The following is a 1,153,433-nucleotide window of genomic DNA, read 5'->3' as shown; positions in this document are numbered from 1 at the left end:
ATCGGTGGTATTGTCTTGCTTAAGACAGCGGGAACATTGAGGTGGAGCTGTGCTGTTTATGATTTCGGTCACTCAACCATTCTAAGATCAACGAAAGTTTAGTGCAAGAAGGTATGCTTACTCCAAAACGTTTTGGATGCAAAATCAATCACACAAAAACAATTATTTACGAAATACTGCAGCGTAGTCTCCAAACGTAAATCAGTGCTATTTAAGTGCAGCGATGCACTGTTTGGGACTTCCTCCCACCATTAACAGATGTTCCATTAACACTATAGCCCTTCACGCCATATACACCCCACACAGATTTTTGAAATATACTTCCGTATCACTAGCGTTTAGACAGAATCAAACTGGAACAGTTCACAACCATGTTCCTTTTAGAGTGGGAAGATGTAAACGTTTCTCCCAAACGTTATATACTCGCACATATCAATTCTGATTTAAAAAATCTAGCGTTTTATCCGAATCCATAATCTAGTAGTCACTATTCAGGGCCACCGCTATAGCACAGGCTAATGGTCGATTTCAGCGTCAAACAGTTCTGCTTTGGATAGAGTTTTTATATTCCCCTGGTCCTGACTATGGGAAATGGTACAATGTCCCTACAGTGCATAGACTTCCCCCTATTAAAGTACTGACATGTGATAGCACCCTTCCATCCAATATATACTGCATACATTAACAGACCAAGCATCTTCAACTGCCAAAGCATGGCTGTAAGCAGCACTCTGATGTTCTTTATCTCCTTGTAGTACACCCCAATGCAGACTCTAGTTTCTTCTAGGTTAGATCTTAACAATAGTACTCTACTGGAGGACAAAATGATGTTTTTTAGCCCCATGGAAGACCACATATGTTGACAAAACGGTGGAATCGCAAGTTAGTTCCATGCTTTGACACTAAAAAAATCACGATTGCTCAACGCAGGTCAGGAGGAGTTAAGATCACAGTGTAGTCAAGCCTACCATATTAAGAGCAGACATAAGTGCGATTGATGTAGGAAAGAACAAGAAAAAGAATACATTTAGCGATTATGCTTTATTGTTCATATACATAAGAAAATGGTGCCGCTACGCTTTCACCTACCTAGCTTCGACTACTTTTCAAGGTCATCCAAGTACACACTTCCCCCATCCAAAATACATACATGTAAGTCATTACACATAGGAAAGGTCTTAGGATTTTTAGCAATTTAGCAAATAAGACAAGCAAATATTCTCGTAGAAAATCTTTACTAATTTCTGCGTATACATTTAAGCACAGAAAATAACTATTTCTTCATGTTTTTTTGGGTGTAGTTGAAATAACATCTAGCTTAATTTTTCACTTATAACTTAAATCCACACCCGAATCTGACATTTCTTTATACAGCCAGTAATCTGATAGGTACGAAGAAAGTGTGTTCTCGAATTCCAATGAATATCTATTTTCACTCCTGTAAAGTATCTTCTTTATGGCTTTAACAGCTAGCTTTCTTCCTTCTTTCAGTTCTTCTGGACAAGAGCATTCAGGGATTTTAATTTTACCTCTTATTTCCTTCGTGACACTATTGTTAGGGCACTTAAAATCTCTCTGTGTGTATGGCAACAGCCCGTCTCCTACACATTCTTTCGGAACAGAACTTAAATTTTACAACTTTTGCAAACCAGTGTCCATTAAATGTAGATATTCATCGCCTATTCTATATTTGAAGCCTGGTCAAATGGGAATGGAGGTTTATAAGAAAATTTCCGTTTATCCTTTAACACGGTAAACATTCTCGATTCCACTGATTTCTGCCAGAACTCCAGCACGCGACCATTTTCCAGTGCTGTTTAGTGTAAATGTACGTATTTTACATTCTCCGCCTTCCGGGGTGGCCGAGGGTTCTAGGCGCTACAGTCTGGAACCGGGCGACCACTACGGTCGCAGATTCGAATCCTGCCTCGGGCATGGATGTGTGTGATGTCCTTAGGTTTAAGTAGTTCTAAGTTCTATGGGACTGATGACCTTAGAAGTTAAGTCCCATAGTGCTCAGAGCCATTTGAACCATTTACGTTCTCCAGTCGCAGCCAGATTTCTCCGCACACAATGTTTAAAGCCTTAAATTTTGTTGCACTAACAATCAGTTTGTAAACTCCTGTCACAAACTGCGCTATTTTGTGTACAAGGTGTTTGTGGCAGGGAGAAAGACTGCCCGTCGCGAGGATCACCCTATCCGACGCCGCATAATCCCGCTATCACGCTTGGGTAAAGTGCTACACTATTCTACGATTGCACTGTACCACGTCGCCTGAAATCGTGACTGGGCACAGTGCTATTCTTACTTCATGAATATTGTGCTGTATCACTCTGTTTGGCTAGAGCCTATACTCTCGGTACTCTCCCTTCCTCCCACGGACACCTTGCGCACAAAATAGCGCAATTGGGCTACGAGTTTACAATTGGTTGCAAGTAAGACCACATTTAGAAAGTATGACCTGAAGATCATATGAGAAGAAGTGTGCCATCTTGGATCGGTAGAGTATGAAAGGAAGGCCTGGGAGCCGCAACTGATCAGCCTTCTGTAGTAGCTGGAAGTGTCTAAAGGGACTCATCCAAAGTGCTAACGTCGCTCAGCTATTAGGGAGAAAGACAAGACCAACCGACGAACCCATTGGTTTGTGGTTATTACTGGAGAAACTGGACAATCTTGTTACTGATATTGGTAGTGCAAATTACATCAGAAATGGCGAACTCCTTAGCAAGAAGAATTTAAATGTGTTTACACCCATTAAAGAACCGTTTTGCGATAGTATTGTAGTTATTCATCGATATGATGGTCAACTGTGGTCCTGAAAAGGACCAAGATGATGTTTCTGGTGTGAAAGGATCAGCCGCCAGAGAAACCTGACGCCCAGGGTACGCCCGATTGCAAGTCTTATCTTGGTCGGAAATCATTGCAATCTTCGTGGAGGCTCCTTTCATGTACAGTGGGGATCACATCCACAAATTATTCGCTGTTCTGCAATGGCACTGTGCATTTCTACTTCTGAATATGCTTCTCCAGTCTGGTACAGGTCATCTCATGCCAGACAAGTAGACATTGCTTTCAACGAAACCTGCAGGTTGATCACCGGATGCTTAAGACCTACCCCAACCGTTAAGCTCTACTGCCTGGCTGGAATAGCGCCACCATGGGTACCTAGAACAGTGGCTGCCAACAAGGAGAGACTGACAGTGGAACAGGACAGTTCCCATCCACTGCACGGGCATAATCCACTACAGCACCGGCTGAGATCGCGAAAGAGCTTCCTGAGATCATCCGAGAAGCTCACCATTTCACCAGGGAAGGCAAGGCTGGACTTATGGAAGAAGTCGACGCGTCACCTTCAGACGCCAGAAGCTGAAGAACTACAACTTGGACACAACGAGAGCTGGCTGGTGTGGAAATCTTTAAACAGATTACGATCAGGAGTTGGATGATCCAGAGACAACCTGAAGAGGTGGGGCTTCATAACAGAAAATACGTCTTGTGATTGTGGACAAGAACAAACCACAAGCCATATGATCCAGTGCCTTTTGTGCCCCACATCCTGCACGAAGATTGATTTCCTGCAAGCCACTCCAAGCGCCTTGGAGGTTGCAAAGTACTGGCAATATATATATATTGTTGTTGTGGTCTTCAGTCCTGAGACTGGTTTGATGCAGCTCTCCATGCTACTCTATCCTGTGCAAGCTTTTCCATCTCCCAGTACCTACTGCAACCTACATCCTTCTGAATCTGCTTAGTGTATTCATCTCTTGGTCTCCTTCTACGATTTTTACCCTCCACGCTGCCCTCCAATACTAAATTGGTGATCCCTTGATGCCTCAGAACATGTCCTACCAACCGATCCCTTCTTCTGGTCAAGTTGTGCCACAAACTTCTCTTCTCCCCAATCCTATTCAATACTTCCTCATTAGTTATGTGATCTATCCCTCTAATCTTCAGCATTCTTCTGTAGCACCACATTTCGAAAGCTTCTATTCTCTTCTTGTCCAAACTATTTATCGTCCATGTTTCACTTCCATACATGGCTACACTCCATATGAATACTTTCAGAAATGACTTCCTGACACTTAAATCAATACTGGATGTTAACAAATTTCTCTTCTTCAGAAACGATTTCCTTGGCATTGCCAGCCTACATTTTATATCCTCTCTACTTCGACCATCATCAGTTATTTTGCTCCCCAAATAGCAAAACTCCTTTACTACTTTAAGTGCCTCATTTCCTAATCTAATTCCCTCAGCATCACCCGACTTAATTAGACTACATTCCATTATCCTTGTTTTGCTTTTGTTGATGTTCATCTTATATCCTCCTTTCAAGACACTGTCCACTCCATTCAACTGCTCTTCCAAGTCCTTTGCTGTCTCTGACAGAATTGCAATGTCATCGGCGAACCTCAAAGTTTTTATTTCTTCTCCATGAATTTTAATACCTACTCCGAATTTTTCTTTTGTTTCCTTTACTGCTTGCTCAATATACAGATTGAACAACATCGGGGGGAAGCTACAACCCTGTCTTACTCCCTTCCCAACCACTGCTTCCCTTTCATGTCCCTCGACTCTTATAACTGCCATCTGGTTTCTGTACAAATTGTAAATAGCCTTTCGCTCCCTGTATTTTACCCCTGCCACCTTTAGAATTTGAAAGAGAGTATTCCAGTCAACATTGTCAAAAGCTTTCTCTAAGTCTACAAATGCTAGAACGTAGGTTTGCCTTTCCTTAATCTTTCTTCTAAGATAAGTCGTAAGATCAGTATTGCCTCACGTGTTCCAGTGTTTCTACGGAATCCAAACTGATCTTCCCCGAGGTTGGCTTCTACTAGTTTTTCCATTCGTCTGTAAAGAATTCGTGTTAGTATTTTGCAGCTGTGACTTATTAAACTGATAGTTCGGTAATTTTCACATCTGTCAACACCTGCTTTCTTTGGGATTGGAATTATTATATTCTTCTTGAAGTCTGAGGGTATTTCGCCTGTTTCATACATCTTGATCACCAGATGGTAGAGTTTTGTCAGGACTGGCTCTCCCAACGCCGTCAGTAGTTCCAATGGAATGTTGTCTACTCCGGGGGCCTTGTTTCGACTCAGGTCTTTCAGTGCTCTGTCAAACTCTTCACGCAGTATCATATCTCCCATTTCATCTTCATCTACATCCTCTTCCATTTCCATAATATTGTCCTCAAGTACATCGCCCTTGTATAGACGCTCTATATACTCCTTCCACCTTTCTGCTTTCCCTTCTTTGCTTAGAACTGGGTTTCCATCTGAGCTCTTGATATTCATACAAGTCGTTCTCTTATCTCCAAAGGTCTCTTTAATTTTCCTGTAGGCAGTATCTATCTTACCCCTAGTGAGATAGGCCTCTACATCCTTACATTTGCCCTCTAGCCATCCCTGCTTAGCCATTTTGCACTTCCTGTCGATCTCATTTTTGAGACGTTTGTATTCCTTTTTGCCTGCTTCATTTACTGCAATTTTTATATTTTCTCCTTTCATCAATTAAATTCAATATTTCTTCTGTTACCCAACGATTTCTACTAGCCCTCGTCTTTTTACCTACTTGACCCTCTGCTGCCTTCGCTACTTCATCCCTCAAAGCTACCCATTCTTCTTCTACTGTATTTCTTTCCCCCATTCCTGTCAATTGTTCCCTTATGCTCTCCCTGAAACTCTGTACAAACTCTGGTTCTTTCAGTTTATCCAGGTCCCATCTCCTTAAATTCCCGCCTTTTTGCAGTTTCTTCAGTTTTAATCTACAGGTCACAACCAATAGATTGTGGTCAGAGTCCACATCTGCCCCTGGAAATGTCTTACAATTTAAAACCTGGTTCCTAAATCTCTGTCTTACCATTATATAATCTATCTGATACCTTTTAGTATCTCCAGGGTTCTTCCATGTATACAACCTTCTTTCATGATTCTTAAACCAAGTGTTAGTTATGATTATGTTGTGCTCTGTGCAAAATTCTACCAGGCGGCTTCCTCTTTCATTTCTTAGCCCCAATCCATATTCACCTACTATGTTTCCTTCTCTCCCTTTTCCTACACTCGAATTCCAGTCACCCATGACTATTAAATTTTCGTCTCCCTTCACAATCTGAATAATTTCTTTTATTTCATTATACATTTCTTCAGTTTCTTCGTCATCTGCAGAGCCAGTTGGCATATAAACTCGTACTACTGTAGTAGATGTGGGCTTCGTATCTATCTTGGCCACAATAATGCGTTCACTATGCTGTTTGTAGTAGCTTACCCGCATTCCTATTTTCCTATTCATTATTAAACCTACTGCTGCATTACCCCTATTTGATTTTGTGTTTATAACCCTGTAGTCACCTGACCAGAAGTCTTGTTCCTCCTGCCACCGAACTTCACTAATTCCCACTATATCTAACTTCAACCTATCCATTTCCCTTTTTAAATTTTCTAACCTACCTGCCCGGTTAAGGGATCTGACATTCCACGCTCCGATCCGTAGAACGCCAGTTTTCTTTCTCCTGATAACGACATCCTCTTGAGTAGTCCCCGCCCAGGGATCCGAATGGGGGACTATTTTACCTCCGGAATATTTTACCCAAGAGGGTATATATATATATATATATATATATATATATATATATATATATATATATATATATTGATGTGTATGGCTACTGTAAGTTTGTATGTTTCTGACTCGAGAATAAATTATAGTTATTAAAATCTGCGATCAAGCAGACTGTCAGGAGCAGTTAGAGAAGCGATGGTAGTAGTGAGGCAAAGTTTGTATCACCCCACTCTGCACTGTTGACAAATTTGTTCAATATGGATTGGTGGTATCACCCCACTCTGCAAGGCTGCCAAGTTTATAACTTTTCAACCTATTGCTCTCTTTTGATTGAAAGATTCTTAACCTCTTGTTATACGCCACTTCATATCAAATTGATTGTCCAAATTAATAATTGATCAGTTAATTATCCCAGCCCCTGATGGCGTCATGGGTCTTCCCCAGCACGGGGGTCACAGTCAGGGAACTCCCAGCCCCCTCCCCTCCTGTGACATAATTCAAGATAGCGGCCTGGGAAGAAAATGGTAGGATATTCAATCAGTCTGTGTCGAGCTGCTGGACAGGGAGGACCATATATTCCCTTCCCAACGCCCTCCTCTCGGCTTGACATGATCGGAAACTGAAATTTTTGGTGGGAAATTTACAATGGTGGGAAATTCAAATTTATTGTGAGAATACCAAATTTTGTGTGTTCACACTGAAGTTCCGAGACCAACTGACCGCCGTCGCCGCCACCGCCGCCGGGCGCTGTTGGCACTCCCCCTCCTTTGCTACCCACTCCACCTCCATTTGTAAGGGAGCAACTGTCTGCACTGATCCATCAGACAGGAGTGATGATGTAAGTCTACATTTTGTATGCAGGGCAGTATATTGTTTACTTAAACAATTTGAGCTGCCATTTATCGAGCACTATACAGTAGCTCCATCCAGTTTCGTCAATAACTGCTAGATGTGGAGTTGATATTTCCACTATTAGTCTAGCACTGGAGAGTTGCTCTAGTCAATCTAGCGATAAATCCTATAGGGGAAACAATAACAGGACATCAAATTGTCACTGAAGTGCAAGGGCCGATCAACAAGTGAATATCTGCTGACAGCGAAGAAGATATTTTCGCTATTTGTCTACCCAATAGCCCTATATGGGAAGGATGGGTAATAACGATAAGACAGCAACCTATCAATCAATTACGTGGAAGTAGGGTCCTGCCGATCTACAAGTGAATAGCTGCTGCTGGGAGAAACATGAGGATAGGTAATAATAATATTAGAACAGAGACCCACTGTCCCACCATGCCTGTTTCTTTTTTCTTTATTGTTGTTTCGTACCCTTACCCCATGTGGGCAGGGTTGGGCTGGCAGTGGCGCAGTTCGCAGCTCTTCAGCCAAGAGACTGTATAAAATATCACAGGAGAAACAAGCACATAAAATATGGGGAAAACAGATGAAACTGACACAAGAGAAGGGCAAACAGTGGGCGTTAAAAAGATACAAAAAGGAGTAGTTTGATGAGGCACAGTTACATAAAATCCACATATGGATAAAATTACACTCGATGAGGACATAGCACATAAACACTGGTGACACAGAGAGGCCGATTAAAACGGTGTTCACAGTATGAAAGCCACACAGAACGACGACACTTAAAATACACTGCACTAATGTAACACATACAGTGAGCACCAAAACACGACAGAGAGTAGCCAGGTTAAAAGTGGAAGGACATGTAAAGGGAAGGATGGCCAGAGAGGTGGGAAAGAGGAGGGACAGGATGGGGTCGGTGGAGGAGGGGGAGCTGGAAGAGTCGGAAGGAGGGGAAGGGAGCAATCGAGGAAGGAGTGGAAGGATTGTGAAAGGAGAAATGAGAAGGACAGGAGGGGCAGCAGGAAGAAAACAGCAGAGGGGGAGGGAAAGAAGGGGGAGGGAGCCATAGGGAGGAGGAGAGAGGAAGAGAAGGGTCAGAGTTGAAAGGAAGGATAAATATCAGGGTGAAGCACATAATCCAGGATGGGGAGACGATGGAAGTTTCTTTGAGAGAGGAGGTGGGTGGTGTGGAAATAGAGAGAGGGTGGGACCCATTGGGAGAGGCGCAGCAGCGGGCAGGGAGTGGACAGGAAAGGAGACATAAGGGGGTGAGAGGGATCAAGGCGGCTGTCAGTGTAGAGGATACGGATGTGTCAACGAAAAGGAGGAGGTGTGGGAAAGGTCATGAGGTCATAGAGGATCCTCATGCAAGATGGGACACAGATACAGAAAGTGAGGTGGAGCGCCCATGATGTTCAATGATTTTGGGGGGGGGGGTTATAGAATTTAGGATGGCTAGAGATCCAGGTGACACCGATATAACCAAGTATGGGATGGATCAAGGAGTTCTAGGTATGAGGGATGGTGGGAGGATGCAATCCCCACATCCAGCCAGATAGGAGTTTAAGGAGGCAGAGTCTATTGTGGGCTTTGCATTGGATGGTAAGAAGATGGGGACTCCAGGTGAGGTGATGGTGAAGGGTGAGGCCAAGGTATTTCAAGGTTGGAGTAAGATGGATAAGATGGTCACAGATGGTGAGGAAGTAATCATGGATCGAGAAGGAGAGTGCAGTACATCCCATTATGATTGCCTGGGTTTTGTAAGGAGTGATCTGAATGAGCCATTGGTTGCACCAAGTGATATACTGGTCTAAGTGGGTTTGGTGGGAGCACTGGGACCCTTGAAGGGTAGGAAACAGGGCAAGGAAGGCGGTATCATCAGCTTATTGTAGGAGATAGACAGGTAACAGTTGTTTGGGCATATCAGCGGTGTACAGGAGATAAAGGAGAGGAGAAAGGATGGAGCCCTGGGGTACACCTATGGTAGGGTAGAAGGTACAGGGAATTGGTATTTTGGATGGTGACATAGGGAAGACAGTATGAGAGGAAGTAGGCAATGAGATGGATAAAGTTGATAGGGAGGACATAGATCTAGAGACTGAAAAGGAGGCCGAAATGCCATACACGGTCATAGGTGTTCTGGAGGTAGAGGGATACAAAACTAGCAGCGTGATGGGAGTTAAGTTGGAGGGAGAGGAAATAGGTAAGGTTGATGAAATAGTCGTCAGCGGAGAATGGAAGCTGGAAACCACTCTGGGAAAAGGGCAAAAGGGGTGTTTAGTTAGGTGGTGATGGATACGGCAGGAAAGAATGCACTCAAAAGCCTTACTGAAAATGGAGGTGAGGCGCATAGAGCGATAGGAAGAGGTGTCAGAAGGAGGTTTGTTGGGTTTAAGCACTGCGCCTGTTTTTTTCCCTTTATTGTTATTTCATTACCCTGCCCAGTATGAGATGTCAGCGGCACAATCCGCCGCTCTTCAGTAAAGAGACATTACAGTTATTGAAAGGATGACACAAAACAGATAATAAGGCGATAAAAAGGGGAATATAAGAACATAAATAAATGGGGAAACAATGGGAGTTAAAAATGTACCGATATGGAGATATTCATTGTGTGACACAGTTAAAATAGCCCCACATGAAGATAAAAACACATTTGAAGATGTAAATGGCACGTTAAAGACATTGGAGCACAAGCACAAGATAAAAGTAGGTCACAGTATTAAAAGTCCACACCAGAAGGACAGCACTTCAAATGCACTGTACGATGCTTATCACACACAACAAAGATTAAAACAGCACGGGGGGGGGGGGGGGATTAATGAGAGGAGGGAAGAGAAGGGAGAGGAGGGGGAAGTGGAGGACAGGGGCTGGAGCGGGTGGTATGGCAACCAAGGGGCAGGAGATAGTCAGGGTGGGAGAGAGAAAGCAAGCCAGGACGGAGAGCAGAGACTCGAAAGGAGTTCGTTGGTAAGATATGGGGCATAGAAGGGAGGAAAAACAGCTCAGTGGAAGGAAGAGGAGGGGAGAGGGGGCCATGGAAAGGTGGGGAGGAAGGTGGGGTTAGGGTTGGTAGGAGGGTTAGATATCAGGGCTAAGCTCATTATCTGGAAGGGGTAGGCACTGGAAGTTGCGTTAGTAAAGGAGGTGAAGGGTGTGGAGATGGAGAGAGGGTGGGACATAACGGTAAAGGCGCAGCAACAGGCGGGGGATAGAAACGATAGGAGATACAACAGGATGAGGGGGAGCAAGTCTGCAGATGATGTACAGGGACCGATGTGTTCGAGGAGAAGGACAAGATGTGGCAAGGGGAGGTGGTCATATAGCGTCCATGTGGGGGACAGAAGGTGGATACAGAAAGTGAGGCAGAGTGCATGGCATTCAAGGATTTGGAGGGCTTTATGGAATCTGGACAGGGCGGAAATCCAGGTGATGCTGGCATAGTAAAGGATGGGACAGATGAAGGATTTGTAGGTGTGAAGGATGGTGGAAGGCTGCAGTCAGCATGTCCTGCCATACAGGAGTTTCAGGAGGTGGAGTTTATTGTGGGCTTTGTGTTGGATGATGAGCAGATGGGGAGTCCAAGTAAGGTGACGCTTGAGGGTGAGGCCAAGGTATTTCAGGGTAGGAGTGAGTTGGATAGGATGACCATAAATGGTAAGGTAAAAATCGTGGAGCTGAAAGGAGGGGGTGGTCTGTCCTATGATGATTACCTGGGTCTTGGAAGGGTTGAGGCAAATGAGCCACTGGTTGCACAAAGCAGTGAACTCGTTGAGGTGGGCTTGAAGGCTACATTATGACCATAGAGGGTCAGGAAAGCGGTGTCATCAGCAAATTGGAGGAGGTGAACACGAGGGGGAGGTTTGGCCATACCTGCAGTATACAGAAGACAGAGGAGGAGGGGAACACTGAGCCTGTTTTTTATTCCTCTACTGTGATTTCATTCTCCTGCCCCATATGTGCAGGGGAGGGCTGGCAGCAGTGCAGTCCACCACTCTTCAGCCGAGTGACTTTACAGTTAAAAAAGAGGCAATTATACACATAAAAGTGTTAAAAATGGGGATATAATAACTTAATAGGTGGTGAAAATGGAGTTAAGACATACACCAATAGAGACATTTATTGTGGGACAGCTAAAAAGTCGACATAAAGTTAAGGGGCTCCGGAACGCCCTATACTTGCAATGTTAAAATAACGCTTATAAATTACATCTTTGCTCACAAAGTATTTGAGGTAATAAGTTGAACTTTTTACAGATTATTTATTAGAATATGGGCTACAACTTAACACAGGGATTAACCAAAATTTTAGTTCAGTTATTAAAGATGATTTTTTTTCAATTGTAATGAAAATTCACAACATTTTTTTGCAATTTTTTATTTATATATTCAAAATATACAGTTTTTTGGAAAAAGGCTGTGTTAAATTATGCAGAAGGTACTGTGTAACATTTACTGAAAGATTGAAACAAATATGTTTGGAAGATCCTTAGAAAACATGTAATTAGTATGAGAAAATAAAAGTTTTGGGAATCGAGCGACAAAGATTGGATTAAGTTTTTAGTGCATTCCAGGTCCATAGGATGGATTATCTTCATCCTCTGCAAACTCCTCCTCCAGCTTCCTCTTGTTCCTCCTCCTGTTTACTCTTGCTTGTATTTCTAGACTCTTTACAGCCCTGTCTGCAGCCCAAAGGCGTTCCTTGTCTAAAGCAAGCATCGCTCATACCATGTTAGAACCTATCTTCACTCCCATATCTCTAAATACCTTGCACCTTACAATGTTGCCATCATTGAAAGTCGCAACAGCATCATACACACCAAAGTGAAGTGTTTCTATTCCAACAAATACAGTCTTGGGGATTCTCGACCATATAACACTATTTACACTTTCATTGGGGTTTTGAGTTTTTCCGTGAATACACTTTTTCAACAGTACAGGTGCTGCTAAGTCTCTGAAAATAGGTTTTATCACCTCCATTATTGCATGAGGCAGACTATGCTTATGAGTGTACACTTCACCAGTTAGCAATCCTTTGTTATATTTACACCATCTGTCTTCTTCTTTGGGACACAAGCTATGTTGGGGATTTTCATCAGTTGAAGAAGTATGAAAAAAAAGAGCCCAAACAGCCTTCTTCATTTCGTCGACACTTTGTGTATTTTGCCTAATAGCGATTCCATAATAGTTCTGTATTTTTTCAATTACACTGTCAGTTAACCTTCCCTTCCCATCCAACCCTTTACCATCACTGAGTTTTTGTTTTTTGTACGAAGCTTTCAGTCGCCGAAGTCTTGTTCCCATTCGCTTCTGTACGTGTCCAATACACTCAAATTTCTGCACTACAACATCATCACCATAGGGCTTCAGTCCTTGAACATGTTTGAAACTTTTAGAATCACCGTCACCAAGGTAATTAACATATCGCACTTTATCACACGCCTCAGAACGCTGGAATATACTGGCAACACCAGCCACTTCCATTCCTCCACTATTGCCACTATAGTTAGATTTGCAATTATTTTCATGTGTACCTTTATATTTTTGTGGACATCTACAATGCTTTGATATTACTGCTACATCTAAAACTTTCCCTGTATACATACTGGTGGCAGATACTACACCATTAAGAGATGTGTGTCCCCGTTTATGCCAGGTACCATCGAACGCTGCAGTCAAATCTCTGTTACCATTATTTTCCATTACTGCCTTTTCCACAGCGTTCTTCATAGATTCTATACAGACATCTACTTTAGACCCTATTAATTTATTATAGGTCGTAAACTTGGTTGGGGGATTTGGAAGATTCATGATGCCACGGAAAATTGCACCTGCAGTAGCACCCTTACCAACTGAACGCAAGGAATAAACAAATCTAATGTCGTGTTCGTAGATTTTGCTACCATTTTCTTCAGTTGCAGTTACTGCAACACTGTTCCAATAGGTGGTCATGTATGAACACTTATCACATTTCAGTTGTATTTCACTAGCAAGTCCTACGTGCTTTATTATGGAGAGCTCCAGACCAACTTCACTACAATGAGTACATCTTACACAGTTTGAAAAAATTCCTTTGAGAACCGACATATCAAATATTTCATTCACATCCGATTCGCCCATAAAACATTCATAGTTTTCACTCATTGAACCAAGCTTCTTCTGTGAAGTATTTTCTTTCCCACTTTGACTGCTATGGGCAGGTGTACTTGAGAGGTTAGGTTCACTCACTTGGTTATCGTCTTTATTGTTTACAGTAATAACACATACCTTTGGCTTTCCAACATTTCTCCTTTTCTTAAAAGCCTTCAGAGGATTTCTAATAACTTTACTTTTACTCATTATTATACTTCAACAAAACAGAGACTCAAGAAACAGAATTAATTACGAATATTTTCGAGATAACGACAGAGTAAATAAACATGAAACAATCGACAATCACACCAGCGATATATATTGAACCATCACAGGTTAGCCACAACACATACTTTATCTCACATCACTAAAATGTACCTGATGAACACGGACGTTAATAATAACACCATTTGACAGCAGTTTAACAGCGCCACAGTGGGTCACGCCCATGTAGAACACATTTCAAAAAAAATTTAAAAATCGTTGTAGTCTTTGGAATTGAATAAATTATATATCTATTAAAAGGTAATAGTCTGCAGATTCAGAAAACGCAAAAAAGTAAAAATTGAACTTTTCATGATTTTGAGCCTTTCCGGAGCCCCTTAAAAAAACACAGTTGGTGATTCGTGGATCACATAAAATACACTGAAGTCACATGCACAAAATAAATGTTAGCCACCCCAAAACACTCCAGAATGAAGACACTGTAAAACCACTGTAAAAGACAGAGCACACACAATGAAGAATAAAAGTTGCCAGGAGGGACCTACTGAGAGGGAGGAGGCCTGAGAGGAGGGGTAAAGAGGGGTGAGGAAGGTGCATTGGGGAAGGGGGGCTGGAAGGAGTGGGATGAAAGGGAAAGAGGGGTCAGGGGCGCAGCAAGGGGTAGGAGACAGGCGGGGTGGGAGACAGAGAGAGAAGGCAAGTCAGGAGGGAGTGCAGAGACACAGAACAGGTACACTGGAAAGGGAGGGGGTGGACGAGGCAGGACAACCACTCAGGGGAAGGGGAGAGGAGGGGAGAGGGATCCATGATGAGTGGGAAGGGGAAGGTAGGGTTAGAGCTGGTAGGAGGAGTAGATATCATGGTGAAGCTCACCATCTGGGGGGGGGGGGGGGTAGATGCTAGAAGTTGCATTGGGAAAGGAGATGGAGGGTGTGGAGATGGAGAGATGGTAGGCACAGCAGTGAAGGTGGGGCAATGGGCTGTGGATAGAGAGGGTAGAAGACACCAGGGGATGTGGGGGGTTGAGTCTGTGAACAATGTACAGGGTGCAGATGTGTTTGAGGAAAAGAAGATGTAGGAAAGGGATGAGGTTGTAGAGGATCTGTGTGGGGGTGGGAGGTCGATACAGAAGGTGAGATAGAGTGTATGACGTTCAAGGATTTAGAGGGCTTTATGGAATCTGGGAAGATCTGAAATCCAGGCCGCACTGGCATAACAAAGAATGGGGCGGAAGAAGGATTTGTAGGTGTGAAGGATGGTGGAAGGATGCAGGCCCCATGTTCGGTGAGACAGGAGATTCAGGAGGCTGAGTCTATTGTTGGCTTTGTTTTGGATCACAGGGAGATGGGGAGTCCTGGTGAGGTGACAGTCGAGGGTGAGGCCAAGGTATTTCAGGGTAGGAGTGAGGTGGATAGGACAACTATAAATGGTGAGGTAAAAACCGTGGAGCCGGAAGGAGTGGGTGGTACAACCTCTGATGATTGCCTGGGTATTGGAAGGGTTGATGTGAAAGAGCCACTGGTTGCACCAGGTGGTGAACTGGTGAAGGTGGGTTTGAAGAGTACATGCTCTTATTGCTCACCAGAAGTGCTTTGTTATTTCTGTTTATACCTTCCTACTCTGACATGTACCAACAACCCTGTCAGGCCATCAACAAACTATGGCTTTCGGGTATTTGTTTTTATTAGCCTAGTAATAAGTTATTCGTCAGTTGTCAGTGTGTTGGCTGCAGGTAACATCTTGGCCATAACAGTTTCCCTTCTCTACATACAGGGGTAGCCGCGCGGTCTGGGGCATCTGGTCACGGTTCGCATGGCTCCTCCCATTGGTGGTTAGAGTCCTCCCTCGAGCATTGGTGTGTGTGTTGTCCTTAGTGTAAGTTAGGTTCACTTAGATTAATTAGCGCGTAAGCCTACGGACCGATGACATCAGCAGTTTGGTCATATAGCCTTTACCACAAATTTCCAATTTCCAAAGCGTCCAGTTGTGCCTATCACACCTCCTTTTTATACACTAAAGATCCAGAATGATGGCATATGATCACCCCAATCACGCTGTTTTGTGTGCAAAATGTCTATTGGATGGGGTAAACAGTCCTTCGTGAGTATCAGTCTTATGAGCAAGATAGAACAGCACATTGGTTGGATGGCGCAATATAGCACTGTACTCGAATGCATCCAGTTACTTCCAACCACCCAACCATATAGTCTACACTTGTATTGCATTTCTTCAATTTTCTCTATATCTGTATTGGAGATGGATCCCATGACCCAGAGTAGACCCGAGTTAGTGTTCGAGTGTGGATCCGCCATGCAACATATCCAGAGCGATGTTTGCAGGCAGACCCACAATACGCTACATCCTGCACGATACAGAATTTGGGAAGCATGCAGCCGTGTCATTGGTTGTCAACGAAATTACGGAAAAGCCGGTAAAATTGCACAAATTAATCGCACCATCAACTGTGGTGCTTTTTACAGTATATCGCCACATATCGGCTGTGTCTTTTCCATTCCATTGAATGGTACACTGTTGATTACCACATAACGACTAACTGACTCCACTTGTTTGAGATGGAGAGAGTTCCGGAGATGGTCAGCACAGAAACAGTGATCACATACATGACCACAATATGAGGAATCAATACTCTTGGACTCTCCGAAACGGAACACCGAGACAACTGATACCCCGTCACTGTGGAAGATGAGAATAAATGTAGAGGTCATAAACTTTGGACAGCTGTTTGGAAACGCTCCACATGCCGTAAACTCTTCCAGTTTCAACGTGTTACAGTGTCTTCTACATTTTCGTCAATATGAAAGACCGTCTCTGTCTTTTATTTCAACCAACATGTGTGTTGTTAGAGCAACATAGTTTACACCATGCGATGTCCAGCTTTCTGTGAGAGCCAATGGATCGAAGCATCTTAATGTCGGTTTTATCCTGACACAGACCTCGAAGTCATGGCAGAAAAACAAAATATATGACTGTGTACACAGCTGTAGTCATACACTGTTTCGATGTGTTACAGCAAAAAACAATGTATCAAACTGCTTAGAACCCTCTCCTTGTAACTGATAGTCGATATGGCCTTCATCGAGTACAGGCAACAAAGCTTTACACAGGTTTGTGGAAGCGACATCGATCACTGGTCGCCTGCTCTAGTGGACCAATATATGAATATTTAATGGGGTCACCACATATGTTAGATGTCAACACTCAGACCGTATTTGTTTCCCCAATATATCAGAAGAGAGACATGCGGTAAAATGTTATTGAATTCTATACCAGGTAACGTTAGCGAAGTTTTTATAGTTCGTAGTTTTACTCTGTTGGATGTTACAATCCCGCGTCCGACCATCCTGATTTAGGTTTTCCGTGATTTCCCTAACTCGGTCCAGGCAAATGCTGGGATGGTTCCTTTGAAAGGGCACGGCCGACTTCCTTCCCCATCCTTCCCTTATCCGATGAGACCCATGACCTCGCTGTTTGGTCTCTTCCCCCAAACAACAACAAAAATTGGATGTTACAAAAATAACGAGGGAAGAGACAGATGCTGTGCTGTCAATGAAGACTCGGGTAACATTACACTATCGTATTTCTGACGTGGTAATTATAGAAACACTATGAAGGAAATTAGGATATTTATAGACCCTCATTTGATTACGATGAACTGTAGGTGTTATGCTTCTGAATTTCTGTGTGCAGTCCACGTATACTCCAAGTGGTAGTGAATTTTCTCCTGTAAGTTAGTGTGCTATTTTTCTCGTTGTGATAGGTCTCTACCTGTCAGCCTCGCAGCTAATGGAACCGTGCTGTCTTAACGAGATGGAATTTCGTGAAAATTAGCAGGGATCTGTGATTTGGCTGGGGACAGCTCTTGCTCGTCGAAATCAGGTGGATTCAAATGCTATATATTGAAGGCAAAGATTCATGAGAATACGACACGTAAGGGATACTCTGACGAAAGGGGAGTTGTGCGGTGAGCTCTACACCGTTTCTTCTAAGAATTGTGGGCAAACATATTACAACCTCTCTTGGGGCTAGTATGGAGGTTTCCACAGAGAGACAACCAGCAGCAGAAGTTCTGTCATTTGTTCTCTCGATAAATAAGAGACAACAGTCTTCCGTGAGCTTTGTACGCCTATAAATGGATGGACTGGCACTTAATAGGTAGGCTAAATTCTTCTTACTTCACAAGCCATCATAAGGTGTGTGGTGGAGGGTATCCTGTACCACTACTAGTCATTCCCCTTCCTGATCCACTTGTAAATACAGCGAGGGAAAAGGAGTACCTATACATCTCGTTATGAGCGACAGTTTCTCGTATCTTATCTTTGTGGTCCTTATGCGAAATGTATGTTGGCGGTAGTCAACTTCAAATGTCAATTCCTCAAAAGGACATCATCTTCCCTCCTGGGATTCCCAGTCCACTTCTCGAATTATTCACCAAATAATTTGGCGGAAGCCAATAGAACCGCTTCTCTAGAGCTGTATTCTGAGGGAAACCTAGGTCTACAGACACATACAGGTTTGGGATGTGGCGATCAGTACATCGGAAGAACCTGTCCAGCGCCATATCTCACCCTCTACAATTTCTTAACCCCCATCCCATCCTATGGTCACCAAAAAACCCCAGAAGTGACCCAACAATGACGCCACAGCCAACACTACCACTAAAAAAACCTCAAACCAACACAGACTCCACTGAACACATGGGAACTGCTCCCTCCCCCACACCCTCTCCCCCATTGATCACACCTTCCTCCTATCCTGCACTGACCCTTAACTCCTAAACGACTAATCCCTGACCCTCTAAATCAGAAAATATGTCCCCTATATTTCAATCACCCAAATCATCCTCTGCAAAGACTTGGTGCTTATCAAATCAATCAATTCCAACTTCCACACAGACCTTCTCCTCAGACCCTCCCATGTTACATTTGGTTCACACACAACTCTCACTACCCCCCTCCCGCCCCCACTCACCAATCCAAATAACACCAGCTTCCTCACCATCCTCTACGTTCACTGCCATGAACATGAAGCTTGGCCTCCAGATCACAGCAGAGGAGGTGGTCGCAGCACTCAATTCAAATCCTTCCACAGAAATCCACACCGCCTGCCATATGTACAACGACTCTGGTCCCACTTTCCTCATGTTAGTATTCACAAAGCATGTTCTCACTATCGATTACCTGCTCAACCAGGAAGCCCTCATCTAAAAGCACCATCTCAAGTTTGAACCCTCCAAATCCCCCCCCCCCCACTCCCGCCCCCCCCCCATCCCCACCTCCTACAAATGCTAAAAATACCTCCTCTATAACGACCAATGATTGTAAATATCCTCCCATCTGCCCCACTGTAAGCAGACCCACTTGCTTAAGCAATGTTCCAACCTAGGTCCCCCCATCTTCCCACCTACAACACCTACAATGATGCTCACCTTACTTCCTCCACCGATTGGAATGCCAAACCTCCACCCATCAAACCTGAATTAACTCTTTTTTTTTACTATTAAAAACAGTCTTGATCACGATTAATTTATCAAGGTGACCGGTTTCGACCACTACTGTGCTCATCTTCAGACCTACAAGTTGTATACAAAGCTATAATTAGAGGGCTACATACATTAAAGAAAATACATGAAGCTATAAAACGATGAATTACCATTGAGTAGGAACCTCTTTCTGTTGGAGAATCACTACTGGAGAAACCAGTGCACGTCTTACTATACTATCCTACTCAATGGTAATTCATCGTTTTATAGCTTTATAACTTCATGTATTTTCTTTAATGTATGTAGCCCTCTAATTAAAGCTTTGTATACAACTTGTAGGTCTGAAGATGACCACAGTAGTGGTCAAAACCGGTGACCTTGATAAATAAATCGTGATCAAGACTGTTTTTAATAGTAAATATTTGTAACACGTTGATCACTGCCACTCCCGTAATGTATTCAAAAGTAATGAATTAACTCTGCATGTCCATCCTATTGAGCATCCTACCCGTCGTAACAACTCCCTCCACCCCCCCCCCCCCCCCCCCACTGATGAGGACATCATCCATTTAATCACCATCATCCCCCAAAATGTACATCACCTCCAACGACCCCACATTCTTCAACAAATCTCTCTTGCTGCCTGCTCATTATTCCACCCGAACACCTAATCCACGTACTACCAAAACCAGGTCCACTTTGATTTCACCTATCTTGACACCCTCGTACAAACCTATCCACTCCTAACCCTGGCAAACTGCTTCCCAACCTCTCATCATGGCACAACAGCACTACAGTATCCTATATAGCAACACCTGTTCCCTAACTACCAACAAGCCCCATTTTACATTTACCTAGTTCCAAGAAAACATTGATACCTTCATCCTCAATGAAACGTTCCTCCAATCACACCACGTGATCCATACCTCTCCCTGTGTCCTCCACTGCACTGACAACCCTCTCCCCCTGGCCAGAGGTGGAGTAGCAATTGGCCATCACAAGAACATCCCAACTTGGCCACAACCCTTACACAACAATCCCTTGAACACCTTAACCATAGTCCCTTCTTGAAAACCCTCATTGTTAACTGTGCTATCATCTACATCCAACCTAACAATCCCATCCCCCATGGTTTCCTCATCCACATCGACTGTACCTTTTCCACCCTTATTATTGCTGTTGACCTCAGCATTCATAGTAGATTCCCACAGGACTCTGGCAGTGGCATCAGTTTACTGAAAGCCTCCAAGGTAACACTGTCTGTATCCCTTCACACACCCATCCTCAAAGCAATACAATCCCCAATGTTGTAGCATCTCCCAACCTCCATGGATGATGTGATCCAACTGGAAGTGACCACCCACCTGTCCTCTGCACCATATCTTACACACTACCCCATCCACAAGCACTGCATCAAGATCTCCATCCAAAAGTTGCCCACAACTACTCCCATGTCAACTCGAATGCCTACTGGGAATTAATAGATACCCAGATTGGAAGCCACCCCATAACTTCCCATCAACCTGATGATATCCCTGATACTACAGCTTTCCTGAAAGAGACTTCGTCAGATGCTATCTCTGCTCATATCCCTACTAAAGCCATATATCCTCATCGCCCCACTCTCCCACCATCGAGCCACAGTCCTTATCCATGAATCCCATCACTTGTGTTGCCCCTTCCTCCGGACTCATCACCAGGATACACTCACACACCACTGGCAAACACTGCGACACATTAGAAATTTACTCAATACCGAAAAACGCCGGGACTGGCGCCAGACAGGCACCAGACTCAATGTTATACTCCCAGTTAACTCTTCCAAATACTGGAAAGCGTTCCATCATCTTATAGACACCCATCACATTACTCAGTACACGATCCTTCACAACAGATTTTTTTTTTTTTTTTTGCCTGACGACCTGAGCAAAATCCTAACTCTCTGACATCTTCTCCATTCCTGATGACCCTCACTTTCACTACTCCCATTTCGCTACTGTCCATTAATGTATAGATACCACAGTCCCAGTCCTGGCTCCAAGCTTCTGGTACTTGAATCACATACCAGAAACAGAATTAAACACCCCAGTCACTTAATAGGAGCCGGCCGTTGTGGCCGAGCGGTCCTCGGCGCTTCAGTCAGTTCTAAGTTCTAGGGGACTGATGACCTCAGATGTTAAGTCCCATAGTGCTCAGAGCCATTTGAACCACTTACTAGGACAGAAAACAAGTACCTCACAGGAAATGCAACACATCCCCTACTCACAACCATATTACCTTCACCATCTCAAAGAATGCCCTATCTCCCTTCTCATCGCCCTCGCAACCATGTATACCATTATCCTCTCCACAGGCTAATATCCCAACCTGTGGAAGACCTCCAAAATCCTACTTTTCCTCAAACCAAATAAATCGATCGCTGATACCTTCTCATACTGCTCCAACATCCTCACCTCAGTGTCTAGCAAGGTCTTGGAATCCATGATCTCCTGATGTATCCACTGTCATATGCACCAACATCATCTGCTTACTTTTACCCAGTGTGACTTCTGTCCCCCCTTCTGTGCTGATGATCAACTCCTGAACCTCACCCATCTCCTGTACCAACAACTCAACAACCGTAAATCCTCCATCTTTGTCTTCCTTGACCTGGAGAAAACGTATGACTGCATGTGGCATTCCAGTCTACTTTTCAAACTCCAGACTTAGGCACTTCAAATCAACTATGTCCGCTTTATTGCATCCTTCCTCTCCAAGCGCCCAGCCTAGGTCATTGTTAATAACACCAATTACCTAGTGGGATAGCGCAGTGGTTAGGACTCGCATTAAGGAGGACAATGGATCAAACCCGTGTCTGGCCATCCTGATTTAGGTTTTCTGTGATTTCCCTAACTCACTTAAGGCAACTGCTGGCATGATTCCTTCGAAAGGACACGGCCGCATCCGAGCTTCTGCTGTGTCTCTAATGACCTCATTGTTGCTGGGACATTAAACACTAATCTCCTCCTCCAACAACACCAGTTCCCATCAGTTCCACTCCACTGCAGCGATTCCCCCAAGGTTTTGTTCTCTCCCCCTCTCCTGTGTCTCTTATACACTGATGATGTGCCCAAACCACCTCCTCCCATCCACCTCCTTCAGTATGCTGATGACACTGCCTTCCTCACCCTGTTTTGAAAGCTACCGTCCGTTTAGTAAGCCAGTCAGTCAGCCTCCAGCTCTAGGTTGATATACAAGTACTACAACAGAGTAGCAAGTTAGATGTTCATCTTTTTCCGTGTTTTCCTGTAGTATATTTATTAAATTCCATGCACGTTTTTTTCTGTTTAAGAAATGTAATATCGCATTTTTGTGAGTTTAAATTCATTCAGTCTGTAGCGCTCACTGAACAGCCAGTTAAATAGCTCATTAACGCATCAGCATCCATTGGTGATATATCAGGAGGATAGCAAGTTGTATCTGTAGAATTGTCTGCTTTTATAGTTCACTTCTTCAGTTAGTCTTGCTAGGACGGCTAGGATGTGTACATGCTGTGTGCGGACGCAGGAGGAGCTGGCCAGGCTCTGCTTTCGACGCACCTTCTAGTGCACCCAACGCAGTGGATCCGCCCGCACAGCAGGGTAAGTGACGGGTTGTAACGCATTCGCGTCGCTCGAGGCGGAGGACCAATGTGGAGACTGGGCACCTGGCGTCACCCATTCACCCTCTGAGAGGACATGTGACCGCTCCTTCAGCAGGTTCAAAATGGTTCAAATGGCTCTGAGCACTATGGGACTTAACTTCTGAGGTCATCAGTCCCCTAGAACTTAGAACTACTTAAACCTAACTAACCTAGGGACATCACACACATGGAGCCCCTTAGGCAGATAGCATTCAGGTCTGGAAAGAAAGCCAATGTGCAGGCGGTATGTCTGCTGGGGGGGGAGGGGGGAGTGGGGGTGCTCATCTGAGATGTGGAGGCGGCCTTACCCGTGGCTATCGAGCGTGCAGGGTACAGTCGTCTGTATGTTATGGTTATGGCTCATGTCGCCATCAATGATGCCTGTCGCATGAGCTCTGCGGTGGTCCTCAGTTGGTGCACGTAGCTGGCGGAAGTGGTGAATACGCTGGCCTCATGTGCGGGTTGCAAGCAGAGCTTGCAATTTTCAGCATTGTTCCCAGAGTTGATCGGATTCTTTGGTTTGGAACCGAGTGCAATGTCTCAAGCAATGGATTCGTCGACTCTGTAACGGTCTTGGCTGCAGATTTCTAGACCTGCGTTATCATGTGGGGATGTGTAGGACTCACATTGATAGGTCAGGGGTGAACTACACAAAGGAAGCAGCTACTCGGGAAACAGAGTACTTGTGGAGTGCACATGAGGGTTTTTAGGCTAGCCCTGATGAACACTCGCAAGTCGATGTACAGCAAGGGAAGTCAAACGGCGTACAGAATAAAGACACTTCGAATGTCACAAGTTCCCGAATTTACTGCCCTCCAGGAAAGTTCTAGCACTTCTTTGGACCGAGAGTTGGCTGAAACCCGAAGTGGAAAGCTCTGAGATATTTAGCAAGTAGTGGAACATATAACGGAAAGACAGATTAGAGCCATAGGAGGGGGAGTGTTCACTGCAGTTGACAAAGCAATTGTCTCTATTGAGGTCGAAGTTGAGTGTGACAGTGAAGACATCTGGTCGCGCATAACAGGTGTAGGTGAAACCAAGTTAATTGTTGGATGTTTATACCAGCCACCTGATTCCGCTGTAACAGTTCTAGAATCATTCAAAGTAAGTCTACGGTCAACACCGCACAAATACCCAGATCATGCAGTACTAGTTGGAGGCGACTTTAACCTGCCGAGTATTGATGGGGATGTCTATGGATTCACTGCGGGGGATACAGACAGTCATGCGAAATACTTTTGAACACGTTTCCTGAAAATTGACGTGACAGCGATCTCGGCAGCCCTCACGCAATGGAAATTCCTTACACCTTGTAGCTACAAATAGGTCGACAATGTCAGTATAGAAACGGGGATTAGCGATCATCATGTCATTATAGCAACTATGATTACGAAAGTTAATAAATCAGTCGAGAAGGCTAGGAGAGTGTTTCTGTAAGACAGAGCAGATAAGCTGTAATTACCATCTCACTTAGACGGTGAACTGCATCACTTAGTTCCAATAAGATGTATGTCCAGGAATTACGGGCAAATTTTAAACAGATTGTAAATCGAGGTCTGTAGAGTTATGTACAGTCGCGCTCAAAAGTATCCGAACGACCTGAATTGCATTTCGCCTGATTCGCATACAACACTCACGACGCAGCTGTCTAGCAGATCATCTAATCGCTCCTCGGTACAGTCGTTTGACTATTAAAAATACATCCAACACATCACCACTAGAAAACATTGCTCTGTATTGCAATAAATCAAGATGTAAAGTAATACCACGATACTAGAAATATCAGGGAACACCTTACAACAGATAAGACTGCCCTTAAGGCTTGTAAACTCACATTTCTTACAATAAATGACATACCTGAAAAGTTACCGCTCTCATTATTACGTCAGAAAGATAATGCACGTACTAAGTTCGTCGTATTCATGACTTCCTTTTCAAAGTAACACATCGTACTTATTATTTAACACAAAATGACATTAAAAATTTAACTTTTTCACGAGATGCTAGTTGAGAATATGTATGAACTTCAAATGACACGACGAACCGTCTCGTTCTGCATACGGATTCAAATCCAGGTCATGCAGACTAAGCAAAGATTTCGCGACTGACGGAAACTAACAGTCATTCCTGACTAGGCATACAGAGAGTGATATACCTCGATTTTAGGCAGTATCAGTTAGGAAATATCAACTTTAAATTACATAACGTAAATATTTTTAACGGACGCGAATTCCAACCCAGCATCTATTGTCCCTGTTAACGAACTACGAGAGATGTTAAATATTACTTCTTCACAAGTAACTTACTTGAAATGCCGTGAGGTAAAGCTTTGTGTTGGACAGGGATTCGAACCATGAACCTAATCGGATTGTTATCGAAGCACAATCAACCGTGACATATCGGATTTTCTCAGCAGTAGCAAGATGTTTTAACTGAAATGACGAGACGAAATATTAGTTTTTTCCTTCCCAGGACTCCAACCCGGCACCTATCGCTGTTACATTCTAGAGAAAACGAACGTTAAATATGGCTTGAAGAGAACAGAATCTGTCTCTCGCTACCAAAATTCATCGGCAGAAGTTGGAATCGAACCCAGACCATGAGTATATAAATCTATCATCAATCCAAAAGACCACCAAACTCTCTTCCATGTGGCTCATTTTTCTGTTGTAACGCCGTTGCACCACACTGCCAACAGTGTAGGATGCAGAAATTTAAGCAGGAAGTGTTCCTTTCCACTTGAGCTACTCTATTGCGCTATCTGTTTGTTGAAAACGTCATGCAGTGCAAAAGAAAGCTGTAACTGTCTGTCTCTCAGAAGTCTACATCCGGCCATATGCATTATCTCACAACACTGTGGAATGCGGAAGTTGTGAGGAATTGTTCTTGACTCATGGAGCTGCTGTCGCTATGGTTCATCTAGTAGTGTAACGGTAAGTTTAGTGCACCGTAGAATAAATGTCCCGAGTTCAAATGCATTCAAAAAAAATGGCTCTGAGCACTATGGGACTTAACATCTATGGTCATCAGTCCCCTAGAACTTAGAACTACTTAAACCTAAGTAACCTAAGGACATCACACAACACCCAGCCATCACGAGGCAGAGAAAATCCCTGACCCCGCCGGGAATCAAACCCGGGAACCCGGGCGTGGGAAGCGAGAACGCTACCGCACGACCACGAGATGCGGGCCAAATACGTTCAGTGCTACATTTTTTAAAACGCAATTCTGCTGTCTGCTGAAGTTATCAATCTAATGGAACTTTGAACATAATTCCCTTCACTTCTCGACCCAAAATAGTCGCTGTTGGAAAAAGTGCACACTACTGCGACATTTTGTTCTTTTCAGGTTTAATAGACTGCCAGGCAGCAGATGCATCTCGAAACTTTTGTATTACGTGTGGGGATAGCGCATCGTGCCAAAATAGGTCAGAAAGTATTTTCTGCGTTAGCTGTCGCGTAGTAGTGGCATTTTATTCTTCTTCAAAACTTGTTTGACAGCTTTAACTCAGAACAAGTTTCTACATTTAGTCAATAAACTGCATGTGCATTGTCAGACTGTTATAGATAACATCAGAGAATTCGCATATATCGTTGATGATTAATTTCTCTCTCATGTCTACTATTGTTTAAACAACATTAAAAGAAACCCTACGAAAATATGCACTGCATTATAAGAAATGAAATAAAACTACCCATGATAACCTTACGAGGAAAGTCTGTTTTAATAAACCTGAGTATCTGTACACAAGTATGCCTCTACCGGACCAAATTAATAAAGTACTACTCACTTAGATTTCGATTGGGTCTGTGTTTAATTGGTATACTATGTCATACTCAAGAGGTATGCAAATGTAGCATTTCATAAATAAAGTTATGTATTCCTAGAAACCAAAAATTTGCTTGTCAGCAACGGAAAGAGGCACTACTTGTTGTGCAGCATTGTAAGTTTTACACAATTGCACTATGAGCCGAAAGTATTTTCTTGCGTTTTCCTTATCGATGTTTGATCTGACTGCTTGTAGCTCTTTCACAGAAGGAATGAAAACGTCGCAGTCAGCGAGATTGGAACCGCGAACCCAAACAGACGCTTATTTACAGAGCAGCATGTTACCACAAAGCTAGCGAAGTGGTACGTGTCTAGGACTCCAGTTACGAGGTCAATAGTGACTAGAACTCGTAAATCGCTATTTACAGAACAAGATTAGTTGGAATTTCCACGTGCAACGACTTTCCTGGGCCGAAAATCGTAAATTTACGAACTTTTGTTACACCTCAAGCGATAATAACTCAGATTATTGAATGAAAATGACAGGAAAAATGAAGTGAACATTTTGGCCTAATTCCGTACACACCAGGAAGTAACTCGTCGATGACAGAGTTGCCAAACATACCTTGCCTTGAAGCCAAATATCAGTTACAGTACCAGCAGGAAGAAAACGAACCGATACGTTCCTACAGAGGGCTGGGAAGTGACCATAGCTGGTGTCTCAAAGACGCGGCTGGCACGGCCTGGAATACCTAATGCGTCTGATTCGCATTTCTGTAACTAGGTTTAGGGACTGGAGCGTAGTTACTAATAATACTCAGAACTGACTGTAAACTAAACCGTTCCCGGGTTCGATTCCCGGCGGGGTCCGGGATTTTCTCTGCCTCGTGATGGCTGGGTGTTGTGTACTGTCCTTAGGTTAGTTAGGTTTAAGTAGTTCTCAGTTCTAGGGGACTGATGACCATAGATGTTAAGTCCCATGGTGCTCAGAGCCATTTGACCCATTTTTTTTGTAAACTAAGCACCATAAATCAGTAACTGTCATAGTTGTTTTTATATTTCTTTCGTAAGTGTACTCAAAACTAGGAAACTCATTCACAGGCGTTTTCGTGCCTGGCCAATAGTCGATCAAAACAACAAATAAAAATAAAAATCAACGTTTGTGTGTGAGTGTGCGTGTGTGTGTGTGTGTGTGTGTGTGTGTGTGTGTGTGTGTGTGTGTGTGGAGAGAGAGAGAGATAGAGAGAGACAAATACAAAAAAGAATGAGAGAGAGGGAGTAAATGGTATGTAAAGAAATCTTTCATTAAAATGTAAAATGACGCGTTCCACATCATTACGAAATGTCGTATTCGTGATGTATGGAACATATATTAATCGAATCAAATCCAATCTATTGATATTGCTGACTAGCCATGAAGAGTCATGAATTACCGAAATTTTCGCCAATATCAGTAACCAAATCTAAACTTGAAAATAAAAGACCACAATTTTGTAATAAACCGGGACACCCATCAAGACTCTTTCGCCTCTGTTAACTAACCACGAAAGGTGTCTGATATACCTCCATTCAGAAGTTACAAAGTGTGCATGCATTTAAAGAATGGTTCAAATGGCTCTGAGCACTACGGGACTTAACATCTACGGTCATCCGTCCCCTAGAACTTAGAACTACTTAAACCTAACTATCCTAAGGACATCACGCGACACCTAGTCATCGCGAGGCAGAGAAAATCCCTGACCCCGCCGGGATCGAACTCGGGAACCCGGGCGTGGGAAGCGAGAACACTACCGCACGGCCACGAGCTGCGGACCATACATTTAAAGATGAAGCGGATGATGTGAAGTTCTGTGATGGAGATCCGAACCCAACACGTAATCGGATTGTTAACTAAATAAATTAAAATCTTATGTATCGGTTTTTCTTACCAGCTGCTAGGTGTTTGAATCCAAAATAAGGATACAAGATTTTGTGCATGAGCTACAATCGAACCACACACCTACCGCCCTTCTGTATCTTCCACGAATATTGCTTAAGTATCAACTGGTTACTCACCAACAGCAAGATGTGCGCGTGTGTGACCAGAAATAACGACACCTATTGCGAATGTAGGCAACACATGAACAGACATTTAAAATGCATGTTAATTTTCACTAGCAGGCCGGTGTGCATAGGGCCTGAAATGAAATTATGAACATTTTTGTACTGGATCAGTATTCGGACCCACATACTTACCTTTGGAGGAGACCTAGAAAAGTTTGCAGTCTTGGGAAAAGGAACGAAATGATTGAACTATACTGTTCCGAGAGATTCAGATCCTCGAGAGAGGAGATACGAATTCAAATCACAGTCTACCACCAAATTTTTCAACGTCTGTAGATCAGTCAAGTGTAAGTCAAATAAGTGTCCTCTTCCTTTAAGTGGCTATCGGTTCATCAAATAAAATAAAACTTTCTAATGTAAGTAAATTTACGCTGGCGACAGTATTTCTGTTTACCATGACTTTCGCCTGTGTCATTTCCCAACGTAAACCGGCTGTGCCCAATTGGTTATGAAGGAACGCGATGTTTAATGCGGATTCTGAATTATAACGATTTTCTCTTGAGGTGAGCAGAGGTAAAGTATATCTGTTTTTGCCTCTTAAAAATAGATGCCTGAACCCACGCATTACACCTGTGATAGTACGTTCCACCAGACCATTGTGGCCACATTCCCAGCCCCAGGAGTGTGTTGTAACGGATCATACGTTTAGCTTACAAAATTAGTCACGGTGGAAAAAATGCGAGTCCATTAAATGGTTAAGTAGAAGCAAGATTCTGACGTGGATATTACGCTATTCTCATGTCAGCAAGATGTAAAGACTCCTCTGGGCATCACAGCCTCGATGTGAAGCCATTTGAAATTTTCACTAATTTAGCAAATTTCTTAGTTCGAGAAAATCCACTGTGAAGTGTGAAGTTACCGGATAATTCGATTATTGCCGTCATTATTACTATCATTTTTGTCTTACTGCTGTTGAACACATGTGCTTGAACATCATTTAATGCCTTTTGGTCATTGTAAAAGTAGTTGCTCAAGAACAGGTTCTTTCCCTGTCTACGGAATTCTTTTCATGTTAATATCAAACATCAGCAGTTACTCGTAGATTACATTAAAAAGTGAAGTAATTGATGAAGTCGTCACTTGATAACAAAAACGCGCTGTCTTTCTTCATTTACTTGCGCCTAGAAATGGCTTCTGTAATGTGGGAAAGTATTTCACAGTTGCAAAACTCGCATCCGACCCATTGATTGACCTTACACTTAAAGTCGCTGACCATAAATTCTAGCTCAGAGTGACACCAGTTTAAGTAACCTAATGTAGCGAAGACTGTTTGCCAGTGCTCTTTCTCACCGTAAAATACGCAGTTAACCCATTGGGCTCCATAAGTACACTGTAACAGTAATTTTTGTGTGTATGCAGTGTATACGGATTGTAGAATTTGCTGGTGCTCTCTCTTCCACTTCTGTGGACAATATGCCTCATCTAACTGGGCCCTTTATCATTACAGGCCCTGGGCTGTGCGACATCATACTGACAACAGTAATGTGCTTTTACTGACAACCTCACTGTTCGTTTTACCTGATTTTGTAATCATTTAAATGAAACAATGTGACCCTCCATTGTACGTGTTTTCTCATAAGACGCATAATGGCAATGAAGATTGTGGCATCACAGAGAGACCATTTATGTTGTTTAATTTTTCTCCTTTTCTGCTTATGCCAACTTGAAGACACTACATTCAATTCAGTTCTCTTTATTTTCGTGTAGGGACGCGCAAGTGCCAAAGCACACAAACAATTTACACATTTAATGCCAAGCAGAAGCTACAGTGGTGGCTACATGGCGGCAAAGTGATAAATAGCAAGACTACGAGTACGAAGGTCTCGGCTTCGATTCCTGGTCAGTCCCACAAATTATATCTCCCATTTTACACTCATTTCCCCTCGGGCAGTGTTTGTTGATCTGAAAAGTGCTGAGTTGCACTGTGGTCCGAAAGCCACGTTAAACTGTAGGTTCTCCTATTAACTGTCTAGGCAAGTCAACTTAAAGGTCGGAGGAAAGCAACGGCATACCACCTCCAACAGGACCGTGCCTATTAAAGCCCTGTGGTGTTCAAACCAGTCTTATAACTCATGACTGCTTTACTTTACTATGGGTTCCAAAGTTAATGTTCTTCAGGTTATTAACATTTTTGTGTTTTCATGCTGCAGCTTTGATACCAGTAAACGTAAGTAACCGGCCGAGCACTGTCACCGTTCGGGTTGTCAAGGTGGTAGACGACGATGCTGTTGAGCCCAGTTACAATCTTGTTCATGGCTATGTTTCAGTCGAATACCCCTTTGTGCCTTTCTGTGTATTTCAAGATATACTTTTATACAAAAAAAAAAAAATAAAAAAAATGGTTCAAATGGCTCTGAGCACTATGGGGCTTAACATCTATGGTCATCAGTCCCCTAGAACTTAAAAGTACTTAAACATAACTAACCTAAGGACGTCACACAACACCCAGTCATCACGAGGCAGAGGAAATCCCTGACCCCGCCGGGAATCGAACCCGGGAACCCATGCGCGGGAAGCGAGAACGCTACCGCATGACCACGAGCTGCGGACCATAATATTGTACACTTGGTACGCAACCACATTGATATCTGATAGAGCTGTATTTAGCAACATGAATCAGATGCGTTTTCCGAGCAATATTTCAGACAATACGTCAGTGCAGCGAGATTTCGTTTGTGTGTTGCGCATGCTGCAAGAATATTTGTGTTTTGCGTGCTTCTGTGATAGGTTTCATTCCACTGAATGCTCGCAAGCTCACGAATAGACTATCAGTAATTGGAATTACGCAATAATACACTTAAAAGTGTGTTTTTGCATTATATAACCCGATGAAAATAACTGTAAGTAGATTATATGCCTATTTAGTTATTACTCGCGCTTCTTGATGCTTTCCTCAAAAAAATAAAACGAAAAATGAAAAGAGAGGAGGAGAGACAGAGAGAGAAAACATAAATGTATTTCTAATATCAGCTCGGTGACGCCATGTTCGTCTCGTGAGGTAAGGCAAGGATAGTTGATAGGTAATATCTTGTTGTACTAGCGAGATGTATGGCTACAGGGTTCTCTCTTTTCCCTCTGCAAACAACCAGAACAGAATTCAGTAACAATGTGGTAAGAACACATATGCACTGCGCCAATTAAACACTCAGCTTTTCTTGGTTATTTTGTTAATCGTTAACAATTGTCTGTAATGCAGTAAACATCCTTGTTTACTGATTTGTTACTACTACCTTTGTTATTGTTATTCGTCACGTCACAACAACATTCCTATCACTCATATTGCTGATGCACGTAACGAATGGATCAGGATGAATTGAATATGGGATGTTTAGTCACAGAGAATATACACATTTATCTCGACGTCTTGTGTTCGGGGTAATATGAAAATCTCTTTATCCAGGTCCGAAGGTTGTAAAACAAACTTTCCACAATTTGTGTCAGTTTGATCTTTTCTTCTGATAGCACTGCATAAGTATTTTGTCTAAGAGGCATCACATGTAGTGTTCCTGTAGCTGTGGGAATCTTTGGCTGAAAACGAGTTTAACACCAATGGGTACAGTACTGCAAATATTCAAAATGATTACAATCAAGACTTAGTTCTTTCAGAAACTGAGGCGTATTTATAATACTGAAGCTAGACTGTGTATCCTTGTCTTGCTTGAGTGGGCATTGGAAGGCGTTTACACACACATATACAATGCAGTGAATACTTCGAACACTATTGTTAACGTAGCTCTCAAAAACTAATTTTGTTTTTTTTAATTCTTCTGGGTCTTCAGCGTGCAATATGTGTTGTAGATACAGTCTTAGACAAAAAAATTGACCGCCGAGTCGTTCACGTAAGGTGGACAATACAGTCGTGGTCCCCTCAGAATTCTATGTCCAGCAATATGCTCGATCTGGCAACATTGTAGACTATGGCACTTCCCAGAGGAAGTCGTGACTGCAGTCTGAGTACACCAGTCTTGACTACGACTGTAGTCTTGAGGTAAAACACGAAACTAGCTAATAAGACATCTGGCAACAGAAATCACATGTCGACAAATCCTTTATCGCCCCTTTCTTCTCGATGCTGAAGCTATGAGTGTAATTGAAGCGAATCTACAATATATTTCGCTTTGTGTCGCATTGGTAATAACAGTTTTGTCCAACACTATTTTAGGGTGAGATTTCTTGGCCAGCCATCTGCCTCTGAACGCCGCATGCGTCTGAGTTCTCTGGGACCAGTTTGCTGCCTACCGGCGGGGGCTGAGGCACTGCACTGCCTCACCTTCTGCCAACAACGTCTGCTCCACTCCTCACTCTCGACCGTGCAACATGCTTTAATGTTGAGTGGTGACCCATAAAATCTGTCTGTGATTTGTGTTTCACACTCTATGGCAACGGAGGCTCAAAACCGTTTTTATTTGATGAGTATTTTATTACACTAATATGCAATACATCAAAGTGGCACAGAATTAGTTTCATTGTTCCTGATCCAGTGTGCTATAATTGAAGTGTCACATCCTGTTCTTTTCCCTTTGATAGGAGATTCTTCAAATAATTTATTTTTGTCATGGATTCATATGTGTTAGTCAAGGCACAGAGAGTAAATGCAATGTAATGGGTTTGGTTTCTTTCTTTGATTCCCTATGGTAAATGGATGCGAAACATTGTGTCAATACCTTTCAGAATCTGCTCTATAGCTACTCAGGCAAATTGCTTGTTTTGAAGTCCATACATTAATTAATGGAGAAATGACCGCTGTTCAAAAGTGATATTTAAAATATTCAATTTGATTTAAGGTGACAAAATTGCCCATATTTGAAGCTACCCAGAGAAAAAGTAAGTTGCTAGAGCCGCTGTTACCAAATGCCTGCAGAGAGTTCCTAATTACTACTGTGGAAATTTAGCATAGAGGCCCTATAGTAATCAAGAGGTTCATTTCCCTCATACTTATCACCCTGGCATGTGAGTCTTCAGTGAAGAACAATATTGAAATTCGTATCGTTGATGGTCAATTCGAATTTCTTCAGAGACGCTTGTATTGTGAAGCAGCTTGGCAGTCAGAAAGCCGAGATCTATGACGATTAACACAACTTGCTGTATCGAGCTACCAAGAGGACTTGATGTGTAAAGGTTTTCTTCCGATTTCGTTACCGAATTTTTTGTGGAAATTCGCAGCTCCATAAAATAAATCAGAAAAAAAGCTCACACACGCTGATCCCCGCCACGGTTAGATCTGACGACCTGAGCCTTTGCGACATGAGATATGGGTGGTAGCACAGCATACGGACACACTGCTGCCAGCATGCCACTCTCATCATGATATCGGTCGTTCAGCCTCATAACGCATCGTGAACGATAATAGAAGTTGTCACTTACGCGAAGAATGGCATTTCTTTAGCAAAAAATTTGAATTTTCTATCTCAGTGTCTAGGGGTTATATAGCACGAGTCATTCAAATGGAAAGGGAATATCAACTGAATTTAGAAAGTCAATTCAGTACCATACGTGGAAGTGATTTCACTGTCAGAGTGTTGTCAAGTCCGCAGCTCGTGGTCGTGCGGTAGCGTTCTCGCTTCCCACGCCCGGGTTCCCGAGTTCGATTCCCGGCGGGGTCAGGGATTTTCTCTGCCTCGTGATGACTGGGTGTTGTGTGATGTCCTTAGGTTAGTTAGGTTTAAGTAGTTCTAAGTTCTAGGGGACTGATGACCATAGATGTTAAGTCCCATAGTGCTCAGAGCCATTTGAACCATTTTGAAGTGTTGCCAAATTTTTGTTACAATGTTGCCAATTCTCATTTGTGATAGGAACAGCTCTGTAGCGGTATGTGAGGAGAATCCCGTGCTCATATCATAGGAGGTTACAAAGAGGAGGCGCGGAGTTTGTTTAATATGCAGCGCTTTGTCCTACCAGTTGTGTCAAACACTCAGGTGTATAAACTTCCATCACGATTACAGTTTCCCACAAAATATATACGAATAGAACATTTATCCTGTTACTTTGTGACAAAAGGTTATTTCAGTACAACAAAAAGTCTTTGGAAATCAGCTTTGCCCACCTGTCACTAAAAGTAAGATAACAAACACTTTGCACCTCGAAATCGATTGCACCTATCATAAAAGTAGAATTTCATGAATTGAGTGAGAATGTAGAAAAATGTTGGTGGGAATGGAAGCTATGAGAAGCACAATTAACTAATTATTCTGTGCCACGTAATAAATAATACATCTGAAAATTCAGATGAGAATAAACTAAAAATTATGGCCATTAAGACAGAAACTAAAGTGCAGATGCGGGCATTGTGCAGATCTGCGCTTTTTCATCTTCAGATCTATACAAATAGTGTATACTAATCAGCGTATTCATTGCTTGCGTAATGTTTCCCTCTTGTTTCGTTTTCTAATGATGAACTGGATCCACACCCGTGAGTTTGATTGATTCTTTGTATCCTTCGATCTACTACATTTGTGTGCTATTGCTCGGTGTTCATAAAGCAAAATGTTATGCCTGCTCCCCCAAGGTATTAGAACGAGGTCGCAAGAAGGCTAACGAAGTATAATCAAAATACATTGAGACGCCAATTTGTCTGTCGTCATGGTGTTAAGTCGACAGAAATAGTTGGGTATTATTGCATGCATCAACGGCATCCCATTGTTGTCTCCTCGTACTGAGATTTTCATATTACCCTGAACACAAGACGTCGAGATAAATGTGTATATTCTCTGTGACTAAACATCCCATATTCAATTCATCCTGATCCATTCGATACGTGCATCAGCAATATGAGTGATAAGAAAGTTGTTGTGACGTGACGAATAACAATAACAAAGGTAGTAGTAACAAATCAGTAAACAAGGATGTTTACTGCATTACAGACAATTGTTAACGATTAACAAAATAACCAAGGAAGGCTGAGTGTTTAATTGGCGCAGTGCATAGGTGTTCTTACCACTTTGTTACTGAATTCTGTTCTGGTTGTTTGCAGAGGCAAAAGAGAGAACCCTGTAGCCATACATATCGCTAGTACAACAAGATATTACCTATCAACTATCCTTGCCTTACCTCACGAGACGAACATGGCGTCACCGAGCTGGTATTTGAAATACATTTCTGTTTTCTCTCTCTGTCTCTAGTCCTCTCTTTCCATTTTTCGTTTTATTTTTTTGAGGAAAGCATCAAGAAGCGCGAGTAATAACTAAATAGGCATATAATCTATTTACAGTTATTTTCATCGGGTTATACAATGCTAAAATACACTTTTAAGTGTATTATTGCGTAATTCCAATTACTGATAGTCTATTCGTGAGCTTGCGTGCATTCAGTGGCATGAAACCTATCACAGAAGCACGCAAGACACAAATATTCTTGCAGCATGTCAACACACAAACGAAATCTCGCTGCACTGACGTATTGTCTGATATATTGCTCGGAAAACGTATCTGATTCATGATGCTAAATACAGCTCTATCAGATATCAATGTGGTTGCGTACCAAGTGTATAAAAGTATGGCCCGCAGCTCGTGGTCGTGCGGTAGCGTTCTCGCTTCCCACGCCCGGTTTCCCGGGTTCGATTCCCGGCGGGGTCAGGTATTTCCTCTGCCTCGTGATGACTGGGTGTTGTGTGACGTCCTTGGGTTAGTTAGGTTTAAGTACTTGTAAGTTCTAGGGGACTGATGACCATAGATGTTAAGTCCCATAGTGCTCAGAGCCATTTGACCCATTTTTTTTTTTTTTTTCGTATAAAAGTATATCTTGAAATACACAGAACGGCACAAAGGGGTATTCGACTGAAACATAGCCATGAACAAGATTGTAACTGGGGTCAACAGCATCGTCGTCTACTACCTTGACAACCCGAACGGTGACAGTGCTCGGCCGGTTACTTACGTTTACTGGTATCAAAGCTGCAGCATGAAAACACAAAAATGTTAATAACCTGAAGAACATTAACTTTGGAACCCATAGTAAAGTAAAGCAGTCATGAGTTATAAGACTGGTTTGAACACCACAGGGCTTTAATAGGCACGGTCCTGTTGGAGGTGGTATGCCGTTGCTTTACTCCGACCTTTAAGTTGACTTGCCTAGACAGTTAACAGGAGAACCTACAGTTTAACGTGGCTTTCGGACCACAGTGCAACTCAGCACTTTTCAGATCAACAAACACTGCCCGAGGGGAAATGAGTGTAAAATGGGAGATATAATTTGTGGGACTGACCAGGAATCGAAGCCGAGACCTTCGTACTCGTAGTCTTGCTATTTATCACTTTGCCGCCATGTAGCCACCACTGTAGCTTCTGCTTGGCATTAAATGTGTAAATTGTTTGTGTGCTTTGTTACTTGCGCGTCCCTGCACGAAAATAAAGAGAACTGAATTGGATGTAGTGTCTTCAAGTTGGCATAAGCAGAAAAGGAGAAAAATTAAACAACATAAATGGTCTCTCTGTGATGCCACAATCTTCATTGCCATTATGCGTCTTATGAGAAAACACGTACAATGGAAGGTCATATTGTTTTATTTAAATGATTACAAAATCAGGTAAAACGAACAGTGAGGTTGTCAGTAAAAGCACATTACTGTTGTCAGTATGATGTCGCACAGCCCAGGGCCTGTAATGATAAAGGGCCCAGTTAGATGAGGCATATTGTCCACAGAAGTGGAAGAGAGAGCACCAGCAAATTCTACAATCCGTATACACTGCATACACACAAAAATTACTGTTACAGTGTACTTATGGAGCCCAATGGGTTAACTGCGTATTTTACGGTGAGAAAGAGCACTGGCAAACAGTCTTCGCTACATTAGGTTACTTAAACTGGTGTCACTCTGAGCTAGAATTTATGGTCAGCGACTTTAAGTGTAAGGTCAATCAATGGGTCGGATGCGAGTTTTGCAACTGTGAAATACTTTCCCACATTACAGAAGCCATTTCTAGGCGCAAGTAAATGAAGAAAGACAGCGCGTTTTTGTTATCAAGTGACGACTTCATCAATTACTTCACTTTTTAATGTAATCTACGAGTAACTGCTGATGTTTGATATTAACATGAAAAGAATTCCGTAGACAGGGAAAGAACCTGTTCTTGAGCAACTACTTTTACAATGACCAAAAGGCATTAAATGATGTTCAAGCACATGTGTTCAACAGCAGTAAGACAAAAATGATAGTAATAATGACGGCAATAATCGAATTATCCGGTAACTTCACACTTCACAGTGGATTTTCTCGAACTAAGAAATTTGCTAAATTAGTGAAAATTTCAAATGGCTTCACATCGAGGCTGTGATGCCCAGAGGAGTCTTTACATCTTGCTGACATGAGAATAGCGTAATATCCACGTCAGAATCTTGCTTCTACTTAACCATTTAATGGACTCGCATTTTTTCCACCGTGACTAATTTTGTAAGCTAAACGTATGATCCGTTACAACACACTCCTGGGGCTGGGAATGTGGCCACAATGGTCTGGTGGAACGTACTATCACAGGTGTAATGCGTGGGTTCAGGCATCTATTTTTAAGAGGCAAAAACAGATATACTTTACCTCTGCTCACCTCAAGAGAAAATCGTTATAATTCAGAATCCGCATTAAACATCGCGTTCCTTCATAACCAATTGGGCACAGCCGGTTTACGTTGGGAAATGACACAGGCGAAAGTCATGGTAAACAAAAATACTGTCGCCAGCGTAAATTTACTTACATTAGAAAGTTTTATTTTATTTGATGAACCGATAGCCACTTAAAGGAAGAGGACACTTATTTGACTTATACTTGATTGATCTACAGACGTTGAAAAATTTGGTGGCAGACTGTGATTTGAATTCGTATCTCCTCTCTCGAGGATCTGAATCTCTCGGAACAGTATAGTTCAATCATTTCGTTCCTTTTCCCAAGACTGCAAACTTTTCTAGGTCTCCTCCAAAGGTAAGTATGTGGGTCCGAATACTGATCCAGTACAAAAATATTCATAATTTCATTTCAAGCCCTATGCACGCCGGCCTGCTAGTGAAAATTAACGTGCATTTTAAATGTCTGTTCATGTGTTGCCTACATTCGCAATAGGTGTCGTTATTTCTGGTCACACACGCGCACATCTTGCTGTTGGTGAGTAACCAGTTGATACTTAAGCTATATTCGTGGAAGATACAGAAGGACGGTACGTGTGTGGTTCGATTGTAGCTCATGCACAAAATCTTGTATCCTTATTTTGGATTCAAACACCTAGCAGCTGGTAAGAAAAACCGATACATAAGATTTTAATCTATTTAGTTAACAATCCGATTACGTGTTGGGTTCGGATCTCCATCACAGAACTTCACATCGTCCGCTTCATCTTTAAATATATGGTCCGCAACTCGTGGCCGTGCGGTAGTATTCTCGCTTCCCACGCCCGGGTTCCCGAGTTCGATTCCCGGCGGGGTCAGGGATTTTCTCTGCCTCGCGATGACTGGATGTCGTGTGATGTCCTTAGGATAGTTAGGTTTAAGTAGTTCTAAGTTCTAGGGGACGGATGACCGTAGATGTTAAGTCCCGTAGTGCTCAGAGCCATTTGAACCATTCTTTAAATGCATGCACACTTTGTAACTTCTGAATGGAGGTATATCAGACACCTTTCGTGGTTAGTTAACAGAGGCGAAAGAGTCTTGATAGGTGTCCCGGTTTATTACAAAATTGTGGTCTTTTATTTTCAAGTTTAGATTTGGTTACTGGCGAAAATTTCGGTAATTCATGACTCTTCATGGCTAGTCAGCAATATCAATAGATTGCATTGGATTCGATTAATATATGTTCCATACATCACGAATACGACATTTCGTAATGATGTGGAACGCGTCATTTTACATTTTAATGAAAGATTTCTTTACATACCATTTACTCCCTCTCTCTCATTCTTTTTTGTATTTGTCTCTCTCTATCTCTCTCTCTCTCCACACACACACACACACACACACACACACACACACGCACACTCACACACAAACATTGCTTTTTATTTTCATTTGTTGTTGTGATCGACTATTGGCCAGGCACGAAAACGCCTGTGAATGAGTTTCTTAGTTTTGAGTACACTTACGAAAGAAATATAAAAACAACTATGACAGTTACCGATTTATGATGCTTAGTTTACAGTCAGTTCTGAGTATTATTAGTAACTACGCTTCAGTCCGTAAAACTAGTTACAGAAGTGCGAATCAGACGCGTTAGGTATTCCAGGCCGTGCCAGCCGCGTCTTTGAGACACCAGCTATGGTCACTTCCCAGCCCTCTGTAGGAACACATCGGTTCGTCTTCTTCCTGCTGGTACTGTAACTGATATTTGGCTTCAAGGCAAGGTATGTTTGGCAACTCTGTCATCGACTAGTTACTTCCTGGTGTGTACGGAATTAGGCCTCAAAGTTCACTTCATTTTTCCTGTCATTTCCATTCAATAATCTGAGTTATTATCGCTTGAGGTGTAACAAAAGTTCGTAAATTTACGATTTTCGGCCCAGGAAAGTCGTTGCACGTGGAAATTCCAACTAATTTTGTTCTGTAAATAGCGATTTACGAGTTCTAGTCACTATTGACCTCGTAAGCTCTGTGGTAACATGCTGATCTGTAAATAAGCGTCTGGTTGGGTTCGCGGTTCCAATCTCGCTGACTGCGACGTTTTTATTCCTTCTGTGAAAGAGCTACAAGCAGTCAGATCAAACATCGATAAGGAAAACGCAAGAAAATACTTTCGGCTCATAGTGCAATTGTGAAAAACTTACAATGCTGCACAACAAGTAGTGCCTCTTTCCGTTGCTGACAAGCAAATTTTTGGTTTCTAGGAATACATAACTTTATTTATGAAATGCTACATTTGCATACCTCTTGAGTATGACATAGTATACCAGTTAAACACAGACCCAATCGAACTCTAAGTGAGTAGTATTTTATTAATTTGGTCCGGTAGAGGCATACTGTGTACAGATACTCAGGTTAATTAAAACAGTCTTTCGTCGTAAGGTTATCATTGGTAGTTTTATTTCATTTCTTATAATGCAGTGCATATTTTCGTAGGGTTTCTTTTAATGTTGTTTAAACAATAGTAGACATGAGAGAGAAATTAATCATCAACGATATATGCGAATTCTCTGATGTTATCTATAACAGTCTGACAATGCACATGCAGTTTATTGATTAAATGTAGAAACTTGTTCTGAGTTAAAGCTGTCAAACAAGTTTTGAAGAAGAATAAAATGCCACTACCACGCGACAGCTAACGCAGAAAATACTTTCTGACCTATTTTGGCACGATGCGCTATCCGCACACGTAATACAAAAGTTTCGAGATGCATCTGCTGCCTGGCCGTCTATCAACCCTGAAAAGAACAAAATGTCGCAGTAGTGTGCACTTTTTCCACATGCGACTCTTTTGGGTTGAGAAGTGAAGGGAATTATGTTCAAAGTTCCATTAGATTGATAACTTCAGCAGACAGCAGAATTGCGTTTTAAAAAATGTAGCACTGAATGCATTTCAACTCGGGACATTTATTCTACGGTGCACTAAACTTACCGTTACACTACTAGCTGAACCATAGCGACAGCAGCTCCATGAGTCAAGAACAATTCCTCACAACTTCCGCATTCCACAGTGTTGTGAGATAATGCATATGGCCGGATGTAGACTTCTGAGAGACAGACAGTTACAGCTTTTCTTTTGCACTGCATGACGTTTTCAACAAACAGATAGCGCAATAGAGTAGCTCAAGTGGAAAGGAACACTTCCTGCTTAAATTTCTGCATCCTACACTGTTGGCAGTGTGGCGCAACGGGTTACAATAGAAAAATGAGCCACATGGAAGAGAGTTTGGTGGTCTTTTGGATTGATGATAGATTTATATACTCATGGTCTGGGTTCGATTCCAACTTCTGCCGATGGATTTTGGTAGCGAGAGACAGATTCTGTTCTCTTCAAGCCACATTTAACGTTCGTTTTCTCTAGAATGTAACAGCGATAGGTGCCGGGTTGGAGTCCTGGGAAGGAAAAAACTAATATTTCGTCTCGTCATTTCAGTTAAAACATTTTGCTACTGCTGAGAAAATCCGATATGTCACAGTTGATTGTGCTTCGATAACTATCCGATTAGGTTCATGGTTCGAATCCCTGTCCAACACAAAGCTTTACCTCACGGCATTTCAAGTAAGTTACTTGTGAAGAAGTAATATTTAACATCTCTCGTAGTTCGTTAACAGGGACAATAGATGCTGGGTTGGAATTCGCGTCCGTTAAAAATGTTTACGTTATGTAATTTAAAGTTGATATTTCCTAACTGATACTGCCTAAAATCGAGGTATATCACTCTCTGTATGCCTAGTCAGGAATGACTGTTAGTTTCCGTCAGTCACGAAATCTTTGCTTAGTCTGCATGACCTGGATTTGAATCCGTATGCAGAACGAGACGGTTCGCCGTGTCATTTGAAGTTCATACATATTCTCAACTAGCATCTCGTGAAAAAGTTAAATTTTTAATGTCATTTTGTGTTAAATAATAAGTACGATGTGTTACTTTGAAAAGGAAGTCATGAATACGACGAACTTAGTACGTGCATTATCTTTCTGACGTAATAATGAGAGCGGTAACTTTTCAGGTATGTCATTTATTGTAAGAAATGTGAGTTTACAAGCCTTAAGGGCAGTCTTATCTGTGGTAAGGTGTTCCCTGATATTTGTAGTAGCGTGGTATTATTTTACATCTTGAGTTATTGCAATACAGAGCAATGTTTTCTAGTGGTGGTTTGTTGGAACAATTTTCAATAATCGAACGACTGTACCGAGGAGCGATTAGATGACGTGCTAGACAGCTGCGTTGTGAGGGTTGTATGCGTATCAGGATAAATGCAATTCAGGTCGTTCGGATACTTTTGCGCACGACTGTACTTAGTAAGTCGATAAAGTATGGAAAAGACCCACCATGGTTTAATAACGAAATAAAGCGGAGGCTGTTGCACTCTCGGTTCTAAAGGGAACGTACAAATGATATCAAGCGATGATTAGTAGAGATTCGTGAGTTCAAAAAATGGCTCTGAGCACTATGCGACTTAACTTCTGAGGTCATCAGTCGCCTAGAACTTAGAACTAATTAAACCTAACTAACCTAAGGACATCACACAGGTCCATGCCTGAGGCAGGATTCGAAACTGCGACCGTAGCGGTAGCTCGGCTCCAGACTGTAGCGCCTAGAACCGCACGGCCACTCCGGCCGGCTGATTCGTGAGTCTGTGTGCGCGAATCATACAACAGCTACCACCGTCACACCTAAGTAAAAGATCTGACTGAGAACCCGAGAAAATTGTGGTTTTATGTAAAATAGCTAAGCGGGTTTATCGCTTCCATTCAGTCCCTTGTTGACCAGTCTGGTGTGGCAGCCGAAGACAGCCAAACCAAAGCCGAAGTTTCAAATTTCACGTTCAAGAAATCATTCATACAGGTGAATCGTACAAACATACCGTCATTTGACCATCGGACAGACTCCCGTATGGATAACGTAGTAATAAGCATACCTAGCATAGATAATCAGCTGAAAGATTTGAAAGCAAATTAATCGCCAGGTCCAAATGGAACCCCAGTTCGATTTTACAAGGAGTACTCTTCGGCATTGGACCCTTATCTAGCTTGCGTTTACCGTGAATCTGTCGCCGAGCATGAAGTCCCAAGCGACTGCGAAAAAGCACAGGAGACTCCGGAGGGTAGAAGAACGGACCCGCAAAATTGAAAACCAATATCTCCAACTTCAGTTTCTGCAGAATCCTTGAACATATTCTCAGTTCGAATGTAATAAAATTTCTTGAGACTGAGAAGCTTATATCCACGAATCAGCGAGGTTATAGAGAGCATCGCTCAAGGGAAACTCAGCATGCCCTTTTCTCACATGATATACTGAGAAATGTTGATGAAGGGCGACGCAGTGCTGCTTGACAGTGTCAAGTCATAAAACATCTGGGCGCAACGTTGCAAAGCGATATGAGGTGGAACGTGCATGTGAGAACTGTGGTAGGGAAGGAGCATGGCCGACTTCGGTTTATTGGGAGAATATTGGCAAATAGTGGTTCGCCTGCAAAAGAGACCGACTATAAGACGCTGGTGCGACCTATTCTTGAATACTGCTGGAGTATTTGGGATCCGTACCACTTCGGATTGAAGGAAGACAGCGATCCAATTCAGAGGTGGGCTGCTAGATTTGTTACCGGTTGGTTTGAACAACATGCAAGTAGTGTTAGGGAGATGCTTCGGGAACGCAGACGTGAATCTCTGGAGGGAAGGCGACGTTCTTTTCGAGGAACATTATTGAGAAAATTTAGAGAACCGGCATTTGATTGGATTGCTTATGGGAGGAGAACAGACAGCGAGGTCATCGGTCTCATCGGATTAGGGAAGGACGGGGAAGGAAGTCGGCCGTGCCCTTTCAAAGGAACCATCCCGGCATTTGCCTGGAGTGATTTAGGGAAATCACGGAAAACCTAAATCAGGATGGCCGGACGCGGGATTGAACCATCGTCCTCCCGAATGCGAGTCCAGTGTGCTAACCACTGCGCCACCTTGCTCGGTCCCGGGATTTGAAGCGATTGCCGAACGATTCTACTGCCGCCAACATACATTACGCGTAAGGACATTAAGATAATATACGAGAAATTAGGGCTCATACGGATGCATACAGGCAGTCGTTTTCCCCTCGCTCTATTTGCGAGTGGAACAGGAAAGGAAATGACAACTAGTGGCACAAGGTACACTCCTCCACGTACCGTACGGTGGCTTGCGGAATATCTGTGTAGATGTAGATCCTATGCTCCAGAAACCCCAACGATCCCTCCCAATCCACCTCAGTCAATCTAACTCCTGGTGTAACCAATGGCTCCTTGAGATTAACCGCTCCAAAACCCAGGCAATAATTATAGGATGCACCACGCGCACTTCCGTCTCCGTGACTTCTTCCTCACCGTTTACGACCGTCCCATCCAGCAAACTAACACACTGAAATACAGGGTGACAGTTACTGAACTATATGAACAAAAACATAAATTAGCTACAAACTGCGATGTGCACACACTTTAATTAATATGCAGACGTCACTACTGATATTCGAATTTAGGTTATGACATGTTCGATATGGCTGGCAGCCTTGGCGATGATGTGGTGCAGACGAGTAGCGAAATTCAGCATGACAAGCTGAAGTGTCGAAACATCGATGCTGTCGATAACTTCCTCAGTGGCTGTTTTCAGCTCAGTAATCGTCTTGGGGTTATTGCTGTACACCTTGTCTTTAACTTAGCCCCACAGAAAGGAGTCGCATGTGTTCGAATGCGGAGAATATGACGGCCAGCCGGAGCCCATGCCAGCGGCCTCTGGGTACCCCAGAGTCAGAATGCAGTCCCCAGCGTGCTCCTCCAGGACATCCCTTACTGACAACAACATCCTGTTGCCTGAACAGTTTGGATTCTGCGCTGAGCACTCCACAGTCAAACAATGCCTGCGCTTGGTAGAGCACGCTTGTCTGGCCAGGACAAAGAGAGAATCCACAGGAGCAGTATTCCTGGACATAGAGAAAGCATTCGACCACGTTTGGCACGATGGCCTAATATTCAAACTAGATCACATAGGGTGCCCAGAACATATCATAAAGATCATTGACTCATTTCTTGCGGAGCGTCACTTCTTCGTAAGAAATGGGACAGGATCGAGCCAGATGCGACCGATTGCGGCCGGAGTTTCGCAAGGTTCGGTTTTAGGTCCCGTCTTCTACTCCATTTACACGAACGACATACCGAAGCAGGTCGGCGGAGAGATCGCTCTCTACGCCGATGACACTGCCATCTACAGAAGTAGCCGCAACCTTGACTTCATACGACGAAAGCTGCAAGCCCACCTCGACTCCATAACACAGTGGTGCAATTTATGGAAAATTAAAATCAATCCGAGTAAAACCCAGGCCATATACTTCACAACCAGGCTAAAACTCCCAGACCAACAACTAACAATTGGTGGTCGGGACCTAGCCTGGCGAAATTGTATTACCTACCTCGGGATGGAGATCGACAACCGCCTCACATGGAGACAACACATAAAGAAAGCGGCAAACAAGGGGTGCGCGCTCCTGTCCCAACTATACGCTCTTCTGAAGGGTGAAGGACTCACCTTGAAATGCAAAATGCTTCTCTGGTGCCAACTCATGCTTCCGGTCATCTTGTATGGTTCGGAAGTGTGGTCAATGGCGTCAGACACCTCACTTTCAAGACTACAACGGCTACAAAATAAAACCTTCCGGGTAATCACAGGTGCTGACAGATACGTCCGCAACACACAAATCACAGATTTCTTAGAACACCCCACCATCTATTCCCTCATAAAGGAAAAATCTGCCAAACTTTATGAGAGGACACAAACATCGCCCCATCACCTCATTCGAAATTTATGCTGCGAACATCCAGACCTTCAACATAAGAGACCTAAACTAACCCTTACGCGCCACTTTGGGGACATTTAAAACACACAAACACACACACAAAACAAACATTTACTCAAAAACACGCACACAAACCAAACCACCATCTTCATGAACCCCCTAGCGCATTCCTAGAAGTCAGACGGGCACAGCCCAGTGGTACTTCATTACAAGAGTGCAAACAGGAGGCCTGTCCAGGACATCAAACACTCTCCTGCTTCGATGGTGTCGAGCTCCGTCTTGCATGAACCACATCTTGTCGAAATCAGGGTCACTTTGGATAATGGGGATGAAATCATCTTCAAAAACCTTCATGTACCGTTCGATAGTCATAGTGCCATCAAGGAATATCGCACTGATTACTTCATGGTTGGATATTGTACACCACACAGCCACCCGTTGAGGTTGAAGAGACATCTCTATCGCAAGAAGCGGATTCTTAGTCACCCAAATACGCCAATTTTGCTTAGTGACGAACCCATCCAAATTAAAGGGTGCTTCATCGCTAAAACAAACCATATTCACATCAAATTCCTGTTCGTCGATACAGTGGACAAAAATGTTGGTGAAACACAACCACTGTACCATGAACCTGGGGCTTAATGCCTAATGGATTTGAATTTTGTGTGGGAAGAGATGCAGGTCTTCAACAACAATTCGTCGCAGTGTCTCCCAGTTGATCCCTATCAGTTGTGCAGCTCGTCTGGTCGATTTCGTTCGGCTGGTTTGGAACACAGCGCGTGTCCTCTCGATGTTTTCAGGCGTTTTCAGGCTTTTCGGACGATCGACATTGCCAGCACTGTCATCATGAACACTATCTGGCCTCTCAAACTTGCGAATCAACTTTTTGATTGTTATCACGCTTGCACCGGTTGTTTTCAGCTTTAACTCGGTCGCAAACTTCCTTCGAGCCGCAGTTGGGCTGTTATTGATGACACAGTAGGCCTTCACAAGCGCTACATGCTCAGGCACATTGTACCGTGACATTTTCATTTGGAAATGACCAACAGCAACAAGCCGCGTGCGAGTGTGCATACTAATTCCCATCATGCCCCGCGGCCAACTGTGCAGTTTGAAAGTCCTAACGCAAATCGTTCAGAAGTTATTTTATTTCATGCAGTTCAATAATTGTCACCCACTACCTTGGACAAACCTTCGACTGGCAACTAATGTGGAAACCTCACTTAATAACAATCCATCAGAAAGCCCACAATAGACTAATACTACTCACTGGCTGAACATGGGGATTACAATCGTCCACTGTCCTTCACACACACAAATTCCTGATATGCCCAATCCTCTGCTTTGCAAATGTTGCATGCATATCCAGCCCTCCTTAGTTCTATAAGTCCCTCCAGATCTTTGAGCACCATGCTCGCTACTTCACTTTCCACATCGGCTTATCTTCCCCCACAAGGATCCTTCACCAACTCATTAAGTTCCCAACTTTGCTCACTCACATTGAATACCTCTGAATAACCTACACTGTCCGTAAACTCCATTCCACCAATCCTATTGTGTCCCCTCTCTTTTAAAATTTTGGTGGGCTGCCACGCCTCTCCTCACACATCCCATCTACCCGTCACCTGCACACCCTTCAAATTACACACAGTACTTTGAGTGACACGTAGTTGAGAACGCTGTGGTTCATACAAATTCTGGAGAAAAGTCAGCCTAAATTTGGAAGGTTCCACACACATCACTTAAGCACTGAAATTGCAAACGTTTACTGAAAGCTAAATCAGGAACAGACTTAAATTTTACCACTGCGCATGTGTCATGGTGGATGAACATAACCATATACTTTCAAGTCTCGAAAAGTCGTGAAATATATAAAATTCAACCCCGTGCTTGTAGTAACCACAGTCCTTGAATGTACTTTGCATATTGGGAACAATTTCACTTTACTAACTATTTGGGAGTTTCTTTGTAATACATTGTATTGTATTGTATTGTATGTTAACCGGGGACCTAGAAACGACGGAGAGGCTCCGTCCCCACTGCAGCCGCAGTGGTCCACAACCCCACGACGACTATCGCAGTCCACTTCACCCCCCCCCCCCCTGCCGCCCCACAGCGAACCGAGGGTTATTGTGCGGTTCGGCCCCCTGTGGACCCCCCAGGGAACGTCTCACACCAGACGAGTGTACCCCTATGTTTGCGTGGTAGAGTAATGGTGGTGTACGTGTATGTGGATTGGTTCAAATGGCTCTGAGCACTATGGGACTTAACATCTATGGTCATCAGTCCCCTAGAACTTAGAACTACTTAAACCTAACTAACCTAAGGACATCACACAACACCCAGTCATCACGAGGCAGAGAAAATCCCTGACCCCGCCGGGAATTGAACCCGGGAACCCGGGTATGGGAAGTGAGAACGCTGCGTACGTGGAGAACTTGTTTGCGCAGCAATCGCCGACATAGTGTAACTGAGGCGGAATAAGGGGAACCAGCCCGCATTCACCGAGGCAGATGGAAAACCGCCTAAAAACCACCCACAGACTGGCCGGTTCACTGGACCTCGACACATATCCGCCGGGCGGATTCGTGCCGGGGACCAGGCGCTCCTTCCCGCCCCAGAAAGCCATGAGTTAGACCGCACAGCTAACAGGGCGGGCCTTGTAATACATTACTCGTGCTAGTCACCTCACTCACACACAAAGTATTTATGGAAAATCTACATCCGAAGTTACTCCAACCATGACTTTCTTTATTAAAAATTTCTGAAATTAAAATAGTTACGTACATTCAAATACCTCCATTAACAGAGTCTGCCAAGGACACATCTGTTCTTACCAGATCCCTGTGCTGGAGTTCTATACCTTATGAACACTAACCCTTTTCTACTTTCAAGCAGAGTGTGGATAGGCAGAGATGTCCAGAGTCCCTCTCTACCAACTTAACTGTGTGCCTCTTCAGATATTTGAACAACAGTAACGCTAAACCCCCCTGCCTTTTCACTGAAGCTACCACAAATGGCATAACTGCACTAGTAGACAGCAGATATTGGTTTTCCTTACGGAACTCGTACTCACTCATCTCAGTCACTCTTATGCTTAAATAACAGGAAAAGGGTACAGGAAGGACACAACCGTTCCTTTTGTGTTTATAACAGTCTTCTGGAAAACACGTGACATAATTTACTACTGGATGTTTCCTGCATGATCGTAACTGCACCACTAAGTGGAGTACGCCTGTCAGTATCGACTAACAGTTTTGCATCCACGTGTCCAGGCTTCAACACCTGACCTTCTGCCCAGGGGAAAATAAGCACTGACGGCTTGCTTTTGCCACAAGTACATACAGGTACTAACCAATATAAAAACATACTACTCCCAATAGTTATGATTATTAGTCTGCAAGTGGATTAAATACTGATATAATGTTGCTCAGTACACTGTCCTCAGGCGCCAATAAGAATATTTACACTGATACCCATTAGAACCTGTGTGGTCAAAAACAGTCTGAAAAGCTTGTAAGGATGTTGCAGCATAGGTTGTGCTGAGAAGTAATTATTAAGAAAAAATCGATATATTGTGCTGTTTCCGAGTTAATTAGCACTGAAATTGGCCACTCAGGCCGTTGTGCGCTCGAATCCAAGCGGTCCAACAGCGACGGCATCGCCAAATGCTTTTTCTTTTGGTTTCCTGAAACTGAATAAGAGAACGGCACAAGAACTGGACATGGGACCGTACCATGGAACGAACCCGAGCCAATGGCGGAACAGACTCGTGCGCTCTCATCTACGCTATGAGAACAACTGATACAAACTGTACCTGACGGGCCGCTTGAATTTGTGCTCAACACCCTGATTCGCTAACTTCAAATGCTGATTAACTTGAAAACGGTGCTACGTATTAAAGTTTCTTCTTAACAATTATTTCCCTGCACAGCCTACAATGCAACACCCTTATTAGCTTTTCAGACAGTTTCTGACAACCATCTATATACATAGACGGAAAAAAAATCGCAGCACCAAGGAGTTGTACGGCATAAACGATAGTTGGTAGGGGTGTTTCTACATCTGAAAGATGATGTCTATTCAGATTTCGCGCACGTAGCGCCACTATGAGGATGCAAATCAGGTTTGCTTTAAATGCACATTAAACGGTCGTGAGAGTTAATTCTCTTTCAGGATGGATCTCCCCTATCAGACTGGACGTCATGAGTTGATGTCAGTCAAGAATACCTTTAAGGCGACACAGAAATGAATGTTCCTACTGTGATACTGCAGAAATACTTGGCAGGAATGTAGTCACTGTATATGATAGCTATCAGCGGTAGTGAGGAGAAGGCGGGGCTCCAGACGACCACGTAGCATTAACGAGAGGGAAGACCATCATGTTCAGCGTATGCCTCTGCCACACCGAACTGCATCTTCAGCAACAAACTGAGCAACAGTTGACACCACGATGACACAACGAACTGTTACAAATCGGCTACTTCAAGGACAGCACCGAGCCAGACGCGCTGTTGGGTGCATGCCAGTGCCAGTTGCGACATCGGTAGTGTCAAGCAAGAGCTCATTGGAGGGCAGCATGGAGGTCTATTGTGTTTTCTGATGAAAGTTGGTTCTGCCTCGGTGCCATTTATGGTCGTGTGTAGGTCAGAAGGAGGCCAGTAGAGGACCTCCACCCAAGCTGTCTGCGTGCCAAACACACTAGACCTACTGCTGAAGTTGTGCTCTGGATTTCGATTCCTCATTATGGCAACAACACCCTCGTGCTTATCCCACTGTAAAATTGTACACCAGTCTCGTGATTCGACCTGTTGTGCTGCCATTCATAAACAGCATTCCTCGGAGTGTTTCCCAGCATGATAACGCTCGTCCACATAGAAAGAGGAGATAAGCAGTTGTTAGCATCTGACTTAGACAGTGAATTGACATAAATTAATTCCAGTAAGACGGACGTAGAGGAACTATGGACAAAGTTTAAGCAGATTGTAAATCGTGATCTGGAGTAGTTTGTGAATAGTAAGTGGATTAAGGACGGAAAAGACCTACCATAGTTTCATAAAGAGAATCTGAAAATGCTGAGAAATGAAAGGCTATTGCACTCTCGGTTCAGAAGAGAACGCGCAAATGACGAAAAGTAAAAGTTAGTGGAGATTCGTGCATCTGTGGAAAGATCTATGCGCAAAGCATACAACTACTATCTCCATCACACCTTAGCAAAAGTTCTGGCGGAAAACCAGAGAAAACTCTGATCCCATGTAAAATTGCTAAGTGGTTCTAAGGCTTCTATCCAGTCACTTTTTGATCAGTCTGAAGCAGCTGGTAAAGGTAGCAAAAGTAAAGCCGAAGTTCTAAATTTCACGTTGAAGAATTAATTGTTCACTCAGGAGAATCGTGCCGAACAGACTCCCGTGTGGAAGGCATAGTAATAAACTTCCCTGACGTATAGAAACAATTGAAGAAGTTTATTGCGAATCTATAGCCCAGCGTAAAGTCCCAAGGGACTGGAAAAAAGCGCAGATGTCTCCTGTTTATAAGAAGGGCAAAAGAACGGATCCTCAGAATTACAGACCAATATTCCTAACATCGGTTTGCTGCAGTATCCTCAAACATATTCTCAGTTCGAATATAATAAATATAAAAGCTAATGTTTACGAACTGGCATAGTTTTAGAAAGCATCACTAGTGCGAAACTCACTTTACCCTTTTGTCGCATTGTATACTACGAACTGTGAATGAAGGGCAACAGGCAGATTCCATATTTCCAGATTCCCGGAAAGCGTTTGACACGGTGCCCCATTGCAGGTTGTTAAAGAAGATACGAGCATATGGAATAAGTTAACAGATATGCGAGTGGTTCGAATATTTCTTAAGTTATAGAATCCAGTATGTTGTCCTCGACGGCGAGTGTTCATCACAGACAAGGGTATCGTCAGGAGTGCCCCAGAGAACAGTGACAGGACCGCTATTATTCTCTATATACATTAAATGATTTGGTGGACAGTGTGGGCAGAAACCTGAGGCTGTTTGCTGATGACGCTGTGGTGCACGGTAAGGTGACGAAGCTGAGTTATTGTAGGAGGATACAAGATAACTTAGACAAAATTTCTTGTCGGTGCGATGAGCCGCAGCCAGCTCTCAATTTAGAAAAATGTAAGTTAATGCAGATGAGCAGGAAAAACAAACCCGTAATGTTCGCATACAGCATTAGTAGTGTCCTGCTTGACACTGTCAAGTCGTTTAAATCTGGGCGTAACGCTACAAAGCCTTGAAGCTGGCTGCAAAACGTTTCTGTTGCCTTTAACATACATTGTGCGTAAGGACCACGAAGATAAGATACAAGTAATTAGGGCTCATACGGAGGCATATTGACAGTCGGTTTTTCCCTCGATCTATTTGCTAGTGGAACAGGAAAGGAAATGACCGTGGTACAAGGCACCCTCCGTCACGCGCCATAAAGTGGATTGCGCAGTATCTTTGTGGATGTAGATGTAGACACATACCCAACATGCTCTACAGAGTGTCGACATGTTGACTTGGCCTGCTCGAGCGCCTATTTGTTTCCAATCGAGCACATGTAGGAAATCATAGGACGACAACTCAAGCGTCATCCACAACAAGATTTTACCGTCCCTTTAATGACCGACCAAATGCAACAGGCATGGAACTCCATCCCACAAACTGACATCCGGCACCTGTACAACACAATGCATGCACTTTTGCATGCTTGCATTCAACATTCTGGCTGTTACACAGATTATTATTGTATCAACACTTCACATTTGCGATGGCTGCTCTCGCGCTTAAATTAATCTGCTATGTTGCAACGTTAATCACTTAAATATGTTACCTAGACAAACGTATCCCCGAAGTCTCATTACTCTACATTAATTAGTTTTTAGTGCTGTGACCTTTTTCCGTCAGTGTAAGATATGGATCTCACGGATTCGTCTCAAACTTTATCTACTAAGTGCCCTGTACAACCCCTAGAAGCAAAATTGAGTTGTGAATCGTCCTGTAGAATCTGCCAGTTGTTCTGCATTCGTGGTTCGTAGAACATTGTGAAAAGAGCGAGCTGTGTGCCCCTCACCTCACGATATATGGAGAACGACATACGCAGACGGAACGTGTAACAAATTAAGACTTCGCTTCAGATGCGTGAGAAACTATTTTTCCACACATATTTATTGGATGTCATGCTTCCGCTTATGTGTCTAAGTAATCTAGTGCCTAGTATGTAAGACGGTGTACTCAGGCGAAAATGGAACATTTCATAACGTCGTCCTGATTGAGTTGTCGTGTAAATCAGCGTAGCTGCAACTCAGTGATATTAAATACTTTCTGAAGAAGGTGTGAATTTCCTCTTTCAGATCCGCGCTAACACTAGCACTTTTTGACTAACTTTTCTACCACTGCAGCTCACGCCAAACCGCAAAGAAACCTGTTCCTGCATCATACTTAAAAGGCCAAACTAGGAGATGGTTGTAACTTAGCATTTGGGACTTATCCACACAGTTCCCTTTTGTTTTTAAGAAATGGGGAGTGAAACTAAAAAGAGTCACGGCTTCTATTATATTCTCCCCTGTTCTATATCAACTGAATAATTCCTGTGTAGGAATCTATATGATTTCCGTAAGAACCAATGGTGTGAAACCCAATTTCCTCTGCCGGCTGGGGTGGCCGAGCGGTTCTAGGCGCTACAGTCTGGAACCGCGCGACTGCTACGGTCGCAGGTTCGACTCCTGCCTCGGGCATGGGTGTGTGTGATGTCCTTAGGTTAGTTAGGTATAATTAGTTCTAAGTTCTAGGGGACTGATGAGCTCGGAAGTTAAGTCCCATAGTGCTCAGAGCCAGCCCAATCTCCTCTGTTCATTCATTAGGTCCAGAAGGTAGTAGACAGCAGAGCTGAAGCTTATACTGTGTTTCTTGACTTTCAGAAAGGCTTAATTCAGTTCTGCACCATCCCCTACTAAACATAATAAGTACATAGCCAGAAGCAACACAGCAGCAGTACTTAGACTGCATATAGCAATCTGCTGTTCTTTGCTGATGACGCTGTGGTGTATGGTAAGAGGTCGTCGTCGAGTGACTGTAGGAGGATAAAAGATGATTTAGACAAAATTTGTAGTTAGTTTGGTGAATGGAAGTTTGCTATTAATGTATAAAACTTTAACTTAACGCAGATGAGTAGGGAAAACAATCCCGTAGTGTTCGAAAATAGCATTAGTAGTGTACTGATTGACACAGTCACGTCAGTTAAATACATACGCGTAACAATGAAAAGCGATATGAAATGGAACGAACACGGAAGGACGGTAGAAGGGAAGGCGAAGGGTCGACTTCGTTTTATTGGGAGAATTTTAGGAAATTATGGTTGATTTGTAAGGCAAACCGCACATAGAACACTAGCGAGACACAGTCTTGAGTACTGGTCGATTTTTTGTAATACCCACCGGGTCGAATTGAAGGAAGACATCGAATCTATTCAGAGGCGGGCTGCTAGATTTGCTACCGGTAAATTTTACATCTTCTACATCAGTACTCCGCAAGCGACCTGGCGATGTGTCGGGGAGGGTCCTTCTGGTACATCCCACCTTCCCTGTTCCATTCGTGCATGGCGCGTGGGAAGAACGCCTGTCGGTGAGCCTCTCTATCAGTTCTAGTTTCTCGAATTTTCTCGTTGTGGTCGTCCCGCGAGACGTATGTCGGAGGAAGTAATATGTTGTCAAACTCTTTCCGGAAAGTACTCTCTCCAAATTTCAAAATCAAAACTCTCCGTGATGCACAACGCCTATCTTGTATGGTCTGCGACTGGAGTTGCTCGAACATATCTGTAACGCTCTCGTGCGGACTAAACGATCCCGTGACGAAACGCGCCACTCTTCGTTTAATCTTCTCTATCTCTTCTATCACTCCTGCTGGGTAAGGATCCTAGACTGACGAACAATACCCCAGAATCGGTAGAACAAGTGCCTTGTAAGCCAGTTCTTTTTCTAGATAAATTACATTTCCTTATAGTTCTTACTATTAACCACCGTCTGACATCTGCTTTTCCTACTTTTTATATGGTCATTCCTTTCACGGTCGCTCCGAATGGATACCCCTAGATATTTTATGGCAGTTACTGTTTCTCGCAATTTGACTCCGCAGCTGTACAGCAGTAGATTTCTTTTCCTATGCTCGATCAACTAGCGAGTATTACGGAGATGTTTTGTGAACTCAGATGGGAATCACCGGAGGGAAGATGACGTTCTTTTCGCACAACAGTTTTGGGAAAATTTAGAGAATCTTCGGTTGATGCTAACAGAAAGATTCTACAGCCACCAACGTACATTTCGCCAGTTTGCCTAAAGCCCTCGAAGATAAGATAAGTGAAATTAGGGCTCGTACAGATGCATATACTCAGTTGTTTTTCCCTCCCTCTATTTGCGTGTAGAACGGGAACGTAAATTACAAGTAGTGGTTAAAGGTTACCCCCTACCATGCAGTAGCTTATGGAGTATGTATATAGACATAGATGCTTTTTTTAGTGTTGTATATCGTGTTCTATAAATGAATGTGAGTTAAATATGGATAGCTACTGCGCCTGTTGTGTACGAAAGCAGAAGGAATTGGCCACTGTAGGGAAACAGTTGAAGTTCCGTTGGTCACGATCGACAGGCTTCAGGCTTCTAGCCTGGGCTGTGGTGGCACTGAAGCATCTGGGGCACCTATGGTACTCGTAGTGTCGCCTGGGATCCTTGATGTCATAGCGCATTCCGATATGCTCGATCTGGTTTCTCCACATTCACCTGAGTGTGAATGGCGAACAATGGCGAAGTTGCGAATCTCTGGTCGGAAGGCGAAAATCGCCACCCGCCGCACAACTCTACCCTTACGCCTTCAAAACGAGTTTCAGGTCCTGCCACTGCTGAGAGTACAACTGAACCAGAAGGAGGCGCCTCGTCTATTGGGAATATGGTTCATCTTCTTGAAAGGTGCAGGCAGGTACAGAGAATGTACTGGCTCTTCGGTGTGAGAAGCCGTGTGGAGTGGCCGCGTGGTTAGAGACGCCTTGTCATTGACTGCGCGGCCCCTCCCGCCGGAGGTTCGAGTCCTCCCTCGGTCATGGATATGTGTGTTGTTCTTAGCATAAGTTAGTTTAAATAGTGTGTAAGCTTAGGGACCAATGATCTCTGCAGTTTGGTCCCTTAAGAGATCACACACACACGTTGTGAGCTCTATTGTTATAAGGTGGTGATGGAGCCAATTAGGGACTCATCCTGATAGCCTTGCATGTTAAACAGCAGCTATGGGAATGGGAAGGAGCGCCAGTAGAATCATTTTGCAGGTTCTAGCTCACTAGCTCAATATTAAAATAAATTCTGTATTTTGTAAGTTACTTAACTGATTTTTTAAAAATTCAGTATATTTAATTAACTTAACAGATTTTATAACGTTAACTAAATACATAATTTTTACAGTCATCCCCGTTTTCAAGAAGGGACGTCGAACAGATGTGCAGAACTATAGACCTATATCTCTAACGTCGATCAGTTGTAGAATTGTGGTACACGTATTATGTTCGAGTATAATGACTTTTCTGGAGACTAGAAACCTACTCTGTAGGAATCGGCATGGGTTTCGAAAAAGGCGATCATGTGAAACTCAGCTCACGCTATTCATCCACAAGACTCAGAGGGCCATAGACATGGGTTCCCAGGTAGATGCCGTGTTTCTTGACTTCCGCAAGGCGTTTGCTACAGTTGCCCACAGTCGTTTAATGAACAGAGAAAGAGCACATGGACTATCAGACCAATTGCGTGATTGGACTGAAGAGTTCCTAGATAACAGAATGCAGCATGTCATTCTCCATGGAGAGAAGTCTTCCGAAGTAAGAATGATTTCAGGTGTGTCGCAGGGGAGTGTTGTAGGACCGTTGCTATTCACAATATACATAAATGACCTTGTGGATGACATCGGAAGTTCACTGAGGCTTTTTGTGGATGATGCTGTGGTATATCGAGAGGTTGTAACAACGGAAAATTGTACTGAAATGCAGGAGGATCTGCAGCGAATTGACGCATGGTGCAGGGAATGGCAATTGAATCTCAATGTAGATAAGTGTAATGTGCTGTGAATACATAGAAAGAAAGATCCCTTATCATTTAGCTACAATATAGCAGGTCAGCAACTGGAAGCAGTTAATTCCATAAATTATCTGGGAGTAGACATTAGGAGTGATTTAAAATGGAATGATCATATAAAGCTGATTGTCGGTAAAGCAGATGCCAGACTGAGATTCATTGGAGGAATCCTAAGGAAATGCAATCTGAAAACAAAGGAAGTAGGTTACACTATGCTTGTTCGCCCACTGCTTGAATACTGCTCATAAGTGTGGGATCTGTACCAGATAGGTTGATAGAAGAGATAGAGAAGATCCAATGGAGAGCAGCACACTTTGTTACAGGATCATTTAGTAATCGAAAAAGTGTTACAGAGATGATAGATAAACTCCAGTTGAAGACTTTGCAGGAGAGATGCTCAGTAGCTCGGTACGGGCTTTTGTTGAAGTTTTGAGAACATACCTTCACCGAGGAGTCAAGCATTATATTGCTTCCTCCTACGTATCTCTCGCGAAGAGATCATGAGGATAATATCAGAGAGATTAGAACCCACACAGAGGCATACCGACAATCCTTCTTTCCATGAACAATACGAGACTGGAATAGAAGGGAGAACCGATACAGGTACTCAAGGTACCCTCTGCCACACACCGTCAGGTGGCTTGCAGAGTATGAATGTAGATGTAGATGTAGATGTAGATGTAGATGTACAGTAACTCAACAAATTATAATAACCAACTGATTTATAACTTAATTGTTTAATTTACAACATGATTTAAACACAATAACATGTATTATTTAACAAAAGTAAGGTGTTTTAAAAAAAATTTCACTGTGAACGAAAGTAAATAAATAAAATGTGTTGGTCAACAAAAGTAAACTATTTTGAAAAAACCCATTATGAATGTAAGTAAATTAATTAAAATTTATTAGTTAACAAAGTACATTATTTTTTAAAAATCACATTATGAACATAAGTAAATTAATTAAAAGTATTAGTTGACAAAGTACAGTATTTTAAAAAATCGCATTGTGAACATAAGTAAATTAATTAAAACGTATTTGCTAAAACAATAGTAAATTATATTAAAAATTTTACATTGTGAATGTAAGAAATTTTGTTTTTAAAGTTGAATGTATAAAATTATTTGATTTCTGCTTTAGCAGCTATAAGATTATTATGATTTGTTGTTTGTAAATGTTTTTTGAGATTATTCTTCTTTATATTTCTACCACATTCACAAGTAACTTTAATTAACTGACATTCTTTGCAGCATTCTTTAAATACATATCTATATACACCTGTTCGATATTTATCTTTATGAAATTCTTCAATATTTTTATCAATCATACATTTACCACAATGTCTTAATTATGGTTAGTGTTGTCCATTTAAAGAAAATAAAATTAATGAGAAAAATATTTTTTTAAATTTACATTGTGAACATAGGTAAATTAAATAAAATGTATTAGTTAACAAAGTACATTTTTAAAAAAAATCACATTGTGAACGTAAAAAATATATACAGTAAATAAGTTAGCGAAAGTAAATTATATTAAAAATTTTACACTGTAAATGTAAGAAAATAAATAAAATGAATTTGTTAATGAAGATATTAAAAAATTTACATTGTTAACAAAAAAATGCATTAGTAAACCATATTAAAAATTCTATGCTGTTAACCTAAGAAAATTAATTAAAATGTATCAGTTAACAAAAGTAAATTATTTTAAAAATTTCACTCTTATACTTTTCGAAAATACTTCAAAAGGAAATGCATACGAGATGTTGAAAATTTTATAACTTTTTTCATTCATTTATGTAGAAGTAAATAATATAATTAAAAATTTTCAGTAAGTAATCTATGAAGTACATATATAAGATTCTTTTTACCATGCATAATTACACAAGTAAGTGTATCATTTGAAATTTTATCACTAAAAGTTCCATGAAGTTTCATAGTTGTTTCTTGTCTAGTTACAACATTTTTTCTACATGTCCTATTGATTACATAAATTGGGTAATTAGTTATAACACTAAATGGATTAATATCAATATCTGATTTTAGTAAAGTAATTGTTTTAAAATCTAGAAATGCATCATATGCTTTTAGAAAATTATTTGATGCATTAATATTCCACATTTCCTGTGGAAAAACTTCATTTCTAGCATTTTTTGGATATATATTCTGTAGTTTAACATGATCAAATAATGATGAATCAACCAATTGATTATTTTTACGATTTGTGTGAAAATACAACAAAAACAAAATATGGCATATCAAATTTGGTAGAGTTATAGTAATTTGTTATATCTAGTTCAAAACTGCTTTTACTAGATAAACCAGCAACTTCTTCAGTTTAAAGTTCATAAAATGAAATAGGAATTTTAGGATTTTTTAAAATGTTTTAACAGTGTTCAATACAATAATCTGCTTCATATTTAACAACTGCTACACGAATTTCTGCAGATTCTAAAACAAGTGTATCTTTTATTTCAACACCAGCATCATTTGTATCAAACAAACGCAAAATTACATCTCCAGAAAATGAACTACGTGTAAAAACTACAGTTAAACCTCCTTCAAATATAATTTCTTTAAAATCTTTAAAAAATCGACCAAGCATTGAAAATGGCTAAAGTACTTCATTCTTTTTACTATTCATTTTTCCTGCATTAACAATATGTCCTTCTTAACTTATTTTGTCACTAACAGATGAAGTTAGATGTAGATGAAATAAAATAGTGTTCTTTCTAGATTTTTATTGTTACATAGTCAAACAATTTTGTGGCATAATTATCATTTAATATTTTGTCAGATTTTCCATCATAAGTTGGATAATCTGTATCATCATTTCCAATAATACTAAAATTCGTATACTAATTGTGCAGTATTCAGATGAATCATAACATCACCAGTATTTATCGCAATTTCTGTATCTTTGTTATTAACATTTAAATAATATTTATTTTTTTAATTAACAGGAAATGAACAAAACTGAAAACTTTCAGTTTTATTCATGATTGTTTTAGCAAATACTTGTTTATTAAGGAAAATATTTATTAAGATATTTCTAAAATAATGGTTACAATAGCACCATTAAAGTTAATTAAATTATCATTTTTATCAGTTATAGTAACTTCTAAAACTTCAATTGTATTACAAATAGGAATATTTACATGATAGTTTGGTTCATCATTTATTGGTCCACAAATCTCTACAATGTTTAAATGAAGAAATAATATTAGTTTCTTTATGAAAATTATCATAATGTTTTACACACATTCCATCAGCAAGAGTAAAATTTATATTAATTAATTCAAAAGTAATTATTTTAGGAACACTTTTAGCTACATCTTTTTCATTAGCTTCAACAACTTGATTATTAAAACCAACTAAATTTCCAATACTATCTGCTATATCCATATACAAATTTACATCACTTTCAATGACAATTCAATTTAAAATTTCATATGCTTTAATGTGTATACTGGGTTTTTTCAAATGTATAAATTTTTTTATTTTTCAAACTATATTGACCTACAGGAATTTCAATTGTTTTTCCATCACAAAAAAGTTCGTTATTTTTTAGTGTAATATTTGGAGTTAAAAATGTTGAATAAAAACCAACTAGTGAAACATTAGTATAATTATTATGTATTGGAACAGTTAATCGCTAAGTATAGAAGATTTATCACTAATTTGAAATAACTTACTCATTTTCTACTGAAAAATTATTAATAAATGAAAAAATTATTTATAAGAGAAAAATTATTAATAGATGAAAAATATTAATAAATGAAAAATTATTAATAAGTGAAAAAATTAGTAATAAGAGAAAAAGTGTCAATAAATGAAAAAATCAATAATAAATGAAAAATATTAGTAAATGAAAAATTATTAATAAACGAACAAAACAGATAGGGAACCTAAAGTAAGAACTCGAGAAAATAAATCAAAAAACAAACAAGGTAAACTTCTACCAAAGTCTATAAGATGTCCAATAATTGGACCAAATGGTTGTGGAAAAACTACATTAATGATTGATAATTATATTTTAGCTATAGGATAATTGAATAAGAATAAAATTAAACAATTTTATGTTTATTCAAAAAGTTTAGAACAACAAACATATCAACAATTTATAAAACAATGTAAAATGATTCAGATAGAGTTAATAAACAAATTGTTAGTTTTGTTGAAAATAATGAAGAAGTTATTCCATTGGATGAATGTGAAGAAAATTCGTTTGATGTATTTGATGACTTAATTCTAGAAAATCAAGATATTGTTAGAAATTATTTTACTGGAGGTAGACACGAAGGTATAGATATCTTTTATTAAGCTCGGTCTTACACAAACATACCAAAACAATTAGAGAGAATTTTAATGTTTTAAATACTTTTAGACAAGATGAGACAAATTCAAATTATATTTACCATGAATTTGTTAGTGGAGATTGAAAGTTTAATATTTTTAAAAATAGATATGTCTAGAAAACCAAACGAAGGTAAATTTAGAAATAAAATAAAACATTATTTTACAACTTAAACATTAAACAAAAACATTAAAATAAACACATTAAACATTATTTTAACATCAACTTAAACATCAAACATAAACATTAACATTAACTTCAACATTAAACATAAACATCAACATAAACATTAACATAAACTTTAACATTAAACATAAACATAAACATAATTATTATTTTTTCTTCATTAATTAATGTTTGCAAAGTATGATGACAAGGTTGTTAAATAAGCTAAGCAAAATAGATAGAAAGCTGAAGAATTAAAAGAACAATTTAAGCTTTGGAAACAGGAACCAAGAAGAGTATATAGAAATATAAAAAGCAAGATCAACCTGTTATTGATGCTATTGAAAAAGTAAAACAAGATATTGAAGGTTTAAATGATAATGTTTTAAAAGCAATTGAAGCAAATAGAGAGACTGAAAAGTAAATGATTTCATATAATTATCATACAGAAGACTTTGGAGATTTATTATCAGTTAAATCATTAATAGATTGGTCTGATGATATTCCTGAAAAATATGATTATTCATTAAGTGAAACAGAAATTAAAGATATATTTAATAAATACCAAGAAGAAAAAGAATCAAGTATTTGTCAAAATGGAAGTAAGAAGATAAATGAAACTAAAAAGATAAATATTAGTACAAGAATGTTAAACTATATTAATCATCATGAAAATAAAATATAAGCTTTAAAACCTGTTAGTATGTTTAAATATGTTGGTAATTTACCTGCAGAATCGTTATATATTTTTTAACTATATAAAAAACTATATACATTTTTAAACTATATAAAAATCTTTATAAATTTATAAACTATATAAAAAATTTATTAATTTTAAAGTACATAAAAAATCGTTATTAATCTTGATAAATTTTTAACTATATGAAAAATCTTTATTAAATTTGTATCTATACAAGAAGTATTTATAAATTCTTAACTATATAAAAAACTTTATTAGATTTGTAACTATATAATTGACGAACTTTACAATTGTTTGTACCTTGGTCCATAGTGGTAAAACTAAATCAAAGTCGATTAAATTAACATTAAATAATAAATGTCTAAATGTAATTCAAACACTTTTAACTTAGCCACACAAATGTGAGAAACATAATAAATTCGTGGAAATGTACATTTAATAATAGGTACTCCTGCTGTCAAAAAAGTTATTGAATAATTAACAAAAAAGAAAGATAGTTAAGGATTAACACAAAATGAAGGTGGATTTTTACCATTATTAGTAGCTGCATTACCATGTTTAGCATAATTGGTTCATTAGCTGAACGATTTCAGCAATTGCAAATGCAGTATTAAACAAAAATATAAATGATTAAGAATTGGAAGAACAAAAAATATAATTTAGAAATGGAAAAAAAGTTGCACGCAGTCTTAAGCCAACTTCAGCTGGCGCTGGTAATGGAATAAAGAAAACAAAAATAATTTCAAAAAATAATTGATAAGTATCCTATTGCATTAAGTTATATTGATAAAGAAAAACTGATTGAATAGTTAAAAACCAAAAACTTTTGTGGTGTATACATGATTGATGACTTAGTAAATAAATCATTAAAAATTGAATGTGGTATAGTAAATTGGGATCCATCAGATAATTCTACGACTCATTGGCTTTGTTACTATAAAAATAATGTTAAATAATTTGTTTTTGATTCATTTCGTGGTAACATACCAAAACAATTAGTTAACAATTTAGGAAAAAATGTACGATTCTATAATACAGAAAGAATACAAAATTTTGATGAAGTAATATGTGGTCATTCATGTTTATTTGTTTTATAATTGCTAAGTGAGAATTATAATTTTAATGATATTTTAGATTTAATAAATGAGCATTTTGTGGAAATAAGATACATCTAACTAAAAAAACTGAACCAATACTAAAAACACCTACATTTAATTTAGAGAAAATTGAAAAAATGGAAAAAACTAAAATTATTATTAAACAGTTACAATTATCAATAGATCCAAAGATAACTAATGCAATTTAACTATTTCAAAAAGAATGTAATGCTATTTTTAAAATAACTAATGATATCTTGGTTTTAAAAATAGAAGACTTGTTAATGTAACTGCTTCAATTGATGAGAAAGATGTAGTTAACAAACATTACTTTGATAATGAACAATCAAAATTTGTTACAAAAGCAGAATACACAAGCATTTTAGCACAGTTCAGTAATTATGTTAATAAAGAAGATTACTACAACCTTCTTTCTTTTTTAAAACAAAGAAATGGTAGTATCAATAGTATCACGGAAGATAAATGTAATAAAAGAATCGAAATGCAAATAAATATCCTTAATACATCAACTATAGTTCATTCACTAGAAAGTAAATTTACAGAATTAGAATCACAAATTAATGATGGCTTAAATAAGAAAGGAGGTGAAGATATAGAAGATATTAGGTTGTTAGATTAATTTTTATTTCATTTAATTTCTTAATGTATATGATTTTATTAAATATTTTCTACTACATAATTTTTATTATATAAATGGAAAATTAAAGGTCATATTTAGTTCTTAAAGACGATCATATTTATTGTTTAAAGTGTAAAAATGTTACTGAAACACATAATGAACATACAATAACAACTAAAAATGGAAGACGAAGAATTGAAGGTATTTGTACAATTTGTAAATCGAAACGAAGCAAATTCATTGATAAAAATTTGGAAATGGTGAAACTTTAAATAATATTGGTGAAAATATACTTAATGAATTTCATAATCCAGTTAGAAAGAATTTTGAAAGAAACAATTTTGTTTCTATTGGTATAGATGATTTATGGCAAGCTGAACTAGTTGAAATGGAATTTGAAAACTTTAAGAGGAATTTTAAAGAATTAACAAAAGTTATAAATATTTATTAACACTAATTGATGTTCTTTCAAATTTTTCATTTGCTCTTCCTATTATAGATAAAAAAAGCTAAAACTATATATGATGCTTTTCAAAATATTTTAATAGTTACAAGGCCAAATAATTTACAAACAGATAATGGTAAAGAATTCTATAACAAAGTTTTTCAATAATATTTGATAAAATGTAACATTAATCAAAATTCAACTTTTTCAGAATTAAAAGCTTCTGTTGTTGAAAGATTAACAGAACACTTAAAAAAGTCGAAAAAATTTGCTTTACAAGGATATTATAAATGGTTAAATTTAGTTAAAATTCTAATTCATGATTACAATAACACAAAACAATCTACAATAAAATTGAAACGAATTTTTACTGAATAAAATTTAAAAATGAGTAATATTACATCTAAAGAAAATGCTAAATTTACAAAAGGTAATAAACTTAGAATTCATAAATGTAAAGCCTTTTTGAAAAGGGATACGCAGCTAATTGGACAACAGAAATATTTGAATTTGAAGATGTTATTTATTCTAATCCAATTAAATAAAAATTAAAAGATTTAAAAGTATATTTTTACAAGAAATACAGAAAACAAAATATCCAGATATATACCTAGTTGGAAAAGTTTTATGCGAGAAAGGTAAACAAGTTTATGGTAAATGGTTAGGTTTACATAATTCACACAACAGATGGAAAAATTAAGATAAAATAATTTTGTAAAGAAATAGTTTACTACTAGTTTAACAATCAATTAGTTTTAAAACAATTAGTTATTTTAATTAATTAGTTTACTAATTAGTTTAACAATCAATTAGTTTTCAAAAGAATTTATTTACTATTTTGTTTTAAATCAATTAGATTTGAAATAATTAAGAAATATGTAATCAAATTTTCAGTTTGAACATCTTTTGATTTAATTACTTTTCCTTTTAGTTTATTCTTTCATCTTTTTTTAATACTTTCGTCTTTCATTTTAATTCTATCATCTTTCGTTTTCTTAAAACCTTTAGGTTTTTTTCTATATTTTCACCAACTTTATAATATTATTACTTTTCAATTACTTTTCCACAACATTCATCTTTCATTTTACCAACAAATTTTTTGTTTACTTGTGGAATATTATATATGTCATCTGTTAGATAATCACTTGTATCAAAATAATAAATTATTGATTTTACATCTTCATAGAAATCTTCAGTTTTAAAATTGTAAATATAACTATCTGTATCACTTGATCACTTGTATCAAAACAATAAACTATTGATTTTATATCTTCATAGAAATCTTCTGTTTTAATATTGTAAATATAACTATCTGTATCTTGACTATATAATTCAATATTTTCTCCATATTTAGGTTTCATAACTCTATAGTGAAAATCATACATTAATTCTTTAGATAAACCAAGTATACTTAATCCTACATAAATAGGTTCATCAGACGTAATTTTAGTTTCATACATATGAATAGCAGCGTGATTTTCATTAAATATAGTTCTACATTGATAGTTTGGTTTACCTACAAGTTTGTCACATATTTTACTGTTTCAAACCAATTTTATATCTTGTCTATTTCTTATATCCTCCAATGTTTTTCCAAATACTGAATTATTCATTAATTTATAGAAACCTTACCCAAAATTATTTGTAACTTTTAAATCTATTTCCTTTTTAACCAATTAGATTGTTTAAATTTTATAACTTGATGTATTTTTGCAGCTGCATTCAAAGGGATAAATATTGTAATGTAATACATATATATGTATTATGTCAGAAGTAGTTATTAATTTACTTGCATTTCCCTTGGGACTAGTTTTGTTTCACGAGCTAATGGTGTTACTGAAAATCATGTAATTCTTTTGGATATTCTAAATCTACTTCGGATATATAACCATCTCCACAATTGTTTGAAATTTCATTTATTTTTGTACAATTATAATTATTTGGTTCATCCCATTGAACCCCCACCCTATGGTAAATATTGGTTAATAGCAAAACTATATAAGTAGTTTCCATCTAGATATGTTATATAATTTGTTATTTCTTTATTATAAACATATTTTAAATTTTTGTTATTTACTTTTACATATCTTTTACAACATTGTGAAATACTTCCTCTTATTCCTTCTTCAACCATTAAGACCATATCATTGTCATATAATAATTTAAGTTTTTGTTCAGTAATTTTTTACATTGCATCCCTAGATAAACCTGGTGTGGTAAAATACAAAGAACATTCTAGGTTATATGTTTGTATACATGGTTTTCCAATTATTTCAAAACCATCACTTTGATCACTATTTTTCACTTTAACACACACTTTTTTATTTTAATTTTATCTGGTAAATCAATGTAAGACTATCCTTTCACTGGAATATATTTGTTAATTGCTAGTTGTAAACCAATAATTCTAATTAATGTCCATCCTGATCCTTGTGCTTGAAAGTTAGATATTTTTTCTAAAATATCTCTTTTAATGCTATTATCGTATAGTTTCGTGTATGTTGTCCAAATTCTTGCTCTGTTTCATTTATTTCATTTACTTGCAGTTTATATGCGCAATATAAAATTAAATTTATCTTTATATCATGATGTACTTTCAATTAGTCTTTAGTAGTTTTAAAAATTTTTGTTTTTGTTAAGAAATGATTAGGATCAAGTATATCTATACTATTTTCAAAATTTATAGTTTGTAATCTGTTTTCAAATAATTTTTCATATAAGTAATCTTTAATTGTATTTCTATCTCTTGGTTTCAGTTTTACAAATATATTTGTAGAAAATGGAAATATTCTTTTTAATGGTTAATCTTCTTTCTTAAGAAAATGTCATCAATATTATATTATGGTAACTTGCTCAAAAAATTTTCACTTATTTCAGATATATAATTTTTAATAATATTTGTATGATTTCCATTTACTTCACGTGTATAATTTCTAACAATATTTGGTAAATGTTTCCAAACGTTATCACTTACTTTTCACATACAATTTCTAAAAACTTTTGTATGATTTTCAGATGCTTCAGGGATATAATTTCTTACAATTTTTGTAACTTTTTTCCAAAAATTATCACTTATTTCAGATGTAATGTCTAAGTTACTTGTATGATTGTCACTTACTTCACATGTAAAATTTCGGACACTAATTGTATTATTATCACTTACATCAGGTGTATTATATCTAACAATATTTGTATTATTTCTGATAATAATTAGACGATTTCTAATAATAAATGTAATTAAATCAGCTTTACATAAACTTCAACACTCTCATTATATTTACTCTACAAAATTCGCGAAGGGTAGCAACTTTAAATTGTTGTAGTTCAGTAGTAGTGTATGTTTCTATTTTGCTCTCTTATTTATTACAAAAAAATTCATTAGATTTGTAAAAAATATTTTTTAACAAAATGATAATTATTTAATAGATAAAAAAGAATTATTATATAATAGATAATTAATCAAAAAGATAATTATTTTATCGTTTAGTATAACAATCATTTAGTTTTTTAACAATTAGTTTTTTAAGAGAATTAGTTTACTATTTTGTTTAATAATCAATTAGTTTATTATTTAGTTTTACAATCAATGACTTCACGATTTAGTTTAACGATCAATTACTTTACTATTTAGTTTTAAAGTCTATTAGTTTTAATAATTTATTTGATTAATCATAAGGGATTATAGTTTTATAAATAATAAATCATAAAGTTACAGCTTTCTTATTCTTAAAATATTCTAAAGTACACTTCTTACATTTATTGTTATGTTTATCCTTATGTTAAGGATTTATATAAAAACAATTTAAATCTTTAATTTCTTGAAAACGTTTACATTTCTTTGCAGATGATGATGTTCCTTCAGCTACAACGTCTTCATTATTCATTCTAGATGTAGATTTTCCTTCATTATTCATTGTTAATAATGTTTTTGAATGCTCTTCACTTGGATTTCATCATAAATGTTCATTAAAACAATATTTAGCAACACTTTTTCCATTTGCATATGGAATTCGATTTTTTTATAATTTTTTACATGATATTTATATATACATGGTCTACATATAGTTCTATAACTATGAATTGTATATTTCTGTAAAGTAAAATTTTCAATTGATTTTTCTGTATCACAATATCTACAAAATTTAGATTTCACAGAAGATTCTTGTTGAACTTGTTCCATTTATATATAAAATGATTTATTAGATTTGTGAAAATAGAATTTTTATAATTTTACAATTTAGAAAAAATTGAAAATATTACTAAACAACTTCAATCATCAATAGATCCAAAGATGGTTGCTCCATCTTCAGCATCAGATATAGCACAATTGTCAATTACTTCAATTTTTCCTGGAATTTTATTTTTAATAATAGTTCTACAAAGTGCACGGTTATCTTTCTCCTTTAGTTATTCATCAATACATTTTTATGAAAAATATGATTGCAATTTGTTTTAACAAAATGATTATTACTTTAATTACTTAAACAAATTAGATAACCAAGTGTTCTTCAGATAGCTCAATTAGTACATAGTTTAGTCTGCATTTCGCTTAGGTTTTCCATTTATAAGAAATAATTTTTTCTTAGTTTTATAAAAAACAGAAAAGATTAATTTTCAATGAATCGTTTAGCTGTAAGTACAAAATTATATTTTTTAAAAAAATATGTTGCCTGTAAACTACAAATTTATATTTGTAAAAATAATTAAAAAAGTCTATATAAATGGAAACTACTTTAATCAAGAAACTCAACAATGTAAGTATTTCTAAAGAAATTAAAAAGTAAATGAGCTATAGATAAATGTTTTATATAATATTACAAACTGTGAATATTTAAATACTAGATATGGAGAACAACTTTGTCTAGAACTCAATAATGATTTTAAAGTTATTTCACCAAATAGATTTTCTAAATTAATTGATGATTTATTTTGGAATAATTAAAAAAGGACAATTAAAATTGAAATATAATGGAATGAAGAAACTTAAATATACAGTAGAAGTAGGGATTTCATGATATGGAGTGCACAATGTAAAAATTTTAAAGTAATGTACTTTTGTTAACTAACACATTTTAATTAATTGCCTTATGTTAACTAATACATTTTAACTAATTTACTTATATTCACCATGTAATTTTTTAAAATACTGTACTTTGTTAATTAATACATTGTAATTAATATACTTATGTTCAAACTGTGATTTTTTAAAATAATGTACTTTGTTAGCTAGCACATTTTAATTAATTTACTTACATTCACAATGAGATTTTTAAAAACAATTTACTTTTGTTAAATAATACACGTTATTTTGTTTAAGTTGTGTTGTAAATTAAATAATTAAGTTATAAATAAGTTGGTTATTATAATTAGTTGAGTTATTGTAAAAATTATGTATTTAGTTAATGTTATAAGATCTGTTAAGTTAATTAAATATACTGAATTTTTAAAAAATCAGTCAAGTTACTTATAAAATACAGAATTTATTTTAATATTGAGCTAGTGAGCTAGAACCAACAAAATGATTCTACTAGCGCCAACCCTGTATCGAATGATCCTCTGATTAACGACGGGGGTTGCTTTGCCAAAGGTTTGCCTCATCCAGCTACATGAATACAAGGCTGGTACCCACGTTCTTGCTCAGTTACATAATTCGCCAGCATTTAGAAAAATTTCGCTCACTTTCACAGGAATAACAGTACAAGCAAACAGTTGGAGTAGATGCACTCAATCTCGGTGGGTAACAGGGTGGCGACAGAAAGGGCATCCAGCCACCAATTACATCAACCATGCCAAATCCGTTAATAACCATGTCGATCATGCGCAGGTGTGGAACAAAGGCTCCAGAAAAGAAAGGAAAAGAAGATAAGAAAATGGATCCCCACTATGAAAATATCAGGCAGGTCAGGAAGGAAGCCTTAAGTCCACTCTGTACTCTTACTGCGATGGGGTTAGAGGGGGATTGGGGTTTCGTCCGGGATGTGAACAAGTCTCTGCTGGAGGCCATAGAGCGAACTGGGTGAACCCAGTGGCAAATTATGAGTGTGGCTGTATACTGATGTCTGCCATCTGTGTTCAAAGGCCACCTTCAGTTTCTACTGGCAGCTGGCTGTATCAGAAGAGCCCCATTCTGACCCACATTCATTTTTCTCATGCCTGCTTGAAAATATCTTACATTCATAGTAATGTGGAGTTCTTTTGCTGGCATAATTTTTCAATAATATCCTTTTGACATCATGCAAAGTTGCTTTTAAGTCCCTAACAAGCAATTTGCTTTTGACGATACCAGCTATTACAGTTTTGACAAACTTCTGGAGGATATTGTGCTCTGACTCTAGAACTAATGCAATGTCGCAACTGACTAGGGTTTCATTTAATATATCTTCACTAACATCAAAAGATTGGGGAATTGGTTTCAGAGCTTCTGTAATAACAATAAACTACATTGGGTGCCCTGTGGTATCCGTGTCAGCGTCATCTGAGCGTGACATTTTGCTTTACTCATGGTGATTTTCTGTGGAGAATGCACATGTGTGATGTGAGGTGTGGTGTTAAAATATGCTTCATTAGTGTAAAATGCAGAAAAACTGAATAGTGGCACTGTTATAAGATGTGAAGCGTACTCCTGGTTCTTTCTGTTAATGTATTTGTATATACAAGGATACTGGACTTGTGTGCGAGAACAAATTCTGTTTCTCACATAGCACCAATTAGTTAAAGGAGACAATCAGCAGCAGTCCACATCTGTATTTGAAAATAGCCACTGATAGAAACTGACTAGTAAGGCAAAATAAATATTGAAGTAAAGGTTAAACTTGCTCGGATAAATTAAAAAGACTATGGTGAACAAATTGTTTTGATGTTCGGAAAACACATGAAGGTTGTGTATTGGAGTTTACAGAAATAAAAAAAAAACAGAAAAATTCAAATATATTTGTTACAAAATGGAAGTGGATAGTTATGACATTAAAAAAAATTTAGAACTGGCACTGAGGTTCCAACCACGAAACTGTAGGTAAAATTCTCATTTCTTCAGCAAGTGTATTGTTAATCAATTGTCTTACTGTTATCCAGTAAATCTAAATGTGTGAACCGATATGTCAGATGCCAGTACATGTGAGACTCTTTGCTTCCAAAACAAATGCCTGACTGCGTATCGATTCAGAAATACTGTTCAGCTCAATAAATAATTAATTTCGGGTCACATGGTCGTGATTAGGGGACATATGGCGGATGCAGTAGCTATTTCACATACGCAAATTGATTATATGACAAACTTAGTAGCAGACTGACTTGAAATACACTTTAAAAAAGATAGGAACTAAATGTTGTATGCAAAGACACAGAGAGAGAACGCTGTAGTTTGATTTGTAGATGACATAGTAATTAGCATGGGATATTTCATTCCACCATGGACTGGAAGCTGCCCCAGCCTTCCTGGCGCACTTACTTGTGGGACACTCCATGAACTGCTTCAGGAGTTAATTAAATCTGATGTTAGACAATGTGCAGCTTATTGTCAAACACAGATATATCTTGAAGATTTCACAAAACTCTACAAATGTTGCTTCAGAAGATGTGGCACAGAAAATTTTAACACACACACACACACACACATACACACACACACACACACACACACACATACATACAGTTTAAAACTACTCAAAATAAAAAGATTTACACTGCACAGCAGTTTGCAAGCATAAACAATTGTGTTATTTTTTGACGAGAAATTTCATTAAATGATCCAAATCAGTCATCATTTGATGTCATGACTGGAAGCAAAATGTATAAAATGATAGTCGGAATTTCAGATCTCGATGTGAATTGATACCATCACGGTTATGGAATTTCTGAACACCACATATCTGCTAAGTGTACTACAGAATTCCTAAGCAGACTGGTTTCTTCAGTTACACAGTTACAGAAGAAGGAAGGAGAAAATGGCCTACTACGTGATGGGATAGTAACAATAACAACAAGTACCTCTGCAAGACAGAGTCCTCTGTGACATTTGAGAAAACCATTAAACACGACACACGTAAGCCACGATCCAGTCCGTGGAAGTAGTTGTCATGGGTAGACGTTCGAGATTGCTGAAACACTCTCATATCGCAGCCGCTCACGTCCCGATGTTCACCCACAGCGCACCAATCCCCTCATACACTGCCAGCGCCAATGCTCAGAAGACGGTGAAATCTACCACCGTAGCCGCAGCCGCAATTTTGGACACGCGTTTATGCAAGAGTGCACCACCCCTGGCCGTGGAGGGCATTTGGGGATGACTGGAATGGTAGGAATTCGGATGTTATCAATACGTCCAGTGCAAACACCTGTTGTTTTGAATCTCCTCTCACGCAACACACACATCCGCTTCTATCCCCACTCACTGGTCACGTCGCTAGGCCCCCATATCGCAGACAAGACCAGACAGGTTGCGGTATTATTTGTACCTAACTGAACGTCACAGGCTCAGTTAATCCGTTACTTCCGTTCACCGATTATTTGTGACCACCCCTGCAGCCAGCCATGGTGCACTGCAGAACAAGCAGTTGCGGCTTGGATGTATACAATAGCTCTAACCAACTTCACCCCAATAGAGATCCCCCAGTTTAAAAATTCCACTTTATCCAATCCGAGACAGAGATGTTTTTAAAGTTATTTTCTAAGACAGACGAAATCAAGGCATACTCGCTTTTTCGCATTGCTCCAGTGTCTTTACTTGTTGTGAAAATCCTCTGAGTGTTTTCTCATCAGGTAGAAAGAAAATCTATTCTAACCAGCTTAATATCTGTTACGACGTCCATCAGACAACTACTATATTAAACTAATTTTGGCTCATGACAGGGTGCTAAGATTTACTTCTGTCATAGGACGCCTTCTCACTTTCGAACTTCCTTCAAGTAACCAAATGCCTCGCCACATGCGAAGCCTCTTAAGGTAACAGCACAGAGAAGATGTAATATCAGGTTTATGTTACGTATCACTTTATATATTTGTTCAAATGGCTCTGAGCACTATGGGACTTAACATCTGAGGTCATCAGTCCCCTAGAACTTAGAACTACTTAAACCTAACTAACCTAAGGACATCACACACATCCATGCTCGAGGCAGGATTCGAACCTGGAACCACGGTTCCAGACTGAAGCGCTTAGAACCGCTCGGCCACACCGACCGGCACTTTATATATTCGGTAATACAACTGATTTTATTACGATGGTCGTCTCTACCTGTGTACGTGGTAGGAGGGAGATTGAAATTTCGTTAAGAGATATCACTACAACGGAAAAACGCCTGATTACAGCTCCAACTTAAGAACCATATCCGTGGTACCCCAGCCGTCACTTCCACCCACCAGGCGGCACGCCATTGATATGAAATTGATAGGCAAATTACTTAAATCGATAGTGAGAGTCACTATGGATGTCGAGTAATTTTTTTTCGGCAGTCGGATTACATTCACCAGCAGGCTCAAATGGGAATTGCTGGAGGAAAGACGATGCTTTTTGGAGGAACACTATTGAGATCTGCTGACTACAGAAGGACTCTACCGCTGGCAAAACACATTTCGCGTAAGGACCGGGCTATTAAACACTTGATTACAATGACTATGTTACTCTCACCCTGCATAAACAGCGGTCTTGTTTCTACAGGCACCCACAAGAGTCACTGATAGTGTGACGCTTTCCGGTAGAAATACTGTCTGTGATTATGAATCATAGCTCGAAACGAGTCACATTTTTCGAACCCATCTGCTAAGCATCCAATTCAGCAAAACCCCAGAGTGGTCTTCCAGACGGTCCCTCTGCATCTTTTTACTGTTCCTCAGTCTTTGTCCCACCCTCTCTGCAGCTTTGTCCATGTAATCGTTCCAATTTAAGTCGGAACTGAACAGAAGTCGTGGAGCGCTATATCTGCCACCTTCTGCATCCTATGTAGAAACGGGATGAACTGAGCTAATCTGACACGACCGTGTTCTGGCCACTCAGTGGAAATGGAAAAAGGATGTCGTAACTCCGCCAACTGTGTACGATGTGTAAGACCAGTGCACAAAGAAGCTTTCTCCTGTAACATCAGGTAGTAGAAGAAAGACAATACCAGCAGTTACAGTGGTGTTTCTTATCGGAATAATTAGGAAGTCTTCACATCAATGGGAACTGGAAGAAGGACGAAGATTTTGCTGCTGCAGAGCGATGCATTTCCAAACTACGTACAGGTGCAGCAGTCCGAAAGAGATCTGCGTATCTCAGTGTGCATTCATGTCTATCATCCAAAAATTCTCTCTCCCTATCATCGTTGTTTTGTACCATCCAACAGAGAAAATTTACAAACTATAAGAACTTCGGTAAAGGCATCTGGTAGCGATCTCAATAAGATATTACAGCGCTCCTCTCTTCCGATACATCAGGAAACAAATACTGTCTGCGTGTAGACATTGACCATTTGTGGCGATCCTATTACATATACACGTATTGATCCTTTGGAGCAAGTGGGCAGTGTTCGAAATCGCTTCCACAGACCAGTGTAACATTTCGCCGTCTATACTGTAGGAAGACCATATCGACTATCAGTCACAAGGAGAAGTTACCTGTGTTGTTCTTTCATAAGCGGTTTGATACATTGTTCTCTCCTGCTGGAACACACTGAAGCAGTGCATGACTGCTGCTGTGTACACAGTAATACATTTTGTTTTTCTACCAGGACTTTGTGGTCTGTGTGAGGAACTAAACCGATATTAACACGTTTCGATCCATTGGCTCTGACTGAAAGCTGGACTTCGCATGGTGTAAATTATGTTGCTACTGCTCTTACAACATACAGGGTGATTTAAATAAAAGACAGAGGCGGTGTTTCTCATTATCAAGAATAATAGAAGACATGACAATGTATGGTAACTGGACGAGTTAGTTGCATTATAGGGTGATCCCAAACAGCTGCCTGAAGGTGATTGGTGACCTCTACATTTAATCTCATCTTCTACAGTGACAGGTTATCAGATGTCTTGGTGATCCGTTTCGATTGATTCCTCATACTGTGAACGCTGTTTCGGTGCTGACCATCCCCGGAAGTATTGCTCTCACCAAAACATTCTCATAATCTCAAACAAGAACATGTCACTCAATCATTATCTGGTAGTCAATAGCATACCAGTGGGTGGATGGGATGGAAAAGACACCGTCGATATACTGTAATAAGCACCACAGTATGTAGTGTGATCAATTTTACCAATTTCACTAGTTTTTGCATAATTTCAACACCAGCCAATGACACGGCAGCATGCCTCTCAGTTTCTGTGTCATCGCTAATCCACCCCCTCCACATTTTTGCTAATACCATATACTAGATTGCGAATGTAGATAGAGACTGTGCAGTACTTTCATTCTTTGTTAATTCTCGAACATATATATACCAAAGTATACCAGACAGCGCCCTATACCGATCTACATATTTCTAGCACTTTGATCATAGTGCGTAATTTACGATTATGATTGCCCATCTTTCCCTATGTGGATGGGAGTCGTAGAGGATGCACGCATTCTTAGGATAAAGTTGGAGATTGAAAGATCTCCCCGCACTGTCTTTGACCAACCCTCCCTGCAACACTGTCTTCGACTTAATTTGCAGCTGATCAGAAGTAGGTGGGGTATTATATCTGCAATTATATCTGTGGTGATACAAGAGACGGTTATAAAGAAGAAGAAACGTGTGTTACGCATAATGGAACTTCAGACGGACGTAATTTGAAAAATTTTACGCAAATCAGCTGCGCTATCAATAATGAGGAAATGTTCTAGTGCCTAGGGTGTGTACCAAGAAAGTTTTAGTAAGAGAGAAACGATTGCGGAACATAAACACATGCACTCGTAAGTTCTGCAATTAAACATTCTATAATGCTAGAGCGGTGCAGTTACCAACCAATTAATTGTGTGGAATACATCGCTGTTAGTATTCCAGTGTAGGAAATATATTTTCAGCGCATGACATACGTTCTCCCTGCAAGTACCTCTACAATAAACTATGGTGACAAACTGTAAAATGATAAAACTACTAACTTGCAAACCAAAGAAAACATCGATTCTTTGTAACACAAAAACTACGTAGGTTACCAGAGGTGTGTGACGCCTGCTGTTTACAAAGTTCAAGCCCGATTACGGTTCTAAAATTATGATATGTTCACAACAGTCTTAATAAAATGATTATCGGGAACCAAAAACGCATACCAATAAACAATAACATCTTTCGAGCAAATAAAACACCATGATTAATAGTTAGAGGAGGTATAACAGTCTTATGGCAGTTTACCACCGTTCTTGCACACAGAAGTCATGGTCTGATGTTAGCATGTGCATTGAGCATGTGCTGGAGAAAATTGCCGTTTGGCCTTGACGCCAGGTCTCTAGAATGCCTCCTCTCTCCGCTATGAAGGTGTTTGTACGTAGCATAAGTCTACTCTCCACCTCCAGAACACACAATTTGATTGATGTTGCACAGCACTTACTTCATGATATTTTTATCTAATTTTGTGTATTCTCAGTCAATTTCCATAATAATTAGGTTTTCGTGATTTTACATATTTCATCGTTACGTATCTCACATCAGCTTTTCGTGATTATGTCAGATTTCCCACGAATTTTACCGATTTAGAGGATAATAGAAAGTAGACGGTGTGATCGATTGAGAGGGGTTGTAACAAGGTATGATTTAATGGTAGACTGCTGATATATTCTAGAAAGGGGGAGATGATACTGTAGGTCATTTATCGCACTTTCCATTGTCCTCTCGGGGTGTATCAGCTGCGTGGTATAGCTTGCGATCGACCCATATACAACTGCTTGTTGGTACGGTCGCAGGTTCGAATCCTGCCTCGGGCATGGATGTGTGTGATGTCCTTAGGTTAGTTAGGTTTAAGTAGTTCTAAGTTCTAGGGGACTGATGACCACAGATGTTAATTCCCATAGTGCTCAGGGTCATTTGAGCCATTTGAATAACTGCTTGTTCTGTATGTGAGTTATAGCACTATCTTACCAGCGATCGTTAACAGCAAACCTCTCCATATCACAATCATCGGCTGATTTCCGACTCGTAGGTGATGAATCACGTTCATCGAAGGGAAACCTGTTTCGGTATCCTCCTCTAGACGAAAGAAGATGTATGTGAGATACTCAATTTCTCTGTCATATCTTGGACATAAATCCACTCTTCAGTTTCGTATAGGTACACAACGTGATCAAAAGTATCCGGACACCACCAAAAACATACGTTTTTAATATTAGGCGTATTGTGCTGCCACCTACTTCCACGTACTCCTTATCAGCGACATCAGTAGTCATTACACATCGTGAGAGAGCAGAATGGGACGCTCCGCGGAACTCACGGACTTCGAACGTGGTCAGGTGATTCGGTATCACGTGTGTCATACGTCTGAACGCGAGATTTCCATCCACCTAAACATCCCTAGCTCCACTGTTTCCGATGTAATAGTGAAGTGGAAACGTGAAGGGACACGTACAGCACAAAAAGCGTACAGGCCCACCTCGTCTGTTGACTGACAGCGACCGCCGACAGTTGAAGAGACTCGTAATGTGAAATCACACAGGAATTCCAAACTGCGTCAGGATCCCCTGCAAGTACTATGGCAGTTAGATGGGAGGTGAGAAAACTTGGATTTCATGGTCGAGCGGCTACTCATAAGCCACACATCACGCTGGTAAATGCCAAACGACGTCTCGCTTGGTTTAAGGAGCGTAAACATTGGACGATTGAACAGTGGAAAAACGTTGTGTGGAGTGACGAATCACGGTACACAATGTGGCGATCTGATGGCACGGTGTGGGTATGGCGAATGCCCAGTGAACGTCATCTGCCAGCGTGTGAAGTGCCAACAGTAAAATTCGGAGGCAGTGGTGTTATGATGTGGTCTTGTTTTTCGTGGAGGGGGCTTGCACCCCCTGTTGTTTTGCGTGGTAATATCACAGCACAGACCTACATTCATATTTTAAGCACCTTCTTGCTCCCCACTGTTGAAGAGCAATTCGGGGTTGATGATTGCATCTTTCAACACTATCGAGTGCCTGTTCATAATGCATGGCCTGTGGCGGATTGGTTACACAACAATAACATGCCTGTAATGGACTGGCCTGCACAGAATCCTGACCTGAACCCTATAGAACACCTTTAGCATGTTTTGGAACGCCGACTTCGTGCCAGACCTCACCGACCGACATCGACACCTCTCCTCAGTGCAGTACTCCGTGAAGAATGAGCTGCCATTCCCCAAGAATGCACCTGACTGAACGTATGCCTGCGAGAGTGGAAGCTGTCATGAAGGTTAAGGGTGGCCCAACACCATATTGAATTCCAGCATTTACCGATGGAGGGCGCCTCGAACTTGTAAGTCATTTTCAGCAAGGTGTCCGGATACTTTTGATCACACAGTGTATCAACCGACTGTTACTATACTTTCCATGATCGTCCTATCCAAAATGCATGCATTTGGAATATCAGGGAGAGGATAAGTCTTAGTATGTTTTAGTAGGCTGGTGTATAATATGCACAAATACTCTTGTAGAAAATGAAACATCACATGTGTACGTCAGCAGACGACCATATACATGCGGAAAACTGTAGAAAAAATATGAACAATGACATAAAATCGGTAAAATTCGAGGGAAACCTGTCATAATCACGAAAAATTGATGTGAGATACATAAAAATTGAGGGAAATATGATGAAATATGTAAAATCACGAAACCTAATAAATATGGAAATTGACTGAGAATACACAAAATTAGATAAAAATATCATGAAGTAATTACTGTGCAAGATCCATAAAACTGCGTGTTCTGGAGGTGGAGAGTAGACTGGTGCTACAAATACACACCTTCATAGTGGAGAGAGGAGGCATTCTAGAGACTTGGCGTCAAGGCCAAACGGCAATATTATCCCGCACATTGTAAGGTGCCAAGACATGGGCACTTACACGTTAGCCTACCAACATTAGCCGGCCGCAGTGGACGAGCGGTTAAAGGCGCTACAGTCTGGAACCACACGACCGCTACGGTCGCAGGTTCGAATCCTGCCTCGGGCATGGATGTGTGTGATGTCCTTAGGTTAGTTAGGTTTAAGTAGTTCTGAGTTCTAGGGGACTTATGACCACAGCAGTTGAGTCCCATAGTGCTCGGAGCCATTTGAACCTACCAACATTAGTATTATTAATAAAGGGACTGGCCAGGGCATCAGATCATGACTCTATTGAATTATGATAAATATGAGGCACTCTCGAGCAGTACTCCCTGCATGTCTGCAGGATTGAGCCATTAACTTAATGCGTTGATGAAAAGTATCGGAAGTTGAGGGCTGTGCAATGTAAAGTCTGCAGATGGCCGTAGCTCGCCAGGCCGCCGTGGGTAGCAGGTAGCGCTCACCAGAAACACGGGACAATACGGAGCTTTTGGGGATAGCCCGGCATCCGGAGCCACCTGTGCTGGGCAACACGTGGCGAAGACGGGAATTTCGTTTACCTAGGGGCGTTATGACCTACTCGATCATTGGGTAGATCTCAGCGGAGGGATTTCGGCGATGATAGGTCGTTCGACATTGGCTGAAACTGAGTATTCTCCCGCCGCGTTTTCGTACGCGTGGGAGACGAGAGAATTGTGGGGACTTCGCCTTCAGCCATCGAGCGGTACGGACTTCGAGACGGCGTCTTGGCCAACGTCTTCGAAGGGAGATATACGGTCTTTATCGCAGCATTGCACCAACGCGTGTTCCGTGCAGAGTTCTGCGGTTAGAGCTCTTTGTGTGCTCAGAAGCGAGATTTTCACCAACGCCTAACCACTTCCAACAACTTACCTAATATTCTCGATCTAGAAGTTATCCTTGCGAGGTGCCGAGTATTTATCAACGCAGCTGCCGGTAATAGGGACGCGTAATTGCAAATTGTTAATGTGCCATTCTCAGGAGTGTGTGGGCGGACAAAGAGATTCACATTTTTTTTGTAAATTTTGTCAGTTGTGGGGAATACCAAATTAAAATGCCAATAAGCGTGTGACCTGCGTGTTAGATCGCTCTCTAAGTTTTCATATATTTTTAGGTTTCAGATATATATTTTAACGGTTTTTGTGGTAATATTTACTATATAAGTGACTTATTAGTGGTTTCTTCATTCACCTCTGCCTTTCTTGTGTTGTGACCTGATATTTGGAGTGTTTCGTATCGAGCAACTTAACCTCTTACCCGTGTTTACATTCCGCGCTGACCAGTTGCAGCTGTAGCGGCGCATCGAAAGCTAAGTACTAATTAATTATTTGTGTATAGTAGTTTACTTAGGAACTTCAGTAGTCTTCAACCGGTGTTCTTGGTGTTTTATGGTGAAATAATTTCAGAAGAAATTTTTGCGAACTGCTTTCAGTTTCGTTACTGTGTCATTAGACGTTTGATTTTCTTTCTGTGTTAGTATTTTGTTATATTCTCATTTGTTGTTAATTAATACTGTCTATATTAGTAGTTACTTCCCTTGTAGAGCAAGTTTGTGATTATTGTAGTCAGTTTTAACATCTTCTTATTGTAGTAGCGGAACTTAGATAAAGTTCAAAAATGGTTCAAATGGCTCTGAGCACTATGGGACTCAACTGCTGAGGTTATTAGTCCCCTAGAACTTAGAACTAGTTAAACCTAACTAACCTAAGGACATCACAAACATCCATGTCCGAGGCAGGATTCGAACCTGCGACCGTAGCGGTTGAGCGGTTCCAGACTGCAGCGCCTTTAACCGCACGGCCACTTCGGCCGGCTTAGATAAAGTTGTTTTCTTGTTTAAATAGCTGTAAAATTTTACCATGAGTGAGAAGTGTGGGCTTTGCCGTAGGTTCGTGAGTAGTGGATTGCGGTGTGAGACTTGTTCGAAGTATTTTCACTAGGGGGAATGTAGTGGGGAAGCCAGTGGGCATTGTGGTGAGATCCTCTCCTGGAACTGCAGGTTATGTAGCAAGAGTAAGTTGATAGAGAAGCAGGAGCGTAAGATCTGTGCCCTTCAGGTGCAGTTGAAAAACGCACAGGAGGAGCTAGATAGGATGAGGAGGGAGAAGGGGGTCGGGGAATGGGAGCTGGCTGTTGGCAAGAGATCCGCTAGGAGAAGGAGATTTTCAGATAGTTTTACTATTGGTGTTTGTAATAGATATGACCAACTGTCAGAGTCTAGTGGAGAGGAATCTCTAGTAGCTGTAGATGTAGGAAGTATGCAGCAGACCTCAGCTGTTACGGTGGCTAGGACAGTTGCAAAGCCTAAGAGAAAGAAGAAGGTTCTGCTGTTAGGTAGTTCTCATGGTAGAGGTGTAGGCCAGCAGTTGCAGGAAGTGTTGGGGAGTGAGTACCAGGTCACCAGCATTGTGAAGCCTAATGCAGGATTGGCTCAGGTGACTGTTAACATAAGGAGGTTATGTAGGGATTTTACTAAAGAGGATCAGGTAGTGATTGTGGGTGGGGCTGGTAATAGTATTGGCAGGGGTGGGGAGTATGACATAGATGGTGACCTGGAAAAGATAACCACTCAGACTGGCAACACTGATGTGCATTTCGTGGAACTGTTTCAGCGTCACGATCGGCCTCATCTTAATACAGCCGTCAGGCGTAATAACATGAGACTTGGGGGTGCGCTGATGACAGAAGGCATGAGTCACATTTCAGTGGTGTCGGTGGAGTCTATCAGCAGGACGGGTTTCACTAGACATGGCCTGCACCTCAGCAGGTATCGAAAGGGGAGGTTGGCAAAGCTTATAGGTGACAGCATAGGCGGGGGTGGTGGGATCACTCATGGGAAAATTCCGGTAGTTGTGGGTGTTAGAGCTGTACCTTTTTTAGATTGAAGTCAGCTGATAGGTATTCCTGCTTAAGGGAAGTCTCTATAACAAAGAAACCACTTTCGACAAAGCTTAGGTATCCGATTAATGAGGGAATTAGTATATTTCATCAAAATATACAAGGTGTTAGAGATAAAGTTAGTGAACTGCTTATAGATGTTGACTCTGAAATTATTGGTATATCTGAACACTTCTTAAATAAGGAGATAATTCAGAGGCTTCCTTTACCAGGATACAGGTTGGCTGGCAGCTTTTCTAGGAGCTCTTTGCGGTGTGGGGGAGTAGCCATGTATGTGAAAAACGGTATCCCATTTGAGTCAATTGATGTTTCAAAGTACTGCACTGAAAAGGTGTTTGAATGTTGTGCAGGTGTGGTTAAATTTAGTGGAGCTAAACTCCTTACTGTTGTTATTTATAGATCCCCAGACTCCGATTTCACAACATTTTTGCTAAAGCTAGAGGAGGTTCTTGGTTCACTTTATAGGAAATACAAAAAGTTAGTTATATGTGGTGACTTCAATATTAATTGTATAAGTGATTGTGCAAGGAAAAGGATGCTGGTAGACCTCCTTAATTCATATAAACTTATGCAAACCGTATTCTTTCCAACGAGAGTGCAAGGGAACAGTAGAACAACCATAGACAATATTTTTGTTCATTCCTCATTACTAGAAGGGCATTCTGTTAGCGAAAAGGTGAATGGCCTTTCAGATCATGATGCACAAATTTTAACTCTAAAAGATTTTTGTGCTGCAACACATGTTAAATATAGTTATCAACTTTTTAGGAAAGCTGATCCAGTTACTGTAGAGACATTTGTAAACCTTATCAAGGAACAAGAGTGGCAAGATGTTTATAGTGCTGATACAGTAGACGATAAATATAATGCTTTCCTCAAGACTTTTCTCGTGCTCTTTGAAAGTTGCTTTCCGTTAGAACGTTCAAAACAGGGTACTAGCACAAACAGGCAGCCTGGGTGGCTGACTAAAGGGATAAGAATATCTTGTAGAACAAAGTGGCAATTATATCAAAACGTTAGAAACAGTCACAATCTAAATGGAGCACCCCATTACAAACAGTTTTGTAAGGTGCTTAAAAAAGTTATTAGGAAGGCAAAAAGTATGTGGTATGCAGATAGAATAGCTAAGTCTCAGGATAAAATTAAAACCATATGGTCAGTCGTAAAGGAAGTGACTGGTCTGCAGAGACAGGTCGAGGATATAGAATCAGTGCGTAGTGGGAATGTCCGTGTTACTGATAAGTCGCAAATATGTACAGTATTTAGTAATCACTTTCTGAATATAGCAGGTGAACTAAATAGAAACCTAGTCCCAACAGGGAATCATATAGCGCTCGTAGAAAAAAGTGTTCCGAGACTGTTACCTGAAATGCTCCTCCATGATACTGACAAGAAGGAGATTGAGTTAATAATTAAATCACTAAAGAACAAGAACTCTCATGGATATGACGGGGTATCTAGCAGAATACTGAAGTATTGTTCTATGTATGTTAGCCCAGTACTTAGCCATATCTGTAACTTTTCCTTTAGGAGTAGTCGGTTTCCTGACCGATTAAAGTACTCGGTAGTGAAGCCACTTTATAAAAAGGGAGACAGGGATAATGTTGACAATTATAGACCTATTTCTATGCCATCGGTGTTTGCTAAAGTTATCGAGAGGGTTGTATATACAAGGTTACTGGAGCATTTAAATTCACATAATTTGCTGTCAAATGTGCAGTTTGGTTTTAGAAATGGCTTAACAACTGAAAATGCTATATTCTCTTTTCTCTGTGAGGTTTTGGACGGATTAAATAAAAGGTTGCGAGCGTTAGGTGTTTTCTTTGATTTAACGAAGGCTTTTGACTGTGTTGACCACAAAATATTACTGCAGAAGTTGGACCACTATGGAGTAAGGGGAGTACCTTACAATTGGTTCGCCTCTTACTTTAAGAACAGAAAGCAGAAGGTAATTCTCCGCAATATTGAGAGTGATAGTGACGGTCAGTCCCAATGGGGCACTGTTAAATGGGGCGTTCTCCAAGCGTAGGTGCTGGGGCCACTGCTGTTTCTTATTTATATAAATGATATGCCTTCTAGTATTACAGGTGATTCAAAAATATTTCTGTTTGCTGATGACACCAGCTTGGTAGTGAAGGATCTTGTGTGTAATATTGAAACAATATTAAACTATGTAGTTCATGAAATAAGTTCGTGGCTTGTGGAAAATAATTTGATGTTAAATCACAGCAAGACTCAGTTTTTACGGTTTCTAACTCACAATTCAACAAGAACTGATATTTTGATCAGACAGAATGGGCATATTATAAGCGAGACGGAACAGTTCGAGTTCCTAGGCGTTCGGATAGATAGTAAGCTGTTGTGGAAAGCCCATGTTCAGGATCTTGTTCAGAAACTAAATGCTGCTTTATTTACCATTAGAACAGTATCTGAAATAAGTGACATTTCAACACGAAAAGTAGTCTACTTCGCATATTTTCATACGCTTATGTCATATGGTATTATTTTTTGGGGTAATTCTTCTGATTCAAAAAGGGTATTTTTGGCTAAAAAACGGGCTGTTCGAGCTATGTGTGGTGTAAGTTCGAAAACCTCTTGTCGACCCCTATTCAATAGTCTGGGAATTTTGACATTGCCCTCGCAGTATATATTTTCTTTCATGTCGTTTGTTGTTAGCAATATTAGCTTATTCCCAAGAGTTAGCAGCTTTCATTCAGTTAATACTAGGCAGAAATCAAATCTGCATGTGGAATGCACTTCCTTGACTCTTGTGCAGAAAGGAGTGCAGTTTTCTGCTGCATCCATTTTCAATAAGCTACCACAAGAACTCAAAAATCTTAGCAGTAGCCCAAACACTTTTAAGTCTAAACTGAAAAGTTTCCTCATGGCTCACTCCTATTCTGTCGAGGAGCTCCTGGAAGAGCTAAAAAATTAAGCGAATTCCAGTGTTACCTTGTTGATTTTCTTTATTTAAACTTACGACTTGTCGCCAGAATATGTTTCTTATATTTCATTTTATCTGTTTCTACAATCGTGTTATAATTTCATGTATTGACTCGTTCCATGACCATGGAGACTTCTCCTTAATGTGGTCCCACGGAACAATAAATAAATAAATTACGATCGAATTATCGACTTCATTGTAGCTAGCACTTACCCTGTCCCAGTAAGCTTTACATGCACTCTAGTCACTGCACAGCTTGCCCAGACGGGAAAGAAAGAAGGTTTGCAGTCTTCTATGTCAGCGACGGACAGATAAGCTTACAACATGAGCAATACAACCTAACATCAGACCATGACTTATATATGCAAGAGGGAGGTTGCCAGGGATGGTGGTAAATTCCCATAGTGCTGTTACACCTACTCTAAGTATTAATCGTGGTGTTTATTTCCTTGTAAGATATTATTTATTGGTATGCATTTTCGGATGCCGATAATCATGTTATAAGAGTGTTGCGAACATGTCATAATTTCCGAATCGTAATCGGGCTTGAACTTTGTAAACAGCAGGGGTCACACACCTCTGGTAACCTATGTAGTGTTTGTATTACGAAGAATCGATGTTTTCTTTGGTTTGCATGACAGTAGTTTTATCACTTTACAGTGTGTCATCATAGCTTATCGTAGAGAAACTTGCAGGGAGAGTGTATGTCATGCTCTGAAAATATATTTCTTAGAATTTGGAAATTTGTGGTAAGGTCTTATGGGACCAAACTGCTGAGGTCATCGCTCCCTAAGCTTCCACACTATTTAACCTAACTTAAACTGACTTACGCTAAGGACGACACACACACCCATACCCCGAGGGAAGACTCGAACCTCCGACGGGGGAAGCCGCGTGGACCGTCACAAGACGCCTCAGGCTGCGCGGCTACCCAGTGCGGCATATATTTCTTACATTGGAATATTAATAAGTCGGTAACCGCACCGCTCTAGCATTATACACTGAAGCACCAAAGAAACTGGTACGGGTGTGCGTATTCAAATACTGAGGTAGCTAAACAGGCAGAATACGGCGCTGCGGTGGGCAACGCCTATACAAGACAACCAGCGCGTGGTGCAGTTGTTAGACCGTATACTGCTGCTACAATGGCAGGTTATCAACATTTAAGTGAGTTTGAATGTGGTGTTATAGTCGACGCACGAGTGATGGGACACAGCATTTCCGAGGTAGCGATGATGTGGGGATTTTCCCGTACAATCATTTCACGAGTGTACCGTGAATACCAGGAATCCAGTAAAACATCTAATCTCCGACATTACTGCGGCCGGAAATAGATCCAGCAAGGACGGAACCAATGACAACTGAAGAGAATCGTTCAACGTGACAGAAGTGCAACCCTTCCGCAACTTGCTGCAGATTACCACGCTGGGCCATCAGCAAGTGTCAGCGTGCGAACCATTCAACGAAATATCATCGATACGGGCTTTCGGAGCCGGAGGCCCAGTCGTGTTCCCTTGACGACTGTACGAAACTAAGCTATACGCCTCGCCTGAGTCCGTAAGCACCGACACTGCACTGTTGATGACTGGAAACATGTTGCCTGGTCGGACGAGTCTCGTTTCAAATTGTATCGAATGGATAGACGAGTACGGGTATAGTGACAACCCCATTAATCCATGGACCCTGCATGTCAGCAGGGGACCGTTCAAGCTGGCGGAGGGTTTGTAATGGTGTGGGACGTGAGCAGTTGGAGTGATATGGGACACCTGATACTTATGGATACGACGCTCATACATACGTAAGCATCCTGTCTGATCACCTACATCCATTCATGTCCATTGTCTATTCCAACGGACTTGCGCAATTCCAGCAGGACAATGCGACTCCCCACATCTCCAGAACTGCTACAGAGTGGCTCCAGAAATACTTTTATGAGTTTAAACACTTCCGTTGGCCACCAAACTCCCCTGACATGAACATTATTGAAGATATCTGGGATGCCTTGCAACATGCTGCTCAGAAGAGACCTCCATCCCATTGTACTCTTACGGACCTATGGACAGTCCTGTAGGATTCATGGTTTCAGTTCCCTCCAGCATCACTGTAGACATTAGTCGAGTCGATGCCACGTCTTGTTGCGCCACTTCTGTGTGCTCGCGGGGTGCCTATACGATATTAGGCAGGTATACCAGTTTCTTTGGCTAGCATGTTTATGTGCAGATTCGTGTGGTCGTAGAAGAGCGTGTGTTTATGTTTCACGACATTTCTGTTTTACCAATACCTTCTTGGTACTGAGCCCAGACACTAGAACAATACTTCACAATTGATAGCACAGTTGATTTACGTCCGCCTGGAGCTCCATCATGCATAAACCACACATGTCTTCTTCATAACAGTCTGTTATATCACAACAAAACTCTCATATCTACTATACACCGATAAGGGGTGCTAACCTCATAGACATGCGCGCATCTGGAGAGATCTTGTGCACTTGGATGGGCGCCGTGAGTAACAGTATTGCAGATATACAGGGTGAGCACAAAGTCTTGCCCTGATTATAAAAATTTATAACAGAATAACAGTTTGACATAATAAGTTACATTTGATGCCATTACCTAGGTTAGTGTTACTAGTTTTTTTAACACCACTTACGTTAGTAAACCTCAACGTGTGCTTCCTTGGTAGCTCGGAGAATGTCGAGGCGATATTCCAGTTCCCGCGAGGTGTTTCGTAACATGTGTTCTGTCACAATACCCACAGCAGCTTGTATCCCAGACTTCAGTTCGTCTACGTCGGCAACTGGTGTGACGAAGACTCTGTCCTTGATATAGCCCCAGCAAAAAAGTCAAAGTGCGTAATGTCTGGAGAGCGGCGTGACCAGGGTGTTGGACCGTTCCTTCCAATCCACCGATCCGGACATTACTCCCTTCTCCAGACATTACACTCCTTGACTTTTTTTTCTGGGGCTATATCAAGGACTGAGTCTTCGTGACACCAGTTGCTGACGTCGATGAACTGAAGGCTAGGATAAAAGCTGCTGTGGGTACTGTGACAGAACACATGCTATGAAACACCCCGCGGTAACTGGAATACCGCCTCAACATTCTCCGAGCCACCAAGGGAGCACACGTTGAGGTTTACTAAAGTAAGTGGTCTTAAAAAAAAACTAGTAACACTAACCTATGTAATGGCATCAAATGTAACTTATTATGTCAAACTGTTATTCTGTTATAAATTTTTATAATCAGGGCAAGACTTTGAGCTCACCCTATAGTACCCCCCCCCCCCCCCCCCCAGACTTCTGATCAGCTGCAAATTGAATCGAGGACAGTGTTGTATCGAGGGATGGTCAAAGATAGTGCGGGAGAGCTTTCAATCCTCAACTTTATCGTAGGAATGCGACAATCCTCTGTGACTCTCATTGGCATAGGGAAAAATGGACACTCGTAATCGTAAATTGCCCACTACGATCAAAGTGTTAGAAATATGTAGATCGGTATAGGGCGCTGTCTGATATACTTTGGTGTATATATGTTGGAGAATAAACAAAGAATGAAAGTACTGCACAGTCATGTATCTACTTTCGCAAACCTAGTATATGTTATTCACAAAGTAGTGGAGGGGGGGAAACTGGGAAGCACGTTGCTGTGTCATTGGTTGGCGCTGAAATTGTGGAAGAACTGGTAAAACTGCTAAAATTGATCATACTGTCAACTATGGTGCTTATTACACAGTGATTGACTGACATCACTTACTTGAGATGGAGGAAGAGTCTTGGTGGGAGCATCACCTTTCAGGGATGGAATACCAAAACGGTGTTCGGTACGTGACTCCAATATGAGGAATCAATCGATACGGATCACAGAGACATCTGCTACCCCGTGATTGTGGAAGATGAGATTAAATATAGAGGTTACTAATCACCTTCGGACAGCTGTTTGGAATCACCCCATAATGCCACAAACTCTTCCAGTCTCCATATTTTGTGATGTCTTCCACCTCTGTCTTGTATTTCAATCATCCTGTGTGTTGTGAGAGCAACAGCAACGTTATTTATACTGTGCGATGTCCAGCTTTCAGTCAGAGCCAATGGATCGGAACATGTTAATGTCAGTTTACTACCTCACGCAGACCTTGAAGTCCTAGTAGAAAAACAAAATGTATGGCTGTGTACACAGCTGTAGTGATACACTGCTTCGACGTGTTAAAGCAGAAAAAACAATGTGTCAAACTCATGAAATAACAACACAGGTATCCTCTCCTTGTGACTCATAGTCGATATGGTCTTCATAAAGGATAGGCAGCGAAACGTTGCACTGGTCTGTCGAAGCGACTTCGATCATTGGCTACCTTCTCCAATGGATAAATGCCTGTATATTTTGTAGGATGGCCACATATGGTCAATGTCAACACACAGACGGTATTTGTTTCCTGATGTATTGTAAGAGAGGGGTATGGTAATATCTTATCAACTTCTCTACGAAAGGTTTTTTAGTTCGTAGTTTTTTTCTGTTGGGTGGTACAAAACAACAATGATAGAGAAAGAGAATGTTTGAATGATAGACATGAATGCACGCTGAGGGACCCAGATCTTGGTTCAAATGGCTCTGAACACTATGCGACTTAACTTCTGAGATCATCAGTCGCCTAGAACTTAGAACTAATTAAACCTAACTAACCTGAGGACATCACACACATCCATGCCCGAGGCAGGATTCGAACCTGCGACCGTAGCGGTCGCTCGGTTCCAGACTGTAGTGCCTAGAACCGCACGGCCACTCCGGCCGGCGGACGCATATCTCTTTCGGACTGCTGCACCTGTATGGAGTTGCGTAACTGCAGGTATTGTCTTTTTTCTACTATCTGATGTTGCAGGAGAAAGCTTCTTTTGGCACTGGCCTTACACATCGTATACAGTTGGCGGAGCTACGACTACCTTTTTCCATTTCCACTGAGTGGTCAGAACACGGTCGTGTCACAGTAGCTCAGTTCATCCTGTTTCTCCATGGGATGCAGAAGGTGGTAGATATAGCGCTCAGTTCCGACTTAAAATGGACCGATTACGTAGACAAAGCTGCTGAAAAAAATAAGTACTCGCCATGCAAAGTGACTCTCATGATCATTTTAATTAATTAGCCTATCAATTTCATATCAACGATGTGCCTCCTGGTTGGTGAAAGCGATGGATAGGGTACCACGGATATGATTCTTGAGTTGGAGTTGTAATCAGGCGTTTTTTCGTTGTGGTGATATCTTTTAACGAAATTTTAATCTCTCGCTTACCACCTACACAGGTAGAGACGACCATCGTAATAAAATCAGGTGAATTACAGAATTTATAAAGTGATACGTAGTATAAATCTACATATTTACAACTTCTCTGTACTGTTACCTGAAGAGATTTCGCATGTGGCGAAGCATTTGGTTACTTTAAGGAAGTTCGAGAGTGAAAAGGCGTTCTCTGGTAGAGTTAAATCTTAGCACTCTGTCATGAGCCATAATGAATTTAACATACTAGTTCTATATGCATGACATAACAGATAATAATCTCATTAGAACAGTTTTTTTTTCTACCTGGTGAGAAAGTACTTAAAGGATATGTAGCCTATGCCATACTGTTACAGGATTTTCACAACAACTAACGATACTGTAGTGATGTGCGAAAGCGTATGTACCCTAATTTATTCTATCTTCGAAAATATCGTATATAAAAGGGAGAATTCAACATTTCGCCTGAGAAATTCGAGGTGTATGGTGAACAACATCACTATCTCAGATTGAGTAAAGTGGATTTTTTAAACCGGGGTGTCTGTGTTGGGGTGGAATTGGTTAGAACTGCTCTATGCACCCAAGCTGCAGCTGTTTGTTTTGTAGTGCACAGCGGCTGGCTGCAGGGGTGGTCACGACGAGTCACCAACTGGAAGTAATGGATTAGCTCAAACTATGACGGGTGCTTAAGTACAAAGAATGCCCCAACCTGCCTGCTCTTGTCTGCGTAGTGGGGGCTACTGATGTGACCAGTGTGCTGGGTGAGCAGGGATAGAAGCGGACGTGTGTGTTGCATGAGAGGAGTTTCAAAGTGATGTGTGTTTGTACTGTATATATTGATAACATCTGAATTTCTATCACTCCAATCATCCCCGGATACCCTCCATGGCTGGGGATGGTGCACTCTGGCATACAGACGCGGTCATGGCGGTAGTTATCACCGACTTCTCAGCATTGGCGCTGGCAGCGTATGAGGGGATTGGTGTGTTGTGAGTGGACATCGGAACATGAGCACACGGAATGTATGGGTGTTTCCGTAATCTGCGACATGTAGCCATGACAGCTACTACTACAGACTGGATCGTGGTTTATGTGTGTCGTATTTAGTTCTTCTCAGTACATCGCCTTGGACTCTGTCGCCTTGTATTTCCTGTGCCAAATCTTTTGAAACTTGAATTCCTCCTGAAGCAGTTTCCGAAATGTACGACAAGAAAGTGCGCCAGGAAGGTTGGGGTAGTTTAGAGTCCATGGCGCAATGAAATATTCCATCTAGTTCCTATGTCATCTGCAAAGCAAACTATAGCTCTCTCTCTCTCTCTCTCTCTCTCTCTCTCTTTGTATACAACATTTAGTTCCAATCGTTTTTAGTGTATTTCCAGTCAGCCTGCTACTAGTTTTGTGACATCGTCAATTCGCGTGTGTGAGAGCTACCACGTCCGCCTTATATCTTCTAATCACAATCATATGGCCGGAAATTAATTATTTATTGACTCAAGCAGTATTTCTGGATTGAATCCCAGTCAGGCATTTGCTTTGGAAGGAAGGAGTCTCACGTGGGCTGGTATCGTACAGGTTGGTTCAGGCATTTATAAACAGAACATGACCACTTGAGATGACAGGAATGCCGGACATTTACCACGCCGGACATTTGCCACACTTGCCCCTTCGCCAGGTAGCTTGAGTAGCAATCCCTCAGATAAGGGACGTCCTTCCTCGTACTTCTTCTGTCCGCTTGCAAACCGCCGTCTCCACATCTTACTCGATACAACCAGTACGTAAGGGACCTTCTTCTTCGACATCTTGGCGAAATACAGAGCTTCTTTTCTGAAATCGAAATATTTATAACTTTTGGGAAACGAAAGCAATACCGACGATTATGTCAAAATTGGTTGAAATTGCTCTGAGCACTATGGGACTTATTTCTGAGGTCATCAGTCCCCTAGAACTTAGAACTAGTTAAACCTAACTAACCTAAGGACATCACACACAAGCATGCCTGAGGCAGGATTCGAACCTGCGACCGTAGCGGTCGCGCGGTTCCAGACTGCCACTCCGGCCGGCCGATTATGTCAGTACGTAATTAATTCTGCCAAGTATAAATATAGACCCCTCTGTCTGTACGGTAGATTCCTTTCACGCTTCCTGATTGCTATAGAAACAATCCATCGCCATGGGAGCGACAAGAAAGGAACGATGTAAAGAGAATGCGAATGTACGCTAATCATTTCTTTTTGATCACTGCATTTGTGCCTACTTTAATTACTACAACTGCATGCCCAAAAGACAATAAGAAAAGAAGAAATGGGTATGTGAATGTTTGAAAAGAAGAACGACATACTCCATATTAATTTACTCTCTAAAATCCGATATCCCTTTCGGCGAAACATTAGTTAATAAAGTGTAGCGGGACAATGTTCAAAACATGACTGAAAATTCGTTCACTAAATAGAGATAAGAACATCTATGATTGACATATCATCTAAAGTCGACGTACAATTTTAAAATGTTAGAAATAAGGAAATGAAGTAATACAGAATGTTATGCTTGTAACGTACGTTGTTGTTCTACATTGTTTAGCTCTGGTATTTACAGGGTCACAGAGAAAGCATCCTAGGTTATGGAGGGAAAAGCCGTAATTGTAATGATCTGCACTACAACAGAAACAAGATGCACAACTTAAGGAAAAATTATGTAATGTGTGTTCCACCTCACAAGCGACATTGAAGGAGATAGTTCCTGTGATTTAGTATCGGCAGAGGTTATATTCAACAACTGGAATAAATTAATAACTGGCTCCCTTTACCGATCCCAGGTCTCAGATGAAACAGTTGCTGAATAGTTCAAAGAAAACTTGAGTCTCATCACTAATAGGTACCCTACTCATACAATTATAGTTGGCAGTGACTTCAATCTACCATCTGTATGTTCACAAAAATACATTTTCAGACCCTATTGTAGATAGAAAACAACTTCCGTAATTGTTCTAAATCTTTTTTTAAAAAATTATTTTGAACAATTAGTTGACGAGGCCATTCAAATTGTAAATGGTTACGAAAACACACTTGAACTCTTAGCCACAAATAATCCTGAGCATTACGACGGATACAGGGATTAGTGAACACACGTCGTAGCGAGGCTCAATTCCGTAACAAAGAAATTCACCTACACTAAACACGAAATATATCTGTTTATAAAAGCATCTAAAATTTCGGTTGACGTCTTTCTAAGAGACAGTCTCCAATCCTTCCAAACTATGTAAGTGAAGACCATGTGTGGCTTAAGTTCAAAGAAATACACTCCTGGAAATGGAAAAAAGAACACATTGACACCGGTGTGTCAGACCCACCATACTTGCTCCGGACACTGCGAGAGGGCTGTACAAGCAATGATCACACGCACGGCACAGCGGACACACCAGGAACCGCGGTGTTGGCCGTCGAATGGCGCTAGCTGCGCAGCATTTGTGCACCGCCGCCGTCAGTGTCAACCAGTTTGCCGTGGCATACGGAGCTCCATCGCAGTCTTTAACACTGGTAGCATGCCGCGACAGCGTGGACGTGAACCGTATGTGCAGTTGACAGACTTTGAGCGAGGGCGTATAGTGGGCATGCGGGAGGCCGGGTGGACGTACCGCCGAATTGCTCAACACGTGGGGCGTGTGGTCTCCACAGTACATCGATGTTGTCGCCAGTGGTCGGCGGAAGGTGCACGTGCCCGTCGACCTGGGACCGGACCGCAGCGACGCACGGATGCACGCCAAGACCGTAGGATCCTACGCAGTGCCGTAGGGGACCGCACCGCCACTTCCCAGCAAATTAGGGACACTGTTGCTCCTGGGGTATCGGCGAGGACCATTCGCAACCGTCTCCATGAAGCTGGGCTACGGTCCCGCACACCGTTAGGCCGTCTTCCGCTCACGCCCCAACATCGTGCAGCCCGCCTCCAGTGGTGTCGCGACAGGCGTGAATGGAGGGACGAATGGAGACGTGTCGTCTTCAGCGATGAGAGTCGCTTCTGCCTTGGTGCCAATGATGGTCGTATGCGTGTTTGGCGCCGTGCAGGTGAGCGCCACAATCAGGACTGCATACGACCGAGGCACACAGGGCCAACACCCGGCATCATGGTGTGGGGAGCGATCTCCTACACTGGCCGTACACCACTGGTGATCGTCGAGGGGACACTGAATAGTGCACGGTACATCCAAACCGTCATCGAACCCATCGTTCTACCATTCCTAGACCGGCAAGGGAACCTGCTGTTCCAACAGGACAATGCACGTCCGCATGTATCCCGTGCCACCCAACGTGCTCTAGAAGGTGTAAGTCAACTACCCTGGCCAGCAAGATCTCCGGATCTGTCCCCCATTGAGCATGTTTGGGACTGGATGAAGCGTCGTCTCACGCGGTCTGCACGTCCAGCACGAACGCTGGTCCAACTGAGGCGCCAGGTGGAAATGGCATGGCAAGCCGTTCCACAGGACTACATCCAGCATCTCTACGATCGTCTCCATGGGAGAATAGCAGCCTGCATTGCTGCGAAAGGTGGATATGCACTGTACTAGTGCCGACATTGTGCATGCTCTGTTGCCTGTGTCTATGTGCCTGTGGTTCTGTCAGTGTGATCATGTGATGTATCTGGCCCCAGGAATGTGTCAATAAAGTTTCCCCTTCCTGGGACAATGAATTCACGGTGTTCTTATTTCAATTTCCAGGAGTGTAGTATCAACAGCACTCGAGAGACTCATTCCAAATAAATTAATAAGAGACGGAACTGGTCTCACGGGGTACACAAAACACGACAGAAAGCTGCTGCAGGAACACCTAAAAAGACACGTATACAGAATGAGATTTTCACTCTGCAGCGGAGTGTGCGCTGATATGAAACTTCCTGGCAGATTAAAACTGTGTGCCCGACCGAGACTCGAACTCAGGACCTTTGCATTTCGCGGGCAAGTGCTTTACCAGTTTGGAAGGTAGGAGACGAGGTACTGGCAGAAGTAAAGCTGCGAGGACCGCGCGTGAGTCGTGCTTCGGTAGCTCAGATGGTAGAGCACTTGCCCGCGAAAGGCAAAGGTCCCGAGTTCGAGTCTCGTTCGGGCTCACAGTTTTAATCTGCCAGGAAGTTTCAAGACACGTATAATTTAGACGAACGCAAAATCTCCAAGATTGGCGAAGTTTTACTGAGGCTCAAAATAAGGTACGGTTTTCAATGCGAGATGCATTTAATAGTTTCCACAACGAAACTCTCTCTAGAAATGTGACGGAAAATCCAAAGAGATTCTGGTCCTATGTTAAGTAAACCAGCGGAAAGGCTCAGTAAGTACGTTTACTGCGCAACAGCGACGGTAATCTTACTGATGACAGCACCACTAAAGTGGAGTTACTAAATGCAGTTTTCCGAAATTCCTTCACCAAAGAAGACGAAGTAAATATTCCAGAATTCGAAATGAGAACAGCTGCAAATATAATATAGAAGTAGATATCCCTGGTGTAGCAAAGAAACTCAAATTACACTATCAAATAACTGATGTTGCAGAGGTGCCCGAACTGTCAGTGACAGAGGGAATGATCAAATATCTTTTCAAAAAGTCTCTAATGTATAAGAAAAGTAGGTCTAATACATTTGTTTCTGATGTTCCTTAGTAACAATTAATTTTCAGTAGTAAGCTCCTTGCCTAGTTTCAGTTGCTTTTGCTGGCCTGTTTAAAGATAATCAACAATTTAATAAGGAACTTTAATTTTTAAAGGACCGTATCTAAATGTACTTAAGTAGATTTACATCTACTATAAATGTTTGAAGCTAAACTTAAATAAAAAAATATTTGAGGTGCCAAAATTGTCAACCTTAGGATCATATCAGTTTTTGGATGTCAATTTTAGGTTCAATTCAAAGGTTCAGTTCCCATTTTCTTTTACAAAAGCGTATACTATCATTTTAACAAACCATGACATTTTAGGTGATAGTTGCGACTCTGAAGCTTCAGAAAATAATTTTAGAACTCACAATTATTTAATAGTATGGCCATAATATTAGAAGGTAGAAAAAAGTTATCTTAACGTGACAACAGTGGGAGCTCTTACTTAAATAGGAAATTGCTATTGAAAAATGTTAGATGTAACTGTAAATTCTGGTTACAGGAGGATCATTTGAGTGATGTTTAATGTTGGCTTCGTTAAGTAAATTTCACTACTTCTTGATAACGCGCTAGTGAACCGAGCTGGGACCAGCTAGTTATATCGTTAAGCTATTTAGGGATACTTTTGTGAGGCTTGAAACACTATTTAATTTTTACAATAAAGTTTGATTCCCATCACACATTGCACAGGCTTTCGACCGTCAAAATGATAAATGAACATTTACCATTTTGGCGTGTTTAAAATCAGCCTAAACAGGCTGAACTAATGTACACTCTACAATTACAGCTTAATATCAGCGCCAATAACGCTGCTTCAGTGTTTTAATAATTTTAACTCAGTAATCTGCGAGGACTCAGTGGTCTTCATAGTTTTTAATATATTGTTTTTAACGTATTTTAGTCCAGTTTTTGAATATGGACAATGGCTTTCAAGCAAGGCCTAATGTTGCCAGTCTCTTCATAATTCTTTACGATTCTTTCTATTCTGTCGTCGAGCTTCAAGTACTTCTTCTTCTTACCTTCAACATTCATTTCCAGTCTCATGTACATGCAGTTTGTGAGCTCTGCTTCCTTTTTCAAGCACTCCACCGTATAGGTGAGTCTAGGGTGAGGGTTTCCAATAACACTATTTATTTTGTTGTGCCACCCTTCAACGGCATTCGTCACTCGGTGCCTTTTTCTGTAGGAGTTCCACATTTCTATTGGGATATCCTCATTCTCTAGCCAGTTGTCCACAAAGTAGTCAAAAAATTGAGAGAGCCTTCCGTTATCAGGAGCTTCTGCATGAATCTCAATCCATCCATTGCTTACGTCCTCCGGTTTTACAAATGCCAGCGCTGCACACATGCTGACGTGAACTCTTAAATCCTCGTTCTGGCGGTACTCCTCAGTTAGACCGAGAACTTGAATTCTTCTCCATAAACTCTTCTTCATATGGAAATAGCATCCATTTATTTCAATTGTGGGAAAAACTTGACGAATGGTCGATATCGCAGCTGCCTCAAAATCGACATTCACTTCTTTAGGACACCACTCAGGGACTGCCTGTTACATCAGACGAAACAGACGAACATATGTGTCTTTCTTCTAATTAGGGAGCAGTGCAAATACAGTAGGAAGAATGTTCGTTTCTTTAATCGGTGTAGATTTGTGCAAACTGCTTGCTGCAGCTCTTAAATGTTCCATCTATAAAAAAATGGGAAAATGTTTTTAAACTTTCTTTTTCTTTGCTTCAACTAAAAATCATTATTCTCTCCTCTAATCTACCACCTTCTAGAAAAAAACTAATGCCAGCTCCCATTTTTCATAGATCTTCATGAAGATCAGTTTTATAAGAGTTCTTAGACTCTTGTTGATTCTCTTCATCTATTCTGAATTAGGCATCACTGTAACAAAGTCATAACCTTTATTGTGTAGATTTCCCATTTCATCCGCATATATCTCCGATAACTGTGTAGTTTCTTCTCGAGACCTTCTCTTCGCCCTTTCCACTTGTTTTCTCACTTCCAGAGCTGCATCGCCAGGTGCTCCACAGAGATGTTCTAATACGTTCAACACTTCTCCGTTCTTCGAAAGTAGCTTTCCCTTGCAATGATCCGCTTTTCGGCGTAAGCACATCCACGTAACAACACCTTCTTTAGATTCCCTCTGTTTAAGATATGCGTAACGATTGTAATGAGCAGAAGGCCTGCCCTTGTTCGTTGTAATAACTTCCATACTGATGGTCACTTTAGGAACTTCGGAAGCAAAGTGAGCGTAAGAACTTTTGTTGCGACCAGTGTGCAGGTTGGGGCGGCGGCGGGTGAGGAGGAGTAGGAGGAGGAGGAGGGGGAGATAAGGACCCAACCCTTCGGAGCAGATACAACCGTGGCAAATGTCCGGCGTGGCAAACGTCCGCACACCGATGGCAGAGGAAGCCGATGGAATGCTTGCTTTTGTTCTGGGTATTAGCACGGTACTTCACGGAGCTGTGGGACAGCGGACAAACGATAGTAGTGCAGCGATTCCGCTGGCGCTTCCAAGTGCCCTAGCGCACCTCAACTCCGGGCTGCCTGTGGGGGTGACAAGACATGAGAAAGTTTTTCAGATATGTTTGAGCGATCTGTGGCACTGTAATTACATGTTTACTTGCATAATCGGAATGAAAAAGCGCCGCAATTCTTTAAATATTCCACACACTGCAATCGATCTCCTGACAAATTCTTGAAATAGACCGTATTCCATACACCACCTTGTATTCCATAAATTGTTTAGATACACTGCAGTCAACTTCTCGAAAAATTCGTTCAATAAATGAATAACCTATATTCCAAACACTGCCTTGTATCCCATAAACTGTTTAAATAAACAATATTCCACACATTGCATTGTCTACCAGAAACCGTTTAAAAAGTATTTCTTGCACTGCAATCGATTTCCCACCAAATGGCCAGTCAACTGAGTCTTTTTCCCGCCAATTTCCAGGTGAGAGAGGGAAGGGGAAGGGTTAGGTGATTTCTCATAGAGGGAGAGGTAAATTAATTGATAAGTTTAGTTAATTAGTCAATCAAATTGATAGATTGTGAGGGGGCTGTTCGAATAACTGAGGCCTGGAAGTGTGCTTGTATCAGTGACTAGAGCTCCAAGAGGTATTGGGGGGGGGGGGGATGGAGAAAAGGAGGGCAAGGGGAAGAGGGAGGGGGAGGTTTCTCAGAAGTGCAGATTATCCCCAAGGGGTCATAATCCACTTAGCACAACAATAGGTTAACGACCTGTGAACAAAAAGAGGATAATAGGTTACCACCAGAATATATTTTGCCCCTGATGTAGCCAACCCACACTTACAAAATGTGCTTGTGCTGTCTTTGTCCTACTACTGATAGTAGTTATATTCCATGTATATGCATTACGTTACAAACCAAAAGGCAACGGTTATATCTGTCGAAACTAGCTGTCAAAAATTAAGACGAACCTACACGATCTTGGCTATTGAAAGTATTTTACCAAATAAGAGACTGTGTAATGTGCTGGCAAACAAACCTAATCACTGAGTACTATGTGAAAATTTGACTGTTAACGGACAGATACTTGTTATAAATTTGTAACTGGAAGAACGTTGGTTCTGTATGAATGCTGACTGTCAGTAAGAGTGTTTGATTTTATGAGAACCGAATAATAAATGAAACTGATAACCTTTAACACTTGTGCGAACAACTATGTGTTAAAAATTATACTTGTCTTTGGTATGGGGTAGGTAACAGTATTTGTGACTATTTAGCACTAAAATACAGTACAGTTATTTGTCTAAGAGATTACCTCATTTAGTTAGTAAACCAAGACTTGAAGTGTGGAACAAACATACAGTAGATTAATACAGAAAAATAGCAGTTTAGGAACACGCTCAGTACTCAGTTTTTTCAGATTTTCTTAAACTATATTTGTCGACATAGACGAGGTAACGAATTTGGGAAACTTACTGAACTAACTGAGCAATGAGCAAAAAGAAACGGCGCCGCAGCTGCCAGCTCAACAGCATGGTTGGGGATGGGGTACTTCGTGTCTCGTCGATTCTGCCGTGTTTCGGCACCTGGCTGTCAAAGATGTGGACTTAACAAAAGCGCTATCGATTACTACAACTGAGATCAACATTGGGAATCTGTCAAGCACTGTCTTCAGCGCGTGGAATGAGTGTTCAGTTTCATATGCAATTGCACAGAGGAACCTCAGGAACAGGAACCTCATACTCTATATATTATTATATTTTCGAGCTGAGAAACTTAGGTGTGAGTCTATTTTAGAAAGGCTTACAGCAGTGCAAACGAAGTTCTAGATAAGCTCGTAGCAGAGTTCCGCGTTCTGGCCCAGATGGGCCAATCGGGATGGAGCAACCGCCGTATCATCCTCTGCCAATGGCGTGATTTGGTAGCAGTATGGAGGGGCAAGGGGATAGAACACCGCTCTCCCGGTTCTTGTCAGCTTTCTTGACCTGGGAGTCGCTACTTGCCCGCATCTCGTGGGCCCGCATCTCGTGGTCGTGCGGTAGCGTTCTCGCTTCCCACGCCCGGGTTCCCGGGTTCGATTCCCGGCGGGGTCAGGGATTTTCTCTGCCTCGTGATGGCTGGGTGTTGTGTGCTGTCCTTAGGTTAGTTAGGTTTAATTAGTTCTAAGTTCTAGGCGACTAATGACCTCAGCAGTTGAGTCGCATAGTGCTCAGAGCCATTTGAACCAGTCGCTACTTCTCAGTCAAGTAGCTCCTCAATTGACGTAATTGACATCACGAGGCTGAGTGAAAGCCCTTCCAGTCCTCCAACCAAGCAAAGCCCATGACAGTATCGGGAATCTAAACCTGGTCCTCTGCGTACCAGAGTTCGGAAGGCGGACAGAGCAGAATAGATAACACACAAATACGAACTGACAGCTCGCAGGTCGATGATCGCACAGCTCTCGGTTGTGGAAAAAACCTTCAGGCTATTTTATCAATTGGCTGGATACAGTACACCAGCAAAAAAACAAGGCAAAAAACCATATTCTTCTTAGTTAAAAACTCTCTTGATTTCAAACACACCATCAGTATAACATTAAAACTCGTAGGATGCCAGTCAGCACTACCATTCTCGTCCTCAACCCTAGCCCTTCGACATCCACTGCTGGATAATGCTGTCCTCAAGAGCTCTACGTACAGTGCGGTCTTGTGCTATACGAATCCGTGTCGCTCTTGCGTGTTGTCTAACGTTATCTATCGACCTGCCATTAAGTCGATCCTTGGTCCACCTAACAATGATTCGAGTGACCACTTGTCCTGCTGCTCTCCATTACAGTCATTATTCCCTCTTGCACCCCAGTCTGTCCACTGACATATTTGTTTGTTTTACTCTCTTACACGGGAATTCCCAATGAGCATCTTTCCGTTGCACGTTGAACAACACCATAATCTTTTAATAGGTTCGGTATTAACAGTTCCTATCACACAGTTAGGTCAAAACTGGTAATACTTGCTGACTGTAAGCTTTTCGTTGCTGACATATCGGAAGCTTCGTATTGAAAACTCTCCTTACTTTATCAAAAGCACCCTCGACCATTTTTAATATTCTGTTTACATCCATACCTGTCCTTCTAGTCACTGGCTTCAGTTGCCCTACATACAAAATCTCATGAAGCGGATCTTTCAGCTCGTTAGTGGCAATTGACTCTAAATAATCACAAGTTTGAAGTTGTCCACATGGATACTAAAAGGATTCCGCTAAATTTCGGTTACACGATAAATCACACAAATATTAAGGCTGTAAATTCAGCTAAGTGCTTTAGAATTACAGTTACGAATAACTGAAATTGGAACGATCACGAAGATAATATTGTGGGGAAAGCAAATGAAAGACTGCGAATTATTGGCAGAACACTTAGAAAATGCAACGGGCCTACTAAAGAGACTGCCTACACTATACTTGTCCGCCCTCTTCTTGAGCATTGCTGCTCGGTAAGGGATCTGCATCAGATAGGATTTACGAAGGACGTTGAAAAAGATCAAAGTAGGACAGGTCGTTTTGTATTATAGCGAAATAGGGGAGAAACGGCCACGGATATGATATATGAATTAGGATGGCAGTCGTTAAAATAAAGCATAGGGAGAAATAATCATCATAATAGAATAAGAAAATCAGAGCTCGCACGGAAAAGTTTAGGTGTTCCTTTCTCCCACGCGATGTTCGAGGGTGGAACGGTAGAGAAATAGCTTGAAAGTGGTTCGATGAATCCTCTGTCATGCACTTAGTTGTGAATTACAGAGTAAGCATGAAGATGTAGATATGAATTTAGAGTACTGATTTCTTCCCGTTGTATTGAATAAACGCCACTTTATTCTTATTGTGATTAAGTTTGAATCCTACATTCAAACGTGTTGTATCAAACTCATCCATTAGTTGTTGAATTTTACCTGCACCAGAGGCCAACACTACAATATCATCGACAAAGCAACCCTGATTCAAATATGTTTCACGAACACCAATTCCTTCTTCGTCTACGCAGTTAAGAAATATGAGTATATTCTTCAGTACGCACTATCTGATCAAAAGTATTCGGAGACTTATTACTGGACTTTAGCGTGGGGTGCGTCCACCCTTCTAATTTAGGACGGGTTCCCGGGTTCGATTCCCGGCGGGGTCAGGAATTTTCTCTGCCTCGTGATGACTGTGTGTTGTGTGATGTCCTTAGGTTAGTTAGGTTTAAGTAGTTCTAGGTTCTAGGGGACTGATGACCTCAGAAGTTAAGTCCCATAGTACTCAGAGCCATCTGAACCCATCCCTCCTTCGGTCTGGTCCCTTCCAACATTTGTTGCGGGATGTTTGCTTTCAGACGTTTCAAGCCGTACACGCCAATGGCCATCGGGTCAATGGAGCATTCATCTGGGAAGGCCACCAGTCGTCGCTCAGTGGACGTCCAGTTGCGGTATTGGTGTGCAAATTCCAGCTTTCGTCGCCGATGAACAGCAGTCAGGATGGGTGGATCGACAACGCGCCAGGTGCAGAGGCCCATACGCAGTAACGTTCGCCAAACGGTCGTTGAGGAGACACTGTTGGTAGCCTTTTAAATCTTCTGGGCGGTCAGCTGCTCAACAGTTATACTTCTATTCGCCCTTACACCTCTCCGCAGCCGTCTTTCAACCGTGTCATGTATAACCCTTGCTGATCCACAGCTGCCTCGGCGCCGGTTATGGACAGCGCCATTTTACGACGCACGGTATACTTCAACCATGACAGCACAAGAACAGATTACAAAGATAAGCATTTCGGAAATGCTTCCACTCCTCACCTGAAAGCCATGATTACACCCTACTGGACGCTCAGTTTCCATATAACGACTACGATTGCACGGTCCTCCGCACCCCTACCCTAACCCCCCCCCCCCCCCCCTCCGCCGCTAGTGCTGCCACCAGCCGCCACTGAATGATTATTGCCTGAAATTCGTTTCACGACTAGCAGCTGGTCCACAATGCCATTCCTCCACTACAACGGCCTACTTGTTCTTTGGTTTGATTAAACGTATCTCACATTTTGGTCGGGAGGCTGATAAGCTTATAGCCTTCTATGCCTTTTCTATCTTCTTTTTTGTATGTAAGACACTGTTCCAGTTGTGGGCGTTGTCTTCACCTGTAGAATTCCTTAAATGCACAACTGGCCATTAAATTTGCTACACCAAGGAGAAATGCAGATGTTAACGGGTATTCATTGGACAAATATGTTATACTAGAACTGACATGTGATTACATTTTCACGCAATTTTGGTACATAGATCCTGAGAAATCAGCACCCAGAACAACCACCTCTGGTCGTAATAACGGCCTTGATACGCCTGGGCATTGAGTCAAACAGGCGTATACAGGTACAGCTGCCCATGCCGCTTCAACACGATACCACAGTTCATCAAGAGTAGTGACTGGGGTATTGTGATGAGCTAGTTGCTCGGCCACTATCGATCAGATGTTTTCAATTGGTGAGAGATCTGGAGAATGTGCTGGCCAGGGCAGAAGCCGAACATTTTCTGTATCCAGAAAGGCCTGTACAGGACCTGCAACATGCGGTCGTGCATTATCCTGCTGAAATGTAGGGTTTCGCAGGGATCGAATGAAGGGTAGAACCACGGGTCTGCTGTTCAAAGTGCCATCAATGCGAACAAGAGGTGACCGAGACGTCTAACCAATAGCACCCCATACCATCACGCCGGGTGATACGCCACTATGGCGATGACGAATACACACTTCCAATGTGTGTTCACCGCGATGTCGCCAAACACGGATGCGACCATCATGATGCTGTAAACAGAACCTGGATTCATCCGAAGAAATGACGTTTTGCCATACGTGCACCCAGGTTCGTCGTTGAGTACACCATCGCAGGCGCTCCTGTCTGTGATGCAGCGCGAAGGGTAACCGAGCTGATAGACCATGCTGCTGCAAACGTCGTCGAACTGTTCGTGCAGATGGCTGTTGTCTTGCAAACGTCCCCATCTGTTGACTCAGGGATCGAGACGTGGCTGCACGATCCGTTACAGCCATGCGGATAAGATGCCTGTCATCTCGACTGCTAGTGATACGCGCCAGTTGGGATCCAGCACGGCGTTCCGTATTACCCTCCTGAACCCACTGATTCCATATTCTGCTAACAGTCATTGGATCTCAACCAGAGCGAGCAGCAATGTCGCGATACGATAAACCACAATCGCGGTAGGCTACAATCTGACCTTTATCAAAGTCGGAAACGTGATGGTACGCATTTCTCCTCCTTACACGAGGCATCACAACAAAGTTTCACCAGGCAACGCCGGTCAACTACAGTTTGTGTATGAGAAATCGGTTGGAAACTTTCCTCATGTCAGCACGTTGTAGGTTTTGCCACCGGCGACAACCTTGTGTGAATGCTCTGAAAAGCTAATCATTTGCATATCACAGCATCTTCTTCCTATCGGTTAAATTTCGCGTCTGTAGAACGTCATCTTCGTGGTGTAACAGTTTTAATGGCCAGTAGTACAACTTTGCAGGTTCCTTTTGTGTATCACTTTTCCTCATATATCAGTTATATACGCTGACACACCGTCATCTCTAGCTGCCTCTGCCCTTGCTGTGCATACTAATAATTCATGTAGTGTCATTCACGACTAAGAGCAATTTCATTTTAGTCTGATGCTATAGTCTGTTTGGACAAGAAATTAATAAGAAACTTGACTGTAACAAATATTCCGTGAACGATACTAACACGCTGATTTTCTGAAGGGAAGTGTTGTGTCGCCACAACAAATCACGTTTCTTCTTAAAAAAACAATAATACTGTAATAATATAATAATATACAATAACAACAACAACAACAACAATAATAATAATAATAATAATTATTATTATTATTATTATTGTAATCATAGTGGTACATTTGTGTCGTAGTGTTATAACTGCACGAATTCGCATATATTTTGTTGTAGAAATCGGTTAATCACGAGGGAATACAGTAATAAAGTTAACCGTGTCTACTGAAAAATGAACTTCCTAAACTCGTTAGGATTAAAGAAATATTTACTGTGAAACAGTTACCTAAATATGCGTAAGTTATTGGATTTCATAATTAATTTCTCAACCCAGTTCCCTCTGTTACAATAGTGATTAAGAAGTTCAGTGCAGTCAAGAATACAGAAGAGTGCGAGCGTATAGTATATAAAAGGGGTAATACAACTTCACTCTTCGTAAGTTATAACAGTTTAGTAAGCGGTCGCCAATCCAGTTTGGACATGCAGTTACGTTAGCCACACGATTATTAAGTGCCTCTCCTACCAAAACTTTAAAAAATCTCCTTTTCATGAGGTTAAGCGGAAATTGTTCAAAAGGAGCCATAAATTATTTAAATAAAGGAAACTCTGATTACCAATTTGAGCTGTAAGGAGATTCATTAATGGAACACCATGCAAACAGTAACATGTAAAACTGTGATTCATTTCCTCGTGATCATATACTTTTAAACTAACTCTGGATGTATATTGATAAACACAGAATAATAAAGCTGTTGCAACACTGATAAATCTACACATAAATGCCACATTACGTAGAGTCACACAAACACTAACGGAAATACAGTTACAGAATCGTTAACAATCTTGTTCATAATATTTCCTCAAACTACTATATTATGCAAGAAAAGAAATCATAATCTGACTCTTATGTCTCAAGTAAGAAAAACTGTGTTCCTGTACATCGTCTAAATCTGCTTCAAAAATCTTCTCAATAGATAATCAACAAAATATTTACTTTAGACTTTTGACAGATTTCAATGTTGTAAAAGGCAAAAACATCGAAAAAATATTCTATTTATCAAGAGTATAGTGTACATGAGACACGATGTGTCAGTGTTACCAGGTGTAGTTGACGTACAATATGCAATGAAATGAACATTAATTTTTCGGTATATTCATGCACGTATTAAAAGTTATCCCTGTAAAGTTATTACATTAATAATAATTCGTCGTCATTAATAAGCTGACAGCATTTGCTGTGATATCTATCATACAAGCATGAAAAACATAACACAGATATGCACCAAGGATACTTCATGAATGCCCCTTTCGCCATCCACATTTGCTTTTCATTAATGATAGCGGAAAACACACTTCATTTTAAAAGAAATGCCCTTGAGAAATAATTTTTGACGAAAATAATGGGTATTTTAACATACACTAATCAACCAGGACATTATGACCATCACATCCCAGATCTGTTCGATCAGGTTCAGATATATCGAGTTGGAGGGCCGGCACATCAACTAGCATCCGTCACTGTGTTCCTCGAACCACTCCGTCACACTCCTGGCCAAGTGACATGGCCCATTATCTTGCTGAAAAGTGGCAGTGTTGTCGGGAAACATGATCGTCATGAAGAGGTTTACGTGGTCTGCAACCAGTGTGCGATACTCCTTGGCCGTCAAGATACCTTGCAGGAGCCGCACACCCATGGATGCCCATGAGAATGTTCCGAAGAGCATAATGGAGCCGTCGCTAGCTTGTCTCCGTCCCGCAGTACAGGGGTCAAGAAGCTGTTCCCCTGGAAGACGACGCATTCGCGCCCTCCCGTTGTCATGGTGAAGAAGGTATCGGAATTCATCAGACCATGCAACGCTCTGCCACTGTGCCAATGTCTAGTGCCGATGGTCACGTGCTCATTTCAATCGTAGTTGCAGATGTGGTGGTGTTAACATTGGCACAGGCCTGGGCCATTGGCTGCAGAGGCCCGTCGTTAGGAATGTGTTCGATGCACTATGTGTTCAGACACTCTTGTACTCTGCCCAGCTTAAAGTCCTGTTGGTTCCACCACATTTTGCTGCCTATCCTATTTTAGCAGTCTGCCCATCCTATGCTCTGCTACATCTGTAATGAGGGGTGTCCGCCCAACCCCACGACGTCTAGACGTGGTTTTACTTTTGACTCGCCACGTATTGAAGACACTCACCACAGCACTCCCCCAACGCCTGACAAGTCGTTCAGTTTTCGAAAAGCTTGTTCTGAGCCTCCGGCGCCTCACAATCTGCCCTCGGTCAAACTCAAACAGATTGCGTGCCTTCCCCATTTTACACATGGGCAGCATGTTCATCGATACTACACGCGCCGTGCGTGTGTATGACTAGCAGTCATTCCTTGCCAGGTGACGCTGCTATCGCCAGGACGGTTTTATATGGATAGCAAGTCGGGGGTCATAATGTTCTGGCTGATCAGTGTAGGTACGAATAATGGATCTGTGAAACGGTTCAGTGTGAGTTAATGCTATGTAATGTAATCTTCACTAGACGATAATTCTCTCTGGTCCTGTAACAATGTATAAGCATACTGCAAATTCTTCAAAAAATTTTTGACTTCGCGATAAAAGCATATACAGCAACAAAAGCCTGGCGCAGCATGACTCAGCTACGAGGCATATTCCTAAAGTAAGGTCAGAACGGTTGCGAAATGGAAACCACAGTGAAAATCGAATAAAGCTTTGCATAGATGTGTTGGACTGTCTCTCTAGTATGCCCGTTTATCGCGTCACGTTTGTCTTTTCAGTTCTGAGCGCAACAGTGAGCGCGTAAAGATGCCTATAAAGCAGTGTCTCCCGCCAAGTATGGGTGCCCGTGAGAGATTTCGCCTGATTTGATGCACCCCACACAGCATAACTGTCATGCATTTCCATCTTCATGACTGTTCTCGGCCGCACTCTTCAGGGACAATGATGGCGCCTCTGCAGCGTTTTCGATGGGAAGTGTTTGATCCCCCTCCATACAGCCCGGACTTTGATCGCTCTGATTTTAATTTCTGCTGGTATGAACGCCTGGCTATGAAGTCAACGTTTTGGCACAGACAACGAACTGCAGATCAGCCTAGAGAATCGGTGAAAAGAGCAGGAGGGTATTGGCAAGTTGGTACAACGCTGCGGCAAATGTCTCAGACAGTGCGGCGACTATATAGAGACGTTCCTGGAAGGTGTGGCTAAGTATTGCAAATAAAACACTTTTGATTTGATCTGTGGTTTCCATCTCGCGGCCGATCGGACCTCACTTTCGGAATACGCCTCGTATAATACTCGCATGAATGTATCGATAAATAATGTTCATTTCATCACAATTCATTACTGTAATTAGATTATATCTCACTTCGAATATACCTCCACGATTATCGTTATTACTTTTGTTTCTTCTCGTAGACACATTATTCGTTGTAGTGATATAAGTGTTTAGTGAAAGATAAGAAAAGAAAAAATGAAGAGGCTCGAACGCAGTACGGGAAGATTTCTGTCTTCCACTTTACGCAGGTTCAGCAGGGCCGCTACTCGACGAGTGGTGCTCTCGTATTGGTATTAAACAGGTCGGTAAAACATAGGAAGTCAATATCTCGAAATCGCTTGAAAAGTGCGTTGTACTAAAGCAGCATTTATTATATTTAATTACGTACTACAGCTGTGCGAAAGGCGAGTAAAATCTGTAACCTATTGGATGTAAGCTTCCTTTGTTTGACGAATAATATAAACAAATAGTGTTAAACTTCTAACTTTCTCGCCTGATCACTGATCTCTTGTAAGCCTTAGGTATCTGTAAGACATATGCTACTTCGTAAAAAAACTGAAAGAGATGCAGCGTTTTCTCTTTGCATAGCGACTAGCTATTAGCTTGCCCTTCTTTACATACAAGACCCCGGCAGAAGATCGTATCTCCGACCGCAGCCCCCAATACTTAAAATGAGCCCAAGGAGATCTACAGCTAAAAGGGGCAGTCACATTAAAATGAGACAGATGGAGAAAAAAGTCTGTAAGTAGGTCCACCCACGTGTTGTCACGGTTGTTTCGAGTAAGCTGCAGAAGTTTAGCAGGGAAGCCCTTACAAATGCTCCATACAGTTCCGATCTCTCCCTAGGCGATTTTCATAGTTTTGCAGCCCTGAAGAAAGACATTCGGGGGCATCGATTTGCTTCGGAATACGAGGTGCACGCCTGCTTACAATCATGGTTCCGTAGGCCGTCAGAAACATTTTTCCAAGAAGGCATTGACCGTCTTGTTTCACAGTGGAATAAATATGTTAACAGTTATGGCGATTACCTTTCGTATAATAAACAGTTTATTTACTTTTTCTGTGTCTCTCATTGCCATTTAATGATCCTCATACATGTGGCCTTCTCAAACCATTGTCCGGTATGTGGCAGTGGGTACATAAAGCTCCAATTTCCTTTTCCCTCCTTCCTATTCCATTCGAGGAATGTATGCAGGACGAAAGATTGACGGTATCTTGCTATATCAGCGTGGATTTATCTAATTTTAGCCCGTTTGTTAATACACGGAACGTATGTCGCAGAAAGTAACACATTCATTGTCTCACTTTGGAACGTAATTCCTTGAAATTTTGTAAGTCTTTCAATGATGTACAGTTTACGAGCGGACATAAAAAGTATGTTACATATTCATATGGCAGACCAAGTGACGTTTATTGAATATTGCACCACACTTTAAAGTAACACAGATAAACGATAGTATTTTTCAACGTAGTCACCAAGTCTCTGTGAACAACGGTCGGAATGTTCTCCCAATCGTTCGATTGCTCGACGATATAAATTGGGTCCTAGGTCACGAACCCATTCGCGAACCTCTGCGTGCCTGTCTTCATTGCTGTAAATCTCTTTCTATCCAGACATTCTTTCAACTTGCAGAAAAGATGAGAATTCTGTTGTGAAAGATCTGGACTTTTGACCGGCATCGCCTACGTCTTTACGACCTTGGTCAAGTTGTTGGCACATATTTCGCTGCGGCTCGACGCGACATTGCATTTGGTCCATATACTGCCAGAATTTCATGGGTCAACTGTGTGCAGTTTAGACAATTTGGCCACAAGAATCGTATTGTACCGCGTACTTGAACTTTAGAGTACCTTACCAGTCCTTGCGTCATTTTAATTGCGCACTGTGATGCACATGTTATCCGTACCACAGCAGAACTATGTCTTCAGGAACCCCAGAACATGTACTCTATTCTGACAACGCGTCTTTCTTGTTTAGTAATGGTCTTAGTGTGGGATGACATGTGTGATTTACTTTCTGAAATTATTGGAATTTTCTGAACAAAACAATCTAATCACATTTTAATTTACCTGCAATAACCAGTTTCAGTTGAATTAAACCAACTTCAGCGCTAAAACTAAAATGCGGGAGGACGCTCGCGTATGCAGACGTCAGTTGGTGTGCATCGTTACGCTGGTGGTAGCTCTCCATCAGGCACTCACCAGTTGCAGTGCTCACGTCGAGAAACAGTGATTGAATTGGTCAGTCGACGCACTACCGTCACATTCTAAGGTGTTAGTCGGGGTCTGTGCACAGGTCTGTGAGTAGATGCTAGTGATAAACTCATACACAAAATTGCGCTACCGTTTTCTCGGAGTTATTTACAAGATCACAGTTCTCCCCTGCCACACTGTCCTAGCAACCGGTCGAAGGATCATGCAGTGACTGAGACCCGCCCATGGATACTGGAGTATTGTTTCCCGCTTGCGTGGTACGATAAATACCCTGTACATATCTCGAATATTACGGAAAGGAGGTTATGGGCCGATATTTTTATGCCTTGTGTGTCTCCTTTCTTATCACCGCTTTTGTAGGATTGTCTCCTTTCACAGAGGTTCTCCAGATATAACCATCTCTAAAGCAACACGATCACTTCCAGGTACCATTTATTTCTTCTTGCGTCGAATGACTTTGTGTGTCTCATCAGACATTACTTCGGTAGTGTATTTATTTGTTAAATAAATTTTGGAATGTTAGTACAATCGGCTCTCACCTGCTACACAGTGTGCCTTCTACCATTTTAAGTTACAAAATGTAGTGTTGATCCAACATAAGTCTCTGCATAGTCTGCTTTATACTACACGGTCCAGTCACATTAATATGATCACCTTTTGCATCGCGGACGTGCACGAACAGAGCCTGGAAGGTATCAACAGGGATGAGGAGCAATGCTGACTGGAGTGCCGTGGACAGCTGCGCCATCTGTCCGACGGAAAATAAAACGTGATTCATCTGAAAAGGCCACCTGTCGCTACTCACTGGACGACCTGTTGTGGTATTGGCGTGTAAATTCCAGCCATCGTCGCCGATTGACAACAGCCAGCATGGGTGCGTGAACAAGACACCTTCTATCGAAACCCATACGCAGCACGATCATTGAGAATACTCTGTTGGTAGCCTCTTGGTTCATCTAGGCCGTCACTTGCTCAACATTTGCACGTCTATTAGCCCATACACATCTCCGCAGCCATTGTTCACCCTGTCATCTATGGCTCGCGATGGACCACAGATATCTCCGCGCCGATTTTGGATGGCACCATATTGCCGTGCACGGGGAACTTAAATCACGGTGGCATGCGAACGGTTTTCGGAAATGTTTTCACTCTTATCCCGAAAGCTAAAGATCATGCGCTTTTGGACGTCAGATACATCGTTCCGTTTCGGCGTTACGACAACGACTGCACCGTTTCCTGCGTCCCTCCGACACGCTTCATGCACCCTCCACTGCTAGTGCTGCCATTTGCCGTCTGCGAGTGGTTATTGGACGTTGACGTCGAACGTAGGCGGTGGTCACATTAATGTGAATGGACCGTGTATTATTATTTTCAACTTTTTTTCTTATTATAGTTACTTTGTATCTTCTCACATCCTCTGGAAGACGCTTCCAAACACATCTGTTTAATTCTCTCGTGTACCTTTTAACTTGTGGCTAAATCTTGCGCCTTCTCTTCATTGCTGACGTAATCCCAATTAACAGTTTCTTTCCTTTTCCTGTCTTCTAGTTCGAAATATTTTCCTTTTTGAATAAATGCCTCTGTTAAATAATTTCCCTAATAGTTTCCATTGGATGGTGCTGAAATTGTTGCCTAATTCAATCAGATACATCTATTTATTCTTAAATAAATTCCCATATATTATTTTTGTGGCTTCCTGTCAGGTCAGATAAATCTGTTTTGTTCTCGATTGGTATCTATTTTTGCCCTGCATCTTACGAGTCTACGGTCATTTGCAATACGAAAGAGGTTAGGACTCGTCATACCACACACAATTTCTTTATTGCTTGACAGAATGAGTAATTTTAATTTACTTTTGTTATGTCCTTGCATAGTCAGTTTTTTCTGAGATAATCTGTCAAAGACAAACATGTTGAACTTCTCGGTAAATTCTATTAAAGTATAATCTCTGTCATTTCCGGTATCATACCGAAAATTTCGCACTCAAGATTCATTCTTTAGTTTTTGTCGTAATATCGCATTCAAATCACCACTTATTGCCTTGTAGTGGGCTGCCATTTATAGTTATGTTTATCTCCGTATACTTCCATTACCTCCTCATAGATTGTGGGGACAGCATGTGCTTATTTTTAAAAGAAGTCTTGATGTTTCTGTGAGAATATTTTAGTCTCTAAAACTGTTTTTGGTTTTCATGTTTACTATAAAGCCTACCTCTGAAATTTTTACTTGCGCAATTCCTCTGTAGCAAATCATATGTCCTGATTTGTATTCTATTTGGTGTCCGCTTTTTCGACGCTCTTCTGAAGACCTGTTACGTACAATTTGCTGTTAGTTTATTGATCCTCTAACTCCACTAACATATAATAAAGATTTGCAATTAATTGTCGATAAATAAGGAAGTGGTAAACTCACCGGAAAAAAATATTACTCACAACCTAAAAGCGTCTCACAGGTCGCTTTGGTGCACAATAGACGTTGTAAAACTGGCACCAGTTGGTCATGTGACCCCCACAGCTAACCTTAGTCATGCGTATATGTAAGTCGGTTTTATGGAATCAGTGGTCGTTATACATCCCACTCAACAAGTACCGGAGGCGAAGGTCACTCCTTCTCAACGGCAATCGGCTTCGAACCCCTACAAGAATTGTTACTTTCTCCGTGTTCGGAGGGTGCTGGTTCCGCAGCTGTGTCTTCAGTTAGTGAAAGGCCGCTCTAGTTGCTAATAAGAACTTTATTAAGATCACGAGCGGTTTCAGGCTTTACATCAGGCCCGCTTCAAGTGGATTTGAAACTGCCGTTGTTAATACATTACAAGATGGATATATAAATTTTTAATAATGAAAGATGAAAAGAAGCATAGATATGTACAGCGTATGTACAGAAAGGATGTGTACCTTCCATTGTGCTGTAGAGAAGCAATGTCAGTTGATAAAAAAGTAGAAAGTCATGTGGATTTTAAATGTGCCCAATGACATCGTGAGACAAATGGGTATTTTAAGATTACGAAGACTGTGCAATTCCATACATTAAAATTATTGGTATGCGTTTACCTTTAAGAAGAGGTATATTCACACACGTTTGAAATTTCAGAATGCATGCTTTATCAGTAAAAGGCTACAAATAACTTTAACATTTAACAGAAGTGAAAAATAGTTGCAGTTATTTAGTTACATGTCCCATAAACCATTTGAACGATTCTTTTATCGAAACAAAGTGGAACGAGTCAGTTTACTGGATATGTATACATGCTTAGTGTTAACATTAATGAGCACACTAATTTTTTAGACCTGCTCATGCAACTACACTTAAAAACTAGTGGGTTCTTTTTTTACGGGATACCAGTTTTTAAATAGAAATAGCCCATGGAATAGAAGTTCTTCAGGGTATATGATTTTAGATTAGACTTGCTTTGCACCCTGACGGACACTTTATATTATTGAGCAAATGACCAAAAGCTTTTGTTGCTGCATATTGAACTTCATTCTGAGCCACTGACAGATTTAATAATGGATAATTGATGACATTTTTGCTCTAGTGTTTTAGGTACGGACGTCAGTGTTGTTCTCAAACTGTGGTGGATTATTTATGACGAATTTCATTAGTGAATGTGTGTACTGTTACGGTGTAGTTACAATGCCTAACTCTTGAAGACGTACCTACATGACGGACGCGAGTGAACACCACGTATTATTTTTAGTGTTCACTTTTGTGCACTTTCTAAGTTGTGAGCTACCCGATAAAATTATCCCATAAGGCATTAATGAGCGTAAATATGTAAACTACATCAAGAGGTTGATTCGTTTGTCGAGTGTAAAGTTACATCCTCTAATTTTCAAAAACTAAAACACAGGAAACAGTCGAAGGAGCTAGCGTAGATTGGACCTATCGTGGATTGCTTACTAAAGCTTGTTTAGAAACATCTAGATACAGCTACGAACTTGCGGAGTAACTTTGTAGGTAGTTGTCAATAACCGGACGGCAGATCAGCAGGAAACTAGTGTTTCTTAATGTGCTTTGTGTCTTTTCCTTGGGGGGCACCAATTTCTATTTCTTCATATATGTTCATAAAGTACCCCCTCTTCATTACATGAAGGATTTCGAGGCTGTTTTAGATATTGTACAATGTGTAACTGTTTTGCATGAAATGAACTGCAAAGGAGGATTTTCGTCCCACGTTTTTTTCTTTTTTTTTGTCTTTTTACTCTTGTGTTCCTTGCATCGCTCTTTAAAGTTCTTCCCGTTTTTCCGATGTAAATTTTGTATATGCGGCCGTCTGGTATAAGCCTTGTGATGTGTTAACGTCAGGTATGAAAAGACGTAACAGTGAAGATGCAAATTTATACGTGATGTATACATTTAGATTTTTAAAAAGACTTCTGAGTCTCTATGAGACCTGGTCATGGAAAGGATACGACGCAAATTGCTTTTTATACAGTATTTCGTTTTGTGTCAATTGATTGCATTTATACTTCGTGAAACAGTAAATTTCATCCGCGACCATGCTGTGACAGTCGTTATTGCAGGCTATATATCGCAGACAACCTAACTTCCTTTTCTACTTCATTACCTTATAGGCATTTTTTATTGAACAGAATGACGTAATGCGGCAGGAATAAGGTTTATGATCAATTGAAAAAACATGCCCATGTTGACTCATGGCAATGGAAAGATCTAAGAAGTTACTGTTATCCAGCCGATGCTCGACTGTTCTTACATTATTATGCACTTTACTAAAGGCTTTTGTAAACTGGTCAGTTTCTTGTTGTGAGCCACGGAAAAGGACTAGAACAGCATCAACGTAACGCTTGTAGTGCGATTTACAGGCGTTAAGTTCAGGGTGACGTTTGAAGAATTTATTTTCCAAATGATTGACGAAAACATCTGCCAGTGTACCTGCTAATAGAGATCCCATAGCTAATCCATCTTTTTGAAGGTAAATTTTGTTTTGAATAGTAAAATAGTCGTACTTTAATACAATTTCCAGTAACACGATAATTTCAACTACCCTGGGGAAAGTGTCTTGTGTGTTAGCAAATTGTTTTAATTACTGTTATCATTTCGTTTATAGGAATATTAGTACACGTATTTCCTGTGTCAAGCGAAACTAATTTCGCGTTACGAGAGATACAAGTTTGTCTAATTGATTTCGCAAGATTTTGTTAGTGAGCAATTGTTTTGAAAGGTATAATGATCTCTTTCTAGAGTATTGAGTTTTTCCTCCAGAAAGCTTGAAAACATATGTATAGATAAAAACGCTTGTCCAGTATCGACAAATAAATACGAAATTGCAGTGCATTTGTTATTCTGATTACGATGCAGAATTCCTTTGGACATGCATGCATGTCAAAAGGAACAGGCACTGCGGCGACTGCAGCCGTTATGAAATACATTAAAGGAGTTAGAAACTTGGAATAAGGACAACCATCAGCTATAGAATGCAATGAAGACAGTGAATATTTGTACCCGACCGGGACTCGAACCCGGATTTCCCGCATACCGCGAGCGGTCTCTTACCATTTTCATTGTCGTCATTCTATTCTGCAGTTGATGATTGTCATTATTCGCAACTGTAAATTCATTCAATGTATTTCATAACGGCTGTGGTCGCCGCAGCACCTGTTCCTCTGGACATGCATGTATGCCCAAAGGAACTTTGCATCCTAATTAGAATAATGCAGGTACTGCAATATCGTATTTAGCTGCCGATAACGGGCAAGCGACTTTTCTGTACAACTTCTGACCTGTAAGGGAATATACATGATGGATGTACGAGTACGCGTCTTAGACGTATGATTGACGACACATGGAGGTTTGGATCTGCCCGTGGGTCGTGCACGGATCGTTGGATGGTAAGGCGACCGCTCGCGATAAGCGGAAAATCCGGGTTTGAGTTCCGGCCCAGTACAAATTTTCATTGTCGTCATTCTATTCTACAGCTGATGGTTGTCCTTATTCGCAATTGCGAATTCATTTACTGTATCTCCTCAGTGTATCGCGAAAGAGGGCATGCGGCCATGTTGATGGTGATCTGTCCATAGGATGAGGACGTTCATTTCAGCGGCCCCATTAGTGCTGTTCGAGATCACACGAGACTACATTATGTGGCCGGTTATTGCACCAGAAGCCACGTTAAACCTGTTACTATAACACATAGCTTAAATTATAATAATAGTACATACACGATAAACCGCATGAAGAGACTCCATATATAGCATATACAGTACAAATCAATAGTATAGTATACAGTGGTGATGTTGAATGTACAACTTAGTGTGGCTGGTTATTGTACCTGCAAAACGCTAACCTAGAATTAAGTAGCCTATCATATGACCATACCTCAGTAAGTACTCTTGGGAGGCACTGTACAGGAATGCTGGGCTCGAGGTCACATTCCGAGACCACCTCACTGGGCAGTGCAGTAAAGGGACCTCTAACACTCAATCTCCTATCCTCTTTTGTTGCTTTTCTTAAATCAGTTCTTTCTTTTATAATTTCCTATTTCCAACACGATGTATAATAGTTTTATAAGTATGATACAGCTCCCATTTTTACAAAGAAAGAGGCCGAAAGATATCCACGAGACCGAACATCCATGTGATGCTGCATGGGCAACGGAGCCCGTGGCCTCAGCTGCGTAGCGTGAGAACTGCGCGGTGGAGCCCACTGGTTCCGGCTAAGTGCACTGAGTGGAGCACTATGGCCCGCTCAAACTCAACAGATGACAGGCCTCAGTAGTCCAAACGCAGCATGGGAAAAAACACTACATCATGTATAGAGCCAATAAAGAGCACTTGAGATATAACTTCCACTCTTCGCTAAAGGAAGGTGCCATTGTGAGCGAAAGAAGGAAAAACTTTCCACACTAGACAACTGAAACTACTCCTCGGGAGTTCCCAGTCAACTGTACCACATGACTTCTCTTTATTTTATCTTAAAGTCATAACTGGTCCTGTATATACCCACACACACTTACAGAAACTGGACCATATACACTGAGGTAACAAAGGTCGTGGCATACCAACATACACATATATAGATGGCAGTAGTATCGCATACACAAGGTATAAAAGGGAGTGCACTGGCGGAGATGTCATTTCTATTCAGGTGATTCACGTGAAAAGGTTTCCGACGTGATTATGGCTGCCCGACGGGAATTAACAGACTTTGAATGGTAGTTGGAGCTAGTCACATGGCACATTCCATTTCAGAAACGTTAGGGAATTCAATATTCCGAGATCCACAGTGTCAAGAGTGTGCCGAGAATACTAAATTTTAGACATTACCTCTCACCACCAACAATGTAGTGGCCAACGATCTTCACTTAACGACCAAGAGCAGTGGAGTTTACGCAGATTTGTCGGTGCTAAAAGACAAGCAACAATGCGTGAAATAACTGTAGCAATCAATGTGAGACGTACGAGACATGTTGTGGGGTTAAGAACCAACAGCCTACTACTTAGGCAGAGGTTATAACATGGAATAAGAGGGGGGAGGAGGAGATGGACAGACAGGCAGGGGGAAGGAGGAGATGAAAACACATAGGGGAAGGAGGAGATAGAGAGCGAGAGGAGGGAGGAGGAATGGACAACAAGGAAAGAGAAGGAGATGGACAGAGTGGGGGGAGAGAAGGAAATGGACAGAGAAACGGAAGAGGAGGAGATGGACAGAAAAAGGAAAAAGATGAACAGAGAGAGGGGAAGGAGGTAATGGACAGAGAGAGAGGGGGAAGAGGAAACGGAGGGAAGGTGATGGACAGAGAAAGCAAAGAGGAATGGGCGCAGTGAGGAGAAAGAGGAGATGGACAAAGAGGGGAGAAGGAGAACGTGGGCTTAGAGGGGATGAGGTGGAGATACAGGGAGAGGAGAAGATGGACACAGGGGGAAGGAGCAGATGGACAGAGGTGAGACGAGAAGATGTACAGAGAGAGGTGGAGGAAGTGACAGAGACGAGGAAGGCGGAGATGGACAGAGAAAAGGGAAGGAGGAGATGGACTAATATAAGACTGGAATAAATACGTATCCGATCAACATCGAATACTCAGCAACTAGTTTATGAAGCTGATTATTCTTATACGATAGTCACTAAACTAAATATTAGTGTTTCAGATATCTTGATACATATGCAAATAAAGGAAAAAATTACCAACTTTCTACACATGTTTCACGTATTTTCAAGGAGCACTGTAAACAACTGACTTTATCACATTTCATGCACTTGTATGTCGTCAGTTTATTCAGTGTGTGGTGACAATAATGCCACTTATTTCACTTTTCTGGCTTATTCCTTCTTTCTTTTGTAATTGGAGCACCATCTCTCTGCTCTTCATTTATGAGTTCCTTTAGAAAGTGTGGAGTCTGGAACCTTCTCTGCATATGTCTTATTGAGCTCACTCCTATACTCTTCATGAACTCAAATCTTGACATCCTATCTTTATGTACATACTGTGCACAACATAGGCATTTGCACAGCTCGCTGATATTAGAAAGTAAAATATTGCCAGTCCTTGGTGGACGGTTAGATGCACTTCATGTCTAGAATGTCTACACCGGGCTTTGTGACATTGCAGAAACTGATGATTTCTGTTTTGTTCCTTTTTCATTGAAATATACGCAGAATGGCGCATTGAAGGAAGAACTATAACCGACTTAGACTTTTTTAGAAACAAGAGACAGTAGTGTAAAGTGTGTAAACTGAGGTTCGTGACCATACAATGTAGGCTTTCACAGCCGGTGTTGTCTTCAGTTGGAACTTTCGGGCTGAGAGGCCGTGGTCGATGTATAAAATTAACGTCTCGTCTCCATCTGCGGGAGACATCTTCCGAGGTCGTCCGGCTACTGCCACTGAGCCTCCAGGTACTCTCGCATTTACAGAGCGCATAGAGGGCACCACCATTCGTCACGTGATGCCGACGATATGTCTATCTTTGAAAGGCGTCATCATTCTCGATTAAGAGTGATCGATTGTCATTCTGCTGGCGCAACGTCGACATCTATATTTTTTCTAACTTTAAAACGTCCTCTTTTCTATTAAAATTATTATGGTGTTTGTGAATCTCTATTGCTTCTCTATAAATGCGCGCATAATAATGGGATGTTCGTGCTAGAACGCTTGTCTCATTAAATTTAATTTCGTGGTTCCCATCTCGAAAAACATGCTCAGATACGGCCGATTTTTCGATGTGTCCTAAGCGACAGTTTCTTTTATGTTCGGCTAAGTGGGTGTTTACACTTCTTTTCGTTGTTACAATATATACTTTTCTAGTTGGTGTGCTAGTTGGCAGCTAGTTCTAAATGTGATAAAATTTAAGTTAATGAGGATGAGTAGGAAGAACAGACTTGTAATTTTCGGATACAGTATTACTAATTTCCTGCTTGACACAGTCAAGCCATTTAAATATCTGGGCGTAGCGTTGCAAAGTGATATGAAATGGAACGAGCATGTGAGAACTGTGGTAGGGACGGCGAATGGTCGACTTCGGTTTATTGAGAGAATTTAAGGAAAGAGTGATTCACCTGTAAAGAAGACCACATAGAGGACACAGGTGCGACCTATTCTTGAGTACTGCTCGAGTGTTTCGGATCCGTACCAAGTCGGATTGAAGGAAAACATCGAATCAGTTCATAGGCTGACTGCTAGGTTTGTTACCGGTAGGTTCAATAACACTTCAGTGGTATAGAGATGCTTCGGGGACTCAAATGAGAATCCCTGGAGAGAAAGCAACATTCTTTTCGAGGAATACTGTGGAGAAAATTTAGAGAACCGACATTTGAGGCTGATTGCAGAACTATTCTAGTGCCTTCAACATACACTGCTCGTAAGAACCACGAAAAAAATAAACGAGAAATTAGGGCTCATACCGAGTCAGACAGTCGTTTTTCCGTCTCTCTATCTGCGAATGGAACAGCAACGGAAATGGCTAGTAGTGGTACAAGGTATCCTCCGCCACGCACCGTACGGTGGATTGCGGAATATCTATGTAATTGTAGATGTAGATGTAACATTCCACGCAGAATGCCAGTTTTGTTTCTCCAGATGACAGCACCCCCCTGAGTATTCCCCACACAGAGATCCGAATGCGGGGCTCTTTTACCTCCACAATATTTTACCCAAGAGAATTCCATCATCGTTTAATCATATTGCAGAACTGCATAAATAAATTACAACTGTAGTTCAGCCTTGCTTTCAGCTGTTCGCCATACGAGCGCAGCAAAGCCATTTTGGTTGGTGTTACAAGGCTAGATAAATCAATAATCCAGACTGCTGCCTCTGAAACTACTGAAAGGCTGCTGAGCATCTTCAGGAGCCACACATTTGTCTGGCCTCTCAACAGATACGCCTTCGTTGTCGTTGCACATACGCTATAGCTGTCTTTGTCGCTGAAGAACGCAAGCTAGCCCACCAAGGGCGAGGTCAGTGGCGCTTGGAGGGTATGGTCATAGATACACATTCCAAATTCCCTTGGGCTTTGTCAAGGTAAAGACAGGAAGCAGGTTTCAGAGGTGTATGAATAGTTATTGGAGACAGGAACGAATCGGTGTTTTGACTAACTTCAGACTGATCATGAAGGTGAATTTTACAACGGGTATTCATTTCAAAGTGGTAATGGACCGATATGGAATAAGCCACTAGTCAACACTCTCCAATTTGAAAAGTGGTATTGCTGAACGGTTGAAAAGGAGCATCAAATATCAGATGTGAATGCAATTTAAGGGGACCCGGACGTCATGAGGGCTCTAAAACTTGGCACTTTTTTATTTAATAATATTCTGTAATTTGTTCTGATTCTAAATATATATTCATTATGTATAGTACCTCATCATTTTCGTGTTTAAATGTCTTTCTAAATCAGATGCGGTGCGTGAATGCCCAGTTGTCACACTACTGTCAAACACAAAAACTGGCCTATAATGTCTCGTTGTTTAGTTTTGGTGCCGCTGTTTCCATAGCACATCGTTTGTGTAATAACCTTGAAGAACATAGCGACTGTGCTATGAGCAGGGATTTATTGTAATCGATTTTTCTGTCCATATAAGTATATTACTTGAGTTCACTTACATTTTTCGCGTTCGGTCGTGTTTTCAACACATTGTTGTGACTGCACATTTCAACCATTTTACATCATAAAGTGCCAAAAACAAAGAGGTTTAATTGCAGTCGTAAATTTTATGGTAACCAAAAAAGTATGATATTGGAAATAGTAAAAATGAATGAACTGTTACGCCACAGTTAAGGACTAAAAGTTTGCTAGACAGTGCTTCAAAACACAGTTTGGAAAATCTTATCAAAAATGAACTAGATGTTGGTGTTGTAAATAGTAAAAATAAAGGTTACGTTTTAATTAGTAAGTGCGAGCTTTCAGAATTGCTTTTGTCTGTTGATAAATCTAAATAACATAATAGTAAAAAATCCCTTGCGTTTAGTGAGGACGTAAAGAAGAGGAGAACCTATCCTGCATATTTGTAGTAGAATGTCAAGTGCATAAAATAACGAAATACACAATGAAATCTCCTGTAACATGTATGGAATATAGTGAAATGAATATTCGCCTTGCTTATGCCATGACGTGTATTGGATAGGGAAGAAAAGCAGCCTAGAAATTCTGTGCTATGATGGATCCCCCAGCGTGACCTCTCAAATTTGAGAGGTATTATAAACGTTTGCATTTTGCTCTAACAGAGGTCAGTGAAGCATGTATGCAGAGGGCAGCGAAAGAAACTATAGAAATTTGTCATTCTACTGATACTGTTGCTGCATTGGACGATTTCTAGCCGAAGAGAGGCCATACATCGCTGAATGGAGTTGTCACAGCTTCCTCTGTAGATACAGACAAGGTGCTGGACTATGAACGTCTAACAAAACAATGACAAAGTTGTGCCAATAGAGTAAATGAACACAAGTATGACAAAAACTTTGAAGGTTTCAGTGGTGTTATGTAAAGTATGGTGGCAGTCTCTATTTTTAGTTGGTCAATTGCTAGACGTGTTGTGCGACATACTCACAACCTTGGCGAAGGTGACTCTCATAGTGTTGTGGTTGTTAAACCATATGGTGACACTGAAATTTAAAAAAAAATTGAATTTATAGGACATGTGCAGAAAACAACGGGGTCAAGACTTAGGAAACCCTGCAAGGACATGACAGGACAAAAACCCTCAGACGGCAAAGCACCTGGTGGGCAAGGCAGATTCACCAAATCAGAAATGGAAAACCCTTCAGAATATTATGGTCTAGCCATCTGAAGAAACAGCGAAGATGTCAGTGAGATGGGAAAAGCAATTTGGGCATCTCTGTTTCACAGAATATCCACTGATGAGCATACACAGCATAGCCTCTAACCAAGAGGAAACACTTCATGGTGTAAGTGTAATAGGTGTGAAGCAAATGGACAAAAACATACACATGCACACCCATCTCATACCAGAAACTGCTGTGATTGAACTAAATCCTACATACAGAGATATTTCAAATTCTAAACTTCTGGAAAAATCTTTACATGTAAAGCTTCAATAGTTGCATTTGGGAACACTTGCCAGAAACTGTTTTCATAGGCATGTCGGCTTTTCTGACAGGTGTAACGCTCTCCATAATATGTTTTAATGGTGGAGTAACAAGCAGATTAAAAAGCATGAGCAGACTAACAAGGGAACCTCCCCATCGCACCCCCCTCAAATTTAGTTACAAGTGGGCACAGTGGATAGGCCTTGAAAAACTGAACACAGATCAATCGAGAAAACAGGAAGAAGTTGTGTGGAACTATGAAAAAATAAGCAAAATATAGAAACTGAGTAGTCCATGCAGACGATAGGCAACAACAAGGATAGTGTGACCTGCGGAGCACCGTGGTCTCGTGGATAGCGTGAGCACCTGTGGAACGAGAGGTCCTCGGTTCAACTCTACCCTTGAGTGAAAAGTTTAATCTTTTGTTTTCAGACAATTATCAAAGTTCAGGCACTCACACATCAATTTCGCTCTCCAAAATTCCAGGACATGTTCAGATTTGCTTGGACATATGCAGGATTTGACGGTCTACACAAGGAAAAATTTGAAAACGTTAAAAACATATGTTTTGACAGAGCACAGGGAAAACTGTACGACTGTGAAACTGTTGCATTCATTTGTTGCAGTTTGTGTGACAAACTCTTATGTTTTCATCACTTTTTTGGGAGTAATTATCACATCCACAAGAAAACCTAAATCGGGCAAGGTAGAAGAATCTTTTTACCCATTCGCCAAGTGTGCAAGTTAGGTGGGTCGACAACATATTCCTGTCATGTGACGCACATGCCGTCACCAGTGTCGTATAGAATATATCAGACGTGTTTTCCTGTGGAGGAATTGGTTGACCTATGACCTTGCGATCAAATGTTTCCGGTTCCTATTGGAGAGGCACGTCCTTTCGTCTACTAATCGCACGGTTTTGCGGTGCGGTCGCAAAACACAGACACTAAACTTATTACAGTGAACAGAAACGCCAATGAACGAACGGACAGATCATAACTTTGCGAAAATAAAGAAATTAAAATTTTCACTCGAGGGAAGACTTGAACCACGGACCTCTCGTTTTGCAGCTGCTCATGCTGACCACGTGACCACGGCGCTCCCGAGTTAAGAGAGTCCTTGATGTTACCTATCTTGCGCATGGACTATTCAGTTTGTATATTTTGTTTTTTTTTCATAGTTCCACACAACTTCTTCCTGTTTTCTCGATTGATCTATGTTCAGTTTTTCAAGGCCTATCTACTGTGCCAACTTATAACTAAATCTGAGGGGGGTGCGATGGGGAGGTTCTCTTGTAAGCATCAAATTTGGGTACAACATGAAAAGTGGGATGCTACAAGTGGACAGACACTATTTCGTTGAATCTGAAAAAGCCGATGAAAGGATGACAAAAGAGGCCAAAATAACTAATAAAATAAAGAAAACTAAAGTAGATGAAAAGGATATTCAGAATAAACAAGATTATGGAGTTGGAATGTTTTGACAGGTTATTGTTGAGAAGAAAATGACATGCAAATCTTTAATTTCAATTTTCCGTCATCAATGTTTTTTCACACTTGCTATCATTACCTTATCCAATATTAAAGCTACAACAACAAAATTTTGCATGAATAAAAGTATACACTTGCTTACACTATGGATCACATTATTCAACAATATATTAAATATTTGAAGCTAGAGAATGTCATATGTTCATAAATTATAGCAGCAAAACTTTACTTCTAAATAGATTTTTTTTAAATACATTAAACAACAAATTGGTAAATATGTCTAGTTTACTGTTTCAACAAGTTGATAATTAAAAGAATTATATTTTTTGACGTTTTATTTTAAATACTGTGGAAGTACAGTGTGCCTAAAATAAAAATTATATGTAATTTGGTACGTAGGATAAAAGTCACTATTCACCTCACTTTGCATTCCACAGTTTTTAAATTTTTTTCCATAGAGATCACAATATATTAATTATTTGGTTAAAGATTCATTCCAATATCTGTTAAAGTTTTTGTGTTACGTAACTTAACAAGCCTGCGTGTGTTAACAGTTTCCTTCCATTCTGCCCCCTCGCTTACTTTTCTTCTCTATTCTCCTTCCTGGAGCTGTGACATTTCCTTCCATGTCGTCCAGTCATCGTGTATGTGGTCTTCCTTCTTCCTATCGGTTTCTATTGGAAGACCTTTGTAGTTCCTGTGTCCTCCGTCCTTAGGATATGCCCCAACCAGGCCAGTATTTTACTTTCAATTAGCCTTACAATATCAGCTCCTTGTATGAGACGATCCAACTCATATTTGGTACTTGCTTTTTAGGTACCACCATTGTTTCGAATCCTTCCATAACATTTCCGTAATAGTCTTCGTTCAAATATTCTAAGTTTTCATCAGTGCTGGTTAACATCCATGCTTCACATCCATATGTAACCACTGACCTAATCATAACTTTATGTATAGTCAAGACGTGTTAAAACGCCTAGGCTTCTGCCAATACCTAAGACATCTGGCGGAATAACTGCGTTTCTAATCCCTGCATTTGCGGGGCTGTCGGACATCGGTTTGTTAGTAGAAGGAGCCACTGCCATAACTCAAGCAATGAAGAATGCATGAAACGCAGAGAAGCAACTACAGGAGACTAAAAGACAACATGGCAATGGAGGCCTTCGCTGTCGGTAAAGGACAGAGCACTAACAAATGTAGATCTGCGTAAACTCATCAGAAAACTCAAAATCCCAAGAGTTTGCGGTATGTTTATGTGGAATACATTGGCAAAGACGATGCAGAAATCCAAGGTGTGGAGACGACCACAAGAATTGTACTGTTACTTCACTGACAACAGGTGGTATTTTACAATTTTCAGCTCTATCAAGAAATCAATTCATATCACTTATTTATTTTTTTATGATTGCGTAAAACAAGCAGTATGCATTTGATTGCATCATTCAAGGGCTAGATACGATGTCATACACTCTGACTTTAGGAGAACTTTCATCTACATTTAAAGTGAACCACTTTCCGCCAATAGACCTAATCAAGGGAGAGTGGAGTATTGCATTGATCGGGCTGGAAACATGCATTAGCATAGCTGATGTTACTGACGCAAGCAATAATCTTCATCTACGAAGTGGGGAAATTATGATAAAACCTCCTGGCTCCTATAACACTGACTACTTAAATACGTATGTAAAAGATTTGTTAAAGGGTTCGAGTTACGCGCAAACATTAATTCGTTTAAAACAGAAAGAAGAACAACAGAAGAGACAGCATGATACTGATAAAATTTAAGAGTCGAATCAGAAAGTTTATATACTGCTAGCCAATAGGATTCATGTTGAGTGTAATATCGTTACGACTTTACACCTTAACGACAAATTAATCCACTCTATACACGGTTTTTTCCTACAGTGGGTCCACGTTATGAAACTGCAGAGATTCCCAATAATGCAACATAGCTCACAGTGACTATTCAAACATTAGACCAACTCGAGCTGAATATTACAGATCAGAATGCGAATCTAGTCATTTTACACAGTGAGGCAATTATAGTCCATCTTTATCTTAATCTACATTTACACAGAAAGTCTGGAAATCACACTTATGTGCCTGGCAGAGGGCTCATCGAATCATCTTCACAATAATTCTCTATTATTCCACTCTTGAACAGCACGCGGAAAAAACGAACAGCTATATCCTTCCATGCGAGCTCTGATTTCCCTTATTTTTTTATGATGATCGTTACTCCATATTTAGGTCGGCGTCAACAAAATATTTTCGCATTCGGAAGAGAAAGTTGGTGATTGGAATTTCGTGAGAAAATTCCGCCGCATCGATAAACGCCTTTATTTTAATGGTGTCCATCCCAAATCTTGTGTCATTTCCGTGACTCTCTCTCCCCTATTTCACGATAATACGAAAGTGCTGCTATTCGTTGAACTTTCTCGATGTACTCCGTTAAGCCTATCTGGTGAGAATCCCAGACCGCGTAGTAGTACTCTAAAAGAGGACGGACGATAGTTTTGTAGGCAGTCTGTTTGGTAGATCTGTCGCGTCTTCTAAGTATTCTGCCAATAAAACGCAGTCTTTGGTTTACCTTCCCCACAAAATTTTCTTTGTGTTCTTTCTCATTTAAATTGTTCGTAATTGTAATTCCTAGATATTTAGTTGAATTTACTGTTGAGTTTTAGATTTGACTGATTTATCGTGTAACCGAAGTTTAAAGGATTCCTTTTAACACTCAAGTGTATGACCTCACACTTTTCATTATTTAGGGTCAATTGCCAATTTTCGAACCATTCAGATATTTTTTTATAAATCGTTTTGCAATTTCTTATGATCTTCTGGTGAGTTTACGAGACGATAAACGACAACATCATCTGCAAACAACCTAAGACGGCGGCTCCGATTGTCTCCTGAATAGTTTACACAGATAAGGAACAGCAGAGGGCGTGTAACACTACCTTAGGGAATGTCAGAAACCACTTCTGTTTTACTTCATGACTTTCCATCAATTACTACAAACTGTGACCTCTCTGACAGGAAATCACATATCCAGTTACATAACTGAGACGATATTCCATAAGCGTGCCATTTCACTACAAGCCGCTTGCGTGGTACAGTGTCAAAAGCCTTTTGGAAATCTAGAAATACGGAATCAATTTGAACTCCCTTGTCAATAGTACTCAACACTTTTTGTGTGTAAAGAGATAGTTGTGTTTCACAGGAACGATGTTTTCTAAATCCGTGTTGGTTGCGTGTCAATAGACCGTTCTCTTCGAGGTAATTCATAATGTTCGAACACAAGATATGTTCCAAAATCCTGTTGCATATCGACGTTAATGACATAGAGCTGTTATTTAAGGGATTACTCCTACTACCTTTCTTGAATATTGATGTGACCCGTGCAACTTTCCAGTCTTTGCGTACGTTAACTTTCGTCGAGCGGGCGGCTGTATATTATTGTTAAATATGGAGCAATTGCATCAGCATACTCTGAAAGGAACCTAATTGATATACAGTCTGGACCAGAAGCCTTGCTTTTATTGAGTGATTTACGTTGCTTCACTATTACAAGGATATCTACTTCTAAGTTACTCATGTTGGTAGCTGTTCTTGATTCGAATTTTGGGATATTTACTTCGTCTTCTATAGTGAAGGAACTTCCAAAGGCTGTGTTTAGTAACTCTGCTTTCGCAGCACTGTCATCAATAGCACTTCGATTGCTATCGTGCAGAGAAGGCATTGACCGTGTCTTGCCGCTAGCATACTTTACATATGACCAGAATCTCTTTGGATTTTCTGCCAGGTTTCGAGATAAAGATTCGTTGTGGAAAACATTATAAGCATCTCGCATTGATGTCCGCTTTAAATTTCGAGCTTCTGTAAAAGATCGCCAATCTTGAAGATTTTGCGTTCGTTTAAATTTGGCATGCTTTTTTCGTTGTTTCTGCAACAGTGTTCTGACTCGTTTTGTATACCAAGAGGGATGAACTCCGTCATTTGTCAACGTATTTGGTATAAATCTCTCAATTGCTGCCGATACTACTTCTCTGAATTCAATCCACATTGGGACCACTCACATCGTTTAATTGCAACTATTGGAGATTGTCTCTCAGGAAGGCGTCAAGTGAATTTTTATCTGCTTTTTTAAATAGTTTTATTTTTCGTTTATTTTTGGAGGATTTAGGGGTTACGATGTTCAATCTCGCTACGACAACCCTTCGGATAATGTTTTATGAGTACCTCCGGATTTAAACATGTATTTTCGACAACATATCGAGGGTAAATTAAAGTCACCCCCAACTATAATGGAATGAGTCTGGTATGTGTTTAAACTTAAACTCAAGTTTTCTTTCAATCTTTCAGCAACTGTATCATCTGAATTGGGAGGTCGGTAAGAGAATCCAGTTATTATTTTATTCCGGATCTGAAGGAGCATTATGTGTATAAAGTATAAATATAGCCCACACAAGCATCAGAAGACCACTTTGCAGTGAAGTCAGTACGTGATAACTCGTGAGAGTTACGAGTTTTTTAAATACATTGGATTGAAACCTCGCAAAAACTCCAGTTCAATATGACGAGCATATCATCAGCCAGCAATATTTTTCCTACAAAAGTATTTCGTAAGCAGTGTTTAATAATAATGATAACATAAGAATTATCATTCAACATCAAATTGTTTAACAATTTCTATTAAGTGCTTCCCATATTTTTGTTTGTATCCTGCTCAAAATGTTAATTGGATTCTTTGAAGACGATAAATGTGTTATATGAACGCTAAACAGGCTCTGATACTAGTTTTAAGTGCTAATGATAATAACTCATACCTACTATAAGGTGTAGAGCAAAATGAGATTGTGGTACTAACATAATTTGAAACTTTTATGTGTACTGAATTCTGGAGTTCAGCTGCCATGTCCTTCCACAGTTATCCCACCAAGTGACTTAGGCTTTAGACTTCTGATGAGCCGGAAACGCCTCGTTTTATTATTCTAGCACTGCAAACAGACAGGAAGTGGAATATGCAAAAAGATCTGAGCATATCTGGTGACTATAAATTAAAAGATGGTAGATTTTACCTAAATTCTCAGTTTTTCGTAGGATAACAGCTTGATTGGGACAAAAACGTATATGAACTATTGTATGACACGTACACAAGGTTTTACCATCCTTACTTCGAAACTGGTGATGGTTTCGAATGTACACTCAGCCCACAGAAGTTTAAGAAAGTATCACTCATATTAGTGACAGACTGTTCAAAGCAATGTGAGGCCGGGAAGACTGGAATGGTGGATGTACATACTGAATTCGAATCATCACAAAACTTTCCTGCAGGCTATACATTATTACTACATGACCATCTCGTAAACTACTCGTCGCCAACGGGAATTGTACAACTTATAGTATAAACTTAGAGGTATTACCCGGCATGTTTTACAATGATACATCAAAGTGCGAATATCATCGCAGACACAAAAAGGTTTTGCAATGAGTGTGTACAAATTGTCTTTAAAGATGTTGTTTTCATAGCATTCTCCAATTCTGGACTAGTATTAACGAGGTATTCCACAATCATTGTTTCGCCCAAACAGTTTAGCTCGGTACAGTTTACCAGTACTCCAAAAACAGTGGCGTCGTTGAAACAATTTTATCATGCAAAACGCTGGGACAATGATGGAGTGGCATATGAAGATATGGTGTCGTCGCCCTGAACTTGTGATGATAGAGGCAGCATAGTTTACATCAAATTTCGTGAGAAGGTGTCCTGGTTTCAAGATATTTATAAAACTGCATCTATTCCGAGTCTGGAAACACAAGGGGTCGTGCCCTCAAGCAGCTAAACATGAGATATGGGCAACATGAATTTATGAACGCTAATAAAATACTAACGCGAATTCTTTACAGACGAATGGAAAAACTAGTAGAAGCCGACCTCGGGGAAGATCAGTTTGGATTCCGTAGAAATATCGGAACACGTGAGGCAATACTGACCCTACGACTTATCTTAGAAGCTAGATTAAGGAAAGGCAAACCTATGTTTCTAGCATTTGTGGAGTTAGAGAAAGCTTTTGACAATGTTGACTGGAAAACTCTCTTTCAAATTCTGAAGGTGGTGGGGGTAAAATACAGGGAGCGAAAGGCTATTTACAATTTGTACAGAAACCAGATGGCAGTTATAAGAGTCGAGGGACATGAAAGGGAAGTAGTGGTTGGGAAGGGAGTGAGACAGGGTTGTAGCCTCTCCCCTATGTTATTCAATCTGTATATTGAGCAAGCAGTGAAGGAAACAAAAGAAAAATTCGGAGTAGGTATTAAAATCCATGGAGAAGAAATAAAAACTTCGAGGTTCGCCGATGACATTGTAATTCTGTCAGAGACAGCAAAGGACTTGGAAGAGCAGTTGAACGGAATGGATAGTGTCTTGAAGGGAGGATATATGACGAACATCAACAAAAGCAAACGAGGACAATGGAATGTAGTCGAATTAAGTTGGGTGATGCTAAGGGAATTAGATTAGGAAATGAGACACTTAAAGTAGTAAAGGAGTTTTGCTATTTGGGGAGCAAAATAACTGATGATGGTCGAAGTAGAGAGGATATAAAATGTAGACTGGCAATAGCAAGGAAAGCATTTCTGAAGAAGAGAAATTTGTTAACATCGAGTATAGATTTAACTGTCAGGAAGTCGTTTCTGAAAGTATTTCTGCGCTGTGTAGCCATGTATGGAAGCGAAACACGGACGATAAATAGTTTGGACAAGAAGAGAATAGAAGCTTTCGAAATGTGGTGCTACAGAAGAATGCTGCAGTTTAGATAGGTACATCACGCAACTAATGAGGAAGCATTGAATAGGATTGGGGAGAAGAGAAGTTCGTGGCACGATTTGACTAGAAGAAGGGATCGGTTGGAAGGACATGTTCTGAGGCATCAAGGAATCACCAATTTAGTATTGGAGGGCAGCGTGGAGGGTAAAAATCGTAGAAGGAGACCAAGAGATGAATACACTAAGCAGATTCAGAAGGATGTAGGTTGCAGTAGGTACTGGGAGATGAAGAAGCTTGCACAGGATAGAGTAGCATGGAGAGCTGCATCAAACCAGTCTCAGGACTGAAGACCACAACAACACAACAATAAAATGCAAAACTACCACTGAATTGGTTTAGCGATAAATAAACTGTTTCTTTTTTTTAAAAAAATAGCCTTTATTTATTCATTTTCTATTTTCCACCTTGTCACTTACAGGCTTAAGCTATATATTTAACATGCATTGTCTGTGCTTCTCTTGGTGAATAGGAGAAATCATTTTGGAAACATCGTCTATACGATGATGGAAGCGCCAGCGGTCGATTGTTACGTGCATTCAGCAGTCCTTTGTTATTCTCCCTGTATACTTATACGCCACAGAGCAGAAAAGGGGGTGAAATTAAATTTTGCTTAAGTTCACATTAGCACATACATAGGCGACACAGGCTGAGGTGGTGACATAGCTATGCAGTAGAAGGAAAATATCAGCACTGTAAGTCAGTCGCTTACATGAGCACACATTGTTTCATCGGAAACAATTGCCCAGCACAAATTGTACATTCAGCAAAGTATAAACCAAGAGAGGGGGATGGAGACATAGTCATTAGCTCTTGATAAGAATCAACAAGAGTTACCTCAGACGCCATAACAAATTTCAGAGACCTGACGGTGCAGTGAAGAGACTGCAGCAAATTGTTACACAAATGGAGTGGAACGAGGACCACTGACAACTGGTTAAGAAACAGGCTACATTCAGTCATTCACTTGCCTCACGCCAGTCTCCGTAAATACCCATTCTCCAGTTCTGAATTCAGGTGGTCCTTGGGATCAGTGGAGTTCACACTGTTAGCACTCGATTCAGCGATTGTTATGCATGTGTTAGATATTCCCGCACTTCTCGTGAACACGCTGTTTTCTGTTCCTGAGATGGCAACATCCAAGTAACCACGACCTGCCACTTGTGGAGCTTTGCATTGGTTGCCACCTACCACATCGTTGACTGGGAGACTGAGGGTCTTACAATGCCAGCACATCTGGCGGTGCTTAATGCATTAATATCATTGCCAGTGCCGGGTGAGAGGGCCACCCAGTGCCTCTGTTCCTGATCATTTCTGCAAGCACTTCCAGATGCCAGGGCCTACCTGTCTGGTGGGGCCAGAATCATCTGACTACACGACTTCTGGCAGCACAGCGCATCCTGATGGGTCTTCCAGAGTGGGATCAAGGACACTCTAAACAGTGTGGGCCACACCCTTAAGCTACAGCGTCGCCTGCACATTGGCAGAAGACAGCCCACAAGACTTCAGCCAAACTGCTGGAGCAGTGACCAAGTCGAGCCGACAACAGGAATCAGCGGAAACCCACCATATCACTGACACAAGGGGTCAGCTGATGGTGAGGGGAAGACGCTGAAATGTAAATATGAACCAATAAATGTTAACAAGAAATCACGTTTATTAGCGCTGAAAGATGCTCTACAGGTCCAGATAATCCTGAAATCGCAGAGGGATCTACGCTTAACACCCCTACAATATGATAAAATGAGACTCGTGCATCACGTGAGTTGACGTTCACATATTGTCCGGAAAGGGCATTATTTTTCTGGCGTCCATGTCCGGGTAGCCTTGACTGATAGCCAGAGGTGGCACAGTACCACTGTGCTGGAAGGCGATTGGCAACTCGTCAGTTGCCAGTTTGTGCTAGCAGTTGCGATGCAGCCTTGGCTGATAACGAGGAGCAGCTTGCAGACGCCATTATCAGGTTGTGTCAGCAGATGTTAGCAGCCACGCTGCCTATGCCTTGATGCCTCTACCTATCTCGTAATTTGTGAAGTTGTACCATAATTTTCTTTTCTCCCTGACTCGGTACAGTAGACCTTCATTAGTTATACCATTTACCCACCTAATCCCCAACATTCTTCCATAGTACCACATTCCAAAAGCTTCTGTTTTTTTTCTGTACTGCTTATCGTAAACATTCCATTTACATATAAGACTAAATTCCAAACAAATACTTTTATAAAAGACTACATAACACTTAAATTTATATTTTATATTAAAACAAGACGCAAAGGAATTAAATACATTAATCACCAGTAGGCACTGATTTATATCAATGAGGCAAGTTGAAAATTTGTTCCAGACAAGGTTTCGAACCCAGACCTACTGATTCCTAGGCAGATGCACTGACTATGACACCATACGGACACACTGGTCATCGCAACCACACGGACTACCCTAGCACGCCTATCGTCAGTCCTAAATTCTGAGCCTTCACCACACCCTACCGTTGTAGAGCCCTTGCTCATTATCCATTTTACTCGCGACATCTCGTCGATTCCCGTAGGAGTTCGAGCTTGGTGTGTGTCTGCACTGAAGAACAGACACCACATATATGTTTTTTCAGAGAAGCATTTCTTGGTGCTGACAATGTGCTTTTTATAGTCTCTCTACTTCGGTCATAATCAGTTAACTGCTACTCAAAACACATAATTCGCCTCTTACTTTTAGTGTCTCATTTCAAAATCCAGTTCTCACAGTATCACCTGACTTAATTTTGCTTCCCCACATTATCTTCGTTTTACTTTTGCTGATGTTCACTTATGACCTTTTTTCACGACAATTTCCGCCCGTTCACCTGATTGTCTTGTTTCTTTGCAGTCTATGACAGAATTGTAACGTCATTGACAAACATCAAAGTTTAAATTTCTTCGTCCTAAACTTTAATTACATTCCAAGTTTCTCCTTGGTTTTCTTTACTACTTAATAAATGTATAGACAGAATAACATGAGGAGAGCCTAAAACCCGTTCTCACTCCTTTCTCAACCATCAATTGCCTTTCATGTCCCTGCTACACTCAGAATTTCAAACAGTGTGTTGTAGTTAACTTTATCTAAAGTTTTCTCCTAATCTACAAATGCTCATAACGAAGCTTTGCCTCTCGACGGTCTGTATCCAAATATAAGTCATAGGGTCAATATTATCTTACGTATCCTTACATTTCTTCAGGGGACAAACTGATTTTTAAGCGATTACCTGCTGCCGGCTGGGGTGGACGAGCGGTTCTAGGCGCTACAGTCTGGAACCGCGCGACCGCTACGGTCGTAGGTTCGATCCCTGCCCCGGGCATGGATGTGTGTGATGTCCTTAGGTTAGTTAGGTTTAAGTAGTTCTAAGTTCTAGGGGACTGATGACCTCAGAAGTTAAGTCTTATAGTGCTCAGAGCCATTTGAACCATTTTTTGATTATCTGCTTCCAGTCTTTCTATACTTCTTGCGTCAGCAAACTGATTGTCCGCACCTGTCAGCAACAGACTCCTTTGGAATTGGATTTATTAAATTCTGCTTGATATCTAAGGGTATTTCTCCTTTCACATATACCTTGCACAAAGAGGAATAGTTTTCCCAAGGCTGGCTCTCCCAAGGATCTCAATAATTCTGAATGAGTTCTAGTCCAGGTAGGTTGTTTCAACGTAGGTCTTTCAGTGCTCTGTCAAGTTCTTCTCGCAGTATTATATACCCCTTCTCATCCTTATCTACTTCCTCTTCCCTTTCTACAATATTGCCTTCAACTTAATTGCTTGTGTATAAACCTTTATATACTCGTTCCACCTTTCAGCTTTTTCATCTTTTCTTAGCACTGGCTTGATATCTGAGATCTTAATATGCTGTAGCTCTTTTCCAAAGGTCCCTTAAGTTTCCTGTAGGCAATATCTCTATTTCCCCTAATCACACATGCTACTACAGCTTTGCGCCTCTCCTCTAACCATTTCTGCTTTGCAATTTAGTACTTCCCATCAGTCTCATTTTTATACGTCTGTGTTCCTTTTTACTTCTTTTATTTTGTGAAGTTTTATGCTTTCTCCTTTCATCTATTGAAATCAATCTCTCATCTTATCCAAGGATTCCTAGTGGACTTTGTCTTTACGTTTATTTGAACCATTGCCTGTTTCTATTGCAAATTTTCCCAATCGCTTTCTATTCTATTCCTCTCCCCTGTTTCAGTCAATCGTTGCCTAATGCTCCTTTTGAAACTCTCAACAATCTGTGGTTATTTTAAATTACCCGGGTATCATCTCCTTATTAAACAGCTTGACTGAAAGAAGTGATCGATTGATAAGACACTTTATGAGGCATCAAGGAATTGTCAGTTTCGTAATGGAAGGAAGTGATGGTTGGGGTGGGGGGGAGGGGCGTTAGGACTTTAGCGGGAGCCCAAGCCGTGACTGCAGTCAACAGCAGATCCACGGTTCGTTTCTTGGGGAGGGCATGGGTTGCAGTTTGTTGCAGTTCTGCCCCCTCCACCTAAAATCTAACTTGCAGTCACCGTCATTTTTTACGTGCCACAGACGCTTACGATTATAACTATAAAAAGCTACATCGTTTCCAAGGAATTTCATTTCAGACAAATGTAGCATTTGAAAAGCATTCGCCGGCCGGAGTGCCCGAGCGGTTAAAGGCGCTACAGTCTGGAACCGCACGACCGCTACGGTCGCAGGTTCAAATCCTGCCTCGGGCATGGATGTGTGTGATGTCCTTAGGTTAGTTAGGTTTAAGTAGTTCTAAGTTCTAGGGGACTTATGACCACAGCAGTTGAGTCCCATAGTGCTCAGAGCCATTTTTTTTTTTGAAAAGTATTCGTCTAAAAATTTGAGAAGTACAAGTGTTGGGCAATTTATTTAAGCACTATAATACCAATAAACTCACAATTTTAACACTAAAATTTACGCAGTGTAATATCAAGGCCTGTCTTCACCATTATCTGTATTTCACTTAGCGCTAAATCAACGTCCGTAACCAATGTCACTAATCACGTTCGTGGAGTGGCACTCGACTCGAAGGTAAGCCTACGTCTACATCCACATCATACTCCGCAAGGCACCTGATAGTGGGTGACGGAGGGTACTTTTGTACCACTAACTGAGCTCTCCAACCCTGTTCCACGTTCCACTCGCGAATAGCGCATGAGAAGAATGATTGTCGATAAGCCCCTGCATGAGGGGGGGGGGGGGAGGGGGGGGGGAGTAATATGTTGTCCGACTCTTCCTGGAAAGTACTCTCTCGAAATTTCAATAGTAAACCTCTCCACGATGCACAACGCCTCTCTTGTAACATCTGCCAATGGAGTTAGTTAAGTTGTTAAGCATTTCCGTAACGCTCTCGCGCCGTAAGCGATCCCGTAACGAAACGTGCAGCTCTTCGTTGGATCTTCTCTATCTCTGCTATCAGTCCTACCTGGTGGTGATCGCAGACAGACGTACAATACTCAAGAATCGGTCGAACAAGCTCCTCGTAAACCACTTCCTTCGTGGATGAGTTCCATTTACTTAAGATTCTTCCTATGAGTCTGAGTATGGCATCTGCTTTTCCCACTATTTATTTTATGTGGTGATTCCACTTACGGTCGATCTGTGTAGTTACTCCTAGATATTTTCCAGTAGATACTGTTTTCAGCCGTTTGTTATCAATAGTGTAGGGGTGCAGTAGTGGATGTCCCTCTTTTCCTAAGTATGAGCAATATGTTACATTTATTTACGTTCAGGGTCAACTGCAAGAGCCTATACCAATCATCAATTCTCTGGATATCATTCTGCAAATCGTTGCTATCTTCTGACGTTTCTACTTTGTTGTAGACAATCGTATCATCTCCCAACAGCCTTAAAGAGCATTCGACGCTTTCTACTAGATCATTTATATATATTATAAACAGTAACGATCCTATCAGCCTTTCTTGGGGAACTCTGGAAATTACTCTTACGCCTTTCGATTTTGGGCAGTCTGAATCCTAGTGGTGAATCAATTTTTCACTGTCAGGATTTGGCCGGCAGGGGAAGCAGAGGGGTGACAGAAATTTCCTAATCTCCAGAGTTTGCGACAATATCCTGTAGTAAATTCCAAACCTCTCCATAGTGTCTCCTGAGGTGAGGACATATGACAATTTTGATGGTGATCCAATCGTCGAATCGGAATGTTAAGACCAGTGGTTTCCTTGGTGCTAATCGAGAAGCGTAGGGTATGTGCCGCTCTGGGTTACGCCCCCCTCTCTCTCATCAGCATCAGCATCATCACCGACATCAACATCAACATCAACATACACCACAAGCATAACATTACAGTGTACACACATCCATTACACTCAGTTAAACTCAACAAATACATACACACTCCAGTCAAATTAATGTGACCACTGCCTATGTTCGACATCAACGTGCAATAACCTCTCAGAACAGGCAAGTGGCAGCACTAGCAGTGGAGGGTACATAAAACTTATCGAGGGGATGCGGGAAACATTGCAGTCGTTTTCGTAATAAGGAAACGGAGCGATTTATCTGAGGTCCAAAGGGTATTATCAGTGGCTTTTGGACCAAAGGTTGGAAGCATTTCCGAAACAGCTATGTTTGTAAACTGTTCGCGCGCCGCCATAGGTAAAGTATACCGTGCATGGTAAAATGGGGCTATCCAAAATCGTCGCTGAGGCAGCTGTGGTGCACCACAAGAGTGAACGACAGTTGCGGAGATGTGTACAGGTGAATATACGTGGGAATGTTCGGCAACCGACCGCCCTGATGAATCAACTGGCTACCAAGAGTGTCTCCCCAACGACCGTTCAGCGAACGTTGCTGCGTATGGGTCTCCACCACAGGTGCCTGGTTCATGCGCCCATTGCTGTTCATTGCCGACGAAGGCTGATATTCGCACGCCAGTAGCGCAATTGGACGTCCGCTAAGTGGCGACAGATGGTCTTTTCAGATGAATCACGTTTTATGCTCTATCGAAAAGATAGATGGCCATTGGCGTATACAGTGTGAAACGTCTGAAAGCAAACACCCTGCAAAAATCATCGGAAGGGACCAGGCCAGAGGGCATTTCCTAGGTGATCTCGTCATTCTGAAAGGCAGAAACAATGGATCAACACAAGTATGCATCTATCCCTGGGGATCATATCTATTCGTACATACAGTTTGTTTTTCCTCGGTATGATCTACCAACAGGGCAATTTACCGTACTCCACTGGCCACTGAACCCAACCGGATTTAAGCCTAATCGATAATCTGTAGGACCACCTTAGTCGGGCTGTTCACGCTATCGATCGTCAATTGAGAAACCTAGCGCAGCTGACCACGGCACTGGAATAGACCTTCCAGAACCTCAGTGACCATTTTCTGCACGTCTAGCAGCGGTCCACCATGCAAAAGGTGGTTATTTGGGCTTTTGGCAGGTGGTCATATTACTGTGACAGGACACAACTCTCAGATATCGGCTAGGAAAGGGGCAATTATGGCCGAGGAAGAAGACCCTTTCGGACTAGGCGGCTAAACCCACACTTTGGGGTCTCCCAGCCATCAATGCCAAACGACTTGAGTTTAGCTCTACGACTATAAACGCATGTCTGCAGGATAGGACTATGCGAACGTCTAAATGAATGTTGTTTCTTAGAGTGATTTCCCCCTACACTCCTGGCGTCGGTCTTTTTCTTACAAGGGGACCGCGCCTACTCTTCATCCCCCATTTCGTCCAAGTTTGTGGCACATGCAGGGCTTGGTCAGAAATGAAAACGACAGGAGTGAGAGCTCAAGATGGACAAGCAATTAGAAAAAACAGCATTTTTGGTGGGGACTGGGCGAGGCATGAGCCTTTTATGTTGGCATAGTTGCCAGGTGCCAGTTGGTGCAGCGGAAATTTACACAACAATAATCCGAGTGTCGTGCGTTCGAGTCGCTAAACAGTAGCGTTTTTTTGTCTTCAGTTTTTAATTTACCTACACTGCAAAAAGTCGGAAATAATACTCAAAATATTTTATTTGTTAATATTTGCATAAAATACATAAAAAGGAAACTCAAAGGAAAATTTGGGATTCCAAATAAATTTCCAGGAAATGACTGTAAGCCATGCACGAGAACTTCGTACATAAATTAAGACACTTTTATTATTTTACAGTTGATGATTTATAGATGCTATGGTGACATTCATATTAAAAACAGGGGAGACAGTAAAATCTTGCAGACGTTATAAACACCGCATTTTTACAATTAGGTAGTTGTTTTAAAGTTTCTACAAAAAACAGATTTGGTTTATTTTCATTAAAGGTTCTCTCACGTCATACATTTTGGCAATATGATCCCTTCTTGGAAATTTACTATCAACCTCAGCTGTTCCTTTTCCTTTCTTTTTATGAAAGTACTAATAAACATAATATAACTAGCCTTATTTCGGTTTATTTGCAGTGTATAAGGACTCGACCCCAGGAGCCTCGGGTTACCGTTCTGTACTCTTTCCTCAGCGCCAATAGCCACCTGAAAACACTCTAACATAATGGCTCATAATTTCACTCCCGACCCGCGCCAAAAATGCTATTTTTTCTAAACGCTTGTCCGTCTGCATCTCCCACGTTTGCCACTTCCATTTCTGGCCAAGCCCTGCATACACCACAACTTTAGAAGAAATCGGTGATGACGAGTAGGCGCTGTCCCATTGTCAGTAGATGGGGTTCCATCCCATTTTGCCACGACTTACTCAACTCGCTATGGTTTAGACCCCTGCATGAGCACTCATGAAACGCGTCCTTTACTGACTGAAACGTTCTTCGCAGGAAGTCTAAACGCTAGCCAATCAACGTGAGCAAAAAACTTAAAAGTAGCTTATTGTCCGAAAGTTAGGTAAGGAATTTGCAAATTTATGCATATAAGAATATAAATGCTTTTATTAAAATATTTCTGTGGAGGAACATGACTTCCACGACCTTCTCCCAGCGCCCTCGGATCCGCGCCATATTACAGTAAAAAGGAAGAGTGGATTGAACGTCCCGTCGACATTGAGGTCATTAGAGACGTGTCGGCTGTGCCCTTTCAGAGGAACCATCCCGGCACTTTCCTAAAGTGATTTAGGGAAATCACGGAAACCCTAAATCTGGTTGGTCGGTTGCGGGTTTGAACCGTTACCCTTCCAAATGCGAGTCCAATGTGTTGAGTATAGTAAGCAGTTTTAAAAGGATATAGGTTGCAGTAGGTATACGGAGATGAAGAGGCTTGCAAAGGATAGACTAGCATGGAAAGCTGTATCAAACCAGTCTTCCGACTGAGGTCCATAACAATCCCAAATTTATTACGTCGGTAATAAATTTGGGTCGATCACATAACTAAACTGCTACTAATCACTCTTGGAGCTTCTTCAACTGCCAGCCATCGAAGAGGTTCATTTGTAGTAGTGTTTTTAAGTGTATTAGGATGCCGTGAACACTAGTCGTAACATTACTTACGTCAGTGTTATTATGTACGGCGGAGGACTACATTTAAGCTGGGCGTGATTTCGGTTGCGAGAGTGTGCAAGAGCTGTCTGATGTGGCATACAGAACGCAGCACAAGGGGTCCTGCACTGCCAAACTTTGCACATAGCTCTATGAATGTCACGCTACTACCGACATGTTTCTTAAACCCTGTCCACATGAGCTAGATAAGATAATTTCTGCTTTAGGAAATACAGGTATCGAGCTGAACTAAATTTGTTGTGGACTCGACGAAATTGATTCTGTCAACTTTCAAAACTTGCATCTGTGTTAAAGTTTCAGGTACTGAGTGACTACTTTAAAAGAATTCATTTTTATGCTTATTTTTTACTCGAAATAAACAGTTCATTTAGTTGGTAAGTAACTAATTTTGCCCTCATTGGCTTAATCAATCAGTGTCACACAAAAATTTGATAATACTATCGATTCATTCACTCAGCTGATTTTACAGGGCTTAAGTAACAAAAAACATTAGTCTGTATTTTCTGTGAATTATCCAAGCTATTTCACCATCTAAATCGGAACATTTAATTACAACAGTGCGGTTTTACGGAATTAATGGCATAGCTAACATATGGATCAGGTCGTAGTTAACAAAGAGAACGCAGGCTATTGTAATTCATAGTTGACTAGTTGATGACAGGAGATACTATTTTGTGATTAGAGTTAAACAATTAATCGAGTTTACGACGTGCAATATTGTGTCCTCTATTGTTTCTTGAGTATATTAATAATCTTCCATTTATTACACATGAAACAGAATTACTTGCTTTTACAGGTGACACAACTATTGCAATCAATCCAAAATGACACACAGCAATAGAGTAAACTCTTAGTAATGTGTTTAGAAGGATTATTAACCCTCTATTGCAAGGTGTTAGCATTTGGCAACAATCCGTAAGTTTACATGTAACGTTAAGGAAACCACTCGTATTGTATATTCATGATGGAGCCACCTGGCAACACACACACAGTCTGGCAGCATCGAGCTAGACAGTGTTCACACTTGAAAATCAATAATTTTCGTTGAAGATCGAGTGTATGTAAACAAGTCCGAAAGCAGCTGAAAGAGTATATTATTTCTGCCACTTAGATCACATCTAGTTTGATTTCTAACGTATGTAAAATGATGCTTAATGATATAACAGATTATATTTCCATGTGTCTGTAACCGATTGGCTAACAATATTCAGACGTAGCACTTCGTGGATCTTCGGCTCCCGCCAAAAGTGTGCGCCGAGTCTGTTAAGGGGCGATAAAGCACAGTTCAAGTTAAGAGCTGCACGATCAAAATCTGAGTTGCGAGCCATTATATTTAATAATCTCTATCCTGTATGTAAAGCAGAGAAGAACAGACTAGAAGAATAACTTGATTTTGTGAATGTAATTTCTCCAAGATACTTACTTAAAGCACAAGACTTATTGGTATTTCTAACATGTATTATGAAACGTATGACTTTGTAGACGTACGTTTTCAAAATATACTTTCTGTAGCTTAATGTTTTGTATGCAGCATGGTTCGTGTAACAAATAAAAAAAGCATCTGGAATTCTAAAAACTAGAACATGGCAAATTATATCGCAGAGTTGAGAGTCGAGCCACTCGCTAGTTTCTTACAACCTTATCTCAAGAACAATGGATTCGCGACCTGTGTGCTACATCTACGCAGGGACAAGGGCAACTTTAGAAGATTCCAGATTAGTGAACTATTACAAAATACCAGTGTTCTGCCTTGATGCGACAGAATACACATAGGTGCCTTACATGTCCTGCATTTCCAGTACAAACGAAAACGGTACATATCATCTATAGTTGCCAGCCGCTGTGGCCGAGCGGTTCTAGGCGCTTCAGTCCGGAACCACGCTGCTGCTACGGTCGCAGGTTCGAATCCTGCCTCGGGCATGGATGTGTGTGATGTCCTTAGGTTAGTTACGTTTAAGTAGTTCCAACTCTAGGGGACTGATGACCTCAGATGTTAAGTCCCATAGTGCTCAGAGCCATTTGAACCATTTTGAACCATCTATGGTAACACAGAAGAGGGAAAGAAGGAATGAATGAATGCGGAAGGAGCGTGTTGCACTGGACATTTACTGCATTCATTACGTTCGGTTGTCAGTTCAGTTTTGATCACTCTAACTACCTTGCCCCTCCCCCCCCCCCCCCCCCCCTTCTTTTCTTTCATTCATATCAGCGCCGTAAACCTTACACAAGGTATCCAGAACAAACTGGATGCATGTAGAAGCTGTCTCTGGGATTCTTACTTAGCGGAAATATAAATGTTGACATGTTACAAAATGTTTTGGACCTCTAGAAACGCCCATCGTTATCTATGGCTGTCCCTAGATTGAAATGATGCTCCTCCCGTTCTGTCCCTCTACTCGCCGCCACCCATCCTCATTGTAGGGGAAACATGTAGAGATGAACAGTCAGTAACAAACTTGCACCTCGGTGAAACTTCCACGAAATTTATGTAATGGACGTTAATCAGTAGAAAAAAAAGTGTCTCAGTCGAATAGCCTTGAGAATAAAATACCTAAATGTTCACACTGATTGGCATTATTTTGGCCTCAGTTCAGTTCTAGAAACTCATCCAGGCATATGCGTAGAGTGATTTGGGCAGCCCACGGAAAGCGTGTAAAGCTGGCCAGAATGGGATTTGAACCCTCATAAATAAAGAGAAACGTCACTAGCTAGTAAAGTCCTATGGCGTTGTGAGATGAGACAGCTCGAGGGGTAATTCAGCCGTATAATTGGGAATGGAATTCAGATGACTGTCTTGATGTCATGTTTGTGTTCTAGGTTACGATCACAAGGAAGCGAGAGGATTAAGCCAAACCTGCCTGAACTTAGTGGCGGCACAGGGCCTACTCCTCCAGAATAGCACCAATGGCACGCTCATCTTAACGTCACCATCCGACAAAATTGCCACCGTCGGCAGGATCTCATGCCCTCACTCCATTAGATACTGTAGAGAGGTTAGTTCAAGGCACTGGACCAACGTCCGGCGATTATAAACTGTGCGCCATCACCTCTCCTCTCCTTGCCATATAAATACTGGTGATGAAAATATTTTTCACCTGCAAGATTCGAACTGCCTACCCCCGAGTCATACACGGTCGCGCAAGCTTACATAACTTACTTCGGCTATGGAAGTGTATGCCGTTAATTGAATTCTTCAATGCGCCATACATAACCGTCATGATGTGATAGCATGTCACTTGTCGAAAAGTTATCTTCTTTCAGCTACTTGAAGAAATTCTTACACTAACATTGCTCTTATACAGTGTTTCATCGTGGGCAGAGATAAAAACATATTAGAACCGTCACAACGAGTACGAATTGAGTTCAATAACCTTAGCTAAACCTACTATGACAATGACCAGAAGCCGATAAGCTATCTAAAGAAGAGAAATTATTTTTAGTTAATTTCTGATAAGACACAGACCAATGTGGCCCTTCACAATCGAAGCGGTACTTTGCTTTCCCGCCATTCAGTCAGTGTTTGCACTACGTTTGCAAATTTATACTGTCCTTCCGTGATGTTGAGGAAATCTTTCAGGGATGACTAAAAGGTCACAAAAGCAGCAAAAGACGACTACAGACCTAGAACTAGAAGCACTACATTCGATAACTGTATGTCACAACAGCTGTCGAATGGAAGAGTCCTTTTCGGGACGTAAGAACCTAATTTACTTTAGCTTTCTGCACCTCAACACGATTAAATTTTAAAACAGGGTAAACAGTGCATTTAGAACCTGTAAATATACTGATACCAATGGAGCCAAGATACAGTCCAATTGTGTGCGTACTCACCAGGATAACAAATAAACTATTAAAGGGCTCTTCAGTTATCTTATTGACAAGAATGGTCTCATCAAATCAAAAGCATTACCACCCAGATTGTATGGTTTGCCAGAAATTCACAAACTAGGCATTCCACTGAGACCAATTTTTAGTGCCATTGATTGTCCAAACCCTTCTACAGCCACTTAAAGAAAAACTGACACTTAAATTGAAGATCCTGGCCATTTATCGAAAAATTAAAATCCGTCAGGCCTAGTCCAAGTGATATTTTGCTCAGTTTTGATACTGCATCATTGTTTACTATGTTCCTCTTAATGAGGTGATGTCACAGTTGGAAAGTATTTTCGCAAAGAATATGTTAGTTCTCTAAACATTGTCTCACATCAACATCATTGTTTACTATGTTCCTCTTAATGAGGTGATGTCACAGTTGGAAAGTATTTTCGCAAAGAATATGTTAGATCTCTAAACATTGTCTCACATCAACAAATTCTACGAGCAAACTGATGGATTGACTGTGCGGAATGAATGCCCTTAGGGCTGTTGTAGCGAATGAATACATGGAAAATTTTGAAAAAACAGCCCTTCAAACTGCGAAGAAGAAATCTTCATCTTAATTTCGGTACGCAGATACTTTCGTTCTGTGGCCTCATGGAAAACTGAGCTGTCTGAACTTTTAAATCTTCTGAATAATATTAATTCTTTTATAAAATTCACTATGAAAAGGGGGAAAGATCAAATTTCATTTTTAACGTACAGGTAGTTAAAAAACCTACCAGTACTTTAGGACATAAAGTCTACGGAAAGCCCACTCACATGGTCAGATACCTTCACAGACATTCTAATCAGCATCCCAAGCAGAAAAGAGGAGTGATCAAAAAATTGGTGGACTAGGCTAGAAGAAGCAGTCAACCACAGTACTTGGAAGACAAGCTCGATCATTTAAAAACTGCCTTCAAAAGAAACGACTGCTTTGACAAAGAGATAAATAGTGCTCTACAACCTAAAAGGTGTATAACGTCTGATGAAAGAACCAACTAAAGGGAAAGTTTTCCTTCCCTGCGTAAAAACTATCAGGGATGCCATCAAAGCACCCAGAAAACACGGTATTGATGCAGTGAAATTAACGCTGCCAAGGAACTACGTCCTCCGCTTGCCACAACAGGAGTACATAAAACCAACCCCTTGCACTTGCGGCCAAGTGTTCATAGAAACTACAAAAACAAGCATTAACACCCGCCATTAGGAAAACAAGAGCAATTGTCGCCTGTGCAAGACGGATAAATCAGCAGTAACAGATGATACACTGGGATCGGAAAACCATCGAATTCGTTTCTATGACACTTTAGTTTTAGGAGGATCTAATAATCACTACGCTAGAATGTACAGAGAGGTCATAGCAGCACGAAAGCACAAAATATTTCAACAGAAATGAAGAGGGATTGAAATTAGACAATTTGTGGGCCTTAGTGCCAAATAAAATAAACAGCCCCAACTCTTTCCCACAACAAGATTCATAACATACGACAGGATGACTCCGTCATCTTAAGCAGCATTTGATGACGTCACGAACCAACCTTTGCATGTAACAGCTCGACTGGCTGAGCTTGTTTGAGTTTTTAACTGTTGTCTGAGTCGTTAAAGCCTCTGATGATGCCTCCAAAATTCAAAGACGAAATGTTAAGCAGAGAATTATGCCTTGGACCACGGCCTAATGCTCATAAAACATATAAGCAACATCGAAAATATAGAGTTTTTGTTATCAGTCTAAAAATTGTCCAATGAAACGCTAACAAATTCTTAAACTGTAGATATTATGAAATATTATAGGTTGATGGCACTAACTCCATATCACAGGACAAAATGCTAACTTCATATGGAAAAGAATTATTTGTGGTTGCGACAGTGGCGGATACATATGGTGGGCGCGCGGGGCGCGCCACCCCTACCCCACTCACCCTTGTGTGCGTACTCACCAGGATAACAAATAAACTATTAAAGGGCTCTTCAGTTATCTTATTGACAAGAATGGTCTCATCAAATCAAAAGCATTACCACCCAGATTGTATGGTTTGCCAAAAATTCACAAACAAGGCATTCCACTGAGACCAATTTTTAGTGCCATTGATTGTCCAAACCCTTCTACAGCCACTTAAAGAAAAACTGACACTTAAATTGAAGATCCTGGCCATTTATCGAAAAATTAAAATCCGTCAGGCCTAGTCCATGTGATATTTTGCTCAGTTTTGATACTGCATCATTGTTTACTATGTTCCTCTTAATGAGATGATGTCACAGTTGGAAAGTATTTTCGCAAAGAATATGTTAGATCTCTAAACATTGTCTCACATCAACAAATTCTACGAGCAAACTGATGGATTGACTGTGCGGAATGAATGCCCTCAGGGCAGTTGTAGCGAATGAATACATGGAAAATTTTGAAAAAACAGCCCTTCAAACTGCGAAGAAGAAATCTTCATCTTAATTGCCCGCGCCTGTCAGCCTGCCGCACGCTATTCGTTCGTTACTTTCGTCAGTCGACTCGACTGAATCGAGTTATCGAGTAGTTGTACTTTCCTACGTAGCACGCGCTTCCGCGTCATCGTATTTTATACGTTTCTGAAACTTCCTGCCAGATTGAAACTGTATGCCGGACCGAGACTCGAACTCGGGACCTTTGCCTTTCGCGGGCAAGTGCTCTACCGACTGAGCTACCCAAGCACGACTCAGGCCCCGTCCTCACAGCTTTAATTCCGCCAGTACCTCGTCTCCTACCTTCCAAACTTCACAGAAGCTCTCCTGCGAACCTTGCAGAACTAGCACTCCTGAAAGAAAGGATATTGTGAAGACATTCGATACCTGCAAAACCCTACATTTCAGAAGGATAATGCACGACCGCATGTTGCAGGTCCTGTACGGGCCTTTCTGGATACAGAAAATGTTCGACTCCTGCCCTGGTCAGCACATTCTCCACATCTCTCACCAATTGAAAACGTCTGGTCAATGGTGGCCCAACAACTGGCTCGTCACAATACGCCAGTCACTACTCTTGATGAACTGTGGTATCGTGTTGAAGCGGCATGGGCAGCTGTACCTGTACACGCCATCCAAGCTCTGTTTGACTCAATGCCCAGGCGTATCAAGGCCGTTATTACGGCCAGAGGTGGTTGTTCTGTGTACTGATTTCTCAGGATCTATGCACCCAAATTGCGTGAAAATGTAATCACATGTCTTCTCTAGTATAATATATTTGTCCCATGAATACCCGTTTATCATCTGCATTTCTTCTTGGTGTAGCAATTTTAACGGCCAGTAGTGTAGGAGTTAGGTGTGGGAAACTATTGATGCGTATATCTCCGGTAATAGTGACTTTCGAGAAGATTCCTAAAAACACAATGTTACTATATAGGTTCTCTGTCTAATGCACTAGAAAGGAGTTAGGTGTGAGTCGACAATAAAAGTTCCACACACACAAATTGCCAGGGGACGTCATCATTGTGAACTCGCCATTATATTATACGTCGTAAGGTGCATATTGACTTGTCGCTTTCGCAGTAGGTATTTGTTCACACTCCATAGAAGTCTGGAAGCGAACATTCTGGTAGCGAATGTTCTCGAAACAACCGAGTCACATAAATAAGGGAAGCAGAGTCGCTGCCAGGTAGTCAGTTTGAAAGCTACAATCGTCGTGATATCTTGGAAGTAATAAAAAGTGAAAAACTGCAATTATTGGCTATTACCACGGACTTCTGTCAGCATTGTGCTTAGTGATATCAGAAATACGCGGAGTGTGACCGAGTGCGTTTTAGCGCTAAGTGTACTAGTGCGCATTTTTCAGTGCGAATAAAGTGTTTACTCGAGAATAATTGGCATCTAATTTAACTACGTCGTAACAATATAATAAAATGGATCATTATGCAGTAAGAAAAAGAAAAGTAGAAACATCTGAAGATTCCGTTCTACTTTCAACCGCAAAAACACCACGAGATGTACAGGCAGAGCCCAGCACCTCGTCGAAACTTTCGGAACAAAGTTCATCAACTAATTCCTTTAATCCCACAGATATCGGCAATTATTTGGATATATTAGCGTCAGGGAATATTAATGATGATATAAAACACAAGCCTCTCACAGCTCCAAGGAAACCTGAAAAAGGTTATATCTTTCCTACTTCCGAGAACAACAAGAGGGGACGGGTTGAACACAGACAAGTGCACGATAATCACTTTGAACATTTCACACAAGTTTGCATTAACTGTTCAGTTTTTGGGAATAATAAAATAGTTGGAAGAAAGAAATCTATTATCGCCAAGAAACTTGTGACTAACCACTAACAAAGTTTGCCAAACTTACTGGTAAAGTTGGTGACCTTGAGACCCACTCTCGGCTCAGGTACCACGTTGAAGCAACAGATGCAAAATTATATTTGACGACACGAGACAGCCGTGAACTTGAGGTCATAAATCAATGGACAGAGAAGGAAAGCATTAGGGAAAACAGAGACCGCCTTGTACCTATAATAAAAACAAACATATTTCATGGAGAGCAAAATATCCCTCTGCGGGGGCATAGAGATGATGGGAGTCTATTAGAAAACGAAAATGATAGTGAAAGTATAGTGAGTAACGAGGGAAACTTTAGAGCTTTTATAAGATTTAGAATTGACGCTGGAGACTTGCAACTAAAACATCACCTTGAGACTACAATAGCGAACGCCACTTACATAAGTAAAACAACGTGTAACGAACTCATTTCATGCTGTGAAACGGTGACGTTATCGAGAATACTAGAATAAATCAAAGATTCTCGTTATTACAGCATAATTTTCGATGAGGCTACGGACACAGCGCACATCGTCCAATTGAGTTTAGCTGCAAGATGTGTTAATGGTCACGGCAAACTACACGAAATATTTTTGGGTTTCGTTGACATCCATAAAGACAATGACTGTAGTGGAAACATTGACGATGAACGTCAAGAGAGTCAAGATGAAGAGCGTAGCGTTACTGCTGAAGTATTAAGTACTACAATTCTAAGGAGAATAGAAAGCCTTTCTTTGTCACTGGAGAACTGTGTTGGTATAGGTTGTGATGTTTGCTCAGTTAATATGTCAGAACTGAAAGCTTGTTTGTTATGGGCCCTTACTTGGCACCAAAATAGGATATCGGACAACCATAACGGGTCCACCTTAGTCAAATTAAGTTTTGTTAGCCCGCTAGTTGGGTCTCCTAACCCCCACCCCCGTCCCCCTCTGTTTCTCCTTGAAAGTGAGAGGTTGAGCGCTGTTGCAGTTAGTGTTGGTACTGTTTGTAGGTTTCCGTCCTCTGTTGGAGGCAAGACCGTATCGTTTAGTTGACATGGTTACAGTTGTTTGTCTTCTTCTCGTGTTGACTGGCGCCACTTGGTTTCGCAAGCGTTGCGTGTGCGCTAGTGGCAGCAGCGGCGGTTATCGATATGTAGGAGGGTAATCCCAAAAGTAAGGTCTCCTATTTTTTTAATATGTACAAAAACCTGTTTATGTCTACAATGGTTTACATCAGTTTACAGCTTGAACATTTAGCTATTTTTCGACATAATCACCATTTCTGTCGATGCATTTTTGTAGATGCTGTGGCAGTTTTTGAATGCACATGTCATACCAACTCGCCGCCATGCTGTTCAGAAAGTTATGAACCTCTTCTTTCACCTCATCGTCGAAGCTGAATCGCTGGGACCGCAATTAACACTGACAGGTAGTGTAAGACTCTGAAAAACCTCAAACAGGCAATTCAGAACTGGAGAAGAGGAATGTTGAGCAAGGGCGTACACATTCTCCATGACAACGCTCGCCCACACATCGCTCGGCAAAGCGTTGCTTTCCTGCAGCGGTTTCAGTGCAACATAATCACCTACCCACCCTATAGTCATGACTTGGCGCCCAATGACTATCACCTGTTCCTTAGGTTAAAAGAACATTTGGCTGGAAAGCGATTCAGCTCCAACGACAAGGTGAAAGAAGAGGTTCATAACTTTCTGAACAGCATGGCGGCGAGCTGGTATGACATGGGCATACAAAAACTGCCACAGCATCTACAAAAATGCATCCACAGAAATGGTGATTATGTTGGAAAATAGCTAAATGTTCAAGCTGTAAATTGATGTAAACCATTGCACATTGTAGAAATAAACAGGTCTATGAACTTATAAAAAAATGGGAGCCCTTACTTTTGGGATTACCCTCGTAGTTAACTGTGGCACTTCTGGTTCTACTGGTTCGTGTCAGTGGGCAGTTCGGTTGGGGACTCTGGAGGAGCCAGGTCCGCTAGTCCCTTTAAATTAACCTTTGCTGTTGTATTTGCTGTTTTACTGTATGTCTGTTAATTTTTTTTATAATTGCCGTTCTTGGCGTTAAAGGCCTTCAGCTGTGACTGTGGTTACTTGCCTTAAAATTCTAATTGTGATCACATTGGCTTGTTTTTAAAACGTTTTTGCTGTGTCTGTTTTATGCTCATTTGGTAAATTGTAACGCACTGAAAGCGCTATTAATTACACAGTCGTTTATTACTTCATTAATAACGTGTGATATCCGTATTTATTGCTGAGTCTGGAATTACCGTTTTAAATTAAAAGTTTGTAATTCCAAAAGGAAACCAATAGTAGCTGATTACGGCCCCGTCCACAATCGTAACCGAATCCTGCCTGCCTTGATTACCAGGTTCCAGCTGTGGCTTCAATACAAAAGAAAGCTATCAACGCGCAAGTAGCACCGAGTCGAAGTCAACAGCTCAACATCGCTGTCTCTCGCAGTTGCAAGGTTATAAGTGTGAGAAACTCACTTGGTACTAATGAAGAAGTAGTAGAACCGTTCTTTACAGCGTCTAGCAAGCGGTTCGCAACATTGAAGAGTCATCTAAAACACTCGCTGCAGTCACATTGTCAAACGAGATGGGATGAGCGACATGATGCTGCTATTCAATTCGCAGCTGATTTCGGAACAGTTTGCGAAATTCTTAAAGAAATACAGTGTTGGAGGGATAGAACAACGGCTTCCAAAGTCAATATTCTCCTTCGAGCTCTCTCTAATTGCGAGTTTATTATCACTCTGTTTACACTGAGTGACATTATGAGTATTACATACCCAGTCAGCAAAATCTTACAAGACCCTAGCTTGGACGTCGCAATGGCAAAAGCAATACTAGATTCGAAGCTCAAGGTGTATGATGGCATGAGAGCTAATGCTGATAGCCACTTTTCTCGTATTGTTGAAGAGGCGAAGACAGTTATGGGAGAGTTAGACGTGGAGATGAGAGTCTCTCGTCTTACAGGCAGACAAAGACACAGGGGGAACTGCTATTATAATGATGATGCTGTGATATATTGGAAAAGAACTGTTTTTATTCCAACACTGGACCATGTTATGACTGACATGAGAGAGCGTTTTGTTGAAGAAAATAGTTATAATTTAAAAATCAACGTACTTTTGTCCTACTGAAACATGACGATAATGATCTGGCACATAAATTGAATCAGTGCTTAACGGAACTACCGTCCTTTGAAGAAGAATCACTCTTTGTGATTAAAAGGAGACTAATGGGAGAGATTCTTCAATACAAGCAAACGATCATAAACGCCCTTATTTGTCGTGATTCTGTTATGAAAGCGTTGTCTGTTTGTCCTAGATCTGACTATCCTACTTTGCACAGGCTGTACAAAATATTTGCTTGTCTACCTGCATCTATTGATACAGTAGAAAGAACTTTTTCACCATTGTGGCGTACAAAGACATGGCTGACGTCGACAATGAAGAAGGATCGACTTAATGGCTTAGCTCCGTTGAGTGTCCTACTGACAATGTAATTAACCAATTCGCCATGAAGAATAGGTGCACAGAATTCGTCATTTAAGGAAGAAAACCACAATTGTAACTTTTTTGTATCATAACATGGCATTGTCTTGTGTATGTGTATAATCAGTTCAAATAAAACTTAATTAAGCTTTTCCTGTGACTTGATTATTTTTTATTATGGTAAAAGCAAAGGTAGATCAAGATATTTTTAGCGCCCCCTCCTTGAGGTTTTCCTGTATCCGCCACTGGGTAGCGGATTCATGACGCTACTGCCACTCTCATTTTTACAGAGAACAGTAAAATGACCTGGCATGGCTCTCCATACTAGGTATAACCAGTAAATCACCATAAGTCAAAATTTGGCCTACGAAAACAGCTTTCAAAATCTTATTCGTTAGGTACCATACTTTTGCATAAAAATAGTATACACGGGATCAGTTTCAGAGCGTTAATACATTCTACAAATGAACCGCACACATCAAACTAGTTTATGCGTCCCTTGCGCTGATGGTGTGACGTGATGCTCATATACGTGATAGTTTGTAAGAAATGTTTTGCCTTAATGATAAGGAAACTAAACTGATGTACCGTTGCAGTATTAAATTTGTAAATAAGATGCAACCAAGTATAAATTAGATTGTGATATATATTTTAAGGTGATTATTATATTATTAGAAGCTGTCGATATTGGTTAACGCAAGTTAGTCATTTGTACACTTCAGGAAACCGTGACAGACGATAAACTTAACAAGAGCAATTCAGCTATGACTGTTTTGGATATACACACCTGAATCGGTTGAGTTCAACACTTTACAGATTGAAAGTAAAATATGTATTTAGAAATTATATTTAATGTCATGTAAAAAATTCATAATACACATCTTGATGAGTGGTTGGTTGGTTGATTTGAGTGAGGGAACCAAACAGAGAAGTCGTCGGTCCCATCCGATTAGGGAAGGATGGGGAAGGAAGTCGGTCGTGCCTTTCAAAGGAACCATCCAGGCATTTGCCTGAAGTGATTTAGGGAAATCACGGAAAATCTAAATCAGGATGGCCGGATGCTTGTTTGAACCGTCGTCTTCCCGAATACAAGTCCATTGTGCTAACCACTGTGCCACCTCGTTCGGTACACATCCTGAAGTAGATCATTGATGAAGTATGCTATGGTCGCAGTTCAAATATTATAGAAAACCTTTATTTTTATCTGTAGTAGTTGTCTAGACGGCAAATCTTACATAGTACGGCAAACAAATAAAAAATAAATTTTGCTAACCAAAGGAGTCACGATATTGGGAAAAAAATATGGAATCCCGAGCTCTCAGTCAATTAAGGACGATTTCATCATCGACAACTCTCTATCTCTCTCTCTCTCTCTTCTCTCTCTCTCTCTCTCTCTCTCGCTCGCTCGCTCGCTCGCTCCCATCTGCCGGAAATTTCATTAACTGTTGGAATCAGTTTATGAAAGCAATAAATAAGCTATTGTAGACCACAATTTAAGTTTAATATTTCAAGTGACTATTTTGTTTCACTTTACAGACTAAATTTAAAGTCAGTCTGTAGACAGGATGTGATGGGGCGAGACCCAATCGTTGCTTGCAAGAATCATTGTTAACTCCGACGTGCATACGCAGATAACGACAGCCGGAGTCGGTTAGAAGTACACTATGTGATCAAAAGTATCCAGACACCCCCAAAAACATACGTTTTTCATAATATGTGCATTGTGCTATCACCTACTGCCAGGTTCTCCATATCAGCGAACTCAGTAGTTATTAGACATCGTGAGAGAGCAGAAAACGGCGCTCCGCGGAACTCACGGACTTCAAACATGATTAAGTGACTGGGTGTTACTTGTGTCGTACGTCTGTACGCGATATTTCCATACTCCTAAACGTCCCTAGGTCCACTATTTCCGATGTGATAGTGAAATGGAAACGTGACGGGACACGTACAGAACAAAAGCGTACAGGCCGATCTCGTCTGCTGACTGACAGTTGAAGAGGGTCGTAATGTGTAACAGGCAGACATCTATCCAGATCATCACACAGGAATTTCAAACTGCATCAGAATCCACTGCAAGTACTATGACAGTTAGGCGGGAGTTGAGAAAACGGATTTCATGGTCGAGCGGCTGCTCATAAGCCACACATCACGCCGGTAAATGCCAAATGACGCCTCGCTTGGTGTAAGGAGCCTAAACATTGGACGATTGAAGAGTGGAAAAACGTTGTGTGGAGTGACAAATCACGGTACACAATGTGGCGATCCGATAGCAGGGTGTGGGTATGGCGAATGCCCGATGAACCTCATCTGCCAGTATGTATAGTGCCTACAGTAACATTCGGAGGCGGTGATGTTATGGTGTGGTCGTGTCTTTCATGGAGGGAGCTTGCACCCCTTGTTGTTTTGCGTGGTACTATCACAGTACAGGCCTACACTGATATTTTAAGCACGTTATTGCTTCCCATTGTTGAAGAGCAATTCGGGAATGGCGATTGCATCTTTCAACATGATCGGACAGCTATTCATAATGCACGGCCTGTGGCGGAGCGGTTACACGACAATAACATCCCTGTAGTGTACTGGGCTGCACAGATTTCTGATCTGAATCCTATAGAACACTCTTGGGATGGATTGGAACGCCGACTTGGTGCCAGGGCTCACCGATCGACATTGATACCTCTTCTCAGCGCAGCATTCCGTAAAGAATGGGCTGCCATTGCCCAAGAAACCGTCCAGCACCTGATAGAACGTATGCTTGCGAGAGTGGAAGCTGTCATCAAAGCTAAGGGTGGGCCAACACCCCATTGAATTCTAGCATTACCGAAGGAGAGCGCCACGAACTTGTAAGTCATTTTCAGCCAGGTGTCCTGATACTTTTGATCACTAGTGTATTAGTCTGTGCGCTGGCTGTAGCATGGGAAACGGACATTATTTTCAGTCGGACCTAGAGTCAATATTACATAAGACTCGCTGTATGTAATCATTTGCCTGCCGACGATTAAACAAATACAGTAGAACCCCTCTAATCCGTCACCTTCGGGACCGGGACCACGGTCGGAACGAAGAAAAGGTCGGATTATCCGAAAAATCTAATATTTAATGGAAAAAATATAAAAAGACATTAAGTACAAAAAGTTAAACGATTTAAGAATTAAAAGACGTCTACAGTAATATAAAAAGATGTTTTTTACACAGTATTAAACGATATATTAACTAAAAAACGTCTGCACACACTGTAATACGCATTGGTTTTAAAAGGAAAAACGACAAACAAATTATAGTACTGTACTGTACTTAATAACGTATAAACGATATATATTGTAAACTAAAAAATGTTTATACCACTGTGTATATAAAAAAGAATTTTTATACAAAGAAATAAACTACTGTAAGTATAAACTAAGAAATGGTTATACTGTATGCATTGTTTTTACAGTAAAAACGAAGATGTTATTTTAAATTTAGCTGCAGTGTCCCTCCATTTTTTAATCCACAAAACGTCCATTGGAGTTGAAGTTGGATTCTGTTCGATGTATTGAAGGGCGATGTCAAAAGCGTTTTTTGCGTCGTTGTGTGAAATCCGAGTGGGAGGTTCGTCTTCGCCGTCCGAGTCCTCATTTACAGTTTCCTGGCTAACAGCGGCAACAATCTAGTCGTCATTGAGCTCTTCAAAAGTGTCACAGTCTTTGTCACATTCGTTGATCCACTCTTCAACTTCATTGGCAGGGACATTCGGCTCCAGAGTTTGTATATCTTCAACGATTTCCAGTGCGTCGTTGTTTTGCTCATCTTCGGTATGCTCATTTTCAGTCATAACTTGTGGCCAAAGCTTACGCCACGATTTCCGCAGTGTGTCAGGATTCAGTGCATCCCATGCTGCAGCGATTGTATAGATAGCATCTTTGATATTCAGGGATTTCATTGCCTCAAATAAGTTATGACCTCCTTGAGATTTTTCCAAGACTGAGCTGATATACTTTCTGCGATATCGCCTTTTTAACCATTCGATAACGCCCTGATCCATTGGTTGGATGAGTGAGGTCACATTAGGAGGCAGAAAGAGAGCTTTTATGTCCCCTTTCACCAAATCTTGCTCAGATGGATGTGATGGTGCGTTATCCAAAAGCAGTAGAGCACGAACATGCAGATTTTTTTGCTTCAAGTCTTTTTCGACCGATGGCACAAACTCTTCGAAAAACCAGGATTTAAAAAGATTGCAGTCCATCCAAGCAGATTTTTGATTGCGGTAATAAACTGGCAAGGAAGATAAGTTTATATTTTTGAATGCCCTTAGCTTCTTAGATTTGCCAATGACGAACAAGGGGAGCTTGTGGGTACCATCTGCGTTGCTGCAAGGAATGACTGTTATTCTATCTTTTATGAGTTTCGTTCCTACCACTGATTCATTTGAAGCTGCGAGCGTTTTTGTTGCCAACATTTTAAAGTTCAGCCCTGTCTCGTCGATGTTATACACTTGGCAGGGTAACAGTTCATTTTCTTCTACAATTTCTTGAAACTTAACAGAAAACTCCGTAGCAGCTGCGGCATCGGCAGATAGTTTTTCACCGGAAATAGAAACAAATCGGACACCTTGACGAGTTTTCCAACGATCAATCCAGCCTTCACTGGCAGAAAATTTACTTTCGGCTTCTAGTTTTTTGTGCAAAACTATCGCTTTTTCTTTGAGCATTGGCCCAGATATTGGAGTTCCTTTCCTTCTTTCTTGACAAAACCACATCCACAATGCGTTATCAAGCCGTTCAAGATTAGGCTTTTTTAATGTTTTGCAATTCTTCAGAGTGTTTTTACCATCAATCGTAACTGTATAGGATTCAATGTCTTTCCTATTCTTCCTCCAATCCTTAATTGTCGTAACACCACATTCAGTTCCTTTGCAATATTTTGGAGCGATTCTCCTTCGTCCAGCCTTTGTAACACTGCTAATTTTTCATTTAGTGAAAGAGTTACGTGTTTACGTTTGAATCCAGACATGTTGAAAAACAGACAACTGTACACACAATGAATCTACAGTAACACGCACTGTAGAGAACACGGAATAAAGCAAACAACGATAAAACAAACGATAAAACTGCACAATAACGTGCAGTATAACAATATGCACAGCGACAGACACCGCAACAATGGCCCGACAGGCGTCCAGTCAGTGACAAGTCGGCACAGGCTCGCGAGCCTGAGCATGGTCGGACTAACCGGAGTGACGGACCATCCAAGGTCGGATTGGAGGGGTTCCACTGTAGATGGATCGAACATAAATGAAATAAACTGAGCTGGGCCATTTCTATCGATACAGAACAATTCGATCGATCGCTACGACGACAGTAATTGACTGAATTAATGACTGAATGATCGTAAGATGTTACTGACCACCAGGTGCAAGTCTTTCATTAGGCACCATTCCAGCGACTTGCGCATCTGATGAAGGTGAGATGAATTATGAGGACAAAACACACAAAAATAGTCACAAGCGGTGAATATTCCCTGCCAGGATTGGAACTCTGGGCCCCATGATTTACCCTAAGGGAAAAAATTTCTACACTAAAAAATAATTAATGTAGAGTAATGAAATTTCTGGAATACGTTTGTCCAGGTAATGATTAACATTACAAGATCACAGCTAAATGTAGCGCGAGAAATGTGAAATTCCGATACATTAACAACCGGTTTAACCACCAGAATGTTAAATGTAAGTATGCAAACGTGCATTCATTGTTTTTTTACAGTTGCTGGATGTCAATTTGTGGGTTGGAGTTCCATGTCTGTCGCAATACATGGACGGTTAATGCTGTTTATGGATGTCGGTGTACTTGTCATCCGATGGAGGCAGACCTGGTGATCCTGTAGGCCAAGAGAACATGTCGACACTCGATAGTCGTGATGGGTGACAACAGTAGTACGCGGAGAAGCATTAACCAGATGGGAAACACCCCCAGGAGTGCTGTTCATGAATAGCAACACAACTGGTCGAATCATCAGATTGACGTACAAATTTGCTATCAGGATGCGATAATGGCGAGAGTGCTCCTACTGTCATACGAAATTGCATACCAGACCATAACTCTAGGTGTAGGTCCAATGTGTCTAGCAAATCCCTTAAGGCTGTCTGAAGACAATCCTCCTGGCAGATTTTGGTTTTTACAGTGAGTTGTAATAGTCCATTCGTATTAAATTCCACAGTATGAATAAAATTGGTTTGACATATGGTAAATTATGCTATTTACATGAAGGAATCTATTATCAGTTTTTAATACAAGTAGTGTTTTGTTATTGGAATTTCTGCATTTGTGTGGAGATTGTTTGATAAATAACCTGTTGATGCGACTCAAATGGTTAGTCATCAAGATAGATTTTTACTATTTCAGCGTACTTTGGAGATAAGTATGGTTTCTTGATCTAATTACCACGGGTTCAGCAATACCAGTTCCCTACTTCTTCACTCTTTGTACCTTTACTGTACCTAAGAGGCTGATGAATCTTGTATATGTCATCTACATCATGAGCAAGATATTAGAGCTGGAAAGGCTTTTGGACAGGATATGTAATAACAAGATCTCATCTTATACTGTCACTAACTTCAAGTGCGTGATTGTTACTGAATCATTTTTATGTTAGGCCTCGTTTTTGTTTTAGTCTGTACTATAATTTGTACAGTACTGTAATTTATATAATGTTACATTCACAGTCTTTATGTATTGACCTGGTCAACTGAGACCTTGATGTAAGCTTTTCATTGTGTCTTTTCCTGTGTTTTAGGATGGCATGACTGTATTAAAAAAATTACTATGCTACATGATGATAGTAGAGATAATATTTAGCTTTCTTTTACGTTATTTGTCACATTTTGTAATTGAATAATGTACATAACGATACATCTTCATAGACATATCTGCAGCATAACGAGATCTTTGGGCTGTGATGCAAAGTCACTTTGTATTTGTTGTTGTCATCTCATATGAATAGGACGATTGCTGCACTTGTAATTATTCTGAATGGGTTTTTTATTAGATGTTTCACGTGGAGTAAAATATTCAGTGCTTTGTGTTTCAATATCCACGACAAAGGAAGTGTTTTAAGTGATTTTTCGTAGGTGTATTTTTGTATAATTGCTAGGCGCCAATTTGTGTTGTGTTAATGTTTTGCGCGTGGGGTAGCTGCGTGCTCTAGGGCATCTAGCCACTGTTCACATGGTTCCTTCCGTCGGAGGTTCGAGGCCTCCCTCAGGCATGGGTGTGTGTGTTGTCCTTAGAGTAAGTTAGTTTAAGTATGATTAAGCAATGCGTAAGCCCAGGGGCCGATCAACTGAGCAGTTTGGTCCCAACAGAACTTATCACAAATTTCCAAATTTTTTCTTAATGTTGTTCTTCACATTGGAATGTTGTGTTGATAGGTACTAGGTGACGGCTTACGGCAGAAACTGGTAATACAAATAAAATCCAGTTAATGCAGTTCAGTGTCATCAGTTTTCTGAAACATATGTCAACTGCTGAAAAATGCCTAAAAAGAAACCCTATGAAAAAATTCGAGTCTAGCATTTCACTTTGCTTAGTTAGTAATCCAATCAAGTGCTATGCTCGAATCCCCATCCAACACAAAACTTGATGTCCCATCACTTCAGGTATGAACATGTACACACTTTGCTACTTGTGGATAAAACCAAATTTAACATGGATAAGTCACTCCAGTACAAAAAATTTCATGAAACTTCAAGTTCACACTCGCTAAATGACACTTCTCTCTATTCCTAGTCAGCAATGATGAGCTATGTGTAGGAGTCCCAGTCAGGTATGAAAGCATTGCCTAGTTAGCATTGCTGAATTTGAGTCCATATCTAGAAGAAAACAAAATGGCTCAAATGGCTCTGAGCACTATGGGACTCAACTGCTGAGGTCATTAGTCCCCTAGAACTTAGAACTAGTTAAACCTAACTAACCTAAGGACATCACAAACATCCATGCCCGAGGCAGGATTCGAACCTGCGACCGTAGCGGTCTTGCGGTTCCAGACTGCAGCGCCTTTAACCGCACGGCCACTTCGGCCGGCCTAGAAGAAAACAGTTGAGCATGTTGTTTATAGTTCAAATAGACATCACTGTCTAGTCAAGTCATTAGATATTTACTGTCAGTCTATACTAGATAACAGTATATTTTTATTAATCTGAGGTAAATTATATATATTATTTTTTGGATAAGCACTTCTATCAAAATAATCAGTTATTGATTTAATATCTTCATAAAAATCATTAGTTTTTTTATTATACATATAACTATCAGTATCTTGATATTTTATATTTTGTTTCATAACATTATAGTGAAAATTAAACATAAATTCCTTCGATAAATCAAGTAAAGCCATTCCAATATAAATAGGTTTATTAAACAAAATTTTCGATTTATTCCTATGTATAGCAACTGATTTTTTATTAATTACTGTTGCATTTTTAAAATTATGGCTAAAATATTAGTTTATTACATTTTGTATTACTCTGATTCTCACATTTTCTATCATTTCTTTCAAATACAGACTTATTCATCAGTTTGCAGAAATCTTTTTCAACATCATTTTTTGCTTTCATTGTCCTTTATGTATTTAAGGCTATATACTTTTTTAACCAATCAGATTGTTTAAATTTTAAAACTTAATGAATATTTGTTATTTTCATTCCTAGAGATTGACAATGTTAAAAATATGTGTAATGAACAACGTAATTATATTTATTATCTAAGGTAGATAATAACTATTTCATTAGTTTCTAATACAATTTTATTTTTAGGGCTAATGGTAAATCTTTACGCAATTCATGTAAATTTTTTCGATATGCTGAATCTGTTTCAAAAATATAACCGATTTTAGAAGTACCTGAAATTTCATTTGCTTTCTTCGACTTGAAAATTTTTGGTTCATTCCATTTTAATCCACCATATGCTAAATATTGACTCATAGCATAAACATATAAATTATTTGCGTATAAATATGCTAAATAATTTTATATCTGTTTTACATAATAATTTTTCATATTTTTATTATTTTCTTTAACATATCTTTTACAGCACTGGGATACACCATCTCTTATTCCTTTTTCAACAAATCATGGAATAATGGAAGTGGTTGTGTATTTAGCACCAAAAGAAATAGCAGGTGCATATAATACCAAGCTAGATCTAAATTATAAGGTTTTATGATAGTTTTTTAAAACTTTCGAAAACTTTGGCACATAATAAAACATTGGTGTTCAGATATAAACAATGGTATTCTCCAAGATTTTTGATATTACTTTTTTCCCAAATTAATTGTACATGTTTATAATCATATTCACTAATATCAGTTACATATAATTTATTATAAAACTTTTCTTTTGGTGGAAGTTTCATTCTTCAAATTTTTCGCAGTTATCCATAAAATGATGAGGATAAACTCCATTTCTAGTTACTAAATTTATTATTTCTTCTGGAAAAAGTATCTGTTAATTTCGTTTGATTCTTTTTTTAATTTGAAGGAAGGATATGAATGCCATAAGGGAAAAATCTAAATGGATCGACAAACCTCATTTTCAGATTTTTTTCGTTTACCAAACTAATACATCTATTTTCAGATAAGTAAGAACATCATATAACTATACTTCCAGCTACCCACTTTCAACTACTTTTTGAAAATAGTTACATTTAATAATGATTTTGCGACTTTAATTCTAACTACCTTTTCACAAATATAATAAAAAATTTTCTGTATAAATGGAATTCGAAAATAAAATGTGTACTACAAACAATGAAAGATTTGGTTTATGGTTTCTTACAGAAAATTCAAATAATAACAATAAACTTATTACAAATATTATAGATATTAATTACAATATAGGAGAAAGATATTAGAAGAATTTAAACAAATTATAAAACCCTTTTGCGATAATATTATGGTTTCTTTAAAAAACAGACTTTATAGATTGCAAATGAAAAGCAACAAATTTCATGTAAAACATTCGGAATGTGGCAGTTTTAATGGTTTTTTAACTTCTAGATTGTCTAAATTTAATATGGCCAGACATGGAATTCAATTAAAATTCCTTATTAATTAGTTTCTAATGCACAAACACTTAATAGTATTAAACAAATTATTAATAAAGATACAAAAATATAAATAAACTATTGCTAATCCTTATAAAATAGAATTTTCAGATGTTAAATTAGATACATTATAAAAGAATCAACAGATATTTTAAAAGAACTTCCAAAAGAATATTATTATTTATGGGATTTAAATAAACCACTAGATTTGGAAGGAGTTTTCAACAAAGCAGAAATTGGCGAATATTTAACAAAAAATTTTAATTTTCTAATATAAGGAGAATATAAATAAAAATGTAATGTAATAGTTAACAACAATAATTCTGTTAGAAAACACTGCTTAGCTTGGACAAACTCTATTTCTAAAGTAAAATCTACTATAAATTTTACTATCAGTTGACAATTCAGTAATTAATAAACAACTTGGCAACCATATAAAAGACTTTTGAAATTGTTCTGACAGAATATTAAAAGCAATATTAGCTTCTAAATTAGCTAAATAAAATGCATTTATAGGATTAGAAGCAACATTTTATCGTTTTACTAACCCAGATTCCCAAAAAAACAGGCATTTGGTCCATTAACAGATTGTTTAGAATTAATAACAAATAACAGCAAATAGTTACAGGAAGTTCCTTTCTATTGTGTTTCATTATCCAAAATGTGGGAAAAAATAACAGATTCATTACAAAATAGTTGTGGTCTTATTTACAATATATTACAACATGTTTATTGGGGGAACAAAAATTTTAAAAAATTAACTCGAATATAAATAAAAATTATAACATAAAATAAAGAAGAGAGAGAAATATTGCTTACATATGTTTTATCTGCTGTTAGTTTTAATTATTTACCTATTAATTGTATCGAAAGTTTCGAAGAGATAAGAAATGTAATTTCAGTAAAAAGAATGATTCATAAAATCTGGGGAAAGATATTTTCCTAAAACCAGTAGTTTATTTCCTACAATTTCAAAAGATATAAGGTTGGTTGATTTTGAGGAGGGGGGAATGAACAACGAGGTCATCAATTCCCATTGGATTATAGAAAGACAGGAAGGAAGTTGGCCACACCCTTTCAAAGGAACCATCCTGGCATTTTCCTGAAGCAAAATAGGGAAATCACAGAAAACCTAAATCAGGACGGCCGGATGCAGGTTTGAACCATCATCCTCCCAGATTCTACTCCAGTATTTTAACTACTGTGCTATCCCACTCAGTCCAAAAGATATAAATGTAAAAGAATTAGGATTAATAAAAACAAATAATATTATTCCAATTGCCTCTAAAAAATAACAAATATCACTACTAAACCTACCTTTCCTATCAAAGAATTTAAACCAGTTAATGTGGTATATTTACAGTCTACTAAAAAACGAGAATAATAATTAGAAAAATTAAGTATACAAGAAAGAAAATTAGAATATTTGAAAATTAAAATATCTTCAAAAAATTTTAAACAACAGTAGATAGATTTTGTAACAAGTGGGGTTTATAAAATTTATGATTTATTTGTAAACGACAAAAATAAGTTTATATATGTAGGTGTTTTGGATGAACAAAATGAAAAATTCATGTATATGTTGTTGACTGTCCCAATAAAAATAAATTTATGGAATTTAATAAAAATAGCAATATTCTTAAAATGAAGAATTTATTTGTATTCCACATAGCAGTCTTTGACAGGAATTAGAAACGTTTTATCATCCCAAGAAAGAACAATTTTTCAAAATAAAAACAGATGGTTTTTCTTATTTTAATGTACACTTGTTTCCCAGAATAATTTATTTAAAAACATAATATATTTTCGAAAACAAAGTAAGTTTATTGTATAAATACGATGATAAAGAAACAATCAAAAATACGAAAATGGGACAAATATTACGAAATATAAAAATAAAAGAATGTAAATGACAGAAGCTTTACAAGAATGATTAGATCTAATTATTTCCAATATTGCCATTGAAGATTTTGAGGAAAGATTAGATACATTATAGAATACATTTTTTACATTTATTGGAGCAGTTGTCTTCAGTTGTTGGGTTCTTCTAAAAATAATTTAAATCTATAATTTCTTGACAGTTCATATAATTTTTCTGAATTTGCATCAACTAAAGCAGACTCATTGTTTACTACATTTTCATCATTTTTAACTGATGATAATATTTTAAAGTGTTCTTCATTGGGAATTCGTTTTAAATGTTCTTTGTAGTAATAGTCAGAAACATATTTTCCACATTTATAAAGTATTTAAATTTTTATATATTTTTATGATATTCAGTTAAACAAGGTCTACATGTTGTTCTTTAACCATCTTTTGTGTATTTCTCTGAAGCAAAATTATCAGTTAATGTTGCAACCCCACAATTTTTACAAATCTTAGTCACAACTTCCATTTATATAGAAAAAAATTTATTAGGAAAAGTAAAAACTGAAAATATGTTACTATTTTAAAAATAACCTCAAAACATTTAATTTTTTTGTCTGGGACTTTTCTTTCAGTTGAAAATTTATGATTAACTGATTTTCGATCATTTTCAAATTCAGTTAAAATGTGTAATTTTTTATTTATTTTTGTTCATGAAATTTGATTTTTATTTTATTTTTGTCAAAATAAAAATGGTGTGCCCCATTCCACTCATCTAATCTAAGTTTATTGATTGATTTCTTTCCCTGCCATTCTAGTAAAGTGAAACCAGTACCCTTGAAGAGTAATAGGAGTCCCTTTGCAAGATATCTGATAGACACAGTCTCTTGAGTAATTAATGGTCGAAATATTTTCTTTCTTTTCTCTTCTAATGCCTTGTGGGAAGGTTAGATGTGGTGTAGTTTCATACCCCTCACCTACACCTAGGAGCTTCTTTCTCTGTTCTCATCATGTATAGACGTTTCTTGAAGTTCCCATGGCCATTCTTACCATGGCCACCTGTTCAAACCCAGGATTACATAACTTCTATTTAAACATTATACTATATTTTTGTGTGATTCTGGATATCCTAACTATTTCCGGTTTTTAACCTGTATGCCTCTGCCACTGTCTCCTTTGTAACATGGAAAAGTAATGAGGACATGTCGAGTATGCCCTCCATCCCAGAAATGAGTGTGCTACTGATTCTGCCTGTTATGGCTAAACAGGCTAGTCTATGCATCTTCATGAGCTACTTAGCAGTTACCTACTGTTCTTCTTTATTCCACCATATTGTAGCACCATAAATTACCATAGCTCTTATAACAGAGGTGTGTATACAGTTGTTGTGTATATACTTGGCTACAGTGTGTATACTTGGATGTAGACTAGAGCTTTTCCCCAGGCTCTTCTAGTGCACACGAGAGCATCTTTTGCCTTGGAACTTCCACCACTGGATTTTCCTGAAGTTGACACATTCTTTGGCAGATCGCAGTTCTTCCATTGGTTACCTGTAAACCTGTACCTCATCAGAACGGAATCTTGGTCTGTATCATCCCCTAGAGCACACTGAGGGAAGTGAATAGCCAGCATATCCAGCGTCTCTTGTGCTGTCTTTGAATACCCACCATCCTGCTTCCCCAGTGTGCCTCCTGAACTTGTTAGATTTCTTGTGAGGATTTCATGAAATCTGGTGGAGACAGCCATAACGTCCACTCTTTCATGATGGTTCTTTCACTTACACAATAGCAAGATTGTATTTAGCAGAGACATCCCAATAATGTACCCACTGTCCTTTAGTTATTTAGTCTTCCAACCCGGTTTTTTTTTCAATTCTGGATTATTTTTCCACCAAGATACATTCCTGTTTCTGTAATTCTTCGTGATTGGACAGTTTTCTCAGCACGAGGTCGTGACAGCAGGCGTTACTTCTGATGTGTCGTAACTGAGATGGCCTAGAAATACAACCAAACATCTACAAAAAGGTAACACATTAATAAGTTTATTTACAACATGTACACTTATGAATTAAGGTATATATAACTTGTATAGTTGTGAGTAGTTCTGCAGTGCTGAGTTATATGTAAGGTGAGTAATGTTCTTGATAGAAAGAAATTTCTTGAATGCTGATACAGTCATACGCTCTTTGACTAGCAGGCCTGTACTACATAGATGTATTTTCTCATTGCAGTCTTCTGTATTAATGTTAATACAAGTCTGAAGATACACTCAATTTGGGGCCAAAGCCCCGAGTATGACTGCTTAAAAAGACACAACAGCTAATCAGAGTCGCAGGCAGTGAGGTCATGTGAATTCTGAGTCCCTTAGTGCCTTGTATCTGTGGCGCCACCCATCGAAGACAACAAGCGATGTAAGAGCGAGCTCACCAGCGACGGGCTGGCGGAAGGTTTAAACGTGTCGGCTCCCACGTAGCTGTGTGCAGTGTGCAGACGCATCAGATGTGTTCAATTAAGATGCCGTCGATGCCGTAACTATATCTGCCATGTCCTGTAAATGTGCTTCATTTCTTATCGAAGTTCTAACTTCAGATAAGCGTGAGTTTGTCTTTTCTAAATGCGTTCCAGTCTGTTTTCCTAGGATTCCTATAGGAAATGGTCTGTTTAACACTCGTTTCAATGCCAAACTTGACATACATGTGGTCAGATAAGGATGTCTTCATCGCCACATACCATTGTTTGACATAACTACTCAAAAGTTATGTTGGTTACTTCTTACCTTCTCCTGTTCCTGAAGGTAGGTTCCATAGTCCCATTCAAGATCTCTAAATTGCTCTCCACTCACCTCTGCTATTGGTCTCACTGCTTCCTCACACCGGGTTGTGGGAATTGGCATCACAGTCAACCAGCAGCTCATTTATCTGCAAGCAGCTATCTACCAGTCCCCTCACATCCTAGTAAGGAGGTAAGCTGAGGTCACTACAAATGCCTTCACTCAGCATTCCTCAGGCTGTTTCGTCCACATGGTCACTCAGTCCTGGAACCCTCTAGTTAAGTATCATCCAGTCTCCTTTCGAGACTTTCTGGTTCTGTATCTGTTACTTTCTCAAACTGGGTCACTGGAGGAACATCCCTCAGTAGTTTTTGTACCCAAATTGATATCTTCGCGGTCTTGAGGAGTTCCACTGCTATCTTGACTAGCAATTTCGCGTCCTCCAAAGTAGATATCTCGAGCCCTTTCTCCTTAGGCCAATCCACCGTTCCCATCCTCTCACAGACAAAGATTAGAGCACTATTGTTTAAATAGACCCACATATTTAGTTATTAAAGGGTCCACAAACACAGAAGTCACTCTCCAAGCGCTGACTAGAATATTAACAGTAGAAGGCGTACCCTGAAACCACAGCCTGTAATTTGCATCCTAAGTATTAGCTGAATTTGCTCCCATCATGGCGTGTCGCACATCACCATAGCATCCTGTTACCCAACAGTGAGGCAGGAAAAATGGTGTTCACGTTCAAACAGCATTGTCAAAGGCCATTGGAGAGACATTAATGCAGCAGATCTAATGTATTTCTTAGCACTTGCAGGACGATGGCTGTCAAGTGTCACAGCTCTACTGAAGTGTTCTGTAGCCATCAACCTCACACCCTCCTGCACTTATTATCGTCGTCTCCAAGGCTGCATGGATGCGTTCCACATCCCCAGGCTACCAAAGCGGCTTCCTGGTGTAGGCCTACATGCAAACATCATCACAAATGCACTCTTCCGAAAATTATATGTCGTGTCTAGAGAAGGCAGCGAGATGGTGTACCATTCCAAGCGGTTGCAGCCCCGTGAAGCAATCTGGGGCCCACCCGCCCCCCCTCCCCCCTCACTTGTGCGCCAGAAGGGGTCGGTCATTTCCACCTGGACATTACCAGGCACCAGCACCACCTGCCCTTCCAGCAGCTCCACAAATAGCACCACAGGCAGCGTGAATAGCATTATTCAAGTACCAGTGGAACCAACACCTGTCCAACACCTGTCAGCACACTCAACTGACCCACAACCAAACCCAGCCACACCTCCACAAGAGGGGTCCTCTGGAACACTGTAACATCCACACACATTCTGGCTCAGACACCAGCAGTTTCTGGTTCTTGGGCAAGGTGTGGGCATTACTGTCCACATGCAACAGTTGAATGGGGAACTTGTAACTGGGTCAGAATATACACTACCGGCCATTAAAATTGCTACACAAAGAAGAAATGCAGATGATAACGGATATTCATTGAACAAATATATTATACTAGAACTGACATGTGATCACATTTTCACGCAATTTGTGTACATAGATCCTGAGAAATCAGTACCCAGAACAACCACCTCTGGCAGTAATAACGGCCTTGATACGCCTGGCCATTGAGTCAAACAGAGCTTGGATGACGTGTACAGGTACAACCGGCCATGCAGCTTCAACACGATACCACAGTTCATCAAGAATAGTGACTGGCGTATTGTGACGAGCCAGTTGCTCGGCCACCATTGACCAGACGTTTTCAGTTGGTGAGAGATCTGGAGAATGTGCTGGCCAGGGCAGCAGTCGAACAATTTCTGTATCAAGAAAGGCCTATACAGGACCTGCAACATGCGGTCGTGCATTATCCTGCTGAAATGTAGGGTTTCGCAGGGGTCGAATGAAGGGTAGCGCCACAGGTCGTAACACATCTGAAATGTAACGTCTACTGTTCAAAGTGCCGTCAATGCGAACAAGACGTGACCGAGACGTGTAACCAATGGCACCCCATACCATCACGCCGGGTGATACGCCAGTATATCGATGACGAATACACGCTTCCAATGTACGTTCACCGCGATGTCGCCAAACACGGATGCGACCATCATGATGCTGTAAACAGAACGTGGATTCATCCGAAGAAATGACGTTTTGCCATTCGTGCACCCAGGTTCGTCGTTGAGTACACCATCGCAGGCGCTCCTGTCTGTGATGCAGCGTCAAGGGTAACTGCAGCCATGGTCTCCGAGCTGATAGTCCATGCTGCTGCAAACGTCGTCGAACTATTCGTGCAGATAGTTGTTGTGTTGCAAACGTCCCCAGCTGTTGACTCAGGGATCGAGACGCACCTGCACCATCCGTTACAGCCATGCGGATAAGATGCCTGTCATCTCGACTGCTAGTGATACGCGACAGTTGGGATCCAGCACGGCGTTCCGTATTACTCTCCTGAACCCACCGATTCCATATTCTGCTAACAGTCTTTGGATCTCGACCAACGCGAGCAGCAATGTCGCGAAACGATAAACCACAATCGCGATAGGCTACATCCGACCTTTATCAAAGTCGGAAAGGTGATGGTACGCATTTCTCATCCTTACTCGAGGCATCACAACAACGTTTCACCTGGCAACGCCGGTCAACTGCTGTTTGTGTATGAGAAATCGGTTGTAAACTTTCCTCGTGTCAGCACGACGTAGGTGTCGCCACCGGCGCAAACCTTGTGTGAATGCTCTGAAAAGCTAATCATTTGCATATCACAGCATCTTCTTCCTGTCGGTTAAATATCGCGTCTGTAGCACTTCATCTTCGTGATGTAGCAATTTTAATGGCCAGTAATGTAAATGTGGAGCTAGTTCCAAAGGCAGACGACAACAACAGACAAGAGACAACCGAGGCAGGTACACAGTCATCAGATGTAAACAAAGGATTGATTACAGATGTTTCTGACGAAAACGTGGAGGGCACCCCAACTTGGTGCTAGATCCCACGCTATCAGAATGTAGCCAAGATGTCGCTGCCAGTCTGCACATGGTATCCAAGGCATGTTGGCATCATCATGTGACCTGGGAGGTCCCGTTCGTCAAGGACTGTGTGTAAGGCTGGCAAGAATCAGTTACAGGTACTTCATGTTTGATCCTCACAGAGGTCCTTCTGCATCAAGTTACGCACAGCGTCGCTGATATCGCTGTGACCTGGACTCTGCTTACGGATTAACGACTGAACTCACGAGTGATTTGCACGCTGCCCCAGGTTGCCTTATACACTCTAATTATGGACAAACTAATTTGCAAATGAGTGCTGCCATTATACTCTGCCTGGATCATAGTCGGATTCTCTGTGTAACTGTGTTTTGAAGGCATGTCTGTCGGATAATCACACTAATCAGACAATTGGCGATTTCTGCCGTCTGCCACACAGGTAAAGTGCCACCTTCCAGTTTCTCTCATCCTGGCAATGTGAAATACGAGCCGAGTGGCCGTGCAACCGTTTCATAGTCTGGCGGACGCGCTCACACACGCGATTTCTAGTAGTGCCCAGAGGGCTGTATAATAACAACTTCACATCAGTGTTGTTTAACAGTTTTATCGATACAGAAGAGAATCATTTAACCTTCCACTCTTCCAACCATAATCAAATGGTAAAGCAGAACAACGTGTCCGTACTTCAAATTATATATGATAAAGAGTTTAGTGGAGGCACCCACAGAATACATTTTAATATCATTTTTCAGCACATGCAAAACAAAATCTATCAACCAGAGATGCCCACCCGAATTTCTTTACTTCTGGCAACCTCTGACTCTTCATTTGTTTTGCCAGAAACTGTAGGCGTAGCACCTACCAAACTGGACCCATTACAGTCTCAGCATTCCAGTCTGGGTCTCAACGCTCAGTTGCTTGTCAATCTAGACACTGGCAGTAATAATCGCAACACATGGACCCTGCACGTTTACTGTCAACACCAAGGGTTTTCCCACCCGTTGCACCCACAATGGGCAGACAATGAGCAGCCTCCACTGTGGAGGCAAAAGCAGCAGCTGTACTGTCGTAGAGCTTTATTTTAAAAAACCAGCTATGTTTCACAATTGCTAAATATGTATGGTGTTGTGTCTAGACAAGACAGCCTAGACACAATGAGAGGAAGCCGAAAGGCACGCGCTAAGCTAAAGCAGGATGGCGTGAGGTCTGAAACAGGATACGTAATGAATGCTATAAAGAAAAGTACGTAGCTTCTGGAATACTTAACTTTAATCCATCCTTGTTACATCGCTATTGACGATATAAGTGAGACTCCATAGATACATGCAATGTGACTAATGGCGCCTTGCTAGGTCGTAGCCATGGACTTAGCTGAAGGCTATTCTAACTATCTGCTCTGCAAATGAGCGAGGCTTCGTCAGTGTAGTCGCTAGCTACGTCGTCCGTACAACTGGGGCGAGTGCTATTCCGTATCTCGAGACCTGCCTTGTGGTGGCGCTCGGTCTGCGATCCCTGACAGTGGCGACACGCGGGTCCGACATGTACTAATGGACCGCGGCCGATTTAAAGCTACCACCTAGCAAGTGTGGTGTCCGGCGGTGACACCACATATGGCAATTGGATATTCACCTTAAAATCATTTCCCATTTCTCTGTCCATCTCCTCCTCCGCTCCCCCTCTCTCTGTACAGCACCTCCTTCGCCCTCTCTCTCTCTCTCTCTCTCTCTCTCTCTTTCACTCATTCTCTCAGTCTCTCCATCTCCTCCTCACACCCCTCTCTCTCCATCTCCTCCTCCCCTCTCTCTGTCCATTTCCTCTTCTCCTCTCTCTCTGCCCTTGCGCCTTGACTGGAAATTGAAGTAGCTTAAAATGAATGGGTAAATCGGTTCGAATCATTGGTATACAAGCTGCAACCTGTAAGGAGAGTAGCTTCACTGACAGTATTTTGCATAGCATTAGTCTGTGAATGAGTGTGGTTACGAAGTTTCCGACTATTCCCATTCCTTAGTAGTGTTCTAATCATAAACCGATATGTCATAAATTCTGCTCCCCTGTTTTCTGTGAAACTGATGGTGGGGAGAAGAAAACAAAACAGCGTACTGTAATGTATACATTTTTTTAAAAAAATTATACATATTGAGCAGCAGAAACAATTTGTATAATCGTTTACATGTCCTGCTTTCATAGCTAAAACTGACTATGAGAAAGAAAACGAAACCTCACACTTTCACAGCACAACACAGCATCTTCTTTCTTACCGTGGGCTTTACCAAAAAAACTATACATTCTCGTTTTTAAAAAAAAATCTGTGTCCATGTTTATTGGCGTTTCGTGCAAAATTTAATGTTAATTGATCAAGAAAATTTCAAGAATTTTGATAGCAACGTTTCCCATATGAAAACTGACAATGGCCAGAACAGCAGAGAACTGAAAACATGTTCCTCCATATCTGCATCTTCTGATGCCTATCAGCTGAGAATGAAATGGCAGCCGGTTCAGCCCGTCAGTATTGCTGGGCCTTCCAAGGGCTGTTCGGACAAAAAGTGTATATAGATGCGGATATGGAGGGGCACGTGGTCAGTGACTGAATAGACACACATTAAAAAAAAGTTTTGCACCATCTCGGTTCCGAGAGTCCCGGAACATGCACAGAAAATTGGAATAGAGCTCAACATTAACATCATATCCGTATTTTTTACTGCTCATGAAAGCCACACATTGCATGTTGTACCATCATACAGCGAGACCTTCATAGGTGGTAGTCCTGATTTCTGTACACATTGGTACCTCTAATACCCAGCAGCACGTCATCTTGAATTGATACATGCCTGTATTCGTCGAGGCGTACTATCCATAAGTTCATCAACGCACTGTTGGTCCAGATTGTCCCACTCCTCAACGACGTAGATTCCTCAGAGTGGTTGGTGGGCCACGTCGTCCATAAACAGCCCTTTTCATTTTATCCCAGGCATGTTGGATAGGGTTCATGTCTGGACAACATGTTGGCCACTCTAGTCGAGCGATGTCGTTATCCTGAAGGAAGTCATTCACAAATTGTGCACGATGGGAGCGCGAATTGTCGTCCATGAAGACGAATCCCTCGCCAATGTACTGCCCGTATGGTTGCACTATCGGTCTCAGGATGGCATTCACGTATGTACACCAGCTTCTCAGATCTCTAGTGCTACGCTATCCACTAGAAATGATGTCCATGTTTTCGAATCAGGTGTTTCCATTCAAGCACATACCTGCGTTGGATCCTGTTGAAAATTCCTTTAATGATTACAACCACTACTCTTCATATTTCTGGCACTCCCATATCTCGAAACTTGTATCCTTTCCCGAACCTAGCTGCTACAGTAAAATTCCAACGTGGGTTTAGTCACCCCCTACGCATCTTGCAACTGCTCCCATTTCTACAGCTTTCCGCATGTGATCGTTCCAATTTACGCCAAAACTGAGAAGTCGGAGAAAGAGATATCCACCACCTTCTGCAACCCCCGTAGAAACAGAACGACCTGAGTTAGCGCGACAGGACCGTGTTTTGACCATTCGGCGGAAATGCGCGCAATGTGGTACGTCTCGAAACTAGATAACTAGATGCAGATACTACAGTCCGAAGCAGATCCGCGTCCTTTCATATAGGTAAGAAAAGGAGTTCGCTACGCTTTCAACTACCTAGTTTCAACTCCCCCCCCCCCCTAGAACGACTCTATCCCGCACCGCACAACACCGCTATCACGCTCGGATACTACGATACACTAGTCCGTTCAGCTATTGCGCTGCACCATCCCTCCGATACGTGATTTCCCTAAATCACTCCAGGCAAATGCCGGGATGGTTCCTCTGAAAGGGCACGGCCGACTTCCTTCCCCATCCTTCCTTAATCCGATGAGACCGATGACCACGCTGTCTGGTCTCCTTCTCCAAACCAACCAACCAACCTCCGATACCGTGTCCGGCTACAGTGCTATACCCTACTGTGCGAATACTGGGCTGTACCACCCCGTCCGAAACCGAATTCAGGTACAGCCCCAGACTCTACTGCATGGATATTTGCTCTCACTATACCGTCCAAAAGCGCGTCGATGTACTCACGGGGGGAGGGGGGGGGGTGCAGTCACCTTCCCTCCCACGGATGCATGAGAGCCACAACCGATCAGTGTTCTGTCGTTGTTGAAAGTATCAACATGGATTCGTTCAAAGTGCTTAACATACCTCAACTATTAGGGAGGAGGACGAGACCAACCGACGAACGCTTTAGTTTATGATTACTACTGGAGAACTTGGACAATCTTGTTTCTGACATTGGAAACATAAATTACATGGTTACTGGTACGCTCCTTAGCAAGAAGAATTTAAATGCGCTTACTCCTATTGCAGAACCGTTTTGCGATAACATTAAGGTAGTTAAAATCTGTGATCAAGGGGACTGTCAGGAGCAGTTAGAGAAGGGACGATCTGTAATGTTAAAGAAGGAAATGTCTGGCTCATTTAACTATTACGTACGTAGTAAATTCTCCAAGTTCGTCACTGCAAGACATGGTGTCAAGGCGAAGCTACCATTTCTCCTACATGGAAGCGACAGTGTGACAGCAAGAGGAATATTGGACAAAATCGGCAAAGAAGCACTGGAACCCATTTCGAAGAAATATAAAAATCCTGTGGCTATACCATATAAAGTGGAATTATCAGACGTTAAATTGGATATTCTAATGGAAGGGTTGCCTGGAATATTGCAGCAGCTACTTGTAGACGATTATTACCTTTTGGATTTAGACATAACGCAAGACTTTGCCGGAATTTTTAATAAAATGGAGATGTGCGACTACCTAATATCGACCCACGACTTCTGCATGGAAGGAGACCATCAGGAAAGCAGTAATGTGATTGTGGACAACGATAAGACAGCTGGAATAGACTGTTTAACGTGGATTAGCTCCAATTGTAGAGTAAAGGTATATAACAAATTTATATGTCAAGTCACAAGTCCAGGAGTAAACAAAGTTATCGGTAACCATATTATAGACTTTATAGTGTCCAGACACGCGACTACGGGAAACTTTTACGTCTTCTTTGGCTCAGGAGCATGGCATTAACAGGCTGGAGGCTACTACATACAACTACAGAATGGATCGTATGTTCGATCCAGTGCAAAGCTGGCCAGCCGGAGTGGCCGAGCGGTTAAAGGCGCTTCAGTCTGGAACCGCACGACCACTACGGTCGCGGGTTCGAATCCTGCCTCGGGCATGGATGTGTGTGATGTCCTTAGGTTAGTTAGGTTTAAGTAGTTCTAAGTTCTAGGGGACTTATGACCACAGCAGTTGAGTCCCGTAGTGCTCAGAGCAAATTGAACCAGTGCAAAGCTGTTTAAGTGTATTAGACACTAACAAGCAGTATTTACAATGTTCTCAACTTTACTCTGTGCCAGTTGCGTCTATGTGGTGTCGGCTAACTAATAATTTACAGAGGAGTTGCTGCGTGGTGTTTGACAACGTTCTGCGATTTGTCTGTTGGGGTAATAAGAACACCCGAAAATTGAGTGGTGTGCAAGTAAGTCTGTCGGATTCTCAAGACCGAGAAAAGCTCGTAAGTTACGCTCTGTCTGCATACAGTTTTACTTATCTGCCTGTAAACTACGCAGAGATTCGTAATACAGACTCCAACAAAATCAATATTAGTGTTACGTAGAAGTGTTATGTTAAAGCAGGAGAAACTTATTTTTTTCAGTCCAGAACTCTGTTCTCCACAATACCGTCCGATATAGATATCGCCGAATTGGGACTGGTTGGGACTGGTTCCTACAGATAATGTTATACCCCAAGTCTTAAGAGAAAGGACCAATGTATCAAACAGACTTAAACCATTCCCCATTAAAGAAATTGCTCCTTCAAGTGCAGTTAATGTATTAAGTGTACGGAAACGAAAACTGGAAATGAAGGACCCCGAAGTAAAGGAAAGGAAACTGGAGTATGTGGAGAAGACAACTGTCATAAAGGAAGAATATAAGCTGCATTTGGGAAAGGAAGAAACTATTGCCGATGTGCAGGCCAGGTTTACATACAGATTTAAACATTCTGTATGGAACAATTTGGCTACGAAGGGGGAATACAAAATATTGGAATTTACAGTAAACAGTCATGGAAACTGGTCACGTGTTGTTACTAGCCGAAATCAGTGGAATCGAGAACGTTTACTATATTAAGGGATACACGAAAAATGTATTTATTAAGCTCTATTCTCATTTGGATTGGCCTAAGAAGGATAGTTATATTCTATCTAAGTGTGGCGAGATGGATGTTGTCCACCTAGCAACTGAACAGCCATTTTCCGATTTTAAAACTGATGGAATAACTACATTTAATGGACACTCGTTTGCACAAGTAGTAAACTTAAAAGTTCTATACAGAAGTTCTGCAAGAATATGGAGCAGGCGAGTTGCCGACATACACACAGGAAGACGTGGAACGCTTTAACAAGAGCGTCATGGAGGAGACACGAGGAAAAATTTAAATCCCCGAATGCTCTCGCTTAGAAGATGGCTCTGAGCACTATGGGACTTAACTTATGAGGTCATCAGTCCCCTAGAACTTAGAACTACTTAAACCTAACTAACCTAAGGACATCACACTCATCCATGCCCGAGGCAGGATTCGAACCTGCGACCGTAGCGGTCGCGCGGGTCCAGACTGTAGCGCCTAGAAGCGCTCGGCCACCCCGGCTGGCTCGCTTAGAAGAATAGCAGGAAGGAACAGAGCTAATAGTTAAAGCCATAAAACAAATATTTTACAGGAAGAAAATTAGATATGTATTAGAATTCGAGAATATACCTTCTCTATATTTGTCAAATTACTGATTGGAGAAAAAGATAGATGATTCAGATGTGGATTTAAGCTATAAGTTAAAAATTAAATTGAATATTATTAAAGCTACACCTAACAAAAATAAGGAAAGAGTTGTTTTCTGTGTGTAGATGTATATGCAAAAGTTAATAAATATTTTGTAAGAGGATATTTACCTGTCTTATTCGCTAACCTACCAAAAACCCTAAGGCATTTCCTACGTTGATCGATCTATGTGCTTGTATTTCGGATGTGGAATTGAGCGGTTGGATGACCTTGAAAAGTAGTTGAAACTAGGTAGTTGAAAGCGTAGCGAACCCCTTTTCTTACGCATATGAATGGACGCGGATCTGCTTCTGACTGTAGTATGTGTATCTACACTCCTGGAAATTGAAATAAGAACACCGTGAATTCATTGTCCCAGGAAGGGGAAACTTTATTGACACATTCCTGGGGTCAGATACATCACATGATCACACTGACAGAACCACAGGCACATAGACACAGGCAACAGAGCATGCACAATGTCGGCACTGGTACAGTGTATATCCACCTTTCGCAGCAATGCAGGCTGCTATTCTCCCATGGAGACGATCGTAGAGATGCTGGATGTAGTCCTGTGGAACGGCTTGCCATGCCATTTCCACCTGGCGCCTCAGTTGGACCAGCGTTCGTGCTGGACGTGCAGACCGCGTGAGACGACGCTTCATCCAGTCCCAAACATGCTCAATGGGGGACAGATCCGGAGATCTTGCTGGCCAGGGTAGTTGACTTACACCTTCTAGAGCACGTTGGGTGGCACGGGATACATGCGGACGTGCATTGTCCTGTTGGAACAGCAAGTTCCCTTGCCGGTCTAGGAATGGTAGAACGATGGGTTCTATGACGGTTTGGATGTACCGTGCACTATTCAGTGTCCCCTCGACGATCACCAGTGGTGTACGGCCAGTGTAGGAGATCGCTCCCCACACCATGATGCCGGGTGTTGGCCCTGTGTGCCTCGGTCGTATGCAGTCCTGATTGTGGCGCTCACCTGCACGGTGCCAAACACGCATACGACCATCATTGGCACCAAGGCAGAAGCGACTCTCATCGCTGAAGACGACACGTCTCCATTCGTCCCTCCATTCACGCCTGTCCCGACACCACTGGAGGCGGGCTGCACGATGTTGGGGCGTGAGCGGAAGACGGCCTAACGGTGTGCGGGACCGTAGTCCAGCTTCATGGAGACGGTTGCGAATGGTCCTCGCCGATACCCCAGGAGCAACAGTGTCCCTAATTTGCTGGGAAGTGGCGGTGCGGTCCCCTACGGCACTGCGTAAGATCCTACGGTCTTGGCGTGCATCCGTGCGTCGCTGCGGTCCGGTCCCAGGTCGACGGGCACGTGCACCTTCCGCCGACCACTGGTGACAACATGGATGTACTGTGGAGACCTCACGCCTCACGTGTTGAGCAATTCGGCGGTACGTCCACCCGGCCTCGCGCATGCCCACTATACGCCCTCGCTCAAAGTCCGTCAACTGCACATACGGTTCACGTCCACGCTGTCGCGGCATGCTACCAGTGTTAAAGACTGCGATGGAGCTCCGTATGCCACGGCAAACTGGCTGACACTGACGGCGGCGGTGCACAAATGCTGCGCAGCTAGCGCCATTCAACGGCCAACACCGCGGTTCCTGGTGTGTCCGCTGTGCCGTGCGTGTGATCATTGCTTGTACAGCCCTCTCGCAGTGTTCGGAGCAAGTATGGTGGGTCTGACGCACCGGTGTCAATGTGTTCTTTTTTCCATTTCCAGGAGTGTAGTTTGGAGACGTACCACATTGCGCGCATTTCCGCCGAATGGTCAAAACACGGTCCTGTCGCACTAACTCAGGTCATTCAGTTTCGCCGGCCGGAGTGGCCGTGAGGTTCTGCTGCAGTCTGGAACCGAGCGACCGCTACGGTCACAGGTTCGAACCCTGCCTTGGGCATGGATGTGTGTGATGTCCTTAGGTTAGTTAGGTTTAATTAGTTCTAAGCTCTAGGCGACTGATGACCTCAGAAGTTAAGTCGCATAGTGCTCAGAACCATTTGAACCATTCTGTTTCTATAGGGTTTGCAGAAGGTGGTGGATATGTCCTTCCCCGAATTCTTCTCAGATCCTACTTTAATTGGAACGATCACATGCGCAAAGCTGTAGAAATGGGAGCAGTTGCAAGATGCGTAGTGGGTGACTAAACTCACGTTGGAATTTTACTGTAGCAGCTAGGTTCGGGAAAGGTGACTCGTTTCGAGATATGTGAGTTCCAGAAATATAATTGAGTAGTGGTTGTAATAATTAAAGGAATTTTCAATAGGATCCAACGCAGATATGAGCTTGAATGGAAACACCTGATTCGAAAACATGGACATCATTTCTAGCGGATAGCGTAACACTAGAGATCTGAGAAGGTAGTGTACATTTTCTTACGACCTCAATCAGCACATCACCTACTACTACTGTTTGTGTTCCTTCTCAATCAGCCATCGCCTATAATTCTGTGGATATATCGCAGAACCTCTTATATGGTATCGAGCCAGAATGCGCTACAAATATTATAGAATTATCTAACTGGGGCGGTGTGAGGGAGTCGCAAATGCCGCTTACATACCACATTCCTTAGCCGAATCACTTTCAAAATGAGGTAATTTTATCACGAGGTTGCATCGTGAGCTACGTGTTGGTCTGATAATACACATTCCTACGATCACCGTCACGGTATTTGTCCAGAAAAAACCTACCTCATTCAGAGGTAATGTCGTACCTCGATTTGTAAAGCAGGTATAGCTTTTAACATGGATACTTGTGTGCAACAGTAGAACCAAGACTGCTTGTGACAGTAACATACAGTCGTTGTTGCGATCGGGTTTTTTTAACATCTGGCCGATTACGTCTCTCTTTCTAAGACACGGTGGTAGCACTCGCAAGAAAAACCTAAGGGACATGCCCACCCATCGTTGATTTTCGGTCAGAGCCCGTGGTCTAGGGGTAGCGTCTTTGATTCATAATCAAAACGTCTTCGGTCCCGGGTTCGATCCCCGCCACTGCCTAAATTTTGATAAATAATCAGCATTGGCGGCCGAAGACTTCCGGCATAAGAAGTCAGCCTCATTCTGCCAACGGCCTTGTCAAAGAGGGCGGAGGAGCGGATAGAGGTTCAGGGCACTCTCTTGTCCTAGGGGTGGGAAATTGCCCCTAAAAGGCGGAAGAATCAGCGATGATCAACGACATGAGGATGCAGAAGGCATAGGAAACCACTGCATTAAAGACACGTAACGTGTATCCACAGGACATGTGGCCTGTAATTGAAGAAGTGTCATGATGATCTCTCCATTGGCAAAAGATTCCGGAATAGTCCCCCATTCGGATCTCCGGGAGGGGACTGCCAAGGGGGAGGTTACCATGAGAAAAAGATTAAATAATCTGCGAAAGGATAACGTTCTACGAGTCGGGGCGTGTAATGTCAGAAGCTTGAACGTGGTAGGGAAACTAGAAAATCGTAAAAGGGAAATGCAAAGGCTCAATCTAGATATAGTAGGGGTCAGTGAAGTGAAGTGGAAGGAAGACAAGGATTTCTGATCAGATGAGTATCGGGTAATATCAACAGCGGCAGAAAATGGTATAACAGGTGTAGGATTCGTTATGAATAGGAAGGTAGGGCAGAGGGTGTGTTACTGTGAACAGTTCAGTGACCGGGTTGTTCTAATCAGAATCGACAGCAGACCAACATCGACAACGATAGTTCAGGTATACATGCCGACGTCGCAAGCTGAAGATGAACAGATAGAGAAAGTGTATGAGGATATTGAAAGGGTAATGCAGTATGTAAAGGGGGACGAAAATCTAATAGTCATGGGCGACTGGAATGCAGTTGTAGGGGAAGGAGTAGAAGAAAAGGTTACAGGAGAATATGGGCTTGGGACAAGGAATGAAAGAGGAGAAAGACTAATTGAGTTCTGTAACAAGTTTCAGCTAGTAATAGCGAATACCCTGTTCAAGAATCACAAGAGGAGGAGGTATACTTGGAAAAGGCCGGGAGATACGGGAAGATTTCAATTAGATTACATCATGGTCAGACAGAGATTCCGAAATCAGATACTGGATTGTAAGGCGTACCCAGGAGCAGATATAGACTCAGATCACAATATAGTAGTGATGAAGAGTAGGCTGAAATTCAAGACATTAGTCAGGAAGAATCAATACGCAAAGAAGTGGGATACGGAAGTACTAAGGAATGACGAGATACGTTTGAAGTTCTCTAACGCTATGGATACAGCAATAAGGAATAGCGCAGTAGGCAGTACAGTTGAAGAGGAATGGACATCTCTAAAAAGGGCCATCACAGAAGTTGGGAAGGAAAACATAGGTACAAAGAAGGTAGCTGCGAAGAAACCAAGGGTAACAGAAGAAATACTTCAGTTGATTGATGAAAGGAGGAAGTACAAACATGTTCCGGGAAAATCAGGAATACAGAAATACAAGTCGCTGAGGAATGAAATAAATAGGAGGTGCAGGGAAGCTAAGACGAAATGGCTGCAGGAAAAATGTGAAGACATCGAAAAAAATATGATTGTCGGAAGGACAGACTCAGCATACAGGAAAGTCAAAACAACCTTTGGTGACATTAAAAAAAGCAACGGTGGTAACGTTAAGAGTGCAACGGGAATTCCACTGTTAAATGCAGAGGAGAGAGCAGATAGGTGGAAAGAATACATTGAAAGCCTCTATGAGGGTGAAGATTTGTCTGATGTGATAGAAGAAGAAACAGGAGTCGATTTAGAAGAGATTGGGGATCCAGTATTAGAATCGGAATTTAAAAGAGCTTTGGAGGACTTACTGTCAAATAAGGCAGAAGGGATAGATAACATTCCATCAGAATTTCTAAAATCATTGGGGGAAGTGGCAACAAAACGACTATTCACGTTGGTGTGTAGAATATATGAGTCTGGCGATATACCATCTGACTTTCGGAAAAGCATCATCCACACAATTCCGAAGACGGCAAGAGCTGACAAGTGCGAGAATTATCGCACAATCAGCTTAACAGCTCATGCATCGAAGCTGCTTACAAGAATAATATACAGAAGAATGGAAAAGAAAATTGAGAATGCGCTAGGTGACGATCAGTTTGGCTTTAGGAAAAGTAAAGGGACGAGAGAGGCAATTCTGACGTTACGGCTAATAATGGAAGCAAGGGTAAAGAAAAATCAAGACACTTTCATAGGATTTGTCGACCTGGAAAAAGCGTTCGACAATATAAAATGGTGAAAGCTGTTCGAGATTCTGAAAAAAGTAGGGGTAAGCTATAGGGAGAGACGGGTCATATACAATATGTACAACAACCAAGAGGCAATAATGAGAGTGGACGATCAAGAACGAAGTGCTCGTATTAAGAAGGGTGTAAGACAAGGCTGTAGCCTTTCGCCCCTACTCTTCAATCTGTACATCGAGGAAGCAGTGATGGAAATAACAGAAAGGTTCAGGAGTGGAATTAAAATACAAGGTGAAAGGATATCAATGATACGATTCGCTGATGACATTGCTATCCTGAGTGAAAGTGAAGAAGAATTAAATGATCTGCTGAACGGAATGAACAGTCTAATGAGTACACAGTATGGTTTGAGAGTAAATCGGAGAAAGACGAAGGCAATGAGAAGTAGTAGAAATGAGAACAGCGAGAAACTTAACATCAGGATTGATGGTCACGAAGTCAATGAAGTTAAGGAATTCTGCTACCTAGGCAGTAAAATAACCAATGACGGACGGAGCAAGGAGGACATCAAAAGCAGACTCGCTATGGCAAAAAAGGCATTTCTGGCCAAGAGAAGTCTACTAATATCAAATACCGGCCTTAATTTGAGGAAGAAATTTCTGAGGATGTACGTCTGGAGTACAGCATTGTATGGTAGTGAAACATGGACTGTGGGAAAACCGGAACAGAAGAGAATCGAAGCATTTGAGATGCAGTGCTATAGACGAATGTTGAAAATTAGGTGGACTGATAAGATAAGGAATGAGGAGGTTCTACGCAGAATCGGAGTGGAAAGCAATATGTGGAAAACACTGATAAGGAGAAGGGACAGGATGATAGGACATCTGCTAAGACATGAGGGGATGACTTCCATGGTACTAGAGGGAGCTGTAGAGGGCAAAAACTGTAGAGGAAGACAGAGATTGGAATACGTCAAGCAAATAATTGAGGACATAGATTGCAAGTGCTACTCTGAGATGAAGAGGTTAGCACAGGAAAGGAATTTGTGGCGGGCCACATCAAACCAGTCAGTAGACTGATGACCAAAACAAAAATTATTTTGCATCATGTGGAATCATTTATTGGTCAAGTATTATGCTTAGCAGTAGTAGGGGGTGCGTGGTATGTTCGCATTTGAGCATCAGGCTTATAATGTATGTGGTTGTGTTCCGGCATGTGTAAAGGAAATGACTATTTCCAGGTCGTAAGGATGGTACAGATATTTCCATTTCCTGTGCCACAGCCATCAACAGAGTGTACTTCCAATTCTTCGCTCACTGTCGAATGCCGTTCAGCTGAGACCGCAATTGTAACATTTAGTTGTAAGTACAGGGATAAAATATATATGTGATTGATTTCTTAGAATAAACATTCTACCTGTACGTGCTTGGCCTGCAGTGCCAGTGAGCTGTCCAGGGTTGATTCATGTTTCAGACTGGAGATGCCTGTTGGAGTGTAGGAATGTATATGAATTAACCGTATTGTCCTGTAGACGACCAAATAGCGAACTAATACTTAGTATGTGTTGGATAGCTTTCGTGATCGCATGGAAATTTGAGAATGAATATGGAGATGCGTTTGCAATAGATCGTTATTCCCGCCCATATAATTTGTTCAGTCGACTGCTTCTGCACATTTCGCCCCTTTATTTAGTTAAGAGAAGATCGATTGTGGGGTCTGCATCTAGCACGTGGAAGACACATTTGCCGGTTCTCTAGACATGAGAAACACTTAGCTGATCTTGTACATTATAGGGATAATTTCGAATCTGTGATCGCATGGAAATCTGAGAATGAATATGGAGATGCGTTTGCACTAGATCATTATTCCCGCCCATATAATTTGTTCGGTCGACTGCTTCTGGACATTTCGCCCCTTTATTTAGTTAAGCGAATATCTATTGTGGGGTCTGCATCTAGCACGTGGAAGACACATTTGCCGGTTCTCTAGACATGAAAAACACTTAGTTGATCTTGTACATTATAGGGATAATTTCGAATCTGTTACATCACCAACATCGGTATTCGAGAGTGGTAACATCATGTTTCATCTGTTTGTTTCTAGTTACTCAGTGGTCTAGAGCACGCTCCACCTAACTAAAGTTTTGGGTTAGTATAGAAATAATTCCCAGTCTATATCTTCAGAATTATGTTGCGTGAGCGATAGGTAGGATACTTCTGTGTGCAAACCATGCGAAAATGTATTTGTTCTTGTAATCCCCAGAGTCTGGAGATGGGTGTAGAAAAAAGCAAGCAGGGAAGCAGGTCTGCACCAGAAACAGTAATGCGTTTGTATCTAGGGGGAAACGGGCCAGTTTCATGTTCTAATATTCAAGCTCCTGTCCCCAGTGGGAGAGCAGTGTAATTGGGTAGGCGTCTTTCCGTATTTGACGATATGTATGGCACTTTGTGAGGTATAGTTGTCGGTGCAATATGGCGATCAGTGTAAAATAGCTTTTTTGCCACTGAAAGTCACGTCTGTAGAAGGAAACAAAGATGGATGGTGCTTCCCTAGGACTGAGGAGAATCGTGGCATATAGCCGGTGTGAATGTAGGCATACCATAATTTTTTTGGGTGCTGTGCAGATACAAAGGATAAGTGCATTGTTTGTGTAAAATGTGTATATATTGCATTGTAAAGTTATTGTGGCTTATGTTGTGTAAAATGTGTGTATACTGTATTGTGAAGTTAGTGTGGTTTATGTTGTGGCATGACAAGAGAAGATGACTGCATGTGATACATCTATATCTACATTTATACTCTGCAAGCCACCCAACGGTGTGTGGCGGAGGGCACTTTACGTGCCACTGACATTACCTCCCTTTCCTGTTCCAGTCGCGTATGGTTCATGGGAGAATGACTGCCAGAAAGCCTCTGTGTGCGCTCGAATATCTCTAATTTTACATTCGTGATTTCCTCGGGAGGTATAAGTAGGAGGAAGCAATATATTCGATACCTCATCCAGAAACACACCCTCTCGAAACCTGGACAGCAAGCTACACCGCAATGCAGAGCGCCTCTCTTGCAGAATCTGCCACTTGAGCTTGCTAAACATCTCTGTAATGCTATGACGCTCACCAAATAACCCTGTGACGAAACGCGCCGCTCTTCTTTGGATCCTCTCTATCTCCTCTGTCAACCCAACCTGGTACGGATCCCACACTGATGAGGAATACTCAAGTATATGTCTAACGAGTGTTTTGTAAGCCACCTCCTTTGTTGATGGACTACATTTTCTAAGGACTCTCCCAATGAATCTCATACTGGCACCCGCCTTACCAACAATTAATTTCATATGATCATTCCACTTCAAATCGTTCTGTACGCATACTCCCAGATATTTTACAGAAGTAACTGCTACCAGTGTTTGTTCCACTATCATATAATCACACAATAAAGGATCCTTCTTTCTATGTATTCGCAATACGTTACATTTGTCTATGTTAAGGATCAGCTGCCACTCCCTGCACCAAGTGCCAATCCGCTGGAGATCTTCCTGCATTTCGCTGCAATTTTCTAATGCTGCAACTTCTCTGTATGCTACATCATCATCCACGAAAATCCGCGTGGAATTTCCGACACTGCCTACTAGGTCATTTATATATATTGTGAAAAGCAATGGTCCCATAACACTCCCCTGTGGCATGCCAGAGGTTACTTCAACGTCTGTAGACGTCTCTCCATTGAGAACAACATGCTGTGTTCTATTTGCTAAAAACTCTTCAATCCAGCCACACAGCTGGTCTGATATTCCGTAGGCTCTTACTTTGTTTATCAGGCGACAGTGCGGAACTGTATCGAACGCCTTCCGGAAGTCAAGGAAAATGGCATCTACCTGGAGCCTATATCTAACGTTTTCTGGGTCTCATGAACAAATAAAGCGAGTTGGGTCTCACACGATCGCTGTTTCCGGAATCCATGTTGATTCCTACAGAGTAGATTCTGGGTTTCCAGAAATGACATGATATATGAGCAAAAACATGTTCTAAAACTCTACAACAGATCAATGTCAGAGATATAGGCCTATAGTTTTGTGCATCTGCTCGACGACCGTTCTTGAAAACTTGAACTACCTGTGCTCTTTTCCAATCATTTGGAACGTTACGTTCCTCTAGAGACTTGCGGTACATGGCTGTTAGAAGGGGGGCAAGTTATTTCGAGTACTCTGTGTAGAATCGAATTGGTATCCCATCAGGTCCAGTGGACGTTCCTCTGTTGAGTGATTTCAGTTGCTTTTCTATTCCTTGGACACCTATTTCGATGTCAGCCATTTTTTCGTTCTTGCGAGGATTTAGAGAAGGAACTGCAGTGCGGTCTTCCTCTGTGAAACAGCTTTGGAAAATGGTGTTTAGTATTTCAGCTTTACGCGTGTCATCCTCTGTTTCAATGCCATTATCATCCCAGAGTGTCTGGGTATGCTGTTTCGATCCACTTACTGATTTAACGTAAGACCAGAACTTCCTGGGATTTTCTGTCAAGTCGGTACATAGAATTTTACTTTCGAATTCACTGAACGCTTCACGCATAGCCCTCCTTACAATAACTTTGACATCGTTTAGCTACTGTTTCTCTGAGAGGTTTTGGCTGCGTATAAATTTGCAGTGAAGCTATCGTGAGGGATGTATAGATTGAGCACATCGCTAACCGCGAGGGTATGAGAGAGATTTTTTACGTGGAAAATTATGTGTGCTAGAGATACTGAGAGTCGTTCCACAAGCATAGCCGTCATGAGGAGACATTACCTGTACATCGATCGGTGTCAGACTGTAGCAGCAATCGTAATATTTAATTGTAGTTACACTGGTAAATATGTTTCTGGCTTCCAATATCCTTGTGAGTCTAGTATGTATTTGATAATCTGTAGACAACTTTGCGGGTTTAACTGTCAATGAACTTTAGCAAAATAATTTTACCACTGAAAGTCTCGTCTGCAGAAAGAAAGAAAAGGTGGATGATGCTTCGATACTAGCGGCATCAGTAACTCGGCGGGTAAATTAGATAAGAGCCAATCATAATGCTAAATTCATTCACAAGACATCCTTTGTGGTGGGGTATAGGAGCCTCTGCATAGTGGTGAGGATGTTTGCATATCTTGAGAGCAGGAAGGGTATCACATTAGGACCGCTGGGAAGAGTGAATTCGATGTTATTTTCGTAAACAGGTTCTGTTAGGGAAAGAATTTCCATGCATACAAGCTGAGACATCACGAAAACTCCTACAAAAGCGCACATTAAGTATTTCTGGAACACTATGCAGTTTACTAGAGTTCGACTTGGTTATTATTTTAGATAGCCATGTGGCTTAAGTATAACATTAAGGATGTTGCTAGATATGCTTGCGATGGTATGTAGCTAAACACAGTGATGTATCAGCCACACGTCACGCATAGTCCATTACAATTGCTAGGGAGAAAGCAGCTTGTGCTATTCTGGAACAGATTTCTGCAGTGTCGCTCGGCAATAAGCTCTTCGTCGGACCGCAGGTAGAGGGAGGGTTCATGCCAGCAGTGGCGAACACGCATACATAGCCCATCTTGGAGCGTCTGCACTTTGTATATACGTAGGTCTTTGTTCCCGCCTGGTCACATCATCAACAGCGCCTAGGTGAACACGTATTTCGATAGGAATTTATCAGGTGTTGAGTATGAAAGGGATGCCGCCACCTCATGGGTGTGGGACCTGAACGGGCGCCTGTGTGTGGTTTGACAGGTGATGGCCGCGTCACTTCGCGTGGCTGTTGGTGCATCTTGTCTTCTGGGAGCATGTGGGGTCCAATGGACAGGGGTTGGCGGGTGGTGTCTGCACGTGTCTGTCACATTATTTTGCGAGCGGGTCTGTAGGCTGTGCTATGAGCTATTTGGATAGTTTACGAGTACTGAACGTGTCTACACATCACTGTGCTGCATTATTTAAGAGCAGTTTTCAGGTCTGTACTGAAACTATTTCGGTAAGTTAGGAGTTGTTTGCGTGTCTGCAGAGCGTTATTTAGGGGTAGTTTACAGGTCTGCAGACTGTGTATTGTGACCCCAAGCATGTGTTTTGTATCAGTGTGATAAATATACTCTATCCCTAAATAAATTGTTCCAAAATAAATAAAGTACACTCCTTCCTTATGCTCTCCAGCAGCCCAGCACAGGCTGAGTCATTTTTGCGCCATTTTCCCCCTCCAGACCACCATCTTGGATTACATCACAGGAGGGATGACAGCACCTTCTGGTGGCAATACTGTGTACTCGGTCAGTTGGACTCTAGATCTCTTGGTGGGGACACTGTCTGTCGCTATTTTGCCCCGCCATCTTGGACTACGTCATGGATTACAGCGCCCTGTCGTGACAGTACTGTGCACTAGGTCAGTTGGAGTCCAGATCCCTTGGCGACCACACTGGATGGTGGTAGTGCCTCTCATTGTTTAAACAAAGACTGGTGCATGTAAAATAAAGACTTATGCCCAGCACTGGTCGAGTTGTTTACCCACGAATCCTTAGGAGGAGGTGGCGGTCAGGTGACTGAGGTTAGTCCGAGTGTCCATTCTTTCGCCCCATTTTCTTAGCTTAGTAGAAATACGCAAAATGACCTATGTTTACCACCAAACTTAGCGCCATTTCCTGCGAAGAGGTGTCGGTTGGGTGACTTATGTTAGTGGGGGTAGCCCAAGTGACCAATGTTACCGCGATTTTCTTAGGTTAACAGAGATGACCGTGGTGTGATGCATTATCCTGTTGGAATTTGAACTTCCCGCCATTTTTCTAGGTGAGGGGAAGGGAGGGGGCGTGGCACTTCCCCCCAAAAGCCGACATCTTGGATGACGTCACAGCCGCCATGTTGGAGACGTCATCGCCACCATCTTGGATAACAGTACTTTGGCGTAGAATGCACATTGCCCTAACACTCCCCATGACTATTCAGTTTTCGTCTCCCTTAACTATCTGAATAATTTCTTTTATTGCATCATAGATGTCTTCAACCTCTTCATCATCTGCGGAGTTAGTTGACATATAAACTTGTACTACTGTGGTAGGTGTGGGCTGCGTATCTATCTTGGCTACAATAATGTGTTCACTATGCTTTTAGCAGTAGCTTACCCTCACTCCTATTTTTTTATTCTTTATTAAACCTACACCTGCGTTAGCCCTATTCGATTTTGTATTTATAACCCTGTATTCACCTGATCAGAAGTCTCGTTCCTCCTGCCACCAAACTTTGCTAATTCCCACTATATCTAACTTTAACCTATCCACTTCCCTTTTTTAAATTTTCTAACCTACCTGCCCGATTAAGGAATCTGACATTCCATGCTCCAATCCATAGAACGCCAGTTTTCTTTCTCCTGATAACGATGTCGTCCTGAGTAGTCCGCGCTAAGAGATCCAATCGGGGATTATCTTACCTCTGGAATATTTTACCTATGAGGATGCCAGCATAATTTAACCATACAGTAGAGCTGCATGTCCTCGGGAAAAATTACGGCTGTAGTTTCCCCTTGCTTTCAGCCGTTCGCAGTACCAGCACAGCAAGGCAGTTTTGCTTAATGTTACAAGGCCAGATCAGTCAATCATCCCGACTGTTGCCCCTGCAACTACTAAAACGGCTGCTGCCCCTCTTCAGGAACCACACGTTTGTCTGGCCTCTCAACAGATACCCCTCCATTGTGGCTGCACCTACATTACGGCTATCTTTATCGCTGAGGCACGCAAGCCTCCCCACCAAGGTGACCAGACGGAAAGTATAAAATGCTTTCATTCTCACCTGACGTAGTATTCTAATTACAAACAAGAGTGATAAAAATTCCTAACTCAAACAGAGGTTAATTTTTCTGAGCGAGCTATGTGTGATGCAAATGCATACTGCAGGGATTTCACCGTATTGTTGAATACTGAGGCCACTGAAGGTATTAATTACAGTCAGTCGTCTCGCAGTCTCTTAGCTACGTCCTTATCCGAATCCGAGAAATACATTTGAGTACTGGAACTGTCATCTGCTACGTTGCTAACGACTCGATCAACAACAGAATCCACGAAGCCACCCAGGCGCTGCATTTTCTCCTCCTCTTTTATGACGTGCCGTACTATATCCCGCCAACGTTAGGCAGTGACATGTGAAAAGGGTGCGTGCGTTAGTTCCAGTACGTCTGACAGCTTAACAGTCTTATTATTTCCCAGGCCAGATCCCTTAACGTGGCTTCATATCTATTCTGTTGGTTTCATATTGTAATGATACAGTGGCAAATGTAAAAATGCATTTATTTGTGGATTGCTCGATGCTTAGGGGCAGAAATCCATTCCAGTACGATTATGCCATAGGTGGTAAATCATTGGAAGCGGTAACGACCGTAAAATACTTAGGAGTTACTATCCGGAGCGATCTGAAGTGGAATGATCACATAAAACAAATAGTGGGAAAAGCAGGCGCCAGGTTGAGATTCATAGGAAGAATTCTAAGAAAATGTGACTCATCGACGAAAGAAGTAGCTTACAAAACGCTTGTTCGTCCGATTCTTGAGTATTGCTCATCAGTATGGGACCCTTACCAGGTTGGATTAATAGAAGAGATAGACATGATCCAGCGAAAAGCAGCGCGATTCGTCATAGGGACATTTAGTCAGCGCGAGAGCGTTACGGAGATGCTGAACAAGCTCCAGTGGCGGACACTTCAAGAAAGGCGTTACGCAATACGGAGAGGTTTATTATCGAAATTACGAGAGAGCACATTCCGGGAAGAGATGGGCAACATATTACTACCGCCCACATATATCTCGCGTAATGATCACAACGAAAAGATCCGAGAAATTAGAGCAAATACGGAGACTTACAAGCAGTCGTTCTTTCCACGCACAATTCGTGAATGGAACAGGGAAGGGGGGATCAGATAGTGGTACAATAAGTACCCTCCGCCACACACCGTAAGGTGGCTCGCGGAGTATAGATGTAGATGTAGATGTAGATGCTGTGAAAATGGTTGTTTTTCATGTTTCTACTGCACATATCTACATCTGTGGTATAAATCAATGGACATAGTCCAAATAAAGAGTACTTTGTATTTCATTTTTGTCTTAAGAAATTAAACTGTTATGTTTTCTTAGTTTAAGCAGCCTTTATTAACAGTCTTTCATAAAATATCGATAACTGAGACTTTATAGTTGACATGAAGACAGGAATTTCGCGGGTAATATGTACACTCCTGGAAATTGAAATAAGAACACCGTGAATTCATTGTCCCAGGAAGGGGAAACTTTATTGACACATTCCTGGGGTCAGATACATCACATGATCACACTGACAGAACCACAGGCACATAGACACAGGCAACAGAGCATGCACAATGTCGGCACTAGGACAGTGTATATCCACCTTTCGCAGCAATGCAGGCTGCTATTCTCCCATGGAGACGATCGTAGAGATGCTGGATGTAGTCCTGTGGAACGGCTTGCCATGCCATTTCCACCTGGCGCCTCAGTTGGACCAGCGTTCGTGCTGGACGTGCAGACCGCGTGAGACGACGCTTCATCCAGTCCCAAACATGCTCAATGGGGGACAGATCCGGAGATCTTGCTGGCCAGGGTAGTTGACTTACACCTTCTAGAGCACGTTGGGTGGCACGGGATACATGCGGACGTGCATTGTCCTGTTGGAACAGCAAGTTCCCTTGCCGGTCTAGGAATGGTAGAACGATGGGTTCGATGACGATTTGGATGTACCGTGCACTATTCAGTGTCCCCTCGACGATCACCAGTGGTGTACGGCCAGTGTAGGAGATCGCTCCCCACACCATGATGCCGGGTGTTGGCCCTGTGTGCCTCGGTCGTATGCAGTCCTGATTGTGGCGCTCACCTGCACGGCGCCAAACACGCATACGACCATCATTGGCACCAAGGCAGAAGCGACTCTCATCGCTGAAGACGACACGTCTCCATTCGTCCCTCCATTCACGCCTGTCGCGACATCACTGGAGGCGGGCTGCACGATGTTGGGGCGTGAGCGGAAGACGGCCTAACGGTGTGCGGGACCGTAGCCCAGCTTCATGGAGACGGTTGCGAATGGTCCTCGCCGATACCCCAGGAGCAACAGTGTCCCTAATTTGCTGGGAAGTGGCGGTGCGGTCCCCTACGGCACTGCGTAGGATCCTACGGTCTTGGCGTGCATCCGTGCGTCGCTGCGGTCCGGTCCCAGGTCGACGGGCACGTGCACCTTCCGCCGACCACTGGCGACAACATCGATGTACTGTGGAGACCTCACGCCCCACGTGTTGAGCAATTCGGCGGTACGTCCACCCGGCCTCCCGCATGCCCACTGTACGCCCTCGCTCAAAGTCCGTCAACTGCACATACGGTTCACATCCACGCTGTCGCGGCATGCTACCAGTGTTAAAGACTGCGATGGAGCTCCGTATGCCACGGCAAACTGGCTGACACTGACGGCGGCGGTGCACAAATGCTGCGCAGCTAGCGCCATTCGACGGCCAACACCGCGGTTCCTGGTGTGTCCGCTGTGCCGTGCGTGTGATCATTGCTTGTACAGCCCTCTCGCAGTGTCCGGAGCAAGTATGGTGGGTCTGACACACCGGTGTCAATGTGTTCTTTTTTCCATTTCCAGGAGTGTAATTAAGCACAAGAAGACATGGATTATTCGTAAATAAACGATGATGAATTTTACAATTACAAGATGTAGGTAATTAAAATTGAACGTGAAAAAAGATTAACTTAGGCGAGATTTTATTTTTTTTACAGGGTGTAGCTAACCCTCTTTTCTTTCTTTTTTTTACAGCTAACCCACCTTTTTCCTCTTTACCTCCCCTGGGGAGTATAAAGATCGTTCAAAAATAAGGCAGGAAAATTGCCACCGCAACTTTTAAAAAAGAAAAATAAACCACCACATCAGGCGTTGGCCCCTATCCCAGTAATACTAACCTAGAGTATGAGGAGGCGAGAAAGGATAAAGGAAAGGAAACCATAGGGCAGCTATGAAAATTTAACATAATTAGTTTTTATTTTTTTAATAATTTGTTATATATATATATATATATATATATATATATATATATATATATATATGTGTGTGTGTGTGTAATTTGTTATATATATATATATATATATATATATATATATGTGTGTGTGTGTGTGTGTGTGTGTGTGTGTGTGTGTGTGTGTGAGTGTGAGTGTGTATATGCATGTTTTACATTTTTTTTACTGTTTTTTTCTGCTAGATATGGGCGCTTTGAGTAATGGATACTGCGTCAGCCAGCAAGTCCAAACGTATCTTCTCGTTGAGTGGGATTAGATTCAGTTATTGGTTCTGTTCGGTTCGGGAAGGTTCAATTCAGTTTTCAGCTCTCATGGCTTGGACGTTACACCTGCGAGGTGGATCGTTGAAGGTGCTCCCTAATAAATTAGAGAAGTACTGGTGATAGTGTGGGTTGCGTGTTAGGACGCAGTGTCGTTCGATAAGATAATTCCAATATCCTAGTACTGACTTATGGCCAGAATTAAAAAGATAACGGATTGTGTTGCCACAGATCCATTTCACAGAGTGAGTTCTGGTGCTGGGGTAAAAAGTCCCTTCCAGGAATAAAAGTGTGTGGATGTCGATCTGAGCGGGTGTTTGGTGTGTAAGAAACGCCAAAATGGGCCGCACAAGCGTCCAGACAACGGACGCTGGACCACAGTGGAACCGGTGGTCGTCTGTGCCGTCCACTCCACAGCGGTTGCAGAGTGACGAGTCGGCTTGATGGATGCGATGCAGTCGATATCGGTTAACTTGTTTGCCATTCACTGTGATATACCACACTGACTGGACGTCGAATTCGAGAAAGTGGGCGTGGACCACTTTCCATATGTGCAGCCACACATACTGGGGATACTTAATTTCGATGGGGTTGGGTGAGCGGCATTGTTGTAACGCTTGGTAAACTGTTTTCATCTGTAACAACCGTGTAAGGGGTAAAGACTGGTAGACATAACTGAAGTCCAGGAAAAATTGCCAGATATGATAAAAGGGAGAGGGGATGGTTGAGACCAAAGCTGGGCAGACAATGACACTGGCGCAAGGTCTTGGAATAGGAACCCAGTGAGGCTTTGTGGGCAACAATGCCAGAGTCTGAGTTGGGAGCTGATGTACAGCGCCGGGACTCTGGTCGGCACATGTATTAGTCCCACACCACCATGGTCCCATGGGAGTGCAAGAGAGTCGTACTGCACTTTGAATAACATCCGCGAGCTGACGAAGGAGCCCAGTGCCATCAACAGATGTCGGGTCAGGATACCACGTGGTATGCTTGTGGTATATGGGAGGCATGATAGATGTTCACATGTTGGGGGTCTTGGATAATGTCGAGGGCTCATAGCTGGTGATCTGCAAGGCTGGTAGTCTGCAGCGAACGCTTACCTTTAGTAGCCGTTGATTGACGGAGATTGGCGGTGAATTCAATGCCAAGACATCGAACCACGGTGGCGACGCTAAGGGGGGCGACGCTTCTCTCTGGTAGACCCTCACCAATGGGTAAGACCTTCGATTTGGACACGCTGAGGAAGCTGCCCGACGCTTCGCCGTAAGTCATCAGCCTTGTCAGCGCTGCTCGAACTTCATCCTCACTGCACAGATAAAGAACGAGGTCGTCGGGTAGGCCATACAGCAGAAACGGTGCCCATGCAACTTCATACCTTCTAAACGTTGGCGCAGTCCCTGGAGCAGGGGTTCCAAAACGAAAGCATATAAAATCGTGGAAAGGGAGCAGCCTTGCCGGACAGATCGAGCTATGACAAGAGGGGGCGTAAGGCGGCCATTGTACATGATTCTGGAGGTCGCGTCGCTCAAAAGGCGCAAAATGACTGCGATAAAACCGCCAGGGAAACCCATATAGGAGTGGTCTACATGGTTGAAGGCCTGACTAAAGTTCAGCGATGCCAAGGCACCAGCAAGGCGTTGGTGAAGAGCAAAGGCTATCATGTCCCCGTAACGTTAAAGGACCGTACAGATATTGTTGTTGCCTCCTAGGGAAGTCTGGTCGCTGTAGGTGACGTATCGTGCGACGTTCATCTGTGGTCACGTCTTCTAGGAATTCATGCGCTACCTCCACCAGGAGAGTGCTCCTAGTAAGTCGTGCGACCTCTGTGATCAGTTCCACGGAATGTGGTATAGCTGTATACAATCTGGCGAAATGATTGTGGAGAGCGTGGCCGATGGTTTGTTGGGTCTCATACAGGTGACCTTCCGCATCAGTGAGGGCATGGATCAGAGCCCTGCATCTTCGTTGTCTTTCCTGGAGGAGGTAGTACATCGATGGATGTTCTTGAAGCATACGATTAGAGGTCGAATATCGCACTACTGTGCCTTCCAGGTGACGGCTCATGATCAAGGAAATCTGCGCCTTTGTTCTGTGTGCCACCGTCTGTCTGGCTGGCGAAAAAGGCATCGTCGCACAGTCACGAAGAATTGAATAAGAAAAGTGTAATGTATTAGCAAGCCATGCCTTGGCTTCCTTACCATAGCTCATCAAAGTTTTACGGATGGTCGGCTTTGCGCAGGAGAGCCACCAAGATAAGGTGGAGTCATAGGCGTTATCGTGCCCATGCTTCCTCGACCATATGGCGACAGTCTGGGAAGGTCAGGCTGGCGTCATTGGATTTCCACAGACCACACTGTGCCACACACGCTGTCAGGCGTGAGTACGTCACAGATGTATGCTTCACGGTCTGAGAAGGCCATGGGCCAGACTTCTGCATGTCGGGTGCCATCAGCAAGTAGGTGGGTGAGGTAGGTACAGTCTATGGGGCTTGACAAGTGAGCGGTGTAAAATGTGTAACCCGGTTGGGTTCCGTGGTGCTTTGTCCATGTGTCAATGAGTTGCAGGCGATCGATGACCAGCGAGAGAGCTGTACAAGGTGAATTCTGTGGGAGTTGGTCAGCGGGTCCTTATATCAAGTTGAAGTCTCCATCGAGCGCCAAATCCTCGTCGAAGAATGTACGCACACTAAATAGGGTGAGGGTCATACCCTGTGTAGTTGGGAGGTATGCGACATCCTCCGCAGGGAGCCCGTCACGTGGGAGGATGGCGACGCCACTACCAGTGTCAGAGGCGTGAGAAATGTAGATGGTGTACCTGGTGGGTACTTAGAAGTCAGAAATGAACACCTCCTGTAGGAGTGCAATATCTACACCCACAGGGTAGACGATGTCTCAGATCATGGCCAGTGTGTGAAGGGCTCAGATGGTGGTAAGATTCATTGTGGCGGCACGATATTGCTGTGTACAGTCGCTTGCAGTTAATGCAGAATGCGTGATGGAAGCATCCTGCAGGTGATGACGCAGCGGGTCTGCCGCAGTGGTCGTGATTACCGGCAGGGTGCCTCCGTGAGATGCTCTCGCTCGGACATGCTGGTGGTCTGATCCGCTCCTTCAACATCATCGGCCCACGATACTGTCGCCAAAGACATGTGACAGTCGTTTGCTGTCGTAGCGGGTGAAGCAGGCGTTGTGGCAGTAGCTGCGGGGGATGTGTCGTCCTCATGTTCTGGCAATACTGATTTCGCGTTCTGGACTGAGAGAGGATTCTTCACAGGAGGAGCGTCAGGAGTGGTCGTACCATGTGACTGGGCGCAATATGGAAGGTCACCATCAGACATCCGGTCGTCATCTCGAGAGGTCATCTGAAGGAGAGCGTCATCTGATGGTGTTCGTCGGCATTTCTTGCGCTTCCTGGGCGACCGCTGTTTCCTAATGTGTTGTTCCAGATCAGAATGTGGTCGCCCATCATCTGACGCTATACCCGTCTGGGTGAAGGCAGCAGTCGGCACGACATCTAGTTCGACGTCCATGGTTCGGGCAGGGTCGTCCTCTGCGGTCCTGAGAGTGAATGTTCCCGGTGCGAGCACTGGGAGTGACGCCTTGCTGGTTTCGTCGCCGTGTTGTGGTGCGGTGGATGGCGTTGATGGTGCTTCAGGCATATCCTGAAGTGACATGGAAGGGCTTCGTGATCTGCCGGACGCCATTTAACACTACGTAGATCGTAAATGTTTGCCACTTATGCGCGAGGTGACACCAAACGTTTCCATATGGCTGGAAAGCGGCAATGACCACCTCCTGAGGCACCTCGAACGGTAGCTCAAACACACGCAAAGTTCGGAAACCGATTCCCGCGTGGACCACTGTCACTGCACCTACGTGTCCATCAGAGTGTTTAAATTTTAGTCCGGCGGCGTGTCGTTGGACAACTTCAGGGCACAGCGCTTCGTCGACATCTTGATGTCTGTAACACTTCCTGTGATGGAAAAATGTATTCCGATCACGTCCACGGGGTTCAAACGCAGATCCTCTCCTATGAACTGTTCAACTTCAAAAGCTCTTGGGCCGGCCGCGGTGGTCTAGCGGTTCTAGGCGCTCAGTCCGGAACCGCGCGACTGCTACGGTCGCAGGTTCGAATCCTGCCTCGGGCATGGATGTGTGTGATGTCCTAAGGTTAGTTAGGTTTAAGTAGTTCTAAGTTCTAGGGGACTGATGACCACGGATGTTAAGTCCCATAGTGCTCAGAGCCATTTGAACCATTTGAAAAGCTCTTAGTCGTGGATGTTCGGCCTGAAACGTTATTTTGATCGTTGCACGGCGGTAAGAATGCGCCACGAGGTACGGTAGTAGTGGACTCTATAACGCGAGTACCGCGGCGCGAAAGTAAACAACGCCGAGAGCGGTGCGCTTGGCCTGTGTGCGGAATAGTTCCGCACGCTACCACGGTTGAGAGCCGACTGACTGGTACTGAATTGAGTTATCAAGATACTACGCTACCGATTCCGCTGTGCACGAACGTGCACTTAAGTCTCAACTATACCTAATAGAGTTGCTCGGAAAATTTCAAAGCCGATTAGCTCTGGCCGGCCGCGGTGGTCTCGCGGTTCTAGGCGCGCAGTCCGGAACCGCTCGACTGCTAACGGTCGCAGGTTCGAATCCTGCCTCGGGCATGGATGTGTGTGATGTCCTTAGGTTAGTTAGGTTTAAGTAGTTCTAAGTTCTAGGGGACTGATGACCACAGCTGTTAAGTCCCATAGTGCTCAGAGCCATTTGATTAGCTCTGTAAATTTATGGCTCTGAGCACTTTGGGACTCACACACATCCATGCCCGAGGCAGGATTCGAACCTGCGACCGTAGCAGTCGCACGGTTCCGGACTGCGCGCCTAGAACCGCGAGACCACCGCGGCCGGCTGTAAATTTATGACAAACATTAAAAACAGCCTATGTTTGAAAAACATGTAATTGAGACGAGTACCATCCTCGAGACTTATAGAGATTTGAAACTTATATCATCAACGAATATAGTGCTATTTGCAGCAGTTATTGAGGAACCGCACCTTAACATCGTTGGTAATTCTCTTCGAAAACGGAATGCATCTGTCGGTGAAGTCAGGCAAGAGACAGTACCATAGATACACTCTCGTGAACCCTATCCGTCAAGTACCTATGTTCATCTTCCTTACAAAAACGTTGAGCTCAGTGATTCACAAATGCACATCGTGTTAAATCACAGAATTTCAGTAACATAGGAACTCCACTGAAGGTGTTGGGTGCCCTATGTACAATGTTGAACAGTTATTTATGTGAGGAATCGCTTAAAATCGCCTGGATATTGGATCGCTGTCTGTGTTATGGGGAATGACTGGAGTTTAACATACTGCTCAACATGTAAAATTATCGTATTATTCCAAACTAAAGACTTTCATGCTGCTTCTGCTAAGCTACAAACGTTGGAAAGGCAACTATGTATACTCTGCAAGGCTTCGTTCAGTGCACTGTGTAGTATATCGCACACCACTATCAATCTTATCTTTCCTATTCCATTCGCAGATGGAGCAATGGGATACTTATTATGTGCCTTCATACATTAGGTGTTCTGCATCAAGTAACTTTAAAGTGTCCAAGTCTTGTTAACCTGTCCAGTTTCTATGCTGCAGTATGGATTGCTATGGAGAGACTCAATCTGTGGTGGACATATCTTACACTACTCTTCGTTGATGTTGTCAAGTATGTATTGGAATATAAAGTTCATGTTCATGCTTTCAGGTCGGGGTTAAATACAGTTCCAGGATGTCACGACATGAGCAAAATATGGAATATTATATCGGATTTCAACTGGATTGAAGAGTTCCTAGTAAGTAAAAATGGTTCAAATGGCTCTGAGCACTATGGGACTCAACTGCTGTGGTCATCAGTCCCCTAGAACTTAGAACTACTTAAACCTAACTAACCTAAGGACATCACACACATCCATGCCCGAAGCAGGATTCGAACCTGCGACCGTAGCAGTCGCACGGTTCCGGACTGCGCGCCTAGAACCGCGAGACCACCGCGGCCGGCCTCCTAGTAAGTAGCATGTTGTCCTTAATGGGGAGGTACTAATTTCATTGCTTTCAGTACTATATTCGCTGTTTTCAAGCAGATTTCAGTGTCGTCGATACAATATTCGTTATAAGAGAATAATGCTACACCTGGAGACGGACTTTAAACTTTTTTGATTCCAATTTCATTGACTTTGGTATGGAAGTGGGAGGGGGGATTGGAGAAGATCTGGTAACCACACAAAGCACGCCAGAACCAGAACCCGGCCAGGCTATCTACTTGTGATATGCTTTTTCAACAGAATGATCCATATCGACATTCGGCTGCTATGACGCAACGTGCTTTTTGTGGTCTTACAAGGGGAGCCCACATACTCATCACCGAATTCCTCCAAATGTATGGTATCATGAGGAATGAAAGTGTCAGAACTGGGAGTCCAGATGGCCAAGCGCTACGAAAAAATTGCATTTTTGGCGCAGATCTGGCGAAGTATAAGGCATTAAGACGTTTAGTACAGTCGAAAAAGTTCAGTACGGTAATCCGATGGTCGTCGGGTCGAGTCCGTGTGCAGAATATCTTTTATTTTCAATTTTTACGTTACTTACACTGCAAATAAACCGAAATAACGTTCACTACATAGTATTTATTAATATTTTCATAAACGGCAAAGAAATATTCGGGATTGTAAATAAATTTGCAAGACATTATTGTAGATACAGCGTCCACGAGGCCTCTGTAAGTAATTTGCCAAGAAGGGATTGTAATGATAGCCTCCGGTACTTCGTATTCCGTTAATTTCATTTCGACCTTCAAGCAGTTCTTGGCAGCTGCACACGGACATTACGTTGCCGGTGCAGGTAAAATGTACTCATCAGCCCTTGGGGACAACGGTAGCTACAGCAGCGGAGCTCATTCGTTTACTAACTCTCGACTCCTTTCCACGCCGTTTACGAAAATATTAGTAAATACAACATATTCGGCATTATTTCGGTTTATTTGCAGTATAAGGAACTTAGAATCTGAAAATTAAACAAACTAAAAATACCTTTTCGCAGATGGTCTCGACGTCACGACCCGCAGATTGCCGTTTTGAATTCTTTCCACTGCACTAACTGCTGCGTGGAAACTACGCTAACATAAATGCCTCATTCCTTGCTCGTCGGCGCCAAAAATACTATTTTTTTAAACACTTGGACATCTGGAGCTCCTATTTCTGTTACTTTCATATCTGGTCAAGCCTTGCATATATCCCGTACCATAAATTTGCACGAAATCGGCGATGAAGGGTAGTTGCGATCCCCTTGTAAAACATCTTCCCTGGCCAGCAAGATCACTAGATCTCTCGCCAGCTGAACCCGTATGGGACCTGATTAAGCGGGAATTCAAAAGCTGAACGGTCAGCGCGTTGGAATGCCTCGCACGGGGGCCTGTGTTCGGTTCCCGGCTGGGGTGGGAGATTTTTCTCCCCTCAGGGACTAGGTGTTGTGCTGTCCTTCATCACCATTTCATCCCCATTGTCGAGGGGCAAGTCGCCCAATAAGACGTTGCCATCAATAAGACTTGCACTTGGCGGCCGACCTTTCCGCCTGGGAACTCCCGGCCACTGACGCGGTACGATCATTTCCATTTATCCAAGCGGGAATTTACTCGTTCTCCGAAGCTTGCAAGAACCATTGCTGATTTGCAACAAAAGGCGCAACATACTCGGGATAATCTATCGCAGGATGCCATACACGCCTTTATGATCATTTGCATGTGTGAATATACGCCTGCGTTGCCATCAGTGGTGGAGTGGTGAGGGAGAGGGGTGCGCTGTGTCTTGGTGCGAGTGAGAGGACATCTTTACTGTGATATGTGTGTTTCATTTGGACTGAATTCGTTATCGTATACTCCTACAACGATGAATTACCTGTCACCTCACCTCGATAAAATGACCTTGTTCTTGAGGGTGTTCCATTTTTTCTGGCAGTGTATAATTTGGGATGGACACGTTTGGCGAACAATCGTGGCTTACTTTGCAATAGGGGTGTATAACAACTACATTGAAATTAAATTAAGGAATCACTGCAGATAAAATCAATGGAATGCAATGATGTAATATGATACCGGTATATGTGAATTCATTTCAGAAATGCTGACCCTGCAATTTTACGAGTATTTCATCTCCATTGACGCATTTCATTTATTTTCAGTTCATCGAAAATTAATTCAAGCCAATGTCCTCTCAGTGATGTGATTCTCACAAAACTGTGGGAATAAGTCTTTCTGTAGTGTTATTACTGACACTGGATATACGATGCAGGCCTCGAAGCGTCCTGATGTAGTTCCGTGTTTAACAGGACTGCCAATAGTAAGGGGGAAATCCCGTTTCATGCCCTGGTATCGTACAATTTTTCACTAGCAACGACATATAAACTACATTTGAGCTCCTAAATGTACTTCACTGACATCATTTCATGTCGCTGCATTTCGCTCAGTTCACCTCATAGGTTCCGTTATATTATGTCAATGAATTTAATACAATTAAACTGTAGAAAGCATTCAAAAAACAACCAAATCCTTCCAAGTCGATTAAATTGTAGGACACATTCGAAGAAAAATAAAATTCTTCAATGTCGATTAATAGTATCGATTAGCAACTGTCGATATTGTTTTTTTAATAACACCGGATATCGATAACTTTCATGCCCTTTACCCAGCTGATATACACGCCGGTCGAAGGGCTTAAAAATTAAATTATTATACAGACGAAGTTGAAATCTTAGCCGGTGACAGCTGTTCTATTCGAATTAACATCAGCTTAGTTATGGCAGCCACAGTTACGAGGAGGATACCTATGGTGGTAAAAAATGGTGGCGCCATTCAAGTACGAAATCTTATAACGAAGAAGGTATGCCAAAATGCAATGTATCATGATTAATTCCTAACTTCGTCGTTAGCATGCATAACATATATAGTGTATTGTATTTTTGCCAACGTATCTTACAAACTTGAACCTGACGACAGGTTAATACGTTTTAACCGAATCGTCAGAGACTAAGTATTGATGCGAAGTCTGTGTGTTAATAATTGGTTTTGGCCAACTGTTGTTCAACCCTGTGTATCATTTTGGATGTAAAGTAAGCGATACCTATGTTCTATTTAGTGCTTCTTAGGATGACGTCATTGGGATGCTGAGTACTCTCACTTTAGTCTTCACTCAGAATGTAAACTTCTAGTTAGAACAATATGTTTTTGGGATTCATACCCATCACTGTTAACAGAAAAACAATTTTGGGTCTGTTGACATTGATTGATGGCAATATAAGATCTGTCTGTCTGATGTATTGTACGACTGCAGGCTAAACTCCCCTATATTATTTTTTTATGTTATAGGAGAGAGTTAGTATTTTTGAAATATGCTGAAGAGTGTATAGTCTCCATAAATAACGGTATGTAGCTTAGACAGAGAAAAGGGCTCGATAAAATTGTTGAACTTGTGTGTCTGTGGAGAATATCTCTCTGCTGTGTATGCTGCGTGATTCTCAGCTAGGTTTTTTGTTCCTTTTGGTAGCAGCATCTTTTTAGATAAGAGAGATATTTGTTTTTCATGCATGTTCTGGTACGGCGTGCAAGTACTTCTGCTAAGTAACATTTCATGTTTACATTAAATAATACAGCTTCTTTTTAGAACCAAAATTCTTTATCTGTGGCAGACATTATCTTGCCCATGAAATTAGCAGTATTCCTATTTCTAGTATATACAGTTCAGTGAAATGAGGGTGTAGAAAGCACAGACTGTGGGCAGAGAAGTCAATTGATGGATGGATCAAGGAATATTGCTTATCTTTCATCAGATATGTGAACAGGGACTTATAAATAATTGAGGACTTCAAATGAGCAAGCTTTAATGAAAACTGTTTCCGTGAAAAAAATTTCAGTGCGGGAAACAAAATTTCATGGTGGAGGAACAAGAAGTTTGAAAGTGAAAGGAACACATGTGCATTAGGAATGGCAAGTACAAGAAGTCAACAGAACAGGGCTGCAAACCAAGTAATTTTGGTACCAGGAATGAGAAGAGATGTAATTAAAAGACTCACTTGGATGATTATACTCACTGCATGGCAGAAGTGAAGGTGAATACGGCAGTAGTTGGAGTATTGATGGTGAAAGTTTGTGGTAGCAGTACTCAGTATTTTGTGTTTGCCTGTGATTAGATCAAATTATAACAATAAATGTGTGTGGCTTAATCACTTGGTTCAGGGCTTTAAATTGGATGTTACTAGTGCAACATGTGCCTACCGTACCCCAGTAGTCCTAATGGGGAAATGGGAGCTACAGTTCAGCATAGAATATGAACCATGTGTAGTTACTAGTGAATCTTCACATCATAAGAGGTGAAGGCTAGGTTAAAGGCAGACTGAAATATTGTACTGTCCAACCAGGATTCAACCCCACAGCATTTTGGTCTCCTGGCATCATTAGACCTCCTGGCATCATTAGACCTCCAGGCTCGACAGATGATCAAAGAGGTAGAATGAAAGCTATATACTGTCATCATGATGTGATTGTTTATGCTGTATCAAGCAATGTTCACATAAGGCAGAAAACCCCAAACACCAGAAATATGGTTGACGGATTGCAATTTGTGGAATGCAGGTAAGAGAAGAAAGTTTGGGGAAGTACTTGGCAGGGAACAGGAAGCTGCTGCAGTGATGGGTGGTCTTACATGGCTAATTCTGGACTGGAGGGGAGGAGAACTCACCATATGGTTGACAAAAATATTGCAGTTCCTATCCATTGTAAAAATGAAAGGGAAATATTATAGTGATTTTACCTTATTTTGTGTTAGACAATTCTGTTTGGAATCCATATGAATTGTATGATTATGCTCCTGCAGATGTCAATGTATGATCTAATGATGTAAAAGAAAACTTGGAGGTGGGATTTGAAGTACAGTCCAAAGAAGAGTCTTAATCCTCTGACAAGGTGCACTATGATCATTCAGGAAAAAATTGAAACTATTCAAGTAGGTGGGGGGGGGGGGGGGGGGGACACAGAATTAAAGCGATTGTTGTCGTACTTTTACAACCTGTGTGTTGCAAATATTACCAGATGAGTATGAAAACAGCTTTTCAGTGTGATATAAAATGAAAATAATAATAATTACAATTTCAAAGTAAGGAAAAAGAGTAGTGATCTTTGATAGGTCATTACAAATTAACATTTATGGTATGAAATAATGGTGTAACTGAAGTGAAAGTATTAGGTGTTCTGTTAGTTATTTTGAGTGACACACATAGGACTGTATCAGAAATGAAATGGCAGGAACACTTCATACAGCCTTTCCTTCATAGCTAAGCAGGTAACACATACAGGAAAAACAAAACTGTTCTTTGGAGTTGATATCACTTAATAAGTATTGATTTGTGTGGTTTGGTGTTAATATTATTGGTTATCTTCTTTAGTAAGAAAGAAGGTATATTTAGAAAAGCAATAGCTGTATTAATATATGTTATAAATAAGCTGCCCTTTATAGATTTCAGCACATGCAACTTATTGGTATATATTTCAGCTGCCAAGGTGAAAAAAATTATTTAATGTTAACTAAATGATAACTTATGATCAGTCTTATAAGGAAGGGAACACTGAATGGACAATTGAGGTGTCAGGAAACATTTAAAATAGGACACAAAATAGAATTGTCGAACATTTGTAATATTCTCATACCAAAAACTAGTGAAACTAATTTCAAATGGTCTGGCTTTAATTATAGTGTTGTTGTTTTTAAACCATTATGCTGAGAACAATGTCATTGACAGTAAAAATAGATAACACCGTGAAGCAAAAATGTGGGCATCTGCTGATGTCGGATAAATACATTACAGAAGTGTCTTGTTCCACCCATCCGCTTTGGCCTGTGATGTCGTCAGTATGGCGGAAATGGCTACTTCCAGCATATACGAAGTGACGTCACTACATACACAGACCAACAAACGCGAACAAAAGGAAAAATGACACAATGTCTCACTCCAAAAATAAAATCAAACTAATGGGACAACCACAGAAAATTGTGGGTTTAAGGCAGGGACAAGCTAAATGTACAACAATAAAAAAAAAAAAAAATGTGGCTTCATACCAAAACAAATAATAGCCTAAAAACTTTAAATCACAGAACTCTGCTACACTGACAAAACCACAGGAATCAGACATTTCACTTGACCTACATAGCTCAACTGTAATTATCGATACCAAACAACCAACAGCGACAACTCCGAAAAGTGGGACCAAAACCAATAACTCAAAAACCCAAATATCCCATATTCACTACATCAATTAAAACATGACCGACCTACCATATATATACAACACACAAAACTTCATAATTACTACAGAATAGAACCAAAACAAAAATCACATACTAACAAATGCCTCTGGCAATTCCATCTAGGTTGCCTACAAAGTGTGTGCAAGTGCGCCCCCCCCCCCCCCCCCCCCCCCACACACACACACACACGCGCACACACACACACACACGGTATGAACTGCCGGAACTCTCATCAATTTCATGTTGTTGCCACAAACTTGACATGTAACATATTTAACAATAGACCAAAATCTGCAGAAACTGTGTGGCAGGCATCATGTCATCACCCATTTCAAGATGCAGTGATACACTACACCAAACTAATCAGATTTAACAAAAATCCCAATACATAAACAAGTAAAGACCTTAATAACTCACTGAAAACACTTCCACTGCCCACATTATCGCGCACGAACTACCTAAACTCAGAACCACATAGCACAATGACAACAAACGAATGAACCCAATACTATAATTAAACTCAGCATGTCTACATCCACCACCAGTGGGCACCATCGAATATAACACATGACATCTACAAACACAAACAACTCAAAAACTCCATGCTGTAGTGATGTCACACACAACAGCACTATTATGTCACAGGTCAAAGCAGCTTGGTGGAATTGGCTGCTTCCATTGACCCAAGATTTCTTTTTTGTCAGATTAGATGGTTGGGGTGTAAAATGGCTGAATAATAAAATGTGTGTGTGTATTTGTTCAATATTTACATAATCTAACATTGGGTGGTAATAATTATTCCACGTGATGCACTGCATAATTTAGACAGAGATTTAGAGTCCATTAAGGAATTGTCCTTAGTCAGCATACTAAATATGTAAGAGTTCTTTCATGTGGTACCAGTTCTGTTATGTCTTAGTACATGTAATTAATTTGTATGTTAGAAATGTTTGGCAGTTCTTCAGCACACATGCATATTCCGAGGTCGTGTCATACAACAGTGTGTAGTTTTTTTGCATCATATAGTTTCTTGTGTTTTTATTATTATTTTACTTTGTGTATAGTTAAGTTTTGTTTGAGATATTACATAAACACAGTACATCCAATTATTGAATGTTATTAACATGGTACCATTTCAAGCATCTAGTATGTTATACTTGATACTGCCTTTGTTGACTATATGATGTATACAATAGAGATGTTCCACTGTTCACAGGCAGAAGTGCTCACTGACTTTGAAGCTCAGCATAAAATGCCAGTTGCAAAACGTGTGGTAAGTGTTAAGTTGTATAAGGTACACCTTTCCCTTTTTTTTCCCTCCCTTTCCTCGACTGGATGGATAGTATTGAAAACTAGAGAACAAGAATGAGGATTTTTTTGTTTTACTAGATAACAATTTGCATTTCTCTTCCAATTATGAGCCAGGTGTATAATTAAGCTATGGTCAAGGAATGCGATGATCACAATTGTCCTAATATCAAATAGATATGACACTTTCAAAATGGGACTGGTGTAATTGACCATAATGTTGTTATTGCAAGAGTGGTTACTGACAAAAAAAGCACGGGGATTAGGAGATCAGTTAGAACAGGTGTATAATCAGTAATAGCCAGTCCAAACTTATTAAGTCTTTAAAATCTGTCTCTGCAACTACTAAAATTTTATAAATTCAGAGATATACAGGGTGTCCATAAAGTCCCTTTACAACTTCAGAATTTTGTTACAACAGCAGTTGTTGAAATATTTTAACAACATTCCTTTTATTAATCAGTGTTTATAAAAAAAATTTTGACAGTGTTTAATAGACCTCTATATGGGGGCCTTTAGTTACATGAAGCACAACACGGTACTCGATTTCTTGCCATGTTCGCTGTTGCATAGCATCATCAATGGTGGCAGTGGCGTTACAAATCCTTTGCGGTGGCCAAGAATTTGGCACATTCCTCCCAATCCATCTGTCTGGAAATGTTTCATTGGGGAACCAATGAACATGCAGTCAATAATGTGGTGATGCACCATCTTGCTGGAAAATTATAGTTGATTGTAAATCAATCAATTGTGGTGCTACTTATTCGGTCAGAAGGTCAAGGTAAGCATCTGCAGTAATTGTTGACTCGTTGAAGAAAAATGGACCAATTATTCAGTTGCACATGATTCCACCCCACACACTCACTTTTGGACTATCACGGTGAAGCTCTCTAGTCACATGGGGGTGTTCAGATCCCCAGATTCTCACACTGTGTCTGATTACTGTCCCAGAAACAAGAAAAGTTGCCTCATCACTGAAACAAACTTGCTTGAGGAATGCTTCATTCTCAGAAAAGTGTTCCAGAATATTGAGTGCAAACTCTGTCCATTTTGGCTTGTCATTTGGCTCAAGTGTCTCTAATAGTTGCACTTTGTAAGCTTACAACCGAAAGTTCTTTTGGGGGACCTTATGCATAGTCGAACGTGGTAGTTGCAACTGTCTGGCAGCAGTGTGGGTGGACTTCATAGCTGAACGAGTGAAGACGTTTAAAATGTGATCGATGTTTTCTCTTTATCCAACAATGTCCCTGTCTCCATAAATTTTTTGTGCAATTCACGGATTGAAGGGTGCGATGGTGGATCTCTTCCATCCTTCATTCTGAAGTTTCATTGAGTCTGAACATCCGATTTTGCCTCAATAAACCAGGACACACATTTTGCCTTCTCTTGAGGAGTGGCCATTTTATAGAGGTTCAGTTTCTTCCATTAACACAGTATCTGAAACGAAAAATTTTAGTATATATAAAAACTGTATTAAACAGTGATTACATTAAAAGAAATTTTGTTAAAATATTTCACTAACTACCATTGCAATATAATTTTGAAGTTGTAAAGGGACTTTATTGACACCCTGTATTTTAAGTACCTTTAGTAATTGTAAAGCACCTGCAGACACTGTGGCCACGCAAATGAAGAATCCAAATTTAAGTTATATGAAGCCACATTAACACAGACAACACTGGTAATGTGTGATTATAACCCCTGAGCTGATGTAGACCTATTAGCAATTAAGCAGTTATTCCATTTTTCTGGTCACTTTCCTGTCTCGACATTCTACGGTTGTGTGTTCTATTTCGCTCTAGGCCAGTGCTGGGATGGTCCCTTTGAAAAGAACATGGTCGATTTCCTTCCTCATCCATTCGTAATAAGATTTTGTGCGCTTTCTGTAATGACTGCACTCTTGACAGGGCATTAAACTCTAGTTTTCCTTCCTTCAGTGAGCTGTTGAACATTATCTGATCACTAGTCACACTGGCAATGCATATAAATAGCTAATAAAATGGTTCAGTTGTACTTCTGACAATGCTGCTGCAATATACCATTAATATGCTAAGTAAGTGGACCTGTAGCTGTCATTGGGCTTCTTTCTCTTGAAGCTACTATCTCCCAACCACTTGAAATTTCTGTTAACTACTTTGTGGCAGTACTGAATTAAGCCACCTTCAGCAAGGAATGTCATTCCATTTTCATTTAAAACCTGTGCCTCTGACAGGCATTTACAAATTAAATTATTGTGGCAAGGTTGTAAGTTTTTTGTGACCTTACATTCTAACTCCAATATTCCACCTTTTATTTTACATGTTTCATTTGTCTTAAAAGGTATTCATAGCAAATTTAAGTTGGGTAGAGAAATGCAGAACATTGAATAGAAAGTAAAGCACTTTATTTGTAGAGATTACGAGTAAAAAAACATAATATTAAAAACAGTATTATTGATATAAATAAAATAAGTTGTTTTTAATGAAAAAATTTCATTCAGTACTTGTTAATTAGTATTTCAGTTTGATAATATAAATTCCTTTGCCTCTCCCAGTATCTACACCAATACGTAATAATGCCTTGTTTACTTGAAAGTGTTCCAGTTGTGCATGTACTATATAAAGCTGAGGAAATTGAGAAAATCTTTTAATGATAATTTTACATGTACAGTTCCTCCCAAGGATTTGACGACACACTTCTTGAAAAGCCGTACTCTTAGGATTAACGACCACAGAATTGTGTGTTAAGAGATATGCTTAGTAACAGCCCCCTGTTTTAAAAGCAGAAGTATGAGAACTGCAATCTCATACATTAACACAGGGTGTTATGAAATAAATATTTTTAAGACTTTGTATCACATGTGAGACAGTTTGTTTTTTGATTCTGCAGACAAATGTGATAAGAATTTTTGTTGAAAATAAATTGTAAGTAACTAAATAAATAAAGGGAACTGGGATAATCTGTGTTCAAAAACTAATAAACAGGGCGTCCAGCATCCAGGAAAATAGGGGAAGGGAATTTTTGTGTTTTACCTAAAATCCCTCGAAAAGCCATGGTATTTAATTTGATTCCGGGCAGAGACATTTCCTTTACTTCTGCTTGGCTTGATGAAATGCTGCTGTCACCATTCACCCTCAGATCCATGCTGTGCAACCGACCTCCACCTGGGTTTTGGCATCTCCCAATCGCTTCCCTCATTCAGTCCAATACAGCAGCCAATCAGCCCAACCTGGTGGAGTCCAGACAAGCTGTGTGGAAGTTTGTTGTTGTTGGTATGGAATAGCTTTTATGACTGCTGCTGCAACCTGGCCTTGCTACCCCAGTTTGTTGTTGTGCCATGGGTTTGTGCTTTTGTGACATGATGTGACCAGCAAGTATCTGTGTGGAGTAATTAGTGCAGTTTACATTTACGTATGTTCTAATGTAAGTATTGCCTTGTTCACAAACAGTATGCAATCACTGAGACAGATGTTTTTAGGAGAGTTTGTGGCTCATTCAAATCCGTTTATTTCGAACCAGGAATACTAGGGCATGATAGGTTTGCATGCTGTACATTGTTTTGGATGTATACCGAAAAATTACTGTTGTATGTACCAACAGCTATTGATCTGATTGCATTGTATACAAATAAGTGTGATTACAGCTCTGTAGCAGTAAGTATAAAATAGTGTGATTAGAACACTAACAAGCAGTCATTGCACATTGGCACGTGGTTGTTGGTTTAGTTAACATTGAGCTGAAGCCTACAATGGGAACAGTGATCATTTATATTCTCACTGGCTAACATTTCTGATGCTGCTGTTGGTCTTAGTCAATAAGAACTACTTTCAATTACATGCACACAAGAAAGATTTTATTGCCTTCCTTTGGACCTAGTCAGCAAAAGATGGTAGGTGAGGGGATGGGATGGAAGTTGTTCATAAGAAAGAAAGAAATGCAGGTTGCAAAAAATTGCCACTTTCAGGAAAGAAAAGTAGTATTCCTAATTGTCATCCATGTAATTTTAGTCTGCTGTGATACAGGCTTAGATTTCAGCATGCCGTTGTGGTGTGTCCCAGCAACCAGGTCCTATTCTGAGGTAGTCACATCAAGCACATACTGCAGAAACTTCTGGCTGATGGCCGATAATGCTAGATTACATGTAGAGGGATGCTGTGATGAAGGCAGAGATCCATTTGTATTTTTTGGCTGCTGTGAGACTCCTATCTTCTTATGACATTGGAAGCTTGTTAACCTCTTATCAGTTACGTTCCTAGACGGTAACATTGCCTCTAAAATGCAGCTTCAAGAGCTAAAAGTAAATTATAGCATTGTTTTGGACTAGAGCTATTCTTCACTAAACAACTACAGAATGTTGTTGCTGTTTCTGACATGGTAGTGTCAAGAGTTTGATCTGCTTTTGCGTCTTTAGAAAAGTACATTGGGCCACGTTTTGAGGAAGTATCTTACTTCAGTTTTTTTGAGAAAATGTGCTGCAAAAGATTTAGGAGGATTTTGGACAGGTGCACCCCAATCTAAGGTAAATCTGAAAAGGCAAGTCGTTCAGGTGGTAATCCAGAGGGTCCCATGGTTTTATACCTTTGGACAGGTTGTATTAACAGTAGTTGGAATCTTGTTCAGTTTCTGAGAGCTTCATATAATTTATTAAACATGTTTCTTTCCACCAAGCTGATTTCTGAAATATTACAAGCACCTCTGTTTTACTGCAGAAGTTTTGCACCATTGTGGAAAATAAAATGGTTTCGGTCTGGGCTCAGCAAATATTAACGGCTATTTAAAAATGTGTAAAGTAAATAGGGACGGAAGTCGGTAAAACTGAAACCTGAAGTCGCTACTGGAATCCTAAGAGTCATAGCAACCAAGTAGTGTGTGTGTCTTTGAGGGACAAGATGCTGATAGCTCATTTCACCTTTTTTGAGACTGGAAACTCAGGTTGAGTAGTTTCTGACTAAATTTCAGTCAGATGCCCCTTAACTTCACTTCTCTATACTTCCCTCCATTCTGTGGCCAGAGAATAAGGAGAAAATTTGTCAAACAAAAAGGTCATAGAAACAGACTAGCTAAAAATAGATCTGAATGATAACATTAATTAGTTACAACCTCAGAAAGTAGACATCAGGCACAGAACCAAAGAAAGCTGTTGGTCTACGGGGGGGGGGGGAGATGTCTTTGCATTCTGGAATGAAATGAGTGCCTTACGTTTATGAAGAGTATGGTAACCAAAGTTCTGGATAAATTACCCTTGGCATACTCTGTTATGAAGGACATTCCAAGTTTAGACCCAGAAGTGGCAATTAACGGTACCTATGAGAAAAGACATTTAGGCCATAGCATTGACACATCTCATTGCCTTAAATAACTTTGGTGGTCACGAGCCTGATGCCATTGCCGATGAGTTCCAAAATGTAGTAGAAACCATGTCAGTAAAGGAAATCCTCAAAGAATTTGATGGGGATCATGTTCACATCAATTAGTTCTGGATTATGGTCATTGTGATCAAGAGTGGACATGAAAATGTGAAGAGATTTATCAAGGTTGCTTGCATTCTCATCCATGGCAATGCCAGCCTTGGAAAAGATTTTTCTGACAGCTCTATTCTGATCAAAAATTTGACAAGCCTCTTTCACAGCCTTTTGTGCTTTTCCTGATGCAGTCAAGGTAACAGGGCTTTTGTCTCTGTAGCTATAACAAAGCAGTTAATACATAGCTTCCAAAATTCACATGGTGAAAAGTCTTCAAAAGAAAACTGGAGAAAGAAGAAAGTGAATAGAAAAAAGCTATGGGGGAGACCTAATTTAAAATGCTGAGAAAGAGGTTTCTCAATTTCAAGCAGTAGTTCTATCATTACAAAATATCTGTCTAGTCTATTGCTATTCCTTCCATAATAATTTTGCTCAAACAGTATTTGAATATTATTCTTAGCTCTCATTGTAAAAACTGCAATTTTTTACTAAGATATCTTTGAAACCTAGTCTCAATCTAATTTTTCTGTATTTTCTTATTCAAATTACATTTTACACTTAATTTAATTGTCAGATCCTGGTATGTTTATTTCTTGGTTAAAGTGAACCATGTTCATTTCGAGGTATTGTTTCCTTTTTTCCTCAGAGTATAGCCCCCGTCATAAAATTGATCACTATATGTGTGTGTGTGTGTGTGTGTGTGTGTGTGTGTCTGCTAGTGTCTGTGTATATCCGGATGGATGTGTGTGTGTGTGCGTGTGTGTGTGTGTGCGCGCGTGCGTGTGTGTGTGTGTGCGTGTGCGCGAGTGTATACCCGTCTTTCCTGACGAAGCAACCGTTGGTTGTGAAAGCTAGAATTTTGTGTGTATGTATGTCTCTGTTTGTGTTTCTTTCGACCTGCCAGCGCTTTCGTATGGTAAGTCGCATCATCTTTGTTTAAAATTAAAAAAAAAAATATATATATATATAAATATGTCTGCTTGTGTCTGTATATGTGTGGATCGATGTGTGTGTGTGTGTGTGTGTGTGTGTGTGTGTGTGTGTGTGTGTGTGCGCGTGCGAGTGTATACCCGTCCTTTTTTCCCCCTAAGGTAAGTCTTTCCGCTCCCGGGATTGGAATGACTCCTTACCCTCTCCCTTAAAACCCACATCCTTTCGTCTTTCCCTCTCCTCCCCTCTTTCCTGACGAGGCAGCAGTTTGTTGCGAAAGCTTGAATTTTGTGTGTTTGTTTGTGTGTCTGTCGACCTGCCAGGACTTTCATTTGGTAAGTCACATCATCTTTGTTTTTAGATATATTTTTCCTACGTGGAATGTTTCCCTCATATATATATATATATATATATATATATATATATAATTGCTGGACACCCTGCTAAATCATCATGTAGACTATAATGCACAAACTATTCTGGATGTAGGTGTATAATGTTATTCTAGTGCTGTATTTGGTTACTGCTATTGTTTAATTTTTGTTCATGGACTCCTCAGGATGCCATCCCCATAGCTCAGTATGGAGGACGCCATGCTGTGACAATGTTAGCTGGTGGTGGTATAGGCCCAGAGCTGATGAATTACGTGAAACAAGTCTTCAGGTAAATTTTACTTTTATGTCTGTTCACTAAATGGAGTAGTTGTAAGTTTATCAATACTTCTGTTGCTGCAAACACAAAAAAATGGTGAAATTCTTTTTATGGTCAAACTTACAAAGCAGTAAAATACAGCACCAAAGATGTTGTAAGTGTACAATCCTTGTAATAAAAATCTCACCATATGACGTCTAGCACCACCTCTGTGTGTAGTCGTAGTTGGTTAACTCGAGGAAGGACATTGTCTGAAAGCATGGCAGAGAAATTGGTGGCTGGAGAGCCAGGTGTGGAAAGTACCCTTCCCTCCACATTTTGCTTCTTCCATCCACAGTCTCACCATAGACCTAATTCAGCAGAAATCGGAAGCCATTAGGCCTGCACCTGTGAGTGTAGAATCTGATATGTCAAGCCTTGCTGTTGAACTGTACTGTCAACAAGGATGTTTGACACTTGTATGATACTAGAAAATTCTGGGTGGATTACAAATAATGAAAGGAATAAATGTAACCATTCACTGTATAGTTGAGGTGTTGATCGTTCGACAGACACACGAAAAAGATTTCAAATGTTCCTGAGCTTTCAGTGTCCTCCTCCAGTGCTAACTACTACAAAATGCACATACACATACATGTCTACAGTGTCCCACCACAGTAGTCTGATACAGTTGTGTTGGGTGGAGCAGGGGAGCAGATGAGGCGGAAAAAGTAGTCGGGAGGGAGGCAGAAGTCTAGGGGAAGGGTGGCTTATGGCTAGGAGGTTGGGGCAGTAAGGTAACATAATTGAGTTTATTTGCACCTATAATTTGTTATTTTAAACATATTGAGCAGTTTTAGTGTCAGATTTAGCGACTGTGTTAGCCCTGGGGCAGGTGGGGAAGTTGCATGTGACACAGTATGGAGTGGTTGGTTGATAGGGGGAAGATGGATCTTATGAAGAGAACCTGGTATTCTGGGGTAAAAGGGGGGGGGGGGGGAGGAGTAGGTGTGCTACAGGTGGCACACATTGGTAAGCAGCCATCAAAGTCAAGCATTTTGTGTCCATTGGTGTTTCCTGCCACAGGGTGGTCAACTTTACTCTGGACGACAGTTTGGCGGTGACTGTTTATTTACCAAACAAGGTGGTGCAGTGGTTAGCAAGCTGGACTCACATTCAGGAGGACCACAACGGCTCAAATCAGTGTCTGGGGCCCTATTCTATATCGTTCAGACCGATCGGTGCAGTAGGTTAGCCTCTGTAGTGACATCATTTTCAGTTCTTTATCCAAACTTGCTATTCTGTAAACTGCTGAGACCTGTTACTGATTGGTCCCCCTGCCAAGTTTTCGACAACTGTACCATGGGGTTTTGGATTATAGTATGGCCCTCTTGTTCGGTTCGGTGTGATTTATTTGCACCTATAATTTGTTATTTTAAACATATTGAGCAGTTCTAGTGTCAGATTTAGCGACTGTGTTACAGAAAAATCACCAGGACGTGTCCGGGTGGAAAGTGAGTTCATAATAGACAACTTTCCTTTGTTAGAAATATGGTTTGTATTGTTGTTATTGTGAGTGATTATAACATAAAGAAAAACAGTTTCAGTCAATATTCTCACAAAATACGTGTTATTTTTATGTAATTAAGAGTTTAAAAAAATCATTAATTTTCAAAAGGTCGGCTCTGCTTACGTGTATCACATGAGTGTTAGCTGAAATTACTAGTGACCTTGTGTACTTTTTTCCTCTAATTGTTTGCTTATTAATTATCAAAACATGTTTAAAATTTTTAAGTAACAATGCAAGTGCCACAGAAAATTGCACGAGTCTCTTTGTGGAAACAACAAGGCCACTTATTGACAAAAAGTGTGCTTTCATTCAAATATATTTAGATAAGCATTACAATACAAAAGTTTTTAATGTTTGGTATTTGTTGGAACATTTAAGGGCGGATGGTTTCCATCGTCATTTCACTAAACACAACAGCTACAGTTAGACACAGAATCAACATTGGTTTTCCTAAATGGCAGTACTATGCAGCTTTGATGCTTTAGTACAGTCAGGATCAAAAATGGACCATGTGAGAGCTATGAAAAATTGTGTCGAATGAGGCTCGACATCAGAGTGGAAGACAAGATTTCCAATGTCGAGCACCACTCGCCATTGGAGTGGAAAGGGTTAAGGAAGATGTTTGTACAAGATAGCATTGAACACTGTGGTAAGATGCTCACTTGGAAATATGTGGTCACCGAAATACGCCAATAAAGATTTTACAACCAAAAGTAGGCAACATTTTATTTTTAATAGTTTGTTATGACTGCAGAATTGTTATTAAAAAAATACAGTAGTGAAACAGCAGCCATAATTCCATTATTTAACCTTTCTGTGTTTTCATTCATCTACATCTTCATCAATATTCCGCAAGCCACTGTAAGGTGTGTGGGGGAGGGTATCTGTACCACTACTTGTCATTTCCACTCCTGTTCCACTTGCAAATGGACTGAGGGAAAAACAACTGTGTGTACCCCTCCGTATGAGCCCTAATTTCTTGTATCTCGTCGTCATGATCCTTATGCGTGATGTATGTTGGTGGCAGTAGAATTGCTCAGCAGTCAGCTTCAAATGCCAGTTCTCTAAATTTTCTTAATAGTGTTTCCCAAAAAGAACACCGCCTTCCCTCTAGAGATTCCCATTTGAGTTGCTGAAGCATCTCTGTAACACTTGCTGTTTGTTCAAACCTCCTAGTTACAAATCTAACAGCCTCCTCTGAATTTCTTCGATATCTTTCTTCAATCCAACCTGGTATGGATCCCAAATCCTAAGGCAGTACTCAAGAATACGTTGCACCAGCATCCTATATTTGGTCTCTTTTTACAGGTGAACCACTCTTTTCCTAAAATTCTCGCAATAAGCCAAAGTTAACCATTTGCCTTCCATACCATAGTTTTCACATGCTTCTTCGACCTCATATCACTTTTCAATGTTACGCCCATATATTCTGTGCCCAAGGAGTCATTTTAAGCTATTAAAAAATTTCCTGCAAAATTTTGCTAGATGCATTCCTTCAGAAAGTCATTTTCTTGAGACTCTTCCATGTGGCCTATTAACTTAATCCAGTATTTCACAGTAACATTATCAATAGCTTCTACAAGTAAATTCTGCACATCTTTAATTGGAATGTGCAATTTCTGGATGCCATATTTCATTTCATTTGCACAACACATATTTCCTATTACCTTGGATTTGCAATGATAAAATGGAAGCTTTGCATCCTTACATGCAGTTCCTGCTACTAAGCAGTCAAGTTCAAACATTATAAAGATGCTTGTCATGCCATACATTCTCCAACATATCATGCTTTCGCATAGCAGTCCAAAAGAAATATTTCTCTCTTCTGGCCACTGTGTAATATCTTCCCTCCTTGTAGTTTGAATTAGAGGTTATGTCCATTTTTGAATTGTAACTGTGCTTATCCTTCATTATCACTCAACTCTCCCTGGAACACTGTAATGAAGTAAAAACCACAGATTAAACACATCACTGTTCACCACTTCATAATGATTACCAGTTTTGCTGGATGTAAATATTACCTTTGCATATTTAATGAAACCATTTTGTGATGATCCTGCATCATAACCAATGTTGTTTCTTTTGGCTGTCAGCACTTTGTCTCCACTTGCCCTTCTAAGTACCAGCTAGATGTTCGTTCCCACACAATATTGCTTGAGCCAGGTCTGATCAAGATATTAAATAGGATGACAATTATTTTCTTTCCTGTCATAGTGCCATTTTTCTGAGAAAAGTTGCTCTAGATGCTGCCTTATCAGATATCTCTAGCAGAATGCAGTTGTCTTTGTCACAGTTTCAGTATATAAATTCCAAAGATTTCAGAATTGTCACTCGAATGGTGGTCCATTGTGAAGTTAATTTTGTCATTTAAAAGATCTGCTGCTCTGACGTGTGGGATACATGCTACAAGTGTGGTATGAACTGCATTCTTCTGGAAGCAGTCCAAATTGATGACAGTTATCCTACAAATATATTTTCTTAGTGATTGTAACTTAATTTATTTATCACAGGTTTCCATTCCATATGTTATGTGAGTGATACGTAGGATGGGGGTGGGGGGTGTGTAGTGTATTCCTAGAGTCATCCTTTAGACTTTGTTAGTAGACTTTCTCGGAATAGTTTATGTTCGTCTTCAAGAGTCTACCAGTTCAGTTTCTTCAGTATCTGTGTGACTCTCTCCCGTGGATCAAACTAACCTGTGACCATTCATGCTGCTCTTCTCTGTATACATTCAATATTCCCTGTTAGTCCTATTCAGTACAGGTCCCACACATTTGAACAATATTCTAGAACCTGTTACATGAATGGCTATCCTTCATTATCACTCAACTCTCCCTGGAACACTGTAATGAATAAAAAACCAGTGCTTAAACACATCACTGTTCGCCACCTCACGATGCTCTCCTGACAGCCAAACATGTTTGATTCAGCATCTGATTGCACTTCCCCAGTATTCTATCAATAAACCGAAGTTGACCACCTGCTATACCCACAACTGAGTCTATGTGATCATACCATTTTATATCTTTTATATCCCCACAAAGTGTTACACCCAAGTATTTGAATGAATTGGCCGAATCCAACAGTTACTCATTGATATTACAGTCATAGGATACTATGTTTTTTTCCATTGTGTGAAGCGCACAGTTTTAAATTTTTTAACATTTAAAGCAAGTTACCAATCTTTGCACCACTTTGAAATTTTATCTAGATCTGACAGAATATTTATGCGGTTTCTTTCAGACATTATTCATTATAGATAACTGCATCATCTGCAAAAAGTCTTAGGTTGCTATTAATATTGTCTACAAGGTCATTAATATACAGCATAAACAACAAGGGCCCCAACACACTTCCTTGTGGCACACCCAAAGTTACTTCTACATCTGACGATGACTCTCCATCCAAAATAACATGCTGTGTCTTCCCTACCAAAAAGTTCTCGATACAGTTGCAAATATCAATTGATACCCCGTATGATCATACTTTTACAATAAGTGTAAATACAATTGTACTGAGTCAAATGCTTTTCAGAAATTATGAAACACTTCATCTACCTGCCTGCCTTAATCCAAAGCCTTCAGTATGTCATGTGAGAAAAGTGCAAGTTGAGTTTCACGTGACTGATGTTTTCAGAATCCATGCTGATTGGCATGGAGTTCAGTCTGTTAGAGATACCTCATTATGTTTAAGCTCAGAATATGTTCTAAGATTCTATAACAAATTGATATTGGACAGTAGTTTTGTGGATCACTTCTACTACCCTTCTTGCAGACGGTTGTGACCCATGGTTTTTCCAAGAACTGGCATGTTTTTTTGTTCAAGGGATCAAGGATAGATTTTAGGTAGAAGAGGGCCTAACTCAACCACAAATTCAGTATAGAATGTGATAGGGATCCCATCAGGCCTTTGAGGTTAGTTAAATTCTAATGGTTTCAGCTGTTTTTCAACATCACTGACACTAATACTTATTTCTTTCATCTTTTCATTGATATGAGGATTAAATTGGGGCAGTTCTCCTGAGTTTTCTTTCATAAAGGAACATTTTAAAACAGAATTAAACATTTCTGCTTTTGCTTTACTACCCTCAGTTTCAGTTCTTGTCTCATTCACTAGGGACTGTATGCTAACTGTGGTGCCACTAACAGCCTTTACATATGACCTGAATATTCCTGGGTTTTGTGCAAAATCATTTTGACAGTATTCTGTTACGGTAGTCATTGAAGGCTTTACTCAGTGCTCTCCTGACAGCCAAACATGTTTGATTCAGCATCTCCCTGTCTATAGTCCTATGCTGTGTTTTACACCTATTATGCAGTAGCCTCTATTTCTTTAGAAGTTTCTTTACAATGACTGTATACGATGGAGGGTCTCACTCATTATGAACTGCTCTACTGGGTACATATCTAACCAGTGCTTGATCAACTAGTCTCCTAAACTTGAACCATAGTTCCTGTACATGTTCCTGCCCTGTGCTGAAAGTTTCAAGTCCCTCTTTGAGATGTGACACTACTGATTTTTTTAGTCTAGTTTACTGACCATATATATCTTTCTGCTTGTTTTAGTTGTCATTTGTACTTTGGTAATCATTGTTGCTGCACCCATGTCATGGTCACTGATGTTCTCATGGGGGTAAAGTCTGTCTGTTTCCATTAGGTCCAATATATTTCCATCATGAGCGAGGTTCTGAACTATCTGTTCTAGATAGTTTTCAGAGAAGGCATTTAGTAATGTTTCACAGTATGTTTTATTATGCACACCATTACCAAAACTGTAATTTTCCCAAATGATTCGTGGAAGATAGTCTCTACCAATGATTACAGTATGGTTGGGGAACTTACATACAAGTGATCTGAGGTTTTCTCTAAAGTTTTTGATACATTGGAAGATGAGACTGGTGGGCAATAGAAGGGACCAATTATAATTTTATGCCCATCTCTGAGACTTAAGTTTTGTTCGATCAATCTGTCAAGCGGCTTCAGTTTCTGTCTTGGTGTATTTGAGTTTCTTGTCTTGTGTGACAAATTCCACCTCTATTTCTCATTTGCCTACCCTTTCAATATACACATAAATTTTACCCAAAAATCTCACTGCTATCAATTTGTTTTCAACCAGCATTCTGTACCTAGTATGCTTCACTGCTTCTCAGGTACACTTCAGACTCTGGCACTTTGTTGTGAATGCTTTAGCAGTTAACCATTAGGATTTTAATACTCTCAACTGTGATGGGCATTTTTTTTATTTTTTTTTATTTTTTTATTTTTGGGTTTCATACAGGTATTGTTATCTGGATTGGATGGAGTTGTTGCTCCTTATAATACTACTGGGACCACAGCAGTGGGAGAAACGACACTGTGACCACAGAGCATGCTTAGTCACGGCTGCTGGACTACACTAGACCAGATATTAGCAGTTACAAATTAAGGGAAGACAAGGGCAGGAAAAAATTAAAATTGAACCCAGGACTTCCCAGATCACATTAATTTTACAATACAATATATTGATTTACAATTATCACATTCACCTAAATTTTAATATGTATGCTAATGATGTTGATATCAAATGTTAAAATTCAAAGCTCATTGAATTCACCACCCCTGTGGACACCATTTAGCTACATAAGTTATATCCTGAACATCATATGTCATTCAGTTGTGAGCCTCCTAACAATTGTAGGAATGCTGTGTAATGATTACATCCTCTGACAGTAACAGTAGTAGTGCTGATTTTGGTGAGGGATGGGAGGATTGGCTGTGTGGGTCTATCTACAAGAGATTGCCTTCCTCACCCTCTGATATGTTAACATAGTTAAACGTTCATAGAAAAGCTACTATCTGCCTATAAGAAAGTTTCATAAAATCAGCAAAACGACCACAAAAAATCAGGGTAGTATTACTCTTTGACGAACCCATCTGTTGCTTGTATTAGGACTTGTGGATATTTTCCTGTGTCAGCTGACTTAAAACATGATTGCAGGCTGTTTATTAGCATCCCTTCTTTCATCATAAATTAACACATTGAAAACACTTATTCTTATTGTTAAACATCAGTTCATACACTGGAAGCGAACTGTCAGCTTCGAATGTGTTAATTAAGCTGACGAGGTGAATGTATGGAAGCAAGTGGAAAAGTCTTAAGCTTGCACTAAAAACCACATTTTATGTATGAATCCAAGTGGTCAAAGTATTGTGGAGAACATCGTTTTTGCATTCATCAAATGCAGCTTCCTTCCAGTACGAAACCTTTCACGTAGATTGGACCATAATTTCTGTTCACACAATATCACATTATGTACGTCCTTGGTGTTTTTGTCTGTGGTTGCAGTTTTGTGATATACTTAATGTAGATCATATTCAAGGAAAGTGCAACCACGTTGAATATCATTGTCCATATCTCAGACGTTAATAATGAAGTACAAATTTCCTTATAAACCTTCTCCAGATCTGCATACATTTTTGTTTGCAGTAAACTGCATGGCAAAGACTTTTAGGATATCACAGTATTACAGGTTGTCAATTTGAATGAACCTTATACAACACAACTGTTGTAAAAAGTTGTGGAAACAAAACTGTTCAGTGGCACTTCTGTTATTATGCAACAGGAACCAACATAACAAAAAATGAAATTTTGTCATTATCAGTGCTATCACTGTGCCAAGCTGAGAAATTTCTCCCCTCTACATATTTTGTCTCCAGTTTTCAGTTTATGTCCTCAGCTGAGTTATCTGTACTTTCCACTGGTGAGTGGTGATTTATTGCATTATTGGATGCCCTGAGCTTTGTTCTGTCTTTTGGGCAGACATGTACTGTACACAAGAACAGTGAATATAGCAGTTCACAATTAGGACTTCCAGAGGCTTAGTTGCAACTTAGAGAGTAGTAGGATGCTGTACTTCATACTGATTGTTACTTGACCTGAAGAAAGTCAGAAGACTGCATAACAGCCCATAAACTATTCTGTACAACAGGGTACGTCCGGTCAGTTTTGTTGTTGTGTACTGTGGCAGTGGTGACTGCTGTGAAAGATAACACTATGAAGGGGCTGTTTGTTCAGATATGTCCAACAAAGATACTGATTGAGACCCTACATAGGTCTGTCTGTCGATTTTGCTAACTCAAAGGCTTACATGATCCTGAGTGTATCTAATTTGGGCTCCTGAGATGTATATGCTTTGTCAGACTACCTTATCCATGGCTTATTCAAGCACTACTCCACAAATAAGAGAAACTATAAGAAAGGTGATAAGTAAAAATGCTCTTGGGAATGCTGCAAATATCGACCACTGACAACAGTAATGTGGGTGGGAGTGCTTTTGGCTCATGGCCCACCTAGGGATATAATTTACACAATAAACAAAATAATTGGGATCTGATGAGGGAAATAAAGCTTTCTGGCTTTGTGCATCTGTTACCCAAAAGACGTCAAAATGTTGCTGTCGTAGCTTTGACATACAGTGAAAATTATGGGGAGGACTGAGATAAACAGCACTGCTTATTTTTGGACCAATGATGGGTAGCTGCTGCTGCTGCCGCCGCTGCTCCTCCCAGAGTTGAGAGCTGGTTCAGTAGGAGTTGCTGCTGTTAATGTTCAAAGACATTTATTAGTACTAGATCCAGTGTATGTTTTAACTGCTCACATGAAAATTACACCCCAGTTATTTTCTAAAGTTCCAACTGCTGCAGACAGGTGTTATTGAACAGAAGTGAGGATTTTTTACCCAAGTGATCTGCCGAAATATTGGCAGTTGCATCACACAAGCTGTGATGGCTTCCTGTATGGTTTAGCTGCTTCCATTATCTCTGATGAGTTGTGAGGATTAATAAAGTTGAAAATTAAAGAAATCAAATTATAGTTTCATGAGAATATATTAAGTGCATGCAGTCCTGCCTCACCCGCAATACCCCTCCTTCCCCATTTCTGTTAACCTCACATTTATACTTCAAAAGAGTAAACCATTAGCTAACTTCAGGAAGAGATCAGTTGTTCTTAGTGTTGCACATATTGTTACATTCAATAATTATACAGCACTTGCAATAAGCTATGCAGGCCATTCTGTTTTATTTGTGAGCAGATTCTGCTACTGCCAGTACCTCATCCACTCTTGCTCTGCTCTTTTCCAAGCCTTTGTAGGAGAATGATTATAATGTGCAAGAATGGGTTTAAATTCTCCTCTGGATTTAAATTCTCCTCATAAATTTACCTGTGCTAGTTTTAACTACCCATGACACATGACTTTGTATTAACTGCAGTAAAAGTAAGTTTTTAACTTCAGAAGTCCAGTGAAATTTGTAGGTCATACTATTGCACTTCGGTGAAGTAAAAACAATTTTCTTTAGTACCTCACAAAGGATTATTCAGGAAGTATTGTTATTATGTTTATTGGCTGTATGAATAAATAATGAATGAGTAATAATAAATGCATTTTGGCACAACCTTTAATTTTCCTAGAATTCATTGCCTATGATCATTCCAGCTGTTTTTTCATAAGTAGTGAACTACAATAAGCATAAAATTAACTTTGAGTGCTTTTAAAACATAACATAAGCATTGTAACATAAAAAATGTCACTTTTTCCCACAAAATTTGGGAATATTTCAAATTAAATTTTTGGAAGTGTCGATAGTGGACACCAGTATGGTTCTAAACATTTCAGTGATAAAAGTTCATTGGCAACATGATTTTCACTTATGCAGCAGCACTGAAGTTATGATGTTGGGAAGCCCTCACCAGTGGGAAAGTAGGTTTAATATGTAGTGCAGATACATTTCTTGAGCTGATTTGGCTTGTTATTAACATTTAAATTTTTAGTGATAAATGTCAAGAAAATTTCTGTTTTCCGTGAATTTTGTTTATTCGGCTACTGCAGTGTTCAGACTTTTCTCTTTTTGTGACCCTTCTTTTTTACAACCACTCTCATATTTGAAGCCCAAATAAAATACAGTATATTTAATATTTTTCATATGATGATTGGACACATTAACTGTAAAACAGAATTACTGTACAGTCAGTTTTTGTGAACAGTTGTTTATTGTTTTTAATTGTTGTTTACATTTTTAGAGTTGGTGGTGTGCCAGTCGATTTTGAGGATGTGCAAATGAACCCAAAGAGTGAAAGTAATGAAGATCTAGAATACGCAATAACTTCAATTAGGAGAAATGGTGTTGCTATAAAAGGTACATATATTGTGAAGTAGTAAAACTTAAGTAGCCACAAAATGTCCCACTTGAAACTATTCACTTGAAAAGCTCCCACTTGAATTCCAGTTACATTAAAGTATGTTTTAATGTAGTGTCAGTCTCCTTAATTATTATTATTATTATTATTATTATTATTATTATTATTATTTCTTTCTTGTCTCAGACGTTATGTCTGGTTAAAAATGGAAGGTGACACGGACCTTGATGAAGCGTGACTTCCTTTTAACTGTACGGTATATGTTACATTGCATTTAGGAACTTTCGGGTAATTGAACAAGTGTCAATTATTACAGATTTCTGTAGCTGTATATTTAAGTTTGGATATAGCTGTATTGCATTGATGTACTGGTGGATATTGAGTGGTATGACTCCTGTAGTTGATAGTATAATTGGTATAATGTCAACTTTATCCTGATGCCACATGTCCTTGACTTCCTCAGCCAGTTGGATGTATTTTTCAATTTTTTCTCCTGTTTTCTTTTGTATATTTGTTGTATTGGGTATGGATATTTCGATTAGTTGTGTTAATTTCTTCTTTCTTTCTCATTATTATTCTTTATTCTTTATTATTATTATTAGTAGTAGTAGTAGGTAAAAGCGTTCTTGAGTTTAATGTATTGCGTTCTGAAATATGATAAAAATTTATTCTGGGCACTTAGCCATTTTAGTAATCAGTTATTAATTTCAAGTATTAGAGAGATTTCAAACCAATAAAAACTGATGTTGAAGTATTTCACAGATTAATCATGCTGGTTAACATTTAAATCTAGGATAATAACCATTTAGTTTCTATAACTATCAGGTCAGAAGTTTCCACTGTCATTTTTGCCATGCAATGGACTGCTTAAATTGTAACCTATTGAAGTATTTACCTCCAGAACTTGAGTGTGTTTTTATATTTATTTAAGAGTCTTACTTAAGTTCAGATTTCTGATTCCCATAATAATTTGGACACTGAAACGCCCACATGCATAGCTTTGGTAAATTGTCTGAATGCTTTTATAATTTTTGATTATTTTCTGTGAGCAATAAAAAGGGTTTGACAGTTTGTCTGAAATTGGGTCTTGTCTTCTGCTATCTTAGTATTGGATTATGTTAGAGGTGGTAAGGCAGTGACCTACTGGACATGTTTGAAACACACAAATCTGATGTCTGACTTCCCATTGTTTCAGAAAATTTTTGAAAGCTATTGGTGATTTATCCTCTACACTAAGGGTTGCACATGCAGACTTCAAACATTAGTAATAAATTGAAGTGAATAGTGGAAAAGAGGAGACACAAATACAGTGAGACCTCAACCTAAGAAATTAATTCACATTCAAAAGTTACTTGCTACCTCAATATCTCCCGTACCTCATATTTTTTTGTATTTTAAAAATAGTAATCTTAAGATTCACTGCACACCCAATGCTTTACTGTACATGGTCTCCTGTAATCTAACTGTAAGTCTAAAAATCCTGTCAAAGAAATTTGGTTCTGGACTGAAGTGTTTTTGTCTCTTCCTTATATTACAAAAAAAGCTAAAGTTACTCATTGTGTTGATAACTTCATTCTAAACTGAAGTATACTGCAAAGAAAATCACTAACATGTTTTACTTATTTCTCCATTCTGAAGATTTTGTTCTCTAAGTAGTCTGGAGGAGGCCAAAATTGAATGATATAAGTACCTGGCTGTGTAGTGGATGGTGGAAGAACATACAAAGGAAAATTGTGCGATATCCTTCATTGAAATGTTCCTTCCTGCATAAACTGCTTTAAAGTTACAACATGTGGTCCCAAATTTGTTATGCCACCATGATCCAGTAATTCCACAAGAATCAATCCCTGTGCATCCCAAATGAACTAAGATATGATCTTTCTTTTATTATTTGTAGACCTATGGGTTTCCTCTTTCTTGGAAAATCTGGGCACCCCTTCCATTGGCTTTCTCGTGGTCTCAGGTTCAAGAAAACACTCCATGGCTCATCACCCTTTTCATTGCCATATAAAAATTTGTTTTGTAACATAACAAAAGTGCAACAGATCTAGAGCTTCTACTTTCCTCGCCTCTTTGACTAGTCTAAACTTTCCGCAACCATTCTTAACTGACCTTTGAATAACATAGGTTTTCAGTAATTGACACATCACTGACTTCAATTGTAGACAACAAATATAGTTCATACAGTGAGACCCAGAGATTCAGGTTAATGTTATTGACATATGATGATGTCTTGAGTCAGTAAGTTAAGTGTCTGTGCTGCTGCGGGTAACATTTTCTTAAAATTTAATTCTTTTTGTCTAGCTTTGTCACAGTGCCATGCACATTACCACACTGTACACTAATCAACAGCTGTGCCCACATAAACATTGTGCAAATGTTTGAGTGTGAAATTCTCAATTCTGAAAATTGTTTTAAAAGTAGTCCAGAAGATCCCAAAATTGAATAGTGGATCCTGGCTGAGAAATTCTGCACCAAAGCCTCAAAAGTTATAACAAAAAGCACCCAGTTAAAATTGTACCAATAAATTCATCATTTTCAGAAACAGTAAATACCCTTTTTTATGGCTCCTAACACATGCATACTTTATAAGGCACTATATAATGTATGGCATAGGGTTCTCTACATTGTTACTCGTCATTAGCTTCCACTTGGGGAAAATGATTTTTCCAATCTTCTTTGTCTATGATATTCACCCTTATCTTGTCCAGTCATTCTTATGCAAAATGTGTAGTAGAGACAGTCAGACTAATTTTAAATTTCTTAAGTACTGGTTATGTTTTTTATGCTGCTGTAAAGACCCCAAGAAATACCACTGTAAAATTTAGTTTAAAAATCAAGATTGTGAAAATGAAAGGGAAAAAAAAAAAAAAAAAAATTGGCAAACTTTTTACTCGTTTCTCTTAAAAGTATGGAACTTGAAGGTTATTAATAATTAAAATAAAAAATAATGCTGTTGTGTAGAATTTTTGGGGTTTCTGTGGCTCAGTGCTCCCTAATTTTTGGGGTTTTTTGGTCAAAAATCTGTCGGAGTTAAATTTTTGTTCTGATTACGTGCTAAATTGGAGTGCTTTCATAATGATACATATTCTGCAAGTCACCATGTGTCATTCCCTCCCCTGTCCCTAAGATCTGCACTAATTCCACTTTTATGTGGTTGTTATTAGTATTTTTATCACCAGAAGGAATTACTTCATATCCCATCTTAGTATGTTGGCAGTCATAGAATCATACTGCAGTCAACTGCAGATGCTGGTTCTGTAAATTTTCTGAACAGCATTCTACAAAACGAACATTTCTTTCCTCCAGGGATTTCCATTTGAGTTCATAAAGCATCTCTCGATAATACTTGCATGCTGATTAAATCTGCCAGTGTCAAATGTAAATGTAATGCCACACTTCTGAATTGCTTCTTATGTCTTTCTTTAAAATGGTCTGGTGAGAATCCCCAAACTTTTGAACTGTACTCAAGAATGGATCGCACTGGTGTTCTGTATGTGGTCTCATTTATAGATGAACTAAACTTTCGTAGAATTCTCCCAGCAAACTGAAGTCGATCATTTGCCTTCCTACTACTGAACTTATGTGCTCACTCCATTTGACATCGCTTTGCAACATTACATCTAAATATTCAGTTGACATGGCTGTATCAAGTGCACACAACTAATACTAAGCTTGAATAATACAGGATTGTTTTCCCTATTCATGTCCATTAGCTTGCATATTTCTACATTTTGAACAAGCTGCCATTCATCACTCCCAACGGTAAATCTGTGAGTCGTCCTGTATCATCCTACAGTCACTCAGTGTTAACAGTTTCCCATACACTTAAAGAATCGTCAGCGGTCACAGATCGTTGCTCACCCTACAAGTCAGATTGTTTATGTAGATAGAGAACACTTAACGGTCCTACTACACTTCCCTGGGGCACTCTTGATGATACCCTTGTCTCTGTGAACACTCACTGCTTAGGACAATGTATATGTAAGAAGTCTTCAAACCACTCTCATATCTGTGAGAACCAATCCCGTATGCTTGGACTAATGTTAACAGCCTACATTGGGGCACCGTGTCAAATACTTTCTGGACTCTGCCTCTTACCTTTTGTCCATAGTCCTCTGGACATGCACGAGAAAAGGGCAAGCTGAGTTTCACATGATTAATGCTTTCTAAATCTCTGCTGATTTGTGGACAGCAAATTTACTGTTGATGTAGATGAATGGCACATCATATTCTCTCTTCACCAACAAGTGCAGAATATGTCTGATACCTGATGGTTGTTGTTGATGAGTGTGGAGTGACCAGGTAATTTGTGGTCTCAGGCACATGGTTCTGTGGGTTCAACATAGGGATGCCTCATTAATATTTTGAACCAGTTTCATGTACAGATATCAGACACCTCTCATCACTGTTGAGGTTATGTAGAGGTCTGTGCAGTATCGGGACTGAGTTCTCCGACCTACTGTCCGGCCCTACAGACAATGTTTTAATGATGCAGTCATCATTCAAGGCAATAGTGCATGATCACATCACGTCTACCTAGTGAACACCTACCTCCAGGAGGCATAAATCAACTAAATCGAATGGCCAGCAGTATCTGCTGACATGAACCCAGCTGAGCACTCTTGGAACAGGTCAAAACTTGCAGTGTGACGTCACAGTAAACCACCTCATACACTGGATACTTTCAGGAGGGCCACTGTCAAAGAGTGGAGCAGAGTTGTACAGCAACATGATGACCTCCTACATTGGCTGCTCTGCAGTTGATAGTTAAGTGCCTGATAGAGGGTTCATCCAACCATCTTCAAGCTATTTTTCTACTGTTCCACTCTCGAAAAGGTTGCGCTCTGATTTTTTTCTTTTTTTACAAAGATCATCTCTCCCTGTTAAGGTGGGTGCCAGAAAAATATTTTCAAATTTGGAGAAGAGAGTTAGTAATTGAAATTTTATGAAAAGATATTTGTTTTAATGATAGCAACCCCAATTCATATACCGTATCTGTTTTAGTCTCTCTCCTGTTGTGCTATAACACAAGAGAGTTGCCTTTCTTTGAACTACTTTGGTGTCATCTGTCAGTCCTATTTGATATGGATCCCACAGAACCACTCCAGCAGAGAATTGACAAGTGCTGTGTTGGTAATTTCTGTAGTAGATGTTTTACTTCTTCTAACTGCCAATAAAACTCGGGCTTTGGTTTCCCTTCCCCACAACATTATCGCTGTGATGATTCCAATTTGAGTTATCCATATCAGTAATCCCCAAGTATTTGGTTGAATTCACAGGAATTAGATTAGTGTGATTTGTCATGTAACTGAAATTTAGCACACTCCTTTTAGTACGCATGTGGGTAACGCCACACTTCTCATTAATTAGAATGAATTTCTACTTTTCACACCATACAGATATCTTGGCTAAATCATTTTGCAATTGATTTTGATCACTTGGTTGCTTTACAAGGTGGTAAATGACAGCATCATCTGCAAACAATCTAAGAGGGCTGCTCAGATTGTGTCCTAGATTGTTTATATAAATCAGGAAGAGCAGAGAACATATAAAACTTCCCTGGGGAATGCTAGATATCCTATTTTACTCAATGACTTTCCATCAGTTGCTACAAACTGGAACCTTTCTGACAGGAAATCGTGAATCCAATTACACAACTGAGTCAATACTCTGTTGGCATGCAATTTGATTAGAGGTCGGTCGAACAATCCGCAAATGTACTACCAGTTCATAAGTGTCCAAAAGGCACAATATTTTGGTGATTGTACGTGTTGCCATCATCAGATGTGCTGACGAAGTGAACCCCCTGCGAGCTGCTCCCTCTGTGGTTTGCACCCCTGGCCACATGCCGGTGCCCACGCAGATGCTAGCATCGGTGTCTGGGATAGTGTTGATGCAAGTTCTCTATGCACCCTGATTGCCCGATTGTCTTTCCTACTGAGAGTCGTCTTAACTAAACTCAGTGCTGGTTCCCAAACCTTGTTAAGATTATGGTTGCAGTCTCAGTTAATAAGATTGGCCCTGGTGTGAATGTCTATGACCCCTCTAACGATGCTGTCCCAGTACTTGGAAGTCTCTACCAATATCCTTGTATGTTTGTATGCCATCGCATGATTCTCGGACAAACAGTGTTCTCTGAATACTCCCTTGTTGGGATACATCAGTCAAAAGTGCCTCTGGTGTTCTCGGCAGTGATTGTAGACGGTGCACACTGTCTGTCCAGTGTATGTCTTCCCACATTGACATGGAATCTGGTAATCACCGGCCTTCTTCATCTTTGACATTTCCCAATAATGCTATGTTTTATTGGGTGGGCAAAGAACAATTTTTATTTGATGTTTCTTCAGTATGCATCTGATTTTTCCCAATAGTGCACCAATGTAGGGTATGAAGGCAGTGCCTGCCATTTTGTCCACGATTTCTTTCACAGATTGCACTGTTGAGGTGGGGCGGAGAGCACGCCTAACGTGCCATTTAGGGTATAGTTTTTTTGGAATACTGTTTTGAGGTGTTTCAGCTCCTGGAGCAGACTCTGTGTATCTGAAATGGTGTACGCACTATGTACTACTATTTTTAGGTCCCCATTCCTCTCTGAAGGGTGGTGGCAGCTGTCTGCATGCAAATACAGGTCATTGTGTGTTTTCTTCTGGTACGCACCATGACCCAGAGTGCCATCAGCTCTTTTATTGACCATGACGCCCAGGAATGATAATCTTCTTTCTGCTTCAGTCTCCATAGTGAATCTGATGTTGGGATGTATGGATTTCAGATGTGTAAGGAAGTCAAGGAGTTTTTCCTTCCATGGGACCAGGTGACAAATGTGTCATCCACATAACAGAAAAAAAGTGAGTTTCCATTTGGATAATGCCAGGGGCTTCCTCCTCAAAGTTCTCCATGTACAAATTCACGAACACAGGTGAGAGTGGGCTGCCCATTGTGACTCCTTCCATTTGTTCATAGTATTCTCCATTAAACAGAAAATATGTGGAGATCAGGACGTGCCTGAAGTTGCTTGTGAGGAACAGGGTCAAAATCCTTCGACAAATCTAAAAATATGGAATCAGTTTGAGATTCCCTATCAGTGGCACTCATTACTTCATGTGAATAAAGAGCTAATTGTGTTTAACAAGAACAATATTTTCTGAATCCATATTGGCTATTTGTCAATAATTTATGTTAGAGGTAATTCATGATGATCGAACACAGTATGTGTTCCAAAATCCTGCTGTAATTCAGTGGCTTGTATGTATTTCCTTTTTAGAATATTTTTGTGACCTTGGCAACTTTACAGTCTGTAGGTACAGTTATTTTATTAAGTGAGCAGTTCTATACAACTACTAAATATGGGGCTATTTTATCAGCATATTCTGAAAGGAACCTAGCTGGATCAGAGGCCTTGCCTTTATTTAGTGATTTAAGCTGCTTTGCTACACAGAGGATATCTACTTGTAAGGTATTCATGTTGGCAGTTGTTCTTGATTTGAATTTGGGAAATTACTAGGTCTTCTTTCGTGAAGGAATTTTATAGAACCATGTTCAGTACCTCTGCTTTAGTGGTTACCATTGCTATCATGCAGGGAAGGTACTGATTGTTTCTTGCTGCTGGTGTACTTGATGTACTTTTTATATGAAGAGAACCTCTTTCAATTTTATGCCAGGTTTTGAGACAGAGTTTCAACATGGAAACTATTAAGGGCATCTTACATTAAAGTCTGCGCTGAGTTTTGAACTTCAGTGAAACTTCACCAATTTTGGAGATTTTTTGTTCTTTTAAATTTAGCATGCTTTTTCTGTTGCTTCCACAACAATGTTCTGACCTCTCTTGTATAGCCTGGAGGATCAATACCATCTCTTGTTTATGTATTTGGTATATCTCTTTCAGTTGCCATCACTACTGGTTATTATAATTATTATTATTATTCAAACTACATGTGGTACATGCTTACAAAATTAGATTGGAAGGTGTGAAGACTATCTCTTAGGAGGGCAATCAAGTAGAATTTTTATCTGATTTTTTAAATAGATTTATTTTGGTGGATTTGGATGTTACAGTACTCGGTCTCACTATGATGACCTCGTGGTCACTAATACCTGTATTTATTATGATGCTCCCTATTTGCTCAAGATTATTTTTTGTCTCTAAGAGGTCAAATACATTTTTTCAACCATTATGGACAACATGCTATGGGGGAGCCTATGTTGTTAGAATACACAAGGTGAAGCTATACCGGATTGTGTTACCCATCAGGATATTTTGATTTCACCAATGTGGATTTTCAGACTGCCTGCCTTTAGTTTGGATTTTTTTTTTTTTTTTTTTCATTTCATGGTAAGGTTCCTTGTTTACTTCTATAATGCTCATTCTTTCATTCGCTGTGCCCACTGATATTCGCTGATGGCAGAAAACTTTTTTTAACCACATAAATGGTAAAAAATTATACTCCTCTCTTAAGGAAATAAAATCACTCTTACTGATGTTATTATTCTGTTTCATATCTCCTCTTTGACTAGTTATTTATTTATCTGATTGTTTCAGCCGTCTATGGCACACTATTACACTACTGCCTTCACTTCTTGCACTATTTCCTCTTTTTCAATTATTTCTCTATTCTGACTCAATCCTGCTTCCTTGTATTACAAGAACACACATCTTGTTCTTGTTTTCTTGCTGGATGGATTTTTGCTTTCCTGTATCATCTTTATTAATCACACACTTGACAAGGTTCTGATTCGCTTCTTTCACCTGAGGCCCTAGTTTCTTTGCTTTCCTAGTATGTCAGTATATTATTTGCAGTCCTTTTTTAGATGTTCATGGACACTTTTATTGTGTGTTTGTGTCCTTGCTTACCACATTTTTATATGTAATGTAATAAATGACCATTTTCTATGTAAATGTGTCTGCGCCTATCCGTAACCAGGTGTTTTCTGTAGAATTAAATAAATATTCTATTGGAGTCGAAATGAAATCATATTGACTTTTAAATATAGGAGTTCATTGGCAATATGCCTTGTAAAAGTGTTTTTATTCAATGTCGTGGAGTGGTGTCGCAAATAAAAATTAATAATTTTTATTATGAAGAAAAGTTTTGAAAACAGTTTAGCATATTGACTTTAATAGTGCTGTTGTTAGTTTTAAAGTGTCTAAACATTAATTTTTATTCCATAATATATGACCAAGAATCTGTTTATGGTGTGCATACTAGGCAGAGGTATAGTAGGAAATAATTTTGAGCTAAATCATAGTATGGGTACAATCACGAAAAAAGCAGTACTGAATTTTTTAATCAGCAATGGATGATTCATATAGTAAATAGTGGAAATATGAAGAGAGTGTGATATGTACATACGAGTTGTCAAATAGATCTTTGCTCATTTATTTAAAAGTGCATTAAGTAAAGAAAATGTAATATGTGATGGAAATGCTATTGTAAACAAGTAGCCTCTGCTACAGCTAGCTGTTTGTTATGTGATATTTAACTTTATATTTTATACTCATAGTATCATTTCTACACACGCCTATGAAATGATTTCTGAATATATTGAATTGTAAAAATACTCATAACTTGACCTGCATGCTTTGCTTCTCCCGTTTTCCTTTGTTTTGTCAATTTCTTTTCTCAGCATTTTATTAGTCAGTAGCCTTGCCCTGTCAGTAACTTTTGCCCAGTCAGTAGCTCTGCCCAGTTAGTAACGTCACAAGTGGCAATTTATTTTTCAAATTAAATATTTTATATTGTCATTTTAGATACAAATTTTAGTGGTAAGAACAATTTCTCTAAATGTGCAGGTAACATTGAAACTGGCAGTATGAATCGAGCTGTAATATCACGAAATGTGGCTTTGCGAAATGAATTGGATCTGTATGTGAACGTACTCCACTGCAAATCTTATCCTGGTATTCCCACAAGACAGAAGGGAGTTGATATCCTAATTGTAAGGCAAAACACAGAAGGAGAGTATGCCATGTTGGAGCATGAGGTGAGAACATGTTTTTTTTTTTTTTTTTTTTACTTGTGTACTTTTACTTAGTGTGGTTGAAAGTGAATTCATGCTTCACACTTCATTCTTTGTTTATATCCTACTTATTTGGTCTCCTTTTCTTTCCAGAAATTTTTAATGATGTTTGCTGAATAAATATAAGTTCTTTCTTGCCTATAGTTGACAAGAAAAAAATTACACTTTCATAGCACAATTTTTCTGATTTCTGTTAATGAATAGAACAGTGTTTGTAACATTACTAACTACTGCCTCAGAACTGCCAAATCTTGCAACTATTATTATGTTTTTGCACTTGCCCTCAAAGTATGCTGTTTATTCTATTATTATTATTATTATTATTATTATTATTATTATTATTAGTCGCAAAGCTCCCAGAGTGGAAGACGCTAAGTAAAGATGGTTCATTTTCTGTTCTTCTTGTTCTTCTGATTTGCCACTAGTTTTTCATTGTTTGCGAGAATTTAGCTCTTTCTTCGCTCCATTTTGTTCCGGTTCTTCAGGCTTTTGGCTCTGGTTTAACCTCCCATTTTTGTACTTTTATTCTAAAATTGTTTCTTATGTCTATTTCTTCTTTGCTGATTTTGGTAATTCCAAGTCTTTTTTAACATTTTGGATCCATTCTCCTCCATTAGTAAGGGAACTATGTACTGTACTATTCTTTTTGTTAGTCTGTGTTCAGGAAGCCTCATTATGTGGCCATAGAATTTGAGGCGTGTTTTCCTCATGTCTGTCTCTGTGTTGGAATATTCTTCAATTTTGGACATTTTCTGTAGTCTATATATATTCTCAGTCAATCTTGGTCCCAAAATTTTCCTAATTATTTTTCTTTTTTCATTCTTTAGATTTTCTGTATCAGTTTTCCTGTTTAGTACCAAGCTTTTACTGGCATATAACATTGATAGTTTAATTACTGTTTTTTAATGTCTGATTTTGGCATTTAAAGATAAGCTTTTTTTATCATAGAGGTTTTGCACTAATCCTAAACCTTAATGAGCTTTTTGTATTCTTTCTTGTTGTGCATATTTTTCAGAGATAATTTCTCCTAGATATGTAAAGTGTGATACTCTGTTAATTTCTCCATGTTGGTTTGTAATTTGAAAATTCCTAATTTTCTGTTGTAAACACCGTCTTTTCAAATGATATTTGCAGGCCAACTTTCTCTGCGCATTCTTTTAGAGTTTCTATCTGTTTTATAGCCATCTCACAAGAATCTGCCAGTATTGTGAGATCATCCGCAAAGGCTGAGAAGGTGATTTGTAGGGTTGTGGTTTTTTTCATAGTGAAATTTGTTTCCAGCAATTTTCTTCAAGTTTCTTTTCCCATTCTTCCATGACTCTATATAGAACTAAATTGAAAAACATCAGCTTGTCTAACCCCAGTTTTTATCTTGAATGGTTTTGAAAGTTTTCCCATAAATTTCACTTTGGATGTTGTATTTGTTAATCTCTGCTGAATGATTTTCTGATGCAATCCTTTTTCTTCAAGAATTCTATTATATTATGCGTGCAAATAAATTTTTATATTATGATGAGCACTGATTTATTATTTAGCTTATGGTGTAGTACATACATCACATGAATTAATAATATATAAGTAGTCTCTATTGTAGACATTAAGAAGAATCCATGTAAGATGTACAAGTCATGTATAAAGAAAGAAACTAGACAAGTGCATAAAATATATACATTCACAAAATACGGTATAACCCCAATTTTATATTCCCAGCATTAATGGTTTCTCACCGTTTACAATGTTTTTTATCACTTGCATCAAATTTTCCTCGTCCACAATGTTAATTCACATCTGACTTTGCATCAACGTATTTATAATCTTCCTGTGATTTACGCTTTATGAAAAAATGTTTGTGGAGAAAAAAATTGATGTAAAATGATGCTGGCATGATGATGGCCATCAGGTGGTGTTTACAAACATTATGTGGTTAAGTTTTTTGACACCAAGGTGCTCTGCTTAGCGGACTTGAACCGGTAAACATGTGAAAGTAGGAGCAGTCTGTTCCCTATCTCCTGCCAATGCCAAGCTCTACTCGGCATGGCACCTGATGGGAGTAATTAGGTTCGTTTCAATAAAGATGTGACCAATCACAACCATTTCCAAACTGTCTCTGGTGTGCATGTGCAGTTTCGTGATTGTTGTGACACCTGTGTCGAACAGTATTCAGCGTGATTTGTCATTTGGCTGCTTGTAGTGCTAATTGACACCTTCACTCAATTTGCATTGCTCAAATGTTTTTGGTTTAAACAGTGCCAATTACATATTTTTTCATGCTGACCATAATGTATTTTGAGAATTTATTCTCATTGCCAAGTACAGTATTTACATACGTATTTTTTGTGATATTACACAAACAAACAACGTGAATGATAGTTTGGGTTTGTGTGGTCTTCTACATAACTGAGGAGGGACAGTACCTGATAACTTCAAAAAGATGACTACAGAGATGCAGAACAACACATACACAAACACCACACAAAATACTTTTGTAAATATTAACACTTGACAATGAAAAAAAATTCTTGAAATGTAACATGATACGCATGAAAAAATATGTAACTTGTGCAGTGTTTCATTGTTTAAATAATGAATGACGGCTGCATGCTTTTCAGAAACGTTGGTTATGATGTGTGAAATTGAGTCAAACATTTCTAGTTCCTACACAGTTTATCAGCTTCAGTTACATCAACGATTTTTATTAGATAATAAACCTTTAGTAGTTAGTAAAAAAGTCTCTGACAATTATTTTGATGCATATTATGTACATATACTGCACATTAAGTGTGAAAATGCAAAGGGGTATCATATACATAACTTTTACAGCTTGATATGTTATTTCCCACATTTTACATTTTCCTGTATTTTACACTACTTTTTTGAAAAGTGTATAAGTAGGGTTTCACTGTTCACTATATACGGAAACACAAATACAGCCAGATGAATGACAATTTGGTCATACACTATTTAGAGTGGCCAAGATTTTTTGAGGCTGGTTGACTCCAAAGTGTGCTGAGGACAGCAGGAAGTGCCTCTTTGGCCCACTGCTCTATCCAGCAATCACTTAGCCTGAATGCATGTTCATCTATTCATCTAATTCTTGTACTCTTTAGGGGTGGATCTCTAGAGTGCAGTGTGGTTCTCTCACTGTTGGGGGGATGTCATGACGGATTTGTATAGTAGTAGAAATCAGTATAAAGGCATGGGTATTTGTAGGAAAATTAACATTGTCAGTTGGAGTACTTGTGCACAGTGTATATGCAATAGTATGAGAGCCAGTATACCAACAAATGCAGTCAGATGGTATTGCGTTTGATGTCAGTAGTATACCAGGGTGTGTTGTGTACATAAACCATGATTGTGACAATGCCACACGGAAAACAGTTGTCATGTGATGGAAAAAGTAAAAATCAGTGCACACAATGAATTGGAACTCTGTCAATCACCAAGAAGTGGAACTATTCAAGTATGGTGATTGATAATTTTGTTAGATTGGATACACGATACGGACAGAACGGGATATATGGGCAAAGTAGAAAATTATTTGATGCATAGAAACAGTTACTTTTGGGCATAGCAAGGGCCTCAGACTGTTATTCTTCTCAACTTGCTGATTTACAGTGATCTGTAACTGCAAAACATGTACGACAAATTTGGTCACTTGACAAATATTTAGCATTCAAGAAACAACTGCAGAAATTTGCTCTAACACCCAAACATAAATAGACTAGATAGGAGTTTCCTGAAAAACATATGTCATGGACTTCAGAATGAGAGAAAGTGATATTCAGTGATAAGAAGTAGTTTAATTTAGATGGGTGGGTGGATTTCAATATTATTGGCGTGGTCCAAGAACAGAGTAGCGGGTAAGAATGAGCAGAAATTTTGATGGCGAAAGAGTTACGGTTTTGGCAGCATTCTGCGCTAAAAGTAAATAGTGAACTCTAACATGTGCACTAAGATGCTGGAGACAGAAGTGATTAGAGTGTATGAGGACTCAGTGGATGAAAGAAAATTCAACAAGATAATGCGTCTGTGGATGTTTGTACTACAACCAAAAAGTAGATTGGAGATAAAGATATCAATAAATTGCTTTGACCTGCATTCATGCCCAGATGTGAACCTCATGGAGAACCTTGGGGAATACATCTACGTTGTGTTTGTTACAATGGAAGGCAATTTGAGGCCACATTTTAGCTGAAAACAATGATAAGAGAAGAGTGAGCAACAATTTCACTTCAAGAACTACAAACTAACAAAATCAATGCTGAAGAGTGTTTTAGAGATAATTAGAAAGAACAGAAGTCAAAAAAAGTAATAACAATGCAATAGTACAACAGGTCAGTGAGTGCCTTTATACAGATTTCCATCCAAGAAATGCGAACACCTTATTTTGTTACTTGTGTTATGAAAGAAACTGTGTAATTCCATAATGATTTCATATGTCTTATATGTATCTACTACGTTCATAATAAATTCATTAAATGTTACTTCAGACATTGTAAATTACTTTCATAGGAACCCTGCCTTTATAGATTTCCACTACTGTAGAAGAGGGTAGCTCAACCTTTCTTGCGTTCTCTGATAAGTGGTTTCTCGCATCTCAGATGGGAAGGAGCTATATTGTTTAGTGTGGGTTGCCAGTAGATTGTGGTTGCCTCTGTTGTGCCTATTATAAAGCACACAGTTGTAGTTGGACAGTGATGCGACTAGTGTGAGAACTGTTGAGTCAAACCCGTTAACAGTATTGTGCTACCAGACGGACAAGACCTAAAGCTGAAGTCAATAGTGTACTGTCTGAAAATCCCCGTGAAGTGCCAGCACATGCAAGATTTGAGTGTTCAGAGGTTGGCAGCTGTGTTTGATAGTTGATTCATGAAGCTCAGTGATCTAGACAGGCTGACACCTAAATATTTTGGATGTTGATTGTGGGATAGTAGTTTGGTCTCAAAGCAAATACGGAGTTCTCTGTTGGCTAATTATTTGTCGAGGTGGAATGTAGAGACTTCAGTCTTTGTGCACTGGGTTACAATCTTCAGTGGCAAGAGCATTTCCCAATTCCTCTATAACAGGATCAGCCTAGAGATATTTAATCTTTCCAAAAGTTTGTTAATCATGTTGAGCGGTGCAGTTGGTCTATAGTGAGGAATCATTTATTTTTCCTGGTTTTAAGATGGTGGTGATCTTGGCTCTCTTGAGTTGGTGGAGAGCATTGCTTGTGTGCAAGACATCAGTGAAAAATCTGGCAAGCGACTTTTCTGTATAGTTACTAAAATATATGAGGAATTAGGTATGGATGCCATCGAAACAAAGGGCTTTTCCGTTTCACTTCTTGAAGAGCTGCTGCGCAAGGTAGCCGCGCGGTCTGAGGCACCTTGCTGTGGTTCGCATGGCTCCCCCATCGGAGGTTCGAGTCCTCCCGCAGGTGTGTGTGTGTGTGTGTGTGTGTGTGTGTGTGTGTGTGTGTGTGTGTGTGTGTGTGTGTGTGTGTGTGTGTGTGTTTGTCCTTAGTGTAAGTTAGATTAAGTAGTGTGTAAGCCTAGGGACCGATGACCTCAGGAGTTTGGTCCCATAGGAACTTACCACAACTTTCCAGATTTCTTAAAGAGCTGCTGTGATTTCTTCCATGCTGAAGGGGACCTGGTATGTGGTTTATGTGTTGCAGGCTGCATTAATGGTCTTTAGCTCTTTTTTAACTGTGATTGTATGCTTTCAGTCTTGAGCTCTTGAGGTTGACACAATGAGGTTAGTGACTTGATTTGGTGACACAAAGTCGCATACACATTCCCCATAGCTTCCTTAGTGAGGACCAAATTTTTTTACTTGACTTTCTAAAATCCAAGCCTTAAACATCTCTGCCCACTTTTTGTGTGTCACAGTATCAATATTGTGAAGTAATTCATCTACTATGTCATGTCTCCACTTTTCGGGAATTCCTTATACAAGTCCTCGCACTCAACAGTGCAACCGTGGATGTATTGCTTCCATAGTGTCGTCTTTAACTTTACTGATAACTGCCTCAGCAAACCTCCGATAGTTCTTATTTCATGACATTAATCTCGTGCACTTGTTAAAGGTAGTGGAGGAAGCCTCCCAGTCACCTCTTTTGAAATTCCATCTAGCTCGCAGAAAAGATCGTATTACTGGGGTACCGATAAGATGTCAGGACTATACTCCTGCTGCTAGGCTGCTGATCAGAATGTGTCAAACACAAGGTGTGTTGAATGCTCCTCAGTCCAGTCAATCAAAGTATCACCATTTTCATCTTTTTCTTTGTACTTCCAGCAATGGTGGTGACTGTTGAACTCTCTGAGATAGACTGTAGCATGGGGACGAGTGTTCAACACATTTTTTAGCTGGTTGCAAGCAGCAGATTTGTAGGCATTAATGACAGCGATTTCACCAATCTTCACAAATGCTTCATGAAAATTGTCGGTGGAAGTGGCTGTGAGAGATGCATTTTCAGTATTTGATCTCAGATATTGTGCCCCTTGAGAGAGAGTTTTCTGCTGATTAAACATGTGTTTCCTGTATGACGACCAGGTTGGTATCTAAATTGGATTGAAAATCCTCAAAGATGAATACAGTCAGTATCACAGTAATTATGAAATAAATTTAAAAAAATACTGTTAGTTTGCGCAAAAATATTCAGAGTTTTTTTGCTAATTTCTTTTTGTTTCTTGTCACGGCATGTTTTGAGATTATCCCATCATCTGATGACCATAAAGTACATATGAACAACACTACATTGTCAGTCCAGTTGAGTTTCGTCAATTAAAAATTTAATGCTAACAAGAAACCTAACAGGGATAAAGCTAGAACTGATATCGTTATCACTTAAAATGTTTTGTAAGGTTTGACATTCAGTTGTCATATTCCCTCCATATTAAAGTGATAAACTTATAGCGAGACTCTGAGCTTCCTAGTCACGTGGTCCATTGAAGATTCGTTGGTTCGAATCATGCTGTGATATGTGATGTAAGTGTGAGGAGATCTCAGTGATGGTCTAATGCCAGTTGTGCTGACTCATGTAACGTTATCCAGGATACACATGTAGTATCCTACTGCAGATATGAATAGTGGTACATTCCACTAATTTTATAGAATACTTAAAAAGATGTGTGTGTTTCGATTTGTGACCTCATTACATCTACTGAATATGAATGTTTTTTAATTGATATTGTAACTTGGCCAACAGGACTGATACTGAGTATGAGCAAACCCAAATACTGAAAGCAGGTTCATTGTACACTATGTGATCAAAAGTATCCAGACACCTGGCTGAAAATGACTTACAAGTTTGTGGCGCCCTCCATTGGTAATGCTGGAATTCAATATGGTGTTGGCCACCTGTAGACTTTATATCAGCTTCCACTCTCACATGGATACGGTCAGTCAGGTGCTGCAGGGTTTCTTGGGGCATGGCAGTCCATTCTTCACAGAGTGCTGCACTGAGGAGAGGTATCGATGTCGGTTGGTGAGGCGTGGCACGAAGTTGGCATTCCAAAACATGCCAAAGGTGTTCTGTAGGATTCAGGTTAGGACTCTGTGCAGACCAGTCCATTACAGGGATGTTATTGTCATGTTATCACTCCGGCACAGGCCGTGCATTATGAACAGGTGCTTGATCGTGTTGAAAGATGCAATTGCCATCCCCGAATTGCTCTTCAATAGTGGGAAGCAAGAAGGTGCATAAAACATCAGTGTATGCCTGTGCTGTGATAGTGCCACACAAAACAACATGGGGTAGAAGCCCCCCTCCATTAAAAATACGACCACACCATAACAACACCACCGCCTCCGAATTTTACTGTTGGCACTACACATCTTGGCAGGTGACGATCACCGGGCAATCCCCATATCCACACCTTGCCATTGGGTAGCCACATTGCGTAACGTGATGCGTCACGTCACAGAATGTTTTTCCACTATTCAGTCGTCCAGTGTTTATGCTCCTCACACCAAGCAAGGCATCATTTGCAATGTACTGGCATGATGTGTGGCTTATGAGCAGCCGCTCATCCATGAAATCCAAGTTTTCTCACCTCCTGCCTAACTGCCATAGTGCTTGCAGTGAATCCTGATGCAGTTTATAATTCCTGTATGATGGTCTGGATAGATGTCTGCCTATTACACATTACGACCCTCTTCAACTGTCGGTGGTCTGTCAGTCAACAGTCATGAGGTCAGCCTGTACGCTTTTGTCCTGTACGCGTCCCTTCATGTTTCCACTTCACTATCACATTGGAAACAGTGGACCTAGTGATGTTTAAGAGTGTGAAAATCTCGTGTACAGTCGTATGACACAAGTGACACCCAATCATCTGACCACATTCGAAGTCTGCGAGTTCCACGGAGCACCCCATTCTCCTCTCTCATCATGTCTAATGACTACTAAGATCGCTGATATGGAGTACCTGGCATTAGGTGGCAGTGCAATGCACCTAATATGAAAAAGTATGTTTTTGGGGGTGTCCGGATACTTATGATCACATAGTGTATAAGTACAAAGCAGAGCACAGACAGAGCTGAACTGCCTCCTCAGCACTGCTGCTGATACGAAACAGAATTTTCGTTAAACATTCCAATATTTTTTTTAACAAAAAGTTTCTAGAATCTGTTAAAAATCTCAAATATTTTGTGACCAATACTGGCGAGTCTGAATCTAACCTGCCACTTGTGCATCACCAACAAGAAACTGTAAACACTTCATCATACTTTACAGTATTTAGGCTGCAGTATTGCTTTCACTCCTAGGAAAATAGTGACATGCTGTTTTAGATGATTTTTCAGCATCATGGTTCTTGATCTGGTCAAATGATCTTGATATGATGGCACTTTGAGCATGCTTGTGCATCACTGGGCCATCATGGCCTCACCATAAATATACTGTTTAGAGATACCCACTCCCATCAGTGCTTTGTGAATGTTAAGTGGGTTGTAATGTTGTATATGAAGGTAGTCGCAATCATTGATTTGCGTTGCAGGACTATGTTAGCATGCAGAGAACATAGATAAGCTCATGTTTAAAAGGTCCTTGATTATGAATTTGGGATTAAAGTAACTGCCCTAAAGAAGGCAAAGCAAGGTACACAAACAGATATCCCATTGATGATGTGGTTATGTATGTTATTAGACAGCATTTTCTGCTATGTTGTGAATGATACTAGAAAATACCAAGACTGTAAAAATTTCACAGCTTTTGTCACTTGAGAGTGAACTTAAATTCTAATACAGAGTGTATACACCCCAGGCCAACTGGGAAATCCAGAAAATACCTGAGAATTGTTTCATCCACAAGAAATCTGGAGAACGCCTGGGAATTTTTTGACTTCTGGAAATTTTTCCTTATTTTAGTTTTCACTTAAATTTTTGTAATTTTGACTGGTAGGAACAGATAACTCTAACAAAGAACTTTACTTTAGCTCACTGCCGCAGTACAATATTGCAATAGTAAAACATAAATAAGAGAATAACACCAAAATAAAACTTCAGTTGCAAAGAAAATCCGCCATTTATAACAACAAAACACTGTGGGGCCTTTTCTCGATGAGTGTGAGATCACAACTGTTTACATTTGTAACAGATCGTGGGAAAATATTGTGATTGGTGGTTTGAGAAGTGTTACTTTCAATGTAAATTTCCTTTTACCTAAGATGAGTTGTGTTACAAGTGAGAATGTCCAATGAATTTCTTAAATTGCAGAATATTAGATTCTCATTCAAGAATTAACTCTGTGGACCAGCCCCTACGAAAAATTTCAGTCCCAGAAGACCAGCCATTTATGCCTTTATTTAATATTGTACTGGCACATTTGTGTTTGATATAAATTAAAGGGTAGCACACACACCAAGAAAGACAAGGTTTCAAGACTAATTTTTCGTATTTATATTAGTTCTCTCATGGATCACAAATTATGCAATAATGATGGCAAAGAGTATAACTAAGTGCAAAGTGAGTTCTTGAGCAACTGCAAACATAATTGGCTTTTCTATGGAAAAGTTGGAGTGCTTGGTGGAACATGTATTCAGCCAGGTAACACACAAAATGTTTAGTGCACAGTAGTGAAATTCATAATCGTGCTTGTCAGAAATATTCAGCTGCTCCAATTTAAGCTGCGTTCTTGGGACCCTGCCTAATCACACACTCAGAAAAAAAAGCAAAAAAAATTTTGATGGCCAATATTGTATGTGAAAGCTTAGCTTGTAGCTATGCTTCATGTATATTAATTGAAACCATTAACTTCACATATCTGAGTGTTTGCACTACTTAACAGTGATATTGCTATTGGCCGACTACATCACTTGTCCTATGTTCTGAATATCTGCTGTCATTAGCTGGTGAGGTCAAGTGACATGGTCTATGATGGCTGACATACGAGGAGCATTTGAAAAGTCCATGCAAAAATAAAAACTACTTATGTGTTTGGGGTAAACCTTTTTTATTTTTTGACATAGTCTCCTTTTATACTTATACACTTCATCCAACGCTGTTCTGATTTGTTCATCCCTTCCGAATAATAGGAATTGTCCAAGTCTGGAAAATAGCTATTAGTTGCTGCAGTCACCTCCTCGTTTGAATAAAATCTTTGCCCCGCCAGCCATTTCTTCAAATTGGGGAACAAATAGTAGTCCATGGGAGCCAAGTCTGGAGAATAGGGGGGATGTGAAATGAGTTGGAATCCTATTTCTATTAATTTTGCGACCACAACTGCTGAGGCGTGTGCTGGTGCATTGTTGTGATGGAAAATGACTTTTTTACGGTCCAACCAATAACGATGAATAATATGCACCTGTAATAGTTTTACCCTTTTCCAGATAGTCGAGGAGGATTATCCCTTGCGAATCCCAAAAGACAGTCGCCATAACCTTTCCAGCCAAAGGAATGGTCTTTGCCTTTTTTGATGCAGATTCTCCCTTGGTAACCCATTGTTTAGATTGTTGTTTGGTCTCAGGGGTGTAGTAATGTATCCATGTTTCATCTACAGTGACGAAATGACACTTAGTCCTGCGGACTCTTCCTGAACAGCTGCAAACCATCCTTGCAACACTTCACACGATTCCGTTTTTGGGCAAGTGTGAGCAATCGTGGAACCCATCTTGCGGATAGCTTTCTCATGTCCAAATGTTTATGCAAAATATTATGTATCCATTCATTCGAGATGCCCACAGTATTAGCAATCTCACACACCTTAATTCTTCTGTCATCCATCACCTTATCATGGATTTTATCAATGATTTCTGGAGTTGTAACCTCCACAGGGCATCCAGAACGTTCAGCACCACTTGTGCCAGTATAGCCACTCCGAAGATTTTGAAACCATTTATAAACTGTTCTAATCGAAGGTGCAGAGTCACCGTAATGTTTATCAAGCTTCTCTTTAGTCTCCTGAGGTGTTTTGCCTTTCATAAAGTAATGTTTAATCACCACATGAAATTCTTTTTCATTCATTTTTTGACAATCACTCGACTTCCTTGATTCACATGAATGCCAGACACAAAGAAAAGATCAATATTGCTGAAACTTGGTGTGTGTTCTTTCCAAAGATGCTACTAACTAAACATGACTTCGATACGCGCCGGTGGTGCCATCTCTTGGACTTTGCATGGACTTTTCAAACGGCCCTCATAAATGCATCGCAATTTAGATTTCAGTGCTTTGGAAGGTACCGTGCTGTAATTGGTGGAATTCCTGGTGGAATTCTTGTTTATACTTTCATAATGCAAAAATATGCAGTGTAACTGTTGCTGTGCATTAAGGATCTTTCCAAATTTTTTTTCTGGGTTTAGTTTCATAAAGTGCTGGGAGGTTTTATGCCAGTATATAAAACCTTCACTATTCAAAGAATTGATGACTTTTACAGCTCCAAGGGAAAGTATATTGTCACTTAACATGGAAAAAATTTACTTTCACAAGGGGTATGGTGTATTTTCACTTGGAAAAAAAAGTGTATTTCTAATAGGGAAATCCAGGAATTTTTTTCTTGTCCGCATATAAATCCAGTAATAAGGGATGTTTGGGGAGGGAGAGGTATAGTTGCTCACAGTATGAGATTTGGTTTTAAAGGTTCCTAAATAAGAGTTACCATATGCCTCTCAGAAATGGCAAAGCTGTTTGGCTGTTTGCATGCTACAGTTTTGAGAATATATGAAAAATGGTTGAAGGGCGGTGAAACCACAAGTAGGCAACAAAGTGTTGGACATCCACACCTTATCACAGAACATGTACTCGGAGGCTTGCCCTCTATGTAAAGCAGGATGAGCCACAGTTTGTGACATATCTAACAACAGAGTACAGTGCTGGTGCAGGCACAAGCTTCTCAGAGCACACTGTTCAGTGTATGTTGTTGAACATGGGGCTCTGCACCAAATGAGCCCTACATGTTTCCATGTTGAGCCATCAGCATCATCAGTTCTGATTACAGTGAGAATGGGATCATAAAGATTGGATTGTGGGGCAGTGGAAAAATATTGCCTGGTTAGATGAATTACATGTCTTGTTACATCAAGTCAATGGTAGGGTCCAGAGATGCAAACATCCAGGTAAATGGCTGCTTAAAACATGCAACTCGCTATGGACACAAGCTGTTGTGGGGGAGCATTGCAGTATAGGGGATATTCACCTGGGTTTCCGCAGGACCTGTGAGAGTAATTGAAGGCACCATGAGAGCTGTAGACTTTGTGAACACTTTTTTTGGACCACCTGCATCATTTCTTGCCTGATGGATTCCCTGACAGCACCTTGTAACAGGACAACTGTCAGTGTCACAAAGCCGAAATCAGAGTACAGTGGTTTGAGGACCATGTCGTGTTAATGTCTTGGCCACCAAATTCACTTGATGGAATATATTTGGGAACTATCCGGCACCAGCTTCACAACCCCAAATCACTGGTCCCTAATTAACCAGAAATATGTGACTTGTGCATTAAATCTGGTGCCATGTACCTCCAGAAACCAACTAAGGACTTGTTGAATCCATGTCACATTGAGTCACTAATATATTGTGTTAAAGGGTGAACCAACATGCTAGTAAACTGTTCCTTCATAATGTTTTTTCTCATCAGTGTTTATGTGTTATGTCTCACTTAATTTGTGTATTGCTTTTACTTTTGTGGTACTCATTGTTCCTCCCCTCTTTCTCTACGAGGGTGGTCCCCCCCCCCCCCCCTCCCCCCATATTGCTTCTAGTCCCAAATGGCTTTACTCACTGCTCTAACTCTTAATATTTCTTTAGTTCTTACTCTGTCATCATCTCAGAACTGTAACTGGTGCTGCACTAATAATGTACTACTTTGATCTCCTCCTTGCTCTGATGCCTCCTTTTTCACCTTTGTCTCCCCTCATCCTTGCAACAGGTGGGTCCGTCTCATCATCAAGTTTGAGTGACATGCCCTTCCTTTTTAATCACCCCCAAGTATGCTGTCAAGGAAGGAACTAATAGTTCTGAAAGCCAGACTAGTGTTGTGTCCATCTATATGTGTATGTATTAAATGTTTTGCCTCCAGAAGGCAAGCGCTGCAGACAGTTGTCTCTCACTTTTTGTGAGTGAATTTTCTTTTTATGTAAATCATAGAAGTTATCAGGTATTACGAAGGAACTCATTTCCTGCTCCGACATGTCCATCTCAATCAGCTAGCATTCAGTCTTTTTGTTCAGGCATCACTACTCAATGCAGAAACACCATGTGCTCTCTTCAGTGTCCATAACAACCACAGGAAAGGAACAAGGCTTCTGACAAATGAATGTCATCTCACAGCGTCTTATCCCCTTCTTCCAAATTACCAGACACTTAGTGTCTCCACAAAGAGTGGTGACTGATAAGTGGATCCCCAGTATTGATTCAGTGTTACTTGCTGATTTGTCTTATTTGTGGGAACCCCATCTCTGTGTATAAATGTTGAGCTTAGTTTTTATGATTTTGGTGGCAGCCAGGTGGGTAGCTGGAACCTCTGTTTGATGAGGGAAATGGCTACAGCGTGTTTAGGAGTGACCTTGGTCGGTGTGTGTCAGCTGTATTTGTTTGCAGTCATTTGGTATGGAATAATTGTGGTGTGGATGAAATCTTTGAGAGTAATATTCATCATTCTGTTCACCCTTCTTGCCAAGAGCAGAGGAAATTCACAACATGTCCATTTTGGAGGCATATTGGCTTAGAGTCCTTGTGCTCCTGACACACGTTTCTCTTTTGGTTGTCCAAATTGGCAATGGTGGTGATTGTGTGCAAATTATTGGCTGGCTTGTTTGCTGTTTGATGGTTGTGGTATCTAAAGTTACGGATTTAGTTCTCCAATATCTGATGGCAAAAAATGGTGTCAAAGGTTGATGATGAACCTATTTTTGTAGACGTGCACCTACCTCATGCTATGAGGATTGACATTCATGGCTCACAGTAACTCCTACCTCTCATCCCTCCTTACCCATCATATTGTGAATGAAAGCTTGTAGTGGTTGCTCATGACTTCCATAGATAACAACAGTAGGAACTCATAATTTATTTTGACCTACTATTTTCAATATGTTGCCTTGATGAGTTAGTTTCGCTTGATAAAATCTTCTCGCCTCAGATGCACAGTTTTCCGATTTGTTTAATTAGGTGCAAGTTGTCGGTTTCCAACATAATTTGGTTCACCTCATGACACCATGCCAGCATTCTATGTACATATGACTGTGTACCTCCGGAGTAACATGACTTAGCTTCATTTGTTATTCTGATAAGCAGACTTTCTGCAAGTTGTTACCAAAAGCATACATAACTTCTAACTGGAATTTTTCCCAGCTATTGGACTTGTTTTTCAACCCTTACTGTTCTATGGTATTAAAGTGAAAATGGATATTAATCGTGTCATAACAGCCTATCTGTTGACTTTAGTGAACAGGGCTTGGTCATCATCCAGCTACTGAAATTCTCTTGAGCACCTTGGAACCCACATAACTCGTATTGTTGGGAGTAGCTCTTCCTTTCTTCCATAACCCTGTGAATGGTCTGTACATGCCAATGTTTCAAAGTCTATGTCATGCCTCATTTGTGCATTCAGATTCCTCATTTTGGGTATCTATAATCCTGATTGCATCATGATGTCTTTGTGTGCACAGTACTTATTGTCATTAAAAGTATCTTCATCTTGGGAATTGTCACAAGTTCCGCATTTTAGTGATCCTTATCTACTTTCTTTACACCTACTTACTCTGTCAAAAAGTTCAGTACAGAAAGTATTGCCTTAATTACACAGTACCAGTATAGCATAACTGTTATGGTTACAGTATTATCCTCTCATCTTTAGAACAGAGAACTATAACACTCAAAATTTTAAAATATAAAATTTCAAGTCATTTGTGCTCACCCGATGTACTAGGTATAGTGATTGTATCTGCTACATTCCTTTATCCCTGATTCACCTTTGCATCCTAATGTCATATTATTATTGTCACTTCTCATTTATACCACATAATGTTTCATCTTTAAGGGGCTCCGGAAAGGCTCAAAATCATGAAAAGTTCAATTTTTACTTTTTTGCGTTTTCTAAATCTGCAGACTATTGCCTTTTAATAGATATATAATTTATTCAATTCCAAAGAGTACAACTATTTTTAAATTTTTTTTTAAATGTGTTCTACATGGGCGTGACCCACTGTGGCGCTGTTAAACTGCTGTCAAATGGTGTTATTATTAACGTCCGTGTTCATCAGGTACATTTTAGTGATGTGAGATAAAGTATGTGTTGTGGCTAACCTGTGATGGGTCAATATATATCGCTGGTGTGATTGTCGATTGTTTCATGTTTATTTACTCTGTCGTTATCTCGAAAATATTCGTAATTAATTCTGTTTCTTGAGTCTCTGTTTTGTTGAAGTATAATAATGAGTAAAAGTAAAGTTATTAGAAATCCTCTGAAGGCTTTTAAGAAAAGGAGAAATGTTGGAAAGCCAAAGGTATGTGTTATTACTGTAAACAATAAAGACGATAACCAAGTGAGTGAACCTAACCTCTCAAGTACACCTGCCCATAGCAGTCAAAGTGGGAAAGAAAATACTTCACAGAAGAAGCTTGGTTCAATGAGTGAAAAGTATGAATGTTTTATGGGCGAATCGGATGTGAATGAAATATTTGATATGTCGGTTCTCAAAGGAATTTTTTCAAACTGTGTAAGATGTATTCATTGTAGTGAAGTTGGTCTGGAACTCTCCATAACAAAGCACGTAGGACTTGCTAGTGAAATACAACTGAAATGTGATAAGTGTTCATACATGACCACCTATTGGAACAGTGTTGCAGTAACTGCAACTGAAGAAAATGGTAGCAAAATCTATGAACACAACATTAGATTTGTTTATTCCTTGCGTTCAGTTGGTAAGGGTGCTACTGCAGGTGCAATTTTCTGTGGCATCATGAATCTTCCAAATCCCCCAACCAAGTTTACAACGTATAATAAATTAATAGGGTCTAAAGTAGAAGATGTCTGTATAGAATCTATGAAGAACGCTGTGGAAGAGGCAGTAATGGAAAATAATGGTAACAGAGATTTGACTGCAGCATTCGATGGTACCTGGCATAAACGGGGACACACATCTCTTCATGGTGTAGTATCTGCCACCAGTATGTATACAGGGAAAGTTTTAGATGTAGCAGTAATATCAAAGTATTGTAGATGTCCACAAAAATATAAAGGTACACATGAAAATAATTGCAAAGCTAACTATAGTGGCAGTAGTGGAGGAATGGAAGTGGCTGGTGTTGCCAGTATATTCCAGCGTTCTGAGGCGTGTGATAAAGTGCGATATGTTAATTACCTTGGTGACGGTGATTCTAAAAGTTTCAAACATGTTCAAGGACTGAAGCCCAATGGTGGTGATGTTGTAGTGCAGAAATTTGAGTGTATTGGACACGTACAGAAGCGAATGGGAACAAGACTTCGGCGACTGAAAGCTTCGTACAAAAAACAAAAACTCGGTGATGGTAAAGGGTTCTACATCTACATCTACATTGATACTCCGCAAGCCACCCAACGGTGTGTGGCGGAGGGCACTTTACGTGCCACTGTCATTACCTCCCTTTCCTGTTCCAGTCGCGTATGGTTCGCGGGAAGAACGACTGTCTGAAAGCCTCCGTGCGCGCTCTAATCTCTCTAATTTTACATTCGTGATCTCCTCGGGAGGTATAAGTAGGGGGAAGCAATATATTCGATACCTCATCCAGAAACGCACCCTCTCGAAACCTGGACAGCAAGCTACACCGCGATGCAGAGCGCCTCTCTTGCAGAGTCTGCCACTTGAGTTCATTAAACATCTCCGTAACGCTATCACGGTTACCAAATAACCCGGTGACGAAACGCGCCGCTCTTCTTTGGATCTTTTCTATCTCCTCCGTCAACCCGACCTGGTACGGATCCCACACTGATGAGCAATACTCAAGTATAGGTCGAACGAGTGTTTTGTAAGCCACCTCCTTTGTTGATGGACTACATTTTCTAAGCACTCTCCCAATGAATCTCAACCTGGTACCCGCCTTACCAACAATTAATTTTATATGATCATTCCACTTCAAATCGTTCCGTACGCATACTCCCAGATATTTTACAGAAGTAACTGCTACCGGTGTTTGTTCCGCTATCATATAATCATACAATAAAGGATCCTTCTTTCTATGTATTCGCAATACATTACATTTGTAATGTATGGGAAGGGAAGGTTAACTGACAGTGTAATTGACAAAATACATAACTATTATGGAATGGCTATTAGGCAAAATACACAAAGTGTTGACGAAATGAAGATGGCTGTTTGGGCTCTTTTTTTTCATACTTCTTCAACCGATGAAAATCCCCAACATAGCTTGTGTCCCAAAGAAGAAGACAGTTGGTGTAAATATAACAAAGGATTGCTAACTGGTGAAGTGTACACTCATAAGCATAGTCTGCCTCATGCAATAGTGGAGGTGATAAAACCTATTTTCAGAGACTTAGCAGCACCTGAACTGTTGAAAAAGTGTATTCACGGAAAAACTCAAAACCCCAATGAAAGTGTAAATAGTGTTATATGGTCGAGAATCCCCAAGACTGTATTTGTTGGAATAGAAACACTTCACTTTGGTGTGTATGATGCTGTTGCGACTTTCAATGATGGCAACATTGTAAGGTGCAAGGTATTTAGAAATATGGGAATGAAGATAGGTTCTAACATGGTACGAGCGATGCTTGCTTTAGACAAGGAACGCCTTCGGGCTGCGGACAGGGCTGTAAAGAGTGTAGAAATACAAGCAAGAGTAAACGGGAGGAGGAACAAGAGGAAGCTGGAGGAGGAGTTTGCAGAGGATGAAGATAATCCATCCTATGGACCTGGAATGCACTAAAAAGTTAATCCAATCTTTGTCACTCGATTCCCAAAACTTTTATTTTCTCATACTAATTACATGTTTTCTAAGGATCTTCCAAACATATTTGTTTCAAACTTTCAGTAAATGTTACACAGTACCTTCTGCATAATTTAACACAGCCTTTTTTCCAAAAAACTGTATATTTTTGAATATATAAATAAAAAATTGCAAAAAATGTTGTGAATTTTCATTACAATTGAAAAAAAATCATCTTTAATAACTGAACTAAAATTTTATAAAATCCCTGTGTTAAGTTGTAGCCCATATTCCAATAAATAATCTGTAAAAAGTTCAACTTCCTACCTCAAATACTTTGTGAGGAAAGATGTAATTTATAAGCGTTATTTTAACATTGCAAGTATAGGGCGTTCCGGAGCCCCTTAAATAACAATGTTGTTTACCAGTTACAGTATTTTCTATGTAGCCTTCACTATGAAGAGTTAAGGTGAGTTGTCATTGTTGCCTATCACACTGGAACACATTGTCTCGGAACATATTATTAAGGATGTCAGTTTCTTTATATAATCTCTCACCTGATAGACAATCTTAATTTTACACATTTTTTTCAGAGTGTTACAGGTGTAATCGAAAGTATGAAGGTAGTGACACAGGAAAATTCTGAAAGAGTGGCACGATATGCATTTGAATATGCAAAAAAGCAAGGACGAAAGAAGGTTACTACAATCCATAAGGCTAATATCATGTGAGTAAGAGTTGCCTTTTTGCTCTGTCTTCTGCTTTGTTTGTGGTTTGGTTTTTTTTTTTTTTTCAGAGCTGTTGAAATCTTCTAAAAAAAATTTCAGGAAACAGCATTAGCTGTTGATAGCCGTTTATACCAAGATTATAAATGACAGGTTTTTATCACATTGTAATCGTATCTTCAAGTGAAAAAATTTGCAGGAACATATAATGTGCATCAGGAGCAAATTAATAACACAAAAAATGTGAGGTACTTAAACCAAGAAAAGACACAGTGAAATACCCACACAGTTAGTTTAACATTAGGCCAGTAAACAGCACAGTCTCCCAATGTTCAAATGGCACAAGACATTAGCGTTGCCAGTTAAAATGGGGACTGAGTAAGCCAGGGAAAGAATATAGCCAAAAATAACTGGTTGGAGGCCATGTAATTGAACAGAGCAAGTTGTGTTTGTAGACCTAAAACAGGAATTAGCATAAGAAACCCAAAAAACTGTGGGGAAACTAACTTACACTGAAATATTGGAATGATGACTCACCAGTGCTGCAAAACCAGTGAAAAACAGCAAGGAGTCACATGTAGTGACTATGGCTGTGTGTGCAGCAGAAAGGTCATACCACCAGATGCAGGTGTATTCACAGCCAACCACTGGGGAAAACTGATGCTGGGCAGTGCGCCACAAGAGGACATATGAGAAGTAGTCGAATGTGTCAATAGAGGGCTTGAAAGAGGATGTTTATAAAGCAAAGTTTGGGAGCCATGAAATAAATTGGAATGTATAGATAAAAGAAATACAGCATAGGTAATAGAGCAACAGAACTGTTACATGTAAAATGACGACATTATGTCAAATACTGTAAAAATTACTTAGATAAAATAATCTGAAAAATTACTTTGGTCGAACACCAATGGCGACAGGAGATGGAGAGCAGTACCACCTGTAAATAATCTGCAAGAAGAAGGAGAAGAAGAAGAAGAAGAAGATCAATAATGTCAAAATTATAAAATTAACTTAAAATAAGGCTAGTTAAAATTGTTAAACGTTATTAAAAACCCCAATGTGGATTATAAGAGAACCATACTGAAAGGGGCAATTGAATGTTACCAGAGTATAGAGTAATAATGACACATAAAAATTACAAATATGTAAAGAGGTAGGCTGATAAAGGAAACCAAATTGCATGGCCAGTACACAGTAAGAAATTAAACGGAAGCAAGAAAAAACAAATAAACTAAAGTTAAAAAACCCATAATGAAAGAGATCATGGTGGGAACACAATTAGGGGAGTGCGTATGTAATCAAAATCTGAAAGTATGGGATGGTGCCTAAGTTCTCACTGACCGTTCAGGGCATGCTCAGGAAACTCTTTTAAAGAGTGCAAGATGTGGACTTCTTCCAAAATGTTGAGGATATTGCCCTTGTTACCAGTGCATAAAATCTTTAAGTTTGTTGTCAGGTCAGAAAGTGTGTTCAGTATTATGTAAGTGGATGGTAAGAGCAGATTGAGAACTTGTGAGGCTTAAATGTTTTTTACATTGAATGCAGAAACTGTGTTCTGTTCATACAATGTAACTGAACAGTCATTACAAAAAATGTAATAAATACCTGCCAAATCAAATATGTTGAAACTGGCCTGCTCATTGTGACAGAACCGGATGCCAGTACCTCTCAGAATACAAGACACTGGGGAAATACCTTTTACTTTTAGTTTTTTCCTTTTAATTGTTTTGGAGATTCTGCCATAATGGGATATCCTGTGAAAATTTGTCTTTTTGTTAGACTAATTTACTTGTGACAGTTATTTGCTGTTGAATAGGGAAAAGAATAGGGTTAATTTTCTTTTGGATGGCCTTATTAACAACAAAAACAGATCTGTAGTCATTATAGTAAGCAATGTACTTAATCATGTTCAATTCACAGTAAAAGGCGTCAATAGGAACAGTATGTAGTCTTCAAAGGAGCAATCTAAAAGCAGTGTGTGTGTGGGTGTGTGTGTGTGTGTGTATATATATATATATATATATATATATATATATATATATATATATGAACTGACATGGTGATTGGGTGTCTGGTGGATCTCCACATCCATGGTGGATAGCTTTGTGTTAAGTCATATTTAATCTCGGAGTCCCTCAGAGTGGTTAACTGGTCTAAAGATGAAAGTGAACCCTGACTGCTATATTGAATAGTAAACTGTATACTCGCATCAGAGTTCTTCAGCTCCTTCATGAAGGACTCACAGTCCTCATTTGACCCAATGGAGAAAAATAGAATGACATCAGTGTAGCAATACCAGGCTGGTAGTTTGTGTGAAAATCTTGTAAGTTGATGAAACATATCATTTTCCAAGTTAATGATAAAAATGTTAACAAGATCGAAGGACAAGGGCGAACCTGTCGCAGGCCTGTTCTTGTAGGATAAAGCTATCACGAAACCTAAAATAGTTGAACCAGGTCTAGCAGTCGAATGGCTTCGTGAATTTTGTCAGTAGGATGGCCACTGACTGACTTATGAACTTTATCTACTGGTAATGATGTATGCATATCTTTAATATCCAAATAAACCAAATTTGTGCCACAGGAAGGTTAATTGGAATAAGTTATTGACGAGATATTTCCTGCTACCAATATTACCACCGATTTACGTGATACTGGACACTACTTCTGACCTGACAACAAGCTTAAAGATTTTATGCCATGGTAACAAAGGCAATATCCTCGACATTTTGGAGGAAGTCCTAATCTTGCACTCCTTAAAGTTTCCTGACCACACCCTGAATAGTCAGAACTTAGTCATTATGCCATCTTTCCAGATTCTGATTGTCTGTGCCCTCTGTAGCAGTGCTCCCACCATAATGTCTTTCATGATTGGTCTTTTTAATTTTATTTGTTTTTCTTGCTTCTGTCTTCTTTTTTATTGCATACTGGTCCTTGCAATTTTGTTTCCTTTTATCAGCCTATCTCTTCGTGTATTTGTACATTTTACATGTAATTATTATTTTATACTATGGAAACATTCATTTGTCCCTTTCAGTATCTCTCTCTTATAATCCCTGCTGGAGTATTTAATAATACTTAATAATTTAACTAGCCTTAATTTAAGCTCATTTTGTAATTTTGACATTATTGATGTTTGATCAAAGTAATTTTTCAGGTAATTTTATCTTAATAATTTTTACAATATTTGTCATAATTTCATCATTTCATATATATGTAAGGCTGCTGATGCTCTATTACCTATGCTGTATGTCTTTTATCTATACATTCTAGTTTATGTAACGGCTCCCAACCTTTGCTTTAAAAACATATCAATGTAACTTCCTCACCACTTTCGTGCCCTCTATCGACACATTCCACTGCTGCTCCTTTGCCCTTTCATGGCACATTGCCCAGCATCAGTTTTCCTCAGTGCTTGGCTGTGTGCACACCTGCATCTGGTGGTATGACCTTACTGCTGCACACTGCTGTTTTCCACTGGTTTTGCAGTGAGCCATCATTCCTTTATTTTAGTGCAAGTTAGTTTCCCCACAGTTTTGTTTTGTTTCTTATGCTATGTCCTTTTTTAGATCTACAAATGTGACTTACCGTGTTCAGTTGCATGACCTGCAACCACTAATTTTTGGTTATATTCTTCTCATGGATTTCTCACTATCCATTTTAACTGACAATGCAAATGTCTTGCGTCATCCAAACGTTGGGAGATCTTACTGTTTCACTGGCCTAATGTTAAACTACCTACCTGAGTATTTCACTCCCTCTTTACCTGTTTTAGGTGCCTTACATTTTTTTATATTGTTAATTTACTTCTGATCCACACTGTGTGTTTTTGTATATTTTTTCACTTGAACATGTGATCACAATGTTACAAAAACCTGTTGTTTATAATCTTGGAATAAAGGCTTATCAATAACTAGCATGTTTTCCAGAAGTTTTTTAGACATTTTTAACAGAATTAAAAAAAAATTATGATGTGTCAACTAAGCTGTCGATACCAGCACTGTAAAATCATATGCTTCTGCTTTGTTTTAGAATATGTCTAATTGTTGAAGTTTTTGAAAAAAGTTATTTTCCATTTATATTGTTAGACCAGTAAGACATTAATCTTAAGACTCATTTGAGGTGATCCTTTTATTGAGATATCCTTCAAGATAGCTCTCATCAATTAAGTAACCAATCATCTAATATTTGACTGAAAACTATTTTTCATGCATTGCTGAAACAATAGTTAATTCGAACTGTATGAGCCCACTTAATCAATAATGTTCTTACAAAACACACAGATTCAATTACATAATATTCCCCTTGCTATTTTAACATTTTACTATACTTAACTGTCATTGTGTGACCTGAAACTTGTAATTTCAGGAAGGCCTTTCTTGTATGTTCATACCTGAGTAATCTCACTAGCAAAAGATACTCAGTAATTCATCTTGACCCTGTTTTTGTTTCTGAAATTGAAGATCAGTATTTGAAGAATGTGAGTGCCAACATCTGAGGAGTCAATATGACTGTTCGCTCATCAGACACAAGGGTGCACTGCATTAAAAATGAGTTGGTGGTTTGTCATCTGTCAGTCATTGTCTTTGCAACATTTATACATTTCTGTGTTTAGTTAATAATTTCATCATTTAGTTTTTTTTTTTTTTTTCTTCAATGTATTTGCTCTGTGTTCTACAAATATTTGACTTAACTTCCAATTACTTTGTTTATTCTGTGGCTTTGCCATAGTTACCTTTGCATTTGTGTGTCAAAACAGCAGAATGTCAGTTATGTATTATTGTTCCTTCAACTACAATATACAGGAAACACACACCACAACATCCTTGTGCGTTTGCTGAAGAGTTAAGTTTACCCTTCATATTATTCCAATGACTGTGGACTGTATGTGCAATTTTCAGTTTTGAAGCTCTTGACCAATGGCCACATGCTGAAATGTGTTGATAGTGAACAAGTGAATGATGACATAATGAAACATTGGTTATTAAACTTTTTAAATAGTGAAAGTGTGAAAAAAAGGTTCAGTCTTCAAAACATCTGCTTTCAGGTATACACATTGCACAAGACAATTAACTGTGCAAATCAAAAATATGTTGACACCTGTACCTGATATGATAATAAGATTGCATTCACTGCATCTTAAATGAGTGTTGTTAAGTCAGATAATTACCTGTCAGAGAGGTGCCAACTGTTTTCTTCTTGATATGCACGGCATGAAGCTTCACTTCCTATACATTCTCGTAACTTTATCTTGAAATCTTAATGAAGGAGCATGTATAGATCAGAATTATTATTAGTATTCTTTTCATAAGGATGGAATGAGATTCATAAATTTAAGCTTAATTTTATGTTCAGTGAAGAAATGAACTTCATTAACTTTTGTTGAGTGAGGTGTTACAGAACTTAAGACTCTGGTATTGTATTTAGGAGAAATAAACAAACATCAGTCCATCCACCAGTATATCTGCTGTAGTGTTGGTAAATGAGGAATACACCGTGCACATTTTTTTGTAGAACCTAAAATTTCATTTTCAATTGTTTTGCACTGCATTCAATCCAATATTTAGGATTTTTGTAGATGTCTGCAAATTTTATATGTGGACTATATCATCTACAATAACTTTTCTTACAGTTTCAGTGTTTCCTTGTATCACTGCTGTTGCAGGATATCCACTGTGTCAAACAGAAAGAGCCATCTATCCAAAACACATGAAACAAATTTTTGACTACTGTCTTTGAAAGAAAACTCAAGCGAAAGAACAATGGCAGTCTTTTTACATCCACACTACTTTTTGTAATCCTGTAAAATCACATTGTGGATGGCAATCTTGGGATTGACTCATTCACTAATTACTTTGTTTCACCCTCTCCATTGTTAGCCAACCTTTTTAGTTATCATTAATTCAGTATGAGGGTTAATAATGAATGTTTCTTCATATTTCAAAAGTCATATTGTAAGACTTTGGTACTGGTGTATTCAAAAAACTGTATTCATTCCATAGAATGAAAAATCAGTCAAAGTTGCAAATATTTTATTTTTCATTCGATGACTAGTTTCAGGCCAAGACCCATTTTCAAATCGACCTACAGGACAGAAAACCAAATTTACACTCATATGTAATACAGTTATTACAAAATTCTTAAACATATGCCAAAGATACAGAACACATCATTTTAAACTTACATAACAAAGTCCGAAATGGCATTTCCGAAGATGGCAACAAAATGTGTAATGTACATTCACAGTGCATACAGATAACTGGTAGTTTATTCTTTCCTCTGTCGTAAAGAAACCTTGGGAAGGGGGTGCCCTAAATGGATATAGGAAACCTTTTTATTTATTAAATTATTCTACAACCATCAAGAATACAATAATTCATACAATTGTTTTGATTCCTTTGCTGCATTGTCAACTCTTTGTTGTTTTCTCTACTTTGTGATGACAGTTTTACTTATTTCTGAACAGACGTCGCTTTAACTGCCATTTATTCTGTTGCCTCTGTCTATGTCACTAATTGGCTATTCACTGAATATTTGTAAGGTTTTTTAACTAGTCATTCAACATTTAATACACAAGTATGTCATAGATTTATTAGCATCTAAATATGTGGATTTACTGAGACTACTTAGTGCATATTGTAGAGGAGCAACTTCAAATCTTAATAGAACCATTAAGATTAGTTGTCTTCCTGTCCTATTTACCCTCTGAAGCATTCCAGGAGCGCAACAAAATGTATCCTTGAAGTAGTGTTCCTTTGCTAAAGATTTTTCTGTTAAGATGTTGGACAGCAGCCACTATTTATATAAAAAAAATTGATCTTTTGCTAAACTGTGTTATTACTTGATTAATTTACTATCTAAAATTTCAAGAGTTTCACATTAGTATTATTTCCTTTTCTGTTCATTCATCTGAAATCATCTATACTTCAGCTATATCTGCAATCATACCTTGTATTCCTGCATTAAATTTTTTTTGTCTAGTTTTATTGTAGTTCGGTAACTTAAATTATAATCTACTCTGCTGAAGCTTTGGATATAATGTTAACAAACCGACTTTTTTGTGATATTGCAAAAATTATGCACTTGGATGGGTGACCATCTGGTCTGCTGAGTGCTCTTGCAAGTGTGGTGCACTCAGCCCTTGTGAGGCAAACTGAGGAGGTACTTGATTGAGGAGTAGCGGCCCCGGTCTCTTAAACTGACATACGGCCAGGAGAGTGGTGTGCTGACCACATGTGCTTCCATATCTGCATCCAGTGATGCCTATGGGCTGAGGATGACACGGTGGCCGATCGGTACCATTGGGCCTTCCAAGGTCTGTTAGGATGGATTTTAGTTTTAGTAGTATTTCTCCATTGTAAATTACCTTATCTTTCCATTACTATAATGTATTTGAATCATTTTTGACTGAGACGTTATGTAGTTGTTGACTTGAAAGACAAGAAGAGGTTTTTGATATATTGCAACTGTACTTGGGTTCATTCACTACCTATTTTTTCACATGGCTCATCTGCAAAGGGGGTTGGTAGTGAACAGTTGCATTTGCACCCCTAATACTGAGTCATATATTGGCTAGTCTTTGAACAGCAGTGAATTCAATACACAATTATCTATACCACAACCTTGCAAAAAAGGAGGTACACTATACAGGTTCAGATTGAAACTTATTTATTTAAAAATGCACACACACACACACACACACACACACACACACACACACACACACACACACACACACACTCTTCTATCTTTGTGGCCATGCATATTAGAGTTCACAAATAAATCCGATCTGGATAAATGATAATCAGTGCAATTTGTACACATGGTTTATTGTCTCGCACCTACACACTTTCATGTTGTTCCTTCACAGTTTATTCGCATACACTGGCATCAAAGCTTACACTTGCGGCACTTTGCTACTCTGAACTCGCCACCACAACAGACAACGACCAAAAGCCCCACTTTCACGCTCATATCCCCAGTCCTGAGTCGGGTCACGTGATACTACGTCAATCAAAATAATTCCTAAACATGACCACAATTCATTTACAATTTCATTAGATTTAAATACTTAAACCTGAATACATTATATAATTTTACACACATTTATCACCACATAATTTTATAATTCTTTGCAATTTAAAAAAAAAAAGGCACTATGCAAAGGAACTACGAATGCTCATCAAAACACAAAACAAGTACTTTCATGTCCATTTTGCGTTACACTATTTTCACTCAGCATTTAATACATAATTTTATTCATAAGCACGGAAAATTAAAATCAGTACTAATTTATGACATGCTATCAGATTTACATAATTGGAAATAACTCCATGTTTTGGCACACAGTTCCACCCCTCTCCCTTCATTTAATGATGTCTTTGCACGAAATATGAGACAAGACATACAAATACTTGTCTGGCAGTACAAAGATAGAAACTGAATTGTGTCTTCATAATAAAGTAATGACTTAGTTTGCAGTTGTTCTAAACATCTTTATAACTTAATTCTACTATGAAATGTTTTGATTGAAGTACACCAGCCGAACATATTATTTCTGCTGCTGTGCTTTAAATTTAAATTACAAACTATGTAGAAGAGCTCATTTTCAGATGACTTCTATTTCAGTGATTAGGTATCCAGCAAATCCGAGGACTCACATTACAAGCACACCCTACATTATTTACTTAAGTGCAAAGTCATGTACAGTAATTATATGCAGTTATGTAACCAAGTAATTTAAACCATCTGAAACTTCTGAATGCTGCCTTCTCTTTATCAGGGAAAGATGAGTCTATAAAGGTATTGACTTGTGTTTGTGCTTTTCACATCCCATCCATTTTTTTCGTAGCAGATACTTCCATTGCCAGCAAAACTGCTGTCTGGCCATATTATCCCCTGTTACCTTACAATATGGAGAATTATTGTCTGATGTACGGCACAGATTTTACTGCAGCAGTACTTGTTCTTCTTTACAATTATCTGTGAATGTAGGATAAGAGAGTTGGTAGATCCTGAACTCATGTTGTATACTGTGTTAGTTGTGTTGTTCTGTGAATTTTCCATTTTGAAGTTGTGCGATTCAAAAGTCAATAAGCATGAAAATTGTGTTGTATCAAAAGAAAAATTCATTTGTGGAAACTATAAAGACATTGAATAGCTGGCCCAAACTTACCATCAGGAGTCAAAATTTCAGTACTGCAGATATATTCAAGTTCTGTCTCATAGAGGTAAGTACTGGCCAGTCTTCTGTTTCTCTGGAGTTTTAGAATTTCTTGGTAAATAGGGTGTTTCTGTTCAGAGAAAATAAATATCCTTGTGTTGTCAGCCTGTTGCAGTACATATTCACTCATTAGCCAGAACATTATGACCATCTACCTCATAGCCGGTATGTCCATCTTTGACACTAATAACAGAGGTGATGCATCGTGGTGTGGAAGCAATGAGACCTTGATAGGTCACTGGAGGTAGTTGACACAACATCTGCAAGCACGCGCGCACACACACACACACACAACCTAATTCTCATAAATTCGGGGGGGGGGGGGGGGTGATGAGCTGTCATGCCACATTAAGTCACATCCCAGATGTGTTCGATAAAGTTCAGATTTGGTACGTTGGAGGACCAGTACATTAATTAAAACTCACCACTATCTTCCTTGAACCACTCCACCACACTGGCCTTGTGACATGGTGCTTTATCTATGGTCTGCAACCAGTGTATGATACTCCGTGGCCATCATGATGCCTTGCGTGAGCTCCAGTGGACCAATGGATGTCCACATGAATGTTTCCCAGGGCATAATGGAGCCACCACCAGCTTGTCTCTGTCTGCAGTACACATGTCGAGGAGCTGTTCCCCTGGAAGATGGTGGATTCGGCAGGATGAAGAAGGTATCAAGATTCATCAGACCCTGCAGTGCTCTGCCACTGTGCCAATGTCCAGTACCAATGGTCACATGCCCATTTCAGTCATAGTTGCTGATGTAGTGTTAACATTGGCACGTACATGGGTCATCAGCTGCTGAAGCCCATCATTAGGAGTATTCAGTGCACTGAGTTTACACATACATGTGTACTTTGCCCATCATTAAAGTCTGATGTTGTTAATTCCACCACAGTTCACTGTCCATATTGTTTCACCAGTCTGCCCAGCCTAAGACGTCTGACACCTGTAATGAGCGGTGGCCGCCCAATCTGACGATGTCTGAAGCGGTTTCACCTTGATTTTGCCATGTGTTGAAGACACTCGCCACAGCACTCTTTGAACACCTGACAAGTCGTACAGTGTCCGAAATGTTAGTGCCGTGCCTCCGGGCCATCACAATCTGCCCTCAATCAAACTCAGATGAATGGTGTACTTTCCCTATTCTATACACGGACAGCAGACTCACTGATACTACATGCACTGCGTGTGTATGTCTGATTAGCAGTCATTCATTGCCAGGTGGTGCTGCTATTGCCTGGATGGGTTTATGTTGATAGTTGGCCGTTGGTCGTAATGTTCTGGCTGATCAGTGTAATTGCTATTGCTAAATTATTGTGTAGAGTAATGTCATCTTGACAGCTGTGTTTTTAATGCTTTACAGGAAACTTTCAGATGGACTGTTTCTGGAAACATCCCGTCAGGTAGCAAAAGATTATCCGAATATAGAACATAATGATATGATCATTGACAACTGTTGCATGCAACTGGTTTCCAATCCACATCAGTTTGATGTTATGATAATGACAAATTTGTATGGTACAATAGTATCAAATGTGGTCTGTGGAATAGTTGGTGGTGCTGGCTTACTATCGGGAAAGAATTATGGAGACCATGTAAGTTGTTTTCACCTTACATTGTTCATACTGATTTTAAACTGAAAAGTTCAGGTTTTCATACCAAAATAAAAAACACATTGTCCTTTAGATATGTCTGGTGTTTGGGTCAGGCATGATGAGAATACTTAAACAACTAGAGACAGAAAAAAATAGTTCTTGGTCAATTTATGTATTATCTTTAAGCAATTTGGATTTTTTTATGGTGCTGGTTTTATTTCTGATGGCTTATTTTTCAAGTTTGTTCTTTATTTTTTTGTCTTATGACATTTTTTTTACAGTGTTATGTTGAAAATTAAAATATTCTTGCAAATTCTGTCAAATTTATTGGGCATACAAAATGCATTTATTTACATTGTTGGGAAAGAAACCAGTACTTACGTTAAACTTATTGAGTCTAATCAGTTATAGAAAAAAATTCTATACTCGTAAATCACTAGAAGTTTTTCAAAAGAAAGCATAGTCATAACATCAAAATTGTATACCTACTTAGAGTTTATACTGGGACATGTAACAACAAGGAATTGTGGGTTGCCATGTTTTGTTGGATATAGACATTTCCTGCTGCAATGGGAAGTTGCATTTCCACTAAATTTTGAAGGGATTTGTATGCAGTCAGAGGATCTACACCATCCAGACCTGCCATTTCTATTACTCATAAAAGACTTGTCCAACATCAGCACTGATAGAGATCACTACCATCATCCTGGGGTTGAAAAAAGAATCTAGGGCAGTTAACACAGACTTTCATAGCTCTGTGACCATAAGAGTTGTCAGCCTAGTTCAAAGATGCCACCTAGTGCATTTCACTATTTCCTGGTTGGCTCTGTGCACTATGGGACTCAACTGCTGAGGTCATTAGTCCCCTAGTACTTAGAACTAGTTAAACCTAACTAACCTAAGGACATCACAAACATCCATGCCCGAAGCAGGATTCGAACCTGCGACCGTAGTGGTCTTGCGGTTCCAGACTGCAGCGCCTTTAACCGCACGGCCACTTCGGCCGTCCTATTTCCTGTATCTTTGCTTGAAGTATTTGCCTCTACATGTGGGTGCCAAAGTTTGTCGGTTTAATCACCTAAACAACAAAAATGTAAAGACATCTTCAAACTAGTTTACCATGGAATAGAGTTTGTAGGAAGTAGGGTCTTTCGTAGGGTAAGTATAGTGTCAGGTTCATTAAGTAACTGGCACATTTAACAAACGTAAGATGAATTTATTTAGTGAGAACAAAGTGAATGAAAGTATTCAGTGCTTGCACGTGGTAATTACGTCATCACTGTGTAAGAACTCCACAATTTGTTCAAAATATTCTTCCAGGTAAGAGGCCATGGAAAGCCAAGAGTTACAGCATGTTGTTACTGTAAGAAGGAAAAAAAAAAGTTCAGCTTTCTCCTCTGCTTGTCTCTTCTCTTCCGAAAAACTGTAAATACAAATTCCCTGGCTTTCTTGTGTTCAGGAAAGCACCCTTCTTAGCTGCAGTGTTAAACTCATAAAGTACCTTAAAAATTTTCAACTACATTCCGTTTGTGTACCCAGCACTGAACATAGCTTATGTGATCTCCAGTGACAGTTCTTAAGAGTTGACGCATTTGTTCATATATCTGCATTGGACATAAATGAAGTGTAACAGCACCATCAAATAGTGATGTGTTTGCCCTAGGAGGATCATCACCTCACTCAATCTAATACTGAATGGCAAATATGATGTTATGAGGGACCATTTGCCTTCAAAAGGTTGAAATGTAGCATCAACATCAAAGCATTCTTGCTAGAGTGGCCAGAGGTAGCAATTGTGTGTGTGGAGATGTGCCTGCTTTTGTGAATGTGAGTGTTTTTTCCTTTCTTTTCTAAAGAAAGCTTTGGCCAAAAGCGTAGTATATATTAACACACTTTTCAGTGTGTCTGTCTGCAACTCAACAAATCATCTTTATGATGAGCAACAATCTGCCATTCTCATAATTGCTGATATCCCAACCTAGACTTCACACTGATAACACAAAATTCACTATGGAGAAGGAGAATGGTCATATTTCTTCAGTTTTAGGCAAATCAGTGTGATTAAGAGTGATGAACACTTAAGCCATTCACTGCCTTGTGTCACAGTGGGACAAGTGTCTCAACAGCCAGGGTTAATACTTCTAACATACAGGTACTGGTTTCTGTAATTATGCCTCCAGTTATTTATTTTTGAAAGCCTCTTACATAACCTTTCTTTCCTCTATGGAGGATAGTAATTTTGCCTCCCTTCAATTTTTGGCCTGTAATAAGCAAATAATCCACAAGGGACACTTTACACACATTAGTACCCTTTCTTCCTAATAAATACTCTTTATGAGGGCTATTCAAAAAGTATCCAGTCATATAAATTGTTGTATGTGGGTATGTGCTCTCTCTTGTTTGTGTGCATGCCTGATTTCTCCCCTCACCCCCCACACCCGCCTGCTCCCCATGACTGCGGAAACAATAAGTCACTGGCTAGCCATTGACAAGTGAACATGTGTAAGTTGTTGGTGTCTGATTTTGAATTGTGGGTAAAATTACAGAAAAAGGGGAACAATGTTATTGCATCCAGTGTGTGTTTTAAGCTTGGCAATTCTCAAGTGGAAGCCATTTGTAAGATTTGACAAATGTTTGGGGATGAAGCAGTGGGCATCACCCAGATGAAGAAATGGTACAGCTGTTTCAAATATGGCGACTCATCAGTGAAGAGTGAAGCATCTTCTGGTAGGCTCTCAATGTCCGCAAATGAGGTTATTATTGATCATGTAAGGATCCTGGTGATGCAAGAGAGGCAAATCATGATCAGAGAACATGTAGACAAGGTTAAAATTACTATTAGGGCCATGTATTCCATTTTAATGGAACATCTGAGCTTCAGAAGGATCTTTCAAAATTTGCGCCCTTCAGCTTATATGGTTTTATTATCCCTCCATGTAATGTGAACCTATGTAAGTAATCCCAGTTTTATTTTTAATACTCCGAGTGCTACTTACAGTTTTTGATATGGTTGTTATTCTCCTATGTTGATTAAAATATTTTTGTAGGTAACCATAACTTCTGATGAACATACACTTACAAGGGGAAGGCCTCAGACACAGCCAACCGATTCAGCTCAGATTTGGCAGGTCGCCTGTGTACAACCTAAAACGAAGGACTCTAAGATATTTTGGGTCAACACCCCTGCAATTTTGAGAAAATCACCCCTAAAGGTTATGACGAGCAATCAACTCAAAATTGGAGGGATCTGTAGATAATTGTAAATAGAGCATTTTTCATCATCAGGTATGGGGTCCGCAAATGCAAACTTTTCCAGAAATCGAGGTAAGAAACTTTTACAACTGCCGCTTCTGTACCCACATGGTAAACGCTTTTCGCCAACAGTGCCGATAGCGCAGTGGCCGAGGTAACTGGCTGGGAATCGAAGAACCCAGGTTTGAATCTCGAAGAAACCTAGTGGATGTTGTTCTTTCCGTTTGTATTTTTCCATATCTCAATTGATAGGAATAGGAGGGTCAATAAGGTAAGTAAATCAATAAGGAATGATAATAATAAGGTAGGCAAACTAATTTCTCAAATGCCGTGAGTTAGTAAAGTATTAAACTTTTAAGCCTTGTTACATGAAAACACTCCGAGTAAGAGTGCTGTGAATTCCTCAAGAGGGATCACAGATAGCCAACCGCACGACGCTTATTTACAGCAAGGCATGGGACAGAATGCACACGGGGAGAGTTATGTTGTCCAGGTTGCCTCTTCGTCATATCATAGTTGTGAACCTGGAAGAGTGAGGGTGTCCAGCACGAGCCTTATAGAAGTCAATCGGAAAGAGTTGTTTTCCGTCATTAGGATGCCGTGAACCTCGCGGATACATGTAGTGATTTTTCCATCGTTAATGCGCTGAATGAAATACGTTTTGTGAATGAATACAGTGTTCTTCCTTAAGTAACATATGACGAGTACTGTATGTAGTTTGTAGTAATTAGCTTCTCTGTTATGCCATAGTAACTAGTTATTGTTTGTTGTGTCATATATTCCAGGTGCGTAATCTGAATAATGGAGAACGTACACCCTTTGACTAGTGCTGTAATATATAGTTGAGAGCCTCTCACAGACGATGACAAGCGGGAAGTTACAGACACTGTGTTTTGGTTTGTAAAAGTGTTGCAAGACAGATGTATTATCAATACACTACTGGAAGCAGGCAGTTCTGTTCCTCGGTGTTCCAGATTGATAGGAGCGGCTATCGTCAAGTGATTTTTGGAGCTGATGAACGAAATGACTTTTTTTGATACTGAAGTACTGTACCATGAAGACGGAGCAGAAGATGATTCAGTGGAAGATATCCCGACTAATGAATCACAAAATGGTCATAACACTTTGGAAATCTCCACGTCACTGGGAATATGTGCTTCATCTGTTCCCGATGAGTAGTACGAACCGGTTACTAAACGATTGAACTACCGCGCTATACCCCTTGAAGTAAAAGTGAAGGTGATAGCGCTAGCCAGGAATCATCCAAAGTGTAACTTACAAAAACTGCAAAAGAATGGAGCAACAACAGCCCTGAAAAGGAAGGAGGACTTGAAATTGTGGGAAAGTGATATTGTTAAAGGAGGGACAAGATACGACAAATACCAGGCGATAAATAAGTGGATATACAACCGATTTGTCGAATCTCATTGTCGTAACGAGAATGTAACAACGAGAATACTTCAAGAGTGGGCTGCAGGTGCAGCACTTCAATATATGGCCAACGAGGATTTTGCATTTGCTGCATCATTATCTTGGGTAAGAAATTTCAAATTGGAGTATAAAATTCGTCAACATCGCGTCACTAAATACATCTCTAATAAGGAGGTACAAAATATGAAGATATACGGAAAGTGGTGGCTCTTTTCAGCACACAAACAGCGTCACTTATGACTGGTTTTAATCGTGATTATGTGATCAACACCAATCAAACAGGATGCAAGTATTGGGTGAACATTCGACGGACGTTATCACATAAGGGAGAAAAACAAACCCTTGTCGCAGTTGGTAGTAAAAACAAACTAACACATTCGTACACGCTGCAATATGCCATCACAGCCTCTGGAAAAGTGTTGCCTGAGGTTTTCCTGTGTTTACAAGAAACAAATGTTACATTTGGTCCTCGGGTTATAGAAGAGGTCAATTGTTTAACCGACTCATTGAAAAATGTTTACATTACCTGCTCCAAATCCGAGAAACTTACGAATGTGATTTACAGAACATTTCTTGAGACTATTTTAAAACCATGTATTTCTGATAACAAGTTTCGTCTAATATTGGATTCCTGGAGTGGACAAATTAATGCTACAACATATGACACAATGTTTATAGGTGGCGAGGGTCAGCCGACGTGCACAGTAAAAGTAATACTACCAAACTGCACACTTGTGTGCCAGCCGTGTGATGTTCATTTCTATCGCCAGGTTAAAAACTTTATTTCCAGGCTTCAGAATTGCAGTGTGCTTCTGGAAACCCAGTGGGAATTGCACAACCACACGGATGCAATAACTATTCACAGCATAATTCATAATCAACTTTCAGCACACTGATTTTTCAGGCAATGATATCGTATGTGTGGTACGCATCAAAATTAATTCCCGAAAAACACATATTTTTTAATGTAAACCATGTTTGTTTTCTGCCGACTCTTCGGAAGGAACAGTGTAGCTGTCGAAAGATTGCATTCATTAGATGTTCTTGGTGCTGTGAGTATATTTGTCTCGAATGTTTATATGACAAGTACCATCCATCTAGTTGTTCGAAGAAAAGTGAGGACACGCAACAGTGACTGGAAGAGCCATTGTAAAGTGACCTGGAGTAACATTCTAGTTGTTTACTATCCCAAGAAGTTTGAGAAATTGATTTACTTACCTTATTACCCCACCTATCCCTGTCAATCGAGATATGGAAAAATACAAATGAAAAGAACAACATCCGCTAGGTTTCTTCGAGATTCGAACCTGGATTCTCCGATTCCCAGCCAGTTACCTTGGCCGTTGCGCTATCGGTGCTGTTGGCAAAAAGTGTTTACCATGCGGGTACAGAAGAGGCAGTTTTAAAAGTTTCTTACCTTGATTTCTGGAGAAGTATGTGTTTTTGTACCCCATACCTGATGATGAAAAATGCTCTATTTACAATTATCTATTGATCCCACCAATTTTGAGTCGATTACTCGTCATAACCTGTAGGGGTGATTTTCTCAAAAACGTGGGGGTGTTGACCCAAAATATCTTCGATTCGTTCATTTTGGGTTATACACAAGTGACCTGCCAAATCTGAGCCGAATTGGTTGGCCATGTCTGAGGCCTTCCGCTTGTTAGTATTGACACCAAGTCAGTGCAATAAAATTTTTGCAACTGGATGGATGTTTATGTCCTTCATTACATATTACAGAGTTACCATAGTGACATCTTGGAAGCTCTTATGTTGATTAGGAAAGATATCTTCACCCAATTCTTTTCCTTTTATTTTTTACTGTCATTTAAAACAGATAGTCTATGCAAATTAAGAAATAGAATTTTGGGTCAACTGTAAATACCGTGCCATTTAACATCATTGATCTTAGGTTTGAATCATATACAATGGTGTTCCTTTGTAACTTGTGTATTTTAGATTTCAGAATTAACAAATTTGTGGTGTTTCTAGAATGGAACCAGACTTTCCCCACACTGCCACCATTCCCATTTCCTATGGTAGATTTATGTATAGTGCTATAGTGAGACATTACCATTGTCACTGGATAACCTAACCAGCTGTTTATGCATTGCCATTACTCGACCCTGAGAATTACAGCCAGACGTAATCTGTTGAAATCCCAAACTTTAGTGTCTGAAATTTGACAGTGATTGCTACTGCAACACAGGCTACGTAGACTATGTTGGGCGGTACCTGTTTATAGCAGTGAGATTTTAGTTTTAGTATTCTTAATTATAATACAGAGATTTTTTTGTAATAAAGTTATGTTACACATGAATTAAGTACTGAATCATAAATTTCACATATTGTTACTGTGTTTTTTTTTTTTTTTTTTTTTTTTTTTTTTTTTTATTTGCAGTATGCAGTTTTTGAGCCTGGCACCAGGAACACAGGAACTGCAATTGCTGGAAAGAACATAGCAAACCCCATTGCAATGTTAAATGCTGCTGTAGACATGCTTGACCATTTAGGTCATGTCCATCATGCAAAGATTATCACAGAAGCTATTGATAAAACTGTAAATGAAGACCGTATCCATACACCAGGTATTTATGTTTCATTGTGATTGTTTATTCTATAATTTACATTCCTTTCTTGCATATAAAAACAGTTATATAATTATTTTGTGTAATTTCAGTATCCAATAATATTGGTGTATGTGAAAGACCACCTCTGTTTCATCACATTGGATGTATGTTAAATAGGTAGTGTTACATTTACTACAAAATTGATATGGTTATAAAGCTAGAGACATTGTTGTCCATTTTTTAAACCTTTCAATAAATGCTATTCCAGAGAAATTTACCACAATTTTTAATGTAGTGTGAAGAAACACAATTGTGACATGTCATGTAGGTGGTAGATGACCATGTTGGAAATGAATAGTAATACTGCATTAAGGCTCAGTTTGTTGCTAATTAAAAAAGAAAAAGAAAAAACGCCCTTCAAAAATAGAATAACTTTATTGCCCATAATATGGTGCATTTTGGACCTTGACATCTTCAAATATGTGTTAAAAATAGTAAAGATATATGGAAATAACGAAACAGAATCAGAATAACGAAATACAAGAACAACTCTCAGTTGCACACACAAGGTACTTCAGGAAAAAACATACCTGGGAGCAACATGGTTCACATAGATATAAAGGTTGCAAGATGTATACGTAAGTCTTAAGCAGACCAACAGATCAATGAAAAAATCTTAAAATGAAACCTTGAGGCGAACATTCACATCAGATGCCAGGATAGTAGTGACGGCGGCAGCATAATCAAAAATAATTAAATCGTAAAAATACAGTACTCAAATATTTTTAACATTATAACAGTAAGAAAGCTAGCTCTTTTTTTTTAAAAAAAAAAAAAAAGAACAAAAAAAAAAAAAACAGCTGCATGGCTACAATCAGGTTGCAGAATCATAGCGATTGCGATGCTGCACATCACCAGGAATGACAGTGAATTTTATGTATGAAGAATAATAGACAGTAGTACATAATAAAAGTTCAATAAGAAAATAATTACAAAGTTTGAAATAAAAACTAACAAGTGAAGGTGTATTGTGTCTGTCATCAGTTGGCAACAGTGGTGTCATACATGATTGCAATTCACTATGGATGTGGTGAAGGCTAGGCAACAAAATCATGTAAAATTACAATGCAGAAAAGACAATGCATTAACAGAGCCATATTGGCTTACATCATGTGTAATAAAAACTAACACATGAAAGGAGTACAAGAGCTATCCCGAGTGTCTTTACAAAAATTGTAAACACCCAGAAATTGAATAAATAAATAAATAAATGTACCACAATACAAAGGAAAATCCAGGAAGGAACTCAACAATATTATGAAAAGGATGGTTGCTACTCGCCATATAGTGGAAATAATGAGTCGCAGATAGCCACAACAAAAAGACTGTCTGAAAGTGAGCTTTCAGCCAACAAGGCCTTCATCAGAAATAGACAGTGTGCGTGCTGCCCCCCCCCCCCCCCCCCCCCCCCCCCCCCACACACTCACACACACAGGCAACCACAATCTCTAGCTGCTGGGGCCAGAATGCGAGCAGCAGCGCATGGTGGGAGATGCAACTGCGTGGTAGGGGTAGGAGGAGGCTGAGGTGGGGAGGGATAGCAGGGTAGGGGTGGGCAATGGTAAAGTGTGGCTTGTGGGAGCATACAGGGGTGAGGTGGAAATAGAGGTGGTCAGCTGTGTGCAGTCAGGAGGTTAGATGGTGAGGGGGCGGGGGTGGAGGAGGCAGGCAACGGAAAAGAAGTAAAAAGACTGTGGGTGCATTGGCATTGTGCTGGAATGGGAACAGGGAATGGGCTGGTGGGTAAGGACAATGATTTAATGCAGGTTGAGGCCAGGAGCGTTAGGGAACGTAGGTTGTATTGCAGCGAAAATTCCCACCTGCGCAGTTCAGAAAAGCTGGTGTTGATAGGTATAATCCAGATGGTAGAGGCTGTGAAGAGTCACTGGAATGAAGAATGTCGTGTTGGGCAGCATACTTAGCAACGGAGAGTCCAGTTGTTTCTTATCCACAGTTTTGTCATGGGACAATTCATGCAGACAGACAGCTTGCCCACATAAATGCAGCACAGTGGTTGCAGCTTCGATTTTAGTCACAAGATCGGTTTCACAGGTAACCCTGTCTTTGTAGGGTTAGGTGATGCTTGTGATCTGACTGGAGTAGATGGTGGTGGGACATGTCTTGCATCTAGGTCTGTTACAGGGATATGAGCCATGAGGCAAGGTGTTGGGAGATACCAACAGTTTCCTCCACCAACTCTCCACACTTCGTGTTCCTTCACCACATGGTGCCTTGCTGATCACTATTGATGCCACCTCCTGTTACACTAACATTCGTAGTGCTCATGGTCTTACCACCATTGAACACTACCTTTCTCAACACCCAACAGATTCTGAACCTACAAATTCCTTCCTAGTCACCATGACCAACTATATCCTCACCCACAATTACTTCTCCTTTGGAGACATTATCTATAAACAAATCTTGCTATGGACACCCGTGTGCCACCATTCTATGCCATCCTATTCGTGGGCCATCTAGAGGAATCCTTCCTAAACACCCAGAATCCCAAACCCCTCACCTGGTTCAGATTCATTGATGACATCTTCGTGATCTGGATCAAGGGTAAGGACATCCTATTCACATTCCTCCAGAGTCTCAACACCTTCTCCACCATTCACTTCACCTGGTCCTACTCAACCCAACAAGCCACCTTTCTCCATGTTGACCTCCACCTCAAAGGTGGCTACGTCAGTATCTCTGTCCATATCAAACCTATCAACCACCAGCAATACCTCCACTTCGACAGCTGCCATCCATTCCACACTGAGATGTCACTTCCATACAGCCTAGCCATGCATGGCTATTGCATCTTTGGTGACGTGTGGTCCCACTCGACATATACTGAAGGTCTCACTGAGGCCTTCACAGACCGTAATTACCCTCCAAACTTTGTGCGAAAACGTGTCTCCCGTGTCTTATCCCTCCAGTCACACACCACCTCCCAAAGTCCCACCATCAGGCCACAGAGGAGCATTCCCCTTGTGAGTCAGTACAACCTAGGACTGGAGCAACTGAATCACATTTTCCTCCAGGGTTTGATTACCTCTTGTCATGTCCTGGATTGAGGAGTATTCTACCCACTGTTCTTCTCATCCCTACCACATTGGTACTCTACAACCCACCGAACCTGCACAGTATCTTCGTCCATCCCTAAACAGTCTCTGCTCCCAACCGATTGCTCATATCCCTGTAATAGACCAAGATGCAAGACCTGCCCCATACATTCTCCCACCATAACCACCTATTCCATCAAAGACAGTACTACCTGTGAAACCAGTCATGTTATCTAGAAGCTAATCTGCATGACTGGCCACCAACAGACTGTGGCCAAGAAACAGCTGGACCACTCCATTTCTGAGCACGCTGCCCAACACAACATCCTTCATTTCAGTTACTGCTTCACAGCCTATCCTTCTCACAAACACCAGCTTTTCTGAATTAAGCAGGTGGGAACTCACCCTGCAATGTATCCAATGTTCCCGTAACATTTCTGGCCGCAACCTTCGTTAGTCATTGTCCTTACCCACCGACCCCCTTCTTGTTCCCATTCCAGCACTACACAGCCCTCTATTCCACCAATGCACCCATCATCTTTTTACTCCTCTCCCTTTGAAGTACGCCCCCCCCCCCCCCCCCCCACCGCCCCCCACATTCTGGTGCTCATCATCTATATTGTCTAGAAGTCCATATTTTGTTCTCTTTGCACCACAAAAGCCTCTTGTGTGCATTTGCCTAGTTTACAAGACATTTAGCAATAGCCATGAATGTTTAGTCACTGTAATATATTTATTTGTTAATGATCTGCAGCCACAGTTAAATGCCGAAATATTAGTCACAGTGTGAATAATTTTGACAGCAGCTGAATTAGGTATTGAAAGAATACCTATTGGCGACACATGACAATTGGTGTGGTAGATGTGAGTAGGACATGGTTACAAGCAGTTGGATGGTACGTGGACCAAGGAAGTTGTTTGCAGGATTAGAGATTAGAAACAATTTAATATAAGTTAGCTGCATAGTATTAGAAAATCTGAAGAAGGTGTGTGTGTGTGTGTGTGTGTGTGTGTGTGTGTGTGTGTGTTTGGCTGAAGGCTGTATCAGATGGAATAGTATAGAGGAGACCGTTATCCAGCAGTAGATGTGAAATCATTTATGCTGGTCGTTGATGTCATCATCATCATCATCATCATCATCATAATCATCAGAACCTCACTAGGAATCAATCAAAGTGAAGTCACAAATCACTTAAAATCATTGTGGGATTGTAACAGATATGCTCAACCAGCTCCAGTTTCAGATGCCATAAGAGGGGCATGATGCATGTCAGAGAGGCTCTGTTTCACTCCAGAGAGCACACCTTCCAAGAAGAATTGAGCAACATTCCATATATACTGCTCCAAATACCAGTATGAATTAAAATTTCTGCAGCTTTATGTATGCAGGTGTAAATCTTACCAGAGGCTGTTGTGAGTTCGAGACCCATCAAATGGAGAACTAATATAAATATGACAAGAAGGAAAATCAAATGAATTAGTGACTTTCCTCTAACTGGAAAAGAAATATTTGGTTCAAAAAGTTTGAGATTTGGGGCAAACTCATTAAATTTACAGCCTGTTTTAGTCACTAACTTCTGTAGTCTAATTTCGAGACACTATATTATTCTCGTTTCTCTGAAATTATATTTTAATGTGAGAAATTTTTATTGTAGGTGCAGAGTATTCCCTAGGCATTATTTGCCAATTTAATGCTAATTAACTCTTTCAGAAACTGGTATTTTTGGTGGTGAAGGTACAGAAATTGTTGGTGCATTTAGTAATGTTTCATTTACATATTATTATTATTATTATTATTATTATTATTATTATTATTATATTTTGCAGTATGTTACTTCACCCCTTTAAATGTACTAACTTGTACTAATTATTACAGATTTGGGTGGAACTGCATCAAGTACAGATGTTGTAGAAAATATTCTGAAACATGTTCAAAAAACAACAAAGTCTATTTACTGGTAAGTCCCTCCTAAAAATATAGTTATGTGTTATTTTTTAACTATATTTTTATAAAGCTTTTTGTTAAGAATGAAATCTCTTGAAAAAGAATTTGTACTATAAAAATCAAAAGTGGGTAAAATCTGAGGATAAAGCCAGAGCTGTTAAATACATATTTTGGCAGTAGTTATTGAATATTACTGTGCTACATATTAAGGAATTAAAAATTGATTTGTTGCCAACGTATGAATATCATTGGCAAAGTGTCCTGGCTTGCATTGCCTTTATACTTACTGTTGCCAATACTGGTCTTTCATGCTTATGAGTAATGCCTAAAAATTATTTTGGCCATAAAATTTTATGACGGTAAATTTATTGTCAGCTAATATGATATTCTTTTAGCTGATAAATTTTCATGATCATAGTGATGGTTGTATGATATATTACCTATTAGTGTGGATAATTTTTCAGAAATCATTTCTGTTGTAGTTGTGCTTTAAAAACATGCATTTTCTATGTCATTAATGCTTAACTGTATTAATTACCTTTCATTGACAATGTGAAGAGTTCAAAACTTCAAATTAATATGTAAGGGCTCTTTTGACTCTGAAGTGAGTTGCATGGGGACATTTTTTTCCCACTAACTTCCCTTAGGCTACAGCATTTTGATCTTGTTAATTTAACTCCGTGTGATCTGTGTTGAGTGAAGTGCATCGTACCAAACTTCCCCAGTTTTTTTCTTGCATCTTATATATAGTTTTTATATTGTCATCTGGAACTCTGACTAGACAAATTTCCAAAGTGGGTGATTTGTCCGTCTTCCATTCTAGTTTAACAACCAAACATCTACATCAACATACATACTCTGCAAGCCAGCATAGGATGCACAGTGGAGGGTATCTTACACTATCACAACTAGTCATTTCCTTTCCTGTTCCACTTGCAAATAGAGCAAGGGGAAAAGACTTTCTAGATGCCTCCTTATGAGCTCTAATTCTTCTTACCATGTATTTGTGCTCTTTATTCGAAATGTATGTTAGCAGCAGAAGAATCAGTCTGCAATCCACTGCAAATAGTGATTATTGTAGTTTTCTCAACAGTGTTTTGCAAAAAGCGCATTGTATTCCTCCAGGGATTCCCATTTGAATTCTCAGAGCATTTACACAAAACTCGTTTGTTGATTGACCCTACTGGTAACAAATGTAGCTTCGCTGACATTTAATCCAATGCAGTGGAGGTCACAGTCATTTATGCATCACTCAGTAATGGGTTCCACTAATGTTCTGTACACAGTCTCCTTTATAGACAAGCTAAACTTTCAATAATTCCCCCCAATAAACCAAATTTGATCATTCGCCTTGCCTGCTATTGACCTTATTTGCTCTTTCCATTTCATACTGCTTTGCAGCATCATGGCTAGATAGTTAATCGACAAGATTATGCCAAGCAGCACACTTCCATTATTTTTTCCTTGTACTCGAGAGTTTTCAGTTTCTTATGTTCATTCCTTTGTGGATGAGTTATTGTATGTATCCTTCAGTCAAAATACTTTATGATAGCATGTCCTCAGATTGAACTACTTGTGCATTTTCATACTCCAATGCCAAACACCTGAAACTCTATTCAAAGTACATGACAAGCTATATGCGTATTCATAATATTTATTTTTTCATCTGTCCTTTCATCAAGTATCAAAAAGTCTCACTTCTTGACTGTAAAGTGCATTCCTTGTTGCCTTGTACTCGTTTATCAATATGAATAAATTGTTACAGCACAGTATAAGGTTATGTTCCTCTCACACACATGATTTCTTCTATTTTATCCATTAGCAGTGTGGAGAATTTTGTCCAAATTTTTATTTGCAACCATTATTTATATTACCTTACCTGGTTAAATAGGTTGCTAATTTAAGTCTTTTGTACACCATTTACCTCGTGCATCTTTGTAATTGTGTAACTTGGAAATCCCTACAAAAAAACCAATTTGGAATGTGCATGTTTGATGTCTTCTTATGATCCCATGGTGGTGTGAAATTTATAGTCTTCGTCTTCCTTTAACAAAGAAATTATCATATCCATGCCAGTTTTGTCCATTTTTCTCAGAGGTTGCCATACGACTTCATACAAAATTTGCTACATTTTGTTGCACAGCTGCAGTTGAAATGCAGTGTACTAGTGGAGCCTCATTGTGGCACTGCTTTGCTGCAGTGCAGTTCTGCTCAGTGCAATCTTGCCTTTATGGATATCAGCCAGTCTTCCAGGTTTTAATATAGCGATTATCTAAGAGAGTTTTAATTCTTGTGGTATATTGCTGGTTTGCATAATCTGTAAAGAAATGAGCCATCCATGCTTGTGTATTTGCCGCAGTTTATTAGGAAGTCAGTATGGATATTGTCAGACCCTGGAGCTTTCTGGCTTAACATGTTTAAGTGCTGTTGGGGATTCTTCAAAAGTGAAGGGACAGGATTCTTCAGTTTCTGTGGCTTTTGATTTTAGGGTTTGAAGTTCTCATTTCGCATTGATTGTAAGCAATTTGTCCCTCAATGCTCTTGATGTCGCTACTAAATGTCAAGCAATGGCATTTGGATTAACTGTTGTCTTAGTGCTTCATGTGGGGTCTCTGCTTCCTAGTTTCCTTAAAAACATCCATGCTTGTCTACTCAGTGTCAGAAAATTCAAGCTTTCTTCAGTTTCCACTCACATTTGTCATCTCAATGCATTTAGAGTGTGTAGTAGATCACCTATGTCATGATCACCATTTTTGTGGAAGCTTCAGTACAACTCCTCACTTTTTTGGGACCAGCCAGGGATGTATTGCATTCAGTAGCCTCTTGGTATACGCATTTTGTCCGCCCCAGTAGCTGAGTGGTCAGCGTGACGGATTGCCGTCCTCTGGGCCCGGGTTCGATTCCCGGCTGGGTCGGAGATTTTCTCCGCTCAGGGACTGGGTGTTGTGTTGTGTTCATCACCATTTCATCCCCATCCGGCGTGCAGGTCGCCCAATGTGGCGCCGAATGTAATAAGACCTGCGATATGGCGGCCGGACCTGCCCCGCGAGGGGCCTCCCGGCCAATGACGCCAAACGCTCATTTCATTTCATACACATTTTGGAAATCCTGGCTGTGACAAATCTTCTGTAGTTTTTACTGATAGGGGGTATCCAATGTAAGTTGTCAAGTTCTGTAGAGAACTTGGACCATTTGGCTTTCTTTAAATTTAACCTTATACAAAGAATAAATGTGGTTGGAGCGATTTGTGTGCCTACCACTATTTTTACTGCTTAGTGCTTGCTGTGTGGGGAAATTGTCAAGGACTTTTTGTGAGACTGCTAAGGTCTGGCCATTGTTGTCTGCTGAAACGAAACATCGATTGGGCTTTCCCTGCCTCCGTGGTGCTGACTTGTAAATAGGTCAGTCTTTAGCAGTGAACACAAGCATAAGGTGTTCACCTTCCGTTCATTTTACCATAGTCTAATTTAAAGTAGTTGTCACTTGACAGGCAACGGGCTTCAGGGCTCCTACCGCCAATAAACCAATGGCAGCCGGCGCTGTCGGCTGCCACTGCGTTGCCACTTCGCCCTGCTGAGCTGACTAAGGCATTGTGCCAGCCAGTTCTCAGCGAGCCGTTGTAGATGTGCGGGTGAGCGATTTGAGTGACTTGTAGCTTCGCGTGTTTACGATGTCTGATGAAAGCAGTCGCAAGAGAGGGAGGCCGAGGCTGCACACTCCTCGGAAACCTCCAAAAAGTGGCGGACATGGCATTGTTATACGCAGTCAGGCGCGTGAGTACGTGTGTTCCTTAAGGGAGTATTTTGAGAGAGAGAGAGGATGCAGGAGGGCCTCTCGTTCCTTTGGATAAGGTGGTGGAGCGAACTGCAGCTGCTCTGCAAGTTACCAAACGATCAGTAATAAGAATCTGCAAGGAGAAATTCATGAAAGAAGGCTCAAGTGAATCGTCTAAATTGGATACACTTGGGAAAAGGAGGCGACTAGAGAAGAGGGTCACAAAACTTGACTCTTTTCAGGAAGATGGCATTCGTCGTCAAATATACACATTTTATTCGAGGAGGGAGTATCCAACACTCAAAAAACTACATGCTACCCTCACAACGGCTAACCTATTTCAGGGTAGTAAATCGTCTTTGTTACGAGTTGTGAAAATGTTAGGATTCTGCTATAAACCCATCTCTGGCAGAATGTTACTAATGGAACGCCAAGAAATTGCAGCCTGGCGATGCCGCTTTCTTAGAGAATTAGTGGGGACAAATTTTGATGATATCGTGTGACTTGATGAAACGTGGGTGAATGCAGGACACAGTTTAAAAAAAGGTTGGACAGACGGTACCATCAGCGGAAGTATGGCAGCTCCGATTGGCAGAGGAAAAAGGATAATTGTAGCACATGCCGGAAATTCAAAAGGTTTCATTCCAAATTTTCTGCTGCTATTCAGTTCAAATAAGACCTCCGACTACCACGAAGAGATGAGCCACAATACTTTTGTGAAATGGTTTGAAGACTGTGTGCTACAGAACTTAACAAAAAACTCTATCATTGTTATGGATAACGCTCCTTATCATTCAGTAATACAAGACAAAGCACCCACAAAGGCAACGAGGAAAAACGACATTGTTAGCTGGTTACAGAAACATAAGGTACAGTTCGACAGTAATTTTACAAGGGCAGAATTATTAGAACTTGTATCGCAACACAAGCCAAAGAACACGATTTACATTGTAGATGAAGTAGCAAAAAAATACGGGCATAAAGTGCTCAGATTGCCTCCTTACCATTGCCATTTCAACGCAATACAGCTGATTTGGGCTCAGGTTAAACGGCATATTGCTGCAGAAAATAAGAAATTCACATTAACCGAAGTGGAACGCCTTTTGAAAGAGGCAGTTGAAATTGTGACATCGGAAGACTGGCAGAAAATAGTACATCACGTGAAAGGAGTGATACAGGACGCATGGAACAATGAAGGTATCTTACAACAAAGTGTTAAAGACTTGATTATATCTGTCAATACGAGCAGCGAGACGGATAGTTCCACTGACTCTGACTCTGAATTAAGCAGTGTTTTCGCATTGTCTGATTAGCTTGTAGTGTACTTACTGCCATTAAATATTGTGTTTGTGAATTTATTTCGATTAATTCTTATTTTTGTTGTGAGGCTAAGAAATACTGTTTGGCCAGCTCTCGTCATCTCCTTATAGTAAGTTAGACTGAATTTTAATTCTATTTCATTTTGTATATACACCAAGATGTTATTCAAGGTGTGTAATAGTTTTCGAGATATGCAATCTAAAGAAGAAAACTTTTCCGGATGTGAAAATTTCTCACACTTCGATAGTTAATGTAACAACGGCCCTAATTAAAATCAAGAAAAGATATTTGATTTGCTTATAGATACCAGTGAGGCTGATACTGTACGTAAATTTCAAAATATTTACATAATATTTGTAGGAGATAGAGATTTTAAACATCATACTTGTTTCGAGTTCAGTACTGATAGGGTTGCTTAAAAATGCTGTTTTTAGAAATTTATATACAGGAAACATGATGCACTACGAAAACTTTTAAGGATTCTTTGCTGAGTGCATTATTTTGGTAATGAATGGAAAAAAATATTTTGCTGTGACACCAATAGTTTTTCTGTAATGACATGATAAGTTAGAAGCTGTTCGCGAAATCGAGAATTTAAATGGTTTCAAACAAATTAACGTAACTCTTGTCCTAACTAAAATTAAGAATAGATATTTGACAGATTGAGAGACATTGTAGAGATATACATCATATGTGGGTTTGAAATTTTTTGCTTACTTTTTGTAGAAGATACAGGCTTTCAAACGATTTTCTGTCGTCGGGGGTAGCCATGCGCTGAGGCGGCTGCCTCCAGCCAGTGCTTGACGTGACAACGCTGCAACTTCGCAGCGCAAACGTCAAGTGACAACTACTTTAAATCAGACTATAGTATGTACCCATTATGATTGCAGTCTCTGTATTTCCCTTGATAGTGTTGGCTGTTATAGTCACCCACATATATAGTATGATAAGGAAGTGTGTGGAGAACTTGAACTGACTAGTATATGGCTGGTGGCTTGCGAGTGTTGGAAACAGAAATGCTCACAACTTTTACAACAGCATATAGATTTTGTCATTGGTAGATGTGGAAACAAGAGAAGTGTTTTGTCTATCTTGTTTAATATATGTTGCTACGCCTTGTGATGGGTAACAAGTAGCATCTAACACTTCATAGCCCACTATTTTTCCCTTTTTTTGTTGTTGCTCCTCCATTTCACCAAGAGTTTCCTGTATAGCAACTAGGTCAATATTTTATTTTTTTGAAAGTTTTCATAGGTACTGGCTTTTCTATATTAAAATGACAAATTCAGACGTAGTGTCAGAGTTTTCTGGTCAGTAGGTGCTGAGAAGGACGATTCATTAGTTGTGACAGCTGGTTTGCTTTTTGAGATAGGTAGAATGTGTCTTATGGTCAGCAAATTGCAAGATTGCCTGACAGCCAGTATTGCTAGTTCATTTAGCATTATCCAGGGTGTATGTGTAGCCTTCTGGTATGGAATTAATGAACTTTTTTATTGACATAAAGTTCCTACCTAAAAAGTTAGCATTATATTGGTTTTAAACTTATGCCATTTATTGATTGTCTACGCTTTGAGTATACAAGAAGAAACAAAATAAACAAAAATAAATCCTTCAGATTAATTCTTATTTTCATTTTCTTTTTTCTCCTTACTATGTAAACCTGTTGTCCATGGTATCACTGTTTTTAATCTTCGTTATCACTACTATTGTGGCATGCCAAAGTAAACAAGTGTCTCATTGGTATTGCCCATATGGGGTAGCAAATAATCATATTGTTTCCTCAGATTGATTATATGACGCTGATACAGCAGCAGTTTCTTGTCAAATGCCATGGGAAGTCACTAAGTTAGCATGGTTCTAGGTCATACTGTAAGCCCCACACTGTTCATTATTCTCACACACCATCCAGTACTTGCTTTGAAATCTGTGACATGTGATGTTGTAAAATTCCTCATTATCTCCAGCATGCATCTTCATACAGATAATTTCTCTAGAAAAATCGGAAGCCTCAATTGCATTTTTCTTGCCCGTACTGAACAGCTTTCTGCTCAAATTCGTGAGACCTTTTCTGCTGTCGTCACCTGAAAGTTTGGCATGTAGAACTCATGTGCTTTGATTTAGTCTTTATCTGGTGCATCTGCGAACATTCACTTCTGTGACATCAAATTTTGTTCCTACTACACATTCATTTGTGGTCTCTTCTTCATGGCCCCCTGCGGGTCTGGGGGTTAGAATAGGCCCGAGGTATTCCTGCCTGTCATATGAGGTGACTAAAAGGAGATTCACACGTTTCGGCCTTTATGTGATGGTCACCTGTAGGGTTTGACCTCTATTCTTCAAAGTTTTCCTGAAGAGTGAGCCAATTGGGGAAGGGCACTTTACAAGATGCATCGTGTCCATCGTGCATTGAGAACTTTAGCCCACTTTCTCGTCGTCGCATTGCAGTCCTACCCATTCTCCATCTCTTGGGCGAGGACAACTTCCTGGTTGCGTTTTCTACCATGCACTACACAGTGTCGTTTTCTGCATCGACGATGACCATGGACTTCTTAGCACCTGATATCCAGTATGGTAGCCAGTCCGTTGTGGTGGGGCCGCCATGTATCCTATTGGTTGTAGCCCCCTGACCACACAGGGATCGCTCTGCTGATGCCTGCACCGTTAACTCCCCACATAAGCCAAGGGGTAGATGTCTATCCCCCTGGGGCATCTGGACTCCTGGCAATGGCCATCCTGCCAGGTGGCCTTTGCTGCAGCTGGGTGGCGCCTGTGGGGAGGGCCCCTGGTTGGAGTGTGTGGCGTCAGGGAGGATGATACACACTGAAGCATAGCACATCGTCTCTTGCTGGTGGTGAAACACCAGCAGTCTCTAAGCGATCTTGAGCTCAATTCAATGCACAGAAGTATGACCCCAAATTGTTCCCCTCCCTGACCACACCATTGGAGGAACGACAGGCTAAGGATGGCAACAGATCTTATTCGCCCAGGTGCCTTGTATGTTCGAGAGCTGATGGGGAATCCTTTTGTGATGATGAAGCCTCAGTTTTTTGTTGAGCATTTAGAGCTCAAGTTCGTGGAGGCAGAGGGCTTGTCCATAATTATATCTTGGTCAGTCTTGATCAAAACAGCAGCCTCTGCCCAGTCACGGGTGTTACTCACTTGTGACAAGCTGGGGATGTTTCTGTAACCATCATGCCCCATAAGAACTTAAAATATCGTCCAGGGTATCATATTTCACAGAGACCTTCTTTTGCATTCTGACGATGAGCTGTGCGCCAATTTAGAGCGGCGAGGTGTACATTTGGTCCAGCGTGTTCACCGGGGTCCGAAGGATAATTAGGTTTCCACCAGTGCCTTCATCTTGGCCTTTGAGGGTGATACATTGCCCGAGAAGGTCAAGGTGATGGTCTACCAGTGTGATGTAAAGCCCTATATCCCTCCCCCGGTCCAGTGCTTTAAATGCTGGAAGTTCAGCCATATGTCTTCCCGCTGTAATTCCAGTGTCACATGTCGAGATTGCGGATGTCCATCACATCCTAATACTCCATGTGCCCTGCGTCCCATCTGTGTCAACTGTGGAGAGCACCATTTGCCTTGCTCGCCTGAGTGCAAGATTATCCAGAAAGAAAGGAAAATCTTGGAGTACAAAACCCTGGACAGACCCCCCAACCATAGGGGACATCCATCCCCACTTCTAAGTAGGAGAGGCATAAGTCTTCTTTGGCTTCTCTTGCTAAGTAGGGGTACCTTGGGTCACTCCCTTCCCAGGTTTCTTCTAGTGGGAAAGACGACACCTGCCAGTGGCTGAAGAGCCCAAAAGCAGCTGGTCGTAGGGCTTCACACTCAGCCCCGGAGACTGAGCCAGTGAAGTCCTCCCAGGCAGGGAAACCCAAGGAGCAGTGAGAGAAATCCACTTCCGGGAGATTTTAATGCCCATAACCCCTTGTGGTGTGTTACCATGCTTACTAGCCAAGGCAGAGATGTCGAAATTTTACTGTTGCAATTCAACCTCTTAAATACTGGGGCTGCCACACATTTCAGTGTGGCTCATGGTAGTTACTCGACCATTGATTTATCAATTTGCAGCCCAGGACTTCTCCCATCTATCCACTAGAGAGCACATGATGACCTGTGTGGTAGTGACCACTTCCCCATATTATTCCTGTCACTGCCCCAGCATCAGGCACACAGACGCCTGCCCAGATGGGATTTGAACAAAGCAGACTGGGAAACTTTCACCTCTGCTGTCACCGCTGAATCTCCCCCACATGGTAACATCAATGTGATGACTAGCACAATTGTTTCTGCGACAGAAAACATGATCCCTCGCTCTTTAGGGTGCCCGAAGTGTAAGGCAGTCCCTTGGTGGTCGCCGGAAGTAGCTGAGGCAATTAAGGAGCGTCTGCGAGCTCTGCAGTGGCGTAAGTGGCACCCTTCCCTGGAGCACGTCATAGCCTTTAAACGGCTCCGTGCCCGTGTTCACTACCTTATCAAACAATGGAAGAAAGAGTGTTGGGAGAGATATGTCTCCGCCATTGGGTGCCACATGTCACCTTCCCAAGTCTGGGCAAAGATCAAACGTCTTTTTGGGTACCAGGCCCCAACGGCTGTCCTCGGTGTTACCATAAATGGCGAGTTATGTACCGACGCAAAAACGATTGCCGTGCACTTTGCTTGAGCCTCAGCATCGGAGAATGACCCCCTAGCCTTTCGCACACTCAATCAGTGGCTGGAAAGGAACGTCCTCTCATTCACTACACGCTGCAGTGAATCCTGTAACGCCCCATTTACAGAGTGGGAGCTCCTCAGTGCCCTTGCACATTGCCCCAACACATCTCCTTGACCTGATCGCATCCACAGCCAGATGGTTAATCTTTCATCTGACTACAAGCGACATCTTCTTGTCATCTTCAACCAGATCTGGTGCGATGACATCTTTCCATCGCAATGGTGGGAGAGCACCATCATTCCAGTGCTCAAACCCAGTAAAAACCCACTTGATGTGGATAGCTATCGACCCATCAGCCTCACCAATGTTCTTTGTAAGCTGCTGGAACATATGGTATGTCGGCAGTTGGGTTGGGTCCTGGAGTCACATGGCTTGCGGGCTCCATGTCAGGGCGGCTTCCGCCAGGATCGCTCTACCACAGATAATCTTGTGTCTATCGAGTCTGCCATCTGAACAGCCTTTTCCAGGTGGCAACACTTGATTGCCATCTTTTTTGACTTACATAAAGCATACGACAGGACTTGGTGACATCATATCCTTGCCACATTGTATGAGTGGGGTCTCCGGGGACCACTCCCGATTTTTATCCAAAACTTCCTGTCGCTCCGTACTTTCCATGTTCAAGTAGGTGCCTCCCATAGTTCCATCCATATCCAGGAGAATGGAGTCCTGCATGGCTCTGTATTGAGTGTCTCTCTGTGTAGTGGCCATTAACGGTCAAGCAGCAGCTGTTGGGCCATCCGTCTTACCTTCTCTGTATGCAGATATGCAGATGGCTTCTGCCTTTCTACTGCTGCTCCAGTACTGTTGTTGCTGAGCGGCACCTCCAGGGAGCCATCCACAAGGTGCAGTCATGGGCTCTAGCCCACGGCTTCCAGTTTTCAGCCACAAAGTCGTGTGTCATGCGCTTCTGTCGGTGTCATACCGTTCATCCAGAACCTGCACTTTACCTTAATGACGATCCATTCACTGTAGTGGAGACATATCAGTTCCTACGACTGGTTGTTGTTGCTGGTTTGACTTGGCTCTCTCATCTTCATCAGCTTAAGCAGAAGTACAGGCAGCACCTCATTGCCCCCTGTTGCCTGAGCAACACCAGTTGGGGTGCAGATCGCTGTACGCTGCTGCAGCTATGCAGAGCCCTTGTCCAATCCCAAATTGACTATGGGAGTGTGGTTTATGGTTTGGCAGCGCCTTCAACATTGCATTTACTCGACCCTGTGCACCACTGTGGGGTTCGATTAGCGACAGAAGCTTTTAGGACGAGTCCGGTGACCAGCGTACTGGTGGAGGCTGGTGTCCCTCCACTGCAGATCAGACATGCACAACTGCTCGCCAGTTACGTAGCACACATTCATAGTTCCCCTGAGTATCTGAATTACCATTTCCTTTTCCCGCCCACGGCAGTCCAACTCCCGCATCAGCGGCCCAGATCGGGGCTAACAATAGCGGTTGGTGTGCGGCCCCTTCTCTCCGAACTCTTCACAACCTCTACTTGCGGTCCGTTCACGTACACTTCCGTGGTGTATGCCTCGGCCGCAGCTTCGTCTGGACCTTTTGCATGGCACTAAGGACTCCGTTAACACCGCTGCTCTCTGCTGTCACTTCCTGTCGATTATTGACGTGTTCCGGGGCTCTGAAGTGGTTTACACCAATGGCTCAATGGCTGATGGCCACGTAGGCTTCGCATATGTTCATGGAGGACATATTGAGCAGCACTCCTTGCCAGTTGGCTGCAATGTTTTCACTGCAGAGCTCGTGGCCATATCTCGTGCTCTTGAGTACATCTGCTCATGCCCTGACGAGTCATTTCTACTGTGTACTGACTCATTGAGCAGCCTTCTAACTATCGACCAGTGCCACCCTCGCCACCCTCTGGTAGCGTCCATTCAGCAGTCCATCTATGCCCTGGAACAGTCCCACCGTTCCGTAGTGTTTGTGTGGACTCCAGGACACATCGGAATCCCCAGCAATGAACTTGCTGACACGCTGGCCAAACAGGCAACGCGGAAACCGCTTCTGGAGATTGGCATCTCGAAAACTGACCTTCGTTCTGTCTTACACACCAGGGTTTTCTGGCTTTGGGAGATGGAATGGCATAACAGCTTGCACAACGAACTGCGTGTCATTAAGGAGGCTATGAATGTGTGGAAGTCTTCCATGCAGGCCTCTCGCAGGGAATCAGTTGTCCTCTGCCGGCTCCACATTGGCCATACGTGGCTAACACATGGTTACCTACTCCATTGTGAGGACCCACCTCAGTGTCTCTGTGGCTCCCAAATGACAGTCGTCCACCTTTTGCTGGCCTGCCCACTTTTAGCTGCTCTGTGCCAGACTTTTAACTTTCCCAGCACCCTGCCTTTGGTGTTGGGCGACAGTGCCTCCACAGCAGCTTTAGTTTTATGTTTTATCTGTGAGAGTAGAATTTATACTTCTATGTAGGTTTTAGCATATGTCCTTTGTCCCTCTGTCCCTCTGTGTCGTGTTGCAGAGTGGCTGGCTTTCCCTTTTTATTCTCATGGTTAACCAGCCACTGTAATCTGCTTTCATGCTTTACTCTCTTCTGTTTCTAGCATGTCTGTTGTTTTCTTGTCCTCTTTTGTTCCTTTTAGTGTTCGTTGCCTTCCCTTCGATCTTGTGGCTTTTCCTTCCTTTCCATTTTGTGTTATATGTTTCGTCTGTTTTATTCTCACACTTGTAGCATTGTTTTATTAGGAACAAGGGACCGATGACCTCATAGTTTGGTCCCTTCTCCCACCTTTAAACCAACCAACCAACCTACCTACCTAATCGTCATGAAACACCATGAGGTTTCCTGACGGAGTAGTCATGGCTGTATTATGCATCTATTACCGATTGCTACGGTTTACGGTTCTTACAGCACTGGCAATGTAAGCAAACTTAATGACAACAGTATGTTGTCTTCTCTACTCCTGACTGCAGAATTGATAGACCTTTTACCACTTCACATTAACACTACAACCAGCCTTGTAAATTAGAAGTGCTGTCGAACAGTAGCAGCTTTAGTGCCATTGTTAAAGATCATGTTTCATTTGTTGTTTCATGTTTGTCATGTTCTGTGTGAATGCCTCTTTTTTTGCATCAGTTTGTCTCCTGTGGAAATGTATACTAGTGTTGAATGTTTGTCCAGTGTTAAAGGCAATTTAATTCCAGTTAGTAATTGATTCAGGTGACTACAAAAAGCTGGTGTTACAATGGGGTAAATGACACAGTCTCTGGAATGATGACTTAACTGAAATATGTTGAAATAGAGATACAGAACACCAAACATTTTAAATTGTTTTTTATTCATTTCAAACTCTCATATACAGACTAAATTTCAGTCAAATATATACAAAATATTGTTGTTTCAGAATATATTGCATGATATTATAATATGTAAGACTTGCTGATTTGAAGTGATAATATAGTACTAAATTTGTGTTTCCATAAATCATTGTGTAACATGAAAAATAAAACAGAACTTTCCATTTTATACTATTAAACAGTCATTAAAACTGAATGTAGTGTTCTCAGACCATATTGCAACAAAAAACTATATTTTATCAAACAAATATACTTAATGTGGAAAGTTGTTTCTTAAGTCTTTTTATGGAACAATGAATGAAAAACACAACATTTGCCTTTAAAAATGTATTAGTAATAATATAATTCACAATGTGAAATAAGTGCATTTTTCTAATTAATTAATTAAATAAATAAATGGATGAATAGCCCAGAATGACTTCCTTTCAAATGATCTTCAGTAGTCTTTGTGTGATCATTAACGATCATTTTTCTGTTTCACATTCTGAGTATACATTTCACTAGATGCATGTTCTTCTACAACTGTCATTAGCATTTCAGTATTTTCTTCTCACAGTAATTTGATTAGTGCAAAAATATCTTTCTTTTTTGTATCTGTAATCCCAGAATGTCATGTCTTCAAAATCACCATTTCAGTCTTCAGCTTTAGCATTGTGCATTTTCTCCTTTTCTGTTTGTTAAGGAATGCATGTTCCTCCACAAGGACATGAGACTGGAAAACAAATTTTTGTTTTCCATGTGTTGTTTTAAATTTGGGTTTGTTGTAGTATGGTAATCTAACTGTTGCCCAATCCTCAATAAATTCCACTCCTTCTCAGGGGCTGTTTAAGGTCCAAGCATCACAAGCAGTCACTAAGGGTGTTCATATGGAAGAGGCACCAGGGGTGCCCAAGTGCTTCATCTGTGTAAAATGTGTATCACAATTGGTAGTGAAAACTGACACTGGTGAACATATACAGCAATAGAAGCAAAAATGTTCCAGCAAACATTGGTCTCCAAACAGTTGATTTGCAAAATAATTGTGAAAGTGTCACACTGACTTCAATATTAAGTCTGTCCTGGTTAGTGCAAATGTATTCAAAATTTAAGCTTATTTTCCGAGTCCCCATCTAATTGGAATCAAATTTCAGCCAAGGCCTTTCTTAACAAAAAATAAAATACTTCTTCAGCATGTTACAGTTTACTGTGCAATCATACATGTTAATGATGTTAAACATCTTTTCCTTGCATTTTGATGCAGTACCGCAATAGTGCATGCAGTAAAATCTGAAATCTTTCAAACTCCCCTAGAGTATGAAACTTCTTGGCAGATTAAAACTGTGTGCCGGACTGAGACTTGAACTCTGGACCTTTGCCTTTCCCGGGCAAGTGCTCGACCGTCTGAGTTACCCAAGCATGACTCACAACCTGTCCTCACAGTTTTAATTCCGCCAGTACCTCATCTCCGACCTTCGAAACTTTGCAGAAGCTCTCCTGCAGACCTTGCAGAGCTAGTGCTCCGGGAAAAAAGAATATTGCGGAGACATGGATTAGCCACAGCCTGGGGGATGTTGCCAGAATGAAATTTTCACTCTGCAGCAGAGTGTGTGCTGATATGAAACTTCCTGGCTGATTAAAACTGTGTGCTGGACTGAGACTCTAACTCGGAACCTTCACCTTTTGCTCAGATGGTAGAACACTTGCCTGTGAAAGGCAAGGTCCCGAGTTTGAGTCTCGATCCAGCACACAGTTTTAATCTGTTATCATCTACTGTAAGAGCACCAGCCTTTAATGCCTGTAAAACTGTTTTTAAACAACTCTTGGTGGTTTGCAAAACTCTCTGGAATACGGCTTTACAGATTGCAGTACTATTATTATTGCAGTTTAGTTGATAAATATTTGAAGAATGACAGTTCGAACCAGGCTTAGTTTCATGAAATGTTCTAGATTTTTTTAAAAATTAAACTTAAAATCATATCTTACTTGTTCTTTTCACCTGTTGTCCAAAATCTTTCATGGATCTCTTCTTCATTTTTGGGTTTTTGTATATAATGTTTCGTCAACAGAAGATCTGTTAGTACAGCTTCGACATTTGCAGGAAATGGAAAATAACTTAATGGCCTTAACATTGTTATTCTAAGGAACAACTCAGATATGGTAATTCATACTTGTCTGCCTTGAGAATGCAAGGAAGGGTATTTTATTTTGGTCTTAAGCTTTATATCTGTTGCATATCACCAGACAATATTTGTGCATCAGATGCCTCCAATTCATTCCCTGCAGTCAAGGTTAGGATGTCATTTGTCATCTGTATTCTTGTTCAGGTTTTAGGATCCCTCTCTGGTGCATCCCCCCCTCCCCCCCCCCCCCCCCCCCCCCATTGTCCTTCTGCCTTGTTTACAGCTCAGCAGTCTCTCCGTCCTGGCCGGCCACGGTGGCCGAGCGGTTCTAGGCGCTCAGTCCGGAACCGCGCAACTCCTGCGGTCGCAGGTTCGAATCCTGCCTCGGGCATGGATGTGTGTGATGTCCTTAGGTTAGTTAGGTTTAAGTAGTTCTAAGTTCTAGGGGACTGATGACCACAGATGTTAAGTCCCATAGTGCTCAGAGCCATTTGAACCATCTCTCCGTCCTGTTTGTTTTCAGTGATAGTGTCATCCACATAATGAAATCATTAACATTCAGATAAATGTTTCTTTAGCCTTTTGACGTAAATCAGAAATTCTGTGCATTAATTATGACTTCATGTCTTTCATTGTTGAGATATTGTTCTCTTTTAGACCAGTCTGCCTTGTGGATATGATGAAGAGGTATCAGGGGATTGGCTTGTTTCCTTGTTTATAGCTAGAGTGTGTGGGTCATTAGAAGATTAGCACACCTTGTGGATACAGTTACACATTTAAAAAATTAAAAAGGAATTACATGACATTGTTGTTTCAAAATCATTTGAAAGTGAATATCTATTTAATTGTTGCCATTTTGGAAGGAGGCTTATAAAATATGAGGGTAACAATATCAAAATTAAGAACACCTTAATGTTTGATCTCAGTGTTCGGCAACTCGCTCATAATGGGACCTGCCACCACTGTCATTTTCTAAACAAATAACCTTGTTTTTGACATTTTGAAACTTCTGAGGCAAGTAACTTTCCCTTGTTGAGAAGTTAGTATCATATTAGCTCAGAAAAAATACTTATATTCATACTGTTTTTGTAAACACATTAATTTCCTTTTTCAACAGGTGATTTGATGTGTTTAGTGAGATCCCCCTCCCATTTAAGTCTTTCACATTGTAAATGTAAACCTCTCCATTTGTTTGATAGTAGATGTGAAACAATCCAAAACAGTCATTGGATGCACTCTCATCCTCTTTTTAATTGTTACTGTTGTTTTTGCTTGAACGGTCACATCATGAAATATAGTACATCTTCCATTTTTAGTATTTAAAGTGTTTAACAAATACGTTTGTTTATTCCAGTGTCTCATTCTTCTGCTCAAACATTTTATTTCTCAAGTATTTCTCAAGTGTCTTTCAACTATCCATTGCTGATTTTGTTTTTATTGCTTAAAGGCTCACCCAATGTGTGCCTCGGCTCTCCTCAAAAACAACCACCTTACAATTTCTGACCAAACTTTTGAATCATTTTGTTAATTATTCTTGTTCTTCGACCAATTTTTGTTTACTGCTTGATACTGTAAGCACCTTACAAACAACAGAACTCGAGCCTGTAGAATATTTAATTTTATATATATGAGGGTACTTTCTGGTTGAACTGTATGATCCAAATGTTTGTTATTGGAATTACTGAAACTGTTGGCCTCCAACATCGATACATTTCCATGTATGAAACACAACAGATGTTTAAGTTTGCAGCAAAGCGTAAAATTATTATTATTATTATTTGCATACTGTTTGAATCTATACTTTGTTGTACTCTTTCTCCTTAACTGTGTCCATTTAGAAAAAAAGACCAAGTGCTGTAGGGCCTGAAGAATATGGAGAAAAGTTAAATTGTTCCCCTAAATCTTATTGACTGGCCTGGAACATTTTGATCCAAATAAGTTCGCACAGCCCTATGACAGTGCAGAAGGCCACCATCTTGTCGGTAATAAAATCTGTCATAACCATACATTGTATGAATGAATGGAAGGGAAAATGTAATCATAAACCACCATTAGGTACTTTACTCCTGCTACAATTCCTTCAAAATCTACATCAACATTTATACATGGAAAAACCACAATGAAGTGGAAGTGCATGGCAGCTTTGAGTCCCCTAGAATACAAACCACACCACATATCCCCCCACCAAGTTCACATCCCTTTCACCACTAACATGGGGATTATCTTCAGCTCAGGACACACCATTATGCTGACTGATAATTCCAATAAGTTTCAGTTGTGCTTTGTCAGATTAAATAGTGCCACCCATAAGTTGTAATTCACATGTAACCATCCCTTCAATGAATTCACAAAATTATGGTTGTCGCTTACCTGTTATACCACCCTTGAAATGAAGTAACCTAACCTGCCTCTCTTCAGAATGTGTTGCACACTACTAGCACACACACCACTCTCTTGTGATCCTTCTCTTGAAGATTTTTAGGGTGAAATCTGAAACATTACGAGCATCATATTTAATGATTCATCACTTGTGGCTGTGAGAAATCACCTGGATTGTCCTTTGTGCACATCACACACTATTCAGTGGACATCAGATTTGTGTTGTAGACATTTGTTGACCTTGTAGGTGGATGAATTGGAGACTCAAATTTCCACTATCTCTGAACTGCAGCAGATCCCAAGGAAGGATGAAACGATTACTAATTTGTCAGTTAAATGGCCATCTTCAGATCTGAAAGTATAGAGAAGGCTACAGGCCAATATTCACAATATGAAGAATAGATGAAATCAATGGTCCAGTAATAGATTTTTTTCTTTTGCGCTGTGCACCATTTCATTGTGTGATATAACATATACACCGTAGTGCTAGTGGCAACATAAGGAGCCATCTTGTCTGTTGACAGTATTGGAAGAAGCTATCCAACTGACAGTATCAGATAGACTCACCGATACAGTGTGTAACCGACTTTTGACTCATTGAAGCTGCCAACAGGTGACAGTTCAGTGAACAAACAGTACTTTTACAGAGTAAAACAATAAAAAATATACTGTAGTTTAAAAATAGGTGTAGAGTACATTATCGTATTTTGTTTATAAAGGTATGAAAGCTGCACAGATAGAACCAATGGGTGGCGTAGGTGATGAAGATTTTACATTCCATTAGAGCAATCCATCTGACTATATTTAACATAAAATGCCAGACACTAGATCATACAGTAGTATGTTTAAAATTATAAAATTTATACAAAATACGCTTTTACAAAAATTTTAAATATTGTTTATCATGGACAGTCGCTATGCAAGTAGCAGAACATCGACATAGTCGTGGTATAAATTATGTAAGAAAAAATAATTCTGACATTCAGGACAATAGCAAACAATTACATATAAAGGCACGAGTACCATAAGTGCATTGTACATTGAGTAGGCCAAGAGAAATAGAAGTACAAATAATCATTGTATCCCTCCATGTGATCTTTCCAAATAAAAAGTTTTCCAAACGAAGACTACAACTCTATACTTAAAGGTCGCCTCCCATAACACTAACAATGTCAAGTAATTATAACATCTAAACTGACAATTCTACTGCCATGTAAACATCAAATTACTTTTTCCCAGAGATTTAATTTGTAGGCTCAAAATAAATATTCTATGACAGTTCCAACTTTGTATACTAAACGAACAGTTTATGCTATACTGCAATTACAAAACTTATTTTGTGTCTTACTAACACTGTCCTTTCATGGGACATGTTTCTCATCATGTAGCACACCAGATGTGGTGTCTGTTGTGGTTACTGCGCATTGTGAAATGACCTGCTACATCTTAACAGAGGTGCTCGTCGTCATGGTTTGAGACCACAGCAATGTCCAATGGCAGTTCTTGCCTGCATCTGGCTTGCAAATCACAATTTCATAATGAAAATGGACTTGATTAAAATGGCATTGTTCATTCTGTTAGCAATTGTCTAGGAAGAGTGGAAAAAATGGTGAAGAAGATTCTGGACTCGTTGATAGCGTTAACATCAAATTACTGGTTGAGGAACACTACATAATGCTGTACAATGATCTGAGATATGTACTAGTAGAAGTTAACAAATAACTCAATTGAATGTCCATCTTCTCTTCGGTTTCAATTTAAATACAGTTAGAGTATGGTGTCAAATATCAATTTGCACATCCATGTTCTATGATCACCCTGAGGTAATGTACTTCACATAGGTTTCAATATCAGGATTCGTTTTGTAATTTCTTTTGAATGGAAGAAGAGTTTCTCACCCCCCCCCCCTCCCCGCCCCCCCCCCAAAATATATATAAAAAAAAAAAAAAACACATAAAATTTACCTGCAAGATACAAACATGAGGCAGTCCACAAAAGAAAGAGGTAGCTATATATATAATTTACACACAGTTTCAAAATAGCAAAGACTTCCAGTCTGCAACTTGGGATTACTTTCTGACGTAGACCAGTAGTTCCATTAAGATTTCTGGCCACTGGGCAAACGTTTCAGTCGCTAGCCTATACAACAAGAACTGCAGCAAATACATTATTTATAATAAGTAACATTGACTATTGTATATAATACTTCTATTAAATTAATAAGAATGACACAGAACTTTCAGAAAACAAAAGGTGAAACAAAATTCGGAGGTAGCTACATGTGAACCTGCTACCGTTTTCTTTGTAGTTCATGACACTATCAACTATGGTACAGCTTTCACATGGCAGCTGTGCCTCCTTATATGTTATACACAGTGTAATAGTTGAATCTCCAAATTTCATTATTTGATATTTAACTATGACATTTTTTTTAAAAAAAGATGTGCTTTTGATAATCACCGTTGAGCTGTAGCATAGAAATGGTATACCTTCATGGAACACAAGTTGTAACACCAAAAGCATCAAACATGGGAAGTCTTTAACCACCGATATGTATTTCCAGTCATTTTATTATAACAAATTGTACATAAAATGATGTATTTTGAAGATATCCTCAATGTGCTGATGCTGTGAAACATTTTATATTCATACTGTGTTGTTGTTGTTGTGGTCTTCAGTGCTGAGACTGGTTTGATGCAGCTCTCCATGCTACTCTATCCTGTGCAAGCCTCTTCATCTCCCAGTACCTACTGCAGCCTACATCCTTCTGAATCTGCTTAGTGTATTCATCTCTTGGTCTCCCTCTACGATTTTTACCCTCCACGTTACCCTCCAATACTAAATTGGTGATCCATTGATGCCACAGAACATGTCCTACAAACCGATCCCTTCTTCTAGTCAAGTTGTGCCACAAACTCCTCTTCTCCCCAATTCTATTCAGTACCTCCTCATTAGTTATGTGATCTACCCATCTAATCTTCAGCATTCTTCTGTAGCACCACATTTCGAAAGCTTCTATTCTCTTCTTGTCCAAACTATTTATCGTCCATGTTTCACGTCCATACATGGCTACACTGCATACAAATACATTCAGAAACGACTTCCTGACACTTAAATCTATACTCGATGTAAACAAATTTCTCTTCTTCAGAAACGCTTTCCTTGCCATTGCCAGTCTACATTTTATATCCTCTCTACTTCGACCATCACCAGTTATTTTGCTCCCCAAATAGCAAAACTCCTTTACTACTTTAAGTGTCTCATTTCCTAATCTAATTCCCTCAGCATCACCCGACTTAATTCTACTACATTCCATTATCCTCGTTTTGCTTTTGTTGATGTTCATCTTATACCCTCCTTTCAAGACACTGTCCATTCCATTCAACCGCTCTTCCAAGTCCTTTGCTGTCTCTAACAGAATTACAATGTCATCGGCGAACCTCAAAGTTTTTATTTCTTCTCCATGGATTTTAATACCTACTCCGAACTTTTCTTTCATTTCCTTTACTGCTTGCTCAATATACAGATTGAATAGCATTGGGGAGAGGCTACAACCCTGTCTCACTCCCTTCCCAACCACTGCTTCCCTTTCATGTCCCTCAACTCTTATAACTGCCATCTGGTTTCTGTACAAATTGTAAATAGACTTTCGCTCCCTGTATTTTACCCCCGGCACCTTTAGAATTTGAAAGAGAGTATTCCAGTCAACATTGTCAAAAGCTTTATCTAAGTCTACAAATGCTAGAAACGTAGGTTTGCCTTTCCTTAATCTTTCTTCTAAGATAAGTCATAGGGTCAGTATTGCCTCACGTGTTCCAACATTTCTACAGAATCCCAACTGATCTTCCCCGAGGTCGGCTTCTACCAGTTTTTCCATTCGTCTGTAAAGAATTCGAGTTAGTATTTTGCAGCTGTGACTTATTAAACTGATAGTTTGGTAATTTTCACATCTGTCAACACCTGCTTTCTTTGGGATTGGAATTATTATATTCTTCAAGTCTGAGGGAATTTCGCCTGTCTCATACATCTCGCTGACCAGATGGTAGAGTTTTGTCAGGACTGGCTCTCCCAAGGTTGTCAGTAGTTGTAATGGAATGTTGTCTACTTCCAGGGCCTTGTTTCGACTTAGGTCTTTCGGTGCTCTGTCAAACTCTTCACGCAGTATCATAGCTCCCATTTCATCTTCATCGACCTCCTCTTCCATTTCCATAATATTGTCCTCAAGAACATCGCCCCTATATAGACCCTCTTTATACTCCTTCCAACTTTCTGCTTTCCCTTCTTTGCTTAGAACTGGGTTTCCATCTGAGCTCTTGATATTCATGCAAGTGGTTCTCTTTTCTCCAAAGGTCTCTTTAATTTTCCTGTAAGCAGTATCTATCTTATCCCTTATATTTGTCCTCTAGCCATCCCTGCTTAGCCATTTTGCACTTCCTGTCGATCTCATTTTTGAGACGTTTGTATTCCTTTTTGCCTGCTTCACTTGCTGCATTTTTGTATTTTCTCCTTTCATCAATTAAATTCAGTATCTCTTCTGTTCCCCAAGGATTTCTACTAGCCCTCGTCATTTTACTTACTTGATCCTCTGCTGCCTTCACTACTTCATCTCTCAAAGCTACCCATTCTTCTTCTACTGTATTTCTTTCCCCCATTCCTGTCAATTGTTCCCTTATGCTCTCCCTGAAACTCTGTACAACCTCTGGTTCTTTCAGTTTATCCAGGTCCCATCTCCTTAAATTCCCACCTTTTTGCTGTTTCTTCAGTTTTAATCTACAGTTCATAACCAATAGATTGTGGTCAGAGTCCACATCTGCCCCTGGAAATGTCTTGCAATTTAAAACCTGGTTCCTGAATCTCTGTCTTACCATTATATAATCTATCTGAAACCTTTTAGTATCTCCATGGTTCTTCCATGTATACAACCTTCTTTCATGATTCTTGAACCAAATGTTAGCTATGATTAAGTTATGCTCTGTGCAAAATTCTACCAGGTGGCTTCCTCTTTCATTTCTTACCCCCAATCCATATTCACCTTCTATCTTCCCTTCTCTTCCTTTTCCTACTGTCGAATTCCAGTCACCCATGACTTTTAAATTTTCATCTCCCTTCACTACCTGAATAATTTCTTTTATCTCATCATACATTTCATCAACTTCTTCATCATCTGCATAGCTAGTTGGCATATAAACTTGTACTACTGTAGTAGGCGTGGGCTTCGTGTCTATCTTGGCCACAATAAGGCGTTCACTATGCTGTTTATAGTAGCTTACCCACACTCCTATTTTTTTTATTCATTATTAAACCTACCCCTGCATTACCCCTATTTGATTTTGTATTTATAACCCTGTATTCACCTGACCAAAAGTCTTGTTCCTCCTGCCACCGAACTTCACTAATTCCCACTATATCTAACTTTAACCTATCCATTTCCCTTTTTAAATTTTCTAACCTACCTGCCCGATTAAGGGATCTGACATTCCACGCTCCGATCCGTAGAACGCCAGTTTTCTTTCTCCTGATAACAATGTCCTCTTGAGTAGTCCCTGCCCAGAGATCCGAATGGGGGACTATTTTACCTACGGAATATTTTACCCAAGAGGACGCCATCATCATTTAATCATACAGTAAAGCTGCATGCCCTCGGGAAAAATGATGGCTGTAGTTTCCCCCTGCTTTCAACGTTCGCAGTACCAGAACAGCAAGGCCTCTTTGGTTACTGTTACAAGGCCAGATCAGTCAATCATCCAGACTGTTGCCCCTGCAACTACTGAAAAGGCTGCTGCCCCTCTTCAGGAGCCACACATTTGTCTGGCCTCTCAACAGATACCCCTCCATTGTGGTTGCACCTACGGTACAGTTATCTGTATCGTTGAGGCACACAAGCCTCCCCACCAACGGCAAGGTCCATGGTTCATGGGGGGGATATTCATTTTTATTTAAAAAAGGCATTTAACGTCATACAATAGGGCACCACCTAAACTGCTCGTGATGTAAAACTGATGCCGCATGTCATTAGTCATGTTCCTCTCCACAAGGCAAAAATCTGACATGCCAGATTCTTCATTTGCTGCTTCGCACACATTCTGATGTCACCACCACCTCATGCATGTACATTTTCAGGTGTTGTGACAGGCCCGCTGAAGACTGACTTTTGTTCGATTATATTGTTGGTGTTTAAATTCTCTTCTGTCTTAGTTCTAGGAAGGTTTGTGTTTTAGCCAGGTTGTTTTATATTGGAAAAATTACACTTTTTATCATTTTTTCTGTAGTGAGGGCAGATACATTAGTCCACAATCTTATTTCATTTCCCTATAAATGAAATAAATTTGGTATACAGTGTATGTATTAAACATGTTTGTAGATAATTGTAGGAATGGAGTCCTCTATTCTTCCCCTGCAGAAACAAGATTTTCTGTAGGCTGCTGTACCCAGATATGTGCTATAACCTGTGGCTCTACAATATTTATATTTATTTCAATTGTATGGGTAACTGTAGGTTCCATATTTTGATGTCATCTAGATACATGGATGTGGCTGACTGTGTTTGGGGCACACCCAAAAACCACCAGCAACATGTCAGAATTTAAATGGTGGTTGATGGTTGGGTTACTTTAATATTGTTTCTTATCTTGTCCCCATTCAGCATCAATTTTCTAATGTTTTTTTTGGTGTAATAACCCAAACAAAACACTATCAACAAACATAACAATATGTAAGTACCCCTTTGCCCCCACCCCAAAAAACAAAAAGACAGCTGAACTATTTAGCAGTCACATTGTCGCGTCATGGGCCAACATGCCAGCAGCAAAATCTCTAAATTTGACAGCATGTCAGCAGCTTGTATGTCACTTCCACTGCTTATTTTATCAAGCAGCTTCTCGTGTGGCCTGATGTGACTGAATGGATTCAGTTTCAGGCCTTTCTGCCATAGAAAAATCTTAGCTAGTCACTGGAAATTAATAGGCAACAGTTCTAACTAGATCAAATTGGTTGGATGTGTACCTTAATTATTAAAGTCAATTATGACAGTGATAGTGCAGCACAGAACCTGCAAGTTGGCCTCCACTTCAAGAAGAGCAGCCTAAAGCACTAAATGTACATGGGAGACTTAGAGAATAGTCAGTATGTTACAAGCCGGTGTAGTGCCAGTGAAGACCTCTCCAGAAAGATGGGGCCTTATCAACGAAGACATTATTTGTGAATACAATATCCTTGTTTATTAACAAATAAAATCATGTTCAAAACTTCAGGATGGGTGTAAATAATTCTGGTTGTAATTGATTATAGTTACTAAAGAATCATAGATTATTAGTAATACTATACATTCTAGATTTGGAAGGTTATATATCAGTCTTTACAAATTGTCTGTTAATTTAAATAATTCAAGGTCTAATTGTAGCAAAAATTTCTATGGTTATCTCATTACAAGCAACCCTAAATAAGTGAGAGGGGGGAACTATCTTGGGGTAGGGAATGCTTGAGCCTAATGTGGGGTGGTGTGGCTTTGGATCTGTCAGTATGTGTGGTGGTTTAACAGTGTAAGAAATTCACCCTTAAGCTATACTGAAAGAAAAGGGCAGCTAAAATTTGCAAGCTACAACCACAAAGAGAGCCCTATTTGATGAATAGAGTTAATTAAAATTACAGAAAAAAACTGTTACAAAAATGCAAGGATTATTTTAAAAATCCTCATCACTTCCAATCTTCATCAAACAGTGGACAGACTTAAATAGAAAAATTGTCCAAAAACTGGTTGACAATTCAGATAAAAACATAATGCTAAACAAAAGAAGATAAACAAGACTGAGCATACCAGAATGGTCCTAGTACTAAGTGTCATTCATGTTGAGGAATGCCACCATTGCAGTACTGTGTGTTGCGCAGTAAGTGAAATCAAAACTCTTTGAAGAAAGAAATCGATATGCAGAGCAGTGGTCTGGTTAGTTGGGCTTCAGGTAAGGCTATTATAGAGCTATGAAGTGAACCAATGTGGTTCAGGCAGTGGTTTCATATTCATAAGTATGTGGACTAAGATAAATATTCAGCCTTCCAGGTAAAGAGTCCCTCCAGCTCGAGTAATGATCGATCTGTAATGAACTTGAAGACAAAGTCATAAGTACGTATCCTCAGAACAGGGAAGGAAGACAGTTTACATCCAGAAAGTGGAATTTGTAAGTCATTCATAATCATCAAAAGTGGAGATAAACAGTAAAACAAAATCCTTATGCTAAGTAAAGCATTGTAAAGCTCTAAGAGACCAACTTGAAATTTCCCACATTGATTTTAATGTTCATTTACCACCAAACAACATTGATAAATAGGTAGATATTTAGAGAGAATCATTAATACTGGGATCTGAAGGGCCCCATTAACAAAGGTGTTACAGTATATTGATAAACCAAATAAATTCCCAGGAGTTAATCTGAAAGCTTTAATAAGTAGGCTGTCCAGTTATCAAGATGCAATAACAATAATAAAACTTAATTATGAAAAGTAACTGCAAATTATATGTTTGTAATAAATATACATAAGAAATGTAAATGATTCTCATTCAAATGATCAGAAGACATGGAAACATATTAGGTCATCCAATTTATTCTTCTTTTTTCTTTTCACTCAGAAAACAGCCACACTACATGTTTAAGAAAGGGAAGGAGGTCATCCTCCACTAGTTTCTATACTTTTGCAGCATTCCAGCACCATCTATAATTGACTGGGTCATTCAGTTCAAATGTGAGAGGAAGGCAAGGGCATACTACCCCTAGCAGGAGAGTAGTAAAGCACTGTGGTGTTTAAACCAACCTTCAGGGTGAGGGTAGCTTCACATAGAGCCCAATAATGATGTGTAGTTGATTCTTGTATGCTTTAAATAGTTACATTAAAATGACAGCATGATTGCTCTCTTCATGTTCGTGACTATGAGCAGAACTCTCCAATTTGTGATGTCCACAGATTGAATGTGCAGATGAACCTTAAACCTCTCTCAAAAAGACATCAAGTAGTTTTAAATTCTGAAACTGTTTTAACAAGACTCCACTTGACAGTAAAATAATTGTGTACATTATTGTGGGTACACACACACATAAACACACACACACACACACACACACACACACACACACACACACACTCTCTCTCTCTCTCTCTCTCTCTCTCTCTCTCTCTCTCTCTCTCTGTCAAGCATAGAAAGTGGCATTTTCAATTTTTGCTGTATAATTTTATTAGGTCACAACTAAGTTTAGCTTTCTATACCATTCTCAAGTGATTTTGTGTACAAAATATATTCTATTACCTCAATGAATAGAAATGTAAACTTATTTAAAATCCATTTACCTGCAGTAGAAAATTTGTCTTTTGTAGTCATGTTGGTTCTCAAAAATTGTCTTGTTGGTTTGGCAGCTTGACATTTACAATGGTATTATGTTGATCAAAGAGTAAAGTTTAACATGGAATAAATGGAGTAATAATTTCCTATACTATGACTGTGTGTGTGTGTGTGTGTGTGTGTGTGTGTGTGTGTGTGTGTGTGTGTTTGTGTGTTTGAGGAAGGTTAAAAATACTAAATGACAAGATAGTATGGGAAATAAAATAAAGTGAAAATAAATAGTAAATGTTAAAATATATTCCAGTCGGCCATCTTGTCTTCTATTTCTTGCATTATATGCTCTCCAGTCTTCTTGACAATATGTAATTTCGTTATGAATAAAATATTGTTCACAAGAGACCAATGTGTGTGTAATGTGCTGTAAGTGTGATGTAGTGCACCTGACTCTGTGAATTAATCCACATATCGACTGTCACAGTGCACTTCTTAGTAATTACTTCCATATTAAAACATGGCACTACACCACTTCATATTGTCAGCCTATTCACTGACATTGTTACTTGCAGTAGAGGCTTATTGCATTAAATTTGTAGTACTGATTTTTCCATAATGTGTAGTTACATCTGTTAATCGTTGGCCTACTCTTTGCGATTTTACCCAAAACAGGATTAAAAGGTCCCATCTCTAGCACACCCTGAAACACACATTGCAGCAGTACTATTTTCATTACTACAGGTATCTCAGAAAGACCTGTCAGTGGGATCTTGTTAAACAATTTTTTTTCTTAAATGGAATTGTTCACAACTGGAAACATAACACTGTTGAACAGTTTATGCATGATAAGTTAACAGTAGACTTGGTGTTTTCATCTACAGTCAGTGTAAATTTATTCCAGTCATCACGTTTTAGACTCTACCATTTCATCAGTGTTTACACTTTGCTGTCAGTCTTAACTTGTTCCTGCACCTGCTACCAAACACTGCAGTCTCTCTCTCTCTCTCTCTCTCTCTCTCTCTCTCTCTCTCTCTCTCTCTCTCTCTCTCTCACACACACACACATACACACACACACACACCACATATGAAACCTGACTGGCAGTTTCTCAGTCGTGCTTCCTGCAATAATCCACTTATTTCAGGTGTTGATGTTTCTTATTGAAGTTTATGCAGATCTGCTTACTTTTTGTAAAATATACTAATTGCCTACTCTCGTGGTATTGCCATTTAGTGTAATGAAGCTTCACGGTACTTTGACGAAACTTAATTGTTTATATATTTCTCCTGTGATATTGCTGATGCTCTTGATTTCACAATAGTGTAAGCACAGTGATCTATTTTGACATTGGGCAATAACAATTACACAGTCCCAGGCAAAAAATGTCCTTTTTTTAAGTTTGAAAATGTTCTTGTAAGGGAAATGCATGACCTCAAATGCTCGAAATCACACAAAAATATGCTTAAAATATAAATGATTCATCCCAGAAACAGGAATATAAACTAGTATGCAAAACGGTGTGTTTTCCCATGAGACATATTAGAATGATCATCTGTTCAAGGTCTAAGAGAGGAGCTTTGGTAATGTGAAGAAACAGATACCAATGTAATAGGAGCAAAACCACACTGAATACAACAAACTATTGTCAGCCCATTGATGTCTATTTCCTTAGGCGATACAAGTTCTGCATGAGAAGGATTGTTGATATTGCAAAACCACAGTGAGAAAAACTGCAAGTTAAGTCACACAATCATCATTTCATCATCAGTCTTCACTGTGTTCTCTAGAATCGACCTTCCACACCAAAGTAAAAGCCTATGTTATAGTATGCATGGCAAAAGGCAGGTCATAACATTGACATACCAATATCATAATATCTAAAACACAGTTTGATTGGCATTTGATATTGGACTGCATGAATGCAGAAATGATGTTGAAGTGAAAAAGCATCTTCAGTCAGATGTCCCTATTGTTCTGACTGAAATCCCACACCTGCACTTTGAAGACAGTATAACTGTGCAGCACTATTAAGTCAGTGGGAAAGTTCATTCTTCAAATAGCATAATTATATTAAGCAGAGGGAAATATAACAGTAAATCACAACATTAAAATATATGTATTTTTTGTCCTATTATACTGATATTTTGTTTCTTCCTCTTACCAAAGTTCCTGCCTAAAGCCCTTGAATAGGTGATCCTTCAAAAGTATTTCATGATAAGACATGCAGTTTTGCATGCAAATGGCTTATACTGCTGTTTTTGGGATGAGCAATTTATGTTCTAAACAAATTTTTGCATGGTTCTGAGTATTTGAGGTCATGCACTTCTGTTGTTAGAAAGATGTTATCAAATTTTACCTTGTTTTGCATGAAAACAAGTGGTTACATTTTTTTCTTCTCTTTTGCCAGTAGATTGCTTGTTCATTGCTTTAACAATTATGGCTTGCATAGGGTGCCGGAATAAACCTAAAGCCCTTAATTCTGTAACTCTTCTTAACTGCACTAACCTTAAATCAAAGGTAGATTGTGTGCTGAATTCAATAAGATTAAAATTGCATGCCATTAATGGAAAAGTACAAAGTTAGCTCATTTGTCACAGCAATGACCTAAGCTCAACATGGAGTTCAATCTTTCTGTGACATATTATTGTAGTTGATAAATTTATTTTAAAATTTACAGATAGCTTTATCAGGCACATCTATTTTTCTTGTATTTTGATGTTAAAGGAATTATTTTTCTTTTTTTCAGATTTCGTGACCTGCTTTCTTTTAAATCTGTCTATGTAGTGTATTGTTGACCTCATCCAGAATTCTTCTGTAGTGAGGAGTTCTTAGTAAGCTTAATCTTGCTCTTATACTTGTGTGCTTGCTTTGATCTTATTTTGCTGGTAAAAATGTTTAAGTGCAGTATTTGACTTGTAGTCCTGTTGAAGGAACTTGTGGTATTATTCTAGTCATTATACTCAATATTTATTTCCAGATGTTATGTAATTATTTTTAAGAGTGGATGAAGTTTTCTCAAAGGACTGCTACATATTATTTGAGGAGTTCATGACTCCAAATTGTACAGAAATTTGTATTTGATGTACCACGTTCTTGTAGAAATTGAATAATAATGTATAATAAGTATTGTATTATTTTCACTTTGGTCCTTGTCCTCCAAATTACATGTATTTTGTGTACCATGTTCAGAAGTCATTTAGCACTTGTTCATTATATTTTGTCTTCCGTGTGTTTCTCTGCAGGATAAAACCAGGATCAATGAGGGTTTCTGCTTAGAGGTAAGCAAATGTTATATGTATTTATATATGTGTGTGTTGGGGAAAATTTGAATATCTGAATGTTTTTTTGTAATTATCAGTAGGAACTATTTCAATTTCATTAGTCACAAAAAATTGTGAAATATCAGTATCTAAACTAGTACAAGATTAAACACATTTGGATGAGGGAGACAAAGGGAAAGTCATTTAATAGTGTGATATTGTTACCATCTTAGATGTCTTGAATAGCAATGCTTTAATACTCCTGTGGAGCCGGCTGGTGTGGCTGAGCGGTTCTAGGCGCTTCAGTCTGGAACCGTGTGACTGCTACGGTCGTAGGTTTGAATCCTGCCTTGGGCATGGATTTGTGTGATGTCCCTAGGTTAGTTAGGTTTAAGTAGTTCTAAGTTCTAGGGGACTGATGACCTCAGATGTTAAGTCATATAGTGCTCGGGGCCATTTGAACCATTAATACCCCTGTCATCCTTTTGAGTGTTTGTAGGGTCACTCTTCAGTTTCAACAGATGTTTTGCTTCATTTCTACTGATGAATAATGGTATGTGAATACAACTGTATAGTTGTAGTATATTTAAATAGTGTAAGAAGTGGAATGAAATTGAATATCAACTGAAGAACATATATTTTGTTTGCGACAAATACTTGAAAAATATTTGGAATCAGCCCCTTCACTTTTTGCAGACAGAGAAAAAGCCTATGATTATATCCATCATGCAGTTTGTGGAAGGCTTAAAATCAATTCCATACCATAATTAAAGCAATCCAGAACCTATATGAAAACTACAGCAAGAATAAAAATACAAAGAGTTACTCCCCCTCCTCCTCCTTCATTAAGAGGACACCAGTCTCTTACTAGGGTAGTCAGGTGGTGGGTCCGCCACTTTGTTTCCTGAGCTACTTGATCTTTCTGTTGGGGTTTTCTCCCTTAGCCAAAAAGTCCAGTTGAGATGTAAGCCAACAACTGGATGCCAAGAACTCAACTTTCACTCTCTCCCATCTGCTACACTCCTAATGAGAGAGTGCTTTACCCAGGGGCTATATGGTTTTCACCTTCACAGATGTGGGAATAGGATTTGCTAGCAGAGCTACGAAGCAATCACAGAGCCATTGCCCAAAGTTTTAGTGTCATAGGAATGGAAAGTAGCAAGAATTATAACTGTATACAAGGAAGGAGATAAAAAAGAATGCTGAAATTACAGGGCACTATCCATTTTAAGTGCTGCTTGTAAAGCTTATTCCTCTATCATTAAAAGGAAACTCTAGCCAATAGCAGAAACATATTTACGAGAGGGCAATGTGTCTTTTGTAAAGGCAGGTCCTGTGTAGATGCAACATTTGGTTCAAAACAGTTGTTAGAAAAGAGGAGAATTCAACAAACCACTATTTATGCTCTTCCTAGACTGATAAGACCTTTCATATGGTAGGTAGGATGACATGGGAAATATTCGCTGACAACAAGGTACCACCAAATTTGTTGAATTCAATTAAATCATTATAACACCAAAATTAGTATAAATGAAGAGTTATTGACTGTAAACCAGGAACTAAAACAAGGGTGTCATCTCTCACCAATCCTTTTCTATGTATACAGAGTGATTAACAGGTATCTGCGCACTCTTTATGGGTGTAATGTATGCATCAAAATTAGAGTAAAATCTTAAATAAAGATTTGTCTGAAATTGCTTTATTACTGAGATATTCAGTAGAGTAGGGATCACAAGTGCAACACAAATGACACAAAGTTAATTCTTCTCTGAAAGCAATGACATGAAGGGACCAAAATGATTTCTGTGTAGATGAAGACAGTGATGTGCTTGACATCTTGCTATTCTCAGAATCTTGCAGACGCCATTCATCTCGTTGTGCACTGTTGCCAGCCATTTTCAATTCACTGCTGTAGTTTGCTACATTTGTGACTACAACACCATAAAAAAGTTCCCTGAGACGGACACAAAGGTACAAGTCCAGGGGGGCTAAGATCTGGAGATCTGGCAGGCCAGACAGCTGGTCCTACATGACATATCCACTTATTGGATAAGAAACCTGATGTGCTCTCTTGGCTCCCAACTGAAATCTCCAGGGACACCATCATGCATAAACCATGATGTTGGTTTGTGTAGTAAATGGGACATCATGAAGCAAGCCACCTAATTCATTTTCCAAAAACTGTTAATACACTCTGCCAGTCGGTCACTGTAAAATAACATGCAGTCCGCGTAACTGGTTGTTTACTATGCCAAACCAAAGGTTCACTGCAAAATGCTGTCTTGCATAAAGATTCTCATCCACCCACATGTGCATGTTATGAGTGTTCACCGTACCCACATGGATAAAGAGACTGTCATCCATAAACAGTACCCAATGACTGAACAGTGGATCAGCAGCATTGCGCTCATGTAACCACTGATCGAAATTCTGACATTTGGGTAGTCTGCAGGTGTTAGTTCCTATACCTTCCACAGGTGAGATGGATGAAATTGCTGTCTGCGAAGCAAATGCCATACAGTTGATTGAGGATCCCCTACAGTGCCACCTTTACAGCAGGTACTTATGACCAGATCTTCATCTACCATTTCCAAGCTATTCTCAACACTCACTCCATCCAGTTGAGACCAACTTAACTGTGGCACACCACACGTGCCTTATTCCCATAAATGCCTGTCCACAGCTGTGAAAGTCCTATGGTTTGGTACTCTTCTGTTTGGAAACATTTACATATGCCATAATCTTGTTGCTTGTCCATTGCCTTGTGCTGTACTATTATGGAGGTGCATATCTGCATATCACCTTTTAAGTATGCCATCATACTGTACACAATGTCCGCCCCTGTAGCTGAGTGGTCAGTGTGACAGACTGTCAATCCTAAGGGCCCGGGTTTGATTGCCAGCTGGGTCAGAGATTTTCTCCACTCAGGGACTGGGTGTTGTGTTGTTGTCCTAATCATCATCATCATCATTTCATCCCCATCGATGCGCAAGTCGCCGCAGCGGCGTCAAATCGAAAGACTTGCACCCAGCGAACGGTCTACCTGACAGGAGGCCCTAGTCACACGACATTTACTGTACACAATGATGATTAGTCTGTGATCTAGTGACATAGTGACAGAATGAATTTACGTAGTACACTGGGCACCACTACACCGAAGTGAAGTAAACAAAGGCATTTGTGTCAGAATCAACTGAGCAGTGTAGAGGGGTGTACAAAGCAACGTCAGTCGATACGCAGGTGAATATGACATGCCAAAAGCCTTTACTGGCCCATCGTGTAATGCCTACCTCAAATGATGTTATGCATAACAACTCAGAAATAAAGCCATTTCAGATGAACTTTATTTAACATTTTACTTTTGTTTTGATGCATACATTACACCCATGAAGTGTGTTCAGCTACTTTTGAATTTCCCTGTATATATCAACAAGTTTCTAGAAGAATGGTATTCTGCATACCCCAAGGAGATGGACCTGGGAAGGAAGAAATTTACTGGCACTATTTTGTTTTTTTTAGATGACCAACTTCTCCGAGCACAGTGAAAGGTCTTTACAAGAAAATGTATTTAAATTGAATAACATTTTACAAAATTATCAAACAGTTATATCTGTAAATGAAACTAAAGTAATGGCAATCGAAGGGAAACACGCAAGAAGAGCAAAAATAGTGATAAACAACAAAATAATAGCACAGGTAAATTCACTTACATATCTAAGTACGGGGATGTCATTGTACAAAACTAATTCAGATGTGGTTCAAAATATACAGAAATAAATATAAAAATAAAATATAAATAAATAAAAAATAAATAAATAAATAAATAAATAGTTTATAAGATGGTACTTTGTTAGGAAAATGGGGTATGGGAGAGCCAATGAAGAGATTGAGACGAGTTTTGTTCAGTTCTGTTACTTTGAGAATGGGCCAGCTGTCACTCCATGAAAACAGGGAGAGGAACGAAAAAAACTTTACAGCTTCTAAGATGTTACAGTATGAATGCAGCCCATTACCAACATTTTATAAAATATATGCATGCTGTGAGAGAATTGGAAAAATGGAAGAATGTGGAAATCTCAATAAATGATAGTGCTGTATATTCACTACAGTTTGCAGATGACCAGCTAATTTTGGCACAAGTTGGAGAAGGAATTGAATATATAACTACAAAATTAATAGAAGAGTGTAAAACATTGGCCTTTAGGTCAACATGAATAAGACAAAATATCTGGGAACAGGACAAACAAAGAGAGATTTGACCCTGGAAGAAGGAATGGGGATGATTACACGTACTGAAGAGTACAAATATCTAGGAATAAAAATCACACAAGATGGTAAACAAGATAGAAATTAATTCCCCGTTGGAACGTCAAATGGTAGGTGATTTGGTCCTCAGATCTAAAAAGAGACAAAAGAAAAAATCATCAAAACAGGTATTAGAATCATAATGACATACGGATTGGAAGTATCGACTGTTTAATCCCAAGTAATGAAAAGATTGACAGCAATTGAGATGGACTTTTCAAGAATGACTGCAGAATATTCAGGTGGGAAAGAGTCATAAATGAAGTTATCAGAAGGCAAATTTATGTCAGAAGTGCAGCTCTCCTATGGTATAGACATACAACAAGGATGTCAGAGGAAAGATTGACTTGAGGGTTCATAGAATGGGAACCACCAGGAAAGAAGAAAAGAGAGAGAACTGACCGCATTGATACAAGGAATTCAGGCATTAATTAGAAGAAGAGATATTTAAGGAAATTTATGGACAAATAGGCACAAATGAAGAACAAATATTCAGTTAGGTGTACAGTCTCCTCCTCCTGACAAAGTCATTCTCTACTGTGCATTTCTCACAGTGTTCCATTAAATTAACTTTACTGAGAAAGATGTGTCCTCTGTACTTTTGCTAATGTGACCAAGAGAATAGTGCCCTGTCTAATTTCTCAGTGTTCTGTTCTTAGTTACATCTGACACACAAACGGTACAAAGCAATACAGAAATGTGAAGGATTCAATTTTTTAAAATATTTGTTGACATATTCACATCTTTACTACCTTATCATGCCTATCAATTTGTGGATTGCATCTTCCACTATTGTTATCAAGGCAAAAACTGGGAAATGATTGGAATAATGTGGGAAAAGTTTGCTTGTTGGGAATTCAGTAGTCAAATGTGGCAAGGTAAATGACTCAATGCTGATTAAACCTCTTTCTTTTGTAAGTTGCTGTTGTTAAGTCACCTGTTTTTCAGTTATCTTTGTACTCACAATTATTGTCCATGCATGCAAAAGATGTACAAAAATCTGTGTTTACATATTCTCTCTCTCTCTCTCTCTCTCTCTCTCACACACACACACACGCACACACACACACACACACACACACACACACACACACACACACGCTAATGAGAAAGGTTCTTATATATTTATAAATATTTCATAGAAATTGGCTGAGCTATGATGACCCACAATCCATCGCCACAGTGACGACAAAGGCATTGCAATCTCACAGTAAAGTTGCCACAACTCCAGGGAGCTGGAGCAGAAGCGTAATTGAGCCTGGTGGTCTAGCAGTAAAGCAAGTGCCTGAAAACCAAAAAGTTCACAGGTTTGAATTCAGGTTGGACCACGGAATTTTATTTTCATTTTTCACCCTAGCAATCACTTCTCAGTGATGTGGAGATTTGCCAGAAACGAAACTTGTTTTGGATTCCACTTTAAATTGTAGCTAGCCTTTTCCCGGTTGGATAACTGGCAAGGGAGATGCAAGTCGCTGAAGTGACGTCCACATGAAAGACTTGTATTTGGACATTAAGCCACATGGAATTATTGTTACCAAAATCTGTATGTACATTCATTCATTCTCCTTCTATACATGTTATAATTTAAACTCTCCACTGCCTTTTTCAGCCTATACATATATGAAGGCTTATCTCAGGAATAACTGTAAGGATTTTGATGAAATTTTTCACTAATAGATTCATTAAGTCATGAGAAAGGTTCATGTATATAATTTCTAAATATTTCTTTCCAGTTGGTTGAACTACAATGAATTCCAGTCCCCCTGCCACATTTTTCTGTCTTTATGTAAAGGCTAATGTCAGTAATGACTGTAGGGATTTTGATATTTGCAGTGGACTGGCTCTGCAGTCTGCAAGTTCTCAGGAGGCACAAATGTTATATGTACTATATTTAATTGGCTTTTGGAGCAACATCATGTAGCAATATTGGGGGCTGCAAGTTACCACACTACCTACAGTGGCAGGAGCAGTATCCAGTGATGATTTCCAGCAAACGGCTGGCTCTTACTGCCAGCAAACAGAGAGGAGCCACAAAGGTGCAGTGCCTTTGATGAACAGTTTGCGTTGTTAGCGGGATGCGATTGGGCAGTCTGATGACACCTTTAGATGTTGCAGTACACCGTCAAGTGGCATGTGCTGCTTAAATCATTTAATTTTTTGAAAGTGATGATATTGTCACCCGATGTTGTACTCTGACTTTTTTATCATAACCATGCAGTGCTCAGTGTACAATATTACCTACATGCCACACATGTTGACCAGCTGTAGATACTTAATGCTACCTGTGCAAAACTGGGTTGGGTCACTAGGCTTCTTATCATTATACATTTTCAACACTTTATCCTTGACACATACGCACTACTTCGGAGATTTCTTTCATCTTAAGGGTCAGTTAATAATGATTTCATGTGAAAGAATTGTCATCAAAAAAGATTGCTTACCAGATAAGCAACCGTTTTAATGTATAGAAACTGCATAAATTTATAAATATAATTACGTGGAATACTTAGAACTTTGTTATTCAGTAATCCTTTGTGTAAGAGTGGGCGTTTCAAATGTGTTCAGTTACAGTTGTGTAGTTGAAATGAAGAAGCATGTGAAGCCTATGGCTTTTGGGTTGTTATTGAGTAAATCTATTGTTGCAGTTAGATGTTAAGAAACAAGGTTTGGTGTTATGAAAAAGATTAAAGTTAGGGTGGTTTAAATTTATAAAATATTTAAGTTATAGCAATTAATCCTTACAAAATAACTTACAATTATGGCATAAAGTGATAGTAAAGAAATTAGATTATTTGCATTATCATTATAGACAATACTGTGCATACATTAGTGTTATTGTTTATGTACTTCAAGTGAAAAAGTATAGCACTCACAAATCTTAGGATTTTGAACATCTCTTACAGTGTAACCCATTTTTTCTATTTTTGGAAAGACAGCAAATAAGTAGAAGCAGATTGCTTCTCTGCATAAGCACAATCTTCTACAGTTCAACACACAGGAGGAAAGAGGTCTGATGAATACAGGCAAGAATTATGTACCTAATGAGCCATAGCTATCCCTTCCAGGGAAGCACCTACCATTTTGCAAGTCTTGGGCTGTAGCAGCTGTGTCAGTTACAAAAAAGTGTGGAGCGTGTTTTCAAGTTTTTGATGATTGAATAGCTTTCATTCTTTCGGTTTAGTCAGCCAGTCAAAATGTATTCTATTATTTTATGCTTCTGTAAAGTTAACTACACACATCAAAAAAGTTTTGCATCACATTGGTTGTGAGAGTTCTGGAACCTGTACAGATAATTGGAATAGAGGTCAACATAATCATCATTTCCGCCCTTTTTATTGCACATGAAAACCCCACATTGCATGTTGTACCACCATACAGTGAGACCTCCAGAGGTGGTGGTCCAGATTTCTGTACACACTGGTACCTTTAATACCCAGTAGCACGACCTCTTGCATTGATGCATGCCTGTATTTGTCGTGGCATACTATCCACAAGTTCATCAAGGCACTGTTGGTCCAGATTGTCCCACTCCTCAACAGCGATTAGGTTTAGATCCCTCATAGTGGTTGGTGGGTCACATTGTCCATAAACAGCCCTTTCCAATCTATCCCAGGCATGTTCGATAAGGTTCATGTCTGGAGAACATGCTGGCCACTCTAGTCGAGCGATGTCGTTATCCGGAAGGAAGTCATTCACAAGATGTGCACGATGTGCGAATTGTCATCCATGAAGACGAATGCCTCACCAATATGCTGCCAATATGGTTGTACTATCGGTCGGAGGATGGAATTCACGTATCGTAGAGCCGTTACGGCGCCTTCCATGACCACCAGTGGGGTACGTCAGCCCCACATAATGCCACCACAAAACAGCAGGGAACCTCCACCTTGCTGCACTCACTGGACAGTGTGTCTAAGGTGTTCAGCCTGACTGGGTTGCTTCCAAACACTTCTCCGACGATTGTCTGATTGAAGCCATATGTGACACTCATCGTTGAAGGGTACGTGATGCCAATCCTGAGCAGTCCATTCGGCATGTTGTTGGGCCCATCTGTACTATGCTGCATGGTGTCGTGGTTGCAAAGATGTATATCACCATGGACGTCAGGAGTGAAGTTGTGCATCATGCAGCCTATTGCGCACAGTTCGAGTCATAACATGACGTCCTGTGGCTGCACGAAAAGCATTATTCAACATGGTGGCGTTGCTGTCAGGGTTCCTCCGAGCCATAATCCGTAGATAGCGGTCATCCGCTGCTGTAGTAGCCCTTGGGCGGACAGAGTGGGGCATGTCATCGACAGTTCCTGTCTCTCTGTATCTCCTCCATGTCCGAACAACATAGCTTTGGTTCACTCCAAGAGGCCTGAACACTTTCCTGGTTGAGAGCCCTTCCTGGCACAAAGTAACAGTGTGGATGCGATTGAATTATGGTATCGACTGTCTAGGCATGGTTGAACTACAGACAACATGAGCCATGTACCTCCTTCCTGGTGGAATGACTGGAACTGATCGGCTGTTGGACCCCCTCCGTGTAATATGCGCTGCTCATGCATGGTTGTTTACATCTTTGGGTGGGTTTAGTGGCATCTCTGAACAGTCAAAGGGACTGTGTCTGTGATACAATATCCACAGTCAATGTCTATCTTCAGGAGTTCTTGGAACTGTAGAGATGCAAAACTTTTTTTGATGTGTGTATTTCCTTATTTACACTATATTTTATCAGAAGATACAGTTTTACTTTCAGCTGTGCAGATTATTATGTGGTACTGCAAGGAAAAGACTAACATTTACCTCATAAAAATTTAATGTACTTCACAAAGGTAGGGCACTGCACATGCTAAGACATTAAAGAGATGATGATGATGATGATCTGACCTTCATTTGTTAGGAATTGGCCTGATTATAGTGCTATTTTTCTTTACATTTATTCAGGTGCCAGTACTTTATTCTGTATGCATCTTCTGTGGGATCTGCTATCTTTATTATCTCAGTGGACTTAATCATGTGCAATTACTATTAAATAATTTGAGGAGTTAAAATAATATGGTTACCTGATATTGTCATAACAACTCAGTGCTTCAATTATTCATTACCATTTTTATACTCAGTGTAATAATTTATAATGTAGTAGAATTAGGTGGTAGTTAATGAAAGTAGTAAACTGGAAAAGGCTTATGTAACAATCCAATTTCATCAATCAAGAGTCTCCTTCCCTCATATCCCATACGAAATCATATTTATTCTTCTGTGAGTGCTTTTGTTTATTTCTAGAATTTATACATATTTATTTCAGGTTCCTCAATACACAACCAAGATGATAACCTGGATGTTGACTTTGCAGTATTATTATTCTTTATGTCCTATTAACAGGTATAAATCTGTGATGAAATTGTTTTTAAAAATTTGCAATTAATATTATGTTTGGATTCATTTAAATTGTTGAATGCAGATACACAATATAAACCGTGGGTGGCTAAGAGCACCCAGTTTTTGAAATGGGAACAAGATTAGCGCAGTCTGAAAACTGACATTTCATTTCCTGTATCACATCAGCTAATTTTCTGTCAAAATGAATATTTCTCCTAGTGGAGGGAACCTCAGCAGCAAAAGAATTAAGCAGACTGCAAATGTAAGCAAATGTAAACTAAGTCAAATGTCTTGTTCTTATTTCAATGACAGGTACTCATTTTTTAATCATAAAGTAATATTTAATTTACTGTGATCTTCTGTTTGTGATACACTTGCACAGGTTATAATTAGTAATATATGAGTTTCTGAGGGCACGACATCTTGTCCCCAACTGGTGTAACATTGACATGCTGATGGTGGTTCTGTTCTTACCAAAAAGGTATTTTAATTTCCTTCATACACCATTGGAGCACTTGTATACAGGCCACTGAGTTGTCATTTTGCACAGTTAAAGAGTCTTCTATTTGAGAAATAATTGCACAGAAGTTAATTTAGTTCTTCAGAGGAACAACAGAAATTGCCTCTAATGCTGCAATTCTAATTGTTATACCATATACACCAGGCAGGTATACATAGAAGTTAATGGTAGTTTTGAAACATAGATAACATTACAAAATAATTAGTCTTAAATTTTATTCAGATCGTTTACTTCGTAATTAAAATTGGTTATCATTTTGGAAAATGTGTAATGTTGAACACAGCAGATGGTCAGATTGTGGACTCTCTTATAAAATGAATAAAATATATTCCATGCACAGCAAATGATGACATGAATAAATAATGTAACTTAATTAGTGCATTCACATTAATGGGAAAAGGAGTATTTTTAGAAACTACCATGAGTAGAGTAATAACTTTTGTATTTCGTCACTAAATCAGAAGAACTGCTTATCAACATAGTATTCCAGCTGTGTTACTTAGATTCGTACTCACAGTTCACTGGTATTCATTTTTAAGGACATTATTGGACCATTTATTCAGTGATCATATGCCATACATTATTCATTGTTGTGATGTGAAGGTTTGTCGTGCTAAGAAGTGGACTTGAACTTTGGTAAACTGCAGTTAACTGTTACTCAATTTGAGTAAGATGCCGAGAACGGGCTGCAGAAATTGTATCATTTCAATTTTTACAACTCTACTGAGGTAGCACTTGAATTTTAGGGTACCTGAATTTTAGGAGCTGGAATTTTTGATAACATTCTACTACAGTCCTCATTATCCAGCCTTCTGTTTATTGGATATGGTGCATTGAAACACATTATTAGTATCTATTGAATGTGCAGCCATCATTGTGTTCAAAGCTGTAATTCACAAAGACAGTGTCCCTTCTCAGCATGTTTGTCATGATCTTTGACAAACTGGCTTTGTGTGTCAAATTGTGAACAAATATACAAAATATATTTTATTTATTCCATTTACCACCAGTTGTAAAATAAATAAATAAGAAAACTTCATCAGTACAGCCAGTACTTAAAATAACAACCACACCTCAGGAAAGATGTAGAGGTGCTGGGAATGCCGTCCTTTCGACTCATTATATCAAAACTAAATTGCTGTGTACTGTTTTATTGAATATCAAAGTTAGTTTCTCCACACTATAAAGGTACGTTTCTTTGTATGATGTCATTTCAACCATGTGGAATATGATCACTTAGCAAGTGGCCTACACATTTATCCCAATTGTAAGTACTGATGTCCTGGTGACTTCTGGATCAGTCAAATGAAGTCCTCCATCAACAAAATATGCCCTCTCTTTGTCATTTTTCACTTTTTTCTTATTTATATTCTTCTGCCTGCCTTCCAGAATACTCACCTGTTTCTTGATACATTTATTTGTGTAACACAATGGATGTTGGCACTGAAGTCCTGCTGAATCTCAAGTCCTGTGTGTCACTTATTACTTATAGTGTCAATGCTAATGACTTTCCTCTTCTATGTGGGAAGTGGAAGTTCAGAGTACATTCATTGTAATATATTGTCACAGAGGTGCTAAAAACGTAAGATAGTTGGCAGCTACCTCTGCATTTACATGTATTCATGTGTAGTTGTCTCCTAATGGTTGTCACAGTGGAGGGTAAATGAGGCCGTTTTGTTTGTGTGTTCCATTGCTGAAGTAAGACTGCAAGAGTAAACAGAAAATATGTCTCTCTTGGTAACTGAATTATGCACATTTACCCAAACTTGCCACTATCTAGAAATAAAATTGGTCAAATAATAAAGAAATAAAGTTATTGATGCAAAATACCTAAATATTACCACATTTTTATTAAAAGAGTCTATGCAGTGCGTTTGTTGGTTAAGTGTTGATTGTAGAATATGAGAATTGTAGCAACTGGAATAGGATGGAATATAGTACGTTACTGTGTTAAAATATGTATGTTCTCTTATTTGTATCCTCCATAGAACTGCATCAATTAAGTATTTATATAAAAATGTGAGATTTATTGTATAGAGTTTCCAATTGCCAAATAAATTTTTTAACAAAGACTTTTGTAGTTATTTGCCTGTCTTTTACCATGAAGCTGAATTTACAATAAGTTGACATAAAGTTACAGTATAAAGTTATACAAGATTGTTGTGAATGATTCATTTCAGTATTATAGAACTCCAAAGCCATCGACTGAATTTGCTCATTCAGATTTTAAGAAAAAAGAAAAAAAGAGACCCTCAGTAACTTCATTACCATGTTTGCCTTCATTGTCTGCAAGAAAGCAACAATAGCTCTATTTCAAGGGCTGTGGTCGAGAAAGGATAATCTAAGGCTGCTTAGGTGGAACCCAAAGTAATAAATCATTGCAATTTTGCAGGTTTCTCTTTTGAGCTTATTAAAGAAAATGTATTATTTCTGTTAGCAACACTGGATGTCTCCAGGGATGCGCTGATAGAGATTTTGATGTTGCGAAGATACCAGGCTGTCAGTGAAGAGAAACAGAGTTGACCTCCACATCTGTTCAACCAGATTTATGTTTCAAATATGGTAAGGAAAGGTCTGGCTGAATGTAAATAATTTAGGAGTAAAGAGAACCCCTCTCAACGAGAGGAAATGTTGAGTAATTGACAGGCTCACAAAAAGAAAAAAATGAAACTTTTGTTAGCTTTCAGACGAATCCCTTAATGAGTTAGAGCACCCCCCCCCCCTGCCCCCCCCCCCTGCCCCCCCCCCGCCCCCCCCCCCCCCCCCCACACACACACACACACACACACACACACACACACACACACACACACACACACACTCCTGTGCAGCATCATTGTGGCAGCTCAACACAGAAGACCAGGATTGCTGTTCAGCAATAGAGTGGATTGGAGTGAGGGGCTGTATGGGGCAAGGTAAGTAGAGGGAGAAATAGGCAGGAAAGGAGGAAGGGTATAGGAAGAGTTAACTTTCAGCTCTGAGGTAGGCAGCTGGTGTGAGAGATAGGAATCCAGGATGGAGAAACAGCGGGTGCATGGTGTAAGGGTGCAGCACAGGCATCAGAGCCAGTGAATTCCTGTGGTGCACAAAGAAGGTGACTGACATAGAGCTGTGAATTGGGAGGGGAGACTGTTGGGTAGAGAGTGTGTGTCTAGTGGGTTAGTGAAGATTGAGACCAGGTGGTTTATGGGAGTGAACCATGTGTTTCAAGGATAACTCTCATCTGTGTAGTGCTGAAAAGGAGGTAAGGATCCAAATAGCACAGATAGTGAAACAGCCATTAAACTCCGTATGTTGTGCTCTACTGTGTGATCCACCACTTGGTGGTCATCTTGTTCTAGGCTACAGTGGCCATTCGGTCTGGTGGAAACTAGGTGATGGTCATGCCCACATAGAATACTGTGCAGCACTGGCATATGACATGGCTGCCTCTGATGGGATTGAATAAGTTTATGACAACTAGAGTAAGACACGTTGGGTGGGTGAATTGGGCAGGTCTTGCACCTGTGTCTTCCATTGGAATATGACTCCTGTGGCAAGGGGTTGGGAGTGGGAGTACAACAGAGATAGAACAGGATGTTGTGTAGGTTGGTTCTGCGGTGGAATACCACTTCAGGGGGGAGGGGAAGGGTCATGGGTAGTGTGTCCCTCATTTCTGGGTGTGATATAGTTGCAGCATGGGTGACCAGGCTAAAGAAGAGTGATTTTTGGTGTGGGAGGGATGACAGCTGTCAAAATGCAGTGGGCTTGGTATGAACAAAGGTATGGAAGGAGCCATCAGAGAGGTGGAGCTCAACATCCAGGAAGGTGGTAGATAAGGCTGAGGAGAACCAGGTTAAGAGGTGGAGAGATGTTGAGGTAGTGGAGTCAGGAGGATAGGTGTCTTTGTCATGGATTCAGATCATGAAGATATCATCAGTGAACCTGAACCAGACTAGGGATTGAGGTTTTGTGAGACTGGGAAGATTTCCTCTAAATGGCCTATAAACAGGTTGGCATAGGTGGGTTTCATGAAGGTACTGATGGCTGTGCCATGGATTTGTTTATATAACTTACCCCAAATGAGAAGTAATTGCGTGTGAGGATGTAAGTGGTAATGGGTATAAGGCATTTGAGGTAATGGTTTTGGAGTCTGAAGGACATTGAGAGAGGTAGTGTACAACAGCAGCAAAAACACTGGCATGAGGAATGTTGGTGTATGGTGTATAGAGAGGTGGCATCAACAGTGACATGTGGGGATCTAGGTGGTAGTGGGATGGGGATAGTAGAATGCAATTGAAGGAAGTGGCTTGTAGTTTTGGTGAAAGAGGGTAGGCTACATGCAGTTGGTTGGAAGTGTTGATTGAAAAGAGCAGATTTTTATTATTTTTTTTTATTTTTATTTTTTTTTTTATTTTTTTATTTTATTTTTTTTTTCAGTGGGGACACAGTAACCAGCTACAATGGGGCATCCAGCATTGTTGGTTTTATGGATTTTTGGAAGCCTGTAAAATGTGGTTGTGTAGGGGGTCATTGGGGTAAGTAGGGAGATGGATTCCGGGCAGTGATTCCGAACTGGGCCTAAGGATCTGAGTGTGAATTTGGAGGTTATGTTAGACTCTTGGGATGGGATCACTATAGCAGAGTTTGTAGTCGAGAGTCATCACAGTGGACAGCAGCCTTCTGTCAGATGGTCACTGTGATTGATCACAACAGTGGTGGTGCCTTTGTCTCCAGGGATGATGACTAAATCAGGTTGTAGCAAATGGCTGTTCTGTTAAGAGGTTTGTGTTGGGAGGATCGTGAAGAACAATGGTGAAGCCTGGTTGGTGAGGACTTCCTGGAAGGGGAACAGGGGGTGGTTACGTGGGATAGGGAAGATGCAAGGTTCAATATTGGGATTAGGTGGGCTTTGGTTGAAGTGTTTGGTAGCAAAGAACTGAGTGTTTGAATGGAGAAGTCCATAAAATAAGAGTGTTACCGTATTAATGAAACTTTTATTTCATGTAATCCATTATTTGCCAGAAGATGCAGTTAGTAGTAAAAGAGCACTTTGTAGGTGATTATGAAAGCAGTATGATGACTTTTCCTGAGTTGAATATTTCAAACGTGTTGAAGTCAGCTTGGATCTCTCTCTCTCTCTCTCTCTCTCTCTCTCTCTCTCTCTGTCTGTCTGTGTGTGTGTGTGTGTGTGTGTGTGTGTGTGTGTGTGTGTGTGTGTATGTGTGTGGCCGCGCGCACGGGCGTCCGTGCTTGCGAGCGCATGTGTGTGATCGCGCATGTGTGTGCTGACGCATGTGTGCGTGCGGGCGCACGCGTGCGTGCTTGCGCGGGTGCATGTTTGTGCGGGTGCGCGCGCGTGAAAGAAAGAAAGAGAGAGAGGGGGGGGTGCGGAGTGATGTCAAACTTAATGGAGAGCTATAATAAATGATCAGCAAAACAATGAGAGAGAGCATGTGCTCCAGATTGTATCACCATAAGTTTCCAGGGCATGACAAAATAGTTTATTAAAGAATAAGAGATTTTAAAAGAAAATGTGATTATTTTTCCATTACTGCCTCACAAACTTTGCACATACTAGATTCATATGTTGTGTTACTAAAATTAATATAATAGTATTAATCATTAAGTTGAAAGCAATAAACTATTGGTTACTGAGATACTTCAGAACAATATATTTATATTAAAAATAAATAAATTTTTGATATTTTACATTTACTCAAAAGTAAGGGCTGAGGGCACTCCATATATATATATTAGTACAATAGATCCAAACTGTATGGTAGCACAAAGAAACAAAAATTGTCCTTAAAGAGGAAGAGCTGTTCTGCTGTATATCGTGCTCACTGAAGGTTACAACCAACGAGGTAGGAGGTACATGGGATAGTAAAGGTTCTTTTGTGCAATGTGTGACATTGGGATGAAACTATGGCCAGATATTGAACTGCAAGGGAACATGAGGGCAGGCAGACTTGTCAAGGTTCCAGTCAACCACGTCTGACAACCACATTCAAGGATAGCCAGACTGTGCACAAAGTACATCATAACTCCTTCACAACTCTGCATTCCATCAGAGTACAAGTAATGAACTCCCTGTAACATTCTGTGTCATCCTGCACCATTTATCGAATACTAACAGCAGCCAGACTAGGGAATTACCATCCCATGCATTGGCTGCCATTAACATACCAACACAAACAGCTTTGTTGAGTGGTACCATGATGAAGTGTGGATTTGCTGATGATTAGCATCATACTGTGTTCAGTGATGAATCGCAGTTCTGCACTACCCCAGGTGATCATTGTCAGCAACTGTGGTGGCGATGTGGGAAGAGGACCCATTCTTCCAGTGATTAGTAGAGGCTTTAGCAGTGTTACTCCTGATGTCAAGTGTGGGGAGCCATTGAGTACGACTTCAGTTCACGGCTGGTAGTGAGTGAGGGCGTCCAACGGCACAACAGTATATCATAGACATCCTGTCTCCTGATGTTACCTCTTTTTAAATTCCTTAAGAAAACAATTACTCATAGAATGTGTCAACAATCATTTCAGACTATTCATATGACTATGACCCTTGCCAGTTCATAATAATAAGAGTTTGAGCAGCTAGATTTTTGGATATTTTGCTTAGTTGCTGTGAAAGTCCTGTAGAAATAGGTGATAGGGTCTTTAAGCACACAACTTAACTGAGTGAACTGAAGGCATGAGAATTGCGTGGGGAGAGAGCAGGACTATAGGACAGGTGCTTGAGTGCATCCCACTTGAGTTGGTATAACTTCTGATCTTTCCCAGACTTCAACCGGCATCATGTATCGAATCGTGACCAGCACGGAACTTGGCTCACCATTCCGTAATAGTGATTTTCGACAGAAATGCTGCTCCATACACAGTCTTCATTCTCCAGTGGGTGTCTATCTGTGTTTTTCCTTTGGCAGCCAACAAAAGTATAACAACACACTGGTGCAGTTTGGATGCATTTGGCAATAAAATCGCCATAGTTCATGCTTCCACATTTACTGCAATGCACATTGGGAAGGGAAGAATACCATACTAATCTTTGCCTATATGTCTGTGTTTATATACCTGCATTGGTGTAGCGCTACGTTGCATATAGGCTGCAGCAATGCTTTCAAATGGAAGCCCTCTTGTATATTTTTTACAAAACTTTTAAGCAAAATACTCTCCACCATTACATTGCAGTTTCTTTTGAATAAAAACTGCTAAGTTCCCTTGGAAGTGCTAGAAACTGGCAAAATTTGAAAACCTTAGAAGATAACGGAGGCAGAGGAAAAGGTGGTGGTTTAGGGTAGATAGAAAACTGTTATGGCTCAAGCTAAGGCAAAGACTCATTGCCGTAACCTGCTGAAGCAGCATTTTGCAATGCTGCCCACCTAGGAGCTGTAGCATGACTGTTAGTCAATGACCAGTGATGTTATTGTAAAATGGGACACTTCGGCAATGTTATGGCATCCAGCATACATAACAGCTGCAGCAACCACTCAAGCAAAGTCATCCTGGTGCATACAAATACTGGCCATCTGCCCAGGCTGGGGATCGAATCGCCCTGTGTTGTAGGGTAAGCCCCTGCTGTGAGGTGGCCTTCACACAGTTATAATTTTGAGATGACCAACTGCGTGGGGGTAAAGTCACAGTGCCAATGGACTGGGGGTCGAATTGAGACCCTCTCAACCACCAAGCCAATGGGTGTCTGACAATGCCTGATGCTGCCAGTCAGATACTGAGGCTTTGGGTTCACATCCCAGATGTTGATAGTTCCGTCAGTCCCCACAGCTGGTGCAGGGTGCCAGTAAACCCTGCTATTGGCATAGGCGTCCCCCCCCAGGGGGTCCCATCTGTTGAGTATATGCATGGCACCGTGGGTCCACAGACCTTGACATGGTACCTCCATTTCTGTGCTGCAAGTCATTCCTTCTACTATTTTTTCTCCATTCTGCGTTTCCATGGATAATCTTCTTGGTTCTCATTGTGCTTGGATCTTGTTTACGATTTTGGACAATCGTTTACTTCCCTTCTATTATTCTGCAACTTTTTATCCTTTGGTTTGACTTGCTACTCCTTTTCGATATTTTATAGATATGTGGATCATGCAGTGGAGGTTAGCCTGTGCAGGAGAGGTACTATGCCCAAAACCTGGCATGGTAGCCATTTCACAGTGGGGGGAGGGTGTAATAGTAGTAGTAAAGTACCTGCCCACTGACCACACAGGGATTCCACTGTTGGTGCCTGAGATGGAAACTCTCCAAGCTAACCAATGAGTATGTGCCCATCATGGCTGGAACATGGGGTCTTCAGGCAAAAGTTTACTGGCCAGGTGACTTGCTGTGGCTGGGTGGCACCCATGGGGGAGCCCCCTTTTGGAGTGGAAAGTACCATGGCAGAAGATCCACACATGAAGCAAATTAAACCATCTTCCACGTGTGGCCTAAAGGTTGCAGCAGTTTCTTGAGATGGGAAAGCTTATTTTCATGCAGAGAGATAAGTCTGCACATTTCCTTCACTGGCTACACAATGGGCAGAGGGACAAGCCAGATGTCAAGAAGTGAAACATTTCATCCAGTACTTTGTATGCACTCGGAATGAGGGGGATACTTTTAGCACAACAAAACCATTTTTTTATGTCAAAAACATTGAAGAAAAATTTGGTGAATCTGTGAGAAAAATGCAAAATGGTTCGCTATTAATTAAAACTTATTTGCTGCCCAGTTTGGAGCTCTTCAGGCATATGATCATCCAAGTGATGTACCTATGACCATTGCCCCATACATAACTTTGAGAATGTTCCAAGGACTCATTATCCACAGAGATCTTGTGCTCCAAGCAGATGAGGAGCTCTGGACTAATTTCCAGGAGTGAGGTGTACATTTTATCAGGCATGCACAAAAAGGGCCTTAGGATAATCACACGGATATGGGCCTCTTTAGCTTATCCTTTGAAAGGAATGTCCTCTCAGGGAAAGTGGGAAAAATTAAGGTCATGGTGTACAGGTGTGATATGAAACTGTATGTCCCACTGCCTATGAGGTGGTTCAGATATTTATGCTTTGGGCTTATGTCACCCTATTGCATGGCGGACCCAAAGTGTGCCAACTATGGGTGACAGAGTAGTACTTGTGAACATCCACTTTTGTGTGTCATTTGTGGGAACACCACTCTCCACATTCACCAGTTTTCAAAAAGAACAGAAGATCTTGGAGTACAACTCTGTTGATTGCCTGTCATATACTGGAACAGATATGAATGCTTACATCCTGTGGATATGATCATCAATTATGCTAACATCAAGACCATCACCACCTCTAACTCAACCTTCCTCCAACCAGATGTCCCACCACCTTCTTCTCCTGTGGTTCCTGCAGTACCTACTTCAGGAACCACTTCCCACACCCGGCTGGGAAGCATTCTCCTTCTTCGGCATCTACCAGTGACAGCACTCTATTTTGAGATTGCTCTCCCTGGCAACCCCCGGACTTGGAGGCCCAACATCAAACAGTGGATGAAGGAGCTACGGCCTGTGGGTACCAGGGCTATTCGTTCTTCATCTGTCCCTGCACTCAATGTGGATAGCCCCCTTAAATGAACCTTGTGACCAAAGATGATGATGATGATGATGATGATATGATGATGATGATGATGATATGATGATGATGATGATGATATGATGATGATGATGATGATGATGATGATGATGATGATGCGCCCCCCCCCCCCTCCAGAGGTGCCAGATCCACCCACGCAGTCAGATTCGGAACTGATGTTTGTGGCTGTGGCTCCATCTCCACTTGTTACAGGCAGCAATCCTATGGCGTGAGCGGTCCTCCTGGCCCCTTCATGCCCAACCTGGCCGCCATTCACATAGTCATTCAGTGGAGCTACAATGGGTACTACTGTCACCTGCTGGAACTATCACACCTTTTTTCCTCTTTCTGTAGTTTGCATTGCTCTCCAAGACACACAAGTCACTGATGACCATTCTCCAATGCTGTGTTGTTATCATGTGTTCTGTCAGAGCTGTGCAGGTCTTAAGAGGGCATCTGGAGGGGGTCTGTACCTGAGTTCATTCAAATGTTGTCAGTTAATGGCTTCTCCTTCATACCTTGTAGGAAGCAATGGCAGTGCTGGTGCAAATGACCTCAGCAATTACCATTTGCAACCTCCACTCACCTCCAGGCAAGCTACTTATGTTGAATTGACCACAGTAATCCAACAACTTGCCCCCTTTTCTTCTGCTTGGGGACTTCATCTCACACCACCCCCTGTGGGAGAGTACCACTTCATCTGGTAGGGGCCTTATAATTGACCAGCTTCTCTCAGACCATGATACATGTCTCCTCAATGGTGGTTTTTCTACCCACTTCAGTGCTGCTCATGGCACCTTTCCAGCTGTCAATCTAACTTCCTCTTCGCCTAATCATGTGGCTTTGCTATATCTGCTATATCGGTCACTTCATGATGACCTTTGTGACACTGACCATTTTCTGGTGATCCTGTTGTTTCCTAACCACCGCCAGACCGCCCAACTACCGCATTTGGCACTTCTCAGAGCCAGCTGGCCTTTGTATGCCTCTGCTGTCAGATTGTAATGAGGAGGTTGTGTGAGGCATCTCAAATGTGATCATTCAAGTTGCTGGAACTGCTATTCCCCTTTCTACACACACCATACTGTCTGTCGGCCGGTGTCACTGTGGACCAAAGACATTGCAATAGCTGTTCATGACAGCCGACGAGCTTTACAACAATTCAAACATCATCTTTTGCAGGCCAATCTTATCACTTCATGCTAAGGCTCACTAAGGGACGTATGCCCCTTCATCTCGGGTGTGGGCCAAACTCGGTGGTCTTATGGGCTGGCAACAATGAACACCTGTTCCAGGTCTTTGTACCAATTCATCGTTTCTTACAGAATACCTTGTGACTCACTTCGTGACAGTGTAAACATGCTTTTCCTATCCAGCTACCTTTATACTGCAGAACTGTCAAGTTGAAGACATCCCCTTATGTTTCACTCCTCACTAAGCTGATTCCTCTAAGGAAAACTTCACTGGCTGGAACTACTTCAGGCTCTTGCCTCATCTCACAACACAGTCCCAAGCCCTAATTCAATTCACAATCACATGATTCAACACATGAATGTTCCCCAAATGCAACATCTCCTCAAGGTCTTCAACTGCCATTGGCTCCAAGGTACCTTCCCCTCGCAATGGAATAGCATTGTTGTGTCAGTCCTTAAACTAGGCAAGAACCCAATATCTCTGTAGAGTAACAGGCCAATTAGCCTGATCAACATATTCTGTAAGCTGCTTGAAAGGACATATCCCCACATATTACATTGGGTTCTCAAATCTCGGGGCCTTTCGTCCCCTTACCAGTGTGGTTTCCAGGAGGGATGATCCACAACTGATCATCTCCTTAGGTTGGAAACAACAATTAGACAGGTTTTTTCTTAGTGCCAACGCCCTGTCACAGTCTTTTTCAACCTGCATAAGGTGTACAATTCCATGGCTGGGGCTTTCTATGACCCCTACTGATTTTTGTTCATCAGTTTTCATCACACTAGTTGTTCTGGGTAGAGTCGGCACTTCACTCAGCTCCCCACAGGTCTAAGAGAATGGTGTTCCACTGGGCTCTCTGTTTAGTATCACTCACTTAATGATTGCTATGAACGGGCTAGTGATCTCTGCTGGGCTGCTGGTCACCTCTGTGTTGTATGTCGCCAATTTCTACAGTTGGTACAGCTCCCACTTGGTAGTCTCTGCTGAAGGCCAGCTAAAAGGTGCCATCTAGCAGGCCTTTGCGTGGACTCTTTCCCGTGGTTTCCAATTTTCCTACAAAAATATGGATCATGCATTTCTGCCATTATAGTACGGTCCATCCTGGCCTAGAACTCTACTTAAGTACCCAGCACATGGATTTTGTAGCACAGTTCTGTTTTTGGGCCTCCTTTTTGTTAAAAGGTGACTTGGCTGCCCCATATTCATTACCTGAAGAGTAGCTGCATGGGAAGCTTAATGCTCTTATTCCTTGCCTACACATCTTGGGGTGCGGATCTGCTACTCCTTCCATATTTACCAGACCCTGGTTTCATCCCAAATGGACTATGGTCACCAGGTTTATGAAATTGTGGCTCCTTCAGCTTTGAAACTGTTAGACCCAGTCCACCATCATGGCGTATCTCTGGCCACTGGTGCCTTTCACACTAGAGCCATTGACAGTCCCCTTGCCAAAGTGGGGATCCTCCCTCTTCAGATTCGATGGTACTAGCTCCTGGTCTCCTATGCAGTCGCTGTTCAACAATTCTCTTATCACCCTATGTATCTCATTCTCATTACATACAAGGAGTACCAGTGAGTGGGATTGCCAGTAAGAATGCACTTTGCTTCCCTCTGCCAAGGTCTCGATCTCTCCAATTTCCTTGTGCGCTCCCCCTTGGACAGTGCCCAGGCCACAGATTAGAACCAATCTCTTCAAAGGTCCTAAAGTCTTAGCCACCCCATGACCTTTTGACATCTGGTACACTCAGTTCTTCAAAGATTTCCAGGGTGCTACGACCTCTTACACCAGTGACTTCAAAAGTGTGGAACACACAATATATGTATTTACATCTCCTGCTGGTATGTAATGCCATTTGCTGCCAAGAACATAAAGTGTATATATGGAAGAGCTGACAGCCATTAGCAGAGCCCTTGATTATATTAAATGGGCCTCCTTGACCATGTTTTAATATGTACTTACTCAACGAGCAGTGTCCAGGCTATTGACCAATGCTATCCATGCCACCCTTTAGTCTCTCCTCTCCGACCTCCTTCATGCTGCCTGCTCAGTTGTTTTTCTCTGGGTCCTAAGTTGTGTCGATCCCAGAGAACGAACTGGCCGACAGTTTGGCTAGAATAGCACTTCCTCACTTCCTGTTCACTTTGTCGACCCCAGGTCTGGATTTATGGGTGCGTGAGAGATCTCCACTTGCTTGGAAACACAATGACATCTGGTGGGCTACTGCCCCTTCTAATTAACTCCATACAGTCAGGGAGACTATTGCAGCACAGTGCTCTTCCGTTCCATTCTCTCAGAAGGAATCCACAGTCCTACATCACCTCAACATCAGTCATACCAGGTTAACCCAGTTTTCTTTTGTGTAACGAGCCACCCCTACATTATGGGTGTGGAGCTGTACAGACAGCACCTCATATCTTGATGGAATCTTTCCACCATTTGGCCCTCCACACAAAGTACTGACTTCTGGACTCAGTGCCTCTAATATTAGTGGATGATTCACAGATGGTTGAACTGGTTCCCAGTTGTCTCTGTGAATGTGGTTTTTATTCTCAGTAACAAGGTTTTAATCTACATCTGGAGCAGGGGCAGGGTGGTTGGGATGGGGCATCTCCCACTGTATGCTAGGTGTGTGGGATCCCTGACCCTACCTCCTTGACAGGGCTAGTCTCTTACAATAACTTTTAGATTCAGTTTGCCTCCATTTTGCTGCACACAATTCTCTTTCACAGTTTATTGAATAGTGGTCTCTCTTGACTGTAATGGATCAGGGGTGGGACAGCTGTGGGTGGAACATTTTGTGTTGCATGTAAAGCCCTGGGGACACCCACCTGCTGACTTTCCTGTCTCCTTCATCTTGCTTTTATTATTTAGAGTATATAAGATGTCCATTACATATTTAGCCTCTTCACATTTACCATTATGACACTCTGACTGGATCAGAAAACATTTTCGGTGGACATCTCTACCTCCTGATGCGCCACTCTTGGATCGTTGGATCAAGGAACTGACGACCTCGTTGTTTAGTCTCTTACCCCTCCCACCCCTTTTATCCTAAATCAACCAACAACCGACCAACTATTGGCGTAGTCTACAAGTTTGCTGTGCCAGTTCATGACGCATCTCTGCCACCTTGCCAAGGTTGTAAGTGTCATGAGGTTTCCCTGCTGTCAGCCCAGACTTGACATAGCAACTACTAGCTTCGTCTTCTCTGCACATTGTGCACAGTGAGTTTGATGCCCATCAGCATGCTTCCACCTAATGTGCGCGTGGTAGTACAATTACACTGCCTGACACAAAATGTAAAGCACTCAAAGGGGTGGAGGAAACAAACTAAAGCTTCACAGTTTGAGAGGGTATTTGATATTATTTCAGTGACAACAAAATCGAGTCAAATTTACAAAGAACTTGAGAGTATGAGTCCACTTATCAGTATGTCCCATTTGGCCTAGATGTATGCACGGATTCATTTGGGAATGGTGTCATAAAGCCATTGTATCCTCTCATGAGGCAGGGTGCATTACAACTGTTGTAATTGGTGATGGATATTCTAGATACAGGCACTGAGACAGAGTTGATATCATCCTGCACATATTATATCGGGAACAGATTTGAGGATCTTGCCGGCTGCAGGAGTACTTCAACATTATGGACAAAGATTTTTCATGTGGATGAGCATAATCCTGTTGTAAAATGGCACCACAGTACTGTTGTCATATGATAGGTAACGTGAAGATACTGAATGTCCATGATGTATTGTTGTGCCATCAGAGTTCCCTCAATCACTACCGGTCATGACCTATAGTCATACCCAATGTCTCCCCTCACCATAACCCCAGGAGTATCACCACTGTAACCCTCCAAAACATTGGAAGAATGGGTCCTCTCCCAACATTTCTGTGGTACTAACAGTGGTCATCCAGGGTAATGCAGAGCTGCAATTCACTGCTGAACACAGTGCAATGCCATTGATCACGAGACCCTGCTTTCAGTTCGTGGCACCACTACCAACTCAGTTGTTTGTGTTGTGGTGTTAACAGCAGCCTAAGCATGGGGCAGTGATTCCATAGCTCAATGGCTGCTAGTCTCAGACCAATGGTGCAGGATGACAAAGAATGTTGCAGGGAGTCCATTACTTGTTCTAGGATCGTTGGCACAGGTGTGAAGGAACTACAATTTGCTTGGTGAACAATATGATTATTTTTCTCTTGTGGTGGCCAGACATAGTTGACTGGAATCTTGACGACTCACATGCCAGCCCTCACAATGACCCACTGTCAAATCCAAATGACACAACACTAATGCACTCTGGTTTCTGTTCTACCTGTTACAGAGAATTGCATTGTAATCATTTATATACTTGCTGATGGTGTGCATGTGTACACAATTATATTGATGTCCAACTATGTCTTGTGGGTGCTTCTTATTGTGTCAGGCAGTGCATAAACTGTTGAAAAACTGTCTTTGAGCTGTGTGTGACTTATACTGCCCACTTATCTCCTTCTGAGAACATCTGCAATCCCTACAAAATATATACATAAATGACCAAAACTTAGAAGCAACAGAGAAAAAAATAAAGAAACTGCAGGTACACTATTTGGAGCCAGCTTTGAATTCTGTGGAAGGCACTGTGGTATTAGAACATTGTTCCAGTTATATAAAGTTTTAATTAGGACCATACAGCAAGCTATACAAGGTTACATTTGGAAGAAACTGCACAAATGGTTGCATTGTCTATGTGTGAGGAGAAGCAATTGTTAATATTTAGAGTGAAGAATAAGTTTGAGGATGTCAAATCACAAAGACCTTTCAGCCGTCTAATTTCCAGACAATTATTTTATTAGGCTACCAGTTTTGGTGATTTACTTTGCCATTTTCAGACCCCCTGACTGACATGTAGGAAGATTCCAACCTTGGTTCCGGTCAAAATAGGGGCAAGCATTCAAATACTGGGGTCTGTAGATTTCTGCGTGATACAGCGATCACTTCAACCATCTTCTCATCTCAGGGGGCCTGAAGGTGGTGTAGTAAATCATCAAAATTGGTAGCCAGATAAAAACTAACAGTTTGGAAATGTGATGGCTGAAAGACATTTGATTTCATGTCCTGTACTGAACAGTAGAGTCCTGCGACCATCTCTGAAAAGAGGGACATACAGAGAGTTAATATCTTTGATGATGTTATTTCCAAATCAAACTCAAGATGAAGGGATATACTGTATACTTCCAGCACGACAAAGGTGCCCGGTAGTTGTAAATTATTTGTGGTGGTGAAGTTAAAAGGGTTGCCTGGTGATATCAACAGTAGACGCAGTATTAGTGAAATCTGTACTGTATGGATTCTCTCTCTCTCTCTCTCTGTCTGCACAATAATGGTAAATAATGCAATAATATCATACTGCTTTGTGATATCTTACATACGTACCTTTTTTCACAGCATTCAGGACTTACCTATATCTTTGTGGATAGCCTTGACTGATCACTTTGATCACTTGCCAACAGCAACCCCCCCCCCCCCCCCCCCCCCACACACACACACACACTGCAGTCTCTGATGTCAGCAGATGTTTCAAGAACGCCCAAAGCGACTGCTGATGTCAGAGACTGCAAGGGGGATGGTTTGCTGTTGGTAAGTGATCAGTCAAGGCCATCCGAACAAATATAGGTATAAAAGGAAGGTACTATGAGACAGATGTTCAGTTGTATTGCAGTAACGATGGGAACATAATGTTAAATCATTAACACGGAAAGATAAAAGGACAGGTACAACTCGTTCTTTACTGTGGGCTGCAGTAAGATGAGTTTATGCTGCAAGATCTACTTCATTTCGTACTCGTGCTACTGCTGCTGTTGATAGTGATAATTCTGTTATAGATGAAGTACTTGATGCTGTGGTTGATCTGTTTACTAATTTAGATAAATAACCATGAGATAGTATTCAAGAGGCATATGACAGTGGTGAGTTAAATACTCCACGTATTGAAGAAACAGATAAGCATTTTGGAATAAAATGGAAAGCTGAAGAAGATTCTCAGCCTGGTCCGGGAGAATGTAAGCAAGCATGAGAAGATACTCCAAGTAACAAAGCATGATAGTATTTATACAATTGTTCAGTTTCGCAAAGTAATTTATGATGCCACTTGAAGAGCATTCATAAGAAATATTGCTGGATTGAGGGAGAGATCAGTCACCATCGATGGTTCAGTAGTGGGTGGTGAACTCTTCATAGGGGTGGACAATGTGTTTGAAGAAGTGGAAGAAGTCCATGATGATAAGAAAAATCCCAATGTGCCCTTCATGACTTTGTCAAGCCACTTGTTAAGAAGTAATTGGAATTGAGCTTTCAAATCTTTTTTATGGCTGTCACAAAATTTCCTGAAATCAGGGAGTATAGACTTACAAAACATCCAGTCATCATCATCAGCTGATGAATCCCATTGTGTTTTCACTTTAGTAAGTGCTTCAGCATTTATCAGTAGCATATGAAAAATAGAAACACGAGGCAGCTCTACATAGCAGCAGGCAGCATTTAGCCTAGCACGTGACACTTAGCCGCCAACCTCATCGTGGACTACCTCCAGTATACTTCACGTATTTTCTTAAGAATGAAGAGAGAGATGTCTCTCCTTCCACCATTAAAAACCATTTTGATATGTTAGCTACATTTTGTATGCAGCAAAGTATGCCATAAAATGAACAAAATTTAAACCGTCCAGCAGCTACATTTATCGCTTCGAACTTTTCAAAATAAGTTCTTTGTTTTACCTTTCTTCAAAGTATTACAATAACCATGAGCAACAACAAAAAGAAAACCAGTATATTATCAAGTTGTGATGTCAGACTATAAGATGCAAACACATCAGTTATTTTTACCGAACATTTTCCTCAAAATCGAATGAGAAAGACTGCATAGCAGAGAACATGCACAAATCCCAAAACAGTAGTTTTTAGTTTATCTACATGAAAACTAAAAGTATCACTGAGAAAGTAACTACAGAGAGAAATGTAGCTGTGCTTCATCAATATAAAAACTTCTTTTTTAGGCACATGGAATGACTTGAAATATGACTCCCCCTGCATTGTAAGACACAAGTTGCATGCAGCAACCAGCACTCCATGTTGTACCAGGCTATACAATAGACATATGTAACAATGTTTTCTTGCTTTTATCTCATTGGGAATTGGGTAAGTGGCTTCCACTGTGTTTCTATGCTCTGTGCTGATGCAGGATGCTTCTGCATCGTATTGCGAGTCGCATTGTGTATAGTAACTCAGTAAGAACTGTGCCTTAAGTGCTTGGAAGAGGGTTCATAGAAGCACTTTCAGACTATTTCATGATGATTCCACTGTCAAATAACCCATGGGAAAAATGAACACGTAAGTCTTTTTCCATGTGATCTCTACTTTCTCCTATTTTCTCTCTATGTAGGTGGAACTTAACAAAATATTTTCACATACAGCAGAGTTATTGATTGAAATTCAGGGAAAAGATCGTGCTACAATGAAATACATCTTTGTTTTAATGATTGCCGCCACAACTCACTTGTCACATGCATGACATTTTCTCACCTATTTCACAATAATACAAAACAAGCTGCCCATCTTATTGTTCAGGATCAATTGCCTCTTTCTAGGGGTACTAATATCCTGTGTAATTTGTTTTGATTTTTTGATGATTACTGGACAGTAAATGACAAAATCGTCTGCAAACAATCAAAGAGTGCTGCTTAGATGGTCTCTTAAATCGTTTCTATAAATTAGAAACAACAGACAGCGTATAGAATTTCCTATGGAAGCCCCAGATATTACTTCTGTAACATTTGATGACTTACTTTTAGTTACTATGGACTGATTTATTTCTAACAGGAATTAATGAATCTAGTTGCACAATGAGACCATGTTCAGAAGACACTTGTGGAAAATGATGTGACATCAAAAGCCTTCTGGAAATCTAGAAATCTGGAATCAACTTAAGATGCCCTGTCAGTGACACTCATTACTTCATGAGAATAAAGCTCTAGTTGTGTTTAACAAGAATGATATAAAATGAATCCATGCTGGCTACGCATCAACAGATGGTTTTCTTTGAGGTATTTCATAATGTTCGAATAGAGTGTGTGTTCAAAAATCCTCTTGCAGATTTATGTCATTGATGTGGATCTATAATTCAGCAGATTACTTCTGTTTCATTTCTTGTGAAATGTGTAACAAGTGTGTAAAATATTAATTACTGGCTTTTGTAAAGTCAGGCAATAAAAGTAACCAACCATACTGAATTACTGAACTCCACACTATTACACTGAGATGACAAAAGTCATTTGATGCTTCCTAATATTATGTAAGATCTTTTGCCAGATGTAGTGCAGCAACTCTACATGGCATGGACACAATAAATTGTAGGAAGTCTCCTGCAGAAATACTGAGCCATGCTACCCAGCCATCCATAATTGCGAAAGTGTTGCCAGTGTAGGATTTTGTGCATGAACTGATCTCTTAATTATGTCCCATAAATGTTCAGTAGGGTTCTTGATGGGTCGTTCACTCAAATTGTCCAGAATGTTCTTCAAACCAATTGCAAGCATTTGTGGCCTGGTGACATGGTGCGTTGTCATCCATAAAAATTCTGTCATTGTTTGGAAACATGAAGTCCATGAATGGCTGTAAATAGTGTCCAATTAGCTGAACATAACCATTTCCAGTCAGTGATCAGTTCAATTGGACCAGAGGACCTAGTCTATTGCATGTAAACATGGCCTTAACCGTTACGGAGCTGCCACCACTTGCTTGCACAGTGCCCAGTTTGCAACTTGGGCCGAGGGGTCTGCAACACACTCAAACCCTACCATCAGCCCTTACCAACTGAAATCCTGACTCACCTGACCAGGCCATGGTTTTCCAGTCATCATGGAGTCCAACCGATATGGTCACGAGGCCAGGGGGGTAGCTGCAGGTGATTTAGTGTAGTTAGCAAAGACACTTGCCGTAGCGTATTAATGCCAAATTTTGCCAAATTGTCCTAACAGATATGTTCATTGTAAATTCCACATTGATTTCTGTAGTTATTTCATGCAATACTGCTTGTCTGTTAGCACTGACAACTCTACGCAAATATCGCAGCTCTTAGTCATTAAGTGAAGGCCTTCGGACCGTGTGTTTTCTGTGGTGAGAGGTAATGCCTGAAATTTGGTGTTCCCTGCACATTCTTGACACTGTGGATCTTGGAATATTGAATTCCCAATCGATTTCCAAATTGGAATGTCCCATACATGTTGCTCCAACTATCATTCTGCATTTAAAGCCTGTTAATGCCTGCCCTGTGGCCATAATCACATCAGAAACCTTTTCACATGAATCACGTGAGCACAAGTGACAGCTCCATCAATGCACTGCCCTTTTATACCTTGAGTATGCAGTACTACTGCCATCCATGTGTGTTCGTACTGCTATCCCATGACTTTTATCACTTCACTGTATGATGTTTTGTAGCTACTGTAAGTAATAAACCTCGAACTTCCCCTTCCCCTTTTTCTTCCATAAAGTTTTCAAGCATATCTGAACAGAAACACTGTAGGTGAACTGTGGCTGTTACTATTATCAGGGCCAGTTCAATTATGGCATCACATTTGAAAGAATATTAAATTAAAAACATGAGAAAGCTAAAGTACAATAAGTGACAGGTACAGGACTGACATTGGGTATGCAGGGCTGGATACTTAGCAAACAAACTATATATATGCTTCCAAGTACCACAGGGAAAATTTGGACAGTCACTCCACATCAGAAGAAACTGAACAGAGTTTCTCACCAGGTATTTTCATAGCTGCATGTGTGATTGGGAAGAACACAAAGACATCCACTGTACTGATATTGAGTTCACATTTATATCTGTCCCTACTGGTCTGCAAACAAAGATGAACAACTGTTGCTGAAACATGTGAAGAAATGGGGGGAATATCAAAACTGTTACTTCAAATATTACGAAATAGGTTCAGCATGTAGATGAATGTTGCTTATTGAAGTATGATGCCAAGAGAAAATCAAATTTTATTACATAGTGTTCTAATATGATGTAACTAAACTTACACAGCAAATTAATACACTGATGTGAAAAAAAAAAATCCACTAAAAAGTAACTAATGTAGAGTAATGAAATTTTGGGACTACATTTGTCTACATAATGTATTTAAGTGATTAACATCGTAAGATCACAGGTTAATGTTGGCACGAGATAAGCCATTGCAAATGTGAAATGCTGGTACGTTAATAAACCATATAACTGGCAGAGTGTAGAACGCAACCATGCAAATGTGCATGCATTGTGTCATACAGGTGCCAGATGTCAGTTTGTGGGATGGAGTTTCATGCCTGGTGCACTTGGTCAGTCAATACAGGGATGGTTCTGGGTGGTTGTGGATGACACTGGAGTTGTCGTCCAGTGGTGTTTCATATGTGCTTGACTGGAGATGGCTCTGATGATAGAGCAGTCCAACGTAACAAGTTGATGCTCTGCAGTATGTGGGTGAGCATTATCGTGCTGGAAAACGTGTCCTGGCATGCTGTTCATTAATGGGAGCACAACAGGTCAAATCACTTGACTGATGTACAAATTTGTGGTCCGGGTGCATGGGATAGCCACGAGAATGCTCCTGCTATCATACGAAATCATGCCCCAGACCATAACTCCATGTGCAGGTCCAGTGTGTGTAGCATGCAGATAGGTTGGTGGCAAGCCCTCAACTGGCCTCCCCCTAACCAATGCACAGCCATCACTGGCACCAAGTCAGAACCATCATTCATCAGAAAACACAATGGACCTCAGTCCTGCCCTTCAATGAGCACTCACTTGATAACACTGAAGTCACAAATGGTGGTGACTTGGGGTCAGTGGAATGCACGCTAGAGGGTGTCTGGCTCAGAACTGTACTTGAAGTAACAGACTTGTAATAGTTCATTGTGTGACTGTGGTGCCAACTGCTGCTCAAATTGCTACTGCGGCTGCAGTACGATGCACCAGAACCATACTCAAACATGATGGTCTTCCCTTTCGGTAGCGCCATGTGGCCATCTGGAACCCAGTCTTCGTGTGACCATACATTCTCATGACCACCACTGCCAGCAGTCATGTACAGTGGCTATATTCCTGCTGAATCTTTCTGCAGTATCATAAAAGGAACATCCAGCTTCTCATAGCCCTATTACGCGACCTCGTTAAAACTCAGTGAGCTGTTGATAATGTTGCCTTTTGTCGCCTTAAAGGTGTTCTTGACTAACATCTACTCACCACATCCAATCTGAAAGTTAAATAACGCTTGTGACCATTATAGCATGTATTTAAAGCAAACCTGATTTGCATCCTCCCAGTGGCAGTACTAGTAACACTGTTATGTGACTGATGTGAAATTTGAATACACATCATCTTTCAGATGTAGAAACATGCCTGCCAACTTTTGTTTGTGTCACACAGCTCTTGAGTTTTCTTCATGTTACATGCCCCATCACCCTTCCTTAGAGCAGGGGAGCTGGGAGTGAGGGCTGCACTTGAGTCCTGGTGTGCTTGGTCAGATGTCACCTTATGTGGCATTTATATGTTTCTCAACTGGGAGCACCTGCAGTGTATTCTCGGCAGTAACAGATCCAAAGCAGAACTTAGTTGGTAGTGACCATCTCTGATTATGAGGCCACCACTGGTCTCGATTTCAATGGCTTCCTGTATTACACTGTCTCAAAATCCACAGGGCTTGCTCAGCATTCTTGTCTGTTAAAATCAAACATATGGTTTTCTTCTAAGCTGTGCTCAGCGACTGCTGATTTATCCTTCTGTCTCAGGCGAATACATGTGGTGTACCACAAGCAGCGCTGCTGAGCCCAGCATTGTGTCTGCCCAGTGTGCTGCAGCCCACACTCACGGATGCCAGGCATGAACAGTCCTACTGGATCCTTGGTCTAGCCAACAAAATCTTTAATCTTCTGCAGTGGCTGAATGACTGTTTTAACATTGTATTTCTTAAGGATCTTTTTCATCTTTGCTGTTGGTGGTCCCACATATGGCAAGAATGCCATTCACTTGTCCTCTTCCTGTCTTATTTCAGAGCAGCTCATTGTGTGTATGCCCTTCTTAATTTGTGTCTCACTGTAGCCATTATCAGGAAAACTGTCCTCAGGTTTTTCACTTTGGTGGACAGGCTTTCCAGGTCAGTTATAGCCTGAGCCCTGTGACCAAGAATCAGTTAGAATTGTGGTACATTGGATCAAGTGATGGAAGATAGATGCATGCCAACACAGATCAGTGTGCAAAATGTCCAGAAATGGGAGGCAGCCGTCTGTCTCCACCTCCCCTGTAAATTTTATATTCTCGTGGATGGTGTTGGTGTGTCCAAGGAATTTGTCAGTGGTTTCACTGCTGTACACAGAGTTATCCACATACCTGCAGGTGTGTTTGGGTCTGAGGCATGTGGGCTCTCTAACCATAATCTCAAATATTCCATGTACAGACAGACTATTCCTGGTGCCAGGGGAGACATCCTAGCTGTAGTTATTAATACTTGCTGCAATTAAAGTAAGAGGGAGTGAAAGGTTGTTTCAGAGGTCTCACAATCAGTGGCTCAAAAAGTTACACTCGCCAACAGAAGTTTTTTGACTTGAATGTCTTCCAACAATTGTATAAACTCATAAAAATTCTTCACATGGTACACACAGTGCCCAAAGGTTCCAATAATTCTGCTACATGTTTGGCCACTCCATATGTCAGTGAGCTGGCAGTTGTTTACTGTTGGGTGTAACAGCATTGCTTCCTTATACCCTTTTAGGAGCACAAACGAGCAAGGATGTGCTGCTGCCTGTGGCTGTAGTTGTTTTATCCATTCGAGTGGCAAGTCAGAGTTCTTTAGAGGAGTGAAAGTCTTTCATGGTTGATGTCACATTCTTCATAAGTTCCTTGTATGCTTATTCCAGCAATAGTTTATCAATTTTTCTGGTGATATTCGGTGGCACTCAATAAAATGGTCACATTGCCTTTATTTGTTGACAGCACAATAGTATCTTTATCCTCTCACAAGGTTCAAAGTGTTGTGCTTTCTGCTGCTGTGATGTTCAGTTTCAGAATTTTGAACGTGCTGTCATCCGGGGCCTGCCTAACAAAAGAAGCCATTGAAATTAGAACCAGTGATGGCTTCAAGAACAGAGATGGTGCCTCCCAACAAAGTTCTACCTTGGAACCATTATTGGCCACAACACGCTGCCAGTACTGCCAACCAAGATACATCCGTACGTCGTGTGAGACAGAGTCTGAGGGACCGTCCTGTTACTCAAGTGTGACCCCTCCTCCCTCTCCCACCCACTCTGTTGGGAGGTGAGGGGGCATCCCACTGCCCTGCAGTGCCTGTATAAGAATAACCAAGATGCCACCTCAACACTACACCAGAAGATGATGGGAGTGACATTCTATGAAACATCACTCATTTTGACAAACTCACTCAACTGGAAACCTGAGAGCTTTGTATTAGTTCACCTTGCCAAGAAAGACAATGCGATCGTATAATGTGATTTATCCTTCAGCTATAGTCTGTCATTTACAAGCAATTATCATCTGATATCTGCAGATCAATGATGCATTACAAACTGCAAAATTCTGATTACGATAGTAGTGGCTCTAAACATTTTCATTTTTGCTGATTTTAATATTGATGGTATGAGGTACACATTTATTTGTCACATTGTTAACAAAAAGCGTTCATAAAAATGTGCAATACTGAGGCATTGGACATGTTTGCAGAGCTTTGCCAAAAAGTAGCCTTTTGTAGTTTATTTCAGAGATATGTATATATTGCACTTGTTCAGTTTTGACTGCTTTCTTTGTCCATAATTCAGCAGGTAGACAGCTTCACCATGCCAGGGATGGTGCAGAGTCCATGATATGCAGCTGAATAGCACTTGTATATATTAGTACATTGCTTCGTTGTTACCGGCTTCTGCAACACTGCAGCTGACTGCTGGATGTTTTAATTACTAGGAAGATTCATTCTTTGCAGTTAAACAGGTCAAAGAGAACAACATGACCATGCAACATCTGAGCTGTCACAAATTAATCTTATGCTTTACATTAGGAATCAAGCAACTTGGAGCATATACCTCTTTAGCCATTACTTTATGTAATCTGGCCCTATTTTTGAGAAATGTGAAAGACAACACATCATATAACATTCTATGTCTGTCAGAAGTTCAGGTTTTATTTTGAGCCAAGGAAGTGGAAAAAAATTAATCAACTGGAAATCCAACCAGCTGTCTCGTGATATTAATGCAGTTATATCAGACTATAAAAGCTCATATTCATATAACCAATAGAATTCTTAGAAGTTGTTCACACATTATAATGTTCATTTGGAATATTGGCACATCATAACCACACTTGAGTCCAAATCTGATTGCAGGGTTATCATTGCAATACAACACTTTGCATCGAAAGAAGGTATTGTGAACACCAACATACAGCTAGAACAGAACTGACTCTTGGACAGAGAGTGCAGCTATTTATAAATTTGTGGAATATTAAGAATATACAAATATTATGAACATAAGAAATTTTGAGAACCTTCCATAACTGATAACTACTAAATGACAAATTGCTTGTGTTCAGGTTTGAACTGGTAACCCACAGCATGATGCTAATTTTACACCACACTGAATACAATACAGCTTGTGACATTGCTACCTCTCCTGGAGAAACAATGACTCGCTGTTTCTGAAGTTCTCATTGGAGACAGCTACAGCATCCTGGATCTAGATCTTGTCAATGGTCCTCTATATGGCATTGCTGGCAGAGCCTCACTTTTTGGTTGTGTTGTGAGAACCTCTTCACTATGATGAACATCAAATTTATCCCAACCCGTCAAATCTTCACAAAGTTGAGCTAGTCTTCAGGTTCACTGAATGACAAGCCCTCATCATTGATCTGCACTTAAGGAATGTAGTAGGGTTTCATGCGAAGAACATGGATGATGTCTCTGCATTTTTATCTTCTTGAGGAATGGTTATAATCCTCAACTTTGGATGTGATGTCCGATAAGCAACAATGTTTAAGATATGGGCCAAAGCACTACTTAATTAACTTTTCAAGTACTCACATTTGCTGAACAGGTATAAATATTGATATCAAGTCCCCCAACCCATATTCCAATGGCTAGTGTTTGTCATTCTAGCATTCTTGATCTTTATCCTTAACATGCAGAGTCTGTAGATGACCTAGCTTTCTTGCCTCGGTGGTCCTTGTGATTATGTGGTTCGCATAGTCATACTGAGTATCGTCCATTTCAAACTGGAACAGTGTATCCATTATGGTTTTGGCCTAGTGACTGTGGAGCAGAAAGAACAATGTGAAACATGTAGTGTCTTGCTTCACTGTGTTGTATGTGAATGTCATGATGGGCAATATTGTATCCCAATATCTCTGTTTGGCATCAGTGTACATCATGAGCATATATCTGCCATTGTTTTGTTAAAGTATTCTGTGAGACCATTCATCTGTTGGTGATGTCATAATGTGAAATTACATCTGATGCTAGTCTCAACTGGAAAACTTTTCCATAATCAGAAATCATTACACAGGGTGCTCGATGCTTCAAAATGATGTCCTCTACAAGGACACTTGCAATTTCTGGAGCTTCAGCAATCATTGCAGCTTTGGTGACAGTGTAGCAGACGGGGTAGTAAGTGCAGACTGTTATCAATCGATTCCCATTTGTCAGCTTTGGGAACCTCCCCAGTGTAGCAGACGGGGTAGTAAGTGCAGACTGTTATCAATCGATTCCCATTTGTCAGCTTTGGGAACCTCCCCAAGTGCCGCTGTAGTCAGAATTAGTACTAGATGCCCAGAGGTATTTGCTGCACACACTTCCATCACTAACATTCCTTACTGCTGCTCTGGTACTATACAAGGTGCGGCTAGAAAAAAACCGGACTGATGCTGGAAAAAACATTTATTTACAATTTCATGTTATCTCCTTCAATGTACTCTCCTCCTCGGTCTCTACAGCGCTCCATACGAATTTGCTGCATATCATTTTCGGTAAATCCATACATTACTTCCATCGCTTTTTCTTTTACTGCTTCAACAGTCTCAAATCTAGTTCCTTTCAAAGCTGACTTGACTTTAGGGAAAAGAAAAAAGTCACAGGGGGCCAAATCAGGTGAGTAGGGTGGATGATCTAAGATGGGAATGTTGTGTTTTGCCAAAAACGTCTTCATTGACAACGCACTGTGAGCTGGGGCATTGTCTTGGTGAAGGATCCATGACTTTTTTCTCCACAAATCGTTCCGTTTTCTCCGTACTCGCTCACGTAGGGTAGCCAGGACGCTAATGTAGTAATGCTGATTCACTGTTTGTCCCTCTGGTACCCAATCAATGTGCACAATCCCTTTGATGTCAATAAAAAACAATAATCATTGCCTTGAATTTCGATTTTGACATTCGTGCTTTTTTTTGTCGTGGAGAACCAGGAGTTTTCCAATGCATCGATTGGCGTTTAGTTTCGGGATTGTAAGTAAAAAACCACGATTCATAGCAAGTAATAACATTTTGTAAGAAGGTGGGATCACTTTCAATGTTTTCCAGGATCTCAGAACAAATCATTCTTCGGCGTTCCTTCTGTTCAATTGTGAGACACTTTGGAACCATTTTTGAACACACTTTGTTCATGTTGAAACTTTCATGAAGAATCTGCCTAGCACTTTCCTTGTCAACTCCTGTTTACTCAGACACTGCTCTGATTGTTAAACGGTGATCTTGTCGAACAAGTTTACCGATTTTTTCAATGTTTGCATCAGTTTTTGCTGACAATGGTCTGCCAGTGCGAGTGTCATCACTGGTGTCTTCGCGGCCATCTTTAAATCGTTTAAACCACTCAAACACTTGTGTTCGCGATAAACAATCATCGCCGTACACTTGTTGTAACATTACAAACGTTTCACTTGCAGATTTTCCTAGTTTGAAACAAAATTTGATGTTAACACGCTGTTCTTTCTGTACACTCAACATTTTCCGACGCACAGACAAAACGTCAACTACTTAAAACAGACGCCACGGGCAGACTGAGTGCAGGAGGCAGATGAAACTCGAGCAGTAGGCGGAGCGAGAGTCACGTGACAGGCCACGCGACTTTCAGCCTTATTGCATTCGTTTTATTGTTTCACCAGTACTAGTCCGGTTTTTTTCTAGCCACACCTCGTATACTCTGTCTAGAGTCGTCACAGATCCCAGGTGACCACATTTTGGAGTGACATGGATAAACTTTAGGATGACTAGCCATAGATCAGCTGGGATGATGAGCAACCAATACAACCCCATTGGATCATAATTTTTCTTAGACAATGTTCTCTTTATTAATTGAAATTCTCCTTTGATCAGTTCCTCACTCTTCAAGCCTTTGTGATTTTCCCTGTGTCCAGCAGCAATGTCATTTAATGCAACAATGACAGAGTTCATCCATACTGCTCCATACTGCTGTGCTCCACCAAAGGGTTCCTCGAAGGGCAATTGGCATCCTTCTAATTACATGCATTTTTATATACCAGTGTGTTTTACTCCTGAAACCTCAATACCCATCTTGTCAGTTGACTCAGTGGGCTCAACGGGCTAGTCATCCATCATAGAGATTAGTGGTCTGTCACAATGGTGAATGGTTTGACAAATAAACATGACTTTTTAATGGCCCATACAACTACAAGGCACTCTTTCTAGGGTGTATAATAGTTCCTCTCAGCTATTGAGAGTACTCTGGAAGCATAAGCTATCATTTTATCAGCACCTTCATGAATTTGTACTAGGACTGCTCCTATCCCATAACCACTAACATCAGTGTGAAATTTTGTCTTGGCATTCTTCTTATACAGTTCTAGGACTGGAGATTTTAGCACCTTGTTCCAGGAAAATTTTGCATCTCTCTGCAGTAGAACAAGCACATTCCAAGAAAACATCTCACATCTCGAATGTGCTGAGATATTGGAAATTGGTGACTGCACTACTTTATTCTGGTTTGGAATGGACTCCACTGCCATTCACTAGATACACCGCGACTTTTATTTCTTTGGCAACAAAGATGCACTTTTTCGGATACAGGTGTAAGCAGAGGCCTGCAATCTGAAAACACTCCAACACAGCTTTCAGTGGCTTATATTTTCTTCAAATATGTTCAAGAAATATCATGGTCATCCAGAGAGCAAACACACTTCATTCATTTAAGGTGTCAAAGCAGGTTATCTATCATGTACTCAAAGCTGGCTGGTGTGTTAGATAGTCCAGACAGCATGACTTTGAAGTGATAGAGGCTGCCAGGAGTTATGAAGGAAATCTTTTCACTGTCAGCCTCATGGCCCTTGATTTGCCATTTGTCTGTCAGTGTGTCCACAGCTTAGAAATATTTTGTTTCTTTCAAGCAGTCTATGGTGACATCAGCATGCAACAATGGGTAGACATCTTTTTTCATGAATGTTTCACCATTGGCCATTTGGTTTATCTTTCCTCCACACCAGATTTGAAAGGATGCAAAAGTGAGTGTGGAATGGGTAACACTCGACCACTTTGCTCCTCTGTCAGGTCATATGCTAGTGGCATTTTGATAGCAGCTTCCTCCTCTACATTGTTTGCAGTGTCAGAGGAGTATGATTCTTCATCAATGGCATTAAGCTACCCTTACTGGACTCGTCTGCGATTCAGAGTTCTCCTTGACCACCTACAATGCTTGTGATCATTGCTGGGATGTAGATTTATTTTGTGAGCCTGAGTAGCTGTTTGCAATCAACAGTGTGTTCACAGTTTAACTGATCATCTATATTGATCTTTGTTATGTGTGCTTGATGAAATAGCTTTGTCAGCTGTGAGCTCCAATCTTCCACAATCTATGACTGCTCGTGATGCCTGCAAGAAATCCCATCCGAGAATAATGTTATGACTACATTCAGATAAAGTGACAGATTCCAAGAGCTGTGTTCTGCCACTGAGAGTTATAAGACTTACATTTTCTTATTGTCTGGACATATTTCCCATCTGTGACTTTCAGCACAAATGCCTTCATATCATGGGACCCAATCTTCTTTAGCTGGCAACAATAAGCATTTAACATTACAGAAAAGGAAGCTTCTGAGTCAACTAGTGTCCAAACAGGTTGACCATCAACGAAATTTTCTGACATCTTGGGGGGTGTCATCCATGGAGGATTTTCATCTGTGGCTGCCTCTCCTCCATAGAGGGTTACCTTGCTTAGTATCCCTGAATTCAGAGGCGAAGTGAGTGGCAGATACTCCTGTAAGCATCAGGGAAAGGCTACAGTGTGTTGGGGAGCAACTACATCCCCCAGGTTGGTTATAATTATCTGCAGTTGACTGGCGTGAATGGAACTGTTGTGATGGTGAATGTCTGATGGTGCAGTAGTCATCAAAAAATTCTTCTTCTTTCTTTGCAGCAGTGCACAACATGTCCAGGGCACCTACAGTGGATGTTTTGAAGCAACCACTGTCTCCACCAAACAATGTCACATCATGACAAAACTAAGTCCAAATCCCAAAGCACAGTCATCAATGAAATACAACATTTAGCACTGAAAGCACATTTATCAAAACACCAACATATAGCCAGAAAATAACCAACTTCTGGATGGAGAGTGCAGCTATTTGTTCAATTATTGAATATTCCAGAATATACAAACGTTAGAAATGAAATTTTGAAAACCTTCCAGAACTGATAAATACTAAATGACAAATAATTGTGAGTGGTTGGGTTTGAACTGGTGACCCGTGGCATACCAGCCAGTGATGATAACTGCTACACCACAGTGCAAGTAGCACAGTTCATGGCAGTATGTAATCCACCATTCTCAGGTCATTTTTCTAATGTATTTAAAATGTTCTGTTGCTGAACTTCTATGTATGAATGTTGATAGTAGAGGTGCTAGTAATTATCAATCTTTATCACTGCTGACATTTTATAAACACTTTGAAAAGTTATTTATTCTAGGACAGTGCCCTACCACAATAATGATGATGATGATGATGATGAAGCTAATGTAGAGCATCGTAATAGTAATAATAATAATAATAATAATAATAATAATAAGATAGATTTCAGATGAGGGAGAAATTCTGAATAACATTTGACAATATTTAATCTGAGATCCACTATTGCCACACATTTTGTGAGTAATCTCTCATTTAATGTAACAGTACTGGAACTAATCAGTAAGGCTTTTCAACAGGACACAATTGTTATACTCAATCCTTAGTACGTATAGAGTAAAAGATGAGATGGTGTGTGATGTTTGGAAAAGAATCGTGAAGTTATATATGTGGTCTGTTCTTATGGACATGTGAATCAAGACACAGAGGAATGACTGACATTAGTTGCCAGTGGGCATTGAATAAATCAACCGGAAGTCGAAAATTTGTGCCACACCAGAAACTGAACCCGAGTCTCCTACTTACTAGGGAGATGCGCTGACCACTGTGCCATCCGGACACAGTCGTCATTGCAACTGCACTGACTCCTTAGAACACCCCCATCAGACCCAAATTCTCAACTTATACATACACTACTGATGTAGTGTCCCTTGTCCATTATCATCATTACTTGTGGCAGTTTGTTAATTCCCGTAAGAGTTCAAGCTTGGCGTGCATCTGCACTGAAGTGATTAATTGGTCGTCCTCACCTTAATTATATGCCCGAAAGAACAGACAAAATTTTAATTCTGCAGCCATTATGAATCAGACACAAAGAAGTGCCTAGTAAGCAGAATACCCGGGTTCGAATCAGATTCCTGCACAAATTTTCAATTTTCACCATTGATTTAAATCAGTGTCCACTAGCAGCTAATGACAGTCATTTCTTTGTTTCTTCAATCATTAAGTTGTTTACTGTAAATAATCTTAATTTTAAACACACACACATTAAATTCAGTTACTCCCATCATGGGTACAACACAAGTCATAAATACAGGGTGTCCCAGGAGGAATGGTCAATATTCATGCATATGATAGGGATGATCATTCAAAGTAAAAAAAGTCTAGTAAACATGGGCTCTAACATGAAAACCTTAAGAGCTTTGAGCATCTCCTGTACTGTGAAACAAATCTCTTCTACTGCAAGTTCACAACAAAAACAAAAAAAGTCTAGTAAATATGCCTGAGGGTGTTTTCATGTGACATCAAGTGCTAATTAAAAACATTGTTACAATTCTCATTACAAACAAAATGTTATTCCTAGTGTAATTTAATGTGTTCAATTCATTTGATTTACATTCACTTCAAGAATGTGGCAATATGCTGAGTAAGGTAAGTGTGACTCTCAGCTCTCTTCACATTATCAGCACACTCAAGGCTTTCTCAGTTACATATGAACATCCTGATTGTTCTTCACATTTTACTGCCATCACATCTAGTTACTGTCAGAAAGCACAACCTATACATACTGGAAATTTCTAAATAATAAATCTGTAAACAGAGAGATGTCAAGTAGAAATTTTTTCAGTTTAATTTTAAAGTTAACTTTGCTAGGCATTTAATGTCACGTACATCCATCCGTATTCTGCAAACTATTGTGAAGTGTATGGCAGAGTGTACTTGTGATTCATAATTCCATCTACACATCTCAAAAACAAGACTAAAGATGTCTTTGGAAACACTAGCAAAAAACACATGATATCTCAGTGGAAATGCCCCTTATAGTGCCTGTATTAGGAATAGCTTTAATTGTAGTCTTCAGTCCAGAGACTGGTTTGATGCAGCTCTCCATGCTACTCTATCCTATGCAAGCTTATCCATCTCTGAGTAACTACTGTAACCTACATCCTTCTGCATCTGCTTATCTATTCATCTCTTGGCCTCCCTCTACGACTTTTACCCTCCATGCTTCCCTCTAATACTAACTTGGTGATCCCTTGATGCCTCCGAATGTGTCCTACCAACTGATCCCTTCTTCTAGTCGAGTTGTGCCACAAATTCCTCTTCTCACCAATTCTATTCAGTATCTCCTCATTAGTTATATGATCCACCTATCTAATCTTCAGCATTCTTCTGTAGCACCGCATTTCAAAAGCTTGTATTCTCTTCTTGTTTAAACTATTTCTCGTTCATGTTTCACTTCCATACATGGCTACACTCCATACAAATACTTTCAGAAAAGATTTCGTGACACATAAATCTATACTCAATGTTAACAAATTTCTCTTCTTCAGAAACACTTTCCTTGCCATAGCCAGTCTACATTTTATATCCTCTCTTCTTCGATTGTCATCAGTTATTTTGCTGCCTAAATAGCAAAACTCGTCTACTACTCATCTGATTTAATTCGATAGCTATGGCTAACTAAACTTAATATCTGATGCTACTGAATAAACTCTTCTATATGTGTGCAGCATGTGCCATGTATGTAAATGAATTATTAATAGTTTGGAAAACCACATAATTACAGTATTTCACGCAAACTATCTCTATCTACCCAAGACACATCAGTTTTTCAAATTCTTATTCAAGTGTTTGTGTGAAAACCAGTTCTTTAAATTGTTCATTGACTTTTGCTGTCATAATTGGATGTTATTCAGTGCTTTATAATTATCTCAAGCAGGAGTGACTTCTAACAATTGTTATCTTATCTGGCAGGGTGTTCTGATGATTCGTATAGACTTCTGTAGTATTAGACACTAAGTCAGCTGCCACACCTATTACCATGACAATCTTTGCAAGAAAGGCTTCAGTTAAATGTGTACCACCGTTTGATGCATAAAGACCCAAGTTTATCTTGAACTGCTTATAAACTATGCTACATAAGACTCCAGTGTATATTTCCTGAACAGTATGAACATGCTGAAAGAGTGCCATGATAAATAGTCAATGAGCACAATGAAATTTTGCCGTAAGAGTATATTTCTGTTAATTTGCTCAAATATATGTGTATCTAAATACACTTTATATAAAAAAAACAAAGATTCTGTAACTTACCAATTGAAAGCATTGGTACGTTGATAGAGACAATAACAAACACAAACACACACACAAATTTCAAGCTTTCGCAACACACGGTTGCTTCATCAGGAAAGAGGGAAGGAGACGGAAAGACGAAAGGATGTGGGTTTTAAGGGAGAGGGTAGGGAGTCATTCCAATCCCGGGAGCAGAAAGACTTACCTTGGGGGGAAAAAGGGACAGTTATACACTCGCGCGCATACACACACACACACACACACACACACACACACACACACACACACATATATCCATCCGCACATATACAGACACAAGCAGACTTCCGCTCCCGGGATTGGAATGACTCCTTACCCTCTCCCTTAAAACCTACATCCTTTCGTCTTTCCCTCTCCTTCCCTCTTTCCCAATGAAGCAACTGTGGGTTACGAAAGCTTGAAATTTGTGTGTGTGTTTGTGTTTGTTATTGTCTCTATCAACGTACCAACGCTTTCGTTTGGTAAGTTACAGAATCTTTGTTTTTAGATATATTTTTTCCATGTGGTATGTTTCCCATACGTTTCTTGGAGTGGAGAGGAAAAGAGGATATAGAAAAGAGAATCCACTTTGTAACAGAATACACACAAGAATGTTCAATTGTGTTGATATACATTCATCAAATACACTTTATTTTCAGTCATCAAAATCAACATGAGTGACAAACTGCTTCCTATAGTACACTAAATCACACAAACTCTTGTGATATATGGAAGCAAACAGTGACTTAACCTTTATCAACAGCAAATACAACAATTATTAATTGCAAGCAACAGATATAATATTACATCCAGTCTGTTTCTGAAGTAGCACAACCAATAGATGAAAGCAGTCTGCTATGAATTTGCTCTGAACTAAGAAGCAGACACATAGATAACAAATGAAATGAGTATTTTTGGAATATTCATGTTGAACAATGCATTTCAAATTTTATACTTACAGAACTGTTTTTATTTCTTTTTTTATTTTTTATTTTAAATTACATAAGCAATGAATCTCATTTTTTTCATTTTGTTGAAAAACAGATATTCTTTTGAGTAAATATGTAACATGAAATAAAGAAATTAAAAAAAAATGTATTCATTAGAAATTTCAATAGCTGACAGGCTGTTCACCTCAGAATTGCTTTAGAACAATAGATTAAAATTCAGTGCCATATAATTTTTTATATACACTGACAATTTGAAACAGCAAACAGTAAGCTCTTGAGGTACAAATGACATATTTTGCTACTTATTTGTACCACAAAATAAATAAATTGGCCATTTTGACATCTAAATCTGATTTATTACTATAATAATAAATTAGCAAACAAACTGTTGATTTATCTCCCATAAAGTTTAGGACAAGGGCACAGTCTCTTGTAATTATAAATTTCATATATCTTCTGAATGGGATGTTTCAGTGCATTTCCATTTTAATTTGTCATATCAAAGATATATAAATAATAAGTGAATCATAAATAACACATGTTTCTCAATAGTAAGAACAGCTAAAATGGAATAACATCCCAAGCAGGAGAATCAAGGGAATGGTTATCTACTACAGAAGTAAAGCATCGATATACAGTTTTGTTCCATGCATAAGACATGCGTGTGGACGCTGCAGTACATAAGAGCTGGATTACTATACAATGAAATGTGCTATAGTTTTATACCTTTCCTTCCCTGTCAGGTGACTCCTTGCTTTTACCCCAGAATTTGTCAAATCTTGTTCTAGCTTTCTCTAGAACATCAGATGCAAGTGAACGGCCAGAGGACGGGGATACAAGTGGCAAAGGTTTAGTGGGAGATTCTTGTGTCAGTGCTTGACCTTCTAATACATGGTAAGAGCCCTGTGCGCTTCCCAGCTCACTTGGCTGATACGCAATGTCGGATGGTGGACTAGGAGCTTCCAGAACTCGGTAACCAGATGGCCCTCCTGGTTGCTGTGTTCCTATAACTTTACCCTCTTCAGCACCAAATGAAACATCTCCAAGACATTTAAGTGTAGTTCCAGGAACAGGTGTCTCATAGTGAGTCAGTTCTGACCCTGTTGGTACGTTCTCCTCCCCTTCACTTTTTTCTTCAAGCCCATTAACTGTCTGAGAAGGCTGTGGAACTGGTGTGCTTGAAGGTTCAGTCTCTGTTGTGTCAGATCGCCAACCTGTGAAATACGAAACATAATGTGAATGCAACCAAATTAATATTTTTACTATTTTATTGAGACATAGCAATAAGTTTTACAGCAGTTAAATAAAACTGGAATAGTATGAGTATATTATTATATTAAAAGTGGGTGGTTGGGTGGTATACAGGATATATCAAAAAGAATCATCCAATTTTAAAAAATCGTAACTTTTATGTTATCTGAGATGTGTGCGTGAACAATGTACTGTTGGAAAGAGCAAACTCTTGAGTTTCACGTGGTTCCCACTAGGTAGCAGCAGTGTCTGCCCACTTAAGTTCTAGTAAAAACTGCGTCGGGACAGCAAAAAGCATTTTGTGTTCTACGTTTTGCACAGTGTGGGTCAGTAATAAATGATCAGCGTGACTTCCGTACTAGGTATGGTGTGAATCCTCCAACAGCTCAGATCATTAGATGATGGCATGAACAATTCTGAGAAACAGATTGTTTGTGTAAAGGCAAATTGCTGGGCTGTCCCCGAGTGTCTGACACCGACGTTGAAAGCATCCGCTATAGTTTCACAAGGAGTCTGCAGAGATCCGTTCACCGTGCAGCTCAACTGCTCAACACGACCCTGATGTCCATCTAGTATGTGTTGGATCTATGTTTACACATCAAACCATACAAAATTCAGTTACTGCAAGCTCTTTTTGAAGGTGACAAATAACAGTGTGTGGAGTTCTGTAATTTAGTACTTGGCAAGATGGAGGATGACAGTTTTCTTCTGTGGTTAGTGTTTAGTGAAGAGGCAGCATCCTATTTAAATGGAAAGTTGAACCATTGTAATGTGAGAATATGGGGTGCAAAACAACCATGTGAAATTGTACAGCATGAGAGGGACTCTCCAAAATTTTATGTGTTTTGTGCATTTTCATGGGAAAGGGTGTATGGTCCATTTTTCTTTGCTGAGAACACTGTTACAGGAAGCACATATCTTGATATGCTTGAGAACTTTCTTTTCCCACAGTAGGAGACTGATTCGAACAAATTCTTTTACCAAGAGGATGGGGCACCAATACACTGGCATCTGGAAGCGTGGGAATTTTTAAATCAAACAATTACTGAACGATGGATCGGTTGCACTGAACCAAATGATTCAGCCTCACATTACTGACCTCCAAGTTCACTGGACCTGACTGTATGTCATTATTTCTTGTGAGTGTTTATAAAAGACTCTGTTTATGGGCCTCCATTACCAGCAACAAAGAATGAACTAAGACATCATATAGCAGCAGTTGTGGAAGACATCCTCGCTGCAGTGTGAGAACTCTGTGAATACTGCATTGACATATGCCGTGCATCTCAATGGGAGCATAATGAACACCTATGAAAAGGTATGTAAAAAAGCTTACTGAGTTTCCCCCTTCACCGAGAAACAAAATTCATTGTATATGTTTATTAGTTTCAGAAATATAGATGTGCCAAATTGGGCAATTCTGTATAGTACTTCCAATTACTGTTAGATACCTAACAAGAGAAATAATATGTATGGAGATACAGTACGTTGCATGTGCTGGCAATAGCTGCAAGCATTTTACAGAATTTAAATACTGATCAATAGGAACAAGTGAAACTGAACAGCAGATTAGTTGCAAAAGCATTTAAAATGGTAAAGAGGCTAGGATTTTGGGGAAATTAAGATCTTCAGTACATGTCAGTGATAACATGAGGAATGCATTTTATTAAATTAATTGATATTACTCTTTATGTATTGTCCATCTACATGTTGTCTTTCTAACCAAAAATATTCATATGAGACTTTACTGTTGGACACTCATTACAGAACAAAATTATAATTGTTACCGGACATTTACAAATACATCAGTGACAGTGTCTTCAGAGCAGATGAATCACTTAACTGATTCCTTGTTTGCACAACAGCATGTAGAGTGTTTGTGAAGAGAAGAAGTGGGGCAAAGGAGTTTATTCCACCAAAGACCAAAAATAGAGCTCCGCACTTAGAGCCTCTATAGACCATGCCACTGAGATGCCTTTATTAGCAATGCTTCTGTTGGCATACTATTGGCTTAAATCAGTGGTCATCAAAGCTTTTTGCTCAATATCCAGTATTAACATTAAGGGTTGACACCTTGGGCTGCATGTGTACCAATATTATTATTAATAGGTAAGCTATGGAAATCGGTATTTTGTAAGCGTCCAGTAGATTAGTTGTGGTAAGGGCGCGATAAGTTGGCAGCTGGCCCCCATGTAGTGATCCTTAAAAATCAGCACCATTCAGACCACTTCGTGTCAAATGTTCTCTATTTCAGATCGTTGCACCCTCAGCGACCCCAGAGTTGTAGCACAGCTTTGCGTGACTAAGTCTTGTGTTGTCCATGTGAACGGATAGTTAACTGGTTAATAAAAGTAACTGTACTTATGTTTTAAAGCATTATTCAATACAAGACCCTATGACATATGATTTGAATGTCAGTTTTCTTTTACTCATTGCCCCGTATAATAAGATCTTTAATGTAATGTTCCTTGCTGCAAGCAAGTATCACATTTGAAGATGACCATCTCTGTAACATGCATTCACAAATTCATGTTACTTCCATCTCAAAATTCATACCGTAGACTCTGATCACTACAAGATGCTCGCACACGAGAGTTGTTGGTACTGGAAGACAAAACAATAAGTTTCCCGCTGTAATGCAGCAGTGGCCGTGTTACTTGACCCCCATACCCCTGAGGTAAGTGGCCAACTTTACTTAGCTCATGGACGAATTCATCAACATCGATTAAAATTAAGCACATCTTAAAATCGTACTGGCTGTGTAAGTATTTTTTTGTTATTAAGCAGGAAAACTACAGCTGTTAACGTTAGTTGGCGTTTTGGGTTCAACTGTTAGTTGTCAGATGCATATTGTTATAAAATACAGCTGAGAATCGCGGGCCACACGAATACTTGATTCGGGCCGTATGTGGCCTGTGGGCCGCAGTTTGACGACCACTGGCTTAAATGAACACATTGAGACATACAGTGCCACTGCACTTCTGTGGCTCTTAACAGCAGGCTATTACCACCACTGGCAGAACACTGCTTTCAATCATGGACTTTGCTAAATGCCACTCAGTGGTACTACTGACTAGCCAAGCAACAGATTAAGCTGCATAGAAACCATCAGCACATGACATACTGATATTGCCGTGTATGAGCATTTTGTAGCATTAGTAGACCTTTAGCGATACTGTTGGCTTGAGATGGAAATCAATGCAGAAGACTTCATCTGTGATGCTGAAAAACATCCATCAATATGAAATGTGAAGTGTGAAGAATATTAAAGTCAAGAAAATTAAAGCAATGGAGGCAATCATCATTATGTTTTCTCAGGACTTTGGAGACAAAAGTACTTCAGAGAAGAAAACAATTGGCAAGTGACATAACAAAAATGATCAATAAACTGTACATGTACAACATTTTCACTTTTATTAAATGATTAAATATGGAATATACTTTATTCCAATATGTTCAGTAAGGTAATAATTTTTCAAACTGCCATGGTAAATGTGTTTTGCCTGTTGACATGTCATGTTAACTGAAAGTAGTCAAAGTGTTTTCAGATCTGTATCCATCTTCATCATATTCAAAATTCTCAAAACAGCATGTTTTCACATCATTGGCAAATTCTGGAGATACATTCAAAGACCACTGAAAAATTCTCCACTTGTCATTAAGAATGCCAAAAGTATATTCAGTGTATCTTCTAGCCCTACAGAGATGGTAGTTCAATTTTTAACTGTTAAGAAATTGCTTCTGTATAGATGCAGAAAGAACAATGACATACTAAAACCTTTACCACCAATGATTGGTGGTACATACAGCTGCCAGTTTCAAGGGAATTTAATTCTATTCTCAATTAACTTCTTATAAAGCAATGCATTCTTGAATACGGTTGAACCTTTCGCTCTTCCACAGGCATCAGCATCAGCGAACGTGAATCTAGTAGTAATCACACATGGCTAGCAGCACTATGGAGAAAAATTTTTGTATTTGTAATAAATCAAGTCACTGTCAGCTGGTTTGATGGACATATGTGTTTACCATCTATAGCTACCACTCATTTGGGGTTTTCTTGTTCATTAAGAAAAGTAAAAGAAAGTTATCTTCCTCATCCAAATCTATGATGGAACAGCAACATGGCAGAATGTGGTAGCGACATTCTCACAGTGGCACTGTGCAACAACAAAGAGCCACTGCTCAATGGTGCAACACTGTGTGAGAGATCAGTGAGAAGCACAGCTTGGTGATGTTGTTTAAGGCCAGACTTAGTCATATGGCTTGCATCTGGATGTGTACCATCATTTTCACAATGAAAGGGTCTTTCATAAATGTGCAGAGGAACTACGCATTGAAAATATTCAGTAATTAGTTTACTTTTGAGGTGTCATGAAACTATCAAGAGATATTATTGTACTAACAGTGATCATATTTAGCCCACCTCCATGGATGAGTGATTAGAGCAGTTGGCTGCAGAGTGGGGATGCAGGTTCAGTTCCCATACAGCCAGAGATTTTTCCTTGGTGGGGGACTGGTACAGGATGCACTCAGCCTTGTGAGGCCAACTGCAGAGCTACTTGACTAATTAGTAGTGGTTCCAAGCTCAAGAAACCAACAGTGACCAGGAGAGTCATTTGCTGATCACATACCACTCCGTACCGCATCCGATAACACCACTGGCAGAGGATGACACAGCAGTTGGTCAGGCCCAATTGGCCTGCCTAGATCCAGAATGCAGAACTTTACCTTTAGCGATCGTATTTGGTGTAGGGTGAATATTTCCTGTTGAGCATGTTAACATCAAGATCATCATACTCACATTTGACTGCTATGATTTAGTGGACCCATACCCAATATAAATAAACAAGGTCATACAAAGATTCAGTGTTTCATATAATACACTACATCAGTCAGTAATGACTCAAATTTCCATCTACTGCACATGCAAAATTTATGAAAAGTGTTACAGGTTGGTGGTTAGTAACTTAGAATCATGAAAAAGAACTGGAACACTTATGTTCTTAATAGTGAGTATATAAATATAACTTCCTGCAACTTATGAAAAGCCCAGGATAACTATCAGTATTCAACCTTATCTTCAGTTATTTATTACTCCCTTTTTCATACTTAGAACATGCAAGGAAGGCACACTGTTCTGCTCTTCATTTCTTGTCTTTCCTTATGTCAGCAGTGCAATGTGTTGGAACATTTACGAACAATAAAAGCAAATCAACATATCTCTTGTTCCTGTATTTGTTTAATCCTTTAAGCACAAGACCCATCTTGTGATGGACCATTGAAATTGTGCGCTCACTGGTAGCAGTTGTTCATAAATAGACAGTGTAGTATGTAACCTCCCTCTCTCTATATTTTCTGATTCTTAATTTCAGTGATCAGCGTTAGGTGAGGCACGGTTAACAGAGAGAACACACATTTCATGGAACCCGTCAGTGTTGCTAAATGGAAACATATCTCTGTTCTTTATGAAATTTAAAGGTTCGCTTCTTCAGTGTAAGTGACATGGTTGCTCTGAAAGGAGAACAGTTCATACCATTACTTAGATTATTGAGTTCATAAATAGCACAATTCCTAACAATGGCCTGACCCAACCACGCTCGTAATAACCGTCAAATCCCGTTCCATTTGCAAGCTAAAGATAGCAGTTGCTGTATAGCTTTTCCAAATTAAAATTATCATGTTTTAGAAGTTCATAGTCATATTAATAATTGTTCAAGGAAGAATATAGCTTGCCAACAGACACTACTGGCTAAAAATCATGATACTGATTTGTCCACTGATTTTTTTGTATAATTATATGCACTTTTCATGAAAAAACTGATTAATCACTCAATTTTGCTTTACTGTTTGACAGAAAACTTCCAAACTCATATTTTATCAATATCTACAAAGTGTAAATATTTTTTGTTTGACTTCACTTCATGCTACTGTTCCATGCAACCTGAATAATAAATTTTCTCACCTTACGTAAAGTACCCCTTACAAGTGTGAGCTCTTTCACTTTCTGCTGCTTGTCTGTGCTGGATGATCATTCTGTGGATGATATGCAGATTTTTAACTGAACATTTTGTAATTTGTATGAAACTCAGTATGTTGCAGGCAGTGGAGTTACTGCAAATGCACATCTGCAACTGTTCATAAGGCCAAAGGGATCTCATATATCCAAGCTGCTGGAGTTGTTGGAAGTACTTATTAAAACTGAGTGCAAGGATCTGTCTGATCTTTGTTTGTCAGACGAAGATTCTGACTCCAAAGAAAGAACTGCATCTCGTCAAGCCTCAACCACAACAGGTATTATACATGGAACTGCAGGTTGTGTTATTTCCAAATAATCTTCAGACTTGTATGAAAGTAACAGTGAATGTGACTTCTCTACAAAAACAGAGAAGAGTACACATAATGTGTATTGGTCACAAAACAACAAAACAAATACCACCCAGTAGTGCATCCTTTAAATGTGGAGAATGCAGGGATTATTTGTTATCTGGATGCCTGATGTTCAATCTTTCAATATTTTCAATTATTTGCATCACTGTCAGTTTTAGAGTTTATTGTGGAGGAAAGTAGTAATTTTTTATACACCCATTTTGGAAGAATTGCTCTGAAGAAACTGATTTTATTTGATTGTAAGTGTTCTGTATTTTGCTGACTTCTTGGATAGTGCTGGAGACAGACTTCTCAAAGTAAGAAAGGTTGCTGATTAAATATGTCAGACCATTAGGAATGTATTTCTCCATTCTGTGTAGCCAAAAGTTTGCTTCTGTTTGATGGGAAACTATTCTTTAAGCACTACATTACTTCTAAGAAAAGATGATCTGAAATAAAGTTATTCATGTTCTGTGACTGCAAGACTGGTTACATACTGGATTTCTTTGTTTATACAGGGGCTGAAAGTGACATCAAAGAATATAGCCTGGGGAAACCAAGGGCTATAGTGGTCACTCTATAGCACATCTATTTATGTGAACAGATGGTATGTGATTGCATTACAGAGCTACAAATACATGTGGAAAAATCCCCAAAAACACACATTACATACCTTAAATGAAAACATAGCTGAAAAAAAGAACAAACTCTGTTAAGGTCATCTGATATTTTATTAGCTGTCAAGTGGTGTGATAAAGACAAGTTTGGATCTCACAAGTTGCAGCATTGGCAAAGAAAACTGACCATAAAACTAGAAAGAAGGTCCAGAAACAGGAGTGCGCACTGGACTACTATGAGTCAATGGCAGCAATGGACACATTGGATATGGTTCTAAGCTCAATAAAATCTATCCAAAAAACCATAGAATGTTGTAAGAAGTTCACCAGAATTTGTTTCCACTGTGCAGTGAAGTGCACACTGATTTGAAACGTCTTGGCAGATCGCAACTGTGGCAGACCAGGACCCAAACCTGGTACCTTTGCCTTTTGCAGGCAACTGCTTTATCAACTGAGTTATCTAAGCACAAATCATGACCCAGCCTCACAGCTTTATGTCCACCAATACCTCTTCTTTTACTTTCCAATCCTCACAGAAGTTCTCTTGCATACTTTGCTGTAAAAAAGTTGGTTTTTTCATGTTTTGGACATGTGTGTCTTAAATGTACACAAAATACAAACACTTAAAATCATAATGAAAGGTTGAATGGATAAATACCACCATAGTCGTATATGAGAAATATTGGAGGTGTATGGCAAAGAAAAGAGGAACAGTGTATCAAAAAAGTGTTAGCAGATGTACCAACCCTTTGGTTAATCTTGTAATCTCATTGAACCTATATAGAGATCATACCATACTCAAGAATCAGTCAAATAAGTATTTTGTAAGTCTCTTCTTTTGTGGATGAATTATATTCTCTTAAGATTCTCCCACTGCATTTCAGTCTAGCATCAGCTAGGTGCATGTTAGCAGGTATTCCATTTTATGTCACTGTGTATGGTTACTTGTAAGTATTTTGTAATAGTTGCTGTTTCCTGTGATTTTACATCAATAGTGGCTGGCTCTGGTACCAGTTTTAATCTGCTGACTGTCCCATTCTATAGCTGTCAATTTCATGATCAGGAAACTTACTCATGATATTGTCCAAGTTCTCTCTGAATCACTCTGCCACTATAGCTGCTGATTCATATAGTGCATAAAACCATCTGATAACCATGTTTGTTCCACCTTTGGTGCTTAACTTCACTCAGATTACTTCACATTCATAATCCATAGTAACCCCACTACATATTGTAGAATTCTTTTTGGCAATAAATGTGCTGCCACCATTATGTCAAACATATCCTTCAGATATATGTTCGATCTGAATTTATGATTTCACTGCTATTCATTTAGATTTTCAGCTTGCTTTCTGTTCTTAGTGTGTATTATTATCTTTAATAAACAATACAAATTCTGGAACCTTACTCTTTGTGCTCTTTCAGTCTCCCATTATCATCTTAACATTTTTGCTTTCTGATGTGCAAGGATGAATGTTCACCTCTGAGAATAATATCACTGATCCATCTTCAATTTCAGCAGGAAATTCATCATTGACCACAAGGAGGAATTCTTCTAACCTAAAAAAGCCTCCATGTCCACACTACATGTTCTCTGCTATCCAAGTAGTATCTTTGTTCATGTAGTCCATGCCTGACCTATTCAGGGGACCCCTATAATTGCCACCCTAAAGTGGAGGTCAAGAAATTTGCATCCAAGATCATCACAGAATAATTTGAGCCTCTGATTCAGAGCTTCCTTTTGCCTCCAAACCAGAGTAGTGAGAGCCCTGTAATCTGTGCTAACATGATCTATGATTTTCAACCAGTTGCAGCCAATGTGTTCCATAATGGATGGCGCACCCTCCTTCATGTCTCGGATGAGACCTCATGGCAGATGTACCAAGTGCATATGGGCCTTCATTCCTGGACTACTTGCTATTTCCCTAAGGGGTTCCATTACCTGCTTAATGATGGAGCTCACTGAACTGGTGCAGCCTGCATGTTATGGTCGATTCTTATTTTGATATCTTTGGTGGTGTCCTATCTTCACCGTCTTGCTTATTTGGCCAGCTTTGGTTTTGAAATTGATAATGGAAGTAGTGAACAGGGAGTGCTTGGACGGGAGCAGTGAGTGTGTTTGTGGCAGTGAGTGTGTAAAGAGTGTACCAAGCTGACAGCCGTTGAGTGCCGCACGTGGAAGTTTGGTGGCTTTCTGGACCGAGCTGTGGCTGTGTGGTATTAGTTGGCTCCCTTATACTGGAGGACACACAGTTCTACATGACTCAGTGGGGACTGCTAACTCAACCCAAAGTGGCCTTCTGTTGTTATCAGCCGTGGACATGGAGCTGTAACTCAGAATACTGACTTAGTGTTTCTGGCCACAACAGCTTACTGGTATTGTATTACTGCTCATGGCTGTCTTTGGCAGTTCTGACTGTTTGAAATCAATTAGCAATTAAGATCACTAGTTATCTGTTTTGCATCAGGTTTGTTGCTTTGGTGATTGGTACTGGCTCAACCTCTCAGTGTTAATGGTAGGTCACTTTCGTAAAGTTTGATTTCTAAGCTGTTTTTGGTTATCAAACTGTAGTCTTACTTAAGGGGAATATTTTATATTATAGGCTAGCCTATTTTTAATTGAGCTGTGATCAGAAATTTGTTTTAATCACTGAGCTGTATGGTTGTTTTTCCTTAAGCTTTGATTGATACTGCACATGGTTTAGACAGAGGTTTCCAATGTTTTGCTAAGTTACCCAACCCATTTTTATGTGTGCTTTGTGATGTATTGTCACTCACCATTGATTCTGTGGAGTGTCTTGTAAAATTCCTGTGATTTTCAGTTGATTTGGAGAAACAAGTTAGGATCTTTAAAGTTCCTTGACAGGTAGAGTTACAACTCATTTACCCACTATGTAAAGCTTCACTCATTGAGTTTGTCAGTGACACCTTGGTGCAGGAGTGAGATACATGTAAATTGAGGTACACCATCCTACAGAGAAGATTATTTATCCCCATGGGCTCCTCAGCAGGAAAGGGAGCCTCTTTCATGCTACATTTGGGAAGTGCATGTGGCAGCACAAGCCCTTGAAGCAGCTTTATCCAAAGCTGAGGTAGTGTCTATCATTGTTCAGGGGATAAATCCAGAAGATTGATCATATACTTTTGTTCATGGGTAGACCCTCCACATTTCAAGAATTAGAATTGTAAGTTGCATAAGGTGATGCAAGGTGCTGGTGTAGTCGTGATGTTAAGCAAACAGAATGTGGGATTAATTCAGAATCTGGTGCCGGTATTGCTAATCAATCAAGCAGATGTTTTTGTTGTAGGTGGACACTGGGCACTTTGCCTGGCAGTGTAATTGCCAGACTAGCACAGAGCCAAACAGTTGATGCTGAAGTAGGGCCAGGCAGAATGGCTGAAATAAGATACCACATGCTTGCTATCATCTCAGTGTGGGTAGTGCGCTGCCTGCCTGCACCAATATTAATCATGAACCCATATGTGGGTTAGTGGATTTGGGAAGCTCTGCATCACTAGTCAGTTATGAATGGTATACTAGACATGAGCATATTTGTAAGTCTGGGCAGTTGCACCCAACCTTTGTAAGGCATCACACTGCCAATGGTCAGCAACTGGTTACCATCAGAGCCTTGGGAGTCAACTGCAGCATTGGGAAATTTTCTTGGCCACTTTAGGTCATCATGATTAAGAATTTGAGTCTTGAATTAATTTTGGGCTGTTACTTTATGGATAAAACTGGATTAGTATTGGATTATGAGCAAAGGTCATTTTATTTCAGTTCATGCCCACAACAAAGTTGGTCTTTTGCCATGATAAGTCTGTCCGTGAGGTATGTTTGGTGGCTGATAGTTATGGGGAGTTTAATTTGCAGCATCTGTTGGAGGTGGAGGCATAACAGCTGTGGTGGGTATTAAAACAATTTCCTCACATGCCGACTAATAAACTTGGGATGACTAATAAGGTGGACTATGGTATTCAACTTAACAATGATATTCCTGTTAGACAGTCACCATATTATGCCGAGATTGACAAAATGTTGGGCAAGGGAGTTATCCGGCTGTCTGTCTTGCCCGAAGTATCTCCAATAGTTTTAGTTAAGAAATGTAATGGATCAGGCATCAGACCTATGGTGGATTACCATTTTTTTTCTGTCTTGCCCTAAGTATCTCCAATAGTTTTAGTTAAGAAATGTAATGGATCAGGCATCAGACCTATGGTGGATTACCATTTGTTAAATAAGAAGGTGGTGTTAGAATCTGTTCTTTTGCCAGACCTCTACCACTGTTTTACTTGGTTTGCTGGTATGAGGTACTTCATGGTCCTGGACCTCAACCAAGCCTACTATTAGATTCCCCTGGTGAAGGCTTCTAAGCCTGTTACAGCCTTTGCTATGGACTGGAGTTTGTATGAATTCAGCTGACTCCATTTCAGTTTATCCATGTAAGCTGCAGTTCATTCGTCTGTTGGATTCCATCTTGGGGGTCATATAGTTACAGTTCACATACAATTATTTAGATGATGTCGTCATATACAGCAAAACCTTCTCTGAACTCCTGGAGCATCTTTGCCAGGTTTTGGCAAGGTTGGGGAGGCAAGTTTAACCATGAATCCATCCAAGGCCGACTTGGCACATCCAGAAATCTCATTTATAGGGCATTTATTATCAGTAGATGGGGCAGGAATAGATCATCCCCACATGCAAACCATTTTGAAATTCTGTTCTCCAAAGAGTAAGACAGGGATAATCCAATTTTTGGGAATGATTAATTTTTATAGCAAATATATCCTCAAATTTGCTGAATTAGCAGCCACTCTGAACACACTACGTAGGAAAATTTAGGAATTTACGTGAACTGATACCCAGCAGGCGGCCTTTGATACCCGTAAGCATGCATTGAGCAATGCTCTGGTTTTAGCATTCCCGAATTTTGACGTGCCCTTCATCCTTGAAATTGATGCATGGAACTCTGGTGTTGCAGCCATGTTGCTGCAAGGGCAGGATGGTCAGTGACATCCTGTGGCTTATGCATCACATGCCCTTACTAGTGCTGAGACCAAATATTCCACCTATGAGCTGGAGGTGCTTGTGGTGCTATTTGGTACTGAAAAATTTTGATTCTACCTGGACGATCATTCCTTTGTGTCGGAGATGGACAACCAAGCCCTGTTGTGGGTGCTGGCACGTCCCTACAAGACCGGTCAGATCGTGAGGTGGACCATTAGGATATTAGTGTTTAAGTTTGAAGTCAGACATATCACGGGTTCTGACAATATGGTCACTGATGTCGTTAGCAGACTGTTTGAATCTGATGCTGAGAAGAGCCCTAGAGAACAGGTGGCCCAGCAAGAGACATTGATGGCTGTGGTTTTGTGTGAAATGCCTGAACTCTTTGGGGATCAGGGGCTACATCAGGATTTAGACTCTGATTCAGGAAAGATTGAGCAGTGAATCCAATCCAGAGAAGATGCACCTGGGTACCATGTTAGGAAAGGCGTTCCATGCACAAAAACCCAAGGAGGTGTGATTTGGAAAATCTGTCTTCAAAGGGAGCTAATTCCTGCCATCTTTAAATATTACCGTCATTCAATGTTGGATGGGGGGGGGAACCTGGGCCTTTACAAGATGCTTCATAAGATCAGGGACCACATCATCTGGACTTTCCTGCATAAAGATGTTAAGCAATTAGTTACACAGTCTCAGGAATGCAAAAGGTCCAAACGGAGTTTGAGGCATAAGTGCAGCCTTCTTAACTCCAGATGGGTGGAATTTTCCATGCAGCAACTATTTGTTGACTATTTCTCTCCACACAAAGTGCGCTTATTTTCATCACTGTTGATGCGTTTACTAGGTTCACGTTGTTGAGGCCCATTGACAGTATAATGACAGGAGCTAGTGCGAACCTCCTAAGTAAAATCATTTCATGGTTTGGTCCTCCTGTTACCTAGGTGAGCAATAATGCCCTGGCTTTTGTTTCCCAGGAATTTTGCAGGTTTTGTTTTAAAAATGGCTTTAAGCATGTGACTATAACACTTTATTACCCACAGCCTGGCAAAATGGGACCAGTTTTTGTCACAGCTGAACTTTGCATTTACATGGCAAGACATGAGCCCCACTAAGCTACCTCGGTTTCATTGATGTTTGCGCATCCAGTTAACTCCCTACTCACGAACATGTGGGGGATACCGATTTGTTGCCCAAGGTGTTTAGTCCAGATATTATTCAGGAGAACTTGTGACAGGCTAAAGCTAATACTTTTAGGGCTCATTGTACAGATACGACAGGTTACCCTGCACAACTGCTAATGCACCAGCAATTTTCTAATGTTTTTTGAAGCAGATGATTCAAAACTATCTGAGTGTAGTCACTTATCTGGACTATATGTTAATAAGTGGCATTACAAGAGAGTGACAGCTGGCAAACTTACATCTACTATTCCAGGCACAGGAACAAAACTCACTGAAGTACAACCTAAAATCATGTGAATTCTGTCAAGAACAAATGGAGTGCTTAGGCCACATATTTAATTGTAAAAGACTTCAACTAACTCAGCAACATGTGGAAGGCACTGAAAGAAACCAAAGTGCCTCTGAACTTTAAGACTTTCAGTCATTTCTTGACAATGAAATGAAATGATCGTATGGCATTTATTGGCCGGGATATCCCCTTCAGGGTTTGGCTGCCATATTGCAAGTCTTTTTAGTTGATGCCACTTCAGTGACTTGCATGTCAATGATGATGAAAATGATGATAAAGGACACACAACACCCAGTCTCCTGCTGGGAATCGAACCTGGGCCCCCTTGCATGGTAGGCAGTAATGCTACCACTGTGCTACAGAGGCAGACATTTCTTGACAAAATAAACTATTATGAAAATTTATACAAAATGTGACCCAGGTCACCAAACCTCTTCAAAATGTTTGCAAAATATGAATGGTGACAGCTGTATCAGGACACTTTTCACAAGTTTAAATATCATCTAAAGTTTTCTCCTTGTCTGCTGAAATATGTAACATAAAAAAGCCTTATCCTAGCCACCAATGTGTATCAGTGTTGCATCAAGGTAATTCCTTTTCACAAATGTGATGAAGGGCATGAAAAATCCATTGCATATACATTTAAAATGCTCTCTTCAGCCTAGACCAAACACTCACAAATTGAAAATGAAGCACTGATTATCATATTTGGCATCTAAAAATTTCATAGTTTCTTGTGGCACAAAATTTCACCTCATAATAGACCATAAACCATTAATTTCCTTGTTTGGTCGTAAGAACTGCCTTCTAGGAAAAATAAAATATGCAGTGCCCACTACACTGGACCCTTTTCCACAGCAATTCAAAATATTCAATTCAGTATCAGCTGACAGCACAACATGCTATTGCCAATGACTATGCAGACTATGTAAACGACTAGTTTGGCTCTCAGAAAACAGATTTTCTGTACACACACACACACACACACACACACACACACACACACACACACACACACACACACACAAACTTTTAATAATACTGACTACTATATTTATATACATTTATTTCATTCTGAATAATAGGTATGTCATTACCGCCCGAGAGAGGTTGTTCTTGTTCAGCTAGTTCTGGTGGTGCAGACTGTGGTGCTGGAGGAGGGACAGCTGGTGGAGTCCATGCTTTTACCTCACTGTGTGGCCTGCTTATTAGTTCACCTGAAAAATAGTTTTAAGTGCAATGTATAAAACAGAACTTTCAAAAACACATCTAAAATAATTTGCACATGCTGTTTCTGAATGCAAGCAGATTTTTCATATCTCTTTTGAAGAAGCTTGCCATTATTGTGCCACTAGCTTGAAATATGTATTACTGTATTTAACTGCAAACACAATAAAATCAAACACTAAAGAATGATCAACTTTCAGCAGTTTATTTCCTTTGGTGGCGATTTGAATCATGATGAAGTCCTAACATCTGCATGTGTTGTTCATGATAGTGTTTCATAGTAATACAGATTGTAAACTATCCTACTCACTGTGTGTGTGTGTGTGTGTGTGTGTGTGTGTGTGTGTGTGTGTGTGTGCGCGCGCGCGCCAGAGAAAACTGAAGTGTGAATTCTTAATACTAAAATTCTGTACGAGTACCGCTTCGCTTCAGACAGAAAATGTATTATGAATTTTCACTAACTTCATGATGTTATATTTCAGTCTGAGTGATCAAATTTTTCTGGATATCTAAATGTAATTAAATCTGCCCCTCAAAAAAAATTGAAAATTTAACAACATTGTGTCATATACAGTTTTATCTAATGTCACATTAATGAGCTTAGTCTTTCTTGCAACTGCAACATAACTGTCTATGTACTTCTGTCCAGCAGCTAGCAACAGGCATGATGATTCTGCGAAACAACTTTTGTATCTGGAGGTACATACTGGCATGCATTATGAAGCACAATGAAAACTCAGTAAAATCCAGAATGCGTAGCTGTTGGTGCCATATACAAGAAATAAGTAACTGGTCGCTACATGTCTTTATAATGTACATATTAAATAATTTTCATTAGTTTGGTCAGTTTCCCTGACCATTAAAGTTACTTAAATGCATGCAAGTATCAACAGCAACTAATAATGTAAGAGCCTTCTGCTCTGAATTATTGTTTTTATTTCATTGTGAATATATTTGGTGGAAACTTTGTGTCTTGAGTCAGTATTTATGGTCATGTGGAGTAAACAGTAGATCATTAATCATAGCTGAAAATAAGAACTCTTTGTTGTCTGATCACTTTCTTAATAAAGAGAAAAATAATTCTACTATACATCAACAAGATAAAAGAAAAGACCTGTGATAGTCACAGTAAATGTCACTGAATGCAGTTGTTGTTTGGAGACGAGCCATCCAATGTATAGGCCTTTCAGTTAGCTGCAAATGAATAGATTTATAACAACAAAAACAATAAATTATTGATAAAATTATTTAATTGGATAGATGATGAAGCTACTCACCAAGAGGTGGCAGAACACATGCATAAAAGGTTGTTGTGACTGGCAAGCTTTTGGAGCCAGTGGCTCCTTCTTCAGGCAGAAGGGTTGAAGGGGAAGGAAGAAGGGTGAAGAAAAAGGACTGGAGAGGTCTAGGAAAAGGGGTAGATTTTGGGAAAGTCAGCCAGAACTGCTGGTCAGGGGAGACTTACCATACAGGATAAGAATGAAAGACTGATTGTTGGGGACTGCATCGGATGAGATATCTGTGGTTATGGGTGACTTTCCCAAAATCTACCCTTTTTCCTAGACCTCTCCAGTCCTTTTCCTTCACCTTTCTTCCTTCCCCTTTAACAATTTTGGCTGAAGAAGGAGCCACTGTATCCGAAAGCTTGTCAGTCACAACAGTCTTTTATGTTTGTGTTCTGCCGCTGCTTGGTGAGTAGATTTTTCTATCTATCTAATTAAATAAATGTATCTAAAAACAAAGATGATGTAACTTACCAAACGAAAGCGTTGGTATGTTGATAGAGACACTAACAAACACAAACACATACACACAAAATTCAAGCTTTCGCAACCCACGGTTGCTTCATCAGGAAAGAGGGAAGGAGAGGGAAAGACGAAAGGATGTGGGTTTTAAGGGAGAGGGTAAGGAGTCATTCCAATCCCAGGAGCGGAAAGACTTACCTTAGGGGGAAAAAGAGACAGGTATACACTCGCACACACACACACACACATATCCATCAGCACATATACAGATATGTCTGCTTGCGTCTGCACACATGTGGACGGATATGTGTGCGCATGTGCGAGCGCACACCTGTCCCCCCCCCCCCCCCCCCCTCAGGCAAGCCCCTCCCAGGACCGGAACGACTCCCCACCCTCCTCCCTCACTCACAGTGAAGAAGAACTCCAGAATTTCCTCTCCAACCTCAACTCCTTTGGTTCCATCAGATTCACCTGGTCCTACTCCAAATCCCATGCCACTTTCCTCGACGTTGACCTCCACCTGTCCAATGGCCAGCTTCACACATCCGTCCACATCAAACCCACCAACAAGCAACAGTACCTCCATTATGACAGCTGCCACCCGTTCCATATCAAACGGTCCCTTCCCTACAGCCTAGGTCTTCATAGCAAACGAGTCTGCTCCAGCCCTGAATCCCTGAACCATTACACCAACCACCTGAAAACAGCTTTCGCATCCTGCAACTACCCTCCCAACTTGGTACAGAAGCAAATAACCAGAGCCACTTCCTCATCCCCTCAAACCCAGAACCTCCCACAGAAGAAACCCAAAAGAGCCCCAGTTGTAACAGGATACTTTCTGGGACTGGATCAGACTCTGAATGTGGCTCTCCAGCAGGGATACGACTTCCTCAAATCCTGCCCTGAAATGAGATCCATCCTTCATGAAATCCTCCCCACTCCACCAAGAGTGTCTTTCCGCCTTCCACCTAACCTTCGTAACCTGTTAGTTCATCCCTATGAAATCCCCAAACCACCTTCCCTACCCTCTGGCTCCTACCCTTGTAACCGCCCCCAGTGTGAAACCTGTCCCATGCATCCTCCCACCACCACCTACTCAGTCCTGTAACCTGGAAGGTGAACACGATCAGAGGCAGAGCTACATGTGAAAGCACCCACGTGATTTACCAACTGACCTGCCTACACTGTGAAGCTTTCTATGTGGGAATAACCAGCAACAAACTGTCCATTCCCATGAATGGACACAGGCAGACAGTGTTTGTTGGTAATGAGGATCACCCTGTGGCTAAACATGCCTTGGTGCACGGCCAGCACATCTTGGCACAGTGTTACACCATCCGGGTTATCTGGATACTTCCCACTAACACCAACCTATCAGAACTCCGGAGATGGGAACTTCCCCTTCAATATATCCTCTCTTCCCGTTACCCACCAGGCCTCAACCTCCACTAATTTCAAGTAGCCGCCGCTCATACCTCACCTGTCATTCAGCAACATCTTTGCCTCTGTACTTCCGCCTTGACTGACATCTCTGCCCAAACTCTTTGACTTTACATATGTCTGATTTTGTGTGTGTGTGTGTGTGTGTGTGTGTGTGTGTGTGTGTGCGCGCGCGCTAATGTGTGCCTTTCCCTTTTTCCCCCTGGGGTGGGTCTTTCTGCTCCCGGGATTGGGGTGGCTCCTTGCCCTCTCCCTTGGAGCCCGCATCCTTTCGTCTTTCCCTCTCCTTCCCTCTTTCCTGGTGAGGCGGCTGTGGGTTGTGGGAGCTTGAATTTTGTGTGTGTGTTTGTGTTTGTTGGTGTCTCTATCGGTGTGCCAGCACTTTCGTTTGGTGGGTTGCATCATCTTTGTTTTTGGATGTATTTTTCCCATGTGGAATGTTTCCCTCTGTTGTGTGTGTGTGTGTGTGTGTATATATATATAGGAGGGAAGCATTCCACGTGGGAGGGGGGGTATCTGAGAACAAGGATGATGTGGCTTGCCGGGCGGGGGCATTGGTGTGTTGATGGAAACACTGACAAGCGCAGGCATGCACGTGGGGTTCAAGCTTTCACAGCCCACTGTTGCTTTGTCGGGGGGGGGGGGGGGGGGGGGGATGTGGGTTTTTTTTTGGAGGGGGGGGAGGGTCCTCACCCTCATTCCGGTCCCGGGAGCGGAGGCGCTTGCCTTGGGGGGGAGGGGGGGGGGACAGGTGTGCGCTCGCACACGCGCACACGTATCCGTCCGCACGTGTGCAGACGCAAGCAGACATATCTGTATATGTGCAGATGGATATGTGTGTGTGTGTGAGTGTATACCTGTCCCTTTTTCCCCCTAAGGTAAGTCTTTCCACTCCTGGGATTGGAATGACTCCTTGCCCTCTCCCTTAAAACCCACATCCTTTCGTCTTTCCCTCTCCTTCCCTCTTTCCTGATGAAGCAACCGTGGGTTGCGAAAGCTTGAATTTTGTGTGTGTTTGTGTTTGTTAGTGTCTCTATCAACATACCAACACTTTCATTTGGTAAGTTACATCATCTTTGTTTTTAGATATATTTTTCCCATGTGGAATGTTTCCCTCTATTATATTCATATAATTAAATAAATGAATAGATTTGTACTAGTGATTTGCTTAAATCTCATACAGTATGAGGAGGAAAATTTAAATTCAGTCCCCCAATGGTATCAAAATCAAGAAAAACAAAGCACAAAGTCAGCTGGATATGGAACGGTTAAATAATCATTTATGGTAATAAATATGCATAGATTTCCACAGCTTGAGTCACTTTCCATAAAATTCTTCAGGAGTGCTGACCACATCATCCTGTAAAATGATTCAGTGTTTCTGCAATCATATATGCGGCCTTCATCAGAATATGTCATATGCTACTGGATCAGTGGTTTCAGAATGTAGGTCTCTTTTACAAAATGATATGGACAACAATGCGTAAAAATCTTATGGACGCTATAACCTTTGTGAAGGAACCACAGAAACATAAATTTGGACGATTGAATAGGGTTCTTAACCATATCCCATCCCACTATGATTCCTGTATTTCAAAACAGTACTGCCATGCTTAATTTAATCCAAAAAACTGGTTCGGCTAATTAAAATCCAGGTATAGTGGTGCACCATCTTATAAAACCAATGTTTTGGTCATGTTGTAGTGGAATTTCTTAAAGTACAGGCTAAATTTAGTTGGGAGGAGGGGGTGGGGTGCTTCAGTATGTTTGATTTCTAAAGGTATAAATTTCTTTGGTAGCAGTCTTTTTGAATTGTTTTGAGAAAGCAGTGTATTAAGAGAGTAGGGGCACAACTGAGAATGCACAATTCGCAGTCAGACTCACAGCTTGGCTCCAGGATAGGAGTCTCCAGAGAAACTGCAATTTACCCTTTTATGTGTGAGTCACTATTGAGGGTAACCAAAGGTTGGGGATATTGGGTATTAGCTATGAGTTAACAAAAGCATTTGACTGGCTGAACTATGCAATACTTTTGCATAAGTTTGAAGATCTGAGACTGGGTAAAAAGCTCAAAAGTGGTTCCATTCATATCTGGAAGTAGGAAGCAGAAGGTTGTCCTCCAGTGTCAACAAGAAGGAGTCTGAATCTGACTGGAGTCACGTAAAGTGCATGTGGAGGAGATTGTTTTTCTCATTTTATATGTCAGTGATCTAACACCAAACATTCAATCATTTTTATCTCTGCAGATTGCACAAATTTTAGTGTGAAACAGTGTGATGTAATTTAAATGATAAAGCTATTAGGATAGTTAGTTACATCAGCATATGGCTTTCAGAAAATAGATTAACACTTAACTACAGTAAAATGCATTGTGCAGGGTGGTTATAATTAAAATTTCACTACTTGAGGCAGTGTAGATGGAAACTATTCACCATATGGGTACCCAACTTTGTAGGACTGTGTGCTGCAGGGTATGCATCGTTACCAGTGTGACTTGCTGTTTGGCTCCGGAACTGGTATGGCAATGTAGGGTTGAAGCACAAGCATCAGTGTACAGTACAGATGAAGTCAGTCTGGACAAGGTGAACAAGACTTTGCTTGTAAAGCTGTTTGTTTGATAAAAACAACAGGCTGATGCTCTTTGCAAGTATCGACACATTAAAGGAATGCTGAGATGTCCAGTTGCTGCACTGGGGGTGAAGAACACAATTCAGAAGTTTGAATTAACTGGTTATTTGAAAACTGCCTGTAGGAGAAGCCAACAACCAACTGAACCACAAACTGAACTGTTGAAGAAGTTACTGTTGCCATGGCTGAGAATGCTGGATGCACTGTACAATCTTCAAGCAGTGCATAATCTGTGTCATGGCAACTGAACATTCCATGGTCCACCATTCAAAATGTGCTATGGATAAAGGAATTGATACCTTTAGTGTGATTCCAGAATGTCATGGATGCTGATGGTTGTCACACTGAGCAATGTTTGTAACCTGGAACGTAAACATGATATGCAATCAACAAATGTTACCCTTTCATATGTAAATTAAAAAGTGTTTCTTTCAATGGTTTACCCATTATTTCTCTTCTTCATGTCTTTGTAAAATGTTTCCACTAAGATTCATTGTCCTATGATCACCCATTTTTTTAGGCGGGCCCTCTCAAGTAGCAGAAATTTAATTATAGGGTGGCACACAAAATGTGTCACCATTTGTTTTATACATAATTTATGAGTTGTGTTGGATATCATGTTGAGAATCTCAGCATCTGTAGGAGTAGAGCTTGGAGAAATAAAAGATTTTTGAAATGATGTGTAATTCATGATACCGTCGCTAGGAGACTAGTGTTTACAACATGGCTGACAGTGGATGACTAACAACTTTCGACAACAGTTTAACCCATGGTGAGCCCACTGCAGGAGAACCATTCACAGGCTATATTCTCAATTTTTATGGGAAGGATCAATATTGGAAACAAAGCAACCCTGGCTGAAGCCTGTTTGTTCACCAGAGAATACTGAAGTGGCACAAGTTGCTTTGCAGAGAAGCCCTGGCAAATTGTGTACAAAGGCAGCAGTACAACTGGGCATATCCAGAGACACTCCTTTCAACAGATTCTTAAAAGTGACTTCTGGATGTACCTGTACAAGGTGACCTCTGATCAGAAGCTCACTGCAGAATGCAAGCGGTAGACACAGCTGTTTTCCTGCTGGGTGCAGGATAGGGAACAAACGGTCAGCAATGTTTGGTTTTTAGATAAGGTGCATTTTCATTTGGATGGTGTGGTTAATAAACAAAATGCATGCTTTTGGGCTCCTGAAAATCTGCAAGTGCTTCATGAACAACAACATCATGTTCTGAGGATTACAGTGTGGGTTACAGTTTCAGTCACAGATTTGTTGGACCTTTTTTCTTTGAAGAAAGTGTGAACAGTGCATATTATTTGAGCATGTTCTGAAATAACTTCCCTCCATAGCTTCTTGCTAGTATGTTGCCCTTCAACACACAGTGGTTCATACAAGATGGAGCAAGGCCATGTACTGCAAATACTGTGTTGCATTTCTTACACAATATTGACATACAGGTTATTTCAGTCAGATTTCCAGGTCATTTTAGTGGTGGACAATTTTGAACCCCCCTATAGCCCAGACCTCAACCCATGTGACTTCTTTCTTTGGGTGAATCTAAAGGAAACAATTTTCCTGAAATGTCTATATGATTTAATGGTGCTCAGATGCCTTATTCTTCTCACTTTCAGTGAAATCAAGGAATAAATGTGCCATAATGTTATTGCTAACATCAGTAATCATGTGAAGGAAGTTAGGAATCAAAATGGTGGTCATATTGCGCATGAGCTGAATTAGAACAATTCTCCACAGACCATTTTCCATAGTAGTGTATGTTCCATTGGGTTTATCTTGACAGTAAAGTGTTTATTCAGAAACAAAATGGTGATACATTTCTTGCACTACCCTGTATAACCACCTGGTATATTGTTTCTCAAAAGTGAAATTTTACAGTCCCAGTGTGGTCAAACAGTCAATGAAGTCATTCATTTTAAATTCTTAGGGCAGATGGTAGATGGGAAGCTTGTTTGGAAGTATCATGGTCCAAGATCTTCTGAGGGGGGTGGGGAGGGGGGGGGGCTGCTGTTATCTTCACTATAAGACTAATCTCAATTGCCTTTGACACTGAAATACAAAGGCTTGTTTATTTTGATTACTTTCACCCTATTATCTCATATGAGGTTGTATTTGGGGGGGACACTGTGCACTCACTGAGATCATACTTAGCCCAGTTAAGGGTGCTCAGACTGATCTGTGGCATCCACAATCTAAACTTTGCATAGGCAATTGTTTAGATGGCTCTGAATTCTATCTCTGCCATCCCTGCATGTATGTACATTGTTCAAAGAAACTGCGAGATTCATTCACTGCACACTGGACAGAAAACTGATATTCACTTGGATAACACTTCCTCAAGCAATGTAGAAGGTTCATTTGCAATAAGGTTCCAAAAAAACTGCCTGATAAACGACAAATATTCAAATCCAAGTTGAAGGGTTGAAGGCTTGGCACATTCCTTCTACCCTGTACAGGAGTTCCTCACAATAGTTCAGAAATTTTCTCTGTAATGTCTTATTTGTATGTATACTCTCTCACGAGATTTGTAGAGCTTTATTACTTCTTTAATTCTATTTATAAATTTTCTAATCAGAATTCTGTAAGCAATGTACTGACTTATTCCTTGACCAAGTATCTTTGGCCCACTGAACCTGAAATATTAAAAAAGTTAAGATCACCAACATCAAATTTCTTACATTTTATTGGGCTTAAAAGCCACTATATGGCATACTATTTGCAGGTAACTGATAGCTCACTGGAAATTGGTGACAAGCCTGTGAGGCCTACGTTTTCTTGCTGTTAGTTACAGAAAACTGACATCAGTTTTGCATGTGTTATTTATTCAGCTGATTGTGCGCGCTCTGATTTTCCATATTTTATTATATCAACAAAACATTATCACATTCGGAGAAGACAGTTGGTGACTGAAATTTTGTGAGAAGGTTTCTCTGCAATGAAAAATGCCTTTGTTTTAATGATGTCCCCCCAAATCCTAACCGAGCGAGGTGGCGCAGTGGTTAGACACTGGACTCGCATTCGGGAGGACGACGGTTCAATCCCGCGTCCGGCCATCCTGATTTAGGTTTTCCGTGATTTCCCTAAATCGCTCCAGGCAAATGCCGGGATGATTCCTTTCAAAGGGCACGGCCGACTTCCTTCCCCGTCCTTCCCTCATCCGATGAGACCGATGACCTCGCTGTCTGGTCTCCTTCCCCAAAACAACCAACCAACCAACCAACCCAAATCCTATATCATGTCGGTGACACTCTCTCCCCCCTATTTCTCGATAATACAAAACATGCTCTTCTTCTTTGAACTTTCTCAATGTACTCCATTAATCCTGTCTTGTAAGGATGCCACACTGCACAGCAGTACTTCAAGAGAGGATGGACAACCATAGTGTAGGCAGTCTCTTTAGTAGATCTGTTGCACCTTCTGCCAATAAAATGAAGTCTTTGGTTCACCTTCACCACAACATTTTCTATGTGTTCTATCCAAATTAAGTTGTTCATAATTGTAATTCCTAGGTATTTAGCTGAATTTTGTGGCTTTTAGATGTGACTGATTTATTGTGCAACCAAAGTTTAACGGATTCCTTTTAGCAATCACATGGATGACTTCATACTTTTCATTATTTAGGGCCAATTGCCAATTTCCATACAGATATCTTTTCTAAATTATTTTGCAGTCCGTTTTGATCTTCTGATGTCTACTAGACAATAAATGACAGCATCATCTGCAAACAACCTAAGATGGCTGCTCAGACTGTCTCCTAAATCATTTATATAGATAAGGAATAGCAGATTAACTCCAGCTGCGGTAGCCTATACACTTCTAACAGATTAGGCTGGGGCAAGAAGATGTGAACTTACAAAGTAATATAATGAAAGGATGGGAACATTTACAGTGGCCTACAAGACTGAAATCCAGAACAGTTTAGAAAATAGTATACCAAATGCAGTTACAGATGAATTTTCTCAATAAATATTGTTACATGAATGAGTAAGAATTCATTACAGCTGCAAACATAAAAACTACTGTAGGAACTGCTGTGCTTCTACAGTTGTGGGTTCCACAAAAACAAGTAAGCTTACATTGTACCTACTAATGTGAACAGCTTGTGAACTCATTCACCAGTTATTAAAGAATCAAAATAATGAAAGTTGTCACAAGCTGTCAAGCAGATCTGCAGTACTCAGAAAGACCACTGAAGTATGCTCAGTCCTCAAATTATTATACTCTAAGCTTCCTTCTTTTCCTTCTCCTTAAAAACAGGCTTTATGATGCAAACAGAAATAGAAAACACTGTATTACATTCAAAGAAAGTATATTCACGTAACATGTAACCTTCTAAAGTGATACCATAGTGGCCACTTCATTTGAAAAAATTATGGGCACAAATTAAACTAGTGTTTAGATAAAAAAACTGAATGGGATGGACTTGTAAAGACATTGAAGAGATTTTTTCATAGTAAAAACTAACACTGTGTACTGGAAACTAGAACATAAGTTCTGGAATGTGTAAGGTGTTAACCTATATGCAATGGAAAACTCTATTACTGCAGAGACAGAGAGATGACAAAAGTGCTCCAAAAGTATGTGTGTTGGAAAAAAATGTCCTGCTGCATAACATAAGAAAAGAAGAAGGTTAATGTGGAAGAAATATGATATCCAGTAGCAGCATCAGAGTTTTATAGACTATGAATGAACTGAGATGAACAAGAAAGGTACCATCAAGTTTCTAGAAATGTATTGTCATGACACTATGTAAAATTCACATTTGGGTAAATGTGAAGTCTATCAAATGATGATTGAACAAGATGGCACAGTGGTTAGTTATGGACCTGCATTTGGGAGGATGGCAGTTCAAATCCCCACACAGAATCAGGTTTTTTGTGGTTGCTCTAAAATGCTCAACTTAAACACAGGTGTTTCCTTTGAAAAAACAACGTGGCCAGTTTCCTTTGCCATCCATACTTATTCTAAGTTTGTACTCCATTGTTGATGGGACATTAAACCCTAATCTGCCTTCCTTACTTTTTCAGATGATCAGTTTGATATTACATGCTCATAAATTTCTGACAATTTCTTAATGAATCTCTACCTCACATGCTGAAAGCAGACTTGTCATTTCTATCATAGCTATTTAAGCTTTCTGATAACACACCCTGTGATCTTTTCTTCTGGTACTCATGAAAGAAACCATTGATGTTTAGCTCAATAAACCAATACATTTTCCATTGGCTGATTGAAATATTGAGGTACCATCTGGCTGTTGCTCTGTTACTTGTGCAACCAGAGTGGGCACATTGAGTACCTACATCAGGTATCACCCGATGTAAGTTACACAATTCACATATGTATAGACCATAAAATGAGAACTACAGACAGGAAACCCACATCTGGAAAAAGTCATAGGGTCCAATGCCTACATCTGGGCCTCCCTTTCAATGGAAAAAAATGAGGGTTTTTTTATTTTATTTTATTTATTTATTTATTACTTCCTGTGGTACTTCTTGCAATTCAGTTGACTGCATTTAGGATGTTAGAATGTCTCAAGTGCATTGACATCTGTCACAAAAACACTGCTTGTTGTCCATCATCACTACTAATTCACATGTGCTACCAAGGAGGTCACCTAGTGAGAGGCATGCCCCTACAACTTTGTACCTGTGTAGGGCCATTGGATGATGTTTCCAGAAGCAGGTTCCTGCTGTCAATTTGTTCCTCATCATAACCTCTTCAACCCTTCTGAGTTTATCAGTATTGTTTTGTTACACTCTGTTTATTTACAAAAAATATAGCTCCCAGAAAATACTTGATGTGTTGCCATTTTCTTTAACTTGTAATGAATATTTACATTTTGAGGCATTAGCCATTTCAAATTTATCTCTGGAAGTTCATGGTTAATTTGTCGATGATTGGAAACTTAATGGGCACGTCACTTCTAATATGATACAAGACATTGTTTGTGTTAACTCAAAAAGTGGGATCAAATCATTCATCATGCTGTTCAGCTGAAAATTTTGAGTGGAATAATTATGTAAGATTAGTGGCATGGAAATTCCAGGTGAATTGGTACTGAAAACAACATTTCCATGCTTGTACAGTGAAATTGCAGTATTTTATTAAATAAATCACCAAGCACATGTACAGAGCATTTACACGAGAAGGACAGAATGAAGCAGCTAACTGCATGTTGCACTGTAAAGATAAAAAACTAAACAAACTAGACTTCTTCTGAACAGGCCATGAAGGCTCAAAGGTACTGACCAGCTGCCATGTCATCCTCAGCCCATAGGCATCACTGGATCTGGATATGGGGGGGGGGGGGGGGGCATGTGGTCAGCACACTGCTCTCCCAGATGTATGTCAGTTTCTGATACCAGAGTAAAGATAAAACACACTCAAAAGAAACTATTCAAGTGCTCAGATAATGGTGTGCATAATTGCGCAATTAAGATACAAGAACCTTGTAATACTTATCTACCCTCATAAGCTCTTATTCATCCCATGTATGCCTTGTTGTGGCTGTATAGTAAAAGCAAAGATATACAGGTTTTCCAGGTTGGAATGGATTCGTAGAGGAAAGCACCCAAGATCTCCATAACACAATCACCTTTGTAAGTTACTAGCTGTTCGTTCACAGTTACTGTGACACCATCTTCACATCTCCGTTGTATGCAGTAGAAAAGACTGAAGAGCTGCAATGAGAAAATATATGGTAACATTTGATGAGCCATGCATTTGAAAGCCTGAGGTGCTGTAGGATCTCAGAATTGAGAATCCAAGCTTTTAAATCTTATCATACAACTTGTTGGATTCCCTCTCACAATGTCTTCGATGGGAGTAATAGTTTACATAACAGAAGGATGTGACCTAAAGGGACTCTTCAGCATTATTTATGCTTTTGTAGGTGAGCAGATGATGTTGAGGACCAGAACCCTGAACAGTTTGGACATTCCAGAATCAAAAGACAGAAATTACTGTGATGTGTGTTATCTATCATCTGCAGATAGTAAATAATGTTATTAACATGTTATGAACATACATTCAGTTGTGTACTTTATCCAGTCCATTAAGTCCAGTAAGAAGGTAAGATGTTTCCTCTATGGTGTAAATAACATAAGAAGTGATAAATATTATAAGTTATTCAAGAATACTAACCAGAAAATCACTGTCTTAAATTTCCCACAAGCATATACTGCAAAACATGGCAAGACAAGTCAAAAAGCTAGTTCCATTATTTTACATTAGAGATGGACACACAAACACACAACTGTTTCGAAAAAAATGAAACAGAACAATGTAATGGTTCAAAACACTGTTTCAAAACAGTGAAACAGTTTGTCTTGTTTAATATACTGCCTGAAGATACTAAAAAAGTTTAAGTTTCTGAGATTTAAAAAAAAATACATTTCCAGGGGATATTAAAGGTGATTGAGTTGAAATTGAAATTCATAATTGGCACCAGCCTGGAAGCTACCCATGAACAAGCAAAGTTTCAGAACTCCTCTGAAACTTTCAAGGTAAAATCATCATATGCCTGAAGTAACTGTCCAGGTAAGTGAAGAGGCAAGAGTAAAACTGATGACAGAAGAAAGAATGAAATGGCAAATAAAGAATTTACAAATGAAGACACTGGAAGAGATCAAATTCCAAAATTTAGTTCAAGTTGTCATAATATAATGTAAGACAAGAGACTCAATATGCTGATAAGGGAATATATTCTTATTACAAGCAGACAATTCAGTGCCCATTGATTGAATGTAAACTGTCCACTAAAAGTTTTGGACTACCTTGGTGACTTGCACAGTGTGCATATTTTTGATCAGAAAACTCTTTCTCAGTACTCTTTTGAACACAGGAAATCACTACCTGTGTAAGGAACGTAAAAAATAAACCTCCATTTTCAGTGGAAAGCAGTTCAATGCAGTGTACTATTTCTCCAATCATGAATCAGGCAATGGGACTTGTGTACACTTTTCAGGCTGTCAACACGGTTTGAAGCTTCATCTCAACTTCAGAATGTGCACACAATGTTGTGTTACAACAAGCTGTCTTTAGCATGGGACACTGCTGAACTGTTGTATACCACAGTGAGATCATCATAACATTAAACCACTATCATGCAACACCAAACTTGAATATCTGTTTCACAGTGGTCTCCACAGTAAACAATAACTGTTGATAACCAGTTCCTGAAAGTAAAGGCACATTGGTAAGCCAAGGAAACTACAATGCAACTGTACAACAAAATTTCTGAGGCAACTGTGAAGGCTGCATCAACTCAGATAGTACACAACTGTCTCCATATGGTTAATTTGGCCTCTAGGCATCCCAAGCAACAGCACAATCCCCCAGGAACAGTGGTCCACAAAGTAGGAGAGCAAGAGAACACCTAGACTGGAACCTGGCTCTTCATGAATAGTGAAAGTTTTGTCTGATGCTTGATTATCATTGTAGAAGAGTGTGAAGGCAGCTAGATACCAATGGAGTCACACATGTTTTGATGGGAGGTGTGTCAGTCATGTTTTGGGCTGGTCTCATGTATGGATGTCAGACACATCTCATTGCTGTCAAGAGTAATTTTAGGGCTGTTCAGTGCCACAGCACGATCTTCCAACCTATTACCCAGCAATACACTCCACACTGTTGCAATGGATCTGTCTTGCAAGGTGTTAATGCACAAGCCAGTCACACCCACCTCATGGACACAATCCTCAAGAAGACAGGCATTGTGGTATTTGCTGACATGAACCCAACTGAAAATGCTTTCGACGTGTTGAAACTTGTAGTGCATCATTCTAGGAACCCTTCATGCACACACTGGATGACCTCAGCAGGACAATGATAGAATGATGGAACAGGCTTTGGCAGCAATGCCTCAACCCGATTGTGGACAGTGTGCCAAGGAATATCCAATCATGTTACTATGTACAGTCAGTTAAGTTATTTTTTAGTTTCATAATGTTTATTTTTTTACTCTCCGCTCCCTTTGAATGTAATCTCACACACATTTGCAGATGGAGTTTTTTATTTTCCTTTTTTTTAGCAGTTTAGGTTAATCTAGTTGTGTCACCTCTGATGATGAATAAGTGCTACAACACACAAGCACGGATTTGAAACAGCAGAGAACATGGCACTGAAAATAAAATATGCTAGATGTTATGTTGATGAGACAATATAACATCTTGTAGAGCAAGTTCTCAGAAACTGTCCATAAGGTATGTGTTGCAGAGTATGCCCCGCAACAAAGTGTTATTTCTTATTGATCTCAGTTTCTGTTCTATATCCATTAATCCTTTCTGTATTTAAGTGCTCATCCTGCTAATGTAGAAAACTGAATGGTGGTTAGTTGTTAGTTGCTATGTCATGTGTATTGTCACACAAGTAAGTCTTCTTTGGATGAAGTAAATATTATTAATAATTGAGCCTGAGCAGCAGTAGTAGGTAGGGCACAAATAAGTTTTATCGCAAAGATGTTCACATGGGTATGACTCATATGCAAGGATATTTTGAGGAGGTGAAAAGGATTTGACCAAGATCTTGCAGAGGTTGTTGAAAAGCTTCTGTGGGTGTTTTGGGGAGTGAAGTGAAAAACATAGACTTAATTTGAGGTAGTAACTTCAGAAAATTATAGCACTAGTTGAGAATTAGATTGATGCATTTCATGTGGTAAACTATTTTGTGGTCAGAAATAAAAAATCATTTTTGGTTTCTGAATCAATCAACAATTTTGTAGTGACTGAGAGACCACAAGAAATCTTGTGAATGACGCTTGCAGTGTGTCTCTGAGTAGAAGTGCTGTGGTGAAATTGCCTGTGCATTTATATAGCATATCAACAGATATGAATACTGATTCTGTAAGGGAGAGGACCTTTCATGTGAACAGGATGGCTATTGAGAAAGTGTAAGCACTGAACAGGTGAATTTATTTGTGAAACTGAAGTACTGTGTTTTGGAAAAATCAGCCCTCACATTTGCGTTGATGTAATGCTTTGGAACTGCTTGCTTTGATGGAACTGCTTGCTTTGAGAGAATGAAGAGCCTCTGGTTGAACAATGTTTACATTGGGATCATGTTGGAGGCAACTGAGAATTTATGCAACCCAGTTATATGTCAAGAATTCTTGGAGTATCGGTATGTGTTGATTCTGTGGCAGAAGTGTTAGATCATATTGGCTCACTGACAGATCAATTTATCTAAAGGAGGCAAGACAACTACAGGCTTTTTTTGCAAGAGAGGAGTAAATGTGCTGGAAAGATGAGTGAAAAACCAGAGTGGGACAAATGAGGAATAATAGTAGTGATGTAGGCAAAGAAGAAGGTCTGGTAACCAATTAAGGTGACTTAACTTGTTGCTACAATATGTAATTATATCAGTGGACATTTTCCAGTGAAACATGATGGGCAATCAGCTGCAGAGTTTTATGCAGCACACTATTTCACTTGTGTAAAGAATTACAGATAAAATGTATAACCTGAGGACAGTTTGGCTGAAGCCAAGAGAATGTTGTGACTGCAATTTCAAAAGAGGATGGTGAACACTTCAAGCTAAGCCCTTGGGGGGTGATTCCTAAGGACATGCAAGTGCGGATGAAAAATGTTTTCAAAGGGAAAAATCATGTTTGACAAAGAAATGAAGGTGATATACTGTCAAAATTATCTTGACAAAACAAGAAAATTGTAAGAATAGGCAACACTAGTAGAACCCAGCGAATTACTGAATTACAACAAATTGTGAGAAAAATCAAGGCTAATACTTACATCAGACGAGTGATAACTGTAGAAGAAAAGGAAACACATTGGCTCTCAAAAACACACAAAAAATTTAGAAAGAAATAGCAGAGATATTATCTTGATATAAGAAATCAAATTATATGAAAACAAAAAAATGATGCTACAGATAATGCAGAAATTTAAGAAAACCAGAGTAAATAGTGTACGAATTACATTCAAACACATGAAACAGAATGTGGAAAGAAGCACAGAGAAGATTTCAGAAGCCCCTTTTAAACTTCAGCAAGCAATATTACTCTTTTTCTCTTTCTGTAGTTGATCTCCTCATACAGCCACTTTGAAAACAATATCCATGTCCCCATTGCATGCCTCCCTTTCCCTAACACTTCAAGTGTTCACATTTTCTTCTACTTCTGTAATTTCAAGCACACTCCCTGACACAAACCAATGCATATCCACTCATTCCATGGTACAGAGAACAGAGCAAAGAACAAATGTACCTACATTAACATCCATACTCTGCAAGTCACTGTGAAGTGTGTGGCAAAGGAAGCTTCCCATTATCACACACATTAGGGTTTGTTCCTGTTCCATTTGTGTATAAAGCAGAGGAATAATGATTGATTAATGCTTCTGTGCATGCTGTAATTAGTCTAATCTTGTCATTCTGGTTCCTACAGGAGTGGTAAGTGGGAAACTGTAGTATATGCCTAGATTCCTAATAAGTAATTTTCCTGGAAACTTTGTAAGTAGGTTTATGTGGGATACTTGATGTCTAACACCAAGTATCTGCCATTTCAGGTTTTTCACCATTACCATGCCGCTCTCCCATAAGTCACACAAACCTGTGATCATTTGTGCTGGCATTTTTTGTATATGTTCAATATCCCCTGTCAGTGGTATTTGATATAGGTCCACACACTTGAGTGATATTCTTGAACAGGTGATATAAGTATCTTGCAAGCTATCTCCTTTGTAGACTGACTGCCATTTCTGAGTATCATACAAATAAACAAATATCAGTCACCTTCTTTACTCCATCAAAATAGTTATACCCAGATATATGAGTTGTCTGACTGCAGTTGTGAATCTTAGCTATTTTAGTCATGTGTTACTTCATTTTAGCATTTTCTGAAGTGCAAAATTCCTTGTCATTCAGTTGGTATGTTTATCCCTGTATAGTGTATCTTTGTGTCAATGTCCAAAAACTTATTTCTACTATCACTACATATTTTTGTCTCTGTTTATGTATGTAATTTGCATTTGTATTGAATAATCATTCATCACACCAAGTAGTAAAAAAAGCGTGATCTCAGATTTATTTAGATTTCTCTAGTAATGGTCATTTTCTGTAAATCAGATCATGAGAAAACAGTATAAAGATAAATTATGATTTTGCAATGAAAGTGGGTAGTTCCGATGTTCATTCATTGTAACATGTAATAGTTAGTCCCAGAACTTTGTACTCTTTCAGCATTGGAATATATTGAAATGTGGATTGCCTTCTGATGCCAAATTTGTTTTCATGTCTGCTGTACTAGTGCTGCAATAACTGATATGTAAGTGGGCCACAGACAAGAGTTTGTAATATATATGGTTCCATGCCTTGAGTGCAACATTTCTGACTTGCACTGCTGTGACAGTTAATGCACAAATTTATTTCATATTTTAAGTACCTTGAACGTTTTTGGACTAGTCAGCAACCATTCTTTATAGATACAACAAAATAGAAATGTAGCTCTTCAGATGAGCTATTCTATATTTTCAAGAGACTGGTGAAACATAGCATCTTGAGTAAGTACCAAAATAGTTTTCAAACCAACTTTCAGATTAGTGACTGCTTTCAGAATATATCCTCAGATTTCAGCCTACATGTATATTCTACTTTAGCATGTTACATGTTACAATTTACTGTACATCTGTACTTGTAGAAAGAGGTGTTCCAAGTGTCATTCTCATGCCTGGATGCATTACATCATTTCTGCAGTGATTTAAATTCTTTCAAAAACACTAGACCATCTCCTAAAGCTTGACAGGACTGTACAATTTGCTGTTTCTTTCAATAAAATCTTCAATAAAATCAATAGTGCTGTACACTACATTTAAGATGATCTCAGATAGAAAGGTCCAGAATAATGATGGCACATGATCTTTTGGGGATCAAGTTACAGGCCTTCCTTACCTATCCATCTTTGACCATATTGGTTCATTACATGTTGCCTTATATCAACAGCAAAATGTGCTGAACTGCATCAAGCATCAACTATATACCCCAATGTTATACAAGAGGTATTGGTTACATCTGAGGCTAATTAAATGGAGACTTAATGAAAAACTTTACATTTCAAATACATTTGTACTACATAGCACAGTTTTTCATAACCACACATTCACAAATACCTTCACACATGTCAGTTTTTGCTAACATAACAGAAGTTGGACAAAAATATGGAAACTAAATGTGAAATGCATGCTTGAACATAAATGCAGGTGCTAACGAAGCCTGCAGGTTGCACTGTTGTATTTGACCAAGAGTGGCACCTGCAAGATATCGTCAATACATTGCAAGTGAAATAACCTCAATACAATGTAAGTGTCAGTCATGATGAGAACAGTATTCTGTATAATTGCAAGTCCACTATGTTGGAGCTAATTGAATTTGAACATGGGCAAATTATTGGTGCTTGTATGGTGGGTGCTTCCATGACTAATGGAGCCAAAGTGTTTAGTGTTTCGCCGGCCGCAGTGGTCTAGCGGTTCTAGGTGCTCAGTCTGGAACCGCACGACTGCTACAGTCGCAGGTTCGAATCCTGCCTCGGGCATGGATGTTTGTGATGTCCTTAGGTTAGTCAGGTTTAAGTAGTTCTAAGTTCTAGGGGACTGATGACCACAGATGTTAAGTCCCATAGTGCTCAGAGCCATTTGAACAATTTTTTTTTTTTTTGTTTAGTGTTTCAAGAGACACTGTATCTAACATTTCTATTACATACAGAGGAAGCAGAAAAACATCATCCACTAAGTCACAAGTCACAGTGCAGATTTAAGCGTGTGTGTGTGTGTGTGTGTGTGTGTGTGTGTGTGTGTGTGTGTGTGTTCATGACAGATGGACCTTGACGAGGATTGTGACAAAAAATTAGAGGACAACAACTGCAAAGCTCACTGCAGTACCGAATGTCACACTCACGAACTCTGTCATCACCAAAACAATATGAAGAGGCTCTATAAGCAGGGAATGCAGGACGAGCTGGAATTCCAAACTCACTCATTAATTATACAGATGCCTGTAATAGGAAAAGAAGGTACCGAAGCCATAAAATGTGGTCTGAGAAGCAATGGAAGAATGTCATTTGGTCAGATGAGTCTTGTTTCACACAGTTTCCACTTCTGGCCAAGTTCACATCTCAAGGGAGAAATATGGTGGGAATTCTGTGATGATTTGGACATTCATATCGTGGTATCCCATGGGGACCATGGTCACTGTGCAAGTTTGAATTACTGTTAAGGATTATGTAAATGTTTTGGTTGATCAGGTCCTTCCCATGGTAGTATGTTTGTTCCCCAGTGGTGATACTGTGTTCTAAGCTGACAGGACCACTGTTCACATAGCTTGCATTGTCCAGAACTGGTTTTGTGAGCACTTGGGGGGATGAATTCTTACATCTCCCCTGGCCACCACAGTCACCAGATCTCAATATTATTGAGTCTTTGTCATCTATTTTGGAGAAAAGTGTGTGCGATTGGCAGCCACCTCCATCATCATTACCCAAACTTGCCACAGTTTTTCAGAAATTCCCTTGAAAGCCATGTAGGACCTGTATTTATCCATCTTGACAAGACTGTGAGCTGTCTTGAATACCAACAGCTTTTCTACACCTTTTGAGCGTTGTAATTGTATCGTGTTTTTGCTGTTTCCATATTTTTGTCCATTTCTTGCATATATTATTTCAGAGTGAAGGGTTTACACTATATTTTGTTTCTACAAGGGTTGGAACTTTAATAGTGGCAACTATTTGTTTACAGTTCATACAAAACAGATACACGTTTCAAAGTTTTACTGACCTTCAAAGTAGTCACCAGCATTGTGTAAAGCTCATTGCCAGCGATGTGGAAGTCATAGGATACTCTTAGCAGTGCCAGTTGTGTTGACAGTTCGAGTGGTGCGGTCTACTGCCCGACAAATTTGTAGTAGTTCTGAAGCAAAAGCTGTTCATTTTTGGAACACAACCTACGACCAGCTTAGAGGCAGAAGTGATGACACTTTCTGCAGGACCTGACCATCATTTTGCAGGACAATGCTCAACCACGTACAGTGCAAGCTGTTACTGATTTGTTTGACTGATGGGGTTGCTAAGTGCTATACCACCTACTGCACTCCACTGACTTAAGCCCTCATGAGTTCAACTCGATTTCTAAACTGAAGGAAACACTTCATGGCATTCACTTCAGAACTGCTACAAATTCATCAGGCAATAGACTGTGCCGCTCAAACTGTCAACACACCTGGCATTGCTGAGAGTATTCTACAACTTCCACATCGCTTGCAACGGGTTATACACAATGCTGGTGACTGCTTTGAAGGTCAGTAAAACTTTGAATCATGTATCTGTTTTGTACAAGCTGTAAATAAATAGTTGCCACTATTAAAGTTCCAACCCTCATACAAAGCAGTGAATTCTTCGGGAAGTAGTCATAAATCATTATTTAACAAGAGCACTTCTGTGGACTTAAATGTTTAGCTTATGGCTTACTTATGATGACACCCATCAATGCAGACTTTTGTCAATTGTTCTCATGAAAATTTGATATTTCACTGCAACAGCCTTTAAAAATCATGAGATCTATGTACTGGCCTTTATTTGAAGCTGGTCCGTGGCTTACTTTTATAGTAAGCGCATACAACTGATAACATGATGAGTGCAGGCAAAATAAAGAACTAGTTGATACTCTACCTACACATTTCAGGAAGTGATACATATGTACCAACAGCTATAATTCTTAGAAAAATAAAATCAAAATATCCATTCAAAGTAACATAAAAAACAACATTGGAATTTTATATCCTTAGTAGAAAATGAGTGTTTTACTCTAATAATGAAAATTATAATTTTAAATATATGTGAAAATACTCTAATTCCATACCTCTGTAAAACCTCACATTTGGCATAGCTACAAGAAAATAATCAACCATGATAGTGTCTGCATTTACACACAGTATGTGAACTTAAATTACTTATTACAATAATGAAGATACTGTGTACAAAAATTCAGTAATTTACCATGCACTAACTACTGCACAAATACATTAAGTGTGACAGAGTTCTAATCTAAAGTGTTTTGTTCGACTAAATTATTTTTAATCACTTAAATGGGGTTCAACTCTATATTTATTCTGAGAAAATACTGAAGATCACATTTCCTACATTAATATTTCTATTACTGGTAGTTTACATCTGCAACACTCAAAACTAAATACATGTCTGATGAATTAATAGTATGTGCTGTGTTGTTTGATCATCAATTTCTGTCACAGAAACAACAGCCACAGCTATCTGAAACCAAATGTAGTGTGATTTAAATTTAAGGCAATGATAGAATTTGCTTCCTGTCTGAATTTGTAAAACAGAAAAAAAGAATTTTAAAGAAGATGCCAAGCTGATAACAGATCTATAAAAAGAAGAGTACCTGTACAACTCCAGTAAATGACAGATGTCCCAGTACCTACATAATTCACCATTTACCACAGGAAAATTATTTCTTAGGCTGATTAATTGGGAAATAATAACTCTTTTAGGTATATTTTTTCTATTTTTAAATGTAATCCATAAGGTATGGTATTACTGCGGTTTACTAGTAGACCTAGTCTGCATAATCATATTTTCAATTTGAACATGCAAAATAATAAAGTTAAAACATGCTACATATATGGAATTACACATGGATATCTTTTAACATAATGGCCAAAGCATTTTTATGAAAACTTCTACATAAATGTGGCCTAAAACACTTTTAACATTATCTATCAGTTGCGCTGCACAGAACATGGGATGATTTTATAAGTAGACAAATCCACAATCTATTTTTTGTTTCTCTGCCACATTTAAAAGAGTAAAATTGTTTTAAAAGCTTCAATGGTTATGTAATCTCTGAAATTCAGTCCTAGAGATACTCCATAAATAGGAAGGGAAGGACTGATCCCAATCATTTCCTTAACTAGTTATGTTACATGCCAGTAAGGGTACGTTAAGAAGTGTTGCCAAAGCCAACACTAATTCATCGCATTATCTCACAACACCAGAAATAGTGAGTAACTAGTACAATAATATGACAAGGCTGGTAAATCTAGTATTTTTGTAAAGAATGCCAGAAATGGGCAACATTAAGTGCCGTACCACCTCAGAGGAAAAAAAGACAAGAAGAGCAAGTAAAGGAAGAAGTGAGCAAATGAAGACATTAAGTGGCAAATCACTCGAACAGAGGTACTGAAATGGCAGATGATGTTCAAGATGCAATCATAAAACAGAAAAAAAGGTGAAGATGAATTTTTAAACATCCAGAATATTTCTTTGACCAAAATGAAGGAGAAGACTTAAATATTAGGATTACAGAGGCTGCGAGCAACTTCAAACTGCTGTGTTTCATTACAATAATATACAATGAAGAGCCAAAGAAACTGGTACACCTGCCTAATATTGTGTAGGGCCCCCACGAGCACACAGAAATGCCGCAACATGATGTGGCATGGACTCAACTAATGTCTGAAGTAGTGTTGGAGGGAACTGACACCATGAAACCTGCAGGGCTGTCCATAAATCTATAAGAGTATGAGGAGGTGGAGATTTCTTCTGAACAGCATGTTGTACGGCATCCCAGATATGCTCAATAATGTACATGTATGGGGAGTTTGGTGGCCAGAAGAGTTTAAACTCAGAAGAGTGTTCCTGGAGCCAGGCTGTAGCAATTGTGGATGTATGGGGTGCAATGCACAATGGACCTGAATAGATGCAGGTGATCAGACAGGATGCTTACATACATGCCACCTGTCAGAGTCATATTTAGACATATCAGGTGGTCCCATATCACTCCCACTGCACATGCCCCTCACCATTACAGAGCCTCCACCAGCATGAACAGTCCCCTGCAGACATGCAGGATCCATGGAATCATGAGGTTGTCTCCATACCTGTAAATGTCCATCCACTCGATATGATTTGAAACGAGGCTCGTCCAACCAGGCAATATGTTTCCAGTCATCAACAGTCCATTGTTGCTGTTGACAGGCCCAGGCTAGGTGTAAAGCTTTGTGTTGTGCAATCATCAAGGGTACACCAGTGGGCCTTTGGCTCTGAAAGCCCATTACACTGATGTTTCGTTGAATGATTCACATGCAGACACTTGTAGAGGGCCCAGAATCTGAAGCAATTTGCAGGAGGGTTGCACTTCCATTACGTTGAATGATTCTCTTCATCCTGTACTTGCAGGATTTTTTTCTGGCCACAGTGATATCAGAGATTTGATGTTTTACCAGATTCCTGATATCCACAGTACACTTGTGAAATGGTAGTACAGGAAAATCCCCACTTTATCACTAACTCAGAGATGCTGTGTCCCATTTCTCATGTGCTGACTATAACACCACATTCAAACCCACTTAACCTGTCACTGTAGCAGTAGTAACCAATCTAACAACTGCACCAGACACTTGTTGTCTTATATAGGCTCTGCCAACTGGAGCTCCGTATTCTTCCTGTTTACATATCTCTGTATTTGAATCCGCATGCCTATACCAGTTTCTTTGGTGCTTCCATGTATATTATTTTACATGGCTATCTTTCTATTACAAATACATTTCACTTCTGTTTTTATTTATGTTAGTTCACTTTACACTTTTCCCTCAGTACACTTGTTTCAATGTCCTTTTGTTTTAATCAAATGCATCTGAAGGATGTCCTTCCTATACTGATGCTGCCTGAGCTTCAGACAGGCCTTTGAATACAGCCAGGTAAAATGTGGGCTGGCCACTGATGTAATTCTGAAGCTGGGTGCTGCAGCAAGCATCATGCAGCAACCTGCAATGTGGTGTTCTGCTGGCAGTGGTTGACTGTGTCACTACACAGTGTAGCAAAATGGGCATTTCTACAGCAAAGTAAGCATTGGAGGCCTACCACCTGTCAAAACACATTTGGCCAGAGCAAGTTTAAATGTTCCCAGCTCAGCTTGTAGCAACATTCCTTGAGCATCATTCATTTGACTGGCATAGTGTCCACACTAGTAGTCAGTCAAATTTACAGCAAAGCTACTCCGGCCTCATTGAGCACGTGAAGCTGCTGATCTATGAGCCATGGGCTTCAAACTAGATCCATTGAGGTGAGGCCATCCAGGGGTGTGTCATCACATGACAATCAATCCAGTCTCTAAGGGCCCCAGGTTTTATGGCCTGCACACTCGTGTCAGTATCACAGAGTGCCAGCAGTACTTGCCAACACTCTGGTGTGGCTTTAAGTCATAAGCTGACAAGGTGGATTGCATCAGCTAGGTTGCTGCCTGTCACCAACTGCTGCTGTCTCATCGTACTGATGAGAATGACATCACTGCCTACTAGTCACAACTGGTACCTGGGCCACTGCTGTCTGGCCAGTGCACAGGAGGCATCAAGTAATAAAGATTTTTCTTGTTGAGTAAGAATTTTTGATTCTGCACTTGCAAAAATAATGGAAAAGCCATACCACAGCTCTCTACACACACCACTCTGCTTTCACAACTGGCAAGCCTGTAACACCGTTGTCAGAAGAGCCAGTGCCTATGATGATGTGTGGCATCACCTCACCATGGCGAGTGAAAATGAGTTGTTTTGCATGTGTTAGGGTTGGGTAAGCAATGTTTCATTGCCAGGATTGGAGGTCTGAATGTAAACTTCAATGCTGAAATGGGACTCAATTAATGACGTATGTGGTTTTGGAGGGCAAAATAATGAAAGAGATAAGGGTTTGCTGCCCTGTAATCTGTTTTGAGGATGTGTTAGTGTTCATAAAAACCCTATTAAGAGCTGAAAATGCTGGATGCTGATCAGAGCAGCTTTTATATATTGTGTAATTATGTTTGGTGGGATAAACTAAGAAGTTCTGGAACACATGGACATGTGAAATTCTGTTGGTAAGCTTAGTACAGCAATACAGTAGAACAATGTATGTAGGTATTGCAGAGAACAGTTGGGCAGTGTGTTGCAAAGACAGGGAGTCCATCAAAAACTTTTCAAAATGGATTAGAATGCTAAACATTAATATATACATGATGATGGATGAGAGAGTCCTTCTGCAGGAGACAGAACAAAGGGCACTATATGAATTTTTATGGGGCCTGTTGCCTGGTGTATCAAGAAATGTACAAGCAGAATTATGTGACTGTGATGGTGTTAATGTAGTTAGACGTGGTGACCTTAGTTTGAGATAGGAAGGGAATTGGTACTACATGAAGATGCGAGAGAACAAGCCACATACAGTGGGAATGCCCCACGATCTGCAATGTAGAAAATGCATGTGAATGAGGTGAACGTAAGAGGACTGTAGACAAAAGCCTACCATGGAGCATGATAGATGCACATGGGGTGGGAACAGTAATCAAGTGTTAACAACAATGGGTGTCCAGGGGTGCTGTACAGTGCTTCCAGTAAATAGAAGCTCTTCTAAAATGTGTGCAATGGTACAGTTTTACTCAGGTAACTTAGTGGATGAAAGAAAGTGTAAGATTTTACTGGACACAGACTTTGAGATCATGCATCAAGACAATTCAGATACAGCAAATCCAGACCCTAAGCTCAAGCAAGCCACCAGTTTCGTTGCATTATGATAAAGGTAGAGCATTTGGAATGGGCAAAGAAGATAGCAATGGAGAAGTTATTGCCAGTGAGCCCAGTGACACAGCACTGAATCCCAAGTTGGGACGAACTGTCTGTGTATTATAAGCTGTACTGTATAGCACATCACCTGCAACCAGTGACGGAAGACTTTATTAACCAACAGTTATGAGGTGAATCACTTTTGTTGTGACTATTGGTACCATATCAAGTGTACAGTTATGGATGCTTATCCAGTGCTGGGAACATTGAATAATCTGGGGCAGTGCAAATATTTTCCTATCCTGGATCAGTGGTGTGGTTATCACCAGTTACAGTGTGTGTGTTGGGGATTATGGGCGCTCAACATCGAGGTCATCAGCACCCTACCAGTTACGGAAAGCACAAAGGGATCACCCAAAGACAATATTTATGATGCTGGCAGAACATTACATTATAGGTATATGTTGTTTAGGTTTAAAAAATACCAGCACATTTCTGCACCTCTTTGATAGGATATTGAAACTTAGATAATGTATGGTTAATGCAAAGAAAATGGAAGAGTATGTATTACAGCTAAGCAAATTGTTTAAGTAGCTGTGCATAGCACGTTTAACACTCAGATTAGAAAAATGTTACTTCATGCCAGAATAAGTACTGTATTTATGGCATGTAATAAGTTGCAAGGAAATTGGAGCAACTCCAGGAAAGACATGCAGGATTTTCCAGTGCCACATAATACAGGAAAAGAGTTGCAGTCTTTCTTAAGCCTGGCAAACTGTTACTGTAAGTAAAAGCATGGCTACTCACTCATCTATTGGAAAAAGGAGTGAAATTTCACTGGTCAGTGGAGTGTAAGATTGTGGTCAGTCAGTTGAAGAAACCATTAACAACTGGACCAGTATTAGTTCTCCAAATTCTAAGAAGGAATTTCTGCTGTCATGCAGTGCAAGCAATCATGTGACCATCTGTGTATTAAGTCAGGAAGTGGATGGTGCAGAACATCAAGCTGCCTTATCTCAATACAGTTGAATAGTGTGGAATAGAACCATTCTACAAAGGAGAAAGGGAAACCTAGTCTCATATATGGCATAATATATTTTTGATGTTATTTTTATGGAAGAATATTCATTTTCGTAATAGATCATGCAGCACTGAGATGGCTATTAGCATTGAAAAACCCATATACCTGGTTAATGCATGTGGCAGTAATATAAAGTGAATTTGATTTTGAGGTGATTCATCAACCTTGAAATTTACGTAGGAATGAGATGGCCACAGCCAGAAAATTTGTGTGATACAAAGAGTGGGTGCTTTCTCTGGAGAATGGCAGAATGTACGTGCTACTGATGTGGAAAGCAAACTATCTGGAATGTAATGAAAGGTCACTGTTCATCATGGAATGTATGTAAATAAACAAAATTTTGATTTCATATTGCAGTACGAGCAGCATTACAAAATGAAGTGTTAAAACAGGTACATGATCATGTCATGGAGGTCATAGAACCACAGAGTGACATTTAGCCATACAATATTGGAAGCAGGCACATAAGCACGATGTACAACATTGAGTAAGGAACTGTGTACATGTGCACAATAAAGTCAAATTAAACCATCAGCATATTACACTGCAGAGATTATTGGGGGCCAGCAAACCATTTTAGGTCATTGGTTTAGACATTTTAGGCCCTTTTCAGCAGACACTAGCAGGGAATCATTGTGTATTACCCATAACAGAACACTTTTCACCCCCTGTACAAATGATAGTTATTATCAATTAATAAGCCACCACAATGGCACAAGCCATGGTTAGTAACTGGTTATTAAACTTCAGTACACCAGAGATCTTGATCTGGATCAATGTACTTACTTGATGTCAGAACTGATAAAGCAACTTCATTGTTTGCTACAGATTTGTAAAAATTAAGAACAAGTGCCTTCTACCATGGGTCCACAGGATGGTAGGAAAGATGTTGAGGCACTATGACAACAGTCATCATGATGACTGGAATACACTGTTACCTTACATAGTGACAGCATACATTTTGAAAGTGAACGGCAGTATAGGACTTCTGTCGTATGAGGTAGTTTGTAGACAGAAGGCACCATCAGCATTTGAGATAGTAAAACACAGAGTGAGGAAAATGGTGCATCAGTGCTGAATTTTGGGAAAATGGTCCACCAGTGCTGAATTTTGAGAAAACTTTATACACAGTACGTCATCAAGGCCTAAAAGTGAACATAAAGGTCCTTGAGCAATGGGAGTGAAGGGGATAGCACATTGCTGAATTCTCTAAATGCCATGTAGGATGCTATGGGATGTTGATAGTCATTACATCCCATATGGAGAAAATAAAACTTCAATGTTCATTACCAAGATCCACAACAGGTGATCAAGATGATCTTACCAGTAAATGTGAAGTTACAGCTCCCTCCTTGTACCACAGTCATCTATGTTGTGCATATTCAACTCTTTCAAGGTGCACCACAGGCTTTACCCCCATTACCAGCACTGATTCCAAATAAAGGTGGGTTGAAAGGGGGGGGGGGGGGAGGAATGCGAAAGGGAAAGTGGCATGAGAAAGGAGCAAGCTGCTCCACATAGTCTGCACATACCTCACTGTGTGCACTAAGATCAAGAGATGGGCTCGCACAGAGAAGTGAGGAGGGTGATTGAAGTTTCCTTGCTTTAGGCAACATCACTGACAGACATGGCCACAAGATGTATCATGCTATTGATGCTGCTGCACTTCTGCAATTGTGGGGGGTTGCACACAATACAGGTATGGCCACTAGAGGATGGAGTCCTGTTAACTCAGTGAGAAGGCATTGACATGACAGATCACTGGTGGACATTGAAACTGAGAAATGAGGTTCAAGGCTGGATAAAGTCTTTGGGGAGATCCATCAGAAAGCTAAGGAGAAGGGGGTGTTAAATTAAGTGTGTGGTGAATAGTAGAATTCAAGGGCCTCTTATAATTGCTTAGAGGGACAGTTATAGCAGGCTATGGATCTAGTGCTGCACACCGTGAGAAGACATAAACAGGGATGTGTAGATGCAGGAGGAAGATAGTTGATGACTGTCTTGAGGACCAATGATGCTGAAAATATGAGGCAGGTGTGCAGCATGATGATATATGTGCAGTTGGAAGCAGAGGGCAATAGAATTCTGACTAAATGGTATACAACCCAGCTCGATAATCTGGAAAATGAAGTGTTGAAGAACAGTAGGACTAAGTGTGGAGCTGACTAACTACACTAAGGGGGTGGGCAATGAGGTGAATTGAGATTTGGATATTATACAAGCACAATTAGATCTGTCAGACACACAGTTAGCCCTGGAAAGAGTTTTGCGTATCAGAACTGACAGTAATGGCAATGCTCAAATAGAAGTAGCAGAGTTACAGGAAGCCTTCCAGTATGCAGTACAAGGGCAACTAAAACTGTGCTACCTCCAGGAAAGTTTCTGGCAGGGCTACGTCAGACATAGGTAGGGGTACCAACCACTCTGGAAATAATTTGGCCTTCAGAGGAAAACACATTATCGATCTATCACCACCTTACAAGAGTGCATGTTAGTGCTGTCACAAATGACTCCATGGATAGCATGCAGTAACAGTAGATATGAATGATGTGAGATACATCAGTATCCAGTGAAGTGGAGAACATAAGGGAAATTTATACACCTCAAAACAAAGAAGATTTTGTTAGTTATTTCAGATAGGAAGACTGATGTACTGATGGCAGCAGAAGTGCTGTACCAAAGCCAAAGGCAATAGCTTACAGTATGCTCTATAAGATGGTCCAAACTATCACTAGGACATGTGAATTGGAACTGTTTCTCATGAAGCAGATGGTGCTATGAGCAGGGACACTCAAAGGTAACAAAACAATTGGAACAGTGGAATACTGCTAAACGAAACTCAATGTGACATCTCAGGATTCACTTTTTGGCTACCAGCAGTGATAATATGCTCAGAACCTTATGTGTCCTCTACTGTACCTACCTGATAATCCTCTCAAAATCCTGCCAGCAAAGAACCTAATTTACTCAATAGCTACCCTCTATCTCACCATACTTAGTTCCTAAACAAGCTGTTAGCAGCACTGAATGGCCACATTAGTGCAGAACAGTTGTTCCAGCACATTCAGCAATACTGCATTGGGTGCCAGCACTGAGACATGGTAACAGGAATTTCAATGTTGGTAATGTTCTTAATCTCAGCCGTCACTTTTGCGGGCTGTATCCACCATCAGAAAAGAGCTGTCTGCCTATCCGATCTCCCATCTCACCTACCAACTTAATGGGAACCACAAAGTTTATCACAGGTGACCGAATATTCTGGTTGTACAAGTCACCATATGATATGATGGACTGTTTAAGAAGAACAGAGAGTGCATGAAGTGTAAATAGTGGAATGGGAAAGTGCACTGCAAGAGTAGGGGGAAATCTGTAGACACAGTAGTGCTGTGCTGATTTAGTAATTCACAAGTTCAGCAGCAGCCTGGAATTCAGAGGACTGGATGTTCCTGAAGGGGTAGGAGCATTGTGGCCTGAGCTTCATTTAGACCTCCATGACCAACTGAGTGATTTGCTGGCCAGCCATTCGAGTAATTCTGCAGCCACCTGCTGCAATAGTGCTGGTGCAGTACTCTGCAGTGTGGCTTTCTGCTGTCAGAGATTAACTGTGTTACTACATGCACAGTGTGGTACAATGTGGCTTCTCCATACTCAAATATGTGACCAGAGCTTACCGCCCCTTGAATGCATGGTTACTGCCCCTTGAACACACCAGTCCAGAGGTAGTATAAATGTTCCTAGCTCCGCCAGTGGTTCCATTCCTGCAGTTTCATGTGTTTGACCAGTCATTGGACAAATGTATGACTCAGCTACTCTACCCTCAAGTGGCATCACTGACTAGCTGTAGCTGCTGATCTATGAGCCATCATTGAGTCCTGATGGTTCTGAGCTCCGAATTGGATCTGCCAAGGTGAGGCCATCCGGTGGGTGATGTCAACTGACACTTCAGCCAGTCTCTGTGGGTCCCAGATTCAATGTGGAGCCTGCTCAGTTCCTGCCTGACTTGCCCTTCATAACCAAACTGATGGGGCAACTCACATTGGTAAAGTTACTGGTTGCTGCCGGCCCCCACTGTCTGAGCATGGCACAGAGGATATCAATCGCTGCCTGATAGCCATGAATAGTACTATGCTGATACCACCAATGCTGTAATTTATTGAGTAATGGAGAATGTTCTTGTTGAATAAGTATTTTTGACTCAGTGCTTGACATGGTACTGGAAACCATATTACAGCTTCCCGCACAGGCAACTCTGCAGCCAGAACCAGTCAGCCCATAACAATATGAACACAAATCTGCAATGAATTATTGGCTGTTTCCTATATGTTGATTACTAAGTCATCTGTAGTTTGGAAATGTACACATCAACCAATTTGCTTATAACCAGGGCCTACCTTTTTTCTTTAGCTCTTTTTTTTTCTAATCTCTTACTGTGGTTTAACAATAATTTTAATTCATGGGATTTTTCTCTACTTCACTATTCTTGCTAAATGGTAATTATGCTTCCCAATTATAAATAACTGTTATATTCTGAATATACAACAGACATGAGTATTGAACATCACAGTTTATGAAACACATCCATGTGTTACAATATTTTAACAACCATTACAAGACCAAAGGTGTACATTCAGATGCAATTTTTCTTTGGTATGATACTAGAAAATCCTGGGTGAAATAAAAACAATGGACTGACTCAAAATAATGATACATATATAGGGATATAAGCAAGAACTAGAACATAACAGCTTGGATGTTTTCAGTGGTGTTACAAGAATATTAGCTTGCAGTATTGCACCACAAAGCATTTGTTTGTGTGTAAGGCAATGGATGTTGTTTGAAGTAGGTGGAATACAGTAACTCCACTTCAGAAATTTTATGGACAGAAATGTGAAGCACTTACTTACAAAATTTACTTTACACTACAAATTATTGTACTGTGAATTATCTTGCATATATTACCGTTAAACAGTGCATCACTGAATGAAACTTTCAACTTTTTGCAAAATTATAATACACTCCTGGAAATGGAAAAAAGAACACATTGACACCGGTGTGTCAGACCCACCATACTTGCTCCGGACACTGCGAGAGGGCTGTACAAGCAATGATCACACGCACGGCACAGCGGACACACCAGGAACCGCGGTGTTGGCCGTCGAATGGCGCTTGCTGCGCAGCATTTGTGCACCGCCGCCGTCAGTGTCAGCCAGTTTGCCGTGGCATACGGAGCTCCATCGCAGTCTTTAACACTGGTAGCATGCCGCGACAGCGTGGACGTGAACCGTATGTGCAGTTGACGGACTTTGAGCGAGGGCGTATAGTGGGCATGCGGGAGGCCGGGTGGACGTACCGCCGAATTGCTCAACACGTGGGGCGTGAGGTCTCCACAGTACATCGATGTTGTCGCCAGTGGTCGGCGGAAGGTGCACGTGCCCGTCGACCTGGGACCGGACCGCAGCGACGCACGGATGCACGCCAAGACCGTAGGATCCTACGCAGTGCCGCAGGGGACCGCACCGCCACTTCCCAGCAAATTAGGGACACTGTTGCTCCTGGGGTATCGGCGAGGACCATTCGCAACCGTCTCCATGAAGCTGGGCTACGGTCCTGCACACCGTTAGGCCGTCTTCCGCTCACGCCCCAACATCGTGCAGCCCGCCTCCAGTGGTGTCGCGACAGGCGTGAATGGAGGGACGAATGGAGACGTGACGTCTTCAGCGATGAGAGTCGCTTCTGCCTTGGTGCCAATGATGGTCGTATGCGTGTTTGGCGCCGTGCAGGTGAGCGCCACAATCAGGACTGCATACGACCGAGGCACACAGGGCCAACACCCGGCATCATGGTGTGGGGAGCGATCTCCTACACTGGCCGTACACCACTGGTGATCGTCGAGGGGACACTGAATAGTGCACGGTACATCCAAACCGTCATCGAACCCATCGTTCTACCATTCCTAGACCGGCAAGGGAACTTGCTGTTCCAACAGGACAATGCACGTCCGCATGTATCCCGTGCCACCCAACGTGCTCTAGAAGGTGTAAGTCAACTACCCTGGCCAGCAAGATCTCCGGATCTGTCCCCCATTGAGCATGTTTGGGACTGGATGAAGCGTCGTCTCACGCGGTCTGCACGTCCAGCACGAACGCTGGTCCAACTGAGGCGCCAGGTGGAAATGGCATGGCAAGCCGTTCCACAGGACTACATCCAGCATCTCTACGATCGTCTCCATGGGAGAATAGCAGCCTGCATTGCTGCGAAAGGTGGATATACACTGTACTAGTGCCGAGATTGTGCATGCTCTGTTGCCTGTGTCTACGTGCCTGTGGTTCTGTCAGTGTGATCATGTGATGTATCTGACCCCAGGAATGTGTCAATAAAGTTTCCCCTTCCTGGGACAATGAATTCACGGTGTTCTTATTTCAATTTCCAGGAGTGTAGCTGAAATACTTTGACAAAAGCCCATAGAGTCAAGAATTACAGAAATATAGCAACTGATGTGGAACATCATGCAGTGTTCAATCAGTTGAAAAAAAAAAATGAACAATCAATGCTTCTTCTATAACTTATTAATAGTAGCTAACAGATCAACAGCTAATCCCAATTTTGAAAATTTCAAACTGCAGTAACAAAACCACTTTCAGAATTTAATTCCAAAATTTACTTTACTACTCAGGAAATTTGATTATAATGTGTCTGACTCAGTGTAAATATAAACATGCCTCAGAGCAGCATTCCGTTTAATGAGGAGAATTTCTTCCTGTACAAATAGTCGCATTTTCAGGCAAACGATTATGTATATAAAGTTTAGTAAGGATGTCACCAATGCATAAATGAACACTACTAGCACATGATGGCTCTATTTGCACTCAGAGCTGATAGCATGAGATATAACTTTGTATCTCACAAGGAAGCCATGTATTGTTTCATTAAGTTTGGTTTTTGACTATGGCAATCTAACAGTTTCTCAATAATCACACATGCTGTGACACTATGTTAGTTGCATAACAATGCTATTGAATAGAAATCAATGTAAATACAACACATACATCTTGAAGAGAAAAAGATTAACTGTATATCTGTGTTAACATTATGAATGAATAAATTGGTTAACATTTATTTCATAGTTATATGATTTTTCCCAAAGAAGGAGCTTTGTTATCTCCATATTTTTCATTATGTCATGCAGAACTTTCATTTATTACAATGATAGATCAGTATTGGTATGGTAACAAAATATAACATACATGAATGATGTTCCTTTGACTTTTGAAGTAGAAAAACTTGCACTGCTTTAGAATCTTACAGAAATACCATTCACATTACTCAGTACACCCAAAAATGCTATACGGTACCCTAAAAAACAAAATTTATTACCACAATATAGTCAACATGATGGATGGTTTGAATTCTGGCAGTCGAGGTAATTTTTACCATCAGTATTTAGCTAACAAGAAGAAGACAGTTTGCAGTACAAAGTTACTGATTACCAGATTGTGAACCAAAGTCCGGGATTCAGTCTTAATTCTCTCCCCATTGCGAGTGAGCACATGTGACACTGTTGATGGTGATTTGTCTCTCAGATAGAGGCTTAAAACTTAGGGAGGGTTGGGCTGTTTTCTTATCCTGGGACTGGTTTCATATGCTTCCTTCCTTTTATGATACTGTACATCTGCTGTACCTGGAATCCTACAGGCTGTTATTGCAGCAGTATTGCCACTTTTCAAAGTATGTGTGCCCTGTTGATATGTATGAGAGAGTAAGTAAAATCATGTCAGAGTGTAGCCTGCATGTGTTAAACATGACTGGAAGAACTCCAAAACTTAACCTCTCTGTGTGGTGTACCACTTTTATCAAAGTGTTTTATTGCATCTCTCAACAAGACTTTGCAGAGATGCCTGCCATTTGTAAAAGGAAGTGAAATAAAGCCACACTCTTTATTGTGCCAAAAAATACAAGTGATGACTGTACTAACTCCTGATAAAGTTTCAGATGTATCATAATCTATAGATCTCAATCATGAAGACATTACCAAGAGAGAAAGGAGGATGATCTCGAACTTTGCTATTCTAAGTGGCATCTTACTCACTCAACATTATCTTATGTATTACATAATGACCTGTTGAACTGGCCTTTAACAAAGACTGTGTAAAGTGAAACTTAAACAGAATTAAAGATAAATTTTAGACAGTTTTATTGTATAACTCAGTGTAGCCTTCCTGAACAGTAAATTAATATTTTGGTAGTTCTTGCATTTATTTTCTAGAGAAAATTTATGTATTTTAGATAGAACAAGAAGAACTAGATATCTTAGTGGGAAATGATGTATATTAAAATTGTGGCTACAACCAAAATATATTTTTACATCCTTTTTCAAGGCTCAGGGAATGCTCTTTTCTTTTACTGTCATTTAACATCTTGTTAAGTGTGAATTTCAGTTAATGTCTGTGATGGTTTTGTAGGATTTCAGTCACTAAATTTACAAACTATCAGTGGCTGACATAAATAATGTTTTACAGAAAATTGTTAAGGGGAACATCAAACATGTGGTACCTCATTAATCAAAGAACAAAGGCAAATGTTGAGCAGCTGTGATAAAATTTGGAAGTAACAAACTAATGTACATACCAAAACATAGTAAAAATGACAATTAATTCCAAGGTCATCTAGAAAGTAAAGTCCTCAGTGTAACTGAGGTGGAATAAGGGAAACCAGCCTGCATTCACCGAGACAGATGAAAAACCACCTTAAAAACCATCCACATACTGGCCGGCACACCAGACCTCGATGCTAATCCACTGGGCAGATTCGTGCCAGGGACCATCATGACTTCCCACCTGGGAAGCAGTGTGTTAGACCTCATGGCTAACTGGGCAGGCTTCTTCCAGATACTTAATTATCACTTCTTAATTTTCATTTCCTGCTGTCATATTTTGGTCCCAAGATTTTCCTCTGTATTTTTGTTTTTGCCTTTTATATTTTACCAAATTGCTTAGCTGTATTTAGCGAAAGAAATCCTGAAGCATAAAGGCATTCTGGTCTAATCACAGTGTTGTAGTGATGGAGTTTTGCATGTATGGATAAATATTATTCGTTATACAAGTTTTTTTTGTTAATTGAAGAGCCACGGCCATTTTCCTTTTCCTTGCTTAGTTAGCTTTTTTGTCCAATGTATTTGGTTGTATTATTTTACCTTGACATGTAAACTTTGTAGTCTTTTTTATTATTCTATAATAAATTTCCATGCATGCTCATGCCTCCAACAAGTATGTCATATACTCTGGTTTTTTCCCAAAAGATATACACTTTTCTACTTTTGAAGGTGTCTCTTTTATGAGCCTTAACTGCATTGTTGCATCTTTTATACATTCATCTAAGATGTCAAGACTGCCTGCAAAAGATTATCCTCTTTTCTCTGAATTAAGCTTTTTTTTGATTCCTTATTCTGTTCTTCTCTTTCATTCCTTGATTATCTATTCCAGTAAACAATTGAACAGCAATAGGGATAATCCCTCTCCTTGTCTTACACCAATTTTGATCTCAAAAGCTTTGGAAGGTTCACCTTAAAATTTAATTTTACATTTTGTATTTGTTAGTGTGTCTTTTAGGACTGCAGCTGACTTTTGTCAACTCCAAAGTCTTTTAAAGGTCTTGAATAATGTTTCTCTGTCAATTGAGCCATATGCTTTTTGAAGCCCACAAATTTTTGGCTCTCATTCATCTATAACTTATCTTAAATTTCAGGTTTAAGATTTGTTCCACAAAGGATTTTCCTTTTCTAAACCCTCCTTTGTACGCTTCTAATTGCCAATCCAGTTGGCTTCCCAGCCTTTTTTTTTTTTTTGATGGAGTCAGTTTCATCACCTTTTTGGTGAATTGGGTGAATTAATGCTGTTTTCCAATTTTCTGGTATAGTTTCTGTTTCCCAGGCTATTTGAAAGACTCCATGTAGCTGCACGACTGTCCCAGAATCTGCAGTTTTCCACATTTAACCAGTTACTGATTCTTCATCTTTTATTACCCTTCAGATCTTTAACGATATTTTGGATTTCATCCATGCTGCAAGATCTTGAGTTTGTGTATATGCATCCCAAATTTTGTTCTAGAACTTTTTCTCTTGGTTCCTCACAATTTAGTAATGTCTTGAAATAACTTGCTAGGATTCCACATTTTTTTATTTTCCTTTTTTTGGCTAATTTTATGTCTTCAGTTTTGAAGCACAAGTTGGTAAGTTTGGAGGCTTTGTCTAAAAGTTTTTTAGAAGTTCCTGGTATTGTTGTTTTGGAAGTCTCCCTCGGTTAGTGATAGCTTGTTCTTTTCAAAATTATTTTTGACTGTCCTTATTTTTATTTTTTGTTGTTGTTATTGCTTAAAGCTATTAAAGTCTTCACTTCTGGTGGTGGACAACCATTTTGGACAAACTTACTTTCTTAATAGCAATGGTTTTTCACACTGTTCATTTCACAATCCCTAGTGTCTTGAGAGTGGCACTATTTCAAGTGCTGTTATACTAATTTTGCTTCAATCTCTTCCTACACTTCTAAGCCTATACTTAGCTGTTACTTGAATTTTTGTTTCATTAGAGTTTCAGAATCAAATTTATAAATCCAATGCCCCTGTTTTGAAATCCATGTTTGTGGCATAAATTTAACTTTTATTGCAGTTAGATAGTGATCTGTTGCTATATTTGCCCACTTTGTAACTTTCAGGTTCTTAGTTTGTTTTGATTGCTAAAAGATATAGTTACATGGCCATGTGAATTTCTTCTGGGTTTGTATTGGGTGATTTCCAAGTTTTCTGTTTCCTTGGCAGTTTGTTAAAGTTTGTGGACCATAGTTTCATCAGTTGTATTCATTGTTTTGTGCTTTGGATACTCTCCAATAGTTTTCCTGAACTTTCATTCTTTTCCAGTCTGTGCTTTGAAGTCCCCTAATAAAAGCTTGACATTCTTCAGTGGAACCACTACTAAGATGTTTATTTTAATAATGTAGATAATAAGAGTTTGCTGCCACAAGTGCTTGAGGACATCGGACAGATGAAGCCACTTAGTGTGAGTTTGCAGTTGTAGGGTGTAAGTCCTAAGATCTTGGGTCCAAACTAAAACAACTGATTTAATGTAATTTTGTATTAATTGAGTTGTGAAGCATAATTCCCCCAGTCAGATCCCTGTTTCTTGTTCTGGATTGCCTGTCACAGGTTTTGCAATATCTGACAATAATGTCAGCATTTAAAGCGCCTCCCCTTGTAGTAAAACTTGATCAGGAGGACACCACGTTGATCCCAGAAGACAATGCACACAATTTTTGACAGAGATTGTCTGTCTGAATCTGACTTTCATAACAGAGCAACCATACTGCCAATGAATGGATTGACAACACAAGCAAGAAACTATTGCCTTTCTTTTCATATCATTGTCAAGATGTGAATGCTATGGTGAGAATTTGTGTTTGTGTTTATCTGCTGGCAGCCATCATGCACATATACTGTGGAAACCAAGCCTTTGGCTGATAATTTTGTTCAACAGTGAGCAAGAGATAGGGGGACAAAGGCAAGTGTTCCAAATTTGTGAAGTGCTTGTGCTGCAGAATTATTTGTTGCAGACTTCTCATCAGTTCTGATGTAGTCAGCCACTACAATATTTTCTGTGCACATTGTATTGACTTTAAATGAAATGTCTGTACCATTGTCTAATTACGTATATTGTTGCTCACAATGTCAGGTCTATGGATGTGGCAGAACTGACAGACAGTTCCTGCTGGAGTTAGTTTCTGAGTGTGGTACCAAGCTCACAGTTGGCAGAAGATAGTACTGATGTTGCCTGTATCTCCTACACATATGAATGATGACTACTGCCACAACACTGAAACTACATCACATTGTTGCCTCATACCCGCTCTCTGCAATCAGTCATGTATGTTCCATGCCCATGACTATATCATGTGTACTTTGTACAATATGTGATCCACAGGATAAATAAATAAATACAAATACAAATGACTCATGCCATAACTGTATGTGGTTGGAAACTGCATTCTAGGTGACCTTCATACAAAGGCTAGTAAAATGGCACTTGTGGTGATATAACACAACTTATGTCTTAAGAGTTCCTGCACAGCTGGTTTAGAGTGCCACATCAGACAAAATGCATGTGTGTGTAACCTTTGATGGTCATCCTTTATCCACAATAACAGTACGCAGACACTTGCATGATGATGTGCACAACATTACCAGATCAGTGGTTTGTTCACCACTGGCCTAGTATCACAGAAAAGAGCATTTACAATGGAACAGGCATATGTGAACTGGACTCACAAGCAACTGCAGACAGTGCTCTTTGCTGATGAATCCAAAGGTTTGCTTGACAGTGATTTTCAGCTTTCTCAGTTTGCTGGCGAGTACCTGAGCCTGTTTACCAAAGATGATAACATCCATTTTTCTGATGGTGTTTGTGTTGGAGGGTGGTTCCATATGGGACCATGTCTGCTGAAGCATACAAAGGTGACATGTTGTATCACCAAGTAAGCATAATTTGTACAATAATGAGGAGAAAGCTGAGCCCCCACACCTATAATAGCTATCATCACAGAGTATGTTTAGTTAACTGAGAAATCACATAATTTGTACAATAATGAGGAGAAAGCTGAGCCCCCACAACTATAATAGCTATCACCACGGAGTATGTCTATTTAACTGAGAAATCACAATTTATGAATGAAGAATGGGCATGTGGTAAAGTTCTCTGTACATTATTCTTCCAGGACTATATGTATTTCTTGTGCTTCTCTACAAATCCTGACAAATGTACAGTGATACTAGTCCACTTGGCTCATGCCATTACTCCTACATTTGTACTTCACAGGCCAACTAGAGTGCCTGGTGAAAAGCATACAGCATGCCAGTATTGTTAGCCCCATTCTTGTTGCACAAATATATGGTACATCTGCAAGAATCACAAGGTTCTTTGTGATGATATTATTTCTTATTAGGCTTCAAACAAAATTTTATTTTTATTTCTTAGAATTATTAATAAATTAATGTATTTATATTCTACTAAAATAATGTCGTTATTTAAGATTCTGCATCTGCCTAAGCAACAAATGTTTCAATTGCTCTGTGATATTTTATGGAATATAGCAGTGTAAGACAGTTCACTTTAGCAAAATTGTATTTTACAGGAGTTAAGATGTAATTTCATGTGAGGAAAGTATATAATGCTAGATTAGCAACAATACTAAAGAAAACCAGTCTCCCACTTAAATGGATAAATATCTGATTTACTACCACTTATATGAGCTTAGGTATTTTTCAGCCCTTCCTCTTTGTTTATTGCATGTAACACATGGCAGTACTCCAGAAGAGTATCACTGAAAGATTTATAAACTGATAGATCATAATTGTTGGTTAAAAATTCAACTCATTGTTGTTAATCCATAAAAGTGTCATTTCAAGAGGCAGTGGATCTTAATGGCCACTGCATGTAGCAAGAAGTTAGAAGTGTTGGTTAAGCTTCATTAATGAATTTGAAAATATTCAATTAAATTCATTGATAAATCAAGTTCCACAGACCCCAAAAAGAAGGAGAATCTTCAGGGATGTGCAACAAGTCAATTTATACATTAACAAAAGACAAATATATTAAAACCTGTATAATGTATTAACAATAAACTAGCACTACTACATTTAATGTCGTTCACACTTATGCTACCGAAATTTAAATTCTCATGAAACATAATGATATTACTGTCTGTCAGATCTGTGTAAATAACAAATTAAATAAAGAGTAACTCAAAACTATGTGCCTCACAAAACACATGTCAGTGAACTGAAAACATTTTGTCTGTTGCCAGAGAAAATCCACTCTTCAAGTGGGAGCAGATGGAAACAAGTAGAAAGATGTAAAATTGTAAGCTCTCAGAACCATAGGCACCTTCTCTTGGCAGAATAGAGGAGAGAGTTGAATGAAGAGAGGAAAAAGATGAAGAAAGTGAGACTGGTAAAAGTTAAGATACAGGGAAAGTTACTCAGGGCCCCAAGTCAAGGGAGACAAACTGGACAGGGTGAGAAGGACTATGTTGAGAAAAAAATATGCAGACATGAAGAATAAGGATCTAAAATCTTTAAAAAGTTTGTTTTATTTGAAAAGCTTTAAGAGTTTTCACATAGCAAATACACACATGCATTACTTTTCAGAATGGTCTCATAATATAGAAGCTGCATTCACATGTGAGGTATCTTCAATATGTACAATGTCCATCACTGGTGTGAAAGTAACCCACACATCTCTCACAATCATGGATATCCAGTCTACCTTAGCTTCACTGCATATGCCAGAATATTGGGAGACAGTGTTTCGGGTCTCTACTTGATTATTGTGTCATTCATTTCTCACAAAAAAATTTCTGAAGCAGTGCAAGATATCAAACTTTATGTTCAACAAAGGATATGGTTCCACATACTTTGAAAGGAATGTCTATGGTAGTTACCCCCATTGACTTTCCTGGGATATGAGTTAGTCATGGTGGTTCTGTTTTATGGCCTCCATATTCAACTGACCAAAATCCCCCTGGATTTTGTCCTGTGGGCACACTTGAAGGAGCACATTTAGTCTACTCCACCATCCACCAATGAATGTGGAAAAACTGGTAGTGCAAGTCCATGCTCCTCTTGTAACTGCAGATGCAGCTCTGATATGAAGAGTTCAGAGAAGCATGATCCAGTGAGTCTCTAAGTGTTTGGAGATACAGGGAGCTCACTTTGAACATGTACTCTGAAGTCATCATATGCTTTGTGAAAGAAAAGGTGTCACTGATAGTTTGTTTATAAGATTTTAGGAGGTATCTGATGTATTACGTATGGCTGCTTGTACTGAATGTAGTAGTATGTTTAACGTCTCCACATTGATAAGTTTTGTAGTTATTTCTGTTTTATGATAGGTAAGTTTTGTTTGATAAATATTTTCAATATGTCTGACCAATGATTATTATTTTCTGCAGCTGCAGGATATGTATAATTTAAGAAACAGTGTACACTATAGCAGTATTGGACAAACTGATGCCTTCACTATTTAATCTGTCAGAGCTATCCATTCATCTTGTGCTGTATTCCTTGCTCCTGTTTCAGTCATCACCTATACCCAATAAGTTATGGTCAGAGTTCACATCTGCCTGGGAAATGTCTTACCCTTTAATATGTGGCTCTGAAAGCTCTATCATACCATTATATAATAAGTCTGAAAGTGGTATACTGAAAGTAAAAAAAATGGATGGAAAGGAAATACAATAAATAGGAACCATAAATTGAGGCCAGATTAGTAGCACATTCTGGGGGAAATTTCCACCTGTAATGTTCTGAGGAACTGATACTGGGCAGGAGAATCCTGATTGAACATGTCGTGAAACAGACACATCATCACAATTATCACTTTCTAGACCATGAACTGCCTCAAAAGACTATTTATTGATTTCATATACAGAGTGAAGAAAAATTCATATGTTTTCCCACAGTCCAATTCCCTGTCCAGTACCAATACAAAAATGTCACCAACACTTCCTGGTTAGTGCAGTGGGTAGAGCTTGGTGTTAGAATATTTGAGGTGAAGAATTTAATTCCTGGTCTGGGTGTAATTTTTTTTATTAATCAAACAAAAATATTACCTGTAGACCCAGAATCGAACTTCTCACCTCAAATATTCTAATACGAAACTTTTGTCACACATGCGATTATAGTGTCACCAAATTGCCATTATTTGATGTCGATTTTCTACTGAAAATATGCATAGGATGAAATTTTCTTACAGACATTTTTGTGTTGATAGTACATTGTGAAGTCCAACTTGTCAATTTTTTGTTCATCCTGCATACTTTCTGCCTGTACCCGCTCATTCTAGTTGACAACTTTGTGACTGTCTCACTAATAAGTTTGGTTGCTAATAAACTGACAAAGCCTTTTCTTACATCTTTTATGTTTTCCTACACCTTTTTTCACCACTTATTTCAACTCATTAGGGTCTCCTTTTCTACTGTGATGAGTCCCATTACTTGTTATTTCTTTTTTCCTTTTGGTAACAGGCTTTTTCAGTCTTAAATGTTCTACATCCTGATCTGTGAAAGCTGCCTGTCTCTGGAAAACCCCAAAGGTCAAACCTTGAAAGTCCCTATTTCTAGATATAACCCCACCCTCCACCATTCCCTTCTATGTTTCTAAGCACAGCAATCAGTTGCATTTACTGAATCCATCCATGACCTTCATTTGCCAATAAGCTTTGGATCTCCAAGTGTGAACTACTCAGGAGCATGTAGTCATCAGGAAAAACAACCATAGCATGCTAAGAATCAGAATGTGAAATGACAGATTCATTAATCACATATGTAGGTTAGAAAATTTAAAAAGGGAAACAGATAGGTTGAAGTTAAAGTGAGGACCAGTGAAGTTCAGTGGCAGTATGAACAGGTCTTCTTGTCAGGTGAGTACCTGACTCAACTAAAAGTAATGCAGGAGTAGGTCTAATAATGAATAAGAAAATATAAATGCAGATAAGCTACTGTGAGTTGCATGGTGGATGCACTATTGATGCCAAGAAAGCCAACACCCACCACAGCAGTACAAGTTTATAAGCCAACTAGCTCTGCATCTGATGAAGAGATTGAAAGAATGTATGAGAACATAAAAAAATTATTCAGATAGTTAAGCGAGAGGAAAATTTAATTGTGTTGGGTGCGGTAACCCAGTGTTACCAACTCGATCATGTTGGCAACTCGCTGTCCATTAAATCAGCAGGACGTGTGGTGCTGGCCTGTCACTTGTTATTCAAGTAGCCTGTGTTGGTGCATGATAGCTAACCTCAACTTCCAAGAGGTGGCACATTCAGACAGCACTAACAGCTGTGCATCATGAGTGGCAGCTGCCAACACTTGGGAATGTCACATGCTATTGTGTATAACCCCAGAGTGGAGTGGCTTCATTTCATTGTGTAATGGTTTATGCTCTTGTTACCTTCACACTGAAATTCCGGGAAAATGGGTACAGCCATGGACAGGTGTCACAGGCTGTATCTGGTGTGACATGCAAGAAACACATCAACAGAGAAGAGAACATGACCAAAGAAGAAAGCAAGAAACTTGTGGTTTTGCCTTTCTGTGGTACAGTGTGGGGAAAGGTTAGCCGGCTCCTGAAGAGATATAACATTTCATCGCTGTTCAGACCCCCAGCAAAAATTTGGCAGCTCATGAGGCCTGTGAAGGATGATCTAGGGCTTTGAATGCCTGGAGTGTACAAGATACCATGTAAGTGTGGCCAAACAGTGCGCACTGTGGAGCAACGCCGGACGGAACATGAGAGGTGCCTATGCCTATGCTATCCAGAACATGCCTTAGAAAATGGACACCGAATTCTATTTGATGAAACATCTGTCATTATGAAGATGAAGGGATTTTGGGATAGCATCATAAAAGAAGCTATTGAAATAAAAACCTCTGAAAACACCGTCAACAAGAACGGTGGTTTGCAGCTCAGTACAGCCTGGGACCCGGCTATCGCAAAGTTAAAACGGCCGCGACGGACGTGGGATGAAAATATTACCATATATGACAAGGAAGAGCACCAGTGACATCACAGCCAGCAGTATGGCTATATAGCAACACGACCATGGCGACACAGCAGTCCGTCTTACCACTTGACAATGACCGGGGAGAGCTCGGTCCAAAGCTCATGGGATTTTAACTATGTGATGCGGTTGGAAGCCCAAGAATATTTTATCAACTGGATGTATCATTTTGCTACCAAACTGCAATTTTTTGTATGGAAAACATATCATTGAACCTTGCCTTGAACAGTTCCTCGCAGTTTGATCCAGCACCATACATAAAATCACCCATTACATGGAGCATTGTTCCACCAAGCTTTCTTTGGTCCCAACTTTATGACACCAACCCATCCACTGTGATCTTACACTTTTCATTTCCTCAAAACAAATGACTTCATCATTATCTCCCCTCAGACAAGGAATCTATGACTTAGGTACTCAAATGTCACAAGTACATGAAGGAGAGTCTGCACCAGCTGACCCTTTTACTTTTGGCATCTGCCATCAGGATCTTAGTTTACTGCTTCTAATTGACCTACAATATTTCCTAAAACTCAAGCACCTCCAAAGGATTAATGTGTGAATCCCTATCACTTCTTACCCCCTCAAAACTGTGTACCCCCAACTTCAACTACTTCAGGAAACCAAACTGCCCTAGTGATCCCTTAGCTGTTGTGCGTCTACATTGTTGGATCATCATCTGCAACCTACCATACAGAAAATTGCTTCTAATTTTACTGACACCAATGATTTCCTGGAACATCTGACATCTGTACCTGATTTACCCCAGCCACACACCTTGTTAGTCATTACTGATGGCACCCACCTCTATACCAACATTCCCACCACACAACATTTATCTGTAGACTGGTTATAGAAATATACTTCTGGTGTTACCTATGCCTTTACCACCCATAATTATCCAATGAGTCTAGTTCACAAAAAAATTCTCAGGCCAAATAAATTAGTTTTTCTGCTGCCAGTCTCAAAAAAACTAAGGAGCACTCTCTTTCAATATCCAATCTCATCCTGATATAAAATTAAATAAAACTCCTTCAGCATGGTTATCGGTTTCTGACATGATATGCTGAAATGAGGTCTACTTTATTTAAAATTCTACACTTACATTTATACTGTTACACCCTATAGTGGACATTTATCCTGTTGCCATTATCAATTTCCTCTCTCCTGTTCCATTGGCAAAAAGTGTATGGGAAGAATGACACTCAGTATGCCACAATTTGAGCTCTAATTTCTCTGATTTTACCATCACGGTCATTTTGCAAGATGTGTGTGAAAGGAAGTAATATGTTGCTTGACTCTTGTAAGTAACTACACTCACAATTTTAACAGTAAACACCTGTACGGTGAGTGTCTCACTCCATCAACAGAGGTTTACTGTCTCTGTGGTGCTCATTCTTATTAAGTTAACCTATTATTAAAGTCAGCACTCTTCTTTGGATCATTTACATTTCCTCTATTCATCCTACTTGGTAGGGACCCAGACTGAGGAGCAATATTCAATAATCAGTTGAATGAAAGTTTTGTAAGCCATTTCTTTTGTAAGTGAAGAACATTTCATTGAGATTCTTTCAATGAATCTCAATCCCACATTTGCTTATCCTGTCACATATTTTATTACTTCCTATCATTTTAAAACACTTTGGATAGATACTCCTAAATATTTTACAGTTACTTCTACACACCAAATCATAACATCTTGCTGTCACATGCCACTCCTTTTGAATCTGTTTCCTTGCTCCGCAGTTTTTACCACTGCAAGATTTTTTCTCTACACTCTCCAGTAACTTCATGTGCCAGCTACTTGAAAGAACTATCCCACTGATGGAAGAAAAAGCTGTGACACAGCTTATGTCACATACCAACACACATGCCTTTCATGTTGGTATAACAACCACAAACATGTTAATAAGGATAGTCAAAGAATATATACTAACAGCACACAGCACTTCATTTAGAGGATAATCTGAAACATGATGATATGAACTTTGGAGCTTATTTAGACACGTACACAACTGGGATTCTTCCTGTCAACAACAGTTCCTCATAACTTCACTGATGGGAACTCGCTTTACATTGTATGTGCTCGGTTCTTGTCACCATCTAATCTCAGTTTTCATCATTTTTTGGGTATTGATCCTCTTTTCTTTTCATTTTATTTACTTATTAATTTTAATCTCTGAATCATTTGTCTTGTAGTTAATTTTCCACTCATTTTTCTTATTTATATGGTATTTGCACTTATCTCTGACATGCCTACTGCCATCTCTCTCATTTCTAAGTTCTCAGGTTTTCAAATTTTGTCTGCATCCAGCAATCCATTTTTCCCTCTCATACTATCTTGTGCCAGAAAAGGGAGCCCTTGGCTCTGTAAGCCATCAATTTCACAGTCATGTTTTTTCTCTCTCTCCGTAAGAACATATTTTGAAATATTGTGTTTTATATGTTTGGTCAAATTAAAAGACAAGAAGATAAACCAATAAGAAAAAAGCAACTGCTCTAGTAAACAGTACTCTCTACTGACACAGTTGGAACTACTACTTACCAGCATGTCATACACTCATAAACACTACAGATAAAACAAATGAGTCTAATCCTTACTAAATTGAGGATTAGCACTTTCTTCCACTGACCCCTTATATGCATATTATAGCTAAGTAAATGGAAACATAATCATATAATATAATTTAATTCATCATTATGAATGAGTGATTTCCTAAATCTGCTTTTATTTTTATTATACAATAAGTCAGTGGAGCAGCTTAGTCTTTCCATTAAGTTACCATGTACTCTTGTGGATGAATAAAACTAAGTGTTGAATAAGTAAGCAGTGATAGGCTGGACATTTAAGAAATGCCGTGATGCAGACACAGATATATTAGTAAGAGAGCCATTTCTGTAAAAGACAGAAATCATAACATGTATTCAGGCCTCCATGCTATCAGGATCTGCTGTGAAATTTCATTATGCCACAAATTCCAATTTTTAGTGTCAGATTTTACATGTAAAATGACTGCACAGTGGGAAGGATTTATCTATGACATTTTATTTGTCTACAATAAATCAGCAAAACAATAAAAATTCAAATGATGCTGAAAAAAGAAGAATTTGATTTCAGATCCTCTCAGTATGAGTCCGATATAGCACTTATATATCCTCTTGCTTCTCAAATTGATCTTTGTGGAGGAAGATACTGATCTAAATGTTATTTACTTTTGTAACACAATACTGTGAAATTTTAGTTTTCCACTATTTAATTTAGTTTCTGATGCATATAACCAAAGTTAGTATTATGTACTTAGATGGAACAACACTTTCATAATGGAGGATGAAGCTTTCACTATTAATTTAATTTTCCCAGAGCTTCTGCACATCAGCCAGTTTAGTTGCAAGAAGCAGCATCTCATCATTGCATTTGAGGAAACACTAGTATCCTACCAGTCTGAACAAGTTGCTTTATTTCCAGCACGCCTCACACTGAAATATATTAAGTACTGGGAGCTGATAATGAAATATGTGATGAGATAGTAATACGATAGACATAAAAACTTCTGTGAACATAAACTTAAGGAAGGGAACCCTACCTTCAAGAACATTTTGGGTTACAGTGAAAGTCTTTCCTGTGTCTAGTGGCACAGTCCAGTTGACTGGTTCAGGAGATCGCATGATGATCTGCTCAGGTGATTTCACCCTAGTTGGCTCAGGTGGAGATTTCACTACAGCAGGCTCAATCTCTTCCTTTGACTCTGATACAGTTTCTTCCTTTACTTCTTCATCCTTCTTTTCTTCTTCAGCACCTGAAAACCATCAATAAATAATTTAGCTGAAGTATATATCAATATTATTGATCCCACAAATAACTTATTTCTATGTACATAATGTGAATTCATTGTGCCATTTCTCATTTTCTGTTTGCTTAAGTTTATTATATACAAAGGCAACAATAATATTATTTATAAATATAAAGAAGTTATAATTATGTAGAACCAAGAGTGTATTATGTATTATATGTTCATTTCTTCTTTATGCACAAGATGTGCGCCACTTCTGTTATATAAAAGAACCATAACTGGATGTTAGTAATTATGCAATGTATAAAATTAATGACTGTAAAAAACCCACAGGGGATGAGCAGTGGCACAATTCACACAAGTCTGTGTACTTTGCAAACATTTATTCACCAAACAGACAGAATTTTATTGTCAGACTTCCCAACATTATCTGTTATGTTTATGAGGCAAACATCTAACTCTGCAACTGATTGTATGAAGTAGTCTGACACTCTTAAAAGTATCAGTCCTGCTCATCAAAAGGAAACTATTATAATAAAACTGGCAAATGTGCCACACATAAACAATTAGGACCACAAAGAGAAACATGCAAAGTATACGAGTACGAATGAAGCTGTCTCCTTATACTCTACTGAATGGAAAATTACAGAGCTCTTAAATAATGTGTCAGCAGCAATGTTGCATTTACAAAGCAAAATTTAAGGATATATAATAATGGAGACATGACACAAAAGCTGATAGGAATCTTGGAAAAGAGCCAACTTTCAAAAACTATTAAACACATTAAAACATACACAAACATTAAAATTATCCCTTTGGGTTTGTTTAATGAAACACAAAGTAGTAGTAGGGTGTTTAAAATGTAGAAAGCAATGATGATGTTTCTTAGTGTAAAATCAGTTTGTTTTCCTTTCTATTTAATAGTGTGTATCAACTGGAAGAAAGGACCTATGATTAAGGAATATTTAAAAGCCGTTGCTGAAGTAAATTAAAGAAATATAAACTAAATCAAGTGATGACAAACAGTATGGGTATGAAGCATTAAAGTACACAACCATTTAAAAGTTAACACCATAGGAGTGCCACATAATGTTATATTTATGTGCAACAGAAGAATTAAGGGCTTTCATGTGCCAGAAGAACATAAACACAGAAATCTAGCTTCAAATGAGACAACTCTTCTTTGGCATCTAATGCTCTCTACAAAAAGTAGACGCCTTGAGAAAGAATAAATACATGATGTAGTACCTGTTTGTAAGATCATTTATATCGTATTGCTCATACCGTACTTTCTGTAGACAATGATATGGACTAAGAAGGAAGAAAACCTGCATTACTTTGCTTACAATATTCTGCATGATCACTGTTCATTTTCATTACATTGCACTTTGAAGTGATAACCAAAATACATCATATTGGTGTAAAATATCTGTGGAACTGTACACACAAGCAACAGTAAGCAAAAAAAGATAGGCAATACTTGTATGAAGCCACTACATAAATGCATTACTCCCAATGAGTCTTGTGTGTAATAGGCATATGGAAAAAAGCTTAAACATTTTGGAGCACTTTTGCACTCTATTCTTTACAAGATTTCTTGTTCTGATTCTATGTCAGAGGCTTAGTATGTATGTGACACACTAAGCGTCAGAATGTAGTTGTTACATATTTGATCACACAATTTCAGCATAGGACTGAAAGTTTGGTTTCAACAGAGGACTGTTAAGTTTTTAATACTTTAGTGTGTTGAGAGTGTAGCCAGTGAGACAGATGATGTTTGGCTAAGTCCTGACATGCAGTTAAAATACTGGTGCAAATATATTTATAGTTACAAATGTAATGGCAGTGTTTGTAATTGGGGTACATCGTGTACATGGCATTCAGTTTTCCAAGCTGGGCAAGGAGGCAAAAATGTTGCAGAAACTACAAAAAACTGTTTCTGTTTTAAAAGTGAGATAATAGCTAAAATTATGGCACTGTTCACATTGGAAGAATAATCTCCTTTCAAACTGGTATGTTGATTTTCAGTACTCTGTAGGTGTTTTATTCTTGTGGATGAGAGTAATTAGGAAAGCTGCAGTTCAAATACAGTTGTTGTTGCTTCATAATGGCAAAGGATCAATGATACTGTTAAATCATTAGTTACCTGAAGTAGAAATTATGTCACAAGTCACATAATGTATTGATATGCAAAATACACTGTCATACATATTCTGATGTGGATGACCTTACTCACTGTGCACAGATTCAACAATGCTCCTGTTGAATATGGGAGTCTCTTGCAGATAAAATGCTGCATAAATATACAGCAACATTGATAATCTTTCATGGAATATGCACACAGCAGAAGACATCAATTTTACAATAAACTGTTAATATTTAGATCTGAGTGCACAACTATATACATAGATTAAAAGAATACAATATCCTGCACCATCAGCAACTCCAACAGAAGAACTGTAGACATCAACTAATGTCAAAAGTAGCACACTGTGCCATTTTAATTCTAACAGTTTACAATATTTGCAAAAATAATAGAAGTATATATCCACTGAAAATACCGAGCTCAATATATGAGAATAATGGTACGATTATGTTTATACCAGATGGAAATTATTGATTTACTATGACTGAAAATTCATCAGACATGAAAGAAACCAAGATATAGCTTATAAAATGATATAGGATGGAGAGTTTCCAGATAGGCTTAATGTAAATAAGATACTTCTAAGTCATCAGTGGAGTTTTGAATGGAAGACATAATAAACATCTGTTAAATTACTGAAGAAGCAAGATGTTTACATGCAAAGGAAGAGAGAAATGTTGAATGTCATACAGTGGTTTACAAGTATCAGTATCTTCATATTACACACAGAATGTAGAGGTTTATATCAACAAGCAAGCTACAGTGCAACAAGTTAAACAAATTTATAGTAAAGCACCAGTTGATGTTTCAGAATTATTTCAAGGTTAGAAAATAATGCTTTTAAGCTACTTTGACGAGAATGCTTGTGGTACATTTATAGACACAAACTATTACTTTATGTACATTCTTGTGTAGTATAATACTTCTTTTGATATATCATAGTGACTCTGACTGTAGATTTCCACTTTAAATGGCACAGTTGATTTACTCATTTGCTTCATTATTAGAATGCTGTACAGCTTCTTAAAACAACCCCTTAACCAAACATGCAAGCCTAACTGTATACAGAAATATTATGTGGAATACAGAAAAGATAATACTTAAGAATATGCATATGTTGTTTGAATATGTTATATGAAAGAGGACATAAATTTAATTATGTTCTGTAATATATTTCTTTGTTAAGTACCTACAGTAATATAGTGGATGCGTTTGTTCACAGGACTGAGAAAGTCAAGGGCACACCACTTCCACTATAATCAAAAGTATTATAGCACCGTGGTGTTCAAAGCAACCTTTGGGTAGATGAATGTTTTGTTAAAACAATTTGAAATAATTTTCAAAATACATACTTTGACAGAAATCTCTACCAAATGTAGCACAGCACTTCTTCATTAGATTTGTATAAAAATCATGACACAAATTTCCTTAGACTCCCATAGGAAGTAGAATGTTTTTGATTTAACTGCAACAAATTTGTTCAAGATGACACAGCAGGTGAAACTGATCTATCAAAATTATAATTTGTGAAAAAGTAGCTTTCTACTTAAAATTATATCAGTTAGAAATCCACAGAAAGCAAATTACATAAAAAGTTTGTCACTCTGATGTTACTTTCCTAAAGGGAACTGCACAAAAATTTTAAAATTTTTCACAGTCTTTGGTGTTTTACTGTTTGAAGAGTATACACCATATCTGGCATGCCATGTCTGAGTCCTCACAATCTAATGATAACTTCATCTAAGTAAAGAAATATCATATATGCCATCTCTCTGGGAGATATGCAAACTCTACTCAAGTGTTTACTCACATTTTAACTCTTTGTGTACTGTGTTTATGAAGTGGAGATAGAAAACCAGCCTGACACTTGCACCTACATGGATCTGGGAAACAATCTAAAATTTACACCAAGTCTACCTGGTGTGCTAGACCAATATCTGCTAACTTGGAACCACTCCAAGCTGGTTGATGTGGCCATCTCTGTGTGTTACACCATATGAGCATGGCATCAATTTTTTGTAAACATGAATAAGTTTGAAAATCAATTATAGTTAATAGGAAAAATATATCAGCTTTGCAGTGATACCCAGTGACACAACTTATTATAGCTTTAAAAACAATTATATAGTGAATGGAGAGTGTGCCTTTGGTTTGAATTGAGATCCTTCTGATTGTCATCCTTATATCATAAGCCATGAAATCACCAGTACTACAATTTAGTACTCTCATTCTACCAATGTGATGGATTGTATATTGTTGAGTTACAGACAGGCACAATGAAAAGACTGTTACACATACAGCTTTCAGCCAAAGACTTCTTCAGTAAACAAAACACACACATATTCACATAAGCGAGCATACCTCATGCAGACATGACTGATACCACTGGCAGTTCCAATCAGAATGTGACTGTCATGTGAATAGCAATCTGGAGTGGCATGGGCAAGGGGGAGGGATAGCACATTATGGATGGGGTGAGAGAAGAGCACTGTCTGGCAGAACATGCAAGGACTAGAGAGCGCCAGGCACAGCATCGCGAGGTGGGGATGTGGGGGATGAAATGGGGACCAGAAAAGATAAGGATTGGGAAAGGAGAGGAGCAGGGAAGGGAAAAGTACAGGAGGGTACATTGGCAGGGGACAGCACATACAGGGAGTGAAAGTATATGAAAAGGAAGGAACTTAGGGACAGGGGGGGGGGGGCGGGGGGTGGAAACTGTTGGGTGGAGGGTGTGAGAAAAGTAGGTTACCATTGGTTAAGGTTGGGACACTTTTGAAAGTGGAGAATATGTTGTAAAAGTGACTCCCATTTGTACAGTTCAGAAAAACTTGTGGTGGAGGGGAGGATCCAGATGGTCCGAGTTGTGAAGCAGCCATTGAAATCAAGCATATTATGTTCAGCTGTATGTTGTAGGATGTCTCTCATTTCAGGGCATGGTCATAGATAATCAAAACCATGACAAAGGATGTGGTTCAGTTGTTTCAATCCACAAGGTAATTGTTGGGCAATGAAAGGGACACTCTTTTGTAGCTGGCTCTTGGGGGATGGTGGGAGGATTGGGAGTGTGTTGGGAAATGGCATGGGAAATCTGTTTGCAGACTAGTTCCAGGGAATGGTGACTGTCTGTAAAGACCTTGGTGAAGCCTTAGCAGTTCCCCTGGAACTAGTCTGCAAACAGATTTACCAAGCCATTTCCCCACACAACCCCAGTCCTCCCACCAGCCCCAAGAGCCAGCTACGAAATAGTGCCTTCATCATCCAATACCACCCCTGACTGTAACAACTGATCTACATCCACTTTGATTATCTATCATCATGCCCTGAATTGAGAGACATCCTATCCAAGATCCTAAAGTGGAATGCCCACCTAACTTCCACAACATCCTATTCCATTCCTATGCCACTCCCAGCCCTAACCCCTCGCCGTAGGTATCGTATCGCTGAGGAAGACACAGGTACAAGACCTGCCAAATCCATTCACCCAGCACTTCCTCCTCCAGTCCTGTCACAGGCTTATCTTACCCCATCAAAGGCCAGGCCACCTGTGAAAGCAGCCGTGTTATATACCAGCTCTGCTGCATCCATTGCACAGCTTTATATATTGGTATGACTACCAACCAGCTGTCCACGAGAATGAATGGCCACTACCAAACTGGGGCCAGGATCAAAATAGACCACCCTGTGATGCAACATACAGCTGAACATAACATGCTCGATTTCAGTGGCTGCTTCACAACACTGGCCATCTGGATCCTCCCCTCCACCAATAGCCTTTCTGAACTGCACAGATGCACTGAACTGCACACATTCCCCATTCCCAAAATTATCCCAGCCTCAACCTACAGTAACCTACTGTCCCCACACCCTCCACCCAACAGTTTCTGGCCCCTTGTCCTGTCACCTCCCCCTTTTTCATATTCCCTCATTCTCTTTGTGTGCCGCCCTCCACCAACATACCTTCCCATCCTTTCCTTTCCCTGCCTCTCTCCTTTTCTGCTATTCTCCTTTTCTGGTCCCCATTTTTTCCAACACAGCCCACCTCCTGATGCTGCATCTGGCAGTATCTAGTCCCAGCATGTCCTGCCAGACAGCACTCTTCTCTCCCCCCATCCATACCCTGCTATACCACACCCATCCCCACTCCCACTCCAGATTGCTATTCACATCACATTCACATTCTGGTTGGTGCTGCTCGTGGCAGTAGTCATGTGTACGTGAGGTGTGCTTGCGTGTGAATCTGGGTATGTGTTTTCTTTGCTGAAGAAGGCTTTGGCGAAAAGCTATTGTGTGAAACAGTCTAGCAGTATTTTCGTTTTGCTTGTCTGCAACTCAACAGATCTTCTTTACAGTGAGTAGCAATCTCTCTTTTTCCTAATACTGTTGATATTCCAACCTGGTGTTTCCACTGTTTGGCATTGTATGTTGTGATTTATACTCGTAAAATGGGCATGAGAAAGAATGCTAGTAAACAATGCAGATGCCTTGTCATTGCTTGGTAGAAGTTGTTTATTACAGCCAGCTTCATATTTTCCTATTAAAGATTCATTATATACTGTAAAATATAAACACAACAAAGATTAAGGAAGGCCCAGTTAGTATTATATTGCTTAAGTAGGTATATGTAAATTGCAGTACACTCATAAACTTTTTGTTATGAAGCAGCTACAAATTTCTAAATAATTTTTGAAAATCATCTTGAAACAAAGTTCTTGCAGGTCTTTTTTATGGCTAATAACAGAATACATTATTGAAATGCAAGAGAATACATCTGTAAATTAAAATATTGTATCAGATACAATAAAGATGAACAAAATGGTTCAAATGGCTCTGAGCACTATGGGACTTAACATCTGTGGTCATCAGTCCCCTAGAACTTAGAACTACTTAAACCTAACTAACCTAAGGACATCACACACATCCATGCCCGAGGCAGGATTCAAACCTGCGACCATAGCAGTCCCGCAGTTCCGGACTGAGTGCCTAGAACCGCTAGACCACCGCGGCCCGCAAAGATGAACATTATTTCTTTACTGTAAATATATTTACACCACCAAATAGTAAGTGTACTGTCAATCAGTTATTTATTTTGTTTCTTAATAACACCACAATAAAATAACTAGTTTCTTATAATGCAATAGTTTTATTTTATTAATTATAAGCATGCCTGTATTGTGACACCTGGACATATATTTAACAAACCGAATAGTTGTTAAAGGATTAAACACTTATACTGACTGTTAGCATGTCCTTGTTTATTCAGATTAATGACTTTGCCATAGGACAAAGAACTGCAATGTCTTAGTGGTAATTTGCATCAAATTTAAAGCAACAATTTTAGGAGAATTCTGACAGTTGGTCCACGGTGTATATATCTCTATGTTGTAGATAACAATGACACATAACTTGTTCCTGAAAATTCTTAAAATTTACAGTATATGTACATACTCTGTTGTATAAGAAAACAGTAGTTCTCTAGGAAGTTTATGGCTTGTGTAGCATAATGCTAAACTATTCAGCTGGAAAATTTCTCAAAATATATATTTAACAATACTGTGCACCAGTACATATATTTAATAACTAAAGCAAATTACTGGCAACCAATTTAGCAGCCATTCTGCTGTATTTACAGTTGAGTGTGTATATATTTCAATATGAGGAGTAACATGTATGAGAAATACATAGGGAAACTGATCTAAGCAAGGATGTTATAAATACAAGCAATGCAATACTGCATTCTGCAAAGCAGCTGTAAGTCACAATCATGCCAAATGCAAAAAGAAAGAAGGAAATACAGAGAAGGAAGTCTATTCTTTTCATCTCTAGTGCATTTAAATTCTAATCAGTCATCATTATACCAGGCAAAATTTTTCTATAACATTAAAAGACTCTAATTAAGAATCAATATGGAGTAACAGCACTGTTGTGTAATGCTGAAAATAAAACATTGTCTGAATATAAAAACTACACAAACATTCATGTTTACCTGAAAGATATTCTGTTAGTGACATGTGTCAAATAAAGTAAATTATACAAAATACATAACATTTTCTCTGTTCCCATCTCCCACTGACATTTCTGACATTTATCCACAATCATACCTAAACATACACAGCGAAACCACACACACATGTACGTTCGGCAAAGGAAGTGATAGTCATTATGGGGGTGTGTTGCATATTTGATTCCAGTACTTCAATTACACTTAAAAATTGACATCTGTAAAAGCTGCATTTTGCGATATCACAGTGAACAGCTTTTATAAAAGAAAAATTTTGTGTACATTCTTATCATGGAAAGTGAAAGCCAACTTAAGCAAGAAGTTTGAAGTGTAATAGCTCATCATTTCATAAGCTGTAGCTGACACAAGTCATAATACAAAGCTGTTAGGATACTTGTTTGTTACTGTCACCTTTATCTCCACAATCTATTTATAAAAATTATCATAGCTATGCAAGGTTGTTCCCAAACTTGTAACACTGATTCAGATTTTTATGGGTTTTTCATGCGGTATTACCACAGAGAAATCTGAGGTTTCTTCTATTCACAAATATCAGTGAACATGTTTTCAGATCAGAAGTAACACCGGTTGCATCCCAAACAGTAACACTGCAATAGTCATTCTCATCTATGAATTTGAAACTGCACCAAAAAGATTATTGAATTTTTAGTGTTCGTTCATGACACTGGAGGTTTTATTTTTCATGTCATATAAAAAACAAATGTACTGAACAATTATTGAAGCTTCTTAGTTGTGTGAATGGAATACAGAATGTGTAAATATATTATACAAAATTTTAGTTAAGAAACTGTAACTCTTTACAAAACTGATAATAAATGAAAGTAGAAGAAGATAATGGGAAGTGCTGCCCAGCAGCCTGATGATGAGCCAGTCATAACAACTACAATAATCGTTTTGGCTTGATGTACGATACTTTTAACTTCAATGTTGTTAACAATTGTTTATTAATTTTTCATGTATGAATTTGGTTTCTGTGCCAACACAGCCTATAGGAAAATTTTATACTATATTTTTTAAAGTGTTTATTAATGATTCTGTCAATCATTGGAGAACTTATATTGGGTGAATAGTTTCAAATTTTACAGGTTCATTCTCAAGCCTGTCCTACTGATGCTGCACTGACAGTGCCTGATGTTAATAATAAACATCAGTGTAGTAGTAGTAGTAGTAGTAGTAGTAGTAGTAGTAGCTTTATTCATCTGTAGATATCTTTTTACAAGGATATAGGACATGTCAAAGTATTTACAAGTTTAGATCAATTTAAAAAAAGCTAATTCGTATACACATATATTTACAGAATTCTAGTTAGACACAATCATTAGATTTACCTCCTGGTATACAATACTTTTCTTACAAATAACTTATTAAATAATGTAATGCCACACTGTACACTCACATCTCACTATCAGCCACTGCACGCACTATACACACATTGTGATGTTGAGCTCAGAAAGAGGAAGAGGTGTTAGTATTGTGCTATGCATAGCTTGGGGGTAAGTATTTCTAGAAAGGAAAGAAGAAGGGAAAAAAACATAAAGTGAAGGTGTTATGAGGAATGTTGGATGTCTTATAATCATTATTATTATTATTACTTATTTGTATAGCATTTTTTTATCGAATCCCTGCTCTGTTTTACCTAAGTAATCCTTCAATGTATAAAATGTATTGTATAACAGGTACTTTTTAGCTGCCTTTTTAAATAAATGTATTTTTGCAATTTCTTTAATGCTGACATATTCTTTGTAAAATGTTTGCAGAATGAATGCCACAATCCACATGTGCCTCTTAGCAAGTCAAAATGATTGATTATGACTTGCTAAGAGGCATGTGTGGACTGTGACAACTGTGACATTCATTATGCAAACATTTTGTAAAGCATGTGTTGCCATTTTGATGTTTATTATTAAGATCATGCACTGTCAATGCAGCCTCAGAAGGCTAGGCTTGAAAGTGACCCTGTAAGGTTTGAAACTAATTACCTAATATAAGTACTGCAGCTATTGACAGACTCATTAATAAACACTTTAAGAAATTTAATAAACATGCTGGTTCCCTGTCAACAAAATTCTTAACAAAAATACTATATTGTTTTTGAAATTCTTGTTATTGACCCAAACACTTATAACATAAAACCAAATTTCATCATTCACATTATACAACAATAATTAACAGCACATGACATTACCAGTAGTTGATTTACTAAATATCCACAATGAGACACTAAACACACTTTAAAATATGTTACTCATTTCTAAGCATATAAATTGCAAATTTTCAACACACTGGAAATATTAAGATGGATGAGTATTCTAGGTATACGAAAACCCACTGCTGTAATTAAATGTGGCATGTTTAACATGGGACATGCTATTTGGTCAACTGAGAGATTACATAAGGAACACTAGAAACAGATCTCACTGAAGCAACCAAGCAAATCAGCTGTTACTGAGCATACTGAGTATTTCATCATTAAATAAATGGCAACTTCAGTATCATGATGCGCTCTAAGTTTCTGGAAAAACATAATTAAGCAGTGTATGAAGTTCTGATGTTCTCAGATTCAGTGGGGCCTAATATCAAGTGCTGAATTTATGAAGATCTCACTGGTCGCTGGATCAATGATAAGAAGAAAGTGTTGATGGAATTAATATTATAAAAGAGCTGTTATTAGTGATAGGAAAAATAAATGTTTATAAAAATGATGGGTCCAGCCATGTTGAGAATTGATTTAAACTGCATTTATCAGCACATGGCTGACAATGTCACAATTTGGCTGGAGTCCAGACAACTAGCAAATCACAGTTAATCATTTTGATGGAGAAGATATTGCTATACAATACAGAAAAAGTCTTGATATGACCAAAGCTGTCTTTTGTTATCAAAATTTATTCCCAGTAGAATAATTCCCAGTTTCCTGCATAAATAAAAAATAATTGATCATAAATACAAAAGATAGGAGTGTTCCCCATAACCAGAAAAATTAAGAAAAACATTAGTTTCAAGCTAAACAGAAATATGATAAAAATGGTCATAATGAGTTGACTATGGCAAAACAGGGTGGAAGGGGATAGGGACCTGTTGGGACAAGGTGTAAGCATAAAGAGAATTTATCACTATATTAGAGCACAAAAAATTAAGAACAAAGTAAACCAAACCCTGGATGACTCTAGTGATGAAGCACAGCAGTAAAGTAATAAAGTTTTAAAAAATCTCCTTTGTATTGAGTTCAAAGGACAAAGAGGCTTTCTTCATGGTTAAGGAACATCAGAAGAGATTTTAATGCAACAGTCATTGATATAGGGAAGGAGAGAGTTCAAGTTATATTTGAAGCTTTGGTTTATGTAAAATTCAAATTTATTTGAAACTTTTAGGCACTCATATTTACTGGATGACCTGAAAAATAGCTACCCATTTCTGTGCACATGTGGAGGAAGGTCATTAGTATCTGAATAACATTCACATTTACAGTAAGAGATTTGATTTTCATTTCCAGCATGTACATTGTTTTGAAAGCCATAGTACTGCAATGTTGAACTATTTCTGTTGACAAAGACTGACTTCCGAACTCAATGACTAATTATGTTATCCATATTTTTTGATTTGAATAAACCAAAAGTTAAAGCAGATAATACCTTTCAAATCCAGTGTATGTGCAATCATGAAAATAACAAGCTTGCATTCTATCTATTGTTTCAACTGTAAACAACTCATCCTTGAAAAATGTAATGACTGATTTTCCATAGTAAAAAGGGAAGGAATATAACTTGTTTATGTGATTGATATAATACATAAAACATAATTAAATCAATAAGTGGTAGAGGAGACCTCATGAACTAAAGGACACACAGATAAACAGAAAAAATACCCTTACAAAGGGCATAATTTGTGGAGCTACTAGCAGCTCCACAAAAGTTCACAAAGCATATAGGTTTGATGTTAAGCAGAAATTTATCAAGTTGTGCTGTCCAATACCAAGTCAAGAGTTCTGCTCTGGACATGTATCATTATTATGTTGAAAAATTAACAAAACTTTTAAAATAGCATAGCATCATTAAAAAACGAAACACCCTCTACTTGCTGTGATCAATTTTCCATTGTTACTATATGCATAAGAAATATAGTGTGCAAAGGAAGCTGTCTGAAAAAACTGAAATGCAGTGTGATAACCAGATTTTGGCAGTGACTGAAATGAAAGAAATGAGAACTGAATTAATAATTTTAGCAACAAGAAACTTTTAATTACTGTAAACAATAAGTACCAGTGCAAAATTTTAAACTAGATCTCACTTTTTGAGAGTCAGTGTGTTGTCAACTAAACCATTCATAAATGCATTTTGGGATGACACGCCATCTCCCAAACTGAAGGTTCCATTTCTAATGGCATTGGTGACAATGCAGAAATATACTCTAACCATCTTTCTCTTTCCTTCAAATGTATGAAGGAGAGCTAATAGGAAACTGAAGCTCTGAGTTGACCACAATAGTAAGCAGGTGGCTAAATTGGGAGAGTGTCTCCAACAAAAGGCAAGCATCTGTGTTAGAGTCTCAATCCAGCACATACCTTTTCCTTTTTGCAAATGTTCAATGCAATACATGGCCCCACTAAAGAGTACCATTCCATCTCAATCACATTATTATGTAGTAGGAAGAGCTAACCAGACTCTTACTAGAAGGTATCATTAAACAATTCAGAGAGTAGGCGAAGAATTTGTTATTGAATAAGGGGCAGTCAAATGAAAATGAGAAAGATGGAAAAAGTAAGTAAATTGTTTATTATTTCAGAAGTAATCTCTACAATTGTTAATACATCTATGTCACTGTGAGACAATATGGTCAATGCCTTCGTGGAAAAAGTTTTGCAGTTGCCCGCAGAACCATGATTGTACCCGGGCATGCACTGCCCAGGGCTCCAAAAATATGTAAATAAGATGCGGAGTGATTGAGACTGTATAGAGGATGTTAAAGGCTTCCCAGCAAAATATCTGCAGCATAGTCAAAACAACCTTGGCAACATGTGAGCCTATCCACATGCTGCAGAGGTTGTTTCATGTATGTTGAAGTACTTTTGCTGGGAAGGTATTACACGTCCTTCGTATAGTTCTGATCTCTACCCATGTGATTTCCATCAGTTTTGGAGCACTGAAGTCAGACATTGGTGGCCACTGATTTGCTTCACATAAAGAGGTGTATGCCTGGGAACAATAATCGCTCTGTAGGCAACCACAAACATTTCCCGTGAAGGCACTGGCCGCCTTTTCTCATTCAGGGATAAATGTATTGACAATTACATAATACATGGCTTACTTACTTTTTCTCATCTGTCTTGTTTTAATTTGACTGTCTTTTATAGATTTGCCCAGATCTGTGAAAATTATTAGAAAGGATGACAAAACTGGGTACAGATGACAACACATTATAGGATAGGAGAAGAGGATTTCTGCAGTAATTTGATGCTGTCAATAGCATGAGAATACAATTCTTTCTAATATTCACTCAAATTTTTAACTCACAAGGAGACTACATAGCAATCGGACTCTTATAATTTTTTTTTTTTTAATGTGATGTTCAGAACTCAAATATCAATCAACCAAAGCACTTCCATTGCACTCTCTAAAATTCTTGAGAAAACTGAATTTGAAGTTTTCCAACAATTTTTAATGTCTTACAGTAAGGTCCATTTTTCACAACTGGCAATATGGCTGTGTAGTAGGAAGCTCCCCTGCCACACAGAAGTCCTGGAATCAATTCCTGGCTGATGTAAATTTTTGAACAGAGGCCCATGTTCTACTAGCATTTCCATAAAGTGTAAAATACATAAAGAGGGCAAAAGTCAGTAGACTGGTATCATCTGGCTCATGTCTCATTTCAGTCATGACTTTTTTTCATTCTTTTTTGTTCAATTCAAATACCTGCATCATTTAAATTAAAATTCATCAGATGTATGCTAATTAACACATATCTAATTGTCATTTTTATGAAAAATTCACCTCTCCTTGTTTCTAATTACATAGCATACACAAAAATCCAATTTCATTGCAAATATAAATACTTGATTACCTATCTTTTGTAAAGGATTGTTAATAAAGATTGTTTAAATTAAAGAAACACATTACAATTTTTTTTCATCTTTATGTATTTTATGCTTCATGCAAATACTCATGTAACATGCACTTTCATTTAAAATCTTACCACAACTGAGAAGTGAGCCCAACCCACTCACTTGGTAGACAAGTGTACTACTACAGAGCCACTCACACAGCATTACTTCAGGGTATTACAGATGTGCAGAAAACTTCAATGTTTATTCTCTTGAGAATTACTATGTGTTGCATTGAACTGCTTTGGGAAATCAATGTTTGAGTTCTGAACTTCACATAATGAAAATATTTTAAAAATACTACGAGTAAACATGAAATGTTTATTCCACTCAGGAACAATTTAAACAACAAAATGTTTCTTGCCACAACTTTTATCTTAATAATACAGTGATTTTCATAGTCTGCAGCTGTATTGTTACATAAACCAAACATTGTACACCATAAACCAATACACCCTATTACAATCACATATGCAATAATTATTATGAACATCTATAGAGGCAACTGAGACTTCACTTTTTGTTTAATTTTTTGCTACCATTTTCCTAAATTTCAAAGTAAAACTTTTGCTCTGCAGGTAATGGCCCACCAAAATATAAATCTGTCATTAATTAAAACTGCAACGTCTGTTCAAAAATCCAGAACTTTGTCCACAATTTTTCTTGCGCTTACCTTTTACTTATTGTGTATGGTCTCCTTCAAAATACTCTTCTCCAAAATTGATATATCACTCCCAACATTATTTCCACTTCCAGAAGCAGTCTTGGTATGCCTCTTGCTAGATCGTGCAACGTGCTGTCTGCGAATGTTTTTATCTCATCTATCATTGCAAATCTTCACCCAGTCAATGGGTTTTTCAACTTTGGAAATAAAAAATGTCTGCAGTGGCCAGGTCTGGAGAGTACAGGGGATGTGGCAGCACAGTGATTTCATTTTTTATTCAATAGTCATGCACCAACAAGGATGAATGTGCAGGTGCGTTATCATGATGCAAGAGCCATGAATTGTCTCACCACATTTCAGGGCATTTCCTTCTCACATTTTCTTGTACGTGTTGCAACATGTCCTGACAGTATCATTGATTAACATTTTGTCCCTGTGGCATGAATTCATGATGAACTAATCCATCAAAGTAAAAGAAAACTATCAGCACAGCTTTGACATTTGACCTGACCTGATGAGCTTCTTTTGGTCTTGGAAAACCTTTCCCAACCCATTGTGAAGATTAAACCTCGGTTCCAACATCATAACCATAGACCTACATCTCATCAGCAGTTACAGTTCTCTTAAGGACTATCTCATTCTCATTTGTGTGATCCAAAAGCTTTTCATCGATTGTGAGGTGCAGGTCTTTCTGGGCTTGACACGTGAGCCATGGTATGAACTTGGCGGCAGCGTGATGCATTCCAAGATGCTGTGTCAGGATTTCATGACATGATCCAACTGAAATGTTAAATTCTTCTGCAATCTCTCAGATGGCCAACCTTTGATTGGCATGCACAATTTTGTTGATGTTCCTGACATGAGCATCATCAGTAAATGTCGAAGGGCATCCTGAATGAGGATAATCTTTAACTTTCATCTGGCCATTTTTAGATCATGTGAACCATTGTGAGTATGGCTTAAGGACTCATCATTGTAGGCTTCCTGCATCATTTGGTATGCCTCTGTAAAGGGTTTCTAGAGATTCACGGAAAATTTAATGAAGACACATTGCCCTTCTAACTCCTCCACCTCAAAATTCACAGTGTTTTACTCAATACAGCACTGAACAATACTAACAGATGTACAACAATGAAACTTCCAACAGTTACACATTAAACACGTGTGTGCAGGGATGCCAACCATACTTTGCTCCATCACAGCACTGGTGTGAAATTATAAAGGTCCGGAATTTTTTGAACAGACCATGTATATAGCAAACCAGTGTTTGTGCTGAGACCTGTACCATTTCATGAGCAACGCTGTACCATTTAAGCCACGAGAGTATGTGTCATTAATTGATTTAAAGCTAGAATTTGCTAATATTTCTCTCCTGTGTTTGCATGGCAGCACTCCCACATATTTTTCTAGATTAACACCCAAAGGTGAAAGGATATGGCAAAGAGTAGGTTAGCCACAACCTACAGGATGGTCCCAGACTGTAACTATTAGTGTGAAGCAAAGTGCACACTAAAAATAATTCTCCTACGACACTGTAATTATGTGCTTGGAGAAAACTTGAGTTAAATTTTGTCTCTTGTGGAAAATGATATATAATACGAGTATATTTCACGACCTGACACAAAGCTTCAATATTTATCTCCCAGAAGTACCATTTTCAGCAAATGATCTAAGAAGAGTGATAGTTTTAGTTTGAAGAACTGGAGGAAGGAAGATTTGGGTTTAACATCCCATTGACAGTTTCATTATGAAACAGCCCCATAGGTTGTGACAAAGTGAGTCTTTCTCTTTAAATAACAGTTGTAGTGCCATATTGACCAGAAATCTTTCTGTTGTGTAGATTATTTTGGGTCAGTTAGGTCTGTGACTTTAGATCAGGTCGGCTTATTACAGGGAGAGACAGTCACTGTCATTTGTCACAATCAGAAGCCAAAGAAGAATGAAAAAAAATTCTGTACCCCTCAATTGCCATAATTTACACAATTTGAATATACACCTATAGTTATACTAGGAAGACTTGAGCTTTTCAGAAATTATTATAGAACAGGCTTAATAATCAATAAGGGCTATCAATAAAAAATGTTATATAGTCCTGTAAGATATGTAGGAGAAACTCTGTTGAATATGGAGAAATGAAAAAGGTATACCAGCTCACTGAAGCTTTGACTTAACCTATGAGGTACTGCAAATAGCTCAACTGATAGAACACTACCTGCAGAAAGCAAATATCTAGATTAAATTCATTATCCACCACAGTTGTAATCTGATAGAAAGGAACATATGCAGTATTCTCTAATGACTCTTGCACACTCAGGCAGAGACAAGAATCACAAGCTACTTTTTAAACCAAGAAATATCAGTAGCTTGTTTGAAGAAAGATGGTGCCAAGTTAAAAAGCTTGGCATTATTACTAGTTTACCCAAAGTTTTTCTGATTAAGTTTTGAATTACAAACAGTCTATTTTGAAAAAGGTCTTCAAGAAGGACGACCATCTCCCTCAAAGTACACTATTGACTGTACTTATAAGTGCTGCAAAAACAAAGTACTGCTTGAAATACATAAGGTCTGCTTTTATATTCACTGCTATTTTCCAAAATAGTATGCCATAATAGAATTAGCTGATCACTATAATCAGTTACCTATGATTTGAATTTCAGTAGGAACTTGATTTATTATATAACCCTGTAATATACAGCCTTTTTGGCATAATCTAGGTTAAAAATTGGAGTCCTGAAATCTTCACTTATAAAATAATGTTTAAAACTTATTCCTTTAAATTTCAAATAAAATGAGTAGTATAAAAAAATTAAATCCTGAGTAAACATGGAGGAAAGTTAGAGGAATGGGCTGTACTCATCTGTAGAGATTTTTCTCTTTAGTAATGGGTACAAATTTCACGGAAAGAAAGACAAAGCAGTGAATGAAATATTATGTGCCTGATGGAATCTGATGTGGATTTGTGAATGAAAGCATTTAGATGTGCAAGTAACTTTAACCATGAGTATCCATATTTATATTTACCTTTAAGTCTCATGTTATTATTATTATTATTATATCATGAAGTAAAGCTGTCATCAATCTGAAGATTGCTTTACTAGGCATGTTCCTGCTAAGGGTGGTATCCCAGATCATGCATACATGATCATTGATGGTATGCCTTTGCTTTCATCTGAACTTTGAGCTGAGTTACCCAGCCTCATTAAAAGGACACCTACAGCTTAATGTGAATTCTGAACCACAGTGTCACTTGGCATTTTTCACATAAACAAACATTTTCAGAGATGAAAGAAGTGGTAAGTGACAGATAAAAATCCTAGGATTGACCAGGGATCAAACCCTTGATCTTTGGATCTATAATCTGCACCACCAAGCCATGTTTTATTATTATTACTTTACTGTAGATTACATCCTCACACTATGACTACCTTCAACTACTTGCCTCAAGCCAGTGGCAGTGGATGAACAATTTATTGCAGACAGGTTCTAATGTTCTGGTACTTTTCCATAAAATATTGTATACAAAATCTGACACAAAAAGAAGGAGAGAAATGCAGGAAATTTGTGTGATTACCAAATACACTCATCAGCAACTGAATATGAGGTAGCTGTTGTATTGGAGAGAGTCACCACAGTGAATAAAATAGTTTGACATCAGACCTAATGGTGACTGTTGATATGACAGCATAGGATGAGAAAGACATGCTGTCTCAGCATATTTAGTTGGACACACATTATGAGTGCCTGATGCAGGGGAACTCTCCATGGTTACACAGTCACTGGGCTTGTCACATGCTACCTTGTTATGGTTGCAATGAGAGTACCTCAACTCCACCACCAGAGTCAACTGCAGTGGGGAACAGTGTGTTAATGACAAGGGTGCTGCCAACTGTATTGGACTGAAATGGTGCAGCGAATCTTTCATAAATTCAGGACTGGATGACAACAACCAACAAGCTGTGACCAGCTACACTATCCAGAACCATCTCTTCATTGTAGGGTACAATGTCACTGGCTCACACATGTATCTCTGCTCACTGAACATCAAAGAGAATATATATTAGCGTAGGGGTAGAGACACAGCAAACATTGGTATACACTGATGGATACTTATGATTATGTTAAAACACATTAAGATTGCCAAGGGCCTCCTTTCAGGCCAGTTTTGAAGGTATTCTCAGGTGAAGGTTGTTTATAAGTGATGAAAAGGGATCCCTGGTTACTAGTGAACAATAATGAACTCTACTATCTAATTCTGTGCATCTGTTCATTCGCCTATAGTATACTGCACATGACTTATATCATCAGTAAGCCAATACTTCTTCTGAACATTCTTGAAGCTTGTAAGGATGGTATAAGGAACCATACTTCATTAACATGGTATGACTGTATTTCCTCCACATTACCAGACCTCAGTTCTACTTAAATCTGGCAGTTGAATGATATACATGTGCCCTGGACACAGACCATTCTCCATGAGTTGTGGGTGGAGGTTGAACTGCCACGGATTAGGACGACTCCTCAATGCTTTCAGTATTTTGTGGAGTCATTCTTGCAAAAGGGTGTTACATGATATTAAGTAGCTGCCTCTAATTCAGTTGCTCAACACTAAGTGTTCAGTTAAAGGTGCCTAAACTCAAAGTAAGACTTAGTTGAGTCCATACAAATCCAAAATTATTCCTTCAAAACAGTTTTGCATTCCATTTTCCATGAGGATTCACAGGTTTGACATATTCATCATAGTGCAGAGCCCAAGAACACATTTGTAGTAAACTTGCTGTCCACAGCCACTTATTTTTGTTTTTGTATTTCCAGAAGTTGTATATTCCATGCATAGATAAGTATGGACACTATATGTGAACCATCAGTGCACATGTGGTTCCAAATAATGTGTTATGGGTAGTCCATATTATTCTACATTTGCCACCTGTGAAACAATACTATGCTGTGCAGCTCAGCTCAGCATATTTGTGATTCTGTTTTGAAATGGACATAATACAGCGTGACAATTATTGAACCATATGAAATGAAATCATCATAACTTCTGAACAGTTTGCGTCAGGATGTTCAAGCTGCACAGCTGACCACAGGGCGAGATGGAAATTAGGATGCAGATGCGCACTCATCTTCTTGTTGTTGGTCATTTGCACATGGAAATGTCCCAGTACAGCACATTTGGGGGACTGAGAATCTGCATTTCACAATCAAGAAGTCTCTTCACCCTCAACAGGTGACTGTGTGGTGTACAATATCCAGTCACAGAATAATCAGTGCAACATTTCTTGATGGCACGGTGACTACCAAATGGTATGTGAAAGTTTTGGAAGATGATTTCATCCCCATTACTGAAAGTGACCCTGATTTCAACAAGGTGTGGTTCATGCAAGTTGCAACTCAACCACAATGAAGCAGAAGAGTGTTTGATGTCCTTGAGGAGCACTTTGGGGACCATATTCTGACTTTGGGGTGCACAGAGGCCAATAGTATAGGCCTCAATTGGCCACCATATTCTCCAGATCTGAACACATGCGACTGCTTTTTGTGGGGCTATATTAAAGAAAAGGTGTACATCAATAACCCCAAAACCATTTCTCAGCTGAAAACAGCCATTCAGGAGGTCATTGATAGCACCAAATGTTCCAACACTTCAGTGGGTCATGAAGAATTTTTTTATTCATCTGCGTCACATGATTGCCAATGAAGAAAGGCATATTGAACATGTCATAACCTAAATACAAATAGCTGTAGTGACATTTACATGTTGAATAAAGTATCTGCATGCCATAGTTTGTAACTAATTCTTTTTTTTCATATAGTTCAATAATTGTCACCCTGTATCTTAAGCCCACCACCACCAATGGCCGGGATGGTGCTCCATACTGACTATCATTCTACAATATGAACACTGGTGTACAAAGTTAAAGCAACAAAGTGCTATTTCCCCATCCTGTATCAAATTCACAATAGAATCATACAAACTGTCAATCAGATGTCTGTACGATCATGTTCTGCACTGAAGATGGCATTTCTGTCAATGGACAACCACACCAATAATGATGTCAAAGCATCTACGAAAGGAGGTAGTGTTTGCGAGGTAGCCCCACATCCACAGTCGCTGTGTACACAGTCACAGATGGTGTAGTTAGGCACAGAGAAGATGCCTACTAGACTCCCTGCCATGGGAGCCCATAGAAGGAAAGTAAGCAGGACAGTCACAAACTGATTTGGCCCGATTGCTTAATGTGAATCGTTCAGGTGTTTCTTGGATGTGGTGACAGTTTGTACAGACAGAAACTCTATCCCAAAGACCAAAGCAGGGCCAACCATTTGTGATTTCAGATGAGAGGACCATTATTTGACTGTAAGGGGATGACACTACCGCCTTAGTACTGCACAGCAACTGGCACGTGAGCTCGCAGTATCCACTGAACATGTTATATCAAGGCAAACAGTGTGCAGAAGACTTCGGCAGAGCAGCCTTCATTATTGGAGACTTGCTGCATGTCTACCTCTGACGCATCTTTGCAGAAGGAACATCGAGAGTGGAGTCATCAACATGCCACCTGGGTGGTCCAACAGTGGGCCAATGTTGTTTTTACAGAGGAGTCCTGATTTAATCTGGAGAGCAATTCTCAATGGATTCGCATCAGGAGGGAATATGGAACATGATTTTGGGACCCAAATATTGTGGGAAGAGACAGATATTGAGGAGGATGGCTAATGGTGTAGGCAGGGATTATGTTTACCACTCGAACTCCACTTCATGAAACTGGATGGGTGCATTGGCAAGGTTTAACTGCTGTCAGGTATTGTGACATGATCTTGGGACCTCATTTGTGGTTGTTGAGAGTTTATGTGTGCTCAGACTTCATACTGATGGATGATAATGCTCAACCTCATAGTGCACAGGTGGTTGATGTTTTCTTGGAAACAGGAGATATCACATGCATAGTGTGGTCTGCTCACTCTCCTGGTTTGAACCCCATAGAGCATGTCTGGGATGCACTAGGGAGATGGCTTGCATTATGCTGGTATCCAGCAACCACTCGCCAAGATTGCGAGCAGCTCTGCAGGGAGAATGGGAGTTATTGCCTCAACATGAGACTGATGACATCATTTACAGTATGCCCCGTTGTTGTCAGGCCTGTATTGCTGCCAGATGTGGTCCCACCCCATACTAAGCACACTAGCCAGTTGTTGTAATGTGTGTGAAAATCTATTAAGTCTGAAAAATGAAGAACATTTTTGTCTACCTTTATGCATGTTGTTGTTGTTTATGTTCTGTATTATTTACATTGTTTCTACTTTACTATCACCTGTTTATACTGTTTTGAGGCAAAATAAAAGCAACATTGCAAAATTACCTTTTGTTGCTTTAATTTTGGACACCAGTGTAAGTTAACTTAAGTCAAAACAGTAACCCTCATATTAAAAATAAATAACTAAATAATTTATAGGGTTTTTATCTATTTCACCTGAGCAATTGAGCCTAGTACACATCTGTACTACAAGAATAGTTTACAGGCACCAATTGTAACTGAACGCCGATTATAACATGTGAATGTCATACCTGTTTCAAAAATGTAATTTTAGGTGATAGTGTGGCATCACACACTCAGCTTTGATAAATTACTGGCTCTTGAAGTCTTGTAAAATTAAGGAATTTTCTACACTGATACAACACATGTTTTCACTCAACTAATGACAGGATACATATATTGGAAAGCCTGTGTGTGAACATAACGATCTTTTGCCAGCACTTCTGATGAAAAAATTGCTCTCTGCTGCAATATCTCAAGAGAAAAAACTAATAATAAGGGCAAAACTAAATAAGAATAATCATGACTATTGTGGAGTTACATAGAAATTATCCATAAAACTCATGGATAAATACAATTCAAGATGGATGCACAGTAGAACATTTACACAGTCATTATAGCTTCAGTGTTTAGCTTATGTACAGTCCTGTTTCCTGTAATAGTAGTTAAAACAAATATTTCTCTAAAGGATTGTGCAGTCAGACACATTTTCAAAGATAGTCTGCTATAGTAGGATTAGCTAATGACTGTAATCAGTTACCTTCATGCTACCTTAGTTACTAAATGGTGGGACAGGAGCAAACAAGGGCCTCAGTGAAACAATCATCCTATAATTAACTCAGAACAAATTTAGAAGTCTACAGAAATTGTAAATCAGGATTCCTGAAAAGATCTCAGTCGGGTTATTCATGAATGCGGGTATCTTTTTTCACACAATATTCCATACTGGTGGGAAAGAAACATGGAGGAGCAAGTGAGAAAGTAAATGAAAAGTGGCACTCTGATTAAATGAAAAAGTGAACAACATTTAACAATCTGAGAATAAAGAAATAAAAATGTGTTACAGACAGAATTGAGAACAACTATTTCGGAAATGAAAAACAATACATGAGGAATGGAAAGGCACAAAGAATCAGTGCAGATAGAAGCAAAAATTGTTTAAATAGAAGAAAAAGGCCCTGAAAATAAAACCTTCATCAAACAAATGCCAGGAAAAGTGCAACAGCTAGTATGAAAAATAGAAGAGATAAAAGCAGTTCAAAATGATGGAGAGAAAAGGAACTGTAGAAAAAATATTTCGCATCACTGAGTCCATGAGGTGACATAAGAGAGAAAATATTGATTTTAGTCAGAAATAAAAACAAAAGTTGGGGAGGTGTGTTAAATTTAGAAGCTTATAATGCAAAACAGTAGAAAGAGAGTAAATGACTGCAGCAGGTACACATGCTGATAACAGAATACACAAAAATGAAAATTCAGAAAGGGGCACAAACTGATATTCATTGGCCAAGTGAGTGAGAAAATCATCTCAGTAACAGTGCCTGTATGTAATTGAAGTTACATTTGTCTTCTTCATATAGTCTTGTCTCTATAATTCTACACATGAGAGAATAATTTCTGGACAAGAGCAGAAGATTTAAAACAGGCCAGCAAACAGAATTATGGTTCCTTGACAGGGTCACTATGAACAGCCAACTCTTCTTCACACCTATGTGGCAAGGATTTGAAAGCTCAAAGATGAGTTTCTGAGCTACATTGTTCAACTCCTTCTGTCCCAAGATGATATGCTGTGACCAAGATTCTGATAAATTCTATCCAAAAGAACAGACACCACTCTCATACATACATTTTTTAACATTTCAGTGTGGATGCACAAATATCATCTGAACTCCTGCAGGAATCAGTAGTTGGTTGAATATGTCTGACAGAACAGAAACCAGTCAAATATATATATATTTCTGTAAGAGCACAACAGCTCCTTGACATCTGTTTCAGTGCAGATGCAGTAATATTGTGCATACTCCTACAGGAATGAATAATTTGCAAGCAGGGGGTAAATGGACAAAGGGTGCTGCATTGTAGTGTATGATAAGTTGGAAATATGGGTTGGTCATGAACCATGTCTGGATGGCCAAAGCTGTTAAGACACCCACTCATGAGATGTGGTAAATCTAGGTTTGAGTCCTAGTCCGGCACAAATTTCCAACTTTCACCACTGCATTACCACAAGGCCCTATGTGGTTGAGAGTCATGAATTCCCCACACACCCCTTCCCTTCCCTTCCCCATTCTCTACTTCATATAAATATGTGAACCAGCCTCATCATTTCAAGTTGTGTCATTTGTGTTGGACATGTCCAACAGAACAGATACCACTCAAATGTATAGATTCCTGTGTAGTAGTCCAGATTGTTCTTATCACCCTTCTTATGTAGTGGGTGAATGATGGCCATGGTTCTATGTTTGAGGAATTGTTTTGCTATCCAAATTTTTGTCTGTACAAACATGGTCTAGCTGCCACTCCATCCTTTCTCTAGTCTGGATGTTTCCATGTTTTGAATTTATTAAAGCTGTAAAGAGCTTTGAATTACTACAGCTTTTGCAGCTACAGCCCAGTATGCTCCCTCCACTCCCACACCTACCAAGCATTCAAGTTGTCCCATCAACCACATCCACCACTGACTACCCCTTTAAGTTACAATAGTAATTCTGTAGCTGCGAGAAGGTTGTGTAACTTCCATAACACCCCCTCACCTATAAGAAAAAAGATTACAATACAGTTCAAAAGCTGGATCACTTTTGGTTCTGTTCAGTGTATTCTTTCCACTGTTCCTCACTTCTCTGTAAAGTAAGTGGAAGCTTCATTTTTTCTCCTATGAGATTTTTCTCTTAGGTTTTTTACAATTATCTTAACAGATTAAGTGTTGTAATGAGTGCTCACTATTGCATTGAAATGATAAAGAGAGAATGAGGAATTCAATGTTCTCCATTTCAATAAAAATACTGCAATTGATCCAGTATCAGGAATGTTACTGTAGTATGTATACTATAGTATATCCTAACAGCAACATATATGTGGTTAAGAAGTTACTGGAACAGGAAAGAAAGAAAGCTGTTCTCATTTTAAAACTGTTCTTTTGACATTACTTAGAATTTGAAAAACCCGTTTGCTTGTACACAGACATTCTCAAAGCAAACTGAAGTTTGTGTCACTGAAATATTACACATGGTAACTGGGGCTGGAATGACATGTGTGTGGTTTCATTATTTAGAGATAGTGCTTTGATGGTTTGGGTTAGTTATTTTCAACTAGATGAACTGATTGTTCTGTTGCTGCAACAGCTCCCATCTGTGTGGTCTGTCTGTTTACACTTTCTGCAAGTTGAAGTTTCCACAGTTTGTTATCACAAAATGTGTATTATAGTAACATAAAATATAATGATTACATAGAATTACATGTGCTAGACATTCTATGATGAAATGAGTGACAGACAAAAACTAATTTAAGAGTCTGAATGAAATATTCTCCAGACAACTAATTTGGCATTTTACCTCCACTTCTTAGCATATAAAAAAACATATAACTTACAACCATTTGTCGAACAAAATGATACCATAAATGGAAACATAATGGGTAAATTTTGCCATCTCATGTACTGCAATTTTTTCATCACAGACTGGAAAATTATTTCCACAAATAAGACTAGTGGAACCCATATCATATAAAGACTAGTGGGGTTAGTATCATAACCCCAACTAACATGTAATCATTTTCAAACAAACTTGTTAGCTGGCTCTCTTTTAAACAATAACAGCTGATACATGAGCATTATGTAGAGGGAACATGAAGAAAGTGAATCCCCATATGTTTGCAATTGTTTGATTTCAGTGATGTGTTAAAGATCTTAGTGAAATATGATGACGCAAATAAGAGGTACCATTCCAATACACAGTTATTACAAATACAAATAAATAAGGTGAACAAAATAATAACTCTCCTATTTATGAAACTACAGTACTTTTCTGTGTCGGTGATAGAAACCTACGTGTTTTTATACTATTGTACCTGATTAGCATTCAGGAAAGAATAAACCTGCTCTAATTCATTATAATCATCAGTTTTTACATTAAATTCAATGCTCACTAGAGACCAAGAGTATATAACATATCATCGAAATGTAGTTACAGGAGTAACAGATCACTAAGTTCAATAGGGAACTCTTTGATAGCTTCTCTATTGTAACATGATGTGATTATGTAAACAACTCAGTGACGTACAAGTATGTAAACATTTGTTAATTAATAATGAATAATATGATGTGCAATTTTAGGGGAAACTATAGAGGCAAGCCTGAAGGATACTACCAAAGACACAATGTATATAGATAGATGTCTCAAAAAGCATAGAACATGATACGAGTTTCTCAATGAACCAAGAGATACTGAGTGGGGATTCCAAGATACTTCAACTACCTACTTCTATTTTCAAATTCAATAGTAATAATTACAATCCAATTTTACGAAACTATTAATCAAATCTGTATCCAACCTATTAATTCACATGCTTAAAAATGATTTACAGATGAATGATGACAGTTTCAACAGCTAAATTCAATACTGTCATACACTTACAGACAAAATCATCAGACCTCTGAAAGAAACAAAACCATAAAATAATCTTATGTAAAAATTTCAGTTGAGTATAAATGTATAATTCTCTTCTATTAGCTTATAAATGTGTTCAGTACTAAAAATTATGACCATATAGCTACCTAGAAAAAAATATGCTTTCAGATATCAAATGATTAAGTCTCAGAGTGTATATTGCATGACTGTATGAATATACCCTGCACCAAAAACATGTTTTAAAGGGTTTGCATACATCACTTCCAATACCATCTGTAGTTTAATAACAGGCTTCATCTACAGCACTGCTAAGCAGACATCAACATCCATCCATCTTTACAACACCCGGCCCAACTATATCAGTTTACTTACTGGATTCTTTTGTGTCAGCAACTTTGGTCCTGTCGCCTCTGACTTTAGCTCCTTGCACCCCACTCACCACCGATTTTGTCGGCATTTGTTTGGCTTTAACGGTGTGATGGGATTTGCCTTCTTCGGGTTTTAAGGGAGCAGAGCTACTTTTAGGACGGGAAGGACCTGTTGTGGTTAAGGAGGCTAGAAAAAGGTGAGAAGCAGTTGTAAAAAATATTAGCCTTCACAATCTAAAATCTGGCTCCAGCTACTTGAAAAATGTGAATTAATGTGTTTGAACACTAGCACATACAACATACATGACCAGACATACAAATTGCAACTATTAAACTAAGTTTCTAAACTCTTTTTTATTAAACAATTGACATTAATTTTGAAAGGAAATTTGCATTAGCAGAGAAACTTACAGTAATAAGCAACTTGTGTATCAGAGCACAAATAAGCTCTTAACCTAAACATAAAAAAAATAAATGTCATATCCAGGTGAGGTAACATATGTGATAGAAACATACAAACATCAATGAACAACCATTAGGTTGTCCACTGTTTCATTGTCCAGCTAGAACAGTGATAACGTGTCAGACTAAATCTGACTGAACAGCTAATTAAGTGAATAACTAAATATAAAGAAATATTTCGTGTGCCCAGTGAAGAGATCACTAAAACAATTCTCATCTCCAAATGATGACAGAAATGGGCAGCATCACATCACAAAAGGAACTATACTTCTAAAATAGGTGAATTATAAGGAAACATTCCAATTTAAAAGAAAATGGTGCTACCTACTGCACAACAATTATTAGGATCATAATACTCATCTGGCAAAAGATCATTCCCACTCTAAGTCTATAACTGAACATAACATACTGAATTATGGTTACGAGGGATATACCAGAACACATCTGTGCTACTACACAGCCAACAGGAAACACATACTGTTCTATACCTAAATGTGACAGGCATTAATTTTTTGAGACAAACACATGATAAGATTAATAACTACAGCAAATTCTATTTCAACCATTGTGACCAGTCTGAGCAATTTACCATCTTTCCTGCTTTTAAATTAGTGGTTAATATTATTTTCATGTAGCTGCACTACATATATCAAAGGCCTTTTATGGTAATGCTGTGTTTAAACTAGCAATAATATTCCATTGTAATTTATGAAATGTTATTTTTTTAGTTTTAATGAGAACCGGTGGGTTATTAATGTGCCTGATTTTAGAACAACAGTTGTTGTGTATTATGGGAAATAAAAAGTTGTAACTTCAAGAAAATTTTCATTTGATAAGAGTTGAATTTTCTGATTAGCAGTTCTGCATTTTGAGGCTTATGAGAAAATTTATGATTTTTTTCTTTTTTTTAAATCTGGGCAGGTAAAAGAAATTATTGGTAATAACTTAAATGAAGCGCAAACAAACTGGAGAAAAAAACTCTGACTTACTAACAATATAAAAGGTAAACAAGAGTATGCATGTGACTTCAAATCAAACACTTTACAGAATTTCTGGGCTGAGAGGGTATTCCAAAATTAGCAGTTTCAAACCACCATGTAGGAAAAATCAAGTTCAGTTTAAAAAAAGCTACAATATCAAGTTACTCATGCTGTATTAGTTTCCAATGGAAAACTACAGTAACCCATTTAGCAATATCTGAAATATAGAAGGAATATTATGAGGTATTACTACATACATCACAGATAATACACTCTGATCTACATATTCAATTCAAGCTCATTACCTGCATAGTCCAAATAGCTCTTCTATTTTAAATATCAGTTTTTGACCTTAGTGCTTCAGTCATTTGCAGCATGACTGTTGCAAAATACTGGATATGACAGCAGAGCACTCACAAATACACATGGAGATAATGGTCAGACACAGAAGAGGAACATTTACCATTGTATATGGGCTATAAGAGCCACATTCTTTATAGCAAATAAATTTATTAATCATATTAAATTTAGATAAACACACAAAATAATTTTTCATAAAACTAAAACTTTTTTCATATGTGAAACAAATTATTTCACTGATGATTATTTACACGCACACATAAATGTTTGTTGCAAATCATCCCTAAAACATACTATTTAGCTGTTTATATAAATGAGATGTGTACAATCTGTACATATTTTGTACTTATATGATTTTTGATTGAAATATACCAAAACTCCATTTTCCTACAGAGTGTGTTAGCAGACACAAAATCAGATAGTAAGACACATATGTGTTAGGTTTTTAGAGTGAGACATGCCTTCAGCTGTTAAAACAAAGGAAAGAACTGGGCAAAATACACTAACCACACAAAATGTTACAAGATGGGAAGGAAATTGATTCCCCTCTTGTTCCATTCTGTTGAGTCTTTTTGATCAGGGGACTTTCCTAATTTGTTCATGATCAGTCTCATTTTCTCCAGCAGTTTCTCCCCAGATTAAGGAAATAAATGGTCTGAAATCTAGTGGCTTCTTATATGTCCTTGTGTCCCTTATATCTGCTGGGTAGTTATAATTAAACTTATGGTGTTCCCACTGCTATTGCAGGGCACTGACATATCATAGGTATGTTCGTTAATCAGTGCACTCATGGAGTGTGCTGAAAAAATAATAGTCTGGCTTTGTGCCACCAGGTGCAACAAAAGGCATGATACACAGTCAGAATGTGAGGTAGGTGCAGGAAAATGATAGGAATGATCAAGCACATGATAACAGTGGACCTGGCATGTTAATTAGGATACAGGCACAAATTAGAACATGTGTTCAATATGGTCTCCTTACTCAGCAACATACCGCATCCATAACATGGCATGTTTGACAGTTGCTCACAGCTTATCCAGGGTAATCAGAGCAATGTATCATTGTTTGCTATCATTAAGATCAGGAAGAGTCTGGATACACTCCTGATAGACATGATACTTCAGATATCCCCACAATCAGAAGTCACAAGAATTTATGTCAGGGAGATATGGAAGACCACACACCTTGAAATTGCTTAGAGATGATGCAGTCATTAAAGAAGGTTTCTTGAAGCAAATCTTTTACCTGGCAAGTGACATGTGGTGTCGCCTCATCTTGCATCAAAGCAGTGGTGTGGGCACAGTTGTGTTCTTGGAAAGCTGGACTCATGTGTTGTACATGCAGCTCCTTAAAATATGTAGATTTCACTGTACACCTAATGGGCCTGTGAGGTGTCATGTCATCTGCTTGAAGAAAAATGGATGAAGTATGAAGGAGCTTGTGAAACCATACCATATAATCACAAATACTGAGTGCAGTGAATGTTCCTGCACCAACATGTGGTGCAGTAGAACCCCATATGTAACAGTTGTGTACATTTATGGCACCATGCAGAGTAAAATGTACCACATCCATCCAAAGAATAATCCCCAGCCACACGTCATCCATTTCCATGCATGCGCGTGCACACACGCACACACACACACACACACACACACACACACACACACACACACACACAAACATAACAAAATGTAGGGCAAAGTCACGGTGTTGTAGCCTTTCTTGGGGCTTCATTTGCTGCACATTCTGAATCTTGCAGGTACATCAGTGTAAAATGTGCCACAAAATCTTTTGAACCATTGACCAGGGGAGAGACAATTCCTGTGATGCAGCTTAAGCAGTGGCTGCACAATCTGAGGCATGCGCTGCTTGGTCAGCTATAGATACAGTGACTTCATCAACAATTGTCATGGAAATGGGCCACCTCCCTCTCCATGCTGCACCACTTAATTCACCCATTTCTTCCAATTTCTTGATCATATACTTTAGCCCATTTATTGACATGGGACATCTTTGCATATGTTTCTGTCAATGAAATTCCCATAGTGCAGTGCTGCTTATGCTGGGACTCTGATAAAACAACTTTAACAGCACTGCACAGCTTTTCTTCTCAATAGCTATAGTGTTTTGTATGAAAAATTCAATGTTCTTAACACTTTACACCTACAGTCACTTCACAAAAGAAATCAACACAGGACACCAAGAGACGAACAGTATAATGACATCAAAAAAGGAAACATGTCACCTTCTGACTGCTTACAGAATGTCATTTTCACCTGATGGCAGGAAGAGGAACTATTATTTTTTTCAGCATACTCCCCAGGCGCACCAATTAACGAACATACCTACAGTGTTTCAGCAGCCTGCAATGTATACAGTGTGCAACGCAGCACCTGGCACACCAAATTAATTGTAACCACTGAGTACAAAATTAGAAATTTTATCTACATTTGCCTGCATTTTCATTTCCTGCCATGTGGTAGCAAGATGCACTCTAAGACAAAAAAATAACACAATATGAAGGAGTTATCCAAATGGGATGGAAATTTGTAGATGTACATTTACAGACAAACATACAATTACAATTTCCGAAAAATTGAATGATTTATTCAACAAAAAGAGCTTCACAAACTGAGCAAGTCAAAAACACATTGGTCTACTTCTGGCTCTTATGCAAGTAGTTGTTCAGCTTGGCACAGATTGACAGAGTTCTTGGATGTCCTCTTGAGGGATATTATGCCAAATACTGTGCAGCTGGTGTGTTAGATCATCAAAATCATGAGCTGGTTGGAGTGCCCTGGCCATAATGCTCCAGACATCCTCAGTTGGGGAGAGATCCAGTGATCTCGCTGGTGAAGGTAGGGTTTGGAAAGCACAAAGACAAGCAGTAAAAACTCTCGCCATGTATGTGTGGGTATTATCTTCCTGAAATGTAAGCCCAGGATGGCTTGCTATGAAGGGCAACAAAAGGAGCATAGAATATCATCAACCTACCTCTGTTTTGTAAGGCACTGTGGATGACAACAAAAGGTGTCCTGCTATGAAAAGAAATGGCACTTTGACCATCACTGTTGGATGTTGGACTGTATGGTGGGCAATAATCAGCTTGGTATCCCACCGCTGTCTGGGGTGTCTCCAGATACGTCTTTGCTGGTCATCAGGGCTCAGTTTGAAGTGGGACTCATCACTGAAGACAATTCTACTCCAGTCAATGAGATCCCAGGCCAAAGATGTGTCTGGATATGTCCCAGACAATGGTGAGATAACAAGCTGACTGTTGTCACCATATGGCCTGACAACTCGAAGTGATGGTTTGGGGTGCCACATCTTTTCATAGCTAAATCACTTTGGTTGTCATCCATGGAGCCCTTACAGCACAGTGGTATGTCAATGATATTCTATGCTCCATTTTGTTGTCCTTCATGGCAAGCCATGCCAGACTCTTATTTCAGCAAGATAATGCTCACCCACACACAGCAAGAGTTTCTACTGCGTGTATTTGCGCTCCCAAAACCCTGTCTTAGACAGCAAGATCACCAGATCTCTCGCGAAGTGAGAATTTTTGGAGCATTATGGGCAGGGCCCTCCAACCATCTCAGGATTTTGATGATCCAACTTGCCAATCAGCAGTTGGACAGAATTTGGCATACTATCCCTCAGGAGGACATCCAATAACAATATGAATCAATTCTTGCATAAGGGCCAGAGGTGGACCAATGCATGATTGATTTGCTCAATTGGTGAAGCTCTTTCTCTTGAATAAATCATTAAATTTTTTTGAAACTGTAATCATTTGTTAGCCTGTACACATACATCACATCTATCGATTTCCATCCAATTCAGATAATTATTTCGTGGTGCCTATTTTGTTGATCTTAGAGTGTATATCAAAAATGTTGTTTCCAAGTACTAGATTTTAAATGCCATATTTGCCTATTTCAGTGTTTACAAAGTATATGTAACATTATTTGGGATGTTACACAACAGGAAAGGAGCCCGTGACCACTGGAGATAGTCCCATAGACTATCCCAGTGTCATACAAACATGTTGTATTAATTCGCATAAATCCACCTGATGATGGAGGTATTAGTTTCTATTCTTCTGCCAGAAAAAATTTACATAGTAGGAAATACTTTGAGGTCTGCTCTTGGAGAAAAAATTACTTTTGAGCAAGGAACATACTGGTCGGCTGTAGAGAAACATTGTAATTGGAAGGCTAAGTGGATAATTGAAGATTCACTAGCTTGAAAAGTTGTCCAAGTACATACCATTCAAAATAACACTCGATAAATAAAAGTGTTAAGGGTCTTACTACTGTTTGTGTCAACTCTCAAATTACACTTATCAAAAGCTATGACCTACTGCACAGAAAGAGCAAGATAAATGGAAAGAAATAGTATCATATTTTGATCAGTGGAGCATAACCATTAAACCCAAAGAAGGAGTGGCTAAAATATAGAAACTGTCATAGTCAGAGGTGGTAAAAGGGAGGTGGTAAAAAAATAAAATCATCTGAGATGAATAAACAGGCCTACTGGGAGAAGTTCTACTTAGCTGAAATGAAGTATGCAGTAGGCCTTCAGCTATAAATGAAAGTAAATATAGAATCTTCAGTCCTCAGAACTGGAGAATTCTCATTCAGGTGCTAGAAAGAAGTAAAGTAGTTTAGAAGCTGCAGCTAATAAGGTGAGGCAATATTATTGACAAATCAGGCTCAGAAGAGGGCTGGTGAAAGCAGTGTGCATATTTATATCTCTTATGTACCGTCCCAGGGATTTTTTGTTTGTTTGTTTCATTGCACATGACTGCTGAGTGGTACCATCTGTGGGGGAAAGTGCATGGTTATAACAGTACTTGAAGATGACCAATTATCAGCCAGGAAAGTTGTGTAAAAACAAGTCAATACTGACTGAGAGCTCAGGATGTAGCCACATGCACATAATGGACTTGAACAAGACCCTGTTTGTCTTTTCCTTAAATAGTGTTTGGCATTTAAAATGCTAATGTAATGAGTTTACAAATATGACAGTTTTAGCTGTATTTACCCATCTGAAATATAACTAAAGTACTATAAAATATATAGCAAATACTAATACAAAATAATAATAAAAAAAAGACACCAACAGCAGGACTGGAAAGGCAAGACAAACCTTAACAATTGAGTGGGCCATAGATGGTTAGTTACTGTAACTATCTTACACTCTACTGGCATCATCTACAATATGGCGACATATTGCATATGAGTTTTCAATACATTGTTTCCATTTTGAATTTCTTCAATCTCACCTGCATTAATGATTGTGGTATCTAGTAATAAAAATTTCACTGTAAAGCAAACAAAACTCAATGAGGTCTTCTATTATTAACAGAATAGCCCTGTTATTTGTGCCAAATAAAATGTATTTTGTCTGTCTTGTGTGCACCATTTTGTCTACCAGTGCCTGTGACCTTTTGTAAGTGCTAGACATCTCTAAATTTATTCCGTATAGGTTATTTAAACATTTAGGGTTCCCTAAAAGTTACTATTATGTAATAGCAACTTCAAGAAAATGACAAGAGATTATTGTTGTCATTTGTCCTTTTCAGACCTACTAGAATGTTGAAAAACCATTGCATTTTTCGTGGTCCACAATAAATGGCATATCAGAAAACATTGTGTAGGTTTCTTGTTTTGAAATATTAGGATATGGTACCCTCTTAATACTCAAATATATTTTCGCACATTTGGAGAGAGATATAAATTGTGGCAGCACTGAACAAGAGAAAGGGAACCTAATATACAAGCAAAACAACAATATTAAGTGAAAGAAATCACAACAAATGTCTGTCATTTCTGCAAGAAGTTCTTATGAATGAAGAAACCATCTATATCACTATTTCCTTTATTAATGATGACCAGTTTTGACCTGACCAGTAGATCATTTTCAGATCGAGAACTGCAAGGTGTTCTTTGTCAGGAGTGGTAAGAATGTAACATAAAAGTTGAGTTTTATATTTAATTCTTATCACTACTAACAAACTGCACCTTGCAGCACTATATCTAAAGATCATCTGCTAGAAAGCTCAAAACCAGTGATCATTAATAAAAGAAAAGTATATTTATCTAGACAATGGTTTTCATTCATTGTACCAAGAGAGATCACTGTCTCTTCAGACATGCCTTAAATTAATAAATTATTATGTCCTAGAGAACACCATGATCACTTCAATGTTGATTAAAATCCTTTACTATCAAGGGTACAAACAATTCCTGGTGATATCAAAAAATTATTTGTGATCTTAACAGTAATAAATTTCTTAATAAAAACTTCCAATTGTTCTCAAATATGCAGGATGTTATTACTTTAAATTGATTCTGATGAAGCAATATATGAGATTCAGGTGAGCTTGGTAACTGTGAAATACACTTCTCTTAAATCAATATTCAATCAACTGTTGTTGCAGAAAGTAGTCAGTTATGAATTAAAAGATCTAGTTATCAAAGTGTACACCCCTGTTATCAAAGTGTACAACCCCATACTTTCAATCTTAAGACAATATAAAATGTAATACTTTCTGTTGACAGTTTCCTCATTCAAAACCAAATGTGCTCTTGCTGAATGAAAGCATTTAATTCCCTATTCAAATGGCCTGTAGACAGCATCTACTGTGTAACACCACAAATGAAGAAAATAATTTTAGATCTGCACAGTGTGTCTACTGAGTAACAAAAAACTTTTATAGAATTTATGGCATAAATACTACGTTCATTGTAGGTTTTGCCAGTTCTAAAGTCTGACACAAAATACAATCTGCAACTGGTTAAAATTTGAAGAATTTTACAATAACTTCCATGGTTCAATAACATTTGTACAACAAATGATGACAATCTTTTGTCAAATGTAAATAATGTTCTGTAATTTTTAATGAAATTGTACGTCGCAGACTTAATAGAAAAGTTGTTGACGAGGTAATTAGATAGTGAAAGTAACAAAAATTAACAGTGAATGATGAAAAAATAATACTGCACAATTATACCTGAGGATTTACACATTGATTTAAGTACTCAAAAAAAGACTGACTTTCTAATTTCAGGAAGCACATAACATAAGAGAAGCACAAATGAAGATAAAATGTTCACTCTCCAGAAGCAAAGAACAGAATAATGTCAGTAGAAGTAATCAATAGTAAGACTTATTCTCATCCTAGAAACTAAAATATAAATCAGTATATGGAATTGAGCATGGCACATTTGGTACTGGTGTAACAGGAAATGTAGAAGCAGTTGTGGCAAAATTTTTCTTTTTTTTTGTATTGAAACAAAGGAGCCTTTAGTTCTGATAGCTCATAATTAAAAAATTATGGATGTTTCTCCTCTTCGCTTATGGTGAGTGTTACACTTGTCATTTGTATTTATTCATGTAATTTCATTTATGTTATTATACTAACATCTGTTACTTAATATGACACATAAATATTTTAGGAACACTGGGACTGTCTTTTCATCATAACAAATGCAAAAGGTAAACAACAGCTTACTCTACATCTTTGCAGGCATCACCAATTACATGAAAATATTTAATTTGTGCTGTAGCCAAATACAAAAGCAGAGAAAATATTTAAAATATGACACTGTGTAAAATCTAGTGTTATTTCATCACTCACTGAATGGTCTTCGGGAAAACTAAATAATCTACATATTCCAGAATGAGATTTTCACTCTGCAGCGGAGTGTGTGCTGATATGAAACTTCCTGGCAGATTAAAACTGTGTGTCGGACCAAGACTCAAACTCGGGGCCCTGAGTTCGATTCGCGGTCCAGCACACAGTTTTAATCTGCCAGGAAGTTTCAATCTACATATTGCTACTAGTATGCATCTTCTGTTATTGTAGCATACAATGACCAGCCAAAACACAAAGATAACCCTTCTACTATTGCAACGGCTATGGCTAGGTTATGTGGAGGACACACGTTCCAATATCAAAGTTACATGAGCAGTACTTTATGTAAAAATACATAATTTGTGTTGTGAAAACTGGGAAAGCTTTTAATTTATCTGACTCTGAAAAAAGACTCTCACTCATAAACCACTGCCTAGGAATCACAAAACTGATGATATTTGTTTGGTATTCACTTGATGCTAGCATTAGTATCTGTAAAATGTAGTAAATTGACTGTGAGAACTATCGTAAATGATTAAGTGTTGGGTAATTGTGCCAAGTTCAGGAACATAGACATTGGCTGCTTCTCTGATAAGAATATATTATTATGAGTGGGGTAGTTCTCTGTGGAGTACAGTGTTGGAGAAGACATAATTCCTTCAAAAATCTCAGTTCATTGTTAATTGTTCATTGTTGAAAATAGGGCTTCACAGCAGGTAGCCTTTATGTTCTTCGCTGTTCAGCTAACAACATTACAAGCTACAAATGCAGGTGCTGCTGGAATGTTGTGATGAGACTATGGAGCAATGAAAATCAACTGCCTTGTCTTACACATCACACTTTCTGTGACATTATGATAATGGTTGGGTCAGGATACACAATACTTCAGGAGAATTACTAATTACACAAACATCACATAACATACTGTGCATAGATAGATAGTGGCAGTAATATACAGTGGAGGACATTTGCATAGTTTTTGCTAAAAACTGTGGTTGTTGCAGGTTGCACCACGAAAGCTGTAAGCTATGACAGTATTGTTTCTAACCACTTGCACCCCCCGAAGGGTGATGTATTTACTACTCAATAGGAAGTTTTCCAGATGGAGAAAATTGTGCTACATTGGTTTGTGGAACATGACGATAGACTCCATTTGATATCATGGCCTGTAAATTTTAGTCATTTATCCTACAAACGTATTTGTGATCCAAAGAAACCTTCTTACAATATTAACACTTGCCAATCTACAGTAGTCCAGTGCCCTTTCCATGAGTTACTGGACATGGTCAATGTACACCACTAACCCACAAGGTGCAGAATGGTGCAGCTCTCATATTATTGCTTCTAACACAAGTTGCCAATTGGTGCTGGAGGCAAATCCTTCATCCTGATTAATAAAATTCAGTGGCACCCACATTTTAACTGCTTCCTTAAGTAATGTATCCTAGAAAACATCAGTTAAGCAGAAAGAAGATTTATATATTGCTGAACACAGCTTAATAAATAATAATAATAATAATAATAATAATAATTCAGCTTGTGGTTGCTGGGTAATAATGAGGCAATTGATACATGAGTGTTACTAAATTTCATCAAACGGAATAAAAGATTTGCCCTTAGCACAGTTCGTCAGCCCTTAATGGCAGTGATAAGACAGAAGTTATATCACACTGTACTTCATGGATCAGCACTGTAAAGTGGGTATCGAAATATTGAAGTGTTCAATGCCATACATTAGCTTTGACCCGTGACATCATCACAATGGTGAAAATAAGCATCTCATCCACATCCAACGTGGTGGCCATTACTTCACTCATGCAACCGTAGAAAATGTAGAAAATAACAATTGTTTTGTTATTGAAAATATAAATAATTTAAAAACTTAATATGTAACTAATGGAACAACTGTGTGATTTGGAGTCTTTAGGTATGGAAAAATCAAGCAAACAATGCCACCTCCTTTACATATGCACCAAAGCCAAAAATTAAGCAAAAGTCTATTAATAGCATATTACACAAACCTTCTAGAACCATCAAAAACTTGGTATTGTAATCTTTAATATAAAACTCTGAACTCCATGACACCAACTGATGAAGAAACAACTATTTTAACAAAAAATTACATAACTGGTGGATTGAAACTTCCTGGCGGATTAAAACTGTGGTCAGATCAGGACTTGAATTTCAGACCTTTGCATTTCACAGATAAGTGCTTTACCAGCTGAACGGGGCAAGCACAACTCATGATTCAGCCTCACAGCTTTACTTACACCAGTGCTTCATCTCCAAACTTTAGAACTTCACATACCACATTTCAAATAGGCTGTTCATACATGATGCCAAATGCCACAAAACATCATTACATCAAAATTCAAAGCTAAAGCACAGTACAGAACATGTCAGGTGACCAATGGACATCAGCTGCCACTCTCACAAGTGGGGCTGATTGTTCATTATGGATTTTAAATGTGTTGCCACTACCAGGTCATGTACAAAGAATTGGGCAGTGACACACTTTATTTTTACAGAAGATGGAAAGAGCAAATGCATCTTCCAAAAATCAATGCTCCCTAAGAATATTTTACTGTATTAACAAACTCCAAAGCATTCATCTAAAGATATCTGAGATAACATTAAGCACCAGATTGTAAATCACCATCTTATCTATATATATAAAAGAAAGTCGTGTTAGTTACACTATTTATAACTCAAGAACGGCTGGACCGATTTGGCTGAAAATTGGTGGAGAGGTAGCTTAGAACCAGGAGACAGACATAGGATACTTTTTATCCTGTTTGACCACTATAAAACGTGGTATAACAAAAACGCATCTAGCATGGAATAACAAAATGCAAATGTCAGCTGAACGTCTATGGTTAAGTATCAGTATATAAAATTCATTAAAAATTTAAAGAAATAATTTGTATTTTCTTTGAATTAACAATGCCGTGACCAAGATGATTGAATATTTCTCGACAAAGCCATAATGCAAGAAGGATACAAGACATTGCGAATGAAAGGACTGAAGAAGAACAACAAATTGCCTGTGAAGAGCGCCGCATTAGTATGACTCGACTTCGTGCTTCTCAATCACAAGAATAAAGTGAGGCAGCCTGTGAAACGGCTCAGTTGGCAATGCAAAATCGTCGAGTGAACAACAGAGATATGTAGATAATTTTCGATGCACAAAAAGAGCTTTATCATGTGATGATTTGAATTGAGCAGCGTTTATTTATTGGCTTTAAGGTGGAACAGAGTTCGCTGGGTCAGCTAGTAATGTATAAAAATTACACACTTGTCCACCTATTTTTAGTACCATCTATCTCCATAGATAGACAACATATCTTGAGGATCCAGGATATGGAAAAAGAAGAAAATATATGCTTTTTGAATGTTAAAGGTGGATAACTATGCAATTAGTTGTAATTAAAATATTCTGATTGAGTAGTGCACTTCAGTAAAGAAAATTCTTTTGAATAGGGTGGGTAATACAGAAACTGTTTTATTGAAGGATAAAAACAGCCAACTAGCTACACAAGTTTTATTGAATTCCTTGGTTTTGATACTGACTAAGGGCATCTTCATTAGAATAAGTTATATTTATATATAATTTTTTTAATTAATGTAGGAGAATAACAACCATATCAAAACCTTAAGTGGCACAAGAAGCATTAAAAACAGAACAGGTATTAATTACACAGGAAACATTTATAGGTAGCCATAACTTATTCACCGAGCGGGGTGGTGCACTGGCTAGCACACTGGACTTCCATTCAGGAGGCCTTCCCCGTCCTTCCCTAATCCAATGAGACTGATGACCTCGCTGTCTGGTCTCCTCCCCCAGACAACCAAACCCTATAACTTATTCTGATGAAGATACCCTTAGTTGATATCAAAACCAGGTCAATGCAACACAATTTGTGCAACCAGTTGGCTGTTTGTATTCTCCATTACAACTTAAATTCAGTTGCTGAATGTAAGCCATGCTGAAGATTGGAACAAACACTGTTGTTACAATTTACATCTGATAATTCATCAACTATTACAGCCTGTCAATAAAAGCATAAATATATGAACAGATGTGTTGCAAAATATTTTGAAAAGTGAACTTTAAAAATGTGTGGATATAGAAGTGCTCACATCATTGTGAAGAAAGTATTACTACAATTAATGATAAGAATAAAATTTATATTTCATTTACATGAAAAAGAATAATTTCACAAATCAAAAGTCTGACTCCTCTAGTGGTATCACCACAGTGGCATTCAAACGTTACCTCTTTAAAAAGAGTTTATAGTAGAACCAGGTATTGCACATTGTTAATATTGTGTTTGCACTCCTAATATTATGAATTACTTCATTTGTTTTTTCAGCTTCTATAATTACAGTAAATTAGCCAAGATGTACAGTTTACACAATGTGCTATCTCTTTGTAAATTATCATAGTTAAATACATTGTCCAGTCACATTAATGTGCAAGACGTTTCTTGGTTGAGGATCCTAGGTACGAACAAACCAATAGGGGTGGTGCCAAAGAGTCTTGACTGGATTTAAATTCAGGTAGTTTTGTTGCTAGGGGAGTAAGGTTAACACATCTTGTTGTTCTTTGAAGCACACATGTGCGCTGCCAGCTGTATGACACATTTCATTGTTCTACGGATAGATGCCAATGTGCCAAGGAAAAAAAGATGCTTATAGGGGTGGACATGGTCCCCTAAGATAAATGCATACTTGTGTTGATACATTATGCCTTCCAAAATGACAAGATCACCCAGGGAATGTCCTCTGGCCTGGACCCTTCCAAGCATTGTTGCAGGGTGTTTGCTTTCAGATGTTTCATGCTGTACATGCCAACAGCCATCTGTTTGATGGTGCATAAAACATGATTCACCTGAAAATTCACCATCACCACTCAGGGGACATTCAATAGCAGTACTGGTATGCAAATTCTAACCTTTGTTACCAATAAACAGCAGTCAGCTTTGGTGCAAGAACTAGGTACCTGCTGTGGAGGCACACACTCAGCAACATTCGCTAAACGATCACTGAGGAGACACTTTTGGTAGCCCCATGGTTCATCTGGGAGTCAGTTGCTCACCAGTTGCACATCTATTCACCTGTACATATCTCTGCAGCTGCAGTTCATCCCTGTCATCTGTGGTCTATGGCGCACCACAGATACCTCACTGTTGGTTTTGGACAGCACCATTTCACCATGAACAATATACTTTAACCAGGGTGGCATGCAAACAGTTTAAAAACTTACCCATTTTGGAAATGCTTTCACTCTTGTTCTGAAAGCTAATGATATTCCCCTTTTGGATGTCAGATCAATCACTCTATTTCTGCATTACAACAATGACTGCACTGTTTTACACATCCCCTAGCACACTTTATATACCCTCCACTGCTAATGTTACTACCTGCTCTTTGTGAGTGATAATTGCACATTGACATCATACATAATGGTGGTCACATTAATGTGAATGGACCTTGTAATAATGTACTTAGTTTTTTAACATTCATTAAATAACATTCAGTTGAAAACAATTACATCAAAACTGCAAGGCAGAGACAATATAATATAAAGGTCATTCATATCATTCATTCATTTATGTCTGTCATGTCAAGTTGAACTAGATGTGGAATTAAACTGCACAATGTGACAATTTGTGTGACAGTGGAGCTTTGTATACATAATAGAGGATTTAAGAATCTGTACAAAGATACTATCACTATATACAGGTATAACTAACACATGGCCATCACTGGCACTGAGGCAGAACCACCTTTCATCAGAAAACACAACAGACCTCCGCCCTGCCCTACAATGAGCTCTTGATTGACACCAATGAAGCTGCAATAAATATTCGAGCTTCTGACAGAGTGTATAAATGTATCCCCTATGTTGTATTATGATTAAAAGCTTATAGAAATAAAAACATTACTACTGAATACAAAATAATTTAGTAACACACAGAAATATTTATGTTTTCATGTACATATTATAAGTTTGCTAAGTTCCAAACTTCTCATACATAAAGTGACATTTTATTTAAAATTATTTTAATGTATTCAATCTAGTGTCTGAACATACACAATATGTTTTTCTTAAATTGTCTATTTTGGGTCCGATGTTAGCTCCTTGATGGAAAGGCATGCTGAGAAATGGAAATTTTCTGCATTTAGTTGTATGGAAAATCTGGTTTTCAGTCTTGACATAGTTTTTCACAGGGCTGATTTGAGGTTTTGGGCTAGAATCACATATGATAACTGTACAGTACAAAACAAACACAGCTGAAATGAGTAAAATCCTAGCAATCAATTGCCAAAGCATTCACATCAAAGTCCCGCAGTTTGAGACACAGATTAAAAAAAAACAGTGGTTTGTATATGTATTTAGATACACAATGCTTGCTAAGATCCAGAATTGGGAGGGGTGAGATTTATCAAGTAAATCTAAGTGTATATCAAAAGGATGGGGTAATGGGGCAGGGAGGTGGTGATTTCCTCACAGTAGACAAGAAACTCAAATCTACCATGACAGAAATTGAAGTGGCGTGTAGCATTGTTCTGGGAAGTCTTGGTATCAAGTGTGGGTATAAATTTGTAATTGAATCCTTCTCTTATATATACACTGAAGGCAAAAATCTAAACACCAAAAAATAATTAATGTATAGTAATGAAATACATTTGTCTGGATAATGTACTTTAGTGATTAACATTGCAAAATCACAGATTGATGAAAGTGCAAGATAAGACACAAACTTGAAATGTTGGTATATTAATAACCAGTCTAAGCACAAAAATGTTGAATGCAAGCATGCAGAATTGCATTCCTTGTGTTGTAAAGGTGACAGTTGTAATTGTGTGTGCCTATTGCACTTGGTCGCGCAATACAGGGACAGATAATGCTGCTGTGGATGACACTGGAGTTGTTGTCTGATGATGTCCCATATACGCTCAATTTGAGACAGATCTGGTGATCCAGCAGGCCAAGGTTACATATCAACACCCTGTAGAACACGTTGGGTTACAGTAGTGGTTTGTGGGTGAGCATTACACTGTTGAAAAACACTCCTAGGAATGCTGTTGATTAATGGCAGCACAACAGTCAAATGACTTGATTTATGTACAAATTTGCAGTTAGAGTACATGAGATAGCCAGGAGAGTGCACCTACTGTCATTTAAACTCACATCCCAGACCATAACTCCACATGTAGGTCCATTGTGTCTAGCACGCAGACAGATTGGTTACAGGCCATCAACTTGCCTCCTCCTAACTAACACATGGCCATCACTGGCACTGAGGCAGAACCACCTTTCATCAGAAAACACAACAGACCTCCGCCCTGCCCTACAATGAGCTCTTGATTGACACCAATGAAGCTGCAAATGGTTGTAGTTTGGGGTCAGTGGAATACACACTACAGATCATCTTGCTTGGAGATGTCATTGAAGTAACCAATTTGTAACAGTTCACTGTGTCATGGTGGCACCAAATGCTGCTTATATTGCTACAGCAGATGCAGTATGATGTGACAGAGGTGTATCCTGAAAACGATGGTTTCCCCTCTCAGTACTGCCACATGGCTGTCCAAAGCCCAGTCTCCTTGTGACCATACAGTCTCATGACCATCGCTGCCAGCAATCACACACAGTGGCTACATTCCTTCTTTCTGCACTATCACAGAAGGAATATCCATCTTCTCGTAGCATGATTACATGACCTCATCAAAACCCAGTGACATTGATAATGGCATCTCTGTTGTCTTAATGGCATTCTTGACCAACATCCAATCTCAAAGGTACTTAATGCTCACAACCATTACAACATGTATTTAAAGCAAACCTGATTTGCATTCTCACAGTGGTGCCAATAGCACCAGTTGTATGCAGCTGGTGTGAATTTTGAATAGAAATCATCTTTCAGATGTAGAAACACACCTACCACTTTTCATTTATGTTGCACAACTCCTTCTTGGTGCTGCAACTTTTTTCTGTCAGTGTATGTTCTCTAATCATACTGCTATCATTGAAGGAGATTTAACAACCAAACAATTGATGTGAGTAATTTGTTATGTAAGTGGTGGATATGACAAAACATCCTGCAAAACAATGCTAAATGCCTTCTCTGAAAACTACTTAAAATAGGTAATTCAGAAGCCCAATCGTAATGACAGTTTACTAGATCTAATGGCAACAAACAGACATGACCTCTTTGCAGATGTTCACATTGAAACTGGCACCTGCAACTATGAGGTGGCTGTAGCAACAATGATTACCAAAGTACAAGGGCAACTAAAACAAGTAAAATGATTTACATGGCAATAAACTATATAATGAGGCAGCAGTGTTATATTTCAAGGAGGAACTTGAAACATTTAACTCTGGGCAGGGAATGTAGAAAAATTTTGACTCATGTCTGGAAAAATAATTCACCAAATTGACCAATGTCAACAAGTCACAAGTTGAATCAGTCAACTGATATAAATATCTGGGTGTAACAATTTGTAGAGGTATGAAACAGAATGGTCACATATACTCATTAGTGGGCCAGGCAGGTAGTACACTTGGGTTCATTGGTAGAGGACTGGGAGAATGCACTGAGTCTAAAAAGCACACTGATAATAAAACACTCATGCAACTTGTCATAGAGTATGGCTTAAATATGTGGGATTCGTACCAAATAGGACTAACAGGGGATATTGAATGTATACAAAGAAGAGCAGCATGAATAGTCACAGATTTTGTCTGACCCACAGGAGAGCATCACTGGAATATTGAAAAACCTTGACTGGGAGACAACTGAAGATAGATGCCAAATAATATTGTATGTAAGCCATATTATAAAGTTTCAAGAAAAAGTATTAGTTCTGTATCTACAAATTTATTTCAACCACCAACTTATTACATCCATAGGGACTACAAAGACAAGATCAGACCAACTACAAAGGCATATAAGCAAGCTTTCTTCCTGTGCTCCACGCAAAAATGGAATGGGAAGAAAGATTAATACGTGCGACAATGAGAGGTACGCTCTACATTGCACTTCATAGTGGTTTGTAGAGTATAGATATGCATATAAATGCAGGAGAAACTTGCACTATTTACAGGAAGAAGGTGACAGTGTTTCAAATACTATAATTAAATAAAGTGTAGATCTAGAAAAACCTTGAACAATTTACATGCACAACATGACAGTCTTTCAGTTATTAAAAAGAAATCAGTGTAATTCAATGCTAATCCACGCATATCTCATTACACTCATGAACAAATGATTAGATGTTCCATCATGAGGACATGATATGGATTAATACACAGTCATAGATTATTATATTCTTATGACAATTACCTAGCTGTCATTTCTGTCTTAAAAAGAGAGTGATTATAACTAAAGGCCCAATTTCAAAATACTGCAAAGAACAAACCACTGCTCAGAACAACATCAAGTTTAAATGGAATATTATCAGAGAAGGGGGAAATGTTACAGAAACAAAATAAAAGACCGCTAGATGGTATGTGAAGTAGCAGAATATGCAAAATAAAAGATGCAGAGTACATGGCCACTCCTCAGTTTGCATATGAGATACTCAGCATGACTGTTTCAATGTAGGATCTTGTACTGCTGGTAAAGATCTTTTACAAAAACAATCACTGTGTGCCAGTAGCACTGCAGAAGTTCCAGACACATAGGGTTCTGAAAAAAGGAATTGGTTAGGTGTATGCCAAGGAAAAGGATGGCTGCCTTCCCTTCCTTGATGTGTTGACCAGAAGGAAGGTTGAGGGTATGTTAGGACATGCTGTTTATATGATGCCTACTCACAGTGACATGTATCTATACACTGATAGTTGTTGCCATCTGGCTCAGCATTATGGCATACTTTGTACTTTGGTTCACAGGGCCATGTCATTTCAAACCCCAGGAGTTTGTCAACTGAGTTAACTCATCTTGAGGCCATCTTCCATCAAAATGGATATAGTGAAAGATGATCAGATGTGCATTCACTATGAACCAACTGTGCACCAACTGGGTGATGTTAATACTGTGCTGGTACTGAGGTCTATGGCCTTTCTGCATTATGCAGGGAGCATCTCCAACAAGACTGCTCATATTTTGTGGAAATATGATGTGAAATGTGTTTTCCAGCCTCCCTCTGAAATTAGGGTCATGGCTTGTCATATATTGGTCAGACTATCAGGACCATGGAGGACCAGTGTATTGGCATAATCATCACATATACTTACAACAGCAGAGCAAATTATCTGTTACAGAACATTGTCTTGGCACCAGTCATCCTATCGAATTTAGCAACATGGAGATCCAGCATGCACTACTAGCTACTGGGATAGCATTGTTAAGGAAGCAGCTGAGATTAAATTAGCAAGTAACCTTGTAATCAGAGATGGAGGTTTTTGCTTAAATTCTGCATGGAGTCCTGCTTTCTTCCTTGTCAAAAAACAGAGGAACAGAGTTAATGCTACCTCAGCTGTTGTTTAGTAATTTTCACTATCAATAACTTCTGATTTCTGTCATCTATGGTTGTGTGGTGATGCTAGTGTTTGCAGTTTCTGTGTCTGTGTGTGTGTTATCTTTCTAGATTTGCTCTACAAACTGAGGTATTAAATTCACTTGCACTGCACTTACTTGCTGACTTTGGGCTTGAAAAGGACAGGGCGGTCACCTGTCGAAACATCAGTGGTTGTCAAGAATGTCACTCAGCTGCATTCCCGTAACTTATTTGGACATTGCATGTGCCAGAAGAAACTCAGGTCTCACAGTGTCACAACTGTTGAACGCCAAACTTGTGTGGTCATGAAAAATTGTGCAGTATGGTTGGTTAATTGCACAGTATCATTGGTTTAATGTGCAACTCACACCATATCCATCATACTGCAACTCATTTGTTATTTGTAGCTGAACTCATCTACATTATGCTGCTTGCAGCACTATCTAGTGGGAAAATTTTGGGTAAATTTCTTTTGTTTCCATAATGTTTCCCCTTCTTCAATAATATTCCATTCAAATTTGATGTCATTCTGAGCAGCAGTTCTTTTTTTACAGTGTTTTGAAACTGTAACTAACTATTATCACCTTGTATATTGATGTTTCAAGTATACAGATAGATTCCACTGTACTCTGATATAATTTTTCAGCAAATGGTGTAAGCTGTAACACCCATATGAAAACAACTGCTTCCTCGCAAATTATCTTCCTAGATGCATGTGGCTGCAACTCACGTTGGAAAATAAAGACAATGAGAGTATTCTTTCTGTATGTTATAACAGGGTTGGAAATTTATGATAATAAATTGTTTAAATGTGTAATAAAGCCATGTGGGATTAGCCGAGTGGTCTAAGGCGCTGCAGTCATGGGCTGTGCGGCTGAACCTGGTGGAGGTCCGAGCCCTCCCTCAGGCATGGGTTTGTGTGTTTGTCCTTAGGATAATTTAGGTTAAGTAGCATGTAAGCTTAGGGACTGATGATCTTAGCAGTTAAGTCCCATAAGATTTCACGCACTTTTTTTTTTTTTTTTGTGTAATAAATCCTCCGGATGTGATATCTGCATGGAAACACATGTGCAACAATAATCACAACCTGTTAAAAATGAAAACCACTTATACAAACAACAGAAAATTGTTGTTGTTGTTGTTGTTGTTGTTGCGGTCTTCAGTTCGGAGATTGGTTTCGTGCAGCTCTCCATGATACTCTATCCTGTCCAAGCTTCTTCATCTCCAAGTAACTAATGCACCTTACATCCTTCTGAACCTGCTTAGTGTATTCATCTCTTGGTCTCTCTCTATGATTTTTACCCTCCATGCTGCCCTCCAATACTAACTTGGTGATCCCTTGATGCCTCAGAATATGTCCTACCAACTGATCCCTTCTTCTAGCCAAGTTGTGCCACAAATTCCTCTTCTCCCATATTCTATTCAGTACCTCCTCATTGGTTATGTGATCTACCCATCTAATCTTCAGTATTCTCCTGTAGCACCACATTTCAAAAGCTTCTATTCTCTTCTTGTCTAAACAGAAAATTATGGCTGGAATAAAACCTGTTTGAAAGGATAGATGCTACTCACCATACAGAGGAGGCACTTAGTGGCAGACAAGCACAGTGGCAAGGACTGCTAGACATTATTTAGCTACAAGACAAAGTCCCTCAACAGACAAATACAACAAAACTCACACACAAGCACAACTCATACACACATGGCCACTGACGTCTCCATGCACTAAGGCCCAGCTGCGACTGTGTCTGAGGAAAGCAGCTACTCTTGCCGAGGTGGGCAGTAGAGCTACAGAGGAGCTGTGAGGCCTGATAAGATATGGGGTAGGGTTGGGGGATCTTCCCAGTGCTGCTTGTGGGAGCATGCAGGAACACTTGGGAGCAAGATAGTGTCTTGAGGATGTGTGTGTGTGTGTGTGTGTGTGTGTGTGTGTGTGTGTGTGTGTGTGTGTGTAGAGGGGGGGGGGGGGAGAAGGCAAAATGATAGAGAAGGAGAAAGGACTATGCAGGTGTGCTGGTGGGATAGAAGGTGTGTGTAGTGTTGGAGTGAGAGTAGGACAGGGATAAGTAGGTGGAGGACAGGAATTGGCATAGGTTGAGACCAGGGGTTACGGAAACAGACATGTTACAGGAAGACCTCCCATCAGCAAAGATGGTTTGAGAACATCCACCTCCCCCTCCCCCAATCTCTCCCTCCCCCCCCCCCCCCCCCTCTCTCTCTCCCTCTGCGCCTTGTTTCCTGACACACTTCCACCCTGTCAGTTTCCACTATTAATTGTGATATGTACCATGTAAAAATCTAGCACTTGGGCACCACTTTCCTGTGCTTTGTCTCCCTAGTCACCTTTCATTCTCCACATACCCACAGTCTGGCCATATAAGAGTACACCTCTTATGACTCAGTATCCCCCAGGACTGGGGCAACTGAATCACATCCTCTGCCAGGGTTTCAACTACCTCCCATCATGTCCTGAAATTAGAACTGTTGTATCCACTATCCTCTCCACACCTTCCACAGGAGCATTCTGCCACCCACACAACCTATGCAATATCCTTGTCCATCTTTATTCCACCCCTGCTCCCAACTGCATGTCCCAATGGCTTGAAACCCAGACCAAGACCTGCCCCATATTGCCACCCCAGCTACTCCAGTCATGTCACTGATATCTCCTACCTCATCAAAAACAGCACCACCTGTGAAAGCAGCCATGTAATCTACCAACTTACCTGCAATCACTGTGCTGCTTTCTACATGGGCATGACAACTAGCAAGCTGTCTGTTTGCAGGAATGGCCACTGCCAAACTGTGGCCAAGGAAAAGCTGGAACACCCAGTTGCTGAGCATGCTGCACATGATGTATGCGATATCAGCACCTACTTCACAGCCTGTGCCATTTGGATTACTCCCACAAACACCAGCTTATCTGATTTGTACAAGTGAGCAGGGCCAATTGAAGGCCAAAGTGACACAAGCTGCCACTAGGAACACCAAATTGACAGGGTTCCTGAGGCATCACAACTGTAAGATTTCTGTAAAGGAAGTATCACAATAAGTAGTGGCCTTTTGGGGTGCCAAGTTGAGAGTGGCACTCAAATGCAAGATTTGTGTACAGTGAATATCACAATTGGTAGTGGAAACTAACTCAGATGGAAGTGCACAAGGGAGAAAAATGGACAGAGGGGATGGGGCATGGAGGGGGGGAGGGGGGAGGGCACCAAATGATAAGTTGCTTGTGTGGAAAAATGTTCTCATACATCTTCACTGGTGAAAACTCTACCTCCAACATAACCAAATATTGGTCACAGTATTATGACTTTTCCAGTTGAAGGTACTGGTGATTTTCAAGTTCAGTAATAGTACAGAACACCTGGAGGGATTTGACAGTCATGCAAACATCAACCTTGAAAAATTTTGTTCATCCTGAGCATTTTTTGAGGGCATGTCAAAACCAATATATATCACACTGAAAACATCAGAGTTTGTGTCCATAAATTAATCTGGAGACTGGCATATATTCTTAGCAATTTTTGTTTTTTGAAACTTTGACACATTAATTTGAACCCAAAAATTAACAAACTTGTACACTGAAATAATTTATCATCTATATCACTAACAACAGTTTAATAATTTCCAAAAGGATTAACACTGAGTGTGTTGGAGGCTGTAGATACATGGAGTTAAGCTCTATTAGTTTGTAATTTATTGAATCATTTGAAGCAGTTGATTTGAGTTCAAAATATGAGGTAAAAAATAACATATAAACAAAAAACAACTAAAAAAAAAAAACAAATATCAACTGGAAAACAGGTTATGAATGAATCTACTGCAATCTAACTGAATCTATACACAATGCTGAGAACATCAGTACTCAACAGACTCAATTAATATGATATAGCCTATAATGTTTGATAGTTCTCATCCTGAGGAGTATGAGGTATCTGGATGTAAACTCAACAAGGTACAATTCTGACAGTTCAGGCTTACTTATGACAAGCAAAGCATAAAAGGAATATACTATGTTTTGACTTCAGTCTTGAAATATACATATATTATGGTTGATGTTCTAGCTCAATTAGTTTCCTAAAATGTGCTACGGGCCATGCCAATGTTTTCATGCTGAAAAAAATTTCTCACTAAATATTATTAACCATGTGTCACCTAAACTACTCATACAAATATTTTCATTATTACTACAGCATGTTGAAATAAGCCATAGTACATAAACTTATTACTCTTCAAAAACTGGTAGTGTCCTAATGACTGTTTTCCAGTGTCTGATAATTGATTCCAGGATCTACGGGGTGGTCCATTGATAGTGACCAGGCCAAATATCTCACAAAATAATCATCGAATGAAAAAACTGCAAAGAATGAAATTCGTCTAGCTTGAAGGGGAAAACCAGATGGTGCTATTGTTGGCAATAGGTCAAACAGATATCAACTGCATTTTTTAAAAATAGGAATCCCTATTTTTTATTACATGTTTGTGTACTACATAAAGAAATATGAATTGGACCACTTTTTCTGCTTTGTGATAGATGGTGCTGTATTAGTCACAAACATATAAGTACATGGTATCACGTAACACTCTGCCAGTGCGAACAGTATTTGCTTTGTGATACATTACCCGTGTTAAAATGGACCGTTTACCAACTGCAGAAAAAATCAATATCGTGTTGACATATGGCTATTGTGATCAAAATGCCCAAAGGTGGTGTGCTATGTATGCTGCTCGGTATCCTGGACAACATCATCCCAGTGTCCGGACCATTTGGTGGATAGTTACGTTATGTAAGGAAACAGGAAGTGTTCAGCCACATGTGAAACGTCAACCATGACCTGCAACAAATGATGATGCCCAAGTAGGTGTTTTAGCTGCTGTCGCAGCTAATCCGCACATCAGTAGCAGACAAATTGCGCGAGAATTGTGAATCTCAAAAACGTCGGTGTTGAGAATGCTACATCAACATCAATTGCACCCATACCATATTTCTATGCACCGGGAATTGCATGGCAATGACTTTGAACATCGTGTACAGTTCTGCCACTGGGCACAAGAGAAATTATTGGACAACGACAGATTTTTTGCATGCATTCTATTTAGCAACGAATCATCATTCACCAACTGTGGTAACGTAAACCGGCATAATATGCACCTTTGGGCAACGCAAAATCCATGATGGCTGCGACAAGTGGAACATCAGCGACCTTGGTGGGTTAATGCATGGTGTGGCATTATGGGAGGAAGGATAACTGACCCCCATGGCAATCTAAATGGTGCAGTGTATGCTGATTTCCTACATAATGTTTTACCGATGTTACTACAAGATGTTTCACAGCATGACAGAATGGTGATGTACTTCCAACATGATGGATGTGCGGCACATAGCTCACGTGTGGTTGAAGCAGTATTGAATAGCATATTTCATGACAGGTGGATTGGTCGTCAAAGCACCATACCATGGCCCGCACGTTCACCGGATCTGACGTCCCCAGATTTCTTTCTATGGAGAAAGTTGAAGGATATTTGCTATCGTGATCCACCGACAATGCCTGACAACATGTGTCAGCGCATTGTCAATGCATGTGCGAACATTACGGAAGGCGAACTACTTGCTGTTGAGAGGAATGTCGTTACATGTATTGCCAAATGTATTGATGTTGACGGACATCATTTTGAGCATTTATTGCATTAATGTGGTATTTACAGGTAATCACACTGTAACAGCATGCATTCTCAGAAATGATAAGTTCACAAAGGTACATGTATCACATTGGAATAACCGAAATAAAATGTTCAAACGTACCTACGTTCTGTATTTCAATTTAAAAAACCTAACTGTTCGTCTAAAATTGTGAACCATATGTTTGTGACTATTACAGCACCATATATCACAAAGCAAAAAAAGTGGTCCAACCAAAACATTCATATTTCTTTATGTACTACACGAATATGTAATAAAAAATGGGGGTGCCTGTTTAAAAAAACACAGTTGATATCCGTTTGACCTATGGCAGCGTCATCTAGTGAGCCAACCATACCGCCATCTTCAAGCTAGACTAGTTTTGTTCTTTGTAGTTTTTTCGTTTGACGCTTATTTTGTGAGATATTTGACCCAGTTATGATCAATGGACCACCCTGTATATCAATCAAAGATTGCCACTGTCAGGCATTACAGATAAAGGTTATTTTCCCTGATCCACTTTCTATATGTAACTCCTCTCACCAAAGCAAATATTGTATATTGCCAGTGAACTGTAATGACTACATGGCGATGTTCAAAAACTCCATTTGCTTTCAAAACGTATCATTTTCATTATAAACACCTTCCTTGATGACTATATTTTTGCTTTAAATGAAGCTGACTTGATGAAAGAAGTAAGATTATAATTTAACAGCTTGCTGAGTGATTTGCTTAGGTTCAAGTCAGAAGACAATGATTGGGGGGGAAGTCAGCTTGGTGATGCATAGCAACATAGTGGTGCACAGCATTTGCCTATGGAGAGCTGGCAGTAGATAAACAAAGGTGATTTCGTATGTACAGAAAAACATTCACTAGGGACTAAAGATTACATGCATGGAGCATCAAATTATCAGAGTCTGCTGTACTGAACTACTGGCACTAACTGCACTCTAAACCTCGTATCAGTTGGCAAAGAGGAGACAACGGTAACATACGTGTGTACCTGCTGTTCTAAGAAGGCTACTCTGTGAATGCACTGGACAATGATAATACTAGAAATTTATGCACTAGGGATAATCAATAACTGAATGAGTTGATAGACACTATCCACTGAACAATATTATTCTGAGAACAATTTTTAGTAATTTGTGTGTTAAGACCAATTAACTATGTTGAACCTGAAATCAAAGAGACCACTTACTATAGACATTGCAAGAAACCATTGTCCAATACATGTAGTCCAGAGCATTATTAATATTTTTTGTTTTAGCATGAGACTTCGCTGTTCCATGCCAGTGTTGATTTCAGAAGTAATGCGATTTTCAAGTTATGTATCACTGCCTATATGGAGCCAGCTATTTGCTTACTCAAAAGTAAGTGCTGATTATTACTGTCAGTGGCAAATCAAAAGCACTTTGGTGACATTGCTGCCAAATGATGGGCTCCCTGTGTGTGGCACCAAAATGTCGGCAGCAGCTGCCAGTAGGTGTGTTCAGCTGCTCCGCATTGTCACAGTACCTGTTAGTGTGTGATTGTCGTAGTCCACTCTCATAGACACCCTACCTCCTTGACATTGGCTCAGACCTCTCTGTCTGCCCCCTCCAGTTACTGCCAGCTGCTGGGTGGCATCCGCCCTCTCCCCTACTCCTCAATTCAGGATATAGCTCATCAATCACCACTTACTGTTCTCACACCCATTCTGTTGATCACAGCCTCAGCAGAGATATCAACATGGACCATCACCATGGCTGACATTACAGACCCCATACTTGGTGACTATTTCATTGCCCACTATGGTCTCCGCCTCGACCTGGTGAACCGCCGTGTCATCAGCAGCGCCATTTTGCCTTTAGACCATTATCCTACTCTGGTTTGTTTCGTGACCTCTCTGAATTCCTACTCCTCACCCACCCTTTCAGCACCTCCCTCCCCCTCCTCTCCCTACAAGGTATGCCACAATATGCAGCACTACACTGCAATGAGCCTGGATTCCCCAGTTTTCTACTCCCCCCACCACTTTTTTATCCGCAGAGATGTCTGAGCTGAAACAGCAGTGGGGTGCATATGACCACGAACTTCTTGCTTTGTGTAAGGTGATAAAGTATTTTCGTTTCTCTATTGAAGGGTTCCCCATTGCAGTGTTTACTGACCACCACCCCTTTAGCACAGGTTTCTGCCAAAGAGACAGCAGCCAAATTTCCCATTGGCAGTTCTGCTAACAAGAAAATGTTACACAATTCATGACCAACACACAACACACGGCAGGCATTGGCAATGTTAGTGCCAACTGTCCTAGTCACTCTTGTATCATTACAGCCCCCTCAATCACACCACCATGACAGCTGACACCAAATTACAAAGGTAGCACAGGAACCCCAACATTCAACTGTATATGATTACAGGTACAGTGTCGTGCTTTTGGTGCAATTTCTGCATGTGTTGTGACCAGTTTACGCCAGCCAGCTTTTGAGCACCTCTAGAGTTTTTCTCATGTCAGTGTTTGGGCATCTGTGACACTTGTGCAAGGACAGTTTGTATGGCCCAGCGTACAGTGAGGTTGAACTATCTGCGGTGCTCTTGCCTCCATTGTCAACGTGCCAAAGTATGCTGCCATATCTGTGCTCCAATTGCCTCTTTTCCTCCAGTCTCCCATGTCCATATTGACCTCACTGGATCCCTCCCACTGTCAAATGGTCACAGGTATATACTCAATGTCATTGGCAGCTGAAAACTATACTGCTGCCTGACATAATGGTGAATATGGTGGCTGCAGCTTTCATAGACATTTGGGTCTCACATTTTGGGTGGCCCCACCACATAGCACCAGACTGCAGATGACTGATCACATCAAGCATATTTAAAATATTGGCTGCAACATGCAACACACTCATTCATTTCATGACCAGTTACCACCCTACAGCAAACCAACAAATAGCATGGTGGAGTTTCCACAGAACATTGAAAGCTGCCCTCATATGCCAAAATTAAACCTGGGGGACTGCCCTACTGCTAGTTGTCCTAGGTTTGGGTATGGCCCACGAAGCCAACATGGGTGCATCCACCACCGAAGTTGTTTGTAGGCAACTACTCATCATTCCAGAAAACTTCATTGAGTGCCAGCCAATGTCAACCATCAGCCAAGTTTCAGCCTTCATTCAGCAGTTCCTTGACTGCGTGGTGTGCCTTCATCTGGTACCCTTATGGCACCATGGCAAGCACAAGTCCTTCATGAACAAAGACCTCTGCATGTACATACACATCGTGCTCGAAGTGAAGGGCAATCAGCCACCCCTCTGCTCACAGTATTCTGGTCCACACCTCATCCTCAAGAGAGGAGAGAAGATTTTTTCTATCTCCATCCACAGAACCCCACCACAGTCTCTATCTACCACCTAAATCTGACATATACACTGGACCTCCCCAGCCCATGTGCAACATCCAATGTCAAGGTTGAGCTGTCATCGGGTACTGTAAGTAATACCCCAGTTGCCATTGTTGATCCAGCAACTGAAACATAGGGCTCTCACCTGGGGTTCATGCTGCCACCCCCATTGCCATCTACACCAGTGGAGCTGCCCACAACAGCTGCCACTGCCATGCCCTAGATGTGAACCTCAGATTGCCATCCTACCTGGGTTGTGGGATGCCTGCACTATGCACCTGCCACTGAGTGATGGATCAGGAAGCTCATGATATTAGCTCATGCCTACATGATAGCACGTAATATGCCCTTCCACCAGGAGGTTACAACAGCCTGTGGCACTGGCACATGATGGCGTACAGCGTACTATGTATGCGGGAAGCATGGTGTGCCTTGTACTACCTGTCCAAGTGCCAACAGCCTGCCATGGTCTCCATAGCCCGTCTGACCCCACCAGCCAGCTGCAACACTTTGATCTGCCTCCCCACCCAAGCTGAAGGTGAAACATGCAACCAACCCACAGCCAGTACCAAATGATTCTTCAGAGCCCACCAGGTACAATGCCACCCGCATCTGGTGACCGGCATCTGTGACAGACGGGCTAGCACCGAGCAGACGACATGTCAATTAGTGTGCACAACATCACAGACCGTGCGTAGTGACATGTGGTAGTATATCTCATGCCCATCTCTTTGCCAGGTATTGACTTTTTCCCAAAAAGCCATATGGCAGAAGGCATTCTTCTCAGTGGCACTTCCCGTGGAGATGCCTAGCAACACGCACGATGGGACATGCTCTCCTAAGTTTTGTTAGTAATTGTAAAAATAAGTTCGCTCATGTGATATCAGACATTTAACAGTTTGCCAAGTGATTAGTTTAGGGTTCAGGCCAGAAGATGACAAGTGGATAAGTCAGCTTGGTAACGCAAGCAACATAGTGGTGCACAGCATTTGCCTATGGAGACCAGTTGATAGACAAATAAAGAGCTGTAGGTAATTTCATGTGTGCAGAGAAAGGCTTCCCAGGGGCGAAATATTACATGCATGGAGTATCCAATTATCAGAGTCTGCTGAACTAAACCACTGGCACTAACTGCATTCGAAACCTTGTATCAGTTGGCAAAGAGGAATACTAAGTAGACCCCTCTATGAATGCACTGGACAATGATGATATTAGAAATTTATGTTCTAGGAATAATTAATAACTCAGTGATTTGGTGGACACTATCCGCTGGACAATATTATTCTGAGAGCAATTTTTAGTAATTCGTGTGTTAAGGTCAGTTAACTATATTGATCTTGAAAACAAATAGATCACTTACTATAAACACTGCAAGAAACCATTGTCCAATCTGAATAATCCAGATCATCATTAATATTCTTCATTTTAGCAAAATACTTAGCTGCTCCACACCACTGTTGATTTCAGAACTTATGCGATTTTCAAGTTACGTAGTGCTCCCTGTACAGAGCCAAACTTTTGCTTATTCAAAATTAGGTGCAGGTTATTATTGTCACTGGCAAAGTGAACATTGTAAGTTATCAATGAGATTCTTTCTTTTAACTCAATAGCTGTTTTTATTGTGATACATAGTAAGTTGTTACAAGTGTCGTATGTCCTGGGCCATTCTGTCCTGTCCATTCCTATGAAACACTTATTTGGAGCAGATTAGTTGGTGGAATGTACAACAGTTGCAACATGCTTATCATCATGAGCATGATGTGCCAATTTTTAACTGCACAATAACAGCATATTTTGTTGACTGAAAACATAAATAATGCTGTTGTATCTGTTGTCATGTTTCTCTGCAGAATTTTAATTTTGTAATACAGTTCTAAACAAATAAGAATTCTGAAAAGAAATAATCAGAAGACAATGCAGTGGAGCTAGGAGTTCAAAGGGTTGCAGCTAAAAATTTAAATCTTGAAAATTGTGAAACTGCAACTGCACAGTTGTCATGCATTGATGTATATAGTGGCTTTAATTTTGCAGATGGATCAAAAATGCCAATGAGCCAATGAGAAATCAAAATAATTTTTAGAAATGAAAGTTTTTATACACTAGAAGTATTAAAGTGAAATCCCAGGTAGCAGATTATGTCTGCAAAAAGAATACTGAACTCACGAAACAATAACTATACCTACATGACTGTCAGAAATTATAGATGTCACAAAATATACTGCAGAAATCTCCAGATTTCTTTGAAATATATCAAAGTATGGAGTACGTATGGTACTGGAAACTTAGGTCCAAAAGAAAAAAAAATGCAGTCTGACCTTTCATTACTATGTGTTGATGTAGCATTTCAATTGTAACAAAGTAAAGGTACTACAGTCAAACCTAGATGTTTGTGGGTTTGCATTTATGATCCAGAAACATAACACTAATAGCTGCACACAGTGTACATTTTCAAATGATATTTTGTTCTATTTTTCCTGTTAATTTTTGACTTACCGGATACATCACTATATGTCCTTTGGATTTACAGAAGGAAAGTTTATATTGCCTATTGTTAATAGGTATCTTAAATTGCATCCTGTGTGTTCTTTGTGTATAAATAATGTAAAAAAATGTCAGCAGCAGGCACACATTTAAGTATTTCCACAATAATTAGGTTGCTCTATCCACAGTCATAAAGAAATGTGAGAGACAATAATGTGAGGAAGATGTAAAAAAGTGACCACACAGTCGCTACTCATCAGTTGTCAAAAAGAAGGAACCAGAAGCAATGCTTCATTCCTTATGATATACTTCATCATTTGAGGTGTACATCAAATGTGAAGCACTTGGAAATAAAACTGAGTAACATTTGCAATGCATAAATATGTGTGGCTTCAGACAAGTATGAGAAGAAAATTGAGAATCTTGTCTTTTTACTTCATTTGAGCCTAATAATTACAATAACAATTATAAATTTAGATTCAAGCAAATGTAAGAAGATATCAGAATCTACAAAACTGAGAGGGAGAAGTTAAGAAAAATGTGTAGAGATTGGGTGTACAGAAGTGGTCAGGTCCAAGAGATGGAGATTGGTGGGGCACACAGAGACAAACATGAAAAATTGAATACTTGTAACTATATACACTCCTGGAAATGGAAAAAAGAACACATAGCAACTTTGCATTCTTCTGTTCTATGGGTGAAATGTCATGTTGCTGTGGTTGCACACAAAGAGAAATCCTGGAGATACTCACTAGGGGTGACTGTGAGAGTGAATTATGTGATGTTAGTAGCAGTCATCAACGGAATCCTGAATTAACAATCCTCAGCTCTGTGCATCAGCTGGTACAGCTCACTAGTCTGATCTTTCTCCAGGAGGCACAGTCAGCAGATATTTAGAATCTGAAGAATCAGAAAATGATAGTGAAACACTTAGGAAAAGAGCACACTTAATGGCACTTTCGATCAAAAACAAACTGATTTTCAGCCATTGGAGTGTGCATTTGAGGAGTCAGCTTCAGGGCACAAATGTCAGCTGATTAATGACTCAAGTATTCTGTAATTTTTTATGATATTCAAGTCAGAAGACTTGTTTCATTTTTACAGCAGATGAAATGAATTGATTTTACATATACAACAAGGCAAATACTTGTAAATCTGGTGGAAAGGTGGAAAGATACTGGATTTGAGGAACTTTTATTGTTTTGTTGCTATTTGTCTTATAATGGCTCAAGTTAGAAAGAGAGCTGAATGTAAGTCATTACTGGTCTACAGAGACATTTGAACACTCCAGTTTTCACTGAAATTATGTCATAAGACAGTTTTATTTTACTTTTGAAAATGGTACATTTTAGTGACAGCTAGGCAGGCAATGGATATTACAGTTTGTTTAAAATTATGAATTTTGTTGAAAAAATTCATTCAGCATTTCAACGACATTTAAACCACATCAGAAAGTTTGCATTGACAAAAGTCTTCTGTTGTTTAAAGGTCAATTATCTTTTAAACAATTTATTTCAGCCAAATGAAGTAGAACTATACTAAAGCCATTTGTGCTGTGTGAGTGTCAGACTGGGTTCATTTTGGAAGTCATTGCATATACCAGTGCAACAACAGAAATTGGGTTCCACAACGTAGAGGAAAGTGGTTATGTGGTGGCAACACTTATGAGACAATATTTGGAAAATGGACATAATCTGTATCTTGACAGTATTATTCCAGCCGAGACCTATCTCTCTGACTTCGCAACCATGGAACAACAACATGTGACACTGTTCACAACAAGCACAACATGCCAAAACTGCATAGGTACCTGAAATGAGGAAAAACTAACTTTAGGTCAACTGACAAAATGATTGCTATCAAATGGTGTGATAAAAGAGAAGTGTGGGTGTTGATCATGTGTAACACAATACAAATGGTTGAAACAGAGGAGACTGACAGAAACACTAGCAAAAGATAAATCAGAAAAACCAGAAGTATTGTACGTGACAACTCAAATAAAAGTGCAGTTTACCACTGTGACATGCTACAGAGCTCAGTAAGAATAATGTGTAAGATTGTGAAATGACATAAAAAATATATTTTCACATCTTTGATCAGTGCATTTTAAATGCTCATTTTCTCCATAAGTCAGTTACAGGGGAAAAAATGGCATTGTAGAGTTTCTCCTACCTCCCATTAGGGAGATTGTAGAAAAATATGCAACAGAAGGAGAAAAGCTGGCAGACAAAGTAATTCTGATAACTGGAATCTTCTATGATTTAGGAGAAAAATTTGCTAATCTACAGATGTGTGGTTTCCATTAAATATAAAGTGCACCAGGATACCAGAGACCAATGCAAATGCAATGCACCATTATGTATTGTACCCTGTTTTGAGACTTGTCATACAAAGAAGCTCTTGTGAATAAATTATTTAAAAAAGACAGAAAAAACACAAAAATGTAACAAAAGGACAAAAAAATCTATTTTTAACTTCATCAGTGCCAGTCCAAGGCCTGGACTAAAACAAAAAATGACAAATAGATACAATGAGAGCAAAAAGTATTCAGACGCTTCCTTCAGGTAAAGTAGATCACTGACAAATGAATAGACATGATCTTTCAGAAGCTACACTATACATTTCTACAGCAAAACAAAGCTCCTACATATGATGAGTGTTTCAAAATGAATATTGGGGTTTAAAGGCTTTGTAGCATTTATTACATTCAACTTACAATTATAAATTACATATCAAATGAAAGAGCAACTCAAATATCTCATTATGATACGCTCATATTATTACCAAATAATGTATACAATTCATATATTATGAGTTTTGACAATGAAATTTACTTAGGCAGATACAGTACTGTAAAGCAGACTTGAAATACAGACTGTGTGTTAAAACAAGTCTTAATGCTTCGAATTTCTGAGTATGAAGCAGAACTCCTGATGATGAAATATGCTGACAGCTAACAGATGTTGTGTTTCAGGTGCTACAATACCTATTCTGTGCATGATGCCAATACACAGTTAAACAAAACCTACATATATCCATCACTTTAAAATGTTATGAAATTATTCCGATGTGAGGGAAACAATTACATTCAGGTAGCCTGATATTTGGGTCATGGTACTTGCCTAAGGATGCAGGGAAGGACTGAAAATATATACTGAGTATTTAAAATGTATTCAAAGAATTAAGTTTCCTCACTTTGGAGTGTCTTTCCAGATGAAGAAGTATGGTGGCAAGAAAAAGACTTGTTGTTTCAGATGATGTTAGACCTATTTTGTATTTGATGTAATTACACAGCATACATTGCATGAGTAAAACAAATATTATAGATATTCATCTGATTATGATATGCTGAAATTATTATCAAGTAACGTAGACAATCATAGCCAGGAATAGTGATTTTTGGCTGTGAAAGTTGCCTAGAAATGTGTAAAAGCATTGAAAATACATAATGCACATTGTAAAAAGAATTCAAAAGCTTCAAGATGCCAAGTTTAACATGTCTTTCTAGACGGAATAATGTAGTGGTAACAGACAGACCCGATTCTTCATATGCAGCAACAGCTATTCCATGCACAAAAGTAAATACACAGAACACATAGCACCAGTTAACAAAACATTATGCAGATTCATCTCTTTATGATGTGTTAAAATTATTCCAACATAATGGAAAGATTTTGTATTTGAAAACATCGATTTCTGGCTTTCGAGTTTGCCAGGGAACAATTAATTTTATTTATGTACTCAAAATGTATTTCAATGCATCAGAAGTGTGTTTCAGCAAGCAATTCACTTCCCTTGTGAAGTGTGTGTGAATGAATTAGTGTGCTAGCATGCCCTAAGAGCACAGATAAAATGGAGAGTGTGGACGTACAGGTTCTACAGCATTTATCTCGAAATCTATGACCAAAATATTCAGCACACAGCCAGGAGGCCACCACAGGTGCTACAGCAGCAGGAAGTGGACGCAGACAGAGGATCCTGTCACAGATAGTGGGGTAAGACCATAATGACACTGCACTCGGCATGGTCTGTGGCAAGTGTGTCAGTAGCAGTGAAAGGGTTAAGCAAGAAAGCTGTTAAGATCAGATTACACAACCACAATTTTGGTTAAGATAGGGGCTGTAACTTCTGTAACATACTGCATGTAGTGTTTAATGTTGAGAAGTTACAGAATAATATTCCAAGTGGTATACATTCCCAGGAGATTGGCAGCTCTATAAAAATTCTTGCATTGCATGTCCAGGCATCTCTGGTTGCATATATGAATCCCTTTGCCCTTGTATGAGATCACAACAATGTCATTTGGCTCACTGCTACATTTAAAATATCAAAACATCATAAATTTAAAGTTCCAACACAATATTATTTACAACAGTCAGCTCCTGGGGATGACAGAGATATTATTCAAACTGAACACAGCAAGTGAAGTGAAACAATTTCATCTAAAACTGTTATTATAAAAACCTTGCTTACAGCTGATGAAATTTGCTACATTAACATCGTAACAGTTTGAGATTGATACACAGGTGTAATGCAATAGGATATATGAACTGTAAGTGATGCAGCCTTCTGAAACACAACTACTGTTTTTTTATTAGTGGATATATCAAGTTCTTCAGACGTGAGATGAAAGTTTACTAGATTAGATGGCCACTCTTATTCCTGAGAATGCACTACTGATTTCTTTTTATATTTGTGACCCATAAGTTAAATTAAATATGTTATGATAATAAGAGAAAATGTATATGGGACATTATTAGAGAGATATGGCACAGATAACATAAATGTTCACAAATGCAGTGTCAGATGGGAACACAATAATTCTGCAAATATCCTTGTATCACTCTCACAAAATTCAACTTACAATACATAGCAATATTTCACTGGCATCAGAACACCATATTTCTTCCAAGAAAAACATCACTCAAGGTGTGTTTCAAAAATCAAAATTTGGAAAAGAATCAGTCAATATATTAATACAAATGGTAAAAATGATAACAAAATTGAGAATAGGCACAGTTAATTTCAGTGCATATGTTACATGGCATCACAGTAATAGCAAAACAAATAAGAGGCACAGTTAATTTCAGTGAACAAATTACTGGCTATTTCAATACAGCTTTTGCATAAATACAGCAAGAGTAACATATACAACAATTCAGCACACATGAACAATGCAGCCATGTACAGAACAATGCTCTGCATTAACAATCAAACACTGATGAAGCAAATTGCACCATTGCACATGACAGCTTACTGATTTTAAAATAAAAATGAGCAAAATAATATTTATGCTTTCAAGCTGCAGCAGTTACATGATGTAAGAATAATTGGAATATTAAAATAAACTCAGATTTTTTAAGAAATACGGTGTATCATATGCCCTGCAGCCAATTATTATTTTAGAACCTTCAAATATTATTTCAAACATGGGCAACTGCAGGATACCGGTATCATGGCCGTACATTTCTTTACATGTTAATTACTTAATGACATTTATCAAAAGGACTAGTTATTGCCATGAAGGAGTTATAAAACATCAAAACTGAAACAGTACCACCAGTCAGTATCAAAATAATAAAAAAAATAAATAAAAAGGACACACTTATGAACTATTGTTACACCGTACTTGAGAAATCAGTGGTACTGTACATGGATATAACTGAACCTGGGTTGCTACAATAATACAAAACCAGTGTTTCTGATGCTTCAGTATGTCTTTCACTACAACTTTTTACAAAGTGGGACTACTGAATGATGCATTTCTCATGTTTTGCGGCTGGGAATTAATCAACCTGAATTACTACAAAAATTCAGTATCTGTAACAATTAGATGCCTTAACTTCTTTAAACACATTGTACTAGTCTAAAACTAGAAGGAAGTTGTAACAGAACACAAAAACATGGAAGCTGAATCTTCATAAACAGAAAAGAAAGTGTGTGTGCGTGGGGGGGGGGGGGGGGGGGGATGCGTGAGGTGGGTGGTTGCATGTGCGTGTTGTGGGGGGCAGGGGGTGCAGGGGTGGAGGGATGTGTGTGTGTGTGGGGGGGGGGGGGGGGGGGGGGAGGATGGGTGAGGTGGGTGAATGTGCATTTTGTGGGGGGTGGGGGGGTGCAGGGGTGGAGGGACGTGTGTGTGTGTGTGTGTGTGTGTGTGTGTGTGTGTGTGTGTGTATGCTGGTACGTGAGTGGGTGGGTGAGTGATCATTGATCACATGGACCCCCTTTGTGATGAAAATGGGAATCTAATAGCTGAGCAGCAATCATTGTTACTTCTTCGTGTACCATTTTATCATCTTGCATCCAGGATTTCTGATACTGAAATATGAAATGAACCAAAGAAGATTTTAAATGTCTGCAAGTAATCCCTACATTAGCTACAGCATATTTAGAGCAATTCATTTTAAAACTGATGGAGATGCTGATGTCTGGTATAACACTAGCAAAGCTGGTGCAGACACTATTCTCATATATCTTTCACCACAACTTTTTAGGAATCATGTAATACAAAATGATTCAGGGATCATTTTATGCACCTCAAGAGTGCAAGTTCGTAATAAATAACTGATGACTTACAAATAACATCAAATTTTTGTAAATGATTGATCAATTCTAAAAGTGTAATAGTACCATAAAATTTCACATCTAGTGCCAAAATTTGAGAAAACTGCTTTGAGAGAAAGGTTTCTACTTCTGAGGTGACCAACAAAAGAGTAAGACGTTTACATTACAATAATGAAATATGCTGCCTGTATCAAAACCACAATACAGATCATGACTGTTTGTTACCTCAATGAAACACTTCAGTGTACTTCCAGCCTAATGGAATGAGCTAAGAGGTACACTGGTGTTACAGACACATGTGACATAAAGTAACTGTGTCTAAGGATAAGACCAAATAGATAATCACCTAGAAAAACAATTTATAGAAAGAAAAATATCCATATTGTATAATTTATATTATTGTATAAATGGTCCATTTTTTAAGCAGAGAAAAGGTCACTGGTAAGATCACTCAACAAAGAATTACGCATTGATCTGTCATTAAGATTCCTCAATTCTCAGTTTTCTTGTTAAATAATACAAGTGTGACATGATGTCATGTAGGAGGCTAGTGACCATTCTAGTAATTATGTGTAAATCTGTCGTTAAGTTGGGTAGGTGTCATAAAAAGTCATACAGCAGGTGAAGAATGACTTTATTGGTCACAAAGTGACATGTTTTGAGATTATTTCCATCTTCAGAGTCCTACACAAGTGCAAAGGTAGCACAAGGATAAGAGTATCACCAGATGTATTCGTAATATGAGATCACAGGCTAGGAAGTCTGTCATCTCATGTTATGAACACATCTGGTAATGCTCTTATCCTTGTGCTACCTTTGCAGTTGGGTAATAGTCTGAAGATGAAAATAATTCTGAAATGTGTCACTTTGTGATCAATATAGTCATTCTTCACCTGTTGTATGACTTTTTATGACACCTACCCAACTTAACGACAGATTTATACATAATTACTAGAATGGTCACTAGCCTCCTACATGACATCATGTCACACTTGTATTATTTAATAAGAAAACTGAGAATTGAGGAATCTGTCAAAAACAAGGTGTCATTTCTGCTGGTGTCTTCATGGTATACAAAAGTATGAAAACTGTCCTCCAAGAAGTGAATGTCAGCACCACAAAACATGACACTGAATATTCAAAGACAAAACTCGATAAATACAATTTCTGAAAATAAATTATCCTGTTCTCAAAAATTAAAATATTCAAATTCACTATCTTCATCCATTTCTATCTCTCTTGTTGCACTCTGTATTGCTTTTCCATCACCAATCTTTCATTCTTCTACTAGCACTATCTGTTATTTCTCATATTCTACTCATTTTTCCTGAATGAGTACCTGTGTTTTGGTCTGAGCAGACTGGTAATTACAGTGTAGTGAATGAGGTCTTGAATAGTTTGGACAGATTTTCCAAGCCAAGCAAATGGTCTCAGGAGAACTCCTGGGTGTGTGTTTTGATGTGTTACAAACTTCTGACAAGCAACACTGAATATAAAGCACTTAAAAGAAAAAAATGTTAACCCATGAACTTGCATCCCAGCTTAGAAAACTCTTGTGGGAGTTCCTTTTCAAATGTTATAGGACAGGACTTTTCTGTGTGTAAATGTGATGAGACATTTCCAGTTTGGTAAGCTGAAAGGAATCCTGTTGTCTTGACATTCTCTGGTATACCATTAGGAGTGGCTGAGATGCTTAACAGGTGGGGCACATACAAGCAGCCACTAATTTTGCATGGCTCATACGGCACAGCAAGCAGCTATTTGTGGTTCTTAACATGAAACTCGTGCCAGTATCAAAGGAGGTGGGATTTCCACCACTTCAGAGTTACTAACATTAAAGCACATGCCACAGCACGCAAAACTAAACATATTATTTTCTTATCTTCAGTATCAGTGCAGTATTAGGAATGTGCAGAATATTTATGTCTTAGGTTAGTAACAAAATGAATATTCATGTTAGTATGATGCTTTATGAGACATTATTCATTTTAAATATGTAGTGTTTTATGTCATTTTGATTAGTGTCTGAGAGTGATTTATTAGATAACGTTTTTGAATTAATGTTGGCCAATTGGTTCCAAGTTTTATAATATTGAAATAATGCATATCCCTACAACAGAGTGGCACAGCAGGGAAGAGACAATGGCAGTAGCCAATAGCAAGAGAACTGAAAGAAGTAGAGGGGCCAAGTCACACAAGTCACAGAAAGCTGGGCTTGGGTGCCAGGATAAGAAGGAACTTTTTGTTTAGTATTGAAAAGGTAAGAAGTTCTGTTTTCAGGACATGATTTAGTAAAGTTTTATGATTGTTTTCCGCTTGGCAGGTGGCCATGTAGTGGAAGTGCTGAAACTTTGTTTATTTTTTTAGTCCATGATAATTCATAATTTTTCTGTGTGTTTGATCATAGAGGAACTGGCAAGTTTTACAGAAAAGTATTTTAATGTACATTAACAGTGTGAACAATTAATCATGAGTTGTGAGCATTACTTTGAATCTGCTCTGAGGGTTTGGCTACCTGTTAGAGTTTACTGAAACTGTTTACTGCCACTACTTCAGTTGTGTTTTAGTGAGTAAACAACTGAATTTCAAAGGTATTTGTTCTGTTGCCTATCTTATTCCTAATAAACACCTCCAGCTCCATTCTTTTATTTCTATTGTATTTAACACATGCACAAAGAACTTATGGACTTGAAATCTTTTGAAATAGAAACTCTTTTGCAGCAGTGTGCAATTGGTCTCTAGGCTACATGGCTGCTACATCTTATGGGCCAACAGTAAATAAGTTTGTGCATTCCCCCCCCCCCCCCCCCCCCCTGCCCCAGCTCACCCTGCAGACCCCCCCCCCCCCCCCCCCAAGATAAATTTTCATTAATACAGGGTGGTAGTTAGTTATTAGTTACTTGGAGCTCAAGTCTAGGATATGCTGAAATTTATTAAGCAGGCCTGTAGACAGTAGCATGGAGGGCTAGGAAGACTTAAGAAAAAAAACTGAGTGGCCGTAAACATCAGATGGCATCAAAAGCATCACAACACTGTAGGCAGCCCATCATCTGTTCAGGACTTCGCGAGTCCAAAATTATCACTTCAGCACTATGAAATAACATATCCCTTTAGCCAGCACTCTGAGATTTCCTGTCATTGTCAGTCCACAGTGTTGCTCAGAGATGTCACAGCTCATCAAAACAGTGCCGTGACTTTCTCAACAAACAAGTTTGGAGTACTGCATCAGCACACACAGCATACATCTAGATTGTCTACATACATTAAGTATAGCTACTACTGCATTTTGTGAATGTTGAACTGAATTGTAAGCCATAGCAGACCATTGACTATGACTGTGGTTTGAAGCACATATCTAGTGATTCAGTAAGCCCTGAGCTGGGAGTGGAAATGCCAATAGATATAAATCCATGGTAGTTCATTTTGGGTAAACTGAATTCAAAGTTTGAGAATAAATTAGGGGAAATTAGATCTAAATTTGAAAGTAAAAGTGACATAATTGAAGGGAATATAAATGCAAAATTCGAAGGCTTAAAGTTAGATTTATAGAAGTTGAAAATATGTTTGTTGCACATTGGAAGTGATCAAGGAGAATTTAAGGGAGTATATGAGAGGGAATAAGTTACAGATTGACAAATAGGAGAAAGACGTTAAATCTGCTCTTGACAAGCTTACCAGCAATGTAGACATCTGAGACCTGAATTAAAATGTGCTGTAGAAACTCAACCTACTCATTTTGATTCCAGGTTCACAGAAGCGGTAAGTTTCATCATGATTACTGAAACTAATAAGTCTTGTGTGTCATGCAGGGACCTGCATCGAAATTGTTTCCAAGTGATAACATTTATCACACTGTTGGTTTATTGCCTTTTCATAGGGTTAACTTTGTTGTGGGTGTATATATTTGCTTATGGAATTATACCAGCCAATGATTTGTGTAATGGCTGCATACTAAACAATGAATGTCAATATAGAGTGAAAGACTTGAGGAGTAAAACAAAATTTTATAAATGCGTTAATGCTAAAGAGTGGAAGTAAGTTGAGAAATTTAAGTTTGACAGTGATCTTTTAAAAAATAATAACCCTGAAAATACAGTTTTGCCTATATGGAAGTTTTTGGAGATGATAAAAATGTAGGGCCTGTATGTTGTATGAAATTAAACACTACACAGAGTGAATGTGTGAAAGATGTGGGGAATGGTTTGCTGAAATAAACAGAATTAATGAGAAAGGATGTAGAGGAAGTGTAGCCATTTATTGATGTGAATGTGTATGATGTGTGTGTAGAGGTGTTAGCTGGGAGTGGGAGTAATATTTATGACTTAAATGAGAAGTTCTATGAACATGTTAAGGAACTGCATGGTAATAAAATGGTAGAGTTTCCTGTGAAAATCATAAAAAATTAAGAATGCTACAGATCAATACAGAAAACCAATCAAAAGAGAGATAATGGTTGAGTTTGTTGTAGACAGGGAGTCATTTGTGGAGAATTTCCTTGTGATACCAAGACTGACTGTAAATGTAATGCCTGAAATGGATTTACTGATCAATAAATTTGTGACTATGAAATGCATGAAAATGAGTTTGATTGTGCATTAAACAGGAAGAGGGTTAGATTTAAATATGTGTTATCTGAGGAAAATGTAATAGCAAATGTGTGAAATTACAGAAGGCTGAGGATGCTTTCAACATAGAAGAGAAAACTGAGTATAAAATTAGCAATAGCGTCTGAACTTAAATTTATTGTGTTTGCTTTTGGAGTGGAGTACTATGTAATTTTTGTGTATGTACATTCTGTTGTCTTTTAAGGATGTAGTGTATTAATGATTTTGGTGGATTTATTAGTACAATTTTTATTAATCACACCATGTACCATGAAGTGAGAATGTGTGGAATAAATAATGTACAAATGATGAAAGTTTCTTGTTTAATTAGAGTTTTAATTATATGTTTATGTGTTCTGATAGTACCAAAGTCATGGTACATGGAGGTGGCAGTATCACTGTAAACTTGTTGGCTGACAGTCAAGTGATTTTGACTGATGAAAAGTAACAATGGTAATCTGGAAGAATTTGACTCCTATGGTACTGATATGTTAACAGTTATTTGTTGGATATCATATGAATTGTGTTTTTGAATTGGATCTGGAGTCTTATTAGTGTGGTGATTCGGCGGGTTTGTTTTTGTGTTGAAATGAACTTCAGGTGACAGGGATTTTGATATATTTTTTGGTATAAATGTAGTGTGAGTGATGTACAGGGCGATTATAATTAAAATTAAATTTTCAAAACGATGTAGAAATAAAACCACTGGTCAGAATGACATCAAATTGGAACGTAATATTATCGGAGAAGGGGGAAAACATTTGGAGGAAGAAAAAAAAATAGTTACAAAATGTAGCAATAGATGGCACTGTATGTGTCAGAATATGTAAATGAAAACACTTATCATGAGCACAACCCATTGAAGTTGGTATAAACACACTGGGTGCATGGCTTTTCCTTCTTTCATGTCTGCGACGTTCTCCATGACCGTCTCAATTCAGGATGGTCCTCTTCTTGTAAAGTTGTATTAGAAGAATGATGACTGTGTATACATCACTCTGCAGAAGTTCCAGACACTGAAGGGTTTGAAAAAAGGTGTTGGTCTGATGACTGGCGTGGGTCTGGAGAAAATGATTCAGAAATTTGAAAAGACGGGTTCTTTTGGTGTGGAACCTGGTAGAGGAAGGAAACAATTTGATTCATTGCCAGTGGAAGCTGTGGCTACAGCAATGCAGGAGGAGATGAGTGGTGATGTGCAAACATTTAGTGCACAGAGAATTGCCCGAACATTGGACATACCTGTGAGCATGGTGCATAAAATCCTATGAAAAATCCTTCTTTGCTATCCATTCAAAATTAACCATGTGCATGAGTTGCTTCCTGTTGACCTGCCAGCAAAAGAGACCTTTGCTTTAGAATTTCTTGCTCACATGGAAGTGGATAATGATTGGCTGTGGAATATTTTGTGGACAGATGAAGCCCACTTCCATCTGACAGTACGTCAATACACAGAAGTGTCGAATATGGACAATGGAAATTCCACACTCAAATCAACCAGTACCATTTCATCCTGAAAAGGTTACTGTGTGGTGCACGTTTATGGCATCATTTGTCATAGGGCCATATTTTTCGAAGAGACACGTGTTCCAGTCCTGTTACCTGTACCATCACTGGTAAGCACTGTGAGCGTCTTCTGTGCAATCACGTCATTCAAGCTCTCCAACAGCATGGATGTGTGGATGGGATCATTTTTATGCAATATGGCACACCTCCACACATTGCAAATACAGTTAAACAGCTGCTGAAGCTCTATTTCGCAAATGCTAGAATTATCTGCCACCATTTCCCTACAGCCTGGCTGTCCTGATCACCTGATCTTAATCCGTGTGACTTCTGGCTGTGGGGCTATCTGAAAGATGTTGTATTCGGTGTTCCAATTGCAAACTTAGCTTCATTGGAGGCATGCATTGCACAATGCATTCTGAACGTGACCCTGGAAACACTTCGATCAGTTGTGGAACATGCTGTTTCTTGATTTCAACTTGCTGCAGAAAACAGTGGACAGCATGTTGAACATATTTTGCACCACGATTTTAATTGGTGCCTTTTATGCAGTTTTTGGCCTCAGGACAATTGAGAACCAATGTGAATGATGCTTTTTATGCCATTTTTGCCTCAGGACATTTAAAAACCGGTTTTTCCCATCTGTGTGACATGACCTTGCCATGGTGGATGGGCTTACATAACTAACAGTATCATACCCATACACCCATGCACACTGAGTAGTACAGTTTGTTTAACACCAAACATACACCTTAGGCATTGTTGTATGATTCATTTGTCATTTGTAGTTGACCAAAATTAACTTATGATGCTTACAGTGCCACTTATTACTATGTTTTGTAACTATTTATTTTTCTTCTGCCATACGTTTTCCCCTTCTCCAATAATATTCCTTTGCAATTTGACATCATTCTGACCAGTGGTGCTATTTATACAGTGGTTTGAAAATTTAACTTTAATTATAATTACCCCATATAACTATGCTTATTTTCTAGTTACACAACTGTGGACACAGCAGTGCCAACAGAACACTTATTTAGAAAGTAGCAAATTCAGAAAAAAAGTATTCTTTATACAGTTTGATAAGAAATGAATTGATAATTAAATGAAAGCTTGTTTTTTAATTGTGTGTTGGTTTGGCTAGCTACTTGCATAAAAGCCATGTAACAGCTGATTCAGAGATGTAAATTCTGTAGTATGGGCCTACACAGTCCAATTGGGTTAGATCCTTGAACTAGACATCACAAGCAAGTTAGAGTCAAAAGAAAGTTCTCTGTTCCGTTTCTTGTTTGAAACATTGCTACCATATTGGCTTTCATGGATTTACTTGAATTGTGTGAGATAATGCACAATTTGGTGAGTATTTATTGAAGTGAAGATTCAGAATCCCTCATACCAACTCTACTTCATGCTTCTTTCTACCATTTTTAATTTCTATGCAAAAAAATTAATTATCAATTCCAAAACAATGTAAATACAATACTTTCTAGTAAGCATTCCTTTTTAATTTCTTTCTGTTTAGACTTAAATATCTGTACACACATAAGCAATGAATGAGACATATTTGTACTGGAAATAGAGCATCTCAACAATGCACTATGTCCTATATGACAGGAATATTGGCACACCTAGCCCTGCCCCTTATCATGACAGTCAAGCTCAGGATAAACAAGGCACATGATATTAGCACTTTGGATAATAAGCAGAACACGAGTGACTGACAAACAGGACACTTCCAAGCCTGATGTCATGCAGACATTGTGCATTGTGTCACCCTGTAATGAGTGCATTATGCATAAATTCATTGCAGGAAAGCTTCCACCACCACAGTCAACTGCCGTTGGTGATGATGTATTCATGACAGGCATTCTATGGCAATGCAACTGACTGAAGTCTAAGACTGAAAAAAGAAGTGTGAAATATCTCCATTGTTGAACCCATGTTTCCCTTGTGTTATTGTTTTTCCTATAATAACATGTATCCTCACATTGGTGTTGCGTGTATTTCTTCAGTAAATTAATGAAGTGTGTGTAACAAATATTACTCATGTTTTATTGAGGATCGACATTCCCACTAGTGGTGACCCTGAAGTGAGTTTTTCATGCAACCTTTTGAACTAAGAGGAGGGGTGATACCCATGGTGTGTTGGAATGTTGAATAATGCTTTTATTTTTCTTTTCTTTCTTTGATTTGGTATACTTTCCTGGTGCCAACTTGGACAGTTGAAAAACGATTGGTGGTCCCACCATAAGAGGAATGTGGAAGCAGATGTTATGTGGCATCCTTGTGAAAGCTTCATGCAGCTCTTTCATGTCAGCCAAATTCTACATAGGTGTAGTGACATCTTTTAATTTCCACAGTTTAGTCTGAACTGTCCTTGAGGTAGTGGTGCATACACTAATGTGAGTGCAGAACACTTCATTGGTTTTAACTACGCATGTTGTCACTTCCTGCAAGGCCATCACCTTTCCAATCAACTCACTGGCAGTGTTCACTATGGTAAGAAGTTCACCTTTCAATGATGCTTCTGTGTTGACAGGTAAATCTGTAAGCTTCCATGAGGGCAATGTCACACCAAAAACAACAGTGTTTTTCAGTTTGTGAGAAATGCTTGAACAGCTTGTATGTCCATAAACAGTCTCAGTCTTTATATGGAGTTGAACCTTCCATCAACATGAAAATGGTGTACAAAATCCACCTCAAGGATCGGTTCATTGACTTTGGCAATCAGGAAGATCCTCTGCAATTTCTTGGTGAAACCCAAACTCACCACCTCACTGCATTGTCCAAAAGTAGGTATCTTAAAGCTGTTTTCAGCAGTGAGCCAGGGGACAACAGAAGATCATTCTTCAGGTTTCATCTTAAGTGTCATCAACTGACACAGCCACCGATGAAGCCACACCATCACCAGACTAGCCTCCACAGGAAACTTCCCAGTTTCTCCTGTTCTAAGACCAGTCTGCATGAAGGCTGGCAGGAGCATAGAGCATGAATATTGATTCACCCCAAGACATCCACTCTCTGGGAGGGGGGCTGTATGGTGAAATAATTAATTGAGGACTAAGACTGAAAGTTGAAGTGTGGAATATCTCTGTTGTTTAACTGACATTTCCTTTGGGTCATTGTTTTTCCTGTTAGTGTAGCTTATGTTTCCATACAACATGTATACTCATTTTGTGTTGCATATATTGTTCTAGTAAATAAAAAAATGTGTGTAAGTAATATTGTTCATGCTTTATTGTGGACTGATGTTCCCACACAATCAACTGTTACAGATTGTAGTAGTCGATAGATGAGTCACAGTGTAACAACTGAAAAGCCACCTTCTTGCTATGGGGTACAGAAACCACCACCCTACATATGTACCTCAGCTCATCGAACATCTCAAGGCACAAAAATTAGCATGGGCACAGCAACAGCAGCATCACACACTCAAAGAGTGCAATACGATTGTCTGGGTTGATTAACTGATTAACTGATTAACATGTTTGATACACACTGGAAGCTGGATCAGTTATGTCCAAACTCACATGATGTCATGCATCTCCATTGCCAGAAGATTCAAAATGGTTCAAACGGCTCTGAGCACTATGGGACTCAACTGCTGAGGTCATTAGTCCCCTAGAACTTAGAACTACTTAAACCTAACTAACCTAAGGACATCACAAACATCCATGCCCGAGGCAGGATTTGAACCTGCGACCATAGCGGTCTTGCGGTTCCAGACTGCAGCGCCTTTAACTGCACGGCCACTTCGGCCGGCCATTGCCAGAAGAACCCTGTTCAAGCAGGTGATGGATGGACATCAATGAATGGATCACAAGAACCACCTATAACTAGTGTCCATAAGTTATGTACAGTGATTCAGCAGTCAAGGTGGTTCCATAATACTTTCTCCACACCACAATGTATCATCATACTCACCAGGGCAAAAAGAGATGCTACATATTACCAGGTACATGTGCCTAATCCAACAACTCATAAACGTATAACAAGCTTATTATTTAAAGTGCTACGTTAGTTAAAACACAGAAAGTCAGTTATAATCTAACATAAGGAATTGTTTTACCTTAAATAATTCAAGAAAGACATGAACCATGAGCACTTCATTAGTACGATAACATCTACACTGCCAGAAAAAAATGCAACACCCTCAATGACAAAGTCATTTTATTGACAAGTGAGGAGACAGGTAATACATCACTGCAGAATTGTAGGGAACAAATTCAGACCAAACAAAACACATGTCACATTAAAGGGTGCCCAAATAATTACATCAATACACAATCCACCCACTCTGGTGGCAACACAGGTGTGTATTATCACGTGCAAACAATAATAAAGATGCAAAATTGCATCCTTCACTAGGTAGACCCAAGCATATAGCACCTTTTATTGCAATTTGACAATGGTTCTTGCAGGCCCTGGAGAACGAGTCAATTTCCACTTCATCATGTCCCATATGTGTTCAATTTGTGAGAGATATGGTGATCCTGCTGGTCAGGCAGTTGTACACCTCAAAGAGCACCTTTTGTCACATCAGCTGTATGTGGGCAAGCATTACCTTTCTGTAAAAGCACATCACCTTCTTGTTGAAGAGATGGCAGTAGCATAAAGATAACACCTTGTGCAATGTAACAGGCACTGGGTACTTTGCCCTGCAGAAACACCATATGTGACTGACCGTTGTAACTGACAGTCCCCACACCATAAAGCCTGGGATGGGAACTGTGTGCCATGGGCAAGTGAATTTGGGAACAGGCAGCTCACCAGGTCTATGCCATGTATGTATACGTCCATCACCTGCATACATACAGAACTTACTCTCATCACTGAGGACAATAGAGTGCCATTACACTCTGCAATCAACTCTTTCACGACACCAGAGTAGCCACGCTTGGTGGTGTCATTGTGCCAGTGGTAGCCTGATAAGAGGCACACATGATATTAATCCTGCTGCAAACAGACGGTTCCCAATGGTCTCTGATGACACAACAGGTGCAATATGTGTTCAGATTTCATCCCTGGATGATGTTTGGTTGGCCACTACTGCTCACACAGTGTGTCAATCTTAACATGTGTCTGTGCTATGCAGATGTCCAGAACCTGATGTAAGTGCATGGGCATGTTCCACAGACTACTGTTGAAAGCAGTTGCACACCACTGACACATTGTGCTCAATGCGGGCAGCACTCTATCAATATGTCCATCCGGCTTCCTGCACACAATGCAACCCTGTTTTGAATGGTTGAAGCAGCTCAACAGGAGTACTCCATCGTGGGACATGATTGTACCCTAGAATGAATGCTGCAAACAGCACACACCTTCAAACTCAGCACAATTACCGCCTGCACAGTCAAAACAGAGGGTGCACAGACAGGCCTCCTAGGCACCATCTGATTGATGATGATGATGACAGATGAATCATTAACATTACAACCTCTCAGTATCCACATATTACACCCTGCTGCTCCTGACCACATTTTTTTTCTGACAGTGTACATTCAGCCATAGTTCTTCAAACAGGCACCAAGCGCCTTACTGTCATATTGATTTATTTAGTTCAGAGTTTCCTTTGGCTTAAGTGTCAGCTTCACTTTGGAAAGTATTGACTTTTATCTTTCAAAAATCCTTATATTTCCACAAACTCTCTTGGGGAGATATTAGTTCACTCAGCATAAATATGAATGATTGAAAGAGATTGATTCCTTGAGAATGTGACAAAATAATATTTTTCTTTCCAAGTTACAAAGAGCTGATGGAGGTTACTAGATAGTAAACTTCCCTTTGAATAAAACAATAATGCTTATTTGGGCTAAAAATTACTTCTATAATTATGTGAAAACTGCACTGAATTAAAAATAAGCACTTTAATTGATGTTATTAGGAGAAATTTCAGTGTAGAAAAATTAAGAAACAAACCAAAAGGAAATTGCTACAGTAAAAATGAAACAGAAACAAATATTCTGGATAGATAAGAAGAGTCAGAACCAATTATTTGGCTGTTGGTCATGGCCCAGATTGATTTAACAGTTTAGCTTTGAAAAATATATCTGACAGCAATGGAAATAAATTCAGCTTATATAGTTTATACTTTGCTAATATAATTAATTGTGCCAAAAGTTACTAACCAAATTAAAGTTCTGAAACTAATATATGAGAATTCCATTGTAGATGAAAGTTTACTGATCACATAAACGTAACTAGCCTCATTTAAGCACTTAACTTTTCTTAAAATTTAAATAGAAGTGGGCCTGTAGCCACTTTAAATGTGAAACTCCATTAATTATTCTTAAATATTTTGCAGGAATAATGGTAATATAGCATAACAGAAATCAAACAGTAGTGGGTAAGTTGCTTGTTGGAGTATCAGCATGCAAACATGCAGAAGTCTTGTTACTTAACACTTAGTTTGTAAGGGCGAATTATGACACACAGACTGCTGCCAATTCCAAGTGGTATACTATGATTAGGCATCAAAACAGTTCACGATATTTTTGTAAGAGTATTGGAATCCCTGCTCTAGATGAATTTTCTGTAATTTTAGGTTACCTCTTCTGTGAGAGTTTGTGACTGTATAATGTTAGCAGGAGTTAGTTTAAGTATTAAATTATCAGTTACACACTTACATTTAATTTTTCATTCCTATTTGTTGTATACAGGATATGTATTTAGGTATATGTAATTATTTGTGTTATTATAATATGTATTTTTATATTGTGAAACAGTGTAATGTTATTTTCTTTCTTGATGAGTTCTTATGTCTTCTAACATATCCAGGAAATGATTAACAAATAAATAGGAAAAAATTCACTGCTGGACATGTTGTAATGATAAATCAGTCACCAAGGCTTTGTTATGGCTTAAATCTTTGCTCTGAACTTTGGAGCAGTCATTTGACAGACTGTAATTGAGTATCACTTGATTGCACACAACTTTTGTGGATACTGTGATAAATTAGCTTTCAATCACATGTTCAATCTACACAGATAGAGATTTTCTATGGATAAAAGAAAATTCATTTCCATAATTTTGAAAACAACTTATTAACGTAATGTAGATGCATGTGGTCCTGAATACTTTTATATAGTAGATTGTCCTATTATAATTAATTATAACACCTTAAATTACTCACTTGGGCGTGGCCGCCGCTCTGTATGAACTGGTCCATTAACCTGGCCCTTATGAACAGCTGCAAGTGGAGCACTAGAGACAGGTGCCCTCGGTTGTCGCTTTGGTGAACGATTTTCAACGCTGACCCCTGGGCCCACGGAGTGAGAACGAACTAAAAGTGAAGTCCATACACAACTTATAGAGTATGAGTATCAGTATATTCAGTATACTCTTAATCTTGCTATTTCCGCTTAGATACAAAGTATCAACAACCTGAGAAAAATTTGAAATTTAGAAACACTAATTGTTGCAACTAAAACCTTTTTCTCATGTGGTTGATAAACATATAAAACAATGCTTTAAAACTGTCCTTCATTTACTTATTTCTACTCTCCTCCCCTCAGACATCAAATAATAAATTCTAAATAATGAATATCAGCTGTAGAAAGAACAGTGTTGACTGATGTTTTATTTCATAATACATTATGACTAAATTATTTTTAAGTACAGAATTACAATGTATTTTAACGTTCATAGTTCTGTATATTTAAATTCACTTTATTAAATATGAATTGCCTGTATCACACTAATTAGCCCAGTCATGAATAAGCATTCTAGATTTTTTTTTAAATTGTTGCACTACCTTGAGGATTGGTTCAAATGGCTCTGAGCACTATGGGACTTAACTGCTGAGGTCATCAGTCCCCTAGAACTTAGAACTACTTAAACCTAACCAACCCAAGGACATCACACACATCCATGCCCGAGGTAGGACTCAAACATGCGACTGTAGCAGTCGCGCGGTTCCAGACTGTAGTGCCTAGAACCGCTCGGCCACCCTGGCTTGCTACCTTGAGGATTATTTCACTATCAATCTGTGGAGTCAACACTAAATTTAAGACTATTATTTCTTGTACTGTGTTGTGGTTTTCAGTCCAAATACTGTGTAAATACTGTAATCTATATCCATTTGGACCTGCTATCCATATTCATCCATCTACAATTTTTACCCCTCATGCTTCCCTCCACTATCAAATTGACAATTCATTTATGTCTCAGGATGTGTCCTACCAATTGATCCCTTCTTTTAGTCAAGTTGTGCCATAAATTTATTTTGTCCCCAGTTTGATTCATTACCTCCTCATTAGAGAAATGATCTACCCATCTAATGTTCATTCTTCTGTAGCACCATATTTAAAAAACTTCTATTCTCTTCTTGTATAAACTGCTTATTGCCCACATTTCACTTCCATACAGGGTTACACTAAAGACAAATACCCCCAGAAAAATCTTCCTAACTCTTACATTTATAGTACATAGTAACAAGTTCCTGCTTTTCAGAAATAATTTTTGTGCTATAGCCAGTCTATATTTTGTACCCTCTCTACTTTGGCCATCAAGAGTAATTTAACTGCCCAGATAGCAAAGATCCTCTACTATTTTTAGTGTCTCACTTCCTAATACAATTCCTTAGCATCACCTGAGTTAATTCAACTACAACCTTTGTTTTACTTCTGTCTTCTAAGATAAATCTTGCATCAGTATTGATTTGCGTGTTCTTACATTTATCAAGAACCCAAACCAATCTTTCCCGAGGTTGGCTTTTATCAATTTTTCTATTCTTCTATTAATCATCCCTGTCAGTGTTTTTTTAACCATAACTTATTAAACTGCTATTACAGTAATATTCACCTGAAATTCTAAATATTACATTCTTCTTGAAGTCTGCTGGTAGTTTACCTATCACATAAATCATGCCTCCTAGATCAAATAGTTCTGTCCTGACATATTTTCCCAAGGACCTCAATAATTTTGATGGATTGCCATCTACTCCCAGTGCATTTTTTTATTTAGGTCTTTTAGTGCTCTGTGAAATTCTCCTTTTAGTATCACATCTCCTTTTCCTTTCTATAATAGTTTGTTTCTGTAATAGGTTTTTCTATTGTACAACCCTCTACATATTCCTTACACATTTCAACATTCCCTTCTTTTCTTAGTACTGGCATGCCATCTGAGCTTTTAACATTCATTCAGGTGCTTCTATTTTCTCCAAAAGATTCTTTAATTTTCCTAAAGGTCTGTTGTTCTCATTGTCAAGCATACTTCTGCACTTTTGCATTTATCTTATACCAATTTCTGCTTTGCCATTTTGTGCTTTCTGTCAGTCTCATTTTTAGATATCATTAATCCCTTCTGCCTGCTTTATTTGTTGCAGTTTTATATTTTGTGCTGTTGTTAGTTAAAAACAATATGTCATGTATTATGCAAGGATTTCTACTGGGCTTTGTCTTTTTTGCTTAGATGGCTGAATTCATGAGTAAATTTAATTAATACTTCCATTTTGTAGCAGTAAGGGCTGAGTCTCATAAAAGTAGATCATAGATAACAATATGAATTACAGTGTCTAGCATTAAGAAGATGGAACTGCATATGGAGACAAAAGTTAATTGAAACCCTGAATTTCTTAAATATGTAAGCACATACAAAAAAAAGTATGACAAAAATCATTAACTAGCAAAGCATACTTCAAACAATAGATTCATTTTAAATGCTAAAAACAAATCAAAAGCTTTTTGGTCTGTTATAAGAAGTTAAGTTGGCAATGAAATTGAAAGAAACTGTCCCTCTAAACTAATAATAAAAGGTAGAGCTGTTACAGAGCCCTGTCCAATATGTGAATCCTTCAATGACTTATTCATTAGCTGTAATGAAACTGGTGACTGCTCACCACCACGTACAAATTCTAATAAGAAAGAGAGAAATTGCTCAGATTTTAAGTTTTCCTATGCTTCAAACTCTGATGTTATGAAAATCATAATGTCCTTAAAAAAATTAAACTCAGTTGGTCAGGGTGAGGTTCCCATTAGAATAATAAAAACAGTCTGTCATAGTCTTGCATATCCACTCTCCCTCATAATCAATCAGTCTTTTGATGAAAGATGTTTTCCAGATAAATTAAAGTATGCCAATGTTTGGCCAATTTATAAAAAGAGCAAACAAGATAAAGTGAGGCAAAAAATGAGAAAAAATCTCATTGTTACTGATTATTTCAAAAATATTTGAATGGGCTTCATGTGATAAGACAGCAAATTATAATTCATCCCACAGCACTATTTTACATAATCAGTATGTTTTCAGGAAAGCCTGCAGCACAACCTTATCCATACATGAACTGGTCACAAAAGTTATCAGCTGTCTTGGTAACAGAACATTTGTATCATACATCTTCTGTGAACTTATCAAGGCCTTTAACACTGTAAATCATGACCTGCTTCCCCAAAATTGACAAGCTATGACTTTCAAGGAATATCTGTTACTTGAATGTGATCACACTTGGCATATAGAAAATGAAGAGTACTTGTTAACAGAAGTGGTAAGAAATACACGCAATTATACATTTCATAAGGTTCAATATTAGCACCAATACTATTTTTGGATTGTATTATCTTTGCCATGCCAGATTCAATCCAATACTATTCATTATGCAGATGAGTCAATGGGAATAGTCTGGTGTAGACCCTATGAAGACTTAATCCACCATATTGCACAGATACTTGAAGAAGTAGAGGCATGGGTCAAATACAATAATTTGGAATTAAACTTTGCAAAACCAGATATTGTTCTTTTCACCACAAAACAAACAGCACAATGTATAAGTGAATAAGCCCTATGGACGAAAAATAGAACACTGCAAATTGTATCAAATTCCTTGGTGTAGTAGTTAATAAAAATATAATTTGAAATGTCATTGACCAATAATCACCTGTGACTGTTTTAAAAATATGAAAAGGTTTTCAAATACCACAAACAGTCACAACATTTGTTGATTACTAAATTATTTACTAAATTATTTATCACCTCAAAAATGTCACTAAATAAATAATTTAATACTCAACAAATTTTTTGACTGGTAGTGGTACTTGAAAATCTTTTCATAATAAAAATATGTTGTAGAGTTACCATGTGGGCAGCATACTGATTCAACTGAACAGTCTCACATGTCAGAATGTCTCATATCGAGTCACTGATTTAACCATAACAAAACTGTATATTATGCATATTTTGTTTCAATAGTTTTGTGTAGTATAATTCTCAGTGGATCTGATAAAACTAATCCACTAAGCTTTCAGACTACAAAAAAGATCACCCAAGCCATGATGAGAGATAAAAAGAAACAACACTCCAAGCAAACCTTTACTTAAAAAGCTACAGCTAATGTCCATTCCAAGCATGTATACAACTGAGATTCTTGTTTGCACAAAGAAAAACCCACAACTTTTTGAGGGGCACTGCTTCTTGCATCAGTATGAGGCTAGACATAGAGAGATTTACATGTTGCAAAATTGCTTGAATGACAACTATGTAAAATAATGTGTGTCTATAGAATTAATGTCACATGTATTATAACCCCTGATTATTTTTCAATGGTAGCTGTGTAAAATAATACCTGTCTGAAGAAGTAACAACATAAGTTTTATAACCTTAGATTAAATTTATTAATCTGCATTCTGCTTTAGAATTGATAAGCCACCTCTGTCACAATCTTCAACTGTATGAGGCATGTTATGTGATAGTAAAAAATTGATTTTATCTGACTGATTCATTTGACCCTATGCTGCCTTCACTATTTCATCTATCAAAGCTACCCATCCATCTTCTTTTGGATAGCTTTCCCCTGTTGCAGCCAATCATTGCCTAATACTTCCTTTGAAAACCTCAACAAACCCTGGTTTTATTTATCCAGTTCTCATCTTCTTATTTTCATACATTTCTGCAGTTTCTTTAGCTTTTAATCTGCAGTTCATAACCACTACATTATCTTTGATGATTTTTGAACAAAGCATTAGCAATGATTAAATTATTCTGTGTCCAAATTTCTACCAGGTGGCTTCTTTCTTCATTCCTTTCTCCTAGTCTATGCTCTCCCACTATTTTTCCTTCTCCTCCTTTTACTGCTATCAAATTCCAGTCCCCCATGACAAGTAAATTTTCTTCTCACTTAGTGACATAATGAAATTTTGTATCTCAGAATTCATTCTTTCAGTCTCTTCATCATCTGTGGATCTAGTAGGCATACAAATTTGTCCACCTTGAGATATAACTGGCTCATTAGGAGAACTGTATAATGAAAAACTCAATACTAGATTTATATAGGAGTAGACAACATACTTTTCAAGTGAATTTTTCAATACTTGTGTTTAATACATTGTATCTCTATTATTTTGATCTACATTTGCAATTATGTTTCATACTGCCACATATATTAATTGCTGTTTAATACCATTTAAAGTAATTTAATGAGTTGTAGACAGCAAAGTTAGTCATTTCATTTCACATACTAAATTATAAAATTATACAGATCAAAACTTTGTTTACATCTATTTCAGTTCAGTCAATTTTTTAGTGACAAATCCAGGAAATCAGAAATTTTCTAATTTTGTGGTGACTGCTGATGGCAGATTGGCTATCAAGAGTCTGTCTAAGCCGCTGTGAAGCTGTGTGATATCATCTTTGACTCAGTATGTTTTCTCTTGGTATTGTGATAATTAGTGAGTTAGGGCTTTGTATCACTGTACTGTAATAAACACGTTTTGTTACATAAAGTGGTCACGTGGCATTATACTCGCCAAGCATAGCGCCTTTTTTCCACATTGGTGAGCCTGATTTGGTTGTTTCATCTGCGAAATACATGTTGTGTGTTACCTGCTTTGCACCAGTACCTGTAGGCAATGGATTGCTTACCACATTGTGACTTGAATACTCTGTTCCTGGCTCCTACAGTGAACTTTCACTGTGAAGCACAAACTCAGCCTTCATAACACTTCTCAGATCCACCTGCACATGCACGTTCACTTCGTACTGGTTCTCCAGAGGTTAACCTCACCTGGCTGATGCTGCCATGGTGGGAACCACATGTAGTCAGGCCACTATGTCCTGAACAACACTGTTTGTTTCGAGGCTCATTTGGTCTATCCAAAGTGTGTACCACATGATTTGAAGCATGAAGCCACATTCCCACATCAGCTTGCTGCACCGCTGTCTCCATCTTCACTGCCTCAGCAGCCTGTTAATTTTGTTTATCGGCATACAATGCAATGTTCCACTCACTCATCCATACTGTTTCCTACAAACTACTTGAACTGTTCTCCAGTGACCATGATCATCCCATCTGCACTGATCAGGTTACCTTCCCTACCAGCCGCACCATGTGTGACATGCAGACAATGCCCACCTGCCCCCCTTACGCAGGCCTCAGGCGGTTCGTTGCATCCTCTGCCTACCTTGTCCACTGCTCTGTATCACAATTCCACTGCTGACAGCATTCCTCTTCAACTACCTAATTCTTCACCATCCGCCAACAGCTCATGCCCTATACTGTTCAAGAACAGCACATTCCTACAGACAGAGTCCCCAGACTTCCCCAGCTGCAGAAAGAAAACACAAAAACATGGTTTGCCTCAGTGGGCATCTAGGACATTTATGGAATAATTGATGACAATGCTCATTTTATTTGTCTTATCAGTCATGTCCATGATCATATAGAACTTATTAGGGATTTGCTTCTCAACCTGCCTACTCAACGTAAATAGGTCATTGCAAAGTCTCTCATCACACCTGTCACACCCTCTGCCAGAGGTGATGCATCACATCCTCTGTGAGATACAACTACATGACAGAACACCTTTGAAGCTGTGGTGGCACCTTCAAGTGTAGGTTGGTTCAGAGGACATGCCTCATGTTGCCTTGTGGTCACTCCAGCTCATCAGACATCCACCGACCTGCAACTTCAGTTACTTTCACACTCCACCCACACAATGGAATCCAAACTTCGGTTGGCAGATCAGGCATATCATATCATCTGCCTTCGACAGCTTCTCCCTACTGTTGACTCTTTGTCTACATCTAAGGTTGGCAAACTTCAGTTGGCAGATCAGGCATATCGTATCATCTGCCTTTGACAGCTTCCCCCTACTGTTGACTCTTTGTCTACATCTAAGGTTGGTAACAGTGCTCCTGCTTTCTGCCTATCACCTCCATGTCCGGCTGCTGGAGCTGAACAAACTACCACCCTGCCACCTGTTGGACTGCTGCTGGCACCTCCTACTCAATCCTCTATGAGACTCCCCTCCAGCCTGACCTGAAATGCAGCAGTTACCTCAACATGCTGGCTGATTTAGATGCTACAGTTCATGGTGATGTTACAGTGTGACATTACTCACTCAGTTGTCCAACATAGTGGCTCCTCCCAGAAGCAGAAACTACATCTTGGACTCTGCCAGCAACCTTCCATTTCTGGTCGACACTGGGGCAGATGCCAGTGTCATTCTCCTCTCCTGCACACCTTCAAGCTTTCTCTTTACAAGGCTAGTTATTTGTGCTGCCAATAACTACAACATTACTGACCATGGTGCTGCTGAACTCAGTCTCCAGCTTATGCTGAAGCTACAATTCCCTTTAACCTCCTATGTTACCAATGCCGATGGCCTGGTCCTCAGAATCAATTTCCTCTAGCGTTTTGGTCTCTCTCCCAACCTGCATTTGGCCATCTTACTCTATCACACAATTGTCACCAGCATTCCCAGCTCCTTTGCCCCTTCCAGACCCTCACCTCTGGGTCAGTGTGGCCCCTTTTTTCATGCTACATCTGAGTGCTCCCGTTTGACAGCTAACCTTGTCAACTCACTAGCTGAACTTGTGACACAGAGCTGTGAGATCAATGCCCTCCATTCCAACAGCAAAGTTCTCCATCAACTGATTACCAATGCATCATCCAACCTGGCAGGTGCTTTCCACATGGTCAATGACCTCACTACTTCATGGCTGTTTCACATCACTGGTTCGGCCTCCATGCCCACTGCTCCCTCGCCCCCAACCATGCTTCATACAACTTAGGTCAGTGACACTCAAACTATTAATTTTTGTGTGATCTGGCACTTTCATCTCATGTTGATACACTTGTGTTCCCCCATGTACTCAAACTACTCTCATTGGTGCAATCACAAATGGTACCTGTCATAGATTATCCACTCGAGAAGGCCCTCCAGGTCATTACAAGGCTAGGTGCCTAACCTCTAAGAAACTTCTTCATGTCAAAGCAGCCATTCACAAACTATTAAATGGCAAAATTGTGCATCCATTCAATAGAAACTGGTCATCACCCATTCATCTAGTCCCTAAGAAGGATGGTTCATTCCAGTTGTGCTGTGACTACACAAGCTCAACGCTCATACCATTACTGACAACTACCCTATTCCTCACATACAAGACTTTGCTCAACAACTCAATGCCACATGGATTTCATTTTGATTGACTGTTGCAAGGCATATCATAAGATCCCTAGGTACAAAGACACCATAACAAAAACATCTATCATTATGCCATTTGGCTTGTCTGGATACTGCCTAATGCCATAGAGTTTCAAGAATGCTGCTCAGATGTGGCAACAGTTTCTTGACTATGTTCTTTTTTCCCCTGCCTTCTTGCTACTCCCATCTTGATGACATTCTCTTCTACTCCACCTCCACCAAGGAGCATGAGCAACACTTAACATAGGTCCTTAAAGCAATTTCCAACCATGGTATGGAGATTAACCATGACAAATCACAACTGTGCCGCTATAGTGTTACTTTCCTTGGTTACATCATCACTGCTGCAGGAACCCTATCTGATGTTGCACCATATCACATTTACCAATGACCTGCCATTACAAGAGGCCTACTGTGATCTGTGATGATACCTTGAAATGGTAAATTTTTTCTAGTGCAATATACCTCATGCTGCTTCTGTCCAGGCCCTGTTGACAGACACTTTGTTGGGCAAGAATACTTTTGGGTTGTGGAAAGTGCAGTGGTCCAATGACATGATCCACACATTCAACACTCTCAGGGCTGCCCTTGATAAAGCAGTCACTCTCAAGACTGCCCTTACTAACGCCATTACACCCACCAAGTGCTTTCTGATGCTCACTTCGCTATCATGACCAACGTGAGTGAATCATCGGTCAGTGCTATTCTTCAGCAACACATCATTAATATAACCCAAACTCTCCATTTTTTCAAAAAAACTTCCCTTCTCAGTTCAAGTGGTCAGCATTTGTCCAGGAATTCCTCACAGTCTATGACGCCATGCAATACTTCCAAGAGGACACTGAAGGACGTCAAGTCACGATCTTCACCGAGCACAAACCATTCATGGATGTGGTCCACAACCCTGCCAATGATCTTCCCCTGCAATGTTTCCATCATATGGACCTCACTGGTCAATACACCACATTTGTCCATTATATCAGGGGTACTGATAACATTGTCAATCATTAGCTTTCATGTGTGCATGCCATTTCTTCTCTCTTGGATTTGAATGAACTAGCATGCCTGCAGATGGATGGCACAGACATTCAAGATCTGCAAGATTCTACCTCTGTGTTGACAGTGGAAACCTACTGTCTTATCAGCTCTTCATGTCCAGTGTTATGGGTACTCTCTGTCCCCTGGTCCTGGCCTCCCTCCAGTGTATGGTTTTTTCAGACACTCATGATCCGACACACCAAGGAATTAAGGCTACCATGTGCCTTGTGACAGGACATTTCATCTGGCCTGGAATAAAAAAGGATTGCCGCTTTTGGACATGCGCCTGATTACCTTTCAAGCATAGTTAGGTTGGTCATCCCCCTCTAGGAAAATTCAGGATACTGAAAGGACAGTTTCATCATGCACACCTTAATCTCGTGGGTCTTCTTCTCCCTTCAAAAGGTTTTAGGTACATACTATCAATCACTGCTCATGCCAGCAGATGGGTGAAGGCTGTCCCCTCTCAGAAATATCTGCCAGTTCAGTCACATGAGCCTTTGTCACTACATGGCTCCCCCACTTTGGTTGTCCCTCTTCTATCATGACTAACCAAGGGAGACAATTTAAGCCACTTCTCTTTACCAAGTTATGTCTCCTGTGTGGTGTTAAAAAGTTCCACATGACCACATACCATCCCCACAAAAATGGACTGGTCAAGTGTGGCACCGCACCTTTAAAGTGGCCCTCATTTGTCACTCAGACTCCTTGTTAGAGACCTTTTTGTGAGTGTTTCTCAGCATCTGCACAGCCTTTAAAGATGACCAAAACTCTTCTTTAGCCAAAATCTTATATAACAAGCCTTTGACAATCCCTGCTGACTTTGTTGAAGACCCCAAGCTCTCTTCCCCTGCCATTCTCTCCAGCTCAGTCAAGCATATCAACTCTCATATTGACAACATCTGCACTCCACCTCCACAAGCTCACACCGTACCACGGTTTTTTGTACGCAAAGACCTAGAACACTGTGAGTTCATTATGCTCAGAGATTACACAGTCTGGATAGCATTATGGCCTCCATATTCCAGCCCACACAGGATGCTTTGGTGCACAAACAATGGTTTAGACATTTTCCTGAGCTGGAAGCAACAGACTGTGATGCTTAACCACATTAAACCCACTTGGACCCTTGATGAGAACCCTCTGTTGATATCCAATTCTGAGATGCCATCTATGGACATGCCTTCCTCCGTGTGCACCAACAACTTGTCTTCTGAGTTCGCCTCTCCCTGTGTATCCATTGATGCCAGTGCTACACATGATGACTCTCTGCTGGATGACTTGTCCTCTCCATGTGTGATCTCTATACCATTATGTCCTCACTCTTCTCCTAGTGTTGCCATCATCACAGCTGACATACCTACATATTACATCAAGGATCTCTCTCTCCAGCTCTGAGATGGCACCCTCTTTATTCTCAAAGCTCCTCTACACTTGCTTGATGATTCAGCAACCATACACATCATTCTTCTCTGCTCCTTCCAGCTTCCACATGATGGTAATGAGGACAATATTGTGGCTTCCCTCGACAATAAAGGTTGCCTCTTTATCACTGTCTCACTCATCACACACCGTCCTTCTACGGCACATGATCCGACAATCCCTCTCTCTCAAGCAGGCCGACCTCTGCATCCTCCTCACTGGCTAAAGGATTATGTGTCTCCTGGATATGCGACTTCACACCACCTTTGGCATCAAGAAATGGTACAGTCATCTCTCCCTCATGGGCCTGCCGTGACACAACTGGTCACACTATCTTACACACCTCCTCACCAAATGCTGACTGGATACCACTCCACCCTATCAACCCCAGTGCCATTTCCTTCCCCATGCTCCACAATTCCAGGAGATGGGGAGCTCTGTAGTGACAGTTGACAGTGGATTGACTATCAAGAGTCTGTCTGAACTGCTGTGAAGCTGAGTGATATCACCTTTGACACAGTCTGTTTCTCTTGCCATAATGATCATTGGAGATTTATGAATTTGTATCATTGTATCGTAATAAATTTGCTTTGTTACTGAAAATAGTTATGCATCGTTATATTCTCCAAATGCAGTGCCTCATTCCCACAATTTAATACAATTTTTGAAAAAGCACACAAATGTACACTACACAAATCTCTAGAAAATAAGGAACAGTAAACCAACATTGTTGATCATTCAAAATAAAAACATTTCAATCTTTCACAACCTTTAGCATGATTTTAAAGACATCTTTATGTATAAATTAATAATACATCAGCACTGGAAAGTTTGGGAATAAAGTCAACTGAAATACACAAACTTTTTAGTTAGAATTTGTAGATTTCAAAGGAAATTTTTCAGACATAAAATTTAACGAACCTCCATATACAAAAAATTAATGTTTAACAAGACAAATATTTCAAATGCTGTATTTTCTTTGTTTAAGTGGAACTTGCTTACACACTTAAAACTTTGTGAATATATAAACTATAGTCTACTAATAATAAAATTATAAAACTGTCATGTCTATCTGTTTGAACACGCTAATCTCCAAAACTACTAGGGATTTTCACAGGTAACTTAAGAGTAGCTTGGTGCAACATATAGGCTTTAATTCATCAAAATCAGATATTGGAGAAAACAGCTATTGAGATTTAAGGTTTTATCTGTAACCAGCATGTCTGTCTGTTTGAATATGCTAATCTCCAATACTAATAGACAAACTTTTGTGGGGTTTTCACAGGTAACTTGAGCATAGCTTGTGGCAAAATATAGGCTTTATTTAATCAAAATTGGAACACAGAAAAAAAAGATATTGTAATTTACAGTTTTACCTAAAACCACCACGTCTGTCTGTTTGAATACATGAATCTCCAAAACCACTAGATGAATTTTTATGGGGTTTTTATAGGCAACTTGAGTGTAGCCTGGAGCAAAATAAAGGCTTTATTTTATGAAAATTGGAACACATAAAAAAAGGTATCAAAATTTAAAATTCTATTTAAAATCATCTGTTCAGCTTGCTAGTTCAGATGTTTAGTCATCACTGTGTAGTACACCAAAGAAGCAATAGATTATGCCATTAGTTTCTTAGTACACTAACAGATGGTGGTGTTAGTGTTTTTTTTTAAATCAGTGACAGATATATTTTCGAAAGTTTATGTCAGTGTGGCAGTCTTATCTTTATGAACCCAAGCTAACAGTGAATTTACTTGGATAGGATATATGGATTTACTGATTTTTCTTTTTGTATTAAAAACTTAATGATACTGCTTTGCTTCTTCAACAGGTTTTATTTATATTCTTCACTAGAAAAAACAACAAATTTATTAAGCTTGCTTTGTGATTTGTGTGCTAGCTCACTATATTTTTATTTCATTTTGTTTGTGAATAAAAATGCCTAGAAAATACTCATGCCTTTCTGTATACACTGGAATGGCTTAAAGACTTAAGTCTACGTCTGAAGAATCCAATGAAGATTATGAAGTGAGACTTGCTGCTGCACAAGAACATGATGCTTTAATTTGCTTTTTGATAGCTCCTTCCAAAAGTGAGGCAAGATATAACTTTGCTTGAGAGCATAGTGTGTTATCTCATTTTTAGAACTGTTCACTCACACAGGGTAAAAGTTACTTCTCTTCATTGTAACATCATGGAAGCTGAAATCTTGATGGGAAGTGGTGCAGGAAAGTGAGTTTTTGCACCACGATTCTGGTCATTCCAAGCAATTTACCATTTAACTTTAAACATGTACAATTCCCAGTGAGCTTATGTTATGCTATGAGCATAAACAAAGCACAAAGCCAGACACTGCATTTTGCAGGCATGGAACTTGGTGTCAGCTGTTTTCCACATAGCCAATTTTACATGGCAGAGAGCCTCGTTAGTAAAGTGATCAAGCTCTTTGCTCATCCCCCCAATCATACTACCTCAAAAGTTATATACAAAGAAGCTTTATAAGTCAAAAATAAATTAAATTCTATGTGTATGAAGTATCGGTTACAGCTATAATTAAGTACCTGGACAGGTTTTGCAGGTAGTTCTTCATTATAATTATGTAAATGTAAAATTGGCAGTAATGTAAAAAAAATTTCTGATTGTTACTCATTTATATCAGGGCCAGTGCCAGGCCAGTTTGTGAAACCATTATGAGTAGTAATTTTGGGGCAATTTGAAGAAGTTATTTATGATCTTTTCTTTCCAAAATATATATGTGGCCCAAATTTCTCGCTCATCCACAACAATATGCCATCTTCAAAAGTTAAGTATTTAATGAAGTCTCCACACTCCTCCTTTCATAACTTTATGTGCTAAAATAATTTCATTGAATTAATAGCAGTGATAAAACTGTATGTTTTGTTTGAATTGGGAGGTTATCTCAAAATCTTGACAGACACCCCTCTCATGTGGTTGCACCTATGGTATGAAGCACACAAGCCACCCCTTCACAGCAAGATCCGAGGTTTTTGTGTAAAATATGTACTCTATATTACATTTTTCTAATGTTTTACCTCCACAAGGATGATGTCATCACTATGGACTTATAAAATGAACAACATATTTAATATGGTCCCAGCTATACTAGATAAAAAAAGATGAATAAATAATAAAGATATATACTACACAAAATATTTAAAAAAGGAAATAAAATATTGGCAAACACATATGAAATACACAATAAATGAAGAAAAAATATGGTAAGAAATATAATATTGATAGCAAACATGTTAGTGTGTCTCTAAAATATAAAGAGGGAAGCTATTCGAACAATAGACACATCTCAAATGATACATTAAACCGATTGCAGTTCCCTCAACAGAAAAAAGTACTACTTAATTCTCATAATTAGTGCAAACGTCTTATTGGGAAACTGTACAAAATTGTGAAAGAAAGATGGCTAAGAATTCAACACACAAATGAGAAAGAAATTGATGAGTGGGACAAATTGATGAATGAAGAGTATCTTCTTTGAAATGTTTGATGTCTTTTCTCCCCAGCAATGAAGTGTTTAGCTTGACTCACAGCACAATACTAATTTTAATGAATTTACTAAGCAGTACCATTCTGATATTCAAATCTGTAGTGCATAGGACAATTATTTCCATTTCAGGTATGTCTTAAAATTTTCCCCCGTCTTTATCATTGGGTTGAAGAGTCTATAACCACACAAATCATATGAGCTGAAAAGAAAATATTGAGACAGAACTGGTAAATTAGCTTTTCACTAAAAACTGTATCTCAACTGTTTAGAATGCAGTAACTTGATCTGTATAAATGTCATCTCCCTGTTTCGAGAGTGGCTTACACAATTCAGCTTTTTCTTTCTGTGGTGTTATGCATCTGTTCCTCAGGAATGAAAGAGCTCATTGTGTTTAAAATACTACAGTGCTCACACACTTCTGTGGTAATTCATAAACACCCATTATGTGTAAAAGTATCATATTAGAATGAAACTCTCAAATACTTTGATATTTGGCCATATTGTCAATACCTCATACATGGGATATTCCATGTCTGAGGTTAGGCAAGTAGTAGACTTTTTATGTGCAAACTGCCAAAGAATTTCTGTGTGCACCTCAATTATGGAAAAACCACTGCAACAGTGAACTACCATTGCCAATAATATTTTGATTGTAGGTTTCATCGTTGTCTGTCATGGAATGTAACAGCAAATACATGGATCAAAGAAGAGTAAATCACCTCAGGAAACAACAACTGGTGAGCAACTGTGACATCCAGAAACACCTTCTCATTATGGAGCACAGAAGCTGCCACCCCAAATATGTACCTCTCACTTCCAGCACATCAGAGGCCACAAAGATAAGCATGAGAGCAAGGACAGCAACAATGCATGCATACAGCATGGGAAAAGATCATCTGGATTTATGAGTTGTACAGATTGGTACTCACTGATGGCTGTATGCAAGTATGTCAACAACATCACAAGGTACTACATTTCAGTCACAAGTAGAGCTCTATTCAGGGAGGTGTGGGATGTTTACATGAGTTGAAATGGGGCCCTGGACATGGGTGCAATCATCTCTCAACAGTGAACAATATAGGACCTACTGTCTAAATATGTGCATGCATTTGTTCACCTACAACATCTTACTTTAGTAAGCCAATGCTCCACTCAGACACTACTGAGTTTTGTTAGAGTGATTTGAGGAACCCTTCTGAAATACTTATGTGCTCACACTAAGGTCAGCAGACTTATTGAATACAACTGGAATGCCACTGAGTGACATGTGCATGCCTTCAAGTCAGCTCCAACCAATGTCAACAAGAGTTATAGACAGAGAATCAGCAGTCATAGCTTAGAGTGGCTCCCAAAGGATTTTGATGTCTCATGAAGTCTATGCCATGACAAATGGCCATCATTGTCATGTGAAATTAGATTCTGTACAATAACAGGAATATGTCTGTAATCTAATTGTTGATGAGTGTGTACTAAGATTTCATTTCCATCTACCACTATTGGATGGCATACATAATATGTAAATGACAATTGTTAATAATTTACCACAATGATGAAGAGGAAGCTGAGACAAACAGTTTGATATAGCACACTTGTGGCATATCAAGTTGTAAAACTATGTCAAACTAGCATAAAAAAGCCACCTAAGCTACAGTGTACACACACCATGACATATCCTGAATATCTTTCACTTTAGTACACTACTGGCCTAGTCGGTCAAAATTTTATACATTTTATTTCATTAACATTAGTACTTTAAACTTTCCCATGAGGCAATGAAGGAAAAAAGATCTTTGTAAATGCTATGCAAAAACTAATTATTTTTACAATTCAGTCTAAACTTAAGCCTTACGAGCACAGTACTCACATAGTAAGGATGCTAGACAAAACAACTGAATTATTAATTTTAAGTTATTAAAAGTCACAAAATGTTGAGGTAAAATTTAGACAGAAACCAATTTTACAATTTGTAAGTCCAAGAACAGGGTGTGTTTAATATTCAAGGATGATTTTAGTGTGAAAAAGAAATGATGTTCAAATGTGTAAGGCTGACTATGCTGGTTGTTTAAGAAGGCTGTTTTTGTTGGCCAATTTGAGGTAGTTTACTGACTTGATAGACCACAAGTGGCCAGCATAAAATTGCTGATCTTGACCTCCTCTACACCGGTACAGTATGGTACATTGCAAACAGATATCATTTACAACCTGTATACAGGGTGAAGAAAAATTCATGCACTCAGACTTTGCAGTGTGATTCCTCACATACTATCAATACAAAAATGTCTCCACAAAATGTCTCCTGCACTTATTTCTGGCAATAAATGGACATTAAAGATTGGCAGTCTGGCAACATTGTAATCACATAGATGATAATTACCTCTGTCAGCATACAGGAGGAGACCTGTGCAATTGGTGCAGTTGATAGCGTTTTGGTTTAGGATGCAGGAGGACCACGGTTCAATTCTAGATGAAGGAGTACTTGTATTTATTTGCCAATTTTATTCTGCATATGATACTGTAGAATGCATCATTTCTTCAGTCATCCTTATCCAACATTTCCATGTACATGTTTAGAAATTACTTGTTTGTAAGGACACGTTGCTAGTCCAATTGGTTATGTAAGGCCATAATGAAATGTAATGGACCTGAACATGGCATGCATAATAATTGGCACTAATCGATGGGATCACTGGGGAGCAGGGGTTACAGAAAACGGGTTTGATATCTAATAGATGCAGTGGTGTGAAACAATTTGCATCCATGACATGGAAAAGGCTTCTTTAAAGGCTGACCAGTGAAAATGATTGTACTTTCATTCCTGTGTTCACATACTGTACCACACAGCCTACATTTAGCGAATAAAAACAAATATGTCTTGCCACAAACCTGAACCCTTGACCTCCTGCATACTAACCCAAAAAGCTATCTGCTGCACCAACTGCACAGCATTACTCCTGTATGCTGACAGGGTTAGTTATAGTACATGAGTACAGTGTTGCCAGATTGCCAGTCCTTAACATCTATTTACTGCCAGAAATATGTGCAGGACAAAATTTTGTGAGTGACATTTTTGTATTGCTATAGTTGAATTCTTTTATCTTGGCGGCTCGCGCATGCCCGCCCAGACGCGGGAGATTGCTGCGTTGCCAGTTGCACACGACGCACGCACCAATAGAAGCAGCGCCATAGTATGGCATAGTTCGCAAGCTTACATTTAGGGGGGAGCACGCAGTTCATGAAGTAGAGCCACCACGGCCGCATTAACCTTTTCGCTGCTACAGAGACGTGCTCCCTGCATTCCGCGCTGTGCGCGATTTTGTCACTGCACTGCTAGCCTGTGCAGACACATCGTGTTCCGACTGCTTTGACACTCTTATCATTCGATTCCACAAAAAGTATTTGGCCCAAAAATTAGATTTTTACACATCTTCTTGACTGATAACTTCCCCCCATAAATGACTTAATTTTGTTTCGATGTTCAAAGCAGTTATTATGCATTAAATATAGTAAACCATTGCACGAAATTTTGAAGAGTTTGCAGAGGTAAAAGTCCATGGAGTACACTTTCCGTATGGTCTATTTTAGTTGCAACAATGTTGAGAATGAAATGTGGACAAGATACCTAAATTTCATATAAAATTTATTGTATAATAAGACGTGTAAAAATCAAATTTTTGTGCCAAACAGTTTTTGTAGAATCAAATGATAAGTGTGTCAAAGCAGTGGGAACACCATGTGTCTGCACAGGCGAGCAGTGCAGTGATGACAAAATCGCGCACAGCGCGGAATGCGGGGAGCACGTGTCTGCAGCAGCGAAAGGGTTAATGAAGAGACAAAGCACTAGAAATTTCAAAAAATTGCATTCAAACGATTATAATTCATGAAGTAAGGCACTACGATATTGTTTTTAAATAATGAAAATATCTTGCACCGCACAAGGTTTGAACTCATAACCTTTCGCGTAGGAGCGCAACACCTTAACCATTACGCTAACGCAGCTTGCCTGACTACTTAACACCATGAGGACTCTAACACAGCACGTAAAATATTGACAAACACTGTTGGTATGACTATGATCTACTCACGCTTCGTCGAAGTGCAATAGGAAATAAACAATTACCGCTGTTCTTTATTGCGAAAAAGCGGTTCGTGAGATTGATACAAACACCTTTCCTTGCTATCGCCTGAATTAGGAGTCTTATTGCTTGTTTGGTTTAATTAATTAATAGAATATGAAGCAATTGGTATAAAGAATACTTTTCCAAACTTTCTATAAAAGAAAGTCTGCTATCAAGACATTGCTTTTGTTCTATTACTTTATTTATGACTGAACATTTCTAAAACTGAAGACACTCATCCATGCTCTGCACTGCAGTCGAGATCTGGCAACGTCATTCTATGTTCATTGGCTGACTGTGTTTTGTGACGTCAGATGCACAGAATGGACCTAAACTCGGCCGTTAACATAAATGACGCGCACTTGTATGTGAGGAATTATGCTGCAAAGTCCAAGTGCACAATTTTTCTTTGCCCTGTATATTTACAACAATTTTTAAGAGTCCATCTGATCTAAGGGCAAAACTGCTCTAATTGTTATGTACCAGAAAATAATGTATGCAATTTATGTCTGAGGTATGTTACCAGTGATTATTTATTTAAGCTATCAATCTGAAAATAGTTTTGTTAGATCCTAAAATTCTGGAAACTAACCAGTGATCTTAACCATCAGTAGTACTCATTAGTGTTTGTGTCAGTGACTATGATCTGATCATGGAAAGCACCAAATTTCTGATACTTATGATTACATTTCAGGCAGTAGAAGGTAGATTATATTTAGTTGAATGCAAGGCGAAAAGTGTTGCTGCAACCAGAATACTTTTATGTTTTCATGGAATCACATTTCAGTTTAATGAGGAATTATTAAAAAAACATTTAACATGTAACATCACACAACCAGGTACTATGCAATGAACATTTTGAAAACATGTGCTATATGATTGTGAATAAAAGGTAAATTATACAGAAGGGATATTTTTCTCTTCAAGGTCTGATCGGTAATGAAATTAAAATCAGAGTGAAAATCCAATAAGCCTTTGTGTAGATGTGTTGCACTGTGTTTATAGTATGTCTGTGAATCCTGTCATGTCACAATTTCCACTTCTGAGCACACAATGAACATGTAAAAATGCCTGAAAGGAATGGAGTGAGTGTTTCACCAGCTGAAACAAAAGCTGGACAGCAGCTACTTTAGGAACTGCCTTGAGGCAAGTATATTTTACAACACAATGCTCAGCATAACAGAGAATCACAAATTTGGCATTGGGATTGTCTCTTAGAAGCATCAAGGTTGCTACACAAACACAGCTGTGTCAGAAGGTGAAAACATTGCCTTTTTGGTGGCTATCATTGAGCTTATATGCTGGATGCATAAAGCAAGATCTGCTGGAAATGGAATTTTCTATTTGAACAGTTACTTAAATAAAATCCTGAAAATGAAAAAAGGAAAAAAACCCATCACAGTACCAGTATGTATTATTCACACAAGACATCAAATTTGATAAAAAAACTCATGAAATCTACATCTACATCCACACTCTGTGAACATCTGTGAAGTGTGTGGCAGAGGGTACTTCAGATTGTACCAAATATTATGGTTTCTTCCCATTTCTTTCATGTATGGAGCATGGGAAGCACAACTGCTTAAATGCCTTGCTGCATGCTGTAATCAATGTAATCTTGTCTTTTCAGTTTCTATGGTAACAGTACAAAGGAGCTACAGTTTATTCCTAAATTTGTCACTTAATACTGTCTCCTCAACATATAAAAGTGGTTATAACAGACTAGTTCTGATATCTATTTTCACATATCTGCCAGTCTATGTTTTGTTTTAAGCATTCCCATTGACTTTCTCACATGAATCATGCTGCCCTCCTTTTGTATCAGTTCAATATCTACTGTTAGTCCTGTCTGGTGAGGGCCTCACACACTAAGCAATATTCTAGGATGGGTCATACATGTGTTGTAAACAGTACCCTAGAAGACTGACAAATGAACTGAAATCTGCCATCTGCTTTACCTATAACTGTGCCTCTGTGAAAATTCTATTTTATATCCCCAAAACTGTTACACCCAGGTATTTCTAGGAGTTACCACATTCCAGTTGTGATTCAGTGATACTGAAGTCATAGGATGCTATGTTTTGAGTTTTTGTGCTGTGCACAATTTTATCTTTTTCAGCATTTAAAGTGATATTTGCACAGTTTTGAAACCTTATCAAGATCTTACTGGATATTTTTGCAACTTTGAATCCATTAACTACCATTTATTTCTTGAACAGCATATGGGAAAAATGAGCCCTTAAATATTTCCTTACATGCTCTGATTTCTTTTACTTTCTTATGATGGTCATTTTTTCCTCTGTAGGTTTGCATCAATAAAATATTTTTGTGTTCAGAGGAGAAAGTTCGTGATTGAAATTTCATGAAAGGATCTCTCCACAATGAGAAATGCCTTTGTTTTAATGGTTGCCACACCAACTCACTTGTCATATATGTGACATTCTCTATCCTAATTTACAATAATACAAAATGAGCTGTCCTTCTTTGGGCTTTTTCAATATCCTCACTCAGTCCTATGTGGTAAGGATCCCATACCATGCAACAGTATTCTAGCAGAGGACAAACGAGCACAGTGTAGGAAGTCTCTTTAGTAGGACTGTTGCATCTTCTAAATGTTTTGCCAACAAAACACAGTCTTTGATTTTCCCTTCCCACAATATTAGTTATGTGATCATTCCAATGTAAGTTGATTGTAATTGTAATTCCTAGGTATTTAGTTGAATTGACAGTCTTTACATTTGTGTGATTTATCATGTAGCTGAAATTTAATGGATTCCTCACACGTTTTTTATTTAGAGAAATTTGCCACTTTTGCACTATTCGGTTATCATGTCTAAGGAATTTTACAATTGGTTTTGATCTTCAAATGACTTTCCTAGACAGTAAATGACAGCATCATCTGCCGACAATCTAACAGGGCTGAGCTCAGACTGTCTCCTAAATCATTTGCATAGATTAGGAACAGCAGAGTGCCTAAAACACTTCCCTGAGGAACACCAGGTATCACTTTCATTTTACGCGATGACTTTCCATAAATTACTGCAAACTGTGACATTTCTGGCAGGTAGTTAGAAATCCAGTCACACAACTGAGACCCTATAGGTACACAATTTGATTAGAAGTCTCTTGTGAGGAATAGTGTCAAAATCCTCTGGAAATCTAGAAATGTGGAATGAATCTGAGATCCCCTGTTGCTAGCACTCTTAACTTCATGCAAATAAAAAGTTAATTGTTTTTCAAAAGAACAATATTTTCTGAATCTGTGTTGACTTTTTGTCAAAAGATTATTTTCCTCAAGTAGTTTATACTATTCAAATGCAGTACATGTCCCAAAATCCTACTGCTAAGCAACATCTGCAGTATAGGTCAGTAATTAATAAGATTATTCCTATTTCCTTTCTTGAGTGTTGGTGTGACCTGTGCAACTTTCCAGTCTTTAGGTACAGATCTCTTGTCAAGTGAGTGACTGTATAGTATTGCTAAGTATGGAGCTATTCTAATAAATGTCTGAAAAGCTGTGGGTGAGAAAATATTGTCTCCTGCAAAGTGTCAAGTCCTATTGAGGGGGCTTCATCCGAGTTCATGTAGCCCACATAATGTAACTGGCATGTGTTCCCCCCTTCATGACAAATATCAGCCACATACTGCAGGGGCAAAGAAGATCCTCCTGCAGTGTTTTAGATGAGAAGTGTTTAATCACCCACCATATGGCTTGGACTTGGCTACCATTTTTTAAGCCCTTCATTCACATGAGGCACTGGTTATGAAGACAGCATTGTGGCACAGATAATGAGCTGCAGACCAGCACTGGGGATTGGCAGAAATCACATGCAACTGCCTTCTATGATGAGGGTATTGGAAAGTTGGTACCACGCTACAACAGATTTCCAAATAGGAGTGGCAACTATGTAGAGAAGTAGCTGGAAGGTGTCTCTGAGGTGAGTCAAGTGCACTGTGATGCTGAATAGGTGACTGCACATTCAACTGTGACACAGGCAGCTCACAATGTCCAAACTGTTGTGGTATACATGCTGTTAATTACAGGGTATCCATTACTGTTACAGACATCATCACAAGAGAATGAAGGTTGGCTATCATGCCTGCTGTAAAGATGAGTCATAAAATTATCTAGAATAACACAACAGAAGCAAGTTTTGAAATGAAGCCTCTTTTATTTTATTTTTTTAGCTTTGCTTCTATTGGTTTGAAAGTATCTCTTCATCCTTCCACATCACTCATCCTTCCAATTTTTTCTAGTTTCTTCCAAAAACTAAATATGTTTACAAGCCCATGCCTACTGATGGTCTTAATCTGTATAAAATTGCTATTTCATCAGGCAGACCTTCTTAATGAAGATGTTCAAGAACTTTGTAGCCTAGCACAGCTAAAGAGTAACCACAAATTACTGTACTTACTGAAGTACTGTCATTATGAAGAACTAACTTCTAGATCTTAACGTGAAATGCTTTGTTTTTGGTGCTTTATAATACTACCTGATTCTGATGTTGAGTAAGTGTTTCAGGACACCAAATAGCTAAGGTCATCAGTCTCCTACTCACCTCTCAGGACAGATGCAGTGAATACAACCTGCCTGCATGTAGAGTAAATTCTATGTGCACATGTGAGAAAGTATACTAAATATTTGTATAGCATGTATCAGAAGCAGAATGTGGGAACCAGCCCAGTATTCACCTAGTTTGATGAGAGAAACCACCTAAAAACCATATCTAGGCTAGTCAGCTCACTGAGCCCAGGCAGATTCGATCCAAGGTCTGTATATGTTCCAGTCCCAGAAGCTGTCACATTAACATGAGCGACTACATGGGCAGGTCTAACACTACCTACCTACCCTCCAACAGTACACTTCATAAACCATTAGATTGCTTCCAGTAAATGTAAATTTTGCGCATAAATGCCAACTTCCAGAAGACGCAAATATTTGCATAAAAAAGCATTTGCATCATCATCAAAACACCAGCTCTCAATTAACTGAAATGAACTGTATTATGTAAATTCCCTATAGATCATAACCAACTGCTTATTAGTTATATAGTCAAAAACCTACCCATGTACTCATGATAATTATAATCTCTAGCTAAATGTTTAAGCAAATTATGAAGTAGACCTTTGCTTTCCATGCCACTTCCATATATATATATATATATATATCTCTCTGTCCCTGAAATCAACAGCCTTAAGTTTATGTAGAAGTACTATATTTTTAATATTAAAAATGTCTATCATTCTGTTTCTAAATCCGTCAGTCACTCATTTTCTACACCACCCCATCTGACCCTCTCTCTCTCTCTCTCTCTGAAATTTACAGTCTCAAGTTTACATAGCAATATTATATTCTTAATATGTAATGTGTCTTTCCTTCTGTCTATAAGAGTTTCCAATGCTCTACATTTACATACATAAAGAGAATTATACTTGCATACCCAAGCATATAATATAGAAATAAAAATAACGACTGAGCTGATATTGTACATCCACTGAAGCTACAGGCAAGCATCATTTTGAATGCTCTTTTATCAGTGGCTGTCCTAAAAACTTGAGCAAATTTTCAAAATTGGCTTTATGGTGAAAACAGTTATCATCATTCTCTTCCCAAAAGATGAGGATTTTCCAGACTACAATACTGAGACCACTTTCCTTAAAATACTGTAATAATAAAGACAGGTTTTTATGTATTTAGGAATCCTCTTTACAAGATGATATGTACCACTTCTAAAGTTACTTTTTGTTTTCTCACAACACATGACAAAAAGTGCAGTCTGCTCTCCTATCAAAGAATGTGGTTCCCTGATGGAACAAACATTCCTCATATCATCATGAGGAAACTGTATGGGTGAACAGGCTCAATGTCTCCTTTATGTGTTTGTAGGACTTAAATCCATCTTCTTAGAAGTTTCAGTGTTGCAGCAATACTACTGCAAGCTGTACTGCATGCAGTGTGGCCTAGTGATTAGTATTGCATCTGACATGCTGCAGGTAACCAGTTCAAACCTGAGCACCTGTAATTATTTGTTATTTAGTTTTTATCATTTCTGGAAGGTACTCAAGATTTGTTATGTTTAAAATGTTTGTACATTCTGGAATATCTCATGTTCTTATAAATGTAGCACTTTCCATCCAGTAGCTCAGTTCTGTCTGTATGCTGGTCTTCATGATAAATATGTTTTCAATGCTAAGTATTGTATTTCATTAATGACCCTGCCTTTGGATTCAGACTTGATTTTATTTAGAACATGACATTGTTTGGTAGAAATAGCAGGTACTTTTAATCATCTGCATCATTGTGGCTGCAATTAGGTAAAATAAAACTCATTGCTGACACAGACAGACATCAGAATACAAGCAGTATATCATTCCTGAGGTCTATATATTCATGAAACCAGTGCATTCCAAAACAGCAACAGGTCAGGTTTATATCACACATATGTTAGTGTTTTCCAGAGATGCTGGTTAGTACCATACAAACTGCCTAAAAGCAATCAGCTGGGTCATTAAATACAACAAGTGGGATGTCATGATTCATTTGTCAAATGTGTATTTTTACTTGGATGGCACAGCCCAGCAGTAAGCTGCAAGTTTGCTTAACAGAAAAGCAATTGAAGAACAGAGTATAACACGCTGAGGAAAGAAAACAGTCTCAGTTAAAGACTATTTTGGTCCTATGCCACATCATGTTTCTGAAAATGACAGAAGCTGACAACATCTCACACTTGATGAAAGGAATCACAGAATACATGTATCAATCTCTTCTGATAAGTGATATCACAATGACAGAGGAATTCATTGATTGGTGCTAGTTTATTGAGGAAATGGAACAGAGAAGAGTCAGACAAAATAAATATTACTGACTTCTGAATGTGGTAATGATGCCAGTTGTGGAAACCACCATAACCTCATCTCTCTCATAATCCAGGTGGTAAGAGAAAAGATGCAACAGTTTATGGCAGCCAGAACTGTCAGATCCCACAGATCAGTAGGTAATAGAAAATCGTGAAGAAAATGGGCATCGTTCTTTAGCGCCAATCTCCACCACACCTCAGACACACAAGAAAAATGGGCACAGCCAACTTGGACTTACGCTGCAGCCCTCAAACAAAAACTCAGCATTGAGCATTGTAGGTACACCAATTCCTCTACCAAGTTATGGCCCACAGAAGAACAGACATCTGAGGTACAAAAGAAACAAGCTGGTACGTTTTCAATGTGGACAACCCAGACACAATGTATGCTACTGCATAGAAGGAAGATGAGTGTTCCACAACTACTATGTCACCAGATGTGAACCATCACAACCATTTTATTCATGCCAGTAAACTGCAGATGATTATAGTCAGCATGTGGAACGAAGCCCATCATTGTACCCTGGATGAGGTCACTCCCCAATATGCTGTAGTCTTTCCTCATCATTCTGCAGAGATACCAGCTGCTTGCCTAGCATTTGAATTCACCAACTTGTTTGAACATTAGATGAATCAAGGGCATTTTTTCCTATAATACCAAATACTTACTGAGTCAAGCTAAAGAAGACTAAGTTCTGTGATATGAAAGTGACTGTGCAGAAAGTCACAAATGGGACACACATCCAACCAACAGCAGCAAATGTTGCCAGTACATCTATGACTGACAGAACACAGACATTCAAATTTTTCATTTTAACAGAATGTAGTCATAGTGTTTTTCTCAGATGAGACTTCTTGCAAGTATCACAAGCACTCAGAGACTGTGGAAGATCAGAGTTCCATATTTACAAAGCTACTCCAACAAGCATACATAACAAAGAATGGTCTGGGCAGTTGTTTGCCATTCAAGATGGCATTAGCATGCCATCATCAATGAGATAAGTCCCAGTCCTCAATCCAGATGCTCAATTAAACAGTGAAGCTCTTGTTGACTGCAAAAATCTACTCAGGATCATAAAAAATCTACTTGTCTACAATGATCATAAGCACTGCAGGTGGTCAAGAAGAACTTTAGATCACTAATTGTTATGAGCAACCACAGCTCTTTCCTAAAGATATTTCCATAGGAACAGCCAAAGGAATCAAAGAAAGACACCATAGTTCCACAACAAAGAAGTGCGGTCTGCTACTTCTATGGACAATGCAGTGGAGGAACCAGCTATCGAACTGTCAATATGATTTGGTCTGATTGTGGAACAATGTTACTGAGTATCAGATGTTCTGCACCAATTTTTTGATGTTTTTAAATCCAAAGCAGAGAGAAGGCAGACCAAGCAGCCCATGGCAAAACCCTGTATCAGCACTGGGGGTGATCCACCAATTAACCACAACTCATATAGGATATCACTGGCAGAATGACACACAACTTGGAAGGAAGTGGAGAAGATGTCGCAAGATGAGATCATTGAATATTCAGAGATTCCTTCATACTCAGCTGTAGTCCTCATGAAGGAGAAGGATAGGACATGGCATTTCTAAATCAGCTACCAATAACTACAAAAAAAGTAAGTCTACCCACATTGTGGAATGCTTGGAAGGAGCAAAGTATTTCTCATTTATGCTTTATGGACATGCAGACAAGCTACCGGCTAACTGAAGTTGGCAAGGCTGATTGGAAAAGAGACTGCCTTCATAAAACCTGCCACTCTCTGTGAGTTCAAAGTTATGCTGTGTGGGCTGCATAACACTCCAGCCACCTTCAAGCATATGAAGTACAACTATTGGACACCTTAAATGGAGGATATATCTTTGCTAGCTGGATGATACTGTAATTTTGAAGGTATTAAGAACACCTAATCCACCTGACAACCACTTTGAATTTTTTCAGACCACCTGAATCCAAAAATGTAATTCTTCACCACTCAAGAAATAAAAATCTTGGGGCATGTAGCAAATGGTAGGCAGATCGTCTCCATCCAGACAAGATAAGCAGTCACAGATTTTCCAACCTTTCAGCACATTTATGACATGAGAAGTTTCCTCGGGATGTTCTCATACTACCTGCGATTCATAATAGACTTCTGTAACACACCTTACAAGAACTACTGTAGGGAGAGGCCAGATTTTCCTGGAATGAAGTATAAGAAAGATCTTTCATTGTACTTAAGGGGGTCCTAACATCTCTACCAGTTCCAGTACCATATGACAAAAATGCTGAGACAAAACCTCACACCAACACTAGCAGTCATGGCGTAGGTGCAGTCCTAATGCAGATTCAGGAGGGTGCTGGAAAAGTGATAGCATATGCTCCCATAGTACTCTCCAGGACTGAGATCAACTATTATACAAGTGAGAAAAAATACCAGTAGATTCCTGTCATACTAGTTTCACCATTCTGATGGACCATCACTCTCTATGCTGTCTGACCAGCCTGAAGGACATTCCAAAAGTCGACAGATGGAAATGGATGGACAATAGTTTGCACTACCTACCTCACTCATTAGGCTGTCAGCTCTTGAAATTGCAAGGTTCTTTGTAGAAGACATCATTTTGAAGCATGCAGCACCCTGAGTGATGATCTACATCTGTGGGAATGTTTCCCAGTTGGGACTAGTATCAGAGGTAATTTCGCATTGCAACATCACCCTCAGGATGACAACTGCCTACCACCCACAGACAAATGGCTTCACAGAACACTTTAATAAGACATTGGCAAATAGGTTTTTGATGTATATTGATCTTGAATAGAGATGGGTAACAATACTGTCCATCATGACATTTGCATATAACACAATGAAGCAAGGCACAACAGGTTTCACACCATTCTATCTGCTCCAGAGCCATATGGCTGAAATGACAATGGACATACTGATCTTGTTTCAACCAGATGGCCCTCAGGATGACTATGTGAAACACCTTATCACCATGACCAAAAATCAAACAGGTGGCTTTCAACAAACCTTGGATGTCCAGGAGACAGACTGAGTGCACTACAATGGGAAACAGCATCCAGCAAGATGCAGCCTGGGAGCCATGGTATGGAGTTTTACACTTGTGGAAAAAGTGGGGCTACTGGAAAAGTTACTAAAGTGTTACTTTTGGCTGTATTGTATCCTCCATTGCTTATTAGACATTGCATATGAAGCCAAGGATTATGACACATCATCAAGAAAACAAAAGCACAGAGATGTCGTCCAAGTCCTCTGTGTTAAGCACTGCTACAGTCCTGAGGTTCAGATCAATGATGGGGATTCTTGATCCAAAGAAACTGAAGACCCACACAGTAAGCACAGAGCTTTAATGGGAGGGGCTATTTTCAGTGCTCATCATAGTGAAGTTCACATCCCAACACAAGAATCTGCCAGTGCTTCTGTACAGAGGACTACTGATAAGATCTAGATCCAGGGTGCTCAATTTGGCTCCAATAAGAGCTTCTGAAATAGCAATTATTTGCTATTCAGTACTTATCATTTCTGGAGGGTTGTTGAAATTTCTTATGTTTGGATTGTCAGCATATTCTGGAATAGTCAATGTCTGTATAAAGAGCATTCTCTGTCCAGGAGTTCAGTTCTATCTGTACATTGGTATTCACAAGAAACATGCTTTCAGTGGTAAGTGTTGTACTTCACTGGTGACGCTGCTTTCACATCTGGACTTGATTGTGGTTATGACATGACAATATATTCTTCAGTAATTTATGAAGAAGGCTTTCTGATCCATCTAAAAATTGTGTGGTGGTGTGGATAGTTATTTTAACATTCAAAATGTTGATGTGTTCTCCGAGAGCTGGCAACACTTCCTTGATATATTCTTGTTCTTTTTTGCCCTTTTGTGTTTTTGTGTCTGTTAATACTATCAGATTGACTGCATTGGCAAATCTGGTAGGTACAGCTCAGTTCTTGATTACATTGGATAACTGGACTGATCTAAACATGCTCAAAAACTGAAGTCTTACAGTAAAAAGCTTTTAAGAACCCATTGGACAATATAGATGAAAACACACAAAATGAGAGAAAATGTCCTGTAAGCCATATATCATGGCAAGAAAAAGCCTCAATGATAGTGTGCATGTCACCCCAGTCAGCACTGTGTACAGCATGTGTCGTAGCAACTTTGTAGTTCAGTGGCTGACTGATAAGCAACTGCACAATTAACACAGGAAATTAGTAGAACAAACAGTTCAATGTTCTTAATATGTCTTTTCAGTCCTCAAAAGGGCACAGTATGTCATTTCTTTACCATTTAATTTCTCTTCCAAAGGCCTTCCACTTCAATGACCATCTGCACCCTGTGACCAAAGAAGTCAACAAAATGAATATTAAATCTCTCATTTTCTGCAACCTCCTCCCAGGTGTTATTCAAAGGTCATTACAGAGCCTTGGCATGGGGTCACACAAGTTTTCACTCATTTCATCTCCATCTATATATTTTCAATGGGGCTGAAGTCTGTTGTAGAGGGAGACCAGTCAAGAAGAGAAATCTCACTCTGTTCAGTAAAACACTCTTGCACTGTAGTCGACATGTGTATTGGAGAATGGTCATGCTGCAGACAGATTAATCCCTCCAGGATACAGTTGTCATATTGATGGGATCAAAACATTATCTATAACATGGGTATACTGAGCCACATCAAATGAAACACCGAAAGTACACAGGAACACATTCAACCCAAGCAGCTACAAACACTTGGCCACTGCAAGCTGTCTCACAAATATACACTGCCTGACAAAAACAGTGAAGTACCCAGAAGGTGAGGAAGAAATGAAATAAAACTTTATAGTTTGAGTGGGTATATGACATAATTTCAGTTATTACAATATTGAGTCAAATTTATGAAGATCTTGGCAGTAGGAGCCCACTTATCAGTATCACGTTACACCCCATCTGGCTTGGGTGCATGCTCTAAGTTGCTTAGAATGGCTGTCATAAAGCTGCTGTATCCCCTCCTGAGGTAATCTGGCCCACAACTGTTGTAACTGGTCCTTGATAATGGCACTGGGGAAAAGTTGATGTCTGAGCTGTTCCCACACACGTTCTATCCGGGAGAGGTCTTCGGATCTTGCTGGCCACAAGAGTCCTTCAGGCAGTTCATAGAGATACAATGAAAGTGTAGATGAGCACTGTCTTGTTGAAAAATGGCACCACGGCACTGTCTCATGAGACGTAATGCATGAGGATGCAGGATATCTATGATGTATGGTTGTGCCATCAGAGTTCCCAGAGTTCCCTCAATCACTACCAACCATGACCTGACTTCATACCTGAAGGCTCCCCACACCATGAGACAATGAGTAACACTGCTGTGATTCTCCAAAAAATAGGAAGAATGTGATCTCACCCTAGGTTGCCGCTATACTTACTGACAATGGTCATCCAGGATTGGCAAAACCATGATTCATTGCTGAACACAATATGACACCATTCATCAGCAATCCATGCTTCCTATGCAGCTTACACATGGGACAGTAACTTCCTCATCCAGCAGCTGCTAGTCCCAACCAGTGGTGTGGGATGACACAGAATGTTGCAGGGGATGCATAACTTGCATTCGTATGGCAGGCACAGATGTGAAGGGGTTGCAATGAACTTGGTGCACAATGTGTTGATCCTTCCTCATGGTGACCAGACATGTCTGACTGGAACTTCGATGAATATGAGTGGTTTTTATGACTATAAACATACCTCCATCACTTGTGTCAAGCCCTTCCATGTGATATACTGGGTGATCAAAAAGTCAGTATAAATTTGAAAACTTAATAATAAACCAAGGAATAATGTAGATGGAGATGTAAAAATTGACACACATGCTTGGAATGACATGGGGTTTCATTAGAACAAAAAAAATGTTTAAAAAATTGCTAGACACATGTAAGATCTCTTGTACGCATCGTTTGGTGATGATTGTGTGCTCAGCCGCCACTTTTGTCATGCTTGGCCTCCCAGGTCCACAGACCTCAGTCCGTGTGATTATTGGCTTTGGGGTTACCTGAAGTTGCAAATGTATCGTGATCGACCAACATCTCTAGGGATGCTGAAAGACAACATCTGACACCAATGCCTCACCATAACTCTGGACATGCTTTACAGTGCTGTTCACAACATTATTCCTTGACTACAGCTATTGTTGAGGAATGATGGTGGACATATTGAGCATTTCCTGCAAAGAACATCATCTTGGCTTTGTCTTACTTTGTTATACTAATTATTGCTATTCTGATCATATGAAGCTCCATCTGTCGGACATTTTTTGAACGTTTGTATATTTTTGGTTCTAATAAAACCCCATATCATTCCAAGCATGTGTGTCAGTTTGTACCTCTCTACCTACATTATTTCGTGATTTATTCAGTTTTCAAATTTATACTGACTTTTTGATCACCCTGTACATTCTAATCAGAACTTAGAATTTTATTGCTATTAACATTTGGTTTCAGTTAGTTTCTGGCTGTATTATTGTGTGAGCATTACTATCATTTATAAGCAAGACTAGTTCTGTGATCTTTTCATGGATGATCCTGCAGTTAACTAGGACTGTATTAACATTTCCTTTCTCTGATCTGTCATGATGAATCTTACTCTCTGTAGCTGATGGTACTAATATCCATTCCTCTCTGAAATCAGAATATAATTTATTGGGCCTTTGGTGGGATTTCTCTCCTCTTACAAACAAAGTTTTCATGTCATGCATACTCTGCTCCCCTCATAGCCACATTCTGTATGTAGTGCACAACTGTCCTATTAAGAGGGGTCCTACAATTCTCCATTCAATGGCAGAGGTAAAGGAATTTGCATCCAAGATTGTCACAGAATAGTCTGAGCCTCTGGTTGAGCAAGATGGTGCAACAGTTAAGATATTGGAATCACATTAGGGAGGAGTCACATTCAAGTTCTCACACAGACATCCATATTTATGGATTCCATGGTTTCACTACATTACTTCTTCCTCCCTGAATAGTCAGAGAACATGCTTTATCTCCAATGATCTATTAGCCAACATGACATAAAATCACGACTTCCTTCCCTGCCACCTTGTGGTGTCACTCTGCTGACTGGAAAGTTTTTCTTGGTAGTCATTTCAGTGCTGAGAAAATCACACAAAACTCCAGGATGGCCTGGGTGGTGGCAGCAAGATTATCTGTACTGCTTAAGTACATGAGATGTTTGTTGTCAGTCCTCATGAGCTAACAATATTCTTTCAGCAAACAGATGTACTTGACATGAGCATCATGGAAACAATGTCACATAACAATGGAGGTGAAATGAGAAATATACTAAACTCAAATCATTTACTGATGATTGTTTAATTCCCTATCATTTTTGCTGCAATCTGATGCAGTTAACCAGCCCATACCAAATATTAGATAATATGCTATCACTGTTTGGTTTTCTATATGACAGTTTCATAACTGTCAGTACTGATGATAAAATATATGCTATAATGCACAGTACTCTTCCAAAGGGCATGGTCTGCAAATATGATACTCATGACCATGATATCTGTTCACCAAATAATTCTTTTTCCTAGCACCAGAAACCCAGGTGAGTGCATTTTTTGTTGCTACCACGCCAATGGCCTCAAATTTCCTCGAGCTGTTTCTCACTTATTTTACTTTTTCTCTCATGTTTCATTTAGCTTTTACCTTACCTCTGCACTAGCATTACCTTTGACATCTTTCTGTGAGCTTTGTCCCCTCTTGACATTAATCTCTTTTCCCTTTTATGACTCCCTCTGTTATTCCATTTCATTGTTCTGTAAACTGTATTGTTGTTTCTATTTTATTGACTTATGTTCCTCTCTTTTGTGATTTACTACTTCATGGCATCCTCTACAATTGTGCCTTTAATTTAATCAACTTATCCAAATCCACTTTCTTATTTCCATATGGCTAAATTGTCAGCTGCTCATTCAGCTGAATATTGTCTGTTGGTGACATCTCCACGTTGACTTCCTAGCGATACTAGCAACATCTCTTATCACTCACTCAGCTGCAGCTTCATTAGTAGACTTCTTTTCTATTTTTATTTAAGAGGTAACCATAGACAGTGGCAGGCATATTAATAGCTACATCAGCTTACAGAAGACCATCACATTCATTACTAGATTCTATTAATTGATTCCCTGATGTTTTTTCTTCAATGTGAGAAATCCTCCCGTCTTTTCATGCATCTAGCAATAATAAGAGCCTTCTTTCTTATCCCATTAAGTGAGGAAAAAGGCTGTCTATATGCCTCTATCATGGGCCATGATCTATCCCTAAATGAGATATATACTGGTGGAAGCTTAATGGTCTCACAGTCTTCTTCGAATACAAGTTCTCTAAATTAAACCAACAGAGCTTCACGAGAACTGTGTAATCTTTTACTCATTTCAGGCCCCTGAGTATTTTTGTTCCACTTTTGAATGGGCTTTTCTGATCTGTTATGATTCTAGCAGCATGGCTCTGAATTTATCTGAAATCTGGTATCATGCCTACTTGTTAAGGCCTCTAAAAACTAGAACAATATTGTAGAACTGGTTGCATCAGTGTCTTGTAAGCTATTCCCTTTACAAATGCAAAGCACTTTCACAGAATCCCCCCCCCTCTTAATAAATCTAAGTGTTCCATTCTCCTTCACCAATAGCGATCTTATGTGATTTTGTCCCATCTCATATTGTTTCTTAGTATTACCCCTAAATACACTATGTAACATGCTCAAGATGTTTAGCACTAATCTTGTAATCAGATACTATATGGTTCTTTCTCTTTGTTAGAGCTGTTATCTTACATCTATCTACTGTTAAAGAGAGCTAACATTCATTACACCATGAGTCAATTTTGTCAAATGTATCTGCAATGCTTTAGAATTGTCCAACAACGATACTTTCCTGCACACAACTGTGTTGCCAATGAACAGTCTTATAGTTTGGAGCACTTATGAATGCATATACATATTTGCACTTATTCAGCTCTTTTAAATTTAAAGCCTATTTTGAAACCAATTAGCTGTTAATAGTAACATTTATTACTTCAAACGATGATTTTGAAATTCGTACCTGCTCGGGGACTACACTTTGGGCTGGATTTTTGTGGACTCTTGTTTGGGGCTTCCTCTTCTTTTGGACGAGGTACCACTGGCTCCAGTTTCTCTCGGGTGGGAGATGGCAGCAAAGCACCATCAGCTGAAACAAGACAATTCATCTACATGCTCACTGAGAGTTTTAAAGTTAAAGTTGTGCAAAACATATTTTATTGCCAGAGTAAATGTTTTATTTTCTGATTTTCAACAAAATTTTAATATATATGTTTTGAACAACTTATTATGAATTATGAAGGACTGTTTTAGCTTAAAAAGGCATAGAAAAAGAATGAGTGGTAAAGGAGGTCAATATTCATCAAGAACAAAGCTCTGTTTTGTGGTGGTGGTGGTGGTAGTGGTGGTCTGGTTTGAGGGTATACGGCAGCACCAGAATTAAACTACGTACTGCCAATCAAATTTGGGGGAGACTGCTTACTGTTGCAGTTTAATAAATTTACTGTAATTGGTGACACAGAAATTAATACTGGAGTTACTCAAAATAAATAATTAAAAATTACGTGGTTGTAATCTGCAATAGAAATGAAAATTGTGAAAAGCCTGACACTGACGAAAGAGGAAACATACTCAATGAAAATTGTGTAAAACCCGGCACTGAAAAAAGAGGAAACATACTCTATTTCTTGAGGGTTTCATCTTTAATTTCTTTGCTCTAGAGAGTTAGAGGAGAAATAGGAGACATCAAGTGGTAAATAATGCAGTTAGGCCATTAATAACAAAGTTTGTGGGAAAGCTAGTATAAGCAGAGACAATAATAAATACTTGCAAAAACATATCCTTTAACATCTGCACATATTAGGCTTTGTTTCAACCTATAATGTAGCTAGTTCATCCTTTTTTCCATATTGTAATGTATCCCTTTCCTCCTTTTCTTTGGAATAAGAAATGTCCATTCAGGAAAGGTGAGAAATTTGGGTATTCTTTAATATGCTTTTTTCCACCTTGCTATGATTTCAAATTTTTTAAATCAGTATAGCAATAGTATTTTTCATTTGATTTTTGTAAACAAAAATTTTTGCACTCTTTCATTTTTATTCTGACCCCTTCATGATAAAATTTAGTAACTGATTCTCTATGGTTTAACAACTAAATTCAAAAAATGCTGAGAAAGCAAAGGTTGTTGCACTCTCAGTTCAAAAGAGAACACACCAATGATGACATATAAAGGTTAGTAGAGGTTCACACAACTGTGATGAGATCTATGCGTGAAGCACACAACAACCTTCACCATCATATCTTACCAAAATATCTGGGCAAGAACATGAGAAAATTCTGGTCCCATGTAAAATTGCTAAGCAGGTTTAAGGCTTCCATCCAGTCATTCACTGACCAGTTTGCTGTAGCAGTTGAAGCTGGCAAAACGAAAATGGAAATTTTAAATTTTGCATTTAAGAAATCATTCAGGCAGGAGAATCATACAAGCATACCATCATTTGAACATCAAACAGACTCATGTATAGATTGCATAGTAATAAGCATTCCTGGCATAGAGAAACAACTGAAAGAGTTGAAAACAAATAAGTTGCCAGGTCTGGATAGAATCCCAGTTTGGTTTTACAAAGAGTACTATACTTGACTGGCTCCTTACTTAGCTTGCATTTATCATGAATCTCTCGCCCAACACAAGGTCACAAGCAACTGGAAGAAAGTGCAGGTGACTCCAGTATATAAGAAGGATAAAAGAACGGGCCTGCTATATTACAGACCATTCTCCTTAACATTGGTTTGCTGCAGAATTCTTGAATGTATCCTAAGTTCAAATATAATAAATTTGCTTTGGACTGAGAAGCTTATGTCCACAAATCAGTACCATGTTAGAATGCATGACTTGTGCAATCCCTGGAGATAAGCCATTGTTCTTTTTGAGAAACACTATTGAGAAAATTTAGAGAACCAGAATTTGAAGCTGACAGCAGAACGACTCTACTGCTGCGAACATACATTTTGCATAAGGACCATGAAGATAAGATACAAGAAATTAGGGCTTCTATGGAGGCATATAGATAGTCATTTTTCCCTCTCTCTATATTGAGTGGAACAGGAAAGGAAACAATGAGTAATGATACAGGGTGCCCTCTGCCATGCAGCATACAGTGGCTTGGTGTGTGTATGTAGATCTAGATGTATATGTGGACGTATATTCATAGTTAACATTACCAACCTTACTCACAATGCATTTTAGAACTGTTCTATATTTACTTAAATACATCAACAAATATCATAGCCAATTTCAACTGTGAATATAACAATTCAGTTGGAAAATGAAGATGAAGTAAGATAGGTCACAAGTGAAGATGATGAAAAATGAGTCCTGGAGATATCAATAACAAATAACACAGTTACACTCAACAGAAGGAAAATGAAAATACAAATGAAGGATTTAGTTTGTTAACTAAAATGCAGAGACATTAGGAAAAAGAAACTTAATTTCATGCTTTTGAAATTGCATATTTCATAATACTGAAGTAGATCCTAAAGGAACAGATGATTGCTTACAAATGCCACGCAGTGTGAGGAAGGGAGAAGGAAAGAATATTATGGTTTAACATTCTGTCAATGATGAGGTCATTAAAGATGGAGCATAACCTCAGACTGAAAATAATGGGGATAATAACTTCACGAAAACTATAAAAAACATGCATCTGAATGGCCAGACAGGTAATTGAGCCCACTCTTAAATGTGACTACAGTGCCTTAACCACTGCATCATTTTATTTGGTAGCCCAGCACATACATATGAGATCCACATAAGGATGGGGCCAGAAGGTACAGGACAGTTCTGAGTCCTGAGTACCATGAATTTGCCAATTACATGAAGAATGAATTTTCATTATCTGTTTTATTTATTAGAAATGTTTGAAGAAAAGATAATATACAAACTACTGAGTCCTAGAAATTGTTACTACAAGTTATTTAAATCTGTCAGGAAATGTGCCCCGAGTCACTAATTAATAACGAAGATAGCTTACAGCTAATCATATGAAGTCGTCATAAGATTTTAATATTCTGGAACAACCATCATCATAGCCACCAGAATTACTATTTTGTAGGTACCTGAAGAATTATGTAATCTCCTTATGCATTGTATTTTTGAAAGTACTGTTTGTTGATGATGCACAAGTAAATTTAACACACCTGTATTTAGTTGTTTATCACTTGGTAGAGTGTTTGCAGTCACTGTGAGGAAGTAATCATTAAATTTGGTGTACAATGATTTGAAAGTGCCATCATTTCTGCCAGAGCTATTTTCTGGGTGCTATATTTCCTATATTTCATTTGGATGACTAGTTTTGTCTGTTTCTAGTTTAATAATGTTCCAATTAATATTAGCCTTATTTTAAGAGCATTTAATTTTTTGCAAATAGAACATGAGTTTTTAATGACAGAGTGGAGGACTCGACAGTACTGATGATAATGGAGTTCCAAATCTTGATCACTGCTTGTTCTCTGAATTTTACCTTTCTCTTCCTAACACAAGATACTTTAATCCCAGGAATTTTCCATACCTTATCCTTGCTTCTGTTCAGTTTTTCTCTTATTTGTTTTAGAGGAAAACAGGATTCAAAGTTCTGGAAGAATACATTTAAGAAAAAGTTAAATTATTTATTAAAGTCCCCAGTTTAAGCTGCACAGTATTTCCCAGAGACACCCGCTCGTTGTCTTCAGGTGCATGCATAAAGATGATGAGCAGCTGTCTCATGGAAATACTGTACAGCTTAGACAAAACCATCTGATACTGTGCCCATGAAACTTTCAAGCAGTTATTACACTGGGAAAGACACAAACAGTGCAAGAGTTAAATGTCCATCAACATTGTCTGCCTTATAAATTTCTTCCAGGTGTTCTTCCTTTAATCTCTCTTTAAAAACTGATACCACTATTTCTGAACAATTAAAGAAAATTTGATATCCACACACTTGCTCCTGTTGTGCGCTCCAGATGATGCCGTATGAGATACTCTCGTTTTGATCGAGGGAATTCTTTCTTCATCTCCTCTTTCAATTCCTCCCGCTTCTCTTCTTTCTTCTCTTCTTTTTTATCTTCTTTTTTCTCTTCTTTTTTCTCTTCATTTTTCTCCTCCTGTTTCTCCTCTTTTTTTTCTTCCTGTAAATTGACACAATTAAGTTATAAAAACAACACACTCCTGTTACCATGAACTTAGTAAATTTACTGAAATAACAAAAATTGTCAAACAAGTTTAAAATATCTGTTTTGTTCCATAATATATCAAGCTCTGTATTTTCATTTATTCTTAACCATCATCCATAAGTTAAGAATGCATCACAAAATTTGAGAAATGTTTGAAACATATGGAAAAATGCCATTTACTATTATTATCCATGCAAATTACATCAATGCTAAGAAATCGAGTTACTACATACATTACTCATGCACTACATAGAAAAAAATTGTAGTGTAATAACTGAGCCAGTAAATAAAGTTGAGTGGCACAAAATAATGGTATATCACACTGTAGAATATCAGTAAAATTCTACAAACATAAACACTTCTGCTTATATAAACACAGAAAAAGTTATGCAAAAATATGTTACAAATATCTATGTAGCACAAATCAGTGTAGCTGTATAAACATTTACATTGATAGTTTTAAAATGAAATATTCACTAAAGCACTCAGCATCAGTCAACTGCTCATTGCAGGCTTTGAAAATGGCCAGTATGACAATAATTTGCTTTTGGGAGGTACAAATACATGCTATAATATTGAACAAACATTCAGAAATTTACAGTCATTATCAGAAGCAATTCAGTATAAAAATACACATACTAAGAGATCATTTGTTATTTGAAGATCTAAAAATTTCTCTATACCTATAACAACTTCTAGTGTCAAATAATCCATCAGATTCTAGAGTTAGCCTCGTACTTACTCATTTCTTTTGCAATATGAAAAAAAAACTGATTTTCATCTATCATTAACATATGGTGCACACATAACTGACAGCTTATATATAAAAAGGTGATACCAGAATTAGAGAAAACAGATGAAATTGCAATATATATATATATATATATATATATATATATATATATATATATATATATATATATATATATATATATATATAGTGTATAAGTATTTGTGGACATATTGTATAAGTACTTCAATTGATATTTTGAAACAGGGCACAGTTTTAGTTAATGTAAATATGTGACACAAGTACTTGTACCTATAGGTATACAGTCAAGAACATAAGGAAAAAAGAGTGAAAAAGAGTTTGCTTCTGTAGTGAAGAGATATATGCTCAAGAACACATTGCTAACTACAATTAATTAACATATATTATTAAAAAATAATGCACATATACTGTTAGAGGAAAGAAACATGTAACCCATCAACTTTAAACAGGTAATGCAGGGCTATGTTTTAAAAATATGAAACAGAATATAGAAATATTTTGCAAAAAATTCTATTAAAAATTGACTACTCTTACCAAAGTTAAATTTTAATTAATGGAGGATTTCACAACATATTCTAAGTATGGGTTTCCCATAAGTAATGATATGATCCTTTCAGACTGACATCTGCTAACTTACCCGCTTTCTTTCATAACGTGTAATCTTATCTTGGAATGTTGATACTCTAGCAGACTTTGGGCGATGGGAAACTGGCTTTGTGGGGGAGCTTTTCTTTGTATTTTCTTTCTCTTTTTCCTCCTTGGAAATGGATCTGGAATTTAAAAGGGCAATTACTCTACATCAACATCCTGAACATCACTGAACTGATGCACCTGCTGTTTTAAAAAAAGGAATCATGTTTATGCCATAAGACCTAAACAATGACTTTGATTTGATATATTTATAAAACAACCATGAGTTATAAGAAACAAGTCAGTACAATACCAAAGAATATGGAAATAGTTAATCAAGAGACTGAACAGAAAGGAAAAGAGGAGATAGAGTGGAAAGAGCAGGAGAAGTTCTGCAGAATTTCATTCAAAAGAGACTCATCAGACAGTGGAGATCAATCAAACATTCCTTTGTTGTCAACAAAAGGGGGTGGAGGGAGCAGAGGAAGACAGCTGCACTCAGCACACAGACTTTTGTGAGGAGAGGAGTGATGTAGGGGACAACAAGTTCAGCTGTCTTCGTACTGTGCGAGTATGACAGCTAAGCTATATGCTTCACACTGAGTTTCAATGGATGTACAAGTGCCATGTCTTCCTACATATTGTAACCCATCTTCTCTGAGTAGTCATAGGCAGTGTCTGTCATGAACCCAGAATTGCCTCATAATTCTTTTTGTAACACAGAAACTAACAGCAAAATATGACATTCACAACCTAGTGTTAGCTACAATGCTGCACACAGTATTTTCATTGTCAGATCTGTAAAATTGGCAGTGACTTGACACAAGTAGCCCAAACTCTTCCAAAATCTACTAACTCAGAACTAGAGAGCACAGTGATCAAGAAAAGTTTGAAAGTGGCAGAAAATAGCATAGTTCCTCTTTTCCACACTTTCTTGCTTGACTGTACTTGGTAGGTTTGTCTGTTTTATCTTTCTCTCAGAATGACTAGACATTTCCCACACCACTTCATCTGACAGTTTTATTCTTCTGTTTTAGAAAATAAAATCTAAATTTTTAATATTTCCCCAATTATATACAAGTGCTTTGAATTTGGCACCAGTTTATATCTGTACAAATTACATTTTTGCCACTTTTCTGCAGATCTCAAGAAGCTTGTGGCATTCTTATGAGTTGTCAACCAAAGAGTTTCTATATCATTGTATGCTTTAGAATTCATACAGTTTACAAACATTTGTATTGAATTTTATATTAAACTTACATACTACCTAACAGCCCATTTGTAAATCAATTTGGCTACAATACTGAAATTGGTGCTACCAGTTCCGTATATGTTCAGTGATGGGAAATAGGTGTAGAATTAATTTTATTATTTCATTTATGCACAAATTTGAATAACTAATTTAACATACAGGAGACACCATCAAGGTGTATTGTTTCTTAATCATAAAAAAAGATAACCAACATAAATTCTATATAACTATAGAAACCTAAATTAATATTGAACAACAGTGGAAATTACTGGATGGAATAATACACAAAATAAGGGAAAGACAGACACTCACCTACAGCTGACTGACATGTGGCTCACAGAAACATGAACAGAGAAATATTTATACTAGCTTTCGAGCTCTTGCTCTTTCTTTAGTAGGTGTACACACATTCATGCAAACAACCACACAGAACACAAATGTAGATGCCTGTGGTCATGGGTGTGTGTGTTTGGGTGTCTGTGTATAAAATTTTCTTTTGCATATTCCTATGTGCAACACACATCAGTAAGCTATAGATGACTGGTTGCTTTTCCTTTATTTTGTTTTATAAAAAATGTTAATTCTAACATGAGTTCTCCAAAGACAGTGCTACAACCACTCAGAAATTCTATTATTAAATTATAGCAATTCAGTGTAAATTTGGAGTGTAAGCTTTTTTTATAAAAGCAACATGTGTGATATAGATGTGTCTGCCTTTAAATTTGTCATGAATCATCGTGAATGTATCAAGTACTGTTTGTAAAAAGAGTTTCAATCTGTGACACAGAAGCATGAAATTCTCTTCATTTCTGGTATTTTTCAAACATTCAGAATGATTTCCTGAAAATAAGTCTGAATTTTTTATGTACAAAGTTAAAATACAAAGATGCAGAGTAGTTAAAACATTTAGCTTTCTAACTAGTATAAGAACAAATCCCTGGGATATGTCTAGACAGATTTCTCCAGACTTTGTATTACACATATTTCTATTCAGATAAACAAACTACTCACCAAGTGACGGCAAAACACACACACAAAAGGAAGTTATAATTAGGCAAGCTTTCAGAGCCAGTGGCTCCTTCTTCAGGCAGAAGGGCTGACAGAGAAGGAAGAGGGGCGAAGGAAAAGAACTGGAGAGGTCTTAGGAAAAAGGGTAGATTTCAGGAAAGTCACCCAGTACCGCAGGCCAGGGGAGACTGACCAGATGGGATGAGAAGGAAAGACTGATAGTTGGGGACTGCATCAGACAAGATTTGAAAACCTAAGAGGTTAAAGGTGGAAGACACGGTAATATGCAAGACAGAGATTGCTGCTTAAACATCATGCATGAGTTAATAAGAGTGAAAAGCTAAGAGCATCGTAGGATCATATGTAACAGAGAAAGGGAGGGGGGGGGGGGGGGTGAAAAATAGATGGGTAAGACAATGAAAGATGTATTACACTAAAATGGAGTGGACAAAAGAGTAGTTACTGTGAAGAATTGCTGAGACAGAAGAAATTAATGTAAATTAAAGCCAGGTGGGTGGCAAGAACCAAGCTATTCTACATGTGGTGTGCACAACATGCACAGTCTCCCACCTTTAAGCTCTCAGGTTTTCAAATCTCATCCAATGCTGTTCCCAACAATCAGTCTTTCCTTCTCATCCCGTCTGGTAAGTCTCCTCTCACCTGTGGTTCTGGCTGACTTTCCTGAAATCTACCCCTTTTCCTAGACCTCTACAGTTCTTTTCCTTCACCCCTCTTCCCTCCGCTTCAACCATTCTGCCTGGAGAAGGAGCCACTGACTCCAAAAGCTTGCCTAATTATAACTTTCTTTTGTTTGTGTATTCTGCCACTGCTCGGTTAGTAGATTTTTTTATCCATTCAATTAACTTATTTTGTCAAATATTGATTTTTTCATATGTTACATATTTCTATTTGCAGTTTTTCTTGTTTTCATTCCCTCAAAATATTGTTCCATACTGACAGTATCTGTGGGATGCTCTCTATCCCTTCTCCACAACTGATGCACAAAGCAGTACTGCACAGGAAAGACTGTGTCATTTGTTTAACAGTTAGTGAACATGTGAAGACCTAGACAACTTTTTTTAACCAAAAATATCCCAGGGAATTTTACACAGTCATTTTTATTAAGCTTCTAGTTCTTTGCATAATTACAAAATAATTTAATTTTGAATGCTCAGATTTAAACTGTGTTAGTTAAATGTTTGCAGAGTTTAATCTTAATCTAATTAGGCTATGGTGCCTGTAGTACTTGGAAAAAATTCTCTATGGCTTCAATGAACATACACATCTCATCTGTACATAAAAAAGAATGGCATTTTATATTTAATGCTAAAACAGTTACAGAAAATAAAAACAGGATTGAACTCAGTACAGGACCTAATGGGCTATCTGAAAAATAATTTGAAAACTAAAAAATTATTGGCTGTGTCTTGAGGTAAAATTAGTTTCTTTCTGTTGATAATATGATCAAAATTATCTACAACCCGGGTCCCATATCCATATTTTGCCAATTTGTAGAGCAGCAGATGGGAGTCAACCTGTCAAATGGTTCATGGACTGAGCCAAGACAGTATGACCACCTACATAATAGTGGGTTCATCCACCTTTGGTACATGGTACAGTAAAATTACTGCGTGACACAGATTTGACAAGCCACTGGTAGGTTTCTGGAAGTATGTGGCACCAGATGCCTATGCACAGCTCCTGCAATTCCCATAAATTATGGGTCTGTGGCTTGCAGGCACAGAGATGATGCAAAATAATGGCCCAGATGTGTTCCGTTGGTTTAAGTGAAACTGGTGGACAAGACATCAATGAGTTCACTGTCATGCTTCTCAAACCACTGTAGCATGATTCTGGCCTTGTGACAATGACAGTTATCCTGCTGGAAGATGCCATCACCATTGGGAAAGACATCAAGCAAGAAGGTATGTAGGTATCCACATTAATGTTCACATAGCCTACAGCTGTAATGGTGCCTTCAGTTTTTACCACAGGTACTACAAAAGCCCAAGTGAACATCATCCACAGCATAATACTACTCCCACCGGCCTGCATCTATGGTGCTGTACATATTTCAAGCAGTCATTCACCTAGATGATGGGATATCTGGATACAACCATTGACCTAGTGTAACAAGAAATCTGATTTATCCAACCAGGCAACACATTTCCCTTGATCTATGGTCCAATCTCAGATATCCTGTTCACACTGCAATTGTAGATGATGATGTCATGGGGCCAACATGGAAACACATAGGAGGATCTGCTATGGAGTCCCATGTTCAACAATGTGAGCTAAATAGTGTGCTCCAAAACACTTGTTCCTACATCAGCATTCTACTCTATCATCAGATCCGTCGCCTACTCGTGGTTTCACTGTCCTTCATTCACTGTCAAACAGACATGAAATACCCACAACAGTAGTACTTAGACATGAAATTCCCACAACAGTAGTACACAAACAGCCAACCACCTTCACTATTTCTGAGAAGTTCATTCCCAGACACCATGCCATAACAACCTGCCCCATGGGAAAGTCATTTATGTCAGTATCTTCCCTCATTTGTGGCCAATGATTCCTCATTTGTCTCTGCTTCTCTAACATACATTCCTTCCTGTGTCATGTGGCCACAGTGCAATTGGGTGGCATCCCAGTCTCATGGTGGGCAGTGATCAAAATGTTTTGGCTCAGAAGTGTATCTTAAAATGTTGTCGTATTAGCTGGCCAATATATCTTCAGTGCTATTTCCCACCATATCCAGCTGCTAATGTAACTGGTAAGCTACAACATAAATTACCTTGGCACAACAAGTCTTCATAGTTGGATTTCACAGTAAACAGTTGCTGTATATAGATGTTCAGCATTTAATACAACATCTAATTCTGATTCTGATTCCAATGTAATGCCTGAGAAATGGTTAAGCAAATTCTATATACGCAAATATGCAGTCTCCACTACAAAGTAGAAGAACAATCATTCCAAACAATATGTAGCCCCCTGCTAAAAAATATCTCTGCAAATATGAATGAAAATATATCTGAGACATATTTTGCGAATTTTGTGTTTGTATCAGGAGAAAAAGGGAACTGTATCTGTCAGTCACAAGCAAACATTAAAGCACTGTGAGAAAAATATAGTCACACCTAGTAACAAAATAAAGATGATATGAGACATAATGAAGAAGAAGACTGGTGGAACTAGAGGTGAGGAGGTGCAGATAGCTTTAAGAATAAAAGATATATTGTTAACAGTTGTGTATGGTGCTGCAAAAATTTTAACAAACATTTCATAACCATTATTAAAAAGGTGAAGATGTCAGATTCAGTAGATGGTGCCATATCTTCAACCAGATATTACAAATAACTGCAGTAATATGAATAGAACCTGCACAATACCAGAAGAAGTAATGTCCACCATCAAATCCTTAACATAAAGAAAAATTCTAAAAGATATGATAAATGATCAACAAAGTGTAATTGAAGAATATTTCTCTGAGTTTAGTAAGATTAAGTTATTTCTGTGACCAGTCATTTATCACTGGAACATTTCCCAATTGGTTAAATATGCTGAAGTTAAGTTTCTTTATAACAAAGGATCTAATGAAGCACTAGAAAAAAATCTGCCAAATTTCAATTTTGTTGGCATTCACAAAATTTTTAGAAACAAATGAATTCTTAACCATCTGATTAATAATAATGTGTTGTCAGAGTCACAGTTTAGATTTCTACAGGCTCCTGATACTGAGAAGGAAATTTACTTGTACAGCAAGAATGAACTTAAATTTTTTAAATGAAAAATTACAAGCTACTTGTATAGTCAATGATGTGTCAAAGGGATTCTGTGTAAATCACAACATTCTTTTAAATAATCTGGAACATTAGTGTTGACAGGAAAGGGCTCAAAATGTCTCAGATCATATCTCTCTGAGAGGAAAAAAACAGTGTCAATAGGAAATTGTCCTGTGTTACGCCATCAATATTATCCAATTAGGAATTAATTACATGTGGTGTCCCACAAGGTTTCATCCAATGGCCTTCACTTTTTCTTGTGTGTATTAACAATGTTTCATCAGTAACAGTACCTAATGCCAAGTTTGTTTTGTTTGCAGATGACATAAACATTAAAGTAAATGGAAAGTTACATATTTTTGGAAAGAGATGTTAATGAAATTTTTATGGACATTAATAAATGGTTCCTAGCCAATTCTCTGTCATTACCTTTGCAAACAGACACTATATGCAACGCAGAACTTGTAATAAGGGGTTTCCTCCCAGTATATGTCTAAAATATGACAACAAGCAGACAGAACAAGTTGACAGTGTTCAATTCTTGAGACTATAACATGATAACAAATTCAGCTGGGAGCAGAATACTAAAGAGCTGCTGAAAGGCCTCAACAAATTGTTGTTAGCAATTTGCATCTTGTCAGATATAGGTGGTATGAAAAAAGAAGATAACATACTCTACTTGCTTACATTCCCTAATGTCATATGGTATAATTTTTAGGGTAACTTACCAAACAAAACTAAGGTTTTCTTAGTCCAAAAGTATGCAATACAAATTATTTGTGGTGTGAACTCATGAGTGTCTTGCTGAAGCCTGTTCAATGAGCTGGGGATACTATCTACTGTTTCCCAATATAATTACCCACTAAACGAAATTTATCATAAATAACATCTCATTTTCAAACTACCAGTTCAGTTCATGGAACCAATAATAAATAGAAATAAGAATAATCTAAATAAAGATTTAAAGTCATTTACTTTGATTTATAATGGTGTCCCTTAGTCAGGAACACAAATTGTTAGTGTGACCAGCAGCCATAAGAAGTTTAGCTACTAATAAAAGTCAGTTTAAGAGTAGCCTGGAAGGGGTGGCCAATTCCTAATCCACTGATGATTTTCACAGTAGAAACAAGCTTCTGTCAAGAAGTGAATATTATCTGTATTTTTGTAAGGTTTGACCCATGTTTATTCACATTTTCTAAGAGCTTGCATATTTTTTCCACGCATTAGCTTTTTGGCAAGATGTCCTTGCTGTGAAATAGTGTAATCTGTTTTTATTTTAAGTGCTTCGTGATGCTGTGACCTTAGTGTACTGTGTGTAACTTTGCAGAACAGATTTTATGGTTTGCTTATTCTTCTTGTTTATATTTTGTGTCCATCCTAATTTCAGTAATGCCACAGTTGGTTAATTTTATCTCTTGTTGAGGTCTGTTTGTTCTTTCTCAATTAGTCATAACTGCTTTGTTAATATTGTTTTGAGATTTGATAAGGTTTTTTACACAGCATGACACACATGTGGACTGGGATTGTTGTGTGCAGGCACAAGAAGAATTGACCACTGTCTGGAAACAGCTGAAATCTGTGTTGGCCACAACTGACAATCTTCAGAAAGCTCCTCAAGCTGCAAAAGTATTATGGCATCAGTAGTGAAACATATGACACCTATGGTACTGTTGGTATCCCTTGTAATACTGCTGTCATTGTGTTTTATGTTACACAACATGAGTCTTCACTTGAGTACAAGTGGAAATGCCCATTTCTGTTCTATGATGGTTTCAATTCAGAGGTGTAATATGTCTACATCTGCTGAGGAAAAGAGAAAAATCTCAGAGCTGCTTGTCCTGGTATGCAATAGGATAGACAGGATGACATGTGCTATGTTATTCGGTCACCTGATGTCACTTAATGTCTGCCTTGCTGTGAAACCTCTTCAATGCCTGTGCATCTCTGATACAATAAGAGATTCTGATCACATGTGAAGTATGCTAATGGCAAGACACAATCAATGCCTTCTCTGCTGTGATAGCAGTGGAGATACTATCAAAGACACTGCTGCCAAAGCAGAGTTACTAAGCACAGTCTTACGAAATGTCCTCACAAAAGAAGACGATGTAAATATTCCAGAATTTGAATTGAGAATAGCTGCCCACATGAGACATAGAGAACATAGAAGTAAATATCCTCAGAGTAGTGAAGCAACTTAAATCACTTAATAAAAGCAAGTCTTCTGGTCCAGATTGTATACCAATTAGGTTCCTTTCAGAGTATGCTGATGCAATAGCTCCATACTTAAAAATCATATACAACCATTTGCTTGATGAAAGATTTGTACCCATAGGCTGAAAAGTTGTACAGGTCACACCAATATTCAAGAAAGGTAGTATGACTAATCCATTAAATTACATGCCCATATCATTAACATCAATATACAACAGGATTTTGGAACATATATTGTGTTCGAACATTATGAATTACCTAGAAGAAAATGGTCTACTGATGCACAGTCAGCATGGATTTAGAAAACATTGTTCTTGTGAAACACAACTAGCTCTTTACTTGCATGAAGTGCTGAGTGCTATTGATGAGGGATTTCAGATTGATTCCATATTTCTGGATTTCTGGAAGTCTTTCGACACTGCACTACACAAGCGGCATGTAGTGAAATTGTGTGCTTATGGAATATCATCTCAGTTATGTGACTGGATTTGTGATTTTCTGTCAGAGAGGTCACAGTTCGCAGTAGTTGATGGAAAGTCATTGAGTAAAACAGAAGTGATTATAGGCCCTTTGCTGTTCCTTATCTATATTAACAATTTGGGTGACAATCTGAGCAGCCATCTTAGGTTGTTTGCAGATGACGCTGACATTTATTGACTATAAAGTCATCAGAAGACCAAGACAAATTGCAAAATGATTTAGAAAATATATCTGTATGGTGCAAAAATTGGCAACTGACCCTAAATTACGAAAAGCATGAGGTCACCCACATGAGTGCTAAAAGGAATTCATTAAATTCGGTTACACAATAAATCAGTCAAATGTAAAGCCCGTAAATTCAACTAAATACCTAGGAATTTTTCATTGCTGCAGATCTTCTCACAAAATTCCAATCACCAACTTTCTCCTATGAATGCAAAAATATTTTGTTGGCAGTGACCTACATAGGGAGAAATGATCACCATGATAAAATAATGGAAATCAGAGCTTGTATCAAAAGATATAAGTGTTCATTCTTTCCACGTGCTGTATGAGATTGGAATAATAGGGAATTGTTAAGGTGGTTAAATGAACCCTCTGCCAGGCACTTAAATGTGACTTGCAGAGTATCCATGTAGATGTAGATGATTTGGTGCACATTTTTGGAATATACAGACCTGCTCCCTGGGCATGGAAAAGCTCAATGTAATGGAGCAGCTGTTAGTAAGCTGTATCATGAATATTTTCTGCAGTGTAGCATGCCATCACACAAACTTTTTGTTCAAGTTATGCAGTGGCTCTGAGACACAGGTACCTTCACCATGAGAAGGCAATGCAACATGCCCAAATTTGAAGAAGGTGTACTGCATCACATTGAAAAGAATCTTTCAACAAGTACATAAAAACAACTGTGCATGCAATTAGTGTTAGTCACAGTATCACCTGGGATGTTCTGCATGAGCAACAATTACAACTATATCACTTACAAAGGGTACACACCTTGGGTCCAGCCAATTTTCCACAATGCGTTGCCTATTGCACGTGGTTCCTACACTGCTGCATCAACATGCCCTGTTTCCATGTTGAGTTCTGTTTGCAGATGAATATAAGATCACTAGGGACCATGTTCTGAATTCATGAAACCGCCATATCTGGGCAGGCAAAAACCTTGTACCATGCACCTTCAGGGGTTTCAGCACAGGAATGGTGCTAATGTGTGGGCAGGTATTCTGGACAGTCATGGGATTGGGCCATACCTCCTTCCAGTCAAGCTAATTGGATTCTTCTAAAAACATATTGGACCTGTTCTTGGAAGCTGGCCAACTGAATGTCCATCAGGAAATGTGCTTTAAGCATGGTGGTGCACCATCTCATTTCTCAATTGTGGTTTGGAGACATCTCAACAAATGATATAGTGGGAGATGGATAGGCCGAGGTGGTCCAAATACATGCCCACCACAATTGCTGGATTTAGCTCCAATGGACTACTTCTTGTGGGGTTGTATGGAAAGTTTAATTTATGAGACTCCTGTAGAGACAGAGGAAGACTTGCTGACATTATTTCTGGCCACTGCACTGCAAATTGAAGAGACACCAGGTGCCATGGAGAGTGTGTATCAGAACATGTTTCACAGGTACAATGTCTGTAACAATACTGGTGGTCATCACATCACCACTGCTGTTGCACTGCATCAGTACTATTCTGTATGTACAGTATGCTGAGTTCTTTTTTGTTCTGGAATAATGCAAACACATAATGTTTAAGTGTTAATACAAATAAATGTGCTTAAGTGATAAATGGATGCTTCATTATGTTTCCTTTCAAATTGTTACCTAATAACTGTACTGGGTCACACCTGATTCGGTTCCTTACGCAGAAGTGGACAAGTTAAACATCTGAATTGAAAACATCATAGCACAGAAACAGTACATTTCTGGACATGGGTTCATATTCAAAATGTTATGTACTTACTCCCCTCCAGAAATCCTAGATGTTTGTAACAGGAATTTCCAAACACCCTATAGAATGCTGTTTTCCAGCTGTTCTCTTATCAACAAATAACACAAAGTCAATTAAAATGTGGAGTACTGAAAGCTGCATGCCACAACCACCACAAGGAGTTGCATCCTACACAGCTAAAAGAAGAATCATCATTACACTATGGACGGTTTCATGAAATGCAGCTTGTAATGTATCATCTCTGACCACTGAGTGTCCCAATGATAAATGACAGATCATCTTAACAATGGCATTGTAATACACAAAAGAAATGTACAATGAGTCATATTATGTAGTCTATGTCAGTTTATGCATGAAGAATTTACTAATTTGTTTCCTCAGATTTTCATGTGCACTAGAATTCAGAAATATGAAACCTCTTTTCCCTGTCATTACAAACACTGACGTACATTCTGTATATTCTGGACTGCTTTAACTGTTGGATAAAATTGGAGGATGGTCTGCACAGCAAATAAGGTAAGGAATTTAAAAATCATTAGAGAGATACAACCTGAGAACACAATCAGGAATGATAATGAGGCAGCCAAGGATGAAACTATGCCTGAACTTATAAGTTTTTATCAAATGAAAATCTTTGTTCTCATCTGAAATGTTTAAATTTGTTCCTACATGTACACATGTTTTGTCATGAGCTGGGTAGGGTCCTCCAACCACCTCTAGATTTTGATGATCTAACATGCCAGTTGGACAGAATTTGGCATGATACCTCTCAGGACGACATCCAGGAACTCTACGAACCAATGCCAAGCTGAATAAATGCTTAAATAGGCACCAGAGGAGGACCAATACATTATTGACTTGCTCAATTTGTGAAGCCCTTTCTCTTGAATAAGTCATCCAATTTTTCTGAAACTGTAATCATTTGTTTGTCTTTTATTTATTTATTTATTGTCTTAAGAGTGTATTACACTCTGGCTGAAAATGAGACAACATATGCTGATATATTTTGTGCAGGTGGTGCTGGACAGCTTTTAGGGATGTTAAGAATTTCATTGTACAATACACAACTGTACAAACTTCCTTTCACAGAGGAAAATTGATTTTGGTCTTGCATCAATAACTGGAAGGTGGTCTGGTGCAGACAAAAATCAAGTGTCTTCAGCAAAAATAAAGTAGCACAGTTGTGTATTGTACAATGCAGTTCTTAATATGTAGATATATTTTAGGATAAGTATACTTTCTTGGGTATTTCTTGAGAAGTACGAGATTTATATGACCACGGAAACTAGATGTCATTTTTGCCAAAATGTTCTATTCATAGTTTATAAATACCACTATTTCTTATTTACTGGTGCATATTTGTTGATTCCTTACAGCCATTTCATCACAATAATATCTGCCATAATATAGCTGTTGGCTTTTCACAGTACTTATTGCAGCAGCAGCAGCAGAGAAGACATGGCTGCAAAACCTGATCTTTAGTACACATACTTGATAACATTTTGATTTACAATAAGCTCTAAATAAATGAATATTGTAATCAACTGTGCATTTGTAACAGTGAACCAAAAATCAGTGCATGATATGTAGTGATTAACTCAAACAAATTTTTTGATACATAATGCTAAATTAAAAGATTATTTTAAGCTATTTTTCTGTTATCTGACTTCATATCACTATTGCAGTTGATTATTTGAATATGTGATGATTCTTTTATCTTGTGACAACAATGAATTCTCTGTGAATATGTAATGTTGAGCTCATGTACATGTCTCTCTGAATTCCTTCAGAGAGACAGAGTAGTGTGTTTACATTTTGCGGCATGCACTGCAGCTGTAGTGGTTATAAAGCTAAGTACTGACAAACTTATTTGTGCACTTTTATATAGTTATTAAATTTAACAGTTTTCGGTGGTGTTTCATGCCATTTGTGACAAAATAATGATATAATAAACTTTTGGAAACACTCACTCACCGTGTTTTTTAGAGTTTTCTGTGTGCTGAAGTCATTTAGTAAATGAAACTTCCTGGCAGATTAAAACTGTGTGCCTGACCGAGACTCGAACTCAGGACCTTTGCCTTTCGCGGGCAAGTGCTCTACCATCTGAGCTACCAAAGCACGACTCACGCCCAGTCCTCACAGCTTTACTTCTGCCAGTACCTCTTCTCCTACCTTCCAAACTTTACAGAAGCTCTCCTGCGAACCTTGCAGAACTAGCACTCCTGAAAGAAAGGATACTGCAGAGACATGGCTTAGCCACAGCCTGGGGGATGTTTCCATTCTGGAATCATTTAGTAAATTTTGTGCTTTAGTTTTCAACTGACATTTCTTATTGTTTCTAGTGAAATATTTCCATAAAATTTTCATTCAGTGGTTTAACTTCATTTAGTGTTCCAGTGGCTGTTTGAATTTTTTGGTTTTAGCTAATAATTTTGTGAAGTTTTGTTGGTATTGGTATTAGCTATGGTGTAGTAATATTAACACAAGTAGTTGCTTTCTTAGTAGGCAGAGAATTTTGAAACCGTTATTGTTAGTTCTATAAATAGTTCTACTGGTGTCACTGAACTTTGGTAACGTAGACATATGGTTTTTCTCAGTAACTGTAAAATTTTACCATGAGTGAGAAGTGTGGGCTCTGTCATAGGTTTGTGAGTAGTGGGTTACGGTGTGGGATTTGTTCAAAGTATTTTCATTCGGGGGAATGCAGTGGGGAAGCTAGTGGTTATTTTAGTGAGATCCTCTCCTGGTAATGCAGAATCTGTAGTAGAAATAAGCTGACAGAAGAGCAGGAGCATAAGATCTGTGCCCTTCAGGTGAAATTACAACGCACAATGGAAGAACTAGATAGGTTGAGGAGGGTGAAGTGTGGTGGGGAATGGGAACTGGCAGTTCGCAAGAAGGCAGCTAGGAAGAGGAGGTATTCAGACAGTTTTACTTTGCGTATATGCAATAGATTTGACCAACTGTCAGAGCTGAGTGGAGAGGAGTCTTGTGTAGCTGTAGATGTAGGGAACATGTAGCAGCCCTCAGCAATTAGGAGGCCTATGTTTGTTGCAAAGTCTAACAGAAAGAAGAAGGTTATGCTGCTAGGTAGTTCTCATGGTAAAGGTGTGGGCCAACAGTTGCAGGAAGTGTAGGGGAGTGAGTACCAGGTCACCAACATTGTGAAGCCTAGAGCAGTGTTGGCTCAAGTGACTGACAGCATAGGGGAGTTATGTAGCAATTTTACAAAGGAGGATCAGCTGGTAAAGATAGCTACTCAAACTGGTGGCACTAATGTGCATTTTGTGCAACTGTTTCAGCATCATGATTGGCCTCACTTTAATGCGGTTGTTAGGCGCGCTGATATGGGGCTGAAGAGGGTACCGATGGCAGAGGGCATTGGTCACATCTCAGTGGTGCCAGTTGGGTCTATCAGCAGATCAGGTTTCACTAGTCATGGCCTGCACCTCAATAGGTATGGGAAGGGGAGGCTGCCTAAGCTTATTGGTGACAATGTAGTGGGTGGTGGTGGTGGTGGTGGTGGTGGTGGTGGTGGGGCCACTCATGGAAAAATTCCTGTAGTAGTTGGTGTTAGAGCATCACCTTTTTTAGATTGAAGTCAGCTGATAAGTATACCTGCTTAAAGGAAGTCCCTCTAACTAAGGGCTCACCTTATGAGGATGTAATGTTTCCAAGTAGATAAGGAATTAGCATATTTCATCAAAATATAGGAGGTATTAGAGATAAAGATAAAGTTAGTGAACTGCTTATAGATATTGAGTCTGAAATTATTGGTATATCAGAGCACCACTTAAATAATTTGGCAATTCAGGGGCTTCCTTTACCAGGATACAGATTAGCAGGCTGTTTCTCAAGTTCCTTGAGGGTTGGGGGAGTGGCTATGTATGTAAAAAACAGTATTCCATTTGAATCCATAGATGTATCACGACACTGCACTGAACAGATATTTGAATGTTGTGCATGGGCAGTTGAATTTAGTGAAACCAAACTTCTAATTGTTGCTGTTTATAGGTCCCCTAACTCCAACTTCAGAGCATTTCTACTCAAGCTATAGAGGTTCTTGATTCACTTTGTACGAAGTACCAGAAATTACCAGAATGAGATTTTCACTCTACTGTGGAGTGTGCGCTGATATGAAACTTCCTGGCAGATTAAAACTGTGTGCCTGACCGAGACTCGAACTTGGGACCTTTGCCTTTCGTGAGCAAGTGCTCTACCATCTGAGCTACCGACGCATGACTCACGCCCGGTATTCACAGCTTTACTTCTGCCAGTATCTCGTCTCGTCTCCTCTCCTAGGAGACGAGATACTGGCAGAAGTAAAGCTGTGAGTACCGGGCGTGAGTCGTGCTTCGGTAGCTCAGATGGTAGAGCACTTGCCCGCGAAAGGCAAAGGTCCCGAGTTTGAGTCTCGGTCGGGCACACAGTTTTAATCTGCCAGGAAGTTTCATACCAGAAATTAGTTATATGTAGTGACTTCAATGTTAATTTTGTATATGATGGTGCAAGAAAAGGGATGTTGGTAGATCTCCTAAATTTATATGATCTGATGCAGACTGCATTTTTTTCCAACTAGGGTGCAAGGGAACAGTAGCACAGCCATAGACAATATTTTTATTCATTCTTCATTACTAGATGGGCATTCTGTTACTAAAAATGTGAATGGCCTTTCAGACCATGATGAAAAAATTTTAACTCTAAAAGGCTTTTGTACTTAAACCAATGTCATATTTAATCGCAAACTATGTAGCAAAGTTAATTCAGCAGCAATAGAGAGTTTTTTAAACCTTGTCAAGGAACAAGAGTGGCAGGATGTTTATGGTGCAGATAACATAGATGATAATTACAATGCTTTCCTTAACACATTTCTCATGCTCTTTGAGAGTTGCTTTCCATTAGAACATTCTAAATGGGGAACTAGCAGTAATAGGAGGCAGCCCGGGTGTCTGACTAGTGAGATAAGAATATCTTGTAGAACAAAGCCAGAATTATATCAAAATGTTAGAAGTAGTCACAATCAAGCTATAGTAGCCCATTACAAACAGTATTGTAAGGTGCTTAAAAATGTTATTAGGACGGTAAAGAGTATGTGGTATGCAAGTAGAATAGCTAATTCACAGGGTAAAATTAAAACCAAATGGTCAGTTGTGAAGGACTGGTCAACAGCACAAGGTTGACGATATAAAGACAGTTTGCAGTAAAAATATTTCTGTTACTGGTAAATCAGATATATGCACAGTATTTAACAATCTTTTCTGAGCATTGCTGGTCAATTAAATAAAGATTTAGTTTCTACAGGAAATAATATAACTTTCTTGGCAAATGCCTTTCCAAGATTGGTGTCTGAAATACTCCTCTGTGATACAGACAAGAGGGAGATTGAGTCAATAACTAAACCACTGAAGATTAAGGACTCTCATGGTTATGATGGAGTGTCTAGCAGAATATTAAAGTACTGTGCTGCACATTTTAGCTCTGTATTTAGCCATATTTGTAATTTTTCCTTTAGGAATGTTCAGTTTCCTGAGTGATTAAAGTACTCAATCATAAAGCCGCTTTATAAAAAGAGAGAAAGGGATAAAATAGATAATTTTAGATCTATTTGTATGCCATCAGTGTTTGCCAAAGTTATTGAAAAGGCTGTGTATGTAAGGGTAATTGTTCACCTTATATCACACGATTTGCTATCGAATGTACAGTTTGGCTTTAGAAATCGTTTAACAACTGAAAATGCTGTAGGCTCTTTTCTTTGTGAGGTACTGGATGGGCTAAACAAAAGGTTTCAAATGCTTGGCATATTTTTTTTATTTAACTAAGGCATTAGATTGTGAAGATCACAAAATATTGCTCCAGAAGTTGGACCATTACGGAATACGGGGAGTAGCTCACAATTGGTTCACCTCTTACTTTAGCAACAGGCAGCAAAAGGTCATTATTCACAATGTTGATAATGGCTGCAATGTGGGATCTGAGTGGGGTACTGTCAAGTGGGGAGTGCCCCATGGATCAGTGTTGGGGCCACTCCTGTTCCTTATTTACATAAATGATATGCCCTCTAGTATTTCAGGTAACTCTAAAATATTTCTGTTTGCTGATGCTAGGTAGTAAAGGATGTTGTGGGTAACATTGGCTCAGTTTCAAATAGTGCAGTACATGACCTCAGTTCATGGCTTGTAGAAAATAAACTAATGCTAAATCGCAGTAAGACTCAGTTTTTACAGATTCTGACATGCAATTCAACAAAATCTGATGTTATAATTTCACAGAACAGGCATATGATTAGTGTAAGTGAACAGTTCAAATTTCTAGGTGTTCAAATAGATAGTAAGTTGTTGTGGAAAGCCCACTTTCAGGATCTTGTTCAAAGACTTAATACTGCCATTTTTACTATTTGAATGGTATCAGAAGTGAGTGATCATTCGACACGAAAATTAGTCTAATTTGCTTATTTTCATTCACTTATGTCATATGGTATTATATTTTGGGTTAACTCTTCCCACTCTAAAAGGATATTTTTGGTTCAGAAACAGGCAGTTTGAGCAGTAAGTGGTGTAAGTTCACAAACCTCTTGTCGACCCCTGTTCACGAGTCTGGGTATTTTGACAATGGCCTCTCAATATATATATATATTCCTTACTGTCATTTTTTGTTAACAACATTAGCTTATTCCCAAGAATAAGTAGCTTTCACTCGGTTAATACTCGGCAGAAATCAAAGCTGCATTTGGATTGGACTTCCTTAACTCTTATGCAAAAAGGTGTGTAGTATACTGCTGCATCCATTTTCAATAAGCTACCACTTGAATTCAAAAATCTTAGCAGTAATTTATGCGCTTTCAAATCGAAACTGAAGAGTTTTCTCATGGGTCACTGCTTCTATTCTGTCGAGGAGTTCCCTGAAAAATTAAGCTGATTCTTATTGTATTGTTGATTAAGTTTACTTAAACTTATAGACTCACTTTTTTCGAGTTCATAAACATTTATTTTGATCTGTTATTACTTTTATGTTGTTATTTTATGAGGCAACCTCATAGAGTTGCTTTTGTTACCTGCTGAGAATAATTGAGACTCCATAACAAATTCTTCTATTCTTAAATGGGGCAGTGCATGTTCCATCGGGCCACATTTGTAAATTTATTGCAATATTTGAATGGGAGTTCTATTTTATTGCTTTGCAGCCATTCAGTAATATGAGAGCTATTTTTTAACCTCCAGTCAGTCACAAAATAAAAACAACACTGAAAGTCTGATGAAACTTTGTGCAGTGTCTCTAGTATCCCCACTATTGTGTCACATCACACTTTAGTTCTGATTGCATATTGAGCACGTAAAGATGCCAAGATAATAGTGTCTCCCACCAAGTGTGAAGTGCTCATGAGGAGTTTTATCTAATTTCATGATGCCCACATAAAGTAACTGTCATGCATTTCCTTGTTCATGACAATTCTCGGCCACATACTGCAACAGAAACAAAGATGTTTCTGCTGTGTTCGACCACCCTCCATACAGCCAGGGCTTTGATCCCTCTAATTTTCATCACTTTGGTCATGTGGTCTGCTCAGCATGAGCACATTAATTTGGCACAAACAAACAACTGCAGGCCACCACAGAGAAACGGTGGAAATCACAGATGGCTGCCTTCTATGAGGAGGGTATTAGAAAGTTGATGCCATGCTACAGCCAGTGCGTAAGTCAGACTGGTAACTGTGTAGAGAAGTAGTTGGAAGGTATAGCTAATGTTTTAAATAAAACATTTTGGTTTTTCACTGTGGTTGTCACTTCACAACTAATTGAAGTTTGGGGGAAAAAAGCCCTCGTAACATTTTCTCTGCACCAAAGAGGGAGCTGATGATACTGTACATATTATTATGTGATAAGAGGATTGGTTGATTAGAATCACACATTATGGAGTGATCTTTTTCAATGAGCATCCTGGACCACTCTTTTTAGCATCTTGCATTCATATCAAAACGATAATCTTCACCACCATTTTGCACAAAAAAAGAAAAACTAACATTTTTCATGCAGCAAAGGATGAGTCATTATGAACTACATAATAATGTATTGTAAATTAACTATATCCAGTTCAAAAATGATTAATAGTTGCAGGACATGTATGGTCAATGTTTCATTAGATGTTACACTGCATCAGAATGCCACATATATATACACCACATATATATACACTATTTGATCAAAAGTATCCAACACCCCTATGTAATGTGGAATTGACCACTAGATGTCATGAGAGGCAGACCAGCCAGTATAAGAGTAGAGTTGCAGTAACAACGAAATGAGTTGGTCAGGAGAACTCAGTGACTTCAAATTTGGACTGGGCATTAGATGTCACCTGAGTATCAAATCCATTAGAGACATTTCAACCCTTCTACATCTTCACAAGTTGATTGTTGGTGATGTGACTGTGAAGTGTATAATAAAGGAATGACTACAGCTACACCAAGACCTGTATATCTCATGTAATGATGAATGGGGATCATAAAACATTGCAGACTATGGTTGTAAAAGATCACATGAAATAAGCAAAAGGAACTACTCATGAGTTCCAAAAAGTTACCAGAAGTCCAGTCAGCATTACAATTATGTGTAAGGAGTTAAAAAGAATGGGATATGATTAGTACCACATAAGCCACACATTTCTGTAGTCAATGCTTAGTGATGTTCTAGGTCTTATAAAGAGTGTCATCACTGCACATTAACTGACTGTAATTGAGTCATTTGGATGATGAATCACCTTATACCTTCGGCAATTTGATGAGAAGGGTCTAGGTTTGGTGAATGCTTGGAGAACATTACCTGCCATCATGTGTAATGCCAACAGTGAAGTATGGAAGAGCTGATGTTATGGAATGGTGATGTTTTTCATGGTTATGGTGCATTTCCCTTATGGTTCTTAAGAAAATGCTAAATGCAGAAAGTTATGAAGTTTGTACTGCATTATGTACTGCTTACATTATGGGAAAAGTTCAGAGATGATGATTGTCAGTATCAGCATGCCATGTCAGCATATCATGTCATTAAGCAGCATCTGTGAGCCAATTGTGTGTGATAAACAACATCCCTGAAATGGATTGGCCTGCTCAGAGTTTCAAACTGAGTTCAATGGAATATCTTTGGAATGAGTTACAAAGTCGACTTCACTCCAGACCCAAGCATCCAAAATCACTCACTACCATGTATGGTTTTGGCTCTTGAGGAAGAATAGGCTGCCATTCCTCCACAGATATACAGGCACCTCACTGAAAGTGTCCCCCGCAAATCACAAGCCATCATAAAGGCAAATATCCATTGTAGCATATAATTGGTGTCCAGATGCTTTTGATTAGATAGTGGGTGTACTGAATCACTTCATGAGTTGTAAAGAAATATTTTAAATATTTTGTTCATTAATATTCTTGACTTTTAAATCCAAGGCATTAAGATAAAATTAATCAAACAGCATGTACTAAACAGTCCCTCCAGATGTGGATCTAAATGATAGTTTGGTATAGCCAACATCTGACATGCCACCAAGTTCATCATTCCAGTACATAATGTATTACTGCTGACCTGCTTGCGTAAAGTTGGTGTGCATAGCTTAGAAAAGAATAAATGATGAGCAGTTCTTAATAAATCAATAAAAGGACAAAAAGTTTGAGTGTAGCATCTTTTTTTTCATTTTTTAAACTTGATTGAGAAAGTGGTATATTTGATAATGACACATTGATGATGAAACACATTTTGTAACACAGCAACACATGACCAAACAATATAATACCAGTCATCTCAGGAGTCCCACAAGGATCAACTGTATGGGAGGATGAACCATAGACCCAACCCTCCTTATTCTTGTTCTTAATTGCTACCCAGAAATTGTACCATCAATTTTCCTGTATTAATTGCCAACTACAAAAACATACTCTCTTAGAACATTTTGCCACAGCAGATGAAAGTTAACTAAGCTGACAGTGGTAAAAGTTTCTTGTACTCGCTCTATGATAACATCCTGCTCAACATGGATATAACCACTCATATGACCTTCTGCCCATCAAAGAAACATATAATATATATAAAACCAATAATTATTGAAAATAAAGCTATTGAACAGGATAGTCACACTAAATTCCTTGGGTTATGGATAGATGATGCATTACAGTGGAATATTCACAGAGATAAATTATTAAGTAAATCAATCAGCCTCTGCTATACCCTTAGAGAGCTCACTCAAAGGGTGACTTGACTACCAAAGAACTTTTTCCTCTGTTCAGGTCAACATTGTCATCTCATATGGTATTTCTTTATGGGAATCAACAAACATAAAAATATGGCTCTGAGGAAAAAAAGTGAAGATCATGATGTGATTCCCATGATATTCAACAACTATGCCAATTTTTAAATAAATTTTACCTGTCTCATGCAAATATATATCAGACACCATTTCATTTGTTAATACAAATTATCTCAATCTGTCTGGAAGAAATGATATGCAGATGACACGTGCATGCTACTGGACTCAGACTCAGTGACTGCCATGAGAGTTTGAAGCACACAGCACTTCATAATAAATTGTCCTCCTCAGTCAAAAATAATAAGAATTTGGTCATTAAGAATGCCACCAGTATATTGCCCCAACATTGATTTTATTTGGATACAGAATACGTGGAGACCAATTCATGACAAATTAAATTAAACTTAAATTTTCCTTGCAGCAATAACTAACTTTAAATTACTTATTCTGTTGTGTTTACAGGTTTGTTTTAATAATTGAGGCCAATTTATACACAATTTAATGCTATAAACTGAATTGTAACAATTTTAACTTTCAATTAATTATTATGTTGATGTGGCACAACATACCCTGTCCTCTGCAGACTGTTATTTTGTATAAATAAATTGCTACAGCTGATAAATATTTGAAGGAAAATGTTTCCATAGCTATCAGCTGCAGACATTTAACTTTACTCTTGACCAGTTTTGGTTTTTACAGCCATCATCACTGGAAGACTAAACAACAAATACGGAAAACATATCTAGTATACACAGATGAAAGCAACAAAAAATCGTACTCTGTACTTACAAAACAGTACATTAGATGCGTAAAAAAATGCATACTACACAAACATGACTTATTACCATACCAAATAAGATGATGTCTTACATTATTACGTGAAATACATATGCATTAGCCAATGTCATAAATCACACTGACAGGTTGTAGAAAGACTAATATTAGTTAATAGGTGAGTGTTGTGACAGTGCCACGACATTTAAGAGTGCTGCCACGTCAGTACGCGCAAATGGCGATAGAGGCGCTCCGCAACTCGGCCTTGCGCGGGAGCGCCACCTAGCTACGAACGGCGCCGGCCGCATGTCACGGCACGGCAGTCGAATGACCGATACGGAATTGGTAGCATGTAACCAGCTATTGTTTCTATGTTTGTATATCCACGCAATTTATTAGTGATTAAAGGTTTTAACACTTTTTGGCGACGAGAATGGGATATTTTTGTTCCTGCGTTGTGGATTTGTGTGTTCGTGTCAGGGCAGACATGGAACAGCTTATGCAAGCGCTCATTGAACAGCAAACACAGCTGACAGCTGCTATTCAGGCATTGTCGACGTCACTTACTCATCGTCTGTCTTCCTCTTCTCCACCTCCATTCCCTCCTTATGACGAGGCCGCTGAAGACTGGGAGGATTATGAGAAGCGTTTGCGGCAACACTTCTTGGCTTTCGGCATTGTCGACACTCCTATGTGTAAGTCGTTATTTCTATCTTGGATTTCCTCACGGATCTATCAGCTGCTATCTCAGTTAGCCCCACTGCAGGAACCTGCCTCTCTGTCCTTCCAAGAAATATGTGACTTATTGTCTAACTATTACCGAGAAAACACCCACGTCATTGCAGCCCGTGTGGTGTTCTACCGGTGTCGTAAACAGCCCCATCAATCTTACCGGGCTTGGGCGGCAGAACTACATGGTCTGAGTAGAAAATGTAAGTTTGTCACGGACACTCATCATGAGTCTTATGCTCATTCAATGGTTAGGGATGCTATTCTACGGCTTGCTCCTGATAAAGAAGTTCGGCAACGTGCCTTACAATTGCCAAACCCGTCGTTGTCGGAAGTTCTAAGCATCGCTCAATTTTTTGAAGTGTCTCATGCTGCTGGTGCGCAAATAGACGCGTGGTGTGATGTAGGTGCTATACAGACCACTTTCAGCATGGACAATTTGCCTGTTTCCCAGGGGACCGACGATGTGGCGGTGGTTCACTCGCGTCAACAATGTCACGTTGGGCTGCCACGCTCGCAGCGAAAACAGCAACCACAATAGCAGGTTCGTTCCGCACTTCCTTCTTGTCCACGTTGTTTCGTACAGCATGACAGGGCCGCATGTCCAAAACGTAGGGCCACGTGTAATTCATGTAGGAAAAAAGGCCACATTGCTTCTGTGTGTCAGTCCCCTAAAGTTCCTGTCGACGAGGATGAGGCATCGGACATGGACATTAACTGTATGCTTTCTCAAACAAATAAGTTGTTTGTTACTGTTCGTGTTCTGGATAAAGACATTCGCATGCAAGTGGACACTGGCTCTGTGGTAACTCTCATTAATTTTCGCACATATTTGGAGTTGGGCTCCCCTCCCTTGTCTCCAGTTACGTGAAATCTGAGAACTTATAATAAACAGAAAATTCCTATCGTTGGCCAGTTTGATGCTTCCACTGCCTACAAGTCTGTTGTTAGGCCCCTCACGTTTTATGTGGTGGATCATGTGGGCACTGAAAACCTGTTCGGTTATGATGCTTTCCAGTTGTTCAGGTTCTCCATTGATGATGATGTGCACCTCATATCTGAGGATATTCCATATCAACAGCTGGATGGATTGTGTTCTGAATTCTCATCCGTGTTCTCTGCTGGTCTGGGTCATGCCAAGGATTTTGAAGCCCACATTACTCTTAAACCTACAGCTCGCCCTAAGTTTTTCCGGGCACGCCCTATTCCGGTGGTGTTGTATGTACCTGTCAAGGCTGAGATAGACAGGTTTACAGCTTCAGGGATTCTGCTTCCTGTTACCTCCAGCGAATGGGCATCACCAATCGTGGTGGTTTCTAAACCAAACGGGAGTCTGTGATTGTGTGGTGATTTTAAAGCCACTGTCAACGCTCAGAGACTCATTGACACTTATCCTCTTCCCCGTCCTGAGGAGTTATTTACCAAGCTCGCTGGGGGACAGTTCTTTTCCAAACTTGACTTATCGGAGGCGTACCATCAGATGCCGTTGGATGCGTCTTCCAAGGAATTTCTCGTCATCAACACTCCTTGTGGATTGTTATCAGTACCAGTGGTTACCGTTTGGCGTCGGTAGCGCGCCGGCCATTTTTCAGCAGTTTTTGGAACAGCTCACGGCTTCCGTTCCCGGCTGCATAAACTATCTGGATGACATTGTTGTCACGGGGGCCCCCACTGAGGAGCACCTTCGCAATTTGCGTTCACTGTTTCGGGTTCTGCATTCGGCTGGGTTGAAGTGCAATCTGGACAAGTCACAGTTCTTCCAACCCTCCATCGTGTATCTTGGTTTCCACTTGTCCTGTGAGGGTATACGTCCTCTACGTCAGCATGTTGCGGCCATTACCGCTCTACCCCGGGCGTCTACGGTAAAAGAACTTCAGGCATTTCTAGGCAAGATTGCTTATTATCACAAATTCATTCCATCCGTGGTGGCGGTAGCACATCCTCTGCATCAGCAGTTATGCAAAAATGTTCCTTTCTGTTGGTCCGATGAGTGTGAGCAGGCTTTTGTCCACCTGAAGGCTCATTTGCAGTCGGTGCCTTGTCTTGCCACATTCCATCTGGGTCAGCACTTGGTTCTGGCGACTGACGCGTCCCAGTATGGCCTAGGGGCTGTTCTCGCCCATCGGTATGAGGATGGGTCGGAACGACCCATCGCCTATGCTTCCAAGACCCTCAAAGATGCGCAACGGCGTTATTCTCAAATCGAAAAGGAGGCAATTGCTATCATTTATGCTCTAAAAAAGTTCAGCATTTTTTTGTATGGTTCTAAGTTTCACCTCATCACCGACCACAAGCTGCTGGTCTCTCTGTTCAGCCCATCAGCGTCGCTTCCGGATAAGGCAGCTCACCGCCTGCAACGTTGGGCCTTATACTTGTCTCGTTTTCACTATGAGATTCACTATCACCCCGCGGCCCAGCACACCAACGCTGACGCGTTGTCGCGTTTGCCGATGGGCCCCGACCTGGTTTTCGATCGAGATGAACTACTATGTTTCCACATTGATGAGGCAGAACATCGTGCGGTCGAGGGTTTTCCGCTTACAGGTTCGCAGGTCTCGTCGGCTACTGCACGGGACCCGGTCCTGTGTCAGGTGATCGGTTTTCTTCAACGGGGTTGGCCGGACAGGACCAAGGGCTGGGCATCGTATCCCCTTTGCAACTACCATGCCTTGCGCCTTCGTCTGTCTGTTCGTGATGGTGTTGTTCTTATGGCCACGGATGGCGCATCTCCATGGGTCGTGGTGCCAGCCTCTCTTCACAAAGATGTTCTCAAACTGTTGCCTGAAGGCCATTGGGGGATTTCTCGGACTAAGTCCCTGGCCTGCAACCACGTTTATTGGCTCGTTATTGATTCGGACATCGCCCACATGGGCGCTGCGTGTGGTCAGTGCGCTCAACAACTGGCTGCACCCCATACAATGCCCTCTCCGTGGCCTGACCCGGTGCAGCCATGGGAACGGGTGCACACTGACTTTGCCGGCCCCTTCCTCGGCATTTATTGGCTGCTGTTGATTGACGCCTTCTCGAAGTTTCCGTTTGTTGTTCGACGTCCGTCGCCCACCACTGCGGTGATGATGCTGGCTTTGTCCAAAATCTTTGCACTAGAAGGTCTTCCATCCACGACCATCAGAGACAATGGCCCTCAGTTCTCTTCGCAGGCCTTCCATGATTTTTGTACTGGACACGGGATTCATCATGTTACAGCACCGCCCTTCCATCCGCAATCAAATGGGGAGGTCGAGCGCCTTGTCCGCACTTTCAAAAGCCAGACGAAAAAATTCCTTGGTGATTTTTCCACAGATGATGCTCTGTTGCATTTTCTGAGTTTTTATCGCTTCACGCCTCTGGGTGATCGCAGCCCTGCTGAACTCTTGCATGGCCGCCAACTGCGCACTCTACTGCACCTGCTTCACCCTGCCAGGCCTTGTACTGTGTCCCCTCGTGCGGGAAAATACTCAGTGGGTGCCGATAAGTGGGCATGATGGTATGGATCTCGCCCTAAATGGATTCCAGGGGTGGTCAAGGAGCTTCGCGGCTGCCGGCTTTGTGAAATACGTACGGACGACAGCATGGTTGTTCGCCATTACGACCAGATGCGCCCACGAGTGGTGGCCATGCCGGTGCCACCGCCCCTTCCTTCGCCTCCACCAGCCCGAGATGCCAGTCCTGTTGATGCTGCCAATCTCCCATGTGTGTTGCTGCAGCCAACATCGCTACTGCTTCCGAGTACGCCGGAACCGGCCCCAGTCGTGACGCCGCCTTCTCCGGGACCCATCTCGCTGGAGCACACCCCCAGGTCCACGACACCTATGGATGCTGCTCCGGAGTTTTCACCCATCATCTCGTCCAGGAGGCACGTTCCATGCACGGGCTTCCGTCCTGGACATTTTCGACTGTACTCTCGTGTTTCTCCGTGGGATTTTCTCGGGGCCTCCCAAGAGGCCATGGATGTCTCCGCGCTGTCCGTGTCTCTCAGGAAGTGAGTGTTTTTTTTTTCAAGGGGGGAAAAGTGTTGTGACAGTGCCACGACATTTAAGAGTGCCGCCACGTCAGTACGCGCAAACGGCGATAGAGGCGCTCCGCAACTCGGCTGTGCGCGGGAGCGCCACCTAGCTACGAACGGTGCCGGCCGCATGTCACGGCACGGCAGTCGAATGACCGATACAGAATTGGTAGCATGTAACCAGCTATTGTTTCTATGTTTGTATATCCACGCAATTTATTAGTGATTAAAGGTTATAACAGTGAGTGTCATCAGAGGCTAATGCAGAAGAGTAAAAACATGTGAAGATCTGAAAAATAGTCATTACAAAAAGTGAAAGAGTACAACTAATAAAAGACTAATGCTGCTGTTACTATCAGTGAAACAATATACACCTGAATATACAGATTGATTCACAAAGATATGCAAATATTTTAACATGTTATTCTACAAGTCAAACTAAAGAAAAATGTTTGTATAAACATAGGTCCACAAATGTTTTTCGTGGAGTTATGGCTAATAAAAGATTTTGCTTGGAATTAAGCAACTTCACTAATATGAAGCCATCGCAAAACTGTATGAGGTTAAAGTATAACATAATTTCCATTTATTTTATTGTTATTGGTCTGTTGAATGTAATAAAACATGTCCCAGACGTGTATATGCAGTAGTTTTCCAGAACTTCCAGAGAAGCAAAAAAGTAAAGTCACAAAATTTTTAATTTATTAACTACATTGCCCATTTTTTTAAATTCCAGACAATTTCACAAAGTTTTCAACAGAAGTTGTAGAGAATTCAATTTTAGTATTAATAAAAGCAGATTATCTGACACATTCACACAGTTTCAGTTAATGTTATTACCATCATTTATCCAAAATTAAGTTCCATTGAAAACTTTGTACAACTGTCTGGAATTTAAAAAACAAATTGGGCCAAGAAGTAAATAAATTAAAAATTTTATGAATTTACTTCTTTGCTTCTCTGGATGTTCTGGAAAACTACTGCAGATACACATCTGGAACATGTTTTATTAGATTCAATGGGCCAATAACAACAAAATAAATGGAAATTGCGCTGTACTTTAACCTCATACACTTTTGTGATGGCTTCATGTTAGCAAAGTTGCTAAAGTTCAGGCAAAATCTTTTGTTAGCCATAACTTCGTAACTAAACATTTGTGGACCTATGTTTATATAAACATTTTTCTTTAGTTTTACTTATAGAATAACATTTTAAAATATTTGCATACCTTTGTGAATCACCCTGCAGTATAAGGAGAACAGGTCTAAATGACACTACATCATAAAATATTTCAACTAAACAGATCACACAAATGATGTCTTCTAAGATATGTGTTTTTGGTATTATTATAATAATGATAATATTATACACTGAGGTGACAAAAGTCAAGGGATAATGATATGCACATATATAGATGGTGGGAGCACTGCTTACACAAGGTATAAAAGGGCAGTGCATTGACAAAGCTGTCATTTTTACTAAGGTGATTCATGTGAAAAGGTGTCCAATGTGTTAATGGCCACATAACAGGAATTAACAGACTTTGAATGTGGAATGGTAGTTGGAGCTAGACACATGGTATATTCCATTTCAGAACTCATTAGGGAAGTCAATATTCTGAGATCCTCAGTGTCAAGAGCGTGTCAAGAGTACGAAATTTCAGGTAGTACCTCTCATCAGGGACATGGCTGATGGCTTTCACTTAACAACCAAGAGCAGTGGCGCTTGCACAGAGTTGTCAGTACTAACAGATAAGCAACACTGCATGAACTAACTGCATAAATCAACGTGGGATGTGCAACAAATCAATGTGGGATGTACAACAAATGCATCCGTTAGGCCAGTGTAGCGAAGTTTGGCTATGGCAGCAAATGACTGATGCCAATGCCTTTGCTGACAGCACAACATTGCCTGCAGTGCCTCTCATGGACTTGTGATCATACTGGTTGGACCCTAGATGACTGGACAACTGTGACCTGGATATACAAGTCCAGATTTCAGTTGGTAAGAGCTGATGGTAGGGTTTGTGTGCGACACGTACCCCATGAAGCCATGGGACCAAATTGTCAACAAGGCCCTGTGCAAGCTGGTGGTGGCTCCAGTATGGTGTGAGCTGTGTTTACATGGAATTGACTGGGTCCTCTGGGCCAACTGAACTGATCATTGACTGGAAATGGTTATGTTTGGCTACCTGGAGACCATTTTTGGCCATTCATGGACTTCGTGTTCCCAAACAATGATGAAATTTTTATGGTGACACTGAGCCATATCACAGGGCCATAATTGTTCATGATGTGTTTCAAAAACATTCTGGAAAATCTGAGTTAATGGTCTGTCCACCCAGATTGCCTGATATGGATCCCATTGAACATGTATGGTACCTGATCTGGAGATCAGTTTGTGAACAGAATCCTGCACTGGCAACACTTTCACAATTATGGATGGCTATAGAGGCAGCATGGCTCAATATTTCTGCAGAGAACTTCCAATGACTAGTTGAGTCCAGGCCACATCGAGATGCTGCACTATGCTGGGCAAAAGGATGTCCAACACAATACTAGGAGGTATTCCCTGACTTCTGTCACCTCAGTGTATAAAGATATTTGTACGTGGTAATTACAATCAATGAGCTTGTCATACAAGTTAGGTTGGTTAACATGTTTTTTTTATGATGTAGCATCATTTAGGCATGTTCTACTTAAGCTGTACTCAACGTATTTGTTGATAGTAACCACAACATGTTGTCAATACTGAACCAGTCTTGTGTCAACTGAAGTCACTGACATTTTCTAATGACTACATTGCACATCCTCATGTGTTTTTACACTCTTTTGTGATCTTACATTACATGTTATTTTGATGACATTTATCTATTAACTGTCAGTAGTTTTTATGCAACCTGTCTGTGTGATTTATGACATTGATTAAATTATGTGTATTTTATAGACCACTCTGAGACCATTGTATTTGGTATGCTAATGAGTCATGTAGGCTTATGAGTAGTGTGTATTTTTAATCCACCTGATGTAAGCACTGAGTATGATTTTAATGTACATAAGTAAAATTCTTATATTTTTCATGGTTTTTGTCCATGTATATTACAGATGTTTTTGTCTACTTGTTGTTTAGTTTTCCAGTGAGGTTTGGTTGTAAAAATTGAAACCAGTAATGAATAAAGTTGACTGCCAGGCATTTAATTTTGAATTGGAGTGATCATGTAAATGTAGATGTGTAGCTGCTGGCTATAAAAATGTATTTATGCTCCACAGAATATATTTCCCTGTATGTAAGAACTGTTGTAACGAAAAGATACATGCTTTCCCAAGTTTTGTTTTATTGTGTATCCAATATCATGGACATGTTTTGTCAATTAAAAAATAAATATTTATGTATGTGAAAAATTCATCAATGTAAATAATGAAAGGAGACCACTCACTGAAAAGGAGAAGCACTGATTTGTTGATAGGAACAAACAAAAATTAGGAAAACTTGCTAGCTTTTGGATTAATTCTTGAGCTGGGGTAAAATACACACGAAAAACACACACATGCACATACAAACACATACATTTGTAGTTATTCCCAAACATGCTGCCAGATGGAAAAACAATGCCAGAGCTACATTTCAGCAGGTGGACTGTATTGTGGTGGGTGTTGTGTCAGGTGGGGTTATTAGAGGGAGAGGGAGTTGCGAGGCAGGGAGAAGGATTGAAGGTGGGTGGCTAGTGGCTCAGGGTTTGCTGGCTAGGAATGTGGCAGTAGGGATGGCAGGTACATGGGCTAGGCATATGGTGCACAGTTGTTGGAGCTGGTGGAGTGTGGCACATGCTGAATGTGACTTGGAGACATGAAATGGGAGGGGCTGACAGGATGGAAGAAGCAGAAATCTTTGGGTAGAGGGTGTGGGGACAGAGGGTTACCAGGTATTGCGGCCAGGGTGATTACAGGAGTGACAAATGTGTTGCAAAGATAACTCCCATCAGCATAGTTCAGAGAAGCTGGTGGTGGAGAGAAGGGTCCAAATGGCCCAGGTTGTGAAGTAGCAACTGAAATTGACAGAGTTGTGTTCAGCTGCATGTTGTGACACTGAGTGGTGAACTTTGTTCTTGGCAACAGTTTGGTGGTGGCCATTCATCCTGCTGGACGGCACGTTGGTAGTGATACCAACATAAAAAGTTGTGCAGTGTTTGCAGCAGAGATGGGGTATGACATGGCTTCTTTCACAGGTGATATGGCCTGTAATGGGGTAGGACAGGATAAGCTTGTGACTGCTGCCTTGGGGCACCACTATCTGTAAACATCCATCCTACTCACAATGAAACCCCAATCAACCCTCATAGCATCCAGACCCTGCCTAGCTGACTTTTCAAATTTATCATATCCTCCAGAACTTCCTTCCAATGCTCCACAAAACCCAGACCCCAAGCAAACACAAAACACTGTTGTTAACCTTTCCACTGAACACCTCAGTCTGCAGAAGTTTCAGTCCAATTCAAATGCCTCACCTTCAGCTCCACACAAGACCTACTCCCCTTCTCCCGATCCCTATAGTGGAAACACTTCTTAGCCACCAATCACTCCAACTAAAGCCTACCTAGTCCCAACATTACCTCGCCTGTCCCACTTCATACTACCACCCAACTGGGACCCCCTACCCTCCCCCCCTCCCCCCACCTCCCACCCAACCATCCCCTGGTAACCTTCCAGGAATTCCTCACCTCCAACTTGGTCTCATCATCCTTTCTAAGGGCCCTTCCCAAGAACACTAACCTTTCAGCAGAAGAAAGGACAGTCATGCAGAACCTGAAAACAGGTTCTGATCTAATCATCCTCCCTGCGGACAAATGTTCCATTACTGTCATGATGAATCACATTGACCACCTGACAGTGCCTCTGCCAACTGTCCGACTCTCCCACCTACAAGTTCTGCCATAGTGATCCCATCCCAGAGGTCCAACATAACCTCCAATCTCTACTGAAAACTATAGGCCCTTCCCAGAACCTCTCCCCCTTGTCCACCTCTCTCCTGACCACAATGACACCCACAAAACCACCTTCTATATGCTTCCATAAATACACAAACTCAACAATCTAGGACAATCCATTGTAGCTGACTGTTATGCTCCCACTGAAGGAATTTCTGCTCTTATTGACCAACACCTCCAACCAACTGCCCAAAACCTAGCCTCCCACATTAAAGATACCAACAACTTTCTTCACTGGCTGTCCACCATCCCCACCCATTTACCTACAGGATCCCTACTTATCACTGTTGATGCCAACTCCTTATACGCCAACATCCCTTATGCTCATGGCCTTGCAGCTATTGAACACTACCTCTCCCAACAACCTTCAGATTACAAACCCACTACCTTATTCCTTATACACCTCACCAACTACAACCTGACTCACAACTACGTTTCTTTGAAGGGAAAATATACAAAGAGATCTGAGGCAAAGTCATGGGCACCCACTTGGCACCCTCCTATGCCTGCTTGTTTATGGACCATCTAGAGAAAACCTTTCTGGCCTTCAATAACTTCAATACTCTAGTCTGGTTCTAGTTAATTGATGGTATCTTAATGATCTGAATCCAGAGCCAAACCACTCTACCCTCATTCCCTCCTCACTTTCTGTCCCATCTGCTTCACCTAGTCACCCTCAACCCAGTGTGCCACCTTCCTGGTTATTGACCTCCACCTCTCTGGTAACTCTATCCACATCTCTCTCCACATTAAACCGCTAACCACCAAAAGTACCTGCAAATCGACAGCTGCCATCCCTTACACACCAAAAAATACCTCCTATACAGCCTAGCCATCTGTAAATGATGTATCTGCAATGATGACAACTCCCTTGCCCAGTATGCTGAAGGTCCCATTAAAGCATTCCAACAGAGCCACTACTGCCCAAACCTAGACCACAAACAAATTTCTCATGCCATTTTCTCACACAACTCCAATCCTGCCAGCACTCCCACAAGTATCAGCTACAAAGGAGTGCCCCCTTTGTCACTGAATATCACCCTAGACTGAAAGAACTGAACCATATCCTTCATCAGGGATTTTACCCTAGCACTAATAAGGATAACTCTAAAATACAGCTAGTATTCTTTCTTTTTGTGTATGCCTATTGATGACTCTGATTTTTGGTGAGTGGTGTCCTCTGATCCAAAAGTACTTACATTCTACCTGAACTTTCCTTCAACAAAAATTTACCAATGTAATATTAGCACAGATTTTTACTTAGAGCGCATAAAGCAACTAAATACAGAGTAACTGTGTTCATCACATACTGGACTCGGGGAATGGGTAGTTTTACTGTATACAATTAAGTCCTATGAAAAAGAGTGTCATTCTTCTAAAATCAAGCATCCAGAAGCTCATGAGGTAGTAAAACTCTCCTTTTCAGGACAACCATGCAATGTATTTGAACTCTCAATAAGAACTGTGATGGTTCTGATCAGCTGACATTCATCCATCTTTTAATGAACTATACTGAGAATTTGGTCAAGGCTGAAGTGCACATATATCTAATGTTTTAATATTATATTTACATAAAAACAAATGATAAATATAACATTAAACGATTACTTTAGATTGTGCCTGATCAAACAGCACTCAATGAGTGTGAATGGAGAATCATTTGGCAACAGATATGATGATCAACACTGATACCATCACACAAAAATTAATACTTTGGAAAAATCAACTTCAAGTTCATGGCATGAAATGCTTCCTAGAACTCAAGACAGTCATTTGTAGACTAGACATAACACATTTGAGTAACTGAAACATTTCATTATGAGTTCTGAAGGAGATTCCAAGACATGTCACAACTGGACACTGATTTACATTTCTCTGTCAGACTGTTCTCACTTTTGACTACTGGTGTACCTCATTACTTCCAACTTGAGCTTGTAGACATACACCCAGCTCAATGACCTGTTTGTCCAAATCAGGAATTTACAAGACTTTTATAAAATGTTACCCCAAGAGCAATATTCTTGACTGCACAGAGAAACTACATTCAAAGCACATTCAATAAATGTGTGCAAACATTTATATTTCCTGTTATAAAACTGACAAAGCCCCATCAGTATTTGGGTTTAACAGATTTTAAGTCTGCGTACCTCCATGTGTTTGAATATATAATGAACCACAGTTACAGATATATAACATATTCTAAAATTGAAATGAGAATAAGTTTACAAACATCACAACTTAATGTTAAATGCCTATATGTATAGGTTTTTGTAGTCCTGCTCACTGTATTAACTCTATCTAATGTACTTATTTAGTTAAGTAATAAAATTTGTTCTTTTGGCAGAAAAATAAAAAGATTAAAATAAACACACATGATTCTGCTTATGAAAATATGCTCCAATATTCACCTCTTACACCCAAACCTCCAGATATCAGATATTCAGATCAGTACCAAATGTTATATATCAACAGAGTATCAACCAGAACTACAGTATAGTTTGGGCTATGTGCTGTTGTGCAGCAGAATGTGTGTAAATGGTAAGTAATAAGTAACTCCTGACCTACAGAGCACAGTAAAAGAAAAGCTGAGTGTCTGTTGTGTAGAGCTTCCATGGGAAAGTCAGTAGAGTGTTAGTTTGTAGAGACCTGGTCACACCAATTTTTGTACTGGTGTATGTGTGAAACTGTCACAGAGGACAACATATTCCTGGCATGTAAAAGGACTGTCCAGAGTTTATTGCAATGTTCTGCTGGAAGTCCACTATTGCTTCATTTATTTGAAAGTAACAAACCTATAGAGTGCATTTGTAGTTTCACAGAGTAAACATAAGCAATTGGAACAGAAGAAGAAAGAAAAAATTGCATCACACATATGGAAGTATGTATGGTATTGTCTAAAAAATGTGGTGCCACACCAAAGTTAGCAATGTCTCACTGCAATCTGCAATGATGAATGGGAGGTGCTCCTGAAGAAACACTCTCTCTCAACACCACAGTGCCACCACACAGAGGCTGTTATAGAGCTGAGCATGAACTCGGTCTGTCTCAGTTCATGACCTGTAATAAAGCAGTAAGCTTCATCTAGTTAGGACACCAGTGCTATTCAAGTCTCAAATGGAAATGTACTTCAAGAGAAGAGTATGTAATTGGATGCAGTAAGTGATGCTTTGCTGTTTGAAGACAGTGGTAAATATTCAGTGCACTCCTGTTGCAGTGGATTGTATAAAGTTAAGCAAATCTCTTTATCATTCTTGTAATAAAGTAAACTAATGTTTCATATGTTGTAGTTCCAATCAGCCACCTCCCAGAACAATCCAAGAACCCACAGTTATGACTGTACAATTGTACTTTTATCATGTCATAACAGTATAAATAGTAGTAATAACAATAATAATAACAATTTACTGCTAGATGGCAGCACTACTGTACATCAGAGGTGTGTGTTGTGGCTAGAGTGTTTTGTTTGTGCATACATAAACAAGCAGGTCTGGAATTGCAGTCCAGTTTGCACAATACTGCCACTGCTGCAACTGACTGCTGTTTTGTGACATGAATCCCTAGATCACTGCTGACATTGTCATCGAATTTTTGCATACTGACACCTGTGCACCTACAACAACGGAAATAACTGAAGATGACAGAAAGTGTGCAGCATTCATACTGGATGTGACTGGTCAGTGGAAGGTGTTAAATTTCACCATAGGGGAAACATTACATATCAATGAGCCCACACCAGATGGAGCAGAATCATTCATTTTTGTCCAAGTATATGGACAGGAGTCAATGTCTTTGATATCACCACCAGGAGAATCCTCAAATGATGGAAATGATGAAATACCATAAAAGGAGAAAAGGGAACTGTTTTCCTCAACAAACAAGAAAATCAAAATGCTGAAATATTAGCTTAATGCCAAAAAGCAGCTGAAGTCAACTCAAATATTTGTACATTGGTGTCTGTAATGAAAAACATATTTCTCACCAGATGTCCTGCATGATGTATGTTGTTTCAGTGGAAACAGTGGTGGAGAAGTGGAGAGAATAATGTCTGTAAAAGATAGGTACAAATATATTATGATGCACGTGCTGGAGATCTTCAAAGAGAATTGCTGGAAGGGATGATGTCTTCATGATGTAGACATGTAATTGTGGGCAAAAAGAAAAGCAAGGTAGTTAAATTTCCCAAGCTTTGATGCATATGACAGTTGAGTATTGCACTGGAAGCATAAAAATAGTATTATAAGTTGTAAAGTCAAATCTTTTGTTACAGTGAATATGTACCAGAACAGAAATGACATAAAAAACAGTAGAGAGGACTGGTAACAAACAAATCACACATTCATGACAGCCTACACAGATGTACATATCTAGTGCTCATGAAAGTTGATTCAACAACAATATGACTGTGGGCTGCACTCTCTTGAAGCTAGAGGATCTACAGATACTGTAGGGATTGTACAATCTATTCACATGACCCCACATACATACACAGTTATTCCATTGCTTCCAAAGACAGCCAAATTTGCTCCAGAGTTGTCTGTAGTTCTTCAAGAGCCTCTTTCTTTGAGTGCTTATATATGTCAGTCAATGTCTGCAGCACTGAATTTAATTGTCCACTCTCATTCCTCTGGCAAAATGACCAAAGAACTGTCCAGGACATTTCTACAAAAAGTGGTAGTGAAACAAAAAACCAGTGGAGAAAAATGTCTGCTAATACTGGTTCCTTACAGGCTTCACAAAGATGGCAGTGTTCTTCATGGCCTGCACATACAAAATAACCTGCCAGAAGACAAAATCACAATTCACGTAATTCCAGCAAACACAACCTCCATTCATCAACTGCTTGATCTTCATTTCTTCAAAATGTAAAAGCTAATGATTTCTAAAATCTCTTATGCTGGTCAAGGTTCTTCAGAAGAGATTAATGGAATAATCTACTTAAGCTGCAGTCCCTCTCATACAATCAGTTATGTACTCCACTTTTCTATAATTCTCACCATCACAGCTTAATGATGAATAAACTCATTGAGAAACCCAGATCCTTTGAATATTGATACAGTTCTGTTTCAGAAAGTTCCATTCTGCAATCTACAGGTTGGATGCACAAATATGGCATTCATCAAATGTGCTTCGTGTACAAAAGTGTATTTTCACACACTTCTTGGTATGCAAGCACTATTGTGAAACTGTCATTCCAGAATGAACAACACCGTGTTTGTGTGTGTGATAATGTTTGTATTGATTCCTGAGCATTATGAACTTACAATTATTCTTATTATTTTGTTTATAATTATTATCATTATTAATGTTTTTGCTGTTGTTACTGTTCCTACTTCTGCTTGTGTGATGTTGTGGTTCCTTTATTCTTCCAATTGTTAATGTTTATTCTGTGAAACTACAGATGTTCTCTATAGGTTTGCTACTTTCAAATAAATGAAGCAAAAGCAAACTGTCAGAACAACATTGCTATAAACTCTGAACAGGCCTTTTACATGGCAGAAACATGTTGTCCCATATGACAGTTTCACACTTACTACAGTACAAAACTGGCATGACTAGGGCTCAAACCCAGGACCCTTGATACAAGAAACTAATGCTCTACCAACTTCTCATGGGAGCTCTATACAACAAATGCTCACAGTTACACCTTCCCTGTGCTCTTTAGGGCAGGAGTTACTTATTACTTACCATTTATGCACATTCTCCTGGATGACAGCACAAAGCACAAACTATATCAGAGTTTTGGTTGATGCTCTGTTAATATACGATGTTTGGTACTGATCTGTCTGTCTGACATCTGGAGACTTGGATGTTAGAAGCAGTTGCACTATGTAGTAAACACAGCCTTCTAAATTTCCCACATGTGCAGCATTTGGTATATAGCCATCTCATTCACACCCCTGCCGGAATAGCTCAGTGGTGGGGAAAGCTGGGGTGCTGGGCAAACTTAGCTGCACTTGTGGAGAGTGAGTGCACTCCAAGAGCACAAACCTTGGCCAGGCCTGCTTTAGATGATATTACTTTTATAAATGGCTCAAAGACATTGGGGTATGCAACAAAAAACACTACATGCATTGCAAGTTGTTATCATTGTTCCCATGAAACAAAAAAAGGTGAATTAAAGATCTAGATATAAATCACAGTAAAACATAAACTTTATCAAAAATCAGAAATTACAAAATGAAAGTTACCTTGGGGTTGTAGAAGCCAAAGACAGTGCAGACAATGAACTTCTGCGTGATACTTGTTCCCAAAGAGTCATTTGCTTGCTGTACAGTTCTGCAATGTGCTGAGGTACTAACTCAGTCCCCCATCCACGGTGCTGTAAAGTGATTTATTACATGTAAGCATACAATATTTTTCTCTTTTTTATGGAGAACAATGTTTTTTGTTTTATTACAAATGACTAAAGTTCAAGTTCAAAAGACGTATTCCATGCCCAAAAGCTACACATCACTTTCTTCCAAGATATTACAATTTTGATCATTCAACATTTTCAGAACTGAGAAACTCTGCAAAAAATTGTTTTTTCCCCTTGTGTGTACGTTCTAAATTTTGATAGTTAAACTTTCTCAATAATGATTCCATACAGCTGTGCAATTTTCAGAGATAATTACATTTTGTTAATCTCATCATTTCCAAATGACCTTGGCATTCCTTTAAACTACATTTCAGTTTATAAGTTAATGCATTAAGTGTCACAAGTACTTGTGGCATCTTCAAGATGAGAGCAGTTATACTTAAAATAGTGATGTTGGCTCAAAGCTTGCAACATTTTACATTTTCTGTTAAACATAATTTCATGTTTCTACTCATTTCATATCAGAATCTACCTTTAATGACCTCACTGTGAACAGAATTTTAAACAATAATCTTCATTTCTCTTTCCTTATATTGGTTGTTAGTTTTACAGTGAATCATAATACACTCTATGCGTGTGTGTGTGTGGGGGGGGGGGGGGGGGGGGGGGTTCAACGCACCATGAAGGAATTATCCAAATGGGATGGAAATTGGTAGATGTTATGTACATGTACACACAAACAAATTATTACAGTTTCAGAAAAATTGGATGATTTATTCAAGAGAAAGAGCTACACAAATTCAACAACTCAATAATGTGTTGGTCTACCTGTGGCCCTTATGGAAGCTGTTATTCAGCTTGACATTGATTAATAGAATCGTTCGATGTCCTCCTGAGAGATTTTGTGCCAATTTCTGTCTAACTGATGAGTCAGATCATCAAAATCCTGAGCTGGTTGGAGGGCCATGACCATAATAATACAATTGTTTACAATTGGGAAGAGCTTGCCAAAGTAGGGTTTGGCAAGCATGAAGACAAGCAGCAGAAACTCTCACCGTGGGCAGGTGGGCATTATTTTGCAGAAATGTAAGCCCAGGCTGCTTTGCCATGAATGGCAACAACATGGGGTATAGAACATTGCCAGTGTACTACTGTGCTGCAAGGGTGCCTTGGATTACAACCAAAAGGGTCCTACAATGAAATGAAATTGCACCACAAACCATCACTCCTGGTTGTCAGGTCATACAGCAGGCAGCAGTCAAGTTGGTATACCACTACTAATTGGGACATCTCCAGAGAAATCTCCACAGGTCATCGGGGCTCAGTTCAAAGTGGGGTTAATCACTAAATACAATTATACTCCAGTCAATGAGACTCCAGGCCAAATGTGCATGACACCAATGCAAATGGGCTAGTTGGTGTACAGAGGTCAACAGTAGTCAGAATAAGGGGCACCGTGAGGTCAGCCTCATTTCTGTGAGACACCTATTAATGGTCCTTATGGTCAATGAAGCACTAGTTGCATGTTAGATCAATGATAATGATGAATCCAGGGCTCTGAGTGCCACTCTGATGATTGCTAAGCTCTCACGTTCTGCATCTTTCTAGGTCAACTGCTTCTTTCTTCATGCTGTTCCGTGATTGTTCACCCACTCCTACAAACACCGTCAAATAATGGTATCACTCGTACTCACATGTTGAGTGATTCACCAATTACTCCAACCACCCTCTTTGAGCCAACTACACGTTCTCTCTCAAATGCTGACATCTGCATGTATTGTTCATGCACCTGTCTGTGAGACACAGTTACTATCCAACTGAGTACACAAAAATATATTCACAAAGACTTTATGTACTGGTATTGACATGTCCCCAGTTTACCATCCTTGCCAGCTGCACAGTGAAATTGGGTTGCAGCATCACACATTCATCCGTCAGCCTCCAAATTGTATTTTGCATCAATACCTGCATAGATACGCAACAAGGATCCAGTTTCTTAAGTAGACACAGTAAGTTGCTGAGTCAGTGTTTTAAATACAAGAATGTAGAGCCTATCTGATTATGTTGGCCTATGTGTGCATGATACCAAGGATGATGAATGCAGTAATAGTAAAATCCATTCAACTCAAAGAAGGTTGGTTATTTTCAGATGAAAAATAGATACATTGTGTGGCTTGTCAACAGCTGTGAGTTGTACTTTCTTCTATTCTCTGAGGACTCATTCTTGATACAGGGATTTCAAAAAGTTATCTGTAAAAAGGCTGATGGAGTCTCATTGAATGGAGTGGCACAAAGAAACATTTGAAAGTATGTTTTCTGCTTACAATTGAACACTGTTGGTGTGTAACTTATTAACAAGTAACTATATAATTTTTCCTGCTCTCCTAACAGATTGAAATTACTGGTAATTGTAAGCAGTATTATTACTGGCTGCTGCTGTTAGAATAGCCAATATTCCATATCTATTTTTCTTCAAGAAAATCACATTTAAATTGCCTTTCATCCTGTGTAAATTATAACGTTTGTACACAGATAATTTGTGTGGTTGTCTCTAAATATGACATACTAACTGAATTAAATTCACTGCAATGAAAAAATGGAAACAAAGAGGATGAAATCAGAGAATGTGATGACATGAAATGATACTGGTGAAATTCATTCAGAAATACTTAACTTGCAATATATGAATATATCATGTCAAATGAAAATTTTTGCTAGACCAGGATTCAAATCCAAATATCCTGTATCTTGTGAGCAGTCACAATAATAAATAAATAAATAAATAAATCATCATGTAAGCACAAGATCTGGGTTCAAATCCCACTCTGGCACAATTGTTCATCTGTTACATCATATTAAATACAAAAGAAGCCACTTTAAATAATTGGGTACATGTCACACATTTCATCCTAGGATCAACTGGCCAATGGAAAATTTTACCAGCAGCCTGGCCGAATGAACTGTAGAGTTCAGGCAATTTCACACTCTCGCCTGTGAACCATTGGGGCCATCACCAATTTTATTTGTAATTGCTCTATTCAAAAACACACATTATGATTTTTAAAATCCAATTTAATTAATTAACAAAGGTCACCACTATCACTTTTTTATGTAGAGGTCAATTAGAGGTAAAAATGACTGTTCATTTTGTGGTCCTTTTTGTACACCTATCTACTGCCCAATGTTCCCTCTCTTTAGTGAATTTAACTGAACTGAATTTTATTTGATCCTGCAGGTTAACACGTGTATAGTAAATGTGCGCCGCGCGGGATTAGCCAAGCAGTCTAAGGCACTGCAGTCATGGACTGTGTGGCTGGTCTTGGTGGAGGTTCAAGTCCTACCTCAGGCATGGGTGTGTGTTTGTCTTTAGGTTAATTTAGGTTAAGTAGTGTGTAAGCTTAGGACTGATGACCTTAGCAGTTAAGTCCCATAGGATTTCACACACATTTGAACATTTTTTTGAGTAAATGTGCATGAAATATAGGAAACATCAAAAACAAAAACATTTATTATAAATTACTTTCTAAGGAGCAATCATTATGATGATTATAAAAAATAATATACCCAAATTTAATTTAACAGATACCGTTTAACACAGTACAATTTCTTTTCCACCAGACAGTCTTTGAGTGTCTTTAGAAAGTCAGTGTCAATAGTATCACTACATATTAAGTGCATAATAGATCACAAGGGTCATCAGCACACATTATAGCCCTGGATCATTTGATTTTATTTGATTTTTACTGATCCCAGAATGTCTTCTTTTTTTCTATTTATTGACTTTCAAGCTATGCCCATTCAGCAATCTCAACAATATGATGTCAGTTATAGCAATGCAAATGTAAGGACTATATGACACCCAAGCAGAGAAAATCTCTAACCTGGCCAGGGAATAAACCCAGCCCCCTTTGCTTAGCAATCCACTTTTCTTACCATGCAGCTACTTAGGAGAACATTCCAAAAATTCTATTATCTGATGTTACACATGGGTGTCAGACAAGCCACAATTGCAAACTATATAAATATAATTAAATCATAATAAGAAGAACAAATTATGTCTGTAGAACAAAATATATTAGCTAAAAACTTGTGGTATTTAAGAAAACATTAGACTCATAATAACAAAAAACATAATAAAAACATTTAACTACAGTTAAATCTGTAGAATTAACTAAATCAGCTAGAAGTAAAGTCATATTGCATGAATGGCTGGGAGGCCCTGAAGGGCTGGTTCAGCCACCTAAGGAAATGTTTTCCCTGTCCTTTGCAACTGCAGCCACCTTCCCTTTATGCAGTATGAGAGCTGTGTGTGGAAGTGTATTTGTTAGGTGCAGGTGACTGTAATGGGTGCATGTGTATTGGTGTAGTGTAGTGTGTTGTTCGTGTTGGGGCCTACTCCTTTCAAAGAGCACCAAGCAGGCCACTGAGCTTAATGTCCCCATCTGGTGGATGGATGACCATCAAGAGTGTAGCACTCTCTCAAATCATGATGCACTGCAAAGACATTTGGAACTTAATCCAGGACATAGGCACAAAGACTGTTGATCTGGGATGTTACACCACCACCCTTCTTGACTCAGCCTTAAAGGCAAAGAAAAAATTGTCAACAGTGTGTGGCAGACCCAGATGGTCACACATCCAAGTACTGACCACATCATATGGAGCTTAACTTCAGTGATCTGAAGGAAAATGGTGTATCCATCACAACACAACCATTGAATAAATCTGCTATGAACTTATGGTATAAATGGAAAATATTTAAATTGGTCATTTTAGACTTGCATTCATAAATTCTTCTACTAAACAGAAGCAGATCTTCTGTAGTAACATTTATTTTTGCTCTGAATTCTTCTCTATTCAACTTTTAGCTTTTTGCATGAATCACCTGAGTACAAATGACATCTCTGTCAATGCATTGCTGTTTTATACTTGGGTATGCAATACTGCTGCCACCTGTATATGTGCATATCACTATTCCATGACTTTTGTCCCCACAGTGTTTTTTTTTATTTATTTATTTTTTTCTTTTTATTTTGTGTGTGTGTGCATGTGCGTGTGTGTGTGTGTGTGTGTGTGTGTGTGTGTGTGTGTGTGTGTGTGTGTGTGTGTTGTTTTCTCAATTACTTTGTTTTGAATTTCTCAGAAATTTTTGTAGCTGGCTTTTCAGACACATTAGAAATTCCCAATTGAATTTATAACTCTCATTTTCTTTTAAAATATGATGTGTATAGTAACCACAGCTTCTCAACAAGTTCTCTGGAAGTTGCTCAATAGGTTATTTTAGGAAATCTGTAGCAATTTCATTACTGTAAGTGCTGAATTTTAAGTTGACATCAAGTTCTAACTAAATACGCTCCCATCAAGTTTGAGAGAGCTGTGTTTTAAAGTTTAACTTGTTTCTCCAGCAGGCTTGTGTATGGGTCCAAGATGCTGTTGCAGTTACGATCGACATTTATGTATTGTTAGAAACTATATAATTTATGAAGAGGAGCAGAAGCTTTTTTTCAAAGTAGCTGTTAGTGTCCTGATATATATAGTCTAGAAGTATTTCCATATTCGTTAGCGTGAATAGATTCCCACCAGTCAAAATTTGTTTTTAGTGTACTTTATAGAAGTAGCTTGCTTCTTCCTATTACTGTATAACTTAGCTCCTTCCACATAGCTGGAGGCTCTCCATGATGGGATTTATGGAAAACGTTTTATCACTGATATGCCAATTCTAACTTGTTTGCCAATTATGTTGTTGATGCTAATTGTAACTACAAAGTTGTTGTTGATTAATGTACTAGAATCGACAGTGACTTGAACAAGTAAGATCACTGTGGAAATTAGATAAAAGGAGCACAGCAGGGGATAAGATCTACTTTATAGCAGAAGTCAGTTAAAACTTCATATTAAAATTTATGAGAATTGTAATAGCCTTCACTTTTACTGCATTTAAATGCTGTAACAGAATACCTAAATGACTCATGAGACACCTGAAATTATCAGGAGAAACTGCATTAATGGCTGTAGTTGAAAGATGTTAGAAATTCATTCCATTTCAGTAGTCTTGAATATTCTTGTCTCAATAATGAGACATCATCAGAAGTACAAATGATATTAAATCCACCAAAATAAACTGTGGTAGGATTATTATCATTCAAAGGCATATATGTAGAAAATTGCAGTAAAATGCAGTAGGTTGCACATAGATTTACATACTACCAGTGGTTGGTGAACACATTTGTAGCTGACTTCCAATACAAGTGAGCAAAAGTTATGTTTGCAAAGAGACAGAAAATTTCTGTATCTTTATCCTGCACAGTAAATTTGTTACAACAATCAGTCACTATTCATGCAGTACCACTTTTAGACATTTAACTAATAGAAAATCACATTTAAGGCTAAAATTCGTTGGAAGAATTCTTAGAAAATGTAGTCAGAACAAGATTGTCATACATTTACTTAATGAAATCCAGTTGGAGACATTAAAACAAAGACAAACAGTGACAAACCAGCACATTATGATAACTGCACACTGCAAGACTTAATGCTGCTTGGTGGCAGTAAAACAGTGGACATGGTAAATAAAGCATATAAGTGAAACAGAGATGGATGGAGAATCAATCCAGTGATGCTACGGGCCACGAATGAGGAAATTTACTATCATCAGTGACTCTGACAAAGGGGACATTGTTACAGCCCAGCACCTGCAAATGAATATCTTGTATATGGTTAAGCTGGTCAGTTCTCACATGCTACTATTATGAGTTTCTCTGAAAAGTAGCTGCACACAGTGAAGCCACAAACAGGTAACAAGGTATTGGATGTCCACACCTCCTCACAGAATGTGGAGGTCAGAGGTTTGCCCACTCTGTGAAGCAGAATGGATGACAATCTGTGGCAGTCTGATGAGGGAGTACAATAGCAGTGCAAGCATATGCTTTTAAAGCATATATTTCAGCACACTGTTGATCATGTAGTTCCATGGTTGACAACTGCTACGTGCTCCTACATTGAACCAATGACATTGTGAGTTACAAGCACAGTGGGCATGGGATGGTTAAGACTGGACCATGGATCAATGGAAACATAATGTCTGGTTGGATGAATCACACTGATGACTGGAGTTGCTGATGACAATTTCAGATCATCGTAATTTAAAGATGGGCCATAGTGCAGAAAGCGTCTCATCACCGAATGCTGCACTACAGAAACCAGTGAGCATCCATGCCTTTCAGAGCCACCCCCTTGCTGTGGATTACAGAAGTCATGCCTTGAATGTGTATCTCCACTCATCACGCACCATAGGTCCTAGGGATTATCACAAGCATGGGACTAGCACTATTGGTTGTCAAAAGCCTAGAAAAAAGTTAATCTGGCCTGATGAGTCATAGTATACAATAGCATGTACTGATGACAAGTTATCTCTAAATCATAACTCACAGACGCGATGGAACCCAATTACCAACAGGGCACACTTTGGGGATGTACTTTCATGTGAAGATTGTTTTTGTTGAATGAATGGTTCCCCACAGATATCTGCATTCTTTCATTATTCACACATGGTAAAAGACCCAACAATCCAATTATGTGCATCCACCTGCTTGGTTCAAATGGTTCAAATAGCTCTATGCACTATGGCACTTAACATCTGAGGTCATCAGTCCCCTAGACTTAGAACTACTTAAACCCAACTAACCCAAGGATATCACACACATCCATGCCCAAGGCAGGATTCGAACCTGTGACCTTAGCAGCAGCGCAGCTCCGGACTGAAGTGCCTAGAGCCACTCACCCACAGCAGCTGGCCATCCACCTGTTTACCTACAGTATTCCATGGAAACCTCGTGCCTTCAGCAAGGTGATGCATCACTCGTAACTTAAGTCAGCATAGATTGAGGAACACTCCATGGACTTGAGGGTGGATGGTGGCCTAGGTTATCTGATTTCAATGAACATCACTGAGCAAGATGTGCATGTACCTTGGACTCAGCTCAACTTAATTCCCATGAGATGAGGGAGAGAGTTGAGTGGTCATGGATCAGGATTCCTCCCCGATACTTTATGTCTCGTGGAAACCAAGCTATGATGCATGCTCCTGCATCATGGCAAAAAAATATTCTACACATTGTTAAATATACATCTGTCTCATACATTCTGTGTGTGTGTGTGTGTGTGTGTGTGTGTGTGAGAGAGAGAGAGAGAGAGAGAGAGAGAGAGACAGAGACAGACAGACAGAGAGTTGTAAGTGTGGTCACCTCCAACAGCCAACGCTGGAATCACCAATGCAAATGAAGCCATCAGTTACAGTTTTTAGAAACTTACAACACATGCACATTGTTACAATGTTCTAGTGACTGATACTGACAAGAAGTAGGGTGCGAAAGCTGGTAGAAAAGGGAAATGACTATTGATAGCAGCATCTTAAAAATAAATAGACATTACAGCTCGAGTGGACTGTCAAGTGTGTAAAAGACCCATGAACACAACAACTGGCTGCAGTTACTATAATAAAATCATGGGCATACTCCTTTGTGGCGGGGGTGGGGATTAGGGAGGCAGCTGTCATCTCTCTCCCCACAGGAAAAAAATTGTTACTGTAAATAAAACATTCAAATCATGACCCACTTCTATAATAATTGATTCCTAATGGCAAAGCATCTAGAACACAGTTTTGAATGTTTGCTGGGATTAATATTGACATATGTTACATCAGCAAGGTCACTTCCAACAAAATCTCAAATGTCTATCGTGTTTCTTATTACATGTATATATCTTTCACTTAGTGACACTAATAAAGTCATTCATGTCAGTAACAATTTAATGCAGTCCTTGACATCTACTTACAGACAGGTTGATGATCAAGGGATTTATTTTATTTATGTCTTTCTGTAGTATGACTTTCCACAGGGGCCAATGTGGGCAGCACAAATGAATCAGCAGACACACAGATATGGAAATATGTCTGCCCCTGTAGTGTTTTCATGTGTCCCTTTCCTCTAGTGGCATTTGACAAATGTTTGATCTCATGAGCAAACTGCATTTGACATCCTACAGGCAGCTGCACAGGTTGGTTACATGTGGCCCTTGCTGCTGGTATGGGCTCCCAGCATGCTGACTGCATATCTATAATATACTATCTGTTGTATAAAACTGGTCTTCTGCGTTCTTGGTCAGTCTTGTGTTTTTGGTAATTTAGTTTCAATTTTTGCTCATTATTTGATGTAACAAGAGGCTGTGAAATGACTCATTATTTTTCTAAAAAAAGTCTCTTTTATAACTGAATACTGAAAGATATACTGAGGATGTTGCAAAGGCTCAGTCACTAGTAGCAGTTTCTTACAAGTATGATTTTGTGCTTTGAGGAGATGGAAGCATTTCATATTATCTGAAGACAGTATCTGCTGTTGTTTTCACAATAAACTAGTCTGTAATAAAAAAATCTAATAATTCCATAAAGAAGCATTTCAAGTAACAGAATATACCTAAGCAGACTATATAGGGAAAAAGAATTAAAAACAGTCTAATTTGCAGAAGAGCAGCAGTTTTATTTCAACACTCATTGCAGCAGTTTTATTTCAACAATATCCTATTCTTATTACGTACACATGTAGAGCAAAAGTTACTTCTAAAAGCAAAATACCATGTTTCACTGAGAGCAAAACTTTATGAAGAAAATTAACACCAGGCATGCACATAATGTAAACTGTGTCAGGAAAATGTTCTTTACCTTGTACTCTCCAGCCTTTTTTCGTAGTTCAAGAACTTCACAATACCATGAGTCACTATGGGGCATATCAGATAGTAAAAGCTGTTGTGAAGAAGGATCTGCATGTTTCTTTTTGAAGAATTTTCCTTCTACATAATCATAATGAGAAAATGGCTGGAATTTTTTCTTGTATTCTGTTTTATATTCTTTCCTAATGAACAGAGAAAGATTTAATTTCAGTAAAATACACACATATTGGTGGAAAATATATGCAAATATTCAATGTTATAACTGAGGAAATCAGACACTGTTCTTTACCTATGTAACATATGAATTATGATTTCTGAAATCCCTTCTTTCCCATATTTTGAAAGTTGATTTACTTTTTCTTGTTTTTCTTGTTTATAATGGTATTTCCCTTCCCACAGTTTCAAAAGAAAAACATATAAGCACTTAAAGATAAACTGATATTTATCACACAGGGAATGTGTTGAGCAGCAGAGAAGGCATTCTACAGGGCAACAGGGTGAGTTGAATATATTTTTAATGCAAAGAGTCTCCCTATAGGAGAGAAAGTAAGATACCTATTATCAGAAAAATCAACCAATTATATGATTAACATACAACTAATATCAACTGGAGAAATACCACTCATGTTGTATTACTTGAGTGATAGGACTCAAACCCAGCAACTCAAACCCTTTAAACTAAGAAAAGACATGAACTATACAGAGGTATATACACTGATGTCAGATTTTTATTTCATTGAATACACATTTAAGTGCATCTTCTCTTTGTCTGAAGTGACGTGGACTGCACACTTTGATATTTATTTTGCTGTTGTCTTGCCCTGTACGTAAAACTCATACCTGGAGCTATGGAATCCTTAATATTGTAGTGACCTCAGGATTTCCAAATCAGTTGTGAACAAACAAAAGACAGATTGTGTGCAAAACTTCCCTATATTGTGCTCTTTGCACTTTCTCACTGATCACATGCTTTTGCTTGTTGTAAGACGTTTTCATGTTGTGTAAAGTAAAGTAAAATAATTATGCATATTCAGACAACATGTATACATAATCATTGTAGTGTCTGTTTACTTTGTGTCCACAAAAATCCTACAGTGATGACCATGCAAAGGAGCACAGGAAATTAATAACCTCAAAGGTGGCAGAAATGTCAGGCAGGAGAATACACATCAAGAAACACATATGGTACAGCATTCCGAGGCAAGTACACAAACCAATCATCATCCTATGCTACCTATGATGTCAGCGCAAGGTAGGATCTCCCGCCATGTTAAACAGCCTCCATTCTGGCCAAGGAGACCAGAGTTATGGTTCACTCATGTAGAAAACATTTTCAACGAGCATGGCATCAGGAATGATATCGAACAATTTCACTGTGTCATTGCTCACTTGAATTAAATTCAGATAGTCTAAGCAGAGGAAGCATTGTGAACTCATAGTTATATTCCTTTTAAAAAAATGCCTTATCAAGCAAAGCATTTCAAGTCAATGGCTGCAATATGGCTTCAGAGATTACTTACAGACAAGCAATTGGGAAACAGAGCACCCAATCAATTATTCCAAGGGTTTAGGTCACTGGTGACAGTGCATTTGTTATCAGAAAATTCCTTACAAATGTTGTGGTTCACACAGCTCCCTACAACCTACAAACATTTGGATTGTTTTGGCAGTAGACATGGAGTTGTCACTTAACATGGTAGCAGATAATGTAGAAGCCTTTGTAAGTTGTTTCCAGTACAAAGTCCACAGCGTGGAAACAAAATACAACAGGGCAGAAGGCACCAAACCACACATACTAGGGGTAGAGCCACCTGATAGCCCAGATCAACTGTCTATGAGCGTGAAAGAGTTGAGTGCCTTAATTTTGGCACTTAAAAACATGCAACACACTGATGACATGAGACAGTGGCATAATGCATCCTTTCGTCATGATCAGGATGATGAGAGATGTTTTGAGAAATTCAGCTGGTGCCGGTATTGCCAATGATTCAGAACGAAAGCTCAAAAATGTGTAGCATCCTGCAGTCACCCGAATGCCTCCGACAGCCACTAAAGGGCACCAGTGGCTGTCACTCTCTTTCAAATAGTTTCTGTACCCACTATCCTCCTCCTGTGGCTACCACATTGGGAATTCTTGAGACATATGCTTCCGTTAACTCCCGTGGAGTGCAACCACTTGCACCACGCAAGAAGATGTCTGCAAACAACTAGTCACAACAAATTCCCTGCAATGCTACTGTTTGACAGACCCAGTGGTACAACATGCAAAACAATGAATGAATGGGACATGAGTGGCTCTGGTTTTGACCGCAACTGGTCAGCTCAAATCCATTTCACACAATGTGGTGACAAGTGTGACAAACTTCTCCTCAGGGCAGAATAATGTTAATATTCAGAAGCCACAGACCACTACCATTCCAGATTCTGATACAATAGCCACAGATGGAGTTAAAACACTAATAAACATAAGACACCATTGTTAAGGCTTTCATGGCTACTTGTTGACATTTGTCAATGTTTGGTTTCTGTCTCGGATTCTTTGGCCAACGGTTGTTTGATGATGTATGAGTGACTGGCATTGTCAAAGCTTCACCCTCCATTGTTGGTGGTGGACTATCCATCATTAAACAAATGTTGGCCAAAGAACCTGAGACAGAAACCAACAGGCAGTTTGTCAACAAGATGCCACTGATCAACCTTTCATTCAAACATTTAGTAGGAAGCAGTTCAATTTGGCCCTCAGTTTGGACAGGAAGTTCCAGTGGACCTTCATAGTCGTGAACATTACTGAACCTATAATAGGAGTGGATTACCTTCACCAGTATCTATTAGCAGCAGACCTCCACAACAAGAAACTACTTTCATTAGCAACAGTAGAATCAACACAGTGTGACCAGAACTTGGATAGCTTCATAGAAAAATTTCTACAGATTAAGACAGTAGACAAGGCAAGGTGCCTGGGCGGTCTATGCATTTAATTCTGATATTGCCTGGACCACTGGTGGTGGCCAAGCTGTGCTGTATAACACACAAAAAATTTGTGGCTGCAAAAGAATACATTAATAAGCTGATCCAAGGGGATGTAATGGCACCTTTGGAGAGTCAGTGGGGATCACCACTATACATGGTGATCAAGCAGAACAGCACATGGGGTTTGTGCAGCAACTACAGAGCTCTGAACACCAGAACTGTGGCAGACAGTGTTGGTTTTTAATAATGCTAGTGTGAAATCTCAAATCTTCAGCTCATTGATTGTGGGAAGGCCTATTCAAAAATACACCTGGATATACAAAAAAAAGACAGCCATCACTACCCCAATCAGCCTGCTGAGTACCAATTCATGCCATACAGTTTGAAAAATGCAGCACAAATGGCAGAGTTTTATTCACCAGGTTCTCAGAGGCACTGATTGTATGTGTTGTTATGTGGACAATATTGTAGTGTTTTCAGAGTTGCTAGAGCAGCACAAAAATGATCTCAGACAGATTTTCCAATTCATATGCAGACACCGGGTTGCCATCAATAAACACAAATGCATCTTGGGAAAAAGCAATGTGAACTTCCTCGGTTTTAAGGCATCAGCAGAGGCCATAGTTCCAATGCTTGAGAGGGTAGGAAACACTCACGAAGTGCTGATACTGAAGATGTACAAAGATCTGTGGTACTGCCTCAGAATGATTAGTTATTAGAGAATGCACCCACCAAAAGCAGCAGAACCACAGGCATCTGCAGGAAAATATACCAAAGGAAAATATTTAATCATCAGGAGGAAAGTGAGGTAGAGTCAAGAGCAACTAATGGCATTTAACTCAATTAAGGACTACGTAACTCAGGCAGTGCTCCTCACATACCAATGGCATTAAAGGTGGACATCAGCCAGGTAGTGATAGCTTGCAGCAACTCGTACATGGGGCCTGGCAGCCCCTAGCATTTTTCTCGCAAATGATTACAGCAACACAGCAAAAATTGAGTGTGATAGGAAGGAATAGTATGCTATATTATCTGCAATACAACATATCCAATCTGCAATACAACATATCCACAACTTGGAGGAAGGAAACACTGCACTGCCTTCTTTATAAAGTCTCCACCCACGGCTCACCAAGACAATGTGGACAAGTGGACCACATTTCTCAGTTCATTATGGACATAAATTACATCAGCAGCTGTAGAAATGTCATACTGAGTTTTTCTCATGTTGTTGTGTAAATTTGAGGGCCATTCCAGGGTATAGCATTGCAGAACAACAACAGAATGACATGACCTATGTTTTATGTTTGAGTAGCAGCAGACACCATAGTTCCAATGCTTATTTATTATGGAAGGCACAAACCGAAAGTAGCGTAACTGTGGGAACATCTGTAAGAGATATATTTGCCCAAACTGCAAGATTCATTGTAGTGTGACATATAGCACAACCTACGGCACACTTTTATACCCACAAACTTCTGATGCCAAGTTTTTGTGATAAGGTGAAGTCAAGCTGATAACAAAAAAGGAGGTTTGTTTGGGGAATAAAAAAAAGACTGCTGAAAATGGGTTGAAGCTTATGCCAGATGCTAACAATGCAAGATTGGCAGGTACTTATCAGCACCCCTCAGCACCGTAACCACACTTATGGTGCACTTCATGTATGTTGATGTTGACCTGGTGGTACCCTTGCCATGTACAGGACAGTGTAGTTACTTATTAGCAGTTGTTGAGAAATTGTTCAAATGGCTCTGAGCACTATGGGACTTAACTTCTAAGGTCATCAGTCCCCTAGAACTTAGAACTACTTAAACCTAACTAATCTAAGGACATCACACACATCCATGCCCGAGGCAGGATTCGAACCTGCAACCGTAGCAGTCGCGCGGTTCCAGACTGTAGTGCCTAGAACCGCTTGGCCATCCCGGCCAGCAGTTGTTGACAAATTTACATGCTAGCATGAGACAAGATCACTGATATGGCTGTAGAAACAGTGGTCAGAGCTTTTGTAAATGTCTAGATTGCAAAATGCTGGGTACTTCTGACAATAACACCAGGCTATAGAAGACATTTCAAATCATTACTGATCCACAAGGTCCAACAACTATGTGGCTGCTCATATATTAAAACCAAAAGCTCCCATCCCACTAGGAATGAGATGCTACAAGGATCCCACACGACCTTGAAAGTGGCCATTATGGCCAGGGAGAGTAATGGATGGAGATGTTACCCCTTGTACTACTGGTGTTATGGACAGTGGTGAAACAAGAGCTGGGCTACACCGCACCTCAACTGGTGTTCTGAGAGCACCTGAGACTTCCAGCTAAAATCATATCTACAAGATCAAGACTTCTGCCTGCTGAGGAATTGAGGAAGCCACAACAGAATTTGTACAGCTTCTTCAAAGAAGCATGGCCCAAATTCAACCTTCAGCACCAGAAACTCATGATACTGAACCTATCTTTGTCCAGAAAGACCTACACAAGGCCCCACAAGTTTGGCTGAGGAATGATTCAGTACAACCATCATTAAGACCTCTTACACAGGACTATTTAAATTCATTCAACATGGAGCAAACACAATCAAGATAGCATGGAATGATAAGGAAGAAATGGCTCCATCGAAGGACTCAAGCCAGCCCACATGGAGGAGGACTCCATGGATCAGAGGCCACTGGTTAGACATCCTACTCCATCAGGCTCTAACTTCAGCCTGTCTCCATCAGTTCAAATAATAGGGCCATGGTGTAAGACTCACTGGCACACAAGTATCACTAACTACAAACACATCTTCCTGACATCCCCTGTGCTCCGTGATTCAGAAAGAGTGTGTGTGAGAGGGCAGGGGTATTGTGGGGAGGGGGGGAGGGAAGTAGCAGGGGTGACAGCTAGTGTAGTGACCTCTGGATCAACCGATCAGTTCTGAACAAACAACAGACAAATGGTGTGTGCCATTTTCTAGGTTGTTTTCTTTGTACATTCTTGTTGGTATCGTGATTCTACTTGGAGGGAGAGGGGGGGGGGGGGGGGGGAGGTGTAAGAAGTTTTCATATGGTGTAAAGTAAACTAAAATAAGTGTGTGTATTCAGAGAGCATGTCTACATAATCAGTGTAGTATCTGCTTACTTTGTGACAAGATAAATCCTACAATGTCTTTCAAAATGGCATAGTCAGTCTTGATGGTATTGGTTCATTTTTTAGCCTTTCATTATTGTATTTATCATATTTTTTAGAGACATTTACTTACTTCTTTAACTGCTCCCAAACTGTGACAAGACATGAATGAGCTTAGCTTATAGCATTTTACATATAATTCTTACATGCACACATTAATACCACAACATTTAAAATACACACTTAAAGTTAATAAAAAAACTAGTAGCACAATATTAGATTTTATCCACCCCCAAAACACCATTATTCAGTTTTGGGCCATGTGAACACTCATCTATGAGCCATCTCTTGAAATCTCTCTGCAAAATTTTGCCCACTAACTTCTGACCTCACTTGGTAAGAAGTCATGACACAGCTCCTTTGATATACTGGCTGTTTTCCGTTAGTCTCAGTCTTCTCCAGTCTAAGTGAAAAATCTTCCTTTCTCCTTGCATTATAACCATTAATTTTTAAATGCCTGCTGGTAACTTTCCTGTCCTCTGTCACTATTGTAATTTTTTGGAACATATAATAATAATTCCATATGGTTCAATGGTCTGGTGCAAGTCTTCAAATTGGATGTCATTTCAGGGACTTAGGTGTCTCTAACCTACTCCAGTAGTCCTACCATGAAAGGGGACCTACTGTTTAATGTGGAATCTAAACTGTGTGTCGTCTCTGGTGAGTTTTCACATCACTGAGAGGTGAAAGTTAGGTTAAAGGAACACTGCAAAATTTCTGTGGTTTGAATGGGATTAAATCCCACACTCTCTCATTTTTCAGGTATACACTTTATCACTAGACTGCAAGACAGAAAAGAGTTCATAAGTTCACAATATGCCTTCCTTCATGTTTTTGAATTTGGATATGGCGCTAGCCTCCTCAAAGCGCATGGACTAGATGTTAGCTTATTACTCACATAATCAACTTGATGTTTCTAGTTCAGTTTCTTATTTATTACATGCCCAAAAACTTGTAAGGAGACCTTGTGTTGTTCAGCACATTTTACTCATTTGATTCACCTGGCTGAAAGCACATTACTTTGAGTTCTGGTAATTTAAGCCTTAAATTTTCATTTTAAAAAGCATTTTCTGTTTTCTCTATAAATTTATGAACTTTGTTATGTAGATTACCTGCACCTCTTGCCCAGCTAAGACCAGCTATGCCACTGGCATACCTGGAGATGAGTGGTTTATCTTCAGGACTTGGAAGGTCATATATATATATATATATTACTTTACAAAAAGAAATGGTTCCAATATCAAGCCCTGTGGCACACCAAATTTTATGATTATCATTCTGGACATATTTCTGTCTATGATATGACCACTGTCATACAAGATTTTAGTGCATTGTCACCTGTTCATGAAATATAACTAGTAATGTCAAGCTTTCCACTGATAATAGCATTTGCATGTTTCAACAAAAGTGTATCATCGTGTACTCCGCCAGAAGCTTTGGAAACATCTAAAACGATTCCTGTAAGTAGCTTATTTTCATCCATATTTTGGAGCCACATGTACAAACTTCACTGCTTCTGACATGGTGCTCTGCTCTCTTCTGAAAACTTGTTGAGAATCCCCTGATTTATTCTTACTGTTATAATGAACCAGCATATGTTTTAGTATTTTTTTCCAATAAAGTGTAAATTAGAACAATAGGTCTCTAATTTTGGAGAACTTCCATATTTCCACATTTAAACAAATTCTTGGAAGTTGTCAGTTACAAGTTACTGGGAAATATAAGCACCCAGAAAACACAGTTTATTGAAGGAATCAGTTGTATAAATAATTCCTGTTTATGAAACTTCCTGGCAGATTTCTCATTCTGGAAAAATTCCTGTTTACATTTTTTCTAATAATAATAGAGAATTTTGTCACAACCTTCTGAATTTTTTAATTTTTAGGCTATTTATCAGATGAACAACACCCACACAATTGTAATTTGTTCCTCAGTTCTGTTTTCATGGACCCATCAGTATTCTGCTACATAATCTGACCTTTCTATCTGTAAGTTAATATTATGAGCTATTGGTCCCTTAATTTCTCTGTGAAACATATGCATGCTTTCTGTATTGCTCTTTATGTAGTGGTACATTTAAATTTGTCTGTCTATGTAATCTAGACATGTCTAACATTTTCCCACTCATCTAATTTAAACATTCCACATAAGATATTTTTTGTTGTTGAGATTTACTTTCCTTGAGGTATAACCATTTATAGTGTCTACTAAGATAATGTTTTCAAAATCAGAAATTATGCGATCTGTAGCCTCAGCAGTTGTATGATCTATTCTAGTTAGGATAAGTGCAAGCAAATCTTTGAGTCCATAGAATAGAATGCAGTCTGTTTATTCTCCAGGGCATTAATGTTTAGACAATAAGAATGAATGTTTATGTCACCAAGAATTAAGAGATTAATATTATGTCTATTAAATGTTAATTTACATATTACTGAATCAAAAAATTTCAGTTAGAACACAAAATTTGGCATAAGGGATCTACATATGCCTACAATAAAAAAGTCAGTCTGACGGAAAACTGCTTTAACTATTACTATTTCAGTGTGTTCATCTTCACAAAATTAGGTTATCCATGACAGTTTTTTTAAAGAGATCATGAAATATTTTACTCTCAGTGTAAAGCTACTCCACCATTTTTGCTTTTAGAGCAACAATAAGATCCAGCTAGATTATAATTTTCCTGTTTGTGATTCTGGACATTATTTAATTTTTTGGTTTTAGTATTCACTACTATGTGTGGGCCTATATCTAAAATAAATCATTCAAAAGCATCAATTTACAACATCTAAATTATAATGTAAAAGCGGTTTTTCCTCTTTGAAGCATATATCTTCAAACAGTTCATTCATAAGTGTACCTTCTTGTTTAACAGTACTGTAGCCCTTACTTATCTCAGAAGAACCTGGCATTGGATCAGTTGTACTACATTACATCTTTTGTGTAGCATTTTAGCAATTACATCTGAAATATGTTTATCTACTACCCTTCACAACACAATTAATAGGTTACTTTTTTGGAACCCTATAATTGCCTCCCATTGTCACACAGAAGTTTAAAATTTAGTTCAAAGGGCCTAAAAAGTATCCTCAGCAATAGGACAAAAGCATGGTATCCTGTAACGTCATCATCGGGTTCAGCAACACTTCAAACAGCAAGGTGTCAACATATGTGAAAAAAAGGTCAGAGTTCAAGAGTTCATGTGAGGTGTAAGGTGGGCTAATAAGGTCACATTGGCAACAAAATTCACCACAATTCTGCCAGACACCACTGTGGATGTGTCACATGATTGGAACGTTGTCACACCACTTCTTACCCACTGTTCACCCCTAGTTTGGTGCCTCTGTCATGGAGGTCAGAACCACAATATCCAGCCTTTGAAATCACGTGGTTTTCTTATGGGTGGCCAAGGAAAACATTTCAGATACACCTCCACTCAGAATCAACATGAAAAGGCCTCAGGGGGTGGCGTAAATGAAATCAATGAAACTATCCTTCCCCTTGGGCTGTTGGTTCCCACACATTTCACAATTAAAAAAGACAGTTTGTTTTGTGATGAACAACAGGACAATTTTCTTGCAACCTTTGACATTGCTGACACTTCCCTGATAATTCAATCTTTCTCTGAAGAGATTGTGGGCTGCTTAGCAACACACTGTTTGGGTTCTTAGTGCACTAGTTACAGTCACACAATTGATGCTGATTGTGAGCAAAGAGTGAACATTAACTTCTGTGTTAAGCTTGGGGAAACTGCTAGTGAAACATGGACAGTGATTAAGCAAGGAAACATAGACAAGCCACTTTCAGGAAATCATGGTTTTGAGTGGCACTAAAGTTTCTGTGAAGGCAGAATTCAGTGCAAGATGTTCCCTGATGCAAACGTGGAGCGTGTAAGGCAGTTATTGCAAGAAGACCATCATGTAAGTGTGGGTGTGATATCAGAAGAACTTATTGTGAATCATGATGTGTGTCATAAGATTTTACAAAAAGATTTAAGGAAACAAAAACTTAATGCAAAACTCATCCCTCACACACCAACAGATGAACAGGAAGTGGTAAGACAAAGAATTTCTGCTGAACTACTGGGTAGAGCCTGACATGATTGCACATTCCTGTCAAAGATTATTGCTGGGGATGAAAGTTGGTTCTAAGAGAATGACCCTCACACAAAAAATCAAAGTGCTGAATGGTGGAGACGTGGCTCAGCAGCATCAAAGAAAATCAAATGACAACCTTCGAGAACAAAGGCAATGTTGATTGCATTCTTTGATAGTAAAGGATTAGTTTTCCCTGAGAATATTCCTCCAGGTCAAACAGTGAACCAAACTCTTTATGTCAAAGTTCTGAAACATACGTGACAAGCAGTCTGATGTTACTGTCCTGATATGTGGCATTCTAAGAACTGGTTCTTACTGCATGACAATGCAAGGCCCCTATACGGCTTTATCTGTTACCGAGTATCTGGCCAGATATCACTGAATCCAATGGGCTGTGACAATGAGCTCACAAACATTGCAGCTAGAAATCTGCTGCTTGCTTTCAAGAGCTGCAGAAATGTTGGCAACTGTGTAAAGATAGCCATGAGGACTACTTCAGTAGTGGCTATGATCATCACTCGGTAAGTGCAATACTCTATTAAAAAAAGGGATTATTATAAAATACTTAAAATGCTAAAAATAATAAAATAACCAATATTTCAGTCATAGTATGAAAAGGTAATTAAGTTTCAAAAATCATGAGTACTTGCAAGACAGCTGTGGATCCGCACCCACAAAATAAGAGAGGTAAATGAAATCCTGAACCAGTCTTACAAGATTGATGGAGGATGGGTACGAGTTCCTGGCATCCTGGCAGTGAGCAATTACAGTACAGTGGGCCAAATGTTATCACAGGGCAGCCGCTTCACTTGTCACTGCTGTAATAAGCTACATGAACACAACATACACAACTGGAGTCATTTCTCTGCAACTAACTGGAAGAAAAAACAGCCAACACAAGTATCTCACCAATATGTTGTGAGATCCCAATTCCAGCAAGTACTATAACTTATAAATAGTCTGCCATACATCACCTCCCTCTCTCCTACACTGAACAATGGTATTTTAGGGCCAATAAAAATCTAAGTAATGTGTCTTATGACACTGTTAGGAATGCAATATACTGAAGCTCTCACCCTACATCTAATTATTATTTGCCCTGAAGAAGGACACTGGAATGCAGCTGGAACATTTGTTATTTTAGTATTTTTAGAATTTCAGCTATTTTACAAGATGATGTCACATTGCACTCTGAAGGATCTACATCTACATCTACATCTACATCTACATCTACATCTACACAGATACTCCACAAGCCACCATACAGTGTATGGTGGAGGGTGCCCTGTACTACTACTATTCATTTTCCTTCCTGTTCCTCTAGCAAATAGAGCGAGGGAAAAATGACTATCTATATGCCTCCGTATGAGCCCTAATTTCTTGTATCTTATCTTCATGGCCCTTATGCACAATGTTTGTTGATGGCAGTAGAATCATTTGGCAGTAAGCTTCAAATACCAGTTAAACTTCAAATGCTGAGTCACACAATTTTCTCAATAGTGTTTCTTGAAAAGAACGTCACCTTCCCTTCCGGGATTCCCATTTGAGTTCCCAAAGCACCTCCATAACTCTAGCATGTTGTCCAAACTAACCAGTAACAAATCTAGCAGCCTGCCTCTGAATTGCTTCGATGTCTTCTTTCAATATCACTTGGTATGGATCCTAAACACTTGAGCAGTACCCAAAATAGGTTGCACCAGCAGTCTCCTTTACTGGTGAACCACATTTTCCTAAAATTCTCCCTATACACCAATGTCAGCCATTCACCTCCCCTATCACAGTTCTCACATGCTCTTTCCATTACATATTGCTTTGCAACATTATGCCCAGATATTTAAACAACTTGACTGTGTTAAGCAGGATACTACTAAAACTGTATCCGAACATTACAGGTTTGTACTTCCTACTCATCTGCATTAACGTACATTTTTCCATATTTAGAGCTAGCTGCCATTCATCACACCAACTAGAAATTTTGTCTAAGTTGTCTCATATCTTCCTACAGTCATTCAACTTGAACACCTTACCATACACCACAGCATCATCAGCAAACAACCATAGAGTGCTGCCCATCCTGTCCACCAAATTGTAATTTTTAACATTGTAGTTTTTAACTGCTACTAGTTTTCACTTTCATACATTATGTTGGCAAAGAAGGGAATGCATGTCAGTGATAGGTCACCAATCAATGACAGTTGAGGAAATGAGACTACAGTAAGAAAAGGAAAAAAAGTCGATGAAGATAGGCATTTCTTCTATTGATACCAGAATATATCATCAGAAACATAGATATTGACATTTATTTGTATGGTTATGAAGACTTGTGGTAATAGTTATCAGGTAGATTCCATTCTTCTTGACATTTAGAAGATTTATAACTTTCTACTTTTGTTTGCAAAATACTGACATGGATTATTTATGGAAGAATAGAAAAACTGGTAGAGGCTTACCTTGGGGAGGACTAGTTTGGGTTCTAGACATATGTAGGAGCTTTTGAGGCAATGCTGACACCAGAACATATCTTAGAATAGAGTTTAAGGAATGTTAAATCTATGTTTACAACATTTGTAGATTTAGAGAAAGCTTTTGACAATGTTGAATGGAATACACTATTTGAAACTCTGAATGTAGCAGGGATAAAATACAGGGAATGAAAGATTATCTACAACTGATACAGAAACCAGATTGCTGTTATGAGAATTCAAGGACATGAAAAGGAAGCAGTCTGTGCAATGAGCAAGATTTGAAGGAAAACTATAATACAGTTGAAAAAGGAATTAAGATTCAGGGAGAAGAAACAAATACTTTGAGATTTGATGATGACACTGTAATTTTGTCAGTAATAGTGTCTTGAAAATACAGTAAAGATGAACATCAACAAAAGTATAATTAAGGTAATGGAACGTAGTCAGACTTATACTGAAGTGTCAGACAAACTGGTATAGGCATGTGAATTCAAATACAGAGATATGTAAACAGGCAGAATACAGCACTGTGCTTGGCAACGCCTATATGAGACAAAAGCGTCTGGCACAATTGTTAGACCATTTACTGCTGCTACAATGGCAGGTTATCAAGATTTAAGTGAGTTTGAAAGTGGTATTATAGTCAGTGCACAAGCAATGGGACGCAGCATCTCAGAGGTAGTGATGAAGTGGGGATTTTCCCATACAACCATTTCATGAGTGTACCACGAATATCAAGAATCCAGTAAAACAGCAAATCTCCAATATCGCTGTGGCTAGAAAAAGACCTTGCAAGAATGGCACCACCAACAGCTGAAGAGAATTGTTCAACATGACAGAAGTGCAGCCCTTTCACAAACTGCTGCAGATTTCAATGCTGGGCCATCAACAAGTGTCAGCATGTAAACCATTCAACGAAACATCATTGATATGGGCTTTTGGAGCCAAAGGCCCATTTGTGTACCCTTAATGACAGCATGACACAAAGCTTTATGCCTTGTCTGGGCCCGTCAACACTGACATTGGACTGTTGATGATTGGAAATATGTTGCCTGGTCAGACGAGTCTCGTTTGAAATTGTATCGAGCGGATGGAAGTGTGCGGGTATGGGGACAACCTCATGAATCCATGGACCCTGCATGTCAGCAGGGGACTGTTCAAGCTGGTGGAGGCTCTGTAATGGTGTGGAGACTGTGCAGTTGGAGTGATATGAGCCCCTGATACGTCTTGATATGACTGTGACAGGTGGCATGTACGTAAGCATCCTGTCTGAACACCTGAATCCATTCATGTCCATTGTGCATTCTGATGGAATTGGGCAATTCTGGCAGAACAATGTCACACCCCACACATTAATAATTGCTACACAGTGACTCCAGGAACACTCTTCGGAGTTTAAACACTCCCACTGACCACCAAACTCCCCGGACATGAACATTATTGGGCATATCTGGGATGCCTTGCAAAGTACTGTTCAGAAGAGATCTCCACCCCTGGTACTCTTATGAATTTATGGACAGCCCTACAGGATTAATAGTGTCCATTCCCTCTAGCACTACTTCAGACATAAATTGAGTCCATGCCATGTCACACACTGTGGCACTTCTGCGTGCTCGCGAGGGCCCTACACAATATTAGGCAGGTGCACTGATTTCTTTGGATTTTCAGTGAGTCTAAATAAGGTGATGCTGAAAGAACTGTATTAGGAAATGAGGCATTAAAAGTAGTAAATGAGTTTTGCTATTTGTGCAGCTAATTAACTGATGATGGCCAACACAGACAGGACAGAAAATGCAGACTAGCGGACAAAAGCGTTTCTAAGAAAGAGAAATCAGTTAGCAACAAGCATAAATTTAAATGTGAGAAAGTCTTTTCTGAAGATATTTCTCTGGAATGTAGTCATTTACAGAAGTGAACATGGATGGCAAACAGTTCAGACAAGAAGAGAATACAATTTTTTTAAGATATGTTGCTACACAATAATGCTGGAGATTAGATGGGTAGATCAAGTAAGTAATGAAGAGGTACTGAATCAGATTGGGGAAAAAGAAATCTATAGCACAACCTGACTATAAGAAAGGACTGGTAGATAGGACACATCCTGACACACAAAGGATCATCTGTTTGGTAATCGAGAGAAGTGTGGGGGGTAAAAATTGTAGAGGAAGGCCAAGGCATGAATACAAGAAGCAGGTTCAAAAGGATCTAGGTTACAGTTGTTATGCAAGGATGAAGAGACTTGCACTGGACAGACTACTGTGGAGAGCTGCATTGAACTAGTCTTTGCAATGAGGATCTTCACAACAAAAATTAATATAGTCTTCCACCTTGTTCACTCTTTATTTCAACAAACTATACAATTTTAATGCATTTCAGTTGAAGCTGGAGTAATTGTGGACTCATCATTTCATGTCCTTTATTGACAGAAGTGTTTTGACACAGCTGCACATCACTATATAATAAACTGTCACTGAAGTAACGATACAGCATAACTGATGCCATGTCAACTGCCCCATAAATATAAAAATGCAGGCAGCCACAACAAACTGTCTAGCTTGTTACATATCTCTCTGTTTTGGGAAGCAGTTCTTGAGTCACGTTTTCAGTTGGCAGAAATGGACTGCATTTCAATAGAAGATCTTTTCACCGAGAAAGAAATTGTTGCTAACTTGAAAGTAGCATATGAAAATAAATATTTGTTTCTGAGAATGACTGACAGATGCTAGCCACTACTCCGATCTTTAGTCCTCCTCAGATCTTCCTCACAGGCGCCGGCACCATGGGGCCTGAGGGGGCCCAAGCCCCCTCAAAATTCATGATTTAAGAAAATTATTAATTATATTATGCTTTGTAAAATCACAAAATTATGTTGGAATTTTTTATCTTCCTTGTTTGACAATAGTTACCTTTTAGAATACATTGGTTAATGAGTTAAAACAAATAATTACTATGGTAGTAAGCAGGTTAACTGAAAATGAGTGGTGTGAATCATGATAGTGTTACGGTGCTGTGGGCACACTTAGAATTTGTCACAGTGAGCAAACCTTCAGCTAAAGTCTGGTGCTGGTGGGCCAGTGCTGCAGCCATGATGACATCAAAAGGACTGGAGAAAAAGCATGTGGAACCTTCCACCTCACATTGCCTTGATGCTTCAAGACATTAAAATGCCATGGCTATATAAGGCCCACCCTGCAGTCGCAGTCATTCAGTCGTTCAGTCGTTCTGTGCATGCTGCAGACGTGTTAAGTATTCCAACTTTAGTGTCTAGTGGATTATTTTACATGACTATATTTTATTTGTTTACTTTAGTCTCTTAGTGTATTGTGAATTAAGTTTGCAGTGGATAAATTTGTTATCAAAAAGCACACTTGGAAGTTGATGATACTGCAAGTCAACCTCCAACAATTATTGTGCTTCAATTGCTTCGTTGTCTTCAGGCGAGAACCATTCACAGCCCAAATCCTGGACAATCTGGTAAGGGAAGATCATTTTAGAAGTCTTGGTTGATCACATATACATGGCTAGAATATGAAACAACTACTGAAAAAGTTTTTTGCAAAACCTGCAAGGAGGTAGATGCTAAAAGTCTATTACAATTTTCTTCAAAAAAAGAAGATTCATTTACTTCCATAGGGTTTTATAACTGGGAAAAGGCTTTGGAAAAATTCCATCTTCATGAAAATATGTTTATGTGTAAAGAAGGTGTTCTGAAACTGAATTCTGTCGCTAACCGAAGTGTGGCCTCCCAATTGAACGAACAGTTACATAGTGATATGAAGAAAGGCCTTTTAGCTCTTGAGACAATTTTTACTACCATACAATCTCTGTGCTGACAAGGCCTAACAATTAGAGGGCATGAAGATGAAAACTAAATTTGTTTTCAATTGTTGGAACTCCAAAATAATGACATACCTGAGTTTAAAGATTGGTTAGGGCATTCGAGGTATAAATGGATGTCCCACAATATTCAAAACGAGATCATTGATCTACTAGAAAAGTCTGTGTTGAGATAGGTATTGGCTTCAATCAAGAAGACTGAACATTTTTCTATTATGGTTGACAAAACATGTGATTCTTCGATTCACGAACAAGTGTCATTTTGTATTTGTACAGTCGATGATTCCTCAATCATCAATGAAAACTTTATTGGCTTATATGAGACCCCCAACACAGAATCACACACTCTATTTAGTATTTTAAAAGACATTTCTGCTCGTCTTGATTTGTCAATGAATAACTTAAGAGGACGGTGCTATGACGGTGCCTTGAATATGAGAGGTAAGTTCAAAGGACTAAAAAAGTTAGTTTTGGATGTACAACCAAAAGCACGTTATGTGCACTGCACTGCTCACAGTTTAGACTTGGCAGTTGTAGACAGTCTCCGCCATCTTACATCTATGAGGGATATTATGGCTTCAGCCAAGGACTTAACAAACACCGTAAGGGAATCCAACAAAAGGATGGGACTTTTCAGAAGCATACGCTGTGAGAGCGCCAGCGACCAAGTTGGTCTATGACCCCTTTGCCTGACTCGATGGACTATGCAAGCTTCTAGTATCTTGAGAATAATGAAAAACTTTGAAGACCTCCTAGAGTTTTTTGAAACATTTTCTGCAGAGGACAAAACAGAGGCAGGTTACAAATATGCAGGCTACCTTGAGTCAATGTTACAATTCAAGACTTATTTCTTTTTACGTCTTTATTACCATGCAATGAATCCAGCAGAGAATGTCAATGAAAAAATTCAATACCCTCATCTAAGTGTTGCTGATCTGGAAAAAATATATGAGGGCTTGATTTGTATGTTGAATGGAAAGGAATCGTAGTTTTGAACACTTTTGGGAATTGTGTTTTAAAGAAAAATGTTCACTAGCTTCCTTGGAATCGAAGTATACCAAAGAAGTATGAAAACAATGAAGCCAGCTCACTGCACACTTTTAAAACCCCACAGGAATACTACAAAGCTATTTCCATTAAAGTTTGTGAAATGGTGCAATCTTGCGTTACCGAGCAGTTTGCTTCAACTGGACTCACACAGGTCATTGCAGTTGAACAAGAGTACTTGCTTTTAGTGAACAGAGGTGAAACAAATTTGGAAAAATCAACCGAGTTTTTAAAAAATGATCTAGACATTGAGAGACTGTGCTTACACTTGAATATGTTAGCCGATATCACTAATAAAAAACAACTGGTCGTAAAAAACATGTGTGATGTAAGAAACTACATTACACAAGAGCCTGCAGTTGGAGAAATGTTATGTGAAGTAGTGAAGTGCATTAAGCTTCTCCAAGTAGTTGCAATCATGTCAGCAACAGCAGAACGGTCATTTAGCACCCTTAGACGTCTGAAGTCATATCTCCAAACATCAATGGGACAGAAGCAACTGATCAACTTGGCTAGTCTTCATGCCCACTGAGATGTTGTGGATGAATTCGATATCTGACCAGCCATCATATTCAGTAATCCAGTCAGACTGTTGACGTTTGCACCTTTCTATAGACACTCTAGCCCTAATAATGGCATTTAGAGCAATATTAAAAATCTTTATAAAATAGAGAATTAAATACATACAAGGTGTACAACTTTGCTTCCAGCATTTGCCGATAAGTGGTGACAATGGTAAGTAGTGGTCGAAAGAAACAGATCGCAGATGTCAGGCAGTTAGTTTGGATCTCAGTCAACATAACGTCAGTCAAACATTAGTCAATTTGTGTCTGCATCATAAAGCTGATCTTGATTGATATGTCAGTTTATGAGCCTACTTCTCATCATTTGCAGGAGGTGTTTCAATATGAAGAAAACAGCGGCTGAGTCTCATTGAATGCTCTCAAGTATGTATGGTAAGGACGCTATTAGTGAAAGAATGTGTCATGAGTCGTTTCAATGCTTCAAGAACGGTGATTTTCATGTCGTAAACCAGCACAGTGGTGGAAGAGAGAATGTTTTCAAAGATGCAGAATTGGAGACATTGGTGAGTGAAGACGCACATCAAACTCAAGAAGAATTGGCATGATTAATGGGAGTGACACAGCAAGCCATTTCAAAATGTCTCAAGACTATGGGCATGATTCAGAAAGAAGGAACTTGGGTCCCTTGTGAGCTGAAACCAAGAGACATTGAATGGCATTTATGTGTTTGTGAACTGTTGCTTCAAAGGCAAAAATGGAATGGATTTCTGTATTGCAATGTGACCAGGGATGAAAAATGAGATCATTACAATAACCCTAAATGCAAAAAATCATGGGGATATCCCAGCCATGCTTCCACGTCGTTGGCCAAACCGAATATTCACGGCTCCAAGATCATGCTCTGCATTTGGTGGGACCATCTCGGCGTCGTGTACAGTGAGGTGTTAAAACCAAGTGAAACAATCACAGGTGCACATTATCGAATGCAATTAATGCATCTGAGCAGAGCATTAAAAGACAAATAGCTGCAGTACAGCGAGAGGCATGATAAAGTGATTTTGCAGCACAACAACGCTTGGCCCCATGTTGCAAAAGAGGTCAAAATTTACTTGTAAATGTTAAAATGGGAAGTCCTACCCCACCCGTTGTATTCTCCAGACATTGATCCCTCTGACTATCATCTCATAAAGAAGTCACAAATTGGATTCATGGATCGCTTCAAAAGATGAACAACTTTTTTGACGCAGTATTCGTACACTGCCCAAAAGATGGGAGAAAGCAGTGGCTAGTGATGGAAAATACTTTGAATGATGCATGTGTAACCAATCTGTTTCATTAAAGCCTCAAAGTTGGGGAAAAAATGGCTAAAGCAAAGTAGCACACCTTGTACATAATGTTAAATTTTCAGTTTCAAAATATTAGTACTAGTTTAGTACTATATTACTATAGTACAGTATTAGTTATTTTCAAATGCTTAAATACTTTTAGGGTATAAGACCCAATTAAAACCCGCTATTTACATACTTTTTGACTGAATGTATTAGGAATACTGAATTAACTTTATTAACTGTATTAAAGCATTAACTTTGAGATATTATTTTTATTTAATGAACACTGAGTCTTATTCAAAGTAAGCTTAAATTAGCTATTTCACTTATTAATCAAAGTGCTATTACTGTGCAACAGCAATATTTTATGTTTTATTCTTTTAATGATAGTTTAGGATTTATTTAAATATATATTCATTACTCTGTAATAATCTATAAGCATGTTTATTACTGTAAATTAAATTAGCTTTTTATGAAAATGCCGTGCATGTCTATGTTTTGTTTCTTTTTTCAAAGCCAAAAACTGTGTCAGGCTTGGCAAGTTCCCCCGAGTGCCAAGTTACTGAGAGCCCAGTTTTCAGGGTTCTAATGTTGATCATATGACTCTAAAATGCTTAAAAAACTTTAAAACTCACTATTTTTCATCTAAAATTTAGAAAATTTCCCAGGGCAATACCCCAAGTAGCCCCCCCCCCCCCCCCCCCCCAATAGTTTTTGTAAGTCGGTGGCCCTGGTGTTCCTGCATGTTGCTAGAGGGTTCTGGAGTTGCAAGGTTCCTGTGTACAACAGCAGCATCCATAAAAAGCCTCATAGATCTTGTGATGCTCCAGTTATGTGGTGCTTTGTCAACCTCATTTTCATTATAAAGAATAAAAATATGCTATTTCAGCAATAACAACAGGTATTTTGGATCAAGTATGCTAACTGAACAAAATCCAGAAAATGGGAAGTCATTTGCATGGTATCGTTCCTTCAGCAGTGATATGAGGAAAATATCTGATCCTACATGTGACTGTATCAGGATTTATCATTGGTCATTGCCTGGTATGTCCTTGTACATGCATAGTCTGCATTATAAATATATGCCATATGGTGTGATCTTGCCTTCTTCCCATCTCTGAACTGACTTCCACAGTTAGGGAGGGACCTACAGTTCAGCACATACTGTAAAATATGGTACAACTTACATGACATTTTTTGTACTGGAAGTGAAATAAGCACAAAAATCACAGGACCACAAACTGTGAATTCTCAGCGATTTACAAACATGATTGAGAAATTTTTTGGCCCAGTCTTGAACAAACTGATATTGGGGATGTATGGTTTCATCAGAAACACATCATGGCAAAGTGTTTCTGGCAGGAAAAGCTTTTTGGGCATCTCATCTCCTTTAGAGGCAATCTTATGCTTGACCAATTTAGCATCTTGTGAGCTTTTTTATAGAGATGTCAAAAATAATTTGCTTATACTGATCATTAAAGAGTCCTTGCACTCTTGATGAAGAATATTTACCAAGCAATAGCCCATTATACCCGTCATTTTGCTGATAACAGTTGACTGGTACTTTGGAATTTGAGTAAATCAGTGTATTGACAATAATGGGCATTATATTTATGATATAATAATTAAAAAGTGCAATTTTAAATTTACAATAATGCAGAAACACATACAAATAGGAATTAAATTGATAAATGTAATTTTTGTTCAAATCAGTAGTTTCATTGCCACATCTTGTATCATCTACATCAGTAATATAAAGGGTCTTAAAAATTCAAATGTCTTTAGAGGTCACTGAAACAAGGAAAACAAGTTTAATAAACAAGGGTTTGTGATGGCATATTTTCTGAGATCTGAATACTTTTTCTTGGGAGGGGATGAAACATTTTTCATTGTGGATATGAGCACAGATGTTGTGTTCACATTACATCAACATGGACAACAGAGTTTTTTATGTCTGGATGTATGACAATAGTTATATGACAGTCTGAATATCAGGTAGTCTGCAGTAAGTAGTGTGATTTGAGTTGTATTTTACTGAAGCTTCAAATATTTACATTACTGTATAGTAAACTAGCTAAATACCTTTCACTGCCTGGGTATGTATTTATTCTAGTTATTAGCTAAATGCCTGGGTATATATTTATTCTAATTATATGAGCAAATCTCTTCTTTCTCCCTCTCTCTGTGTATCTCCTTTGCCCTCCTCTCTGTCCATCTCTTTCTCCCCTCTCTGTCTGTCTACCTTTTCCACTCCACCACTCTCTACCTCCTCCTGACCCTCTCTCTCTCCATCTGCTACTCCCCACTCTGTCCATCTCCTCCTCACTTTCTGAGTCCATCTCCTCCTGCCCCCTTGCTCCTCTGTCTCCTCCTCATTCCCTGTACCTCCTCCTCCCCCTCTCTACATCCATTTCCTTTCCCCATTTCTCGCTTCATATCCTCCTCCACTCTTTCCCTGTCCATCTCCTCTTTCATTTCTCTCCCCATTTCCACTTCCCTGTCTGTCTGTCTATCTCCTCCTCCACCCTCTCATGATCTCTGCTCCCCCCCCCCCCCCCCCTTGCCCACTACACTAAAAAATATCCATGTCACAGAGTACTATTGAATGCTTAGTCAACTTTTACTGTATAGTAATGAAAATCCTGGAACTGGTATGCAACAGTTAACAGCAGAAAAAGGTGTCTGTCACCCTCGTGTGTAATTCATGAACAACTGCTACATCCACACCATCTTCAGCATATCCAGATCGTAAGGCCACAAGACCACTGTGGCAGATTGCATTTCTGTCAATGGCTCTTGTAAATGTGTTTACACCTAAGATTTTATTTACTACAGAGCTGAGTTCACGACAGAGGGTCATGTGAATTTTGACAATCAGCATAAAAATGCCCACACAATTGCAGAGAGCATCATTTCTTGATCAGCACATGGGTAGGTGTCCTTGGTGATAGAGTAATACTGCCATTACTGTTGTGGTGTCACCGCCAGACACCACACTTGGTAGGTGGTAGCCTTTAAATCGGCCGCGGTCCGGTAGTATACGTCGGACCCGCGTGTCGCCACTGTCAGTGATTGCAGACCGAGTGCCGCCACACGGCAGGTCTAGAGAGACGTCCTAGCACTCGCCCCAGTTGTACAGCAGACTTGGCTAGCAATGGTTCACTGACAAATTACGTTCTCATTTGCCGAGACGATAGTTAGCATAGCCTTCAGCTACGTCATTTGCTACGACCTAGCAAGGCACCATTATCAATGGCTATTTATCTTGTGATGCATGTACCGTCAGACCAATGTTCACCAATTGTGGATTAAAGTTAAGTATTCCAGCAGCTACGTACGTTATTGGCTATATTAATTACCTTTAACTGTTCCAGACCTCACGCCAGCCTGCGTGAGCTTAAACGCGTGCCTTTTGGCTTCCTCTCATAGTGACTTGGCTGTCTTGCCAAGTCACAACATTTTGGCGATGAGGATGGGATCACTTTGCCGTGAATGTACAAATCTACAAACCTTTGACATCCCTTTTTCATCCGAACAAGCCTGTACCTCCACGTACAGCGCAGAAATTCATTCGCTGGTCTATTTTCCTCTCTCAGTACCGCTACGATATCTTGTATCGGTCCACTGCTAAGCACGGAAACGCAGATGCGTTGTCCCGTTTGCCTGATGCTGAGGATAGAGCATTTGATTCCTCCGAACTTGCTTGCATGTTCATTGATGTGGAAGCCGATGATGTGGTCGAATCGTTTCCGATTGATTTTCGTCGTGTAGCTACAGCCACAGCTGCTGACCCTGTCCTTGCTACCGTTTTGCATTTTGTTGCTACGCAGTGGCCCTTGTCAAAGTAATGGATCGAGGATCCATTGGTTCACCGATTTTTTGCTCACAAGGAGAGACTTTTAGTGTGACGTGGTGTTTTGCTGTTGCGTTCTGATAATGATCAGTCCAGGGTCGTGGTCCCACGTTCGTTACAGTCCTCTGTCTTACGGCTTCTCCACCAAGGACATTGGGGTATCGTGTGAATGAAACAACTTGCTCGTCAGCACTGTACTTGGTTCGGAATCGATGCTGCGATTACGAATATGTGCTCTTCTTGCATGGCGTGTGCCGAACAACAATCCGCACCACTGCAGAAATTCTTTGCATGGCCAAAAGCCACTTCCCCTTGGCAACGCTTACACATCGATTTTGCTGGTCCCTTCTGGAATTCTCGATGGTTGGTTCTGGTCGATTCCTTCAGTAACTTTCCTTTTGTTGTCCGGATGTCTTCCTCGACGTCTTCTGCCACCATCCAAGCGTTATCCGCTATCTCTTGCATTGAAGGTCTTCCACAGACTATTGTTTCCGACAATGGCCCACAATTCATGTCCGCAGAATTTCAGTCATTCTGCAAGGCCAATGGTATTCAACATCTGACATCTGCGCCGTTTTTGCCACAGTCAAACGGTGCCGCTGAACGTTTGGTCAGGACTTTCAGGTCACAGATGTTGAAGCTGAAAGAGTCGCATTCTCGGGAGGACGCGTTATTGCTCTTTTCGTCCTCGTATCGCTCTCAGCCCCGAGATGGTCGCTCGCCGGCTGAGTTGCTTCACGGTCGCCCTCATCAAACCTTGATGTCTTTCCTACATCCGCCACATCAGGTTCCTGTGCAGCGGCAGCCACCTGCTCTTGCCCCAGGCAACGTTGTCTATTATCGCAACTATCGAGGTTCACGGCGTTGGCTCGAAGGGCGTATTCTTCGCTGCCTCAGCAGCGCTATGTATCTGGTTTTGGGGGCCTCTGGTGAGGTGCATCGGCATCTCAATCAGCTGCGCCTCTGTCGTTGCATGGGTTCTGCCGCTCCCCGTCTGCTTTCAGCGCCGGTGCCGTCCGGTCAGCGCCCTGGGGCCCATCTACTGGCTTGCCTCAGCCCCAGGTGTTACCGACGCTGCCTTCCATTTTGCCCCATGGCGACGCGCCGCCGCCGCCGCCTGTTCTGCCGCCGGCGACGCCCACAGTGGACGCTTCGCTGCAGCCGCCGGGTGCCTCCCTGGGTCACACGCCGCCGATCGCTTCCCGTGACCCGTTGTCCTCCGCCATGGACTGCTTGCCCGCTCCGGACCACATGGCGTCTTCGCCCGTCGGGTGCCCCGACCCGATGGAGGTCGACCCTTCGGCCCCTCGTTTCTCTTTACAGGCGCATACACCGCATGTTGGCGTGCACCCTGGAGTAGGTTTTCAGGTGTTTCCTAGCTCCCCTCGGACCGAATGGCAGGGTGCGGGTGGCACAGCCTCGCCTGTTGTTAGGCTCCCCACCTTGTCGCATACGTCAACATGGGGTCCTCCCCACGGCAGGCGGAAGCCTTATAACACAACCATACGCCGATTTGCGGGGGAGGAATGTGGTGTCACCGCCAGACACCACACTTGGTAGGTGGTAGCCTTTAAATCGGCCGCGGTCCGGTAGTATACGTCGGACCCGCATGTCACCACTGTCAGTGATTGCAGACCGAGCGTCGCCACACAGCAGGTCTAGAGAGACGTCCTAGCACTCACCCCAGTTGTACCGCAGACTTTGCTAGCGATGGTTCACTGACAAATTACGTTCTCATTTGCCGAGACGATAGTTAGCATAGCCTTCAGCTACGTCATTTGCTACAACCTAGCAAAGCGCCATTATCAATGGCTATTTATCTTGTGATGCATGTACCGTCAGACCAATGTTCACCAATTGTGGATTAAAGTTAAGTATTCCAGCAGCTATGTACGTTATTGGCTATATTAATTACCTTTAACTGTTCCAGACCTCACGCCAGCCTGCGTGAGCTTAAACGCGTGCCTTTCGGCTTCCTCTCATAGTGACTTGGCTGTCTTGCCAAGTCACAACAACTGTCATACATGTTACCACAGAGTTCAAATGAAATGCATTATCAGTGCTTCCTACTTAACAATTGTCTGCCTTGCTCAAGGATGTGACAAGTCCATAAAGAAGATACATATGTTTCAAACATGATGGCACACTAGTACATTTTCACAACAATATGAATGAATATCTGACACTGACACTTCAGGACCAGTAGATTGGTCAGGGAATACCCACACCTTGGCACCCTCATTCCACAGACCACAATACTCTCCACCTGTGGTTAGGGGACACTTGTAGGAATTGGCTTATGCTACTTCAGTCAATGATCTGTAGACTCTACAGGATCAAATCTTCAGTTAATGAAAGCCTGTATAGTTACTGAGTAAGCATTGAAGGGCAGAAAGATGCTTTGCCATAGATGAGCATCACAATGTCATGTTGAACACCTGCAAACAAGTGTCATGAATGAATGTCACATTGAATCCCTCCTATTAAGAACTGCGAAAATCTTAGAAAGTAAGTGTTGCCAAACCCATGTGTATTGAAATTAGTTTTCTTCTCTGGATGAGTATTACTACCTCTCAAAGTACTTAGTATATATTTAACACCCCACATACCAGAAAAAACACCAGTTGCATCTCAAGAAACTGTAACAGGGTTGCTGCCTTTTACTACACAACACTTAAAAGGTAGTGAAATCTAGTTCTCCAAGATGTTCACTACATGATGCACTCAGAAAAACCAATGTTTCAAGAGTCAACTACAGCTGAATTTCTTCCTGGTCAGCTTGAATAGGATAGAAAACCTGAAGCAGTACTCAACAACAGATGATACTAAAAGCTTTGCTCCCTCGTAAATGTACCACATTTTTACTGAATTCCATATACAAATGGAAATCTTCAATTTGCCCTCTCACCTAATGAAAACCAACACAGAACATTATGTCCATCAAAATAATCTGACCTGTCACTATCCAGGGAAACTCTTCAGCTACAATGAAATGCTATGTATTCCCTCGTGCAGTTGTGAATTTACTATACAACCAAATGTAACAAATTGTCAGTAAGACCATATTTATACAAACACTCATTTGACAGTGTGTTGTTCTTGAATTAATTTGTTGTAAATAATATTACTACATTCTCTGCTGACGTTCCTTACCTGTGGCGAGGCTTCTCTTCTTTGCTTACAATTTCTTTCTGAATTTTTTCTTCTCCAAAAGAATGATCTTCCAAACTTTTCATTGTCTCCCCACCATCAGTTCCAACTAATGGTTCTAGTTCTGAGGCCCCTTTAAAACAAAAGACAACATCACTGAGTCACATATCAAGCATCTTTGCAACCTGAATAAATAAAAAGGATACACAAATAGAAATAGTTTTTCACATGTTAATCAAGATACAAGGGTACCCATACCCAGAGGCAAGGGGGATTCTTTGCCTCCCCCCTCCCCCCCGCTCCCCCTGCTCTCAGGGATAGGAAAAAACATAGTGCAGTCAGGTGTTTTTCTTTCAAGAAAATAATTTAAAAGCCAGTATTATGCAGGTTTTTAACGTTTAACAGGGTCAGAACTGGAACTTTTTTATGGGCACTTACAAGTAACCTTTCATCATTTTCCAAAATATAGAAATACTTCAAACCCCCATCATGACTTGCTGCTTGCTGCCCCCCCTCCCAGGCAAACTATTATATGGGTGCACTTGTCAATATACATGTACATTAATATGTATTTAATAAATACAATACAAGGAAGAACCAAATAATTCCTAGAAGTTAGTGATAACAACACTTTTATTAAATTTACATTACTTTAAGTTCAGTTTCCTTCAAAATGCTTCCATCCTGTATTCACAGACTGATTTCAATATTTATATAGCTATTAAAAACATTCCTGGAACTCCTTTATGTATTATTTTGTTTGGATTGTATGCATCATTTTCAACCACTTACACAGAATTCATTAAATGTAGTCTATTTAGTTTCATTTTTAGTCATATGGAAAGAAAGAAATCAGCTGAATGTATGGGTGAGTAAGATGTCCCAGCACATCAGTGCTACACTTCACAAGATAATTTTTAATTAATAATGACTGGCATGCAGGAGCATTGTTGTACAATAAAACAAAATTGTGTAATGGGTGTTTTTCTTGGGTGTTCCTTTAGACAACATCTCAGTTAGTAGAGACTGCCCATATTAAGTTTCTTAATAAATGTCTGGCTCTTTGTCATGAATTTACAATGCTGGTGAAATTTTAAGTATTTGGCAATGTTGTCTTCTGTTCAAGTGACTGCTGTTTTGGCTGAAGAAACATCAGGTTTAATTTCATTCATGATAGTTTATGGAAAGTTTTTAGCTTTATCTGATGTTGTAATCAGATTATTTGCCATTGACAACCCAATACAGGCACAAAATCTCACCAGTATGCTATAAACAGTGTAATACGAGGGACTGAATTGCAATTTCGTGTCATCAAACATTTGTCATCTCCGCAGCCTGATGACCACTGAAATGCAATCAACGTTTTGTCAGTGGTGAAAGTGAACAGGTGGCTACATAAAGGTTTGTTTGCAATACTTGTATGGTGATCAAGAAATGTCTTGTGCCTCTCATCCCACTGAAGCAAACGGACGTAGCACAATGATATCTGGCAACAGAAGAAGACCATCATAATAGTGATTGTGCAGAATGTCCCAAGAAAGCCAAGATCTACTGTAAGAGTAACTATTTAGAACTGACACAGCAGAAAAGAGCATCTGAAGTGACCAAGACAGCTCACCAAATGGGAAAACAAGGTTACTTGATGTAATTGCTGCCTCTCCACACCATAGACATGAGGGTGACCAGCCAAAATACTACTTCTGTTCTGGTGGATTTCTATTCAGTTGCAGTGGGGCGCTTATGTCAGTCAACCCCCCACTTGCCTGGTTACCTGCAAGCTTCCTTGGAGCACCAAGTCCTGTTGGAGGGACTCAGCCACTTTGAGCAGCTGTGCCTGCTACTGAGCCAGAACTGCTGGGGTGCTGTGACTGTCACAATCCAGCTGGCCTTCTGGAGGCCTGACCAGCAAGGCCTATGAGCAGATCATCATCCATAAATATGAGGGTGAGCCACTACTGTCGTTCACCCTCATTCCTGCAGCAGACACTGATGCTGCCAGCCTCTCTCTCCTAATTGGAGACCATGGCCTTCCTCTGAAAGACTACTAATGCTCCAAGCAGGGCTGGAGGGTGCCTCTCCTGGGAGTTGATCTTCAATATCAATGAGAACAATCTGAGATCTACTAGCAGATCTGTGGACCACTGCATCCAGTGCTGGCTGTGTGCTACCGGGGTTGTCGTCCACCCATGATGTAGCAGCCCACTATGTGAGCCATCGCTGCCACTCTGAGAGTGCAAGGCATGCATGCGTCAGAACCTGCTGCCTGACATGTGGTCCACCAGGGTGCCTAAGCTGCCAGCATCCTGGGGAAGAGAAATATGTACTTATGATTCATAAATAGAAAACTGACAGTAATGTTTTCTTAACACTTTCGAGAATCTGACAGATATCCACTATCACACCCCACACAGTGCAATCCTAATGACTGTAGGGGCCATGGACCAGCCCTCTATATCTAGTGTCACCAAGTGGTTCCCAGTGGTAGAGATGCCTACGCCTAGTACCACACCTGCGCATCTACAGTATTATCAGCCTACATTGTCTGTTCAGTTACTCTTTGAGCTCAACAGTTACAGATTGCAGTTCACCACTGTGCAGTGCTCTGAGAAACTGTCTTTTGTTGGCCTTTTTTGTGCCCCCTAAGTTGTGGCCATACTAAGTCATAGACACATCCCCAGTACATTAAAAGTGGCATTTGTTAGCCCACAGGAGCCTATAGGCCTACCTCAGTTCAGTGGAAATAATAGGTAAGTTTACCTGAGGTTAATGAGGTGCCCATATTGTAATTTGTCTGGACATGAGCTGCTGTGTGTTCAGGCAGTGTCAACAGTATATAGTATATGCAGAAGGCTTGGCCATGAGACACATCAGTGCAAAGAATGCTGTTAGGCCATGTACAGTGCAAGGATTATTACAGTTTGTTTCTTGTTTGTGAATCGTGGTTATAGTTTGCATATTTTTCTTGTACAGCAGCAAAGGGAGGTTGTAAAAATGCCAGACACACGTGCAGCAACTTCACACAAGGTGGTGGGATCCATGAAAGGCAGATGGCTGTGTTGGAAACTACAGCTGAATATAAATGGAGTAATATTGGATTACGAAGGCTTGTAGAAGCATTACAAGTTACTAGTGGGCAAGCATGATCCAATTCGGAAAAGGTCAAAGCTTTATTGAATACAGCTGGCCCTTGTGTTGATCTTGTAGTGGCTAATCTCTTAGTTCTGGTTTTGGGGAAAATGACCAAGAATGTGTTTGTTTTCATTAATGAAGTGAGGGCTGCCACCAAATAAGGGTCAGACGAAACTCCTGTGAATATGGTTATGCTACAATTAGTGGGTGACACAAAGTAAGGCAGAAACATTTGAGGAGCTGGCTGACGGACTTGTCCAGCATTATCATAAACAACATAGCACAAGGTCTTTTAGCAAAAAATGCAGGTGTGTGTTACAGAAACATGTTGAATCAGTGGAGTCCTACTCAGACAGGATTAAGAAGACCAGTTCTCAAAATTATGAACTAACATGAAATGCAGAGACTGACAGAGTCATCCTGGATGAGGTAGACAATAGGGTTCTAGAAGTGTTTCTGAGGGGTATTTTTGGCGATATGTCCAGAAGGGTCAGGATGGAAAACCCAAGTAATTTGCCTGCTACTGTTATGATCAACACACAGCTGGAAGAAACTGAAATTGCTACTCAGAGACAGAGAGACTACAATGTTTCTTCCTCTGAGGTAAAATGTTACAAGTGTGGGAGTATGGATCACATCAGAAAGCAATGCCACCATCCAGAATGTTGCAAGTGTGGAGAAGTAGGACACAAGGTGCATGATACCACAGCAAAAACAAAGTAAGTAATGTTCAAATAAGCATTCGTTTAATGGGAACTGGAGAGCATCATCCATCTGACAGCATTGCCAGTAGAACAGAAGACTGCAAAAAGTGTATGCGTGATACAGAGGACTGGTCCATGGCCCCTACAGTCATCAGGATTGTGCTGTGCAGGATTCAGTAGTAAGGAACTGTCAGAGGCTCAGAAGTGCTAAGAAAACATTACTGTCAGTAATATAGCTACTAATCACAAGTAAACAGTTATCTTCTGCAGGATGCTGGCAGATTTGACACACTGGTGGAGCACATATCAGGCCAGCATGTCCTGAGACATGCACACCTTGCAGTCTCGGAGTCACAACAACAGCTCATATTGCAGGCTGCTATGTCATGGGTGGACGACAACCATGGTAGTACCACCGACACAGTCAGCACGGGAGACAGTGTCCTGCAGCTCTGCCAGTTGATCTCCGGAGTGTTCTCGTTGATGCTGAAGATCAACACCCAGGAGAGGCACCCTCCAGTCCTGCTTGGAGTGTGAGTAGCCTTTCAGAAGAGGGCCACAGCCTCCCATTAGGGGAGAGGGGCTGGCAATATCAGTGTTTGCTGCAGGAACCAGGGTGAGTGGCAGCAATGGCTCACCCTCACGATGATGGATGATGATCTGCTTCTAGGCCCTGCTTGTCAGACCTTGAGAAGATCAGCTGGATGGTGAGTCATAACACCCCATCAGCGTTTAGTCAGTAGTAGGTACTGCTGCTCAAAGTGGCTAAGTCCCTCCAACAGGAATTGGTGCTTTATGGAAGTTTGGAACCATCAAAATGAGTCGAGGGCTGACTGACATAATGCTCCACTCTCAAAAGGAGCACTGAAAGTGAATATAAATCCACCAGAACTGGTTTAGTATTTATGCTGGGCATGCTCATGTCACTGGTATGGTGAGGCAGTAATGACATGCATCATGGTTTTTCCGTTTGATCATCTCTTTTGATTGCTTCAGGATTTCTTAACTTCACCTTTCAGATGCTCTTTTTTACTGCACCAGTAACTGAGTAGTTACTCTTGCTGACACATCTGGGCTTGATGACAATCTTCTCGGGTAGCCAGTCAGATGATGCAGTCATCTTGACACAATATTTCAACTTTAATATCAGATAAAACCAGATTCCATTCTTACTTACAAGGAAACCCTTATCCTTATTAATAATATTATGAGATAATCATATTTCAATACATTGCTTCAGAACACATTCCCAGTAGCGAGAAGCACTTCATTAAGAAAGTGTTCTGCCACTGTTTATTTCTCTGGGTGGGACAAATGAGTGTGACGATGGTTTCCTACACATCCGTCCTGAATAATACAGATAGTTTGGCCAATATAATCTGTCCCACAATGACATGGAATTTTATATACTTCAGGTTTACTCAGTCCCAAATCATCCTTTACTGATCAAAGATGGGCTCTAATCTTAACCAATGGCATAATTACCCTTTTAATATCAGATATTCTAAAAATTCTTGAAATTTTTGAGGATATACTGCTGGCAAAAGGCAAAAATGCAACAGATTTACAAATAACATCTAATGGTTCAGCTGACAGTCCAAACTGAAGAGCATGACATATTAGTTTAGTTTGGTGGGTGGACAACAAAAATTCAACAATAGTCTCACTTTCCTACAATGAGAGTATGTGTATAAACAAGGTAAGAGATGAGGGTTATTTTAACTACAATGGTTAGGCAGTTTTAATTCTCCCCTTGTTATGTGTTTTTTTTCCTTTTTTTCCAACTGAGGTTAGTTCATGGCCTACGAATATCTTACTGTGTGGAAACAGGCAGTTGGCTATGATTCTATGAGCTACATGCTGTTTTTTCTTTTTTTTAAATATGTCCTTCAGTCCTTACACCTTTGATTCTTGTTGTTGTTGGCGTGGTCTTCAGTCCAGAGACTGATTTGATCTTGCTCTCCATGCTACTCTATCCTGTGCAAGTTTCTTCATCTCCAAGTACCTTCTGCAACCTATACCCTTCTGAATCTGCTTAGTATATTCATCTCTCGGTTTCCCTCTATGATGTTTACCCTCCATGCTTTCCTCCAATACTAAATTGGTGATCCCTGATGCCTCAGAATGTGTCCAACCAAACAATCCCTTCTTCTAGCCAGGTTGTGCCACAAATTCCTCTTCTCCCCAATTCTATTCAGTACCTCCTCATTAGTTATGTGATTTACCCAATTTTTATGCAATTCTAATCTTTTGAAAACGCCATAACTTTATGTTACATTAAGAAAATAAGTGGCTTTTAGGATTTTAAAGCTCAAATAGGCAAAAATAAGTATTAATGTCGAAATAGGCTGTTTTAGGTGCTATAAAAGTAACAGTTTCAAGTCTAAATAGTCATGAAATGCATAAGCACAAAGTTTATTTGCAACTAGGAACTCAGGAAAAGAATAGGTTTTAACCTGAAGGTCAGTGGTCTACTCATCAGTCTGGAACCCTTATCAGGTAGGATTAATGGTAGAGTGTTAGTGTGTATGGAAGCATAAGGCACATCAGATGTGAGTGGGGCTAGTCATTTACTTAAATTTGTAACACTTTTAAAAGCAGATGAAAGAAAGCAAGGAAGAAATATTATGCTTTAATTTCCCATCACTGGTGAGATAATTAGAGACAGAGCACAAGCTCGGATTGTGAAAGGGTGGAGAAGGATACCTGCTGTGGCTGAACCTGACAAATAACATTTAGAAAGCTTGGTACAACGATTAACTCTTCTTCAATAAAAACAAATAAAAAGTAAACTACAGCATTGTTTTAAACAGTTTCTTTATTTAAAAAAATAAATATTATTTTCAGGGAATAGGGCACAAGGCTAGCTCATATTGCAACTTTACACTGAGAAGACAGTAATGAAAGGAAATATCTGACAGTAAGCTTGTAATTGGTCTGGTCTTTCACGTTGCTAATAATGCTCATGAGCCTCCAGCTCCACATTAAACCTGATGCTGATGCTTTATTAAACCTGATGCTACTGCTTAGCCCAGTATATTCCTAAAATATACAGTCCCACATGATCAGCTCTTCTTCATTGTCTAGGGGGAGACTGAACACCCACTGCACTAGAAACCTATCATGGTGAGCTCCTGTGACCAGATACTCCACTGAAAGCCAGTCCATACATTTGGAAGTTGATTTGAGAAATCACCAATGATGCATCCCACAATGAAGTTTAAACTTGTGTTTATTCTTATAATAGACATACCCCAGTTACAATAGCACTGCACTGGTAAACCTCACTGGAAGAACTATAGTGATTCCTTACTTACTGTCGATTGCAATTCATTGTCCCATGAAAATTTCTATGAGCAACAGCCTGTGAATAGTCTCTATCATTCTCAAATGGCACTCTCAAACTTTCCAACAACAAGAGAGCACCACAACATCAGACTCATTCTGAAAAACTACTGACTTATTGTTAAAAACTGCACACTGCAAAAATGCCCTCTCCCTAGAGCACAGCTCTCTGCTCTTATTTGTCTGAGTTGCTCTACCTTTTCCAATGGCTTGTCATGCTAGCACTGCAAAATTACACTTTTATAAGTATACTTTTAGTATTATAGGTTATGTGATCATCCAATGTTTTATTACGAGTTGTATTTAATGTAGAGAGTCGTCATTTTCGACTGACCTTACTACTGGTTAAATCTACTTACCATTTCAGCAATACTTTATGTTAAGCCTTATTCATATGTCACAAGTCATATTCTAACACTACTCAAGTATTATTACATCTATGATGTATATTTTTGTCTGTGCAATATTGTGGCATAAATGCTGTGCATTGACATCTCACACATGGTTGTTGGTATCAGCATTCACTTGCAATCGAGTTAATTAAGTCCGATTCATGTGTCACTCTTCAATTAAAAGTGGTGCTGAAACCATGATATAGTTGACACTAGACTGTGTTGCTTACATATTCTGGATAACATTCTTGATTATCATCTGATTTACTACTGGTGTCCTAATCATGTTTTGTTATACAATATAATTACATTGTGAACAATAATATAAAATTCAATTAAATTTCTTGTGGTATGCAGAGTTTCTCAATTTCAGATGAGTCCTTAGTCTCACTGCACTTGTCACACTGATATGGAGCAATCAGTGTGCTAATTTCATTTGTAGACTGTAGTTCATATCTTGTTGTAAACAGAAGTAGTTTTGTAATACTTGACTTCATCTGTTTTCTAAGGACATGGGTCATATTAGCATCTGTCTCTGGGACTTCCCAGTCTCTTAACCATCACTCTCGGCCCCTAAAATGCTTTCCCACACCAGTGGCTATTGTGCTAGACAGGACGTACCTCATTCACACCAACCAGTAGCTCCCTACCTGTGGAAGCTTTCAGCTAGCACTGAAGTGTAATGTCATAAGCTGTAAATTGCAGGTGATAAATATAGGTATTTCCAGATAAATTGGTATTGGTCAAACTGGCCAGATCACATGTAATCTCAGAACACCGACTGCAAATTAACAGACAAAATAAGAAAAATATACTTAATATACTTGGAAATAGCCAAAAAATTCTTGCACATGGCTGCAATCATGGCATGGTTCTGGAAGGTTTCTCACACAATATCAACATTATAGGCTTTTTAAGGGGAGAATTTAATAAGAAGAACCATGTAGTCATTATGTAGGGTGCTAGTACTCATTTATACAACAATTACAATTACAAAATTGAGAACAATACTGTAAACACTATTCAACTCTTACATACAGAAGCGAATATTGTGTCATTTTACAATTTATTTAATTAACAATAGATGGAAGACTCTGTGGAATATACCATGAAGTTTGTGAAAATTGCAACACCCAGAAATAGTAGCCGAATAAATCCAAATCTGGAGGATATCTAGAGCAGTGTGTGTGGCATCAATAAGCGATTTAGGAAAAAATTACTTTCTGTCAGTGGAGTGACTGATGAATTATACACCTTTATTTTTACTTGAGACATATTCACATTTATAATATAGTAATAGTCATTACTAGTCTTGGCCATTCATTAGCTATCTTCAGTTTCTATACATCACAGGTGGTAGTTGTGAATGTTTTGTACGCCAAATGACACCTATGACATATACAATCTGAAGATGGCTAATGTATGGGCAAAACAAGTATTGACTCTTATCATATCACATATGTAATAGTGTCTAAAATAAACAGAAGTGTATACATAATTTATGTAACAGAAAGATGGCATACACCTAGGCTCCGAAGCTTGCCCTGAAAGATCAGTGTCTGACACAGTTAGTAAGTTATTAACTGTGAAATGACATGGAAATGAGAAAACAGTTATCAGTCTGTGATGGCCAGTGTCAGTTCAAATGAGATTGTGGTAGTATAACAGTATTGTTTACTGTAGTGTTTTCAGACAAGCCACTTCAAGCTATTCTATAATAATGACCCCATATGCATTAGAAGCTGTGGTAACCACAGTCTTACAGCTTCCGTGGATGAGTGCTGGAGTCCTGTCATGGATGAATGTTAAGTGTGATTGTTGGCGCATCCATTCGAGCAACCTTTACATAAGGGAAGTGTCAGATCCCAATGTACTGCCCCTACTTGAGGCAATTTTACATACTGCATTTCAAGTGGTAACATGAGGAATGGGAAAGCCTGCTTCAGGAATGAAAGGTATCACTGTCACTGGTTCCTTGAATTACACATGTGTCTAAAATGTAATCAATCAAAAATTCCTGGGATACTGTTGGTCAGAAACTTACCAGTAGTTAACAAAGGACTTAAGCCAAGTAAAAAGTAAGCAAAGACATATAGGTATAAAATCACAAATAGACTCAGCTGCTAAAATAACATCCTGTGTTACCCTGATGTAACCATCAAGTATCAGCCCAGAGCAAATAAGGAGGAAACAAAATTTTATGGTAATTGGATACAAAGTGACCTAAAGTGGACAAACATATTGAATACATCAATTCAAAACTGAGTACAGGTTGTTATCCTTTAAGAGTCCCTAAAGGATGTATAAGTGACCAGTCAGTAATTAGTGATTGCTATGCATATTTTAATATGCATCTGAAATATAGTCTCATAGTCTGGGGAATTTCCCGAGCAACTCTGAGAGCCTTCAGAATCAAAACCCATTAGGGTCAGTATAAGGAGCAGAGATAGACATTCATGTAAAGAATTGTTTAAAATATTTAAAGTGCTGATGTTGCTATGCACGTATATTATAAACACACTAATGTACAGGGTGATTATAATTAAAGTTAAACTTTCAAACTGCTGTAGAAATGACACCATTTGTCAGATGACATCAAATTGCAACAGAATATTAATGGAGAAGGGGGGAAACGTTTGGCAGAAGAAAAATAAATAATTACAAAATGTAGCAATAGCTGACACTGTAAGCATCATAATTTAATAGTGGTCAACTACAGGTGACAAATGAATCATACAACAACGTGTAAGATGTACATTTGACAGTAAACAGACTGTACAACTCAGTGTACATGGGTGTACAGGTGTGATACTGTTAGTTACGTAAGCCCATCAACTATGGCAAGGTCATATCACATCAGATAGGAAAAATTGGTTTTTAATTGTCCTGAGGCCAAAAAGCACATAAAAAGCATCATTTGCATCAGTTTTTAGTTGTCCTGAAGCTATAACCCACATAAAAAGCATCAATTAAAATCATATTGGATTATTAAATTCTGTACGACTGCCACACAACATGTTCAATATGCTGTCCACCATTTTCTGCAACAAGCTGAAATCAAGAAACAGCATGTTCCACAACTGATCGAAGTGTTTCCGGGTCACGTTCAGAATGTGTTGCCCAATGCGTGCCTTCAATGCAGCTGAGTTTGCAATCAGAACACTGAACACATCTTTCAGATAGCCCCACAGCCAGAAGTCACACAGATTAAGATCAGGTGATTGGGACAGCCAGACTCTAGGGAAATGGTGGATGATAATTCTAGCATTTCCGAAATGGCACTTCAGCAGCTGCTTAACTGGATTTGTAACGTGCAGAGGTGTGCCATCTTGCATAAAAACGATCCCATCCACAAATCCACACTGTTGGAGACCTGGAATGATGTGATTGTGCAAAAGACACTCATAGTGCTTACCAGTGATGGTACAGGTAACAGGACCAGAAGCACCTGTCTCTTTGAAAAAATATGGCCCTATGATAAATGATTCCATAAACCCACCCCACACAGTGACCTTTTCAGGATGAAGTGGTACTGGTTGATTTTTGTGTGGATTTTCCATTGCCCATATTCAACAATTCTGTGTATTGACATATCCTGTCGGATGGAAGTGGGCTTTGTCTGTCCACAAAATCTTCCACGGCCAATCATTGTCCACTTCCATGCGAGCAAGAAATTCTAAAGCAAAGGTCTCTCCTTCTGGCAGACCAACAGGAAACAACTTGGGCACTTAGGTAATTTTGAATGGATAGTAAAGAAGGATGTTTCGTAGAATTTTATGCAATGTGCTCATGGGTATGTCCAATGTTTGGCAATTCCCCGTGCACTACACGTTTCCACACCACCACTCGTCTCTACCTGCATTGCTGTGGCCACTGCTTCCACTGATGACAAATCAATTCATTTCCTCCCTCTATCAGGTTGCACACTAAAAGAACCTGTCTTTTCAAATTTCCGAATCATTTTCTCCACACCCAAGGCAGTCATCGGACCAACGCCTTTTTCCAAACCCTTCATTGTCTGGAACTTCTGCAGAATGATGTGTGCACAGTCATCATTCTTGCAATACAGCTTTACAAGCAGAGCACAATCCTACATTGAGGCAGTCATGGCGAACATTGCAGACGCAAAAAGAGGAAAAGCCGTGTACCTGGCATGTCTATACCAACTTCAATGGGTCATGCGCATGACGGGTGTTTTCATTTATGTATTCTGACACATACAGTACCATCTATTGATCAATTTTCATACTTTTTCTTTTCTTCTGCCATTTATTCCCGCTTCTCTGATGATATTCCGTTGCAATTTGACATTATTCTGACCAGTGATATTATTTCTACAGTGTTTTTAAAGTTTAACTTTAATTAAAATCACCCTGTATAATAAAAAATGTAACTGGCAATGATAGTAGTCTAAGAAAAAATTGTGAGATACATAATCACAATACTCGATTGAAAGGAGAATATCCACAGTGCCACTGCTGCTATTCAGCTGTTCAGTACATGAACTTCAATGTGTAAGGAGTATTCAAATGAAAATGTATGAAATGTCATAAGAACCAAATTGATTGAAATTTGCACATACCACTTTCGGATAATACTGCAAGACTTCTAGGGATGTGAATTTAGTATGTGGCATGGATTTGTGCCCATGAAAGAGGAGAGAAACAGGTAGTTGTGTGTCATACCCATTTGACATGGCAAGGTACATTCACACTGCAAAATTTGACAATTGAGTAGTAGTGAGGCATTATCAGATTTTGGACTATGAAAGGGGTTAAACTGACCAATATTCACTGCCAGATGGCAGCTGTATATGGGGGAGACTCTGTGTCTGACAAGTCAGTGGGAAAATGGAGTACCCGTTTTTGTGAAGGCTAGGAGTGTTTGAGTAATGACCCGAGACTAGGCCAAGCAAACATGGTAATCACAGTCAAACTCATTGAGAAAATGAACAACCTGGTGAGATGTAATCAATGTGTAACAATGCAAATGTTGGCAGTGATACTGGGGGCCACTGTTGGAACAGTGTAGACAACTGTGCAAGACAGATTTGGTTACCGGAAGGTGTGCATGTAATGCCTTCTGAAGAAGCTCAGTGAACCACAAAAGTAACTGCATATGGGGATACCATTGCAACATGTGTTCCAGTATAATGAAGATCCTACTTTTCTGGAGGCGATCATTGTTGGTGGAAATAACTGGTGCCATCACTTCAAGCCTGAGATAAAGCAGGAGACCATGCTATGGAAGCATATGTCATCACTGTCTTTTTCAATATCTAAGGTCTGATAATCATTGAGTTCCTCAAGCATGGAAAAACCATTAACTGTGACATGTACTGTTAGACATTCTATAGCTACACAAGTCCATCAGGAGCAAATGGCCCAGGCTGCCTATGGAGGGAATGATTCTGTTGCATAATAACACATATGCATATGTCTCTAAGGTCACACAAGGTGTAATGGCCAAATTCAAGTGCGAACAGACTGAGCAATCACCCTACAGCCTGGACATGTCACCCTATGTTTGGTCCGCTATAAAACATCTCAAAGGGAAGCACTTTGACTTGGATGATGAACTGAAGAATACAGTAGAGGACTGGCTGTTGTCACAGACACAGGGATTCTGGCAACACAGAATCCTTCAACTAGTTAAACAGTGGGACAGTTGTGCTCAGGCCTCTGGTGATTACATTTGAACAAAGACCCCAATTATACCCACAATGTTGTTTCATACCTTTTCTTTACATATTTTTGTACTTTGTAATATGTAGGCCTACATCTTATTTTGATTATGTTTTTGCATAAATAATAGATTTAAGCCAATTTTCATATCCTCCTGTATACTGTACTTCATATGATAAAAAAGAGCTAAATTAACAAACATAAATAAATAAAACACTGTTGACTCTTTGTTGACTTGCATGTAAACAACAAGCAAGAGTTTGAATGACATTGCAATAGTACCACCTCAACTGCGGTGTAACTATTACAATGATCAACAAATGTATGGCTGTCTCACCCTATGTGTAGAAAATTATGTGAGAGCTTGTCTCGGAACACATTAAGGTCCTCTTTGATTCCATGTCCCTTTTTTAGCCAGAGTCCATAGGGTACAGTTCTCTAATCTTAACTGTATGAATATTTTCAGGTATCTAATCGGTCACTTAAAATTCATTTTGTGATGTGTTGCTCCTATACATAGTTCCCAGGTTAATAAATCTCTGCACAAAAATTCTGAATCAGATTTGTCACTAACATCAGTTTTAATAAAGTTTCCTGATCATGTCAACCAGGATTTCTCATACAACACAGTTTGGGGAAGGGCAGAAGGTCATTAAAAACTAGTTATCAATGTACTCAGGCATCCACCAAGAATAAATTCCCATACAGCATTGGGAACACAACTAGTGCAGTTATTTTGGAATCCAGAGAATAATGAAGTTCATCACATGTGAGTAAATAAGTGAAGCAAAATGAAAGATAAGTGATAAAATAACAACAGATTCCATTTCATACCACAACTGAAACATCACATAATAACTGCTAATTCATATGCATAAGTATCGACAGAAATTGATGGTGTGTAGGTCATGTGCATTTGTCACTGTGCTGGACAGCATCCAAAGTGGTTGAAAGTTAATCCAATCTTAATAGCATGGTCAGTTACCTAAAAGCACGTTACTTGACTAAGACACTGAAGATCACCAAAAGTTCACTTCAAAGTAATCTGACTGCTGAAAACATGACTGCAGAAAACTGATCAATTGACTCTACTAATGACCACAGACGAAGTGAACACAGCCTGCTCTACGAGATGTTACAAAGCCTTAGTTTCATCAACAGATCAAAATTGCTGTGGTGAACTCATCAAGAATGCTACCAACCCGATCCATGCTGGGGCAGGGCACCATTGCAGTCAGATAACTGTGGAAGCACCCTGGACCTATTTTTAAGGTTACCAACACTGCCATCTGACTTTTGGTTACACTAACCGAAAATGTTCAAACCTTTATCACTATATTTACATACCTTCCCTTTGTAATAATGACATTGTTTGCAACTACCTTCCATTTCCATACTTAATGGTCAATTTGGTCTGAAACCTTGTCAGGCCATAGCCATCTTCTTCCATGTTTTGTCTGATTAACTTTCTTCCCTCTCTTTTAAGCACAAAATGCTTAAAATTTTATCAAAAATTTTAAGAATTGTTAATTGATCAAGTTATGCTAATTTCATGTTTGCCATCAAACTTGCCATGTTACTCATATGCAAATTCAAGATGCTGCTTTTTGACTGTGATATCCTAAGGGTGTACTATGACATGAAAGCTCAGTGAAGAAGAGATTTGTCAACCTCTTGAAGGAGCACACTGATCACATTGGAGTGGTGCAGGTGGTGTAGAACTGGTACCAGTTGTTTATTTGACCCTCCAGTATTGCCATAAGTCATGGCAGTGGTGTGTATGTGTCAGTCAGTTCTATGGAATTAGCACACAGTAAGAACGATTGATGTGGAGAAGTGACATAAAGGTAGAATGGAACTATTGTGCTTGGACATGCTCATGATCACACTGACAGTGAAGTTGCCTCGTTTATTAGGGTTTCAGTAGGGACTGTCCTGCCCAGTGTGTATATAAATAATTGTGTGCCATTCACTGCCATGTAACCTGAAGTAAGAACAGTGATTGTAAAAAGATTATAAGTGATTGGGACCAGAGATGAGATTTAGGCATTATCAGTGACAATTGGTTCAAACCTGACAAGAATTACTGGTTTCTGTGAATGCAGATCCATGTCAACCAGTTTATAAGTGAGTATCTTGAAGGGAACTGCATTAATAGCCATATGGAGTCAGGCAATTCACAAAAAGCCATTGGTAACAGCGGCACATAAAGCTACAAATCTTAAATGGACCAAACAACACAGAAACTGGGCAGTAGTGGACTGGAGGCATGTATTGTGGTCCAGTAAGTCACAATTATGCTCTTTTCAAGTGATGCAAGGTATTAAGTGCACTAACAGCCAAATGAGGTGTTTAACCTACAGTATGTGGAAGGTGTAGTTCAGGTAACTTGTGGTTCTGTCATCTTTTGGGGGCATGTTTCATACCATTCACCTTACTGTGAATATGAACTATGATGTTTATTTCAATGTCTCAGTAACAGGTGTTGCCCATTCTTCTACATCTTTATGATGAGTGTACTGTGAACACTACTATCTCCCAAGGGTGACGAACAACCTCATTCATAAAGCAGCAAACATACCTTCCTAGTTTGACAAACACACAGGCACACTATGAAACCTTGTCTGATTGAGCAAAATCACCTAATCTTAATTGTATATGGGAATATTTGGAACAGTTGGTGAAATGTACCAGTCTACATCTTTGCAATTTGGTAGCTCTTCTTCTTTAAACCTATTCTGACCCCAGTTTCATCTTTTAACTGGCCATCTCATATCCCTATTTCTTTTGGATTTATATGGTAAGGCTCTATAAAAGACCTGGCCAAATAGCACTCTGCGAGTGTGGGCACTCTGGGCACACTCCTGGCTAGCACTCTGAATGCAGTGGTGAGTGGGGTTGAGGAGCGACGAGGAACAGGAAAAGGCTCCTAGAGCAATTCAGTGTGCTAGTCATACTTTGCCAACAATACCAGTGGCGTTAAATTAGATTTACACTCTGCATTAAGAATAGCATGGCATCTATGCACTTGTCTGAAAAGAAAAAAAAAAAAGGTGGAGAAACCACATCATTCAATGCTTGAATGCAAACTGCTTTACTTTTATTGGAACATCATTACAAATCCAGCCACAAAGATGATATGATGCACTTGCCTTCTGATGAATGATAGTGAATTCTGGTGGAACTTAAGATGGTCACATTAGGGGAAAACATGAGTTAAGGGTAAATAAAGCAGTGACAGAATCTTTTATGATGTGCATCACATACTGTTTGATTTCATTAAGTCTTTTAATGCAAGAGAGGAATCATTTGGTAACAGATATGTCAAACAAGATTGATGTTATGAAACAGAAATCAATCTTATGGAAAAATCATCTTCAGATTCATGACCTGAAACATTTTCTGGAACTGAAGGCAGGCATTTGTAGATCAGACATGACTGATTTTGTTTCAATAACTGAAACATTTCACCATGCGTTCTCAAAGAGTTTCTGAGACTTTGCACATTGAAGACTGATTCAAATTTATTTGACAAACAGTCCACACTTTTGGCTGTTGATATATCTCCTCATTGTCTCTGACTGGACCTGATTGATGTACAGCATAGCACCTGGCTCAACGACCTGTTTTTCCAGTCCAGGAATTTACAAGACTTATAAAATCTTAACCCAAGAACGAAATATTTGACTGCACAGACCATTCGCTAAAGTTATTTCAGTGTTTGGTTTAACATTTTTTATAATATAAATTTGAGAATGTCCCACCAACTCTCAGGTTTAACAGATTTTAATCTGTGTAACACCATGTATTACATATCTAAATTAGAAATGTGTAAAAATTTATAAATATCACAACTTAATGTTAAATGCATACATATAAAGCTTTTGTAGCTCTGCTTACTGTATTAGCAATGTCTAATGTACTTATTGAATTAAGTAGTAAAGTTACTGCTTTGACAGAAAAATAAAAAGTAGAAAATAAACATTATTTATAAAATCCTCCTTATAAATGTATGCTGCAATATTTGCCTTTTAGAAGAAGTCACACTGTTTATCAAACACATCCTCCTTAGTTTCCTGCATAAACAGTCTTCAGTAAATAGCCATCTCACACAACACCTGCTCGGAGCAGTGCAATGGTGGGGGAAGCCGGACTGCTGAGCAGACTCGGCTGCACTCGCAGAGTGCGAGCACACTCTGGGAGCACAAATCTTAGCCAGGACTGCTCTATAAGATGTAATCATCAATGAGAGGCTTTTGCTGGATATGGAATACCTGAAGAAAGATGTGGACTGCCTTTTGAGCAAAACTGACACCATTATCATAGCTAGATGAGGTGTTAAAGAATATTAGTGTGTCATCTCCTGCAGTTAAATAAATTTTTATCTGGTGTGCTTCACTTTCTTGATGTCATAAATTTCACAATCATCATGTACCAATGCAGGGCTAGAAAAATCATGGATGAAGACAGAGTGATTAACATACACTATCTGTTCAAAAGAATCTGGACACCGATTAGTGGACCATTTGAATTCTGCTGGGGACTCTTTCAAAGAGGTATCTGAATGTGGAGGAATGGCAGCCCATTCTTGCTCAAGAGCTGAAACTGAGAAGGGTAGTTTATTTATTTATTTATTTACTTGTCAAGTTCCGTAGGACCAAATTGAGGAGCAAATCTACAAGGTCCTGGAACATGTCAGTACATGAAATTACAACATAAACATGATAACATAAAAAAAATGTTCACAAATCTTAAAAAAGTCAGTCCATAAGTTTAAGTAGACGCTATCAGCTTAATTTTTCAAGGAATTCCTCGACAGAATAGAAAGAGTGACCCATGAGGAAATTCTTCAGTTTTGATTTGAAAGCACATGGATTACTGCTAAGATTTTTTAGTTAAAGTGGCAGCTTATTGAAAATGGATGCAGCAGTATACTGCACACCTTTCTGCACAAGAGTTAAGGAAGTCCAATCCAAATGCACGTTTGATTTCTGCCGAGTATTAACCAACTGAAAGCTGCTTATTCTAGGGAATAAACTAATATTGATAACAAGAAATGACAAAATGGAATATACGTATTGAGAGGCCAATGTCAAAATACCCAGACTTGTGAACAGAGGTTGACAAGAGGTTCGTGAACTCACACCACTTATTGCCCGAACCGCCTGCTTCTGACCCAAAAATATCCTTTTAGAATGGGAAAAGTTACCCCAAAATATAATACCATACGACAATAGCAAATGAAAATAAGCAAAGTAGACTAATTTTCATGTCAAACGATCACTCACTTCTGATGCCATTCAAATAGTAAAAATGGCAGTATTATGTCTTTGAACAAGATCCTGAAAGTGGGCTTTCCACAACAGCTTACTATCTATATGAACACCTAGAAATTTTAACTGTTCAGTTTCACTTATCATATGGCCATTCTGTGAAATTAAAAGGTCAGGTTTTGTTTAATTGTGTGTTAGAAACTGTAATAACTGAGTCTTACTGTGATTTAGCATTAGTTTATTGTCTGCAAGCCATGAACTGAGGTCATGTACTGCACTATTTGAAACCCAGCCCCTGTTGCATACAACATTCTTTACTAACAAGCTAGTGTCATCAGTAAACAGAAATATTTTAGAGTTACCCGTAATACTAGAGGGCACATCACTTACATAAATAAGGAAGAGGAGTGGCCCCAACACTGATCCCTGGGGCACTCTCCACTCAGTACCCCACTCAGATCCCACATCACAGCCATTATCAATATTGTGAATAATGACCTTTTGCTGCCTGTTGCTAAAGTAAAAGGTGAACCAATTGTGAGCTACTCCCCGTATTCCACAATGGTCCAACTTATGGAGCAATATTTTGTGATAAACACAATCAAATGCCTTAGTTAAATAAAAAAAAAAAAAAAAATATGCCAAGCATTCGAAACCTTTTGTTTAACCCATCCAGTACCTCACAGAGAAAAGAGAATATGTATAGCATTTTCAGTTGTTAAACGACTTCTAAAGCCAAACTGTACATTTCATAGCAAATTGTGTGATATAAAATGATCAATTATCCTTAAATACATAACATTTTCAATAACTTTTGCTAACTCTGTTGGCATAGAAATAGGTCTAAAATTATCTACATTATACCTTTCTCCCTTTTTGTAAAGTGGCTTTACTACTGAGTACTTTAATCGCTCAGGAAACTGACCATTCCTAAAGGAAAAATTACAAATATGGCTAAATAAGGGATAACATGTGCAGCACAGTACTTTAATATTCTGCTAGACACTCCATCATAACCATGAGAGTTTTTAGTCTTCAGTGATTTAATTATTGACTCAATCTCCCTCTTGTCTGTATCACAGAGGAGTATTTCAGGCATCAATCTCGGAAAGGCATTTGCCAAGAAAGTTGTATGATTTCCTGTAGAAACTAAATTTTTATTTAATTCACCAGCAATGTTCAGATAATTATTGTTAAATACTGTACATATATCTGATTTATCAGTAACAGAAATATTTTTACTGTGAACTGACTTTATATCGTCGAGCTTGTGCTGCTGACCACACACTTCCTTCACAACTGGCCATATGGTTTTAATTTTATCCTGTGAATTAGCTATTCTATTTGCATACCACATACTCTTTGCCTTCCTAATATCATTTTTAAGCACCTTACAATACTGTTTCTAATGGGCTACTGTAGCTTGATTGTGACTACTTCTAACATTTTGATATAATTCCCGATTTGTTCTACATGATATCCTTATCCCACTAGTCAGCCACCCGGGCTGCCCATTATTGCTAGTACTTTGTTTAGAATGTTCTAATGGAAAGCAACTATCAAAGAGCATGAGAAATGTGTTAAGGAAAGCATTGTATTTATGATCTATGTTATCGGCACTATAAACATCCTGCCACTCTTGTTCCTTGACAAGGTTTAAAAAACTCTCTATTGCTGTTGGATTAACTTTCCTGCATAGTTTGTAATTAAATATGACATTGGTTTGAGTACAAAAGCCGTTAAGTGTTTTTGTGTTAGTGATGTCATATGCTGGGGTTTGGAGCGCCTGGAGCGAGGTAACGTCATTCACTCATCCCAAAGGCATTCCATTGGGTTCAGCACGTGACTCAGGGCATGCCAGTCCATCTCAAGAATGTTATTGTCCTCAAATCATTCCCTCACAGATGTTGTTTTATTAAAGGGTACACTAACATGATGATACAAACAATCATCATCTCTGAGATGTTACTCTGCTGTATGCAGTACATAACACTGTACAACGTTTCCAAATCCTTCCACATTTGGTGTTTTCACAAGTGCCAAAGGGGAAGTATACCCTAACCACAAAATACATCCCTATTCCATAACACTACCTCATTGTTGGCATTAGATATGATGGCAGGTCCAACCCAAATGCTTCCATCAAATTTCCACAGGGTATAAGGTGATTCATCACTCCAAATCACTTGTTTCCAGTCATTCACTGTTCAGTGATGTCACTTTTAACAGGACCTCGAGCACTGCTTAGCACTGACTACGTAAATGAGTTGTGTGAGGTGCTGCTTGGGAATTATATGCTGAAATTATATGCCGAACTTTTTGACTCCCTACACACAGTCATTATGCTAGCTGAACTGCTGGTAGCACTTTGGAAGTCATGACTGATTCCTTCTGTTGATTTCATGTGATTCTTTACTACCACTCTCTGCAATTGCTTGATGGCTTCTGTCCATCAGCACATGAGGCCTACCTCACCTTTGTTTAGCTGTGGTTATTCCTTCACATTTCCACTTCACAGTCACATCAGCAAGAGTCAACTTGGGCAGCTTTAGAAGGGTTGAAATGTCACCAGTGGATCTTTTACTCAGGTGACATCCAATAACTAGTCCATGTTCAAGTCACTGAGTTCTCCTGCCCCACCCAGTCCACTGTTAGTGATTCTCTATTGACAACACAATACTCCCCATTTCTTTTATACTGGAGGAATTGCGTCTTGTGACATCTAGTGACCAATTCTGGATTACATAGGGGTGTCCAAACACTTTTGTCCAGATAGTGTAGATGTGACTGAAATAGTGTCACCAAACAGGTAACACCACAAGAGACATAACCACAGGTCTAACTAATTACCGAAAAATGTAATGCAACTACGATGTAATTTGTTCAGTACCAACATATATGCAGTGCAACAAGTAGACATTGGTGTTAGTGCAGAAGAAACATGAAATTACAGACCAACAACAGGTTTAGAAATTGCATATCACTCATATAAAAAATAAAAATATTGAGGATTCAAACAAAAATGAGTATAGCTTTAGGACAGAGAAATTATACAAAATAACTATAAACATATTTTTGTACTAGAAAGTAATCTGATAACTGCAGAAATTGGAAAATAGGTATGGATCTTAATAATGCAGGACTGACTGACACGAAGGAGCCATAATAATTTACAGAAATGGGATGTACAAGCCTCAGGCCAAAGATCATATCTAATGTTATGCTGTTAAAATAGAACTTAAAATGTAAACATTAAAAGCAGGAAGAAGGGTGGGACACACACACACACACACACATGTATATACTGGGAGTGGGGTATAACTGCCCCCCCTCCCCCAAGCCATGAAGTTTCCTCCTCTCACACACACATTTTTTTGACACCCTTACGTTTGCAAACGGACTTCAGGGATAAAATGCATGGCAAACTTACGTTGTGCATCAACTGAAAAATAAATAGCATAATGAGTGTGTTTGAACATGCCCAGCTCTGTGATATAATTGTACATAACCTTGTTACTTCTGTGTGTAATGTATACCATAGCTGCTAATTATCTGCATGCATGCATGTCTAAAGCAGCATCATTGTACAGCAGACAGATAATATTCTCCCTTCTAACACAGATATTTTCCCAATCAGATAACTGCTTTCACAGACAGTATTACTTACACACAATTAAAAAAAAATATTATTTACAGGAATCAGTAACAATGAATAAATATGAGATATGTAAGTCATGAGTGATTAAAATATGTTTCCCAGTTGTAAAATGACATACTTTTCAACAATTGTATTAAAGTTATTTATAAAAGTAAATTTTTCAACAATTATACTAAAGTTATTCATAAAAGTAAATCACAGTTTTACTGTCAGTGCCACTCATAATAAACAAACAAATAATGTGTACTTACCTTCATCACCACGATCAAAGTCTGCACTTCGTTTCTTGTGGACAGGTGCAGGTCCAGTAGAACGTATGGCACCCATAGAGAGAGATTTTCTAGGTGGACCACTAGCTGCATTGCCTGGAACAGTTGACATAATGTCTGTCTTGGTGCGACCCCCACGGGGCCACGCAAACTGTAGCCGGTATTCAGTGCTAATGCGACTCAGAGCACTGCTTAAAGGGTTGCCAGTTGTCGTAGTAGGAGGCAAACTTGAAGTCATCTGTGCACATAAAAGGAAAGGCAAATGTTAGTGTTCCTTGCTTCAACATCAGTATGAATCATGTCATGCTTTCAATAAGATGTAAAACACAATCATACTTTTAAAAAATTATACAGCAATTGCTGGTGAAATGTGGGTTTTATAATTCCACACTCATGAAATTATTTCTTTCTGTGTTTTTAAATGTAGCTTCATGCATGAAGAGGTGCCCAATAAGTGACAAATATTCTCTGTTGATGTTACATTAAATTTTTTTGTAAAATATCATAATGAGACCAGCTTTTTGTATACACAGATTTTTGTGTCTTAAACAAAATTCTGATAACCTCTAGTTCATTGTATATCTATTGACTATATTAGAAAAAAAGATTTTTTACAATTCTCTCCTTAAATACCTACAAGTGAAAAAATGCATCTATTAATGACAATAAATATTGTTTCACCAGGCAATAATTATTTTTGGTCTAGTAATATTTATCTTTTTGTTGTCTTAATGGATTCAACACTATTTCTACAAATAATCTGTAGTATGAAAGTAATACAGTACATGTATAGTTTTCAGTGGCGTGGCCTGACTGTTCAGAAAGAAGGATATACACTATGTGATCAAAAGTATCCGGACACACCCCAAAAAAACACGTTTTTCATGTTAGGTGCATAGTGCTGCCACCTACTGCAAGGTGCTCTGGGGAACTGACGGACTTCGAATGTGGTCAGGTGATTGGGTGTCACTTGTGTCATACATGTGTACGCAAGATTTCTACACTCCCAAACATCCATAGGTCCACTGTTTCCGATGTGATAGTGAAGTGTAAACATGAAGGGACACATACAGTACAAAACTGTACAGGCTGATCTCATCTGTTGACTGACAGAGACCACCCACAGTTGAAGAGGGTCGTAATGTGTAATAGGCAGACATCTATCCCGACCATCGCACAGGCATTCCGAACTGCATAAGGACCACTGCAAGCACTATGACAGATAGGTGGGAGGTGAGAAAACTTGGATTTCATGGTCGAGCAGCTGCTCATAAGCCACATATCACCCCAGTAAATGCCAAATGACGCCTCACTTGGTGTAAGGAGTGTAAACATTAGACAATCTGAACAGTGGAAAAATGTGTGGAGTGATGAATCACAGTACACAATATAGCAATATGATGGCAGGGTGTGGGTATGGTGAATGCCCAGTGAATGTCATCTGCCAGTGCGTGTAGTGCCAACAGTAAAATTCAGAGGCAGTGGTGTTGTGGTGTGGTTGTGTTTTTCATGGAGGGGGCTTGCACTCCTTGTTGTTTTGCATGGCACTAGCGCAGCACAGGCCTACACTGATGGTTCAAGACAATCAAACACCTGTTCATAATACACGGACTGTGACGGTGTGGTTACAAGACAATAACATCCCTGTAATGGACTGGCCTGCACAGAGTCCTGACTGAATCCTATAGAACACCTTTGGGACTTTTGGAATGTCAACTTCATGCCAGGACTCACTGACCAATGTCGATACTTCTCCTCAGAGCAGCACTCCCTGAAGAATAGGCTGCCATTCTCCAAGAAACCTTCCAGCACGTGATTGAACATATGCCTGCAAGAGTGGAAGCTGTCATCAATGCTAAGGGAGGGCCAACACCATGCAGTATTCCAGGATTATCGATGTTGAGCACCACAAACTTGTAAGTCATTTTCAGCCAGGTGTCTGGCTACTTTTGATCACATAGTGTAGTTAAATTATCTGAAATCTTTAAACAAAGAAGTTTTATCATCTTTGAACAGCCATTTCCTTGCACTATCCTGCATCATGCCATATAAATGGTTTTGTCTAAGTTATTCCCATGACACATTTATGTATGGTTTATATTTAGTGACAATTTACATTCTATCTTATTCCTTGGTTCATCTGATTTTAAAAATGGTATGTGTAAGAAAAAATTTAGTTATTTTCTCAAGTGGTAATAAATATATTACGTAAGTGAATCACAGAAAAACTTATTGTGTCCTATTTTAGGAGTATTAGGTTTTTTGTCTTCATTTTCAGAGTTATTTTGGAAAATAGTGAGTACAGACTGTGAAGATGTGACTCAATATTGTTGGTTGATTGCTACAATTGTAGAACTACATGTATATGTGCCAAAGTAAAGAAAATGATGATCCATATCTTTTCAGGAAAAGATGCAATTTCCATGGCAAATTGTATACCATACTTCATATTTCTAAAAATGAAACCATATAATTGAAAAGAATGGTACAGTTTCCTTGATATAGCAGAAAGAGAAATCTTAAAAGTCAATTATAGGCTTCATTTTAAAAATACGGCAGAGAAAACAAAATGAAATTCATGTGATGAATAATCATTGCTTAATGTTGTTATAATGATCTCCAGGTCTCTGTTTAAATGGTATTTCCAAGACATTTTCAGTCAGTTCTGTACAATTGTTGCAGTAAATTGATATTGTTTAAAAACTGTAAGTATATTGTCTCCAGTTTGCAAACTATTTCAACTGCTTATAAGTACTGATCAGAAATTCATTTCTTCTCTTAATCCCATCAGAGTTTATGTCTACAATAACCATCAGACCTTTAATGCCTTATATTGAATCATAAAATGTATTCAGTATACTTTCTTTAGTGCCGTTATTGTGAGTAACTTAGCCCTTGCCCTGTTACATTTGTCAGGTATTTGTACATTTTCCTTTCCTACTTATTCATATTGTTTTCAACAAATGGATCTCCAGTTCAAAAATTTCAGTATTATGTTCATTCCTGAATGGCTCTATCAATCATATTACTGTATTTATATGGTACAGTAAGTATAACTTATTTGTTATTTATTGTGATTCATGAAGTTTAATTGCATTCTGAGTTTACATTATAATGAACATAGATGATGTAAAGTTATGGATTGAATATTTCATTCAAAATATGCTCATTAGAGATAGATATGAGGCATTTCATATGAAAGTTGTAATAGTAATATATTTAATTCATATTCAGGCCAGTGTAAACCATTTGCGATAAGTTTAAGATGTGTGACAGAGCAGGTTTCATATCTGAACACCTACCTTTCATGAAGAGCTCTCTTTTGACTTGCCAGTCTAGGGATATCTCATGACTCACTTCCAACTTCAACCTCCATTCCTCTTCCCCCCCCCCCCTCCCCCTTCTTATTCTCTTTCAAATACCTTAAAAATAATTCCACATGACCCTGAGGATCTAACACATCTGGGTTAAAAAATACAGAGCAGAGGTTATGTAACATACTGCACACACATAGGAAAAGAAATCCACTACTGTACAACTGCATTATTGATGATAAGTTTCTGGAAACAGTATCTACCATAAAATATTTAGAAGATTGACTTTAAGTGGAATGACCACATAAAACAAATAGCAGGGAAAACAGATGCTGGACTTAGATCCGTAGGAAAAATCTTCTGGAAATATTACTCATCCATGAAAGAACTGGCTTACAAGGCATTTGTTCTTTAATATTGGTCATCAATATGGGACATTTACCAGTTATGACTGATAGAAGAGATAGAGAAGATCCAATGAGGAGCAGTGTGTTTTGTCAAGGTAACATTTTGTTGATGCAAGAGTGTTACAGAGATGCTCAACAAACTCCAGTGGAAGATGATAGAAGAGAGGCATTGCATGTCACAGAGTGATCTACTATTGAAATTTCTAGAGAACACTTTCCGGGAAGAGTTGGACAACATATTACTCCCTCCCACAAATATCTCACGAAATGACCATTATAAGAAAATCTGAGAGATTAAAAGTAATACAGAAGCTTACCGACAATCAATCTTCCCACATGCTGCTCACAAGTGAAGCAAGGAAGGGGGGACCATTTAGTGGTAGCTAAGGTATACTCCACCACTGACCATCAGGTGGCTTGTGGAGTAATGATGTAGATGTAGACTGCAGGCTTTCTCAGTGTATTCCAATGATAAAATCTTCTCGGGTAATAAGCTGAGTGGTGGCATAACCTTGTCACAATGTTTCAGTTACTTTCACAACCAGCACCTTCAGGCGAGGTGTAGGGATGCCATGTTCTGCATGTCTATGTAACCACTGGACCAGTGATCACCTCTGCAGGTGGGCCAGTGATGTGACTCTGGAAATGAGTACTGTATTGGTGGTGGGGGAGGGGAATATTGCATGGCCCTGGAGCAGGCATTGGCTCCTGGTGCCTGTCCATTCTGTTCGTGGACATCACCTTCATGGTGGAGCTCTGCTGTAATACACTCCTGGAAATTGAAATAAGAACACCGTGAATTCATTGTCCCAGGAAGGGGAAACTTTATTGACACATTCCTGGGGTCAGATACATCACATGATCACACTGACAGAACCACAGGCACATAGACACAGGCAACAGAGCATGCACAATGTCGGCACTAGTACAGTGTATATCCACCTTTCGCAGCAATGCAGGCTGCTATTCTCCCATGGAGACGATCGTAGAGATGCTGGATGTAGTCCTGTGGAACGGCTTGCCATGCCATTTCCACCTGGCGCCTCAGTTGGACCAGCGTTCGTGCTGGACGTGCAGACCGCGTGAGACGACGCTTCATCCAGTCCCAAACATGCTCAATGGGGGACAGATCCGGAGATCTTGCTGGCCAGGGTAGTTGACTTACACCTTCTAGAGCACGTTGGGTGGCACGGGATACATGCGGACGTGCATTGTCCTGTTGGAACAGCAAGTTCCCTTGCCGGTCTAGGAATGGTAGAATGATGGGTTCGATGACGGTTTGGATGTACCGTGCACTATTCAGTGTCCCCTCGACGATCACCAGTGGTGTACGGCCAGTGTAGGAGATCGCTCCCCACACCATGATGCCGGGTGTTGGCCCTGTGTGCCTCGGTCGTATGCAGTCCTGATTGTGGCGCTCACCTGCACGGCGCCAAACACGCATACGACCATCATTGGCACCAAGGCAGAAGCGACTCTCATCGCTGAAGACGACACGTCTCCATTCGTCCCTCCAGATCCTATGGTCTTGGCGTGCATCCGTGCGTCGCGGCGGTCCGGTCCCAGGTCGACGGGCACGTGCACCTTCCGCTGACCACTGGCGACAACATCAATGTACTGTGGAGACCTCACGCCCCACGTGTTGAGCAATTCGGCGGTACGTCCACCCGGCCTCCCGCATGCCCACTATACGCCCTTGCTCAAAGTCCGTCAACTGCACATACGGTTCACGTCCACGCTGTCGCAGCATGCTACCAGTGTTAAAGACTGCGATGGAGCTCCGTATGCCACGGCAAACTGGCTGACACTGACGGCGGCGGTGCACAAATGCTGCGCAGCTAGCGCCATTTGACGGCCAACACCGCGGTTCCTGGTGTGTCCGCTGTGCCGTGCGTGTCATCATTGCTTGTACAGCCCTCTCGCAGTGTCCGGAGCAAGTATGGTGGGTCTGATACACCGGTGTCAATGTGTTTTTTTTTTTTCATTTCCAGGAGTGTATTTTTGCAGTTGTGGAATACCACACTATACTGTCAAGGAACACATTTGACGATGAATGCTTGGAATGCCATGAAACCACAGTAAATAACACTCTATCATAAAAAAGTAAAAAATAAAAAATACAATGGTCTGAGCCATTTCCACATAAAACGTTGCATTCTGCCATAAGTGTCATTTTAATAGAGAGAAACAAAGTAACAAGATGCCAATACCATAGGAGGGAAATTATACATAATTCAATAACATCAGTGTATCATTACATTTTCTGTCAACAGTACCAAAAACCCAGTGCTTAAAGTAATTTGATAGTGCAAAACACACTTATCCTACACACGTGATAGTGCTTACATTAGTCCTCATAATACAGATGTGGGATCTTGATGAAGTGATTAAAACAAAGTGTAAGAAAGCAATGTGTACACCTCCCTAAAGCCACGTTTTAACATTCAAAATCACTTCCACATTCAGGCAATCCAGTATCAACAGCCACATTAATTACATTTTCAAATGATGGTATAGGTATATCAACCTGTCTTTCACCAAGCATGTTGCAACATAGGCATACACTTTGGTGCAGAAAATTGATTGTAAATCACAGAGTGAAGTTTGATGGTGAAATAATGATCATGTATCTCCACTTGTGGTTTGGCACATTGTAGTCTTATAAAATCAGCAGTCCTTCTGATATATAGATTATACTGGTGAAAGAAGTAAACATTATAGGACTGGGAATATTTTTTTTTTGTTTTTGGTGAGAAGTAAACATTATAGGACTGGGAATATTTTTTTTTGTTATTGGTGGCAATCTCTTCAGCATAAGGTCTTTGTTTGAAAAACTTGCATCTAGATCTGACCAGAAATCACACAGCAATAGGCTCTTTTTCACTTGTTACATGTTTGTCAAGGACTCAAATTAGAAAACAGTTCATGTGTTCTTTAGTCATTTTTCCACTTTTACTTGCCTTCACATGAATGTTTCATGGGCAGGATATTTCGAGTTTCTTTGAAATATTTGAGTGGAAAGTGCCTTGCACCTCTTGAAAACATATGTACAACTTGTCTGCTAGCCTGTTTGTTACTGATAAAGCCACATTAATTGTGTATCTGTGGGCAGTGGCCTTGCCGCAGTGGAACACCGGTTCCTGTGAGATCACCGAAGTTAAGGGCTGTCGGGCATGGTCGGCACTTGGATGGGTTACCATTCAGGCCGCCATGCGCTGTTGCCATTTTTTGGGGTGCACTCAGCCTCATGATGCCAATTGAGGAGCTACTTGACCGAATAGTAGTGGCTTCGGTCAAGAATACCATCATAACGACCGGGAGAGTGGTGTGCTGACCCCATGCCCCTCCTATCCACATCCTCCAATGAGGATGACATGGCAGTCGGATGGTCCCGGTAGGCCACTCGTGGCCTGAAGACGGAGTGGGTAGATCTACAGATGTACAGACTGCAACACAATAGCTGTAGTTGTCTCTCCTCTGTGAGGCAGTGTTGATGATGAAGACATTTCATACTGGAACTGACTCTGGTCATTGTTCCAAATACTTTCCTTCTCCACATCCTACTCTGTCATAAAAATGTTCACTTACTCCACAAACTATTGTGCCTTCTGACATATAATATTATCATCTTCCATGTCCTTACATGTGACAAATGTAGTATTAGGCCTGGCAGAGATGCCATATTCAGCCTTAAGATTGTCAGTAAAAGGAACGGAATCTTTGAAATTGTCCAAGCCAATCAATTTAGGTGCTTCTAGTGACCACATTTGCATATGCCATTAGCGAATGGTAGATCTATATGACCTCGCTCTATCAAATTTCGATATTACATGCTCTTTTATAGTTTGTAATTGCATCAGTCTGTGTTATTTGAAATGAGCTCCTGCTCACCTTTTGCTAGACATATAATTTAAAATTAATGCAATTTGATTTACTTTTAATACACTTTTAGTACCTTATTAGTTTGCTGCAGGAATTGAAGCCACAACTGTAATAGTCATCAGTATCTTATAATACACTGGGTCTCAACTGTTTGAGTGAAGACAGTTCATACTCATTTTGACTGGACTGTTCCTATTGCTCTGGAGATGAGTGTCATTTACTGCTTGAACAGCCATCTTTAGGTCCAGGTTTTTCCTGCCCTTCAAACTCAGTGTATCTGTCAAGTGTAACATCATGTATTTTTGTCTCATCCCCCTTACATTTCTGAATTATTATGTTATATAATATATCCAGGAGCTCACTATTCTTCAACCTGCTTTCATTCCCATATTCAGCAAATCTCAATCTTGTCCCTAATATCTGGACCACATTCATTGGATTAATTCTCTTCATTATATCGCTGTACACAATTTACAGAGTAACTCACATGTGAACACTCCGAGAGACACATTTGTACAGCAAATATACCATTCACGCAACTCGAGTTCCAAGCATTTGAGGTCAAAGGTGTCCCTTGTGAGTTGAAATCCACTATCCACCTTCATTATCTTGTTGTGCAGACATGTTTCAACCACCTATTTGACTGTTAACTCACATAACCCATTAGTGGTGCATATCTTCTTCATTTGATGAATACTGAAGGTGTGTGCCTTATTAATGCCATGCTCTACCACTGCAGACTTGTCTGACTGCCCTAGTCAAACGTTTCTTTTTTGTTCTGTATGGTGCAATGAGATACAGTCTTTCTGATACATTTCATCTGATATTTGCAGTCAATACTGTCTTTACCCCTTGTCTATGAGCCTTGCTGGTCTTTGGTTGAGTCAAGCATGTCCTTAATTTCTCCATGTGGAAAATGGCCTTTATTTGGTACTCCTCCATTATTCTCATGATCTTGGCTGTTAGCAGCCCCACATATGGCAAGAAACCCACATGTTTGGCTTCTTATTCTTCTGATTTGTCCTCCCTCCTCTTGTAAGTCTGTAAAGAGCATCTTATTTGCATCTTGTTGTAACCGATTATGTGGAAAGTTATCTGCAGATGCTGTAACTCATTCAGCAAGCTCTTCCTGTTGCAGACGGATATAGTTCTATGTACTAAGGTGGTGAATACTGAGCTGGAGTATAGTGGATGGTGGCAACTCTGAGATCCATATGCATCTTCTTGCTGTAGACTGAGTGTTCTAATATGCCGTCCAGATTTCTCTTGATCAAAATGTCCAAGAAGGGTAAGCTTCTGTTCTCTTCCTTCTCCATGGTGAACTTGATGCAGTTGTGTATGTTACTGAGGTGATGGAGGGAATCTTGTAGTTTTTCTCTCCCATGTGGTCACACCACAAAGGTGTACATGTAGAATGCCTTTGGTTTTAGGCAGGTATTATTAAGTGCTACTTCTTTGAAGTGTTCCATATACAGATTAAAAATACCTGGAGCTAAGGGGGAACCAATGGCAACCCCACCACATTTGTAATAGATGGTGGTTAGTACATGTTGAAAGAGTTTGACTGTGTCCTCATCAAAGTGTTCCTCAAGTAGAGCTAAGGATACTTCCACTGGCACCTGGGTGAAAAGTGACATGACAACAAAGCTGATCATCTTCCAGGGTCTCAATGCTAAGACCATCATCTACTTGACTCAGAGAGAACTGGATGGACCAAAATTTTCCATGCTGTCGAAAGGCCTAAAGTTTGCTCCAGATCAAAGAATGTTACCAAAAGGTGGCATTATCAGCAGCATGGAGCAAGCCATAAGTAGACACGCTTCAGAGGCTGCTCAAGAAGTGAGAAGGGAGACATGCAGGGTCCTTGAGAAGGCAGTAATGACGAAGAAGAACATTTCAGCAATAGAACACAGGGCACTACTGGCCCTATGAGATGATAAGCATATAGTGGTCCCAGCAGTGGATAATGGCAATGTGACAGTGCTGCTGAAGTCAGAAGATTGTCACTTTACTGCAACATCTGGCAGCCCACGTAAAACCAAAGGCATTCTACAAATACATCTTTGTGATGTGGTCACATGGGAGAGAATACCTACAGGAGTTCATCCATCATCTCAATGGCATACACAACAGCATCCAGGTTACCAGGTTACCACGGAGGTAGAAGAGAACAGAAGCCTAGCCTTCTTGGACATTTTGATCAAGAGAAATATGGACGGCACGTTGGGACATTCAGTCTAGAAGGAAGAAGATGCATATGGATCTATACCTTATACTCACCATCCAGTGCAAACCAACTTGGTACTAACCATCTTAGTACATACAGCCAGGTCCATCTGCAACCGGAAGAGCTTGCTGGATGACTTACAGCATCTGTAGGAAATGTTCCACAAAAATTGTTACAATGAGATGCAAATAATATGCACCTTCTAGACTCATAAGAGGAGGGAAGACAAACCCCAAGAATAAGAAGCCAAACCCGTGGTGCTCCTGGTGTACATGGGGCTACTGACAGTTGGAAGGTCATGAGAATAATCGAGAAGAACCAAATAGAGGCCTTTTTCCAAGAAACCTAGAAAATTAAGGACATGTTTGGCTAAACCAAAGTCCAGCTAGGACTGCAGACGCCGGGTGTTTACAGTATTGAGTGTGAATGTGGGATGCAGTATATTGGACAGAGACAGCGCTGCATCGCCCTGTGGGACACATCAGAAACATTTGACTAGGGAAGATGGACAAGTCCACAGTGGCAGAGTAAAGCATCAGTGAGGACCACACTGTCAGTTTTGAACAAATGAAGAAATTATGCAGTGCCAATGGGTTCTGGGACTCACTTGTCAAAGAGAGGGTAGAAATGTGATTGCACAACAATCTAATAAAATGGGATAGCGGATTTCAACTCACAGCAGTTTGGGATGCCACAAATGGGAGAATGAAGCAGGAATGCTCTGCTCTGAAGGTGACAGTGCACATGGTCAGAATGGGCAGACACTGGGACTTGATGCCTACACCAGGGGTATGCTGCATTCACCGACAGCCAACTGCATTCCCCTACCACCAGTGTAACACCCTCTTCCAGAGGTGCATGACTGACCCTCGAACAGAAGTGGTCAGTGGTCCAGTGACTATATAGATATGCAGAACATGGGGTCCTGACATTTTTCCTGGAGATGGTTAGTATGAAACTCATTGAAACCTAGCAACAAAACAACACTACTGCTCTTCTGATTACCTGAGAAGATTTTATCATAGCAGAGATTAATTAAACTTTAATCTTAGTGGTTATTACTAGTTTTTGGAAGGGTGCTCAATGTGAAATTCAGGTGCTCTTCATTTTTTTCCTTGGTGAAATTAATATAACATACTTCACGTATTCATGAAAGTAGCCCTAAAGATTTTGAGAATATGTATGACCATGTACTACACAAACACCTATGTGAATGTTTGAGATGCAAAGAAGTGCCAGGAGATTGTGATTGTATTCTGATCCAGAGAAGAAGATCAAAATTATTTAAAATTGAAACTGGAGTCCAACAAGGAAATTGTTTGTCACTATTTCTCTGAAGCTGCTTGTCACTATTTCTCTTCAATGTCCACCTCTGTAGCTGAGGGGTCAGTATGGCTGACTGCCAAGTGGGGGAACATGAGTTTCAATCATGGTTGGCCAGGGATTTTTCCTCGGTGGGGTGATTGGTATAGGTGCACTCGGCCCTGTGATGCCAAGTAAGGAGATACTTGACCAACTCGTAGTGTCTCCAGGGTCAAGAAACCCAAAAACAACCAGGAGAATGGTGTGCTGAGCACATGCCTCTCTATACCATATCTGATGGTGCCATTGACAGAGGATGACATGGTGGTCAGATAGGGCAAATGGGCCTGTCTAGGGCCAGAATACAGAACGTTATCTTACCTGACCTTAACTTATTTTTGTTCATCAATAAATGGATGAAGCAGTAAAAACAGTAAAGAGAAAAGACCATGTAACAAATATCTTTGTTTTTGGTGATGATCTCATAATATGGATTTAGTAACTCTATCAGGGGACGTGTAGATGGATGATACAGATGATCACCATGGCTAGGTGTTTACTTCCTCAGTAGCTAGTAGTCACAAAGACAGAAGCCTGTAGTCATCATCTCTATTGCAATTTTTGTGCGGGTCCACAGTCTCAACATGTTTAGAGAATGAAAACATGGTGCAAGCAGGCTGTATTGCAACTGCACTCATTCTTCAATATTTCAATTGCTGTGTGGGCTTTCCTTCTATATATAGAAATGTAGATTAGAGATGGCAGCCTCAGGTTTCTATCTTCATGATACTCACTATCATTTGAGAACAAAACCACCTATTAGAAAACAACCAAACTGGCACAACAACAATAATATATTGGATTCTCTCTCTGTTTCAATGTCTACTTTCAGTATTTACCAAACAAAAATAAGAGTTTTACCAAGCAACTCCAAATCTCTGGAAAAATACAGGAAAGTAGCCTTTTACATGTGAACATGACACTGTCTTTCAGCAGTGCTCAGTCATCCAGGGAAACTGCTGGAATCCTGACGAAGGATCTAAATTTTGAGCATTCAAGAAATTTAAGGAAGAATATGATGTGACCCAATGACTCAGAAGATTTTACCATCAATGACAATGTCCACAAAAGGCTACACACTTACATAATTTCTGTCTCCTTTATTTGCCTGTTGACTGCTCAATGCCTCAACTTTATGGTGACTGATTACATTTATTCACACTGTTTTATGTATTCAACTCAGTAATATCCAGTATCATATTAATTTACAATCTCTGAGGGATGATATTAACTTTGTCAGCAATGATTTTTCATGCAACATTTATTCCATTCCATTCCATTCTGGCTGGCTGGTACAGCTACTGATTTCGATTACTTCAAATTGAAAAACAGTTTAGGTTGCAAAGTTATTTTAATTTCAATAACACGTTTTATCTTTTGGGACACCATCAGATTGTCTACAAAACAAGAAAACAATCTTTTAAGAACAAATAGAGGGAGGGGCATGGTCCTATCTTGCACGATTATGCAAATAAATAACTAAAACATATATTTAAACTTACAAAGAAGTAACTGGATATAAAACCATGCAACATAGAGTCTCAAAGGCCTAATTAAAAGAAAGAAATTACAACCATAAACCACACTATGTATGAAAGAGATGGGAAAATTACAAAAAAGTTTGAAAAAATTATATATTACCTTAAGCATGCTAGCAGACACTGTTGTGGCAGCACAGCACAGGACCATGCTTACAAATGTATAAATGCAGTATTGGTGTGTATGGCACAATAGGTCCATTTAGTGCCCTTGAATATATGCCTGCGACAGACTAGAAAGCACACACTGTGCTAGTGTGGCAAAAGGTTATGAGATAGTGTGGAAAACTATGCAGATGTGCAAACGTAAGAAGTCATACAAATTACATAAAACCATATATATATTAAGATGCCCATACATGAGAGAGGGGGGAAAAAGGTAAAGTGATGGTAGCATGGTACGTAGTAAGTCAAGTATGTTGTCAAGGCCCAATAACGTGTAGCAAATTGGCTAAAATTTAAATTGCATGTTCAGTGCATGCATCCAATGACCAACAAATCCAAACATCAGGACACCAGAATCAGGAATCACAAAAAGCAAGACCTATCCTCAGACACTTAAAATCAAGAAATACAAAAATATAAAAAAGAAAATATGTCACATACAACAACATAAATCCCTTAAAAACCCATAACAATCCTCCCCCAACTTCTCTCACACCAAAATGGTAATATTAAAATAATCCTGTTCTGTGAGATGACCTAAAACAGAAACCAGAAAGTGTCATTGCATTAAGATTTTAAAAGTTGGTTACACTGAATTGTGATACACCTTATTGTTACTAATCAATTGATCATTCAGAATATTATCTGGGCATTACTGGGCTTTTACGACATACTGGACTCACTATGTATTGTACCTCTCGTATCATATCACTTTTTTTGCTCATTTGTGGGCATCCTAATATATAGGCATATTTGGATTTATGTAATTTGTATGACCTATCATTTTACACATAATCATTGTAACCCATTCATTTTACATTGTTTTATATTCATGCACACACTTTATGACTAGTTTTGCACAATATTCGGTTACCTTTTGCCAGACTGGAGCAGTGTGTGCTTTCTAGCCTGTCACAGTCATATGTGCATGAGCATTAAATGGATCTACTGTGCCATGCACAGATAATACTGCATTTACACTTTTGTAAGTGTGGTTCCATGTGGTGTTGCTATGGTGGCGACTGCTGGTGTGCTTAAGAAACATAGTTTCTTGAAACTTTTTTGAGGTTTTCCCATATCTTTCATATATAAGTTGGTTCATTGTTGTAATTTCTTTATTTCATTAGGTCCATGTCTGATCATTTATTACTCTATGACAGGTGGGTTTTATATCCAGTTAGTTCTGCATAAGTTTTAATATATGTTTTAGTTATTTACATGCGTAATTGTACAAGATAGGAATATGCCCCTCCCTATATTTGTTCTTAATGAATGTTTTATTGTTTTGTAGATAATCTGACGATGCCTCAAAAGTGCCAAACACATTACTGAAATTAAAATAACTTATCAACTCAGACTGTTTTTCAACTTGAAATGATTTTCCATTCATATAGCTGAGATTAACACAGACAAATATATATGGAGTGGTCAGAAATGGTCTGTAAAGATGGAAAGTCTGTTCTGAGGTAGGTTGCACTAAGAAATAATTGTTAAGAGAAAAATTCAATATGTTGTGCCATTTCCAAGTTAATTAGCATTGAAGTTAGCCAATCACACCATTGTGTGTACAAATTAAAGTGGCCTGCCAGATACAATTAGTTTCAATTGTTCTCACAGTATATATGACAGTGCACGAGATGCTCAGCCTTTGAATTTGGTTCGATCCTTACTGCCATCCCACATCCAAATTTTGTAACACTCTCTTGTTTGGTTTTAAGAAACAAAATGAAGAACACACTGGGTGAAGCCATCTTGGCAGGCTACTTGAATCTACGTGCACAATGGCCTCATTGGCTATCTTCAATGCTAATCAACTTAGAAACGATGCAACATATTGAATTTTTTTGTTAACATTTATTTCTCAGCACAACCTACCCTGCAACATCCTTACAAGCTATTCAGATTCACTCCAAAGCAGTAGTTTTAAGTCATCAACAGGCACACACAACAAGAAAGGAAATTTGCTAGCTTTCAGAGTCTTTTTTTGAGCTAGAATAAAATACACACACACACACACACACACACACACACACACACACACACACACACACACACACACACGCGCGCACGCATGTGCACACACACACACACACACACAGAGATATATATATATATGAGTTCGGATAGGTTGGTGTTGGTGGGAAGTATCCAGATAACCCGGACGGTGTAACACTGTGCCAAGATGTGCTGGCCGTGCACCAAGGCATGTTTAGCCACAGGGTGATCCTGTTGCCTCATCAGGAAAGAGGGAAGGAGAGGGAAAGACGAAAGGAAGTGGGTTTTAAGGGGGAGGGTAAGGAGTCATATATATATGATATCAATATAATAGAGGGAAACATTCCACGCGGGAAAAATATATTTACAAACAAAGATGATGTGACTTACCATACGAAAGTGCTGGCAGGTCGATAGAAACACAAACAGACACATACATACACACAAAATCCAAGCTTTCGCAACAAACTGTTGCCTCATCAGGAAAGAGGGAAGGAGAGGGAAAGACGAAAGGAAGTGGGTTTTAAGGGAGAGGGTAAGGAGTCATTCCAATCCCGGGAGTGGAAAGACTTACCTTAGGGGAAAAAAGGACGGGTATACACTCGCACACACACACATATCCATCCACACAAATACAGACACAAGCAGACATATTTAAAGACAAAGAGTTTGGGCAGAGATGTCAGTCGAGGCGGAAGTGCAGAGGCAAAGATGATGTTGAATGACAGGTGAGGTATGAGTGGCGGCAACTTGAAATTAGCGGAGATTGAGGCCTGGTGGGTAACGGGAAGAGAGGATATACTGAAGAGCAAGTTCCCATCTCCGGAGTTCGGATAGGTTGGTGTTGGTGGGAAGTATCCAGATAACCCGGACAGTGTAACACTGTGCCAAGATGTGCTGGCCGTGCACCAAGGCATGTTTAGCCACAGGGTGATCCTCATTACCAACAAACACTGTCTGCCTGTGTCCATTCATGCGAATGGACAGTTTGTTGCTGGTCATTCCCACATAGAATGCATCACAGTGTAGGCAGGTCAGTTGGTAAATCACGTGGGTGCTTTCACATGTGGCTCTGCCTTTGATCGTGCACACCTTCCGGGTTACAGGACTGGAGTAGGTGGTGGTGGGAGGGTGCATGGGACAGGTTTTACACCGGGGGCGGTTACAAGGATAGGAGCCAGAGGGTAGGGAAGGTGGTTTGGGGATTTCATAGGGATGAACTAACAGGTTACGAAGGTTAGGTGGACGGCGGAAAGACAGTCTTGGTGGAGTGGGGAGGATTTCATGAAGGATGGATCTCATTTCAGGGCAGGATTTGAGGAAGTCGTATCCCTGCTGGAGAGCCACATTCAGAGTCTGGTCCAGTCCCGGAAAGTATCCTGTCACAAGTGGGGCACTTTTGTGGTTCTTCTGTGGGGGAGTCTGGGTTTGAGGGGATGAGGAAGTGGCTCTGGTTATTTGCTTCTGTACCAGGTCGGGAGGGTAGTTGCGGGATGCGAAAGCTGTTGTCAGTTTGTTGGTGTAATGGTTCAGGGATTCCGGACTGGAGCAGATTTGTTTGCCACGAAGACCTAGGCTGTAGGGAAGGGACCGTTTGATGTGGAATGGGTGGCAGCTGTCATAATGGAGGTACTGTTGCTTGTTGGTGGGTTTGATGTGGACGGACGTGTGAAGCTGGCCATTGGACAAGTGGAGGTCAACGTCAAGGAAAGTGGCATGGGATTTGGAGTAGGACCAGGTGAATCTGATGGAACCAAAGGAGTTGAGGTTGGAGAGGAAATTCTGGAGTTCTTCTTCACTGTGAGTCCCATTCCCGATGTCCAGGCGGAGCTTCAAGGAATCCTCAGAACCTTAGGCCCCCTGCAAAACCTTTCACCTGACTCCATCAACCTCCTGACCCCACCGACACACTGCACCCCTACCTTCTACCTTCTTCCTAAAATCTACAAACCCAATCATCCCAGCCGCCCCATTGTAGCTGGTTACCAAGCCCCCACAGAACGTATCTCTGCCTACGTAGATCAACACCTTCAACCCATTACATGCAGTCTCCCATCCTTCATCAAAGACACCAACCACTTTCTGGAACGCCTGGAATCCTTACCCAATGTGTTACCCCCGGAAACCATCCTTGTAACCATTGATGCCACTTCCTTATACACAAATATTCCGCACGTCCAGGGCCTCGCTGCGATGGAGCATTTCCTTTCACGCCAATCACCTGCCACCCTACCTAAAACCTCTTTCCTCATCACCTTAGCCAGCTTCATCCTGACCAACAACTTCTTCACTTTTGAAGGCCAAACATTCCAACAACTAAAGGGAACAGCCATGGGTACCAGGATGGCCCCCTCGTACGCCAACCTATTCATGGGTCGCTTAGAGGAAGCCTTCTTGGTTACCCAGGTCTGCCAACCCAAAGTTTGGTACAGATTTATTGATGACATCTTCATGATCTGGACTCACAGTGAAGAAGAACTCCAGAATTTCCTCTCCAACCTCAACTCCTTTGGTTCCATCAGATTCACCTGGTCCTACTCCAAATCCCATGCCACTTTCCTTGACGTTGACCTCCACTTGTCCAATGGCCAGCTTCACACGTCCGTCCACATCAAACCCACCAACAAGCAACAGTACCTCCATTATGACAGCTGCCACCCATTCCACATCAAACGGTCCCTTCCCTACAGCCTAGGTCTTCGTGGCAAACAAATCTGCTCCAGTCCGGAATCCCTGAACCATTACACCAACAACCTGACAACAGCTTTCGCATCCCGCAACTACCCTCCCGACCTGGTACAGAAGCAAATAACCAAAGCCACTTCCTCATCCCCTCAAACCCAGAATCCCCCACAGAAGAACCACAAAAGTGCCCCACTTGTGACAGGATACTTTCCGGGACTGGACCAGACTCTGAATGTGGCTCTCCAGCAGGGATATGACTTCCTCAAATCCTGCCCTGAAATGAGATCCATCCTTCATGAAATCCTCCCCACTCCACCAAGACTGTCTTTCCGCCATCCACCTAACCTTCGTAACCTGTTAGTTCATCCCTATGAAATCCCCAAACCACCTTCCCTACCCTCTGGCTCCTATCCTTGTAACCGCCCCCGGTGTAAAACCTGTCCCATGCACCCTCCCACCACCACCTACTCCAGTCCTGTAACCCGGAAGGTGTGCACGATCAAAGGCAGAGCCACATGTGAAAGCACCCACGTGATTTACCAACTGACCTGCCTACACTGTGATGCATTCTATGTGGGAATGACCAGCAACAAACTGTCCATTCGCATGAATGGACACAGGCAGACAGTGTTTGTTGGTAATGAGGATCACCCTGTGGCTAAACATGCCTTGGTGCACAGCCAGCACATCTTGGCACAGTGTTACACCGTCCGGGTTATCTGGATACTTCCCACCAACACCAACCTATCCGAACTCCGGAGATGGGAACTTGCTCTTCAGTATATCCTCTCTTCCCGTTACCCATCAGGCCTCAATCTCCGCTAATTTCAAGTTGCCGCCACTCATACCTCACCTGTCATTCAACATCATCTTTGCCTCTGCACTTCCGCCTCGACTGACATCTCTGCCCAAACTCTTTGACTTTAAATATGTCTGCTTGTGTCTGTATATGTGTGGATGGATATGTGTGTGTGTGTGCGAGTGTATACCTGTCCTTTTTTCCCCCTAAGGTAAGTCTTTCCACTCCCGGGATTGGAATGACTCCTTACCCTCTCCCTTAAAACCCACTTCCTTTCGTCTTTCCCTCTCCTTCCTCTTTCCTGATGAGGCAACAGTTTGTTGCGAAAGCTTGGATTTTGTGTGTATGTATGTGTCTGTTTGTGTTTCTATCGACCTGCCAGCACTTTCGTATGGTAAGTCACATCATCTTTGTTTTTATATATATATATATATATATATATATATATATATATATATATATATATATATATATATATATGTGTGTGTGTGTGTGTGTGTATGTGTGTGTGTGTGTGTGTGTGTGTGTGTGTGTGTGCGCGCATATGTCCTTACATGATGTTAGCTGGACAAACAGTACCAACATGCATTGCAGCATATGAACTGTGTTGTGGTGGGGTAGTGTCGGGTAGGCTTAGTAGGGGGAGAGAGACGCATGAGGCCGGGAAAGGAATTGGGTTGGGTGATTAGCCACTTGGAGTGAGGCAGGCTGTTTGCTGGCTAGGAAATCAGGAAGGAGGGGTTGCAATTATATATAAAGAAACATGACATATAAAATACATATCCTGATGCCAGTTGTCTGAGCATGATGAGAGAATGTCAAGGGCTTTAGTGAAGTAATTAGTTTGTGAAGCCCATAATATAAAGGAAAATACTCTTACACTGTAACAACATCTTTCTTACTTATGAGCAAGTGCTTCTGATTTTTTATGTGATAATTCTTAAATGTTTTTAAGAAAAGAAAGAACTATTAACATTCTACATCTTTATTCTTCATATCTATATATTTATTTCTCTACACAGTCACCCTGGTGACAAACACATTTCTCCCAATGGGTCAGTTTGTTGATACTGTCACTGTAGAATGTTTGATTTTGTTGACAGAAATGCAATGACACCTCTGCCTGCACCATTTCATCACTATCAAAGTGAAGTCCACGAAGGTGTTCTGTAAATTTTGGAAAAAGATGAAAATCTTATGGGGTCAAGTCGGGGCTATATGGAGGATGAGCGATGACAGTGTACTCAATGTGTCAGATTGCTGAAGATGTTGCAGTGCTCATTTGTGATCTGGGATCGTCATGCTGAAGGAGAGGATGCTCCATGTTTGGAAGAACTATTCGAATTTGAAACTCAATTACAGCATGCTGTACTCCAACATAGTTATCACTTTACACACTGCCATATTGCATCCTACAATTTAAAGAGCTCTAGTGGCACAAGACTGCAAATATGTAAACATGAAGAAAATAAATGTATAGAATGTTAATAATGTTTGTTTTATTTTAAAATTGTTACGAGTTTTCATGTAAAAAATCAGCAGTATTTACATTAAATGCAAAATGTAAACTGAATCTGTCAGCAAACAGAATCATAAGTTGAACAACAGCAAGGTTTCCTTGAAACAGTACAACATTTAGTGGCAGACTGTCCCATTTAATACATAATATATAAAAAAAAAAATTATGAAAAAAAAAATTCAACAGTGCCTTGACAAAAACACAAAATAGCACAACAGAAAGATTTGGAGTCATCATTGTCCAAACATGAACAAATACCAGATAAACATTTCAAGAATATAAAGTGCTTGTATCAAGTGCTGTCACAGAAAAGGTTGGGAATGTCATAATTCCTTAAACTCATGCTCCGGAATGAAGGTCTCCTCCACATATTAGGGGTTGTCACATTTTAATTATCAGCTTGATAAAATAAAGTTACGTAATTAATGTTTTATTTGTTGTAGGTACATGTCTGGAGTCCTGGTAGACACTGAAATTCTCTCGGCACTATAGAAGAAAAAGGGGGAAAATGGTGGAGCTCACTGATAAACATAAATTTTGTACAGTAATTTGTTTTCTGCATTAGAAGGGGAACAACGCTGCAAAAAATCATGTTGAGTTGGTGGAAGTGTACGACAACAATACACGAACACATCTGACAGTGATTAGGTAACACAGATGCTTCCAGTAGTGTCAAAGAAGTCTGATTTTTAAGAATAGAGTGGCAAACCACCTCACACTGAAGGACCACATATCACAACAGAAGTGGAGCACCTGGTGCTCAAAGACCAAACTGGCATGTCCCAACTGAAGTGAAAGTGAAGAAAAGGTAAATTAAAAACAAATTATCTGTGTCAGTCACTTTTATTTCCTTCCACAATGTATTTCAAGCGTTTACATACTCATCTTCACTTGGATCAATGGATTACATTACAATTTTATTTTGCTGGATTTAGCTATTTGTATGTTTTGAACTTCATTTCAAAGATGTCACAGCAAAAACGACCCTAAGAGGTATTATTAATATACATTTTTCATTATTAAATGGCAAAAAAATATGAAACAATGGCACAAACAGTTCAGAGATTGTACATGTGTAGAAGTACAGTACCTCATAAGCCAAAGAGAATTACCTGATTATATTGTGAAGCAAAGATACAGATAACATGCATAGAAGTGTTTAAATCATTGCAACCTTTCCACTTAAACATATCATTATTACAAAAAAACTTATAAACATACATTTCAGAGTACTTATTTGTTAATGAATCAGTCTGGTGATTTATCTCTTATGTCATAAACAGTTGCAATTTCCAAATCACAGTACAACTTCAATGACACAAGGTTAAAGAACAGTGAAAAAAGTAAAAATAAGTCATTTCTGAACATCTTGCACAACATTTTGAACATGACAAGGGTTTATTGACCAAGTGTGTATCACAACTGGTGACACCCTAAGGCCTGCAGATCTGAGGGAGCAACAGAAATATTTTAGCTATATTAGGCCATGAATTTCATATCTGAACGAGTGCTGGGTGTGTCACTATGACCCTGAGACAATGCAAGCATTGGAAACATGTGAGTTCATCATCTCCACTAAAGGCAAAGACCCAGCCATCATTGAGCAAGGTGATACTGAGTGTTTTTCCAATTGTCATAGTGTGGTGCTAATAAAATATGCTCATAACGGGACAAATCTTCACGGCAGCATACTACCAAAATCTCCTGGTGAGGTTACAGTGCACTAGCAAGACAAAGCTTTGCAGGAAGCTATCAAAGGGGGTATTTTTACTCCACAACAACACACTGCTTGCTTTCCAAAGGGTACAGTGGCACAAGCTGCTCCTATCACCTACCAAATTTTGCATAACCACCCCACCCCCTTCTATTCTCCTGACACATCACCTGGTGACTTCTTACTCTTAACTTGGATTAAGAGACCACTGTATGGCAGATATATTCAGTATGATGACAAGGTTATTTTTTTGTAGTTATTATACTTTCAAAGGCCTTCTAAGCTTCAATACCTGGAACCTCTTAGGCACTTTCTTACTTCTGAGTGCAAAATCATTTTCCACCACTTCAAGTATGTAAAGTGTCTGCTTGTTATTGACAACAGTTATCTTTTACAATTTGTCAATGTTGTGCTACACACAAATGGTACGCTGTGATGGTGATGTGACACATAGCCTGAACCAATGCAGACTGTAATGTTGCACAATGTCATCCTAATGTTATGTCAATGCGAGTCCATTGCAATTTGTTATTATACAATGCAGAATGTTGATACACATTTCACTGCTGTTTTGCAGTCTTGTGTTGCATTACTTTGTTCCTATTCATTTTGTCCTGATATAGTAGACTTACAAGGATGTCTGCATACTTATATTTCTTGTGTTATGGACTGAACTAAACTACTATCAATTATAATTTAGAAGGTTCATTCAATGCTGTGTAAAGTACTTATGTGAATTCTTTGACAGTGTATAGTCAATATCAACAAAGATGCTAGAAAGTGGTTCAGTACTGCTCATTTCAGGAAGTAATGGGCAGGAAGAGAAGAAAATTAGATGGAGTGGAAAATACATAGAAATATTATTTTTGTTAAATCAAAGTGACTCTCACAGTTAGTGTTTCAGATGACAAGATCATTTGCACCATTAAAAGTGATAATTTTTGCCAAGTTAGGTAACTCAAGCAGAGAGACAATAGCAACCTATCTATACAATAATGATCAAAACATGTAATTCCTTAATGAACCAGAGACAGCACTTTTCATTTTCAGTTGGATATTGAAGTAAATGACAGTCAGATCTTTTATAATGGTAATGAAAATTACAAAAGGTAATGTAAAACTGAAAAGAATCAACTGAAGCAGAATGAGGAATGTGGTTTACAGTAATTTGAATGAGTATATAAAGATAAACAAAAAATTTGATCAAAGAAGACTGACTGAAGGGAATCAGTCAAACAAAATTGCATAACTACATTATCTGGTTAATTTTTCAGGTCAAGGATCAATTTCCCATTCACCTTACACGCTGCTTGGAGTTGCATGATAACTTCACTAGAGAAAACTATAAAATTATGGAAGAGAATTGTTTTTCAGTATGTACCATCAGGAACTGAAATATCAATACCGATAACAGACACATATAAAAATACAAGACACTATTCTAGCTTTTGAAGCTTTTCTTCCCTGGGCTTGAGAGAGGGAAATGTTGGGGAGGTTAAAAAGGGAGGGCTTCTTGCTGATGTGCCTATTGGAAGTACTGATATTTGGCCTCTCAATCATAAGTACTGACCACAAATTATTGTATCATAATTTTATAGAACTACAGGAATCAACAATCAGATTCCACAACAGATACAAATGATAGTATTTTGTCATATAATTGTGCATATGACTCTGCATATAAAGAGTGGGTGGGCACAAAAATTATGCAACCTAGAGGTTCTACATATTTATTTATTTATATTATTTATTTAAATGTAATCAAATATGTGCCCGAGTGTATATGTTAGTTTCAAATACATTGATGACTCTTGTGTGCCATCTTCTTTGAGTTTGATAAGTATGATTAGGAACAGGAGTTGACAAATCATGTACCACTTCAAAAGTTCAAATTACACCAATGTACACTCCTGGAAATGGAAAAAAGAACGCATTGACACCGGTGTGTCAGACCCACCATACTTGCTCCGGACACTGCGAGAGGGCTGTACATGCAATGATCACACGCACGGCACAGCGGACACACGAGGAACCGCGGTGTTGGCCGTCGAATGGCGCTAGCTGCGCAGCATTTGTGCACCGCCGCCGTCAGTGTCAGTAAGTTTGCCGTGGCATACGGAGCTCCATCGCAGTCTTTAACACTGGTAGCATGCCGCGACAGCGTGGACGTGAACCGTATGTGCAGTTGACGGACTTTGAGCGAGGGCGTATAGTGGGTATGCGGGAGGCCGGGTGGACGTACCGCCGAATTGCTCAACACGTGGGGCGTGAGGTCTCCACAGTACATCGATGTTGTCGCCAGTGGTCGGCGGAAGGTGCACGTGCCCGTCGACCTGGGACCGGACCACAGCGACGCACGGATGCACGCCAAGACCGTAGGATCCTACGCAGTGCCGTAGGGGACCGCACCGCCACTTCCCAGCAAATTAGGGACACTGTTGCTCCTGGGGTATCGGCGAGGACCATTCGCAACCGTCTCCATGAAGCTGGGCTACGATCCCGCACACCGTTAGGCCGTCTTCCACTCACGCCCCAACATCGTGCAGCCCGCCTCCAGTGGTGTCGCGACAGGCGTGAGTGGAGGGACGAATGGAGACGTGTCATCTTCAGCGATGAGAGTCGCTTCTGCCTTGGTGCCAATGATGGTCGTATGCGTGTTTGGCGCCGTGCAGGTGAGCGCCACAATCAGGACTGCATACGACCGAGGCACACAGGGCCAACACCCGGCATCATGGTGTGGGGAGCGATCTCCTACACTGGCCGTACACCACTGGTGATCGTCGAGGGGACACTGAATAGTGCACGGTACATCCAAACCGTCATCGAACCCATCGTTCTACCATTCCTAGACCGGCAAGGGAACTTGCTGTTCCAACAGGACAATGCACGTCCGCATGTATCCCGTGCCACCCAACGTGCTCTAGAAGGTGTAAGTCAACTACCCTGGCCAGCAAGATCTCCGGATCTGTCCCCCATTGAGCATGTTTGGGACTGGATGAAGCGTCGTCTCACGCGGTCTGCACGTCCAGCACGAACGCTGGTCCAACTGAGGCGCCAGGTGGAAATGGCATGGCAAGCCGTTCCACAGGACTACATCCAGCATCTCTATGATCGTCTCCATGGGAGAATAGCAGCCTGCATTGCTGCGAAAGGTGGATATACACTGTACTAGAGCCGACATTGTGCATGCTCTGTTGCCTGTGTCTATGTGCCTGTGGTTCTGTCAGTGTGATCATGTGATGTATCTGACCCCAGGAATGTGTCAATAAAGTTTCCCCTTCCTGGGACAATGAATTCACGGTGTTCTTATTTCAATTTCCAGGAGTGTATTATTTATACATTCACAAAAGTGTGTCAGTTTCAAATCAGCTAGTTAGAGGGTGTATGTTCCAGTTTTAATAGTGATGTTTGATGCTGACAATAATATAAGACACTCTCTTGACATGCTGTTTGACGCTGCTAGTTTACAGTAGTTTCCATAAAAAGTGATGAAGGTGTACATAACAACAAATGTCAACAGCTGTCAATTTGGATTCAAACTTTGCATTGATCAACATTAAAAATTCACTGGATGTTGTGCTCATGCAGAACAAGATTGTTAAAAGTAACTGTATGATAATCAAAAAAATTTGAGTCCTTACAGCCTTTGGAGAGAGTGGCTTTGAAGTTTTTAATCTTATGTCCGCATGCTTCCATGCAGAGACAGACTCCACATCAGTTTTGTGGTTTCATGCAAGGGGAAAAACTGAATGATTCTGGTAAAATCTGAATTATCTCCACCTCAACATAAACTTTTATTTGGAAGTAGTACAGGATGGCCAGCTCTTTTTCGTGAACATGCCATGGGAACTAAAAGTATATGGAACCTTTGGAAATGTTGTATTCAAAAAGGTTTCCAATCAACCATCCAAGACCAGCACTACATTTTTCAAGTACAATTTGGAAGTTTTCTGCGATCTCTGACAGTGCAGTAGAATATACATCAGCTATAAAGGAAGCCTCCTTGAAAGAAAATGCTGAAAGTACAGGGTACCACATAAGAAACTCTACCAGCCTGCAGGATAGCAACAATACATCTTTGTGGGTCATGGTAAAACAAAAGTACCAGGACTACCTGCCTTCTTTCCTACAATTATAGTTTGAAAGAAATCATTTTACTCAACTAGTTTGTAATTTTCTATCTTAGGAGAGCATGAGACCTCGAATTTTCAGTAATGAGTATGCAATGCTTATCTATGGTAGAGCTCAAACTGAACAGGGATTGCACCACTACAGAGCTGACTAGTTGTGTCATCACATTAATTGTCAACTAGGTAATTCAGACTGGCATATTCAGGTACGCTCTGTCAGAGAATGCCAAATGGTGATCATGCTCAGTAAACCACTGCTAGCCTGCTGAAAGAGAGGATTATTTAATGCCTAACTGCTTCAGTGTCAGCGATTCTATGGTATATGTTAACTTGCCTCATCACCTTCCAACATCACTGACAGGTACTTGGTAAAACTACATTTGGTATCCTTGCGTCCATTACATGTCCTTCTATTAAGACACACTCATCATTGCAACTGTTTGCAGTTGTGTTATGAGAGGACATGCTGGATTTTAAAGTATTAGAGTGATATTAAGTTTAGTAATGAATTTGAGACCTCATTCACTAACATTTTTCTGATGTATCTACTAATACAGGATTTTTTTCAGACTATCTTCAGGAAATGTATTTTTGACAATCTTACATTCAGAACAGTCCTTTTTGCTTAAGATCATATATGCCAGCAGAGCATCTGCACATTACAATCTTTAAAATTTTCAGTAAAATTTGTTAGATACACAAATTAAGGCAAAAATATTTACTTATCTGTGTATCAGAACTTCTGCATGCTGAATGAAGTAACATATACTGATTTTTGTATTTGCTTCAAACTATGTAATGTTGAACTAATATTATTACATACCAAGAATTCTACAACTTCTTAGGAACTTTGTGAAATTATAGAGTGAATTTAGTACTCACCTTTTCAGCTGGTTACCAACTAACTCTAACAGCAAATGCAAAAGAAGATAAGTCAAAAACAAAAAGTAGGAATAGACATCACATGATATGCAAATACTAAATCAAAAAATGAAGATGAGAAACGTAGAGGTGATAAAAGTTACTCAAACTTAAATATGGACAACACACCATGAGTGTAAATTTGTAATATAACAGTACATGGTGCCTTAACAAGTAATAGTTTCCAAATTTTTAGCAAGGAAGTTAAAATTCACTTGAATTATTTTATCAGAAATAACAAACGTGGCCCACTTTGGGTAACTCCATAAAAATGAAAAACATTGCAGTAGTGTATCCATGACTTTTCTGAGCATACTCAAAAGATATCTCCAAAAGACATTATGTGAAATGTTGGTGACCATTTACTTGTATGTATATGTACTTCAAATATTATACAGGTTACACATTTAATAACAGATAATCTAGTAGAATGTACTAGCTATTGTAAATACAAATTATGCAAACAATGGCATTCAACTTTATTTCAGTGGCAACAATCTTGCAAAACATGGATGTCTCTGTAAATGAATTGTGCTGATTGGCAGTACAACAGAAAATCTGGTATAATTAAACTACACACAATTCACCTCTAATTACTTTATATACATAGAACAGGTATATTTCTAGTAAGAGACTACTTAATAAAAAATAAACAGATAAAGTAAAATACACTATGTCAGACTCCTATGTACAAAGATTAAAATTTAAACTTACATTATGCAAAAGATTTTATTTTGCTTAACACATGAGTACACCTGTTGATAATCCAAATTTATAATACATTAACTATGAGCTAATAAACAAGAGGGAATAAAATTAGATGGAATGTAAAATAATCATTTAAATCATATATGCTGCTTTGTGGATGCAAATACTCCTGAAAATGAAGTAATGATAAATTCTACTAGATTTTTATTGACAGGTTAATGGTAAGTTAAATTTAAAATACAGATGTGAATCTACAACTATTCTAATCAAAAGACATCCAGTGCTACCAGTACCTGTAACTATTGAATTATCTTTAATCATGAAGGAAAACCACATAATAAAAATGAAGTATTTACCATCAAACTGAAAAATTGTAAGTATTCTCCTCAACAGATTCTTTGTTTACTAAAAATATTTTTATCAATATATATTTATGCAATGCATCTCTCACCTATATTTTTGCAAAAAGTGTTTTCCAAATGGTAAGTGAAGATTTGTAGCATGTGGTACACCTTGGATAACATTTTTAATAGAAAATAAATGTCTTAGTACTTTATAGCACCCAACAAGTGCCTGGGCCACAGAATACTGGATGTAAAATTTAAATCAGGCTACTACAATAGTCAAGTAATGCAGTTTCATTGTTTTATTCACACACTGTATCTATATCAAGAAGGAAAACTCTCAGGGATTGTGAACAAGTGCAAAAACATACTGGTACAAAGTTGTGGCACCATTTGTGCATGATTTGCAGCACAGCTGAGACAAAAGTGAAAGTAGAAAGAGTCTTTGAGTGGCTGAGCTCCATGCTGAGCTCTTTATAAAACTGGCAACTGTGCAGACATCAAGTAAATATGAGCAAAGTTAGTAATGTGAATACTTGAACTTTATATACAGTATACCACATAAAATGTCACACAACATATATTGACTTCCAAAGATATAAAAATTAGCATGAATTTCCTTTGTAGGATCGATGAAAAATAACAGCTTCAGGACAACAGAAGAGTACCCCATGAAATGCAAAACAGTCACTAGTCATCTGTTCAGTGGTACCTATACTGCTCCAAGGATGGCATCTGCCCACAGCACATGTTGAAAGCTTTCCTCAATAAGTACATACCCCAAATTTGACATTTCAGAGTTGCAAATGCTTCACTAGTTTGACCAATTTATGAGAGACAGTGGATTTTCTAACCAAGATGCCATTATTCTGTTAAGTTGGTGCATAAGTTTGTATTAGTTTTGTTTTGTATGTTGGTATTCCAGTTGCTGTGGGTTTATTTATCAATAGTCATTTTTTACTAGTGATTGACTGTTGCTATCTGAATTTACATATTGTCAGTTTGCTATTTGGAGATAGTGAGTGGAGCTGTGGATGCTAGAAAATGGAGTGCCAAAAGGAGAAATTGGAACATTTCCGATGTATTTTTCTGTTTGTGTTAAATGGAGGGGTGATAGCAGTGGACGCAGCCAGAAACATTTGTGACATGTATGGGGATAAAGCAAATGAACAGAGTATGGCAAGAAAATGGTTTCCTTGTTTTAGTGAGAATTGTCTTGACATTAGTGACTCTCCATATTCAGGATTTGATGAAGATTGCACAAATGCATTAATCCACAATGATCCACAACAGTGTACTCAAGAACTGGCAAAGGTGACGAACTGTGATCATTCCACCATCACACAACATTTGCATGCAATAGGGAAGGTTAAAAAATTGAGAGTATGCTCTAAGCCAAGATTTTAAAAAAACCTGTGGGTGGCCATATGTGCACCTCTGCTTGCTTGTTATCAAATGGTTCATGAACAATACTGACCATTCCTATCCTGCAGCATTACTGGTGACAAGAAATGGTGTCTTTATGTTAACATAAGGAAAAGAAAGGAATGGTTGAGCCCAAATAAAGGAGCATCTTCCCGTACAAAGACCTGTGTGCATTCACAAAAGATGATGTTATGCATCTGGTGGATCACTGACCGCATGATGTACTAGGAACTGCTTCCCTGAGGTGTAACCATCACTGCTAACATTTACTGACAACAACTGAGATGTCTTGTACACGCAATCCAAGATTCATTGACCAAGAAGACAACATGAAGTGATGCTACTCCATAATAACGCCAACTCGCATTCTGCTAGACTGACAGAAAACACTATACAGGAGCTTGGTTGGAAAGTCATTCTGCATCCCACTTGTTCATCTGATCTTGTGCACTCAGCATTTCACTTTTTCTGCTCTCTATTGAACAGCCTTGAAGGAACTTTCTTCCTGGATGAAAATGCACTCCAAATATGGCTAGATGAGTTCTCCACATGAAAACTACATGGTTTCTACAGCCATGGAACTGAAAAGTTACCCCAGCACTGGCAGACTGTTGTAAACAGTGAAGGAGAATATATTATGGATTACTAAAGTCTCTGTTATGTGTATCTATTGTGTTTATTAAACTTAGGGAAAAACATTACAAATTTATGCACCCGCTCAATACATCTCTGTCTACATCTACATAATATTCTGCAAAGCAACACACAATGCCTGGTGTAAGGTACCTTGTACCACTACTGGTGATTGCCTTTCCTATTTCATGAAAAAATAGAGTGATGGAAAAACAGTTGCATATATGCCTTCAAAGGAGCCCTAATTTCTGTTATCTTGTCTTCACAGTCCTTATGAGAAATGTGCTTTGGCAACAGTAGAATTGTACTGTAGTCAGCTTCAAATGCCAATTCTCTAAACTATCTCAATAGTGTTTCATGAAAAGAATGTTGTCTTCACAACAGGGATTCCCATTTGAGTTCATGAAGCATCTCCATAATAGTCATGCATTGACTGAACCTCCTGGTAACACTCTAGTGGCATGCCTCTGAATTGGTTTGATGTCTTCCTTTAACCAAACCCAGTGGGGATCTAAAACACTCAAGCAGTAATATGATCTCATAGATTCCCTCAGCTTCACTTGTGGAATCCAGGCTGTGAGTACATATTACAACAAAACTAGCAGCACCTGAAGAAAATAATAATAATAATAATAATAATAAAAATAATAATAATAATAATAATAATAATAATAATAAAGATTTTATTGTCTTTAGGCCATTACAGCAATTGACAACGTCAAATGAAGTTACAATTTATAATACAGTGTGATAAGGTATTGACTACTGAAATACACTCCTGGAAATGGAAAAAAGAACACATTGACACCGGTGTGTCAGACCCACCATACTTGCTCCGGACACTGCGAGAGGGCTGTACAAGCAATGATCACACGCACGGCACAGCGGACACACCAGGAACCGCGGCGTTGGCTGTCGAATGGCGCTAGCTGCGCAGCATTTGTGCACCGCCGCCGTCAGTGTCAGCCAGTTTGCCATGGCATACGGAGCTCCATCACAGTCTTTAACACTGGTAGCATGCCGCGACAGCGTGGACGTGAACCGTATGTGCAGTTGACGGACTTTGAGCGAGGGCATATAGTGGGCATGCGGGAGGCCGGGTGGACGTACCGCCGAATTGCTCAACACGTGGGGCGTGAGGTCTCCACAGTACATCGATGTTGTCGCCAGTGGTCGGCGAAAGGTGCACGTGCCCGTCGACCTGGGACCAGACCGCAGCGATGCACGGATGCACGCCAAGACCGTAGGATCCTACGCAGTGCCGTAGGGGACCGCACCGCCACTTCCCATCAAATTAGGGACACTGTTGCTCCTGGGGCATCGGCGAGGACCATTCGCAACCGTCTCCATGAAGCTGGGCTACGGTCCCGCACACCGTTAGGCCGTCTTCTGCTCACGCCCCAACATCGTGCAGCCCGCCTCCAGTGGTGTCGCGACAGGCGTGAATGGAGGGACGAATGGAGACGTGTCGTCTTCAGTGATGAGAGTCGCTTCTGCCTTGGTGCCAATGATGGTCATATGCGTGTTTGGCGCCGTGCAGGTGAGCGCCACAATCAGGACTGCATACGACCGAGGCACACAGGGCCAACACCCGGCATCATGGTGTGGGGAGCGATCTCCTACACTAGCCGTACACCACTGGTGATCATCGAGGGGACACTGAATAGTGCACGGTACATCCAAACCGTCATCGAACCCATCGTTCTACCATTCCTAGACCGGCAAGGGAACTTGCTGTTCCAACAGGACAATGCACGTCCGCATGTATCCCGTGCCACCCAACGTGCTCTAGAAGGTGTAAGTCAACTACCCTGGCCAGCAAGATCTCCGGATCTGTCCCCCATTGAGCATGTTTGGGACTGGATGAAGCGTCGTCTCACGCGGTCTGCACGTCCAGCACGAATGCTGGTCCAACTGAGGCGCCAGGTGGAAATGGCATGGCAAGCCGTTCCACAGGACTACATCCAGCATCTCTACGATCGTCTCCATGGGAGAATAGCAGCCTGCATTGCTGCGAAAGGTGGATATACACTGTACTAGTGCCGACATTGTGCATGCTCTGTTGCCTGTGTCTATGTGCCTGTGGTTCTGTCAGTGTGATTATGTGATGTATCTGACCCCAGGCATATGTCAATAAAGTTTCCCCTTCCTGGGACAATGAATTCACGGTGTTCTTATTTCAATTTCCAGGAGTGTAGTTTACATGTTAGCCCCAGGATAACTTTTTGTCTAAATAAACTCTCAGGAATTTAACAGAACTAGGGTCATCAGATAGTGGCTTGTCTCTTAGGGTGAAGATTATCTGCTGAGTTTTATTTTCATTTAGCAGGAAACCATTTGCTCTGAACCAATATGCTGCATGAGTGAGTGTATTTTCAGCACAGGTTTTAAGATCATTAAGACTGTTACTGCTATGGAGAAAAGTCGTATCATCTGCATACAATACAGTGGTGGATCTAATAAACGAGGGGAGGTCATTGATCATTATCAGAAACAGGAAGGGCCCCAGTACAGATCCCTGAGGCACACCTACTTTAACATCTTCTATGTTTGACATTTCCTTACCAACACAAACTACCTGTTTATGGTTGTTGAGATAAGCTTTTAATAGTCTGAGACTGTTTTCTTTGATGCCGTAGAATTCTAGTTTATCTAGTAGTGGCATGTGCTCAACACAGTCGAAGGCCTTGCTTAGGTCACAGAATGAGACCTGAGCAAAGCCTTTGTTCTCAAAAAACTTTGAGGATGTAACTGACTACCGTGTTGATTGCATCAATGGTCGACAGATTCTTCCTAAACCCGTATTGTGTATCATTAATTATTCCTAGATTCTCAAAGTGAGATGATAATTGTTGGTACATGATGCATTCTATTACCTTGGAGAATGCGGGTACTATTGAAATAGGCCTGTAGCTAGATGGACAGTCTTTATCTCCCCTTTTGTATACTGGGACGATCCTAGACAGTTTTAACTCATCAGGAAAATATCCCTCAAGTAAGCACTTGTTTATGCAATGGATTAAGGGGTAGAGAATGTGGTCACACACTTTTTTTAGCAGGTTGCATGATATGCCATATATATCTAAGCTATCAGATGATTTCAGTTGTTTTATGACCCCTTGTACATATCTAGGCGATACTTCGGAGAAGGTTACCATGCTTGTATTTAGTGACTGTCTACCCCAATTTTGGGAGAGTAACTCTGATGGACTAATGTCTGGTTTGACAATTGTGTCTCCTATTTCTTTCACTGAATTAATAAAAAACTCATTGAGTGTTTGTGGTGGGATATTAATTTGGTCTTTTTTAGTATCTCTGGCAGCACTGTTAATTACTTTCCAAGCGGTTTTGCATTTATTGGTGGAAATATGTATGCTGTTGGCATTGTAGGTTTTTTTGGCTTGCAGGATGGCTTTTTTGTATTCATTCCTGCATTCCACATAGGCTGATTTGGCACAGTCAGACTTCATACTATTGTATATGTTGTACAGTAACAAAACTTGTTTCTTTAGATCTGTCAGCTGTTTAGTGTACCATATAGTTTGTCTGTTTTGAGATCTGGATTTGTGGCTGCTGTCCATTATTTTGATTTTCTTTATGGGAATACTGTGGTTAAATAGGGTCAAGAATGCATTAAAAAATCTATCAAATATTATTTTGGCTGGTAGGTCATTACTTGATGTGTAATGTCCATCGACACTACAATGGCCAAACCAGGATCTGTCAGCAATAGCTGGGTCAGTCATTGAAATATTGTGCATAAAATGGAAACAACAACTTGTCAGAACACTCAAGCAGTACTCACAAATGGGTTGCACTAGTGTTATATATGTGAACTCCTTTATTGGTGAACTACACTTTCCTAGGATTCTATCAATAAAACAGAGTTGATTATTCACGTTCCTTGCTACTGATCTAACATGCTTGCTCCATTTCATATCACAGTGCTATGCCTATACATTTAAAACAACATGACTGTGTCAAGCAGCACACCACTAATACTGTATTCAAACATCACTTGGTTGTTTTACCCATAAATCTACGTTAACTTACATTTTTCTACATTTACAGTAAGCTGCTAAATAGCAAATCTGTCAAAGTCATTCTGTATCCTCCTACTGTGACTCAACAATGACATTTTCCTACACTGCAGCATTATTAGAAAACAGTCACAGATTACTACTCACCCTACCTGTCAGATCATTTACATGTATAGGGGAAAAGAGCATTATTATCGTACTTTCCTGACACACTCTTGACAGTACCCTTGTCTCTGGTGAACACGCACTGTCCAAGACAACATCTCGGTTCTATTATTTAAGAAGTCCTTGAGCAACTCACATGTCTGGGAACCCATTCCATATGCTGAGACCTTTGTTAAGAGTCTGTAGTGAGGCACTGTATGAAATGCTTTCTGGAAATCCAGGAATACATTTGGTGTAATTAAAAACGTGTCAACTGTCTTGTACACTGGCAATCTGCTCCTTCTTCTATACATTCTCCTCCTGTACGGCATGGCTGTATGTAGCGTGAGGCTGCCTCGACGCGAATGAGCCTGCAGCTGCCTCAGTACCGGATGCTGATGCTGATAAGAACTGGGTGCGGCAAGAAGTAGCGCGCGCCGAGAGAGCAATGGCAGACCGGAAGTGAATTTTTCTGCAACACGGTCCTAGTAATACTAGGGACCGTGTTGCGCCACAGCCTCGTCCAGCGGCTAAGTCCCGCTCAAGGTCACCCGCCTTACACAGCGGCATACGGTGAATGCACACAGCAATAATTTTCATTGCTGTGTGCATTCACCGTATGCCACTATGTAAGGCGGGTGACCTTGAGCGGGACTTAGCCGCTGGACGAGGCTGTGGCGCAACACGGTCCATAGTATTACTAGGACCGTGTTGCAGAAAAATTCACTTCCGGTCTGCCATTGCTCTCTCGGCGCGCGCTACTTCTTGCCGCACCCAGTTCTTATCAGCATCAGCATCCGGTACTGAGGCAGCTGCAGGCTCATTCGCGTCGAGGCAGCCGCACGCTACACACAGCCATGGTTTGTAGGAGATTGTGCAAGAAAGGGGTGAGCTGAATTTTGTATGAGTGATACCTTCTTAATTTGTGCTGATTTTTGGACAGAAACTTTTCTGACTCAAGGAAAGTTATTAAATCTGACCTTGGTATATGCTCAAAAATTCTGCAGAAAATTGATGTTACAGATATTGTTCTGTAATTTTGCAGGTCTGTTATTTTACCTTTTTCATGTACAGGAGTCACCTGCATTTCTCCCTTAGCTTGGGATCTTCTGTTGGGCAAGAAATTAACAATATATACAAGCTAAGTAAGGGGTCAATGCCAAATACGTGTAACTGAATCACTTCTCTACACCAGAGATGACTATTTTTATGAATGGTATTTTATGTATGTGTTTTTATGGTATGATGAAAGACACTCTTGTATGCTTCAGCCACTGACCTTTACACAGACACATGAATTTCTATTAACTTTAGCCTGCTGACATTTCTGTGTTCTTTTTTAAATCAAGAGTGCAACAATTTCTGCTTCCTCAGGATTTTTCAAACTTTGTTATTAAACTGCAGTGGGTCATTTCCATCCTTAATCTAATTATTCAGCACATGATTCTCGACAGTGTGATTTACTGTCAGTTTAAGCTTTGCCCATAATTCCTCTATGTACATTGTATCGAAACTAAGTGATGCCCACTTGTGGTCTAAGTGGGATGCTAACAACTGCTTATCTGCTCTTACCAGCATTAAAAACCCTCCTAGCATTCTTGATGGACTTATTAACTTTAGTAACCATCACCACTATAATTACATCACAATCACTAATCCATGTCTCTGTACTGACACTGTCAGTAAGGTCAGGCCTGCATGTAACTACAAGGTCTAAAATATTTCCACTGTGTGTGGCTTTTAAGACTAGCTGCTCAAGACAGTTCTCGAAAAATGTGTTCAAAATTACTTCACAAGACTGTCTGCCTGTACTATCCGCAATGAATCCACAGACATCCCATCTATACTTGGCGGGTTAAAGTTGCCTCCAACTAATATTACATGATAGGCATACTACTACATTACTTTCTTCAATTGATTCAACAACTGTTACAGCAGAACTGGGTGGCCTGCTCACCCATAATTATCTTGTAGGTATCTCTTTAAAGAGTTAGGCATTCTGACTAATGCTTCACAGTGTATTTATTTCCTCATGAAGTTTGTTGTCAATAATCCATTACTGTTCAAAAGGAACAATGAGGTACATAATTACAATACTGGTAGGAAAAATGACATTTGTTATTCCACATTAGGGTTGTCTTTAGCACAAAAAGGGTGGACAGTGCTGCAACAAATATTTTTGATCACTTACTCAGTGACACAATATGACTGACTGACAGCAAAATTAAACTTGATAACAAATGGAGAAAGTTTCTTCTTGACAACTTCTATTCTGTAGAAGAAATTTAATAAAAAAAAAATTTAAATAAAAATTAAAAAATTGGAGTTGTTCGGAATGTAAACCATATGTGCAAATTAATTTGTGATGTGAATGTAAAATGACCCATTCCACATCATTATGATCTATTGTGTAAAATGATCCATAAAGCATGTAACTAACTAAATAACTATCTAGCCTGTAGAAACATCCAATGATTAACTTTAGTTCACCTAGGCTTGGTATTCTTGTCCAGATAACATCTCAGTCAGACTCAATTTTGAACTCAACAGACACAATATCTTTGTCAAATGCAGTGAGCACTTTTCCTCCTATGGCATATACATGTCTTTTCGATACATGTTCCATGCCTTGTTAAATATTTCAGAGCTTTCTACTTCAGGTCTGATCCAGCGCTTAGTTCCAAGTACCATTTGAACACAACAGTTTCCCTGAAGGGCAGTAAATTCAGGCCCTTCACTACAAGTGCTTTATTATTTTATTGTAAAAATTTTGTATTAGAAATGCCTTTACTTTGCAGGGGATCTGATCTTGCTCTCAGTGTATTGACTGATGAGCTCTCATCAGAGAACCTCAAACTGTCACCTAGCTTTAAAAAACAGAAAGAAAGAAAAAGAAGAAGAACAACCATGTGCTCTGTACAAGACTCTGCTATCTGAGTGACTGATTCGTGTAGTGCACCCCTAACCTATTAAGAGCAGTCCTACAATTCCCCATCACACAATGCACGTCCATAAATCTGCAGTCATGACCATCCCATAATTGATGGAGCCTGTGATTGAGACCCAAACCAAATGATCTCAAGCAATTCTGGATATAATACTGCAAACTGTAAGCTCTGCTTGCACCCCATTGGTGAGGCCAGTCATCTTAACCACTTCTGCTAGTTGCCTGTATAAGTTGAGGATGACCTAAGGACCCAAGTGGCAGGTGTAATTGATGCCAACATGAGCTATAACTTGAAGATGCCTGCATTCTGCACCCTTGATACCTGTATGCAAGGCCTCCTCCACATCTCAGATGAGACCGCCCAGTAGGCATACTGACTACACACAGGTCTTATGCTACTAGCAAAGAGTTAGGATCCTGGTTTGCACCTTTATGGAATTTTTGTATGCAAACAATTTTCAGCAAAGCATGTGTTTTTTATGAGTAAAATGTATTTCAGCCTCTCTTAGTAATGTGCCAAATACTCATGAGAAAATCAATAAAAAATTTTATTTTATTTAATTCATCTTATGTTGTGTGTGGCAATGAGAACAGAAATTATACATCAATCATGTATGGGGAACACATCATAAACACTTGTACACATATTCACCTCTCTGAAACTCCTTTTATCTAGTATTTGAAATCACCATTACCAATGAATATCTGCAATATCTGCCCCTTCCAACAGACATATCAAATCTGTTTTCCCTTAGGCCCAGGGCACTCCAGGTTTCTGCTGCAAAAAGGCCTCTTAAACAAGTGTTTGAGCGTAGCACTTCCAAACTGGGGTGGGGGGCGGTGGGGTGCAGGGGAAGAGGGAAGGTTAATGTGATGTATGCAACAATGTAGTGATCGACTACTGAGATTGGTCAAATTAGTAATGAGTGTACATTACATGTGTGTCATATCTTTTAACTGATCATCACTGCTTTGTCCTACTTGTATTGTTAGATTGAACTGTGTTAAATAAAGAAGGTGTGTTAAAGTACTTGTTACATATCTCATCTCTCCACAAGGTTATTCTTGTTTCTGTTGTTGGCCCAGCTACATTTTAAAATCAGTGTTATGATAATGGAAAAACTTAGTTTGAATACAAACAATGGACTGAGAAAAACACACATGGAGAGAGAGTCACAGTCTCAGTTGACCCCCTGACCGAGATGCAACAGCCAGCTTGACTTGTGGAATCTGCAGCCAACTCACCTGAGACAGCCATGCCAGTTGCCCCTCCATCCTCCACCCTCCATCCTTTGCACCTGAGACCTATTCTGGGAGACATATCAAATCTGTTTTCTCTGAGGTCCATGGCACTCCAGGTTCCTGCCGCAGCAAGGCCTCTTAAGCATGTGTTTGAGCATAGCACTCCCAAATGGGTGGGTGGGGGGGAGGGGGGGCGGGGGGGGCTAATGTGGTTTATGCAGTGAGTGCACTGATAAATGACTGAGACAGCTCAAATTAGTAATGAGGTACATTATATGTGTGTCATATCTTTTAAATGATCATCATTGCTTTGTCCTACTTGTGCTGTGAGGCTTCCTGTATATGTTCACCTCTTCTATGTAATTAGACTGAACTGCATTTATGCTCTGAAAACATAACTGCAACTTTGAAAGTTGAGCTGCAATGCTCATGCACTGCATTGTGCTTACATGCTAGTCAGTGCCTGTATTATTGGTTGCATTATCATAATTACTCATTCCACTGTTGATAAATGGCGAATCCACAAAACAGCTCACAGATCTTTTCTAAGAGCCAACAATCAAATACGTAAATCATGTACAGTAGACGCAGTTCAGGAACATAGAAGATAGATCAACAAAAAAAGAAGTGTTTTATATCACTTCGTAGATACGTTTGTGGGATAGCTGCAGTATCAGTTGTAGTCAAATACATGAAATGGTTGAAGATCAAAAGCTTTTTACAAAAAAAAAAAAAAAAAAAAAAAAAAAAAAAAAAAAAAAAAAAAAAAAAAAAAAAAAAAAAAAAAAAACTTGATTGAAGTAACACTCTATACACACATATTTAGTGAGTGCATGAGTTGGAAATTTCTACAAATGTGCACTATGATAAAAATGGTACCTTACAACAGTGAAAAAAAATTCCTTAGTTTATTTTTTAGTCAAGGAGGCCATAAAACAATTCTCTCTATTTTCAATATACCAGCAACAGCTTTCATCAGAAAACTGAGTTGAACCCTAAAGCATGTGCTGAAGCTGTAAACAGGTCAATGTCTGAAGGACTATCAACCCTTGAACGAGTGTACCTGGTTTTATAACATGAATGGGAGTGTGGGGTATTTTGTACACATGTAAATAATAGCTGTTTTTATGTTACGAAGGTAAACATGTATGAGCAAAATCACAGTTCAATCTTAGTTTAATTAAATATCAATAAAATAAATTTATATTATACCAGATAGATCATTGTTTAATTAAACAGTAAAACAAGCATTAAACAGTGCAAGTGGATCAGGTCACAGCCAACAACTTGCTCAATTACTAATTATCTAGCACCTCATTGTGGGATTGTGCTGATAGCTGATAATCTGGACCATTTTCTTGCACAGATCAATTTTTTCTTGCCTAGCTCACTGTTTATTTTATATTATTGCTGCTCACTTGGTTGTATGACAGCTCAACTTAGCACTGTGTTAGCTGTAGCAATTACGAAAGAATGACTATGGGCTCATAATTGTGAAACAACAATGGAACGGTACAAGACAATGTCATTTGTGGTTGGTGTACATTATACATAAGGGCGCCCACTTGAGAGTTAAACATGAGAAAATGTAGAGATGTCCTGTTTAGGTAGTTTTACACACACAGAAAAAGAATTGAGCTTGATTAACTTATACTATGACCTTCAAAAATAGAAAAATAAAACACTGCTTAATTACATGAGGGAAGTAATGACTGATAAAATAATTGCATATTTAAAAACTTCTAACATCGATATAAAGTTGGGTGTCTATTGTTTTGAGCTATTGGGACTTTGAGACCCTTGAATAAGGAAATGGTTATGTAGAACAGGCCTTTATTTCAATCAAAATAAATGACATATGAATATCTGAAGAGGAAGGAAGTCAGCAAGCAGTCATGATCCAGATTTCAACTACAATATAGCTATTATCAGTGTGTATGAAGTGAGTCATATAGACTCAACAGGCTTGTAAATGCACATATTATTACACGATCTCAGCATGTACATAGTTTAATTCAAACTGTGTATGTTGTTTACAGACTTATAGGTCATTTACAGCTTCCACTTTTGTGGGGAAATGTGAGCACCATATCCATAATTCAATGAGTTTTATTAGTAGCTTAAAAATTCTGAAATTTAACAGTTCTTATTATAACCCACTAAAGTGACTATTGCTGATTTTTTTCACTAATTGGCAGCAAATCTCATGAAGGCATAACAGCATGACTTAAGCGATTGTCTCCACTAGCTTATTATTTGATAAACAATATTTTTACAGACTGATACTGTCATACTCTCAGTCTAGGTCCTAACATTTATGGTGAATTCTGATGAAAAATCACTCAATTCTGTAGTTTTAAATCAACTGTGTTTCAGAGATACATCAACGATACATTTATAGCATGGCTCTGAGGTGAGGATAAACTTGTCGGGGTCTTGGGGCATCTTAAAGTAATTAATAAAAATATGACATTCACCATAAAAAGGGAGAAAAAGCTTGTCTGACCATTTCTGAATGTATTAGTTTGATGTAAGAAGGATGGGTTTTTAGGACATTGCCTCTACCACAAGACCACATATACTGATTTATGCTTGCATGCATAGAGTTGTGACAATACTTTGCAAACTGTGAGTGTACTTAAAACTTCAGCTCACATGGCTTATGTGTTGCCTCATGTTGACAGTCTGCACGGTGAACTAGTACACTTGGAGGCATATTTTTTTTAGGAAAAACAGATATACTCAACAACAGCTTAAGAGACCTCTGCAAGCCAAACCAACCAAAGGAAGAGGAAGAAGAAAGACTTGTAAAGCCTATGGCCTTTCACCAATAAGTAAGACATGATTCTTAAAAAATTGCATGAATAATGAAGAACCATAAAGCGATTGTCATCTTCTGCTCACAGATCAAGATGGCCGCTCTTCTGGAGCCTGCAAAGGATGATCTGCTTTTACAAACTGTGAGAATCTATGAAATTCTTTGTCAATGTGTTAAAAGTTACATAGGACAAATTACATGCACTGCACAAGAATGGTACATTGAACACCAAGAGCACACCCACCTTCTACAGCATAACAGATCTATGGTGGCTGAACACTATATTCCCACTGGCTATCCCATGTAATACAGAAATATTAAGATACTGGCCACACTTTCATTCTGCTGGGATTCAGTGATGAAGAAATGTGTGGAAGTACAACTGGCAGACAACTTGCCCAACTGAACAAGGGCGTCTGTCTCAAGAGTTAATGGAAATTTCTTATTTCAAACCTGCATTCTGAAAAGGAACTTCATTTTGAATCTTCATTGCTGGACATTCCAACACCTTCCATCAATTTTAATGACTAACCACATAATTTGTAAGCATTGTGCATTTTCAGACTCAGTCCTCTGAACATTATCATCTTTGATGAATATGTTTTATTTATCACAGGCATCATCATGCCATTTGCAATATCTGTAATACATACACATTTTACTCCAAATACAGGTTTTAGTATTTAGCATGTCAGCATACATACTGTCATGCTTGGATATATGAAACTAAGTCACCAATTTGCCTTTAAAAGAGGGAGTATCGCTGTTCTGGATGCATGTCTGAATAATTACGGAATATTCTTTTCACCACAAAAAATCTTGATAATCTGTTCATCTTAGTTATATATCTCCAGATGTCACATAGAAAATTATGAGTCTTACCTAAGTTGCTGATTCGAAGCCACAATCATTTTCACTGCTCCATGAGTTTCACTGCCTGTTTCTAAAGAGCAGGTGTCTCTGATCTCCTACATAAATTATTGCCTTTTCATTTTTGATACAAAGGGCAACTGTACCACCCTTCCACTCTATTCAATAGTGCTATTCCTTTTTTCATTATAGTTTTCCACCCTGTCATTTTAAATCAATATCTAGAAATTCTGTTCACATTTCATAGCCATTAGATCCAGTTCCTCTGACATTTTCAGGATAATGTCTTTGACCATAAATTTTTAAATCTATCAATGAAAACTAAAATGCTTATATGTTGCACAAAAACCATTTAACTCATAAATCACACCATTTTATTTTTTTGTTTTTAGATTATTTTGGAAGTTGTAGGCTCTGTCTACACTAACATATTTCTGCAAATAAATGTATCATTAAGGGGTGTTCTAATACTATAATCCACTTTGTTGTATAATTTATGAACATAGTTAATACCATGTACCTTTGTGTACTGTCTGTGATGGAATTAAATATAAAGTTCCATTACTGCATTTAGACAAACACTGTGTCATCGTAAAGAATGAAATGATAAAGGAGGCCACACAAATTTTATTCAGAAGACAGTGATAACTTTGAGGGCTCCGTGCTTGGATCTGACATGATGCAATTAATGATTTTTTTCCCTCTTTTCTCCAAATCGCCTGCTAAAAGAAAGGCATCATAGGTTCACTCCCACAATCAACAATAGAAGGCTCTGTAGAAGGTGATAAAATGTAAATAAAAGCATAAGGGCATATAAAAACAGAATGAGTTTAAGATATTTTAACATTAAATATTTTGAAACACAGTATCCAAATAAAAGTTAGAAACATTATGGGTATTTACAAAGACATTTAAATTAAACATGTATAATCATATTCCTGAAAAGAGAGAAGACATTAAGGCATTCATTCATCAAACAGATAACAACACGTGGACATGTAAAAGTGTATTTTTCACAAGGAAATATATTCCTAAAGTATATAAAATATTTTTTGTTCAAAATAATAATGAAATTTATAAAATGTTATAGGTTCAGATTGCACATACTGTTTAACAGTGTGATGACAGTCTACAAGATGTACTGAAACAAATTCATCACGGTGAATACACTTTAATGAAGGGGAAACTGCAGTAAAACTGGTTTGCAGATTGTGTTCACAATGTAAATATGTGATTATTTGTCTTTTACAGCAATGACTAACCTTAATCTGAGCAGTTGACTGAAATTTAAAAAAAATGAATAAATGAAAAACATAATATGTTTCTCATGTTAAACAAAATAAACCATTGGCAAGATGCAGCACCATGCTAATTACATTTGAAAAGCCTAAAAGAAAAATTTGGAAAATATGGGATCCATGCAATCAGCAGGCACAGCCAATACAAGTTTAACATACTTCTACAGCTTAAAAGCTAGAGAAGAGCAGCAAGCAATACAAAGTCCCACATACGAATTGTAACATACTGACACTGGAGAACCATTCATAAGGTTCTTTCCCTTTGTGTGAAAACTTTTTCAACCAGTGACCTCCAAGTGAATAATATTCATTAAGAGGAAACTGTTTTGTTAATTCTGTTAACTTAAGAAATTAAGTCTTTAGCAGTCTAATGTGGCTTAATAATCTGTTTAATCCAACTGCCTATAAGCTGAGCAATCATCTCCTTCATTCAAGTTTTTTAAAAAGTATCTTGCTTTGTATGTTCAAAAATTCTACTATGATTTCTTTTAGATCACAATATGAACTGATTTAAATTCTCTACCAGACACAATATTGCAAGAGGTGGTCTCCTGAAACTTTTTAAAATGTCAGGATGATACCTATATAGGACAATGACATGAGGAAAGAACAGGAAAAGGTTATAAAATCTTAATGAGGTAAAAGCGACCAACTCAATTATAACTATGGCAGAGAACATACAAAATGAACTTACACTCATCAAAAGAACAGGAAAAATGTAAGTAGTGATGGAAATTCCTCATTGTGAAACTTGTTATGCCAGGAAAAGGTACCATAATTAGTGTTGTTGCAATATCTTCAAAACATCTGCACAATATGATTTCAATCCTCTGCCTTTCATTTACACCACAGAGCATCTTCCAGAAAATGAGCTTCAGTGAACATGTGTCTAAAACTTCACAAAAGAGAATCCAGTAATGTTGGCATGAACTTGTAATCTGCTTGTAAGGCTTTGGAAGATAAAATAAAAATTTTCTTTCTCATTTAGCCAGCACCTTTAACTGACATGACAGTACTTACTAAGAACATTCCTCCCTTAATTTTGGACTGTACCTGCATTCTTCCAATAAGGCACCGAATATTCTGCCAGGTGTGTAAGTCTTCAAATATCTTGGCATCAATCAAAGATTTATCACCTCATTTAAGCTGGCATTAGGTATATTGAGTTCAATATATAAAATTCTAAAAGTAACATGGAGGATGGGAAAAATATATAGGAATATCCATCTGTATCATGAAAAGAGTAAGATACTGATATGATGTGCTATTTGTTAACAGAGACCAGAGCAGTGTACAGTGTGAAAAATGCTCAAAGCATTGATACCAGTAAAGAGATCCCAGAAAGGAAAATGCCTTATGACTCACCAACATGCATGATTGTAAATGTGGCACTAAGAAACAGTTCCACAGAGAGCAACAGCCTGTTAATAGACTACAGGCAAATAAGTTCAGTACAAGTTTTCATCTCTGGAGGGCACATTCAGTAACATGATTAACTGAAATTGATGGCATGGTAAGTCACTGGTATGATATGACAAAATGAGAGGCCACTGATGTTATCAAAGTTTTCAAAATGGAATTCAGCAACTGTGCACTTATTTTCCCACAAGACAGAGTGTTTGAAAAATCCACAGTAAGGTCATTTGTGTAATCAAAGCTGATCATTATTCCTAGATAGCATAAGTAACAGAAAGCAGCTCTACTGAAAACAGAATTAACAAATACAATATTACCCCAAAGGTGCCTCTATTTACACAAGTTCATAGAGTGTATGTCACTATGACATCATAGCATCTGAAGGCATATACGAGGAAACAGAAGGTAGAGTCCTGATTTGTTTCTAATGAGCTACAAATGTATCTAAAGCATAAAAATTTATGCATCTTTTCCACAAAAAAATCCAAAGTTACTGTGGCAAACTAGTGATATCAAAAGGGGTCAGCACTGGAAACCCTGGACTTTGACATCAATCAAAGCAATTGTAAGAGGTAGACATAATAGAATAATCGTTCATCTGTTTTGTCTGTGATATACTAGTTCCATTGGTGATAAATTTAATATTATATTGAAAGAAAACCCCAATCCTAAAGCAATCATTTTCTAGTTGACATTCTGCAAGGTGAAACATTTTCTCAAATATCAAAATACACAACTGACTTAAATCAAGACCTTCTTTGACAGACTCAGAGTACAACATGACACTTTCCAGAATACAGCTGGAAGGATCCGCAGTAATTTTGTCCCAAATGCATGAACTGCTTTTCAATGGGTTCTGAAAACTGCAAGTTTACCCCAGAAGCTGATAAACCTATAACTCATCTTATAAATGCTGAGTCTCTTCTGGTCATACCCCTATGCCAGTGTCCCACTTTGTGAGTGTTCCAAACTAAAACCATGACTCATAAATTCACCTGTAACCACCCAAGGCTTTTATTCATATCATCAAATGTAACGCCATTTGTGGCAACATTTATCTGATTGGTCAACTCACACTGAATTGATTTCCTGTTTTGTACAGTGGGATTAGTATCACAAAATGGAGTAGGCAGAAAACTAAATAATAATTTTTTTAATCATTAACTTGTAAATCATTTGAGATAATTCTTATTTATTGTTCCATCTCAGTTGCACATTTTTTAATTAGATTACATGTTTTGATCACTCTGGATCATATTCACACCTAAAACAAAGTAAAACTAAACATGTACCACCTAATAGCTTAGAACAAGTAGAAAAGGAAAGAATTGTGAATAAATGTACAATTTACCTAAGTGGTTCCGTCAGCAACCCATCTTTTCTTCTCAGAACCACATATCAGAGTACTGTGTTTTGCAACTGGGGTCACTGTTTTAAATAGGCATATCTACATCTACATCTACATATATACTCCACAAGTTACTGTATGGTGCATGGCAGAGGGTACCCTGTACCACTATTAGTCATTTCCTTTCCTCATCCGCTCGCAAATACAGCAATGGAAAACGACTATCTATATGCCTCTATATGACTCCTAATTTCTCATACCTTATCTTTGTGGTCCTTATGTGTGGTGTATGTTGACAGCAGTAGAATCATTCAGCAGTCAACCTCAAATGCCAGATCTCTAAATTCTCTCAATGGTGTTCCTTGAAAAGAATGTCGCCTCCCCTACAAGGATTCCCATTTCAGTCCCCAAAGCATCTCCATAACAGTTATGTGTAGTTTGAACCTACAGGTAACAAATCTAACAGCCTGCCTCTGAATTGCTTTTCATGTCCTCCTTCAATCCAACCTGGTACAGATCCCAAACACTGAGCAGTATTCGAGAATAGGTTGGACCAATGTACATACGCAGTCTCCTTTACAGATGAACCATACTTTAGCAAAATTTTCCCAACACAACTGTAGGCAGTGCTTGCAGCACGCTGGCATGTAGACTGGCTACTGTACATACTGGAAAAGTGCGTGCAGTACAGTACCACCAAGCAGAAGCAAATGCAATTAACAATAACTGTCACACCATCTTCCCTATAGTTTTAGTTGCTGCACCTAATTCCACTTTTATAAATAATTGTTGTATACTTTTTACAGTTTCAACTTTCAATGTTTTTAAAATTTTATAATATTTCATGACATTTCATGCAGGTCTAGGTTCTGTACATAAGTCCACTTCTGTAATTTTATGATCCTTATGTCTTTTGCTATGCATACATCCATCGTTCTAAGCCTATACTTTTAACATTTTAATGAAAAAAATTTGTACACTTGTTATTTTTATGCTGTCACAGTAAGACCTTATGACTTTATACTTTCAGAGTTTCAAATTTTGAATATCTTAAGATGCTAATTCAGTTTTAGCTACTTTATTTCCACTTCTATAGACTACTATTTTATGCCCCTTTTACAGTTGTACACATTCAATCCAGTATTTTACCACACGGTTTTTTAAAATAATTTACTTTTTGCAATTTTAGTATAAGACCCTCTCTTGTTAAGCCCATAGTATCCTTGCCACTATCAATTGCTCATCTCCTCCCCCGCCCGCCTTGCCTTTGTTGCCTGCTTTCAAACCCCCTCAATCCAATTTATAATTTCACTATTTTATGCCATTTGAATTTCACATACCCATTGTTCTACACTATTATTGTTTCAATGAGAATTTTACACAATTATGTTTTCTACGATTTTAGCATGACCCCTCTTGTTAAACTCACGACATTCCCACCACCCTCATGCTGCATCCTTTCCCCTCCCCCAACCAGCCTCACTCGCTTTTCCCTCCCACCGTCTCCCCTACCTCCAACATATGCCTATTTAAAACATTGACCGCAGTTGTAAAACACTGTATTCTGACTACTTAGGTAAATTCTACAGTTATGTACAATTCTTTTCTTTCCTGCTTATTGCAAAATATTACATGGTATGTATTTAGTTTTCCTTTGTTTTAGATATGAAGATAATCTGCATGTGACCAAAACATGTAATCTAATTAAAAAATATGCACCTGAGATGGAATAATAAATGAGAATTATCCTAAATATCAGTACAATTGCTGTATCTCTCAAGATGAATATGTAACCTGTAGTGAAAATTGTAAATCATATGGTGATAAATCCTTAATTCATTTTAGTTTTATGTCTCTTTATACTAAGTTTACTATGAACTTGCTTTTACTTCATTATTTTTTATGTTTTCTTCTTCTCTCTTTGCCTTTATAATCTCTAAAAGAACAGCCTCTTCTTATAGAGACTGTAATTCAATACACAGTCTTGTACATGTTTGTCAGTTAATTTAAAACATTCATTGTACATACATGTTGTGTTTTATCCTTACATCTGTGACATCAACATTATATGGAACAAAAATAATTTTGTTCTTCAGTTATATTGTGGCAGCATACAAGCTGTCAGCAGTTATCACATGAGAACTTCTGTTATTAAAAGTGAATAACACCAAATGAATGAAATATGGTTTCATGTTTTCACCAATTGTGTAAGTGGGAAAGCTTCCAACTACAGAACTCCACAAACACCTTATGTGAGTTTGCATTAATTTATTGATAATTATAAAGCTTGAAAATGCCATCAAAATAACCTAAATATGCTAATGGAAGTCCTTATACAATCTAAATAATTTAGCCTTGAAAGCTAGCAAAGTAAGGTATTCAGGACATGCAGCTGGGCATATATGTGATCACATGGAACAGATTACCTGCATTGTATGTCAAAAGGAAGAAGTCTGACAGAGATCCGTAAGAGTGGGCTACCTAATTTCCAACACGAAAAATGAGTTTTGAAAAAGCGTATTTGTGTCATTAGCTCCACAATTTTATGTTTATTCTCAACTGTTTTTGACTCTTACACTAATCTTCAAGGAGAAAAACACTGTACATCAGTGGATCGATCATACATTTCCCATCATATATGAGCCACACAAATATAAGACACATCTAATTATCTTAATAGGCTGCCTTAACTCAGTCCATATAAACATGCTGTGCCATGGCATAATTACAGTCTGAAAGCATGTTTATATGGACTGTATTAAGATTGACTATTATGAAAGTTCAGACAATGGAAACTCCAAGTAGGAATATCAATAATGTGGGAAGAGATAGATTTCTACTTACAGTAAAGAAGACACTTCAAGTTGCAGACAAGTACAATTGAAAGACACTCTCATGTAGCTTTCAGCCTCAGCCTTCATCAGTAAAGAAAACACATACACACACACACACACACACACACACACACACACACACACAGGCAAGCACACCTCACACATATACGACTGCTACTCCAGCACCTTGGGCTGGGCCAAGATGCTGGAGTTAGTGGTCGTATGTTAATGAGATGAGATGTGCTTGCTTGTGTGTGTGCGTGTGTGTGTGTGTGTGTGAGTGTGTGTGTGTGTGTGTGTGTGTGTATGAGTCTCTCTTTACTGACGAAGGCTGTGGCCGAAAGCTACATCCGAGTGACTTCTAATCGCGCCTGTCTGTAACTTGATGTGTCTTCTTTACATTAAGTAGCAATCTGTGTTTTCCTGCATTGTTGTTATTATGACAGTTAGATATGTTTTACATTTGTATGTCTCATATGTGATGAAAATGTGTAGTTGATGCATTGATGTAAAATGTTTTTCTCCTTAAAATGATGGTAACAATTGAAACCGGTAGAGAATCGTCAATGAAAATCCCCATAAATATTGAAGGAGATGTACTTGCCCACTTACAAGTTTGCAATGGAAAAACAGTGGGCTCTTCAAATCACTCATATTGGCAAAAATATCATCTTCAGTAACTGAAATGCTGATTCTCTGAGCAAGACTAACAGACTTCTGTGACTTTATGCAGTTTGGCATAGGGCTAATCATTACAAATCTTAACAACTGAATAAAAAATTAATCAATGGCACCATGACAGCTGAGGAAAGGTGGTTACACGACTTTATAAATCATTATGTATGCATACTGGATTACATTCCAATCCTTTCAACTACATCTTAAAAAGTGGGGAGTACACCATCCTGTTGATATTTTATTATATTTGGCTATTAAGCCTTGTAAGCATCTTAAGTGTTTTCCAACAACCGTACATTATGTAACACTAGGTTTCATCACAACAATCCTTCCATCCTCAGTACTGGAAATGAAACACCACATTTAGTATACAGTCATCTAGTTGAAACTAACTGAAATAATAATTTCATTTATTTATTTTAACCACATCTTATATTGCAGACTGCATCTGGACAAACTGTAAGGAAAGTCCGAATGCATAACTTTGACAAATTGTTAACATGTAAAAGATTTACAGCATAAGGTTTATTCAGTGAGTTGAAATCTCAGTGAATTAGCACCAATAGCACTTTGAATAAAATACATTGGTTTTCCAGTCATAGAAACATCAATTTCAGCCCTTTTTATCATGAGTGAAACAATTGTTTAAAAACAAATATTTTACGTTTTTTGAAGAGGATATAAGTAAATTTGAAACTTTAAGAGTACCAACTGGACATTATTAGAATACACAGAAAAGTTCTTTGTGGCTGGTAGTACTAAAGTCTTTATGGTTACACAGATCCAAAATTCTAAATGTTTTCCACTCACACTAGATTTAATTTCAGATTTAGTCATGGGAAGCTACAATGTTTTGTCAAACATTTATATGACTACTGACTTTCTACACTGCAGATGAGTGGACATGAAAACTAAGGAGCAGTTACTTTGTTATCTGCATTTATAAGTTACTCCAGTTGTGGCAAGACTTAAGAAGCTCATCTCAGCTTCCATTCTGCTGTGTGAATCATCATCTAACTTGTGGTTCATAGTTACTAATGTCTCTTTAAATAATGCTGTAGCAGAAGCTATTTAGCTGGTGTAGCACCTTGATGTGCTTCTGATGAAACACGAAAAAACCACTAAAATGAATACAGTCAAAAATGACTAAGTTGTGAATCCAGAATTTATCCAGTAAAACAACACCATGACAGTCCACATGTGGCATATGGGTCTGACAGAATGCGGTAGACATCTTGAAGTACAGGTTTAGCCATATTTGTAGTTTCTGGTGGATTATTGATGATCACCAGTATAGATTTCTGATGTTAACCCTTTTGTTATCAGAATTAAAAAGGTCACATTAATTCAAATGTTTAGGAAAAGCTGTAACTGAACATGTTGATGAGTGACATTTTAATATTTTTATTCAACTGAGAAGATATCCATAACTGTAAAGCTATGTTTTTGCAGGGAAGCCAATTTGGCAATGTATGTAAGTGGCAAGAAAACATTAACTGTGAATCAAACCACGTAACCAGATATTTTGTAACGAAATGGTTCTCTTGAAATGGGCACAGTTACCCTGATTTAAGTTTATGTAGTGACAGGTATTTCCAAAGGACAATCAACCTCAATTCAAGTTGTCAAAAAATAAATATATGATTTTTATATTACAATGTGAATAAAATGGCTAAATTCATGAATTAAAAAATGTAATATATCAACATTTACTTGCTTCTTTACAGAACTCTTAATATGTGTTTCATTTTCTGCTTTGAAAGGATTTATATTGTTCCAACAGTAGAGTACACCAGCTTTAATTGCACTATTGAAAAAGAATAAATTTTTAAGAGACAGTGGTTTTCAGTGATAAGTGCTAAAATATAGGCTACAAGTGTAAGCTGTCTCATGCATGTTACTTTCATTTTTATGGCAAGTTTCTTGTGCCAAGATATCTAACTGAATAGTAAATTATGAAAAGCTCAAAAATAAGGTCACAGGTAATGAGAAAAAAGTTAATACATAATGGAAAATTATCTTCTTTACTGTAATAATGTCATATTTTCATTTTGAAAGAGTGTCCTACATCACATTAATACAGGTCAGGGATGAACCTTAAAGTCTCACTTTCAGATATTGTTAAGAGCTGTTTTCTGAATTGTTCAATGTGTAGAACTGATAGTATTAAATGTCTTGTCATAATGTAAACTGATATCAGTGTACCTTTTATTTTTTTGAACTGGACAGATGGATTTTTATATTAAAAATGAATAAATCGAATATTCATTTCATTCTGACAACTGTAATGTCATATATTAGGCACAGTGAAACAAGATTTAGAAAACAAACACAGGAGTACCAAAAAGTCCTCACACAAAACCCATACACTTAATTTTGTGGCTTCCACAGTAGGGGGTATCAGCTGTTGAACTTGTCACTGTGGAAAATAAATAACATTTATTCTCTTTTCATTTATATTTAAAAACAGCTGTGTTATTGATTTCCACTTTAATTGCTGTCAGCTGCAAAGCCACAAGGTTGCATCTTCAGGCATAAAATGCAGTAACTGGTGTATTGCAGCTACGCTCATAAATATATCATATGGAAATTGATAGGTAGATGGATACCTGATATACTTTCAACTGTACAGTACGTCACTTTCCACATTATGTGCATGAATCTGAAGCATTGCAATTTCGAAATGGATTGCAATTAAAATAAAAAGCAAAAATTATAGCTGTTTCAAAATAGAAATAGAAAGGAAATAAACAGCATCTTTTTTAACCATGGAAAAAGTATGCTTATGTTACAGTCCCGTTCAGTATCAGTGGTTTAAGAGACACTGATCAACAATAACATGGATCTGGCTGCTTGGACTGTTGCACCCAAAAAAGCTGTACACATGGAATGGTAAAATGTGGGCAGCAGTTCATATTGTGTTTTTGTTCAGTGTAATAATTGTCACGGTTAACATTGTGCATGCCTACATTGAAGAAACACTTTTTACATAAACAAACATATGTACAACAACATACTGAAAAATGTATATGTTTTGTCTTTTTGAAAATTGTTACACTAAGCATCCAATTTGATTCAAATTTTATGATTATCAGCTCTTATGCACATGAACTACAGTTGCCAGGAAATAATGAGTAGCTTACTTATTTATTTTTACTATGAATGTCCATCAGTCACAGCCCACACACCATGTATGTTTTACATCAGCATGAAATTTCTAATGAATGAGTCTTTGGACCCAATGAGTGGGTTAAAGCAACCACCCAGTAATCAGATCTCTGAAAATTAGTCAACAGAAGCTTTACAGGTTGTTTCACATAAAAAGTATTTCAACTTATCTATGACCAGTGTCACAAGAAATTTAACTGTTACCTCATGTTAATCTGCTCTCTGAGAGATTTTCCTCCCATGACTTGTAATGGTAACATGACAAATAGTTATAGCCAGATTAACTTGGAAAGTATGGACTGAACAGTGTACTGAGCTGTCAGTTTGACAGTGGTGTGGCTACATAAAATCTTAACAAACAACACAATACTGTATCATATTAGAAAAAAGATAGATTGCTTCTCATGATAAAGTAGACACATTGAGTTGCAGACAGGCACAACAAAAAGAAAAGACTGTTACACATTTAGCTTTTGGACAAAGCCTTCTTCAGAAACGACAACACACAATTTGCACAAGCAAGCACACCTCATGCACACATAACCACCACCTCCAGCAACTCAGATCGGAATCCATTCTGGTCCAAGCTGCCAGAGATGTTGGTCATGTGTGCATGATGTGTGCTAGCTTGTGTCTGTTTTGTCTTGTGAAAAAGTCTTTGGCCAAAGGCTAAATGTGTAACAGTATTTTCTGTTCATTGTGCCTGTCTGCAACTCAACGTGTCATCTTCATGGTGAGTAGCAAACTATCCTTATCCTAATATCATTCATATTCCAACCTGGAGTTCCCATTGTTCAATACCGTATTATGTGTGTTAAATAGCAGATCAAAGAAAGTAAGAGAATAAAATCAGTTCAGAAATTTTAAATTGGATTTTGTATTGAGCTGCACTTCTGATGAAATTCCTTTCTGATATAAGACTAATAAAATTATTTCCTATATCCGACCACTGTGTTATTCTACTACAGTACTGGAGGTAGTGACAAAGTGTCTAAAAGTGCATATGTGTGTGTGTGTATGTGTGTGTGTGTGTGAGAGAGATCTCATCAGAACTGCACCATGCACTTTCTTACAACACCAAGGTGGACAATATACTGCAATAAAGACAGGAATGAGCCATTTGAGAAATAAGTCTACAAAAAATGTGCTTGTCACTGCAATAAAATGATGAATTATGAATCTTCAGCTTTAATTACACCGGGCAAAAACCATCACCACTAGCAAGATGTAATATTGAATGAAGCTCCTATACAGGATTTCATTTAAGTAATAGTGGAATTGCCTCCTTCATTGCAGCTTTGTTGCAGTATTATCACAACCTTGCATTTATTATAGCTAACCCCTACATTTCAGTACATATTTGAATTTAGCTGAGCGTATCATGTCACATTAAACTGGGTAAAATACTGTTGCAAATGGCAGTTTCATGAGCATGCAATACAGCAGTGGATGTTTTGCAGGAAAAGATCTAAGCATTCCGAAAAGTGTATCTCCATATTTTGTTGGTTTCTTTTCTTTTTTTTAATTTTCATGCTGGGTCAGGGTAAAGGAGGGTTGATATGGAGCAGGGGTGGGTGTGCCCTTCTCAGGGCTTCCCGTCGCCTACCATGTCCTGGTCTTCTTCAGGATCGCAGGGGTCGGAGTCGGAGCGGTCCACTGGAGCGAACTTCATGTATTGTAAGCGGTACTCGGATTGCGGGGGGCCCTCCGACTTGCTCCTGCGAGCGGGCCTCGCCCGGCCACCTCCGCGCTCCTCCGACTGCAACACCAATCATCCACTTGTTCCCGATTCCACTCACACTCATAGTACTTCCAGTGTACCACACATGGAAATACACACTTCGACAATGGTAGCCCTGCAAAATATATTTTACTGCCCCACAAATTCCACAGAGAATTTCACTCTACTCAAGTTCTCTTGTTGATCTTTTAATCTATATTGGCATGGAAATGCATTAGGCCATGTAGATATGATCAGTTCCTTGTAAGACGTGATGGTGATTACTCTTCATATTTCAGCATTATTGCTAGCCCTGAACTTGAGAAAATATTGGCTGTCCACTGTGAACAAGTCTTAAAGAGTTTTTCTGTATTCTTCACTGTCACAACTGAGTATCCTTGCAAGAACACTCCCCTGTTTTGAGGTTTTCCAGCAACTTCAGGCAGAGAGATGCAGGTCTCAAGCTTCTTCTTTGAATTTCTTCATTACTTGGAAGTCATTTATGGCAAAAATGTACTATTGTGAGTCATTTTTATGGGAAAACATTGTTGACTGTGAAGTTCATTCAAATTCTTTTTTGTATTGGATGACATCTGTGGGTTTGTTATGGGGAAAAACTACTAGAGTACACCTACATGCAAAGCACAGTTATGTTACTTCAAAGGAAAATGTTTGCTATCCCTGCCATCTCTGTCTTCTTTGTTAGCTACACATCAGTAAAAATGTTGCCCCCCAATGTCCCCCCCCCACCTCCCCCCCCCCCTCTCCATTTGAAGGGCAACGCCAGCTCAAATACAGTCACTTCTTGTAAAGTAGGTTGCTCTTATGGTTGATTGATACCTTACTTACTCTATGCCTGTGATACTCTCAATGAGATTTTTCGTTCATAATACCATTCGTGTTTAATCTCAGTTTTAACTGATTAAACTGTAAAGTTTCTAATCTCGAGATACATTTTAGGAGCCATTATTATCCTCTCTCATTCCCCTTGACATTATTAAAAAAAGTTATAGTAAATGGAAATCGGTGGTACTTTAAGCAATAAGAACTTCGCTCCACATTTTAAATTCCTAAAGCTTACAGTGACACAGATATTAGAGTTATATTAGAAGAACTGTAATTGTGTCTCTGAAGTTGTGGAATGTGGAACAAACAAATGTAATGTTTCTATATTTTATTTTATGAAAAAGTTACCTGACCAAATTAATAATATATAGACCATACATAGCTACTTCCCCAGTTTTTTCTTTCTCACTGATTTCATCGCTGGGTAGTAATATAGTAGGAAGAAACATATTAATTGAGCATTGTCCTGAAATATTACATGACCGCTTTGTAAGATATAACTATTAGGCTATAACGTCTGAAGTGAATAATTCATTTTAATTCCTCAAAGCAGATTTGTCTGGCATCATGTGTAACGTACAACAGTGAAACTTAACAATATGAGGCATCTTTCAAGCATCTGTGAATGTCGCAAATACTACTGGAAGCATATGCACTTGAAGGATTGAGTGAATTTCTTAGTGTATTAACATGCCACAACAGCTAACAGCAGCAAGTTGTAGAAGAATCCACTAGCACAGTAAAGTTTTCAGGTAGTACCTGGTCTGATTAGGGAATCAGGAAAGGTATGCACAGAATGCAGTACAATCTACAACAGAAAGCTGGGGCTGTCACTCACCTGAATATTAGACAAAAGATGGAAATGCAAAAATATGTAGGGGCCTACAGACAGACAGTGGGTGCATATGGACAAGGATATACACTCATTGACACTGTTGGAAGGTGGAAGAAGGTTTACTGCTATGATTTCTCCATCTAAATTGTGACTTCATGAGTTACATAAATATATTTTGAGGCCCTGAATTGGAGCATATTAAGGTGAAATAATCATGTAAATTTAGTTACGGGGGAGGCAGATACTGTAAGAATCCTAAGAAAATGTACTTAATACATTTGCAAAAAATGTCATCTGACAGTTCCTGAGTACTATTTGTCAAATTTGGACTCTTAACTGCATTAATAGAAGAGAGACAGAAGATGCATCACAAGTTTGCTCAGTTAGTGTGAAAGCCTCACAGATATGCTCAAAAATACCCATTGAGAGACATCACAAGGAATATGGTGTGCAGCATAGAAAGGACTGTTCTTAAAATTCTGTGAGCATGTGTTTCAAGATGAGGTGAGAATCACACTATTTCTTTCCACACTAATATCTCATAATTACAGTACCTTCTGTGGAAGTGTAGCAACATTTGCTCTTCCCCAACACCGTCCATCAATGAAATACTGTGGGAGAAAAGGGTACACAATATATCCCCTGCAGCACACCCAATTGTGATTTGCAGAATAATGTCATGTCATATGGCACACAAAGAAAGTAAATAACACCTGCATTCACATGGAACTTCTGGCAGAAGCAAATGAGCAATTGCAGAATATCCATGGTGAGTATGTGTGGTCAGTGAATCTATGAGCATTATGAATCCGGATGCAAGCTGATAAAGAAAAAGAAACTAAATGACACTATGCGGTGAAAAAGACTGTTCTGAGTTCCCCATTACAATTATGAGTAAAAATCAGGCTGATTCCTTCAATAAAGACATGTGCTATTTGTTTCCAAACTAACCTGCCACCTCTGAAGGCCTAATGACAGTTGGATCAGGAAAGGCATAGGAGAGGGCAAAGAAAGACAGAAATAGAAGCCTCATAGGTAAGAAATGGGTGTTTCTCATAAAAAGAATATTCAGTATCACTGGAATGATTTTCTGCATAGAGCAAGAGGCCCCAACATTCCAACCGCTGAATTTTATCCAGTTGGTGCCATAAGACCAGTACCTCTTCTTTCCTCTGCTGTTATCATACTTAGATAGTGCTCTTTCTTAACAGATGTTACTGTTAGCAGTTTTTTCTTTCTTTTTTTCCAATATATTCCACACATTTCAAGGGGTAGGAGTTGTGAGCAGGTGGCCACTTTCCAGCCTTTGATATATAAAATTAAAGAGATAAATGATACTGACTGACATAAAAAATATAACCTATGGCACAATGAAATGTAGATGAAAAACATTATGCAACATTATTTTTGGTATTGGCAAAATTTTTGTTGTTCCTGGAATACTTTTTTGAGGTGCTTTCAGATTTATTATTAATTTTTTCTGTTACTTCTAGTTTTTTCAGAAATCAAGTAAACTCATTTTCCATTTAAACCTAAGTTCAACAAAGAGACATTTTATTACAAGTAAGGGAAATTTTATTTTAGTTATATGGAGTACATGGCCACCTATCTGGCTGTATCGCCTGGCCACCAAGAGCTGTTGCATAACGATTTGATTCACGGATCCAGTTATATGGCTCCTTCCGTGTATAGCGATTTTACGACTATGATGTGTGGGGCCTGAAGATGGCATCAATGTAATGCCGAAACTGGTAGCACATAAGAAGTTCATCAAATAAATTTCTACAATACATATGGCTGTTGGTAAATTATTGCATCAAGAAATATCTGGCTGTTAGCTGGGAAACTTTAGTACATTGTTGAAGTGCTTTAATGTTGTGAGGTTATATCTGTGCTGTCAAATGTAGTTTTGCACTTTTTAGAAATAAGTTTCCACAAGTGTTTGAATAATTCAAATGTATTCTGTTGTGTTTGTGGTAGCTAAATAATTCTTACACAAGGACAGGAAATTAACAATTTTTTGAAAAATGTCTACTACACACACTTTGGTGTAAGACTTGGTGATCAAGACAAAAGGTGGGGACCACACAAGGTGTGCTGTACATGTGTTAAGGGACTGTGACTGGAAAAATGAGAAGAGGAAATCAATGCCTTTTGCAATTCCCATCGTTTGGAGGGAGCCATAAAGTCAGGTATATGATTGTCATTTTTGTATGAGTAACACTGAAGTAGGAAGGATATGAAATATTCTAATAGTTCTTCAGCTTTATGACAAGTTAATGTATACTGAATCTCTCCCTACTCCAATTGCACCGACCATCCTTGAAGATTTGCAAGAGGAGAGCAGTGCAGAAGATGAATGCCACGATGCTGATGATAACAAGCTGGAAGAAGATTCTGTAGCACAACTTTGAGTCAAAATAAACTAAATGACTTAACTCATGACTTGAATCCGACAAACTGCTTAGTTCATGACTGAAATACAATAAATGAACCAAACCATGGACAAAAGGAATTGATAAAGTTTTTTAAAGAAGAAGATCATCTGGTTTTTTGTTGTGATATTAATGGTTTACTGAATTTCTTTAATGACACTAATGATCCACGTCAGTGGAGGTTGTTCACAGACTTGTCAAAATGTAGCCTGAAATGTGTATTTTTACATAGTGGAAATTAGTTTGGCTCATTACCTGTTGCCCATTGAGACACCATAAGGAGACATATGAAAACCTCAAAGCTATGTTGAAATATGTGAACTATCAAAAATATCCTTGGTCAATATGTGAGGATCTGAAAGCAGTTGGCATATTACTTGGCCAACAATGTGGCTACACAAAAATGCCATGCTACATTTGTGATCGGGGCAGTCGAGCTAAAGACAAGACTGAAAGAAAAGCTCTCCAATCCAGCCTACAGAATACAATAAATGAACCAATTGTTCAACCAAGCAAGATATTATTACATTCTCTCGGATTAATGAAACAGTTCACTGAAGAACCCTCAAAAGATAGCAATGACGGGGTCTTTGTGGGGCAGAAAATCAGAAATTTAATGAAAGACTATGTGTTTCAAAGTACAATGAATCCAGTAAAAAGAAGGGCTTGGGTCTTGTTTAAAGAAGTAGTTTCCAACTTTTTGGACAAAAAAAAAACAGGAAAATTATAAAATCACAGTTCAAAGAATTAGGTTGTACCATGAGTGTGAAGCTTCATTTTCTATATTCACGTACTGATTTCTTCCATGTGAACCTTGGCAATGTCAGTGAAGAACATGGGGAATGGTTCCACCAGGACATCAAGGAGGTGGAAAAGAGATTCCAGGGAAGATGGAATACATACATGAAGGCTGACTACTGTTTTATGCCAAAGGGAGATGGCACTGGTGAAAGGAGTCATAGATGTGCTAAGATATCTCAATAGTTTTATTTTTACACGAAAGCCTGTACCTTAATCTACGTTGTACCAGTTTTCGAATACCCTCCTCATAGAAGTCTGCCGCCTGACTTGTTAACCACTGCATCACCACTGTTTTGACTTCGTCATCGTCTTGAAGATGCTGACCACCCAGGTGTTTCTTCAAGCGCAGGAACAGATGGTAGTCACTGGGCGCAAGATCAGGGCTGTACGGAGGATGACCTAGAGTTTCCCATCGAAAAGATGTGATGAGACCTTTGGTCTGATTTTCCACATGTGGACGGACATTGTCTTGCAGCAAAATGATGCCCTTGCTCAACTTCCATGGACTGTTGCTTTGATTCTGGTGTGACGTAGGCCACCCATGTTTCATTGCCCATAACAATTTGGCTTAAGAAACCATCAACGTCATTGTGTACCGCTCAAGGAAAGTCAATGCACTGTCTAAATGTTTGGTTTTGTGCACATCCGTCAACATTTTTGGTACCCAACGTGCGCACAATTTTCGGTAATTCAAATGCTCAGTCACAATGCCATACAAAACACAACGAAAAACATTAGGAAAGTCATCCCACAAGGAGGAAATCATAAAGCGTCTGTTTTCTCTCGCTTTATTGTCCACTTCCTGCACCAAACTTTAATTAATGACCAAAGGACGCCCACTCCGTTGTTCATCATGCACATTTGTGTGGCCATCTTTAAATGTTCTCACCCACTTTCTTACCATTCCATCACTCATAATGTTTTCTCTGTAAACTGCACAGATCTCGTGATGAATGTCGATCACTTTTAGGCCTTAAGCACTAAGAAATCTTGTAACAGCCTGTACTTCACAGTTGGCGGGACTCACAATTATCGGAGGCATCTTAAACACTCAGTATACAATGTAAACAAGGAAGAATCAGACTGTAATGGCGTCAGTGTGTAGATTAAGGTACAGGCTTTCATGTAAAAATAAAATTATTGAGATCTCTCTGCACGTCTTTTTTTTATTTCAAAATGGTACTTACTTAAAAAACACGCCTCGTAACTTGATGCAGTGACATCGGCAAAGGGAAATTAAACTGTCATACATGTGTCATGTTTTTGTAATAATTGTTAGCATTTTTAAGGGAACAAATACCACTGTATACTTTAATGCAGTATGTAGTGATTCTATACAACATAAGAAAGTAAATAATTTACTTTTAATGGGATAAAAAAATTCACTGTTACAAAAAAATGTGATTTCAGCTACAACTTCAAATGTGATTTGTACAGAAATTGGACAAGGTACAGAACTCAAATCAAATTTTAAATCAGGATGAAAAATACATTAAGTATACCTTGCAGTCATAAAACATCATTCAAAAAGTTTTAAAATAGAGCATAGTGTAATGTGTGTACTTCTGTGACCTATGGAGCTGATTGTGGTGAGAGTGCCTCATAACATTTTGTAACCGTGGGATGTAATTGCAAAGGGTGTTATGTGAAGAGGATATGGAATGTGTACAAGGGAATAAACTGGTAGTTGGATCATAGGTGACAAAAGTGAGTAGGATTGCACCTAAAAAGAATAGTGTTGGCTTTGAACCTTTATTTGGCATGTAGGAGAAGTTACAGTTGATAGTATGGGCAGATTACAGGGATGGTTTCACAGCATGAGAGGAAAACATGATTAAAATTACCCCTGGTGAGGATATTGAGTGCTTTTAGATAGGGGAAGGTGAGATGTGTTGGTACAGAAATGGCAACAAGTCAGAATTCTCAATGATGGGAGATAGAGTGGCAAAGATGTTCTAGCTGTATGAAGGTGTGTAGGCACTTTATAAGGTGATGCAGGATATAGGAAGCAAAAGTAAATGGATACAAAATGCAAGACTGAGTGGGTGTCATTCAAGGATTTGTAAGGAGTGATAGAGCATGGAAGAAGCAGAAATCCCTACATTTGCTTGTATAAGAGGGGAATGAATAAGTCTTGTATACATGGATTACAGTCATGAGATTTTGATTTTGTTCTCACATTTGTCTGATTGGTCTTCACAGTTTTTTCGTGGGGGGGGGGGGGGGGGGAAATTGTAAACTAATTTTTTGATGGCGTGTTGTCCTAGATACTTCAGAGTTTTAACTAGATGGATCGAATGGTCACGAATTTTGTGAGTTAAATTGTTGAGATGGAAAAAAAGTGATTGATGTGATGAATGGACAGTGTACTGTTCACTAATCGCAGCTTTGGTGTATGGAGTATAAAGGATGATAAAGGAGTTGTGCTATGACAGATATGGGGGGCACAATGTTATTTGTTGTTACACAAGACATCCATCCATTAGGATGGATGCAAATAAGCTGATGCAATTGACGGGAAGGGTATACCAGACAAGTTTCAACAGGAGATCTCAGTGTCACATGTAGTCACAGTATTGGTGACTGTGAATAAGAACTGTGAGGATATATTCCCTTGTGTTGGTGGACTAGCTGCAGCAGAAAAAGCCAGGATGTTTTTAAGGAGTGAAGGTTCCAGGTCAATAGGAAGAGGTTTCTCTGGGGGTGGTTTGTTGACTTTTAGGAAAAAGAGAACTTCTGAATTATTCCATAAGTTGCAGTGGAAACCAATGTTATGGGTGGTTCTATACAAGACTGAAATGGTTTCTGGACTATAGAGAGGACATTCTTCAAGGTGGTGATACGTGATGGAATCATGGCTAGGGATTGTATTAAATTTCTTTGCAACAGTGCCTTTTATACTGTGTGCTGTGATTGGTGTGTCTAAATCTGATTATGATATGTTATGTAAACATTGGAAGTTGTTAACAATGTGAGTGGCAGATGTATGAATGCATTTGTGGTTGAGTGGAGGTTAGTTGAGATCAAAATTAATGTTGTCAGTAATAGTTAATATTTCTTAGATGTAGGAAGACGGTTTTTCCTTGGGTTGTTGGGGAGGGGTTAGTTGCTGCAGAGGAGTGAGTAGTAGGCCACAAGATCGTGACCTCTATGTCAGGTTTTAGTGAGATATGTGAATGGTTTGATATAGTTGTAGAAAAGAGAAAAATAATGTTGTGCCTTTGCCACACCATTTTGAATTTTCAGGGAGTACGGTGGGGAAGTAGATAGGTTACACTGCAATGGATGCAGGGCAGCTGTAATGGTGAGGAGGAAATTGAATAGGGGATCTAGGAATATTTGGCTGTAGTGTTTGGAAGTTCAAGTTGGCAAATGTTTTGTATAATTTTTGTATCTAATCATGTCGTCGTCATGTGACTAGGGCCTCCCGTTGGATAGACTGTTCGCTGGGTGCAAGTCTTTCGATTTGATGCCACTTCGGCATCTTGCGTGTCAATGGAGATGGAATCATGATGATTAGGACAACACAACACCTAGCCCCTGAGCAGAAAAAATCTCCAACCCAGCCAGGAATCAAACCCGGGCCCTTAGGATTGACATTCTGCCACGCTGACCACTCAGCTACCGGGAGGGGGGGGGGGGGGCATCTAATCAGGTAATGTCTTTGGAGTTTAGAGGAAATGAATGGGGGTTTCAACAGACTCAATGGTGAAGGTGAGTCTGTTACTTTTTGGCATGGAAATGGAATAGGATTCACTATTAGTATCATGGCGAGTTATCAAAGTGACACAGGAGGGGAGGGGGTGATTTGGTACTTTCAGACAGGTTGAGAAGAAGAGAGTGAGGATGGCAGAGATTCCACAGGCAGGAATCAGGTGTGTGCAGAATATGATACCTGTGGATTTGATAAGGACAAAGTCTATGCTATGACAACTTGGGAGATTTGATGGTTATTTGCGAACATTTGTAATCTTGGGTTATGATTTAAGGATTCAGAGCTTTGCATGGGTCTCCTTGATTGCTGTTGCATTAGTTTTGGGAAAAAAATTATTCAGAACAAATGAGTTGTCAACATTTTCCCCAAAAAGCAATCTGGCATCATTAATGGTAGTGTCCACACAGTGTTTTCTATACATGAAATGGTAATAATAGTAACCATACATGTGTCTACGATTTCAGTAACAGTTCAATACAACATTTTTATAATGGAGTGGAATTGAATTTTATGGGAATATGTACATTTTTTTTTTTTTTTTAAATCATCAGTCTACTGACTGGTTTGATGTGGCCTGCCACAAATTCCCTTCCTGTGCTAATCTCTTCATCTCAGAGTAGCACTTGCAACCTACGTCCTCAATTATTTGCTTGACGTATTCCAATCTCTGTCTTCCTCTACAGTTTTTGCCCTCTACAGCTCCCTCTAGTACCATGGAAGTCATTCCCTCATGTCTTAGCAGATGTCCTATCATCCTGTCCCTTCTCCTTATCAGTGTTTTCCACATATTCCTTTCCTCTCGGATTCTGCGTAGAACCTCCTCATTCCTTACCTTATCAGTCCACCTAATTTTCAACATTCGTCTATAGCAACACATCTCAAATGCTTCGATTTGTACTTGAGGACTTTTATTTGGCCAAAAATATACAAGGAGTTGGGGAATGAGCATTTTGTGGTATAAGCTGATGGGAGATCTGCCTAAAGTGATTTAAAAAACCTGTGAAGTTGCCAGTTCCTCAGTGCTCATCCCTCACTCTGACAATGCACATACAAGATGATGGCATTTTCTTAGCAGAAACAATACATCTCACATGATGAAGTCCAAACAAGAATTTATTTTGTACATGGTGGTTGATGAAAATTGGGATTTTAAAAGAATGCATCATTCAGCCACAAATATGGGTGGCACTTTTTTTGGAATGAATCTTCCACTTTGTAGAGAAATGTATGCTATACTGGAACTTCTAGATAGATTAAAATTTTGTTCCAGACTGAGACTCAAATTCTGACCCATGTGTTCAAGACAGTCCTTGCTGTATACATAAAATGCCCCCTTCACCAAGTACAACAGTGAAAATTGTACTGGCAATGTGTCTGAATCTCTATCACCAGTGCATAACATGTACATCAAGATACATGTTGTAGATGTCACCTGTAGGAGGTAGTCGTAATAACCTCTGACCCAATCTCTCACCTCCCCCCCCCCCCCCCCTCCCACCCAAAAGAAAAGTTGAGAACAAAATGTTAGGAGCTAACACTCTTCAAATCACTATGAAGTGTGTGCCAGAGATGCTGTACTTGCTATTGTACCATTTATTAAGATTTCTTTCTGTTCGATTAAAAAACTGCAGCATTAGGACAATGTCTACATGTACACCTTCGTATGAGCTCTTATTTGTCTACATTTATTTCCACAATTTCTATGAGATTGATACATGGTGGGTTGAAGAATATTTATAGTTTCTGCGCTGAAAGGAAGTTCTTATAATAACTTCCTTCAAGTGTCTCTGGTGAAATTTGTTTAAAGACTAGAGATATTGTTGCATTCTCCTGCTAATCAACATGACTATTTGCACGAACATTCATTGTCTACATGCAGTGTACCCTGGTAACCCTACTTGATACAGAAACAAACAAGATCAGGTTTTAATTTCCCAAGGTCATTATCGATCCCGCATTCACATTAATCAGTTTATGGGACCACAGAAAACAAAGTCCAGATGGATGGACACAGTTTGAGTACTTGATATTTGTCCCATTTACTTGCACATTATTCAGTTAGCCTATGGGGGCCAAAAGGAGGTAGACAAAAATATGTAAACATCAAAAGAAAGGCATGGCTGTACATAAATGCTGATGCTAGCCAAGCCTGCAGGTTGCACTGTTTTATTAGACTGCAAATGGCACCTGTGCAATGTCCTCAATATATTGCAATTGACTGTTGTAGTCGAAATTGTGTTCTGTGTATATAGTTGTGAGTGTATTATATCATGCTCATTGCTTTCAAACATGGTAAAATTGTTGGTGCTCATATGGTGGATGCTTCCATAACCAAGGTAGTTTACGTGTTTCAAGAGCGACTGGTTTACAATTCCCTTGAAAATCATACAGGACCCATACTTCTCCATTCCAAGATGACTGGAAGCTGTTCTGAACGCCAACGGTTTTCCTGCACCATATTACACATGGTAATGTGTTGAGTTTCTTGTGTTCCCATATTTTTGTATACCTCCTGTGCAAGTGTTGCATTTGCAATTGATTTTGTTGATTAGCTGCCGTTATCCAGTAATCTAGCAAGGAATGGCAGCTTGGCATTTGCTTTGCTGAGAGTCATATCTATATGGTTGTACCATTTCATATAACATATGGGTACGGTACTCCCAACAATTTATATGATACAATAGACTATATTCGTGACTCGTTAGTCAAAGGATGCCACGAGTTTACGTTTTATACAGTGTACAACACTGCATTTCTCCACGTTAAGAGCTAATCGCCAGTCTTTCATTTTGTCAAGCTATTGCTGGATATTACTGCACATTTTTTTTTTTTTTTTTTTTGATAGAATTTCCTCATTTCCAACTGTAAACAGTTTGGGACTGAAACTAATACCATCTGCCTGGTCACTAAATGTTCTGGGCAAATCAAAATGAATATAGCGATTACAGAATGGGATACCTATTTAAGCATAGTGATACATTGATAAGAATGACAGAGAATATAAAAGAAAGAGCAAGAATGTTTTTACCTACTTTATAGATGTTCTGTGGTACTCCCCTTGGTTACACGGACAACATCGAAGTCAAAACACATTTCACGTCATACGTTCTGAAGCCTATATGGTTCCACCGATAGGAGCGCATTAGAAATGCGCATTTTGCGTTCTAGAATCGTTTTCGGCAAAGGACGCACACACACGACGTCTTACACGTGACCGCATAAAAAGAAATCCGTAGATATCGGGTCTGGACATTTAGGAGACCATGAGTAGGGCATAGCATCGTCGCGTCCAGTGCGGCTGATCCAGTGGGCTGAAAGATGATTTAAAAATCTGTGAACGCCCATATCCCAATGAGGGTGTAATCCATCTTCCTGACAGATGTAATCAACGTTAACTGGTGACAGCAACCATTGCTCTAGCAGCTAAGGTAAATGTATGTTGAAACACTTTTCTGAATGAAGAAAAAAAAAAGGCCGTACAATTTTTTTTATTGACATCACATAGAATACATTAACTTTCTGAGTGTAACTCTGCTGTTGTTCTTCTTGTGTAACGGTCCCTGTATGAGCACGGCTAATCCCTTCTTGGATTGCATTTGCCTCTTCTCCTCCTGGAATCTCTTCATTGTTTCTCTTCCTTTCTCCCGTTCTTCTTCCGTGATCTTCTGCATCCTCTTCCCTTGTCTGCTCCAATGGTAACACACTATCTCATATTAGGATGGTGTGGAAAGTTTCCTCATCACTAAAAGTGAGACGTGCAGCAAATGTTTCTTCCTCCATGGCTTCCAGCATTGCCATGGCATAATTCTTACGTTTTACTTGGTCTTCGAGTTTCAATGCCTGTAAAATTTTAATTACGTACGAATTCATTTTCAGGTTAGTTTAGAGAATATGCTAAACCGCTGTTATAGCATTTGTACATCCCTAATGCCTTCATACGTCGATTTCCGTGGACTATGTTCAAATAAAGAGGAGAGTCAACGTTTTGTGCTGATACACGTTACCGTCCGGTATATTTTCAGTTGCAAAGCATCGTGTTTCTTCAAATTGTCGACGTCATCTGCGAATGTTTTTGGGGTTTGGAAGTGCTTGATTGTATCGCTGACGACATCTTCCCTGCATTTCGATTACAGAACGACAACTGCTAAAGCGCCCTATACATGCACCAACCGATCGACCGACAAACTGGACTTGGGTGTAGTCGTTTTGATCGATCGACGGACGAACTTTTCTTGCTGGGATGTCGCCCTGGTAGGATCACCCCACCACTCCACCTAACAAATCGTGCCGTGTGTAGCGCTTTCGCGCCAACCGCCCGACGGCCGTTTGTCTTTACTCTTATGTCACCGCGCGCAGGAGTGAACGCTACTCTATAATAAACATTAAAGGGTGCGAGCCAGATGAAACTCTAAAGACAGAGTTTCTAGAGAAATTTAATGACTGTAGATGTTTGTTGCACACGTCGTGCGAGAAGTATAGCAATACAGATGCAAGACATGAAGCACTTTTTTCATTTTCTGACGAAGCCATAATAGTTTCGTGTGGCACATAGAGAGAATAAAAGATCGTCGACCTTCTGTATTTCTGACTTAAACGGAAAGTGTGGGATTTCCTTTCACGTGTGACAGCTGCTAAATGCTTCATTTCGTATGTATGTGTTATTGTACTTATTAGATGACCTGCGCTACTACCATGCGTAATCTTTCGCCTTCGAATTTGAAATGAGTTTCTTAGCTTACAGACCATCTTTTATGCTATGTACATAAATAAATTAATAAGTTCACATGAAAGTCTATTGTTTTATTTATTTTACTTTATCATAATGTGTTTCCTGAGTCAGCTATCAATCACTTTGTAGGTTTCAAGAATCATAATTGTGGGGATACGGCAGCACTGGATTGGATGCACTCTTACTTCTGCAAGTGGCTAGAAATCGTAATGTAGCTGACAGCCTCTCTCATGACTGTATTCTTTTTCGTTAAGAATGGTCTGATGATGTTCAGCAGTTCTGAAATGCATGATTCATCCATACATACGAATATCATCGGCTCCCAGCTACTTAAGTAACAGAAAATGAGTGATTTTTTTCCATGGTATAGCCGCTTCATTGCCCACAGCTTTCCCAAGGACTTTTTTGGCCTTGTTATCTCTCAAACAGCCAAGGCAAACCGCCGTTTTTGTTTCTGTGTAAAACCAAGCGGGATCTCGTAGAACTGAAAAACAACTTGAGATAAACAAATCAAAACAATAGGGCGGCGTTGTAATCGCTGAGTGCAGTCGGTCGGGATGTGCATAGAGTGCCTCTGAATTGGTCAGTTGGTCGGTTGGCTAGTAAATTGATGTGTGTGTAGGGGCTTTAATTTATAATTACCTTCTGTATGGGATGCGCAGTTTTCACTTACGACACGGAACTTCTCACTTTTACATCACTGCGCACGTGTCGGCTTCCGATTCACTGCGCTTGCGCAACGATAGATATTCTGATTTTTTTTTTCACACTCTGTAATTGTTGCCGATGTATCACTGTGGATTAAATAGTTGTAGTCGTTTGTAATAGCTATAATCATTTTGAATTGGCCCGATTTCTTCCGGAGGTGCAGAAAATATTACTCGTATATGCCTCTAGCTTTTACAAAACAATTGCATGGCTAATGTTGTCTGTCCATTCCATGACGAGGGGCCGCTGCGACACACTGCGCCAAATACGAGGGGATTCCAGGTCAACGTTCCCCTCGCGCAAGGCTCACAGGGGGAATGTTGGCAACACCGCCACCCCAAATGCACTACTGGCGAGGGGTGCTCGCCTCACACAACTACTGCCCACGTGCTTCTTGCCGGGACTGGCGTTAGGACGTATAATAAGCGCTGCTCAAGACGTAACCCGGCTGTATGACGTGCACTGCAGCAGTAGCTGTATTAGTACGGAACTCAAGCCGACAGAGTGTTCACTTTATAAAGCCAGTTTGCCAAATACAACTACAGTGACGTCCCGGTAACTGGAATGACGGTCCGAACTACTGTGGTGCCGAAAGTTACCGTTTCCACACGTTGCAGCAGAAGCGCTTGTGGTACAGTTTCCAATACGACGTCAACTGACAAGATAGAGTTGGGCAGTAATGTCACCGTTCAGGTTGCGACAGTAAATCTGCACTAAGAACTAAATAGGAATAAATAAGAACCACAAATATTGGGTACAAAAATAACACGTGTATGCCAAATACAGTCACGTGTTATAAACACGAATATTCATTCTTTATCGTCCAAAATTTCGAGCTATCATTCATTGTGTCACAAAGTAAAAACAGCAATTTACTCAATACCTGGAGCTTGTGTCGAATCGAAATTATTTTGCATGCAGCCTTTCAAGAAGTGCTTTTGGGTTTTTAATTTTCAGACCTTTAAGTGATTTATGACCAGTTACGTTGTCATTACCACAATCTGAATGTATGTCAAGAGTGAACGACAGATCCTCATTAATTCTAGAGCTTTCATTTTTTCGGCCCATGGAAAAGACTGAGCTGCTGGGAAATTACTATTGCCCTTCTGTTATTAATTAATCAATTACTCTCGTTTACCTACAATGTACCTCACATAGAAACAAGTCTTATCCATGGATCTGATGGTATGAACGTGTTATACTTTCTCCGCAATGCCTTGTTCTAAAGTAATAAAACACGTAATTGTCAGATAGTTTGTAAATAAAATATGCTTTCACTCGTCACACGACATTTCATTTTACTGTCACTGAGTTGATCTATTCTGATCAAACTTCGAAACTTGTTCTAGGGTATGGGCACAGTGCTAGGTCGAAGAGCCAGCCTCAGTGATCGAGGGGTTCTAGGCGCTACAGTCTGGAACCGCGCGACCGCTACGGTCGCAGGTTCGAATCCTGCCTTGGGCATGGATGTGTGTGATGCCCTTAGGTTAGTTACGTTTAAGTAGTTCAAAGTTCTAGAGGACTGGTGACCTCAGAAGTTAAGTCCCATAGTGCTCAGAGCCATTTGAACCATTTGAAAGGTCGAAGAACAGTTGAGTACAACTGTTAGCGGTTTCGTTTCTTTTGTGTCAAGCTAACACACTCGCAGCACTGACATCGACACCAATTCCGGCCGATACAGGGGTTTTGTGTTAGAGAAAACACACACAAATTGCTAATGCACCCAGCTCTGGTAAGACATGCTGCCTACGCGTCACAGGACGGCTAGTCGCTGGATTTTTTGCGATTCGATTCCCAGTGAGACAACGAAATCAGTATAGAGGTTTGTGGCAAACAATTTTTAGCGATGGCAGGAAAAATATTCATTTGAAAGCAAAACACCGGTCCAATCATTGAGTTTTCTGAACATCTCTTGATATTAACTGAGAGAGAGAGAGTTTCTTCAACAGTGCCCCGGACAGCTTCCCCCTCCTTCCTCCTCCTCTCACTCTCCATCCTCTCCCTGTTCTTGTTTAACTGAACTAGAGGAAGGGAGACGTCATAAGAGACGGAAAAAAGATTGCAACGAACAAGGATGATAAGGAAATAGTCCGTGGCTTTTCCAAAGGAAACATGCAGAAATTCACCCTACTTCGTTCAGGAAAACCACGAAAAACCTTAATCTTGGTGACCGGACTTCAAGTTGAGCTCTACTCCCCGAAATGTGATGCGAGTGCGTCAGTGAGCCACATCTCGCAGTAACGACAGCATGAAAGCGCAGGAATGCCAACGCTGGCTACATTACGCAAATGAAGATAGCAATAAAAAATAGTTAGGTGTAAGTCATGTCTACGTCGAAGTCCTTAGAGGCAGTGCATAAGCTCGCAATGGACAAGACTGAGGAACGAGATCCTCGCCTTAAGCGATTTAAAGCAGCTACGGAAAATATTAATCTAGATGACCGGACGCGAATATGAGCCATGCTTTGGTTACATCCTTTACTCCAGCAGAGCATAATTCATTGTATCCAAAGCACACTCATCTCACAGCGGCGTAGCATCGCAAACTTTCATTATCTAGCGTGACGTAAAAGCCGCAATAATTTCTTGGTGGGTGACATATTCCTTTACACATTCCGATTATTATCAACAATTAAATCTGCAGAATATTTAACTTAACTCACAGAAGAACGATCAAAATGCACCGTTTTCGAGGTTTCAAATACAGCACCCACGATTCAACGAAGATCACATTCTTTGTAACAAAAATGTTGCTGACCATGTGAGTTAACGAGCATTACGCTCTCATTTCAATCAGCCTACAGGAATTGTGAAGCGAACCCTGGTGTCCAAGACTGCGTGCCACAATGGGCGCAGATTCACCACGAGATGGGGAAACTCACAGGCGTCTATTGTCTATTGAGGCCTAAGCGCTGTTATGTGCGAGCGAGACAGACGAGAACCTACGTCATTGGATAACCCAGTAGAAGCCTTTTGTGGCCAAGGAGACGTAGCAGTGTTAAATATGGCGGACCTAAGATCGGCCATAAAGGGAAACGTTTATGAAAACTATTTAATTCTGTAGTAATTCAGGGAATTAAGCCACAGTTATTTTAATCTACCATCCTTCATAAATTTTTATGGTGATCCCAATAAAACTTGAATATTGATCATATCTGTAATAGTTTAGGATTTACTGTTAAAGTGAAATTCACAAGTTTTGTAACAAAGAGCTGAATGCTAAAATCTGAACGCTTTAGTCGATCTTAACGATCGACATTTCATATAGAAGCGCATCATTAAAATGACAAACGTTGTAAATATCAACTCTGCAACTTCATTTGTTTAAAACATATAGTAAACTTAAATTATCAGTATTTTCAGTTAAGCATCATTTCCTCCACACGGAACACATTGAACGATGACAGCATGACACCTTATCGAATCATTCATTAGGTAATAGAATATTTGTTGTAAAGTTTAGTGCATAGTAGTTACTTTTGTTCTTTATTTTATTATCAGAACGCACGTTGGTGCAAGGCTACTGCCTGTGATATTCAAAGTTAAGAAGGAAATTGTATTGGTTTTATGTAAAGGAATTTAACAGTGGATATTATTGTTACTTTATTTAGAACGTGAAAGTGCTCAAGCTTTGATCATTTAAATATGTTAAAATGTAAAATAATGTAGAATAAGCTGTAGCTACTCAGATGGAGGGATTCAGGAAAGGGAACTGCGCTAGGCAGTTGAGCGAAGATGTTCGGCGCGGGAAACGCGGTCGGAGACGGGCAGAAGGACAGTTCTGGTCTAGACACCAAAGAGTAGAGTTCGGCTGGAGACACCAAAGGGTACAGTTCGGATTGAGACACGAAAGCGGACAGTCGGTCTTTAGGCAGATAGGAAGTGAAACGACTTAGAAAATTTCGCGTTGCGTGGTATCGCAGGACTTAGTCTCTGAGCGGTGAGCAGTCGCACGATGAGATTGTGGATGATCGAACTGTGTCAAATGGATATGCGCTCGAGTGTAAAACAGTAACTCTAAATAAGACCACTTACACTATTAGTTTGCTTTCTGAATAAAAATTATTCGAACCAAATAGCAAATGTGTGGCCTGCATCATTTATGGGTCGTTAATTTAGTTCCCGATATTATTATTACTGTTCAAATGGCTCTGAGCACTATGGGACTCAACTGCTGCAGTCATTAGTTCCCTAGAACTTAGAACTAGTTAAACCTAACTAACCTAAGGACATCACACACATCCATGCCCGAGGCAGGATTCGAACCCGCGACCGTAGCGGTCTCGCGGTTCCAGACTGCAGCGCCAGAACCGCGCGGCCACTTCGGCCGGCTATTATTACTGATATTATATGCTATGTTAACTTTGTATTTCGCAAACTTGCCATTAGCCAGACAATTTAACCAAAGGGTCACAAGTATCTAATTTAGGGCGTGTAATGCGACAGGTGCGGTTCAACCCCTAGACGAGTTTGAGCCAAGGCATTTCGACGAAGAGGAACCGCATGTGAGCCCGAACATCTTTGGGAATGTTAGCTCTCAACCAGTGTTACAACTCTCTCGCGAACCTGTTAGCCAAGTAACTACTGTTACCTGTTGCCACGAAACAAAAGGAACGAGAATTTTTCGCATTACTAAGGCTCCATTTGTCACGACGTATTATTTCGCCCCTGTTTTTCGAAACCTACGTAGTGACAAGTTTTATGCAAGTGGGTCAATACAGTGGCACATAGGGAGTGAATAAGTAGTTTAACACTGACGTGTCCTTATCTCAGTCGCAAAGCAAAAAACAGCGCAGCTTCTGCGCAGCCCAACAGGAAACGCCAAGCAAAAATATTCTGGGTAGTTACGACTTTCTCAAACGAGACTTATATTGACAGCGCTCACCGTTGCCACGAAGGCAGTAAATCACGTCGAGGAAATGATTAATTACACATGAACAATCTGTATATGTATATCTAGACCTACACGATCCAGTCACATTAATGTGACAACCGTCTATGTTCGACGCCAACGTGCAATAACCACTAACAGATAGCAAGTGGCACCCCTATCAGTGGAAGCTGTATGAAGCACGCGGGGGCACGAGGAAAACAGTGCAGTCCATTTCGTAATGCGGAAACGGAGCGATTTATATGACATCTTTCGGGCCACAGGTGAAAGCGTTTCCGAAACTGCTAGGTTTGTAGACTGTTTGCGTGCCGCCGTGGTTGAAGTATACTGGGCAGGGAGAAATGGCGCTATCCAAATCCGGGCCGTAGATGACAGGGCTGAACGACGGCTGCAGAGACGTGTACGGGCGAACAGACGTGCAACTGTTGAGCAACTGATCGCCCAGACGAAAGAAAGCGTTACCAACAGTGTCTCGTCAATGACGGTTCAGCGAACATTGCTGCGTATGAGCTTCCGCAACAGGCATCTTGTTCATGCAGCCAAGCTGACTGCTATTCATCAGCGACGAAGACTGGAATTTGCACGCCAGTGCCGAAACTGGAAGTCTGCTGAATGGCGACAGGCGACCTATTAGGTGAATCGCGTTTTATGCTCCAGCGGGCATGTGGCCGTTGGCATGTTGGCGTGAAACATCTGAAAGCAAACACCTTGCAACAATCGTGGAAAGGGTCCAGGCCGGATGGTATTCCCTGGGTGATCTTTTCGTTCTGGAGGGCAAAATGGACCAACATAAGTATGCATGTAACCTTGGGGAACACGTCCACCGCTGTACGCAGTCCGTTTTCACTCAACACAATGACATTTACCAGCGTGACAATGCAACGTGTCACACAGCTCGCAGTGTTCGTGCGAAGAGCACAAGAATTTGCTTACCGTACTCGCCTGGCCACCAGCCTCCCCGGATCTATACCCAATCGAGAATCTGTGGGACCACCTCGATCTACATCTACATCCATATTCCGCAAGCCACCTGACGCTGTGTGGCGGAGGGTACTTTGAGTACCTCTATCGGTTCTCCCTTCTATTCCAGTCTCGTATTGTTCATGGTAAGAAGGATTGTCGGTATGCCTCTGTGTGGGCTCTAATCTCTCTGATTTTATCCTCATGGTCTCTTCGCGAGATATACGTAGGAGGGAGCAGTATACTGCTTGACTCCTCGGTGAAGGTATGTTCTCGAAACTTCAACAAAAGCCCGTACCGAGCTACTGAGCGTCTCTCCTGCAGAGTCTTCCTCTGGAGTTTATCTATCATCTCTGTAACGCTTTCGCGATTACTAAATGATCATGTAACGAAGCGCGCTGCTCTCCGTTGGATCTTCTCTATCTCTTCTATCAACCCTATCTGGTACGGATCCCACACTGCTGAGCAGTATTCAAGCAGTGGGCGAACAAGAGTACTGTAACCTACTTCCTTTGTTTTCGGATTGCATTTCCTTAGGATTCTTCCAATGAATCTCGGTCTGACATCCGCTTTACCGACGATCAACTTTATATGATCATTCCATTTTAAATCACTCCTAATTCCTACTCCCAGATAATTCACAGAATTAACTGCTTCCAGTTGCTGACCTGCTATATTGTAGCTAAATGATAAAGGATCTTTCTTTCTATGTATTCGCAGCACATTACACTTGTCTACATTGAGATTCAATTGCCATTCCCTGCACCATGCGTCAATTCGTTGCAGATCCTCCTGCATTTCCGTACAATTTTCCATTGTTACAACCTCTCGATATACCACAGCATCATCCCAAAAAGCCTCTGTGAACTTCCGATGTTATCCACAAGGTCATTTATGTATATTGTGAATAGCAACGGTCCTACGACACTCCCCTGCAGCACACCTGAAATCACTCTTACTTCGGAAGACTTCTCTCCATTGAGAATGACATGCTGCGTGCTGTTATCTAGGAACTCTTCAATCCAATCACACAATTGGTCTGGTATTCCATATGCTCTTACTTTGCTCATTATACGACTGTGGGGAACTGTATCGAACGCCTTGCGGATGTCACGAAACACGGCATCTACCTGGGTACCCGTGTCTATGGCCCTCTGAGTCTCCTGGACGAATAGCGCGAGCTGGGTTTCACACGATCGTCTTTTTCGAAACCGATGCTGATTCCTACACAGTAGATTTATAGTCTCCAGAAAAGTCATTATACTCGAACATAATACGTGTTCCAAAAGTCTACAACTGAAGGACGTTAGAGATATAGGTCTATAGTTCTGCACATCTGTTCGACGTCCCTTCTTGAAAACGGAGATGACCTGTGCCCTTTTCCAATCCTTTGGAACGCTACGCTCTTCTAGAGACCTACGGTACACCGCGGCAAAATCGAACTGGTATCCCATCAGGTCCAGCGCCATGGATCCTCAACCGAAAAACCTAGCGCAGCTGGCCTCTGCACTGGAGTTGACATGGTTCCACAGCCCTGTCAGTACATTCCACAACCTCAATGACTCTCTTCCTGCACGTCTTGCAGCGGTCCGCAGTGCAAAATGTGGATATTCAAATTTGTATAGATGGTCACATCAATATGACTGGACAGTGTATATCCTCAAGCCAGTTTACAGAGCGTATCTTATGTACCTCTGCCAATCTTTTCCCGTTTCAGTCGCGAAATGTGTGCGGAAAGGACTGATTTTAACCTCTGTGTGAGCTCGAGTCTCTCTGATTTTACCTTCTAGGTCTATATGCAAGAGGAAGCAAAATGTTAATTGACTCTTCTATGAATGTACGATCACAGAGCTTTAACAGTAAACCATATCTTGATACATCCCTCTCTCGTAGCGCCTGCCATTGAAGTTTGATGAACATTTCTGTGCCGCTCTCGAATTTACTAAACGAACTGTGACGAAATGTCCTGCTCTTATTAGGATTTTCTCCATTTCCCTTATCAGCCGTACCTGCTTAGAACAGCAGACTGTGGAGCAATACTGAAGTATTGGTGGAAGGACGATTTTGAAGGCTGCCTCTTTCGTGGCTGGACTACACATTCTGAGGCTTCTTCTGCTGAATCACAGTATGGAATCTACGCTAACTTAATTTTATGGCCGTTCGATTTTAAATTTTTCCGTGTGCATACTCTTTGATATTTAATGGATCTGAATGTTTCCAGTGACTGTCCGGGAATCAAACAATGACGACTCTTTCGTCCTGCTTACGCGCAACATCTTGTATTCGTTGTCATGGGTTACCCGTGAATTCCTGCACCAAGAATCATTTCTCTATCGGTTTCGCTGCAATTTTTTACCACTACGACTTCTCTGTATACGACGGGATCATCCAGGAACCGCCTAATGTGGCTAACGTTATTCAATAGACCGTTTTGGTAAATTGTGAACAGTAATGGTCCTATAAAACTCCCCTGTGGTTGCGCCCGAAGTTATTTTTACGTCAGAAGATTTCCCTCCGTTAAGATGGGCATGCTGTGTTCTGTTTGTTAGAAACTCTTCAATCCAGTCACACAGCTGGTCTGATATCCGTCTCGGTCGTACTTCGTTCAGTTACGTGAATGTGTTTCGGAAGTAAAGGAAACAGCGTCTACCTTTGCGCCGATATTTACTGCCTTCTGTATCTCGTCGTTGAAGAAAGAGAGCTGGACTTAACAAAAGCATTGTTTGTGGTATTCTTACGGAGGAGATTTTCGTTCTCCATAAATTATTATTATTATTATTATTGTTTACAGAATAATTTTCGTTCTGGAATTTTCAGGTATGCATTTCATTACTCTAATTTGTTTTCTCTCAATTACTTATGGTAATATAGTGACGTATTTTATAACTTTGTGTCGTTGACACAAATACTCGTACGGCCAGATGAATAAAAATAAAATTATTGTGAGCTCAGTTTACTCGAGTATTTTTTGCATTTCGTTTAACATCTGCGCCCGGCCTTACACAATACATATTCAGTGATCAACGTGGAAATGAGTTGACTAGGTCAGCATCACGTATCACACGAACGTGGAAACGTAAATGAGCGACGCCACCACAAAGTGAGACTGAGTGGGAAGGCGCCTCTTGTCAGGGTGTACTTTGCAATATACGGTCCAGCGACTGAGCACTCTGCGTGATTCAGTGCTAGTCGCTTAGCAGATTTGACACAGGGTCGTAGTTTAATGTACTGCGGTTATTAGGCGCGTTTCTATAGGGCCAAGTTTCACATGACAGGTTGAATGGTAGAACCGTAGACTTAAAAGAAGGGAAGGAAGGAATATTAGGGTTTTACGTGCCGACGACGGAGATGTCGCAGAATCGTCGGAATAGACTTTTGGAGGCTCAGACTGTAGCACGCGGGGCTTCACTCCATGCTGAAACCACAAAGTCCGAGCTCATGTACAGTTTTAAAACCCTAACCATTTGTGCCTAAACCCTAACCATTTGTGCCTTAACCCTAATCATTTGTGCCTTGTCATTAACCTAACCTGGGCTGTACAGTTAATTTTTTCACATGTGGCCTTATTGATGACCCGGCTGCTGTGACCGAGCGGTTCTAGGCGCTTCAGTCCGGAACCGCTCTGCTGCTACGGTCGCAGGTTCGAATCCTGCTTCAGGCATGGGTGTGTGTGTGATGTCCTTCGGTTAGTTAGGTTTAATTAGTTCTAAGCTTAGGGCGCTGATGACCTCAGATTTTTAGTCCCATAGTACTTAGAGCCATTTGAACCATTTGAACCTTATTGATGTATCAGCTTCTTAATCGTTAGTGTATATCTGATAGTGTGCTTCCTCTACTTTCAGTCTATACTCTTTCGTGCAAGTAAAGTACCCATATGTTCTAAGTAGCGTGTAGCAGCCGATTTCGCAATGATAATGACGGTAACGTATCGTGGCATGCACTTCACGATACACTTAAAATGTTAAGAAATCATCTTAATCTAATACCTACCAATATCAGATTTCTCAGAGATGGGCCCAGTGCGTGCATATATTGCTCGATAGCGTCCCAGTTGAGCTCAGTACGAGTGAAGTCTGGAGAGGGGATCAATACAAGCATCATTTTCATTTGTGAACAATGGGATGGGGCGTTGTCTTGCTGAAGGCATACATTGCATACAGGGTACTTTTACACGCGATAGGAAAGTAGGTTCGTCGCGTATCATTCGCTGATGAGAACGAGAGGAAACCTACCAGAATCTCCGTTTCATCACATTTAAACATCAGCAACCGGCCTGGATGTTGCCATTTTACCAATCGGAATGCTCATAGCTTGCCATTGGTGCATACTAACGTGTACCGCGAAATATCAGTCGTGGAGCCTCTGGCAGTGCTAGTGTACAGTGTCATTCATGAATACTTCTGGGATTTCAGAAAACTAAAAGACATACAGAAAATAGACACATATCAGGGGATAGAACATTTATCCAAGTTTTTAACTCACATTGCAGGTGGTTACTGTGAGCACTGTTTGTGACTGATTGAAGTCGCCGCTGCAGCTGTCTCGGAAGCTGTATCAGCAGACCGCTTTGGGAATCTATCTGCAGGCGCCAACTAATTCGATGCGCCAATGCGGAACGGATGATTTGTCTACATGTTCTCCTCCCTAGGGTGCTGCGCTGTGCAACTACGCCACGACGCGCAATACGAATCGAAACTTTGAGAGATGCTCCGTGCATTCATGTGTGTCATTTTTCTGTATGTCATGTAGTTTTTGCGCAGCCGCGTTCTGATTTCCCGGAGGTATTTATGAATAACCTTCCGGTCTGTGAAATGCGACGTACTGTTTTACATAGGTGGGATGGTGGCCCCTGTTCTTCTCAGTGCCATAGTGGTAATGAATAGTATGGCTGCTCACATAATTTTGTTACCTAGCAACGAATTCACTAATCATTTGCCCGTCTACCCACTGTTAAAATCGGTGGCAGTCTATGCACTCGCGGCACACTCTCATCACCGTGGGACGTGCATGATCTGAGGATGAGATGTTCAACGTGGCGAGCGCCTTTCGCTCAGCCGGCGCACACTTTTCTCGCGACGGCCGTTACAAGTATGACGACATAGCAGTGACGTCAAACCCTCTGACAGCTATCTCTATTACAGTTTTGCGCCAGTGTATAGTTTAGTTGGACTTTACACACTTCTATAAGTTTATAGGACACAACTACTCCAGACATGATTCATTAATCTTTTTACTTTATACTCAACTTTTCTTCTTAATTTCGATAAACAAATAAACTGCATTTTTGTTCTGCTAATTTGTTTATACGGAAGAATTCGTTAATATCATAGTCTTTGACGTTTCTAAGATCACATTTCTTACATTTAGAACTACCTGACGTCTATGAAGCAGGTTTGTATGTTGTCAAGAACTGTGACTTGTTGGTTCTGCGAATGCGCAACAGGCTAGCTCGCGAGACGAGGTGGTCCAGACTCGGATCGAATCCGCGCGGCGGATTAACGACCGTGGCCGGTACACCGGCTACACTGAGTCTGGTTCTTAGGCTGTTTATCACACTCGTTCAGGCAAATTCCGGGGTGGTCCCCAAATTCCGCCACGATACACAAACAGTTCAAACAGTTAAAATACAGAACAAAATTTACACGATTCACAGACAGATTAAGCCCACAACATCCCTCCCTTAAGTTGCTTTGACGACTGTGACGTCACGAATAGCATCAACAATTAAATAAAATTAAAAAAAATAAAATAAAATGTGGCAACCCCTGAATAATTGGACCCTATATTAGATGGGATGAACGCTAGGGTATGGAAGAGAGGTATGTTGTCAAGAACTGTCTGGATACGACTACCATTGTTATTATTTCAAGAACATTTTTATTGGGCAACATGTACACTGTGGTCTATTCCCAAAATTATAACTCAGCCGTGTGTGCAACTTTTGAAAAATATGTTAAGTGTTAAGTAGGAAATAGCGTACGCTGTATTAAGACATCATTGATTACAATTTATGTTGCTAATTTATTGGTTAGCACTTTGGGACAAGTAACTACTCGTCAGAGCACTTTTGCAAGTTGTGTTTCCCCCATTATGGAAGTTCTTCAGACGGTTCAAATAGCTCTGAGCACTATGGGACTTAACATCTGAGGTCATCAGTCCCCGAACTACTTAAACCTAACTAACCTAAGGACATCACACACATCCATGCCCGAGGCAGGATTCGAACCTGCGACCGTAGCGGTCGCGCGGTTCCAGACTGTAGCGCCTAGAACCGCTCTGCCACTCCGGCCGGCTATGGGAGTTCTAACAAAGCTGAGCAGTAATAGGAAATACAATAAAAAAACGAGCAATTGCGAGTAGGAGTCGTACAAACCGAAACATGTATATAGGCGACAATAATAATTACTTCGTGCGTCTCAGTGGCCTAGTGCAAATCTTTCGGTTGAGCGTATTGAGGTAATTTACAGGTGCCATTCGTGGTCGGATATAACAACGCCACCTGCAGGCTTTGCTAACATCTGTATTTATGTTCAAGCGTGCATTTATAGCGGTGTTCCAGATTTTTGTTCAACCCCTGTATGTTTAACAAAGAAAACTTTTCAGTGCTTGCCCGAGGGATAACCCACATGACTGTATTTGCAGGCTGGCTGGCAACAGAAAACATTCCAGCCAAGCAAAGGCGCTGACTGTACCTGCTGCCAACAACAAATCTGGCACGGTTACTGAGTCTGCTTACAAAACGGGCAAATCACTGGAACTTGAATAAAACAAGGCAGGAAAACATAGGCTCTCCGTAAGAAAAAATAAATAACAGGTAATTTCCCGACCGTAGGCGGAAACGACTGAAAAAACATAATCCCCCCTCCTCTTATAGTCTGCAGACCTGCCTTCACAACCGTTGTGCTAAGTGAACTATTGATGATGTTAAGCGCAATTCTCAATTTTATATCGTATGAATTATGACATTGTGAAAATTGTTCGAGTTTGTTGCTATTATAGATTTTAAGTGAAATGCATGACACATTCACTTTTCAGTTTTTTAGCAAATAGTGTTCAAGTGATGTGTTTTTCTGAACTGTAATTTCTCGGAAGTTATGCTAAAGCGATGTACCAAGCGCCGATGTTAACAAATTATTGACGTTGTAGTAAGACCTCCGACATATTTTACTGTTATTATTAAAATTGAAGGGGTCTGTGGCATCTTAAATGTGAGGGCAACTGGAAGCTATATTTTGTTAGTGGAGTGGGGAACAGTCCCCCCCCCCTCCGCCCCCCCCCCCCCAATCTCTCCGGCCCTCCACCTCAGAACTAAGCTGGCTGGACGGTGTGAAGGGAATCTGAGCCACGGGATTTGGGTGAATAGGTCAGTGGCGCATGGCGCTGGCTGCTTTACTGAGGGGAGGAGATAATGCCCAGTGACCCCAGCGGGGCTACCAGGTGGGGGAGACATCGCCGCTCCAGCCGTCCGAGTGTCGCTCGACGCAACTGCGCTCACATTGCTCTGTTAAATACCTCACATCGCTTCATCTCGCAATTTCTCCTACTTTTCCTGTTACGGCGATGCGTTATTGTATGCGTAGACTTAAGTCAAGAATGGTGCAAGTGAAGTGTAACAGCGTGCATACAAAAATGTGTGAAAAGATATCTGATGAGATTTTCCTTTACGAAGTAACACACTATAGCACGTGGTATACAGTTTCAGTTGCACATTGAAATTTATCAATCGACTGGTTCCAGAGGCCTTCAAATTTGCTACAACAATACTTAAAGTTAGTATCATTAATGTATATTTATAGAAGAAGTCTACTTTTTTAATGGAGGTGGTAGAACGCTTACAATTAGCGCTAAATCTGCCGCTTCGTCACAGAGGATTTACAGAGAAAAAAGGGTTTACAAAGAGTTTGTAGTGTGAACTTATATTTTAACTATAGCAGTCGTAACATAGAAATCTAGGGCTAAAATAGGATATAACAAACAAAACGTAATCTTCATTAGCCAGTAAGCAATAAAGACTTTGTATCCACTTTTTTCCCAGTTTTAGCATGCGGCTCCAAGAGTTGACCACAGGGCACGATAAAGGGCCCCTCATACGCCAATATTTACAGCACAATAATGAGCATTACGCAATAATATTAATGACCTGGGATCGGTATTGACGGTTTGAGCAATAGATTAAAGAAGGTAGCAGAGCTTTAAAAATATTGAGACTCATTTAATATACTGGGAAATATGTTGTACCACAACAGGGTCCACAGCAGCAGAGGAAACTGAAGATCACGGTGTCTTGACAATAAGCAGAATTGTTTATTTTAGTTGCAGCAGTTCTCGGAATTGACAAATAGGATCATGGAAGGTTTCAATCAGCATAATTGTTTTATTTCATTTGCAACAGTATTTACGGTAGAGAGATACACAGGAAACAGCATGTGTACACGATAAATTATACAGTTCACTTACTTAATTTGATATCTGTTGTTGTTGTTGTTGTTGTTGTGGACTGTGCGGCTGATCCCGGCGGAGGTTCGAGTCCTACCTCGGGCATGGGTGCGTGTGTTTGTCCTTAGGATAATTTAGGTTAAGTAGTGTGTAAGCTTAGGGACTGATGACCTTAGCAGTTAAGTCCCATAAGATTACGGTCGCAGGTTCGAATCCTGCCTGGGGCATAGATGTGTGTGATGTCCTTAGGTTAGTTAGGTTTAAGTAGTTCTAAGTTATAGGGGACTAATGACCTCAGATGTTAAGTCCCATAGTGCTCAGAGGCATTTGAACCATAAGATTTCACACACATTTGAACATTTTTTTTGCAGCAGAGCCGTATTAAGAGATAAATAGTGTTCTGGGGGTATAAATGGGTGGAGGAGTTGGAATGGGGGGGGGGGGGGGGGCGAAAATAGAAGTGCGAGGTAAGGCAGGTCACCGGATTGTGGTCATGCAATTCCCTCCGCCATACGTCTACAAGTTGAAGAGCGAGCAGATGATTTCCCACTCTGTTTACCCCTCTACGTCACAAGAAGCAACTATATGTTGTTTCACGAAGTTATACCGACCATCCGCAGTGTACTTTATGAATCACTGGCTACACAGCGCGCAGATATGCCGGAGGTGTTTATTTTCCACAAAGTTCTTTGACGCTGTATTAACTACTAATGTATTAACTACTAATGATACTAACACAAGAAACGCATATGCGCAGAATCTACATAAATCCCTTCACGGTATTCTACACTGCTAGAGGGGAAACTGATTCCTCGTTATGCTGCACGACAGGTGTAGCATTCTTCTGAGAATGGCAGCACCCCCACCACGAGTGCTGCTCGATTTTCAGTTTACAGACAGACTATGCCTTCCCAGAATTTGCTGTCCAGTTTTTTTATGTGAGCAGTCAAAATAAGTTTATTGAGATCGTTTTTATATAGCGGGGCTATTTTCATTTTACTAAATGAATACTTATTTGCAGTTGTTAAGTGCGCATGTATGTAAAATGCTTTACCATAAACAACGGCTGAGAAGTATATAGCCGGCCGGAGCGGCCGAGCTGTTCTAGGCGCTACAGTCTGGAACCGCGCGACCGCTACGGTCGCAGGTTCGAATCCTGCCTCGGGCATGGATGTGTGTGATGTCCTTAGGTTAGTTAGATTTAAGTAGTTCTAAGTTCTAGGGGACTGATGACCACAGCAGTTAAGTCCCATAGTGCTCAGAGCCATTTTGAGAAGTATATAATTTGTGTGATGTCGTCAGGGACCTTCGTAGTTTTGCTGGGAAAAGGATCCGTTGGTAAATGTGGCATCTTGTTGCTGTCTGTCGTTGACGCCATATTGTAAACCCGTGTAACTCAGATGCAGCCACTTGATGATGAATTAATGAATGACCAGAAAGTAGTGCGTTTATCGCACTATTAATTATGTTATCGGTAGGCTGCATAAATATCTTCCATTCAAAAATGGTTCAAATGGCTCTGAGCACTATGGGACTTAACTTCTGAGGTCATCAGTCCCCTAGAACATAGAACTATTTAAACCTAACTAACCTAAGGACATCACACACATCCATGCCCGAGGCAGGATTCGAACCTGCGACCGTAGGGGTCGCGCGGTTCCAGACTATAGCGCCTAGAACCGCTCGGCCACACTGGTCGGCTCTTCCATCCAAGAATTATTCGCACGTGTAGAGTGGGCTGCAAGGAGCGGAACCACTTGACACACATCCACAGTATTTCCTCCAAGGTGAGTGACAATATGTCTTATGGAATGGGACTGATCGTGTTCGCCGGCCAGAGTGGCCGAGCGGTTCTAGGCGCTTCAGTCTGGAACCGCGCGACCGCTAAGGTCGCAGGTTCGAATTCTGCCTCGGGCATGGATGTGTATGATGGCCTTAGGTTAGTTAGGTTTAAGTAGTTCTAGTTCTAGGGGACTGATGACCTCAGATGTTAAGTCCCATAGTGCTCAGAGCAATTTGAACCAATTTTGATGGTGTTCAGCACTAGTGCAGCAATCTGCTGTAATGCAATGCTTGACTTATGTTGAAATATTTGAAGTTCCGTAATATCTAGGGGACCTAATTCTGTTGCAGATGGAGAAAATTTAAGCATCTGTCTCTCATCAGATGGTGAGAGCGCTGAGGCTTGATACCCCTCATGCTGCAAAAAGGATTTCAGACAGTGATAGTGGGGACAATGAAATTGACATTATCGAATACGTATTGACAGCGTGATACACTTGGGACAAACTCTTCAGCGTGACAGCTGCAGCTGTTGAACGTTTCTGCATAACAGGTCACATAACAAGTATAAATAAGTACTCATTTAATAGATTGAAAATAACTCCACGGTATAAGCACAAGCTCAGTGAAGCTATTTTGTCTACTCACATAAGAGAGCTGGACAGGAAAAGCTGGGAGGATATCATCCGTCTGCAAAATGAAAAGCGAGCAGCACTTATAGTGGGGGATGTTGCCTTTCCCGAAAGAATACTATAGTTGTCGTATAGGACCACTAAGAATCAGTTTCTCCTCTACCAGGGTAGATTTTGTTCATGCGCATTTCTTGCGTTAGTACTATTATTTACTCGTATTTGTATTCCAAGCAGTGTTAATGCACTTTGAGGAAAATAAACGCTCCTTGGGCATGTCTTCGCACAGCGTCACCAGTGATTCATAAGACGTACTGCGGCGGGTTGGTATAACTTGGTGAAATACACTGTAGTTGTTTCCTGTGACGTAGTGGGGTAGATAGAGTGGAAAATCACCTTCTCGATCTTCAGTTTGCAGACCTATGAAGGAGGTAATTGCATAGCCACGATCCGGCGACATACCTTACCTCGCGCTTCTACCCATTATCCCCCTCCACCACCACCCAGGACACAATTTATCCCTTAATATGGCTCTACTGCAATTAGACGTGGTACAAACGCTTAATATTTGTTCTTCACCCAATTCATTTAAGAGTAAAGAATAATTTTGTATCGTTAAAAATCTACTTTTAATAATTTGCGATGTTTCCATCCCCTGTAACGTGGAAAATATTAGCTCTAGTAAAAAAAAATGGGGGCCCTTTCTGCTGGGAATTTAATGTATTTTAATTTTGTACTGAGGTTGTGGATTTTTAGTATGTTGTTCATGATACTCCCTCCTGCCACTGCACAAAAATTGGCGACTACATAAATTTTTCAAGGCTTCAAGATTGTAATCTACTTCTGAAAACCAATCGAGAATTGTACAGCCGCGAGGGAGCAGTAACGATTCACATCATAATTCATGATCAGCTGTCAACAGAATTTTTTTAGGCAATGTCATCATATGCGTGGTATGCATCAAAATTAATTGGCAAAAAAGAAATATTTTAAAATGCAAACCTAGTCTGTTTTCCCCGGAATCTTTGAAAGGAGCGATGTAACTGCGCGAAGAATGCATTCATTAGATGTTCTTGGTGTGGCGAGTAGGCTATATTTTCTTCAAATATTTATATGACAAATACCATTCATCTAGTTGTTCGAAAGAAATGGAGGACATGTAAAAGGGTGAGTGAAAGCGCAATTGCAAAGCGGCCAGCATTAAATTTTTAATTCTCTCCTGATCCAGTCAATTTATTTGCTTACATTGTTACTATTGCTTATTGATTTACTTACCTAATTAACTCTCCTATTCCTAGCAATTTCGAAACTGGAAAAACACAAATAAATAAAAGAAGAAATGTATTTGGCAATCGAACACAGGTTCTGTGCTCTCTAGACAAATGCATTGGTTGTTACACCAGCGGCACTTTCGTTGCAAGGTATTTACCTCGTGGGTACATAAGCTACAGTCAAAAAGTTTTTTCCTCGACTTCTAGGAAAACATGTGTTTTGGGACCCCCATATGTGATGAATCCATCAATCTCACCAATTTTTAGTCGACTGCGCGTCATGAACTTCAGAGACGGTTTTCTGAAAAAACGGGCTGTGGGGGATGTTGAGGCAAAGTATCTTAAAGTCTTTCATATGAGGATGTACTCAAACGACCTGCAAAACATTGAGCTCTGTCTGAGGCGTTCCCCTTTTCAGCCTTGTTTCACCACTTTTGCATAATTTCTGTTTGTGTGTCGCAAGACAGGCGACTCAATTAGCAATATATGTGAGTTGCACATCGTCGAAGAAGGAATTGTAACTCACGCGTTGTGGCATGAACATTATGCAGCAACATTGTGCCGTTCTGTCTCGCACTTCCGCGCCATAGCGGGTGGTTGGAATTAGCGTGTATCTACCCACGGAGGTCCAGAGTGGGCTGTAACTATTGCATGGCAGCAAAACTTGGTAGTTACGCTAATGCGTTAATCCGGAACCGATTTATGCTGAAAACAAAATTAGTTCCAATTTTGGCCATCAGGAAATCTGGCACTGTACAGCGAGTAGTCGAAGTCTCTGGTGTTCATTTTGAACAAATTGTACAAGCGGCGGTTAATAATAAAATTAACATTATGCATTTCTCACCTGTTTGACCTTTTCTGCCCACATCCCATTCCTAATACATCACATAAATTATGCAACCTTTTCTATACATCTTTCTTGCATTCACTGCCCAGATTTGCACCTGGTGGAAGTAATTTTGTTTTTCCGCATTAATGCATTACAATATCTACTAAGTTTCGCTGCCATACGGTAATTACAGCCCACACTGGACGTCTGTGAATTGCTGCACTTCAATTATAGCCACCGGGCATGTTTACAAAATATCGTTGTATCAATAATACAATAACACCGAGCGTGTTAGAGTCACTTAAAAGGGAAGTGCTCTGTGCCCATGCGTAACATGATTAACGAAGCCCTAGCGGCAAATATCAGTCGTGCCATTGTTAACGTGGTTAGTGGGCATTATTGACATTTGCTGTAGGGTCGGTGGCAGCTCATATGCCTACAGGCTACTGCGACCTCTCGGGCACGTATAGTATCGCTTACTGTGTATAGATATTTGGAGAGTGACATCCGTTGCTAGGTGACTTACTGTACTTGTTTATTCCATTGTTACGGCAGATGCAGGTTTACTCGATTAAACCTTTGTAAACTCGCTGTAAAGTCTCTGTGGCAAGGATCCAGCTTAACCACAACTTTAAGTGGTCTGTCAGTTCCATTACACAAATAACTGGAGATTTGTACAGTTTCCACATTAATACGAGTCACCTTAGGTTATATATTGTTGTAGGACACATGCGAATGGCTGCTTGACGCACTAAACCGGTCGTCTAATAAATTTTACTACACAAGTAACACTGTACCCCTCAGCTCTTGCTATTGCTCTGTAACCCCGTTGAAAAACTTTCCTTGAAAACATTGCCTCACAAGGACATATCATTTGACGAAGCCTCCCCGCCCCCCTCCCACAACCGTAGACATTAGTTGCCTCTACTTTTGTCGTTACTTATTTTAGTCACGTCGTAAATATGAAAGTCCCCTTCCGTAGCAAAAGGGTAGTGTCCATGCTTTTTCACACCGTGGATCTGGGTTCGATTACTGGTGACGGCACCAGTTTCATTGACATTCTCGTCACTGAAATGGAGTCAGATGAAAATATTTTCACCAAGCTGTGAACCACGTGAGATTTATTCCTTACTTATTTATGAACATTAGAATAGAAATTTTGTTATAATGTATGCAATATGGGTCACAATTAGCAGCGAAAGCTGACACGGATGAAGGTATACGATAATAGCAGCGAAAACGGTTCAGTAAACATGGGTCCGCAAACGACCCATTTCCGAGATAACTGCGAGTCGTTACGAGACATCGCTGACCTCTGCTTAATAGATTGCTCTAGTTAGTACAAATGAAAGAGGAATTGTCGTTGAATAGGAATCCCTGTAGGACAAGAAATACTGCATACTCTGGTTTTCGCTGACGACCAGCTCCTTATAGCGGGAGACAAAGCGGAATCCTGTTACATTTGCAGGAAACTGTATGAAGACTACGCAAAATGGAGACTGACAATAAACACAGAAAAGACAGAATACGTGATAATGGCTGAAGATCATCGAGAAGATTTGGACGTAGAATCCTAGCACATTGAAAATGTTGTACATTTAAATACTTGCGAGAGTATGGGAGAGAGTGTCACAGAAATGATACAGGATTTGGGCTGGAAATCATTAAAAGAAAGGCGGTTTTCGTTGCGACGGAATCTTCTCACGAAATTCCAATCACCAACTTTCTCCTCCGAATGCGAAAATATTTTGTTGACACCGACCCACATAGGGCGGAACGATCACCACGATAAAATAAGGGAAATCAGAGCTAGCTCGTACGGAAAGATATTGGTGTTAATTCTTTCCGCGCGCTATACGAGGTTGGAACAATACACAATTGTGAAGGTGGTTCGATGAACCTTCTGCCAGGCACTTAAATGTGATTTGCAGAGTATCCATGTAGATGTAGATGTAGACCTGGGAGTCACAGTTACAACAAAAGAAAGCAGCACACAAGGCATCACAAACAATAGTATGCAAGAAAAAAGAGTAAATGGTCAGCTTAAGTCCTTGCTACGGAGTGACAAAAATATAAACAGAACAAAGGACTTTGTATAAAGGTCAGTCGTAGAGAATATGACCACATAGGGCGCAGAATTATGGGAGCTAACCCGAAAGGAGGGAAATAAAATTATGTCGCTTCAGATGAATTAGGCATCATCAGTGGTCTGTAAAATAAAAGATAACTGTTTAGCTATACATTTTGTTATAATACATGTAGTGTTTCCTGGCAGCACATTAATAACCCTGAAGAGTGAATGTACCCATTCCGCTCGTGCATAACACGTGATGGATGAAAATTATCACCATACTGGGATAAGAACAGAAATGACAATCTTATGCCATAAACACAAAATAAAGTGAGTGCCCACTTTCCAGGAAGTGCATTTCATACAGATGATCGTAAAGAAGAATGGATATATGCTCAATAATCAAGAAAGCAATAACAATATTGCCACTATTTCACAACTTACCATTCTGCCTCCCTTCCTTCCCTCCCGAACACCCCACTCCCCCAGTATCCCCTACAGCCTCCATGATCCCTCAGTCAGCCCTACAGCAAGGTCATGTGTAGTTTGCAGCAAGAAAGGTAATTTCTAGTGAAATGCATAACTCTGAACTGCAATCAATTGGAAATCTGTGTTGTATTCATATAGTGTCTCCATAAGAATAATGGACACACAAAAACCATAGGAAACATAAGTTAGGTGACAAATCACAATTTTATTACTATATGTTATGTTAACTGGGGACCTTGAAACGACGGAGAGGCTCCGTCCCCGCTGCAGCCGCAGTGATACGCAACCCCACGACGACTATCGCAGTCCACTTCACCCCTCCGCCGCCCCATACCGAACCCAGGGATATTGTGCGGTTCGGCCCCCGGTGAACCCCCCGGGAACGTCTTACACCAGACGAGTGTGGCCCCTATGTTCGCGTGGTAGAGTAATAGTGGTGTACGCGTACGTGCAGAACTTGTTTGCGCAGCAATCGCCGACATAGTGCAGCTGAGGCGGAATAAGGGGAACCAGCCCGCATTCGCCGAGGCAGATGGAAAACCGCCTAAAAACCATCCACAGACTGGCCGGCTCACCGCCGGGCGGATTTGTGCCGGGAACCGGCGCTCCTTCCCGCCCGGAAAGCAGTGCGTTAGACCGCACGGCCAACCGGGCGGGCTTTATTACTGTAAATAGTAAGAGAACCTGGATGTGATGCTAGGAAAAATCCATTCTTCAATAATATTTCACGAAATCCACTAAACGTAGTCCGAGTGCTATACGATTTTCAGGTATTACACGTTTTCAACACAGGGCAATTACACAGTCCAGTCACATTAACGTGCTGTAATAAGCCTTCACAGCATGCTGTTCGTCGGCAATGAAGGCTGGAATTTGCATACTAATACCGCATCTGGACGTCCATTGCGTGGCGACAGGAGGCCTTTTCAGATGAGCCACGTTTAATACTTCATCGGACGGATGACCGTTGGCGTGAATGGTGTGAAACGTCTGGAAGCAAACACCTTACATTCCCTAGGTAATCTCACCATTCTGGAAGGTACAGTGGATAAACACAAATATTCATCCATCCTTGGGGACATATCCAGCCCTTCATGCAGTTTGTTTTTTCTCGGCTCGATGGCATCTACCAACAGGACAACACAACGTGTCAGACAGCTCACAAGTGTACGTGCGTAGTTCGAAGAGCAGCAGAATGAGGTTACCGCGTTCCTCTGGCAACCAAAGTCCCGGATTTAAATCGAGTCGAGAATATGTGTGATCACCCCAGTCGGGCTGTTCGCGCCATGGATCCTCAGTCGAGAAATCTAGGCAGCTGGCCACGGCACTAAATTAAAGTGCCCTGCCACGTTTTTCTGCCTGCGTAAGAAGGCAGATGTCAGGAACTACTGTAGGGATTTTCATACGGTTTTCGTTGATAGATAGACTGGTTCCCGAGGAAGTATTGTACATATAACTTATTGCCGCTACGCCAGACAAATCGTCCTGCCGTAGATACTTAGTGCTACTCTTGCGAAGCCAGGGCTGGTTGCTAGCAGCTAAATAGAGGAGTTGATACGGCGCATTTAAAAACTAAGAAAAGTTCATGAAAACATAAAAACTTCTAGTTAGTTTACTACTACGGATAGATCACGAATGGTTTAACACATGCTAAAGATCTTTATTACAGTCCTACAACGGCAACCTACGACATGATTGACTCTGCAACTGTCTCCAGTGCTCTGACGTCGCCCTAGACTCTTGCGTGACTCTCAGCGTATACCCTCTCCTACGATCAAGTTACTTCTTCATTCAGAGAACTCAGCCATTTATACGCAAGGCGTCAGCGGGATTGCCACGCATCACATTGCTGTAGCAATACGAGGATATGCTCAGAAGTGACGTCGTACAGACTTGCTCTTTGACATACCATTCTATTTTCAGCGACACCAGCTCTACATTGTTTTCCTTTCCTCCTGGTGTCCCTAGTACTTACGCCACATTTTTTTCCCGAAAGCTTGTAGAAGTTACTTGAAACACAGAAGTACGTACATATTGACAGTTTTGTCCATGGTTTACATCTTCTTACACACTGCGCACGTCAATGTACAGCACATGTTAGAGGGTACTTCTATTACTCCTGGTCATTACCTTTCCTGTTCCACTCGCAAATGGAACGAGAGAAACATTATTGCCTGAATGCGTCAGTAAGACCCCTTTCCTCCCTGATTTTGATCTTGCAGTCATTACACGAGATGAATGTTGGAGGCAACGGAGTCGTTTGCTGTCTGTTGCAAACGGCAGTTCTCTAAACTTCCTCAATAGCGCTTCATTAAAAGATCGGCTTCTTCCCTTCAAGGATTCTGATCTAAGCTCACAAGGCATTTCCGTAACACTCTCGTACTGACTGAACCGATCGGAGACAAATCTAGCACGCTTCTGAATTACTAAGATTTCTTCCATTAATCTGACCTGTTGGAGATCCCAAACACTTGAGCAGTACTCAAGAATGGGTCGTACAACCATTCTGTAAGCGATCTCTTTTAGCGCTGCGCTACACTTTCACAGAACTCTCCCAACAAATCGTAGTTGCTCATTCGCTTTCTGGACTACTAATGATATTTTCTAGTTTCACTTCATGCCGTTTCACGACGTTACACATAATCAGTGAAGCACCATATCATTCTAACATAACAGGAATCCACAGTGAGATTTTCACTCAGCAGCGGAGTGTACGCTGATATGAAACTTCCTGGCAGATTAAAACTGTGTGCCGGACCGAGACTCGAACTCGGGACCTTTGCCTTTCGCGGGCAAGTGCTCTACCATCTGAGCTACCCAAGCACGACTTACGACCCGTCCCCACAGCTCCAATTCTGCCAGTACCTCCTCTCCTACCTTCCAAACTTCACAGAAGCTCTTCCGCGAACCTTGCAGAAATAGCACTTCTGGAAGAAAGGATAGTGCGGAGACATGGCTTAGCCACAGCCTGGGGGATGTATCCGCGATATCCTTTCTTCCAGGAGTGACCGCGAAAGGCAAAGGTGCCGAGTTCGAGTCTCGGTCAGCCACACAGTTTTAAACTGCCAGGAAGTTTCATAACAGGAATGTTTCTCTACCCATAGGCATTATATTGCATTTATTCACGTTTAACGCAAACATTTAATGTACCAAATCGATATGCAGTCAAAGTCATCCTGAATCCTCTTATACTCACCTGAAGGCGACACGCTCCCGTACACATCTGCATCATCAGCATTATGAATAATATCTTATGTCACTATTGCCTGGAAGACGTCAAGGTGTAGGTTTGACCTCCTAGTCGGGACGGATTTTCCTCCTCCACTTGCACAAATGTGAGTGTTGTATCTGATGTGTATATTGTCGAGTGCAGGTTACAGTAATGGATGTATGTATACTGTGGCGTTATGTTTGTTTTGTATGGTAATGAGAAAAGGAGAAGGTGCACTTCTCTCGGCACTGAGGCGGGACATCACGGAGCAGGAGGTAGTCGTGTGTCACCCAATCGTGGCCAAAGCTGAGCCGACAGAAAACCACAGAGTCCCTGCGAGAGGTCGGTCCACACATTCGTAGTCTCCTTAATGGCACGCAGTTTGTTGTGCGTACTGAGATGATGCCATTCCGTCTTCCAAAGCCGCAAACCTTGAGGCGTAGTACTGATCGCAAGTCAGTTGCAGAGAAGCCGATCTCTATAAGCGGTTTCCGTGAAGCCTGTTTGGCCAGTTGTCGGCAAGTTCGTTGCCTGGTATTCCGACGTGATCTGGCGTCCAGACAAACACCACTGAACGATTGGACCGTTCCAGGGCTTAGATGGACTCCTGTATGGTCGCTACCAAAGGATGACGAGGGTAGCACTGGTCGATAGCTTGTAGGCTGCTCAAGAAGTCAGTACACAGAAGAAACGACTCCCTAGGGTATGACGGGATGTGCTCAAGAACACGGGATACAGCCACCAGCTCGGCCGTGGAAACACTGCAGCCATCGGGCAAGGAATGCTGTTCAGTATGTCCTCCATGAACATACGCGAAGCCGACGTGATCATCAGCCATCGAGCCGTCGCTGTAAACCATTTCATGGCCTCGGTACATGTGAAGAATCAAAAGGAAGTGGCAGCGGAGAGCCGCGGGGTTAACTGAGTCCTTAGGGCCAAGAGAAAGGTCCAGGTGATGCCGCGGCCTAGGTGTACACCATAGAGGTGTACGTCAATGGACCTCAGGTACAGGTGGTAAAGCCAAGGACTCCAGTTCGGAAAGAAGGGGTCGGATACGAACTGTAATTGGAAGCCCTGACCTGGGCCGCCAATGAGGGAGATAAACTGCCGTGGGTGGGAAAAGGAAACGGTAATTCGGATGCGCAGGAGAACGTGTGCAACGTAACTGGCCATCAGTTGTGCACGCCTAACCTTCAATGGAGGGACTTCGGCCTCGACCAGGACGCTTGTCACCGGATTCGTCCTGAAAGATCCTGTCACTAGGCGAACGCCACAGTGGTGCACTGGGCCGAGTAAACGCACGCTGAGGGCGCCGCCGAACCATGAACCAGACTCCCATAGTCAATGCGGGACTGAACAAGGGCTCTGTAGAGCTCCAGCACCGTAGAGCGATCTACACCCCAGATGGTGTTGCTCAGGCAGCGGAGGGCATTGAGGTGCTGCAACATTTCCGCTTAAGCTGACGAGGATGGAAGCCAAGTCAATCAGGCGTCGAAAACCAGTCCTAAGAATCAATATGGCTCCACTACAGTGAGTGGATCGTCATTAAAGTAAAGTTCTGGTTCCGGATGAACGCTGCGACGCCGACTTAAGTGCATAACACACGACTTTGCGACCGGAAACTGGAAACCGTGGGCTAGAGCCCATGACTGTGCCTTGTGGATGGCTCCCTGCAGGCGCCGCTCAGCAACACCAGTACTGGTGGAGCAGAAGTCGTCTGCATACAGAGAAGGTGAGACGGACGGCCCTACAGCTGCTGCTACACCATTAATAGCCACTTTTTTTTTTACTTTGATCATCAGTCTACTGACTGGTTTGATGCGGCCCGCCACGAATTCCTTTCCTGTGCTAACCTCTTCATCTCAGAGTAGCACTTGCAACCTACGTCCTCAATTATTTGCTTGACGTATTCCAATCTCTGTCTTCCTCTACAGTTTTTGCCCTCTACAGCTCCCTCTAGTACCATGGAAGTCATTCCCTCATGTCTTAGCAGATGTCCTATCATCCTGTCCCTTCTCCTTATCAGTGTTTTCCACATATTTCTTCCTCTCCGTTTCTGCGTAGAACCTCCTCATTCCTTACCTTATCAGTCCACCTAATTTTCAACATTCGTCTATAGCACCACATCTCAAATGCTTCGATTCTCTTCTGTTCCGGTTTTCCCACAGTCCAGGTTTCACTACCATACAATGCTGTACTCCAGACGTACATCCTCAGAAATTTCTTCCTCAAATTAAGGCCGGTATTTGATATTACTAGACTTCTCTTGGCCAGAAATGCCTTTTTTGCCATAGTGAGTCTGCTTTTGATGTCCTCCTTGCTCCGTCCGTCATTGGTTATTTTACTGCCTAGGTAGCAGAATTCCTTAACTTCATTGACTTCGTGACCATCAATCCTGATGTTAAGTTTCTCGCTGTTCTCATTTCTACTACTTCTCATTACCTTCGTCTTTCTCCGATTTACTCTCAAACCATACTGTGTACTGTGTACTGTTCGTTCCGTTCAGCAGATCATTTAATTCTTCTTCACTTTCACTCAGGATAGCAATGTCATCAGCGAATCGTATCATTGATATCCTTTCACCTTGTATTTTAATTCCACTCCTGAATCTTTCTTTTATTTCCATCATTGCTTCCTCGATGTACAGATTGAAGAGTAGGGGCGAAAGGCTACAGCCTTGTCTTACACCCTTCTTAATACGAGCACTTCGTTCTTGATCGTCCACTCTTATTATTCCCTCTTGGTTATTGTACATATTGTATATGACCCGTCTCTCCCTATAGCTTACCCCTACTTTTTTCAGAATCTCGAAGAGCTTGCACCATTTTATATTGTCGAACGCTTTTTCCAGGTCGACAAATCCTATGAAAGTGTCTTGATTTTTCTTTAGCCTTGCTTCCATTATTAGCCGTAACGTCAGAATTGCCTCTCTCGTCCCTTTACTTTTCCTAAAGCCAAACTGATCGTCACCTAGCGCATTCTCAATTTTCTTTTCCATTCTTCTGTATATTATTCTTGTAAGCAGCTTCGATGCATGAGCTGTTAAGCTGATTGTGCGATAATTCTCGCACTTGTCAGCTCTTGCCGTCTTCGGAATTGTGTGGATGATGCTTTTCCGAAAGTCAGATGGTATATCGCCAGACTCATATATTCTACACACCAACGTGAATAGTCGTTTTGTTGCCACTTTCCCCAATGATTTTAGAAATTCTGATGGAATGTTATCTATCCCTTCTGCCTTATTTGACCGTTAAGTCCTCCAAAGCTCTTTTAAATTCCGATTCTAATACTGGATCCCCTATCTCTTCTAAATCGACTCCTGTTTCTTCTTCTATCACATCAGACAAATCTTCACCCTCATAGAGGCTTTCAATGTATTCTTTCCACCTATCTGCTCTCTCCTCTGCATTTAACAGTGGAATTCCCGTTGCACTCTTAATGTTACCACCGTTGCTTTTAATGTCACCAAAGGTTGTTTTGACTTTCCTGTATGCTGAGTCTGTCCTTCCGACAATCATATCTTTTTCGATGTCTTCACATTTTTCCTGCAGCCATTTCGTCTTAGCTTCCCTGCACTTCCTATTTATTTCATTCCTCAGCGACTTGTATTTCTGTATTCCTGATTTTCCCGGAACATGTTTGTACTTCCTCCTTTCACCAATAAACTGAAGTATTTCTTCTGTTACCCATGGTTTCTTCGCAGCTACCTTCTTTGTACCTATGTTTTCCTTCCCAACTTCTGTGATGGCCCTTTTTAGAGATGTCCATTCCTCTTCAACTGTACTGCCTACTGCGCTATTCCTTATTGCTGTATCTATAGCGTTAGAGAACTTCAAACGTATCTCGTCATTCCTTAGTACTTCCGTATCCCACTTCTTTGCGTATTGATTCTTCCTGACTAATGTCTTAAACTTCAGCCTACTCTTCATCACTAATATATTGTGATCTGAGTCTATATCTGCTCCTGGGTACGCCTTACAATCCAGTATCTGATTTCGGAATCTCTGTCTGACCATGTTGTAATCTAATTGAAATCTTCCCGTATCTCCCGGCCTTTTCCAAGTATACCTCCTCCTCTTGTGATTCTTGAACAGGGTATTCGCTATTACTAGCTGAAACTTGTTACAGAACTCAATTAGTCTTTCTCCTCTCTCATTCCTTGTCCCAAGCCCATATTCTCCTGTAACCTTTTCTTCTACTCCTTCCCCTACAACTGCATTCCAGTCGCCCATGACTATTAGATTTTCGTCCCCCTTTACATACTGCATTACCCTTTCAACATCCTCATACACTTCCTCTATCTGTTCATCTTCAGCTTGCGACGTCGGCATGTATACCTGAACTATCGTTGTCGGTGTTGGTCTGCTGTCGATTCTGACTAGAACAACCCGGTCACTGAACTGTTCACAGTAACACACCCTCTGCCCTACCTTCCTATTCATAACGAATCCTACACCTGTTATACCATTTTCTGCTGCTGTTGATATTACCCGATACTCATCTGATCAGAAATCCTTGTCTTCCTTCCACTTCACTTCACTGACCCCTACTATATCTAGATTGAGCCTTTGCATTTCCCTTTTCAGATTTTCTAGTTTCCCTACCACGTTCAAGCTTCTGACATTCCACGCCACGACTCGTAGAACGTTATCCTTTCGTTGATTATTCAATCTTTTTCTCATGGTAACCTCCCCCTTGGCAGTCCCCTCCCGGATATCCGAATGGGGGACTATTCCGGAATCTTTTGCCAATGGAGAGATCATCATGACACTTCTTCAATTACAGGCCACAAGTCCTGTGCATACACGTTACGTGTCTTTAATGCAGTGGTTTCCATTGCCTTCTGCATCCTCATGTCGTTGATCATTGCTGATTCTTCCGCCTTTAGGGGCAATTTCCCACCCCTAGGACAAGTGAGTGCCCTGAACCTCTATCCGCTCCTCCGCCCTCTTTGACAAGGCCGTTGGCAGAATGAGGCTGACTTCTTATGCCGGAAGTCTTCGGCCACCAATGCCGATTATTTATCAAAATTTAGGCAGTGGCGGGGATCGAACCCGGGACCGGAGACGTTTTGATTATGAATCAAAGACGCTACCCCCAGACCACGGCCTCCTATAAACAGAAAATGGCCACTATAAATAGAGATACACTCACTAAAGAGCCCTGCGGGACCACATTCTCTTGTATATGGGGGGAGCTATGAGAGGCACCAACATGGACAAGGAAAGTACGAAGAGACAGGAAATTCTGGATAAAAATCGGAAGCGGGCCTCGGCGACCTCACTTGTGTAATGTGGCAAGGATATGATGTCGCCAGGTGGCGTCATACACTTTTCGTAAATCAAAAAAACACGGCAGCCAGGTATTGGCGTCTGGAAAAGGCTGTTTGGATGGCAGACTGGAGGGACACAAGATTATCAGTAGTAGAGCGTCCCTGGCGGAAGCTGCCATGAAATGGAGCCAGTAGGCCACGTGACTCCAGGACCCAACCCAACCGCTGACACACCATACCTTCCAGCAGCTTATAAAGAACGTTGGTGAGGCTGATGGGCCGATAGCTATCCACATCAAGCGGGTTTTTACCAGGTTTGAGCATCGGAATGATGGTGCTCTCCCGCCACTCCGAGGGAAAGACGCCAACGCACCAGATGCGATTGAAGATGACGAGGAGGTGACGCTTGTAGTCAGATGAGAGATGTTTAATCATCTGACTGTGGATCCGATCTGGCTCAGGAGCTGTGTCAGGGCAATGTGCAATGGCACTGAGGAGCTCCCACTCTGTAAATGGGGCGTTATAATATTCACTGTGGCGTGTAGTGAACGAGAGGATTTTCCCTTCCAGCCGCCGTTTGGGAGTGCGGAAGGCTGGGGGGTAGATCTCTGATGCAGAGGCTCGAGCATAGTGCTCAGCAAAGTGCTCGGCAATCGCGTTTGCGTCGGTAGATAACACGGCATTTATGTGAACACGGTAGAGCTTGCCGACGCTCCTTGCTTCAGCGACTTCCGGCAGCCACCAAGGGACTGACTTTCTCCGGGGGCACCCTAAAGAGCGAGGGATCGCGTTTTCTCCCTCAGAAACGATTGTTGTAATCACTTGCTCAACCATCACATCGTTGTTACCGAGTGGGTGAAATTCGATGGTGGCAGCTGAGGTGAAAGTTTCACAGTCCGTCTTGTTTAAAGCCCATCTGGACAGGCGTCCGTGGGCCTGACGCCAGAGCAGTGACAGGAAGATGGGGAAGTCGTCACTACCTCACAGGTCGTCATGTGCTCTCCAGTGGATAGAGGGAGAAGTCCTGGGCTGCAAATTGATAAATCAGTGGCGGCGTAACTACCATGAGCCACACTAAAATGCAGATGTCGAACTGAGACAGTAAAGTTTCGACATCTCTGCCTCGCCCAGTAAGCACAGGGCCACCCCGTGGGAGATTTAGGGAGTTGATCAATCAGTGCAGCTAATATATTCAGCGGTACTGCACCATCTGGAGGAAGATATACGTTGCAGACAGTTATTTCCTGCGTCGTCCTTATTCTGACAGCCACAGCTTCAATAGGGGTTTGAAGGGGCTCAGTTTCACTACAGACTGAGTTTACGACACAAACGCAAACTCCACATGACACTCGATTACAGTCGCTACGGTTCCTGTAATATCCCTTATAATCACAGAGGGCAGGGGTCTACATTGCCGGGAACCAGGTTTCCTGAGGGCAATGCAGAAAGCAGCTGTAAAGCTTAACAGTTGCCATAGCTCAGCCAGGTGGTGGAAAAATTCCACTGGAGGGTGACGTCATCGTGGGACTGGGAAGGCATGGAACATTCAGTGAGGCAGTTTACACCTCAGGATCACCTGCTGCGACCGACTTATTGCTTGAACAGCCTATATCCATTGTGCCTGAGGGTCTGGCGAGATCTAGGTCCTCAGTGGATGCCAGAATCTCCACCTCATCCTCAGGTGTAGAGCTTGTAGGTAGCGATGGTGTGGGTGCCACCACAATTCCCTTTGTCTTGGGGGTCTTTGCAAAATCAGACATAATGTCTGATGGGATAACCGCAATCAGTGGTTTTACAGTGTTACTTATAATCTGTCTTGATTGAATAAAATGTTTTTTCACATGACCGGTTTCTGTTCCTCTAGAACCATCTTCAGATCTGCAATTTCGGTTACAGGAGTAACCCGTCCACACACCGCAACCTTCAAATGCTGCGTCACATTAGACACAGTATGTGAAGGTTGCGGTGTGTGGACGGGCTACTTCTGTAACCGAAATTGCAGATCTGAAGATGGTTCTAGAGGAACCGAAACAGGTCATGTGAATAAACATTTTATGCAATCAAGAAGTGTTATAAGTAATATTGTAAAACTTGGGGATCTTCTTTTTGGATTTCTCTCGCTGTTACGTGGGTTTCCCTGGCTGGGAGGATTTCACTGATTCAGTCTACAGGACTGAGGGTGAGTGTGATGCCCAACGATCAGCTGCTTTTGGGCCCTTCAGCCAATGGCGAGTGTCATCTTTCCCACTAGCAGAAACCAGGGAAGGGAGTGAGCTGAGGGACCCTTTCCTAGCGAGAGGAGCCGAACAAGTTGTACACTTCTCCAGCTTAGAAGTGGGGACGGACGTCCACAATGATTGGGGGGGGGGGGGGGGGAGTGTTTCTCCTGAATTAAGTAGTGCAGAAGCAACAGGAAGAGAAGTGCCCCCCCCCCCCCCCCTCCATCAAGGGGACAGGTGTAGTCTTCTGGCTCTGAGAGTTGACTGGAATCGGCGGAGCTGATGGGGCTAGAACTGTTGCAGCGGTGGCGTAAGACGTCATGCGTACAGGATGTAGCCTCAGTGTAGGTCAGACGGTCCAGGGTCTTATACTCCATTATTTTCCTTTCGTTTTGGAGAATCCTGTAGTCTGGTGAGCAAAGCAAATGGTGCTCTCCGCAGTTGACACAGATGGGAGGCGGGCACATGGAGTATTGGGATGTGATGGGCGTCTGCAATGTCGACATGTGATGCTGGAAGTTCAGTGGGAAGACATATGGCCGAGCTTCCAGCATTCAAAGTACCACATTGGGGGAGGGATATAGGGCTTTACATCACAGTGGTAGACGATATCCTTGACCTTCTCGAGTACAGTATCACGCTCAACGGTCAAGATGAAGGCATCAATGGCAGCCTTATTAATCCTCAGATGCCGGTGGACACGCCAAACGAAATGTACACCTCACCGTTTTGAATTGGCGTGCAGCTCATCGTCAGACTGCAAAAGAAGGTCCCTGTGAAATATGATCTCCTGATCATATTTAAACTCTTTTGGGGCGTGATGGTTACGGAAACATCCCCCAGCTTGTCACAAACGAGTAATGCCCGTGACTGGGCAGAGAATGCTGTTTTGAATCAAGTTTGACCCAGATCTCATTTTGGACAAGCCCTCCACCTCCCCAAACTTGTCCTCTACATGCTCAACAAAAAAACTGAGGCGTCATCGTCATGAAAGATTCCCCATCAGCTGTCGAACATGCAAGGTACCAGGGCGAATAAGAGCCGGTGCCATCCTTAGCCTGACGTTCCTCCCATGGTGTGGCAAAGGAGGGGAACGATTTGGGGTCATACTTATGTGCGTTTAATTGAGCCCGTGAATGCTTAGAAACTGCTGGTATTTGACCACCGGCAAGAGATGATGTGCTACGCTTCATCGCATGTCATCTGCCCTGATAGCACTCACTCTGACCAGTGCCCACCCCACGGGCGCCACCCAGCCGAAGCAAAGGCCCCCTGGCAGGATGGCCATTGCTGGGAATCCCGATGTCCCAGGGGGATGTGCATCTACCCCCTGGCATACGTGGGGAGTTAATGGCGCAGCCATCAGCAGAGCGATCCCTGTGTGGTCGGGGGGCTACAGCCAACAGGGTACATAGCGGCCCCACCACAATGGACTGGCTACCATGCTGGATATCAGGTGCAAACAAGTCCATTACCATCGTCAGCGCAAAAAACGATACAGCACAGTGGATGGAGGGTGACCTCGCACAACAGCTGGAAAATGAGCGGAAGTGCAGATCCCTGTCGACATAGGATGCGAAAGGTCTCAGCGTGCAATGGACACGATGCACCATGTAAGGCGCTCTTCCCCAACTGGCTCGCTCTTCGGGAAAATTTTGAAATATGGAGTTCAAACCCTACAGGGGTCCATAACATAAAGGCCGAAACATGTGAGACTCCTTTTAATCGCCTCTTACGACAGGCAGGAATACCTCGGGCCTATTCTAACCCCTGGACTCGCAGGTGGGGGTACTGTATTGACCGTAACAGATGTTGAAGAAAATTGTAGTCAGTAAACATGCAAAGTAACAATCTTTTTATGCTAAATACGTGAACCTACTTAGAGAGCGTTAGTCGTCTGAAATGTAACTGAGGCACTGGCGTACCAAGTATCAGACTAGTGGCATCGATGTTGAACTGCTCAGTTTGCAATGCTTGGAAGACGTATTAGATAACATAACTAAAGAAGTCAGTCGTGAATTTCTATGTGAGTCACCCCCTTGTAGCGTCTCCATCCAAGCCATCTGGATATCTGACGCCCTCTAGTACTGCAGTTAATTTTGATACGCTGTGATCCAACCGGTAAGTTAAAGCTCCCCAAGGTTTCGAAAATTTCAGGTGAAGGAGCAGGAATCTGATAACTAACCTGGTACGAATGTGTACTAACGATTGTGCAACTCCTGCCCACATACATCGGATAGTCATCGTGCGAAAGCATTTCTGCGACTGTCAGAAGAAAGGAGATGTAAACCACCTGGTATTTTCCTGTAGGGTCTTCGACGTACAGCATATTGCTTGCCTCAAAATCTTGTTAAATTGAAAGTACGACTTCCATAAAGAGCTTCGGTTCTACTGTGCCATGAAGATGCTCAAATAATAATAATAATTATAATAAACGGTTTTGATATTATACGGGCTAGCAACGTGTGTACATGAAATCTGGTATACCATCAGTCGTTATATTAACAGATTAATCTTCTGGCGTGTGCTTTTCAATCTGTGTTGAGTTCCTTTTTCCATGTTCTACACTCCTGGAAATTGAAATAAGAACACCGTGAATTCATTGTCCCACGAAGGGGAAACTTTATTGACACATTCCTGGGGTCAGATACATCACATGATCACACTGACAGAACCACAGGCACATAGACACAGGCAACAGAGCATGCACAATGTCGGCACTAGTACAGTGTATATCCACCTTTCGCAGCAATGCAGGCTGCTATTCTCCCATGGAGACGATCGTAGAGATGCTGGATGTAGTCCTGTGGAACGGCTTGCCATGCCATTTCCACCTGGCGCCTCAGTTGGACCAGCGTTCGTGCTGGACGTGCAGACCGCGTGAGACGACGCTTCATCCAGTCGCAAACATGCTCAATGGGGGACAGATCCGGAGATCTTGCTGGCCAGGGTAGTTGACTTACACCTTCTAGAGCACGTTGGGTGGCACGGGATACATGCGGACGTGCATTGTCCTGTTGGAACAGCAAGTTCCCTTGCCGGTCTAGGAATGGTAGAACGATGGGTTCGATGACGGTTTGGATGTACCGTGCACTATTCAGTGTCCCCTCGACGATCACCAGTGGTGTACGGCCAGTGTAGGAGATCGCTCCCCACACCATGATGCCGGGTGTTGGCCCTGTGTGCCTCGGTCGTATGCAGTCCTGATTGTGGCGCTCACCTGCAGGTGGCGCCAAACACGCATACGACCATCATTGGCACCAAGGCAGAAGCGACTCTCATCGCTGAAGACGACACGTCTCCATTCGTCCTTCCATTCACGCCTGTCGCGACACCACTGGAGGCGGGCTGCACGATGTTGGGGCGTGAGCGGAAGACGGCCTAACGGTGTGCGGGACCGTAGCCCAGCTTCATGGAGAAGGTTGCGAATGGTCCTCGCCGATACCCCAGGAGCAACAGTGTCCCTAATTTGCTGGGAAGTGGCGGTGCGGTCCCCTACGGCACTGCGCAGGATCCTACGGTCTTGGCGTGCATCCGTGCGTCGCTGCGGTCCGGTCCCTAGTCGACGGGCACGTGCACCTTCCGCCGACCACTGGCGACAACATCGATGTACTGTGGAGACCTCACGCCCCACGTGTTGAGCAATTCGGCGGTACGTCCACCCGGCCTCCCGCATGCCCACTATACGCCCTCGCTCAAAGTCCGTCAACTGCACATACGGTTCACGTTCACGCTGTCGCGGCATGCTACCAGTGTTAAAGACTGCGATGGAGCTCCGTATGCCACGGCAAACTGGCTCACACTGACGGCGGCGGTGCACAAATGCTTCGCAGCTAGCGCCATTCGACGGCCAACACCGCGGTTCCTGGTGTGTCCGCTGTGCCGTGCGTGTGATCATTGCTTGTACAGCCCTCTCGCAGTGTCCGGAGCAAGTATGGTGGGTCTGACACACCGGTGTCAATGTGTTCTTTTTTCCATTTCCAGGAGTGTATTTTCTCCACTGTTGATAATATGTCAAGATTCTCTAGCTGTGTGTATTGTTTTTAGGTGAATACTATAAATAATGTTTGATCACTGTACAAACTCTCTTTATATCGTGATTACTCTGTGTAAGTGTTTTCGTATTTGTACGAAGCCATTGGCGGACTGGTACAGTAAATTCAAGCTAAAAAAACCACCCCTGTGTGATTATGGTACAGAGAACACCTTCCACATAATTTTCGGCTGCCCACGTGGTACCATATGAAAACCAGTTTACTGCTGCGCTTAGTGTTTGTGGATCACAATTACCCAGTAAGATGAGGACGTTGCCCTCTTCCCCATCTCCCCTTCCTCCCTATCACTCCCCCCTCTCTCCCTCCGTCTACCTCTGTCTATCTCTCTCTCTCTCTCTCTCTCTCTCTCTCTCTCTCTGTGTGTGTGTGTGTGTGTGTGTGTGTGTGTGTGGGTGGGTGGGTGCGCGCGCGCGCGTGTGTGTGTGTGTGTGTGTGTGTGTGTGTGTGTGTGTTTGTGTAAATATGTATTATATTTGTTAAAATAAGTGTTGCGCATTACAATTTGTAGAATATCATGTAACGTAGGCTGGCTGAGTCGATAACGTCCCAACGTCCTGCGTTTGTCCAATGCGATTTAAGAAAACTGTAGAAACTTAATGCATGATTTTTCAGCGGTGATTTTAAGTCTTAAAGCCTTGAGGAACTCGATCTGGCCAAGCTGCGGACTCCATAAAGGCTGGTTGCAGTTTTACAGAAGGTGTTCCGTTGCTAATTTTGTATCTCAGCTTCAACAGATATGGTTCTTTTTTGTTTCTCTTCGTGCATGTTTCTACACTGTACACAGGAACCTAAAGAAATTTATTGTGGTCTCATTGGATGTATGAGGGACAATTTTAGCTTGTTGGCTGGCTGGTTCAAATGGCTCTGAGCACTATGGGACTTAACATCTACGGTCATCAGTCCCCTAGAACTTAGAACTACTTAAACCTAACTAACCTAAGGACATCACACAACACCCAGTCATCACGAGGCAGAGAAAATCCCTGACCCCGCCGGGAATCGAACCCGGGAACCCGGGCGCGGGAAGCGAGAACGCTACCGCACGACCACGAGCTGCGGACTTAGCTTGTTCTTAATGTTTCATTTACGTACTGTATTGCCAGCTGACTCGTACATTTGTTGTACGTTTCACAAGTAAGTCCGAATTCTGAAAGTCTCTTCCAGTTTTATTTTCAACTATACGAGTTGTAGGTATTCTTCGTTTGCTCTATGATCCACAAATATTTTTTATTTCCATGCCCCAGAAATTATCGTAGACTTTTCTTCACCGTGCCATTTGTACTTTAGGATGAGTGGATGGGCCTCCATATGTTCGTGTCAATAGGCGCTGCCGTAAGATTATACGCAGCTGTCTGCACTCTCCGTTAAGTGCCTATCCATGTTCATGCTTGCGAGACAGCGGCTAGCTGGAGGAAATTACTGTTCTTAGTGTTTGCACTCATTTCTGCCACAGTAACTAAGTTAAACGCCATCAGACCACCTACAAGCTACGGAATATTCATATTATAGGGGAGGAAGAAATTTAACGAGGGCAATTAATCGTTGTGTTCTGACGCAACGCACGCCATTTACTTTCTCCGGTCATTGTGATATCTGAGGTCCTTTCAGATGCAATGATCTCACCGCCGACAGTTGTTAAAATCCCACAGCAAAAACTGATCTGTCAAGGCAAGAAAACTGAAAATACCGTAGATAGAAGTCACATCACCTGCTTGAAGAAAGATCCCCCCTACCCGAGTTCTGAAAGAACTGCTCACCGTTTAAAAGTAGCCTACACGAGAGAGAGAGAGCTGTCGCGCCTGGAATTTCCCGGTATTGTTCTTGAACGAGGAAGGCACAACTTGCTTCGTGCAGCGAATGTACAATGCCGCAATTACAGGCTCCTCATCACAGTCCCTTGTCCGGCAGAAAAGGCGGCGGCCGAATGAACTGAAGCACGCAACTCGCGCACGCCGCGACTTTTTATAGCTGACAGAAAGGCGAAAAAGCTCCGGGCGAGCGTGTATACACCGGGAAAAGTAAGCAGTCTCGAAATGATTCATTCTCTGAGTCACTAGTGCACTCAGCCACGGAATGGACTTTCACTGACTTCAGTACAACACGGCAACGTGATGGCACTCCCCTCGTTCTCATATATTTCGTTGAAAGGTAAGGGTTCAGAGGGACAGAGTGGAAATATTACCAACGTTCTTTTTCTCTCAAAAGAACCTGTGGTGAAAAGGTACTGTAAACACACGTTCCCAAAAGGGTAAAAATTACGCCACAAAGGATTGCTCTCACTATTGAAAACTCAGACGATCAGAGTTTTATATTTTCACGTAGTAGGAACAGTCATGAACCCCCCCTCCCTCCCCCCCCCCCCCCAAAGAGGTAACAAAGACGTTTAACTGCTTCACGGCAAATAAATATTTCTAATGAAAAACCAGACCCTGTTTGCGCAATATTACACTGAGGGATGTAATATACATGACGACTAGAATAAAACTGGTCTGAAAGTTTTTTCGGCATTTCGGGACATCATCACCTAGCCTCCATAGAGTTCATTAGAAACTTTCCGAAATGAGTTTCAACACTAGGAAACACTGTTCAACAGAAAGACTGCCTGCAGAAAAGCCAGACGAAATCGTAACACCAGTTGTCTGTGTGAGTTAGAATTAAAATGTAGCCGTGCCAGAACATTATCAAAAAGGCCCTGCGGTTTTATTCTCGCAAACTTTCTGTTGTCCATGTTTTATAGCTTTGCGGCAAGTTTTCGAATACTGAGTTCTGCCAAAGATTCTTGAATGAAGCGGTATCGAAACATTTGGAGCATAGGTTTTTTTATTTTCTTGGATGCAGGATTGTTCAACCTATCAGAGTATATTAGCTCAAAGGAACACACGCAGTTAGGCAACAGACGTTCATCATCGACCTACACAGCATGTTAAAAGTTTTTTTTGGTGCTCACTTTCCATGTGGTTTTATTTTGGCTACCCTGTGCACAGTTGTCCACAGCTACTTGGATTACATCTTTATCACTTCATGATCAGCTTCTAGACTACATGTTTCATGAGCATTAATTGAATATTATAATGTAGGATGGTCATCATAAATCTTAATAGCTGACATTGTCGGGAACCAGGCAATTGCACATGACAGCAGGCCCGTTATCAACGCGTTAACTTTCCTGGAAGATAATGGATGACAAAAAGTTTGTTACCTTATCTAAGGTGTCTACTTTGCAGTACTGTCGGCAGCAACTGATTGCTAGTAGCGTCCTATAACATAGTTTGGAGAATGTGTCACGTATAGTGATGAGCGTTTCCACAATTTCGGTGTGACCCAAACCTTTAGGGTCAGACTTATAGAAATGGCAGAGGATCCTATACCGAGTGCTTCCAGATGAGGGACAAAAGAAGGGAATAAGTATTTAGATTTTTATTTACATAAACAATTTACATCTTACAGCAACGTCTCAAGCTCATAGCAAGTGTTCAAAGGGATTACTGCAAGTCCAAACGCATTCATTGCGAAGATTATGATGCACCAGTTTCCCAAAAGTGCGATTTGTTTTAAAAAAAAAAGATGTTTGGGAGTAAATACGATACCATTATTAAAAGACCTAGCCGGCCGGTGTGGCCGAGCGGTTCTAGGCGCTTCAGTCTGGAACCGCGCGATCGTTACGGTCGCAGGTTCGAATCCTGCCTCGGGCATGGATATGTGTGATGTCCTTAGGTTAGTTAGGTTTAATTAGTTCTAAGTTCTAGGGGACTGATGACCACAGATGTTAAGTCCCATAGTGCTCAGAGCCATTTGAACCATTTTTTTTAAAGACCTATAAACAAGAAAAACAGAAATCATTATTTCGCATTATTTCACATACTAACACAAAAGTAATGACATCTGTCTATATTCTTCAGTTGAAACTTCCGGGCTGAGAGGCCGTGGTCGACGTATAAAATTTCCACCTGACGTTTCGTCTCCATCTGCGGGAGACATCTTCTGAGGTCGTCCGGCTACTGTCCGTGTAGTATTACGTACCTTAAAAGTATTATGGTACTACGCACAATTAAAAATAAGCAAACAGTAAACATGCATTGTAACACATCTAAGACTCCCCATTATACAGGTTGACAATTATTGAATTGTGTGAAGAAAACGTAAATTAGTTACAAACTACGGTGTGTACACACTTTGATCAACATGTAAAACGTCACTACAGAGTTTCGGATTTAGGTTATGACATGTTCGATATGCCTGCCATCATTGGCGATGATCTAGCGCAGACGAATAGCGAAATTCTGCATTACCCGCCGAAGTGTCGGAACATCGATGCTGTCGATGATCTCCTGAATGGCTGTTTTCAGCTCAGCAATGGTTTTGGGGTTATTGCTGTGCACCTTGTTTTCATATAGTCCCACAAAAGGAGTCGCATGTGTTCAGATCTGGAGAATACGACGGCCAATCGAGGCCCATGTCAGTGGCCTCTGAGTACCGCAGAGCCAGAATGCGGTCCCGAAAGTGTTCCTCCAGGACATCAAACATCTCCTGCTTCGATGGGGTCGAGCCCCATCTTACGTGAACCTCATCATGTTGAAATCAGGGCCACTTGGGATAATAGGGATGAAATCATCTTTCAAAACCTTCACATACAGTTCTGTAGTCACAGAATATCGCACCGATTATTCCGTGACTGGATATTGCACACCACACAGTCCACCCGTTGGGGGTGAAGAGACTTCTTGATCGTGAAATGCGGATTTTCAGTCCCCCAAATGCGCCAGTTTTGTTGGCGAACCCATCCAAATGAAAGTGGACTTCGTCGCTAAACCAAACCATATATCGCATGCTAATTCTCATCATGCCTCGCTGCCAACCGTGCAGTTTGAACGTCCTAACGCGAACTGTTCAGAAATTATGACGATTTTATTTCATATAGTTCAATAATTTTCGCCCTGTACATACCATGGTATAACATTCATAATTACTGGTAGCGCTTAGCACTCTCATAAAACTCTGTTTACTAACGAAAACCAGCTACTGCTTCACAACAGATAATCTCCACGCATTAAACTTTGCCACGCTCTCTGAATTATCTCTGTCGGCTGTTGTACAATGAGACAGAGAGTTAAGGCTGTTGTAGGCCTAAGAATTACAATTTGTGCAATTTGCTTTGTTTTGTTTAGACGCTTACCTTAAAATTACATCGCTAAATGAACTGCATTATTATACACCGGTTTTTGTGCTCTTTTACAAAACCAGGGATTATGTTATTATTTAGACAGATTTTGTTAAACCTGATGTTGAGGATAGTTTTGTGCAGCTGTACTGTTGTAGTCTTGAATTTTTTGTAGAGCTTCGTGGAAAATGCTTGGCTGGGCTTTGAGATACTGATTTTATTAAGGTTTGAAGCTCCTCTTTATGTTCTTCCATTTTGTGATTTAAAATTGAGTTGTTTTGAAAATCAGCCTTATTGAGGCTGTTGGTAGGTAGTCACACTAATGCGACTGGACAATGTATTTCGCACAGTCCTTATTTAGGCATTCCGCCGTTCCATTAAATCGTCCAAGGTGAATTCCGTGATGGTTCGTGTCTGTGCCAGTGTTCCATCTGTAATCACCGAGCGGGCATTGAACTGTCACTGCCCTAGATTGGGTTATGTATTAATGGAAGTGTTTCAGTTTGTAGATAATATCTCTGCTACTGTTAGGAGTAACTGCAGTATTTAGCAGTCGGGATTTACTAAGAAACCCACAGAACTGCACAACATTACATACTGTAAGAATCCGAAACAGTCTGGTGTACGATGCACGTCCGCTGATGCTTCTACCTATGATAAGAGTCACAAATAAAGCCAATGGCTGTCATGTCGCAAAACAGTCACTCATCTTGCATGCAGATAACCAGTGAGTACCCACATGTTCCAAAATAGGGTCAGAATGAACGAACAGCGGTTGTTAATACTGGGCGGATGCACTTTCTGTCGCTGATCTAGTCTGTTACAGAGAGCGTCCCTAGAAACAACTGCTGCCTTTAATAATCTACAAAAGCCAATCCAAATCATTTCTTTCGCAAACAAGAGGGTCAAAATGACAAGAAAGCTACGCCAAGTCGTTAACAACTTGGCGAAGCGTGGCCTTATGCAGTGCACGACTGTATGTCTCTCCTTTTCTGGCCTGCTTAAGGGATTAATGCGAGATGAACCCACTTTGATGTGGTCGACAGCAAGATTATCGGAGTCGGAGCAAAAACTCGAATCGGCAAGGATGAGGACGTGTATCGGCGGTGTCCTTTTAAAAGGAACTGTCTCTACATTTTTCTGTGATTTTCGAAACCAGGAAAGAACAAAACCAGAATCGTCTGGTGGGGCTTTGCACAGCCATGATCGCTAATGTGAGTCCAGTGTCTTAATCACTGCATCACTCAATACACTTTTTATCATGATCGCCAGAGCCACTAGAGTTCTACAAAAGTTAAGAGTCAGTGAACTGTACTCTGCCCGATATCACTTGGCAATTAATAACTCTATGAGACGTCGGGAAATAGAACTGCTTCATTATAACTAAGACTGAAAAAGTATTATGTCGCTTATGTGGAACTACCAGAGTTTATAGTGCAGTGCTGCTGTTGAAGAAATCTCCCAGTCACGTGACACGCCGAACTGCTCCTTTCGGAGTACCAGCTGGAACTCTTTCTCTTTTCTCTCTCTCTTTATCTTCCTCACAGCAGCTACCCATCACTCGCCTGAGTTTAAAAGCAGTGCCTAATTTACATTGGTAGAATATATAGCCGGCCAGTGTGGCCGAGCGGTTCTAGACGCTTCAGTCTGGAACTGCGCGACCGCTACGGTCGCAGGTTCGAATCCTGCCTCGGGCATGGATGGCTGTGATGTCCTTAGGTTAGTTAGCTTTAAGTAGTTGTAAGTTCTAGGGGACTGATGACCTCAGAAGTCCCATAGTGCTCAGAGCCATTTGAACCATTTTTAGAATATATACGAAAAACATCTGCCTTCAGACACTAATCATTGTTTTAGAGCTGCGTTACTACACTGTGCAACAAAAATAAAGGATCGCTTTTCCGAAACCCTGTAATTGTCTCCCATTGCGGTGCATTGGTATGTAATTTGGCTCAAAGGTGCCTACAATCTTTCTCTGTAATGGTGCAAAAGCGAGTTGCCCTGCGACGTCATCCTCGGGCATTGCGACGCTTCAAACAGCAACACACATGTGAAGAAAGGCCACAGCTCAATAGTTCACGTGAGCTGTAAGTTGGGTTAATGGTGTCACATTGGCACAAAGTTTCAACACAGTTCTGCTCAGTGCCACCGTGGACGTGTCAGGTGATGAGACAGTCGTCACGGACCCTGTTACCCACATTTCGCCCCTTCTTTTGACGTTTGTGCGATGGAGGTCAGAACTGCGTCACCCAGCGTTGAAATCAAGCTGTTTCCTGATGGGTGGCCGTCTGAAACATTTCAGACACACCGCCGCTGAGAATCGACGCGAAAAGGCATCAGGGGGTGGCATTAAGGGTGTCACTGAAACCACCACTTTCCCTGAGGTGTTGTTTCCCACACATTTCGTGGTCGAAAGCAACAGTTCGCAATGAAATGAGCATCTGCCTGGCGGCTGCTCTGGCGGCCGAGGGTTAGGCAACCCCTTCGATACACTTGTTGCCTGCCTTCAGGGGCTAGAGCAATCGCCAGGCTGAACTGGTTCCGAAGTTTATGAAGGCACCTTTGTAACAATTGCAACGGCGTTGTGTGGGTGGCACCGAGAGTGTTTCCGAACTGGTGGTTCTTAGAGCGACTCTTAGCCGTTTTATTCACGCACATGATAATGTTGCACTCCCCCACGATCATGCCAGAGGAAGGCGGAAAATAGATGAGCTGAAAAAGCATAAGTACCCTTTGCTGCTCCGGATCACGTTCAAATTTCGACTAATGGTTTTGAATGGTCCCTAGTGATTCCAGCCTCTACACAAGAGCGAAATTTGCTTTGGGCTGCCCTCCAAAGGAGTGCGATCACCTTCAATGAGAATGCAGCCCCATAGTGTCCTTAGAGAAGGGTTGGAACGTCCGAAGGCGCCAGCAGTGTCAAACCCAACCTCGAAATGTGTGGGAAACAACAACTCAGGGAAAGCGGTGGTTTCATTGACGCTTTTTATCTCACCACCTGAGCCCTTTTCGGGTCGATCGTTTTCCTTGGCCACCCATCAGATAACCGCGTGATTTCAACGCTGGGTGACACGATTCTGACCTCCATCGTAGAGACGTCAAAAGAAGGAGTGAAATGTCGGTAATAGCGGCTGTGACGACTTTCTACGGTAGAATTGGGAAGATCAGTGATGAAATTTTGTGCCAATGTAACACCATTAACCCACCTTACAGCTCGCATGAACTACTGAGCTGTGGCCTTTTTTTCACATGTGTCGACACTTGCTGTTTGAAGCGTCGCAGGCCCCTAGGTTGACGTCGCAGGGCACCTCACGTTTGCACCACTATAGAGAAAGATTGTTGGTCCCTTTGTGCCAAATTTCACACTACAATTACATCTAGTTTGATGATGAAATAATTGTGAACGGTTATAAATATTTGTAGGAAGATGACTTACTGCTTCTATTATTATTTGTACAGACTCGACGCACGGATAAATTTCGTTGTAAAAACAGATATGTTACAGCAATGGTTCTCGTGTGAGAAGTCAAATGTTACTGTGAATTCCCCACTATATATCGTCTGTGCAACTGATCGACGTCTTCAGGTACGACTAACACCCCGCTGAGCTATATGCCAGTCCAATAAATAGGGAAACGCGCAGGCCTGAAAACGCTAAATTCGGTAGCCAGAAGTGAATATTTTCTGATTGGTAGCGGGAAGGACAGCTACGCCACCTGCCGGACGATAAACCAAGGACTTCGGCGCGCACGCAAACACTGTCGTTCCTACAGTGCGCTGGCCCTCCCCCCCCCCCCCCCCCCCCTGCTCACCTCCCCCACCCACCACCACAACCATCACCACCACCACCACCTAGCACAGTCTGGTGGAAGCCACATGCCGAAATACGCGTCCGCGCTGGCTACTGGTTAAAAATGGTTCAAATGGAACTTGTAACTACTTAAACCTAACTAACATAAGGACATCACACACATCCATGCCCGAGGCGGGATTCGAACCTGCGACCGTAGCGGTCGCTCGGTTCCAGACTGCAGCACCTAGAACCGCTCGGCCACCTCGGCCGGCCAGCTGGCTACTGGCTATCCTCGAGATTGTCATCCGGATATCGAATATACATGGTGGTCAGTAACAGCCTGAAAGGATTTTGAGGACGTTGAAGAGTAGGTTGTGCTGCGAAATAATTGTTAAGAAAAGAATTCGATATGTTGCTCCGTTAGCATTGAAGTTAGCAGTCGTGCACTGAGCTTCAAGCGGACGCCGGATACCGAGTCGCCAAACTTGTTCTTCATTTGCTTTCCTAAACCCGAATAGGAGAGCAATATACAACTGGATATGGGATCAAACCCGAGCCAAAGGCTGAGCAGTCTCGTGCGGTATCATCTACGCTATGGGGACAAGTAACTCTAACTGTATCTCACGGGTCGCTTGAATTTGCGGTGAGCAACGGCCTGATTCTCTAACTTCAATGCCAATTAACTCGGAAATGGGGCAGCGTATCCATTGTTTTCCTTAACAATTATTTCTCAGCACAGCCTACCCTGCAGCACCCTTACAAGCTTTTTAGACTGATTCTGACCAGCCTGAATAAGTCACCACCAAAGCGTCAACGCTTGGGTGACCAATAGTCTCACAATGACATCCGACGTCTCGTCCGAGAACTATTTCTACAACTAGCCTCAAGCAACGCACATATGTTACACATTACACTGTTTTTTCTTTCACATTTTAACATTCAGAATATCTATATACACTACAAAAATATAAATATATCAAAGAGTAAGGCACATAGATACTGCATGTTTTCTATTCGAATACGTGACTATAGTTATGGTGATAGCTTTCGCCAGATTTCAGAGAGGGCTTGTATGTTATACACAATGTTAATTTCTTGTATCCATGTCTTCAGGTCTCGACATTTTTAACTAATAAATACAACTATGACCGAAAACATATTTTTTTCTAAGTCATGCGTTCGATCACTCATGTGTATTATGCACACTAGCTGAGTACCATGTTACAGAAGATTCACAATTTCAAAAGCAGACTGTACTTCGTCACATATGACAAGGCAGTGTGCTAGTTGAATTTCGAGCCCAGGTTCCTGCATTCTACAGGCAGCGCACTATGCCTCTAAAACATTCGGGCTAGCATTTTCGTTACTTTTTAAAACATGATTTGAAACACAATTTCTTAAGGCCCAAAGAATATCTTTCCGCTTGGGAATCTGTAGCATAGTGGAATGGCAAATACAATTTCGAGCTAGTAGACTCCGCCTGTTGCTGAACTCGAGGGCCGCTCCGCTGGGTGGCCCTACGTATCGGTTGCAGCGTAAGGTAAACATGATTTCGCGGCGTGGCCGGCTTCGAGTTGTGTCACGACTTGTTAACGTGGCGGTATGCAATGTTTGCAGAGCTTACGAACTCCGCGCGGTGATGTGACGATCTTCTGCGAGGCAGTTATATACACGATTTCTCTCCAGAAGCTCGGGATATGCCATCAAGAAAGGACAAATATTGCAAACAGGTGCTGTCTGCGACTCCGGAAAGACATTTTTAAAAAGTGTAGCTCATCATCGAATATCTGGCCACTTCCCACAGCCAGTAAACACTCTGTGATTTAAATGACAATATCTCTACAACCCCTGGATGGTGAGGCTTTGCTATGAACATTCAAATGTGCTTCTAAGTAGAACGTGAGCGCAGTAGTTATAGTAAAATTCGTGGTGGGTGCGGAGTAACTAAAATACACATATAAATGGCAAAGGCAGTTGACAGTACACATCTCCTTGTGGAGAGAACACTAGCTTGCTGATAGTAGCACAGTGATGCTAAGAAGCCAACAATAAATGTAATTCTTAGGTCAAAATCAAATGTGGTTTGCAATGGGGAGATCGTGTAAAATTGTCTAACACTCTAGTCGTACTAGGAACTGAAAAGATCACTAGTATGTCCCATTACATTACTAGGCTATCATTTGTGCTGTAATAAATAAATATTTGAATTCTTCCGTTCCTCTCCGTCATCTCTCAAACTTTTTCCCGTTTTCACGCAACTTTCTGAGTATTTAGCATTGTACTGCTGAGCGAGGTAGCACAGTGATTAGCATGCGGTGCGCCGTTCATGTAATAATCATCTGCATCTACATCTCCACGTCTACTCTGCAATTCACACTTAAATGCCTGTCAGAGAATTCATAGAACCACTATCAGACTCTTTCTCTGTTGTTCCATTTCTGAATAGCGCGAAAAGAAAAACAACATTTAAATCTTTCCGTGAGAGCTATAACTTCCCTTATTTTATTACTATGATCATTTCTCCCTAAATAGGTTGGCTTCAACAAAATATTTCCGCATTCAGAGGACTGAAATTTCGCGAAAAGATCTCGCCGCAAAGAATTTTTGTTTTTATGACTACCACTCCAACACGCTTATCATATCTATGACACTCTCTCCCTTGTTTCGCGATAGTATGAAACGACCTGTACGTCTTTGAGTTTTTTCTGCGTGCTTCGTCAATCCTATCTGCTACGGATTCCATACTGTGGAACAGTATTCCAGAAGAGGACGGACAAGTGTAGTATAGGCAGACTTCTTAGTAGACCTGTTGCACCTTTTAAGCGTTCAGGTCTTTTTTTTAATTAAAAATTTTAATTATTACTAAGACTCTTACATCGCCGATTACAGTACTGCCTCGTACAGTACTTTCAGAGATACAGTGTCGTAGCGAGAGGCAGTTCCCCCGACTGGAGTTAGCTTCAACAGCACATGTCACGACGCAGTATTTGACGCGTATAACAGATTCGGTTGTGGGAGGAGCGACTAGCTACGTGAGAAGATATCTTATACAGTTATAGCATAGATGTTCTACCAGCCGTTGCTCATAATCCAGCTCCAGAGAAATTCGTACAGGCTAAGGCATGTTAAACAACAGAGGTAGTGGAATATGAACGTTTGGTGCGGGACTACTGGAGGTATGGTCCTCACTTCACTGAAGAAACTTTAACGGCTAAAAGATACGCCCAGTTTCTTCCCGAAGGGCAACCGTTTCTCCTACAGGAAGGGCTATTTGAAATACACATGGGTGTATGTGGTATCAGCACAAAGGGAGCCTGGTTCACTTTTCGTTTGTGCCTAGGAAAGTAGTCACCCATCTCTTTCCTGGTCACTGAATAGGACTTGAAGGTGTTACTAGTTGGCCTGCACGTTCGCCTTATTTGATGCTACTGGATTTTTTCTCTGGGATAAACTGAAAGATGATGTCTATGCACAAGTTCCGACGACCCAAGGAGATTTAAAATATCGCATTGTTACAGTATTTGCAGTTACATCAAAGGATTCTCGTAAGTACGCCCAGAAGTCCTTATAACAGTTACTGCAAAAGTATTCTACAGTAGATGACGGACATTTCAAACACTTGATGACATAAATGGAATTTTAAAGGTGTGTTTGTAACAACATGCCTTCGAGTTTCCTTTTGTTGCAGTTGCTGATGTAATTTTGCAATATAATGTTTATCTTGACATTAAAATAATGCCGCGAAGTTATTATTTTACAATTGTTACGCATCAGTTCCTTGTTTTACAAATCCATTCACATTTGGTGTGTATCTTTCTTTCGAGGCTTTGACAGAAAAAAAGCAGAACTGTTACCGTAGTCCTTAGATGCCAAATTCTTTGCCTTCCAGCTGGTTGTCGCTCCAACCAGAACTAACCAGTTATGATTAGTAACCGTTTTTAAATTAAACTTTTCTCGACTATTCCGCTTTTGTAAGTAGCCTCTCTTAGCTATGTCAAGCTGAAGCGCCCCGTCGGCCTCATGTGACAGCTCGAATTATTATTTCTTATTTTTTTGGCCTCCAGAGTATGTACTCTGTGTGGTCATCCATACCACATGGTTACATTATACATTGAATTATATGAAAAGAACTCATAAATTCGTATATACAGACATAAAAGCTCAAGCTGTCACAATTTTGTTCATCATAAATTGATAAAAAATACACTGAGAAGTAAATGAGACAGTTGCGACTTATCAGTTTACACCATTAAGGAAATTACATTACAAGCAGGACACAAAAATGAAAAACGCATACCATTAAAACCTATAGATTTTTCCCAATATTATTAAAGAAATGAACAATCATTTTAGAAAGACGAATATCTTTGGTAAACAAAAGAGAAGAATATGAATAAGAGAAGTGGTACGGTACCACATGCTCAGCAATGTTTTCAAAATGTCCACCCTTTCGCAGTCAAACTTGGGGCATGAAAACAAGATGTGGTTTAAATCAACTTCCGATTCAGAACCACTCTCACATGCAGCAGAACTGTAACTGTTGATTCGATGTAGATGGAGAGGAAAAGAGACTTGGTTGAAGCGGAGTCGAATGATGGTTGATATCGTTAATCGGTCCAAATTTGTGCCCTTAAACCACGGTTTTGCAGAAATTCGACGTTGTAACACCGCATAATAACCACCCTTAATTTTTTGGGACACGTTCCACATCTCTTAACACTGATGGTTTCCATCGCTCTTTACTTCACATAAGCAGGGAAATTTCAGATTAAGAACAGTGCCTATAAAGGCTGCTTGCTTTGATAATACAACTTTCTCATTATAGCGAATGCCAGCAAGGGAAAGCACCCAGAGCAAATGGATGGTCTGCCCCCTCCATATAATGTGAACATATTCTAAAACGACATCCAGTATACAACAGTTGGTTATTTTATTCCATCTCGAGTGGTGAAAATTTTTAAGGACGCGCTGGGAGCCAGACACGATTAATATGTTTGAGAAGAGAGCTGAAGATACAAACGTAAGTGCTTACAAAAGTGTCACTGTCTCAGCCACAAAAATAGAAGCGCTTGTAGGCAGTTGAAAGGGACAGCTCCATATAATAACATTAATTTCCGCATAAGATGGCAATAAGTTTCGTGTTCGGAACAGATAAATCCTAAGTTCTTAATACTGCAATTTCTCAGAAATTACCATTCGGATTTTGAAGACTGAAACACCAGAAATTCATGTCTTTTAGAACTAAAATACTGGCATCAAAAGTTACTACATTTCTATTTAAAAAATTTAATTTGAAGAAAAGCATTTTTATAGCCATCAGTTGTAGACAATGTGTGCAGATGATGGGTATAAATAGGCTTTTTTTCATATATTAGCAGCAAGTTAAGATAATAAAAAAGCGAAGTTGATTCCAGTATATCTTTGATTAATATAGCCATGAAAATAAATTGTACATAATTTAGTGAGGAATTTTTCGCAATTAATTTGGGCGAAAACAGAATTAAGATGTCCTGAACGATTCGGGGTAATACCTGAGGTAGCTCGTATAGTTAATTTTATAGCGCGCCAAGTCCGTCAGGGCTTGAACACGATCCATCAGAGATCTTCATGTAGGCCACAATCTTAGTATTTTCCATTTGCGAGTGAATTATGTTAGTTATCATCAGAAGTGTATTTATTTTCAAAACATTTAGCGTGATAGCATCCCCATTACTTATTTATTAACTGTAGCTACGCACTTTCCTATCAGAAGACATACTTTTATCTGTTTGCAACACAAGGCTGGTACCGAATGCGAGGGACAAGATCGGTGTAGCAGTACGGCACCAAGGACAGTGCTCGCGTGCGAAGCGTGTGCTTCTAATTAACATCGTTAGGGGCAATGCATGGAAGGGACGTTGCGCCTGGACTCGTATTGGGGACGGGCAGTGTTCAAAACCCCCGTCTAGCCAATCTGATTTGGGTTTTCTGTAGTTTCCCTAGATCGATTTTGATGAATGCCAAGACGATTACTTCGAAAAGGACATATACTATTTTCTTCACCGTACCTGCTCTTAACATCGTGACCTGAAATGCTAATTTTCCTTCCTTTCTACGTCTGATTTACGAGACACTCTAAAAACAACCTTACGTTAAGTAAATGGTGAAACACTCTCACAGGTAAAAAATTTTGTGCCATACCGAGAATCGAAGGCGAAATTCTGAATTTCGAGAGAAATGTTCTACAGTTCACAGACTACTGCAGAAAGAAAAGTAAGAAGGAGTATTAGAATCTAACGTCGATCCACGGTGAGATCATTACAGACGGAGCATACTCTCAACCTAGGGAAGGGCGAGTAAGGAAATTGACTGTGTCCTCTTCAAATGAACCATTCCGGAATTTGTCTTGAGTTGTTTATAAATACCACGGAAAACCTACATTTGAATGGCCACCCGGCATTCTGAACTCCGGCCCTCGCAAACACGAGCCTGTGTCTCAGTTACTGTGCCAACTTGCTCAGTACAGAGACAAAAATTAAAAATTCATTCCGAAGTGGTATCTAAAACTGCTAACGTGGGGACACGTGCCAGTTGCAGGTTGCGTACCTAGCGGCTTCCAGGGGCAACAAAACTTTGATTTTCAATATTTCAAAGAGCTATTGAACAAATTTAAAATGCTGTTGTTTCCTACTCGTTAAGAGCTATAATATTATGTGAAATGTTTAACACAACAAGTATTACAATTGGAAACTGTGTAAATGTCTTGAAGCAACGCAACTCGTGAGGCGCAAATTACCCAGACTACAGTGAAGCGCCAAAGAAACTGGTAAAGGCAAGAATATTCAAATAAAGAGATATGTAAACAGGCAGAAGACGGAACTGCGGTCGGCAACGCCTATATAAGACAACAAGTGTGTGACGCAGCTGTTAGATCGGTTACTGCTGCTACAATGGCAGGTTATCAAGATTTAATTGAGTTTGAACGTGGTGTTATAGTCAGCGCACGAGTGATGGGATACAGCATCTCCGAGGTAGAGATGAAGTGAGGATTTTCCCGTACGATCATTTCACGAGTGTACCGTGAATATCAGGAATCTGGTAAAAAATCAAATCTCCGACATCGCTGCGGCCATAAAAGATCCTGCAAGAACGCAACCAACGATGGCTGAAGAGAATCGTTCAACATGACAGAAGTGCAACCCTTCCGCAAATTGCTGCAGAGCTCAATGCTGGGCCAGCAACAAGCGTCAGCGTGTGAACCATTCAACGATACATAATCGATTTGGGCATTCGGAGCCGAAGGCCCACTCGTGTACCCTTGATGACCGCACGACACAAAGCTTTACGCCTAACCTGGGCCCGTCAACACCGACGTTGGACTTCTGGTGATTGGAAACATGTTGCCTGGTCGGACGAGTCTCGTTTCAAATTGTATAGGGAGGATGGACGTGTAGGAGTATGGAGACAACCTCATAAACCCATGGGCCCTGCATGTCGGCAGCGGACTGTTCAAGCTGGTGGAGGCTATGTAGTGGTATGGGGCGTGTGTAGTTGGAGTGATATTCGACCACTGATATGTCTAGATACTACTGACAGGTGACACGTACGTAAGCATCATGTCTGATCATCTGCATCCATTCATGTCCATTGTGCACTCCGACGGACTTAGGCAATTCCAGCAGAACAATGCGATACCGCACACGTCCGGAATTGCTACAGGGTGGCTCCAGGAACACTGTTCTGAGTTTAAACACCTTCGCTGGCCACCAGTCTCTCTAGACATGAACATTATTGACCATATCTGGGATGCCCTGCAACGTCCTGATCAGAAGAGATCTCCACTCCGTCGTACTCTTACAGATTTATGGACAGCCCTGCAGGATTCACGGTGTCATTTCGCTTCAGCACTACTTCAGACATCAATAGAGTCCATGCCACGTCCTGTTGCGGCACTTCTGCTTGCTCGTGGGGGCTCTACACAATATTAGGCAGGTGTACCAGTTTCTTTGGCTCTTCAGTGTATATTCATCGACTATTTAAGAATGTGAGCATTGAGCGACTTCCAACAAACTTTACGCATAATTTCAAACCTTCACGAAATTTTTTCTCGGTGACACCCCCATAAAATGATAAATCGAAATTTTTTTATCGCTTACTACATTTTAGCAGTTCATGCAGTGAAACTGTAGTACCAGGCATAACGTTTTAATTTATTACTTCTTTACTACTAACTCTACCGCAATACATTTTGCACAGTGTATCCACATATAACTCTGCATGTACTCGCAAAATTATATCATTGCGCGGTACATAATTCAGGAGATACGGCGTTTTATGCATGGGTGTGCGATTCCTTAAAGAATGCGGGGTAGTGGTACTGGTTATTTCTAATTCTTACCGTGTTTTAAAGAAATGTTCACGGGTGTGCGTGTCATGAGACACGTGGGGAAAATGCCACGCATTGTAGAGCACACTAAACCAAGGCCATACTGGCTGTTGCAACCAATTTAACGTAGTGAGTGACAGATTCGCGTTTTATAGCGGTATTAACCAACAGCATTTCAAATCGCTTTGAGATTCTCGTGATTATGAGCTGATTCAGGTAGTGCAGTGGATTCGCATACGGGAGGACGGGTGTTCAAATCTTCATCCGGTTTTCCAGATTTAGGTTTTCCGCGGTTTCCCTCCATCGCGTAAGACTTACAGTAGGATATGTCTAATGAAAAGGACTTGGTTTACCAGTCCTTTTCCTATCCAAACTTGGGCTCCGCCTCTAACGACATCGTGGTCGACGGGGCATCAAACCACAGTATTTGTAATAAAGACTACGACTTATCCATTCGCACCTCTCTCGCTAAAAAGCTTGAAACTTTCATTGGATTTTGTTGTTGCGATGTGCAACATCTTCTCTTAATTCAAGGAACGGTACGAGGAGAAACTGAAATTCAATCGACGCTTACAAAGAGAGGTGCGCAGAATACTAGACTTGAATAAAGAACGTCTGAGATCCAAAATGCTCTCCAACCACCGTCATCTAAGTATTCGATGGGTTGCCTGTTGAATTCACGTAAATGGCGGGATGGTTCCTTCACTAAAAGCACAAGTGAATGCTTTCCAATTCTTGTCCAGGAGAGCCGGTGCTCCCTGTAACTATCACGCCGAAGAGATATGACGACTGTAACCTTATTTCGTTGATACTGTAAGACGCTGGAACAAGTGGTAGCAGGGAGGTGCAAGAAGTACTGCACGTTCGTCAAGCTGGCGCGTTTCGCCAGCTGACCTCAATATTGCTAAAGTGGACGTTTCCGGAGGAAACTGCAGTCGGTCATGGACGTCGCGCGTTGCTCAGGCTTCCAGGCCGCCTGCATGGATATCCTGGCTGAAAAAATTGTGTTACTCTTGTGATAAAAAAAAACCGTCGCTTCAGAAGTTTTCCATTAAATGGAAGTAGAAATACATTATTGTTCTAAGAGCAGTTGTTACTCGTAAAACTGAGGTACAGCTGTACCTTTAAATCAGGATTCAATTCGGTCATAGCATATCCCCGATATGGCTGCCGTACGTGCGACATTGAATGTGCTCAAGGTTAACCGTTACATGTTGCATGGACGTCCCTCATAGTTTTCTAATCAGTAACCTGGTTACGTTAAGCGAATTCTAACGTTTACTCTCGGAATCTGCTACTTAGCAAGCGTCCATTGCCTCCAGTATGGAATATCGTTTATTAACATGGAAGTAATTTAATCCACAAGTAACGTATTTAAAGGAAATAATGATTTAACACCTGAAAAATTCAATCATTAATACCTTGTGCCCTCACCCACCCCCTTCCCACAGCAATCAGGAGTACAGAGATTTTACTAATTACGGAATTCCCATACATTTATAGAGGTGACTTCAGGTGATTCCTCTAAACCTTTCGTTTAACTAACTGTAGCATTATGTGGCTGATCGCTGTGAGACAATACTATAGTTTCTCGGAACAGGTCATTCATTTGCATCTAGAATGATAGTTTTAGTTACTCCAAAGGGACTAGCGCGTCCCACTATAATTACGTCTCGGAGCTGCTGATTAATAAACTCCTCCATTAATGATTGTGGATCATGAGGAAACTCGAATCGGTTTTATGTATAAAGGTGACTCACTCCCAGTGTGAATATTACGCTGCGCTACTGGCATAGCTGGCAGTCGTCTAGGCGGATTAAATAATTCCATGTATTCCTCCAATAGCCTATTCATGTTCACCCTGTCACGTATTTTCAAATTTTTCAGTGCGGATAAATCGGGAGACTGTTCTGACACCAAATACTTTACACTGAAATACCTCGTCAACTCGTCTCCCTCTAACAACTGTAAGTTCGTTATCAGTGCGTCACTTCGTAGGTTCACCTCTTCCGCACCAAAATTGTTTACACCGACAGACACTACCCTGCTTCCGTCAGTTTCCTGCACATAGGATGAACCACGTAGTATTAAATATTGTGACTGATCCAACTCCTCATTTTCTAACAAGAGTTGAACCACACATAAAGAATTATACGAAAGGTCAGTTACTACGTTCACCCCAAGCAGCTTCCTTGTACCTTTCGGTATTCTATCCCGTGAGTCGAGTCCAAGAGATCGTGCACGCAGTTTAGCTGGCTTACACATTAATTGAGTGTGTTTTGGAAAGTTCGGTTCTTTCAGCAGCAAAACTGAGATGTAACGACGACCCATCCACCTACAAAATGCGCTGTTGGAGAATGACAGTGGCGTGATGTTTAATCAGGAAATCTTAGACACGCACCTGGAAGTCTCCCCTCCCCCCTTCCCCCACCACCCCTCCTAGGAAATCGAACAATAACGCAGCGAGGGAGTGCGCACTATTGCCATCCACAACACATAGCCAACATGATGGGTTCAAATTTATTGCACCACATATACTCAGTTCTGTCACAGATACAGGTATCCAATGAAAACCTACAAAACTGCCGTTTTACTTCACTGGTTAGATAAATGCTTGCCACTGGTTTCACACAGGGATATCCCGTGCCACAATTACTGAGAGCGTTGCTCAGTGCTCACAACGTCCAGTCCCGTTTAACATAGTGGTGTGAGCTTTTCCCAGAGTCCCCCTTCCTCGCGCCTGTGGATATTTTAGATCGGAGTGCCCCACCTGCCTACATCTTTGACACTGATCCTTCGCGAAGACGAGTGCAATTGTCTGGCAAATCTTTCTGGAATTGAGCTAAAGCTCGTCATCTAAGAGTCTCATTGTCGACTGACACTAATTTTCAACAACGACAAAAAAGAAAAAGAATTGTGCACGAGAAGAAATACTTGGTTCAAAGCAAACACAGATACAAGAAGGAAAATGACAATGGTGTCATTGTATCATAATAGTTCTGTATCTACATATATATTTCGCAAGCAACCTTACGGTGCGTGGCGGACGCTACTCTGTACCGTTACTAGTCATTTTCTTTCTTGTTTCACTCGAAAACAGAGCGAAGGAAAAACAGTCTTCCTACGAGCGCTAATTTCTCTTCTCTTCGTGATATGGCGGCAGTATAATTGTTCTGCAGTCAGCTTCAGATGCCGATCCTCTAAATTTTCTCAATCGTGTTAATTCGAAAAGAACATCGCCTTCTACGACGGATTCCAATTTAAGTTCCCGAAGCATCTCCGTAATAGTTGAGTATTGTTAGAACCTACCGGTAACAACTCTAGCTGCCCGCCTCTGAACTGCTTCGATGTCTTCCCTCAACCCGACCTGGTGCGGATCCCGAACACTCGAGCATTACTCAAGAATAGGTCGTGTCAGTGTCCTATATGTCGTCTCCTTCACACGCGAACGACATTTTCTTAGAATTCTCCCAATAAATCGAAGTCCACCACTAGCGTTCCCTATTGCAATCCTTACATGCTCGTTCCATTATAATTCGCTTTGCAGCGTTACTCCTACATATTTAATCAATGTGACTGTGTCAAGCAGTACACAGTATTCGAAAAGTACGGATTTGTTTTTCCTACTCATCTGCGTTAGCCTACATTTTTCTACATTTAGAGCTATTTGCCATTCAACACACCAATTAGAAATTTTGTCTAAGTCATCTTGTATCCTTCCAAAGTCACCAAACGACAATATCATTCCGTACACCACAGCATCATAAGAAAAAGACAGTAGCTGGTTGCTCACCCTAACCGCCATATCATTTATGCGTAAACAAAATAACAGCGCTCCTATCAGACTTCCCTAGAGGACTCCTGACAGTTCCCTCGTCTCTGATGAACACTCATTGTCGAGGGCGACATAGTGGGTTCTGTTACTTAAGAAGTCACTCACATATCGAGGAACCCATTCCGTATGCTTTTCAGAAATCTAGGAACATGGAATCTGCCTCTTACCTCTAATCCATGGTTCGCAGAATATTATGTGAGAAAAGGGTAAGATGAGTTTCGCACGAGCGATGCTTTGTATAACTATGTTGATTTGTGGACAGAACCTTTTCCGTCTCAAGGAAATTTGTTATACTCGAAATGAGAATGTGATCAAGAATTCTGCTGCAGACCAATGTTAAGGACATTTATCTGTAATTTTTCTCATCCGTTCTTTTGTCCTTCTTATATGTAGGAGTCACCTGCACTCATTTCCAGTCGCTTGGGAATTTGCACTGGGCGAGAGATTCGCGATAAATGTATGCTAAGTAGGAAGCCAGTGCCGTAGAGTACACTTGCTAGCGGCGTATAATAGCGTCAACAATTACTAGCGAAAACTGACACGTCTCGAAGTATAAAGTGACTGAAAAAAATCGTTCCAGCAGAAGCGAGATAATTGCCAATGTGTGGTTAAGTACCACCACCGACTTCAGTATGAAATATTGTAGTATTCAGTGCAGATTTATTTGAAACCCCCATCTAAATGGGATCAAATTTCACCTGTGCCATGATTGAGCACCGGTATGTTTTGCTGCTGACGTAAGATGGCATCCAACACATCAGTGTGGATGGATCGAGCACGGCCTGTACCTTAGATTTCCAAGATCACATCACCTCAATCCTCTGGAGTATTCTGTCTGGACTTATCTCAAAAGTGAAGTGTACAGCACTCTAGTTAATAGAGTTGGAGAACTGGAGTAGCGTATTGTACAGTCTTGTCAAGATTTACAAGATGTTTCGGGGTGTTTGAAATATTTCGTGACTGCAGAAATGAGTACAGGATTGCATCCAAATGCGAGGACGACGCCTGGGACACCTACCTTAGTAGGTACGTGTGCACAGTAAATTGTGTCATGTAGCGTGGTGAAGCAGTTTTTTCTTTCTTGTTAAGGTACGACATGGGTGAAATTTGAATCCCATTAGATCCGGTCTTAATCGAAAAGTTTACAATTCAAATTCATTTGCAGCAACTAGGACAATATTTCATACTGAAATCAGTGGCGGCTCGTAATAAAATAATCGTAGTATTCTTGCAAATGCCTTGTTTGCAGAGCCATGCCTATTGAGATGTCCTCTACTGGCGTACCAGTATATTTTCACCCGGGTCAGTTTATGATACACCTAGCATATACGCACGCTCTCATACACTCAAGTGTAGAACCAGACTGGCAGACGGTCTAGACGTGTTGCAAACCATGATTATTCCGACCGACCGCCGTGTCATCCTCAGCGGGTGGATGCGGGTATTAACGGGTACGTGGCCAGCTCACCGCTCTCCCGGCCGTTGTAAGTTTTCGTTACCGGAGCCGCTACTTCTCAGTCAAGTAGCTCCTTAACAGCCTCACAAGGGCTGAGTGCGCCCCGGTTGCTAATAGCGCTCGGCAGACTCGGACGGTCACCCATCCAAGAGCTAGCCAAGCCCTACAGCGCTTAGCTTCGGAGATCTGACAGGTACCGATGTTACCACTGCGGCAAGGCCGTTGGCACATCGTGAGATTAGCAGCAAAAAAAGTCTGCTTTTTGGTACTTCGCGCGAATACGCCAGGGAATGCGATGCGAGATCGTTATTGTCTTATCTTACCAAAAACCGTCTAACTACGGAGTAGAGCACGATAGTGCAATGTTTCACACATCAGACAGGTAGACACATTTGGAAGGTGCTATCAAACTCTCGTCTGGCCATCCTGAGTGAAATTTATCTGCGGTTTGCCTAAATAGAATCATATGGATCTCACGATGGCTGTGGCGAATCTCCCTTTCCATCCAACTGAAGGACTGATTCCTCTCTAACGATCTCACCTTTCTTCCAGTTCCTTCTCTCTCTTTTTCTTCTTCAATTTACAGAAGAAGCTATATTTCTTCACCACCTCGGTGTGGCGTCAGTAACGAATAATCGCGTGATACTCCAGATTAAATGAAAGCAAGGAGGAAGTACATTACGCTGCATAGTAAGAGCGGTGTTAAAGCTCCAGCTAATGCGAGGAGCGTGCACCCTGTCCATCTCTTCCTTAGAAAAGTGTGATTTATCTTAAAGACAATGGGCCATCTATCCATTATAGCTACTGCTGGTCTGGTCTCTCTTCACTGAGAACGAAAGGGACTATATTCACGTGTTAATGCCAGAACACATTAAAAGAAAGAAGAGACATCAGGATTTAATGACCCGTCGACGTCGAGGTCATCAGAGACGGAGCATAAGCTTGGGCAAGCCAAGCAAAAGAACGGAAATCTACTGCATCCTTTCAAAGTAACTATCACTGGCCGGCCGGAGTGGCCGAGCGGTTCTAGGCGCTACAGTCTGCAACCGCGCGACAGCTACGGTCGCCGGTTCGAATCCTGCCTCGGGCATGGATGTGTGTGATGTCCTTAGGTTAGTTACGTTTAAGTAATTCTAAGTTCTCGGGGACTGATTACCTCAGAAGTTAAGTCCCATAGTGCTCAGAGCCATTTTGAACTACCACAGGATACGCCTTGATCGTTATCTCTGAAATCACGGAATACTCTACCAGGTTAAATCCCGTTCCTCCAGAATACATGTCCAGCGTCTCACCACTTCGCCTCTGCTTCGGTCAGAACGTACGAAGGCCATTTACATTTGTTTGGCTGTTATAACCGTCGCGGCCGCTGGCTCCACCCACACGTGGAAGAGCAGCTGGAACCGTCCACTGGCGTCAGTCTACGCCTTCACATTTACCACTAGTTATGCTTATTTTTGGAGACATTTCACAGTGAACACTGACGATTCTTACATTATCTTATTCTTGTTCAGGATTCAGATTGCCGTTCGTAAAATACATGGTTCCATTTTGTAAATGCATAGTTGTTCTAATATTTTGATAGGGCATAAACGTAGGAGCACTGTACAGCAAAACCCTCGTTGATTATTTGGTGTAAGTTTTGTTTAGCTATCTTTAATAGTTTCGAAAGTATTTGAACTCAGCAGTTTGATTTAATCATATACGATATGACGACACTGGTTTGCCGCGACTGTGTCATAATGAAGCTTATAAATATCTCCCAATATTTTCCACAATGTTTGTGTATTATTGCTTGCTTTAATTTATTCGCGACGCGTTTCGAGCGACTGGTGTTAACATTAGACATCAAATATGAACAAACCTCTATTAATTATATTGGTAAAAGGCGGCCAACTAAATTAATCTCTAGGTTATCTTTCGATTACGAAGGTAACCACTTGAATTTCTGTTGTTATTGAAAGAAATATGTTCTGTTGCGTAAATATTTTGCCGGCAGCTTAATGCGTATTAAATCTTCAGTTGTTGTGATGGCTGCAATTCTGTCTTCATTTCGTTTCATGCTATAGTGTACTGCTTCACCCTGTTTTAAACGCAACATTTGTCTTCTCACTATTTTGTACATGACCATAGGTCGACAGCGTAAAGAACTCACAGCATAACATCACATTGTAGCCGCAAGATGGACACATGATAAATATTTACCTGCCCTATACAGGTTTCTTGCAGACAAATATGTTATAATCTTACAAGATGCTTTCTTGCTTATATGACGTATGACATAATTTTGGGATGATATGTATCGCGCAGAATATTTCTCGCATTGTGTTGAGAAGCATATAAATTGGTCGTCTCCAGCGCAAGCAAAGTCCTATATTACATGATTTCCATTTTGATGTATGGAGACGTGAGAGCTGAGACTTCGGCAATTGAGAAATAACCTAGAGGTTAAATTAGTTGAAAGCATTTTTAAGAGTTCTGTAAGCGTTTTAGATCTGGCGAGGAACTCTAGTGGTTCGAAAGATGTCGCAAATAAACTGATGCGAAACAAAACGTTGTTACCGGCTACAATAAATAAATACCACCTCCATCAAGTGACTTACACCTTAAGAAAATGCGGTGCTGACAAATGTGACTGAATCTCAAGTCACGTTACAGCTGCGAGTATAGTGTAAACTCTGACAGGATTACTCCTTAGTCCTCTGACTACCATCGAAATAAAAAATAATAATTTTAAAATTTTTCACAAAACTGACATTTATTATCATAGTAAGCAACGAATACAAGAAGAAAATGCCAAAAGTAATCAATCAATTGTTTTAGAGTTGTTATTTCACTTTGGAACCACTGGGACACATAATTCTCAACCACGCATCACTTAATGAGATATATTTGAAAGCAATTTCTCATTTCTCCTAGCCAAATTCCCACATCTCGAAACTTCCATAAACTCCTAATGCCTACAACAAATTACAGTGGTAAATAGTAAGCAGAAAAGTGCCTAAAACTTTTGTAAATTTATATCATGAGTACGTACTGCTCAAGTGGTTTCATTTTGAAACCACTCATGACATCCCTAGTACCAGCTCAAATTTATCTTACAGTAACTTTAGATGTACTTATTTTCACTGTCAATGACCATCTCAATATGATCCCTACAAAAAAATAAAATGTCACGGTCTCCAATAATAACGTAGCACAATATTTGCGCCGACTCTTGCTTTGAACGCTGTCACAGACTGCTACAATGTACTACATTTGTAGAAGTATCTCAGTGTACAACAAGATGTATCTGTATTGCAGTAAAATCGGTGGTTTCATGCGAAAGTCACTGGTACTTTAAAAAAATTAATGAAATGGTATTTTCAGGGCAGAAACCACTGGTACTCCAAGGGATAAATATTATATTTTTGGCACAGAGCTGGCTGAGCTACTATACACAAATACACTGCCAGCACACAGTATTGTAGTTTATATTATTTTATCATCATGGTGACCTTGCTATGTAACTGTTTTTACAAAACTGTCCCATAACTGATATAAACCTGAGTTAAAGAAACCAATGAAAGTGGAATAATCAGTCCTCATCAGTAAGTGAGGTGTGTATCAGTACCAGTGACTGACAAGTACTTAATTAACGTAGTTATCATATTTACATTGAGTTTCATCGTTCATTTAAATAAAAGGCCACTCTGGAAGCATATTAAGTTGAGCTGCATGCGCAAGGGTGTGCAGCGGATCATCTTAGCTGGATAGAGGAACCCACCCCTTGGAGAATTGTCGGAAGACACTAGCTGGTAGCTGCACAGCTCACTGCCATGCGGTCAACCAGCCTTTCTCTGAGGAGCTACAGATGGGTGCCGGTCACTGAAGTCACAATACAGAAACAATCTCCCTTAGTGTAAGTCCACCAGCAGAGTCTCCCCTACAACTTGAATGTGGAAGCAGAGGAAATGTCATTCATAGCGAGGTATGGAAGGACGCTTTTGTGAACAGAACTTACAAAACAGAGCTGTCTTCGAAATAAACTGCCCACCATAGATGAGATAGAAAATTGGAGTGAGAACCTGTAGTCTGGTGACCTTTGAGGACTCGGGGTGCCGTAGAACTCAGGCACTGCCAAAACCGAATATTTAACACAATGTATGAGCCACAAGGACTGGCTAAGGTAAATAAATTAAAAGTTAGAGAGAGAGACTCGACTGTGCTGCTCAGGACACACCTCATTGGGTACAGAAAGAGAGAGAGGGAGAGAGAGCAGGACACAGTTTTTCAGTGCCAAGTGTTAGGAAGCGTGTTATCTGTTAACCGCATGACATCAGAGTCGGAGATAGGACCAGTTTCTTCAAAAATTCCTTTTTACTGATTGGTGCTCAGAATAACCGTGGTTTAGTTTATCGAAACGACGAGACAAACGAAAACACGAAAATACGAGTCTTCAATTTTGGAAGCAGATGGAACAGAATCACTTCATCACCGGGGCTCTTCTTCTCCGCCAGACTTCTCCCCATCTCATCGACCAACCAGCCAGGCGCCTCCGAGCAGATGAGCTGGGAAGTCAGAAAATTTTTCGGCTGACTAGGGGAGGCCGCCAATCGTGAAATTCAGATTCGATTCATACTTCGCATAATAAAAGCTCATGGCCAGAGGTGTACTGTGGCAAAGCACCAAGATGCACTTCTCAGCCGTTGTCGAGAAAATCGACAGTTCAAAGAAACCGTTGCGGTGAAATACTCTCTACGATTAGTAATTTTCTACAGCGTCGTGGTGCAGCGGTAAGCGCTCGGGTTCGTAATCCGAAGGTCGCCGGATCGGATCTCGCGCCATTCAACCTTTTTTTTATTAGTATTTGTTTTTTGTAATTCATATATATATATATATATATATATATATATATATATATATATATATATGTAATTCCCGGCAATCAGTTGCAACAATTATGCATATAATAAGTTGTTGAAAGTCGTTTGTCGTGGAAAAACTGGCGACTTCGAACGTCATTATGTTTTCCGCAAACAAAGTTGTATTTCACAAATGTTATTAATTGTCTTCATAAGGTTAACCACGTATAGTTAACGGAAGACGTAGAAACGATATTCCGAAACGAATACGTATAGCGTAAGTCAAATTAGAATAGAGACCCCACGAACACAAACTTGCTGTGGCAGGTATGAAATATAAACTCCGTTACTCGCTCGTTACACTTGAAGGACAGATGTTGAATGGGCCGAAACGAGCCGCCGCATAACAGCGTAGTTGCCTGCTAACTTTGAAAGAAGATAGATGCGGTCCCTAGCGCAACTTATAACATCGTCGAAAATGAGTGCGGACGGGAGAGCTTTGGTACACCCTGTTAAACAAACGGAAAAATGGAGGCGGTACAATTGGAGAGCGATCCGCTTTCACCAACATACATAAGCAATTCATTAATAGTTTATATATATATATATATTATAATAATAAAAAAAAATTGCATGGCGCGAGATTCGATCCGGCGACCTGCGGATTACGAACTCCAGCGCTTACCGCTGCGCCACGACGCTGTAGAAAATCATTAATCGTAGAGAGTACTTCACCGCAACGGTTTCTTTTAACTGTCGATTTTCTCGACAACGGCTGAGAAGTGCATCTTGGTGCTTTGCCACATTACACCTCTGGCCATGAGCTTTTATTATGCGCAGTATGAATCGAATCTGAATTTCACAATTGGCGGCCTCCCCTTGTGAGTGGAACTTCATCTACATCTACATCTACATCAACATCCATACTCCGCAAGCCACCTGACGGTTTGAGGCGGAGGGTACTTTGAGTACCTCTATCGGTTCTCCCTTCTATTCCAGTCTCGTATTGTTCGTGGAAAGAAGGATTGTCGGTATGCCTCTGTGTGGGCTCTAATCTCTCTGATTTTATTCTCATGGTCTCTTCGCGAGGTATACGTAGGAGGGAGCAGTATACTGCTTGACTCCTCGGTGAAGGTATGTTCTCGAAACTTCAACAAAAGCCCGTACCGAGCTACTGAGCGTCTCTCCTGCAGAGTCTTCCATTGGAGTTTATCTATCATCTCCGTAACGCTTTCGCGATTACTAAATGATTCTGTAGCGAAGCGCGCTGCTCTCCGTTGGATCTTCTCTATCTCTTCTATCAACCCTATCTGGTTTCGGATCCCACACTGCTGAGCAGTATTCAAGCAGTGGGCGAACAAGCGTACTGTAACCTACTTCCTTTGTTTTCGGAATGCATTTCCTTAGGATTCTTCCAATGAATCTCAGTCTGGCATCTGCTTTACCGACGATCAACTTTAAATGTTCATTCCATTTTAAATCACTCCTAATGCGTACACCCAGATAATTTATGGAATTAACTGCTTCGCCCGCATCTCGTGGTCGTGCGGTAGCGTTCTCGCTTCCCATGCCCGGGTTCCCGGGTTCGATTCCCGGCGGGGTCAGGGATTTTCTCTGCCTCGTGATGGCTGGGTGTTGTGTGCTGTCCTTAGGTTAGTTAGGTTTAAGTAGTTCTAAGTTCTAGGGGACTGATGACCATAGATGTTAAGTCCCATAGTGCTCAGAGCCATTTGAACCATTTAGCCAATTAACTGCTTCCAGTTGCTGACCTGCTATATTGTAGCTAAGTGATAAAGGATCTTTCTTTCTATGTATTCGCAGCACATTACACTTGTCTACATTGAGATTCAATTCCCATTCCCTGCACCATGCGTCAATTCGCTGCAGATCCTCCTGCATTTCAGTACAATTTTCCATTGTTACAACCTCTCGATATACCACAGCATCATCCCAAAAAGCCTCAGTGAACTTCCGATGTTATCCACAAGGTAATTTATGTATATTGTGAATAGCAACGGTCCTACGACACTCCCCTGCGGCACACCTGAAATCACTCTTACTTCGGAAGACTTCTCTCCATTGAGAATGACATGCTGCGTTCTGTTATCTAGGAACTCTTCAATCCAATCACACAATTGGTCTGATAGTCCATATGCTCTTACTTTGTTAATGAAACGACTGTGGGGAACTGTATCGAACGCCTTGCGGAAGCCAGGAAGCACGGCATCTACCTGGGAACCGTGGCTATGGCCCTCTGAGTCTCGTGGACGAATAGCGCGAGCTGAGTTTCAAGACGATCGTTTTTTTCGAAACCCATGCTGATTCCTACAGAGTAGATTTCTAGTCTGCAGAAAAGTCATTATACTCGAACATAATACGTGTTCCAAAATTCTGCAACTGATGGACGTTAGAGATATAGGTCTATAGTTCTGCACATCTGTTCGACGTCCCTTCTTGAAAACGGGAATGACCTGTGCCCTTTTCCAATCCTTTGGAACGCTACGCTCTTCTAGAGACCTACGGTACACCGCTGCAAGAAGGGGGGCAAGTTCCTTCGCGTACTCTGTGTAAAATCGAACTGGTATCCCATCAGGGCCAGCGGCCTTTCCTCTTTTGAGCGATTTTAATTGTTTCTCTATCCCTCTGTCGTCTATTTCGATATCTACCATTTTGTCATCTGTGCGACAATCTAGAGAATGAACTACAGTGCAGTCTTCCGCTGTGAAACAGCTTTGGAAAAAGACATTTAGTATTTCGGCCTTTAGTCTGTCATCCTCTGTTTCAGTACCATTTTGGTCACAGAGTGTCTGGACATTTTGTTTTGATCCACCTACCGCTTTGACGTAAGACCAAAATTTCTTAGGATTTTCTGTCAAGTCAGTACATAGAACTTTACTTTCGGATTCATTGAAGGCCTCTCGCATAGCCCTCCTCACACTACATTTCGCTTCACGTAATTTTTGTTTGTCTGCAAGGCTTTGGCTACGTTTATGTTTGCTGTGAAGTTCCCTTTGCTTCCGCAGCAGTTTTCTAGCTCGGTTGTTGTACCACGGTGGCTCTTTTCCATCTCTTACTATCTTGCTTGGCACATACTCATCTAACACATATTGTACGATGGTTTTGACTTCGTCCACTGATCCTCAACACTATCTGTACTTGAGACAAAACTTTTGTGTTGAGCCATCAGGTACTCTGAAATCTGCTTTTTGTCACTTTTACTAAACAGAAATATCTTTCTACCTTTTTTAATGCAACAAATGACAGCTTTCGCAGCTATTTCGGCCTCCACCTGCTGATTAACACAGTGAGATCTAGCCGTGGCAGCGAGTCGAGCCTCTGGATCAGTCAAATAATTTTTACTGAGTTTCAAAAACTTCAAGCTTCATTTGGATGACTTGCTTGCAAATTTTACAATAAATATGCTTTCAACTCCAGCCGCAGATGTTAATGTATACCCTTCTCTAACGTGATCTGCCCTTTAGTACATTTCAACAATAACGCTACGACTTCACAAAAAAAAATAAGAAAAAAGAATTGGTAGCCACAGATGACAATCGTCAAGAAATGAGGCTAAACACGAAAGATATCAACACGTTAGCTCTTGTAGTACGAGTAAAACTACTTGTTCCATAGTAAAACAACTCGTTCCATATCGTTATTGTATGTCATTAAAAAAAAGTTATGTGACTACGGCCTCCCGTCGGGTAGACCGTTCGCCGGGTGCAAGTCTTTCGATTTGACGTGACTTCGGCGGCTTGCGCGTCGATGAGGATGAAATGACGATGATGATTAGGACAGCACAACACCCAGTCCCTGAGCGGAGAAAATCTCCGACCCAGCAGAGAATCGAACCCGGGCCCTTAGGATTGACATTCTGTCTCGCTGACCATTCAGCTACCAGGGGCGGACATTATACGTCATGAAAGTGGTCTACAGAAGATGTAACTAACAGCCTAGCGTCATTGTCGAACATACAGTGACAACTTGCAGGTCACTGAAATCAAGGTCGGCCATCGTGACTTACGTTTCAGGTCATTTTCTTACACTGTTTTGGCCATTTTTTTCAGCTAATATGAACTACGTATCTTGAATCCGCAGCTCTGTATAAAGTACTATCTTCACTTGGGAGACTTTTCAGTGGGGTCGTGAGACATCAGTCGAGCTGTGTGTAGCACCCTCTGGCTCCCTGATATCGGGCCGTAGCATGGACTCCAGATGACAACGAAAGAAATCGGATGCCAACCGGATGGACGACCTCTCAGCTGCCGCTCAGAAGTCGGAGCTGAGGTTACACCTGAGGATCCATTTAGCACTGTGCCAACATAATACAGGGAATTCCAAAAATATTCTTCCAACTTCCCAAGACTGCGCCGGCCGCAGTGGCCGAGCGGCTCTAGGCGCTACAGTCTGGAACCGCGCGACCGCTACGGTCGCAGGTTCGAATCCTGCATCGGGCATGGGTGTGTTTGATGTTCTTAGGTTAGTTAGGTTTAAATAGTTCTAAGTTCTGTGGGACTGATGACCTCAGAAGTTAAGTCCCATAGTGCTCAGTACCATTTGAACCATTTGAACCCAAGACTGCCATATGAATAACGATAAAACTTGGGTTAAATTTTAACTTACACAAAGGAGCACAAAGTTTTAATTGTTAAAATAATTATCGAATGTTCAAGGATATATCTTTTACATGAATCAGTTACAATTTTGGAATACTTATTACAATTGCATTTAGGATCTAAATTTTCATTTATGTTTCACAAATTTTCCACAGGACTCATGAGAAACATCCATACGGCAGAAAATAACATGAGATCAGGTTATCTTGGAGACCAATGGTGCAATGCTGGTAGCAACGTCGAATGCTTTGAGCTGTGTTAGGTGCAGTCTCGTACTCTCGACGAAAATCACGCCGTACAGTTGTAACTGAATAGCACCTGCCGAAACGAATAATGAAGAAAACTTTTTGCCTCTGTGTTAACGCTTCCTCGATCCGATGCGCACTGCGTAGTGAGTGGGCGTGTGAGCTAGCTGCGCTACGGTCACCCCTACCGTCAGCCACATGAGCTGGAAACCTACAACTGGCGCCAAGACACGCTTCTGGTTTCGATGCGTAAGTTAAAATTTATCCTAAGTTTTCATGTGGAAAATGTTGAGTGTGTAGGGCTGCCCTCTGCATATTTCGATGGTTCAAATGGCTCTGAGCACTATGGGACTCAACATCTTAGGTCATAAGTCCCCTAGAACTTAGAACTACTTAATCCTAACTAACCTAAGGACATCACACACACCCATGCCCGAGGCAGGATTCGAACCTGCGACCGTAGCAGTCCCGCGTTTCCGGACTGCAGCGCCAGAACCGCTAGACCACCGCGGCCGGCTCCGCATATTTCGGCTACCATACTTAGGTGTATGTTTCGCAGGCCAGGTATGGCCCCTGCTTCACCTAGGAGGTTATCTGCATGCAGAAGAGTGAGGTACTGTGTACGGTCAAGCCGCCAGTAGTCTCCACAGCGTCCGGAGGCGGCGGTCACGCCACTAGGCGGCGTGCAAGCGACAGCACACAGCGGTGCTGTCGCGGGCACTAATTTACGTCCGCATGGTCACGTGCTCACGTGATATCACACACATGTATCCTCGCGCAGGCGCGTACTTCAGTCAGCGTTCCGCCTACGGAGAGCCAGTTACGTCCCAAGCTCCGATTAACCAACGGCTGCCTCAAGTCTCCGCTGCGGACACCGTCTGCTACTGTCGCTTCGCTGTCCGCAGCTCGTGGTCTAGTGGCTAGCATTGCTCCCGGGTTCGGTTCCCGACCGGGTTGGGGATTTTCTCTGCCCGGGGACTCGGTGTTTGTGTTGTCCTCATCATTTCATCATAATTCGTGACAGTGGCTAAATTGGACAGTGAAACAAATTGGACTGCGAAAAAAATTGGAACTTCGTATGGGTGTTGATGACTTCGCAGTTGAGCGCCCCACAAACGAAACGTCATCATCATCTATCGCTTCGCTGCCCGCCACGGTGCTGTGCCGTCCCCGTCCTGTGCCACGTCCGACGCTGTGCTTCCACCAGCTGCTTCGCAGTATTTTTTGTGACTGCTCACGTGCTTATCACCTTGTGGGAACTCCTCGTTACCAGCTGACTGCATACGAGCTCTCGGCCGCGTAGGACCGTGTCGTCACAGCACCAGCTAGTCGTCAGGCGATTGCCTACGAGTTACCAGCCTCGTGGGACTGTGTCGTTGTTAATCTTCCCTGCTCCTGAATACACTGCTGTTCTTAAGTTTCGTAGACATTATTTTCAGAGGTTGTATTTAGCTTAAAGCTTGCAATAAACTGTTGTTACTGCAAAGCGTATGTCTCACTTCAGCGAGTCTCGCTTCTCTAGAACAGGATAGAACAGACAATATAGTCTTACGAAATTGGATTAATCGTTTTGAAACACGCTGTGCCTCGTTCATCCGTGTGAACGGTGCCGTGTTGTCAAACTAAATGCATTACTTCACCAGATATACGACGCCCCTGTATCCTGCCATTACCCCCGAAAAGCTTGTCCTGCGATTCATCAGTCCAAGCCACCTTTTCACATGCTTCGACCGTTCAAACGACTATTTATCATATTGTTTGATTGTAAAGATCAAAGCCAGTAGAAAAAGTGTTCTAAGGCAGAGTTCCTGTTGCCATGCTATTCTGTGACGTGCGATACACGGAGATGTTTCCAAAGTCTGGTGACTCGCTGCTTGTTCTGATTTACTGCACTGTGGCCCATCTATCCACTGTTACAAGCTGAGATAATCGGCGACGTTGTTTCCAAGACAAGTAACTGAATTAAGGCAATCATGCTTCGTCCTTGACGCGGTGTCCAATAGCGGCGATCAAATTCTCATGGCTTCGTCACTCTGCTCCTGTATGTCACACCGACGGGCAGTTCAGAGTCTGACACCATTCCTGTTTTGCATGTCCACAGGAACGGCGTTTCCCTCCAACACACCAACTATTCTGCGAGAGCCTGCTGAAAAGTAATGCCTCCGATTTTTTGTATGCGGAAACTCTTAAAGCCCTTTAAATAAAACAAATTTTATTAACAGTCAGCATCTTTATTCTTTATGTCTGCCGCGCGGGATTAGCCGAGCGGTCTGAGGCGCTGCAGTCATGAACTATGCGGATGGTCCCGGCGGAGGTTCGAGTCCCTCCTCGAACATGGGTGTGTGTGTGTGTTTGTCCTTAGGATAATTTAGGTTAAATAGTGTGTAAGCTTAGGGACTGATGACCTTAGGAGTTGAGTCCCATAAGATTTCACACACATTTTTTTCATCATGTCTACATATTTATTTCTCGACATAATCACCCTGACGACAAACACATTTCTCCCAACGCGATCCAGTTTTGTTGATCTGTCACTGTAGAATGTTTGACTTTGTTGACAGAGCCAAAGCCTCACCTCTGCTCGCAACACATCATCACTGTCAAGGTGAAGTCTTTTTTATGTTTTCAGAACAGATAAAAATCGGATGGGGCTAAGCCGGGGCTGTCTGGAGAATGATCGATGACAGTGAACCCAAGGAACTGGAACATCGTAGATGTCGCAGCGCTAGTGTGTGGTCTGGCACTGCAGTGCTGAAGGAGAAGGTACTCCATGTGTGGGCAAACTCGAGCTTCCAATGTTTTGACAGTTCCTCACGCACCGACATAGTTATATTACACACCGCCATCTTACACGCTGCAGTTCGACAGAGGGTTGCAATTTTGGTCAACGAAGCTGGTAAGTCGACCGAGTAATATGCATGGCCTCGACCGGTATTGAGAACAGAATAAAAAACCGGAGGCGTTACTTTTCAGCACGCCCTCGTAACTTGGCTACTCACATATATGTATAAAGCGTGTACTGATCTAATAACTAATTTCAAGGCCACGTCAGTATATTCAGTGGGTTGAAAATTAGAAGTCATTACCTCATATTTTGTTTAATCTGCTGACCAACGTCAAAGAGAAGTTGTAAGAAAGTAAGTCGCTGATCATTAGAATGATTAAATTTTACACATGAGTGTGTCACTGTATGGGTGAGAAAGTTCAATCCCCCCGGAAAATCGACAGAAAAAATTAAAAGAAACTTGGGAAGTGGATAAGAATAGCAAAGATAGAATGGGCAAACAGAGAATGGCCGAAAGAAGTTCGACAAAGGCAAGCAGTTTTGGCAGACATCCTACACAGAAAGTCTGAATGGACATGGCACTGTTTTGAGACACAGTTGTTCCCTACAAGGAGACAAGATGTGAGGCAAGTGCGGACTGAGAAAAAGAAGAGTACATTTTATTGATGATTCGAGGACAAACAGAAAATACTGACTGTTGAAGGAAGTAACTGAAGATCGAGATCAATGCAAAAGAAGAACCATAATCGGAATATGGAAAGAAGTGGACGAGCTCTTCATGTCGATAGGCACAACGCTGTTGATGATAACTGCTTAGTTATTGGCCACTGCCCTTAAATTAAGTTTGCAATTAAACATCATCTTTAGCCTCAGCTGCATTTTAATTGTTGCGCACAATGTATTTCCAGTCTTATGACTCTAGCACCCGCTGACGATTCGACTGGCTTAGAAATGTTTTATGCACAGGGAAGAAAAAATTACATCTAATCTTGGCTTAGAGTCATTATTTACATTGTAAGCGTTCTTACTAGATATGGAACAATACGGTACAACATTTGTATATCTATGCAGTGCGAAACACAGTTGGCAAGACGAGGCACTAACAGTATTCGTGAAAATGGAAGAGACCTCACCTGTCACGCCAATGCATTTGGGTCGGACTGTTTCCAACCAGAAAGCCTGGAGCCATCCTGCTTCATCTCCGCTCTCTAGGAAATTGAACAGTTAACTCGCTCGCTGTCTTGGTGGATTAACCTTGCTTTCATAGCTAAGCTCGTTACCAACCCCATTTCCCACAATAAACTACGAAATGACGAAGACAACAGAAACACAGCAAAACCAAACTCGACGGAGGGAAAGTGCGATAAACGCTTGCATGCGAAACGACATCATCGTCAATTGCTGCTAAAGGCGGGAAGACGAGAGACAACATTCTGCCGCACTCCTCCAAAAATGCGAGTTCTGTGTGTTTGTTAATCACCACACCATCTGGCTGAGAAATTGTCTCGAACTCAACCACTCGATTCCCATTATAGTTTCTTCTTTTTGTAGTCGTTGAAAATTACTTAGGTTAAGAGCTTAAACACGCTGGAAATTGCGTCGGAGAAAGCAGGATTAAAATGACGGCTTGGTACATCGATTTACATTTTCCATGATTAACAATGGTATGAAAAGGACAGATTGCTATTGACCATAAAGATGATACGTTGAGTTGCAGACAGGCATAACGAAAAGACTGTTACACATTGAGCCTTTGGCTAAAGCCGTCTTCAGAAGCAAAAACACACATACAGTCATACAAGCAAGCACGCCTCACACTCATATGCCTACTATCTCTAGCAGCTCCAAGCAGAATACAAATATAGCGTTGAACGAAAGCAGCAATCCGGAATGGGGCTGGGAAGGGGTAAGGATAGGAACATACCGGTGCCAGGAGAGAAGAACGCTATCTGGAGGAGCGTGGAAGAACTAGATGACGGTAGGTCAAGGCTGCCAGCTGCAGCGTCAGGAGGCTGGGGGGAGGGTAAAGGGGGGGGGGAGTATGGAGCAGAAAAAGAGAGGAGTACAGAAGAGGAACAGACGGGTGGGTGTGTTGGCAGAGCGTCGGCACAATAAGGGTGAGGGGATGTGAATTGAGAGGAGGTGACAGGAGAGAGGGGGTGGAAACTGTTGGGTGGAGGGAGTGGGGCAGCAGGTTACCGTAGGTTGTAGCTGGGATAATTTTGGGAGCGGATAATGTGTGGTAAGGATAGCTCCCATCTGTGCAGTTCAAAAAAGCTGATAGTTGAGAGGAGGATAGAGATGGCACGGGTTGTGAAGCAGCCATTGAAATGTAGCAGCCGGCCGCGGTGGCCGTGCGGTTCTGGCGCTGCACTCCGGAACCGCGGGACTGCTACGGTCGCAGGTTCGAATCCTGCCTCGGGCATGGGTGTGTGTGATGTCCTTAGGTTAGTTAGGTTTAAGTAGTTCTAAGTTCTAGGGGACTTATGACCTAAGGTGTTGAGTCCCATAGTGCTCAGAGCCATTTGAACCATTTTTGAAATGTTGCATGTTATGCTCAGCAGCATGTTGTGTCACAGGGTAGTCCGCTCTGCTCTTGGCCACAGTTCGGCAGTGGTCATTCATCCTGGTGGAAAGCTGCTTGGTAGTCATACCGATATTAGAAGCTGTGCAATGATTGGAGCAGAGCTGGTGAATGATATGGCTGCTTTCACAGGTGGCCTGGCCTCTGATGGATTAGGATAAGCCTATGACAGGACTGGAACAGTAAGTGCTGAGTGGTTGAATTGGGCAGGTCTTGCGCCTAGGAGCCGGCCGAAGTGACCGTGCGGTTAAAGGCGCTGCAGTCTGGAACCGCGAGACCGCTACGGCCGCAGGTTCGAATCCTGCCTCGGGCATGGATGTTTGTGATGTCCTTAGGTTAGTTAGGTTTAACTAGTTCTAAGTTCTAGGGGACTAATGACCTCAGCAGTTGAGTCCCATAGTGCTCAGAGCCATTTGAACCATTTTTTTCTTGCGCCTAGGGCTTCCACAGGGATACGAGCCCTGTAACAAGGGGTTGGGATTGGGAGTGGCATAGGGTTATCTAGGATGTTGTGGATGTTGGATGAACGATGGAACCCCACTTTAGGGGGGTTAACAAGTCGGTACAGAAAATGCGAGCGTCCAGCAGAGATGCTCAGGGACCTTAACTGGGGGACTTTGAAAACATGAGACTTTGTTCCCGTGAAAACCTGTTGGGTAAATGCAGAGAACTGGAATTCAGGGTGTAAGTAGGCTGTTTAGGTTTTTATGTTGGTAACGCCACATAGCGCTCTATATGAAAATCACTGACTGTGCTGTGTGAAGGCTGTGGTTGGTTTGCATGGTTGGAATTTGCTATTGTAGTGTTGGGCAGTTGGCTGTTGACAGCGCGTAACGTTGCGCAGTTGGAGGTGAGCCGCCAGCAGTGGTGGATGTGGGCAGTGAGATGGCGGAGTTTTGAGAGCGGATGATCTGGACGTGTGTCCATCAGAGACAGTAAATTTGTGAGACTGGATGTCATGAACTGATATACATACACTCCTGGAAATTGAAATAAGAACACCGTGAATTCATTGTCCCAGGAAGGGGAAACTTTATTGACACATTCCTGGGGTCAGATACATCACATGATCACACTGACAGAACCACAGGCACATAGACACAGGCAACAGAGCATGCACAATGTCGGCACTAGTACAGTGTATATCCACCATTCGCAGCAATGCAGGCTGCTATTCTCCCATGGAGACGATCGTAGAGATGCTGGATGTAGTCCTGTGGAACGGCTTGCCATGCCATTTCCACCTGGCGCCTCAGTTGGACCAGCGTTCGTGCTGGACGTGCAGACCGCGTGAGACGACGCTTCATCCACTCCCAAACATGCTCAATGGGGGACACATCCGGAGACCTTGCTGGCCAGGGTAGTTGACTTACACCTTCTAGAGCACGTTGGGTGGCACGGGATACATGCGGACGTGCATTGTCCTGTTGGAACAGCAAGTTTCCTTGCCGGTCTAGGAATGGTAGAACGATGGGTTCGATGACGGTTTGGATGTACCGTGCACTATTCAGTGTCCCCTCGACGATCACCAGTGGTGTACGGCCAGTGTAGGAGATCGCTCCCCACACCATGATGCCGGGTGTTGGCCCTGTGTGCCTCGGTCGTATGCAGTCCTGATTGTGGCGCTCACCTGCACGGCGCCAAACACGCATACGACCATCATTAGCACCAAGGCAGAAGCGACTCTCATCGCTGAAGACGACACGTCTCCATTCGTCCCTCCATTCACGCCTGTCGCGACACCACTGGAGGCGGGCTGCACGATGTTGGGGCGTGAGCGGAAGACAGCCTAACGGTGTGCGGGACCGTAGCCCAGCTTCATGGAGACGGTTGCGAATGGTCCTCGCCGATACCCCAGGAGCAACAGTGTCCCTAATTTGGTGGGAAGTGGCGGTGCGGTCCCCTACGGCACTGCGTAGGATCCTACGGTCTTGGCGTGCATCCGTGCGTCGCTGCGGTCCGGTCCCGGGTCGACGGGCACGTGCACCTACCGCCGACCACTGGCGACAACATCGCTGTACTGTGGAGACCTCACGCCCCACGTGTTGAGCAATTCGGCGGTACGTCCACCCGGCCTCCCGCATGCCCACTATACGCCCTCGCTCAAAGTCCGTCAACTGCACATACGGTTCACGTCCACGCTGTCGCGGCATGCTACCAGTGTTAAAGACTGCGATGGAGCTCCGTATGCCACGGCAAACTGGCTGACACTGACGGCGGCGGTGCACAAATGCTGCGCAGCTAGCGCCATTCGACGGCCAACACCGCGGTTCCTGGTGTGTCCGCTGTGCCGTGCGTGTGATCATTGCTTGTACAGCCCTCTCGCAGTGTCCGGAGCAAGTATGGTGGGTCTGACACACCGGTGTCAATGTGTTCTTTTTTCCATTTCCAGGAGTATATATTATGACTTTTGAACACTATGAAGGTAAATACGTTGATTGTTCTTTATCATAATCTTTCATTTGCTAACTATGCCTATCAGTAGTTAGTGACTTCAGTAGTTAGAATCTTTTATTTAGCTGGCAGTATTGGCGCTCGCTGTATTGCAGTAGTTGGAGTAACGAAGATTTTTGTGAGGTAAGTGATTCATGAAAGGTATAGGTTAATGTTAGCCAGGGCCATTCTTTTGTAGAGATTATTAAAAGTCAGATTGCGTTGCGCTAAAAATATTGTGTGTCAGTTTAGTGATGATCAGAATAGGTAAAGAGCGAAATGTCTGAGTACGTTCAGTTTTGCTCAGCTGTTTGAAAATCAAATAACGGAAGGTGTTTACCAGCACAGTAATTCATTAATTTTTCTAAGGGGGCGTTTCAAAGGATGACTGCTGCCACTGTCATGTATCTCATGCAGGGACCATGAGACTAATTGAAATTAGGGAGAGTACAGAGGAATTTCTGACTCACTCAACATGTGAGTGGAATATGACATAAAATTGCTAATATTCATATCCCTCACCAAGCAGTGTACAGTGGCTTGCGGAGTATACATGTAGATGTAGAAAAAGAATTTTCAGAGGAGCCAACAACTGTGCTGCCTGGACTGTTGTCTATGAAAATGAGTATTTACGTGTACTGGATGCTTTCTCTCTCTTTCTCTCTCTCTCTTTCTCTCTATCTTTCCTACCTTTTATCCCCTCGGTTTCTTTCATAAATTTGTGGCCAGATACCCTTCCTGCCACTACAGTCCTCAGGTAATCTAAGGGACGGAAGTCATGTGTCCCATTTGTCTGTTAATCGTGTGTACTTTGTACTGAGTATCATCATATACACTGTCCAGTTACATTAATGTGACCACCAGTCAACAGCCAGAATAACCACCTGGACATGCAGGAAGGGAGTTAATGAGGTTCTGGAACCCACCAACAGGGATGTGGAGCCCAGCCGACTCCAGTGCCATGGTCAGCTGCTCCCTTTAGGTTGAATGGCGCTAACTGCACGATGCAGGTGATCCCAAAGATTCTCGACTGGGTTTCTACCCGGGAAGTTTGGTGACCAGAGGAGTACGGCAAACTCATCGTGGTGCTCTTCGAACCATGTACGTACACTGCGATCTGTGTGTCACGTTGCATTGTCCTGCTGGTAGATGTCATCGTGCCCGGGTTCCCGGGTTCGATTCCCGGCGGGGTCAGTGATTTTCTCTGCCTCGTGATGGCTGGGTGTTGTGTGCTGTCCTTAGGTTAGTTAGGTTTAAGTAGTTCTAAGTTCTAGGGGACTGATGACCATAGATGTTAAGTCCCATAGTGCTCAGAGCCATTTGAACCATTTTTTTATGTCATCGTGCCGAGGAAAAACAAACTGCATTTACAGGTGGACATGGTCCTCAAGGACAGATGCACACTTATGTTGACCTATTCTGCCCTCCAGCATGACGAGATCACCCAGGGAATACCACGAAAACATTCCCCAGGTTGTAACGCTCCCTCCTCCAGTCAGGACACTTCCACCGACTGTTGTAGGGCCGCACACGCCAACGGTTACTTGTCCGATGAAGCATAATACGTGATTCATCTAAAAACATCATCTGTCACCATTCAGTGGACTTCCAGTTGCGGCACTGGCGTGCAAATTCCAACCTTCGTCCCCGATGAACAGCAGTCACCATGGTTGCATGAACCAGGCACCTGCTGTGGAGGGCCATATGCAGCAACGTTCGCCGAACAGTCGCTGAGGAGACACTGTTGGTAGTCCCCTGGTTCATCTGGGCGGTCAATTGCTCAACAGTTGCACGTCTACTCGCCCATACACGTCTCCGCAACTGTCCTTCATCCCTGACATCCATGGCCCGTGGTGCTCCACAGACGCCTTGGCGCCAGTTTTGGATAGCGCCATTTTGCCATGCACGGTATACTTTAACCACGGCGGCACGGGAACAGTTTACCAACTTAGCCGTTTCGAAAATGCTTCCACCGTTAGCCCGGAAGCCAAAGAGTCTGCCACTTTGGACGTTACATAAATGGATACGTTTCCGAATTGCGACAACGACTGCATTATCTTCACGTTCCCCCGACATGCTTTATACGTATTCCCTCCACTGCTAGTGGTGCCACTTGTCGTCTGTGAGAGTTTTTTGCACGTTGACAATGAACATACGCGGTGGTCATATTAATGCGACTGGACTGCATATTGACTGTTAGTGTGCCATTTTTTTTTTAAGCGAAGATTGTGGGCCAGACCAGATTTTGCCCAAAGGAGCGTGTGAAACCACCTGAAAACCACACTCGGGACGGCCGGTGTGGCAGTCCAACGGGCGTTAATATGCTGCGCTGATTCGATCCGGGTTTGCCTCACTTACCTGGGTTGGAAGCTAGCGCGCCGCGCGTTTAGTTAGATGAGCAGTTGGAGATATGGGCGCTGGAAGCTATTTGGAGGAAGCTCGGCTGAACGTGTACAGAGGCAATAAGGTGCGGGAGTGAGGCCACCAGTCACAGCCGCGATTGATTTACAAGCCATGGCTGAGAGCATGTCCAACAAGTGGGTAGTTGGCGGAGTGCGAGGCGGCACAACTCACGGCGCTGAGCTTTGTGAAAAAGTCAGTGTTCATCACTTGTATACTTTATTTCAATACGATTACCAGCTCACTATCTTTTTTATCTGCACCCAGACGCTTTGTCACTAAAGCAAAGGTAACTATGTATTTCAGCTGCTTTTCGATTTCTGTCATGAATTACTTGACACGCACTCATTACAAAAAATGAACAAACTACTACGATTATTTTTCTAAGTATATCACTAAATACCAACGTGTAAGGCTATGAAGCGGTATGAAGTGCACGAAAGCGTGAATGTAGTTACGGGACGGATGAAATGAAAAGATTGATATGTTTGAATAATGATGCGAAACTGCAGCGTGACTGTTGTTCACTTGCGATCGGCAGGGATATCTTCGGGTTGTACATTTAGGTATCTGCTACATCCGACGTAACTTTCGGCGGCACGCGATTAGCCCGCCCTTTGAGTCCTCGGCAAAGTAGTCTGCGGTCCTGCAGCTATAAAAGACTGAACTAGACGTGAACACAACACTTTGCCTCAAGATGATGAGTAGGAAACTTACCGAAACGTTGCGGCAACGAGACGCCACGACTCGGCTGACAGCCCGAGATTTCATCGTAGATACACGGGGTGTTTCACAATTCCTATTACATGCTTCTTGGGGCTGAAGAGGGGACTTAGCAGATAAAGTTTTTGTTACGAACCCATGTCTGGAGATGTACCATTTAGATATACACAGTCCAATCACATTAATGTGAGTACCATCTACGTCTGAGGTCAACGTATAATAACCACCCACAGACGGCAGGTGTCACCACTAGCAGTGGAGGGGTATATAAAGCATGTTGGGGGCATGCGTCGCAACGCGGAAACGTAGCGAATTATCCAACGTCCAAAGGGGGAGGATCTTTGGCTTTCGGTCCAAGGGTTGAAGCACTTTCGAAACGGCTGAGTTGGTAAACTGTTCGCGTGCCACCGTGGTTAAAGTATACCGCGCGTGGCAAAATGACGCTACCCAAAACCGGCGCCGAGGTAACTGTGGCGAACCAAGGGCCATATGTGACAGAGATGAAGGACGGTTGCGGAGATTTGTATGGGCGAGTAGATAAGCAGCTATTGGGCAATTGACCGCCCAGATGAACCAAGGGACTACCAATAGTGTGTCCTCAACGACCGGTCAGCGACCGTTGCAACATATGAGCTTCCGCAGCAGGCGCCTTGTTCATACACTGATGCTGACCTCTGTTCATCGGCGACAAAGGCTGGTATTTTTACGTCAGTACTGCAAGTGGACGGCACCTGGGCCCCAACATGTAGCCTCTTCAAATGAATAACGTATTATGCTCCATCGGACAGATGGCCATTGGCGTGTACGGCGTGAAACGTCTGAAATCAAGTATCCTCCAACCAGGAGGGACTGTTATGGTCTGGGGAATGTTTTAGTGGCATTCCCTGGGTTATTTCGTCATTCTGGGAGGCGCAATGGATCAACAGAAATGTGCATCTATCCCTGGGGACCATGTCCACCCATATACACTACTGGCCCTTAAAATTGCTACACCAAGAAGAAATGCAGATGATAAACGGGTATTCATTGGACAGATATATTATACTAGAACTGACATGTGATTACATTTTCACGCAATTTGGGTGCATAGATCCTGAGAATTCTGTACCAAGATCAACCCCCTCTGGCCGTAATAACGGCCTTGATACGCCTGGGCATTGAGTCAAACAGAGCTTGGATGGCGTGTACAGTTACAGCTCCTCATGGAGCTTCAACACGATACCACAGTTCATCAAGAGTAGTGACTGGCGTATTGTGAGGAGCCAGTTGATCGGCCACCATTGACCAGACGTTTTCAATTGGTGAAAGATCTGGAGAATGTGCTGGCCAGGGCAGCAGTCGCCATTTTCTGTATCCAAAAGGCCCGTACAGGACCTGCAACAAGCGGTCGTGCATTATCCTGCTGAAATGTAGGGTTTCGCTGGGATCGAATGAAGGGTAGAGCCACCGGTCGTAACACATCTGAAATGTAACGTCCACTGTTCAAAGTGCCGTCAATGCGAACAAGAGGTGACAGAGACGTGTAACCAATGGCACCCCATACCATCACGCCGGGTGGTACGCCAGTATGGCGATGACGAACACACGCTTCCAATTTGCGTTCACCGCGATGTCACCAAACACGGATGCGACCATCATGATGCTGTAAACAGAACCTGGATTCATCCGAAAAAATGTCGTTTTGCCATTCGTGCACCCATGTTCGTTGTTGAGGACACCATCGCAGGTGCTCCTGTCTGTGATGCAGCGTCAAGGGTAACTGCAGCCCTGGTCTCCGAGCTGATAGTCCATGTTGCTGCAAACGTCGTCGAACTGTTCGAGCAGATGGTTGTTGTCTTGAAAACGTCCCCATCTGTTGACTCAGGGATCGAGACGTGGCTGCACGATCCGTTACAGCCATGCGGATAAGATGCCTCTCATCTCGACTGCTAGTGATACGAGGCCATTGGGATCCAGCACGGCGTTCCGTATTACCCTCCCGAACCCACAGATTCCATATTCTGCTAACAGTCATTGGATCTCGACCAACGCGAGCGGCAATGTCGTGATACGATAAACCGCAATCGCGATAGACTACAATCCGACCTGTATCAAAGTCGGAAACGTGATGGTACGTTTTTCTCCTCCTTACACGAGGCATCACAATAACGTTTCACCAGGCAACGCCGGTAAACTGCTGTTTGTGTATGAGAAATCGGTTGGAAACTTTCCTCATGTCAGCACGTTGTAAGTGTCGCCACCGGCGCCAAGCTTGTGTGAATTCTCTGAAAATCCAATGATTTGCATATCACAGCATCTTCTTCCTTTCGGTTAAATTTCGCGTCTGTAGCACATCTTCGTGGTGTAGCAATTTTAATGGCCAGTAGTGTATATGCAGTTTGTTTTTCGTTGGCACGATGGCATTTACTAACAGGATAATGCAGCGTGTCATACAACTCGCAGTGTATGTGCGTGGCTCTAAGAGCACCAGGAAGAGTTTATCGTATTCATCCGGCTACCAAACTCCCCGGATTTAAATCAATCGAGAACATGTGAGACCATCTCGATCGGGCTCTTCGCGCCATAGGTCCTCATCAGTTGGCCACGGCACTGAAGTCGGCATGGCTGCGTATCCTTGTCGGTACCATCCACAATCTCACTGAATCTCGCCCTGCACGTCTCGCGCTGCAAAATGTGGTTACTCGGGCTTTTTTGAGAGGTGGTTATACTAATTGGACCGGACAGTATAAAAGGAGCGCAAAGATCGGATCACTTTCTAGTCATCTGCTTTACGGTTCGGTACGTAACGGTAGAACTGCACAACGCGTGTATCAATAACGTTTTCCTGTTCGTCTCAGTTCTTCACCTACGCTTTCCGTTCGACTAGGACAATGTCTGTGTGTTAATTAGGAGCGTGGACTGTGGTGCTCCACACAGACGTGCGCCATGGTACGTGGACAGTGTGTATGGCTTGCGTCGCAGATACACCTTGTACAACGAACAGCTGGTCGCCACGTGTTGCAGCTCTTCTAGAGCACACAGGTCAGAACTCACTGTCTTCGCTGTGTACGTATCGTGATGCAGGAGATCTACAAGTGATCCAATCTACAAACGTTAAATTTCCAGACGTAGGCTCCTTATCAAAACTATATTTTCTAAATTCCCTTTACAATCACTAGAAGCCTGTAATAGGAATTGTGGGACACCCTCTATATCGAAGAAGGTTGTGAAGTCTCAATACGTTATTTACTAGTTTTTAAATTATAAGCATGTGATCCTGTCTTATCAAGTGGATGGCAATTACGTGACATACAGGGCTAAACCAAAGAAAATTGATTAATTTTATGTCGTTGTATCACTTTTTTAATTGTTGATTTTTTAATTGTTACTTGTTTGTATGCCCGCCTCATTTATGTGAATGGTTTTATGGGAGTTTCACAACGAGAAATTAAAAAAAAATTGTATTCCATGCTGCTAATTTTCCTACCGCTGAAGTGATATTTCTTGAGTGCAATGAAATGTATAAGGTAACAGAAACGACGTACCCGGAAGGAGTCCGAATCGTGTGTTGATGCGGCAACAGCGGGAAACCTAGCCTCGATTCGTTTTGAAGGGAACTAATCATTTGGAGCACGAAGAGGTGAGTAGTGGTTTTATTGTTGTCAGCTGTAAGGACCGCGTCGGAAGGCAGTAAATGGCAGGAACGTGCCTGAAGAAGCGGAACGACCGACCGCAAACTCTCAGCTAGCGCTGTGCTCGAGACACTTGCACATCAGCGGACAGCAACGTGCCAATCCGGTTCATAAGGTACTCCAAAGACAACGATACCAAGTCAGACAAATATATTTACTAATCTAAACAAAACGCAGAATTAATTACTATATATTTCACACTTTTCAGGGACATTACGCATGTTCTACTTGCGCCACTCTGCAGAGCGTGGATCAACACTCGGTTACTAGCGAGGGGATTTACAACATGTAATCACAACTTGGTGTTGAGAGATTGCTTCATTTACCTTGACTGGTTTCGGAACTGCACTTGTGTTAAGCGTAACGCTACACAGTGTTCAGAGGTTGGACAAAGCTATGGAAAAACCAGAAACACAACACACTGCCCTGCCTAATACGGTGTAGGAAACTCGTTAGCATTCAAAACAGCTTCCAGTGCTCTTGGAATGGATAAATACAGGTCCTGTATGGTTTTCAACGAATTCTTATATCATTCTTCCTGCAAAATAGTGGCAAGTTCACGTAACGATGATGGAGGTGGACAGCGTAGACCACAAAGGCAGAAGTTGGAAATAGTGTGAAACAAGACTCATCCTACGAAATGACTTTCTTCCATTGCTCTGTGGTCCATATTTTATGGTTTCGGCACCACGTTTCCCTGTTACGGCCAGTTGCATCACTGATGAGTGGTTTTGGAATGACATCACGTGATGTAATTCCCTACTTTTGGAGTTCGTTTCGTGTTAATTTGGTGCTGACAGGGTTCGTGGGTGCGGAATTAGGTTCTGCAGTAACCTTTGCAGTTGTCAAAATGGTTCAAATGGTTCTGAGCACTGTGGGACTGAACTGCTGTGGTCATCAGTCCCCTAGAACTTAGAACTACTTAAACCTAACTAACCTGCGGACAACACACACATCCATGCCCGAGGCAGGATTCGAACCTGTGACCGGAGCGGTCGCGCGGTTCCAGACTGAAGTGCCTAGAACCGCTCGACCACACCGGCCGGCTTTGCAGTTGTCGTCCACTTATTTTTCGTCAGAGTTCTCTTCAATGACCGTCATTCACGACCACTTGAAATATATTTTCGTCCGCGTTGAGACATAGCGGATAATGTTCGATACGGCGTCTCTTGAAACACCAAACGCTTCGGCTCCCACGATTACGGAAGAACTCACCACACGAGCACCAACAAGTTGCCCACGCTCGAATTCACTTAGCTGTGACACAATGCACAGAGCGAGGTTCTGATCAGCACTGACACTTGCAACGTGTTGAGGGCGTTGCACAGGCGCCGTTCTTGATCAAATACAACAGCGCAACCTGCAGGCTTGGCTAGCATCTGAATTTATGTTCAATCATGCATTTCTCGCGATGTTTCCATATGTTTGTGCACCCCTGCACGTAAGTGCCGTGATGACGTTCGCTATCGTGTCCTCTTAACGTTTCCATTCTTACTGCAGGTGTGGTACGGACCCTACTGTCGTGTCGCGTAATGTACAGACTCTGGAACTTCATAGACATGTGACACTCAGTAGATAACTACAGACTCAAGTTACCCTGGCATTTTGATTTTGGCGAACTATCGATATAGCTTGATTAATGTGTCACGCTACACATTGATAGTGGGAACAAGTGTACCATAGACGACACTTCGCAAACCGGGCAGCGTTTAGCAATGTGCTGGAGGTATCCTCGTGCTGATGATGTTAATATGGACTAGCTGCTACTTGTACCATCGTCTGTCTCCGACCAACGATACGAGAACCTGCAGTTCCCTCCTGTGTTGTCTTTTGTCCGGCTACAGTAGCCAGTAGGCGAGATACAGCTTCAGCAAGACAGTATAACCTATATCAGAATTGTTCAACACTTTGTGGACATTACGGTGTTTTTGTGCAAAGGCACTACACTTTCATTCGAGAGGAACAGAATTCAAATCCTATTCAGATTAAGGTTTATCGTATTTATATATATACCACTTAAGAGAAATGCTTTCGTTTCTCTGGAAAGGACACTGCTGCTCTCCTTCCGAAACCCCTTATCCTATCTGAAGAAGTGCTCCATCTGTAGGGAACTCAGTGTCGACCGAAGGTTGAGCCCTAAATTTCCTCCCTTTCTTCGACGCTAAGTAGTAAAAAAAGAAAAAAACCCAGGGAGATAAACTCTACTTCTTCTTCATACTTTCTCTGCACAAGCGAGCGGCAACATCTTTTATTTTTAATATGAATAAAAAGAATGAAATACTCACTGAATAACTTATTTTTCTACGTAGCAGCCTAATATTAACTCATTAATAAATAGACTATTTTATTCGGCGAGGGTATGGTATTTGAATCTCCAATTATTATCGAGAGTCTCAAACCGTTTGGGTTTAAGTAAGCTGGAAATATACCATATTAAAATTAACTGAATTTTCTGCCGGTGCTTGGCAGAAAGTAATAATAGTATCAAAAAGGAAAATGCATCTTAATGTTCTGCAACATTGCATTTATTTGGTCGCGAACAGGCTTTCGGCTTTTCAGGCCATCTTCAGGTAACAACTGAATATTGTAAACACGGAAAAACATGACATGCGACTTAGACAGATATTATTTGTACAAAATATACAAAAATGACAATGTGGTTTCGTAGGAAAGCAATACAACAATTACGTTATCTACAAAAGTTTTAACAAAGTTTTTATGAAGAGACATATTTAACAAATGATGAGAAATAAGATGAATTTACAGTCTGAATCTAGTATTTTTAACGAAAACTTACTTTAACAAAGGGGAAAATGGAAATTTTGTCTGATCATTTAATACTAGGTCGGCATGCTGTGCCATGTGTTTGTTGATCTTCAGTGTTTCCGGTAGGGTCATATTACTGCTTTTCTCGACAGAATGTCCCCATCATTTCTTGAACGTATTTCGACATAAAAAGTTTGTTTACCCACTTTTTTCAGTTAATGTAATTATTGTAATGTTTCCCTATGTAGACGCTTCACTGTTTTTGTATCTTCTGTACAAATAATATCTGTGTAAGCCGCACCTCTTGCTTATCTGTGTTTGCGACATTCAATTGTCATCTGAAGATGGCCTGAGAAGCCTAAAGCCGGTTCGTGACCAAATAAATATAATTTTGCAGAACATTAGAAACTGTTTTCCTTTTTAATGTCAAATCATATTAGATAACCAGGAATGAAAACAGCATCAATGCTCAGAATGTTCACCCATGGGGAAAGGAGATTAAGCAGCAATATCTGTAAAAGGAAAAATAATCATGTTGCGTTTATTCGATAGGACACTATACATCACTGATAAAAAAGAACAATGGGTTAATGAACATAAAAATTTCACTTAATTTAACAATCATGAACACAAAATTTATTCATAGTCTAGAACAGTGGTAGTCTACCTGTTTCCTACCGCCCAGTAGTGGGCGTTCTTGCTTTTGTGGTGAGCGGTATGTGACAGGGATTTTAAAAATATTTTAATTAAGTTTCCATAAAATTTGGACATAAAGTATTTGGTAAGTAATTATTATTATATGTTTTAACTTTCTATAACTCTGCTTTATAAATTTAATGAAAGTAATGCTACTCCCTACTTTATAGCTCACCATTAACGGGGAACCGGTTGGTGGTTAGAAAATTTTTATTGCCAATAGAGATACAAAAGTGAGCGGTAGGTGATAAAGATTGACTACACCTAGAGTAGAGTAATAAACACGAAAAGAGGTATGAACGGCTTCAGAGTAGTGTTTACAGTAAAACAATTGCAGTATATACTTATACTTGTTAGTAAATAAATAATCTGTGCTGTTTCTGCGCACCTGACATATACATTAAAAACGGGAGGAGTTTTTTGCCTTATGAAATACAAGGCAGGCCTGTATATGGAGTACTCGATTTCTACTTTTCATTCACCCGAGATGCATTAAAAACGAAATCCCTGTTTCAACACTGCGAAGCAATAATTGCTCAGTCATGATCTCTAACGTCTACTGCCAGACGTCGGCTACCAGAACGGTTTCTTACGTCAGTTCTATTCGTAGTGCACTGTTAACTGTAACCATCTCAGCCCAACAATCAATTATACTTGTAAATTATGTCTCTATTTCTTAAGTCTGTATTAACTGAGGCTATGATGTAAATCTCTCAGTCATGACAGATGGATTTAATTTATCTTAGTATATGGACTGAAATTTAACTTATTAGTCACCGAAAAATTTCTGGAGTTATAGAGTAACTTATGAATTTTTTTCGCTAATAATACAGAACTGAACTTTTCAAAAAGTTCTCCTTTAATTAAGATGCTATTAATAGCAAGTTTAACGAAGCAGATATTTTCTTGTGGTACTATCTTTTCAAATACACAATTTACCACGTATTTGTTATAGCTTCAGAAAAGTTTTCAGTCTGAACTGTCGCCCATAACAAATAACGGATTAGAATTTATCTTCAAAATTACAAAAGAATATTGGGAGCACCTATGCGGGACGAGCTAACGACTTGAAACTCCTGCGAATAAATATTTGGCACAAAATTTAGGAAGCTCACTGTGAAGTATACAGTTCTTGCAGTTATTCTCCTATAAGCAATTAACAGCACGTTTAATATGCTATTCTTTCTAAGGTGAAAATGTCAAATTAAATTAGCAGTTTCCAGTCAACACAACCCTTGGACCATAGACGATATAGATCGCGCGTGGCGTCATGATATTGAAACTAAAATCTCGATCACCTGACTATCTGCAGCATCCATTTACAGGAGACATCTGGAATACTTTTCAATTGGTTTTCATCTTAACTGCAATATTTTCAGAAAAGGTTTCTTTATTACATTGGAGAAATTTTGTGCAGCGGTTGGTTGCACCGAAAGATATGTGAAAGTAAGTAATATTTCGTTCTATGGGTAAAGTTGCTTTAAACATACAAAAAAAATTGCTAATACACTTTTCGAGTTTAAAAAAAAATGGTTCAAATGGCTCTGAGCACTATGGGACTTAACATCTGAGGTCATCAGTCCCCTAGACTTAGAAATACTTAAACCTAACTAACCTAAGGACTTCACACACATCCATGCCCGAGGCAGGATTCGAACCTGCGACCGTAACGGTCACGCGGATCCAGACTGTAGCGCCTAGAACCGCTCGACCACTGCGGCCGGCTTTTCGAGTTTAACTCAATTAAAGCTAAGCAGCTGTGAATGGCCTTCTATTTGAGATTAATTTTTTGTGTCTGCATATTACGAATTAGATGATATAGATCATTATAAATCAGTCTACGAAAAATAAGTACATAAATTTATGAAATATTAATTGCAAGGATTTACTTTTTCACTGTTTTCTATCAGCTTCATTACTTGTTTCATGTAATCTCAGAGCTCGTTACAGTTTTGCCGCTGATGAAGTAAGAAGGCACATTTGGATCCTTGCCACGAAAAGGGAGAATTTTAAGTCAAACGATTTCACAAAACTATGCAGTAAACGTATTTCGAAATACTTGTGGATTTCTTTCCACGACTGAAAGATATGTCATATGTTGGTTTTTAGATGTAAAAGTCTATGAATGACGAAGACTTTTGAGACGACAGAATATTAACGTGTCCTTATCTTCATATTGTTTCGGTATGTGCACTGGGTTAAGCAAAATTCGAATGACATAAACGCTTATTTTGAGTGAAAACTAGAAATTATGGTTTTTAAAGGAGTGTCGTTTCTAATGAAAGTGTATTGTTGCGGACCAATAATAGAAAACAAAATACTTCCTGCCAAATTGATATTTCGTCTTCTCCTCCTGTGGAAGCGGTGGACTAACTGATTCACAGTGGAAAAACTGTCAGTACAATGTTTCAGTCTGTTTGTTAGCCATTTGCCTGGCCAAATGTAAAAACTATAGCCATCACATTATTATCGGGATTTTCGTAGAATTTTGGTGTTGTACTACATGTGTAATACTAATATAACAAGTCGTGCAGTTGCTCAAATCAGTGACTGATTTCAGCTATGAATGAGGCAAACTAACTGTCGGTTGCACTTCGCGTAGTGTGTAATGATAGTAATTCGGCTTTTTGCCCACCGTCAGGTGACATAGATGTTCGATTCACACCAGAGACAGGCCGTGCGCGGTCTACATGTATCTACGATGTAAGCTGCCAGCACACGTGTGTCGCTAACCTGCGAGGGCGGCGGCAGCTGCATGACGGCGGGCCACGCCAGGATACGCCCAATAACGCCGTAATTGCAGCGCGCGGTGCGGCGCGGCTGCGCGACTGACTCACGCAGCCGCTTCTGCAAGCCGCACGGCGTCCGCCGCCGATGCCAGCGCCTCTGTGGCCGTTGCACTAAGCTGCGACCGTGTAAACACGGCCACGCCGAGCCCAGTGACGTCATCGCGGCGTGTCAATCGTGTCGCATCTTCGCTTCCATTCCCCATTTACACTTTTCTCATTTTCTAGCGATGGAACTTAGATTTAGCTGTTAGTGTCCAGCAAAATCCTCATTCTAGACAGCTAGGCCCAACCAGGTGTAATTATCCTCGAGGAGTGAAATGGTGTTTTTTGAGGGATCAAGGGAAAAAAAGTGTTCGAGTACCGTTTGGTCACCACTCCAAATTGTTTGTAAAAATAATCTCTATTACTTTTATTCCCGTAGACTCTGATGTTTATTAGAGCGTCTGCATCCGTGATAATTGATGGAAAGTCCTCGAGTGATACGTGTGATATTTGGCGTTTCGAGTAAATGATATAGCCTACCTGCTGTTGGTAATCTATAACGGGTAGAGTTGTAAAACTACCATAGGCTTCCGTAGATTGTCATAAATAAGCGTAGACTACCGAAGTTTTCCTAGCAGCATTGGTCAGTTAAGATCGTAACCGCGCTACGTGTATGTGAAGTATGTTGCGTACCTATCGGGCGTTACCTCACTTCGATCGCTTTATTTGTATGTGTGATCAGCGACTCACTAGTTTCCCATAGAAACCGGAAGCGACGAACCGTCTAGAAACTAAGTGAGGGTATAAAGAAGGCGCTACCTGTCTAACATTTTTGCTCTACTTAGTTATCCTCCTATCTGTTACTTAAAAATAAACAGTATTTATAGCAAAATTGAAGTTGTCAATGTGTAATTCAGATTTTATTCGAAAATTGTTGATTTGTAAGGTGAGACAAAGGTGGAGTTTAATAAAAATAAGAAAAATAAAGATTTATCATTTAGCCACAGAGAATGCAATTTCCAAAAAAAGGGTAACTAAAAAAAGAAAAAAAAACTCAAAACGAGTTCTAATTATGTGCAGAGCATACAAGCAAACAAAAAACCAAGGGAAGTCATCGACTCCCAGTTTCTCTCCCACACATCCATTCACGTTTCTTTCCTCACCATTGCTACAAATACTTCTGGTAATCCCACCATTGACTACGTCATTTATGAAGTGTACCAAAACCACCGAACCGTAGTTTTGGTAGAGGGCAGCTCCAATAAGGGCGATCAAAAAGTTTCCGTTCGAAGGCCACACTAACCCCTCGGTTACATCTCGGTGCTTATATACCCGCATTGGAATCGTGCTGGGTTGCATATACGCTGCAGCAATCCACTCAAACGTTAACTTTTTGAACGGCTCTTATCTACAAATGATTTAGGAGACAATTTGAACAGCCCTATTAGACTGTTTGCTGATGATGCTGTCGTTTACCGACTAGTAAAGTCATCAGATAATCAAAAGGAATGGCAAAATAATTTAGACACGATATCTGTATGGAGCGGAAATTGATTCTCTAAACAATAAGAAGTGTGAGGTAATTCACATGAGCACCACAAGCATGCGTTAAATTTCGCTTACAGATAAATTACATAAATTCAAAGACTGTCAATTCAACTAAATACCCAGGTATTACAGTTACGAACAATTTGAAACTGGAACGATCACATGGCAAATGTTGTGGGGAAGGCAAACCAAAGACTGCATTTTATTGACAGACCACTTAGAAGATGCAACAAATCCACTAAAGAGACTGCCTACAATACACTTCTCCGACCACTTCTGGAGTACTGCTGCGCTCTATGTGATCCTTATTAGATGGACTGACGGAGGATATCGGAAACGTTCAGAGAAAGGCAGCTCGTTTTCTATAATTTCAAAATAGTGGAGAAAGTGTCACGGATATAATACGCTAGATGGGGTTGAAATAATTAAAATAAAGGAATTTTTTGTTGTGGCCAGATCCTTTCACGAAATTTAGATCACCCACTTTTTCCTCCTAATGCTAAAATATTGGGTTTACTCCCATCTACATTGGGAAAAACGACCATTGTAATGAAATAGGAGATATAAGAGCTCGCATGGAAAGATTTTAGTGGGCATTGCAGAGTTGTCACGTCGGTGAGGATGTAGATCATGATCATCAAGCTTTCTGACGTCTCTGCTAGGTAAATGCATTCTCTAGAATTTTCTATATATTTCGGTCATTGTGATAGGCACCCATACGACTGTAGCATTTTTGGTGTTGCCACCTACCCATCTACCATTAGTTCTTCGTCTTGTTATTTTAGATTAGATTAGATGAGCTCTTCGTCCCATTAATCAGTATAGAGGTGATCCCTGTGGACGTGGGATATTTCAGATGTCTCTTACATTACGCGATATTAATTAATAATATGGTAATAATACGTACAGTCCATCGAATGGCACTGTTTCAAAATTAGTCAGTGGAGTAGAAGGAGTTGGCCCACAGGTAAGTCTTTTAGACTTATTTACAACAACAAATTTCATTAAGGAATAAATATACTGAGAAGCAGTGCTTGGTATACCCAGTTGTTTGAACAGCCTTGTACAGGATATTTGCGCATTCACACTACAAACAATGCACAATGGACTCTGAAACCGTTGTTTGACATGAAGGGTTACTCCAAAACATGTCATATTACGTTATGGAGTGAAAGTAAGTAATGTATGCCAGCCTTTTTACTGTTGTGTCACCTATGTTTGATAACATTCGCATTACATTGCATGCTTACCTTTTGAGTGTAGCAAATATCTTTCTTGGTCCATGTCCCACTCATATGCCTGTTCACATGTATCGCCCACACCTTTTCATTTTCATTAAAACTATAATTACGATGTGTACTCCAGTCTGTTAACTGATCCAGATGTTTGGTTTCCTGCCTCCCCTAATAATTCACATCATATGTAGCTACATTACTCGCTGGTCAACTGTAATTTTGAATGGCTTCTGCATTAACAGTCCCTATGTCACTGCCGTAAATCAAAACTGCTAATACGCACTCATTTCAAACTTTCAGTTTCAGGCACAGCAGAAGCCAGTTTGGGAAACTATATTTAGTTTACCAAAAACATTCAAGACCATTTTTGGTCTCTTGTTTTATTTTTGCTGTCCGTCCAGTCATAGTAGCCAGCACTTGCCATCTAAAAAACTCTTTTAGCATCAATTTTTCTTGTTCATTAAATTGACATGTGAATGTCAGAATCCAAAGACCATTTTCTTGGACTCCACGACAACATATTAAAGATAGATTGTTACAGATCTCGGTTGTCGATATCTGAGAGGAAGGTTGATCGCGAGTTTGCATTACAGGGAAAAAAACTAAAGGAATATCGTTTCCATTCACAGTGGAAGTAATGAAAACAAAAGCAACGAACCGAATGAACCTCGGCCATCACTCGCGGTGAACACTGATCGACGGTAAAACGTCAACGTAACAATTTCCTTATCTAGCACAGTCGTGGGTATTGTACTGTGCGAGGGTTTACTAAGGAACAGCAGAATTAGATACGCCTACTAAGTATTGTGCAGTATTCCGTTCCACAGTGGCGACGGCGGCGATTCAGTCTGAATTCCAGATAAGACGGGTTTCTCAATGAAGAATGCTATTTACACATTCACTCACAAATATTAACAGCCTTAAACAATAAAATATTGCCAGATGGTATTTCTTGTGATCTTTCTAAGGCATTTCACTGCGTAGATAATGCTACACTCTTAGAAAAACTAAAGCTTTATGGGATTGATGGCTTTACACACAGTTCATTTGAGTCACATTTAATAAGCAGAATGCAAAACGTTGTGCTGAATATTTCAGACAATGTTGAGAAGGTAGAAAGTTTTAGTGACTGGGGAGAAATCACAAAGGACGTCCCACAGGCTGCAATTTTGTGTCCACCCTTATTCCTTATACACCTGAATGAGTTTCATTCACTGGGAGAATTGGTACTTTTCGCTGGCGATACTAGTGTCATAATAAATCTCATTAGATAGAAAACAAAAGAGCAGACTACTATTGATGTTTTTCAAAGAGTTGTTAAGTGGTTCTCGCAAAAAGGAGTCTCCCAAAATTTTGAGTAAAGAAGCTATATTCGATCTGTATAACAAATAAAGTCATACCACACTTAAGGTAGCACATAAACAGGACTCCGTAAACAGGGCAGAATACTCCAGATTTTTGGGTGTACGTATTGATGGAATCTTTAACTGAAGGAACATACTACTGAGCTGCTCAAATAATTAAGCTCAACTACTTTGCGGCTTTGTACAATTGCTAATCCTAGAAACAAACGAATCAACCTCCTGACATATTTTGCGTCTTAACAAGCAGCGATATCTTATGGAATAGTTCTATGGGGTAACTCACCACTTAAAAAGAAAGTACTGATTGTAGAAAAGTAAGAATAATACATGATATTTACTCTCGGTCAGCGTGTAGGCATCTCAACTGCATCATTACAATACACATATTCGCTAATCAAATTCGTCGTAAGCAATGCATCACAATTTGAGAAGGATAATGATATCCATACCTACAACTCTAGTGGAAAAAATGAACTTTATTACTCATTATTAAAGCTGTCAGTGGCTCAGAAAGATGTTTAATATACAGCAACAAAATTATTTGATCATTTGACCAATATCATAAAATGTCTGGCAGATAGCAAAACAAGTTTTAAATGTAACCTAAAATCACTTCTCCTGGACAACTCCTCCTACTCTGCGAACAAATTTCTATGTAAAAACAGAGAGACTATAACAAAAAAATTCAAAATAAATGAAAAAAAACTACTTTTAAGTGTAGTGGCATAAGGACGACTAAAAAATGTAATATGACTCGTTCCACATCATTTCTGTAAAATAATGTTTCGAATTATCTATGGAACACGTAACTAAAGAATTATCGTGGGCACCGAAAGCACTGGGGAGCCGTTTCACCGCTCAGCAGCCTCCCAGAACTCACAGAGATTCGACGGCGCCGGGTCCAAGGCATGCACATCTTGGTCGGCGGTGTCCAGGGTGTGTCAATAAGACCGAAAGGCAACTCCACCACACTCAGGTCTATCAGTATATCTCACACGAACTTAGTGGAAAATTAAAACGCATTACCGGACTGGGACTGAAACCCAGAACCCTGTCTTTCACAGGAAATGCGCTTACCGATTGAGTTATCCGAGACGATTCAGAAGCAACCCTCAGAGGAGAGTTGTCAGGAGTGAAGCTGTAAGGGTGGATGTTTGATTAGCTCAGTTAGTGAGACCGCGCGACGAAGTGTATAGTGGTTTGCTGAGAAAAAATGATTCAAATGGCTCTGAGCACTATGGGACTTAACATCTGAGGTCATCAGTCCCCTAGAACTTAGAACTACTTAAACCTAACTAACCTAAGGACATCACACACATCCATGCCCGAGGCAGGATTCGAATCTGCGACCGTAGCAGTTGCGCGGTTCCGGACTGAAGCGCCTAGAACTGCTCAGCCACCGCGGCCGGCTTTGCTGAGAATATACAGGGGTTGTACGAGAATATTGAAACACCAAAAACACAACATATTACCATTCCTAACACGGTTTGGAAAACCCTTTGGCAGTCCAAACAGCTTCTAGCCGTCTTGGAAAGGGTAAATAAAGGTCCTGTAATGTTTTCAAGAAAATGCCATAGCATTCTTCCTGCAAAATAGTGACAAACTCATGAAACGACGAAGGGGGTGTATAGCGATCACGCATTCTTGTTTCCAAAGCAGACCACAAAGTCTGAGTAATACCTACATCTGGTGACTGTGGTGGCCAGGGGAGACGCGAAAATTTATCGCCATGCCCACAAACCATTCCTGGACGATGCGAGATGTGAATAGGGGTCCTGTCGTCTTCGAACACAGTGTACCATGAGATAGACCATATCAGCAAAGATAATAAAATAATCCTTGCCAGTAATGCGAGCTTGCTGAGTACCCATGGTGCCCATGGAATTCCATGACCTGGCTGCTCAAATCACCCTGAAACCCCGCTGTGTTTCCCCCTTGGTACGTAAACTCGACCAGAAATCGGAAACAACGTGAAACAAGACTTGTCGGGCAAAATGACTTTCTTCCACTGCTCCATAGTCCACATTTTATGGCTTCGAGACCACGATTTCCTGTTACGGGCATTTCCATCACTTGGTAGTGGTTTTGGAGTTCCAACTCGCCCTACAAATCCCTAGCTCCGTTAGTGTTGTTTTGGTACCGACAGGGTTCTTGTGTGCGATATTCTCTGCATTGACATTTGCAGCTGTAGTTCTCTTGTTTTCCGTCACAATCTACCTCAATGACAGTCTGTCGCGATTCCTGTACACGGTGTAAATATGAAATTCGGTACCCCTCGAAATACCAAACAAATCGGCTCCCTTGGTTACGGAAGCACTCGTCATACGAGAACGAACAATTTGCCTACGTTAGAAGTCACGTAGCTCGACATGATGCAGTAAAAAGTACACAGAGGGCTGTTCTTACCACGACTGATACTCGCAACGTAATGAGGACACTGTACAGGTATCATTCGTGGCCAAACGCAACAGCGCCACCTACAGGCTTAACTATTTATGTTGAAGCATGCTTTTCTCGTGTTTCCGTCTTTTTGCCCAGCTCCTGTATGTAGGAGTACAGGGAATTCCAAAATGCTTGCACCAAACGTCTAGGGATGATAGGTCACGTCATGGTTAACATCTTTTGTTGCAGACAGAGTGTTCTTTTTTGGTGACACTAAGCGTACTATAGTATTCACTGGCTCTGGGATGACGAGATATTACCAAATAACAAGGTCTGGTGCATGCTACCTATCCTAGTAAGCTGACAGAGTGATTTTCAACAAGAAAACCTTAAGTGTGAGTGTCTCTAAACGAAAAATATTTTAGAAGCGAATAAGGATCTTTAATTTTGTTGGACCCACCCCCTTTCACAGTGATTTTATGGCTAGATTATAGGCGACACTACAGCCTACGCACGCTGCAGAGCGCCCACGCACTGCCGCGTCTGAGGGGTGTAATCAATACAAACGGACGCCTCGTGTCACCGGGGAGTGTCAGCGAACATTTGTATCTAACGAATGTTATTCCTCATGGCGTGATCTGTCACCAATAGACTTTCAGAAAAAACTTAAAAGCACTCTGTAGAAGCGATTTGACTGCAGGAGGCAAGGTTCTGGTTTTGAGCCACGGTTTGATACACAGTTTTAAGCCGCCATGTAGTTTCATAACGGTGTACACTCCGTTGCAGGCTGAAAGACTCATTCTGGAATTTCACACACATTTCTGAAGCGTTGAGGTGTAGCGTTGTCTTGCTGTATGAATAGATCGTCTTTGGGTGCTGCGGGCGAGTAAAAAGAAGCACACGTTCGGCAGTAGCTTCATGTTTAATTCTCCGCACTCTTTCGCCCAAAACCTTCCCGAACGGGGCCCTGTTACCAAGTTGGATATAAAGCCCCGTTTCTGCCAGCCTGCCGTCGACGTGTACTGTCTCATCACGCTAGGCTACTTTTCATCTTGCACCGAGGGTCAATACGGTCTTCCTGCCTCGTACTTATATCTTTGCCCTGCCAGAATGAATTTTCATTCTGCAGCGGAGAGTGCGCTGATGTGAGACTTCCTGGAAAATTAAAACTGTATGCCATTCCGAGGCTCGAACCTGGGACTGATGCGTCTCTTTGGGTTAAAAAGGTACTCAGGCAGTCAGCCTTTTTAGATAGCGGAGGTTATCACCACAGTAAATAGTTAATGATTCTGTCCCACAACAATAATGACAAACCTTATTCATAACATAAGATTTTAAATAGCTACAAAAGTGTTATCTTCTCGTGTTACCTAGCGTTACCTTACAATACACTTCAGCATAAGTGCCAGCCATTATGAGGGCACAGACAACCAATAGCCAGACCAACCAAGAGTGGGTGGGGAAACAACAAATTCACAATGAGGGCAGCTATCCCACCGACAGTACTTAAAATGGTGGATTCACTTTCCATTAGGGAAACGAGCCAGCAAACGGCCGCCCGCGGCAATGTTCAAGATACAAATCAAAGTAAAGCGCGCTTACAACTTGAGGAAGTATATCAGACGTGCTTCGCAGAACTGACACGAACGCTCTCTCTCACTATCGTTTGAAAGAACCAGCCATCAGCAAATCCGGGGGCAAGATAGTACCATACCAACGGAACACACTAGCCGCTCCCAGGAGACACTCGAACAGGCCGCATCGTATGTCCACGGCACGGCCGCGCAAGACCCCCACTCCGGGTGTAATTGTACCCTCCGTCAACCCGTGCAGAATCAACACCCGGCGCAGTGCGGGAGAAGGTAGCGTCTGCTGCTCACCCGTGTCCGGTCCCCACTGCCAGCGACCTGGAGTCTCCCCCCCCCCCCCCCCCCTGCCCAGCTGCGCGAGACGGCCAGCAGACGGCGCTGCGGCCCAAGCCGAGCGCGCAACGGAAAGATAGCACTGAGTGACAGCATCAAGATATCGCAAGCGAGCCATACGGCTCAGGAACCTTTGCCTATCGCGGTCGGGTGCTCTACCAACTGAGCTATCTCAGCACGACTCACGAACTGTCTCCACAGCTTTACTTCTGTCGGTAGCTCATCTCCTACGTTCCAAACTGGGCGAAGGTCCCAGGTTCTAGTCCCCGTCCGGCACACAGATGTAATCTGCCACGAAATTTTCATTTGTGCCCCATACCAAACGACCATAGTGAAGAAGTGGTTTTGATGGTACGGTTGCTAATCGGTTGTTGCACTCGCGCATTGAAATATCGAGTGATTTAGTGCCGTGTGGCCTGCGTATATGCTGTTACAATTCGTGACAGTCAGTCTCTCATGTAATCGTCACATTTTTGTCCGTAGTAGATAACTCTGCTGATGGCGGTTTCCCCTTACTCCAGGTACTGACGATACACAGTCGATATAGAGGTACGTGAAAAACCCAGTGCTACCACGATCTCGGATTTAAACTGAAAATGGGACCGCGTCTAATTGTCATCACTGGTTTCGTCGAAATTTATTGTATACGCAGGGTTTGGCCATAACTGATAGTGACAAAAGTGGGGCTCCAGATGGCCAAGCGTTTAGAAAAAATAGCATGTTTTCGTGGGTCGGGCGAGGTGTGGGCGATTTATGTTGGTGCTATTTCAGAAAGCGGTTGGTGAAGCGGGAAGAGTACAAAAATGGCTCTAAGCACTGTGGGACTTAACGCCCCTAGAACTTAGAACTACTTAAACCTAACTAACCTAAGGACATCACACACATCCATGCCCGAGGCAGGATTCGAACCTGGAACAGTAGCGGTCTCGCAGTTCCAGACTGTAGCGCCTAGAACCGCACGGCCACTCTGGCACGGAAAGAGTACAGATTTGTAATCCGAGTGTCGTGGGCGTGACACACTACGCGGAAAGTTTTCTTAATTTTGAGTTTTTACGTTATTTACACTGCAGACAAACCGAAATAACGCTGGATATATTGTATTTGATGTGATGAAGCCCTACGAGCAGAAGAATAAATTTCTTCTGTCAAATGAAACATAGGCAGGACAAACAAATTAGCAATTTTAGGAACAAACTTTTCAAGGTGAAGAAGGATTGCCATTCTTCTGTATTAAAGTGATTCCATCCAACCCCTGCCCCCCCCCCCCCCACTCCAAATGCAGTCCGCTAGTGCAACCCCGCGAAGCCTGTTTTTATCGTCAGCTACAGAATTTGATCAAGAAGCTTCAAAACTGCTCTTATCTCGTCGATAGAGAGAGAGAGAAAAAAATCACTTCCCAAGAAGACTTCATCAAAATGCATTCCATTGTACAGTGAGTCATGGGATAGCGATATGCACACATATAGATGGCGGTAGTATCGTGCACATAAAGTATAAAAGGGCAGTGCACTGGCGGAGTTATCATTTTTACTCAGGGGATTCATGTGAAAATTATTGCTTCTACATCTTCATCTTCATCCACATATATCCTCCACAAGCCACTGCATGCTCATGGTAGAGGGTTCACTGTACCGCACTAGTCCCCTCTTATTCGGCGTATATTACCCCAAGACGTGTAAATAACCAACTGCAAAATAATAAAAATGTTTAATTTTATAATCGTAGTTCTCATGCACGCCTTAAATCCCGTCCTGGAATTTGCAATCCGAAATTTTCCTGTGCGTTTACTTTCAAATGGTTCAAATGGCTCTGAGCACTATGGGACTTAACATCTATGGTCATCAGTCCCCTAGAACTTAGAACTACTTAAATTTAACTAACCTAAGGACAGCACACAACACCCAGTCATCACGAGGCAGAGAAAATCCCTGACCCCGCCGGGAATGCGTTTACTTTCCTGCCTTTTATGGAAATATTAATAAATACTATATCGTGAGCATTATTTATGCTTATTTAGAGTGTAAGTAACGCAAAAACTGAAAACAAAAATAAAAATGTTTCCACATAGGGAGCAAGTCCACTGCCCTCGGATTACAAAACGGCTCTGAGCAATATGGAACTTAACATCTGAGGTCATCAGTCCCCTAGAACTTAGAAATACTTAAACCTAACTAACCTAAGGAAATCACACACGTATTTTCCCGAGGCAGGATTCGAACCTGCGACCGTAGCGGTCGCGCGGTTCCAGACTGAAACGCTTAGAACGGTTCGGCCACGCCGGCCAGCCTCGGATTCCAATTCTGCACTCTTTCCGATACACCGACCACTGCCTAGAAACTACGCTAACATAAATCACGCATGCTTCGCCCGACCCGCGCCAAAAGAGCTATTTTTTTAAACACTTGTCAGTCTGGAGCTCCCACTTCACTCACTTTCCTTTTTGGTGAAGCCGTGCATACACCATAAATTCAGCCGAAATCGATGATGACGATTAGGCGGTCCCTTTGTGAATGGCTAAAAGTCACGGTTATCCCATTTGAAGAAGGCCATATGTGATGGCTGGATTTCTCGACTTGATGCGGTTTGCGGCATGAATGTAGACACGACATTTGAGCAGTCTTTTACAGGCAGGTATGCAGTGAACTTGAAGAACGTCGTGAGTTAATCGAATTTGGACATGGTATGCTAATCGGTTCAAGGCGCACGAGTCATGGGATATCCGAGATTATACAAGAATTTGATTTCGGGATGCATAGGGTGGATCTTCAACGTCGCAGCGACAATGTTTCCACACGCATAAGACATGATTTTTTTGAAGTAACATGTCTGTAGAATGCCATATCAACATCCAAAGTTGATACCTCAAGTAGGAGCAAAGTTACGGGTCATTTAGTTCGGGCACGCAGGGGCTCCCTGTAGTGTCTCGGCGAACAGATGCGAATGCGGGCACATTTGGCGCTCTCGGTCAAATATTTGATGGAACACATGAATGCTAGTCGGTATGGGCCATCTGGCAACTGGTTTAACTGGCTCTAAGCACTATGGGACTTAACATCTGAGGTCATCAGTCCCCTAGACTTAGAACTAATTAAATCTAACTAACCTAAGAACATCACACACATCCATGCCCGAGGCAGGATTCGAACCTGCGATCGTAGCAGCAGCGCGGTTCCCGACTGAAGCGCCTAGAACCGCTCGGTCACCGCGGCCGGCTGCCATCTGGCTGTTTGCTCCAAAACACATTGACTGCGGCTCGAGAACCGTTAAAAAAGTGTACTTTATGGCGCCTTCGATTTTCAGTGAAGGCTTAAAACCCATTTTGAAAATACTGCAAATTGTGGGAGGTCGAAATTAGCTACCGCGTAGAAACATTTGACATCGATCGCGACTATGATCGCCTGCAGGATGTTCATCGCCGGGAGCTGTACGAGTCCAGCAAAGCGCAGGCAGTCAGCAATCATGCGAAAACTGTGGCTCAAAAGGATTTTGAGGTCGTAGAAAGACTCTTGTGCTGTTCCAGGGTAGCAAATTAGTTGTGAGTATGAAAACTGTTACACAAATTCATTGTTAATCTGACAGAAATCAACCTTTTATCTGTAAAAGCTTATTTCTCGATACAGTGTTCAAGCTGACGGAATGGATTTCGGGCAAACTAACAAAGATACCTTTCAGAAATTTGGCTGAATTACTCCTCGGGCATGTCTGCAAGGAGTAAAAGGCTCATTCTTTGTATTCTAATATATTCATTAGTTACTGCAAAAATCGCAACCAAAGAAATACTAGCCGGCCGAAGTGGCCGTGCGGTTCTAAGCGCTGCAGTCTGGAACCGCGAGACCTCTACGGTCGCAGGTTCGAATCCTGCCTCGGGCATGGTTGTGTGTGATGTCCTTAGGTTAGTTAGGTTTAACTAGTTCTAAGTTCTAGGGGACTAATGACCTCAGAAGTTGAGTCCCATAGTGCTCAGAGCCATTTGAACCAAAGAAATACGACAAAACTACATTTCTGTTTCAAACGTCAGCCGTTTTATTATTTTTCCAAATTTCATAAAAACCGTGTTATTACTGCTTGCGCAGTTTTAAAACAATAGTTCGTTTTTTTTATTTCAGATAATATTTGCTGAATTTAGGACTTCCGTCATGGACACACCTCATGTTGGAGACCGCAACTTTAATGACGACTGAATTTCTTACAACAATCAGTAAATGTTACTCTAGAATCAGTGAATAATGTGCAAAAAGATTTACGTTGATTGCTTCATTAGCTTAAAAAATCGTTAATATCGCTTATTTGATAGGCTGACTGAGAAGAATGTATCCTTAATTTAGTTGATAACATTGGATTCAACATGCCTGATGAAGAACACCAGAGGCAGAAAACGAGTCACGAGTAAGGCAACATAAATAAAACAGACAAAAATTGTGACTGATTGTGGAACATACATATAACCTTAATTATACACGGTTATTCATAAGTACCTCGGGGGTTTAAGAAGATTGTGAAATTACAAGACGTAAACGAAACATATTCAAAACAGTGGGTAGAGAACCCCTCCGAATTTTAAGTCAGGTTACAGATGCTCAATATGTCCATTGTTTGTAATTCGGTGAACGTCAATGCGTGCGTGCAGTTCACAGAAATCGCTCACACGAATCTCCAGGAACGCTGGGGCAGCAGTTTGCTTTCAAAATCTGTTTATTGGATTGCTTACCTTGCAGGTGCGAACTAATTCGATGCGACAAACGGGAGCGGATTATCTGTATACATGTCCTGTCATGCCTGTCCCCTCGTGCAACTACGCCACGGAGTGTATTGTGAATCAAAACTTTGGAGAGAAGCTCTGTCCATCGATATGTATCATTTTTCTGCATGTCTTGTAGTTTTCGTGCAGTCTACCTAAACTCCAGAGGTACTTATAAATAACCCTGTATATAATAATTTAAAAAAAATAAGGGTTATGTGGCGAATCTAATGAAACGCTGTGCCTGTTCGGAAATAAGCTCGATTTCAAACCAAGCAGTAACCACAATAGGTAAAAAACTACCTTAGCTAAGCACGCGGTGTACAGGTAATGTACCTGTAAGTTTAACATACTTTGTCAGCTAGTGTAAAAATGTAATAAATGATGTGATACACGTGTTCGGGTTTCTGAGTAAGAAGTGAGGTACACTACCTACACACTACAAGATTAGTTGCCCTATTTGTTTAAGTACGTTGGTATCAGCCTTGTGTTTGGATTTTACTTGGCTTGTATTCATAGACTTGTGAAGTCATGTCCTCTTTAAATAGCTCTGAAGCCAATAGTAGTATAAATAAAATAAAGTCTTCGTGAAAAAAAATACATACATCCTTATTGCCTCCTGGCATGTACGAACTCAGTGAACTGAAACTTCCTGGCAGATTAAAACTGTGTGCCCGACCGAGACTCGAACTCGGGACCTTTGCCTTTCGCGGGCAAGTGCTCTACCAACTTTTTTTTTTTTAATCTCATTTTGTTCGTTATAGTTCGTTGCAGACGTCCCCTGACGCCCGTTGAAGTTCGTTATTGATCCATTCACTCAGTTTTTTTATTGCAGAGGACAACTAACCCTCTGACCGAACACGCTGAGCTACCGTGCCGGCTAAACCAACAGAGCTACCGAAGCACGACTCACGCCCGGTACTCACAGCTTTACTTCTGCCAGTACCTCGTCTCCTACCTTCCAAACTTTACAGAAGCTCTCCTGCGAACCTTGCAGGATTAGCACTCCTGAAAGAAAGGCTGTGGCCTAGCCATGTCTCCGCAGTATCCTTTCTTTCAGGAGTGCTAGTCCTGCAAGGTTCGCAGGAGAGCTTCTGTAAAGTTTGGAAGGTAGGAGACGAGGTACTGGCAGAAGTAAAGCTGTGAGTACCGGCCGTGAGTCGTGCTTCGGTAGCTCAGTTGGTAGAGCACTTGCCCGCGAAAGGCAAAGGTCCCGAGTTCGAGTCTCGGTCGGGCACACAGTTTTAATCTGCCAGGAAGTTTCATCTCAGCGCACACTCCGCTGCAGAGTGAAAATATCATTCAGTGAACTGAGTTTCGCAAAATCATTACTGCTGCCTATAGAGGAGAGCACAAAACTGGTCCCATAATTCTACAATAGACTGGCGCCAAATATAAAGTTATAATTCCGTCCGTTCGTACGACGATCTCTTCTGAAAACGGGAATGATCTGCGCCTTTTTAAAATCGCTTGGCTCTCTTGATTGCTCCATCGCCCCATGAACTGCAGGGGTGGGACAAAAATATGGCAGTACGGAAGATTTATACCGCATGCAGGGAAAGCGGAAAGCATCAGTCGCTAAGTCACAACGCCGATGGAAGTGTGTGTTGAGTATCGTGACAGATTGACTGATGAGGACTGTGACGAAAAATAAGAGTAATACAGCTGCAGAAGTCAATACAGAACTGAATGTCACACTTTCGAATCCCGTCAGTACCAAAGCATCACGAAGGGAGCTCCAAAAGCAGGAAATAGCAGGTAAAGCTGGAATTCCAAAACCACATACGTAACAGGAAAACGTGGTGCCGAATCCATAAGGCCTGGTCTATGGAGCAATGGAAGAACGAAGTTTGGTCGGCTGAGTCTTGTATCTTACTGTTTCCCAGTTATGGCCGAGTTTACGTCCCAAAAGTGAAACACGGCGCCAGTTGTGTGATGATTTGGGAAACCATATCGTGGCATTCCATGGGCCCCAAGGTTACTCTGCAAGGTCGCTTTACTCTCAAGAATAATGTGACCATTTTGGCTAGTGACGTCCACCCCATGGTACAAAGTTCCTTCCTCAATAGCGATCTGTGTTCCAAGACTACAGGGACCCTGCTGACACTGCTCGCATCGTCCAGGACTGTTTTTGTGAGCACGCTGGCCACCACAGTTACCAGATCCCAACATTATTGAGCCATTGTGGTCTAGTTTGCAGTAAAGGGTGCGTAACCGATATCCATCTCCAGCCCCGTTATCTGGACTAGCCACTGTTTTGCAAGAAGAATGGTACAATGTTCCTTGAAAATACTGCACCTGTGTTTATCCATTCCGAGACGACTGTAAGCTGTTTTCAATGCCAACTGCTTTCATACACCGTATTAGGCATGTTAAAGTGTTGTATTTCTTTGTGTTTTCATGTTTTTTTTCCACCCCTGCATGTACGTCATCCGACGTTTCGCGCTGGAGTTTGTGAACACCTGTCAACGTGCAGATCGAGAAACAAACTGCTGTCGAAAATTAAGTTTCGCAACGCCCTCATTTCTTGCACACTCTTTCTCAGTACTCTTCTGATCACAGAAAATCACTACTTAAAACTACTGTGTAGTCGAAGTAAAAGTAAAACTGGATTCTCACTGCAATTAAATACAACATGCTGTGTGTGTGTTAGCAAACGGAACATTGATCCTTGTACCCACGTTCATTCTGTCAACACCCCTGAAGGGTTACTTGAAGCTTACACCGTGTTGCGTTGTCACTTTATGCACAGAAGGATTGTCAGCACGCCAGGTTGCCCGCCGAACTGGTGTACCCAAAAAAATGGTTCAAATGGCTCTGACTACTATGGGACTTAACATCTGAGGTCATCAGCCCCTAGAACTTAGAACTACTTAAACCTAACTAACCTAAGGACATCACACTCATCCATGCCCGAGGTAGGATTCGAACCTGCGACCTAGCAGTAGCGCGGTTCCGGATTGAAGCGCCTAGAACCGCTCAACCACCGCGGCCGGCTGGTGTACACAGCGAAGTCAGTCAAACATTCAGTTGCTGACAGGAGACACCAAATGTAGAAACTCTGCTTCTTAGTGGTAGTCCGCGGGCAACAATACCAGCTGATGACCGCTACCTGCCAATTATGGCTCGTAGTACCACGAGCAGAATGCAAAAGAATTGCACATTGCATTTCTGGAGGCAACTACATGGGCTGTGTCGATCCAGACAGTATATAATCCGCTTCTCACGTTCAGTTTGGTCTCTATGTGTCGATTTCGAACAAAAAGTGTGGTGTCACCGCCAGACACCACACTTGCTAGATGGTAGCCTTTAAATCGGCCGCGGTCCGTTAGTATATGTCGGACCCGCGTCTCGCCACTATCAGTGATTGCAGACCGAGCGCCGCCACACGGCAGGTCTAGAGAGACTTCCTAGCACTCGCCCCAGTGGTACAACCGACTTTGCTAGCGATGGTTCACTGACAAAATACGCTCTCATTTGCCGAGACGATAGTTAGCATAGCCTTCGGCGCCATTACCAGTTACTATTGATACTGTGAATAATGTACCGTCAAGAGCGACGTTCACCATTAATGGATTAAAGTTAAGTATTCCACCAGCTACGTCCGCTTTTCTAAATTCTAATTTCCTTGTCCTATTCCAGACCTCACGCCAGCTTGCGTGAGCTAAAACGCGTGCCTTTCGGCTTCCTCTAGTAACTCGGTGTTGGCTCTCCTGCCAACCACAACAAAAAGTACCAACCTAAAAACGTTATGGTACGTGGAGGAGGTGACAAGGAAAAGTCTGGAATGGATACTGGATCAGAGGCATCGGGCTCTCGTCGGGTACGAATGTAGTAGTTATCTGACGTCTGATAATCGTTGTGGAATAGTGTGGAGGCGGCCAGATACTAATGATCGTCTCAGAAGTGCAGTATCATCGGTTCAGTAGTGTTCTGGCCAGTATCATACACGGATGTCGCGATCTCTTATCGCTGCGAGGGTAATCTGAAGCTGTGTAGTATCGGGAAAGGATGCTGGAATCAATTTTCACCCTGTACTCAACAGTTAGCCGATGGTTTCGTCTTTTAAGACAGTTAAAGACATGCAAAATGCGGTCACATCATGTACTCGTTCCACCAGAAGCAGAAATCAAAAGAATGGACTAATCTGCTGTGCCGATGGACACGACTGAACGCGATTGGGGCAGTTGAAACATGAGTATATCATCTCAAGAACCTTCTGCACGCAGACGAAGAGTAGGACAGGCTTCAGCAGCAACGTCTCGACTACCTAGTGGACAGCATGCCAAGGGCGATCCAAGCGTATTCCAATGTGCAGTGTGGAGCAACAGGTATAGGATATTACCCAGATACAAATTTTGCTGTCAGTCATGTGAAAATATGTGTACCTTCGAACAGACTACCTGTTTGGACATTGTTTTGTTTTTGTTCCACAGTACAGGTATTTTTTTAGTTTAATAAGTTTTATTCCTTCATTCTGTGCTCTGCTGAAACTAAGCCCGCATACGTTCGCATAAATCCATGTCTTATTCATGAATGTACCTGCCAGATTCTGCGTATGTAACTTTTGCTGGTCACATCATCCTGTTGAGGGAAATGGCAACGTATGTTGACCGTTATGGGTACGCATTTCTTCAATGGGTGAGTCAGTGGGAGAGCTGGACTGCAGTCGTTTACCATATGGTTCGCAGTCAGCCATTGCACATGATGGACTGCATTAAGAGGAGGGGATGTTAACCGAACACGGAAGAACATCCCTCACATTAATTATTTACTCGGCTCCAAGTCCAACAGGCACGGTTGTCCCAAAGACAAAAGGAGGCTCATCTAACTTTAACAGAAATTTCTTTACATCGTGCGGAGTAAGGGGAAACTCCTCCATGAATAGCTGCAATTGCACGCTTTCACTTACTGAGCGACAGTAAAAAAGAAGTTACTCATATTAGAAAGATATGTCTGTCCGCATCGTCAAGTAACAGTGCACAATCTGAAAGCTTCACGTGACCATTAGCACAGACGTCTAAGTAATAACAAGACATGTTTATTTACTTTCCTTTAGGACCGCTCCAAGGTAGCTGCAGTACACAGTAACTGCATATATGTAAGTACACATTAACATTTTCAGTATTTTGATGTTGTCCCACACTATTGGTACTATATACATCGTGTTTCAATGTTATATGCGAAACTGCCACCACCAGATGTCATAGGTCAAATAAATGAGGAACTCATGTATAACAGTGTCTAAAGTGATATCTGAGGATGCTGCTTTGAAATGTTTCTCGGTGATGGATACCGAATGCGATATAGAAACAAAAACTGGCGTACCGCCAAATATTCGTAAGATAGATTACCATGGAACACAACGGATTACACAGGAATTCTCACCATGAAATCGCTTACACTTTGGACTTGCGGCAAATTCACAAGATGAGGTAAGAATTGCAAGCGCTGGTCTTAGCCATTCTCCTCCGTAGCCTTTCTCCCATCCTCCCGACTCACTGTTTTTACTGATTTGAAAAACGTTTTTTTTTTATCTTTGTGGCTGTTGGCCCCTCGGTTGCCACAGTCATCCGTTAACACGGGAGAGATGTGGTATTCGCCAACTCTTTGCGAATCATGTAGGCTTTGTCTTGTATGTTATCGTAATTTAACTGCATGTGTGTGGTATATTATGAGGCGGGAATTGCAAACTAATCGAACGTGAGAACCAAATAAAAACCGCACAAAAACTGGGCGCTGTTACTAGCACATTCATTCACAAAATTTTACAAGCATTAAATAACAAAAGAGCGCCGGATGGTATTTTCTGCGACCTATGTAAGGCATTTGACATATGGATCATAGTATTCTCGTAGATAAACTAAGGTTTTATGAAACTGATCTTATAGTCAACCAGTGGATGTCAGATCTAACCAAAAGAACGCGAAAATTGTACCTAGTAATTCAACAAATGTAATCAGAGGAGACCATTCTGACTCGGATGAAATCACATATGCCGTTCCCCAAGGCTCAGTGTTTGGTCTGCTGTTGTTCCTTTTATAAGTTAACTATCTCTAGTCTAATGTATAACAATCAGAAGTAGTTCTTTATGCGGATGACACTAGTATTGTAATGAATGCTAGCATCCGTACAGAAATGGTAAATAACGTTCTTAAAGTCTCACCGAATGTTTTCCTGCGAATATCTTACACTCAGTTTTAAAAAGACACAACACATTTAGTTCTGCGCGCCTGTACTTACTACACCAGTGACTAGTGCAACATATTGTGAGGGAGTAATAAATAGGCTGGAAACTTTAAAATTTTTGGTTGTCGATACTGATGAGAATTTATACCGGAAAAACACATTTAGGAACTCCTGAAACATCTTAATTTAGACAGATTTGCACTTACAGTCATTGCAAATCTTGGGGAGTGACAAATCAATAAGCTGACATATTTTGAATGTTTTCATTCAATAACGTCATACGGAATTCTGTCCTGGGGTAACTCATCTTCATGAAAGCAAATCTTCATTGCTCAAAAACGTGCTATAAGAATAACATGACGCGCTCACCCACGATCACCTTTTAGACAGCTGTTTAAGGAGTTGGACATTTTGCCTATTGCTTCACAGTATATTTATTTCCTCGTGAAGTTTGTTGTGAATAATCCAAGGAACAATGATGTACATAATTACAATAGCAAAAAAATGACATTCATTAAGCGACGTAAGGTTGTCTTTAGCACAAAAAGGGGTGCACAATGCTGCATCCAATCGTTTTGATCATTTACCCAATGATATAAAATGTCTGATGGACAGCAAAGTAAAATTTGAAAACATACTAGAAAAAGTTTCTTCTTGAGAACTCCTTCTATTTCGTAGAACAGTTTCCATTAGTGTATGGTGTAAAAGGTGCAGAGCAGGAATTAAAACTCACATCTGTATGTAAAAAAGCACTTCTAAATGATCAGCATGTAGCCACATTTAGAAAATATTTTTTTATGTAAGCATAAAATTACTCGTTTCTCATTGCCACATCATCACGATTTATCGCATAAATTATCAATAGAACATGAAACTAACTAAGACACCAGACCAAGGGTCGCTAATTCGCCGTGAGGATTCGACCCGGATCTGGTTGGCGTAACTCCAAGGCTTGCAAGATAGCAATTGCTCGTTAAGCTATACAAGGTGCAGAAGTATGAAACCAGAATTTGGTTGCAATAATTTCACGTCTGTTGTTTGAAACTGATAAACAATATTTTCTCCAAAATAATCTCCATTGCTATTTATACATTTCTCCCACCTCTCCAGCAGGCTATGAATGCCACGCCAAAAAAACAGTTGTTCTTTTAAAGCGAAGCAGTCAGCGAGCCATTTTTGTTCATTTTCATATGGATCGAAGCGTTGTTCAGCGAGAGCGTGTCCGAGTGATACATATAGATGATAATCGGATGGAGCCAAGTCTGGAGAATAAGCCGCATGCCCTAGTATTTCCCAACTGAACGCCTCGATCGTTTCCCTGACTCGTTTTGCTGTGTGTGATGGGGCCTTATCATGGAACAATATGACTTCGTGTAGCCTTTTTACATATTCCTGTCGTTTTTCGCGTAATGATAGATTTAAATTGATCATTTGCTGTTGGTAGCGGTCAGTGTTAACGGTTTAACCAGGTTTTAGCAGCTGATAATAGATGGCACACTTCTGATCCTACCAAACACAGAGCATTGTCTTCTTTCGAAAGCGATTTGGTCTTGCAGTGGATGTCGATGGTTTGCCTGGATTTACCCATGATTTACGATGCTTAGGATTCTCGAAATATATTCGTTTTTCATCACCTGTCACTATTCGATGGAAAAACGAGTTTGTTTTGTATCTGGCGCGCAGCATTTCACAAGTGGTCTTTCGATTTGCTTGCTGTCTTTAATTCAGTTCATGTGGAACCCATTTTCCCACTCTCTGCACCATTCCCATAACTTTAAACCGAAGAGAAACGGCTTTCTGCGTCACATTCAATTGTTTCGCGAGTTCGTTTTGAGTTTGAGTAGCATCTTCTTCCAATAAAGCCTGCAGTTCGTTGTCTTCGAACTTTTTCGGTGGTTTCCCGCCCTCGTCGCTTCTCACATCAAAATCATCACCTTTGAATTTTTTGAACCACTCGAAACAGTGTTTTCTAAAGAGAATGTTCGCTGAGAGCTTCGACAAGCATTCGATCCGATTCTGCAGCAGTTTTCTTGAAATGACAACAGAAAACCAATGCTGTCCGCAAATCGTAGTTCGAAGGCACAAAACCCGACATGTTTAAGAGGTTGAAACAGATCCCGATCTATGGAAGTTGGGTTACTGTGCATTGACATTACGGAACACATGGTGCTGCAGACGCGGTCTCATAGACCCTACACTTACGGCTAGCACCATCTGTAGGAAAATTCCGGTTTCATGCTTCTACACGTGGTACAAGCAGGTTTTGCGTTAATTAGGAATTCACACCTTGAAATTGCTCAAGCTCTTGACTAGGCGCAAGTTCACTCGAAAAACAAGACTACGACAAACATAAATCAATGAAAGAAGGTTGCCATTGTAGTAGGCGCTAATCCTCACCGTTAATGCAAAAAAATATTTTTTTATAGATGGAAAACAAATAGAGTGCTGCCTCTGAGTTGCACAGCGCACACTACTATCGTGTAAACTGATATCTCGGCTACTCATCCTATCCAGAAGCAGCTGTCTAAGAGTACTCAGAAGTTACTACGGGAAAGACCTTTTTTTTGTATTGTATGAAGTGGCGGATGATGGAAGGGACAACAGCCGCGATATCATTTAACACGACATAGTTACAAAGTTATAAGCAACTCCATGGTGTGAAACCTTGTTTAATAGATGTTAGTCTCCAAAAGGCCTTCTTGTGAGCTAACGTGTCTTGAGAACGATTGCCTCTATGCCAGTTTTTTTTTTGATTTATTGCAAGATATTTCTGATTTATTGTTGATAACTCATTTCACGTCAAACAGCTATGTTTCCCTGTTAATTTCCCAAGAAATACGCTCATGGCATGTTAGCATACAGTAATGAAATATTCTGTATATTATACTCGTAACAGCGATAATTTTGAAATAGAAACTGAATATGACTATAAAATAAACATAATTTCTATATTTTGTTTTCTGAAGCTATTATAAATTTCGTGAGAGACATCTTTTCCTTCCACAGCAGTTGGAATTAATTATCTTCTCTCAGCTAGTTTTGAGTAGATCGCATCTCTGGGTGGTACCTTTGTTACGAATCAATATGTATGGGAACGTTTCGTGTTACCAAAATTCATCTGTTATAATCAGTAAGGTTAAAATATTTTCAATGATATTAAAACTTACATACGTATATTACACAGGTAAACGGCAACGTCATCGCCATATGACATCCATTGCGTACGTTTTTTTATACAGGTCGTTGGTTTGGAATTATTTATCATATGGTGCATCACGAGAGACACGAGAACAAGAGATATACGATCATAGCATCTCTTCGCGTTCATAGATACCCTGGTGTGTTACAGTAACACATGCGTAAACAGCGACTGTTCCCCCTATCGTAGAAAACGTTGTTGACGTTATCAATGAAATTTGCCTCACGATGTTCTACCACTGCGCCACCTCGCGCGCTGCGCAAAACAATTAAAAACATATAAACTCGTAAACTCCGTTCACAGGTAAAGGCAGGCCCATCGGTACCGAGCGACCGTCGTGTTATCCTCCGCCACTGGCGCCAGTGGATGCGGTACGGAGGTGCGTGGTGACAGCACACCGCTCTCCCGGACGCTGTCAGTTTTCGTGACGTGGAGCCGCCACTGCTAAGGTCAAACAGCTCCTCAATTGGCGCCACGAGGCTGAGCGCACTCAGTTACAGTCCTCTCACCGAGAAAAGTCCCAGGCAGTACACGGAATCGAAACCAGTTCCTCCGCATGTCAGTGAGCCGCCCTGACCGTTCAGTTACCGAAGCGGACAAAAATGTACAAAAAACGCATGTATGTTTCAGGGATATCCACCACAGATGTTAGACACGAGTCCAAAGTTTTATTTCTAGATCAGTAAAATCTGAAAGTTAATGTAAGGCTTATTACAAGCTTATGTCAACTATATATCCTAGACGAATTACTCGGCAGATTTTGTGCCGTGCGTATCTGCCCTGATATAATGCAGAATATGTATTCTTGGAGACAAGTTTCCGCTTGGAGATGCGTCCTCCCGTAATGTCAGCTGGGACGGTTAAAACTTAGCGTGAATTCCCCAGAAGCGGTCGTGACCGCGGAGGAGCCTTGGCCATTGTGTCCACTGAACCGTGCAACCTCGTGGTCTGAACACCGTGATTTGCAGATCGTGACGCTAACCTCAAGCGTCACGTGGCATCCGTTACCCACGTACCCTTCTCCAAAAGACCCGGAAGTGCCTATTTGCAAATATGCTTTTGTCTTACTTTACTCAACTTGCTGTCACTTGCCGGTTCTGTAAATGGACTCACTAACCGTGTCACATTTGTTGTACAGTCAGCACCTTTCCCTGGGTGGAATGTTTTCTGTTGCCAGTCAGGCTGCAAATTCAGGCACATGGGCAGCATTAAGGCAAGCACCGAAAAGTATTCTGCGTTAAACATACGGAGGTTGGACAAAAATGTGGAAACACCGTCAGAAATGGATGCTTGAACACAAATGCAGATGCTAACAATCCTGGAGGTTGCGCTGTTGAATTTGACCACGAATGGCATCTGTGCAATGCCCTCAATACGTTGCAAGTGTCAATCGCGGATAGAACAGTATTTTGTGTAGCTTTAAGTGCATTACGTCGGAACCAAGTGAATTCGAACGTGGGCAAAATGTTGCTGCTCGTACGGTCGTTGCTTCTGTAACTAAGGGAACCAAAGTGTTGGGTGTTTCACGTGACACCCTATCGAATATTTATACCAAGTACAGGTCAAGCGGAGAAACATTATCCGCTAAGTCACAACGTAGACAGAATTATGTTTTGCGTGATCGTGACAGACTGTCATTGAAGAGCATTGCGACGAAAAATATGGGGACGACAGCTGCAAAAGTTACTGCAGAACTGAATGCCGCGCTCGCGAATCCTGTAATACCAAAACAACACGAAGGGAGTTCCGTAAGCTGGGGATTGCAGGGCGTGCTGGAACTCCGAAGCCACTCATCCGTGATGTAAATGACCTTAACACGGAAACGTGGTGTCGAAGCTATACAATCTGGAATGCGTTTTGGTCGTATAAGTTATGTTTCACACTGTTTCCAATTTCTGGACGAGTTTACGTCCCAAGAGGGTTCGGTGATGATTTGTGCAGCCGTCTGGTGATAGCCTGTGGGCCCCATTACTCTGCAAGGCCGTATTAATGCCAAGGATTATGTGAACATTTTGGCTAATCAGGTCCATTCCTTGGTACAAAGTTTGTTCTCCAATTGCAATGCTAGCGGGAATCCTGTTCACATAACTCGCATTGTCCCCAACTGCTTATACACTGATCAGCCAGAACGTTATGACCACCTACCTAATAGCCGGCATGTCCACATTTGGCACGGATGACATCGACGAAGTGTCGTGGCATGGATGCAATGAGGCCTTCGTAGGTCGCTGCATCACCACATCTCCACACACAAGATACATAATTCCCGTAAATTCTCGGAGGGGGCGATGAGGTCTGACGTCACGTTCAATCACATCCCAGATTTATTCGATCGGGTTCAGATCTGGCTAACTGGGGGCTAGCACATCAATTGGAAGACGCCACTGTGTTCCCCGAACCACTCCATCACACTCCTGGCCTTGCGACATTGCGCATTATCTTGGTGAAAAATGTCACATCAGTCGGGAAACATGATCAAAATGGTTCAAATGGCTCTGTGCACTGTGGGACTTAACATCTGAGGTAATCAGTCCCCTAGACTTAGAACTACCTAAACCTAACTAACCTAAGGACATCACACACGTCCATGCCCGAGGCAGGATTCGAACCTGCGACCAAACATGATCATCACGAAGGGGCGTACATGGTCTGTAACTAGTGTACGATACTCCTTGGCTGACATGATGCCTTGCACGAGTTACAATGCATCCATGAATGCCCACGCAAATGTTCCTCAAAGCTTAATGAAGCCGCCGCAAGCTTCTCTCTGTTCTGCAGTAGAGATGTCAAGGAGTTTCTACCTTGGAAGACGACGGATTTGCTCCCTCCCATCGGCATGACGTAGAAGGTTTCGGGATTCATCAGACCATGCAACGCTCTGCTACTGCGCCAACGTCCAGTGCCGATGGTCACCTGCCCATTTCAGTCGTAGTTGCCGATGTCGTCGTGTTGAGAGTGGCACATGCAAGGGTTGTCGGCTGCGGAGGCCCATCGTTAGGAGTATTCAGTGCACTGTGTATTCAGACACACTTGTATTCTGTCCACCATTAATGTCTGATGTTAGTTCCGCCACAGTTCGACACCTGTCCTGTTTTATCAGTTTGCTCTGCCAACGACGTCCGACATCTATAATAAGGGGTGGCTGCCCAACCTCACGACGTCTGGACGTGGTTTCACCTTGATTTCGCCACGTGTTGAAGACACTCCTCGAACATCCGACAAGTAGTGCAGTTTCTGAAAAGCTCGTGCCGAGCGGCCGGGTCACCACAATCTGCCCTCAGTCAAACTCAGATAGATCACGCTCCTTCACCATTCTACACACGGACAGCACGCTCACTGATACTACATGCACAATGCGTGTGTCTGACTAGCAGTCATTCCTCGCCAGGTGACACTGCTATCACCTGTACGGATTTATTTCGGCAGTAGGTGGTTGGTCATAATGTTCTGGATGATCAGTGTGTGAGCACGAGAATGACTTGTCGCACGTTCCCTGGCCACCATAGTCACAAGATCTCAATATTATTGAGTCTTTGAAGGGTACTAACAATCTGTATCACCGTATCTGAATTTGCCACCATTTTACAGGAAGAATGGTATAACAGTCCCTTGAAAAACACAGGGAACATGTATTATTCATTCCGAGACGACTGTAAGCTGCTTTGAATGCCAACGGTTTTACTGTACCGTATTAAGCGTCTCGTTACAGTTTAACCAACCAATGGACACCTGTAGATGGCTTCTAATGGCAAATGTGTTGTGTTTGTGGTGTTTTCGCATTTTTGGCCACTCTCTGTCTTCTTCTGGCTCCGTATTGCAAGCACTTTTTTGTAGAGCAGACTACGCCTGCATACTGCCGACACATATATGAAGACGACTAATAACTTTATCTTTTCCTGCATCTCCGTTTCTTGCTTCTATCTTTAAGGTGAAATTTACGAGGAATTCTTCGAGCGACCATTGGACACAGTCTAAGAAACAGCATTTGTAGCTGTTTGTATAACGTTCCTCGCAACTCTTCGTTCAGCTCTAAACAGGTTTGCTAATACTAGAAATTTTTCACTACAGCACAACAGCATATGTGTTACTAACATTAAACACCCGACAAGAAGTGGTGGAACCTGAGGGTTCAAAATTAGGCGTTGACTAAATAAAGGAGTTAGGACGGGAAGATCGCCTTGTTATTTATTTAAGTCACACTTATGAGGTGATATGATTAGTCATGACGTGCGGCCGTTGATAGAGGCCATCTTCAAGTCTCCATTGGTTAATTACAATGTTACAAAATGCGTCTCGTTACAGTTTAACCAACAAATGGACATTGTAGATGGCTTATAATGGCAAATACCGGTCATGGTCACTTATATATCGTCGCAGTTGCGACTGAAAGAAATACGCAGTTATATCTCAGTAACGTGTGCTGTATCTCTTGAACGCAATAAGCCTGCCCTAATGCCAGCCGGCCGGAGTGGCCGAGTGGTTCTAGGCGCTACAGTCTGGAACCGCGTGACCGCTACGGTCGCAGGTTCGAATCCTGCCTCGGGCATGGATGTGTGTGATGTCCTTAGGTTAGCTAGGTTTAAGTAGTTCTAAGTTCTAGGGGACTGATGACCTCAGCAGTTAAGTCCCATAGTGCTCAGAGCCATTTTTGAACCTGCCCTAATAAGGCAGATTTTAATCGCAGTATTTATCAATTTCGCAATACTGTAAGTCTTTGATGCAGATGGCTAGTGAGGCTGAAGCTTAAACTCGTTTCTACCCCTTCGTCTATGTCTTTTACTGCGAGGTTCATCTCCATAAAGATGAATAATCCATTCTACGCTTCCCATGCCAAGACCCTGAACTACGGATCTTTTATAGATTTCGCTTCAGAATTTCTTTATGGATTTCTTGTCCAGATTACCGATACTGTGTAAGAAGTCTGTCTCAACAGCAAATTGCGCCCTACAGCAGGATATATAAGATGTTGAGAGTAATTTTCACATCTTTCTTTCTATTTATTGAATAATTTGTTTGGTTATTGTAGTTTTAATATGGGTCTTACTTTGATATTGTTCCACGTTACATATTCTATGTTACCTAACAGCCCTTTCAGACTATGCTGTTGAGATTTTCTTCTGTGTCTCCCATAAATACTCAGAAAACTTTTGCTATCCATTCTTGAGTACTGCTCCAGTATTTGAGATCCCCATCAGATCGAATTAAAGGAAGTGTCCGAAGCACTTCTGAGGCGTGCTGCTAGAAATGGTTCAAATGGCTCTGAGCACTATGGGACTCAACTGCTGTGGTCATCAGTCCCCTAGAACTTAGAACTAATTAAACCTAACTAACCTAAGGACATCACACACATCATGATCACACTCTTCATCATGATCAAACACAAGAGTTTCCTGTTATTATTGATAAATGTGGAAGTTGTTTATGAATAACAGAATCATGCTTTATGTAAGCTCGATGAAGTACTGAGGCAGTGTTTTATGCGTTTCTGTTTTGCCGAATTTCTTAAGTTTACCTTTTTTAAGAAATTGCGTTTTCTAGCGCTAAGTGATAAATCTTTATTATTTTTTATTTTTCCTGCAGCTTCCTTCTGTTTCACATTACAAATCAACAATTTTTAAGCGCATCCTGAATTAAACATTGCTATAAATTTTTTTTACTTAACGCGGTTACGTTGTTAACTGACCAAGGCTGCTAGGAAAACTACTGTAGTCACGCTTATGTATGATAGTCTACGGTAGTTTTGCAGCTCTAACTTCGATATAACAATTGGGTACCTATTTACAATACAGGTTTTCACAGTGTGGCGGCGCCTACGGGGGTCTACGATAGGCAACAGCATGTCATGGTTTTGGGAACTGCCACCATCATTCTTAGATTCCACTTCCGACGAGGCGTGTATTCGTTCTAGGTCCACTCCCGTAGCCTTGGCGGCCTCCATGTGGGTGCGCTAATTCGGGTTCACTTCAGTCACAGCTGGACTCGGTAGCCTTTTTTCACCTTGGCGGTGCACCCGCTCATCTGCTCTTAATTGAGCAGGTAAACTGACGCTATGCACCTCCGCTGTTGGGATCTGTCTTCCACTAGAAGAATCACCGAGTGCTTCCGCGTCTGCAGGCGCACGGTGCCCCGAATTGCAAAACTGTGCCAAGAGGGTGCACGTACTGCCGCAGGCGTTCCGTGTTAGCAGACCTGCTCCGCTGCTGACGTCATGTCGGCCATTGGCCGGCCGTTGCATCAGCAACCACTGTATTCTTGAGCCACCATCGGCCAGCATGCTGACGTCAACCCACCACCTCAACTAAGCCTTTCCACTGCATAGGCCATCAAACTCGAGCCTCTACACAAGAAATATCAAGATACAAAAACTTCACAACTGTTATCCCACAGAAACAGGCTTCACGGCTAACAATAATACTCTGCGAAAAGTTGTTCTGTCTATGAGTTTTGGTTTTATAAGGTGCCAGAATAAACTAGTAATCATGTGCGAACGAGGCTACATAGCTTCAAAAGGTATACAATATTAGATTTTTTCTAAAAAGTGAAACATCAATGTTAAAGGAACCAGTGGTTTACTCACACGAAACATGGCTTCGCTTAAGTTATACTGTGTATAAATGTCATAGTGATAATGAGTGAGAAGTATTGCCAAAAAATGTTAAACTGTTTTTCTAGGCAGGGCACTGTCGCATAGACGTGTAGTGGTGTTAGCGCTCCACTTGTAAGACTGCTGGAGCCGTACACTGTTGCTAACTCCACTTGCTCGTATAGTGTAACGCGCCACGGGATGGTGTGACATACCTTGATCGGATCCGCACGGTTAATTAACGACTGTGGCTGGGGTGCAGGGCAACCTGATGGTAGTTTCCAATGTTCGTTCAGGCAAATGCTAGTCTCGTACCCTGTTACCACCTCAGACAACACGATGCTTAAATATTTAAAATACGATCACACAAGCAACAGAGTTTACACAGTTGACAAGGAGGTGGCGCACACAGCATCCCTCCCTTAGGTAACTGACGACAACGGTGATAAGAACTGCATCTAGCTAGTAAGTTAAATAACAATAAATTTGCCTTATCCTACGATTACAGCGGACCCAGTACTCGACGGGGCTACCGCTAAGTAAAATAAGAAGAAAACGCTGTTACTAATTTGCCGGCCGCTGTGGTCGATCGGTTCTAGGCGCTTCAGTCCGGAACTGCGCTGCTGCTACGGTCGCAGGTTCGAATCCTACCTCGGGCATGGATGCGTGTGATGTCCATAGGTTAGTTAGGTTTAAGTAGTTCTAAGTCCAGGGGACTGATGCCCTCAGATGTTAAGTTCCATATTGCTTAGAGCCATTTGATTCATTTGTTACTAACTTCCTTCCTTGTTTCTCTGATGTAAACACGACAACGCTAGTATCCTGGCAAGATCTTAATTTCGCTTTGCCAAGTAATACAGATTCAGCTAATTTCACAATGCTGTGTTCATCATGCGTGAAGACAGAAACTTGCTGTAAATTTTAACGTACGCATCAAAGCTAAAAGTTTACTTTGCGGCCAGCTGTAAGTTTCCAATTTTTGTCGCTGCTGATAGGATCTCCATATGGTGTTAGCTCCCTTACTCATTCATTTCCCACCTTGTGGCGAGCCGAGATTGCAATAACTCAGCAACAAAAGTCGTTTGCGTTCTCCGTTTCGACTGGTGCAATTCAACTGTAACTGTGTGATAGCACTTTCTCTATAGGTTCAGACAGGTCTGTCTTTTTGCCCTCTTTCATATTTTTTCTCATTTCATGCCTTACTAATATTTCGCTTATGTTGTTTTTACTGTCTAGTCGATCATCTGACGGTACTTTGGAAAAGGATGCGATAGAGCGCCAATGTTTTATTTCTTTTAAAATCAGCAACCCCTTCCTTTCCCTTACCACCCTCTGAATAATTTCTGTAAGATATGGAGGCATGGACAAGTGATTTCAAAAATCCGGTGAAGGTCACAGGTGTTTCCTTTAGTCAGAACATAGCCAGACCAATCTCACTGGACACCTGCCATAGACGTCCATTTACGTAGGATGCCGTAAACTCAGAGTTTTCCCGTTTGTTTGGTCAGTTCTACAGGCTCTAGACCTATGATGTAGTGGAGTCCTCCCCCAACATGTAAATAAAGATGCACTGTCTCCAATCGTCTTCCGTTCGCTGGCTCTTTAGGACACACTTGTTGCAGCCGTCGTCTCATGAGTAGTCCTGTTCTTCGGACCATGGTCCGTTTTAGGTTCAGATCGCTTTTTGTAGTCCAGAATGTGAATAGTGATGGAGGAATCATCGCATTTACATCTGTTTACCAATCAATAATGATTTTATGAAAATCACGTCTTGTGTAGAACTAAATTCAAGTGTAATGCTTGAACTGTGCTTTGTTAATAGTCTGGATCAGACCACAAGCCCTCAGCATAATCGTTTTGGTTGAGTTCATTGTTTCCGCCCAAATTCAAATAATTAATACAAGCAAAGTCATGGAGGGCAAGTTCGTCACAGCGCGTTTTATGAAAGAAAATGATCAGGTGTAACAGACAGCATGTATCATGAATGATAGGCCCTGTGCTGATTTCTAGTAGACTCAATTTCCCTAATAATTCTATCAATTAACTGGCATCGGCAATTTTTCTGCATACATACGCGCGCTCTTTATCGTGCTTTCACTAATATACATCCTCTATGTAGAAGTTTTCCTTTGTGTGTAGCCGAATGCCACATGTCTCTGAATCTGATTTGTGGACAGGACGCCTTCGGATTAGATTGATCCAAATTTCGTGAATGTAACGAACCCCTAAATAGACAGCAATAATTTTATGTATCAAATTTTATAGATTTTTTCCCTCTCTGCTCTGATCCCAGAGTCTGTCCTCAGTTATCCTCTGTAATAGCATGGTGCTAAATTTAATTAGTAAAAGGAACCCCAATATGTACGGTAATGTTTCCATATGTCAAGATTTAACAGAACAATTTGGTTTCTGTCAGGTTTAATGGACTTCGGTTTCTACCCTTCGAGACTCCCTGTATCCAAAGGACTCTTCTTGCACTGGCATAGCTTGAATTAATTTCCGTTATTATCTCCTGTGTGACTCATTATTCGGTGCAGCCCAGAATTATTCATTCCTCAAGAGTTTCCGGAAATCATATCCCAAATCCTCATGGGAGGTGATAGCTGTTGTCTAGGTTAACGAAGTGTATTAATGTTTTTCCGTGCGTGTATAAGGGACCACATAGGATAAACATTTGTCGACAGTGTATTTACTGTTTTCTGGAGAGTAGTATTGTTTCATTGAAATAAATGTCCATTTTGATCATTTATGATCTGCAGGTGGTCTAACTTCTCCTCACATTCCATTTTGCCTTGTAATCTCCGCATGTTCAACAGTCAGAGCCACCTATTTCAAAAAGATTTTTCTGTCACAATGAATGTCAAAGGTATTAATTAGCTTCGGAATTCTACTTGTAATGGTCCGTCTTCATCGCATAAACTGTACAATTCAAAGTTACCGCTTTCGGTCATTACCATCTTCAGATCTGTTACAGATAGAAAAAACATTGGTGTAACCAACTCAGTTCAGTTAGCTGAAGCAAAATCTACAACAGACCTAGTGACCATTATATCTGTTGTGGCGTAGGTTAACAGCCACGCCACTCGGAAGTAGCCGAAAGGCACGCGTTAACTCACGCAGGATAGAGATAGGTCTGAAACAGGATACGTAATGAATGCTATAAAGAAAAGTACGTGGCTGCTGGAATACTTAACTTTAATCCATCCTTGTTGTACATCGCTATTGACGATACAAGTGAGACTCTGTAGATTCAGGCAATAAACTACTAATGGCGCCTTGCTAGGTCGTAGCCATTGACTTAGCTGAAGGCTATTCTAACTATCTGCTCTGCAAATGAGCGAGGCTTCGTCAGTGTGCATCGCTAGCTACGTCGTCCGTACAACTGGGGCGAGTGCTAGTACGTCTCTAGACCTGCCGTGTGGTGGCGCTCGGTCTGCTATCACTGCAAGTGGCGACACGCGGGTCCGACATGTACTAATGGACCGCGGCCGATTTAAAGCTACCACCTAGCAAGTGTGGCGTCTGGCGGTGACACCACAATATCTTTAATAGTGCTCATTTTTATTTTAAGGAACCTCTTCAAGTGATAAATTTGTGCCTAGTCAGGCCAAGAATGAGGTAAAACCATTCCTTAAAATAAAAACGCGCACTATAAAAGATATAATGATGACTAGCCCTGTTGTAGATTTTGCTTCAGTTAACTGAACTTGGCCGGCCGGGGTGGCCGAGCGGTTCTAGGCGCTACAGTCTGGAACCGCGCGACCGCTACGGCCGCAGGTTCGAATCCTGCCTCGGGCATGGATGTGTGTGATGTCCTTAGGTTAGTTAGGTTTAAGTAGTTCTAAGTTCTAGGGGACTGATTACCTCAGATGTTAAGTCCCATAGTGCTCAGAGACATTTAAACCATTTTTTTAACTGAACTTAGTTGATTACAGCACTGTTTTCTACTATCAAAGATCTGAAGATGGCAATGGAAGAAACCAGTAATTGTGAATTATAGAATTTATGTGATCAAGCCGGATCTTTACCAGTAAAGTACCTTCACATGATCTCGGATTCATTTACAGACTTCATGTCTTCAATCAATAGCTCCGGTATGCATAATAAGCCCAATGGAATCGACTGCCACCGCGTAGTCGTGCCGTGCCGAGACCACGGTGTTTTTCCGTTGCGCGTCTTAATGTTTAGTTATCAACTTCGTCAGCGCTCAATCAGTGACTTCATAAGGAACGATTAGAATCCCATGCTCATCTCAGCGGATCCGTATTTAAGAGTAGTGGTTAGAAAAACATAGGGACCACTTTTATTTTATCAGTGGTAACCTAAACTGACGCCGGCCGCGGTGGTCTCGCGGTTCTAGGCGCGCAGTCCGGAACCGCGGGACTGCTTCGGTCGCAGGTTCGAATCCTGCCTCGGGCATGGATGTGTATGATGTCCTTAGGTTAGTTAGGTTTAAGTAGTTCTAAGTTCTAGGGGACTGATGACCACAGCTGTTAAGTCCCATAGTGCTCAGAGCCATTTGAACCATTTGAAGCCTAAACTGACCGGCCCAATACAATGTACCTCTTTAAGGTCAGTGGCCAAATTTTAAAACTGTTATCTAAAACAGATCTCATGAGCCATCTAAGAATTGCCTCATCATTCTGCAGTAGAGGACTAGTAATGCTTGCAAGAAGTGCTACTCTGAGCTTTCTCAATCATGTGGGGCGGCCGCAATCTAAGACAGTCTCACTATCAGTTTAACTGCATGAATTTACGCTGTGTTTCTGAGAGATATACTGCCCGAGTTGTTACAACATATCGATCCTGATCTTCGTGGCATGTGATTCTAAAATGATACACATCTTCGTCGTGAGACGGGAAGAGAAAGTCCAGTACCTCGTTCACCTGGTCTGAGCCCAAATGGTTCCTTTTTGTAGTGTCATTTGGAAAATCTTGCATACGAGACGCCTTTAGAGGGTTTCCTGCCTAGACTTGTCGCGGATTGTGCCACAATCTTCGGGTCGTACGAATGGCTACTGCAGAACTTCGTGCGACAATGCCATGCCTCGCACATATGTCAGTTTCATCACTTTTGTGAATGTAGCAATTTGTTCAATCTTTAACGATAAATAACGTTATTGAAAAATTTTATACTGTGCTTCCACGTATTTTGTCGAGTCTTTACTTCCTTCTTATGCACAATATTGCGACCCAGCCATTTACTTCAGGTGCTGAGTTGTACCTGAAGAAGACGGCTGTGTCGGTCATCGGAATATTGTGAATAAGATAAAAAGAACAACTAGACAGAACACAATATCAATCAGTCGCACCGAAGAGAGCTGAGAGGTTAAGAAAATTGTCTACATTGACTTCTGTAGTCGTCAGCGGACAAACTTTAATCTTGAAGTTTTCGTGTTTTCGCTTACACTGAGGTGACAAGTCATAGGACAGCGATTAGCACATGTGCAGATGGCGGTGGTATCGCTTACACGAGGTATAAAAGGGCAGTACATTGACGGAGCTGTCCATTGTATCCAGGTGATTTGTGTGATAAGCTTTCCGACGTGATTGTGGCCGCCCAACGGGAATTAACAGACTTCGAACGCGAAATAACAGTTGGAGCCAGAGGCATGGGACAGTCTATTTCGGAAATCGTTAGGGACATCAATATTCTGATATACACAGTGGGAAGAGTTTGCTGAGAATACTACATTTCTGGCATTACCTCTCACCACGGACAATGCAGGGCCGACGGCCTTCATTTAACGACTGGGAGCAGCAGCGTTTGCGTAGAGTTGTCAGTGCTAACAGACAAGCAACACTGAATGAAACAACAGCAGAAATCAATACGGAACGTACGTCGAACGTATCAGCAAGGACAGTGTGGCGAAATTTGGTGTTAATAGGCTATAGCAGCAGACGGCCGAAGCGAGTGTCTTTGCTAAAAGCACGACATCGGCTGCAGCATTCTTCTGGAATGTGACTATATCGGTTGGAGCCTAGGTGACTGGAAAACTGTGGCCTGGCAAAATGAGTCCTGACCTCAGTTGGTAAGAGCTGATGGTAGGGTTTGAGTGTGGCGCAGTCTCCACGAAGCCGTGGGCCCAAGTTGCCAACAAGGCACTGAGCAATCTGGTGGTGGCTCCGTAATGATATGGGCTTTACTTACATGTAATGGATCTTCTGATCCAACTGAACCGATCATTGACTGGAAATGGTTATGTTCCGCTACTTGGAGACCATTTGCAGCCATTCGTGGATTCATATTCCCAAATAACGATGGAATTTTTATGGATGACCATGCGCCAAGTCACTGGGCACAATTGTTCGCAATTGGTTTGAAGAACATTCTGGAAAATTCAGGTGAATTATTTAACCACCCAGATCACCCGACATGAACTCCATCGAACATGTATGGAAAATAATCGAGCGATCAGTTCGTGTACAAAATCCCGCAACGACAACACCTTCGCAGTTATGGACGGCTATAAAGGCTATAAAGGCTCAATATTACAGCAGGGGACTTCCAACGACTTGTTGAGTCCGTGACACGTCAGTTGCTGCACTACGCCGGGGAAAAGGAGGTCCGACACGATACTGAAAGGTATCCCATGACTTTCGTCACCTCAGTCTATAACTTGCTTTCTGGACCAAGGACTTTTACCTCAAACTGACCTCATCTCTGGAACTTTGTGTCATCATCACAGAAACACACTCAGTGAGTTAACGGTGAGAGTGCGTGACTGCCATTTCATGGGCGCTGTTTCGATCTGAAATACTACCGTCCTTGGTCAGAAGACTTTCAAGTGAACAGCTACTTGAAGGAGAACTAGAGGTTACAATTTAGAAAACGGAGATGAACGGCCGCTAGAGCGGCGTGTTAACTGCAAACACATCCAATACTACAACCTTGTGTCGCCTTAACGGCTGAAGTGATGGTGAACGTGGACGTAGGCGTGGAGCGTGACAAATTTTGTACGTCGTGGGGTGGAATTCCACGACGCGGACAATCAGAAACATTAGATTTTTCAGGTTTGCTTTAAAACATAGCCAGTGCGATGCAAGATCGTTTCTACCTCACAGGTGGAACCGTGCAGACGCCATATTGGAATAAACCTTTCTGAAACTAAAGTGTGTCCTTTCAGTGAATCTAGATGTCGTATCTCCCTTTCATAGAACTAATATTATGTGATCGTTCCACTTAAATTCGCTGCGGAAAAGTACTTCCTCATACGTTAAGGTTGTTTCCAGTGACTGATAATAGAGCACTCAAACAACAGTAGGTTTTTACCGCATATTTATGCGCAATCCGTGAATAGCCCGAGAGAGCTTCCGACGGTATCCACTAGGACTGTATATTTTATTAACAGTAACGGCTCTGGGGTACTCCCAAAGTTACTGTTACAGCAGACGACTTGACCTCGTTACGAAGGACGCGTTGAGGTATGTCTGCTAGGAAGTCTTGAATCGAATTACAAACCTGATCCACGAAGATTTTAGTACGATTTGTTATAATCATATGCTCTAAGAAAAAAATAATAATAAAAGCGAAACAAAATGATGCACCACGAGGAAATCATCCGAATGTGACAGAATCGGAAGATGTGTCATACATGTACAGGCAATCAAATGATCACAATATCAGAATGATTTGGTGATATATTCAAGAGATTCACAAACAGAGCAATTCAGTATCGACCTGGTCCACTTCTGGCTCTTATGCCAGCAGTTATTCGGCTTGTCATTCATTTCTAGAGTTGTTAGATGTCCTCCTGAGGGATATCGTGCCAAATTCTGTCCGAACGGCGCGTTACGTAGTCAAAATCCCGTGATGGTTGGAAGGCCCTGGCAATAATGCTCCAAACGTTCTCAGTTGGGGAGGGGTCAGGCGATCCTGCTGGTCAACGTGGCGTTTGGCATACACGGAGACAAGCAGTAGAGACTCTCACCGTGCGTTGGCGGGCATTATTTTGCTGAAATGTAAGTCTAGGATGGCTTGCCACGAAGGGCAGAAAAACGGGCATTAGAATATCGTCGACGTACCGCTGTGCTTTAAGGGTGCCACGAATGATAACCAAAGGGGGCCTGCTATGAAAAGAAATGGTATCCCAGAACATTACTTCTGGTTGTCGGGTCGTATGGCAGGTTAGTATCCCACCGCTGTTCGGGGCATCTACTGACACGTCTCCGCTGGTCATCGGGGCCTGGAATCTCATTGACTGGAGTATATTTGTCTTCAGTGATGAGTTCCGCTTCAAAATGAGCCTCGATGACCAGCAAATACATGTCTGGAGACGCCCCAGACAGCGGCGGATACTAACCTGACTGTCGCCTGACAACCAGAAGTGAAGGCCTGGGGTGCAAATTCTTTTCATTGCAGAACACCTTTGATTGTCAGCCTTTACAGCATAGCGGTACGTAGACGGTATTCAACTCCCCGTTTTGTTACCCTTCATGGAAAGCCATCCTGGACTTACATTTCAGCAAGATAATGCCCGCCTGCACACGGCGAGAGTTTCTACTGCTTATCTTCTTGCTTACCGTACCCAGCCTTGGCCAGCAACATCGTCCGATCTCTCCCCAACTGAGAACGTTGGGATCATTACGAGCAGAGTCCTCCAACCAGGTCGGGATATTGACGATCCAACGCGCCAATTGGACAGAATTTGGCACGGTGTTCCACAGGAGTACACCCAACAACTCTATCAATCAATGCCAAGTTGAATAACTGTTTGCATAATGGCGATAGGTGGGCCAACGTGTTGTCTCTGATTAAACCTGCTTCCGTTGTTCTATGTGCAAAGGAAGGATGCTACTATAAACCTGCCCTGATGTTTCGCTCATCTAATCGCTGTGTGCATATCCACCGATTAAATAGAAGTTTAAATTGTATTTGATATGAACTTCCTGGGTATAGGGGCGAACAAATGAAAACTACAAACTTTTAATAGCTAAGTATCTTATGCTCCAACTGCGAATCCGGTAGCGCAGTTGATACAAAATTCAAAGATCCTCTTTGGGAACATAATTTTTTGTCGAATGTTCGACATTTCATTTGGCTGGGTGATTTTTTGTGAAGGCATGATTGCTGTGGGAAGATGAAATATTTTAAAGCTCTCTTTTCAACCTTTTTTTAGGATCTTTGTATCTGCCTACGTCTCCACACCGTCCATCTGAACGTTCTCCTCCGATCTTCGACTATCGCTAATGGAACTGACGCAGCTGTTTTACGTGTGTTGTAACGCTTCTGGCTCTTGAAGCTTGAGTTTTATTCCCACGTATCACATTTCAGTTGAGCGAAGATACAGTAGCTGACGCATGACGTCATAATGTGGAGTGAGGCAAGAATGATATGTGCTGCTACCTGGTTACAGCAATCGTGGGAAATTGTGCCAACTGAATAAAATAGTGTTCTGACTGACAGCTGTAATATAAAATGAGGGGACTGTCCGCTGGCCTTGCCTGCGTGCCGAAACTGTTTGTTTTCGATAATTAATTATTACTAAATTAACATTCAGATTTTGTTCATAATTACAGGGAAATCTCTTAATATTGCGCTATCGTTTCGTAATCAAAACATCATTTTATTGTTAGCTTTTTGTGGTATCAACGTTGGATACCACACTTGTTAGGGGCTGCAGTTATCGACTGTGGTCCGTATAAGTATCGTTGGACCCGCGAGTCGCGACCAGAGCAGCTAGCGCCGCTCCACCGCTTGCGTCAAGTTTCTAGCGAACTCTCGTTCTCTCATAGCCTTCAGCTGATAGGAAGCAACCTCTAACAAGGCGCTTGGTAACGTATGGTCTAAGTGAGGCGTCAGTAGCTATCTGTTTATAATTATATGTATGCAGCGAAAACGTACCCTGCACCAACAGTTAAGTACAATATATATTATTTTTTACCATCGACTTGTAATTATTTTAGTCGTTGCAGATCCAGACCATGCAGCCAGCACCTGATCGACGTTACTGACAAACCTGCTGTGATTTATGTGTTTCTATTTAGCATTGGCCATGAGTCAACATTGGCGAAGATTAGTCCGTCGTCATCATAACACTTTTAGTAGGCAAAGAGGCACAGCACTTCGTGTATATCAGTTTCGTACCGATTACCGATTACCGAGTTGGTTCGTGTTGTGTTGGCAGAAGAGCCAACACCGTGTTACTAGTGGAGGCCGAAATGCACGCGTTTTTGCTCACGCAGGCTGGCGTGAGGAGGGAAGAACTTTACTGACGTGAGGTCTGGAACATGACAAGGAATTGGAATTCAGAAAGCGGACGTAATTAGTTTGATACTTAACTTTAATCCATTAATGATGAATGTCGCTCTTGACGGTACATGATTCACAATATTATCTGTTCGGAATACATTAGTAGTAACTGAATATGGCGCCTTGCTATGTCGTAACAAATGACGTAGCTGAAGGCTATGCTAAACTGTCGTCTCTGCAAATGAGAGCGTATGTAGTCAGTGAATCATCGCTAGCAAAATCGGCTGTACAACTGGGGCGAGTGCTAGGGAGTCTGTCTAGACTAGACCTGCCGTGTGGCGGCGCTCGGTCTGCAATCACTGATAGTGGCGACCGCGGGTCCGACGTATACTAACGGACCACGGCCGATTTAAAGGCTACCACCTAGCTAGTGTGGTGTCTGCCGGTGACACCACAATTCGCGCCTAACATATCAGTGTTAAGTCGGAGGGAATAGAGTTCAGATGATAAGTTGGATAGAACGCAATGCGCGCCTGAGATCGCGAAACTGCTAGCAGTTCTGATTATTATTGAATTTAGGGAATTGTATTTTGGCTTGTGATATGTTAGTAATATTTGTTGCTCAGTTTGAAAATGAGAAAGAATTATACTTTGAACAATAACAATGATTGGTAACTTTGTAAGTAATTCCTGTAGGTGTACCCTAATGTTCAGTTTCCTACTTTATCTGAAGAAACGTTCACAATAAAAAATAGCTAGCATCTCAATATACTACGGACCTCATCATTTCATTGTAGTGTCATCAAAGTCTCACAGCAAAAATAGCGGACTAAAGATCTACGTGCTACCTCTGAGCTGAGGCCAACTTGGTGGAAATATTAGAAAGTCTGTGTTTTGCTTCAACGCGGCGAGAGACAACTAGGTCCCTGATACGTCCTACTACTCCGGTACAAATGGAAACAGTTGCGTGCAATGTGTGATAACACAGAGAAGGAAAGCGCACTGGTGACTCATATTCACTGCACCCGGGATCGACGTAGTGTACATCTTCGGAAAAAGAAGAATCTGTGTCGGTGTGGCAAATCTAGCCGACAGCTGCCGCAAGAGACCGTTGCTGGCGACACGCCCCGTGTGATTATTTCAGAGAGTTCTCCAAACACGTCGTCGTTCGAGTTCGCTACGACTTTGGGCGGAGAGTGAAGCCACGATCGATCCGATGGCCAATAACTTATAGGACAATAGCGCCACGGAGTTTGCTATAATTTTCATACCTATACCCTGAGCTCTCAGTTTTCAGAACGATATTATTTTCTAGTTTTCTTGTTCTTTTCTCCGAGACTTTAAGCGTTTGCGGGAAGGAATGTCTACTATTGGTGACTAGAATATTAGCTGAGCAGAACTGCGGGGGCAGCAGGAATCACTAAGCAAGCAGACGACGAGACTGTCGGAGTAGAAATCCAAAAAACAAGCCAAAGTTGACGCGAAGCAAAGTTGATAGTATCAAAACAGAAATTCAGACACGTAAACAAGACACCTGAGGTTGACCGAATGACAGGTACCGAGATGGCGCTTTACGAAGAGCAATACACTACTGTACGGACTAGGGCGCTCCGCCAGCTGTGCATTTCGCGAGACGCTGTACTGGCTCATTGGAGATTCGCACGCTCGGGATCGGACACAGCTAACGCCTCTGCATCCAAGTCCGGCGTCCTAGCATACTAATAGATGACAGAAAAGCAAAGTTTTATCTACGTCAGGCGCTACTGGTCCTGTGTGGATCGTAGGCGATGGAAAATGTGTGTCAAAGCTTCGGCGACACTACCATTGTAAACATACGCTTTACTGTTAATCGTCTCAACCACGGAGCCACTTCCACACTGGCTGTATACTGCTGGAGCTACAGACCAAACTATGGACCACACTGCAGTAATCATTACGTCAATTTTGCCTGTTTCTCCAGTTCGTGTAGTAGCTCTGCTGCGTTTCGCTACAAACAACACAAGTTTCTACCGAAGCGACAACACACCAATGAGCGCCAACAATTCTACAGTGCAGCGTCAACAACGCTTACCTCGAGCCGACTTCTGCTGACGGCTTTCATCCAGGGTGTTTGTTATATGAAATGGAGATAGCGAAATCGAAATATAAAAGAAAAAATAGGGTGAACCTTTCACTGACGAGTGACAGTACGTACCGTACGAAGAGGCCAAAGTCCTCTCTTCAGCACTGCAAAATGGACAGCGCACAAGCAAAAGCCGACTGCAGTTTTGTAAGTTGCGCTAAACGCTCGCGCCAGCATACACTAATATGCAGCTACAGTATCTACTGCGTACGTGGAGACGTTTAATGTTCCGTGCTATACTGTGTCTTACAGTTGCTGCTATGAACTATGATGTCTGCATTTCGATAAACTTGTCTTCATATGCACAAGATGATAATTATTGAACTATATGAAATAAAATCGTCATAACTTCTGAACAGTTTGCGTTAGGACGTTCAAAATGCACGGTTGGTCTCGGGGAATGATGGGAATTAGTATGATCAATATGGTTTGGTTTACCGACGAAGCTCACTTTCATTTGGATGGGTTTGTTAATAAGTAAAATTGGCGTATTTAGGGGACTGAGAATCCGCATTTCGCGATTGAGAAGTCTCTTCAACCTCGACGGGTGACTGTGTGGTGTGCAATATCCAGTCACGGAATAAACGCTGCGATATTCCTTGTTGGCACGGTGACTAACGAACGGTGCGTGAAAGTTTTGGAAGATGGTTTCATCCTCATTATCCAAAGTGACCCTGATTTCGATGAGATGTGGTTCATGCAAGACGTAGTTCGGCCTCATCGAAGCAGGAGAGGAGCACTTTCGGGACCGCATTTTGGCTGCTATGATGTCTGCATTTCGATAAACTTGTCTTCATGTGTACAGGATGATAATTATTGAACTATATGAAATAAAATCGTCATAACTTCTGAACAGTTTGCGTTAGGACGTTCAAAACGCACGGTTGGCCTCGGGGAATGATGGGAATTAAGGCCACTGGCATGGGCCTCGATTGGCCGCCATATTCTCCGGATCATGTGACTACTTTTTGTGGACTGTATGAAAGAGAAGGTGTACAACAAAAACCCCAAAACCACGCTGAGCTGAAAACCGCATGTGTGAAAGACAAATGTACAACAAAAACCCCAAAACCATTCACGCCCGGGTTCCCGGGTTCGATTCCCGGCGGGGTCAGGGATTTTCTCTGCCTCGTGATGGCTGGGTGTTGTGTGCTGTCCATAGGTTAGTTAGGTTTAAGTAGTTCTAAGTTCTAGGGGACTGATGACCATAGATGTTAAGTCCCATAGTGCTCAGAGCCATTTGAGCCCAAAACCATTGCTGAGCTGAAAGCCGCCATTCCGGAGGTCATCGACAGCATCGATGTTTCGACACTTCAGCGGGTCATGTAGACTTTCTATATTCGTCTGCGCCACGTCATCGTCAATAATGGCAGGCATATCGAACATGTCATAACCTAAATCCGAATATCTGTAGTGACGATTACGTGTTGAATAACGTGTAGGCACACCGTAGTTTCTATCTAATTTACGTTTTTTTTCATATAGTTCAATAATTGTCACCCTGTGTATTTACGTGACTGACGGGTTGATTCCGCATCTCGCCCTTAGGAACACTAAAGACAAATAAGTAAAACAAATAGATCAAAGCTTATACGATTCGCAGTCAGGTGGTAATGTAGCGTCAGGACGAGGCCTGTAAGAAGTGGCCTGCTGTATAGGCTAGATCGCACCACACCATCAGGAGAACACAATCTTACATCACTTCCTAGAGGAACTCGGTACTTCGCCTCAAGATAAAGTGTAGGAAACTTCTAGAAACGGTGCTTAAAGACGACGATGTTGCTTGAGTGTTAACTTGAGAACTTTTCGTCGGTTACATAACTTGTAGCAATAGTGCGTATTAATTGAAGGAGCATTATTAATTCTCTGTGCCACAATGTCCACAAGCTGTTGTGAAATGAAATTATCGTATGGCATTGATATCCTGGAGTCCCCAACTAGGAATGTTCGGCAACCGAGTTGCAAGTCTTTTCAGTTGGTGCAACACTGGGTGACTTACGTGTCGATAATGATAAAATGATGACGAGGACAATCCAACATCCAGTCGACGAGCGGAGAAAATCTCAGACCCGGCCGGGAATCGGACCCGGGCCCACTGCATGGCAGTCAGACGCGCTGAATATTCAGCTAAGGGGTTGTACACAAGATGTGGTGTTCTCATATGACGCTTTACACTCCCGGCGGGCTCCAGATAAGTCGTATGACATTGTTGGTTGGGAGACCTCGAAGGGCAGGTTCAGCCGCGTAATGGGAAAGGTTTTTCTGTCTCTGGCGCACAATGACAACTTTCCTTCGAGAAGTGTGAGAGTTGTGTGTTTAAGTGTGTCTAGTAAGTTTTAGTGAGAGTAATGGGTGTATGTAGTGTGGTGTTATGTTTGTACTGGATGAGGATTAGAGAAGGGAGACGGTGAAACACGGTGCGGGCATACAGACTAATCCTGAATAGCACCATGGGAACCGCCGAGCTTAATGTGCCCATCCAAGGGACGGATCGCTGTTATGAGATACTTCTGAGACGTTTGCAATTTAATCCAGGACAGTGATGCAAGGTCTGGTGATCAGCAACTTTACGCCACCATACCTCCTCCCCTTTGCCGTAAAAGCAAAAGAAAAGCAGCCAACAGCACTTGGTGTACCCATGAGGCTACCTAACCAAATACTGCCCACGCTCGACGTCGCTTAACTTTGGTGTTCTGACGAGAACAGGTGTATTCAACGAAGCAAAGCCATTGGAAGGTGCTAGACAATGTTGTTTGTAGAATGCAGCAAAGTTACTGGATTGTGGGGTGTCTTTTACTAGACCGATCCTCCTAGATACGAAGAGCATCTGTTCCATTACAATTCGTTGATAATCTCACCGTTGAGTGCCCATAAGATCCAGCCTCCGTTGCCTTTCGCCTCACCGTACCACATTATCATCCCAGTGTGCTCAAAAGCTTCGATGTCCACTGTGCACCTAGAATTTTCATATAAACAACTGGCAAGTCACACTCATGGCGTAGAAGCAGAACATGGAATTTTGAGTTGGTTGCGGTTGTCTGTTCTGTATTATAATCAGTGCGTCTTACTAGAGATGTGAACATACCCTATTGAAAAGTTAAATTGAAGTAGTCATAGTTTTAAAAGCTTTTTAAAAATTTATTGGTGCACTGGAAATACTATGTTACAGTTTGTTTTTAGAATGGAGAGTATACATTAGTTTAAGTCGTATCCTGGTACGAATTTATATAGGACTAACAAAGAACAGATTTCGACCTAAAACAAATTTTACTTCCTTAGTATATTGAAACGAGTAAACAAGACAAAAATGTGATACAGGGCACAGTTTTCAAAGGTTTTATAACAGGTTATTTTAGTTGCTTAAATTACTGCAACCCGCAAGACGTGTGCTGGGGGTTGCGAAACACCCCTGGACGGGGAAACGCTCGTTAGAGGAAGTGCAAGAGCGGTACGTGCTAGGAGGTGCTGTAGATAGTGCACTCTATCGAATGAAGCGCTTGTTTACTCGTTATGCTGGCTTATAAATCCGTGGAAGTGTCTGTGATCGTAGTAGTTACAAAACATTCCACAACGATGCAGCTTCGTGGCAGTTTTTGGAACCGGTACGAAATACTAACTGTAAATGGAAAAACAGAAGCCAGATATAAAAGCCAGCATCTCAGTGAACGTCAGGTATGTCCTTCGTCTATTAAATGCATGGTGTCGTCACGGCGTACAACAAGATATGAACGGAGGCAGTCACAAATGTAAGTTGAGATGAGTAGTGTTGAGCCTAGACCTTCTACATTAGCGAATAGGTCATGATCTACAGAGCCATCTAAGTGGACAGATGTACTGTTGCTCATACCATCATCTACCGTGCCGTCCACAATAATCACAGACGAAGGAGCTGGCGAAAGTATTGCACGAGACGTGTATGCAACAGGCGTTCCGCATTCACTGTTAGGATCCAAATACTGGTGAGATTCCTTCCAGAAGATAAGACCTAGTTATAAGCCATTACCTTGAGGGAATCCTTCTATTCACTGAAAACCAGTGTGTGCACGAGACTTTTATGCAGAAGATGCAGAAGTCACATTCGATCGTATTAATAATATGTGGATGGTCAGACATATGCATCGGGTCACAGTGTTGTTAATTTCGTAATAACCACTCTGGAGCTAGTATTTTACAAGAGCATCCGTTCTTGAGCGCAAAAGGAACTTGCTCGATACTGTTTGGATACCATCATCGACCTTATCGGTGAGCGAGACAATGAGAAGTTCGTTGCTGTTATAACAATGTTCGAAATACGCTAGCTGCAGGCAACAGTTTACACCAACAATATATGCATATCGTCAGCATAGGCTGCGCAGCACACAGCTTCAACCTTATGATAAGAGACTTTATGGCTCCAGAAAAACTTCATTGCATTAACCATTAGCTAAAACAATGATTACATCTTTGAATTTCAGCCATACCCCTAATGCGATATTTTAGGGTAAGCGGAAAGAGAAATACAGTACATAATCTGTCGCATTCAGATTTCAATCTCGGACGCGCTGGGCTGCTGTAGCAATATGTTTTGATATATTGATAACCAACGTGGAAGCTGCACTGGAAACAACTGCTTGCACTAACGTACAGTTCTCCAAGGCCGGGGAGACCGCTGTGATGAAGGATGAGAGATTGCAGAAACTTTAAGAGGCCTTGTAGTTACTGAAAGCTGTGTATGATGCTACAACGCGATCAGAAGCAGACAATACCGTTTTGTCTGAAGTACGTGAGTTTTTGCTGGGATTTCAGCAAATCTAGAAGGGCTGCTGAAGCGGAGCAAAATATTTTTTACAGCAGACCAAGGAGTTGTAAAAGTAGCACTGAAATGCTGGAAAGAATTTATGTGCAAAACAATCCACACAGTAGCAGCCCTTCTCGACTCTGGTACAAGGGAGTAGCTCTTATTGCAGATGAAAGAAGTCAAGTAGAGGACTATATAGCAACACTAAGTAATTTGCTTTAATCTGATTCGGGAATTATTGCGGCAAGTCTAGCGGAATTTCGAGATGGTGTTGCTCTCTTTACAAAGATTGTCTCTGAGCTGATGCTAGTAACGTGTCTTCGCCATCCTGGTGGCCAGGACTGTCTACTAAGCAACATTCGTGTTTTTTGTAATCCAGAATGCGCCAGGACACAACTGCTCCGTTCATAGCCGGATTCACAAAAAAATCCGTAACAGGTAGGCGGACAGAAAAACTAGTGTCTGTACAATGTAATCTCAGATACAATTCTGATCGAGCAGATTTACAAGATCCTCCAGAAAATACCTTTCTTTTATCGGATGAAGACTCAGTATAGTGGGCGTCTTTGTACTTCAAACTTTGTGAATTTATTTAAAATACTGAAAGGGGTCTACTTTAGCCCAGTTTCATTTTCCAAAACTCATATTGCCTTGTTATTTCGATTATAGGTTACACGGGTGTTATCTGTGCTATTCGATAAAACCTTCTGAAAGGCAGTAGGTATGGAGACAACGTGTTGTATTCAATCTGATAACCAGTCACCTGTTTTACGAGAGTAAGTTTTCAAATATGCCGGTGGTGAGGCAGGGAGTTTATTTTCTATCGGGTTGAGTTTCCAACTTTTAGAGTTCCTTCAAAGACGTCTGGTAACGTTGTTACCTTTCAGTTCCTGCACTTTTCGTCCCAATAATTGGTTATAGGTCCGCCCACACACTGCTGGATCCTAGCTGCAACGGCCGTTAGCCAGCGCTTTTTTAAGTCGTTCTGGGATTCGCTGCGGAGCTGTGAGTACGCCTTGTTCTCCAGAACACGGCTAGGTATGATTACGTTTGAGTTAGTCGCACCGAACAGTTATTTTTTATAGGTGAGTCACTGAGCTATTTCAGTTACGCATTCTGATACGCTTGTGATTTTATTCGCGTTCTAACTCCAATGCATTTACTGTGGAATGAACGAACTTAGCGTTAGATTAGAAAATGAGACACTAAAAGTTGTAGAAGAGTAATGATGTTTTGGCAGCAAGATAACTGACGATGGGCGAAGTAGAGAGGACGCAAAATGCAGAATGCCAGTTGCAAGCAAACCTTTTTCTGAAAAACGGAAATTCTTAACATTTAATATAAACTGAAGTGGTACGAATCCAATTCTAAAAGTATTTGTCTGCTGCATAGCCCAATATGGAAGTGACACGTGGACAATAGGCAGGATAGGAAAGAGCAGAAATTTTTTAAATGTCGTGCTACCGATGAATGCTAATGAATAAATAGATAGATTGTATAAGTAATGAGGAGGTACTGAATGGAACTTGGAAGAAAGGAGTGTTATGGTAGCACTTTAGTAAAAGAATAGATCGATTGATAGTACATATCCTGAGGCATCAATGATATGATTATGGAGGGAAGTGTGGCACCAGTAATTGTAGAGGGAGATCAAGGATTGACTTCAGGGAACAGTGATAAGGATAGAAGCTGAAGAAATGAATTAAAAGTTGTGCCATGGCAGGGATTGTAACCCAGGTCTCCCACTTACTAGACAGCTGTGTTATCCACTACACCACCGTGGCATTGTAGCAGGTGATTACCCTAGTCCAATGCTCTCCCTGACTCTGGCAGGATTTCCCCATTACCTACAAAGCTGGAGCGCTATTCCAATAGAGGAGAGCCTCGGAAATACTGGCAATTTAAGAAGGGGAAAATCAGGATGAGCTGACGCGTAAACTGACGTTTGCATTAGGGAGGGCATTGGACTAGCTAAGCCGTGCCGCGCTGTTAGCCACACTGGCAGGATGGTGTAGTCGACAACCCACCAACCTAGAGAGCAGGAGACTGGGGTTCAAGTCCTGTCATTGGCACAATCTTTAATTCATTGCTTCAGTTTCTATCCTAATCGAAAGTAAAGTTGGGACTCAATCCGTTTTCATGAAAACGTTGTTCAATAATCATATTCAAGTGGGCGTAGTATGCATTAGTTATACAATAATGAAGCGGCTTGTGCAAGATAGACTAGCGTGATGAGCTTCATCAAACCAGTCTTCGGACTGAAGAGCGCAGAAACAACAACATACAACTCAATCGCTTCCTGTCTCACTAACGCTCTTTAAAGTTAAACTTGCCGCTTCGTCAGTGCGCGAGTAAGTATTCAAAATGTATAAGCACTTAGTAAATCTGAGCTTTGACAAAAATAACTGACGTCGCACCCAGTTACAGCGAAGTAAGCTGTACAGTGTTATTTGAAGAGCCGTGGCTCCCTAAAGCCTACCATTATCACTGAAGAAGTACAGTGGCTTCCACGTGCTGAATGTGTGAGACACACACGAGAGTGCAACTGCTGTGCTGGACTGGATGATAACACGCTGCATCGTACGTCGACAAGTCACGCGATTTTGTCCGCGTTGCGTGTATGTAAGTGGAGTAGCCACGGCTGGTCGCTTACGGCGTGTTAACATCGGCTGCCGAACTGCCGTCTGCAAATTATCAGTCCTGGTCCACTGGGGAAATTACAGCGAATAAAACGTAGCTAAATGGAGTGTCTCCTTTTGTCCTGGTATCACTTTTAGAGTAAATTAATACAATTTTTTTCTTTTTCGTCTGAAATTTACTTTTGGCGAATAATTGCCTATTAGAAATAAAAAATTGCTTCATGGGCTATGTTTTACAAATTATTGTGATTTATATACTAAATTTTTGGTTCACTGATTTATGATTTTGGTGGCGCAGTTAGATTTGTTGAGGAATTCCTATTTTATTGATATCTAAACTGTCATTGTGCCCAGTAATTTTCAGTCAGCTAAAATCATTTACTTGATAGGAAATCTAACCGAAAGTACAAACTGGAGATGTATCACGCTTCTCTCGGTGCCAGGCAGTCTTTTGCCTCGTTTTTCTAAAAAGGATACAAGCAGTAGTAGATTGTCGACTACGAGAACAACTGGTTTTCTTCTGCTCTGAAGAAATATTGGTTCTGCAAAACGTAACACAAAAGTGCATAGAATTCAGCTGTCCAACGTATCTGAACTTGAAATTACAATGAAATCCAGACCTTTAGCTGCTTACAGGCGTTGATAAATATCAACGGAGACGGTTGAAATTACGTACCGCGACCGGGACTCGAACCCGGGCTCTCCTGCTCACATGGCAGACACTCTATCCGTCTGAGCCATCGAGGACACAGAGGATAGGGTGACTTCAGGGACTTTTCTCTGTCACGCTTCCCGTGAGACCAACACTTCCAACTTTCTGTCCACACACTACATTTGTAGCGCCCATGTCCACTACACTTAATACTCGCGGCAATCAATCTACCGATTCCCGTAAGAGTTGGGGCAATGTGAGTGCATCCGCACTGAAGAAGATCATTGACCGGTTAGCTTTTTGTATATGAAGATGGTATCTGTTCATTCGGACATGTCCGAAAGAACAGATACCATTTTCATATATGTATCTAAACTTCGTTCATTTTTAAAACGCGCCGACACTCGTTGCGGAACATTGTAAGCCTATACGTTACTCCTGACCACCTCACTGATGTTTCCAGAAACCTGTATCTATACTCGAGATGCTGCATAACAATAGAAGATGGAAACGTCCTTTCAAAAAAAAAAATGGCTCTGAGCACTATGGGACTTAACATCTACGGTCATCAGTCCCCTATAACTTAGATCTACTTAAACCTAACTAACCTAAGGACAGCACATAACACCCAGTAAACGTCCTTTCATTTAGCGTTCTGAAAAGCGTCAAACAATAATGTTTCCTGTCACCATTCCTTTTCATATTAGTGGTGGATTTCACAATGAGAAAAGCTGTGGACAAGTAAAACATGGACATGCATTGAAATGAACGATCTAGGCTTATAGATATGAATTTTGCTAATGACATCGTTCTTCTGGCAGAAACACCACAAAAACAACAATTCATCACTGTCAAGCTGCATGGAATGGCCAGTTCTGTGGGGCTGAAATTAAATGGTGATAAGACATTAGCAGTGTGCATGAAACGTGGAAATACGTCTTCTCAGATTATAGTGCAACAAAGGCATTACAAAATGTTGATCGATTTCCATAATCCTACAGTCTTATTTGGGTAATACAGCACATTACCACGACTAATACGGTATACGAAAACCGTTGACATTCAAAACAGCTTCCAGACGTCTCGGAATGGATAAACACATGTGGTATATGGCTTTCAACGAAACCTCATATCATTATTCCTCCAAAATATTGTCAAGTCTAGCTAACAGGAATGGAGGCGGATAGTGGTCACACACCATTTTCTTCAAATCAGGCTCATTAATATTGTGATCTGGTGACTGCCGCAGCCGGATGAAGCTGTGACAATTCATCCTCGTGATCACGAAATCAGCTCTGAAGGATGCAAGAACCAGGATCCACTCCTCTTGGAACACACTATGGCCACTGGGGGGCAAACATTGTACAAAGGCTTGGACCTGATCAGCCACGTTTCACTCTTGGAATGTGAACTCGGCCAGATGTTGGAAACAATGTAAAACAACACTCATCCGGCCACATGACGTTCTTCGATTGTTCCATAGTCCATATGTTATTGCGTCGGCAACACGTCTTCCTGTTACCGGCATTTGCGTCACTGATGAGCGGTTTTGGAATTCCAGCTCGCCCTGCAATTCTCTGATTCTGGAGCTCCATTCGTGTTGTGTTCGTGCTGACAGGGTTCGTAAGTTGGACATTCAGTTCTTCAGTGACTTTTGCGAATGTCGTCTTACGTTTTGTTACCGTTCTTTTCAATGACCGTCCGTCACGATCACTCAACACACACTTTTGTCCGCATTGTGACCCAACGGATGATCTTTCTCCGCTTTCCCTGTATGCGGTATAAACCTTCGTTTTGGTGCCTCTTGAAACACTAAACACTACCGCTGCCTTGGTTACGGAAGTAGCCTCCATACTAGCACCAACTATTTGCAAACGTCCGTGTTCACTTAGCTCCGACATACTGCACTCACAACTATACAGAACACTTTTCTGACCACGACTGACACTATCAAAGTAGTGAGGACATTGGACAGATGCCGTTCATGGCCACATACAACAGCAAAGCCAACAGGCTTGGCTAGAATCTGCATTTATGTTCAAGCACACATTTCTCTCAGTGTATCTGTATTTTTGTCCAATCCTGTAGTTTTCGTACAGTAATCTTCTGGAACCCCGGACGTAGTTATAAATAAGCTCGCCCAAGCTCGCCCGGCTAGCCGCGCGGTCTAACGCGCTGCTTCCCGAGCGGGAAGGCGTGCCGGTCCTCGGCACGAATCCGTCCGGCGGATTAGTGTCGAGGTCCTGTGTGCCGGCGAGCCTGTGAATCGATTTTAAGGCGGTTTTCCATCTGCCTCGGCGAATGCGGGCTGTTTCCCGTTATTCCGCCTCAGTTACACTATGTCGGCGATTGCTACACAAACACTGTCTCCACCTACGCGTACGCTATAATTACTCTACAACGCAAACATTTGGGGCTACACTCGTCTGGTATAAAACGTTCCCGGAGGGGCCCACTGGGGGCCGAACCGCACAACAACCATGGGTTCGGTGTGGGGCTGCGGTGGGGTGGGTGGACTCCTGTGGCCTGTTGTAGGGTTGTGAACAATTGAGTGCCACGGCGGGACGAAGTCTCTCCGTCGTTTCTAGGTCCCCGGTTTAATACACAGTATACAATACGCACAATAGTTATAAATAACCCTGCATGAGTAAAGTCACAACCAGTGTGTGTGTTATTATTTACATTTCTTTATTTGTGATTCGTTTCATGCCTCTGGCGTTCTTCATCAGTCGTCAAAAAATTGTGCTGAAAGCAATGTTATCAACTAAATTAATTTAGGACTCGTTGCGGTGAAAGTCTCGGTGGAGTCTCGGACAGTGTGTCTCCCTACAATGAAATGAAAATGATATGTAGGATTTTTTCTCCCAGACTTCCAGCCCAACTGCAGACCGGCAGTAGGACCTAACTGCTGTTGTTTGAACACTGCCCACAGCCTAGACCGTACATGCTCCAACTCCTGCCTGGACACACACTGGTTGAGGCTCAACATTCATAGCCTCATAGAGCACTCGCCACAGTCTCACGCACCCAACCCAACTGGAACTGGGTTCATCAGACCATGCTACTACACGCTGCCACTGTTGAAGCCACCCAGCAGCAGAATTGAGAAACCGTCTGCATTCTTCCAACGAATATGATCGATATGGCAATTAGACTTTGAAAGTATGTCCACAAAGTTACGGTTGTAATCCTCTATCATTCTACCGACGAACATATACTCGAACGAGCACTGGAGAATGTCAGCAAAATCAACACACAAGCTCAAGGTTTTCACCAACGATGTCTCAGGCGAATCTTGAAGGTAAGTTATCATGATCACGTTTCAAATAAAGAACTGCTGAAAGGAAGTGGTCTACGCAGCCGGCACAAAATCGTTACTGAAGGAAGACTGAAGCTTGCGAGGCATGTTGTACGCAGGAAAGATGGAAGAATTCCTACATCATACTGGTGTGGAAACCTATGAATGTATACAGAAGTAGAGGATGACCTCGTAACACCTGGAAACGAACTTTTGCGAAGGATCAACAACATATGGACATGAGATTGTAGGAATCTTAACAAAGTGGCAGCTGCTCGATTTCACTGGAGGAAACGTGTTACCCGATACGCAACCCAGCGTTGGAGAAAGTAAATCTAAGTAAGTAAGTAACTAATTAATATCAAAACAGCATCCATGAAATAAGTTGAAAGAGTTGTTATACGATCCTGTTAGAAATAGCAAGTAATGTTCGCTAAGTTATTGCCTCGTGACGTTTGGGTCTATGAATAGGACTTACCACCCTGCGAACGGTTGTTTGTTAAGCTTTGGTAAAAACTTTAAATTGAACTGGTCAGAAGATCGCTTTCGGCAGATCGTCACAAAGCTTTTTAGAGGATGAATAACTGTCTAAATGGAGAACTGCACACACCGCACTTGCTACCTTGGCACGAGTTCACGAGTTTTTCGGTAATGAGAGGGCAGTCAGCAACGACAGTAGAATCTCCTTGCCCCCAAAATCACCTGATCTGTCTCACTGCGATTTTCACCTGTGAGGCAAGTCAGTTGTACTCCAGTAATTCCCACCCAATGAATCAACTACAACAGAACAATGAATGAAGGAAGAGTAAGGTTTAACGCACTGTCGACGACGATGTCGTTAGAGTGGGAGCACAGGCTCTTATTGGGGACAGATGGAAGGAAAGTGGTCGCATCCTTTCAAAGGAACCGTCTCGGTATTCGCGGTTTAGGGAAACCACAATAAACCTAAATCTTGATGGCCAGAAGGTGATTTGAACCGCCGTCCTCCCGAATATGAAATCAGTGTCTTAGCACAGCGTCGCCTTCCTGTTAAGCGGTAAGTTGGACACAGCGCAGCGTGTGACGTCAGCGAAGATCATTTGCACCAGTTATCCTGTCCATTGACTACGCGACATTATTTTGTGGTAGGCTTGCATACTTTTGATAACGGATCATATATTGTCACGAGACATGCAGCAAATGTATATTCTTTAAAATAGTTATTGCACAAGTCTCAGTTTGCAATTTGTCACACATGATAACTAGTTTCGATCACGGGTTATGAAAAGTCAATTTTTTTCATAAAAGAACACAGTCATTAGTCGTAAAATAAAAGGAACAGCTCAGTAACAGACTTGTTACATCATTTAGTGGTCAATGCTGAGTTAAATGCTGGATTCCACTGAATGTTGTCAGAAGTCTGCTACAGTACTGCTCCTTCTATTTTACAGCTAATGGCTACATTCTTTTATTAAAAGTTTTGACACTTTCCACAACTAGTGATTAATCAGACACGAAAGTGATCATTAAGTGATCGAACGTAGTTAACATCTGTGACAAATTGCAACTGATACTGTCGCAATAAATGTTTCACGTATATCTTCTGGGCCATTTTTATTTGATCACCTTGTTTTATTTGCAGGGAACTGTTGTGGTGTGATCCTGTTCCACTGATTAATGTTAGTGCTGGTGGACAATGCAGTTCGATAGCGAAGTCTGCGGTGTCCCCGGAAGTGTAAGCGGAGCCACCTCGATCGTACGGCTTCGTGGCCACCAGTGCACCAGCAAATTCTTTGCTGTCTTTGCAAGCAGCGTTCGATTCTCTGTAGCTCTATTCTTCAGTGTCCTACATTCAGTTCGGTGACATTGAGATAAGGCGTGCGCGCTGCAACAGTGAAAATAAGCCTCGCAAGACTTTACAATATCCCTGAGAATTTGATGTTTTAGGCTTAATTGATATTACGCGCAGATCATTTTATGTACATGCATCAGTTCAGAACCTTACTGTTATATAAATCACACCGATTTGTGGGAAGAAGGGAACAAAAGAAGACTAGTGTTCAACGTCTTTAAGCGATTTACGGGAATCTCGAGAAATCTAAATCTGGTTGGTCGGGCGGTCATATCGTGCAAAACGTACCAACTCCCTCCGTTCCATTCTAGGGGACACACCAGCACCTCATAATATGAACCTTTTGTTGTTCGAAACCAGCCGGGATCAATTTAGACACCTGCGTGAACATTCGTAGCAGGTCGTGTAGTATGAGAGTATGGAAATAAAACGATACCTGAGTATGTCCTAGACAGCCATTGATATAAAACATTCAACATCGGAATAGTTGAGAGATTGGTTGTCAATTTAGTCTAAAGGCAAAGACATAGGTCACTATGTCGCGCCATTCGCCGCACTGTTGCTCAAAACATTATTTTTGTCTGTTCAAATGGTTCAAATGGCTCTGAGCACTATGGGACTTAGTCATCAGTCCCCTAGAACTTAGAACTACTTAAACCTAACTAACCTAAGGACATCACACACATCCATGCCCGTTTTGTCTGTTATTATTGTTATTACTTACTAATTTATCATTTAAACACGCGGCGTGTGGCTCGGCAGCTCGGAGGGCAGGTATGAAACTACGAATTTGTCGATGAGCGTAATTAGTCTCCAGGCTCTTGAAATCACATTTCAGGAAATTTTCTGTTAACATATAACCAAAATTCATTTTAGGTAATTTCCAGTATGAAACTATTTGCGTCGATTTCACTTGAACAATAAATATGTTTTGAAGACTACGCCTGAGGAAAGCACAATTCCTCGTTTCTTTCTCTCTACCGTCATCAGTGACATAACCTTTATTTTAGCGTCGAACAACAAGTAAGCCGGTCGCGGTGGCCTAGCGGTTCTAGGCGCTTCAGTCCGGAACCGCGCGACTGCTGCGGTCGCAGGTTCGAATCCTGCCTCGGGCATGGTTGTGTGTGATGTCCTTAGGTTAGTTAGGTTTAAGTAGTTCTAAGTTCTAGCGGACTGATGACCTCAGATGTTAAGTCTCACAGTGCCCAGAGCCATTTCAACCATTGTTTGAACAACAAGTGCCGGCCGTGGTGGCCGAGCGGTTCTTGGCGCTTCAGTCCGGAACAGCGCGACTGCTACGGTCGCAGGTTCGAATCCTGCCTCGGGCATGGATGTGTGTGATGGCCTTAGGTTAGTTAGGTTTAAGTAGTTCTAAGTTCTAGGGGACTGATGACCACAGATGTTAAGTCCCATAGTGCTCAGAGCCATTTGAACCATTTTCGACGAGAATACATACAAGTTAGTGCTGTGGTCATCATATTCACATGAAATGTGTTTTAACAAAAGCAAGCACCTTAAAACATATTTTGTTATTAATGTTGCTATTTGGCAACACAGTCTGTCATCTGCAAGGAATGACGATTTTTTTGCAGTATGTAGGTTCTATAGAGCGAAAATTTGGGCCTAAAATAAAATTAATGGTGTATGAGCTATTTTTCACTTTTTTATTGTTTTCTTACTTAACTTACTGTTACTATATAATTGATATTTCTGTTGTCAACACATCTCTATTGACTGCGCTAAGCGCTTTTTTTATACTAATTAGCGGGAAATGTGCCTGCTTGTTAGTTGAAAAACGTATTATTCGTGAATGTGATGAGTGTGGGAAACTGAAATTTGCTTCAACTTACTTTTATTTTTGGTGGTAGTGGTTCAGGGAGTTAGAGAGAAACAACAGAGTGAAAAATAACCGGAACACCAACTGTTTTATTTTAGGTTTAAATTCTCTCCCTACAGGAAGTAGAGATCTCGGTGGCCAAATCATTCAGTCGAATTGTCCAGAATGTTCTTCAAACCAATCGCGAACAACTGTAGCACGGTGACGTGGCACATTGTCATCCATAAAAATTCCATCGTCGTTTGGGAACATAACATACATGAATGGCTGCAAATGGTCTCCAAGAAGCGAACATCCAAAAGACCAAGTCCATTCCACGCACACAGAGCCCACACCATTATAGAACCACCACGAGCTTGTACAATACCTTGTTGACAACTTGGATCCATGGCTTCTTGGGGTCTGCGCCACACTCGAACCCTATCAGCCATTACCAAATGAAATCGCGACTTATCTGACCAGGCCACAGTTTTCCAGTCGTCTAGGGTCCAACCTATATGGTTAAGAGCCCAGGAGAGGTGCTGCAGGTGATTTCGTGCTGTTAGCGAAGCTACTCGTGTCGGGCGTCTGCTGCCATAGCCAATTAATGCCAAATTTTGCCGCACTATCCTAACGGAATGTGCGTCGTACATCCTACATTGATTTCTGCAGTTATTTCACGCATCATTGCTTGTCTGTTAGACTTGACAACTCTACCCAAATGCCGCTGCTCTCGGTCGTTAACTAAATGTCGTTGACCACTGTTTGGTCCGTGGTGAGAGGTAATGCCTGAAATTTGGTATTCTCGGAACATTCTTGATACTGTGGATTTTGGAATATTGAATTCCGTAACGATTTTCGAAATGGCATGTCCCATGCGTCTAGCTCTAACTGCCATTGCGCGCTCGAACTCTGTTAATTGCCGTCGTGCAGCAGTAAACCATTTCACATGAATCACCTGAGTACAAATGACAGCTCCACCAATGCACTACCCTTTTATACCTTGAGCGTACGACACTACTGCCATCTTCTGTATATTAACATATCCCTACGTCATGGCCTGTCACCTCAGTGTATACAATATTTATAAGCCTATTATTCTTATGGCAGTTTTCAGAACCACTTGAAATTTGCCTAATGTAAAGATCGAAACCAATAGTCGACTCTATAAGGATCTCAGTAGCAGCTGGAGTGGTTTCCATTAAATAATTGTTTCGCTTGCTTCAGATCCAGAACAACTTCAGTAAAATATGCATGAACTGAATATAGCAAGTGTAGCAATAGACCTGACCATTAAATACAATAAGACCAAAATTACGTACAATCAGTATGCCTATTAGAAAATAGTAAAGATTAACAAAGAAGCTATACAAACGTTAAATGTCCGAGATGTTTAAAAACAGATGGTTGCCCAATAATCAATGGAAAGTTGCATATTGGGCATAGCAAGGAGGGATAAGAGAAAATAATTTAGGACGTAATAGCGATTTTGACGAAGACGGAATAGAGATTGGCTGGGTGTATAACGAGAAGAAATTATGGGAAATGTAGTACGGAGATTCCGTGTTAGATTGCTAGTGCTATCTTAGAAACTAAAGGACGACGTAATGGAAAATGAATTGATGACGTGAAGTAACAAAATCCATTTGACGGTGTGCAAGGAGAGGTCAGGAAGAGGCCTATACCCTGCAGTGGACTACACAAGGCTGTTGTTGATGCAACTTGTATGTGTTCTCATTGAGTATCACCATATTGCTTTACTGTAGCGTAGGCACCGAGGCAAGTATGAATAATGTGAGAAAAAGCGGAAATGTGACCTGCCCAAAATGTATTTCCTCAAAACTTATTTAATGGTTAAATAATTTTGTTTTGTCTGTTTATGTAAGCATACTATACAACCTGTTTTTTTTTTTTTTAATTTGGCACGATTGATTATACCGTTAACTAATTTTCGAGTCTCTACAGGGTCATCATTAGATGGCTGTGTTACAGGAACATTATCTGGAGCATGTGCAGCAGATCTCTAGGGTCGTGGTGACTGCAGTGTCTCATGGTAATGCTCCTGTAACACCTCCATCTGATGATGAGCCTGCAGTGGCTCGAAAACAAGTTAGTGGTACAATAAATCATATCAAATTTAAAAGAAGCGACTGGTTGCGTAATATTCCTACATAAATCGCCAATTTAAATCACATTTGCAGTTCGTCATCCGCAACGGACGTAATGAAGTTATTTTATATTCAAATGGTCGCTAGAAATATTCCACCGCAGTTATGTTGAAACAGCAGCCATTACTCGGTAAAACTGTTTGTGGCGGAGATGAGCAGATGTAACGGTACAGACTCCAGCTAGGTAGAAGTGTGCAGACAGAACAAACGGGGGCGGCCGGTCGAGGGGGCGTGTGCCGCTGGGTCAGGCCGGCAAATCAATACAGCCGGACAATAGCGCCGCCGCTGACTCACGCTATGTAAATAACCGCTAGGCTTGAGTGACGGCTCCCTGTAAGGTGCCATCTGTCAGCAGCTGGGGGAGCCCCTTAAACTCGTTACACATCTCTCTACGTTCCCGTTCAAACTCATTGAATGGAACTACAAAACAAAACGGGGGCTCAGCAAAAAGAAAACAGACGCTTATGTCCTGTGCCTTGTGGATGTCACATATCTTCGGGTGTAAAACGCCGAGTGACTTTCCATTTCCATCCATGATGATGGTTATTTAACTGTGACTTTGCTAACATTTATGAATAGATTTTACGGGGACCCCTACCTGACACAATTCTTTTTCACCTTGCTTCAATTGCCTTATTTATGCAACATGTTTCGAGGTATGACCTCCTCGTCACGCAAATATGCCGTACAAAAATATCTTCACTTAAATACACGGACATCTTATAGTAATTTTTTATTTTTATTTTTTTAATTATTATTATTATTTTTTTTTTTTTTTTTTTTTTTGGTGTCTCGCGGCGTGTACTGTAGACTTCCTGCTACATAAGAACATAAGAGCAGTATAACAGGTTTGTGAGAGCGTTTACTTTGCTGATCTTGTGGCGCTTTCCAGTGTCTGTACTCTCACCAAATATTCTAACGACACGTTATGTGTTGCACAGAATATCACTGTGCAGTAAAGCCAAAATAGCGCTCAAAAAAAGGTTAATTCGACTTCAGTATCGATGTGTCGATGCTGCTGATTTCTGTCACTTTCTAATATCTTCTGTACACTTGGACAAAGTATGTTTGATATTAAGAGACGAACTGTGTGACGATACGAGGGTATATAAAGTGTTTATTATCCCTAAAAACAATCACATAATTACTTTGAAGTCCGCAGCTCGTGGTCGTGCGGTAGCGTTCTCGCTTCCCACGCCCGGGTTTCCGGGTTCGATTCCAGGCGGGGTCAGGGATTATCTCTGCCTCGTGATGACTGGGTGTTGTGTGATGTCCTTAGGTTAGTTAGGTTTAAGTAGTTCTAAGTTCTAGGGGACTGATGACCATAGATGTTAAGTCCCATAGTGCTCAGAGCCATTTGAACCCAATTACATTGAAGTTATGAACACATATTTTCTGAAAAAACGCAACTCTACATTCCATAATTACTAGTGCTTATACACATCTGTATTTTCAGAAACGATGTCTTTAAAGTAATATTAAGGGCGGACGCAGAGTTTATTGGGAGATGTAGTTCCTGTTGGAAAGCTATGCGAAATTATTTATTTCAGACACATTTTGAATTTAATATCGGGAATTACCGGCTTCTACCGCTATGGCCTTCTTCAGATCATTCCAGCGTAACACTTCCACTTCGTCGTCGTGTATGGCTGCCTCAACTCAGTATTTTATTATTGGTGTACCTGCGTGTTGCTATGAATACGCTGGATCGGATAGTATGTTCCTGTGGCGTGGTTAAAGACCTCTCTGCCAGGACCCGACGTAAACATCCAAGCAGGATGAATCACTATGGAAGTGCACCAATGTTTATCGCGAATCATCCTTTTTCCATGCTTCTTGCGTGTCATGGTGGCGTTCCTGCCCACATTCCGATGTTTCCAAAGTGTATCTTTAATTTCTTTCGCAGATTTTAACGAGGAGCTTTAAGGACTAATATAATGTGGGCGTAGTACAAGTAAATATGTTCAGACAACAGCGAATCTCCTAACTGCATACACATCACTTGAAACCATCTAACTACATTACACTGGCGAATGACTCAGTTTTCGGCTTGCTACAAATACTTTTATGTGTGAAAGTTATTTCACTTATTTCCAACAAAGCATAGGAGAAAGACAATTTTATTATGAAAGGTGTGGACACACAGGTTGTAAACAGTAACAGTTTACACTGAATCACAGTAGCTTAGATGACGTCGAGACGAACAACCTGATATACGACACAAGTGGTCTATCAAGTCAGGAAACTACTTCAAACTGGCCTACAAGAACCACCTAAGCTACAGGGCATGCACATCGTGAGAGACTTTGAGTATCCTCTCTCCCTCTTACACCACCGGCTTAGTCAGCCAGAATTTGGAATTTCTCACTTTCTTAACACTAGTAATTTAATCTTGAAGAAAAAAAGAAAAAGAAGAATGAATAAAATGAAAGAAAATGAAGAATGAATGAATGAAGAGAAAGAAAGACTTTTTTGAAACTAATTAGTTTGAAAATCAATCTAAACTTAGCACTTACAAGCACAGTAGTCTCGGAGTAAGAATGCCAGAGGAACAAAAAGATTTAATTATTAATTTTACGCGGTTCAAGTTCACAAAGTCGGTGAAAAAATTTACACGGACCGCAATATTGCAAAGTGTGAATGTAAGAACAACGTTCGTTAATTATTCAAGTATAGGTACAGAAAGCTGGCTAAAGCCTGAAATAAGTTCTGCAGAAATTTTTACGAAGTCTCAGACGGTGTTCAGGAAAGATAGATTAGGCAGAATTCGTGGTGGAGTGCTTGTGTCTGTCAGTAGTGGTTTATCTTGTAGTGAAGTCGAAGTAGATACTCCGTGCGAATTGGTATGGGTGGAGGTTATACTTAACAGCCGAACTAAGTTAATAATTGGCTCCTTCTACCGACCCCCAGACTCCGATGATATAGTTGCTGAACAGTTCACAGAAAATTTGAGTCTCGTAACAAATAAATACCCCACTCATACGGTTATAGTTGGTGGGGACTTCAACCTTCCCTCGATATGTTGGCAAAAATACTTGTTCAAAACCGGTGGTAGGCAGAAAACATCTTCCGAGATTGTCCTAAATGCTTTCTCCGAAAATTATTTCGAGCAGTTAGTCCACGAACCCACGCGAATTGTAAATGTTTGCGAAAACACACTTGACCTCTTAGCCACAAACAATCCAGAGCTAATAGAGAGCATCATGACTGATACAGGGATTAGTGATCACAAGGTCGTTGTAGCTAGGCTCAATACTGTTTCTTCCAAATCCACCAGAAACAAACGCAAATAATTTTATTTAAAAAAGCGGATAAAGTGTCACTAGAAGCCTTCCTAAGAGACAATCTCCATTCCTTCCGAACTTACTGTGCGAATGTAGACGAGAAGTGGCTCAAATTCAAAGATATAGTAGCAACAGCAATTGAGAGATTCATACCTCATAAATTGGTGAGAGATGGAACTGATCCCCCATGGTATACAAAACAGGTCCGAACGCTGTTGCAGAGGCAACGGAAAAAACATGCGAAGTTCAGAAGAACGCGAAATCCTGAAGATTGGCTAAAATTTACAGACGCGCGAAATTTGGCACGGACTTCAATGCGAGATGCCTTTAATAGGTTCCACAACGAAACATTGTCTCGAAATTTGGTAGAAAACCCGAAGAAATTCTGGTCGTATGTAAAGTACACAAGCGGCAAGACGTAGTCAATACCTTCGCTGCGCAGTGCCGATGGTACTGTTACCGACGACTGTCGATAGCGGCCATTACTTCGTGCGAATAAACAGCTAGGTGCGTTGCACAAGAACGATGTTTTCTGAAACCATGCTGATTACGTATCAATAGATCGTTCCCGCCGGCCGCTAGTGGCCGTGCGGTTAAAGGCGCTGCAGTCTGGAACCGCAAGACCGCTACGGTCGCAGGTTCGAATCCTGCCTCGGGCATGGATGTTTGTGATGTCCTTAGGTTAGTTAGGTTCAACTAGTTCTAAGTTCTAGGGGACTAATGACCTCAGCAGTTGAGTCCCATAGTGCTCAGAGCCACTTGAACCATTTAGATCGTTCCCTTCGAGGTGATTCATAATGTTTGAATACAGTATATGCTCCAAAACCCATTCCAGCGCTGGTAGTTTGGAAGTCGCTTCGAATATAGGAGTTCTTAGACAGGAAGTTCTATTGTGTAGTTACTGAAAGACAGCGGTGTAGCGCTGTTCAGATACAACCTGCATATGATTTACAATCGTCTAGCTTGCAAATTGCTCTTTTCTTTCGTTAAGACTCTTTGTTTTCCTAGCTAGTCTAAATTTTGTATTGTGAACAGAAGAAACGTAATTTCGTGTCTCTAGTGGAGGCAAAACGAGCGATCGAAGTTTAGTTTTTGCAATGGAAAGCAGACGGTTCGCACTTCAGTTGGAGCAATTATCGCTAAAACTTCAACGGCGACTATCGTCTATGTGTTGCGGCATTCCATTGCCAGAGATGGTACAAAACTGGACTTTGCGATAAAAAGTCTCAAACTGAAAAAAAAACCTGCTCTGAGCATAAAACTAAGATACGTGTTCCTTTACCCACAAAATCGGATGTGACTTAGTCTGCAAGAACCTTGAATGTTCCGTTTATGAACTGTTGTACTGCGCAGGTATGTGGGAATTACGTTCTTTGTTTGAAGTATTTTCCGAGGATTCGACAGAATATGTATTTCACGGAATTTAGCGGGACTGCCGGTTCCGTACTCCTCCACTCTGTTTCAGCGGCTGAGTCGATCGCCTGCCTCAGGAGCAACTAGTGACGAGCCCAGACGTGATCGCTGGCTGGACTCGAATCAACTGTGCGCTACTGTTGACAACGCGCCGCTATTTATACCCAAGATCGATCCCCGGCAACGCCCACGCTCTCTCTGGAACCGGGCCTCTCTCCGGCGAGTGATTCGTCGCACGTTTCATCAGATATCTGTAATTTAGTTTTTGCGATGTGGATGTCAACCTAAAATACGCGAATTGCTTATGCGTGACGCCCATTGTCAACGAAACACGACGGTTTATTTCTCTTTACAACCAAATAATTTTAAGTGGAATTCTGTTTTCCCATTCGAGAGAGCAGTGTTGAAGTAGTCCGTGCGATACTCAGTTCGTGATGTGTGTTAACAGAGACGGCAAAATAAGGATAATATCAAGTGATTGGGTAGCGACTGGCTATTTCTGATACTTGGAGGTAGTAGGCAAGCAGCGTGGCGCGGCTCGGCGCACGATACGAGAAGGGGCGTTTGGTGCCCGTCAAATGCTCACTGATAATTATCGACTGCATTAGAGACTGGTGGAGAGTGAGCCATTGTACTATCGCAGACCGGAACAATATCACCTTGAGAAGATTTTCACTGATCGGACTGGAGTATGATTTCCCACATCCCAACACAATAATTATTTTACGAGGGTCGTTCAATAAGTAACGCCTCACATTTTTGAAAAGCCATTAATATATATAGACAAACGTCATTGTTTCTGCTTCACATTTGATGTTTGTTCTGTGTGCCCGTGAATTTTCGAACCGTTCTGGCAGATGGCAGAGCCGTAGTACAGCGTGAAAATGACGTCTACATACGACTCACGTTACAAGCAGCGTGCTGTTGTTGAATTCTTGTGTGCAGAAAAAGGAACCGTGGTGAACATTCATAAACGTTTGTGTGCAGCACATGGCGATGCTGCAGTTGATAGGAGTACAGCTAGGCGATGGGTACAGAAAGCTACAGCCTCAGGAAATGCGGGAACGGAGCTCCATGATCAGCCACGTTCGGGGTGTCCTGTCACAGCCACTACTCCAGACATCCAGACATGCTGAATCGTGCGGGTGCCATTATTCGTGCCGACCGGCGCATCACATCTCGACAATTGGCTATGCAGCTGTCGGTCAGCATTGGAAGTACGTCTGCAATGATCGACACTCTCGGATATTCAAAGAGGTGATCACGATGGATTCCACGAATGCTCACAGCGGACCACAAGATTCAAAGAAAGGCCGTTTCATCTGAACTGTTGGAGCGTTTTGAGATCGACAGACAAGCCTTTCTGTCACCGATCGTTACGGGGGACGAAAGCTGGGTACAATACTTTGCGCCGGAAACAAAAAGTCAGTCCATGGGGTGGCATCATCCTCATTCACCACAAAAGAAGAAATTCAAGACAACCAGGGGAGGGTGGGATGGCAAGGGGGGCGCCACGGGGGCTTTAGTCCCCCCCCCCTCCCCCAATAAAGTATCATATTACACAGGATAAAATGACTTCAGAAATCAGATTCAACATTTTCTTTTAATAGCCGGCCAGAGTGGCCGAGCGGTTTAAGGCGCTACAGTCTGGAACCGCGCGACCGCTACGGTCGCAGGTTCGAATCCTGCGTCGGGCATGGATGTGTGTGATGTCCATAGGTTAGTTAAGTTTAAGTAGTTGTAAGTTCTAGGGGACTGATGACCATAGCAGTTAAGTCCCATAGTGCTCAGAGCCATTTTTTTTTATAATTATGTAGCAATGTATTTCAAACACATTTTAACAAATGAATAAGAGCGGCAAATAGTTTACTATCTAAACCAATAAATATCATTTAAATTAAAATGTGCGTCTTATTATTTATTAATACACATTGGATTTATATTAATTTATCACTTACAATAATCGAGAAAGCTAAATACGCCTACCAACACTTCAGTTGCTAACCCCAGACAAAAACTTCAAAATCGCCGGACACCTGGGTCAAATGGTATTATTTTCCCGGGCACACACATTTCTGTAGACGCGTTGCAGTGCTGGCGACGCCCAAGATTTTCGCACCATATTACCACTTGAAGGTCTCATTCCTGCATACCGTTTAAAATACAAAGAGGATGAAGTGATCCAGGCATCCGAGAAATATGAACGGTTTTTGGAGAGTTCTTCGCTTTTAATGAAAGGAGAGCTGAAACTATGGAAGAAAAAGTGGATTGATGAAAGTAAAGACTTGAAACGGCAACTGAAGTTTTAAAGAACTGTGACAAGTTTTTTCCCAAATGTACATGTTTTACTTCAAATATTTGGGACTATTCCTGTCACCAAAAGCGCCCCTGAACGAAGCTCCTCAACTTTGAGACGAATAAAGACTTATTTGCGTAAAACAATGGGGCAGGTGAGACTAAATGGATTGGCTCTGACGAATATCCATAAAGAAAGAGATATGGACATTGAAAATATCATTGACGTATTCAGTAAAAAAGAAACAGAGACGAATGAGCATGACAAATTGGGCAGAAGACAGAAATACCCAGTGAATTTTGTTATAACAAATTTTACCAATTTGTCGGTTGAGGACCCCAACTCTCCTTTTATTAAGCGATATTCCATTCCCTTGAACACCCCTCCCTCAACCCCCTCAATTAACCCCCCCCCCCCCTTGACCGACTTCTAGCATCGCCCATGAAGACAACCCCCTCTGCCGGAAAAGTCATGGTGACCGTCTTCTGGGATTGTGATGGCGTCATTCTCGTGGATGTGATGCCAAGAGGGCCAACCATCAATTCAGAGGCATACGTGAAGACCCTGAATAAATTTCCGACGTGTTCGATAGGACAAGAATCCAGCAGAAATCTTGCTCCAACACGATAATGAACGTCCACGCACAAGTCTGAGAACCCGGGAACACGACGCCAAATTGGGTTGGACATCTTTGCTTCATCCATCCTACAGCCCAGACCTGGCACCCTCGGACTTTCATCTGTTTGGGCCGCTTAAATGTTCTCTACTGGAATCACACTTTGAAGATGACGAGGGTGTCAGTCATGCAGTGAAAACATGGCTACTCTTTTAGGACAAGAGCCTTTACCAGTAGGGAATACATGCCCTTCCACAACGTTGGCGTACCGTCATAACACGTGATGGAGACTACGTAGAAAAATAGAACATGGACAAGACATTTTGATGTATATTATCACAAAATTCTGACTCTTAACAATAAATATGTTCTGAGAAAAAAGATGTATTGCATTACTTATTGAATGACCCTCGCACCATGCTGAGAAAAAAAAGTCTGCTCCAGTGTCTTCTGTCAGTCGTCTATACGGTAAACAATTATTCGTCATTTCTTCTTTGCCGAACTCATCCCGTTCCCACTCACTCGCTGCTGGTGCAACGGATGTACGTCGTGTTTTGATCTCCCTGTTAATATAAATCGTTAAGCCGAATATCGTACTAGACTAATTCGGACAACTAAAATTCAATTTCAAAAATATTTTATTTGCAACAAGAAACGAACCGTCATGTTATGTTAAACCTTGGCGTCTAATGTGAAGCATATAGTTAACAGGATTTCTTTGGATTGAATCCACTCACACACTTAGAAAGCGAACTTACAAATATCTACCTTAACGCTAGAGATAATGCGTCTGACAACTGTTACGGTAGAGACCTGGTGTAATGAGGAGAGTGAAATACAAACCGGCTGCACGCGCGGTGATATGCATTCTATTTCTTCGCGTGTTAGAAGGGAACTGAACACCGTACCGGTACGCTTGGTTTCAGTAATCCTGCAAACGCATAAAAAAATTTGTAGTTCAACTGGTGTTAAATAGCCCAAGTTAGTTTGCAGCTGCATCCTGTAGACGACCAGAACGTTTAAGTAATCTGTTACTCTGTTGAACACTTCCTTTTCTCGGTAACCATACACCACATCACACTGCGCATACGGTGGTCACAGAATAATGCAAATTTGTGTACGCATGCGAAGGAAAACGATTCTCAAGCTAGACATGCAAAGAAATTTAACAAATTGGTAAGGTATACAAACTCAATGAACGATAGGTTTTTGGTATTCATAAGGTAACGACAGAAGTACTTGTATTTTCTTGCAGGAAAACTACGCAAGAAGGTTTCTTTTTATTTTCAATCACTGGACGACTACATTCAGATACAAAAGCTAGTAATAAAATGTCGTACTAGGTTCAGGAACGGGAGGTCTGTCCACCAGCTATTGATGCCAAGTTGGACACAAAATTCGTTTGTAATTACTGAGCATTTATTCGTGCTTTTGATTTTAGAGAATATGAAATATTTTAATTTCACACCATGAAGATGGGGCAGAACGCTGAATTCTTACTGTGTACTTGCAACTTTCGAACAAAGGCACGTAAATTAAGTTCGGCGGCACTCAAGTCCCTGGTGGCAGGCAGGATGCTAATAATAGCGGCCTCTTTTTCTTCGCTGGGTGCACTCAGACAAATTACACCCTGGCCGCAATGCTGTGCAATGGAAAGGCACTTCACATAATTGGCTGAAGATTTGGGGCACACAACATATTTTGTCACCGAACAGTGACAGGCTGATATCGCGGTTATCGGTCGGGGTTCCGGAAAGAAAGAGCCAGCCATTCCTTCACCAGTATTCAGAAATCAGCTGATGCATTACTATACGCATGCATTCCAAGGACATACCGAGTCAGTGCTGGTCGTACTAACTATTAGCAACAAATGGATAATATTAAAATTGTATACAATAATAAGGGGAAAAAACATTGTTCCATTCATATTCTCACCTGTCGCTGACGTTATGAGGGCTTGATGACAGTATTAAATAAAAACTTGCTTGCAGAAATGATCGTTTGTGATTTCATTTAGAACTTACTTCTTTCTTCAGTTACCATGCAGTCTCGAACCAGAGAGGTGGTGGTAGTTGTTGGTAGTTCTACAAAGAACTGGATCTCGACTTTCGTTTGTATTTTGCATGCCACTTATCATTAGTTCGTCAGTAGAGCTAATGACATAACGTGGGCGTTATGCATTTTTAATGGAGGGATAGTTTACCTGGACGCATCGTTGCCGCTGAAGTGACATAGCTAAATGAGAGGTATCAGGAAAATATAGTTTCCAGGTTATCTGGCTGTGAGCATGCTTAAAAAGGTTACCTAGTAAGACCTCTTATAAACTTGTAATTATGCTGACATATTATGGCAGTTTTTTCGTCGATAACTGCCAGACATTGGTGTCATTAGAAAAGAAATCTGTTTTGAGTCCTCAAACTACGTTAAAGACATAGGCTGACCGTTAGTGTTCTAAATGCCTACCATAGAACAGATGGAAATCAATATGTGTGGTAGGGCTATATGGAGAGCATGTCAGTGATTCGCTTCTCAGCAGATAATCACAGAAGCATTTTGTGGTAGGAGAATCACAAATGATAGGGTCGATCAGCATTTCACACGACAAATGCAATGAATATTACAAAGGGACGGCTAGACTGTTAGAGACGAAAACAAACTCAGGCTGTTTAGGGATTCTCTGTGGCTGAATCTGAGGCTTGCTCTCCAACACCAGGACACCTCGATCGAAGCAATACGTGCGCTGCGTATCATTATAATTGTCTGTTGAATAAAGCTGGATCACGAAAACTCTTGTTGTCCCCACTTTTTTACTTATGATCGCATTTGGATAACGGGCAAATGAACAAAAATGAGGCCCATGTTCATTCAGAATCTCCTGTAGTCTTTTTGTCATGTTTCCACTACAGACATTGATACCTCGTATTAAGAAGAATCGTGTGTATCAGAAGACAGGAAATTGTCTTAACATCTTGATGCACTGCTACTGACAATAGCCGCCATTGGGTTTGAGAGGGATCAGTTAAACAACGTATAAAATGTGTCGCAATAAAAAGACGCCTAAAGAAGGGAGTTAAAGCATTATCGCAAAGAAAGAAACAACAATGAGAAGGTTGCGCGAATGCTCAGAGGCGATAAGACTATAGCAACAGTAATAACAACACATTTCTGTATCTGGCCTGTATAAAGAAATGTATCATCGAAACTATGAACCTATGCGTGACTGAATCTCATGGAATAGACCCATTCTAGACCAAGAGAAGTTTTTCACTTACACAAACCAAATTTGATAGCAGGTACGAGAAAACTAATTTATGAATTATGGGTATTTCTCGATATTTTTCTATTTGCAGTCACGTAACATATCAGACTACGAGGCAGACGCACTGATGTTCTCTGAAATCACTGATGACTCACGGTGATTGTTTATGAATTAATTTCTTCCGCTTCCGTCAATTTTCACTATTATTTAATTATCATGGCGCATTTCAGCTGCATGTTGTCATCATCAAGAGCAGTTACACATACATGAACATTACATTAAACTGAAGTGTGCTGAGATTCATTTGCTGGGTGTACCGATGAGGTTACGTATCGAAATACAACCCTGTACGAGAAGATACATTTATTTTAATGTGTACTATAAGAGGATTGTATGTTTAAATCACACAACATAAAACCCAGTTATAGTACGCAATAAAATAAATGTTTTTTAAGTACAGGATTATTTTTCGATGTATAACCTCAGGGCACAACCAACAAATAATCCTTATGATACTTATGATTAATGTAACGTAATGCAAATGTAACTATCAAGACCTTCTGATAGCAGCACGCCACCGAAACGAATCATGCTAATTAAATATTACTAAAATGTGAGTGAACCAGTAGAAATTATTTCATAAAAAAGTCGCAGACCTCAAACATTTCCATGTAACATGGATAATTTAAGTCACAGTGATTATGTTTTTAAGGAAGGTGGACTTTCCTGGCCCCCAACACCACGCCTTTCTTCATGAGGTACTTCGTTGCTTAAATTCAGTGTCACCTTCAGCTTCTGGGATAATCTATGTATGACACATTCCCGCAGCTGGAGTTATTACTTCTTTCCCTTGTGAGTTATTGATCTCTGCATGCCACTATTTCCTATCTGGTTTGTGCTGCTTTATAACTGTTGATATATACATAGGGTCTAAGACGTGATGAGGGCGCCCCTTATATTTCACAAACGGTTCGAGATATTTCGAAATAATATTTTCAAAAAGTGAATAATAACTGAAAAGCTCAGTATTTAGTGGTACAGTTAATACTATTAACTTTTTTATCTGATGAAATATTGAAGATACATGGGAGTATTTTTTTTTTACAAATAGAACGAAGAGAGGTCTTGAATAATAGGAGTACTACATAACACATGTTACGTTTGGTATTAAAATTCGACTAAGAAAGAAGGGATATGAGCCAAATAGGCCGACACAGCACAATTTCAGACCCATCTATGCCTCGCAGGCATGGTATACCAAGAGTACAGACAGCGCTGTGTGTGTTTTGTCAATGTTTGGTTTCGGAATAGTTTTGGGAGAACTTTCACAAAGCATCACTTCGCTAAATTTCCTTTATTAAGATCTCACGAATAATATTAAGGAAGGACGTATTTCCTTTCAAATGAGACATCGATGTTTCAGTGTTTCCGTTCATAAGAAGTTGCAAGTACGCTAAAGTAGGAAGGTTAGAATTTAACGCCCGTCAATGTTGAAGACATTAAAGACGGATACCAGCTCGGATTGGACTACCGTAGGGGAAGAATTGGTCAAGGGTAACCGTGCTGGTTTTGGCTGGAAGAGAGAATCAGGGATTTTAGCACCCATCTTTGTGAATCCATTGTTTCAGCCAGAACCCTGCCTCGTTCCGTAAATCTACATTGAGAACATGGTGAAATACTCGTCCGTTACGAATTACCACATAAAACATAGTTTCGATATCTTGAAGCGGTTGTGAAATATGAGAGATGTCCCTTCTACCTGAGGCTCACTGTATATAACAAACAGGTTCCTATGCTTAGAGACTGTGTTTGTAGATAGACTGCTGAGAATTTCACCCGGTGCATTTAAACAATGTAGCGTGGTGAAATTCTCCCAAGAAGGTTCCACATACGAAGTTCGTCACACACTCATGTCCATAAGTCAAGGGGTCTTCGAGAACCACGAAACCACATTGGCTGGTGGGTAATCCGTGCGGACTGATGTGTGGTGGGATAACACGGAATAACTTGACACGCAAGGTGCACCAGTAGGAGACTGCTCAGTGTGGCTACAGGACTCCGTGTCTGCATCTGCGGACATACTCCACACTACGTGGCTGACGCGATTTTCCACTTCTACCAATTCACCTATTGAGCGAGAGAAAAGTGACCCTCTGCACACGTTTGTTCGCGCCCGGATCTATCTTATTGTATTCTCATGATCTCTCCCCGAGATATACGATGGTACAACATAACAGTTTTACAGTCTGCCACGAATACTAGTTTTCCAATTTGTCCAACTGGGTTTCGAGAGAACTAAGCCACCTCTCTTCGAAACATTTATGTAAGATTCAAGAGCATCTTTGCCACACTTTCGTGTAGGCTATACCAACTTCTTTACGATCGAATCAGCACGTTTCTAAATAAAATCAATGTCTGAGACGTCGCACTTACTTGAGAAAGGCTCCAAACGCTGGAGCAATGCTCTAGAATTGATCGCACGAGCGACCTGCATGCGATTTCGTTTACAGATGCACTGCACTTTCCCAGAAACGCTTCAAGATATCTAAGTCTTTCATTCGTCTTGCTTAGTGCTCATTTTAAGTATTAGACCTATTCCATTCTTAGAATTACACCTGAATATTTAAATGACATGACGTACTCAAGATGTTCGCCGCTACGTTTTAATAGTCTCAACTGCTTTTTTCCTCTTTTTTTCTCCCTTGGGTGTACTGATCTGCATGTTTGAGGGTTCGGAACACCATAATCGAGTCGTAGTGAAGCAGGATGGCACAGGTATGTCAGCAGGATGACATTATGCACGGCCAGGTTAGTGGTGGGCTAGAGGTCGACCTAAGTCTCCGCGATGTGGGCTAGGACTTATATGTCACCCGTAGTGTCGTTTCGTAGCTGTGAAGAAGATTCATCGACTGTACATGCACGCTCAACCACAAACTACAACCCATTGCCACTTTTTCTAAGAGTTCCCGAAAACATGCGACTAGTACAGTACCTGCCCTGCAGTCACATGTCTGGCGCTAGACTGTGTAGGGAGAGTCTGCTCTGTGACCTGCCATCTCGCGACTTGGTGAATGTGTTCTTTTGGGTACCATGTGTATGCTGAAGAACAGTAAGTAGTGTTCTGTTCACGGACTGATCGTCTCCGGAGGGCGGTTCTCGACGCCTGTTTCTCTGGCGCTCCTGGGACACCCTACAGCGCTGCCAAAATTGTGGAAAGTGGCCGTTATGGGGGTGTCGGAGTACTAGTCCGACGTTTCAGAAAGTGTTGAAACGTTATAAACGACTTCTTTTTGTTGCTGGTTTCATCCTTGTTTAACTGAAGAAGAAATGTGTTGCAGATTAGGCCAGTCATTGTCCCCCAGGACGTTTGATGCCACAGTTACACCGAGGCTCAGAACGTCTTCACAGAAAAGTATGGTGAGGATGCACCAGGCAAGTTCACCATCAGGCGGCTGTACTAAAAAAGGAAGGAAAGAAGCTTAGAACTTAACGTCCCGTCGACGACGATGTCATTAGGGACGAAGCACAACTTGGAATTGGGGAAGTATCGGGAAAGAAGTCGCTCCTTTGAATCACCCATGCATTTGTCTTGATCAATTTTGGGATATCATTGGAATCTTGATGACTGGACGAGGATTTGAACCACCGTCCTCCCGAATACGAATCGAGTGTGTTATCAATGTGCCGCCTCTCTCGGTGGCTCTACAAGTTTCAGAAGACAGGAACTCGTAGCAGATGCAGCCAAACGTGATCCATAGAGAGTGTTGACACCAGGAAAGTTCATCGAGGTGCAAGCTGCGTATTCCTTGACTCCTACGAAGTCTGTATGTCGGCTTTTACAGCCAGTCTGGTTTCTCCATTGGCAATGCCTACGCGGCACTGCGCGGGCGATTAAGTAATTGGTGCTGTTGATGAGTCGTTACCTGAAGACTATGGAAGATGAGCGGCATTCTGTAAATGGTTCATGTCATCTGTATCGCTAGGTGTGCAACTCGATTATCGGTCTGGTCTGACTACGCGTGGTTCCACGTTGATTTGCAGTAAATGTGAGTTACGTGAGTGCAAAAAACCCGCGCATTTGGGGTAGATAAACCCATATCATCTACAGTAGTCACCTCCACACGGAAAAAAAGGGGGCGTTTGTTGTGCAGTGTCACGTAGACGAATCTTGTTCACAAGCGTTGATGGCACAGAGAACAGTGAGTGTTAGACTCATATGGTGCAAGAACTTGTAAATCAGATACACTTGGTTTCAACAGGGCAGTGTTACGACATTGCTAAGTCAGTGTTATAATCAACAAGTGATTTCGTAGAGGTTGTGGCCTCTTCGATCTCCTGATTTATCTTCATCTGTCTTTCTTTGTGGGGATACCTCACATACGTAGGTTATGAAACTCACCGTCACACTATTCCCGACCTATAGAAAAAAGTTGGACGATATGGTGCTGTAGTTCCTCAACAAGCGATACAACGTTTGTCTAAGAACATACAACGTTGTACTCTACTGTGTAATTTTACATGTTGCCTTCACATCAACTGCTGCGATTGTGGAAAGACGACAAAGAACATTCGAAGCGTGGAAACTGAAAACGTTCTAAGTGCTACTTTTTTTCAAACGCATGTTTCCAGTGATATTGTGTTTTCGGCACTCTATTGCAATACCAATACTTGTTCCATGTGTCAAACCAAAGAGAAATTGTTTCAAATATTCATTATTAGAAGGTGCATGATCTTCGTACCAAGCAGTGGTTCCAAGTGCCATGCTCAGACGTCCTCGATTCCCCCTGGGTTTGTTTGAAGAGATAGCACAGAAGTTTTCAGCTGCGACAGACATTTTACAATTACAGAGAAACGAAGAAAGGTAAGCGAGCCTCTTGCCCGCAAGATTTACACAAGATTTAGTCAGCTAATCCTATGAACCCATGGCATGTAATGCCAATGCATACAACTGACTTCTTTGATTTTAGAGATGCTGTTGAAACATTTGATGTCAATGCAAAGTTTCTCATACTTATCCACCTCAAATAGCTATTAATAATTCTTAACTCTGAAACAGAAGAGTGGAAAAACGACGATGTTTTCAAAAGAGGAAAGGCATTGGCAATTGTATGCCATACCGTGCTTCATCTGAAAGACCAGCTATGTTTATCAGTTGCAAAACAGAAAGACCATTTGACGGTGTAGCCTCAACGGCACAGGGAGTTTTTTAGTAAACTTTGCGACATCTGCTCCCAAGACTGGAATTGCTTAAGAAACAGAAGTCAATATTGAGATATTTTTTATAAATTTAATTTTTTCAACTTCTTAAAATTGAAAAAATCTTTTTTGAAAACTCTTTCGATTGCATACAGCGTGATCCCTGAGGATGTCACAAACTTTCTGGGACGATGGAGAAGGGAACATATCAATTTGAGGTAAGGGACCCTGGTCCGGAAACGACCATGTCGAAAGTTAGAAGCGAACATCGTTCTATTACCTTTGACAGAGAACTAAATTTTCTGGTACTCTTGTTGCGAAGATTGTACGGTAGGCAACTTTCAGAGGTGGAAGTACGAACCACAATAAATATGGGCTCTAAAATGCGTACCTTAAGAGCTATAAGCACTTGTTCATCTTCGCAACTGTGAAACACATCTGTTCTACCGAACAAGTGCCCATAGCTTTTGAGGCATGAAATTTAGAACCCATATTTACTTAGACTTTTTTTCTTGGTTTGGCCCATATCACCTCTTCCAAAAATATTTAAACCAAAGAGCTTGTAGTAGAAGAGATGTGTCTCACAGTAGTGAAGATGAACAAGTGCTTGTAGCTCTTAAAATATGCGCTTTAGAGCTCATGTTTGCTAGACTTTTTTTCTTGCTTTGGCCCATGCTACCACCTCTGAAAGTTGTCTACCTTACAATCTTAGCAATAACAATACCGGTACATATATATCACTATCAGGGATATTAGAACGATTTTCGCATATAAATTTCGACCTGGTCGTTTCCGGATCAGGGTCACTTACCTCAATCTGATAATTTAATCTTAACCATCATCCATGACAGTTTGTAATATCATCACGGTACAACCCTGCATGTGGAAACTGAAATATGATGACTAAACTAGCTTTGAGCGCAACCGTCCTCAGACTATACTCTTACGAGACGCAGGTTGAACAAATACAGGGTGTACCATTAGGAACCATATCATGCATAAGAGACAAGTTCACTGAAAACTTCTTTGGCTGTAACAGCACAACAGAAATGTGACTGGTGCTGCAACATGGGTGATAAAGTCGTAGTCAAATTTTCAGTTATGTTTTGGCTACGAATAGCCACACCGTACTTCATCTGAAAGACCAGCCATGTTTACCAGTTCAAAACAGAAACACCTATTGACGGTGTAGCCATTTCTTCCTCAACGGCACAGGCAGTTTTTTAGTAAACTTTGCGACGTCTGCTCTCAAGACTGGAGTTGTTTAAGAACCAGTAGTCAATATTGAGGTATTTTTTTATAAATTTAATTTTTTCAACTTCTTGAAATTGAAAAAATCTTTTTTCAAAACTCTTTCGATTGCCTAGCCAAGTTGAATAGTCAAGTTAGCTGAACTGGACACACAGAGATTTTATTTTGCTATCATCAAGTTACACCGTGTCACGATGACTTTTTGACACCTATGGTGTAGAACAAGTCTTATTTTTGTTGTGCTGTTGCAACCAAAATTTTTTCTTCAGTGAATTTTCCTCTTATACAAGCGCAAGTTATTGCATGATATGATTATTACAGCTGCATCCAGGATTTGTTCAACTTGCAGTTCATAAGAACATGATCTTAGGATGGTTGCACTGGCAGCTGAAACTAGTTTAGTTATCATATTTTAATTTCTGTTAATGTAAGCGACTGGGAAAATAAAATATTTAAAAAAATATTTAAAAAAAAATATTTTTTAAAATTTTAAGAAATTACATATGATCATCGTTTTCTCATTCCCCGAAAATTTCAGGCATTACTAATGTTATTCTCATGTAAAAATGTGAAAGAAATGACATGCTGTTTTTGCTGACTAGAGCTCTACTAGTTAGAATTATTTCTGCTGTATTGCTGTACTTGTGTTATCACAAATAAAAAGTGGTGGATCCATATTAATGGCACTTAGAATAAAAACTTTCTTATTGGTAATCGGAACCATCCAGTTCCCTGGTATGGCACTTGGAACGTAGTTAATAAATCACTTTCGCACCTAGAACGCATTCCGCTTCCAGTCTTTATTTGGACGCATACACTTACAACACTTCACACTTTGCAGAGGAGAGATGCCAACAATCGTTAAGCATTCCAGTTAAGCGGCTACATGTATCATTCGGCGATCCCCTATTCAAAATTTCGCACATCACCTTCTACAGCCCGTATTGACTATCTTAATGGCACTGGCCCATAGCCAGGCTTCCAGTTTACCTAATATCCGTATCACGGGATGCAGTGTTGCCAGGGCACCTTTAAACCGTCAGCAGTCAAGTTGTTTCGTGGATCTCGAGAAATCGGTGACTAAATGACATGAGTGCGTGTGTGTGTGTGTGTGTGTGTGTGTGTGTGTGTGTGTGTGTGTGTGTGTGTGTGTTTGTGTGTAGGACAACTGGAAGTGAACATATTTGCGACGACGAGCACAGCAGGCTGCCAGTGCAGTAAGTCGGCTACTTACGCGCCACTGGGCTGACGGGTGGGAGATGGCGCCAGAAGCACTTACCAGCTAGCGGCTCTGCAGAGCAAGCGGCCGGAAAGCGGCGCATACTGACCCTGGCGCGGTCCACCGGAACGGCAGAGTCCAGAGAGTCGTCAGACGCGGCCAGGAACTCATGCGTGCGGTACGCTAGCTCAGGGTGTTTCTTGCGGCGTGGAAGCGCCGGCTCGACGTTCCCGCCTGCAACACAACACACAGCACTCAGTTAGTGTCGAGCGCAGCGGAGCGGAGCATCGCGGTATGGGCAAGATAGGCGGATTAGCAGTACAGTCGATCGCAACAGTCAGTTGAAACTTCCTGGCAGATTAGAACTGTGCCCAAACTAGAACTGTAACTTGCAAACTGGTCCTTGGGGCAAACCTCTTACCGACTGAGCAGTCCAATCACGACTCACGATCCGCCCTCAGATACATTTCTACCAGTTCCTCTCTCTTCGTTTCCAAACTTCGCAGAAGCTCTCCTGCATAACCTGCTGGAAAAGACCTTGAGGTCTACCGCTAAGTCTAAATTAGCCAGGAAGTTTCAAAAGAGCACAAGCAGCTCTGCAGGGTGAAACACACTGAAGCGCCAAAGAAACTAGTATAGGTATGCTTATTCAAATACAGAGATATATAAACAGGCAGAATACGGCGCTGCGGTCGGCAACGTCTATATGAGACAACAAATGTCTGGCGCAGTTGTTAGATCGGTTACTGCCGCTACAATGGCAGGTTATCAAGATTTAAGTGGGTTTGAACATGGTGTTATAGTCGGCGCACGAGCGATGGGTCACAGCATCTCCGACGCAGCGATGAAGTGGGGATCTTTCCATACGACCCTTTCACGAGTGTACCGTGAATATCAGAAATCGGGTAAAACATGAAATCTCCGACATCGCTGCGGCCGACTAAAGTGAATCGTTCAACGTGACAGAAGTGCAACGTTTCAGCAAACTGCTGCAGATTTCAGTGCTAGGCCATCCACAAGTGTCATCTAAATAACATCGATATGGGCTTTCTGAGCCGAAGCAAAAAGCTTTACACCTAGCCTGGGCCCGTTAACACCGACATTGGACTGGTGATGAGTGGGAACATGTTGCTTGGTAGGACGAGTCTCGTTTCAAATTTTATAGAGCGGATGGAAGTGTACGGGTATGGAGATAACCTCATAAATCTATGGACCCTGCATGTTAACATGGGACTGTTCAAGCTGGTGGAGGTTCTGTAATGGTGTGGGGCGTGTGCAGTTGGAGTGATGTGGGACCCGTGATACGTCTAAATACGACTCTGATTTTGATCACCTGCATCCATTCATGTCCATTGTGCATTCCGAAGGACTTTTGCAATTCCAGAAGGACAATGGGACAACCCACACGTCCAGAATTGCTACAGACTGGCACCAGGAACATTCTTCTGAGTTTAAACACTTCCGCTGGCCACCAAACTCCCCATACATGAACATTATTGAGTATATCTGGGAGGCCTTGCAACGTGCTGTTTAGAAGATATCTCCACCCCCTCGTATTCTTACGGATTTATGGACAGCCTTGCAATGTTAATGGTTTCAATTCTCTCCAGCACTACTTCAGAGATTAGTCGAATCCATGTCACGTCGTGTTGCGGCATTACTGCGTGCTCGCCGAGGACCTACACAATGTTAGGCAGGTGTACCAGTTTTTTTTGGCGCTGCAGTGTATTTAGTCTAGAGTCAACACCTACGCTGTAGCTAGTCATTTCTCTGCAGTTTCCTTTTGGGTCAAATGTTCGAGCGGAGCAAAAATAATACTCACAACGAAGAGTGGGAAATCAACAAATGAGAAAAAAAACTGACCAACGAGAGGTATGGTTTTACAAAAAGGGGTTCATTTGCTTAAAGGTAATAATGGTAATGAAGAAAAAATAATTAGTGGTTTACGAGAAAATTGAAATATTTGAGTAACAGCTTCTCCTAGATATGTAAACGAAGTGCCAAAATCTTCATGTCTTCAAGGCCTAGATACTATGCGTAAAAAAATTGCACTGTTGTGATATTCTATTTTTATAATGGTTTCCTCCGAATTAAGTACCAAATTTAGGATACTTCGACAACAGTAGACACTAGGAAGACAAAGGAGTTTAAAAAATTTGGCTGTTCAAGGTGTAGCTATTTCGCGCACAAGAAGTTACATTAGTATGGCATTCATCTATAAATATGGTTTCCTTCGAATCAAGTACTAAATTCAGGACATTCAAAGAATAGGAGAGGCTAGGAAAACAAATGAGGTGTCAATAAGTTCATGCTTTCTGAACAAATCTCGAAAATAAAGTGATTAAAATATCAGTCAAATGTTTTACAGAAAGAGTCTTCTAAATTTAAGAAATAAAAGAGGTTACACAAACACCTTAAGAGCCTTTGAATTATTCTCGAAATCATGTACAGGAAATGAGGTATCTCAAATGTTTCTCTAATCTATTTTATCTCTTACTTTTAGACAAATCTCTTCACAAAACATTTTCCGTTGTTTTTTTTAATTTGCCGGAGTATTAATCCAGCAAGGCATGGTGGAAAGCGTCTTTGAAGGTTAGAAATTAGGCGTGAGGTATCTCACTGAAGTGCATCTATGTGAAGGGTTCGTGAGTCGTGTCTCAGTAGTTCAGAAGATAAAAGCATTTCCCGCGAAAGGCAAGATGCTGGATTCAAGTTCCAGTCCGGCACGTAGTTACAACCTTCCACAAAGCTTAGAAACATCGTAAACTTCTCTGCAGAGTAAAAAACTCATTCTGGTATCAGGTTCTTAGATGATCCGTCCACAGTTCATTTATGCAGTGATGTTTCACACGCCATCTTAACTCAAAGGGATAAACAATTAAAAATTTAATTAGTTCATAGATACAGCCATGTCACTACAGACAAATTTAGCTGACAAATTATTTGTGAGTTGTCAACAACGCTGTTGTTTGTGTAAACGAATTTATAAAGAAGAAGTTAACCAATAACATAAAAGAAAACTGGTACACTTTATAATTTTATTTATTCGTGTTGCTTCACAAGTCACTGTCTACACTAAATTATACACCCACCTATCCCCTCCCTCTCCCCCCCCCCCCCCCCCCCCCCGGCCACACACACACACACACACACACAGACACACACACACACACACACACACACACACACACACACACACACATTACATACACAAGATTGACGATACTTCTGCTTTTGTATTACCTTCTTCTTGTTTTACCATCTCTCTACATAAAGAGTCTGTGTAAGGATGCCTCCACATGTGAGCGAGTGTTGAGCTCAGGGCAGTGGGAGGAGGTTAGTGTATTATCCGTCGCAAATCTTGAGCGTTAGATTTTACACAGCGGTGCACTATATTTTGATTGTATGCTTTAGAATGACATAGGTGTTTGTTACAAATTTATGTTAATCTTTCAGTAGTCCCTGCTCTGTGTAATGAAACAAAACGAGATTTCCCCCTGAACTCTGGTAAAAACAACTACACCATTGGCAAGGAAATTTCAAGCACCGAGAAGACGCCTATCAGACTCTCTTTAGTGGAAGGCGATAAGAAGAATGAAAGCAGGACAGTCACAAACTGAAAAGGCCAGATGGCTTAATGTAAATCGTTCTGTTGTTTTTCGGATGTGGCGACACTATATAGAGACTGAAACTGTATCGCGTATACAGGGGCACTTAATTTGTCCGTGCTCTTTTAGAATACCGCTGATCGGTGTGGGAGATAGGGAGAGAGTGTCACTGAAATGATACAGGATTTGGGATGGACATCATTAAAACAAAGGCGTTTTTCCTTGCGCAGCAATCTTCTCACGAAATTCCAATCGACAAATTTCTCCTCCTAATGCGAAAATATTTTGTTGACGTCGACCTGCATAGGAAGAAGCGATCACCATCATAAAATAAAGGAAATCAGAACTCTTACGGAAAGATATAGGTGTTCGTTCTTTCTTCGCGCTATACGAGATTGGAATAATTGAGAATTGTGAGGGTTGTTGGATGAAACATCTGCCGGACACTTAAATGTGATTTTCAGAGTATCCATGTAGACGTAGAAGAGTAAATGACGAGTAATGTTACAGTAGTCAGTTGTTGACAATCACTACTACTGTGCTGTATCATATTCCTCGGTGACGATTAAATAATGCTACCAAAGGGGTCTTTCATTATTAATTGACATACGTTACATGTCTTTTCTCCGGAAAAAAAGAAGCGTAACTTTTTGTAAATGCGAAAGTAATAACGATGGTAATATGTATGGAACCAATAAAACAGTAATGATTCTCATAAAACCACTACTGGAGTGGAAGAACGACGGACACTGTCTATGTGTTTTAGTTACATGAAAGAAATAAAAGTAATAGAAACGGTGTAATAATAATAGTTGCTGCTGAAGGTTGCACGCTGTTGTAGAAGCCAACACTAATTAAGAAAAACATAATAAGAATAAGCAGCAAACAAAAGCAAGAAGAGAGGGAAAATTAAGAAAACGAATAAAAGGAAAATAAATGAACGAAAGCTAACGAGTAGGAAGAACAGGGAAGGGGAGATAGCGAAATGAAAATGGGAGCGAGGTAATGAGGAAAAAATGAGGTTTTCACTGCTGTATAGGAGGAGCCGGTAGCGTTGCCTGAAGCGGCAGATTACTGGAGAGATAACACAAGGACTCCAGCTGCCTTTCAGTGCAGCCCGGCATTTGATTTCGCTTAGATTACTAGGTACTCCGTTCCACAGGCCTGTGACAGCATTAGAGAAGCAGTTGCAGGAAGTCTTATTTCATGCAGGCGTACAAAGACTTTATCGCAATGTTGAGTGTATTTGCAGCTAGACGATAGACATCTGTTGAAAGAAGATAGAGTTCTGAGGAGACACTCCAGTATCCGACACGCATGCAGCGTAGATACAGCACTAAACAGTTTGTACGTTTTTTAGTGACTTCTTTTGCTTCTTCATAATAATCCCCCCTAACCTCTCTTTGAACTCAACAAACCTGATTGGACCCACCTCGGTGTTCACACGAAGGTCTTGGATCCTTCCATTTCTGGCACATACACAAACATCTAAACCAGCAGCTACCCCTCCCTGTGTGGTGTCTGTCCTAACATCTCCTCTGACGATCAGCCCCTGTACCTTAGTCAACCCCATCTCATCAATTTAATAATTGTAAATAATAATTGTAAATGAATTTGTAATAATTGTAAATGAAACAAAAGAAAAATTTTGTGTAGGTATTAAAATCCATGGAGAAGAAATAAAAACTTTGAGGTTTGCCGATGACATTGTAATTCTGTCAGAGACAGCAAAGGACTTGGAAGAGCAGTTGAACGGAATGGACAGTGTCTTGAAAGGAGGATATAAGATGAAGAAGAGAAATTTGTTAACATCGAGTATAGATTTAAGTGACAGGAAGTCGTTTCTGGAAGTATTTGTATGGAGTGTAGCCATGTATGGAAGTGAAACATGGACGATAAATAGTTTGGACAAGAAGAGAATAGAAGCTTTCGAAATGTGGTGCTAAAGGAGAATGCTGAAGATTAGATGGGTAGATCACATAACTAATGAGGAGGTATTGTATAGAATTGGGGAGAAGAGGAGTTTGTGGCACAACTTGACAAGAAGAAGGGACCGGTTGGCAGGACATGTGCTGAGGCATCAGGGGATCACAAATTTAGCATTGGAGGGCAGTGTGGAGGGTAAAAATCGTAGAGGGAGACCAAGAGACAATACACTAAGCAGATTCAGAAGGATGTAGGTTGCAGTACGTACTGGGAGATGAAGAAGCTTGCACAGGATAGAGTAGCATGGAGAGCTGCATCAAACCAGTCTCAGGACTGAAGACCACAACAACAACAGCAACAACAAATATTCTTTGTGTCCTTGACTTTGAGAGAGTATACGTGTATCTCCATATATGGAATTCCAATCTCCTTTCCAAATGTGAGATGTATACGCTTCCTTAGAAACTATATCCATCTTATTGCATCCTTTCTATACAACTGTCTATCCTACGTAACAATAAAGAACACTGATTCCTGTTTCTTCTATCCACCTACAGGTGTGTACCAAGCCTCTGTCTTTTCTCCACTTCTGTTTATCCCCTACAAGATTTTTCTAACTCTGCCTCATGGTGTTGCTACACACTAGTGAAATCAAGGACACAGTAAAACTTCTGCTCACACACACCTTTTTATTCTCACACGTCCATTATAGAGTTATAGTTGAAATATATCCGGTGCAGAGGGCAGCACAATGTACAGACTTAACAGAACACCAACAGATGGCGCAGGAGTCTTCATTCCCATGGGGTAAGGCTGTCGGGCCATCAGCTAACTCACAGACAGACGCAACTAGTGTAGGCTACCTGCCAGGCAGCTCTATTGCACACTGTCTGCGCATGCGCTCACCCCTTAGCCTCCCCTGCCCGCGGCCGTGAGGCCACAGCAGTATGCTAGTTTGGCTGCCAGACTGGCCGCGCTTCACATGTTAGCCCGTCAACCGTTGCCTGTGGGCACCCGGCTGCCCACGGGTAGCAGTCAAGTCTATAGAGATGATATACCGGGACCCCCACTCCTCCTGTCTAGCTCTAGTACAACGACAACACCGTCTTTCTAACCCTACACCCATCCCAGAAATTTCAACTATCTTTTCAGTTCAAACTCAACCAATTTACCGGCAGGTTCAGCCAGTGGCTCCTCAAGCTCAACCCCTCCGAGGCTCAGGCAATAATTACAAAGCAAACCAACCGCAACACCGAACACACTGCCTTGCCTTCCGTAGCCATCAACCATCCACCACTAGAATACTGTATCAGCTTGCTATTTTCCCCTCTTTCACATTGAGCCCCTTCAGATTTCCTGTTTCCAGCAGACTTGGCATCTTCCCTTCTATCGTTTTATCACTGTTCTGCATTTGTACCAACGAAACTTGAACAATCCCGTCAAGCATTGAAGTATTTAGAGGATGGGTAACTAGACCTATTGCATTATGTGGATCTGAGCACTATGGGACTTAACATCTGTGGTCATCAGTCACCTAGAACAACTTAGAACTACTTAAACCTAACTAACCTAAGGACATCACACACATACATGCCCGAGGCAGGATTCGAACCTGCGGCCGTAGCGGTCACGCGGTCCCAGACTGAAGCGCTAGAACCGCATGGCCACACCGGGCGGCTATTGCGTTATGTATTCGACTCTATACAGATTATGTGACAGAACGTCCTTCCCTCCTAGTAGAAATTTATCGTAGATCTCTGGTGCAACGAACCGTTATAAGCGATTGGATAAAAGCGCAGGTGAGTCCCTTTTCCAAGAAGAGTCGTCCGGCAGATGCGCGTAACTATAGGCCTACAGTTATCGCCGACGTCAGCCTGTTGTAGAGTAACCGAAAATTTGCTTGCGCATACAACCTTCTTCGAACAGAAAATATGGTTCATAGGAATGAATGTTGATTCTTTGAACAGCAGTCTTGTGAAGCTCAGTTCGCTCTGTTTGTCCGAGATCCAGCAGGCAGTATACAGTGGCGTCCAGGTAATGCCGTCTTCCATTACTTCCGGAAGGCAAACGATATTGTCACCTCGACAGAAACACATGCGGAAGATCGACGCTTTGTGCGGCGACTAGTAACTGACTCCCCATGTAAGTAAAAATATAGGAGGATCCACCACTGCACTATTAACTTATCAGCGAACAGTTACTGGAAACATCCATAAATATTTAGGAATATGCGTTTGGAACTAACTTCACTGGAATGACCACCAATATCAGGAAAAGCAGATGTCAGACTGTTCACCTTCGTAGAGGAGCGGTCAGAGCGATTGACTGCCTTGTGGAGGACCTGTGTTCAACTCCCGGCACTGCCTGGGATTTTTCCTTGGTGAGAGGACTGAAATGGGGTCCGCTGAGGGTCGTGATGCACACAGAGGAGCTGTTTGACCAAGTAGTAGCGGCTCCAGATCACGAACACTGACAACTGCTGGGGGAGTAGTGTCCAACATTCATTGACCGCATTGACACGGCGGTCGCTAGCTACCGATGGGCCCACCAGGGTCGGTAGACAGAGTTTATGTTTAGATGTCAGACTATGGAAGAATTTCTTAAGTAACTGGTCCACAAAAGAGATAGCTCAAAACCCTCGCTCTATCTCTTCTTGAGTATTGCCGTTAATTTAGGACATACATCAGGTGGATTGAATAAAGCTGATAGACGCGACACAAAAACTGCGGCGCGCCTCATCACGGGTACATTTAGTAACCGCGAGGCAGTCACGGAGACCACATCAGACTCCAATGTCAGAGGCTATTAAAGTGACAAGGTGCTTCACGGTAAGGTTTTCTCTTAAATTTGCGAGAGCGTACGTTCCAAGAAGAGCCAGGCAAAGTATTATCCTCCCACATACATCTAGTGAAATGGCCACGGCAGGGAAATCTGAGATATTCCACCTCATTCGGAGCTTTCTGACGCACACTACTCGTGAATGGAACAGGAAAGCGGAAAATGATGGTATTAAAAAATGGTTCAAATGGCTCTGAGCACTATGGGACTTAACATCTATGGTCATCAGTCCCCTAGAACTTAGAACTACTTAAACCTAACTAACCTAAGGACATCACACACATCCATGCCCGAGGCAGGATTCGAACCTGCGACCGTAGCGGTCACGCGGTTCTAGACTGAAGCGCCTAGAACCGCACGGCCACACCGGCCGGCAATGATGGAATTACTCTCCATATGACTCCGTAATACGATTTGCCGATTACGGATGTTGACGGTGGACCTTAGACTCTGGCTCCGTAAAAGTTTACTTCTCGCCAATTGTAACGATACTCCTGAAAAGAATTTGGCTCTTCAATAAACGTGCCTTACATCTGCAATCATTTTGAGACGTTGCCTACAGTTATTATTATTCGATATTGACGTATGGTCAACTATGAGCATAGGATACTGGCACCGTATCAAATTTGTGTTAAACATACAGGGTGTTACACAACTAGCATTACAGGCTGCTAGATGTTGTACAGGGGACTTGGTAGATAAAGTTGTATTAAGGAACCAATGTCCGGAAATGTACCGTCTGGATGTAAACTAAGTTTGAAGGTTGTGAAGCAGGACATTTGAAAATAACCCGATCTTCAGATTTACATCCAAGCGGTATATTTCTCGATACGAATATCTTTTCGAAACTTTATCTACTGGGTCCCTTTTAGAGCCCCTAGAAGATTATAAAAGGAATTGTAAAACACACTGTATAAACGCCTTGTAAGGAGTTTGCTTTGATACCTTATAACATACAGCGTGCAAGTAATATCTCTTAGCCATCGTTTAATTCACTAGTAAATAAGAATTTCAATAATTTGAAGAAATAATTTTTACTTTGAGGAATTCACATCAGGCTATTCTGCTACGCCAAACACATTAATGCCTCCATTAACATTAAACTGAAATAGCTGTAACACAGTCCCGGAGATATGCCCAGCTAAAGTAACGAGATCGTTCTTTAAAGGGCAGAAAATTGTTGAGTGTACAACCTCAGTTAGTACTAACAAAAGCACTGTGTGGGTGACGATGATAAAACGTTGCATTGTCGTATTTTCCCTTTACGTAAACGCCCTTTTTATTCATGCTCTCTGTAACTGCTTCCCGTGGGAAATCAGGCAAACTGATGATAAAAGGCAATAAGACGTTGCCCTTTTGCAGGTGCGACTCACTGCCGCACCCAGCGGAATGTTCTGGTGAAGGATCGATAATAGGGCAAACGTGGCGTCGAGATGCGCCTCAGCAACGGCGCATGTGTTACGAGTATACTGCGATGAAGCCACTACTCGCTTCTTTTCCTCTTCCAGTCACATCAGCAGATCGGGAAAACGATTGTCTGTATTATGGGCTTCTCTCATCAGCGCGAAAAGACATTATAATGTTTGTGAAGCACAGATATGAACTAACGGTCGGTTTTTCGAGACTACTAGTGTTCTTGTACAGGAAAGCGTATTTAAAGCTCTCCCAGTTCACACTCTACATTCTTATAACAAATATAAAACCTGGACGCTGCTCCTTTACAATGTTGTATTCAGTTCCAGATTAAACGAAAAGAGGCAGATTGTGAAATTTCTGCTTGACACGGGAACTTTTTGTATCTTCAGCTGCCTACAAAAACCTGCTGCTGTAAAAGTAGTAAGATTAGAGTTTAATGTCTCTTCGACGAGGAGATCGTTAGAGACGGAATAGAAGTTTGTATTCGGGAAGGAGGAGAGGAAATCCTTATCAAGAGAAACATCCCGGTATTTGTCTTAAGCGATTTGGGTAAACTGTGGAAAATCGAAATCTGGGTGAGCGGACAGGGAACTGAATCCCCAGTCCTTTGGAATGTGAGTCCAGTATCTTAACCACAAAAAGCGGCACCGCGCTCAACGCTCCTTTACGCAGTCACCAAACACACACACACACACACACACACACACACACACACACACACACACAAACACAAATTTATACGTCGAGCCATTGCTGTAGACGGTAAATTTGAGTGAAGTGGGCTGCGGTTATATGGGAGGCAATATAACAGGGTTAGCTATTTGGCTATAGCCCGGGTGCGGCAGAGTATATTTCTAACAATTTTTCAATAAGTGGACTTTGCACTATATAGCAGCTACTACAATAAAAAATTGGTATTTGTTAAAACATAAAAAGAAATTTATATGAAATTGTTTCTAAAAGCCATAGTTATTTGTCCAAATCTAGCACGGTCGAAGTCATATATAGCTAGACAATTTCAAGTGCTGACTAATAGTTAATGAACTTGCGCCGCGCGGAGTGGCCGCGCGGTTTGAGGGGCCATGTTGAGGACTGTGTGGCCCCTCCCGTCGGAGGTTGGAGTCCTCCCTCGGGTAGGGGTGTCTATGTTGTTGTTTTTAGCATAAGTTAGTTTAAGTAGTGTGTAAGTCTAGGGACCGATCACCTGAGCAGTTTTGTCCCTTAGAAATTCACACACATTTGAACATTTAATGCATTTGCGCCGCGCGGGATTAGCCGAGCGGCCTGAGGCGCTGTAGTCATAGACTGTGCGGCTGGTCCCGGCGGAGGTTCGATTCCTCCCTCGGGCATGGGTGTGTGTGTTTGTCATTAGGATAATTTAGGTCAAGTAGCGTGTAAGCTTAGGGACTGATGACCTTAGCAGTTAAGTCCCATAAGATTTCACACACATTTGATCACTTGAACGCATTTGCGGTCATTTTATGTGAACAGTTGGCAGCACCAACGTGAGATGAACTAAAGCATGTTGTGTTAAGTTTATTCTTAATCAGTTGGTAGCACTACCACAGGTGTCACATGCTCTGAACAGACAATACTTCTTTTATTCATTTGATTGACTTCCGTAAAACAATTTTTCAGAGGTTCATTTTGTGTCAATTATTGGAAATTAATAGTGAGTTTCGTATGATGTTTTGCAAATATAGTGATCCATACAGAGGATTTATAAACAGCATTTGTAATGTAATATTAGAGAAGGGAAAGCCGTGTGAAGTCCCTCTGTATTAGGTACATGTAAAAGATGGAAAACAGAACTGAGTGCACGCCAAGCCAGATGCAGTGAGTCAGTTGAATATTGAATGCTGAACAGAGCAGTAAGTTGAGGGCAAATTATCAGCCAGTAAAATTTGTATTGTGAGCTGTTGCTTCCAACTAGTAAACTGATACTGTATCCTCAGATGTTTTGTTTTAATGATAAGAAGATGAGTATTTGGAGCAGTGGAGCTCTAGCTAAGCACTGGATGTCCGCAGCTCGTAGTCTAGGGGAGCCGGCACGGTAGCTCAGCGTGTTCGGTCAGAGGGTTAGCTGCCCTCTTAAAAAAAAAAAAAAAGAAAAAAAAAGAACTGAGTTAATGGATCAACAACGAACTGAAACGGGTGTCTTACAACGTCCGCCCCGAGCAGATGCTACGAACTAAAACGAACAAAATAAGATTTAAAAAAAGGGGGAGGGGGCTAGCGTTGCTCTGGATCCCGGGGTACCGGGTTCGATTCCCGGCCGGGTTGGGGATTTTCTCTCCACAGTGGGTGTATGAGTTTTCCTCATCATTTCATCATCATCATTTCTGATAGTGACTAGATTGGATTGTGAAAAGAAAATTGACTGTGTAAAATTGGGACTTTGTATGGGCGCAGATGACCGCGCAGGTAAGCGCACCACAAACTAAACATCATCATCATAAGCACTGGATGGATGTTGCAATGTGTTTATGTTGCAAGAGTAAGACACAATAAGCTTCATGATACCTTTCAATATGGTGCACTAGCAAAAAGAATGACCTTGCGGGAACTGCAGTGTAAAGAGGCTAAATGAAATTGGTAAAACTGCCGTTGAAGGTACAATGTACTCGACGTAGTGTCTCACCACCTTCAGACAAAGTAATAACTGGACTTGTATATGCGTGGAGCAGCGGTTTTTTTTTCAATAAGTACCAAGCATTATTTCAAATTGTTGTTAGCGTATTGACTAATCCTCTTCGTGCCTCTTGGTGTAGGTCCCTGGTCCGCAAACTTAGATCTGAGCTTTAGCATCGTAACTATACACTTATAAGAAAAAAATTCTTTAGAATGATTTTAAAGTGCCATATTAAGTTTTCGGATCGTTATACAAAATAATTTTCTTAGGCGTCTTATCGTAAAGTACGTTCACGTAGGAAAACAAAATTAAGAGACTTTCATTTGGGTGTTAATTGTGAGTTAGTAACTGATTTATAAAGCACATGGAAAATAATTAAAATCGTTTGTAAATTTCATATATTATCTTAAAATGTTATAAATGAAATCTCTTTCTCTATAATTGTTTTGCCAATTGTTTGTGTTTCAATGTCCCTAGTGGCGTTATTACCAAGGTTGGAACGTTCCATTTCTGTTATTTAGTGTAAAAAATAAAAGCTTGGTAATAGTGCAAATAATTGTGCTAATAGGATTGGCAACTGTTTCATACCTATGACTGCCGCAAAATAGTCGTGTGTTTCTTGCATGTAAAGCTGCTGCGAATTCGCGCTCTTCCATAATTTTATGATTCAGCACCTTCGGAATAACTGCTAAAAAACGACGAATGCAAGATTATATTGCTACCTTTTGCTTCATTAATATAAATAGTCTCATTTTTTAATCCTAAGTAAAGGCAACACTAACAAGACGTAAAATATTTACAAAGAAGCAATAAATGCAGCCGCAAAAAATTTTTACATTACCATCAACTTCAAATTCGTTTCCCAAGAACAGCATAAAAATACATATGCAAGAATGAGTAGTTCGCAGCAAACTGTTGCAGCGAACGGTTGTTTTTATTAAAGTTGATTCGTGTCGATGAATCTTCTGCCTGTGACGAGAGGAACGTAAGCTCAATGAGGAGTGATTTTTGGAGTTTTAAAGACGAATGAAAGAAGTTGGACCAACAGGTGTGAAAGTGGAGACGTTAGAACATTTGAATTGCGTAGATGACTTGCAAAGACACGAGTTGACAAAATGAATAGAGAATCAGAATAGCAGTTACCGACTAATCCATTCCGGATTGGGAATTTAATAAGCACGTTTGAATCAAATACTTGTTTCATTATCGAAAGCCTTTCCTCGCCAGATTGCTTACATGCTCACGCTTGAAAGTAACACTAACCGACTAACATGTTGCCAACAGCTTACATTTCGTTTCAGGAGAGGAGGGAAGCATTATCCTATGCATTATCGCTGGAGATGAAATTACTGGGAGTGCGGGAGACGTGGAGACTGCGATGGATCATTTACAGACCTGGAAGAAGGCACGTCCATAGAGTATTAGTACATGGGCTGAAAACAAGAAAAATTCGAAATGTTACCATTGGCTGGAAAAGTTGTCGCATATTGATTTTATCGAATAGAGCATGACAATATATTCAGCTCGTTACGCACTAATGAGCAGCTGAAGTAGAGACACGTACCTAGTAGCGGTGGCGTGTAGCACACTCTTTCGCGCTAATGACGACGGCAACGCTTCGTGGCCCTGGCTCCGCGAGACAATGTAAGCCATCACCGTTCATCCAGCACTCTCATTTCACACAGATTAGTCGTAATTGAGTCCAAGGCGCGCACACCTTGCTCGAGAGAAGGAAAAAGAAAATTAAAGTTTAACGTTCCGTCGAAGACCATGTCATTAAAAACGAAGCAAAAGATCGGTCGAGAGAACGATAAGGAAGAAGATCGGCCGTGTCTTTGCAAAGGAACCACTCCGATATTTGCCTTAATCGATTTAGCGAAAACACTCAAAACCAAAATCTGGAAGGCTGAACAAAGATTTGAATCGCCATCTTTCCGAGCATAAGGTCAGTGTTTTACCACTGCGCCACTCACTCGGTATTTTGCTGGATGGTACCCCAAATTTGCTCTATAGAGCTGAAGTGAGGTGACGTAGGGAGTCACGCAAACGCCACCATGTCCATGATGTGCTCCTCAAATTATTTAGGAGCAAGTTTGTCTTGCAATAGAAGAACAAGGACTCAGATTCTAAAACAAACTTGTAGCTTTCTTACATAGCCTTTGGCATATTAAGGGTGTTGGAAACGAAGGGACTCATCGGCTTTTTGTCGCTTTGAAAATTTGAGATTAATGGCATTACACTGAGGTAACAAAACTCATGGGACACCTCCTAATGTCATCTCGGAGCTCCTTTTGCCCGGCGTAGTTCAGCGACTCGACGTGGCATCGACTCAACAAGTCATTGGAAGTCCCCTGCAGAAATACTGAGCTGTGCTGCCTCTATAGCCGTCCACTATTGCGAAAGTGTTGCCGCTGCAAGATTTTGTGTACGAACTGACCTCTCAATTATATCCCATAAAAGTTTCTTGCTATTCGTGCCACGCAATCTGGATGTAAAAATAATCCTCTCGAACTGTCCAAAATTTTCTTCAAACCAAATGCGAGCAATTGTGGTCAGGTAACATGGCGCATTGTCAGCCACAGAAATTCCATCATTGTTTTGGAACCTGAAGTCTATGAATGGCTGCAAATGGTAGCCGAACATAACCATTTCCTATCAATGATTGGTTCAGTTGGACCACAGGACCCAGTCCATTCAATGTAAACACTGTCCACACCATTATGGAGCCACCACGAGCTTCAACAATGTCTTGTTGTCAACTTAGGTCCATGGTTTCTTGGGGTCTGCGCCACACTTAAAACCTACCATCAGCTCTTACGAACTGAAATCGGCACTCATCCGATCAGGCCACGGTCTTCTAGTCACCTAGCATCCAACTGATATGGTCGTGAGCCCAGGAGAGACGCTGCAGGCGATATTGGAATACTGAATTCCCTAATGATTTCTGAAATGGACTATCCCATGCATTTAGTTCTAACTGCCATTCCGCGTTCAAAGTCTGTTATTTCCCGTCGTGAGGTCATAATCACGCCGGAAATCTTTCACATGAATCACCCGAGTAACAATGACCTTTACATAACTTGTGTACGCGATGCTACCGCCCATCTGTATATATGCATATCGCTTTCGCATGACTTTTGTCACCTCAGTTAGAATAAAGTTCTTGTGGCCGTTTGAATAGTGTATCACAATGTTTTAAAGACACAACTGTATGATCTTGCTTGAAATTACTTTGAAATCAACTTCAGGAACATAATACATTGATTCCAGACTCATTTTTAATAGTGACTCAAAATGATCAAGTTACTAATGTGACCCATCCTTTCCTGCACCCTTCATACACACCTGTCAGGTGAGGTGATATGAACATTATACGGCTACGAAAGTCAGGTGAACTTTATTTTCACAGGGATGAGGTAGACTGGCCTCAATTAGTCTGGCGCACTGTATTCTCTTTCTACACGTGGAAACATTGTGGCAGTCCTTTTGTGAAATTCTATCGCTGGCGAATTAAATCACTGGCTGATGTTACTACAACGATTATTCCAGTCAGTGATGACACTCGACTCCCATCTTTCCCACGAATACTCACAAGAAGTATAACTGTTATCAAAATGGCACACGCTAACTATCGACTCCTATGAATACAGCCCTGAAAATGCAATTATTGTCAATCCGGAGCACCGCTTTCAAATTCTTATTCCCTGTATCGCCTGATTGCAATATTGTAAAAGCCGCGCTGTGTGGCGGCGCGGTCTGGGGCACGGTTCGCGCGACTGCACCCGTCGGAGGTTCGACTCCTCCCTTGGGCATGGGTATGTGTGTTGTCCTTAGCGTAAGTTAAAGTTATATTAAGTAGTGTCTAAGCCTAAGGACAGATGACCTCAGCAGTTTGGTCCCATAGGAACTTACCACGAATTTCCAAAATATATTGTAAACACTGCTGGTCATTGCCAGCAACTGCACAATAATTTAATTCGATGAACGAGTCAGGTACAGCCAATTGCAGTTGCGGCTCATGCAAAATTTTACCAGTGGACTACAATAATTTTATAGTTAATAGTTTAACAGTGCGAGGAATAAAATAAAATGAAGAAAAATTGATAGTGGCAACGGGAATCGAACCCAAGGCCACGAACTGCCAAGCAGTGTGCTTTACCATTGCCCCACGGCACCCGTACGTTAACTACTAAAAAATCCGTTGACCACTCCAGTGGTTCAAACGGCTCTGAACACTAGGGGACTTAACATCTGAGGTCATCAGTCCCCTAGAACTTAGAACTACTTAAACATAACTAAGCTATGAACATCACACACATCCACGCCCGAGGCAGGATTCGAACCTGAGACCGTAGCGGTCGCGCGGTTCCAGACTGAAGTGCCTAGAACCACTCGGTCACAGCGGTCGGCGTTGACCACTCAGGCGAAATATTCTAGTAACTTGAATGGGGCATCTGCCTGCTTCTACTCACTTTCTTCTCCGAAAATGTACTGGAAAAGGGCTCTTTAGCAGATCATCTACAGAATTCGCCATGTTGCTTGCACAATACTTTAGACGGACTTCCAAGGAAAAATACTGACCTGATGGTGTGAACAACGTAGCATCCATAGTGAGGGAAGGGATGCCGTCTCATCAGAGCATGCACAGTCGAAAACAAACATCTACGCCCCTTCTATGAGAGGACTGTCATTTCAGCACTCGACACTGGTTCGTAGTTATTGTGGAGAGAGCACTACAAAACATGTTTTCGTCCGTTTTATTTGCGTACCAGGAAGCTTTCGAAGAGAAATGTACTTTTAATGCGATTTCCAGCTCGCATTCGAAGAGAAATTGCGTACTTTTTATGCGATTTTCGGCTCGCATTCGAAGAGAAAAGGCATAATTTAAGTACGATATTTTGAGAGTGCAGTAGCACATGAGCATATGATCACCAGCCGTACCTGTGCAATAGCTGCGAACGGTAAGCATTTATTCTTTACTGGTTTCGAAAACTATATTTCCATTTATTATCGATGTTAAAAAATGGCTCTGAGCACTATGGGACTCAACTGCTGTGGTCATTAGTCCCCTAGAACTTAGAACTACTTAAACCTAACTAACTTAAGGACATCACAAACATCCATGCCCGAGGCAGGATTCGAACCTGCGACCGTAGCAGTCGCACGGTTCCGGACTGCGCGCCTAGAACCGCGAGACCACCGTGGCCGGCTATCGATGTTAAAGTGTAATATCTTTTGGAGAAGAATAGCTGATTTATATTCGAATCCAGTAAAGAATAAATACTTACCATTTGCAGCTGTTGAACGTAGTTGACTCCTTCGTCAGCTCAAAAAGATACTGGAGAAACAGTAGCAGGCTCGCGGAAGTTGGCCAATCACCTCTGGGGCGAAACTTGGTACGAGGGTAGATAGATTTGACGTTGGGGGGGTTGGCGGGAGGGGGGAGGTGACGTGACAGGAGGAATGTTTTCATGTTTGTCTTCCAGTACTGACAACTCGTGGGCGCATGTGCCTCATACCAATTACCTGCTATGGTATAAAACTGAAACGGAAATAACACGGATTCGGGAATGTGCACTATAGAGACAGTCACCTTAGGATACGGTACTTCTTTTAAGCAAGAAATATGAAATGAAATTGAGGCTGTTGTAACACAATGCAATGAGGAGAAGAAAAATGACATTTAAAAGATTTAGTAAACATAAGTGATCGTGTCTCATATTGCATAATGCACTTAAATATATGTACAATATCACTGTTATTAATCACGTAATCACCAGCTAGCAAAGAAAACACAACGACACTTCGTCAAATAATTACAGTTTCACAATTTTGGGATCGGTAATGGTGGTAGAAACATACGAATTAAACAGGGAACAGTCAACACGAAGTCTTCCGAATAGTGTCGACTTTTAACGATTAGTACTTGGAGGTGAGCGGGAAATTATCGCTCCCTTATTATAGCTAGTTTACAGACGGCTCATAACATTCTAATGTATGTAGGTTACCTATTAATATTAAGATCTGTACATAAGTAGCCCGAGGTGCCTCCCCACATTATCAGTGTTGGCTCTTGAGCAAAAACGTTTGAGGAACACTGGAGTATAGGTCTTGTGCCTAACTTTAAACTTATGATTAGATTTGGGACCTAGTTCTCGATTTTTGACATAAAAAAATAAAAACTTGGTGTTTCTATTCTCCTTGCAGAGAGAGATGAATAGAAACAGCAGTGTTAATCATAGTATTTTTCTGGTTATTGGTCTTTCGAGTGAATTGGGACATGTCTAAATATATTTTGGATCTAGGAGAACAAAAAATAAAGTTCATTTGATTCAAAAAAGTTATATGAAATGCAAAAACTAAAAATATTGTATGAACTGTGATTTTTTATTCTGTTTTTCAAATAAAAATTGTTATATCTCTGACTGCTTTACCGTAACATTAAATTAATAAACTTGATTTGTTATTAATACATTAAGTAACAGACCTCTTTGAATCTAATTCCTACCCTCAAACGTAGCGGCGAGCTTTTTAACACCGTCTCCTTGACTAAAAAATGGCTCTTCATTTATTAAAATACATGTGTTTAATCGGCCTTCTTTTTTTTTTTTTTGAAAAAAAATCAACATAACTTTTCTCTCTAAACACCAAATTTTACAGGCATACAATCTCGATGATTGTTTACTTTTCTCCACTTACTCTAGTCACAGCATAATATCATGGGTTGAGAACAGTGGTTTTTCACTTCTGTCAAATTCTTGGCCTTCTTCTTAAGAAACACCGATGATTACTGTTTCTATTCACCTCAAAAATTTCGAAAAGCAATCCTACATTTTCAGTTAACCGAAACACAAGAGACATTAAATTATACTTTAAAACTGAACTTTTGGGTGATGATATGGAACTCTAAATTTCCTTAACATGTACATAAAATAACGCATTTTATATTCGTACCTACAGATAAATTTCGAAGCAGGCAAATTCAGTATGACATCCGCTGATTGTCATAGAGTGAACAGAACTTCAATACACTGTCGCGAACTTTTAAATTCATAAATTCTCTGTTATATTTGTTCTCAACAAACCTAGACAGACAAATCTTTGAATTATATTCTCATTTGTTTTCTGACACTATAGTATAGAACTTTTTTTGGAAGTTTCGTTTCGATTCACTTCACTGTTTCTATTCACCCCATTTTCGGTATAGAAGGAGACAAGGGGTGTTGTGTTGTCGGTAGAGAAGCAGTAATGCCAAAACATGACGCTCTGGAGAGCTCATAGATTTCAAACGAAGACTAGTGACTGGATGTCACCTCAGTAACAGGCCCATCAGGGACATGTCAGCTCTTCTAAAACTGCTCAAGTCCACACTGTTGGTGATGTGCCTGTGAAATGAAAATGCAAAGGAACAACTACAGCCAAACTAACACCAGGCAGATCTCATGTGCTGACTAAAATAGACCGTCGTACATTGCTGCCGGAAATTGTAAAAAAATCGCATTAAATCGTGAGGTCCAAAGTGCTATCAGCAGTGCAGCTAGCACAATGATTGTGCGCACAGAGTTAAAAAGAATGGTTACAGTGGGTCAGCTGTTCCTCATAAGCGATAAGCGACGCTTGAGGTAGCGTAAAGGCCGACGCCACTGAACAGTGGGCGACTGGAAACGAATGATCTGCAGTGAAGAATTACGATATATCCTGTGGTAATCGGATGGAAGGCTATGGGTTTAGTGACTGCCTGGAGAACGTTAGCTGCCATCATGTGTAGTGCCTACGGTGAAGTACGGAGAAATTGGCGATACAATACGGGCGTGTTTCTCCTGGTTAGGGTGTCGTCCGCTTATTGCTCTTAAGAAAACTTTAAATGGAGAAGGATATAAACAGATTTTACAGAATTGTGTACTGCGTGCGGTAGAGGAACAGTTCGGAGAAGATGACTGTATCATGATAAGAATGCATCCAGTCACAAAACAGTACCTGTAAGGTAATGGTTTGCGATCAATAACATTTCTGAAATGGGCTGGCGTGCCCAGAGTACAGACCTGGTGCCACTAGAACACCGGATCAGTTAGAACGTCAAATTCGCTTCAGACCCCAGCGTCCAGAACTATTACCTTGTCTAGTTGTCGGTCTTGGGGAAGAATGGGCAGCCATTCCGCCACAGACATTCAGACACTCCACTGAAGGTGGTCAAGTCGTCATAAAAGCGAAGGGTGCACACAACCCGTATTAATTAATAGGTGTCAGGATACATTTGATCGGATAAGTGTATCGTGCTCCTGGGTCATGGCTTTTCTAGAGTCCCAAAAAGTCCTATGTAGAAATCAAAATTGTATCCGCAGTGACTCTTCGTCAGAACCCAGCATCCTCCGTCCGTTCACGTGATACGACAGACAGAAGATAGTGAAGCTCAAACTGACGCCGTGTATGTTGACTTACAGAAAGTCTTCTATACAATTCTGAACTGTACACATGAGTATTCGAAGAAATACGTGACTGGATTAAAGACTTCGCAGCAAACGGAACACAATATGTCGTTCATAAAGTGGGAGTATCGCCAGAAGCAAAGGTAGCGGCCGCCTCACCTCAGAGTAGTGCGATGGAGCCTCTGCTACTCACAGTGCATACGAAGTGAACAACACAATTTCGGAGGTTGGTGACGCAGATTTTCTGAGTGTTTCGATGTAAGGAATCTGTGGTTTCCCGTGGCTCGTTATGGAGTAATTGCATTCCTCTGATATCTTACCTTCATTTATCTTTGTACCTACGCTCGAGTGAAAGATCTGTAAATGTCGAAGGCACGGGCTGTGTCTTTGGAAACAAACTCGTTCCATTAACTCACATTACTTGCTTTTGACAGGACTAAAGCTCACTTTACTCTTCGCCCTCAAGTTTGCATTCAGTACTGCTCGGTACAATAGTCTCGGTTTTTTTCCGATAGAGTTAGTTGTGCGTTAACAGTGAAACACGGCAGTACTGACAGGTTTGAAGATGACGAGCTGGCCCATACTGAACGTCGTGTATGAGTTCACTGAATGCACTGCAATTTCGGCACAACGGCGCTGTTTTCAGCTGTTGCCGCGTCCAGGGGTTGTTGTATTTCTCTGATTGGTGACTGAATGCTAAAGGATTTTGCACTGTTGTGAAGGTATTTTCACAGAAGCAAACACAATAAATCGTGAGTACCTTATCACTTTGTAGCGAACAGCCGGAGACCATGGATTCCTTAAACAAAAATCCTCTAAAATATCCCTGAAGAAACACGGACAAATTGTCGTTGCCGTTTGGTTTTGCCTTGAATAAAGAAGTTGGGGGATAATTTCAGTAGGTCTATAAAGCTGTGTGGAGCGATATGACATAGTAAGAAAATTACTGAGTACTGGAGAGAGACTTACGGTTCGTCAGAATCTGATAGGATTATTAGCAGCTTATTCTAAACAGAAGTACGGTTTGCATAACAGTTGCTTTATTTCCTACTGCGTATCGTTACCAAAAAAAAAAAAAAATTGTTCAAATGTATGTGAAATCTTATGGGACTTAACTGCTAAGGTCATCAGTCCCTAAACTTACACGCTACTTAACCCAAATTATCCTAAGGACAAACACACACATCCATGCCCGTGGGAGGACTCGAACCTCCGCCGGGACCAGCCGCACAGTCCATGACTGCAGCGCCTAAGACCGCTCGGTTAATCCCGCGTTGCGTATCGTTACCAAAGGACAGCAACTTACGTTGAAAACCTCTTCGGGTGTGGCAGCAAATGGGGTCTATTAAATCAACGTGCTGGAGTGCGGAAGCAGTTTCGCATCTGTCTGCCTGTGACCAATTTGATTAGCCGCGCATCTCGAGATGCTCTCGGCACTGGAAGGCCCGCACTGGAAGAGTGTACCTCCAGGCCATTACGTTCACATTAACCCGCTCTAAACTGTTCGACTCGCAACTGCAATGTGTAATAGCAGGGCCGTGAAGCGCGAAATTCAGTTTGCGAGATGAGTCAACGCCATCTTGGCGGGTTATTTAGGTGCTAGTGAAGAATTTCATCTTCCACTCCTTTCTCATTTCTCTCTTAACTTTTGTCAACAGCTAGCACACTCTTGTGCAATAATTTAGGTATCATCGTACCCATTTACTGCTTAATAAACATACACAGCCTAAGTGACGCACACAAAAGACGTAGTCGGATGTCAGTGTAACTTTGTATATGTAAACATCATCGGCGTCTATGTAAATGATTAGAGCTGCAGTTCTCTGTGACACGTAGAACGGCCACCAGAGAGCGTTAGTGTCGCTCGTGTTTAGTGCTGCTGCCAGGCCTGTGGGGTATATAAGGGAAGTGAAAAGCGTCAGATGTCCACTGAAACCACTTCCTCCCCAACACCCAATGTGACTTTTGACCTTCCTTCTCTGCCGATGACTAACTCCTACGCCTCACTCAACTCCACTCCCTCCAGCTTAGCTCCCGTCGCTCCGCCATTTTTGTCTCTCTGGACTTCGAAAAGGCCTACGACAGTGTCTGGCATCCCGGTCTCCTCTTTAAACTCCAGACCTACGCCCTTCCTGTCAACTACGTCTGTGTGATTGCCTCCTTCCTCTCCTGCCGCCCCTCCTACGTTACCGTCCATAACGCCGATTCCTGCACCTTCTACCCTTCTTCAGGTGTGCCCCAGGGCTCTGTCCTCTCCACTCTCCTCTACCTCCTGTATACGCCAGATATGCCCCAACCCCCCCCCCCCCTCCAGTACACCTCCTGCAGTATGCCGATGACACCGCATTCCTTGCCCTCGCTCCTACCCTCCAATGGTCCCAACGCCTTCTCCAGAATCACCTTGACCTTTTGGCCACATGGTGTAACCAGTGGCTCGTGAAAATCAATCCTTCCAAGACCCAGGCAATCATCATAGGTCGTACCACTCGCTCCTTCCAGCTCCTTGATTTCTCCCAATCCCGTCCGCCTCTCCCCCACCCTCACCTACCTTGGCCTCACCTACCTTGACCATCACCTCACCTCAATCCCTCATTTCCACTTTATCCAATCCAAAGTCCACAACTGCCTCCGACTCCTCAAACTCCTCTCTGGCCGGACATGGGGGTTCAACCCCTCTACCATCCTCCACACCTACAATTCCTTAATCCATCCCATCCTGTGTTATACCAGTTCCGCCTGGATATCCGCTCCCCCCCCCCCCCCCAACCTCCCAAATTCTGTAAGTTCCACCAGATCCTCGAGCGCCATGCACTCTGCCTCGCCTTCCGTATACGCCTCCTGTCCGCCACGCTGATCCTCTACAACCTGATTCCTTTCCCCCATCTGCTCCTATTCCTCGAACATATCCACATACTCTATACCTCCTGCTGCCTTGATCCCCCTTGTCCATTGGTTGCTCCTCTCCTCTCCAACCCCCGCCCTCTGCCGCGTCTTCACTGTTGTGTCCCCCTTACCCTCCATTTCTACACCATTCAACTCCTTTCCCAAGGTGGCTTCCATCAAATCCCCCTCCCAGATGATGTCCTCTCTCCCTCCATTTATCCCTCACGTCAACTCTGATTCTCACCTCCTCCTCCTTTCCTCTCTCCTTTCCCCGGGCTCCCACTCCCCCCCTCCCCCCTTCCACCTTGTTTTCCCCACCTACCCTCTCTCTGCCTCCCTTCTCTCCCCTGAGTCCTTTCTGCTCTCCCCTCCACAGCCTTTCCCACTCCTTCTCGTGTCCGCCCAGCCCCCTCTTTTCTATGTCCCCTCCCTCCATCGGCTCCCCCCTTTTTCTTTTCCTCTCCTCCCCCCTTTTTCCCGTCATAGGTCCGGGTCCTCCCCCCACCTCCCCATCTGCCGCCGTGTCACCTGTATAGTGCTGTTATAAGCGAGTGTTCAGTGCTGTGCACCCCTTGTCAGTGTTGCGAACAGCCCCCATAGTGTCGCTAGTTATGTTTTTTACCTCGTGCGAACAGAAACTAGACTGACGCCGTGGTTTTTAATTGTGCCTGTCTACTTCTTCATCCGCATCGTCACCACAGTGTTTTTATATTTTAAATTCCACCCTTTACCGCCATTTTACAGTTTTTTACCATGTCACCGTTTTATCGCCTGTTTTTCTTGTTTGTTTCTATTCTCATTAGGTTTTTTAATTTTTCTGTAGGCTGTAGAGCAGCATATTACGCTGCTGGCCAGCCCGCCCCCGCCCCCCCTCTGCAGGGGGGGGGGGGGGGATTGAAATCCAATAAAGAAAAAAATGTCAGATGTCGAGTGATCACTGTGGAGGATACGGAGATGCCGCCTACTTCCGTGAGGGAGCGTTGTCAGCAGCAGATTGAGTTTGAAAGGCGCCTCATTGTGTGTCTCCACTTCCCAAGCTGGTCAACTGTGCAATATCCACATTGGTGGGGGATTCGGATGTGACAGTGGCGCGATGTTGGAGCTGTTATTAGAAGAGGTTTAGCACTCGTTCTGTCAGTCTGTTTTATTTTAATCATTTTTCTCCACAACCACATTTCAAAAGTGTAGGAGAATTTTTCCTCATTCTTTTGGACTGGACATGATTCAGTGCCATACAGTATTACACTCCAGATGAAACACTTGGCGAATCACTTACTTAGTTCCATTAGATTTCCTTTTTATTTCATGAAGACTTTCATTTATTCAAAATATTTTTGATCCATAGAAATTGTACTTTTAACTCCTCTCACACAGTTTCCAATATTTTTCGTTGCTATGAAGTCCACAGCCGTGATAAGTTTCTTGAATGATTTCAACCTACCGCTCTGGCTGTTATTTTTAGGACTAACCGATTCTTTGATTTTATATTATTTACTACCACGTAGTTTCGTTATTGAAGCCATTCTCGGTGCCTGCAATACATACCAAATATTAAAAAATTAAAATACTAAATATAAAGCAACCGTTGGCTGTTTCCCCGGCAGTATAAAAATAGAGCTCACAAAATACAATCCGTTAAACGCACGTACTTGGGTCACAGTCAACGTACTTGTCTGCATCACACAACTGTAGAAGCAGAATGTGGTTGGCCTGATACACAATAAAATTAAACACGAATTAGGTTTAGTTAAAAATGGTAAATATGTAATAAGGGAGAATATCATGCAATAAATTATATGATGCTCTCCATTATTCTATAGTTATTTACCCTACCTTCCAAATGATCTTACGTGTTGTTGTCTGTCTCAGATAGAACCACTGTCTTCGGCAAACGTTAATGTTTTTATTTCTCCCACTTAAAGTTTAATAACTTCTCCAAATTTTTTTTTTTTACATTTCTTTACTGCTTGCTCAGTGTACAAATCGGGTAACACGGGGAGGGGCTGCTATCCTGTCTCACTCCTTTCTCAGTTAGTAGCGGCCTTTCCTGTTGTTTGCAGTCTGGTTTCTGTGCAAGCTGCAGAGAACCTTTCGTTTCCAGTCTTTTATACCAATAACTACAGAATTCGCGACAGTGTATACCAGTCAACACAGTCAAAAGCTTTCCTCTAAATCTTCAAATACTATAACAGTGGGTTTGTCTCTCTTCAGCCTGTTTTCTAAGATATGCGGTATGACCAAGATGTATGCACCGTCCATCCAGTAAATTTCGAGACAGATTTTATTCGTGGCGTGTAAGCGACGTCAGCGCAGTAACTAAGGTGGCAGCCGTGAGCAGGCGGTGTAACTAGTGAACATGTGGCCGAAAAAGTCAAACTGTTGTGTCACAAGTCGAATGGGGCAAGAAACTGAATGTCTCTAAATCATTTGTTGAAGACATTCCCCAGATTGTTTTGAAGAAGAGAAAAGTACGTGTAAGGATTGGCAAGCAGACCTTGACGCTCCAACAAAAACAAAGGCGCGCGAACGGCTGCCGCGACTTAATTAAACCGAAAAACACAGACAATTCTTTTCCGGAAAAAAATCATCACAGATGACTAGATGCGCTGTCATCAGTACGAACCTTCCCGCAATGAGAAAGTGCATAATGGATCTCTGATGGTTCGCCAAGACCGAAGAAGATGCGAATGTGACGCTCGAGTTGATGGACATCGCAAAGAAGGACTTTTCTGACAGTTTGGGATGGTTGTACGAACGTTCTGTGTGTTGAACTCATGAGGGGGGAGACTATGTGAACACTGAAGCATTAAAACCACTGTCTTAACTTTTGTGTATTTCTCTCTTTTTTTGGACGGACGGGGTATCCTCTACCAAAATACACTGACCGAAAAAAGATCGCAACACCAAGAAGGAGCTATGCGACAAAAACGAAAGTTCGTAGGCGTCTTTCTACATCTCAGAGATGATGTCTATTCATATTTCGCGCCAGTTGCATAACAGTGGCGCTAGTAGTGCCGCTATGAAGATGCAAATCAGGTTTACGTCAAATACACGCTGTAACGGTCGTGAGCGTTAGTTACCTTTGAGATTGGATGTGGTGAGTTGATGTTAGTCAACAATACCTTTAAGGCGACATAGACGCCATTATCAACACCTCAGTGAGTTTGAACGAGGTCGTGTAATAGGGCTACGAGAAGCTGGATATTCCTTCCACGATACTGCAGAAAGGCTTGGCAGGAATGTAGCCACTGTACATGGCTGCTGGCAGCATTGTTCACGAGAACGTACAGTCGCAAGGAGACCGGGCTCCAGACGGCCTTGTGGCATTATTCAGAGGGAAGACCATCGTGTTTAGCTTATGGCTCTTACGCATCGCACTGCACCTGTAACAGAAATCTGAGCAACAGTTGGCATGCAACGAACTGTTACAAATCGGTTATTTCAAGGACAGCTGCGAGCCAGACGCCTTGTTGTGTGCATTCTACAGACCCCACACCACCGCCGTTTGCGACTTCAGTGGTGTCCGGGAGTTCGTTGGAGGACAGGGTTGAGGTCTGTTGTGTTTTCTGATGAATGCTGTTTCTGCCTCGGTGCCAGGGATGGCCGCATGTTGGTTCTTAGGAGTCCAGATGAGGGGCTGCAACCAACGTGTATTGTACTAGACACACTGGCCCTACACCTGGAGCTACAGTCCGGAGTGTGATTTCGTATGAAAGCAGGAGCACTCTCGTGGTTATGGCTCTGAGCGCTATGGGAATTAACATCTGAGGTCATCAGTCCCCTAGAACTTAGAACTACTTAAACCTAACTAACCTAAGGACATTACACACACCCATGCCCGAAGGAGGATTCGAATCTGCGACCGTAGCAGTCGCTCGGTTCCGGACTGGAGCTCCTAGAACCGCTCGGCCACCGCGGCCGGCACTCTCGTGGTTATCCCACGCACAGTGACTGCAGATTTGTTTGTCGATCTGCTGATTGGGCCCGTTGCGCTGTCATTCATGAGCAGCATACCAAAAGGATAATCCTAGTTCACATTCAGTATTTTAACCCAACATGCTATACAGAGTGTCGACATGTTGCCTTGGTCTGCTCGATCACCAGACCTGTATCCAGTCTATTACATATGGACGTCATCTGACGACAGTTCCAGCGTCATCCTCTAACCGTATTAATCGTTCCTGTAGTGACCGACCAAGCAAACAGATATGGAGCTCCTTCCCACAAACTGACATCCGGCACCTGTACAATACAATGCACGTACGTTTGCATGTTTTCATTCTGGAGGTTAGATTGGTTATTAAAGTACCTGCTATGCACATCTGGCATGGCTTATCTCGCGCTTACATTAACCTGTGATCCTGAAATGTGAATCACCTAAATATGTTACGTAGACAAATGTATTCCAGAAATTTCATTACTCTATATTAATTATTTTTGGTGTTGCGATTTTTTCCCATCAGTGTCTTAATACTGTGTCGCATCTTGGTGCGACTGGTGATGGAAGAGCTAGTTTGGGTTGTGTATATCATCATAAATTAAGTCAGCCCTTTTCAAGTACTTCATAGCACCCTTCCTGCTGAGAATATCGCATAGAGACATATATCCTTGGCCGTAGAGTTTGCAGCCTATAGAAGCCTGTCTTCTACGTACATTGCAGCGTCCTACGAGGTTCACGTTTGAGCGGTGCTCTGGGCCGAGAGTAGCGGGCAGCGACCGCGATTAATATCGTCGGTCCCGTGAGCTGCACAACCTGTTCCGTGCATGCGCCGCTACACCAGCTTCGTTTCGGTTTCGTGCAACTGTGCGGTGCGCGCCGTCTCGTACATATATTTACATAACGGGGACACACTACAACGTGCTTCACGCTTTCTGATATTAGCTTTCGAAAGAGTTCCAAATCGTTCTAGTCCGCAGCTCGTGGTCGTGCGGTAGCGTTCTCGCTTCCCACGCCCGGGTTCGATTCCCGGCAGGGTTAGGGATTTTCTCTGCCTCGTGATGACTGCGTGTTGTTTGCTGTCCTTAGGTTAGTTAGGTTTAAGAAGTTCTAGGGGACTGATGACCATAGACGTTAAGTCCCATAGTGCTCAGAGCCAAATAGTTCTATTTTCGACTATTAATGAATTATTCCGTCACTCATTTCACTTTTACAAGTTGTAAAGGAAAGAATCAAGTTAGAGGAAGATTTATGATGAAAGATGCATTATCTGTCTGAGATGGGACAAATTAGTACTGGTATTCGGCATTGTTCAATTCTAGTACCACTTCCGTTTTTGCTGTGTATGAAAGACCTTCCATCTTACATTGATAGAGCAGCAACAGTGCTCTTTAATGATGATGCAAGCATCATTATCAAGGGCAATAGAACTGCTGCAACAAAGGGGATAACAACTGAAATAGCTAAAAGTATTATTGGCTGATTCTCGGTTAATAGCCTGTCAATTTACTTAAGAAATGCAATTCATTCAGTTTTATACAAGACAAGATATATTGTCAATAATAATACGGCACGGAGGAAAGAAATATGTAAAGCCGATCATTCATGTTTCCTAATAATTGAATTGGAACTCACATATTATAGACCTTATCAAAGGCTCTTGAGCCTATTTCCATCCATTAATGTCATATGAAGTAATTTTCTGGGGCAACAGAAAACTTGGACACAAAGAATTCATTGCACAGAAACGTGCTCTAAGGATAATACATGGTGTCAACCCAAGAATCTCAAGTTTAAAAAAATGGGAATACCAACAACATCCTCACAGAAAATATACTCTCTTTTGAAATTTCTTGTGAAAAACCAGGCAAAACCTGAAAATAGTAGTAATATTCATAAATACAACAATAACAGTAAAAATATCCTACACTATCCACCCGTGCACAGAAAGACGCGAAGTATGGAGGTATAAAAATATTTGATTACCTCCCTTGTGAATTAATCGTACGAGCAGATAATGGAAGTGTTTTAAAATGAAATTTGCATTATTTCGACATGGTAACTCCTTCTACTCCAGAGACGAATTTCAGAGTTGGTTGTATGTGACTGGATTACATTTATCAAATTTTCTTATAGATAAACATTTTTAAAAAAATGCAGTCAAGGAAAAATGTAGCCATCTTTTCACAGAAGAAACCTGCTGATACGTTCTACAGCATAGCGTAATACGCAAAAAATTAAAGTAAAATAAATTGTTCTGTCGTAGCCACTTGAACAATCCAGATGTGTTCCAATAGCGCTACAGGCAGCGAGAATTCTTGAGACGAGAGTATCTGCAGGTGTCTCGTACAAAAAACTCTTCTCGTGACCCCACAAGCATAAATCACATGAGGTGCAACAGATAATCAAGAAAGAGAAACCATTTTTCATATATTTCATTCATTAAACATTTGACAAAAATGTTCCCAAGGAATATGGAACATGTGCCGGGGCTTCATCATGATTCAACAATATGCATGTACGAAAATCAGATGAGGTACCTTCTAACAATTTGAGGAGTACGTTTCTCAGAAATTCATGTTTCACTGAGGCTGTTACAAAGGAGGAAGCAGATAGAGGCCTAGTAATCAATCACAGATTCATTGCAAAACTGTACGTTCGGCTCTCCACAACTGTAGCGTGTCTATTGTACATGACCCATCCACTCTGCTGCTATTACTGAAATTTCCGTCCCTGGTGGAATAAACTTCATCCCACGGGAAAAAAATACATACACAGGAAAGTAAGAGCTACCGTACAACTCAACACGACGCAAAGTCACAAGCCAGTAGAAGTGAGCGCATGCATTTTTTGTGAATGGTGAGAATGTTATCGTATCAATGTCTAAATAATGTAGTGTATGAAACCCATTTCATGTACAAGTGGGCGAGAACTTCTTATCGGCGCGGCCGAGAACTGTTTCGTCACGTTGAGAGCTATAAAACTAGCGTTTTCCTCGGTTGTTGGGTTGTGGCACCGCTTGCACTCTTCTAACGAATCGTTGGCAACAGTCTTTGAAACACACTGTGCACCAGACATCTCCCAAATGTACATTTGGCCCGATACAACGTTTCAGCTTCACTACAGTTTCCATTATGGTCCGTACATGAAAATTACGGCCAATACTTCTGTAAGCTAGTACACCACAATTTCACCAGGGCTGAGCACAGACCTTTACAACATGTCTGACCACTTCACTTACCAGAGTTTCCTATCCCCATCCCTCACGTAACTCGCATTTCCTTAGCCTACAGTATTACCAACTACGAACACAATAAATTAGTTTATTAATCAGCAAAACAACAATTCTGCTGGCAGAGTTACCCCACGACGCTATTTGGCTTCATAACGTTAGACCCAATTGTTTCCGGATCAGGGTTGGCCATCTCGAATCAATAAATTTGTTCTTCTCCACCACTCCTGAAAACACGGTAACACTCTGTTGACAAGTCGTCATGTACAGCAATGGGCAAAAGTTATATAAAATGGAGATCGCCTTATGTATTGAAATATCGTGGTTCGATTCAGAGGAAAAGAGAATTTGTAAATAAGGCTACGCGTCCAGAACAGAAATTGGGGAGGGATGAGTACGTAAGGGGGATGGGATATCGCTTCTACGAGCTAATACCTATAACATCTCGCAGTTTGACGTACATATTCATGGTACTTTTAGAAATACCGTATGAGCCAAAATCCCGTCGAAGACCAGGTCATTAGAAACGAGAAACGTATAGAATTGTGATTCTTGTCCTTGGCGAACTAGTGGAAGGAGGGTTAGAGTCTGAAACGAATTTGATTAGGTACACCAAAGTGGTATTTTGCACTCCTGATTTTAATTTCAGTTCAACTGCTTAGATTAGAGCTCTGGTTACGAGTAAAATACGAAGATACGAATAACTGATTTACCAGGCCAAGAAGCCAAGCAAATGAGAGAGCATGGATAGGAAGGAGGTATATAGTAAAATAATAAAAATAAAAAAAAAGGCTGATGCTAAGAATCATTTGCTACTCCAGCCATAGCCCTAGTTTCGATTCTCGGTGGCCACTTCAGACTTTTTTCCGAGGGAAATATCTGAAAAAGGTGCCTATTCAGCCTCGTGAGGCCAAATTAGAGAATCTTCTTGAATATGTAGGCAGTGGAACGGACACTCAAGTTGCACCAAGTAACATCAGGTAGAAAGGTTTATATCATTCTTGGAGATACATGACCATAATTATTATTATCCAAATATCGAAGCGGGATCTGCGAATTACGTCTATTTAAGCTGAAGTACCGCCAGCACAGTAGTTCGTCTCTGTCACCCGCTGACAACGGCCCAGCTCATCTCACCACAGGATCAATATTAAAGAAGCGCTCGCCAGATCTTTCTGCGCAACACTTCGTAGGGAAACGCCACATTCTATAAGAAACTAGCTACCATTCACTTCCTTAGCCACAGTATTCAGTCACGAGGAGTGCATGCGAGTGCAGCCACTAGGAAACAAGAAGCGTCTCGTGGTATTTTTCATTACACCACGGCCCCGTAAAACCAGAACTTATGCCTGAAAAAATAGAAAAAAGCAGGAAATGCGTGTTCTCCACGCAATCTGACATGAAATATGTTACTCAGGTTTCGCTATTACCTGCAAGTAAGCCTCATTTTTTGAGGCGTGGAAGGATAAGAGGCTGTTACCGATTTCTCGTTTTTTCGACAGAGACTATCGAACCATGTGGTCAAAACTTAGTTTATTATGCTAGGAAGCAATATACATACAAAGCCTGATACGGCCTACTCAATACGCCTTTCAGTTTCTACAGTAGTGTGGCTCAAAGAATTTCGTCAACAGATATCGATCTCCAAACGATCGTTTGTTAACAGTAAATTATTTTTGAGTGAAGTTTCTGCTGGGAATGCCAATAAGGTTAGGCAGTGAACTTTCACCTCTGAGCGGAAAATAATTATAATTGTTTAGTAGGAATAATTAAAAATAAAAGAAAAGTAAGAAAAATGAACTTGCAAAATTATTTGTACGAGGGGTGACCGAAAAGTTCCGTTCGAAGACCGTACCGTCCAGAATTGGTATGACAGTTAGACAAAATCGCCACGAGCACTGATGGAATCATCCCACCGACGCACCACGTTGAAGATACCCGTTTGGTAAAAAACTGTCTGCTGCGTGAAGAAGACTGTAAATGCCTGCTGTACATCCTCGCCCGACAGGAATCATCGCCCCCTTAAGACCTCTCTTAGGGGACCGAAGGCTTGATGTTCGAAGAGAGAAAAATCGGGATTACAGCGCGGATGCTCGACTGTCTCCCACTTGAGTCTCCCAGTTGAGGCTGGCCTCCCAGATTGAACGGTGTCCCATGTCGAATCACGACCAGCACTGCACTTGGCACACTATTCCACAACCGTGGTTTTCGACAAAAAATGCTGTTCCATACACATGCTACTCTCTTCGATGAGTGTCTATCGATGTTTGTCTTTCGGCAGCCAAAAAAAGAATAACAGCACGTTGGTCCTGTTTGGTCGCATTTGGTAATAACGTCGCCACAGCTCACGTTTCCATGTTTACCACATCTCACGCCGCAAAGAAACGAATGCGACAATAATCCCTTACCTACATGTCGGTATCTATATAGGATGGTCAGAAACAGTTTGAAAAGTTTGTCAGGGTGTTACAGTCTAGGTTTTATTGTTAAGGAAAAAAAGGCGATACGTTGCGCTATTTTCGAGTTATTTAGCACTGAAGTTAGCCAGTCAGGCTGCTGCACGTGCAAATTCAAGAGGCCCGCCAGATACAGTTGGTGTCAGTAGTTCTCGTTCATATGAATGTGTGGTGTCTGTTGTTTCGGACATGTCCCAAAGAACAAACACAATGCATTCATATAACTGATTCGCCTCGATGGGCAATGAATCGGCCACCTTCAATGCTGATGCACAATTACGTTCGACCTTCTGCATGAATCTCAAAGTAGCGAGTATGGAGGACGTGGACGAGGACTGTGGATACGTGCGCGCGGTGGGAATGGTTGTCGGCCGCGAGGTGTGCCCAGATAGTCCGCGTAATTGCGATAAACGCTGTGTCCGGGTGACGCAGTGATTAACGCAACTGCTTTGTCAGCAGGGGATCCGAATTCGAATACCAATCCGGCACACATTTGCACTTGTAGCCGCTGATTCGGCATGAAGTCCCGATGCAGCTTTTCCTTTTCCTTTCAACCCCCTCTACATTCAGTTTACCTGAGTTGTTCTCACAGAGTAGATAACAGCGTGCGTACGAGACTGCTTAGCCTTTGACTCGGGGTTCGATCCTTATTACCGTCACATGTCTAATTTTTATCACTCTCTTGTTCGGTTTTAGCAAATCAAACGAAGAACACGTTTGGCGACGCTGTTTCCCTAAAATAACATCACGAAGAACAAACTGCGATTTGCGTATGATGATGTATTGTTTGTCTGTAACGTAGATAAATTTCGGCAACTAATGGAATAACTTAACAGAGCAAGTTTGCAACTAATACAGAAAATAAATCATGAAAAGATTGAAAAAATATGTAGCCACTAATCAGTACACTGAAAGAAAATCTTACAAATTAATAGTGAATTCATAGTACCTGTTGATAAGTTTGTTTATTTGAAGCAGTTGAAGAGAATGAGTGCAAGGAAAGCAAAGGAAATGCACCGCAAAGTAAAAACAGCATGGAGCGTTTTCGACAACCTAATAGAGTTTTCAGAACTCATTTTCAGATACACTTGAAACCGAAAGTTTAGAATGAGAGTGTATTACTAGTTTTGATTTAAAGCAATGCGGTATGGGCCTTTAATGCAAAAATCATCCAAAATCTGAGAGTTTCTCACTGAGCAGTGCTGAGATACATGCTGCGATTTCTAAGGAGAAACTGGAAAATGAATGGTCCAGGGAGTGCATGGTGAGGCTCCAATGTGGGTGTGGAGAAAACGCAGTCAGACAAATGGATGGGGAGTACGTTTCTGTGTTTTTAAAAGATAAATAAGGACCGAAAATAGGATTAATAGATGCAAGTAGACGAAGGCTTAGCGTGAGGACTTCTGGAGGAGATCTTTGTCTGGCAATGGATGATGATGATCTCATGATGATGATGATGATGATGATGATGATGACTGTGGTGGTAATGGTATCATGGTTTTTATATTTCATATAATACAACAGAAAATCTGTAACTTACGCGTCGCTTATTATCATTTATGCAGCACTAAACAAAAACAGAAAGAAAAATATCGTTTCTTAAGTATTCATTACAAAGCTGTTTTCATAGGTGTGGTCACTTCGACCAGTTTAGTAAATCTTTGAGATACTCCAGCCACTTTCGTGTAAAAGGGTGCATATAAATTAATGTATAGTCAATTTTTATCAGAAGCTGCATTTCGTCGCCTAACATAATTAACAAGCTCTAGAGAAATGTCGCTACCGAAAGAATTATGTACTAAAGGAAAGAATATACGCCTACTTGAAGATGGCAACGTGCTGAATATTCGCGTCGTCCCAATATTTTGCTGGAAATGAATAATGATATAATTAGAAAAGTGTAACGTTTTATAAATTTTGTAGACAGTCGCAAACCTCAATGAATTACATTGTTATATGGGTACATTGAAGACAAATGTGTTATTTTTCAAATGATGATTCTTGCTCTTTGGACGCTGTGGGGCATCAAAATTTGTGAGAGGCGGGGCCAATGTTCCTTCGGATTGTACTGTATATGATGCTCTACTTATTCATGCTGTCCCAGTTACACTGACTGAACACGACAGATTTCTTCGCATTCACTGAGCTTATCTTCATCTAATAGTTCTCGCCGAAATTTCGTATTATGTGTCGTGTATCACAACAGTGGCATTTTTGATACCAGTATATGAATCAGCGCACAATTCAAAAATAACTGACGTTCTGCTTACAAAAGACACCATACACAAAGGTGACAAAAGTGTACCTCTTAATTTCGTGTCGGACCTCTTTTGCCTGCCGTACAGCAGCAACTCGACGTGACACGGACTCGGCCATGCTGCCTCTCCAGACGTCCATAATTGCGAAAGAGTTGTCGGTGCAGGATTTTGTGTACGAGCTGACCTCTCGATTACGTCCCATAAATGTTCGATGGGATTCATGTCGGGCAATCTGGGTGGTCGTATCATTCGCTCCAACTGTCCAGAATGTTCTTCAAACCAATCGCGAACAATTGTGGCCCGGTAACATGGCGCATTGTCATCGATAACAATTTCGTCGTTGTTTGGGGAAATGAAGTCGATGAATAGCTATTACCAACGGAAGTCGACACTCACCTGACCAGGCCACGGTTTTCCAGTCGTCTAGAGACCAACCTACATGGGCACGAGACCAGTAGAGGCGTTGCAAGCGATCTCGCGGTGTTAGCAAAAGCACTCGTGTCGGTCGTCTGCTGCCATACCCTATTAACTCCAGATTTCGCTGCATTGTCCTAAAGAATATGATTTTCGTACTTGCCACACTGATTTCTGCGGTTATTTCAGGCAGTGCTGCTTGTCTGTTAGCACTGACAACTCTACGTAAACGCTGTTGCTCTCGGCCGTTAAGAACCGCGCCACCGCTACGGTCGCAAGTTCGAATCCTGCCTCGGGCATGGATGTGTCTGATGTCCTTTGGTTAGTTATGTTTAAGTAGTTCTAAGTTCTAGTGGACTGATGACCTCAGAAGTTAAGTCCCATACTGTTCAGAGCCATTTGAACCATCTCGGCCGTTAAGTGGAGGGCGTCGGCCACTGTGTTGCCCGTGGTATGACGTAATGCCTGAAATTTGGCATTCTCGGCACACTCCTGACACTGTGGTCTCAGAATGTTGATTTTCCTAACGATATCCGAAATGGAATGCCCCATGCGGCCAGCTCCAACTACCATTCCGCGTTCAAAGTCTGTTACTTCCCGTCGTGCGGCCATAATCATGTCGGAGACCTTTTCACACGGATCACCTGAGTATAAATGATAGCTCCATCAATGCACTGCCCTCTTATACCTCGTGTACGCGATACTACAGCCATCTATATATATGTGCGTATCGCTATCCCATGACTTTTGTCGCCTTAAATGTAAGTGTCGCAGGCGTCTGTGTAGTTGTAAGCTGAAGCTTTTTCCGCCTGTCACACCCCGTATCAATCGACGTTCGCAGCTGTTCAGGAAGACAAACTAACCAGTTACAACGGAACTATGAACTGTGGAAAGAAGTAGCGCATGTCCAAGAACTGAGTGAAGCACTGCACGGCCTATACTAATCTCTAATTGCTTACGTTATGAATTAGTATACAAAACACAATCTGAAGAGCTTTTTCATACTTTTGTTCTCAAGCTTCGACAATACACAACGTATAAAGCGTCTTTTTACGATCAGGAGTTTCTTCTTGCAAAAGAGATTTTTCATCCCTCACAGCATACTACATCAAATCTGTGTTGTTGATACACAAACTGTCTTATCATAAAATACGGTATCGCAGACTTACAGATACTACTGCTTGCTTATGACCCAAAATTATGTAGACGATAGATGATCTGAAACGGAGTACTTCGAGGCGAATAACTAACAGTCGGAAATGAATACTTACAGTAGCTTCTCACCGTTATAAACACCTTGCATTTTACAGCAACAGCGTACGCTCATAACACTGTTCAAAGTGCTGACTCAGTCTCAGTGCATGCAGCAGCCACGTTTAGTGATGAAAGTCCATGCGTCACGACAATCGCTTATCACCAACAACGCCTCTCTACCCGTTTGTGTGGCCCTCCTGATATCTGGGATACAGACTTTTTATTCATTAGACAATTGTTGTACATTCTTGTAAAGAACCATTCAATCTGCATATTTAGCAGTACCAACTCCAATGGAAAGCACTGTGGCTTCGGCAAGCCCAACACAATTTAGTTTCGTTGTCAGGCCGTTCACGGAATATGCCTGTTATATCTTTGGCATGGAGCGGCGGCGATTTCGGCGTTGTTTTACAGTCATGGCGGATGTAAAACTGGGTACCCAATCATTTCATTTGTCACTTACTCGCTCAACCATTATCAAACAGTTTGAACAGGAACACAAAGAAATTATCTGCAATTTACCTGCCCGATATTTGTACCAATTTCCATGATGACAGATCCTTCACCAGCTCTAAAACTCAGTCACAGCAGTGGTCTACCATTTTTCTGCAGACAAAGAAGTGTCGTGTACGACTTCGTACACAACGGTAAGGAGAGATGGGCTACAGAGTGGCGCGGCAGCTGTCGTCGTGGGACAGCTGGACTACAGAAGAAATAATAACCGAACAATCAACCCAGCTAACAGAAGATTTACTTAACTTGTATTTCTCCAAACGTAAGAAGCAGAAGTACCATTTTCTGGACCAGAAACGAAGAAAAAATGTGAAATTTCAAGATGTATCAAACTGTATACAGTGCGACATGTAGCCATAAATTTACGAATTCTGCAGAACAGTAGGCAAGGCTGCACTAAGGTGTCGAACTGAGGAGGGGTGACCACCTTGGTTCAGTCCTAAGCTATTAAGAATCAGTGCAAACTGCCAGTTTGATGCATGTCTAGGAAGGTATCTCACATTCACCTCTTCGAATGCTGACTCTGGGCTACACATGTATTGCGCTTTCAAAACATATTTTGTTTAACTCTTTTTATGCCAATCAGCGTTAAAAAAATAAAATACAGGAAGGTAATGCATTAAAGCTATTAAAATGGTCAGATGTGAAGTTTTGTAGGCAATAAAAGCGTTATACAAAGCATCAAAGTTGAATAAGAGATTTAAAGTTTATTTTCTTTTCCCCATTTTGAGGAGTATTAATCAGTGCTAATTAATGCTGTATAGCTGTAGAAAGCATCAGAATCTCTTCAAGATAGTTCACAGATGCTGCGGTTATCTGTAAGAAAGTGCCAACGCTTTGAGATAGTATCGATTAGCAAAATGACCTACAGATGTTCAAATGTGTGTGAAATCTTATGGGACTTAACTTCTAAGGTCATCAGTACCTAACCTTACACGCTACTTAACCTAAATTATCCTAAGGACAAACACACACACCCATGCCCGAGGGAGGATTCGAACCTCCGCCGGGACCAGCCGCACAGTCCATGACTGCAGCGCCTGAGACCGCTCGGCTAATCACGCGCGGCACCTACCGATGCTTGATGAATGGTGCAGGCTGTGGCAGTTGGTCCCGAACATAAATAAATATGACATACTGCGCGTACATAGGAAAAGATATCCACTACTGTACAACTGCACTATTGATGACTAAATTGCTGGGAACAGTATCTACCGTAAAATAATTGGGAATAACTATCCAGAGCAACCTTAAGTGGAATGACGGCATAAAACAAATAGTAGGAAAAGCAGATGCCAAGATTCACAGGAAGCATCTTAAGGAAATGCAAACTCATCTACGAAGTAAGTGGTTTACAAGGCGCTTGTCCGACCGATTCTTGGAAACAAGACCGGCGCGTCTCTTCAAGGAATCCTTTAGTCGGCACGAGAACGTTACAGAGATGCTCAACAAAATTCTGTGGAAGACTCTGCAAGAGGGGCGGTGCACATCACGGAGTCGCCTACTATTTAACTTTCGAAAGAGTACTTTCCGGGAAGAGAGAATTCGCGAAATTAAAGCTAATGCAGGGGCTTAGCGACAGGGGAGATAAGTTAGTGGTACCAGACGCACCCTCCGCCATATCCCGTCAGGTGGCTTGTGGAGTATTGATGTAGATATATATGTAGATTTTTTGTTGATATGCAACAGGATTCCTCAATTCATCTGATCTTTTTGTGTATTTCAAACTTTTAATTTTCAGTGTCACTTAAACATTACTGGCATTTGAATAACACTTTGCAGCTTTCTCTTCCTTACCCGCTGGTAGGAATGAAGATTAGGGTTTATCATCACGTCGACGACGAACTTAGAAATAAACGACAAGCTCGTGCTGGGAAGGTCTGAAAAGGAAATCGGTCAGTCCCGTTCAAAGAAAACAGCTGGGCATTCGCCTTAATTGATGTAGGGAAGTAAAAGAAATACTGAATGTACATATCTGGATGGGGATTTAAACCCCCGTCGGATGTTTTGTCACGGTACTATCACTCTTGATAAACTCTTTGGGCCGCTGTTTTAACTATAATATGATACAATTTCAGACGGTTAAATCAAAAAGTTGATATCCATATTTACGTTAAAATATAAGGATATGTACTTGGCATAAGGTAACGAAATATGCTCAGCTTTTAAATATAAAAGTAAACTACCATCAAAAACATATGTAGTGGTTAAGCATCAAACGTTTGACATAGAATAAGTTTTGGGAACTTCCTTTCAAATTTAGTTCTTGAGGCACGTCACGTTCTCAAAAACCACCGAACCAGTTATATAAAAATCGGCAGTTTTAGAATATTGCCCTATGTTGTATAAATTTCCATGGGTGCTGATGAATCTATCAGTATGTTTCTCTTTTCAAATTACGCCAGAACCTACACGAAAATATACTGACATTGCACCCTTCCATAGCGAGTGTTAGTTAACAGAGGCTGTAACGAGGTTTCATTTGTCAAGGACAGTTAAAACTGTTGTAGGCCAACTTGCCTCTGTAGAGGGTACAGCGGTTTTATGGCATCCTTGCCAACTGATACAGTCAATGCATCTAGACCAGAGTGGGTGCAACGGCATATTGATAAGTGGGATCGTACTACCAAGTCTTCATAAATTTGACTCAATTTCGTAATCACTCAAATAACGTGACTTACGCTCTCAAAGAGGCAGACTCCAAGAAGACGAAGGCAAAAGGAAATGGACACGATAGAGTGTTTATGTCACGTCTAGGGAAAAGAATAAAGCAACAGGTGACATGAAACTACAGGTTCATGGTTAGCTGTTACCTGTGGATGCGTGAGAACGGACGGATTGTGAGTTAGCGTGTGTCACGCGGGTCTGGGGATCGTAGAACGCACGCAAGAAGCGGCATTGACTCTGGCACAGAGAAGGCTATTACGCCGTACGCATATACAGACAAAAAAAGTTAAACACATAGAAGAAATTGACCAATGTAGATGACATTCCGTGCACTTACATACTATGAGTGGATAGTGGTTAGAGATGCAATCGTCAATGACTGATAGAATGGCCACTAAAGTGCGTTAGTATCTTCACCACTACGTCATGTTATCGAGTCTTACGGGGTATATGGTAGCTGCGCAGAGAGCCAGATGGCTAGTAAGCATTGTCAAGGACCACGGAGAATGTTGAGTGCTCACTTGAGCTATTACCTGCATTTGACAAAGTTTGAGACAAGAAGATTTGTGCGTCTGTATGTGGCTAGCTAGTCACATCGTGCAATATTCAACCCACTATTGGACAGAATGGGAACATCAAAGGAAAACATAAACATTATAAAGGTTCCGGTCGGCAACGCCTGATGCCCCCAAAGGAGCATTAGCCTATTATGCATCTAGCACATCGTAACCGCTTACATCTCCACTTGCCATCCGGAACAATTAAAGGACCTATATCACCACATATTATCCCGCACCACTGTGCAGAGACTGGCAGAAGCCAGTCATCCAACTGGTAGGTAGCTGTTAACATCACTTCACCGACTGCTGCCTTTGGAGTGATGCTGTACGTGGAAAGTATGGACTCCTGACAAGTGGCATAGCATCATTTTCAGTGATGAATCTCGGTTCAGCACTACCTTGGATGACCTTAGTCAGCGCGTATGGCAGCACTGAGGGAAGACGTGCGTTCGGCGAATGATTTGGAGATATACATTGGTGTTACCTATAGCACTCTGAGTTGGCAGCCACCGGGTATGACCACAGGTTACCTCTGGTAGTGATTCATGGAACTCTAGCGGCACAGAAGGTCGTCGTGGGCATACTGGGTTCTCACATGTTCCCTCTCACGATGAGGTATACGGGTAGCGTCTTTCAACAGGACTACACTCGTCCACACACCGCACGCATCTATGAACTACACCCACAGTTTTGAGGTACGTCCTGGGCCAGCACGATACCCCAATCTGTTCTTAATAGAACTTGTGGGAGGACAACTCAGACGTCAATTCCATCCAAGTCCCTACATGAGGAATATGTAGGATATTGAGGACCAGTTACAAAACTTTTGTAACAATGTACCTAAGGAGAGGTTAAATTGGCTGCAAGGCACACTTATCAATGAAATGAAATGATCGTATGGTATTATTGACCGGGAGACCCCGCCTGATGTTTATCAACCGGCCGCTGTAAGTCCATACGTAAGTCAACACTTTTTTTTCTCTGGACGTAGGTTAGTTTTATTCAGAGTGACAATGCACCATATTATTTCCTACTCTTTTGGCTACAAAACTCATTTTTCAACGTAAGCATAATGAGACGGCCTTACCCCACCTTACTGGGAGGGCCTGTATGCTCGCAAAGTACCACTCTACTGGCCTACGTCGGAGTCAATGTCTTGCTGCATCAATAACCTCCCGATGACCCACACACTGATTGCTGTGGAGTGCGTCCTTCTTTGAGCCAACCGGATGGAATATGGAAGGTGGGAGATCCGGACTGTGGGATCGATGAAGAAGAAAAAGCCAATGAAGTTTTGTGAGCTACTCTCGGATGCGCAGACTTGTGTGAGACCATGCGTTGTTATAGAGAAGGAGAAGTTGGTTTGCATTTTTGTGGCGAAGTTGTTTCTTCAGTTTCCTGAGGGTAGCACAGTATAATTTAGAGTTGATCGTTGCACCATGATGGAGGAAATCAAACAGAATAACTCCTTCAGAGTCACAGAAGATCGTCGCCATAATTTTACCAGCTGAGGGTGCGGCTTTGAGCTTTTCCTTTGGAGGAGAGGTGGTGTGCTGCCACTCCACGGACTGCCGTTTTGTTTCCTGTTCGAAGTGATGAACTCATGTTTCATCGATTGTGACGGTGTTCGACAAAAAATTGCCACGATCAGCATCGTAACGCGCAAGCAGTTCCGTATCGATAGATGGCCCTTCGTTGCTCTTTATGGTCTCTTGTTAGACGGCGAGGAACCGAACAGGCACACACCTTTGAGTACTCCAACTGGTGGACGAATGTGTCAACACTACAAAAAGAATAGTCCACATGAGCAGAGAGGGGTTTGTTATCCGTCTCATCCCGAATGAGAGCGTCTGCAAGTTCCAACATTGCAGGAGGCGGAGCCGTGCGTGGTCGGCCAGAAAGCACGAGATGACAGACGCCTGACCCAATGACTCACCGTGCTTCTGTTCACTGCCAAGTCTCAGAAGACATTCTGTAAGCGGCTATGAATATCTGGGATGCTCTAGTTTTCCTCCAAAAGAAACTCAATGACAGCTCTGCTTGGAACGCACCTCCGCTGCAGAAGCTATTATGAAGGCTACGTATAGCACCGGCTCCTATCGCAACTTCATGAAAGTATAGGGGCTAAATCGGGAATGTTCCTCGACGTTCCACAACAAATTCCACATTTTTAAACCGAAATTGGCCGAGAAGAAAGCAAGTGTTTCATTACTTATCGAACACTCCTCGTATTTGATGCTCCTTCGGCGACTTGCGCGTCGATGAAGATGTGATGAGATGATTAGGACAACACAAACACCCAGTCTCCGAGGGAAGAAACCTTCGACTCTCCGGCCCCGGCGGGAATCGATCTGGGGACCGTGCGATCTAGAGGGAGCGGTACGAACGGCTCTATTTTTCAAACACTAGACCAGGTGCTGTGAATTATCCTTCCCAATCAAATTAGTGCAAACATCACGGTCCAACGGGAGCAAAATCGTCCTGACAAGTGACCAGCAGTGTGCTCGTACTGTCAGTTTGGTCACTAATTTGTCTCGATTTTGTAATCTCTAAAATATAAACAGAAAACCTCTCAACGTGTGTAGTTGTTCTGGGTGCTTGACTTTATTTGTCAGTGAGTGTACTTGTGCGCCTCGCCAGAAGATAATTAGTGACGCTATTATGGTCCATTGTTTGGGTCTAACCCACATCTAGTGGAGTGGAAAATTAACGAACAGTGCGTTATGAAGAGCGGAGCATCTGTTTCAAATTATAATTGGAAGGGAAACGTCATCAATGAAATGTGCTTGAACAGAAAGAAGAAAATACCACCAGCATCATCGGCACCGACAGCACTGCAGTATAGGGGCCTCCATTACAATTTTGCGCGCTTTATGTTCTATAGCTACTCACAACCATGTCGGTCCTGCATGTTTTTTAATTACATATGCTCATTTCTCATTATGTTGCATTTTCAGTCTATTCTCTTTGAATATATAACGGTTATATGAATACTGTATACACGGAGTTGGCACAACTCACAAATTACAGGAAAAAATAAATGAAGGAACGACATCGCTACCCTGGAAACATGTGATGTCGCAATAAAATCTCAAGTTACTACTAGTGAAATGTTTACAAGTAAAAGAAGTAAGTGATCCCAGAAGACAATGTCATTCACGAAACTATGGCCTTCTAAAAACTGTCAGGAATTGATATTTGCGTGCCGGCCGGAGTGGTCGAGCGATTCTGGGCGCTTCAGTCTGGAACCGCGCGACCGCTACGGTCGCAGGTTCGAATCCTGCCTCGGGCATGGATGTGTGTGATGGCCTTAGGTTAGTTGGGTTTATGGAGTTTTAAGTTCTAGGGGACTGATAACCTCATAAGTTAAGTCCCATAGTGCTCAGAGCTATTTTTTGATATTTGCGAATGTGTACAGCTACCGTTCACAATGAAAGAAAAAAAAAACAGTTGTCGTTAGAGCATGTAAGAGGGATAGAATTTTTATAACTTGTAACAGATGTCATACTTAGACAAAATAGTTGTTATGTCAACAGTTGAAAAAAGTGTTCAGATGTGTGTGAATTGCTAACGGACCAAACTGCTGAGGTCATTGGTCCCTAGACTTACACACTACTTAAACTAACTTACGCTAAGAACGACACACACACACACACACACACACACACACACACACACACACACACACACACACACACACATGCCCGAGGGAGGACTCGAACCTCTGGCGGGAGAAGCCGCGCATCCCGTGACATGGCGCCTCAAACCGCGCGGCCACTCCGCGCGGTTATATGTCAACACTTAATCCACGGAATAAATATTTCTATATTCGCGAGCTGTTTGTCAAAAAAACTAACGATGAATCTTTAATAAAAGTAAAATACCTCTGGCGAAAGAGCTTTTTCATTTTCATTACGCTCAAAGAGAGAAGAAACGAAAATAATTTTTGTTACAATAGCAGCTTCAGAACATAGACATCCATACAAAATATTAATTTAGGTTACTTTCATAAATTTGGCACCATTGATGGTAAAGTATTTTTTATTTGCTTCTAGCATACAAGCATTTTAGCAATCACAAATGGTAAAGTAATTAATGCCGATGCGCAGCAAAGAATTAGCTGTACACTCGTCAGGACAGAGTTGGCCAATTTTGTGAAGTGGCCTCGTTTAAGGTTTTCGGTGACCCACTGCTAACCCCACCCCTCTTATGGATCCTCATCTTCCATTGGCTCCTTTCCCCCCTCCCCCTTCACTTTTCCTCTCCTTCCCCCCCCCTTTTTTTCCCGTCATCTGACCAGTTTCCCCCCACCTGCTCTCGGGTGTGGTATGTCGTATTTGTGGCAACTTTTTAGTGCAGTGTTTAAGTGAGTGTTCAGTGTTGTGTGTCTTTCCACAGTGTTGCGAACAGAAATCATGCTGTCGCTGGGTGTGCGTTTTATATCTCTTGCGAACAGAACCCAGACTGTCGCCGTGTTTTTTTTAATTGTCTGTCTATTATTTTTCTGCTTCCTGTGTATTTTATTAGCATCATCAACCCTGTGTTTTATGTTTTAAGCTCCAGAATTTTCTGCCATTTTACCTTTAAGTCACCGATTTTATCGCCAACTGTTATTATTTTTTATTATCTTCATCTTTTTAAACCAAATTCTCTAGGCTGAAGAGCGGCGTAATAAGCTGCTGCCAGCCCGCCCGCCCCCCTTTAGCGGGAATCGAAACTCAATAAAGGGAAAAACCACTGCTAACAGCCAATAGCGCCATATTTCACGAACGACACTGCAAGTAAGGTTGGTTGGTTGGTTGACTTGGGAGAGGGGACCGAACAGCGTCATTGGTCTCATGGGATTAGGGAAGGACGAGGAACGAAGTCAGTCGTACCATTTCAAAGGAATCTTGCCGGCATTTGCCTGTAGCGATTTACGGGAAACACGGGAAACCTAAATTAGGATAACCGGAAGCGTCGCCCTCCCGAATGCGAGTCCAGTGTGCTAACCTCTGCGCCACCTCGGGCGGTGCATGTAAGGGAATATCAAAGCATCTCTATTAGTACCATGGCCGGTTTCAGTAGCCATACAGTGCAGTCCTAGGCATTGGGCAGGTATATGCCGTAGGACAATATGTCGACTACACACTTATGATTCCCATTTCTCGGGTTCACTGCACTACAAAACCATCCACCGTCTGCCAGAGGATTTCCTGTACAGCTTACGGCTGCAGTTTCCCTAGGACCTTAGTGCAGAAGCCTAAGAGCAGTTGGTCTTTACGTGCGTCCTGCTCACAGCTCTGTACAAACGGGTGGAGTCTGGGATATTGAGATTGTACTCGTACACTGAACAAACTGAAGCAAGAACGTGTTTTTAACGGATGAATACATCAGTTTTCATAATGATTCGCACAGTGCGTTCTTCTCGAGGGAAAGTTTTGTCCTTACATTTGCAGGAACATAGCGAAAAACAGAAAAGCTTTTTTTTGGTGGTACGGTTCATTTATAGGGATATGTCTTTGTGGACGGAAGTTTAGAGTTCCACTACTTCGTTCGTTGTCAGTGGAATGCTGTTCAGGCCTAAAGGTGAAGAGATTAGGTAGTGTAAACACGTATTTACTAAGATGGTATCTGTTCTTTCAGATATGTCCGAAAGAACACATACCAGCTTAGTAAATATATAATTAAGGCTCACCGGCCGCTTGACCACCTTCTTCTTCTGTGCGAATGCACAAACAGTGCACGAACTCTTACGGGAATCGGCAACGCGCCGCAAGTAATGAGTATAATGGGCGGGGGCACTACGAATGTAGTGCGGGACAATACGATGAGAATGTGGGTTTCGCGGGAGGCGTGCCAGAAATAAATCCCTGCAGTCTCGCTATCCTCTGTGTCCTCGGTGGCTCAGATGGACAGAGCGTCTGTGTAAGCAGGAGATCCCGGGTTCGAGTCCCGGTCGGGGCACACATTTTCATCTGTCCCCTTTGACGTATGTCAACGCCTGTAAGCAGCTGAGGGTGTTCATTTCATTGTAATTTCAGTGTAAACACATATTGTGTGTGACTCTGTGGATCCGTCGGTATGCGCCAGACTACAAATCTAAAGGACCAGGTTTCGATACCCAGCCGCTCCAAGCATTTATCACCTCTAGGTATGACATATCGATCTGAAAAGTGTCAAGTCACAGCGTGGTTCGGAGTTCATGTGAAGCTATGGTTTCCCTACAACTGGCTGGGTAAGACATTTCAAGTAAGGAAATAAAAAACTATCTCCAATAGTACTACGCCCAGTAAAGCACTGTGATGTTGGATCCAACCTTCGAATCGACAGATTTAGCTTAGACACACGTGCAACTTCTCAAAGGTTCGGCTGGACCACATAATAGCTGCACGCGTCGAGTTACGCTGGTTAACGAATTACTCGCGTCTAAGAGAGGCCAGAGAAATCTTGGTTTTTAATTCCTGTAGAGCACGTCTGGGGACCTACCACGGTCCCCCTTCACACCTATTTCTCTGGACTGGGATCGATTGCTGATGGAGCTCGTTTAACCCAAAGAGAGCAGGGCAACTCACACACAATCAGGTGTGGCAACTAGCGGTATTAGCTGTTTTGTTATAGGGGAAGACATCTTAAGATGTCGTTTTTTATATGTATCTTCTGCTTACGAGCTTTTATTGTTTCATATTTCGGACACTACTTTATTGTAAGCTTTATTTGCAGTACAACACGCATGACAACGCAAATAAGAAAGAATTCGACAGTAAACGATTGAAGAATTAGTGATGAACATGTGCAGCTAGTCGCATCGTTTAAATATTTATGAGTTCGTTAACTCTAAGAAGCGTTATGAAATGGGACCAATACGCAAAGCCAGTATTACGAAAGGCGAATGGAGGACTTAGATTTGTTGTAAGGGTTCTGGGAACTGCAGTGCTTCCATATAGCAAATCGCCTACATAACAGTAGTGCAGTCAGTTCTGGAGTATTGCTCCAGAGTTTGGTAGACGTCACACGAATTCAGAGATGTGCTGCCAGTATCATAATAGAGTGGAACATACAATTTTGAAGTGTAACCGAGGTGCTCGTGGAACATAAATGGGACTTTTACTTTTTAAGAAAATCGTCGCTGCTTCGCGAAACTTGTCGGGTGAGTTTAGATAACAAGTTTGAGAAAATCTATGCGACAGTTCTACTGCCGCCAGCGTATATTTCGTGTAGGAATGGTGGGAATAAGGTTAAATATTAGGCCGCGTACAGAGGTATCCTAACAGTCATTCTTCCTGCTCTCAGTACGAGAATGGAACTGTACAGAATGACGATAATATTGATTTAGTATCACTGACAGATAATTATCCTACAACTTATCTTGAAAAATAATTCAGGGATAGGAAAACTACGTTCATAGCTTTTGCAGATTTTGAGAAAGCGTTTGACAATGTCGACTGGAATACCCTCTTTGAAATTATGAAGGTAGCAGGGGAAAAATACAGGGAGTGCATGGTTATACACAATACTGGTCATTAAAATTGCTACACCACGAAGATGACGTGCTACAGACGCGAAATTTAACCGACGGGAAGAAGATGTAGTGATATGCAAATGATTAGCTTTTCAGAGCATTCACACAAGGTTGGCGCCGGTGGCGACACCTACAACGTGCTGACATGAGGAAAGTTTCCAACCGATTTCTCATACACAAACAGCAGTTGACCGGTGTTGCCTGGCTAAACGTTGTTGTGATGCCTCATGTAAGGAGGAGAAATGCGTACCATCACGTTTCCGACTTTGATAAAGGTCGGATTGTAGCCTATCGCGATTTCGGTTTATCGTATCGCGACATTGCTGTTCGCGTTGGTATCACTAGCAGTCGAGATGACTGCATGGCTGTAACGGATCGTGCAGCCACGTCTCGATCCGTGAGTCAACAGATGGGGACGTTTTAAAGACAACAACCATCTGCACGAAAAGTTCGACAACGTTTGCAGCAGCATGGATTATCAGCTCGGACACCACGACTGCGGTTACCCTAGGCACTGCATCACAGACAGGAGCGCCTGCTATTGTGAACGACGAACCTGGGTGCACGAATGGCAAAACGGCACTTTTTCGGATGAATCCAGGTTGTGTTTACAGCATCATGATGTTCGCATCCGTGTTTGGCGACATCGCGTTGAACACACACTGGAAGCGTGCATTCGTCATCGCCAAACTGGCGTATCACCTGGCGTGATGCTATAGGGTGCCATTGGTTACACGTCTCGGACACCTCTTGCTCGCATTGACGGCACTTTGAACAGTGGACGTTACATTTCAGATGTGTTACGACCCGTGGCTCTACCCTTCATTCGATCCCAGCGAAACCCTACATTTCAGAAGGATAATGCACGACCGCACGTTGTAAGTCCTGTACGGGCCTTTCAGGATACAGAAAATGTTCGACTGCTCCCCTGGCCAGCACATTCTCCAGATCTCTCACCAACTGAAAACGTCTGATCAATGGTGGCCGAACAACTGGCTCGTCACAATACGCTAGTCACTACTCTTGATGAACTGTGGTATCGTGTTGAAGCTGCATGGGCAGCTGTACCTGTACACGCCATCCAAGCTCTGTTTGACTCAATGCCCAGGCGTATCAAGGCCGTTATTTAGGCCAGAGGTGGTTGTTCTGGGTACTGATTTCTCAGGCTCTATGCACTCAAATTGCGTGAAAATGTAATCACATGTCAGTTCTAGTATAATATATTTGTCCACTGAATACCCGTTTGTCATCTGCATTTCTTCTTGGTGTAGCAATTTTAATGGCCAGTAGTGTACAACGTTTGTAGAAACCAGACAGCAGTTACAAGAGTCAGTGGGCATGAAAGGATAGCTGAGAACGGAGTGGGACAGAGTTGTAGCCTATCACCAATGTTATTCAATTTGTGCATTGAGAAAACAGTAAGGAAAACGAAAGAAAAGTTTGGAGAAAAAATTAAAGTTCAGGGAGAAGATATAAAAGCTTTGCGGGTTGCCGATAACATTGTAATTCTGTCAGAGACAGCAAAGAACTTGGAAGATTAGTTGAAGGGGATGGACAGTCTCTTGAAAGCAGGACATAAGATGAAAAGCAACAGAAACAAAACAAGGGTAATGGAATGTACTGAAATTAAATCAGGCGTTGCTGAGGGAATTAGATTAGAAAACGAGACAACAAAAATAGTAGATCAGTTTTGTTATTTGGCTGGCAAAATAACTGATGGTGACTGAAGTAGAGGGGATATAAAACGTAGACTGGCAGTGGTAAGAAAAGTATTTCTGAAGAGGAGAAATTTGTGACCATCTAATATAGGTCAAAGTAACAGGAAGTCTTTTCTGAAGGTATTTTTCGGGAGTGTAGCTTTGCATGGAAGTGAAAGGTGGATGATAAACAGTTCACACAAGGAGAGAATACAAGCTTTTGAAACGTGTCGCTACAGAGACCATGTAACCAATGAGGAAGCACTGAACATAATTGGTGAGAAAAGAAATTTGTTGCATAACTTAACTGAAGGAGAGATCAATTGACAGAGCACATTCTCAGACATCAAAGGATCACCAATTTAGCAAATGGTTGAAATGGCTCTGAGCACTATGGGACTTAACTTCTGAGGTCATCAGTCCCCTAGAACTTACAACTACTTAAACCTAACTAACCTAAGGACATCACATACATCCATGCCCGAGGCAGGATTCGAACGTGCGACCATAGCGGTCGCGCGGTTCCAGACTGTAGCGCCTAGAACCGCTCGGCCACCCCGGCCGGCACCAATTTAGCACTGGAGGAAAGTGTGAGAGGTAAAAATTGTAGAGGGAGTCCAAGAGATGAATACAGTAATCAGGTTCAAAAGGACGTAGGTTGCAGTATTTATTCGGGGCTGAACGAGGTAGCAGAGGATAGAGCAAAATGGAGAGCTACATCAACCGAATCTTCGGACTGAAGACCATAACAACAACAACAACAACAACAACACTGCCAGCGGACAACGACATGGACGCAGGTGAGCTGGCGTGGGTCTCACGGCAGAGTAGTGCTGCAAACTGTCGCGGATGGGGCGCGGGGAGCGTTGTAGGGGCAGAACCGTGATCCAGGTATTTATTTGATGGTGGTGACAGGCCGGGCCCGTCAGTTTTTACGCTGACATTGACTACCTTGGACCTAGTTCTCGCATCGCGCCATGCTCTTGGTTCCAGCTATCAGTCACTCGTAGTGGTCAAGTTTTGCGCTTTTTTCTGCGCTGTCTCTACGCGGTGTTCGCATTCTCAGCTCACTCGTAGATTAACCCACACGTTGAGTTTGTTTTCCTCGTCAGTGGTCCAGCTACTTGACTTCCGTAGTCGAGCCAACGCCGGCTGGAGTAGTTACATTCTACATTTACATTCACATCTACATAGATATTCCGCAACCCATCTTTCTTTCCTATTCCACTCTCAAATAGAGCGAGAGAAAATCGACTGTCCATATGCCCCCGTATGAGCCTTAATATTTCGTATCTTATCTTCGTGGTCCTTACGCGCAATGTATGTTGTCGGCAGTAGAATTGTTCGGCAGTCAGCTTCCAGTTCCGGTTCTCTAAATGTTCTCAATAGTGTTTCTCGAAAAGAACGTCGCCTTCCCTTTACTTCGATATGACCTGGTACGGATCCCAAACACTCGAACAGTACTCAAGAATAGGTCGCACCAGTGTCCTATATGCGATCTCCTTTACAGGTGAACCATTCTTTCCTAAAATTCTCCCAATAAACCGAAGTTCACCATTCGCCTTCCCTACCACAGTTCTCATATCCTCGTTCCACCTCATATCGCTTTGCAACGTTATGCCCGATATTTAAACAACTTGAATTTGCCAAGCAGGGTACTAGTAATACTGTATCCGAACATTACAGGCTTCACAAATTGAGCAAGCAAATAACCTGTTGGCCCGCCTCTGGCCATTAAGTAATCAGTTACTCGGCTTAACGTTATTTGATAGAGTTGTTGGATGTCCTGCTGAGAAATACCGTGGCAAAGACTTTCCAATTGGCGCGCTAGATCGTCAAAATCATGAGATGGTTGGCGGGCCGTGCCCATAATGCTCCAAACGTTTTCCATTGGGGCGAAATCTGGCGACCTTGCTGGCCAACATATGGTTTGGCAAGCACGAAGGAAGCAGAAGAAATTCCCGCCATGTGCGGGCGGAAATTATCTTGCTGAAATGTAATCCCAGGATGACTTGCCACGAAGGGCAACGACACTGGGAGTAGAATATCGTCGACGTACCAGTGTGCTGTAACGGTGCCGTGGATGATAACCACAGGGAGCCTGCTATGAAAAGCTGGTCGCTGAGGCCGAGCAGTTCTAGGCGCTTCAGTCCTGAACTGTGCTGCTGCTACGGTCGCAGGTTCGAATTCTGCCTCGGGCATGGATGCGTGTGATGTCCTTAGGTTAGTCAGATTTAAGTAGTTCTAAGAGTAGGGGACTGATGACCTCAGGTGTTAAGTCCCATAGTGCTTAGAGCCATTTGAACCATTTTTGCTATGAGAAGAAATATTCCACCTCTCTCCAGGGCGTCTCCAGATACGTCTTTGGCCCGGAATCTCATTGAGTGGAGTAGAATTGTCTTCACTGATGAGTCCCGCTTCGACCTGAAACCAGCGAAGACGTGTCTGGAGACGTCCTGGACAGCGGTGGGATACCAGCCTAACTGTCGCCCGCCATACGGTCCGACCGGAAGTGATGGTCTGGGGTGCCATTTCTTTACATGGCATTACCCCTGTGATTGTTGCCCTTTCATTGCAAGCCATCCTGGGCTTACATTTCAGCAAGATAATGCCCGCCTGCACACGACAATAATTTTCACTGCTTGTCTTCGTGGTTTCCAGACCATACTTGCCGCAAGGTCGCCGGATCTCACCCCAACTGAGGTCGTTTGAAGCATTATGGGCCACCCCCCCCCCCCCCCCCACGCCATCACTGGATTTCCCCAACTGAGATCGTTTGAAGCATTATGGGCAGCCCCCCACCGCCATCTCTGGATTTCGACGATCTAACGCATCAATAGGACAGAATTTTGCGCGATATCCCTTAGGAGCACACCCAACAACTCTGTCAATCAATGGCAAGGCGAATAACTGCTTGCTTAGGGGCCCGACGTGGACCAACGCCTTATTGACTTGCTCAATTTGTGAAGCTCTTTCTCTTGAATATATCATCCATTTTTTTCTAAAAATTGGAATTATTTGTTTGTCTGTACGTGTACCTTACATCTACCGATTTCTGCATCATTCGGAAAATTTCTTCGTTGTGCATCTTTTTCTTTTTTGTCTTAGAGTGTTTATTGATGTGCTATATGTATGCCTTCGTCGGTATCTGACGACCGTTAATCAAAGCACTGTAAAATCTTTTCGGACAGATAATAATTTATTTTTGTTTGTTTGAGATCTTCGCCGGCCGAAGTGGCCGTGCGGTTAAAGGCGCTGCAGTCTGGAACCGCAAGACCGCTACAGTCGCAGGTTCGAATCCTGCCTCGGGCATGGATGTTTGTGATGTCCTTAGGTTAGTTAGGTTTAACTAGTTCTAAGTTCTAGGGGACTAATGACCTCAGCAGTTGAGTCCCATAGTGCTCAGAGCCATTCGAACCATTTTTTTGAGATCTTCACCGCCATTAAGTTGTAACAAAACGTGGTAGTGGTATCTCTCTGCACGTGGAGAGAGAGTCTATGATAAGGTGGATTATGTACTCGTTTCTAGGCCTGTCTGTTCGACTCTTTCCTCCTACCATCCCTTCAATTGCTGCTTCCAAGAACAACTCATGTTTTAATTCGTTTTCAACTACTCTACCTCTTCGTTTCATTATATTCTTCAGAAGACAATTTTTCTCATTGACTTGTTGGACTTCTCGGTTTCTTACTCGATCAGTACATCTAATATTTAACAGTCTGCATTACCAAGAGCTTTCAACGCTCTAGTAGTTTCTTTTCTGTCTTCATCATTGTCCATATTAAGCTCATGTACAGAACTGTGTTTCAAATACAGGTTTTCCCTGAGTCTTTCTCTAATCGTAAAGTTTTTAGCTTTGATATTAGTAGCGGTTTATTTTTATAGATAGCCCTTATACCTTGTGCAATGCTACTTTTTTCTTGCATCTTCCCTCTGAAAGAGATATTAACTGGGTATACCCCTAGGATAACTAGTAGCGAATAGAGATTATAGGCACCGAATGCTCCAGTTGTCCCTAGGAGCACATCCCTTTGTGTACGCCCCTGGAGTGATATATTATTATTTGTAGGTGGAGCTGCAGCCCTCACGTTAAGAAAACTTCACGCGAACTAGTGTGAAGAATGTGGAGGGTCATACAGGGGAAGGGCGAGGTTGTGTGCTGCGGCTGCGGCTGTCGACTGTCGGCTGGTATCGATCTATGGCGGCGCGCCGGCCCTTGCCAACACAGCGCACGGCCGCACGCACACTAACTCAATTATCCCGTTTCGCTCCCCAGACTCGTTATTGAACCCCTTCTGTTGTCACTATCAGCAGCTGCGGGTTCTGAGCTTATATTCTGTTTACCACAGCTGCCCAACGCGAACGAGACCAATATGTTCACTGGCTCGAAAAGTTTAGTATGTCAGCGCAACGAGCAATTTTTAATTTTCCCCCTTTACCCTAACGAAAGAGCTCGTTTCCAAAGAGTCTTAAAACAAAAAATTCTAATTTTGTGTCCTTTTTATATTACTGGATGCACTCTATCTCCTCACATCTAGTCAACGATTTGTTATCAAGCTAATCTGATATTTATCGTGATGTAGGCGGTTTTAAAATTGGTGACTCTTCCCGATTGTATGGCTGTGGTCAACTTTCCCGTTCCTAATGTTTAATATAGATTATCTCCGCCGATCACGTATAATCTTCGACCACGCCCTTTTTCCACAGTATTTATGTCACTCTCCGACGTCCGACCTCTCCGTCGGCGAACACAGCGGAGCTCTAGAAGAAATGTTGGGAAGAGAAAAGTTTCGTGGGTCACGACCATACAACTCGGAATATTCACCAACAGCTAAGAATTCCGTCGTGAAAGCCTCCACTGTATGGTTTAAAAATTGTTTTCATATTGAATATAGAGAGAGAATAATCGAGATATAACACTCAGCCTTTATTCACCACGTTTGATGAAATCTCCAAGCAGACAGTTCAGATGTTCAGGTGAGATTATTGAATCATCGGTGTTAAATATGGAAGTAAACAAAGATCGAATAGCATACAAAGAGCATGAAAACTCACTTGGAACAAACACCAAAACTGACGAAATTACGATACAGCTTTTAAAACGAAATTGTTTTATGCATTAAAACTGTGATACTTGGTGATTGATCTCAAATTATAAGTATCATACACCAAGAAAGAAAAGTTCGAAGAAGGAACGTAGGAACAAAAAGGCGAAATTGAATTTAGATGAAGAAGGAATCAAAGGAAATGTGTCAAGCTGCAGAAAAACTCACAGATACAATCAGGAAAGGTCGATTACAATATTATGGTCACTTACATAGAATGAATAACAACAATCTCATAAATAAAGTTAAGAACTTAGCTTTGTCGATGAGAAACGGAAGAAACTGACTAACAGAAATCATTGAAGACGTTAAGGTAATTGGCAAGCATGAAGAAATCATTTAAGAAAGAACAAGACTCTGAACCATAATTAACAATCAAAAATTAACAGAGAAGCCCTTTCGACAAGCTACAGGATGGACAGAAGAAAAACAGCCAATGCATTAACGTGTATTGAGAGGCAAAGAAACTTTACACACACTCTTCAGTTGCACACAACGAAAAAAAGCATCTAACATCGTCGTTGTTTTTCACTTCCAGTATGTCTTAAATCCATGTTGTCACTCCATAGAAGCAAAGCAGTCTGCGACACATACCGTGTATCTCGGGGCTACGTGCGGCAATCAACTGTTATTGTAAGAGTCAATGTACTTTTTATTCTTCTTATTTACATGATCGAAAGAAATCTAGCATTGAAGAAGAAGAAGAAGTAGTGTATCACTCGAATAATTCCTCTAGCAAAATGACTATAACACCAACAATATGAGTAAAACCAAAGTACGTAAATAGACCACAAATAACTCGCAGCCTACACTAGCGATAAATGTCATTAGATTTCTTCCCCTTGTTATACTGGCAGCAAGCGTTTCCATACCATCGTTTTATTAGTGTCAAGTAAAATGGTTCAAACGTTTGTCATAACAATCAATATCACTTTTTCCGGTAAGAGGACATACTTATTTACCAGCTGATAATGTTTTTTACGTAGCAGATGCATTTTTACGGAAAATAGAGCAACCTATGTTGCTATTTAGTTACCATAATGAATTCGAAAATTTAAGATACGCGTATGAAATTTTTAGGACTGATTTCTCTACACCTGCAAAGCAATTTCTAGAAATAAATTAAATCCAAAATAAACATTAAAACAACGCAAGTAAAACCCATTGAGATAAAAGCTTGAAAAGCGGGTCTGAAAGCCACCTACCCGGATATTATCAGGTGTTTTCACTCCCTGTTAAAGAGGTAGACGAGGTAGTCATTACTTGAACCAAGCAAAGAAAAAAAAATGGCTCTGAGCACTATGGGACTTAACATCTGTGGTCATCAGTCACCTAGAACTTAGAACTACTTAAACCTAACTAACCTAAGGACATCACACACATCCATGCTCAAGGCACGATTCGAATCTGCGACCGTAGCGGTCACGCGGTTCCAGACTGAAGCTCCTAGAGCCGCACGGTCACACCGGCCGGCTGAACCAAGTAAAGAGGCCTAACTGACTACTGAAGGGAAGTTGAAAGATATTACATTACTTTTCAGTTAGATAGGAAACTAGGAGCACCAGTCTGCAACGTCCTTTTGGCATAAGTTCTGCTTTGAGATCTTGCCTTTTATAACATTGGTATTTGTTTTCGGAATTTATTAAATTCATTTGAGCTAAATCATATCTAAACAGTTTGTTGTTCCAAAAAGTATGTTCTATGTAAATTGTTTCAGAAAGTAAAAATGAAATCGCGTAAATGACCACATTTTACCACACTTTCTGTCACTGCGTAAGTATAGTAAAACATTGCTGTGTTTTGTCTCCATTACTGTACAATTTCGGCTGTAAAGTCTTTTAGATGTTTTTGTGTACAACCCACTAGAATATCCAAGATCCTATCAAACCGTAGATTTAATTGTGTAAACGGAGTTTGGCCCAATATCAAATTGGGCAATCAAGGGCATGATAAGTGTATTTAGAACAACAGTAATTCGGCGTACCACTTAGATCTATATGGACCTCTGTACAGTGACCTAATCAGATATATGCAAGAGCACATGATACCTAAATGTGGGAAAAATGTAAATATTTTTGAGATGTCTATGGAACTAGAGAGCTCTTACTGTGTATGAATTGAAGACAAAGTGTACAGTAATCTTCAGATTCATTCCATGTGGTCTAGGGATACCGAGAAATATTTCAAAGAGCTTATTTGTTTCTGTTACTTAGATGGCTTGGAACTAATGAAACAAGAGAAAGTGTGTCAAAGGTTATTTTACACACGGACGCTTAAAAACGCGTAAATTGTAAGAACAATAGAAGTGAATGTCTTCCTCACTTCTGCGGTTAAACAAAAATTGCTGAATACATGATTTGAAAGGAATGCGACGTTTGCACTACCGAGAAACTATTAGTCATGGTGTATTAGCGCACAACGGTTTTTCGTCTTCAAACTGCGTCCTTGGGCTGTGACGGTTTAATGCAGAGGTATGATTGCGCTCTGTTGGAAGGAATGAAAAAAACTAAAAGAGATTAATACTGAAAATTAATGTTTTACCACATATATGTTCAGTAAGTAGGTGTTGCCTTAAAATTATGACTCGGTTGGGTCCTTAGACATCTGATTCGTATATTTCTCACATTGCTTCCCGTGAGACTGCGCAGAAACTCTGGTGTTCTTTCTTCACGATGGAGTTCACAAAAACATCTGCGGTAAACAGCTCTTCCTCTGCCAATGAGTTGGTAGATTTTGTGGGAACTTTACTGTCATGCTGCTGTAAAAGAGGTTCTATAGTGGAAATCAAATATTTTCCTTCTGATCAACAAACACCCTCAACTTCAATGAAACTTCGTGTTAGAATATGAGGCTATAAAACATTAGTCAGTGAAAATAGGAAAAGTAGGTCAGTTTTTTGTCATTTTCATTTCAAAAATCTGTTGTAATCGGCAAAGCAAAAGTGCACAGCTTAGACATCTGTAATATGTAGCTTCTAGGAAGTACAGTAGATATTAATGTCCCTTCGAAGAGAAATTAATCAGAGACGAATCACAAGTTCGGATTGCACAAGGATGGCAAAGGAAAGTGGCTTTTGATTTTCAAAGGAAAAATAGTGGCATTCGCTTTCATAGATTGAAGTTACAAATGATGTGAAAACACTGATAGACTGTAATAACGTCTTGTCTTCCGTCAGTCTAATACCAGTACCTTTTGTAGCAGCAGCGTTATTGTCGGTGGTACTAGAGGGACCATTACGTCGATTAGCAAGAACACGTCACAATTCTGTGGCACCTGGTAAATCCGGTGGTATCATGTAATTGTGTGTCTAGCTGTTTGCGATAGCCCCTGATGAAATGCCCTTGGAGATGAGACCCATGTCACGGGGCCGTTCCACATTGTATCTCATATGGGATGACTTGTCAACAGAAATAACTGTTGTAATAATGATCACAGTGCTGAGTGTCAACTGAACCGTGTCACTGGAACAATCGCTGGATCATGGACAGCATCACACAGCAAGCCGAAAAGAGCAGTGCTCTTAGCCTTACGAAAATGTTGTATAGTAAATCAATCATACTTGGCGGTTACCTTCTAGATTCAACATCTATAGACACACACCGCAAGCCAATGCACAGAGCATGGTGAGGGGTAATTTGTACCATTTCCTCACCTGTTACAGTCATTAATGGAACGAAAGGAAAATGAATATCTGTGTACCACTGTACGGACCATAATCTCCCTTACTTTACCTGTGCAATGAAAGTTTAGCTGAATGCGGTCTGCAGATGATATGAAGGAATTCGATTGCGGCGACTTAGTAAAAACCACCACGTCTTTCGCCTAACGTGATTTACGGAAGCAGAGGGAAACCTACATCTGAATTGCCTTAAGAGGATTTGAATCTCGCTTCTTCTGGACGCTAGTCCGTTGTCCTTAACGCTGCGTCGCCTCCATAGTTAAACAGTGGTCAGTTAACAAAACGAAGACAGGCACCTTCAGTGCCAGCCGCTCTCGCTGTAAGGGAAGTGAACATGCAGCTTGAGTAACGCAATCCAGGTTTTCGAGGCTCGGGAGCTAAGGTAAGAAAGAAAAGTGTTTTTAATCCGTTGTAGTGAGTATGTCAGTGTTATTTAATGATTTTTGTATATTTTCTGTTAAAAGTAATAAGTAACAGAGAAAATGCGTGAAACTAGTATATTCCTCAACGGTCAACAGCTTAAATACTCTCTGAGAACCATAAAAAGAGGATTTTCTTTCAGCCTGAAATAGATCAGCCCTGTGAAGACATTTATTTGACGTGACTTAGGGACAGCACAACCAATTCAAATAAAGTCGGTTGTAGAAGGGCGTTAAGCCGTTGGCTCCTCAGTACGAAATCGGGGCTACATCGCAAAGCCCCTTCGTTCTTGCGAAGCAGGTTTTTACAACGCAGAGTACGATGAGAATTTAATCTGTAATTAACTTTAAACCATAATCTTCCCTTTTCTCCCTTAGTGCCTACGGCAAGTAATAACTGCGGACGACGATCAAATTTAATGACCAGTCAGCCATATCAAACTTGTTTATGAGCTTTTTTTCCAAACTACCGGAATGAGGAATGGGTATCCATTAGGCCCCGTACACTTTAAAATTTTCCTTCTGCCTACTGTCTTTGACATTTGCATCACATACGCTCAACTAAAAATCATACCGAAAATATCGCCTTCTCTCCTTCGGCGGACTGTGAAGACTTGCTGAAATGCAAATCACATACAATAAAATCACTTAGATGCAGTTTATTAATAATTTTCATAAATGCTTAAAGGCATCAGTCTGCAACCGAGAGAGGTGGCGCAGTGGTTAGCACACGGGACTCGGATTCGGGAGGACGTCTGTTGAAACCAGGGTCCGGCCATCCAGATTTAGGTTTTCAGTGATTTCCCCAAATCGCTCCACACAAATGCCGGGATGGTTCCTTTGAAAGGACGCGGCCGATTTCCTTCCCCATGTTTGACACAATCCAAGCTTGTACTCTGTCTCTAATGACCTCAGTGTCGACGGGACGTCAAACCCAATCTTCCTTCCTTCCTTTTAACACTAGTGCAACCAGTTCTTGTGTACTGCTCCCATATTTGGGATCCCCACATAGTCAGATTAAAGAAGGACATCGAAGCAGTTCAGGGGCGGGCCGCTAGATTTGTTACTGGGAGGTTGGATCGACACGGAAGTACTACGGAGACTATTTGGGAACTCAAATGGGAACCCCTGGAGCAACGACTCTGTTTTTTTCGAGGAATACTATTGAGGAAATGCAGAAAACCGGCATTTGAAGCTAACTGCAGAACGACTCTATTACCAGCAACGTACATTTCGCGCAAGGACCACAAAGACAAGATACTAGACATTAGGGCTCGTACGGAGGCACACAGACAGTCGTTTTTCTCTCGCTCTGTTTGCGAGTGGAACAAAGAAGAAAATGACTAGTAATTCTGCGAGGTACCCTCTGCCACACGCCATACAGCGACTTGCGTAGCATGTATGTAAATAGACTGAAGCGCCAAAGAAATTGGTATAGACATGCGTATTCTAATACAGAGATATGTAAACAAGCAGAATACGGCGCTGCGGTTGGCAACGCCTATATGAGACAACTAAGTGTCTGGCGCTGTTGTTAGATCGATTGCTGCTGCTACAATTGCAGATTATCAAGATTTGTGTGAGTTTGAACGCGGTGTTACAGTTGGGGACCGAGCGATAGGAAGCAGCATCTCCGAGGTAGCGATAAATAGGGGTCTTTCCCGTACGACCATTTCACAAGTGTACCGTGAATATCAGGAATTCGGTAAAACGTCAAATCTCTGACATAGCTACGGCCGTAAAAAATCCTGCAAAAACGGGACAAACGGCAACTGAAGAGAATCGTTCAACGTGACAGAAGTGCAACCCTTCCGCAAACTGCTGCAGATTTAAATGCTGGGCCATCAACAAGTGTCAGCGTGCACACCACTCAACGAAACATCATCGATATGAGATTTCAAAGCCGAAGGCCCAGTCGTGTACCCTTGATGACTGTACGACACAATGCTTTACGCCTCGCCTGGGCCCATCAATACCGACATTGGACTGTTGATGACTGGAAACATGTTGCCTTTTCGGACTAATCTCGTTTCACCTCATGAATCCATGGACCCTGCATGTCAGCAGGGGACTGTTCAAGCTGGTGGAAGCTCTGTAATGGTGTGGGGCGTATGTAGTTGGAGTGATATGGGACCCCTGATACGTCTAGATACGACTTTGAAAGGTGACACGTACGTAAGCATCCTGTCTGGATCACATGCATCCATTCATGTCCATTGTGCATTCCGACGGACTTGGGCAATTCCAGCAGAACAATGCGAGACTCGACCCATTCAGAATTGCTACAGAGTGACTCCAGGAACAGACTTCTGAGTTTAAACACTTCCGCTGGCCATCAAACTCTCCGGACATAAACATTATTGAGCATATCTGGGATGCCTTGCAATGTGCTGTTCAGAAGACATTTCCAACCCCTAGTACTCTTACGGATTTATGCATAGCCCTGCGGGATTCATGGCGTCAGTTCCCTCACACAAATGATTCAAATGGCTCTGAGCACTATGGGACTTAACATCTGAGGTCATCAGTCCCCTAGAACTTAGAACTGCTTAAACCTAACTAACCTAAGGACATCACACACACCCATGCCCGAGGCAGGATTCGAATCTGCGACCGTAGCGGTCACGCGGTTCCAGACTGTAGCGCCTAGAACCGCTCGGTCACCCCGGCCGGCTCCCTCACATATTAGTCGAGTCTATGCCACGTCGTGTTTTGGGTTACTTCTGCGTGCTCGCGGGGGACTACATGATATTAGGCAGGTGAACTAGTTTCTTTGGCTGTTAAGTGTATAAAGAAAGTGAAACGTCCAGAAGACATAATTATCTGGACCTGAAGAGTAAATTATCTACGCGATTCTTCCTTTAATTACTTTTATGTTCTCAATGAAATGTATTTAAATAATCTGAAATAGCGTATAGACATATTCAACTTGAGCGTGAGTACCAGAGAGAAAACCGTGCCGCCACGGATTAAAAATGAGTTACGAGTAGTCATCGATTAAGATAGGTGTACCTCAGAGCTTAGCTCTTCTTGTTATGGTTGTTGAGTACAGGGTCGCTGACTGTCAGTCGTGAGATGTATGGAGATGGAAGGCGAAGTCGCCTCGTATTATTTATAATTGCAATTGTGCGTTCTGTTCTGAAGTTAATGTTAAAAGTGTGCACTTCCATGAAGTGAAATAAAAAATGAGTTACAGAAGAGAAAACTGCGTATCAGAAATTCTCTCAAGTTGTATCCCAGGAGAGCCTTACAGAAAAAGAATTCTGCAGCAAGGAAATGAAGTCGATATCACTGCTCGGCGAGCGAACTTCTGACAGGATTCGACGAATAGTTCATATGTCATCGTCTCTTAGGCAAAATAAGAGGTACGAGGTACTGTCATACCGATTAGCAAAACTTATAACAGTAGAGAACAGGCTTGTGTTAAAAAACATACTCTGTAGAAAGCCGCTTTAATTACGCTGCGATTGAGAAGTAAATGATCGTATTGTAGGACTTTCAGTTCAACACATTCAAATATAGAGGTATACTCTCATTTACATAATTAAATAACATCTCTTTATTACTCACTCATTTATAATTTAATTGCATTTTTTGTTAGATCCTGTGGTGTCACCGCCAGACACCACACTTGCTAGGTGGTAGCCTTTAAATCGGCCGCGGTCCATTAGTATACGCCGGACGCGCGTGTCGCCACTGTCAGTAATTGCAGACCGAGCGCCACCACACGGCAGGTCTAGAGAGACGTCCTGGCACTCGCCCCAGTTGTACAGCCGACTTTGCAAGGAAAGGTTCACTGACAACTACGCTCTCATTTGCCGAGACGATAGTTAGCATAGCCTTCAGCTACATTTGCTACGACCTAGCAAGGCGCCGTATTCAATTGATATTTCGTATGTGAAGCATGTATCATCAAGAGAGATGTTCTACAATTGTGGATTAAAGTTAAGTATTTTATCAACTACGTACTTTATTTGCAATTCTCAAGATATTGTCCTGTTCCAGACCTCACGCCAGTCAGCGTGTAATTAAACGCGTGCATTTCGGCCTCCTCTAGAAAAACAGTGTTGGCTCTTCTGCCAACACAACAGATCCTACTACACAGACACATTCGACATAAGCGGTTCGATCGACAACATCTGACCATCCCGAAGGAGGATCGACCTATCGCCTACTAGGAACATCGTAATGGGCGCCTTGCAATATTCTGTTATCTCGCGCCAGTGGTAGAACACTAGCGATAGCCGGAATAATGAATTAGTGTCCCAAGAGTAGGCTGCCGTTAACACCACAACGTAAACGGCTTTAGCTGGAGCGGTGCAGTCACTGGGAAGTATGGATTTCCGATGAACGGCGTCCCACTGATTTCAGCGATAAATCTCGGTTCTGCATCAACCCGGATGACCATCGTCGGCGACTATGGTGGTGACCTCGTGAGAGACACCTATTGTCTCTAAAAATGTTATTTACTGATACGTGTGCCCACTCGATATAGTTATGGCTGCTTTACTTTAATTACGGAAATAACTTCCGAATTTCAAACTTCAGAGTTTCTCCTTCATACAAGTAGGCTAAATGAGTGTTTTTTTTAAATTTTTTTTATCAGTCCTCCTACCTTAAGGAGTATGTTCTTTAAAGACTCCGTCGTCAAAGGGACATTAATCTCTAATCTCTTACAGATAATGTTAAAATTCGTCAGTTTCGTGAGGCTTTCAGAACCGTAGTTCTTTATTTGATTTCATTCATACCTTCTATGAATTAGAACACAATTAGTTGCGTTCTTTTACCATAGAACTGCCTTACGTATACGACTAAGCACCTTATAAAATAAAATTAAGAAGATTTAAAAATAAATTCCAGTCTTTGAAATCTTCACGGGTTATCAGTCGAGTGGCGACACTTCGACTGAAGATGATGGATACGCAATCCATTGAAACGTTGCGACTAGAAGACGACACCACTCGGCTGATAACACGTGAAGATTTCATAGCTGAAATACGCCGAGAAAGCCTGCAATCGTAAATTCCAGCCTACCGTACTACGAAATCGATTGCCGCCGTAATTGTAATCTGTGAATATCAAGCTATTGTTGATACGAAGTGAGGTATGGAAAAAGGTAGATGTAGCTGTTGCTTTGGAGAGACATTGCCACGGCTAATGCAATAGTCGCGTCCGTCACGAGACCGGGATGCCGTCAGGCTGTGAACTGGCCACGCTATGACAGTCGAGAGATGGATGGGTAAGACACGCGATAAGAGAGCCATATCGTGACGCACGGGACATTCCATGTCTGATGTCGTGCATGCACTGTGAGATCTACCTGACACCGTGACTACCTTGATTGGATGGAAACCTCTGTCGCCAGTGTAGCACCGTAGACTGCAACGTGTTGGTAACAGGCGTCGCCGTCACCTTCTGTGGATGGTAACAGTGGACAGATGGGCTAGATTGCGACTTATCGCTCGTCATCTCAGTTTTCGACTACAACAGCCAGTGAGAAGGCATCCCATTCAGCACCACCTCCACGCTAAGTGGAAGAGAAGCCACTTCTCCACACCCATCTATTTGATCACTACACGACACAGATATTAGTGCTGGTGCTAATACGGATTTCTTCACCCATAGCATCCTGCAAATGACCTGCTCTTTAAGCAAGGCAATGCATCACCCCTGTCGTTCTAAATCTGTGCCAGAACGGATCGAGGAACATTTCAACACACGAGAATACTTTTGTGCCGCCTCTGCATATCACTTGACGTAAATTGTATTGAGAACATACGAGGTGCCATGAAGCGATATATTACCTGTTAGGGATCAGGTTGGTACCGGGACGCTTTCGGTGCCAGGAACAGTTCAGTCTATGACGTGTCGTATCCCTAGTTAGAGTGGAGGGATGTGGTACACGACACCAGGTGTGCGAACGAAACGAAGATTACGGTTTGATGTCCCGTCGCCGACGAAGTCATAAGAGACGCAAACTCAGATTGGGGGAAGGATATCAGTCATGTTCTTTTGAAAGGAACAATCTTGGACTTGTCTTAAGCGATATAGGGAATCAGTGAAATCTTAAATCAGGGTAGCCAGGAGGGTGTTTGGAGCGTCGTTCTCCGGAATGCAAGTCCAGTACCTTAACAACTGCGTCTCCTCGCTCGCTAGGCAGCTATATCCAGTTCTATTACTCATGAGTGTATAGTATGCTCTGCATTAGAAATAGTACATTGTGTCGTCGTAACTAAGTATTCTAAATTTATTTATTAGTACTATGTGTGTATCTACGAATTATCTGCATATTTAACTAATAACAACTAATAACACGTTTATCGCAAGTCTGAGCACAATCATTGAAGAAAAGACTTTTTTAACTGTTTGCACCAAAGCCGCTAATTATTTACTGGCTGCGTGGTTTCGGGATTTGCCTATTTACACAAGCCACCTATTACAGGGAACGAAGATTTTTATGAGTAGATGTGTCGAAAGTTGATAATAAGGGTATAAGTAATAATACGGTCCAGATGGTAACTACTTATGTATTCTGTATTTGGTAAATACTTGGTGTGAACAGTTCTATTTATGTCATGACATTTTAGATGTGGCTGAAATCTGTGTTAAAAATGTCACAATTGTAGTTCATCTTAATGTAGTACGTCAGTATATGAACACAAGATACATTTGTTTTAATTGTAGTACCTTCATTATCCAGAATGATATGATCTACATGACAACGATATATAATGGAGAATATATTCTCGTTGGAGTTCACTATGTTTCACACTAACTTGTTTTCATAGATGTCATCGTAGACTGCCTTGCTGTAGTTGTGGTCTTCAGTTCAAAGACTGGTTTGATGCAGCTCTCAGTGCTACTCTACCCTGTAAAAGCCTCTTCATCTCCGAGTAACTACTGCATTCTACTTCTCTCTGAATCTGCTTACTGAATTCATCTCTTGGTCTCCCTCTACTATTTCTAATCCCCCCTCCCTCCCCCTCCCCCCACGATTCCCTCCAGTACTAAACTGGTGAACCCTTGATGCCTCAGAATGTGTCCTACCAAGCGATCAAGCGATCCCTACTTTTACTCAGGTTGTACGACAAATTTCTCTTCTCCCCAATTCTATTCAGTACTTCCTCATTAGCTACGTGATCTACCCATCTAATCTTCAGCATTCTTCTGTATCACCACATTTCAAAAGCTTCTATGCTATTCTTGTCTAAACTGTTTATTGTCCATGTTTCACTTTCATACATGGGTACACTCCATACAAATACTTTCAGAAAGGCCTTTCTAACATTTAAATCTATACTCGATGTCAACAAATTTCTCTTCTTCAGAAACGCTTTTTTTTGCCATGCCAGTCTACTTATTTTATATCCTCCCTACTTTGACCATCATCATTTATTTTGCTTCCCAAATAGCAAAACTCATTTATTACTATAAGTGTCTCATTTCCTAATCTAATTTCCTCAGCATCGCCTGATTTAATTCGTTTACATTCCATTATCCTTGTTTTGCTTTTTTTGATGTTCAATTTATATCCTCTTTTCAAGATACTGTCCATTGCATTATCACTGACCATATTCAGTGAGAGACACAGTGCTCCATTAAATTACAGTTATACAATAAATTTTCGTTTTTATGAATCCTTTGCAGTCCCATATCTGGTGATTAATGTAGGTTGGAGTGTATTTCACATACTGATCAAGGTGCTGTTGAAATTTTCTATGAATTTTTCGGTGCGCAATTCTGTTTGATTGCTTGATTTTTTATGGGTGCTTGGTTTTGTGAATGAAGATTTCTATTTCTTCCAAAATGTCTATTAATTGGCCTTTGGAAGCATTATGTAAAAAGTGAGATTTATCTCGAAATGTTCAGCAAAGTGTTCAGTTTCTCTGAGATCCGTGGCGAAAGCTGGAAGGTTATTTGAGCTTATGTTTCTGCTTATATTATCTCGTTTTAAAATTCTACCTGTCTGTCCAGCGTAGGCTTTATTACCGTTGTGTTTGGTCTATTTTACGATTTATATTAGTTCCTAATGTGTTTCTGGTATAGAAACCTATTCTGAGATTTGTTTTCTTTAACGCGTAATTTATTTTGTCTGATACATGCCCCCAGTACGGAATTACTACAGATTTATCTTTCTTTTAGTTTCAGTCTTTGTTAGAGTGATTTCGTCTTTAATGTTTCTCCGTTTTTTATTTAATTTTTCTTTTATTTGTAGAGCAGAGGTATGTTTAAAAAATCGCTGGGTTGTTACTAGAGGGGTTGAGAAGTGGGAAATTGTAACGTCTTTGTGTGTGCAAATGCAATACATGATTTAGGTTGGCTTCTCGGACCAGCAACAACTAAGAAAGCGTTCACGGGAGTGGCTCTCAGAAACAAGCGAAATAGGGGCTACCTGGAAATCTGAATTAGCGTTGAACTTCGTCACAGGTTTACCAGGAACAAGTAAATAACGCCAGAGCAGCCACCCTTGCAGGTGAACTTCTGTGCGATAACGAGCTGACGAGGTGGAAGCCACTCAACCGAAGAACTTCTCGCAAGTTGCCGAGTTTCCCATGGCTGTTTGGTGAGCAGTTCTTTACAGGGAATCCACAGCTTCGGTGAATCGTTATTACTTCTTGAACATCTCTGTTTCATATTTTATTTCCAATTAGCTAAATTACCTAGCGATAATTCATGCCGAATTTACTTCGTCTTTTGTACTAAACATCTTTTGCGGATGACCACATATGATACGCTAAACCTGAGTGCCCTACCGGGAATCGAGAAAAAGGTCGGTTGCTTACGCAAGTTGCACTCCGAGAAGCATCATTAAACTGGTGACCACAGAACTCGGTGTATAGCGAGCGTTTATCTATGGTTCATTTTTATCTCTGTTCTGATTTTGGACGTGTTGAGTTCATCCTTTATGTGATGTTCTTTTGCAGTCGAGACAAACAAACGTAAATAGAAAACGGTTTAGAGAACGGTATGTGCAAATTCCCTTTTCATCCCAATTCCCTTTGCGCAAGTACGCAAAAGGGAGAAAGAGTGAGAGAAAGTGTGAAATGCCTCAGTCGGTTAGGTGGTAACAATTATATACATAAACAAGAAAACAGTGTTCTAGTGAACGAACAGTATTACGGAAATGTCACGGACATAATATATTTTAAGAAAACGAGGTATGAAATCTACAAAATCAGAAGACCTCGAAGTGAACACGTATTGTCATAGGTGTCGTGGAAATGTTCCCTCTGACTTATGATTAGATAACATGAAACGCTGATTTTGGAGAGACAGAGTGAAACGTCCCCTTTGAACAATTATACACGACTGTCCTTAACCTGACACACAATATTTTTAGCGCAACGCAATCTGACTTTCAGAATTCTCTACAAAAGAATGGCCCTGACTAACATTAAACTATACCTTTCACAAATCACTTACCTCACAAAAATCTTCGCTGCTCAAGCTACTGCAATACAGCAAGCGCCACTACTGCCAGCTAAATAAAAGATTCAAACTACTAAAGGCACTAACTACTGATAGGGATAGTTAGCAAATGAAAGATATTAATAGAGAACAAACAATGTATTTACCTTAATATCATCACAAGTCATAATATATATATCAGTTCATGACAAATTGCAAACCTCCGCCATCTCTCTCCCCACATCCACCACTGCTGGCGGCTCACCTCCAACTGCGCAACGCTACGCGCTGTTCACAGCCAGCTGCCTAACACTACAATGGCGAGTATTACAACAATGCAAAGCAGACACAGACTGCCCACAGCACAGCCAGTGATTGTCATACAGAGGTGGCGTTACCAATAAAAAACCTAAACAGCCTACTTACATAGAGAAAACATAAACAGCCTACTTACATAGAGAAAACATAAACAGCCTACTTACATAGAGAAAACATAAACAGCCTACTTACATAGAGAAAACATAAACAGCCTACTTACATAGCCCCCATGCTCCCCACAAAAATTTTTACAAATGGTGTTGGGCACTGGCCAATACAGATTTGACAAAAATTTTTCACAATTACAGTAACAAAGATATAAAATGCACACACTTATTAATATTATGTTGGTCAAAAGATCAAAATTTCTCACAGTCCATAAAGACAGTCCACATTGTTCATCACAGTAAAAATGCAGAGTTTTTCTCAAAGTCCAAGCAGTAAAAGAAAATGCACATAGAAGTAGTGGATTTCCATGCAGTCTTGAAGAAGTAGTGTTGACCTTCCAACGGAAAGACAGTGCTGACTCTCGACATGCAGACAGGTAATGGGCCACAACAGAGCAAACCCACAGCAGAGTCATTCGAAGTTTGGAAGAATATTGGTAGGTAGGTCATCACAGAGCAGACCCACTGGAGTCCTGGTAGAGAGTATGGTATTGGTGGGCCACCAGAGGTGCAGACCCACTGCAGTCCTTGTAGAAATAATGGCGTTGGTGGGTCATCATAGATGCAGACCCACTGTAGTCCTTGCAGAGATAATGGTATTGGTGGGCCACCAGAGGTGCAGACCCACTGTAGTCCTTGTAGAGGTAATGGTATTGGTGGGCCACCAGAGATGCAGACCCACTGTAGTCCTTGTAGAGATGGCCAGCAGCCATCTGTTGCGATTGTGCAGGTGCACATTCACCATCAAAGAGTCTTGCAGAGAATATAGCAAGTCCATAAACCACCACTTGTGCACTCACAACGTTTTTGGAATTGTCCTTAGAACCAGCAATGCTGTTATCCAGTCCCTTGCTGAATTAGTAACACACGTGCAAACACTAACAGTCCCAACTTCTCACATATTATCCATATACTATGACCAACAGAAACGTGTGCAGTGAAATGTAACTTACAAGTTAATAATATCATGAACTGGTGACAATTACAATTTTATAACAGAAGAATACAATAACAAAGGTACAAAATACATCATTAAAGAACATAACAATACAGACAACATTTGTAGTAAAACAGGCGTTACAAAAGAATAGAAATAGACATATACGTCAGTGTTACAGGAATTATGACATGAGTACATACATAAAAGATCACAATAACTTTTGAAACATCAACTTCACACATTAGCATTAACACAAAACAGAGTAAATAATGTCTAAACATCTTTACAAAGTAAATAACATATTATTAATGCCAATTATATTCGAGGATAACAGTATTCCTCATCATAGTGAATGTAGCTTAATATTAAAAGAAGAAAAAATTCTATGAAACTACACAGAGACAGGAAGAAAATAAATACACAAGGGTACACAAACACATAGTGGGATAACACCAATAGGAAAGGACAGGGTTCGTTTTCAGTGTAACATTTGGTACTGCAGTCCAACCCAAAACTTCATATATCTTTCCTCTTATTTCATCCTTTGTTTCCACCAAAAAAATTCTATCTAAGCATGCTTTCTGTATTTGTATGTTCACACATTTCTTACCTCAACATTTATTTCCAAGAAAATCCTACCTAAACCTGTTTTCTGTACCCTTTTTATTTGTATAACTTTTCAATGCATTTCTTCCAATTCATCGCAACTCATTCTCTTCTATAGTCTACCCCCTCTTAATCTAACTTAAATCTACTGAGCTCAGATGCTAAACTAAGGGACGAGGCAATGCAGCAGCACAAAACAATTAACACAAACATCAATGACAAAAATACAAATGCCAAAGCAATTGCAATATTACAACTAATATAGGGCACTGTGCAGCAAAAAAAAAATAAATCTGGCTTAGCAGAGTAACACAAATTAAAGTTCAGTAGCACTATGCCTGGCAAACAGCAGCTTATATCGAAACATGACATAGCTCAAGTAGAAAAAATAGTACACTAAAGATAACAATGCAGATAAGGCAAATGTATAATCACATCTTAATGTCTAAGTAATTAAAGTGGTGCACCACAAGAAGTTATTCTACCAAAAAGTTACCAATTACTTGAAAAGAAAATTATGAATGCAGTTACTAGTTCCTTCTTATTGTTCTTTCCTTTCCAAGTGCTCCTTTTTTAAAGAATGTGGATCATAAAATAATTATTTAATAGATCTGTTGACAGAAAGTGTTCACATTAGCAAATGCATTTTATTTTATAAAAGCAATGCTGCAACACAGCTGGAAAACAGATGTCAAATGAAATAAGCAACTATGAAAAGCAAAGCATAAAAATATCATTCAGTAGTCATGTGACATTTCGTAAGTTAGTAGAAATTCTCTAAACTCTCATAGAAAGACGCTTGTCATAATCAGGTGTGCAGATGTAAAAATATTTCTTGTCATTTTATTAGGCATTTCAGTAAATATCGTAAATTAAGAGCTAGTGTAATCATATGTTTTCAAGTTCGACCGTGTCGTTTTTGCGATGTTTTCTCTAAAGGAATGACAATGGCCAGGATAATGGCCTTCCCTTTCTTTTTTTTTTCTTCCTGTGCTCTGAAAGGCACGCACTAATGACTTTTTCTCCAGGCGTCTGACACAGCTGGGTGCCCGCGACGCATTACGTGCAGGTGGTCACTTAACTTTCGTACGGAAATATTTACGACAGCAATTTTCGCTAAAGTGACAGTCTCACATAAAAATACTTCACAGGTCAAGAATTAGCGTTGCAAATCTGTAGAAACAAAATCCTATGAATATAACAGTGTCCAAAAAATGTTCAGTGGCATTGTGATACATTCACACATGATTCACACATGTCATAACTCTTAAAGTGCGATTCTTGGTTTCCAACATCCTTTTTCACAAGTCAAGAGTCCCTACCCACTATTCATTACTCCTTACCTCATTATACATATACATATTCGTCGATACTTCTTCAATATTTCATCGTGAGAAATACGTAGCATAATAAACATTCCTCAACAACATAATACACATCGTCGTCGTAATAATAACATCATAACACTTCAGTCAAATCTCAAAATCGTCGTAACTTCCTCCAATAATTTCTAAGCCTAAAATAATTCTCTGCTCATGTCAAAAGTGTCAGCTGCCTCAAACGTACTTTAAAAATCATGATCTCATACCAAATACATCATTCAAAGCTCTCATAGTATCACAATGATTCCGAAAAAATATGAACAGTTTACAAAGTACAGACAAAATACAGTTTCATAAGTGTGAAGTTATCCAACGGTGTAATTGCGTAAACATCTGTCACTGATGTAGTAAAAAACATGTTTATCTCTCAGTTAAATGATCAGATAGCTGTGTAATTTGTGTGTTAGAGAAATATGGTACCGATGTGTAAAGTTGTATAAGCAAATACCATATTAGCTAGGGTTCCTTGTGGTTGCCACACACATGGTACACAAAGTAAGTGTGTACCCCCCTGAGGATTAATGTAATTATACCCTCAGGTGTTACAGATTACAGCAATGAAATGAAATGTATCACTGAAAACTTTCTTTGTAATTCAAAAATCTTTAAAAATAAATGTTTTAAGTACAAAATTAATCACTGAAATGCGTGTCCTGTAGCGCTAAATGTGCATATTGTTGTAAGATAATCTCTGTGAAAGTGTCGTAGTTATTTTCCTCCAAAAGCTAAGTTCTGCAGAAGCCAATGTACTTACCTCATGATAAACAAAAGTGAAATGCTTTGCGTAGAGATATCTTAGTTATTACGCTTATTGTTGTGATGATGAAAGTACTGTGCTGTAACGTATTGTTGTGCTATGGAAAAGGCTGTCTCCTTGTAGCTATACCACAAAAGTTACTAATAAAACATGTTTTGATTTCCAGAAGAATTCAGAAAACTGTGCAGATATAAAACAGAAACACCGCAAAATCAACATTGTAAATTGTCACTCATTAGTAGCGTCGTGATAAAATCGTGTTGCTGTCTCATCTGGTATCTCACAGAAAGTACTTTAAATCCGGAATGTATTTTCAAGTAAACCAAAATGTTGCATTAAAATCTCATTAGCAGTACTGGTAAATGTTCTAATCGTGCAACTAACAAGCAAGAATGTACACACACAATTACACTGTGTCGTCTGTTCGCAATAACAATGCATTCGTAATTTCTGTTTAAATAATTTCTCTTGGTTCTTGGCTGGATATTTAACTTCAAACATTGTTGCATGGTAACAGTTTCTAAAGCATACTAGTAACGTGAAGTGAAACGTTTTATGGCAAAGACAAAGTTAAAAGGCATATTATCTGTCAATAAATGGTTTTACATGAGAAATGTGGTGTAAACCTTTACTCTTCATAGTACTCACAGTTTGGCTGGAATACAATTATCATGCAGTATACGTCGGTAAAGAATACTGGAATTTTTCTCAAGGTTAGCGTCTATGTTATTTTTCCCTGAGCCAGCGGCCGCACGCGGCTGCCTGCTGTGCGAGTCATTGTCTGTCTCTTTGTTGGCGCGCGTCGTTATTGGGATTAGGAGACCTAACTTCTACAAATTCGCCTTGCCGAGAGGGCCCTGCTCTGTTTGAATCCCGCCAGTTCTGATGCAATTGACGTCTGTCGTTATGATCATATCGTCTGTCGTCATTTCGGTAGAATCCGTAGTTTCTTCCTTGTCGGTCACATGGTGGAGAATTTCTCCCTGAATCGTAACTCCGCGCTGAACTGTTGCGTCTGAAGTTATTCTGTCTCCCCTGGTAATATTTATTTTGGTTCTCATATTGTCTGTTTCTCTGATTGTCTCTGTGATAGTCATTACCACGGAGAGGTGATCTTTCCCTGTAGTTATTACTACTCTGCCAACGGTTGTCATACGGGTGGTGTCTATTTTGGTCACGATTTGTGTTGTGAGAATAGCCTTGTCGTGTCCAGTTATTACTTCTTTCATCGCGGATTTGCGACGGATGTGACCTGTAATTGTTGTGTTCCTGGTTTCGCGTTCCGCGATTGTCAGTGTCAATTTCTAATTCTTGTAACAGTCCCTGAAAAGCTTCAATGTCGTCTTTGCAACGTCCTGCTAAAATAATATGTCGTAAATGTTTAGGCAGTTTGATTAAGCAAATGCGGATGAGTTCTGAGGGGCTGTATGGGTTTGACAGGTATTGATTCTTGTGCAACATGTCTTCAAAATATTTCACAAGACTGGAAAATTCAGATTGTTCGAAGTGTTTCATCATTATGATGTTATGTTTTACACGGTCTTGTGTAGCTTGAGACCAATATGCTGAGAGGAAGGCATGGTAAAATTCTCCCTCACTGTGGCAATCGTGAATGACCGATCGCATTCTTACAGCTGGTTCATTCTCTAAGTAGCCACACATAAATTCTAATCTGTGTTCTAACGACCAGTTGGGAGGAAAACAATGAGAGAATTGATGGAGCCATGCTTGTGGATGAATGTCGTTGCCAGAATTCTTAAATGTTTTGAATTTACGTGTAGTAATGAACAGCTTATAGTCAAAATCATCATGTCGGCGAGTCGCATATCGGTCATTGTTAGGTCGTGTCGGCCGTTCCATCTCAAAATTCGGTGCACATTGCCAATTTCTTTCATAACTTCCGAAATGCCCTGTGTTATTATTTTGTGTCTGTTCCGTATTTGTATGTCCCTCTTCCCGTATTGGGGCGCGAGTGTCCTCAGAAATACGTAATTCTTGTACTACTTGTGCCAACTGATCTTGCACTTCCCGGATTTCTCTTTTGTACTGTGTATTGATTTGATTTTGATTTTGTTTGAATTTTCTAATTTGTTCATACTCTTCAGTGTCCATGAAAGCTACAGGTGTTGTGTCATTCAGATCATCATCTACCTTTGTAGATAAGTTAGTGAACTGATCTGAAAGTTCGGCTACTTTATCCGATAGTGAAATCATTTCCTCTCTATGTTTTTCTGAACCAAGTTTCAGAGTGTCCATTTGTGTTGCAATCGTGTCTACTGTGACCTTTAAGTTTTCCTGAGTTTTTGCAAGTTGCATAACCGTATCGGTAGATGCAACTGAGTCAAATTTTGCTTGCAAGGTCTCATGATTTTCATGAACAATAGTTTGCAGTTCTTTTATAGCTGCTTCGTGATTCTGTAGTGCATTTTCATGACGCGAAAAAATAGGTTGTAAATGCTCACAAATTTGTGTTTTTACGTCATTACAGACTTTTTGACATTTCGATTCAATGTGATGTAACTCAGCAGTTAAATCCTCACGTGTTCGTTCAAGAGTTTGCTCCAATGAGTCTAACTTTTTAAGATTTTGTTCCATTGTGTCTAACTTTTGAAGCTTTTGCTGTGTTTGTCTCTGATTTTGTTCCATTGTGTCTAACTTTTTGAGATTTTGTTCCACTGTGTCTAACTTTTTAAGATTTTGTTCCATTTGTCTCTGATTTTGTTCCATTTGTTGCATTAATTGCAATAATAATGTATTAGTGTCTGGAATCTGTTTCTCTACGCTTTTCGGCAGTGCATTTGCACCGGCAACATTCACATTTTGACAAGCAGAAAATGCGTCTTGACTTATTTGAGAAAACGGTGATAACCCAAAACCTGAATCTACAGTATTTGCGAAATTGTGTCCTGTCATTTCGGATTCCTGAGACGAGCTGTTGCCGACCGATCGATCGATAATGCTTCCCTCTTCACTAATTGTTTCACTGTCCGTGCCATTGTTTGCCGCCCGCTCCATTTCCCTATGCACGATTACCAAATTACTACTTTGAACATCAGTTAATTCATTACTCTGCGGCGCTAACACACTGCCTTCGTCTTCACTGTCATTTCTCAGTTTACTTTGGAGCCTAGTATTACGTTTTTCACACGCCATTATTGTCACAGTATTTCACACGACAACACAGAAAAACACAATTTGAAGAGCAAAATAAAATAACGTAGCAATGGAAATAATGTCTAGTTAATTGCAGCTGCGAAATACTTGGTGCAAATCTACATGCATGCCACAACTGTTTTACTCTACAACAATGAAAAACTACAACTACAAAGGAGATTCTCTCTACAATTACGCGCTAGCAATAAACAAAAGCTACACTAAATACACAAACTACAAGAAAAAATCAGAAGATTCCAGTGAGGTATCCTAGGCTAAGGGTCGACATATGAAACGTCCCCTTTGAACAATTATACACGACTGTCCTTAACCTGACACACAATATTTTTAGCGCAACGCAATCTGACTTTCAGAATTCTCTACAAAAGAATGGCCCTGACTAACATTAAACTATACCTTTCACAAATCACTTACCTCACAAAAATCTTCGCTGCTCAAGCTACTGCAATACAGCAAGCGCCACTACTGCCAGCTAAATAAAAGATTCAAACTACTAAAGGCACTAACTACTGATAGGGATAGTTAGCAAATGAAAGATATTAATAGAGAACAAACAATGTATTTACCTTAATATCATCACAAGTCATAATATATATATCAGTTCATGACAAATTGCAAACCTCCGCCATCTCTCTCCCCACATCCACCACTGCTGGCGGCTCACCTCCAACTGCGCAACGCTACGCGCTGTTCACAGCCAGCTGCCTAACACTACAATGGCGAGTATTACAACAATGCAAAGCAGACACAGACTGCCCACAGCACAGCCAGTGATTGTCATACAGAGGTGGCGTTACCAATAAAAAACCTAAACAGCCTACTTACATAGAGAAAACATAAACAGCCTACTTACATAGAGAAAACATAAACAGCCTACTTACATAGAGAAAACATAAACAGCCTACTTACATAGAGAAAACATAAACAGCCTACTTACAAGAGGAACAATTGTAACGTTTTATTCACATAAACAATTACGATGTGAGCTGTTTCAAATCTATAAGTAAAACTAAAACTTTATTTTCCAGAATAAATCCACTGAAGATGTCTTTAAAATGAAAGGAGACATGTATCTGGAACATAAACAGATGTTATATCACAGCAAGAAGAAGCGGTTTGAAGTTAATAAATGGATGTAGGAAGCTCTTCATTCTTCATGCTTGTAACAATATACCGCAGCATTTATACGGCGTGAGAATTTTCTTAATTTAGGGTGAGGAAAGACTTCAGTTTGTTTCGGGAGGATCGGGCCAGGATTTGTTTTCATTCACTGAACCTTAGAGTGTAGGTACATTAGAAACACTGCGCACCAGTTCATAAAATTGACATTCTACAACGGATTCTTGAATCTTCAGTAGTATCAAATATTTATCGACTTTATCGTGCATGAAACTTATTATTTTGACCTTTACAGCTACATGTACATACTGGAAGCCACTGTACAGTGTACCATTGCTAGTCATTCCCTTTCCTTTTCCGCTCGCAAATGGAGCGAGACAAAAGTGATAGCCAGCATGCCTGTGTACGAGCCATATCTCCCTTATTTTGACCTGTGGTCTAACGCGAGGTGGGAGCTGGAGGCAAAAGAATCATTCCGCAGTCTGTAGTAAATGCTAATTCCCTAAATTTTCTCAATAGGATTTTTGGCAATGATCATCTTCATCCTCCTCAGAGGATTCTCATCTTAGCTCACAGAGAATTTCCGTATCACTCTCGTATGATCGAACCAACCGGGTAATGTTTCCAGCAGGCCGCCTTTGGATAGCGTCGATGTCTTCCTTAAATCCGACCTGATGTGGATCACATCCACTCAAGCAGTACTCAAGAACGTGTCATACGAGTATCGTGCACACGGTCTTATTTATAGGTGCGCTAAGATTTCCCAAAACTCTCCCAGCCAACAGTAGTTGGACATTCCCCTTCGCTACAACCGATCTAACGTCCTCGTACTATTTCATGTCATTCCACGACTCACGTGTGACGGTTACTGTTGTATAATAGAATTGCGCCTGTCCTATTTGCATACGAGGGTCGTTCAATAAGTAATGAGACACATTTTTTGTGAGAGCGGGTTGGTTTTATTCAGAATTCCAATACACCATATTATTTCCCACTCTTTTAGCTACAAAGCTCTGTTTCTCAACATAATCTCCGTTCAATGCGATGTCCTTACGACACCTTTCAGGGAGGGACTGTACGCCTTCGCGGTACCTCACTACTGATCGACGTCGGAGCCAGAGTTCATCCCTCGTTGCACCAAACACATGGAAGTCGGACGGTGCGAGATCTAGGCTGTAGGGTGGATGAGGAAGAACAGTCCAATGCAGTTTGCGATGATGGCAGACACTTCACCCAACAACTCACCGTGTTTCTTTTCATTGCCAGGTCTCCATAGACATTCTGCAAGGCCCTATGAATATCTGCGAAGCTCCGGTTTTCCGCCAAAGGAAACTCAATGACAGGCAGCTCTCTGCTTTACACGCACCTCCGTTGCAGACGCCAATTTGAAGTCTAAGTATAGCGCCGCCACCTACCGGAATTTCATGAAACTATAGTGGCTGAAGCGCGAATATTCCACGATGTTCCACAGCAAATTCTGCATTTTTTCATCTGAAATTGGTCGAGAATGAAATGTGTTGCATTACTTATTGCCACCCCTCGCAATCAAGACGTCAGTATAAATTTGAAAACTTAATAAACCATGGAATAATGTAGATAGATGGGTAAAAATTGACACACATGCTTGGAATGACATGGGGTTTTATTAGAACAAAAAAAAAAAAAAATACTAGATGCGTGAAAGATCTCTTGCGCGCGTCGTTTGGTGATGATCATATTCTCAGTCGCCACTTTCGTCATGCTTGGTCTCCAGACCTCAGTCCGTGCGATTATTGGCTTTGGGGTTACCTGAAGTCCCAAGTGTATCGTGATCGACCGACATCTCTAGGGATCCTGAAAGACAACATCCGACGCCAATGCCTCACCATAACTCCGGACATGCTTTACAGTGCTGTTCACAACATTATTCCTCGACTACAGCTGTTGTTGAGGAACGATGGTGGACATATTGAGCATTTCCTGTAAAGAACATCATCTTTGCTTTGTCTTACTTTGTTATGCTAATTATTGCTATTCTGATCAGATGAAGCGCCATCTGTCGGACATTTTGTGAATTTTTGTATTTTTTTGGTTCTAATAAAACCCCATGTCATTCCAGGCATGAGTGTCAATTTGTATCTCTCTATCTACATTATTCCGTGATTTATTCAGTTTTCAAATTTATACTGACTTTTTGATCACCTGCTATTTATGGAAAATTTTCCAAATTTCACTATGTTTAATTCAGTTGTAACTATACGCAACACTTAGGACATTAAGAGAGTCGTGACTTTAATACGTGGCCACAGCGTTCATACGTCCCCAGCATTCCGTGTTGAACGTAAGTTATACTGAATCGATCCACGCTTTGGCTACACATTTAAATTGAATTTTGCGTGATGTTAATCGTTCACGAGATGGCCGAACGAGGTGGAACAGTTGCCAGATATTAGACTAGTATTCCAGATTAAGGTTTCCCGCTCTCTCCCTAAATCGCCGAAGTCGAATGCCGTTGTGGTTCCTTTGAAAAGGAAAATCGGCCGGTGTGGCCGAGCGGCTCTAGGCGCTCCAGTCCGGAACCGAGCGACTGCTACGGTCGCAGGTTCGAATCCTCCTTCGGGCATGGATGTGTGTGATGCCCTCAGGATAGTTAGGTTTAAGTAGTTCTAAGTTCTAGGGGACTGATGAGCTCAGATGTTAAGTCCCACAGTGCTCAGAGCCATTTGACCCATTTTTTGAAAAGGAAACTGCAGGTTTCGTTCTCTGTCCTTCCCCCAACCCGCTCTTCTACTCCATCTCTAATGAGACGGACCGTTGAATCATAATCTTCCTCAGTTCCTTCACGTGCCTCGCAGCTTACAGGGGATGAGAGATGGCGATGCCTATTGCGTATTGAGTGTGTCACGTTGTGCCGCCTCCTTGACACAGCTCGCAGCATCCAGCGTGGTCTCCCTAAATCGCCAAAGTCGAAAGGCGATACGGATCCTTTGAAAAGGAAACTGCTTGTTGAGTGTGTCACGTTATGGCACCTCGTGACGTAGCCCGCAGCATTCAGCATGGTCTCCCTAGATCGCGAAAGGCGAATGCCGTTACCGATCCTTCGTAAAGGAAGCGGCAGGTTTCCTTCTGTATTCATCCCCCAACCTGAGCTTGTGCTCAGCCTCTAATGACATCGTTGTCGACGGGACGTTAAATCATATTCTTCTTCAGTTCCTTCACGTGGCATGCAGCGTGCAGCGAGTGATGGTGACGCGTGTTAAGTGTGTCACGTTGTGGAGCCTCGTGACGCGGCCCGCAGCATCCAGCAGCAGCACACATGCCTCCAGATCGATGCAGCCCCACAGCTGACGCGCCTCCCTCACTCCACACACTCGCCACTGAAACACATCACTCACGTGCCCCTCCTGCATTGACACAGTAACAGCTCTCGTCGCCGAGATACGGATTTGCATTCGGGATTACTGGTAGCCTTATTATCTGCCTCTCACGCCGATTAAGCTTATCTGTCATTTCCCTCGTCACTCTGTGAAGTTTTCGGTCTTATCGGTGATTTTGTTTGATTTTCTGTCTCGAATATGAATTCTTCGAGAGTTCTCCTCTGACTATGCCAAATTATCGACACTGGACGATCGTAATGAAACTCGCAAAGACAAAATTTAATCTTGAAACTTCCTGTCAGATTAAAACTGTGTGCCCGACCGAGACTCGAACTCGGGACCTTTGCCTTTCGCGGGCAAGTGCTCTACTTATTCTGATCAACACTAAACTGACACGAGTTCGAGTCTCGGTCGGGCACACAGTTTTAATCTGCCAGGAAGTTTCATATCAGCGCACACTCCGCTGCAGAGTGAAAATCTCGTTCTGAAAATTTAATCTTGTTGTAGTGTTTGGTAGCTTCCTTTAAAGGTGGATGAATGCAGGAAAATGTCTAAAACGAAGAGAAAGAAGCCGATAGTACCGGATTGCAGGATAAGTTGTCAATATCTGGAGCAAGCCACATCTGTTAAATACCTAGGGGTAATATTAAGAAGAAAAACGAAACGGTACGAACACGTACAATTACTATTAGGGAACGTGCATGGAAGACTTGAAACATACCCTTAGAAAAATTTATGAATTACCGTGCTGGTAAACCTCTTACGTTATTTGATTTTCAAACAGCTGAGCAGAACTGAACGTACTCAGACATTTCTCTCTTTACTTATTCTGATCAACATTAAACTGACACACAATATATTTAGCGCAACGCAATCTGACTTTCAACAATCCCTACAAACGAATGGCCCTGATTAACAATAACCTGTAACTTTCATGAATCACTTACCTCACAAAAATCTTCGTTACTCGCACTACTGCAATATAGCGAGCGCCACTACTCCCAGCTAAATAAAAGATTCTAACTACTGAAGGCTCTAACTACTGATAGGCATACTTAGCAAATGAAAGATTTTGATAGAAAGCAAACAATGTATTTACCTTAATAATGATCAAAAGTCATAATATATATATATATCAGTTCATGATATCCAGTATTACAAGTTCACTCTTTCTGGTGGACACGCGTCCATATCGTCCGCTCTTAAAATTCTGCCATCTCTCTCCCCACATCCACCACTGCTGGCGGCTCACCTCCAACTGCGCAACGCTATTCGCTGTTCACATCCAACTGCCGAACGCTACAATAGAGAATACTTCAACAATGCCAACCAGCCACAGACTGCACACAGCAGTCAGTGATTTTCATACAATGCGCTACGTGGCGTTACCAACATAAAAACCTAAACAGCCTACTTATAGACTTATATTAGTGGGTCGCGTTCTGGGAAATTGCAGCTCAAATGTAGAGAAATCGCATGCAAACATTTGTTCCAACAGTTCTATTGTACAGCTCCAGTGTTTGGAGTCCTTATCACGAAGACATAACAGCAGACATGAAACGAATTCAGAGGTGCGGTGCTAGAATCGTAACTGGTTGGGATAATCCTTACCAAAATGTAAGAGATGCAGATCTGTTCTGAGAAGTTAAGCGTGGATCATTGAGGGGAAATTGACAATGATCTTGAGTGACGATGTTGTAGTTGCGGAAGACTGTGGGAGAATTATGCTGTTATCACTGTATCTTGCATCGGGGTGATAAAAATACGATATGATTAGAAAGGGATCCTAACAGAGGCATATACAGGGACAGGGGCCTCATCTTTTAACCTCAAATAACTGTGGACTGAAAACAGAAATTTTTAATCTGTTTTCACCTAGACGACTAATGACCAGCTGCTAGTGAAACTACGACCAAAGCGTTTTCGCAATTGTATTAATCTACGAGGTACAAGCACTGAATGATTTCTTTTTTAATTTAATTCTGGTACTTTTTTGCAGTAGTGTAGCAGATTTGTATGAGACAAGTTCATTATTTCCGTCGAGCGTCACGTAAAAATGACGAATCGCATACCTCTGTAGCCCTAGATTCCGTGGAGAGAGGTTTAAAATTACGTGCGGCGTGTTGTTCAAGCGACTGTACAAGAGCACAAAGACCCAAATTCAATGTATTTTTAATACGCAGCTTCTTGTCAGACCAACAAAAGAGCTTTTTGATTAAATTTCATGACTATTTGTCTAGGTGAAATGAGGCTATAAGTATCTTTAACGCTTCAAAGGCTATTTGAAGTGAAAAAAACTGACCGCCTTACATTGTAGGTACTAATTTTTTCTCAATATATGGTAGGAACTGGTCAGTAAATTGCCAATATCGGTTTGGAGTATATTCTGCCATGCACTGTAAAGCGTCTTGTGGATTATATTGTATGTGTATTACATATAGGGTGATTCAGTTGCCCCTAACGATGGTGTGTTGTGCAACCATCAATATTATATCTTGGCTTCAGAAACCACGTGTGAGATTTTCGTATTCTCTCGCTTGCAACGCACAAATTACTTGTCATACGGAAGAAATGAACAAGACCTTTTTGTAAGAAATTTAATATAGTTAAATTTTATACTCGGATCCGTTTTCGCTGGCGCCATGGCTTTCGAGTTATTCGAGAAAAACGTACGAAAGTGACCTTGAAACCCACGTCCACCTCTACAATCATCACTCATCAGTCAGGATTTCTCGTATGTTGTTCGTGACACTCCCTCCAACCACCGTAAAAAAATTCTCGCTATTTCGTTAACATTATTAACTTAAACGTGACTGTGGGAGTAATGAAAGGAAAACGACTTTTGTGAACGTTAAGCTAAAACTAATTACGTTGAGAATTTGATCCCAATTTAATTATTAAAAACACAGTAGTTCGTAGTTAGAAGGGTTGATGAAAATAATAATGTAATTGCTTATTATATGCTGTTAAAATTCATAAAATTATTAGGTAAAATTTACAAAAACGTGAATTTTAAAATTTGTAGGTGCTCGACTAAACGGTGGCGTAATAAGGTCAGTCGATGGTGACCAAGAAAGGTCGAACGTGGAAAATAATTCGTGCAGGCGCGAATTTTTGTACAGTGGTAGGTGGGAATGTCATGAGCAGCAGACTAGAAATCCTGACTGGTGAAGACTGAGTGTGGGAGTGGGAGTGCGTTTGAAGGTTTTTCTTGAATAACTCAAAAACTGCGGTCTATACCCAAAACGTATCCCAGTACAAAATTTAAATTTCCTACAAAAATGTATTGCTCATTTTTTTCTGTAGGAGTAATAGTTTTTGCGTAGCAAGGGAGAGAATATGAAAATCTCGCGCGTGGTTTTTGAAGGCCAGACAGAGAACAGCGGGTTGTATGAAACGACATCGGTAGGGGCAGCTCTTTCACCCTGTATACGTAAGCATATCAGACAGAAAATTTAACACCATCCCCTCGCCCACCTAGCCCCAAGAGACATCAAGCTTATCCCGTGTTTAGCCTAGATAATGGCCTCAGTTCTACGTGGAATTCACAAGTTTCTTTATGTACGTCGTACTCAGCCGAAGCCACTCGTTAATGCCATCTCGAAGAATTTCCATAGAATTGCGGAGATGCTGGATGTTACATTTTACTTGCTCGTCTAAATAGTTCCATATATTTTCTAAGGGTATAGGGACGGATGGTTTATCGGGCCAGTCGATGCACGACAATGATCACGAGTGTTCGTCAAACCCGGAACGTATGCGTAAAGTCCTGGGAAGACGGCTATTGTCATCTTGGACGGGGGTGTCCACAGCAGACTCATCACCAAGATGTAAAAAAAGATAAGGCAGCCCTTGGCCACTGAGAATGTTGAAACAATCATCCTTGTTCATGTTCACGGGATCCTGAATATGGTAGCCGACTCATGTTACGAGAAACACCACCTAAACCTCGTAGAACCTCCTCAGGCCTAAAATACGTCCTCTACACATTCCGAGTTTAAAGCCACATTGGGCCGCTACTGCACTCGATGCCTTGCATCATTTGAAAAGTGGCAAAATCGCGACTCATCTGACCATATTTCTGAGGTAGGGTTATTACTGACCCAACCGAACGAGGTGGCGCAGCGATTAGCACACTAGACTCGATTCGGAAGGACGACGGTTCAAATCTGCATCCGGCCATCCTGATTTAAGTTTTCCGTGATTTCCCTAAATCGGTTCAGGCAGATGCCGGGATGGTTCCTTTGTCAAGGACACGGCTGATTTCCTGCCCCATCGTTGGTGAACTGGGACTGTGTGTCGTCAATAACGATCACGATGTCGACGGGACATTAAACCCTAACCATCCTCCCGTCTTCCTTTCACAAACTGTTGGCACGATGCCATTCTCCTCAGCTGTGGGTGGTAGAGCCGTCCAAAGCCGTAAACACACAAAGAGAATTTCTCCTTTAGCAACCGTCTGGATGTATTTGCTTTTCCGTTGCTTTTGGCGACGTAAGCAGTTTCTCTACGGAAGAATAACTTATGTCGCCGTAAAATGGAGAATACTTGAGCCCCTACGTTTGTGCTTTAGTGAAACGCACAAGTAGAGCGGATAAAAAGGCGAGTGTATGGGCAAGCGGAAAACGGGTGCCGGGCTCTGTGTGTGGGTGGCCGCTCCCGGATCGATGGCTGGAGTTCCCCGGACCGACCCGTGCATTCGCTTCGTCCCCTGTCCGGACGTCCCACACGACGGCACACTGAAAGCTGTATACTTCCGCGCTCCTCAATTCGAAGGCTGCACCGTAATGAAGGAGTTATCACAGGAAAACCAGTGTTAGGTGAATTGCAGGAGATGTTATCAAAATGTTACTAGAAAAATGTAAGGAACGCAAATTGCTACAAACAATTGATTTGAATCATATTTAATGCCACAAGAGCGTTGAATTATCAGACTACGTTGGAAGTGGAGCACATTTTAGTGACTGGGGATAGCTCAGTGACAGAGTTCCACAGGATTCAATGGTGGATCCATTTGTATTATTTACAGAGGATGTTTTGTACCTACCGAACAAGCACAAAACTGTGCTTCAGATCTTCTTAGCGTGAAAGACGTTTCTGGAAAACTGATAAGGGTAAAATGAATAGTGAATTATAAACTGACTGGAAGTTGCTTGAAAACAGAGAAAACGAACTTAACCGCAGAATTTGAAGTGGGGCGTGGCACAAAAAATAATAGAGTCAAATAACACACTCCAAAAGTAACATTTTTGCCCGAAACTCACGAAAGGTCTGCAAGTTGACAGCAGATGTTGCTTTAAGGACAGAGTCATGGTCACATTCATCAGAGACGAAGTTTTGTATAGCGACGTATTCCGGCATGAAACCAAAGCATCTATAGTATGGGATCAGTCTTCATTAAATGGAAGTTTTACAAACCGAAGTAATACTCTTCCTTTAGGTTACTCTCAACGTTGTATTCCAGTAAAGCTACGACATACAAAATGTTATTCGGAATTTCCACACCGTTTCCGCAGAACGGCAAAATAGCTTTCGTTTCTTTGTCTTCTCGTTGTTGCCCAGGCGTACTTGAGCTGAGCGTGTAAAGGTTATAGTCTCCCGGGAGTGAAATAAGAACATTACGTGGAAAAAAGCACCTTTAAACGGCAGTTTACAGAGTTACAACAGCAGTCTTAAGGTTTTAGTTACGGCAGTTTGCTACAGTTGGTTGCAAGCGTGGCTATTCTCTCACAGCAGAGACCACAGTGCCAGTGTTAGGAAAGTTTATTTGGAGTTGACAAATCATCACCACAACAATAAAGAAAGCATTGGTTTGGTATTTGGGTCATAGATAGCGGACTGCCAGATACTTTTTGCACTCAAACACGGCCACAAGTAAGGAAAGAAATTCAGTTGTTCTTGACTCGAGCATTGGCGTATGCGGCAGCAAATAAGGCTCATTACAGAGAGGAATTCACAATATCACGATGAAACTACACTTTTTATGCAGACATGTAGAAAATCGGCAACTAAAAACAGTAATAACCCTACACCGGAAAAATTTTCAGCCATATAGGAAAACAAAGCTCGGAGAAGTGTAATAAACACATTTACAGTAGAAGTTAAGGCCTTTCCGCTTTGTGGTAAAATGCGCCGTGCCTGCGGCTGTGATATTCTTTGCACAGGGGAAAAGAATTTTCAATGTGCAGCTACCGAATATGCAAATGTATTATTTTGTTAAAGGTTTCATAAGATAATAGCTCCAGTGCCTGTGCAAACAACTCAGTTCATAGGTTTGGAGGCCGTACAAGTAGTGTACTTTAATTCATAGTTCATGGATATCAATCAAGGTATACGGAAGCACTTGTCTTTCTGATGACCAACAATATTCTTAAACATCATCAATCGTTCATGTGTGTATCATCGTAAATAGTTTTGGAATCGGCCTTCAGGGTTTGGAATTTTTATTTTCAATCTTGTATTTACTTGGACCACTGTATGTCCTTTTACAAGGTGGCGTACAGTCCTTTTGGTTGTCAATGAGACAACGCTGTGACATGGCGTTAGCGCACCGACTGTTTCCGTAGTCTTCAGTGCTAAGATGGGAGGCTCTCCACGCTAGTCTATCCTGTGTAAGCCTCTTCATATCTTCCATAGTACTGAAACCTAGATCAACTTGAACCTGCTTGCACTATTTCTAAAACCCCAAGTGAATCGTTGGCATTTAAAAATAGACTATAAAACTTTGAAAATCCGATACAAAAAACTCGTACGTATTTTGTAGCTTCATGGTGAAAATTCTACTTCCTCATATAAAACGCTGATTAATTTTGCTCAGGAACATAAGGGCAGAATGGAAGTCAGTCGTCGGTACAGCCTATACGAGAGGAATTACTCAACAAAGAGTCATACTGTTACGCTTTTAATGCCGCATATGAAACTCACATTATAGATAATACTTGTTTCATTTTCGATGTAAATTCCTGATTCAGAGTAATATTTACCTCTCAGGTCTACTGGATTTGTGATACTCGGTTTATTCTTTGTCTCAGAATGAGAGGCAGTTTTGTACATTTACTTTATTGCAGTGAAATTTGTCAACAACCTGTGCAGACCCACGCCCGGGTTCCCGGGTTCGATTCCCGGCGGGGTCAGGGATTTTCTCTGTCTCGTGATGACTGGGTGTTATGTGATGTCCTTAGGTTATTTAGGTTTAAGTAGTTCTAAGTTCTAGGGGACTGATGACCATAGATGTTAAGTCCCATAGTGCTCAGAGCCTGTGCAGACACAACAAAAATAGGAAATAATAAATAAAACAATGAAATCTGGAGGAATAATATGGCCTGAGATACAAGCTGTAAAAGAAGTGTGGTCGTCATATCGGTTCCTTTGTATGAAGGAGGACGCAAAGAGACCAAGGATATCTCTGTTGGGACTGGTCCAACAAATCTGCAGAGATCTCTTAGAATTCGCTTATAAAAGAGTCATAAAATATTGTAGTAACGTCCTTTTGGGATGGCAATGGAAAATCAAGCCAACCACGACAGTATGGTGTTTTATTGCTCGAATCATATCTTTAAACAGAAACACAACAGGATTACACTGGCTCATTTTTGTCGGTTTTGTAAAGCAGCCTTGTGATGTCCGTTTCATGTAGTCTGTGTCCACGTCAGTGGACTTCTCGCTCTGCGTCACGTTGGCAAAAATCTCATATGAGAGCTCACACAGGAATCGTAGGAGCCTCTAATGCAGAGCGTGACGTTTACCGTTTACTTTCGTGATTTACGAGATCGCAAGACGAACAGCCGGCTTGCGACCTGTCATGTAGAGATGCTCCATCCTACAGGCTAATAACAAGACATTATGTTCCACTCTTGCTTCTCGTCGCTCGCAATTCTCTCTTTTTCTCCCTCACTTGTCTCAACCCCATAGTGCCTCTCTAAATATAAAAAGTTATTAATTTTGAAACTTTTTCAAAAAGTATGTTTTTATTAACCAGTGAACCCCGATAATCAACACTCTTTTTCCCCGATTTCAGTGCTAAAGATTTGTTTGTTAAAGTATATGTAAACCTTTGGGGGACAGTATACAGGGTGTTTCAGAATCTTTGCATCAAACGTCTTGTAGGTACTATGCGGCGTCCTTATCCGTACGCAGTGTGTGCTGCTTGTAAGCCTGTCATCTGTTCGGCAAGATAGGCCGAGCTTCTTTTATGTTCATCCGTTTACAGATCTTCGTTCTTAAGGGTCTTTTTTGTTGAAAGTCACTATCAATTAACTAGGATAGATCTTATCAGATGCAGCACACCTGGTTAATAGGCCCTGCTAGTTCGGTGAAATTTTGTCCGTCGTCCCAGGGCCGGAGAATTCAATAAAAAGAGGGCTAGAGTCTATGAGAAGTGTCAGCGAACAATTTTTGTGCAAAAAAAATTGTTCTCCACGACATGATCTATCATCTCTGGAACTTTGATACAAAGATTTTGAAACATCCTGTATTTTAACTGTCGAGTCAAATTTGGACTCTGCCCAGTGGTCTGAGCCTTCCTGTTCGCTTGCATCCCGGGGATTAATCTGCATTAATGACCAATTCGAGGATGGGTCGCGCAAGTTGATTTCTGCTTTTTGTGAAGTGCACAGTTTCACATTTCTGAAGTAAGTTGCCAGTCATGGCTACTTCACGTCTGTAAGAGGGATCGAACATAGTGCTTACGAGACCTCACGGAATGGAATCTTTTTCTTTTGGTTCCACTAAATGGTGGGTAGGTAAGGTGTACTGCCACACTGACAACAATACTCGGCAAACCACTGTAAAGTGTATAGTGGAGGGTACTTCCCAGTGTACCATATAGTTTCTTCCAGTTCCGTTCTCGTTCTTTGGAAGACTGACTACTTAAATGTCTCTGCGTAGCTCAATTAGTTTTACCTTATCTTCACGGTTTCTACCGTAGTGATACATAGTATGTTCCTAGATTTCTTACTTAATAACTGTTCTTGAAACTTTGTAAGTAGACTTAAGCGGGATCTTCAAATGTTTGCCAGTTTAATATTTTGGCATTTCTGTGATGCTCTCTCGTGAGTGACACCTCTCACAGTTAGTGCTGCTGTTCCTTGCACATTTCCAGTAACCTTTTTTATTCCTGTGTAGAATGGCCTCACGCTTGACCAATTCGAGGATGGGTCGCGCAAGTTGACTTCTGCTTTTTGTGAATTGCACAGTTTCAAATTTCTGAAGTAAGTTGCCAGTCATAGCACCATTATGAAATCTTATAAATGTCTGACTGGATATTTGTGCATCTTATCCCCTATAGTACATCATTACCGATAGCAGCTTTGTTTGTAGAAATCTGAGGTTACTGTTAACATAGTCTGACGCATCATTAATACACAACCTCATGAGTTTTGGTCCCTACACATTTAACAGGGACACTCCTAAAGTTACTTCTACACCTGTCGACGCCTCTCCACAAAAGATAACATGCTGCGTCCTCTGTACGAAGTCCTAAATCCTGCCACAAATTAGATTTGCTATTCCACATGATCGTACCTTCGTTAATAAGCGTCGCTGTGGTGGTGAGTCAAGCCCTTTTCTGAAGTCAAGAAGTAGTGCAGCCACCTGATTGCCTTGATCTATGGCTTTGAAGTTGTCACGTGTTGAAGGAGAAAGTTGGTTTTTGCTTGCGGAATCGATCTCCTCACGGATATTCGACTCGATAACACCTTTCTTTGCTGAGCTGTGAATACGAAAAAGCTAGGCAACTGGAGAATAATCCAGAGCAAGCAGAGCATAACATGTCGTAAGGGTCTGAGCGAAGAGCCGCAGCTGAGAACAGACTAGAAGGCTCGCCCGCAGGGACCGGTCGTAGGTAGCCTGAGGGCGTGTAGAGGGCATCAAAAATTTACCGCCGCTCCAGGAAACGGCGCCGCTCGAGAAGGGGTAGGGGTTCGGAAAGGCTGGGAGGAAAGGGGGGGGGGGGTGTAGCCGTATTACTGCGACGCCAGATTGGAGGCGGTACTTTCCTGTCCAGCCGTCGCCCTTCTCCATCCATCACGCTACACTTAGTCACGTGCATGTTCCGTTTATCATAACTGGGACCTCCTACGCACCTACACATACACACACACACACACACACACACACACACACACATACACACAAACCATTTTATCCCACATTATGAAACTGTTCTATGGAGTAGGAGTTGTCAATCAGACGTCAGTTCGTTTTTGAAGTTCATTTTTGTGGTGTCACCGCCAGACACCACACTTGCTAGGTGGTAGCCTTTAAATCGGCCGCGGTCCGCTAGTATACGTCGGACCCGCGTGTCGCCACTATCAGTGATTGCAGACCGAGCGCCGCCATACGGCAGGTCTAGAGAGACTTCCTAGCACTCGCCCCAGTCGTACAGCCGACTTTGGTAGCGATGGTTCACTGACAAATTACGTTCTCATTTGCCGAGACGATAGTTAGCATAGCCTTCAGCTACGTCATTTGCTACGACCTAGCAAGGCGCCATTATCATTTGCTATTTATCTTGTGATGCATGTACCGTCAGACCGATATTCACCAATTATGGATTAAAGTTAAGTATTCCAGAAGCTACGTACTTTTTTTACTAGACTCAACTCCTTTAACTGTTCCAGACCTCACGCCAGCCTGCGTGAGCTTAAACGCGTGCCTTTCGGCTACCTCATAGTGGCTTGGCTGTCTCGCCAAGTCACAACAATTTTGTTACCTGTTGATTTGTGTACATCACTGGGTAGGTGATAAAAGATTTTTATGGTGTAGTATCTCGCTTCTATATGTGACACGCAAAGGCTGGGTGATGGATAGTGTAAGTCACTTCTTCTTCGAGGGTTATGTTTATGAAGGACTCTGCTGTTTTCGTACTGTGACTGACTGTCGACAGCAAAATTCATAAAGAAATAAATTTACTGTGAAGTTGTCTGCACGTCAAACTGTTTAAAGAGCTGCCTACAAGAGGTTCTAAAGTGGACACCACATGTCACCGTTAAGGGGACGAAAACTTTTTCGTCAATGACGAGTTACCGAAGAATATGTTGCCATAAGGCACTGCTGAATGTAAATGTACAAAAGTAATCAAATTGATAACATTTTCATCTTCAAAATCTTGTATTATCCATAACACAAAATTTGCAGAGCTTAGAACTTCACGAAGACCTGTAACATGTGACTCCTACTATAGGTTCTTATCACTATAAACCTCTAAGAATTTAGAATATTCGCTCTCATTTGCCATTACACACTATTTATAATGGTGGAGTCAGGCCTTGTGCAGGGCTGTATTGTATGTATTGTGTTCTCTATAAGTTCAGCAGAAAGAGTTATTACTTTTCAACAAAATATTATTTGCTTTTACAAGTGTAATACGTATCTCCATGATGTGTAATTACAACACTTGTGTTGTCAGAAAATAGGAGACTTTATGCTTCTTGAATATGTGTTGGCAGATTTTTTTTATACGTAACAAGAAAAAGAGCGGACTCAATATCGATCACTGTGGTACACACATATTGTTACTGACGCCAGAGCTTCCGGTTTTACGCCAACGGACGTATGAGAAATCTACGAAGTCATTATTGGTGTCGACTGTGAGTCTCTTGTGTTTAATCGATACTTAGGCGGTATAGGCCAGTAGCATTAGAACTGATTCCCGATGAACTACTATTCGACTCCTAGTTTGTTCATACTAATGTGACTTTTCTATTACCGTCTGAGTTGTTCGAAAGGATTTGCGGGGAGACAATAAGATATCTACAGCTATCTATTGTCTGGTTTAAATCATTAATTTTTTTTGATACTACAGATCTTGAAAATGATTGTGTTAAAACGCAACTCTTAACGTCACACACCAGTTACCAGATTCAGAAGTTCAATTACCAAATTCGATGTGATATTGGTTGCCGCTATTCATATCTAACATTGTATAGACACCTCGATAATATCGGAACAATAGTATCGATACACGCAGCATCGCAAGGTATTGATTACTGATGTATGTTTACTGTTCTCACGAGCACAAAATGATTTAGTCAGAACAGAATGCGAAACATAAAATTATGCTATGTTTTCACTAACCAGTTTGCGTATAAATTCAAATACAAACTTATGGAATAGAGGCTAATAACTCCAACCACAGACGAATTATAGTCCTTGACATAAATCTTATACTACCATATTGTGTCATTATGGGAGAAGTCTCTTACCAGTTTGCGAAGTACTGAAGACGCCCGAAAGGCGGGCGCAATCTATATAAGTGGTATGACCATGTGTTACCAAGGAGAAAGGCAATGAAGCTAGAGCTTCATTTCCTAATATGCTACGTAAGAAGAGAAATGCCAAGAAGCACGCAACAAATCGGGTTCATTTCGCGTAAGACGTGATTCCGTACCAAGTACACAGTTATTAACATTATAAAAAACTTCATACTCTACATAAGCTTCTTACCACACTTTTCGATGTTTTAAATACAAAATTACGGCAGGCCTTCTAACGTAAAATGAACTAGCAGACACGACCGCATGGCGCAGCAGATTTTTAAGGGAAGAACCATACTGATTAGCTTTTACTGGCGTGAACAAAGCGAGCGTGTTTAACAGTTCCGCAGGAGCGTCCACGTGGTGTTTTGTCCTGTACGCATCTCAATACGAGACTGTTCCCGTTGGGACACGAGAGTACTGTTTGGTTTCGTGTCCACACAGCAGGCGTGATTACATTATCTACAGCAGATGTCACAGGTGTCTGGCCGCTATTTTGTCGAATAATTGCGCCTTGTGAGGTTTGCTAGGTTAGGACACGAGTTTTGCTCGGATTACAGAATACACTGTCTGCGTGCTGTTCTGTCGTTGGCTCCTTAAAACCAGATCCTGGCACAGAGTTTGCGTTCCCGTCGCGCCCAGTGAGCTGAATACTGAACTGGAAAGACTAATCGCTGAAAGAAAGCCACGACGCAGCATGTCAGAGCCGCCATGACATGTTGGGCCAAGCATTCCAAATATTTTGCTTGACCTTAGAAACAGCAATTGCTGCTTACTGATACTACGTAACTCTGTCAGATTTAATTTACAGTTCACTACTAAAACTGATTTGTATCTGCTAATTCTTCTCTGCAAGCTCAGTTACGCATTTGTTCAAGTCTATTTATAAGCGTAATTTTTGTGTCGTCTCAAAAGAGATTCTCTGATTGAACTTGTCAAAACACTCACCCGTGTGTCAGAATTTTCAGTTTCACTTCGCATAGCTAACTGAGTGACTACAGGAAATGAGCAAAACATTGACATGAGAACTTATTTTTATATGATCATCTCGCCAGTTAAGCTGTGAACATTACTCAGGTAATAAATCATTTTAATGCAACGTTGTTTGGATCCTGATAAACACATTTGGTAGAAACGCTTATCCTTCTGTATCTATAGGACAAAAATAGTTCCGCTGACTTCATTAGGCAACAAAATTGCTCAGTTATTGTTTTTTTCAAACAAGATATTGTATTAAACAAGCAACAAATACATGAAACTGAATATTAACTTTACCATGCATCACTTACCAAGAAAAGTTATGTTAAGAATTTGCAGATATGATTTTTCAGGAAGCGAGGAGGATGTCAAATCACTAATGTTACCTGTAACATATTTTATTTATGTACTAATTTTTTGCGACACATATGTACAGAATGTTTCGACATTGACAAATGTAAATAGCTCGTATGGTTGCTGTTCTGCTACACATAGCTGGGAAAACCGAATAAACTCGACGCGTCGTCTTTCAGCAGCTTTTTATCACCTTCTGGTCGCACCATGTACCGCCTTTTGCAAAATGATCGCTACAAATAACTCTATATTTCTATGTTTTAATGTTCTTTACGTACCACGATCACCAATTTAGTAATTATAGGTGATAGTAAGGAAATCTGAAAATATTTTGCATTTCTTAGTAGCGTTATTTTTATTTCTCGAACATCAGTTTATTTCAGTTACGTAGATTATCTATCTTAATTGCGGAAATGAACGCCACTTGCTATCGATAAATGGAACACCGTTCCTGACCATTTTGACCTGAAATACGAGAAGAGGAATAGTTCGAATGTGGCAAAGTGTATGGCGGCTCGACCAAAGATTATCATACTTTTCTCTGCAATCACACCTTTGCGTAATCTCTCCGGATTAGTACTGTGCTACTGATCACATGTCACAGCGGGCGGTGTCCAAAGTGTCCCGGAAAACAAGTAAGCAAAAGTGACCCGTTGCACCAGTGTCGCAGCATTTGACAGCCGCTGTAGCGCCGCGTCAGACAAGTCATTTTAATCACAGTACCGTCTCTTCCTCAGTAAAACTAACCGAGTTTACCGTTTCTGACGACAAAACACTGCTACGAAAGGGAAAAAAGGTAACGCACTTAGTCATCTTCTCTGCTGAGGCATTTGCGTGGAGGGGAAATTTCCTTTCACTCCCCTCAGGTTATGAAAACGCTTTTCGCTTCGCATTTTGTCCCTGTATGTCCGTGTAACGTTGCAGTCACGTTCGGACTATTAGTACCTTGCTGTGAATGTTAACGGAGTCGCCTCTTCCGCGCATGTTTTCCAACTGTTCGTTCGTGTTGACGGTAGTCCATGTTCCGCCTGTTCGATAGTCATATTCTGCGGAGAAAACTCAAATCAATTGTTAGCATTTTCTGCTTTTAAAGAGTTTATGCTGCTAGTTCTCTCTTCTTGCTGCTCGCTCTTCTACAAACTTGAATGTTTCTCAATTTCTCTTCCTGCTCCCTTCTTCAGCTCCTTGCTCACTCGCTGTCCCGATTATTTTGGAATCCCCTTTTCGTCTTAAAAAGGTGGGTTCGACATTAAAATATTCTTAGGCAGTCTGTACATGCCAGGACACTATATACGTCATGATATGTGAATTTCCAGTTCCAAACATTTCATTTTCTGTCACTTTCAACCAACGTTTATTTCTTTTCTTTGTTTCTCGTGTTTCTGCCTCACGTACTAACATACTTCGCGAAACAATTTGGTAGATCATTTTCTGTTTATATTCTTGGTATAACCACAAACACGGTGAGTTGAGTTATTTGTCTTTTTTTATTTTAATACAGATTTTACGTTTTAGATTTACTCCTAAGTAAAAAAAGAGAGAAGGAAGATTGGTTTAACGTCCCGTCGACAACGACGGGCCACAAGCTCGGATTACGAAAGAATGGGGAGGAAATCGGCCATACCCTTTTCAAGCGAACTATCCCAGTATTTTCCTCGAAGACATTTAGGGAAAGCATCGAAAATCTAGATCTAAACGTCAGGACGGGGATTTAAACCGTCTTCTCCCTAGAGTTCACTCCTAAGTGGATGTGGCCTACTTTAAGACTGATTTCAGAGGCTCCCGCTGGTAGGTATTTTTCCTCGTGAAATTCTCTTTCAAGTCCATCAGAATATTGTTGACACGAATTCTGATTTTGGAAATAATATCCGCTTTCAATTAATTTATTGTTAGTGGCGGAGTTCACGAGCGATGTAGAATATGAAATACAATTACACCAGCTGAACGTACCGAGACGGTTTTTAATGAACACCAGCCGGCGGTTCTAGGCGCTACAGTCTGGAACCGCGCGACCGCTACGGTCGCAGGTTCGAATCCTGCCTCGGGCATGGATGTTTGTGATGTCGTTAGGTTAGTTAGGTTTAAGTAGTTCTAAGTCTAGGGGACTGATGACCTCAGAAGTTAAGTCCCATAGTGCTCAGAGCCATTTTTTAATGAACACCCAAAGCAGCTAACGATAAGATTTCTGTAGGATTCACGGAGCTCTACTTGTATACTGAGACTATGGAGAGATTCACAGTGTGTATTATATATATTTTTGTTGCCCTACACAGAAAAGAATCGGGTTGGTTACTTAAGAAGCTAGTAGAAATAAAACAACAGTGACCGGTTAGTGTGTAGATATTCTTGGCAACAGAGAAGATAAATTCTGCTTTGAATTCATGAGAAAAGTTGTCATAGAACTATGGACCGGAGGATTCTCTGAGAGTGTGTATTTCGCTTGTTTAGAAATCCTAGCGGCAGAGACCTAACGGATACTGAACGGTTGCCATGTTGCCACTCATGCGTTATTGAACTCTTCGTAATATGAATAAGAAAGATCGAAACCTTCAACATAAAGGTAGTACTGTAAATTTGCACTGATTTTATTGGTATTTAAAACGCAATATAAAAAAAAATGGTCACAGCTCAGTTGTCGCTATGGACGAAATTCTGCTTCTAATGATATATCTTTTCGATATTGTTTAGAAACAAGTGCGAAATGTCTTGACTACATATAAGCGCAAAAAGCCATTTCGAATGTCTAAAAGATGTTGCTATTAGGTTTAATCTTTCTTACATACTTATTTCACAGGGCTTAATGCAGTGTATAAAAGAGGCTATCTCGAACCAATAACGTCTCCCGTTTCGCTTTCCCATTCTCCAATCAATGCCAGCAATCATACACAATCGCCAAATCCATTGGGGTATCAAGCAGAAATGATTTAAAGTGGAACGAGCACATAAAGTTGGTTACGTTGATGGCAGATGTCACACAGAGATTCTTTGGAATGTTCCCAAGGAAGTGTATTTCACGCTACAAATTTGTCTGGTAGAGATCTCAGTAGCACTCGCGCACTGACTAAACCGGGTTACTACAAAGCATTATGCTTCTAAAATCCTTACCGACCAATGTGGTATAATGGTTAATCGACCGGTATACTGAATTAGCATGCCATAGAACCATAGACGCACCTACATTTAGTTATCCGGTAGTTCACCAAAACCTATTGAGCAAAATTTCGGAATGATTCCTTGAACAGGTCACGGATGATTCTTTCCTGTCTTCTTCCTCCAACTAAGCTAATGCTTCTTTTCTAATGACCACAATGTCTACGAGACAGTAAATACCAGCGTTCTTCCTTTTTTTACGTTTCTTGGATTCTTTTCTACAGTCTCTTCTACATCTAGATTCGTATTTAGTCCGCAGGCGCCCTTACGCTGTGTGACGTAAAGTATATCGTATTCCACTATCATCCCAGTTCCACGAGGTGCCGTGCGCGAATTGCGTTGTAGAAGCTTGGATTTATCTGATTTTACCGTTACACTCATGCCAGGAGACGCCTGAGAGGGGAAACAATATGTTGCTTGACTCGTCCTGGCCGGCGTGATTTCGAAATTTTGACAGTAAGCCTCTCCCGGAAGCACAACGTCTGACAATGGTGTATTATGGTCGGCTCACTGATATTCGGGCGCTGACTTAAAGACCCCGTGAGGAGACGCGCTGCACATCTTAGAAATTTTTGTACCTCATGAATCAGCCTACTGAATATCGTTCCTAGACTGCAGAGCAGCATTCAAGAATATGTCAGAAGATGGTACTGTAGTTGCGTGCATGTGGATGAATTACATTTCCTTAAGAATCTTCCAAGTATCACAAAATGTTTGTCTTCCCCAGGACCAGTTATATGTTGTCGTTCCACTTCATGTCGCAATCGACGCTAACCTCTAGGTAATGTACATCTTTGTCTGTTCCCAATCAGTGATCGCCTATGGTGCAGTCAAACAATAGTTGGTCTTTTCGACAATTTAGGAGCAATAGGTATCATTTGTTTCTGTTTATGGTCAACTGCCATTTCTTGCACTAAGTACAGAATTTACTGCAATATGATTAAGTTCTTAGACTTTGCGACTTCATTGTGTAAAACAGCATCGTCTACGACCAGAGTCGCGGAGTTTCCGACGCTGTCTACCATTTACTTACATACATTCACGAATTAGAGACGTCCACATAGCAGCGTGTAGCAGTACCATGTGCTCTGATGACGGCGACGATACGTGGTGTCAGAGTTATGGGACATCGAACATGGGAAGTCTTCCTACTCGATTACCGCTTAGACACCGTCTTCTGTTCACGGAGTTTGGTCGGAGCTGGATCCAAGGCGCACACACATCGCTTCGTGGCGTCCGAGATGTCATATGTAGGACTGAGGTCAGATGACCTGAGAGGCGTCATAGAAACCTTTCTGCGTGTGGAAGATCCCTCGAATCATTGTGACACGTCGGAGTGGTACAAGGTCTTGCTGAAGCTACAGGGCTCCTACCAAGTGCTGTAGGATGCGTTTCATTGAACAGTTGCTTCTTGTGTCGCTCACCGGTGAGAGATAACAGTAGACATAACAGTGGTCCCACTTAATCCCATAACATCTTCCAGGCACGTGAAAAGACGAGTGCCTGTACGACGATGCAGATATAGGGTGTTACGCTTTAGAAGCGCTCTTGCCTATCCGACGCTCGACTCTCACCCTGCTGATCATTAGAAGACTTCACGACATACAAAACACGAAGCGACAGGAGCGCTCTGTCTGTCCAGTTCTGCAAAATTTCTAAATCAGTTGCTCACGAGTATACATCGTAAACAATAGCGGCTCCACACAGAATTTAAGAAGAATGTCTCATATTATTACCGTGTGTAATACTGGACGAAACTAGAAAATAATGTGTAAAAATTTGACGGTACATAATTATTTATCGAGATGTGGGCCATTCCATCCTATGGTAGCCAACTGTCTACGGAAGGTGATCAATGAAGTTCCCTGTCATTCTTACACATCCTTCAGCCAAAGTTCTCAAAGAATCAAGAATTCGTGAGAAAACTCCTGGCTGCCCTCGGTGTTGGTTATACGCTTGTGATACGCGCTCCTGTCTCATGTGCACGTTGGCGATAGGTATGAACTACACAGGCTGTGTCGGCCAGAGTTGCAAGGCACAGTCGTACGTACCAGAGGGCTGAGCTGTCTGCAGCTCAGGCAGCACTGAATTAAGGCAAGCGTCCAGAGAGAGTACCACGCGGCAACTACTGTCGTAATCTTCCCCCATGTGTCTCTCAAATAGTTCTGAAGACGACATCCTTGCGCCAAACGAGAATATAAACGAACACAAAGCTTTACTCAGTCAGTATAGCGCAGTATAAACAGGAACAGTAGTACCTCAAGGTAACATTAGTGCTCAGTGTACAGTCGCCATAAAGAAGAGCGAAAAATAGACATTCTATAAATGATCGTAATTATCGTCGAGTTGATACTGGACTAGACCAGAGTTAAAGACAGATCAGTGCAAACCAGCCTTGAACTTTTACCACGCACTATCGTCATATTAAAGTTAGGCGGTGTAATATTTATTTTAATAAATTAGTGTAAACTGTTGCTGACACGTGTTGCTATATATTTTTGTTTCACCGTTGCCTAACCGTATTTGGTCCTGTGACGATGCTGTATAACTGCAGCGTGCAAGCAAGCCCCCTCATGAAAGTAAGTACTTTAGATGGTACAGAGTTCTCTTCCTGCACCCATTGAAGTTTTACACCAAGTATACTTGGTGAACAGAACAACACCAGTTCCATTGAATGTCCCCAATAAGAACTTTACGGATTTAAGATTATGTGACCAGGGAGACCATGCTACTGGATCTTCTCGACCCGTCATCCAGCAAATAACGTTTGTGCTAGTCACTATCGTATGAGGCGTAGAAAATGGGGCTTTCCCCTGTCGTGCATAACTCACATCCACTGCCTTCCAGCAACGGGTAACGTTCCCCATAGCGCAGGCAGTTTGTCGCATAGAGCCGGCCGGAGTGGCCGAGCGGTTAAAGGCGCTACAGTCTGGAACCGCGCGACCGCTACGGTCGCAGGTTCGAATCCTGCCTCGGGCATGGAAGTGTGTGATGTCCTTAGGTTAGTTAGGTTTAAGTAGTTCTAAGTTCTAGGGGACTGATGACCACAGCAGTTAAGTCGCATAGCGCTCAGAGCCATTTGTCGCACAGAAAACGGTGGTAAACACCATCTATTAATGCGTACGGTAAAGTGAACAGCCCACAATTCCTACCCATATATTGATACTAAAGCGAACCGGATGCCCTGCTTTCACACTCACTCGAGGGTTTGCATCTGTCCGCACACGGTTGTTGCTTTAATTTATCATACCAATCTGTGTAAATTCCACCTCATGCGTCAAGAAAATTCAAGCTGTGTAACTGCAGATCTTCAGTGCTCTGCCTTAGAATACATTGGTAGAACTATTATGCGGTTTACTGGTCTTGTAGCTAAGAACAATCTCACAGAGGACGAAGTACAGAGAGAAACGCAGGCAATAAGTAATGAACCGGAAGATAGCTTACACTATCATGTAGACTGATAACCACTCAGTTTGGTCCCTTTAATCCACAAAAAAATGTATGTAGTGATGGTTCATGAACAAGTAAACTGTCCCGCACGATAAGTGTTTATTTGCAGACATACGTTTGAGGGGCTTTTTCTTCTAGTTTTGACCACCAGTACTATCTCGTGTAAGAATATAGGACACTTGTCTTTAAACACCCTGCTTAGTATTTACTTACCATCTTCTGTAGACACACCGAACACAGATGGTTCAATGGTTGGCACACAGGACTCGCCTTCCGGAGAACGACGGTTCAAATCTGCGTCCGGCCATTCTGATTTAGGTTTTCCTAAATCGCTCCAGGCAACTGCCGCAAGAGCTCCTTAAAAGGGCACTGTCGATTTATTTCTCCATACTTGAACGTTCCGAGCTCGTGCTCCTTCTCTAATGATCTCGATGACGATGGCACGTTAAATTCTAATCTTCTTCCCATTAATAAGATTTCTCCCCCTTTGAGTACTACGCACTGGCTTGGTACTGCTAGGAACTATTCAGTCCGGCCACAAAGTTCTTCCAATTTAGAGTACGCAGCTATTTTGACGGTGACGAAGATAGCAGAGAGCCGAGTTGACGCCTCGGCAGAGGCGCAGAGATGGGCGCGGCGGGCGCCGTTAGTAGTGCAGGTGTGGGCAAGCATTTAACAAGGCGGCACTGCGGATCTTGAGGCTCGTGGCCATCGACCGCGATGGCGCAGCGGCAACGCCGCGGGAGACGCCGGGGTCGATCCCCGGTCACGCCGACCCCGGCGTCGGAACTGCAACTAGCCCTCTCGCGGTACAAGGCCGAGCGCCAGCCAGGAAATCTCCAGGAAGTCACCTCTTGCACATACACACTGGGCCTTCACACCTTTGACTGGGACGTATTGACTCAGAAATACCCCAGTTCTGGCCAAGACTCTCGGAAGGTTTCCCTCGGCTGTGTAAACAATTTGCGGAAGTAAGTATCCCCTCCTCCCAAATACTGCCAGTTGGGAACAATCCAGCCCAATTTGCAGCTCGCTACCGAGCGAGGTTTTTACTATAGCGGCAAGACACGGGACACGCATTCGGCAAGACGGCGGTTCAAGTCGACGTCCGGTCTTCCTTCCTTCCTTCCTTCCCTTTCTTTTTAGCTCGCCTGAAGTTTTTCTGAAGAGACAGCTCAAGACGGATCTCAGACAGTCCGTCCTACTATTCAGGACGGGGAACGAACTTTACTAAAATAAATTTTAAAAAAATGGTCACTTAAATAAAATGCAAGTAAACTTGCCGGTGCTCTGTTACTCTCGCGAATAACAACTGAAATTTACAAGTAACTGTAATCAGTCACTCCTACTGAGCTTACCAGTACGGATACAAGAAGATTATACCTCCTCTGCAAGTGAAAAGAAATTATAACTCATGAATACAATCTTTGCTTAGTTCGGTTTATAGAATTTGCGCGTCATGGTAATACCTGAGTTCAATGAAAGATACTGATATTTATACTACTGTTTGTCTATGCAGTGAAACCTTCCCATAACTTTGAGCTATGTACTAAAATAGCTTCTTGTCCTCTGCTCCATGAAAATGTCACAAATTTCCCAGGAAACTCTTATGTCTAGTTAATATAAATTAATCCGTTTAACGAATGAAGTATAATCCTCCAAAACTCGTAGTGGGAAGGTCGACTGATTTCACTGTTTACAGTTACTTGTGTATTTCAGTTGAGATTTCTGAGTGTCAGTCACATTCTGACCCTCGACGGGGAAATTATCAAAAAAATAATGGGATAGTCAGAATTTTCTGAATGATTTACAAAATAAGTGTGATAATCAAGTTCAAAGTTAGGTTTTTACAAATTTCTTTGGCTTCAGGTTTATTGTGAATTTCTAGACTTTCTTTCATTTAATCTGCTGGCACAGCTAATTCTCTGCGTTCCCGTCTGGCTTCGCATCTTCGTTATCGTAAAATTTTTCTCGTTTGTCGACAGTTTAATTTAAATTCACGACCTTAAGCTGTTTGAGGAACTTTTCTCTAGCGCCGTCTTCTGGAATTATAGGATTACTCACGCTAATTTTCCTAGTGTTCATTTCCAGGAAGATAAATAATCGTGTCCTTGATGCACCTTCCTTGTACTTTTTGCTTGTGTTCTCAAACTTTGCAGACAAGTGCAGTCGTTCCCTATTCATCGTATAATTTTCATTGCTAAGTGGCGTCCTCGTGGGTGGTTTTTACAGTCCACGACTTCATAAAGGATAGGAAGTTAGGGCTCAACGTCTTATCAACACCAAGACCATTACATGCTGTGCGCAAGCTCGCAAAAGACAAGCAAGCAGAAGACAATGGGCCTTTACACTGCCAACGGGGCAGATCAGCATACGTGGAGAAACTACGGAAAACCTATACGTGGATGTCTGTGCGCCAAGTTGAACCCCACTCTTGCCGCATGTGAGTAGACAGCATTGACTACTTGGTCGTCTTTCCTTACCACCACGGAACAGCTAACAAAACTTGTCTGCTGACATCACTGCCATTTCTCTGTTCACACTCTGATCTTAACAACAAAGCAGTTGTTAGTTAGGCTGGTTCCAAAAACACAGTTCTTTAATTAGCATGGTCCTTCCTCTCAACTGGAAACTAGTCGTAACGGGGTCGACAGACTGTGGTGCAATTCATGCCACGGTGCGACTCGATCGTTTTGCTGACAGAGTTATGTTAAATTCTGAAATAAAGTCCTTGGAGTAATCGAGAATCGGAACCCATGTTTTTGCATATCTATTCAGAAGTAAGGAGAAATATACCGACGAAGAAAAGTAAAAACACAATGGCATGTGGCCTTCATGTCATGCTTAAATGACAAAAGATGAAGAAATATAGTGTACGAAACGTATCAGGGACTTAAAGCAAATACATGAACCGTTTAGACAAAGAGCGGTTGAATTCATGATTTTCTGTGTTCTTGATTACAAATTGTAAGCTGCTAGGCAGGGAATTAGAAACTATTTCTGATATTTCCCTCCACGGAGATAACTTTTATTTTTTTATTGCCCTGAATTTAATAAAACGAATTCGTCGTCCAGGCTGTGAAAGCCCAAAGGATGTCTATGGCCGCCGTGTCATCTTTTGCTTTTCGGCGTCACGCTGATGCGGTATGGAGGGCATGTGCTCAGCACACCGCCCTCCCGTGCGCTTTGTAGACTTTCCAGAACGTGGGGCCGCTACTACTCGATTAAGTAGCCCCTAAATTGGTATTACGAGGCTGAGTGCATCTCTTACTAGTCCTTCAACCAACAATAAAGTCCTCGGCAGTACCGGGAATCGAAGCTGAGTCCTCCACATGGCAACCATCTACGCTGATCACTCAGCTACTGAGGCAGACTTGAATTTCATAAATCCTTTGCATAATTTGTTCACTATTCGACATTAATTCATTTGTCAATGCATCAGATTTGTACATAGATTTGATATTTTCATTGAAAATAATACATTTTGTGTATCGCATATCAGTAGTGCGAAATAATACCGTCCGGAACAAGAAATTTCTTCTCAATGTCAAAACAATATTTTTTATACTCTATGTTTTGAACACACCATTGCTTGCATAAGTTTTCAGTCTAAAATAATAGTTATAGCGGTGGTTAATGAAAATCTGGACTAGTATCCTGCTAGGTCGGTTACACCAAATACTTGGCCAATATCGCTCTGACTAACTTAACGTCATCCCTGGATGTGTTCTCACGCAAACGGAAATGCTCAGTTTCTTCCTCGACAGTCACAATATTTGATATTTCTGGGGTTGATAATTCCATCGAAGAAAATGATGAAGAATTGTTCTGGAATATTTTTTGGTATTCAGTCTTTACGTATTCTGTTCTGTGAAGGAGTGGCCATGCAACTGGAAACAGTGAACACAAGAAAGCTGAGATACATTTGATAATCTCGGTACGGGGCAGGAACTGTTTTACGCGAGCTTCTAGTCTCAGGAGAAATTGTATAAACATGAGATGCAGGTTATGCGCATGTTAAAAAAAGAAAAAGCATTTGAATAACACATTGCACCGGGCTGTTGACCCGTTTCTGGAGCAGTTTTGAAGATTTTTGACTTTCCAGGCACGTAGCTGCTAAGCTTACACGCAGCAGGAGTATACGTTGCACATAATGTGTTCCGATGGCAAAGAATTATGACATCACTGCATTGACTTCCGTCTGTTCTTCACATGTCATGCGTTTTAAATATTTACCAACAGCGAAGCTAAAAACAGAAATTTTGATGAAAGAGAAAATTATCTTATTTATTTTCCTGTTCGCAGATTAATAATCTAACAACTAATAGTAATAACGAAGAACAGAAAAGTTACATCTAATACATCATCAACACTGTTAAACGTATATAAATTACGAAGCCAATGTACTGGAAAAAACTAACTTTCATGAAAAATAATTAAAATTAATGGTACTCTTTCTGTGAGAATTGTAAGATTGGTCCTGCCTGGAATAGATACCTTAACCTCAAGAGAAGCCGAACTGTACACTGTATCAGAAACGTTCTGATATTTTGAAATTCGACAACTTTTCGGCCTGGAAAGAAAGCACATCGTGGTTCGTGGCAAGTTCCAACGAGATTAAAAGGTTTTGAACAAAGTAGACACATTTACCAACAACGTGTTTGCCAGACACGCTCTTAAGCTCATGAGATGATCAATGGCAGGTAATTTATCAAGCTTACTATGCACTGGCTGATGTGCCAACCGTAAGTAAGCTTGGTCAACCGACATTCCGTCCTGGTCAGAGATTCCTCCAGACATAACACGGATATTTGCTATTTCTACCTATAAACAATAATTGTACAGAAATCAAACATTTTCCCGTCAAATTATGTGGTAGAAACTATTTTATATTCATACATGAAGCACTAATTTACTAATTTTTTAAGGTGACGCAATGTTCCTGTACAATGTGGCAATTTTTTCGTATTTATAAAATATGATATAGTCGCGCGTGGTTATCTGTAAGTGATAATTTTAATTCCATTTGACTGCATATTGTGTGGGAGGAGAAAAGCGTGAGCTTGCACTGTAACAGCAAAAGTAGGTTTTTGCCCTATTCAGTTGTTAAGAGACAAAAATATACAGAAGAGAAAAATGAACTCACTGGGTAAAAGAAGGTTGCAATTATAAGAAAGAATCAGAAGAACAACAAACTTTTGAGGAGTATTTTATGAGTTAAGTAAACAGCTCAGTGTCGTCTGACAGGCATCGCGTGTAACTACATGATGTGTGACAAGCAACAGGCAAAGCAGAAAGTTTTTTTTCTTTTTTTTTCCTCAACGAACAGCGCTAACATCAATATCCACCAGACACGAAACCCGCTCCAGAAGAGGAATAAAGCAACACTTCCTGTTTAAATTCCGTCGGCTACAATAGATCACAGCTGACTGACGCCGACATGGGTATTTGTGACTCATAAATTATCACCACCGCCTTATAGAATGTAGTCGGGTTAGTAATATCTTCAGAAACAGTATATACGTAGAAGCGTGTTTTCTTATTATTACAAGTATCTTACATAGTTCGTAGAAAGTATTTGCGGTTGGTAACATCTTGACATTTCTAGCTCTGCAGAAGGAAAAATCAATATTCTCAAGCCGCTTAACAATAGATATTAGCATGTCTTTGTGTATCTTTGTAGTGAGCGTCAGCCAAACGTCTCGTAAAGCGAATGAATTCACTACAGCAGATGTTGCAAATCACACGAATGTTAAAGAACTATGTAACACTTCATTACGATTCATCCGGTGATTATGACGCGCTATATCATTAAGCTCTTCCGGTCTGTATTACTTCTGGTCGACGGGACGTGCTGCCGATCGACCTGTATCTGAATGGAGGCGTGTCGGCTGTATCGATCTGGAGCGCACGTCATTGATACTCGTTTATGTCTTTGGTACTCTTCGAAGGATCAGAAATCTGTAACGGGAAATCTCACATTTTGTAACACATATCTTTGAACGGACGGCAGTTTTGCGGTGCTACAGCGCCACCACGAGTGGAGCTTCCAGAAATATCGTACGGAGTATACAGTGGTGTACTGTATTTTATATCGTGCCCCACACAGCATTGCAAACAGGTTGTGCGGATTTAAAGAGGAATTTGGGCGAGACGCTACGATGTTCTAAGAAGAATGTTAGTAAATCTAGTAACTGTCATGTAGTTTAGGCAAACACACGAAATTTTCGAGAGCTATGTTTTGCTCCTAGCTACAGCTCAAATCGAGATTTCCGCTTGATAGGTGAATTCTAAGGCCACAATAACTCACGATTTTGTCGTTCTCAAAGTTGAAAGAGTTTACGACATACATGAAAGCAGAATAAAAGATCAGTATTTGGTTAATCCAATGAGTAGACTTATATAAAATAGCGAAGCGTATGTGATATTCGTACAAATAAAAATTTATCGCAATATTCTGCTTCCGCCACTCGAAGAGCAGCGCAGCATTGGAAACATGTGGAGATGGCTGCTGCCGTTTAAAGTCTACGGTTATTGCAACATCAGGCTATATGGCCATTATCTGATGTTTACATGTCGTATATTTAGTGAGATTGCAAGTTTCTCCGAGACGTCTCACTGTAAACAGTAGAGCGGAAGCCTCCTACTTGAACTAGCGGAGTTTGAAGTTGGCATTTACTCACGGAAGGCATGGTGGTCGGCCGTATGGAAATCCACAACGACGTTTTGAAGGGCGCGAGAGCGCTTCGCGATGCGCGCGACCGAGAGAAGAATGTTGGCGGCTCCGGCGGTGGACGCGGTCAGCCACGGCGGCCGGCACTGGCGCTCCCGTCCGCCGCCGCGACGCCCGCGCGCCTCGCGAAAGCGCCCGACCGCCGCCGGAGATGCCCGAGGCCGCACACGCCTCGTTACCCGCAAATTATTGTCTCCACTCTCCGCTCACCGCTCGCCACCTAATGCTACAGAAATCAGATCGAGGCTTCCCGTCTCTGCGTCCGCCTCGCCTCTCACCGTAGATGAATATTACGAAAGCCATACTTTGTTACTTCACGTAAGCGAATTCGCGTGCCTGTCGTTTGATGTCGTGACGGACACTGAAACTAACTTTCCGCCACTGACAAATATTGTTTCTGAAATCGAAAAAATCTTCCCTCACCATGTAACTATAATCTCAAGATAGTCTGAGAGTTTAGTGAAGTCACAAATTTTCTTAGACATTGTTAGATCACAGTAAATATATCTAGAAAACAGGGTACATAATATGCGCCAAGATAGTATAAGACTACTTCGTCGTTATTATTACTTTTTCACTTTGTTTAGCAGTCCGCCTCCGGTAGCTGAGTGGTTGCTATCACGGTAGCTCAGCGTGTTCGGTCAGAGGACTGCGTGCTCTCTGTAATAAAAAAAAACTGAGTCAAGGAATCAACGATGAGGTTGAATGGATGTCTTGTGACGTCCTCCCAGACGAAACGCAACGAACTAAAAATGTCAATCCTAAGGGCTCGGGTTTATTCCCGGCTGGGACGGAGATTTTCTCCGCGGAGGGACTGGGTGTAGTGTTGTCTCAATCATCATCATTTCATCCCTATCGACGCGCAAGTCGCAGGAAGACTTGCATCCGGCGAACGGTCTACCCGACGGGAGGCCCTAGTCACACGACATTTTTTAGTTTGTTTAACGAGGTTATCGCTTTTTCACCCTGGAACTATCGCCAATACTGTTTATATACGTATAATTTTGGAGCGGTATCTTTCAAGATTTAAGTACAACTGAGCATTGACGCCTACATTAGGAAATGGATCTGGTCGCACCGATACTTCACCGGACCGCACTCGAAATGCAATGAATAGGCTGCCAATTGTTGCCATTGCAAAGGCGAGGCGCTTTTACTTGAATAGACTGTATGATGTGATATTTTTTAAGCACATAATCCAGATTATTTGATGCGTTTTGTATTGACCACTTCCGAGATCAGAGGTGCGTCATTCCCACACCTAATACACACGCTTTTAAACTGGCGTACCAGCATGATAATGCTTACTTACTCTGAAAAGGGGCAGTAAAGTTCTGCATCAAGAATTATCTATACTTCCAGTACTATTAGGAACGTGACTTTTGGTGAAATTACAGATTTTACTTGTGTAATTTCCCCCCCTTCCCGGCGTTAACTGCTTCGGGCCTGACGAGTTAGTGATCATCGTAAATCTAGCACTAGATTCTGCGGCCGTTCCTGTCCCATCTCTAACGACATAGACATCGACGGGAAGTAAAGCTACAGTGTGGGCAAAATACACTACTGGCCATTAAAATTGCTACACCAAGAAGAAACGCAGATGATAAACGGGTATTCATTGGACAAATACATTATACTAGAACTGACATGTGATTACATTTTCACGCAATTTGGGTGCATAGATCCTGAGAAATCAGTACCTAGAACAACCACGTCTGGCCGTAATAACGGCCTTGATACGCCTGTGGGCGTTGAGTCAGAGCTTGGATGGCATGTACAGGTACAGCTGCCCATGCAGCTTCAACACGATACCACAGTTCATCAAGAGTAGTGACTGGCATATTGTGACGAGCAATTTGCTCGGCCACCATTGACCAGACGTTTTCAATTGGTGAGAGATCTGGAGAATGTGCTGGCCGGGGCAGCAGTCGAACATTTTCTATATCCAGAAAGGACCTGAAACATGCGGTCGTGCATTATCCTGCTGAAATGTAGGGTTTCGCAGGGATCGAATGAAGGGTAGAGCCACGGGTCGTAACACATCTGAAATGTAACGTCCACTGTTCAGACAGCCGTCAATGCGAACAAGAGGTGACCGAGACGTGTAACCAATGGCACCCCTTACCATCACGCCCGGTGATACGCCAGTATGGCGATGAGGAATACACGCTTCCAATGTGCGTTCACCGCGATGTCGCCAAACGCGGATGCTACCATCATGATGCTGAAAACAGAACCTGGATTCATCCGAATAAATAACGTTTTGCCATTCGTGTACCCAGGTTCGTCGTTGAGTACACCATCGCAGGCGCTCCTGTCTGTGATGCAGCTCAAGGGTAACCGCAGCCATGGTTTCCGAGCTGATAGTCATTGGATCTCGATACGATAAACCGCAATCGCGATAGGCTACAATCCGACCTTTATGGAACGCATTTCTCCTCCTTACACGAGGCATCACAACAACGTTTCACCAGGCAACGCCGGTCAACTGCTGTTTGTGTATGAGAAATCGGTTTCAAACTTTCCTCATGTCAGCACGTTGTAGGTGTCGCCACCGGCGCCAACCTTGTGTGAATGCTCTGAAAAGCTAATCATTTGCATATCACAGCATCTTCATCCTGTAGGTTAAATTTCGCGTCTGTAGCACGTCGTCTTGGTGGTGTAGCAATTTTAATGGCCAGTAGTGTAAATACACTGACGGAAAAAAGTCGCAACACCATGAAGGAGTTGTGCGACACAAATCAAAGTTGGTAGACGCGTTTCTACACCTGAAAGATGATTCTATTCAAATTTCGCACCAGTAGCATGTGAGTGGCGCTAGTAGCGATGCTATGAGGACACAATCAGGTTTGCTTCAAATACACGCTGTAACGGCTGTGAGTGTTAGTTACCTTTGAGATCGGATGTGGTGAGATGGAGTTAGCGAAGAATGGCTATAAAACGACAGAGACGCCGTTATTAATACCTCTCTGAGACTGAACGAGGTCGTGTAATAGGGCTATGAGAAACTGGATGTTCCTTCTGTGATACTGCAGAAAGACTTGGCACGAATGCAGCCACTGTACATGACTGCTGACGGCGGTGGTAATGAGAAAGTACGGTCGCAGGAGGACTGGGCTCTCGATGGCCACATGCACTACCGAGAGGGAAGGCATCGCATTCTGGCGCATCATATTACATCTGCAGCAGCAATTTAAGCAGCAGTTGGCACCACAGTAACACAAAGAACTGTTGCAAATCGGTTACTTCAAGAACAGCTCCAAGCTTGACGCCCTGTAGCGTGAATGCCACTGACCTCAAACCACCGCCATTAGTGACTTCAGTGGTGGCAAACGAGAGCTGATTAGAGGGCAGGGTGGAGGTCTGTTGTGTTTTCTGATGAAAGCTGGTTCTGCTTCGCTGTCAGTGATGGCTGAGTGTTGGTTAGAGGGAGGCCAGCTGAGGGCGTGCAACCAACCTGTCTGCATGCTAGACACACTGAACCTATACCTGGCGTTACGGTCGGGGGTGCGATTCCGTATGACAGCAGGAACACTTTCGTGGTTATCTCGCGCTCCCTGACTGTAAATTTGGACATCTGTCTATTGATTCGTCCTGTTGTGCTGCCATTCATGAACAAAAAATGGTTCAAATGGTTCTGAGCACTATGGGACTTAACATCTGTGGTTATCAGTCCCCTAGAACTTAGAACTACTTAAACCTAACTAACCTAAGGACATCACAAACATCCATGACCGAGGCAGGATTCGAACCTGCGACCGTAGCAGTCGCGCGGTTCCGGACTGAGCGCCTAGAACCCATTCATGAACAGCATTCCACGAGGTGTTTTCCAACAAGATAACGCTCGCTCACATAGCGCTGTTGTAACCCAACATGCTCTACAGATCTGTCTCTGATCGAACACATATGGTACATCATCGGACGAAAATTCCAGCGTCATCCACAACCAGCATTAACCGTCCCTGTATTAATCGACCAAGTGCGACAGCCATGGAACTACATCCCACAAACTGACAACCGACACCTGTACAACACAATGCATGTACGTTTGCATGTTTGCATTCAACATTCTGTGGGTCATACCGATTATTAATTTACCAGCATTTCACATTTGCAATGACTTATTTCGCGTTTACATTAACCTGTGATCTTGCAATGTTAATCAGTTATATATGTTATCTGGAAAAATGTATTGCTGAAATATACATTACTCTACATTAATTGCTTTTTGGTGTTGCGATTTTTTCCTTCAATGTATTTCAGACACATTAAGATAGGCAACCCAACATACATCGTCTGCCCCAGATTCGGGTTATGAAAACTGGGCTGCCTATCTTAAGATGCATGAAGTATTTTGCTGGACTGTCCCCCCCCCCTTTTTTTTGTCCGCCCTCGCCCACCTTTCTTCCTTACCATGAAACGCCCCTGCTGTCTACTTTTAAGTGTGCCCTTCATGCTATCTGTCTGTGAATCGCGTTAAATGTGTTCTGCTTTCCTGTTTTTCTATTCCTTCATTGACATGTAGGCGGGTAACCAATCTTACATCCACTCAAACAAGTGCGGGAAACCACTGCGGTACAGGGTCTAGGAAAACTTTAGGATTGCGGTGGAGATCAGAGAAAACCGTACAGTGAATATTGTGAGATGACTAATGGACGCTCGGAAGTGCATATTTCAGGTTCGAACGGAAAGTGTGTGAGGCACATGTTGGTAAGTTTCTTATGTTTCATAATTAAGTGCCTGCCACATCCATTACACAATCGTATGTGATGATTGTGTTGATAGTGGATTACCATTACCCGTTAGAGCAACATGCAGACGTCCATTTAACGTGTAGCGGAAGGTAATACCTGGAGAAATAGGCAGAAAGAAAAATTTCGCATAAGGCTTCCTCGCCGCTCGAAAAAACTATCGATGTGGACAGAAATTTACGAGAAATAGGACCTTTCATGCCAAGGAGAGCTGGCTAAGGTTGTTCACATACTAAAATCTGGTGTTAGATGATGTTCGATTGTGTGTGGTAAGATCCATCTATAATCAACAGTCGACCTGGCCATGAAATGTACACGTCGAACAATAGTGTATGGAGAGTACCGATGCAGTAACAATTACATACGTGTCACAAACAACGTATGCAATCAATGTAATCAAATGATTTTGAGTACAAGGCTGTACTGTTCACTGGTTAGGCTTGTTTCATTCATGATGGTGATATGAACTGACACACTGGCCACGCCTGAATGGATGAAAATGCTTTCGTCACGCTTGGTTCAGATTACTTTCACCAAAACGTGGATTGGAACTGTACAAGATTAAGTAATAGACACTTATGTGCTGCCACCAGTTTGAATGGCGAACGCTACCTGGTGGTAATTTGAGAGGTGCTGTCGCAGTTGTTGTACGTCACTTACGCGAGACGGGGAGGAAGTACTTCCAATGAAACGGTGCACCATCTCACAATGATTACAAAATGGTAGATCCGAAATAGACGACAGAGGGATAGAGAAACAATTAAAATCGCTTAAAAGAGGAAAGGCCGCTGGACCTGATGGGATACCAGTTCGATTTTACACAGAGTACGCGAAGGAACTTGCCCCCCTTCTTGCAGCGGTGTACCGTAGGTCTCTAGAAGAGCGTAGCGTTCCAAAGGAGTGGAAAAGCGCACAGGTCATCCCAGTTTTCAAGAAGGGACGTCGAACAGATGTGCAGAACTATAGACCTGTATCTCTAACGTCCATCAGTTGTAGAATTTTGGAACACTTATTATGTTCGAGTATAATGACTTTTCTGGATACTAGAAATCTACTATGTAGGAATCAGCATGGGTTTCGAAAAAGACGGTCGTGTGAAACCCAGCTCGCGCTATTCGTCCACGAGACTCAGAGGGCCATAGACACGGGTTCACAGGTAGATGCCGTGTTTCTTGACTTCCGCAAGGCGTTCGATACAGTTCCCTACAGTCGTTTAATTAACAAAGTAAGAGCATATAGACTATCAGACCAATTGTGTGATTGGATTGAAGAGTTCCTAGATAACAGAACGCAGCATGTCATTCTCAATGGAGAGAAGTCTTCCGAAGTAAGAGTGATTTCAGGTGTGCCGCAGGGGAATGTCATAGGCCCGTTGCTATTCACAATATACATAAATGACCTTGTGGATGACATCGGAAGTTCACTGAGGCTTTTTGCAGATGATGCTGTGGTGTATCGAGAGGTTGTAACAATGGAAAATTGTACTGAAATGCAGGAGGATCTGCAGCGAATTGACGCATGGTGCAGGGAATGGCAATTGAATCTCAATGTAGACAAGTGTAATGTGCTGCGAATACATAGAAAGATAGATGCCTTATCATTTAGCTACAAAATAGCAGGTCAGCAACTGGAAGGAGTTAATTCCACAAATTATCTGGGAGTACGCATTAGGAGTGATTTAAAATGGAATGATCATATAAAGTTGATCGTTGGTAAAGCAGATGCCAGACTGAGATTCATTGGAAGAATCCTAAGGAAATGCAATCCGAAAACAAAGGAAGTAGGTTGCAGTACGCTTGTTCGCCCACTTCTTGAATACTGCTCAGCAGTGTGGAATCCGCACCAGATAGGGTTGATAGAAGAGATAGATCCAACGGAGAGCAGCGCGCTTCATTACGGAGATGATAGATAAACTCCAGTGGAAGACTCTGCAGGAGAGACGCTCAGTAGCTCGGTACGGGCTTTTGTTAAAGTTTCGAGAACATACCTTCACCGAAGAGACAAGCAGTATATTGCTCCCTCCTACGTATATCTCGCGAAGAGACCATGAGGATAAAATCAGAGAGATTAGAGACCACACAGAAGCATACCGACAACCCTTCTTTCCACGAACAATACGAGACTGGAATAGAAGGGAGAACCGATAGAGGTACTCAAGGTACCCTCCGCCACACACCGTCAGGTGGCTTGCGGAGTATGGATGTAGATGTAGATGTTAAATCCATAAGCACCAGAACAGCTGATTCTCTCATTGTTGGACTAGAAGGTAAGGTATTGTCCCGTTGTCAGCAACACCGCCAGATCTCATACATATGGATTAATTCCTGTCGTGTTACATGAAATTGTTAGTGATTGAAACACCAGTAGGAACTGACGAGGATCCCAGATGCTTTTCAGATAACATGAATGTTTTATAGAGTGCAGCCCAATTTCAAGCGTCATTGTAAAGATAGTATGGTGACTGGTGGTATTCACTTTGAGTAGCTGATGTGAACTGAAGCCAGTAAAAAATCTAAGTAAGATCCTAAGGATCTGGGACAACTTACATAAAACTCTGTGTGGCAGAGAGTAGACGCGCACATCTCCCGGATGTCCCCGTTTCTGACGCTAGCGCCCACACGATACACTATACTTAGAAGACAGTTTTACGTCACCGGTAAAGGAAAATATACGTATAGGGCTACATTTTACGTCTATATTCCAGCACGTTGTTATTTCGTTGTCTCTTGTAAAACAGTAATTAAACGGTAGTTTCAGTTGCTCATAGATTTATTACCACTACCGATTACGTCAAATGACTACTGACGATCATGTTCTATGAAAAATGCTTCTTAAATAATTATCATGCTTGTATCGTGCCCCCTATCTCAAATCTTTGATGACGAAAACCTTCATCTATTCCATATCTTTGTCTGCAATATAGCTACACTCCCATTATTATACCTCCTAAAACGTAGCACTCACTAACCTGTCTAATTCTAATGCCATGCCCAGACATTGTAAACAGCTGACGATGTGGTTGCGTTTTACACCGCTGGTTTCAGTTATAGCTGTACAATATGGTCTGACAATTTTCCATTTTCGTGCATTCAGAAATTCATCCGCTAGTATCACCAGCCACTTCCTGCAGGCTCCCCTTTATTTTGAGAACTGTTATTATCACCACAAAAATCTATTAGTGTCTGTTGTCCATTAGTTTATGAGCAGTGTACGCTGTGACACTTTTTCTGCCGGCCGCGTTGGCCATGCGGTTCTAGGCGCTGTAGTCCGGAACCGCGCGACTGCTACGGTCGCAGGTTCGAATCCTGCCTCGGGCATGGATGTGTGTGATGTCCTTAGGTTAGTTAGGTTTAAGTAGTTCTAAGTTCTAGGGGACTGATGACCTCAGATGTTAAGTCCCATAGTGCTCAGAGCCATTTGAACCATTTTGACACTTTTTCTTCCCTAACACCTTATGCTGAGATACGATCCACAAAACGAGACGATTTACGATCTGGAAAATAAATAATACAGTGGTAAGACACCACTATGGGGTAGGTACTCTGTAGCTCCTGGAGCTATTGGTACAGACAAGACTTACTACCTGGAAGAAAATGCTGCTGCAGTAATGTATCCGTAGCTCCCGCGCTAAGTGGAATGGGTCTTGGAAAGAAGAGATATGTAAAGCTAATTGAAGACGACTTATTTTAATTTGCGAAGCCTATAGCCTGAACGTGATGGTCCGTCTGACATTTACGTTAAACTAATAGTGTAGTGAATTTGTAAGAGATGTTACTTTATAGTTTTTATACTGAAGTTACATTTTTTGAAAGCAAATCAATAAAATTACTTCGATTTTACACTACAGATAAATTCGCTTCATTATGAGACTGCGCTTTTCAGCGGAATCCCGAATGTCTAGATATCGATGATAATAATTATACGCAGAGAACACCCCACTGATCATTCTGTGCATTTTTATATTTTGTCAAACGTTCATTTTTTCTTCTGTAACTCTTTGTTTTCCATTTGCTTTAAATATTACTTTCGAGACATCTGTGTTGGAAGACCTAATTACCGCGTTTACGGCGCAGAGGTCTGAAATCATACTGAAATATTATACTGGGTTCAAGTCGCTTCAGGATGCAACGGATGCATGCGAAAAAGTTGTTGAAGAAGCCTCGCATATTTTTTGCCACGATAATGGCCACGTACGTAATTAATGACTGCCTTATTTAGGAGAATACTTCTGGACGTAGCAATAACAAATTTTAACTTTGATCATTGGTGTATGTCAGGGTGTATGCTGCCTCCATATTATTCGTGTAATGTATTTTTTAGATTTTATTCTTTCTTTAGCACTCCTTGATGGTGCTGCACTTTTTTTGCCTTCGTTCAATTTCACAGTAGAAAAAGTTCGTTTTTTGAGGACTTTTTCACATGAAAACTGCTGAAATTTATACCTGCAAGCCATAAAGTTTAAAATTTCGTAAATAATTGTAGCTTCCAAAGAGAATATTTTTCCCTACGTGAAGAGCAACCCAAGATATTATTCCATGGCTCATCAATAAAAGGAAACGTGAAATATATTTTCTGTCATCTGTGAAGGAACGTATAATTATGTTAACACTAACTGAACTTAATCGCCGTAGAATAAATGTACTCTGTTTTTATTAAGCTTAAGTTTATATCACGATACATCCTAAAATACTTCTATTCTATTATCTGTCGGTATACCACTTTGGTCCATGATGGCAGATACACTGCCTGACAAAAAATGGAGAGTACACAGATGGGGGTGAGAAAAAGAAATAAGGTATGTGACGTTATTTTAAAATCGAGTCACATTTACAAAGAACTTGCCAATGTGAGCCCCCTTAGCAGTATGACGCTAGGACCGATCTGTTGTGGATGCATGTTTTGATTCAGTTGGGAAGGGTGCTATGAAGCCGTTGTACCCTCTCATGAGGTAAGTTGGCCAACAACTGTTGGCTGGTCCTTGATATCCTGTGTACTGGCTCTAGGAAGGAGTAGACGTCCGATATGGTCTCACACATGATCTGGGTATCTGGTATATGAGAGTGCCTCAACACAACGCAGACAGTTCATAGAGGCACGTGCCTTATGTGGAGACGAGCACTGTCCTGTCGACAAATGGCACAAAGACGCAGTCGTGTCATAAGCGACAACTGAGGACCCAAGCTGTCCGTAACATAGCGTTGTGCCGCCAGAGTTCCCTCAATCACTACCAGCCATGACACGAAGTCATAACCTATGACCCCCACACCATGACGCTAGGGCTAACACCGCTGTGGCTCTTAAAAACAATGAAAGAATGGGACTTTCTTCCTGATTACCGCCATACTTGCACGCAGTGTGACGCCATTGACCAATAGTCCATGATTCCCGGTCACGGCAGTACTCCAAATACAGCCGTCTGTACTGTGGTGTTAAAGGGAGCCTCCGCAAGGGCCGGTAATTCCCCAGAGTAGCTGCAGCTAGTCGCCGATCAATGGTGTGGAATGAAACAGAATATTGTATGAAGTCCATTACTTGTTCTTAGATGGCACGTGCTGGTGTGACGGGCTTGGCGCACAATACGGCGTCTGTCTTAGATGTGGTCGACCTGAGTCCGGACAATGAGTATATCTGCACTCACGTCCCCATGCAGTCCAACATCGTGCCACTGTCACAGTCGAATACCCTACAGATCAAGATATTGCACGATTTGACTAACTGGCGAAATGGAGACCCACAATAAAGCCCATTTCTAACTCTGCCAAGTGCTCTAATGCTGTCTCACATGAGTATGCGGCATCTCCATATCCCTCACAGTGATCACGCACTATCTGGCGCTATTCACGCCCCTTACGTGCCGTACCAAGCCTGGCAACAACACTAAATGCAAACAAGACTAATGCACTCTGGCTCCTGCTCAGCCTGTCACAGAACTACAACTCTAATTATTTACATACCGGAGTGTATGTGTGCGAACTTACATTGACATCCGACCATATCTTCTGAGTGTTTCGCTGTTTTTTGTCTGATGGTGTGTATATATTACAAAATGTGATGACATGTTACTTTGTACTTAAAATTCCCGCTGAACCATATCGTTAACGGTTACCTATATTTGAAAGCTTTCATCTCTCATCTCACTTTCAGTGAGAATTAAAAAACACTTACATCTAATTAAATAAGTCTTATATGAAATTAAGACCACTTCCTTACTGTCAACGCTTAGGTTTTAAAATTGTTATAAGTATTACAAATTATTTATAATGTGAAAAATAGTATATCTGTAAACTAACGAAAAATAATGAACGTTTTTTAAAAGTACTAACAGTGGTTACTGCATGACTTCCACTGCTGAATAAAGAGCTCCTCCACAACTCTTCCATCTATTCGTATCTATGTTGCTCCAACTTGTTTTCTGAAGTCACAGATACTTCTTCCATTAGGTCTTCATCTTTTTCTATTCTTATCTTATGGATCTAGAACTACCTACCATCTATTTGCATGACTCTACCTCCGACGCACAACCATATGATTTTACTCACCGTTGTAACTGCGCTTTCCAGTCCATTCTTATCCCTGATAGATATGTTTATTTTCCATCTCTCCTACTTTTACTTCTGTAAAATATCTGGGAGTATGCGTACGGAACGATTTGAAGTGGAATGATCATATAAAATTAATTGTTGGTAAGGCGGGTACCAGGTTGAGATTCATTGGGAGAGTGCTTAGAAAATGTAGTCCATCAACAAAGGAGGTGGCTTACAAAACACTCGTTCGACCTATACTTGAGTATTGCTCATCAGTGTGGGATCCGTACCAGGTCGGGTTGACGGAGGAGATAGAAAAGATCCAAAGAAGAGCGGCGCGTTTCGTCACCGGGTTATTTGGTAACCGTGATAGCGTTACGGAGATGTTTAATAAACTCAAGTGGCAGACTCTGCAAGAGAGGCGCTCTGCATCGCGGTGTAGCTTGCTGTCCAGGTTTCGAGAGGGTGCGTTTCTGGATGAGGTATCGAATATATTGCTTCCCCCTACTTATACCTCCCGAGGAGATCACGAATGTAAAATTAGAGAGATTAGAGCGCGCACGGAGGCTTTCAGACAGTCGTTCTTCCCGCGAACCATACGCGACTGGAACAGGAAAGGGAGGTAATGACAGTGGCACGTAAAGTGCCCTCCGCCACACACCGTTGGGTGGCTTGCGGAGTATCAATGTAGATGTAGATGTAGATGTAGACATCCATTTCTCCATTCCTCTCTGAGCGACCGTTAGTAAACGTTTTTAAACTGAGAGGCCAAGACAGAAGACATGGTCAGATGTCAATGTAACTTCGTACACCTCCACACCATCAATGGATGCGTAAACAGCTACAGCTGCAATTCTCTGTGACAGGTAGGACGGCCACCAGCATGTATTACAGCAGAGTCCCGCTAATCCGAATCCCGGTAATCCGAATGTTCGGTTATCCGAACATGAAAAATGTTAGGCATAACAATGAAAGAAAAGCTGTCGAACTTACTAAAATATAGCGGACATTTTATCCCTTCTTTTTAGATGACAAAAACTCATTGTTTTATTGGCGTAATGAAGACAGTCTGTTGTATGACGCATAGTTGCGCCATCGTCTCATACACATAAAATCAGCATGTGTAGCAGTGGGTTGTTGCTCCAAATAACGTAGCGCGAGGTCAAGGGCTTCTGCTGCGTCACTGTGTGGCACCAGCTCTCCTTTGTCGCTTTCAGGCTCATTGTCACTTCTGTCACAGCAGTCCACTTCTTCCTGGTCTCGAGTCACAGCAGCAACTAAATCAGCGTCAGTAAGTTTCTCCACACATGCCCCATCCGCTGCGATCCATTCATCTATGTCTCCTTCACTAGCTTCTTCACATCCAGGGATTGTCTGTATCATTTGTAGTAGATTTTCCTCTTCATTTTCAATTTGGTTGTTCTGAAATTCAAGAGATGTCCACAGTTTTCTCCACAATTTTCTCGGAGTATTTTCTGAAATATTCTGCCATGCCTCAGCGGCCCAATAAACAACATTCTTCACTTTTTTTTTTATTTCGTCCACTAAAGGAATGCTATCATCTTGGATCAGCATTCTTAAAAATTGTTTTCTGTAAACCAGTTTTAATGTTTGCAGTACGGCCTTGTCCATCGGCTGTAGAAGTGGTGTAATATTCGGCGGCAAAAACTTCGCCACAATTTCACCATCACATAATTGCTCAGTGCTGGGGTGCGATGGGGCGTTATCAATCAAAAGGAATGCATGTGGAGACAAATGATTTTCCTTAGAAAACTGTCAAATAGAGGAAACAAACAGGCCGTGAAACCGTTCTTTGAATAGCTTACGATCCATCCATGCTTTTTTCTGGTTGCGATAATATACGGGCAGGGACTTCATGTTGCAGTTTTTGAAAGCTCTGGGCCTAGCAGATTTGCCGATCAGCATTGTAGGCGGCTTGTGATTAACAGCAGCGTTGCTGCACGCTAATAAAGTCACACGATCTTTGCACATTTTAAAACCAGGAGCATGGTCTTCTGCTTTTGATGCCAAGCTTTCTGTTGGCAATGCCTCAAAATTAAAGCCAGCCTCGTCAGCGTTATAAATTTGTTGGGGAGAATACCTTCCCTCTATTATCATTTTTTCAAACGTGCCCAAGTATTCCTTTGCCGCATCACGGTCAGAAGAAAGCTTCTCTCCAGTAATTGTTAGCTGACGGATTCCATGATGTTTTTTTAATCTGTCCAACCAACCCGTACTCGCACTAAAAGACTCATCACCATTCATTAACTTGTTCAGGTGAACAGCCTTCTCCTGAACCAGTGCTCCACTCAAAGGAGTTCCCCTTTCTCTTCCCTGCGTAAAACAAAGGAAAAGAGATTCATCAACTTTATCGTACTGGGACTGTTTCAAAGTCTGCCGAATTTCAAGTGTTTTTCCAGAACACGTTTTACAGGACTGTTCAAGCTTCGCTCGGTTCTTCTTCCAATCACAAATGGTTGCTTTACCAACACCCAGTTCCGTTGCCAGTTTAGATACATTCTCACCATTGTCTATCCGCTTCAAAGCATTCAGTTTTTCTTTGAGAGTTAACGTTGTATGTTTCCGTTTACTCATGACGAAAATACGTACACCACTACACCTGAACGAATACAATACAACTGTTACGCATGCTAGCGATCGATAACTAACATAACCAAGCGCTTTGCGAGCCAACTGGCAGTGCACTGATCGCAGACACTACAAAGGTCTCAACAATGCACAACAACAAGGGCAGGGAGTGAGAGTGAGCCATTGTTCACACACTTGTTTTCATTTGTTTCCATGGTGTACCTACTTATCTGCTTGGTATACTTCATTCTAGAAACTCGTCACTGTAATTCCGCCTAATCCGAACAAACCGATAATCCGGACAAGGTCCGGTCCCAATTAGTTTCGATTAACGGGACTCTACTGTACTGTTGTTCCTGTGTAGTGTTGTTACCAGGCATAGCAAGGTATATAAGGAGCTTGAACTGTGTCAGATGTCGAGAGATCACTCTAAAGAACACAGAGATGTTACGTATTCGTGTGAGACAGTGGTCTCCATTTGGCCAGCTGCTCGAATCGTGCGTTATCCAGATTTGTGGGCGTTCGGACGTGATAGTGGTCGAGTGTGGGCTGCATTGAAATGTGACAGCAGGAATTCTCGTCGTCAGAGTTCCGGTCGACGACATCTGACCACCACAAGGAAGTGTCGCCGTAGTGTGCACCAAGCACAGCGTAACCCTTACACGTTAGCGCCTGCCATCCGAGAGCAAACGATGGACTCCTTGCCACACCACTGGTCGGAGACTACCAGCAGCTGGACTGTCCCATGCTTAGGCTGCCGTCAACACTACAACACTAACAGCTGTGTTTGGAGTGGTGTCGTGGCCAGTAAGCATGGACTGCTGGCCAGTGGTATCGCACTGCGTCCAGCTATGAATCACGTTTTCGCACGCACTAAGTCGGATGACCATTGTCGGCGAGTATGGTGGCGACCTGGGGAGAGGCCCAGTTTTTCCATTGTTATTGAGACGCACAGCGGCGTTGCTCATAGCTTCATGATGTGGGGAGCCATTGGGTATGACTTCAGATCATGGCTGGTATTGACTGAGGAAACTCCGAAGGCGCAACGATATGACATGGATATCCTGCGTCCTTATGTGTTAGGTTTCATGCGATAGTATAACGGTGCCATTTTTCGACAGGACAATACTCGTCCACAAATGGAACGTGTCTCTATGCGCTATCTAATTTATTCAAAGGTATTACCATGGCCAGATAGAACTTTTATGGAATCAACTTGGACATCGAGTCTATACTAATGAAAGTGATCAGGATATCAAGGACCAGTTACTACACATGTGGGCCATCCTACTTCAGGATGAGATGCAAAAGCCTTATAACACCCTTACTAAAAAAAGTCACTGCATGCACCCAGGCGAGACGTGGTGCAACGTCTTACAGATAACTGGACACATACTGCCAAGTTCTTTTATCCTTTCTATTAATCTCTATTCTGACTGGAAATTTATGCATGTGGGACAGGTAATTTCGCTTATTAGCCTTGGTCTTGGGAGCCAGCGGATGGTACAGCAGGTGCTATGGACTTAGATCCCTGCAGAGATACTTTCTAAACGACAGGGGCTGACTTTTGTAGACTATGCCAACAGAATGAGGGGTGGCGCCCCTGGTCAGCTGAGGCGCAAGTACTCTCCCGACCAACATTGTTCTGATGGGTGCCATTCTGGTGGCACAGCAAATTTTTTCCGTGGGCCATACGTTGCCAGTTCACGCAACACGGATCCAGCTAAAATGCTAAAAATAATGAGTCATGCCAGAAACAGACGGCCATCGTCCAACCACGCCCAGGTCGGTCAAAGCACGCATTGCAGAGGGCATTGTACTCAACCCAGTGTATTCTCGGAAAGCCGGTGGAGTCGGAAACAGTTTGAACACATCCCCACGTCCTGTCCTTCCAAAGGAAGCGGCACTTACAGCTTTATGTACTGAGTTTTGTGTCTGTCGATGAAAATGAGTTACGTCAACCTGATGGCAGCCTTGGTGCAATGAGGAATTCTTCCATCAGAAGGCGGGAGATGTTTTCATTGGGGGTTCTTAAGAAATTTTAGAAAGTGAGAAGCTGGGAGCTGACGTTCTGAAAACTTTATACGAACGAAAAAACCACTGGTGACGGACTAAAACAGATATCGATGAGATAGGGAAGTCTCATATAATGTTCTAGAAAAGGCCTCGGCGGGAAGCCGGCTGAACTTTTAGCACCGATTATTCGGTGGGAGAACGGACAGTGGCATAACGATTTCTTCATTGCCCAGAATCTGAGGCATCTTTTTATTGAAAGAGTATGTTTTTGGCATGAACTCTGTCTAGAGCAGCGACTGGATTCGGAAAGGAAAGACACTCTGTGAGGAGACAAGAGGCAGTACACACGTTCAGGATCAAGACAAGAAGCTTCAACAACGAGCGAAACTTATGTTTGGAGAGGCGGATTGCACGACGAGGAACAGTGGTAGCCACCTCCACTTCACGTCGTTTCCATTCCTTCACAACTATTATGTCGATATTATCTGTCGGGTTCGGCTGGTTGGGTCGGAGCGAGGCTAGGCGTTTTGCGACATTTAAATTAGGATGCATTCACTACCAGGGGATCAAGGATAATTGCATGTTATTTTCTCCTCTACGATCGGTACGGTCCTAAAATCACTTTTATTCACCCATGCCTACGTTTCACGTAATTGGTTTGTTAACTATGCCAAGTTAAGCAGTGTTACTTGTATCTGATCTTTTTTTTTTTGGAAATTTTGTGGTAAGGACTACAGGACCAAACTGCTGAGGTCATCGGCCCCTAGGCTTACACACTACTTAACCTAACTTAAACTAAGTTACGATAAGGACAACACACACACCAATGCCCGAGGGAGGATTCGAACCTCCGACATGAGGAGCCGCGCAAACCGTGACAAGACGCCTGAGACCGCACTGCTCCCCGCGTGGCATATTTGATTATTTGTTCTAGTTTAATGTTGGTTTTGTTGTGCGTTTAATTAAGATACACATTAATGCCATTATCCGACTTCCGCGTTTTAAGAACTATTATAATACACGTGGAGTCACTTGGGCAAAGATTTTAATTCTGTAGTTAATGAATCCCTTTTCCATGCAGTATCCTGGTAATGAGTTTGTTAAGCCCAGCACCCACGATTCATTTATTACGGCCACCCCTTCAATATTGTTAAATCCGTGGCGCAGAGTTCTTAGATCAGTATCTGAGTTCATTGGAGAGCGATGGGCCTCTCAGTATCCCAGCTGATGCAGTCCTTATAGCAGGCGGAAAACTCGCATTCATAGCTCGGTTGACACTTCACACACTAAGGCAGTTAATGTCCTTATCTGTTTATTTCTTTCCAGTAGTATTCACATACTATAAATAATAATCACACAAAAAATTCATTAGCTGGTTCTAAGACTTTACTGTTAATTGTACTATTTTCTTATCACCGTGGTGATTCTCCATAGATGAGCCACAAAATTATGACCAGTGCCGTACGCGAAATTGCTGGCTTTGCAGACAAGTGACGAGGTAACGAAAGTGTATAAGCTAATCAGAGACGAATGGGGGATCATTCTGGCGACAATACGGGCCGCAAATGGGGAATGCACTGACATAAAAATGGTTCAAATGGCTCTGAGCACTATGGGACTTAACATCTGAGGTCACCAGTCCCCTAGAACTTAGAACTACTTAACCTAACTAACCTAAGGACATCACACACATACATGCCCGAGGTAGGATTCGAACCTGCGACCGTAGCGGTCCGTTCTATAAAGCTGGACACACGACAGAGGACAATGGTGGTACAGGTGTTCCAAAACACACCTTTCAGCGCGCATTGTGGCCATAGACCTCTGCAGCAGATGACACTTAAGGGTTCCCACACTGACCCAAAGACATCGTCAGTTACGTTTGCAGTCGGCTCGGGATCATCGAGATTGGTCAGCAGGTTAATGGAGGTGTGTTGCCCGGGCGAAAGAATCTTGTTACACCAGAACAATGGCTGTATCCCTAAACTCCATCATCTAAGCAAATGGCTACTCGAAGCATACACCGCGCCACGGACACAGGCTAGTGGGGGTGGGGAGACAGTATTATGCAGTGGGGGATATTCACCAGAGGACTAGGTAAACATTGTTGCGGATCGTCTTCATCAGTTCACGCTTGATATCTTCCCCGAAGGCGTTGGCATCTTCCAGCAGGATGACTGTCAGTGTCACAAGGCCAGAATAGTACTACATTGGTCTGAGAGCATGCCTTGGCAACCAAATTCGCCTGAACTGAACCCGATGGTACACATTTGTGACGCTATAGGGCGCCAGCTTTGCGCGCACAAACCGCGGGTCCGTAATTTACGGGAATTGCGTGATCTGTGCATAGATATCTGGTGTCATATGCCTCTACAAATGTACTAAGGACTTGTCGAAACGATGCCACGCAGAATCGCTGCTGTATTGCAGTCCAAAAGTGGTCCAACGCGCTTTTGAGCAGGTGGTCATACTGTTTTGACTCATCGGTGTACGTTATTTTTATCTTCCTCGTATTATCATTTTTATTTACAGGACCTCTTCAGACTTCCTGACTCCCCTTTCTCACTATCTTCACGAAGTGTTCTGGAACCTAAGGATTCGTGCATATTTCAATCAATTAACTAATACAGGTTAAATGAATGTCTTGTTCTCAAGCGCTGTTAGAAAAAGAGTTTATTACAATTAAGTCAAAGCCTTTCTCAAAATCTATTAACTCCCGGCATAGTGTTAATTCATACTCCTTTCTCCGTACTGTAATTTACATCGCGGCTTGCAGATAGTCCACTGTGTTGCGTCCACTTCCATCGCCTGTTTTATGCGAGGCTACTGTGTCTAGTTTATGGTGTATCTGCCGTACAATTGAGAAGTGAGGCAGAGCACAGTGCCTCCCGTTTTGCGTGGGCCGCACCGGACGCGTTGCTAACACACGTCACGGCCCTGAATGTGGAAGCGCAGCCTGACCTCCGATCGAACCCGTGACCTGGAGTGCTCGTGAGCTTTAATCTGCCTGCTGGCTGGGGTCACTATGATTTTCCGGGCACGTCCCGCACCTCACAGAGCAAATACTGTAATGGTACCCCATTTAGCCTCGTCTGCTGTGTTCAGCAACATAAAACAATGTTACGTTCGTTTAAGCCATTATACACTTGGTCTCATTAGCGTGCAAAACATTGTGAAAACGGCGTCCAGCCGCTGCAATTTACAATGCTTTGTCTAATTTGCCGCGTTTATTCATAAGTATTTCCTATTTCTCATAGACATTACTTCTATTATTCTTCTTTTAGATCTCCGTTAATGTTCCACTGGCTACGTTCCACAGCTGATCGGCTGATAAAATGCTCTGAGAATTCGGGTAACTTACAAAACATACACTACTGGCCATTAAAATTGCTACACCACGAAGATGACGTGCTAAAGACGCGAAATTTAACCGACAGTAAGAAGATGCTGTGATATGCAAATGATTAGCTTTTCAGAGCATTCACACAAGGTTGGCGCCGGTGGCGACACCTACAACGTGCTGACATGAGGAAAGTTTCCAACAGATTTCTCATACACAAACAGCAGTTGACTGGCGTTGCCTGGTGAAACGTTGTTGTGATGCCACGTGTAAAGAGGAGAAATGCGTACAATCACGTTTCCGACTTTGATAAAGGTCGGCTTGTAGCCTGTCGCGATTGCGGTTTATCGTATCGCGGCGTTGCTGCTCGTGTTGGTCGAGATCCAGTGACTGTTAGCAGAATATGGAATCGGTGGGTTCAGGAGGGTAATACGGAACGCCGTGCTGAATCCCAACGGCCTAGCAGCCGAGATGACAGGCATCTTATCCGCATGGCTGTAACGGATCGTGCAGCCACGTCTCGATCCCTGAGTCAACAGATGGAGACGTTTGCAAGACAACAACCATCTGCACGAACAGTTCGACGACGTTTGCAGCAGCATGGACTATCAGCTCGGAGACCATGGTTGCGGTTACCCTTGACGCTGCATCACTAACAGGAGCGCCTGCGATGGTGTACTCAATGACGAACTTGGTTGCACGAATGGCAAAACGTCATTTTTTCGGATGAATCCAGGTTCTGTTTACAGCATCATGATGGTCTCATCCGTGTTTGGCGACATCGCGGTGAACGCACATTGGAAGCATGCATTCGCAACACCGACTCTAAGGAAGGCCTTGGCGCTTGCTGGTGACGTCACGTCAGCTAGGCACGGCCAACGCCAGGTCTGTTGCAGGCAGAAACGCCTGGGCGTGCTTATCACTATAAATCTCTTATTTTTGGACAAAATCTTTTGTATTGTTTTGGATTCTGCAGTTTTACTTAGAAGAAAGATTTTCTTACTATTGTAAAGCTACAAATGAAGATCATAATTCTGTATTATTGAATCCTGTCGAAACAAACGTAGATCAATATGAGAAGATGCTTTGCCCCATTGCAAGCTTCGGAAATTTTACATTCAAGTAACTATATTTACTTGATCCACTTTGTTATCGAAAATTACCCCAACACCCTTACAATGAACTCGTTTGTTTTATTTATTTATTTATTTTCATTTGACATCGTCACTGGAAATGTGAACTAATTTACATGTGTAAATGTCCAACTGTTGCCAGTCACTAGATTACAGTCCTTTTCAACGAAAGGAATTCTAAACAGGAAACAAAATAGCTTCATACATCGAAAATACTGCTGAGCTTAAACTTTTTTAAACATGCACATTAGAAAAGATAAATGATACCCTCTTGTAACTGAAAGGAGAAACTTTATAAGATAAAAAAAAATATTTTATAAAACAAGTATCTCTCTTTTGCCTCTTCTTCTGTCCCCCACCCCATCTCCAAACGTGTACAATCGCAAGATATTTCATTAACATTCAGTGCTCCTCACCCCATAGTCAAACAAGATACCTAAGCAAGAGTACCAATATGTTCACAGTTTATTGTAAAAGCAACCCAGTACAAACGTAACTTCCTCAGACTTACAAATAAGGTAAAGAAGCACGAATTCTGTTGGTGCTGGACCATGAAGTTGTTTTTGTATGTCACTCCTTAAAACAGGTGGAAATTTAAGTTCAGGAGTACACTATTTGTTAAGAAGTGTGATGAATTGCACAATTCATTGATTGCAGAAATCTCTCAGAACAATGTGTGTTGGTCAACTACCGCCAATAGTTTCACATTTTCCTGTGTCAGAGAGGGAGACACCACCATTATGAGTATGCCTGCAACAGACCTGGCGTTGGACGTGCCTAGCTGACGTGACGTCACGAACAAGCGCCGAGGCCTTCCTTTGAGTCGGTGTTGGTATTCGTCATCGCCATACTGGCGTATCACCCGGCGTGATGGTATGGGGTGCCACTGGTTACACGTCTCGGTCACCTCTTGTTCGAATTGACGGCACTTTGAACAGTGGACGTTACATTTTAGGTTTCTTACGACCCGTGGCTCTACCCTTCATTCGATCCCTGCGAAACCCTACATTTCAGCAGAATAATGCACGACCGCATGTTGCAGGTCCTGTACGGGCCTTTCTGGATACAGGAAATGTTCGACTGCTGCCCTGGCCAGCACAGTCTCCAGATCTCTCACCAATTGAAAACGTCTGGTCAGTGGTGGCCGAGCAACTGGCTCGTCACAATACGCCAGTCACCACCCTCGATGAACAGTGGTATCGTGTTGAAGCTGCATGGGCGGCTGTATCTGTACACGCCATCCAAGCTCTGTTTGACTCAATGCCCAGGCGTATCAAGGCCGTTATTACGGCCAGAGGTGGTTTTCTGGGTACTGATTTCTCAGAATCTATGCTGCCAAATTGCGTGAAAATGTAATCACATGTCAGTTCTAGTATAATATATTTGTCCAATGAATACCCGTTTATCATCTGCATTTCTTCTTTGTGTAGCAATTTTAATGGCCAGTAGTGTAATACCGTATGTATTGTGAAGGTGGTTCCCTCTGACAGGCACTCGAATGTGATTTGCAGAGTGTCCATGTAGATGTAGACGTAAACCTGAACTTTTAAATCACTCTGTTATTACACATAAGAGCAGATACTTTCATATGCAATATAAAGTTCTGGAACATACTGATATAAAGAGATGGTGCCTGTATGATTCAAGGGATGAGAGGATACCTTCACACTTTTTGCACAACTCACAAACAAACGAATCTGCCATGACTAGTCCTAGTGTTTCCTCATACGGGTCGTTACCACGAATACCAACGCTACTTCGCGTCGTATGTCCCTGACATTATTGAAGAGCACGTGAGGTACCTTGAAGATCAGCAATCTACATATCTGTAGTAACATTCCTACAATACCCTGCAGGACTCGTCTGTAGTTAGAGGAAGTTACAGAAATATAGACATTTTAAACTAGAAAAGCCCTTTGGTATATAATTTAGTGATGAAGATTCTGCAGTGCGATTCCAATTTTCGGCTTTTTGCCATGACGTCATTTGTTACGTGATGAGTTAACGAAGCGGCCTGTGATCAAATGTTATCTGTGGTTGCCTTACTAACTGCGTAAGCTAGGCTGTTTATTCTGAATATGTCGCGATTTCTGAGGGTGCAGGAACCTGAGAGCACAGCTTAAATTGCTGCGAGGGAAACGAGTAACAGCCACCTTTATGATCTTGGTTCTCACAAATATTTAGTTGTTTTCCTCCGATTGCGGCACAATTTCGGAGGGTGAAGTTTGGCAGGAACTCGAAGGACAACTTAAATTTCTGTGGGTGAAATGCGTAGCACTCATATTTACGATCTTAGTTCTTGGTTCGATTTGGTGGTAGTGATAGCACGCCTGTCGAAAAATATAAACACACATATACACACGCAGAGCAATAGCAGATGCTCCGGATACCACCAAAATGAAACAATAGACGAACGCATTCCGCAGTGTCAAAACAAAGAATACGAAACGGCAAGATGGCAGTGGATGTTCACAACACAAAAACCGTCAGTACATAGTGTTAGTGAAAATGATGCGTGCTAAAATGTACCACATACGCGTAGAAGAACTTGAAGATTCGTATAAGAAACTGTACATCAACTTAGCAAAGAAATTGCGAAGCTAGCCGCATTGTTACAATGACCACTGAGGATGGTTATTAATAAAGCGTAACACGTTTGGTCTTAACACGACTTTTATTACGGTCGCAAAAGATGGTATTACCTTATATAAGAAAACGTTTGCTGACTTCACGCTGGCGCTAGAGCGCCTTTTGCTTGTGATTAAGCCCCTGAGGGGTGGCAGGGTGTAGGCAGTCTGTGGCGTGCATAAGCAATGTGTGTTGCCTATAATCCAGTCAGCTGCTCCGCGTGAAAGGGCGTACAGATCAAAATTAAAGTTCCCGTTCGCTTCTACAATATCTTTCTCCACTTACACACAATCATTCTTAAGGTTTTCGTGTTGAAAATCACTATCTATTCACTGGGCTAGGTAGCACGCAGGTGCAGCCACCTGGTTATGAAACCCTGCTTGTTCGGTGTAACGTAGTCCTCCCAGATACGGTGAATTCAATAAAAGGACGTTTATTGTTGCCGCGAAGCGTCTAAAAAAAGTCGTTTCCCATTACGTAACTTATTATTCTCAGACATCTGTTGCAAAGAATCTTGAAACACCGTGCTAGGCGAGTTGCTGTGTAGTGCGTGACGGCTAGTTCTCTAATTTTTTTAAAAATTATTTCTTATTGATACTACGAAACCGTCTAGGACTCATCTGTAGTTAGTGGAAGTTACAGAAACATAGACATTTTAAACCAGCAAAGCCCAGCCATACTAAACACGTTGTTTTAAATAATTGGCTCATTTATCATGACGACTTCGTATACCCACTGCACAAAACTCTGCTGCCTGTCTGTGGAGTTATGTCGTGACGGGACCCTGTGGGTTCTCATTTGAGGTCAATCGGCGCCCTCCCAGTAACTTCTTTATTTTCGGCGCGCAAGTAATCTAGTCCGCAAGGAGACAGGCAGAACGTCTCATTTGAATGTAGAGGTGATGTAGTAGCATGCCGTCACCCAGCAGTACGACACCTGAGGACTGCCTGTTCAGTTTGAATGGATCTGCGTAGTCTCCCCAATATCTAATTCGTAACGAAAAAGTAAATTTGGGCATGCTCCACCAGTGTAACAGGACCATTACTATTCACAACAAAGATGGTGTTACAGAATGACGTTTCAAAAATTCAGGAGATAGAATATGCAGTTTAGAACTTCTGCAATAAGGAAATTATAGCCAGAAATATGAAATAAAATTTCTATAGCACTATGCACTTTCAAAGCATTTGGTAGATTAAATGAAACACCAGAATAGTGTAGTGTAGAAAACTTTTATTGGCAGTACAGTAGACTACAAACGAATACTGTAAATACTTCAGAGTAAATGTTCACTGAGACGACCACCAACTTTGTTACATAATGTACAGCGTCGAACCACGTTTTGCCTGGTTCTCTGTAAGACTCTACACTCCCCTCTGATTGTATCAAACGCTGTATATATGCCCTCAATAAGCTCAGGTGGTGTTCCTATGCGTACTGAGTGCACAAGGGACTTAACATAACAGTAGAGGAAAAAGTCAAGAGGGGTGAAGTCAGGGGGCCGGTCGCGGTGATCGAGCGGTTCTAGGCGCTTCAGTCCGGAACCGCGCGACTGGTACGGTCGCAGGTTCGAATCCTGCCTCGGGCATGGATGTGTGTGATGTCCTTATGTTAGTTAAGTTTAAGTAGTTCTAAGTTCTAGGGGACTGGTGACCTCCGATGTTAAGTCCCATAGTGCTCAGAGCCATTTGAACCATTTGAAGTCAGGGGAGCGCGCAACCAAGGCGCTAGGAATCCCCTTCCAATTAGTCTCGGCCTGAAGTTTTCCAGCGCTTTAAGTGTCCTGAGACACCGTCGTGCTGAAACCACAAACTACAGCATAATTGCAATTGAATGTTCTCGAGACGTTCAGGCGAGGCATGCTCCATGGAGTTCCAATACCAAGCAGTGTTCAAAAGGTTTTGTAGGATGGGTGGTCCAGTAACGCGATTTCCAAGAATTCCAGCCCAAACGCGTACTGAGAATCTTACCTGTCAACTTTTCCTAAGGGAAATGTGTGGAGTTTCAATAGCTCATTCCAGCACTGGAGCCTTAAATCTCATCTAGGAATCTGGTATGAACCGTCAATGTATAATTATGTACTTGTCATTCTCGAGACTGTTTACGAAAGGAAAACTACGATGAAGAGAACGCAGTAGTGAGTAACATATTCACCTGAAGAAATAAAGACATTTGAGAAAATCATTTTAAGATTATAAACGAAAAGAATGTAAGTGCAGACTGTTTGAGACCACATTGAGAACGCAATAGAAACAAATATTCCTTTGGTGTAGCTTTGTGTTCTTTTTCTTTTTTTAAAGATTATATTGTTACTGCTTTTGTAAGTGTAAGAGGAGGAAATTGTATGTTAAGCATATGCATAAAGATTTGTTGAAACATTTAATTATTATTTTAATTCAATGAAAGATGTAGTTAAGAAAAAGCTGGCTATTGCGGGAGTTAAAAAGTACTCTTCCTTATGAAAGTTGACTAATTATCAAATAGCACGATGTCTTGAAAATTGAGGACAGCAACACGTTGACGCAGGAACCATTGTGAGAATCGTTACCATGTTTCAGAATCAGGCTTTCCCCTAGTTTGACCTAGTTGATCATGGAATGGATGCAGGCGAGCACTACGCAAAAGCTGCCAGACATTCACGTGAACTAGTATATACATTTCGTGCGAAATTGTACATGTACTTCTTCATAGATAGGCAGCTACATGTTCCATAGCATCTTCTTAAAATCCTGGGGTTCGTATTCTTCTTCTTGTACCTTCCTTGTATGCATCAACTGACACGTTCCTGTCTCTCTCAGTCGACCAACGACTTTGGTAAAAACATTGACGGAAAAAGAATCGCAACACCAAAAAGTAACTAATGTAGAGAAATGAAACCTCGGTAATACATTTGCCTAGGTAACATATTTAAGTGATTAACAGTGCTAGATCACAGGTTAATGTAAGTGTGAGATAAACCATTGAAAATGTGAAATTCTGATACATTAATAACCGTAACCGCCAGAATGTTGAATGCAAGCATGCAAATGTGCATGCATTGTGTTGCTCAGGTGCAGGATTTCCGTTTGTGGGATGGAGTTCTATGACTTGCACTTGGTCGGTGGTTAATACAGGGACGGTTAATGCCGTTTGTGGATGACGCTGGAATTGTCGTCGGATGATATCGGTGATCGAACAGGTCAAGGCAACGTGCCAACACACAGTAGAGCATGTTGGGTTACAACACCGGTATCTGGGCGAGTATTATCCTGTTGGAAAACACCCTCTGAAACGCTTTTCATGAATGGCAGTACGACAGGTCGAATCACCAGACTGACGTACAAATTTGCCAAATTTGCAGTTAGGGTGCGTTGGATTACTAAAGAGAGTGCTCCTGCTGTCATACGAAATTGCACCCCAGACTATAACTCCAGGTGCAGGTACAGAGTGTCTAGCATGCAGACAGGTTGGTTGAAGTCCCTCAACTGACCTCCTTCTAACCAACACAGGGCCTTTATTGGCATCGAGGCAGAGCCAGCTTGCACGAGAAAACGGAACAGATCTCCACCTTGCCCTCTAATGAGCTCTTGCTTGACTTCACTGAAGCCGCAAATGGTGGTTGTTTTGGGTCAGTGGAATGCCAGCAACAGGACGTTTGGCTGTAGTGCCACGTTGCCAGAGCCTGATCCTCTTACAACCGCACAGTCTCGTGACCACCGCTGCCAGAAATCATGTATAGTGGTTACATTCCAGCCAAGTCTTTCTGCAATATCGCAGAAGGAAATTCCAGCTTCTCGTAGCCCTATTATATGACCTCGTTCAAACTTACTGAGGTGTTGATAATGGCGTCTTTGTCAACATAAAGGCATTCTTGACTAACGTCAACTCACCACGTCCGGTGTCAAACGTTAAAACGTGTATTTATAGAAAATCTGATTTGCATCCTCGTAGTGGCGGTACTAGCGCCACTCTCATGCGACTGGCGTAAAATTTCAATAGACATCATCTTGGAGATTTAGAAGCACGCCTACTAACTTCCGTTTATGTCGCACAACTCCTTCTTGGCGTTGTGATTTTTTTTCATCAATGTAATAGGGCGCTAGGCAGTCGTCTGGGTACCTTCCTAGGTACAACCGTATAACTGCATTCGCATTCCCTCGAGCTTCATCATAACAGAAATGCGTATCAGTCAGTTCTACAAGTGTGTAAGTATCCTATATAAGGCAGAACTTCCCTACAGTGTGGAAAGCATGGTAAGCAGACAACTGAACACTGACTCACGTAGACTAGCTGTGTGTTTACAGCGCAGCGCCAGTGGATGAAAGGGGTGAGGGATGGCAAGCACTAAGTAACCAACATCCTGCACACAAGCTCAGGTAGACTACTGTAGTAGTTTGTTTACGGCCCTCCTTTCGCAGCAATAACATAGCGTCAATGGATGGAAGGGCAGTTACCCAAGTGATTGCAGATCAAACACCTCTTACTGCAGAAGAAACTTTATTTCACATTTCCCGCAATATGTTCCTTAACGTATATAGTTCCTAATTTCATCCTCTAAAATGTCCCAAATTTGTTAAACGTCATTCTGTAAAGCTTTGTATGTAAAATGACCCAATAGATAACGTCGGAAGCACCATTAGGTTGCTGGCGAATGATGCTGTTGTATACAGGGAAGTCGTAACACCAGAATATTGTAGCGAAATACAAGAAGACCTGCCGGCCGCAGTGGCCGAGTGGTTCTAGGCGCTTCAGTCCGGAACCGCGCGACTGCTACGGTCGCAGGTTCGAATCCTGCCTTGGACATGAATGTGTGTGATGTCCTTAGGTTAGTTAGGTTTAAGTAGGGGGACTGATGACCTCAGATGTTAAGTCCCATAGTGCTTAGAGCCATTTGAACCATTTTTCTTTTTAACAGGAAGACCTGCGGAGGATCATCCCTTTGTGCAGGGATTGGCAGTTGACCCTCAACATAAAGAAATGTTTCGTATCGCGCATAAATAGGTAGGAAGACCCGTTATTAAGTGATTACACGATTTCTGAACAGTCCCACCCATTAAATAAGTTTAAAAATGCGTAAGGATGATCTGATGTGGAAAGGCCAGATAAAGCTAATCAAAGGTAAGGAAGATTCCAGACTGAGATGAATAGGGAGACTGTTCAAGTTCAGTCCTCAGGCGAAGGAGATAATTTACAAAACATTCCTGCGTCCTTTACAGTCTGGGACGTGTATCTGATAAAGGAAACAGAAAAATCGAAAGAAGAAGAGTGTGTTTCGTCAAAGTTTTGTTCAGTAAGCGCGAGAGCCTCAAGGAGACGATCACTCAAGTCCAGTGGCAGACGCTACAAGAGAGACGTTGTGCATCACGACTTGGTTTCTGTTAAAATTCCGAGAGCGTGCGTTCCTGGAAGATGCAACCGATATATTCCTTCCTCCTACGTATATCTCGCGAAAGGAGCATGAAGGTGAAACTAGAGAGATTCGAGCTTGCACGGGGGCTTATCTACGACCGTTCTTCCCGCGCACCATTCGTGACTGGGACAGGAAAGGGCAGAAATGGTAGTGGTACACGAGGTATCCTCCACCACATTCCATAAGGTGGCTAGCGGTGTATACAGGGTGGTCAGACCAGTCTGAAAAGCTTGTAAGGGTCTTTTAGGGTAGGATGTGCTGGGAAATAACTATTAAGAAAAAAATTCTATACGTTGTGCCGTTTCCGAGTTAATTAACATTGAAACTGGCCAATCACACCGTTGTACGCGCAAATTCAAGTGGCCCGCCAGGTAGAAGTAGTACCAATTGACCTTGTAGCGTAGATGATAGCGCACGAGACTGCTCAGCCTTTGGCTCGAGATCGATCTGTAATACCGCCCCGTGTTCAATTTTTGTGTTGCTCTCTTTTTAGGTTGTAGGAAACCAAATGAAGACTACGTTAGGCGACACCGTTTCTGGCAGGCCGCATGAATTTGCGTGTTAATTTATGCAGACAGAGGCCTGCTTATCTAACTTCAATGCTAATTAACTCGGAAACGGTGAAACATATCGAATTTCCTTCTTACCAAATATTTGTCAATACAACCTACCCTAAAACACTCTTACAAGCTATTCAGACTTCCTGACCACGCTGTAGACGTATATGAGTTTCACAACTTCCGCCAACAATAAAACAAATTAGTAGTTTGAAAATAATTGTGCAAGGTACTTCACGAAAGTAATGTCGCACGGCTGGACGTGGTGGGTGGTATACTTAAGGAAGTTCTGGAGGAAGCCAGGGCACTAAACTTGAATTGGGGTGGAATCTTTAATAGCCACCGCGACCACGCCAAAACAGAAGTACCGCCAAATTTAGATGAAAGGTTTCCCATCGAACAAAGTCTCTGTTGACTGTCGTTGAATTTGACCATAAAACTTCCTAACGAGGGAATGATGGCAGTGTTCACAGTCTGACGTGCTTCAGTGCGGACGCAATTTAAGGGAGGAAACTAAATAGACACACAGTCTCTCCTTAAATGAGGACAGCATTTTTGTGTATTTAAAAATACCTCATGAATCTAGCGATAACTTTTTATTGCGTAATTCCATCCACAAGTTGTAGGAACCAAAGGCCCGTATTTCTCTAAAGCATGATAATGAAATAAAAATGTGTGAAATGAATGATAGATGGAAAAGCACAGAGATAGCCGATGTTAACCAGGTCAAGTAATCTACCTATCGTGGAGTATTCTAGAATGTCTAAGGAGTGTTCAAATGAATAGGTACGGAACACCGTAAGAACCAAACCGGCTGAAAGCTGCATACACCGCATTAGAATACGTAGTGAGACGTGTAGGGATGTGAATGTAGTGCCGTTACCTCCCCCTAAAAAATTCAAAGCTGTGCCCTCAGCGTACAAAGGGACGCTCAGAGTCATTTTCGACGTCCGAGGTCCGATATTCATCGAGTTGCGCGAGCACGGAAAAACCATTAACGGTGACGTGTACTATGAGACACACGGTAGCCTAGGCAGGTCGATCAAGTGCAAACGGCCTGAGCTGCTCACGGAGGGAGTGAATTTGCTCTACGATAAGACGCGCCCACGTGTCTCTAAAGTCACACAAAGCGTAATGGCCAAGTTCATGTGGGAGCAGCTAGAACATCCGCTCTACAGCCCGAACATTTCGCCCCGAGACCTTCATGTGTTTGGTCCGCGAAATAAAAAAAGAAAAGAAAAACATCTCAAAGGGAAGCGACTCGGACGACAAACTGAAGGACACTGTAGAGAACTGGCTCCTTCCACAGCCACAGGAATTCTGGGACCAGGGAATCCTTCAGCTCGTGAAACAGTGGGATAGTTGTGCTCAGGCCTATGGTGATTACTCTAGAATAAAGACTTCGATTATATCCACAGTGCTGTTTCGTGCCTTTCCTCTTGAACACCCCTCATATAAATGATACCTTAAGGAACGAGACTGAGCTGTCCTAAGACACTGGATTTGTATTACAGAATAATTATGTGCAAATCCTGATCAAATCATGTGTATGTGATTTCTTTATTTTACGTCACGGCTACGTTGGAATTATTCTCTGTACAGGGCCACCGCTGAATCGCTTTCGCTTCCTTCCATTCGACCGAATACATTAATGCTTTGTTTCTAGCTCTTTCAATGTTGACACTGAAAGTGTCCAATAAAGAAAAAAGCGGGTCAATGTCGGGAAGACAAATGCAAGGCGTGACGAGTAAGGTTCACATCTGTTTTACTTATTTTCTGGGATTCCGAGGGGCCATTTTAAGCAAAGCTACACTACTGGCCATTAAAATTGCTACACCAAGATGATGTCGTGCTACAGACGCGAAATTTGACCGACAGGAAGAAGATGCTGTGATATACAAATGATTAACTTTTCGGAGCATTCAAACAAGGTTGGCGCCGGTGGCAACACCTACAACGTGCTGACATGAGGAAAGTTTCCAACCAATTTCTCATACACAAACAGCAGTTGACCGGCGTTGCCTGGTGAAACGTTGTTGTGATGCCTCGTGTAAAGAGGAGAAATGCGTACAATAACCTATCGCGATTGCGGTTTATCGTATCGTTACATTGCTGCTCGCGTTGGTCGAGATCCAATGACTGTTAGCAGAATATGGAATCGGTGGGTTCAGGAGGGTAATACGGAACGCCGTGCTGGATCCCAACGGCCTCGTATGACTAGCAGTCGAGATGACAGGCATCTTATCCGCATGGCTGTAACGGATCGTGCAGCCACGTCTCGATCCCTGAGTCAACAGATGGGGACGTTTTCAAGACAACAACCATCTGCTCGAACAGTTCGACGACGTTTGCAGCAGCATGGACTATCAGCTCGGAGACCAGGGCTGCAGTTACCCTTGACGCTGCATCCCTGACAGGATCGCCTTCGATGGTGTACTCAACGACGAACCTGGGTACACGAATGGCAAAACGTCATTTATTCGGATGAATCCAGGTTCTGTTTACAGCATCATGATGGTCGCATCCGTGTTTGGTGACATCGCGGTGAACGCACATTGGAAGCGTGTATTCGTCATCGTCATACTAGCGTATGTGTTACGACCCGTGGCTCTACCCTTCATTCGATCCCTGCGAAACCCTACCTTTCAGCAGAATAATGCACGACCGTATGTTGCAGGTCCTGTACGGGCCTTTCTGGATACAGAAAATGTTCGACTGCTGCCCTGGCCAGCACATTCTCCAGATCTCTCACCAACTGGAAACGTCTGGTCAATGGTGGTCGAGGAAGTGGCTCATCACAATACGATAGTCACTACTCTTGATGAACTGTGGTATCGTGTTGAAGCTGTACACGCCACCCAAGCTCTGTTTGACTCAATGCCCATGCGTATCAAGGCCGTTATTACGGCCAGAGGTGGTTGTTCTGGGTACTGATTTCTCAGGATCTATGCACCCAAATTACGTGAAAATGTAATCACATGTCAGTTCTAGTATAACATATTTGTCCAGTGAATACCTGTTTACCATCTTCATTTCTTTTTGATGTAGCAATTTTAATGGCCAGTAGTGTACTTGGTCATGGAACCAAGCAGTACATGAAGTATATAATGTAGGAAATACTGGTTGAAGAAGTGAGATGAGCATGAGACTTGCAACAACGTATTCATACCTGTAAGCCGGCATAGAGATAGACTCTAAACTACTGCAAGGGTCTCCTACACAATGATGGGGTAGTGAAGGATGCTGTTGCAACAAACAAGATTTTCAATTTAAATTTGAAAATTCCAATCACATTTTTGGATTCTAAATGAAGCGCAGTGGAAATGGAGTCTGTAGTGCAGACCTTTCTGCACGATGATAGGGAAGTGCTATCCAAGTAAAAATCTTATTGTTTCTATTTGTCAAGTGGGGTGGCAAAGTGGTAAGACGCTGGACTTGAGCTCGGAAGGGTGGCGGTTCAAATACCGTCGGGCAGTCCAGATTTAGGTTGACCGTGATTTCCCTGAGTCACTTAAAGCGAATTGCGGAATGATTCCTTTGTAGAGGCACGGCCGTTTTGCTTTCCCAACCTTCCTTATCCGAGATTGTGATCCGTCTCTAATGACCTCATCGTGGATGGGACGTTAACCTCTAATCTTCCTTCCTTCTGTCTTGTTTCACGGAATGAATACTTATGATGGTACAGAATATTTTGAGAACACGAGATACTCAACGACGAGGACCGCAGTTTTCATTGAATTTTTAGAAGGGATTTAGTCGTAGAAGCCAGTTTAAAGGCTTTATTGCAGCTTTTCTAGTACTTATATGTTTATGTCACCAGCTTGTGCACAGGCTACTGACAATTACATATAAATGTAGGGACGTTGCTGCTTTACCGATAAGAATTATTTCCTTCAGTATTTTAATGCGTGTAGATGCTGACATAGATTGAAAATTTCCATAATTGCTTACAAACGTTTGAGAGAAATTTTAAAACTCCATTATTACACGCAATTGGCACTGGAATCTTGTTGGACAGGAGGGGTTTGAAATTCTAAGCCATATTTTTAGTTCAAACTTTCCGGAAAAGAAACAGAAATCGCAAGAAATCCAGTACGAAGCTCGAACTATTCACACACGAGACCATAGGTGTTATGGATAGAAATTAATTGAAAAGCTCTTAATTTAATACCGTGTCGCTCTCTAATACTAAACCCGTGGTGGTGTTGTCCAGTGCAGTGGAAAACTGTTAATGTCGCTTCTTTGGCGTTTTCAATCACTCCTGAGGCTGCAAATGCACACAATCCATTCCAGTTGATGCTTCTTACTGGTGCAGTGCCCTGCGTGCATTTTCGGCATCGGAATTCATTAAAATGCCAAAGAAGGGGCATTAACAGCTGTCCACTGCAGTGGATAACTGCACCACAGGGATAAGACAAGTTGGTATGGTGTATCCAGCTAAGGCTGAAAACATCTTGACAGGGGAAACGCAGTTCATTCTCCTTGACTGTCAGCCATTGATACACGAGTAATAGCTAGTCTGCGCGCCCTGTTCCCTCCCTGATGTTTGTGCATTAGTGTAGTGACTCATTTTAGAATCACATGAATCTTTGCGCTCTAGAAACCGCAGTTACTGACATTTTATACTTTTCTGTTGTGAGAAATGAGGCTGTGTTGTGTGCAGTGTTTTATATATTAGGGGTTCTACATATTTAAATGATGTATAACAGATTAAAGAAATTTGAAGGATATTCTTAACTTTTCAGTTACAGAGTAAAATTCTAATTATTTTTAAAATTAATTACCAAAAGTGTGGAGGGTTAAGCCATACTTCGATAGTAGTGCTCCATCTTGTCCGTTGAAACGGAAGGGCGTTTTCTACCGCGAGGCACGTATATTTGTAAATAATCTGAGTTTCTTTAATGTATTAACAATCTTCCGTGTCTTAAAAATAGAAGTTGTGTTAGTTACCAATAGCATCTATATCAAAATGGTGTTAATTTGTAACTGGTTTTTGATAATATTACTCCCTAATACGATTTCACTTACTGGATATTGATGTTTGGTAATGTAATAGTGTAACATACTGACTATTAAATACAGCACTGACAAGATTTACTCGATTACAACACATACATTGAAATAGAATATTTATTCCGAGTTACATGATCATTTTGTAACCTGGAGCAGCGCTTCACGCGTGGAAAAGCTTTATTTTTCCGAAGTAATTTTTGTAATTAAAAGAAGACTGCAGCACACATAAAATGAATGCTATCATTTCAGAATGGTGTAGAAAAGAATATTATACTTCTACAGGGTGGGGCAAATAAAAGTGACCTAGATGGCTGTGGCCGAGCGGTTCTAGGCGCTTCCGTCTGGAACCACGCGACCGCTACGGTCGCAGGTTCGAATCCTGCCTCGGGCATGGATGTGTGTGATGTCCTTAGGTTAGTTAGGTTTAAGTAGTTCTAAGCTCTAGGGGACTGATGACCTCAGACGTTAAGTCCCATAGTGCTCAGAGCCATTTGAACCATTTTGAACTAGACGAGTGAATACGATTGGACGTGAATGTATGCACATAACCACACCCCAACAGGATGGAGCAACTGCCATACAGCCGGCCGAATCTTGGAGCACATTTACACTCTCTTCAGGTCAGTTTTGTCGCGGCCATGGCTGGCCATCCAGGTCATCTTATCTGTCAGTGTGTGATTACTTGGTGTGGGGAGCCCTCAAGCCTAAGGTGTATTGCAACAACAATCATGGTCTTCAAGAAGTGCAGCAGAACATTTCCGATGAAACTGCAGCAGTCCCAGCATTCCAGCTTTGATCCGCCTTCAGCAGCTTGCTGACCAGGGTCAAAAAGTGCCAAGACATGAATAGTGGTCACTTTCTACATCTGATGTAGTCAGTTTAGCACCGTATTTCCTATGCTCTGCTGTGTTTCTTTGAAACCTGGAATTCTGTTCTCTGCCCCACTTTTATTTGCCCAACCCTGCATTACATAGCTGACTAGACGTGAAAGCCTGAAAAGTGTTCCAAGCTACAACGCTGTCCCGTACATAGCTTATTGTATATGCTACAATTTCTGACTAAATGGAGATGGTTCGGTTATCTATGTGGAATTGATATTCGATAAACGTTATGGCCGCCCTCATACAAAGGCTTAGAATTATTTATGAGTAAAGGTGCACTGAGGTGACATAAGTCAAGGGATACCTCCTAATATCGTGTCGGACCTCCTTCTCCTCGGCGTAGTGCAGTAACTCGATGCGGCACGACTCAAGTCGTCGGAAGCCCCTGCAGAAATATTGATCCATGCTGCCTCTATAGCCGCCCATAACTGCGAAACGAAAATGTTGCCGGTACAGGTTTATTTGCACGAACTCATCACTCGATTATGTTCCATAAATGTTCGATGGGATTCATGTCGGACGAGTTGGGTGACCAAATTATTCTCTCGAATTATCCAAAATGTTCTTCAAACCAATCGCGAAAAATTGTGGCCCGGAAACATGACGTGGTTGTTTGGGAACTTAAGTCGGGAGCAAATGGTCTACAAGTAGCCAAACATAACCATGTTCAATCAATGATTGGTTTAATAGGATCAGGGGACTTAGTCCATTCCATGTAAACACAGTCCACACCATTGTGGAGTTATCACCAGCTTGCACAGTACCTTGTCGACAACTTAGGTCCACGGCTTCGTGGGGTCTGCGCCACACTCGAACCCTGCCATCAGCTCTTACCAACTGAAATCTGGAGTAATATGACCAGGCCACAGTTTTCCAGACGTTTAGTGTCCAACCTGTACGGTCATGAGCCCAAGAGAGGCGTTGCAAGTGATGTCGTGCTGCTAGCAAAGGCACTCAAGTCGATTGTCTGCTGCCATAAATTATTAACGCCACATTTAGCCACACTGCCCTAATGGATACGTTCAACATACGTTCCTCATTGACTCCTATTGTTATTTCACACAGTGCTGCTTGTCTGTTAGCACTGACAACTCTATGGGAATGCTGCTGCTCTTGGTCGTTAAGTGAAGGCCGTCAGCTACTGCGTTGTCGTGGTGAGAGGTAAGGCCTGAAATGTGGTATCTCGGCACACTCCTGACACTGTGGACTGAGGGATATTGAATTCCGTAATGAAGTCCGAATTGCAATGTCCCATGCGTCTAGCTCCAATTACCAGTCTGCATTCAAAGTCTGTGAATTCCTATCGTGTAGCTGTAATCACGTCGGAAACCATTTCACATGAATCACCTGAGTAAAAATGACAGCTCCGCCAATGCAATGCCGTTTTAAACCTTGTGTGCGTGTTACTACCGCTATCTGTATATGAGCGTATCGCTGTCCCATGACTTTTGTCACCTCAATGTATATGTAAATAAGGACACCACAGGATTCGAGTCTTTAATTATCGATTAGTGTGTTACGATTAGAGTTCACCAGGTAATTCAAATAATTGGCAGCAATAAAATGTGGAAGTAAAAAGTGGAGCGACGACCTTCGTTACCGAGCGGTTCTAGGCGCTTCAGTCTGGAATCGCGTGGCTGCTGCGGTCGTCGGTTCGAATACTGCCTCGGGCAGGATGTGTGTGATGTCCTTAGGTTAATTAGGTTTAAGTAGTTCTAAGTCTAGGGGACTGATGATCTCAGATGTTAAGTCCTATAGTGCTCAGGGCCATTTTTAATGTGGAGCGATAACATTTCAAGTATGTAAAATGAATAGCAAGCTTAGGTTCACTGATAAGATTCTACAAAAGTGTTGTTCGTACACCGAAGAGATTGTTTACGAAAGAACTGTACGGCAATACTGGAGTGGGTCCATATCAGGATGGACTAATGTGGAATCTCGACCATATGTAAATGACGTGAATGGTCACAGGCTTGTCTGATCAGCGAGACGGTTTGACAGAAGTGCTCAAAAATCTCATCTGTCAGACAGTTGGGGAAAGGAACCACTTATCTAGCATAAACCTGCCCAGAAAATTCCAGAAATCGGCTTTCATGGTCGAATTTGTAAATAAAAGAAAATTTCTATGCATTTTTCCCGTAAATTTCTCATGAAGACAAAACAATGCCAATAAAAGCTCACTCTGAAGAGTATAAGCAATCATTCTTCACTCGCTGCATACGTGAATGGAATAGGAAAAGACCTTAATGGCTCTGAGCACTATGGGACTTTACTTCTCTGGTCATCAGTCCCCTAGAACTTAGAACTACTTAAACCTAACTAACCCAAGGACATCACACACATCCATGCCCGAGGCAGGATTCGAACCTGCGACCGTAGCGGTCGCGCGGTTCCAGACTGTAACGCCTAGAACCGCTCGGCCACCAAGGCCGGCGAAAAGACCTTAATGCATGAATCAATTAAAAGTACGCTCTGTCCCGTAGTTCATAGTGATTCATGAGCTAAGAGTACAAGGGATACAAGCGCTTGCTGAAGTAAACTGAATAAATGACTGCCAAAGTTAAATAGCTATTTATAAATTATTTGAGTTCTTTAAACCTCAGATACCTCTTTTTAATGTTTAGTTAGTTTGTGTATAGCTGCAAGTATGGTTCGAGTTTTTAGTGCATCTGCATCATTTTGTGATATATTAAAATTAATTGTACGCCTTGAACCTGAAAACTTTTTTGAGTAAAATAAGCACAAGTGCATAAACACTTTCTTTACTGTGTTTTACTCTAAAACATTTTCGGTACAACACACATGATAGTCATAGTAAAACAAATTTTAGTTATCAAACAAGAATTTGTGCTTAATTAATGCAAAACTAACATAACAAGCTGAAAAATAGATAAATATCAAATAAAATAAAAATATCAAAAGATATTGGTGTGGTTCCAGCACGTAAGAAAGATTATTCATTCTTATTTTCTATAATCCTTTCACAATCAGTGCCTTGATATAGAATCAGAATCATTTCCTTCTGTCGCATTTCTTGATGAATGTCCTTCCTAGGCAACACTTATGTTGCTGTACCATTGTGTTGTGCATTTTTCTGCCTTCCTCGTCCCCTTCTTTGACCACTTCCTCTTCTTTCTCCGCTCCATCTTCCTTACATCCATGGTAACTGCTGTCTGCGGATGGGATATGTTGTTTTAGAACTCTTGATAAACTGGTGAGATGTAGTTCTTTATTTCCTGAAGATCCTTTCATTTCTCAAATTTTATTTCAAAATTATTTTGATACAAAAGCTGCAGAAGTGGTATTCATTGCGACAAATGTTGTGCCTCCTAAAAGCCGCTTCAGTAACCTCAAGATCATGTCTTAGTGAACACGTGAACTGCACTGTTAGAGGATTTTCCTCGCTGATTCCCATCCTACTAATATTCATTCAGTGTACTTCGTTTTCTTGAGTGTCCTTAGCAACTTTGGCCTTTGCTATGGCATCCATGGCTTTAATCGAAAGGAGGTTTTTTGTTTTCATTTCCACTATTGAAAACTTTAGGCTGACCTTCTTCACTGCTTCCATCCTGTCTTGCGGGACAAATAGATATTTCAATTGTTCCTTTGCAATATCATATTCCATGGTGAGGTTCAAGGAACTTGAGATCTATTGAGTCAATTTTGCCTCAAGATTTACATCCATTATTTAAAAAGAGGGCCAATTTAAACATGCATTAAATATTACCACAAATAATATTCAAAACATATGCATTAGGCTATTGCACTACTTTGAAAAGAAATCGTACCTGAAGATTTATTAAAGACAGCAGCAATTCTCCTTTCGTTTGCCATTTCACTTGTCCTAATTGTATTCTGAATGTAGTCCAGGCATTGGCTTATAATCTAACCTTTATCGTCACAGAGTGTAGAACTATGCAAGAAATCGCTTGTAGTTTGAAGAGATCCACACTTAAGACATGTACGCTTAGAGAATTTTTATGTGAAATGTCACTTGTACTCTCGCCTGTGCGACTTGTACTCTGTCACTCGGCTGGCTGCGTAAAGACATAGATGTGCAATTTGATTCTAACATTCCGTCCTAATTTTTCCTCTGGTTCTCTAGTGCTAGCCACAATTTCTTATTTTATTCTTTGGTGCACCAGATAATCTGTAACCAGAGGGTCTCTAACGGTATCGGTATGGATGGGAAGTGAAAATCTGTTCTAGGTATTCAGCTCGATAGCTGCCAGAGAGACTGTGGGGCAATGCAGAGGCAGCAGAGCTTTCTACCCTGTGAGGCAGCTGGAAACAGAAGAGAGCCTCCACACGCTCAAGTCTTTTAGCCCCTAACTAGTTCTCTGGGAGAGTTAGATACACGAGAGGCTATTAACTGCCAGATGTAGTGCCAATAAAGGACTTAATTTGGTCTCTTTTAAGTGGAGCCGCGCAGAGGCTAGACTGCCCATCTCGGTAGTTATTTTTAGCTGTTCGACTATTATGTACAGCAGCCGCTGCCAGCCGAGTCTGAAAAAGGAATCGAAATGACGCTGAGGATTTTAGATGCAGCGTGTTGCTGCAGCAGACTGTTTTATACCTTCCATTAATTGTATGTCAAGAATAGCTGGTCACTGTAATGAGAAGCAGCCAGCTTTAATTTGCAGGTGCTTTAAAGGAGACAAGAAAGCTTCCTTAGTGGAAGAGATTCTTTTTCAGATCATTTTCATCACTCGCAGTTTGTTACCAACAGTACAAAGTGAAAGCAGCGACTACATCATTTCCTTTAAGTTAACAACCCTTTCAGCATCGTTACAATCTCATTTCTTCGTGAACAGACCGCGGCACTAATGGTGGTAATTTCTTGTTATAATAAGGGTTCCATTCGCTTCAATTACATCAGTAGTATATAAAACATTATTTTGTCGTTTCAAGCAGTTAAATTTCATCGAAGCCTAGATTTGCATTTCCTTCTTTCATGTTGTTTTACCCGAATCACTTATAAACTGGCGCCGACATAGAGAGTTTACGTCGACAACCGACATCAGTCAAAGATGATCGATCTTTACAAATCTGTGCAATCTGAGGGCAACTGACTTTATCGGCCAATGTTTCCGACCTCGGACGGTGATCAGTGGAATTCAAATCAGTTTTTTTTTTTTTGACTATCTGGGGAATGCTCTCTTGCGACAGGAACAGATTGCGAAAAGCGTGATTCCGTAAAAATATTTTTTACTAAATGAGGGTACACCGTATGTATTTCTGAAGTTCGATTTTAAGCAAATATTTTCATCCGAAAAAGAATAAATCTTCTACTTTCCTTTCGATTACCGAAACAATTCCTTCTTGAAATTAAAATAGAAAAGTTTAACTTGGAAATTCTAACTAATTTGAAACTGATATGGTAACATCTTAGTTCCGTAAATAGGCACTTGCCATTATCAATGAGAAATCCTCCCATTACCAAACACGCGCTCTTGAATGATTAATGGCCGGCCGCTGTGGCCGAGCAGAATCTAGGCATTTCAGTCCGGAACCGCGCTGCTGCTACGGCCGCAGGTTCGAATCCTCCTTCGGACATGGATGTGTGTGATGCCTTTAGGTTAGTTAGGTTTAAGTAGTTCTAAGTCTAGGGGACTGATGACCTCATATGTTAAGTCCCATAGTGTTTAGATCCATTGAACCTTTTCTTTTAATGATTAATGTTGCGACGAAAAAATCATTGGTTTCTATTACATGTTACTTCGTACGAAATTTTGTTGAAGGTCCATCAATGTTTATGGATTTGAAATGAAAGTGATATCTGTCTGTATTCATGAGTAACTGGTTGCGGTACAAGAGCTTTAAGACTGTACGTCTCAGATATACACTGACGGAAAAAAATTATGACACCAAGAAATAATTAATGTATGGAACTGAAATTTCGGCAATACATTTGTGTAGGTAACATATTTCCGTGATTGACATTGTAAGAATACAGGTTAACACAAGCGCGAAATACGCCATAACAAATCTGAAATGCTAGTACATTAATAACTGGTGTAACTGCCAGAATGTTGAATGCAAGCATATAAACGTGTGTCCATTGTGTTGTACAGAAGTCGGATGTCAGCTTGTGTGATGGACTTCCATATCTGTTTCACTTGGTCGGTGAATACATGAACGGTTAAGGCTGTTTGTGGATGACGCTCGAGTTGTCGGCCGATGATGTCCCATATGCGATCGACTGGAGATCGATGTGGTGATCGAGAAGGCCAAGGCAACATGTCGACACTTCTTAGAGCATGTTGGGTTAAAAAAAGCTGTATGTGAACGAGCGTCATCCTTTTTGGAAAACATCACCTGGAATGCTGCTCATGAATGACCGCGCAACGGGCCCAGTCACCAGATTGACATACAGATATGCAGTCAGGGTGTGTGGGATAACCACAAGAGTGCTCCTGCTATCATACGAAATCGCACCCCAGACCATAACTGAAGGAATAGGTCCAGTGTGTCTAGCACGCAGACAGGTTGGTTGCAGCCCCTCCACTAACCTCCTTCCAACCAACTCACGGCCATCGTTGGCACCGAGGCAGAACCAGATTTCATCAGAAAACACAACAGACCTCCCACTTACCCCCCAATGAGCTCTCTGTTGACATCAGTGAAGTCGCAAATGGCGGTGGTTTGGGGTCAGTGGAATGCTCGTAACAGGGCGCCTGGCTCGAAGCTGTCCTCGAAGTAACAGATTTGTAACAGTTTACTGTGCACTGTGTTGCCAACTGCTGTTCAGATTATTGCTGCAGATGCAACATGTGGTCGTCTGGAGCCTGGTCTTCTTGCGACTGTACGTTCTCGTAACCACCGCTGCCAGCAATCACGTACAGGGGCTACATTCCTACCAAGTCTTTCTGTAATATCGAAGAAGGAACAGCCAGCCCCTATTAGTCCTACTACACGACCTCGTCCAAACTTGGTGAGATGTTAATAATGGCGTCTCTGTCGCCTTAAAGGCATTCTTGAATAACATCAACTCACCAAGTCCGGTGTCAAAGGTAACTAACGCTCACGACCGTTACAGCGTGTATTTAAAGCAAACCTGATTTGCACCCTGATAGTGGCGCTACGAGCACCACTGGTACGCGACTGGAGTGAAATTTGATTTGACATTATCTTTCAAGTGTAGAAACACGACTACCAAATTTCGTTTGTGCCGCAATACTCCTTATTGGTGCCGTGATTTTTTTCAGTCAGTATATTTTGCTTCCTCATTATCATGAGTTCGTAGGATTAGTGCGCTTGTTCTAATAGCTCAGGAGAACATAGAGATTTCAGTTGTATGACTTCGTCATGTTTTTAATATTAATAAAAAAACAGGAATCCCGGACTTGTGATTAACTACATATATGACGGATTTGTTGTGGCAGCTGCGCAAGGCAGGTGACGCACTGTGACGAAGTTGTCGGTTGATCATGTTGGTTGTCTTCTGGCGATGAGTTCTAGAGAAAAATATCGATGCCATTATGACTACAGCATAAACAATTTTGCTGCTCTCCTTGTCATATAATTTGGTTTGTAACTTCAAGAATGGCGATCCTGATTGAAAAAGTTTGCTCTTGTTTATAAAACACTAGGCACAGAACCTCACTAGTGTTGCGAACAGTCTGTCGCATCCAGGCAGAGTTGACCACCCGTGGTTCCTTGTTGTGCCACACTGCCTTTGCGAGTTCTTAGGAAAAGAAGGCGGTTTTGCTCGTATTACTAGCGAACTGCCTTTCGTTACATACCTGTATTAGCGCGTGACGTTCGACCTTGGCTTGTTTCCATTCGTTGTGGAAAAATTTCATCTAAATCGATTCAGTGACTGTGGATGGTCAGTTTATTGCAGACGTGTCCATTGTGTTGTACAGAAGTCGGATGTCAGCTTGTGTGATGGACTTCCATATCTGTTTCTCAGGGAGAATCATGGTATGTGTGTGGACTTATATGAAAATTTTTGCTAAGTACTCATATATATGTATATTAGGAAAATGTAAGTAAAAGTAAAGGATCGAAGCAGCCTAGATGCGACTGCTGAGCTATTATTATACATCGGATCCTTGATGGTTGAAGGGAGACTGAAGCTTCAGAGCACACCTATGTTCGAAGCGTTAAGTGATAAGTGATTTAGCTTCTCGAAGTCTATAGGTCCAATTTTATCACATAAAGCCAAAAGAGACCGTGTTGACAAACTGACGCGAGCCTACGGTAGATAACTATCACGTGCCTTAGGGGACGGGGACGAGAACGCCTGCATACAAGGATGAGAAAATAACCGAATGAAGGAAAAGAGATCCAGCAAACCGTTAGCTTGTTTTCGGATCCGAAACCGGAGATGAAGGAGAGACTGGATTTTCAGTATCCAACCTATTATAAATAAACGGGGAATACTCCAGCACGCCGCCGACTTGCTTCCAAATCGGCGTGGTTCCTGAAGCTAGTGCATATAGGAAACTTTATGTAGAGCACTCTAGTTACTATCATTTTCTTCATTTCCTCTCTCTGCCTCCGTTTTTATTACTATAAATTCATTTATTATTATTTTCCTTTCTAATATTAATGTTGTAATATTACTGGGATGAAAGTTTTAAACGATAAATTTTTAATAATTAAATACCATAAGTTTCGTACAAAACGTAAATGTAAATCAAAGCACATTGAAAAACGATCCTCCATAGATGAGGGAAGGAGATGCGAACAATGTAGCCGGCAGGGGTGGCCAAGCGGTTCTAGGCGCTGCAGTCTGGAACCGCGCGACCGCTACGGCCGCAGGTTCGAATCCTGCCTCGGGCATGGATGTGTGTGATGTCCTTAGGTTAGTTAGATTTAAGTAGTTGTAAGTTCTAGGGGACTGATGACCTTAGAAGTTAAGTCCCATAGTGATCAGAGCCACTTGAACCATTTTTTTTTTGTGAACAATGTAATGGCTGTTTAAAGCAATAACAACAAAATTATTAATGAACTTAATACAACGTGTTTAAAATGTTATGTAAAAGTATACTGTTCATGTTAGTAACCTCGGTGACGGGTCACTAATAAAGATAAATAAATAAATAACAGACAATAATAATTAAGGTTATTCACATTTGTCGCGTTAGCGTCCTTCCTTTTGTGTAAGGCCTCGTACACATCATTTTCGCGTGAAGTGTCGCATACTGCCACTGAGAAGTTACTTGTTACAGCGTAAGGACAAAGTTCAAAGACGAAAAACTGTTACGCACGTCAACGGTACGGCAAATAGTTCTGTAGCAATGCGAGTAGTGTGGTTTCTTTCTTGGTATACTCTGTGTATTCTGTTGCAGCTGATGGAAACGACATGTAATAGTGACGCTCTTAAGGCACATGATTCCCAGCTAAGACAAAGGTTCTGCTTGTCAAATCCAGCTAAACTGCACTTATGTTGCAGAAGGGGTGGGAAGTATTAAAGATAGCTGAAGACGTAAAAGAAATATGGATCTGATATCGTGTTTTAGAGGTTTGCAAGTAGTGTAGATGAGATAAAACGAGTTTTTCAGTAATAAGTTCGGAAAATTGCATGAGAAATGTATCTCAACTAGATATCAGGGGTGGGTACCGATTGAACGCGGAAAGGTTTACTGTTTGCCGAACTGCACTAGAGCAAGATTAGCATTACCGCAGCAAACAGGTCGACTGCTCACGATGAAGTATGATATAATAACGGCGACAGCGCGTTAGTGTTTTGTTTGCTACTTGGTAATGTATGCAGTGAACTGTTGATGGCATTGTTATCATTAGTCACTTTCTCAGTGTTTGACAGGTCCGTATTTCGGAAAGAAAGAGAATGAGAACAAAGTAGAGTAGCGTGGAACTGCACAGAAAAAACATGACGTCACATATTTACTTAAACGATTCTTCAACCCACATTCTGTTTACTAATGAAGTCAGTCATTATCATGAAACCATTGATAACTTAATCAGAGAAATAACTTCCAATGGGTTAGTTCCCATAAATGTTTTATTCCAACTAAATCAGTGCTTGTGATGCATTTCACAGCGCTTTCAGCCTCAATTTTCAGAGTACACATCCACATATAAATCATTTTGTTGACGGTATCGTTCGAACTCAGGCAACCACTTACGTCAATCTGAGTCACACAGCCGGGCCTCGCCGATCTAACAATAAAAGTGAAAAACATATGCAGTTTATATAGGAATTTATTTTAAAGTCAGAAATGGAACTATGACACATTTGAATTTTTAAAAAGCGCTTTTTATTATTATCATAAGGTATGAAAATAGTTCCCGTGTTTTTTTAAATTATCCATTATGAGCATGCGTCTTTTATCAAGTATTTTGAACAAAAGCTATGACTGGGCTACCTTAGCAATCATAGACAGTTCTAAGTCTCTGAAAATTGGAAGGAAAATACTGCAGTGGCATATTATGTTTTCCTCCGCTTGCAGTTGACATGACACAAAAATTGAAAACTGCACGCAGTTGACCTATTTCGAAAAGTGACCGTGCGCGCAGCTGACCAGTTCAAGACTAGTAAAAGTTTGCATATGCGAGCAGTTAGGATCACCCTGATGCCACACGGTAATCAAGAATGTAAACATAATGACAGAATTAAATAGGGAGCCTACTCAGAAAGCAATTCGAAATCTTTGTGTTTCAGAAACAGAATCTCTTCCACTAAGGACTCTGTCTCATTTGCTTTAGAGTACGTGAAAATTAAAAAATGGTTCTAATGGCTCTAAGCACTATGGGACTTAACATCTGAGGTCATCAGTCCCCTAGACTTAGAAATATTTAAACCTAACTAACCTAAGGACATCACACACATCCATGCCTGAGGCAGGATTCGAACCTGCGACCGTAGCAGCAGGGCGGTTCCGGACTGAAGCGCCTAGAACAACTCGGCCACAGCGGCCGGCTGTGAAAATTAAAGCTAAATGCTACTCACAATGCTGACGAACGATTTTTGACTGAAAGAACCTCACACCTATGCATTGCAACAAACATCCTTAACATTTTTCTTTTTGCGAGTCTCTGGGGGATTGGGGGACTGTTACTATCCGATGGACGCTTGGTACCGTGCATCGAGGTAGCCCTGCATTGGTCAGTTGTAAGTACGCTGTCTCTGAGAGAAACAGATCCGGATTAAGCTTCCGGTGCTGCATTCAGATTTAATCCTTCTGGAAATTTAATTACAGTTACACTCCTCTGAAGAGTCAAAAATTTATGAGATTTATTTAAAATAAGCACGTGGTGGACGCTTTGAGCTTTGTTGCCCTTATTTGCACAGACATGTTGCGCGCCGGACTGATTTTAATTGTTTCTGTTGGGTTAAATGCGAAACAGCACCACATTGAACTTAATATTTTCACCAATATTACAAATATATCAGAACAACACCATGCTGGTCCTAGTATTATAGCAGAATTTTACTTTTTTCCCACCACCCAGGCTTTTGACGATGAGACTGGTATTACAAGTCTGTCATAAGCGTAGTTTCATCCCCTAGTCGAAGTCGACAATGTTTCTTCGATGTCTACATCTAAATTTACACATATACTTTAGAAGCTGCTGTGCGCCGTGTTGCGGACGGAATTTACTTTAATTTTTGACGGTTTTATGTCGTACTTCATTCGCCTCGTATTGATTGAGGGAAAAGTGACTCTACTTGCCTTCGTGCGCACCCTAATCTTTCATCCTCTTCTCATTATACCTACGCAAGATATTTGATGGTGCAAGCAGCATGTTTACTCAGTACCACTAGAATACCGCTACTCTAAATTTATCCAAGTGAGTTTGGGAGGAGCAGCATCTCCTTTCTTCCAAAGATTCTCGAATAACTTCCCCGAGCAACACTGTTGCACTTTTGTGTGGGCTACTCACCGATTACCACCCTAGCAGCGCGTCTCTCAATTCTGGCGATTTCTGCTGCCATAGCGACTTATAAGCTGTTTCCTTCAGATACACTTCATGTTCCCGGACATACTGAGACTAACCAAAGTATTCCATTTCCCACACCTACTACAGAGTATACGCAGTCCAGTCACATTAATGCAACCACATTCTATGTTCGACGTCGACGTGCAATAACCATTCACAGAAAGCAAGTGGCGGCTCTAGCAGTGGAGGTTATATAAAGCGTGTTGGAGGTACGCGGAAATCAGTGGAGTCGTTGTCGTAATGCGTAAACGGAGCGATTTAGCTGACGTCCAAATGGGCACGATCATTGGCTTTCGGGCCAAGGGTGAAGGCATTTCCGGAACGGCTAATTCTGTAAACTGTTCTCGTACCGCCGTGGTTAAAGCATACGGAGCATGGCAAAATGGCGTTATCCGAAACCGGTGCCGAGGCAACAGCGGTCCACCACGCGCCATTGATGACTGGGGTGAACGACGGCTGCGGAGATGTGTACGAGCTTATACACGTGTAACTGCTAGCAACTGACCGCCCAGAGGAACTAAGGGGCTACAAACAGCGTCTCCGCAAGGACCATTCAGCAAACGTTGGCAGGCGCCTGGTTCATTCACTCATGCTGACTGCTCTTCATTGGCGACGAAGACTGGAATTTGCGTTCCAGTATTGTAGCTGGTCCACTGTGTGGCAACAGACGGCCTTTTCAGATGAAACACGTTTTATGCTCCATCGGACAGATGGCCGTTGGAATGTACGGAGTGAAACGTCTGAAAGCAAACACCCAACAACAATCGTCCGCTTTTCGTGGTATTCCCTGGGTGATCTCGTCACTATGGAGGGCACAATGGATCAGCATAAGTATGCATTTAACCTTAGGGACCAGATCCTTCCCTAAGTGTAGTCTGTTTCTCCTTGGTATGAGCCGGCCGCTGTGGCCGAGCGGTTCTAGGCGCTTCAGTCTGGAACCGCGCGACCGCTACGGTCGCAGGTTCGAATCGTGCCTTGAGCATGGATGTGTGTGATGTCCTTAGGTTAGTTAGGTTTAAGTAGTTGCTGAGAAAGAGAATTTTGCACAGTCGTTTTAAACGTAGTCACTGCTCCGCTGACAAACAGAAATTATGCGTAATGAAAGCCGCTGTCAGAAGGACAATGAGAGACTCTTTAAACGATTTGAAAGCAATATTTTATCTGCAGATTCTAATAATAACCCCAAAAAATGTTGGTCCTACGTAAACTCTATGAACACTACAAATAATTCAATACTTTCTCTTGGTGACAGTACGGGTAATGTAACTGATGATGATAAACAGAAGGCCGAAATTCTAAACCTAGCTTTCAAAAACTCGTTTACGATAGAGGACTCCAGCACAATTCCCCCTTTCAATTATCGAACAAACGAAAGGATGGCTGACATAGTGTTTAGTGTATCTGGGATTGTAAAGCGGTTGAGATCCTTAGACGCCAGAAAGGCATATGGCCCACACGGTATCCCCGTAAGATTTTATGTTGACTATGCTACAAATACAGCACCATTCTTATCCGTCATCTATCAGAGATCATTGGAACGGCGGAAAGTTCCACGGGACTGGAAGAAGGCCCAGGTCATAGCAATCTATAAAAGGGGTAGAAAATCGGATGCACATAATTACCGGCCAATTTCACTGACATCGATTTGTTGTAGAATCATGGAACATATTTTGTGTTCAGAGATAATGACCTTTCTAGACTCTGAGAAGCTCATCTGCAGAAACCAGCACGGTTTTAGGAAACAACGGTCATGCGAGACACAGCTGGCCCTCTTTGTGCATGATATACAACAGGCTCTAGATATCGGCTCCTAGGATGATGCCATATTTCTCGACTTTCGAAAGGCGTTCGACTCAGTTCTGCACTGTCGCTTGCTACAAAAAGTGCTCGCTTACGGTCTATCAAGTGACATATGCGGTTGGATAGAAAGTTTTCTAACAGACAGGGAGCAGTATGTCGTCCTGAACGGAGTAACTTCAACAGAAACATGAGTAACTTCAGGTGAGCCCCATGGCAGCGTAATAGGTCCTCTGCTTTTTACTATTTACAAAAACGATCTGGTTGATGGTATTGACAGCGGCCTTAGACTGTTTGCCGATGATGCTGTAGTCTGCAGGAAAGTAGTATCACACGAAAGTTGTGAACAAATCAATGAGGATTTTCAGAAAATAAATGCGTGGTGTAATGACTGGCAGTTATCTCTCAATATTAGTAAGTGTAACCTACTGCGTACAACAAGGCGAAAATCCCCATTAATGTATGAGTACAAAATAAATGGTCAGTCATTGGAAGCGGTAACATCAGTCAAGTATCTGGGTGTGACTATTCGAAATGATCTCAAATGGAATGATCACATTACACAAGTAACGGGTAAGGTGAACTCTAGATTGCGGTTTATTGGTAGAATCCTGAAGCGATGCAGTCCTTCAACAAAGGAAATAGCTTACAATACGTTAGTTCGTCCAGTCTTAGAGTATTTATTGTTCGTCTGTATGGGACCCTTACCAGTTGGGTCTGATTCAAGAAATTGAGAAGGTCCAAAGAAGAGCGGCAAGATTCCTGACTGGTACATTTAGCCATCGCGAGAGTATTACAAATCTCATAGAAAGTGTGAAGTGGGACACACTTGCAGATAGACGACGCGCTAAACAGAAGGGGCTGCTCACTAAATTCCAAAATCCAATCTTCACCGAGAATGTAGAGCATATATTATTACCACCAACTTACGAATCGCGTAATGATCATCATTCAAAGATAAGTGAAGTAAGAGCTCGTACTGAGGCGTTCAGACAGTCGTTTTTCCCTCGTGCGATCGCGAGAGGAACATAGGGGGGGGGGGGGGAGAATATGACTTTAGCGCGAATTGTGCCTCCGCCACACACCGCTTGGCGGCTTGCGGGGTATATATGTAGATGTAGAAGTTCTAGGGGACTGATGACCTCAGATGTTAAGTCCCATAGTGCTCAGAGCCATTTGAACCATTTGAACCTCGGTATGATGGCATCTACCAGGAGGACATTGCAACTCGTCACAAAGCTCATGGTCGAAGAGCACCAGGGTGAGTTTACCGTACTCCCCTGGACACCAGACAACCCGGATTCAACAGCAATCCAGAATCTGCGTGACCGCCTCTATCGGGCTGTTGGCACCATGGACCCTCAACTGAGAAACCTATCGCAGCTGGCCATAGCACTGTAGTCGTCATGGCTGCACTTCCGTGTTAGTACCTTCCAGAACCTCATTGACTCTCTTCCTGCACGTCCGGCGCTGAAAAAGTTAGTTATTCGGGCTTTTGAAAGGTGTTGGCCTTAATGTGAGTGGACAATCTACAGGTGTGTGCCTTTTCATACCGCTCTTTAGGTATTACTCCAAAATATTCCAACGATTTCACGTGTCCCAGATTTTCGCTACAAGTAGAATGCTATCGAATACCATCTTTTTGTTATACACAGTACCCTGCATTCATTAGTATTTGAAGGGGCATTTGTTAGACTAATTCAAAATTTTTTCCACGTTTTCCTGCATTTAGTTACAACAGTCCAACGACGTTAATTTCATGTAAACAACAGCATCATCTGCGAACAAAAAATGTTCAGATGTGTGTGACATCTTATGGGACGTAACTGCTAAGGTCTTACACACTATTTAACCTAAATTATCCTAAGGACAAACACATACACCCATGCCCGATGGAGGACTCAGACCTCCGCCGGGACCAGTCGCACAGTCCATGACTGCAGCGCCTAAGACCGCTCGGCTAATCGCGCGCGGCCATCTGCGAACAATATTATAGTGTCGCTGACTCTAAACTATAAATCGTCTATTTATACTGAGAACATTACAGGGCCTATCTACGTTTCCTTAGGCTACATTCGATGTTACTCTCGTTTTTGTTGATCATAGGCTAGATTCAGTTTATGCTATGCATGAGATATATGTACCGGTGGGTAATATATTACTGGCACTTGAGGTTTAATATTTAAGCAATCGCAAGTCTCCTGAGTCTGCATATTGAATTAAGCGAAAGGTATTTGAACCCATTATTTTCGTAGTCCACTATGCTGCAAAAAAAGTCTTAGTATTTTTTTGACGAGAAAATGGCGGAAACGAGAAAACATGAACCATATTTAAAGTCAGAGTGGATCTTGGCTCGCTAAGAGTCACATCGAGTAAGGCGACGCAGTGGTGAAGGCAGTGGACACGCTTTCCGAAGCGATGTTCAAATCTCTGCATGACCATCCAGATTTCGGTTGTTTCCGTACGTCACTTAAGCCAAATGCAAGGGTGCACCATTGAAAAGAATGGTGTTGATTTTCTCCCCCATTCTTGTTCTTCCATAACTTTACTATATCTCTAACGAAAAGGTCGTCAACGGGACGTTACACTGTAATCTTCCATTTTTGCTACAGATGATGGTGATAGCGTTAAATGCGATTGAGGCATATAAAACAAAGTAGACCCAATGGACCGGCAGCCAACCGGCTGGAGAGAGGGCATGGTTTGCCCATCAAATGCTGCAAACCACGTTGCATCACCCCGTGATATTCTTGAAGTAATGAAGCGTAAGACTCAAGCAAGAAGATCTACAAAATGAATGGCGCCGCTCGCACTGCATGTAGGCTTCGAAATACACCAACAGCAGCTAGACCTAACCTGAGGCGTAACTCGGCAAGGGCTGCATAACCAGTTGGCGGCAAAGTGTTATTCTTATAGATGCCCGAGGCGCTCGTAACTTGGTTGTAGAAGACGGGTTCCTCGTACTGCCTTCAGTACTGTGTATTTATTGTCAAAACGAAAGATGTGTGGTTAGAGCGCGACACACCACCTACTTCGCTGTGCTGTAAATTTGGAAATTTGTGGTAAGGACTTATGGGACCAAACTGCTGAGATCATCGGTCCGTAAACTTACACACTATTTAATCTAACTTAAACTAACTTACGCTAAGGACGACTCACACATCCTTGCCCGAGGGAAGACTCGAACCTCGGGGGGAGCCGCGCGGACCATGACAAGATCCCCTAGACCGCGCGGCCACTGTACTGTGTTGAAGAGAACTTTTACTGCTGAGTTCATAGCAAGTGAGTACTTCCTTCTCATAGAATGTTCTACAAGTCCCGAAATGAACATTTTATGGACTATGAAGCAGAAGTTATGGGTGTATGAAACAGTAACAACCATTTCATGAATCGTTTAACGCGTTACGCAACGGCATCGTAAACACTTTGATCGTTTTCACTGACAATAATGCTGCAAGGACATTCGTGGTAGCATTAAGACGGTTAATAATTGAGGAACAAAGGGGAGCAAATACGTAGGTATGTATAGCTTACTGATGAGTTCAACTAAGGTGATATTCTAATAAAACGTTTGTAATTTAAATGATAAATGCGCGCTACATTGAAGTTCGAGGAAACCTAACGAAGAAACTACCTTAACTGTAGTGTTATAAATCACATCATAAATAAGTGAGAGACAATCGGTGAGTAAATCTTTTTTGTTTTTATCCTTCTCCTTTCAAACAGTGGGACATTCGCCTTTCCAGTGACTGGAAACATTATTTCCAAGGATTCCTCCGTCTTCCGATGTCTTTTCTATAATTCAGTCTATGTAATAAAGTCTCTTTTGATATTCTTCCTTCTTGCAAGTGTCAGAACCACCTTTCTTTATTTTCTTCGATTCTGTCTTCCATTTTGAAAATATTCAGTTCTCCTCACGCATCGTCATTTTTAAATCTGTCCAATCTCTTGCAACCTTTCATGGGTCTCAGTAATCTCATTCTTATCGCTGTATCTCACTAACATATTGATTTTGAATTTCTCAATCATGTCTCTGAGCTGTACGGCCAAATTGATACAACCATTTCTCTACAAAACTTCATTCGTGTTTCTTTTCTCTTTTTCCTAGTTTATGTTTTTCTCATTTTCCCACATGTCACCCAGTAAGCATTCGTGATCGCATCGAGGCCATAGTTTTGCTCTATTGAGCAGATATTTTATTACTGTATCGTGATCAGCAGAGATCGGATTATTGCATCATAAAACCTTAAAATATGCATGAAAATTTGCATGAAAAATGCTTAAAATGCATGAAAAGTGTCGAAATACTCAAGATAAAATAATAAAAAAACATGGTAGTTACTGCGTGCACTATATGTCAAAGTCGAACTTGTGCATATCAGTTACGAGGAAGAGCACCGGCCACGCGAAAAATCGGTACATTTAGAACGTTGATATCACATTCAGAATACTTTCTGGTAGAGGTTAGGAAGGGGGCCTTTCTGGAATATTTTCTAAAAATTTGCAGCCGGCCGTGGTGGTCCAGCGGTTCTAGGCGCTCAGTCCGGAACCGCGCGACTGCTACGGTCGCAGGTTCGAATCCTGCCTCGAGCATAGATGTGTGTGATGTCCTTAGGTTAGTTAGGTTTAAGTAGTTCTAAGTTCTAGGGGACTGATGACCACAGATGTTAAGTCCCATAGTGCTCAGAGCCATTTGAACCATTTTCTAAAAATTTGCAAAATGGGAACTCATACCGTGTTCCAAAAATTGTTCCTTCTTTGCTATTGTGGCCGGTAACAAGAGGATGCTATGCGAGTGAGTTAGAGCGAAACAATCTATATCTACATGACCAACTTCGAGATATATCGCACGCAGAAGGGCACGCTCAGTAACTCCGTAATATTTTATTTAAAAAACAACATACAATGACGAATTTTCTTGAACAGCATTAACTTTTAACTAATACTTTTGGACCAAAGCATCATCTACAATTTATTTTACATTTTTCTACTATTGTAGACGTAAACGCCCAAATACTGTTCCAAACGTTCGGTTGTAAGATTGTGTCTTCGATCAATCAAAACATTTTTATAACCAAAAAGGACCGTTCTACATCAACTTAGGTAACTGGGCAGTATTTGAATTTGGGTGCTATGTTGGCACTTAGTGTTTGTGGTAAAAGTTCACCCATACCATTAATAGAACTACCAATTTGGCACAAAGGTTCAAAGCCTGGGTTACTGTTTAAAATGTTTTCAAACTTTTCTTTGAGTTTTCTTGGGAATACCTCTGGCAATGAGTAGTTCACTAAAATAATTTCATTCATTAACTGAACAGATTCATTCAACGCCCATATCTTGAGTTTCAAGCTATTTAATACTTGCAGGTATATGGGAAAAATGAGTGCTAATCACCGCAATGTCTTTTTTAATATCGGAATCATCAAAAGCTTCCTTGCACTGGCAAACTGCCTGTAGCCGTGCATTCCTGCCATTTGAAGAATTGTCTTGACATCCCGGTCTATTTGAAACTGTTTGTTTTTTGCACGAAAAGTTTTTCTCATTTTCCCACATGTCACCCAGTAAGCATTCGTGATCGCATCGAGGCCATAGTTTTGCTCTGTTGAGCAGATATTTATTTACTGTATCGTGATCAGCAGAGATCGGATTATTGCATCATGGGCGTGTGTTATCCTTCACGTAAGAAGTTAGTTTAAGTTAGATTAAGTAGTGCGTAAACCTAGAGACCGATGACCTCAGCAAAAATGATTCAAATGGCTCTGAGCACTATGCGATTTAACTTCTGAGGTCATCAGTCGCCTAGAACTTAGAACTACTTAAACCTAACTAACCTAAGGACATCACACACATCCATGCCCGAGGCAGGATTCGAACCTGCGACCGTAGCGGCCGCGCGGTTCTAGACTGTAGTGCCTAGAACCGCATGACCACACCGGCCGGCCAAGGCGATGTACTCCACGAGCAAAGCACGTCACATGAATCAAATTAGGATAAAATACTCGGAGGACTCCTCGTACTTTGATCATACAGGGAGCAGCATCTGAAATAAACACAAACACCCTTTGATCTGCAGAAGATTCTGGAAATATTTTTCTAATACCCTCATTCACAAATCTGGCGATAGTAGAACGATTTACTTTTTCAAGATCTTTGCAGGCCGCTAAATAGGAAGAAGAAGGCTTTCCTTTTAAAGCACGAACAATTAAATTTCCAATGTAAGGGCCACAAGTGTCTGTAGTTTCGTCACCCTAAATCCGGATAACACTGCCCTTGAGTTCATTGCGTATTTCTTTCCAAACATTTACGTAAATTGTCAGTATGTAATTTTTACACAATGTTGATTCATCTGGTATATTTTGATTTAAGTAATATTTGGGCAAGAAGCCTTTGAGGGTAGGGTTTGCAAGTTTGTGAAGAGGAATACTGCTTATAATGAATGTTTCACATATATCCATGCTAAGCCGACTTTTTTGGTTACCTTTAGAAAAAAGCCTGCTACTGAAACTTGCTGTTGTCAGAAGCTGTTGTCGTGATCGTTTCTACCGCATTCCTGCCATTTGAAGAATTGTCTTGACATCCTGGTCTATTTGAAACTTTTTGTTTTTTGCACGAAAAGTTTTTTGCGCAAACTCGGCGATATAGAACAATTCCGTCATCTGTAAATGTTTCAGGATTTTCAGCTATCCACGAAACGCCGTTTCTTTATTCGGGCGGCATGGCTCACAACACGTTACACACTACACGTCGTAAACACGCTCAACTGTGAACAAGTAAATAGAAAGCTGAACTGAAACAATGGACGTGCGACTAAAAGCCTGCTTTGTTTAATTTAATTGTTGCCGACCCGTACGGTATGACAGCGGAGGGGCTTAACTTAACCGCGGCGGGGGGGGGGGGGGGGGGGGGGAGGGGTGAGGGGCGGGGGTGCAGGAGCATTGACTGTGTGCCTGTACCTTTTTCTCTTCTTTAATGATTTCGCTAGGCAGTGGCCTCTCGGTTAGCGATTGTACGCAGTTTTAGGTCGCGGTCAATCTGCGAGACATCAAAATTAGATCGAGCTACAGATCACCCGTCTAAATACTGTAAGCACAGAACGAAAATATGTATCGTCCTAGTTTTTAGTTAAAATATGCAATAACCGGTGAAAAGGAACCAAATGTGCAAATGCATGTGCAACTTACAAATGTATATAATCCTGTCTCTAGTGATCAGATATCTCGTAGATACAGAAATATCTCTGAAGATATCCATTAGTTTGATGAATAATAGCTTGTCATCAGCAAATATCGTTCTTAAGTGCATTGTTTCATTTATTTTAGATCCTGGGCTTCCTCTGAACATTCTTTCACTAACTATGTCACCCATATAAACATTATAAAGTTCAAAGAAGTATTATTTGGTTCATATAAATTTTTTCAGAGAGTTGGTTTTCTGTTTCCAGTGTTATGAACCATGATATAACCTTTTTAAGACATCCACAAGATGGAGAAATCCTTCTCCTTTTTTTCTGCCTTTGACCCGTACCGATGCAAGGTCGATATGGTTAGGAACGGGTTTGGCATAGTTAATTTAAGGGGTGGCGGGATGCCTCCAACCCGTTAATCTCCGTGGCGGAATATGCGCACCCTAACCATCTGAGTGTAGTCTTATTCACTGGGAATTATGTAACTGAGGCGGAATTTAGGTACCATCCTGGTCTTCATCGAGTGCGATGTGGCAAATCGCCTGAAAACTACATCCAGGTTGTTCGGCACACCGTTCCTCGTCGTTAATCCGCCGGGCAGATTTGATCTGGGGCCGGCGCTCCTTCCCGTCCTGGAAGCGTCACTATAACACGCACCGTTTACCGGGGGGGTACAAGATGGAGAGAATATCCGCGTTTAATCAGAATATCTTATAGGAGGGATCTTTTTATGTTACTGAAGGCCTTTTCGTAATCAGGCTTGTTTCTCAAGGTTAAATTCTTGTCGTTTTCCAAAGAGGATTTTCAAAGAAAATACTTCGTCTACTATTGCGGTATGCTGATAAAAAATTTTACTTTTGGGCCGTCTAATTACAGCTGAATGAAACACAAATTTGGTGACATACACGTTTCGCCTTTATTCTTTTCAAGGAATCTTTTGTGGCAAGGAATATATACATATTTTTGTTTATACTATTTAGTTTACATTTGGGATGATGTATATGTGGGTTATAAACAGTTCTGCCAGTTTGATTTTCTATGATGTAGCAATAGTTTAAACTTCTGCTTACTGGCTTCGTGGATATTGCTCTACATGTTGTGGTTTTGTTCAATTTTTAACGCTGTTTTCTTCTTATAATTGACATTTGGAACTTTGTTTTTCAGACATCACAGCACTGGGAACTGAATACTTGGTTTGACGTTGTGTTATGGTAGATGTGCCAACTGTCGAATATTATTGCCAAAGATCGAATTTTATTGCCAAGTATTGAATGTGTGATAACAGTAATCTATTTGTGTGTGTGTGTGAAATGATATTTGTTTTGATATGAATAAGTGATGCTGTATAGCCCGCATCTCGTGGTCGTGCGGTAGCGTTCTCGCTTCCCACGCCCGGGTTCCCGGGTTCGATTCCCGGCGGGGTCAGGGATTTTCTCTGCCTCGTGATGGCTGGGTGTTGTGTGCTGTCCTTAGGTTAGTTAGGTTTAAGTAGTTCTAAGTTCTAGGGGACTTATGACCACAGCAGTTGAGTCCCATAGTGCTCAGAGCCATTTTTTTGATGCTGTATATATTCTTTTTATCATTTTGAATTTTGTTTTATTCATCTTATTTTTTAAATTGTGTGAATTTATCTAAATTGTATGTTACTTATTCTATATTTGCTCGACAATTTCTAAGGTACGTGTTATTTTTAAAAGACATCATATTCGATGCTGACTGTAGATATTATTTATTTCGCAATTGAAATTTCGTCCTTCGGGTCATTTTCAAGTGGTACTGCGAAAGTGTTTACTTCAGCACATGTCAAAATTTAAAAAAACCCGATATATATATACATCTCATCCTCAAAAATTGGCCTCTTCACAATGTTAACATCATTCATATAAATCACTAGAAATCAATGTACTAGCACACTGTGTACATGTAAACCAAACTGGTTAACATGTAAACAGTGACCTAGAATACTGATTTGTAACTGAACTACGTTACATGTAAACAGTGTGCGAGAATACTGATTTGTGACGATTTACGTTAATGATATTAACATAGTGAAAAGGTCTACTTTTGATGATGATATGTATAAATGTCGGAGGATATTAAAAGTCTGACGTGTGCTGAAGCAAAATTGTTTGCAGTACCACTTGAAAATGGCCCACAGGTCGAAACTGCAATTGCGAAACAAATAATTTCTGCAGTCAACGGCAAATATGATGTCATTTTAAAAAATTCTACAGGACTGTGAATGTCGACCACCAGAAGCTGATGCGTGTTATTTATTTGCCTAATTTTATTTCCTTTCTCTTACATATTCATGCTCCACAACAACTAACTACCTCATAAATAAACTCATTACTGGCCACCATAGCTGCTAATTAAATATCTTATTCCAATACCACTTACGGTCAGTTGATCATCTACAGGTGGAATATAACATTACGAAGCACATCTGCCACCTGAAGACGATCATGTCTTCATAACCACTGGAGAATAAAACCGTTAGAAGCTGTGGTTGGTTTCTGGTTGGCGCCCTACGAGAAGCGAGAGCCTGGAGTCGGGGCACGGCGTGCTGACCTTTCGTGCGCAGCTGGGGAGGCGCTGCGGCGCGCTGCCCGGTTCGCGTGCAGCGACCAACGCCCATCGCAGCTCCAGCCACGACTCTTGGATATGACATGACGGCGCCGACGATAAACACGGCACGTTTATCGCCTCCTAAGCCGTCTCCACGCCCTGAACCGAGTGCTGATCCACCTTATGCCTGAGTCATTCATCGAAATAAGATTCTGAAGGGCACTCGAAAACATTCTGTCGTCTGCAACGCCACCCATCTGGAGGTAGCTACAGTCCGTATGGCCAGAGATCTGTGACAGTGAAAACGCTCTCGTCAATACTTTTTCTTACATTTGACACAGTCACTTAATACGATTTTGGTTACGTTTTTGTCCAAATGGTTCAAATGGCTCTGAGCACTATGGGACTCAACTGCTGTGGTCATAAGTCCCCTAGAACTTAGAACTACTTAAACCTAACTAACCTAAGGACATCACACACATCCATGCCCGAGGCAGGATTCGAACCTGCGACCGTAGCGATCGTGCGGTTCCAGACTGTAGCGCCTTTAACCGCTCGGCCACTCCGGCCGGCTACGTTTCTGTGTCAACGTCTCATTGTCACCGCAGTTCTAAAGGCTCTTCAGAAATTCCCATTACAAAGTTCTAGGGCTTGTACAGGGGAGTGAGAACATAATATTCTGAAGAGGAACCTATGTGCAGAAACGTATCTGTGTTACAGCCGTTTGAAAACACGTTTGCTACGCAAGTTTGCAACAGGTAGTCATGATTGGGGGCGGGGCGGGTGCTCACTTCGGATTGGCTGATGTCATTTGACGTCTGTCCTACCTCTTTGACCTGGTTCGACTCTCATTCACGTGTCTGTGAGTGTTCGATCAACATTGTTGGGTATATGTTTCCAGAATACACCGACACGACCCTTCTGGATGGCGAAGCTCACGGTAATAGAAGAGCTGCTCGTTCCCTTTATCAAGATCGTTACTCACAACGTCCGACTCCACCGCATACCCTTTTCGGCACAATCACGCAACGACTTCGAGAAAGGGGCACCTTCAGGGTCAGCAGGCGAGGCTGTAGTGCTACAAGGAGACGCAGCATCCCCGAGTTGGAAGACGCCGTACTGCGTCATGTTGAAGAGAACCCGTCGACTAGTACCCGAGAAATTGTGCGTGCAATGGATGTTGTTCCCCGCTCCGTCTGGTATGTTGTGGATGAGCAACAACTACATCCATACTGTTTTCAACACTCCATACCACCTGTAACACTCCCAGTCACGTGAAAGAGGCTCGAACCATGTAATACCTCAAATGACGTAAGCCAATCCGACGTAAGCATCCCCCACCATGACTACGCTGTTGCCAACCTACCCAGCAAGTATGTTTCCAAACTGCTGTAGCACGGAAATAGTACGTTTCCGAACATGGCTTCCTATTCAAAATATTATGTACTCACTCCCATCTACAAGTCCTAGACTTTTGTGACGGGATTTTCCGAACACCCTGTATAAGATCCGATACGAACCGGACCAGAAGCAGAAATCAGTTGTCGGACAGATGAGCTAAAGTCAACATTACGTAGGATAAATTCGGTAAATACGCAATTAATTTCACAGACATCGAAGTACTTAACACAGTATGTATGATGTAAGCCTGAAAATAACTGAAGAGTGGAAATGTTTCGCCTTCTAAGTGCCAAAGTTCACATTTGTCAGGCGAATCAAGAAACAATGTATCTGTTTTTGTACGTAGCTTATTTTTATACAAAAACTGACATGGTATACTGATGCTACTCATCTCATCACTGCAAAAAGTAAAGGGATAAATTAGAAAACAATTTATTAAGAGCGTTGTAGGTAATATACCAGTGAACAAACTGGTTGTAAGTGCCTATAAGAAATTTTTTGTTCCAAGTGCCATTAATACAGAGGCACTAAGTTTTATTTGTGACAATGTAAGATAGAAATACAGCAACAGTGTTTCAACTAACAGAACTGTATTAATTTTTTTTTTCAACTTCGTTATATGTTTACAAGAGAATAACAAAATTAAATTCAAGAAGAAAGTCTCTCAGTACTGACTTCTGTTTCTTACACAACTCCTCTCTTGGAATCAGATGTTGCAATGTTTAATGTAAAGCTCACTACCGAGGAACAAATGGCACCATCGCCAACAGGTTCAAATGTTCAAATGTGTGTGAAATCTTACTGAACTTAACTGTTAAGGTCATCAGTCCCTAAGCTTACCCACTACTTAACCTAATTTATCCTAAGGACAAACAGACACACCCATGCCCGAGGGAGGACTCGAACCTCCGCCGGGACCAGCCGCACAATCCATGACTGCAGCGCCTAAGACCGCTCGGCTAATCCCGCGCGGTGCCAACAGGTGTTTTGCAACTGTTAGAGATGGAAACTGATAAACATGACAAGGAAAACATCAGCCATGACCTTGCCCCTTTTGAATAATTAGACGTTTTTCCATTCTTCTGTTTCAGTGTAAGAATTTTTAATAACTATTGAGATGAATGAGTATGAGACACATTGACCATACTGCATTTGGAGATCTTATATGCCTGGCTTAACAGCAATGTTTCCCGAGCATCTTTGAAATAAAAGAATTCATTTGTGAATATTGGAATTACATGGAATGGATTCATATCTTTAGCTGACTCAACAATCTTGTGTTAATCTTGCCGAACAAAGAATGTGAAGCATGACACTTAGAACTCTAACGGGAAACACTGCTAGGCACAAAGGCACCATGCAATAATGAATGTTGAAACATTTGTTCCACGTTCTGGAACTTGGAACAAGTCTAGGGACATGCAACAGAGTACCGAGAACAAAGTAGCAATGAAAACGTTTCTTTTTGTTTTTTTGTTTTTTAAGTGGCACTTACAATGTTTGACAGATTCGCTCTTAAACTGGTAATAAGATTTAAATTAAGTGCAATTTCGAAAAGAAAATAGAGCAAATTAACAATTAAACTATAGAAGTAGTTGATGGGTTTTTTCATTTACGCCAGTTCAAGAAAATGACTGTATGGACAGCAAGTGAAATAAAATAAGCGTATAAATGACCTGGAGTGCCTTCGTTACCCTAAGTAGAATTTCCGAAACAAAGCTTGAGACGTATCCGAAAAATGAATATTTATAACCAGTATGTATACCAGCTTTAACTTGTGGCAGTGAGAACATGGACTTTTAATGCAGAAAATATTCGAATAATTAGGATTTCAACAAAACTGGGTATACTTACTATCTAGAAATAATTTCTGTGGTGGTAGGAACCAATACCTGTCAAAGGAGTGCAGGTGAAGAATCAGTGTAGCCCACGACGCGCGTATACAGATACTTAATTCATCCAGTATTTAAAAATGAGAGTACTTAGTGATTTGCAATAAACTTTACACACAAATTCGAACCATTAAGAAAGTTTTTGTCGCTGACAAACCCCACGAAATGATGAAAGTAAAAAAGTTTATCGCTTACTACATTTTCGCCGTTCATGCAGTATAACTGCCGCATGAAACATGCCGTTTTAATTTATTACTTCTTTACAAGTAACTATATAGGTGACAGATCTTGCAGACAGTATTCACGTATACCACTAAACGCACCATCAAAATTATATTATTGTACTGAGTATTGAGTGGCCGTGCGGTTCTAGGCGCTACAGTCTGGAGCCGAGCGACCGCTACGGTCGCAGGTTCGAATCCTGCCTCGGGCATGGATGTGTGTGATATCTTTAGGTTAATTAGGTTTAAGAAGTTCTAAGTTCTAGGCGACTGATGACCTCAGAAGTTATGTCGCATAGTGCTCAGAGCCATTTTGAACCATACTGTGTATTGTTCGGGAGATACGGCGCTATAAACACCGAGATGTGTGGAAAACTGTTGCATAATGCATGAAGTTTAAATTTATTACTTTCTTGCTGCTACATCTATTCACAACAAATTTCTCAGGGAGTTGCCACATACAGGGTGTTACAAAAAGGTACGGCCAAACTTTCAGGAAACATTCCTCACACACAAAGAAAGAAAATATGTTATGTGGACATGTGTCCGGAAACGCTTACTTTCCATGTTAGAGCTCATTTTATTACTTGTCTTCAAATCACATTAATCATGGAATGGAAACACACAGCAACAGAACGTACCAGCTTGACTTCAAACACTTTGTTACAGGAAATGTTCAAAATGTCCTCCGTTAGCGAGGATACATGCATCCACCCTCCGTCGCATGGAATCCCTGATGCGCTGATGCAGCCATGGAGAATGGCGTATTGTATCACAGCCGTCCACAATACGAGCACGAAGAGTCTCTACATTTGGTACCGGGGTTGTGTAGACAAGAGCTTTCAAATGCCCCAATAAATGAAAGTCAAGAGGGTTGAGGTCAGGAGAGCGTGGAGGCCACGGAATTGATCCGCCTCTACCAATCCATCGGTCACCGAATCTGTTGTTGAGAAGCGTACGAACACTTCGACTGAAATGTGCAGGAGCTCCATCGTGCATGAACCACATGTTGTGTCGTACTTGTAAAGGCACATGTTCTAGCAGCACAGGTAGAGTATCCCGTATGAAATCATGATAACGTGCTCCATTGAGCGTAGGTGGAAGAACACAGGGCCCGATCAAGACATCACCAACAATGCCTGCCCAAACGTTCACAGAAAATCTGTGTTGATGACGTGATTGCACAATTGCGTGCAGATTCTCGTCAGCTCACACATGTTGATTGTGAAAATTAACAATTTGATCACGTTGGAACGAAGCCTCATCCGTAAAGAGAACATTTGCACTGAAATGAGGACTGACACATTGTTGGATGAACCATTCGCAGAAGTGTACCCGTGGAGGCCAATCAGCTGCTGATAGTGCCTGCACACGCTGTACATGGTACGGAAACAACTGGTTCTCCCGTAGCACTCTCCACACAGTGACGTGGTCAATGTTACCTTGTACAGCAGCAACTTCTCTGACGCTGACAGTAGGGTTATCGTCAACTGCACGAAGAATTGCCTCGTCCATTGCAGGTGTCCTCGTCGTTCTAGGTCTTCCCCAGTCGCGAGTCATAGGCTGGAATGTTCCGTGCTCCCTAAGACGCCGATCAATTGCTTCGAGCGTCTTCCTGTCGGGACACCTTCGCTCTGGAAATCTGTCTCGATTCAAACGTACCGAGCCACGGCTATTGCCCCGTGCTAATCCATACATCAAATGGGCATCTGCCAACTCCGCATTTGTAAACATTGCACTGACTGCAAAACCACGTTCGTGATGAACACTAACCTGTTGATGCTACGTACTGATGTGCTTGATGCTAGTGCTGTAGAGCAATGAGTCGCATGTCAACACAAGCACCGAAGTCAACAATACCTTCCTTCAATTGGGCCAACTGGGGGTGAATCGAGGAAGTACAGTACATACTGACGAAACTAAAATGAACTCTAACATGGAAATCAAGCGTTTCTGGACGCATGTACACATAACATCTTTTCTTTATTTGTGTGTGAGGAATATTTCCTGAAAGTTTGGCCGTACCTTTCTGTAACACCCTGTATACACTATGTGATCAAATGTATCCGGACACTCCCAAAACATACGTTTTTCATAATATGTGCATTGTGCTGCCGCCTACTGCCACTTACTAAATATCAACGACCTCAGTAGTCATTAAGCGTCGTGAGAGAGCAGAATGTGGCGCTCCGCGGAACTCACGGACTTCCAACGTGGTCAGGTGATTGGGTGTCACTTGTCTCATACGCTTGTACGCGAGATTTCCACACTCCTAACCTCCTAGGTTCATTGTTTCCGATGTGATAGTGAAGTGGAAACGTCAAGGGACACGTAGAGCACAAAAGCGTACAGGCCGACCTCGTCTGTTGACTGATAGAGACCGCCGACAGTTGAAGAGGGTCGTAATGTGTAATAGGCAGACATCTATCCAGACCATCACACAGGTATTCCGAACTACATCAGGATCAACTGCAAGTGCTATGGCAGTTTGGCGGGAGGTGAGAAAGCTTGGATTTCATGGTCGAGCGGCTGCTAATAAGCCACACATCACACCGGTAAATGCTAAATGACGCCTCGTTTGCTGTAAGGGGCGTAAACATTGGGCGAATGAACAGTGGAAAAACGTTGTGTGGAGTGACGAATCACATACACAATGTGGCTGTCCGTTGGCAGGGTGTGGGTATAGCGAATGCCCGGTGAACGTAATCTGATAGCGTCTTTAGTGACAACAGTGAAATTCAGAGGCAGTGGTGTTATGGTATGGTTGGTTTTTCATTGAGGGGGCTTGCAAACCTTGTTGTTTCGCGTGGCACTATCACAGCACAGGCCTAAATTGATGTTGTAAGCACCTTCTTGCTTGCCACTGTTGAAGAGCAATTCGGAGATGGCGATTGAGTCTTTCAACACGATCGAGTACCTATTCATAATGCACGGCCTGTGGCGGAGTGGTTACACGACAATAACATCCCTGTAATGGACTTGCTCCATAGAGTCCTGACCTGAGTCCTATACAACACCCTTGGGATGTTTCTCAACGCCAACTTCGTGCCAGGCCTCACCGACCGACATCGATATCTCTCCTCAATGCAGAACTCCGTGAAGAATGAGTTGCCATTCCCCAAGAAACCTTCCAGCACCTGACTGAACGTATGACTCTGAGAGTGGAAGCTGTCATCAAGGCTAAGAGTGGGCGAACACCATATTGAATTCCAGCACTACGGATGGAGGGCGCTACGAACTTGTAATTCATTTTCATCCAGGTGTCCGGATACTTTTGATCTCATAGTGTACCTCTTGATGCACTTGCAAAATAATATAACTGTACAGCATATGCTTCAGGCGATATGACGTCACAAACATTGCGGTTCGTGAAAATAATACTCCATGGCGAAATTCGCTAGAGATACAAGTGTCTACAAATATGTGAAATACATTAAATAAATGTGAAATATTGTTGGTATGTGCGTATGCGGACAAAATCACGGTAAAAACCCATCCCAAGCTCTGGGAACGATTTCAACCATATTTGTTAACGTATTAGTTACGATCTGAAAAGAAATACTGTGAGGATAAGAACCACCAGTCTCCTATTGGAGAGGGTATGACAACGTGCAGAGAGAAAAGGTGAGGAGGAGTTGGACAGACAGTGAGGGTGAAGGAGGAGATGGTCACAGATAGGAGATGGGAGATGTACAGGGAGAGAGGTAGGAGGGAATGGACACGGAGAGGCGGAAGAGGAGATAGAGAAAGGAAAGACGAGGAAATAGACAGAGACAGGGGAAGAAGGGATGGTGAGAGAGAGGGAGGAGGAGGAGATGAACAGAGAGAGGGAGAGGAGGAAATGGACGTAGAAAGGGAAGAAGAAAAGATAGAGAGAAAAGGGGAGGAGGTGGACAGAGAGAGTGAGGAGGAGGTGATGCACAAAGAAAGGTGGAGGAGGGGATGGAATTAGAAGGAAGAGTAGGAGGTGGACAGAAGGGAAAGGAGCAGATGGACAGAGAGAGGGCAGAAAAAGATGGACTAATGGAAGACTGGAATAAATACATATCCAGGCAACGCCGGGTATTCAGCTAGTATGGCAGGTAATAATATTAGCACTGAACAGAACATCGCTTAACTGCAACAACACGCAATGTGTACACTAAACTCTTGTAATACCATGATGCGCTCTGAAGTCGAGCATTCTAAATCCTTCTGACTGAGAGTAGAAGGAAGGCTTTTTTTGGAAAATCACGCTCAAGATCTTGCACATAAAATGGATGTTTCAGTCTTTAGTACACTGATAATCCCCGCTTTCGGTCAGCTCTGAAACGCAAATTCTTTTTGACTTTGCTTACCATCACTCTGTTATCTCGTGGGTGTTACATTTTGGGCAACTCTTATGCAATGTTAAGAGTATTCTTAGCCGGCCGGAGTGGCCATGCGGTTCTAGGCGCTGCAGTCTGGAACCGAGCGACCGCTGCGGTCGCAGGTTCGAATCCTGCCTCGGGCATGGATGTGTGTGATGTCCTTAGGTTTAATTTGTTCTAAGTTCTAGACGACTCATGACCTCAGAAGTTAAGTCGCATAGTGCTCAGAGCCATTTGAACAATTTGAAGAGTATTCTTAGTTCAGCAGGCCGTCGTTCGAGAATTCTCAATCTGCCGTCTCTGTGCATGAATTCCATCATGGGATTTGCTATTGACAATGCTGATTCATTCAGAAGAACCCGCAACATTCCTTCATTGAACACCAGGCGGTAAAACGATATGCAGTTGTATAAAAATCCCTTAAACTTTGTACAGAATGGTGTAAACTATTCAGCAGATTTCCTTTTCAACAGACTTCCAACAGGCTATGACGTAATGGAATGTGGGTAGATGACAGAATGAAACATCGATGTGTACAGGTGAAGACCACAAGGCACGGGAAAGTCGGGAGGGGGTAATGGATGTGAAATGTCTGACGATGAAGTAAACTACCTACAAAACAGTTCTGAAATCATTAATACTAATCATCTTGTTTCAGATACAGTCTTTTTGTTCAAAAGGACAGCGCCACACAAACGTTATGTGGGAAGAAGTCTTCGATAAAACATTCAAAACAGTGTTCGGGACAGACTACGAATTGTTTCCTTATACCTTTCATGTAAATAACATGCGGATAGTAAAAAATAATTTGAGACACTCCATTCTCGAAAGGTTATGAAAAATGGAAATGTAAGAGGTCCGATGACAGAAAATTGAACTACTTGCTGAATCAAGGTTTTTTTCGTGCGTATCAGTGGACGACTGCTTTTAGACCTTGAGTTACGTCCTTATACTGCGACATGATTCATGAAAATCGATCAACTCATTGGTAGTTGGCGAAAAGCGACATGCGACATGTAGAAATTTTCCGAGCAGTTGAAGGAACGATTGCTGACGCATGGGGACTGAGATGGGCTCTATGCTGAAAGCAAGTAAGTGAACGTAAGCTCACCGGACAAAAGATTTGTCACGCCCAGAGAAATCATTACAGGCATCATTTAATACGTATAATACCGCTCCTGGACTTGATAAACACCTCGATTCGGTTACGAAGTGGGTCGACAAGGTTGTGCAGGTATGTCGCATTTACGTTAAACCACTCACTGAGGGGTTGATCGAGCAATTGCTCCAGAGCGCGGGGATGCTGATGGTGCCGTTTTAACCACTGTTCCAACATGCCCCACAGATTTTCTGTGGTGTTCAAGTCAGGTTATTTTGCAGGCCAGTAGAGATGTAGTAGGGTGGGGGTGTGTTCAGAAAATCAGTCGCACATTTTTCCAGCCCGATGAACGTTGCTGTAGTCATCATTACGGTATGTCTCTTTGTGAGCAATGGTCTCTTGCAAGGTTGTATGCAGTTCCCGTTGCACTGTTCTCTCGCTAACTGGTTGGGGTGGACCTTCATTCACTGCTTGCAGCAGTTCCTGTTGGGTTTGGAAGCCGTGAAACGCGTCTCCAGTCACTCTCAGGGTATCTTTCCGACCACAGTTCTGACGTCGTGTTTCGTGGCCTCGTGTGTTACACCACTGCTTGTAGACACGTTGAACGTTCACCGTGAAGCAACTTCACGCACCGCATAGCCATGGGCACGGCCAAACAGGACCTCCCATTTTTACTACTCTCACACCCATGGTTTTCTACAATGTGCGCTTGTAACACATGTCTCACTGTTTGCTGCTGCCTTATGCTCACATAGAGGCAGTACGCGAGTGATAGAGCACGTGACTCGATCGCTGCTCCATCTGTAAAGGCGTAACGATTCATCTGTGCCTGCTCGCTAGGATGACTAATTTTTTGTCCGGCGAGCTTATCTCAGAGGTACACAAAGCACTTCATTTCTCTTTTACAATACTATGATCGTGATTGGAGCTTAAAAACATATCTGCAGTAAACTGCTCGTCAACTTCCGCAAAGTTGATTCAGTTTTCTGAAAGGTATCACTGTGTAAGGACGCAGTTCAAGGTTGAAACGAAGTTACACACGTTCGCCATGATAGTTAGTTTCTTAGAACTGGAAGTAGTCTCATTTCCTTTTTGGCACTCCTAGCATTCTGATGTGTAGTATCATCCATCAACCGAGAAAGAGTGACTTTCGAAAAGTGCGTACAGATGCTGCTCCTTCACCAAACGATGTGAAACATATTAATGTTAAACACTAGTAAGCAACATTTTTGTTATAATGCGTTTCCTAAACATTTAATCTTTGTCTTTGGAAACTAAGTCTTCTCCTACCTACCGCATCAGCCACTTACACAACGATCACCAAAGGAGGTACGATCCAGAATTTGTTTTTGTTGTTATGGGCGAATGAAAAGGAGAGTTCTCGGAAAGTATAATGCACATATAAACTGCACCGTGTATAAAACGCTTGTGGGACCCATTTCTGAATAGTGTTTGAGTGTTTGGGATCCCCAACAAGTCAGATTCAAGGAAGACATCGAAGAAACCCAGAGGCGACTATGTTCGAATATTACACCAATGCTTCTCTTACCCATAAACTTACATTAAGTGTCCGCTGCAAGCTCCCACTCATCGCACCTAATAGAATTTATGAAGGGAGAAAACTGAGAGTTGCAAGTAAGACATCGAAGGAATTGAGAGGCGTGCTGCTGAGTTTGTTACTCGCTAGTTCGATCAGTGCGAGTGTTTTACGGAAACGCCCCGTGAGGTCAGACAGGAATCCTAGGAAGAAAGATGACGATCTTTTCACGAAATACTATTGAGGAACTTCAGAGAACCAGCATTTGCGACAGACTGCAGAAGGATTCTGTTGATTCCAGCGATCCAGTAAGGATCACAAGGACCGAACGAGGAAGATTAGGTCTAGTACAGAGGAATGCAGGCAAACATTTTTCCGTCGCTACACTTGCGAGCGGAACAGGCAGGAAATGACTTGCAACGGAAAAAAGTACACTTCACTTCTCGTGTATCTTCTGGTTTATGTGGTCGTGGTCCACGAAACTTTTTCGTACCTGAAGTTTCGTCCAGAGCTGCGCTGGACATCTTCAGAAGTGCTCCTCGTTCCTCTGAGTCTTGCCGACTGATGAGTCGGACGTCGGCGAGCGACAAAAATACTGTGAAAAATGGGCGTGCTAGAAGATTACACAAGATCAACAGAGATAATCCTTGTCAGAGATAAGAATTAAGTAACGAAACGTCGTTTATCGAAGATAAAACTAATCCCTCGATTCTGCGGAGCTACTGTCCATATATCACTACGTTTCATGGATTTTTGCCGGCCGTTTTGGCCGTGCGGTTCTAGGCGCTTCAGTCCGGAACCGCGCTGCTGCTACGGTCGCAGGTTCGAATCCTGCCTCGAGCATGGATGTGTGTGATGTCCTTAGGTTAGTTAGGATTAAGTAGTTCTAAGTCTAGGGGACTGATGACCTCAGATGTTAAGTCCCATAGTGCTCAAAGCCATTTGAAACAATTTCATGGATTTTTCTTTCCTATTGAAATTATCACCATATTTATATACGTGGTCCAATCTCATTAATGTGACCACCGTCTATATTCGACGTCAACGTGCAGTAACCACCTACAGACGGCGGGTGGCAGCACTAGCTGTGGAGGGTATAGAAAGCATTTTGGGGGACGCAGACAAAAGTAATGTCGTTGTGGAGGAGGGAGGAGAAGATTACTGTTTAACATCCAGTCGACAACGAGGTCATCAGAGACCGAGCACAAACTCGGAGTAGGGAAGGATGGAGAAGGAAATCGGCCGTGCCCTTTCAAACGAACTCTCCCGGCATTTGCCTGAAGCGATTTTAGGGAAATCACGGAAAACGTAAATCAGGATATCCGCACGCGAGTCTGAAACATCGTCCTCCCCAATGCGAGACCAATGTACTAACCACTGCGCCAGATCGCTAGGTGTTCTGTCGTTGTCGTAATGCGGAAGCAGAGCAATTTATCTAAAATCTAAAAGGGCATGATCATTGGATTTTGGGCCAAGCTGGTAGCATTTCTGAGACGGATAAGTCTGTAAACTGTTTGCGTGCCGCCATGGTTAAAGTTCTCGTATACCGTGCATGGCAAAATGGCGCTACCCACAACCGGCTCCAAGGTAACTATGGTGCACCACGGACAGTAGATGACGGGGGCGAACGACAGCTGCGGAGACGTGTGCGGGCGAATAGACGAGCAACTGTTGAGGAGCTGACCCCCCAGATGAACCAAGGGGCCACCAACAGTGTCTCCTCAACGACCGTTCATCGAGCGTAGCTGGGTATGGGCCTTAGCAGCAGATGTTTTGTTCATGAACCCATGCTGACAGTTCACCGACTAAGGCTGGAATTTGCACGCCAGTGCCGCAAATGGTTGTCCTCTGAGTGGCGCCAGGTGCTCTTTTCTGAAGACCCACGTTTTATAATCCATCAGATGGCCGTTGGCGTGTACGGCGTGAAACGTCTGAAAGCAAACAACCTCCGGATGGGTCCAGGCCGGAGGAGGGAGCGTTACGGTCTGGGGAATGTTTTCGTGGCATTTTCTAGGTGATCTCGTCATTCTAGAAGTCACAATGGCTCAACACAAATATGCATCTATCTCTGGGGACCATGTCCACGCCTCCATGTAGCCTGCTTTTCCTCGGTGTGATGGCATATACCAGCAGGACCAGGCAACGTGTTACACAGCTCCCAGTGTACGTGTCTGGTTCGAAGAGCACCACCGTGCGCTCCTGGTCACCAAACTCCCCGGATTTAAATCCAATCGAGAATCTATTGGATCACCTCGCTCAGGCTGTACGCGTCACGGATCCTCAAACGAGAAACCTACTGCAGGTGGCAACGGCACTGGAGTCGGTGTGGCTTCCAGAACCTCTCTGAATATCTTCCTGAACGTCTCGCACCAGTCCGCGTTGCAATAGGTGGCTATTCGGGCTCTTGACGGGTGGTTATTGTTATGTGACTGGACAAGTATTTCGATGGCTTCTCTCTAAAGCCGTGGAAGCTAGTTCGTCATTGTAGATAAAATTTCATGTTTAATTGGAGAAACTTGCACAAAGTCTGATGATCAGGAACTTGACGCCACCACCTCTCATGCAGGTTGGTCAGAAACCGTCTGAAAAGCTTGCAAGTATGTTGTAGGGTAGGTTCTACTGAAAAGTAATTGTGAAGAGAAACATCTGATACGTTGCGCCGTTTCCAAGTCAATTAGCGTTGAAGTTATCCATTAATGTAGTTGCGCAAGCAAATTCAAAAGGCCTGCCAGATACGGTGTCGCTATACACGCTCATTTCGTTTCCTAAAATCGAACAAGAGTGCGATGCAAAACTTGGACATGGAACGGAAGTAAGGATCAAACCGGAACCAAAGGATGAGCTACATGAGAACAACTGATATTAATTGTATCTGGAGGGCTGCTTCAATTTGCGCGCACCACGGCCTGACTGACTAACTTCAATGCTAATCAACTCGGAAACGGCATAATGTATCGAATCTTTTTCTTAACAGTTATTTCTCAGCACAGCCCACTCTGCAACACCTTACGAACGTTTCAGACTGGTTCTGACCATCCTGTATACTAACGGCAAAAATTTCTTCTCCCGCCAGGATTCGAACCAGCTGCCTCCACGTCGAGCAGTAACACGCAATTTCGGCGGCTACCTGCTGGCCTGCACTCCAGAAACGGCGTAATTGTAACAAGTCGGAACCAATGCATGGGCCACTAGTGCTACTATGAACAGTCGTCAAATTACTTAAAGCACACTAACTACCTGCGGTAATAAGAAATTTCTAGAGAGATTAAAGCCGTGTACTAGCCTGAGACTGGAAGCCGTTTGTCTCCGTGCATGGGCTCGAGTCCCAGTACGACATACGGTGTTTTCCTTTCTGAAAGTCTTACAGCTACGCATGGTCCACTGCAGGGTGAAAGAGTCTTTCTGCCTGTAGCAATGTTTGCGTGGTCACTGCATTACGACGATACTCTGCCACTCTCCGTTCAAAGAGCAGTTCCTTTTCTAAACCTTTATAATGTTTCAAGAACTGATGTGTCCCAACTCTGCTTTTTTTCTGTCTGCAGAGGGCTGGCCAAGTTCAGCGTTTCTCGCAAGCACACAAGAAACTCGACGCGCCTTCTCTTTTAATCAGAGTCCGCTTCTTTGTGCAGCATCAGCTACTTTGGAAGCAGTTGCGGCGGGTTTGCAACTGACTGCTCATTTAATTTTTCCCTCTTATCCACAGTAGCCTCTGTTTTGTATTATACGCATCTTGCAAAGTACCACAAACTTATTAAGGTTACTTACGTTTGTAGGGAGTTCTTCAGAATGTTCAAAGAGTACGTTACTTCAAATAGGACTAATAGCCTTCTATTTAGTCTGTTCGAGAATTGCGAGTCACATGCAAACTGGGAAAGTCTACTGAGGTAGCACAGATGGGGCAAGTATTTGTAAGTGCAATATTTCAGCTGTTACATTATGCCCTCCACCATTTTACTAATTTGTTTGTGTATCGTATAGAAACATAGATACAGTCACTCAGTTAGTGTCCCTAGTATAGTACGAGAAATGTGGTATTTAACAAAAATTTAATCAAAACGATTCCAAGAAAATGTTTCGCTTTCATTCTCTGTCCAAGGGAGGTGGTACAGAGGTTAGACACTGGTGGACGGAGGTTTAATTCTCCGTCCGGTCATCCAGATTTAGGTTTTCTGTGATTTCTCCAACTCGCATATGTGGTTCTTCTCCACGGGCAAGGTGATTTCCTTCCCTATCCTTCCCGAATGCGAGCTTGTGTATGGTCGCTAATGACCTCATTGTCAACGAGGCGTGAAACGCTAATCGTCCTTATTTCTTCTTATTTTCTATGTCCCTCTCTCTTACTTCCTTGTAACCCTCACTTCGAACTTTTAGAGTTACGATACCGTATGCAGGGTGTTTCGACACATCACCGACAAAATTGAGAACCACGACACATCATGCGGAGCGGAACCATGTTTTATGGAATATATTCTTTTAACTCGTCTGTTATGAGATATGTGCATAAAGCACTCGTGCAGTTTTGACAACGAATGAACCGAAATTATATTTTATCGAGGGCAGTTTCGAATAAATATAAAACAGGTGTTTAAAAAGTCTGCTATGAAATGTGCTGGGGGATACGTTATGCTGAAAGCTGAGGTTAATGGGCAAGGCAAACTTTAGTGTAACCAACAGTTCTGTAGGTATGGTATGCAGAATCTGATCCCAAAATGTTCCGTTCAAACGAGATTGCGGAAGTAAAGGTGCCGGAAAATGATCAAAATAGTTTGCACCCGTAAAGTAGCTCCCAATTGTGAATAGCAAGTGTGTGTAGACGGAAGCACTGTTAGCATTTTGATGAAAAAGAGGTGCGAAATCCCGTCTGCCTGCACTTTATAAAGTGAATACACTACTGCAATTCTCACTCAACAGTTGCCTAATTTGTCTCAACAGCATTCGTACTGGTTAAAGATACATTACTAAATATCTCTATAGCGACATCTTTAAAATGCGGAGTCCTTACATGTCTTAATGTTTCTTAATAAAAAGTTGACCTATGATCGTGCCTATCGACCTTCAACGTGTTTCTCTCTCCGGAAACAACTTCATACTCGGTCATAATGATTTATTTTTAACGATAAAACTTGAAATGACCAATCACAGTATCAAAACCAGCTAGGATCTCTCGCTACAAAACTGCCTCGCATTTCTCAAACGCGAGGAGCGTAAATCAAATATATGTCTTCATTTGTGTTCCCATTGTAAGATAGTGACATTGTTCAATGAAGTTGTTTACAGATACCACGCACGAGTTATGAAGCTCAAAAGAAGATGGATGAAGATATACACTAACCGAAATGTGTTATTTTATCTGTGTGGCTAGAGTAAAGTTGATGGAGACTGAAAGTAGAGGAGAAGGAGACGGGAGTGAGAACAGTACATAAAAGGAATCAGTTATGGCAAAATCAGCGTTCTTTTTTCCCGTAGCAAGTAATGCACCCAAGTGACTCCGCCATATAGACAAGGCAAGAACGATCCTTCCACAGTGACCGATGAGGCCCGCTCAAGCACTGCGACTAAACGCTTTTTCTGCCAGGCTGCGTTTCACCTCTCATATATCGGCAGCACTGTTGAAAGAACGCACTCAGAGAAGTGACACGGAGACTCGGGGAATCGCGGAGGAAGGATGGAGGTTAATACCTGACCGACGTCAAGTTAATCGGAGATGGACCACTAACTCATATGGACAATGATGACGAAGGAACTACCTACATTAATCAGAAGTGGTTTTTGGAAACAATGAGAAGCTTAAAGCAGGGTCACTTGATAGCGGTTCGAACTCTGATATTCCGTAATACCAAGCAGTTATCTTAATCACCGCGTCACCTGGCTCCCTGAGATGCAGAGGAAGGAAAGGAAATGTGTATATGTCTCTCATTTTATAAGGAAAAACTCCGACACCGATTTAAACACCAATATGGAATGAAAGTTTCTTGTGTAACTTCTTTTCTTACAAAGAGACAGAATTTGAACGCAAGGATGAGAAAAAAAGCTCTTTTCTATAAAGAAAGCTGACAGCAGATTCGGGAGCTGAACTTTTCACTCAGTCACCGAAACCATATAATGGAATTAATAGGAATTATTTGATCGAATGGATTCACAGAAGAATGAAGGAGTCTCTTAGTGAGATTCAATAACGTACGTTTACAGTGTGAGCATTACATAAAATAACGAAGACGGTGATGATAAAAGTGTTTCATTCAGCGATTCTTGGTTGAATGCTGTTAAACAACTTCAATGGTAAGAGATTTCCAGTAGCAATAACATAACGTGTTTAATAATACGTACACGTCTGGTAATTCCAGTATATATAGCGTGTGATCATTACTATCCATGCTCAACGAAACGGCTCTGGATGTACAACAGACGGACTAAATAGAGATGTTGATGATGCGTTCAAATCTGACATTCCTTCCGGGACGGTTAGATAAGCGAAACGCGCGAGTGACGTTTCCAGGTATCGTTTGGAGAGACTCCTGCAACATATCAACTATTGGTGACTGTTACCTGTGCACTGTTGACTCTTAACAATGGTTATTAAACTGAAAATACATCCATTGACATCATTCTTCCATTAACTTTAAAACAGCATTACCAAATCTGCTAGCTGTTTAGTTTTTTCTCAAGTTTTCAAGTTTCCTGCACACAAAAATACAAATAGATATATTTTGTCTGCTGTTGCCCAGAATGTCAGTAAATACCTTGATATGGAGTATTTCACTGCCGCCGGCTGGTGTGGCCGAGCGGTTCTAGGCGCTTCAGTCTGGAACCGCGCGACCGCTACGGTCGCAGGTTCGAATCCTGCCTCGGGCATGGATGTGTGTGATGTCCTTAGGTTAGTTAGGTTTAAGTAGTTCAAAGTTCTATGGGACTGATGTCCTCAGATGTTAAGTCTCATAGTGCTCAGAGCCATTTGAACCATTTTACTGCCACGTAATAGTGATCGATGTTGTGGTTTGTTGTTTTCAATTGACGTATTCAAAAACTGGTAGTCTGTTCGCTGTCCATTTCTACATACACAAAGTGATGACTTGACAACGACATTACTATTTATGCGTTGTCTAAAACATACATGGCTAAAACAGTATTGGATTTTATACCTGGAAACGGAAAGACGATTTGAATTTAACTTTCTGTCAACATCAAGGTCATAAAAAAATCGAGAAATAATCGAGGAAACGCGTTAGCTGAATTCGAGAAGTGAACAAAAAGCGTACTCTCATTAGATCTGTCAAGATAAGACAAGCACAAAACTAACTTTGTAAGTAGGCTGTTTGGGCTTTTATATTGGTAACGCCACGTAGCGCTCTGTATGAAAATCACTGACTGTGCTGTGTGAAGTCTGTGGCTGGTTGGCATTGTTGGACTATTCGCTATTGTAGTGTTGGGCAACTGATGCGAACAGCTAGTAGCGTTGCGCAGTTGGAGGTGAGCCGCCAGCAGTGGTGGATGTGGTAAGTGAGATGGCGGAGTTTTGAGAGCGGATGGTTTGTTCTCTATCAAAGTCTTTCATTTGCTAACTATGCCTATCAGTAGTTAGTGACTTCAGTAGTTAGAATCTTTTATTTAGCTGGCAGTATTGGCGCTCGCTGTATTACAGTAGTTCGGGTAACGAAGATTTTTGTGAGGTAAGTGATCCATGAAAGGTATAGGTTATTGTTAGTCAGGGCCATTCTTTTGTAGTGATTATTGAAAGTCAGACTGCGTTGCGCTAAAAATATTGTGTGTCAGTTTAGTGATGATCAGAATAAGTAAAGAGAGAAATGTCTGAGTACGTTCAGTTTTGCTCAGCTGTTTGAAAATCAAATAACTTAAGGGGTTTATCAGCATAGTAATTCATAATTTTCCAAAGGGTACGTTTCAACTTAACCGTAAAAAGAGCCACATTGAATTAAATGATACTGATTGTATTTTGTCTAACAAGAATGAAATTGTATAGAACGCTCCAATTTGAGGATAATTCAGGATCTCTTGTTATTATGAGATGAATGATATGATTTAGGGACCTAATCTTTCCATCAATTACATAGAAGTACTCGGCGCCTCAGAGTGTACTGGTAGTAATTGGAAGAACAACTAAAAACCTGACAGAGTAACTGAAGAAACAGGTATGGAAGTAATCTTAAGAAAAAGTGATGTAATGAAAATCAGCAGGAAAGGCGAGAAAAAGAAGTACGTAACTTGTTTCGGAAAAATGTTAAAGAAGTGGATGCTTTCGAGTACATAGGAAATAAGTTAACGAAGAAAGGAAACATCAAGGATAGAAAATTGTTCAAAATTTTATTATTGTGTATCGGACTTAAGTAGAAACTGGAAAGTACTGCCAAGGCAAATATCATGATATAAAAGTCATATTATCTGCCAGTTTTGTCCTATTGATCAGAATGTTGGACAAAGGCAAAGAAAGATCTGAGCAGAATACAAACGTTAGAGATATGCTTTCTACGAGGCATCCTGGGTAAAACGAAAAGGGACAGGATAAGGAATGAAACAATACGAAACACCTTTCAGTTCAGTCCCCTAAAAGAAACTACGGAGAGAAATATGCTTAAATGATTTGGCCACGTTAACAAAAAAAAAAAAAAAAAAAACAGTACAAGAAAGACTTCCACGAAGAGCTCTAGAATGGACAGAACCTGGAAGACCAACTGCAAGGCCGCGAGCAAGATGGAGAGACCAGGTGAATGATGATGTGAACTGAGGAGGACTGCGATGGGGGGAAATGCTGACCAACAGACTGTTGGAGAAAAGAGGAGATTTGAAGAGGCTCTCTGAACGACCTGCATTAGCAGAAACGTTTCAAGAAGAATTACTTGTTCCACACAATGAAAATTACACACATGAATGAACGATGTTTAATCTACACACTTTATTTTTCCACGTAATCTCCATCCGTCTCTACGGCCTTCCTCCAACGAGACAGAAGGACGTGTATGGCCCGGTCGGTAACAGCCCTTGTTCTGGTCACGAAGCCATTTCTTCACTGCATGGATCACCTCATTGGCATCCTCATAATGTCTTCCAAAGAAGTGAAGCCCGGAGGAGCTAGCTCAGGGCTGTACGCTGGATGGTGTAACACTATCCAACCCTATTTCGTGGTGCGCTCAGAAGTCCTCAAAACCTGTAGGAGGCCGAGTGTTATTGTATTGAATCGAAACAACCCCTGGATTGTTAGGACGCCGAAGTCGCTTGAAACGCATCTTGAGTGTGTTTAACGTATTCACGTATACCTTCGAATTAATGGTACTGCCTTTTGACTTCACGTCGATGAGAATCATGCTTTCACAGTGCCAAAAACAGTCATCACGATCTTACCGGTGGAAGCAGCTATTTTGTATATTTTTTCCTGTGGAGAGTGAGAATGACGCCATTCCATCGATTGTCTTTTTGTTTTGGAATCGAAATGGCGAATCCACGTTTCAGCACCTGTCATTGTTGGGAACAAGATGGCCATCCCCTCAGCTTAAAAGCGTTGCATCAACTCTAAACAGGCCGGACGGTGAGGCCGAGCGGTTCTAGGCCCTTTAGTCTGGAACCACGCGACCGCTACGGTCACAGGTTCGAATCCTGCCTCGGGCATGGATGAGTGTGATGTCCTTAGATTAGTTAGGTTTAAGTAGTTCTTAGTTCTAGGGGACTGATGACCTCAGATGTTAAGTCCCGTAGTGCTCAGAGGCATTTGACCATTGCTGCGAGATTTGTGTTCTGTCGTAAACCAGCGCAGAACCCATTTTGCACACAGTTTCGAGTATCCAAGAGCGTTCACACTGACTGACACCAGCAGCGTAAGTGCCGAGCCGAAACGCGTCGGTCCGTGGCAATGAGAACGTTAGTGCGCTTCTACGCGTCAGGTGTGCCAGTCGTACATAGTTCCCCGTTCGCCAAGAAACATGGGAGCTCCGCCGAACTGCCTTCTGTGACCTCACCGTCTGTGCCCAGCGACCAACTGTACACCTGTCGACTGCAGATGTTCCATAGACTTCACACAAACGTTTGTGAATACTCCCGACAGTTTCTTTCTCAGCGAGAAATTCAACGGAGACACGCTGCTTGGAACGTACATAGCTTACTCGACACCATTTTGAGACATTTCTGCAGCTACGGTATCTGTCAGGGGAAACGGAAATTTTGAGCGTACAATCAGGAAGCTTCAAAGAATTCATACCTAATGTTTCGCTTTCGCATCATTGTTGTTGGCTGAGAAAAAAATGTGGGGCATTACTTTCTTGGCAGCCCTTCTTGTTACCATTCACTGATAGACTGTCGTCGAGCACCACGCACTTGTTTGGCAATGGAGCGGGGGGGGGCATTTATTTCTAAATTTGTTTGAGAAATCGCAGAAAATGAACCCTTCAATTCTTTTACTAATTAAAAGATGTACTTGAACGCTGAATTGTAGTGAAATGTTTTTTTTTTTTTTTTTTTTTTCGCCATGAGGTAACCAGGAGTAGATCGGAAATCCTAGACGGAAACTTCAGGGACAATGAAAGTTTCATCCAAGACTGTAGCTGTGCTTAGGCAGCCTAATAGTTAAGGCAACTGCTCGGAAAAAACGGAAAATTTGGTTTCGAACTCCAGTCTGACAAAAATTTAGATTATTCACTGTATGTTCATTATACGTTTCTTCGTATGCATTCTCTGCAGTCATATCTGTGTCCAACACGTGCCCTTGTGACTAAAGAAGCCTTTCACTGATGTCTCCGGCGCAACTACGTACACAGCCAGTGCGCCAAACACACTCGACACAACCGAATTTGCTACGTGAAAGACGCTTATCACACATATTACCTCGCCTGATGATCACCTGAGTCAATAACAGTGGGCCAAATTTTAAAAGTTCCGCCGCAAAATGTGTTCTGTTGTTCTTTGAAAACATGCTTATCAAGAATACTGGAGAATTTGTGTGGCAAAAAAATATGGAACGACACAGGTACTGTAGTAGTATCCTGGGCCCTAAAATTAGGAACGGAAGAACTTGGCGCAGTTGAGAGCATCGACTGCTTGAGATAATGCTAACTCTCCTTCGATAACGAGGAGTTACGTGTTCCATTAAAAAGTTGTCCAGCGTGAAGAAGTAGCAACTCCGCGAAACGTTTTCGTCTCAAGAAGTTTTCTGCGAACTTTTTGAGGTAAGAGAGAGCCACCTGTGCCTCAGAGGCTCGAACATGACATGCCCACAGCACAGCACGCACAAGCTGCAGACTAGTACGAATCCTCCAGCTCTTAGTTCTGGTGCAGTTGCAAGCCATTAACGTGGGGCAGTAACATCTTTGTCATCATTGTATTATTTGATTTAAAAATGTTCTCACTGTCAAACGAAGATATTTAATATAACTGTACCCCATCTGTCCAAAAAGTTTCGATACTGTACTACTAAAATATAGAGAAACGTTAAACTGGTTGTCCTAATGCTTCCGGTGTTGCACATAGTCACCCTCACTTAAGGAAAACGCATAGAATGGCTATAAAACCATGTGAAACTGTCAGAAAAGTCCTTCTTTGGAATGCCGTTCAGTTCGTGCGTAACATTGGTTTGAGTGTCGTTTATGTCGTCAAAGCGTTGATCCTACGTGTGAAATTCTGCACTTTGTTATTTTGTGGTAGGTTCGTACTGATGATGCCAAGTCTCGTAATCCCTGATGATTTTTTATGCGGGTGAGTAAGAAAAACAATCCTGTAAAGTTAGACTACAGCATTAGTAGTGTGCAGCTTTATACAGTCACATCGATTAAATAACTAGGCGTGTGCAAAGCGATATGAAATGGAATGAGCACGTCAGGTTGGTAGTAAGGAAGGCGTATTGTCGACTTAGTTTTATTGGGAGAATGTATCTCACCTATAAAGGAGACGGCGAATAGAACAACAGAGTGACCCATTCTTGAGTACCGGTAGAGTGTTTGGGATCCTCAACAGGTCGGATTAAAGGAAGAAATCGAAACAATTCAATGTTACTAGATTTGTTACCGGTGTGATCGTTCAGCAAGCGAGTATTACGTAGAAGCTTCTGGAACTCAAATGGGAATCATTGGAGGGTTGGCGACGAAAATTTAGAGAGCAGGCATTTAAGGCTGACTGCAGAGCAATTGTACTGCCGCCAACGTACACTTCACACAATGGTTACAAAGATAAGATGAGAGTAATTGGGACTTGCACGGAAGCTTATAGACAGTCGTTTTTCCCTCATTCTGTTTGCGAGTGGAACAGAGAAGGAAACGAAGCCTTCGCGATACGCTGCACTGTGGCTTGCGTATTAGGCAGTCCATTACACATTTGAGAATAGCATCGGCGTGAGAACTATAGAAAGGAGAGGTTCCTCACCACACGTGGTTCACCTGGCGGTCGATTACTTGTGTGTGTGAACGTATCTTGTTGCTCGAGTCTGGTGCTATCTATTTTGCATTTCAACACTCAAAAATGCGGTGGTGACGTCCAAAATACACTCTAAGGCAAAAAACAAAAACAAAAAAGAGACGCACCCTGAAGGAATGATCCGATTGGGATTGAAATCGGTAAATGTGATGTGCATGTACAGAGACAAAAAAGTAATTGAAATTTCAGAAAAATTGGGTGACTGATTCAAGTGAAAGAAGTGGAAGTCGGTAAGACGTTGGTCCAACTCTGGCCGTTATGCAGGCAGTTATTCAACTTGGCACACAGCTCTTAATCAATTGATTTTTTTAGTCTATTACACACAAGTGGGTTTCTTGTATGATTTGGAATAAAAAGTAACTCCAGCACATGAACATAAGCGCATATATTCAAAGAGTGATACAAGGTATACAGTAAATGCATTTCATTTATCTAGCCGGAGATGAAACGGTGTATTACACAGATAATTACCTGGCGAAAACTAAGTAACTGCACAGCTTTAGCAGCTAAGTGTTATGCTGACAAAGTTTTCAGTGAGTGTCTACAACATACTAGTATAACAATGTAAACTAATCACAGCTAACAAAGTTTAAAGAACATTATATCACAATCCGCTCTTTTCATTCGACTGCTAATTACGATTAATTAGTTGTGAAAGGAAGCGACCTAGTTTTCCTGCCACAAATTTCAGTTTTGAGTAGAGAACCATCGCCCCAAAATAACATTCAAAGCAAAGAGTGCGATGCTCTCGATGTTTCATTGAGAAACATCAAGAATAAACAGAGCCTTTGAGACAAACTTTCAATGTTAACATTCACCAAGTTCCGAGCCATACTGGCAGTAAAAACACGAATACAAACAAAGCTTACCTTTTTGCTGATAACTGATTTTGGGGCTTTTGTCCATGGTACAAGGCTTGCTTGTTTTATAGCCTAGTGTTTCGCCTCTTGCTGCTGGAGCTATCCTCAAAACTAATGCAGATAGCTGGTTGATAGATCGACGACAAATACTTAGAAAGGAAAATACGGATCATATTTTCTCTAACCAACACTCGTTGTCAGGTGACGTCATTCGAACACCACCGAAGATCGTCGAGTCCCGCCGACGCAATGTATACAGTTCGTTCGGCCGAAGAGTTGCTGCTGTAAGTTTTATTTAGTACTACGGCCCACACTCTATCTAATTTAAGTCCCCACTCTTTCCTGTTGCGTCAATTTCCTGTTCTTGGATTTCGACGGCATCCTTATACATTCAGCCACTGTACGAAACCAGAGCTTAGTGTACACTTTACACGATTCGTTAAATAAAGGCGTAGAGTGTATTCTACTTGCAAGTTAAGGTGAGACCAATGGTGGGGAAAGTACGAATTACGAGTGCTGCGGTTAAGCAAGTACAATGCGTTGAAGGAAAAATAATAAGTATTTGACGAAGATGAGAGAGAAAAAGCATAAGTGGCTCTGACGTAACATACTCCTTCCATTTGTAATTGCTAAAAGGTGCTAGAAACTAAAGACGATCCAACTCAGAAACAACATACCATCATCGTCAGCTGTGTGACATCCCGCAGATGTGCTTGTTAACGTGGTAGCACAGTGCGGATCCATCTACGGACGTGTAAGACTTGTTGAGTTTTCCCAGCAGTAAAATCTATGTTTTGTAAAATGGGTTGAAATAACACAAAAAATATTTTTTGAGATACTTATCAGATTTAAATTCACGAAGGCTTTCGTTTTTAAATAGAATCTTTCTGTACTAGGACTTCAAAGTCAGATACATTTCTTGCTGGACAGATATCATACAGAACGCGGATACCGTTTTCGTCATTCCGAACGACTGCAGAGATACACCGGAACAATATTAGCATTGAGATGACAAGACTTCAACTTCCAAGTGTAACCTCTGCGGCACCGTGGTCCCGCCTTGTTGGATATCCACAACGCACGCGGAGCGTAAGCCTTTCAGGGCTAATTTAAGGCCGGAAACAAAAAGGAGTCTGCCGGCGCGAAATCTTGATAATAAGGAAGGTGTTTAAGAACAGTTGTATCTACATGTACATACAAATTCCGCAAGCCACCGTATGGTGCGTGGCGGAGGGTACCCTGTACCATTCCTTTTCTGTTCCACTCACAAACAGACTGAGGGCAAAATGACGCTCTGTATGCCTCCGTATCAGCATTGATCTCTCTAATCTTATGTTCATGGTCCTTGTGCGAAATGTACATTGGCGGCAGTAGAATCGCTCTGTAATCAACCTCAAATACCGGTTCTCTAAATTTTCTCGATAGTGCTCCTCGAAAAGTACGTCACCTTCCCTCCAGTGATTCCCATATGAGTTTCCGAAGCATCTCCGTAAAACTTAAGTGTTGTTCGAACCTACGAGGAACAACTCTAGCAGCCCATCTCTTAACTGTTTCAATGTCTTCCTTTAGTCCGACCTGGTGCGGATCCCAAACACTTGTAGATTATTCAGCAATGGGACGCACTAGTATCATATATGCGGTCTCTTTTACAGATGAACCATATATTCCTAAAATTCTCTCAGTAAACCGAAGTCGACCATTCGCCTACCCTACTACAATCCTTGCATGCTCATTCCATTTCACATTGTTTTGCAACGTTACGCCTAGATATTTAATCGCTGTGACTGTGTCAAGCAGCAAATTACTAATACTGTATTCCAACATTATGGATCAGTTTTTCACACTCATCTGCATCAACTTACATTTTTATACATTTAAAATAAGCTACCATTCGTCACACCAACTCGAAATCTTGTCCAAGTGATCTTGTATCCTACTGACACTCAACGACGACTCCTTCCTAAACACCACAACATCATCAGCAGACAGCCGCAGACTGCTGCCAGATCATTTATGTATGTAGAAAATAACAGAAGTCCTATCAAAACTCCCAGGGACACCTCTGACGATACCCCTGTACTGATGAACACTCAGGCCGGCCGGTGTGGCCGAGCGGTTCAAGGCGCTTCAGTCTGGAACCACGCGACCGCTACGGTCGCAGGTTCGAATCCTGCGTCGGGCATGGATGTGTGTGATGTCCTTAGGTTAGTTAGGTTTAAGTAGTTCAAAGTTCTAGGGGACTTATGACCTCAGATGTTAAGTCCCATAGTGCTCAGAGCCATTTGAGCCATTTGATGAACACTCACCGTCGAGGACAACATACTGGTTTCAGTAATTTAAAAAGTCTTCGAGCAACTCACACACGTGGGAACCTATTCCGTATGTTTACACCTTCGTTAACAGTCGGCAGTGTGGAATCGTGACAAATGCTTTAGGGAAATTTAGGAATACTGAATCCGCCTGTTGTCCTTCATCCACGGTTCACAGGATCTCGTGCGAGAAAAGGGAAAGCTGATATGTTGACAGAAGGTTTTCCCTCTCAAGGAAATTTATTGTATTCTAACTGAGAATATTTTCAAGGATTCAGCAGAAAACCGATGTTAAACCTATTGGTCTGTAATTTTGCGGGTCTGTTCTTTTATCCTTCTCATATAGAGGAGTCACTTGCGCTTTTTTACTACCGCTTGGGACTTCGCGCTGGGCTAGAAATTCGCTATGAATGCAAGCTAAGTAAGGGGCGAGTGCTGTAGAGTACTCTTTGTGAAACCGAATTGGTATTCCATCAGGTCATGGCGATTTAGTTCCTTTCATCTCTTCAGTTGTCTCTCTACAGCAGCGATGCTTATTACTATGTCCTCCAGACGGAAATCAGTGCGATGGTCGAACAATGGTATGTTTGTACAGTTCTCCTTGGTGAACGATTTTTTAAATGCGAAATTTAAAAATTCGGTTTTACTTTTGCTTTCTTCTACTGCCACACCAAACTGATATACGAGTGATTGGATGAAAGCATTAGATCTATTTAGCGATTTTACGTACGACCAGAATTTTCCCATGTCCTCGGCAGGATCTTTTGCTAAGGTATGACGTTGTTAGTTGTTGTAAGTTTCACTCATCGGCCTTTTTACAGACGTACGAATTTCTATTAACTTTTGCTTATCGTCATTTGCACGTTCCTTTTTGAAGTGAGAGTGCAACAGCCTTTGCTTCCTCAACATTTTCGAATTTTGTTGTTAAGCCACACTGTGCCTTTTCCGTCCTCAATTCATTTACTCACACATGCTTCTCCAGAGTATGATTTAAAATCCTTTTAATCTTTGTCCATAATTCCTCTACGTCCTTAGTACTGGAACTAAATGATCTCAACTCACTGTCTAAATGGGGTGCTAACTACTGTCTGTCTGCTCCTTCTAGCAGGAATACTCTCCTAGTCTTGTTGACTGATTTATTAACTTCAGTGACCAAAATCACAAGGATGAAATCATGGTTACTGATCCCTGTCTCTATACTGACGCCGTCGATTAGGTCAGGCCTGTTTGTAACTATCAGGTCTAAAATATTTATGTTGCGTGTGGGCTGCCGAACTAGCTGCTCAAGGCAGTTTTCGGAAGCGCGTTCAAAAGAACATTGCAGGACTGTCTGTCTGTATCTCCTGCTATGAATCCATAGACGTCCCAGTCTATACTCGCTATGCTATAGTCGCATCTAACCAATACAGCATGATCTGGATATTTCACTTCTGACAGTAGACTTTCTGTCAGTGACTCTAAAACCGTCACAGTGGAATCGGGTGGCTGGTAGAACCATTCAACAGTTAACTTGATTTCACCTAGATCTTTTATAAACAATTTGATAACCTTGCGTTGAACGAGAAAGTTGAAAACGCGGATCGCAGTGTGCGGACAGGCGTTCTCGCTTAGACAATTTCTCTGCTCAATCTGGTACAGTTCTAGCGGAACCTGTCGGATGTGTTGCAGCAGCCGTTCCAAAACTTACTCGTAAACTACGGCGCTAATGGTTTCACCCTTTGGTAGACATTCATAGTGGATCAAGCCCTTGCTGCTGAAACAGACGATCAGCGTCTTGCATTTTGTCAACCAGTTTCTTTTTGTGGGTGCGTGTGTGTGGGGGGGGGGGGGGGGGAGGGGGGGTCAGAGAAGACGATTAACATCATGCCGTTGACCGTGGCTTGGTCTCTGGATCGTATTGATAATACCTGGTCGACCCGAACGCGGCTCATTTTCGACCTCTTCCTTTCCGTTTCTAAAGCGTTTCAACCACTAAAACGCGCACTTTTTACTCACTGCTTCAACAACGTGCATTTGCACTAACATTCCACGAGTGTCCGTCGCCTTGTTCCCTAATTTGAAGTAAACATCATATTAACGCGTCGTCCATTTTTCAGTGACAAGACATCTCAGATTGACTCCGTTAGCTTGGTCGCAGCGTGCACCACTGCTTCACTGCGGTGATTTCCACTATAGGGGGTGCTTGTTGACACGTGTCTCATTGCGTATGCGCGGGTGCCTCCTCCTAACCAGCGCGATTAGTAACATCTGACACCATTCATCTAACTTTTCAAAACGCGCTTTGTGCACCAAAACTGCGTGCTGGAACGAGACTCGAATTCGAGGACGAGATTTTCGGGGTCAGTACGCTTCCACACTTCCAAGAGAAACTACACAAACTGGTATCAAATTTCCAAGCTACAGACGGCAGACAAGAAGTTTCGAAAGGCTACATCGTTTTGAGACTGTAGTTTAAAAGCAAGAGATAACACTGACATAGCCTTCTGTGTCTGCAACTACGTCTCCACTCCGATGGTCACCTTACAGAGTGTAATTTGTCTTTTTTCTCTCTTGCTGTTCCATTCACGAATCGCCGAATGGCTGTCTGTCAGCGTTCGTATGAGCTCAAATTTCTCTTATTTCCCAGTAGCTCTTATTTCGCGAAACACATGTGGAAGGAAGTTTCATATCGTTTGGCTCTACTTACGAAGTTCATTCACAACAATTTAACAGTAAACACTTCCGTAACACAAAAAGCATTTCTCGTCGCATGCACCTCTGGAATTGGATGAGCATCTCCGTAACGCTTTCGCACTTACTAGACAAGGTAGCGACGGAACGCCTTGCCTCTCTTGGATCTTCCCTATCTCGTCTAGTAATCATACATGATAAGCTTCCAAAACTAACGATCAGTGCTCAAACATTCTCCAAACGTCTATTTTTAAGCTGCCTCCTTCGTTGGTGAATTACGTTCCCTTAGGATATGGGTCGCAGGCTGTGTTGACATCAGACTACAAATCCAAAGGTTCAGCGCTAAATCCTAGGATTCTTTCCGTCATTTATTGCTGCTTCTACCCCCGGTAACAGTTTGTATTTATGAAAAATGCCAAGTTGCACCTTGGTTCTGTGTGCACATTGAACTTTAAGTCTCACTCTCAACTCGATGGGCAAGTTCAAAATACGAAGGAAGGTAAGACCATGTCACTTACAGTAGGATCATGCATAGTGAAGCATTTTTGGTGTTCAAACCAACATTCGAGTTGAAAACGGTTTTACAACACAGGATTCTCCCAATTAATCTTGTTCTGCCTCTGACTTTCCTAAAACTTGTATACCACTTTAATTCGCTCCGGACACATAATCCTACATAAAAATAGCTTATTGGTTTACAGTAATTGATTGTAAAACAGTAATGCATCACTCCACTTGTTGTTATTGTGGTCTTCAGTCCCGAGACTGGTTTGATGCAGCTCTCCATGCTACTCTATCCTGTGCAAGCTTCTTCATTTCCCAGTACTTACTGCAACCTACATCCTTCTGAATCTGCTTACTGTATTCATCTCTTGGTCTCCCTCTACGATTTTTACCCTCCACGCTGCCCTCCAATGCTAAATTTGTGATCCCTTGATGCCTCAGAACATGTCCTACCAACCGGTCCTTTCTTCTTGTCAAATTGTGCCACAAACTCCCCTTCTCCCCAATTCTATTCAATACCAATATCACTCCACTTACATAAGTGTAATACGTTATATTTGTTTATGTTGAAGGTCGTCTGGCACCGCGACTTCCTGGCGTAAAATAACTTTAATAACCACAGACAGCCTCATAGAGCTTCCGAAATTATGCTCCAGGTCATGTTAAAAAAATTGCGACTTTCTAGGAAATTGTTTTTTAGTACTCTACTTGTATAATGGAAGTAATGTAAAACTTTCTATCTCGTAAGTGGTTCACAGAGATAATATTTAGATAAACAATGAAACGTGCATTTGGATTCACTAGGGAAACTACGATACAATTTTACACACAGTCAAAAACATTTGTATTTTATTATCTCGTAGCGCAGAGAAAGATGACCTATATGCAATAGGAACACATCATTAAGTTGCCCTTTACACCAACGGAAATGTGTCTCGTTATCCAAAAGTAAGGAAAATAGTGAAAATTAATATTTAGGAAGATACCGTCAAGAGAGCGGTGCAGCTCCGGTGAATCAATAGAGAACTACGTGTCTGTTTTCTTATTTTTTAATAAAAACGTTTACTTGTGATAGTAGTCATATTTCCCAGCTGCGTTCTCTGAACAGACGAACCGCATATTTAAATAAATAAAAAGCAGATACACACAGCGGTGAACTGATGTACGCAAATATTGAAAATACTAATATCACTGAAACGCAAACTGTCTATGAAAAATATATTATTCTAACGCTGCAGTTCTCCATTTTGTTAGACAATACATGTAGTCTGCGCAATACTGTGGAAACAAAGAGTTGCGGGCAATACGTTTACAATAAATGTCTTACTTTTTGGGTCAGCCGATACATAAACCACGCGTCGGTACAACCAGAACGTAAAGCTTCAGCCTCTAAATACATCACTGGTCCTAGCCAACGAATAAAAAGAAGAGGGCTTTGACAGCTTGTCCATCAAACCAGCGCATCAGTGTTGTAACCTCAGATATGTTTTTACACATTCGTCATTTGCGTTCTCCACCTGCAGTTGACGCGTATACGTATTCCTAACATTGATTCTCTATTATAAGTATAGATGAGAGAGAGAGAGAGAGAGAGAGAGAGAGATCAAAGCGGGACTAGAGAAGCTGTAACAGACACCTCGCAATGATGTGTTACCGGTACGAATAACATGCAGGATATTCCAAACCTTTCTGGTTAGAATGATGCAGTTACTAGACGATTCTGAAAGGAATACTTTCAGATAAGAAACTAATAGTAACAAATCGATATTTAGTTTTTAATTGACATAAACAACATACATCTTAACAGATTACAACCTCAGCTCATAGCAGCTGTTCAAAGTAAAGACCACCAGTCTCACTTAATGCATTACAAAGTTCATAAATTTTTGTCACGTTCTTCCTAACATTCCTGTTTCCTTTGTACAGAGGGGCAAAAATAAAAATAGCCCATAAAATATTTCACACACCTTAAGATAGTCAACCAAACGTACATATACCTCCAGAGGCACTTAACGGTAGATGAAGTACTTTCCGGGCCAGTTTTGGTTTGGCCACCCTGCACAACAGAACAGCCAGCTAGGACCATATCAACCTGTTCCTCTTCCGGTTTTACCACTTTCTGTATTTCCACTAGAAAAAAAATCATAAGCGTGATATTCGGCTATGCTCTCCCCTTGGACAGGACCTTCCTTCCCAATCCGTCAATGAGAGTTCGGTCGCTCAGGTGCTTACGCACATTAATATTGAATTAGGATGGTACTTCGTCGTGTTGAAACCACGCAAGAGACCAGCCTCCAACAATTGTGGCACAACGTCTCCAATGACCACCAGGTAACGTGCAGCATTCAAACGTGATGGCACCAAATTAGGTCCAATAGTTCATCTTTTCTAGCGGTATGAGTCGAATTGCGCGTTTGGACTTTCATGGCGTCAGATATTGCTATTGTGGCAATTTAAAACACAATGACGGTTGAAAGAGGTCTCACCTCTGATTTATACAGTGTGTAGAAAATTGACATCTGCAGTACAGCGCTGGATAATTCGTAGTCAGAAACCAGGGGTTCAAAATCATATGGCCCCAATGCTTCCACACTTCGATTTTGACAAGCGTGTACTTCCTACTGTTTTCTTTGAAGTATACATTTCATGGACAAATTGACCGCTAACTGTAGTTTATAATTCTTCAGCACGATACAACACCTAAGCCGTACCGTGTCAATAGGTCGCGGTGCGTCTTCCACATGCCACCTTTGCCTCTAGCGGAGGGCGAGCTGTTTTGACAGAAGCAAGTGAGTTTGAACAATGCAGTGGGACACAGCATCTCCGTGGTAGCGTTGTTGTGGGGATTTTCCTGTACGACCATTTCGCTAGTGTACCGTGAATATCAGGAATCCGGTAAAACATCAAATCTCCGACATCACTGCGGCCGGAAAAAAGATACTGCAAGAAGGGGACCAACGACGACTGAAGAGAATCGTTCAACGTGACAGAAGTGCAATCCTTTCGCAAACTGCTGCAGATTTCAATGTTTGGCCATCAACAAGTGTCAGCGTGTGAACCATTCAACGTGACTTCATCGATATGGACTTTCGGAGCCGAAGCCCCAATCGTGTGCCGTTGATGACTGCACGAAACAAAGCTTTACACCTCGCCTGGGCCCATCAACACCGACATTGGACTGTTGATGACTGGAAACATGTTGCCTGGTCGGACGAGTCTCGTTTCAAATTGTATCGAGCGGATGGAGGTGTATGGGTATGGAGACAACCATACGAATCCATGGACCCCGCATGTGAGCAGGGGATTGCTCAAGCCGGTGGAGGCTCTGTAATGGTGTGGGGCGTGTGCTGTTGGATATGGGATCCCTGATACGTGTAGATACAACATGTGGCACGTAAGTAAGCATCCTGTTTGATCACCTGCATCGATTCATGTCCATTGTGCATTCCGGCGGACTTGGGCAATTCCAGCGGGGCAATGCTACACCCCACACGTCCAGAATTGCTACAGAGTGGCTCTAGTAACACTCTTCTGAGTTTAAACACTTCCACAGGCCATAAAACTCCCCAGACATGAACATTATTGAGCATATCTGTGGTGCCTTGCAACGTGCTGTTCAGAAGAGGTCTCCACCCCCTCGTACTCTTATGTATTTATGGATAGTCCTGCAGGATTGCCGGCCGCGGTGGTCTCGCGGTTCTAGGCGCTCAGTCCGGAACCGCGCGACTGCTACGGTCGCAGGTTCGAATCCTGCCTCGGGCATGGATGTGTGTGGTGTCCTTAGGTTAGTTAGGTTTAAGTAGCTCGAAGTTCTAGGGGACTGATGACCATAGATGTTAAGTCCCATAGTGCTCAGAGCCATTTGAACCATTTTTTTCCTGCAGGATTTGTGGTGTAAATTCCCTCCAGCACTACTTCAAACAGTTGTCGAGTCCATGCCACGTCGTGTTGCGGCACTTCTATGTACTCGTGGGGGCCATACATGACAGTAGGCAGGTGCACCAGTTTCTTTGGCTCTTCAGTGTATGTGGACTCATTTATTGCTGCGAATGGCTTTGATGCTTACTGGTTAACTTGTTAACTCTGAAAGAAAACAATTCGTGCCCATTGCTTGTTATTTACGGTACTGTCTGCTAACGTAATCTAAGTTCGTTTGCCAACCTTGTGCATCCATTCAAATCTTGTTGATTTTCCGTCCCGCGTGGCGGCCCCTTGCTACCGTTACGCCATCGGGCCCTGTTTTAAAAGTGAATTGCGGTTGACAGACTTATCTCCTTATATCCTTGTTGTGATTTTGGTGTGTCTTCAGTAATAAGTCCCGATTGTTTTTTGCTATTAATGACAGAGGGCTTCTTTTCTGAGCCTTAATTGGTATGTGGGTGGGTAATTGCGCTTTTAGCCATATTGTGCTCAGTTTCATGATTGAATGGTTAAAAATAATTTATGATTTAATTATTTGTTGGACTTAAGCATCCTTTTTCTTGCCAGGTAATACTAGCAGTTACTAGCGCCATGCGCAGAAATGTCTACGTTATTCGGTAGGTGTCTTTTTCTGATTTACGCTGAGTAACTACCTGGGTGGATCCGGTTGGATTCTGATGTTGCGAGTTGCACTGCCTCTGGATTAGTAGTACTCGAATGGGGGAAAAAGAAAAATTGCTTGACGCAACATTCTACCCGTCTTGGCTTTTTTTTTAATTACGTATTTTTTAAACTGTGTCTGTGTTTCCTTTTGGGGAACTGAATTTAAATTTTAAGGTCATTGTTTTAACAAGTCTTCATTTATTTGCTGAGTGGTGTTGCGGAACATTCTGTGATACCAAGAAAATTGTAAATCAGTAAACTGGCTCTCAGAAAACACGATAAACGGAATTCTTAAATTGTTTGTCACACAAATTCTTCTTGTTGTAGCTGTTTTGTTGAAGCATAGCTACTATATTAAATTTCTGTATCGGTCTTATGTCACATAAGCTTGTACTAAAATGTTTTAGTGTCCTAATAATTACATTGTATCTCATTATAGGAATTGAAAGTTAGTGATAAGCATTTAATTCTAAAGGAATTGCAAAACATATCCTTGCCTCTGTAATATGCGTTATTAAATGTACTGGCTTCAGTAACTGTGTTAGTTAAGTGCAAAGCTTATTTTGCGTGTCTGAACATAGATATTTTCATAACCTTATACAACACTTAGGATTTTCTATATTTTTAACAATATAATGTGGGTCAGTGTGACAGTGTATCAAAGTCTTACTTGAATGCGAAGTAAACACTGAAGCACATGTTGGGGAAGTAAATAATTATGAAATTTCTCGAGACTTGTTGTTGCTGTTTTTAACGTATTTTTTAAATTAATTTTTGAAAGCTTACACGCAATTTTTTCTTAATGGATTTGATTGATCCTTTAAGCACAAAAAATTAAATGAATATTTTGGTCACGAATGATGTTCAACCCTTACTTGGCCTAGTGCTCCTCCGCCTATACAACTCACGCAGTAGCTATGTTCATCTCAGTTTCTACTATCCGAACCTTGGGAACCTTGTCCAGCTGTCTGTAGTTTGAACGACCCTGTTTCTCGTACGTTTTGGTCCACGGGGGTAAGTTAGGATAATGCTTGTTGTGAAACTTTTAGCTGAACATTCTTTTAGCATTCCGGGCAATCCATCCTGTCGTACCATAAGTACAATGCATGTCTGCAAGGACTGGTAACAACTAATGCCTGATCATCGACAATCAGTCATGCGCCGTAAAAAGTGGCAGAATCCACCGTGAACACATCACAAACTTGTATTTCTGTTCAAGGTAGCGTCATCAACGTTAGTACGGCAGGCAGTAGCTTGAGAAACTCATACTTCACATGTGTTGATCATTGAAGGGCTAGCATGTCCTGAAATATTCACTTCCGACCTGCTGTTCTTATCTAAAAATACTCAGTTTAGGATTCTCTACTTTCAGTGTTGTTTTGATCCTATTTATCTGGGAAAAGCTGTATACAAGAAAGATATCCGTATTTTCTCATAAGAGAATACAGTACCTTTCGTTCAGGCAATGAGAAGTGACGCTAGCGCTGCAGTAAGTCCTTCGGTAACACCTAATACGTTTCAACTTTCCCACTAGCTCGTCGAATTATTTGTGGAGTAAAAGACCGAATGACTTATGATTAACATTACAACAAACACTGCAAACAGCTGCGGAATGCAGATCGGGGGTAATGCGCCGGTGTTAATGGTGCCCGACAGCAGGTATCAGTGGGACGGAATGGCGAGATCGCTGTCAACGGCTGCCATCTGCGGTAACAACTGCTCAAACGCGTGTTTCTCTGCACCGAATCAAAACCGAGCACGTCCGCATTTAGGGGAAGTAGGATGCTGTAATTAGTAGTTCAGCGTTGTTAGAAATATTTTCTAAAACTCGGAAAACAGTAGACCACATTCGTACTCGTCAAATGTAGAGCGAATACTGCGTGTAGTTGTTAGAGTGGAAGTTAGCCACTGCATTCACACATCTCACTGTTATTTTCGTCTTCATTTCTGTCAAAATCTTTTGTATTAGAATTTAGTGCGAGATTACAAAAAGTTCTGAGTTTCTAACAAATGCGTTGTCTCGTTTCACTACCGAGATCGCTACATCGGTAGATCTCTACCCAGACGGTAATGCATTCTAATTCTGGATGTGGAATAAATTTTCATTATCTGTAGATGATGCCGTTGAATATAGGGAATTCACAAGGACGGACAACTGTAATGAAATGCAGAAAGACGTGATGAGCACCGACCCTTAGTTGAACGACTGGCAGTTAACCCTCAACTTGAACAAATACAACGTAACATGCTTAAATTGGCGGACAGACCCATAATTGACACCGAATCACTGGAAACAGTCACAGCCCTTATATTTTGGAATATGTGAGTGGTTTTCAAAAATAGTTCAAATGGCTTTGAGTACTATGCGACTTAACTTCTGAAGTCATCAGTCGCCTAGAACTTAGACCTAATTAAATCTAACTAACCTAAGGACATCACACACATCCATGCCCGAGGCAGGATTCGAACCTGCGACCGTAGCGGTCGCTCGGTTCCAGACTGTAGCGCCTAGAACCGCACGGCCACTCCGGCCGGCTGCGTGGCTTTATTTCAAATGAAATGACCACGTAAAACCAGTGGTGGTAAGGCAGATGGAGACTGAGATTCATTGGATGAAATGTAAAGAAATGTAATTCATACATAAAAGAGATAACTTAAAAAGCCTCGCTCGGCAAAGACCTAAGTATTGTTCGTTATCCCCTGTTCTTTACTAAACAGAATTAATCCAGGAGACACAGCGTCGCGGAAGTGATCATCAAACTTCCGTAGCTGATGCTGCAAGACGGACATCGTGCATCACGGTCAGGTGTACAGTTAAAATTAAGAAAAGTAGATTGTAACTAAATCTTCTGATGATGGCGGTCCATTACACCTTTACAAACGGAGCACAAATTCGGACGGGACAATGACATAACAGGAACGGCCCTGTTATTTTTTAAACGAACAATTCCGGCTTTTGCCACAAGCAATTTAGGGAAACCGTGGAAAACTCAGAATTCAATGTTCCAGTGGGAATTTTGATCCCACTCTCACGGAATCGAAGCCGAAAGGAAGACCTATACAGGATTAGGTTACTCCACAACCACGGTTAAAGGATCACCGGCGGCCGTCTCGTCTTCCGTAAGATGTCATTGTTGTTCGTTATTGAGGGACATACGGTTAGCACAATGCTCCCTTGGCCGCCAACGTACGGTTTTCCAAAGTGGAATCACTGTTGCCCCTTCAAGTACACTGATATGAAAAACTGATGGACCAAATTAACGTTCACATGATGTGTCATTGCCAAGTGCCATAGATCAATGATACATAGAAATAACTGCTACAGTGTAGTACGAAAGATAACTACAAGAAATACGCAGTGATGTTAACTGAAATGACACTTTAAATCTAAGACAATAACTACGCCGAAGTCACCGCGACATGCGATGGCTCCCTGGACGATACAAAAGGCGGGACATGGTTCTTAATAGGGTGTGAGATCACCACGGAGGTGGTCTCATGTTGTCCGTAAGCTTGGTATGAATTCTTGTTGTCGGGCATTCCATTCCGCCACCAGGATGGCTGACAACTGCTGAGTGGTTGTTAGTGCATATGGACGTACTGCAGTACGTTTCTTCAACGCATCTCTCGCATGCTCGATGGGATTTAAGTTGGGTAAACGGGCAGGCCAGTCCATTCGCCGAATCTTCCCTGGTTCCAAGAGCTCCTTTAAACGCGCATGCCCCCTTCTCACCACGCTAACCAACCAGCAGAGAGTGTCAACCACAGACTGTGCCAACTGTAAAGCCTCCCACCCAACTAACTACCGTAGCTACGAAGTGCATCAGATACTGACACAAAACCAGAGGCAGCGGAAAACTGCCGCTACAACAACGGCTGCTTCAAGTGTTAAACTCGCCAAAGGCAAATTTCGAACTTCAACCCGGAGAATTCCGGACTATGCGAGCAAGTAGGGCAGCTCTGATCCCCCCACCACCGTCTCTACTGTCGCGACGACTCCTGCGACTGTGCAGCTGTCGACCCTGTCCCCACTCCCACCACCACCCGCACCCCAAGTATCACCAGCAACAGAAGTTCCCGAAGAGGCTACTGTAGCAACTAATGAAGCTACAGTCCCAGTACAGGAGCCGCCTCAGGCGGCACCAGGCGCGGGCAGCTATCTCGGAAGTTTTCTGAAGGATCTCACGAGACATCAGGACGCTATTTACAGGGCTCACCCTGGGCGCAGCGGTCCAGAAAGTGAGAGAGACTTTAGCGGCGGTCAGCTCCGCGAAAGATAGATTCGTGCAAATGCTGATAATCGCAGAAGCAGCTATATCACTCTTCTCTAGTGGATCGTAATGGAACAAGAGCGTTCAAATTATTAACTTGGAATGCCGACAGCATATTGTCCAATATCCCGCAATTACAGTCTTTTCTAGACCGGCACGCCATAGATGTCACCTGCATCTACATCTACATGTACTTGATTACTCTGCTATTCACAATAAAGTGCCTGGCAGAGGATTCAATGAACCACGTTCAAGCTGTCTCATTGCTGTTGCACTCTCAAACGACACGCGGGAAAGACGAGCACTTCAATTTTTCTGTGCGAGCCCTGATTTCTCTTATTTTATCGTGATGATCATTTCTCCCTATGTAGATGGGTGCCAACAGAATGTTTTTGCAATCGAAGGAGAAAACTGGCGATTGAAATTTCATGAGAAGATCCCGTCTCAACGAAAAACGCCTTTGTTTTAATGATTGCCACTCCAATTCACGTATCATGTCTGTGACACTATCTCCCCTATTTCGCGATAATACAAAACTAACTGCCTTTCTTTGAACTATTTCGATGTCATCCGTCAATCACACCTGATGCGGATCCCACACCGCACAGCAATACTCCAAAATAGGGCGGACAAGCGTGGTGTAAGCAGTCTCTGAATTCAGGAGATCCGTTTATCACCGACCGATCGGTTTAAGGTGTGTAATTACTCTCTTCTCAGGGTCGACAGGCGAGACCGCGCAGGTGGAGTCGCCGTCCTTGTGAGGCGGAAGACTTGCCACCACACAATCAATATGCCAAATTTGGCCACGGTCGAGGTGACCGGAACAGAGTTAAAAATCGACAACCAAATTATTAATATAGTCTCTGCATCAAGCCCCCGCAGAGAAATTACGGCCCACAGCACCTTCAGAGCTTGTTCGACATCGGCGAAAGAGTTATTATAGCAAGGGACTTGAACTCCAAAAGAGTGGACTGGAAGTGCAGCACTACAAATGGCAGCGGTTGGAGATCGATGAGGTTTATCGATATCAATCCCCAAGTGAGGTAATTGCTCCCGACTAGCCTACTCACACCCCCTACAGCCCTGACTGCGCACCAGACATCCTAGATGTCTTCCCGTGCAAATGCCTGCCTTGCAGGGCTGTGCTAACAGTCCGCTACGAGCTGAACTCATACCACAGTCCCGTTGTCCTGTAATGTGTCAATGTCGAAGACACACTCCGAATGATGGCAAAAATAACATATCAGACTAACTGGGAACAATATATCGCCTGGTGGGACAACACCTGTAGTACATACACCAAAAGCGGAATGAAAGAGAGGTGGACGCAGCAGTTGTACAACCGTCATCCAGAGCTGTGCTCGAGATACAAGCAACAGACTGACCACCGGACCTGGTGCCAGGGACCTCATATGGGACCTCATAGTCAGTAAGCGGCACGAGAGGAAGGATTGGCGGCGATACTGCGATCCTACCGATCGTCGCTTGCTTAAGTGGCTTGAAGCCGAGGTAAAACAAAGATGATAGATCACAGAGATCTCTGCTAGGAAGAGAAACTCAGGGATGTCGGGCAAGACATGATCCAAGTATGGATGATAATGGAAATCCAGAAGGATACTCCAAGGGTAGACAGGAAACTCCGAGGTCCAAATGGGCCAATATATGACGACGAGGAAAAGGCAGAAGTATCGACGACATTGCTATAGTTACAATTCCGTACTCACGTTATTGAGGATGACGAGAGTGACAGCCGAAAAGAAATAATAGTCGGACGAGTGGCTCAATTGAGGCAAGAGAGGCCACAGACAGAATTTATGCCGGTTTCCGATCGACTTGTGTGTGCTTACATCTGACGCTTAGGGAAAAATAAATCCCCGAGTTCTGACAAGGTCCGAGTCCGAAATCTGGAGTGTCTCCCTCCCACCGCAGTCCCCTACCTCACTACACTATACAACCTGTGCCTCTCCCTAACCTACTTCCCAACTGCCTGGAAACCTGCTCAGGTTACAACCCTACCTAAACACAATAAGAACCTTATCCTTCCACAAAGCTGTAAACCCGTATTACTCCTGTGCTTCCTAGGGAAAGTACAAGTGTGTCTTAGCCTCAGAACTCTTTCCAGATTCCTACAAGAAATAACACAATCATCACCGAGCACAGTACCATTCACCAATCTCTGCGTCTGGTGGAACACATATGCAGGGCAAGAGACCGGGAACACAGCACAGGAGAAAGCATACAACAAAGTCTGGCATGATGACTTAATTTACAAGTTATCCCAGTCAGACATTCCTGGACATTTGGTCAACATGACGGACTCCTTTCTGACGGGTAGGCAGTACTACGTCAGGTGCGGCAAGCATGCAAGCAGCATCAGGGACTCGGTGACAGGAGCTCTGCAGGGCTCAGTTCTGGGGCCCATATTATACTCGCTATACACTAACGACGTGCCAAAGTTACCTCGCCTTCATAGCGCGAAAGCTACAGGAGCACCTGGACAAAATTGTGAAATAGTGCAACTTACGGAAAATCAGGATAAATCCCGAGAAATCCGTAGCTGTCATGTTCACGAGAAAGTTACATTCCCAAATAGACAGATTTCTGTAGCCGACAAAGCAATAGAATAGAGCAGCTCAGCTACTTATTTCGATCTTGTGCTAGATAAAAGCTTAACCTTCGCAAAGCAGATAGATAGATTCAGGAGCAGAGGTCGCACTGCTTTAGCCTAACTGTACTCACTCCTAAAGGAGGGATGGGGGGGAGGGTGAGGGGGAGGGGGCGTAGCATACTGACGAAACTAAGACTATACAGGTCTGTTATCCTCCCTACTACTTTGTATGGATCTGAAGTTCGGTCAATGACTACATATTGGCATCTGCAGGAACGTCAGAGACTCCAAAACAGAATTCTCCGCCTCATTGCCACTGCAGACCGATACACGGCAAACACACACACACTAAGAACCTCTTAGAAGAACCATCGATCTACACTTACATCAAAATGAAGTCAGAAGAGTTCTATGAGTAGACTCCCACACCGATCTACCATCTAATTCACCACCAGGTACACAATACCCATATGCTTCAGATAAGGGAGTAATCCCCACACTAACCAGACAGTTTAGGGCATAACAGTTACAGACAAACAGTCATACATACAAATATCATTTGGATAAACCATAAAAGCTATTTCTCAAAATGTCATTCAGCCATACTAGAAGTCAGACGGGCAAAGTCTTGGCAGTAACATATCCTGCGAAAGTTACTTTCACCCTTAAGGTTTGCACACCGTTGTAGCACCTTCATTATCCTCCTGTTCTTGTCCCTCCACCGACAATCGAACATGGATCTTCCACGTAACAGAGATACCGACTGCTTAACTAATGAAGCGATAAATGGCTTCTCAACGACCGCACAGCTTAGGTTTGGAACTATGTCACAAAGTGAAAGGATAGGAAGACTAGGACCTGATATCGCATCGACTACGATGTCATTAGAGACCGAACGCGTGTTCGGAATTGTGGAAGGATGGAGAAGGACTCGTTCGGTATTTATCTCACGCGATTTAGGGAGACCACAGGAGATGTAAATCTATATGGCTGGAAGTGGATCTGAACCGCCGTCGTCACGAATGAGTGTCCTCCATCAAGTAACGATGTATGTGATATCAAAAACGTAGAACCTCTACGAGCAATACTAACTAAACCACGAGCCAAGTATGGCAGACACATTCTGATGAAAAGACGGGAAAAGGAGGATCTACTGGCAACTAGGGTAAGGTCAAAACGACGCCCAAAATTCGAATACATACGTCCAGCGCCCACAGTGGCGCAAAACCCGACTGCATCCCTCCCAAACCTCGTCCCACCATGACCCCACTAATAAACAACGGCCCCACGCCTCCCCACCTCGACGCCAGGCAACAGCCTGTACACACACAACAGCACATACACAAGCTAGCGCACACACACACACACACACACACACACACACACACACACACACACACATATATATATATATATATATATATATATATATATATATATATATACACTTGACATACACACTCAGAGCACTCACTCTAACACACAAACATTAAAATAAAATGCGGCTGCACCCTCCTACTCTCGCCCCAGTCCCAAGAATCCCCATCCCTCGCACAGTATACCCTCCTCCTAATCGTTCTTGACCTGTTGATCCCACTGTAATGTACGATCTTACTATAATGCCTATACTGTTTCGACCGAGCGAGGTGGCGCAGTGGTTGCCACACTGGAATCGTATTCGGGAGGACGATGGTTCATTCCCCCGTCCGGCCATCCTGATTTAGGTTTTCCGTGATTTCCCTAAATCACTTCAAGCAAATTCCGGGATGGTTCCTTTGAAAGGGCACGACTGAATTCCTTCCCCATCCTTCCCTAATCCTATGAGACTGATGACCTCGCAGTTTGTCTCCTCCCCAAATCAACCCAATCAACCCAACCGCATACTGTTTCAACCAGTATGCAATTAAGAAAATGCCAACGGGCTTGTCGTACTGGTAACACTGATTCCCGCCCGATCACAGAAGTTAAGCGACGCTGAGCTCGGCTACTAGGGGAGAGCGGAGCTAGAAGTTACCGAGGTAAGTTGTTCCGACTGAAATAACTCCGCGAGGGAAAGAGAAATGAATATGAAGTAAACACGTCGTAAAATAAAACGCTACAGCGCACCGACGGCAGCTATGGTAAACAGCCTAGTGGTCCCCGAAACACCGGAACGACAGCCTTGCGTCGCTGGTTCACGTAAATAAATATTTTAGTATTTGGTATTTTTGATCTATCTCACGAATTTTAACGAGTAGCCTTTAGTGATTCAGTGTTTTATTGTAAGGATTTATCTATTGTTTTGGTGCACAATGCGTATATTACCTAAGTTTCGTAACGTAACCAATATCTTGCTTTTATTTCAACATGTGTGATTGGGGCTAGATGTTCCGTTTTCCGGGGGCACGCCGTGACCTCGGAACAGCTTGCCCCAATTCATTTGTACCACCAATGGAATATATATATCGTTATTTTTTTCTTTTGTAGTATAAGCAAGTATACCCGAAAAACAGGAGACCGAGCGAGGTGGCGCAGTGGTTAGACACTGGACTCGCATTCGGGAGGACGACGGTTCAATCCCGTGTCCGGCCATCCTGATTTAGGTTTTCCGTGATTTCCCTAAATTACTCCAGGCAAATGCCAGGATGGTTCCTCTGAAAGGGCACGGCCGACTTCCTTCCCCATCCTTCCCTAATTCGATGAGACCGATGACCACACTGTCTGGTCTCCTTCCCCAAACAACCAACCAACCAACCAAAAACAGGAGTTGATGCAGAAAACGGCAGATTTAGTTCTCAACGATGACAGGAAAATAAAAATTGTTGCCAAAGAATTAGATATTTGTCATATGACTTTATACAGATTTGTCAAAAAGCTAAGATCTAGGGTAGAAAATATCGTGATTGGTTACAAAAAAGTAAGATTATTCCTTACTGAAGAACAGGAAGATAAGTTAGCAGAATATCTCTTGCAACGTGCTTTAATTTTCTTTGGTCTTCTGCCGGAAGAAGTCAAAAAGTTAGCGTACGAATGTGTACTGAAATTCAATGCTCGCAATACTCCACCATCTTGGCACGAAAATAAAAAAATCTGGTCCAGACTGGCTGACTGGTTTTTTAAAAATACATCCTCGCCTGCCAATACGAACATCGGAGTCAACGAGTTCCAGCAGGGAGATATCATTTAACAAACCCAATGTTACCGAACTTTTTTACAAAGCTGATAGTCTTGGATAAATATAAATTTCCACCTTCAAGAATATATAATTTAGATGAACAGTCATTACCACAGTGCTAAACCCGAGGAAAATTATTGCCAAGAAGGGAATGAAGCAAGTTGGACCCATAATATCTGCTACACGAGGGACATTGGTTACAGTGGAACTGGCAGTAAATGCATTAGGTCATGCAGTTCCTCACATATTTATTTTCCCAAGGCTTAAATACAAGGATTTATTTATAAAAGGCGGACCACCGGCATCTATCGGCGCAGGAAACAGTTCAGGATGGATTACAGCTACGGAGTTCGTGAAATATAAGGATCATTTAATCAAACATACTAACCCATCACCTACAGATCCGATTTTGTTGTTGCTCGATAATCACTAATCTTATACCGATATCAGTGTGGTGGAAAAAGCGAAATCTAAGTCCATAATAATGCTATCATTCACGCCTCATTGTACACACCGCCTACAGCGATTCGATGTAGGAGTAAATGCACCTTTCAAAAGGATCAGGACAATTTGCCTCGCATTAATCCTGGCAAGACAATGTCGATATATGAGATCCCAGAAATTGTTAGATACGCGCTACCTCGTGCAGTGACTCCCATAAACGCAACGAGCGCTTTCAGAAAAGCTGACATTTGGCCTTATGACCCCAACGTTTTTACAGAAAACGACCATCGTATGTTACAGATCGCTCTTTAGCTTTAGTAAACGCATCAGATGTGACTTTAGGCATTTCACATGACATTATCACCAATAGGTCGGAAGCAGTATGAGAGACTGTTACTAGCATAGACGCTAATGCATCTGAAATTGTAAACGTTAGTACAGATACAAGACAAATCGTTGATGCACTAGGGCCATCAGGGGTTGTTAATCTGCCGGCATCTTCTGGTGTCATAGAAGAAAAATTCGGAGATCAAGTCCCTTTCAACCAATACGTACTTTTCCGAAGACACCGCCAAGGATTGCAACAAACAAGAGACGTCTTAGGAAATCCGCTATTTTAACCGATACTCCAGTAAAACAAACCTTAGCAGAGGAACAAAGCAAGAAAAGGAAAGTAAACATAAAATATGAAAAAGTGAGAAAAAGTAAAGTAAAAGGGAAAGGTAAAACAACACAAGGAAGTGGGAAAGGAAAAAGGCAAAGGGAAGGGGAAGTCTGTTAAACAATAGGTTTTACAAACGAGTAGTGAAAGGTTTCAGAGTGAAGAGGACAGTTTAGAGTATTATTGTCTAGTGTGCTGTGACAGTTACTCTAAGTCACGTTCTGGGAAAGAATGGGTTCAGTGTCAAGAATGTAAAAACTGGGTTCATTCAAGATGTAGCCAGAATCAAGCACTATTAATCTATCTATGCCCGAACTGTGATTGTGATACATCTTCTGATGATTAATTAAAGTGTATATGTTTTCTGCCTATGACAGCAATATGATAGACATTTTCAGCCTAAGACAAAGCCAGTATGAGTGAAGACTGAATTATCAAGGCTGAGTATTTACAAGTTACTTGATAATCTGTTAATTGATAAAGGTTTAATAATTGTTTAAGTAAAAATTATACTTACTCGTTATATAACCTGATGCTTCGTGCAACATTGTTGATTATTACTTAAATAAACAGACATGGTTTAATCATTTATTGTTTTTTATTTCACAAATAATAACTTTAACAATATGGTAACAACTTATCCTGGCATGTTAACAATTTGCCCCAAGTTAGGGTAAGTTGTTTTTTTATGACCTTAGACATTAAAACATTATTACTAAAAAATCTCACAACAAATGACCCAAATAACCGTTTTAATATCAAAGTTGCGTATTTAAGTTAATTTTTATTGCATCGCATGAATACCAAAATCAAACATTCTTAACAAATTTTGAGGTTAACTAAAATTCGCAACATGTAGCCCTGCTCTTCCCTACTTGGAAAATCCGGGTGCCGTCGGCTGACGGTCATGCAAGTCACCGAAGTGGCGTCCAATTGAAAGACTTGCACCAGGCTTAAGAAAATACACTTGCAAAAGTCTGTAAGAAATTATAACCTCAATCCTTATTTTGTATCATTTTATTCTTTTATCAGTTACCTTAATTTTATCCATCTTTATACAGGGTGAGTCACTAACTATTGCCACCAAGAATAACGCCGAAAGTTTGATAGGAGCTGAAAAGTTTGTAGGACAGAAGTTGCATGGGACATCAGGGGCCATAATATGACGTTGGTTTTTTGTTGCTCGGTGGGGTCACGTCAGAGATATGAAGGTCAACTTTGTTTTTTAAGTGGGATGCTGTAGATTGGTACTTATTTTCTGATAGCGGATGTCGAGACGAAGCCAATGATTTGTAACAGTAAGGTCTTTGAAGGTCAACGGAGGTCACAAAGGTGGCATGAACGTCCATTTACAGAAGGTGTTCAAAGTGATGACCATTGGTCTCAATGCAGTGGTGCTATCTTCTTATCATGGATTGAGTGGTATTCCTTATCACATCGGCACTTATCGAAGCACATGCTCTGACAATTCTCTCTCGCATATCTTCAGGTTTAGTTGGAACGTCTTCATAAACAAAGTTTTTTACGAATCCCTACAAGAAAAAATCCAGAGACGGCAAGCGGCCAGGACCCATCTCCTCCGCGTCCAATCCAACGATTTAGGGATTGTCTCTGCAACTTGTTTCTAGCCTTTATCGGAAAATATGCCGGACACCCATCGTGTTGATACCACATTCTGTTCCTAAAGGTATTTATTCCAATAACAGATCTAATGTTTCTTGCAGGAATGTGGTGTACTTCCTACCATTAAGATTTCATTCGATCACATAGGGGCCTATAATTCTGTCCTCCAGAATCCCACACCATACGTTCACCGACCACGGTTTTTGGTGTGCAACTTGTCGCAGGCAACATGGATTTTCAGTTGCCCAATAATGCATGTTATGCAAATTAACATTTCCGTGGTTCGTGAATGTAGCCTCGTCAGTAAAAAAAATCAAGTTAATAAATGTGTCATCCCGCTGAATCTGAAGTTGAGCCCATCGGCAGAGTTCAATGCGACGCATACAATCCATGTCAGTTAGTTCTTGGTGGAGACTTATATGGTAAGGATGATATTTATGGCGATGCAGAACACGAACAACACTACTCTGGCTCAATGCCAGATTCCCTTGCGATTTGAGGCGAACTAACACAAGGATCTCGAACCACAGTGGCAAGAGTACCAATTTTCGTTTCCTCGTTAGCAACTTTCCTTTGCCGGATATGTTTCCGATGCGTTAAAGATCCAGTTGTTCTTAATTTATTATATACATATTTAAATGTACGACATGTACGGTGAGTACGTTGAGGATATCTTTCAGTGTATAAGTCTCTAGCTCTCACTGAATTCCGTTGCCATTCTCCGTAAATGAGAAGCATTTCGACTTGTTCTTTGAATCAATACATCATTCACATTCGCTTGATTCGACGATACTAGTCTTACCGTTCCTATTAGTGTTGTATTGCGAAACCGTCGAATGGTGTTTACATTTCAGTGGCACGTTAGATGGATACGCCGTATTCGGCGATTATTTACTATTTGTACGATACACGAGAGAGAATTGTCAGAGGATGTGCTTCGGTAAGTGCCGAAGTATGAGGAATACCACTCACCCCATCATAAGAAGATTGCAGCACTGCATTGATACCAATGGTCATCACTTCGAACACCTTCTGTAAATGGACGTTTATGCCACCTTTTTGACCTTCGTTGACCTACAAAGACCCTACTGCTACACATAATTGGATTCGTCTCGATAGCCGCTATCGGAAAATAAGTACCAAACTATAGCATACCATTTAAAAAAACAAAGTTGACTTTCATATCTCTGACGCGACCCCACCTAGCAACACAAACCAACGTCATATTATGACCCCTGTTGTCCCACAAACTTTTCAGCTACTATCATACTTTCGGAGTTATTCTAGGTGGCAATAGTTAGTGACTCACCCTTTATTACACATATTAGTCACTTTATACCTGTAATTAATACTTTTGTTAACAATGTCAAAGCCAAAGGACTTAACACAATTTCATTTTTCATTGATTTGTCTCCTTATTTTGATCTGTCATTATAATTCACGTATTCGTCAATCTATTCCTGATATAACTACTTTTTTTAAATACAGGTAACCCAACTATGTATTCTAGTAGTTTTACTATCTTACGTAATTCTTAAGTAGGCTAATTGTTAAATCAAAAATTACCGTAAAATTTTTGCAGTGTTATAGAAAAGCACTACTGCAAGTGATGTTAATAAAGAAGAAAGCTAAATCTGTATCGTACACCTTAGACTGAGGAATAGCTCTATCTGGCAAGACTCGCCCCTCCGCTCTGGGAAGAGAGTGAAATGCGCTGAAATAGAAAAAGTGTGCTGGCCGTTGCACCATGTCGTTCTTTGTATGACAATGTAACCACTGTATCTGTGCACAATGATGACTGATTTACAAAGCACAAACAAATAATAGTGCTTCTTCGTTAACCTTTCGGGAGGGTAGATCGTTATTTTCTTCCTCGGCCGGCTTTTCAGCTAACAAATCTTTCAACCGTCTTTTACGCGAGTCTTTGGCTGTCGGCTTTTTGTGATCGCGCTGTGCTTTTATCGACACTAGGAGAAAAAGCGTATGCGTCAGAGGTGTGACGCGCCCTCGTTTTTCTTCTGCAGAGAAAAGCACGACTGAAAAAGCGGTAGTTCGCCGCTCGCTCGGAAGATAGCGACAAAGTTTTCAGTCGACGTGGACAAATAAATCAGCCCATTTTCTAGAATTTTGTTCAATAAATTACTTACGTGAGAACACTTGATTACACTCTAATGATTGTGTTAATGGGCGAGTTCGATGACTGATGTAAGGCTGAAAACCAGTTGTACTCGAAATCTGCAGCTTGCCGTACAAGAAAGAGTTCCGGTGGACCAGTGTCGTTGGGACTCCACTCAGCATCGCGATGGCGATTACGACGGCCAGGAGAGCCGTGTTCTGAACCCATGCCCCACAATATAGGGTTGTCAGGTGTTCTACATCCACACCTATATCTACATACATACTCCGCAATCCACCATACGGCGCGTGGTGGAGGGTACCTCGTACCACAACTAACATCTTCTCTCCCTGTTCCACTCCCAAACAGAACGAGGGAAAAATGACTGCCTACATGCCTCTGTACGAACCCTAATCTCTCTTCTCTTATCTTTGTGGTCTTTCCGCGAAATGAAAGTTGGCGGCAGTAAAAATGTACTGCAGTCAGCCTCAAATGCTGGTTCTCTAAATTTCCTCAGTAGCGATTCACGAAAAGAACGCCTCCTTTCCTCTAGAGACTCCCACCCGAGTTCCTGAAGCATTTCCGTAATACTCGCGTGATGATCAAACCTACCAGTAACAAATCTAGCAGCCCGCCTCTGAATTGCTTCAATGTCCTCCCTCAATCCGACCTGATAGGTGTTCGGCCTTAGTCGGACATGTCTGGATTTTTACGGTCCTGCCCGGACAGCTATACACAAATTCGGCATGTGTTGCTTTTGTTAGACTTTTTAGCGATGATATAAACAGTCTGTGTTATTCTTATGTCTGTGTCCTGTGTTATTCCTGATTCGCTGAATGAAAAGCTTTTAGTTGAACATAAGATTATCTTAGGAAGATGACTGTCATAATTGCTAAATTATATGGCTGTTTACCCTTTTTTTTTTTACTGTTAGCACGTTTAATGTTGATCTGGCAAAAAATGACTCTAACTGATTATTAATAAATGACGGAAAATACGCAATTGACTATTTCTATTTAAAATAGGTAGTCTGGGTTTTAGGGCGAAATGTCTGGCTAAATACAACGCCGAGTCCAGCTTCTCAGTTCTTTGAACTAGCGACCTTACCTGCACGCTGCCTTCAGATGACGCCATATGGCAGAGGACGATACGTCAGTTACATGATGTGTGCTCTGGGCATGCGCAAAGAGATACTTTTTACTTCATATCATACACGAAACCCACAAGGGCGTAACAGACTAAAAAAATCGATTGCTTAAGTGCTATTTGAATAGATAGGTAGATTCGCTATCCCTATACATTTCAAAAGCTTTTAATTCAGTGTCACACGGACGTCTACTAAAACAATGACCAAGTCGTGTGGGACATCTAACGAGCCTTACCACTGGGTGGGAAATTTCTTGACACCCTGAACACAATATCTTACTCTGGATGGAGAGTCATTTACAGACACTAGATTAGTGTCGGGCGTATTCTAGAGGCTGCAACATACTGGATGAAAGGAAGACTGTGGTTTGCCGTCCCGTCGACATCGAGTTCGTTAGGGGTGGGGCACAAGTGGCCATTTGAAAGGTACAATCCCGGCATTTGTCTGGGGTGATTTAGGGAAATCACGGAAAAGCTAAATCAGAGTTTGAACCGTCGTACTCCCGAATGCGAGCCCAGTTTGCTAACCAATGCACCAACTTGCTCGGTCTGTGAAATAACCATTACTATAATTACTGTTATTAGCGTTAGTATCCATCTCAGATAGATGATGCAGTTGTGCAGGAGAAAGGTTCATCATAACCCAGTTATAAATTGAACAAATGTCAACTGTTTTCAGACACTGGCAATTAATCCCTAATGTGCCAAAAGATATAATTTCGGATTTCAGTAAACGGAAGAAAGTAGTACCATCTGACAACACTGATGAAAAGCCACAATTAGCGTTGTTTATACAAAAATGTGATGTTCGCAGATTCTTAACTGACAGGTACTATACGAAAAACGCGTTATCTCTGGGGAATGCCTGCTTGGAAACTAGAAACATTTCCCCTGCGTACCGATCTTGTAGAGATACTGAAGGTAACATTCAAGTAATAGCAGCCCAGAGTTGTTCAGGCTGTCTTTCTTCTCATGCCCAATCTGTGCATGGAACGTGAAGGATCCTGGATATATGGAGCAACGTACACGCCGTGGTGTTCCGGAGAGTATAAATTTGTATGTAAGAACCTGCTATGAGGGAACGTGCTATTTAAGTTAGAATCCTCATTATGATTCTTCTTTATATTTATCGCGAAGGCAAGTCATTGTCGGACACGATGAGTTGAATAAGAAGCATTTTAAAAAGATCTTCGGTAAGTGTTTGTGACCACTAATTTGAACTGAACACGAAGTAAAGTGAAAAGCAAGATAGAGTGCACACGTGATGTAGTAATGCTTATTAGAATATTAAGGCAATTACAAAATCCCAAAAAGAAGGAAGAAACAAGGCTGGTGTTCCATTCTGGAGAGCGGGAGAGAGAGAGAGAGAGAGAAAAAGAGATAGATAGATAGAGAGAGAGAGAGAGAGAGAGAGAGAGAGAGGCGGGGGGGGGGGGGGGGGGGGGGGGGAGACGAAGAGAGAGATTAATTATGCAGCACAGGCACGTAATTTGAGATGCGACACGTGGGAAAGGAGGAAAAATTCAGCAAACACTGCAAGGGAAAAGGGTGGGAGGTAATTTTATCGAAGATCAAGCTAAGACGGTTCTGCAATTCTAATAACGATTCTCTTATAATCACAGGTGCTGTTTCTTGTACTTACTTGAATGATGAACGCAACAGCTGGTACACTATGTGATCAAAAGTATCCGGACACGCCCAAAAACATACGTTTTTCATATTAGGTGCATTGTGCTGCCACCTACTGCCAGGTACTCCATATCAACGACCTCAGTAGTCATTACACATCTTGTGAGAGCAGAATGGGGCGCTCTGCGAAACTCACGGACTTCGAACGTGATCAGTTGATTGGGTGTCACTTGTGTCATACATCTGTAAGCGAGATTTCCACACTCCTAAACATCCCTAGCTCCACTGTTTCCGATGTTATAGTGAAGTGAAAACGTGAAGGGACACGTACAGCACTAAAGAAAACAGGCCGACCTCGTCTGTTGACTGACAGAGACCGCCGACAGTTGCAGAGGGTCGTAATGTGAAATAGGCAGACATCTATCCAGACCATCACACAGGAATTCCAAACTGCATCAGGATACACTGTAAGTACTGTGACAGATAGGCGGGAGGTGAGAAAACTTGGGTTTCACGATCGAACGGCTGTTCATAAGCCACACATCACGCCGGTAAATGCCAAACGACGCCTCGATTGGTGTAAGGAGCGTAAACATTGGACGTTTGAACAGTGGAAAAACGTTGTGTGCAGTGGCGAATCACGGTGCACAATGTGGAGATCCGATGGCAGGGTGTGGGTATGGCGAATGCCCAGTGAACATCATCTACCAGCGGGTATAGTGCCAACAGTAAAATTCGGAGGCGGTGCTGTTATGGTGTGGTCGTGTTTTTTATGGAGGGGGCTTGCACCTCGTGTTGTTTTGCGTGGCACTATCACAGCACACGCCTACGTTGATGTTTTAAGCACCTTCTTGCTTCCCACTGTTAAAGAGCAATTCGGGGATGGCGATTGCATCTTTCAACACGATCGAGCACCTCTTCATACTGCACGGCCTGTGGCGGAGTGGTTCCGCGACAATAAGATCCCTGTAATGGACTGGCCTGCACAGAGTCCTGACCTGAATCCTGTAGAACACCCTTGGGGTATTTTGGAGCGCCAACTTCGTGTCAGGCGTCACCGACCCACTTCGATATCTCTCCTCAGTGCAGCAATCCGTGAAGAATGGGCTGCCATTCCCCAAGAAGCCTTCCAGCACCTGATTGAACGTTGCCTGCGAGAGTGAAAGCTGTCATCAAGGCTAAGGGTGGGCTAACACCATAGTGAATTCCATTATTACCGATGTTAGTCATTTTCAGCCAGGTGTCCGGATACTTTTGATCACATAGTGTATAAGAAAGTTTGCTAATGAATGAATGGGGAAACCACGGCCTGGTTTGTAGTGGCGAGGGTTTTTTACAGTTACTAACGAGAACTGTGTTTATGTAAACTGTACTGGGCTGGGAATCCCATGAAATGCAGTTTGGGGATCCTTATTTATTCTGAAGAGTGAAAAGTGAGTAATGTATTAAACTAATCCATTACAGATATTGTTGAATATCGTGATTGCGTATTAATTGACTATAAACATAGAAAACTGCAACCAATCATTTACAAAAAGATTGTTTATTTCCATTGACTGTTTTTCCAGGCAATTTTTTCAGGCTCATCTCCAGATGGGGCATGCTGAAGTTACATAATTCTATTTGTAGCATGACACGGGGTACTAGCTTGCGGCACTATCAGCGAAAATGGTGTTAATATCCACATCGTAGCTTTCATTTTCAGTGTCTGTCTGTCACAGAATTCACCGTTCACTAAAAACTAATATTTGAAACATGACTATCACAAGAAGAAAAGGCTAGAGAACCACAAAATGTAACAGAGACGCTGTAACTAATGGTGCTTGAGTACTGCCAGACAACGTTGAGCCAAGCGTTAAAAACAACTGACGCAGTATTTCATTCACACAATCAACTATGCAGATAATATGGCCCAACATTTTTAATAAACGCTACTATAAATCGGATTAAAGACACTACATTAATGAAATTTTAAAAAGGAAATGACCCACGGTTGTATAATGAAGTAGAAAGCAGACTCTGGTTCACGTGATATATTGCTTCACGTGAACTGCGGCAGAGTTGCGGCAGAAACGCCCCCTTTTCGTCTCTCGTGGAGCAGGTGCCGGCGCCTGCTGCTCTCTGTCGGCGGCTCTGCGAACTACTCGAAGAGCCTCCACGGCCTTCCGCAACGGGCGCTGCTAGTCTAGCGCGCCCTTTCAAACAAGCCGCTCTTTTCGCGCGTCTGTGCTGTGTTCGTGATTTGAGATACTATCTTCCCCAGTTTGCAGTTTTTATAAATAATGAAAAAAAAGGATCCAGGAAAATATTCATTGTTATTAGAGCTGTGATAAACCTTCCTTTTCGAGCATGAAACCATACCATACAAGTGAAACGTTTATTGAGAGATATGAGCGTAGGCATGACGTTTAATGAGAAGTGCTTCTGCTGATTATAACACGTTTACTGCTAATGTGAATGATTACCAAGTATTCCGTTAATATACACACAGCACAATTTCAGTTTCCGGACTGGGAGAATCTTTAAGATATTTACATTGATTACTCATATTCTTTCTTTTCATTTTCCTCTTTTTCCGATCTTGCTTTACGTTTGGAAACTAAAGACATTATTAATAAATAGCGCTATAGAAGCAAATGATTTCAACAATTTAATCACGTTACAAATGAAGTGTAGGAATAAGGGCAGATGCTATGTCAATATTTTCCGCAATGACTGGAAAATTTGATGTTTTTTTAGATACATAAGTATGGGAAAAAAGCCGTCACACCTCCACCAGATCAATGACTCATCTTAAAATACTTATTTTGGGCATATGACCATCTTCGTATGACAGCATGCTCTTTTATGCTATTTAAGTGATATTTTTTTATGTTTGCCCCATATAAAGACGAAACATAGTATAGACCGCGGAGACCAGGAACAGTGACTTTTCGTACATTTTAGCGAAGTTGTCCCTCATCTTATGTCACTATATACCCAAGTTTTCTCCAGGGATGAATAGGCAAGCCACATAAAACTCAAGTTCTAACACTATTACGAAATAAAAGTCTTAGTACTACACCCCAAAAGGACTGTTATTCCTGCACAACTCTCATCTAGAACGTTTACGAGAAGTTCAAATGGCTCTGAGAACTATGGGACTTAACTTTTGAGGTCATCAGTCCCCTAGAACTTAGAACTACTTAAACCTAACTAACCTAAGGACATCACACACATCCATGCCCGAGGCAGGATTCGAACCTGCGACCGTAGCGGTCGCGCGGTTCCAGACTGAAGCGCCTAGAACCGCTCGGCCACACCGGCCGGCTTAGTATAAGCGACAGGTCATATTGGGCCACGTGTCCCCGTAGGAGACGTAGGAGACATCATTACATGAAATTTCGGACTTGCAGCCGGATGGCGTCAGCATCTTGCCACAATATTTGGCTGACAACCATTTAGCCATCTTCAGGTGAGTTGTACACTGGTGATTGGCGGTGTACGTCGCTAAATTTAGGCCCACAAGCTGACGCAGTGGCGCATGCGCTTAGGTTACCGCTGCAAGACTGACCTCTGCAGAGTTCAGCGTCCTCTGTCGAATTCTGCTGCACCCGAGGAACGCAGGCGCATGCGCAACGTTGATATTGCATGCAAGCTCTCTGTTGAATTGCGGGCCCACGAAGCTAAAATTCGTTGTTCAAGTAATTAACTGTCGCTAGACGTGTCATTAGGCATAAAGTTTTGTCTTTCTGAAGATTTGAAAGAAATCACCGGGTCCCATGCCTTATAAAGCTGAACGCCGCCGACACGATTTATAAGATCTCCCTCCAAACGTATTTCCACATATTCCTTAATAACTGAATCTTGGAAGAATCTCAAGACCGCACCGATGGGGAATTAGAATACAATAAAGAAAGAAAGAAAGAAAGAAAAAAGGATCTCATCGAGATCAAGATTTTCGTAACACACTAATTAGAAGATGTATTGACCACGTATGCGAGGCACGCCCTAGACTCAAATAGCACGCCCTAGACTCAAATAGCTCTTTGTCCTATTTATCTTGTGAATGGTCACGTTTATTCCTCGTTAAGGCTTTACTAATTTGACGTGGAGAATGTCCATTGTCCCTGAACACAGATTCTAGGTATTCCAGTTACTTTGCAAGTCCGCTTTTACGAGACACAACACGTGCCTGGTGCATCAACGTTAGAAGGATATTTACAGTTCGTGAAAGGTGAGAGTAAGTAGACGCTTGCAAATAAAGGTCCGTATGAGTGGGCTTACAGAAAACGAAATGCCCAATGGTAAATCTACTTTCCGACCGTCTAAGACACCTACAACGGTAGCCAGCCGCCTTTTCCCACTTCCATCGTAAATCAGATATTCTGGTGAATTGAATTTAGAAGTTGTAGTAGTCGTGACAGCTCCTCTTCATCATGAAGCCACACTACAGAGTATCATCTACATACCGTCACAAGGCTTTTGGTTTACCTTCTCCCGACATGAGCGCCCTGTTCTCAATTTTTCCATAAAAAAAAGTTTGCTTCCAGAGGGAGAGAGTCCTACCCACGGCAACACCATCAATTTGTTTGAAATGTTCTCTGTGGTATAAAAAGTAAGTTGAGGAAAGGGCATGGCGGAAGAGCCCTGTTATATCGTCTTTGAATATACTGCCAGTGAGTGACAACGGATACATGAGAGGGACCTCGGTGCGGAGAGAGATATGAAAACTAACAAATAAGTCCGATTGACTGAATAGTAGTGACTTCAGTCTACTAATAAAATCAGCAGGATTGTGAATTTCGTGAGAGCATTTTCCCACAGTCGAAATATGGTGAGAAGATGTCGACGTCATCCATCTGCAGTCCCGAAACCACATGGAATGTTGAATATGCCGGGGATACTTCAAGAATCACCGGAGACGTCATGTTTCCAAGAACACCCCAACGGTTAACGGAAACAAGGAAGTTGTACTACAATACAAAGGCAACTGATCCGATCCTACTTGACACCTTCTGGTGACGTCAATTGAAAAGTCTTCTATCTTGTATACATGATTGAAGATGACCTCCTGGCAAGAATACTCGCATTGTTCGAGCAATACCAACGTTATTCAAACTTCTTGCGAGTTGTGCAGATAAACGTAATTATTGTGGAAATATATGGTTCAAATGGCTCTGAGCACTATGGGACTCAACTGCTGTGGTCATAAGTCCCCTAGAACTTAGAACTACTTAAACCTAACTAACCTAAGGACAGCACACAACACCCAGCCATCACGAGGCAGAGAAAATCCCCGACCCCGCCGGGAATCGAACCCGGGAACCCGGGCGTGGGAAGCGAGAACGCTACCGCACGACCACGAGATGCGGGCGGAAATATATGTTTCTGGAATTTTATTGTCAGGAGACTTATGGGTTTACTGAAGTTTTCACATTTTCGCTTATAACTTTGGATTGAACCTTTCGAGAAATTCTATATTTCCATTGCTCCGTCATACCAGTGTAGACAGACATATTACTCTCGCCCCATACGCGAATAAAACAGGACACAAAGTCGCTGATACCTTTACAAAGTACTCTCCCGCATAATCTGTACAATTTCTTGCGGAGTAACAGAGTAACGCCGGCAAAGCTGTGCGGGTTGTCAAACCGACCATTTTCCAAGCGGGAACGTCTGTTTGGAAATGCGCAGTTTGGGTACTGCGGAGCGTGAATGTTTCAGAGCTGGACTTTGGGTTGTGTTTGGTAGCCTAATCAAGTATGCAAGTCATTAGCCATCAGTGTAAGGTAAATTCACGGACCGCACCTAATAGCATTTGTGAAGATGTCCTGCATCTTCCGATAATCCTTTGCTCCCGTCAAATTGGCCAGTGGAGTGACGTTGTTGAGAGCATTACGACGTGTACGAGTACGGTATGACCGACATGCTGTCTGCATATGGACAATTTGGTGGCAACGGCTGAGCCGCGACCGCAGCTCGTGGTCGTGCGGTAGCGTTCTCGCTTCCCACGCCCGGGTTCCCGGGTTCGATTCCCGGCGGGGTCAGGGATTTTCTCTGCCTCGTGGTGACCGGGTGTTGTGTGTCGTCCTCAAGTTAGTTAGGTTTAAGTAGATGTAAGTTCTAGGGGACTGATGACCATAGCTGTTAAGTCCCATAGTGCTCAGAGCCATTTGAACCATTTTAGACTGAACCGTTGTAAATAAGTATACGTAGTGGCTCCCCGAAAGGAGGACTTCGCATCACTCACGTTCACAGCAATTGGTTCAAATGGCTCTGAGCACTATGAGACTCTACGTCTGAGGTCACTAGTCCCCTAGAACTAGTTAAACCTAACTAACCCAAGGACATCACACACATCCATGCCCGAGGCAGGATTCGAACCTGCGACCGTAGCGGTCTCGTGGTTCCAGACTGCAGCGCCTAGAACCGCACGGCCACTTCGGCCGGCTCACAGAAATTAAGAAGAGACTAAAAGAGACCTAAAAGTTGCAAGTAACACCATATATTGTATCCCGAATATTTCAAAAATTGTAGCACCTACTGTCAGAAAAGTGTGTACCCGTGCTTATTACATTTCTCTATGTGTACAAACGAGCGATGTGCGTAATGGTTAGCACACTGGACTCGCATTCGGAAGGATGACGGTTTAAATCTCCGACCGCCCATCCAGATTTACGTTTCCGTGATTTCCCTAAACCGCTTACGGGAAACGCCGGGATGTTTCCTCTGAAAATGTACGGCCGTTGTCTTACCCCGTCATTTCCCAATCAGAGCCAGTGCTCCGTTTTTAATGGCTTCGTTGTCGACGGTACGCTAAACACTAGTCATTCTTCCCTCGTTCTTCCCGCAGCGAGATCGCGGCGTTAGAAATCGTTTCAGCGCACACACGGCTGCACCACAGAGATAATCGCGCAGCAGTACTAGCTTGGAAGCCAACCAGTACGCACGTAGGCAGTAGAAATCAGACACTGTTTGCCTTTTTCATCTACGAGTACATTAAGAATCACAATAGGAGGTTTTGCACTCACCCGATGGTTAATTCACGGATGCCGAGAAGAGCGTTCGTGAAAGTGTTCATGGGTTTAGGAAGAGATGAAAAGAAATTTTTTTAATTGTGTATGGTCGCTTGATGAATTAACAGTAAAACAACAGCTGTAGCGTGAACTGTTGACCTTTTCCAGATATATGGGCAGTGGCTGCACTCTAATGGATCTGGATTATCAATACAGAATTGCCCACACAACACAGCGTAAAACTGTGAGGAAAGTTTCTAAATCTGCGGGGAATCTTGCACAAAGAGTGCATCCCGAAATTCACAGAAGAAAGGTGGCTGAAAAATGTCAGGGGATTTGAAAGCATGCTATGTGATGGTTCAAATGGTTCAAATGGCTCTGAGCAGTATGGGACTTAACATCTGAGGTCATCGGTCCGCTAGAACTTAGAACTACTTGAACGTAACTAACCTAAGGACAGCACATACATCCATGCCCGAGGCAGGATTCGAGCCTGCCACCGTAGCGGTAGCGCGGTTCCAGACTGAAGCGCCTAGAGCCGCTCGGCCACAGCGGCCGGTATGCTATGTGATCTGGACAATGAAGTATCCATCAACCCAAGGGGGAAATTCACATAACAGTAGAAGAAATGTCTTCACTGATTGCCTTATAGACAATGCTGACAAATTACCACGGCAAGACAAATGTATCCTTATGTGATAGGTACAATGGTGGTGAACACTGAATCAATTTATCAAAAAATGGTTCAAATGGCTCTGAGCACTATGGGACTCAACTTCTGAGGTCATTAGTCCCCTAGAACTAACTAACCTAAGGACAGCACACACATCCATGCCCGAGGCAGGATTCGAACCTGCGACCGTAGCGGTCTCGCGGTTCCAGACTGCAGCGCCTAGAACCGAACGGCCACTTCGGCCGGCATCAATTTATCCCCGAACGTGAAAGACTATTCAATTTCTGTCACTACTAAAATGTGTACAATTATCTTTTTCCTGGCTGCAGTACAATAAAGCATTGACTACACTGAACTTGCGAAGGTAACAAAATTTACGTTAAACTGTTATTGTAAACTGAAGATTTGTTCATGCAGATGAAACGGCTCTCGCCATGGAGCAAAGCATTTGCTGATTAACGTTATTTCAAGTTTTCAGTGGCCAGATTCGAGCAAAAACGCCACCTCTACAACACAAACACGAAATAGTTTAACAGTGACGTTTACCTATATCGTGTCTTTACTGATTCTGTTTCGCAGCAAAACCAACACAAAACAATACACACACTTAAAACATGTGGCTCTGTTAATCCTACCATGATACTCCGTGCGAGTTGTATCCCACGTTTCAGGGTATTTTTTTCACACCTTCAACGAAACGCTCCACTTCCGGACCGGCTGTGTCTATGGCCGGCTGACTGCAGCACTCGATAGGGTTCCGAGCCCCATTCCGTAACGACGACTGCTGCTTCACGAAGAGGGAACAGAACGCTGTAATGCAGCAGTGGCTGGCGACCACAATTCTCTCGCGGCGAGTTCGGAGCGTCTCCGCCATAGTGATCGGCTCCATTGTTTCACATGCAGTGCCGTGACGCAAGAGGACATGACGTTGCTAACTAGCGATAGTATGGCTGGCTCTGAGCACTATGGGACTCAACCGCTGAGGTCATTAGTCCCCTAGAACTTAGAACTAGTTAAACCTAACTAACCTAAGGACATCACAAACATCCATGCCCGAGGCAGGATTCGAACCTGCGACCGTAGCGGTCTTGCGGTTCCAGACTGCAGCGCCTTTAACCGCACGGCCACTTCGGCCGGCTAGCGATAGTAAATCGCTCCGCTTGTATGCATCGAGCCTTAAGAAGTTTTCTGTATGTATATTAGACCTTCTGAATATTGTATCAAGTATCCTGCATTTATCTCCGATATCAGATGTGTAATATGTATACTGGCCGTCCATGTTAGTCTCCAGTTGTTGAATTTGAAGAGGAGACGTTTAAACACTTTGAAGAGTATTGGTAGACCAGCGCTCGTCAAGTGGCTCGAGCGTAAATATTTCTCACGGTAATGTGTGGAGACCTACGGTCAACAACGGCTACATCCATACCATCTGCACAGTGTCCATGCAGTGTGAAGATCTACCATCGACAAGCACAGTAAGCGCAATTGTATTTAGAGCGCTGCCGACTTCAGCCACAATTCCCGACTATGGTGCTATTTACCGATGAACACACGATGAATGGAATTGTCAAGCTGTACAACACTCCTATATTGGCAGAAGGAAATCCGTGTGAGCAAGTCGTTAGACGTGACCAAAATTCACTATCTGATGAAAAGTATCCATACACCCCTACGTAATGCGAAATTGACCATTACATGTCACGAGATGCGGACTCGCGAGGGAAGGGAGGCGGGGAGTAATGTGTATTCAGTAGAGAAGGAGTAAAAGCAGAATGGATCGGTCAGGGCAGCTTTGTATCTTCGAACGCGGAAGTCATTAGACAGCCATTAGATGCCACCTGAGTAACAGATGCATCAGGGACATTTCCACCCTACTAAAGCCCAGTTCGAGTGTTGCTGAAGTGATTGTAGAAACGCGAAGGAACAAGCACATCTACATCAAGACCAGGGAGGCCTAAAGTAGTGACAGGCACGGACCATCGAGCTTCGCGGAGGGTGAATGTAAAAAATCGCGTCAGATCAGCGGAAGGAATCACTAACAGCTTTCCAGCTAGAGAACTGATTGAGCCTAGGGAGTTAATAAGAATGGGGTACGATGATCGAACAGCGCCTCTTAATCCACACATTTCTGTAATTGGTTGTTGTTTAGGATATGTAGACGACACATTCGTTATCTGGCCACTCGGGGAGGTGGAGACGAGAAGCCTAATTCACTAATAAACAGCCTGCATCAGAATATACAGTTCACACGTTTGGCGCCAGCTGTTATGGCAACAACATCATAAAGAGGGAGACCAAGGTCAACCGATACAAAATAAGAGAAGATGGCAATGAAGAAAAGCTTCCGCTAGTGCACTTACCGTATGTGAAGGGCGTCAGTGAACGGCTAGACAACGTCCTCCGCCGACGAGGTTTGAAACCGATTTTCCGTAGCAGCCACAGGAACCACAACTTGATAGGTTCCACCGAGGATGCATTCAGCAGACTAGATATGCAGGAGTATATGAACTACATTGTGAGTGCGGAGCTGCCTACATATGGGAGACTGAGAGACCAGTTAGCACACGAGTAGCAGAACATGAACGTTGTGATTAGCACACCAATATAAATCGGCAATAGCGGAACACCACCGTGGCTGTGAACCTCTTATCTTGTTCCAAGAAGCCCGTGTGAAGAGTCGTGGACGCGGCAACGAATAATTTGAGAGGCGATTGAAGTTATTAAGCAGCGTGACAACAGCGACAGAGAGGACGGCTACAAACTTCCGGCGTCCGTGTTGCCAGCTATCCCAGTTCAACGGGCTGCGAGTGGTCGCGGATCAGCAGTCTCACCGGGCAGGGATCGACAGCCTAACAAACAGCTATAGGGAGACTGTCAGCCTCGCGGAGTGGCCGCGCGGTTTGAGGCGCCATGTCACCGAGTGCGCGGTCCCTCCAGCCGGAGGTTCGCTTCCTCCCTCGGGCATGTGTGTGTGTGTGTGTGTGTGTGTTGTCATTAGCGTAAGTTAGTTTAAGTAGTGTGTAAATCTAGGGACCGATGACCTCCGCAGTTTGGCCCCTTAGGAATTCACATACATTGGAACATTGGTGACTGTCTGTGCATTTTCGCATACACGAGGAAGTAAACGTACCACTTGAAGCCAAGTACTGACTGGCAGACTGTCGTCAAAGACTGACAAGCCCGCCAGCCCATTAATACTCGTAGCTCCTTTCCTACCAACTCCCTTCCGTAATGACTAGCCTATTATTTTTCAGGGCTAAGAAAGTTTGAGAAAAAAAGAGTGGTATTGACACCGATCGTTTGCAGTAAATAGAGGCACCTTTCCTCCGCCAAAACCAGTCTTACTCTGAGGAAGGCCGTTGACATAAAGACGAAACTGTGGCGAAACAAGCGCTGTATCATTTGAGAGATACAGAGGCGAGCGAGTGTGCCGGGACTTACGTCAGTTCACTGCTATACTCTGTTCATCACAAGAATAAATCTGGTCAGAGGCCGTAACACACGTACACTGGTGTTGTTACGCTCTTGGGAGTAGGTCCTACTTATATATTAGATATATTATAACTAACTTACGTTAAATCAAATTATAAGATATTCAGATTTATTACGAGCCATAAAGGTTTTTCTTAATCACGCTTTAGCTGTGTAGTTTTTATTTCAAAAATTGTGTACAATCACAGTCTCTGCACTGGTGTGCTCTGATAGTCGCGCTGTTAATATGCAGTATGAAAATGGGTGAGGCTGCTTCCCGTTCCGTAGTGAAACATGCGTGTGAAACGTGGTTAAAAAGTACTGAGGAAGAGGTTCTTCATATTTCTTATAAATTTACAGAAATAATCGGCTTTTAAGTTTACCGAGGCACTGTATAGATACAGTTGAGACACAAGTGCACATTGTATGTAAGGCGGGAACGGTAGCGTAGATGATTAATGGCTGATTGCAGTTCATGGTTCGCTGGTTCAAGTCTCGTCTGAGTCAATTGTTTTTCTCGTTCAATTTGGAATCCTACATCTCGTAACTGTAAATTTCATCATCATTTTTTATGAATAAGGCGGGTCGTCTTGTTTTTGATTACATATTGCAAATGAAATTCATGTATTAATTTCCAATATAAATTCTGAATTATCAATATTTTATGAAAGATTGATAATAAAGGTTGCTTACATAAAAAAAAAAGATCTAACATTTTAATTTTTTAAGGCAAAAATGAAAAACCAGATACTCTTTATTTGGACTGTGTCCATTGTTTTATAACACAGATTGAGATAGGTGTAGAAACATGAATAACAATCATTTTCACAGCATCGTGCACACCACACGAATGCTGCATTTTCATATTTACCACTGTACCATTACAATATGAACCCAACAGAATTGATCTGGACCAGCCGGAGTGGCCGTGCTGTTCTAGGCGCTACAATCTGGAACCGAGCGACCGCTCCTGTCGCAGGTTCGAATCCTGCCTCGGGCATGGATGTGTGTGATGTCCTTAGTTAGTTAGGTTTAATTAGTTCTAAGTTCTAGGCGACTGATGACCTCAGAAGTTAAGTCGCATAGTGCTCAGAGCCATTTGAACCAACCATTTAGAACTGATCTGGAGGCAAGTTAAGGGATCTGGACCGAGAAATAACAAGACTGTTAAGCTTCCAGACGTACTGGAACTAACACACACAGTTTTATCACATGACACTTCCGAACGCAGTCGGGATGTAGAATGGCATGTCATAAAAGGAGAAAATGCGGCGCCTGGTTGGTTTCGTGGATTCCATTGTTGATCGACTCGTTATCAGCGTAGAGGACGACAGTGCCAGAACTGAAATGTTTCTCGCATTCGGATAAGGCATGAGCTAAGAAATTACCAGACGACTAACTGTAATTAGTACCTTCAGTGGCTTCAGTATTCAACAGTACGGTGAAATACCTACAGTATTCTTTTGCATCACGCATAGCTCGCTCCGAAAAATTACCCTACGTTTAAGTTAGAAATTTTCATCACTCATGCTTGAAATTAGAATATTATGCCAGGTGAGAAGGAGAGAATTTAATGCATTCCGTCTGGTCACCTAAGAAGCGTGCTGTAGTTCTGGAGTTTCGCCGATTATTATTTCATTCTCTTTGAAAATTAAATGACATTCGAAGTTGTATTGTTTCTTTCCCCGTGTCATTTTACGTCTGAATCGCAACTGCTCACATCATTGTGCATTATTTGGACCGCTGGCTGGCCAGTGCTGTCCTAGTTTAATGCGCCAGTAAAGCTGTTGTCCCGCAGTACCGCTCAGTTTACGCGCATGTAACACAGCATAAAATGTATCCTGATGACCGTACTTGACTGTACTGGACACAGCTTGGATTTCGCTCCATGTGAAACGAAATCCAATAAGATTCAAACATACGCGGAAGGATACATGCCGTAATGTTCACACCAGGTTTACTCTTATGATGAACAGGTTACCATAAATCATTTGTGCGTAGCATACAGGTATTGCACCGTAATTTAAGAATGAAATTAAAAATTAAAGTAGCTCTTCCAAATTTTGTTAACATATGCATCAGTATACTAACGTTTAAACTGTCAAATCTCAGAGTGTTCAGGTGAATATCTTTCCCTGAATACATCGTTTTAAGCAAAAAATAAGGGCGCTAAATAATAACGCTAGGAAACCAAAAATTAGTCAGAATGTGCTAATGTATGTCAAAATCAGCTGTGACAGGTTTCAATTTGATCGGAACAAAATTTTAGTCAGAATCCACGTTTTTGCAAAAAATAAGTGGCGTTAAATATTAAACTTAGAAATATGAAAATTTGTATGACGCTTCAGTTTACTATAAAAACATTAACTATATGACCCCATTAAGCTGCCTCAACCAGTTTTTGAGTAATTTACTAAAAACTAAATTTGGAACAAAAACGTCCTTATTTGTAGTACATTAAATATTATTTATATTAATGATAGAAAGTTTTGATTACAGCACCTGATGAAATCCATTAAATATTAGAGCTATAACAAGTTTCAAGACTTTGACATAAATAACACTCAATACAAGGTCTCTTTAAAGTTGTAGCTCAGAGGGCATATTCTACTGTCAGTTCCGTTCTAAAAACTGTAGGCGGCAGAGGTTAAATGTAGTTGAGCTAAATCTTTTTTGTGATATGACGTCACAGACAGACTGTTACTAAATGCATATTTTCAGTAATAATAGACAGTGAACTTGCGAGGATTGTACACTGTCCTGGATCGCTTAGATTTCACAGAAGTTACTGTGTGCCGCCGGTAATGATACCAAAGCCGCGTGGCAACTGATGAGAATATTTTCCAGTTTTGTGGCAAGCAATTATATTGATTATCAGAAGTCAAAAAAATGGTTCAAATGGCTCTGAGCACTATGGGACTTAACATCTTAGGTCATCAGTCCCCTAGAACTTAGAACTACTTAAACCTAACTAACCTAAGGACATCACACACATCCATGCCCGAGGCAGGATTCGAACCTGCGACCGTAGCAGCCCCGTGGTTCCGGACTGCAGCGCTAGAACCGCACGGCCACCGCGGCCGGCTATCAGAAGTCAAGGCGAAAGACCATTTAATGGGAACTTACTGTAGAGGTCACCTCTGGACTGCTCATAGTGCTGTTTCGGATAGAGACGTATATCATTAGTGTAATCGTCAGGAATATTACTATGTTGTGCGTGTGAAAGTTGATCAAATATATCTATCAATTAGAACTTAAATCTTCATTTATAATCATAGTTCCTGATCCCGCTGAGTAAACAGAATATAAATATTTCTTTCACTGGGCTGGACAAGAACGTTGACTTGCTGACTGGGAACTATGGTCAGTATGTTCACTATCGCTTTCTGGCTAACCACAGAAATAGTTTTTAGGCGCTAGTACAAGACGCCGCCGGCGCCCCACAAAACGTTAGTTTTACGATGAAAGAATTTTACGCAATGACGCGTTACAACACCCAGAAGAATTTTGATCATCATGACACTTTCAGCGGAAGCCTACGTAGTTATGAGTCAAAAGTCCATAGAAGCCCTTCATTCACGTAAAACGGATTTGTTGTCCACGTTTATACGTAAAATAAAATTAGTAATACAGAAACTATGCGTACAAATTCTTAGTTAGCTCGGTGATGGATCGCGCGCCCGTGTGCGATGCAGCCCTTGCACAGGGGAAAGGCGGGGCTGTTTCCCTCACTCAGACGGAAGCAGTTAACGAACAGCCACACTTCGTTTGCAATGTGCGTCATTCTCTACACCCCCAACGTATATTCTTATTTACGTTGGGCCTAAAAATTTTTAACCTCATTTGACGAGAACTGCTCGGTTTTCGTTACGTTTCTTAACGAAATGTTGAACACCGATTTGTAGCCATATGCAGACATTAGTTCTGTGTTAGCAAATGACCAGTTTACCGTTCTAATCAACATTCCGCAGGCGCTGTCAGTGCGTCCACTTTACATTGATGGCTGCTACGTCACCTGAGCAACTGCAACACCAGACAGAATATGCTGAAGCTTTGACGCCCTAGTCTCAATCTTCGACGCCCCAGACGCCAAAACCGCGGTTTTAGGAACAGTTTGCATTTTGAAAAGTGATCAGTGTGTCGTCGCGCACAACATACTCATACTAAGCGTTGTCGGCGTTTCCTTGATACGCACCGTATGTATATGTAACTCATCTGGTACAAAGAGATGGAAGCAGAATTAGGAAACAGGCTAAGCCCCTATGATCCCTACTGTAGTTTCACCGCTGGTGCACAGAAAACGGTGTGAGCGCTACGCGAAAAAAGAACGGCATCGCCACTGCATGTGACGTCTGCCACTTACTAGGAAAATACTGCCGGACGCGTTTTTTTTTTTTTTTTTTTTTAGTCACACCGCTGTTTGTTCGTGGGTGCATGTGCTCTTATTCCAAACAACGTATTTCATTCTGGTGACAAATAAAGCGCACAGCGAAATATTGCATTAGTATTCCTAGTAGCTTTGGTCGGTTAAGATAGTAACCGCTTTATCTGTACGTTAGGTGTGTTGTATATCCTCATTCCGATATGTTACCTCATTCCGATGGTTTCGTCTGCGTGTGCAATCAGTGTCTTACTAAATTCCTCTAGAAACCGGAAGTAGTTGACCATTTAAATGATTCATATGGCTCTGAGCACTATGGGACTTAACATCTGAGGTCATCAGTCCCCTGGAACTTAGAACTACTTAAACCTAACTAACCAAAGGACATCACCCACATTCATGCCCGAGGCAGGATTCGAACATGCGACCGTAGCAGTCGCGCGGTTTCGGACTGAAGCGCCTAGAACGGCTCGACCACCGCGGCCGGCTTAAGAGGTTGACCGTCAAGAAAGTTAGTGATGATATACAAAGGGCCACGTATGGAATATCTTTGTCCTACACAGTTATCCTTCTGTCTCTTGCTTAAAAATAAACAGTATTTATAGCATAACTGTCAATGTTTAACTGAGGTTTTATTCCAAAATTGTTGATTTGTAACGTTTAACAGAAGGACTTAGTAGTAAAAAAAATACAGATTTATCATATAGCGCTAGAAAACGCAGTATCCTAAAAAAAAGGTAAAATTAAAACGAAAAACGCAAAACAAAAATATATCAAACATCGCTTCAGTACTTCTTCGAGCTTATATAAAACATTTTTCTGTTATTAGTAAACATCTTTCGCGAGCTTATCAATAACAACAGAAAACTTTCGAATTTTGATCATGATGATGAACGTTCAATTGAGTACAAAATAACAACTATATAGATTTTTATGTTTATGCGTGTAAACTGTACTTTCATCAAAAGTAACTACTTTAGTTACATAAAAGCACAGAAGAACCATGGTCAACTAATTTTTATTACTTAAAAATGCAGTTTATATTTTGTAAAGATATAAAATACACAATGGACTAACGCTGAACGACGTGTGGTTCTAATTATCAACTGGAAAACAATCAAACTAGCAAACAAAAAACAAAGAGAAGCCGTCAGGTCCCATTTCCTCTCTCACACATTAATTTATGTTTCTGTCCTTACCAATGCCACCAATACTATCGGTAATCCAACCATTTACTACGTCTTTTATATACTGTACCAAAACTAGTGAATCGTATTTTTTTAGAGCGCTACTCTCCTTGGGTATGAAGATGTTTAGGGGCTGGCGAGAATTAGCCATTATTTTGTTGAATGACCCTGCACTACACTCACCTGCAGCAGTTCATGGAAACTATGAAAAGTGGCATGACAGGGATTCGAATCGTGCTTCCTGGAATTAGGGTCCAGCGAACTTAACGCTAGCTTGTTCGTAATCCAGCTTTGGGCAGGACGAACAGTGCGCGAAAATCCTGTAGTCATATATTAACGTCAACCACAGTATCAAATAACTTTTTTAATGAATAAAATAAAATAAAATCTACCTTAGTGCTGCTGGCTGTTACCGTCGTGTGGAGTCTATACTATTACATAAAGACAAGGCGTTGTTTAACGTTGTTACCAAAAGTCTCGAAAAGTTCTTGACCAATTTATTTTAATTTTTCACACGATACTTTAACGAACATTCAAACTGACATAGGCTACATGTTTTTAATCTATACAATAGTTAAATATATATTTCTATGTATACTAGTATACAAAGGCGAAACGTCGTTTTACGTACTTCTTGAGCGATTTACTACGAACTTTTACACGACGCTCTAATAAACATTTGGACAGGGGTGGGCTGTTTATTTTTGTAGTATGTAAAGCATACACAGGGTGTTTAGGGGTATAAGTGCAGATGCTGTGATCATTGATACCGTGATATGTGCCCACTTCAGTAGGTTAAGTGGTTTTGTTCTCTGCATCTAACAGCTTTCCCGCGAACACGTCACATAATTTACTACCTGGTGTTTTCTGCATAGTCGTAACTGCAGAATTAAGTGGACAATGCTTAACCATATAGATCAACCATTTTACGTGCGAACGTCCACACTTCAGCACTTGACCATCTCTCCGTTGGCTCACTCTTGCCACGTGTACTTGGAGCTACTAACCAAACTAAAATGATATTATTCTTAATAGCTATAATTATTCGTCTGCGATTAATACTGATATAATGTTACTCAGTACACCGTCTTCAGTCACCAATAAAAATATCTGCACTTCTAACACCCTGTATATACACGGTGGCCGGAAACAGACTGAAAAGCTTGTAACGACGTTGTAGCGTAGGTTGTACTGAGAAATAATTGTTAACAAAAAAATTCGATACGTTGCGCCATTTCCGAGTTAATTAACATACCGGTTAGCCAACCAGGCCTGCTAGATACAATTAGTGTCAGTTTTTCTCGTAGCATAGATAATAGCGCACGAGACTGCTCAGCTTTTGGCTCCGGTTCAACCGTTTCTACTGTCCCATATCCAATTTTTTTATCGCTCTCTTGTCCGATCTAAGGAAAGCGAACGAAGAACACCTCTGGCGACATCGTCTGTAGCAGGCCGCTTGAATTTCCGTGCCCAACTGCCTGTTTGGCTAACTTCAATGCTAATTAACTTAGAAACGACGCAATGTATCGAATTTTTCTTAACAATTATTTCTGAGCAGAATCTACCCTGCAACACCCGTACTTGCTTTTCAGACTGGTTCTGACCACTACTGTTAGCAAAAATCTCGAAAAGTTATTGATCGATTTACTTTAAATTATTATATGAGACTCTCACTCATGCTCCATATACCAATGATTCCAACCGATTTACGCATTTATTTTAACCCTCCGTTACTTGCGCGAAAATTCATGACATAGTCATTCGCGCGGACGACAGGTGTCATCAACAAAGCAAGCGGTCTATTTGTATGCTTTGAACTATGACTTATTTTATGATTTTTTTATTAAATCATAATATAACACATTTAATATTCGCACACAGTATATTATATATCTAACGTTTGAAACAATTTGTGCAATAATTTAATAAAGACCACTGGGTAGCCGCTCGGTCTCAGGCGTCTTGTTACGGTACGCGCGGCTCCCTCCCGTCTGAGGTTCGAGTCCTCCCTCGGGCATGGGTGTGTGTGTCGCCCATAGCATAAGTTAGTTTAAGTTAGATTAAGTAGTGTGTAAGCTTAGGAACCGATGACATAAGCAGTTTGGTCCCATAAGATCTTACCACAAATTTACAATTTAATAAGGTTACATTTCAAAACAACAAATTTACATCTGTTTTCCATGTAAGGATTGAGGTGTGTGTAACAATGCAACTATTTATCAAAAGAACATGGAAATGTTTATTTCAAAGCAACGACTTAACTATTAAGCATATACAAATAGTAATTTAGTGACAAAGAGCAAAAAAAATTGAAATAGAGAACACGTTATTTGACAACACAGTTTACACACCTGTCTTTTAGATGATCTAAACATGTCCAGTTGTTGCGTAGTGCACCATCTACGAGTTTTTTTACTTCGTGCTCTTCCACATATATAATACCTTCCACGTGATCCAATTGATTTTTCTGGCTGTTCCACAATTTCTTGAGTGCCTAAAAGTAATTTAGCCCTTCTCCGACTTTCACAAGGAAGGTTTTCAATAAGGGAGCATCGCCCTATTTGATGCTTTCAACAATGGCTCTGAGCACTATGGGGCTTAACAGCTATGGTCATCAGTCCCCTAGAACTTAGAACTACTTAAACCTAACTAATCTAAGGACATCACACAACACCCAGCCATCACGAGGCAGAGAAAATCCCTGACCCCGCCGGGAATCGAACCCGGGAACCCGGGCGTGGGAAGCGAGAACGCTACCGCACGACCACGAGCTGCGGACATTTGAGGCTTTATTTTTTCTATAAAATCAACCCTTTTTATAATCTGATTTGAAGCTGTGCAGTCGTATTTATATATACACAAAGCATTTATAGCTGCAATGTTCAAAATATTGTAAAACAATACCATAGGCCACCTTCTTGTATTACGTGACACATTGTACCTCTGACCAAGCAGATCTAAAAGATCTACCCCCACTTTTGACATGCTATAGAAAGTGATCATTTCAGGTTTATTTTGTTCCCCTGTTGAACGATCTATAGCGTCATTGAAATACATGCTTGACAACACCAACACTATTCTATTTTTCTTTGGATAGTATGAGACCAGTGTACAGTCCTGTCGAAATCCAAAGATAGATGATTTTGGCTCCCTTTTCCTTTTTGGTAGAAATTCTTTCGGCACTTCTATCTAATTGTTTTCGTACTGTTCCGACATATGTCAGTTTCTTCGCCTGACATTTCTTGACTAAATAGAAACTGGTAAACCAGTTGTCTCAGTAATATTTCTGCTTGTACCTTGTATTGGTTCGACCATTCAAAGAACAATATCTTCAGCTGAATTACTGGCATTATATGGCGTCTCTAGTTGCCTACCGCCGTACGGTTCTAAATTCAAAGTGTAAGCTGTTTTTACCTCAACCAAAGCACACACTTTTAACCCATACTTTGCAGGTTTGACAGGAATACATTGCCTGAATGGGCAGTTTCCTCTAAATGCCTAAAGCCGTTCGTCAACAGTAAGATATTCACTAAGTGAAAAATATCTTTGGAAATTGTTTGAGGCGTCTTGTCACAGACTAAGCGGCCCCTCCCGCCGGAGGTTCGAGTCCTCCCTCGGGCTTGGGTGTATGTGTTGTTCTTAGCATAAGTTAGTTTAAGTTAGTTCAAGTAGTGTGTAATATTAGGGACCAATGACCTCAGCAGTTTGCTCCCTTAGGAATTCACACACATTTGAACATTTTTTGAACTGTTCGTGAATAGTTCAAGTGCCTCTCTGATAGCAGCCAACTTGTCGATCTCTCTGCGAACACCTCTATCACGGATATTATCAGACCTCAGACATCTCAACAAAATCTGAATCGGTTTTCACTCACGCATAAATAACATGATTCAAGTCCGTTTCTCTTTGAGTTATACCACAATTTCGATATACTCTTCCTAGAAAATCTCAAAGATCCACACAGATAACAAACCAATGAAAGCTCTGATCTCTATCGCATCTGTTTCTTTAGCATCCCTTTCCCTAAAGAAGTTACCACGAACTTCGTTGCTGTATATATTACTGCATGTTACGATAATGTGTATTATGTTTTCTTCCAAGAACAAATTCAGAATTCCTATTTCGGTCTTTTTTTATACGAGCTTAGTTTTCTGGTCCAGGCAAATGCGTAATAATATCACAAGATCTGCTTCTAACATTGGTAGGATATTTATTTTTCCTCCATTTAGTTATTACATCTTTCCCTAAAAAATGCATCCTCCTGAGTTACTTCTTTCTGTGACTCATATTCATCATTTTCTGACACTTCTTGTTCTGTTCCTGAATCACGACCGCTTTCATGAACGCAGTCCTGTCTCTGAGTCAGCGCTATGACTCTGAGCATCTTCATCACTCAGTTCATTGAACCACTCCAGCAATACATTAGGATCTCTACTAAACTCAGTACGAGGTTTTTTTGCCTTTGACATTTCTTCCACAATCTAAAAATAAAGAGAATACTAAGTAGCACGGAAGGTAACTGCAATCAGTTTCAATACGCCCAAATTTGCGCAGATGAAAGATCGATTGAATCTAGGCAAGCAATAAAGTAATATAGACGTACTTTGTTTCAGATTGTGGCAGCAGAGCTCGCACGGATGACCAGTGTCCTTCAGACTATGATGATGTTTCATAAAAAATGTATCTTTCGTAACTGAAAGCCAACTATGACTGGAGCTAACAGCCCGAGAGTTAACAGAAAGGTACTGAAAATGGCGCGAAGTCAATCCAGCCCCGTCAGACAAAACTGAGCGGGAAAGTCATGTGGATGACGAGTGTCATCCGCGCGAGCAACGGAGGAAGCGACTTCAATTCCCAATCACAGTTTCGTATGCAATAACAATAAATAATGTTCAAGATTAGAGAGAGGGGGGAAGAGGAAATGGACAGAGAGGGGAGGGGAGGAAATAGACCTAGTGAGGGGGAAGAAGGAAATGAACAGGGACAGGGGTAGAGTGTGATGGACAAAGAAAGAGGAGAGGAGGTTATGGACAGAGAGAGTCGGAGATGGAGGAGAGAGACGAAAAAGAGGGGAGGGGGAAGGATATAGACAGACGGAGGGGGGGGGGAGAAGAAGATTTCGACGTATATCCAGCTCTAACGCATAGTTAGTAATTGTAAGGCATTGCCGGCTTCGCTAGTATAAGCAAAATGTACGAAACGTGAGGTGAGCAACATGCAAATTATGTTTGTTTGACACGCACTGTATGTAGATGTACCTCAGAAGTACGTCATTTGGTACATTGGGATGGAAATAGAATTACGGCATAGGCTCTATTCCTGTCACCTCCTCTCCCTCCCCCTCCGCCCCCCCTCTCTCTCGTTACGCTGCAGCTGCATAGAACGAGTGATGACACACAGTGAAAGAAAACCGCAGTGTAAAATATGCAAAATACACAAAGTGTCTGGAGCGCAATTTCCTCGCCAGTTTCATTTTGGCCAGTAGGTAGTTGGTATTTTGTGACTCCGAACAGCTGAAAACAGATTGTTCAACCTTTTCGACTGTAGCTGCAAATTCGTAAAGCATGGAAGAAAACTTAGCTTAACGGATTAGCGCACAATGGAGGGTACTTTCGATGCTAACAGAAATGACGTACCAAAAGTGCTTTCCGTCGACAGATTGTGGTTGTTGTTTTTTGCGGCTTTGTTCACCTACCGGCGAGTGGAGAGCATTGATCAGTCTGTGCTTCCTGGGCGGCTTAGCGATCTCTGGCTGTTCATTCGTGAGATTGCAGTTCATCAGCGTGTGGCTCGCAAAAACGGGTGAAATTCGAACTGTCTGCTTCCGCTCCACTCTGTGTGTCCGTTTTCATGGCTGCTCGGGCGCTCCACTCTCGCATGTGACAATGCTGTAATTACTTTCGCTAAACCGCACACGCTGCTCAAAAAAGGCTGCACGCCTGACGTGATACAGGTATAAATGATATCAGGACGCTGCACGCCAAATATCGGGTTTCTGCATGGATACCGCCATGCACCGTCCTGATGGTGCCATTTCAGCGAGTGATATGAGCAAGGTGTGAACTGGTTGCTGACGAACCATGCTTTAGAGTTAGAACTATATGTAAGGTCAAAAAATACTCCCAAATTTTGTTTATGTGTATAAACTTAGTCATTGTGCGGTAAATTGGACATATCCCGCCCAGCGCCATTCCATTTTCATAGTCTTTCAGTCTTGTTTGTTACCTAATAGATTCGTTTGTTTTCCTGCTTCCTCTAGTAATTCTCAATAGGCACCTATTACTGGTCGAGGGGCTTCCATTTTTAAAATTATTTCTGCATTAAAAGACCATGTATCAGTATTTTAAGTGAAAACTGTAATACACAGATATTGTAAGCTTTTCTTTTGAAACTAATCGGAAGCTTTGTTTTAAAAGAATGTATAGGTTACCAGAAGCTCTTGAGGTCACTTTTACCATTTTGTTTAGTAATTTTTGTGTCCATCTATTTCTTGTCGTTAAGTGCCCTTAACACTGATGAATCAGCTGGTTCTGTGTCTCCATTGGTGGTGGCTATAAAACTTTTATTATAGTGAGTACACAGTTCTTCTTTCACACTTGTTCTGTAAGTTCTTCAGTCAGTCGTTGAAGTTGATCTACTTGAGAAGCTAACAGGGGTCATTAGCAGTAAAAAGATGGTTTAGGTGTGCTCCATTAACACATATTTATTCTTCAATTAGACAATTTAAGGATATAAATACTTCCTCTACGGTTGTTGAGACAGTTTTGGTAACTTGTAACCTCCTCGTTCGACTCTTTACCCAATTCTACATTTCGCACAATCACGATGAAATCCAGTGGAAGCGGTAACACTGATTTATGTGTTTTCCATAACAGAAACATAGTTTGAATCAGTATCTCAGTCCTCAAGAGTAGTTAGTACAGATTTTGCTGAAACTATATAACTAATTTTATCAAAATGTTTTACTCCTACGCAAAGTGATAGTTCATGCTCATTGCTCTGACCTACAATTTAATTGACGGGTATCAAGTTGTCCATTGTGCAATATTTACTTCTAACGACAGCTTATCTTTGCTTAATTAATATCCTGTCTTTCAAGACACAATTATTACTTTTTATTTCACCCATTGACATATGGATATTTTCTGCCCTATTTTCAGTTGACATACGTTTATTCCATTGCAACATATATCAATTACTTATGTTGACAGTGCCAAAGGTCATATTACCAACACTTGTCGTGCTTTTTTGCGGTTTATCTAAGTCTGTTCAAAATGGTTCAAATGGCTCTGAGCACTATGGGACTTAACAGCTATGGTCATCAGTCCCCTAGAACTTAGAACTACTTAAACCTAACTAACCTAAGGACATCACACAACACCCAGTCATCACGAGGCAGAGAAAATCCCTGACCCCGCCGGGAATCGAACCCGGGAACCCGGGCGCGGGAAGCGACAACGCTACCGCACGACCACGAGCTGCGGACTATCTAAGTCTGTGCTTTTTTTTCTGTGTGCCATCAGGAGAATGAAATGATCTGATTTGTATTTTACCACACATGTAACTTCTTCGTTTGCATACTGAAATAAGTGACTGTTTTCTTTTCTTTCAGTGACTGTGACTATACGGTCTGCTTCTGGCACGACCTTGAAACTAACAGTTCTTCCATGCTATAATTTTTGTAATATAAAACGCTATATGTCACAAAAATCTTCTTTTTTTTAACAGAAAATAATAGGCAGCACGTTATGCTCACTGTCTTTCTTGGCGCTTAACGTTCCATTCACTGCCACGCAATTTTACACCACGGTACATGGCTCAGTTTCGATAATGTTGTGGGAAGCAACCATCCACGACCTCATTTAAGATGCCCGCTATTGTAATGAGGCTACCCGAGACGGAATTCTAACCTCCACAAAAATACAGAAGTATGGCGATAGGGTGTGCTCTAAAAGGTGGCCCGGCATCAGTTTGGTAAGTGACTTTGTGACGCGGATACGAGGTGTACCGGAAAACCAACCACAGCCTATATAGCGGTAATATGGGATGTGGTGACCTCGTTCGTTAAAACAGGCTGCATTATAACTAGCTGGGCTATCATTCTGAACATGCGCCCAATGGAGACTGCAGTGGCCCGTGATGTGGCGGTATTAGGAATACAGTCCTTCTTTGACAAGTGGCCCATGAACGTAAAATTGAAATAAATCATGACAGCGAGATGACCACTAAAGATGCTTGAAGTGAAAGGTATTCGTCCATCCATGAAATGGGCCTCATGTCCAAATGCACGCTGAAAAGAGTGCAGATGTCGTGTAGCTATATCCTTAGGAGATTACTAGAGTATATGCGCCGGAAATTACTAGAGTATGTGCGCGTATCATGATGTCGAAGTAGACGAGAGCCCTGGAACCATTACAATAAAGTTAGGGATGAAGCGGTTCAATTGGGCTCATCAGATGAGAAGACTGCGGTCATCTCTCTGCAATCTAAGAAGCGAATCATCCGTAAATGGGAGAGTACTCCACTATTCCTGGGGCCGATCGCAGTGGGCAACGCATCACATTCGCGTCCCTTTGTGTGAGGACAGATCTCTGAGCATACAGAGGAAACGATACACAGGCTGATGGGAGATGAGCGATCCAAAGGCTGTTCCTATTCCGCTTGGATGTCTTCGAGAAATTCCCGACAAGTGTGGGTAATAATCATGACACTGGATTGTAGTAGGTGGTCGACCCGTCTCGCACTGCCATTAAATGGTTAGTCGTTCCTGGAAACATTTCCACATTTATGAAATAAGACGATGGGCGACAGTAAACACACAGTCAGTGTGATGGTGACTCTGGCCAGTCTGTATTAGACACCACGTAATGGCAGATTGGAAGTTGACTTATATTCACACACAATTCCTCTGCTATATTTTGCAGTGACATTTGAGGTCGCGTTTCGGAAGCACAGTTGATAGCGCACAGTGTGTCCAACAAGTGTCGTGACTGACGTCGTGGTGAATGGGAAGGGGTAGACCGCTGTCTCTATGGTGGGGTATGGCGCTTGAGCCTGGAGGCACGCTTTAGTTGCCTTCGAGCCTTTTTAGCGTACAGATCGTGCCTGAAATCAGTCTATGTTTACTGCCGTGAACTATCGAGCAGCGTTCTGCCTTAAAATCTGCGTAAAACTGAGAAAAAATAATCCTCTGTCGAATGTATGGTATGTTTGGACAGCTGAGATGGTCCAAGCGACTTGTATGAAGAACTTGAACAGCCTTGCCGTTTTCGGGCTCCAGAGGAAGTGTGAATGTTGGAGGAAAAATAATAAATAAATAAATAAAAACCTCGTCAGGGTTCTAGTAGATAAAATCTGACCACAGCGATAGAGGATTACCCTACTGCGCACTGAGAACATTGTAATCCCTTCACACTTGCTGCTGCCATTCAGGCACAAAAATGGACTCAATACAATGCGCTATGTCATTTCAGACTGGCAGCTCGAGTCTAGGGGAAGCCAGATTACTGATTCGCTCTGTGACCAGTCTGTATGATGATGAGGTACCTCCTGACCAGCAATATCCCCTGATCTGTTACAGATACAAGATGTCTGGGACCAGTTTGGACGTAATCTCCATCCCAGTATCAATACCCAGGCTACGACGTTGTTGTTAAGAGAATACAATGGTTGAATGACTCGTTTCGCAATCGAATCACTTAATGGATTCATTCCGAAGGAGATGTGACATCATACTGATTATCGGTCGGAGGATGAGATCCACGTATCGTACAGCCGTTACGGCGTCTTCCATGACCACCAGCGGCGTACGTCGGCCCCATGTATTGCCAACCCAAAACAGCAGGGAACCTCCACCTTGCTACACTCGCTGGACAGTGTGTCTGAGACGTTCAGCCTGACCAGGTTGCCTCCAAACACGTCTCCGACGATTGTCTGGTGGAAGGCATATGCGACACTCATCGGTGAAGAGAACATGATGCCAATCCCCAGCGGTCCATTCGGCATGGTGTTGGGCCCATCTGTACGGCGCTGCATGGTGTCGTGGTGCAAAGATGGACCTCGCCATGGATGTTGGGAGTGAAGTTGCGCATCGTGCAGCCTATTGCGCACAGTTTAAGTCGTAACACGACGTCCTGTGTCTGCACGAAAAGCATTATTCAACGTGGTGGCGTTGCTGTCAGGGTTCCTCCGAGCCATAATCCGCAGGCATCGGTCATCCACTGCAGTAGTAGCCGTTGGGCGGCCTGACAGAGGAATGTCATCGACAGTTCATGTCTCTCTGTATCTCCTCCATGTCCGAAAACATGGTTCATTCCGAGACGCCTGGACACTTCCCTTGTTGAGAGCCCTTCCTGGCACAAAGTAACAATAAGGACGCGATCGAACCACGGTATTGACCGTCTAGGCATGGTTGGGCTACAGACAACACGAGCCGTGTACCTCCTTCCTGGTGGAGTGACTGGAACTGATCGGCTGTCGGACCCCCTCATGCATGGTTGTTTTCATCTTTGGGCGGGTTTAGTGACATCTCTGAACAGTCAAATGGACTGTGTCTGTGATACAATATCCGCATACCTACAGTATGGAAAACCTCCAAAGCAGTGATTATTAAGAAATCATCGGACAGGGATCCCTCAGCTCCAAAGACTTACAGGCCAATATGCCTAATAAACACCCTAGCAAAGATTCAGGAGAAGCTACTGTGTAAGCGCCTGCAAGCACATAGAACTCTCAGGGGTATGAGCCAACACCAACTCGGCTTCAGAATTGGCAGGTCAATAGATGATGCCATCAACCAGGCCCTACAAATAGTAAAAATACAAAACAGAAATACGCCATGGCAATAATAATTGACATTGCCGGAGCATTTGATAATCTCTAGTGGCCCGCACTGTTTCAGAGGTCAAAACATCTGGAACTACCGCAGTCACTGTACAACAGTTTCCTAGACTACTGCAAAGACCGAGTAGTCGAATGGCAGATGAACAGCCGGAAAGTAATTAAAAGAATTACCAAAGGCTGTCCTCAAGGGTCGATCTGGGGCCCCATCTTCTGGGACATAACAATCGAACCCCTCCTACAACTTCTGGATGGGGATGCCACGTCAGACGGAATTATCGCCTACGCAGATGACCTATTAGTTGTAGTCACTGCAAACAACAGAGTCGAGTTAGAAGAGAAAAGCAGTGGAATACTACAAACAGTTACACAATGGTGTCAGAACAATAAACTCAGGATAGCCGAAAACAAAACAACATGCACATTACTGAAAGGATCACTCCAAAGGAATCCTTCTGTTAAAATTGGGGACACAATCATCAAACGAGCACACGTTAGCGCTATCTTGGGGTACACATACTTGAAAAATTGAATTTCCACGAACACATAAGGCTAACAACAGGCAAAGCAGAAAAAATACTACACAAACTGGTGAGGATAAATTCAAAAAAGTACAGATTACCTCTACCAGTCATACGGACATACCACTGTGCGCTCTTCGAATCAGTACTCAGCTTCGCAGCTAGCACGTGGACACATAGACTGAACGTGGTCACCAACAAAGCATCGGTCAGACGAGGGCAGAGAAGTGTCCTACTAAGGGTTTCTAGAGCCTTCGGCACCACGTCAGCGGATGCACTGTGTGTGGTGCTTGTAATATACCCCATAGATATCACGATCAAATACAGAGCTGCAAGGTATTGGTTAAAGATGGGAAGACTGGATAAGGTACACACAATAACTGGTGTGCCGATACAGACGATACATCACCTTAAAAGTTGGCGTTTGGATACATGGCAAGGTGAGTGGGATGTAAGCGATAAGGGACGTAAGACTGCACGACTTCTTCCCTGACATAAGGGAGCGGTTGAGAATGAAACATATCGATCCCAGCCGCGGTATGGTACGTTTCTTAACCAGATACGGACCTTATCCCACGCACTTAAACCGCATGAGTCTGAGGCAGACACCTACATGAGCATGCGGGGAAGAAGGTTCTCCAGAGCACACTGTCTTTTTCTGCGGGCAATACGCGAACAATAGACATACACTACACTTAGACTACACAGATACAGACATAGATATATACACAGCAATAAGAGACGAAGAACAATGGTCACAGTATTTCAAAACAACACATGTAAAGTACATGCGGATACGACATAAGAGACATTCCTATGTGCAACGTAACAACAATTTCCAGAGGGTGGACAGCGATACCCACAGTGACAGCGAAAACAGTGACAATGGGGAGGAACAGGAGGAGGAAGCTGAGATGTGACATTAATAAGCATAAGGTGCTGGCGATCTAGCCAAGAAATCACCAAATGCTGTGCACAGATGGGCACCTAAAGTTAATACATAGGAAGTTAATACATAGGATTAGCGCTAAATAGGATAAGCAATACTATTTCTCTACTAATAACCATGTGTGTGTGTGTGTGTGTGTGTGTTTGTGCGTGTATTTCTGTGTGTGAGACTGGCGGTCAACGGCTCGAAGAAACCATTCTGAGGTATTCACCGTCAGTCACATTCGGTGATGGTACTAACAAATTTCTCCTCTATCCTATCATCTTTTTATCTTCTTCTTAAAAAACAAGAAAATTTATTTATATTTCAACCTTAAATTATCGTTATTTTGAAAAGTATAGTTCTTTGTAAAGGTTGTAGATAAAAGGAAAGAAAACTGTAAAAGATCAAAAACGACAATTGTAGATGTATGACCTGTTTTAAAACATCGAGTAACAAGTCTATAATTTGGCAATAAATAGATAAAGTAATGCACAATATCCACAGTCAATGTCTGTATTCAGTTGCTCTGGGAAACGGAGTGATGCAAAACTTTTTTTGATGTGTGTAAAATAAGTTCATAAAATTTAGTGGATAGCTTGCAAGATTACGGATCTAACACCTGTAGTAAAATGGAGAACTGAAAGGTCTTACTGCGGAATTTAAAGTTACTGGATCAGTCCGTCAGTCACATGCGTTTAGGGGCAGAGACATGAGACGAGATTACACCTCATCGAGAGGGAGGAAGAGGAGAGAGAGAGAGAGAGAGAGAGAGAGAGAGAGAGATTTATCCTGGGTTCATTTCATTCTTCTCGTGGCGTGTCTTTATTTGATCAAGTAATCAGCGCAACTGATATGCACTACTGGCCATTAAAATTGCTACACCAAGAAGAAATGCAGTTGATAAACGGGTATTCATTGGACAAATATATTATACTAGAACTGACATGTGATTACATTTTCACGCAATTTGGGTGCATAGATCCTGAGAAATCAGTACCCAGAACAATCACCTTTGATCGTAATGAAAGCCTTGATACGCCTGGGAATTGAAACAAACAGAGCTTGCATGGTGTGTACAGGTACAGCTGCCCATGCAGCTTCAACACGATACCATAGTTCATCAAGACTAGTGACTGGCGTATTGTGACGAGCCAGTTGCTCGGCCACCATTGACCAGACGTTTTCTATTGGTGCACAACATGCGGTCGTGCATTATCCTGCTGAAATGTAGGGTTTCACAGGGATCGAATGAAGGGTAGAGCCACAGGTCGTAACACATCTGAAATGTAACGTCCACTGTTCAAAGTGCCGTCAATGCGAGCAAGAGGTGACCGAGACGTGTAACCAATGGCACCCCATACCATCATGCCGGGTGATACGCCAGTATGGCCATGACGAATACACGCTTCCAATGTGTGTTCACCGCGATGTCACCAAACACGGATGTGACCATCATGATGCTGTAAACAGAACCTGGATTCATCCGAAAAAATGATGTTTTACCATTCTTGCACCCATGTTCGTCGTTGAGTACACCATCGCAGGCGCTCCTGTCTGTGATGCAGCATCAAGGGTAACCTCAGCCATGGTCTCCGAGCTGATAGTCCATGCTGCTGAGAACGTCGTCGAACTGTTCGTGCAGATTGTTGTCGTCTTGTAAAAGTCCCCATCTGTTGACTCAGGGATCGAGACGTGGCTGCACAATCCGTTACAGCCATGTGGATAAGATGCCTGTCATCTCGACTGCTAGTGATACGAGGTCGTTGGGATCCAGCACGGCGTTCTGTATCAGCCTCCTAAACCCACTGATTCCATATTCTGCTAACAGTCATTGGATCCTGACCAACGCGTGCAGCAATGTAGCAATACGATAAACCGCAATCGCGATAGGCTACAATCCGACCTTTATCAAAGTCGGAAACGTGGTGGTACGCATTTCTCCTCCTTACACGAGGCATCACAGTGTTTCACCAGGCAACGCCGGTCAACTGCTGTTTGTGTATGAGAAATTGGTTGGAAACTTTCCTCATGTCAGCACGTTGTAGGTGCCGCCACCGGCGCCAATCTTGCGTGAATGCTCTGAAAAGATAATCATTTGCATATCACAGCATCTTCTTCCTTTTGATTAAATTTCGCGTCTGTAGCACGTCATCTTCGTGGTGTAGCAATTTTAATGGCCAGGAGTGTACATTTTCCGACGTATTAGAAGATAACTCCACATCTCAAAAACTCTCTATGGAGTGGGAGATAATATAGTTTTAAATGAACAAAAGTAAAAATTTTCTCTGTATGGAGTATGTGGAAGAACGTGGTACAGTTTACTTAGCGTTGTGCAATGTGATGCCAAATTCTCATATTTGAGACGACTGTAGTTAAAAATCCAATCAGGCCGTCATGTATCACATTCTCTTATTTGAGTCTAAGTCTCTGTCAGTAACTGCCAGGGAGACAGTTTTCGTATGGAGCTGGTCAAGAATAGCTCGGATGTGTATTAACTTTAAGCGAAAAAATGTCGCGGGCAAAGGAAACTTGAAACTTTCTAAAATAAATTTTACGAACGTACACTTCAAATTTCGGTTGTGAGAATAGTCGATCGAACGAGGCAGCTGGATTTGGGCACATTTTGGGCAGAGAGCAGGTGGCGCCGCGCAGTGCGTACGGCCGTCAATATTTGCCTCTGATGGAGAGAGCAAACGCGGGCTGCAAGCCAAACACTGGCCATAAAGTGCCCGCCCTGCCCGGCCTGCGCTGGCCTCAGCCGGTCGCCAGCCCTTCTCTCCGGAGCATTCTCCAAGGAAGCAGGGGCCCAGCTCACGCATCATCTCTTACCATCTTCGTCTTCTGACTTTGGTTTGGTGCCGGCCGACCGTATTCACTTAGACTTTCCCTCAACATTCCCTCCCCCAACCTCTTTCACTTGCTTCTGGAAACTGTTAGATATCTACCTGACATGGAAATTCCATTTTTTCTGGATCCGAAGCGACATTTCAATATCTGTGCCATCACCAGGGTTCGAACGTGAATTTACTGCGTTCTGCGCACAGTAACTTTGCAATTAGCCTAAATAGACCTTCTAGGCCGATCTAACTTCTCATTGTCTGTCAGTGGTGCCTCCTATACGACGAACAACTATACGCATAAGTTCTGCCATCACGGGATTAATGCCGCTGCAGAGTATCTGAGACGGAGAGCCTTGGCTGATTTTGCCAAATCAAGAAGAATTTCGACCCGTGGAAGGCATACGGGGGTTTAGCCAGTTTAGGAAACGATCTGTTCCAGATTCTGTTTCATCTAAGGCTCGGTGATACGGTGCACCCTGGCTTTGTGTGAGTTAGATGTGTATAAGCAGTTTTCTTGTTTTTGAGTGATGTCTTTCGATTATACATTAGTGTCCGAAGGTCTGTAGTAGTTGCGTTATCCATAGCCTATATGTGATCTTTTGAAGTGTCTGATCTTTTTTCAGCCCAGTTTCTTTTTTGGGCCTTTCCTGGAAACTTATTCGATTTTGCTAATTTTCCTTAAATAATGCACGCGCTTGGGTCCTATCTCGAGTAATTTGGAGTTCTTTTACGTCCTATCTAGCGTCTTTACACAACGGGCTAGCCGTTATCAGTATTTCAAAATAATTACGTAATTTCCTTGTGAGTCTGTTTGTCTGCTCTCTGAATATGACTATAAAATTTAGTTCTGCAACTGTGTAGATACTCCACAAACCACCGTACGGTGCATGGTGGAGTCTACCTTGTACTACGGCTACTAACTCGCTTTCCTGTTCCACTCGGAAATGAATCGAGGGGAAAACGACTGTCTATATGCTTCCGTACGAGCTTTGATTTCTCTTATCTTGTCTTTCCGGGCGGTGTGTGAGATGTTTTTCCTACCCATCTGAATTAATTTACATTTAGATTAAACTACCATTCATCACGTCAAATAGAAATTCTATCCAAGCCTCCACATATCCTCCTACAGGCACACGACAGCAACTCATTCCAGTACACTTCAGCGTCACCAGCAAACAATGGCACATTGCTGGTCAGCCTATCCGCCTCATCGTTTATGTATACAGAGAACAAGCGTTCAAATGGTTCAAATGGCTCTGAGCACTATGGGACTTAACATCTGAGGTCATCAGTCCCCTAGAACTTACAACTAATTAAACCTAACTAACCTAAGGACATCACACACATCCACGCCCGAGGCAGGATTCGAACCTGCGACCGTAGCGGTCGCGCGGTTCCAGACTGAAGCGCCTAGAACCGCTCGGCCACACAGGCCGGTCGAACAAGTGTGATCCTGTGGGATTTCCCTGGGGCACTACTGGCGATACCTTTGTGTCCGACGAATGTTCACCGTAAAGGACAACGTACTAAGATCTATTACTTAAGAAGTCTCTGGAACGTAGTCCGTATGCTTGGACCTTCGTTAACAATATGCAGTATGACACTGTGTCAAGCGCTTTCCAGAAATCTAGGAATATGGAACCTCCCTGTTGTCTTTCATTCAGGGTTCGCAGAATATCGTGCGAGAAAAGATGAAGATGAGTTTCGCACGTGCAATGCGTTTTAAATCAGTGCTGATTTGTGGACAGAAACTTTGAAAATGTTCAGGAACTTTGCAGCAAACCGATGTGAAGGATACTGATCTTTAATTTTGCGGGTCCACTCTTTTACCTTTCGTGTATACGAGAGTCACCAGCGCTTTTTTTTCCGTCGCTTGGTACTTCGCCCTTGTCGAGAGATTCATAATAAATGCAACCTACGTAAGGGCCGCTACTGAAGAGTACTCTCTGTAGAAACGAACAGGTATCCCGTCCGACCCTGGGGACTTATTTTCTTTCAGCTGTTTCAATTGCTTTTCAACGCCAGGAATGCCTGTTTGTATGTCCTCTATACGGGAATTTGTGCGGCGAGCAAAGAGTAGTATATTTGCACATCTTCCGCGTGAATGGTTTTTTTAAAACGCAAAATTTGAAACTTCAGTTTTTCTTTATCACACCAGACTGGTCGATGAGTGATTGAATTCAGTCATTCCTTATTGCACCTGCAGTTCTCTCAATGTGTGTGTGAAGCTCAGTGTTACTATGTCTTCTCCATTCTCCTTCAATTTTGATTTTTAAATGAGCCAAATGTTTTCTTGAGATGTTTCTTTTAGTGGTTTACAACTCCTCCATAATTTTTCGTTCAGTAAGAGACATTCTGCAGCTTAAAGTGGTACTGAGTGTATTAACGTAGCGTAGTTAGCAAGTTTGGCGTTCAAGGATATTGATTTTTTGTTATAGATGTCTTTCACTGAGTGCCACGCTACCTTGAGAGAATTGCATCCCTTTCATACAGTTTGTTCAACATTTCCCCTAAATTCTTGAATTTATTGGTTCGATTAATTTTCCCATATTTAGTTTTCATGTCTAACGGGCTGTCATAATTTATTTCATAAATTTAGTTTTCTCAAACGAGCTATGTGAACCTGTTTTTCTTTCCAGCCTATTTTCAAGTACATTTTGGTCACTATTTGTAGTTACTCTCCAAGATCTGCGAAGACTAAGTGGTCTATTAACATTTTGTCTCTCCCGTTTAATTATTTTTACTTTTTATTTTTCTGGTAAACTGGTTGATGTCTTTCTATATTGGATCGTTTGATAGTGAGATCTTAGTCTCGAAACGGTTTATTATGGCATAAGTAAATAAAGGAATTTCTATGTGGCTATGAAACATTTACTTCCTAAAAAAGTTAGGATTCCTAGACTTTTGAACAACAGTCTACGCAAATTTCAAAAATGGCTCTGAGCACTATGGGACTCAACTGCTGTGGTCATAAGTCCCCTAGAACTTAGAACTACTTAAACCTAACTAACCTGCAAAATAAAACAAGGGTAACGGAAATATTGTAATTGACATCTGAAGACCAAACTAGATGCCTACCAGGCGACAATATTGTCCATTGTACTGCAAACCTGCGAGACTTGGCGTCCGTATCGAGGTGACATCCAACGTATAGACACTTTTCATATGAAATAACTCGGAGATCTTCATAAAGTGATATGACACAAAAACGTTATATTACAGTTTTTGGGGCAAGAAGTCTGTACTAAATCATGCTTTTGTATTTGCGGCTTCATCTTCTGGTGAAATGTGATAGAATTACAGATTTGTTGTGAGAGGGAACTAATTCGTTAGCCCCCCAAATAATGTTACAGAAGGTTAAACACAAACTCATTATACTTCTTAAAATTATTTCTGCTGCAAACGAAAAGTTTACCACTCGGAACACAGCAGTACCGTGGAGAACTGTATGAAGTGCTGAGAGAGATCTGTCAGATTCCTCTCATATCTTTTTGCTTTTCTAAACTGTTCATTGGCTCTTACCACTTGCTAAATGTTTGCAAAAGAACCATTGTCTCGGAAAGAAGTGTGCCATTATTTTCTTTAGGTTTGTGTGTTTCATAAATGATTATCTGGCTTCACTGTCCTCATTTCCTTGCTAATCCAACAAATATGAAAATCCAATTTGACAACGAACGACAGAGGGGCAGATTAATAAGAGAAACATGGGAATATTCTGGCTTGTGTCTTACTACTTGCATCTTGACCGAGGCATCTGTCTGCTGTAATTAGAAATTGGTTAATACTGGTTTCCAGCAGTAGTTTCAGTGTGAGCAGAGCGGAAACAGTTGCAGTCATCCTGGTATTAGCTGCTCTTAATGGAATCTAGAGAGACAAATTGATACTACTCTTAACAGATCAATGAACAAGCATATTAAATTTTATTGAAATAATAGTGTTCGGTCTTACGAGGCAGTGTTAGGGTGCCTGAGTTTCACACAAGAGTCACGTATCCCTAAGACAGTGCCGGACATTTGCTTAACGCATCGAGAGGAACAGCTGTCCATGGCGATCTATTTACACGCCTGACAGGGATTCGTCATGGTCTGTACTTGCAGGAATGCGCCGGGGAGGACATTTATACGATTAACGGTGGATCCACGTCTCTTGCAGATACGATGGCTCCAGCCCGGAAAAAGACAAATGATTCAAATGGCTCTAAGCACTATGGGACTTAACATCTGAGGTCATCATTCCCCTAGACTTAGAACTACTTAAACCTAACTAACCTAAGGATATCACACACATCCACGCCCGAGGCAGAATTCGAACCTACGACCGCAGCGCCAGAGCCGTTCCGGACAGATACGTCTAGAACCGCTCGGCCACAGCGGCCGGCGGAAAAAGGCAGCATAGGAACTGATGACCGTGTACGCCCCCAGACGACATAGTAGCGCTAAGAGAAAATTGACGGCCTACTGATTAAGTAGTAAGTTACGACCCCGGCAGACATACCGAGGCCAAATGTGTTGAACAAAACTGTAAGAAAAAAGTTAAGACGCTTTCGAAAAGTATTCAGTATGGTAGGGGAAGAAACGGGCACTTAACTCATGTCTCATAGGTTATAAAGCCAAGACCAGAGCTCTCACTGGCCCCTAATATGAGATGTAGATCTTTGTGATGGTCTTATGATATGAGGAATGGACTCATGTTGAAAATGTTTTCTCTTTGAATGCGTCAATCAAATAAGCACGAGGCATGGTTCGCTGACGTGAGGTTTTGACGGATTTATTTTTGTTGAGACGCCAGAGTTACAGAAACGAAGAAGTGAAGAGGACATTCGCCCTGGAGGACAGTTGAGTGAACATACTGTTGCGGAGACCGGTGGAGAGAACATTTCCGTGTCGGAGACCGATGAAGAGCAGTTTGTCTTCGTTTGAGATGCAAGGTGTCAGCCACAATGGTGAGTATTCTCGCTGCAGGATTAGGATCTAACTAGGATCGTCATAGTGTGAAGTTTAGGAGCCTTGCCACTAATTTAGTGTTGTTTCATAGCCGTAGTCATGATTTATAACTCTTGATTTCAACTCTTTTTGCGTTTCGGGACACAAAGTTATCATCTTGAGTTACCTCAGAGTTGCCAGTTAACTTGTCTGGTACACCTATTAATTTTGGTGCATGTATTATCTCTCCTTAACGCCATGGGTAACGCAAATATTTCTGCTACACCATTTGAAGTCTATTTAGTCTCAATCTCTGGAAGTAATGCCTCTTTTACATCGTGTTTTCCGGTACCTGGCGAACCCACCACAAATGCTTTGCTTGTAACTGAGACAGTTTAATACTACATGCATTTCTAGCTATTTTGAACGAAGTCGTTCACCATGTTTAGCTTTTTCTATATGTGTAGAACTTTATAAAATAAATATATGCTAATCAAATTCCTCTTGATGTCATTTTGGTAGTTAATTGATCCCAGTCCGCAGCTCGTGGTCGTGCGGTAGCGTTCTCGCTTCCCGCGCCCGGGTTCCCGGGTTCGATTCCCGGCGGGGTCAGGGATTTTCTCTGCCTCGTGATGACTGGGTGTTGTGTGATGTCCTTAGGTTAGTTAGGTTTACGTAGTTCTAAGTTCTAGGGGACTGATGACCATAGATGTTAAGTCCCATAGTGCTCAGAGCCATTTGAACCATTTTTTGAATTGATCCCATGTCATTTGAATACAGATTAACCATTGCCATCAGTCATAAATATACGTGAGGGACATTGTTTACTGTGACATTTCTGTTGCGCAAATCTTCTTTTAAATAACAGAGAGCTTCTGACCATCCTATATGCCACAGGATATATTCGTTTATTTTGTATTAATCACTGATGCTCAGGCATCTGATAACCCTTTGTGTTGACTCATTAGTACAATGTAACAGCAACAGCTTATGTATTCCTCCAAACAAAGTAGTAGAATTCCTTCATTTAAATCACCCTGCCAGGATATACAAATAGTTCCCCCATAATAGACGTCTTTCATTTAGCTCACCCTATCAGGATATTATTCAATGTAAGCAGACTTCTTTCATGTAGCTCATCCTGTCAGGATACATACTCTCCCATGGTAGCTATTTTTCATTTAGCTCACACTGCCAGGATGTTATCCACATATTCGTTAATAGTAGGTATCTTTCTCTGTAGTCACATTTTGTTTTCAACGCTGTGTAATATTATGTTTTGGGCTAACGAAATTCGCATATTTTAGTTAAAATACATAATTTCACAAAATACTAAATCATATCAGACTATTTCACGTTAGTGACACAAATTTTCGGGCAAGTCTAGAGTAATGTTGTACGAGGCAGAGGTATCACCGTCTTTCGTTCACATAGACCTCCTGCCTGCCTAGTACAAATGAGAATTAACATTTTATCAGTATTTTTGTGTTTTACTGCTCACTAAGAAAAAGCAGCCAAGCAAGATTACTCTTTGATGTCCTGAGGATGACGACTTCGCTAATGCGGAACATAAGCTCGGATAGGTCAAGGAGGGTAAAAGCGGCCATGGCTTGATCGATGACTCTAACTCATTACTTTGCTTAAATTATTCAGGGAAACCTAAACCTGGATGAGAATCTGAGGCTCTCACCTCGCAAATGCAAGTCCAATCTACATGGTGATCCAGGAGGAATGGTCACTATTCAGGGATATGACAGGAACGAACATTCGAAGTAAATGTTTCTAGTAATCACGGGTCCTAAACTGAATACGTGAAGTGCTATTAGCATTTCTTCATCTTCACTAACTCTTTAAGTTATGGATTTTAGTGTCAATGTTTTTTGTTGTTTTTGTTCATATCACCTTCTCCCAAAATATGGAAAGCAAAAAGCTTGCGGTAGGAGAGATTTGTTTCACAGTATTGCACATGAACAAGTGGTCATAGGTCTTAAGGCACGCATTTTAAAGCCTATGTTTAGTAGAAGTTTTAGCTTTAAATGATTGTTCCTTAAGACTGTTTCCCCTTGAGACACCTTGTATATTACGAGGCATGCTGAAAAGTAATGCCTCCGAATTTTTTATGAGGAAACGCTTAAAGCTTTTTAAACAAAACAAACGTTATTAACATTCTACATCTTTATGCTTCATTTCTACGTATTTATTTTTCAACATAGCCTCCCTGGCGGCGAACACATTTCTCCCAATGAGAGACCGACTTGTTGAATACAGTCGGTGTAAAATATATGACTCTGTTGACGGAGCCACAACCTGACCTTTGTTTCCACCGCTTCATCACTATCAAAGTGAAGTCCTCGAAGATGTTCTTCAGGTTTTGGAAACGGATGAAAATTGGATGGGGCCAAGTCGGGACTGAATGGAGGGTAACCGCTCGCAGTGAACCCAAGGCGTCGGACTGTTGCAGATGTCTCAGCGCTCGTGTGTGGTCTGGCATTGTAAAGCTGAAGGACAGGGCGCTCCAGCTGTGGACGTACTCTTCGAATTTGAAATTCGATTACAGCACGCTGCTACTCACGCACTACCAGAGTAGCGTTACACGCCATTATGCTACATGCTACAATTCGGAGCCCTCTTAACATCAGAGGGCTGCAAATATGTACGACGTGAAGAATATAGTTGCAGAATCTTTTAATTAAAAAGCTTTAGGAGTTCTCATATAAAAAATTCGGAGACATTACTTTACAGCATACCCTCATACTAAGCTAACTGAACTTTGTACAGTAACCGGTTGTCTATCTAACGGCTTCCAAGGATAACAGAAATGTGGTTTTCGATATTTCACGTCATTACTGACCGAATTTAAAATGCTTTAATACTCTGCTCATTAAGAGGAATAATCTAATGATAAAGGCTTAACACAATAAGACGAGTGTTACAGTTATAAATAGTGTTTTTGCCGTGAGGCAGTGTGACTGACGGTGCGCAATACTGGGACTACACGGCCCAGTCACATTAATGTGACGGCCGCATATGTCGATGTCAAAGTGCAATAACCACTCACGGACGACAGGTGACAGCACTAGCAGTGGAGGGTATACAATGCGTGTGGAGAAGACGTAGAAAAGGTTTAGTCGTTGTGGAAATGCGGAAACAGAGCGGTTTACCTGACGTGCAGAGGGGTCAGATCATCGGCTTTCGGGCCAAGGGTGGATGCACTTCCGAAACTGCAACTGTGTTGCACCTTGGGCCATAGATGACAAGAGTGAACGACGGCTAAGGAAATGAGTACGGACGAATAGACGTGCAACTGTTGTGTAACTGACCGCCAAGATGAGCCAAGGAGCTACCTACAGTGTCTCCTCAACGACCGTCTAGCGAAAGTTGCTGCGTATGGGCCTCCGCAGCAGACGCACGGTTCATTCACACCTGCTGACTGCTGCTCATTGGCGATGAAGATTGGATTTTGCACGCCAAGACCACAACTGGACGTCCGCCGAGTGGCGACAGGTGGTCTTTTCAGATGAACCACGTTTTATGCTCCATCGGACAGATGGCTGTTGGAGTATACGGCGTGAAACGTGTGCAAGTAAACAAGCAGGGAGTATTATGGTCTGTGGAATGTCTTCGTGGCATTCCCTGGGTGATTTCGTCATTCTGTAGGGGACAATGGACCAACAAATGAATCCATCTATCCCTGGGGACTATGTCCACCGGTACATGCAGTTTTTTTCTCTTCGGTATGATGACACCTACCAGCACGACAATGCAACGTGTCATACAGCTGTCAGTGATTCAAAGAGCACCAAGGTGAGTTTACGGTACTCCCTTGGCCACCAAACTCCCCGTATTTAAACCCAATCGAGAATGTATGGGACCACCTCGATCAGGCAGTTCGTACCATGGTTCATAACTGAGAAATTTAGCGCAGCTGGCCACATCCCTGTCGGTGCTTTCCAGAACTTCACTGGCTCTCTTTCTGCTCCTATTGCAGCAGTCCACTCTGCAAAATTTGATTATTCAGGCTTTCGACAGGAGGTCTCATTAATGTGCCTGCACAGTAAATGTACTGAGGATTTGATAATGAGGGCGCATAGCGACTTCAAACGAACTTTATGCATAGTTCCAAACCATTACGAAAATTTTTCTCTCCGACACTCTCAAAAAATGATAAATGGAAAAAAAGTTTATCGCTCTCTACGTTTTCACTGTTCATGCAGTAAAATTTCAGCAGCAGACATAAGTTTTTAATGGTTCAAAAGCATTTGACGAAATCTGAACATGATTCGAAGCAGCAAAATGTACTTACGCTTTATCAGCCCTCCAGTTTTCCACCCTCATTTGGCGTTATCACGCCCGAGTGCCACATTAGCATGAGCATGAATAAAAGAGCAAGGTGCCCTCTAAGACCCCCCAGTTCGGTAACATCCTCTGTGCCACGCAAGCACCTTTCTTGAGCACGTTACAAATGAACTTGTGCTCAACAAAGGTGCGTGGGTGGCACCACGGGTGTTGCCCTTGTGGGGGGGGGGGATTTTAGAAAAACTCTTTGCCGTTTAACTCACGCACATGTAAATGTTGCACTCAGTCATGATCGAACCACAGGAGGATGGAAAACAGGAGGGCTGAAAAAGCATAAGTACGCTTTTCTGCTTCGGATCACGTTCGAATTCCGTCGAATGGTTTTGAATTGTTCCTAGTGGTGCCAACCTGTATACGAGAGCAAAAATTACGGGTGTGCTGCACTCCTAAGGGTCGCGGTCAAGTTGAATGCGGATGCGGCTCCACAGCGTCCTTAGAGCAGGGTTGAAACGTCCAAAGGTGTCAGGGGTGTCGAAGGTTCTCAAGAACATCTTCGTGTGGCTCATCGCACTGTGAACTATAGCTTTCGACCGCGGAATGCGTGGGAATCAACGTCCTGTAGAAAGGGGTGGTTTCATTGAGCGTCGTAATGGCAGGCAATTACAGGTTTAGAAAAAGTGATCCTTTGATTCTGTTGCGCAGTATATAAGAGGGCTATTCGGAAAGTAAGGAACGATCGGTCGTGAAATGGAAAATACAGTGAAAATCTGATGCAGCTTTGCACAGATGCGTTGGGCACTGTGTCTAGTTTGCCCGTCGATCGCACCATGTCACTCTTTCCAGTTATGAGCTCAATGTGAGAACGTAAAGAAGGCTAGAAATTAGCGTCTCCCACCAAGTATGAGTGCCTGGCGAAAGATTTCACCTGGAGCTATGCAACCCACATAACATAACTGTCATGCGGTTCGTTCTACACGACAATTCTCGGCCGCACTCTTCAGGAGCAATGAAGATGCTCCTGCAGCGTTTTCGGTGGGAAGTGTTTGAGCACCCACAATACAACCCGTAATTGGCTACCTCTGAGGTTCATCTCTGCTCAAATCAACCGCTGGCTATGAAGACAATATTCTGACACAGACAACGAGCTGCAGTCCAGAGTAGAAAATTCTCGAAAAGCACTGGCGACTGATTTAAATAACGGGGGAATTGAAAAGTTGGTACAACGTTACGACAGATGTCTAAGTCTGAGAGGCGACTGTGTAGAGAAGTAGCTGGAAAGTGTAGCTAACCGTCGCAAATAAAACAGTTTTGATTTTCACTGTGGTTTCCATTTCGCGACCTATCGTTCCTTATTTTCCGAATAGTCCTCGTATTAGCTATAGAACCTGATTTCAGTATGTAAATGAATAAGATAAACATACACTTTCAGGTTCTTAATAATTACTTTGTTGTACACGTTCTTACAAAACGCTTCATTACATCCTTTTTGTTGTACTTGTCAATCATAAGAAAGTTAATAGCATGATTATCAAAAGATGTATACCCATATTGATATTCCACGTTAAGCGTATTAACAAACTGTGTAAACCATCTAGCCGTAGGACCGAAACGTGGTACTGGAGTGACCAAACACCTACGACTCCATACATGCTTCCTAATTAGATGACGTCGTCTCAGCCTTAATATCCAACGCACTCGAGATACTCAAGCGAGGGGTCGAATAACTCTCCGACAACGTGCACATCGTCGCGCATTTACATAAATACAATGTGTTATATAGCAGATGGCATGAACAATATTTAGACGATTAATTAATACTTCACTCCCAATATGAAACTCTTTCGATACTCTAATTGCAACGCACTGTACAGACACAATGGATATATGTCACCGAATGCATCTACAAAATTATATGATTCTACGACAAATGCTTCAGGAGATAAGACTTCATGAATAATGTGGTGCGTGAGAAACGTGCTTTTACTGATAACGGAGCGCAAATTACCCAGACTATACTCATCCAGTGTATCGTAATTTGAGCGCTTAGCGATTTCCAACAAACTCTTAGCAAAGCTTTTCTAAACTTTTTCTCTCTTTCATGCTTAATGTCAAATATTTAAAATATTAACGCATTTGGAAAGAAATCAGACATTTGAAGCTGTCTTGTACACGAGACTTCGACTGTTTAAAGAATCGGGTGTTTGCTGGTGCTTTAACTAATACGCCTCTTCCCAACGTGGCGTACTCCATAATTTCCCTGGCTGTTGTCTCTACCGAGATTCGTTTAACATACTTCGGTATACAGAAGTACAGCCTCCCTTTCATAGGAGTAGTTATGCCTGTTTCAGTTTTATCAAATGAAGGGGCACCGTGAATAAGATATCAGTTTCGGGAGAACTGGGCTTCGAATCTTTGTCCGTCAACCCATATTTAGCTTTTCCGTAGTTTCCTGAAGTCGCAATTGCGAAATTCTCGGATGGTTTCTTTGAAAATCGGCCGATTTCATCCGCAATCTTTGTTATATCCGAGCTTGTGGTTCCTCGCTGTCAAGTGAGATGCCGAAGGGATGTTAAAACGCTAGCTTTCTTTTTTATCTGCGTTTCTTTGCATAGTTCCTCATTTGGTCATACACGCCGCTTTATATATAGAGCATGAGTTTGCGGCATTCGAAATGAACCGGTTGCACACATTTTTCTTATTTAGTTTAAGGGTAATGACTAAAATATCATGTTTCATCACTGCAAAAACTGGTTGATTTCATGCCGTTATTTAATGGAGAGGTGTCGTCAGTATCGTTAATTACAGCCACAGCCTCCGTGTAGAACACTCTGTCGTCGTAGGCGGAGATGCTACGAGAGGCAGAAGAAACATAAGAAAGGCTATTGCGCCAGAGGAATGTGCCCATTGGGCAGGCGAGCGAAATAACTGGAATTACGTGAATTCCTCGGGTCATAGAAACCGGAATTCCCCATGCTTACCAAGGGATCCAGAGAACTTAAGGAAGGTCGTTAAATAACTTGCACTTGGCACGCTCTAGTACATTATCGAATCTTGCGAAGAGAGAAGGAAGTGGAGGTAATTTTCCGAGGGTCTGCGACTAACAAACAAATTTAATTTGGGAGTTCTCTCTAAATAGCTTTCTTTTCTGCATCATAGGACTTAATTTTGTATGTGTTATATCCACATTGAAGTTTACATATCAAGATAACACGGAACATGAGTACGATGTGGGATTTAGTGTGGAAAAAGAATGTCACGAGACCATAAAAATGATTTCTACGAGAAAGATAAGCTAGCTTAAAGAATATGAACCATCATTAAGTCAAGGAATATTGTTAAGGGCAGAGTGTCTTCTTCTCCAGTAATCCTGATACTCTTGAGAATAATGATGATGCCTTATGGTGTTTACTGTTGAATTGCAATTATTCTCATATCTATAGCTTAAGGCAGTGCTTCTCACCCATTCTGAGACCATTGTCTCATGCCGAGATGTCTCGCAGTAACACCAACAAAGTTTAACACATAACTAAATTCTTGGAGATGAAACAGTTAAGAGTCCTATTTTTAAAACGAAGCACGTTACTGACGTTCAAGCGATAGAAACGCAATTGTTGGGTACGTATTTTATAAAATCAAGAGATAATTGATCAACGATACGGTTAATACTTCTTATTTCTAACAATCTTTTCATATTAGTTTTGACCTCGGGGAATACATATTAGGCGAGAATTCAGCTTTACAACTGTAAGCTATAGTGTGAGGCGTTCTCAGATAACGCTGGGCTACAGAAACCAACTTTCCGTGAAAATGTTGCCAGCTCTGTTTCATCATCAAAAGTCGTTGTGCCCATTCCTGAGCGTCGTGACCAGATGACCCAAGCTTCTCCATCCTGGACGGTTACCAGCTTCTCTTAGAAGCTGCTGATGAGTTAGACCAGAGATCTTCTTAATTCGATCCACCCACCTTCTCTCTGCTCTTCCGCTCGGTCTCTTGCTCTCAACCTTCCCTTCCACGGCTATTTCCTGTAGGAATTCCCCATATTTCTTCACAATATGGCCAAAGAGCTGGAGAATTTATTGGTTAACACGAGAAGAAAGGAGTTGCTCAATAATGGACATATTTGTTCCTCTTTCAGTCCATGTTATGCATAGCACCCTACGACAGCACCAAAGCTCAAATGCATCAATATGCTGCTTGTCTCTGGCCTTAAGAGTCCATGTTTCGCAACCGTAAAAGAAAACCAAAAACACGAGTGTTCCAAAAAGCCGGATCTTTGTGGTGTTCATGTTTGACCTATTCTGCCAGACCTTCATGAGCTGCTTCGCATCCGTCCTTATCTCATCTTCACAGCCTACCGTGTCGCAGATGGTTGACTCAACATAGACGAAAGAATGTGCGACTTCCAGTTCTTTAATCCAGCTGTAAGTTGAACCTGTGCTCGTCGATCAATTACCATTGGTTTGGATTTGCTGAGACTGAAATCCAATCCATATGATGGACTAATGTCCTTTACTTTTCTTAGTAGATCATTAAGTTTATCTTCAAAGCACGGTGTCCTCCGCAAATCGGAGGCTGCTAATAGTTCTACAATCAACTGGGATGTCTTTAGTCCAACCATCGAGAGAACTCCTAATGACATGTTCTACATAGATGTCGTACAGTTTGGGGGGTTGAGCACAACCCTCTCTGACACTTTTTGATACACCGAAAAAATCAGGCGTGCTAGCACTCGTCTTCACAGCTGCGAGGTGATTACTGTACAGCCTTCTGATCAGTGCTATCAAGTGTGGTGCGACATCGAACTCTGCAAGCACCTGCCACAATTTTCCACTTACAACATAGTCAAAGGCCCCTATAGTCAGGTAAGCAGATTAAGATCGGAACACAGACTTTTCGCAATTTCTCGATTATATGTCGTATGTTGAGAACATGCTCAAGAGTTCCTCTTCCTTAAAAAAACTGCTTGTTCTGTAGACTTGTGAGGCCGAATGTATGGCTTCAAACGCTAGTTCAAGATGTAGAGCAAAATTTTGCTTGCTTGGTATATGAGAGCAATAGTTCGGTATTTGGAGCAGTTCCTGGTTGATCCTTCCTTGTGTAGGGGGTTGAAGAGAGACTTCGGCCAGTCTTCTGGCTACTCTCCTGTTTCCCTATTCTTGTATACACTGAGTGCAGCACATTAGCATCCTAATGTCCCATTTCTTTGTTCATCTCACCGTATATACTGTGTAGACCAGGGGATTTATAGTTCTTCAAATGTTGGATTGCATTCTTTGTTTCTCTGCGTAAGACTGTCTGCTCTGATGTAAATTGTTCAGCTGCACGGTACTGTACTGTTATTGTTCCGGCCTGCCGCGGTGGTCTAGTGTTTCTAGGCGCTCAGTCTGAAACCGCGCGACTGCTACGGTGGCAGGTTCGAATCCTGCCTGGGGCATGGATGTTTGTGATGTCCTTAGGTTAGTTAGGTTTAAGTAGTCCTAAGTCGTAGGGGACTGATGAACACAGATGTTAAGTCCCATAGTGCTCAGAGCCATTTTTTTGTTATTGTTCCCAATATACAACTTTTCACAGTACTGTTTCCATCTCGCAACGGCGTCTTTCTTGTGTCTTGTAGGGTTGCCATTCTCATTGTCTACCGTCCATGTGTGAGGATTGGCCCGAACGGCCAGACGCGCGGCTAACGCGCTGCTTCCCAAGCGGGAAGGCGTGCTGGTCCCCGGCACGAATCCGCCCTGCGGATTAGTGTCGAGGTCCGGTGTACCGGTCTGTCTGTGGATGGTTTTTAAGGCGGTTTGCCATCTGCCTCCGTGAATGCGGGCTGGTTCCCCTTATTCCACCTCAGCTACGCTATGTCGGCGATTGCTGCGCAAACACTTCCTCCACGGACACGTACACCATAATTACTCTACCACACAAACATTGGGGCTACACACGTCTGGTGTGAGACGTTCCCGGGGGTGTCCACTGGCGTCGAACGGCACGATAACCCTGGGTTCGGGGTGGGGCGGTGGTGAGGTGGGTGGACTGCTGTGGCCTGTTGTGGGGTTGTGAACCACTGAGGGCTACGGTGGGACGAAGCCTCTCCGTCGTTTCTAGATCCCCGGTTTAATAAATAAATACATACATACATACATATATACATACATGAGGATTAAATTCACCAATGATGCTGTTGATTTTTTTGAAGAGATCACATACTTGATTGTGATGATGACGATCTATTTCATCACAGATACCGTTAATGAAGTGTGATCTTGTCGTATCGTAGATTGAAACTATCCTCGCCAGTATCTCACAGTTGGGAACAGAAACGCACTTTTCCGATAGACGCCGATAGAGGACGCGCGGGAACCCGGAGGATCCAGTGATGTACATCCATTGAGTCACGCCTACAGCAGCTCCGACTCCGGGCGTTCTCTGCCGCCGCAATATAGTATGGAGGGAGGCAGGTACACGGCCAAGTATCAGTTGCAGTTTTCGACACTCTTCAGTCTGTCAACCTCCGATAGTTCACTCGTGCGTTAGTAGCGGGAGTTTCTTAATGCACGACGAACTGTTCTTTTGTAAAGTTTCTCCTCAATGCATGGAGAAAGTCACAAATTAAGTAAAACTTCTGTTTACTGCATTTACGTCGAAGACCGAAGTCTTCCAAAGCTAACTGTTCATTACCGATTATTTGCTATTTTGTATGTTATTATTATTATACACGTAGTAGACCCTTTGTGGTTCACGTGAAGCTTCTACAGTTCTTCCGGCGGTTTTTCATGAGACCTTCATTTTCTCGCTCATGACTTTCTTTCTTTCATCCGTCCACTTTGTACCGGTCTATGGCTGGACTTCCCGCTTGTCTATTTTGCTTCTGTAGATGTTACGGTCTGCAATGTCCTGGATGGTGAGCTGAGCATCAGTAAGGTCTCTTCGTACTTGTTCGGCCCATGTCATACCTTTAAGGTTTTCAGTGGATGCGAGTATCTGGCGTGTGACTCTATACTCAAGGAGTCTGTGTATGTATCCACAGAATTTAAGGCGTCTTTTTCTAATGTCAGCAGTAATATTTGAAATTTTCTTTGTAGTTTTGATGGTTTGCAGTCTATATCCAGCATCAGTTTTTTGTGGTGTAAGGGTTTTCCTAATGATCTTTCGTTCTTCTCTTCGTAGATTTTTGTAGCATCTTGTTACGGATTGATAAGTTTTCTGCTGCGTATAGCCCCTAGGGTTTCATGACACTGCTGTAGTGCCTGATTTTTTTCATGCATGGACATGCACTTTTTGTTGTAAAGTTGGTGTGTTCGACCGTAGGCTCTCTTTGGTTTCTGTGCTTGAGTTTCTTGAGATTTTTTTCCTAGTCCAATGGGTTCCAAAATATCCCCCAGGTATTTAAAATGTGGAACTCTGTATATCCATTTTTATATTTTTTATCCATTTTATTTATCCATTTGTCCGCAGCTCGTGGTCGTGCGGTAGCGTTCTCGTTTCCCACGCCCGGGTTCCCGGGTTCGTTTCCCGGTGGGGTCAGGAATTTTCTCTGCCTCGTGATGACTGGGTGTTGTGTGATGTCCTTAGGTTAGTTAGGTTTAAGTAGTTCTAAGTTCTAGGGGACTGATGACCATAGATGTTAAGTCCCATAGTGCTCAGTGCCATTTGAACCATTTATCCATTTTTTATAAATTTTATATAGAGGGCTGGAACTTTTATCGTGGCATCCATTTATTAACAGCTCTTACAAAATAGATAGATGTTTCAAAGTTTTACTGACCTTCAAAGTAGTCACCAGCATTGTGTATAACCCGTTGCTAGCGACGTGGAAGTCGTAGGATACTCTTAGCAGTGCCAGTTGTGTTGACAGTTCGAGCGGCGCGGTCTATTGCCCGAAGAATTTGTAGCAGTTCTGAAGCGCATGCCGTGAAGTGTTTCCTTCAGTTTAGAAATCGAGTTGAACTCACGAGGGCTTAAGTCAGGGGAGTGCAGTAGGTGGTATTGCACTTAGCAGGCCCATCAGTCAAACAAATCAGTAACAGCTTGTACTGTACGTGCTTGAGCATTGTCCTGCAAAATGATGGTCAGGTCGTGCAGAATGTGTCATCACTTCTGTCTCTAAGCTGGTCGTAGGTTGTGTTCCAAAAATGAACAGCATAGAGACAGAAGTGATGACACCTTCTACAGGACCTGGTCGACTGATTCGTAGTGTTTCTCGTCTATCTGGGGCTCTTAACAGGTGGAGTTAATAAAAAGTAATAGGGAGTAGAAAGGATTCAAAGGAGAGCAGCGCGTTTCGTCACGTGTTCGTTTGCTAAGACCGGGAGCTGAGATACTTATCCAAAGGAGGCATTGAGATTCCAAATTTAACGTTTCGCCGACGACGAAAGCATTAGATACGGCGCGCAATTTCGGACTGGAGGACCGAGAAGGAAATCAGCCGTGGCCTTACTCCAATGGGACCATCCACCATATTTCTTCAGAGATATAGGGAAACCGTGGAATACATAAATCTGTGTGACTGGGTGGGAATATGAACTGCTCTCTTTGTTACGGCGTAAAGTCAAACACCGGCACGTCAGTCTGAAACGACAGTAAAGAGAAGGCTGTGAGAGGAAGTCAGCCAATCGCATGCTGGCCGGATCTCCTTCCAGGACGACAACGCGACAACAGCTGCCCTATGTGAAGAGGACATAAGCGCCACGACCGACTGGTGACGGGCCAGTTAAACAGCAGCTTCGAGACGAGTGACTTCTATAGCAGCGTCAGCGATAGATACTTCGCTTTTACTCCCTATGTCGCACAGACTTAGGATTGTCTGTACTGAAGAAGACTGCATATTTCGTAGGTCGCCCTTTGCTCATGTCACATCTGTGTAATTGCAAAAGTTAAGTATTGTAAGTTTCTTTTTGTAATAAAACTCATTAGTACATTTTGTTTGAATGTTTGTCTAGCGAACCGTGTACGCTGGCTTCGTAGACACCACATATTTGACGACGAGGCTGGACGTAACAGTCTTCCCGAAAGAGAATCCAGTGTTCTAATCACTGAGTACTCCGCATGGTAGAGAAATTAGAGGTCATGTGAAGATTTAATAACAGTCCTTCCTCCTGCAAGTAGAACAGAAAAGTGGGATATGGTGGCGGCCCATAAATGCCTGCAATAATTACACTGAATCCAGTTTTCCGATGATTCTTCCCCGCGTGAAGTCATTGAAATGTTGTCTCCGGGCCATGTAGCAATGAAAACCACTGACACAGTACATCTTATCTGCTCACTGATTGACACTCGCCGTCTTTTCCTCGCCTTTAAGTTGCCTCGAGATGCGAGGACTGCCCCATTTGGCGCTACAGTCACTGTGACTTAACGTCATGCGACGTACTACTTCCTGTGCAAGACTGAGACCTCTGGCAACATCCTCCTGCAGGTTCATTCCTTTCCACCGAGTTGTTAATATTTTAAGTTACTTTATCTATCTCGTCCTTAAGTTTTGGGAAGCAATGTACATACTCATTAGTTTTCCATTATATGTTCGTGTTCACATAACTCCAATGAATTTACTTCGGATGTTTACCCAGAATTATAGATTATTCTCTGCCTTTGTTGAGATTTTGTCTTTGGAAAGAACATCAGCACCAGGTGGCATTAAAAGCCTGTCGGAATGAGCCACTGCATATCACCTTACTCTTGAGACAACTCTTACACAGGAAGAGTCCGTTACATCTGCTAACTGAGCTGTCGAGACATTCATGTCTCCAAGACACGTACTTTAGTTTTAATCTATGACGAGCAATACTGTTGATGAATTCTGGCTAAGCAAAATTCGAAATATGGAAAAGATACGAAATCGAGTTGCACTTCATTAGTTCAAATCACTGATGTGCTAGTTCCGAAATACTGCGCCGAGTTTTCGGTACGTGACGTCAAACGTGTTTCCGCTTTAATGGGAGCTGCTCCCCTCTGGAACAGCACTTCTATTTCCGCGCCACGTTCGTCCATCTCCGGTCTGCTTGTAAGCTGTCCAGAGCAAGAACATATCTACGGTGCCTGGGGGCACGAGCTCCGCTAATAGGCAACGAATTTGTCTGTCTGACAGTGCTACACCTGTGTAGTAATGTCTCCGCCTATGTTGTGTATATGGTTTCTAAACTGTGGTGTGAAGTTCACTCCTCACTAATTATGTAAAGAATATGTGAGTATTTTACCTAAAGAATTTATTAGTAGTGTGGACTTACCGAGTTACATAGTATTTTTCGTATTTCTCCTTGTTAGTGTGGTAAATTTGGGGCTAGCCTTAGGAAACAACAACACTCAAAGTTTTGTTTTATAATTCAATTACTATAAACAGTATCTAGTTACTGAAACTTCCTGGCAGATTAAAACTGTGTGCCCGACCGAGACTCGAACTCGGGACTTTGCCTTTCGCGGGCAAGTGCTCTACCATCTGAGCTACCGAAGCACGACTAACGCCCGCTACTCACAGCTTTGCTTCTGCCAGAATCTCGTCTCCTACCTTCCAAACTTTACAGAAGCTCTCCTGCGCACACTCCGCTGCAGAGTGAAAATCTCATTCTGTATCCTCCTCCAGGCTGTGGCTAAGCCATGTCTCCGCAATATCCTTTCTTTCAGGAGTGCTAGTCCTGCAAGGTTCGCAGGGGAGCTTCTGTAAAGTTTGGAAGGTAGGAGACGAGATACTGGCAGAAGTAAAGCTGTGAGTACCGGGCGTGAGTCGTGCTTCGGCAGCTGAGATGGTAGAGCGCTTGCCCGCGAAAGGCAAAGGTCCCGAGTTCGAGTCTCGGTCGGGCACACAGTTTTAATCTGCCAGGAAGTTTCATATCAGCGCACACTCCGCTGCAGAGTGAAAATCTCATTCTGCAGTATCTAGTTACTATTGATTTTGCAGCCATTATCATGGAGATACGTCTGTGATTTTTCTCAGTTCTTTCATTGAAAATTCATGCCAACTCGTCATACGGAACATAATAACGTGTATCCTAGTGCATTTTGTGAAACGAGACAGACAGAGGACTTTACAGCTTACATGAGTCTTCGCTTCCTTTGGCAAGTTATAAGAATAGCATATGATCTACACGGGGACACTTGTTTCGCCTCTCTCTCTCTCTCTTTCTCTCGCTCTCTCTCTCTCGAACAATTGATATGCTCGGAACACTGTATTCCTTGCGAATGTGATATCTGTTGAGTCTGCATTTGATGCGAAAATCAACGTAAAACACTAAACGCGCAGCGCGCGTCAGGCAGATGATATTGCACCAAGCTACTGCACATCGCTCCAGCACCGCCTTTTTACGTGAACAACTTTGTAGACGCTTTACCACTGTCCTTGTTTGGTAAAACAGTATCGATAGGTGACGAAGATGCTGACTTTTTAAATGGTACGCTATCAATACTTTGCGGTAATGAAAACGAGCTTTACAAAGTGCCACAATTATTTGTGTTTTCGGGCACAATATTCATGACAATCGTGTTCACCGTATGCGCTGTGCCTTGGCAAACGTTAACGTCATCGACGAACTCAGTCGTAACTTAGACAAAGGAGGACAATGGGACAGCAACGAGTATGGGTCGACGAGCAAATTCACTGTAAGGAAACTAGCTTGTACAAGCATGTGCTGCAGTGTGTCTATACACTCGAAGCTAGAAACTTTCCTCTCCAATCCCAATGGAACTGGCTCTCAGTAGCCAGTTGGCTGCTCATCGTGCATAAAACATGAAAATTTTAAATGACACTGATTGTCTACGGTAACTGAGTGATGAATATGTGGTTATACAGAGAGGTCTGTTGCTGCTGCGGTGTTGAGTGATACGCTGGCGGTTGACGGTTCTGGTGAAGGCGACGTTAGTGGCCGTATGGAGTCAGAAGCAGGCATTGATACTGCTGAGAACTGATGCTGCCGTTGATGAAGAACCATTCTTCGGCTGCTATATGTGGAAAATTATGGGATGGAGGATATGAGTTCTGCTAATATTTAGGATCTGGTATCGCGGATAGGGAACGATTCCCACTGCAGTTGAGTTTGAAAAACTGAAGGGAAATAAGCGAACAAGGCTACCTGTCAGAAACAGTATAGGTAAAGAGTGATAAGTGCTCTTTCAGAACGATTAGTTTCTTGGACGGGAAGACTTTTGAAATTAGCTTCAGATAGGGCGAAGCGCATGTGCATATTAAGAGAAGTAGAGAAAGGAAGGAACGAATATTAGGGTTTAACGTCTCGTCCACGAAGGGATCATTTAAAGATGAAACACAAACTCGCATAGGACAGAGAGGGAAAGTAATGGGCCGTGTCCTCTTGGAAAAAACTAGCCTCGGATTCGCCTTAAAGAAGCTTAGGGAAACCACGGAATACCCAAATGTTAAGAGGGATTTGAACCATAGTCCTCCCTATTAAGGGTCGAGAACGTTAGTCATTGGACCACCTTGCACGGTGCGACAGAAAACAGGAGGGCTGTGTTGATACTCGTGTATTCACCCCCTGAGCTGCTGACGACAGGATAGAAGCAACGCTTGTTTCAGTAGCGTCTCCTAGGTGTACAAGGTGAAGGACTTCCGAATATGATTCAACTGTTTTGATAAATTGGGAGCTTTATTAACTGCCTATATGAGTACTCGGCAGTGCACGGGTATGTATTTATTCCACTCTTCCATTTGTCCATCTCATCCTTACTGTGCACTCTGTACATCTCCCCCTCACCTCTCTCTCGGTCTATCTCCTCCACCCCCCCCCCCCCCCATCTCTATCTCCTCCTGCCCCTCTCCTCTGTCAATTTGCTCTTTCCCCTCTCTCTGTCCATCCCCTCCTCGCCTTCTCACTATCCTCCTCCTCTCCTCTTTCTCTGTCCATCTCCTCCCTTTCTCTTTCTCGTTCCGGTTCATCTTCCCTCTCTATCTGCCCATCTCCTCTGTCCCGCCACCTGTTTCCATCTTCTCCTCCCTTTTTTTCTCTCCACGTTGTCAAGCCCATCCAAATAGGATGTTGGTGCTTCCTACTGTCACAGCGTTTCTTTACAGATAGTAATATGTGCACCAAGTTTGGTTGAAATCGATCCAAGGGCTTAGGAGCAACTTTTGATCCGTAGCTTTGCTTACATACGCACATGTCACATGCATTCCACAAACATTTAACGTATTTCACACACATTTTTACACATATTTCATTTGTATATCTAGTGAATTTCACCCTACAGTTTCGTTTTCACGATGCTCAATATTCATGACGTCATATCTCTTGAAATATGTGTCGTACAATGATCTAATTTTCCAGGTACATCCAGTAGTATATCTGAATACTGTCTGCAAAATGCGTTTGAAATAGTCAGTAGTAAGGAAGTAACAAATTAAGAAGTCGTGACTGATGCGGCAGTTTTAATACACGAAAATGTGGCAGGCGATAAAGTTTTTTTTCCTTTCATCGTTTTGTGATGTCAGCGATAAAAAGTCTCGTAAGACTTTCAAACTATGTGTAAAATTGGTTGCAAGTCACTGAGTGCTCTAATTTTCAAATGTTGGACGAATATAGTCCAGCTATTGAGCGTCGTGTGCTATGCTTCTTTTTCACCCCTATACCCACCCCTTTGAAACATAGGCAGTTCAAAATGATTCAAATGGCTCTGAGCACTATAGGAATTAACATCTATGGTCATCAGTCCCCTAGAACTTAGAACTACTTAAACCTAACTAACCTAAGGACATCACACAACACCCAGTCATCACGAGGCAGAGAAAATCCCTGACCCCGCCGGGAATCGAACCCGGGAACCCGGGCGCGGGAAGCGAGAACGCTACCGCACGACCACGAGCTGCAGACTAGGCAGTTCTTACACCCACAGTGGTTCTTTCCAGGCAATAAGTAAAATATGTACGAAGTCAGGTGGTGGCTAACCCTGTGGTTTAGGAGGAGATGTGAAACATGCGTACATACTTACTTCCTCTTTTATAATATATATGAATATGGAATATGAGGCGTGACAAAACTGCCTACAGTTGCGAATAAATATATCACCACCAAAATGATGAAAAAATATGTTTTTTCGTTGCTGCTCGTAGTTACAGCGTGTTAGCAAAAAATTACTGTTAATTCTTACTGTTTAACTGAATGAAAAAACTTCAGTCCGTGCCCACAATGGAAAAAAAGGGCAATTATATTGCTTGATAGCGATAGCGAACAGTACAGCTTGACATCAGTAGCCGTTGATGTCAAGTTCCAAACTTTACATTGTCTTGATGCCTCCGGATGTTTCTAGAAATGCACTATGTGATCAAAAGTATACGGACATCCCCGTAAAGCATACGTTTTTCATATTAGGTGCATTGTGCTGCCACCTACTGCCAGCTACTCCATATCACCGACCTCAGTTATTAGACATCGTGAGAGAGCAGAATGGGGCTCTCGGCAGAACTCCCGGACTTTGAACATGATCAGATGGTTGGGATTCAATAGTGTCACACGAGACTCGAGATTTCCACACTAATAACCATCCCTACCTCCACTGTTTGCGATGTGATAGTGAAGTTGAAGCGTACAGGCCGACCGTATTTGTTGACTGACAGAGACCGCCGACAGTTGAAGAGGGTCGTAATGTGTAATAGGCAGACATCTATCCAGACCATCACACAGGAATTCCAAACTGCATCAGGATCCACTGCAAGTACTCTGACAGGTGGTAGGTGAGGAAACTTGGATTTCATGGTCGAGCGGTTACTCATAAGCCACACATCACGCCAGTAAATGCCAAACGACGCCTTGCTTGGTGTAAGGAGCGTATACACCGGACGACTGAACAGTGGAAAAACGTTGTGTGGAGTGAAGAATCACGGTACTCAATGTGGCTATCCGATGGCTGTGTGTGGGTATGGAGAATGCCCGGTGCATGTCATCTGCCAGCGTATGCAGGCCCACAGTAAAATTCGAAGGCGGTGGTGTTATGGTGAGGACTTGTTTTTTATGGAGGGGGCTTGCACCCATTGCTGTTTCGCGTGGCACTATCACAGCACACGCCTACGTTGATGTTTCAAGTACCTTCTTGCTTGCCACTGTTGAAGAGCAATTCGGGGATGGCGATTGCATCTTTCAACACGATCGAGCACCTCTTCATACTGCACGGCCTGTGGCGGAGTGGTTCCACGACAATACGATCCCTGTAATGGACTGGCCTGCACAGAGTCCTGACCTGAATGCTATAGAACACGCTTGAGGTGTTTTGGAACACCGACTTCATGACAGGCCTCACTGACAGAAATCGATACCTCTTCTCAGTGCAGCTATCCGTGAAGAATGGGCTGCCATTCCCCAAGAGACCTTACAGATCCTGATTGAACGTATTCCTGAGACAGTGAAAGCTGTCATCAAATCTAAGGGTGGGCCACACCATACTGAATTTCAGCATTACCGATGGAAGGCGCCACGAACTTTTTAGTCATTTTCAGCCATGTGTCCGGATACTTTTGATCATATTAGTGTATGCTTCTGTAGATGAGTCTAGGCTGTCGCCTTCAGTAACATTATAGTTGGTTAGTTGATTCGGGGGAGAGGAGCAAACAGAGAGGTCATCGGTCCCATCAGACTAGTGAAGGATGGGGAAGGAATTCGTGCGTGCCCTTTCACAGGAACCATCCCGGTATTTATCTGGAGCGATTTAGGCAAATCACGGGAAACCTAAACCAGCAGTTGCTTTGAAATGGTGTCCTGTTCCGTGACACAGTGCGTATACTGACCGTTTATAATCTCAGTTGCCGCTGTTTATTGACTGGACCGTCAGCTGTGAATCTGGTTAGATGTACACTGATTGAAAAAAAAAAAAATAGAAGCAGCCATGGACGGCTGTCATTGTAACTTCTTACACGTACTCACTGTCGGCGGATATGTAAATTATTGTAGCTGCAATGCTCTGTGAAAGGTAGAACGGCCATCAGAGTGCACTATTGTTGCTCCTGTTTAGTGTTGTTACCAGGCCTGGTAGGATATATATGGGATGTGAGATGTTGAGTGATAACTGTGAAGGACTAGGAGAGGCCACAAACTCTAGTGAGACAGCGTTATCTGAAAGAGAACTCATTGTGAGTCTCCATGTGGCCGGCATATCTAATCGTGCAATATCCAGACTTGTGAAACATTCGGATGTGCAGTGACCCGATGCTTGACTGCGTGGGAACGTAAGGGCAGACATACTCATCGGCAAGGTTCCGATCGACCACGTCTGACCACTACAAGGAAGGGTAGCCGTATTGTGTACCAAATACATTGTGATCCCATCCGAGAACGAGTAATGATCTCCCTATTAAATTCTGTGTCACCCCACACCATTGGTTGTAGATTAAAAGCAGCTTGACTAGAGAACTACCGTACCCCGTGTATGCTGCCGCTAACACCACAACACCAACGGCTGCGTTTGGAGTGGTGATGTGACCGGGGTGCACGGACTGCTCAGTGGTGTTGCATTGTGTTCAGCAACATCACGGTTCTGGAATATCCCGGATGACCACACTTGGCGTTTAAAGCGGAAAAATGGGGACAGGTCCCGTTTATCCGTCATTTTGGAGAGGCACAGCTGTGTTACTCTTAGTCTCATCGTATGGGCAGCCATCTGTTATGACTTTAGGTCATGGCTGGTGGTGACGAAGGGAACTCTGGTGACAAAAAGGTCACGAACATCCTGTGTCCTTATGTGGTACCTCTTGTGCGACACTATCGTGGTGCAATTTATCAACAGGAAAATGCACGTCCTCACATGGCATGTGTCTCCACGAACTGTCTGCGTAATGCTGAGAGCCTCCTGCGGCCAGCAAGATGGAGCTATGGACGGCCCATATCTATCCCGATGGAATATGTGTGACGAGCTCGGATGTTAACTCCGATCCAGTGCCAATATTCAGGATATCAAGCATGAGTTACAACAGTTGTGGACCTATTTGCCTCAGGAGAGGATACAATGGCTTTATGACACCCGTCCCATTCGAGTCTATAAGTGAGCTTGTACTGCAAAGTTCTTTGTAAATTTGACTCGATTTTGTTATCACTGCAGTAACATCATATACATTCTCAACCCGTGGAGTTTCGTTTTATTTCCTTCTCCCCTCCTGTGTGCTTCACTTTTTTGGCAGGCAGTGTATTTTACTATTATCCATTTTGTGGTCCCGAAGTCGTGGTTGTTTAGCCATCATGATGTTTATTCAGGACGCAGTCCACAATGAAGCAACATTAATACACAGCTACGCGTCGAACAGTCACACTCCCATCATATGGATAATAGTGTTTGAATCAGCAAACAGACGTGTTTGCACATAGCAATTAGTAGTCATAAAATAATGCCGCTTGCACAAACAGTACTCGTAAAATCTCCAACTCATGTCCCCTTTCTCCTTCTCATCACCTTGCCATCACTTGACCAGTTTGCCTCTTCTTCCACGCTATCTCCGAGCCTGTCCACTGATTTCTGGCAACAGTATTATCCCTGTAATCGATACGACACTGTCTAAGAATGGAAAAAATGTTACTCCATTCCATATTATAAAAGCACCCTCCAAATCTACGAAAGCAATTTGTTTCACGGCGTTTATTTATTAACTGTAGAATCCCCCTAATTCTCCTTCAACAAATTTGTCCTTTCCTAAGCGAATTTCGAATTTCCCTTCTGTTCTTGGATAATGTACCCTAGGGGATGTTTTTGGTGCATCTATCAGCAGACTGATTGTGCAATTAATATAGCATCTCAAATGCGAAACGTTACATACTCTGTCTTATCGTACCATTAAACTAAAACTCCGTCGGAACAGGTGATGAAGGCCTAACGGAGCCGACTGCCGGGTCATCCTCAGCCCGTAAGCGTCATAGGATGCGAATGCCGAGGGGACACGGCTCTCGCAGCTGTCGTCAGTTTACGAGCCCGGAACCACCACTTGTAAATCAAATGTGTTCTCAACCTGCCTCACAACGCTTGAGTGCACCCCACTTGCCAACAGCGCTCGGAAGACCCAGACGGTCACCCATCAAAGTGCTAGACAAGCCCAATAGCTCTTATCGTGGGTGATCTGACTGGAACCCGTGTTACCACTACGGCAAGGCTGTTGACGTCGTACCATCAAGCTGCCCGTTTATAAAACACTCAACCAATCAACCAACAGGGCACTAATCCTCACCTGAAAGCTTTTCTGATCGAAAACTGGCTAGTTCTAGCTATCACTGCATAGTAAATTAGCATATTCATCTTCGTTGAAATTGGATAGTACTGTAGGCTGAGGAGAGTCAGAGGTCGTCACGGACTCCTAAAGAAAAGGTTTTCTTCTGTCGCTGGTACGTAGTATGTACCTCTGGAATACAGCATTTGGAAGGAAGAGAATTCGGATAGACTATTAGGTTTGCCGTTGTTTTCCTAAATCGCTTAAATCAAGTGCTGATTGGTTCATCTACAGATCTACGTGAGGTTTTCTCCGTTCTTCTTCCAAATGTATGATTTGACTAGTAGCGACAAAATTACTGGAAACAGAAACTACCAAAGGGATACCTTGGACTAAACAGCCGGAGTGACCTAAAGTTAAATGACCAAACATAACAAATAGTAAGAGAATAAAATGATAAGCTGAGACAGCTTTGGGGACCACAGCTACAGATAATGATGGCGAATATTGGGTGTATCTAACGTTACTGGAACTTTTCAGCTGAAGATGGCAACACAGTGTGTCCAGAGGATATGCACGTGCAGCTTTTCCCTACCTTTCTGACTTGAGAAAGGTTGAAACATTGGGATAAGGGACATGGGAGCGCCATAAAAAAAATTTCAAAGACTGTCGATTCTAGTGCAATGCAAATGAACAAGAGTAGGCACAGATCCTTCCAGAAGGATTACATCAGGAGAAGATAGTAGAATTCATCGCCTGGAGCTGACAAATAGAAGGATGACAACAGTTGAAATCCGGTCAGAGGTCACTGGCAGACAGTTACCACGAACTGTCTGCAACAAATCACCGGAAGCTGAGTTGAGATTCTGAGTCTTCATGCGGCGTTTATTGCTGACACCATTCCGCACACAGCAGAAATGTGCGCGGTGTAGAGTTAGTCAAGTGAAACGTTGAGTCGCATTCTGTGGTGTTCAACGACGTGTCTCGCTTCCATCTGTGACTTCACCCCCTGTGCCATCTGTGATTTCACCCCCTGTGCCTGTAGATGAACTGGTGAAAAGTCACTGTAGCAGCTATTCTGGGACTTATACCTCTCCCGCTCCTGGAACCATTTTGGGGAGGTATTGAGTTTGACAACAAGAGTGATTTGATGAAAGCTCGTCATTGTGTGGCAACAACGATAAACCGGGTTATCATACCATTCACGAGTAGGATGCTAAATTTATATTCCAGTAGGATAATGCAAGACCTCACTTCGCAGTTCACATCACGAACGCCACGAGGAAAGTACGGTTTCCCCCGGATGTTATCCGGAGGTTGTTTTCTTCCATGTTAAAACGAATATAACTTATTGATGTTGATAATGTAATTCAATCGCCGGCCGCGGTGGTCTCGCGGTTCTAGGCGCGCAGTCTGGAACCGTGCGACTGCTACGGTCGCAGGTTCGAATCCTGCCTCGGGCATGGATGTGTGTGATGTCCTTAGGTTAGTTAGGTTTAAGTAGATCTAAGTTCTGGGGGACTGATGACCACAGCTGTTCAGTCCCATAGTGCTCAGAGCCATTTGAACCATTTTGTAATTCAATTCCGGCTGGAACGAAAGTACACCCTTATGAGATGAACATTACCACAAATCTTGATAAATATCAAACTGGTGCAAAAGGATATGAAATTTTCGTCAGTGTGTCAGAATAATACTATGGAACGGACGAGTATGTATAATCAGCAGAAGGGAAGACGCATGAAATACAAAAGTTTGTACGGAGTATCTAGGGAAAGAGCGGTGCATTTTTGAAGGTAACCACATACACTTGTGTCCAAAATTAAAGAAACAAACCGAAATTTTGCAACGTTGAGTCTATTTTCCCACAAACCTCTATAATCAAGCTATAGTACAGTAGGAAAAATGTAAAGAATACAGAACGCAAACAATTGCAACATGCATAACGGTAGACAAAGGTGTTCTTCGGTTTTTCCAACTTAACGGATTTACACACACATTCCGACTAATGCGTTCAGTAAGAGAAGTGACCACCTCTGGCAGCAATAAAGGTCTGACAAACGACGGGGCGTGCTGTGAATGATGCCAGCAATCTCATTTTGAGGCAATAACGCCCATTCTTCCTGCAGCGCTGCTCGCAAGTCTTGGAGATCCCTAGTGCTTCCCAGACATGCTCTATGGGATTCAAATCGGGAGAGCGAACAGGCCACTCCATGCGTGCAATTTCTTCTGTTTCCAAGAAAACATCAACCACGCGTGGTCTATGAGGTCGAGCATTATCGTCCATCAGTACGAAGTCAGGGCTCACAGCACCTCGCAGCAATCGCACATGAGGTCTCAAGATCTCGTCACGGTATCTGACAGCATTTAAACCTTGCCGTGAAACCGTACAATTTCACGAAAAGGTGTTCAAGTGCTCAACATAATCCCTGCCTACACCATTAGGTATCATCCTTGACATCAGTCTCTTTCCATTATGGTTGGGTCCCGAAATCGTGTTCCATGTTTCCTCCAGATGCGAACCCGTCGAGAATCACTGTCCAGACCAAAGCGGAACTCATCTGCGAAAAGAACACTGGCCCACTGTTCGACCGTTCAGGTGTCATGTTGACGGCTTCACTCTAGACGTTCCCTTCTGTGAAGATGCGTCAGAGGTACGCATACAGCAGATCACCAACAATAAAGGCCACCCTGCCGAGAGCTACTGAACATAGGTCTGCCGCGCTACAACACGTCTTGTGGATGCTGCAAGGTCAGACGCCAGTCGTCGTGCAGTACTAAGGCTCAACATCGTACTCTTGCAGCCAAATAACGGTTCTCTGTTTCTGATGTTGCAAGTGGTCGGCCCCGCCCTGGTCTTCGGGATACAGTTTCAGTCTCTATAAACTGTCGCCGCATCCGAGAAACAATAGAACGGTTCACATTAAGCCATCAGGGTACATCACTTTGCTACTGGCCTACTCCCGTTCGTCCCATGGCCGTCCACCGCAGAGAGCCTGGTAGGTACCTTCCCTGTGTCATACTGCACCGTCTGTGACTGTGTACACAGCGATTGTGGATGTGAGACTACCCGGCAGACACTATGCCATTTGATAAGTGCCTTGGTTTGGTTGTCCTTTGAGCAGTATGCCTTCTTCCGTGCAGGACACGATCTTACGGACATCTGTTGACAGTTTGTATGATTATATCGTGAATTAGACACAGTACGATGAAATAGTGGTTTACTGCTTTAATTTTGACACCAGTGTATATGACATTAATGCGATTCGTTATAGTATATTCAACATTCAGAGTATTTATGAAGAATTCGTGATAACAGTTATTGAGTACATTCGAAGATGTGCCACGTGTATCATAACAAATCAAGCAGGCCCCTTACGGAAGTGTAGTGGAGACGTTCGAGAAACTGAAATGGAAATTTTTGATATAAAAAGTGTCTTTTTTCTCGTAAAATCCAATGGGATACAGTTAGTGCCTCCTGGGTGGACGAATGTTCAACAGTTCTACTACCTCCACCGAAGTACTGATCCATGCAAGTCAGATATGAGATCAGATCTAATCGATGCGAATAGACAATCAGTTTTCCCTCACTTCCTGCAGGAACGAAATAAAACAGATGGACACTCTAGTTACTATTAAGTATCTTCTGCCATGGGCTGTATAGAGTTTTTCGGTATATATATTCTTTCAGAGGAATTTTTATGCGATTTGTAGAATGCAAGAGCGTAAATTTACAGGGGAAATATTTTTCACGTTTATATTTTGTCATAATCTTTTGTAATATGTTGTAGAACCTTCCTTTTGAGGTACATACGAATTTCCCATCTGCGATAATCACACCGAACCTACGTTAAACTTTAGAAGAGGGAAATGAGATACAGAAACGAGAATCTCTTGTGAATTGTACGCTTATACAGCCCGTTAAATTGGTTATTCAAATTTAAATCCTCCAGTGAATAGAAGCGGTGGCCCGAATTATGCTTTATCGTTTAATCGTTACTGTCCTTATTCATATTTTAACAGAGGGTAATGCAAGAGCCGAGTTCCCTAAAACAACAGCGGCCACAAATCCGCTTTCATTTACCGACACACTGCTGAGGTACAATGATAGATGCTGTAAGCTATTGTCCACGTACAGGCAGTCACTCGAATTTTCCATAGATATACCAAACCGTTCTATACAAATGCAGCGGGGATTTCGTGTCCTGTACCAAACTGGTTCATCATGGACTGCCGTCAAGTCAAAAAGATGAGTCTTCTACTAATGTCAGACTGAGTCCTACCGGAAAGGAAGGAAATGCATTTTGTTGCTATAAGTATCATAAGTAATAAACGAATTCTATGGAAAGAATAATTGCAATTCACCGTATAGCGGAGATGCTGAGTCGCAGATAGGCACACCAACATGACTGTCAAACAAGTAAGTTTTCGGCCAGAAAATCCTTCATCGGAACTAGAGAACATACGCACACACACTCATACAAACGCAACTCAAACACACATGACCACAGTCTGTATCTGTCGAGGCCAGACTACAGCAAGAGTGTGTGTGAATTGCGTATATATATATATATATATATCCTGGATTTTCGATTCTTTGACAAGTAACAAGTAATTATTCGCGAAACTTGCAACACCATTACCGAAAGACATGAATGGTACGAAGCAGGCGAGGGTACTAAATTAAGATGAATACAATTAGAGCGAGTGCGTATACAGGATTTGAAAAGTGTCCTCTGGACGGTAATGATAGATGTATACAATGTGTTTCAGGAGGAATAGTCAATATCTTAGAAGGCGAGAATGTAAACCGCACAAATATTCACAGACGATATTAAGCAAAGGCAGACGAAAATTTCGAACTTAATTTCATGAATTACACCTCCGACTGCGATGTACTTTGGAAGTCTCTTCTAATAACATTTGTAGCTCTTTTGAGATCATCTTTACGTTATTTTATGAGGGCAGTGCTATTCATAATTCTACGGATTAATTCGTCTCGCTCTTTTTTCTTTTCGTTTCGGCTTCCAACCATCCACACAGCCAAAAATCTAAAGGGGTGAGGGCCGTCGTCCTTAGTGGCCAAAAAACGTGGCTCTTTCTGTCAATCCATCTTCCGAGAACGTTAGGTCTAGATGGTGTGCCACGTGACGATTAAACGGAGCGGGGGCCCCGTCATTATAGCCAAATAAACCTGTTCCAACAATGCTGACAGATCATCTTCAAGAAAATCTAGTTGACGGGGCGCTTTAATATTATGTGGCACGTTTAAACGGTACAGAAGAAGTGACTAACAAATTACAATCTCAATCACAATTAAAAAATGCGGTTATGTAAACTCAAGTATAACTTCACAACATCAACCTTTAAACGAAGATGACAATCTATAATGAACCATAACGACTAGATTACCAATACTAGAAATTAAAAAATACCTCTGTAACCAGGTCTATCTCTATAAGCAATAAAAATAGGAAGCATTTGAAACGAACTGAAACTTGACAAGTTTAGGGGATATGACCAGAAGTCATATACGATGGCTTCCATACCATGTCGCCCGGAGTAACAGCGATGTGCTGCACTAAATTACTTGATGACTGGAACCTCTCACCATGTCGCCTCGATACGCCGACGACGATCATCCGGGGCAGTGCAGAACCGTGATTCAATGCTGAACATAATGCGGCAGCAGGCCATGTTTCCCGTTCACGGTATCACGACAAACGCAGTGATTAGAGTTATAGTGTTAAGGGGAGGTACCGGTGAAATTTCAGGCCGGTCGCAACAAAATTGCAGGAGCTGAAAATTTATTTCATAAGATACTTTGGGCTGCTGAATTTAGTGGGTAAATCAAATTTGCTACAAAAATTGTTTTCATCACTTTTCAGTTTTTGAGGTTTGGAAAAACCATTATTTTTTTCCAAATCCATGCGTGGAGCTGTTGGTTATCACGGAATGTATTCCCAAAAATGTTCTGAGCCAAAAATTTTTGAAACTGACGGAGGAGTAGCTGTGCTTCGTTTGGGTCATTTTGATTTTTTCAGAGAAATTGAACTACAGTTACCCTTTTAACACTATATACGGTACATACGAAAAGTGTAAATCGAGCGTAAAAATTCTGTATTTATAACACATGACAAGAATTTAGCGTAAAATACAATCACTATGGTATTATACACTGAAACACCAAAGAAACTGGTATAGGCATTCGTATTCAAATACAGATAGGCAGAATACGGCGCTGCCGTCGGCAACACCTATATAAAACAAAAGGTGTCTGGTGCAGTTGTTAGGTCGCTTACTGCTGCTACAATGGCGGGTTATCAAGATTTAAGTCAGTTTGAGCGTGGTGTTATAGTCGACGCACGAGGGATGGGACACAGCATCTCCGAGGTAGCGATGAAGTGGGGATTTTTCCGTACGACCATTGGACGAGTATACGGTGAGTATCAGAAATCCGGTAAAACATCAAATTTCCAACATCGCTGCGGCCGGAAAAAGGTCCTGCAAGACCGGGAACAACAACGATCGAAGAGAATCGTTAAACGTGACAGAAGTTTAATCCTTCCGCAAATTGCTGCATATTTCAACACTGGGCCATCAACGAATGTCAGCGTGTGAACCATTCAACGAAACATCATCAATATGGGTTTTCAGAGTCGAAGGTTCACTCGTGAACCCTTGATGACTGCACGACACAATGTTTTACTCCTCGCCTGGCCCTGTCAACACCGACATTGGGCAGTTGATGACTAGAAACATGTTATCTGGTCGGAAGAGTCTCGTTTGAAACTGTATCGAACGGATGGTCCTGAACGGGTATGGAGACAACCCCAATGAATCCATGGACCCCAAAAGTCAGCAGGCGACTGTTCAAGCTGGTGGAGGTTCTGTAATGGTGTGGGGCGTGTGCAGTTGGAGTGATATGTGACCTCTGATACGTCTAGAGACGACTCTGACAGGTGACACGTGCGTAAGCTTCCTGTCTGATCATCTGCATCCATGCACATCGATTGTGCTTCCGACTGACTTGGTCAATTCCAGCAGGACAATGCGACGCCCCACACGTCTATAATTACTACAGCGTGGCTCTAGGAACACTCTTCTGAGTGTAAACACTTCCGATGACAACCAAACTCCCTAGACACGAACATTACTGAGCATATACCGGATGCCTTGCAACGTGCTGTTCAGAGGAGATCTCCACCCCTTCGTACTGTTACGGATTTATGGACAGCCCTGCAGGATTGAAGTGGCTCTGAGCACTATGGGACTTAATATCTATGGTCATCAGTCCCCTAGAACTTAGAACTACTTAAACCTAACTAACCTAAGGACATCACACAAAACCCAGTCATCACGAGGCAGAGAAAATCCCTGACCCCGCCTAGAATCGAACCCGGGAACCCGGGCGTGGGAAGCGAGAACGCTACCGCACGACCACGAGCTGCAGACACGCCACAACCCGTTCAGGACTTGAAACCTTTATAAATATTTACTTTCCAGTTCACAACTCAGTCCACAGCGAACGTAAATCCGAATGTCTGGAAATGGAAAAATGTAAATTATAGTTGCACTTATTTATTTACTTTACTTTCGGATTTTTATGTTGACTGGGAACGTATACATACACGATTACGGATGTACGTACAGTTTATGCACATATACAGACATATTCATATGGAATTAACGTTTCAATTAAATTTTTGTACTGTAGATGTATATCTAATAATAGAAAAGTAACTATACTTCGACTTCTATGAAAAAAAGCTCGAAATGGCCACAATAAAAAATGCTACTCCTCCGTCAATTTTAAAAATATTTTGCTCACAGTTTTTTTGTGGATACATTCCGTGATAACCAACAACTCTACGTATGGGTTTTTCAAAACTCAAAAATTCGAAATTAATGAAAAAATTCTTTAGCGCATTGGATTTACCTGCTGAATTCAGCGTGCCGAGATACGTTATGAAACAAATTTTCAGCTCCCTGCGATTGTTTTACGACCGGGTTGAAATTTCACCAGTACCTCCCCTTAATGGCAGCCTATGCATGGGACGGTAATTCCCTAGTCTGATTGTCGCTAGTCTCTGGCCAATAGTGCAGGATGACACTAAAGTCCATTACAGGAGTCCATTACTTGTTCTCGAATGAAAGCGGCAGATGTGAAGGAGTTACCATATGCTTGGTGCACGATACGGCGATCCTGCAGACGTGGTCAGTCGGAACCTTGACAACAGATATGCCTGCCCTCACTTTCCTATACAGTCCAACATCGAGCCACTGTCACACCCGAAAGTCCCACAAATCTGGGTATTGTACAGTTCCAACAGCCGTCCAAATGAAGACCCACAACGATGGCCCTTTCAAATTCTGACATATGATGATAATGCTATCTCAAGCCAGTACGGGGCATACTATCCTTCACAGTGAGCACTCAGCATCAGACGTTGTTCACGCTCCTTATATATTGTACCAGACGTGATAACAACATTTGAACCATTTGAGCCACTGCCTGACAAAAAAGTGACACACAGAAGACATGGACGGATGTCAATGTAAATTTCTACACGTAAACACGATCGGCGGGTATACTAATAATTAGAGTTGTAATTCTCTGTGACAGGTAGAACGGCCATCAGGAGTACATTAGTGTAATTCGTGTTTAATGTTGTTATTTTATTTATTTATTTATTTATTTATCTTGCCAGGTAAAATAAATGCATAAATAAATAAATAAAATAACAACATTAAACACGAATTACACTAATGTACTCCTGATGGCCGTTCTACCTGTCACAGAGAATTACAACTCTAATTATTAGTATACCCGCCGATCGTGTTTACGTGTAGAAATTTACATTGACATCCGTCCATGTCTTCTGTGTGTCACTTTTTTGTCAGGCAGTGGCTCAAATGGTTCAAATGGCTCTGAGCACTATGGGACTCAACTGCTGAGGTCATTAGTCCCCTAGAACTTAGAACTAGTTAAACCTAACTAACCTAAGGACACCACAAACATCCATGCCCCGAGGCAGGATTCGAACCTGCGACCGTAGCGGTCTTGCGGTTCCAGACTGCAGCGCCTGTAACCGCACGGCCACTTCGGCCGGCGTCAGGCAGTGCATTTATTATTCGTCCTGCAACATACCGTGCACAGGGTGTTTCTCAATTCCTATAACAGACTTCTAGCAATTTAGAGGGGACTTATTAGATAAAGTTTTAATAAGGAATTCATGTCCGGAAATGTACGGTTTGGATGTAAGTTTGAAGATAAGGTGATCACTTTCAAACTCGCGTTTTACGGGAGACACACAATCTAAGAAGGAGGCGCCGTTGTCTGTCCCTGTTGTAATTATGACATCACATACCATCTTCGTACCAACGTCCTCGCCGCGGTGGTAACACGGGTGCCGGTCAGATCGTCGAAGTTAAGCGCTGTCGGGCTAGACTAATGCTTTTTTTTAAATTTATTGGCTCTCAGAACTCGTCCGTACAGCCAGCTAGCCACAGGAAATACCATATTCGAATGGGTTC

The 1,153,433-nt window shown here is 41.0% G+C and overlaps 2 protein-coding genes, 1 non-coding gene and 1 pseudogene across 4 annotated transcripts; 1 reads left to right on the top strand and 3 right to left on the bottom strand.

Moving 5' to 3' along the window:
• Positions 1–147,974: 147,974 nt before the first annotated feature.
• Positions 147,975–148,049, bottom strand: Trnas-cga. The gene has a single exon. It is a non-coding gene; the product is annotated as a tRNA-Ser (tRNA).
• A 54,886-nt stretch (positions 148,050–202,935) lies between these two features.
• LOC124554741 (isocitrate dehydrogenase [NAD] subunit gamma, mitochondrial) lies at positions 202,936–320,326 on the top strand. 2 transcript variants are annotated; one of them, XM_047128388.1, is made up of 11 exons: positions 202,936–203,170; positions 207,804–207,860; positions 214,826–214,929; positions 225,524–225,639; positions 235,431–235,621; positions 254,591–254,724; positions 265,311–265,542; positions 272,627–272,813; positions 277,788–277,869; positions 308,046–308,081; positions 317,661–320,326. In XM_047128388.1, exons 1-10 carry the CDS (start codon positions 203,087–203,089, stop codon positions 308,077–308,079), a joined length of 1,221 nt encoding a protein of 406 aa, XP_046984344.1. In that variant the 5' UTR covers positions 202,936–203,086; the 3' UTR covers positions 308,080–308,081; positions 317,661–320,326. The 2 variants fall into 2 exon arrangements, with proteins under 2 accessions (XP_046984344.1, XP_046984345.1); XM_047128389.1 differs by lacking the exons at positions 308,046–308,081; positions 317,661–320,326 and adding an exon at positions 307,550–307,929.
• A 32,308-nt stretch (positions 320,327–352,634) lies between these two features.
• On the bottom strand, positions 352,635–982,702 carry LOC124556058 (stress response protein NST1-like). Its single transcript, XM_047130088.1, has 17 exons — positions 982,683–982,702; positions 974,914–975,134; positions 867,508–867,632; positions 686,778–686,930; positions 632,583–632,838; positions 610,150–610,279; positions 583,698–583,887; positions 573,873–574,003; positions 536,213–536,345; positions 534,572–534,758; positions 530,614–530,739; positions 496,281–496,430; positions 444,974–445,156; positions 417,528–417,740; positions 390,571–390,597; positions 368,755–368,874; positions 352,635–354,156 (listed from the first exon to the last, which is right to left on the bottom strand). The coding sequence occupies exons 1-17, from the start codon at positions 982,700–982,702 to the stop codon at positions 353,663–353,665; spliced, it is 2,859 nt and encodes a 952-aa protein (XP_046986044.1). The 3' UTR covers positions 352,635–353,662.
• Positions 982,703–1,143,731: 161,029 nt separating this feature from the next.
• On the bottom strand, positions 1,143,732–1,143,850 carry LOC124557011 (annotated as a pseudogene).
• Between the last annotated feature and the right edge of the window lie 9,583 nt (positions 1,143,851–1,153,433).

Source organism: Schistocerca americana, chromosome X, assembly GCF_021461395.2.
Source record: "Schistocerca americana isolate TAMUIC-IGC-003095 chromosome X, iqSchAmer2.1, whole genome shotgun sequence".
Lineage (NCBI taxonomy): Eukaryota > Metazoa > Arthropoda > Insecta > Orthoptera > Acrididae > Schistocerca > Schistocerca americana.
The sequence above is the reverse complement of the archived record's forward strand: the minus strand, read 5'-3'. Positions and strand labels throughout refer to the sequence as shown.

What these genes read in the sequence shown, in the direction of transcription:
- LOC124556058 (XM_047130088.1), bottom strand. Translation starts at nt 982,702, where the DNA reads ATGGCATTAGAATTAGACAG. An exon ending in CTGAAGAAGACCAGGACATG is followed by an intron (nt 632,839 to 686,777) that starts GTAGGCGACGGG and finishes TTATGTGCACAG; the next exon opens with ATGACTTCAAGTTTGCCTCC. An exon ending in AAAAGGCTGGAGAGTACAAG is followed by an intron (nt 574,004 to 583,697) that starts GTAAAGAACATT and finishes ATCACTTTACAG; the next exon opens with CACCGTGGATGGGGGACTGA.
- LOC124554741 (XM_047128388.1), top strand. Translation starts at nt 203,087, where the DNA reads ATGGCAGCCACAGTTACGAGGAGGATACCTATGGTGGTAAAAAATGGT. An exon ending in TACGTGAAACAAGTCTTCAG is followed by an intron (nt 214,930 to 225,523) that starts GTAAATTTTACT and finishes TTACATTTTTAG; the next exon opens with AGTTGGTGGTGTGCCAGTCG. An exon ending in ACAACAAAGTCTATTTACTG is followed by an intron (nt 277,870 to 308,045) that starts GTAAGTCCCTCC and finishes GTTTCTCTGCAG; the next exon opens with GATAAAACCAGGATCAATGA.